General features: G+C 42.0%; 2 protein-coding genes, 1 long non-coding RNA gene, 1 other non-coding gene and 4 pseudogenes across 10 annotated transcripts; 3 read left to right on the top strand and 5 right to left on the bottom strand.

The window, feature by feature from the left end:
- Positions 1-631: 631 nt before the first annotated feature.
- On the bottom strand, positions 632-1,126 carry LOC129552208 (gametocyte-specific factor 1 pseudogene; annotated as a pseudogene).
- A 70,539-nt stretch (positions 1,127-71,665) lies between these two features.
- LOC148778286 (uncharacterized) lies at positions 71,666-83,348 on the bottom strand. The gene is made up of 3 exons (XR_016036328.1): positions 83,198-83,348; positions 80,714-81,046; positions 71,666-71,915 (listed from the first exon to the last, which is right to left on the bottom strand). It is a non-coding gene; the product is annotated as an uncharacterized LOC148778286 (long non-coding RNA).
- Positions 83,349-178,379: 95,031 nt separating this feature from the next.
- TRNAG-GCC (transfer RNA glycine (anticodon GCC)) lies at positions 178,380-178,452 on the bottom strand. The gene has a single exon. It is a non-coding gene; the product is annotated as a tRNA-Gly (tRNA).
- A 73,997-nt stretch (positions 178,453-252,449) lies between these two features.
- LOC129552840 (magnesium transporter NIPA2-like) lies at positions 252,450-253,468 on the top strand (annotated as a pseudogene).
- Positions 253,469-311,704: 58,236 nt separating this feature from the next.
- On the bottom strand, positions 311,705-318,809 carry FZD1 (frizzled class receptor 1). Its single transcript, XM_055420398.2, has one exon. It carries the CDS (start codon positions 318,318-318,320, stop codon positions 316,383-316,385), a length of 1,938 nt encoding a protein of 645 aa, XP_055276373.1. The 5' UTR covers positions 318,321-318,809; the 3' UTR covers positions 311,705-316,382.
- Positions 318,810-368,410: 49,601 nt separating this feature from the next.
- On the bottom strand, positions 368,411-1,051,458 carry CDK14 (cyclin dependent kinase 14). Of its 7 annotated transcripts, none has more exons than XM_055420391.2 (15): positions 1,051,032-1,051,457; positions 1,045,278-1,045,309; positions 896,628-896,876; positions 879,422-879,516; positions 841,304-841,383; positions 780,867-780,961; positions 745,020-745,082; positions 723,685-723,808; positions 671,392-671,512; positions 639,490-639,583; positions 563,903-563,966; positions 524,395-524,443; positions 478,388-478,527; positions 471,167-471,310; positions 368,411-371,755 (listed from the first exon to the last, which is right to left on the bottom strand). In XM_055420391.2, the coding sequence occupies exons 1-14, from the start codon at positions 1,051,120-1,051,122 to the stop codon at positions 471,195-471,197; spliced, it is 1,413 nt and encodes a 470-aa protein (XP_055276366.1). In that variant the 5' UTR covers positions 1,051,123-1,051,457; the 3' UTR covers positions 368,411-371,755; positions 471,167-471,194. The 7 variants fall into 7 exon arrangements, with proteins under 7 accessions (XP_055276366.1, XP_055276368.1, XP_055276367.1 ...); XM_055420393.2 differs by lacking the exon at positions 1,051,032-1,051,457 and adding an exon at positions 958,903-959,008 and having other exon boundaries at positions 1,045,278-1,045,298; XM_088833154.1 differs by lacking the exon at positions 368,411-371,755 and adding an exon at positions 457,114-457,133 and having other exon boundaries at positions 1,051,032-1,051,458.
- Positions 969,203-969,776, top strand: LOC148778285 (peptidyl-prolyl cis-trans isomerase A pseudogene; annotated as a pseudogene).
- A 13,522-nt stretch (positions 1,051,459-1,064,980) lies between the features above and the next one.
- Positions 1,064,981-1,082,497, top strand: LOC148778284 (centromere protein W pseudogene; annotated as a pseudogene).
- Positions 1,082,498-1,153,433: the final 70,936 nt, after the last annotated feature.

The raw sequence follows: 1,153,433 nt of genomic DNA, 5'->3' as shown, positions 1-1,153,433 counted from the left end.
ACTGTATAACAGGGTATTTACTAGCCATTTAAGTTGAGCACTGGAAATATGGCTAATGTGACTAAGAAACCAAAATTTTAAGTATTTTAAATTTAAAATAGAAGGTAGCAGGGTAACATTTTTCTGCTAAACACAAATTTATTATTTTGGTAGGAGTGGATTTCACTTTAACCACTGAATATTTAGCATCCATATTGAGATATACTGTAAGTATAGTATGTACAGTGGATTTTGAAGACTTAGTATGAAAAAAAAACCTATAAAATATCTCATTAAAATTTTTATACTGATTATACCTGAAATGAGAAATATTTTAGATACCTTGCATTAGACAAAATATTACTATTGAGACTACTTTTACTTGTTTCTTTTTGCTTCATATTTTTAGTTTATTTAGTTTTCAAGTTATCTGTAATGATGGTTTATTTGAAACAGTTCTTCTGAGCATGAGGGTTCTTTCTTGCATCAAATGAGTAAGCACTCATAGAGGGGGAGAAAAAAAAGGTACTTGTCACTTTGAAAGTCATAGACAATTTATATCTTTCTATAATTAGATTAGGAGGAGAAAAGTGAAGAACCCGCTGTAGCAGGAAGAAGCAAGGGCCTCGCGTTTGATGACATAGATATTCATTTACTGGGCATTTCCATTGTTTTTCCATGGCAGAGGCTTGGGAACTTGCATGCCTGAAGCCAGGTTACTCTTAGGCTCCATAACGATGTTGCTTGACTGGCAGGGCTGTTGTTACCACAGTAGTTGGCCGTGCCTCCAGACAAATGGGGTGCTGGTCTGTTCCTACAAATCTTTATCCCCGTGTTCTTCGTGAGGAGGGCACCTGTTATGTGCTCTCAGTCAGAGTCTCTTGTCCAAGGTTTCTGGATGACTGCATCCTGCTCAATACAGCTTTTGTCATCACAGCTTTAGATATGCCTGATTTCAGCCAGAGGAACCTGATGGTAACCACTGAAGGGGCAGATAGCCAGATTTTTTAAATAATCAGGATTATTTTTTTTGTGCTTGATAAGATGATAAGGAAACGTGCAGGCACATATCTGATTTTTCTTTTTTATAATAGGGACATTGTAATAACCTTTCAGGGTCCAGGGTATCATTGTAAGTTTCTTCCATGTTGGAAATGAAGGAGCCAAGTCCAAGTGCTTGGCCAAGTCACGCTCTCCCCATAGTCACCTATTTTTTAAATGTGACCACTAGAAAATTTAAAATATATATGTGGCTCATTGTATTTCTGTTAGACAGTGCTGAGGAGGACTACATGATTGTTTTTTATCTTTTTCCATTAAAATTCTTGGAAGGTAATCAGTCCTTTCAGCTTTTCCTCTCAAAATGTGTTTATTACCTTTCCAACCCCTGTGTGCGTATTTTCTCTAACAATGATCTCCAAGGTGGAGGAACCTTTATAACACTGAAAACAAGTAGGAAATGAAATCTTTGTTTCATATTTCTATACCCTTCTCTAGAAATTCTCAATTTACATTTGAACATCAACAAGAATTTTGAGCAGTTTTGAGAAATTGTGATGTTCTTTGTCACTGTGTATGAATTATATTTGGCTCTTCTTAAATTGTCAACAATTTCAAGAATCATGTGCCTGAAATTTGAGCAAATTACCAGTAGATGGGAGCCTTGCAACTTTGAATCAGCTAGGACTTTTATCCTACCTTTAAGACCATAAACTGTATGCTACCAAATATTGAATAACTATATGTTGAATGCTTACAAAGTTAAACTCATACCATCTCAGATATGAATAACGTGAGTATCCTTCTGGTGTCCACCATGAAATCTGTGGCTTATGAACACATACTTGCTCCTTTCTTCTTATTTCCCATCTTGGGAGGACCAAGTGGCTCTGTTCTGCTTCCTTAATCCCATCTAGGTTCTTCATGGAGACCTTGTTGAGGATCTGCGATTGTTGTTGTTTAGTTGCTAAGTTGTGTCTGACTCTTTGCAATCACATGGATTACTGCATGCCAGGCTTCGCTGTCCTTCACCAGCTCCCAGAGTTTGCTCAAACTCATGTTCCATTGAGTCAGTGATGCCATCCAACCATCTCATCCTCTGTCGTACCCTTCTCCCCCTGTCTTCAGCCTCTCCCAGCATCAGGGTCTTTTCCGATGAGTCAGTTCTTCCCATCAGGTGGCCAAATTATTGGAGTTTCAGCTTCAGTGTCAGTCCTTCCAATGAATATTCAGGACTGATTTCCTTTAGGATGGACTTGTTGGATCTCCTTGCAGTCCAAGGGACTTTCAAGAGTCTTCTCCAACCACAGCTCTAAAGCATCAGTTCTTCAGTGCTCAGCTTTCTTTATGGTTCAGTTCTCATATCCATACATGACTACTGGGAAAACCATAGCCTTGACCATACACTAAAAACCTTTGTCGGCCAAGTAATGTCTCTGCTTTTTAATATGCTGTCTAGGTTGGTCATAGCTTTTCTTCCAAGGAGCAAGTGTCTTTTAATTTCATGGCTGGAGTCACCGTCTGAGGTGATTTTGGAGCCCCTCCCCCCGACAAATAAAGTCTGCCACTGTTTCCATAATTTCCCCATCTGTTTGCCATGAAGTGATGGGACTGGATGCCATGATCTTAGTTTTTTGAATGTTGAGTTTTAAGCCAGCTTTTTCACTCTCCTCTTTCACCCTCATTAAGAGGCTCTTTAGTTCCTCTTCACTTTCTGACATAAGGGTGGTGTCATCTGCATATCTGAGGTTATTGATATTTCTCCTGGCAATCTTGATTCCAGCTTATGCTTCATCCAGCCTGGCATTTCATATGATGTACTCTGCATAGAAGTTAAATAAGCAGAGTGACAATATACAGTCTTGACATATTCCTTTCCCAATTTGGAACCAGTCCATTGTTCCATGTCTAGTTCTGTTGCTTTTTGACCTGCATACAGGTTTCTCAGGAGGCAGGTCAAGTGGTCTGGTATTCCCATCTCTTTCATAATTTCCCACAGTTTGTTGTAATCCACACAGTCAAATGATTTGGCGTAGTCAATGAAGCAGAAGTAGGTGTTTTTCTGGAATTTTCTTGCTTTTTTCTGTGATCCAACGATATTGGCAATCTGATCTCTGGTTCCTCTGCCTTTTCTAAATCCAGTTTGTACATCTGAAAGTTCTTGGTTCACATACTGTTGAAGCCTAACTTGAAGGATTTTGAGCATTACCTTGTTAGCATGTGAAGTAAGTGCAACTGTGCAACAGTTTGAATCTCCTTTGGCATTGCTCTTCTTCAGAATTAGAATGAAAACTGACCTTTCCCAGTCCTGTGGCTACTGCTGAGTTTTCCAAATTTGCTAGCATATTGAGTGCAGAACTTTCATAGCATCATCTTTCATAATTTGAAATAAGTCAGCTGGAATTCCATCACCTCCACTAACTTTGTTCGTAGTGATGCTTCCTAAGGCCCACTTGACTTTGCACTCCAGGATATCTGGCTCTAGGTGAGTGATCACACCATCGTGGTTATCTGGATCATGAAGATCTTTTTTGTACAGTTTTTCTGTGTATTCTTGTCACCTCTTCTTAATATCTTCTGCATCTGTTAGGTCCATACCATTTCTGTCCTTTATTGTGCCCATCTTTGCATGAAATGTTCCCTTGGTATCTCTAATTTTCTTGAAGAGATCTCTAGTCTTTCCCATTCTATTGTTTTCCTCTGTTTCTTTGCATTATTCACTTAGGAAGGCTTTCTTATCTCTCTTTGCTATTCTTTGGAACTCTGCATTCAGATGGGTATATCTTTCCTTTTCTCCTTTGCCTTTTGCTTCTCTTCTTTCCTCAGCTATTTGTGAAGTTTCCTCAGACAACCATTTTGTCTTTTTGCATTTTTTTCCCCTTGGGTATAGTTTGGATCACTACCCTCTGTACAGTGTTACAAATGTCTGTCCATAGTTTTTCAGGCGTTCTATCAGATCTAACTAATGCCTTGAATCTATTTGTCAATTCCACTGTATAATCGTAAGGGATTTGATTTAGATCATACCTGAATGGTCTAGTGGTTTTCCCTGCTTTCTTCGATTTATACCCTTGTCTAACTCAATGAAACTATAAGCTGTGACATATAGGGCCACTCAAGAATGAGGGGCTGTGGTGGAAAGTTCTGACAAAATGTGGTCCACTGGAGAAGGGAATGGCAAACTACTTCAGCATTCTTGCCTTGAGAACCCCATGAACAGCATGAAGAGGATCTGCCATATCCTCCATCTGATTCCCAAGCCCGAGTAGTTCATCCGCAAATTCTCTGTGGGGTCCCCTGCCTCTTACCATGGTGGACCTCGTGGCAGGCTGCTTTGGATCTCAATGCATACCTCTACCATCCTTTCCATTGCTTCCTTTGTGGGAGCATATGGAATCTTCTGGGTTGTCCACTTGTGAGGGTGGGATGATTTGGGAGAATGGCATTGAAACATATACGTTGTCATATGTGAAACGAATCACTAGTTCAGGGTCGATGCATGTTATAGGATGCTCGGGGCTGGCGTGCGGGGATGACCCAGAGGGAGGATAAAGGGAGGAGGGAGGTGGGAGGGGGGTTCAGGAAGGGGAACTTATGTAAACCTGGGGCGAATTCATGTCAATGTATGGCAAAACCAACCAATATAATATTGTAAAATAATTTGCCTCCAATAAAAAATAAATTAATTAAAAAAAAAAAAGAAAGCTAGGGAGATGATGCTTTCCTTTGGCCAGACTTGTCCACTCTCTTTATGCTGCTAGGCCCATCCCATGTTGGTATAGGACACCCTGCCCGGTGGATTTCTCCCAGGCAACCAAATGGGAGGCACAGCATGCAGAACTCTACTTTCAACATCCCTCGAGCTCCCTGGTTTAGCTAGTATCCCTTGTCCACGAGTCTCTAGGTCAGACACTGGAGAAGCAGCACCAGTCTCCTGTGTTCTACCTCCTCTTGCCTCTCCTGTCTCTCTCCCTCTATGCCTTCCCCCACCTCCTCCCAAAGCACTCTTACTGGTTTTATTCTTTTGCTGAATGGAAGCAGCTTGTGTGTCAAACCTCTGTTCTCTCTAGATTTTATTTCCTTTTGTCATATGATCCTCCTTTACAACCCCAACATCATATTTGCGCCTTAAGGCAGGTAGAGATGAGAAGATCAATTTACACCCTAGAGTAACTGGTTCAATAAAGATTTTCAAAATGTTGTACATGATCCAAATGTATTTTCACATGTGTGCTAGAAGCAGAAATGTCACTTTGAACATTTTTTTGGAATGAAGGGAAGATAAGAATTTATGTCCAAAATAGGATTAAATAGACTTTAACATATTTTTAGTATTCTCAGACGTGTGATGGCTTGTATAAAAATCACTTCTCTTGGTCAGTAGTATCTTGTAACCTCTCTACTGCATAAGGTCATGGTTTGCCCAAAGAATCAAAACTGTTCTTTTTAGTTTAGAAAACTAGATATTCAGCTTATCTAAATGGACTGTCTGTATCCCCTACAGATATAATTATAATGAGATCTTATTTTCTGCTTCTCCTAAGTTAAACCTAAAACCACGGGTCAAATATACGTCTACCTCTTCCTTATTCTTTGTTCCCAGAACTTTTCTTTTTCTATGAAAAGAATTAGAGAGCAAGGATGAGATGTATTTGATGGTTCATGATCTTCTTTGTCAGACTTTTTTTCTCTGATTCTGTCCTATCTTATGAACACACAAAAACACATCTATTTGAGTTTGGCTGATATCTTCCATGAAAAAAATAAGTCAGTCTTATCCCTCAGCATCTACTAAAGATATCAGGCAAATTTGGTTGGGGGGGGATCTTTTTATTTTTTATAGCATTCAAATTTTTAAAATGAGCAGTTGTTTTCTATAGGTTAAATCAATCCAATACCAGTAAGACAGATTGAAATGAGGCAATAACTAATTTCCAGAGAGTATTTAGAATCTGGTGTAGTAAAAAGTGCTCTAGATTGAGAATCAAAAAAGAAAAAAATCTGGTGCAACTCTGCTATCATTGCATATGTATTTTTGAGTAGCTCATTAATTTTGCTGGGTAGAAATTCCATCTGCTATAAAAGATGGAGTTACGCGAACACTTCTTCTCACTCTGATAAAAGTCTGTGATTCTAATAGATAGAGAAGGAAAGTGAACAGACAAGGACACATTTCCATCAGGTACCCCCACTTCTAACAATATCCTTATATATTTCCTTCCAAACCAGCAAGGGATGTGGACTGTCTGGCAGAGTCACCAGGACAAAGGATTAAAGGAAGAAAAAGGGATCCAGATGTTTCCATTTGGAGTAATTGAATTTTCAGACACATCTAATTCAGATGAGCTCTATCCATGGACAACCGAGCCAAAGACATGAAGGGGACTCTTCTAATTCAACTGGGTTCTTGTGGTGATACCACTTCCCATTTAGCACTCTATTGATATTACCCCCTCACATGTCTGTGATGACATAGTAAGAGTCAAGAGGAAGGACATCCTTAATCAAAAAGCAAATTAAAATCTGCCGGCCCCCAGTGGTTTCACAGTAGTGTTTATTGCATGCCCACTTAGTGCAGAGTACTGTTTTCAGTGCTATGATGAAAAGGTACAAAAAAGAATAATGGTACTCCAAAAAGTTCTCAGTTTAGTTGAAGAAAACATGAACACTATAAAAAACTCCCCTTTATGGCCTTTTAAAAGCCTCATATAAATAGCAAATGTTTTTATCTGCACATTAAATGTTTCCTTTAATCTTTCAAGGTTAGGCTCACATGTACATTTTATTAATTAGATCAAGGAGAAGGGGCCAAAATTTGCATCCTGCTTGGAAATTTCGATCTTCATCTACCAAGTCTTTTAAATTGTGGGGTAGATTTTTAGCTTAAGAAATAAATGAGAAACGGAAACCACTAGCAGACAAGGTAATCGTGCAATTTACCATCCTTTTCACTTTGGGGAATGAAAAGCGGGAACTTTTAAGAAATACACAAGTAGGGCAAACTGGAAATGTTTTAGGTAAACTAGGAAATATGGGTGCTCTTGCAACAAAGAAAATGCTGTATCTCAGGAGCTGACATGATTGGAATGAGCTTTACTTTGGATCAGAATGTTGAGGCAAGAAGTGCAGGAGAACTGTATAACCTGTCTGGGTGAGCCTTTCCTCAAGCCTGGAAAATTTGAGGTGACTTCTGTCACCTATTTCTTCCCTCCTTACCAATTCATTGCTTTACATAAGCACTTGTTTTATTATTGAGACCAGGTTTGAGAGTATGGAGTGAATACTTAACTCCTGTTAAGGAGTTGGTTTCTGGCTAGTACAAATAAGCCTTGAGAGTGACTGATAGTACTTAGGTGTGCCACCAGGCATTGTAGAACAAATTGCCAAATAAGTTGTACAGACAATCAGTTAAAGTTAGACAGAGACAGAGATCATGTTAGGATGGGTAAGGAAAAGATGTTAGGAAAAGGTGTGGGATTCAAGTTAGGTCTTCAGGGATAAGGGGTAAATTGCAATTTATAAAGTGAGTGGCATATCGTGTTTATCATTTTTTCTCCAACCAGCAAATGACAAACTATTAAATACAGAAACCAACAATAATAACAACAGTAATGAAAAATCTGTTCACATGTATGGCAAAGTGTTACAAGCTCCACTGTATGTAATGGGTCTTATTAATCATTCAGAGAAGAACAAACATTTCTGTGGAGAAATGGACTAAAGATATGAAAGAACAATTAATAAAGAAATATGAATAGCCAATATACACTTGAAAATTTATTCATTTAGTAGTATGAAAAAGTGAAAAGAAACTTGACAAAATAGTGGGAGTAGGTGGAGGGAATGGTCCTCTTAGGACTGGTGGTAGGAAAGGTTATGTTTGGATAATATTTTTGGAAAGTCAGTTTAGCCATATTAATCAATAAGTATCTTCTGAGCCAAAAACACTAGTAAAGTAATGCTCAAAATTCTCCAAGCCAGTCTTCAGCAATACGTGAACCATGAACTTCCAGAGGGTCAAGCTGGTTTTAGAAAAGGCAGAGGAACCAGAGATCAAATTGCCAACATCTGCTGGATCATTGGAAAAGCAAGAGAGTTCCAGAAAAACATCTATTTCTGCTTTATTGACTATGCCAAAGCCTTTGTCTGTGTGGATCACAATAAACTGTGGAATATTCTGAAAGAGATGGGAATACCAGGTCACCTGACCTGCCTCTTGAGAAACCTATATGCAGGTCAGGGAGCAATAGTTAGAACTGGACATGGAACAACAGACTGGTTCCAAATAGGAAAAGGAGTACGTCAAGGTTGTATATTGTCACCCTGCTTATTTAACTTATATGCAGAGTACATCATGAGAAATGCTGGGCTAGAAGAAGCACAAGCTGGAATCAAGATTGCCGGCAGAAATATCAATAACCTCAGATATGCAGATGACACCACCCTTATGGCAGAAAGTAAAGAGGAACTCAAAAGCCTCTTGATGAAAGTGAAAGAGGAGAGTGAAAAGGTTGGCTTGAAGCTTAACATTCAGAAAACTAAGATCATGGCATCTGGTCCTATCACTTCATGGGAAATAAATGGGGAAACAGTGGAAACAGTGTCAGATTTTATTTTTCTGGGCTCCAAAATCACTGCAGATGGTGATTGCAGCATGAAATTAAAAGACGCTTACTCCTTGGAAGGAAAGTTATGACCAACCTAGATAGCATATTAAAAAGCAGAGACATTACTTTGCCAACCAAGGTCCGTCTAGTCAAGGCTATGGTTTTTCCAGTGGTCATGTGTGGATGTGAGAGTTGGACTTTAAAGAAAGCTGAACACTGAAGAATTGATGCTTTTGAAGTGTGGTATTGGAGAAGACTCTTGAGAGTCCCTTGGACTGCAAGGAGATCCAACCAGTCCATCCTAAAGGAGATCAGTCCTGGGTGTTCATTGGAAGGACTTGATGCTGAGGCTGAAACTCCAATATTTTGGCCACCTCATGCAAAGAGTTGAATCATTGGAAAAGACCCTGATGCTGGGAGGGGTTGGGGGCGGGAGGAGAAGGGGACGATAGAGAATGAGATGGCTGGATGGCATCACCGACTCGATGGACATGAGTTTGGGTGAACTCCGGGAGTTGGTGATGGACAGGAAGGCCTGGCGTGCTGCGATTCATGGGGTTGCAAAGAGTTGGACATGACTGAGCAACTGAACTGAACTGAACTGAAGCCAAAAAGCTATTTTGATAATGCTACATAAGTGAAACAATAGTACCTTGAAGGGGATTCCATCTTCCACCTTCCTTGTCAACACTCTTCTCTCTTCCTGAAATCAGAAAGTGTGATTTCAGAAATATCACTTTTAGAAATCCATCCTAAAGAGATAATCAGATAATTGCACAAAGATCAAGTACATTCAAGGATGTTCAATATGGTACCATTCATATTAATGTGAAAAATTAGAATCAATTAGTAATACATCAATAAGACAATAAATTTGGTACATTTGTAGACTAGAAACTGAGAAGGTTGTCACTGAGAAGGTTGTTGTGCACTGATATTCTTTGATATATTTAAATGAAAAAAAAGTTTGAAAATAGTCTGCTATAGTCATCTCTCACTATCCACAGAAGATTGGTTCCAGGAGCCCCTGTGTGTAACCAAAATCTGTAGATGCCCAAATTCCTTATATAAAATTGTGTAGTACAGTGAATCCAGTTGGTTTTCCACATCCAGTGGTTTTCCATCCTAGGATTCAACCAACCATGGATGGAAATTTTGATCCACAGTTGGTTGAATCTGCAGATGGGAAACAGCTGACTGTATAATAAGACCCTATTTATGTGTAGTACATCCATCTATATATATTAGCTATATTATCTGTATGTATACAGATAATTTTTATACAGATATAAATGTATACCGATAATATTTATATTAGATATAAGTACATTCAGTTCAGTTCAGTCGCTCAATCGTGTCCGACTCTCCGCGACCCCATGAATCACAGCACGCCAGGCCTCCCTGTCCATCACCAACTCCTGGAGTACTAGATACATATCTAAAGGGCAAATATAGTGGTAGAGTTGGTTAGGTTTGTTTTTTTTTTAATAATTTACGTTATATTATTTGAATTTTACTTAGTGAATATGTGTTGTCTTTATAAATTATACTGTTAAAACAAAAGTACTTTGAGAAAAAAAGAGATGTCCATAAAAAATAGGTATTGAAACACATTTATAAGGTTGTTTGTCATAGAGGTTCTCAACATAAGTTACTGGCATTCCTCTAAGCCATATTTGGTGCAAAAAATCTGAAAAGGTATATATTTCTACATGTCTCTCTTGGTCCAAGGATATTTTAAAAATAATATCTTAATGTGACATTTAAGCCATTTATCCAAATATTGTTTGTGTAACTGACCTTTTGAAAAAATATTGCACTGCGGTGAACTTGGATTTTATTTTATGACAACTCCTTGGAGTGCATCTGGTCTATATAGTTGGTTGCCCATGTAATCTTGTGTCTTAGCCATTAATTCTAAGGACAGGATTAACATCCTTTTGTTGAAGCTAAGAAACCTGTTAATGTTAGAAGAACATGCCTGCATAGACGATCATCCCACCTCCTCCCTTAAATAAAGACTCTTGAGTTTTTCTGCAGGAAAGAATTTTGAATCCTCTTCAGGGCACAGTCAGGATCCTGCTGTTTCTTTTATGTGGTATCATCAAAATAGCATTGGCTTAGAATTTTGAGGCAGTTATAAAAGTATGGTTATTTTGGCCAAACCGCCATAAACTCTCCGTGACATATACATGTAAAATAAATGCCTCTCAATGAGCGTGCTAATTTGGTATTTGTCCTCTCTTATATACTGTATGACAAGGTAGCTAAATGACAGAATGTTGTATGGTATAGTTATTTATAAAGCAGAAGAAAAATCTTCCCCAAATAATAACTATATTTTAGAATAGTCAATTTGTCTTAGCCCTATTTCTGATGCTAAATATCTACAGGAGAAAATTATCTCCTAGATGCATTCTTAATTCAAGATAGAAATATGTTGTTTGCATAAAAAAGAAGTCTTGTCACAAATGGCAGTAAATTTTAGAAAAATCTCTCTCCCCCTCTCTCTCTCACACACACAGGATTCCCATGCTCTATCTACTTCAGATCTATAGCATCTTCACATGGTGAAGCCTGAGCACATGCATTTTTAAAGCACTGCTGGTAGTTCTGATGGGCACCCAGGTTAAGAATATTCCTCCAGTGGGCAAGCCATCTGGCCCCACTTAGTGTCCCTGGCAAATAAAATGTGGGCCTTCCATTGCAGGACTTAAAATATTGGGTTTGGAACCAACTAGCTCCTGGAGCAAACTGTTCAAAAGACCTCTAAGGTTGGGGCTGGTCATTTCGGGTTTTGGTGAAAGTTTTTTTCCAGGAAAATTTCTTGCTAGTTTTTTAATTATTATTATAAAAGTAACACATTTACTATAGAAATTGTGAAAATTATAAAAAAGCACAAAGGAGATAATAAAATCACCTGGAATTCTATCAACCAGATATAACCACAACATTGTCCATATCCTTTCAGATTCGTTTTATATATAACCTGAAAAATGTTGTACATGCACTCTGTAACATGCAGTATAGCAGAAGTATTTTCTCATGTTAATATTCTTCTATGAAATCATGCTCATTGGCTATAAAATTTTTTTTCATAATTATTGCTTTTCTATTTTTGGAAAAATTATTGATTTTCCATTTTAGAAATTTTAGCTTTTCAATTTAAGAATCATTAAAAAAGTCTTGAAATGATCCTCCTTGCACATAAATCTTTATGCACATTTTGAGTACTTCCTTAAGAATCCGCAAGTGGGATTAGTGTATTCATGAGGCATTTTATAAATGCTTAATGCTTGATTATCCTTAGGAAAGGATATACTAATTTTACATTTTGTCTAAAATTTACAGTCCTTGAATCCTTATTAATATTGAATGTTTTTATTATTTTTGTCTCTTTATGCCTTATATTTATTTTCCAGTTAGGAAGGTTGCCTTTTCCTGCTGATGTAAGCTCTTTGTTCACATGTGTAGTGTAAACCATATTTTTTCTACTTTATTTACTTAAAAGTTTTCCTTGTGGTGATTTTGGATGTACAAAAGTTTGTAACTACTTTTTGAGAACAATTCACAGTTCAAATATGTACCTACAAAACAGAGTCAGCCTTGGAAAGATCATCAATATGGCAAGAATGAGGGACCCCTACCCCACATTCCACCACCCCAAGCTCCAAATTGAGTGCTCTCTCCTGCCTAACCATATCTAGTTTAGCAAAAGTCATTTATACCTTGGTATGCACTTAAGTCAGTGTTTAACATCTCAAGAGGTACTCAGATTTTGAAGCCCTAGCTACAGTTAAGCATTTGTCTTGTTAAGGAAATTTTGGCTCCAGGTAATAGGACAGAAAAGGGAAAAATCAATTCTGCAACTATTTACTAAACACCTGCAGAGTAACCATAACCAAATTGGCCAAGCAGCAGTCAACTACATGTGAGGGCAGCTGTGTGATCATGCTACACTGCAAATAATATTTTAAAAACATTATTGATAAAACTGTGCTTCTTATTTTATTTAATAGTAAGAGTATAAAATAAGATGGTGTTAATGTAGGGCTGAGACTTGGGGATAAAATGACTGGCTCAGAGTCTTCAGTGGGTGTTTAGTGTGACAGATTAAAATGCAGAGTGACCCACTACAAACCCAATGCTTAGCAAAGGAACTGTTATTTTTCAAAGGCTTCTGAACTTTAAGAAAAGACATAGGAGCCAAAATAAAATCAAAAGAAATAAACCAGAGAATTTTCCAAAATCTAACTGACGCTTATGTGTGGTTGAGTATGAATGTAGCTGCAGATTTAATGAAATTTTTGGTTTTCTTTTATTTTCTATATTTCAGAGACTGCATATTCATTTGCAATATTTTATTACAGCATGAGGATTTTATTTCATGTGGTTGAGGAGCTTTTATTTTTTCCAAAATCTCTGTGAAGAAACATCTTTCCATGTAATCAAAAGTATATACACATGTATATATATATATATATGTATATATATAATTAATTTTTGAGTTAGCCTCTTTAGTCAGTATAGCTTGGTTTATACTTGGGTTCTGTAGTTAATAGTCCCTGAATGTTCAGTCATTTGCTAAACACAGAATCAGAAATTACAAATTTGCTTGCCTCCAACACAGGATGTCATGGATTGTATATATTCATGGCATTTCTTGTCTTCTCCAAACTATTGGCGTTCATTTAAAGTCACTTGCATTTAATGGAGGACTCAAAGAAATCATTAAGAAGTTGGAAACTGAAATTGATGGAAACTGAAACGAGAATTTGGAGAGAAACAAAAAATAAACAAGATAAATTTAGATACTGTGGAAAACCCATTGTGTCCTAGGAAAATAGTGGAGGAGGAGGGCCCCTGTAATGCTGAGGAGAAATCAGGAGGTGAGGGGTCAAGCACAATATTCACCTAACTACCAGGTGTCTAGAGTATGGCTTCCAAAGAGTATGACTCTGACATATAAGCACAGAGACTGAAATGGTTTTTGGAGGGGATGATAAGACTTAGATAAGACTCATGTCTGAAATATGGCAGGGAAAGGGCATCATCTTAAAAAGAACCAGATCTGATAGCAGCATTGGGCAAGGCACCCTTTGATTAGAAGGTATTTAAAATTCCTACCTGAGAGTGGAACAGGTAAAGAATGAAAGGTGAGAGAGAAAGAGAAGGATTATTGTTGGAGATGGTGTTATATTCAGCCTAGATTAATGAGTGATATGGATAATTATTTTTCTATTGTAGACCTCCCCCCAGAAAAGCATAGGGATAAGATTTAACAGATAAAGGACAGTCAAATATTTACCTGTGAACTATTTCCTAATCATATTCATTGTTCAATTTTTTTGTTTGTTTTCATCTCAGTTATCTTTATCACTCCCTTATACAACACCATTCACTTCCTTCCCTTCCTTGCTTGGATGTTTGTGTAAACACATGGCCACGTCAACTGGAATCACTTAAAATCCATGGCCACAAGCGTAGAAGAGGCATTCCACAGCCCCGTAATATTCTTCCCCAAGTCAGAACATGTGACTTTGTTTTCCAACTTTGGTCTTAATTTCCAAGATTGTTTGGGCTATTCTGGGACTCTTGCATTTGAATGTCAATTTTAGGGTCAGACATTGGGATTTTGATAGGGATTGCATTAAATCTACAGATCATTTTGGGGAGTATTGCCATCTCAACAATATTAAGTCTTCTGATCCGTGAAATGAGTTGTATTTCCATTTATTTAGGTGTTCTTTTACTTCTTTCAATAGTATTTGGAGTTTTCAGACTGTAAGTTTTGAATTCTATTGTTAAATTTATTCCTAAGTATTTTATTATTTTTTATATTATTATAAATTGAATTTTTTCTTAATTTTAGTTTTGGATTGTTCACTGCACGTAACTAAAAATACATTGCTTTTTGTATATTGATTGTGTATTGATCATTGATCATATTGTATATTGATATCAATATTGTATATTGATCATCATTGTATATTGATCTTGTATTCTACAAGCTTGTTGAATTCATTTATGAGTACTAACAGTTTTATTCAATGGTTTCCTTAGGATTTTCTACATGCAACATTGTGCCATCTGCAAATAGAGATAGTTTTATTTCCTGCTTTTCAATCTGGATACCCTTTATTCCAGTTTCTTGCCCGATTTCCCTGGCTAGAATCTCTAGTACAGTGCTGAACAGAAATGGTTACAGCAGACCTTCCTGTCTTGTTCTGGATCTAAGCTGTTGTTTAACATTTTTGATGAAGTTCCAGTTCCCTGTCCTTTCAGGTGATTCAGCTGCACTCTCATGAAATGCTCGTCTGAGTCAGATGCAACAATATCCTAGATCCTTACCCTCATAGTTGTGGCTTCCCTGGTGGCTCAGTGGTAAAGGATCCTCCTGCCAATGCAGGAGATGTGGGTTCAATCTCTGGGTTGGGAAGATGCCCTGGAGAAGGAAACTACCCTTATAGTTGGCACTGACATTCGGAATCCTTAGAACCAGTGGTCAAATACAGTACTATTAGAGATCAAGACTCAGGCCCCGTTCATAAGAGTACAGGCTACAATAATAGACTCTAGATTATTGTATCCTGTTCATGAAAGTCTAGATAATGTTTCAAGAACATTTGAATCAATGCATATATATTTCTTTTCAGTGGCTTCATCAGTTTCAACTAATTTCACCAATAAAACCCCATTTATAGAATTCTTTATGCTAATTAGCCAAAGACTTGAGGTTGGTTAGAAATAATGATAGCCAAAGCACTCATAGTGGTGATGTCTGGAGAGTAGAATTTTTGATAGAATATTATTCAAACACACTGGGATGTTAAATTCTCAATTAGGACCACTAACCATCCCTAGAATGTAGCTTAAATTAATGCATGTGTGTGTATACACAAAATCATACATGATATAAATATTTTAATGCAGAAATATTTAAAAACAGGTCACAGGCAACATAACAATATATTAGTATGGCTGAAACAGAACTTATGATTCCTTATTAAAGATGCTTATCCGTGGAATTTTTTGTCTCATCAATTTATGCCGTCAACATCACCATCCACACAGGTGCTTAAGTCAAAAATCTAGGTATTAGCCTTCATATCTTGCTTTCTCATCTTTTATAACCTGTCCATTAGCAAGTAATTTTGATTCTACCTCCAACTCTTATATCCTAAAGCCATCTTCTTCTCTTTTCTGCTATCACCTCCTTAGTCTAAAGCACTCTGCATGCTAAGTTGCTCAGTCGTGTCTGACTCTTTGTGACCCCTTGGACTATAGCCCACCAGGCTCCTCTGTCCATGGGGTTCTCCAGGCAAGAATACTGGTCCCATTTCCTTCTCCAGGGAATCTTCATGACCAAACGATTGAACCCAGGTCTCCTGCATTGTAGGTGCTTGACAGACTGAGCCAGACTCTCTGGGAGTCCCTGGGAAGTCCTTAAATCACTATAATTATGTCTATCAAGAAAAAAGTGAAAAAAAAAAAGAAAAAGGTGAAGTGATACAGCAAGGAGTCTGACACAGGTTCCTATTGGTCACTGCTCTTACTTCTTTTCTGGGTGTCTCTGAGCTAGCCTCCTAACAGGTATTCTAGCTTTTTCTCTGTTATCTCTTCTTCCCACTCCATCTGATTCCACTCTTTTAAAAAGCAGCCAGAAAGATCTTTTAAACCTGTAAATTAGATTATGTCACTTCCCTTATTGAAGCCACCCAATGACTTCCAATCACACTTGGAATGAATCCCAGATTCCTTACTGTAGACAGGAAGCCTCCGTGGTCTGGCTCCTGATTAATTCTTTGACTTCATTTCAAACAACCACCACCCTACCCACTGTGCTTCAGCCACACTAGCCAAAATTTTCGATCCTGAAAATGACAAACATTCTTGCCTTAGAGCCTCTGCACCAGCTGTCTGGCTGTCTCTCTATCCAGATGACTCTTGCCCTGATCTTAGCAAGGCTGCCTGTTACTCATTATTCAGATCTCAGCCCAAATGTCAGCTTCTCAGAGTAGCCTCTCTGACCATGCATTCTTACTTGGATCTCCCCTGTCATGCCCTGCTACACCTGCCTGTTTTAATTGTCTTCATTATTCATGTTTAGGTACATGTGTCATCTCCTCCCAGCTAAGATATGAACCTTACTGACAGCAGAAATTTTATGTTGTGCACCTTTGAATCTCTATCTTGGAGAACAGGACTTGATGCCTAGAAGTGCTCAATGAATGTTTATTCAGTGAATGGACAAGTTGAAATTTAGAGCAGAGCCTGGTATTTTGATAAAAGACCCATCAAAATTATTATGCTTGGCTGGAATTTTTGGTATCAAATATTATCTAAATAAATGAGCTTTAATCTGGGGGCTCAACACTTCTTTGGGGACAAAAATCAGTTGCATGTTATTTGTTAGGATAGGATATACTCAGGATACACTTTGAAAACACTGTGTGAATTATTTAGTTTGTGCATCCCTAAATGATCTACAAGTGCTGAGTGGGAGGAAAAAGATGATGAGCCTGGGGGTCAGGATGAGGAGGCTTCAGAGGGCACAGCTATGCAGATCTAGAAGTTTTTCTAGTATTGTCAGCATCTCCCTCCCTTCCTCTCACCGCCTCTTGGTTCTTCTCTGGAAACCCTAACTAATGCAGTACTACTTCTGTGTCTGTAGAGTAAGGTAGCCATGCTGGGTCTTCCCTTTGCACTTCCAGATCCACTCTCCATCAGTGTGTGTATTCCTCCACCCTGTCTGTGGCCATCAACGTGCCCAGTTGGCTCCTTACCTGTTGCTTCCAGTTGGGTGGGGTCAGTGGTGAGAGATACGGCAGGAGGCCAGAGTGCACGAGGAGAGTGAGGTTAGGTGTCCCTCGTCTTGGCTTCCTCCCTGCCAGGCCACGGGTTAGCAGTGTCTGCACTCCTATACCCTCCATCTCTGGTTTCCTCCTCGGCTTTAGCTCTAGGAACAGTGGAGAGCTCAGCTCTCACAGAGTTCTTGCCCACTCTCTCCTCTGGCTCTTTAGGTCTCGGCTGGTTGCTAGCAATTTCCCACCCCACCCCGCTAACCATGTGCTTCATCATCCCTCATAATTTTCCCTTAATCCTGCCCATGGATTGCCCTTCCTTTTCCTGTGTGGGTAATTCACAACCCTTTAAATTCTTTTTACACACAAGGAGACTGAGGCTTAGAGAGATTTGATAACTCCTTCAGGGCTGCGGTTTAAACCAAGGTCTCTGACTTCAGTGGAAGTCCTCACAGCCTGTACACATCAATTCAATTACTGTTCACATTAAGTACTCTTTGTGAATCACAGTTTCCCCATTTGCAAAATGAGGTCAGTAACAATAACTCCTTATGGGTTTCTAGTTCAGTTCAGTTCAGTCGCTCAGTCGTGTCCGACTCTTTGCGACCCCATGAATCGCAGCATGCCAGGCCTCCCTGTCCATCACCAACTCCCGGAGTTCACCCAAACTCATGTCCATTGAGTCGGTGATGCCATCCAACCATCTCATTCTCTGTTGTCCCCTTCTCCTCCTGCCCCGAATCCTTCCCAGCATCAGAGTCTTTTCCAGTGAGTCAACTCTTCACATCAGGTGGCCAAAGTATTGGAGTTTCAGCTTTAGCATCAGTCCTTCCAATGAACACCCAGGACTGATCTCCTTTAGGATGGACTGGTTGGACCTCCTTGCAGTCCAAGGGACTCTCAAGAGCCTTCTCCAATGCCACACTTAAAAAGCATCAATTCTTCGGCGCTCAGCTTTCTTCACAGTCCAGCTCTCTTAGCGCTCAATAAATATCAGCTATTGTTATCATTTGCAACAAAAAAAGGACCTTGACGAAGATAGAAATTTCCAGTTTACAGGGTCTTGGTAAGAATGAATTGGCTAAAAGGCGTATCGCACCAGTATAGGACCGGCACATTCCAGCCACTTAATACTACATGCCACTTACCAGCAGTCACATCTGCTGTCCTTTTCCTAGGCCATGCTCTCTAGGGATATGATCTTGAATCCTATGTGAGCAAAATTTGAGTTGAGAGGCACTTTATGTATATTGTCTTTGTAAATGTCATAAGGAACTAAGAGGTGACTTATTCCAGTCTTAAAGATGCGGAAACTAAGGGTCAAAGAGTTAGATAACTTACCTAAGCTCACGACTACATCTGCTAGTGAAGGATCAAGGATTCCAACCCGGATATATCTGACCCCACGTTTATTTGAGCCAAGAAAGACTTGTTAATAGAGCCAGTATTCAGCTGGTAAGCACTGGTATGACAGGTCTCATGTTAAATATTGGATAGTTTTCCACTGGGAGGCAAGTGGCTGCTGCCTCAGGGCTCTTGAGCAGAAGCTGCCCACCCATTCCCTTTCCCTCCCCATGACCTGCAGCTGCAAAGACAGGTGTTCTGATGCTCTGTGCTTACACCACATCAATTTTTAACATGCAGAGTGTTGCTCCTAGAAACAAATCTAGTAATTGAAACTTGAGAATCACATCTCAGAGAAGTACAGAAAAAAATGAGATGGAGACTTTTGGAAATTCAGGAAGGAGGGGGTGACCTGGGTGTTTTCAAAGCACTGCAGAAAATTCTTACCATTTCTGTACCTCTGTCCTGTGACTGATTTCCTTGGAGGATGAACCCCAGAGGGACCTTGAAGGTGAGGGGACAAAGGGGTGGCCTTGTCTGTTCCCATCATCCAGAAAGCCCGGTTCTTTTTTGGGCCTTCCCTATTTCATTAAGCCTTTATTGCACCTCTGTCCTGAACCCCAGGCTCTGGTGGCTCTTTCAGAATAACTCAGAGAGACAATAGGCGTGCACACAGTGTGAGGCAGAGAAGGAAAGAGCCAGGTTTCCCCTGGCTTCTGGGTTTCAAGTCCATCGAGCTGGGCTTCCATGCTTTACCTTAAAAAGGGAAATTGGCAGCTTGCTATGAGCCTGAAGGGTGTGCCTCATCTCTGTGATGCTGAGCTGGTAGCCCTTCATCGTCACCTATAAAGTCACCCCGTCTTCCTGGGAGCCATCCATGTCTGAAGATGGCTGGCTTTGGGGGTTTTCCTTGTTTAACGGCTGGGGGAGGGGGGCGTTGGAGATTTGTAGGAGAAAGTCTGCAGAATAGGTAGTGAATTAAGAAAGTCCAAGTCAGGGTTCATGAGATAGAGATCCTGGGGCTGTTGGAAGGAAGAGGAGGCTAAGGGAATGTCAGTCATTGAGGAATTTGATACTGGAGACAATTTGGCTCTGTTTCCTTAAAGACCTTTCTGCAGTGTGTCAGGCTCTGTCCCTGCTGTGAGGATCTGCCAAGGCCAGCCCTTGCCCTTTATATATCTGCTTTCTCTTTCTTTCTTTCAAAATGGGCTTGCCCTGGATTAATCGAGATATGATGGACAGCTTCCTATCTCTGCCTGGCGTTATGCTTCAATAATAATACTACTACAAACTTTAATCTAAAAAAGTAGAAAGGAATTGAAAAATAATTCACAAAGAAAAAGCAAACCTCTATAATCAAAAGACATAGGGTTAGGGGTGGAAGAAAGGACCAAGATGACACTACAGTGAAATGGTGGCATTTAACCAGGGATTAGGCAGGGTGTGGGTGAGGCAATTCCAGGATGACAAGAACCAACCCGAACCCTCTAATGGGACCTTTGTCAAGGTTTTCAAATGTTCCGGTGCCCTTTAAAAACCATTTTCCCCTCTGCCCTTATGTTTTCGTCTTGGCCTAGAGGTAAAAGTGAAATAATCGAAAGTGAAATGCTGGCTCTATTGACTTTTTTTTCAAAGAGAAAACAGTGCGCAAGTTTCACAGGAAACCTCTTGCTGGAGAACCGGACTGGCTACATGACTTACAGGGCCCAGTGTGAGTGGAAACATCGGGCCTCTTGTTCAAAGTGTTAAGAATGTTAAGGTGACAGGTGAGCATGAAACCAAATGTGGGGCCCTTCTGAGCTAAGGGTCCCTGTGTGGCTACACAGGTCACACTCTCAGAAGCTGGTCCTGCTTTGGAGTGAGAGTGTTAGCCGCTCAGTTGTGTCAGACTCTTTGCGACCCTATGGACTGTAGCCTGCCAGTATCCTCTGTCCATGAGATTCTTCAGGCAAGAATACTGGAGTGGGTTGCAATTCCCTTCTCCAGTAGATTTTCCCAACCCAGGTATTGAACCTGGGTCTTATACATTGCAAGCGGATTCTTTGCCGCCTGAGCCACCGGTCTCTGAATGTTTATGTTATTTTCTGAATTAATAATACTGCTTCCTCCATTTTCAGAGCATCAGGGATTTGATGAGTGTGTGTGTGTGTGTGTGTGTGTGTGTGTATTTCAATGCTGTTTTTAGGCACTTAAGTTTATTTTCAAAATGGCTCTTTAAAACCCGAGACATTTCTAAAATGCAATTGACAATGTCTTAAATCTAAATTTGAGACAGTAGGACTGTTGCCAGCATTTTAGAGGTCCTACTTAGAGCTCCCTTGTTCAGCTCAGCTCAGGTGTGAGGGGTCAAAGAGACATGCTCTCCCAGACAAGTGCCCAGGTGGCTAAGACCCCAGATTTTCTTGCCCTGATGGCCCTGACCTGCTGCCCGGGGCAGGGACCTTCCTCAGTACATCTTCCCAAGGGTGGAACTTACTACCAGTATGGGCACCCCCAGCCTTGACTGGCCAAAGGACAGCAGTTTAGCGATGAGGAGAGGGGCTGCTATTGACAGAACTTGGGCTGATCTGGGATGTTCTTGCTTGTTTGGGGGCTGTGCCAGAGGGAGTTGGAAGGAGGAAGGGTTAGGAATGGGTGTTTCTCCCACATCGCTACATTCCACGCAGGAATGCCAAGCACTCTGAGGATTCTAAATTATAATTTGGCTTTTTAGGCTATTATTGAAGGTATATTTGTCATGATAGCATCAAATATATTTAACAGTTTGGTAGGTTAACTTGCAACTTATAAAGCTTTAAACTATGTGGGCTTCCCTGGTGGCTCAGATGTTAAAGAATCAATGCAATCAACCCTAACCTTAACCAATGCAGGAGACCCTGGTTCAACCCCTGGGTTTGGAAGAAAACTTGGGGATGGGAATGGTTGCCCACTCCAGTATTCTTGCCTGGATAATTCTGCGGACAGAGGAGCCTGGCGGGCTACAGTCCATGGGGTTGCAGAGTCAGACACCACTAAATGACTCACTCTTACTTCACTTTCACGTGGGCTTCGATTTCTGTTCTTGTCGTGTGTTCTACAAATATTAGGGGCAGACGTGGACAGCAGGCAGCAAAGACAGTGTATATTCCTATAATGAAATTGAACACTAGTTTCCTCATAAAGTTTTATAATCCAGTTACTCTACCTTTTCATATGTGTGTGTGTAATATTTACACATTTTGACAAAGAACATTTCTGTTTTGATTAGTGCAATATAGGAGTTTTTAAGGATATAATTATTAATTATACATTTACCACATCCAATTTCATGTACATTTGTCCTCCAAGTGCCTCTCAATTTAGCAAGAACATAATTTTTATCACCACACTAGACTCTACTAAAATTTGTATCTCTGTACCACAGAAGAAATAATTTTATCTTTAATGTTGAACTTCTTATGTGAGCCTTACATAGCATTCGCAATAACGTCAGATATTTCTCACTGACAGAATGAATATTCAAAAGATATATTTTGATTTCATGAGTTGAATTAAGAAAAACCATTATTGGTATTAACTGATTTTCTCTGGCAAGAATACACAGAAGAACTAGACAAAAAATATCTTCAAGACCCAGATAATCATAATGGTGTGATCACCCACCTAGAGCTGGACATCCTGGAATGCAAAGTCAAATGGGCCTTAGGAAGTATCACTACGAACAAAGCTAGTGGAGGTGATGGAATTCAGTTGCTATTTCAAATCCTAAAAGATGATGCTGTGAAAGTGCTGCACTCAATATGCCAGCAAATCTGGAAAACACAGCAGTAGCCACAGGACTGGAAAAGGTCAGTTTTCATTCCAACCCCAACGAAAGACAATGCCAAAGGATGCTCAAACTACTGCACAGTTGCACTCATCTCACATACTAGTAAAGTAATGCTCAAAATTCTCCAAGCCAGGTTTCAACAGTACATGAACCATGAACTTCCAGATGTTCAAGCTGGTTTTAGAAAGGGCAGAGGAACTAGAGATCAAATTGCCAACATCCGCTGGATCATCGAAAAAGCAAGAGAGTTCCAGAAAAACATCTACTTCTGCTTTATTGACTACGCCAGAGCCTTTGACCTGATCCTGATGCTGGGGAAGATTGAAGGCAGGAGGAGAAGGGAATGAAAGAAGATGAGATGGTTGGATGGCATCACCGACTCAATAGACATGAGTTTGAGTAAACTCCACAAGTTGGTGATGGACAGGGAGGCCTGGCCCCAGTCTATGGGGTTGCAAACTCAGACATGACTGAGGGACTGAACTGAAAGACTTTGACTGTGTGGATCACAACAAACCGTGGAAAATTCTTCAAGAGATGGGAATACCAGACCACCTGACCTGCCTTTTGAGAAATCTGTATGCAGGTCAGGAAGCAACAGTTAGAACAGGACATGAAACAACGGACTGGTTCCAAATTGGGAAAGGAATACGTCAAGGCTGTATATTGTCACCCTGCATATTTAACTTATATGCAAAGTACATCATGAGAAACGCTGGGCTGGATGAAGCACAAGCTGGAATCAAGATTGCCGGGAGAAATATCAATAACTTCAGATATGCAGATGACACCACCCTTGTGGCAGAAAGTGAAGAAGAACTAAAAAGCCTTTTGATGAAAGTGAAAGAGGAGAGTGAAAAAGTTGACTTGAAGCTCAACATTCAGAAAACAAAGATCATGGCATCTGGTCCTATCACTTAATGGCAAATAGATGGGGAAGCAATGGAAGCAGTGAGAGACTTTATATTTTTGGGCTCCAAAATCACTGCAGATGGTAAGTGCAACCATAAAATTAAAAGATGCTTTCTCCTTGGAAGAAAATTTATGACCAACCTAGACAGCATATTAAAGAGCAGAGGCAGATTCATGCTGAGGTTTGACAGAAAACAGCAAAATTCTGTAAAGAAATTATCCTTCAATAAAAAATTAATTAATTAAAAAAAATCAGACACATTACTTTGCCAACAAAAGTCCATCTAGTCAAAGCTATGGTTTTTCCAGTAGTGATGTATGGATGTGAGAGTTGGACTGTGAAGAAAGCTGAGTGCCAAAGAGTTGATGCTTTTGAACTGTGGTGTTGGAGAAGACTCTTGAGAGTTCCTTGGACTGCAAGTAGATTTAACCAGTCCATCCTAAAGGAAATCAGTCCTGAATATTCATTGGAAGGAATGATGCTGAAGCTGAAGCTCCAATACTTTGGCCACCTGATGCAAAGAACTGACTCACTGGATAAGACCCTGATGCTAGGAAAGGTTGAAGTCAGGAGGAGAAGGGGATGACAGAGGATGAGATGGTTGTATGGCTTCACTGACTCAATGGACATGAGTTTGAGTAAAGTCCGGGAGTTGGTGATGGACAGGGAGGCCTGGTGTGCTGTAGTCCATGGGTTGGACATGACTGAGTGACTGAACTGAACTGAACTGAGGACACTGGAATAAAACTGGCCTCATTCAACTGTTTGTGCAGTTCTTCTGATAATGGAGTTATCACTTCACTTTTCATGTGTCCAGAAGGAAACTGGGAACCCAAAGTGGGTGGAGTTAGTGAAGAAGAACAATCATTTTAGGTCAGTGAAAAGTCAGGCTTCACTGAGAGATCTGCAAACACTCTTTTTGTAAGCACGTATGTTCAACAGCCATTTTTGGAGATAGTCTTAAAGAAACTTCTAACTTTGGGAAGAGATGCTTGTGCTTCTTCCAAAGAGTTGTGTTCTCGTTTTCATGTGGTCAGTGGTATCACTTAGTCATGATAGATGGTAAACTGTGTCATTAAATATTCCTTATAACTTTCATACTCATCATCAACTTTCTTGTGAAATCAAATTCAGAGCTTAACTTTTTGCTAAACATGGGTTTTTGGCTTGAGTTCTTTGCTGCTGAAAACGTTTATTGCAAAATAAAACAGCATTACTAAATAAAAATGGCTACTGCTATATGTATATACATCTTATGGAAGTGGAAGTCTGAGTCACTCAGTCGTGTTCAATTCTTTGTGACCCCATGGACTGTAGACTGCCAGGCTCCTCTTTCCATGGAATTCTCTAGGCAAGAATACTGGAGTGGGTTGCCATTCCTTTCACCAGGTTATCTTCCCAATCCAGGCATTGAACCCAGGGCTCCTGCATTGCAGGCAGATTGTTTACCATCTGAGTCACCAGGAACCCTGTATACATCACATAGTGAATCAACACTGTGTAATGACAGTCTTCAGGCTGCTCTCTGTAAGCTCTATGATCAGATGGCGAGGCCTCTAGTTTCCATTTACGTTTCTCACCTGGCCAGTGAAGTCTCACATTTCTACAGATCTCACCAACTGATGGCTCAGTGGCTACATGCATTTGGAAAGGTGTGGGTGTGGCCAGACCACAATTGGCTCGATGATGGAGGCGGGGATATTGAGCCTGGGCTTCTCAATCACCTCTGCAACTGCAAGAAATTAGCTTCCTGAGCTCTCTCTTGCCTGAGGGCACTGTGTTTACCAGCAGGTGCTGAATGTGTGGTTTTCAAAAGGGCGGAACTTGTTACACTGGGTCTGGAAAAAAAGAGGAAAGAGAGATGCGTTATTGCTTGGACGTCTTTTACAGTTGATCACATGTTAAAGTAAAATAGCTGTTTATTCTGCATACATCTCCCACACTGCTAGCTAAGACCATGTCAGACAGCAATACAAAGGAGAAGTCTACCAATGCAGCTATTAATACTTCCTTATTAAAAAATTAAAAATCTGAGGGAAATGTTAGGGCACTGGAACAGCAGGTGTGAAGTGTGATTGCTCCACTCACAGGAAAGCAAAGAAGCTTCAGTTTCTTTGCCCCTTTGGGAATGCTGTTTATAATTTTGCTGCCTGGTATTCTAGTGTGTCTGAGTTTTCTACAGGTGTGGTTTCCTAGGTTTGAGTTCACTTAGACTATGGCAATACATGAGCCCAGGATGCCAGCTTGATGCCTGTGACTGTGTGACTATCAGTCTATTTCTTTTGCCATTGAAAGCAATTTAAAAGCTGCCTGATTGACTAAGCTGTCTTGGTTGCTTAGTTATTAGGATAGAACTGAGCAAGCCAGGGGACAAAAGACCGAGCACATGCTCTGTGGTCAATATTTCAATAAAGGAGCCATTGTTGGAGGTGTTATTGAAGGCCACCGACTTCCTTAGGTCTGTGTTCCTGTAACAGTAGTGATCTCAGAGGAGCTTCCATGGCTGTGTGTTTATGACTCATATAAACATATAGATATTGAATGGAAATCTAAATAAGCAAAAAGCAATGCCAGTAGTTCCTTGAAAGTCATCATAAAATGACCTTACAGCATTCAAAATGTCAATAAACAACTGCCCCTTTAGAGCACCAGAATCACAAGCTCTTGCAAAGAGGTTTACAGTGAAAAAAAGAAAGAGAAACCAGTTTTTCAGAATCACTGGGTGAAAAGCTGTCCATCACATTCTATTGTTCCTAGAATGCCTACTACAGCTTTTGCCTGTTTGACATGTCAAGCTATGCAGAGAAGTGCTGATATTTGATACTTTTGATGGCCCAATCAGATGCTCGTTCTCTAGAAGTCACTGCCAAATTTTGCAGACTTTGAAGAAATGGAAATTCTAGTTGCTAATGTTACTCTTAGCTTGCTGCTTTGGGTCCAGGGTTTAAATGGATTTTTCCTAGGTTTTTAATTAAGCAGATGAACAGGAACATAAGGGAACAATGGTTAACATTAAGATCAGTCTGAAGTTCTCTTAGAATTCACTACATCCCACTTCAGATCTTTTTAATTTTTATTTTAATTTTTATCTTCAGCACTGAGGAGAGTGGACATTATTGAATATGTTTAATCTCTGCTAAGATTGTCATGGAGGGACCGGATGTATTTTCTCAAAGGACATAGACACTTATTTTAGACAAGAGGAAAATTTTCTAGTTAGTCTCTAAGAGATAGGGTAGCACTATGTGTTCTGGAATGTTGTTGTTTAAATTGTGATAGGGTAAAATAACTTCTGTTGCTATGCAAATAACACTGGACAAAAATAAAAATCACGTTCAGTTCAGTTTAGTCACTCAATGAGGTCTGACTCTTTGCAACCTCATGGACAGGCTTCCCTGTCCATCACCAACTCCTGGAGCTTGCTCAAACTCATGTCCATTGAGTCAGTGATGCCATTCAACCATCTCACCCTCTGTCGTCCCCTTCTCCTTCTGCCTTCTATCTTTCCCAGCATCAGGGTCTTTTCCAATGAGTCAGTTCTTTGCATCAGGTGGCCAAAGTATTGGAGTTTCAGCTTCAGCATCAGTCCTTCCAATGAATATACAGGACTGATTTCCTTTAGGATGGACTGGTTAAATCTCCTTGCAGTCCAAGGAACTCTCAAGAGTCTTCTCCAACACCGCAGTTCAAAAGCATCAATTCTTGGTGCTCAGTTTTTTGGTCCAACTCTCAGGCTTTATCACAGAGTGTTCTATGGATCATGAGTCATATGAATGCCCATGCAAAGAAGGTTCTGTAGCCAAGACCCACCTCACTTTATTCTTGGAAGTTCCCAAGATACATTAACATTATGAAGAATTTTATTGGTCTTGAGATGAAGAAACCATTCTTAGCGTTTTCTAAAGCTTTCTAGAGTTTATCATGAAGGCCTCATCCTGTGTTACTTCCTGTAGAAACACTGTAGTGGTGTAGTATCATTTCTTTAAGTCTGTTTTCTTACATTCATTGGGCTAATGACGAACTTTCTACAGTCCCAAGACATTATTTCCTATTTATTTTATCTAAGCTAAATCTGGGCTTCTCTGGTGGCTCAGATGGTAAAGAATCCACCTGCCACGCAGAAGACTGGGGTTTGATCCTGGGCTTGGGGAGATCCCCTGAAGGAGGGCATGGCAATCCACTCTAGTATTTTTGCCTGGAGAATTCCCATGACAGAGAAGCCTGGTGAGCTATAGTCCATGGAGTCACAAAGTCGGACTTGACTGAGCGGCTAAGCACACAAGCTAAATCTAGATATATTTTCTTTCCATTCTTCTCTGCCAATAGATGACAATAACCCTTCCAAATGCCCTTCGTGTTAGGTGATCTTTTAAAACCAATTCTCTTTCCAGAGCTCATGAGCTTCTGATATCCAGTGTCATTTCTTACCTTTCTTTTCTTCTTGGTTTTCGAAGCTTTCTTATCTTCTATCCCACAGTAGAACCATTGAAATCTAGCTCAGTTTGAAATGTGGTCAATTTCTGTTTCTCTCATTCCTATTTCTCTTATCCCCAGACGTCACTTGGCTCTCAGACATGATCAGTACAATAAACAGTGATCTGTTTGATTTATGTCTGTCATTTTGATCAAATGAAAACATTTCAAGTTATGGATGTCCTCTTTTGACAGACTGGTATTGACCTTATTCACATCCTCCCCCTCCCCTGAATATAGATTTACTCCTCTTTTTTTCCCCCTGCAGTGCGAGTCTCAATACCTACTGAAAGTGTAGAATCCAGGCCAGCAGTCTCAGTGGGGTATCTTTCTGCCCTCTTGTAGGAGGGAAAATCCGGATTCATTCAGTTTCCTTGAGAAAATGTGTGTGCCTTTGACATGCTGGGCATTGGGGTACAGTGACAGGGAGAATCGCACAGGCAGGCTCCTGCTTTCAGGAAACATAGATGCGGGTGTTGTCAGTGACTTTTGTTGTAGCATGTAATATCGGTTTTTTGTTTTCTTTTTTAAAGACTGTCTTGATCCAGTTCTGAGGCTCTGGCTGGAGGCTGGTCGTTCCTCTTTTTGAGCAGCTGATTGAGTCCACATTCCCAGTGACTTCTCTATGGAACTGATACGCTCCTGGTGTCTATGCAGCAGCCCTAATTGCCCCAGGGCCAGGTACCAGACAACTAAAAACAGCCCCTCGATCCTGGAACCTGTGAAATTAGGCAAAGCAGGCAGTTCACAGGGAGCCTGCTAAACCTAGTTAACCCCTCACCCTGCTTGTCATTTATCAGCTGCTCTGCCGCCACCACCCCCACCATCCCCAGGTGTGACTGTCAGCATGGCTCTGCCTAGGAGGCTTTTCAGCTTTGGCAAATAACAAAAAGTTCTCCGTTTCATCTGTCCCAGAGTCAGTGGGTTGTGTCCTGCATCCGAAGAACTTATAAATCTAGTAAAACGGACCTGCAACCAAAATTTGGTTTTTCTTCTTATTGTTAGGAAAATTTTAAAGGTCTTAAAATAGTGCTAATTGGTGGTGAAAAAGTGATAGGATCAGGATTTTAGGAGAAGGAAGGAACTTATAAAAATTACCTTAAGTTACTTAAGCCGACAAGAACTTTACATGGTTAATATACCCCTTATATTCATATTTTGTTGCTGTTGTTATTGAGGTGCTGTGTCCAACTCTTAGCGACTCCATGGACTGCAGCACACCAGGTTCCTCTGTCCTCCACTATCTCCTGGAGTTTGCTCAAATTCGTGTCCATTGAGTCAGTTTGCTTCAGTTCAGTTCAGTTCAGTTGCTCAGTTGTGTCCGATTCTTTGCAACCCCATGGGCTGCAGCATGCGAGGCCTCCCTGTCCATCACCAACTCCCGGAGTTTGCTCAAACTCACGTCCATTGAGTCGGTGATGCCATCCAACCATCTCATCCTCTGTTGTCCCCTTCTTCTCCCACCTTCAATCTTTCCCAGCATCAGGGTATTTTCCAATGAGTCCATTCTTTGCATCAGGTGGTCAAAGTATTGGAGTTTCAGCTTCATCAGTCTTTCTAATGAACACTCAGGACTGATCTCCTTTAGGATGGACTGGTTGGATCTCCTTGCAGTCCAAGGAACTCTCAAGGGCCTTCTCCAACACCACAGTTCAAAAGCATCAACTCTTCAGTGCTCAGCTTTCTTTATAGTCCAACACTCACATCCATACATGACTACTGGAAAAACCATAGCCTTGACTAGACGGATCTTTGTTGGCAAAGTAATGTCTCTGTTTTTTAATATGCTGCCTAGGTTGGTCATAACTTTCCTTTCAAGCAGTACGGGTCTTTTAATTTCATGGCTGCAGTCACCATCTGCAGTGATTTTTGAGCCCAAAACATAAAGTCTGTCATTGTTTCCACTGTTTTCCCATCTATTTGCCATGAAGTGATGGAACCAGATGCCATGATCTTAGTTTTCTGAATGTTGAGCTTTAAACCACCTTTTTCACTCTCCTCTTGCACTTTCATCAAGGGGCCCTTTAGTTCTTCTTCACTTACTGCCATAAGGGTGGTGTCATCTGCATATCTGAGGTTATTGATATTTCTCCCGGCAATCTTGATTCCAGTTTGTGCTTCTTCCAGCCCAGCGTTTCTCATGATGTACTCTGCATATAAGTTAAAAAAGCAGGGTGACAATATACAGCCTTGACGTACTCTTTTCCCAATTTGGAGCCAGTCTGTTGTTCCATGTCCAGTTCTAACTGTTGCTTCCTGACCTGCATACAGATTTCTCAAGAAGAGGCAGGTCTGGTATTCCCATCTCTTGAAGAATTTTCCACAGTTTATTGTGATCCACACAGTCAAAGGCTTTGGCTTAGTCAATTAAGCAGAAATAGATGTTTTTCTGGAACTCTCTTGCTTTTTCAATGATCCAATAGATTTTGTCAATTTGATCTCTGGTTCCTCTGCCTTTTCTAAAACCAGCTTGAACATCTGGAAGTTCATGGTTCACATGCTATTGAAACCTGGCCTGGAGAATTTTGAGCATTACTTTACTAGCATGTGAGATGCATGCAATTTTGCAGTAGTTTGAGCATTCTTTGGCATTGCCTTTCTTTGGTATTGGAATGAAAACTGACCTTTTCCAGTCAGGCCACTGCTGAGTTTTCCAAATTTGCTGGCATATTGAGTGCAGCACTTTCACAGCATCATCTTTTAGGATCTGAAATAGGTCAACTGGAATTTCATCACCTACACTAGCTTTGTTCATAGTGATGCTTCCTAAGGCCCACTTGACTTCACATTCCAGTTTGTTTATTATGTGCTTACTCAGCATTTGCCCTGGTAATATAATGATCGAGGAGTTGTGCAAGAACAGAAAATGTTACCCTTTTCTTCAGAAGCCTACAGATTAATTAAGAAGATGTGACAAGCACCTAAAGTGATTAGAGAGGCCAAATCAAGTGAAGTGAAGTGCAAGTTGCTCAGTCGTGTCCAGCTCTTTGTGACCCCATGGAGTGTACAGTCCACGGGATTCTCTAGGACAGAATACTGGAGTGGGTAGCCTATCCCTTCTCCAGCAGATCTTCCTGACCTAGGAATCGAACCAGCATCTCCTGCATTGCAGGTGGATTCTTTATCAACTGAGCTATCAGAGAAGCCCAAGTATGTAGTACCGTTAGTAAACCACCCTAAGTCCAAAAAATGACAAAATACTAAAGAAACAGAGAAATAAATTTGGTTGCAGTTTTCAATGATGAGTACCTGTGTGCTAAGTCATGTCTAACTCTTTGCGACCCTATAGACTGTAGCCTGCCAAGCTTCTCTGTCCATGGAGTTTTCCAGTCAAGAATGCTGGAGCAGGTTGCCTTTTCCTTCTCAAGGGGATCTTCCTGACCTGGGGATCAAACCCTTGTTTCTTGTATCTCCTGCATTGGCGGGCAAGTTGTTTACCAGCTGAGCCACCAGGGAAACCCTGCAATTAATCTTTAACTTTCCCAGTAATTTGGCTGGAGAAATGTTTGCATTATTGCTTTTTTCCTGCATTCCTTCTTCCCCACTCTGAAACCCTCTCTCTGAGGTACACAGGGCCTGGCTGTTTCTCACCCTGCTTTGCCAGCCTCGGGCGGTTTGGAGTCATGTGGATTTTGAACTGAAGCAGGTAACAAGGTTCTCTTCAGGGATGGATTTTAGAGGGTCATGTTGGCAAGTTTAGATTAGCTGAAACTATTTCTTTTAAGGCTTGGGTGTGTTTCAGAAAGGAAAATGGTTTCAGCCCAAATCCATTTGCAATACCAACCTTCCTTGTTGGGGAATTGAATGCTTAGCTACTTTATTTTTGATGGGCAGGCTTCTGTGTATTTTAAATGATTGCTGACTGGCCTAGAAGCCGTTTCTCCAGAAGGCGTTTGGTGGTGTTCCATGATCTTCGAGGGAACTCACACTTTTTGTGGAGGAGAAGGAGGAAGCTGTGGTTGGTCAAGGCTCTGCCATTTCTCTAGACTCACTCCACTGACTTTCGATGATTCTTCCCACCCACTTTATTATTATTATTATTTATCTATTTTGTCTGTGCTGGGTCTTCGGTGCTGCGTGGACTTGCTCTAGTTGCACTTCAGTTGCGGTGCGTGGTCTTCTTGTTGCAGTGGCGTCTCCTGTGGCACTGCCAGGCTTTAGAGCACAGCCTCAGCAGTTGTGGTGCACAGACTTAGTTGCTCCACAGTATGTGGGATCTTCCCAGACCATGTCTCCTTCATTGGCTTTTGGATTCTTCACCACTGAGCCACCAGGGAAGCCCTGCACCAATACTTTCTTGCTGAGCATCTGCTCTGTGCAAAAGACACACCTTTGGGATGCCAAGCAAGTCAATAGAGAGCTGAGACGTGGACTCTAAACAAGGTAGAGCATAGGTCTGGCCATAAAAGAGACGTAAAGTGTTGTATGCACGGAGTTAAAGAGTCACTTCAAACTGGGTGGGTCAGGGAGAGCTTTACGGAGAGTGTGACACTAGAGCTGGGACTTGGAGAACAGCTTTGGTTTGGCAGCTAGAGGAGTCACCAAACTGAAGCCTATGGGCCAAGTCTGTCCTCTCCTCCTGCTTTAATAAATAAAGTTGTATTGGAACTCAGCCAGGGCCACTTACTGATGTGTAATCTATGGCTGCTTTCACACAATAGCAGAGTTTAGTAACTGGAACAGAGACTGTATCGCCCTTAAAGCCAAAGGAAGGTGCCATCTAGGTTTTTACAGAAGAAGTAAAAGTCAGTTGCTTGAGGGACTTGATATATGGCCTTGCTGTTTGGACTTAATGTAAGCCAAAATATATGACTTCATTTGGCAAACATTCTGGAAACAGAAAGTTTCTGAGCCTTGGGAGTATTTGGGTGTTGATGGTGGCAGTGGACTTCAGGACAGAGAGTGTAGTTGATGAGCTGCAGAAGAAGGACGCTACTGGTGGGAAAAGAAATTCAGAAGTTCATGTTGTCACCTAACTGAAAAATAATGAATGTGGATTAGGAGGGTATCTGTGATGAAAGGGATAGGACACATACACGAAAAAAAATATTGTGAGTAAAGCTCTAGAAAGATGAACCAAAGGAAAGACAGAGTTGAGGATGACTCTCAGGTCTTGGGGGGCTTCCTTGGTGGTGCTAACAGTAATGAACCCACCTGCCAGTGCAGGAGATATTAGAGACACAGATTCAATCCCTGGGTTGGGAAGCTCCCCTGGAGGAGGGCACGGCAACCCACTCCAGTATTCTTGCCTGGAGAATCCCGTGGACAGAGGAGCCTGGTGGGCTGCAGTCCACAGGGTTGCAAAGAGTCGGACACGACTGAAATGACTTAGCATGCACGTACTACAGTATTGAACCAGATGAGTAGGGACGTCAGTGATTCTTTCTCTGAAGATACATCCTCCTAAACAGGGCACATTTTCCTTTCTTCCACCCTACTCTGATTAGGAGGAGGAAAAAACTGGAGTGGCCCCATCACTCTGGGGCAGCTGGTGTTGGGAGGTGAGGTGGTCAGAAGCTATTGTTACAGAGGTAGTGAGGCTCAAAGCCTCACCTGTGGAATAATATCTGTTCCCAGACAGGAAATCAACATATGTCGTCTCTGAGGGAAGGAAACCACTCCATGAGTTGGAGGGGTGTCCTTATATTTTAGGTCATCTTACAGGACTGCCAGATAAAATATGCATTGCCTGGTTAAATTTGAATTTCAGATCAACAAAGAATACTTTTTTTGTATAAGTATCTTCCAAGTATTACACGGGAGCTATTTGTACTAAAAATTATTTGTTCTTGATCTAAAATTCAAATTTAATTAGTTATCAATTTCAGATCAACAATGAATAACTTTGTAATATATGTCCCCAATAAGGGATGTATTTATTTTAAATATCTGCTGGTTATCTAAAATTCAAATGTCATTGACCTTTTTTCCCTCTAAATCTGACAACCCTACGTGTTTGGTAAACAGCTGAAGTTCTCACTTTGGGAGAGACCGAGCAAGAATCGGGACAACTGTATATGCTTTTCCTCAGAGCGGTAGAGTTGACTCCTTCAGCCCTTCTGGAGCCCACAGTGGGCAGAAGAGAGCTCAGTGAAAGTCAGGCCAGGTTGTGGGGTGTTAATATAGAGGGCAGACAAAAGATGGGCCAAGGGGTGTATGTGGGGATGGGGGAGAAGTTTCCAGTGGTGGTGGATTGCGCAACCAGCTGAGGAACTTGATGAGGGAGTGTGTGGCCTATGGAGGGTCTGGATGAGAGACAGGGAGTGAGTTCACAACACGCACAGATTCCTTTGAGCAGCCTCCTTTCAAAGACCCAATTTTGGGAGGAATTTTCTTGGGATAGTACAAAGCAACACCTGTACTCGATAAAGGTCCCAGCTTCTCACAGTCGCTCCAGTGTGGAAATCTGCCTACTTCAGACCTCTGAACCTTTGATCCACTGGCCCAGTGACTGGAGGGCCGCATTTATCCCAGTTGTCTTATGGAGCTGTGTGATTGTTAATTTTATGCATCAGTCTGACTAGGCTGTGGGGCCCAGTTGTTTGGTCAAGCATCCGTTCATGTTGCTGTGGAGGGATTTTTTTAGAGGTGGTTATTGGGACGATCCCTTGGAGGGCGGAATGACAACCCACTCCAGTATCCTTGCCTGGAGAATCCCATGGACAGAGGAGCCTGGTGGGCTACAGCCCAAAAGGTTGCAGAGTCGGACATGACTGAAGTGACAGCATGCAGCACACAACATTTAAGTCAGTAGACGTTGAGTAAATTAGATCACCCTCCATAATGTTGGTGAACCTCATCCAGTCAGTTGAAGGCCTTAGGATAAAAGGCTGAGGTCACCAGAAGAGGAAGCAGTTCTGCCTCCTGATGGCCTTTGATGGAGGTTCGTGACCTTGTACAGGAGACAGGGATCAAGACCATCCCCAAGAAAAAGAAATAGAGGAAAACAATAGATGGGAAAGACTAGAGATCTCTTCAAGAAAATCAGAGATACCAAGGGAACATTTCATGCAAAGATGGGCTCAATAAAGGACAAAAATGGTAGGGACCTAACAGAAGCAGAAGATATTAAGAAGAGGCGGCAAGAATACACAGAAGAACTGTTCAAAAAAGATCTTCATGACCCAGATAATCACAATGGTGTGATCACTCACCTAGAGCCAGACGTCCTGGAATGCAAAGTCAAGTGGGCCTTAGGAAGCAGCACTACAAACAAAGCTAGTGGAGGTGATGGAATTCCAGTTGAGCTATTTCAAATCCTAAAAGATGATGCTGTGAAAGTTCTGCACTCAATATGCCAGCAAATTTGGAAAACTCAGCAGTGGCCACAGGACTGGAAAAGGTCAGTTTTCATTCCAATCCCAAAGAAAGGCAATGCCAAAGAATGCTAAAACTACTGCACAATTGCACTCATCTCACATGCTAATAAAGTAGTGGTCAAAATTCTCCAAGCCAGGCTTCAACAGTACATGAACCATGAACTTCCAGATATTCAAACTGGTTTAGAAAAGGCAGAGGAACCAGAGATCAAATGGCCAACATCTGTTGAATCATCGAAAAAGCAAGAGTTCCAGAAAAACATCTATTTCTGCTTGATTGACTAAGCCAAAGCCTTTGACTGTGTGGATCACAATAAACTGTGGAAAATTCTGAAAGAGATGGGAATACCAGACCACCTGACCTACCTCTTGAGAAATCTGTATGGAGGTCAGGAAGCAACAGTTAGAACTGGACATGGAACAACAGACTGGTTCCAAATAGGGAAAGGAGTACGTCAAGGCTGTATATTGTCACCCTGCTTATTTATCTTTTATGCAGAGTACATCATGAGGAACGCTGGGCTGGATGAAGCACAAGCTGGAATCAAGATTGCTGGGAGAAATATCAATAACCTCAGATATGCAGATGACACGACCCCTATGGCAGAAAGTGAAGAACTAAAGAGCCCCTTGATGAAAGTGAAAGAGGAGAGTGAAAAAGTTGACTTAAAGCTCAACATTCAGAAAACTAAGATCATGGCATCTGGTTCCATCACTTCATGGCAAATAGATGGGGAAACATTGGGAGACTTTATTTTTTGGGACTCCAAAATCACTGTAGATGGTGACTTCAGCCATAAAATTAAAAGACTCTTACTCCTTGGAAGAAAAGTTTTTCACTGGAAGGACTGATGTTGAAGCTGAAACTCCAATACTTTGGCCACCTGATGGGAAGAGCTGACTCATTTGAAAAGACCCTGATGCTGGGAAAGATTGAGGTCAGGAGGAGACGGGGACGACAGAGGATGAGATGGCTGGATGGCATCACTGACTCAATGGACATGAGTTTGAGTAAACTCTGGGAGTTGTTGATGGACAGAGAGGCCTGGCGTGCTGCAGTCCATGGGGTCACAAAGAGTCGGACATGACTAAGCGACTGAACTGAACTGAGCTGATTGTGTTTGAACTCAAGACTGTAGCATTGACCCCTGCCAAAATTTCCAGTCTGACAGTCTGCCCTGAAGACTTTGGACTTGTCAGCCCTCACAATCGTGTTAGCCAATTCCTTAAAATAAAAGGAATTTCTTTCTCTATGTCTCTCTTTGTCACATAAGTATATGTGTACCCCCCCCCCCCCACACACACTGCCCATACACATTCTGTTGGCTCTGTCTCTCTGGAGGACCCTAATGTAGGCAGGCCGGCGATTCTGAGTAGCACTGAACCCCCGTCGTCTTCCTCAGATTCTCACTGGGAGCTGGATCTTGTGAGACCACTGCTGGTTTCTCCCAGAACCAGGTTCTTCTCCTTAACCTCAAGCTGGAGCAAGAGTAAACCCAGATTTCCTGCTTGCCCACACAGGCCATCAAGATGTTCTTCAATGACAGGAAGGCAGGACCTGCTACACCTGGGTTACACGTCTCAAAGCCATCATATGCGGAAGAAGGGTTATTCCCTATTGCTGGATGGATGCAGCCTTGGCCTTGGAATTTGGGGAGTGAGACGTGCCCTTTGACCTCAGGCAACACAGAGTGTGCTGTAGACTGTGCTGTTAAAATTGTGTAGGAAGACTGCTTCTCCGTATTTCTTTCCCTTCTTTATTCTGTCTCCTCACTGAAGAGAGGCTGCAAACAAAGACGTGCAGGTTTATATTAAACATCTTTGGTGGATGGCGTGTCTGTCTGCTCTTCTCTCAGCTCCCTGGCAACAGCTGTGTCATCCTTTTTTCAGGCTTTTCGTGGAGATTCTGGAGTTTCTGGGAAGATCTCCCTGCAGGCTCTGTCGCTCAGTGTCTCTCCCTCTGCCTCCGTTTCTCTCCCCCCTTCCCTCCCCTGCGTCTCTCGTCTCTGTGTCTCTGCATGGTTCTTTCTCTCTGCTGTGATCTCCCACATTAGCCACTGTCCATTGCTTTGATTCCTTCTTGGCAACAAGAGTTACAGCACCACTATGCAGCGAGCAGTCCTGCTTCCCTGCTACCTTAAAATAATAATGTTTCATGGTGACAAATGGCTATAGTTAACAATGAAGGTAAAATGCTTAGCAGGCAGGGGTGTAACCGGGTCAGACTTCGCTGTCTGGCAAGAACCAGAGCGTATCGTGAGAATACCTAAAGAAAGCTGTGATATTTATTTTCATTTTTAAACTTTTTGTATTGGGGTGTAGTCAGTTAATGATGTTGTGATAGTTTCAGGTGATGCCATTGTTTTATTTTTCATTTAGCTTCTGTAAATTGCAAAAGTAAGTTCTCAAAGGCAGAACAATAGTTATTCTTAGTTTACTAAGGTTTTGTCATAAGAAACTTAAAAAAAAAGATTTAAAAATCTTGTTTTACATTTTCTGTTTTTCTTTGATTAAAAAAAAAATCAAAACCCAAAATAAGATGGTCTGAATTGATGAAGGCATATAATCTTTTTTGTACCCCAGTGGCTGAAGTTTCCACATCTTATAAAAAAAAACCCAATTAAAGTAAAAAAAAAAAAAAAAAGAAAATGACTTTTTCTAGACATCCTTTCCTTTTCTACCACTAAGATGAGAAAAAAATCCTAGTATTCAAGAGATCTTCCAACCCAAAAGCTGTTTGCATGCACATGTGTGTGTGTGTGTGTGTGTGTGTATGTGTTTTGCAGACTGCACATATGTCTCCCCCTGTGCAGATGGCTACTCTGCCAGCAGTGCATGTGTATCTCTGAAAGTTGGCTGGGTTGTACGCATGGAAAGAAGAAAACAAGAGAGGGAGGTAAAAAACCACACAAGCCTAAATCAAAAGCAAGTGTCGTATGTACCATGAGGGAAGCAGGCGGGCCTTGTTTCCGCGCGCACGCCACTCTGTCTTTGCCGCCCAGACTGATCTTTGAAATAAAATAAAGAAGCATGGCAAACTAACTGAAACATAGGTAGAAATAATGTATTTGGGTTTCAGAAAGAAAAAAAAAAATTAACCTGGCATAGCTTGAAAGGCAACCCATTTCATAACAACACATGTGCAAAGAATTACAATAATTGCAGTGCACACATCGGTAACAGACAGAGAGAACAATGAATATTAAAAACACATTCTTAGCACTGGCCCCGTGGCTTGGCAGCGGCACGCAGCGTGGAGACCTGCGCGGGAGTCAGAGGAAGGCGCTTGGCTTCCAGAGCTGTCAGGGCTTGGCAGGAGCCGAGGCGGAGAGAGGAGGACGGGAGGTGGCAGAGACCGTCCCCATCACGGCGACTCCTCTCTCCCACTGACAGCGCCCTAGGGTGGCTTCAGGAGGGGAGCACAGAGGAAGTCTGCCCCCAGCCTTCTGGGGCTCTGGTTCAGAGCTGAATCTGAGCCAGGCTGAGGAGGAGGAGGGCTGAGGATAGAAAAACAAACACCAAAGAACAGACAGAAGGTAACGCTGGGAACACCCAGACGGTGCCCTGGCCGGGCGTCCCAGGCCTCGCTCTCAAGGCTCGCCTCCAGCAGGATCCAGCAGGTTGGACTTCACTGCTATGGAGACAGAAACTGGGAACACGTTTTTCTTCTGTGGACTAAGTGCATGGCTCTGCCTTTTTGCCTTCAGTATTTGCTATGCGGTGGCATTAAAGTCTGCAGCAGGGTGAATTCTCCTGGTGGTTTGTTCTGAAGCCTTCAAAGGCACATTAACCAAACACCCAAGGTACACAATGATCTTTTCACCGTGAATCCTTCCCATTGTCAGCAAAGACAAAAGCCCTTCTCTTAAGTACAGCTTTGGTTGTGAATGTTCAGAGTTTGTCTCTTGCCATTGGCAAGGAATTGACTTTTCAGTCCTTGCAACTTTGGCAATGAGACAGGCCAGAGGTGGGAATCTCTAACCAGAAAGTTTGGTTCACACACTGGGAGCTGAGACCCGCGGATTCTTACCCTGAGGACCATGAACATCCAAGGAGTTGGTGAAGCAGAATTCAGGGACATCCATACACATGGATGGGAAAAAAAATGACATCTTTATTTTTGCTGATATCTGAGATTTAGCATTACTTTACATTATGGGTATAGGAAACATACCATTATATTTCTAGTTAATACATATGACTTTGTCACCGATAAAGCTCATGGATATTTTCATGTCATTTCACTGTTGTTTCAGATATCTCTAATTATTATCTATGCTCATCACTACTAGGAATTTCGGTAATTATTAGACCTGCCACAAGATCTTGTCTTGTGCACTAATGGAGAAGCACATAGCAAAATAAAATAATTTGTTAACTATATTTTAATATATTATTTTCCCTTGACATGTTATGTACTGCTTTTCATTATTTTTAAGAAGATTATTCTGAGAAGAGTATGCAGGCCACTTGGCCACACCGCGGAGGCCTCCAGGGCACACGCAACATCTGCCTGAAGAGGGCCCTCGTCTCTAGAGCAGTCATGAGGGTGGTGATTCCCAGCGCCACACAGTGCTTCCTCAGGGGGTCGGCCTTAAGCTTGTCTCCACTTAAGAGGGAGAGAAGGGAACCGCAAACATACATTTCAAGGTCCAACACTGAGGACTTAACAGAGGAGCTTCTGACTTGTCCTTTCTTAAGAGATGCTCAATAAACCTTAGCATCTTCCAGACAAAAATTTGCATTATCTCTTCAGTGATTTGTGGCACAGCTTCAAAATGGTTTCATTAAAAAGAATATATTGGGGAAGAATGGATACATGTATATCTATGACTGAATCCCTTTGCTGTCCACCTGGAAATATCATAGCTTTGTTAATTGACTATATTCCAATATAAAATAAAAAGTTAAAAAATAAAATAAACTGCTGAAACAACTTCTCCAGTTTCTCCAGATGTTGGCCAAGAGTGGTTGCTGTAAAATCACAGTTGATAGGGTAGAGAAAAGCTAATGAGGAACTAACTGTATTTGCCAGTTTCGAAGGTAGCAGGAACAGCTATTAGAGGAGTGGTAAGAGAATCTGAAAAAACAAGACAACGTAGTGATGACAGCTTTTATATTAAGGAGTCAGCTCGGGGAACTGACTAGCTTCCCTGGTGGCTCAGTGGTAAAAAATCTGCCTATTAATGCAGGAGACGCAGGTTCCATCACCGGGTCGGGAAGATCCCCTGGGAAAGGAAATGGCATCCCACTCCAGTATTCTTGCCTAGAAAATCCCATGGACAGAAAGTCCCATGCCTGGGCCTGGCAGGCAACAGTCCGTGGGGTTGCAAAGAGTCAGACACATCTTAGGAACTAAACGACAACACAGCAGCAAATCCTGCTGAACTCGTGTACCAATGCAGAATCTAGCAGTAGAAGGAGTGCTGGAAGAAACAGGCCAAATCACAATCCTCAAAAACATGAAATTCGGCGTCTGACCTACAAGGGGCAAAAATACTGTCCTAAAGGAAAATATGTAGAATATTAACAATCTTCATAGACACTTTTTAAACTGGGAGAGAGATAATATTTTACTAGAGTTCTTGGTGCAATCATATAAGAAAGTCAGGAGATACAGAGAGAGATAGATATATGGGTGATAGGCAAATGAAGAGATAGATGATTTGGTAAGATCTAGATCTATTATGTGTCAGGCACTACGTTTGTTTTTAAGATATACTCATCTATCTCATTTAATCTCTCAGCATTGCCATGAGCCATTATTAGCTCAGGTTTTTCAGATGGTGGTCAGCTTAGTGAATGAAATAATTTGATTGAGGTCACGGAGCTAATCAGTGGGATTTAAACAAGCTTGTCTGACCCCCAAAGCCACTATTCCATTATCTCAAGTGGCTCCAATTATTTAAAAAAAAAATTACCATGACTAAATCTTTAAAACACAACAAGTTGATATAGGAGTTGAAGGATCAAATTTCAAGTTAGAAACAAATGCAATGTGGTAATAAGTTACAAACTGATAAAAGAAACTTTATGATATCCAACAAAATTGTTTCTCATGTACTGAAAGTCAAATGGGCTTGTCCAACTATTTTAATCATTAAGATTAATATATTAATTTAATCATTTTATATAAATAGGTATAAAAGCAGGCACCTAGAATTTGAGTTCCTTAAATATGTAGTAGTTGCCTGTACATATCTATTTTCAGAATGTGAAATTGTCATCTCTGATTATTATAAAATTATATAAAATTTTGTGTATGAGACTAAATTTCATTATGTTCAAAGTGTGCTTTTGTGCCAATTGCCACTCCTTAACTACTGTGTCTGCAGAGTACCTGTTAGAGCTGAGGCCTTGATGATAGCTATCAATAATTAGGTATAAAGCAACAGTAGAAAATCTCAAGCTTATGCCAAGATATCCGTCATGGAATTTCTGCTCTTCGTGTTCCATGTGTCTCCTCCCATGTTAAGTAAAGCCATGATGAGAGAATGTTCTTAAAATAATCTCTCTTCATCAAATCTCAGCTAGGTATGCTAATCTACCTGCTACAGACATTAGATGCCACTTTGGGATGACCTCCAAGACCTTGCCCAGCCCTAACTTTCTCTGATTCCAGGAACTGAACAGTTGCCAAGATAGAAAAGCTCCCAAGGGGGGTCTTCACAAGGTCTTATAGCCGTCAGAACTTAAAGGGTCCTTGACTTGAGTTCTGCTTTGGGAGACTACCCCTGAGTTCTTTTATGCTGCAGGAGTTATTCAGTCAGTATGAAAAACAGGGACAAGTTGTAGGATTTCAAAGACTAAGTAAATAACCTATGATCAGAAAATTCAATTTGTACATGAGGTGGAGAAAGGCATCCTGCCATTAAGCAGTCAGATGGAAAACATGCAAACCACAGCTTGTAGAAGAGAAAAGGAACACTAAAAGCCCTTGCCCAGAAGCATAGGCAAGTGCAGGAAGCTTGCTCAGCAAAGTTAATGTGTGTGTTGTAAATGTGGGAAGTGGGAGCCACAACACTGATTGCAATTCCAAACTGTGTAATAATGAGAGACATCACTGGCAGGCCAGTCCGTCTAATGAGGAGCACTGGGGAATCTCTGAGATTTCTGGTCTAGTGATTGGCAAAGATAGCAGAAGGCACAATCTGAGAGGGTCACCTTACTCAAGAAAGATCAGAAAGATCAGATCTCCTCTGAGAATAGAAAAAAAAAGCTCATGATAAAGCATATATTAAATATTGCTGCAGAAGATCTCAGATTTGCTGTGAATGGAGTGATAGCAAAAATTACACTGGCAATAAGAATCACCCGTGTGTTGAAAAATGAATATTACCTAGTGCAAATACTGGCAAGTACTGCCTTATTATTCTAGCGTGCCCTCTTTTTCACATCAAGGAAACTGTGTTGCATACAATTAGACTCCATTACACTGTTACTGTTTTGATATCTGTTGTAATATTGGGGTGGTGTCATCAGGGCCACTGGTAGTCCATTTGCCACCTTGGTGTAGATTTGAAAGAGAAATTTCCTTCTTCCAGGTGGAGGCAGCCCCAAATGGAGCATGCAGTTTGGCAAACAGAAGGTGGCCTGGGTTTTAGTGTCCTCACTCTCAGTTGGATGGCCTTACACAGTCCGAGGAGCAGCATTCTCGCAGGCTTCCTAGGGTCGGTCCTGCTGGGGCTTAGGTTCCATTATACATCAGTGGGCATGGCCAGTGCTGCTGGGGTCTAGCCATATCCCTTCAGCCACCTGCAGCTTCAGTATTCAGCTTTGTGTGTAAACTGAGACTTCCTAACTCAGGCTCCTGATTCTGTCTGCCTGAGAGCTTTTTCTAGCTCCAGGAGCATGCTAGATGAGACAGGGATTAATGCCCAGCAGCAGTCTTCAGTCACAGAGCGGTGGAATGGAGTTGGTAGGTACACTCCCCAGCCTCCTCATCCCGAGGAGGGTCAGAGTAAGTGGCACGTTCTCAGTGTCGCATGAGTCCTCGGCAGGGTCAAGCCCCCAGTTGCCCAGAGTGGCCACCTGCTTGTCAGCACTCCCTTTGTTGACTTCCTTCCCTTGCCTGTTTCATTTCCTCATTCCCTCTCTGCACGTTTCTGGGGATTACTTCTAAATCCTGGCACCCAAATCATTGTCTCTCTGAGTCTGCATTTGGGAGATTCCATATTAAGACCCTGGACTTCCTCACTATAATTCTACCTCTTGGCTTGATGTACCTGCCAGTGTTTTCAGCTTTAAATCTAATTTGACCAACAGGTGAAATTTTTCATGAATTGAAGTACTCTTTCACGAGTCAGACGACATTGAGAAAGGAACAAACCACACCGTAAAGAAAGAAGAGGCAAAACGGTGGCCTAGAGAACTCACAGTGGGAAAAGAGTTCCACAAGTGTCTTAAGGAAAATGTACTCAGAGGAAAAGCAAACCATCTGTCCTTTCAGCAGTGGGGGGTGGGCAAGGTGCTTATCGATATTTAGGCAGCTGCATACTGGCTGTGGATTTAGCACAGTGGTCCTAGCTGTGAGGCTGGGAGGACCGAGTGCAGAAAGGGGCGAGGGTGCAGCAGCTTGGCAGAGGCAGGCCAGGAGGTGCAGCCGGTGGCTGTGGGAGACGACACCGTGTGGAGCAGGTGCCGCTTGTCCATCCCTCCATCAAGTTTTGAAGTTGTTGCCAAGTGTAGGGACTCAACACAAGCATTTGTGGAGCCCTTGCTATATGTGCATGGGCTCAGCACAGCATGGACACTGCTTGTCGGGGACCAAAGAAAGAACAGAACACAAACTCTACCCGCAAGGAACTTGCAGACTAATTGAGGACGTAGGACATGGCAAGGCATCGGCAGGGGCCAACATAACTATCCACAAACAAGGCTGCCTGCTAGGCTGTAAGAATCTTATGGGCAGGACTGTATTTTTCGTATCTTCGTATGACCTGCAAGACAATGCCTTGGATACAGTAGGTGCTCATAGATGGGTGGTGTTTGCATCACCCAACAAAGAATCTCATTCAATCACTATAACGAAACTTTCGTGAAAAGATAGAGGAGGCAGAAACACCTGGGGCTGGGGGAATACTGGAGGGCTTCCTGGAAGAGGTGGCTTTGGAGCTACTTGACAGTTCCGAAGTCAAATACACCCAAGCAAAATGGCCCATTGGGTTTTCCTTTGCTTGTCAGCAGAGATCTTGCCTGAAGTTTGGAGATAGGTCCTTCCTTCAGCATTTCTTGGTATCTGAAAGTGAAAGTGTTAGTTGCTCAGTCATGTCCAACTCCTTGCAACGCTATGAACTGTAGCCTGCCAGGCTTCTCTGTTCATGGAATTCTCCAAGGAAGAATACTGGAGTGGGTTACCATTCCCTTCTCCAGGGGATCTTCCCAACCCAGAGATCGAACCTAGGTCTCTTACACTGCAGGCAGATTCTTTACCACCTGAGCCACCGGGGAAGCCCTTCTTGGTATTTAATGAATGCCTATTCAACTTGGACTTTTTAATATTTTAAAAAATGGTTTGCTGTTAAAACATCCTAAGTCAGAGCCCTTTCTTCTCTTGACATCAATGGAAGGATGTTATCTTACTGCTTTTCCTGCAGCTGAGGAACCATTGTTACTTAATACTTCATTGTTGTTGAGAGATGCACTTTCACACACAAGGATATTTGAATGTGGGAAACAAAAAAGAGGGGAAAACACACCTCTTTAGGAAAGTTGAGCCTCCCAAAAAGAAAATGAGAGGCTACCAGGTAGATTTATGTTTTAACTTCTGATCCTTCTTGTTCCCAGCTTGTAGCCACCAAACCCCTCACACCCTGGCTCACTTTTCCTTTGCCAGGAATCACAGTAGTGCTCTCAATCAGTTCTCCACAGATAACCAAGGGAACAGCACGGGTTTCTGAGGAAGACCTTGATTTTGGGAACCCCTCAGACAAGCAGCAGTCCCGCTGATCCAGCAGGATTTGCACCTGCCCTGTGGTGCCTGAATTGAGGAACCACATGACATTGCTGTTGCTGGGGGTCAACAGTTGGCTGAACAGCAGTCATTTTACATGGTGTGAACTAACAGTTTAAAAAATAAAAAGCTAATTATTTGGGTTGTGCTGGGTCTTTGTTGCTTTTCGGACTTTCCTCTAGCCGCAGCAAGTGGTGTGTGGGCTTGTCATGGCAGTGGCTTCTCTTGTTGCTGTAGGGCGCGCAGGCTCAATAGTTGCGGCAGGCGGGCTTGGTTGCTCTGTGGCATGTGGAATCTTCCCAAACCAGGCTCAAACCCATGCCCCCTGCACTGGCAGGTGGATTCTTTACCACTGAGCCACTAGGGTAGCCCTGAACTAACAGTTCTGTAGAAAAACTAGCCCATCAACTAAGAAGAGGGCTTCCCTGGTAGCTCAGTTGGTAAAGAATCTGCCTGCAATGCAGGAGACCCGGGTTCAATTCCTGGGTCGGGAAGATCCGCTGGAGAAGGGATAGGCTACCCCTCCAGTGTTCTTGGGCTTCCTTTGTGGCTCAGCTGGTTAAGAATCTTCCTGCAATGCGGGAGACCTGGGTTCAATCCCTAGATTGGGAAGATGCCCTGGAAAAGGGAAAGGCTACCCACTCCAGTATTCTTGCCTGGAGAATTACATGGTCTGTATAGTCCATGGTGTTTCTAAGAGTTTGACATGACTGACTCTCACTTTCAACTAAAAAAATGAATAAATCAATCTTGAGGCTTTTCTTTTTTCTTCTGATTTTCTTTGTGGCACTGAACTCTGTCCACATAGCAGGCCTGCGCTGCATGAGAACTCTTAGTGAGTCTAAGGAGGTCACCACAGGCAGAGTAGTTTTGAGTATCTCAGTCCATGAAGAGAGATGGGCAGGAAACATCATGCCTGTGCAAACATCAGTTAATGGTCATGCCTCTCGCAACCCCTTCCAGTGAGCTCTTCTAGAAGGCAGATCCAAATCCTGCCACCCTGGGATCAGTCAGATTCTCTGCATCCTGCTCTCTTACTTCTAGACCTGCAGAGACCCCTTTATTTGGCTCTCTCCCCAGGCTTCTCTAGCTCCTCTTCTATTCGCAGATTCCCTTCTCTTCTCCTTACCTCTCCAGTGAGATCATGTTCTAAATATTTAGGCTTTTGCTAACCGTTTGGCCTTGGAGACTTTTCTGCTTACTGATTATATATTGAACTTCCCCTGGGCAAGGTAAAGGAGAGCTACTTATATGGGCCAAGGGTAGCAGGAGGAAAAAGTGGGGAAAAAAGTAATTAACATCACAAAATCATTAGCCACAAGGAGAATTTCTGGTAGAGGAGTCACAGTTAGAAATACACCCAGTACTTCTCCTTAATAATTTTTCCCAGGACAGACTTTAATTCTCTTGACGCCTTAGAGTGCTTTAAGACCCATAGAAGAAGCTACTGGAATAATTTGCTCCAGATCCTCTTCTTCAGGAGAAGTGAATTAGTACAATCTGCACCCCACAAAAGATACAAGACCGGTATGGGTTTGTGAGATGGACTGGGGTTGGTTCCTATCTTGTCTGAACTGGCTCATGAAAAATAATCCTAATAAAAAGCACAGGAATCTTTTCTAGACATTTAGAATCAGAGCAGGACAGTCCAAAGGAACTTCCTCTCTGAGCCCCAAGCTACTCTTTACATTTCTTTTGATTCTCAGGGTCATTCAGAATTTTTGTTTCAAGGTTGCTTCAGACTCTTTGCCTCCTGTTCACATGTGGGTGGCACTGGTTTATGTTTAAATTTATTTTTTGACTTAACTTTCTGTTTGCCCAGTTACCCAGGTGATTGATTCAGGTGGTTTAAAAGCCGCATTCAGAAGCCTTCCCTCTTCCATGCACCACTGGCAGCCAATGTTTCTAGTCTGACTCAGAGAGCCACCGTCTTTGTGGAGGTCGCCATGGCACGGGCTGGTCTTCACTGGCGTTCCCTCCTGCGCGAGCTCTGCCAAAGAGGGGTGAGCGAGGGGACATGCGAGGTCTTTAGAAGTCAGAGTTTCAGCCAGGCCTCCCGACAGTCCGTGAAACTGCCGTGATTTAGAGAAGCCAGTGAGCAACAGAAACGAAAAGCCCAGCTGACGTGCAGTGCTCCAGAGTTTTCTGTCAAACAATGTTGTTTTCTGACAACAACTTTGAAAAATAGACAGAAGGGCCACCCAAGAGGAATGTGTGTCAAGGAGAAAGATTCTATGCCAGATAAGAAATGAGAGGGAGTAAAAATGGACTCAGGTATCTTGCGGAGTTAGGAGAATAGAACATTTACGGAAAAATCTTCATTTGGGGCTGAGAGTCTGAATGTCAACAACAACAACAGCAAACTTGCAGCTCACTGAGCTGGCATTCGCTTGTCCTTAGTTGCTCGGTGTGTAAGGGGGTGAGGAGATGCCTAGCTTGTTGTGAAGAAAAAGCTTCGGAGGGAGGGAGAGGGAGCAGGCCCAGACTTGGTGGGGCTGAGCTGCGAGCAGATGAAAAACTAAATCAACAGAAGCAGTGATGAAATGCTTCTAAATGGCCTCAGAGGGACTTGGAATGCGGCTCTGTATGCACTATCTGACCATTTAATCTCTGTGTGTGAAAGAAGAACCCAACATGGCTTTTCTTCTTCAACTCTGTACAGGAGGCGGTAGAGGTTGAAAGATGGCCGTGAATGGCACATTCGCCTCGTGAGTACAGAACTGAAAGGTGTTGAAAAACACAGGAAAATCTTTCTCTTTTTTGGCCATCTATTCAGTACCACAATTATAGTTGTCAACCTTGAGGTCATAGGTTTAGCAAGTTTTTCCACTTACAGGGAAAAAAGTGTTATTTGTGTGTGGCGGGGGGAATTTAACCTTTTCTTTTTTAACCAAGAGCTCTTAAGCAAATAATTTTTCATGGTCCTGGGAGTTCTGGGGCCAATTTCAGATCTTGAACTCACTTGCTGTCCAAAAATGGGGTGGGCATCTTTGTTCTCCTTTCTGGCTCCCTCAGGGAGGATGTAATTCTTAGCAGTGCCTCACAGCAGAAGGCTTAGACAGCTTGTTTCTGGGCTTGAGAAGGGACCATGAGACTAGAGACCTATAGCCCAGAGCAGAACACAGGTTTCTGTGCCAGTTCTCACCACTCTCCTCTCACCGTTAGAGTTTGGACAGTCTGACAGTGACAGAAATTTTCCTGGGGAAGATCGGCAATCAGATATTGACAAAGCACAAAGGGAAGGAGGTTGCTTACTATGGAAAGAGCAGGACAGACGACTTCCCTGGTGGTCCAGTGGCTAAGACTCCGAGCTCCCAATGCAGGGGGTCTGGGTTCAATCCCTGGTCAGGGAACTAGATCCCACATGCTACAACTGAAGATCCTGAATGTTGCAACCAAATTAATAAATAAATCATTTTTAAAAAGAAAGAGCATGACCCTATGAAGAAAGGAAAGAGCATGACCCTATGAAGAAAGGAAATGAATAACTGCCAAAGAGAGGTTTTTACAAGATCCAAGACCACATATAGACATGGCTGGGTTGTAAGTAAGGCATCAGAAATGGCCACTGACGGGTCGGTCTACACCTCCAGTTCATGGCTAGGCCCCTCCCCACACCCATGACCTCCCAGCCCTGGTACCCATGGTGACCAATGAGAAGAGCCAGAGTCCTGTAACCTGGGCGTATAACCACAATGCATGCTCATCCCTCAGTGATTTCATCTCCTTGGACAAGTTGCTTAATCTTGTCTGATCCCCAGTTATCTCCTCAGTGAAGTGAGGATGCTCAACTTAAGCTATACTGAAGATTTCCTTGAGTGTCAACTACAAGAATACAAAAAAGAAGACCTAAGCCAAAGGCTACTGAAGAGTGCTATATACAACTGTGAGGTCTATAAAAATCAAGATAGAAGATCAACATTCTGTAGAACATTCCTTCACTGCATGCATTTTTGTTCAGTTAGTCATGTCTGACTCTTTGCAGCCCCATGGATTGCAGCACACCAGGCTTCCCTGTCCTTTGCCAGCTCCTGGAGTTTGCTCAAACTCATGTCCATTGAATTGGTGATGCCATCCAACCATCTCGTCCTCTGTCGTCCCCTTCTCCTCCTGCTTTCTATCTTTCCCAGCATCAGGGTCTTTTCTAATCAGTCAACTCTTTGCATCAGGAGCCCCAGATATTGGAACTTCAGCTTCAGCATCAGTCCTTCCAATCAATGTTGAGGGTTGATTTCCTGTAGGAATGACTAGTTTGACCTCCTTGCAGTTCAAGGGACTCTCAAGAGTCTTCTCCAACACCACAGTTCAAAAGCATCAATTCTTCAGTGCTCAGCCTTCTTTATGGTCCAACTCTTACATCCATACATGACTACTGGAAAAACCATGGCTTTGACTATATGGACCTTTGCCAGCAAAGTAATGTCTCTTGTTTTTTAATACCCTAAGTTTGTCATAGCTTTTCTTCCAAGGAGCAAATGTCTTTTAATTTCATGTGTGCAGTCACCATCTGCAGTGATTTTGGAGCCCAAGAAAATAAAGTCTGTCACTGTTTCCATTGTTTCCTCATCTATATACCATGAAGTGATGGGACCAGATGCCATGATCTTCGTTTTCTGAATGTTTAGTTTTAAGTCAGCTTTTCCCTCTCCTCTTTCACTTGCATCAAGAGGCTTTTTAGTTCCTCTTCACTTTCTGTCATAAGCGTGGTGTCATCTGCATATCTGTGGTTATTGATATTTCTTCTGGCAGTCTTGATTCCAGCTTGTGCTTCTTCCAGCCCAGCGTTCCTCATAATGTACTCTGCATATAAGTTAAATAAGCAGGGTGACAGTATACAGCCTTGACACATTGTGTGTGTGTGCATATGTGCTTCATTCATGTCTGACTCTTTTGTGACCCCATGAATTGCAGCCTATCAGGTTCCTCTGTCCATGGAATTCTCCAGGTAAGAATACTGGAGTGGGCAGCCATTCCCTTCTACAGGCGATCTTCCTGACCCAGGGATCGAACCTGGGTATCCTACACTGCAAGGAGATTCTTTACCATCTGAGCCACCAGGGAAGCCCTCTGCATAGTAAGATGAGATTAACTACAAATGTGGAGGTAACTGATGATGGTTTTAAGAGCTGCTGAAAGTATCTGTGGATTTTTACTTTTTGATAGTCCTTGTTATGAGCCTAGATACCTTTTAGCTTTCTTGAGGAGGTACCATGTTACATAAAGCCCACCACTTTTTCTTGTGTTTCCAGACCTTTTTCTATGTGCTGATTTTTAAAAAATTGCGATATAATGGACATATAAGACACATAACAGGATGTTAGTTCAGGTGTACAACATAATGCTTCAATTTATGCACAAGCTGCAAGTGATCGCCATGAAAAGTCTAGTCAACATCCATTATCACACATAGTTACACTTTTTTTTCTTGTGATGAGAACTTTTCAAATCTACTCTCTTAGCCACTTTCAAATATACAATACAGATTATTAACTACAGGCCCTCTTCTTTATATATCTCATGGTACCCATTTCCCTTAAAGGAGAGTGACAGTTTTACTTAGCAGTTCTCCCCAGTCTTCCCAACAATTGAGATTTAATAATTATTTTCATTAAAGGTATGTTGTTTGGACTGTGCAGGAAAAAAGTGTTTGTTTTCTATTGTGACTTGGCACATTTCCGTAAATCCCAAGCCCTGATTGAGATGTCAAAAAAACCCTATTTTTCAGATTTCAGACTCTGTAGATCAGTGTCATTAAAACAAAAAGGCAAAAGAAAAAACACATCGCCCTGGAACCACCGTGCCTTAGGCTGAGCTATCTAAAGGCAATGGAGCTTGTTTCTGCCTTCACTTGTGGCACCATTTCAGATTTATGTGCCTTTACCCCTGGGCCAAATTTGGGGCAGGTTTGGGACTGAGGGAGTGGATGCCAGAGGAAACATAACATTTTATTTTATATTCACACAAATCACTTCAAGTTTTATTACAGGCCTGTGAGCTCCCTAGGCAGGAGGAAATTTTGAATGAACTTAGCTTTTAGTGACCAGGAGTGGAGACATAAAAAGAGCTATTCAGCCTCTCTGGTTACAGAGATAAGTACAAAGGGTAACCGGCACTAAGTCTGTAGTAATAGCTGCTCTAAGTACTGACCATGATTTGAATCTCTCGATAACTGATTCTCGGGAGGCGGGAATATTTATCAAGCCATTAGGAGAGGCTGTTTCTTGCTGATAAGATGCCTACAACTGATGAGGTCCACCTGAAGAAGCGGATGAGGCCAGGGTAGATTTATAGCCATTTGTGGCGAAAGCAAAAAAATGTTCTCCTTAAAAACAGCATGAGACATTCATCAGCAAAATTATCAGTCTATCCTCTGGGGCCAGCCTATGGAATCTTCACGAGACAGAGCTGGTGAACACCCTGACATATAAGGTGATTGGATACCATGCTCAGACGGCCAGCAAGTCACAATTTCAGTGACTCAGAGACCAAGGAAGTGGGGGTGGGTGGGATGAACTAGATGGAAGAGCCACTTATCTGCAGATCTCATTTTTCAGAAAAATCTCATGTTCAATTATAAGGTGCCAGCTATGTGATTATCCTAAGCTTTAAAAATGAAATCACCCACTCTATACAACTCAGGGGCTTTATTTTGGTTTATTACTACAGTGGAAGAAGTTGCAGTATGGGAATATTAAAGTTAAAAACAAAGAAAATAATAAAACAGTCACCTGCATTTTGTTTTCCCTCTCTGTGGAGTTTTGAAGGCATGTGTAACCTCGATGCCAGCTTTTACATTTTTAAACAATACAAATTGACTCTTTTTACTTAAGATACAGGATTTTAGTTGGAGAAAGCAATGGCAACCCAATCCAGTACTCTTGCCTGGAAAATCCCATGGATGGAGGAACCTGGTGGGGTGCAGTCCATGGGGTCTCGAAGAGTCGGCGCTACTGAGCGCCTTCACTTTCACTTTTCACTTCCATGCACTGGAGAAGGTAATGGCAACCCACTCCAGTGTTCTTGCCTGGAGAATCCCAGGGACGGGAGAGCCTGGTGAGCTGCCGTCTATGGGGTCACACAAAGTTGGACACGACTGAAACGACTTAGCAGCAGCAGCATAGGATTTTAGTGACTTCTGAAATTTAAATTCATTTTCCTAGATTGAGTCTATTATGAAAAATAAAATCTAGAATGAGAGGCAGATATGCTGACCATATATATGGGGTGGTTGGGTGGCCTCTCCAGCAGACTTCTGGGCCATGTTTCTTAATGTCTTTAATGGAATGTCCTTCCTCCCTTCTTGATTGATTTTTCAGAAGCACATAGATTTGGCCTAAATTAGCTAAACAAAATTTCCATCTTTCTAGGCTCAAAATATCTGCTGCCCAACATTTGCCTAAAGCATGTTTATGAGAATAATATTTATGGAAGATTACCTGGAATATGTACAGTTATTTTATTTCACTTGATATCCTAGAGTTTTTTTTTTCTGGATGAAACCACTTTGACTTGCTTTGAAGAATTCTTTAACCAATTGTTGCTTGCTTGCTCAGTCATGTCTGACTCTTTTCGACCCCATGGACTGTAGCCCGCCAGGCTCCTCTGTCCATGGAATTTTTCAGGCAAGCATACTGGAATGGGTTGCCTTTTCTTACTCCAGGGGATCTTCCCAAGCCAGGAATCGAAACCACATCTCTTGCGTCTCCACCATGGGCAGGTGGATTCTTTACCACTGTGCCACCTGGGAATAGCCCCGTGTAATTTGCTGCCGTAAGTCAGGCTGGCTGTGGTGGAAATCGGCGATCATCTCCCACCCCTCCCCTCAGTCCCCTGGAACCTCTACTCTAGAAGAAGAATTCAGTCTTCCCAGATGGGCAAAGTACGTGTGAGCTGGTGAGGTGGTGTGTGTGTGTGTAGGCATGTGCCTGTGTAGGTCTAAGTGTACGTCCTGATGAGCTGAATGTGCTATTTCATGAGCCTGTGTGACTTGTCTGGCTCCCTTTCTAGCTTTGGTCTTGCAGACTCTTGTGGAACACATCAGTAACTGCCTGTGACTGTCACGGATGTTTCCTCCATCTCGTTTCCTCTTGTTTTTCTCACGGGCTATAGACCCTGGAGCCACACAGTCTGCGTTTGAATCCTGCTCCACCAACTCTGGCTTCACTGAATATTAGAATATTGGGAATAATATTAGGAATAAGTTAGTCCTCAGTTGTCGCTCCTGGAGCCCTCTGTTCTTCGTTCCCACTGTGAACGTTACCCCGTTGCTTCTTGTGTCTTCAGAATGTTGGAGGGATTCATGACAGAAGCACTGCAAGTTCCCACACAGCGTCCTGCTGCTCCGCCGCAGTCTGGCAGTGTGCGCACACAGGGCTGCAGGACAGGGCTCCCCGCCCCCGACAGGTTGTGCTGGATCCACAGCCCAAACCCCCTCCTTGGGGGCCCTCCTCCAGTCCCTTCCCAGGAGGGCTGTGCCTCCTGAGCACAAGCTCCAGGGGGCGTGGGCTTTGCTTCTGAAGTGGTGGAAACCAAAGAGGAAAAGGATTTTCTCCCCCGTGTGCCTCGCTCTTGCCTAGTTCGGTGTCTTTCAGAACAGAAATTTCAGACACTAGATTCTCAGTTTGGGGCTTACGTGAGAGCCTCGCCCTCCCATTGGCACTAAACAGATAAAATATTAAGCACCAGTGTGCTCCCTAAATCATTAGCAGCGAGTCCACAGGTAATGAATTCCGCCCTGGGCCGTTTGGGGCCTGTTGTTTTTATTTCCCACCCATAACCCACGCTCTCCAGTAATGAACTCTCCCTGCACAAGACTGAGGGATGCACACTGTGTCCTCAGAAGGCTCGGGATGCCTCATTTCTGCTGGAAACTCTGGTCCTGCGTGCTGCAGTCCCGCTGTCAGGAGCAGAGAGGAGGAAAGGACAATCACCTGGCTGTCTAGCCTTCCCTTACTGACTGACTGGATAAGAAAACTCCTATTTCTTTTTTTTTAATCATTTTATTTTGTACTGGGGTGTAGCCAGTTAACAATGTTGTGACAGTTTCAGGTGAACAGTGAAGGGATTCAACCATACACACACACGTATCCACTCTCCCCCAAACTCCCCTCCCATCCAGGCTGCCACATAACACTGAGCAGACTTCCCTGTGCTGTACAGTCGGTCCTTGTTGGTTATCCATTTTAAATACAGCAGTGTGTACATGTCCATCCCAAACTCCCTGACTAACCCTCCCCGCAGTCTCCCCGCGACCCCAAGCATAAGTTCATTCTCTGTCTGTGGGAAACTCTTGTTAAATTACTGATTTGAAACAGTTTGGAGATTTAAAAAAATCTGTAAAAATAGATGAAAAGTTCCTTGGTACACCTTTTTCCCTTTCCATAATGGTAGTAAATTCTGTCATTAGTTGACCAATGCTTTCTTTAGTTCTCACGCTAGTCCTGAGAGGCTGGTGTCTTTGGCCTCTGCCATTTCTGAGCTCCCAGTGGAGAAGCCAAGTCTCAGATGAAATGAAGTAAGTTTCCAGAGCTCTCCTGATAAGTGAGTGGAGACGGATTTTGTAGGTGGTCTCAGCTGCTTGTTCTGATATTGAAACTTCCACGTTCCTGGTAGTCGCACCTTAATAGTCCCCTGAGAGAAAGATTAAGTGGGGAATAGCAATTCACTTTACACGGGGCTACCCAAGTATTTTTAGCAAAAGGGAGAAGCACATTTCCAGTTTAGACAAGGTATCAGCTAGACAGATAAATTATGTAGCCCAAAGTATGTTTCTGAGCTGCAAGACTTTGGAATGGAGTAAATACCATTCATTAAACTGTCAAAGCAACTTTGTTTGATGTACTTTTCACGTGGGGGCTTATCATATCAGAATTTTGCTGATTGCCCTTTGGGATATAAATATCATACGGTTTAAATACAAGGTATTATTTGAAACTTGTTTCTCTGTTCTAGACTCAATGAAGTCAGCTACTAGTTATTTCCTGCCTGGCCTTTACAAAGGCTGTATTGGTCTTTTAGTTCAGTGAATCATAGTGAGGGATTGTAGGGACTGTGTTTAAGAAATTATTTTCAAATATGCAAAAAGTAAGTTAATATGGAGTGAACTTGACTGTTTGATTTTTAAATCCAGAAGAATACTGCAAAAAAAAAAAAAGATGAGGGCTGAAAATGGGGAGAGCAAATAAATCTCCTCTAATGTAATGTGTTGATGAATGCGTTTGAGGACAGTGTTGCTGTTGTAGAGTTGCTAAGTCATGTCCGACTCTTTGTGACCCATGGACTGTAGCCCGTCAGGCTCCTCTGTCCAGGGGGGTTCGAACCCACATCTCCTGCACCGGCAAGCAGATTCTTTACTGCTGAGCCACTAGGTAAAGTGGATGAAGTCACTTTATGAATTCATCCTTGAGGATGAATGTTATGGCTAAAGGCTATAGCAGAACCGCTTAACAAGTTTATAAATGAATTAGTCTTTAGTGTTTATCAGGTATCAGGACTATTTCTATTGTGACATAAAAGCCAGCCCAAATTAAGTCAAGAGGGAATTTATTCACTGATGTAAAACTCACCATTCCAGGTAAATCTGGTTTCATGCAAGGCTTTACTTAGCAGGGACACCAGGACACAGTCTCTCTTTCTCTGCTTGGCTGTCTCTGTTATGTGTTGGATTCATCTTGGGCATCCTGGGGTTTCAAAGTGGTTCTAGCAACTGTTTACTCTCCTTATGCTCCAATTAAGGCCCAAATGTTTCACTAAGAGTCTCATGGCACCTTATGTTTCTGATGCCTTTCTCTGAAACAATCACTGTGGCCAGCAAAATCTGCGACTCTGAATGCTGGAGCCTGGGTCACATAACGTCTGTGAAGCTGGGTGTGGAATCAGTTATGCCATTACTACTGTGGTCTGAGAGGAGAGGAGCGAAAATACTCAAAATGGAATGGTACCCTGATAAAGGAAGGGGAACGAATGGATGCATTCGGTCCAAAAGCCAATGTCTACTGCACACAGCATAGTCATTTGAAATCATAGTGATAAAGGAAAAAATAAATTACTACAGAATTTTAAAAATAGCGATAAAAATGGACAGGGCCCCAATGAATGGTTGTTAGTCTTCTGTGTTAGACATATCCTTATATCTTTTCTATATCATAGATATGCTTCAGACAAGATATATTAGCTAAAGACTATGCCATTTAATAGCGGTGGAAGATCTGAAGTGTTTCTGTAAGTTTTTACCAACAGAGTGCAAAGGGTTATTCCACTGATGTATAGCTCAGCGCTTCTTTGCTCACTCCGACTTTTCCTGTCTTGAGGATTATTTGCAATGAAGAAAATAACCGAACTGGATTAGGAGAGTCTTCTGGTAGAACTTAGGCTGAAAAATGATATTCTTCCCACTTCAGCCTTTCCAGGGCATTTGTGGAAGCTGCACAAGCAAGCTACAGTCCCATGGCTCCCGTCTTACTCGCGTGTGTGTGAGACCCATGGAAGAGGACTAAGAGAAATATGAAGTTGACATAGTCTGAACACTGAGGCAGAATGCAGCACTTGCAAACCAAGGGAGAAGCAACTTTCTGGACGAATCAGCATTGTGACCAGAATGCATCCAGTCTATCATGAACCAGCGCGGGATGTTCACAGCCCTCGTGTGTTTTTCCTTTTGCCTTTTCTTCTGCCTGGAATATCGTGACCCCAGCTCTCCCCATGTTTGGTATGTGCTTATTCTTTAATCCTAAACTCTTCAGAGAGAGACTTCCAGATCCCTCACTCTGCCCCATTTACTTAACATTCTGTTTCTTTCCTTTACGGAGCTTTTCTTAGTGTGAAATGACACATGGTGGTATAAGTCTCCACGCTACTCTTTCCTTACATCTTACCCTTTCCTCCCTTCTCCCCATTTCCATAGATCTGTTCTGTATGTCTCTTTCTCCATTGCTGCCCTGTAAATAAGTTCTTCAGTACCATTCTTCTGGATTCTGTATATATGTGTTAGAATACGATATTTATTTTTCTCTTTCTGACTCACTTCACTCTGTATAATGGGGTTCTAGGTTTTTCCACCTCATTAGAACTGACTCAAATGTGTTCCTTTTTATGGCTGAGTATTTTCCATTGTGTATATGTACCACAACTTCTGCAGACTTCCCTGTGGCACAGTGGATAAGAATCTGCCTGCCAATGCAGGAGACATGAGAAACGCGGGTTCAATCCCTGGGGTGGGAAGATCCCCTGGAGGAGGGCATGGCAACCCACTCCAGCATTCTTGCCTGGAGAACCCCATGGACAGAGCAGCCTGGTGGGCTATAGTACATTGGGTCGCAAACAGCTGGACATGACTGAAGTGACTTAGCACACACATAGCACAGCATTCTGCATTCAAATGGGTATATCTTTCCTTTTCTCTTTTGCTTTTAGCTTCCTTTCTTTTCAAAGCTATTTGTAAGGCCTCCCCAGACAGCCATTTTGCCTTTTTGCATTTCTTTTTCTTGGGGATGGTCTTGATTTCTGTCTCCTGCCAATGTCAGGAACCTCCATCCATAGTTCATCAGGCACTCTATCAGATCTAGTCCCTTAAATCTATTTCTCACTTCCACTGTATAATCATAAGGGATTTGATTTAGGTCATATCTGAATGGTCTAGTGGTTTTCCCTACTTTCTTCAATTTCAGTCTGAATTTGGCAATAAGGAGTTCATGATCTGATCCACAGTCGGCTCCTGGTCTTGTTTTTGCTAACTGTATACAGCTTCTCCATCGTTAGCTGCAAAGAATATAATCAATCTGATTTCGGTGTCGACCTTCTGGTGATGTCCATGTGTAGAGTCTTCTCTTGTGTTGTTGGAAGAGGGTGTTTGCTATGACCAGTGCATTCTCTTGACAAAACTCTATTAGCCTTTGCCCTGCTTCATTCCGTGCTCCAAGGCCAAATGTGCCTGTTACTCCAGGTGTTTCTTGACTTCCTACTTTAGAATTCCAGTCCCCTGTAATGAAAAGGACATCTTTTTTGGGTGTTAGTTCTAGAAGGTCTTGTAGGTCTTCATAGAACTGTTCAACTTCTTCAGTGTTACTGGTTGGGGCATAGACTTGGATTATTGTGATACTGAATGGTTTACCTTGGAAACGAACAGAGATCATTCTGTTGTTTTTGAGATTGCATCCAAGTACTGCATTTCAGACTCTTTTGTTGACCATGATGGCTACTCCATTTTGTCTAAGGGATTCCTGCCCACAGTAGTAGATATAATGGTCATCTGAGTTAAATTCACCTATTCCAGTCCATTTTAGTTCACTGATTCCTAGAATGTCGACGTTCACTCTTGTCATCTCCTGTTTGACCACTTCCAATTTGCCTTAATTCGTGGACCTAACATTCCAAGTTCCTATGCAATATTGCTCTTTATAGCATCAAACCCTACTTCCATCACCAGTCCCATTCACAACTGGGTATAGTTTTTGCTTTGGCTCCATCCCTTCATTCTTTCTGGAGTTATTTCTCCACTGATCTCCAGTAGCATATTGGGCACCTACCGACCTGGGGAGTTCATTTTTCAGTGTCCTATTTTTTGCCTTTTCATACTGTTCATGGGGTTCTCAAGGCAAGAATACTGAAATGGTTTGTCATTCCCTTCTCCAGTGGACCACATTCTGTCAGACCTCTCCACTATGACCCGGCTGTCTTGGGTGGCCCCACATGGCATGGCTTAGTCACTGAGTTAGATGAGGCTGTGGTCCGTGTGATCAGATTGGCTAGTTGTCTGTGATTGTGGTTTCATGTGTCTGCTCTCTGATCCTCTCTCTCAGTGCCTACCGTCTTACTTGGGTTTCTCTTACCTTGGACGTGGGGTCTCTCTTCACGGCTGCTCCAGCAAAGCGCAGCCGCTGCTCCTTACCTCAAGAAAATCAGAGATGCCAAGGGAAAATTTCATACAAAAATGAGCTCAATAAAGGACATAAATGGTAGGGACCTAGAATACACAGAAAAACTGTACAAAAACATCTTCATGACCCAGATAATCACGATGGTGTGATCACTCACCTAGAGCCAGACACCCTGGAATGTGAAGTCAAGTGGGCCTTAGGAAGCATCACTACGAACAAAGCTAGTGGAGGTGATGGAATTCCAGTTGAGCTATTTCAAATCCTGAAAGATGACATTGTGAAAGTGCTGCACTTAATATGCCAGCAAATTTGGAAAACTCAGAAGTGGCCACAGAACTGGAAATGGTCAGTGTTCACTCCAATCCCAAAGAAAGACAATGCCAAAGAATGCTCAAACTACCGCACAATTGCACTCATCTCACATGCTAGTAAAATCATGCTCAAAATTCTCCAAGCCAGGCTTCAGCAATATGTGAACCATGAACTTCCAGATGTTCAAGCAGGTTTCAGAAAAGGCAGAGGAATCAGAGATCAAATTGCCAACATCTGTTGGATCATCGAAAAAGCAAGAGAGTTCCAGAAAACATCTATTTCTGTTTTATTGACTATGCCAAAGCCTTTGACTGTGTGGATCACTACAAACTGTGGAAAATTCTTCAAGAGATGGGAATACCAGACCACCTGACCTGCCTCTTGAGAAACCTGTATGCAGGTCAGGAAGCAACAGTCAGAACTGGACATGGAACAACAGACTGGTTCTAAATAGGAAAAGGAATACGTCAAGGTTGTATATTGTCACCTTGCTTATTTAACTTCTATGCAGAGTACATCATGAGGAACGCTGGGCTGGAAGAAGCACAAGCTGGAATCAAGATTGCCGGGAGAAATATCATTAACCTCAGATATGCAGATGACACCACCCTTATGACAGAAAGTGAAGAAGAACTAAAGAGCCTCTTGATGAAAGTGAAAGAGGAGAGTGAAAATTTGGCTTAAAGCTCAGCATTCAGAAAACTAAGATCATGGCATCCAGTGCCATCACTTCATGGCAAACAGATGGGGAAACAGTGAAAACGTGGCTCACTTTATTTTTCTAGGCTCCAAAATCACTGCAGATGGTGACTGTAGCTATGAAATTAAAGGACACTTACTCCTTGGAAGGAAAGTTATGAGCAACCTAGATAGCATATTAAAAAGCAGAGATATTACTTTTCCAGCAAAGGTCCGTCTAGTCAAGGCTATGGTTTTTCTAGTAGTCATGTATGGATGTGAGAGTTGGACTATAAAGAAAGCTGATTGCCGAAGAATTGATGCTTTTGAACTGTGGTGTTGGAGAAGACTCTTGAGAATCCCTTGTACCGCAAGGAGATCCAACCAGTGCATCCTACAGGAGATCAGTCCTGGGTGTTCACTGTAAGGACTGATGTTGAAGCTGAAACTCCAATACTTTGGCCACCTTATGTGACGAGCTGACTCATTTGAAAAGACCCTGATGCTGGGAAAGATTGAGGGCAGGGGAGAAGGGGATGACAGAGGATGAGATGGTTGGATGGCATCACTGACTCGATGGACATGGGTTTGGGTGGACTCCGGGAGTTGGTGATGGACAGGGAGGCCTGGCATGCTGTGGTTCATGGGGTCGCAAAGAGTCGGACACGACTGAGTGAACTGAACTGAACTGAGCACAGCACACCACAACTTCTTTATCCATTCTTCTTTCGATGGACATCTAGGTTGTTTCCATGTTCTATTATAAATAGTGCTGCCATGAACAATGGGTTACATGTGTCTTTTTCAATTTTGTCCTCCTCAGGATATATGCCTGGAAGTGGGATTGCTGGATCATATGGTGGTTTTATTCCTGGTTTTTTAAGGAATCTCCATACCATCTTCCATAGTGGCTGTATCAATTTACATTCCCATCAGCAGTGCAAGATGGTTCCCTTTTCTCCATACCCTCTGCAGCATTTATTGTTTGTAGACTTTTTGATGATGGCCATTCTGACCTGTGTGAGGTGATATCTCATTGTAGTTTGGATTTGCATTTCTCTAATAATGAACGATGTTGAGCATCTTTTCATGTGTTTGTTAGCCATCTGTAGAACTGATGCTAAAGCTGAAACTCCAATATTTTGGCTACCATGTGCGAAGAACTGACTCATTTGAAAAGACCCTGATGCTGGGAAAGACTGAAGACGGGAGGAGATGCGGATGACAGAGATGAGATGTCTGGATGGCATCACCGACTCAATATACATGAGTTTGAGTAAACTCTGGGAGCTGGTGATGGACAGGGAAGCCTGGTGTGCTGAAGTCCATGGGGTCGCAAAGAGTCAGACACGACTGAGCGACTGAACTGAACTGTATGTCTTCTTTGGATAAATGTCTGTTTACATCTTTTTCCCACTTTTTGATTGAGTTGTTTGTTTTTCTGGCATTGAGTTGTATGAGCTGCTTGTATATTTTGGAAATTAATCCCTTATCAGTTGTTTCATTTGCTATCATTTTCTTCCATTCTGAGGGTCGTCTTTTCACCTTGCTTATAGTTTCCTCTGCTGTGCAAAAGCTTTTAAGTTTAATCAGGTCCCACTTGCCTATTTTTGTCTGTATTTCTATTACTCTAGGAGGTGGGTCATAGAGGATCTTGCTTTGATTTATGTCATCAAGTGTTCTGCCTATGTTTTCCTCTAAGAGTTTTATAGTTTCTGGTCTTACATTTAGGTCTTTGATCCATTTTGAGTTTATCTTTGCGTATGGTGTTAGGAAGTGTTCTCATTTCATTCTTTTACCTTTAGCTGTCCAGTTTTCCCAGCACCATTTATTGAAGAGTCTATCTTTGCCCCATTGTATATTCTTGCCTCCTTTGTCAAAAATAAGATACCCATAGGTGCATGGTTTATTTCTGGGCTTTCTATCTTGTTCTATTGGTCTATATTTCTGTTTTTGTTCCAGTACCATCCTGTCTTGATGGCTGTAGCTTTGTAGTATAATCTGAAGTCAGGAAGGCTGATTCCTCCAGCTCCATTCTTCTTTCTCAAGACTGCTTTGGCTATTCAGGGTCTTCCGTGTTTCCATATGAATTGTGAAATTTTTTTGTCTTTTTTCTGTGAAAAATGCTATTGGTAATTTGATAGGTATCTCATTGAATCTGTAGATTGCATTTGGTAGTATAGTCATTTTCACAATGTTGATTCTTCCTACCCAGGAACGTGGAATATCTCTCCACCTGTTTATGACATCTTTGATTTCTTTCATTAGTGTCTTGTAATTTTCTGTGTACAGTTCCTTTGTCTCCTTACGTAAGTTTATTCCTTGATATTTGATTCTCGTTGTTGCAATGGTGAATGGGATCGATTCCTTAAATTCTCTTTCTGATCTTTCATTTTTACTATATAGAAATGCAAGTGATTTCTGCATTGATTTTGTATCCTGCAACTTTGCTAAATTCAGTGAGTAGCACTAGTAATTTTCTGATACTATCCTTAGGGTTTTCTATGTACAGTATCATGTCATCTGATCTGGATTCCTTTTATTTATTTTTCTTCTCTGACTGCTGTAGCAAGGACTTTCAAAACTATGTTGAATAATAGTGGTGAGAGTGGACACCCTTGTCTTGTTCCTGATCTTAGTGAGAATGTTTTCAGTTTTTCACCATTGAGAATAATGTTTGCTGTAGGCTTATTATATATGGCCTTTACGATGTTGAAGTAGGTTCCTTCTATGCCCATTTTTTGAAGAGTTTTAATCATAAATGGGTGCTAAATTTTGTCAAAGGCTTTTTCTGCATATTTTGAGTTGATCATATGGTTTTTATCTTTCAATTTGTTAATATTGTGTATCACATTGATTGATTTGCATATGTTGAAGAATCCTTGCATTCCTGGAATAAACCCAACTTGATCATCGTGTATGAGCTTTTTGAGGTGTTGCTGAATTCTGTTTGCTAAGATTCTGTTGAGGATTTTGCATCTGTGCTCATCAGTGATGCTGGCCTGTGGTTTTCTTTTCTGTGTCTTTGTCTGGTTTTGGTGTCAGGGTGATGGTGGCCTTTAGAATGAGTTTGAAAGTGCTCCTTTCTCTGCAGTTTTTTAAAAGAGTTTTAGAAGGACAGGCATTAGCTCTTCTCTGAATGTTTGATAGAATTCTCTTGTGACGCCATCTGGTCCTGGGCTTTTGGTTTTGGGGAGATTTTTGATCACAGCATCAATTTCAGTGCTTGTTCATAATTTCTGTTTCTTCCTGGTTCAGTCTTGAAAGATTGAACTTTTCTAAGCATCTGTCCATTTCTTCCAGGTAATCCATTTTATTGCCATACAGTTGTCCATCATAGTCTCTTATAATCCTTTGTATTTCTGCATTGTCTGTTTTAACCTCTCCTTTTTCTTTTCTCATTTTGTTGATTTGATTCTCTCTTTTTTTCTTGATGAGTCTGCCTAAAGGCTTGTCAGTTTTGTTTATCCTCTCAAAGAACCAGCCGTTAACTTTATTAATCTTTACTATTGTTTCTTTCATTTCTTTTTCATTTATTTCTGCTCAATCTTTATGATTTCTTTTCTTCTACTTATTTTTTTTTTCTAATCTTCTTTTTCCAGTTGTTTTAGGTGTAAATTTAGGCTGTCTATTTGGTGTTTTTCTTGTTTCTTGAGGTAGGATTGTATTGCTATAAATTTCCCTCTTAGGACTGCTTTTGCTGCATCCCATAGGTTTTGAGTTGTCCTGTTTTCATTGTCATTTCTTTCTAGAATTTTTTTGATTTCCCTTTTGATTTCTTCAGTAACCTTTTGGTTTTTTAGGAACACGTTGTTTCATCTCCATGTGTGTTCCTTACAGTTTTTTTTCTTGTAATTTTATCTAGTCTCATAGCGTTGTGGTCAGAGAAGATGCTTGATACAATTTCAGTTTTCTTAAATTTACTGAGGTTTGATTTGTGACCCAAGATGTCATCTATCCTGGAGAATGTTCAATGTGCACTTGAGAAGAAGGTGTATTCTTCTGTATTGGATAGAATGTCCTGAAGATATCGATGAGATCCTTCTCATCTATCATTTAAGACTTGTGTTTCCTTATTAATTTTCTGTTTTGATGATCTGTTCACTGGTGTGTTGGGGTGTTAAAGTCTCCTACTATTATTGTGTTGATGTCAATGTCTCCTTTTATGTCTGTTAGTGTTTGTCTTATGTATTGAGGTGCTCCTATGTTGGGTGCATAGATATTTGCAGTTTTTATGTCTTCCTCTTTTATCGATCCCTTGATCATGATGTAGTGTCCTTCCTTATCTCTTGTAATCTTCTTTATTTTAAGGTCTATTTTGTCTGGTATGAGAATTGCTACTCCAGCTTTCTTTTGCTTCCCATTTGCAGAGAATAAATATTTCCATCCTGTCACTTTCAGTCTATATGTGTCCTTAGGTCTGAAGTGGGTTTCTTGTAGACAGCATATATATGGGTCTTGCTTTTGTATCCATTCAGCCAGTCTGTGTCTTTTGGTTGGAACATTTAATCCATTTACAGTTAATTATTGATATATATGTTCATATTGCCATTTTCTTAATTGTTTGAGGTTGATTTGTAGCTCTTTTTTCTTCTCTTGTATTTCTTGACAATGTAGGTCCCTTTAACATTTGTTGTAAAGCTGTTTTGGTGGTACTGAATTCTCTTAACTTTTACTTGGCTGAAAAGTGTTTATTTCTCCATCAATTTTGAATGAGATCTTTCCCAGGTACTGTAATCTTAGTTGTAGATTTTTCCCTTTCAATACTTTAAAAATATCCAGCCATTCCCTTATGGCCTGCAGAGTTTCTGCTGAAAGATCAGCTGTTCAGTCTATGGGGTTTCCCTCGTATGTTACTTGTTGTTTCTCCCTTGCTGCTTTTAATATTCTTTCTTTGTGTTTAGTCTTTGTTAGTTTGATTAGTATGTGTCTTGACGTGTTTCTCCTTGGGTTTATCCTGTGTGGGATGCTTTGTGCCTCTTGGACTTGATTGACTATTTCCTTTTCCATGTTGGGGAAATTTTCAACTATAATCTCTTCAAAAATTTTCTCATACCCTTTCTTTTTCTCTTCTTTTTCTGGGACCCTTATAAGTCAAACGTCGGTATGTTTGATATTGTCCCAGAGGTCTCTGAGACTGTCCTCAGTTCTTTTCATTCTTTTTGCTTTATTCTGCTCTTCAGGAGTCATTTCCACCATTTTATCTTCCAGCTCACTGATTCGCTCCTCTGCTCCAGATATTCTTTTATTGATTCCTTCTAGAGTATTTTTAATGTCAGTAATTGTCTTGTTTGTCTCTGTATGTTTATTCTTTAATTTGTTTAGGTCTTTGTTAATTGAATCTTGCATTTTCTCCATTTTGTTTTCAAGGTTTCTGATCATCTTTACTATCATTATTTTGAATTCTTTTTTCAGGTAGTTTGCCTATTTCTTCTTCATTTATTTGGACTTCTGTGTTTCTAGTTTGTTCCTTCATTTGTGTAATATTTCTCTGCCTTTTCATTATTTCTTTTTAAGTTATTGTGTTTGAGGTCTTCTTTTCCCAGGTCAAGGTTGAATTCTATCTTCCTTTTGGTTTCTGCCCTGTGAAGAAAGCTGATCGCCGAAGAATTGATGCTTTTGAACTGTGGTGCTGGAGAAGACTCTTGAGAGTTCCTTGTACTGCAAGGAAATCCAACCAGTCCATTCTAAAGGAGATCACTCCTGGGTGTTCATTGGAAGGACTGATGCTAAAGCTGAAACTCCAATACTTTGGCCACCTCATGCAACGAGTTGATTCACTGGAAAATAGTCTGATGCTAGGAGGGATTGGGGGTGGGAGGAGATGGGGATGACAGAGAATGAGATGGCTGGATGGCATCACCGACTCGATGGACATGAATTTGAGTGAACTCCGGGAGTTGGTGATGGACAGGGAGGCCAGGCGTGCTGTGATTCATGGGGTCGCAGAGAGTCGGACACAACTGAGCGACTGAACTGAACTGAGCTGAACTGAAGGTTGGTCTAGTGGTTTGTGTGAGCTTCATATAGGGTGAAATTTGTCCTGAGTTTTTGTTTGTTTGTTTGTTTGTTTTTCCTCTGATGGGCAAGGCTGAGTGAGGTGGTAATCCTGTCTGCTGATGATTGGGTTTGTATTTTTGTTTTGTTTGTTGTTTAGATGAGGCGTCCTGCACAGGGCACTACTGGTGGTTGGGTGATGCTCAGTCTTGTATTCAAGTGGTTTCCTCTGTGTGAGTTCTTGTTATTTGATACTCCCTAGGTTTTGGTTGGAGAAGGCAATGGCAAGCCACTCCAGTACTATTGCCTAGAAAATCCCATGGATGGAGGAGCCTGGTAGGCTGCAGCCCGTGGGGTCGCTAAGAGTCGGACACGACTGAGCGACTTCACTTTCACTTTTCACTTTCCACTTTCACACATTGGAGAAGGAAATGGCAACCCACTCCAGTGTTCTTGCCTGGAGAATCCCAGGGACGGGGGAGCCTGGTGGGCTTCCGTCTATGGGGTCACACAGAGTCGGACACGACTGGGGTGACTTAGCAGCAGCAGCAGGTTTTGGTTATCGGAGAAGGAAATGGCAACCCATTCCAGTGTTCTTGCCTGGAGAATCCCAGGGACGGGGGAGCCTGATGGGCTGCCGTCTATGGGGTCACACAGAGTCAGACACGACTGAAGTGACTTAGCAGCAGGGTTTGGTTATTGGAGAAGGAAATGGCAACCCACTCCAGGCGAGCCTGGTGGGTGGCCGTCTGTGGGGTCTCACAGAGTTGGATACGACTAAAGTGACTTAGCAGCAGCAGCAGCAGCAGGGTTTGGTTAGTTCTCTGGTGTTCTATGGTCTTGGAGTCAGCACTCCACTCCAAAGGCACAGGGCTTGATCTCTGCTCATGAACGAATATTCCACAAGTGGTTTGTTATGGCATTAAGTGAGATTAAAGCAAATATCCAAAAAAGAGAAACCAAAGATGAGCCCCAGACAAATGGCAGTTATAAAATCAGGCAAATAATAATTAAAGTATAGGAATATGCACATACGCCCATGAACAAAGTCAAAACAGTCCAACCAAAATAAAGTACAGTAGACTGACCTGAGGTACAAAGGAAATAAAAAATTATATTTAGCAGGTAAGAACAAAACTAACTAAAGCACACACTAGAAAGCAAAATTAAAGCAAGGTGCCTAGTGGGGAATAAAGCAATGAAAATAAAACTAACAAGTATGTCGAGAGGAAAGGAAAGAAAGAATGGATATGCAAAGTTAAATAGAGGTAGATGAAGAAGATTTATATACATTAAAGATTAACTACAAGGGGAAAGAAACAGTAGGAAAAGCAAACAAAGGAATAAGTGTAGAAAAATATAATAGGTTTAAACAAATTAAAACTTAAGATTATAAAAAAGAGAAAAGAAAAACAAGGAACAAGAAAGACCAAAGGCAAAAGGAAAAGGAAAACTCAACAGAACTGCTAAAGCCCAACGTAGAGGCAGAGGTTTACAACAATAAAAAGTGTGACTGAATATACACATATACATATACACCCATAAGCAAAATCAGAACAGTCCAAGAAAAGTAAAGTACAGTAAGTAGATTGACCCAGCAAACAAAGTAAGCCAAAAATTATATCTACCAGAACAAAACTAACTAAAGCACAAACTGGAAAACAAAACTGAAGCAAGGTGCCAATTGGGGAATAAAGCAATGAAAATAAAACTAACAAATATTTTGAGAGGAAAGGAAAGAAAGAAAAGAAAGAATAGATATGCAAAGTTAAATAGAGGTAGATGAAGAAGATTTATATATTTTAAAAATTAACTGCAAGGGGAAAAGAACAGTAAGGAAAGCAAACAAAGGAATAAATGTAGAAAAAAATAATAGGTTTAAAAAAATTAAAAAAAAGAAAAACTCCCCAGAACTGCAAAAGCCCAACATAGAGGCAGAGGTTTATAACAACAATAAAAATATGACTGAGGAAAAGAAAATGGCTTAAAAGCTTAATTAGATTTCATAGTGCCAATAAGATCAACAACTACAACAGAGGGGGAAAAAAGGAAAAAAAGGAAAAGGAAAAATCCAAAGAATCTACAGAATAAATCAAAACATAAGAAAAATAAATAGTTTGCTTCAGTCGCTGCTGTCAGAGTCCTTTCCCTCACTGGGAGTCAGTCTACCTCACTTCCCCAGTATGCCCTCCAACTCTGGGCTGATCTCTGGACCTGCTGTGGGGGCAGCTCAGATTCTAATCTGGTCCTACTCCTGTGTGTTCTTGCCTCCAATGCTATCAGAACTAGTGCATTTTCTTTTGTGGGAGTTCTCAATATCCTTTTATATATTCCGTAGACACAGAGTCTGCCTAGTTGATCGTGTGGTTTAAATCTGCAGCTTGTACAGCTTGTGGGAAGGTTTTGGGTCTTCTTCCTTAGCCACACTTCCCCCTGGTTTCAATTGTGGTTTTATTTCCACTTCTTCGTGTGGGTCGTCCACTGGGGTTTGCTCCTGAGGCTGCCCTGGAGGACTTGGGTTTGCCCCTGTGAGGGCCAGGTGTGGAGGTGGTGCAGCTTCTTGGGTTGCAGGGGTTCTGGCAGCACCAGGTACTCAGTGGAGTTGGTGGCTAGGGCAGCAGGAAATATAGTGTTCTAGAAGGGTATGAGCAACTTCACTTTCACTTTTCACTTTCATGCATTGGAGAAGGAAATGGCAACCCACTCCAGTGTTCTTGCCTGGAGAATCCCAGGGATGGGGGAACCTGGTGGGCTTCTGTCTATGGGGTCACACAGAGTCGGACACGACTGAAGTGACTTAGCAGCAGCAGCAGCAGAAGGATATAGCAACCAGTATTGGCCAATATACTCCAGTATTCTTGCCTGGAGAACCCCCCTCCCTGACAGAGAAGCCAGGTAGGCCACAGTCCACAGGATCGCAAAGAGTTGGACTCTACCGAAGCAACCCTGCAGGCATAGATGCCAGACATTTCTTGCCTGTGGCAGCTCTTCTCCAGTGAAGGTGGTGCAGCTGCTTGGTTTTCAGGGATGTGGCAGCGCCAAGTGTGAAGGGACATGGACTGCCTCTGCCACAGGAGTTATGGCTCTATCAGAGTCTTTGAGGCTCTTGTAGCTGGCCATCAGAAGGCCTCTTTGGCCAGTCCTTCTCCATGGCTCTGCCTCCCATGCCTGGGGGCCTTCTCTGTTGTTTGGTGTGTCAGGCACATAGAGGGACCTCTCTGGCTGGGGTCCTACTCTGTAGATCCACATGTCAGTCACTTAAAGGAGCACCCTGGGTGGGGTCCTATTCTGTAGTTCCTCCCATCAGGCGTTTGATGGGCCAGGCTCTCTATTGTTCAGCTGCGGATGCTGGTGAGTGGGGAGAGAGAGGCTATATGGTGATGGCTCCACCCCCTACATATGACTCAGCAGTATCGCCTTGCTTCCTTGGCTGCCCAGCTTTTCTCTACAGGCATTTCTCACCACAGTCTCCTCTCTCACATCTCCTTGATCCATCTTTCCTCAGTCAACAGCAGCCCTCGCCGTGGGATTGGTCCGCAATCCCTAAACTCCAGCTCCCAGCTGCTGTGCCTTCCAGGGGACCCATGTCCCTGTCCAGGGTTTGTATGGCTGCGGCAAGGACTGTCTGATTCTCATTCCATTTAAGCTGCCACAGATCAACTGTTTCACTCTTAGCTTAAATGTTTCTCCTCTGACGCAAACAATTGCTCCAATGTGGGGTCAGACCCCTGCTTCAGTTCCCCACTGGCCAAGGGCAGGTCCGGTCCTACTAACTCTCCTATTTTTCCCCCTAGATCCTTCGCCCTACCAAGTTTTGCATGGTTCTATATGTTCTTCTCCACTGGTCAGGTCCTCCTGTCTGCTCTCAGCTGGTGTTCTGCATGCACTTCTGTGTCTGAAGGTGTATTCCTGATGTATCCATGGAGAGAGATGTACTCCACGTCCACCCACTCCTCCACCATCTTGTTCTGCCTTGTGCTTCTTTATTAATGTAGTAACAAGATTTAGTGATGGATCTAATAACTAACATGATTTTAAAGTAATGATGCGTGTAAACATTTCCAGACATTTGCAACACCTAATGTGATGTGAAAAGATGCATTATTTTTAACATGTTGGAAACAAGACACAGGTGTGCTGATACTGTGGTAGCTCGTTGCCTACTAACATAGTCAAAGGAAAGGCTAAAATTCATTGGAGGTTAATGAAAGTGAAGATGTGATGTTTTACCATCAAAATGTATAAAATCTGAACACTGAATTCTATCTGCAGACTTCTTAGGAGGATGATAAACAAATAGGTACAAACTTCCAGTTATAAAATAAATAAGTCATGAAGATGTATGATTCTAATTGATATTATTACATTGAGTATTTCAAAATTTCTAAGAAAGTAGATCTAGAAAGTCCATATCAAAAGAAAAAGATACAAATATGTGTGGTGATGGACAGTAACAACTTATTATGGTGGTCATTTCATGATATATACAAATATCCTATAATTATGTTGTACATCTGAATCTAATGTTATATATATTTTAATACTTATATTTTACATATTATTATTGTTATATGTCAGTTATATCTCAGCTTAAAAAAAAAAACTGCTAGGCTAAGAATTTCAGTACTCCGTGAACGGGGTGAGATTGAGATTGAGAATGAATATTAGTCAACAGCTGTGCCTAAATCTTACCTTAAACTGCCTAGTTGTGAGAGTATTTTATTTATATATATATTTATATATGTATGTATATGCTATTAGAAAACTATATATAGCTCATCAATGGTGGTTAAAGTCCTTATTTAAATAAAGTTTTCTTGCCCTCATAGAGTATCAAGTTCAAGGACTCTTTAAGTACTGCTAAGGGAAAATAACTGACCAGGTGACTATTGTTGCTATTCTGGTTCTATGATTGGAGGAGTGAGAGAACAAAATTTATAGAACAAAAGCTCCTTCAGAGATAAACTGTTTAGATCAGGTGGGTCAAGACCCTTAGTAAATGCAGGGAAGAATTTAGGACATCAGGCAGTTCTATAAAATGCTCATACATCTTATCTTCCTTCTGCAGGGGAATCTGTTTATCATGTACTTTTTTGCCTTTCCAGTAAGCAATATAGTACTTTTTATATAATAGTATATATCGTATATAAAGGGATTTTCCTGGTGGCTCAGACTATAAAGAATCTGCCTGCAATGCAGGAGACCCGGACTCAATCCCTGAGTTGGGAAGATCCCCTGGAGAAGGGAATGGCTACCCACTCCAGTATTCTTGCCTGGAGAATATAGTATATACACTATTATATAGTATAAATTACTATCGTATACCATTATATATAATATAATATATAGTGTATATATATACACATAAAACTATCTGCAATGCTTCTCAAACTAGAGCATGAGGGTGTGTGAGTGTACATTCATTTCAATAATTGTCTCAAAGTGATATTTAAGAATTTTCTTTCCATTCTGACCCGAAACAAACTGTGATCCTCACACAAAGTTTTTGTTGATTTATTTAAGATTTCATTAAGAATTTAGCAACATAGTTATAATTTTAAAAGTTTCCAGTATGGAGAAGTCATTTTCAATGTGAGGGCCTCATTTTCAGGTATTTTCAATAATACCTATTCCAGAAAGAGCAGGATTTTCTAATTCAGTTTAACATGTGAATCAGTCAGTATCAATTAGATTTTGTCACAGTGACAACTCTCACATCTCTGTAGCTTAACCTAAGAAGTGTTTATCTGATACATTTTTCTTGTGGTCCAAAATAGATGCTTCTGCTCATAGTAGTCACTTGGGACCAAAGCTGACAGAGGCTCCATCTTGATAGATGCTTCCATGATTGCTGTTCTGGGGGAGAGGGAAAGGGAACACAGAAATCACTCCCTAGCTCACAGCACCATGCATCTCCTCTTTTCTTATTTTATTCTTGAAAGACAGTAGCATGGCCACACCAGACTTCAAAGGATAAAGCAAGAGCAGGTTTACTGTGTGTCTGGCAGGAGGAGAGCTGGAAATATCTGTGAAAGTCCTTATGATGACCACAGTCCACCTTTTGGTCACCATATATTTTGCTTACTCCCTGTGCCCAAGGCAGACAACGAGAAAGACCCATCCATTGAGAACATCAGGTTCAGAGCTCACGATCTCTGAGGGATATTCAAAGATACTCTGATATTCTGAGTACTATCTGTATCAGGTCTGGATGTAGCTCTTCTTAAACCAGAGCATCTGGGTTATATTTCCTCCGGGGACCCAGGGATAGGAAAAACCTCAATAAATATTAGCATTCAGTAAGGGAAAGAGGGCATACACTTAGGAATTCTGAAGTTTCTCCGGGCAAAGTTGGCAGGAGCCTCCTTCTCCAAGGAGTGTGGGATGTTTCTGTATAAATGTGTGCTCAGTCATGTCCAGCTCTTTGTGACCCCATGCACTGTAGCCTGCTAGGCTCCTCTAGTCCATGGAATTTCCCAGGCAAAAATATTGGAGTGAGTTGCCATTTCTTCCTCCAGGGGATCTTCCTAAGCCAGGGCTCGAACCCACATCTCCTGCATTGGCAGGCAGATTTTTTTATCACTGAGCCACCTGGGAAGTCCGGTGTTCCTTTATTGGCCTGATTTTGCTCTTGTTCCTCCCTTTACGATGCTGTCTCTTCCCCTTTATCTCCTCTGTGGCATCTGAAGTGAGCATCAGAGACTGGCTCTCCTTGAGCTCTAGCAGCTTGCTCACCTTCTCCTTTCACTTCCCCAGCTTTCTCCTCCCCCACTGCCTTCTCATCAGTTGTTGTCTATCATCCAGCAGTTCTGTCTTCCTGCACGCAAGTTCTTTTGGTTCTGATTGATCTTCCTTTTAAGAAAGTTCCTCTTTTTATCTGTTGGTTACTCTGGACTCAGATCCAGTACCCTAAGTTCAGCGGTTCCCTAAGCAGGGAAAGGTGACACAGTTTCTACCTACTAGGTCAGTGGTCCAGAAGCGAGCAGGCTGCAAGCCCCCTGAAGAGGCACTGGAGGAAGCCTTGTGGCCCCCTGGACTCCATGCACTCCCCAGGTCAAGCTCAGGAAAGCTCCCCTTGGGCTCTTAGAGAGAGGAGGAACCCCACACTTAGAGGAGACCACACTTGATCTCCCTTCTGGGGTCCAGATGCGTTTCTGAGCCAAGCCTTTCCAGAATCCATTACTTTGTGGTGAGCAGGAGAGTGATTATCTTCAGTCATACATTCTGCCTGCAGGGGAAAATTCTCTCCACCAAGATTCCCACAAAGCCCAAGGCTCTCTTTCCTGTGGACTGCAGCAGCCTTTTTCCCTCAGGAGAAGGATGAAGGAATGAAGCTGGGAACAGGCTTCCATCGGTCCCTGAACAAACCCTATGTGTTGCGGGAAGCAAGCAGAGTGCAGAGTGTAATTTCTGTGATGGTTGTATTTGTGGTCACCAAAAAGTTGACCCCGCCAGAGCAAAAACTTATAACCACCAGGGCAAGATCACATTTTAAAAATTTTACCGTGAAACAGTATCTGTGTTTTGGTACTCTCTTGTCCTGAAATTTTTATGCAGATGTTTTTGTCCTCTAGCATATTATTAATTATAAAAAGACAATTTAGCAGGTTGCTGCTGAAATATAGGAATCTTAAGTGTGACTTTAGCCATGATTGAATAATCAAGTTGAAGCTTTTATACTTACAGTATTAGAGTTTATTGAACTGCTCTTAAAGCCCTATAATGAGTGAACTGTCTTTGAACTCAGATACCAATAAACTATTTTTCAGTTTAAAAACATGTTGGGTAGCTGGAAACTGGAGAAGTTCTCAATGAGACTTAGTTTATGCAGTATGCAAGCAGAATGACAGATCTTTATATACTAACAACTTCAAAAGTTACAGTGGAAAATTAAATTATAGCAGAAATTTGTAAATTTAGATGAGTACAGGAGGGTGTAGGGAAAGGGAAGAAGCAATTGGATTTAGTAAATAATTTGATCTTTAAATTCTTTTGAAATAACTTTAAAGTACAGCATCTTGGCTCCTTAAAAATAATTTCTAGGTAGAAACTGTTGAGTGGAACCCTGTATCTTGTTTAAAATTTTTTTTTCTTAATTTTAATTTGTAAAATTAAGTTTGAGCACTAGTTTGAGCAAACTCTGATAGATAGTGAAGGACAGGGAAGCCTGGAGGGCTACAGTTTATGGGGTCACAAAGAGTCAGACACGACTTAGCAATGAAACAACAATTTGTAAGCAGTAGAATCTATTTCTAAAGAATTAATAGATTGAAATCCTAAGTTTTATTGACTACAGTATAACATTCTATAAAAATCTTAGTCAGCTCATAAATTCAATTTATAAACACATTTAAGCAGAATGACAGATCTTTATATACTGTATACATAAGTATATATACTGTATATAAAAAATTGTAGATTGTTGCATGGATGGAGGAGCCTGGTAGGCTGCAGTCCATGGGATTGCTATGAGTCAGACATGACTGAGCAACTTCACTTTCACTTTTCACTTTCACACATTGGAGAAGGAAATGGCAACCCACTCCAGTGTTCTTGCCTGGAGAATCCCAGGGACGGGGGAGCCTGGTGGGCTGTCTTCTATGGGGTCACACAGAGTCGGACACGACTGAAGTGACTTAGCAGCAGCAGCAGCTGTTGTCGACAGGACAGTCTTTAACTGTTGCAAAACCTAATTCCATCTTATAATCACTGCAGAATCTCTCTAAAGGAACCAGAAAAAAAACCAAAATAATGGGACCAAATATTGGGTCCAAAATGTCCCAATAATGGGACAGTTCTCCAGACATCTGAAAACTGGCTTGGCTGTCTACACCTCTAATTAAACTAACATTGGACTATGCAAGGTCATCCTTTTGCAGTATTTCACTGTGAGATTTATGGGGACAGAGTTTAGATCACCATATGCTATGGCCAGAAAAAAAAGTACCTATTTCTTTACTTCATGCCTCTTGTTAGTCATGAGAAATCCATAATAAAAGCACCAATACAATGCCATCTAGATAGCTTGCTAATCAATTTGCTAGCGTATGTAGATGAAGCAAAAATGTCTGGAAAGAAATTGTATCATCATATATTTACTCATATTGTAATAAAAACACAGTTTATAATAAAATACCAATACCTACATAATTAAGGTAGTGATACTTTGCTAGGTTTCACTAGAGGAGATGTTTCTGTGTTTTTTCACTCTCCAGTCATATGTGATTGATTGATGTACTGATTGATCTGGCAGTACCACTCCTGATTCTCTGTGGGGACTCTTAGATTTTAGGACACAGGCCACGTGTGCTAAATGCTGATTTGGTAGGTCCACTCTCATCTCTTCCCTCTTCCTGGTTTTAGCAAAGAACAGAGAGACTGCATTTATATCAGGTACTCCCTGAGCACCTTTTATATGCTTCACTCCATACCTGTTACCCCTTTGGATGAGAGAAGAATAAAGCATGGTCCACATTCTCAAGGGACTGGCAGCCTAGTGAAGGGGACTAGAAAGATAAAGCCCGATCATCTGTACTTTTGATAAACTCCAGAGTTGAATGTGGTTCATGCCAGAACAATAATCATGACTTCAGGATGAGTTTATTAGCCTCACAAGCTTTCACCTTACCAGTAATCTCTGGTGTGGGCCACGGGTTTTGAGATAATTTATTTGGTTAGACGATCAAGAGTCCCTTCATTCCCTTCCATAGAGCAAAAGAAGCACTTTCAGCTTTAAAATAGCGTGATACTATCTGTTTGTCTTGTACATTTCTAATTCCTCAATGTACATAGTGAACAATTTGAGGATTTTTACCAAGACAAGAATGCTTGGAGCACTGATTTCTATTGGTTTCATTCATTTCGTTCTTAAGAGACAAAGGAGATATTGCATTGGGTTGAGTGAGAAGCTCAATCAGTAAGGAGTTTATTCTTACAACCTCATGATTATCTCCAAAACCCTAAAGTATACCATGACTTCAATAGCTTGGGCAATGTGCTCTGAGCAAAATTACTATACATTCTTCCCCTTGACTGATTATCTAAATACTGCAAAAGAGTATTTTGCAAATACTACAAATCCCATTCTTTGTTCATAGCTATTGATGGGCGCTGTTGTAAATACTAAAGTACTCAGCACTATTTTAGCTTATCATGAGGGCTTAGATCAGTGGTTCTCAACTCTGGTTTCAGCCAAAATCTGGGCCCATGTTACATTTCTAAATCAGTAGCTGAGCAGGTAGAGGATCAAGACACCATTATTTGATTCTAATGTGCAGCCAGGTAGACACCCACAGCCTTAGGCCACCCGAATATGATACTATTTTAAGAGTCCCATTGACTATAATCGAAGTATAGAGTAAGGTGGAGCTATAGACTTCCTTGGCCTTCTCTAGGAAAGCTTTTCAATGGCCTCGTCTCTTATAGCAGGGGCCCTCAACCTATGGGGATCCAATGCCTTATGATCTGAGGTGGAGCTGTTGTAATAATAATAGAAATAAATTGCACAGTAAATGTAGTGTGCTTGAATAATCCTGAAACCATCCCCCCCCCCACTTGGTTCATGGAAAAAATGTCTCCCACGAAACTGGTCCCTGGTGCCAAAAAGATCGGGGACTGCTGTCTTAAACAGCATTCCTTCCTTCAGAAGACACAATCTTCTTGAATCTGTAGACTGAGAAGGATAATCCTCCATGTCCTGAGATGTGGTGAACATAGAAACTGATGTGCAGATGCTATGAAGCAGGAACTCCCAAGCACTGATGACTAGTTGGGTCAGCAGAGCCTTCTGCGTGCATTTTGTGGCTCTGGTTTTAGTGGTGAAGGAATGGGCTCTCACTCTCTAGGGCCTTTCCTTTGGCCAAAATAATGATCAAAATGGTATCATTGAGCAACTTTTATTATGGATTTAATTATGTCTTGCAAAAAGTATTCTGGAATCCTACTCCCAGTACCTTAGAAAGTGACCTTATTTGGAGACAGTCTTTAGAGAGGCAATCAAATTAAAATGAGGTTCATAGGATGGACCCTAATCCAATATAATTGGTGTCCATATAAAAAGGAAAAAAAAATATTGGTCACAGAAGGGACACTGTGTGGAGACTGGAGTTATGTAGCTACAAGTCAAAGCTCTACCAGAGCTAGAAAGGCTTGGAATAGATTCTTCCCAAACACCTTCAGAGGCAGAATGGCCCTACTGACACCCTGATCTAGGACTTCTAGCCCCGGAACTAAAAGACTATCTGCTACTTAAGCCACACAGTCTATGGTTCTTTGTAAAGGAAGCCCAATGGGCTTCCCAAGAGGCTCAGTAGTAAAGAATCTGCCTGCCAATGTAGGAGATGCAGGTTTGATCCCTGGGTTGGGAAGATCTCTTGGAGGAAGAAATGGCAACCCACTCCAGTTTTCTTGTCTGAAACATCCCTTGGACAGAGGAGGCTGGCAGGCTACGGTCCATGGAGTTGCAAAGAGTTGGACATGACTTAGCCACTAAACAACAACAGTTTACTAATCCAACTTTCCATACTAGATAATTTATAGATAGCTTTTTGCCTTCTTGTATCTGTACAATGTTTAATAGTTTACAAAGGGCACAACATGCATTTTCATATTTTGCTTCTCAGAAAATGGCATTTGAGATTGACCTTGAAGAATGAAGGAGAGATTAAAAGGCAGAGAACAGGGTGGGGATGGAGCCAAGGAAACAATAGAAACAAAGATATGCAGGTAAATGGTGTGGGATGTACCCCAGAAACAGAACAGGGAAGTCTGTGTGGGGCATCCCTATTAGTGCAGGGAGGCCATGAGAGAAGATTCTGAAGAGTTAGGTTACTGTCACATTGACAAGGGTCTCAGACACCAGTCAGAGGGGTTTGTGCACAAATTGGCACTTATCAGGCCACAGAGAGATGTTATACATGAAAAACGTGTTTGAAGAGGTACCTCTAATAGCGTGTAATGGGGCGGGTTTGTTTGGGGAAAGACTGGAAGCAGAGAGTTAGTTGAGAAGCGATGGCACTAGCCCAGGCAAGTGATGGTGGGGTGGGAGGGGCGGTGATGACAGTGGGGATGGAGAGGATGAGGTGGATTTAAGCGGCATTGCCGCTTAAAGGAAGAGAAATAGGCAGGGGCTTCCGGCGCATGGCAGACTGATGTGGAAAAGTTTTTAGGCATGTGGGATCTTTTTTTTTTTTGCCTGTTAAATCACATTTCCATGTGCCTGGGCATAAAACTGGCCTGCAGAGGCTCTGTAGTTAGAAATACAGTCAGGAGCCTGACCCAGGATCTAAGAGAGAAATCCCCAAATGGTACCTATAACTCGGAGCATTCAGGATTTGTGACAAGGGATGTGACACTGTGCGACACTAGTCAAGCAGCTGCATTAACACATCTGCATCCTGGGGCATGTAAGCCTATGAGTAAGAGCATCTAGAATCGTTCAGTTCTACTCAAAGTCTGCTACCCTGACCAAGGACAACATAATTTAGTCAGGAGTCACCTGCTATCTACCTGAAGTATAACCTAAATTATTCCGCTTCTGCACAAAATAGCCATTTATTAGCTTTCACACTTCAGCCATCTTTTTACCACCTTCTCCTCCAGCCAAAATCAGACCCCCAGCAACGTAAGGCAGCCCCCCTTCTTGGAAGGACAGAAAAGTCTGAGGTCTCACGGAAGACCAGGCTTTGCCCATCTACAGTGCATGACGGCTGCCTAATCTACTTAGGTAGCTCAGCGCTCACAGGTAAGTTGGATGTGACAATGCCAACTGGATGGATTAGAGTGCTCAACATCAGGTCACTCTTTTACGTGAAATTCTTTGTGAGTATGGACGAGTCTGGAGTCACAGAAGCAGTGTGATCCTCCGCCCCAGGCTCTGTGGGCTAAGCCAGCTCTGTGGCCGTCGGGCTCCCTCCTCCAGGCGTTAGACATCACTCACGCGGCTTCTTAGTCCTGTCCTGAGGACATAGTAGCTTTAGCTTTTTGCCTGTTGATGGGAAAGTGCAAGAGCGGAGAGACCTGAATTGGGGGATGCTGGGGGCTACGAGCTGCTGTTCTGTGTGCTTACCCTCACTGTGGGGAGGGCAGCAGCTCCCTACAGCTACCCTGGGGGGCCATCTGGAATCCTGGTTGCTAGCAGAGCGAAATCCTGCATCTGATTAGTAACTTCCTAGCAAATGCTGTAAGAGCAGGACCTTAGCCTGTTCCCACTGCCACTTTCATAATCTAAAACATGCATAGCTGAATCATTGTTTAATAAAGGCTCTCTACCCAAAGGATTGAGAATTTGATGATCACGAAGAAGAGACATCCAGTCTCTACCATTTCTCAGGGTCCTGATGTCAGACAGTCCGTCCAGAGAAGCATGCAGAAGATGGCTGGCGATGTGGGAGTAGTGAGCCAGGCGTGTATTTCTCCTTGCAGCAAACAACAGAGTCTACCCCTGATGATCTGGGAGTTGTGAAATTCACCATACCCCACTGCTTTATGGATGGAGAGGCAGAGGGAACTATTTTGAGAGGGAGGGAGAGAGAGGCAGACAGAGAAAATTAGATTTGCAGAGGAAAATAAGGGGATTCAGGTAGAGAAAGATTCTCTCTGGCTCTGCTAGTTTTAGTTCCAGAAATGTATGAGTCTTATTTCATCACTGCCCTACATTCCAAAAGATGATCTTCTGTCCTTCCGGTGTGTGTGCTTAGTCGCTCAGTCGTGTCTGACTGTTTGTGACCCCATGAACTATATGGAGCCTGCCAGGCTCCTCTGCCTATGGGATTATCTAGGCACGAATACTGGAATGAGTTGCCATTTCCTTCTCCAGGGGATCTTCCCAACACAGGGATCAAATATGGGTCTCCTGCTTTGCAGGTGGATTCTTTACAATCTGAGCCACCAGGGAAGCCCCATCCTTATAGTAACTCCCCCTTTTTTGTTTCAGCTAGTTTAAGTAGGTTTCAGTTGTTAACAGCCCAAGGGTCTTAACAAGGTATGGATGTTTCTTGTGATAGACCAAGCTAATTTCGACTAAAATGTAACAGTCTTTTGCCAATTCTCAGGATAAATGTAAGTAAATGAATAATCTCCTTGATTTTCTCTCATAAGTTATTTCTCAAGCCACTGGCACTTGTGATGTCTTGCCTGATTGTGAACACTGCAGATGACCAAATGACATCCTAAGTGCTAATAGGAAAACAGAGAAATAGTCCCTTGTGTCTAGGGCACAACTTATTTTGCTAGGGAGATGGCAATAATCATTTTGCATTGTGTATTTCTACAAATGTATATTTCAGTTCAGTTCAGTTCAGTCGCTCAGTCGTGTCTGACTCTTTGCGACCCCATGAATCACAGCACACCAGGCCTCCCTGTCCATCACCAACTACCGGAGTTCACTCAGACTCATATCCATTGAGTCGGTGATGCCATCCAGCCACCTCATTCTCTGTCGTCTCCTTCTCCTCCTGCCCCCAATCCCTCCCAGCATCAGAGTCTTTTCCAGTGTGTATCTGTAACATAGTCTTATGTTCTGCTAGTAATCCTCGTTTATATGTTAGAATCCTAGTTTATATGTTAGGATCAGAACACTAGGGGTTTTGACACCTGAACAGTGTGGGAATCACTGCCTTAGCTTAACCGAAATCGCCGGTTTTCTTCATTCTCACCTCTTCCAGGCGCTGTGGGCCCCCATCTGTCTCTCCCACCACTGCTTTATCCCCTGCAGCCCAGTTTCTAAGCCTTGCCCAGTGACAGCATCCTCTTCACCCATCCTGTCCCTTCATGCGTGCAGGGCATCTGTGGTGTGCATAGCACAGAGGGCCAGAGCCTCCATGCTTGACTAGTTGGGAGAGGTGCCGTTCCTCCAAATGGCCCTGGGGTGAGCACCGTAGCAGAGACTTCTTAGAAGTTTTCTCAACTCTCCGTCAGTCCTATGGAGAATACATGTTCACTGGCTGGCTTCTTTGTCTGGTTCAGAGACAATATTTTTAAAGTTAGACCTGTGGAGGGGAATAGGGGTGTCTTAGGAAAGACAGTAAAACTTTTCAAAGCAACTAAACCTAGGGCTTCTTTGTTAGATACTTTTGATAAAATGTTTATTGAACGTCCCACAAATGGTGGTCTGATAATAAAAGATCATTTTTATGTTTGTGGAATTCAAGACTAAGTTGATTTTTTTCTCTTGCTATTCATATATTTTAATGAAGAGTTAAATGCTAATTATTGAATCTCCCTTTTCTTGAAGATCTCTGTTACTCATGTGGATAACTGGCAAGTTCAATATTAATGAAGCTTAGTTTCCCAAAGATAAGGAAATCTGGCAATTATAACTCTATGTGCTAAAATTTCAAAGGAGCCAGTTTTCCCTGGGGAAAGTCATTTATTTATTCATTCTAATTTGGCATTTAAAATGCCCTTGTTTATTGAATCTTCCTCAGAGTCCTTGTGGCTTAGAAAATCATCCTGCTCCAAATGGAATCCTTCTCTTTTGTTTGGTATTTTTAGGTAACAAAATCTTTGCCTATAAAACTATTTATCTGCAACCCCCACCGCCATCAAGTCCTTCAGTCCTTACTGTATTTGAGAAGTTAATCTCTTGATAGCTAGTATGTTAGACAAACGTGAAACATTTTCATAATGTCTTTCTACTAAACGTTAATTTTCAGCCAAAACTTTCTAGTGTGTGTAATTTTGCTTTGCAATTTTGTCACCTCCCACCCCCTCAACTTCCTACTCTTACTTCCAGTCCTCCTAGGCCTTTCTCCTGGTGAAACTATTCTCCCTAGTGGCTTCTCCATGTCTGAGAGTTCTTAGTAGTGATGGGTTATCCCTTATCCTCCCTTCACTACTAAGAACTCCTCTTCTTAAATATGTACTATGTTCGTATGTTGACAACACTGTCTTTCTCTTAAAGGCCTCCCCGACCCTGCCTCATTTACCTTACATTTTCTTTCAGCCTCAGTCTTATCTCCCTATGAAGTCTTTTCTAATCACCAGAGCTCTTCGTGAATACCACTTGCACAGAGCTGTATTTATTGCTGCTCTCACTCATGTGGCATATTATAAAATATATTTTGCCAGATTATTTGAGTTTTTAGGTATCTGTCCCATTTCTCCAGTTAGATTCTAATGCTCTTGAAGGCAAGAAACACCTATATGGCTTTTTGTATCCAGCCTCAGGGCGTAAATAGGTCAGGGCCTGTGACACAGTGGGTATTCAGTCTGTGTACAGAATGGTTGATGCTGCTGTTCTGACTGAAAACTGTGATCAGAAGAATTTTTGGAACAATTAGCTTTTCAAGGATATAGAAACAGACATTATGCATCTCTCATTAAGATTTTAATACATAAATAGCCATATGAAAATGACAAATTTAAGTCAATTTGGGGGGGTCATGTTAATCACATGCTGCTACTGCTGCTAAGTCACTTCAGTCGTGTCCGACTCTGTGTGACCCCATAGACGGAAGCCCACCAGGCTCCCCCTTCCCTGGGATTCTCCAGGCAAGGACACTGGAGTGGGTTGCCATTTCCTTCTCCAATGTGTGAAAGTGGAAAGTGAAAAGTGAAAGTGAAGTCGCTCAGTCGTGTCCGACCCTCAGCGACCCCACGGACTGCAGCCTACCAGGCTCCTCCATCCATGAGATTTTCTAGGCAAGAGTACTGGAGTGGCTTGCCATTGCCTTCTCCAGTCTGTGAAATCAATCTAATTAAAACTATACTGAAAGTTGACTCTAGGAAAAATCTGAACTATGAATACTTTATTTTAGTGTACCATACAAGTACCATAAAGTAGAAAGAGAAAGGACTTTAAATTATAAATGTATTAAAGATTTTGCAAGGAATGTAGACATCAAGGATGACAGATGAAAACTATTAAAAAAGAACCAAATGGAAATTCTTTAAGAAATTCAATATACAAAATAAAAAAAATTGAGTATGCTAATAGAAGTTTGGATACTACATAGCAAAGAATTTTAGACTTCAAGACAGGTCAATAGAAATTATTCGAACTGAAACGAGAGACTAACAAGGTTTAAAAACTGAGTGAATATACCTGTGAGAAAATATCAAGAGGTTTAATATACATATAATTGGAGTCCTGAATGATAAGGAAAATGGAACGGAAATATATTTGAATAAATACTTACTTGCTGAAAATTTTCCAGACAACAAGTTTCCATACACTGAGTGGCTTAAACCACAGAAATGTGTTCCTCATGCTTCCGGCATCTGGGAAGCCCAAGATTAAGGTGCCAACCAATTCAGTTTCTGATGAGAGTTTTCTTCCTGGCTTGTAGACAGCTGCCTTCCTTGGTGTGTGTACTCAGAGAGTGACCTCTCTTTCTTCCTGTTCTTATAAGGACACTAATCCTATTGGATTAGAACCCTACCCTTAGGACCTCATTTATCCAGGTGGCTCAGTGGTAAGCAATCCTCATGCCAAGCAGGAGATTCAGGTTCAGTCCCTGGGTTGGGAAGATCCCCTGGAGAAGGAAATGGCAACCCACTCCAGTATTCTTGCCTGGGAAATCCCATGGACAGAGGAGCCTAGGGGGCTAACTATGAGGGAGCAACTAAACAATAACCACAAACCTTAATCACCTCCTAAAAGCCTCATCTCCAAATACAATTACTTTGGGTGTAAGAGATTCACCAAATGAATTTGAGGGGACACAGTTTATTCCCTAGCAGGTATGTGCATCCAATGGAATACCACTGAAAGGAAAAAAAGAAAAACTTACTGACTTTCATAGACATTAGGAGTGGAAGAAGCCAGATACTAAATAGTACATACTTTTGATTCCATTTAGATAGTGACAGAAGTCAAAGATTGGTTGACTGTGATTGTGGAGGGTGGGAAGGACAGTTAGTTGGTAAGGGGGCACTAGGAAAGCTTCTGGGGGTAATGGCACTGCTATGACTTGATGGGGATGACAGTACATTGTGGTATATATTTGTCAAAACATTTTACACTTACATGATCTGTGCATTTCACTGCAGGTAAGTTATAGCTTAACAAACTAAACGCAACTCAAACCAAATAACTTTGTTAAATTTATCTTAACAAAGAATGACAGTCTTTTCTGGTAATTTTGATGAGCTCCTAGGTGTGTATATGTGTGTGTGTGTGTGTGAGAGAGAGAGAGAGAGAGAGAGAGAGAGTCACTTAGTTGTGTCTAACTCTTTGCAACCCCATGGACTGTATTCTACCAGGCTTCTCTGTCCGTAGAATTCTCCAAGCAAGAATACGGAAGTGGGTAGCCATTCTCTTCTCCAGGGGATCTTCCCAACCCATGGATCGAACCTGGGTCTCCAGCATTGCAGGCAGATTCTATACTATCTGAGCCACTAGGGAAAGCCCACTCCTAGATTTAGCAAACACTCTTCTATAGAGATTTAAAATTTTTTAACTTCCTTACAAATGACATCAGAGTTAGGGGATGTCAGATCAGCACGCATTTACTGTGTGCCTCCAATAACAGACTCTCCCGTTCACAGATCCAGATAAGAGGAAGGTCACATTACTAACCAATTAATTATGATGGGGACCATATTTCTGCCTTCCTGTTTGGTTTTAAAGAAAAAAACATAGTATAGCACCGCAAGTCAGTGTAAAGGGGTTCAAGTTGCTGGAGCTTGCTGTCTCCCAGAAGGTCATCCTGAACCTACATTCGAGTTGTGAGGAGCAATTAGGAACAGGCAGGTTTTCTGTGACGCTGAAAAAGGCTCGCATTGACCACACAGAGGCAGGGAATTTGATCTCAGCGGGAAGAGTCTCCAGTACCCCTCTCAATCCTGTAACTCTGAGTATTTCTCTGAGACTTTCAAGTCTTTCCTTCCTTCCAGGGATGGGCTTTTCAAGCTTAACCTCTGAGGCACCAGGTCTACCCCTTTAGTATTTTCCTCTCTCAGGCATTTTCAATGGCTCTTTCGCTAGGCATCTTTGAATTCTCTGGGAGCAGGAAACCCCCGGCTCACACATCTAACACAATGGTGGGGGCTGAATGTTTGTGTAATCACTGTAGGTGTTTAACCGCAGAGAAGCAACCAGCCTCCTTTCCATCAGCGGCAGCTAAGAGTGTTGTGCAAGCTCTTTGACGCAGCTTCGCGAACTGCGGAATTAAATCTGCAACCACATAAGAAAGAAGCTGATTTCTCATGGCCCTTTTGTAACTTCAGAAAGGTTTTTGGGAAGTCTCTAAATTGAATTTAACTGTTGAGCACAGGCTGAACTTAAAGCCCTCATCTGTTTTAAGTCACACGCTCGCCCCCATACGCTGTGCCTCATGCCGGGTCTGACTCCTCAGCACTGGCTGAGGACACATGCTCTATGGGAAAGGCCAAGGAACCCAAGGGGCTGAGATTACTTTACTGCCTACATCACCACATTCCTTTTGTTCAAATTCACTCAGATGAAAACCACCGAGTGCTTGTAGAACGTCCTGTACAGAGGGAGCCGTGGGGTCCCATCAGTCCACAAAGGAGGGCAGAAAAGAGTGCAGCCCCACAAGGAACGTTGGTGTTATTATTCAGGAAGAAAAACCGGAAGTTGGGATGGGAAAGAGAGATTTCCCAACAACAACAATATGCCAAAAATATCCTACTTCAAAATGAGGGTGTAATTGGCATCTACCATGAAGCCAGACCCCGTGGTGAAGAAGTGAAAGTTAGTCTCTCTGACACAACAGTTAGCTGTGTCTGACTGTTTGTGATCTCCTGGACTGACTGTAGCCCGCCAGGCTCCTCTGTCCATGGGACTTTCCATTCAAGGATACTGGACTATGTTGCCACTTCCTTCTCCAGGGGATCTTCCTGACCCAGGGATTGAACCTGGATCTCCATTCGTTATCATTTTTGCAATCTGTGTCCTGGTATTTGCTGTGACAGTTATCTGACTCGGTCTCACTGAACCTCCCTGAGCACCAGGGAGCATATTTTTTCACTGGGATAAGTGTTGTAACAAGCTGCAGGTATTTGAGGGGGTGGATAGGACGAGGAGCGTTCATATTTCTTGCTCTTATCACAGTCCAGTGAGGGTAAGGAGGCAAGGGGGTGGGGGATACAGGAGGAATAGAGGCTGGGTCTAACAGTGCCCGACGTGGCTTCTGCCCACCTTCCATTGGCAGGAACTTAGTCATAGGGCTTCAGAACTTGAGAGGAGACTGGAAAACGTGGTCTAGTTTTATCTGTTATTTTAAAAATATATTGTATTCATTCATTTGTTTGTGGCTGCACTGGGTCTGTGTTGCTGTGTGTGGGTTTTCGCTAGTTGCAGTGCATGGGATCTGTTGTTGCAGAGCACAGACTCGGTAGTTGTGGCGCATGGGCTTAGATGCCTCTTGGCATCTGCAGTCTTCCCAGGCCAGGGATCAAACTCGCATCCCCTGCACTGGCAGGTGGATTCTTCTGAACCACAAGGGAAGTCCGGAGGTCTAGTTTTATAAGTTCTAGAAGAAAAATGAAGGGGCTTTCATGAACACATAACATTGTCTCTGTCACATTATGTAACTGTTCAGTTCAGTCGCTCAGTCGTGACCAACTCTTTGCGACCCCATGAATCACAGCACGCCAGGCCTCCCTGTCCATCACCAACTCCCGGAGTTCACTCAAACTCATGTCCATTGAGTCAATGATGCCATCCAGCCATCTCATTCTCTGTCATCCCGTTCTCCTCCCGCCCCCAATCTTTCCCAGCATCAGAGTCTTTTCCAGTGAGTGTAACAATAACATAAATTCTGTACTTACTAAGGTATTTAGAGATCTACTTACAAGTAAGAAACCGAGTATATCCCAATCTAATTTTCCCAAGTGGTGTTGGTGTGGCTTCTGGGGATATCACCAACAATAAACCTGGAATCTACTTCCAAACAAGGGTGTAATTGTCATCTACCTTCAAGCCAAAACCTATAGTAATTTATCTTTTTCATTTGTGTCTTGGCATGGACTGGCCCTTAGGATCAGTGCCTATTTAAAAAATTTTTAACCTTTTTTAAAGGTTTATTTATTTATGAAGTTTTGGCCGTGCCGGGTCTTTCTCGTGGCACACAGGCTTTCTGCAGTTGTGGAGAGTGGGGGCTGTGTTCTAGTTGTCGTGCATGGTCTTATTACAGCAGCTTCTCTTGTTGCAGAGCACAGGCTCGGTAGTTGTGGTGCCTGGGCTTGGTGGCTCCGCGGCGTGTGAGATCTGCCCAGACCAGGGGTCAAACCCATGTCCCCTGCATTGGCAGGTGGATTCTCAGCCACTGCACCACCCAGAGAAGCCCAGTGCCTCTTCTTGAAGCTGCAATTTCACGATTGCCATTGATTATATCATTGTTGTACAGGACAGATTTTCTCTGCAGGACTAAAACCATACATATTTTAAAGGCTATGCAAAGCCTTTAGCTGATCAGGAGACAAAACAAAGGACTCCATTATAGGATTTCTAAAGTGTTGCTTTTTGGTTCTATTTTCTAATTACCGTTAAGCAGCACTGTTAGTCGATATACCCCATTGTGATTAAAATAGAAGATAGTATCAGTCAGAAAATAATATCTTCAAATTTCTGTTTCACTAGTTAGATGGTAGCAATTCTAAAACCAAGTCAGAAGCACGTGATCAGAATAAGGCCTTTAACAGGTACAGGTGTTAGGAGGCAGGGAGGAGGGAAGGTACAGGTCTGGAACGCTTCACAGGGTAGGAAGATATGACCTGGAGTCCCTACAAGCCTGGGAGGAGCTTGAGGGTACAGGTGTCCCTGGAAGAGATGGCAGTAGGAAGTAAATTCCAGAAGCAGAGTTCTTAGATGCTACAGTATTTTAGGTGTCTTGGGGTAGGTACCACAGGCATTTCCAACTATACTGACCTCTCTTGGTTTCAATGCAATGTCTGCGTTAAGGACTAGTGAATTCCTAATACCTATCCCTTAAGTGGGTTCTCATGACTGATCAGGCATCTAAAATCTAGACACTGTTTTCAGCCAATCAAACCATCTTGAAGTTTCCTTGGAGGTTCTTTATCAAAGACCTGACATGGAACTGGAGGATTAGAGTCGTTGCACTGGTGATAAGCAGAAATCTGGGCCATCATCCTTACCAGAGCTGTCACTCCCAGGAAAGTCACAGTTTCATTTTCTAATGAAATACAGCATTATGTTCCAAGAGCATTTTTAGTGCTCACTGCTCTGTATGTTGTACTATGGCAATGATTGAATAACTGAGGGGTCCTGGCCTGCACATTCCCCTGTGGTTAATTGCAACAGCATGTGGTAGAAGTCTGTACCGAGCATGTAATCTGATGCCACTAACATGATGGTGTCAGGTGCATAAAATGCTCCAGATAGTTGGATTTTTTTTTTTCCTGCTACAGTGGGAGTTTGGAAACTTGCCTGACAGTTTTCGAGAGCAGGGGAAAATTCTCTTTCTGTTTTGAAGCCTTTCAGGCTTCTTGCAAATGAAAACTCTCTGCTATGGGCCCATATAAGAGAGTGCTGCTCTACACCCAGGTCTTGTGCTTTGCACTTCCTGTAAGTAGGCAGAGGAGAAAGGTGGAAGGAAAGTTGCATAGAAGCCTCACACATGGGGGTGATGAGGACAGAAGTGTGACTGAGAAAAGAGAGGAAAAGACAGTAGACCCCGAAGCAGAGAGGGGAGCAGCATAGAGAGCTACTTCAGGACTAAGGGGGTAAGTGTGTTTCATTCAGTTGAAATAAATGCAAGAAATGTAAAAATCATCCAGCAAATACGAGGTTCCAAGTCATAAAAGTTATTCCTTATCAAATGCCTTAGGTTATTTAGAGGAAAAAAAAACCAGATATCATTATTAGCAGCGGGCAAATCACATAATCTCTCTTAGTCTCAGTTTCCTTGTATGCAAAACGAGGACACTGATAGTGTCTACCTAATAGAAGTGTGGTGAGATCTCTGACAGGTGATATGTGGCAAGCACTTAGCACAGAAGCCATCACAGAGAGAGAATACAGTATAATGATGATGACGGTGATAGAAGACATTGAAGACGATGCCCAAAAAATCAAGCTGGCGGGTCTTATGCAAACCAACGTGATACATTTACACGAGGCAAGAGCTAATCAGACTTAAAAGTTCCTGGGGCATTTCCAGCCCCATGGAAGAGCTATACAGTAGCTACAATTTATTGGCAGATTTTCCACCTCTCTTTCATTCCCAAACACATGGACCAAAGAGGAAGTAAAAGCTAGAGAAATGTTAATATAGGTTCTTATGTGTTAATGTTAAATGTTAAAAATGATATGTTATTAAACAGTAATAAACATTATTTAACATATGTTATTCAATGTTAATAAATGTTAATATATTTGGGATATATGGTTACAGTGTTGAAATATCAAAAAATCATCTTCTATGTAGAAGTATACTGAAACATCCAAGACAGGTGAATGTCTAGCCTATTCCTAAGGACTTCTAAAGGTGTGACTTTTCTTAATAGTTGGGCTTATGGTCTAATTATCTTGATGTTTGACTTAAACAGTATTTCAATCTGGTTGTGATCTCCCTGTACAATAGCTGGAGTTCTATAAAATAACCTGTGACCCATAGAGTTGGACGATAGGAATAACAGCCAGACTAAAACCTAGTTGTGCTTAACCAGACTTAGCACAGATTCCTAAAGGTGAGCTGGAGGTCAGGTGTCATCTGCCTTCAATCAAGGATGTTTGTGGAGAAAATGAGAAGTGTGTCATGCCACAATGTGGTCCAGATGGCTGAAGAATCTCCAGGGAAGAGAAACAGGAGGCAATAATGCAAAGCAGGTGTAGTTCAAGGTGACTTATTGGGCAACTCTGGATTGGCCCATTTTGACGGCAAAAGAGCCAGAAAAGAGAGGAAGTTTCCTAGTGGGAGTTCAACCTGGACAGTGCCTTTGGGACTTCCTTGGGGGAACATCCTGAGAGTCATGGCAGAGCGGACTGTGAAGCCAGCTGGGGTGGAACCTACTATTGCTTCCATCGGCATCTCCAGCACCTTCTTTCGCAGGCCTTCCTCTCCTCCGTGCATCTCCACTAGACTCTCCCTAGGGTCCACACCCATCTCTTGAGTGAAGGAGAACACATCTGAACTCTGGGCTATAGTTAGAGTCTGACTCATGATGTTTGCAGACCAAAGCTGTCTCTTCAGGTGTTGTATGTCACCTGTCATATAACATGTGATTCCTGATAATCCATTCTAGGACAGTCCTCCTGCAAACAAACAATCAAACAAATCAAACAAGAGCACTTTTCCTGACTCAAATGTGGGATGCATTTCAACATGTGGATCTCTTCTGTTTAGTTAGTTGAATCTCTCATTCTTTATGTTTTAGTTGTATAGTTTGTTTGGGATTCTTAAACTTATAACATGTACCTGGCTAAGGAAAGAGAGACCACATCTTTGACACCATAGGTGAATGGTAAATTCTTATTGTGCACATGAATGAATAAGGCATGGGAAAGAACATCTATCTTTTTGCTCACAATGATTTTTATTTCAGATTCTAGACCTGGAATTTCAATTCACCAATATGCTTACACACAGCTGCATGCAATACCCTTGGTTTTCCTAGTACCATCTGCTGGCTAAGCTGTCCCCTGAAGGCCAAAAGACAGAACAAAAGGAGCATTGGGGAAAGGGGGAAGGAGGTGTGGAAAGTGGACAGGAAGAGGTGTTTAAGGGAAATGGTGTACATTAGCACATGTCACAGAGATTTATTCCTTTTTCTATGGGGATTTACTCCAGTGACCAAACTCTGCTTTTAGGATTTTTTTTTTTTTTTCAAAAAGGCTTGAGGTATTTATCATTTGCTATAGGGACTGCTTTGTTGGCAAAACTTTTCTTTTTTTTTTTTTCAGAGTTTTGATTCAGGTTTTAGACTTGACATATTGAGAAAAGCAATACTTTGACATGGTGGCGAGACAGAAAGTTGAAAGCTTAGAGTGGAGGAGGGAGTTGTCAAAATAATTTTTCGAGGTACCTTTTTCAAAACCATCATTTCTCCCACTCCTCAATCCTGGAGCAACCACATCAAAAGGATGAAAAGAGTGAAGGCCTCAGACCCTCTGTGTGGTGGGGAAATGTGGGCGATGTGAGGTCGTGCCATAAATCTTAGGCCACATTTTGGAACCAGTGCCCAGACAACAGGTCCTGTGTGTTGCTGACGGAGCATCCGCAGTGGTAAGGCTCAGGGTTGTCAACCAGCAGGGAAGCCCTTGTGTGAACTATATTCCTAGGAAACAATAAATTCTTGCTGATTCATTCCAGACCACCACTCCTTGCCCAGTCAGAGATGTAAATTTTCCTCAAAAATGTTTTTGAAAATGGGGAGTACTTGAAAGGGTTTAAAAGAAGGGAGTCTTTAAGAAAAAAATTTGTCAGGTATCTATTTATTTTACAAATAACTATGCTATAAATGTGCTTTTATGGCACTTGTGTTTGCGTGCTCAGTTGCTTCAGTCTGAGTCTGAGTATCATACATACTTAGAGTACCATACATAGAAATATAGGAGAGTGACTATCATGGTGTGCCCAGTCACGTCTGAGTCTCTGCAACTCCATGGACTGTAGCCCGCCAGGCTCCTCTGTTCATGGGGTCTTACAGACAAGGATACTGGAGTAGTCGCCATGCCCTCCTCCAGGCGGTCTTCCTGACCCAGGGACTGAACCCACGTCTCCTGCGTCTCCTACATTAACAGACAGATTCTTTACCACTAGTACCACCCTGGAAGCCCAGTGATTATCCTTAAGCTTTAACTAAAAGAAAGTCAAGGGACAGTAAGGCAGTCATTGGGAAATGACTTGGGAGAATCATTTCCAATTTGTAAAATTAAAGTCGGTGAATTTAGCAAACAAGTATTTATAGTGATAAGAAGTAACAGAAATCTTAATCCTTTTCTCCAATAAAAAGTATATTCATTTTGCTAGGGTACTGCTAGCCAAGTTTGCAGACAAACCCTGCGATGTCATTGGTTTTTCCAAGAAACATTTTTTTTTTTTTTTCTCACGGAGTAAGGCACATTTGTTCCACTTAGGGGCCTGGGTCAGCAGCTCTGCCATCTTCAGCACGTGCCTACCAAGGACGCCCCAGACAGCAACACATGCCAGAGGATGGGAAAGGAGAAGCGTGTAAAGGCACATCTGCTTCTGACACAGAACGCTTCTGCTCACATTCCACTGATGAACATGGCCACACCCAAAATGGTGTAGGGCTGAGGGCTTAGTCCCTGGCCAAAACTCTCTACCCTGCGAAGGGAAGCTTGAACTCACTGGGAGACAGTTAGATAGTTTTTCCATGAGACGAATCAGGAATTTTGTTGAAAGGGAAGCATCAGTGAAGTCAAACTTATGCAGCCATTTTAGAGTCTACCCACCAGCTGAATGATTTAGTCTCTTTTGACTAACAGTTTCCTTGTCCACAAAATCAAGATCATAATAACAGCTCACAGGATTGCAGTGAGAATGAAATGCAACATTAAATGTGAAAGTTTTTGTAAATAAGGAAAGGTTCCCTGAGCAGAGTTTATTTTTTAAAATCAGATTTACTGTATGTTTTTGAAGGCTTACTATTCAAGTCGCTGGCTAATTCAAGACTGAAGAAAACTAGGTGTTTCTTAAGCTTATATTTCTTAATTATTACACGAGAAAAGGATAGTGTATTTTTAAAAGTGTAATTTGGAAATTTGGGGTTGGGGGAATGGAAAGAAAGCCTGGATTCTAATTGTAACTCAGACCCAGGCCAACTGACTGACCGCGATCTGGTCACTTCATCTGTCTCAGTTCTCATTGCCTCAGAGGCAAAAAGAGAGCGGTTAGCTAAGTGGTCCTTTCCTGATTGTGAAAGAGATACTGTGAGGATGAGACTCATCTAACTGACTCATCCACAGCATTGGATTACGATCATGTGGAGGTCACTGGAGAACGAACACCCAACTTTTACAAATTCTTTCTCTTGTCTTGCTTTTACAGTTTTCTTCTTGAGCATATAATATGGGGGAAATAGTGTGTAAAATATAGATATGACTGGGTATATGTGTTTTCAAGGACAAGTAAGCATGAAATTTTGACAAGCAAATATCACTTCATTAAGTTAGATATAATCATTTGGAAAGAAAGACAAGACATCCTAGACAACTGAACTTATTTCTCTGTTAAGAAATGAGCATTTGCACAATTTACTTTCTTCTCTAGATACTGATTTAAAGCTTTGGTTTCAGAGGTTAAGTAAGTTCTCTGATCCTAGCAGACAATGAATAGTTGATAAGAATAGTGAACTAGGTCAGCAATTACTAGTAATACCTTATTTTAGCTCCTGCTTTTCTACACAATTAACTGTGACCATCTAATTACTTACAATGTTTTATTCACTACATGCAGGGTCATTCTCAATTCAATTAGTGGTATACCTTGACTTAGTCTCATAGTCTCGCTCACCCTCAGTTTCTTGATCTGTAAGATGGGGATAATTTTTTTCCTTTGGAGTTATCGTACAATTGTATGAATCAGAGACAGTGTATGTTAAATGCCTAGTGCAGGGTCTGGCACATGGAAGAGAATCAATAAATGGCAACTCTTAACTACTTTGATTATACAATCAGGGCTTCTCTGGTGGCTCAGCGGTAAAGAGTCTGCCTGCAATGCAGGAGACTCAGGTTTGATCCCTGAGTCAGGAAGATACCCTGGAGGAGGGAATGGCAACCCACTCCAGTATTCTTGCCTGGAGAATTCCAAGGATAGAGGAGCTTGGTGGGCTACAGATCATGGGGTCACAAAGAGTTGGACACGACTAAATGACTAACGCTTCATTATACAATCAATGATCACCTACCTTGTGCTTTCCATGCTGTACTAAGTTGTGAATATTAAAGGAGAGTTGAGAAATAGTCCTTATTCGTAAGGATATACAGATTGCCGGGAGAAATATCAATAACCTCAGATATGCAGATGACACCACCCTTATGGCAGAAAGTGAAGAGGAACTCAAAAGCCTCTTGATGAAAGTGAAAGAGGAGAGTGAAAAGGTTGGCTTGAAGCTCAACATTCAGAAAACTAAGATCATGGCATCTGGTCCTATCACTTCATGGGAAATAGATGGGGAAACAGTGTCAGACTTTATTTTTTTGGGCTCCAAAATCACTGCGGATGCTGATTGCAGCCATGAAATTAAAAGACGCTTACTCCTTGGAAGGAAAGTTATGACCAGCCTAGATAGCATATTAAAAAGCAGAGACATTACTTTGCCAACAAAGGTCTGTCTAGTCAAGGCTATGGTTTTTTCCGTGGTCATGTATGGATGCGAGAGTTGGACTGTGAAGAAAGCTGATCGCCGAAGAATTGATGCTTTTGAACTGTGGTGCTGGAGGACTCTTGAGAGTCCCTTGGACTGCAAGGAAATCTAACCAGTCCATTCTAAAGGAGATCAATCCTGGGTGTTCATTGGAAGGACTGATGCTAAAGCTGAAACTCCAATACTTTGGCCACCTCATGTGACAAGTTGACTCACCGGAAAAGAGTCTGATGCTAGGAGGGATTGCGGGTAGGAGGAGATGGGGACGACAGAGAATGAGATGACTGGATGGCATCACCGACTCGATGGACGTGAGTTTGGGTGAACTCTGGGAGTTGGTGGTGGACAGGGAGGCCTGGCGTGCTGTGGTTCATGGGGTTGCGAAGAGTTGGACACGACTGAGCAACTGAACTGAACTGAACTGACAGATCAGTTGGAGAGACAAGCATACTAATAAAACTACCAGGTGTCATTTGCCAAGTGCCAAATCACTATCAGTGATGATGTCCTTATTGTAGAGACAGCCAGTGTGACTGTCAGATGCTTCATACTGTATGCATCATATTTAAATACAACCATTACCCAAATTTGCATTTCTGGATAGCCTTGTATTTGCAAAACTTTTGTTGATGCTTTGTACGTACTGTGGTAACAATGGGGGAATCAGTCAATTTTCTTCCATTTTACAGCATGAGATTTGAGATGAAAAAAGCCCAAGGTTTTTGTAAGGTTGTACATGAGGGGCTTTACAGAGGGAGGATCAGAAATCAGATGTGTTGATACGTGTACTTGTGTTCATCTCTCTATGTCCCATTGGAGTTCAGAGGAAGAAATAAGATTCACTTAAGAACAGTCTCATTTTCCTGTCTCTTAAAATTCATTACATTTATTCAAAAAAGATTGATGGCTCAAATGAATACTGGAAACTGCCTCCACCTTTCATCTCCTTGAAATCATGCCAGAAAAAGCCTCCAGCATGCTCAACTCTGGTTTACCTTTTCTAAAGTTTCCTCCTCCCTGGATGAGGGTAGTAAGAATCATCACTTGTTAAAGCACAGATGACTCCAAAAATGTCTGCACTTCAAAGTGAATCCTTTATTCACCTGAGTGTTTAACTGTGTCAATGCGCTCTCATTATCAGATTTAGTTGAATAATTCAACAAGGAAATGTGCCCAGTGCACACATTATACAGATGTGTTTGCCAGAGCTATCTAGGCTTATGGGAGAGATCATCCCTCTGATGCCCTGAGTTATTCAGAAAGGCCATCACAGATGTCAACTTAAGGTGGGAGAGATAGATACCCATGGTAATAGGTGAATATTGAAATTCATCCCTATTTCAGACCATCATCACATTGATAGGATGTCACCCTTGTGCTGGAGTTATGCAAATGAACAGCTGGTCATGAGGAAGTTATACTTATCCTCCCACTGGCTGGGGTGTTATTCTGCGCCAACATAAAGCCTATAAGTGTGGCTGTACTCTAAGATGCATGGTAGGAGGCCTTGCATACGTGAAGACCTTGCTAGGTTCCTGACCAACTAGTAGAAACTGAAATATTTCTAACCTAATGGGAAGATACAGGTATATTTCCATTGCATCTACCCAAGTGTGGCTACAAAACTACGTGGTACAAACTTTTTCTTTTTTGTTTGTATGGAGACTTGATTAAATTGGAGAATCAGGTATATAATTTGAATTGTCTACTATGATTTATATAAAATATAGAGCATGGCATGCAGGAATAATTTACTACAAGATTACTGAATTAGTCAGCTTTATACTGAAATAATGGAATAGAACAAATAACTCCCCAAATCTCTGTTGACTTCTAACAGCAAATATTGGTTTCTTGCTCATCAGTCTGTGGACTGGGTTTATGACTCAGCTGGGTTTGGCTGGGCTTGGCAGCAGGATATGGGTTAGATTCGGGTCTGTTCCATATGTCTGCTTATTCTGGGATTCAGAATGAAGAAACTGGTGTTCTGGACAATCTCTTCATGGAGAATTGCAAGAATGCGAGAGGGCAAACCAAGCCACACATATACATTTAAAGTCTGGCTCAGAGTAGTACACAGAAGTCCTCTCATGTTTCATTGGTCGAAGCAAATCACCTGGCCAAACTCCAAGCTAGGGACACTGGGAAATTTCTCTGCTAAAAATGCTCACAGCTGAGGGGAGTGGGGTGGAAGAATGGTGAAGAAATAATTTACCACAGCTAGTTACTGTAAGCTGCTAAATGAAATTCAGGCCAATTGGACCACACAAAAAACAAATCAATCAGAGTCAGTTGAGTATTTTTTAAAATGTTAAGTCGGTATTTTTAATTCCTTTTAAATCATTATGCCATGTGATTTCCATTCCATTGAATCAACGGGTTTCAGTGCTTCAGGGCCTAAATATATGTCTTATAGGGCAATAAAGTCATTTGTTGGTGCTGTTCAGTCACTCAGGTGTGTCCAACTCTCTGTGACCCCATGGACTGCAGCACTCCAGGCCTCCTGTCCATCACCAACTCCTGGAGCTTGCTCAAACTCATGCTCATCGTGTCAGTGATGCCATCCAACCATCGCATCCTCTGTCACCCCTTTCTCCTCCTGCCTTCAATCTTTCCCAGCATCAGGGGCTTTTCTAATGAGTTGGCTCTTCTCATCAGGAGGCGAAAGTTTTGGAGTTTCAGCTTCAGCATCAGTCCTTCCAATGAATATTCAGGACTGATTTCCTTTAAGATTGACTGGTTTGATCTCCTTGCAGTCCAAGGGACTCTCAAGAGTCGTCTCCAACACCACAGTTCAAAAGCATCAATTCTTCAGTGCTCAGCTTTCTTTATGGTCCAATTCTCATATCCATACATGACCACTGGAAAAACCATAGCTTTGACCATACACTAAAAACCTTTGTTGGCAAAGTACTGTCTCTGCTTTTTAATATGCTGTCTAGGTTGGTCATAGCTTTTCTTCCAAGGAGGAAGTGTCTTTAATTTCATGACTGCAGTCACCATCTGCAGTGATTTTGGAGCCCAAGAATATAAAGTCTATCACTGTTTCCATTGTTTCCCCATCTATTTGCCATGAAGTGATGAGACCGGATGCCATGATCTTAGTTTTCTGAATCTTGAGTTTTAAGCCAGTTTTTCAGTCTCCTCTTTCACCTTCATCAAGAGGCTCTTTAGTTCCTCTTTGCTTTCTGCCATCAGGGTGGTGTCATTGCATATCTGAGGTTATTAATATTTCTCCTGGCAATCTTGATTCTAGCTTGTGATTCATCCAACCTGGCATTTCTCTTGATGTGCTCTGCATATAAGTTAAATAGGCAGGGTGACAATATACAGCCTTGACGTACTCCTTTTCCAATTTTGAACCGGCCCATTGTTCCATGTCCGGTTGTAACATTGCTCAGCCTCAAATTAGGTTTTTTGAGTCTGTAGTAAGACAATAGTTTTAAAGGTCAGGGTTTTGTGGGAGAGAAAACAGATTTCAAATTCCAAAATTCCCTTTTATATATAAAAACAGAGTTTAGGAATAGGAATGTCAATTTTTATTATAAGATACAGGTAGAAAGGGCTTATAAGATTAAAAAGTAAGTTCCTAACTGTATTGGAGGAAGGGATCACCTCCAGGTCTTAGAGGTGGGAGGAGATCAAAGAAGAAAGGCAAGCTATCATACAGGTGGGGCCTGGCAACCTCTCCCAGGAGGAGAGGAAGAGTTAGCATGTGCAGGTAGCTTGGGAAATTTTGAAAACAGCGAAAGCTGTTCCCTGATGCCTTGATGCACAGCAATATTATTTCAATACCTTTTTGAGAAGCTTCGTGTTCAGCCTAGTACCAGAGCAAGAAATACAAGTTCTAGTAGTTAAACCCATAGAGCCACATTTGCTGATGGCAGTGCAGTAAAATTAGAAATTAATTCATTAACTAAAATAATGTAATAATTAAATATAATAATATAATATATATTAAAATATAATAATAAAATAATATATAACTAATGTAAAATAATTAGTACTCTGGAAAAACACTTCTAGTAACTCTTGGTTTCAAGAAAATAAAAATTAAGCTACAAAATATTTTATAACTACATAGCAGCAAAAAATTTTATATGAAATTTTATGGGATGAGAGAGTCAAAGAGAAAGCCGAGGGAAAATTTAAAGTATTATATGTGATTTTATTTTAGAATATAAGAAATAAATAAGACAAATGGACTAAGTTTTAAACTTTAAAAAGAGGAAAGGAGTTAATAAAGATATGAGAAAATGTTAAGGAAAATAAACAAACAACAAAGTAATCACAAAATAGGACTTCATTATTTGAAAATACTTACAGGCAAACACAACGTCAACAACGTCAAAGTTAGATATTGATAGGTATCAGAGAAAAAGAGAAACCCCCAAATAATAAGATTAGTAACAAAAATGGAACATACATAGGAGAATAAAATATTATAAAAAGGAACACCAGTAAATGTGAAAATCAGATGAAACAGACACTTTTTAAAGAAGTGTAAATTACTAACATTGGCTCAGTGGGATGCTTGAAGAGACCAAGTCCAGAAAAGAAAGCAAAATGGTGGTTACTGATCTGTGTCTACAAGAGGCAATAAAGTCACTGCTGTCAACTCTGCAAACAACAGGTATAGTCAGTTCTCATTATTGGTGGCAATTATGCCCTAAAAAATCACTATTCACACTGAATTAGTGAACACTGAATTATTGCTGTTCGCAGAAATGTAGAGTTAGTCCTGTGAGCCTCTGGTCACATTTTCACCAACTGATCAATACATAACTTTGTTTTATGTATGTTTCTGTTTAAAAATATCTTGCTTAACAGATATTGTTGATTCATTAACATTAGACTCATGGCCAACAGCACAATAAGTTATGCCTCAACAAGACTTATTTCAAATACAAATTTCCTCCATAAGGCACGTCATCGCCTTCTTGTGCTTAGAAACTGTGCTTAGCACTTAGCACTTAGCACTGTGCTTGGAGACCATTTTAAGCTGCAGATCACCAACAAAAGCACAAAAAGGTAAAAGACATGGCACTAAGTAGACCATGAAAAAGATACTTGATTACAGAAGTAGAGCTGGGTCAAGAAGGCAGAGCATCACCTTGTTTGACTCCCACTAGGAATGTGCCTGTAGGGTGATTCAAATATTTCACCTCTCTGCATTGGTCTACAAATGACCACAAAAGTGCTGCGAGTATTGATTTTTGGGTTACAAATCAATTTTAACTGGTAGGCATATTCACAGATACAGAATTCACAAATAATGAGGATCAACTGTAATTTCTAATATATCAAATTGCTCTAAGACATATAAAAATAGGAGGAATTAAGCCACTCGGCTTAACCCTGATATCAAATTAAGCTGGAAACGACACAAGAAAATAAAATTATAGGTCTATTTTGTTATAAACAAAGAATCCAAGATAGTATATAAAATATTAGCAAATTGAATCCACCAGGAGATTGAAAGAAGATATTTAAGAATATATTTACCTGAGAAATTCAAGGATGGTTCAAAACTAGAAAATAGATTTGGTATATTAGTCAACACGTTAAAGGAATAAAACAGTATTAGCTCAATCACTGCAATAAAAGCATCTGATAATAATTAACATTCACTCATGATGAAATATTTCCTACTTGTGTGTGTTCAGTGTCTGACTCTTCGTGACCCCATGGAGGGCGATATGCCAGGCTTCCCTGTACGTGCATGCTCAGTCACTTCAGTCATGTCTGACTCTTTGCAACCCTGTGGACTGTAGCCCACAAGGGTCCTCTGTCCTTGGCAAGAATACAGGAGTGGGCTGCCTTGCCCTCCTCCAGGAGATCTTCCCCACCCAGGGATCAAACCGGGTCTCCTGTGGCTCCTGCATTATAGGCATATTCTTTACCTCTGAGCTACCGGGGAAGCCCAGCTTCCCTGTGTATTTCTCGGCAAACTAGGGCTCAGTGCAGCATTTGGCTAGCAACCTGAGGATGAAGTCAACACAGGAGGATAACAAAGCAGAGAAGTCTTTCACTGAAGCAGAACTGGAACTTAACATGCTGTACCTGTTGCCTCCCTATCTTGGAATTCAATCTTATATTGTTTATGTTCACTTAATCATATGGTTTGGTTACTTGGTCTCTTGACTTACATGAAAAGCAAGAACTGAAAGAGCCAATTACTTCAAATGATTACCTATTTAAAAAGAAAAAAAAAACTCACATCATAATTATTGGAACCAATAAGAAGGTTAAATAAAGTGGCCAGAAAGAGGAATGGCATCTAGTAATGAATAGCTTGAGAATCATCATAAACTTGGAGCAAACAAAAAATTTTAAACTCATTACAAAAAGCAATAACCATAAAGAAAAATGATAAATTACACTACAAGACATCATTAAGGAATCTTCAGTAGGAGAGCTTTCGACAATACATAAATCTGACAAAGGACTCATATCCAGGATGTATTTTTTTAAAAATCCTATAAAGCAATAAGAAAAACATTGTTGTTGTTCAGTTGCTAAGTTGCGTCCGACTCTGTGATCTCATGTACTGTAGCACGCCAGGCCTCCCTGTCCATCACCAACTGCCAGAGTTTACCCAATCTCATCGAGTTGGTGATGCCATCCAACCATCTCATCCTCTGTTGTTCCCTTCTCCTCCTGCCTTCAATCTTTCCCAGCATCACGGTCTTTTTTAAAGAGTCAGTTTGTCGCAGCAGATGGCCAAAGTATTGGAGTTTCAGCTTCAACATCAGTCCTTACAATGAAGGACTGATTTCCTTTAGGATGGACTGGTTGGATCCCTTGCAGTCTAAAGGCCTCTCAAGAGTCTTCTCCAATACCACACTTCAAAAGCATCAGATCTTTGGCACTCAGCTTTCTTTATAGTCCAACTCTCACATCCATACATGACTACTGGAAAAACCATAGCCTTGACTAGACGGACCTTTGTTGGCAAAGTAATGTCTCTGCTTTTTAATATGCTATCTAGGTTGGTCATAATTTTCCTTCCAAGGAGTAAGCATCCTTTAATTTAATGGCTGCAGTCACCATCTGCAGTGATTTTGGAGCCTAGAAAAATAAAGTCAGCCACGTTTCCACTGTTTCCCCATCTACTTGCCATGAAGTGATGGGACCAGATGCCGTGATCTTAGTTTTCTGAAGGTTGAGTTTTAAGCCAACTTCATGATTCTCCTCTTTCACTTTGATCAAGAGGCTCTTTAGTTCTTCGCTTTCTGCCATAAGGGTGGTTCATCTACATATCTGAAGTTATTGATATTTCTCCTGGCAATCTTGATTCCAGCTTGTGCTTCTTCCAGCCCAGCATTTCGCATGATGTACTTTGCATATAAGTTAAACAAGCAGGGTGACAATATACAGCCTTGACGTACTCCTTTTCCTATTTGGAACCAGTCTGTTGTTCCATGACCAGTTCTAACTGTTCCTTCCTGACCTACATACAGGTTTCTCAAGAGGCAGGTCAGGTGGTCTGGGATTCCCATCTCTTTCAGAATATTCCACAGTCTATTGTGATACACACAGTCAAAGGCTTTGGCATAGCCAATGAAGCAGAAATAGATGTTTTTCTGGAACTCTCTTGCTTTCTCCATGATCCAGCAGATGTTGGCAATTTGATCTCTGGTGCCTCTGCCTTTTCTAAAACCAGCTTGAACTTCTGGAAGTTCATGGTTCACATATTGCTGAAGCCTGGCTTGGAGAATTTTGAGCATGACTTTACTAGCGTGTGAGATGAGTGCAATTGTGTGGTAGTTTGAGCATTCTTTGGCATTGCCTTTCTTTGGGATTGGAATGAAGATTGACCTTTTCCAGTCCTGTGGCCACTGCTGAGTTTTCCAAATTCACTGGCCTATTGAGTGCAGCACTTTCACAGCATCATCTTTCAGGATTTGAAATAGCTCAACTGGAATTCCATCACCTCCACTAGCTTTGTTCATAGTGATGCTCTCTAAGGTCCACTTGACTTCACATTCCAAGATGTCTGGCTCCAGGTGAGTGATCACGCCATCGTGATTATCTTCATCGTGAAGATCTTTTTTGTACAGTTCTTCTGTGTATTCTTGCCACCTCTTCTTAATATCTTCTGCTTCTGTTAGGTCCATACCATTTCTGTCCTTTATCGAGCCCATCTTTGCATGAAATGTTCCCTTGATATCTTTAATTTTCTTGAAAAGATCTCTTATTTTTCCTATTCTGTTGTTTTCCTCTATTTCTTTGCATTGATTTCTGAGGAAGGCTTTCTTATCTCTCCTTGCTATTCTTTGGAACTCTGCATTCGGATGCTTATATCTTTCCTTTTCTCCTTTGCTTTTCACTTCTCTTCTTTTCACAGCTATTTGTAAGGCCTCCTCAGACAGCCATTTTGCTTTTTTGCATTTCTTTTCCATGGGGATGGTCTTGGTCCCTGTCTCCTGTACAATGTCACGAACCTCCGTCCAGAGTTCATCAGGCACTCTATCAGATCTAGTCCCTTTAATCTATTTCTCACTTCCACTGTAAAATCATAAGGGATTTTATTTAGATCATATCTGAATGGTCTAGTGGTTTTCCATACTTTCTTCAATTTAAGTCTGAATTTGGCAATAAGGAGTTGCCACAGTCAGCTCCTGGTCTTGTTTTTGCTGACTGTATACAGCTTCTCCATCTTTGGCTGCAAAGAATATAATCAATCTGATTTCGGTGTTGACCATCTGGTGATGTCCATGTGTAGAGTCTTCTCTTGTGTTGTTGGAAGAGGGTGTTTGCTATGACCAGTGCGTTCTCTTGACAAAACTCTATTAGCCTTTGCCCTGCTTCATTCTGTGCTCCAAGGCCAATTTGCCTGTTACTCCAGGTGTTTCTTGACTTCCTACTTTTGCATTCCAGTCCCCTATAATGAAAAGGACATCTTTTTTGGGTGTTAGTTCTAAAAGGTCTTGTAGGTCTTCATAGAATTGTTCAACTTCAGCTTCTTCAGCATTACTGGTTTAGGCATAGGCCTGGATTACTGTAATATTGAATGGTTTTCCTTCGAAACGAACAGAGATCATTCTGTCGTTTTTGAGATTGCATCCAAGTACTGCATTTCGGACTCTTTTGTTGACCATGATGGCTACTCCATTTCTTCTAAGGGATTCCTGCCCACAGTAGTAGATATAATGGTCATCTGAATTAAATTCACCCATTCCAGTCCATTTTAGTTCACTGATTCCTAGAATGTCTATGTTCACTCTTGCCATCTCCTGTTTGACCACTTCCAATTTGCCTTGGTTCATGGACCTAACATTCCAGGTTCCTATGCAATATTGCTCTTTACAGCATTGGACCTTACTTCTATCACCAGTCACATCCACAACTGGGTATTGGTTTTGCTTTGGCTCCATCCCTTCATTCTTTCTGGAGTTATTTCTCCACTGATCTCCAGTAGCATACTGGGCACCTACCAACCTGGGGAATTGCTCATTCAGTATCCTATCATTTTGCCTTTTGATACTGTTCACGGGGTTCTCAAGGCAAGTATACTGAAGTGGTTTGCCATTCCCTTCTCCAGTGGACCACATTCTTTCAGACCTCTCCACCATCACCCGTCCGTCTTGGGTGGCTCCACATGGCATGGCTTAGTTTCATTGAATTAGACAGGGCTATGGTCCATATGATCAGATCAACTAGTTTTCTGTGATTATGATTTCAGTGTGTCTGCCCTCTGATGCCCCCTCTCAATACCTACTGTCTTATTTGGGTTTCTCTTACGTTGGTCATGGAAAATCTCTTCACAGCTGCTTCAGCAAATTGCAGCCTCTGTACCTTACCTTGGACGAGGGGTATCTCCTCAAGGCTGCCCCTCCTGACCTTGAATGTGGAGTATCTCCTCTCGGCCCTCCTGTGCCCGCACAGCCACTGCCTCTTGGACGTGGGACAGCTCCTCTCGGCCACTGCCCTGACCTTGGGCGTGGGGTAGCTCCTCTTGCCCACGCTTCTGCGCCGCCAGAGCCGGAGTCTCCTGCATCTGCGCCGCCGGATCCTGCGTCTCCAACGTCAGCAATAAGAATGTACAAATGTCAGTTATACAGGATAAGGATGAATCTTGCAAACATAACATGGGATAAAAGAAGCCATACACAAAAGAATTCATAATGTACGATTCTATTTATATGAATTCAAAAACAGGCAAAGTTGTTGTATGGTTTTAGTGTTGGGATAGCAGTTATTTGGGTGGAGGCAGTGGTGGGAAAGAACAGAAGAAGCACCTTTTCTCACCCTCGGTGCAGTACTGAGTTTGTGAAACTGTATTGAGCCATATGTTTTTCTGCAAATAAAATGTTCTTCAATAAAATTATTCTCCAAAAGACTATTGCCCCAAAATAAAAAACCCCAAATGAAACAAAAATAATATTTTCTCATGCATAATTAACAGCCAGTCAGTAAATGTGTTAGGAGAAAATATCCCATTCAAAACAAGCATAAATAGAACAATGCACCTAGTAACAAGCTTACAAGAAATTTTATAGACAACTTTGGAAAAATTAAGAATTTTTAGTAAATAAAGATACATACTATGTTCATAGATTAGAAAACTCCCTGTAATTCAGTCGCTCAGCCATGCCTGCAAACACTTAGATGCAGGGTGCAAACTTCCTCTGTTGTTTCTGGAGTTCCCCTCAATATGGATACTTTTGAGATCAATGAGCGATGAGTGCTAGCTCTGAGACTCAGAGGAGTTCAGATTGTTGAGGAATCTCACGTTCAGTGGCGAATTGGAAGAAGAGAAAGCTATACATCGGTATTATCTGGCATTCTACTTGATAAAAAAGTAAAGGGATGTTAAAACTCTAACTAGTGTCTGTGTTCTGGGATTGTACAATCTCAATCTTATTGCATCTATAAAAAGGAATCAGTGTGTGTAGTCCAGAAAGGAGAAGTAATAGCTCTAATTCTGGCATCTGCCAAAAATAATGCGAGGTCCATACTCTGCTCTCTATCAAGGCACACTGTGAAACAGCATGGAACAGACAAATGTGCCACTGGGACAAATAGAGTGTTAAGAAGAAGATTCACTTAATGGCACCCAAACCTGTGCTCAAAGATCTGTTTACTTATTACTGTATAACCAACACTCATGACTAAGGTTCATTATTATATGTCATGTGCACTGTTCCTATACTCACTGAGTGGGTGAGTGTAGATCTCTGAACGCTAGGCTGAGAACAACAGATGGAAAAATAGACCCAATACTACCCTCTGTCATATGCGCTCAGTTGATATTAACTGAAATGTTTGTTCTTGTCCTCAACACGATTTTTCTGTATTCCAATTTTTTATTGGATTATGTTACTTAAAACTGGAGAACACCCAGCACGGCGGAAAGAAGAACAAATAACCTTGTGACAAAGAGTGCAGGCAGTGAGATGAAACAAGTGCACGGAAACCCTGTGATGCAGAGGGTGGGCATGGGGAGCTGAAACAAGTTCACACTGGCCCTGCAATGCAGAGACCAGCCCGGGGAGCTGAAACAAGTGCATGCAGAGTGTGGACCTCGGGAACTGAGTCAAGTGCACACAGCCCTGCGACCCATAGGGTGAGCTTAGGGGGCTGAGGGAAGCCCACACAAGTCGCCGCGATGCAAAGGATCTACAGGAGCACCTACCTAGCAAGTTTTGGCCAGCAGCACAGGGCGGGATAGGGGAACAGAAGCACCAGCAATGATCCCAGGGACAAGGACAGGACTGGCGGCACTGCAGTTATGCTGAGACAGCCACTTTGAAGCAGCTGCGGGAATAGATGCGCCTACCGTGAATGCTGGAACCACTGTCCAAAGGCATGCTGAACCCATAGACACTCCAAAACCTGCTACTGGACACTGCACTGCCTTTCAGAGAGACGAGATCCAATTCCATCAACCAGAACACAGGCACAAGCTCTACCAACCAGGAAAATATCACAGGCCACTAACCCAACCGCTCATTCACAGGGTCAGACTCCACAACGGGAACTACGACTTTGAAAACCCTTTTAAAAACATTTTTCCTTTTGCATTTTTTCTTTTATAAGTCACACTGTTTATTCCCCCCAACATAGCTCCACCTTCACACTAGCTTTTAACAGTCCTGTGGAGTTCTTCTCTTTGTTTTCCATGTTATACATATTTATATAAAAAAAGGTCATTTTAAGATTCTTTCTTCTTTTAAATTACACTGCTTATTCCCCAACATATTTCCACCATTACATTAGCTTTTTCCCGTGCTGTGGAGTTTTCCTTGTTAAAAAAAATTCATTTTAATATTTTGTTTTTCTTATAAATCACACAGTTTATTCCCGCTACTTATTTCTACCTCCATATTCGCCTTTTGTGGTGCTGTGGAGTTTTCCTCTTTGTGTTTCTTGTAAAAAAAAAAATTCATTTTAGGTTTTTTTCTCTTTCTCACTTTTTTCCTTTTTTCTTGATGAGTTTTTTTAATTTTGTTTTGGATGTATTCAACTGCTTTTCCTACTGTTCTTTACCCGCTGTAGCTATTCCTGAATATATATAAATCTTTTCCACATATATCTAGTCATCTTTTTCTATTTTTTCTTTTTCTATTTTTCAATCCTCTTCTCCTTTTCTCTTTTTCCTCCCTTCTCCTCTTTCTTTTTTCTCTCTTTTTATTCTCCCTTTTTTCCTTCACCCTTTCTTCTTTCACCAAGTAAATTAAATTGTTGAGCTCTCTATACTATATTCCCCAGTTGGCCTTCTGCTCATGCTCAGATTTCCAGATTGAGCATTAGGTAACTCTCTGCTTTCAATTGATTGAGATCACCTGTAATTTCCTTTGCTCACCAAGTCAATCTCCTGTACTTTTTTCTTTAGAACACTTTGGTTATAACTGTATGTGTGGAAGTGTGTGTATATATGTTCCAGTATTTCTATAATTATCTACTTGATCTCCTCCCACTAGAACACAGGCACAAGTCACCCCAGCAAGAAATCAGCACAAACCATCCAACTAACATTTCCCTCCAAGGGCAAAAATCAAAAGGAAGAAGTAATACAACGTTAAAGCTTGGGAAAAGGAGAGCTCAAGTGGAGCAGGTTAAAAAAAAAGATGATGAAAATACAGAGAAATACAACACAAATGAAAGGCAAGGTAGCAACTCACAAAACCAAATAAATGAAGAGGAAATATGTAATCTCCCTGAAAGAAAATTCAGAATAATGTCATAAAGATGCTCTGAAGACTTGAAAATAGAATGGAAAAAATGCTAGAAGCATTTAACAGTTAATACAATCACCAAGAAGAAATAAAGAAATACAGCCACATAGAAGAAATAAAGAATAAGCAAATAGAGATGAATAACACAATTACTGCAATTAAAAACACACTAGGAGGAACCAATAAAGTCATGCTCAAAATTCTCCAAGCCAGGCTTCAGCAGTATGTAAACCGTGAACTCCCAGATGTTCAAGCAGGTTTTAGAAAAGGCAGAGGCACCAGAGATCAAATTGCCAACATCCGCTGGATCATGGAGAAAGCAAGAGAGTTTCAGAAAAACATCTATTTCTGCTTTATTGACTATGCCAAAGCCTTTGACTGTGTCGATCACAATAAACTGTGGAATATTCTGAAAGAGATGGGAATCCCAGACCACCTGACCTGCCTCTTGAGAAACCTGTATGCAGGTCAGGAAGCAACTGTTAGAACTGGACATGGAACAACAGACTGGTTCCAAATAGGAAAAGGTGTACGTCAAGGTTGTATATTGTCACCTTGCTTATTTAACTTATACGCAGAGTACATCATGAGGAACGCTGGGCTGGAAGAAGCACAAGCTGGAATCAAGATTGCCGGGAGAAATATCAATAACCTCAGATATGCAGATGACACTACCCTCATGGCAGAAAGTGAAGAGGAACTCAAAAGCCTCTTGATGAAAGTGAAAGAGGAGAGTGAAAAGGTTGGCTTGAAGCTCAACATTCAGAAAACAAAGATCATGGCATCTGGTCCCATCACTTCATGGGAAATAGATGGAAAAACAGTGGAAACAGTGTCAGACTTTGTTTTTTTGGGCTCCAAAATCACTGCAGATGCTGATTGCAGCCATGAAATTAAAAGACGCTTGCTCCTTGGAAGGAAAGTTATGACCAACCTTGATAGTATATTAAAAAGCAGAGACATTACTTTGCCAACCAAGGTCCGTCTAGTCAAGGCAATGGTTTTTCCCGTGGTCATGTATGGATGTGAGAGTTGGACTGTGAAGAAAGCTGACCGCCGAAGAATCGATGCTTTTGAACTGTGGTGTTGGAGAAGACTCTTGAGAGTCCCTTATACTGCAAGGAGATCCAACCAGTCCATTCTAGAGGAGATCAATCCTGGATGTTCATTGGAGGGACTGATGCTAAAGCTGAAACTGCAATACTTTGGCCACCTCATGCGACGAGTTGACTCACTGGAAAAGACTCTGATGCTGGGAAAGGTTGGGGGCGGGAGGAGAAGGGGACGACGGAGAATGAGATGGCTGGATGGCATCACCGACTCTGTGGACATGAGTTTGAGTGAACTCCGGGAGTTGGTGATGGACAGGGAGGCCTGGCGTGCTGTGATTCATGGGGTCGCGGATGGTCGGACACGACTGAGCGACTGAACTGAACTGAACTGAGGAGGAACCAATAACAGAATAACAGAGGCAGAGGAACAGATAAGTGAGCTGGAGGATAGAATGGTGGAAATAACTGCTGAAGAGCCCAATAAAGGCAAAGGAATGAAAAGAATTGAGGAAAGCCCCAGAGATCTTTGGGACAATATTAAATGCACCAATATTCAAGTTATAGGGGTCCCAAAGGAAGAAGAAAAAAAGAAAGGCACTGAGAAAATTTTTGAGGAGATTATAGTTGAAAACTTGCCCAACATGGAAAAGGAAACAGTCAATCAAGTCCAAGAAGTGCAGAGAGTCCCCTACAGGTTAAACCCAAGGAGAAACACATCGAGATACATATTAATCAAGTTAACAGAGACTAAGCACAAAGAAAGAATATTAAAAGCAGCAAGGGAAAAGCAACAAGTAACATACACGGGAAAACCCATATGATTAATAGCGGATCTTTCAGCGGAAACTCTTCAGCCCAGAAGAGAATGGCAGGATATATTTAAAGTACTGAAAGAGAAAAACATAGGACCACAATTACTATACCTGGCAAAGATCTCATTCAAAATTAATGGAGAAATAAAAAACTTTGTGGGCAAGCAGAAATTAAAGAGAATTTAGCACCACCAAACCAGCCTTGCAACAAATACTAAAGGGACTTACATAGCTAGTAAACACAAGAGAAAGGAAAGACCTACAAAAACAAACCCAAAACAATCAAGAAAATGCCACGAGGAACATATGTATCAATAATTACCTTAAATGTAAATCGATTAAAGGCACCAACCAAAAGATACAGACTGACTGAATGGATACAAAAACAAGACCCATATATATGCTGCCTACAGGAGGCCCACTTCAGACCTAGAGACACATACAGACTGAAAGTAAAAGGATGAAAAAAGATATTCCATGCAAATGGAAACCAAAAGAAAGCTGGAGTGGTGATCCTTATTTCAGACAAAATAGACTTTAAAATAAAGAATATCATAAGAGATGAAGAAGGAAACTACATAATGATCAACGGGTCAATCCAAGAGGAAGACATAACAATTGTGAGTGTCTTTGATAGAGTGCCTGATGAACTCTGGACAGAGGTTTGTGACATTGTACAGGAGACAGGGACCAAGACCATCCCCATGGAAAAGAAATGCAAAAAAGCAAAATGGCTGTCTGAGGAGGCCTTACAAATAGCTGTGAAAAGAAGAGAAGTGAAAAGCAAAGGAGAAAAGGAAAGATATAAGCATCCGAATGCAGAGTTCCAAAGAATAGCAAGGAGAGATAAGAAAGCCTTCCTCAGAAATCAATGCAAAGAAATAGAGGAAAACAACAGAATAGGAAAAATAAGAGATCTTTTCAAGAAAATTAAAGATATCAAGGGAACATTTCATGCAAAGATGGGCTCGATAAAGGACAGAAATGGTATGGACCTAACAGAAGCAGAAGATATTAAGAAGAGGTGGCAAGAATACACAGAAGAACTGTACAAAAAAGATCTTCACGATGAAGATAATCACGATGGCGTGATCACTCACCTGGAGCCAGACATCTTGGAATGTGAAGTCAAGTGGACCTTAGAGAGCATCACTATGAACAAAGCTAGTGGAGGTGATGGAATTCCAGTTGAGCTATTTCAAATCCTGAAAGATGATGCTGTGAAAGTGCTGCACTCAGTATACCAGCGAATTTGGAAAACTCAGCAGTGGCCACAGAACTGGTTAAGGTCAGTCTTCATTCCAATCCCAAAGAAAGGAAATGCCAAAGAATGCTCAAACTACCGCACAATTGCACTTATCTCACACGCTAGTGAAGCCATGCTCAAAATTCTCCAAGCCAGGCTTCAGCAATCTGTGAACCATGAACTTCCAGATGTTCAAGCAGGTTTTAGAAAAGGCAGAGGCACCAGAGAAATTGCCAACATCTGCTGGATCATGGAGAAAGCAAGAGAGTTCCAGAAAAACATCTATTTCTGTTTCATTGACTATGCCAAAGCCTTTGACTGTGTGGATCACAATCAACTGTGGAGAATTCTGAAAGAGATGAGAATACCAGACCACCTGACCTGCCTCTTGAGAAACCTGCATGCAGGTCAGGAAGCAACAGTTAGAAGTGGACATGGAACAACAGACTGGTTCCAAATAGGAAAAGGAGTACGTCAAGATTGTATATTGTCACCCTGCTTATTTAACTTATATGCAGAGTACATCATGAGGAACACTGGGCTGGAAGAAGCACAAGCTGGAATCAAGATTGCCGGGAGAAATATCAATAATCTCAGGTATGCAGATGACACCACCCTTATGGCAGAAAGTGAAGAGGAACTAAAAAGCCTCTTGATGAAAGTGAAAGCGGAGAGTGAAAAGGTTGGCTTGAAGCTCAACATTCAGGAAACTAAGATCATGGCATCTGATCCCATCACTTCATGGGAAATAGATGGGGAAACAGTGGAAACAGTGTCAGACTTTATTTTTGGGGGGCTCCAAAATCACTGCGGATGCTGATTGCAGCCATGAAATTAAAAGATGCTTACTCCTTGGAAGGAAAGTTATGACCAACCTAGAGAGTATATTAAAAAGCAGAGACATTACTTTGCCAACAAAGGTCTGTCTAGTCAAGGCTATGTTTCTTCCAGTGGTCATGTATGGATGTGAGAGTTGGATGTGAAGAAAGCTGATTGCCGAAGAATTGATGCTTTTGAACTGTGGTGCTGGAGAAGACTCTTGAGAGTCCCTTGGACTGCAAGGAGATCCAACCAGTCCATTCTAAAGGAGATCAATCCTGGGTGTTCATTGGAAAGACTGATGCTAAAGCTGAAACTGCAATACACTGGCCACCTCATGCGAAGAGTTGACTCACTGGAAAAGACTCTGATGCTGGGAGGGATTGGGGGCGGGAGGAGAAGGGGACAAGAGAGAATGAGATGGCTGGATGGCATCACCGACTCGATGGACATGAGTTTGAGGGAACTCTGGGAGTTGGTGATGGACAGGGAGGCCTGGCGTGCTGTGATTCATGGGGTGGCAAAGAGTCGGACACGACTGAGCGACTGAACTGAACTGAACTGATGCACACAACATAGGAGCACCTCAATACACAAGGCAGACACTAAAAGGCATAAGAGGAGAGATCGACAACAACACAATAATAGTGGGGGACTTTAACACCCCTCTGTCATCAATGGACAGATCATCAAAACAGAGACTCAATAAGGAAACACAAACCTTAAAGGAGACATTAGACCAAATGGACCTAATTGATATCTTCAGGACTTTCCATCCAAATGCAGAAGAATACACTTCCTTCTCAAGTGCACTTGGAACATTCTCCAGGAGAGACCACATCTTGGGTCACAAGTCAAGCCTCAATAAATTTAAGAAAATTGAAATTGTATCAAGTATCTTCTCTGACTACAATGCTGTGAGCTAGGTATCAACTACAGGGAAAAAACAGCAAAAAACACAAACTCATGCAGATTAAGCAATACATTACTAAATAACAAAAGGTTACTGAAGAAATAAAAAAAAAATCAAAAGATTCCTAGAAGCAAATGACAATGAAAACACGATGACCCAGAACCTATGGGACTCAGCAAAAGCAGTTCTAAGAGGGAGGTTTATAGCCATACAATCATAGCTCAAGAAGCAAGAAAAGCATTGAATAGACAGCCTAACTCTACATCTAAAGCAGCTGGAAAAAGAAGAACAAAAACCCCGCAAAGTCAGCAGAAGGAAGGAGATCACAAAGATCAGAGCAGAAATAAATGAAAAAGAAATGAAGAAAACAATAACAAAGGTTAATAAAACTAAAAGCTGGTTCTTTGAGAAGATTAACAAAATTGACAAACCACTAGTCAGACTCATCAAGAAAAAAAGGGGGAAAAATCAAATCAATAAAATTAGACATGAAAAGGGAGAGGTTACAACAGACAACACAGAAATACAAAGAATCATAAGAGAATATTATGAGCAACTATCTGCTAATAAAATGGACAACCTAGAGGAAATGGACAGATACTTAGAAAAGATCAGCCTCCCAGACTTAACCAGGAAGAAAGAGAAATCATGAACAACCCAATTACAAACACTGAAATTGAAACACTAATCAAAAATCTCCCCTGCTGTGATGAAGACCCCAAGTACTGCAACTAAGACCCAGTGCAGCCAAATAAAAAAAATTTTTTTTAAGATAACTTATTTGCATGATATATATCTGAGACATTGTTCAATAAAACTTACTGCAATAATGAAAAAAAAAATCTCCCCAAACATAAGCCCAGGGCCAGATGACTTCACAGAGGAATTCTATCTATCAAGCATTCAGAGAAGAGCTAATGCCTATTTTTCTGAAACTCTTCCAGAAAATTGCAGAGAAAAGAACACTTCCAAACTCATTCTATGAGGCCACAATGACCCTGATACCAAAACCACGAAAAGACAATATGAAAAAAGAAAATTACAGGCCAATATCATTGATGAACATGGATGCAAAAATCCTCAACAAAATTCTAGCAAACAGAAGCCAACAACACATTAAAAAGCTCGTACACCATGACCAAGTTGGGTTTATTTCAGGGATGCAAGGATTCTTCAATATATGCAAATCAATCAACAAAATACACCATATCAACAAACTGAAAGATTAAAAACCATATGATCATCTCAATAGATGCAGAAAAAGCCTTTGACAAAAATCCAACATCCATTTATGATAAAAACTCTTTAAGAAATGTGCATAGAAGGAACCTAACTCAACGTAGTAAAGGCCATATATGAAAAGCCCACAGCAAACATCATTCTCAATGGTGAAAAACTAAAAGCTTTCCCTCTAAAATCAGGAATAAGACAAGGGTGTCCACTCTCACCACTATTATTCAACATAGTTTTAGAAGTCCAAGCTACAGCAATTAGAGAAAATAAATAAATAAAAGGAATCCAGATTGGAAAAGAAGAAGTAAAGCTCTCACTGTTTGCAGATGACATGATACTGTGCATCGAAAACCCTAAAGACAGTATCAGAAAATTACTAGAGCCAATCAGCAAATTCAGCAAAGTCACAGGATATGAGGTCAATACACAGAAATCACTTGCACTTCTATATACTAATAATGTAAAATCAGAAAGAGAAATTAAGGAATCAATCCCATTCACCATTGAAACAAAAAGAGTAAAATATCTAGGTATAAACCTACCTAAGGAAACAAAAGACCTGTATACGGAAAACTATAAGACACTGATGAAAGAAATCACAGACAACGTAAACAGATGGAGAGATATTCCATGTTCCTGGGTGGGAAGAATCAATATTGTGAAAATGACTATACTACCAAATGCAATCTACAGATTTAATGTAGATTTAATGTAGTCTTTCACTGTGGGGAAGACTGAAGGCAGGAGGAGAAGGGGATGATGGAGGATGAGATGGTTGGATGGCATTGCCGACACAATGGACATGGGTTTGGGTGGACTCCAGGAGTTGGTGATGGACAGGGAGGCCTGGCATGCTGTGGTTCATGGGATCGCAAAGAGTCGGATACGACTGAGCAACTGAACTGAACTATCAAATACCAATGGCTTTTTTCACAGAACTAGAACAAAAAAATTCACAATTCATATGGAAACACAAAAGACCCCAAATATCCAAAGCAGTCTTGAGAAAGACTATACTACAAAACTGCAGTCATCAAGACAGTATGATACTGCACAAAAACAGAAATATAGTCCAATGGAACAAGATAGAGAACCCAGAGATGAACCCATGCACCTGTGGGTACCTTATTTTTGACAAAGGAGACAAGAATATACAATGGGGCAAAGACAGCCTCTTCAATAAGTGGTGCTGGGGAAACTGTACAGCTGTGTGCAAAAGAATGTAATTAGATCACTACCTAATGCCATACACAAAGATAAACTCAAAATGGACTAAAAGCCTAAATGTAAGACCAGAAACTATAAAACTCTTAGAGGAGAACATAGGCAGAACACTCGATAACATAAATCTAAGCAAGGTATTCTATGACCCACCTCCTGCTGCTGCTGCTGCTGTCACTTCAGTCGTGTCCGACTCTGTGTGACCCCATAGACGGCAGCCCACCAGGCTCCCCCGTCCCTGGGATTCTCCAGGCAAGAACACTGGAGTGGGTTGCCATTTCCTTCTCCACTGTGTGAAAGTGAAAGTGAAAGTGAAGTCGCTCAGTCGTGTCCGACCCTTAGCGACCCCAGGGACTGCAGCCTACCAGACTCCTCCTTCCATGGGATTTTCTAGGCAAGAGTTCTGGAGTGGCTTGCCATTGCCTTCTCCGATGACCCACCTCCTAGAGTAATGGAAATAAAAATAAAATAAACAAGTGGGGCCTAATTAAACTTAAAAGCTTTTGCTCAGCAAAGGAAACTACTAACAAGGTGAAAAGACAACTCTCAGAAAGGAAGAAAATAATAGCAAGGGAAACAACTGATAAAGAATTCATTTTCAAAATATACAAGGAGCTTATACAACTCAATATCAAAAAAGCAAACAACCCAGTCAAAAAGTGGGAAAGGGACCTGAAGAGACATTTCTCCAAAGAAGACATACAGATGGCTAACAAGTACATGAAAAGATGGTCAACATCACTCATTATTAGAGAAATGCAAATCAAAAGTACAATGAGATACCATCTCACACCAGTCAGAATGGCCATCATCAAAAAGTCTACAAACAATAAATGCTGGAGAGGTTGTGGAGAAAAGGGAACACTCTTGCATTGCTGGTGGGAATGTAAGCTGATCCAGCTACCATGGAAGGTGGTATGGAGACTCCTTAAGAAGCTAGGAATAAAACCACCATATGACCCAGCAATCCCACTTCTAGGCATATACCCTAAGGAAATCAAAACTGAAAAAGACACATGTACCCCCAGTGTTCGCTGCCACTGTATTTTTAATAGCTAGAACATGGAAGCAACCTAGATGTCCATCGACAGATGAATGGATAAAGAAGCTGTGGTACATATGTACAGTGGAATACTACTCAGCCATAAAAAGGAATGCATTTGATTCTGTTCTAATGAGGTGGATGAAACTAGAGTCCATTATACAGAGTGAAGTGAGTCAGAAAGAGAAATATAAATATCATATACTGACATGTATTATGGAATCTGAAGAGATAGCCCTGATGGATTTATTTTCAGGGTGGCAATGGAGAAACAGACCCAGAGAGCAGACCTATGGACAAGGTGGGAGGAAAGGAGGGAGAAGGGGAGGCGTGTGGAAAGAGTAACAGAGAAATTTGCAATACCATGTGTGAAACAGAGAGCCAATGGGAGTTTGCTGTGTGACTCAGGGAACTCAAACAGGGGCTCTGCGACAGGGTGAATGGTGGGGGTTGGGGAGGGAGCTGAGAGTGAAGGGACATGGGTATACCTGTGGCCGATTCCAGGCCACAGGACTGGAAAAGGTCAGTCTTCATTCCAATCCCAAAGAAAGGCAATGCCAAAGAATGCTCAAACTACTGCACAATTGCACTCATCTCACACACTAGTAAAATCACGCTCAAAATTCTCCAAGCCAGGCTTCAGTAATACGTGAACCATGAACTTCCAGATGTTCAAGCTGGTTTTAGAAAAGGCAGAGGAACCAGAGATCAAATTGCCAACATCTGCTGGATCATGGAGAAAGCAAGAGAGTTCCAGAAAAACATCTATTTCTGCTTCATTGACTATGCCAAAGCCTTTGACTGTGTGGATCACAACAAACTGGAAAATTCTGAAAGAGATGGGAATACCAGACCACATGACCTGCCTCTTGAGAAACCTGTATTCAGGTCAGGAAGCAACAGTTAGAACTGGTCACGGAACAACAGACTGGTTCCAAATAGGAAAAGGAGTACGTCAAGGCTGTATATTGTCACCCTGCTTATTTAACTTATATGCAGAGTACATCATGAGGAACGCTGGGCTGGAAGAAGCCCAGGCTGGAATCAAGATTTCTGGGAGAAATATGAATAACCTCAGATATGCAGGTGACACCACCCTTATGGCAGAAAGTGAAGAGGAACTAAAAAGCCTCTTGATGAAAGTGAAAGAGGAGAGTGAAAAGGTTGGCTTAAAGCTCAACATTCAGAAAACTAAGATCATGGCATCTGGTCCCATCACTTCATGGGAAATAGATGGGGAAACAGTGGAAACAGTGTCAGACTTTATTTTTTTGGGGCTCCAAAATCACTGCAGATGCTGATTGCAGCCATGAAATTAAAAGACGCTTACTCCTTGGAAGGAAAATTATGACCAACCTAGATAGCATATTAAAAAGCAGAGACATTACTTTGCCAACCAAGGTCCGTCTAGTCAAGGCTGTGGTTTTTCCCATGGTCATGTATGGATGTGAGAGTTGGACTGTGAAGAAAGCTGACTTTCTTCAGACTGTCCAACCAGTCCATCCTAAAGGAGATCAGTCCTGGGTGTTCATTGGAAGGACTGATGCTAAAGCTGAAGCTCCAGTACTTTGGCCACCTCATGCGAAGAGTTGACTCACTGGAAAAGACTCTGATGCTGGGAGGGATTGAGGGCGGGAGGAGACGGGGACAACAGAGAATGAGATGGCTGGATGGCATCACCGACTCTGTGGACATGAGTTTGAGTGAACCTCCGGGAGTTGGTGATGGACAGGGAGGCCTGGCATGCTGTGATTCATGGGGTCGCAAAGAGTTGGATACCACTGAGTGACTGAACTGAACTGAACTGATGGCTGATTCTTGGTGATGTATGACAGAAAACTACAAAATTCTGTAAAGCAATTATCCTTCAATTAAAAAATGTAAAAAAAATTTAAAATATGAAGAACAAAAAAATAAATTAATATCACTTATGATTCTTAGAAAGATAATAGAAATCAGTCAAAACTGTCTTGTTTTGGTAGTGGTAGAAACTGAAATAAGCAAATGCTAGTGGACTGAGTATTAAAGAGCTTTGGGTCTGTAGGGGGATAAAATGCCAGCCTCAGCCCAGGGAGTGGGCTCTCTGATTTGCTACTGACCTCTTCAGCTGGTATTACACTCTCAGCTGGCATTACACTGGCAATTAGACAGGAGCCTGTGCTGGTCTCATGGCTGGATCTTCCTCCCAGCGCCTATTTGGATTCCGAACTCTGCAAGGAATCATTGGAAACATGAATTCACAAAATTCATTGAGTCTAATACACATAAGGCACTGGAATATGTTTGAGGAAAGGTTTCTGCCTGTGAAAGTATGTATAATCTAATGACAGTGGCAAAAAACAAGCAAAAAATTTCAGTTGGGAAGCTCCTTTTCCATCAGTTTAAGTCATAGATATCCTATAGACAGAGAAAACCAGCTCATTTTGGTCTTGATTTTCAGGGACCCGTATCTAGAAGAAAATGTGTAATTTCTCTCTAAGTAGCTCTGAGACATTATAAATTGTCATTTTTCCTCTCCTTCATTTATGCAATTTCATTTTACTGTCGGTCTTAAAACAAGTATAAAATACAGTTAGCAGGCATTAAGAAGTTCCTGCTTGTGGCCAGAGAGGACTGCGTACTTCACATATAGTAATGGGGAAGGTCCATCACTTAGCTAAAACTAGGAAAGGTAGCATCGTGGGTAAGGGAAAGAGACGAGGTCCTTTTCTCTGAGAACAAAGCTAGTGAGAGACAGGGTGCAAGGCTACGTCATGTCAGGGGTCATGTGGATTTGGATTTCTTTCAAGAAATTTTGAATGTTTTGCAAACATAAATTAATCTCTATTTATCCTTGTGCCTTTTAAAATTTGGAATCTTAACAAATTTTCCCACTGAATAACATTTTATATTACAGAAAAATAGTAGGAAAAAGCACTGTCAGTTTCCCTGTTTGTTCTGTGACGGGACAGAATGGTCCTCAAGCTTAATTCTCTTATAAAGATAATCCGTGTTTGTCAGAGACAGAGGCCGAAGGAGCCTCGTCTTGCTTTCCCGTTGCCAGTTAAGTCCATATATTATGATTTGATTTACATTTTATGACTTGAGTTTTTCCTTAACAAATTTACACATGACTTGGAGATGATAAAAGTTTTCTCATATTAGAATAAAGATAAGGCTCCAGAGGAAGAAAAGGTATTTGAATGTTTTATTCCCGTAACATTTTTATCTTTGAATCTAATCTAATGCCAAGTGGGATTTCCAACAATGTGAAACAAGGCAAGCACTGCTGAAAGTCCTAAAGAGCCCCAGAGTGTCAAAAAAGGGAAATTCCTTTCTTTCCCCCAGAGGATCAATCATCTTGAAATGCCTGCTTCAAATACTGGTAGCTGTGAAATAATGGTTCACCTGAAATTGTGCTTCTTAATACAAGGGTATGTTTACTTTCTCCTTGAAACCAGAGTTACCCAACTGTAAATCATATCAAAGAGAGATCACAGCAATAGCTAAGTATTTGGATTATAAAATTCTTCAAAAGTCTGCATCATGTAATAATTTTATGCCTGTGAATATTTTGCTGGTTTTAAATCATCTCTATTTCCTTTTCTTCATTTGCTTGTTTCAGTGAATTTATGTTTTAAAGGATAGTAACTAAAGAAATAATTCTGTCCAAAAACCACATATGCAATTATTTCCTCATATTAGCATTTATTTTTCATCCAGTTTTACTTTTCGTTAAATTTTAATTTAAAATTCACTCAATACATATTCTTTAGGGAAAATTAGAAAATACAGATAAACAGAAAGATAAACACAGTATCAGAAGTGATCAACTAAAGGTCTTCGTAGTGGACATTTTCCATGAGCTGTTCAGATACTGTTCTGCTGTGTGAGTATGTGTGCATGAGGTATTTTAATGGGATCCTTCTATACCCGTCTACCTTTTTTTCAGCTGACCTTTTTCTTTTTTAAAATTGCTGTAATGTGATCATCTTCCCATGTGAATATGTATATTTTTACATTAGTTTTAGTGATTCCATTTCATCCTTCAGAGTCCTTGGATTCATTTTCATTCAATTAGTATTTTATTTCTCATATAATTTCTTCTTTGACCCATTGGTTATTCAAGAATGTGTTGTTTAATTTCCACATATTTTTGAGTTACAGTTTTCCTTCTGTTATTGATTTGTAGTTTCATTCCATGTGGTCTGAAGAATCGTATAATTTCAATCGTTTCAAATGTGCTGAGACGCATTTTGTGGCCTACCCTGGAAAATGTGTCAAATGCATTTGACAACAGTACGAGTTATACTGTTGTTGGGTGGAATGTTCTGTGTATGTACCTCAGGTCTAGTTAGTTTGCAGTATCACTCCAGTCCTCTATCTTCTTACTGATCTTCTGTCTAGTAGTTTGACCCATTACTCAAAGTAGGGTATAATGGTCTCCAACTATTTATGGAACTGCTTATTTCTCCCTTCAAGTCCATCAAGTTTTGCTTCATCTTGGGGCTCTGTTTTTAGGTGTGCACATGTTTATAAGTTTTATGTCTTCTTGATGTGTTGACCCTTTTGCCAATATACAACGTCCTTCTTTGTTTCTTATAATAATTTTGACCTAAAATCTATTTTGCCCAATACTTATATAGCAACTCCAGCTCTCATTTGGTTACTATTTGCATGGAATATATTTTTTCCATGCTTTTACTTTCAACCTGTTTGTGCCTTTGAATCTGAAGTAAGTGATTCCCTTATACACACTATAGTATAGTTGTGTAGTTGAATCATTAAAAAAAATTTCTTTCTGCCAATATCTTTTAATTGGAGAACTGAATTGTTTGCATAAAAAGAAATAGATTCTTTGGGAATAAAGTCCTCTTTGTTTTCACCAACACCAGGAATCCATACCAGAGATGAAGGCTGTTGCCCTTAAGACTGTCATTATACTAGAGAGGGTTGGGTGGGATGATGGTAAGTTAAAACACCACAAAGGTCTCCTATTGGGTATCAGACGGTTTCTTGATTAAGCATTTATCTGACTGCCGTAAATCTTTGATTATCTTCCATAACACATTTGTGGATATTTATTATGCCTTAAATTTGGGACTATTATAAATAACACTATTATAGCCAGAATTTATAGACATTATTTCCTCAGGATAATTTCTATAGAAGGAATGACACAAGTTAGGAATAAAAGATTATGGATTTAGAATTTTATAGGTAGATGACAATTAACATTAGTAGAGAGGAAAAAAATATCCCAGATCCCTCATACTAGTATGGTGGTGGTGGTTTAGTTGCTAAGTTGTATCAGATTCTTGCAACCCCATGGACAGTAGATTCTCTGTCCATGGATTCTCCAGGCAATAATACTGGAGTGGGTTGCCATTTACTTCTCCAGGGAATCTTCCCCACCCAGGGACTGAACCCATGTCTCCTGCATTGGCAGGCAGATTCTTTACTGCTGAGCCATCAGGGAAAACCAGGATGCAGTGTAATACTGCTTTAATTCCAAAATGCTGGGCAAAGGTATTTCAAGACTGATTTTTAAATTCCAGAGAGGAGTTAGAGTCTAGGTTTTTTTTTTTTTTTTAATGGGGTTAAAGAAGTACTCTTTTCCATTAATTTCTATTTTTCTTTCTGAGCACTCTGTATGAAAATGAACAGTCATGTCTTCCAAGAGAAGAAAGGCTTCATTTACCAAAAAGTCAACACTATTTATTCTTTTTTTATTCCTCCATTTATTATCTGTGAATTGCCCTATATACATCGGGTGCTGGGCTGCAAGGTGATGGAAAAAGTGTGTGCTATTTTCAAAGAATGAATGTCATATCAGAAATTTAGGGGCAGTATGCTGTTTCTGTCAGCATCCACGGAAATATTCAGAGCTAAGTCTAACCTCATAAACCGTTACCTACCAATTCAATAAAAATAAACACACACAAATCTTGAATTCATTCAGATTGTGCCCTGCATAACCATTATAAGTTGCTTTAATTTTTGTATTTTATCCAGTTACTTGGAAAAGTTTTTCTTCAGCTTCATTCTGAACTGTGGAAGTAGACTGGCTTTGATGTGCTGATTGAGAGTGAAATCATCTTATGTGTAAAAATGTCTCTTCTATTGGATCAGGTGTTCCAGCAAATAATTACTCAATGAAATATGTACTTATGACAATTTTTATGGATAACAATTAAGAAGGGTTTACTGTGTCTTCCTTTTTTTCTCCAAGTTCTGGCAGGGGTACCAAGATTTTCAAGGAAGGTTTGTAGAATAACAACTCAATCAGAAAAAGGAAGTACTTCAAGTCCTCCTGGGAAAGGGTATTCTTTCTGATCCAGGAAATTTCAAACTTTGGCTCTTTGCGTCTTTACCAAAACATTACAGAGATTTTTGGAATCAAGTTGCTAAAACCTTGGGTGGTTCATTCATCTTCAATGGTAACATTAAGATGTACTGACTGGACTAGCCAGAAGCTGTGTAAAGAAGTTGCCCACAATTCTGCTCAGCATTTTTGCAATGAACAAAATGTCAAGTTAGAAAAATTGTCAGTTATGAACTTGCAGCACGCTTTTCCTCCACAAATAAAGCCCAGTTTGACATTTTATACAAGTTGCCTTCCAAAATAAGGAAATGGCATCTTTTATCTGTAACTAGGTTTTGGAATTAATTTGCTTTTTTTTTTTTTAACTTGCATCAATATATTCATCCTCTAATGGCATATATTGAATCCCATATGGAAAACTCATGCACAAAGAAGTGTTTGTTGCAAGAGCAGTGTGAACAGAGTATTAATAAAATTTTGGTGCCAGATAAAGTACTTTGTTGTAGTAGAGAGCATAATAATGAAGAAACTTATAGAAAACCTGCTTTGTTGGTGTTTGGATTTCTTGCATGGGAGAGTAGTAAAGTTGGATCAACCATGTCAAACAGCTGAGTAGACTGTGAATATTTCTTATTATCCACAACCCCCCTTAAATGGAATAGCTAATAGGAATTTCAGAAAATTTTTATAATTTTATCATGTAGACTTGGTCCAATTCAGTTATTTATATCTTGATTTTTTTAATATTTTAAAAATAATCTGTGTATTATAAATATAATTTAATAAAGGACAGCTATGTTCTCACATATGCTCATCCATTCTATCTGCTACAGTGTGTCATTAAATTTATTACATATGAATGAAACTTAGCCTTATGCATATATGAAACATAAAAGGAGTAGTATTTTCATAATTCTCTCAGATAGTAGTATATATTCATTTTTGAAAGTTTCGTAAGTATTAGTACCTTAAAGATTAGTTGTAGTGATTAAATGGGTATTTAGAGAGTTCTTGATGGCCCACCTGTAGCACAGTTTGAGAACCAGTAAGCTACACAAGAACATGGCAAATATGTAGATTGATTGACACTATCAACCACCATTTTATAATTAAAAATTTTGGAATACCATATTGAACAACTGTATAATTCACAATCTTTTCAAAGGAGCGTGATATATTTGTGATGAAGCAACCATATTCTGTGATTGATGAATTAACCAAATAGCTGTGAAAAGAAGGGAAGTGAAAAGCAGAGGAGAAAAGGAAAGATATACCCATTTGAATGCAGAGTTCCAAAGAATAGCAAGGAGAGATAAGAAAGCCTTCCTCAGCGATCAATGCAAAGAAATAGAGGAAAACAATAGAATGGGAAAGACTAGAGATCTCTTCCAGAAAATTAGAGATACCAAGGGAACATTTCATGCAAAGATGGGCACCATAAAGGACCGAAATGGTATGGACCTAAAAGAAGCAGAAGATATTAAGAAAAGGTGGCAAGAATACACAGAAGAACTGTACAAAAAAGATCTTCATGACCCAGATAATCACGATGGTGTGATCACTCACCTAGAGCCAGGTATCCTGGAATGTGAAGTCAAGTGGGGCTTAGAAAGCATCACTATGAACAAAGCTAGTGGAGGTGATGGAATTTCAGTTGAGCTATTTCAAATCCTGAAAGATGATGCTGTGAAAGTGCTACACTCAATATGCCAGCAAATTTGGAAACCTCAGCAGTGGCCACAGGATTGGAAAAGGTCAGTTTTTATTCCAATCTCAAAGAAAGGAAATGCCAAAGAATGCTCAAACTGCCGCACAATTGCACTCATCTCACATGCTAGGAAAGTAATGCTTAAAATTCTCCAAGCCAGGCTTCAGCAATACGTGAACTGTGAACTTCCAGATGTTCAGGCTGTTTTTGGAAAGGGCCAAGGAACCAGAGATCAAATTGCCAACATTCACTGGATCATCAAAAAAGCAAGAGTATTCCAGAAAAACATCTATTTCCGCTTTATTGACTATGCCAAAGCCTTTGACTGTGCGGATCACAATAAACTGTGGAGAATTCTGAAAGAGATGGGAATACCAGACCACCTGACCTGCCTCTTGAGAAACCTGTATGCAGGTCAGGAAGCAGCAGTTAGAACCTGACATGGAACAACAGACTGGTTCCAAATAGGAAAAGGAGTATGTAAAGGCTGTATATTGTCACCCTGCTTATTTAACTTATATGCAGAGTACATCATGAGGAACGCTGGGCTGGAAGAAGCACAAGCTGGAATCAAGATTGCCGGGAGAAATGTCAATAACCTTAGATATGCAGATGACACCACCCTTATGGCAGAAAGTGAAGAAGAACTAAAAATCCTCTTGATGAAAGTGTAAGTGGAGAGTGAAAATGTTGGCTTACAGCTCAACATTCAGGAAACTAAGATCATGGCATCTGATCCCATCACTTCATGGGAAATAGATGGGGAAACAGTGGAAACAGTGTCAGACTTTATTTTTTGGGGCTCCAAAATCACTGCAGATGCTGATTGCAGCCAGGAAATTAAAAGACGCTTACTCCTTGGAAGGAAAGTTATGACCAACCTAGATAGTATATTAAAAAGCAGAGACATTACTTTGCCAACAAAGGTCCATCTAGTCAAGGCTATGGTTTTTCCAGTGGTCATGTATGGATGTGAGAGTTGGACTGTGAAGAAAGCTGATCGCCGAAGAATTGGTGCTTTTGAACTGTGGTGCTGGAAAAGACTCTTGAGAGTCCCTTGGACTGCAAGGATGTCCAACCAGTCCATCCTAAAGGAGATCAGTCCTGGGTGTTCATTGGAAGGACTGATGTTGAAGCTGAAACTCCAGTACTTTGGCCACCTGAAGCGAAGAGCTGACTCATTTGAAAAGACCGTGATGCTGGGAAAGATTGAGGGTGGGAGGAGAAGGGGACGACAGAGGATGAGATGTTTGGATGGCATCATCGACTTGATGGACATGGGTTTGGTTGGACTCCGGGAGTTGGTGATGGACAGGGAGGTTGACGTGCTGCAGATCATGGGGTCACAAAGAGTCGGACACGATTGAGTGACTGAACTGAACCATATTCTGTGTCGAAAAGTAATAAATATAAAATACTTAAGTGTGGGGAAGATACACTCCACAATGAAGTTGGGTTACAGGATAAATCTATTGAATAATTCATAGCAATACTTCAGTTATACTGAGAAATGGGGATTTAGCTTATGATTCAGTTCTTATTGAGACAGTACAGGAAAATAAATATGAAGATAGTAATAATATTTTAATAGAAATGAGTTGGGCTAGAAAGGCTAATCTGCACATATTTTAGGAAAAGAAAGAAAACAGCTTTGTAAGAAAAGAATATGTACGAAAACAGTTCTGGTGTAGAGGGAAGATTGGTGGATGAAAAACCAGGGATAGAGTCTAATTATAGATTCTAATACCAATTCAGTTGAGTGACTTAGAGAAACTGACAATGGTGAGGATAATAACGCTTAACTAAATTATCTCATGTGGCAGTTGTGAGATGAGTCGTTAGTGTACTAAATTCTTTGAAAATTAGAAATTACTCATCAGTTGTTATTTCAGAGCAAGTTTAAAGGTAAGAGATGGACAGATGGACAGATCTTGCCTAATCTTAAAAAAAAAAAAAGGACAAACATATACACCCAATAATATACACAATTTGACATTCCACTGAAATGTAAGTGGTGAAAGTGAAAGTGAAGTTGCTCAGTCGTGTTCGTCTCTTTGAGACCCCGTGGACTGTAGCCTACCAGGCTTCTCTGTCCATGGGATTCTCCAGGCAAGAATACTAGAGTGGGTTACCATTTCCTTCTCCAGGGGATCTTCCCGACCCAGGGATGGAACCCGGGTCTCCCGCACTGGGGGCAGACGCTTTAACCTCTGAGCCACCAGGGAAGCCCAATGTAAGTGGTAACATATATTAAATCAAGATCTGTAATGTGGTACTTGGGTTTCTATGTTAAGCTTCAGCTTTAATGTGTCTATTTATGCAGCTTATGACATCACAGCTGCAGTGTAGGTCCCTGGCAAGGATGATTGAGAATAAAATTTGGTGGAAGGCATAAAATATGAACTAAAGGAAAATCTGCATTTTTTCTCCCTCTGTAAACTCAGCTTCAGGGACATGTTGGAATATCTTAGTAGGGTCTTCACTGTCAAGCTGCTTTCTGAGAACTGATTAGTTGTGTGCTGGACAGAATCAGGCCCCTGGCCAACATAGACCTAATTGGAGGGATACACAAACAAAATGAGTTAAATAAAATTGCTTTTTTAATGCAATACTATTACTTTCTAAGAAGATACATCAGTTCAAACCCTTTGTGCATCAGAATAGAACAATCATCAGTCAACCAACAGTGAATTAATCAAAACGTCAGTTTGAGACCCTGGTGGGTCTTCTTTTATTTGGAAATGATTAATTCATGATCAGATTATTTATGTTTATGTTCAATGAGAGTTTGTTGTCTATTAAATATAAAGTCATGAAATCTTAGTTTCACTATAAATTTTCTTAAACTCCTACTTACCTTCTGCTGACTTATCCTAAATCCCACATAGTGGAATTCAAAGCTCTCTACATAATCTGCTGAACCTCAGAATATTGGAAACTTAATGTGTCATCATGTTTAGAATTCTAAAATTTGATTCCATGACTTTCTTCCCACTTTCAATTTAGATAGAGAATTATTTGAGAACCAAGAGAAAGGTGGTTTTGATAGTACTTTAGTCCAACAGGAGGCTCTGTAAATATCCAAAGAAACCTTATTCCTCAAATATTGCCAATTTTTCTTTTGGTAGATCCAAGATATTGAGATAGTCATAATCAGCTCAATTTCCCCATCCTTTGGTATTCAGAGCTCCCATTGTCTCAAATAAAATGTAATAAAAATGAAAAAAATAAATATAATCTTAAAAGGCAAGAGAAATAATGGATCATCTGTTGGGGTTGGAAAAGCTTAGTTGTTTATCCTGCTGAAACCTCTGTAATTTTTTATTTTCCTTGAACGGTTAGGTGGGAACAATAGTATTCAAAGACCATTATGAGTCAAGATTCTGGGTTCTATTTTTATATCCATATTCTTCAATCTAGTTGAATTTCCCCAACAACCAAATACTGAGATTCTGAGTATATTGTTGAACAAATGTTTATATAGGCTCAAGATTCTTGGATTAAAGTTTCTGTAAAGGAAAAGAATATTATTGCTGTTACTCATGAGAAATAGTTTTGTGCTGATTTTGGCATTGTCTAGCTGCCTTCATGTTGGTTAGCAAAGAAAAGTCAACACAAATTCATCAAGCACATTCTCTGCACTAAGAATTAACAGTAAGAGTTATTAAGTAGGAGTTATCAGGTTGGGAATTAAAGATACTTCCTTTAGAAATAGATAACTGAGTACAAACAGTCTTCCTCATGAAAATAATACAAATAATTTACCTACCTAAATTCCTGGTAGGGGGCTGGGCACTCAGTGGACTTGATTGATTTCCCTCCAGTTTCATCTGGTTAATTTTATCCTTTAACCAACCCACCCAAAGCAAGCAGAGTAGATTCTTCAAAAAGAACTTTTGTAAAAATTATTTCTTTGCTCTGAGATACATATTTCTTTCCAGGCAAATTTATAGGGGCTGGCCATGTATCAGCAAACTACATGTTTTGAAACGATTTCAGAGAGATGAGCATGTAAGCATGGATTATCAATGATAAAGTTGGAGCTTCTGTCACCCAAATTTTCAGTTAAGGCGATTTCAACTACACCTTCACAGGAAAACCCTATTGAAGGAAGTTTAAATACTGTTTCCCAGGAACACAGTTTCTCAGAGCTTTTCCTCCACTCTGATACCTCCCCTAGCTCTGCAGTACTTCCAGGTTGTGTTCACCCCCAGGGTGAATGTCAAGAGGGTTGCAGCAGCTCTGAGAGTGACATCTGGACATACCCCTGTCCACTGGACATAAAGGGCGCACATCTTCCATATGACTTTTTTAGGAGCAAAGAAGTCTTTCCCGGAAACCCCTGCTCCTCTTAGTAGACCTTTCCTCATAGATCACTGGTTGAGATTAAGTCATATTCCTTTTCTAAACCACACATTGGCAAGGTGAATGGAATTATCATGATTGGGAATCTAATTGAATAGGGAATTTATATTGAGAGACTGCCACCATGAATTCTTTATCCGAGAAATATGAAGTTCAAATTCCTATGACAGAAATCCCCTTAAGAATTCCATAATTTATCAATCCAGAATATACTCTAATTTGAGTATATTAAAATTGTTAAATTTTTAAATAATCAAGATATTAAAAGCATCTAATACAAGTTTTTCTTCATAAAAATCTGTCTTTTATGGATTCTAAAAGAATGACTCTGAAGGACAGAACCATGAATTTGCAAGGAGTCCATAGCATTAAATGTCTTCACTGTAGGCTCTGGGAATTCTCAGCTAACACTGCTTCTCAAGGGCTTCCCAGGTGGTTCTAGTACTAAAGAACCCTGCTGCCAATGCAGGAGACAAAGAGACACTGGCTTGATCCCTAGGTCAGGAAGATCCCCTGGAGGAGGGCATGGCAACCCACTCTAGTATTCTTGCCTGGAGAATTCCATGAACCTGGCGGGCTATAGTCCATGGGGTCACAAAGAGTTCGACACGATTGAAGCAACTGAGCACGCACATATGCATGCTGCTTGTCAAATGCCAAGGAAAAAAGAGGATAGGAAGGGTGGGGAAATTGATCATCCCCATTTTAACTAAGGCCTTTAACCCTTCTAAGTTCAAAACATTTTTATTAGTCAAATTAAATACACTAGAATAATGAAAAGGGACCCAAGGATTGCCCAGGTTTGCTGTTTGCAGTTGTAGTCTCTCATAACAACTAAACTTTTCTTCGTTTGCTTAGATAACAGCAGGGTCCAGGCTGAAGTCCCTCATGTCCCTAATTCTAAGGAAATATAATATTGGTGTCCTTTAGTTTCTGCTATCTCCTGTTGCAAATAAAAAGATATTGCTTCAAAGCAGATAACCCAAGAAAGAACAAATCCAACTGAATGGGACTGGGCCTAATCATTCCTGAAATAATCAAGTACAGACTTCCTAAACGATCCCATGACTGAAAGCACTGTCACTTCTAAAGTCCAGAAGAAATGCAATGCATGGATCTCAAGTACCTTTGTCAGTAGGTATGTGGGAGGGGAGCAGAGACAAAGGGAGCATCTTTCATGAAAAGTAAAAGTGAAAGTTAGTTGCTCAGTCACATCTGACTCTTTGCAACCCCATAGCCTGTAGCCCCCCGGCTTCTCTCTCCATGGAATTCTCCAGGCAAGAATCCTGGAGTGGGCTGCCATTTCCTTTTCCAGGGTATTTTCCTGACCCAGGGATCAAACCCATGTCTCCTGCATAGCAGGCAAGTTCTTTACCATCTGAGCCACCAGGGATTCCCTGGTAGCTCAACTGGTAAAGAATCTTCTATGGGAAAACAGAAATAGAATAATAGAGAAAATACTGCATTTTCCAACATCCTTCAGTTTATGAAGCATTGCTTTTTGATCCTTTGATCTTTGTCATAACCTGGGGATGCAGAAAGAAACTATGTTATGGTCTTTGTTCTACAGATAACGATTACGAGACTCAGAGAGCCCACAGGTGTGATACTGGCAGAACCAGTAACAGAGTTGGGTCTTTTCAGTGGAGAACTGTCTTTGGGGGGCTCTACCTATTTTTTTAAACCATTGACTCGCTCATATTTGTAAGATAGGTTTAAATGCTAGGACTGTTAGACAGTTTCTAAGGAAGTTTTGCTGGGTCGGGATTCTCATGTTATCCACTTAATAAATACTTACTGAGTATCTGTCACGTGCCATGCACGCTTAATTATGTCTCCATATTGAAGAATGTGTATTCATGCCTCCTAGATCCTCCCTCTAGTTTGAAAAGCCTCTGGTTGGCTGAGATGTTTTGACCTTGAGTTTAAATCTCTTCTTTGGATTTAGAGTTAAATGATTATTCTAACCTTTCTATTTCATGCCTTTAAAACAGAAAATAAGTTGACTGAAGAGCTGAGAGCAAGACATTTGCCCCATTCCACACTTAAGGCCTTCTTGGCAGGATCCCTAGTGGGGCTTTTTGCAAAACTACTGGCGGAGTCAGAAACAGAAACAGTTGTTACCCCAAGATCTTAGTTGCTACATCTATTTAGTCATAAGCTTGCTAAGTCAGATGAACACTGCTTTTTAAAGTTCCCCTAAATACCACTACTCCTAATCTTTTAACATGTTATCAGTATGGCTAAACAGATTCACAAATTTGTTCCATTGTTACAAATCCATGCTCATGCCAGGCACTTAAATAACAAAGAAACTTTCAGAAGGGTGATTTAACCCGACTTGGTCCAAGAAAAAAAGATACCCCAGGTAGAAGCTGGAAACAAGCCCTGGCAACTAACAGTAAAATCAATGTTTTTTCCATAGACCATGATGATACTTGTAATTACTGTCACCTAAATCAAAATGATTAAAGCAAAATCATGTCCTTCCAGATGCTCAGCGTACACTTCCTCACAGTAAATTAAAGTCACCATCAAGCATCTGAAATGCCTATAATCTGAACCACAGCTGCAAGAAAAGTCACTCAATTGTGAATTTGTTAGGCCATATGTTATTGTACAAGTATGGGTTTTCTTTCCTAAGGCCCCTATTGCCCCCACTGGGATAATTTTTAAAAGAATGACATTGACTTGTGCTCATAGCTACTCCATGACTAAGAGGTAGCAGGTTAAATAATAATAATAATAAAAACTACATCAGCAAACACCAGCTTTTAAAAATAGATTTAGTCTAATGTTTCAGGTTTGAACTGTTAAACCTGTTTATCATAACCGTCTCTCTCCCCACCCCCACCTCAACACACACACACATCACTCACGTCAAAAGTGTCAAGATGTAGAGAGCTTGTCATCAGTGATTTTAGAATAATTCTGAAACCACTGTTTAAGAAACAGTTTCTACTTCTTCCCACAAATGAACAGATTTGTTTAATTATGATCTGGTTTCCCTCAAGTATCCAAGCCTCTCTTCCAATGGAGAAGCAGACAAATGGTGATCAAACAACCAAAGAAAATAAGGGAGATGGCATCTGGATAATCCACAAAGAAAAATAATTTTTTAAATTACTGACTTGGATTGAATTGTTGACTAGTTTCAAAACATTAAACTCATGAGTCTTCCTGGTGATTTACTGAGAACTGGCAGAGAAGGTTCTTCCGTAGATGCTTCAGTAATTTGAAGAATCTAGAAGCTCAAGTAAATTGTCTCTTGCCTCTTGGATAGGCCATTAAGAAAGAAAGAGCCAATTAGGTCTGTTACATAAAAATGGAAATTTGAACTAGTACAAATTCAAAATGAATTCAAAATTTTAAAATATTCAAGTATATTCTGATTGTTTTTTCTCAGAAGATGGTTTCTATAAGTCAGACAGTGTATCTTTTACATCTATTTGCATGCATGCTCAGTCACTTCAGTCTTGTCTGACTCTTTGTGACCCTATGGACTGTAGCCCGCCAGGCTCCTCTGTCCATGGAATTCTCAGGCAAGAATAGTGGAGTGGTTTGCCAACCCTCCTCTGGGGGATCTTAACACAGGGATCAAATCCATGTCTCCTGTGTCTCCTGCCTTGCAGGCAGATTCTTTACCCACTGAGCCACCTGCTGCTGCTAAGTCACTTTAGTCATGTCCGACTCTGTGCGACCCCATAGATGGCAGCCCACCAGGCTCCCCCGTCCCTGGGATTCTCCAGGCAAGAACACTGGAGTGGGTTGCCATTTCCTTCTCCAATGCAAGAAAGTGAAAAGTGAAAGTGAAGTTGCTCAGTCGTGTCCGACCCTCAGTGACCCCATGGACTGCAGCCTACCAGGCTCCTCCGTCCATAGGCTTTTCCAGGCAAGAGTACTGGAGTGGGGTGCCATTGCCTTCTCCGACTGAGCCACCTGGGAAGCCCTCAAAGGGAACATTACTGCATTTGGGATATTGGGGAAGACAACTGAGACTGGCTATTGAATATTTATTCTTCACAGAAAAAAACTTCCATCTGATATTATGATAAGCTCTGTATCACCTATTATATCTTTCTAGGCAACTCTTCCAACATCTCCAAAATTTCCAAGCCATAGTCCGATTATCAGTGAAGCTATTCCTAGAGACCAGAGGCCAGTTTCCATGGAGACAAAACTGCAGACTTTTCCCTCAATAACTTTATTAAAGCTCTGATTATCACAGTGCATATTAGAAATAGTTAAAAAGTTCTGAAGAAAATGACAGTGCTTAAGCCCCAAATCAAGGACAATTAAAATGACAATCTTTGTGCATGTAAACTGATTATTAGTACTTTTATCTGAATATCAGTGCTTTTTAAAAGCTTCCCAAGTGATTCTGCTGTGTAGCCAGGAACCTCTGACTTGGTTTACCCTATTACGTCAGAGAAATGAAGAGGGGAGTTCAGAAATGTAATTGACATACAGTAAATAATAAAATTTTATCACTACAGTTGAGTTTTGCTTATTCTATAGCTTCATATAAATGGGGGAAAAATCAACAGTGTGTACTCTTGTCTGTCTTCTTTTGCTCAGATAAACGTTTTTGAGATTCATCCATGTTTTTTTGTGTGTCAGTTGTTCTTCCTTTTTATTGTTAAATAATATTCCATTGCATGAGTATACCACAATGTATAAATTCACCCACTCATCTGTTGATAGATATTTAAGCTGTGTTCAATGTGGGGTTATTATAAATAAAATTTCTATGAACTTTCATGTAAAGATCTTTCTGTGGATATACAGTTTCTTTTCTGGGTAAATGCCCAAGAGTAGCTTTGTTGAGTTACATGGTAAGTTTATACTTAACTGTATAAGAAATTGTCACACTGTTTTCTAAAGAGGTTGTACCATTTTACACTCCCACCAGAATCTCTGAGACTTCTGGTTGCTGCATCTTCTCATCAACACTTGATATGAGTTTTCTATTGCTCCCATAAAAACTCACCACCTATTTAGAGGTAACATATTTAGAGGGTAACACATTGCAAATGTGTTGTCGTCTAGTTCTGTAAGCCACAATGCTGACATGGACCCCACAGAGTGGAAACCAAAGCATTGGCAGGTCTCAGTTCCTCTCCGAAGGCTGTTTCCCGTTCATTCAGGATGTTGGCACATTCAGCTTCTTGAGGCTGTAGGGTCAAGAGTCTCATTTCTTACTGGCTGTAAACTGAGGACTGCTCTGTTCCCGGAGGCTATGACATTCCCTGGCTTGTGACCATCTTCCTCTGTCTTCACAGCCAGCCACCAGTGGTGAGTAGCATCCTTTTCCCTTCACATCTCACTGACCCTCTCTTCTGCTTCACTCTTCCTGTTTCAAGAGTTTATATGATTAGGACTGAATCCATTCAAATAACCCAAGATAATCTTCCTGTTTCAATTATCGGCCTTAATTCAGCTTCCCATGTAATGTAACGTATTCCCAGGTCTCAGAGATTGTGGGCTGCGTTCTGCCTGCCCCACCCCCTCCCCTAGATCATTATGCTATTATTGTCATTCCTTTTACTTCTGTATCTGTTATAAACTCTACTTGACGATGTTACTGATTTTTCTTTAAAATCAGTTGTCTTTCACAAAAGGCCACAAATTGTATGATTTCATTTATTTGAGATGTTTCAGTTCAGTTCAGTTCAGTTCAGTCACTCAGTCGTGTCCAACTCTCCGCGACCCCATGAATCACAGCACGCCAGGCCTCCCTGTCCATCACCACCAACTCCCGGAGTACACTCAAACTCATGTCCACAGAGTCGGTGACGCCATCCAGCCATCTCATTCTCTGTCGTCCCCTTCTCCTCCCGCCCCCAACCTTTCCCAGCATCAGAGTCTTTTCCAGTGAGTCAACTCGTCGCATGAGGTGGCCAAAGTATTGCAGTTTCAGCTTTAGCATCAGTCCCTCCAATAAGCATCCAGGATTGATCTCCTCTAGAATGGACTGGTTGGATCTCCTTGCAGTATAAGGGACTCTCAAGAGTCTTCTCCAACACCACAGTTCAAAAGCATCGGTTCTTCGGCGATCAGCTTTCTTCACAGTCCAACTCTCACATCCATACACGGGAAAAACCATTGCCTTGCCTAGACGGACCTTGGTTGGCGAAGTAATGTCTCTGCTTTTTAATATATTATCAAGATTGGTCATAACTTTCCTTCCAAGGAGCAAGCGTCTTTTAATTTCATGGCTGCAATCAGCATCTGCAGTGATTTTGGAGCCCAAAAAAATAAAGTCTGACACTGTTTCCACTGTTTTTCCATCTATTTCCCATGAAGTGATGGGACCAGATGCCATGATCTTTGTTTTCTGAATGTTGAGCTTCAAGCCAACCTTTTCACTCTCCTCTTTCACTTTCATCAAGAGGCTTTTGAGTTCCTCTTCACTTTCTGCCATAAGGGTAGTGTCATCTGCATATCTGAGGTTATTGATATTTCTCCCAGCAATCTTGATTCCAGCTTGTGCTTCTTCCAGCCCAGCGTTCCTCATGATGTACTCTGCATATAAGTTAAATAAGCAAGGTGACAATATACAACCTTGACGTACACCTTTTCCTATTTGGAACCAGTCTGTTGTTCCATGTCCAGTTCTAACTCTTGCTTCCTGACCTGCATACAGGTTTCTCAAGAGGCAGGTCAGGTGGTCTGGGATTCCCATCTCTTTAAAGTGTACAGTACAATCGATTTAAATACATCCACAAGGTTGTGAAACCAACATCACTATCTCAACCTAGAACATTTCATCATCTCAAAAAGAAACACTGCACCATTGGCAGTCACCTCGTCCCCTGCTCACCCATCCAGCCCCGGGGGACGAGGTGACTGCCAATGGTGCAGTGTTTCTTTTTGAGATGATGAAATGTTCTAGGATGAGATAGTGATGTTGGTTTCACAACCTTGTGGATGTATTTAAATCGATTGTACTGTACACTTTAAAGGGTGAGTTTTACGGTATGTACATTAGCTCTCAATTGAAAAAATAGAAAAATTCATTTGTCTTTGAAAGAAATTGCATGAAAGAAAAAAAGCAAGTTTTTTACCAGTCACAGGTTGATTAAGCTTTTTCCATCAGGATTCAACCCAGCTGCACTATGTCTGGCATTCTGCTGCTACTGCTGCTAAGTCACTTCAGTCGTATCCGACTCTGTGTGACCCCATAGATGGAAGCCCACCAGGCTCCCCCGTCCCTGGGATTCTCCAGGCAAGAACACTGGAGTGGGTTGCCATTTCCTTCTCCAATGTGTGAAAGTGAAAAGTGAAAGTGAAGTCGCTAAGTCATGTCCGACCCTCAGTGACCCCATGGACTGCAGCCTTCCAGGCTCCTCTGTCATGGGATTTTCCAGGCAAGAGTACTGGAGTGGGGTGCCACTGCCTTCTCCGGTCTGGCATTCTACCATATTCTATACTGGAGGCTATGATAAGCAGTCTTGAATAAAGAGAGTAAAGTGCCTGGCTAGACCTTAAACTATAGGTAGAAGCCCGTTCAAAGGAATAATGAAGTTAATATGTGAAGATAACGTCATTGTACATATATATGTGTGTGTGTGTGTATAATATATATATGTTTATGTATTTGTCTGTAAAGGGTAGTAACTTCTAACATACAGATTAATAATATATTTTATGTATACTATTATTTCTTTTTCTCTCCCTATTTCACTGACCAATCCTCCACTAAAAATGTTTAAGAGAAATGGTGATCGTGTACATCCTTGTCTTACGCTTGACCTCAGAGGGAAGCATCGGTATTTCACCATTAAGTACAATGTATGCTTTTTGTTTTTAGTCAGAATAAGGAAGCATCTTTCTATTCCTAGCTTGCTGTTTGTTTAGTGTTTAAGTATCTTAATAACTTACTGGTTAGCATGTAGAAACAAGTCCGTGGTATCTCACACAGAGCATCAGATCGAATCACTCAATGAGTGGTGACAAACTTCTGTGTGGTTAGTACTATTTAGGGACTAGGACACGGGTATGACACAGTCCTTGTCTTGTACCACCTCACAGTCCAGATGCTGTGGGCTTATGAAGAAAGAAAATGACTTTAGTTGAGAAGAATCAAGGAAGGATTCAGAGAAACTAATATTTGAGCCAAATTTTGCAGGCAGACAAGGTGAACACAAGATATTCTGGGTAAAAGTCACAGCTTGGAGATGTGAACAAACATGGAGTATGAGGTCACACGTGAAGCCAGAAGGGGATGTCTGTATATACCATCAATAAAGTCAGTTGTGAAGCTTGCTGACAGGTTTATATGGTATCCTGTGGACAAACAGGGGCCATCAGATTGTTTCAGAAAGATCATTCTGCTGACAGTAGAGATGATAAAATGGAGATGAAGGAGGCTAGGGCTGATACAGTGGGTGGGAAGCTAGTAATGGGAATCAGAAACAGAGGAGATAACACTCAGGGGGAAAGAACAAAATGGAGTGAGATTTAGGAAGTAGAAACAACTGAAAGGGTTGTCCAGTTGGTTGGAGAAAGTGAGAGAGAGGAAGAATCCCTGTCGCTTTCCTGGTTGCCTGGGTAACCACAAGGGGTTCGGGAGGGTGAAGATGCTGGGTTTGGTTCTGCATTTGCTGAGGAAGGCCACCAAGTGGGATGTTTGATAAAACGCTGAAACTTTTGGCCTCACTCTCCTGATTATGATTTAGGATCAGTCCTGGTAAAGCTCTGATCCAGACACTGGATTATTAAAATGAGTCTAGGATTGGTGCTAGCAGTTTGAGGGATTTATAGCAAGCTGTAGCTCCAGAGCTCCCCATTCAGTAGTCAGGATCTTTAACCTGCATATGGCATGGTCATCTGATGGTTCCAAGCCTCTTTAATCATTCTTTTCCAGGCTTTTGCTCTGAATTATTTTGACCTCTGACCCAGCTATCCTGGCTTATATCTAATTTTAACCCAAATATGGAAGAATCCCTTTGAGGTCTGATTCTGCTCTCTATATGACTGAATAAATGCCCAAAGACAATCCTAGGAGACCTAGAAGAGTTATGTGGATGACTTCTGAAGGCACTCTTGAAGGAGGGGCATGGGGTTTAAAGAGTATATCATATAGCAAAATAACATAAAACTTCTCTCTACCCATCCATCACTTCAAAGCCTCTACATCAACACATTAGCTGTCTAAAATTCTCTTTTCCGCCCCCCCCCCCCACACCTTCACTTTCTCAATACCAACTGCTGCAGTTTAGTTCTTGCTACTCTGGTCTCTGTTTCTGTAAGGATAATATATATTTAACAATATATAGATACACAGGCACATCCATACCATAAATCATTACTGACCTCAAAATCTCTTCCAATGGAAGGATGAGAGGAAATAGATATGCATTAGGCATGTGTGTGTTTAGTTGAAATGTAATTAAATGCAGATTGAATACCAGGTTAATGATAGCTGGAGAAAGTAGGAATCATGCAGGAGAATGAGAAAGCTTTGCAAGGTTTGGCATTAAAGGAGAAGGAATGTTCCTGGGAGTTGGCAGGAGGAAGAAGGTCATGCCAAACAGCATAGCTGTGATGTTGGACAGGAAGGTTCACTAAGCACATCAGAGAAGAACTCTACATATATATTACCCTGGTCTGACAGAGCCCCATCTCTTTCTCACAGTGGTTGAGGGAGGAAATTCCTCTTACTTGGTGAGTAGTCTCAGCCACAGCTGGCTCAGGGTCCCTCTCTGGTGATCAATGGTATGTGGGAATGGTGGTGATCAGTGGGTGTTGGGTAGGGTGGCCAGAAAAGGCCTTACAAGGTGGTTGGGAAATCATGACCCTTTCTGTCCCACGCACTCCTCACCTGGTGACTCTTCCCCAGACCAAACTCAAAGGCCAGAATTCAAAGGAAGTACACACATTCCCTTTAGGAAATGTCAGGAAGGTCTCCCTGAGCAGTATCACCTGAGAACACCAAATGTTCTGTTTTGCCTCCTACCACAGAAGGTGGTACAGGGTGCTTACAGACTCAGACGTCCAGACTGAAGGTGTACTCCACACGGATTTCCCTTCTTTTCCAACTCTCTCTCACTCTTCCCCATCTCCTTGTATGTCATCCTCATTCTTCCAGACCTCCAGGTCAGTGTCCACACCTACTCTTCAGGAATCTTTATTGCTCCTCACTGGAGTTTCCTCCCTTCTGTTCTTTCCAGTGTTCTGACTCAAGCTTCTCAGGTTTTGCAGATTCCAGAGGGGAAGTAATGTGCTCTGGATTTATGTGTGGAAGAGATAGACAGTACTTTGATTCAATTTCCCTACCAGCAAGAATTGTGGCTGATTTCCTCTGGTCCTAAGAAGCAAGCATATTCATCAAAGCAAGCATTCATTTCACTCACCATATGCCTCCAGCCCACCCCACTCCACCAAAGACCTCACAGTCTAGTCTCACATGAAGAAAGCATACTTCATGGGCAACTGTAATACTGACGTCATCAAACCAAGGGGCACTGGACCCCTCCACGATGAGAGTCACAACTTGAGTGTGAATGGCTTCATTGACTGGGAATGAAGCCGTCTGCAACAGGTGGCTTTTATTCCAGTTAGATCCTTCACTCTTGAAAGAACTAGACCAACATGCATGTGTTAGGTCTCAGTCCTTTGCGCAATAATGGCTGCCACTTGTTAATATGTAATTTACTTTGCACACTTAATCTTTTATAATCCTCACAGTGACCCAGAAGTTTCATATTATGAAACATTTCTGGGGCTCAAAGAATTAGAAAATTGCCCAAGATCTCATAGATGAATAGTGGAGCTGGTATTTGAGCCCAAATTTATCTATCTTCCCCTGATCTTATTACTGTATTGTGCTACCTCTTAGCATGAGGTGAACAGAGATGAAATCAAAAGAAATATCACAGGATTCTGGACTTTTGAACCAGATGCCTGTGTGCTTTTTAATTGGTTAGGAAGAAAAATAAAACATAATTCTTCATTCATTCTCTCTTCCTCCCTTTTTTCCCACCATCCTTCCTTCCTCCCCTCTTCCTTCTCTACATTATGAAACCCCAATAGTAATCATAGAAAAATCAGAAATAATAGAGTGTAAAACCGCCTTAAACCAATGTCTGGATAAAAATATATGAAAATATTCCATTGTTTTATGATCCTATTTAGAATGAACATTATATTTATGGCTTTTTCCCTGAATACACATTAAGGTAATATTGAACTTTTGGTAAAAATTACGCCATACATCTGTGCTGACAGCTTGTTTCCTGAACACAAATCTATATCTACTATTTTCAGCTTTCAATATTTTCTCCAAAAAAGTAAGTTAGGACATTAAAAAGTCCAGAAAGAAACATAAAACAGATGGACTAGATTTTTGTAGGGAGTGACAGCCATACTGAACTGAATGGAAACCTAGCTAGAGGGAGGCTTGAGAGGAAAACCCGTGAAGTGCATGTAGGGAGGACCCTGGTTTGGGATGGAATCTCAAGGGTGTGTGCAATTGGCTTACGACTGTAGGCTGTCCTTGAAGCTGAGGGTTCTTTTCTTGAAGATGGAGTCAATCATTGAAGTGGTCCCCAACCTTTTTGGCACCAGGGACTAGTTTTGTGCAAGAAAATTTTTCCACAGATGGACTGGGGGATGGTTTCAGAATGATTCAAGTGCGTCACATTTATTGCGCACTTTATTATTAGTACGTCAGCTCCACCTCAGATCATCAGGCCTTAGATCTAGGAGGTTGGGGACCCCTGGAGTCTGAGACTGGTCACAGGCCCCTCCTATAAAATAAGGCATTTTTTTTTCAGCCATTGGACAGTGCTGATAGTTTGTGACCTTAGCATTTATTCCTTTCACTTCTCATCCTGGGCAAGTGAAGAGTCTGGAGCTCTGACCTAGGACCATGTCCTCAGATCAATGGCTTAGGCATTGGAGGGACTTTTTTTCTGTAGGATCTGCTGAGAACCAAGAAGAAAGATGCCAAGGGGAGTCCAAGTTAACACAGGATGATACCAGCAGCAGCATGCATCCTTAGACATATAACCAATGAATCCTTTTTGTTTCTGTTTATTTAACCCCTCCCTGTCAACTGTACTATTCTCATCAATATTTAAATGGTAAATACCTGCCCATCACTTCATGGCAAATAGATGAGGAAACAGTGGCTGACTTTATTTTTCTGGGCTCCAAAATCACTGCAGATGGTGATTGCATCCATGAATTAAAAGACGCTTACTCCTTGGAAAGAAAGTTATGACCAACCTAGACAGCATATTAAAAAACAGAGACATTACTTTGTCAACAAAGGTCCGTCTAGTCAAGGCTATGGTTTTTCCAGTGGTCATGTATGGATGTGTTGGACTATAAAGAAAGCTGAGCGCAGAAGAACTGATGCTTTTGAAGTGTGGTGTTGGATAAGACTCTTGAGAGTCCCTTGGACTGCAAGGAGATCCAACCAGTCCATCCTAAAGGAGATCAGTCCTGGGTATTCATTGGAAGGACTGATGTTGAAGCTGAAACTCCAATACTTTGGCCACCTGATGCGAAGAGCTGACTCATTTGAAAAGACTCTGATGCTGGGAAAGATTGAGGGCAGGAGGAGAAGGGGACGACAGAGGATGAGATGGTTAGATGGCATCACCGACTCGATGGACATGAGTTTGGGTGAACTCTGGGAGTTGGTGATGGACAGGGAGGCCTGGCGGGCTGCGGTTCATGGGGTCACAAAGAGTCAGACACGACTGAGTGACGGAACTGAACTGAACTGACCTGAAATATCTGCTGGCCCCTCCTACCCAATAATAGGAAAATAAGCCTCATTTAAGGTTGCTTTCCCTTTCATCTGCCAACCCTCCCTTTTCTCTTCAAACGAAATCCGTCAAAACTCTATACCCACTCTCGCCATTTCCTCCCATTCCACTAACTCCTCTAAAGACACATTTCATTTTGGCTTTTTGTTCCATCAGTCTTAACAAAGAGCCGTCTAACAAAAGGACTCTCTGTAGACTTATGTGAGACCATCACGTTGCTAAATCCATCTGTCGATTTCCAGTTCTCCCCTTGTTTGACACTCAGCAGTGTTAACCCCCACCCCTCCACACCGATCGCTCCTCCATCTCGAAACGTCCTCTTCCCTTGCCACCACCCCCAACCATATTTCATGTTTTCCTTATGAAATGCCTCTCTGGCTGCTCTTGTTCAGCTTCTGTGCCATTTCTCCTCCTCCAACCACTAAATGTTGGAACTTGTTAGAGCTCAGTTTCAGGCTCTCTTTTTTATACTGCACGTTCTCTTGCCAGGCCGGCTCATCCATTCCCATGACCTGAATTACCCTCCTACCACCAGGTGTGGTGAAAGCCATTGGAAGTTCCTTCCTTCAGGTTGGGGTAAAGACCAGAGTCCTGAATACAGGCTATAAAGCCACGCGTACTCTGGACTCTGCCTGCCTTGCTCCTCCTCTCTCTGTACTTCATCCTTCAGCACATGGCATCTTTTTATTTCTCAGTCGCTCCATAGTCTGTCTTCCTCCAGGCCTTGACACACATTTCCCCCTCCTCCAATCATCCTCACTTCTCCACAGCAGATTCTTGCAGAAGACTGGTGTGCTCTTGCGATTCATACTTTGAAGAACTAGAATGCTGGCCCACTCTCTGAGCTAACTAAGCCTGTTGTGCTGAATGATCCCCAAGTGAACACAAATGCCTTGAATAATGCTCATACCATTTTCATTCCTCAGATAAGTTACCAAACCAAACTTAAAAAAAATTAAAGCAACATAGAATAGTAAAACTTCCTTGCATGCAAGCTCAGTCACTTCGGTCTTGTTCAACTATTTGAGACCCTGTGGACTGTAGCCCACCAGGCGCTTCTGTCCAAGGGCTTCTCCAGGCAAGAATACTGGAGTGGGTTGCATGTCCTCTTCCAGGGGATCTTCCCAGCCCAGGGATCGAACCTTCATCTCCTGTGTCTCCTGCATTGCAGGCAGATTCTTTACTGCTGAGCCACTGGGAAAACTTGCTGCTGCTGCTAAGTCACTTCAGTCGTGTCCGACTCTGTGTGACCCCATAGATGGTAGCCCACCAGGCTTTGCCGTCTCTGGGATTCTCCAGGCAAGCTTAGGAGTTTATTAAATTCTCCATACTTAACAGATTATTGAAAAATTAACTAAGATTTTAAACTGTGTCATTTTAAACTAGGTAACTAGGAAGTTTCAAACAAGAAATAGTTGCATGGAGAATATGAAACAATTCTATATTTTATAGCAACATTTGCAGTGAATGTGATTGTTAATTGCTTTTCCTTAGGCTACACTTTAACATGATACTGACCAGAAGTAGGTGAAATAAAACTCTCAGCCTCTGCTCCTCTTGATACCAGGTCAAGTTGAAATAATAGGTCTTGATCCTAACAAAAGTTTTGAAGCAGGCAAGGAGACCAAGTTAAGGAGATCCCGTAATCTGATATCCAGTAGTCTGGGGCAGTTGTTCTCAGAGCCCTAATGAACCCTACCTCTTTAAGATCACGGATTGGAAGAATCTGACTCTGGTGGGCACAGGCAAGTCCTGACACCAGGTAAATGGCGTTGCTGGTGTAAATAACAGGGATCTGTTATCATGAGATTACCTGTCTGTAAAATGCCTATTTATCTTCATTATGTTGCCTCTGTGGGGAGGAAGGAGGTGGTGAGTTGAGTGTTAGTGTGTAAGAGGATGGAGCTAGGAGAGGAGAAAGGATCTCTGACCTAAGGTGAAACCTGCTTTAGCGTAGTGGGTTTGTACGACAGCCATATGAAGGCCATGATGTTGATTTCCTGTGTTGAGCTCCCTTTAGTCCTATAAGCAAAATAACGCAAGAACGAATTCATGCCTGGGATTCCAACTTCACAGTATGTGCAGGAGAACAAGATGGCAGTTTGTATCTAGCAGTTCCAGTCTGATCGTTTTTTCCTCATTCACTCATCCATTCACCAAATAGCTGAGTTGACTGCAGGACTGGCAACGCGCTCGGCATAGGCTATTGTAAGACGAAGAAAATAAGCACTGTGGTACCCTGTTGGACAGTTGAGTCCATGGGACACAGAGATGACAATATAAACAATCAAATAAACATGTGATTAAAATGTGATAAATGCTGCTGCTGCTGCTGCTAAGTCACTTCAGTCGTGTCCGACTCTGTGTGACCCCATAGACGGAAGCCCACCAGGCTCCCCCGTCCCTGGGATTCTCCAGGCAAGAACACTGGAGTGGGTTGCCATTTCCTTCTCCAATGTGTGAAAGTGAACAGTGAAAGTGAAGTCGCTCAGTCGTGTCCGACCCTTAACGACCCCACGGACTACAGCCTACCAGGCTCCACCATCCATGGGATTTTCTAGGCAAGAGTACTGGAGTGGCTTGCCATTGCCTTCTCCAGTGATAAATGCTATAAAGCAGAAAGGGGTACCATGCAGGAGAAAAATAGGAAAAACCTACTTCAGAGAGAGAAAGGGGGATGACTTTTAAAATGATACATGAAGAATAAAATGGAGCCAGCCATGCAAAGGAGATGCAGTGGGGATAGCTGATCAGTTTCATTTATCTTGGTTTTAATATGGAATTAAATATTAATTAAGTGCAATTATGAAATATTCTTTTAGTCAAAATAATTCCAAAAGAAAGAAGTGACTTCTTTTACCTATGTCCCTACAAAAATTCCATTTTTGGTAGGAAGTATGATTAACAGATTTGGTATATTTTGTTCTTACCCAGTCATTTCCCATCTGTGAAAGAATACAAACAGGCTCTTCTTTGGAAAGAAAAAGCAGACTGACCCTAAAGTAACAAAGGCAGCATATCACTAACCAGAACATCTTTCCAATATCTTAGTATACTTCCAATAGCATGGTAATTTGCATCTGTGATTAATCAGGGGACATATAGTTCTGTACACTCTACATTCCAATAATGACATTTCCAGATCTTTCAGAAATTTACTTGAAATAAAGTTTATAACTGTTATCTTTCTGACAATCACTTGAAATATTAAAAACTATTTTACTGCTTGTTTTGGCAGCTCAAATCTCAACTTTTGGGTCATTCAAGTTGCCTTTGCTTTTGTTCACATTTGATTGATTTTGCAATAGTGGTGAATACAGGAATAAAAAAAATCCCCAAAGTGGACATACAAGGCATATCACATTACTAAATGAAAGCAAACAGATGACATTCAGAATAGCTAATTGATAGGACTCAGTATTTCACTAGATCAAAAATATACTTTAAAACAGTCTGGATTAATTTTAAAAGTATTGTTTTTAAAAAAGTCAGTTACAGACTCATGATATATCCCATGAGGAGAAATAAATTCAAAATAGAGACTGCTGAGCTAGCTCGGCTTCATGTGAAATTCAGAGCATCTCCGGACCACGAGTTATTTATTTCCCAACACAGTATGCTTCATGCAGTGAATTAAATTGGGAGGCGTCCTGGGCCTCAGGAAAGCCAAACCACAGGGTGAGGAAAGTCATGGTCCAGAGGAAGATGTCCTTGGCCCCACAAGAAAAAGTACCCAAAATGTTGGACTTATTTTTTAACCATGTAAACAACAGTGAAACGAAACACGTCCGTGGAAAAGTGCTAACATCTAAAGGTGTGTTTAATACGTGTCACCTGTCTTTACCGTGAGCCAGGTCAAGGGACCAACCATTGCCAGGACCCCTGAAGCTCTCATGTGCTCCCCCCTAGTCCCGATCCCCTTCCTTCCTTCAAAAGTTAGCACTTTCTTGACTTTTCTAGTCATCACCCCTTCGCTTTCTTAATACTTTTGCCTTCTGATGTGGCTTCCCAGATGGTTCTAGTGGTAAACAACCTGCCTGCCAATGCAGGAGATGTAAGAGAGGTGGGTTCAATCCCTCTGTCAGGAAGATCCCTTGGAGGAGGGCACGGCAACCCACTCCAGTATTCTTGTCTGGAGAATTCCATGGCAGAGAAGCCTGCCGGGCTATAGTCCGCGGGGTCACAAAGAGCCAGACACAGGTGAAGCGACTTTGCATACACGCACACATATCGGATTCTGTACCTCTAAACGCTGGAGAGTAAAATGCCTGGTTTTGAATTGTACATAGCTGGATTCACAGTGTATGCGTTCTTTTGTGTCTGGCTTCTATCACTTGATATAATATAGCTGTGTGTGGCTGAGATTCATTTACTTTCATTGCTGCATGATTTTCCATTATATGCGATACTCCAGTTCATTTATCTCTCTGCTGTTGACAGGAATGTAGGTTCTACCTACATTCTATTTGGAAATAATGTTGAGATGAACTTTCTTGTATATATTTCCTGGTGTACCTGTACAAAACAGTATATACTTAGGAATGGGATTGTTGGGTCACAGGATATGCATATCTTTAATGTAACTAGATAATTTCAAAGTTATTATATCAATTTACACTCTCACAGGGAGCATGTGAGGCTTGTTATTGCCCCATATCATCACCTATATTTACTGTTGTCAGACTTTCAATTTTTGTGAATTTGGTGAGAATAAAGTGTCACAAGGTTAACTTCTGTTATCTTTCTTAGGAATCATATACAATACTAGCTAAGTCTAACTTTTATAAATAGAACAAATAAATAGAAGAATTAGAATATAGAGAGTAAAAATATAAGTTTTTTATTGATGCCAGCATGAACATTAGATTAAATCAGGCCATGTGGCAATTAGTGTATTTCTCTTACAGTGGAATCGATTATTCCAACCATATAATTTGGGGACAAAGCAGGAATAGAAGTAGTATGGTTGACACCTTATAATTTGTGCCTATTTTATTAAATATGGTTAAATTGATGACAAACTAAATGAATGGCCCACCAAGGTGTGTTAAATGCAATCTCTAATTTACAAGGATTTGTTTTTAGCTCTCTGCTGTTGCCATCGATCTGTTTATTCCTGCAATGTTGCCACACTGTTTTAACCACTAGAGTTTCATGACTGTCTTGCTATCTAGTAGGTCATGACATTTGTCTTAGTTTCTGCTAAAATTAGAGCCGTTTTCCCTTTCTGGACATTATCATATTTTGATTCTTTTTAAAAAGACATAATGAGGTAAAAACTATCCACATTAAGACACAGATACAGATCAGAGAATTTTACTTTCTTTTTCTGTATTATTGGGTAGAATGTTGGGTAATGCTAATATTTTACCAGTTCTGCCTCCAACTCTCTGCTGAATGTGAGGCTCTTCTGCAGTTTGAATCTGACCTCCTCTCATCTCCAGAGCTGGCGTTGCTCTTCCGTGTGAGGGGGACCAAGGAGGGTGGGTCACACGTGCAGTCAAGTTTCTGCAGGCATGACTGAGCTATTGACCTGCGGTTTCCTTACCTACGAACATTATATACATATGTCTGTTTATTTATGTTATACTATAACTGTCACGTTATACTCAAACATGCTTGTTTCCAGACACGTCCTGAAAAATCTCTTACAGGTATGTTCTTAAGTGTTTTGTACTTTTTATGGTATTATAAGTGAGATATTTTCTTCTATTTTTGTTGTTCAATCGCTAAGTCATATCCAACTCTTTGTGACGCCATGGACTATAGCCTGCCAGGCTCCTCTGCCCATGGGATTTTCCAGGCAAGAATTCCGGAGTGGATTGCCATTTTCCTCCTCCAGGAAATCTTCCCAGACCAGGGATTGAACCATCATCTCTTGTGTCTCCTGCATTAGCAGGTGGATTCTTTACCATTGGCTCCACCTAACGGGTACTGACCTGCCTCTTGAGAAACCTGTATGCAGGTCAGGAAGCAACAGTCAGAACTGTACATGGAACAACAGACTGGTTCCAAATAGGAAAAGGAGTACGTCAAGGCTGTATATTGTCACCTTGCTTATTTAACTTATATGCAGAGTACATCATGAGGAATGCTGGGCTGGAAGAAGCACAAGCTGAAATCAAGATTGCTGGGAGAAATATCAATAACCTCAGATATGCAGATGGCACTACCCTTATGGCCGAAAGTGAAGAGGAACTAAAAAGCCTCTTGATGAAAGTGAAAGAGGAGAGTGAAAAGGTTGGCTTGAAGTTCAACATTCAGAAAACGAAGATCATGGCATCTGGGCCCATCACTTCATGGGAAATAGATGGGGAAACAGTGGAAACAGTGTCAGACTTAATTTTTGGGGGGCTCCAAAATCACTGCAGATGCTGACTGCAGCCATGAAATTAAAAGATGCTTGCTCCTTGGAAGGAAAGTTATGACCAACCTTGATAGTATATTAAAAAGCAGAGACATTACTTTGCCAAACAAGGTCCGTCTAGTCAAGGCTATGGTTTTTCCAGTGGTCATGTATGGATGTGAGAGTTGGACTGTGAAGAAAGCCGATCGCCGAAGAATTGATGCTTTTGAACTGTGGTGTTGGAGAAGACTCTTGAGAGTCCCTTGGACTGCAAGGAGATCCACCCAGTCCATTCTAAAGGAGATCAATCCTGGGTGTTCATTGGAAGGACTGATGCTGAAGCTGAAACTCCAATGCTTTGGCCACCTCATGCGACGAGTTGACTCACTGGAAAAGACTCTGATGCTGGGGAAAGGTTGGGGGCGGGAGGAGATGGGGACGACAGAGAATGAGATGGCTGGATGGCATCACTGACTCTGTGGACATGAGTTTGAGTGAACTCCAGGGGTTGGTGATGGACAGGGAGGCCTGGCGTGCTGTGATTCATGGGGTTGCGGAGAGTCGGACACGACTGAGCCACTGAACTGACTGAACTGAACAGGTACTGCCAAACAGATTTCCAGAGTGACTGAGCTAATTTACATTCCCACCAGCCACGCCTGTATTCCTCTTAAGTCAAATGATAGAATGTGGTCCACATTACAAACCGCTGCTTCAGTTGGCCTAGACTGGGAGCATTGATGAGGCCACTGGTGGAGCACTTGGGTTTCAGTGGTATTTCTCTCATCTCATATTCCAGGAAGTTGGGCAGCTCTCCATTCACCCACCAAGGAGCCAGCACTTTCCCTGGTGACATATGTGAGGGAAAATGTAGTCAGTGATTCTCTTCTCTCAAGTTAAAAAACTACTGTCCCAATTATGTCCTTGTCCCGCTTACCCCCTTTATGCTGTTTTGATGCTTTGAGCAAAAACTATTATGGAAACTATTATGGAAATCTTTACAAATTTAGGACAATTTAGGAAGAAATTCTTCCACATCTTTAGCAATCACAGGAAAGCAGCATACCCATGGCTCTTCAGTTGATTTTCAATAGCTTCTCTTTATCTTTCAGGCTAGTATTAAAATGTCTTTTTAAAGTAACCATATCTCTGTTAAGGAAAGCTTTTTGTTAAAAATACCACAGAGTTATTAAAGACCTCTGAGGGAATAATGGCTGATTGAGTGAAGCTACCCATTAAAAACCCTATACATTTTTTTTTTCTCTCCAAAGGATTTCTCTCTTCACTTGCCAAACTATGCAGTCTACGTTGCTTTTATGAACAAGTGCCGTGAAGTTGGTCTCTACCTGCAGAACCATTGAAAATAAACCATTGTAGCGTTTCCACGGTGAAACCATTAGAATTCTATTCATTTCGATGCCTTACACTATTTGTCACCTTTCCAAGCCACCAGGCAGACATACCCAAAACCCATTTTTATGTGAGCACACTCTATTACTCTCCTCTTGTCATGGGTTTTTATTCCTTCCTGTGATGCCTCTGTTTCTTCTTAGGAGTCTCAGTGCAAGGATTCCAACATGTGGGTCCTATTATAGACTAACTACCCAGTTGCCACTATGTCTTGCATTCCTTTTTTTATAAATCAAAGGAAAACAAAGCCAGCCACTTGTACTAAGAGATTTGAATACCTGTTCTACCACCTTGTGGTCTTGGATTTCCTCTCGACTAAGTTTCCAGGCAAGAGGCAGATAAGCCAATCAAACACAAAGTGAATATAAGAATCCACAAGCTGAATGATGATAAAGGCACGTGTCAGTCCTGTTGGGCTCTTCCAGTGATGTCTCGTGAAGCAGTCACATCCCTGAATAATCATCAGAAGTAACCGCAAGGAGAGGTAGTAGAATAGGACGTTGTCCTGACACCACACATTCTGACCAGCATTTATACGTAACATTGTTTGTAAGCAGCCTGTCACTGTGACATCTTGAGCAATATATTGCTGGCATCTGGGTCAGGGCAACAGTTATACACTTAGATTGTTGGTCAGCCAAATAAAATTGCAACACTATGCAGTGATTTTACTCCAAGCCTGTTCATATGGGATAGGTGTTAGCCACATCCTCTTGAGCAACACAAACATGGGGGGCCTCACGGCATCTTCCAAGTCTAGCACAGTGCTTGACACATAGTGGAAACTTAACAAATGTTTATTGAATTAACAAGTGACTGAGTAAAGGAGTGAACTGGTGAGCTTGGTTCTCCCCTCATGATCTTCTAGGCCTCTCGTTTGTACAGGACCAACCTCTTGTGTGAGGAAGGGAAGCTAAACTCAGAATGAACTAGTGACCTTGGTTCTTCCCCTAATGATCTTCTAGGCCTCTCGTTTGTACAGGACCAACCTCTTGTGTGAGGAAGGGAAGCTAAACTCAGAATTCTCTGGGAGGTTTCCATTCAATTCCCCTAACTGTTCAGTGCGGAAAACCCCAACTCGTTTTCTGACCAAATGGGATTGGAGCCAATGGGATCCCTCAGGGCTGATCTAATGGAGAGAGCTCTCTGGGAACTGTGGCATTCCAAAGTCAGGCAAGTGGGTCAGGCTCACTCCCCTTGGAGCTGGGATAGGAGAACCTCTGGATTATCTCCTAGTAATCTGGAAAGAGGAGTGAGGATAGATGCCCCCAAACTCAGTATCAGGAAAGATGTGGGAAACCAGGGAAAAGATTAACAAGATAGGGATCAGGAAAGCAAAGAGTCAAGAAAGAGGCAGGGCCTGACAAGGAAGTGGCAGTTTTGTACAGTTCCCTGGGCTCTTTGTGTGCAGGGGGATGTCTGGGCCTTCCGGGCTAAGGACAGGGCTAAAGGTGGCATGTCCTGGGACCCTGTATACTCAGCACCTGGATTTTAGTAACTTGAATGGTCACCCCGGGCTCTGTCGCTCAGTGGATACGGACTTGGTGTGCTCCTAGGTCCAGTACCAAGACATGCAAAACAGCCTGCCCCTAATTTCTTAGGAAGGCTTGGGGTAAAGGACACGGGGTGGGTGTGAGTAGAGAAAATGGCATGAATTATTAGTGCCTAAGATGACTCAGTAATATCAAAGCATAGGCTTACAGTTTCAGGATCTTTTTTCAGCAAGCTTCAAAAATCAACAATTAAAAAGAAAATTTTTTCAAGAGGAAAAAAACAATGAAAATGAACTTTCCATTGGTTTTCCTAATCTAATTTTTCTTGGAAACAAATAATTCGTCTCTGATTCATTCTTCTGACTAACTCACTGTGGCTCAGTTTCTTCCGTGCAGATCAGCTCATCAAGCTACTGGGAAGCCCAAGAAGAATATAATACATAATACAGAATAGGGGGGAGGGTAGGAATCCCAATTACCGTGTATGTTTAGTAGAAGTGCTAATTGCTCAGAAAATACTCATGACCCTCAGAAGGAATCAACTTGTGGAAAAAGAAAACTCCCTCAAGAATTAGCTAGAAATCTGCTGTCCTTTCACTTGTTTGTGGAGGAAAATCTGGGTTCAGCTATTCAAGAACTCAAGTGAAGGTTTCCTTTCCTTCTGCGTGCTTCAGGGCCTCTCCCCTCAACCACTGGGGATGGCATGCCTCCCACTGACAGTATCTGCGTCACCTCCAGGTGGCACCTTCCTCTGGGACCCTGGGATTTTGTGAGCCAGATGGTTGGGACTAACTCAGCATCTGTTTACCAGATCTCTCAAGGGGAAAAATTAGCTTCCAACTCCCATCATCTTCTGCTTTGCTCCTCATGGCATTAGAGCCCGGTAAGAAAAGACGACTGTCTAACCATGTTTGAAATTCTCTAGCTTTCTTCAAATGTGTGAATGGAATGAGAAGCTCCATTTGTGTAATTAACATCCCCAACTGCTTCGTGCCTTTTTCATTTCCCCATTGATAATGCTACACTTGGCAGACATACCTTAGGTTATTGTTGGTTTTTCCTTTCCCAGACCTATTCTTTTTCTGCTTTTCTTTGTGTAAAGGGTATGTACTGCTTTGTGAAATCCCTGTAGCAAGTGGTGAATGAATATATGAAGTGAAAAGTCTTTTTTTTTAGCAGGGCACAGTGGGAATACAGAAAGTGCTGTGCCTTCACTGCTGGGCCGAGTATTTGACTATGTACTGCAGTCATAGATAGCCTGCATTCATCCTGCACTGCCTCAAAATCCCCAGAGGTCTCACCTGGTGGCAAGGGGCATCATCCTGCAGAAAGGCAGAGAGTTGCATTGATTGACCTCCAAAAGTCCTTTCTGGCACGGTGATTCTGCTTTCGCTACAGGTAGGGCTTTTCCCCTGTAATTTTAGCAAAGAAAGAAGAATAGGAATCCGCAGTCTGAGTCCAGAGTGTAGAAAATTAACCCGTTCCCGAGCCTGTGATATGGGGAGGTTGGGGAAGGAGGTTGGCAGTTGTCAATGCTCTGCAGGCTAACATCGCTTGGAGAGGGTATGTCTCTTCACCCCAGCTTGAGAGAGAATTTGTTATTCTGAGAAGCCAGGGACAGAGCTAGCCTTTTGATTTATGCAGTCTTTTCCTTTCAAGGAATCCAAACTCTCTGAGAATGATCACAGTTTCTCTATGAACCAAGCGTCACATTGATTCATGACCTAAAATTCTACCATGTTTCAAAACTAGATGTCTGATCGTACAGCAAATGTCTTATACAATCAATTAGACATTATGCAGTGTCTGTTTGTGGACCCGTGGGTTAGCTGATCCAGGTGCAGCAAGGATGTGGGACATTTACCCACGGGAGGAGGGAGCTGAATAATTATGCACTGGCTTGTATGTGTGCTCAGTCGCCCAGTTGTGTCTGACTTTTTGCAACCCCATGGACTGTAACCCACCAAGCTCTTCTGTCCATGGGATTTTCCAGGCAGAATACTGGAGTGGGTTGCCATTTCCTCCTTCAGGAGATCTTCCCACCTCAAGGATCAAACCCGGGTCTCCTGTATTGAATGTGAAGTCTTGACTGCTGAGCCTCCAGACACTGACTACTACTTTTTGCTAATCGCTAACTTCCTGAAGATAGACACAGGGGTTAACAGAGTGGCTCTGGTTGCAAGGAATGGAGGCAGAAGGGGGAGTCCTCTCATTCATCCTCTGACTCATTTCTTTCTTCCAACAGGAAGCCCTGGAACATTAAGTCTTAAATACTCTCTTCTGCGGGGAGGAGAGGAACTAAGCAACTCTTTGTTTAAGCAATACTCGGGGTTGAGCATGTTGTGGGTCACGCTACTCCTTAATGATACTTAGGACAATGCTGAATAATTGAATCATAATTCTAGTTTCATTTCTGTGCTTGAATTTTTTGTTACCCATCCACTCCTACCCCAATCTCACTGACCCAGTTCAGAGAGAGTTGCCTGCTTTACCTCTCTTGTCTCAGAAGATGGGAAATTATTATCCAAGCTGATAGACCAACATTCAAACAGAAACCCTGACTTCCCAAATTGCACCTCTTTCCAGAATCCTCCAGCTTTCATGATCGGGATTTAGGCATTCCATTCAAAGTCAGGCTGTCTTTATTACGTGACCGAAGAAAGAACAAACCCGTGGCCTCCCAGTCTCAGGCTTCTAACTAAATTACCACATCCTGTTCCCTCCTTCACAACGCAGAGGGAAGCAAACCTAGAGGAGACCCATGAGGGAGAAAGAGGCATCACAGAAAGCCAGGTTAAAGAAACCATGGGTCCTCTCATCCTGAAGGGAAGAAGCCAGAGACATAACAATGGTTTTTCAAGGATGAGAAGAGATTCCAGGGAGAATGGGAAACAGTTGTGTTGAAATCAGTTTGAAAAGATGGAATGAACTCAATGAACAACCAGGAAGATCTGAATGAGAATCATTATAAATCATTCACCCAGCTCTTACCGGCTCTTGCCTTTGATATGGAAAGGTTTCATTTCATTCCTTGCATCAGTTATAACAGGCTACTTAAAGTAACATGGAAAATAAAATGGAAGCAGTGACAGACTTTATTTTGGGGGGGGCTCCAAAATCCTTGCAGATGGTGACTGCAGCCATAAAATTAAAAGACGCTTGCTCCTTGGAAGGAAAGCTATGACGAACCTAGACAGCATATTGAAAAGCAATGACATCACTTTGCTGACTTAATTCCGTATAGTCAAAGCTATTGTTTTTCTAGTAGTCATGTATGGATGTTGAGAGTTGGACTATAAAGAAGGCTGAACATCAAAGAATTGATGCTTTCAAACTATGGTGCTGGAGAAGACTCTTGAGAGTCCCTTGGACAGCAAGGAGGTCAAACCAGTCAATCGTAAAGGAAATCAGCCCTCAATATTCATTGGAAGGACTGATGCTGAAATTGAAGCTCCAATACTTTGGCCACCTGATGCGAAGAGCCAACACATTGGAAAAGCCCTTGATGCTGGGAAAGACTGAGGGAAAGGAGAGGGGACGACAGAGGATGAGATGCTTGGATGGCATCACCGACCCAGTGTACCTGCTGCTGCTGCTCAGTCGCTCAGTCGGGTCTGACTCTTTGCGACCCTGTGGACTGTAGCCCACCAGGCTCCTCTGTCCATGGAGCCTGCCCTCCTCCAGGGGATCTTCCCGACCCAGGGATTGAACCCAGGTCTCCCACATTGCGGGCAGATTCTTTATCATCTGCCACCGGGGACATGAGTTTGACCAAACCCCAGGAGATAGTGAAGAACAGGGAAGACTGTCCATGGGGTTTTAAAGAGTCAGAAATGACTGAATGACTGAACAAAAACAACAAAATTAACAGAAAAATCTGTAAAGGAAAGTGCCTTGTAGAAAAGTTGGGATAGAATCTTTGGAGAACTTTGCTCATTGTTGGTGCTTGGTTAAAACAGAGAGCAGACATTATGTCAAACTCCAAACAGCTTGGTGAATCTGTCATGGGAAAATTGGTATTCTAGTCACGCATGATTTTCTGTGTTAGGGTAGTTTGTTATTATGATATTTCGAGTTCTCATCTCATAATTTTTCTTGTCCCAGGCCATTTGCCCATACTTCCCTTCCAAATGAAAACTGCTGCCTGAATTTCTTGCATTTGCCTCTGGAGTTGTAGTTCCTATTTTCTCCTTCTGTTTCTCCTGATGACTGTTAGGTGCTCAGTTATCCATCCATTGCCTGCTAACATTCTAGGCATCAGATGCAAGTACCAAAGCAGTGAAGATATGGGGGTGATAGTAGAGGTGAGGTGCCTGCCATTATGTTAGAGCAACTCATTTAATTCCAAGGGCCAGAGGGAACCTTGGTTTCTTGTAGACCTAGGAAGATATTTTCCTACTGAGACTCTTCCCTTATTTTAAGTAGCCTGAAAATAACTGGTCCAAGGAACAAAATGAAACCTCTCTTCTTCAAAAGCAAGGGCCTTAAGCAAAGGTGGTATCAAACCTTGAGACACTAAGGTTTCTCTGAATTCAAAATTCAGCAGGGTTCTATCATTCAGCACGTCAAAAAATCTAAATTGTATCTTACAAAGAGCGACTGTAGGTTCTGGGTCCATTAGGAGCATATTAAACCATGGAGATATAAAACATTTTTTTTCTCTCTAGTAGTAAAGATCAAACAGAATCCTGAATGCAAATATACTCCATCATCTCACCAATAGATAGGTTTCAACAGCTTAGACCACGCATGAGGAAGCACCCTTTCCTTAGGAAGAGTCTTATCTTGACAGCAGCAATGGGCCCGTCATGATGCCACTGCTTGGGTTCATAGCGACAGTACAGGCAACACACTCCATGTTTATTCCTAGCATCATTGTCAAAACATTCAACACAGGAACTGCACACTCCAAAGAGCGCTACTTGTTGGAGGCACAACCTACTCATACCGTCAGCGGCAAGAGATCCTGCCAGTCCATGACATGGGAGGTTGCTGAGCGCTCCTCCAAGCTCTGCACCAGCCCTCCATGATTTCTTACAGATATTTACTTTCTCACATGGCATATAGAACATTAAAAGGGTTTTGAAAAATCCCTCAGTTTTTTGACTTCTGAAGGATTATTAACTTCAAAGTCTAAAGAAATGTCGCCTTTCTATCTTTGGAAATGCCAGAAGCCTTTGCATATCCCTACCACAGGACCCAGCAACCCCCAGCAGAGAAGAACGATTACTGCCTCGGTGGCGAGAGGCTGGCTTTTGATCTCTTAACATATTGGAAATTACTTAAAGGTAAGCCATCTGCTAGCTGAGGAACAAAAACAGATTACATCACACCCTGCTAGAAAGATTGTGTTAAATCCTGTATATCAAGGCTTTTAATAATTCTATATTAAGTCAGCTAATAGGATTAGGTACACATCTTCTTTAGGCTTATTTCCTCAACTATTAAAAAAAAAACTTTTTGTGTGTGTTTGACGATCTGCAAAATTCAAGAGTATTCCACTGTGAATAAAAAGGGTTCTTTCAAGAGCAGGAAGCATTGCTTCAGATCGGCACAGCTCTCCAGAGAGACGTATAGCACAAGTGCCTTTCCAGAGCAGTCGTGGTGGGGGGAGGGGAAAGCAGTGCGCTTCCCTTGTTGCTCATGTGCTTTACTGCCTGTGCGTTACAAACCTGCCTGCAGGAACCTCATACTTGCACTGCTATTCTTCGACAAGTCGCAGGTGGGATGTGGGCGGGTGGGGAAGGTGAAGATGCCTGCTTCCCTCAATAATGCTAGTTAATGGTAACCTTGGTTGACAGTTTACCATGAGGCTGTGCTGTCACTTCAGTCGTGTCTGACTCTTTGGGACCCCATGGACTGTAGCCTACCAGACTCCGCTGTCCATGGAATTTCCCAGGCAAGGATACTGGAGTGCGTTGCCATGTCCTTCTCTAGGGGATCTTCCCAACCCAGGGATCGAACCAGGGGTTGAACCTGTGTCTCTTACGTCTCTTGCATTGGCAGACATGTTCTTTACCACTAGCGCCACTTGGCAAGCCCAACCATGAGGTTGGTGTGGCACAAATATTGGGGATGGAAAAGGAATGAGCCTTGATTAATAAGAACTTTGAGCACCTCCAATACTGGACAGTCCCAGCCTTGAAAAACCTCATGGTAAAATTATATCATGCCCGTGTCATAATACTGTCCTCCCCACTCGTGGTAAGTTCTAGGTCATGGGAATATTACAATACAGTCACTTGATTGCGTGCAGGGACTAAAAAGAAAGGGTCTTCTTTCTTCTCTGCCCCTGCTTTTGCTAATTTGTTTAGTGTTATTCTACAATCCCAGAGCATTAAATATGCACATGATATAAATTAACCTCTACTCATTGCTTCTAACTCTTTAATAAGAAGTTCATTTACACACTCTGGGATACTAAATGTTGAATAGAGTTTTAGTAATCGTAACGACAAACACTTTATCTCTCAGTGGTCCTTAAAGTAGTACCTGAAAACACACCTAAAAAGTCTCAGGTCTTCTGAGATAAGGAAATTCTTATCTTGTTGCCAACAGAGAGTCACAAACAATCAATGAGAGCAAATAAAAGATTAACTTATTTAGAAACCATTGTGTTGCATATTGGACGCACCTGAGTGTTTATTTAAAGTATAGATTTACAATGTTGTGTTAGTTTCCAGTGTATGTGAAGAAATTCAGTTATCAGAACTTTTTCCATTATAGGTTAATCCAAGGTATTGAATATAGTTCTCTGTGCTATAAGGTAGGACCTTGTTGTTTATCTATTTTATACAAAGTAATATGTATCTATCAATCTCAAACTTCTAATTTATCCTTCCCCCCACCTTCTCCCCTTTGATAACCATAAATTTGTTTTCTATGTCTGAGTCCTTTTCTGTTTTGTAAATAAGTTCATTTTTATCATATATTTCAGATTTCACATGTAAGTGATATATGACATTTGTCTTTCTCTGTCTGACTTATTTCCCTTAGTATGATGATCTCTACTTGCATCCATGTTGCTTCAAATGGCATTATTTTTAATGTCTGAGTAATATTCCATTGTATATATAGATATAGATATACACACCACAACTTCTTTATCCACTCATCTGTTGATGGACATTTTGGTTGCTTCAATGTCTTGGCCATTGTGAAGAGTGCTGCTATGAACATTGGGTGCATGTATCTTTTCAAATTAGGCTTTTTATCTTTTCTGAATCTATGCCCATGAGTGGGATTACTGGATCATATGGTAACTTTTTAATTTGAGCTTTTAAAGGAACCTCCACACTGCACCAATTTACATCCCCACCAATAATGTAGGAGGGTTCCCTTTTTTTTCCACACCCTCTCCAACATTTGCTATTTGCAGACTTTTTTATTGTAGTCATCTTGACTGGGCCATTCTGACTGGTATGAGGTGGTACCTTATTGTAGTTTTGATCTGCATTTTTAAATAATTAGCAATGTGGAACATCTTTCCATGTGCCCATTGGCCATCTGTATGTCTTCTTTGGAGAAGTGTCTACTTAGGTATTCTGCTGATTTTTTGACTCTGGTGTTTGTTTTTATGACATTGAGTTGTATGAGTTGTTTGTATATTTTGGAAATTACACCCTCGTTGCTTGCATCATTTGCAAATATTTTTGCTCATTTGGTAGGTTGTTTTTTCATTTGCTGAGCAAAAGCTTATAAGTTTGATTAGGTTCCATTCATTTATTTTTGCTTTTATTTCTTTTGTCTTGGGAAACTGACCCAAGAAAACATGGGTACAATTCTTGTCAGAGAATGTTTTGCCCATGTTCTTTTCTGTGAGAACAAGTTTTTCCTATGTTCTCTAGCTTAATGGTGTCATGTCTTCTATTTAAGTCTTTAAGCCATTTTGAGTTTATTTTTGTGTATGGTATGAGGGAATGTTCTAACTTCATTGTTTTACATGTGGGTATCCAGCTTTCCCAGCACTATTTGCTGAAGAGACTGTCTTTTACATAACTTGATAGAGAATATGACCCAAATATGATGGTGAATCAATTTCTATTTGTTGTTGCTGTTGTTATTGATTCAACCATGCTGTATGGCAGTGGCCTTAATTATATTTACTTACCACTCTAAAAATGTGCATTAATTCTACTCTATAACACACCTTCGGGGTGATATGAAGGATTTTATTAAAGTCTGCCCTTTCTAATCTGGACTCCTGGGAGTGAATCAGCAGCCATGTTGTAAAATGTAAAAAGTAGAGAGGAGCCTACACTGATTTACTGTCTCAGCCTTCATTTTCAGCAAGCCACTTATTCCCTCTGAGCCTCAGTTTCCTCACAGAGAAAGTGATAATAGTAATACCTACCTTCTAGTGTGAAGAAGAACTAAAGAGCCCCTTGATGAAAGTGAAAGAGGAGAGTGAAAAAGTTGGCTTAAAACTCAACATTCAGAAAACTAAGATCATGGCATCCGGTCCCATCACTTTATGCAAATAGATGGGGAAACAGTGGAAACAGTGTCAGACTTTATTTTTGGGGGGCTCCAAAATTACTGTAGATGGTGACTGCGGACATGAAATTAAAAGACACTTGCTCCTTGGAAGGAAAGTTATGACCAACCTAGACAGCATGTTAAAAAGCAGAGACATTACTTTGTCAACAAAGGTCCATCTAGTCAAGGCTATGGTTTTTTCAGTAGTCATGTATGGATGTGAGAGTTGGACTATAAAGAAAGCTGAGTGCAGAAGTGATGCTTTTGAAGTGTGGTATTGGAGAAGACTCTTGAGAGTCCCTTGGACTGCAAGGAAATCCAACCAGTCCATCCTAAAGGAAATCAGTCCTGGGTGTTCATTGGAAGAACTGATGTTGAAGCTGAAACTCCAATACTTTGGCCACCTGATATGAAGAGCTGACTCATTTGAAAAGACCCTGATGCTGGGGAAGATTGAGGGCAGGAGGAGAAGGGGATGACAGAGAATGAGATGGCTGGATGGCATCACTGACTCAATGGACATGAGTTTGAGTGAACTCCGGGAGTTGGTGATGGACAGGGAGGCCTGGCGTGCTGTGGTTCATGGGGTTGCAAAGAGCTGGACACAACTGGGCGACTGAACTGAACTGAACTTTCCAGAGTTCTAGGGACAGCAATATCTACATAAAAGAACCAGGACAGAGTAGACTATAGAACATAGAAGGCACTGAATAAATGGCAGTCATCATCATTAATAGTAATGATTGATCATTTGTAATGTTGGCATTCATAATAAGGCTTCCCTGGTCGCTCAGATGGTAAAGAATCTGCCTGCACTATGGGAGACCCGGGTTCAATCCCTGGGTTGGGAAGATCCCCTGGAGGAGGGCATGGCAACCCATTCCAGTATTCTTGCCTGGGAAGTCACATGGACAGAGGAACCTGGTGGACTACAGTTCATGGGGTTGAAAAGAGTTGAACACAACTGAGCAACTAACACACACATTTATATTAAAAGTGAAAAGCATCATGCAGTTTTGTTTCCTTTTAGATATGTTACATAAGAAAGTTTAACAACGCCGTGACAGAATGTGAGGTGGAGGGCAAGTTTCCCAGCCTCCTGCTGTCATCTGACTCCCTGTTGAGCAGATATAACCCTGGGGACAGAGGGCTGTCCATCGGACGCCATGTCAGCTAAAAACTTGAGCTGCCACTGTCACCTCTATTTGCATTCGACTGAGTCATCTGCCTTTAGCTTCCACAAGGGTAAACAGCCCCAAACCAATGACGCTATTGTAACTCAGTCCCACACAGCCTTATTAAAGGATCTTACCTATTTCAGTACCTGCCAGCAAGTGTGGAATATTAGAATGTTTACTCGAAATCTACTGCTGTCTTGATTTAGTGACCTTGGCTCCAAACTGACATATTTCTATATAAAAATAGCGGAAGCCTTCCTTTTTTCTCTTTCCTGATGCATAACATTCTAAAAGACAGGAATGGCCTTCAGCTAATACAGATCAATTTCCACTCAGCTTTTGGTCATTTAATTACTGTTGACTGCTTTAACCTTTGTCACTTCCTTTATGGATTGTTTCTTTCTCCTCCACTGCCATTTAATTTATTCACTGACATAATCAAACTTAAAATTATGTGATAGGGTTTGACATTTTTCTTATTCTCTAATATATTTATTGTGCTGAATTTATTTAGAAGCAAATTATTTCCTGAAGGAGAAAACATTTTAATGAGCTGACTTTTTACTTAATCTGTGTATTCACTTCTTAGATCTTGATTCAATAAAAGAGAACACTCTGATTTCCTCCATCACCCGTTTCAAAGTGATGAACCCCTGCCATTCCCTTTAACATTCCTACAATATTTACCTGTGTAGAAGTGCACTGTGTACTCATTTACATACCACAAAGAAAAATTAAATCTTAAAGTGAAAAACAACCACTAATAGTGCAAAGGGGGCTATCAGAATGATACAAGCATGGGAATTGCTTTCTTTCTGAGAACTCATTTGTCATCACTGATCTAGGCATAAAGGTAGAGAGGAAGGATTTTGAGTTTTAGAGGTATATACCTAACGGGCCAGAATCTGACTCTGCACCTCATAAGCTGTGTGTCCTTTAGCAAAATCCTTGGCTTATCTGAAACTGTCCCTGGAAAATAGAAATAACTGTTCTACCTTTCAAGATCATTGTAATGATTGATAAAATTAAATAGGGCTTTCCTGGTGGTTCAGTTGTAAAGAATCTGCCTGCCAATGCAGGAGACACAAGTTTGATCCCTGATCCAGTTGTCAAATGAGTAGAGTCACCTCATACATTTGGAAGGCAATTAGAGAGGACTTTGTACAAGATGATTATTGTAAAATCCTCTTGTGGATTTCATGACATCTAAAGACTCTTCTAAGAATATGGGATACACATATGATAGTACTAGGCAGCCAAGAAAATATAAAGATTCATCTGTTTTTTTTTCTAACAACCCTAATAGTTTTGTGGCAGCACTAATAGCATCCTCTGAGGGGAATATGTAATTTACCTTTCAGCTTGGGAATGTGAGACTAGTGTCATTAGCCGGTTCTTCCCTGGATGACTTAACCATTTCTTTGACATCATCCATCTCCTCTGTGGTTAATGAAACCCAGCAGTGGGAGCTGCTAAACACAGTTATCCCACAGTTAACCTCCACTAAACCTCCCACTTCTGCTATAGTAGTTAGTGCCAAGCAGGCGAATATAGGAGTTTTGACTTGTTCCTAAGGATTGAGTCACAATGAGACACTGGTTCAGCAGAACCTCTGGTGCGGTTGTTTCCATTTTCTCGGTAAATATTTTCCAAGACTTCCCATTGGCAAAGGAGAACACTCAAAATTGGTGAGAACCAATCCAGTTTTTCTAATTATGAGTTTTTGAAAACTTCAGCATCAGCCCCAAACCAGTAAAAGATGTAATAGTATATAAGTGGTTGGTTAAAGTGATGGGATCTGGGGCCTGACCGCCTGGGTTCAGGGTCTGCTTCTGCCACTTGCTGGTTGTGTGGTGATGGGCTCATTACTTACCCTCTCCAAGTCTTCATTTCCTCGTCTATAGAATGCAGGCAGAAGTAGGATACACCTAGTAGGACCATTGTAAGAAATAAGTGCATAGATGAACACAGGTAAAACACTTATCTTAGCATCTGGCACATAGTAAGTGCTTAATTAACAGGGGCTAGTACTCTTATTATTAGGTGCTATAAGCTGAAAATCACTTCCCAATGGCCTCAGCGAATGTGTTTGAGAAATGAGTGACAAGGAATGGCTTCTCTGAAGACATTTGGTTGTGAGAAGAGCACAACCTAGAATTGCTTTGAATTTCTCAGATCTCATTATCTTTTCCTCTTGTGAAAGAAAGAGGTCAACATTCTTTAAGACTTGTAGGTACTGCTCAGCACAAATCACAGAGAATTGTTAAGTGAATATTCCTCCTTCCGGGTAAGACTCCAGCTAAAGATCGTATTCAGCTGGCCCACCTTCTCTCTCTCTTGAGTTGGTGCCGTGTTTCCCTGGTGGCTCAGTGGTAAAATATCTGCCTACAATGCAGGAGACACAGGAGATGCGGGTTCAGTCCCTGGGTTGGGAAGATTCCCCTGGAGGATGGTGGGGCAACCTGCACCAGTATTCTTACTGGGAAAATCCCATGGACAGAAGAGCCTGATGGGCTACAGTCCATAGGGTCACAAAGAGTCAGACACGACTGAGGCAACCGAGAATACACGCATGCAATCCAATCACTATAGACTTTCATGCAGTGTGAATTATATTCTCAAAGAGGAGAGCAACAAGGGGACAGGATCAGCCCTTCTTGGCAGTGTCTAGGGTAACAGTCCTCAGCAGCACTGTTACTAAAGCAAACTGTGCACAGAGAACTCACCCCTTGGGCCAACCAAACCATTTCTTCCTCAATGCTGCATCTCTCCTGCGGTCTACATATATGATGATCAGACTCGTGACCACTGGATATGTCTAAAGCCTCTGCATGTATAGGTTTACATATCAATGCTCTTATAAAATACTTTTAGACGTGGACAAACATGCACAGTATCTATGCATGTACAATGCATACGCCTTTCTACAGAGAGAGAGACTTGGTCTTATATTTTGCTTGCAACAAGTCTTTATCTATCCTTTGGTCTAGTAATTAAACAGTTAAGTGTAATTTATGATAATTACACATTACAACAAAGTAGTAAGTGGGCATTAATTCACTTGAGAAATATGTTCTGTTTTAGAGCCAGCACAGCGTGACAGCCAAAGTCGAGAAGGCGTTAGTGCTGGGCACATGGCTCACTGCTAGCATCCTTACAGACATAAGGTCACCAGAGATAGGAAAGGCCCACCATCCATTGAACCAGCAGGGCTCCATGGCCCGCTCTGGAATGTTACCACCACTCCATTAGTCTCATTTACAAGTGGTTCAGGAGATGCCAATTCCTGTGCCTCTCTTGAGGATTAAGGGAAGGGTGTGAATTTGCCTATTTCTTCCACACACATTACAAAGGATTCTTCATTTGTCTTAAACCCTGTCATGGGGAATATTAAGACTGCTGGGCTTAAATTAGAGGAAGGAATATCCTTGTCTTCTTCTGTGTTCATCCTACGCTGAGCTTAAAAATGCTTCAGCCTTGGAATGCGAGGACTTCAGGGCTGCACTGGCCATGTGGCTTCTGAGAGGAGAGGAAGTGAAAGGACTTGGAGTGGCTACATTTGAACCCACCCTTCCTGGCCATTCCTTTCTCTGCCGTGTGCTGTCTCAGCCCTGCCACTGATCAGGGCTGGATGCCGTCAGTACAGAACAGAAGAATTAGAAGGATTGAAAACGTCTCAGCAAGACCATGCCCCAGTTGGCCAGCTAGTAGACAGAAGCTTTCACGTTTGTTACTTTAATGGCTGGGGCTTCCCAGGTAGCACTCATGGTAAAGAAGCCACCTGCCAATGCAGGAGATGTAAGAGGTCTTACATCTTTGGGTCAGGAAAATCCCAGGAGCAGGGCGTGGCAGCCCGCTCCACTATTCTTATATGGAGAATCTCATGAACAGAAGAGCCTGGTGGGCTACAGTCCATAGGGTCGCAAAGAGTTGGACACTTCTGAGTCTACTTAGCACACTTGTACTTTAATGGATAAAATCATTGGAAGTCTGAAGAAAAATTATAATACTGGGGAGGGTGATCATCATACCATGAATAGTTGCTGCTGCTGCTGTTGATGAATAACAGTACATAACAGTAGCTTTTCTTTGGGCCATTCATATTTACAATGCAGTGTTTTAAGTATCATGGTTTGACTCTAAAGAAACTACTCTTAAGGGCTTACAATATTGCCCTTGTAACCTTATTATCTGCTGGTGTTTTAGAGCTTTTAATGGTTTTCTACAAGATCTTGAAAAAAAGGAACATAGCATGCTAAAGTTTTGTTAAGACAGATGATCTGGGAAGATAATAGAATTTTAGCAAAGGAGGTGTGTTGACATGCGTGAGAGGAAGTGTTTAGAGAGGTCAGATACTGATCAGATGCTACAGTGAGGTTGCCATTGGCCATTCAGGGATAAAAAATGCTAAGGGGTTACTAGAGAAATAAGATATAAAGATGAAAAATTTCCCTAGACAGAAATCACCTGGCTTGCAGCTCTGCCTTTAACAAGTATTGAGGTTCATTCTGAAGCCCTAACGCGAGCCTGGCGGGGAAGAACAGCCCTGGGATGATAACTGTCTTCCTAGTAATTCTAGCAGTGTTAATCATAGTAGATATTTAAAAAACAATTTAATAAATAAATCAGGGCAAACATTTTAAGGGCACAAAGTGTTCCTTAAGGACATCTGCCAGGTCACAGACAGCCACAGATACTGGGCACCTTGCATTACATCTCTTTGTTGTAGTTAGGGTCCAGAAAGAGCTTGAGGAAAACCTGAGATAAGTCTTGAAAATGCAGAATTCTAACATATGGGTTTTAGTCTCTAAAAACCATTGTGTTTTCTATGCCATTGTTTCTACTGCAAACCAGAAGTGTGGGTGCTGAGCTCCCATAATACTGTGACTTTGTCGATGACCAACTTTCTGTCACGAGCTGACAGAAATTGCTGAGGAGTAAAATATGGTCACATCTCCTACATTGGCAGGCAGATTCTTTACTGCTGAGCAATCTGGGAAGCCCTCCCAGTCTCGACCCAAGGCTAACAGACCCCTTAGTGCTCAAGGAAAGTCCTGCTTCTTTTGAATCAAGTCACATGAAGAGACTGCTCAGTTGCTCACCTCTCAGTTTAAATCCAAAGAAATCAAGCCAGGTATTTGAAAATACTTTTTTTTCCAAAGCACTTATTTTTAATGTCCAACTGACATTTTTATTATGATATAATATTCCATGCTTCAAAATGATTGAGAAGTTAATCTTTGGCCTACTTGGTAGATTGCCAGTGTGGGGCAGGGTTGAAAGGATGATGGCACTGTGCTTCGTTTTAACTCTATTCAATATCAAAGACATCACATGGAGACAGTTATTTAATATGATTCTTGTTCCTACCATGGTGCAAGATTTCCCTCAGCAGAATCAAGAGGGAAGGCAATGGAGTAGTTCTCCAGGAGCCTTGGGCTCATAGCTGTTTCCAGATGGGCCTCAGTTTCTTCGTTTGTAAAATGAGACAAGAATAGCTTCCCTGAGGTCCCTTCCCAACTCTGCTTTTCATCTCGGTTAACGTTTTTAAAAGTATGAAATCTTTTAAAAGTCAAAAAATGATCGTAGTATATTCCCCTGATTCTCTATGGCATCATTTTTTGAGACACTCAAAACAGAGTGTTTCTCATTCATTTTCTGCCAGGTAAAAAGACAGATAAGTCTAACCACATAAACCCAGTTCAAAGTGGGGAGGTGAGAGCCAGAAAAATTTTCCATGTAACAGAGAAATAAGAAAAAGAGGCAAGCTATATCAGACCTGCATTTCTAGGCACCATCTTCTTCTACCTATACTCAAAGAATAAGGTAACAGACCAGGACTAATTCCAGTTCTGTCACTAAGCCGTAGCTTTGACATTCTGGGGCTTCAAAAACACAAGAAAGAGAAAACAAGATGGCAGAGGAGTAGGTGGATGTGGAGTACATCTCTCTCCTCGGATACATCAGGAACACACCTTCAGACACAGAAGTGCATGCAGAACACCACCTGAAAGCGAACAGGAGTACCTGACCAGCAGAAAAGAACATATAGAACCACGCAAAACTTGGTAGAACGAAGGAACTAGGGGAAAAAACAGGAGTGTTAGTAGGACTGGACCTGCCCTTGGTGGGTGAGGAACTAAAGCAGCGTTCCGATCCCCACATCGGGGCAATTGTCTGAGTCAGAGGAGAAACATTTAAGGCTGAGAGTTAAACAGCTGATCTGTGGCAGCCTAAATGGAATGATAATCAGACAGTCCTTGCCACAGCCATACACACCCTGGAATCAGACAGTCCTTGCCGCAGCCATACATACCCTGGACAGGGACACAGGTCCCCTGGAAGGCACAGAGGCTGGGAGCTGGAGTTTAGGGATTGTGGAGCAATCCCAGGGCGAGGGCTGCTGTTGACTGTGGAGAGAGACAGATTGAGGGGATGTGAGGGAGGAGAATTCTGAAAGAGATGGGAATCCCAGACCACCTGACCTGCCTCTTGAGAAACCTGTATGCAGGTCAGGAAGCAACAGTCAGAACTGTACATGGAACAACAGACTGGTTCCAAATAGGAAAAGGAGTACGTCAAGGCTGTATATTGTCACCTTGCTTATTTAACTTATATGCAGAGTATATCATGAGGAACGCTGGGCTGGAAGAAGCACAAGCTGGAATCAAGATTGCTGGGAGAAATATCAATAATCTCAGATATGCTGATGACACTACCCTTATGGCAGAAAGTGAAGAGGAACTCAAAAGCCTCTTGATGAAAGTGAAAGAGGAGAGTGAAAAGGTTGGCTTGAAGCTCAACATTCAGAAAACAAAGATCATGGCATCTGGGCCCATCACTTCATGGGAAATAGATGGGGAAACAGTGGAAACAGTGTCAGACTTTATTTTTTTGGGCTCCAAAATCACTGCAGATGCTGATTGCAGCCATGAAATTAAAAGACGCTTACTCCTTGGAAGGAAAGTTATGACCAACCTTGATAATATATTAAAAAGCAGAGACATTACTTTGCCAACCAAGGCTATGGTTTTTCCCCTGGTCATGTATGGATGTGAGAGTTGGACTGTGAAGAAAGCTGATCGCCGAAGAATTGATGCTTTTGAACTGTGGTGTTGGAGAAGACTCTTGAGAGTCCCTTGTACTGCAAGGAGATCCAACCAGTCCATTCTAAGGGAGATCGATCCTGGGTGTTCACTGGAAGGACTGATGCTAAAGCTGAGACTGCAATACTTTGGCCACCTCATGCGACGAGTTGACTCACTGGAAAAGACTCTGATGCTGGGAAGGGTTGGGGGCGGGAGGAGAAGGGGACGACTGAGGATGAGATGGCTGGATGGCATCACCGACTCTGTGGACTTGAGTCTGAGTGAACTCCGGGAGTTGGTGATGGACAGGGAGGCCTGGCGTGCTGTGATTCATGGGGTCGCGGAGAGTTGGACACGACTGAGCGACTGAACTGAACTGAACTGAGGGAGGAGATTGTGGTGGGAAATGCCTGTAGAGGAAAGCCCAGCAGCCATGGAAGCAAGGTGATACTGCTGAGTCATGCATAGTGGGTGGAGCCATCGCCGCAGCCTCTCTCTCCTCACAGCCTACCATCCGCAACTGAACAATAGAGAGCCTGGCCCATCAAACGCCTGACACACTGAACTACAGAATAGGACCCCACCCAGGGTGCCCCTTTAAGTGCCTGACACGCTTATCCACAGAGTAGGACCCCAGCCAGGGGGGCCCCTCTATGTGCTTGACATGCCAAATAACAGAGAAGGATCCCAGGCAAGGGAGCCCTCTAAGTGCCTGAACGGGCAGAGCTGTGGAGAAAGACTGGCCAAAGAGACCTTCTGATCACCAGCTACAAGAGGCTCGAAAAAAGACTCTGATAGGGTCATAACTCCTGCGATGGAGGCAATCCATGTCCCTGCACAGTTGGTGCCACCAGGGTCCCCACGAGCCAAGCAGCTGTGCCACCTTCATGCTCAACTTTCAGTGGGACAGAGCTGCCACAGGCAAAAAAAAAGTCTTGCGTCTAGGCGCACAGGGTCGCATCAGTAGTGTCCAACACTTTGCAACCCAGTAGACTGTTTCTGTCAGGGAGGCTTCTCTGTCAGGGAGGGGGCGGTTCTCCAGGCAAGAATACTGGAGCGTATTGGCCAATACTGGTTGCCATACCCTTCTAGAGCACTGTATTTCCTGCTGCCCTAGCTGCCAACTCCCCTGAGTACCTGGTGCTGCCAGAACCCCTGCGACTCAAGCAGCTGTACCACCTCCACACCTGGCAAACACACAGGGGCAAACCCAAGTCCTCCAGGGCAGCCTCAGGAACAAACCCCAGTGGACAACCCACATGCAGAGGTGGAAATAAAACCACAATTGAAACCCAGAGGCAGTGTGACTAAGGAAGAAGACCCAAAACCTTCCCACCAGCTGGACAAGCTGCAGATTAAATCCACACAATCACCTAGGCAGAATCTGTGTAAACGGAATATATAAAAGGTCATTGAGAGCTCCTCCAAAAGAAAATACACTAGTTCTGATAGCTGTGGACACTGGAGACAAGAACACACAGGACACAGAGGAGTAGGAGCAGATTGGAATCTGAGCTGCCCCCACAGCAGGCAAGAGATCAGCACAGTGTTGGGCATTCTAGGGAGGTGAGGTGGACTGTGACTCCCAGCGAGGGAAAGGACTCTGACAGCAGTGACTCAAGAAAAACATTATTATTCTTACGTTTGACTTGTTCTATAGAATGTTTTGGATTTCTTTTTCTTTTTTTCTCCTTTCCCCTCCTCTGTTGTAATTGTCAATTTTATTGGCACTATGAAATCTAATTAAGCTTTTGAGCTTTTTTCTTTTCTTTTTTTTCTCAGTCACATTTTTTATTGTTTTTATAAACCTTTGCCTGTACATTGGGCTTTTGCAGTTCTGTGGAATTTTCCTTCTTTTTATATTTTCTTTTAATTTTAATTTTTTAAACCTATTATTATTTTTTCTATATTTAATCCTTTGTTTGCTTTTCCTACTGTTTCTTTCCCCTTGCAGTTAATCTTTAATGTATATAAATCTTCTTTATCTACCTCTATTTAACTTTGCATATCTATTCTTTCTTTCCTTTCCTCTCAAAATATTTGTTAGTTTTATTTTCATTGCTTTATTCCCCACTTGGCACCTTGCTTTAGTGTGTTTTCTAGTTTGTGCTTTAGTTAGTTTTGTTCTTAACTGGTAAATATAATTTTTGATTTCCTTTGTTTGCTGGGTCAATCTACTGTACTTCATTTTTGTTGGGCTGTTTTGACTTTGCTCATGGGTGTATATGTATATGTGCATATTCCATTATTTTAATTATTATTTGCCAGATTTTATAACTGCCATTTGTCTGGTGTTCTTCCTTGGTTTCTCATTTTTGGATATTTGTTTTACTCTCACCTTATGCCATATAAAACCACTTGTGGAATCTTCGTTCCTGACCAAAGATCAAGCTCTGAGCCTTTAGAAAGGGAGCACTGATTCCAAGACCCAAGACTACCAGAGAACTAACCCTAGGGAGTATCAAATAGTGAGAACTCACACAAAGGAAATCACTTGAATACAAGACTCAGCATCACTGAGCCATCAGTAGAACCCTGTGCAGGATACCTCATCTAAACAACAAACTAAACAAAAATGCAAACCAAATAGTCAGTAGACAGGGTTACAACCTCACTCAGCCTTGTCCATCAGAGGAAAAACAAACAAACAAATACAAACTCAGCACAGATCTCACCCTATATGAAGCTTATACAAGCCACTGGACCAACCTTAAGAGGGCAGAAACCAAAAGGAAGAAATAATTCAACCTTGAAGCCTGGAAAAGGAGACCTCAAACACAATAACTTAAAAAAAATAATGAAAAGACAGAGAAATACTACACAAATGAAGGAGCAAACTAGAAACACATTCAGGCAAGCTATTTGAGAAAGAATTCAGAATAATGATAGTAAAGATGATCAAAACCTTGAAAACAAAATGGAGAAAATGCAAGATTCAATTAACAAAGACCTAGAAGAATTAAAGAATAAACATACAGAGATAACACAATTACTGAAATTGAAAATACTCTAGAAGGAATCAACAGCAGAATATCTGGAGCAGAAGAATGAATCAGTGAGCTGGAATATAAAATGGTGGAAACAACTTCTGAAGAGCAGAATCAAGTAAAAATAATGAAAAGAACTGAGGATAGTCTCAGAGACCTCTGGGACAGTATCAGATGACCAACATTCGAATTATAGGGGTCCCAGAAGAAGAAGAGAAAAAGAAGGTATGAGAAAATTTTTGAAGAGATTATAGTTGAAAATTTCCCCAACATGGAAAAGGAAATAATCATTCAAGTCCAAGAGGCACAAAGAGTCCCACACAGGATAAACCCAAGGAGAAACACGCCAAGACACATCTACTCAAACTAACAAAGACTAAACACAAAGAAAGAATATTAAAAGCAGCAATGGAGAAACAAATTACATAGAAGGGAAACCCCATATGCTTAATGCTGATCTTTCAGCAGAAACTCTGCAGGCCAGAAGGGAATGGCCAGATATATTAAAAGTACTGAAAGGGAGAAACCTAAAAACAAGATTACTGTACCTGGAAAGGATCTCATTCAAAATTGAGGGAGAAAAAAATCTTTTCAGACAAGCAAAAGTTAAGAGAATTCAGTACCACTAAACGAGACAAACCTTAAAGGGACTTACATAGTCAAGAAATACAAGAGAAAAAAAAGAGCCACAAAATCAACCCCAAACAATTAAGAAAATGGCAATACGAACATGTATATCAATGATTACTTAAAATGTAAACGGATTAAATGCTCCAACCAAAAGACACAGACTGGCTGAATGGACACAAAAGCAAGACCCATATATATGCTGTCTACAAGAAACCTACTTCAGACCTAAAGACACATATAGACCAAAAGTGACAGGATGGAAAATATACTCCATGCAGATGGGAATCAAAAGAAAGCTGGAGTAGCAATCCTCATATCAGACAAAAGAGACCTTAAAGAAGATTACAAGAGATAAGGAAGGACACTACATAATGATCAAGGGGTCAGTCCAAGAGGAAGACATAACAATTGTGAATATCTATGCACCCAACATAGGAGCACCTCAATACGTAAGACAAACACTAACAGACATAAAAGGAGAAACTGAAAGCAACACAATAATAGTAGGAGACTTTAACACCCCACTCACACCAATGGACAGATCATCAAAACAGAAAATTAATAAGAAAACACAAGTCTTAAATGATACAGATGAGAAGGATCTCATCATCATCTTCAGGACATTCTATCCAAATACAGAAGAATATACCCTCTTCTCAAGTGCACATGGAACATTCTCCAGGATAGACCACATCTTAGGTCACAAATCAAACCTCAGTAAATTTAAGAAAATTGAAATCATATCAAGCACCTTCTCCGACCACAGTGCTATGAGGTCTAGATATCAATTACCAGAAAGAAACTGTAAGAAACAGAAACACATGGAGATTAAACAACGTGTTTCTAAATAACCAACAGGTTACTGAAGAAATCAAAAGGGATATCAAAAAATTTCTAGAAACAAATGACAATGAAAACACAACAACTCAAAACCTATGGGATGCAGCAAAAGCAGTCCTGCTGCTGCTGCTGCTGCTAAGTCACCTCAGTCGTGTCCGACTCTGCGCGACCCCATAGACGGAAGCCCACCAGGCTCCCCCGTCCCTGGGATTCTCCAGGCAAGAACACTGGAATGGGTTGCCATTTCCTTCTCCAATGTGTGAAAGTGAAAAGTGAAAGTGAAGTCGTTCAGTCGTGTCCGACCCTTAGCGACGCCACGGACTGCAGCCTACCAGGCTCCTCCATCCATGGGATTTTCTAGGCAATAGTACTGGAGTGGCTTGCCATTGCCTTCTCCGAAAAGCAGTCCTAAAAGGGAAGTTATAGCAATACAATCGTACCTCAAGAAACAAGAAAAACATTGAATAGACAACCTAACTTTACACCTAAAACAACTGGAAAAAGAAGATCAAACCACCAACCCCCAGATTAGTAGAAGGAAAAAATCATAAAGATTTGAACAGGAATAAATGAAAAAGAAATGAAAGAAACAATAGTAAAGATTAATAAAGCCAAAAGCTGGTTCTTTGAGAAGACAAACAATATTGACAAGCTTTTAGCCAGACTCATCAAGAAAAAAAGGGAAAAGAATCAAATCAACAAAATTAGAAATGAAAAAGGAGAGGTTACAATAGACAATGCAGAAATACAAAGGATTATAAGAGACTATGGGCTTCCCTGGTGGCTCAGAGGTTAAAGCGTCTGCCTCCAATGAGGGAGACCCGGGTTCGATCCCTGGGTCGGGAAGATCCCCTGGAGAAGGAAACGGTAACCCACTCCAGTATTCTTGCCTGGAGAATCCCATGGACGGAGAAGCCTGGTAGGCTACAGTCCACGGGGTCACAAAGAGTCGGACACGACTAAGCGACCGGACAGGACAGGACATTGTGAACAACTATATGACAATAAAATGGATAATCTGGAAGAAATGGACAGATTCTTAGAAAAGTTCAATCTCCCATGACTGAACCACAAAGAAGTAGAACTTATGAACAACCCAATTACAAGCACTGAAATGGAAGCTGTGATCAAAAATCTGCCAAAAAACAAAAGCCCAGGATTAGATGGCGTCACAGGACAATTCTATGAAACATTTAGAGAAGAGCTAATGCCTATACTTCTAAAACTCTTTCAAAAAATTTCAAAGGAAGGAACTCCTCCAAACTCATTCTGCAAGGCCACCATCACCCTGATCCCAAAACCAGACAAAGAGACAGAAAAGAAAACTACAGGCCAGCATCACTGATGAACTTAGATGCAAAATCCTCAACAACATTTAAGCAAACAGAATTCAGCAACACATCAAAAAGCTCATACACCATGATCAAGTTGGGTTTATTCCAGGAATGCAAGCATTCTTCAATATACACAAATCAATCAATGTGATACACCATATTAACAAATTGAAAGATAAAAACCATATGATCATCTCAGTAGATGCAGAAAAGAACCTTTGACAAAATTCAGCACCTGTTTATGATTAAAACTCTTTAAAAAATGGGCATAGAATGAACCTACCTCTAAATGGTAAAGGCCATATATGGCAAGCCTACAGCAAACATTATTCTCAGTGGTGAAAAATTGAATGCATTCCCCCTAAGATCAGGAACAAGACAAGGGTGTCCACTCTCACCACTATTATTCAACTCAGTTTTGTAAGTTCTAGCTACAGCAATCAGAGAAGAAAAAGAAATAAAAAGAATCCAGATTGGAAAAGAAGAAGTAAAGCTCTCACTGTTTGCAGATGACATGATACTGTGCATACAAAACCCTAAAGATAGTATCAGAAAATTACTAGAGCCACTCAGTGAATTTAGCAAAGTTGCAGGATACAAAATCAATACACAGAAATCACTTGCATTTCTATATACTAACAATGAAAAATCAGAGAAATTAAGGAATCAATCCCATTCTCCATTGCAACAAAAAGAATTAATTATCTAGGAGTAAACTTACGAAGGCAATGGCAAGCCACTCCAGTACTCTTGCCTAGAAAATCCCATGGATGGAGGAGCCTGGTAGGCTGCAGTCCGTGGGGTTGCTATGGGTCGGACACAATTGAGTGACTTCACTTTCACTTTTCACTTTCACACATTGGAGAAGGAAATGGCAACCCACTCCAGTGTTCTTGCCTAGAGAATCCCAGGGACAGGGGAGCCTGGTGGGCTTCCGTCTATGGGGTCACACAGAGTCGGACACGACTGAAGTGACTTAGCAGTAGCAGTAGCAGTAGCAAACTTACCTAAGGAGACAAAAGAACTGTACACAGAAAACTATAAGACACTAATGAAAGAAGGAAATGGCGACCCACTCCATTACTCTTGCCTGGAAAATTCCATGGACTGAGGAGCCTGGTAGGCTACAGTCCATGGGGTCACAAAGAGTTGGACACGACTGAGTGACTTTTCTAATGAAAGAAATCAAAGGCAACATAAACAGATGGAGAGATATTCCTTGTTCCTGAGTAGGAAGAATCAATATTGTGAAAATGACTATACTACCAAATGCAATCTACAGATTCAATGTGATCCCTATCAAATTACCAATGACATTTTTCACAGAACTAGAATAAAAAAAATTCACAATTCATATGGAAACACAAAAGACCCTGAATAGCCAAAACAGTCTTGAGAAAGAAGACTGAAGTCAGAGGAATCAACCTTCCTGACTTCAGATTATACTACAAAGCTACAGTCATCAAGACAGTATGGTAATGGCACAAAAACAGAAATATAGACCAATAGAACAAGATAGAAGGCCCAGAAATAAACCCATGCACCTATGGGTACCTTATTTTTTACAAAGGAGGCAAGAATATACAATAGGGCAAGGACAGCCTCTTCAATAAATGGTGCTGGGAAAACTGGACAGCTACATGTAAAAGAATGAAATTAGAACACTTCCTAACACCATACACAAAGATAAACTCAAAATGGATCAAATACCTAAGTGTAAGATCAGAAACTATAAAACTCTTAGAGAAAAACATAGTCAGGATGACATAAATCAAGGCAAGATCCTCTATGACCCACCTCCTAGAGGAATGGAAATAAAGACAAAAGTAGACAAGTGGTACCTGATTAAACTTAAAAGCTTTTGTTCAGTGAAGGAAACTATAAGCAAGGTGAAAAGACAACACTCAGAATGGGAGAAAATAATAGCAAATGAAACAACTGACAAAGGATTAATTTCCAAAATATACAAGCAGCTCATACAACTCAATGCTAGAAAAACAAACAATCCAATCAAAAAGTGGTAAAAGGACCTAAACAGACATTTCTCCAATGAAGACATACATATGCTAATAAACACATGAAAAGATGCTCAACATTGCTTATTATTAGAGAAATTCAAATCAAAACTACAATGAGATATCACCTCACACCGGTCAGAATGGCCCTCATCAAAAAGTCTACAAACAATAAATGCTGGAGAGGATGTGAAGAAAAAGGAATGCTCTTGTGCTGTTGGTTAGAATGTAAACTGATACAGCCAGTATGGAAGATGGTATGGAGATTCCTTAAAAAAACAGGAATAAAACCACCATATGACCCAGCAATCCCACTCCTAGGCATATACCCTGAGGAAACCAAAATTGGAAAAGACACATGGATTCCACTGTTCATGGCAGCACTATTTACAATGGCTAGAACATGGAAGCAACCTAGATATCCATCGATAGATGAATGAGTGAAGAAATAGTGATATGTATACACAATGAAATATTACTCAGCCATAAAAGGGAACACATTTGAGTCAGTTCTAATGAGGTCAATGAACCTAGAACCTATTATACAGGGTGAAGTCAGTCAGAAAGAGAAAGATTAACATTGTATTCTAACACATATGTAAGGACTCTAGGAAAATGGTTCTGAAGAATTTATTTACAGGGCAGCAATGGAGAAACAGACATAGAGAATAGACATAGACGTGTGGAGAGGGGAGGAGAGGGTCGATGTATGGAGAGAGTAACATGGAAACTTACATTAAATATGTAAAATAGACAGCCAACAGGAATGTGCTGTATGGCTCAGGAAACTCAAACAGGGGCTCTGTATCAACCTAGAGGGGTGGGATGGGAAGGGAGATGGGAGGGAGTTTCAAAAGGTAAGGGATACAGTGTATACCTATGGCTGATTCATGTTGAGGTTTGACAGAAAAGAACAAAATTCTGTAAAGCAATTATCCTTCAATTAAAAAAAAATTAAAAAAAAAAAAAGAGGCAAGACCAAAATGCGAATCAACTCAGTGTTAGTCCTGAGCAAAACTGAATTTGGGAAAATCCATCTTTGGCCTCTATTCAGATCCCACTTCCTGCTTGTTCTTTGTTCTCTATAGAAAGGTTATTGTTCTGTTATGGTCAAAATTTGAAAAAATAAGAAGTCCTCCCAGGAACGTTGTATTTGAGTAGAGTCTAGAAAGTGAAAAAAACCTTCCTGCTCCAAAAATGGAACCTGAAGGAAGAAAGACATTGAACAGAGTCTGGTTTACTAACAACTACCATACTTTACTTTCGTGTTTCTATTTTTCTTCATGAATAAAATTTAAAGGCAGTGATCAGTGAAAGTGAAAGTGTTAGACTCTCTGTGGTGTCCAACTCTTTGCAACCCCATGCACTGTAGCCCACCAGGCTCCTCTGTCCATGGGATTCTCCAGACAAGAATACTGGAGTGGGTTGACATTTCCTCCTCTAGGGGATCTTCCTGATGCAGGGATTGAACCATGGTTTCCTGCATTGTAGGCAGATAGATTCTTTACAGTCTGAGCTACCAGGGAAGCCCCTAAAATAGTGATTGGAAATATACAAAATGTGAAACTCTTCCCTCCCCTCCTTTTAAAAACCTCCCAGTTGCCAACTCCCTTTTTCATGGGAACCATCGTCCCATCTCCAGACCTTTCCAGCTCCTCCTAGGCTTTCATGCCTCATCCCTCCTCACAAAGTCTTCTGATTCTCTTTAACTTGCTGCTTCTCCAAGAAGAAGCTCTGCCCAGTGGTAACTTAAGATATGTCTGACCAGTATAAATGTTATTAACTTCATTAATCGACTTCTAACTGCCTTTCCTTTTTATGAAGGAAGGATCAAAGCTCTGAGAAACAAACTACAAATAGCCCCACAATAGTAGCAGGATGGTATTTCAAAAGGAGGCATGGAAGGAAGCTCACCAACAGTGATACTTTTTCCTAATGGTTCTAAGAGGATAATTAAGTTGTTTGTCACCTTTGATGCGATAACCCTAACACAGGTGTTCCCTGGAAACCAATTAAAAATACTTAGAGCTGATAAAGAGTGTCTCTCAGCTCAACAGATTTACTAATGATTTCAATCCTGTTTGGAAAAGAACCTTGTCAGGTCTTTGGACACCAAAAGGCAACATTCACACTCATTTACGCTTCAATGCCTGTGGTGATAAGCACACACAGGGTGTTTACTCAGCCTCTCTTGATCTTAGCAGCAGTGTGCTCCAGAAGCTTCCCTTGGCCATTGAATGGTAAGTTTAGTTTCTGAGTATGAATTGTGTGCAGTAGTTTGGGATTTCCTTTGAAAGGCAATGGACCAGGATCCTCCTGATGATAGCTTTACCTAATTGTCAGGAAGCAGTGGTGCCTCGAATCTGTGGCCCTAACTTTGTAACTTTCAGTGGACATCAAGTACAAATTTTTTTATTTCCTCAGGGACTCATGGAAGCCAGAAAGGATTCTTTGTGAAAATCTCAGGTGGTAGCAGTTGGCTTGGGCTTCCCCGGTGGCTCAGACAGTAAAGAATCCACCGGCAAGTCAGGAAACTCAGGTTCGATCCCTGGGTTGGGAAGATGCCCTGGAGGAGGGCATGGCAATCCACTCCAGTATTCTTGCCTGGAGAATCCCCATGGACAGACGAGCCTGGTAGGCTATAGTCCTTGGGGTTGCAAAGAGTCAGACACTACTAAGCAATTTACCCACGTACAACAGTTGGCTTATATGGCTGACTCAATAGAAGGTGGACTCCCATTTGGTAAGTTTGGTCAGGACCCACTTGTTTCCTTACATTCTGAGCAGTTGGTTCACCACCCCCACCCTGGTCCAGTTCACATGCACTGACTATTTTTTCAGAAGTTATTTCTATCTAGTTGAAAAGCTCATTGACAAAGTTCCTGCTTCTAGTGTCTGAAGTCTCACTAGTTCTCTTGTGGGAACGTTTGCTGGTTGACTCCTTTCATCTGCCTCAGGCTCATTCTGATCCCTCCTCCCCGTCTTTAGAGCTATGGTAATTCTCAAGTCACTTTATTTCTCATTAGTTATTCACTCTTCAGTTGGGTCAAGAGGTATGATTTTAGATTCAGGCATTTATCTTCTAGCCCTGCTGCCAAAGAGCTGTGTGGCTCTAGTCATTCCATGCTCTTCTCTGGAACTTTATTTCCTGTCCTTATTTGGAAGGAAAGGATTAGACCAAATGTGTGTGAAGGACCTCTCAACCCTAAATTTAATGCCACCTGGGAAGCCCTAGGTAAGCAGAAGATACATTAAATTAGTCTTAAATAACTGAGCCTGAGATAACTTTGAGACATTCAGTGGATATACCAAATAGGCATATAGGTCTGGACCTAAGAGGGCAGCTTCAGGTTGGATGTATGGATTTTAGTCATATCTGACTCTTTGTGACCCTGTATAGTCCATGGAATTCTCCTGGCCAGGATACTGGAGTGGGTAGTCTTTTCCTTCTCCAGGGGAATCTTCACAACACAGGGATTGAACCCAGGTCTCCCGCATTGCGGGCAGATTCTTCACCGGCTGAACCACAAGGGAAGGCCAAGAATACTGAAGTGGGTAGCCTATCCCTTCTCCAGGGGATCTTCCTGACTCAGGAATCAAACCTGGGTCTCCCGCATGGCAGGCGGATTCTTTACCAACTAAGCTATCAGGGAATGGTGGTTGAAGGCACAGAGAGTTTACCTGGAGGAGAGAACATAAACCGGGAAGAAAAGAGGGCCTTAGAACGAAAGTCAAACTTTAATAGCCAGGTTGAGAAGGAAAAACTGGCAATGGGAGTGATTGTGGAGGTGGAAGGAAAACCCAGAGGATGCAGTGCCAGTGAAATAGGGGCTTATTTCATGAAGCAGGGAGTGATCAACAGCATCGACTTTTGCTGAGAGATTCAGTTCAGTTCAGTTCAGTCGCTCAATCGTGTCCGACTCTTTGCGACCCCATGAATCACAGCATGCAAGGCCTCCCTGTCCATCACCAACTCCCGGAGTTCACTCAAACCCACCTCCATCGAGTCGGTGATGCCATCCAGCCATCTCATTCTCTGTCGTCCCCTTCTCCTCCTGCCCCCAATCCCTCCCAGCATCAGAGTCTTTTCCAGTGAGTCAACTCGTCGCATGAGGTGGCCAAAGTATTGGAGTTTCAGCTTTAGCATCAGTCCTTCCAATGAACACCCAGGACTGATCTCCTTTAGAATGGACTGGTTGGATCTCCTTGCAGTCCAAGGGACTCTCAAGAGTCTTCTCCAGCACCACAGTTCAAAAGCATCAATTCTTCGGTGATCATCTTTCTTCACAGTCCAACTCTCACATCCATACATGACCACTGGAAAACCCATAGCCTTGACTAGATGGACCTTGGTTGGCAAAGTAATGTCTCTGCTTTTTAATATGCTGTCTAGGTTGGTCATAACTTTCCTTCCAAGGAGTAAGCATCTTTTAATTTCATGGCTAGCTGTGGGTAAAAAATATCCATGTGATTTAACAACGTGAAATTAGCCCATGACCTTCGAGCTGCTTTGATGGAATAGTAAGAGTGGAGCCAGGCTGGAGTGGGAAGAAGTGGAACTAGGATGAACTCACAGGGACAATGTGTGTTAAGATCTGTTACAAAATCGGTTTCTGAAGTGGATGGGGGAGATGGAGAAGTAGATCTAGGAGGACTATGGGGTCGTGTGACATTGTTTTAAAAAGAGAGAGACTCAAGCATATATTTGTTCAACAGATATCTATCAGACAATTATTTTGTACTCAGCCCAATTCAGGCAACAGGGACGTAACAAAGACCTAAGAAACCTCGTTCTGGTGGAATCCACTTTCTAGTGAGAAGGGACAGAGATGATCACTAAACATATAAATGTGTAACACGCCCACTGATGATAATGTGTGAAGACAAAAAAAGTGAAGGAAGGTGATAGAAACTATCCATAGGGGGCTTATTATTTTATACTATGAATGGTCAAGAAAGACCTCTCTGGTGCATGGCTGCTAGATATCACACACACACACACACACACACACACACACATGAAGATGAAGGATGCCCAGTCAAATTTGAACTGCAGATAAGCAATAAATACTTTTCAGTACAAGTATATCCAGTGCAATATTGGGGACATACTTATACTAAAAGATTATTTGTTGTTCATGCTAAGTTGCTTCAGTCGTGTCTGACTCTTAGAGACCCCATGGACTGTAGCCCTCCAGGCTCCTCTGTCCATGGGATTCTCCAGGCAAGAATACTGGAGTGGTTTGCCGTTTCCTCCTCCAGGGGATCTTCCTGACCCAGGGATTGAACCCATGTCCCTAATGTCTCCTGCATTGGCAGGCAGGTTCTTTACCACTAGCACCACCTGGGAGGCCCATTTGTTCACCCTGTGTTTAACCCAGCAAGCCCACTCTGGTCAGATGACATTTTCAGTGTTTAATGTCAGTGGAAACTCTCCGGTTAAAAGAGGCCAACTGAATATAAAGGCGAGAAGGAAAGCTGTACTGGAGAGTGGTCTGAAGCCCCTGAGGAACGTGAAGGGGTGGGATCCAAAGGCCAGGAGAGGTGGACCTCAGCAGTGGAAGGGGGAGAGAGTGTGTGTGCATGGGCAGTGGTGTGTAAGCGTGGAGGGAGAAGAGGAAGGCTTTCTAGCTGATTCCTTTGGTGTTTCTTTGGGAGCGGGATGGAAAGACGGGCTGAGACGGGGAGGTGTGTGGCGGGGAGACGGGTTGGAGATTGAATAGAATGGAGATGCAAGAAGAGGACGATCTTGAGTTGGCTGCCAGGCTGAGAGCTCTTTATGACTGAGGTTGACTATTCATGGTCTCCATTACCCTTCCAGAGCACCCTGAAGGTGGGAGCAGAGACGCTCAGTCTACTCGTTGACCCCCTACTCTACCCCACCCCAGGTTCCTGTCGGGACTACTTGCTAAATACTCACACCCGGCATCCTCGCCCTGGGGCTTCTCCAGAGAATTGGACCCATTAAGCATTTAAGCTATTTTCCTTTAGTTGGAAAGATTGCTGTCCCTGTGGAAGCTACTTTAATAGCCCTACTTAGGAAAGGAGATGAAGCTGAAGATATTATCAAAAGAGCCATTTATGGAGCATCTAATTTTGACACAAAGTCCATCTTCACAGCCTGAAGTAAACTGGAGATCTGGCAATTAACCTGCTAATTTGAACAGTATTGACAGTCAGTCAGCATAGATAACACAGTAAACTTGACTTTGGGGAGTTTTGGCTTTTGTCTCAATCGTGTTTCGCTTTCTGCCTCTTACATGCTCCTTGAGTGTGGCATCTTCCCGTGTTTTAGTTGCACACAGCGCATTTAAGAAAGAGGCAAGTCATTTTGAACAAGTCAAAACATATTTTATTCACTATTAGCACTTTTCGTGTCATAATCTTATTGTTGCCTTCTTAACAAGCATAATAATTGCTTTGCATTATTTCATTTATATGCAGAACATTTTTATAGCATGTACTTTCATGTTTCACAAACACAAGGCTGAATAGAGAGCGCCTTCTAGAATGAGAGTAACTAAGGTGAAGGTAACTTTCTCTGTTTTCTCTGCTGTGGAGATTAGCTCAGCAGGCCATTGTGTGGGGCTCCTATCCAACCAAATCAAGAGCTCAGTGGGCAGCAGCATTTATTGACATGTCCCTTCCGCCTATGAACACTTGAGGGCACGTGAGATCAGCATCCAGCAGGAGACATGGAAACGTTCACCAATTCGGAAAAGACAGATTTGAGGTTAGGTGACGGAGCTTGGGGCTTCCCCTGTGGCTCAGGGGTCAAGAATCTGTTTGCAATGCAGGAGACCTGGGTTTGATCCCTGGGTCACAAAGATCCCCTGAAGGAAGGCACGGCAACCCACTTCCAGTATTCTTGCCTGGAGTATCCTATGGACAGAGGAACCTGGTAGGCTATAGTCCATGGGGTCACAAAGAGTCAGACATGACAGAAGTGACTGAGCATGCATGCCCACAGGCAAGAGGGGAGTTCTGTGCAAACAGGCCCCCTCTTCCCTTCCCCCAGGGTGAGAGCAGCCTGAGAATCTTCAGAGACGCACTTCAGAAGCACTTTTTTTCTTTACATGTATATATATATATATATATACATATATATATATATATATATATATATAAAACTTTACATGTATATATATATACATATAACTTTTTCTTTACATGTATATATATATACATATATATATATATAACTTTTTATTTTGTACTGGGGCAAAAGAAAGTGAGGTGTTAGTCACTTAGGTCATGTCCGACTCCTTGCAACCCCATGGACTGTAGCCCATGAGGCTCCTCTGTCCATGGAATTTTCCAAGCAATAATACTGGAGTGGGTTGCCATTTTCTCCAGGGGATCTTCCTAACCCAGGGATTGAACCTGTGTCTTCTGTAATGCAGGCAGATTCTTCACTATGTGAGCCACCAGGGAGGCCCCTGGATTAGAGCATAGCAGATATGTAAACCATGTGTTGATAGTTTCACAGTGAAGCAGAAGGGACTCTGCCATACATGTACATCATATACATGTACCCATTCTTCCCCAAACCCCCCTCCCATCCAGGCTGCCACCTAACATTGAACAGAGTTCCCTGTGCCATACCACCTTCTCTGGATGAATTTTAAAAGAAGAGGCAATCTGTAAACAACCTTTAATCAGTGACTTAGTACTAAAAAAAAGAGATGGGTGGGGGGAGATATCAGGAGATATCAGATATTTAACTAACATTTGATAGTTAAATATATGATATTTGGCCTTCTTGGCTTCCCTGGGTCTTGTCCTCTGTGGACCTTTCCTCAGATGCATTTTTACGTGATGTGGAACTGGGTTTCCACCTGTTATCTGTAACCACCTCATTCACGTGCAGCTTGAGGCAGAAGTCTTTCAGTGTTTGTGAAGTGGGGGAAGGAACAGAGGAAAACTCTCTCCAGGCCACGTGTTAGGAAATGTTGTCTCTTACACGTGAGAAAGACTGGTCCCCTGCCAGCTTTCTGGGTGCTTCTGTACAAAATCACTCTGGCCGATCAAAAGCCTATGAGGAATTGCTGCCCAGTTGTGACTGGGATCTTTGTTTCTTTCAGAGTCAGAGAATTCAGATGTGAAAGAGACCAGTGTACACTGACCTTGTCCAGTGGTCCTGAGATGTCCCACTGGCCACACTGCTGGGTCACAATCACTTGTGAACAAAGTGTTAGAGTTTTGCATCAGAAGGATTAAGGATTATTTCCAGGTTAATGTCACATTCCCTCAATTGCATTCTAATGTGTTTTCTTGCCTGGGTGACAAAGCAAAGGTGCCATTTCCCGTAGTCTGTGTGTCTTTGTGACTGTGGGCTGTGCTTGTGAACAGTGTCTCCCATGAAGACATGGAGGAATAAAGGTTGGGAAGTTAGTCACCCTGAGCTGATGGCTGTCTCACACCCACTGGCCAGCTGGTCAGGGTCAAGGCTACTTGCCCTTGAACCTCTGTCTTTCAGCCCTTGGACAAGAAAAGTGATTGCATTGGTTTTGAGGGGTGGTGGTGGGAGGAGACGGGGACGACAGAGAATGAGATGGCTGGATGGTATCACCGACTCGATGGACATGAGTTTGAGTGAACTCCAGGAGTTGGTGATGGACAGGGAGGCCTGGCGTGCTGAGCGACTGAACTGAACTGAACTGAACTGAACAAACAGTATATCCCAACTCTGTCTTTTGGAGAAGGTCTGATTAAATGTTACTGCTTACCCTCAGACATGAAAGTGTGTTAGTCTATCAGTCATGTTCGATTCTTTGCAATCGCATGGACTGTAGCCCACCAAGCTCCTCTCTCCATGGGGATTCTCCAGACAAGAATTCTGGAGTGGGGTGCCACTCCCTTCTCCAGGGGATCCTCCCAACCCAGGTTTCCCACATTGCAGGCAGGTTTCTTTACCGTCCGAGCCACCAGGGGAGTGCCTAAGACACGGGAGTAAGGCAAATTCTGTTTTGTACCATCTCTTGTGTTGCACAGACAAAATGAAGTGGAGAATGGCCCAGTTAATCAGCATTTATTAACGCATATAAGGAACTTGGAAAATTAAAGACTCACATGTTCCTCTTAAAAGCAGGCTTGCTTTTAAGAATATTACTACTACGTTTTATTTTCAGTTTGTGGATAGCATATCAGAGATAGAATATTCAGCTTCTGCTTTCTTAGTAAAAATTCCAATTCTGTCCTTTGACAAAAAAGACTTGCTACTACTCCACTACTAGTTCAGGGACAATTTAAGACAAACATAACGGACACATATACAAAACAAAGAAACAAAAGCTCATCTTTATTCTGTGTATCAGAGCACATCAATACATCTTTTTTTCACACACTTGACTTTGTAGTTTTTAACCTTCAATGCTGATTTACTTATAAGAATAAGGTATGGGATTTAAATAATCTACTTTAGAATATAAATTATCAGCTGAATAGGTAGAGGTTACTCATTGGATAAAAATGAATTTTCCCCTTTGAGAGAACCCATTATATGTTGCCTTGTACATTCAGCTTCTAATGTTCCTTCTAAATCCATGCAGTAAATCAGTTTTCAAATGATGATGGTGACTGCCTTGCAGGAAGCATAATACTTCTTTCTCGGTATATCTGCTGCTGCTGCTGCTGCTAAGTCACTTCAGTCGTGTCCGATTCTGTGTGACCCCACAGACGGAAGCCCACCAGGCTCCCCCGTCCCTGGGATTCTCCAGGCAAGAACACTGGAGTGGGTTGCCATTTCCTTCTCCAATGTGTGAAAGTGAAAAGTGAAAGTGAAGTCGCTCAGTCGTGTCCGACCCTTAGCGACCCCACGGACTGCAGCCCACCAGGCTCCTCCATCCATGGGATTTTCTAGGCAAGAGTACTAGAGTGGCTTGCCATTGCCTTCTCCGTGTTTTGGTATATCTACTGAGTATTAAATACATTGAGGGCTTAGAAGTTAAAATCAATATAGTTAGGTCATTTATATTTGGTCAATAATGAAAAGAATCCACTATATTTAAACCAAGCCTTACAAAAAGCACTTCTCATGTATTGTTTCCCTTGGATTTTACAAAAGACTATAGAAAAAGGAATCGCTAAACAAATTACATAACATCCAGGCAATGGAACATTTTGTAACCATTAAAACAGGATCAGTATGAAGTGGGATGCTGCCACACTATTGAGTAAAGGAATAAATTACAGAAAAACATGTACAGCACGATTCCATTTTCATTGAAAATTGCAATGTGTGACTGTTACATACATTTAAGTAAATATATATTATGTCTTGGTATGGGCCTAGAAACTATGCCTCGAGCGCTGGGATGATACTGAAGGGGAGGAGAAGGAAACGCTGCCCCTCCCTCTTCAGAAAGCACAGGGCTTCCTTCATGGCTCCGATAGGAAGTAATCCACCTGCCAGTACAGTAGACCAGGTTTGATCCCTGGGTCAGGAAGATCCCCTGGAGAACGGCATGGCAAACCACTCCAGGATTCTTGCCTGGAGAATTCTGTGGACAGAGGGACCTGGCAGGCTACAGTCCATGGGGTCCCAAAGAGTTGGATACAACTGAGTCACTAACATTTTCACCTTCAGAAAGCACAAAGTATGAGTGATTTAACTATTTCCTGTCTTTCTGCATTTTCACATGCAAGACTTTCCAAAAATATTGTCTTCATTTTGAGGATGAGAAAGCAAGGCTCAGATTTTAAATGATTCTTGAAAAGTCAGGCTACTTACTCTTCGAATCCAGGCCTCCCAATTTGATTCTGTAGCAGTGGCTCTGGCTACCATATGCCCAGAACAGAGCATCTGAACTGTTGACTAGGTGGGGAAAGATCTACCATTCAGTGTTCCTTCATAAGACTTCTTGGTCTCCAGCAACCAAGTGTTAGCCTAGTTAGCATATAAAAATATAAAATATAAGCTGCTAACTGCCTGTATTTTCTTTCTGGGAAGAAGGCAGCCTACTTGAGTGAGTCCGGATGGAAACCGGAAATCTGTGTTCCTACCCGAGTCATACGTGTGGGGTGAACCCCCGAACACTGTATCTCAGTTTCCTCACCTGTGAAAATATTGTGCTGACCTACTTTCCCGGGATCACTGGGTGGGCCACTTCATGATTTAAAACTGCTTTGAAAATACAAAGCTCCATTGAAATTGTTTGTCAAGGGTTCCTCCTGGCTTACACCTTCCTTCCTTCTCATGCCCTTCTCTGGCATATAAGCCCTCTAGACTTGGTGTTTCTCTAATCAAAAAGCGTACAAAATTAAGCAGTAATTTTCAAGTCAGAAATATGTCCTCCAATATTTGGTTCAAATGAGAATGGAGTCATTCTTTCTCTTAAACCTGAATAAAAAGTGTATGTGTGTGTGTGTGTACATGTTTAACACAATCAAGCAGAAGCTCATTGGATCTGAGGGCTCATCGCATCCTGAGGGCACATCTCTGGCTTCATGTGGTGTCGTGAGGCTTAACATCACCTGGACAGTAGGATTTAGTGGTACAGACTGAAGAGGGGAGGCAGAAACTGTTTTCACTTCTTCTCTCTCCCCTCACTCACTTTTAAAGCATGTATGTATTTTTAACTGGAGGATCATTGCCTTACAGTATTGTGTTGGTTTCCACCGTACATCAACATGAACCAGCAGTCAGCATACACCTGTCCCCTCCCTCTTGAATCTCCCTCATGTCTCCTATCCTATCCCGCCCCCTAGGTTGTCACAGAGTGCCAGGTTTGAGCTCCCTACACCATATAGCAGATTCCCACTGGCTGTCTGCTTTACCCGTGGTAGTTTATTTGTTCCGTGCTACTTCCTTAATCCCTCCCACCCTCTCCTTCCCCGACTGTGGCCGCAAGTCCGTTCTCTAGGTCTGCGTCTCCACTGACAGAGGAGCGGATAAAGAAGTTGTGGTGCATATACACAGTGAAATATTACTCCTTCGCTTTCGCTGCCGTGACTGCCCTCACCCCAGTCTATGGGGAAGTGGTGACAAAGGATCAATAAAGCACCGTGGAAATAAAAAGAAGAAAAAGAGACCAGGGAAGGGAAACCAAAAGTTTACAGGAGCTGCTTTCAATACCTCAAATATTGTTGAGTGAAAGTGAAAGTCTCCCCCAAGAACAGAGTGCCTCCTCCTTCCACCCCACCCCGCACCCTGCCAGGGCTGCGGGACGCCAAGCAGGAGATGTGGGTGGTCACGGCGGAGGTCTGCCCCGTGGAACACTTCACCTGGGTATGACACAGACGGGAATGCCAGCCCTCTAAGTTACAGCTGGAATCCCTTCAACTGCTCTCTCTTCTTTTATATTGGAATGTTTCTGACATTTTCTCAGTGTTAATCCTGAGTTTGGGGTTGGTAAAATGCCTTTCTCCAAATACATCATTCTTTCCTTGGGCCATGAACATCCTGTCACTGTCCCAATACCTAAACCTGTGTACAGCGGGGAACTCAGGAGGGTGAATGAACACAGTTCTCCATGCTGTATAGCGTGTGTCGGCTGTTCTGCGATTCTGGGATTCTGTCTGCACACTCCTGCCAGCTGACTCTGGCTATGGGCATGCGTTTGGTTTAGAGGGGTTTCTTTGGTTCATGATCATCCCTAATACATTCATGAAGACCCCACAAAACCCATTTTAAGAAAAAGAGAACTGATTCTTTTTCTTCTCTAACGTGCTCTCAGACTCAGGTTGTGTTTTCTTAGATTCTTGAGGGAGAAAGGAATCTCTGTGCATTTCTTGCCCAGTCACCAAAAAAAAATGCCTCCCCAACTTCTCCACGAGGTGGGCTCCCAGTCTCCGGCTGAAGCCTTCCGGGCACTGCCAGCTCTTTCCTTCTTGGAACAGCTCTGATGGAAAGGCCTCCGCCACATGGGGTGGAGGCCACGGTGGCCTGGGCACAGGTCCACCCTGGAGTTCTGCTCCTGGGACCGTGGAGAATAAACCAGGTCTCCCTTGAAGATGACTCTCACGTGCCTCCTCCATCTCATAAGTTGTCCTCAGTCTTTTGCCCTCCTGACTGAACAGTCTTGCTCCCTTCCTTCCAATAAAGAGCCGCCTGGCTGCTGCAGGTGTCATAGCCTGTGGGACAGAGCCCTCTGAGTCCTAGAACCCAATCAGGCCTGTGGATGGAAGAAGTGTGAGCATCCATACCTTCTCTCCTTTGCACCCGAGAGCCCACACCCAGTACTTCTGCTAAGGGCGGGCACTTCCTTCCCTCCATCTGAATATGCCCTGAGGGGCAGGGTGCCCGCTTCACCCCTGCTCCCTCTCTGAGGCCTGAGCAAGGGTGAGGCTGGGCATCAGGAACTGATGGACACAGTCCCTTCATGATGTCATCCTCAGAAGGAATCAACTCAATCTTTGGGTCACCCCACTCAGGTTTAAAATTCCAGGGAGGCAAAGTTTGATTGTCCAGCAGTAGGCAGGCCACCTTGCTTGACACAAGGACTCTGCTGGACTTGGGGGACATCATGCTGGTTTTCCTAGAGCAGGGAGAGTGAGTTCCCAGTGGACCTAACAGCTGGCTATTAGCACAGGCGACATCATTCCTGTTTTATTTTTTCCAGAATCAAGTGCACTTTATTTCACATTGACTACAATACAAAATAATGTACCTCAAGCAATCATTTTGCTGGTTAAATAGTCAACTTACACAGTTAAATGAACTGAAGTTATAACTAATTATAAGCATAATGATGAGAACACAGATTCAGGAAGCCCAGACTAATGTGACATAATCTCTGTTTTACAGATTAGGAAACTGCAACTCAGAGAAGCCGTGCAGATCTCCCCAGGTTACCCAGAAAATAAATGGCAGGGCCAGGGTTTCAACCTAGACCCTCCGCAGTCCAGGTGCCTCCCATTCCTCCTTGCTGCCTGTTTGCCTGACCTGTGTATGGATATTGATATTTGGAGTCGAGCTAAGCCTGGTAGGAGAAGAAGGGGGTGACAGGATGAGGTGGTTGGATGGCATCACCGACTCAATGGGCGTGAGTTGGAGCAAACTCCGGGAGACAGTGGAGGACAGGGAAGCCTGGCGTGCTGCAGTCTATCGGATCGCAAAGAGTCAGACATGACTTAGCAACTGAACAGCAAATGCCTGGTAGGCAGAAACTCTGCTGTCAGTCCTATATCTGGGTCATCCTCCTTAGTTCCTATCCCAGCTCTTCGCGGACAGGTCCAGAAACATCTTTCTGTCCCTTAGCAGGAGCCTGTTTTGCTGTGAGGAAGTAGCCATGTTTTGCTTGCCCTAATAGGGGATAAGAGAACAGCCAACCACAGCCCTTCAAGCCAGCTTCTCCCGTGTTTTGCCCTTAGGACCAACACACAATGCTCCTTTCTCTACGTGCTGACCTTCTAAATATTTGAAAAGAGCTATCTGTCCCACCCAGATCTTCTTTTCACAAAGCTAAATATTCCCATTGCTTTAACAATTCCTCATACTGCCATCCCATATGACCACATGGGGATAATTTCCATATGTCGGCTAATTCTCCAGAACTTACATCAGATGAGAATCTGGCTCTGTATGAAAAGAAACGATTTCCTCTTGCTTTCTCTTTCTGATTCATTAGATTTCACAGAAACCTTTCTGATGACTACCTGCTGTTTTCCAATTCAGCTGCAACCCAGTATGACTCACTAGGCAAAATTCTTATTCTTCAGTCTTCGTTTATCATTTCCCACCAACCCAGAGCCTGGAAAATCCCCTTCAGAAGCGCTAGCCCATGGGCAATGTATGTCCACTAAAAATGCCGGGTTTTGATTCGGTGCCATGTTTCAGTTTATACATAGTCATATGACTTTTCAAAATCAAGGTTTTTGTTCAATGTAAATAATTTTAAGTTTGAACAGCTGTAATCACATCCTCCAAAGAAAATACCCTGGAAGCTGGCTGAGGGTGTTGCATGCCAGATTCTCCCCCTCAAATCTCTTTAATTGTTCTTTCCATTTTTCAAAAAAGGAAACCAGAGATTTGAAAATTGTTTGAGGTTTTGAGCATTTACAGGGCATTTCCTCATAAAGACATTAGTTTCTGAAACAAAGTGTCTAATTATATAAATAGTCTTGGGACCTCCAAGTTTGAGCTGGAAGAAAGGGAAAAGAAGGAGACTTGCAAATGGAGGGAATGAAGTTTAGGATTTTTCTGGTCTGAATCTTGTAGCTAGGCCGCGCGGGAGACTGGTGCTGGCATGTCGTAGAATTAAGTAAGTACATGGAGAGGTGGACTGAACGACTCCATACACTAGGCTCAGCCCGTGATCAGCCCAGTCAAATATCCCCATCCTCTTGCTCTTCAAACCGTGATTCAAAATTCGCCACTTCCAACCTGCATGTCATAGAAAATAAGCTGAATTCGAGCAGCAGCACGTAGTGTTGCAATCGATGAGCGATGTATCTTTTTTTAAAGTATCTTTTAAAAAATTATTTATTTGTTTGGCTGTGTGTGTCCTAGTTGCAACATACAAGATCTGCATTCTTCATGCAAACTTAGTTGTGGCATGTGGGACCTAGTTCCCTGAGCGGGGATTGAACTGGAGCACAGAGTCTTAGCCACTGGACCACCGGGGAGGTCCCAGAACTATGCATCTTTGAACAACTTACTACATAATTTTGAAGCCCTTTCCCACAGAACCGTTTGTCAGTAATCGTCTCTCTAGAGAGATATTTAAAGATGCGTCTGTGGTAAGTGGAAGGAGCTGTTTCTATTGCTCTGTGGTGTTATTTCACCTGGAACGAAGACACAGTGAGTTTCTGTGCTTCACTGGCCTCAGTATATGCGGGCTGCAGAATGAATTGCTAAACCAAGCTGGTAGCTTCTGTTTTCACTGGCCATCAGGTTTACGGAATGCAGAGTCCTAGAACTAGAAGACTCATTAGGAATCATCCAGTGCAAACCTTTGCCTGTTGCAAAAACTGCCTCCACAACAGCTCTTAGCAGTGGCGTTTAAGGTGGTGGCTACTTCAGTACATAAGGGTTGGGTACCTGCCTCCTTCCAATGCAGATCGTTCCATCCTGAGATGATTCTAAACATTATACCCTTTCTGTATTGAACTGAAACCCACCACCTCTTGGTGAGGCTTATGCCCTCTGGAGCCACAGAGAATAATACCTGCACTGTCCCTGAACTTTCCAATTTCTTTCAACTGTTCTTTACATTACTTAATTCCCAGACCCCTGACTTCCTTGGTCACCTTTTCCGTGTGCATAATTTGAATCTGGTCCTCCTGCTGTGTGAGCATCCCAGATTTGTAGAAGTCTAGAGTCGAAGCTCTATGAGGGCCAAGGCTGTGTTTGTTTGTTTCTTAGCAACTAGTAATGCCTGAAATGTTGTCGGTACTCAAAGAATATTTTCTGAACGAATGACTCCGACCCTTTCTTTAGTTGCCTTGTATAGAACTCCAAAGAATGTCACAAGTCAGCTCTCCTCCTCAGAGGATGGGAAATTATACCCTTTGTGTCTAATTTGAATAAAGAGACCATCTCTTTCTCACAGGCAGAACCAGGTTAGACTTGCTGAAAGGCTGATAACATATGCTTTAAAATGTTAAACTATATAGAAACATTACTAGAGAATAAGTTAGACGTTGGCAACTTTGGCTTAACATGTGTTGTACTGATGTTTTTCAATACCTTTGTGATTCATACAGTTTTCTAGGCTCTTTTGATTAACAAGAGAAAAACTTATAAATCAGCAAGAAGAGGAACTGTGGAGTTTTGCCTTACTCAGAATAAGTAATCACCTGAACTCTGCAGAAGGTCACCCCTGGCACTTGGCTCCACAGCAGAACAGATAGTTCACTACTTACTTTGTTGTGCACCCCTCGAAGTGATTTCAGGGATGAGTGGGTGTTTGAGGGAATCAAGGGGAGTAAAACACAGCTGTCACATTCATTAATGTTCACTTGAAAAGCAAAGAACACAAAAATCCTGTGATTTCCTCTCAACATTTCCAGGTGCCATGGACAGACTCTGGCTCATCCTTGACCAACAGAAGACCCAGGTCTTCTCTCCACCGTGGCCAAAGGCGGTCTATGGCTTCTGTCTCTGGGAAGTGCTGTGATCAGCAGGCATCTCCATCTGAGGAAGAGAAAGCAGTCTACTAATGGGACTTCTTAGCCTTCCATAAAACCACTTCCAGTTTTAGTGAAATTGAGTTAATGGGAACATATTTTTCTGTGGTACTGTCTCTCAGTGAGCTTTCTGTGTGTGTGTGTGTGTGTGTGTGTGTGTGTGTGTGTGTGTCTGTGTCTGTATAGACATGTGTACTTTGTTTCATTTTAATGCTCTCACAAACAGCCAGGAGACTGCAGAGGGCATGGCCAATCAGTCCTCTAGTTCCTGGCAAGGAATCACAAACTGCTGGAAATCAGCTTTAAAAGCTTTTTTGGCCCCTCACATTATTATTAAGCTAAACCTAACAAGGATCTGAGTGGGGGAAAGGAGGCAGTATGCTTTCCGAGGAAACTAGCCTGAAACTATATAGAGACATGGTATCTACAAATTCTGGAAAAAGAAAGAAAAAGAGAGTTCTCAATATCCTCTTCTCTTCCTAAAGTTTGAAATAACCCTTAAAGCCAATATAATGACAGCATTTATTTCTAATCAACATCTTTTTTGTCAGCCTTCTTCCACCTCGACCTCATATAACCTCTGCCACTAAAAACCACCTTGTTTAAACTAAAAAAATAAAAGATGTTTCCATAGTAGTTCATTGGTAAAGAATCTGCCTGCTAATGCAGGTGAAACAGGTTCAATCCCTGGTCTGGGAAGATTCCACATACCATAGAGAGACTACGGCTGTGTGCAGAAAAAAAAAAAAAACTCATGATTGTATAAGATTCTAGTTTTATAGCAAAGATCTACAGTTTATTATAGAAAAAAACAAACGACTAACAACAAAATCTGTTCTTTACTTGATGATCCTGGGCTGACTTTTTCCCAGATGACTTCGGTTTGTTTTCACTGGGAAGCAATACCTATTGAGGAACAGGATTCTATCGGAAAAGAGATGATAACAAGTCACAGAAAAGATTAAATGTTCACCAACAAGGTTTTCATTTTTCCCAAACTTCCGAGACCAAAACCTCTCTAGACTCTGTGTCTGTAACCCTAATAGACTTCACTAAGGGCTCCCCTTGGCTGTCTTCCTTGAGTTCCTGCTTTTCCTAAGGCTCTTGGTTGAAATTGTCCCCTGCTAAGTTCCAGCAGTCTGACTCACCCTAGGGACTGGAGTGGATGGGCCTGCCACACTGTGAAGTTCAAGGCTTCTATAAAAGCAGGTCAGACAGCATAACCGCAACTGGGGTTAAATAAAGGCCCAGGGGAAAAGGCAAAATAATCCTGGGGCCAACTCTCAGGTTTTACTGAGGACTTGTTGATTTTAGTTTTCTTTTCTGCTTTTATTGAGATAAAAGGTTCAGCGTAAGGTGTTTATATGTGACTTCTTGACCTCTCAAGTGATTACTGAAAAGTATGCAGTGGGAAGACTTTAATCCCAAGCTATCTCTCTAGCATCACATCTTACAATTTTTGGTGCGGAGAGCTGAAGATGTCATTGTAATGTTATTTACTTGTTTATGGTTCTGTCTCTCCTGCTCAGCTAGAAACTTTATCAAAGGCAAGAACTCTGTCCTTTGTGTCTTTTTTTTTTTTATCTCCAAAGCCTTGTTTAATGCCTGGTACATAGCCAATAAGTATTTGCTGATTATATCCATGAAGGTAAATTGAAAGGATGCCATCGACTTTAATTGTTATTACTGGCAAGACCTTCTGTGGGCAAATAAATGCCTCCACTATGGCTTTGGTAACCACTGTGTCTTTTGAGGCCCAGTGTTAAGCCCTTTTTTCATTTTTCCTCCCAAGCATGGAGCCTGAGAAGGCTCAGCTTGATTTCCAGGGTTGGATCACGCTGAGTGCAGACCCCAGTTCCGTAATCCATTTCTTTCTGAGGCTGTTGGCATCTTTAGAGTCAGGAAGTAACATCTGCTTCAGTGAGCTGATTACCAATGAGGAAAAAAAGAGGTAAAGGCCAGCGTTAGGTGGGGTCTGGCTTCGCTTCAAAGCCGGCATATGGCTTGTATCTTAATGAGAGAGTTTACATATTCAGGAAAGATACATCTGAAGGGCAAATTAACTGGTTCAGACCAATGCCATGTTGTTGACTAGCTTGCTCTGAGTCAATGGCACACTGTCTGGTAAAAGCTGCCCGCCCAGTTCTCACTGATTCACTCTGGCTGGGGCCCTGTTTGCCTCAAGCCAGGATAACGACAATGATTCCTCCTGTGATCCACCCTCCTGGGGGTCTCTGCACCAAATCCTGTCCCATACGCTAGAATGCTAATATCCCTGAAACATCATCTTCATTGGCTTAAAAACTTGTTTTCTGGCATTCAAGTATATCCATGAAGCTCTGGTCTTAATCCATATTTTCATTCTACCTCCCGACAGACTTCCCAACCAGCGCTCCCTCCCACCAGCCTGGTCCACTCACTCACATGTGGTCTCCTGACTCTTTTCTGCCCTGCTTGTTGGTCCTGTTAGTCTGCAAGTCCTGCCCATCCGTCCAGGTTCACGTTCAGCTTCATCTGTTCCACAAAGCCTTCTGTCATCATTCAAGTCCTCGGCAACATGTCCTCTGAACCCTTATGTAGCTACTGGATCCTGGGAAGGGACTAATGTGCACTGTAGTTTTTGAAAATTATTTGTTTAGTTTTGGTTTCCCTAGGTCTCTGTTGCTCCCCGAGGGCTTTCTCTAGTTGTGGCAAGTGGTGGCTGCTCTTCGTTGCAGTGCACGGGCTGCTCAGTGCAGGGGCTTCTCTTGTGGTGGACCGTGGGCTCTGAGGTGCGCGAGATCAGTACTTGTGGTGTGCGGCTCTAGGGTAGTTACAGCACATGGGCTCAGTACATGCAGCTTGTGGGCCCTGGAGTGTGTGGGCTTCAGTAGTTATGGCACATGGGCTTAGTTGCTTCATGGTATGTGGAATCTTCCCAGACCAGGGATTGAACCCACATCCCCTGCACTGGCAGGTGGATCCTTATCCACTGTGCCACCAGGGAAGTCCTAATGTGTACTATATTTTAAGTATCCTTGGATTAAAATGTATTCAGTGGGATAGAGCATAGTTTCTTTGAAATCTCAGTGTTGGCTCAGTCCGATGTGGAGAACTCCTGTGGTCCAGAGACTCAATCTAATGAGATAAAACCAGTATTTCAGGATGAGATGCTCTATTCACCTCATCCCCTTCGTCCCTTCCAATCATTGTCACTTTAATCTCAGAGTTATGTCTTGAGGATGAGTAGTATCAGTCAGTAAAGGTGTTAGTCTTAGGAGGACTCCACTCTGAAGAACTGGAAGATCTAGGTAAGAAGAACCTACTGTTTGAGTGGTGACAGCTTGCAGTGGGATGAGCTCGAGTGGTAGCTTGAGTGGTTTGGATATAGGGAGTGGTGGCAGAATGAAGCTGAGATCCCAAAGGAGAAATGGGTAGAAACAGATGAAGGAGAGGATCCCAAGGGAAAGGGTGTGTCCAGGTATCCATGCCACACAGCACAGCGGAAGGTGGCTTGATGAGAACAGCAACGCTGGCAACAAGAGCCCGTCCTATCCTTTGGACTCTGGATTTCTGGCAACTATGAGTAAGACTGGATTATTTCTGGTGGTGAACTGATCATGTACCCATTTTCAGGAGATGTAGAAGATAAGGGCTGGGATACTCCAGCTTGTAAGGGACTAGGTCTGAGGGCTCTACCTCAGAGATTCTCCTATGGAAAATAGGAGGAAGAGGCGGTGGTGATGGTGGTGGTGGGATGAATGTAACACTGAGAGAAGATTAGCTGGTTGGTTCATGGTGCCATAACAGAAGAGAAAGCCATTTATCTAACGGCTGCTGCTGCTGCTGCTGCATCGCTTCAGTTGTGTCCGACTCTGTGCGACGCATAGACGGCAGTCCACCAGGCTCCCCCATCCCTGGGCTTCTCCAGGCAAGAACACTGGAGTGGGTTGCCATTTCCTTCTCCAATGTATAAAAGTGAAAGTGAAGGCGCTCAGTGTGTCTGACTCTTCGCGACCCCATGGACTGCAGCCCACCAGGCTCCTCCGTCTATTCGATTTTCCAGGCAAGAGTACTGGAGTGGGGTGCCATTGCCTTCTCCTGTCTAACAGCAGTTACATACATTTTGGTGGAAATGCGTAGAAGAAAATAACTTCTAAAGTGCTAAACGTAGTGTCTAATCCTTGCCACTTATTCCAGTAAGGGTGGTGTCATCTGCATATCTGAGGTTGATATTTCTCCCAGCAAATCTTGATTCCAACTTGTGCTTCATCCAGCCCAGCGTTCCTCATGATGTACTCTGCATATAAGTTAAATAAGCAGGGTGACAATATACAGCCTTGACATACTCCTTTTCCTATTAGGAACCAGTCTGTTGTTCCATGTCCAGTTCTAACCATTGCTTCCTGACCTGCATACAGGTTTCTCAAGAGGCAGGTTAAGTGGTCTGGTATTCTCATCTCTTGAAGAATTTTCCACAGTTTATTGTGATCCACACAGTCAAAGGCTTTGGCATAGTCAATGAAGCAGAAATAGATGTTTTTCTAGAACTCTCTTGCTTTTTCAATGATCCAGTGGATGTTGGCAATTTGATCTCTGGTTCCTCTGCCTTTTCTAAAACCAGCTTGAACATCTGGAAGTTCACGGTTCATGTATTGCTGAAGCCTGGCTTGGAGAATTTTGAGCATGACTTTACTAGCGTGTGAAATGTGTGCAATTTTGCAATAGTTTAAGCATTCTTTGGCATTGCCTTTCTTTGGGATTGGAATGAAAACTGACCTTTTCCAGTCCTGTGGCCACTGCTGAGTTTTCCAGATTTGCTGGCATACTGAGTGCAGCACTTTCACAGCATCATCTTTCAAGATTTGAAATAGCTCAACTGGAATTCCATCACCTCCACTAGCTTTGTTCACAGTGATGCTTCCTAAGGCCCACTTGACTTCACATTCCAGGATGTCTGGCTCTAGGGGAGTGATCACACCATCGTGATTATCTGGGTCATGAAGATCTTTTTTGTACAGTTCTTCTGTGTATTCTTGCCACCTCTCTAGGTACAGGCAAAACTCCTTAAGAAACCCCACAAGGTTGGAAGGAATGCTTAGAGACATGGGGGATAACCTTGCATCTGAGAGTCTACACCTCATTCCACAATGGTTCTTGGAGGGAGAAAAGATATTCATAGGCAGGACTGCATCTTCTATTCCTTTCTGTACCCAATATGGGGCTTTTCATGAAGAAAGTACAGAATAAAACACTGGCTCACATGTTTTGAGACTAATCAATTCTAAAACAGTGACTTTCAACTTTTGAAGTGTATTCTTCCTTTTAATAAACACTCTCAAATCTCTGATCGTATATCCCAGACTCTGATCCTAGACTTTCTCTTACTTACCACTACATTGTTGCTTACTTAAAGATTAATAGAAGAGGAAAGGAGCATTTGTGAAAAACTATTAAGCTTCAAGCACATAGTATAATTAATGTCATTTAAATTGTGTAGCAATTTAATGAGATAGATACTGTTTTCCCCATTTTGGATGAACAAACTGGAACCCCATGGGATTAGAAAATTTGATCAAGGACTCAGAGCTAGAGTGTTCCAGGGCCAGGATTTGAACCCAGGCCTAGATGAGTCTGAAACCTACCTTCTTCTCATGCCTTCAGAATAGGTAAGACGTGGAAGTCAGGCCTTTGGCACCTTGGTGGAATGAACAGTGATCTGGGTGCAAGTGTCAGCTCTCCTAAAACTCTCCTTATAGCCTGGGCTTATTGGTGAACCCTTCTGAGTCTCAGCTTTTCCATTTATAAAATTGAGGATCATGCCCTCCTCACAATAGCAACACTGTGAAGATTAAATGGGATGATTTATATGAACTGTAAACTGGCTGATTTTATAAATATGAGATGTGACTTGGTGCCTTGGTTTCCTCTAAGGGATGATGGTATATGTGACAATTTTTATAAATCACCTGGCATCCTGCCTGAAGAAAATGATGAATTTTGGTACATTTTTCTCTCCTTTTCTTCTTCCTTAAGAAGAAGAAAGACCAATCTACTCTGAAATAGCCCAAGAAAAGTATACAAATAAATACTAGGCTGGCAAGATTGAAGGCAAACATGCCAAGGGTCCTACCAAGAAGGCAGGGGCCAGGGCTTGAGAGCCCAAACTTGCAAGATACATGCTCACTGACAGCGTCTCCTTTGGAATCCTGTCTACAGAGAACATAAGTGGCATCCAGTTAGTGAAGGGTTAAATCCAGGTTGCCAAGCAGCAGTTTCAGAAAAATAAAAAATTGCTTTTGAAAAATAAATAGGAACCTGGCTCGAGCAGCGTGGCCGTCTCTATCTGCTGGGTAACGCCCACGGTGCGTGTTAGCTTGGATGGGAAAGATCAAGGGAAGAGGAGGTCGTTTTGTTTTTATTCAATTCAGGGTCATTAATGATATTTAACTGCTTTCCAGCATCAGTAGGCGTGACCCAGTGGTCTCCCAGTTCTCTGCCTGTCTCAACTCTCCGTCTCTATAGTGTCTTGCAGATTCTACAACTAGACTCTCCAGGTTCCCTGAAGTTCAGAGGACCAAGGAATAAAGACCTGCTCTTCCCAAATCCTCTTTCTTCTCCTGCATTTCTGCCGTAGCTGCTGGATTTCGAAGCTTCCTTTTTCCTATCTCTTCCTCTCAAGTTCATTTTATAGACATCGTCCTCTATGTATGCATTTTGTCCTCTAGTTCAGAAGGAAACTCTGCTTGAGAGTGTTTCTGAAGAGAATTCCTAGCCCTAGCTCACAGAATAGAAGGAATTTTGCTCAAGTCACTGCCAAGGGCCAGTTTCAAGATGAAGTACAGAGAACATTTTTCTGGTGTCAAAGGACTCAGACCCTCTGAGATCATGGACAAGGCTAAGAAGACCTCAGTGTATCTCTCAGGGCTGTGAGAATCACGTGAAGTAAGCATGCTCCTAGTAGTAAACATTGAGCTACTAGCAGTAAACATGCCTTGTCATATATAAAACGCTTTACAAACGCAAGAGTGTTTTTGCGTCAGAGGCTAGAGAGTCTAAGACTCAGCCCTCCCCTTTTCTATGTTCAGACTGATGGGGAATACGTGTAATGATAATAAACTAGAGAGAATAGTACAGACTGAGAATAGACTTTGCAACTGACAGAGAAAACACCCACCGTTCCTCACAATGCAGGTGCTGAGAACACAGAGGTCAGAGAACACAGTGTGACCCTGAGGCCAACGTGGTGTTATTCTAACACTCTCCTGAATCCAGACCATAGGATTTACTTGACTGGTTAACTCCAACTGTGGAGTGGCCTCCAAGTCTCCTTATCCACTCAGCTGGGGGCCTGGGAGCAGAAAGGGGCTGTGAGCTACAGTGTTGAGAGATTCTGTCCGTTCTCTGACACCGGTTCTGACCAAGTCAGCTCACCCTTCCTCTTATGGGGTGAGGGAAGGTCCCCAACAATCCCCAGTGGAAGAGAGAGGGCAGAATACCAGTGGAAATATAGGAAGCGAGGTGGGGAATAAAAAAAACAATGTTAGTTGCTCAGTCCTGTCTGACTCTGTGCGATCCCATGGACTGCAGCCTGCCATGCTCATCTGTCCATGGAATTCTCCAGGCAAGAATACTGGAACGGGTCACCGTTCCCTTCTACAGGGGCTCTTCCGACCCAGGGATTGAGCCCAGGTCTCCTGCATTGCAGGCAGATTCTTTACCATCTGAGCCACCAGGAAAGCCAAAGTTCTCCCTTTTCCAACATATCCTACAGGGTGCAATGGGATTATAATTTTCCATACAAAGCAAAAAAGAAAAAAAATGAATTTGGGGAACTGACTTCCCTGTTGCATTCAGTGGAGAGCAGAGCCCAGAATCCCTTAGTTGGCATGAAGAGTTCGTGTGACTGCTGCTGAGCTTTCTGTTTCTCATGTGACCCTGCTGAGCCCCACCGTCTGGCCAACAGGAGCTACTTTGTCTCTCTGCTCTCGTCTTTCAATTACCCTCCCTAGATTTGGCTCACTGTGATTAGTTGGGAAGTGTTTTGTAAGCAAAAGCACAAGTTCAGGATCAAGAGAGATAAAGGACAAGAGACTCCTAATGGGCGGATTAAAGGGCAGTGAGGAAGCATTTAGGTTGTTTTGATGAGTTATGTTTACCCAATATATTATATCTACTTGCAGTAGCAAAATATTCTTAGAGATTAAAAAGTTTTATTATTAAAATTCACATAAGAAAAACAATTGTTGTGACCTTAAATTTATTTGTCAACAAAGGTCCATCTTGTCAAGGATATGGTTTTTCCAGTGGTCATGTATGGATGTGAGAATTGGACTGTGAAGAAAGCTGAGCGCCGAAGAATTGATGCTTTTGAACTGCGGTGTTGGAGAAGACTCTTGAGAGTCCCCTGGACTGCAAGGAGGTCCAACCAGTCCATCCTAAGGGAAATCAGTCCTGGGTGTTCATTGGAAGGACTGATTTGGAAGCGGAAACTCTAATATTTTGGCCACCTGATGTGAAGAGCTGACTCATTTGAAAAGACCCTGGTGCTGGGAAAGATTGAGAGCAGGAGGAGAAGGGGACGACAGAGGATGAGATGGTTGGATGGCATCACTGACTTGATGGACGTGGGTTTGGGTGGACTCTGGGAGTTGGTGATGGACAGGGAGGCCTGGTGTGCTGTGGTTCATGGGGTCTCAATGAGTCGGACACGACTGAGCGACTGAAATGAACTGAACTAAACTAAATTTATTAGCCATAACCTTTTGAGCTTCCCAGGTGGCCCAGTGGTTAAAGAATTCACCTGCAATGCAGGAGACGCAGGTTTGATCCCTGGATTGGGAAGATCCCCTGGAGGAGGGCTTGGCAACCCACTCCAGTAATCTTGCCTGGAGAATCCCATGGACAGAGGAGCCTGGTGGGCTACAGTCCATGGGGTCCAAAGAGTCGGACATGATGGAAGTGACTGAGCACACAGGCATCACACGACCTTCTTTTCCTATTGAAACTATTGTTTTCGTAACATAGGTTTTCTCAGTGAGATAATAATCATATTATAGAAGACAGACCAGATTTTGTTCATCAGCTGTCTGCTATGTATCTGGCATGTGCTAGGCCCCATGAGGAATTTAGAATTAAACAAGACAGGTTCATGCTCCAGATAGCCAATAGGAGAGACAGTGGGGAAACTAATCATAAAATAATGGGAGCTAAATGTAGAGAGCTTAACTCAAATTGGAATAAAGTAGGTGCTCAGAGTGGGCTCCATACATACATTAAGTAATAGGGTAATTCCTGGGCTTTCCTCGTGGCCCAGCTGGTAAAGAATCTGCCTGCTAATGCAGGAGATGAGAGTTCAATCCCTGGGTCAGGAAGATCTCCTGGAGAAGGAAATGGCAACCCACTCCAGTATTCTTACCTGGGAAACTCCATGGACAGAGGAGGCTGGTGGGCTCCATGAGGTTGAAGAGAGTTGAACATGGCTGAGTGCACACACAGGATGATTACTAGTCTGGGGAGCAGAGACAGGGAAGACTTCGGGAAGGACGAAGAAACTCCGGAGGGACTTCAGAGGGGAGGCAGCATTTGAGATGTCTTTCAAAGGCAGGCATCATTTAGATGTATAGAGAGACATGAGAGGTGAAGAGAGTGATGAGAGAAGGCTCTTGTGTATGTCTGCGCTCAGTTGCCTCTGACTCTCTTGCAACCCCATGGACTGTTACCCACCAGGCTCCTCTGTCCATAGGATTGTCCAGGCAAGAGTACTGGACTGGGTTGCCATTTCCTTCTCCAGGGGATCTTCCCAGCCCAAGGACTGAACGCGAGTGCCCTGTGTCTCCTGCGTTGGCAGGCAGGTTCTTCACCACTTGGTGTGCAAATTACAATAGGAGGGTAGCTCCTGTTGACCAGGTTGGGGGCTGGACCAACCAAGAAGCTCATGAGAAACAAAGCTCAGTAGAGGCCACACAGGGAACTCTTCATGCCAACCAAGGGATTTTGGACTCTGCTCTCCATTGGCAGTAGGGCTTTGTAACAAAGCCAGGAGCAAATTGCAGGATCTCTTGCATGTTTGGCATGTGTAAACCTTGGCTTTCCCCTCAAAGGTTTGGAGGTGGAGGGTTTGGGAGGCTATCATCATTATCCAGGCAGAAGTTATGTTCGCTTGAGCTGGGATGGTGGCTGTGAGACCTGCAAGAAGAGAATGAATGGTAAATGTATTGCTCAGAGAGAACTGATGGAATTTGATTCCTTGATGTCAACCAAATAAATGCCATGACCCATTAACTTTAACAGACATGCCCCTCAGCAAGTAACGTAGAAATCATTTTTTATCAAGAATAAATACAAGTATTATTCAAATGAATACACCTTGGCTTCAGCTCATTAATTCTCCAGCACTGCTTGTTGTGTTGCTCCATTTTCTGAGTTAGGCGACACTAGAGAGCAGCTTGCCCAGGTGTTTGAAGCCTGTCGCTCCAACTCCCAACCTGCCCCCCCTTTGTTTTTGGTATAATTTCCTCCATATATAGGCTTCCTGTCCCATTTCCTTTGCCTGAAGGGTTGCATAGCTATAAAACAATTTGGAAATCACTAACTAGTCCAAGGGCTTCCTAGGTAGTGCTAGTGGTGAAGAGCCTGCTTGCCAGTGCAAGAGAATTAGTAGATGCAGATTCACTCCCTGGGTCAGGAAGATCCCCTGGAGAAGGAAACAGCAACCCACTCTAGTATTCTTGCCTGAGAAATCCCATGGACAGAGCAGCCTGGCAGGCTACAGTCCATAGTGTCGAACACAACTGAAGTGACTTGGCACACACGCAACTAATCCAAACTTCATAGATGAAGGCATGAACTGGAAGGACATCATGGTTTCTGGACTCCAGGTCAGATCACAGAGAAACAGACAATAAATCTCCTTTCGGCATGGTGAATTCTCAATCTCTCTTTCAGTGTTGTAACCCCTGCTGTGTTATTATTATTCTGTTTTTCATCTTGGCACAATACTAACATCTGAGGTGCTTATAGATTTATCAGTATTCAGATGTGGGAGAATCAGTCATTTACAGGAAGAATGCTCACACTAGAGAGAGAGCTGCAGAGCCACTGCTGTGGGAAGGAAATAGAAAGTCTCGCCTGGGCGTTCTCTGTCTTTTTTAATTATTTCTGCGTAGTACCTTTTTACTCAAATGGCTAATATTCCATTAACAACTCACACTACAGAGTCAGATAATCATGGATTTCTGTTTCTGGCTGGAAAATTTGTTTTTTTAAGCAAAATAATTAAAACCCACTAATCCTCAGGGAAGGTTGTAGGCATAATCAAAAAATAATTTATAAATCCGTAAGTGGTCTGAAGGGTCAAAGAGAAAAGAGAAAAGTAAAATGTATTATCCTTTTATGATTTCCTAGGTGGCATTTGTGGTAAAGAACCTGCCTGCAAGTGCAGGAGACATAGAGACGCAGGTTCGATCCCTGGGTAGAGAAGATCCCCTGGAGGAGAGTATGGCAACCCACTCCAGTATTCTTGCCTGGAGAATCTCATGGACAGAGGAGCCTGGTGGGCTACAGTCCATGAGGTCGCAAAGAATCAGACACAAGTTAGCATGCAGACATGCACATTATCCTTTCAATAAACTCATACTCCTTGAAGAAATTTGAAAAAAAAATGCTAATAATATTACACAAATTATTAAATTTCTAAAGATAATGGAGTACAGCTTTGGCAAAATTGAGCTGCATTCTTTTGGTATGCCTTACATTTGTGATGACTCTGTTGGGCGCTTTTCCCCCCTCTCCTGCACTAGGGGTTCTCAGACTCTGAAGCACACACAGCCCCAGCTGAGTATCTTGTCAAAATGCAGATTCTGATTCAGTGGGTCTAGATAGGCGATGCTGTTGATTCTGGTGATGCTGCTGGTCCTAGGGTTGTACTTTGAGTAATAAGGCTATAAATATCTTTTGAAAATAATTTATTTCTATTTATTTGGCTGTGCCGCTCTTACTTGCAGCATTCTGGGTCTTTAATCTTTAGTTGTGGTCTGTGGGATCTGGTTTTCTGACCAGGGATGGAACCCAGGCCCCATGCATTGGGAGTGCAGAGTCTTAGCCACTGGACCACTGGGGAAGTCCCAAGGTTGTAAATACTTCTCTGCTCTGGCTCTATGGAGTCTGGTTACCTTCACAGGATCTCCTACATCCATGCTGCAAACAATTTTTTCTCAAACTGTGCTTCCTGAAATCCTACGGCCTAGTGGATATTGCTGAGGGGATAAGGGTAGGGTCCAGAAATAGATTCAACAAATATGGCTCAGACCCTCTACCACTCTGCTACAGAAGTTTCGTTTTTATGGGCTGGACATGTAGGCTACTGTTTGAAGGAGAAACTCCAATGCTTAAAAAGGAAAAAGGTATCTGGAAATGATGGTTCTAGACTTTTCCATCTTCTCTTCTCTTCAAGGAAAGCTAACAGTTACTGAGAACTGAGTATGTCAGGCCCATACAAATGAACTGCCCAAGGTCACGCACTCGAGAAGCAGTGGAGGAGGGGGATGGGATCCCAAAGCGTCTCGTTTCACCTAAGCCTGGGCCATCTCACGTGCACCATGCGTCTCTCCTGTCCTGCTTTTATGCTATGTCACAGCCTCAAGGGGTCTAGTGCTCAGTTTTCTCTGGTGAGAGCTAATATTATGAAATATTATTATTATTTGTACATAGAAAAACAAGTCTCTGGTGTAAAACGGAATAGACAGAGAAAATAGAGGAGTCCAAAAGATCTCAGAAGACCTTAACTTTCTTTAGATGAGAGGTATAATTCAGATCTACAAAAATAAAAGGCTGAAAAAGTTGAGTCAATTACTGTCTGGCCCATCTGGACTAACAGAGAACAGAGTGTATTACTCTAATAACTGAAAACTTTGTCGATGAGCAAAAGATGAAGGCGTTTTGATTTTCAGTGACTCAGTACAGTATTCATATCTTTTCTCATTAGTCTCTCTATGTACTGTTACGTCAATACAGACAAATAGTGATTACTACCTCTTCCTGGGAATGCTTTAGGGAAAAGTAGTATATTTGAAGACTAAAATTATCAGTTCATTCCGTCTCTCTGGTACCCTAAAACTGGGAATGTGAAGGCTTAGCAATTTGATACTACTGCCTCCTGGTGTGAGTTGTGAGAATTGCAGGAATAACAAACAGGTCAGGGATCAGCCAACTACAGTCCATGGCCCACAAGCTAAGAATGTGCTTTGTATTTTTAAAGGGTTGTACAACAAAATCAAAGAATGTGTGACATATGTCTTAGAAAACCTAAGATATTTGTCTGTTTATAGAAAAAAGAATGCTGAGTTCTGTTTCATTCCTGATTTAAAACAAAACCCCACAAATTTCAGCAAGTAGGATTAGATGGGAGCTTCCTCAACCTTATATACTGCATCTACAAAAAACCTTCAACTAACATCGTACCTACTGGTGACAATCTGGATGTTTACTCTACTCCCTAAGATCAGAAAAAGGACATGAACATGCACTCTCCCCACTATTCTTTATCATTGTGTCAGAAGTTCCTGTCAGTTAAATAAGGTAAGAAAATTTTTTTTCCCAATTTGGAAAAGAAGAAGTAAAACTGTCTTTATTCACAGATGACATTATAATCTAGATAGAAATTCCTATGAACTCTACCAAAAAACTACTGCAAGTGAGTTTAGCACATTTACAATATATATATAAAAGTTCATTGTATGTCAATATATTAGCAACAGTGGAAACTTAATTTGAAAATTTTAAATAACATCAAAATGTAAAATACAGAGGCATCTACTTCAAAAAACATGTAACATCTCAGAAGGAAGTTCAAGAAGACCTAAATAAATTGTGTTCATAAATCACAGGAATTAAAATGGTTAAAATGTCAATTTTACCTAAATTGATGTGTAGGTTCAGTGGCATCCAAAGAAATTCCAATAGGCTCTCTTGGACAACTTGAGAAACTGATTGTGAATTTATATGGAAATGAAAAGGGCCTAGAAGAGCCAAAACATTGTTTTAAAAGGACAAAGTTGGATAAATCACACAACCTGTTAGAGATTCTTAAAAAGAAGCAAATCCCTGAAGGCAAACCAATGACAGTAATGACCCTCAGTGAACTTAACAGTTGTGAGGATAAATTGATAATGCATTCTAAGACATAGACTACAATCATAAAGACGGGTGATGTGTCTAGCTATAATGCCAGCCTTAGAAACTATTGAAGTAACTAGTAATATTTAACCTGGAAAAGAAAAGGATTTATTAAGGAAACCCAATAGCTACATTAAAAATACAGGGTCTTCCCTGATGGTCCAGTGGTTGGGACTCTGAGCTTCCAGTGCAGGGAGCACGGGTTCAATCTCTGGGTGAGGAACTAGGTTCTCACATGCCCTAAGCATGGCCAAAACAATGAAAAAAAAAATTAACAGTAAGAATAATAAAATTAAAAAATATAGAAAGGGTCATCATAGGAGAGATATTTGACTTTTCTGTGTAGCTTCAGAGGAAAGAACTGGCTGATAAAGGAGGCAGAGACTGACTTGGGTTGAGAACAGGGGAGAACTTGCTAGAATGAAATGGGGCTGCTTTGTAGGCTGGTGAGCTCACCACGGCTGGGGGTTCAAGCCAACACTGGAAACTTCTTGTCACGTCTGATCTGTTGAAACTAGATCAGTGTTTCTCAAAGTGTGGTCTGAGGTGTCCTTGCACAGAGAAGTTGTTAAACATTTAGATTCTTAGGCCCCATCCCAGACCATAAATCTGAGTTTCTAGAGATGGGATCTGGGAATCTGCACTTTCACAGCCTCTGCAGGTAATTTTTATTGTTCATTAAATTTTATAACTGCTGGTAGAGATGACTGACAGGGATCCTTCTGAATTCAATGAATCTCTGATTCTCTCTTTCCTAAAGTTCTCCTTTTGTTCATTTTGGTGGGTCAGTATGAGAGTCTTCCTAGGACTTGCAATTATTTCTGCATCCCAAAAAACTTCATGGGCAACCAAACTTTGGGAGATGTTGAATCGTGGGATGATGCAGTGTGTTGTCATGCATGCAATTATTATGGCAGAGCAACATGGCTGCATGCTGTTTGTTATCTCCACTTTAATGCCAGGATTTCAGCAGCCCATGGGACCAACTGGAGCCTAAAACGGAGAAAGAACACCAAGGGGACGGCCTCACCAGAGGAGGCATTATGGCCGTGACATAGGCGACCTTGGGCTGTTGACTCAGCTTATTTTCAGTCATAGCTCCCGGCTAGAGAAGTGTGCAAAGGAGGTCCCTAAGTACACTTCATGAACTTGGGGTTACATCCACAAAAAATGGCAACGTTTTTTATTTTCAAGTTAAAAAAGAAACAATTGCCACCTGAAATCCAAATGTAGTTTTAAGGGAGGAAGAAGCATACAATTTACCTGCATTACACATACAATCACTTACACCTACACATATGATTACACTTCCATACAGTTACACTATTTAAACCATCTCACAACATTCCTGGGTGTGCAACAGCCACAGAAAGGACAGGAGCTCTCCCACAAAAATGGGGGCAACTTTGTCACTCAGCTCTGTTTATATGCAGTCTAATTCGTAGATGCAGACACATTTACCATTATTGCATCTATGGATGAATTGGTTCTTTTTATCATTATGATTCACTGTTTTTACCTCTGATAATATTCTGCCTTGAAGTCAACTTTGCCTGATATCAACATGGCTTACACTTATTCTTCACATGGTATATCTTTTTTCATCCTTTAACTTTTTTAAAAAAGATTTTTTGATGTAGACCATTTTTTAAAAGTCTTTATTGAATTTGTTACAATATTGCTCAACGCATGTGGTGTCTTAGCTCCCCAGCCAGGGATCAAACCCACATTCCCTGCATTAGAAGACCAAGTCTTGATCACTGGATTGCCAGGAAATCCAGTGACTCATCCTCTGACTTTCGATATATGTCTTTATATTTTAAAATACCTCTTATATAAACAGGATATAGTTGGGGTCTTGTTTGTTGTTGTTTTCCCCAGTCTGATCATCTCTCCTTTTTAATTGGACTGTTTAACCCATTCACATTTTATCTAATTATTGATATAATTGGGTTTAAGTCTTTTATCTTTCTCTTCATTTTTATTTGCCTACTCTATTCTTTTGTTTTCTTTTTTCCTGTGTTATTTTTTGTGATAATCAATGAATTTTTAGTATTTTATTTCATCTTATCCTCTGTTGGCTCTTTTCCTACACTTTGCATCTTTTCCTGGGAATTGCAATATCCATGCTTTAGCACCGTCTGTGTTGAATTAATACTGTATTGCTTGCAACAGTACAATTCCTTTTATACCCTGACCCTTTTTTGTGCTATTATTGTCAAATATTTTACTGCTACATCTGTTATAATGCTCCACATAAATTGTTTATGAACTGACTTATAAAGACTTTTTTAAGAGGGAAAATAGTATTTTATAATTACCTACATCTTTACTAGTACTCACCATTTCTTCCTGTAGATCTGAATTTTCAACTTATATCATTTCCCTTTTGAATAATTTTTAGCATTTTATATTTAATTTTTAAAAAAATTTAGACATTTAGAATCTTTAGTACTCTTTTGTAGTCAATTCTGCTGGTGCAAATGTTCTCAGCTTTTATCTGTCTAAAAATGTCTTTATTTCACTTTAATTTTTAAAGATATTTCACTAGATATAAAATTCTAGATGATGAGTTTTAAAAGATGTCATTCTATCATCTTCTGGCTTAAACTGCTTCTGAAGTCAGCAGTTACTGTAATCATTGTCCCCTATTTTAAAGGTGTCTTTTTCTGTGATTGTGCTAAGAATTTTCCTTTATCACTGGTTTCAGCAGTTTGTCTATGATGTTTCTATAAGTGGTTAATCTTAGTGTTTATCGTGGCAGGGTTCTTAATATTTATCCACTGGGGTCATTCAGGATCTTTGATACATGAGATGCTGAGTTTATTTTTTAATCAAATTTTAAAATATTTAAATATTTTAAAAATATTGAACCATTATTTTTTAATTATATTTTCTCTCTCTATTATTTTTCTCTTCTCCTTCCGGAAATCGATTTACACCTGTATGAAGTCACATGATACTGACCCACATGTTCATTCTCTTCACAGTCTTTTTTCTCTCTGCATTTTGGGTTGGATAACTTCTGTTCATCTGCCTTACAGTTTCCTGATTTTTAAAGAATGATTTTTCTACAAGCTGTTAATTTCCATTTAGTGGCTTTTTTTAAACGTCAGATAACATATTTTTCAGTTTCTGGATTCCCATCTGGTTCCTTCTCAGTCTTTCACTCTCTCCTGAAATTCCCCTCCCATAATTCCAACATCCAGGGCACTTACCAGTCTGATTTTTCTCTGGGTTGCTGATCACAGCATCACCTTGTAAGAGTCGGTATCCTGCGATCTTATCCTGAAGAGTGTTAAACTTTGTTCCAGCAAGCACTCAGATTACTAAGTGATCACCATACACTTTTGTAGACTCGGTCTTATGCTTTACTGGATGTATTTTTCGTTTGTCCTTAGTTTCAGAGTAAACCCATTAATCTTGTTACATGGTCTTTACTCTTAAGGTCTCTCTGGTGTTTCGATGGCGAATCCAAGGTGTTTACCGAGCTCTTCTAACTTGTCATAACTCACACTGCAAATGGTTTCCCCTGTGGTTCCAGCAGGGGCAATTTTTCTCAACTCTCTCAGCCTCCTAGATGTCACTTTCTCCTTAGGATATTTGTCATCCTACTCGTGCCTATACTACTCAGAAGTCAATGATGGTCATTTTTAAATAATTAAATTAAATTTCTTTATTTTGAGCTGTGCTGAGCCCGCACTGCCGTGTGAGCTTTTCTCTAGCTGCAGCGAGCAGGGCTGCTGCTCTGGTTGTGACTCCAGGGCTTCTCACTGCAGTGGCTTTCCTTGTGGCGCACAGGCTCTGGGGGGTGTGGGCTTTGGTAGTTGCAGCATGTGGGCTCAGGACTTGCCGTTCCCAGCTCTAGAGCACAGGCTCAACAACAGCTGTGGCTCATGGGCTTCGTTGCTCAGTGGCATGTGGGATCTTCCCAGACCAGGCATCGAACCTCTGTCTCCTGCCTTGGCAGGAGGATTTTTTTTTACCACTGAGCCACCAGGGAGACCTCAATTATGGTTTTTCAAGGAGTTTATATGCAGAGCTTAGCCCGCTCCTTCACCATGGCTTCCTCGCTTCTGGGATCCACACCTTCCATTTCCAACCATTCTACTTATCCCTTCAGGCAGAAATGATTGTAGGTTTTCTTGCTTACGTTCTAGCACCCTGTGTAGTGTGCAGCCTGGGAATCTCCTCAGAGGACAAGCTCGCTTCTTTCAAGGGCCAAATGCTCCCCTGTTTCTGCCTACTTCTGGTCACTGTTCAAACAGTATCTGCAGAGGGGCTACCCAGGGGTGCTAGTGGTGAACAACCTGCCTGCCAATGCAGGAGACTCAAGAGACGTCGGTTCAATCCCTGGTCCAGAAGATCCCCTGGAGAAGGGAGTGGCTGCCCACTTGAGTATTCTTGCCTGGGAAACCCCATAGACAGAGGAGCCTGGTGGGCTACCGTCCATGGGGCCACAAAGAGTCAGACGTGATACGTAGTGTCTTCAGAAGCTTTAATCCAATAAAAGCTATTCTCTCCATACAGGAACTGGAACCCCAATATGTAGTTTTGATGTCAATTATCCTAATTCCTTCACAGGATCTTTTTCTAGGGACCCTTTCCTACTGCTGGCTCAGGGATTACCACCTAATGGTTTATGAAACATTTCCAAACTCCTTGTAACATTCAAACCAATTATTTTGTGCTATAAAGAGCCAATCCAATTATAGGTTTATTACTTTAAGAATTTTCTGTTTTAACTTTAAAGGAATTTTTTGTATAAGAAAACTCAGAGGATATGTCTAAAACAAAGTTCCAACAAACCCAGTGTAACTATCTTTAGGCACAATAGCTCCTTAGTATAATTTACCACTGATTATTTTTTCAAGAATAGTCTCCTTCACGTTCCTCCTCTACCTCTTCTTCTTCTTCTCTGTCTTTTAATTCTTAGATCATCCACTCCTCCTTTAAAAACTTCCCTGATCTTCCCCTCCTCCAAAACATCCTTGCCTAGCTTCTGTCATTGCAGTTTCCACATTATTTCAGTAATTGCAAATTTAAGGTCAGGCTGGCATCCCACTATTTTTTTAGGTGATAATTTGTGGTCATTCAGTTCTAAATATTTCATAAGTTCCATTACCATTTCTTCTCTGATTCATGAATATTTATAAGATTATTTTCATTTCCAAACATACTGGTTTCTTGGCTCTTTTTTGTTGTTGATGTCCAATATGATTGCATTATAGAAAGAGAATGTGGTCAGTGTTATCAATTCTTTGGTATTTCTTAGGACTTCTTTTGTAAGTCAGTGTTTTCAATGTGTACTTGATAAGAATGTGAATTCTCTGTGTAAGGAATACAGACTTATTCTATACAGGTTTCCTTTAAAGCTGTCCTGTTACTTATATTGCTTAAAAGTGTCTATATCTTTACCAACTTTTACTGCTTGATCAGTTTATGAAATAAGCCTACAAAAATATTTCCCATTAAGAGAAATTTGTCAAATTTATTTTGTAAGCTAGAAGCCTGTTTTGTTCGAAATATACAGATTCAGCATTGCTTTTACTTTCCTATAATAATACTTTTGCAATCCTTAGATCATGACTTTATCCCAGATGATGCTTTTTTGCTTTAATATTGCTTTTCCAGCAGTATTATTCTTTACTTGTTTTATCTTTCCCTATCGTTTTCAATATTTTAGCACCATCATGTTTTAGGTACAACTCTTGTAAACAACACATAATGGATTCTGTTTATTAAAAATGAACTGATCTCTGCCTTGGAACAATCAGTTTAATCTATGTATGTTTACTGAGATTACTAATATATCTAGACTTTTTCTGCTATATTTTGTTTTTTTCTCAGCTTTTACATATATTTTTCCTCTGTTTCTTATTAGATCATTCTAGAATTCTTTAATTCTTTCTTTTGCAGGTACTTTTTTAAAAATTACACATCTCCCCCCTATTATTTAGGCATTACTCAAATTTTTAAAGGCATACTTGCTTAAGTGTAGGTTAAGCCTATCTCCCTCTTCCTCCATACAGAACTTGGAATTTATAATTTTAGCCTCTCCCAACTCCTTCTGCCCATGTTATTGTCATCTAACATTTTAGTTTCTTCTTGTTTGTACAACTTCCTAATTGATTTTTTTGAAACCGTGCTTCTTTAGATTTACAACCATTGACAACTTTTTCTGCTCATCACTCCCTCTTGCATTTTTACTTTAGGTTTAAAAATCCCTGTTTCTTGAATGATATCTATGAATGGTTACTTTGACAAAGGTCTAGAGTTGGTAAACTCTCAATCTTTATTTCTCTGAAAATGCTTGAATAACAATCAAGCTTGAATAATGAAGCTTGGTGTATTATTCTGAGTTAATTTCTATTTTTCCTCAGCATTTTAAAGATGCTCTTCTATTATGTAGCATCTATTATTGCCAATGGGGAGTCTGTTGTCAACTTAATTTGCAGTTCTTGTAGAAATAACTGCATTATTTTATATGCAGTTCATATTCCTTTACTTGACACATCGCTGAAATGGTGTTTCTTAACTTTAGATTTGAAGAGGGGGCTGGTTTTACAGAGTTCTATGGGACTCTGATGACAGAAGTCATCCCCACATTCCCCTCCATAAATGATCAATAGGTTCAGGGACCACTTGAAGTCCATCTTTGAATACTGTTGTGAATCTCTGTGTAGAATCATACTTAAACAAAAGAGTACTCAATAAAAACCTATTTGTTAAAAGAATTAATTAATGGGTGCAAGTCTGATAGAGGTCTGGATGCCTGAGCCCAGTGAATTCTGGGTAATCCTGGGTAAATGCCACTATTTCAAACATTTGTATCTGTTATTCTTTTTAATATTACTGAGAAGGATTGTCTCAGTCTGTTAATGCAAATGTTATAATTTGAATAGAAAAATGTAGTTTAATGCAAATTCTTGGAGACAGAGTCCTATTCAACATGACAATTTGATTATTAATAATAATACCTGCTTTAAAAATAGCCAATGTTTGCTTGTTAGAGTTTCCAAAACATTCCCACATATATTCTTTTAATTCATTTGACAATCAAATAAACCCAGTGAATTAAGAATGGTTGCCTTCAATTTTTTGTAGCTAAAGAAACCAAAGCCATGAGCAGATTTGAGTGATTTACTTAAAGTTGCAAAACCAGATAACTGGACCCCACTCATTTTCATTCTGTTCTGATTTCTCATTGACTGCTGTTCATTTCTCATCCTTCATGCCCCTAGCCTCAGAGGGGCCAGACATCTGTGTTCTATATATATACCATAGCAAGGGCAGCCACATGAGAGGAAGGGCACCCCCAGCTCTCCAGAGTGGACTTCATACCTGAGCAGCCCTTGAGCCCAAGCCACGTGGACCAAAGAGAAAAAGAAGAGAGGGGTGATTTTCTAGAACCATGTCACATGCTACAGAAAAAAGCAGAGTGGGTGATAAAGATCCATGTCCTCCCCCGCCTCCCAAATGGCCTCGAACGTGACTGCTTCCTTCACCAGGCTTCTTTCTTCAAGCCTATCCTTCCCTCACAAGGTCGTGAGGGACCCTTTCCGTTAGATCTGCTGTTCACTCTTCCTCCTCACTCTGTACCATCCCGAAAAATTTAGCAAGCATTGGTTAGAATTCTTCACATCATTCACCCCAGCTTCTTCTAGTGCTGGTAGGAGTGCCGAGGGGCACAACTGTTTGGGGCAACTGGCAGCGTCTGCTAAAGCAGAAGATGCATACATCGTCAGTTCCGTGCAGTCGCTCAGTCGCGTACACCATACAGCCCAGCAATTCTGCTCCCAGGTGTAGACCCAAGTGCATGGATATGTTTACCGAGCCATATGTTCAACACTTATAGCAGCTTTATTCATAATGTGCCCAAACCAGAAACTACCCAAACACCTGTTAACAGTAGAGTGATAAACTATAGTAGTCACACAAAGGGCTAGTGCATAACAATGAGAATTCAGCAAATTGCAACAACATAGATAAATTCCATAGACAAGGTAAAAGCAGCTAGGCACAAAGGGCACAAGTTGTATGGTTTCATTTAAATTTGGTGCAAAACATGTTCAATTAATCTCTGTTGATAGGACTGAGGATATTGGCTACCCTTGGAAGGAGTAGAGATTGGGAGGAGGGCAAAGGAGGTGTCTGGGGTCCTGGCGATACTCTGGGGGTTGGTTGTATGAGAGTGCTCACTTGTAAACTGGGCAATTATGATATGTGTGCTTTCCTATATGTACATTTTATACCCAGTAAGTCAGAATATTTATATTTATCCACATTGGACATTTAAATGCACATGTCCAAGACTTAGATATACCACATAAATGTGCATACTAGTTATGTGCTTGACCATTATGGATGGATTTGAGGCCCTAATCCATTCCTTTAAAAAAATAAAGAGTCACTAACTGGACCAGAGCTTGGAATTTTAACTTGCTCATTTCATGAGATATTATGTTAGTGGCCTCCCACCAAACCACACTGAGATCAGTAAAGGAATCATGTATATACAATAGCTAGCCCTGATGAGACAGCAGTTATATATCTTAGCAGCTGTGTGCTTCTGTTCATGTTAGATAATTAGCCAGAAAATTGTTTGCGTAATTATTTTATGGAACATTTGGTGATTTAACCATTTAACTCCAAAGGCTTATCCAAAAGTCATTAAACCGTTTAAAGAGGTAGAGATCACAGTTGGTGCTATTTCAGCAAACGTAACAAAACCCAAATGGCTTCAGAATTTCATGGATCTCTTCTGTGTAACCAGTCATTGCAGCTGGCAGGTCTGAGCTGGCTTTTGCTTTTTAAATTTTATTATTTTCTCTCTACTCTAAAGGACATGTGTGTCAACTCTTTTAAAATGATATACAACCAAATGAGTTCTTGGACCTTCCACTGTTCTTTCTGATTAAATGAAAGTCTACATGAATCCCTGCCCCAGTTATTAAATCCATGTGGCCCATTCCTTGTTTGTGGATAGGAAACATGGAGAAAGAGAAATGAAGAGAAGTTGCAAACCGAGGCAAAAACAGGAAGGGAAAACTGACCTTGGAAAATCAGTTTGAAAAATGCTTCTGGCCCACTGAAAGTAGGGCCAATCTTATAATGTCACAATAACGACACTGTAGCTCAAAAACAAGCCTCAACCAGGAATGTTTTCTATTTCTTTTTGTTTGTTTGTTTGGCTTCACTGAAGGACTTGATTCTGTGTACCTGGCGAGATGCTGAACTAACTCATTGGTTAGTTGGCATGATGGTGGAGGCATGTTGACTCGTTATGGCATTAAACTTGGGTTCCAAGTACATGTATTCAGGTCCCAACTAGTTCTTCTCATAATGTGTAACTTCTCAAAGCCTCAGTCCTTGCTTCCCAAATGGGAATACTAAAGGCAATTAGAGTGGTATGTAGAGTTCAGATTGGAATCAAACTGTACATGCTCACATCTCAACTCTGCGCTTACCAGCTCTACGATCTTGGGCTTGTCATCATTTAACCTCTCTGCATTTCTGGCAAATTTTACCAGAGCCCTGTCTCATCTGGTGCTTGAGGATTAGGTGAGTTAATGCATGTATGGGAAGCACTTAGAGTTGCCAAGCATAGAATAGGCACTTATTAAGTGAAGTCTATTGTTATTTTTACTTCTGACTATTGTTTGGGAGGGAAAAAGTAACACTGTATATACGAAAGTGCTACTCAAACTGTAAATCCTAGAAAAGATGATTCCCATAATCCTGTCATTTCCTAAGGATAATCCATCCATGATTCTCCAGAGAACAAGTCAGAAGAAATTCTAAATTAGAAAGCCGAGTTCAGGTCAGTGCTTCTTGGGGAAGGAAGCCCAATTGCATAGCTGCCATTGGTTAAGTCTTCTCAGAGAACTCACTGCAGGCACAGCTCTTCTGAAAGATAGTGATTGAAGAGTTAAGTCCAGGAAAAGAACAAAGATAAGCAAATATTGCTCAAGAAACAGCGTCAATCACTTTTTAAACTGCCCCTTGGGAGTCACTGCTATTAGGTATTGAGTTTCTTTTTCTTTTCTAAATTTGATTGTGATGATGGTTGCCCAACTCTGTGAATATACTAATACTATCAAATCATACACTTTAAATGGGCAAACAGAATGGTATGTGAACTATGTCTTGATTGTAAAAACTACCTATTATACTTCAATTCATATCATGGATTTTTTATAAAAAGCGAGGGGAAGGGGAGAGAGAAAGTGAGAGAGAAAGAGAAGAAGGAAGGAAGGAGGAAAGAAAAAGGAGGAGCGAAGGAGGAGGGAAGGAAGCAGGCACGTGGCTTTTTCCGAAGCGGGCTGTGGCTGTGGGCATCCAGGCTGGGCTTGGCAGTTCAGCATTTGCCATCCAAGTGAGCTTGGCAGGTGGTGCAGACTGCAGCCACTTAAAATGTTCACGGACCCTAGGGGAAGAACAGGGTGAGGTACGGGGGACCGTGGCGGGAAGACCCCCAGATGGGCCCCTGCGACTCCTGCCAGGCTTATGGTGCCACTGCTCTCAAGCTGTTTGCATTCGCACAGGGTCTTCAGAAGAATATACCCTGAACTCTCAGGAAGTGGCGGGGGGGCTTCACCTTGCCCTTCTGATAGTCTCCCAACTGGTGATCACTCTAGTCTCCCATTTCAGACGGGGGGGCTCGGGGCTTAGAGGCGAAAGCTAACCATTTCCAATGTAAACAATTAGCAGCCGTCGAAGGAGACCCACAGATTCGAAAAGACAAAAGCTCTGCACAAAGCCCCCCAAACAAGCCACAGACTGCAGTCTCAGGGATGGGAGTATTCAGGCATGAGAGATTCTCTGGAGGCTGGCAGGGGGCCAGTTTGTCCCAATGCCAGCTTGGAGGACTGTTTGAAAGAGCCCTCTCCCAGGGGGAGCGGAAGAAATTGTTAAAAGACACAGGCCTTAGAGACACGAGAGAACACAAGCCTGATCTCTGGGCGTCTGGGCTCTGTCATGGGATGGCCTAATGCACCTCAAAGCACATCCTTCTTCTCTGTGCCTTTCTGGGGAGATGAACTTTCATTAATAGTACCACTTTGTTATTTTCAGCCAAAAAATTACAAAAGGGGAAAGTTTGAGGAGAAAGACAATGTTTAAACAGTTTCCAAGTATTTCCCTACAGGGTTTTTATTAATTACAAAGAGGAGAACAATCTCACAGTTAGGATGGTAAAACAGGACAAATTGACATCAGGTGCTTCCTGGAATGATCCATTGAGAAACATCTCCTAGGATATTCCTGCCAAATGTGCATAAGCTGAAAATAGTTATGAGGAAGCATCAGACAAGTCCAAATTGAGGGGCATTCCCCAAAATGAATGGCCTGTAGTCTACAAAATTGTCAAGGTCCTAAAAGACAAAGACGAAGCAGAGTTCAAGATTAAAGGAGACTGAGAGATGAAAGGCGATGTCTGATTCTAGACTGGGACCTTTTGTCATAAACTCTATCATTGTGACAAGAGTGAAACTTGAAAAAGAGCCAAGAATTAAGTGACAGTGCTATAGCACTGCTAGATAATTGTACCGTGTTTATGTGGGAACGTGCCCTTATTTTTAGGAAATACACTGATTATTTAGGGGTAAAGAGGCTTCGTATCTGTAAATGGTTCTCAAATGATTTTAGAAAATAATAGTGATAATAATTATATATAATTAGATTATAATTAAAACAACTTCACTCAATGTTAGCATTTGAGGAATTTGTGTGAAGGGCATATGAGATCCTTTGGATTCTTATTGCAAGTCCTTGGGAAGTTTGAAATATTTCAAATAAATAGTTCGCATATATCATTATATTTCCCAGGAGAAAAAAAAGAAAGAAATCCTACATGGCCCACTGAACTGAGTTTTCTCTGTAGACCCTAAAAGGGGGGTGCGAGTTTGGATAAAACGCCCCTTATGGAGTAGGCTCCACGTACCGTGCTGTGCTGTGTTGCTGTTGGAGCTCTGGAATCCCAGAGAAGTCTCTTCCAGGAGGCTGCTCTGGGGTTGCTAAACTAGTCCCGTCCCCAAGGAAAGCCAAACTGTTTAATGGTTAGGAGAATGTGAAACACTCCCGGGACACTCAACATTTGAAAATAATATCTAATGTGATAGAGGCTGGGGACCCTGTCCGAGGGAATCATTTCGCATCCTCCTGTGTGAGCCAGTGAAGGGCTGTTGTTTTGGATTATTAAGATAATGAGATGCAGATGAGGACTTAGATTATAAAGCTATAGAATACTGACATGTTTTCCTACTGTATCTCGGGCTGCCTCCTCCTCCTCCTTGTCCAATTTCCTTTTTATCTGTTTTATGTTTCTGAGTTCTTTAGCTGCCATCCCCAAGACACTGTAGGAAGAACCTTTAGGACTTTGTAATTCATCATTTGCCAAACACTTTTAGGAGCTTTAATCTAACAGTCCCCTGCCCCACCCCCACTCCCAGCTGCCCTCACCCGCTGAAAGTTGTATTTTTAACTGGTGAAAAGAATAAAGGGGAAAAGAAGGGAAGAGACCTAACACGCGAGTTACACCAATATCTCAGTAAAGCTTCACACAGTCTTGAAAGATAGGTAGAAACACCATTTGCAGATGGAGACCGAGGCTCAGAGAGGTGAAAAAAGAGGCTAAAGCCACACGAATTACAAAAGCACAACAGGGATCAGTAGCCAGGTTCGTTGAACTCTGAGGCCTATGCTGTTTCCACCTCACCATGTAATACTAATCAAACCTGATGTGTTTCTCTTTAAAAATAGCAGTTTTTCTAACTGTGGGAGTGATTTTATATATTAAAATGTGATTATATATTTATATATACACACACACATATATAAGCATAGAAAACTGAAAACACAGAAAAGCACAGTATGAAATCCCTTACTCCTATACCCACAGTTAACCTGCACAGTTTGGAAGTCAAAGCTAATTAAACATAGCACCACATTTATCAGTATTAACAAACCCAATCTGATATTCAGTATCTTGGCTCTTTTAAGTAAATCAAATTTCAGAAAAAAATACATTTTAGATAATCCAGGATGGAACTCTCCTTTTTAGGTATGAGGTCTCCTCCATCTGGCAGGGCTATGAAAACATCAACTTTCTGAACTAAAAAACAAGTTGGACTACATGATCTGAAAGGTTCCTCTTAAATCAAAGGTTTAATGATTCCAGGACCTGTGTTTCTGTGTATTTGTTTCTCCTGTGCTAGTAACCACTAACATGCATTCCTGAACTGAACATTTAGTTCTTCTGTATCCAAGAAGGCAGTGATAGAAACTTGTGTGCAGTGATGAAAGGAAATTTTAAATATGACACCGATCCATCACTCCTTTCCAGATCTCTTGTCTAAACAGCATACATGAGTGCTTAGTCCCTTCAGTCATGTCTGACTCTTTGCGACCCTATGGACTGTAGCCCTGCAGGCTTCTCTCTCCATGGGGATTCTCCAGGCAAGAATACTGGAGTGGGTTGCCATGCCCTTCTCCAAAACAGCATACACAGTCCTTAAGAAAATGAGCTTCAGTGTCAGACACTCCTGGGATCCAGTTTGAGTTCTGCTACTTTCTAGCTATGGCACATTTATTTAAACTCCCTAGGCTTCTTTCCCTCTTCCATAAAACGGAAGCAATTATAAAGAATCCTGAAGATAACTCAAGGAGACAATATATGTGTAGGGCTTTGAATAGTTTCTGATGGGGCTTCCCATGTGTCACTAGTGGTAAAGAACCCATCTGCCAATGCAGGAGACTTAAGAGATGGGGTTCGATCCCTGGGTGGGAAGATCCCCTGGAGGAGGGCATGGCAACCTACTCTAGATTCCTGGAGAATCCCGTGGAACAGAGGAGCCTGGTAGGCTACAGTCCATAGACTCACACAGAGTCAGCACAACTGAAGCGACTTAGCATGCATAATTTCTGATATATAGGAAAGTGCCTAATTTTCCTGTTATCAATAAATGCTGGGATTAATTAGATAGCATCCCATAGCGAAGTAAGTGTGGGTTCTGGAATAAAAACAGAAACAGGTCACATCTTGGCATGATTTTTCTACATACAAGCTATGTGATCTCGGTCAAGTAACACATTCTACGTGCTTCAGTTTCCTAAATTTATAACATGATAATAGTGATTCTGATCCAGTCTGTTTGACTCACAAGCTTATGCTCTCAACTACTATCCTGCAGTGATAAGAAAAACACCTGCAGGGCTGATATTGGTGTAGCACTGTAGCGAAAATGGCACCTGGATGAATTCAGTACCAACACACACAGAGGTCACAGCAGATGGAGGAGTTTTCATTGCTTCAGCCATGCTCTGACTCACCATCATCACCATTCACTGATCCAGGATGGGACTGAAAGGTGGGACTAGGCCCGTGTGAGAAGGTGACTGAGATTGAAAGACTGGTAGAGGCATAGCAATGATACGGCCCTGGTAGCTGAGTATGGTCGGCCGGGTCACACCCACTGCTGCTCAGGTTCTCTACCCGTTCAGTGCGGATGCGATGGGGAAGAGTTGTATCATGGCTGGGCTCCTGTGTATTCTCCCCAGGAGGAGAAATGACTGTGAAAACCGTAAAGGTCTCTTGTAGCCTTCAAATTCTCAAGCCGAATTACTAGTGAAGTTATTAGGAAATTAGGTTCTGATTTTTTGAAAACTCTTTATTTTGTATTGGAGTATAGCCAGTTAACAATGTTGTGATAGTTTCAGGTGGACAGCAAAGGGACTCAGCCACACATACACATGTGACTCCCCTCCCATCCAGGCTGACACATAACATTGAGCAGAGTTCCCTGTGCTGTACAATAGGTCCTTGTTCATTACCCATTTTAAATATAGCAGTGTGTACACGTCCATCTCAAACTCCCTAACTATCCCTTCCCCGCTTCCTTCCCCTTTGGCAAGGAAACTAGGTTCTGATTTTAGGAGACCCTGGTTCTGAGCCACTCAACCTCTCCTACTGTTTTTTGTCATCTGCCAAGTGGTGATAATACAATCTACATCCTCAACTCTTGGCAGGGACCACTTACTCCCCTGTATCCTGAATGCCTAGGTCAGTGCCTGACCCTAGGAAGAGGATGAAGGTCTGAGCCTGTTGAATCCTGAGGAAATGGGGAGGGAGAGGACCCTGCCAGTGCATTTATCCTCTTTATTAACTAAAACCACTGAGCAGAGGCCACTCGCCAGCTCTGTTCCTGCAGCTCCTCACAGAGGAAGGCTCTTTGAGAGTGGAGAATGTCAAAGGTGTCCCCAGGCTCTTAGATATAGAGGAAACCGGCCTGCAAAGTTTAAAAACGGTGTAAAATCCCAGCTCCTCTCAACTGCCCGTGAGAGAGCCAGTTTAGACTCCCTCCAGGGCTCACCAGACTGCAATGTGATACCCAGGAGTGGGGTGAGGTGCAGCTTGACGGGGTCGGCAAAGCCCAGCCCCCTTAAGTGTTTCTCCATGCTGCCCACCAGCCACCCACTGGGGATATTTTTTAGCAGCAGTGAAACTGCAACCTCTGTTTTGTACTTTCATATCACTTTCTCCCTTCCTCCCCAGTCCCAATCATCATCACCATCATTCACTGCCTTTATTAAGGGCCCACCAGTGGGCGTTTGACTGTATACAACAGTGGATCAGCTCCACTTCCGGTTTAACACGTGAGCACTCTCCAAGCGTCCCCATCCCCGAATGTCTTCACCACTCTTTATCCCTATTTAAATACACACACACAGACACACAACTTACTGTTTTCAGCCAAGAGGCAGAGAGCTAGTTAGTAAGCAAATGTTCCTAGATATCTGGAGCACATTAAAGCCATTTCAGTCCAGATTCTTCTACCAGTTCTCTGGGATTGGGGGATTCAGAAACATTCAGAGTATGTTTATGCCTGGGCGTTGGTTTGGCAGGGAGAAGGCCGAGACAAAGGTCTGGAACAAGGAGGGGGCGTAGAATACACCATTGTGGAGGGGAGCATCTTCAAAGTCATGTTTCTTCCACCCAGACCCAGCCCGGGGCTGCCCTCCAGATGTTTGCAACAGGATCCTGACAGTCATCCCCCAAACTGGGCTCCAATAGGAAAAGCACTGAAAATACAGTCGATGTGGGTGATAGCATTTTCCTGAGGCACCGTCTCCCGCACCAGAAGGGAGAATGTGTGTCCGCGCTAGCTGACGCCGAGCGGTCCCGAGCGCAGCATGGAGTCCAGGCGTGGGTGCCGCGGAGGAAGGGCAGTTCTCACGGCCTGAGCCCACCGGTGAGGCCGCGGTCCCCCAGCGCGTGCCCGGGGGCCAGCCCGCGAGCAGGCTCAGCCCTGCAGAGCGCCCTCTGCAGGCTGGGCCGCGCACTCCCACGACCGCGCGGGAGCGCCGGGCCGCTTCCCTGGCTCAGCCGGTGAAGAATCCGCCTGCAGGGTAGGGCACCCGGGTTCCGTCCGTGCGTCAGAAGATGCCCAGGAGAAGGGAACGGCTACCCACTCCAGCATTCTTGCCTGGACAAGAATTCCACGGGCGGAGGAGCCTCGTGGGGCACAGGCCACGGCGTCGCAAAGAGTCGGACACGACTGGCTGACCAAGCACACGGAAGGAGCAGCATCAGGACTTGAAGGGCAGGGAAAAGCCAAACCGATAAGGAGAAAATAGCTTTCCCCCTGTAAGAAACAGACTTTCTGTGGAGCTGCTCTAGGCTGTCCGCCCTCTCGTTGTCGATTTCCTCGTGGCAAATCCTTGGGTCAGCATGCTTTCATTCCTAATGCAGCCTCCCAGTGCCCTCGGACCAACTTCACCTGGGTGCACGGCTGCGCCACCTTAGCCCTGGTTTCCCTCTGGCGTAGTTCCTGTCCTTGCTCTTGTGTGAAACCACAGTCTTCTTTTGGGCTGGGTTTCAAAGGAGCCGGAAATGCTGCTGTCTGACTTCTTGAACCAACGAGTTCACTGTTGGGACAGCACAAATAAAGACGGGTGCTTGGGACATCTTGGCTCACTTTCGAAGGGCGGTGTTTATGAGAGCGCCTTAAACAGTGATCAGAGGAAGCGAGAAGAGTTATAAAAAGAACTCTGTGTAGTCACCGGCGTGGAGAGATGGGAAAAGCTCAACTAATCTGACGCAGGGGGTCCTTAAACAACATCACTAAGCTTCAGACGCACAGAGACACTTAAATAAATTGATGTTTTAAAGTCAAAGGAAAACCAAACAGAAACTAATCCGGGGAAGTGTTTGAGTGAGGAGGTGCTGTACCTGACTCGCAGGAATGACTTTCAAAATCCCAAAGATGGGGAGAGTGGGAATTGCTCTTTTCAAGACTTTAGAAATTTTTATCTTGCTCTTCTTGTAAAGGGAAAACAAGTCTGTCCTTGGGAGAAGTTGTAAGACAGGCTTCTCTTTTAAAAAATGCTCTGAAAACAGTTAAGTGCCACAAAACTTTGAAAGAACTAAGATCAACTTGGTGTTTGACAAAGCTAATATAAGAATGGTAATCAATCCCTTGGCAATGGAAATTTTAAATTTAAAATAAGCTTCAACAAAGCCTTTGAACCTTCAAACACTTTATCCTTAAGAAATTAATGGGTCCCTGAAGAAGTCACATTTCCTTTTCTGTTTCTGTAATATATACTTCAATTACATTAATCAACAATGCAGCAAAATAACTGACATCCACCAACTTCCAAGTCACATTTCCAAATGCTCCTTTTCTTCAGCAGAGACTTAGCATTTGAAGATAGCTAATTGAGGTTTATATACGCATGAATAAATATTTGGTGTAGCTGGATTTTCCCATCCTGTTGTCACCCTTTGCTCACCCCAGAGTGGTTTCCCATCCTTTTTTTAAATTTCCTTCTGTCATTTCTGTTGAGTATGATAAACTAGCTTGCTGAAGGAGATATTATGTTAAAACCTTCCTTCTGCACTATGAAGATGCTGAAGCACCCCTCACATACATCTCCGTCCAAAGCAAACTGGAATCTGTGAGTCATCTTGTTTTTCCCCAATGAAAAGTGAGCTGAGGTTTCTCCAGTTCTTGGTGTCCTCCTCTGCTCTGAATGAAAATGACAGCAACGACAGAAACAAGTTTCATGGCCTTCATCTTTGTTGGGTGTGCTCTCCATTGAAAACTGGGTTTTGCTTTTCCTGCATTTACCCTCAGAGCCATAACTAGTAGAGCTTTGGACTCACTGAACTTGTCTCAGAGAATGTGACTCCAAGGACCCTGTTTCTTCCATGTTTGCTCACTCACTCTCTTTCAGCCTCAGAAATGACAACCTTAACAATAAAAGGCTCCAAATACTAATTTTACTCGTGCAGTATGTACACTAATGTGTGCATTCATACTGAAGAACCTTCCTTTTCCATTTGCGTATTCACTCATCTATTTGGAAGGGACCAATAACTTAATGGTAAAAAAACTAAGACCATGGCATCCGGTCCTATCTCTTCATGGCAGATAGAAGGTGAAAAAGTGGAAGCAGTGACAGATTTTATTATCTTGGGCTCCAAAATCACTGTGGATGGTGACTGAAGCCATGAAATTAAAAGAAGTTTGCTCCTTGGAAGAAAAGCCATGACAAACCTAGATAGCATATTAAAAAACATAGACATCACTTTGCCAACAAAGGTTCACGTAGGTCAAAGCTATTGTTTCTCCAGTAGTCATATGGATGTGAGAGTTGGACAATAAAGAAGGCTGAGTACTGAAGAAATGATACTTTCAAAATGTGGTGCTGGAGAAGACTCTTGAGAGTCCGTTGGACTGCAAGGAGATCCAACCAGTCCATCCTAAAGGAAGTCAACCCTGAATATTCATTGGGAGGACTGATGCTGAAGCTCCAATACTTTGGCCACCTGATGAGAAGAGCCGACTCATTGGAAAAGACCCTGATGCTGAGAAAGACTGAAGTCAAAAGGAGAAGAAGGCGGCACAGGATGAGATGGTTAAATAGCATCACTGACTCAATGGCCATGAGTCTGAGACAGCTCCTGGAGATAGTGAAGGACAGAGAAGCTGCAGTCGTTGGGGTCACAAAGAGTCAGACACGACTTAGCGACTAAACAACAGCAACAATAACTGTCCAGTGGGAGGTCACGTCTCCTTTTTGCTAATGGCCTTTAAGAGAACTGATCCTGGCACTGCACTTTGCAAAGATGGTCAGTCTGCTTTGGAGCTCTTTCAGCCCCTGTCGGACATTTCTGCATTTATCCTCTCCTCTCTGCAAGGCATAGACGTCTGTTTCTGTTTCACTAAGACATCTGCGTCTGTTTCACTAAGACTCTTGCCTTAACCATTATGTTAGATTTCCCCTCCCAAGGTGAACCAATGGGGGAACCTCCTGAGAAAAAACCAAATCTGTTTCTAAGGTGGAAAACCTACACACAGCAGGATAAGAGATTTTTTTAACAGGTCATGTAAGAGGGTAGACCTTTGAGTCTTATCAACACAGCAGTTTAAACCCTTACATTCACAAGGCTCATCCTTTGTAAAAATAATTATGGGTTATCAAATACTGCAAAAGTCCTATTATTTAGAGTTCAGTATTCTGCAAGAAAATTTCATATAGTGAGAGATCTGATCCCATAGTTGATCCTTCAGTGGTTACTTTGTTTTCAAATCCTCTAGTCGCTGAAGGGGAAATCAGGACATTTGGGACCACATAAAACAGATCATCTGTACAAGTGGTTGGGTTTTTCACTTTCCACATGGATGTCTTAGTCCAACAGCCAGAAACAGGGAAATTCAGGACTTAGCTGTCAAGGCAGACCTCTCCACAGTCTTGTTTTGCTTCGCTCTGCCTTGCTGATATCAAGAGACTTCCCTCCAATTCCTGGGGAGTGGAGCAGGGCTTTTCACGTGCCCTTTTCTTGATGCCGTGAATATCACTTTTGTGGTTGCGTATGTGTGTGTGTTGGTTACTTTCTTTTATTTAATAAGATTGGCAATATACTGTAAACAGATAAGGTGAATGAGGCCCTCCGCCCACATACCATTACACACAGAGTCTGACTCCAGGTCGCCACTGGAACTAGAAACTGGGATTCATTTATCCTAAACAACATCCTCTGGAGGGAGGTTCAGGCAATCCACAGCACTTGCCTATCAAGGGCAGAAACTCCACACACCTGTCCTTAGCTACAAGCAAAGCTCAACGTTGCCACAGTCTCTGGGAAAATGAGATGTTACATGTTCTTAGCAGGAGCTGACAATTAGGCCAAGTGAACAGTCCTGCGAGGCGGGGGAGTGAAGTTCACGCTGCTTTAGCCACAGGCCTCAGGTGCTGGGGCAAGTGTGAGGCCAGGGCCAAACACTTTCAACCACCCAAGAAGCCGGGGACCCCCAAATCTGCAACCCTCTGGTTTGTTATTCTGTTTATTATCATGGAGACAGCACTCTTCCTTCCAACTATTTCCTCTGGCACGATAAGGATTTTGTGAGGTGTCAGGGGAGCCATAATTTATCAGAATCAAGTAATGATTTGTAATATTTAAACTATTCCATTAAACTAGGAAGCAGGTCAGAAACTAACCTTTAAATACAGCCAAGGGAGAAAGTCAGCCCAGCAGCTTAAAATATATATCTTTTGCAGGAAGCGTGGAGTGTGTAATTAGCTGTAATTTCTGCAACTGTAGTCAGGAAGCTTTATTTTTTGGCCGATAAGCAGTGTTATCTTTTGATGGCCTGGGAAACCAGATTGTGGGGTTACAGTCTGGGCTCCCACATGGACCCTCGTGGGTGGCTTTTGGGGGGAAACCTGGCAAAGGAGCAGAGGGAAAGGATGGGCAGGGTGGTGTCAGGAACTGGAGAAGTTACAGGGAAGGATCCAGGTGAGAGCTTCTTCGATTCTTCTGGAGGGAGACTCTGAATTTTGTGAATTATGTCGAAACATATTCTGATTTCCAGTGTGATCATTTCCCCAGGACACTATTAAGGCTTAATATACTGGGCCAAAGCTATCTGCCTTGGCTCCTGCTGGTAGTCATGGAGGAAGTTAAATGTGCTACTGTTAGAAGATCACTTTTATTTTTGACTGTTTCAACGAGCATGGATTTTTTTTCTTTCCAGTGGGCAAGTCTCAGTCTGGTAGAGGCATTAAAAATTAGTGAAGGTGGAAATGCTTTGAAACATTTGATCTCTTGTCTAGGAAGCTGAGCAGAGGGGGTGGGGAGTCCCCCAGGAAGGCTTGCTGGGTGGAAGCATACATGCCAACAGTGAGATCTCTTCAGTACCTCCTATGGCCTTGACTTCTCCCTCTAGCCAAGCACCAAAGAAGAAAAGTATCCTGCTCTCCTCTCTGACAGTTGATCTAAATCTCCTGAGGTCTCGGGGGAGGCCATGGAGGCTCAGATGGAGGGCAGTGCAGCCAGTACAGCAACATGCGTGCGTGCAAGCTCAGTCGCTTCCGTCGTGTCCGACTCTTTGCAATCCCAGGGACTGTATCCTGTCAGGCTCCTCTGTCCATGGAGTGGGTTGCCATGCCCTCCTCCAGGGGGATCTTCCCGACCCAGAGATCAAACCCACATCTTTTGTGGCTCCTGCGTTGTGGGCATATTCTTTACTTCTGAGCCCCTGGGGAAGCCCAAATAGCAACAATAGAAAATAAATCTGATTTTTGCCCATTCCAGCTAAGGTTGATTTGGTTTGGTGAAAAATGAGTGCTCTTTCTTTTGTTTTCTTGGCGATTGTCAAATCCTGCCTCACCTTGCCCTCTGAACCACACCAACCATCTGATCATCTAACCAACCATGGAGCTAACAGAAATCCAAGTGGTGGTAACTGGCATTAAAAAAAATTCTGTCTCCCAGTTACTTACCAGGATCCCACAGTAGATTAAACCACTTTCCTAACTATTTATTTAAAAAAAAAATTCTACAGTCCATTTGGCAAGGAAGAGAGGTGATTTTAAAGGATTTAATCTTTAAAAATTGTGTGTGCTTAGACTGGCACCAGCAAAGCCCAAGTACCATTTCTCTCTTCTGCTTCCTAGGATGAGGTCTCTTTGATGGCGATAACGTTCAGATGTGTGTTCTACTGATATTCCCCAGACAACACATCTTGAATTACAAACTCCGGCATCTTGCAGGGACCGAGGAGGAGGGAGACTGAAGCAAGAAGGTGAACAAACACTCATTAGAAAAGGAACGGAGAAGCGGGGGTGGGGCGTCTTCCCAGGGACCTGGGTCACCAGCATTCATCCCACAGCAGCCGCAGTATACGAGCAATCGCCTCCAAGCCCCCACTTGGCCGGAGAAACCTGCTTTCTGCCTCGCGGCAACAGCCCAGGACGAGCCCTCAGAGCTCACCTCTCCTCCCGGCCGCTGCCCGTCTGTAAGGCAGCAGTTCCGTGCGGCTCCCCAGAGCAGAGCGCCATTGCCCCAGCTGTGAATAAATCCTTGACCCTATTTTATTAACAAGGCGAAGCTAACAATACTCCCCGTCCTCTCCAGCAGTGCCTCAGAAACAAGAGCCAGCCCCTCTCCCTGGGAGGGGAAAGGCTGGAAGCCCCAAGGAGGCAGCCTGAGGGTCTGGGGTGTGAAGCGCCAGCCAGCCGGGGCAGATGAGCCCTGACTCTGCAGCCTCAGAGGTCTGCATCTGATGCGAGAACCGGCTTTACCAGGAGGCCGTCACCCGGGGAGCCGGCTGCTTCCCTGAGCAGTGGGAGTGATGCAGTGTCAGGGGAGAGAGTCCAGGTGAGGAGGCAGAGCGGAGGAACAACTGACCTTGGGCTCGTTGTCTTAAAAAGAATTAACCGAGTTTTAAAAGAGTTTTGTTTAAGAAATAGAGTCGGACACGACTGAGCGACGGAACTGAACACTATTGCAATGTCATGCCTCTCATGCGCGTGTGTGTATGTTAGTCATGTCAGTCGTGTCCAACCCTTTGTGACCCCGCCAGGCTCCTCTGTTCACGGGATTCTCCATCAAGAACACTGGAGTGGGCAGCCATCCAGGGGACCTTCCCAGTCCAGGGATCGAACCTGGTTCTCCCAATTGCAGGCAGATTCTTTACCATCTGAGCCAGAAGGGAGTCCCTAACCCTTGTCTAAGCCACCAGCATCTCCTCTCATGGACCAGTGAGTAAGTCACAGGGGAATGACTTGTCTGCTTACCAATACTCTTCCTCCCCTAAAGTCCCTTTTTCATGCTTAGCTACAGTAATCATTTTCAAATGATCATAAGTGGTGCTTGAAATCTTCTCTATTTTCTCATTGTTCTAAAGGCTAGAATTCTGGATTCACAGTGTTGACAAGGGTTGGTTCCTTCTAGAAGCTCTAAAAGGAGAATTTTTCATACCTGTCTTCTAGCTTCTTGAGAACTCCAGCTATCCTTGGCGTTCCTTGGCTTGTAGCTGCATCACTGTAATGTCTGCCCCCATGGACTTCTTCCTATGTGTTCCCTATATCCATATCTCCCTCCTGTTGCAAGGATACCAGTCACTGGATTGGACCCACCCGAAGATGGTATGATCTCATTTTAACTTGATTATGTCTTCAATGACTCTATTTCCAAATAAAGTCACATTCACAAGTACCAGGGGTTAAGTCTTGACTGTATCTTTTGGGGAGACACATTTCAGCTCAGTACAGTATACCCTCTGGTGTCTCCAAAACTCACATTTGTTCCTGGGCAAAACACATTCACCTCTTCTCAGATCCTTAAGAGTTTCAACCTATTCCAGCATTAATTCTAAGTCTAAAATCTCATCTAAATATAACTGACTACCCAGATCCCAAATCTCATCTTCTAATCATCTTAAATCACGTATGGGTGAGACTCTGGGCACAGTCCATCCTCGAGCAAAACTTCTCTCCATCTCCAGACCTAGAAAGCAAGTTATCTGCTCCCAAAATACAGCAATGGGACACGCATATGACAAGCATTCCTGTGCCAAAAGGTGGAAACAGGGAGAGGAAAAATGGGTAACAGGATCCAGACATGCCTGAAACCCAGCAAGGCCAATTCCATTAGGTTTGGGGGGTCAGAATCCTCTGTGGCTGAATGCTCTGTCTGCTCGGCCGGCTGGCTTCGGGGACCTGCGCCCCCAGGGAGTCGTAGGAGGGCCTGGCGCCCTTGGAGATGCAGTTGAAGGGAGGGTGACATGAACTGAAAGGAGAAAATGGAAAATACTGTGAAGCAAACTGTTTATTTTACATGTTGCTGAGGATGAAACCTGAGGAGGGTCCCAGGGATGGGCTAGCCACATCTGTAGCTGCAAACACTCTGGCAGCCCCAGAGCTTCCCTGAAAGCCAGGAGAAGGGAAGGGAGGAGGCAGTCATGCAGCCAGTAAGTTGTTTATGCTTGAGAAGAAGGGAGAAGCAGGGCTGAGTTTGTGGGCATGCAACCTGTACAGCTGCACAGGGCCCCACACTTTAAAGGACCCACAACTGATTTAATGGCCTTCTGTCAACATCTCTAAATTCTTAATATTTGAGCCAGGAGACCTATGTTTTAATCTTACGCTGTGTGCATGCTAAGTTGCTTCAGGCGTGTCCAACTCTCTGCAACCCTATGGGCTATAGCCCTCCAGGCTCCTCTGTCCATGGGATTCTCTAGGCAAGAATACTGGAGTGGGTTGCCGTGCCCTCCTCCAGGGGATCTTCCCAGGCCAGGGATCGAACCCGTGTCTCTTATGTCTTCATTGGCGGGTGGGTTCTTTACCACTAGCACCATCTGGGAAATCAAATTTCACACTGGGCCCCCCAAATTATGTAGCTGGTTCTGAATACGATCACTGCTTACCACTTACTTAAGACATCTGTGCATACATATAAGACAAAAGCTGTGGTCAGTGTCAAATTATTGACACAGTCATTTCTGAGGAAAAAGGTGATTTTCAGTTTTCTTTTCTTTTGCTCATCTTGTCGTTTAGCCACTAAGTCGTGTCGTCTGACTCTTTGCGACCCCACAGACTCATGCGATCCCAGCACGCCAGGTTTCCCTGCCCTTCACCATCTCCATCTGTTTGCTCAAACTCATGTCCATTGAGTCAGTGATGCCATCCAGCCATCTCATCCTCTGTTGTCCCCTTCTCCTCCTGCCGTCAAACTTTCCCAGCATCAGGGTCTTTTCCAATGAGTCAGCTCTTCACATCAGGTGGCCAAAGTATTGCAGCTTCAGCTTCAGCGTCAGTCCTTCCAATGAATATTCAGAGTTGATTTCCTTTAGGATTGATTGGCTTGACCTCCTTGCTGTCCAAGAGACTCTCATGAGTCATTTGCTCACCTGTATTTTCTAATTTTCTATAATGAATATGTATTTAGTTCAGTTCAGTTCAGTCGCTCAGTTGTGTCCGACTCTTTGTGACCCCATGAATCACAGCCCGCCAGGCCTCCCTGTCCATCACCAACTCCCAGAGTTCACTCAAACTCATGTCCATTGAGTTGGTGATGCCATCCAGCCATCTCATTCTCTGTCGTCCCCTTCTCCTCCCGCCCCCAATCCTTCCCAGCATCAGAGACTTTTCCAGTGAGTCAACTCTTCGCATGAGATGGCCAAAGTATTGGAGTTTCAGCTTTAGCATCGGTCCTTCCAATGAACACCCAGGATTGATCTCCTTTAGAATGGACTGGTTGGATCTCCTTGCAGTCCAAGGGACTCTCAAGAGTCTTCTCCAACACCACAGTTCAAAAGCATCAATTCTTCGGCGATCAGCTTTCTTCACAGTCCAACTCTCACATCCATACATGACCACAGGAAAAACCATAGCCTTGACTAGACGGACCTTTGTTGGCAAAGTAATGTCTCTGCTTTTTAATATACTATCTAGGTTGGTCATAACTTTCCTTCCAAGGAGTAAGCGTCTTTTAATTTCATGGCTGCAACCAGCATCTGCAGTGATTTTGGAGCCCCAAAAAATAAAGTCTGACACTGCTTCCACTGTTTCCCCATCTATTTCCCATGAAGTGATGGGACCAGATGCCATGATCTTTGTTTTCTGAATGTTGAGCTTCAAGTCAACCTTTTCACTCTCCTCTTTCACTTTCATCAAGAGGTTTTTGAGTTCCTCTTACTTTCTGCCATAAGGGTGGTGTCATCTGCATATTTGAGGTTATTGATATTTCTCCCGGCAATCTTGATTCCAGCTTGTGCTTCTTCCAGCCCAGCGTTCCTCATGATGTACTCTGCATATAAGTTAAATAAGCAGGGTGGCAATATACAACCTTGACGTACTCCTTTTCCTATTTGGAACCAGAATGATTTCTGTTCGTTTCCAAGGCAAACCATTCAATATTACAGTAATCCAGGCCTATGTCCCAACCAGTAATGCTGAAGAAGCTGAAGTTGAATGGTTCTATGAAGACCTACAAGACCTTTCAGAACTAACACCCAAAAAAGATGTCCTTTTCATTATAGGGGACTGGAATGCAAAAGTAGGAAGTCAAGAAACACCTGGAGTAACAGGCACATTTGGCCTTGGAGCACGGAATGAAGCAGGGCAAAGGCTAATAGAGTTTTGCCAAGAGTATGCACTGGTCATAGCAAACACCCTCTTCCAACAACACAAGAGAAGACTCTACACATAGACATCACCAGATGGTCAACACCAAAATCAGATTGATTATATTCTTTGCAGCCAAAGATGGAGAAGCAGTATACAGTTAGCGAAAACAAGACCAGGAGCTGAGTGTGGCTCAGATCATGAACTCCTTATTGCCAAATTCAGACTGAAATTGAAGAAAGTAGGGAAAACCACTAGACCATTCAGATATGACCTAAACCAAATCCCTTATGATTATACAGTGGAAGTGAGAAATAGATTTAAGGGACTAGATCTGATAGATAGAGTGCCTGATGAACTCTGGACGGAGGTTTGTGACATTGTACAGGAGACAGGGACCAAGACCATCCCTTTTGGAAAAGAAATACAAAAAAGCAAAATGGCTGTCTGAGGAGGGCTTACAAATAGCTGTGAAAAGAAGAGAAGCGAAAAGCAAAGGAGAAAAGGAAAGATATAAGCATCTGAATGCAGAGTTCCAAAGAATAGCAAGGAGAGATAAGAAAGCCTTCCTCAGCAATCAATGCAAAGAAATAGAGGAAAACAACAGAATGGGAAAAACAAGAGATCTCTTCAAGAAAATTAGAGATATCAAGGGAATATTTCATGCAAAGATGGGCTCGATAAAGGACAGAAATGGTATGGACCTAACAGAAGCAGAAGATATTAAGAAGAGGTGGCAAGAATACACAGAAGAATATGTATTACTTACATAAATTAGTTTTTAAAATTTATAAATTACTGGTCTGGAAAAACTGCAGAAATAAATAAATTATGAAGTATCCTTTCCATCTTGAACTCAACTAGAATGTGTCCTAGAGGCCGTATCTTGTTATTTTGAAGGGGAGGAAGCTGTACCAGACAAGAATGCTCCTCATGGAAGTAGCAGAGGGATGGAAGGTGAGAGAGAGGATGCCAGAAAAAAAATGGTGATGCTTTCAAGATCCTCGAGCTGTCTCCCTATAGTCTTCCCCGAAGAATGTAACAGGAACATACCGCCAACACTCACAACCTGTTCTTTCATGACGACCCAGCTACCGATTTCTGTTTCTGTCCCCTGTTTCAAGTGTGCTACAGAAGGAAACCATAGAGTTCTGCTAATGGGCCACGCGACACGGTTATGGGTCAGCATCAGTTGGGCTCAGAGCTTCTCAGCATAGCATGTCCTTCATTGGGAAACATTTTCCATTTTCCGCAGCACACTTAACTGCCACACTTAACTGCTCTTCCCAACCCCGAGTAAACACTCACTATCCTAACTACCCCAGGAGAACAAAGGGCCTTCAGTATGAATTCCAGTGTCGCCCTTCCGCATTTTCTCTGCATTAAAGTGTCGCTCTCTCCTCTGACTTCTACCCCTTCCAAATGAATAAGGTCCTGCTTCTCTTCTGGTGCAACGTAATTAGAAACCCAAGATCACTCTCATCCATTTCTTTGTCATGTGGTATATCTTTCAGGATTTAAAAAGATTCAAGCATGAGTATAACTTTCTATGCTTTGGGGGTAACATGCTTGTGTGCATGCTCAGTGTGTCTGACTCTTTGCCAGCCCATGGACTGTAGCCCACCAGGCTCCTCTGTCCATGGGATTCTCCAGGCAAGACTACTGGAGTGGGTTGCCATGCCCTCCTCCAGGGGATCTTCCCGACCCAGGGATCAAACTCGCATCTCCTGCACTGCAGGCAGAGTCTTTACACTATTAACAGTTAATATGCTTTAATCTATCTATGAATGAACTCTTTTCATCTGCCTTAGCTCAGAGTTCACTTTCCCTGTCTTTTGTCTCTAATGCTATTACCTTGGCTATTTACGGTAAGCAGGCTCCAGAGACACCCCCCAATGAGCCACATATCCCCAAAATCACATCTTTGTATAGCCCCTGACTCCTGAATCTGGCTGACCCTGTGATCCACTTCAACCAATAGAACAAGACATCACTGACACTGTGCTAGTCTGGGTCTAAGCCTTGGAAACATCTGGCTACTTTTGCTTTTCCACTCTTGAGATTTAGATTTAAGAGACCTATTTAAAGAAGCCCAAGTTAGCCCCAAAGTGAGACATAGTAATATAAAAAGACATCTCAGCCTTCCAGGCAACCCTACCAATGCTTGAGATGAGTAGAATCATCTCAAATTATTCAGCTTGTGCCACCTTCTCTACCACATGAAAGACTCTGAAAGAAGAACCCGGTCAACCCACTGGGGCCATTGTAAGAGGTAATAAAATTACTGTTGTAAACTCCTAAGTTTGAGATGGTTTGTTAAGTATTAATAGATAACTAGGACACTAACTGTCTTCACCAATCTACTCCTGGTAGATTCACAATACCCCCTTACCTCCATTGCCTGATCTCTGCCAGGCAACCATGGGCAGTCAACATACTGAATAAATGAATTCCAAGTTGATGGAATTCCAAAATATATCTGCTTCACCGTTTGGATTTCTTTGGGGAAGTACCTTCCCGTCTTTTTAGAATCCAACCTTGGGCTGCCATTCAAACATTTACCAATTACCTTGTCATTTGGGCAGTTATATTTTGCCTGACATTTCTGTGGACCTCCATTGTATTAAAACTATTTCAACATGGATTTAGTAGGTAACGTATATATATATATATATATATATACACACACATACATATGTGTGTGTGTGTAATATAGACAGTGGTCTAAAACACAGAACATTGTTTAAAATTAATGTGTTTTGATTGCTGTGAATGCTTTGTCTAATACTGAGGTAATTCATAAATGATATCTTGGAAGCATTCATCCAGGGTTTCAGGCTGTTCCATAAGTATATTACTTCTAGCAATGTGTTGCAGACTTGTGAAAGTAATAGTCTAGAATGCATGCCACAGGCAAATGCCAATTTGAAGGATTTAAAGAAAAGTATAACAAACCACCATATTTGTTAGCATTTTGAGGTAACAAAGTATTTGGGAAATTTCCAAGAACATCCATTTCCTCAGGCCTATATACACCAGTGCAGTCACATTATAAATCAGAACTCGCAGGCTCTCGCCTGCAGAATTTTTCCTAGAAATGTCTAGTGAGTTTTGAGTGAGGATATCTTGTCCACCCCAGTGTACCCTCCCGTTTCTCTGCCATCTTTCGCCCCACATCGGATGGTTCTGCCATACCGCCCAGAACAGATGTTTTCCCCTCAGCACACACACCAGAAACTTTGACTTGCTAAATCACTTAGTGTTTTGTTCTCGTTCACGTTGTGTTAGGTAGACACACAGCTGTGCTCCTTGGGTGCAAAGTTTTGCAAAACTTTCCTGAAACAAATCTTCCAAATCTATTCCCCACTCACCACACAGCTCACACATAAACTCCTCGGGCTCAGAGAGGACTCGTCTTCATGAACTATGTGACCAACACCGTTCCATTCTCAGGACTATCCCCCCTTCTCTAGAAACCTGAAATTTCAGCACCAGGGCACACTTTTCAAGCTTTCTGTTCCCTCCAGAACCAGCTTTCCCTCTTCCTGTAGAGTCTTCCAGGAGGCCTGCTCCACCAACTCACAGAAGCCTAGCCAGTGTGAGCTGTAATCTTGTCCCAATTTATATTCAAATTATATCTTCCACGACACACACAAAAAGTTAATAATTTCATGAGACCCTGAAGACCTGAAATGCAGGTGTCATTTACTGACACTCCCCTGGCGAGAAACACAGAAGTGGGAAGTCAGAGGCTCTGTGTATTCCTCACCTACTCACTGGTTGGGTAATTCAGGTAAGACAGTGAACCTCTCTCAAACTCAGTGCTGGGATAATTCCAGCAAGATTATCCCATCCTGGAGGGGATGTTGACTCTTTCACACTCATCTTAGTGAGACCCCCTTCTCACTAAGTATAGTGCATGGCCTGAGAAGGCAGGGGGGGCAAGGGACACAAGCTAAGTCATGGGAGGTAGGCATGGAGTCAGCAAAGCAATAAAATGCACGTGCGAGAGGGCGAACCTTGGCTTTCTTTTGTAAAAACAAGAGGCGGGAGGAAGAGATGAGAGAGAGCTACCTCACTGAAACAAATCAGAGGTCATTTTTCCTGCACTTCCTAATAGGCTAAGATAGGACATTGCTTTTAGGATTAAGATGGAGAAAAGCTATTCCATTGGATGGCATGAACTGAAGGTGTTCTTTCAAGACAAAGAGAAACCCAATTTGTCTCCCTAAGGTCAGAAAGGCTCTAAATAATAAAAATAGGAGCTATCCCAGGGAGCCTTTACTCCATGCCAGATACTGAGCTAAGCATTTTTACATGTATTAGTACATCTCATCATAACATCAGCACCATGACTTAATACTGCTATGTGCGTGCTAAGTCGTTTCAGTCGTGTCCGACTCTTTGCAACCCCATGGACTGTATCCTGACTCTGTCCATGGGATTCTCCAGGCAAGAACACTGGAGTGGGTTGCCATGCCCTAGTCATTTCTATTGAGAAGCTGGGAAAACTGAGGCAATAAAAAGTTAAGCAACTTGCCCAAGTCCCACAGTAGTAAGTTACAGAAGCAGAATTGGCATTTAGGCAATCTGGATAAGGGTATTTAAATAATGCGGCACCAGGGTTTTTTTCAGCATCTGCATTAGCAACGCTTCGAGCTGTATATCTCTTTGTTGCAGGTGGTTGGGTGCGGGTCGGCCTGTGCATTGTAGGATATTTAGCAGTATCCCTGGTCTCTACCTGGTACTTCCCAAGTGGTGCTACTGGTAAAGAATCTGCCTGCAATGCAGGAGACCCAAGAGGCACTGGTTCGATCCCTGGGTCAGAAAGTTCCCCTGGAGGAGGAAATGGCAACCCATTCTAGTATTCTTGCCTGGAGAATCCCATGGACAGAGGAGCCTCGTGGGCTCATGCGACCACAAAGAGTCACACACAACTGAGTGACTGAACACACAGGCACGCACACAAGCACTTGTCTGTCCTGTTGAGGCAGTCAGAAATGTTTCCAGATATTGTCAAACTCCCACCAAGTTGAGAACCATTGTTTGGTACTACAAGTCCTTACCTTCTGACAGCGAACCCTATCTTAGCACTGACCAGCAGTTTTCTGTTCCCAGATTCCTTGAGATTATAAAGTAGACTGCATGTAAGCATTCCGTTCCGTTCAGTCGCTCAGTCGTGTCCGACTCTTTGCGACCCCGTGGACTGTAGCCTACCAGGCTTCTCTGTCCATGGGATTTTCCAGGCAAGAATACTGGAGTGGGTTACCATTTCCTTCTCCAGGGAATCTTCCCGACCCAGGGATCGAACCTGGGTCTCCCGCATTGGAGGCAGACGCTTTAACCTCTGAGCCACCAGGGAAGCCCGCATGTAAGCATTAGGTGAGTTAATATTGGTATGGTGCTTAGGAAAGTGCCCTGCATATAGGAAACTCTAGTGTAAGTATTAGCTAGTTATTGCTGTTTTTGTTATTGTCATCATGACAGGGAAGGCAGCAGAACAGGGTAGAAGGGAGGCTGTAGTGGACACTGGAGATAAGGGGTTAATTGTCCCCACTCTTGGATAATCAAATCCAGGACTGCAGTGTGGAAGGTCCAGACATCAGTGACTAACTCCATCAGTCAGGGCAGCAGTAGGAGCTTTGTAATCACAGTCAAAATAGGAGTCTCGTCCAGGCAGAAAATAAAATCATCAGGAAAAAAACGAATTGTTTTCAGTGAGTCTTTAATAAAAAAGACTTTTTAAAATGCATTTTTAATTAAAAAAAAAATCACTCCCAGAATACGATCACTTTCCCATTCTTGCAATTAATCCTTTTCACTGGCGTCTTGGGTGTCTCCCGCTTTGATGCAATCAGGCCGCTGGACTTACTGAAGAACTTGTCTCAAGTCCAACAGGCCATGGCTTGAGGGAGAGAAAGGGTCGGTCTACATGGAGTAAGAAGAGACCAGGCTGATGTTGAAAGGGCGAAACAGTAAAGAGAATCATCCTGTCTTCTTGCTCGGTTGCTCATAATGAGCATAATGGCTGCCTCAACAAGCAGGCAGCCATTTTTAACTGGCAACAGTGAAAAGGAAGTGGCAGATCAGGGAGGCTGAGTGCTGACACACCTGTGTGAAGTCAGCACTGGGACTCCTTCCAGACGCAACCACAGAGGGATTTCAAGAGACGCGGAGATACTAAGGCACCCCGAGGCAGCTTGTGAAATGCTAGCTAAAAACCCACCCCAAGTCTTCACCGCCGAAATCAAGACTGACAGGCAGAGTTCAATGGCATCAGGTGTTTGAAAGCGAGAAATGTTTAAAACTCAGAGAACATGAGAACACAGGGCCTGAAAGAAGATTTTACCGTTGTCATGAAATGTCAGGTTGGTAATGCTCACAGACTCGGAAAAACCACATTGGGTTTCATAGGTCAGGGTTGGAAGAAACCTAACCACCTTTCTGTATGTCCATTCAGCTTCTCTGCAGCTCAGGTAAGCTTTCCTTACCTGAAAGAGTAGCTGTTTTGCACATGATTTTACGTTTTTCACACAGAAAATTTATTCTCATAACACTTCGAGAGGTAGGTGTTATTGTCCTTAATTAAGGGATAAAATTGAGGTTCTGAGAGTTTGTCTGTTACTTCCCTAAAGTCACAAAACTGTCCTAAGTCCACCAGGCTCTCTATTTCAAGTTCTAATACTCTTTATAGAATCCTGCTGAAAACCAGAGGTCAGCTCCCTGAGGTCTCTTTCGGCTCCAAAATTCCATGACTTTATGGGTTCTGTGTCTTGAAAGCATACCTGGTCCTTAAAATTTTCCTCCCTTTATCCTGAAGGGATTTAAATCATTGGAGGCAGATGACCACCCAAGGGGGCCAGTTTTTCACCTTCCCTCCCAACTCGTATCTCTTTCTGCTCCAATCAGCTTAGAAGACTTACAGATGGTCCCACATGCCTGTTCCATTTAAATGTTTAGATTGAGAGTCTTACCTCAGAAAAGAACCACAGAGGATAAGTTAGGACAACCCAGACAGATGCTAGCAAAAGCCTAACTAGGGATAGGCTAGACCTTGTGGCCTTTTCTGGTTGACTGAGGAGCAGAGCAGTCTGAATTTGTGAGTTCAGTGAGATGATACTCTCTTAACCTGGGAAGAAGCCGTCTCAGTATCTCTCACTTCCAGCAAATCCTTCACATGGAAAGCAAGTGAGCTCTGGAAAAAACAAACCATGTTGCTTCTTGACTGAAACATCTTCATGGGGTTTCAGCGCATTTTAGGAATATCCAGAATCCCAAGGACAGCCTCCCAACTGCTTCAGTCAATATATTCTTGCCTGGGTATATTACTCAACACCTGGGAACATTCATCAGAAGAACTGATGCTGAAACTGAAGCTCCAATACTTTGGCCACTGGATGCAAAGAGCTGACTCATTGGAAAAGACCCTGATGCTGGGAAAGATTGAAGGCAGGAGGAGAAACAGACAACAGGAGATGAGATGGTTGGATGGCATCATTGACTTGATGGACCTGAGTTTGAGCAAGCTCCAGGAGCTGGTGATGGACAGGGAAGCCTGGTGTGCTGCAGTTCACGAAGTTGAAGAGTCAGACATGACTGAGTGACTGAACTGAACTGTATCTTACTTGAGGCACTTATTTTTTTTTTTTTGCAAGCATTTAGAATCTTTTACTTTGACACTAAAAGCCAAGACTAAACTGTTTTCAGAGTACAGCATCGGCTCCCTAAGTCATGGAGGGGTCTATGCTTAGTCTATGGCTCCATAAATATTAATGAAGGGTCTAGATACTGATGCTGATGACAGCAGTGCTGAACTGGTTCTCAGCCTCTGCTTGCACCCAGAGGGGGTCGGCTATGACTTCATGTTTAAAGAACTGAGCTTCATGATACAACATATCAGATGCTGTGATATATGCCTTCCTGCTCCTGAACAATGAACTCTGTGCACGTTCACAACCGCACACACACACATATTTAAACCATGAAAACCAAACTCATTGGATTGATACAACTGTTTGTTTTGCTTCTGAGTTTCAGCTTTGCCACCGAGACTGCATTTCTTCACCTTTAATCTGATTATTTTGCTAATGTCTGAAAAGCCTAGATCCAACGGCTCTCTCTGGGAAAAGCAGTGCTTTCCTGACTCCCCCACGTTTCCCCAGGGTCTCATACCCTTCCGTCCCAATGCTCCCTCCCTGCCCTGCTTCCCGTTCACACGCGACGCTCTCAGCTCACCTGCCTTCTGTTTTGTCATCTGACTGTGGACATGTCTCTTTAGCAATGATCTGAGAACTTTGTATCTGCCTGTGTCTTCCTGGCACACGGCGTCACACACTCACAGGCCTGAACAGACACACTGCTGGCTGCTGGTCAAGGGGCTGGATAGCGTTTTCACACTGAACGGGGATGAACTGTCCTGTGCATTCATATTGCATTCACAATACACTGGCCATACTCATCATTTAGCAGTTCAGTAACCAAGACTCCAAAACCACATATGCCTGCCTACATGCTACCCCAAGGTCACCATGCCCACACAACATCATTAGCATGAAAGCACCAAATTATAACTGAAAATCACATAGGAACTTAAGGAAATAACTATTCATGATTTTACTTCTTAGCAGCAAATAATAACTAAGACCTAGAAACTGTCAAAGGAAACTTGACTTGGCAAAATAATCATCTGACTATAACCTGACTTTTCCTTCTAAAAGAGTCTTACATTGTCATTAGATATTTTTTCTATATCATGAAAAGGCAGGAAATAAATATATAAACATCCTTTAAAAAAAATCCACCATAGATTTATCCATGATACTTATCACTAATATGACTTTATAAGGTGATACAGAACATACCTAAATTTCAAATGTTTTTAATCTTCAAATCAGCAATTCTAGAGATTTATCCTAAAGCTGTTATAAAAGTATCCGAAGATATATCCACAAGTACTTTATAATAATGAAAAAAGAAACTGTATGATTAATACTCCTGGGTTCGATTCCTGGGTTGGGAAGATACCCTGGAGGAGGGCATGGCAACCCACTCCAGTATTCTTGCCTGGAGAATTCCATGGACAGAGGAGCCTGGCAGGCTACAGTCCATGGAGTCCCAAAGAGTTGGATACGACTGAGTGACTAAGCATAGCACAGCACAGCACGTGATTAATACTAAGAAACCAGGGACTTCCCTCATGGTCCAATGGTTAAAACTCTGTTTCCCCTGCAGGGGACATAGGTTCAATTCCTGGTCAGGGAACTAAGATCCTACATGCCATGCTGCTGCTGCTGCTAAGTCGCTTCAGTCATGTCCGACTCTGTGCGATCCCATGGACGGCAGCCAACCAGGCTCCGCCGTCCCTGGGATTCTCCAGGCAAGAACACTGGAGTGGGTTGCCAGTTCTATCTCCAATGAGTGAAAGTGAAAAGTGAAAGTGAAGTTGCTCAGTCGTGTCCGACTAGTAGTGACCCCATGGACTGCAGCCCACCAGGCTCCTCTGTCCATGCGATTTTCTAGGCAAGAGTACTGCAGTGGCTTGCCATGAGGCAAGGCCAAAAATAGAAAAAAAAAATTTTTTTTTTGAGAGAATTCTGTAGAATGTAGTTATGGGTGTGGGAATTTCAACATGTGTGTTGCTAAATAAAAAAGGAAGTTTTTGAAACAACATATGTATGTTTGTGTTTATATGTGTTTGTGTATATATGCACAGAAAAAATATCTAGAAAGATATTAAAGGTGTTATTACTGATAGGAAGAGTAAGTATTTTTTCTTACTTCTTTATACCTCTTTGCATTGTACGAACTGGTTTGCAAGAGGATGAAAGTGAAGTGCTTTAACTTTGAGGAGGGGAGAGGAAACACATGACAGTAGGGGACAAACAGATACTAAGGCTGAACAGAAATGTGTTAACAGCCGCCATCAAAATCGACACCACAGCATGCCAGGGGCCACGTCCAGTTACTGCAAATTCCCTCTGTGCACACACACAGTGAGCTGGTGAAATCGGGGGAAACCGTGCCTGTGGAAGCCAGCTGGCGCGTTCCCGGTGGCATCTCTCCACACAGCCTTGTCTTGTTATGATTTCATATTTGCCCCCTGTCCCCACCTTCGTCAGTATTCGTGGTCGGCCTGCTGGAGCTTGGTGGTCTCGCTATTGCCAGAAAAATGCGCTGAGCTGTCAGGGGAGCGCAGGCGACAGTGAAGGGGGGCATGTTCTGCGAGGCGGATGACACCCAGGAAAGCGTGCCCACGCATGACATGCCTATCAGATCCAGGAGTGCACGTGCTCATTAGGACACACGCAGGTGAAACGTTCAACACGGGTTATTTAGCATCCGTAGTAAAAAGTGAAACAGCTGCAGGAACAAAATCCAGCCTTTATTTTTTTCCTTCCTTCTCTTTCTCTCCCTCCCCTTCCTTCGTCTCTCCTCTCCTTCCCTCCCACCCTCCCCTTCCCTCTCTCCCAGCATCTCTCTCAAATTTCAAACATGTCTTATAACCTGTCATATGGGCCAAGCCATCCCTGGAGAGAGATGCTAAAGGATTCTGAGTGGCAAGCTGCCATATTTAAATTTAAAGGTTACAAGATACAATATTAAAAGAATAATTAACACGGCCATATGTTATATATGATAGCTGTTAAGAAAGTTAATCCTGAGTTCTCATCACAAGGAAAAATACCTTTTTTCAATTTCTTTAATTTTATGTCTATATGGGATGATAGATGTTCACTAAACTTATTGTGATGGGTTTCCCAGGTGGCACTAGTGGTAAAGAACTTGCCTTCCAGTGTAGGTGACATAAGAGACTCAGATTTGATCTCTGGGTCAGAGAGATCCCTTGGAGGAGGACATGGCAACCCACTCTAGTATTCTTGCCTGGAGAATCTCATGGACAGAGGAACCCAGTGGGCCATGGGCCATGGGGTCACAGGGAGTCGGACACAACTGAAGCGACTCAGCACGCACACACACAAACTTATTGTGATAAATATTTCATGATGTATGCAGATCAAATTATTATGTTGTACATGTTAAACTTATACAGCATTGTCTGTCAGTTGTGTCCCAATAAAACTGGAAGATAGATAGATAGATGTGAAAACAAAAAGCAAATGTTCCCTTTCCCCCCGCCACACCCTGGTGCTGGAGCTGGAGTAGGTCTGTTTTGTACACTCTCCACCATGGGCATGACCAGCATCCAGTTTGTTCTTCCCACCCCTTCTGCAAGGACTTCTCTAGTGGCTCAGATAATAAAGAAGCTGCCTGCAATGCAGGAGGCTTGGGTTTGATCCCCGGGTTGGGAAGATCCCCTGGAGAAGGGAATGGCAACCCATGGTAGTATTCTTGCCTGGAGAATTCCATGAACAGAGGAGCCTGGCAGGCTGTGATCCGTGGCGTTGCAAAGAGTCAGACATGACTGCATGACTAACACTTTCACTTTCAACCCTTCTGCAAGCATCTCTAGTCTGTTGTGCTGTCTTATTTTCAACCTGCCTGGGGCTCAGACACTCCACTGGGCATATGATAGGCCAGTTAAAGCTACACTCTAGGCAGAGACAGAGGATGTAGATTTTATGTAAAAGAACACATGGCCATCCATTCAAGAGGAAATGCCTTCATCCTGGTCAGGCCTAGATCCAGTCTGTGTTGCAGAGCATGAGAGGAGCCCTGACTAAACAACACAGCGTCATGCTAATGCATCCTTGTCAGGTACAGCACTACTGCTTGCCATGTTCTTTTTCTCCTCTGAAGAGTGCCATCATTTCACACACGTGATAAAGGTAGTTCCATTACTATCCGTCTGGTAGGGAACGGAGTGTGTATGCTCAGTCATATCTGACTCTTTGCAACCCCATGGACTATAGCCCATCAGGCTCCTCTGTCCATGGGATTTCCCAGGCAAGAATACTGGAGTGAGTTGCCTCTTCCTTCTCCAGGGGATCTTCCCCACCCAGGGATGGAACCTGAGTCTCCTGCATTAGCAGGCAGGTGTCGGAGCAAACATTTCATAACTGGGTTTTGACAGTTTAGACTATACTTCCTCAGCTCTCTCTTCACCCTAAGTCTATTCTCTTTATATGACTTTTTGTCTTTAAATATAAATATGATGCCCTTCTCTGTGAAACATAGATGCACAAGGTCTGGACAAATAGCCAGGGGACTAGGGACTCTGCTGTCCCACCTCCAGTTGAATATTTAAAATGGAATCAGGAAACTCAAACCACGATTCTCTCAAAGCAATTTGGAGGTGAGCCATCCCCAGACTGATGGGATGTAGATGTAGCAACAACTCACTCTAAACATCAGAAACCAGAAGTCGGGAAGAGACCTTGCAGTCCTAAGTCTCTGGAATTTCTACCACGAGGGCCACACCACTCAGCTTCAGACCTGGAACAAGTACAAGGACCAGTGCAAGGAGAGACCGAGACTTGCAGTGGCTTTAAGTTCATTGTGGCTGCAGTTCACGTGTGTAAACAATGGAGCTCCTAATGAGGTCATTTAGTGAAATGCTCCTTTCCCTCTATATTATTGCCATGACACTCAGCAGTGAAAGGGAATCAATCAAGTATCCAGTATATACTCTCAGATATTACACCTTTCACCCCTCCTTTCAGACAGGAAGTCTATGACTTTCACCTCTGAGGTATGTTACATGTTGGAGAAAGAAAAAGGGGGTAAGAACAAACAGCATTTACCACCTGCCAGTCGAGCAATAGTAACTGGCAACATCATTCAGAGATATTCACCTGCAGCGCTGACCCCTACAGAAATGAGTGAGATTGGTTCCATTTCAGTTATAGAACAACAGGAACCAGGCCCATGTGTTTGTATCTTAGTGGAGGAAGGCGACAGACCGCAAAGGAAGTCTAAATTCAAGGATCAGACAGGAATAAAGCCCTCCTCCCCAAAATCAAAATGAGATAATTGTCAGTGGCAGCTTGCCTTGGGTTCTGAGAGTTAGGCAGCAAATATTTTTGCAAAAAGAACCATAGGGAAGCAAAGCAAAAATAAATTGCTCCAGTTCCAGGCATTCTTTGACTTTTTTGGGCACTGGCTGTTTTTTTACACAGTCCTCAGAAAAATTCCCATGGATGGAGGAGCCTGGTAAGCTGCAGTCTGTGGGGTCGCTAAGGGTCGGACACGACTGAGTGACTTCACTTTCACTTTTCACTTTCACACATTGGAGAAGGAAATGGCAACCCACTCCAGTGTTCTTGCCTGGAGAATCCCAAGGATGGGGGAGCCTGGTGGGCTTCCGTCTGTGGGGTCACACAGAGTCGGACACGACTGAAGTGACTTAGCAGCAGCAGCAGCAGAAAAATGGATGCTTCAGAAACAAAATAGAACATGTAAGGGACTCTATCTGCATGGCCCTGAGTGAAAAAATTTCAGGCTTCCCAAACTTACGTCTATGGTGTAATAGAGGTTTTAAAATCTACCTTGCTTTATTTCTAGTTCTTTTTCTCTACTATTGGGCCAAGACACAGAGAAGACAAGTTTTAATAGAATTTTCTAAATACAACACTGGAAAACAGAAATCAATATTGAGAACTTAAAAAAAAAAAGAAAAGAATGTCTATTTTGCTTTTTTATCAGTTTCAAGTCTTCTTTTTTTTTAATTTAATTGGAAGATAATGGCTTTACAACGTTGTGCTGGTTTCTGCTGTTCAACAACGTGAGTCAGCCGTCAGTATACATGTGTCCCCTCCACCTTGAGCCTCCCTCCCACAATCAGCCCTCTAGGTCATCACCGATCACTAAGTTGAGCTCCCTGTGCTATATAGCAGCTCCCCACTAACTATTCTGCGCATGGCAGTGTGTATATGGGCTTCCCTGGCGGCTCAGACGGTAAAGAATCTGCCTACAAGGCAGGAGACGCAGGTTCGCTCCCCGGGTCAGAAAGATCCCCTGGAGAAGTGTGGCTCTGTCAGTGCCACTCTTCCACTCGTCTCGCCTCTCCTTCCCCCAGTGAGTCCCAAGTCCAGTCTCTACATGCGTCTCTACTGTGTGCCCGCTAAGTCGCTTCAGTCGCGTCTGACTCGGTGAGATCCTGTGGGCTGCAGCCTGTCGGACTCCTCTGTCCATGGAATTCTCCAGGCATAAACACTGGAGTGGGTAGCCATTCCCCTCTCCAAGGGATCTTCCCAACCGAGGGATCCAACTTGGGTCTCACTCATTGCAGGCAGATTTTTTTAACATCTGAGCCACCAGGGATATATGTGTAAATATACAATATCTGCTTTCCTTTTACTCCACTCTGTGTGACAGGCTGTGGCTTCATCACTATTTAGCTTTTATGGCACCCTGAAAACAAGCAACCCTGAGAGGTCTGTTGACTTGGATCTGATCCGAGATCCTGAAATCTACTCTTCCTTACTTCTGCCAAGTGAGTCCCACCCCAGTCTTCCACTCCCACTCCTGAGCCCTTTATGATTTCCTCTCTCCCTTACATCCAAATGCAGAACCGAAGTGCGAAAAGCTGTGTAAGTCGTCTCAACTTACAGAGCAAGGAGACTCGCCGCCCATTTTTTATACTCCAAGATATTAAAGGAATTCATCTGAGTTTGCACTAATGACAGTAAATTGCTGGTGCTGACAAGCTGCGGTCAATTATCCTTTCTACAGCCTTTTAAAGTCGAAGTACTAGGAAATGCGTCAGTGTTGGAAACTTGTGGTTGTTAATTCAAATGAAGCAGACAACCAGCCTGAGCAGCCCTCCCAATGCTGCTCCGCCAAACAGCTCTCCTAGGCCCTGCAAGTGTCGGGGCACTTCCGCCGGAATTTGCATGAACAGAGGAAACGGTTTAAATAAAGTGGCGTGTTATTTATCCCTATAATGACTAGTTTAACAGCCACAATTAGGAAGGAAATTCTACAAGCCTGAACTCCAGTTACTTATTACTGCCACCGAAAGTTAATTAAAGTATCTAAGTAATTACAGGGATTGGCATCATCTGTCATCTGGCGAATCCTATTAGAGGGAAGAGGTTCTTGGTTTGTTTTGAGAGTGTGTAATCTTCTCTCCATCATGTTGGTTAATTTTTGGACAAGGGAGCATGGGAGGGGCCAATCTGGGGATCTGCTCACCTGGAGAGCCACAGACATGATCATTGAATTTCCATTAACCTCAGCACCCAAGCAAACGAGCAAGAGTCATCCTGGAGTGGGTGGGAGGTACCCACTTTGCCAGACAAGTTATCCAGGAACATTGCTCTTCCACTCAAGAGCCTGTAGTGGTGTCTTGTTCCTTCCTGAGCTTCTACTACACCAAGTACCTCCCAGCACCTCCTTCAGTCGTCTGGATCGGCTCACTGTCTCATAAACGTTATCATCGTGATTCTAGGACTTCTATGCTCTTGCTTAGCCTGTTACTTAATCTGCTTTCTTCTCCTCTCTTCCTTCTATCCAAACCTCTTCTCTCTTCAAGGCTCCGTCAGAGTCCTAACCCCTCCCCAGTGCACATCCGATATCAGACATCTCCTTGTACCAGCTGCCTGCGGAATTTGGAATTTATCGCTCAGTAGCTCTCAGGTTGTGAACACCTAGCGGGGGCTACAACATCTTAAGTTTCCACTGCTAGCCCGGCATCTGGGATACATTCACACCCCCAATATGGTAACCCCCTGATCCTTGATTTCTGTGGTGGCTGTAATTTCGTCTCGTGTGTCGCGAAGTCTTTCTTCATATCATTTAATGTATTCATTTTTGGCTGTGCCGGGTCTTTGTTGCTGTTCGGGCTTTTTCTCTAGTTGTGGTGCCCGGGCTTCTCATTGCAGTGGCTTCTCCTGTTGCAGAGCGCAGCTCTTGGCCGCATGGGCTCAGTGGTTGCGGCCCCCAGGCTGTAACACACAGGTTCAATAGTTGTGGTGCATGGGTTTAGTTGCTCTGCAGCATGTGGGATCTTCCAGGATCAGGCACTGAACCCCTGTCTCCTGCACTGGCAGGGAGATTCTGTACCAGTGAACCAAAGAACCCAGGTGAAATGTCTTAATCAGACCTACCTGGTCTCCTTCCTTTATTCACGCCTGCCTTCCTTTAGCAGCATGTATCGAATGGCTGGCTTAGAGCAGGACACCAGAAGGGTGGCTTCTCAGTTTGAATCCAGTGCTTCTTCTCCAGCCATAAGCCTTGATGGGAAACTGTGTTTGCTCACACCACCCTGCACAAATCAAGGAGTCTCTCAATGCTCATCATTCTTTTGCCGGCCAACACTTGCAAGGAAATCATCAAAAAAGCACATAAAAATATAGAAAGAAAGCACTCTCTCTCCCCTGTGATTCCACAGGGCTCTCCTCAGAGCATTCTCAGTCCAAGCCAGGAGGCCAAGATAGGAAAATATTTTCAAATGATCTTCCAAATGACTTCAGCGCTTCCACAGGGTTCAAGTTTGGTTCAAGGGGTGGGCAAAACTCAGGTCAGCCAGCTCTGTTAGGGTTAGCCAGACACTGGGGTTGATGGGCCATTTTGGGTTGAATTGAGAACTTTCTGCTGTTCTTCACATCCCAAGACAGATATTGGAATTTTAACTTTTCTTTTCGCAGTCTCCTTATGTTTTGAAAGTTCTTTTCGTCTTCCCAGAAGGTCTCTTTTCTCATTCTCCCCTTAACGGCGTGTCCTTTGGTGGCTCCTGCTCTGGCCCTGTGGCGTTCAGACTTCATATTTCCACTGGCAATTGCTCCAACATGCTTCTCACTATTTTCTGCAGGAAATACTGCCCATAACAAAGTACTGAAAATAGAATGTTCTCAGGCATTAATCATTGAGGCAAGACTGACAAGCTCAAGGACATCAGACCATATCAAAAGACTGCTGAGAACACTTCAGCAGCGGCCGGCATATCACAGTGAGACTGTTGCGCCTGCATCTAACCCTACCCCACCCACAGGCAGAGCCCCAGCTCAGGGCCAGGGTTTGCTGTGTGTCTCCCTGGTGGCTAGCACGGTTCTTGGCACCCAGTGTGCTCTCAGTAAATGTTTGTACAGTGAGAGTTTGGTCACTGTCTTGCTATATAAATACCGTGTGCTAGGTGTGGAGGTCTTTTAAAATATTATGATACACAATCCTCATCTTTAAGAAGTTCAAACCCAAGCCTGAGTAAGCATCAGAATTGCTCAGGAAGCTCTAAAAGTACTTATTTCCAGGCCTTACCCCCAGAGATTCTAATTTGGTAAGTCTGGGTTGGCCCCAGAATTCCATGCTTTTTTGGTCATTTTCCAGATGTCTTTATTAATTAAAAATCTTTTAAATTTTATATTGGGATAGAGCTGATTTAACAATGTTGTGATAGTTTTAGGTGGACAGCAAAGGGACTCAGCCATACACATACATCCATTCTCCCCCAAACTCCCCTAGCATCCAGGCTGCCCCATAACACTGAGCAGAGTTCCCTGGGCTATACAGCCCATTCTTTTTAAATAAGCTTCCAGACCCCTCTGATGATCAGATTGGGACCCTTGGACTAGTGGGCAGTAATAAAAGCCTTATGTTTTTACATCTCTTTTTCCACATATGAAGTGTTTTCCTATCCCTTCTCTCACTTGATTCTTCCTTTCTCAGAATCTCAAGATTCTAAGAATCTCTGCAGTTTATGAACGAGGACACAAAGTCCAGGAAGTTCACGTGGTTGGTGAAGTCACAGTCTGGGTCTGAGTCCTAACCCCTCCCCAGTGCACATCCGATATCAGACATCTCCTTGTACCAGCTGCCTGCGGAATTTGGAATTTATCGCTCAGTAGCTCTCAGGTTGTGAACACCTAGTGGGGGCTACAACATCTTTAAGCTCAGCATGGTTTCCTTCTCACTAACTCCTCCTTGTGAGCGATGACCCAGGCTTGCTCTGCTGGGTAACGAGCACCAAACCATATTGTTGTTCAGTCGTTAATCCGACTCTCTGCGACCCCGTGGACTGCAGCCCACCAGCCTCCTCGGTCTATGGGATTTCCCAGGCAAGAACATTGGAGCAGGTTGCCATTTCCCTCTCCAGGGGATCTTCCTGACCCAGGGATCTGCATTGGCCGGCAGATTCTTTACCACTGAGCCACCAGGGAAGCCCAACAAACCTTGCAGGTCATCATTAAATGAACAGTGAGTAGGGTTCAGGCCTCTCCCCTAGGTTCTTTGGGGGAGACAAAGTGAGAGGAGAATATTGCCTTCTTCACCCCCACTCCAGCCCTCCACCCTTCACCCTGGAGAGTCACACTGGGAAAAAGAATCAGTTATGGAGACAGGCTCTCTCAGTGGTTGCAAGTAATGAAGGTTATTTCTTATAGGTGTGTTTTACCTAGAAAATAAAGAAACCAACTGAGAAAGTCAGTCCTACTGGGTGGAATAAACTTGGCTTACACACCACGAGGCCCCTGGAGAGGGACCACATGGTGAGCCAGGCAGCGAGCCAAATGCCCTCCTTTACCTGAACATGGCTCGGGGAGCAGTCCTCTCGCTGCCCTCTGGCTTGTTACCTAGCCTGCTCTGCTTCACTCTTCTATCCGTGGTGTGGGTGAGATAAGTCGTTATAGGATTTATCTCACTATTATCACCTAAGCCAATATGACATTAACAGTGCCTTCGACAGCAGATGGATGAAGATTCCAGCTGCCTTTCTGGATTAGGAGCACAGCAAATTTCATTTTGCAATGACAGGCTGTGAGAGAGCACAGTCAGCAAAAAGTCCCCCCATTTCCCACGCAGGTACATGGCCCGCAGCTTTCGCCTGCCACATGCCTGACAAGAAAAGGCCGGGGGCTCAGTACTGTGAGCGCTGAGCTCTCCCATCCTTCAGGGACGCGGGCCCTTCGGATTGTGTCTGAGAGTGAAGTGAGGCTCTGTGAAGATCCAGAGCGCTTGTGCTGACCACGGGAAAAGGGAGTGGGGTTGGGGAGACCAGCCACTAGAAAAACAAGCAGAAACAAACGGTCTCCCTTAAATTCTGCTTGCAAGTGTTTGTGGGTGGAGGAGCTTCTCAGGAAGGTTTTTTGGTTTTCCTCTCAGAGGCGACTTTCTTTCATGGGCTGGCATCAGGTATGAACTGAGGAAGTTAAGAAAGAGACATGGAAAGGCTGACCCTTCGCCTAGCTATTTATCAGAGTGCAGATACTCAAGCAAAATCACCAGTGGCCCTTATTTCCTGACACTTAGAATTGGAAATTAACAACTCTGAGAGGGCAGTTGTGAAGAAGGAGGTATTCTGTGATGATTCTTCCTCTAGCATCTCTTGGGTTGGGATTTTCTGACCCGTTTACAAAAATCTGATCTCACTCTTTGAATGATACACACAAATATACAAATTCAAAGGGCTTCCCAGGTGGCTCAGTGATAAACAATCCACCTGCCAATGCAGGAGATCTGGGTTAGATTTGGGTTAGGAAAATCCCTTGGGGAAGGAATTGTCAACCCACTCCAGTATTCTTGCGTGGAAAATCCCATGGACAGAGGAGCCTGGTGGGCTCACAAAAGAGTTAGACACGACTGAGCAACTAAGCACAAACACATGCACACATACACATTCAGATCACCCTTTCAGAAATCAGTTTGAGATGCCACATGCTTGATGGGAACACTTCTCCTTTTAAATTGAACTTTACAGTCAATGGCATGTTCCTTTTAACCATACTGACTCCATGATTACACAGCTCAGAAACAGGTGCCACCAGGGTATGATCTCATCTTAGCAGTGGCAGCAAAGTTGGGCTGGGGATCCTCCTGGAGACGTGCAACTGGTCACTTCCTGAGGAGGAGGCCAGCTGTATCCCTGGCTGTGCCCACTTCCCCCTGGACATAGATGAAGTCAGAGAGGGGGAGAGGGCCGGGAATGAAGATGCTGTGTAGACTGAGCCTATATGGTGATGTGAAAACCTGAGATTTGAAGGCTGAATCATACTTGCTCCAATGCCAACAGTTTCTCTTCTTCTGTGCTCGATGTGATTGGTAGGAGCTTCCTCAGGAGCAAAGGGTACATCCAAAAGCCTGGGTTATATGAGTTTTATGTGTTAGTCTGGGATGGCCTATGAGCTCCAGTATTTTTATTGGGGCAAGCTGCATTTCGAAATAAAACCAACAAAAACAAGGTCTCCTGCAGCTTACCAGAACAGGATCCATGAGAGCAGGTCAAAGTGGCCATGCAAATCTTAAAGAATGAGTTGTGGTGGCTGGACCACTCTCCACGGGAGCTGGCAAGGTGGCCAAGTTCACGGCTTGGGCATTCGGATCAGTCCCCGAGGGCCTCCATTAGGATGTCTCAGCATCCTCGTGAAGATCTCCAGTTACAGTCATTTGTTTCCAGAAGAAGAGAATGTAGAGAACTTAAATGTCTTCTGAGCGAGGTGATCCACATTTTGTGGGTTTTGCAATGCTTGTGGTCACTGTAGTCTTGTTAATCTTTGTTAGGAACTCTCCACAAAAACAAACATTCTAATCATTCCATGAGCGGAGCGCTTTTAGTTAGCTATGTTAAACGCTTGAGCATCGCGTTAAAGAGCTTTCTGCTGAGAAGACTCAGCTGAGACATCCCTTGGCCTGGATTCTGCTTCTAAGCCTCCCAGTCTGTGTAAGAACACAGATTAGTTATCTAAACAGGGCCCTGGACATATTGAACCCCTCTACAGCAATGCCAATGGACTACATATTCTTTGTAGCTTCAGTTTTAACTTGCTCATTTCTTCTTTTAAAGGAGAGGCAAGATATGCCTGTTGGTGACATCTCTGGTACTTTGAGTAGCTTCCTTGAAATTGTTGTGGAGATGTCGTGCCTGCTTGCCTTTAAAGATACTCATTTAGTCTAGCAAGACAGCCTGTGTTTTCTGGTAAGATGAAAAGCAATAAATGTAATCTCTCTAATAGTCTTAATATCTCTAATAGTCTTAATTTCGAACCCAGGTCTCCTGCATTGCAGGCAGACGCTTTCCCCTCTGAGCCACCAGGGAAGCCCTATCGCCTTAATAGTAATGAATAAAGCTCAACCTGGGAAATTGGGCAGCTAACTGGTGAAAGTGCCTCCCAAAGAAATGGATATCTGACAGGTTTTTGAGAAACAAATTTAATTAAAACCTTATTCTGTAATTCTACTGCTAATTGAGTTAGAATTTCAGAATGTGTCTGAAAAGGACATTGTCCTCTTACTTGATAGTCTCTGGAGATAATCTTTTTTTAAGATTTCACTAATCTGGATCAAGAAAAACTCATTTTCTAATATTTAAATTATAATATTAACTAAAATGATCTTAGTATAAGTGGTTTCTGTTTTTATTAACATTGTATTATTGTAAATGTATTTTAAGTCTTGGTTCCTCCATGAAGAACTAATGTATTAATGACCATTTTAAATGTAAAAGATGAAATGCCTTGTTTCTTTATTGTTGAAAATACAAAGACATGCCCCTGTATGAGGATATTGGTCAAGCAACGTACTAGTCTAGTCTAGTAAGAGTAGAATTTTTTCAAAATATTATTGCAAATTTTTGTTTGGGGATTTAATTTGGGAGAATGTTTGAAAATAGTCCAAAGTGATGTGGAACCAACCCTGGTAGATTGAGTAGGTTAAAAAACTTTGCAATAATATTTTGGACTAATTTTCCTTTTGGCTCAAAGACTACTCTACCAAAAAAAGTTTTGAAAATGTTTGGAGAAAGGGCAGTACCAGCAGAAGAAACAACACGTGTGTCCTCATGCATGGCTGCCTTGAAGGGGCTCTAATTTGAACTTAATGATTCTGAGGGATTTGCTTACAAAAATCAATTCAACAACAGAATGGGAGAGATTATGTTTTAAAAAATCTGTTTATGTTTAAAAAGTCTGATTATCAAAGGTAGGAAGTTTCATTTTTTAAGAAAATAAAAACACATTGGTTTTGCAGATAACACCAGAGTGAAATTATTCTAAGATCACCTCTTAGGCAAAGAATCTTAAGCACTTTTTATTTTCCAGATGGAAAAAAAGAAGTTGATACACCCAACATTCTTCTCTATGCCTAAGAGATTAATTTATCACCACTCTGGGTAATATCAGTGAAAGTCATTCTGAGGTTAATCAAAAATTTTAATGCAGGGAATACATGGCATGGGAATACTGGTATATACAGGCAATGATTAGCTAAAAAGTTTTCTTTATACATAAGTAACTAAACTGTCCATTAAAAACTTTTTTAAAAAAAGGCTGAAAACTTGGCAAATTCTTTTATTTAAATGATGTTAGTTGTCTTCAGTACTAGTGCATTTATCTGTCATACTGCATCAAAGAAATTCTCCCTGAATATATTTGTTTTTATAAGTTTAAAGTGGATAAAATAGACCTTAAAAAGCTGCATGCGCTTAAGTGTACAGTTTAATGTTTTGTTGGTTGTAAACACACATGAAACCATCACCATAATCAGTATTGTGAACCCGTCTGTCACCCACCAAAGTTTCTTCTTGCCCCTTTATAAGTCTTCCATCCACAGACAGCCACTAATTTACTTTCTGTCAATGTAGATTCTGTTATAAGATTTTATGTAAATGGAGTCATACAATATCTACTCTATTTTTTCTGACTTCTTTCAGCATAATTATTTTGAGATTCATCTGTGTTTTTGTGTGTATCGGTATTTTATTCTCTTCTATTATTATCTTTCCTTTTTATTCTACTTATTCTTATTTATTCCAGATATTTCTACTTTTTATTTAATTTCATTGCTTGGATATACCAGAGTTTGTTTACCCATTTACCTGCTGATGCTTGTTTAAGATGTTTCCAGTTTTTAATTTTTATTCATAAAGCTGCTGTGAACATTTACGTACAAACCTTTGTATAAACATATGATTTCTTTTCTCTTGAGTCATAGTTAAGTGTATGTTTAAATTTTTAAGCAACCGCCAGTTTTCCAGAGCAGCTGTCCTCTTTCACATCTCCAGCAGCAGTAAGATTTCTGGCTCCTTCCTAGCCTCTCAATGCTTGCTCCAGTCAGCTTCTTTCGGTTTAAGCCATTCTGATGTGTGTGACGTGATATCTCCTTGTGGCTTTGATGTGCATTCCCCTATGGATACCAATGTTGTCCTTCTTTTCATGTTTTTATTTGGCATCCATATTTCTTCTTTAGTGACGTGTCTATTCAAATTTTAGCGGTTTCCATTGGGTTGTTTATCTCGTTAATTAGTCATGATTCTTTATATAGCTTAGACACAATTCCTTTGCTAGATATATATCTTGCAAATATTTTTGCCCTGGCTGTGGCTTGACTTATCGTTTTTGTAACTGTGTTGTTTGAAGAGCAAAACTTTAAAATTCTGATACAGTGTCATTTAATGATTTTTCCTTTCGGGATTTGTGCTTTCAGTGTTGTGTTTTAAAGTCTGCCAAGTTCAAAGCTGCCAAGATTTTCTCCTATGTTTTCTTCTAGAAGTTTTATAGCTTTAGCTCTGACATTTAGGATTGTGAGCCATACTGAGTTAAATTTTATATGTATCGGTTAAGGGTCAAAGTGTATTTTTTTTTTTCATTTTTTTCATAAGTCCACCAATTGTTCCCTCACAACCTCAGTGGACTATAGTTTCCTCGTTTGTAAAATGGATTTACATTTTCCATCTCAAAGTTTGTTGTGTACACTAAATAAAACAATATATGTACAGTGCCTAGAACCTGATAGGTACTTAATAAACATAATTTCTTTCCTCTAACCACCCCCCCAAAAAAAGAACCTTAAAAAAAACTATGTGTATTAGAAAATGACTTATCACTTAGTACAAAATTTAAATAAAATATGAGCAAGGAATTCATAGACGCTTGAAAGTTTGGTGCTAGAAAGATTTTTCAAAGCTTATTTCATTCAACCCTCTCCTTTCAGATGAAAAACATGAAACCTGAGGGCTGACATGATTCACCCGAGGTCACTGACCAAGATGGTCAGAGATGGGCTAGAGCCCCGTCTCTCAGCCCTCATCTCGATCTTATTCATCATTGCTTAATTGGAGGGTGGGCTATGAACAGATTTTTCAGAGGGAAAAATCGCCACATACATTGAATTAGAATACTTTTAAAAGAGACACATAGTAATTTCCTCACGAAATTATTACTAATTCCATCTAGTAGTCTGAAAGTGCTAGCACACAATCTTCTATCCAACAACATTGAATTCTTCATAGGTCGTTATTAAAAGATTTTGGATTAAGTGTTAGGAAATTCATAACATTATCGAGGGCTTTTTAAATGAATAATAAAAGCAAAGTGTTTATATATTTGGCTATGTGAAAATTAAATTTTCTGCCTAGCAGAAGACTTCATAAATTAGAATTTTAAAAACTGAGATAACTTAGAAAAGAATGGTAAGCTATATTAACAGGCAGTGAATTGATATACTTGATATATGATGAGCTGTCACAAATCAGCAGGGAAAACATGAAGGCCCCGGCAGAAAATAGGCAAGTGTGTCTCAGATAAACACACGTGACCATTAAGCAGAAGGAAGGGGTCTCAGCCCACTAACATTTAAAGAGCGCATCTGAAAACAATGAGATATATATTTACCTTGGAGACTGCAAAGGATTAAAAAGAGTAACAACACCCTACACCTTGGTGAGGCTGTGGAAAAAAGGGTCCCTTTCATGTATGCTGTTGCTATGAGCCTAGTATTGACACGACTTTCCTGGAGGGCAATTTGGCCATTTCGATGAAGAATTCCATGAAATGATTAACCCAGAAATGCCACTGGCATGAATCTATCTTATATACCTAGCTAAGTGCCTATTTTTATTAAGAAGTACATTGCAGGCTGTAATATCAAAAACAGAAACCATCTAAATGTCCACTCATCAATGAACAGTGTAAAAACGATAGAGGAACGATGTGGTCATATGCCATGCTCTGTTTTTCTCAGAAGAATGTGGTTGCTTTAAATGTACCACCTCGATAAGTGCCAATGAAAGTTAAGTGAAAAGGCCAGTTGTTAAGTAAGATGTACAGAATGATCCTACTTTGTTAAATCAGGAAAGGGGGAAATAGCTGTGGGACTCTTTAGATAAAAGTTTCTAGGAAACAAGGAAAATGTAGCCTAAGGCAGAGGAATGGTTTGGCTCCCATCACTGGGAACACAAGGTGGAACAGGCCCAAGGGGTAGCTGAAGCTGGGGGCTCAGGTAATGTCCTCATCGTCTCCCCCACTGACTCCACCTCCCTCCATGTTTATCCTCATTCTTTTTTATCCCAGACAGCTGCCTCCCTCACGGAGCTCAAAAATATGGCTGCTGGCTAACTTTGGGCGTCCCTGGTGGCTCAGTGGTGAAAGAATCCCACTGGGAGACCTGGGTTCCGTCCCTGGGTCATGAAGATCCCCTGGAGAAGGCAATGGCAACACACTCCAGTATTCTTGCCTGGGAAATCCCAGGGACAGAGGAGCTTGGTGAGCTACTGTCCATGGGGTTGCAAAGAGTGAGACAGGACTGAGCAACTAAACAATAACAAGCTAACTTCAAATCTTCTCGATATGGCCTGAAAGAATAAGAGAATTTCCTGCTAGCTCTCAAAGGAACCCCAGCTAAGACTCTGACGTTTACATCCCATTTCTGTTAAGGATCAAGCCCTTTCCTGAAGTGATGACTTGGGTCTGGGGCCAGTGTTCATCCTCATGGCAGGTGAAGCTCCTGATCCCGTTTCTGGGAGCAGTGGGAGTGCACGTGGGAGCACAGACCCGGGGGCAGAGCTTCCCCATATCAAGGAATTCTACTGGACAGCAGTGTCTGCAACGTGCTGGACACCTTTCATAACAAACACGTTAGGAAGCAGGTTTCTATTGTAATTGAGAAATGCAAAGATTGGGACTACAGGGAATGGTATAAGAAATAAGCAGCCAACCAGGAATCCTACATTATCCCTTATCAGATTTCCTTTTCAAGACTTAAAAGAACAAAGAGACACATACACACTTGCATATTTTCCCATTATTTTGTCAAAATGTGGCATAAGTCTTTCTTGGCAACAAAGTAGTTAATTTCTTCTGGAAAGATACTGGGAAATGAATTTTTATTGAAGAGGTGATTCAACCTTCTCCGGGAGCAGAGACTCTTGGACTTTGTGAGATAAGGGGAGGGAGTACAAGGCCGGGGTGAGTGCTGAGCCGGCTCTGTGTGAGCTTGTCCTGGAGCCCCCTCGGGGCAGGAGGACTAGAGGGCAAGGCCAGCCCCAGGCTCTCTGACAGCTTCTGAACAGGCTGTAAATGTCCCCGGAATCGATTTTTCTCTCCAGAAAGCAGTCAGTGCCCTCTGTCACTCTTGCAGCTGACTGTCTTCTCCCTGCCACCCGCCCCCCGCAATAGTTATATCGAAGAGAAACCAGAAATGTAAAGCCTCTCAGTTAAAGTCGTTTGGATTCCGCAAGTCCTGCATTTGAGAGAAATCAGATAGGAGCTATAGTGAACTTTCCGTATTTATTACCTCTGAATAAATGATTTATTTTGCAGATTATAGGGTAAATAAGATTGTAGGAGAGTGGGGAAGCTACTTCACTTCAAGCACCCTTCACTGTTTCAGAAACATCCATCAATGGGTAATCAACTGATAAACCGGTGACTAATTATAAATCACTGCTGTCTATTCAATCAAAATTAAAAAAAAAAATTATCTTCTACTGGAAACTATAGCCTGATTCCTCATTTCTGTGAATATCCTCAAAAGTAATTAAACAAAGTGAAGTTCCGAATGTTTTACTAATTCAGATTACAGGACAGATTTTATTGTAGGCTAGTTAAGACCCTGATGTGAGATGTCTGATATCAGATGTGATATCTGGCATAGTTATAGTGGTTAAGACTCTTTTTTGAAAGGTTTACCAACCTTTCATGTATATATAGATACACACACACACACACGTATAATTTTATTTATTTTTTAGCTGTGCTCCGTCCTCGTTGCTGCATAGGCTTTTCTCTAGTTGTGGGGAGTGGGGGCTACTCTCTCATTGTAATTCAAGGGCTTCTCATTGCAGTGACTTCTCTTGTTTCAGAGCACGATCTCTAGGGCGAGTGGGCTTCAGAATTTGCAGCACTGGGCTCCATAGTTGCAATTCCTGGACCCTAGAGCACAGGCTCAACAGTTGTGGGGCCCTGCCTCAGTTGCTCTGCAGCATGTGGGATCCTCCAGGACCAGGGATTGAGCCTGTGTCTCCTGCACTGGCTGGCGGATTCTTTACCACTGAGCCATCAGTGAAGCCCTAGTTAAGACTTTTGAGTCAGGGCTGGTTCAAGTTCAGGTTCTATCATTTCATGCCATCTTGGGCAAGTTGCTTGCCTCTTTGAGCCTCCGCTTTCTCATCTGTATAATTGGATAGCTGTACCGGCCTTGTGGAATTACTGTGAGAGTTCAGTGGGAAGCTTGGGACATAGTAATCCATCAGTAAATAGAGTAAGTCCCCTACATACGAATGAGTTCCGTTCCAAGAGTGTATGTGTAAGTCCAAATTGTTCACAGCAACAAGGTCAGCCTAGGTACCCAACAATCGGCCATCTAGTACTGTACTCTAATACTGTATAAGAACAGGCGATGTCTACCTTCTTTTCACCTCGCTCCACTCAACTGTTTCCCTGTTGTTTCCATTATTGTCACTTGGCACTTCTTAGCCGTAGCAGCTACATCATCACTACTTTTCCACTTGCTTCCAGATATCTTGGGCTGAAATAAAGATGCTGAAATACTGTGCTCTATACAGTCCTTTATCCAGTGGTCATGTATGGATGTGAGATTTGAACCATAAAGCAGACTGAGTGCAGAAGAATTGATGCTTTAGAACTGTGGTGCTGGAGAAGACCCTTAAGGGTCTCTTGGACTGCAAGGAGATCAAACCAGTCCATCCTAAAGGAAAACAACTCTAAATATTCATTGGAAGGACTGATGCCGAAGCTGACGCTCCAATACTTTGGCCACCTGATGCAAAGAACCGAGTCATTGGAAAAGACCCTGATGCTTGGGAAGATTGAAGGCAGGAGGAGAAGGGAACGGCAGAGGATGAGATGGTTGGATGGCATCATTGACTCAGTGAGTTTGAGCAAACTCTGGGAGATAGTGAAGGACAGGAAAGTGTGACGTGCTGCAGTCCATGGGGTCCAACAAAGAGCTGGACACAACTGAGCAACTGAACAACAATGCAGTACTGTACAGTGACCACAAGCACTTGCAGACGCTGCACACGTGTGACACGCATGCCGGGCAGCTGAGCTAACTTACAGGAATGAATTTGCAAATGCATGTCCACATCTTTGAAAGTCTGCAACTTGAAGGCTCGTATGTAGAGGACTTACTGTATTAACTTTAGTTTTTAATCTTTTTTAGTCATGTATTGTGTTTTAAATGTAAATGATTCTCCTAGCTTCCCAAGACATTTCCTAAGTTTTGGTTTAGTGAGAACAGAATAGGGCTGGCCTGAAACACATGTTGGCCAAGTGCTGACCTGTTCAGTACAACAGGTCATGTAGTATCTGAGGGGAAGAAGTCTGTCATCTGAACCAATATGTCAACTGTCAGTTCATTGATTTTATAGGATTTGTGGATTCTTTCCTCAAGAGAAGAACCCTCCCTGCTATGTTCTACCTTTCCATTAGCAAACAAATGAACAAATAAACAAGCAAACAGGCAATCAAAATTCTTCTCCTCCATAGACTTAGGCAGTATTTTGATATTCAGCCTTGGAGGAGTCCACCAGCATAGATAGATGGTTTCCATTTTGACAACATCCTAGTGTATGGCACATGCAAGCAGTGTTTACCCACAGACCCAATTTCCCAGCTGAGTGGTGAGCTGGGAAATTGTGAGGCAGGTCAAGCAACTGTAATTTTTAAGTACAGAGATGAGCTCTTCAAATGAGAAATTCCACTAAAAGTTTACAGAAAGCTCACTAATACTCTTTGCATTTGAAAAATCATCTCTTTTCTTCTTTTTCCTTCTGTTTGTTTTGGGTTTACTCTTCTGTTTCTAGTTTCCTAAGGTGGAAGGTTAGTTATTGATTTGAGATCTTTCTTTTTAAATGTAGGTCTTTAGAGCTATAAAATTTTGTTCTAAAAAAAACATTTTTTTTTGTTCTAAGCACTGACTTAGCTGTCTCTCATAGTTTTCAACATGATGTATACTTTTTCAAAATAGTTTCTACTTTCCCTTGACCCACTGGCTTTTTAGGAGAATGTCTTTTAAAATTTTCCATCTAGTTGTGAATTTTCCAGATCTTCTCCTAATATTTTTCTGCTTTGATTACACTGCAGTCAGAGAATATGCTTTGTATGATTTCAGTCCTCTCTAATGTACTGAGACTTGTTTATCACTAACATATGGTCTATCCCGGAGACTGTTCCATGTGACTTTGAGAAGAATGTGCATTTTGTTGCTGTTGATTGGAATGTTCTATAGATGTCTGGTAGGTCTAGTTAGTTAGTTTATAGTGTTGGTCAAGTCTTCCATTTTGGTATTGACCTTCTGCCTATTCTCTCCTTTATTGGAAGTGGAATGTTAAGGCCTCCCCAGCTATGCTTGTTGAATTGTCTATTTCACCCTTCAGTTCTGTCCATTTTTGCTTATGTACTTTGATGTTCTATTGTCAGATGCATTATGTTTATAATTGTTATATCTTCCTGACAGATTGACTATAGATTAAAACTTTTATACTATTTTTTATCTCTGATAACAGTCTTTATCTTAAAGTCTATATTTTTTTATATTAATATAGCCACTTCAGCTCTGCATTTGTTATTGCTTGCATGGCATATTTTTTCCACCATTTTTTGCCTTCAATCTGTTTGTATTCTTGAATATAAAGGATGTTTTTTTTTAGGTATAAATAGTTGGATATTTTTTTAAACCCTTTCTACCGATCTCTAGCTTTTAATTGAAGTGTTTAATCTATTTACATTTAACATAATTGCTGACAAATTACGATTTACAGTTGCCACTTTCTTTTTTATTTTCTATGCCTGATCTTGTATATTCATTGCCTGACCTATCATTGCCTTCTCTTGTATTAAACAGATGTTTTTAGTGTGCCATCGTTGTTTGTTTTACTGTATTTTGGGAGTTAGTTTCTTAGTGGTTGTCCTGAGGATTACAATAAACAACTTAATGCAGTCTAGTTTAGGTTAATACCAGCCTAATTTTAACAGCATAAAAAACTTTGCTCCAATACAGCTCCATTTCAGCTCTCAGCCCCTCCTGGTGAGAATAGCTTTTGGAGGGATATTCATTGTCTCCTTTCTGCTAGTTACCATTGGTTATGTCTCACTTTAACTAATGGGTATGTCTTAAAGAATTCCTAATTTGTAGTTAGGGGTTAAATGAAGAGATAAAGTGACCACGTTGCTAGTTAAGCAGGGAACATGACACCTCCATTTCACACAGGAGGTTTTGAAGGAGGCATCCCCATTCACTGAGCTTTCCCAGTTCTCATTTGGTAGCTCACAAAATGATTTTATGTGCAACTGTAAAACTGTTTCCCACAGTGCTTTAAACAAACTATAATGCATTTTCAAATACAAAGGGCTATAGGGAGATTTCCTGACAGGCTTGAATAAAGGTGGGAATTTCAATTTTTTATGAAATTTTTAAGCACTGAGTCTAAGACTCTTGCTAGCTATGAGTGCGCTGTAATTCCCAAGCTGAAGAGGGTAAATGAGCATTCCAGAGAACACAAATTGGAAAAAAAAACATACATTTACAATTCATGTGTCACAGAAACAATTATTCTTCAAGTTTTATCATCAGGAAATGAGAAAAACAAATTAACCTATATATATATATTCATACACATACATTTATATAATGTATAGCACATTTCTTTGTATTGCAATGATATTTGGCCATGGGCTATAATAGAAAGTGTGGCTGGTATAGCTTCTATATGGTCTTTCAAATCATGTGCATCAGTTCAGTTTAGTTCAGTTCAGTCGCTCAGTCGTGTCTGACTCTTTGTGACCCCATGAATCACAGCCCGCCAGGCCTCCCTGTCCATCACCAACTCCCAGAGTTCACTTAAAGTCATGTCCATCGAGTCGGTGATGCCATCCAGCCATCTCATTCTCTGTCGACCCCTTCTCCTCCCAACCCCAATCCTTCCCAGCATCAGAGTCTTTTCCAGTGAGTCAACTCTTCGCATGAGGTGGCCAAAGTATTGGAGCTTCAGCTTTAGCATCAGTCCTTCCAATGAACACCCAGGATCGATCTCCTTCAGAATGGACTGGTTGGGTCTCCTGTGCATCAGCACAGTTCAAAATAGCTTGCTTGTTTGCCTGGTTGGTGCTGACGTTAGGTGGATCTGAACTGGAGTCATGGTGTTGCCACTTAGTCCTGTGTGACTTGGTGCTTCATCTCTCAATCATTTAATCTCTTTATGCCTCAATTTCTTCAACTAAAAGAAGAGACTTAAGTTTGGTACCCACCTCACAGGGCTATTGAGATGAAAAATCAATGTGATTAGTTATTGCTAGTAATATGTGTTAATTAAAAATAATAATAGAATCTATTTTGAGCACTTGCTACATTCAAACTAATGTAAATGGTTTGATAAGCGGTAGATGGAATATACTGAATCCATGTGATTCGAATATGCTTCAAGGTAAGTCTGAGAAACAGGAAGTAATGACATAAAGAATGTGGACATAAAGCAAATCTCAGCAGAATTTCTAGGGGAATTGGGAACAATAGGGCTAAGGTAGAAATTTCATTGCCATTGTAATGTATCTCCTTACCATTTTCAACAGAGCTCTTTTTTGGGAGCTATGTGAAGAAGCTGAAGTCGAACGGTTCTATGAAGACCTACAAGACCTTTTAGAACTAACACCCAAAAAAAGATGTCCTTTTCATTATAGGGGACTGGAATGCAAAAGTAGGAAGTCAAGAAACACGTGGAGTAACAGGCAAATTTGGCCTTGGAGCACGGAATGAAGCAGGGCAAAGGCTAATAGAGTTTTGTCAAGAGAACGCACTGGTCATAGCAAATACCCTCTTCCAACAACACAAGAGAAGACTCTACACGTGGACATCACCAGATGGTCAACACCAAAATCAGATTGATTATATTCTTTGCAGCCAAAGATGGAGAAGCTCTATACAGTTAGCAAAAACAAGGCCAGGAGCTGACTGTGGCTCAGATCATGAACTCCTTATTGCCAAATTCAGACTTAAACTGAAGAAAGTAGGGAAAACCACTAGACCATTCAGATATGACCTCAATCAAATCCCTTATGATTATACACTGGAAGTGAGAAATAGATTTAAGGGACTAGATCTGATTGATAGAGTGCCTGATGAACTCTGGACGGAGGTTCGTGACATTGTACAGGAGACAGGGACCAACACCATCCCCATGGAAAAGAAATGCAAGAAAGCAAAATGGCTGTCTGAGGAGGGCTTACAAATAGCTGTGAAAAGAAGAGAAGCGAAAAGCAAAGGAGAAAAGGAAAGATATAAGCATCTGAATGCAGAGTTCCAAAGAATAGCAAGGAGAGATAAAAAAAAGCCTTCCTCAGTGATCAATGCAAAGAAATAGAGGAAAACAACAGAATAGGAAAAACAAGAGATCTCTTCAAGAAAATTAGAGATTCCAAGGGAACATTTCATGCAAAGATGTGCTCGATAAAAGACAGAAATGGTATGGACCTAACAGAAGCAGAGGATATTAAGAAGAGGTGGCAAGAATACACAGAAGAACTGTACAAAAAAGATCTTCACGACCAGGATAGTCACGATAATGTGGTCACTGACCTAGAGCCAGACATCTTGGAATGTGAAGTCAGGTGGGCCTTGGAAAGCATCACTATGAACAAAGCTAGTGGAGGTGATGGAATTCCAGTTGAGCTATTTCAAATCTTGAAAGATGATGCTGTGAAAGTGCTGCACTCAATAGGCCAGCAAATTTGGAAAACTCAGCAGTGGCCACAGGACTGGAAAAGGTCAGTCTTCATTCCAATCCCAAAGAAAGGCAATGCCAAAGAATACTCAAACTACCACACAATTGTACTCATCTCACACGCTAGTAAAGTCATGCTCAAAATTCTCCAAGCCAGGCTTCAGCAATATGTGAACCGTGAACTCCCAGATGTTCAATCAGGTTTTACAAAAGGCAGAGGCACCAGAGATCAAATTGCCAACATCCGCTGGATCATGGAGAAAGCAAGAGAGTTCCAGAAAAATATCTATTTCTGCTTCATTGACTATGCCAAAGCCTTTGACTGTGTGGATCACAATAAACTGTGGAAAATTCTGAAAGAGATGGGCATACCAGACCACCTGACCTGCCTCTTGAGAAACCTGTATGCAGGTCAGGAAGCAACAGTCAGAATTGTACATGGAACAACAGACTGGTTCCAAATAGGAAAAGGAGTGCGTCAAGGCTGTATATTGTCACCTTGCTTATTTAACTTATATGCAGAGTACATCATGAGGAACGCTGGGCTGGAAGAAGCACAGCTGGAATCAAGGTTGCCGGGAGAAATATCAATAACCTCAGATATGCAGATGACACCACCCTTATGGCAGAAAGTGAAGAGGAACTCAAAAGCCTCTTGATGAAAGTGAAAGAGGAGAGTGAAAAGGTTGGCTTGAAGCTCAACATTCAGAAAACAAAGATCATGGCAACTGGTCCCATCACTTCATTGGAAATAGATGGAAAAACAGTGGAAACAGTGTCAGACTTTATTTTTTGGGGCTCCAAAATCGCTGCAGATGCTGATTGCAGCCATGAAATTAAAAGACGCTTGCTCCTTGGAAGGAAAGTTATGACCAACCTAGACAGCATATTAAAAAGCAGAGAGGTTACTTTGCCAACAAAGGTCTGTCTAGTCAAGGCAATGGTTTTTCCTGTGGTCATGTATGGATGTGAGAGTTGGACTGTGAAGAAAGCTGATCGCCGAAGAATTGATGCTTTTGAATTGTGGTGTTGGAGAAGACTCTTGAGAGTCCCTTGGACTGCAAGGAGATCCAACCAGTCCATTCTAAAGGAGATCAATCCTGGGTGTTCATTGGAAGGACTGATGCTAAAGCTGAAGCTTCAATACTTTGGCCACCTCATGCGACGAGTTGACTCACTGGAAAAGATTCTGATGCTGGGAGGGGTTGCGGGTGGGAGGAGAAGTGGACGACAGAGAATGAGATGGCTGGATGGCATCACTGACTCTGTGGACATGAGTCTGAGTGAACTCCGGGAGTTGGTGATGGACAGGTAGGCCTGGCGTGCTGTGATTCATGGGGTCGCGGAGAGTCGGACACGACTGAGCAACTGAACTGAACTGAACTGAACTGTACTCCCAAGTACACAGTACTTTTGTACTTTCTTCAATACCCTAAGAAGTTCTATTAATATTGATTGGCCTTTGAGTTCAGTAATAAATTATCTTCATTTTGACAATTAAAGATATTTTAAAATTATATATATAAATCATATAATGTAAAATAATATAAAGTAATTAATATAAAATAGATACAAGTAAAGTAAATTATGTTTTAAATTGTTCTGAATGGGCTTTGTGCTTTCTCATCATCACATTTCATTCACTTCACTTCTTACTTTAACAATATTTCCGTCTATTATCTGTCAACTCAGATCCTATCCTGTCACCAATACCACTTCTTCTCTGAAACTTTTTGACAAATCTGGCTTTTCAGCTGGAACTTAGAGCTCAGCAAGGTTTATACTTTTTTTTTTCAGAGATGGAATAGTGGCCATTTAGAAGTAGTTTTGGTTTGTCTCTACAGTAAGAGGAAAAATTCACCTTTATAGGAAGAGTTTTTATTTGGAGAAAGCACTCTAACATGCATTTTGATGATGCAGAAGTAAAGCCAAAATGCTACTCTGGAATGGGGACTCTAGGGGCCATAAGTAGCCAAACGACCTTGCACAAAGATGTCAATATTTGACTTTACCATGGAAAGAGTTACATCTTCAATAAATTAGCTTTTGCCACAATAATGGTGCACAACAGAAAACCTCAAAACACAGTGACTGAAACAGAAGTTTTGTTTTTTTTCCCCACAGATCTGAGTCAGCTGGGTTGGTTTTGCTTCACACTGAAGATCTGCAACTCTGGGTCTTTCCCTCCTGTCTTTCATCTTCTCTGGTCCCATTGGGCTCTTCCAAAGACATTCTTATGGTGATGGCAAAGGCACATCAAGTGGCAAGTCCAACCACATGAACACTTTTCAAGCTGATTGTTGCATTGCAGCTGCTAACATCCTTCAACCCCAAACAAAACACATGGAGGAGCCCAAGTCAAGAGGCAGGGACTTTAATAAGAGGGAATGCAAAGCAATCAGGCAGAGGGCATGGATAAAGGAAGAGGCAAAGAACTGGGTCCAATAATTCAATTTATCAGACATTGCCATGAAGACATCAGTTGAAACTGAGGGAAGGGTTTGGGATTTGGAATTCTACTCGCTGGACCAGGGAAAGGAAAGCAGAAGGTGAACAGTCTTCACAATGTAGGAACAGGCGGGAATTGATGAGAGAGTTGGCTGTGGCCATTTTGTGATACTCAGGTTGCTCGGTAAAGTTCCTTAAATGTTACTGCATGATAGTAGCTGGGCTGGGAAAGTTGAGACAGGCCCATGAACAAAGCAAAATCAGGAACATTGAACTGGCAATCCAGTTTTGGAATGATTGTAGAATCTGTCTACAATACGATGCATGGCCATGAAGGCAAGCAACAACGAAAGGGAATTGTGGGAAATACTAGTTTTCCTCCAGGGTTTTTGGAAATAGTCTTTGTGTACAATCCTGGAGAACAGTGAACTTTCTGGTAATGTTGGCACATAGAGTCTGCTCTTTGAGATACCACAGTTGTGTAATAACTGTGAAGCAAGACATAATTAGGTCTGCCTGATTCAAGCAGGTTTACCAGTGATATTATTAATTATAACTTGTCTGTTTTAGATTAGACTTGGTTTTGGTTCACTTCCTGGACTTCTTAGCCCAAACTCATTTATTTAGATACAAAAGTTACATTTCCATGTAGGCTTAAGTCATACATCTCATGATCACTTATATCTCTGGTCATTTACTCAGTCCATACTTAGGAAACCTAAGCTATATACAAGATAAACAGCTGTGTAAAACAAAGTTTTATTTTAAATTAAAAAGCTTAATTTTAAATTATCACTGCAAATAAAGTGATAACATGGTAAGACATGATACAAAGTCTATAAACATTTTGAAGAGAGAGGCACTAGTCAGTGAAAATCTTGACCTATAAAAGTCTAAAACAAACCTGATCATGGTAACAAATCCCTTAATGTTTTTAAATGGACTGTGACAACCAGTAAGTAGCTGGCTCAACATTCAGAATGTTAAGTACGTAAGCTAAACATATATCATCTAACTGTTAGAATCCATCATGGGACTCCCAGTGAAGAATATACCACAGAAACTCGAAGCAATTAAATGTGCCCTTTTGCTTATGTATGCGTCATGCTGTCACTTCAGTCATGTCCGACTCTCTGCCACCCTATGGACTGTAGCCTGCCAGGCTCCTCTGTCCATGGGGATTCTCCAGGCAAGAATCCTGGAATGGGTTCTTCAATCTTTCAATCTTCCCAACCCAGGGATCGAACCTGCATCTCTTACATCTCCAGCATTGGCAGACAGGTTCTTTACCACTAGGGCCATCTGGGAAGCCCCCATTCACTTATATATTTGTTCAGAAACTAATCACAGAGCTCTTATTATGTGCCAGACACTCACCAAGGAAATAGCAATGAGCAAAGCAGACCAGAGTTCTGTCTTCCTCCCAGTTGGTTGAGAGAAGAGAGACAAAAATCAGCCAGCAAACAAATAATATGAACAAAGCCATCCTAGAAAAAACAAATCCTTTATTCTAATCAAGAAACGTCCCAGCATCTCTACCCATCCTCAAGTCAATGAACTTCCTACTTGGGCTGTGGCTGGAGGCTCCCTCTTTGTGTTCTCCACTCACAGATATAGCTCATCTCCAACCTTCCCCAGACACGCCTGCAGCTTGTTGCCGTTTGTGTTTCCTGAACTGTATTTCCTCTGCTATTGCCAAATAAACTCAATTTCTGGTCATCTCAAGCTTGCCTCAGGTGGCTCAGACGGTAAAGCATCTGCCCGTAATGCGGGAGACCTGGGTTCGATCACTGGGTTGGGAAGATCGCTGAAGAAGGCAATGGCAAGCCACTCCAATATCCTTGCCTGGAAAATTCGTGGATTGAGGAGCCTGGTGGGCTACAGTCCACGGGGTCACAAAGAGTCGGACACGACTGAACGACTTCGCTTTTCGCTTTCGCTTGGATAAATGGACTTCCCTGATGGCTGCCTGCTAACGCAGGAGACCCACGTTCGATCCCTGGGTTGGGAAGATCCCCCAGGATAAATGGTTTTAAACTGTTTTCGCAGTGCCTTGAACAACGTGGGCATTCTGCAAATAGTCGTTAAAGGAATGAATGAATGGTGGATTACATAACTCCATAGCTCAGTGAAGAAATGCTCAAATAAAACATAGGACAATAATAAATAACTCCAAGTGTTATCATTGTTCAAGATTTATTTTTGCAACCTAAGGGTATGGTCATACTAGTTTCTGTCTTATACCAGACTTCCTGGTTTCATCCCACTATTTAGGGCCAACTCCCATAAGCTGAAACAGGAGGTTTAAACTAAAACATGTTAAATGAAAATCCATAGCACTTTAAGGGGCTTCCCTAGTGGCTCAGATGGTAAAAAGTCTGCTTGCAATTCAGGAGAGCTGAGTTCGATCCCTGGATTGGGAAGATCCCCTGCAGAAGGGAATGGCAACTCACTCCAGTATTCTTGCCTGGAGAATTCCCTGGACAGAGGAGCCTGGCGAGCTTCAGTCCATGGGGTCGAAAAGAGTTCGACATGACTCAGAGACTAATGCATAGCACTTTAAAGAAAAGTCCTTTCTCTGGCAGGCAAACTTTTTAAGAATGTTAATTGGAACAAATTTTATATTGCAATCTTTTGTCACATTGTAAAATAATCCCTAACCAACTGCAGGGATTCTGTCGCTGAGAAGTCATTGCTGTTGGCAAAATTTCGGTGAAAAGAGAACAATTGTTGTGTTCTATTGTTTAAGGGAATTGAATTGATTCTTGCTTATGTAAAAAGATGACAGATTCTTAAAAATGTATGTACAGTTTAAAACTCAGCTATTCCCAGCTGAAGTTGGCAAAATGGTAGCCTAAGGGATTAGTCAATTTATAGTGTACCATTCACAGATGCATTAACTGTATAAAGAAAATGCATAATCTTAATGTGTAGGACTCGGTAAAGCGTCTGCCTACAATGTGGGAGACCTGGCTTCAATCCCTGGGTTGGGAAGATCTCCTGGAGAAGGAAATGGCAACCCACTCCAGTACTCTTGCCTGAACAATCCCATGGACAGAGGAGCCTAGTTGGCTACAGTCCATGGGGTCGCAAAGAGTCGGACACGACTAAACGACTTCACTTTCACTTTCTCTCAATGTGTTAGATCCCAATAAGTCTTGAATATTGATTTAATACCAGATCCTCTGATTGCAATTCAACCAAGTTAGAATTCTATATCAGTGTCCTCCTGCTCTCAAGAGTCAGTTGTTCAATTTTCAGGAATTTTGTGAACCAGTTGTAAAAACACCCATTATTATTAACAAGATTATAAAAACTTACAGATAAACATAAAGGAAATAAGTATTCAAAACTCTTCATCATTTCCTAGTAATTTGATTGTATTTTACTGTTATTTTTGCTTTTGAGGTTATTTACATCTGTTGTATCTGACAGAAATATATATACGTACACACACGGGCTTCCCTGATAGCTCAGTTGGTAAAGAACCTGCCTGCAATGTGGGAGACCTGGGTTTGATCCCTGGGTTGGGAAGATCCCCTGGAGAAGGGAAAGGCTACCCACTCAAGTATTCTGGCCTGGAGAATTCCCTGGACTGTATAGTCCATGGGGTCGCAAAGAGTCAGACATGACTGAGTGACTTTCACACTATTCACTACCTGTGTGTGTATATATAGTATATCTATAATGGGATGCTAATGAACAGCCTTTTAAACTCCATGTTCAGTGATGTCACCCTGATAGTGGCCATGGTGGGAGGATTTATCCCAGGGAAATTAGACAGCACTGTAAGTCAGGACTTAATTTATTATTGTCTTTTTGACTGTCCAGACAGAGAAAGTGATGGAGAAGTAATGACATACAATAAACTTAAAAGTGTGTCCAAGAAGTGTATTGGAAAGCCAGTGGGTAGACCCTTACCAGTACTCACTGAAGCTAGGGATTCGGATTTCGGGTGCATTAACCTAGAAGTCCTATGCCCTGTGTCAGGGTCCATTCTCTAACAGTGAAGGTCCCCTGAAGGGATAGAAGACCATGCTTGGTTGAGAGTTAGTATTCATCAGAGCGCGTCTTCTCTTATAATTAAATCTTAAGCCTGTTCCTCAGCTTTTTACATCTTTCCACTGCAGGAAATGGGAGATTCTTCATATGCTACCAGGAAGACTCCCCTTGGCTTTCAAACTTGACTTTTAATTGCTGAGTAATTGCCCTTAGCATGTTTTAAAAAATCTTTTCCCAGAGTGTTAACTGAGCTTAGCAATAAATCACCGCTCAATTCCAAAGTCCTTATAGATAAGATTTCTCCCATACTTCTCAAATGCCTCTACAATCTACCAACTAATGCCTTTATTTTCACTAGTATACAACCCTGATTTACTACCAACAAATTGCTACCTGGCGTGAGGGACATGCCACATCCCATCCATGTTGGAGTCCTTACTGCCTATCGGTTTGTAGGTGGTTCACCTCCACCATCCCATTTAAGCTTCTGTTTTCTCAGTGCCACTCCTGAATCATCTCAGGTTGGGTTTCCCTGGAAGCAGACTATGAGACAGAGCTTAGCAGCGTGCGTGTGTGTGCTCAGTCACTTCAGTCGTGTCTGACTCTGTGTGAACCTCTGGACTGTAACTCACCAGGCTCCTCTGTCCATGGGATTCTCCAGGCAAGAATGCTGGAGTGGGTTGCCGTGCCCTCCTCTGGGAGATATTCCTGACCCAGAGATTGAACCTGGGTCTCCTGTATCTCCTGCTTTGCAGGCAGATTCTTTACCCACTGAGCCAACTGGGAAGCCCCAGGTTTAGCGGTGTGTGTGTGTTAGTCGCTCAGTCATGTTTGACTCTTTGTGATCCCGTGGACTATATCTCACCAGACAGCATGTCAAATAGAAAATGTTCCTGAAATCCACATCTGTGGAAAGGAGAGGAAGGAAGCAGAACTGGGCAGAAGGAAAACCTGAACACTGATGTAGTCTGAAGGAAGGCTTCCGCCAACCCTATGGAGAGGTCTGGATCTTGGGTGTCCTTCACAGTGGCCCCAAGGTGGGCATGGCATACAGGCCTTTCTCCCCTGCACTGATCAGTCTTAGAGATGGGGAGAAGAAGTGACCCCTTGCAATTGTCTAAGCTGTAGGCAATCTCCCATGAGGTCTCTCCTTTGCAGGACTTCCAGGAATCTTCATCCCTGAAACATGCACCTACTATGTGCCCCCCACGTGTGCTATTCTAGATCTGGGGGTATGAGCAATAAAGGAATCAACAAGAAAACCTGTAGCATGTCAGGTGGTGATGTGTGTTACAGGGAGAAATAAAACTGCATCACTCAGCTCCAGTCACACTACATCCGTGATGTTCTCCAAGCCCACATTGTGTCTCCATTCTGAAATCTTTGCTGTTTCCTCTGCTTGGAATGTTCTTCCTTCCTGCAACTTAAGACCTCCCTCCCTTTAGGTAGTGGCTCAAATGTTGTTTTATCAGTAAATCACTGTCTGACCACTCTGTTGAAAGTTGAGTATTCCCCCAACATACACACATCCTAGCATTCTCTATATGCCTTTCCTTACCTATCAGTTTTCTCTGTTTTCCTGAAAAAAGAAAAAGTCTGTACTCAGCTACCCTGGGCTTCTCGGGTGGGTCAGTGGTAAAGAACCCGCCTGCCAATGCAGGAGACATGGGTTCGATTCCTGGGTCGGGAAGATCCCCTGAAGTAGGAAATGGCAACCCACTCCAGTGTTCTTGCCTGAGAAATCCCATGGACAGAGGGGCCTTGTGGGCTACAGTCCATAGGGTGGCAAAGAGTTGGACACAACTGAACAACCAAACAACAGCTACCCTGGCTGCCTATTGCCCCTCTGAAGCCTCAGCATCCTTATTGAGACCTTAGTGAAATATTTCTTTTCCTTTATTTTTCCCAAACAAGTAACACAGCACTGTTCAGGAAGGAGAGTGGCTACTCTGTTGGGTCCCCCCATCCCTGACTTCGGCCCCTTTCCTCCCCCACCCTCTCCACCAAATAAATGATAACGTACTTTTTCTCAACTGGGGGAAAAGAAACTAATAGGAAACTGATTAAAGCAGATCAGGAGGAAATGATTTTAAATGGCTACAGAGTGGGGTGCACACACACCCACTGGTTTCCTGTGAGCAATTTTATTTCCCTCTTTGGCGTAAACCAGCTTTTTCCTTTGCAAAATCCTAGGTGGGTCGAGCGCTGTTTCTGAGTGCCTCTTGATGAATGCACGTGTTTGCTAGGGGTTGCCCCTCCTGTCCCCCTGGCTGGATTTGAATGCCTTCGTACTTGACAAGGATCCCTTCAATCTGTTCCCCCAGCAGATTTGTAGCAGCGTGTGCTCAGGCTCTGAATCGTGGGGTGGGAGAGAAGTTTAAGCATACTTTGTACAGTTTGATTCTCAGTGTAAGTTCAAAGCCAACACAATAGTTAAGATCTGAGAAAAGAGAAGGGCCAACCTTTCTATGCTGTGCAGTAATGCATATCACTGTTTTGTCGGTCAGAAAGACAGGATTGCCGGCACACAGCTACACGCATGGTCACTGACAAGGGTTGAGTGCTTGACGCTTTCTCCAGTGCATCATTTTCCTGCCATTTTACTCGCCACTTCCTTTTCACAGCCAACCCTCCATCATGCCCATTCCAGCTCACCACCCTCCATGCCCCAATTCACAAATTAAAGTGTTTCTGCTGGGAGTTGTATATTCCGCTAGATGACAGGGGTTCCCTGCTGGAGTCCATGTAGCTGAAATATCCAGATGGCTGTCATAATTTTTCAGTTGACTTTTCGGTGTGCCTGGCTATTCTTTCTCATTTCATCCATCATCAAAACATTGCTGAAAGTCATTTCCTCCAATGAATGGCAAGGTGAAACTTCAAGTAAGGGGTTCTACACCAAAGTTAGAAATGACACTTCGACTCAGAGAGCAAGTTTTTCAAAACAAATGTTGACTGAAGTGAGAAGATTAACATACCTTTAAAATGTTTGCCTTTTCTCTGTTTATTAAAGTTTTTGAACAAATATTTATCGAACACTTATGATGTGCTGGACATTTTTCTCAGTGCTCAGCGTATCACAATGAAGAAAATGAAGCCTCTGAAACTGTGAGAGCTTACATTTCAGATAGGAATGCTGAGAATAAACACAAATGCAATAAATAAATAAACTGCACAGATTGTTAAGAAACTTCCTAGGACTGGCAGGACTGGCAGTCCAGTGGTTAAAACTCTACACTTCCACCGCAGGGGTGACGTTTCAATCCCTGGTCAGGGAACTAAGATCCCACGTGCCACATGGCATGGCCAGAAAAAATAAAATAAAAACTACTGGTTCACAAACATAAAACAAGAGTGTATGTTGAATTTAAAAAAAAAAAAATGAGAAAACAGGATAAGGAGGATTAGGATCAGTAGAACAGGAGGTGTTGAGGGTGCAATATAAAATAAGGTGCTGGGGGCAGGTTTTATTGATGAGGTGACATCTGCATAAAGAGTATTTGCTTTTTCAGGCAAAAGTGACAGCCCCCCAAAAGGCCCTGAAGTGGAAATTTGCCAGGCATGTTTGAGGAACAGCAAGACCAGTGTGGATGAAGGGAAGTGAATTTAGAAGAGAGAAGGAGAAAAAAAAGGCTCAGTTGGGGAACTGGGGTCAGAACACATAGGGCCCCAAAGACCACTGTAAGGATTCTGGCTTTGAATCTGGTTGAACTGGGAAGTCCTTAGGAGATTCTGAGCAGAGATGTAATCTGATCAGATTTAGATATAAGAGGGTTACTTGGCTGTTGTGCTGAGAAGAGATGTTGGAAGGGATAAGGCTGGAAACAAGGGGAAAGGTTAGAAAGCTGGTAATAGTGATGCGGACCAAGATGGTAGCAGAAGTGGTGCTGAGAAATGGTTGAGTTTGGGATGTATGATGAAAGCAGAGGAGGAAATTTTCTGATGAACTGGGTATGCGTGTGTGCTAAGTCACTTCAGTCACGTCCAACTCTTAGACACACTATGGACTGTAGCTCACCAGGCTCTGCTGTCCATGGGATTCTCCAGGCAAGAATACTGGAGTGGGTTGCCATGCCCTCTTCCAGGGGATCTTCCCAACCCAGGGATTGAACCTATGTCTTATGTCTCCTGCACTGACAGGTGGGTTATTTACCAGTATTGCCACCTGGGAAGCCTGGATTGGGTATAGGGCATGAGAAAAATAAAAGTCAAGGATGTTGCCAAAGTTGTGTTTGAGCCCCACGAAGATTGCATTGCCATTTTAGTGAGATGGGGACAGCTGCAGGGGATCCAAGTGTGGGTGTCAGGGGCTCAGTCTGGGTATGTTCAGTTTGCGACAACCAGATGACAATGTGGTTGGTAACTATACATGAGCCTGGAGATCAGGGAAGAGGTCTAGGGTGAAGAGATGAGTTTAGGAGTCCTAGACATTTAAGTGTGGTCCTCCAGTGGTTAAAACTTCACCTTACAATGCAGAGATTGTGGGTTCGATACCTGGTCAGGGAGCTAAATCCCACATGCCTCATGGTCAAAAAAAAAAAAGAAGCAGAACAAAAAGCAAAAACGATATTGTAACAAATTCAATAAAGACTTTTAAATGGTTCACCTAAAAATAATCTTTTAAAAAGTGGTATTTAAGTCAGGAGTCTTTAAAAGTCACCAAGAAAGTAAATGTAGATGGAGAGGAGAAGAGGACCAGGAACTGAGACGCCAGGGATCTCAATATAAAGAGATGAGGGAGGAAAGAAAAACCAGTGAGGGAGACTGAGAAGAAACAGCTGGTAAGGCAGAAAGAAATTCAGTGAGGGTGGTGTCCAAAAGGCGGAAACAAGTGAGAATCGAGAACTGACCACTGGATTTCACAACAGGGAGACCGTTCACGGTCTCGATAAGAGCAGTCTCAGTGAATAGTGGAAAGAGGTACACATCTGATTGGAGAGGGCTCTGGAGAGGAAGGGAGGAGAAGAATCAGAAACGGCAAGGCGTGACACCCCTTTCAACACATTTTGCTGGAAGTACCCAAAGAAATGACGTGACTGCTCGGAAAGGAAAGATGGGAGAAGAGCGGCGTGCTGGTGTGCTACTGGAAATGGTCCAGTGCACGGCTAACATCTTGATAATGTAGGCGTTGCTGTTGTTCGGCTGCTAAGTCGTGTCTGGCTCTTGGCAACCCCATGGTCTGCAGCATGCCAGGCTTCCCTGTCCTTCACTGTCTCCCGGATAATATAAGAGGGAGAGAACAATCGCTAAAGCACATAGGTGAAAAAAGATGGGAACCAGTGTCTGTGCAGTCAGGAGTCTGGATAGCTCATCTCTGATGGCAAATGGGACAACAGTGTGGGAGGGGACAGATGGGAGGGTGGAGCTGTGACTGTGGAAGGTGGAGGGTGGAGATGCGATTAGAGTCAGTGGAAGTTCTCTTCTAATATCTTCAGTTTTTCAGTAAAATAGGATATAGTATCCTCAGCTCAGATGATGAAGGTGGGGGGAAAGACCTTGGAGGCTTGAGGACAGAGAAGATGTCAAATAGGTAGTGAATAGTGAGTAAAGGGACTGGAGGGGTATAGAAAGGGTACAGTGAGTACTAAGGGTCCACCAAGTGTGTGCTTCTGAATTTAAAGTGAGATCAATCAGCACAGTCGTGTTCTTCTCCAGCCATGACACGTGACCTCCAGCGTAGACAAGGAGCTGTGTTTAGGCAACATTACGGCTTCACCAAACAAACACGACAGAACAGAGGGGCAAGGAACCTGAAGGTGTGCACAGTGACACTGATTGTTGAGGATGGAATGCGGCTGGGTAAAGAGGAGTCTGGACATGAAGGAGTAGTTCAGTTCAGTTCAGTCACTCAGTCGTGTCCGACTCTTTGCAACCCTATGAATCACAGCACGCCAGGCCTCCCTGTCCATCACCAACTCCCGGAGTTCACTCAAACTCATGTCCACAGAGTCGGTGATGCCATCCAGCCATCTCATTCTTGGTCGTCCCCTTCTCCTCCCGCCCCCAATCCCTCCCAGCATCAGAGTCTTTTCCAGTGAGTCAACTCGTCGCATGAGGAGGCCAAAGTATTGGAGTTTCAGCTTTAGCATCAGTCCTTCCAATGAACACCCAGGATTGATCTCCTTTAGAATGGACTGGTTGGATCTCCTTGCAGTCCAAGGGACTCTCAAGAGTCTTCTCCAGCATCAGAGTTCAAAAGCATCAATTCTTCGGCAATCAACTTTCTTCACAGTCCAACTCTCACATCCATACATGACCATGGGAAAAACCATAGCCTTGACTAGACGGACCTTTGTTGGCAAAGTAATGTCTCTGCTTTTTAATATACTATCAAGGTTGGTCATAACTTTCCTTCCAAGGAGTAAGCGTCTTTTAATTTCCTGGCTGCAATCAGCATCTGCAGTGATTTTGGAGCCCCCCAAAATAAAGTCTGACACTGTTTCCACTGTTTTTCCATCGAAACTCAGGTTCAATCCCTGGGTCAGGAAGATCCCCTGAGGTAGGAAATGGCATCCACACCAATAAGGTCATAAAGATAACCATTATGACCTTATGAAGGAGTAAGAGACAGTGAAAAGGTGTTAGAACTGCAGGCCCCAGTGGGGTCAAAGAATTATAGTCAGAATACTCCAGGATGGAGGGCTGCGATGGGGTGGGAAGTGGGAGGGAGGTTCAAGAGGGAAGGCACGTATATGTGCAGATGGCTGATTCATGTTGACGTACGGCAGAATCCGATACAATATTGTAAGGCAGCTACCCTCCAATTAAAAATAAATTAGAAAAAAAGAGAATACTAAAGGGAGTGATCCAGAAAGTCATAAGATGTTGGTCAGAGTGGGACACACAACACCAGGGGATGGGAATGGCCCGGTAGGGTCTGCCCGTGGGAGTGGGTGACAAGCAGGGAGGGCGCCACCACTAGGGAAAAGGTGTCAGGGGTCTGAGCACCCAAGACCCCGGAAAGGTCATTCACTGCAGTACTGAAATCAGCAAGAAGGTGAGATCTCAAATGGCAAATTAAACAAAGTTATGGTTAAAAGCAACTGCTAAAAACAGAATTGGGGGAAATATTTAAAGATACGAGGAAATGAAAGAATGCCAAAGGGGAAAAAATCCAAGATCTATAATTCTGTGTGCAGTACATAATTACCTTAAATGATATCTTTACAGATAGAAAAAAGACTAGAAGGAGAGAAAATGTCAAGGAGGTTTATCTTGATGTGAAATTATTTTTTTCTTTGCATCATTTGTGAGCTTTCTAAATTTCCTACCCCCTCCCCAAAACAAAACAAGAAAAAGCATTTTAACAAGAGAATAAACAAGACAGTCACATTAAATTATAATTCCAGTGCATTAAGCTTCCTGAGTATTTTTTAAAAATTGAGTCACAACTCCCAGGTTTCTCACTGTCTTCTAGATGATAGCTTACATAGGTTATGTGAAATATGTCACACTTCTATGGTTAAAGCTTAAATTTTCTTTTATCTTCAGAGAACTTTTTTCATACAATAGTTTGTTTTTTCAGTTAACTGGGACTCTAGAAATTTATCCCAATTGGGAAAATTGGGACTCTAGAAATTTCTTCTGAGAGTTCTGTAAATGGATGTTCACATTTGAAATGATCTTTCCTTCTAGATAGGATAATTATCTTTTACAGAGGATATGGGAGCACATAGTTCTATTTCTAAAGCTCTAAGCATCTAGATCTGGCGTGGAGAGCCAGAATGGCTATAACTTAAGTCACTTCTGTAGAGCTTCTGCTCTTCAAGGCTACGCTGGTCTAGGTGTCCATGAACAGATGAATGGATAAAGACATTGTGGTACATATATACAGTGGAATATTACTCAGTCATAAAAAGGAATGATTTGAATCAGTTGTGTGTGAAGAGGATGAACCTAGGGCCTGTTATACAGAGTGAAGTAAGTCAGAAAGAAAAACATCTATTCGTGCATATATATGGAATTCAGAGAAACAGTACTGATGAACCAGTTTGCAGGGAAGGAACTGATGAGAACAGACTTGTGGACACAGCAGGGGAAGGAGAGGGTAGGACGAATTGAGAGAGTAGTGTTGACATATATACACTGCTACTGCTGCCGCTGCTGCATCGCTTCAGTTGTGTCCGACTCTGTGTGACCCCTTAGACGGCAGCCCACCAGGCTCCCCCGTCCCTGGGATTCTCCAGGCAAGAGTACTGGAATGGGTTGCCATTTCCTTCTCCAATGTATGAAAGTGAAAAGTGAAAGTGAAGTCGCTCAGTCATGTCCAGCTCTTCGCCACCCCATGGACTGCAGCCTACCAGGCTCCTCCATCTGTGGGATTTTCCAGGCAAGAGTACTGGAGTGGGGTGCCATCACCTTCTCCGATATATACACTACCATTTGTTAAATAGATAGCTAGCAATGGCAAGCCACTCCAGTACTCTTGCCTGGAAAATCCCATGGATGGAGGAGCCTGGTAGGCTGCAGTCCGTGGGGTCGCTAAGGGTCGGACACGACTGAGCGATTTCACTTTCACTTTTCACTTTCACACATTGGAGAAGGCAATGGCAACCCACTCCAGTGTTCTTGCCTGGAGAATCCCAGGGACGGGGGAGCCTGGTGGGCTTCCGCCTATGGGGTCGCACAGAGTCGGACACGACTGAGGTGACTTAGCAGCAGCAGCAGGAAGCTGCTGTGCTTCCCTGGTGGCTCAGCTGGTAAAGAATCCGCCTGCAATGTGGGAGACCTGGGTTTGATCCCTGGGTTGGGAAGATCCCCTGGAGAAGGAAAAAGCTACCCATTCCAGTAATCTGGCCTGGAGGATTCCATGAACTGTATAGTCCATGGGGTGGCAAAGAGTTGGACACAACTGAGCAACTGTCACTTGATTGCTTGGGAAGCGGCTATTTAACACAGGGAGCCCAGCTTGGTGCTCTGTGACCACCCAGAGGGGTGGGGTGGGAGGAGGAGGGAGGCTCACGAGGTGGGGGATACATATGTAATTATGCATTTTTAAAGGCAGGAACCAACAGCATTGTAGAGCAGTTATCCTCCAGTTAAAGAAAGAAGAGGCTGAGTTGGGAGAACAAGGCTTCTAATGGGGGCGTGTCTTTGTTCCTTGTAGTTGGGCATTTTTAAAGAGAATGCAGTTCGCTTATTAATAAAAATTATCATTAAGTAATTAGCACAAACATACTTATTCTCTACCAGGGACAAATAAACTTCGTGTTTGTGAACTTACTGGTTGTCTTATGTTGTTTCACCTTTACTTCCAGCTTTCCCAGATCATTTTTTTCCTGACCTATTAAGGGTAAATACAGGGGGAAAGAAAAAGACCTGCTTTTGACTCTCAGTAGAATAGATTTCTACCAGCCCTTATCTCGAACACTCTCTGTAGTCTCATGTTGACAACAGAGGAATAGGTTAGGCAAGATATTCTAAGAAAAGACTTAGGGTCGAACCATATGACATTTTGGAACACATTAATCTCACACTGACCCAACCTGAGAAACAAATCCCATTTACCATTTTAAAGATTGATTTTATTTTTAACATGTAAGGTTAAAGAGGAAAACTTTTAATTTTACTTTAAAGCAACTTACAACTGAAAGGAGAAAACTAAAAAGAAAATATGACTGAACTTTAACCATCAAAAGTTCGTGTGTCTAATCGTCTCTGCAGAAAAGTCTCTGGGGGTGATTTTGAGAGGAAAAAAAAAACAAACATCTTCTGAGAGCTGAACGATACTAGTTTTAAACATGAAGTTTCATAAGTCATGAGGGCCTAGAGTCACATGGCTGCTTCCCTGGCTGCTGCACCTTTTAAATCTTTGGCCTGCATGCATGCTTAGTCCCTCAATCACGTCTGATTCTTTGTGATCCTATGGACTGTAGCCCACCAGGCTCCCCTGTCCATGGAATTCTCCAGGCAAGAATACTGGAGTGGGTTACCACTCCTTTCTCCAGGGGATCTTCCCAACCCAGGGATCAAACCCGGATCTTCTGCATTGGCAGGTGGATTCTTTACCACTGAGCCACCAGGGAAGCTCAAGAATGAAGGAGTGGGTTGCTGTCTCCTACTCCAGGCAATCTTTCCAACCCAGGGATAGAACCCACGTCTCCTTCATCTCCTCCATTGTCAGGCAGATTATTTTTTAACCACTGTGCCACCTGGGAAGCCCCAAATCTTTGGTATCCTTGTTCAAAAACTTAGTGCGTACAGCCTGGGGAGGGAGGAAGATGGAGTGGCTCCCCCTGTAAAATATCGCCTGTATCCTGTTTTGTCTGTCTCTATCCCTAACCACAAGGTCAAAGCAAATGAAAAAGAAGACTCCTATTTCTACATCAAGTTTATGTAAGACATATGTTTGAGGTGTCTGGACGACTTATAGCCCTATTTATAATAATTTCGATTTTTAAAAGTCCACTTTTATGGTAGTGTGTGTGCTGAGCCACTCAGTCATGTCCGACTCTTTGAGAACCCATGGACTGTATCCCTCCAGGATCCTCTGTCTATGGGATTCACCAGGCAAGAACACTGGAGTGGGTTGCCATTTCCAACTCCAGAAGATCTTCCTGACCCAGGGTTCGAACCCGCCTCTCTTGTGCCTCCTGCATTGGAAGGCGTGTTCTTTTCCAATGCACTGCCTGAGAAGCCTGTTTATGGTAGTATAAACAGCCTGAAAGGAGAGAAGAACTGAGGGGTAATAGAGAGCCCAATCTTACAGGCTAGGAAAGTATATGACTTACCAATTCATGAGGCTGAATGAAGACGTCAGAATTAGATTCTCTTGTGTGCGTGCATCTAGAGTATAGACTCTCTACACACACACACACACACACACACACACACACACACAAACACCCCTTCAAAGTCTTGAGACAGTTCTATATTAAGGACTGAAAGAAGCAAAATCTAAAAATTTAGTTATAGTTACTGGTTAAAACATCTGCCCACTATAAACTGGAATTTTTTCTTATTTAAATGGAACATTTCAATTGCATTAGTTCAAACACTTTGTATTCTGAACAATCATAAATGTACAAATATTTCAAAATTATAGACATCCAAAAAACTGTTTTTAATATATTAACATTGAATTTTTCTATTTCTTCCCATGCCAATTTATGAAATTTCTGTTGATTCTAAAGTAAGAACTTGGCTGCACAGTCCAAAAGTACCAAGAAACTCTGGCCTGCATGATCTAAGATAAGTGGAAGTTTATGCAACTGATATGATTTTGGCAAAAATATATTTTTCTTATTAAAAGAGCCCTATAGCTGTATAAAGAAGCTGTTTATGTTAAAGCTAAAATCAACAACAATAATAACAAATATTTACTACATGCCAGAAACTGGGCCTAATATTTTACATACATTGTCATTCAGTATTTCCAAAAATCCCACAGAGAGCGCTACTGTTCTTATGCTCATTTTTAAAAAAATTTATTTCATTGACATATAGTTGGTTTACAATGTTTGTTAATTTCTGCTGTATAGCAAAATGACTCAGCTATACATATATATGCATTCTTTTTCACATTCTTTTCTATTATATTTTATCACAGGATATCGAATATAGTTCCCTGTGCAATACAGTAGAATCTTTCTGTTTATCCATTCTACATATAATAGTTCATATCTGCTAGTATTATGTTCATTTTATAGATGGGGGAACTAGAAAAATTACAGAATTTGCCAAGATAGCAAGCTAGTGAGTAGCAGGATTTGAGATTGGAACCAGGCAGTCTAACCACTCCTTCAACCAGATAGCATAGAACAATTATTGGAAAACTAGAAAAATATGCTTTTGTGTGAATTCAATTCTCAGTATAATGGATTGTGCATTTGATGGCTGATAGCATAATTAGCACCATATATGCTTTGGAAATGTTGCTTGTCAAGCATGGAAAATTAAAACATTTCTGCATGCTCTCCTATTCCGAAGACAAATTTTATTAATTTCCACTAACATATTGGTAGTAATAATTTAAAAAATGAAAGATAAACTGTTAGGTTAAGACTCTACACAGGCATGACCCACCAATTTTCCAAAATGATAGTAGAAATGAATGGGTGGATGGACTTTAACCATTGCATGCAAACAACCCAACATGGCTTGTAAATCATTATCGAACTCATGACTCACTGAAGATTATACTTCTCATTATCATGCCCCATGTAAAATCTTGGCAAGATCTGCCTGACATCCAAACCGACTCTTCTAACTGTAGCAGCATGCTTCTCCTGTGTCAGCCCGCTGCAGGTATTTCTCTATCACAATGAATAATTACATCAAACAAAGACAAGAAATATTCTAAAGCTGACAAAACCACACATCTGAAATCTGTATTTTCTACCTCTTGGGAAATTAAAATCTACAAGTGCAGGGGCTTCAGTGCCCATGTCTTGGGGCCATTCCAGGTTTATTAAGAAAGATCTTTTCTTTGCAAGCCCGCGGATTGCAATAATACAGGAAATTAAACTATATTTATAGACTGGACACCAGCATGCCAGCATGCTTTCTTAGCTCTCTGAATCTCCCAACAAAAACAAAAACACTAGCAATCAAAAGGGTGAGCAAGACATGACAAGTGTTTTGACAGCTCTAGAATACTTTGAGGTATTTTTAGCATATTTCTGAGTCGTATTAGCTTAACCTGTAATAGAATATAAATGAGCCCATATGGCACAGATGTAATTATGTTCCATGCGAGAAATCCCTGTGGTAGGCTGGGGAGGGGGGCCGGGGGAGAAGAATACACCAGCCCCACCTCCCTGCCCACCCTCTCCCCTCACCACATGTGCCTTCTGGAGGGCATGATTTACACATCATTTGCATTGAGGAGAAAATGAAGAAACACAATGCTAACAGCACGGGACTGAAAAGGGCAAGCGGAAGATCGGGGGTCCCTGGGGGTGCTGCTCTCTGTGACTGACATCCCGCTAGGAGCGCAGGCAGCGTCCCCTCGGGGCCACATTTGATGAAGCGATCTTTGATTATGTGGGCACAGCAATCACAAGGCGTAATTATTATTACTGCAAGAGAATGGGCGACACATCTCTGGGGAGAGCTTCTGTCACAGACACTTTGCTGGCGCACACTGGAAGCAAATGTTCTCCCAAAGATCATTTTCATTCCAACCTGATATTTAGCTGAAGCTTCTTTGACTACCAGTCATGAAACATTAAATATAGATTAGAGCCAGAGAGATGTTGAAAGTTGAAATTCACCGGAGGTGCACGCCTGTGTCCTTGAGAAGCAACACGAATGCCGTCCAGATGTTGAGCAGCAAGTCAGAAAGGTCCCAAGCTGCACAGAGGCCACAACAGAGGGAAGGGGGGATGTTTAGCATTCCACCAGCCTTCTGTTCCGTTTATTTGTCCTACATCCCTTTAGCAGAGAATCCTAACAGACTGTTAGTTGGTAGATGTTGCAAAGTGTTCACTGTCCGGAAAGAATGAAGAAATGCTTTGGTGCCAGGGCAGGGAGTAATTCAAAGCACGTAATTGATTTTCCACAGTTTCAAACTGTGATAAGACTAAGGCCTAACAACAGAAACATGTGTTAGCAGTTTTGTCTGTGTTTCTCAATGAATCCACTTAAAAAAAGAGCAACCCCCCTTAACTCGTAGATGGTTAACTGGCTTTGAACATCCCAATGGATATTAACCAACACTCGCAGTGGAATTTGGAATAAATTGGCCTGCTTTGGAAGAGTCTGCAGAAGGGCAGCTGTGCAGGGCGAAGCAAAAATCTACCCCTCAAGGTGTGCGATGGGAACACCTCTTCCGTTTCTGCCATGAGTCGGCAGAGCCGTGTTCACACTTGAGGCTTTCCACACGGGCGCCCTGCTCCAGCCCCGACCTCATTCGCTTTTGAGAACACGAATCCGAGGGAGGCTCTGAGACAAGTTCGAAACGTGTAACTGGCGTGTTCAGAGAGCCCTCTTGCCTCCTGGCAGTCCCTGGAACCTGGAGCTATGAAGCCAGTCGCCCTAGAGGCAGGAAATGCTGTTAGAGGAGACAAGGAGATGGGTGGTGGGCACGGGCAGGAGGTGAGACCCAGAGACTCCTTGTCAGTGAGGGCTGACAGGTGCTGGCTGCAAAACGAAGGATTTTTCATCCCCACGGACCTTTAATAACCGGAAGTACTGGTTAGCTCCTGGGTCTTTCTGGAAGCAAAGAACTGCATTAGATGTCATGCTGACCGCCCCGCCCTTTTCCAGCTCTAAGACTTTACCTTTCTAGGAAACTAGCTCACAGGATTTCTGAATCTTCCATCAAAAAAAAAAAAAAAAAAGGCGGGGGGACAGGCAACCAAAAGCTTTGTGTGAAGTTGCCCCAGCCACTGGGGGGTCTCTCATCCTGTGCTTCAGGGCCTAAGGTGGTCATTAACAGTCAGCAAGGCAAGTGCCCCGAGGCACGAGCAAGCGGGAGGGGCAGAGCGCACTCTTACCTTTCAAGCCTCCTCCCCAGCTCACCATCCAGGCCCCTTCTGCAGTGCCGATCCTTGCGTTTATACTGATGCTGGGAATAGGTTTGTATCTAGTAACCTTGAAGTCACGTTTAAACAAATACGATTCACCAAAAAGAGGGGAAACGCCAGTCCCTGCCGATCTCTGTTCCATTTCCATCAGAACTCTGGTAAACTGGGCAAGAAAGGAATCGCAGGAAATATTGCCAGACTCGATCCAAAGGACAGCCCTTCCTATAATAGTTGTCCATTATAGCGAGGGGTGGAATGGGAAATGTTTCACCAGAGAGGAGCCCCTTGAGTTGGATCTTAAATATAAACAGGCGTTTCCTAGGGGAACGGGGCTGAGGTGTGAGGTGCTGAGGAGGACATTCTTGTGGTTGGAAGGGCACAAGTGGAAACACAGAGATTTAGAATCATACCTGGCAGGGAACTGCAAATAGCCTGGTCTGGCTAGCAGGTAGTGGTGAGATAGAGGTGGAAGTGAGACATTGGACAAATACATAGATGGTGGCCATGCTGAGGGGTCTGCTGCCACTGAACTGTTCTGAGTGGAGGCAGAGGAAGGACGGCACAGTAGTTGTAAGATCACTTAGATGGGATTACTGCAGCCCAGAGGAGAGAGGATGAGTTCCTGAACTAGAGCGATAATGGTGTGGATGAAAAATAAAGTGGGTAGGAGAGAAGGTAGGCTGGTTAAACCTACCGGACTCAGTGGCTTTAGAGTGTGAGAGATCGGGGAAAGGAGGCATCTAGGATGACTTGCAGGATCAACAAATAATCCCCAAAGCATTTAAATTTCGTTTCCAAGTTCATTAAGGTGGCTCAGATAGTAAAGAATCCACCTGCTGATGCAGGAGCCTCAGTTTCCATCCCTGGATGGGGAAGATCCCTGGAGGAGGGCATGGCAACCCACTCCAGTATTCTTGCCTGGAGACTCCCATGGACAGAGGAGCCTGGCAAGCTACATTCAGTCCACGGGGTTGCAGAGTTGGACACGACTGAGGGACTGATACTATAATAATTATTGGTAGCGGTTTTTTGTTCCTGTGTTTTGCTCTTATTTGGTTTGGGGAGGGGGCTTGGTTTGGGACTCCCTGGGGATCTCCTCCATGGGTGGCCAGGGAAGGCACACAGGAAGGGGTGGGATAAGAGGACGTCTGTGACAGGATCCTTGGGATCACAAACAGAGCAGGAAGGGTGCTTATAGTCACTGATCGGCCCTTTGGGGAAAGTCATGTAATAAAACGTATTCAAAGTCTTTAAAAGTTTTATACCTTTTGACCCAACAAATTACACTTGTAGGAATCTATCCTAAGGAAATAAACCAAACTACTCAAACTCTGTTGTGAATGTTCACCGCAACATTATTGCAGTGGGAAACATTCTAAGTGGTCACTAATTGAGCTTTACGTAAATAATTGCTTTACAAGTACTTGTTGATTCAGTTACACAAGAGAACAAAATAAGAAGCCTAAAAATTGGAAAAGAGGAGTCAAAATAGTCATTATTCACAAATGAGATGGACATCTGTGCAGAAAACCCCAAGAGAATCAACTAAAACCTGCGATTATATATATAAAACAAGCAAATTCAGTAAAATGATAGATTATAAGATTTGTAAAAATGTTCACAGCATTCTTACATACGATGTGAAATCCAATAGAAAATAAAATTTAAGAAGCCAGTCTGTCAAGGGGCCATAAATTGACCAAATAAAAGAAAAGATATATCTTAACTGAAATGAATTTAACTAGCCTAATATTTAGGGGAAAAAATGATTCAATAGCATAAGTCAGTTCTCCCTGCACCAATCTCTACATTTCACAAGGTTCTCAATAGAGAGTTGTTGGTGTTGTTGTTTTGGAGTGTTTTGCTTTGTTTTGCTTTTGAATAGGAAAAGTGATTCTAAAGTTCATGGTGGGAGTAAGTCATTCAATAATAGCCTGGACATTTTTAAAATTAAGAAATAACACAGGGGGACTAGTCTTATCTGCCATATTACAGTAAATGAAACCCTTGTGCACTGGTAATTAAATACATGGCCAGACCAGTGGAAGAGAACGGAGAGGCTATTAATAGAAGTAGAACCAAATATACACTGGAATTTAGCATCTGATAATAGTTCAGCATTGGCCTGGTCTTAAATTCCAAGGAGATGATGGTCTCTTCAGAAGCAGACAAAGTATTTCAAAATTCACCGGATTCTGAGTAATTACTTGCCTGTTAGGGAATAATGTAATTTGGTTCCATTTTTACAGCAGGCAAGATGGAGCATATATTTATTTCAATACAGTTGTTTTTACCAAATGATGTATATAATTAAATATCTACACATACTCTTCACATTTGTATATAACCAGATACCCAGCGAGCAGTGCGTGTGTGACGTTTTTGCTTAACACAGACATTTTTGGGTGCCCAGAGAAACAAACCCCTCACATTATCATCTTTAGTAAAAGGTTTGATAGGTGAGGTGTGTAAAACTTCTGGCTAAAATAAGGTTTGGGGATTATTAACGGATTTAATTTCTGCAAGCCAGGTCCATGACACATTACCATGACTAACTAAGCTTTAACTGGATTTCCCATATTGTTGGGCTCAACCTAAACTTGTCAGCTTGGGCAAATCCCTTAACCCCCGGTAAGCCTCAGTTTCTTCCTCTGTCAAATGAAAGAGTTAGGAGGATTGATCCCTCCAGGCCCTTCTCACTCAAAGCTTCTGCTACTCTGGTTACAGCAGCCCCTGCCATGCGCTCTTGCAGGAAGCATCCAGTAAAACAGAAGGAGGAATGTGGTTAGCTAAAAACGGTGCCAACATTTTAGTGAAGGTTGTTACCGGTTACGAAGAATGATTTCCAAGCACTTTTGAGCCTGTAATTCTGTGTGTGTGTGTGGTTTTTTTTTTAAGAATTTGTCTCAATATTTATAAATATACTTACTTATAAATTATACACATTTATTGCCATATATACATATGTGTGTGTGTTTATTTATGTATGTATGTGTTAAGGTATACTGCATACCTTAGTACTGATATACTATGCTCATTTCAACACATCCAAAAACATAAAGGTAAGAATCCTAATATTTTCTTTCTGGTATATATCCTCCAGAACTTCTGGTTTAGAGAATAAAACTACTTTACTCTTCCATTAGTATATTTAATGGACAACAAGCTGGTAGGACCCAGAAGGTTTTTCTATTTAATGACAAAAGGAAAAAAAATACTCAAAATGATTTTGTTTTTCAGCTTGCCAGATGCTACCAATTAATTTGTGGTTGAGAATCAGCCAAGTATGGTTTAAACAATATCCTTGAATCTGAAGTCAAAAAAGCATGGTTTGAATCCCCATCCCTGGGGGCTTCTACCACTATCGCTACATCTTAATTTTTGTGCCTTAGTTTCTTCGTATACCAAATAGAGTTAATATTACATGCCCTATGTACCTCACAGAGTTATTGAGACCAAATAGATTATATACATAATATATGAAAAGTGAAAGTGTTGGTCACTCAGTTGTGTCCAACTCTTTGTGAACCCCATGGACTGTGCCCACCAGGCTCCTCCGTCCATGGGATTCTCCAGGCAAGAACACTGGAGTGGGTTGCCATTTCTTTCTCCAGGGGATCTTCCCAACCCAGGGACTGAACCCAGGTCTCCTGCATTGCAGGCAAATTCCTTACCATCTGAGTCACCAGGAAAGCCCCACATAATATATATATAAATAAATATATATATATATAATATACACATGTTCATGCGGTTGCAGAGTAGGACATGACTGAGCGGCTGAACTGAACTGAATAATATACACTGTATTATACATATGTAAAGTATAAGAATTATTATTACCAAATGTACAAATATTAATAGTACAAATTCTAAGCCAACTTAAGCTTCTACAGCTGACCCAAGTCTTACAGACATGGAACCTAACCAAAGAGGACTTGAACCATATCCCAGGTTGAAAACCTTCTGAGAATAATGCTGATCTCATCTTTGTAACATGATTTGTTCCCGGGTAGACAATAGATATTTTGGTAGTAGGGGCCCCCTTGCTGTTCTGCTCCCCAGCCCCTCAACCTTAGCCGCCCGTGGCTGTCCATTTACAGTGAGCCCCCTAGCAGGATGGGGCTGCCGCCTCCTGGGCCCTGTCCTGTGCTCCGATGCGCTTTGTGCCCCATTATCAAACTTCCCTGCCCTACGGCTCCTTCTGTCAGAACTTCGCCGTTTCTTCATCACAGAGAAAGCATCCCAGGGCAGATGATATCAGTCCTGATCACTGGTGAAAGGTAAACGCACCAGACTCAGAGTCAGTGGGGGGCGCTTCCCAGGTGGCTCAGTGGTCAAGAATCTGCCTGCCAATGCAGGCAGGAGACCTGGGTTTGATCCCTGGGTGGAGACAACCCTCTGGAGGAGAAAATGGCAACCCACCCCAGTATTCCTGCCTGGAGAACCCCATGGACAGAGGAGCCTGGCAGCTACAGTCCATGGGGACACAGAGAGTTGGAGCTGACTGAGCAACTAAGCAGGCACAGAGTCAGTGGACTGGCAGCCCAGACGCTCTCATGCAGGGCAGTGATTCCAGCTTATTCAAACCTCCGAGAGCAGCGGGGAGCTCAGTCGCCACATCTCACCTCCCTCATAAAGGCAGCTGTTCAAGGAAGTGGGCTGGGACAACGGCAGGAGACTGCACACTTCTCTCTGTACCAGTCCTATGGACAGAGGAAGAGTTCAATCGACAATGCCAAAACTTTTCAAAAGTCACTTGAAAAGAGCTTCAAACCAAACAAGTACACTTTGCAATGGAAACTTCTAGCTACATGTTAAAATTCACTAAAGATAAAACCTCAAGCTACTTTAAAAAAAAAAAAAAAGAAGTCAACTTTGTGAATTAGGAACAAAGTAAATTAGATCTTGGTCTCATGGGTACTCTAAAGAGATTTTCTACCATTAGTGTCTTGACAGGACTGATGTGGCCAGCTGTGATGAGAAGTGACGTGTTTCTAAACTGGACTGCCAGGCTTTTAACATAAAAACATCCTTTTGGACCTTGAAAGGCTACTATCCCAGAGAGAAAACAAAGAGAGTACGATCAAATAGCTAAAGTGGGGTGTGCCATGACTGCTGGGACAGCCTGACCATTCTATGCAAGGTAGGCCACTTTGGGGTTGCCAGTAGGTAAAGAATAATTAACAGACAATGAGTTTACAGACATAACTTTCTAGACTATAGTATGGCATCAGGAAGTGGGGTACTAGGGTCAAAATAACAGTGTGACTGTTGGAACAATGATAGCACACTGCTTCTATCTTCTCCCTGTCCCTCTTGTGAGGCCTTTCCTCTTGCTTCATTTAGATGTGTGCACGCGTGCTCAGGCAGTCATGCCTGACTCTCTGTGACCCCATGGACTATGGCCCACCAGGCTCCTCTGTCCATGGGATTCTTCAGGCAAGAGTACTGGAGTGGGTTGCCATGCCCTCCTCCAGGGCATCTTCCCAACCCAGGGATCAAGCCCTCATCTCTTATGTCTCCTGCATTGGCAGGCGGGTTCTTTACCACTGGTGCCACCTGGGAAGCCCTTCAGATGTGTAAGCTATATAATTTTATATATTTTTCTGATTTAAAAAATACATGGATAGGATTAAACTGCAAACATTATAAAACTGAGAGTGGAAGTGACAGTTCCTAGCAGAAACTATTTGTGACTCTACATGGCAGTTTGTCTAGGATGTTCTTGCTATGTTAAGTTGCTCCGTCGTGTCCAGCTCTTCTTGAAGCTATGGACTATAGCCCGCCAGGCTCCTCTGCCCGTAGGGTGTTCTTACTTGACCTCAGTTGTCTTATCATTATTAATAACACACCCTTCATTCTCAAAGTCATCCTGTTTGGATGACAATTTACTTATTGTTGTTGGCGGTGGTGGTGTTTAGTCGCTAAGTCATTCCCAACTCTTTGCGACCTCAAGAACTGTAGCCCACCAAGCTCCTCTGTCCATGGGATTTCCCAGGCAGGAATACTGGAGTGGTTTACCATTTCCTTCTCGACCCAGGGATCAAGCCAGCAACTTTTGCATTGGCAGACAGATTCTTTACCACTGAGCCATCTAGGAAACCCAAATTACTTGTTACTCTATTCATAATGACACTCTAGACTTATGTATGTTAACTCTTTCAGTCCATTTTCAAGCTTCACTCACCTATGAATTTCAATGGCTCTGAAAGCCATCTCACATGTGCTCAAGACCATGGCCCTCACCACTCTTGTATGATTTGCACCATCTTCCTCTTCCCTTGATGTGCTTCTGAATCGGCAGCACCCACAGAAGTTCTGTGAAAGCTTTCCTGCAAGCCCTCTGCTGCCCCATTGGAACTGGGCCACTTCCGTTTCATGTCAAAACCAGTTACAGCACTGATGATGCTGTGACATGATAGCTCTGTGCTTAGTCGCTCAGTCATGTCCGACTCTGCAACCCCATGGACAGTAGCCCGCCAGGCTCCTCTGTCCATGGGATTCTCCAGGCAAGAACACTGGAGTGGCAAAGCTGGTGCTCTGGGACAACCCAGAGATGGTGTGGGGAGGAAGGTGGGTGGGGGTTTCAGGATGGGGGGGGACACATATGCATCCACGGTTGATTCATGTCAATGTATGGCAAAAACCATCATAATATTATAAAGTAATTATACTTCAATTAAAATTAATAAAGTAAAAAAAAAAAAAGAATGCTGGAGTGGATTGCCATGCCCTCCTCCAGGGGATCTTCCCAACCCAGGGATCAAACCCAGGTGTCTCACATTCCTGGCATGATAGCTCTAAGTAAACCAAATGTAACCAAATTGCCAAGCATGTAAAGATCCAATGCTTTCAGCAACCCAAACTCTCAAGTGACCAAGGGTACCCCCTTCATGGTAACGCTTTGTCAGTGAAGTAGGAAAGCGAACTGCTAGTATCTTTCACAGTTTTTCTTTTTTTTTTTTTCAAAAAAATTATTTATTTTAATTGGAGACTAATTACTTTACAATATTGTATTGGTTTTGCCATACATTGACATGAATCCACCCCGGGTGTACCTGTGTTCCCCATCTTGAACCCCCCTCCCACCTCCCTCCCCATCCCATCCCTCTGGGTCATCCCAGTGCACCAGCCCCAAGCATCCTGTCTCATGCATCAAACCTGGACTGGCGATTCATTTAAATGAAAACAGTACTGTTCATTCTCAGGTTTCCCTTTTGGTAGGCTTTCTAGAAGTTTCCATCAGGATCCATCCAAGGGCAATACGCTCATACATCCCACTCCAAAAACTCTGGCACTAATTTTCCATCAAGCTGGGGCATGTGACTCTCAGCCTAAGGTGAGCTGTTTCCCAGGAGGCGCCTTGGTTCTGATTAAAACACAATTCCCACGATGCCCTCGCTATGCAGGCATGTTTAAATCATAGCCTGATCTTATTTACTACATGCAGGAATTTCTTAATCTATTTATACCCGTGGTCCCCTTTCTCTTTACCTTTTTCCTCCCTGTCCCACCTTCCATTTAAGCTTCCCAAGCCGTGCGAGTTTTTTTAATTACTGTAACATCTGTTCACTTCCCTGGTGTTCAGTGGTAAAGAATCCCCCTGCAGCGGATACGGGAGATGGGAGTTCCATCCCTGGGTCAGGAAGACCCTCTGGAGGAGGGCACGGCAACCCATTCCAGTATTCTTGCCTGGAGAAACTCATGGACAGAGGAGCATGGCAGGCCACAGTTCATAGAGTCACAAGAGTCGGACATGAATTAGCAACTAAAAAAAGTTTGTTCATTTTGTTAATTCTCAGACTTCTTATAATTATATTTTCATGGTGGTAGAAGAAAGTATGGGGAAAAATCTTTCATGTAAAAAATTTGTCAACTGTTAAGTTCTAGAGAACAAGACCATGTCATAACACAGACTCAGAACTACACACATATGAGTCCTTAGTAATTCAAGTTTTGGTTCAGAAAACATAACTCAAGGATTTATGATAAATTCTTCATATTATTGCTTCCCAGGTGGCGCTAGTGGTAAAGAACCTGCCTGCCAATGCAGGAGACATAAGAGAACCAGGTGTGATCCCTGGGTCAGAAAGATCCCCTGGAGAAGGGCATGGCAACCCACTCCGGTATTCTTGCCTGGGAAATCCCATGGACAGAGAAGCCTGGCGGGCTACAGTCCTTGGGGTCACAAAGAGTTGAACAAGACTGAAGTGACTTGGCATGCATTTCATATTCTTAACTTTTTGACAGAATATAAATATAGATGCCAAGATATTAAGATTGGGTGGGTTTGGGAAATAGAGATGTATTTTTTTTCATGGCATCCAACAACTGACCAAAGGGGAAGAGAACAAATAAGAACAGTATTCTTGTCTCTTCAGGATCTGCTCATGGAAAGCCTACTTTGCATTAGGGCTGCTTTATGTTAAGAAGCAAACCATACATGAAGAGCTTCAGTTTGAGTAGTTTTCTGCGTCTCACATTTTTCTGCCTTGGTGTTCCCAAAGTTTCTCTTGTCAGTTAGCCAGTAGCTGGCTGTTGCATCCTGATGATATATTCGAATATAAGCATTCAGGGTAAGGTCAACAAAAAGGCTCTCTCAGATCCGGACAGAGCTCGCATAGCCAGCTCACATTCCTGCGTGCTGCAGCACTGGGCTTCCTAAGACCCCAGCCTAGTCTGCCAAATGGGACAAGTTAAGATCATTTTAAGCAGCCTTAAGTCACATTGCAGCGTTTTGTACGAAGGAATTGAAATTCTGTGCTAATTATGAATATTTATATCATAGAGATGTCTTGCAGAGTAGAGTTTTTAAAACCAAATTATACTGAGTTTTCACCAGAACACTCCTTTAGACTTCCCACCATAGGACCTCCTTTGGAGGGGGTGAGTGGCTTCTAATAACATCTTTTTAAATGCTCCGGGAATGTGAAGAGAAAGTGTTCGTCACTCAGTTGTGCCTATCTGTTTACGACTCCCTGGTCTGTCCATGGCATTCTCCAGGCAAGAATACTGGAGTGGGTTGCCATTCCCTTCTCCAGGGGATCTTCCTGCTCCAGGAATAAAACCCCTTGAATAGCGCCTCAGATGCCCCAACTTGGAAACTCAGCACTGCAGCATAAAGTTATGCAGACATTTCAGGGAAACAAATACATTTTGAAATGTGTCCATTCCAAATTGACATTTTGTTTATTGATAAATTGTTATGTTCCTCAGTTTAGGAGGTTTACAATTTTGCTGAATGTAGGTCATCATTTGATTAGCTTATGGAAACCTGAAATGCTGCTATCAGAGAAATAATGTGATCCACTGACGGCCTTTCTTTCCCTGAAATAATGTCACTTGTTACTTTGAGATAACATACCCCATCTTTTTAGGGACTGATCCAGTCGGTGGTGGAACCACACAAAAGAACATAGTGTTTATACATATTATTGATCTAAAGTAGATTTGACTCAAATAAAATTCTAGCCAGGCAATGTGCTAAGCTACTGAGATGTTGAGTAAAATCCAGATATTGAGGCTGCAGATGGGTAAGGGATAGAGACAATGATACAAACTATGACGCAAGCTCTCTGCTGGTGAATTACAAGATGCTGTTGGAGTGCACAGCTGGGACATATGAGACTTGTGGACCCAGGGCAGGAAGGAGAGGTTGGGGTGAGTTGAGAGAGTAGCATTGACGCATTTACATTACCATGGATAAAACAGACAGGTAGTGGGAGTCTGCTGTACAGCACAGGGAGCTCAGCTCAGTGCTCTGTGATGACCTGGAGGGCTGGGGTAGGGAAAGAGGAAGGGAAGTTCAAGAGGGAGGGGACATATGTGTACTTATGGCCAATTCATGTTATTGTACAGTAGAGACCAACACAATATTGTGAAGCAATTACCCTCCAGTTAAAAACAAAATTTTTAAAAATTACCACCAAAAAAAAAAAAGACTGTTTGTAAGGGTCAGGGAGTCATCAGGCAGAGAACATGTATTTTAAATGATGACGTATTTTTCCAAATCTATCTGAAGTTTTGATGAGCGGTGGCAGGAGAGAGGAATGTAGGTTGATTTTTTTTTTAGAATCTTGAATTAGAAGGACAATAAAAAAATTTCCCAACAAAAAATTAGAGTGACTGGATATTTTTTCTTTTGGCACTAAGTCCACAATTAAATTAAAAAGACAAATGCATATATTTCACATTATCCTCACACACACAATGACATCAAACAAGTTGATAGAGTTGATGTGACACATGACAGAATTAACATGGAGATTTTTCGATTTGGTCTGGCAAGATGAAGTTGTCTGTTCCCGCAGGGAACAAGATGACATTTATCGGGGATACAAATAAAGGCTCACATTTAGATTAGAAAGTGAAAGCTGAGGAAAACCTGGTTTCCAGAGCAGATGGGCGCTCGGCACCCTGATGGGCTGAAATCTGGAAAACGTTTTTTTCATTCTGGGGATCACTTCTAAAGACAGACAGTGACAAACTGAGGTGCGTCTGTGGGAGGGGGAGAGGTCAGGACAGACTGACAAGATCAAGCTGGCACGGTGCCCTTTGCTGAAGACCTGCTCTGTGATGGTCGCTGAAGACAGCAGAATGGAGACAACTTCTTACCCGTGAACCCCTCACTGTCCACCAGGGAAGACTGGCACCTAAGCAAACGACGCCCGGAGGGTCTACACAGTGGCTGCTTGAAACGCGCTGTGAGAGCACAGAGAAAGGGAGACTAATTCTGTCTGGGGGTGTGAAGGCTCTACCAAGAAAAGCAGTCACATATGAGTTTGGCCTTGAGACCTGTGTTTGGATTTCCCCAGTGGAAAAGTTGTGTAGGACAAAGAGGGAGTGCAGATGACTTGCCGGGCAAAAGGACTTCAGAGGCTGCTGTTAGGTCTTCTGCCATCTGCAAGAGTCAGCCGTGTGAGGAACTGCATCAGGATTTAGCCTCTCCTTCCAGTGGTCATGTATGGATGTGAGAGTTGGACTGTGAAGGAGGCTGATCGCCGAAGAATTGATGCTTTTGAACTGTGGTGCTGGAGAAGACTCTTGAGAGTCCCTTGGACTGCAAGGAGATCTAACCAGTCCATTCTAAAGGAGATCAATCCTGGGTGTTCATTGGAAGGACTGATGCTAAAGCTGAAACTCCAATACTTTGGCCACCTCATGTGAAGAGCTGACTCACTGGAAAAGTCTCTGATGCTGGGAGGGATTGGGGGCAGGAGGAGAAGGGGACGACAGAGAATAAGATGGCTGGATGGCATCACCGACTCGATGGACATGAGTTTGAGTGAACTCCGGGAGTTGGTGATGGACAGGGAGGCCTGGCGTGCTGTGATTCATGGAGTCACAAAGAGTCGGACATGACTGAGCGACTGAACTAAACTGAACTGAACTGACACTGGAAGGCTTGTGCTGAAAATAATGATGCTACGGTGGCATTAATGGAGCCTATCTTGTTCTCAGTTTTATGAACGTTACAAATTTTATAGTTCATCACTTTACTTTGGCTCCTAGGAAGCTCAAAGGTAAAAACTGAACCCTCCTCTAGTGAGCATGTGCACATGCTAAGTCGCTCAGTCGTGTCCCACTCTCTGTGACCCCATGGACTGTAGCCCGCCAGGCTCCTCTGTCCATGGGGATTCTCCAGGCAAGAATACGGGAGTGGATTGCCATGCCCTCCTTCAGGGGATCCTCCCAACCCAGGGATGGAACTGGAGTTTCTTATGTCTGCTGCATTGGCAGATGGGTTCTTTAGCACTAATGCCACCTGGGAACAAAACCTTATAATACACCCATTGCATATTTTAAGTGTCTACTCACCCAACACAGTTCTATTACTTGTAGCAATGTTTTATATTTTCCTCTGTTTATGTTATACATTTTGATAAGCTATAGGCATCCTTTTATTAATAGAGTTATATATAAAGAAATAGGTAAGCTATGAACCAATTCCAGAATCTAACCCTAGAATTTCCTTTTTTAGTTTATTTGGAAGTATGAAAACTATCATGAGTTTCCTTCTTTTTTTACCACTGAATCAATTTCAAAACATTGAAAGAAGCAAAATTGAAATGTACATCAAAACCACAGTGAGATACCATTTCATACTCATTAAAATGGCTATAACAAAAAAAGACAATAACAAGTCTCAGCAAGGATGTGGAGAAATTGAAACCCTCATCCATTGTTGGCAGGGATATAAAATGGTATGGCCACTTTGGAAACCAGTTTAGTAGCTCCTCAAAACATGGAGTTACTATGAGCCAGCACCACTCTTAAAAGTATACACAGGTAGACTGAAAACATATGTCCACACAAAAACCTGTACACAAATATTCACAGCAGCATTATTCTAATATACCAAGTGGAAACAACCCAAGTCTCTATGGTCTGGTGAATTAATAAGCAAAATAAGTTATATCCATAAAGTGGAATTTGTTCAGTCATAAGAAGGAGTGAAGTATTGGTACATGCTAAAACACGCATGAACCTAGAAATCATTATGCTAGATAAAAGACGCCAGACACAAAAGCCACATGGATGGTTCCATTCATGTGAAATATCCAGAATGAGCAAATACATATTGACAGAAAGTAGATTAATAGCTGACAGTGGGGTGGGGGCAGGAAGGAATGAGAAGGATCTGCTAAAGGGTCAGGATTTCTTTCTGGTGTGATAAAATATCCTGCAATTAGGTAGTTGTGAGGTTGAATAACTTTGTGAAATATCAAAAGCCACTGAACTTTACACTTTTTAAAAGGGTAAATTTTATGGTGTGTGAATTACATCTCAATAGAAAAAGACTGAAAGAATTAGTTGGGGCAAGTGGAATGTGTGGGAGAGAGGTCAATTTTATTTTCCTATAAAAGGCTTTAACTGATTATCACTTCAACCATCTCTCTTTACTTCAGGTACTTTCTATTGTAACTTTCTTTAAAACTCATCACAAAATTTGTTTTCTGTAGCCATGAAATGTGTACAGTTTGTTAACTGGAGGGGATGATTGTTTAATGACATTTTTTCCTTGTTAGTCATGAGCTGTCCCTTGAATTAAGTATTAAGACTATGTACAAATAATAAATTAGGGACTAAACAACAACAGCATAGGTAATTAGTTAAATCTAATATTTATTTTTGAAATTTAATATCCATCTTTACTTAGACCACAAAAACACTTTAATAAAAATGTTGATCAAAAATTGTTTTCCATATTCCCATGTGTTATTGTTTAGTTGCTCAGTCGTGTCTGACTCTTTTGCGACCCCACAGACTCTAACACTCCAGGCTCCTCTGTCCATGGAATTTCCGAGGCAAGAATACTGGAGTGGATTGCCATTTCCTCCTCCAGGGGAATCTTCCTGACCCAGGGATCGAACCGAGTCTCCTGCACTGGCAAACGGATTCTTTACCGCTGAGCCACTAGGGAAGCTGCATACTCCTTTGCTGGATGCTAACATGGCATTCACTCTTCCGAGAGGAGGTGTTTTTCTGGTATATTCCCAGCACAAAGGAAGAAGCCACTTGGAACTTTCCAAGCTTCAGTAAATTGTATGGAATAAAATTACTTCATTCTAAAAAGATGTGACCGTCCTCTCCTGTGTAACACTGATTATTTTTCCCTATGAAGCAAGTTCTTAACATGCTCAAGACAACACGACTTTAGATATCCTAGGTTTGGTTTAATCCTAGGTTTTTTTTTTTTAATCTTGTAAAATCAGCTGGGATATATTTCAGTCCTGTGTTGCTCATATTTCCCAGTTACCTGGCTTAACCGATGTGAACAACAACAATGGTGCTCTGAAGTACTCAGGTACAACAGTGGGAATGATCACATTCCTTAATGAATGAATTGCTCTTTCATAAGGCTTTGTTTATGGAAACAAATAGAGTATCACCTTGATTAGTGAATTCCCTGGGAAGAAAGGGCCTTCTAAGAAGTCAGTTGTATGAAAAACCTAAACAAACAAAATCAGAATGGATGGAAAGCTGAGTTGCCTAAGAGGCCTCCATGGTCAGCTTCTGTCAATGGCTGCCCGGCTGAAAATGAAGGGCCCAGGCTGAGGGGAAACAGGAGCCTTTTGAAATCCCTGCTCTGCCTGCCCATCAACCCTCCACCTGTTGCTCTAGCTCCCTCTCCATGTTGCTGTCAGATGCTGTATGTAAGTGAGAGAAGGAGACCCTTCTCCTTCCCTACCTCGTGATCAGTGAACTGACTGGATTCTGAAAGTCTTCTAACTATTAATAAAGGAATCACTCTAAGTTAACCTCTGGCTCAGAGGTAAAGAATCTGCCTGCAATGCAGGAGGCCTGGGTTCGATCCCTGGGTCAGGAAGATCCCCTGGAGAAGGGAATGACTACCTACTCCAGTATCCTTGCCTGGAGAATTCCATGGACAGAGGAGCCTGGCAGGCTACAGTCCATGGAGTTGGAGTCAGACGTGACTGAGCGACTTTCACTCCACTATGGAATTAAAACCCTATCCTTAAAAAAAAATTAAAATTTAGAAGAGTTCTAGACGTGGCCTTGGAGAGGGGCCTGTTGGGCACACCAGACTGGCACCTGGCTGTTTCTAATTTTGATCTTCAGGGACAAAGGCAAGCAGGATGAGTCACCTCCCTACTGAGAGTTCTAAAAAGCCAGTTCGTATAGTTTTCAGGCTCTGAGTCCAGTGAATTTTCTACACTGTCTTTATGAAAGGAGGTTTGTTGATAGGAGAAAGGGCTAGGGACTTGTCCTGAGGTTGTGTTTGTTAAACCCTTCACACAAGCTTGAGAAACTCAGCTGTCCCCACCAAAAGCTGAGGGAAAGGCTGGTAGAGCAGAGGGTCCTACTGGTGGTGCCCCTTCTGTGTATGCAGTCACCAGTTCCATCCAAGGTCCCGCTACCCCGCCTTGGTCTGCTAGGGCGTTCCTTCTCCAAGCTAGCTTTCTTCCTGGGCTGAGCACCATTGGTTTTTTATTAATAGTCACTTCCTTAACTTTGCCTAATCCAAATGTTTCAATAAACACCTCAAGGGACTTCCCTGGTGGTTCAGTGACTAAGACTCTGCACTCTCAGTGCAGGAAGCCTGGGTTCAATCCCTGGTCAGGGAACTAGATCCTGAGTGCCAGAACTAAGACCCAATACAGCCAAATAGATATACTCAAGAACCACCTGTGTCAGAATCACCAGAATAGAGCTTTGGGAACCTCCTCCCCTGGCCAACAAAATCCGAGTCTCTTAAAATGATGCCCCAAATCCTCATATTTTTTAAGCTCCTTGAGTGGTTCTACTGTACACTCAATTTTAAGAATTTCTAATAATCCATTACCATCTTTGATAAATATTGCATGTTTTGAGGATCATATAGTTTTATTTCAGTTAGCATTGAATGAGTTTTCATTATAACTTGCCTTATCTGAGATCTTCAAACATACCCTATACCTCCTATATTAATTCAACTTGACTCCAATGAAGCTGTATATTATTTAAAATATCTTTATAGAACAATTGCTGCATTCAAATGAACTTTCATCAAATTATCTCTACTTGGGAAAAAAATAGAGAGAGGATGAATGGTGTAAATTTTAAAAGAGATAAATGATAGATGTATTTGATCATAACTTTGTACATGCTAACTCATTATTGATTTTGAGAAATTCTCTGTATCCCTATATTATCCCTGAAAATTCAGATGCTTGCAAATAATGCATATCTGGCAATAAATATGAATATTTGAAATCCTTCTTCTTAAATAACTTGCTGAAAAAGGCATATTTTTCAGACATATTTATATGCATATGGGAGGAAAATATGTACTTTTAGCCATAACAGTCTAGATAGAAAAAAAAAATCTTGCAGTTTGTTTCTAGTGTACGCTAAAAGTCATATTTTAGAGAACATTTTTAAGGATGCATTTGTAATGCTAGAAAAACTTCTCCTCCAAAAATGTCAGCATAACATTTTAAACTAGGGCAGGCATGCTCATTACCTGAATTTGTCTAAAAATGCAACCCAGGCAATTGAAATTTTTCTTTTTCAACAAAATGTTTAAATTTAAAGATGAGAAAAAATTTTCTCTATGAACATGGTGATAGCTTCATAAAGAATTAAAATCTTTAGTCACAGCTAGAAATACAGATTAAACTAATCTGAAATGGGGTGAATTAGGTAAACCGTTTCTCATATCCAGCGCTCCACTAAAGGGCAAAACTACAATCATTTTGACGGGTGTGTTTCTGATGAAAACCATAGAGTTTTGTCACCAGAAATTAAAAATAGTGGGATTATATTATTGTTCACTTGGAAGAAGATGTTTGACGTTAGTCAATCATTGCCTCTTTCCGACCTATTTCCGAGACAGACATAAAACATGAATCTAGCGGAAAATGTATTGAAAAGACATATAGGGTAACAAAAAGGGTAGCAAAGGAGAGGATATGTAGCAAGAAACATGAAGAAAGATGACATCTGGAATATAAAGCAATCTGGTAGAATCAGAGGATGAGAACTGATGTGCAGCCTACTTAACAGAAAATGGGGTGTAGCGCAATCAGTGAGGAATTGACCACTGACAGAAACATACTTTGAGAGGACAAAATGAAGAACAGAAGGAATTTAGGAAGCCAGTTTCTAAAAATTGGAATTGTAAAGAATGAGAATATGATGGGAATACTTGTTCTAAAAAATAAAAGATCCTCTAGCTATTTCCAACACTTAAACGTAGGTGTGGCAGGTGGAATTCAAACACTCAAATTCTTAGAGCCTGGCCCTGCGCTGATGTAGTCATATGTGTCCTTAAAATCAGGGGAGCAGTCCCAGCTGGTCAGAGTCAGACAGCGAGAGTAAAGACTGATCCAGCACTGCTGGTCTGAGGGTGGGAGGAGGCTGTGAAGAGTCACGGGAGCAGCCTCTAGAAGCCGGGAAAGACAAGAAAACGGATTTTCCTCCAGAGCCTACTGAAAGAAGCACAGCCATGCAAAACCTTGATATTCATAGCCCAATGAATGTCACACTCTTAATTGTAAGACAGCAGATTTGTATTTTCCAAGTGCATGGTAATTTGTTACAGCAGCAACAAGAAACCGATACACTAGACCCTGGGGGGTCACCAAGGCACTAGAATGCCCAGCTGCCCTTTCTATATCAAGAAATAATGAGATAATGAAATGACCAACTGCACCCATATAAGCCCTCAACCTTGCTACACTTCAGGCATTAAAATATATTCAGTATGTTCCAGTAATATCAAAGTAACATTTTCACAACCACTATGGAACAAGCTCCCTTTGGCAACACAGTCAACAGGAACAAAGTTCAGTTCAGTTCAGTCGCTCAGTCGTGTCCGACTCTCCGCGACCCCATGAATCACAGCACGCCAGGCCTCCCTGTCCATCACCAACTCCCGGAGTACACTCAAACTCATGTCCACAGAGTCGGTGACGGCATCCAGCCATCTCCTTCTCCGTCGTCCCCTTCTCCTCCCGCCCCCAACCTTTCCCAGCATCAGAGTCTTTTCCAGTGAGTCAACTCGTCGCATGAGGTGGCCAAAGTATTGCAGTTTCAGCTTTAGCATCAGTCCCTCCAATGAACACCCAGGATTGATCTCCTTTAGAATGGACTGGTTGGATCTCCTTGCAGTATAAGGGACTCTCAAGAGTCTTCTCCAACACCACAGTTCAAAAGCATCGATTCTTTGGCGATCAGCTTTCTTCACAGTCCAACTCTCACATCCATACATGACCACGGGAAAAACCATTGCCTTGACTAGACGGACCTTGGTTGGCAAAGTAATGTCTCTGCTTTTTAATATACTATCAAGGTTGGTCATAACTTTCCTTCCAAGGAGCAAGCGTCTTTTAATTTCATAGCTGCAATCAGCATCTGCAGTGATTTTGGAGCCCAAAAAAATAAAGTCTGACACTGTTTCCACTGTTTTTCCATCTATTTCCCATGAAGTGATGGGACCAGATGCCAAGATCTTTGTTTTCTGAATGTTGAGCTTCAAGCCAACCTTTTCACTCTCCTCTTTCACTTTCATCAAGAGGCTTTTGAGTTCCTCTTCACTTTCTGCCATAAGGGTAGTGTCATCTGCATATCTGAGGTTATTGATATTTCTCCCAGCAATCTGGATTCCAGCTTGTGCTTCTTCCAGCCCAGCGTTCCTCATGATGTACTCTGCATATAAGTTAAATAAGCAAGGTGACAATATACAACCTTGACGTACACCTTTTCCTACTTGGAACCAGTCTGTTGTTCCATGTCCAGTTCTAACTGTTGCTTCCTGACCTGCATACAGGTTTCTCAAGAGGCAGGTCAGGTGGTCTGGGATCCCCATCTCTTTCAGAATGTTCCATAGTTTATTGTGATCCACACAGTCAAAGGCTTTGGCATAGTCAATGAAGCAGAAATAGATGTTTTTCTGGAACTCTCTTGCTTTCTCCATGATCCAGCGGGTGTTGGCAATTTGATCTCTGGTGTCTCTGCCTTTTCTAAAACCTGCTTGAACATCTGGGAGTTCACGGTTTACATACTGCTGAAGCCTGGCTTGGAGAATTTTGAGCATGACTTTACTAGCGTGGGAGATGAGTGCAATTGTGCGGTAGTTTGAGCATTCTTTGGCATTGCCTTTCTTTGGGATTGGAATGAAGACTGACCTCTTCCAGTCCTGTGGCCAGCGCTGAGTTTTCCAAATCTGCTGGCATATTGAGTGCAGCATTTTCACAGCATCATCTTTCAAGACTTGAAATAGCTCAACTGGAATTCCATCACCTCCACTAGCTTTGCTAGTAGTGATGCTTTCTAAGGCCCACTTGACTTCACATTCCAAGATGTCTGGCTCTAGGTCAGTGATCACGTTATCGTGACTATCTTGGTCGTGAAGATCTTTTTTGTACAGTTCTTCTGTGTATTCCTGCCACCTCTTCTTAATATCTTCTGCTTCTGTTAGGTCCATACCATTTCTGTCCTTTATCGAGCCCATCTTTGCATGAAATGTTCCCTTGGAATCTCTAATTTTCTTGAAGAGATCTCTTGTTTTTCCTATTCTGTTGTTTTCCTCTATTTCTTTGCATTGATCACTAAGGAAGACTTCCTTATCTCTCCTTGCTATTCTTTGGAACTCTGCATTCAGATGCTTATATCTTTCCTTTTCTCCTTTGCTTTTCGCCTCTCTTCTTTTCACAGCTATTTGTAAGGCCTCCTCAGACAGCCATTTCGCTCTTCTGCATTTCTTTTCCATGGGGATGGTCTTGGTCCCTGTCTCCTGTACAATGTCACGAACCTCCGTCCAGAGTTCATCAGGCACTCTATCAATCAGATCTAGTCCCTTAAATCTATTTCTCACTTCCACTGTATAATCATAAGGGATTTGATTGAGGTCATATCTGAATGGTCTAGTGGTTTTCCCTACTTTCTTCAATTTAAGTCTGAATTTGGCAATAAGGAGTTCATGATCTGAGCCACAGTCAGCTCCTGGTCTTGTTTTTGCTAACTGTATACAGCTTCTCCATCTTTGGTTGCAAAGAATATAATCAATCTGATTTCGGTGTTGACCATCTGGTGATGTCCACGTGTAGAGTCTTCTCTTGTGTTGTTGGAAGAGGGTGTTTGCTATGACCAGTGCGTTCTCTTGACAAAACTCTATTAGCCTTTGCCCTGCTTCATTCCGTGCTCCAAGGCCAAATTTGCCAGTTACTCCAGGTGTTTCTTGACTTCCTACTTTTGCATTCCAGTCCCCTATAATGAAAAGGACATCTTTTTTGGGTGTTAGTTCTAAAAGGTCTTGTAGGTCTTCATAGAACCGATTAACTTCAGCTTCTTCAGCATTACTGGTTGGGGCATAGGCTTGGATTACTGTAATATTGAATGGTTTGCCTTGGAAACGAACAGAAATCATTCTGTCATTTTTAAGATTGCATCCAAGTACTGCATTTCAGACTCTTTTGTTGACCATGATGGCTACTCCATTTCTTCTAAGGGTTTCCTGCCCACAGTAGTAGATATAATGGTCATCCGAGTTAAATTCACCCATTCCAGTCCATTTTAATTCACTGATTCCTAAAATGTCTATGTTCACTCTTGCCATCTCCCGTTTGACCACTTCCAATTTGCCTTGATTCATGGACCTAACATTCCAGGTTCCTATGCAATATTGCTCTTTACAGCACCAGACCTTGCTTCTATCACTGGTCACATCCACAGCTGGGTATTGGTTTTGCTTTTGCTCCTGCTCCATCCCTCTATTCCTTCTATAGTTATTTCTCCACTGAGCTCCATTAGCATACTGGGCACCTACCTACCTGAGAACCCCATGAACAGTAACAGGAACAAAGGACTCCTGCAATTCAGTAGTTATCATTCTGGTAGAGGAACTTATTTCTAAAAGGAAGATATGATTCTCTTCCTGGTCATGATTTAGAGTAGCCCTGAAGAACTGCTGCCATGTTACCCAAGTGTACAACTTACCAATTAGGTCAGAATTGTTAGCATCCACAAAGAAACTGAATTTGAAACGGTGAATCCCACGGTGGGTATGGAATGCAGAAAAATGCACTTACGCTATAAAAGCAACATCACTAGTTGATTAATATGCAGAACCTTATTTGTGTCATTTAACCTTAAGGTTGCCCATTAACTTAATCTTTATCTGAATAAGTCTTGTAAAACATGCTTAACCTGAAAAGAGGATGCAGGAACAATGTATTAGTTTGCATTATGCGTTTCAATTTCCATCAGCAATAAACATAACTTACAGAAGGAAGAAGGGAAGGGGAGGGAATTACGGGAGAGAAGAGTGAGGAGGGGAAGTGAGTAGGGGAGGATAATAGGTAGAAGTGCATATGTGCTAAGTTGCTTCAGTCGTGTCCAACTCTTAGCAAATCCTATGGACTGTAGCCCACCAGGCTCCTCTGTCCATGGGATTCTCCAGGCAAGAATAAAGAAAAAGAAAAGAAATATACAGTGAGGAAAGGAAGGCTGACATCTGTAGATCTAGTGCTTAAGTGAAAGTGAAGTTGCTCAGTCGTGTCCGACTCTTTGCGACCCCATTGGTTGTAGCCCATGGAATTTTCCAGGCAAGAGTACTGGAGTGGGTTACCATTTCCCTCTTCAGGGGATTTTCCTGACCCAGGGATCAAACCCAGGTCTCCCTCATTGCAGGCAGAGGCTTTACCTCTGAGCCACTTGCTTAAGATGCTGTTATATACTTTATTTCTTTAATCCTCCCAATAACCATATGAATTAGTAAAAAGTTATTACTACCATTTTAGATAAATGGATCTGAGGCTAAGAGCTAGTTGAGATTCAAACCATGTCTTACAAATCCAAAATTCTTTCCAAGATGACATTCAACTTCTTTGTGTCCACGAGTCTATTATCTTGAAATTGATTTTTTTTTTAAAAAAGAGGAAGATGAAAGGTCATATTTCCAACTCAGGATTACAGCCTTATTCACCAGATGTGTCCACTCAGCTCCCACTCTATCTACTCCCATGAGACTCAGTTCTGAGAAAGATTGGTTGGCTTTGGTTTGCATTATATCCCTTTCTTTTTCACCGCTTCCAGTGCCAAATGACCCCAACCTGTCTGTCTTGAGGACATCAAGCAGACTATCTCAAGCTGCTTCACACCTCTACCCCAGCTTCATTAATGAAGGAACTGGCAGCTCCTGAGGCACCTATGTTGCTCTGTGAGGGCTCCCAATCCAGAGTGTCTGCCTGTGAATTTGTCACTTTGGGACCTGGAACATATTGTTAACCCTCCTACGGTTCTGACCCTTCAAACACTCCTGTGGCCAAATTCGTGCCCCATACCAGCCCTCTCAAATAAAGCCCGCCTTTCTCCTCATGAGGGCTCAACCCCACTCAGTGCAGTAGGCACTGCAGATCAGTTTATCCTAAACTGAACCACAGTCTCATAAAAACTGGGACAATCCTGTGTGTGTCCCGGAGAACTCAAGTGTAGCGATAAAGTCAGAGGACTGTGACCAACAAAACTACAGAAAGACCCCAGTCTCCTCGAGTTCCTTCAGTGACCAGAACGTCCTTTTACAAAAGCCGTGGAAGGGAGTAGTCAAGGCTAAGAGTCTTCAAGATGTTTCAATCTCCTCCTTAATTAGCTCCATGTGAGAGAGAGTGGAAACCCCTAGCATTTGTACAGAGCTTCACCGTTTATATGGAGAAGGAAATGGCAACCCACTCCAGTATTCTTGCCTGGAGAATCCCATGGACAGAGGAACCTGGTGGGCTACAGTTCTTGGGGTCGCAAAGAGTCGGACACGACTGAGTGACTTTCACACTTCACTCACTGTTTACAAAAGGGTTTGCAGTCTACTATTTCATTAGTATCTCCATTTGACTCATGAAATCCTGTGTGTGGGACTCACTCAAGGAACTCCAGTGTGCTCAGCCCAGTTCAGACTGGGCCCAGGTATTCCGCCTCCCAGGCCAAGGTTCTTCCTCTGTAGAAGAACCTTCATGATGCAGGGACCTGCATAAAGAAACTGGAAATGTGAAATATGAAGAATAATAGCCTAATACGAACATGAGTTTGAGTGAACTCCGGGAGTTGGCGATGGACAGGGAGGCCTGGCGTGCTGTGATTCATGGGGTCGCAGAGAGTCGGACACGACTGAGCGACTGAACTGAACTGACACTTTAAAGAGATTTTCCAATAAACAAATTGACATATTTCCCCCACTAAAATTATGATACCCTGTGTCCCTGTCTAGATTGAAGTAGTAAAAGCAGCATTTATTTTATTGACTGTTATGAGCTGAACGTTTGCTTCCCCACAAAATTTGTATGTTGAACTCTTAATCCCCACGTGTAGGTGTTTGGAGGGAGGGTTCCATACTTAAAGAGATCTCTCTGGCATTTTGATCTTGGACTTCCCAGGCCTCAGAGCTATGTATGAGAAATAGCTGCCTGTTGTTTACGCCACCCAGTCCATGGTATCTTGTCATAGTAGCCTAAGCAGGTGAACACATTGACTGGCTGCGATGCACTATCAGGCTATTCGTCAGTATTTACAATGTTTGCAAGTCAAAAGTGAAGCCCATGCTGCAGGCACAAGCAAATCCGTATTTTTCTCAATCCCATTTCATAAATGTAATGTTTAATTATTTAAAAATATGTGTTCACAACTTTAAGTATTCCTCTAAAGCAGCGTTTCAAACTGTGGCACTTGGAATCAGATGGTTGGTTGCGGGGGGCTGTTGTGTGCGTTGTGAAATGTCTGGTATCCTGCCTGGCCTCTACTCACGAGATGCCCATAGTAACTCTACCGCCCAGTTATGGCAGTTGAAAAGGAGCCCAGATATTTCCAAGTGTCTCCTGGGGCCAAAATTGCTCCCTATCGAGAACTTTGGCTTTAGAGTCAAATGCGTAGGTACCTCCTGAAATAATTACATTATCTGCACATCTTTTTATTTCTTTACATTGAGTTTAACTCAAAGATAGCAAGAATAGTGTTTTGGTTCAGCAACAAAGGCAGTGAAAATTTATGTGTATTTACAAGAAGATTGATAGGAATGGATGAATCAGAAGGATGACAAGAAGGATGAAGTCAATATAAAAAAGGGGTAGGTCAATGTGAAGCGTTTCATGCAAATAGATATGTGAATGCCATGAATTTCCTGGTCCACACCCTACCTCTTCCAACTCCCAATAATCACTGTAGGATTTTAAATTTATTTGCTTCTTTTTCATTCCTGTAGATATAACTTTTCATTTTGGGGGAAAACATGGGTTCTAAACTTTTTTACCTCTGAGAAGAAGTATGACAATTAGGTGTTGATGTATGGCCATGGGGTGATCCCTGCTTGAGTTTGTAATCTCATTACAGTGGACTGTACTGACAGAAAAATAAAAGAAATAAAACAACATGCAAAAGTCTAACAGTTCCTTCCGTTGCTCAGTCGTGTCTGACTCTATGCGACCCCGACTCTATGTGACTCTATGAGACCTATGCGACCCCGTGGACTGTAGCCTACCAGGCTTCTCCATCCATGGGATTCTCCAGGCAAGAATACTGGAGTGGGTTACCGTTTCCTTCTCCAGGGGATCTTCCCGACCCAGGGATCGAACCCAGGTCTTCCTGTATTGGAGGCAGACGCTTTAACCTCTGAGCCACCAGGGAAGCCCAACAATCTGATAAACTCTAACATCAATCAGGAAAAAAAAAAAATTGTATTCCAAAGGAATACTTCTGAGAGTCTTTTATAAAAATAGCTACTTGACCTGGTTTCATAAGCAGCAGGAACAGGGCTCTAAGTGGCCACTTAAGTTTCTATCTCTATGCCCCATTTCTTCAGAAGGCAGAAGACAGAATGGCCAAGATATCAGTGTGGTTTGTTCCAATATACCTTCATGTTCCACTCAGCCTCTGGTGATTGGTACTCACTGTCAAGATCAGTCACAAAGGGCTGCATTCACTGGCTTTTCATCTAGTAATGAATGAGGCTAAAACTATAGTGGAATAGTTTTAATGCTGGACTGGTGACTGCCACAGCTTTTACTCTATCTTGGAAGCACAATTTGATCCATCATCCTAGTTTGCCCAGGACTTTCCTGGTTTTATCACTGAAAATCCCACATCCTGAGAAATTCCTCAGTCCTGGACAAACCCAAACAGTGGTACCCAGTCTGACATATGAGTTTTTGACAGAATATTTATTGAAGCCAAATTTTAGAAAGTATCTTCCAAGAACTGGAAAGGTAAGGTCAAGAACAGTATATAAATCTGCCTTTAAAGTAAAAAAACTCTCTGTTTTGTAACAATCAAGTAGCACTTGGCATTTGGAATATACATTTAACTAGCCTGTATGACTTCCAGGTATTTGCTGCTGCGTTTGTGAAGATGAGCATTTCCAAGGGCAAGAGAACAGTCTGTCTCTGAGTGCTTCATTTAAGCAAGGACACGCTGCCAACTTGAAAAGAAATAAAGGCCACACTTTGTCTATGGGGGGATCCTGCAGTTATTCCCCTGCAAATTTAATTCAAACAGGTATAGAGATCTGAAACATGGAGATATCCACAAATTAGAGGATACTTGGATTTTAAAAAGGAAAGGAAAGAAAAGAAATCCAGGCCACTGAGAACTATCTCGAAACAGCAATAGTGTTTCCTTTTTATGGTAATCACTCTAGTCCTGTGAACATGTTTTGAAAGTCTATATTGTGAATGAAATTTCTTGAGATCATCTTTATATGAAATATGCATATTATCAATTTTAAAAGCTAAAACTTGTCAAGCAAATTGATTTAAAAAGTAGCATGCATGTATAAAATGTGCAAATCAATGCTATTCTAGTACTTTGCTTTTAGGATTATTAATTATATAAATATGGCATTCAACTAGTGTATTAATGATTCCTTTAGAAAATTCAGTGTTATTTTATTTTTATCACTCAAAATTATACCTTTTTAGAATATCACTATCTTAAAAGGATTTATTTAGAGAAACTGCTTTTGAAAAATGTCATATTATCTTTTCAAACAATTTTAAGAATCAGCTTGACTTATAAAACTGATGATAACCTTCAGAATATTTATTATATGTTCATTGTAAGATATAGGTTATACTTAATCCTATCCATTACATGAGAAAGATTTCTGTGATAAATCCTTTTATCTGATCCATTATTAGGCTCCCAAACCAAGTTATAAACAAAAGTCCCCAATGGAAGTATTATTCAACAGGTACTTGATTATGTAATGGAGTAGAGACACTTGTCACCACAGATCATGATAAAACTTAAGAAAATTAGTCCAGAGTCTTTTTATCACCGGGTTACCAATAATTTGTTTTGTCACTATAGTTATGGTTTTATCCATCCCATTGTCAAAGTTAGGACCAAACTGAATAAAAATATTTAAGCCCCAGAAGTTTTACAGAATTCTGAGTCACTGTTTCTCAAATTCTAAAGGTATCTGCCAACAGTTCAAAATATAGATATAAATCCTAGTAGTCACCAGAATTAACTTTATCGTGTTTGGCACTTCCCTTGTAAGACCCCATTTCAGATGTAAGGGTCTTAAAAGAAGTCTTGAATTTAAGGTTGTATCGCAATTCCTTTTTAGCAATGTAACTGGGGGGAATTCTTATATGTAGTCCACATCTTATTTTGATTTCTACAGCTTAATCCTGCAAGACTTTTATGTTTGTATTAATATATTCCATGAAGTATTTATTGACAATATTACTAGTGTCCACCTCAAGACATATGTAATGGTCACATTTTGATTATCTCTTAGGCCCCAGTTACACAGAACACTATAATCAGAAATGTATCAGAGCTATCCAGTGCCTTAACACTGGTTTCAATTAATTGCATGTACATTACATAAAATCTGGCTTATAGCCAATGGATGAGAAAGCAGTAAAAGCAAGAACAGCTGAAGATGAACACAAATACACACTGAAAATGTGACATCCTTTAAAAAAATAAATATGTACCAGGATCGAAACGTGGTATCATGGAAAGTGATCTGAAGTCACTCAAGTCCTGAAATGGTTTGTGGTTTAGGCGTTTTTTTTAATTGGCCACCAACTCTTCACTGTGGTCTCCTCTCCTAGTTCACTGCTAGACTTTGAGAATGATGCAACTACAGCGGAAGGCTTCAGTGCTCTGAGGAGACAAAAGAACCAAGACCAACTCAGGCTAACAAGTGACTGCCTCAGACAAACTGAAAAATCCAGTCCAGCTGTTTTGCATATGTCTGACACTGACTGGCTTTGAGATTAAAAATATGACTTTCTGCCCCCCACAAAATGTAAGTAAAAACTGGCTTTTTTTTTTTTTTTTAAACAGAGCAGTAGAAAGCTTTCATACTATGCATAGATTTACTACAAAAGCTGAACCAAGCACACACACCGTAAGGGGGAAAATTGACTCCAATTGATAGCTGGCTTAAAAAAATAAAATAGGCAAACCAAATAATCTGAAAATAGGGTTTGTCATGGAAACAGCATATTAATGGGACCATATTCCCAGTAGCTTTATGGCTTTTCAGGCAAGTCTTATTTTGCCATCACTGTTACAAGAAACAAAAGAATACACTGGCTTTTTTATATGCTATACAATTTAAAAGTTGTTTTCTAAAAACAAAGCCTGGTGGTGACTTAAAAATGTCTTTTAAAATTGCTTAAAGCTAGCATTATAAAACCTGTCTGCATTAAACTTATAAGTTACATCATTTTAAGGACATCCATAATAAGAATGCTTTATATTTATTATTTGGATAGAGACTAATAATCTTAAATTTTTTCCCAGAAATTATCTGTTGAATTATCTAGTGAGAAGATATTTTTAATTTAGCCTAAGCATTGTTATTTTTTGTGTGCCTATACAATAAAATCTTCAATATTGTCTAATACTAGATTAATGTAACAAAGAAAAAGAAACATAAAATTGCACCTTGGCAATTGAAATTGAATGCTCTTATTTTCAGTTAGATTTAATTTTGTCATCTGCCTTATAATGATGATGATGACTTATGTGAAAACTGCCTTACAAACATGAAACTAACTCTATTGTATTAAAGGTCTTCATTTCAGCCCCTTGTCATTTTAACACAAAATGTTTTCATGGGAAAATTTAATATAGGTATTTTTAGTGTATAAAGGGATAAGAGACTTATTTTCCAAACGTATTTGAGGTTTTCCATCTGGCATTCTCCTTTTCTCATAACCTATTTCCATATTATAAAATACATAAGTAAACTTTGTATCTTTAATTTATAAAAATTAGTGTGTATATTTTATACATAGACATAGATATACGCTTATATACACTCTGCATATTATACATTTATATAAATTCTAAGAGTAGACCAAGCAGATAATTCCTCTAGGGCAAGTTCTTTGAACAATATAAAAATGGGTCTTCAGAAACAAACAACAAAACAGCCTTATCCACCTAACTGCTGCTTAAAATGCTTATAAACACACAGTCAGTTAACCATTTATTGATAGCCTGTTTATGGTTTTGGAATATCCAAATATAAGATAATACCTCATAAAAATTGTGACAAAGATGATGGCTGATGATTTAAAAATCAACCTCCATATTATAGAAAGTTATGTAAATTTATTCTTTACAGAAAAAAAGCTATAATAAAATTAGTTTTCTTTTTAATAATCTTCTGTAGGTAAGCAAATAATTTGCAAACTTCTGTTATAGTGTTACTGTCATGGAAACAGATCTTTTCTAGGGACTTCACATCATCAATCACTACAATGGAAATCAGTTAATTTTTTGGAAGGACTGGTCTGAAGGTTTAAAGATAGACTTTTTCATTGAATTCCTGAATTTATATACTGTGGGTTTGGCTACAGACACTATAAAATGTAAAGACAGCTAGTGCATAGTGCAGACAGTTCCAGCTCTATTATTTTCAAGCGCAAAAACCATAGAATTTTGTACAAAACTTTGAGTTTTTTATTTGTGAAATTAAAAATATGGTATTATATATATATAAACTTCTATTCCTCTATAAATATAGATGATTTTGTGATAGTGAACAGAATAAATGCATACCAAATTCAACGAGCATTGTCATTTTAGGGTATGACAGACATACATAGATTTATGTCCTAAGTACGGGCATTTTGATAAAACTCTTAAAAGTTTAAAACAATACAATCAGGAAGATTGCTTTTCTCCTCTTTTTCACAGAGAACTAAAGTGAATATTTGTCAATGGCTTTGAAAGATTACACTGGGCACATTTCTGTAAATCCAAAAAGGAACACATAGGATTTAGTGCAGCAGACCCTCAGCACACATTCCCCCTCTAGCATACACGCCCATATTTTGTTTATTTTGGGGGCTAATCCCATCAATTATTCCACCTCCTTTACTTCCTGGAATCTCACCAGGTTATTATTAGTGATGGGGATTGTTCCTCCCTCAGAATGTGTTGTTGAATAATGATCATAATAATATGTTACAATGTACAAGTGTACAATGTACATTTTAAAGTTTCTCACATGTCTAATTATTATTTGATTGAAAATAAAAAAGTACCACTTCATTTTGAGGACATCCATTACACTGAAATCTCCTTCAAGTTTTCATATTCAGTTTTCCGTCTTGCTCTCCTGTTAAGGAAAGCAAAGATCATCAGCTCCTTAACAAAGCTTTCCAGGTGACCTAATGTTTCCTCTTTTCAGAAAGGTAAATCTAAACACGGGTGCTCTCAATCTTAAGAGGCAGTTTGCCAGGCATCCGTATGCAATTAGAATTGTCTCTGCAAACCCACACAAAGCTCCATGCCTCTTCCCCAAATCTCAGTAACCACATCTTTCCATGACGCTGGCCAAACCCATACCAGGTTTTAGACGCTAGAGAATGAAATGAGCTCATCCACCAAAAATGAGACTTAAAAAAAGTTTGGCATTGGTTACCCCACTCACCCTCTAACCAACTTAGTTGGAAGGAGGGAGTGTCTGGGCGTTGGACGCCTGAGCCAAGGAGCCCGGGGCTGCCCCTGCCCACATCCATGGGCCTCCTAGAAGCCGAAGAAGGTTCTGGCCGGTGAAAATTTCAGCTTCGGATAGTCTAAGGGCCCGTCTTGACAATCTGGCTCCGGACAAGAGCAGACTTGGGATCGGCTGGGCCGGGGCCCACCTTCCGAAGTGGAAGCTTTGTGGATTTCTGTACCTGAAAGAGTCCCGACCCCAGCAAGGAAGGGGAGGGAGGGAGCAGAAAGAGGAGCGGGGAAGAGACCCAGGCGGCGCGGCCCAAGCGCTCCCCACCCGCTGCAGGGAGGGGCGCGCCAGCACCCGCAGAAGCTCCGAGCGCTGCGCTGTGGTTTTCTCTCTGTGCTGCTCTGAAAAGGGCTAGAAGGAAAAATGGTCAAACCGCCCGATATAATTAAAATTAAACAAACAAACAAGGAGAGTAAAAGAAAAACGCGTGAACGGTCATTTAAATACAAATATACTTACAAAAATCTTACACAGGCTATTTACAAGTCATAAAAGCGTACAGTCCTGGTACCAGAGCAAGAAAGGTCTGTCCATCCCCCCCGCCTCTGGCAGTTGGGCCCGCGAGTCCCTGGGCCCCCGGGGACAGAAGCTTTTGCAGGAGCCTTGTTAAAAGCAGTGAATGGCTAGGGAGAGTAGCCAGACTTGGCCAGGATTCCATACGGCCAAGGGGGCTAGGACCAGGCCGAGGGCTGGAGGCCGGCTGAGTCCCGGGTCTCAGACGGTGGTCTCCCCCTGTTTGCTGTTGGTAAGCCGAGTGTAGAACTTCCTCCAGGAGTTGAGGGTCTTGCCGGACCAGATCCAGAAGCCTGACGTGATGCCCACGATGAGGGTCATAAGGTACTTGATCATGAAGACTGTAAAGTCGGGGCTCATGGGCGGGTGCGGCGGGGCGCCGCCCGCCTGGAGGTGGGGGCAGGGGATGGCATAGCTCTTGCAGCTCTGGGCCACCCAGCTGCGCTCCCACTGGTCCCGGAAGGCCTGCTCGTAGAAGTAGCAGGCGATGACGATGGTGGCCGGCACGGTGTAGAGCACGCTGAAGACGCCGATGCGCACCATGAGCTTCTCCAGCTTCTCGGTCTTCGTGCCGTCGTGCTTCATGATGGTTCGAATGCGGAAGAGGGACACGAAGCCGGCCAGGAGGAACGACGTGCCGATGAACAGGTAGACGAAGAGGGGCGCCAGCACGAAGCCGCGCAGAGCGTCCACGTTGTTGAGCCCCACGAAGCACACCCCGCTGAGCACATCGCCGTCCACCTGGCCCAGCGCCAGAATGGTGATGGTCTTGATGGCCGGCACGGCCCAGGCGGCCAGGTGAAAATACTGCGAGTTCGCCTCTATAGCTTCGTGGCCCCACTTCATGCCGGCTGCCAGGAACCAGGTGAGCGACAGGATCACCCACCAGATGGAGCTGGCCATGCTGAAGAAGTAGAGCATCATGAAGAGGATGGTGCAGCCCTCCTTCTTGGTGCCCTGCGCCACGGTGCGCGCCCCGTCCTCCGCGAACTTGTCGTTACACACCACCCGGTCCTCCAGCAGGAAGCCGGCGATGTAGGCCACGGCCACCGCCGTGTAGCAGCCCGACAGGAAGATGATGGGCCGCTCAGGGTAGCTGAAGCGCCGCATGTCCACCAGGTAGGTGAGCACGGTGAAGAGCGTGGAGGCGCAGCACAGCACCGACCAGATGCCGATCCAGGTGCGTGAGAAGCGCAGCTCCTCGGGCCCGAAGTACATGAGCCCGTACACCTTGGTCGGCTCGCAGGGGGCGCCGCAGTCCTTCTCCCCCAGGAAGTGGTAGTTGAGGTAGGAGGGCACCTTGAGGGCGCGCGGGCACGAGAACTTGCCTCGCTCCGAAGCGCCGGCGCCCCCCGCGAAGCCGCCGCCCCGGTGCCCTCCGCCGCCGTGCTGGGGGTTGCTAGTCCAGAACTCGGGCAGCAGCGAGGGCGTCGGGGTGCCCTTGTCCGACGTGTTCTGGCCCACGCACAGCTCGCCGGCGCCGTGCACCGGGAACTTCTCGCACTTGAGCGTGTCGGGCCACTGGAAGCCGAACTTGTTCATGAGCGCCTCGCAGCCCTGGCGCGCGCGCTCGCAGAGCGAGCGGCAGGGCGGCAGTGCCTGCTCCAGCACGGTGCACACGGGCGCGTACATGGAGCACAGGAAAAACTTGAGCTCGGCGGAGCACTGCACCTTCACCAGCGGGTAGAACTGGTGCACCTCGAGGCCCGCATCCTCCTGGTTCGTGTGGCCCAGCAGGTTGGGCATGATGGTCTGATTGTACGCGATGTCGGTGCACAGCGGGATGGAAATGGGCTGGCAGTAACCGTGGTCCGGTATAGAGATGCCCCGCTCGCCGTTGTACTGCTGCCCGCTCTGCTGCTGCTGAGGCGGCGGGGGCTGCTGCCCCGGCCCGGGCCCCTGGCCGGCCGCCTGCGCCCGGACACCCAGCAGCAGCGGAGCCTCCAGCAGCCAAAGCAGTAGCAGCAGCCGGCGCGCCAAGCGCCGGGAGTCAGCCGGGGGGCGGCGGCGGCTGCCCGCGTCCCCGCTCCCCTCCGCCGCCGGTACGGTGCGGAGCGCCCCGGCACAAAGTTCCCAGCTCCCGCCGCCGCCGCCGCCCCCGGCGGCTCGGGACTTCTTAGGCGCCTCCTCCTCAGCCATACTTTCTCGGCTCCTTCCTTGGCGCCGCTCGGCTGAGGCTGGCTGTGGCGCGGCTGGAGGCTGCTCCCCGCGCGGCCGGGGCGATCTCCTCCCCGCCGGTGCCCTCCGTCGAGCGCGAGCCGTGCTCAGCCCGCTCCCCCGGCGCCCGCTCCGCGTCCCGCAGCCGCCGCCGCCGCGGAAACTTGCGATTCATGAAGCGCGGGCTGCGGGGAGAGCCCGAGTGGCTCGGGCGCGCCGAGGGTCGCGTCCCGCCTTCCTGGCCCTCGGCTAGCTGGCTCCCGGCAAGCGGCGCCGCGCTAGTGGCGGCGGCCGGGTAGAGCGCGCAACTCTCGGCAACCCAGCAGCCTCGGCTCCCCCCTGAGCCTCCGCCTCCTCCTCCGCCGCCGCCGCCTGACCATTTGTGTCAATCCCTCAACTCGCTCGCTCTCCTCTCCCTCGCGCGCCCTCCGACCGGTTTCCAGGCGCCCCGCAGTCTGTCTTTCACCAGGAGGGAGGAGCCTTGAAACCGACGCGGAACTGGAGGCTCAGGGACCGTCGCCCAATCGCTGCACTGGCTTCCCGGCGCAAAGGGCGCCCGCCGCCTGCTTCCCAGAGCGAAAGTCGGCGGCGGGCGGGAGAAGGAGGAGGCGGGAGGGGGAGCGGTGGCCGAGGCACCGCTCGGGCACAAAGAGTGGGTTTGCTATGAAGCGGGACAGGCTTGGTTGCTTTTGCTTTTGCCGAAGAAAGGGCGAGGACAAGAAGGAGAATGGTCCCATATGCTGCTGGAGATAATGAATAGGAGTCGGCAGACCGCGAGATTTAGCTTTGCTTTGCTTTTATCCATTTTCGTGTTTAAAAATCCTGCTCTGAATGCTGGTTACAAACAGCTTCTATCCGAACAGATTCCTTTGACTTAAGGAACGCACGGCTTCCTTCGAGTTTGTATTTGTCGAGGTTTTATTTAAAATATTACTCTCAAATCCTAGAGCTCTCAGGCTGGGCTTGGCGGGCTTCGGGCGCGCCATTTCCCCCAAGGAGAAGTTCGCCGGATCGCCGTCAGATGAAGAAAAACCACCACAACCAAACACAAACTTCGATAGCGTTTAAAAAGTAAAGCCAGAGCTACAGTCCGGTGTTACTGTCTTTTCTGTAGTCAAACTCCTTTTTTCTCCTCTTTTATCAATCCAGAAACAGAAGCAAAGGGAAACTAACTATTTAATATTCCGAGAGAAAAACTTGAGAGCCCGACCAGTCTCTGAAGGAGAGAGTCCTGGATGCCTGAGACTCCAGAGAGGGTTCAGGGCAGAGCTGGGCTTGGGGGCAGCCTGGACTCTGGGGAGCTTCAGGTAGGCTTCCAAAGGCCGGTGCGCCCACGGCTCCGGCTCTGGGGAAGTGTGCAAGGGTCAGACCTGGGCCAGTTGGGTTGGGCTGCAGAATGGTCTTCCACTCAGATGCACAACAGTGGGATGCCAGTTCAAAAAAACAAAACAATTCAGCCCACTTAAATCCTTGTTGTTGTTTCCCTGTAAGATATTTTCAAGTAATGGTCTAACCAGTGACTCAGTTTTATCAATAAAATGCCACCATATTATTAATTCTACCTAGGATTTGTGGGCCTATGATTAGACTGTCTCTTGGGATCCTTTTCTACAGTTATATTCTGTATTTGTTTATCCATTCATTTGTTTAATAAATACTTGCTGCTAAGTCACTTCAGTCGTGTCCGACTCTGTGTGACCCCATAGACGGAAGCCCACCAGGCTCCCCCGTCCCTGGGATTCTCCAGGCAAGAACACTGGAGTGGGTTGCCATTTCCTTCTCCAATGTGTGAAAATGAAAAGTGAAAGTGAAGTCGCTCAGTCGTGTCCGACCCCTAGCGACCCCATGGACTGCAGCCTACCAGGCTCCTCTGTCATGGGATTTTCTAGGCAAGAGTACTGGAGTGGCTTGCCATTGCCTTCTCCGAGAAGCACTGTTAGGTAGGAGAATACACAGGGAAGACCTGGCCTAGTCTTGCAAGAGTGCAGCAGGGCGCAGAGATGAAGATCAGTTCTCTTAATGCACATCCCTAAGCTGAAGGAGGGGCTTGCCTGGTGACTCAGATGATAAAGAATCCACCTGCATTGCAGGAGACCTGGGTTCCATCCCTGGATGGGGAAGATCCCCTGGAGGAGAGCATGGCAACCCACTCCTGTATTCTTGCCTGGAGAATTCTGTGAACAGAGGGGTCTGGGGGCACTACAGTCCATGGGGTCGCAAAGAGTCAGACACGACTGAGCAACTAAACACACACAAGCTCAAGGAACACAGAGGAGCAGCCAGCCAGTGGAAAAGGCGGGGAGGGATCTGATGGTGAGGTGGATGGAAGATGCAAAAGATAGAGCTCCAAAGTGCTTAAATTGTCAAAGCGGGAGACGGGGTGGGTGTGGCTGAGATATGGCAGGAGAAAATTTTAGCCCATACTCTAGTCAAAGCTATGGTTTTTCCAGTAGTCATTCATGTATGGATTTGAGAGTTGGACTATAAAGAAAGCTGAGCGCCAAAGAATCGATGCTTTTGAACTGTGGCGTTGGAGAAGACTTGAGAGTCCCTTGGACAGCAAGGGGATCCAACAAGTCCATCCTAAAGGAAATCAGTTCTGAATATTCATTGGACTGATGCTGAGGCTAAAACTCCAATGCTTTGATCACCTGATGCAAAGAACTGACTCATTTGAAAAGACCCTGATGCTGGGAAATGAAGGTGGGAGGAGAAGGGGTGGCAGGATGAGATGGTTGGATGGCATCACTGACTCAATGGACGTGAGTTTGAGTAAACTCCAGGAGTTAGTGATGGACAGGGAGGCCTGGCGTGCTGCAGTCCATGGGGTCACAAAGAGTCAGATACAACTGAGCGGCTGAACTGAACTGAAAACATTTGGGCTAAATTATACAGAGAGTATGGAGCTGTGGAGAGTGACTTTTTCCCACATGAGTGGGGAGTGGCTTCAGAGTGACTTTTTCCCACATGAGTGGGGAGTGGCTTCAGGGGTGGCTGAACAATATTGTTATAATTCTTATCTGTTTGATATGTTAAATTCAACTAAAATATAGCTTTTTCTTTTCTTTTTTAAACAGCAGTGCTCCTCAAAGTGTGATATCTGAACTAGCAGCAGCCCTTGGGAACTTGTTAAAAATTCAAATTCTTTGCCCCACCCAGGCCTTCCTGAGTCTGACATCCAGGTGAGTCTGATGCTAGAGAATAACTGTTGTGTCCTTTTCTATACTGAACACTTTATTAAACATTTGATGTCAACTCCATTTTAAAATTGTCATAGTAGTTGATACTAAATGGTAATTTATATTTGGCCTCATCATTTGCTGTCTAATAAATTTGGACACCAGATCTACACAGTTAAATTGATCATATAATTTCTGAGAGTGGATCAGACCACCAACCTGCCAAGAGTCGAGGTGACTGAACATAAAGCCCTCATTCATAAATCATTTGTTAATAAGTCATGAAGCAGGAAACTCAACTGGAAGTAAAATTCTTCATGCTCATATAATGCATAGGATGGGTCTTAAAAGATAATCCCATCTGGATAATGTTCCCACGAAGAAAAGCTCAGTTCATCAATATTCACAAATACTTGTAAGAGCCCCAGAGTTTTTCCAGGTTTCAATCCCAGTGAGTAAACTGGTGGCTTCCGGATGACTGGGGAAGAGGGAGCCTGGGGCACAGTGTCACTGGGGCTCTTAAACATCAGTCTAGACAGTACTTCCCTGGTCGTCCAGTGGTAAAGAATCTGCCTTGCAACTCTGGTTTGATCCCTGGTCGGGGATTAGATCCCACATGAGGCAGAGCAACTAAGCCCCCTTGCCATAACTCAAGTCCTTTCGCCTCACGGGAACATCCTGCATAATGCAACCAAGATCCAACATAGCCAGATAATAAATTAAAAAATGAATATTTAAAGAAACAAAAAACATTTAGTCTAGATGTAAAGGGTGGCTCAGTGGTAAAGAACCAACCTGCCAATGCAGGAGACACAAGAGACGCGGGTTCAATCCCTGGGTCGGGAAGATCCCATGGAGTAAGAAATAGCAACTCACTCCAGTATTCTTGCCTGGGAAATCCCATGGACAGAGGAGGGGCAGGCTACAATCCGTGGGGTCACAAAGAGTCAGACATGACTTAGCGACTAAACAACGAAAGGACGCTGCTTCCGGCGAGTGTCACTTCTCCTACATACTGACAGGGCACTGTGAATTCCATCATCACGCGTGCTGGTGTCTCTGAAGATTGTGCTTTGTGTCTTTGCCTGTTAAAACAAAAGGACGTGCATTTGTCTCAGGTACATATGTTATTATTTTTCAAATATTCATGGATATAGTACATTCTTAAAGTTCATACTTGTCTTAAACCATTTCTGGATTTCTAGTATTTTTTAAAGAAAATGCAACGGGTATCATAATGTGCTGTACAACAGGTATCATATGTGAATGAGTGTGTGTGTCTGTGTGTGTGTTGGCAATAATTCATGAAAATGATATTGATCAGGAGGTTGGGAAGCACAGGTGCTCTCTGAGGTCCTTTGAGCACTCACGGTTCATAGCCGTTCATTTTGTCCCCCAGCATCCCATTCCACACGTCTCCCAGGGACCCTTTTTCTCTGGCTTCCCGCCCTGATGCTCTTTCTTCTGCTGATAGCATCCCATGCTTAGAAACTTTATCAAACCATGTTTCTTCTGCCACTCCTCTTGTGTAAAGATGTCTCTGTCTTATGTTCTAGTCTCTCAAGGTCATTCTTGGTGACCGGGCTTGAAAAATGAATTTATTCTACTGTATTCCTTACCAAGAAGCATCACATGCATTAAACATCCACCATCACTGCAAGCGCTTCCTCTTCTCCCCAAGGGGGTGGGGCACAGGGAGTTTGGCAGAATGCAGTTCTGTTCCCCAGAGTAGGTCACACTGCACTGCTTCAAAAGTTGTTCTTTTGACAATCTTTTACTTTTTTTTTAATTGGCGGAAAACTGCATTACAATGTTTTGTTGGTTTCTGCCGTACAGCGCTGTTAACCAGCTATAGGTATACATTTGTCCCCTCTCTCTCAAGCCTCCCTCCTCTCCCCTCATCCTGTCCCTCTAGGTCATCACAGAGCGCCAGACTGGGCTCTGTGTGCCAATCAGCGGCTTCTCACTGGTTATCAGTTTTACACGGGGTAGTGTCCATACGTTGATGCTACTTTCTCCATTCGTCCTGGCCTCTCCTTTTGAAATTCTTGAGCTTGTATTATCTTCCACTGGTCAGGGAAGTTTACTGGAGAGGAGGCTCAGAAGAGCAGTAAGAGTTAAAAAGAAAAAAGTCATTTTTTCCCGATCATGGAACTGGAAGGAACTCAAACTATTGTCTCAGTTCAGTTCAGTTCAGTCGCTCAGTCATGTCCGACACTTTGCGACTCCATGAATCACAGCACGCCAGGCCTCCCTGTCCATCACCAACTCCCAGAGTTCACTCAAACCCGTGTCCATCGAGTCGGTGATGCCATCCAGCCATCTCATTCTCTGTCGTCCCCGTCTCCTCCTGCCCCCAACCCCTCCCAGCATCAGAGTCTTTTCCAGTGAGTCAGCTCTTCTCATGAGATGGCCAAAGTATTGCAGTTTCAGCTTTAGCATCAGTCCTTCCAATGAACACCCAGGACTGATCTCCTTTAGAATGGACTAGATGGATCTCCTTGCAGTCCAAGGAACTCTCAAGAGTCTTCTCCAACACCACAGTTCAAAAGCATCAATTCTTTGGTGATCAGCTTTCTTCATAGTCCAACTCTCACATCCATACATGACCATGGGAAAAACCATAGCCTTGACTAGATGGACCTTTGTTGGCAAAGTAATGTCTCTGCTTTTTAATATACTATCAAGGTTGGTCATAACTTTCCTTCCAAGGAGCAAGCATCTTTTAATTTCATGGCTGCAATCAGCATCTGCAGTGATTTTGGAGTCCAAAAATATAAAGTCTGACACTATTTCCACTGTTTCCCTATCTATTTCCCAAGAAGTGATCAGACCAGATGCCATGATCTTAGTTTTCTGAATGTTGAGCTTCAAGCCAACCTTTTCACTCTCTTCTTTCACTTTCATCAAGAGACTTTTTAGTTCCTCTTCACTTTCTGCCATAAGGGCGGTGTCATCTGCATATCTGAGGTTATTGATATTTCTCCTGGCATTCTTAATTCCAGTTTGTGCTTCTATTGTCTAAGAACTAGTTAATTTTCTCTAGTTTATAGTTAAGAATACCAGAAATGTTAAATGAAGAGCTACAGGCGACTGAACTGAACTGAACAGGGTAAACGGCCTTGTTTGGCTTAAATTTCATTAGACACTTATTTTAACACGTTCTATTTTCTTTTAGGGCTTTCCAGGTGGCACTGGTGGTAAAGAACCTGCCTGCCACTGCAGGAGACAGAAGAGACGTGGGCTTGATCCCTGGATATGGAAGATCCCCTGGAGGAGGGCATGGCAACACACGTCAGTATTCTTGCCTGCAGAATCCTATGGACAGAGGAGCCTGGCAGGCTACAGTCCATAGGGTCACAAAGAGACAAAACTGAGCGACTTAGCATGCATGTTCTTTTGAGTAGCTATCATTCTTTGTATTTTTTATTAAAAATTTTTATTGGAATATAATTGCTTTACAATGTTGTGTTAGCTTCTGCTGGATGAAGAAGTGAATCAATTATGTACACTTGGATCCCCTCCCTCTTGGATCTCCCTGCCCCAGGCACCCCACCGCTCTAGGCTGTCACAGAGTGGGGCTTCCTGTCAGCTGTTCTGCATGTGGTAGTGCATATATGTCAGTGCTGCTCTTCCAGTTTGTCCCACCCTCCCCTTCTCACTGTGTCCACAAGTCTGTTCTCAACATCTGTGTCTGTAGAAGTTCTCTCTCAATGGCTTATCTAAAAAAGAAATCGTTTCCCAAGAGTTATCGTCCAAAGTTTTTTTTAAAAAAAAACCTAGATTGTCTATTTATTTTTATACCAATATGTTATTTCATTTATCAAGCCTACATGATACAGAGGAAGCCCTTAAAAGCAAACAATTCAGGGTTGTAATCAAGAACAGTTAGTGTTATGGAAGGTCTTTTGGGGAGGTGAAGGCAGTGGATAATAAAATGTTAGAGGGAAAATATGAGCAGCATATCTTGACTCTAAAATATATTATTTTCTCATATACAGTGGAAGGATTTGAGATCCAGACAAAAATTACCAAGTATGAACTACTATGAACTTGATAATAAAAATATTTCAATCAGGTATAAACTATAAACATAACCCAATTCCTCCTTGATACTGATTCTTCAAGCATGAGATTCAGTCAAATTTCTTTTTTAAAAAAAAAAACAAAAAAAACAAATCCTTGTGTCCGGGGCTGATTTTTCAGGACATTGCAGCAAGGGAGCTGCTCTGCTATGCAGGAAACCCCAACCCAGAAGCAGGTCATCTAGGAATGGTTTAGTGCCAGGTTCCCCACGAACATGCAGTGTGTGATGGGTGAGGGGGCAGCTGCCTTTGAGGTGACACCCAAGGTCCCAGGACAAAGGGCTTTCTGAACTGCCAAGGTCCTTATACTTGTCAGGAAGCCTTGCAGAACCAGTCAAGTTTTCTTATATCAAAGATCTTGTTTTATCAGCCCTTTCCCAAATCTTCAAAATTTCTCCAGACTGCTTATATCAGTCGGGTGCACATGGTCACGCCAGTTGCAGACCTTGAGCTTTTAGGTGAGTTGTTTGTTGTTGGCTTGTGGGTGGCAGGATTGCATTGTCTTCATTGAATACTAGAGATTACAACACAGGTTTAGTTCAGTCGCTCAGTCGTGTCTGACTCTTTGCAACCCCATGAGCTGCAGCACGCCAGGCCTCCATGTCCATCACCAACTCCCAGAGCCCACCCAAACTCATGTCCATTGAGCTGGTGATGCCATCCAACCATCTCATCCTCTGTCATCCCCTTCTCTTCCTGCCCTCAATCTTACCCAGCATCAGGGTCTTTTCAAATGAGTCAGCTCTTCGCATCAGGTAGCCAAAGTACTGGAGTTTCAGCTTCAACATCAGTTCTTCCAAGGAACACCCAGGACTGATCTCCTTTAGGATGGACTGGTTGGATCTCCTTGCAGTCCAAGGGACTCTCAAGAGTCTTCTCCAGCACCACAGTTCAAAAGCGTCAATTCTTCAGTGCTCAACTTTATTTATAGTCCAACTCTCACATTCATACAGAGGTTAAGCTCTTATTTTTGAGCTCCTACCATATGTATTTGGCATTGTTTTTCATAATATACACTATGTACACTTAAACTAAGATCATGGCATCTGGGCTCATCACTTCATGGCAAATAGAAGGGAAAAAAGTGGAAGCAGTGACAGATTTTATTTATTTTATTTTCTTGCCCCAAAATCAATGCGGACAATGACTATGGCCATGAAATTAAAAGATGCTTGCTCCTTGAAAGGAAAGCTATGACAGGCCTAGACAGCATATTAAAAACTAGAGAGATCACTTTACCAACAGAGGTCCGTATAGTCAAAGCTATGGCTTTTCCAGTACTCATGTGACTACTGGATGTGAGAGTTGGACTATAAAGAAGGTTGAGTGCTAAAGAATTGATGCTTTCAAACTGTGGTGTTGGAGAAGAGTCTTGAGAGTCCCTTGGACTGCAAGGAGATCCAACCAGTCCATCCTAAAGGAAGTCAACCCTGAATATTCATTGGAAAGACTGATGCTGAAGCTGAAGCTCCAATACTCTGGCCACCTGATCTGAAGAGCCACCTCCTTGGAGAAGACCCTGATGCTGGGGAAGATTGAGGGCAGGAGAAGGGGTGAGAGAGGGTGAGATGATTGGGTGGCATCACTGACTCAATGGACATGGGTTTGAGCAAATTTAAGGAGATAGTGGAGGACAGAGGAGCCTGGTAGTCCATGGGGTAGTGAAGAGTCAGACAGGACTTAGTGACTGAACAACAAAACAGCAACACTTAAACTTTACTACTTTCTGAAGTGTGTAGTAATTATTATCTTCTTTTAATAGATGAAGAATCTAAGGCTTAAAGCAGTTAAGTAGTTTGTTCAAGGCCCCATAGCCAAGAAGTGCCAGAGTAGGCCTTGCGCGTAACCAAAGTCCATGAATTTCCATTGGTAACATTATGTGATGCTGGGAGGGATTGGGGGCAGGAGGAGAAAGGGACAACGGAGAATGAGATGGCTGGATGGCATCACCGACTCAATGGACATGAGGTTGAGTGAACTCCGGGAGTTGGTGATGGACAGGGAGGCCTGGCGTGCTGTGATTCATGGGGTCGCAAAGAGTTGGACACGACTGAGCAACTGAACTGAACTGAACATTATGTGAACATGTCCTCTTCTAAAAATTATAGAAGAAAATGTGGTTTCTGGGTGCAGATCATGGTGATTCCTCAATATTCAACATAAGTCTTTTATACCAGAATCTGGATGCATTATTGCTGGGACTCACTGAAGAGTTGTATCAGCATTTCCTAACTTTTTTCTGTGAAATACAACATCCTCTCCCAAAGATGTTCTGTGAAAAAAACAAAACAAAACGTTCCACTAAGTTTGGGAAAAGGCCATACTCTATGTCCTTACTGGAGATCCATATTAGCCTAATGAAATCTTTGAGAAGTCCTGAGGTTAAGCACCTTTTAAAAACTTTGTCTTACCTAGTAATTCCCACTTTGGGGATCACACACACAAACACACACACACACACACACAGGACAACTTGACATCATGCTCTGAATAATACAGGATGAGAAACCTTGGATTAGATCTAAGGTATTTTAAAACTAAACTTTGTAAGGTTGGACTGGTACCTCTGTGTCACTTTCGTATGTTGGGAGTATAAAGTGAGAACTTGGCTTACTATGCTTTGAGTTCTCGAACCTTACCTTTGAATTCCTAGTGAAGGGAAATTGATTGGTTCAGGAGCTGGTAGTAATTAAGAAAGCTGGAAAAAAAAAATGAAAGCCTGGACTATGCTATTCCTGCCTTACTCTGAAGCATCACCTAAGAATCTATTATATTGTCTTTATAAAAATGATTTTATTTATGTATTCGGTTTTGGCGTTCGGGGTCTTCGCTGCTGTGTGGGCGTTGCTCTCTCAGAGCGGCTGCGGCGAGCAGGGACTAGTGTCAGGCTGCAGCGCACAGGCTTCTCAGTTCGTTGACTTCTCTTGCTGCGCCGGGAGCAGGGGCTGTAGGGCATGCAGGCTTCAGCACTTGTGGCATGTGGGCTCAGTCTTGTGGCTCCTAGGTTCTATAGCACAGACTCAACAGTTTTGGCGCACGGGCTCAGCTGCTCCATGGCATGTGGGATCTTTCTGCATCAGGGATTGACCCGTGTCTCCTGCTCTGGCAGAAGGATTCTTTTCCACTAAGCCATCCGAACAGCCCTGTTATAGTGTGTTTGCAGAGATCTGTGTCAACTTTCAGCATAGATTTCTACCTCTCTCTTCTTGAATTTCCAACCAAGGAATTACGACATAAACTCATTCTTAATTGCCAAAACGTCTAAAGAATCTTGTAAGAATTCTAAAACTAAATGTCTTATTTTTATTATTTTTTCTCCGTCACTCTTACTTAGATCTGTTCTTGACACTGGTGAGATGGTTCTTGGATTCATTTATACACAGAACCTCAATTTATAGACTCTCTTTGAAAAGTCTGTCTTTTAAAAACATATATTGCTTTCCCTAAGGCAACTTATTGAAGGAGACAGTCCATTTCACTATGCTGACTTTTATCTTACAGGGCACTTATAACCAGTTTGTATTAAGATCCTAAACTAACTTGTTTTTTCTGAGTCAGCCAAAATTTGTTAGAATTTACATTTTAAACATTGTTAAGACTCAAAGATTTAATATAAATGGGTATATTCACTAGGTCTAGGTATGAATCATGGATTCCATAGACACATATCTCACAAAACACATTAAAAAAGTAAAAGTATGAAGGGAAAACAAAATCACTGAATTATCATCAACAAGATCAGGTAGTTGTTACCCCAAATTTTCTTATAATTCAAAGATTAAACTATAAAAGAGGGTTTTGCTAAATCTCACTTTAAAATACAAAGTACTATCTCATGATGGTGCTTTGAGTTCTGTTGTCATTATGTCACTGGAGATGGTGTACACTATCTGGGGAAACTTCTGTAAAACATATAGGCCTTTGTATTGGTTTTAGAATGTAGTCCTTCTGTGCAGCCCTGGGAGAGAAATATAGATGATCCCTTGTAAATTAAAACCTTATGTTTCTTTAAAGAGGCCTCTCTGATTTGCTAAGATGTGGGGAGCCGAGTTTGGAATCATTTTGGTGCAGAAAGAAATTTTTAAGAGAACGAGTAAAACTTGTACTTCTGTAAGCAAGCATGTCTGCTTTCCCTTCTGGAGGACTTGACATTTTTTGTCAAGGGAGGGATTGGGAATAATATTATACATATTTTAAAACCATAGACTTATCAAATTATGTTTTTTTTTTGTTTGTTTGTTTACTTGCTTCTTGCTTTAACCAGAAATCCTCTGGCTGAAGATAACATGCAAATTAATCCTTGGTGTCTAAAGTATTAGTAAAATTTCTTCTTAAATTAACGTCTTTGGAATTATGATTAAAAACAAATGGAACAAGGAACCAGGCATTTTCATTTAGATCCAACATTTCTTTGGACGCAGTAAAGCAAAGCACTGGGTTGTTTGTACTTTATTAGACATCTAAAGTGAAAGAGATCCTAATACATGAAAAGAAGTGAAAAAGAACCATTATTTTCTCATGAAAGTTGTCGTCTCTTAGTACTTAATCTTTACAACAGCACTGATGAAGGTAGCAAGATGATGCCTCTTGATTCAGATGCAGAAATGGAGGCTTTAGATGTTGGCTTGCTCATCTAGCCTGTCATCATGGGAACCAAAACTCAGACGCAGCTGCGACCTGCATTACCACAGCAGCACACCCAGCGAAACAAGATAAGATTCCACAGCTTCTGTGACCTGATTCAGTGAAGTTCATTAGAAAGAGACTCACAGGTTTAGAGAATGAACTTATGGTTGCCAGGGGTGGTGGGAAGGGGGAGGGATATTTAGGGAGTTTGGGATGGACATATACATGCTGCTATATTTAAAATGGATAACCAACAGGGACCTACTGTACAGCACAGGGAGCTCTGCTTGATGTTTTGCAGCAGCCTGGATGGGAGGGGAGTTTGGGAGAGAATGAATACATGTGTATGTAGGACTGAGTCCCTTCTGCTGTTCTCTTGAAACTATCACAGCATTATTAATTGACTATATCTAAATACAAAATTAAAAGTTCAAAAAATAAATAAATAAATCTCATTAGAAAATCCAAAATTCTGCCTAGAATCTAGCCCTCAGACAGTTATTTGGATGTTTTAGTATAAAGGACAGCAAACACTACAGGTGACTGTCACATGGCCATTTCTTGTACCCACCCATGATAAAACCCAAGAAATAACAGTGCATTTTAGATGAGGGAAGGCGTTCCATAAGGAGTCGGAAAAATAGATTCAAAATGCAGCTTTCCTGTGATCTGATCTGATCCATGGGTAGACCTTTAGGGGATATACTCACCATCCTTACATTTATTTTGCATCAGAAGAAAAGCTTGGACACTGGGGTATTCTTTGTGCTCAACAAAAGGCCCCTGCATTTCTTTTATCATGGTGAGTCTTCCTGCTTTCCCAAGCCTTGGTTTTCTCATTTATAAAATTAGGATGATAATCTAATGAACGCCCACTAGATTATGTAGCTTGCTGGCTTTTGCATGCTGTGATTCGGATAACAACAAAGAAATATGCACATTTATATTTAAAAGTCAGGGTATTAATCAATAGGCAATTGCATTTGGTGAAATGCCTCAGCACATTGATTTTAGGAATCTCTGCATTATTGATCTGATAAGTTGAAATGCAATCGGGGTCCATTTAAACCAAGGGCTTTTCTTTTCAGCTTTCAGGCCCTCTCAGTTCTCTCAAGAACAGAAGTAAGAGAAGTCCCTGTCTGCACAGGCTCGTGAGCTTCCCCTTGGGGCCCTGCCGTGAGTGAAGTTCGTATGGCATTCTGTTTGCTGCAGGCTCTTCAGAGGAACACAGACTTTTAGCTTAGAAAGAAGAAATTAAATTTTGCCATCAGTAAAATCTGATAGAGGGACTTCCCTGGCAGTCCAGTGGTTAAGGCTTCACCTTCCAAGGCAGGGGGTGTGGGTTTGATCCCTGGTCAGGGAGTTAAGATCCCACGTGCCTCATGGCCAAAAAACCAAAGCATAAAGCAGAAATAATACTGTAACAAATTCAATAAAGGCTTTAAAAATGGTCCACTAAAAAAACCTGATATTTGAAAATTATGCGCACAGATCAAGATTGGATCTGATGATTTTTAAAAATTTATTTTTATTTGGAGGATAATTGCTTCACAGTATTATGTTGGTTCCTGCCATACATCAACAGGAATCAGCCATAGTATACATATGCACCCTCCCTCTTGAAATCCCCTCCCACCTCCCTCCCCATCCCACCCCTCTAGGCTGTCACAGCACTGATTTGAGCTCCCTGAGTCATACAGCAAATCCCCACTGGCTGTCTATTTACACATGGTAGTGTATATATGGCAAGCCACTCCAGTACTCTTGCTTAGAAAATTGCATGGACAGAGGAGCCTGGTAGTCCATGGGGTCGCTACTAGTCAGACACGACTGAGCGACTTCACTGTCACTTTTCACTTTCACACATTGGAGAAGGAAATGGCAACCCACTCCAGTGTTCTTGCCTGGAGAATCCCAGGGATGGGGGAGCCTGGTGGGCTGCCGTCTATGGGGTCGCACAGAGTCGGACATGACTGAAGCGACTTAGCAGCAGCAGTGTATATGTTTTCCTGCTACTTTCTCCATTTGTCCCACCCTCTCCTCCTGCCCCATGTCCATAAGTCTGTTCTCTATGTCTGGGTCTCCATTGCTGCCCTGCAAACAGATTCATTAGTACCATCTTTCTAGATTCCATATATATGCATTAATATATGATATTTGTTTTTCTCTTTCTGATTTACTTAACTCCATAATAGGCTCTTGGTTTATCCACCTCATTAGCATTGACTCAAACGTGTTCCTTTTCATGGCTGAGTAATATTCCATTGTGTATATGGACCACAACTTCTTTATCTACTCATCTGTTGATGGACATCCAGGATCTGATGATTTTGATATGGTTAATTTGCTCTTTTGCCCCATTGTTTCCCTTCAAATCTATTATTTTCTGAATGTTCCATATACCTATTGCTGTATAGCAAACCACCCCAAATTGAGTGGCATGAAATAATAGTCATTTTATCATGTTTATGATTTGTGGAGTAGAAATTTGGTCAAGGACAGAGAGAATGACTTGTCTGCGTGTCTTCAAGGTCTGGGAACTCAGTTGGGAGGACTCTAGCAGCTACAGGGGACTCAGGCGGTTGAGGGCTGGAACAGTTGGAGCTGAAGAATCCACTTTCAGAATGCTTGGCCCCTGGGGAGGGACGCCGGACTCTGATGGGACCGTCAGTCAGAGTGCTGGCCTGTGGCCTCTCCAGCATCATAGAAACCTTGGGGTCATCAGACCGCATGGGGCAGCTCAGGGGCCCAGCTAGCCAGGCAGAAGCTGCATGTTCTTTCATGACCAAGCTTTGGAAGCCACATGGGGTCACTGCCAATGTATTCTAGAGTCAAAGCAGTCACAAGCCTGGTCAGATTCAAGGGGAAGAGACCTAGACTCCACTTCCATGGGAGCAATGTCAAAAGATTTATAATCATTTTTAAAAACTGCCTTGCTAAGAAATCTGAATTTATGAAATAACTTTATTTTCTATTACATGGCTAACGATAGCCATTTTCATACAGTCCTTCATTGGAAGGACTGCTGCTGAAGCTCCAGTACTTTGGCCACCAGATGTAAGAGCTGACTCGTTGGGAAAGACCCTGATACTGGGAAAGATTGAGGGCAGGAGGAGAAGGGGGCAACAGAGGATGAGATGGTTGGATGGCATCACCGACTCAATGGACATGAATCTGAGAAAACTCTGGAAGATAGCGGAGGACAAGGAGCCTGGCGTGTTACAGTCCATGGAGTCACAAAGAGTCAGTCACGACTTAGCGACTGAACAAAAACAGCAAAGATAGCTAGTAATAACATTTGCTGAGTGCTTACTGTGTGCAAGTTAATTCTCACATTCATTCTTTGAGGGATGTCCTCTTGTTATCTCCCTTTCACAGAGGAGAAAATGAGGCTTAGGGAGGGTAAGGAACTGGCCACACCCCACTGAACAGGGGAAGGAAGGTTAAACCAGGGTTATCTGGCTATAGACTGGAGGAGCTTCATCACTGGGCTCTATCATTTCTCCTTAGCGCCTTAGAGCAAAGTTTTTCAAGAACTGTTAAACAAAAAATTAAAGTTATGGACCCTGCAAACTTAAAAAGTTTGCACAGCATGAGAGTTGAAAATGTTAAGTTTTACTGGGGGCAAAATGTGGACTGCAAGCCTGGGAGACAGCACCTCGGATAGCTCTGAGAAACTGTTTCAAAGAGCCAACTGGGAAAGGTCAGTATAAATGTGATTTTGGTGAGGAGGGAATACATGCAATCAAGCACATACTTTCCCAGGAGGTTTCTACTAGTCTCATGAAACTGTGCTAGTCACAAAGTCACAGTCATCACCATGAAGGATTTTAGTGCTTTTCTCGACAAGGGGAGATGCAGTAATTGGGCTCATAAAATTGGCTCCTGAAGATATCTGAAGACCCGTGCTGCCAGTTTTCCCCCCAGCACCGAGTGCCTCATTTCTGCTCTCCACCCTCAACTCCTTTCAGCGGGTATTGAGGTTCAGTAGCCGCAGGTGCGCGTGATTTAATCCTTGCAGAGCTAGATGGCAAGTGCCAATTTGTAGTTGACAGCCCTCAACAAATATTAAGAAGCATTTTGCATACAACTGTTACTAAGACAGATGTGGTGGTCTCAGGCCCATAGCAATTGAACAAAATATCTCAGCTCTCCAAAGACACCTGTACATTGGCAGAGTATTTTCTTGGCAAGATTGGACACATTTCACTGGTAGAGCTGGAACCTACCCCAAGAAGAAGGAGATGACTCACAGGGCTAGAAGGCCCCTGGATTGTGACTGCTGGGAAATCAGATTTCCCTCTTGGACTCTTAGCTGAATATCATTCCAAAATTCAGAGATAGTTTTGCATTCAAAATTCGGCTGTTATCAAGACATATTCTGACATAAAGTTGTTTCATCTTTCAGGGCAGTTAGAAAGTAAGTAGCCACAGCACAGAGATACAAAGCTCCCATTTTTTTGACTCAATATCCACACATCAGACAAGTGAGCTAGCAGGTTCATGTCCTCCAAAAAAAAATGTAAAATTGCAGAGACACACCTCTGTGGTGAATTAAACTCTGCTTCTTACTAGAATCTTTCAGCCTGCAACTTAGATAGAGTAGCCCTTGTGTATGTGTGCTCGGCTGGGCCTGCCAGGACCCTCTATTCATGACACTGGCCTGGAAATAATACCAAGGTGTAGTGAGCGACCCCAGAGTTCTGTGGCTTTAGAGCCAATATGGATACTGAAATGTCCATCCTCCCTGAGCTGTTTCCAGGCAACTACAGAAGACAGGAAATGGGATCTCCTCTAGCTTTCATTTCCATCCACTCCCACTCACTCTCCTTGCTGCAAATGGCTGTCATGGCTGCTCTGTCCTCACCCTGACCACCGGAGACTTCCAGCGTTATTCCTGCTGCAGGGCTGCCCTCTCGCCCGTCAGCCTATGAGGGGCTACACAGCCCTGCAGGGTCCACTGCTTCACAGAGCTACCCTCCTTCTCTCATGCACTACCCAAGTTACAGAGATTTTCTGGTTGAATATTAGCTCCTTCAGCTTCAGCCTCAGCTCTCTTGCCTGGAGAATCCCATGGACGGAGGAGCCTGGAAGGCTACAGCCCATGGGGTCCCAAAGAGTCAGACACAACTGAGCGACTTCTCTCTCTCTCCTTCAGCTAGTCTTGGCATCCGAAGGTAAGCAGGGTCTTTGCACTTGACTCTTTCTGTCATCAGATAATACAGGAAGTTTTCCCAAACCCGAGCAATTCGACCAAGAGTCTCCATTCAAAACATTTCTCGCCAACGTGGCATCCAAACCCACAATGGTCCCTTAGTCCCCCCACCCAGCCATAGTGAAGTCTCATTTTCTCCCAGGCACTTCCTGAATGGCTGCATGAGTCTTATGTCCTTATTTATTATTTCCGGCTGCCCTGGGTCTTCACTGCGGGGCCTGGGGCTTCTCACTGCGGTGCTTCTCTTGTTGCAGAGCACCGGCTCTAGAGTGCGGACTCCGTAGTTGTGATGCACAGGCTTAATTGCCCCATGGCATGCGGGATCTTCCCAGACCAGCGATCAAACCTGTGTCCCCTATATTGATTGACAGGTGGATTCTTAACCACTGGACCATCCGGCAAGTCCTGCTTCAGGCTTATGCTTCCACTTATTCATTCAATAAATATTTATGGGCCACTGACCGTGTGTCAACCACTTCACTTGGTATTCAAGACACAGTGCCAAGCAAGGCAGGCATCTTCTTGTTTTCACAGAACCATCCTTCCAGCACTGAAAAGGATGCAGAACAGATACACTAGTCATTATGCATGCATAAGTGAGTTCATTCCAGTTAGTATAAATTGTTTTAAGTCTTTGAGTTGTAGAAAATTCTGGAGAGTTTCAGGAAAGAACAGAATCCATGAGAAAGTCATACAAGTGTCTAACAGAATACGAAGAATGGATCTTCCTTCTGATGTACTTCATTAATGTAACTAGTGATCAAAACTCCACATCTTGCAATTCAGAAGGAAATGTCTTTGGTCCATTTTAATGTTAGTGTCTGCCTCTGGACTCATGGTTCACAACCAGGGAAGCTGGTCTTACTGTACAGACATTGTTGGGGGCCACCCCTGAATAATGGATTAAGACCCCAGAGAAGGGGTAGGGCAGCCTCAGCAAAATTATTTATACAATAGGCATAGGATTGGTCCTAATTGGCATCTGACCTAATTCTGGGAACTGGGTGGGCTCAAAGAAGATTTCACTGTGGATGAGAGATATAATCCCATCACCCAGAAGCGGTCTGCAACCATTTTGGCACCAGGGACCAGTTCTGTGGAAGGCAGTTTTTCCAGGAACCAGGAGGGAGGTGTGGTTTCAGGATGATTCAACACTTAGCATTGACTGTGCACTTTATTTCTAATCTAACGCCACCCATGTCTCTTTTGTCTCCTGCGTTGGCAGTTAGGTTCTCTACCACTAGCAGCACCTGGAAAGTCCAATTATAGCCAATAGCATATCTTAACTAATGGACAGGTGGTCTTATCTCCATCCTCACATCCCTTCCATCAGCAACCCCCGCCCCCACCGCCTCGAGGAAACCAATGGGACACCTAGTGGCCAGTAAGGGCACTGCTGAATTCCTGGGAAGGGCACCTACAGCTACAGTAAGCTCTTCCCTACTGTTCAGTAGTAGAGCTAGTTGACACCTCTGATTTATGGCTGTTCTTGTCTTTCAGAAATATTCACCTTCTTTACAGAAATATATTGGCTTTTCTTTTGGGAAAAAAAGGTTGATAAAATTCACTTCACCTACTTTCTCTAGATTTTATAGATATGGTACCTGATCTTTGTATCTATAAAACAGACCTATATAAATTCTAGCTGAATTTTAAATAGTTCTTCAAGCAGGTCTTGAATTTTAAAAATTACTTTTCTATTAACCTAAGTCCAGAAGTTGAGCTATTTTGTTCTTTTGGAGAAACAGTAATACTATGAGTTACATAAGATGATCTAACTCAGATTTATTAAAACTTCAGGGAATAATACAAAATAGCTTTTGTGATTACTGAGGTGATTTGAGCTGATCAAACATGGACATCTATGCTGGATTCAAGCTGACCACAGATTCCTTGCCCTTCCCTCGTTGAGCGATGGAATCTATTTCCCCTCTCCTTGAACCTGGGTTGACCATGAGATTTGCTTTGACCAGTAGTGCTTTGAAGAGGAAGCAAGACTATGATAATTGCTGGTCTAGACCTTCAGAAGGCAGGCAGTTCCTGTTTTGTGCTCTTGGAAGCCAGCTGCCATGCTGTCAAGGAGTCCAGGACTAGAAGGTGGTTTCAGACAGGTCCCAGAGGTTGAGAGTCCCGCACCAGCCATGCTCGTAGCTGAGTGCAGCTCCTAATTGATCTTGGTTATACCCCTGTGAACCAAAGAACTACCTAACTGAGCCCCGTCAATCCACAGACATAAGACATCATAAATTATTGTGTTTTAAGTCATTCAGCTTTGGGATAGTTTGTTACATGGCAATAGCCACTGAAGAGGTTCCATGTGGATTTCTTTTCCATTTCTTTGGGAGGCACTGGATTTTTTTCTATGACTTATAATGTCATAGAAGCCAGCAAAGAGAGGGTGCCATTGAAAAGACTTAAAGTTCTTGGTGGATAAAGGGAAGTATTCCAGGTGAGAGAGAGGCTGCGGCACGCTGTGGGATGGGAGTAGAGGGAGAGACATTTGTAATTGATTGAGAGAAGTTCTCAAAGAGGTGGTACTGCTGCTGCTGCTAAGTCTCTTCAGTCGTGTGAAACCCTATGGACTGCCAGGCTCCTCTGAATACTGGAGTGGATTGCCATTTCCTCCTCCAGGAGATCTTCCTGACCCAGGGATCAAACCCAGGTCTCCTGCATTGCAGGTAGATTCTTTACCTCTGAGTCACCAGGGAAGCCCTCAAAGAAGTGGTGACAGGGAGGGGGTTCTAGCAGAAGAAGGGGTTGATTTAGCCTTGGAAGGGAGGAGGCCACCTCATTCCATGAAAGTGGGACTGACTATGGGAGAAAATCCAGGAAATCCTGAGACAGCGAGAAAAGCTGAAGAAGCTCATGTCATCAGATGGTGGGATCCCACTCAATTGGCAGTAAGATCATAGGCAGAGGAGGAGGGCAGCCAGTGGTTTCAGCAATAGCCTATTTGGAAGAATATCAGTAATAAGTAAATAATAATAAATAGGCAGACTCAGTATAAAAAATCTTAAATCACAAGTGATGATTCACTGCCATTGTTCTAGCAGTTGAAAAAGAAAAGTCAGCATTGGATAGAGAAAGTAAAAGTTGGCAGATTGGGCCTTCAGGGCCCAACACCTGGCACGTATATAACTCATGCATAACTCATCTGAATGAACTGCATTTTCCTTCCTTATTTAGTGGAGCTAATTCTCAGCACACAGTGTCCACAAGCAGGGGAGGAGGGATGTGTTCCTGGAACAAGGGAGATGGCTCTTCTGGAGACCTAGGGATTCCTTTCATTCAGGCAGTGGGCAGCGTCTGAACGAGTCAGCAGGTATGAGTACCACATTTGGGGGAAGTGGCCACATGCCACTTTTAAAACTTTTATTGGAGCATAGTTGCTTCACAACACTGTGTTAGTTTCTGCTATACAGCAGGGTGAGTCAGCTGTATATACACATACATCCCCTCTTTTTGGATTTCCTCCCCATTTAGGTCACCCTGTGCTATACGGTCGGTTCTCATCAGTTATCTATTTTTTGTATAATATCAATGTATATATGTATCAATCCCAATCTCCTAAATCATCCCCTCTGTCTCTCCCCACTTGGTATCCATAAGTTGGTTTTTGATTTCTGTGTCTTTATTTCTGCTTTGCACGTGAGTTCATTTCTACTGTTTTTCTAGATTCTACATATAAATGATATTATGCAATATTTGTTTTTCTCTTTCTGACTTACTTCAGTCTGTTGGAGAAGGAAATGGCAACCCACTCCAGTACTCTTGCCTGGAAAATTCCGTGGACGGAGGAGCCTGGTAGCCTATAGTCCATGGGGTCGCAAAGAGTCGGACACGACTTTCACTTTTCAGTCTGTGTGACAGTCTTTCGGTCCATCCACACTGCTGCAAAGGGCACAATTTGTTCCTTTATGTGGCTGAGTAATATTCCACTGTGATATATGTACCACTTCTTTATCTAGTCCTCCGTTGATGGACATTTAGACTGCTTCTACATCCTGGCTATTGGAAATAGTGCTGCAATAAACATCGGGATGCATGTGTCTTTTTAAATGAACAATATTAGGGCTTTTAAAAATGTTGTTTATTTATCTTTGGATGCACTGGGCCTTTGCAAGCGTGAGCTTTCTCTGGTTGTGGGGAGCAGGGGCTGCTCTCTCATTGTGGTGGCTCCTCTTGCTGTGGAGCACAGGCTCTAGACCTGCTGGGCTTCAGTAGCTGCGGCACGCAGGCTCAACAGCTTCAGCTCATGGTCTCTAGAGCATGGGTGCGGTAGTCACGCTGCACAGGCTTAGTTGCCCCGAGTCATGTGGAATTTTCCTGGACCAGGGATTCAACCTGAATTCTTACCCATTGGACCACGCAGGAAGTCCCCACGTATGTTTTTGAATCACAGTGTTTTCTGGGTATGTGCCCAGGAGTGGGATTGCTGGGCTGTGTGGTGAAGCTCTTCTCCTGTTATTGGCCCTGGAAAGTCTGTTTCACAGTCTTTCAAAAAGGAGAGGAGAGCTGAGCCTGGAAATCATTAAGTATTCTCAAGCGTACTGTCCGCACCCTTGAGGGGGAATCACTCTGAAATTTCTTTAAGTGTCTGATCTTAGGAGTGATATCACCAGAAGCTATTAAGCTTAATATGAGATGAGGTAATTCATAGGCTTTATTAACACATGACACTGGATGTATTCTGCTCTGGTTGCTCATTAGCTGGGTGACTTTGGACAAGTTAATTTAACGACACTGAGCCTCAGTTTTCTCATCTGTAAAATGGTGGTTATGAAAGTAGCTTCCCTCATTTTCTCACTGGCTGTTGTCTAAGGAGCAAATGAGCTCATGAATACATAGAACACTTTGAAAGCACTCTCCAAGCATAGTGTATATTGCATAAGTCACTTGTGAAAAATATCTCTGCGTACTGTTAAAACTCATCCCAGTCCTGGGATCGAACTGGGGGAGGATTTTACTCTTCCTTCCCCAAAGCGCAAATGAAGAAAGGAATTTTTAGGATTTGAGGGCAATGCCTGGTTGGACTCTGTATGGAATGGATTGTGAGTTGCTGAGCTTCTGAAACCCTGTTTTCTAGGCTCTCGGCCGATGGACTAGCAAGTTATACACCTGAGGTCAAGCACAGTGAGGATGGGGGCAGGATGACTTGCTACAGAGGGAGCTTCTGTCTGGAAGCGGCTGGAGAGGATAACCACCGACAGAGTGAGGGGTGGGGGATAAAAACCTTTGACTGGCAGAAGAAGAGAGAAACAGTATATTTTCAAATAACTATTACAAGCTTGATAGTCACAGAATGCTCTGGTTTAAAGATGGGAACTCAGGGACCAAACTGTGATTTTTACTCTGTATTGGGGTAGAGCTGATTAACAATGTTGCGGCAGTTTCAGGTGAACAGCTGAGGGGACTCAACTATATGTATACATGGATTGGTTCTACCCCAAAGTCCCCTTCCATCCAGGCCGCTACAAGGATCTCTACGTTGATCCTTGTTGGTCAGCCATTTAAGATATAGCAGTATGTCTCTCAGCTCCGTCACTTACCAGCTCCGGGACCTTAGACAGGTTGTCTAACTTTCTGATTTTCTTCCCTGTTCAATGAAGAACAGGCCGGCATCTCCTTCATGGGCTCATTGTGAGGAGTCAAGGAGTTAATAATTATAACACACTTGAAACAGCATCAGTTCAGTTCAATTCATTTCAGTCGCTCAGTCGTGTCCGACTCTTTGCGACCCCATGAATCACAGCACGCCAGGCCTCCCTGTCCATCACCAACTCCCAGAGTTCACTCAGACTCATGTCCATCGAGTCGGTGATGCCATCCAGCCATCTCATTCTCTGTCGTCCCCTTCTCCTCCTGCCCCAGTCCCTCCCAGCATCAGAGTCTTTTCCAGTGAGTCAACTCTTCGCATCAGGCACATGCAAATGCTACATAATGATTTACTAAATAAGTTATCTGGCAAGATGGTATTAAGTGTGTTGGACTCCACTTAGACTTCTCTGTTTGCTAATTCAATACACTGAATACAGAGTTTAAAGAGCCTATGCCTTTACAGACCTAAATGTAAATATCTTCAGAGACATCCTTGCATTTAGCTTGAAACTCTTACATGAACACAATTACAGAGACTTTCTCAAGACAACAGCAAACCAAGCTTGATCACAGTGCTCACACTGTGATCACACACGTGCTCTCAGATTGGGGAAGGTGTTTCGCTGCTTCACGCCTCAGCTGCTCTCTCTAGTCATGCTATAAAAAGGCTTGCTTCACAAGGGTGTCATGAAGATGAACATGAGATAATGTTTGTAAAACTCTTAGTGCTTGCCTGGAGAGGCACCACCTAAACGCAGATTGTAATTATTAACATCATCTGGTATCCTAATGGTGACTGGTTTGAATGCCATTATCTTATTAAATGACTAAAGCCAATCGTAGAAATTACAGTGTTGGGTGGTTGGAGGGTTAGGGACATGGCACCAAACAGCTTCCTGTGTGAAAGTTGTTCAGAAGGCACCATGGCTTTGCTGTGTTCAGGCTCACTAGCTGCACTCCCAGGAGTCCCCTAGGGCAGAGGCGCAACCATTGTCTCTCTCTCTTTCTCTCAGGGTTAGCCTCTGTGATCCCTGAGCGCTCCCAAGTCCACAGGAATCTGGAATGGGAAGATTTGGGTTGTGAATTTTCCTATGTTGATAGGAAATTCATTAGCCACATGGGCTCACAAAGCTTTTTAGAGCCATTTAAAGTTTTGTGAAACCAGTGATGTTCATCGTCTCCTGCCTGTTCCAGGTTTACCTGGGATAGACAATAGGTGACAAATACTCAGTGAGTAAGTTAATGAACTGGTAGAGACAAAAAATTTTTCTGTAAAATATTACTGTCCCTGGAGGGATAGAGTATTCCAAAATGGCAGACAAGCAAGATGATAAACACCTTTCAGGTAATATACAGATGAATGTTGTTGTTTAGTCACTAAGTCGTGTCCTACTCTTGCGACCCTCATGGACTGTAGCCTGCCAGGCTCCTCTGTCCATGGGATTTCCCAGGCAAGCACACTGGACTGGGTTGCCATTTCCTTCTCCAGGGGATCTTCCCAACCCAGGGACTGAACCCAGATCTCCAGGATTGGCAGGTGGACTCTTTACCACTGAGCCACAGGGAAGCCCAGATGTATGTATGGCAAACACATGTAGAAGTGTATATAGGCATGCACATATACATTTATGTGTGTGTGTGTGTAAACAATTAAATACTAAGACTTAAAACCTGTGTATTCATGGATATTGTTGCTTAGGCAAAAATAAAGTTGGTAATTGAAGAAGATAGTTGGTAGTAAGTAAAAAAAAATATTGGATTTAAAGGAAAAGATTAATAGTAATTAATAGTAGTAGAAAGTAATTAATAGTAGTAGAAAGAATTAATAGTAGTAGAAAATAATAATGCAGTTTTTAATAGCAAAAATCATGACCAAAGGAAACATCACCTTGGAAGAAAGATAAGAGAGAGTCTCTGTTTGTTTCAAATTTCTAGGTGTGGGATTTAGATCCCAGGGCAGAATCTAGGGAACAGTGATTTTTTACAGCTGGATTGATCACCACTGTCTGCAAAGTCCTTTTTTTACATGCCTTTTGCTTATTTTCAGAACAGGCATAATTATTTCTGTTTCATAGACAAGGAAACAGACTAAGTGTCCTTGAAAAGTTGTGCAAGAGCAAGCTGGCAAGTGAATAAAAATCTGCACATGTTGCAATACTGTTTAGGGAAAAGAATCATATGCTAAGTGGTTTTTACAAAGTAGAAAACTATTCACTAAAACTAACGGCCATTCTTTTAACTCCTTGGAAGCCAGCACTGCTAATGGTGATCCTGTGCATCCAAGATGGTTCATGGATCAGGTGCTGGGTGCTGAGCTGGAGCCGAGACTTCTCCGGGCATCACCTGCTCTGTTACTTCAGGCACTGAAATCTGGACACAGCTAACACACTACTAGCCCAGTCGGGCCTCCAGTTATGTTCTGCTTGAACAGTGGAGTGTTAAAAGTTTTTCCCAGGTGGCACAGTGGTAAGGAATCTGCCTACCAATGCAGGAGACCCAGGAGACTTGGGTTCAATCCCTGGATGGGGAAGATCTTATGGAGAATATCTTCTCCATAATGGCAACCCACTCCTAGGACATCCCATGTGCAGAGGAGCCTGGGGGGGGCTACAGTCCATGGGGTTGCAAAGATTTGGACATGAGTGCACAACCGAGTGTACACACAGTTTTTTTTTAAAAAATATGTGATTAATATTTAAGAAGCTGGAGGTTTTACATATAAATCTGGTGTCTGGCTTTGCTTGTGTGCTAAGGCGTTTCAGTAGTGTGACCCCGTGGACTGTAGTCCACGAGACTCCTGTGTCCATGGGATTCTCCAGGCAAGAATACAGGAGTAGGTGGCCAGTGTCTTCTCTAGGGGATTTGCCCAATGTGGGAATCGAACTCACATCTCTTGCATCTCACGCATTCGCAGGCGGGCTTTTTAGGGTTCCTGCTTAGTTGGCATTTGGCAAAGACTGTGTGGTCTCCGGTCAACACAGCCACTTATTGGATTCCTGTCTCTCCCTCCCCTGCCTTAGAAAGCCCCGGTGCAGAGAGCAGTGCACACTGATCTGCAGCTCTTAACACATCTGCCCTCAACAGGGTGTGGTAAAGCCAGAACTGTGGACATCAGCCTAAAGTGTGAAAAAACCCAAGTTGGGAGAAATCAACCTTACTTTCATTAAACCGAAGGTTAAATATATATGTTTTTAATATGGACCACCTTTTTAAAGTCTTTACTGAATTACTTACAATACTGCTTCTGTTTTATGCAAAGTAGAAAACTTATTTTGGCCATGAGGCAAGTGGGATGTTAGCTCCCTGACCAGGGATCAAACCCACACTCCCTGCCTTGGAAAGTGGAGTCTCAACCACTGGACCACCAGGGAAGTCCCGCTGAAGGTTCAATATTTAAACAAATAATATATCGTACGGCCTGCAAAATATTTTTATGGCTTTGGCTGTTGACAAAATTTTTCCACACAATTTACCATTTGCGCCCCAACTTTGAGAGATAGACAAAGCAGGGGTTATTATACACATTTTATTGACCAGGACGTTGAATGTCTAAAATCAAAAGAAAATTTCCAGAAACAGAGCTGAAGACAGAGACGTGGGTGCCGTGATCTTGAGCAAGTGCCCTTCAGGAAAATCCTGTGAAGGGAGGGGTGGAGCAGGAGAGGCAGGGAGTGGATGTCAGAAAAAGTTCACCAGCTATCTGCAGCGTTGGGGAGGGAGGGCCGTGGACCTCAAGCACCCACAGAACTGTTCCTTCCTGGCCGCCGCCTTAGTGAGCCATGCTTAAGTCTTCCCAATCAGTCATCGGTTGCGGCCTCCCCCCACCAACTTCCTGCGCGAGGCGGCCCCTCCTTTAGCACAGGACAACTTTCCCTGTGAGCCTTCAGCAGCCAAAACGCAGAGCAACTGGTGGTGGAAGTGAGGCAGGAGGCAGATGCCCTCCCGCCCACCCCCAACTCCCCCCTGGGTAAAGCAATTGAAGATTCATTCTCTAGTGACAAAAACTCCAAGGCAAGAATAGCAGGGCGATTAGGGAGGAGGCTAGGCCCTGCCAGAACCAAATATTTCTTTTTCCCGAAGTCAGGAGATCTCCGTTAACCACACATGTGCAGAAAAGGCTTCTTAGAGGCCAAAGGGAAGCTGTCAGGGGATGCTCAACCCAGATGCCTTTTCGGTAAAATCTGTCTTGGCTAAGAGATCCACGTGCACACATGGGAGGATCCTGAACTATTTACTACCAACTATGGAGTGTAAGCCAGGCAAATCAAAATGATTGGCCAAAGCAAACCTGGAAGAAATGCCCCATAAGAGTAACTCAGGCTGCCACAAGGGTGCAACTTAGGAACTCCCTCTGAGGCCACCCATGTGCCTTTCTACACATACTGTACTCTTTTTCTCTGAATATGGACTTTGTTTTGTTACTTTCCATCTTTGTGGGAATTCTCTTCCAAAGCCAAAGGGCCAGGGCCCTTGTCACTGATCATTAGTCTAGTGGGTAGGATCGGGTGCTCTCACCACCACAGCCCAGCCCAGTCTCCAGCTGGGATCCCAAGCCCTGCTCCAAGCTCTTGCAGGCTGAGGCCACCCGAGATCAGAGCTTGGGGATGACAGCAGACAGACAGGGTCTGGGAGGAACCACCACAAAGCATCTTTGACAATACTGAGTACACGGGATCACAGTGAGTTCAACCAACAGCACTGTCTCCTCACACACACACACACACACACACACAGTGTGTTTCAGGAGGCAGCAGTTTCAGACAATACTCTCATTCCTCCCGAAACACACACACACACACACACACACAGTGTGTTTCAGGAGACGGCAGTTCTAGACAATACTCTCATTCCTCCGGAAACCAGAAAGTTGTCTACATTTTGAAACATTGAGAAGAAAGTCCCACTTTTAAAAAATCTAATTGCCCAGATAATTCTGTGCAAACTATGGAAATAACTGAAAAATAAAAGCCTTAGCTTTTATAAATCAATAGATTAAAATATACATACAGAAATACATATATGCATATGGATATGTAGTGTATGTGTGGATAAAATATAGCCATAAGATGCAGTGGTTAGTGTTTGTCTGGGGAAAATATCTTGCCACAGAAAATGGAAAAGCTCTGTGTTCAAAGGGTTTGGAAAATAAATTCTCCTTTGACAGAGCCTGGCCCTTGGGATTTGTCATAAGGAGGAAGAAAGGGTTTCCAAGAAATATCAGATGGTCCTTCTGGCACATTCCTACTTTGTTCTGAAACAATTTGAGCCAGAAGCACATTTCATCAAGTATAGGAGTTATAGGTTTTGCTAAGTGTGAACAGAAGAGAAAAAAATGAGAGGCAGGGTGACATTTCAGCCTCTAAAATGTTCAGATGAAGATTTAATAGAATTCTCCTTATTAAAGGATGCTAATTTTGTGTCCATCCTACATAGGGAAGTTGTCAATATTCACAATTCCGGCAAAAAATAAATAGGTGAAAGCCCAAAGTAAAATACAGTTTATTTTATTTCATTTCTCTCCTGATTTTTTTCCATAACACCTTCAAGATGCCATCCCAAAGCTCTTATCATAACTGAATTTTTTGCATAATGAAAAGTGCAGGCACCTCAGATCTCCTTTTGCATGACAAATGCTTAATTAGAAAAATAATAGGATGGAAATGAAATTGGTATTTACTATGACTGGAACGGAGAATTGTCCTAGAGAAGAAAATTCAGTTTTAATTTACCAAAGGCAAGAAAGAAAAAAGATTTTAAAAAAGCAAGCAAGCAAGAAAAGAATCTTATATGGTGGAAACAAATCAGAGGCTAAAGGGCATGGCTTGTGCCTATAACTGGGTTGGAATTTCTCTCTCTTTCTCTCTCTCTCTTATCCACCACACACACGTCATAAAGTGCAACACAATTTTTAAAAATGTGATATTAAAGTTAAGCTGAAGAAGTCCTTTTGAATTGCTTGTGAAAAAATGTCAAGCCCTCTAAATGTTACATTTCCATCAGATTAGATAAAGGGTATACTGAATTAGTGTATCGTCCAATTCTGTGTGGCATTAGCAACCTAATTATAACTGAGATAATTCTGTGTAGAAACTTATGCTAAAATATGGTAATTGCTATTTTATGGGTTTTTGAAGAGCTGGGTGTGTTTTCCTGTGTCTCTTTGAGTTGTTGTTGCTAATTCGTTGCTTTTTGCTAGTGAGTCAGAGGCCACAAGGCTCTTCCTAAGGTGGAAAAGAATTACATTAATTCCCCCCTTTGCGTTTATTTGCAGGTTTTCTTTCTTCTTTTCTTAAATAGGAATACATTTTGTCGTACAAGAGGATAGGGTCCCACACAAGTCGGGTTCCTGAGTCCTTCGTCCCTCTCAGGTTTGTTCTTATGCAGTTCTCTGAAAATGTGCGTGTGACATGTACGTGTGTGCACTAAGTCACTTCAGTCGTGTCTGACTCGTTGCGACCCCATGGAGCGTAGCCCACCCACCTCCTCTGTCCATAGGACTCTCCAGGCAAGAACACTGGAGTGGGTTGCCATGCCCTCCTCCAGGGAAACTTCCTGACCCAGGGATCGAACCTGCAACTCCCGTGTCTCCTGCATTGGCAGGTGGATTCTTTACCACTGTGCCACCTAGGAAGCCCATTATGCCCTCTAAGCCAATTTAACTCTTTTCCTGAACAAACAATCAAAGAAACAAAGCAAAACAAAGACTGGAGCCCCTGATGTTTATTTGAACCAACATCGTTCAGCAGTTGGTACATTTTAAAAAACTCATGCCATTAATTAATTAATTTTGGTTTCACTGGGCCTTTGCTGCTTTTGCTCAGACTGTCTCTAACTGTAGTGGGCAGGGGCTACCCTTTGTTGCAGTGGTAGGGCTTCTGGTTTCGTTGGCTTCTCTCCCTGTGGAGTGCAGGCTCTAGACTCAACACAAGCTTCCATAGTCGACACATCTGGGCTCAGTAGTTGCTCTGAGAAATGTGGCGTCTTCCCAACCAGGGATCAAACAACTGTCCCCTGCAGTGCACTGGCAGGCAGATTCTTATCCACTGCACCACTAGGTAAGTCCTTGTACATTTTTTAACAAGGATGAAGCTACATCAATACATCACAATCACCCAAGTCCACAGTTTACATTACATTGCACTCTACAGGTTAGACAAAAGTATAATGATGTATAGGCTTTCCAGATGGCACCAGTGGTAAAGAACCCACCTGCCAGTGTAGAAGACATAAGAGATGTGAGTTCCATTCCTGGGGTGGGAAGATCCCCTGGAAGAAGGCATGGAAACCCACTCCAGTATTCTTGCCTGGACAGAGGACTCTGGCTGGCTGGCTGGCTATAGTCCATGGTGTCGCAACGGACATGACTAAAGTAACTGAGCACGCACACACGTGATGACTTATATGCACCAGGATAATATCATTCAAAACAGTTTTGCTGCCCTAAAAGTCCGGCATTCTTGCCTCTTCATGTCCACCCCACGGTCTCCATAGTTTGGGCTTTTCCAGAGTGTTACATAGTTGAAATCATACAGTAATTATCCTTTCCAGATTAGCTTCTTTTACTTAGTAATATGCATTAAAATTTCCTGTATATCTTTTCATGCCTAGATAACTCCTTTCAACACTAAATAATATTCCATTGCTCTAGAAATACTACAGTTTATTTATGTAATTCACCTGCTGAAGGGCATCTTTGTTGCTTCCAAGTTTTGACAACTATGAATTAAGTTGCTATGAACATTCGTGTGCAGGTTGTACTTCCTTTAAAATTTTTTGTCTCCTTCAGGACAAATTAAGATGACCAGATGGCAGAAGCTTTTCAAATTATTAGCTGTGAATTATGCTACCTTCAAAATGCTGCACAATAGGTCCTCAACTCATTAGAATGTCTCAGCCATCTGTGTGTGTTTGTGTGTGTGCGCGCACATGTGTGCTTGTGTGAGTTTGCCCAGTTCAACTTGTCACCATTCCACCAGACTTTGGCTCAATTTTTAACTGGGAAAAATGTGAAGAGAGAGTTCATCACTGCCTCTATATCTAAATAAATAGGAAATTGCACAGAGTTCCGCTTCTTTCTTTTCTAGCTGTTTGACATTTGTTTCTTAGAGTCAAATTCAAGGCAGAGGAAGTGATACTATTAATACATATTTATTTGTTGTTGCTGTTCAATTGCTAAGTCATGTCTGACTCTTTGTAACCGACGGACTGCAGCACACGGGGCTCCCCCTGTCCTTCACCATCTCCCAGAGCTTGCTCAAATTCATGTCCATCGAGTCAGAGATGCCATCCAGCCATCTCATCCTCTGTTGTCCCCTTCTCCTCCTGCCCTCAACCTTTCCCAGCATCAGGGTCTTTTCCAATGAGTCGGCTGTTTGCATCAGGTGGCCAAAGTACTGGAGCTTCAGCTTCAGCATCAGTCCTTCCAATGACTATTCGGGACTGATTTCCTTTAGGATGGACTGGCTTGATCAATTGAATATAGGTCACAAGGTCCAGGTCACAAGCAGGCCTGGAGCCTGAGCTGCAGGTATGCTGTCAGATGCAGGAGTCTAGCAGATGGAGCTTCGTGGGAAAAGCTTCCCTATTGTCATCACCCACTTCAGGTCAACATCAAGTCTTACCGGGACAGATGACTGTGAGGGGCTCCTAAGTGACCTCGCTGCCACCAGTTCTAGCTCCTCAAATCCACCCTCCTTACCACTGCCAGAATTGTCTTCCCCAGATGCAAGCATTACTTACAACCCTTCAATATCTGGCCCTTGCCTTGAAGACCAAGTTCGTTGGCAAGCCCACCAAGGTTCACCCCACACTCAGGTTCTGGCAAAGCAGCCGTTCATGGGCCTGTCACTGCAGAGCAGTCAGGACCCCCTCCTTCCACTCAACTGGCGCTTAAGATCCTGGATTTACCGTTACACCCCTGTGTTTGACGGTGGGCTCCTCTAATTCCTAGCTCTGTGATCAACTGTGAGTTCTGTCCTGTAAGCCCCAGTTTGTAAAGTCAGGGTGGTAATAGAACCTGCTTCACAGGACACCGCTGTGGGAATTGAATTAAATAACGCATGTATCACACAAGTCAAGATCCTCGTCCAAATCTGTGTTCAACGTATTTTACCTTATTCTCACTATCTTTTTTTTTTTATCCATAGGACATTGTTATTCTTTTTACTTTTATTCTTTGGCCACGAGGCATGATGGATCTTAGTTCCCCAACCTGTAGTGGAAGTGCAGAGCCATAAACACTGGACCACTCGGGAATCCCCCTTTTTAAAAAAATTTTAAGACAGCTTAGGCTTAACCTTCTCCAGGAATGTTCACAGGGCCCTCATCAGCCCGGCGTCGCTCCTGTTGCAGTGTACTCTAATTACTGTCCCGCATCCAGGCTATCATTTCAGAATGTGACCCTCATATGGGCAGGGGCTGTGTGTGCACATTCCCAGACCCGCGGTGTCTGGCATCCCGTCTAGGGCCGAGTGTTGCTCAGTTGGTATCTGCACATCAAGTGGATGCAGCTCTAGGAAGATGGCTGAGGCAAGAAGGAGCAAGCGTTTGCTTTGCTGCTGCCTCTGTGGGCACAGTTGGGAATCCAGGCCAGGAGATGGGGCCACAAAGGGTCAGGCACCCAGTGTGTGCCCAGGAGGTGAGATGGCAGAATCCATCAGGAGCATCTAGACAACATGGTCAGCAGGACGGGACCCTGAGGCTTCCTAAGGCACAACCCCTTTGGCTCCCTCGCAGTGTGGCTGCTGGGGTTCATTCCGACTAGAGCTGGGATGAGGGGCAGGAAACAGGGTGATTTCTCACAACAAACAGACGGGAAGAAAAAAAAAAGATATCCTGGATAATCAACCAAGTTTCTCTATTTGCCCATTTTCTTGTTATAATTAGCAATAATGTGAAGAGAAAGGTCTTCTTTTGGGGTAAGTTCCATGTTGGTTTCCCACAGAGAAAGCGTCCCTTTGGTGACGTGGCTTGAGTGATGGTGTTCTGGGTCCAGATTTTGACTCGAAAGAAAGAGTTCTGAGGCAGTCGTGGACTTGCAGGTGCTCTGAGTTAGCCCTAACTGCCCAGAAGAGGGCAACGGCTTGAGAAAAGGAATGTGATCTCAGCAGAAGCAAGCCTCCCTTCCACCTGGTGGGGGAGGTTTAGTCACTCAGTCGTGTTCAACTCTTACAACCCCATGAACTGTAGCCCAGCAGGCTCCTTTGTGCATGGGCTTCTCCAGGGAAGAATACTGGAGTGACTTGCCATTTCCCCCTCCAGGGGATCTTCCCAACCCGGGGATGGAACCCACGGGCCTGCATCTCCGGCATTGCAGGCAGACTCTTTACTGCTGAACCACCAGGGCAGCCCCCTCTTCTGCTTAGAGGTCATATTTATGTGCCTCTTTTCTGGGCAATGGCAACCCACTCCAGTATTCTTGCCTGGAAAACCCCATGGACAGAGGAGTCTGGTAGGCTTCAGTCCGTGGGGTCGCAAAGAGTTGGACATGACTGAGCAATTTCACTTTCTTTTCTGGGCAGGCTTGGTTTGGGCATCTGTTTCTATGTGGCCAACAGAAAACAGTCAGACAGACAGAAGGCAGGAAGTCCTGAGAGCTGCTTCATGGTTATTGTTACTAAGGAAACCGATTCTTTAGTATTCATGTGTTCAGCAGACAGTTGCTCTGAATCTCTGAGGCTGAGGTCGTATTGCAGAATAGCACGAGGGAGAAGAAGGGATGGAAACAGCAAACAGATAAATACGGAAGCTGTTTAACACTATGTTAGTAATTTAGCCACCACTCATGGTTACTGTTGGCTTTAAAAATGAGATCACTGCCAGCATCAGATAATTTATAGAGTGATTAGGAGTACAACTTCCCGCTGCATCTGTGTAACCACAGTCACATACTTGCCACACACTGGGAAGAAAAGCCTCCCTGGAGGGGACAAAGATCCTTGAAACCTGCTTCCATCATGCGAAAATCATCATTGTGTGAAAAGGCCCCTGAAACCTGTCTCCATCTCTTGTCCCTATTCCAAAATGCCTTTCCCTTAGTATCTGAAGATGGAGGTGGCAAGTGTATCATTAATGAGCGCCAAGGCAGTGTTTCTCTAGCAGAAGATGAGAGCATCTGCCACAGCCAAACATCAGCCTCCAAATCTAAGAGCTGTCAGTTCCACAGAAGTCCCCATCCCAGAGGGACACCTGTAATCCCAAAGATGGGCTTGTGGGCAGCAAAGGCCTTCAGAATGTGAAAGAGCCAAGTCAGGGATATGAAACCCCACACGGATGATCAGATGGAGTGAAAGAGACGAACTAGAAGAACTAGGGAGAGAAAATCCACGTTACACCCCTGGCGTGGCATGGCACGCTCAGTCATGTCCAACTTTTTGCCACCCCATGGACTGTAGCCCACCAGGCTCCTCTGTCCATGGAATTTTCAAAACAAGAATACTAGAGCGGGTTGCCATTTCCTACTCCAAGGGGGATCTTTTTGACCCAGAGACTGAACCTGTCTCTTGCATCTCCTGCATTGCAGGTGGGTTCTTTACCACAGAGTCACCCGAGACTTTCCACCTTTCCACCTCTACTTACCTCCCCTGCTGGCCTCCAGTCAGCAGAATAATGATCAGTGACTTTTGCAGTTGAGATTGTGACCAACTAGCAATTCTCCTAATGCATATCCAAGCAAGGGGATCGATAAGAACTCTTTCCCTTACAGAGAAATAGTATAAACTGAAACATTTAAGTTCAAAACAGAGTGTCATGGCCCTTCTCATTCACCTGCATGGCCGGGGGGAAAACCCTGGGGATTCTAGGAGTGTCTTTTGGTTTGGGGATACAAGAGTCCACTGAGCAAGATCCTTGTTAACCTCCCAGTACAAGGTCACATCACTGCATCATTTCTACACGTTCAATCAGCATTCATTGAGCACCAAATTATTGCATCCAAAGCCCTCTGCTGGGTGTGGTCCAAGATGTAAAAAGGAGTCTGACACAGCCTCATAACAGAAAGAACCCGCAATCTAGTTGGTGGCGAACAGTGTGAGAAATGTAAATCTAAGTGGACCACAACCCTTTTTAACATTGTTAAAACTTTGTTATTTGCTGTGAGCTTCCCTGGCCCTGTCCAGCTCCCAGCTCCCCGCTTCCTCTCCCTGGGCCCCTCCGCCTGCACTCCCACACCATTTTCCTCAGTTCTGGCTCCTGTCTCCTCCTCTCAACGTTCAGAGCTTTGATTCCCTGGGTCAGGCCCCCTGCCGTATCTTCTCGTTGCATTCCCTTTTTTTTCTTTGCTGCAGTAATTGCAGTTTGATTATATATTTATGCAACTGTTTGATACTGTCTGCCCTCCCCTGTGTTGGACTCCAAGTTTAAGGGAAAAAGAGACTGGGGGAGCGCTGGCTTATCACAGAGTCCTCAGGGCCCGGTATAGAGCTGCTTCCTCAAATAAAGAATAGATGTGCACAATGAAATAAGTTCAGAGAGAAGAGAAACAAGATCCTGAGGCAGAGGGTCGCTAAATGGTGTGGCTGGGGGCTGGCTGTTTCCCCCTACTTTGCACGTTTGCTACGTACACATAGAATGCTCACGGGACGAATGAACTGAGTGAATGAATGTGTGAGTCAGTTCTGAGCTGAAAAAAGTCTTCTCTCATTTTCTCTTCTTTGTTTGCTTATATGATTAGACTTTACATAAATAGGGATGGTCAAAAACCCATTTTTGTGTGTGTGCCCCCAAAAAAGTTAAAAAATAGTAACCCAGGATCTGGCTGAGTGACCCCTTTTGCCATTCTGGAAGTAAAACAGAAGTTTATGAGCCAGAGGCTATTTTTGATAGAAATGCCCCCCCAAAAAAGAGGGGTCTCTCAGCCTGATGGTGAGTTATGAACAACTCCAATGTTCTAAGGAAGAAATCCCGGCTGCTTCGGCTGTGAACGCCGACTTGAGAGACTTCTGTTTCTTACGTGCTTAGACCCGGAACAACAGCTCATTCGTTGATTTTTTAGTTGACTCCTTCACTCAATGCACATTTATTGAGTATCCACCATATGCTAGTTACCGAACTACAGTATCCACCATATACCAGGGAGGAAGACAGTTAAAACCTCTCATGGTTTACTTGGGTAACCAGAGCTGTGTCAAGATGATTCCATCCTAGCTCATTACTGACAGGGGGATTTTTGCAGAACTAATGCCTGTGGCTGGCAATTTTTATTTTGGCTGGCTAAAAATTTATTCTGTTATTTCACGAACACTTTGCAGGTTATTACATTCAATAGCTACACCTGGAAAGTCTTCTAATTTTCATGAAATGTTGTCTTCAATCCGCTCTTCTGTAGAAGCAAAGGAGCATTCTCCAGCACCATGAGTTTCATTTTCACTTTCTGTATCAAAATCAATCACTAAGTCTTTTTTGTTGGTCTGTTATTCATATTGCTGAAATTGGAACTATATTCTGAAGAATTATCATCTTCTGAGACGATAGTATATATGTCACTTGGTCAATCAGAGAAAATATCTGCATAAAATTCACAGAAAAATTCTTTTTCACTCAAAATTTCTCAACACATCATTTTTGAAAATTTAACATCTCTTTTATACAAGGTTGGAACAAAAATGATCAAAATGTGAATGATATCAACAATCATAAGCTATATAATGAACCCTTGATGAATTTTAAGCTCTAACAACTTTGCACAGTGATGTTACTTGCATCACTCTAAAAACGTATTGCTATGAATCAGGTCAATAATATTTGGGTAACAAAAGTGAAATTTGCTCAGTCATGTCCGACTCTTTGCAACCCCATGGACTGTACAGTCCATGGTATTCTCCAGGCCAGAATACTAGAGTGGGTAGCCTTTTCCTTCTCCAGAGAATCTTCCCAACCCAGGGATTGATCCCAGGTCTCCTGCTTTGCAGGCAGATTCTTTACCAGCTGAGCCACCAGGGAAACCCAAGAATACTGGTGTGGGTAGCCTATCCCTTCTCCAGGAATCTTCCCAACCCAGGATTCAAACCAGGGTCTCCTGCATTGCAAGTGGATTCTTTACCAGCTGAGCTACCAGAAAGTCCATTGGGTAACAAAGGATGTATTGATACATCTCTGGCCAGTGATGGGCTAGCATGAGAGTTAAGAAAGAGGCACCTTTCGCACTCAGATCTTCCTAATCCGCAGCACAGATCAGACTCGTTACTGCACTTTTAGTGGCTGTGAGCACCACAAAGGCAAATCTGCTTTCCTCTTATCTTTCGTGCCTCCTCAGCTGTTACTATCCCCAGCACACAGTAAACCTCAGGAAATAGCTGTCTATTGACAAAGAGTAGCCAAAGTTTATCATAGAGGCCAAGCTTTGGGTCTGCATGTTAGCATGAAGTGCCTCATTTAATCCTCAGGACACCATTAGGATGGAGTTGTTATATTTCCATTTTACACATGAGAAAACTAAGACATGGAGAAGCTGAGGATCTTGACTAGGGCACACGGCAAGTGAAGCAACAGCTCCAACCTTCAACCTAGGTCTGTCTATATACCCACCATGGGTTCTTGCTTTTCTATTAGATTGAACCATATGGAATTGCTGATAGTTGGCCCTTCTGACCTACAGAAATAGCAAGCGTATAAGTAGATACGTAACATAAGTATTTATAATCTAAGTAGATGAAATAAAATAAAGGAAAAGTTATATATGGTCTACTGGGGAATTAAGGCAGGGCAGGGGTTCAGAGTGGTTTCCTGGGGCAGCTTTGCAGGATGGCTGAGGATAAAGTGGTATTTTAGGTGGCAGGAGGGGCACAGTGTGGGCACTACCCACCAGCTCTCTCAGTCCATCTTTGTTAAGAGCTCACAATGTTCCATACCCAGGGCTCAGGCTGAGAGGACAGAGTTGTGCAGGGAGGACAGTTATAATAAAAAGGTTAGATAAAAAACATCTATTATGTTCTAGCAACGTGTCCCGAGGATACACAGCAAAGACCCAGCTATGAGGACAGTGGTTGAGACTAGCAAAGGATCAGGCTGGGGAAGCCAAGGGGCAGTGGGTGCCACTAGAAAGTCTCTCAGGCCTGGCATGCACTGGACGCAGAGGCAGGAGAAATCAGTGGAGGCGTGCAGCAGAAGGGGGTTCCAGAAGATTCCATCGGCCACATCATGGGGGAGGATTTAAAGGGGAGTGGGTGGGAGGCAGGAAGAGCACTTGAACCTGTTTGGTTGCGAATACTGAGACCCTAAGGCTCATGGAGGTAGTGGACACACTGGCGGTCCAGTCCAGTGGGGCTGAGAGCTGAGGAAACCTGAGAGTGATAATTTCCTCTAGGTATTCTGAGAGACCCCGGTGTGCTGGTGGAACTGGTTTCGACCTCTAGAAAGGCTCCACTATCTTTCTACATAAAGGATTCTGCTGCCAGATGGCTTTTTGTGCTAGGCTCTGTCCTGAAAATCCCTCCCCGGATATGTTTAAATTCAGATGGAGTTCTCGGCTGGTAGAATTTGCTTGTTTTAACACTTATGTTTATGGTGGAAGAGGTTTTAATCAAAGACGATGGAACGTCATCTCTTCTGAATCCAGAACTGTTTCACACTCCATATGCCTCCCTGAATAGTGTCAGGAATCTCTATTCTGCCTCTTAATGTTCGCAGTAGGAATTTTGAATTGACTGCCTCATGTTCCCTCTGTTCTGCTAAGACAGACATGAGCCACTTTTGCTCCTCTGTTGGCACTCAAAACCTGTCAACATGCCAATCACCAGAAAACATGATGATGCCCATTCAAAGTAATGACATAGCTCTGTCACCCTTCCTGACATGTCAAATGTAGTGAAAGCTGTTAATAATTATAGAAGATATGCAGATCTGTGTTTTTTAAATCAACCACACGAAGTATTTTAAATAGAACATAGTAAATCCTAGCTCTCAGTCGTGTCTGATTCTTTGTGACCCCACGGACTGTAGCCTGCCAGGCTCCTCTGTCCAGCTAATTCTCCAGGTAAGAGTACTGGAGTGGGTTGCTATGACCTTCTCCAGGGGCTCTTCCCAACTCAGGGACTGAACCAGGTCTCCTGCATAGCAGATGATTCTTTACCTTCAGAGCCACAAGGGAAGACCAAATCCTCCTAGCTCTAGCTAAAAAAAGTGTTAATGTTACCATGTATTTAGTGAAGCTCAATCAACCAAAGGTTGTCACAGACACAAAAATGGGACTTTTAAAAATTAAGACAATTCAGCAAAAGGCCATATTCTGGTGAAGTGCAGGATCATAAATTCAAATTTAATTTTTGAGATTCTCTGATCAAAAACAGGGCTAGACTATCAGGCTTTCCCTCATTATAATTAACGCTATTAGCCTGGCCACTCTGTATGGTCACCAACAAACCTTTTGGATAAAGGTGGCCAGATGTTACAACCACATCTGTTGTCCTAGGGGTTGAGCAGAAAGGAAGTGGTAGAGCTGCTAATTGGTAAATTTCGTTCCAGCACTGGCGCTCTATTGCTGTTGTAATGCCCACAATCGCAGCCAACAAAATTCCCCCTAAAACAATGAAGCATCTTTATTTCCTGAAAGTAAATCTAAAAAGAGCCCTTGTGGGAAAAAGTCACCTCTAATGTCCCAATTGCTGAAGAGAGAAGCAGCACTGGGACTCCTCTAAGGGAGCAACAATGGAGATTTATGTTGCCATCTGTCTCTAGTAGATTTAAAATGTTTATGTCTCCCATAGCTGTAGGGTTTTGGCAGCAATATTGTTAATAGCTAAGAAGAAAAGATGTGATTAAAATTGAGACTAAGAGCAGGAAGCGATCTGATCCAATAAGATACTTTGTCATCATAACGTACTGCTTCTCTTTCTCACTTATTCTACTCCCCTGCTGACACTTTTTTTTCATTCATCAGGAAAAAAAATCAATGATCTCTGAGATTTACCTTAGCTGTGTGTGTGTGCATGCCAAGTCGCTTTAGTCACGTCCGACTGTTTGCAACCCCGTGGACTGTAGCCCACCAACTCTGTCCGTGGGATTCTCCAGGCAAGAACACTGGAGTGGGCTACCATGCCCTCCTCCAGGGGATCTTCCCGACCCAGGGATCAAACCCGCATCTCACAGGTCTCCTGAATTGGCAGGTGGCTTCTTTACCACTAGTGCCACCTGGGAAGCCCTTACCTTAGCTGAGTCTCTGTCAAAACTTCCTAGAGTCCAAACACTTGTTAACCGAGGGAAAGAGAAAAGTGAGCAAGGTGGCATGGAAGGTGTCTCCTGGAACAATAGAACGTGAGTTTTCAAAACAACAGTGAAGACATCATTGGAAAACTTTGAAAGAAAACTTCCCTGCTCTGCTCCCTCTAAAGCTTTGTGGATTTCAGTCATTTCCCTTCTGATTCCAATACGGTAATCTTTGGATTATGCAAAGATTTTAACATTTTGTGTACCATTTATTTTAATAGAAATTATTCACTGAATAAGACATGTGTATGAAATCTCTCCTTTTCCCTCTGGAGTAACTCACTCTCCCTAAGGATGTGAACAATAGGATTTGTGTTTGAACAAGTTGTTAAAAACAAGTCTTAAGCTTTAGGAAAGAATCACTTGTAACTCAGTTATTCCTAAAAATAAATAAATAAACCCAGGGGAGCGTAGAGGCAGAGAGAGAATGACGTAGAGGAAAAAGAACAAGAAATTCATTTTCACGAAATGCAAGAGACAGTCTAAATATAGAAACAGAGACTCCAGTAATCTCTGAGGGCTGAGCATCACTCCCTGACAACACCCTCAGACATCGAAATACACCCTTTCATTTGTCCGCTTGCAGAGAAAAATCTCTGCACCCTGAGAAATTCTCTACACTTGGAAAATGTTGGCACACAATCTTAGAGCTATGGCCACAGAATCAAAACTTAATAGAAGAGAGATTTTGTTCCTTGAATGAGGTGGAGTTAAAAATCAGATTGTCCTGGAAGATGTTATTTTTCTTGTTGTTATTTAGTTGCCAAGTCATTTCCAACTCTTCTGGGCTGTAGCCTGCCAGACTCCTTTGTCCTTGGGATTTCCCAGGCAAAAATACTGGAGTGGGTTGCCATTTCCTCCTCAGGGGATCTTCTCAAGCCAGGGATTGAACCTGTGTCTCCTACTATGGCAGGCAGATTCTTTACCACTGAGCCCCCAGGGAAGCCTTGAATGGGATGGAGTTGAAAACGAGATTGCCCTTGAAGGTGTTATTTTAGTCCCCTGCAAAGCATTTAAAGCTAGACACATGCTTATTTAATTCTTTGGCACAGCAGGGTTTTTAAAAAAATTAGTATTAAAAAGCTCCTTACTTAGGCTAAGTCAAATCCATGCATTAGCAAGTCTTAGAAACTAGAGACGGAGGGAACATTGAGTGTTGGCTGCTTGAGGAGGGTTCTTTATCCTTTGGGATGGTGGCTGCCTGGCTTAGAGATGCAGGAAATTAATGAGGGACAGAGAACAAAACTCCTCTGTATAATACATGGTTTCCTCTGAGGAAAGTGGGACTCCAGGCAGTTATCACCTCCAGATTCAAAAGCAAAGGTTTCCCAAGTGCTTATGGGGGATAACATGCAGTTGCAAATAATTTTTAAAGCAGAGACCTAGCTCCCAGGACTCCGAGAAGATCCCAGTCTTGGATTTTCTCCCATTCTACCAAACTCCAAATCAGTAAGCAAACACTTACTAGGACATTTCCTGTAAGAGTGGCGGCAGTTTTAACACAAGTCTGCATATGATTTGAAACAACTCCCATCAAGAGGTCTAATTCCCTTCCCTTTAAATATGGGGCTGGTCTCAGTGACTTGCTTCTAATTAAGAGTTGTGCGTGTGTGCTCAGTCGTGTCTGACTCCTTGTGACCCCATGGACTGTAGCCCACCAGGGTCCTCGGTCCATGGGATTCTCCAGGCAAGAATACTGGAGAGGGTTGCCATTTCCTCTTCCAGGGGATCTTCCTGACCCAGGAGTTGAACCCACCTCTCTTGTGTCTCCTGCATTGGTAGGTGGATCCTTTACTGCTGAGTCACCTGGGAAGCCCTAACTAAGAGTAGGTAGGAGAAATAAGTCTGTGTGACTTTCGAGGCTAATTCATCAGGTGATAGGCCTTCTATTTGGTTCTCTCTCTCTCTGGAGGCATATTCTCTGGCATGGAAAGCATCATGCCAGAGAAACCGCAGAGAGAGAGCATGTAGAGACAAACAGAAGATGCCTTTGGAGACCCAGCAGTTCAGGTCTTCCCAGCCTGTGAGCCAGATGTGTGAGTGCAGAAGCACTTGAGTTGGCTCCAGCCCCAGCAACCTCCGAGTACTTGAGCCAGAACCACCCAAACAAGCTGATCCAGAATGTTGGATCCATAGAAACCATGAAAGAGGACAGCTGAATGCTGCTTTTAGGCTACCAATTTGGGGGGTGACTTGTCTCAAAACAACAGACAAATGGAAACAGTTTGGTACCTAGAAGTGAGTTGTTGCCACGACAAACCTTAAAAACATGTAGCAGTGGTTGGGGGCCTGGATAGAGGGTGGAGATGTGAAGAGCTTTGAAGAGGTTGTTGGAGAAGGATTAAAGGGAAGTGGGGAAGGTGTGGTGGAAGCTGGAGGAAAGGATTCCTTGCTTGTGAAATAGTGGAAAATCTTGGAATTCTTTCATCAATGGTAACATGAAAAATGGGACTACCCTGGTGGTTTAGATAGTAAAGAATCTGCCAGCAATACATGAGACCTAGGTTCCATCCCTGGGTCGAGAAAATTCCTAGAGCAGGAAGTGGCAACCCACTCCAGTATTCTTGCCTGGAGAATCTCATGGACAGAGGAGCCTAGCGGGCTACAGTCCATGGGGTCGCAAAGAGTCTGAGCAACCGATACACAACATGCTGCTGCCACTAAGTCGAGTCAGTCGTGTCCGACGCTGTGCAACCCCATAGACGGCAGCCCACCAGGCTCCCCCGTCCCTGGGATTCTCCAGGCAAGAACACTGGAGTGGGTTGCCATTTCCTTCTCCAATGCATGAAAGTGAAAAGTGAAAGTGAAGTAACTCAGTCATGTCCGACTCTTAGCGACCCCATGGGCTGCAGCCTACCAGGCTCCTCCGTCCATGGGATTTTCCAGGTGAGAGCACTGGACTGGGGTCCTATTGCCTTCTCTGATACACAACATGAGAAACAGAAAATTATCTAAGAAACTCATGATCTAGTAAGATTTCCAGGCAGAGTGTTCAAGACACACTTGATTCTTCCAGCTGAAGAATGAGCTAAATAAAGAATTGTTAATTATAAAAGAGCCAAGATTGGGGGTTCAAAAAATAAAGCTATTCCTCAGTTTAATCTTCTCTGGATAGCTAACGAGGCTAAAATTAAAATATGTCATTTATATCTAAAGATGAAGGCAATGGTGAAGAACCCTATGTTAAAATTTCAGCCAGAACTGAGGTTGTGCCATATAGATTCTTTCAAACCATCAGAAGTCCCTCAAAAGATATGAAAGGCATGCCTTTTAGATGTTTTCATTAAACAAAAATATGTTAAAAAAATCTTGAGGGCACAGTCCTGCAGTAGCCATGGCCGGAAAGCTGTTATAAAGCATCCTGACAGTGCAGGAGTTGCAAGCCACGTGGGTTCAGTCCCTGGGTAGGGAAGATCCCCGGAGGAGGGAATGGCAATCTGTGCCAGTATTCTTGCCAGGAAAATTCCGTGGACAGAGGAGCCTGGCGGGCTACACTCCATGGGGTCACAGAGAGTCAGACAGGACTGAATGATTGAGCACACATACACACAGCCCACAGACAAGGTAGAGAAAAGCTTGCGTCAATCCTCACAAGACTGATGAGAGACGAAATATGAAGGAGACTTGTACTAACGAGAACGTTGTCAACTCAGTCTTAAAAGAACAGAGGTGGTGTAAAATGAAAAGAGGCTTTCGGACTCTCAGAGTGCTATGGGAAAGAAGCAGGCTGAGATAACTACACCGCTATAAAAATTTTGTAGAATAAGAGGGATAATTCACAGGGAGGCCACAAGAGCCCAAAGAATGAAGTCAAGAGTCAAGGAGAATCATTCCTTGGGAAGCGTGTGTGTTAGTCGCTCAGTAATGTCTGACTTGTTTGCGATTCCATGGACTATAGCCCTCCAGGCTCTCTGTCCTTGGAATTTTCCAGGCAAGAATACTGGAGTGGGTTGTCATGACCTCCTCCGGGGATCTTCCTGACCCAGGGATATAACCCGCATCTCCTGCATTGCAGGCAGATTCTTTACCCTCTAAGCCACCAGGGAAGCCTTAGGGAACCATACTGAGCTCTAATCAAGGAACTGGCAGGGACTTCCCTGGTGGTCCAGTGGTTAAGAATCTGCTTTTCAATGCAAGAGACATGGGGTTTGACCCCTGGTCAGGGAATTAAGATCCTACATTTCTCGGGGCAACCAAGACCCAATGCAACCAGAAGTGAAAGTGAAAGCTTGTCGCTCAGCTGTATCTGACTCTTTGTGATTCCACTAGGCTCCACTGTCCATAGAATTCTCCAGGCAGGAGTACTGGTGTGTTGCCATTTCCTTCTCTAGGGGATCTTCCTGACCCAGGGATCTAACCTGGGTCTCCTGCATTGCAAGCAGATTCTTTACCAACTGAGCCACTAGGGAAGCCCAATAAACACATAAAGTTGAAAAAAAAATAAAAGGAACTGGCAACATATGCCTGGTTTGATTTTAGAATGCTGCAGACTGATTACCTGATTTCTAGAGGCTCAGAAATGTCTGTAGTGGCTCTCCTATGCCTATCCCACCAAGCAGCTATATGCCTATGCAAAGAATGTTGGCTATAGGGAGCAAATAACTTGTCACTTTAGTTCACAGATCTTCAGCTCAAGAACTGGACTCAGGAAGCTGTCTCTGAGAATCTGCACTTACAGAGCCTTATCTGCAACACCTGAACTTGGTTTGGACGATGGAACACTGGACCTTGTGTGAATGGATGCCATCCAGAAGAGATATGTGGGAAGGGGTGAGTATGTTTTGCTTCCCAGGTGACACTAGCGGTAAAGAACCTACTTGCCAATGCAGGAGATGTAAGAGATGCCGGTCTTTGGTTGGGAAAATCCCCTGGAGGAGGGTGTGGCAACCCACTCCAGTATTCTTGCCTGGAGAATTCCAGGGACAGAGGAGCCTGGTGGGCTACAGTCCATAAAGTCACAAACAATGGGACATGACTGAAGAGACAGCATGCACTCACGAGTATATTTTGCATGTGGGATCAATATATATAACCTGTGGTCAGAGGGCAGGCTGTTGTGGTTTTACAACATACCCACAATTTTTTGACATTCTTTTCACCAAACGAAGGAGTCTAATTCTCCTCTCTTTAAATATAGGCTGGACTTTGTGACTCACTTCTAATAGATGCAATGCCAGCTCATAAAAAGCAATACACCTTCTCCCTGGTTCTCTTCTTCTCTTGGCGCATGTGTTGGGAGACTTGAGCCACTGTATGAACTTGAGCCAGCATGCTTAAGAGACCTTGTGGAGGAATCACATTCAGTTAGAGGTGCTCTGCCCTAGTTGTTTCAGCTCCCAGCTCTTTGAGACTTCCCAACTCTGGCACCAGATATGTGAGTTGTGGTTCATTCGCTCAGTTGTGTCTGAGTCTTTTGGACTGCGGCACACCAGGCTTCCCTGTCTTTCACCATCTCCCGGGGCTTGCTGAAACTCATGTCCATTGAGTCGGTGATGCTATCCAACCATCTCATCCTCTGTTGCCCCTTTCTCCTCCTGCCCCGAGTCTTTCCCAGCTGCAGGGTCTTTTCCAACCAGGTTGCTCTTTGCATTAGGTGGCCAAAGGACTGGAATTTTAACTTCAGCATCAGTCCTTCCAATGAACATTCAGGGTTGATTTCTTGTAGATATGTGAGTGATGAGCCTTAAACATGACCCTGGCTAAGCCACCATCTGACTGCAGTCTCATGAGAAATCTCAAGCCAGAACTACCCAGCTGAACTGTTCCTGATCTCCTGACCCACAGAATTATGAGAGATATTAATAATAAGTAACTGTTGTTTTTAAGACACTAAATTTTGGGGTGATTTATTAAGCAGCAATAGATAATCAGAACTTGGGGTACCAGTCACATTTTATTCTGTGTAAGTGGGAATCCCTGGGGTTCTTCAGCAAGATGGTAACCCAGGAGTGTGTTCAAAGCCAATTGTCAGTGTGGCTTAACAAGAGTATGTGCTTAGTCGCTCACTCATGGCCGACTCTTGCAACCCAGTGGAGTGTAGCCCGCCAGGCTCCTCTGTCCATGGGATTTTCCAGGCAAGAATACTGGAGTGTGTTGCCATTCCCTTCTCCAGGGGATCTTCCTAATTTAGGGATCGGACCCAGGTCTCCTGCATTGCAAGTGGATGTTTTACCATCGCAGGTGGTCTGAGCCACCATGGGGTTTTCCCCTGAAACTTCCTCCCAAAGCATATACAGCTGATGCCCAGGGGCTGGCCTAAGAGGGGCTCTTTGCCAAGGACATGGACAGGCTATGATGTGGGGGACCGGGGTGTCCACACGCACGCATGCTACATGCCACCAGGGTTCGGTAAACCTAGAGGAGTCGAAGAATTCTAAGTGCAAACCTGGCTTTCTAGGTCATTATGAGGATGTATTTGTCAAGGTAAGAGAATAGGATTTATTTAACATTTTGTCAGTTGCATTTAGAGTTTGAAACACTTAGTTATATGGTAAGTGGGCTTCCATTTTGACTCTGCTCTGGGTCCTGCAAGTGTCAGGGTTGGTCCTGGCCTACCCCATCACCAGGGCCCATTTTAAACCAAGGAAAGCAACCCACAGCCCCCAGGACAAATCCCTACCCACTGCATGTTTTTATACAGGCTGTGAGCTACCAATGGGCTTTACTTTTAAAACAGCTTTTAAAAATCAAAAGCAAAATATTACATGACATATATATATATATGTGTGTGTGAAAATTACATGAAATTCAAACTTCAGTGCCCCATAAATTGTTTTATGGGAACACAGCCATGCTCACTCATTTATGTGTCGGGCATGGCTGCTTTCACACTCTAACAGAACACTGAGTCAACCCTATAGTGGTCCAACAGAGACTGTACAGCTCAGAAAGTGGAATATATTTACTGTCTGGCTCTTAGAGAAAGTTTGTCTGCTCGCTTCCTGGAGAAGCAGACAGACAGGAGGAGTCTTGTAGTTCTCTCATGGGGTGCATGATAGAAATACCTGTTGAGCACCCAAACAGACCAGTGCCAGGGATCCACCCTCCATATTTCTAGAATGAATTGGTCTGGGGTATGGGTGCTTGCCAAACCTTCCCATGATTCTAATGAGAGCCAGAGCTGCGAGCCACTGGGCTGAGGGGATTGGATACCTGAGGTTCTGAATTTCCCAAATGTTTGGCAGAATAAGAACTTGTCCTTGCTTGCCCCAAGGCTCTGCAAGCTACCCAGTTACTCCATTTGGCCGAAGATGGAGGGAGAGGAGTCATTGCTTCACAGAGTAGTAGGATGTGTAAGCTAAGCTGCGTGCATGCAAGCTAAGTGGCTTCACTAGTGTCTGACTCCTTGCAACCCTATAGATGGTAGCCTGCCCGGCTCCACTGTCAGTTCTCCCGGCAAGAATACTGGAGTGGGTTGTCAGATCCTCCTCCAGGGGATCTTACCCACCCAGGGATGGAACTCATGTTTCTTACATCTCTTGCATTGGCAGGCGGGCTCTTTACTAGTGCCACCTGGGAAGCCCTCAAGGTAAGCTGCATTTGAACCTAAATCCTTGAACCGCTGTCTCAAACATATGTCCCCGGCTGTCCCCAGCACTGTCCGCATCTCTCGGGCAGGCATACCTTGACCTGCTATAGTAGGTAACCCCACCGGGTCCCTACTCAGGATTCACTCCAACAGGGAATCCTTACCCTGTCTTTGCCGCGTGCCCTCTGTAATTATTGGTGGTCTCGCAGGGAGGGAGAAAAGAGACGACTCTATCAGAATCCCTTTCTCCCCCGGCACATTCAGCACCGTCAGCGGAGGCTGGCTCGGGGGACCTCAGGCCTGCTCTGCGCTATTATTGTGCTTGGCTTCGGCTCAGCATGACTCAACGCAGACAATATAGCACATCGAGAGCGCCGGGATGAACAGTAAATACGAAGCCCGGGATTTTTTTTTTAATCTTGTCAGTTTTCTCCTGATTTGTGTCCTTTATCCCAGCCCCCTCTGCTGTATAAGCTCCTCAAAGCTAATGCCCATAACTCCACCACCCGCTGGTAGCAGCGGGCTGCTGGACCACGGCGGGGCCTCGTGGCAGAGCTCTCACAATGCCCGCCATTCTTCAGCGACCGGGACGTGTTAACCTAAGTGGCACCGGGTTGCTCCAACACCTTCCCCTCTGGTTTCTCTTTCCTCTGGGGACCAACTGCAAGTGGAGGAGTGCCGCCCCCTGACTCGCATCGCTTGCCTCAAGGAGCCTACATCACATGCTCCCACCTGGCCGAGCTGGAACCGCCCCTGGCCCCCACCTGCTGAAAGAGCGTGGGGAGACACTGGGCAATTATGCAGCCGAAAGACGATCGGCGTCTCTACTGCCCCATTGAAAAAGTTAGAACTATTTCTCAAAGCTATTTCTTCGTCCTCCTGTAGATCCCAGCTCTCCACCTGCTTGTGGGGTGACGTCACCCCGGGTACGCCCCGCCCCATTGCTGGGAATGACGTCAGCAATGGGCATCTATCTGCTCTCCTGTCAGTCACCAGCGTGGGATGACGGCGTACGTTTTGCTCCCTTGAAACAGCCGCAAGGAACATGTTATTGTTCCGACCCTTGTACAATTCTAATCTGTTTCCAAGGTCACTCATGGCTCCCATTTAACTAAGGAATGTGCCTATTATCCCTACCTTGGCTACCATGAAGTCTGCCTCTATGCCAGGGGTCCCCAACCCTCCCCGCAAGCAAGTCCGTGACCTGTTAAGAAGCCCACAACAGCGGGTAAGTGGTGGGTGAGCTGATGAAAGCTTCACCTGTCCCTCTCCATCGCTCCCCATCACTGGCATTACCACCTGAACCATCCCGTTTCCCTCCCACCCCCAACTCCACCGCCCCCGTCCATGGAAAAAAAATTTGTCTTCCATGAGACTGGTCCCTGGTGCCAAAAAGACTGCAGCTCTATACCCTCCCAGTCTCAGGACCCATGGGGGAGGCCAGAACTGTGTGGAAATGTACCTGCCTTTGACATAGATGATTTGCTGCTCCAGGCAAACAGCAGGGGCAGTTGAGGGCTGGAGATGCAGTGCTCTTATGAGCTCTTGCAGCATGCAATTCACATCAACTGAGAATACTTAAATTCGGTTCTGTGACAGGGTCAGCTTGTGGGGGCTTATAAACCATAACATCACAGGCGTTATCAGAAAAGAAGCAAGGGAAGGGACACCTGAAGTACCTGCTGCTGGTGGGTGAGGGTCTGCTCAGGGAGAGAAAGCCAGGGATCCAGCTCCTCTTAACATGAGATATGAATTCTGATATTTTCTCTTCAAGGAGAAACATTTAAAAATCACCCAACTGCATATCTAGAAGTTGATGACTCTATCTGGTGTGAACTTTATTATCAATTCATGGGGATTTGTTTGGGGTTATGAAGATCCAACAGGAAAGAAGAGGTGGTGACAGAGATGAGACTGGCCTCCCCAGGTGGCACGGTCCATCCCAGTGCAGCGCCCAGCAGTGCCAGGTCAGGTGCGGGTGCCCGCTCGGCAGGGTTCAGAGAAGTGTGCTCGGTTCCAAAAACAGCAATGCCTCTGACAGAATGTCAGCACATTCAGACTTTGATTTGTATTCAATGGAGGGTAACCTATTCACCTTTCTCCTTTGCCTTTGTCAATCCTAAAGGAAATCAACTGTGAATATTCATTGGAAGGACGGATGCTGAAGCTGAAGTCCCAATACTTTGGCCACTTGATGCGAACAGCCAACTTGTTAGAAAAGACCTTGATGCTGGGAAAGACTGAGGGCAGGAGGAGAAGGGATCAACCAAGGGTGAGATGGCATCACCAGTTCAATGGATATGAGCAAACCAAGCAAAGAGAGGGTTTAACAGATCCCTGGAACATCCCAGCTAACTCACTCCTTCGCACATCCAAAAGCATTCTATACTTGGTCTCTTATTTGCACTATTTTTTCTTATTTTTTTTATTGGCCACACTGTGTAGCTTGTGGGATCTTAGTTCACCAGTCAGGGACTGAACCTGGGCCCCCTGAATTGGAAGCTGGGAGCCTTAACCACTGACTGCCAGGGATGTCCCTATACTCTTTAAGCATGGTTGTGTCTAAGAGTTTTTAAGATAATGTTTCTTTGATGGAATATAAGGTGTTATTTGATACTCACCAAGAAGATGTACCAAGAAAATGTACAGAGATTCTGCTATACTTTATTCCATATCATGTTACAAGAAAACAACAGTGACAGCTGACAAACCATTACGTCTTTCATAATACAGACAAATTACAATTGGTAACAAATATGCAACATGTATTATTCCATTCTCCTTTACTATGTGTCATTTTGAAGGATAATAGTTTTCTGAATGATGCTAGCTCATTTCTTACGTACCAACCGCCTGTTAGAAAGTACACATTTCAGTGTATCATATTAAAAAAAAAAAGATAAAAGAAAAATTTAAAAAATCCACTCCCAACTAGAGACTTTAGATTGGTGCCTCTAAAATATGCTGCTATAGGAAGGGAATGAGGAGATTGCTTATTTGATTTGATTTTGTTTGGTTTGGTTTTTGGTGTCTGAGAAAATTACAAGGCAGTAGCATATACGGTTTCCTCTGCCTACAAGCTGGTAAGGGAGATGGAAGTTCTATGCAGTTACGCAGCATATTCCTATGTATAAGGGGCAGGCAATAATCTACCCCAGTATGTACAGCCTAAACATCCTCTTATATAACAAAGATTACAAAACCAGTAATATTCACAGATGATTATCTTGTGTAGACTCATTACCTAAGGTGCTGATTACACTAGCTATCATGTACACACTGAGGAAAGGATACCAAGAGGCCGTGCTTTCTCTGCAAGCTTGGAGGCTCCTCAGGGAACCCTCCTCGTCACTCTTGGGAGGTAGAAATAGCTTCTCATCCTTGTGTCATTGAATGGACAGCCATTCCCACCTTATACCCCCCCTTTTTTGTTTTGTTGTTTCTTTTTTTTCCCGTGTCCTGTGTATCTTGTATTTTTAAGTCAACCAAACTCTTCCTTCCAGACCATGGAAACGAAGTCCAAGGTTTCCTTTCAGAGCACTGTGTGTGCAGTCATATTATATGGATATAGAACATGCTAACATGTTCTAACTATTCCAGCTGTTTGAACTGAAGCTACTCCTTCATATAAAAATATCTCACAAAACATTCCAGTGCTTTCTCAACAGAATAATATATCTGCTCATGAACAGTCTGGAGTGATTTTCATGGCTGTCCTCAGTGAGAGGAGGGGAGAAAAAGGAAAAGGTAGTTGCAAGTGGGAGAGGAAAGAGAAGGAAACTTTGGATGTCCTGCATCAACGTCAAGCAAGGGGAACTAGAAATCTCCTAAATGAGACTCTTCTGAAACACATGTCACTGTAATAAAACATATTCCTTCTACTGAGAAGTATTACATTTCATTTTGCAAGAGAAACTGCCAGGGATAGGGTCATAGATCTGTGAATAACTTAACATGTCTAACTGAAGCCTTTAAACATTAAATATCTTCAAATTAGAAAGCTTATTATGTAGCAAGACTTCATCATCAGTTGCCCTTGGTTTAAACTTCATTAAGTACAAAAGCTGTGCCTCTCCCCCAAAGTGAATAATTCAAACAAATCACAGGAAAGGCTTGTTTTCTGATTGCAGGTCAAGTTTTCTTTCCATGTTTACTTTAAGAAATCCTAATGTAAATACACATTAAGTCAAAATCCCTCTGCAGACTTCCAAAGAGTTGGAATGTGTGAAAGAAGAATGGGAAGGAGTTCTAGGTGGCAAAGAGTAAACATTCTGGCCTTGGATAACATTTCCTCTCTTTAAAATCAACCAGTAAATGGCTTAGCACTTAGAAGCTTACAATGAATGCTACTTTGGGGACAAGATGGATTGTGACCTTAACGTCTATCCTCACATCCCATTCCAGGGAAAGTACCGTTTTAATGTTAAGAAATTCTGGGTCCGAGTTCCTACGTGTACTGGGTTTGACCACAGGAAAGCTTTTCCTTCACCTGGCGCTCAGGGAAAAGTCTTTGTCAAGCTGGCTGGTAATTCCTATTCTTGATCCTAGAAAGTGCGACTCTCCTAACAGGAAATGTAAAACAAGGTACACGCCGGGATTTCCATAGGAACTGCTGTCCTGAGGAGCTAGGTTTCATGCTCCAGATGAAGCCTCCTGACTGCCCCACTAGCCTCAGTGTTATTGGCATCTGCAGCGGGGGCTGCCCCGCCGGGAACAGACCTGTGCCGGGCAGCGCGCCCCGGATCAAAGTCCGCATGCGCGGTCCACATCGCGCCCACGTCATATATTCATCTTCATCCTCCGAGGTTTAACTCCTTAAACAAGGGAAGCCGGGCCTTTCTTCCCCCCTCCCCTCTTTTCCATCTTTAAAGCACGACTCCTGCCTGTTTCTAACACCTGCATCCGTACAGTTACTCCCGGAGACTTAACAGGTAGGGTACCCAATGATGCCTTCCAATCAGCTTGGAATGTTTAAAAAAAAAAAAAAATGTGGTTCGAAGGTGCTTTGGTGTAAATGAGCAAATTTCACACTCTGGATAACTTGATAATCTGCTTTCTCAATGTTGACTAGTAAAGACAGTATTCGGGGCTCATCCAGAAGATATAATTCTTTTGCACTCACGATTTAAACGTTCTGTTCCTCACTTTTCACCATTTAGAAAATACAAAGCATAACAAAGTGGATGGAAAAAATAAGATGTTGACAAGACCCAGAAAACATGTAAAAAGTTACCTCAATTTCCAGAGGTTCAAAAGGAAGCGATTTATCCCTGTCTTTGTTCTTAAATGTTTCATATTTGTTTCTTCACTTCCAGCCTGCTCGGAGAACAGTCATGCTATGTGGCTTGAAAATGCTAAGCAGATTCCGATATCCTAGATAAATGTGCAGTTGTTTCCGAGAAAAAAAAAAAAAGCACATTTGCAAACGTTCTCAAAAGGGAAGAGACAAGTGGTGCTCCACCGCCAGAGACCAAGTTGTCAAGTCAGTCAGAGAACATGGGTTTGCTTCAGCTACAGTTTTCCTTCCTGGTGGCTGCAAAATGTGCACTGCTCTCAAAGCAAACACACATTGTTTCATGCCACTATGTGGCTTTCAAGTACAGACATTACTGAAGAAGTGTGAACACCGAGTGTGTTGTCTTAATGTATTTAAGACACGGCTGGTGAAAGCATAAAAACCTTTATAGAGACGCCGCGGTGCAGAGGGAAATCAAACAAAATCAAACACAAAAGACTGAAAAGAATACATGCCATGTATCAGTAAGCAAAACTTAATCTTCACATAGTTCTTGGAAATCACAAGGTATCCAAATGCGTGCAAGGTTTTAAATAAATTGCGGAGAAAACAGGGTCTTGCCAACTTCAATTTTCTTCTAAGTGAAATCCACCCCAGGGAGTGAAAGGAAACTGATCCATGATTCCCTTCGAATTATTGGCCACTTCATTAATGTTATTTTTTTTCTCCCCAGAACGATGACAACTTAATCCTGGAAGGAGAAAAAGAGAAAACTGTTATATGTTAAAAAACAAAACAAACAAATCTTACATCGTTCTTTTTCCAAAATTACACAAGACATCGAAAGTGGTCAGGCCAAAGCGAGCCTGTCCATTTTTTTTCCACAGCTACCTCGAGCATTCTCTTTAGCCAAGACAGTTCTTATAATACGATAAACAAATGTTCTGACTGTATTTTCTTCCATTAAAATAATTCAACTCCATGAATTTAAATGGTCTAACCTCCTCTTGGATTATTTAGAGAAAAAGAAATTCAGCAAATCTCCTTCCCCAAGTCATTAGCACTAATACTGGTCTTAATTAAGTGCCTGTGGCATCATACAGATCATTAAAAGGACAGATCGGATTCATTTTTTGGACACGAAATAGAAAAAAGGATCACATTCTTTTTTTTCTTTTTTAAATCCAGTTGCATATAAGTCCACGGTGCCGACTATCAGACCTAGTTTCAGCAGAATGAAAATTGGCCATCTTGACCTGAATTGCGAGGCTCTTCCCACCATCCTGCATACACCTGTGGGTTTCCAGTGATGCCTGCTTAAATTCGGTAACTGCTTCCGAATGGAATGTGAACCATTCCAGAAGAAAGGAGGGATGCTCACTCCGCTTCTCTCTCGCTTTCTTTTTGGCCCTTCAGCATTTTCATTGAGTTTCTAGGGTAGGAAAAGAATGTCTTGCTAGGAAGGGTGAAAAGAAATGCTGCCAAGGTCAAGGCACACAGCCGAGAGATTTGATCCATCAGCTCCATGGAGGCCCAGGACCAACTGTCCCCTTCCACAGTGCCACACGGTCCTCTTCCTGGGCAGACAGGGCCCCACAGCCCCTGTCGAGACCTCACAGTGCAGTTGCCCTACTGCTGCCCTTGGAGGCTGTACTGCCAAGCATGTTATCCTGAGTGGCACGGCCCTGACCAAGGAAGCAGAAAGCTCCCATCTGACAGTGAAGAAGCATCAGAATAGTATCCTTTCTACCCTCTACTCATCCCCCACCCCCCACCTACTTTCAGGATTTTTAAAAGGCTAACTTTCCACCTTGTTTTAAAAATTGACATGAAATTCATATAACACAAAATTAACCATCTTAAGTATACAATCCCTGAGTTGGGAAGATCCTGTGGAGGAGGAAATGGCAACCCATTCCAGTATTCTTGCCTGGAGAATCCCATGGACAGAGGAGCCTGGCAGCTACAGTCCATGAGGTTGCAAAGAGTCGGACATGACTGGGCGTGCACACAGAGCATATAAATAACTTGCGCTCAGTGCATTCACAACGCTGTGCAACCGTCACCTCTATCTAAGTCCAAGACACTTCCGTCACCCCCAAAGGACAGCTCATATTCTTCACTTATATTTCTTGACTCCTTTACTCCCATTCTTCCCTTGCCCCAGCCTCTGGCAGCAATGAATCTACTTTCTGTCTCTACGTATTTACCTGTTCTGGAAATTTCATGTAAGTGGAATCATACAATATGCGGTGTCTGGTTTCTTTCACTTAACATAATGTTTCTAAAGTTCACCATGTTGCAGCGTGTGCCAGTACCTCGTTCTTTTTCATGGCCGAATAATATTCTGTTATATGAATATGAGACATTATGTTTATCGATTCACGAATTGATGTATATTTGGGTTACTTTCACCTTTTGGTTATTGTGAATAGTACTGCATGGGGTCGCTACGAGTCAGACATGACTGAGCGACTTCACTTTCACACATTGGAAAAGGAAATGGCAACCCACTCCAGTGTTCTTGCCTGGAGAGTCCCAGGGACGGCGGAGCCTGGTGGGCTGCCGTCTATGGGGTCGCACAGAGTCGGACACGACTGAAGTGACTTAGCAGCAGCAGCTGCTATGAACATGCATGTACAAATATTTGTTTGACTCCCTGTTTTCAATTCTTTTGGGTAACAATTAGAAGTGGAATTGCTGGGCCATACAGTAATTCTGTTTAGCTCTTTGAGGACCTGGCAAATAATTTTCCACAGTGGCTGCAACATTTTATAATCCCACCAGAAATATACAAAGGTTCTAATTTCTCCACACCCTTGCTAACATTTGGTATTTTCTGTTTTTTTGTGTGTTTGCTTTTTCTTAATTATAGAAAAACTAGTGGATGTGAACTGGTATCTCATTGTGATTTTGATTTGCATTCCCCTTATGATTGGTGATGTTTAACAGCTTTTCATGTGCTTGTTGACTATCTGTATATATATTTCATTTGAAGAAATATCTATTCAAGTCCTTCACCCATTTTTAAATTGGGCTGTTTGTTGTTGAGTTATAGGACTTTTTTAAAAAATATATTTTGGATAGTAATCTCTTGATTTTCAAATATATACTCCCATTCTGTGAGATGCCTTTTCATTGTATTGATAGTGTCCTTTGATGTACAAACATTTTAATTTTGATGACGTCCACCTTACCCATTTTTTTGTTGTTGCTTGTGGTTTTTTAGTGTGTTAGTGACTCAGTTGTGTCAAACTCTTTGTGACCGCATGGACTGTAGCATGCCAGGCTCTTCTGTTCATGGAATTCTATCCAGTCAAGAGTACTGAAGTGGGTTGCTGTTCCCTTCTCCAGGGGATCTTCCTGACCCAGGGACTGCAGGCAGCTTCTTTACCATCCGAGCCACCTGAGAAGTCCATGTCATATCTAAAAATCCATTGTCAAATCTAAGGTCATGAAGATTCACCCCTATTGTTTTCTTCTAAGAGATGCCAGTTCTTCCAGGAGACCTGCCCACCCTGGCCAAACAGGAGTGGGGGTTTGTCCTGACATCTGCTTGCCAAGGCAGAGTTCTGACAGCCACACCCAGGTGAAGTAGTCATTCCCTGGCTCTCCTCCACTCCACCACTTTTATCGGCAGAACGCAGACCTGGCCCCCAAGCTGACCTTCTGAACAAGAGACTTCATGCAGTGCTCCTGAGGTGTCGGGGCATGTACTGTGGGGGAGCGCCTAGGGTAGCAGGTGGCGTCACCGTGTTCCTGAGTAGGCTTGGTTGGCCATCATGTCCCTAGAGCATAGCCCAGATCCAGCTCAGGTCCTCAGCGAACAGCTGTGGTTTGAACAGGAAGGAGAAAGGTGGCCTTGGAGAACCTGGGAGTGGAACATGTTCTCAGATGTTACACTCCCCCTGGCGTGGTGACGGAGGGCAACTGCTGTGCCTGTGCTGCTGCTGCAAGACCGACAGGCTGGGAACAGAGCAGGCCATCTCCAGACACACTGCAGGCTGAGAAGTGTGGGTCCAATTAACACCTGTCTATAGGCTGAACATTTTTTTTAACTTCATGACATTCTATTTGAAAGAAAGAAATTATTTGATTTTCAGTCTTTTTGACTTCAGGCTTCCCAGGTGGCTGGAGTGGTAAAGAACCCACCTGCGAGATACGAGTTTGATCCCTGGGTCAGGAAAATCCCCTGGAGGAGGGCATGGTAACCTACTCCAGTATTCTTGCCTGGGAAATCCCAAGGACAGAGAAGCCGGGCAGACTACAATCCATGGGGTTTCTAAAGAGTCGGACGTGACTGAAGTGACCTAGTATGCACGCATATTTGATTTCAGGTAACCATAAATTGTCACCATTGTCCATAGCATGTAACTGTCCTATTGGACTGATTTAAGACACATGTTGATTGTGTGTGTCCTTGCCTTTGCCCTGATTCTTTGGCCGTAACCTCTAGGAGAATCCTATGGACCTAACCCAGGGCATAAGCAGAGTTGGGGAATAAAGGATAAACATAATAATCGTAATTGGATAGTAAGTGGTGAAAACAGTGATGATGAAAAGTCTATTACTTAGGCTGAGGCTCAGACATTCAATGGAAGGAGCCAATAATATGAAAAGAAGGGAGGTGCCCGTGAGATAGACTCTTTCCCATCTCTGTGAGAAGCTGAGCCCAAACTGTGTCTGCTTTGCTGCCTGACGCTGGTCACTGGCAGCTTGGGATGGCCATTCTTCATCCTTGGGCAGCATCGGCATCCATTTCAGATTTCAAGGACTGCATATGAGGTAGAAAAATTCCCTAAAGTCCAAATGTAATCATGCATTTGACAGGTGGGGATAGAGACGAAGGAGCGATGGCACACCACATTCATAGGGAAGCAAGGTATAATAGCAAAATCCTGTCCTTACATTTACGCGAGAGATTATTAAAATGCACTGCACATACAACAAAAATGAAACTGAATATCAATTATAGGCTCAACTATATGCACATCAACTCCGAGGTCTAGAAACCATAAGAATAACTGATGCCATTGGTATCCTGCTTTCTGTTTTCACAACGTTCTTTCTCTAGAAACGAATGTTTTAAAGCAGAAATTGCATTTTATTGATAAAATCCTTATGCAGAAATATCTACATAGAACTTTTCAGCTATAAATATTAATTAATTGGATCGCTCGTACCCATAATGCAACTTCGCTCTGACCCATGTGCCCTATGAACTAGATATTTTTTGGATTCAATTTTCTTAAAACCAACTGTCAGCGTCATGTGATGGAAGAGATGAAAAATGAAAATGAGCAGCCCCGCTGTGCAGGTGGGTGACCTGTGGGAGAGAGTCTGCCTGGTAGGGTTTTTACACGAACCATCAGACACAGACCAATTGATTAGATCATCTCATACCCGCCACCAACTAGGCTCAAGAGACTAATTAGAGAGAGTACTGCCTGCGCAGGCACCCCATTGACACCTAATTTGCTCAGCCAAAGCCTTTGGGGAAAATGTATTATCTCTGCAGCCGCACTTCATGCATTTCTGATTTGAGGCATAAGCAAGGGGCGCTTCACCACTCTTCTGAGCAAACTAATGGAGAAGCCCTTAAGTGCTCAACGCAAGCAAACAGACCCGAACTAAAAACGGGCCAGGCTTTCTGATTCCCTCTGTGCTCCCTGTTAAATCTCTGTGTATACACACACACACACACACACACACACACACACAGTTTACATGCTGGGGGGACAACACAGCCCAAGGAGCCCAGCTCACGGTGCCTGCATCAGATGGTCTTTCACTGGCCTCTTTACCCACTCGAAGGTTCTGTGTTTATTTTTTATTTTTTTTAACCCTGCTGCACTGCCCCTCCACAAAGTATTCCTTTTTTCTACAGGAAGGTTCAGGCCCTTCCCCCCAACCCCCCCTAAGCCTCACTGGAGAGAAGTGATTATTTTTCCTCCAAATTAAAACAACTGTAGGTTTTCCTTTCATCCTTTAAATTGTGAAGGGGATATTCACTAGGATGTATGTGAAGCTGCAGGGTAATCCACTCATTTCTATTTGAGGGAATTCTTTGTAAAGATGCCTAACAGAAAGGGAAGAAATTTGACAGGAAACTACCCTGTGGTAGCAAACACAGTACAGAATTATAAAATAGTTAACCTCCCTTCAAGAAAACCAGTGTATACTATTTGACCATCTTTATCTTTTATCTATTTCTAATCTAGAATAAAACTAATTCCATTATTTCCTTCACTTCAAATGTAGAACCCAGAAGACCAGCATATAAGGAGGAACTTAAAGATAGGTATATAATTAATCACATGCTTATAAAAAGGAAATAAAAATGAAAAGTTCAGGCAATATGGGAAAAATAGAGTATCTTTGTCCCAAATCTAGTGGCTAGAGGGAATGAATTTCCATAATGCTGGAATAAAAGAGAAAAAAAAAAAAGAAACAGAACCTGCTATGGTGTGTTCTAGAGTGGCCTTAATGATTTTATGCCTTTCCACTCACATATTGGATGAATTATTTTATCCATGTGTTCTGGTAAATTACAATTCTGTTTTGTGCGAAGTCACTTCAGTAGTATCCAACTCTGTGTGATCCCAAGGACTATAGCCCACCAGGCTCCTCTGTCCATGGGATTCTCCCGGCAAGAATATTGGAGTGGGTTGCCATTTCCTCCTCCAGGAGAATCTTCCTGACCCAGGGATCGAACCCGTGTCTCCTGTGTCTCCTGCCCTGCAGGTGGATTCTTTACCTGCTGAGCCACCAGGGAAGCCCCCTTGTAATTTTCACATTTATCTTATTCTTAAGAATTTGATGAACTTTTTGGGGGATCAATTTAGCTGTCTACTTTGGAAAGCAGCATTCACAGTTGGCCTAAACTGGGCCTTCCAGTAGTCAGAGGACTCCAGAGGCCATTGGAGTCCTGAAGCATATGGAGAGCGGTTGTAGGGGAGATGTTTGAAAACAGTTAAAAAAATCAGGGCCTCAACAAACACACACAACCACCTACAGAATTTATTCTGACTTAGTGAAAAAGAAAAAAGACCGGAAAGCTTTTCTTCCCCAAGTGCCGTATTAATAAGAGTCACATGAAAAATACCCAGGGGAAAAAGAAAAACAAACCAAAAATCCACCAGGCTGTGCCATTTTGAATTTGATTTTGCTTAAAATACTAAACTGAAAAACAGTCAAATTAATCTTTTGTACCTAATTAATCTTCCAGTAGAGTTTGCCACTGTAGAAAATTAAGTCCACAAATAAGGTTGCTAAACCCCAAGCACCAAGGCAACTATGAACCTCTCTGAAGTAAAAATATCATGTATATATACAAATATATACATATGTGACACATGAACTCAGTTTTATTTATACAACATATATACTCAAATTTTACCCTGTAGATTATATAGGAATTTTGGACTCAAAATGATATGTTTTAAACCTCACACAGATTTCCAAAAATCTAGGGACAGCTTAATTTGTTCATTTTGTGTTTTTTTGGTGAATTTAATTATGCTGTGACTTGGCTAGAAATATAGGTTTTCTTTGAGAACATCTGAAATCAGTGATTTCCAGTGACTCTGACATTACACTGAAGCTGCTTGGGGGGTGGGGGGGAACTGGTATGAAACAGAACCCACTTCTGTAACTTATTTCTGATTTGTGATAATCCCCGCAGTACTCCCCAGAAGAGAACGCGTCTTTGAGACTAACAAGAGAATATTAATTAAAACGAATGCAGAGATAGCTGGGCTTTGTTTTAAGCTTAACAGAAGGTCCATCACTCAAAATAGCCCAAATCCTTTAAGTTGAAAGCTGTTTGGTAACATCCATATGGATGCACAATGCACTAATTGCAGCGACTTTGCACATTTTAAGCTTCTTGCCAAAGTGGTGATTTTAATTAAAAATTTTTAGGCAAAGCTTTAAGTCTAACATTTCAAAACAAAGCATTTCTTGTACAGGGAGACTGACTTAACATATCATTTTAATAATCATCATTATCAACAAACATTTATTGAAATCCTCATTAAAGACCAGGCATTATATGATATGCAATTAGCCGAGATTGAAAAGAATCTCTAGTTTAATGGTGTGACTGCTTATTAAATCAGATTTATGTAAATGTGAAACACCAGTTGTATTTTTGACACATGTGGATTAAAGGATAGCAATCCTGGGAGTATGTCCTATCTCAGGAAAGGCAAAAAGGGTGCAGGGGAAATACTGAGGTCTTCGAGAGTCACCAAGGCATATTTTAATCTTTTAAAAATTCATATATATATTCAATCATATATAATCATAAATATATAAAATAATATATATAATCATATACACATATGCACATATACATGTAATCTAAGGTTGGAAATAGCTCATAAAAATACTTTTAATGACAAAGTTAAGAATAAGAAAGCCTTCACCGAAGTGGCTTGTTCTTTTTTTTAAGATTTTTTTTTGGTGTGAATGATTTTTTTAAAGTCTTTATTTTTAATTCTGCTTAGAATATTGCAATTTGTTTTATTTAATTTTGTTACAATATTAATTTTGTAATTACTCATTACAAATATTATAATTGTAAATTTTAACTTTGTTACAATATTGCTTCTGCCTTACGTTTTGGTTTTTGGGACACAAGGCATGTGGGATATTAGTTCCCTGACTGGGGATGGAACCTGCACCCACTGCACTGGAAGGGGAGGTCTCAAACACTGGACCACCAGACAAGTCCCACTGGGGCTTATTCTTTTCAAGGATTTCATATGTGAAGGTTTATTTGCTCAGCATACCTTTATAATTGACTGGTTCCAAGTGGGTATAAGTTAATTAAACAGAATTCTGACCCCTTCACCTTCCTTATATATTACAGTCCTACTAAACCATATTTAAATAAACCAAAGTCATGTAACCCAGCAGTGTGTGCATTTTTTACAACTTAAAACACACACACACAAATCTCATAAAACCACTTCTAAGTATTTAGCAGTCAGAGAAACACGAGGGTTCATGTCTGACTTTAATTAAAAGATCTGAAAAGAGATGTGACTTCATTTTGGGTGGATTTTTTTTCTTTCAAATTAAAAGCTGTCTAGTTATTACTGTCCAAAGTGTTGAAGCACAAGAAAATGTCATGCTAAGGGTTTTTTTTGGAATTCAATGTATATGATCACCTACAATTTGAATCTGTCTCATGAATCATCTTATTCAGCAGAAATCTGCAAAGCTAAAATGTATTTCTAGATCACATTTGATTGGTAAATAGAGAACAGTGTCAGCATAAACCAGAAGTCGTGTTGGTTCATGTGAGAGAGTTCCTGCCAGTCTTACAGTTTTGAGCCACTAAGTCACAGCAGCCGTTGTGCAAGAGACATAAACACAGTTGTGTGCAAGCTGAAAGGGTCTACAGTACTGTACATGCTGTCCGCTTTCATCCTGGCTGGCTTTGGCCACCCTTGGTATTGTTTATTGTATAGTTCTCCTGGCTCTCTGCACATTTTGCCCTTTCAACCCAAATTTGGCAGCCTCAATCCTTCCAGCAAACTTCTTTCACCTGTAAACTACGCTAGTATTTTGAGTAGTTTTTTTCATAGCTCTTGTGAGTGCTATGTGCTATAGATTGAATATCTGTATCCCCCCTCAAATTCATAGGTTGAAACCTAAGCCCCAGGGTGATGGTATTTCACGTGGAGTCCATGTGAATGGGAGTAGTGCCCTTATATAGAGATTCCGGGCTTCCCTGATGGCTCAGAGGTAAAGAATTTGCCTGCCAAAGCAGGAGACTCGAGAGATGTAGGTTTGATCCCTGGTTCAGAAGATTCCCTGGAGGAGGAAATGGCAACCCGCTCCAGGAAATACTATGGGCTATGGGCCACAGTCCACGGGGTCGCAAAGAGTTGTACATGACTTAGCGACTAAACACCTAAGAGATCCCAGAGAACTCTCTTGTCCCTTCTGTCAAACTGAGGACTCAGCAAGGAGAGGGAGGGGGGTCCTCACTAGACACTAGATCTGTTGGTGCCTAGACTTTGGACTTCCAAGCCTCAAAGACTATGAGAAAGAAATTTCTATTGTTTATAAATCACCTGACTATGGCATTCTGTTTTAGTAGCTCAAACATACTAACACACTACGTTGAATACTTTGAGTGTTTTGCACCTTACTCTCTTTCTTCCCATAAACTGCATGGTTTTTACTGTGGCAGTTTGCTAAACACAGGTAGGAACACATATGAATACTGTAAGAGAAACATCTATTTTTGTGGGGCACAAACTGATACTGTCACAAAGTAACACGCTGTGGACCTGACCCAACACATCATTTCCACCAGGAAGTGTCTGCTGACAGTGAGGACGGTCCAACAGGGACATGTGAAGGATTCAGACACTGGACACCCAGCTGAGCTCCCCACCAACTCTTTCCCACGTTCACCATATGAACAGTGCTACTGAGCAACAAACCACTGAGGGCTGACTGAGGGAAGCTCAGAATCTCCACATTCAAAGTCATCTGATATGTGTGTGTGTCAGCCCACTCAGTCGTGTCCAGTTCTTTGTGACTCCATGGACTAGAGCCCACCAGGCTCCTCTGTCCATGGGATTTTCCAAGCGAGAATACTGGAGTGGGCTGCTATTTCCTCCTCCAGGGGATCTTCCCAACCCAGGGATTAAAACTATCTCCTGTGTCTCCTGCATTGGCAGGTGCATTCTTTACCACTGAGCCACCTGGGAAACCTCATCTGATATGTATGTCCCCCCAAATCATAATATGCTATTTTAAAGGATTTTGAGACTGGTTATCCCATCATAGCAAGCTGCTGTATTTCTCTCCTACCCAAGATGAGTTCTGAGAATATGCAATAGTTTTGGGACATGTATGTCATTATGAGAAATAAACAGCAACTTTTTGTGCACATGTAGCATTTCTGTGTATCTTCTCACTTAAAGAATGTGCCTGAAAAATAGTACCATAACCCTAAGAGGAGAACAGATTTTATAAACTGGGCTTTCAAAAAAGTTCTGATCCTTTTAGTCACTGGTTCAGTGTCTCCTGATATACCAGCCGCAGGAGGTATATTCCTAGTCTAAGGACCCAGAGCATTCACTGTAGGAGCCACAGCCTTTATAGGAACTGGGATGGCCAGTGTCCCACTCTGTCAGGACTGAGGGAGTTTCCCGGATTCGGGACTTCCAATTTTAAATCTGGGGTAAACCAGAGGGAGGTGGTCACCCTGATAGGAACAATAGGATTGATATGTTGTTATTTCCAAGTTGATTATAAAAACAGAGCCAGCCTGCTTTGCACTTTACTGCATGAACTAAAATATGCTGATGTTCCAATCCCAAATTGTGAGTTACAAGAGTAAGACAAAGGTTCCACATCAAGAATGGCAAAGGATCTGTTGAAAAGAAGGTGGGAACTGAACCTACAGCCTTCTCTCCTCCCAGCCCCTCAAAGGATTTGTCATTTATCTCCCTGAATCTGCATTTCAGGCTTTCCTATCTAAGTGTCTTATTGGTGCCACAGCAGATCACACTGTGTCCTAATGAGGCTGCTGAATTCAAGACCATCAACTTGCTCCTCAACACAGTTCTCAGCTGCACTTCCAATAAATCTGTCTGTTTAAATTCACATACGCCCGTGTGGCGCTGCCTGGCGGAGACGGTTAAGACCACCACTCTCAAGTGACGAGAAGTGCAAACATCCCCTGAATCTTTGTGGCAAATGACACCACACTCACTGACCAGTGGCTGAGCCAAACCGTCGGCTGGCCTGCCTACTTCAATTCAGGAAACACTTACTGAGCATCTATTTTTAAGGCAGCCCAGTGTTTAGTGGGGGAAGAGACCGTGACAAAGACTATTAAAGTGAGGTCCCAGGGTTGTTCTGAAGCTGGCATGGACTGGTTTGTGAGAGAGCCTGATGTTAACATTTTCAGGAATTTTGCAAGCTGTTGTTAAACACAGCCACCCTTGAAACTGGCAATGGAAGGAGGTGTATTTACACCACGGGATACGGACAACTGACCAAGCAGGGCTTTTCTGCTCTTTCTGGGGAGAGGGCTGTTAAACATTACCAGCACCTCACTGCTGCCCTAGACCACTGCCAGGACAACCACCAGCTCTCAGTCAGTGGAAAGTGAAAGCGTTATCCCAGAGGGACCAAGGCAGTGAGGAAGAAGTGGGCTTTGAAAGAGGAATACAAGTTTAGGGCTTCCCTGGTGGCTCAGTGGTAAAGAATCCGCCTGCCAATGCAGGAGATAGGGGTTTGATCCCTGATCCGGAAAGATTTCACATGCCACGACGCAACTAAGCCTGTGCATCTCAGCCACTGAGCTGGGCTCGAGTCCGGGGAACTGCAGCCACTGCAGCCCACGTGTCCTAGAGCCAGTGGTCTGCAACAGGAGAATCTAGAAGGATGGTACTGACGAGCATATGCGCAGGGCGGCAAAGGAGACACAGGCGTAAAGAACAGACTTTTGGACTCAGTGGAAAAGGAGAGGGTGGGATGGTTTGAGAGAACAGCAGTGAAACATACACATTGCCATGTGTAAAACAGCCAGTGGGAGTTTGATGTATGATGCAGGGCACCCGAAGCAGGTGCTCAGTGACAGCTTGAAGGGATGAGGGAGGCGGGAGAGGAGTTCAGGATGGAGGGGACACACGTATGTCTAAGATCGATTCATGCTGATGTACGGCAAAACCATCATAATATCATAAAGTAATTATCCTCCAATTAGAATAAATAAGTATATAAAGGAGAGTAGCCCTGCTTACCACAGCTAGAGAAAAGCCTGCACAGCAATGAAGAGCCAGCACAGCCAAAAGTAAATACATAAAATTAGTTTTAAAAAATTGCAAAAAAGTTTAACATGTAGAAAGGAGGAAGGTAGGCAGTCTCGAATAGCCTAGCACGCTTCAGGAAATAGATGCGGGGAAGCGGGCAGGGTAGGCGAGGGTAGGATGGTGGGTCTTACATGTCCTGCTGAGCACTGGGGGCTTTATTCTGTATGTATGGAGGAGGTCTTGGAGGCTTTTTAGCAGGGGAGTTGCCATGCCCGTCTGCAACCCAAGGGCACTTGTGTGTTATCCACACGTGAGGTCTCAGCTGCCTCTGTGAAACTCATGGGTAAACAGTTGTCTTTTTCAGGACATCAAATCAGATAATGCAGTAGGCTCACAAAGCACTGGTATTTGTAGTACTTGGTGTGGGAAGGTCTTATTCTGCCCAAGAGAAACATCCAGAGAGGCCTGGACTCTGGGTGACACAGAAACCAAGTTTCTTCACAAGAACTGCATTTTTGAAACGTAGCCCATGGGGATAATTTGGACATTTTCAGGTACCAGAAAGATGCCATAGGTCCTTGATAAACTGTCTATTCACTTGAGTGTCTCTATTTGTCTATACATTCAAAGAAAAGAGGGTGAATATGCACCAACTCTCAGTTTTACTACTGTGCTGTCCTTTATAAGTCAAACATGATTTACTGTTTTTGATTAGCAGACAACCTCAGACAGACTTCCAAACTGTGGTGTTTAGAATTCTGAAACACTGTCAAATCTTTTAAAGAGCAACTGCAATAAATTAGAAAACGTCATCACGGCACGCTCGTCTCGATTCACTGCGGTTACACGTCGTGGACTTGGGAGTTTCAGCTCATTGAAAATGTGAAGCCTGTAATGTCTGATGAATAAGACATTCACATCCACACAATTGGCTTCCTCCTGGCATAAAACAATTAAAGTGCCAACAACTCAGTGGTTTGGTGGCAGGCCTGGGGTCAATCTCTCACTTCCACTGGCAACAGAGCTGGAGAATGCAGTGACAAGAGCCAGCACATACCAGGCTCATGGGATTAAGGGACGCTTCATGCCTTTTTAATGTCCACTTGTGGCTGACTGAAATAAAACACCCACGAAGTTAGGTGAATTGAGCTCTTATTGTGAGGAATAATGCAGTAGCCCTTTGCTGTGTCCCCGCAACCAGAATCCCACCCACAGTGCAGTGAGTCAGGAACTGACATCTTCTCTTCCCTACCTGTGAGCGGGAACACAACCCAGAAAGACCTGATTTCCTTTTCACGCAGAGGCTAAAGAACAAAGTCATCCCTTGTCTGCGCTATGCTGTTTGTTTTCCAGTCTGTTGGCATTAAAATTGCACTCCAAGCACCTATCACATCTCATGATGTTCTAAGTCCTTTTCAAAAGATCTGACTTTGAACACTGGGGTCTTTTGAAAGGAAGAGAAAAAAAAAACAGATCTAGTGACTTAGTTGCTTATTGTCATGGGGGAGAAAATCACCACAGTTTTATCTGAAATATCATAATTAACTGTTGGGCTTCCCAGGTGGCTCAGTGGTAAAGAATCTGACTGTCAATGCAGGAGATGTGGGTTTGATCCCTGGATATAGAAGATCCCCTGAAGGAGGGCATGGCTACCCACTCCAGTATTCTTGCCTGGAGAATCCCACAGACCCAGAGGAACCTGGTGGGCTACAGTTCACGGGGTTGCAAGAGTCGGACATGACTTAGTGGCTAAGCAACAATGAAGACAACCATTACCTATAATGAATACTGCATGAAGCACACAAATGTAAAAACAAAATCGCCTCATCTGTTCCAATAAGCTCTTTTGGTTTTGCTCCATTTGTTTCAATTGCTCTTAGATGCAATGGCTTGGCATGAGCTGTCACCTACAGTGAGCCAGGGCCTGCTATGCTAAAACGGAAAAACTCTTGTTTTTTAATTAGTAACTTCCCGAGTTTTAGTGCCAGAGTTTCTATGGTTCTCATGATCAATTATTAAGCATGTTGGTCCAAGCAGGACAATAAAACTACTCATGCCTGGATTAACATGGTAAAATTAAATCTCATCTTGTTTCAGTTCAGTCGCTCACATCTTGTTTCAGTTCAGTTCAGTTCAGTTCAGTCGCTCAGTCGTGTCCGACTCTTAGCAACCCCATGAACCACAGCACGCCAGGCCTCCCTGTCCATCACCACCTCCCGGAGTTCACTCAAACTCATGTCCATCGAGTCGGTGATGCCATCCAGACACCTCATTCTCTGTCGTCCCCGTCTCCTCCCGCCCCCAATCCCTCCCAGCATCAGAGTCTTTTCCAGTGAGTCAACTCGTCGCATGATGTGGCCAAAGTATTGGAGTTTCAGCTTTAGCATAAGTCCTTCCAATGAACACTCAGGATTGATCTCCTGTAGAATGGACTGGTTGGATCTCCTTGCAGTCCAAGGGACTCTCAAGAGTCTTCTCCAGCACCACAGTTCAAAAGCATCAATTCTTCGGCATCTTGTTTAGTACTCTCTTATTAAGAAAACATTCTAACAGATTGATTTTTAGAGACTGACGTGTGCCTTGTAAAATGTAAAGAAGAACACGGCAAGTCTTTCATTCACTGAGGTGTAGTGTGTGAAGACTGTCAGTATACTAGAGATGGGTGATTAAGATAAGATGCATCTGAAGTAGGTAGGTAGAAGGAAATTACTAAGATTAATGGTGTGAAATCAAGCAGAGAAATATTTAGAGAGACTAGGAAATAATTAATGGCAAGAGGAGCTTTGTGTTAGAATAAGCTCCAGAATAAAACTATGAAAAGATCTTACCAAATCTGGGGAAAAACAGGCAGTAAAGGCCACTGTTTGGAGAGCTGTCTTGCTAATACACACACAGATACATCACAGTAATTCCTCTTGACCAGGAATTTTTTGCACTTGAAATCTGAAGATTTGTAGGTTTAATTCTATGTATTAAACAATTACCTCCAAACTGAACCAATCAATATCAAAGTTATAAAATCAATTTCCAGCTTCTCTTTCAACCCTTATTCTGTCTTATGTGTCATATATAGAGTTGTATGTACTCTAAACATTATGATCATGTATTTTCCCAACATTTTACTAAACTTTTCAAGAAAAACAAAAGAATTATACAGTGAACATCTATATACCCACTACAAAGATTCTACAATTAATATTTTGATGCGTTTGTTTTGTAACATATCTCTTCTTCTGTCTGTGCTTTTATCTATCACTTAACCTATCTTATTATTTTGATCCATTTCAAAGTAAGTTGCCAATATCAGTACCTTCACCCCTAAATATGCATATCATTAATTAGAGCCCATTATATACTTATGGTTTTAGGTAAATTTTACCTATAGTGAAGAAGAAGAAGAAGTGAAGTCACTCAGTCGTGTCTGACTCTTTGCTACTCCATGGACTGTAGCCTGCCAGGCTCCTCAGTCCATGAGATTTTCCAGACAAGAATACTGGAGTGGGTTGCCATTTCCTTCTCCAGGTGATCTTCCCGACCCAGGGATCAAACCCGGGTCTCCCACATTGCAGGCAGACTCTTTACTGTCTGAACCACCAGGGACTATTTTTTACCTATAGTAAAATGCACAAATTTTGAGTACATTATTTGATGAAGTTTTAGTGGTATTACACAGGAACTGCCACAGTGCTGGGTAATAGAGAAATCAGTTTTAATTCGGAATCTGAGAATACGGTTTTTCTTACTAAAAAAATTTATTTAATCGCATCCCTCTTTTTCTACTCTTAGGAACTGCTCAGTGGGCAAAACACATAAATACAACTATCAACAACAGAATAGGCACAACTATCAACACGTAGACTGTGATATTTTTAAACTTTCTGAGTCACCGTCAACTCCGAGAATCTCCAGAAAACTCCATCTACGTATATAACCACATGCAGGTTTTTTCATACAATTCCAGTTGCCTCACAGACCTTCTGAATTCCATTCACAGACCCAGGTGCTGCAGGTCAAGAACTCTAGGACTGGAAAGTCTGAATGTGGAGCATAAAACAGCAAGTCCAACACTGAGCCCCAATTCTAGAGAGTATGCAGAAGGAATAACTTCCCCCGAAAGTTAAGTACTTAAAGGTATAATTCCTTCTGAAAAAGAGGCATAGGCTATGGACATTCCTGTTTCAAGTGGGTAGAGGCTGGCATGGGCTTTGCAGGTGGCAGGAATGGTAAAGAATCCACCTGCCAATGAAGGAGACTCAAGAAATGGGGGTTTGACTCCTGGGTTGGGAAGATCCTTTGGAGGAGTGAATGGCAAACCGCTCCAGTATTCTTGTCTGGAGAATCCCATGGACAAAGTCCATGGGATCAAAGAGTCAGACATGACTGAGCAACTGAGCGTGCACATGGGCATTCACACACACACACGTGCACACACACACATGTGCACACACACACATCCATGTGCACACACAGAGGCTTATGTAATTTCCTACACCCTCCCTAGATGATAAAAATAAAATAAACCAAACAAAAGCAAAATGAAAATCTCACCTAATCCATGCATCACGTTTCAAGAGGGGTGGACCCTGGTCCATGTTATTTGATGAAGGCAACTGCCAACTGGAGAAGCATAAATGGGCGTTGTGGGCCCCTAAGTAGGGATCTAAGGAGGCAATCCTCAGAGGAGGAGGGCTTTTCACAGCTTTACCAATGATGTTAACCTCTGTCATCCCTATTAAGGTAAAAACACTATCAGTTGAGATTTTGCAATTGTTCTCAATATGGCCACCCATGCTTTCCCCCTCTGAAACGGTCACAGGCAACTCATCTGAGCTACTGAGGAGGATATACTGGGTCTCCAGTCCCCGTGACAATCTTCAAGGCAGGCATTTTTATTTTATCTTTCAGATAAGAAAGTTGAAGCTCAGAAATACGTGCGGGAAAAGTGCCTCCCACTCCTACTTTCTGGACAAACCTTTGTCTCTCATATCAACACCAGAGTTTCTTCTTAACATTAGAAAATGAACTCATGGTCTTTTATATCTGCACTTCACAGACTCCTCTGGCTTCTCTGGCCTTACATTTCAGAACTGCGGCATTCCAGGACTTGGTCTGGAAGCATGGCATTCTGAGGATTCTCACTTGCTTTCGTCTCCCTGATTAAACCTTACACTTGTTCCCTGTTTATCGAGGCACGGGAAGAACATGTGCCTTCCTGGCGAGGGGACAGCTACCTCAGGCTGTATGTTGTCTCTCTGTGACCTGGTTTGATAGCACTCAGACCCCAAGGAATGCAAATCCTCAAGAGCCAGTTAAGAAGAGGGAAAGGAAAATGCAGAGCCAGGGATGAATCAAGATTCCTCAGTCTTATTCCAATCCGCACATGGTTGCCATGGCAACCGCATATAACTGTCCCTCCACCTTGCTCCTCCCACTGATCTGCTCACTGCTTCAGGTGATCAAGGGAATCCACACAGAATTGCTTCAGTTCTCTCCTCTGCATAATTTTACTTTCATACAACTGAATTTTACACCATTTTGTCCCTTGACCATAAAATAGAGATGAAAAATTTCAAAAACAAAACACACATAGTTTTTTTGACCATGGTTTTCCACTGATCAAATGCAATGAGACCATTTCCTCTTTCCTCTTCTTGAAGCTTTACATTTCCTCTTCCCTATGGGCTCCGCCCTCAGCCCACTCATGCACACAAATACACATCCACTCCATTCCAGTGCCCCTTGGTGAAATTTTTGAGGAAATATTCTGATCAGAGAAATTCTAAACTTATGGGATCCTAAGCATCTTGGAGATCTGTAGATTGTAACACTCTACAATTTGTGTTACAACTTGTAACACTTCTACAATTAAGCCAAAGTTCAATCCCTTGGTCGGGAAGATCCCCTGGAGGAGAGTATGGCAACCCACTCTAGTATTCTGCTTGGAGAATCCCATGGACAGAGGAGCCCGGCGGGCTGCAGTCCATAGGGTTGCAAAGCGTTGGACATGACTGAAACGATTTAGCACGCACACACAGAGGAATCTTAGGCAAAACGGGATGTGAATAACATCTCCATTGCAGCTGACATACCTTACTTTTAAATAATAAGGGAGGCTTAATTCCTTGATTTTAAAGCATCAGAGAAAAATAGGATGCTCTTTAGAGAATCCGGGGAGAGAAAGAAAACCCTGCTGTTACTGTTTTGGTGGCTTTTGAAGCCTGGTGGCCATGGCACTGCCAACATGGATTGGGTAGTGATCTGCCATGACAAAGAGCCCTAGGAACTGTCAATGAGAGGGAGATCACCTTGAACCAGGGAGCAGCTCAGTGGGAGGAACAGGAACTGAGCAAGACCATGATGCCAGAGAGCAGAGGCAATGGCAGGAACTGAGCTCACACGTGGAAGGTGGCTCTAAGGTCTTCTGTGTGAGGCAGGCATCCTACATCTCACGGTGTGTGTGTTGGTTGCTCTGCTGCTGCTGCTAAGTCGCTTCAGTCGTGTCTGACTCTGCGACCCCATAGACGGCAGCCCACCAGGCTTCCATCCCTGGGTTTCTCCAGGCAAGAACACTGGAGTGGGTTGCCATTTCCTTCTCCAATGCATGAAAGTGAAAACTGAAAGTGAAGTCGCTTAGTCATGTCCGACTCTTTGTGACCCCATGGACTGTAGCCCGCCAGGCTCCTCTGTCCATGGGATCCTTCAGGCAAGAATACTGGAGTAGGTTGCCATTTCCTCCCCCAGGGGATCTTCCTGATCCAGGGATCGAACCCAGGTATCAAACACAGGTCTCCTGTATTACAGGCAGATTCTTTACCATCTTAGCTATAGGGAAGTCCCCCACATCTGATGATCCATGGAGGGGATTGAGGAAGAGTTCACCTAGGCTGCAGTTTGCAACCCTCTTCAGACCTAGAAGCCTGTGTCTTAATCTCTTGTCACATATAAACCTAGCTTGTTTCACTTTTATCTCGTCCCTTCTCTCACTTTCTTTTCTTTCTTTTTTTTCAGGTCCTAGTTTTCCGACTAGGAATAGAATCTGTGCTCCCTGTACTCCCTTCTCCAATGGACCACATTTTATCCATGAACAGCCTGAAAAGGCAAAAAGATAGGACACTGAAAGATGAACTCCCCAGGTCAGTAGGTGCCCAATATGCTACTGAATATCAGTGGAGAAATAACTCCAGAAAGAATGAAGAGATGGAGCCAGAGGAAAAACAACACCCAGTTGTGGATGTGACTGGTGATAGAAGCAAGGTCCGATGCTGTAAAGAGCAATATTGCATAGGAACCTGGAATGTTAGGTCCCTGAATCAAAGCAAATTGGAAGTGGTCAAACAGGAGATGGCAAGACAGCACGGCGACATTCTAGGAATCAGCAAACTAAAATGGACTGGAATGGGTGAATTTAACTCAGATGACCATTATATCTACTACTGTGGGCAGGAATCCCTTAAAATAAATGGAGTAGCCATCATGGTCAACAAAAGAGTTCAAAATGCAGTACTTGGATGCAATCTCAAAAACAACAGAATGATCTCTGTTTGCTTCCAAGGCAAACCATTCAATATCATGGTAATACGAGTCTATGCCCCAACCAGTAATGCTGAAGAAGCTGAAGTTGAATGGTGCTATGCAGACCTACAAGATCTTTTAGAACTAACATCCAATAAAGATGTCCTTTACATTATGGGGGACTGGAATGCAAAAGTAGGAAGTCAAGAAACACCTGGAGTAACAGGCAAATTTGGCCTTGGAGCACGGAACGAAGCAGGGCAAAGGCTAATAGAGTTTTGCCAAGAGAACATACTGGTCATAGCAAACACCCTCTTCCAACAACACAAGAGAAGACTCTACATCTCTTCTACATCTGGGACATCACCAGATGGCCAACACTGAAGTCACTGATTATATTCTTTGCAGCCAAAAATGGAGAAGCTCTATACAGTCAGCAAAAACAAGACCATAAGCTGACTGTGGTTCATATCATGAACTCCTTATTGCCAAATTGAAGAAAGTAGGGAAAACCACTAGACCATTCAGGTATGACCTAAGTCAAATCCCTTACAATTATACAGTGGAAGTGAGAAATAGATTTAAGGGACTAGATCTGATAGAGTGCCTGATGAACTATGGACGGATATTTGTGACACTGTACGGGAGACAGGGATCAAGACCATCCCCAAGAAAAACAAATGCAAAAAAACAAAATGGCTCTCTGAGGAGGCCTTACAAATAGCTGTGAAAAGAAGAGAAGCAAAAAGCAAAGGAGAAAAGGAAAAATATATCCATTTGAATGCAGAGTTCCTTAGTGATCAGTGCAAAAAAATTAAGGAAAACAATAGAATGGGAAAGACTAGAGACCTCTTCAATAAAATTAGAGATACCAAGGGAACATTTCATGCAAAGATGGGCTCAATAAAGGACAGAAATGGTATGCACCTAAGAGAAGCATAAGATATTAAGAAGAGTTGGTAAGAATACACAGAAGAACTGTACAAAAAAGATCTTCACGACCCAGATAATCAGGGTGGTGTGATCACTCACCTAGAGACAGACGTCCTGTAATGTGAAGTCAAGTGGGCCTTAAGAAGCATCACTATGAACAAAGCTAGTGGAGGTGATGGAATTCCAGTTTAGCTATTTTCAATCCTAAAAGATGATGCTGTGAAAGTGCTGCACTCAATATACCAACAAACTTGGAAAACTCAGCAGTGGCCACAGGACTGGAAAAGGTCAGTCTTCATTCCAATCCCAAAGAAAGGCAACGCCAAGGAATGCTCAAACCACTGCACAATTGTACTCATCTCACACACTAGTAAAGTAATGCCCAAAATTCTTCAAGCCAGGCTTCAGCAATATGTGAATCATGAAATTCCAGATGTTCAAGCTGGTTTTAGAAAAGGCAGAGGAACCAGAGATCAAATTGCCAACATCCACTGGATCATTGAAAAAGCAAGAGGGTTCCGGAAAAACATCTATTTCTGCTTTATTGACTATGCCAAAGCCTTTGACTGTGTGGATCACAATCAACTGTGGAAAATTCAAGAGATGGGAATACCAGACCACCTGACCTGCCTCTTGAGAAATCTGTATGCAGGTCAGGAAGCAACAGTTAAAACTGGACATGGAACAACAGACTGGTTCCAAATGAGAAAACGAGTACATCAAGGCTGTATATTGTCACCCTGCTTATTTAACTTATATGCAGAGTACATCATGAGAAATGCTGGGCTGGAGGAAGCACAGGCTGCAATCAAGATTGCTGGGAGAAATATCAATAACCTCAGATATGCAGATGACACCACCCTTATGACAGAAAGTGAAGAAGAACTAAAGAGCCTCTTGATGAAAGTGAAAGAGGAGAGTGAAAATGTTGGCTTAAAGCTCAACATTCAGAAAACTAAGATCGTGGCATCCAGTCCCATCACTTCATGGCAAATAAATGGGGAAACAGTGGCTGACTTTATTTTTCTGGGCTCCAAAATCACTGCAGATGGTGACTGCAGCCATGAAATTAAAAGACGCTTACTCCTTGGAAGGAAAGTTATGACCAACCTACACAGCATGTTGAAAAGCAGAGAGATTACTTTGTCAATAAAGGTCCGTCCAGTCAAGCTATGGTTTTTCTAGTAGTCATATATGGATGTGAGGGTTGGACTATAAAGAAAACTGAGTGCTGAAGAATTGATGCTTTTGAACTGTGGTGCTGGAGAAGACTCTTGAGAGTCCCTTGGACTGCAAGGAGATCCAACCAGTCCATTCTAAAGGAGATCAGTCCTGGGTGTTCATTGGAGGGAGGGACTGATATTGAAGCTGAAACTGCAATACTTTGGCCACCTGATGCGAAGAGCTGACTCATTTGAAAAGACCCTGATGCTGGGAAAGATTGGGGGCAGGAGGAGAGGGGGACAGGAAAGGATGAGATGGTTGGATGGCATCACTGACTCGATGGGCATGAATTTGGGTAAACTCCGGGAGTTGGTGATGGACATGGAGGCCTGGCGTTCTGCGGTCCATAGGGTCGCAAATAGTCAGACACGACTGAGCGACTGAACTGAACTGACTCCCTGCATTGGGAACTCTGGGTCATAATCTCTGGACCACCAGGGAAGTTTCTCACTTTTTCTTACTGAATTCCTCACCCTGTGTTCCCTTCTACCATGCCTGACACCTATACAAGGTTCCCATCTTTGTCCCCAGACTCCCTTGGAAATCTTTCTTGAACATCTTTTGAGTCTAGGAAAATAACAAAGAATGACTTTCCACCCTTCCCCTAAAACACTTTATATCATCGCTAATGTTTGTGATCATTTCTGTGCTGGTCATCCGTGCTTTTTACTAATTTCCATCTCCTTGTCTCCTGGACCCTGGGTGGAATGCCTTTTTCATCAACTGTGGAAGTTAGACATGACCATTCAAACTGCTCTGACCAATGAAATGTACCCATCCATGTGGCTGCCTTTAAAGCCAGTATTCTTCTTGCCATGTCTCTTTCCCCTGCCAAGTTGGCTGAAGAAGCCTATATGGAGATGCACCCTTAGTTATCCTGCATCCCTGAGCAGAGACCCTTGAGAGTCATATGGCCACACAGCATCAACCAGAAATAAAGGTTTGTTAACTAAGCCACAGAAAAACAGAGTCTATCCTGAATGACACAATGCCTGTTTTGTCTAGTTTGGATTACAAGTCCTTGGGCAAGAACTGCAACTTAGCTACTCTTCAAAACAATCCTTGTGAGGCAGAGATTTTTTTTTTTTTTGTGGTCATTCCTTATTCCAATGGGGAAAACGAGGGGTGGAGAACACACATAATTTACTTAAGGACTCACAGCTAGTAAGTGGCCAAGTTGGAACTTGTACCCAGATTTTATTACTTCAAATCCCATACTTTTTCTACTGTATCGTGATGGTGAAAAGTGAAGTGAAAGTGTTAGTCACTCAGTTGTGTCCGACTCTTTGCAACCACATGGACTATAGCCTGCCAGGCTTCTCTTTCCATGGGGATTTTCCACACAAGAATACTGGAGTGGGTAGCCATTCCCTTTTCTAAGAGATCTTCCCCACCCAGGAATCGAACCCAGGTCTCCTGCATTACAGGCAGATTCTTTACCATCTGAGCCACCAGGGATTGTGATGGTAGTAACTCTTAAATGATGTGGGCAGGAGAGAGGACTCAATTCTGAAAAGCAATAGAACAGAACTTGATAAGGCGAAAAGAAAAATACTACAAGCTGTAGAAGAAAATGCATGCTTTTGTAGTAAAAAATAAATAGCAGCACTGGGTACATCTGTCAAGCATTACAGTATTTTATTTTTGCTTTTATTTCTTCATTTTAGCAATAGGAAAGTTTCTAGATATCTGGTGCAAAAATTGGAATTCTCATATGAATATCACTCTCAGGTTGGGTAATTTGAATTTTATATAATTTGAATCTGAGTAAAAATTTAAGGAACGGTATCTTTTGAAATTATAAGCATGAGACGTCATGTATATCAAAAAGAATCTGGAAACATACACGCCAGCTATTAATAGTGGCTACCCCTGGAAAGGGATCCAGATTTTCTGCAGGTTGGGAATTTTAAAGTATTACTACACATTTCTATGAGTTATTTGAATTCTTTCCAATAAGAAAATTCCATTACTGAAATTTAATGACTGGAATAAATAACTATTAACTATTATTTTTAATACAGTGCTTTTAAAAGTCTTTACTGAATTTGTTACAGGATTGCTTCTGTTTTATGTTCCGGTTCTCTGGCCTTGAGGCATGTAGGATCTTTATCCCCACCCAGGGATTGAACCTGCATCCTCTGCATTGGAAGGTGAAGTCTTCCCACCAGGGAAGTCCCAGCGATTAATTATCTGTATAAGTAATATACACACAACGTGATGAATAGCTGCTGATTTGGTGAGATGGCTAATATTTGGCAATTGCAATGAAAGACTAAACCTGTTCAGCACTGTTTAAAGCCTTGCGAAATATCCTTATGTTAAAGAGAGAATTGTTCAGAAAAGGAAGGAAGAAGTGAAATAGGTTTCATCTTTCACATTGTATAGAGAAATTGAGTTATTTTGTGATTTTTTGGGGAAATGACATCATTTCAATGTATTAGAAATGAAATGATAAAGAGGGAAAAAAGAGCTATGATATCTAAACAGAAAATAATCATGAATGTCAAGTGCTGCTCAAAACTTTAACTAAAAACACTTAAGACACATGTATGAAGAAAGAAAATCAAATAAGTACACCTTTCAGGCACTAAAATTTGGTTAATACTAAATTAACCCTTCAAATTCAAGATGTTTTAATTTTATCCTCTTATTTACAGAGATAATGTATATTGTCACCCTGCTTATTTAACTTATATGCAGAGTACATCATGAGAAACGCTGGGCTGGAGGAAGCACAGGCTGCAATCAAGATTGCTGGGAGAAATATCAGTAACCTCAGATATGCAGATGACACCACCCTTATGACAGAAAGTGAAGAAGAACTAAAGAGCCTCTTGATGAAAGTGAAAGAGGAGAGTGAAAATGTTGGCTTAAAGCTCAACATTCAGAAAACTAAGATCGTGGCATCCAGTCCCATCACTTCATGGCAAATAAATGGGGAAACAGTGGCTGACTTTATTTTTCTGGGCTCCAAAATCACTGCAGATGGTGACTGCAGCCATGAAATTAAAAGACGCTTACTCCTTGGAAGGAAAGTTATGACCAACCTACATAGCATATTGAAAAGCAGAGAGATTACTTTGTCAACAAAGGTCCGTCTAGTCAAGGCTATGGTTTTTCCTGTGGTCGTGTATGGATGTGAGAGTTGGACTGTGAAGAAAGCTGATTGCCGAAGAATTGATGCTTTTGAACTGTGGTGTTGGAGAAGACTCTTGAGAGTCCCTTGGACTGCAAGGAGATCCAACCAGTCCATTCTAAAGGAGATCAATCCTGGGTGTTCATTGGAAGGACTGATGCTAAAGCTGAAACTCCAATACCTTGGCCACCTCATGCAAAGAGCTGACTCACTGGAAAAGACTCTGATGCTGGGAGGGATTAGGGGCACGAAGAGAAGGGGACGACAGAGAATGAGATGGCTGGATGGCATCACCGACTTGATGGACATGAGTTTGAGTGAACTCCGGGAGTTGGTGATGGACAGGGAGGCCTGGCGTGCTGTGATTCATGGGGTCGCGGAGAGTCAGACACGACTGAGCGACTGAACTGAACTGAACTGAAATACATCTCAATAAAGTTGTAAAAAGAAAAGAATTCCGTGTTCTCTCTAGGTTGCTGCTGTTCAGTCACTAAGTCATGTATAGCTCTTCGTGACCCCATGGTCTATAGCACACCAGGTTCCTCTGGCCTCCACTGTCTCCCAGAGTTTGCTCAACTTCATGTCCATTGAGTCAGGGATACTATCTAAGCATCTCATACTCTGATACTTCCTTTACGTTTTGCCTCCAATCTTGCCCAGCATCAGGGTCTTTTCCAATGAGTCAGCTCTTCTCATCAGGTGGCCAAAGTACTGGAGTTTCAGCTTTAGCATCAGTTTATAATGATAAAGATGATGATGACAATAATACATTGGTGGTTGCATAGAAGTAAAATATTAGAGGAACTTCCCTGGTGGCTCAGATGGTAAAGTATCTGCTTGTAATGCAGGAGACCTGGGTTCAGTACCTGAATTGGGAAGATTCCCCTGGAGGAGGACATGGCAACCTACTCCAATAATTGTGCCTGGAGAACCCCCTTGGACAAAGGAGCCTGGTCGGCTATAGTCCATAGCGGTTGCAACAACTGAGTGACTAAACACACACACAAAATATCAGAGGAACATGTATTAATGCAAAGTGGTTCTTTTTAGTGGGTGTACGTTCTCTTTATATTAGGTACTTACATTGTTTTGAATTTGTATACTGAATATGCTATTTCTGTAATCAGAAAAAAAGTTAAGTATCAGAGTTTTTAAAGAAGTTTTTACAGTATGAGTTCTGGAGGAGATAAATAAGGACTATCACTGGGGAAGGTGGTTGGAATAGAGCTTTAAAAGGTGGGCTTTAAAACTGGATAGAGAAAGGCCAAGAGGAAGGCAACAGCCTTTTAAAGAATTCTTTTATTTCGAGAATCACTGTCTACTTTCTCTGGGCTCTGAGGGTAGAGACAGATCTGTCTTATTTACACTGAGTTCCCAGGTCTAGAATGATGTCTGAACCATAGGGCGTGCTCAAGAAACATTAACTGAATCCATGAACAAATATGTGTTACTGGAATCCTTTTCCCAATGTGTGTCTTTATGTAAATTAAAAAAGGGGTCCCCTTCTTCTAGGTTGATGCAGCTTCTCTCTAGGACTTGTATTTGGGAGAGTTAATCATGAGTTCATTTATGAGCTGCCCCAATCCTGCTGCCTGGCCAACCTCCATTGTGATGGTCCCACCCCAACCGCAAACAGGATAAAGTCCATGCATCTGGGGCTGGCCATTAAAGCCCTTCGCAATGTGACTCCAATATTCCTGTCCCATCATAAACATTTCCAAACCTATTCTGTGCTCAGATCATAGTAATCCTATTCTTCCATGTGTTGGCTCCTAATACTGCCTTCATCCCACCAACACCTACCCTTGAAAAAAGACGAGCCCTCCACATTCTAACACTGTTCTCATTGACTGTCCAGGACACAACCTCTCATCCTCCTATGCCCCCATTCTGACTTCCCTTCCATCTGACTCTTGACTCCCTCCTCATTTGAAGTTTTATTCTATTCATGGGATTTAGATCTGGATTTTAGTATGAAGTAGGCACACCAGCTTTTGACTCTCAGCTTTCCTTTCCTTTGGTCTTGACTTGGCTTCCTTTAGACCATTTCCCTGGCCCCTCTAGACCCAGTCATCAGCCTGCCTCCCCAGGGGGAGTCAGGACTTTTTCTTCTTTGAACCTACGCAGCACACTACACAAACCCGTATGAAACTTTGATCATATCATATTATGTTGTTTCCTTACATAGTTCCACCTTTGGACTTTCGGAGCTTCTAATGGAAGGAACCATATCCTATGCTTTGGCACCTAGCACCATGTCTGGATAGCAGGTATACAACACAACATATTCTTAGGCACCTAGCACCACGCTTGGCATGTGTGTGTGTGTGTGTGTGTAGCAGGTATACAACATGCGGAGAAAATGAATAAGTGAGTCATGGAGACAGAATCTGGTCTGAGTAGAGAAAGGGGGATTTCGGGTGGTAAAGAATCCACCTGCAATGTGGGCGACCTGGGTTCGATCCCTGGATCGGGAAGATCCCCTGGAGAAGAGAATGGCTACCCACTCCAGTATTCTGGCCTGGAGAATTCCATGGACAGAGGAGCCTGGTAGGTTACAGTTCATGGGGTTGCAAAAAGTCAGATACGACTGAGCGACTTTCACTTTCTATTAGGGTGAACTCAGATTGTGAAAAGCCTTGAAATCTAAACAGAAGAGGCTAGCCTTGTGGTGGAAAGAAAGACAGTCCCTTCAGATCTCTGAGAAAAGAAATGAAGCGATGAAAACAGCATTTAGGATGACCTGTTAGATGTCACCACCCCGGGTGGTGAGGAACAAGGTGGGGAGCTTCGAGATGCAGCAAGACCTCCATAAATGTGTGCTGTGGAGCCCAGAGACTCTCTTACAGAAACACAGCTGTGAGGTGAGAGAACGGAGAAAAGTACAGACATTAAGAGACCCTTCGGGGCGACGATGGACAGGCCCTGGAGGCCAGCAGGAGATGCAGATGAAAGGAGAGAGGAGCCACAGCGAGCAGAGTGGGACCAAGGATGAGAAGACACAAGCTGGGAGGGGACGCTGTCTTATCACGAGAGAAGAGCCCATCTTCGAATGCACTGAGTTGCAGGGGCTGGCATGTGCACTCACGTGTGCTTAAGCCACTTGTAGTAAGGCACGTCTGTGACACAATCCTTGTGCTGTTCCAATAAGTCTTCCCTCCCGCTGGGCACCGCCCCTGCCCTGGGTTTAACTTTCTGCCAACAAAAACAAAATTACTCACAAAATGGATGGAAACAATCTGCCTCTGCCTTTTTCTTGCCACAGAGAAGATTTTTCTTAATCACTTTATTTTTTGTTCTTTGAATCATATATCCTGTTGCTTGATTAAATCCCTTAGAAGTCTAAGCTTTAGAGGTTTGCAGTATGAATCTCCGAGCTGATGTGTGTTCGTCTCATGGAAACAGATCTGTATTGGAAATCGGAACTTCCGCTAGGGTAATGAGTGCGTGCTTTCCCTCTCTGGTACAAAATTTATTCCTCAACATTTTCAAGGAAATAAGACTTGGTTAAAATATCGATAAGAACTGAATCTCTGGATAATCACTCAATGTAAAGTTAACTTTTCTAATATGAATCTCTTGTGTTTGAGTAGGTCTTTTTCTGCTTTTTATTCTTCTTGTTCTCTCAAATTTTCGTTTAAAGAGGCATGGCAGGTGGTACAATCCCCATCTGAAAGGTATTTCCTGATATAAACTGAGACATGAAGGAACTTTCCAGATGATCCAGCGAACATGTTAGCCAGGCCTCTATGGCAATACAAAGTTCTCTCTACAAGCTCTCTTTCCTTCAACCCCTAAGGGAACATGTCAAAATACTTTTCAGTAACTGGAAAAAAGTTGACAGAAATATGCGAAAGAGGCTGCAGGAAACGGGGCCCTCGGACCGTACATGTTGACCCTGACTCGCCCTCCTTCAGGCACTTAGTCCTGGAGGCGAGAGGGGCCAGAGGGCTAAGTGTGTGTTGCATAAGAGCTTCATGGGATGGTTCACGTCTGTCTCAAGTCCTTCGTGGCTTCCCAGCAAAGATGGACGGGTCACCGGAGAACACGGACCAGAAGGGGGGCTGATGGCAGTGAGCAGATGGGTGCCTGGCCCTCTCTACAGGTTGGATTAGAGGATCTGGTCTCCAAAGATGATCTTCAGGGATGGTTACCTTTGATTTGCTTATTTTTTTACCTTACTTATTTGGCTGTGCCAGGTCTCAGTTGTGGCACACTGACTCTTTGGTTGTAGCCTGTGGGATCTAGTTCCTTGACCAGGAATCAAACCCGGGCCCCCTGCATTGGGAATGTGGAGGCTCAACCACTGGACCACCAGGGAAATCTGGGATGTTCGTCTTAAGAGTCTGTTCCCCTGTTCACAGCCCATAAAGTGAAGTGAAAGTTGCTCAGTCGTATCTGACTCTCTGCGACCCCGTGTACCATACAGTCCATGGAATTCTCCAGGCCAGAATACTGGAGTGGGTATCCTTTCCCTTCTCCAGGGGATCTTCCCAACTCAGGGATCAAACCCGGGTCTCCCGCATTGCAGGCGGATTCTTTACCAGCTGAACCACAAGGGAAGCCCTCACGGCCCATAGCCTCATACCTAAAATGTAGAGTCACCCCAGGCCCAACAGTTCAGTTCAGTTCAGTCGCTCAGTCGTGTCTGACTCTCCACGACCCCATGAATCACAGCACGCCAGGCCTCCCTGTCCATCACCAACTCCCGGAGTTCACTCAAACTCATGTCCATCGAGTCGGTGATGCCATCCAGTCATCTCATTCTCTGTCATCCCCTTCTCCTCCCGTCCCCAACCTTTCCCAGCATCAGAGTCTTTTCCAGTGAGTCAACTCGTCGCATGAGGTGGCCAAAGTATTGGAGTTTCAGCTTTAGCATCAGTCCTTCCAATGAACACCCAGGATTGATCTCCTTTAGAATGGACTGGTTGGATCTCCTTGCAGTCCAAGGGACTCTCAAGAGTCTTCTCCAACACCACAGTTCAAAAGCATCAATTATTCGGCGATCAGTTTTCTTCACAGTCCAACTCTCACATCTATACATGACCATGGGAAAAACCCTAGCCTTGACTAGACGGACCTTTGTTGGCAAAGTAATGTCTCTGCTTTTTAATATACTATCAAGGTTGGTCATAACTTTCCTTCCAAGGAGTAAGTGTCTTTTAATTTCATGGCTGCAATCAGCATCTGCAGGCCCAACAACAATGGCTTTATTATCAAAGGGATCTTCTCCTTGGAAAAGTTATCAATGTGAAAAGGCAATTAAACTCCCACATAGTTGTATTTAACCAAGACAGACTGTTAACATTTTGCCTACAATTTTCCATCCTCTTTTTCAAGTGTATCTGAATCCACTTCTGTTCCTGAAATGGAGTTATACTATACAGAGCTGTTTTACATCCTGTTGTTTTCACTCAGTGATGGGCACAGAGAATATTTCAGTATGTCATGAATTATTACTTTAAGGACTATTTAACAGCCTTGGCATGAAGTGCATTATTATTTAAACTTTTCACCAAAACTAGAAAGTAAACTCCTTGAAGGCAGGAATGATGTGAATTCATTTTGCATCCCAGGCATCTAGCAAAGATTCTTTCATGATAAATGTTGATGTCTTCTTTGGGGGGAATATCTGTTTGAGTTAGTTAGGTGGTTGTGCTTTGGTATCTCAGCTGACAGGGGAAATCTGAAAACTGTGGATCCACGAAAAATGATCCTGCATGCATAGTGTGCTAAGACACTTCAGCTGTGTTTGCCTTTTTGAGACCCTGTGGACCATAGCCTGCCAGGTTCCTCTGTCCATGGGATTCTCCAGACACTCTCTTTCTACTGGTGGAAAAATGATCCTATTACACTTTTAACCCAACCCAGTGTCCTGGGTATGAGCTCTTGGTACTTGAGTATAATAATAAAAAAAAAAAATTCAAGGCTAGAAAGTTGTATGTTTAATGACAATGTTGGATGTCATTAATTTCTCAACTATATAATTCTAAATCCAAATAAGAAGACTGAACTCTTGCCCCAGCTTCTTTTATGCTAGATAAGCAGCGAGGACAGGATTAATAAAGTTGGGAAGAGTAGTCATGTGCTTACATAAGAAATCCAGTAAGTTCTGTACCCACTGGAGATTAGTGAGGCCCTTTGGAGCAGGCCCAGCTACAGAGATTTGCAGAAGGCTTGTGTCCTTGGTGGCTACTGATTAGCCTTTGGATAATACTTACTGTTCAGCATAATTGGGAGGAAAGTGAGTTTGCCTACTTGTCTGTTAATAACGCTAAAATAAAGTAATGGTGATAAAAACAACCTCTTTAAAGGTGTAAGGGATAAACATTCTATATATTTGCTCAGCATTTCTAGGACTGGAATCTGATTATTCCAATTTAATATGCTTCAATCTTTTTTGCATGACTACTCCATAAATGTTTCTGTTAAACCACTCTTCTTGCCTATTTCAAAGCTGAAATAGGATATTTTTATCATAAATTTAATAGTAGCAAAAGATGTAATGTTTGGCTTATTGAAAACATTAACATTTTCAAATAAAGATGTTATATCATTCTTTAAACTTGGTCCACTGTAATGTTAGTATATTTAATCTATCACCTTCCACTTTCAAAAGCACATGATTAAGTTATTCTTTAACAGTTGGAAATTTTACATCATACTTTTTTCTCCTTTAGTATTCCCATTCCACTTCCCTAAACAGAGTTTTATCCCAATATAATATATTCTCATCATGGAATTTATCATTCTATAATACTCAATAGCATAAATATATACAGGAATCAAATTTAATTTAAAAAATTTCCTACAACAAATTGATCAAAGGGCCAAAATACTACAAAACAGAAAATAAGTATTGAACATTAAACTTTTATTGGAAACGTATCTCTTAATGAGGTAGATGAGGGTGGCCTCTCTTCTCCCCAAGTTAGCTGATGCATCCTTAGAAACAGAGCACTTACTGTTCAAATGAGTCTGGGTGCTTTAATTAAGTGAGTCTAAAGGGCTTCCCAGGTGGTACTAGTGGTAAAGAATCCGCCTGACAACACAGGAGACGTGGGTTCAATCTCCGGGTCAGGAAGGTCCCCTGGAGGAGAGCATGGCAACCCACTCCAGTATTCTTGCCTGGAGAATCCCATGGACAGAGGAGACTGGTGGGCTACAGTCCATGGGGTCGCAAAGAGTCAGACACGACTGAGTGACTGAGCATAAGGTGGGTCTATTGCTTTGTTACCTGGAGATCTGCACAGCTCATGACAATTCAACAAGATAAGGCTGGGATGGATGAGAAGATGCTTTCTTTGGTAACATGGAAGAGAAGCTATTGGGAAAGGAGAATCAGCAGGTATTCTCAAGAAGATCAATTTTAGAACAGAAGAGGAAATTAGGGAAGAATTTGGGTATAAAGGGGTACAATTATCATAGTTGGAAAACTACAGAAATAAGATGACATCCATGCTTTATAGAAACTCATAATTTGATAGGGGAGACATATAATAATATGTCAAATAATGAAATTGTATTTATATATTATTATATATAAATTAAATTATATATAAATTACATTCTATATAAATTATATTATTAATTATAATTTTATTATTTAACAAAAATAAAATTTAATGTGAGTGCAGTAGTAAGGTACAAGGTCAAAGAGGAAGAACAATGGGGAAGTAAAAAAAAAGGCTTCTTAGAGGAGTAAGTCTGAGAGAATAAGGAAGGAGGCATCTCCACGCCACCTTCGAGGAGACAGGTCTCGGAACTCGGCGGGTGATGGCATTTACCAGCATCGCCCCCAGCGTCCCCTGACTGAAGCAGTGAATGGGTCTGGAAGAGCAGATGGAAAGGTGGTCATCACTTCACCCTCACGCCAGTAGGACCCACGAACTCAGCGATCCCCAACCTTTCTGGCATCAGGGACTGGTTTAACGGAAGAGAATTTCCCCACGGCCTGGGGAGGGGTGGTTTCAGGATGATTCAAGCACATTACATTTACTGTGCACTTTATTTCTACTGTTATTACATCAGCTCCACCTCAGATTTTCAGGCATTAGCTCCTCGAGGTTGGGATCCCTGCTCTAGAACATTTCTAAGCAGGGAGTGACTGATCAGATTGGTGTTTTGGAAAGAATACTCTCTTGGAAATAAGGCAGGTGGACAGTGGTGAGGGACAGGAGGGGGAGTAACTAGAAGCAGATAAACGACTTAGGAAGTAGATGGGGGATAAACAGGGCCTCGATTAAGATCACAAAACAGTGCAGAGTATAGAAGAGTTAAGATATCATTTGGGGGGACTGGAGGTCTTGGTGGTTCACTCAATGTCTGGTTAAGAAGCACGGCCCATCGGCAGGATGCTGAACCCTCTAGGTTGGGCCGTTGTGCTGCTGATATAATTACAGACAGCAAAGGGAATACCAAAGCTCCCTTTGAAGACAGGTCTCACATTTTCCTCATCTTTGTTTCCACACCACCTAACAATTATTAGTGAGTACATAAATAAACTATCAGCACATTTGACCTCACTAATTCCAAATTCCCCAAGACGGCACATCTAGGGAGGTTTTAAATTTTGTTTTATGATAAAATTTGTGGACAGCTTATAACTGACCCTTAATAATAAAACAATAATCTAAAATCTAGTCCAGTTGCTGAAAATAATAGTACATATTAAAAAAACTAAACATAAACATATTTTTAGAAGACTGTACCATTCAATTGGAAATGCAGCCATCAAACATTGAAATTAAGCACTGGCCTAAAATTACAGAGTCAAGACAGTTAATTCTACATGCGATAATGTGTTTATGTTTTAAAAGAGAACACAGTTTAAAGTAGCATGGCATTTGTTTATTTTTTTCTAGATTACTGATTGATTGATTTCTGGCTGTACTGGGTCTTCGTTGCTGTGTGGGCTCTGCTCTAGTTGCGGCGTGGGCTTCTCATTGCGGAGGCTTCTCTTGTGGAGTACAGGCTGCAGGGAGCACTGGCTTCAGCAGTCACGACACGGGGGTCAGCAGTTGGGGTACCCCGGCTCCACAGCACAGGTCAACAGTTGTGCACAGGCTTAGCTGCCCCACCACAGGTGGAAAATTACCGGACCAGGGATCGAACCCATGCCTCCTGGACTGGCAGGTGGATTCTTTACCACTGAGCCACCTGGGAAGCCCTCGGTTCGGTTCGGTTCAGTCGCTCAGTCGTGTCCGACTCTCCGCGACCCCATGAATCACAGCACGCCAGGCCTCCCTGTCCATCACCAACTCCCGGAGTTCACTCAAACTCATGTCCACAGAGTCGGTGATGCCATCCAGCCATCTCATTCTCCGTCGTCCCCTTCTCCTCCCGCCCCCAACCTTTCCCAGCATCAGAGTCTTTTCCAGTGAGTCAACTCGTCGCATGAGGTGGCCAAAGTATTGCAGTTTCAGCTTTAGCATCAGTCCCTCCAATGAACATCCAAGTAGCATTAAAAAAAAAAATAGACGCTATTTAAAAATGTGTCCTATTTACTCATAAAAGTATCTTTTGGTTCATATGACAGTGTGGTAAATAGAGAGGTAAGGCCTGCTTCAGTTAGAAAACTTTGGGACTTTAGGACTTCAGGACTTCCCTGGTGGCGCAGTGGATAGGAATCTGCTAGCCAGTGCAGGGGACACAGGTTTGAGCCCTGCTTCAGAAAGACTCCACATGTTGGGGGGCATCTAAGCCTGTGCCCCACAACTACTGAGCCCAGGTGTTCTAGAGCCCACACCCTGGAACAAGAGAAGCCACTGCAGCGAAGAGCTGAGCACCCAACTAGAGAGCAGACTCTGCTTGCTCCGCAACTATAGAAAGCCCCTGTGCAGCAAGGAAGGCCCAGCACAGTCATAAATAAATAAATGAATAATTTTTTTAAGAAAACCACTTTAAAAAACAAAAAAAAACTTCTGGAGATATATTTGCTACCACTGAAGTGAAGTGTTAATGGCTCAGTCATGTCTGACTCTTCGAGATCCCATGGACTTAACAGCCCGCCAGGCTCCTCTGTCCATGGGATCCTCCAGGCAAGAATACTGGAGTGGGTTGCCATTCCCGGCTCCAGGGGATCTTCCTGACTCAAGAATCAAACTCAGGTCTCCTGCACTGAAGATTCTTTACCTTCTGAGCCACCAAATGGTTAATAAGGTACATTTTGTTACTTTTACCACAATAAAAATTTTTTTAAAAAACTGAAACAAAAACAAGCTTCTTACAAAAGTCATACTGGGTTATAATAAAATCTCTTAAAATTATTTTTCCTTTTATTTTGCATACTTTTCATTAGAAAAGTGAAATAAAAGCACTAAAATTTTTTGGGGGCTTCCCTGGTGGCTTAGTGGTAAAGAATCCACCTGCCAATGCAGGAGATGTGGGTTTGATCCCTGGGTGGGGAAGATCCCTTGTGGTAGGAAATGGCAACCCACTCCGGTATTCTTGCCTGTGAAATCCCATGGATAGAGTAGCCTGGCAGGTTACAGTCCATGGGGTCACAAAGAGTCAGACACGACTTTTTGACTAAACAACATACAGAATTCTTTCCAGATCACAAATCAATTATAACTAAAGTGAAAAGACAGTTCTATCTCCCCACTTAAAAACTGTCTTCCTATTTGGATGGTAAAAGGTGTCTAATATTGTAGTCTTCAAAACATTCTTAAAATAGTATTTTAAGATTAGCAAACCCGAAAATTTACCATGTATTTTATCTCTTCTGCACGCATGCACACACACACACACACACACACACACACACAATACATTTCTGCCATCATCAGAACTAAAGGGTCAGTTCTGACACAGTAGAATCACTTATGATGCTCAAACAACAAAATACTTATAAGCAAAAATTTTCTCTCTATATATAAAAAAAATTAAAGCACAAGTATGTATTTTTTAAAGAGTCCCAAGTCTAGTACTTTGGCGAGAAATATGCCGAAATGGGCATTTATTATTATTTTTAGACCAATGATGGAATCTGGACTCTCATTCTTTCTGAATCTGTGAACTCAAAGGGAACAACTTATCACAGCATCACTATTTGACCTTGAAGGAACAGCTCATGTCATCACAGAGCAAAAGTGCTGGCGAACATTTATCTAGATGAAAGACCTCAAGCAGTTAACCTGCTCAGCAGAGGCAATGCAACCAGGCAACAGGATAATGACCTCTATCCAAATGTGGAAGGTACATCAATTTAATACCCTGACAGCCTGACAAAAGATGATGGCGGCGCAGCAGGAAAACATTAGCCATGATAACGCAGGGTACTGTATGTGAAAAGAATGAATTATAAAGCACCATGCTATTTGGGCCGAGTAGGGATTTTTTTTTTAAACCAACTTTATATTTAGGACGGTAGTCGTGCCTAAAAGCTCCTTCCATTCTTTTCTACCTGAAGAACATCCCGCTAAAAGTAAAAAGGCAGTGTGGATTAAATCGACAGCTTCAACACAAATCAAGTTTCCCAACCGACCCAGGAAATGCTGCCCATCATTTCTGGCAGGCCTGTTACTGTGTCAGAGTAGAAAAATCTGGGCATTGATGAACTGGCTTAACCCATTTGAAAAAGATAGGTAACGCAAGTACCTGTGTGTTATTTTGTTTTCTTTTTTAAAAGCAGAAGGTACTTGGTACACTCTGGGGTGCTTTGGGTCTTCAGCTATAAAATTTTCCCACTGCAAATTCATTTTTTTTTTAAAAAAGCAATTTAATTTTAGAATAGTAGCATGATCATGCTTGTATGTTTGTTCAAGGACCTTTACTCTGCGACAGGGTTTCAGCCTGTGCGGTTTTTCTCTACACATGGCAGGCAGCTGTCAGAAGCAGTGTGAGGGGTCAAAGGGCAGCTCGGCTGCTCTGTTAAATCACGGGGTTCCATCAACATCTCAGAATTCCTGCCGAGTGGGAGCTGGGAGACCACAGATTAGAGTACACTGGAGTGTGAATATTAGGTCACTCAGTGTCTATCAAAGCGATATCACGCCGGTGAGCCGTACAATAGATTTTACTGTGCTCCGTTCAAAGAAAATGGAAGGAAAGTGGACATGTGTGTAGCAGATCACAGCTGAACACTGAATTCTTCTTGTCTTTAAATGGATGGATTTACTATCCACAAGATGAATGAAGAATAGGTGTGCAATCAGTAGCTTTGGAAATCATGCAAAGCTGGTAGTTTTATTCAGTTCTTGGTAAAGATCGTTTGGCAGATGCAAAATGAGGCAGAGGCAGACACAGTCCCCGGCCCAGCACAGCCAAGGGCTGTGATCCAGACCCCACAGGACCTGGAGCTGGGTTACGGCTATGGCCCTGGACCAAAACTCACTTTATGATCTTGGCTGGTCCCCTGGGGTACACAAAACTTGGTGTCTTCTTTTGTAAATTTCAAATAATAAGACTTGTCTAGCTGCCCAAATGGGTAAACACACTAACAAATGAGCAAACAAGAATTCCTAACTGAGAAAGGATGTTCAAAAAGTCAAAAGGAATACAGCATGATGGTATAATGTGTGGTATTTAAGAAATATTTAAGAAATGAAATTTAAATTGTATTAATGGGTATTTGGTATACATATAAAAACAGAAAATACATACTCCTTCAAAGCTCACTGCTTAATTTTTTTTCTTTTTAAATATATATATATGTAATTTAATTTTCTTTTTAACAGAGTAAAATATGTATTCCTCAAGGAATCTTGTAGTCTTTAACAAGACAATGAATATAATATGATTAACACCATGCCTGACAAGTGAAATTTTAAAAAGTTTAAAAACTTTGCTTAATATTTTATTTCTCAATTATGATTTCTGCAAGGGACTCCTTGACTGTGATTAGCATACCCTTGACTTTACACTAATAACGACAGCTAACACAAACAAAATACTTACTATGTGCCAGTCACTGTTCTAACCATTTGACAAAAGTTAATTTATTTAATTTACATGACCATATATCAGTTCAGTTCAGTTCAATTCAGTTGCTCAGTCGTGTCTGACTCTTTGCAACCCCATGAATCACAGCACGCCAGGCCTCCCTGTCCATCACCAACTCCCAGAGTTCACTCAAACTCATGTCCATCGAGTCGGTGATGCCATCCAGCCATCTCATTCTCTGTTGTCCCCGTCTCCTCCCACCCCCAATCCCTCCCAGCATCAGAGTCTTTTCCAGTGAGTCAATTCGTCACATGAGGTGGCCAAAGTACTGGAGTTTCAGCTTTAGCATCAGTCCTTCCAATGAACACCCAGGATTGATCTCCTTTAGAATGGACTGGTTGGATCTCCTTGCAGTCCAAGGGGCTCTCAAGAGTGTTCTCCAGTACCACAGTTCAAAAGCATCAATTCTTCGGCGATCAGCCTTCTTCCCAGTCCAACTCTCACATCCATACATGACCACGGGAAAAACTATAGCCTTGACTAGACGGACCTTTGTTGGCAAAGTAATGTCTCTGCTTTTTAATATGCTATCTAGGTTGGTCATAACTTTCCTTCCAAGGAGTAAGTGTCTTTTAATTTCACGGCTGCAATCAGCATCTGCAGTGATTTTGGAACCCCCAAAAATAAAGTTTGACACTGTTTCCACTGTTTCCCCATCTGTTTCCCATGAAGTGATGGGACCAGATGCCATGATCTTTGTTTTCTGAATGTTGAGCTTCAAGCCAACCTTTTCACTCTCCTCTTTCACTTTCATCAAGAGGCCTTGGAGTTCCTCTTCACTTTCTGCCATAAGGGTGGTGTCATCTGCATATCTGAGATTATTGATATTTCTCCCGGCAATCTTGATTCCAGCTTGTGCTTCTTCCAGTCCAGCATTCCTCATGATGTACTCTGCATGTAAGTTAAATAAGCAAGGTGACAATATACAACCTTGATGTACTCCTTTTCCTATCTGGAACCAGTCTGTTGTTCCATGTCCAGTTCTAACTGTTGCTTCCTGACCTGCATACAGGTTTCTCAAGAGGCAGGTCAGGTGGTCTGGGATTCCCATCTCTTTCAGAATGTTCCACATTGTGATCCACAAAGTCAAAGGATTTGGCATAGTCAATGAAGCAGAAATAGATGTTTTTCTGGAACTCTCTTCCTTTCTCCATGATCCAGCGGATGTTGGCAATTTGATCTCTGGTGCTTCTGGCTTTTCTAAAACCTGCTTGAACATCTGGAAGTTCACAAGACCAGGAGCCGACTGTGGCTCAGCTCATGAACTCCTTATTGCCAAATTCAGACTTAAATTGAAGAAAGTAGGGCAAACCACTAGACCATTCAGATATGACCTAAATCAAATCCCTTATGATTATACAGTGGAAGTAAGAAATAGATTTAAGGGACTAGATCTGATAGAGTGCCTGATGACCTCTGGACGGAGGTTCATGACATTGTACAGGAGACAGGGACCAAGACCATCCCCATGGAAAAGAAATGCAAAAAATCAAAATGGCTGTCTGAGGAGGCCTTACAAATAGCTGTGAAAAGAAGAGAAGCGAAAAGCAAAGGAGAAAAGGAAAGATATAAGCATCTGAATGCAGAGTTCCAAAGAATAGCAAGGAGAGATAAGAAAGACTTCCTCAGTGATCAATGCAAAGAAATAGAGGAAAACAACAGAATAGGAAAAACAAGAGATCTTTTCAAGAAAATTAGAGATATCAAGGGAACATTTCATGCAAAGATGGGCTCGATAAAAGACAGAAATGGTATGGACCTAACAGAAGCAGAAGATATTAAAAAGAGGTGGCAAGAATACACAGAAGAACTATACAAAAAAGATCTTCATGACTAAGATAATCACTATGGCGTGATCACTCACCTGGAGCCAGACATCTTGGAATGTGAAGTCAAGTGGGCCTTAGAGAGCATCACTACGAACAAAGCTAGTGGAGGTGATGGAATTCCAATTGAGCTATTTCAAATCCTGAAAGATGATGCTGTGAAAGTACTGCACTCAATATGCCAGCAAATTTGGAAAACTCAGCCATGGCCACAGGATTGGAAAAGGTCAGTCTTCATTCCAATCCCAAAGAAAGGCAATGCCAAAGAAAGCTCCAACTACCGCACAATTGCACTCATCTCCCACGCTAGTAAAGTCATGCTCAAAATTCTCCAAGCCAGGCTTCAGCAATATGTGAACCGTGAACTTCCAGATGACCATATATAGATTGGCCCCAATGATCAGTTTTTAGGCTCAGCTGCCTTCTTACAAAAAATATCAGGCTCTGGGTTATGATCTCCTTTTGGGTTAAATACATTTTCTATAAAATGTGAACAAGCCAACTATCTTTTGCAAAACAACTTCATTTCATACCCTATGATATAGATACCACTGTTTTCACATGTTTTTAAAGATGAGACTACTAAGCCCCAGGAAGTTAAGTGATTTCCAAAGTAGCCAAGTGTTGGACCCAGAATTCACACTCAAGCAGCCTGGGTATACCGCTGGCTCAGTGTAAAGAATCTGCCCGCCCATGCAGGAGACATGACTTCGATCCCTGAGTCAGGACGATCCTCTGGAGAAGGAAATGGCAACCCAATCCCATTTTCTTGCCTGGGAAGCCCCATGGACAGAGGGAGCCTGGTGGGCTACAGTTCATGGAATTGCAAAGAGTCAGACATGACTGAATGACTAAACAGCAATAAAAGCCTGACTCTCACCGCACTTTGCTGTCTCTTTGCAGCAGAGGGGCCCAAAGACCCTGTTACCTAGGGGGCAACATCATGATGCCCACTTAGCTAATCTGGAATCCAAAACTGAGACACACTGTTGAGACCTAACTAGTCCCTCAGAAAACAGCTCTAACTGTATCACTGCTCTGAGACTGGGTTCCCCCTATAATGCGAGCGCAGCCCTACTTACATTAGAGCAGTCTTTCTAGCTCAAATGCAGCAATGGCCGCCAGGTCAAAAATGCGCTTCCTTGGTAAGGGAGCTGAAGAGATACCTAATGACCTTCTGTCCGCATTCACCCAGGCGAATTCTGAACATCTGCCACTCTGAAGGCGGAAAGGATACCACGTAACAGGACAAGCGTGGGGGGCTTGGTTTTTTTCTTCTTTTAAGTTAGAACTATTTTCCCTCATTGTTTGGAAATAAGTCCTTGAAGTAAATCTTTAGAAGACGGTAAAGAAATTCTCAGGTTGAATTCCATTTGGTGTATTTGTTACTAGTTGACAAAAGAGAGTGTGAAATACAAATAGGCATATACAGAGCTGCATATAATGGCTTTGGAGCTTTCCTTTCAATAAATTCAGAGACTGTCTTTGTATCCAGTGACCTTTCAGGAGAAATTTAAAATAAAAAAAAGACACAGTACAGTTTGTTTCTACCAAAGATCCAATTATAATAATTCTCAGCTTCATCTCATATGGTTACTTCTTAAAATTCAGCTTAGGTGGAAAGAAGTGAAAAATATTCCTCTTTTCTGAATAATATCCTCAAGGGAAGTGAGATCTCGGTGCCTCCTTTCCAGCTCCATGATGGGTGCTTTCTTTTCAGCTGATTCTTTAATGGGCTTCGCTGGCGGGTCTGGGAGAACAGCGCCTGCTCACCTCTCTAAATTTTAATCAGTGAGCATCTCGGATGCAGACGGAGCTGTATTGCTAGGAGGTTAGAGGAACCAGCGAATGTACTCTATAAGCAACAAAAACTGAAACTGAGAGGCTCTTTTCTTGAAAAAAAAATTCATTTATTATAATTGGAGGCTAAGTACTTTATAATATTGTGGTGGTTCTTGCCAGATATTGACATGAATCAGCCATGGGTGTACATGTGTCCCCTGTCCCGAACCCCCCTCCCATCTTCCTCTCCACCCCATCCTGGGTTGTCGCAGAGCACTGGCTTTGAGTGCCCTGCTTTGTGCATCGAACTTGGACTGGTCATCTGTTTCACGTATGGTAATATCTGGTCCCATCACTTCATGGGAAATAGATGGAAAAACAGTGGAAACAGTGTCAGACTTTATTTTTTTGGGCTCCAAAATCACTGCAGATGCTGATTGCCGCCATGAAATTAAAAGACGCTTGCTCCTTGGAAGGAAAGTTATGACTAACCTTGATAGTATATTAAAAAGCAGAGACATTACTTTGCCAACCAAGGTCCATCTAGTCAAGGCAATGGTTTTTCCCGTGGTCATGTATGGATGTGAGAGTTGGACTGTGAAGAAGGCTGATCACCGAAGAATCGATGCTTTTGAACTGTGGTGTTCGAGAAGACTCTTGAGAGTCCCTTATACTGCAAGGAGATCCAACCAGTCCATTCTAAAGGAGATCAGTCCTGGATGTTCATTGGAGGGACTGATGCTAAAGCTGAAACTGCAATACTTTGGCCACCTCATGCGACGAGCTGACTCACTGGAAAAGACTCTGATGCTGGGAAAGGTTGGGGGCGGGAGGAGAAGGGGACGACGGAGAATGAGATGGCTGGATGGCATCACCGACTCTGTGGACATGAGTTTGAGTGAACTCCGGGAGTTGGTGATGGACAGGGAGGCCTGGCGTGCTGTGTTTCATGGGGTCGCGGAGAGTCGGGCACGACTGAGCGACTGAACTGAACTGAATATACATGTTTCAATGCTAGTCTCTCAAATCATCCCACCCTCGCCTTCTCCCACAGAGTCCAAAACTCTGTTCTTTATATCTGTGTCTCTTTTGCTGTCTTGCATATAGGGTCGTCGTTAACATTGTTCTAAATTCCATATATATGTGTTAATACAGTGTATTGGTGCTTTTCTTTCTGACTTACTTCACTCTGTATAATAGGCTCCAGTTTCATCCAACTCATTAGAACTGACTTACAAACACATTCAAACCTACTCAGAGACCTAACAGATTGAAAAGGAAAGTGTCAAATTACTTGAGTGGTAAAACCTGCCCAAACCCTGACCTTCTAGGCTCGATCAGCACCTTACCAAAAAATATAAGGCTCTGTATTATGATCCTATTATGGGTTCATCTTCTAACCTTGCAAAGTATGAACAATTTGATTGCCTCCTACCAAATAATTTCATTTCACAGACTCTTGTCACTAGCAGGGGAGCTAAAGCCTAGTGCCCTGCCTTATGAAAATTAATTACAAGGCACTTCAAGTTTAGCCTCTTTGCAAGGCCATCCTATTTATTTATAAATTTTATTAATTCTGAAGCCAGTTGCTCCTCAATGGTGTATTTATGTTCAACTAGGTCAGGTCCGCTGGGATGATATTTGGTCTTTCGGAGCAGACACACAGAGCCTGTCCAGGCAGCAGGCGCAAGCTACCAAACACACTTGTGTCCCGAAGATTTGAGTACAGGGATTCGTTAGACTTTTGTGGAAAAAAAAAAAAATCAATCTAGAAAACCAGTTACGCATTTATGAGTCTTTTTGCATGAGACAGTCTACACAGAAGGCTGTCGTTAACACACGGTTCCCTGACCAGGGAAAAGGTATTTGGCAAACAGTCCATGTAGAGTGACTTGTGGGAACTGGTTACCAGTGAAGGGCACCCACAGATACAAGAAGTGGGAAACACGGAAGGCGAGTCTTTTCACATTATACGTTAGTTTGCTCAAAAAGTATGCACTTGCTGACCAAACCTACAAACCACACGTTTTCAAGCATGTTGTAATAGACTAAAATTTAGTATAGGAGAGACTTAGGTGATATTAAAAAAAAATCCTGTTCATCTTTCCTGATAATGCTGTGATTGACTGAGAATGATGATTCTGTAGAGAGAACTTAAAGGACAATGTGAGGGGTTGGGGTGGGAGGGAGGCTCAAGCGGATATATGTATACTTACGGCTGATTCATGTTGATGGACGGAAGAGACCCACCCAACATGGTAAAACAGGTACCCTCCCGTTAAAAACACATTTAAAAACATTTAAAAAGAAACAAGGCAGAGGCATTTGACACTAGAACGCTTAAATGGACGCTAACATTCCTGTGTCTCCTTTCAGAAAAGGGGAGCCGTGGCTTACTTGGAGAACAACCTGAGCCATCGCCAGCTGATGGGTGAAGGTTATAAGCATCTGAGATGCCCAGTTTCTTGGTCTTTCTGCTCTGTGATTTTACTTGGTGGAATGTGAAACTGTCATTAGCCAGAACTCAGTGATGCCTTAGCACAGACTATCAGAGGCTTCTGGGGGCCCCAAACTCTAGCCTTATTTTATAGAAAGGGGGTCCAAGGCCTTGTAGAGATGAAGGGACACGCTCAAGGTCACAGCTAGTCAGTGACAAGGTTAGACGAAGCCCCAAACCCATGTCCTTGGACTCCTAATACGGTGCTCATTCAGCCTATCACCCTAAATGTGATGAAAGACAGATAAATGACACCGATGCCTCGCAGTTTCTATGTCAGCACATGATTATGGGATGTATGCTGTCAACTCTGAATTTTCTGAGGTTAGAAGAAATGTGCAGCCATCTAAATGTCACAGGCCTGGAAGTAATCAAAAGGAAGCCGAATGTTAGTTACTACTGTGCATAATGCCAGCAACATATCTGTGGCTGGTGGCGATGTATTATTAGAGCTCATGTTCTTGTTGCGACTGTGCGAACCAAGCCGCGCAGGGAACGCTGAAAAGTGATCACAAAAACACCTTTCTTTCCCTACTGTCCCTCAAGCAGCAGGGATCAAATAACTGTTTCTCAGCTCTCTGTCTTTTAAACAAAAATACCTCCTTCGCTCTACATGTGTTTGTGGCAAGTCGGTGTTTTCTTACTTGTCTCTGTTCTGTGCTAGTTTTTAGACCCCAACCTTGGATCACCAGGGGGTCCTGGGACTAAAAAGGGCCTGACATGGTGTCTTAACAAATTTATCTTGGATTCCTTCAGGACGTCACAGTTTGTGTTCAATAAAGAAAGGCAGGCAGCGTAGAACAGGCAGGCAAAAAAAAAAAAAAAGTGCTCTGCAAGCGGATATTAAGTTTAGGAAATCATCAGCCGCCAACCTTGATGCGTGAAGGGGTTTCCACGCAGAGTGTGTGGCGGTTTCCATCTGCATTTTGGGTGGGCTGCTGGCTCCGATGCCAGCACAGCTGTCATGGTGTGCTGCATTCATCTGCAACACAGCCATGTCCTTCTGCATTTATCGAGGGAGTCTTAGTTAGGTGACACCTGGCAGAGGCATCTTTCGTCCACTCTGCCTCCTCACCCTGCACACATCCCCCAGTTCCTTTATACTAATTCTGGCCTGGCCACCTACTGGCCAGATATGATTTTTTTTTCTTTAATTAAAAAAACCAAACTTCTATTTTTGGCTGCACTGTCTTTACTACTGCACGCAGGGCTTGCTCTGGTGGCGGCGAGCAGGGACTGCACTTCCGTCGCGGCGGGCAGGCTTCTCGCTGCCGCGGCCTCCGCTGTTGAGCACAGGCTCTAGCTGCGGGGGCTCGGGAGTTGTGGCGCATGGGCTTAGTTGCCCAGTGGCATGTGCAATCTTCCCAGACAAGGGGTTGAACCAGTGTCCTCTGCATTGCAGTGCAGATTCTTTACCACTGGACCACAAGGGAAGCCCCTGATAGAGTTTTTAATATTACTTTGCCCCAGTAGCCTCATGTGCAAAATGAGTTTATATAATAATAGTAGCTCTTTCTTAGGGTTGTTGTGAGGATTTAATGAGGAGTTACAAATGCAAGACTTACCTAGGATCTGGCATACGACCACTATATAAATATTAGTGATTATAATTATTATTTCCCCTCTACCAAGTTAAGACTTCCTCATCATTTTGGATCGCAGCTGGCTGTAATTACTTTTACATCAGTGAAAGAATGGCTTGTTACTCTAATGAACATCATATGGCTGTACAATAATTGGCTCAACCATTCACCTATTATTCAACATTGAGTTTCCAACGTCCTGGCTATACAGATAAAGCTGTATGTCACCTCTCACTTCTAGAAATCTGTCCTCCTTACAGCTCCCCTATGAGGGGGATGCTTTTAATATTGCCATTTCCCAAATGGAGAAACAAAGACTTAGACGATATAAATATGCTCATACAACTAGTTCAGTGTTACATGCAAGCCCAAGATTCAGACACCAAAGTGGCTACAATAACAACAAACTTGTGCATGTAAAGCTGCAAACTCCATTAACCTGAAATTTTTCTTAAAGTGTGTGTGTATGTGTGTGAGCTAAGCTGCTTCAGTTGTGTCCGACACTGCGACCCTATAGACTATAGCCCACCAGGCTCCTCTGTCCATAGCGATTCTCCAGGCAAGAATACTGGAGTGGGTTGCCATGCCCTCCTGCAGGGGATCTTCCCAATCCAGGGATCAAACCCACGTCTCATAAGTTTCCTGCGGGTTCTTCACCACTAGCGCCACCTGCGGTGCAGATCATCTAATTCTGAAACAATTCAGAATAACTGCAGTGTTATTTTCCCCTTGGGCCCAAGGCCCTCCATTTAAAACACTTAACCTACTATTAGAAACGGTTACATTGCAAACCTCCCAGCAGCTGCTGCACTGGCTTCTATGGGACTTGGACATGTCCTCGCACCAGTTCAGTCCAGACTACTGGGCCAGCAGGACGCAGAATGGACGTGAAGAGCAATGTCGGGGCCCGAGGAGGCAACATAATTACATTTCAACAGTAAGATCTTCTTTGCTGCTTTCGCCTGCTACAGGCTTGCAGGACACAGTTCCTAAAATGTGACTGAACACCTTGTCGGTCCGGGGTGAGCTCCCGTCCTCACTCCTGGGGACGGCAGGGATGGAGCTCACGGGTGCCACCTTTAGGAAGTCCGCATCCTTGGTCTTCCTGCTGTCTGATTTTACTCAGTATAGTGTGATGAATGAACACTACTCCCACTTGAAACTGTTATTAGCTAGAACTCAGTGATGCCTTAGCACACAATCTTAGAGTTGAAAGGGCTTCTGGGAGTCCCAAAGGCTATCCTCATTTTACAGAAAAGGAGTCAGAGACCTCGTAGAGAAGAAGGGACACGCTTAAGGTCACAGCTAGTCAGTGACAAGATTAGATGTAGTCCCAAACCCATGTCTTTGGACTCCTAACACAGAGCTCATTCACCCTATCACCCTAAATGTGATGAAGACAGATAAATGGCACCGATTCCTTACAGTTTCTATGTCAGCACATGATTATACTCTGTATTTGTTCATACAGATAAACTTGTTTTTTTGAAGACAGAGATAACTGAGGAGCAATGCTGTAGGTATACAAAATGCACACCTTGTATGCACATCTTCCAGGAAAGGGGTCTGGAACGGCTTTGAGAACATCACCATCCTAGCTCAGGCTGGCCTCTCTGACTGCATGGCCTTCCCTAAGGGGACCTCTAACCATAATAACAGCTGAAATTTATCCATTGCTTACTACATGTCTGACACCATCCTAAGAACTTTATATATATATATTGACTCCATTTAACCCTCCCAACAAGCCTATGAAGTAGATAGTTATTATTATTAATACCATTATCTTCTCCCTTTTATTAAATGAGGAAGCAGAGGTGTGGGCTTCCCTGGTGGCTCAGTGGGAAAGAATCCACCTCCAATGCAGGGGATGCAGATTAAATCCCTGGGTTGGGAAGGTCCCCTGGAGGAGGGCATAGCAACCCACTCTAGTACTCTTGCCTGGAGAATCCCATGGATAGAGGAGCCTGGAGGGCTACAGTCTATGGGGTCACAAAAGTCGGACACGACTCAGCGACTAAAGAACAACGAAGCAGAAGTGTAGACAGGTAAGCAAGTTGTCCAGGTCACAGAGTCAGCAAGTGGTAAGGCTGGGATCTGAACTCTGACCCTGGGGCCTCTGTGTTCATCCTGTCCCATGTCTATAGGTGCTTTCAGTCCTTGGCTCCCTTGCCCTTTGCTCAGCCCAATTCACAGCAACCCGTTTCTCCCATTTGCTCCCCAGTGGGAGCCTGCACAGGACTGGGTTGGGCTCCCCAGTCTCCTGCCTCCTGCCCCCCTTGATCCAGGATTCCAACTCAAGTCTCCTGAACTGCAGGCAGATTCTTCACCCACTGAGCCATCGGGGGAGCCCTACGACATCCCCCATCCCTTTCCAAAAGTCTCCCTAACTGCCTTCCTCAGAAATGAGTGCAAAGGTATCACTGAAGCAACCACACACACAAAAATCACTTCCCTTCCACATGAAGCTTAAATGATGACTAGGAATACATAGAGAAGAAATAGTTAATATAAAAAAATGAAATGGTACCCACTAATACAAATACATATTTTTAGAGAAATCAGTGCTGAAGGAAACTGTTGCACCCAGTGTGATTTCTTGAACAGGCGGACAGATTCTTTACCGTCAGCGCCACCAGGGAAACCCCTCTTGTACATACAAGAGGCAATAAATAAATACGTATTCAGTGGCTGAATGAATGAAGTCAACTTGGGACTGTGGAATTTTAACAGAGGTTTTTGAAAACTTACACTTGGATGTTTTTGTTGGATGGCTTTAAGAAGATGCTCTTCTGAAAGAAAGACCATTTTGTGAGAATGTGTATAATCTAATGTTTCCACGTGTTATAAAGTCCTCCATTGAGGGTTTTCTAACAAGTCTGTTCATGCCAGCAGCCTGCCAAAGAAGGCAGTGACTGTTCTCTTTTATGTGCTTCTTTCATGAGTTTTTAAAAAAATAACAAACATCTGCGACACCAAGAGAAAAGTTAATCTTTCTTAAACATCAAGGTAGGAGAAGGGAGAATAGCTAATTTGCTTTCTCGACTTCTGTGGAGATTTCATTACTTCAGCGTTCTATAAGAAATGTACTTAACATTTCATGTTGACGTGCCATTTTATGAACTGTTAATAGAAATTACTGACTCACAAATTGAGGGAAAAACTAAGACTAATATTTTATTTATTATGTTCTAGCCGAGCGCTGAACACCAAGAAGACTTCAACAGTATCTACACACTTTGTTGTTTTAATATTTGGTTTAACTATTTATTCTGTAATCATATCTTAGATTTAAAAAGCCATTTTTGGCTCATTTGGTTTTTTATTTATTAAATAGTTGTCTTGTTCAAACTGTTTGGAAACAGTAAAGTGTACTGAAGTTCATTAACAAGAGTATAATTAAAATAATGAAGAGGTTGACTGACTCCATTGTAAAAGCAGGATTTGGGTACCTTCACTCCATAGCTGTTTAAGGATTAGCCTATCACAGAAATAGCTTGTGCTGTTACCTGGAATCAAAATATAAACTTATTCCTCACTCAGCTCTGGTATTAAAGAAAAATGTACTGTTTTGAGCAATAAACCCTGCAATTCAGGAGTCTCACCAGTCAGGTTTTTCTCAGGAAACACTGGAACTTATACAGTGAATGTCTTGATTTCTACAATAAGTGAATTCAGTTTTTCAGTTTTACTTTCCACTCTTTCTAAGAAACCCGCCCTCTGGCCGCTGCCCTGTGCTGCCCTGAGACCTGGCCGGCCCACCACAGATCCGGTGCGCCCGCGCCTGGCTGAGTCCTTGCTGTCCACCCACCCATTTCTAACCCTCAATATCCACACTCCTGCTGGCTTGTCCAGATCCAGGTCAAATGCCACCTCTACCAGGAGTCTTCCAAGTCAGAAGCAGTGTTTCTCTCTTTAGAACATTGACACTGATTGTCCGTATGTCTTTCTAAAAAATGATTTTTTAATTGGAGGATAATTGCTTTACAATGTTTCGGTGGTCTCTGGCATACAACAATGCGAATTACTCATAATCATACACATGACCCTCCCTCTTGAGCCTCTCTTCCCCCCCATTCCCCATCTAGGCCATCACAGAGGGCCAGGCTCGGCTCCCTGTGCTAGACAGCAGTTTCCTACAGTCACCTGTTTTACACAGGACAGTGTACACAAGTCAATGCTACTTCCTCGATTTCTCCCACCTTCTCCTTCCCCTGCTGTGTCCACCAGTCCATTCTCCGTATCCTCTATTTCTTCTCTGGAAATAGGTTCACAAGTCCTATTTTTCTAGATTCCATATATATTCATTAACATACCATATTTGTTTTCCTGACTTACTTCACTCTATATAACGGGCTCTAAGTTCATCCACCTCACTACAAACTAGGAATAAAACTACCATATGACCCAGCAATCCCACTCCTGGGCATATACCCTAAGAAAACCATAATTCAATAAGACACATGTAGGTGTCAGACTTTATTTTTTTGGGCTCCAAAATCACTGCAGATGCTGATTGCAGCCATGAAATTAAAAGACGCTTACTCCTTGGAAGAAAAGTTATGACCAACCTAGATAGCATATTAAAAAGCAGAGACATTACTTTGCCAACCAAGGTCCGTCTAGTCAAGGCTATGGTTTTTCCCGTGGTCATGTATGGATGTGAGAGTTGGACTGTGAAGAAGTTTGATTGCCGAAGAGTTGATGCTTTTGAACTGTGGTGTTGGAGAAGACTCTTGAGAGTCCCTTGGACTGCAAGGAGGTCCAACCAGTCCATTCTAAAGGAGATCAATCCTGGGTGTTCATTGGAAGGACTAATGCTGAAGCTGAAACTCCAATACTTTGGCCACCTCATGTGACGAGTTGACTCACTGGAAAGGAGTCTGATGCTGGGAGGGATTGGGGGTGGGAGGAGAAGGGGATGACAGAGAATGAGATGGCTGGATGGCATCAGCGACTCGATGGACATGAGTTTGAGTGAACTCCGGGAGCCGGTGATGAACAGGGAGGCCTGGCGTGCTGTGATTCATGGGATCGCAAAGAGTCGGACACGACTGAGCGACTGAACTGAACCGAACCCCAGTATTCATTGTAGTACTATTTACGACAGCCAGGATATGGAAGCTACCTAGGTATCCATTGGTAGATGAATGGATAAAGACATGAAACATATATATATGATGGACTATTACTCAGCTGTAAAAAAGAATGAATTTGGGTCAGTGGTAATGATGTATGTCTTCATGTTACTTCTTTAAGACTTGTCTTTCCATGGTTTATTTGGGTCTCCATATACCTGTCCCCAGCTAGACTGCTAATTCCTGGAGACTGGGGACTCTAGAGATTGTCAACTGATTTTAGCTTTCATATTATATTCACATCTGGGACTTGCCCTTAGTCACATGATGAACCATGACCTAAGTATATATACTTATGATAGGATTATTAAATAAAGAAATGTGTATATGTTATGTATGGCCTATAAAAGCAACCTTCTATTATTGCAAAGCACAAAATTGAAACAGATAGGTTTTTTTCTTTTTTTTCTATCAGTAGCACATCATATTTGTTGGGTATTATGGAAAGTGTTCATAGATATTAAGCGTTTTTCCTTCTTGGGAAAGTCAAAGTGAAAGTCACTCAGTCGTGTCTGACTCTTTGTGACCCCATGGATTGTACAGTCCATGGAATTCTCCAGGCCAGAATACTGGAGTGGGTAGCCTTTCCCTTCTCCAGAGGATCTTCCCAACCCAGGGATCAAACCCAGGTCTCCCGCATTGCAGGAGGATTTTTTACCAGATGAGCCACAAGGGAAGCCCAAGAATACTGGAGTGGGTAGCCTATCCCTTCTCCAGTGGATCTTCCCAACCCAGGAATCAAACCGGGGTCTCCTGCATTGTAGGTGGATTCTTTACCAACTGAGCTATGAGGGAAGTCACATTATTGAAAATGCAACATAATTTCCCTTCTCTCCGGGAGTCCTGAAGTTCAGAGCAATTTTTCTGAGTTACTTCAAGATAGTCAGGCCATCGAAAGCTCCCCATTGCCACAACCTGACTATATCAGAGCTGGAGAAAACTGTCAACCCTTTGGCTACCAGTTCTTCACCTGTGTCAGGTTGGAAAGTTCCCTCACTCATACATCTGCCTTGGAAAGACCTTCTCACAGTCCTCCTTTTCCAAAGCTACGCTTAATATAATGAAACTTATGGTGGAGAGGACACATGACTTTGCAGGCAAAACTACTCAGAATACAGAATGTCTCATATTTCATGAATATGTACATTGTGACCAATTCCACATCTCCAGTGTAACAAGCCTGGAAGTGCCATAGCCTAATGGGATGTCAAAAACTTCTGAGTTGGGCAAATGGCTACAGGAGAGAAAAAAAAAAAGTTTCCTGGGGGCTGTAGAGCTTATCCTGGCTTTGGAGAAGGATCATGACAGATGTTAAGTGCCGGACCAGATGCTTCTGTGGCCATAATGAACTCCACAATGAAGAGCCAGGTGTGCCTCATCAAGGGTGCTCCTGGCAAGGTGGGACTCCACATTGGATTACTTTACATGACAGGGACAGCAAATTCCACCTATTGTTCGTTCATGATGTGCCGAGAATCACAGGTGTAAACACCCATCTGCCTGACCATTCTGCGAGGTCAGCATATAAGAGTACTGAGCACTTTCAAATACTGGGCGAGTACCGCTCTAAGTCCCGTACATGGGTCACCTCTCTGTCACTTCTCATCACAGCTCTAGGAGATGTGAACGTGGTTACCAGGCTATGTTGCCAAGGTCATGACGTTAAGTGTCAGAAGCTGGGACAGCTGGGGACTTCCCCGGTGGTCCAGTGGCTAAGACTCTGCACTCCCAACTCAGGGGGGCCAGATTCAATCCTTGGTCAGGGAATAATATCCTGCTTTCCACAACTAAAAGATCCCACGTGCTGCAAGTAACACTTGGAACAGCCAAATAGATAAATATATTTTTTAAATAGAAGAACTTGGACAGGTGACGGTGAAATCAGAAGTCCGAATGGCCAAGCCACACTGCCTCAATGCCTTTCATGTAACGTGAGGCACTGCTCTCTCAAATAATTCTCCAACAGCGCTGCAGGATCAGTACTATTATACATACCTGGAAATGAAGAGAACGAGCCTCTGAGAGACTGAGGGATTTGCTCAGGTACACAAAGCAAGAAAGGATGTTGCTGGGATTTGACCCTGGGTCTGTGTGAATCTGAAGTACAACCAGCCCCGCTATGTGACTTCCAACAGCGAGTCTCTTGTTTGTCATGAACAAAAGCTGACTGTGGCCAGAATTTAGGTGCTCCTATTGGCAAATCCCACAGGACACAAGATTACTTTCGTTAGACATTGCCTTTCACACTTAAATCTTTTCTTCTGTTTGCGTGTGTGTGCTGACTGTTTTTAATAATTTTTTGTTTATAACTTAACTAATTTTGGGCTGTGCAGGGCCTCTGTTGCTACATGGGCTTTTCCCTAGTTGCCGCGATAGCTGCGGTGCACAGGCTCCTCTGGCTGTGAAGCGCAGGCTCCAGCACCTGCAGGTTTCAGAACTTCCAGCTGCTGGGCTCGAGAGCTGTGGCTCACGGGCTTAGCTGCTCCGTGGCATGTTGGTTTTTCCTCGACCAGGGATCGAACCTGTGTCTCCTGCACTGGCGGAAAGATTCTTTACCCCTGAGCCACTGGCAAAGCCCCACATCTTTTCTGCTTACAGGGTAAACATGATTCAGCAAGTTCTGTGATGACCCTTAGCCTCCATCCTAATCTGGACTCAGATTCAAAACTCTCTTTCCACATGTTTCCCCTGCTTGAAATGCTTCTGAGCCTTGATGGTCCCTAAGTCACGAGGGCAGATATTAATCATGGGAGACATGTAATGCACAAAATATGGAGATAATCACTGCTTAAAATAAAATATAGGTTGTCTCATCCAAACGAAGGCTGATCCAAAAATGGCAAGTCAAACCACTAACATTTCCTTCAAGGCTATTTGCATGTTCTCCCATTCTGTCTGCAATTCTTTCATGTGTCTGCTCATGCTCCAGGAGTAGGTCGTGCCAAGAGGCTCCGCATAAATGCTTTCAAATGCACAGAATGTGATGGGAATCTCATTTGGAACCATATGGTCTTTCCCAAATGCTCCAAATGGCCACGACTCAAAGGTACAAGATTTAAAAAAATAATCCTGCCACCATTAAAAATATATGAATAAATAAACGACAGCAATGACTTCCTTTTCCCTACTGGATTCGTGGACGAGTTGCTTCTGCTCTGTGGCTGATTTTCGGTTCAGATAACTCATCTTTATTCATTTCCTTTCGGTTATGATGAGCCATATTGAGAGCAGCTGTAGGCAGGAGAAAAAAAAAAGAATCTCCTCACTCCCTCCTTCAAATCGTCAAACAGCCATTATAAAGAATCCATCTGGGCTCGGTGGTGTGTGGAGCACCCATGAAATAATAGAAAACAGGAGAAAAAAAAAAAACAGTTTAAGCCGAATCTAACAAAGAGATTTAAAAATTATCCAAACACATGTTTTGAGGCAAAAATCAAACTCAGAAATGATTTAATGCAAAGTCAGGTAGACCAGGAGTTGAGGAAAATTATTCTTCAAATTAAATCCAAACCCCACACAAAACAAAGTATCCTTTAATGCCTGATGGAAAACACCAATCAGATGTCTTGTTACTAGGCAGGTGACTAGTCATGAGCGGTCTGGGGGCCAGTTCTATTAAGAGTCACAGACAAAGTGAGAAGCGGGTGAGCCAAGACTTAACATACAATAAGTGTGAAATGATCGTGGGAAAACAACTTGCACAAAGTGGAAAGAAAGAAAAGAGATAAGAAAGGATTTACATTCATGACGGAGTTTTTATATCTGGAAAGTCCTTCTAGGTTTACAAAGCAAACGAACTGAGAGTCAAAACGCAGTTATGTTTCATTTTTTAAAATTCTGGATGAACGATGAATATTTTTTGGATCAAGCTTGGTCTGAATCAGGAAGTAAATGCTTTTAACATTTTACTTAAAATGATTTCATCTGTTTTAAAATATAAACACAACAGAAATCTTGTTTATAGATCATTCTACTATATTTCAATGACACAAAAATGGCTTCAGTTTCAAAGGGGAAACTTGGCAAGTGATTACTGCATAAAATCTGCAGTCCTGTTTATTTTACAGCATTTTTGTCCCTGCGTTTTTGATGGTTACATGAACCAAATGCTTAGGCAACTGTGCCGAAGATGATTATGATTGAGAAACAAAGATATCTTAGGAGGCAAGTTGGAAAGCTAACTGCTTTGCAAGTTTTCCGAAAATGTAACTTACAGGGTAAAAAAGAATTCTAAGTACTGTCTGTAAATGACCCAAAACACATAATGACTAAAATTCACAAAGTTTTAAGATATTGGAAGAAAAACTCATGAAAAGACCATCATCATAGAACACATCAAGAAAATTCAAACTTCATTACCTTCAATTTACTAACTAGAATTAGTAAACATTTTTATTTCCTGTCAATCTCTGAAAGTAAAAGAAAGTGAAAATTTTAATTGCTCAGTTGAGTCTGACTCTCTTTTCGACCCCATGGACTGTAGTCCGCTGGGTTTCACTGACCATGCAATTCTCCAGGCAAGGATACTGGAGTGGGTAGGCATCCCTTCTCCAGGGGATCTTCCCGACACAGGGATGGAACCTTTGTCTCCTGCAATGCAGTTGGATTCTTTACCACTGAGCTACCAGGGATTCCCAGTCTCTGAACTCTCTGACATTTTGGCACTGATGAATGCCCATGCCTTGGTGACATTTATCCTTCTCTGGTGCCCCAAATCTGATTCTCTGTCCACTTCTGCAGTGGCGTCTTTTCGGTCTCTTTGGCTGGTCTGGTCTGTCTGCCTTCTTGACCCTCCCTCTCTCCTACCTCCAGTGGTCCAAGCTTGGCTCTCCCCTGGGAGTTCCTCCACTTGTGCTAACAGCTCACCTCTGATCATTCCCACAGCAGCGTGTCCTTCCTCAGGCTTCATCCTGTCCCTCTCCCACCGTGTCAACTTCAGTGTGGCCGAAGCCACCTCAACTCTGAGAGACTCCCTCCTCCAGGCTTAAAAACGCCGACTTCTGTTTTAAAAAACTGTTTTCTCTCCTTTGGCCGATACAACCACAGTCATAGAGACCTACTAATTTGTCTTTCTCTGTAGTTTTCCTTTCAACTCAATCTAGGCTCTTAGCACTTCAAACCTAAATGATTACCATAATAATACTAACAATAACTCAATAATGCCAGCTGTTATGTGCCCAGCACTGCTTTAATTGCTTTGTATGAATTAGAACTCTTTACACAGAAAGAAATCAAGGCACAGAGATGAGTTTCTCTGACTGAGGTCACAGAGCAAGCAAAACTGGGATAGGAATCAAAGCCATCTAGTTCTTCAGCGCCAGATTAAATCACTTCTCACAGACTCGTCCAAACCATGCTTCACACTGCATCCACTTTATATTTTCCTAAAATAGTGTTTTATATGTGTCAGTATGTCCTAGCAACCTCCATGACCCATATCTGTTGGCTGAAGATTTTGAGTAAAAATTTCTCCTAGGAAATTTATCCTAGGGAAATAATTAGCAATGTATGAAAAGACTTATTTATAGGGATCTTCAACACAAAATGATTTATAATAGTTCAAAACTGGAACAGAATTGTGGCACGTTCATATGAGGAAGTATGCACTGTTAAGAGGTCTTCCCAGGTGGCTCAGTGGTAAAGAATCTGTGTGCCAACTAGGAGACACAGGAGACGTGGGTCTAATGATCCCTAGGTTGGGAAGATCCTCTGGAGGAGGAAATGGCAACCCACTCCACTCTTCTTGCTTGGAGAACCCCATGGACAGAGGAGCCTGGTGGGCTACAGTCCACGGGGTCACAGAGAGTCGGACACAACTGAGCATGCACCTACCTACCTACACCACTAAGAATGACACTCTTGGGTTTCCCTGATGGCTCAGGGATAAAAGAATTCACCGGCCAGTGCAGAAGACATGGGCGGGACCCCTGGTACGGGAAGATCCTGCAGAGCAGCTAAGCCCATGTGCCACAACTATTGAGCCTGTGCTTCACCAGAGAAGCCACCACAACGAGAAGCCCACACACAGCAACTCAAGAGTAGCCCCTCCTTGCTGCATTAGAGAAAAGCCTGCATAGCAACAAAGACCCGACACAGCCCCAAATAATAAGCAGATAAATAAACTCATACAAAAAAAGAGAACGACATTGCAGAAGAGTATTTGATAACATGGGAAAATGTTCAAGACTTACCAAGCGTTGGAGGGGATCAGACTAGACATTATACACAGCCATATGGAACGTGAATTCAATTTTGTTAAAAAAAGGAAAAGACCCCTAAACTCCAAACCAAAATAAAACCTAAAATATACTAAAATGCTAACCAAAATTGTTTCTAAGGTACTGGGATCATAAAGGATTTATTTTCATGCTCTCCCCCAAATTTTTAATGACTATATGATACTTCATTATCAGAGGCTCCTCTTGTGATAAATGTTATTTTTAAAATAATATTCAAACCCCACTATTTCTGTAGTATCATTTCCCAGGTCAAAACAATACTTACTGTCTGTTGAGCTTTGGTTGAAAGTTTCTCGACCTACAATTAAAGCCCCTGGGTCTAGGCTTCTTTGATTCTTTAGTCCCTCTGCATCTTTCCAGGAAACCTCAGCCAAATGGATCCCTTCGGTATGCTGTCTCACCGTCAGCCACCAGCTCCACAGTGGGTCATGGTCCAGCCAGAGTCCTGCTCTGTCACTCACACCTCACCGACACACATGCATCAGTTCCTCCACTGGGTTCGTAGAGTATAACTTGGATCTGTCCAGAAACACTTGGTACTTCTTTGTAGTTTTACCATGTGTGGAAAATGACTCTCAACCCATGGGCCATATAGTTATCACAAAAAGTCATCATTACCATATACAGGCCAGGCCAGTGCCACGAGTAACGTCTCCCACGTTTACGTGTGGAAGCTTCATTCCTTACATGCTGGTCTTAGTTGCTATTTTCTGTCTCCTCTATCACATTGCTCACACCTGAGTGACAGCACTTCCCACCTCAGTGAATCTGGTATAATTACATGGATGCTTCTTCTGCTCATTGGTCAGTTTCTTGAGTTCATTAATAATATCCACTTAAAGCTTTATTAGCTGTGGCACACAGCACAAAGTAGTTACTCAGCTAATACTTATTGAATAAACTACAGATTAGAAAAACGGGTAAAGTTAAGTTGCTTGAGGAAAATCCTGGAAGCAACTTTCACATGACTGATAACCAGAATACAACACCAAACGCCAAATACCGGAAATGTTAAAAATCTCCCTATGTGATACCGTTAAAGCTAAAAATATGACCTATGCCCACTTAGCTTTGCCAGATACTAAGAGATGCATAAAAGCTAACTGGAACATGTAAGTCTTTTTTGTTAAATTTTTTATTTTTAATTGAAGGATAATTACGATATTTTGTTAGTTTCCACCATACATCAACATGGATCAGTCATAAGTATCGGAACATGTAAGTCTTACCCATATTAATTTCTTACATGGCAAGATAGTTCCTACCTAGAGATTTAGTGATAAAATGGATCAGGGGAGAAGGAAGAGGAAAAAAGAACTTTTACCTGTTGTGAGAATTCCCGAATGGGTAATTCTGGTTGTTACTTTCCCCTGACTATCTCCTAAATTACTCTTAAGTTGCTGTGTATCTATGGAAACCAAAAGATCACACCACGATTCACAACACAGAAGGCTGTATGAATAAGAGGTCTAGATGGGGAGCTATAATTTTCCTGTGGGGCCTTTATAACCACATGAGGAAAGTCTGACTGGTGAATAAAGCCAGTCAAGCCACTGGTTGCATTTAAGAACACTGTAATCCTAAATACAGAGGCTTGGTTTTATATAATACATGGGTATAACTCCAACTGAGTCTGCATACTGCAAGGATTTTTCCACCTCATGTTGGCCCTAATTTACATTTCTTTAGACTACTTCACTTCTCTCTTTGAGCTCTATGGGTCCTATCATTACATCATAAGTGGCCAAAATTGAGTCTCTGCTTTCCATCTTAGCTATGACCATTAGACCATGAAATGTAGATACTTAGCTACCAGTGGATTCCGTTATCCAGCTGGGCATGAACCTGGATCAGAGGGAGAATACACAGGGAAAGAGAAAGAAAGCATTCTTCCTCTTCATCTATGGAATAAGGAAAAAGGGTAACCTTCTGGAACCAAATTAGGAACTCCAAGAGAGAAGTCATTCCAAACCAGTTTTTATTTAGGCTGTGGCAAAAGTATGGCAAGCATGATTTAAAATAGAACTCCTAAGAGTTCAACCAGAGAAATATAAATGGCATAGTTTAAAATGAATCCCCATCAGGAGCTTCCCTGGTGGTCCAGTGCTTAAGAGTACGAGCTTCCAATGCAGGGGTTTAATGGGTTCAATCCCTGGTGGGGGAATTAAGATCCCACATGCCTCTAGGCATAGCCAAAATATTTAAAAAGTAAAGAAAAGACAAACCCATCATAACTCTAGAAGGAAGCTCAGGTCCAATCCCCCACTTTACAGGCAAATCACATTCCCTCAGGCTTTTCTCAGGTGAAGTTATGTTTTGCAGAAATGAGGGCATGATGAGACCCAGAGTTATCTGGATATGAATAACAACGGGCCACTGAGTAGGGCCATTCCGTATTGAGGACATGATGTGTACCAAATGGACCCTGGGATTAGGATGCTCCTTCTGGACCTGTAACTATGGTAACAAAGGAGACTCACTTTGGAACCGGGAATTTGAGTTCTGTCCCAAATTATGAGACAGCCTGAAGATCAGGGTGTGAGCAAGATGGGAATGAGAATAACGACGGAACAGCAGATCAGAAGAAATGGAGCAGTCTCCACAAGGGAACCCCAGTCTTCAGAACAAGCTATGCTTCATGGGATATATGATCCTTGGGACATGGCAGGCATTAAATAAGGAATATTAATAATGGTATCTGAGGACAGTGATTGCAGCCATGAAATTAAAAGATGCTTGCTCCTTGAAAAGAATGTTATGACAAACTTAGACAGCATATTAAAAAGCAGAGATATCACTTAGCCAACAAAGGTCCATCTAGTCAAAGCTATGGTTTTTCCAGCAGTCATGCACAGACATGAGCTGGACCATAGAGAAGGCTGAGCAGCAAAGAATTGATGCTTTTGAACTGTGATGTTGGAGAAGACTCTTGAGAGTTCCTTGGACAGCAGGATCAAACCAGTCAGTCTTAAAGGAAATCAACCCTGAATATTCATTGGAAGGATTGATGTTGGAGCTGAAACTCCAATACCTTGGCTACCTGATGTGAAGAGCCAACTCATTTGAAAAGACCCTGATGCTGGGAAAGACTGAAGGCGGGAGAAGGGGATGACTGAGGACGAGATGGTTGGACGGCATCACTGACTCAACGGACATGAGTTTGAGCAAACTCTGGGAGGTGGTGAAGGACAGGGAAGCCTGGTGTGCTGCAGTCCATAGGGTTGCAAAGAGTCGGTCATGACTGGGCAACTGAAGAACAAAAACAATGACATCAGTGTCCTTTCTCCATGTCAACAAAGTTAAAAAATACTTTAATCATTAATGAGGCAAAAAAATCAAGAAATAAGAATTTTATATCTATAATATAAAACCTAATTTGGATCCATGGCCAGAAAGACATGTCTGAATCAAAATCTAAGGTCTAACACTGTTTAAAGATATGCAATCATATTATCTCTAAGGATACACAGAGACTAGAGGAGGGCTAAATCTGCCAAGTAGAGGTCCTTCCTGGGCTCACCTGGAATGAGCACATTAACAGTAACTTCAATGCGCTTGAAAATAGTTTTCTTAACAGGATAAACACTGTCCTTTGTATTCTCTTCAGAAACTTTATTGCCTTAGCAAACTAGTTTTCATAGACACTGCCCTACCAAAAATTATTATGTACTATGAAAAAATGAAAGTGCAAGTGTTGGTCCTTCAGTCATGTCTGACTCTTTGCAACCCCTCCTGGACTATAGCCCACCATGCTTCTCTGTCCACGGAATTTTCCAGGCAAGAATACTAGAGTGGGTTTCCATTCCCTTCTCCAGGGGATCTTCCCAACCCAGGGATCAAATCTGGGTCTCCTGAATTGCAGGCAGATTCTCTACCATCTGAGCCACCAGGGAAGCCCACTATATATTATACCAAAGCTTAAATGTGTAAAACGTTGTATAAATTTAGGAGTCCCATACATGTATGTGCAGTGTATGTACACACACACACACACATAACCAAGACAGTAGGTCTTTCTAGTTATTTCAGACCAACGTGTAAATAAAAGCCCACCGACTGTCTGAAAAATAACGTAAATATATTACACTATTTTGCTACAGAGCAGTAAAAGTAAATTGGATGGACTGACAAGATTTCACTTAACTGATGCTGCTGCTAAGTCACTTCAGTCGTGTCCGACTCTGTGCGACCCCATGGAGAGCAGCCCACCAGGCTCCTCTGTCCCTGGGAGTCTCCAGGCAAGAATACTGGAGTGGGGTGCCATTTCCTTCTCCAATTTCATTTAAAGAGATAATTAATTAGCTGACAATATATTTTCATCTAAAAGGAGACTGGAAAAGGAAATGTAGTTTTAAAAATGCATTTAAACACAAACTGTCCCCTCATAAACAATCATCAATCAGGAGGCCTTACTTCCCTGGCATTAGAAGGGTTAAGGGCTCTACTGAATGCCTCTCCCACTTCCTCCCAACCAGAGGATGCTGTAATTTTTAGGATTTATGAATTGGCCGGGCCAGTCAGCATCTTGAACACGACAGACTCTGTCTCGATCTATCTCTTACCTGCTGGGAAGAGACAATTCCCCTCACACTTGGAACCCTGAAGCCCTTTAAGCTGCCTGCTCTGTAACCACGGCAGCTGGGCCCTACACAATTCTTCATCTCCTACCACTGCGGCCTCACTAAACAAAGACCATGGTGCCTTGTTAGCCAACAACTGAGCGTGAAATCACTACATTCCAATTCCCTACTCCCCGAGTCAATCAATCTTTTTTTTTTTTTTTTGACATTATAGATCTGGATGCATTGGGTCAATAAAGAGATGGGGAAAATGGAGATGAATAAAATTAATGTTTCAGGGCAACTGGAACACACCCAAACGACATATTTAATTTCATACAGTGAAATTAGTGTATTTATATAAGACAGTTTAGAGCTAACAAAATCAAAACACATGCTATTTAAAGTCATCACTGTGCTCAGAACTTGTATGGGATACATAACGGAAAAAAGTGTAGCGACAGATATGCAGTCTAGAATAAGCTTTTGGTCAGGTCTAAAATTGTTAATGGATTAGAGTGTGCTTGACAAGACACCAAGGCTGTAACATATGCTCTTTTTAAGGGGTATTAACATTTTATGCATTAGCTACATGCTAAGTGAGAGGGAGTAAGGAGAGTCTGAACCACTAACCGTGAGAACATGACCACCAAGAACGATGAGAACATTACGTGCAGCAATCGCCTTCTCCGCACTTGGAATCCTGGGTGAGCAGGCCCCTGGGGACAGGGTTGGGGGTGGGGGGGGTGGTGGTGCAGAGAAGCTTGGCACAAGGGGAAGATCGTCAAAATGGGAAGAACACAAAGAAATAGGCTATAGCGTGTTGAACGTGGTGCTTTTTTCTTGAAGAAGCCCCCAATGCAAAGGGCATGTGCAGAAAAGGCCTTCAGAACAGTGAAGGAATGTTTTGGAATAAATCTTTCATCCCACTTAAATAACATCTCATAACTTACGTACTCCTTGTCTATTGGCAGGGCTATTTAAACTCAGTATCTTCTAATAGTCCTTTCAGTTGTATTCACATCATGATTCTTTTTCAAGACTGCAAAATTGGGACTTCTCTGTGGTCTAGTGGATAAGACTCTGCCTGCTAGTGCAGGGGGCATGGATTCAATCCCTGGTCCAGGAAGCTTCATGTGCCTTGGGGCAACTAAGCCCGTGCATGACAGCTACTGAGCCCACCCGCCTAGAGCCCGTGCTCCCTAACAAGAGAAGCTGCTGCAATGAGAAGCCCTTGGACTGCGACGAGAGCAGCCCCTGTTCACTGCCACAAAGAAAGCCTGCATGCAGCAGTAGGATTCAGCGCAGCCAAAACTAGGAGAAAAACAAACACATGTACTCCAATGTTCATTGCAGCACTGTTTATAATAGCCAGGACATGGAAGAAACCTAGATGTCCATCTGCAGACGAATGGATAAGAAAGCTTTGGTACATATACACAATGGAGTATTACTCAGCCAAAAAAAAAGAATGCATTTGAACCAGTTCTAATGAGGTGGATGAAACTAGAGCCTATTATACAGAGTGAAATAAGCCAGAAAAAAAAACACCAATATAGTATACTAACGCATATATATGGAATTTAGAGAGATGCAAATGATAACCCTGTATACGAGACAGCAAAAGAGACACAGATTTATAAAACAGTCTTTGGGACTCTGTGGGAGAGGGCGAAGGTGGGATTGTTTGGGAGAATGGCACTGAAACATGTATATTATCATATGTGAAATGAATCGCCAGTTCAGGGTTGATGCATGTTACAGGATGCTCGGGGCTGGTATGCGGGGATGACCCAGAGGGAGGACAAGGGGAGGAGGGAGGTGGGAGGGGGGTTTGGGAGGGGGAACTCATGTACACCAGGGGCGGATTCATGTCAATGTATGGCAAAACCAACCAATATAATATTGTAAAATAATTAGCCTCCAATAAAAAAAACAAAAACAGCTCAAAATTGTTGTATGGCAAAAATCTGAGCAACGAATGGCATTGAAACATGTATATTATCACATGTGAAACGAATCGCCAGTTCAGGGTTGATGCATGTTGCAGGATGCTCAGGGTTGGTGTGCGGGGATGACCCAGAGGGAGGATAAAGGGGGGAGGAAGGTGGGAGGGGGGTTCAGGAAGGGGAACTTGTGTGCACCCGGGGTGGATTCATGTCAATGTATGGCAAAACCAACCAATATAATATTGTGAAATAAAATAAGTAAATAAATAGGTAACACAAAAGAAAAAAAATAAAACAGCGCAAAATTGTATGGTAAAAATCTGAGCAACGAAAAAATATTACTACTAAAAATGAGCTGGGACTACTGGGTCCATCCAGAGCACTTGAAAATCATTAGGCCATTAATCTAGGGCACAGTCTCCCTAACTGTGAGGGAGTTATATATATATATATATATATATATATATATATATGTATAGTGTGTTGTATCTTTATATAAAATCTCAACAACTTTTGCTGTTACTTTGCAGACTCCTTACAGACAGCAGCTATATTCTGTCTCCTGTAATGCCTGGCTAACAGCAAGGACTGAATAATTATTTGTTGACTTGGATGTACTACTTCTAAACAGGAATGGAAAAACCCCGATGCTGGGAAAGACTGAAGGCAGGAGGAGAAGTGGGCAACAGAGGACAGGATGGTTGGATGGCATCCCTGATTCAACGGACACGAGTTTGCACAAACTCTGAGAGACAGTGAAGGACAGGGAAGCCCGGCGTGCTGCAGTCCACGGGGTCACAGAGAATCAGACTCGACTTAGTGACTCAACAACGGCGACACCAGAAACCGTGTTTACACCCCCGTCTTCATGCTCCTCTGGGACCCCTGGGTGTCCCTGACCACAGTGCTCATGACTCTGGGCAGACTCATGACTGCAGTCTGTCTTCCCCACAAGACTGCAGTATCCTGAAAGACGGGCACTAAGGCTAACTAGATTTGTAGTCTAAACATCCAGAAAAGGACTGGACTTACAGGGGGCACTCCACTTTCTACCCTAAGGGACTAAAGCTAATTATCACCTCACAAACTTCACATTTAAGCAAAGATGCTGCCATCATATCGTATTAAAGGGACTGGAAACGCAGAATTCCTGTATGAGTGAAATGTAATTACGTGAACATCATTATCTGATTTGCAAATTCTCTTTTAAAATGAATTATTTTGTATCATTCATGTGTTATTTAGAATCTGGTTAAGAGTTATATATGTACCTATGTATACATACATATATATATATAGACAGACTATACACAAAAAGATAAAATTTTAACTGGTCCCTTTTTACTTCTTGACTGATTTCCTTATGGTGATTTTACCATTAAAAATGATAATTTTAAGGTTAAACATAATTAGAAGTGTAGATTAGAAGAATAAAGAATTATATTAAGTATTGTCATACCAAAAGAGAAATAATTTCAGAGTTGGTTGTTTTCCTGCATTGTTTATCCATTATCCAGATTTTTAAGGGAAAAAAAAATGAGTTTAGTTTGGATCCTGAAACTCAAAGCTTTACTTCATATTTGGCAAGTCAGTAACATCTATGATAAAGTATAAGATATTTATCATACGTGCAAACATAATTTGTTAGGGGAAAGGCAACATGTTTTATACAGAGAGAGGGCATGTCTTTCCAATCATTCTGAGTTATCTGAGAGGGTAAATAATTTGAGAGAGCACATAATTTATTTAAACGTTCAAAACCCTTTGACAAGGTTCCACATCAAAGACAGTTTATAAAAACGGAGTTAACATGGGATTGGGGAAAGTGTTTTCTCATGGAGAGAGGACTTGATTAAAGATGGGAAATAATGAGTAGAACCAACATTTTCCATCACAGAAGTATTAAAAGTAACTAGTAGCCAGCATCAGCTGGATTTTCTTTTTAATATTAAAAATTATGTTGGCATGAGAGAGAGAGAGCACACTTAAAAAAAGAAAAAGCTTATCTGCAGAATCCATTTACCTCTTGCAGGTGATAAAATGCCTAAAGTCATGGAAAGATCTGTGTGCATGATAGGGCCAGAGAGAGACAGAGAGATTTAGGTGTTGGTGGAGGTAGGGTAGTCAGGGGACTAGAAAAATGATAAGTAAATGACGCTTTTTATACCAAACTGGCTTATCTGCACTTACCCAATATGTGCAGGTTTGATTACTATGTCTTGTATGGTACTTGATTAGGCAAGTCCAGTGAAACTGGGAAAATAAAATGTCTTAGGTATTGTTTTAGAGAGCGGAAGGAAAAAAACCTCAACACGTGTGTGAGTGTGTGTGTGTGTGTGAGAGAGATCAAAGAAAAACAGAGACAGACAAAACACAATAGGAAAATGGAGGCTGTTAGTTTGTTCAGCTTAGAAAAACCAGAAGTTGAGAGAGGCAACTGGAAAAGTTTATGAAATCACAAAGGACACACGTGCGGGTGTCTGTTATACTCTGTCTGAACAGTAAAGCCAGGTAAACCCCTTTGAAGTTTAAAAGGCTCTTTCAGGACACCTGATAGGAAGGGCTTAGATTCACCCAACAGGTGGCTCTTCAAGAGAAAGCGTCTAGTGAAAAACTGAAACGGGCTGTTTGGGACATCCACGGAGGCGAGATTCTTAACAGTTTAATAAAGGCAACCAGGAGCTTTCGGTTGTCCCCCCACCTTTTAAATTTCCCCTTCCCTACACCCCTCACAGACAGGGGCTGAAAAGCATCCAGCCTGGTGAGCCATAGCTTCATTTCCCCTCTATTAATGCAGAAAATGAAGCATGAGTTATGAATGCTGCCTTAGTTATCACTGTTGTCAACATTAGTCCCTAGAGACCCAATTTGGGAGGAGGAGAAGAGGGGTAGAAGGGAGAAGGTACCAGCCAAACAACAGTAACATCTAAAGATGTAAACGATCTTTTTTGAGGTTAAAAAAAAAATTTGGCCGACTTTAAAGACTGACTTTCTTATGTGCAGTGCAGCAAAGAACAGCTTGTAGGCTGCAGATCAATAAATTCCAGTTAACTTTCAAGTCATGTTGGCATGCAGCCCTGGTTGGCTTATTAATTTACATTTCAGCCCTCTAAAAAGGAATGTCTAAAGAAATAAGGCACTGTATGGACTGCGGCGAGACTGACTGCTCCATCAGAGCAGGTCTTCATGTGTACTGGTCATCAACGTCAGAGGGAGATCCTACAACACCAAAGAGAGCAGGTCACCCCCTTCTGTCTCACCCAGTTGGTGCTTCTCTTAGGACCCATTCCTTTTTAAGAGTACTTGACATCTTTTTTTTTTTTAAGATTTTGATGCGGACCCTTTTTAAAGTCTTCATTGAATTTGTTACAGCATTGCTTCTGTTTCTACTGTTTCTGTGTTTTGACCTCGAGGTGTGTGGGATCTGAGCTGCCAGACCTGGGATCGAACCCACACCTCCTGCCCTGGAAAGTGAAGTCTTCACCACTGACAGCAGGGAAGTCCCTGCAGTGCTTGCTCTCTATCCGGGCAGCAAAAACCTATGGCTTTCCCCGGGCAAGCTTCAGCAACTAGTTAAGGATAAAAAGAGTGTGAATGACAAGACAGTAACACCATCTCAGTGTTCAAATTTCCATGTAGGAAAGCTTGTCTGCAGGGTTGCTCGGCTTGTGGAATCTGCTCCCAGACCAGGGATCAATCCCGGATCCCCTGTGGTGGAAGCATCGAGTCCTAACCACTGGACCACCAGGGAATTCCTTTCTCTTTTCCCTGCCCCCTAGTCTGCAACACCTTATCTAACTCTAAGAACATAACCTAAAAGTCTGAAAGTAGAAATGAAGAGCTAGAAATAGCTTATGTTCTTTTCTTTCGATCATCTTCCTGTTCTTTTCTCATCTTTGATCCTTCACTTGGCTTGCTTTCAATATACATTTTTAAAAACTCTCAAATATCTGTCAGTGGATTATCCCTTTTGTGGCCTTGCTCTAGGTATCGAGAAATTCTGGAATTCCTGCTACAAAATGGTTACCATTTTAAGAAGCACAAACTCATTTTACTATTAGGTCATGCTGAAAATTACTCTGAAAGGACAGCTGCAGTTCAAACAATGCATCCTCTAAATGACTTCTGGATTATCTGTGTCACCTCTCCCTTGTAGACATAAATATGGGAAAGCTGCCTGAATCTACGAAAACTAGTCAGAGATGAAAGCTGCAGTTGAATTCTATGTACCTACTGCATTTCTGGCGGAGAAGGCAATGGCAACCCACTCCAGTACTCTTGCCTGGAAAATCCCATGGATGGAGGAGCCTGGTAGGCTGCAGTCCATTGGGTCGCGAACAGTTAGACACGACTGAGTGACTTCACTTTCACTTTCGTGCACTGGAGAAGGAAATGGCAACTCACTCCAGTGTTCTTGCCTGGAGAATTCCAGGGACTGGAGAGCCTGGTGGGCTGCCGTCTATGAGGTTGCACAGAGTCGGACATGACTGAAGCGACTTAGCAGCAGCCACAGCAATGCATTTTTGGACTTCCCAAGTGGCGACAGTGGTAAAGAACCTGCCTGCCAGTGCAGGGGATGTGCAAGATCCCCTGGAGGAGATCATGGCAACCCACTCCAGTATTCTTGCCTGGAGAAAGAATCCCACAGACAGAGAAGTCTGGTGGGCTACAGTCCAACCATGGGGTTGCAAAGAGTCGGACATGGCTGAAGCAACTTAGCATGCATACACTGTGTTTTTAATTCCGAAATATTTATGGACGAACAATACCATCTAAATATGGCCCATAGTGATAACATCTTGTGTATATTTTTAAAAACAAGTGCTTATGTGGAAATCTCAGATATTTTCAGACCAATTGTGTCTTCATGAAGTTTCTATAGAATATTATCATTTTATTAATAATTGTGATATGTATTTAAGAGCCAGCTGAAACAATATGAAACTTATACCACATTTTCATGTTGAGAATTTCAGATTAAACACAGATTCACACTTTTTATTTCTGACTGCATTCAGTTTTAATCATGGTTCCTGGAGTTTCTCACTAACAGTGAAATTGTATTTAAATAGGGCCTTTAGGGTGTTCGAGTTACAGATTAATTAACTCAATTTGGACAAGGTGCTGGGGGGCACTGCAGTCCTACCGGCTCTAATTTTATCTCCAGAGGTAGTCAAAGTTCCTCTAGACATTAGCAACTAAATAATTGCATAGGCTTGGACTGACTGTGATTGAAACATCTAAAATAAAGCAGGCTTGTCAGAAATCAGAAGACGAATGGTGAGTGCAATGGGATGACACAGGACTCGTTTACATTTCCAACATATTGTTGCGCTGGTCTATGAATGCAGCTCCCACTCAGCTGTGGGATGTTGGGCTTCAAGTTTTATTTATTTTTTATTGGAATATAATTGCTTTACAATACTGGGTTACTTTCAGCTGTACAAAGAAGCGAGTCAGCCGTATGTATACATGTATCCCCCGCTCGTGGACCTCCCTCCCAGTCTTCTCCATCCCATCCCTCTAGGTCATCACAGAGCACAGAGCTGAGCTCCCTGTGCTATACAGCAGCTTCCCACTAGGCTTCAAGCTTTAGCCCAGCTTCTCCATGAAGCATCCCCTGACTCAGTGAGGTCTGTCCCTCCTCTTCTGATTGCACTTTATTTAGGCCTGTATAATAGTATTCATGTTTTACCTTGAGTTAATCATCAGTATCTCATGCCATTTCCTGCACTGTAAACTGCCTGACAACAGTAACCATTGTAATGGACTGAATGTGCCCCCAAAATTCATGTTGAAGCCCTCATTCCCAATGTGGGGCCTTTGGTAGATCAATTAGGTTCGGATGAATTCATGAGGGTGGGACTCTCATGATAAGATTAGTGTTTTCTCTTTTAATTTTATATACTTATTTTTTTTAATGTTTGGCTCTGCTGGGTCTTTGTTGCTACGTGTGGGCTTTCTCTAGTTTTGGTGAGTGGGGGCTACTCTTGTTTCGGAGCATGGGCTCAGTAGTTGTGGGACGTGGGCTCAGTTGCCTTGTGGTATCTTCTTGGACCAGGGATGGAACCTGTGTCTCCTGCATTGCAGGGCAGATTCTTAACCACAGGAAAACCAGTGAAGCCCCAGGATTAGTGTTCGTATAAGAAGAGTCTGACATCCACCCACCAACCCCCACCATGCCATGTGACAACACAGTGAGAAGGTGTCTGTCTATAAGCCAGAAAGAGAGCTCTCATCAGGAGTCAGGCCAGTCACCCAGTCATGGCATTTTGTTACGGGAGCCCGAGCTGACTAGTACCACCGTGTTCTGGTCTCTCTCCCAAAGCCACCCATGGGATTTGTTGGCATAAATGTTTGCCAGCTCTCTTCTGGTTCTCATTCGTCTGGGCCCTTTACTTTCACCAATATCTTTCTTCCCTACAAACTTGCTACACTCTTTTCATTTTGCTCCTGGTTCCCTGGAAACTATATACAAACATAAACACATATAACAGTAAACCTGATTAATTGTTAAATAGAAAAGATTCTAAGGGCCAAGAGACTAGTGAGCGAAATGCGCTAGTTACTTATACAAAGAAGTGTGTTCTTGCCAATTCTTCTTGCAACAAAGGCTCCTTTGGGCTATTTTCACATTTGTCGTTTAGGACAGAGATACAGTTACAAGAAATATTTCATTTTTCTTTTCCCTCTACTGTAAGATAAACAACAGACAAAAGATGAAGGTAAACAGCAACTGCTTCTCACCCTCCCTGGCAGGACACCTGTGAGTGCCAGGGACTGTAGCAAGTTTCAGAACACAGCCTTTCCTAAAAAGGCAGCCTCTACTCAACCCTTGCCCGACACTGTGGTTAGAGAATGCCCAGAATGGCTCATTCACCCTTTTATTTATGTTTTTAGTGAGTTGGAGAAAAAGAAAGATTTTTATGTAAGATCTCTTGTTCAGTTGTTAAGTCATGTCTGACTCTTTGAGACCCCATGGACTGTAGCCCACCAGGCTCCTCTGTCCATGGGATTCTCCAGGCAAGAAAACTGGAGTGGGTTGTCATTTCCTTCTCCAGGGGATCCTCCCGACCCAGGGATTGAACCCAAGTTTCCTGTTTCTCCTGCACTGGCAGGTAGGTTGTTTACAAGCAGGGAAGTCCAACCACATGACTACATTGCATTAATAATTATGCACTGCAGGCAGATTCTTCACTGTCTGAGCCACCAGGGAAGCCCCTTTCACTTGGGATGGTTTTCAACAACCCCTATTGAGGCCACAAAACAAACAAATTTTCTTCCAGACTGCCTCCACTCTACCGTGTTCCTCATCTCTCGCATCCCCTGGATATAACATATTCAGTTCTCCTCTTGTGCTTTCTTGCTGACTTTCTAAAGAATATCTTGAATATCTCTTCTCAATTTCCCCAAATCCCTTTTCTTCATTCTCTTTAAAACTCATGCCAAACCAAGTTCCAATATGCCCTTCCTCTGCTCATGATGATGTATGATTTATGATTTGTACCAAGAAATGTGTTGCACTGTAAGAATTCTAGCTTTTATTCACATTAGGTAAAAGCTTCCCAGGTGGCTCAGTGGTAGAGAATCCAGCCGCCAATACAAGAAACACAGGTTCAATCCCTGGGTCAGGAAGATCCCCTGGAGAAGGAAATGGCAACCCACTCCAGTATTATTGCCTGGAAACTCCCAAGGACAGAAGAGCCTGGATGGCTACACTCCATGGGATTACAAAAGAGCCTGACATGACTTTAAGACTAAACAACAGCAGTAAATGGAAAGACAAATGAAAAATGATTATCATGAAAGAATTTTTAATAAAATTCTTTTTTAGAAATAAAAAAAAAATAAACACACACATGAAGGTTTAAAAAAAAAAAAAGAAAAAAAAAAAAAAAGAAAGAATTCAAGTCAACATGTCTTTTGTGTCACAGACGTCATGAAGTTTGGGATTCCCAACAGTTACTGAGTGCCTGTTATGAACCAAGCAAGCCATTATGCTAAATACATTATCATCCCATTTAATCTGTACAACAAGCGGATAAGACAGACACTATTTCTAGTCCAGGTTTACAGATGGAAAAACCTGGAGGCCTGGGAAGGTTAAGATTTAGCCTGGGTCATGGAACTGTTAAGTAGTGCAGTGTAGTCTCAAAGCCCGGGGGGCTGAACCAAGCCAGAGATCTTCATCCCTAGCCCACACAGCTTCTGTGAGTTAAAGAGAGCCGCCCGGACCAAGTGACGTCCACTGCTAACAAGACAGGTGTGAACGCGAGGAATGACTCACCAAATGTTCACCAACACACGGTCCCGCTCTCGAGTGTGTATGCAAGCAGGCAACACAGGCCCTAACATTAAACAAAAGAGCTCAACATGAGATCAGAGCTCTTAGGACAGTCTGCCCCTCCACTATGTCAAGGGCAGAAACAATGATTAGCTAAACCTATTGCAACTTCCCAAACGAAGTTCTATAAGATGGAGAAGGAAATGGCAACCCACTCCAGTATTCTTGCCTGGAGAATCCCATGGACGGAAGAGCCTGGTGGGCTACAGTCCAGGGGGTCGCAAAGAGTCAGACATGACTGAGCGACTTCACATCACATCACATTCCAACTTCCCAAACGAAGTTCTATAAGATACCCCTTTAGCTTGTTTTCTTATTTAGTCTTGTTATCTTACTATTTCCTGTCTCTTCTTTCCCTTCTCCAGGGGATCTTCCCAACCCAGGGATTGAACCCAGGTCTCCCACATTGCAGGCGGATTCTTTACTATCTGAGCCACAAGGGAAGCCCAAGAATAATGGAGTGGGTAGCCTACCCCTTCCACTCCAGTATTCTGGCCTAGAGAATTCCACGGACAGTCCCTGGGGTCACAAAGACTTGGACACGACTCAGCGACTTTCACTTTCACGCTATTTATTTGTATTAAAGAAGCCATCTTTCCCCAGGATGCTCACTTCTCTGAGGACCACGTGATGGAGCTGCAACCTCTTTCTCTCCCCTGTCACCACTGCTCACTTCTGCCTTTCATCCCTCCCTAAAGAACGGGACAGGGGGAAGGGCTGGGAGGAGGACTCGCGGTTTTTCCTTTTTTAAAAATCATAAGGCTGCTTCAAGTCCATTCAAATTTAGTGTTGTCTTGGTTATATGCTAAGTCTCACAGTTTTCTATAGGATTAAGTTGGGAAACTGCATTTCAGCATTAGAAAGACAGGCAAAAAAAAAAATACCTCAAGCAAATGAGGGCTGGATGGCTTCTCAAGCCATCCTTCACACAGAACACCAAAATAATTCCTGATCCACTCCTGGTGGTTACTGTACTTAGCTCTAAAAATCCCAAGAAGGGACCTGAGAAATCACTTATGCAAACTTCTGGCTGCTGCATCCTTTGTTTAAAAGATATTTTAGGTGGAAACACAAAGTACAAAGCAGATTAAAGAGGAGCTGCTCTGATGGGGAGAGTGAGGGGCTTGGACTCCTTCCCAGTGTGTGCCTCCCTCCCTCGCCTCCCAAGAAAAACCCTGAAGGGGATCTGAGGAGCAGTCACTCGCTTGCAAACTTGTTTTGGGCACAACTCACTGTCAAATACATTTGACTAAGTGACTCAGTATAGGAGCACTTACACACACACACGTGTCACTAAGACAAAACTTCGATGAAATAATCTTTATTCTTACTGCCTGTGATCATCTTTAACATTTCTCTTTCGCATCTAGACTATTCCATTTAAGAAACACTATTTCCAGTCCATGAGATTGATATCATTGCCTCTGAGAGTAAGTTGAAAAACATGGCATTCAATGACTTCACCCTCAAAATAATTCTAAAGATGAAGAAACTTTAGCTCACATTTGCATGTCCTTCCTCTCCAAGAAACTGATGTGGCAAGTGGGCTGATGTGAAGAAAATATGTGGCAAGTGGGCTTCCATGATGGTCCTGTAGTTAAGAATCTGCCTTGTAATGCAGGGGACTCTGGTTCAATCCTTGGTCGGGGAACTAAGATCCCACATGCCTGAGGGCAGCTAAGCCCATGTGCCACAACTACTGAGCCTGTGTGCCTGCAGCCTGTGCCCCCAAATGAGAAGCCCTCACCCCACAACTAGAGGAAACTCACATGCAGCAATGAAGATCCGGTGCAGCCAAAAAGTAAATAAATAAATAACATTTAAAAAAAGAAGTGGTTTAAGAGGAGGCACTAAAACTTGGATTTCAGGCTGATTCACTTGATCTAAGAACGGCAGATTTCCTTTGCAGGGAATTGGAATGCTGACCAAGAGAGACGTCTTTTTAATTTTTCTTATGACAAACCTTGCAACAAGTCAACTTCATCTCCACTGCATGGCCAGAGAAGCAGGCAAAGTCAGAATCAAGACAACTAAAAGATGGAGAAGGAGAAAGAGTGTGTCTGTACTTGACTCCTTTTATGGACTTCCGGTTTATGCCCAAGGCACAGCTTTCTTTCTGTCCTTGGTGCCATAAACATCCTGTATCCCTGTACTCTCCCATTCTATTAAAAAGAAGAAGAAAGAATGACAAGAAGAAACCTAGCACAGCCTCTTGTCTTCTGAGACGGCCCACATTCTGTCTGTGGAGCATGCTGCTGCTGCTGCTGCTAAGTCACTTCAGTCGTGTCCGACTCTGTGCGACCCCACTGACGGCAGCCCACCAGGCTCCCCCGTCCCTGGGATTCTCCAGGCAAGAACACTGGAGTGGGTTGCCATTTCCTTCTCCAATGTGTGAAAGTGAAAAGTGAAAGTGAAGTCGCTCAGTCGTGTCCGACCCTTAGCGACCCCACGGACTGCAGCCTACCAGGCTCCTCCATCCATGGGATTTTCTAGGCAAGAGTACTGGAGCAGCTTGCCATTGCCTTCTCCAGTCTGTGGAGTATGTATCTCTCTAAATAAAGCTACTTCTCCCATAGAAAGGAAGAAAGAACTCTAGCACAGTCATGACAGTAAGTTTGAAAATAAGTTGTCATTACTATATATAAATCTATTTATGCTACAAAAGTATCACCAACATAAAAACAAAAAACCCTTTAAAAGAATATAGAAAATATTTTTGCTGAATTTAAAGAAGGTTGAAGAGAATGCAAATATACATATCTGCAGAAAGAACCCTCAATGTCGATTACTTTTCCACCCTTGGACTGTCACTATGTCAATCTAGTGGCAGCCACGGGATTTCAAGGTTTTATTGAATTTCTTCAGTAACTTAAAAGATCAGTCTCAAATACCAACTATTTAAAGATGGGTCCCTTTCTATGTTTCATTTAAACAAGAGGTTGTAAGAAATACACCTTAAAATGAAAAATCTAGCCATGGCAAACCTATAATAAGACTTCAAACATATGTACTTCCACACCAAATCCCAAAATGGGCTTTTATAAGTTTCTTTCTACAAAAATAAATAAGAGAAAGTAATAAAAAAAAGATAAAGCCTTCATACAGAATTGCAGCAATTATATCCCCACAGCTACACTATAACCCAAAACTTTGCAAAGGCTTTGATTATTGAACCATGGCTGAAGTGAATCATTTGCTTTTCACTAAGAAAACAAGCACATTCATTCTCACCACAATGGAGGGAGGCAGTTTTAATTAAACCTTATCAAAAGATGAATAAAGAATAAACTCAATACCCATTCCACAGAACTCTATTTTCATCTGTTTAGTTTAAGCTTGCCATGTTCATACAATAATTATCCACTGTCCAAGGAATGCAGGAGTTGTGTTAATGTTGGTAAAGATTTAATTAGCTCAATTATCTGGAGAGTATTGAATTGAGGCTCAGCACAGTACAAATTTCTTCAGGCTTTATACATACCTCTGATCAAAACACATGAAACTGAAATCTCAGTGAACAAAAGACCCTTACTTCGACAATTCCACTATTGAAACAGTTCCATACTTCATAATTTTATTACTCCAATTAAAAAAAACCCACAATATAGGTCTTTAGAAGCAGAACTCATAAGTGAAGGCTTATCTTGGTACGAGTGTGCGTGTGTGTGTGTGTGTGCGTGCCCACACAGGGCACAGTTAACTTCCTGAATCTGTAAATATGTTCTTAGAAAGTTAATTAAATTTTCCTTTTAGATAAATATTAACACCCAAAATCCAGCCCTTAAAATTTTTTTTATCTTTTCAATGGAGCGCACATACATTACCTTTCTCTCAGAAAATGAGGCATTTAAAAAGCATTGAAAGCGTTGTAACACAGACAACTGTTTCAATCTGTCAGACACCAGGGACAGACAGTAGGGTTCATTTCAGACAGCAGATCGGCCCCCAGTGGCCTGACCTTCCTGGTGGGAAAGAGAACACAGTGCTGTGCTTGACAAGCTCAGCAACAAAGAGGTATATTCAGGTCCTCCCAATTCAGACACGCTTCTCACAGGGCAAAATGCAAAGCAGGAGACAGAAAAGCACCACTTCCAGCAAAGCAGAGTTTACTTAGATCAGACACCAGCATCTCAATCATAACAAAAAATTAAAGTATTTAGGAAAGTGGCAAGCACCACTGTATGCACTCATTTATAATAACTTCAGAAAGCTCTTATCTGGCCATCACCAATGTCCTAGCTTCCAACCTACCTGTGAACCATGCTCACTGTCTTTTTCACATCCATGGAAATCCCCAACTGTGACCTGATAAAGGTTTTCCTAATTATTCTACCAAAGAAGAAGGCAAACATTTTCTCTTAGAAGCCGGTTCATGTTCGTTTCAAAGTAAGCTTTCTCTTTCTTTCTACAAGTCCCAGGTTTTGCCTCTATTTTGAAACTCAGATGGACATTTCCTGGTCTTTTAGACCCTTAGACAAGTAGATTTTTCATTACTAATTTTATTTTGAATTTGTATGGCGTCTTCTATGCAGGTCTCCAAATGAGCCAAAAATCCAGCAAAGGGATAAGCAACAATAAAAAAAAATATATCTTAAAGTAATATCCTTAATTAAAAAAAATCTTAAGCTAAATTCACGCTATGTGTTATATATTTTTACTGTCCAAAATACACATATTTTTCCCTAATCTCCAGTGTAAAGTTTTATTGTATATCCTGCTTGATCAACTATAAGCAACGTGTGAAAGTGAAAATGAAAGTCACTCAGTTGTGTCTGACTCTTTGCAACTCTGTATGCTGCTGCTGCTAAGTCACTTCAGTCGTGTCTGAATCTGTGCGACCCCATAGACGGCAGCCCACCAGGCTCCCCTGTCCCTGGGATTCTCCAGGCAAGAACACTGGAGTAGGTTGCCATTTCCTTCTCCAATGCATGAAAGTGAAAAGTGAAAGTGAAATCACTCAGTCGTGTCCGACTCTTAGTGACCCCATGGACTGCAGCCTACCAGGCTCCTCCAGTCCATGGGATTTTCCAGGCAAGAGTACTGGAGTGGCTTGCCATTGCCTTCTCCATATAGTCCACAGAATTCTCCAGGCCAGAATACTGGAGCAGTTAGTTGTTGCCATTCTCCAGGGGATCTTCCCATGCCAGATATTGAACCCAAGTCTCCTGCATTGCAGGTGGATTCTTTACCAGCTGAGCCACCAGGGAATCCCAAGAATACTAGAGTGGGTAGCCTATCCCTTCTCCAGGGGATCTTTCTGACCCAGGAATTGAACCATGGTCTCCTGCATTGCAGCTGGATTCTTTACCAGCTGAGCTACCAGGTTTAGTTTGTACCTTTTGAGTTATATATATAAGGTGGTAAGATAACACATTTTTTGAAGCTTTAAGCTCCATGTAGACGATCATAAATTTGAAAGGCACTCACAACTGCCTAGATTATCCTTATAAACAAATAAACTGCTATTTTTTAAAACTCCTATTCTGTATTTTGAGTACATACTTTCCTGAACTATAAGGATTATGGGTGTTTCTAAATACAGACCAACTAGTGAAGTTGAAATGAGTCTGGTGTCTGATCCACAAACACTGTGATGATTTAACATGTAAGCAGGTACTACAGATGTACGCTCCTCAATACAGATGTGGAGACGATTAGAAAAACTTACAGTGAAGAACAGACCATTGCACACTATCTAGTTCTTCTTGGGTTAGGAAAGAAGGCATCTTTTGAAAACTGGAACAGACCATAGTCATAAAATCATGTTGCCAGTGTTGTTGAAAAATAACCACAACCTAAACGCTGAGAGTTATATTTTATTTGGTGGGGTTTTTCAGGACTTTAAGCCCAGGAGACAGCATCTCAAGTGACTCTGAGAGAATGGTTCCAAGGAGGAGGTAGGGAGAGGAATCAATTTATATAGAAGTTTTGCAACAAAGTGCAGGTAGTCTAAACATCAAAAGAATATTGTTAATTAAAGAAAACCAGATATCCTAAGTTAAGGAATTTAGGGCTTTTCTACGTATAGGAAGACGCAGGAATGTGGGCTCACTGAAATCATTCCTTTGATGTGCACCTCACCTATCTGGGGCCAGTATTCTGTTTTTTGCTTTTTTTCACATCCTGAGCTTCCATGTAGCTCACCAGCTAACTGGAGGGAATGGCTGCAGTCTGATGGCTGCTAGAAGGCAGATATTCTTTTCTTCCTGAGTTCCCTCAGGCTCACCAGCTTACCTTTCATGACATCTACAATTGCTGATGATTGTGACATCTTTTGTTTACTGATAAGGCAGAAGCTATCCCATGGCAGGAAATTCTCCGTTTCTCACCAGATAAAACATAAGGTTGATTGGGTGGTGAGAAAATTCGTTCTACTTAGTTGTTTAAATAACTTGTCTTAATTTCACTTGACCTTCAGAACATTTTGTAAGGAAACAGGCAAAATGATGCATGGCAATCAAAAATTGTTTTTATCTGCCATATTTTTTTTTTTTTTGAGCCATCTTTTCTGGTGATTGCATTAAAGCCTTCACTGAGTTTGCAAAAAAAAGACACAAGTTTGGGTTGGTTTCACCTCGTCTGCTAGCCTGCAAACACTTTTACGGTGTCACTCAGTGTGGCTCAAAAAGACATCCTCAGAACTTCAGAGTATTCTGTGCAAGAACAAAGGGTGCTTGGGTTCATTTTGCAACAAGAGTCATTCTTACCACACAAATTCCCATCCTTTGTGCTGGCAAAGGGGGATACTCCGAGCCCTTTGGGTTTTGAAGATCTTTAGACTTACAATAGTGGGCAAACAACCCTCAAGAACATAACTTTACAAGAACAACCTCAAGGCTGAGACCAAGCCTTTGAGAAAGGCCCCTTCAGCAGATCTCCTTCTGCTCTTCACCGAACAAAGCCTGCCTGACAATACTGAAATCTCTTTCTTTCTTTGGATTAAACTCCCTTTGCAGGAAAAGTATGCAAATGTTAGCCGCGGGTCCCCAATCGCAGGCTACTCTCAACAGCTATCTTTTCTCTGTCTGGCTCCCCGGCCGACCACTGCCTGACACGCAGTCCAGCCTTCCGATTCAACATCTTTCACTGCTCTGACAGTCAGTTCCCTGGGCCTGCCACAGCCTCTAAAAGAGCCTCATTTAGTGGTAATTAACGATTCCTTGCATATTTCCTAAGGTATGGTAATTGTGCTAAAAGCCAACAAGTGAAGCATTCATTCTCCTTCTCTAGTAAATCTTTCTTCCTCCCTGTATTCTTTTCATCTCACACCACCACAGCCTCCCAACCACACACACCACTTTTCTTTTTTCTACTGCTCGCTGGTAACATTTCAAGAAAAGAGATGGGATGAAGGTGAAAATTGGAAATTACAGGTATACAGTTCAAAAAGCAAAACTGACTGAATGCTGAAGGAGTGCATCGGACGTCAAAGAAACCGAAAGAGAATTAAAAGGGAAAACAGATTGCTTCGTTGAAACAAGTGTTTACATATATAATATATGGCTTCCGAGGGCTTCCTTCGTGGCTCAGCTGGTAAAGAATCTGCCTGAAATGTGGGACACCTGGGTTCGATCCCTGGGTTGGGAAGATCCTCTGGAGAAGAGAAAGACTACCCACTCCAGTATTCTGTCCTGGAGAATTCCATGGACTCTACTGTCTACGGGGCCGCAAAGAGTCGGAAACGACTGAGCGGCTTTCACTTTCACGTCACTTTCAGGGCTTCCCAGGTGGCGCTAGTGGTAAAGAACCCGCCTGCCAATGCAGGAGACATAGGAGACGTGGGTTCGATCCCTGGGTCAGGAAGATCCCTGGAGGAGGAAATGGCAACCCAATCTGGTATCTTTGCCTGGAGAAACCCATGGACAGAGGAGCCTGGCGGGCTACAGTCCACGGGGTTGCACAGAGTCGGACAGACTGAGGTGCCTAAGTGCACGCGAGCGCACACACATACACGTGTGTGTGTGTATGTGTGTGTGTGTGCTCAGTCGTGTCTGACTCTTTGTGATCCCATGGACTGTAGACCACCATGGGATTCTCCAGGCAAGAATACTGGAGAGGGCTGCCATTTCTTTCTCCAGGGGATCTTTCCGACCCATGGATTGAAACTGCATCTCCTGCATTGACAAGCGGATTCTTTACCAGTGAAGTACCTGGGAAGCCCCACACATATGTATATTTGGATATTACTTATTTTAAATGACCACATAATAAACTGGTTTCAGGCCTTAAATATATTGTGTACACACATAATATGAAAATCCTACAAATTTATTTTTGGACACACATTTTTTTTCCCCTTAAAATTTATTTTCACCCAGCAGTGCAAATAAAAGGTACAAATACAAGGTAATGATTTTGTCTCACCAGCCTCTCTTCTTTATCCTTAAATTGCAGACAAGAGCAAGGGAAGGTCAAGAATGTTAAACTCTGACCTCTTGCAAATGTTTAAAGTCTTGTCAAGTGGCATGGGCCACTGAGGATTGTATTAATATTATGTATATTGTATATCATGTTCCTGCAGGTAGACCAGTACTACTATGATCAGGAGATGTTTTTTCTGCTACACCAGGGAAATGCCAGTTTAATGTATTTCTTTTGTCACTTTTCTTACACATAAAGTGTATACATACACATAGAATTAGTCTACTTTTTCCACTTATCACATGTATTTTTCCATGTTATTTGCCCCTTTATGATGGTCATTTTTAAGACTGCATAATATTCCATCCAATTTGGTCTACTTAATAATTCCTTTTAAAAAATACTTTAAGTGGTCTATTCCAAAGAACTTACGTTCCATCTGTCTTACTTTAGCCATCTCAGCATTTTTTCTTTGTCATCATCATCATCATTCAAAAAAGTTACTGAATTCCTAAATGTTAGGTGGCTTTAAGAAATTTAAGACTCACTTTAAGGTTTTCAATAATTTACACTTTATTTGGCTTTATGCACAAATGGTCATGAAAACTACAGTTAACTCTTATAGGAGCTTTAAGTTCATAAACATCAGTATGAATTTTTCATAAAAACACATCTGCATACCTACACAGTGCTGAGCATATTACAAGTTAGACCATGAAGATACTAAATTCTGAAACATTTCTTTCAACTTGAAAAGTGACTATATTCTTAAACATTTATTTCAACTTCAAAAATTATCTTTAATTTTTATCCCTGGAAAATCAGTTATATCATTCTTTAGTTTTTGCACTTCCCCTGTGTTGTCAATGTGTCTAAATATATGGAATTTTACTTATTCACAAAAGTTAAATTAAAGGGATCATTATTCATTTTATAAAAATATTCTAACAAAGAAGGCATACTCTTTCAACTAAAATGATGACTTCATGCATAATTTTTCAAGAAATGCATTTATGTACGTGTTGAAAATGTATACTAAAGGAGCCATACTCTTCCCTGGTGGCTCAGTGGTAAACAATCTGCCTGCTGATGCAGGAGATGTGGGTTTGATCACTGGGTCGGGGGGAAGATCCCCTGGAGAAGGGAATGGCAACTCACTCCAGTATTCCTGCCTGAAGAATCCTATGGACAGAGGAGCCTGGTGGGTTACAGCCCATGGGGTCGCAAAGAGTCAGACACGACTGAGTCACTAAACAGCAACAACAGAACAGCACCGAGACAACGGCTGCTCAAAAAATACTTGTTGAAAGAACAGAAGATTATAGTATGGTGAGTCAGGTGAACATTCACTAATTCCATAACTGGGCACAAATTATGACAATATACTGTCACTCTGCTTACTTAACTTCTTTTTTTAATTTTTTTATTTTTTCAAAAACAATTTTAGGAATCTTTACTTAAAAACAACCTTATCTTAAAATGGAGTAACTTTGGTTTTACGAGCAGCAAGCAAAGTACAGAAGCAAAAATGCATTACAGGAGCATTAAGTTCTACATTAGGTCACAGCGTCTAATCTGAAATCACACCCATAATATCATTTTTCAGGATATCTGGGAAATAGTTGTTTCCCAGGATGTCTAAACCATAGCTACTTTATTTTGACTTCTAATTGTAAAAAAAAAAAAAAAAAAAAAAAATTTTTTTTTTTAATAGCCAAAGCAGATTTCACCATTAATGACGTCAGTGTTTTTCTAGGTATGAGATGATGCAAGAATTGGAACTCATAAAACCTTTTTCTGAAAAGATCTAACTATCTGAAGACCTATTCTGCCAGTTTTTTTTTTTTTTTTTCAGAGCACAAAGTGCCTCATTCATGATTTTCACCCTGAACTTCTTTCAGGGGGTGTTGAAGGTCAGCAGTTTGCAATGGTCATGATGTAATCTTTGTAGAGGCAGCTGGCAAGTACCAACTTCCAGTCAGCAGGGTCCCTTCATAGCCACATATCTGACCATGTGACACCATCTCATGGCCATCGTATCCCGCGGTGCTGGGAAGGCTCATTCTCAGGTCTAGGGAAGTGATGGGCCACTCAGTGTGCTAAAACTGGACCAGGCCTTGCAAGCAGCAAAAGTCTCTGGACCACTGTCTTACTAGCCTCCTGGTCCAGGAAAATATTTCCTCTTGTTGCTTTTTCCCATACCCAGAGTCACATTATTACAATTATTGATCTCATATGGAACTGTCAGTTCAGCATTATATCACAGGCTCAGTGAAACAAGTGACATAGAAAATAATATAGCCATAGCTAGCAGTTATTAGTAATATAAGAATTATAAGTCAAGAACTTTCATTAGATAAAGCCTGGTATACCCCAAGTCACCTGACTTCATTCGTTAAATGATTATAGTCTGGTGTTAATCTCCTGGTTGTACATTATGGAGCATCCAACCTTTATCTGAAGATTGGTTACTGAGATAAGCCTTAGAAACTAACCTAGAGTGTCCTTTTTAATAACTTAATTAAATCTTTTAGAATAACTTAATTAAATCTTTTAGCAGTATCATGTAACAAGGAACTGTCTCAGCAGTGAGTAAACACTAGACATTAACAAAACTAGAAGCTTATGCTTATTTAACTTCTATGCAGAGTACATCATGAGAAACCGTGGGCTGGAAGAAGCACAAGCTGGAATCAGGATTGCCGGGAGAAATATCAGTAACCTCAGATATGCAGATGATACCACCCTTATGGCAGAAAGTGAAGAGGAACTAAAGAGCCTTTAGATGAAAGTGAAGGAGGAGAGTGAAAAAGTTGGCTTAAAGCTCAACATTCAGAAAACTAAGATCATGATACCATGGCAAACAGATTGGGAAATAGTGGAAATAGTGACAGGTTTTATTTTTTGGGGCTCCAAAATCACTGTAGATGGTGACTGCAGCTATGCTTACTCCTTGGAAGGAAAGTTATGACCAACCTAGACAGCATATTAAAAAGCAGAGACATTACTTTGCTGACAAAAGTCCATCTAGTCAAGGCTGTGGTTTTTCCAATGGTCATGTATGGATGTGAGAGTTGGACCATAGAGAAGGTTGAGCACTGAAGAATGGATGCTTTTGAACTGTGGTGCTGGAGAAGACTCTTGAGAGTCCTTTAGACTGCAAGGAGATCCAACCAGTCCATCCTAAAGGAAATTAGTCCTAAACAGTCATTGGAAGGACTGATGCTGAAGCTGAAAACTCCAATACTTTGGCCACCTGTCCGAAGAACTGACTCACTGGAAAAGACCCTGATGCTGGGAAAGATTGAAGGTGGGAGGAGAAGGGGATGACAGAGGATGAGATGGTTGGATGGCATCACCGACTCAATGGATATGAGTTTGAACAAACTCTGGGAGATTGTGGGCTTCTCTGGTGGCTCAGATGGTAAAGAATCTGCCTCCAATGTGGAGATCTGGGTTTGATCCCTGGTCGGGAAGATCCCCTGGAGAAGGGAATAGCTACCCACTCCAGTATTCTTGCCATGGAGATTTCCATGGACAGAGGAGCCTGGCAGGCTACCATCCATGGGTTCACTAAGAGTCAGACACAACTGAGTGATTAATACTAACACTTTCACTTCCTTCTTTCACTTAATGGGAGATTGTAAATGATGGGGATCCCTGGCGTGCTGCAGTCCAAGGGGTTGCAAAGAGCCGGGCTTGACTTAGTGACTAAACTAAAACAACAACAAATAGGCAGGGAGGGAAAGACAGAATCTATTCTTCTGAAAGAAGTTGAATAGATGCTGAATCTGCTCAGGTAGCTGTGCAGAAAGTCCTCTTGAGTCATATAAATGAGCCATGTAAAATGGTCTGATGAGTTAGTACTGAGGATCAGAGCTCCATCATCTAAGGTCAAACCTAATGCATCTAAGGCAGGGGGAGAAGAGGCCGACAGAGGATGAGAAGGTTGGATGACATCACTGACTTGATGGACCTGGGTTTGAACAAGCTCTGGGAGTTGGTGATGGACAGGGACAGCCTGGCATGCTGCAGTCCATGGGGTTGCAAAGAGTTGGACATGACTGAGTGACTGCACTGAGAATGTATCTCAAAAAAGCCTCCCAAACTAATATACAGCAAAGGTCCTTTAAGAATTAGCCTTCTAATCATCAAGGACATAGATTTTAATGGCACTCAACTGTAATTTCCAGATGACATCTGTGTGAACACAAGAACTGGAATTTTATCCACTGTACCCAGAAAAATGAAGATAGTCAATTCAGTTCAGTTCAGTAGCTCAGTCGTGTCCAACTCTCCGCGACCCCATGAATCACAGCACGCCAGGCCCCCCTGTCCATCACCAACTCCCGGAGTTCACTCAAACTCATGTCCACAGAGTCGGTGATGCCCTCCAGCCATCTCATTCTCAGTCGTCCCCTTCTCCTCCCGCCCCCAACCCTTCCCAGCATCAGAGTCTTTTCCAGTGAGTCAACTCGTCGCATGAGGTGGCCAAAGTACTGCAGTTTCAACTTTAGCATCAGTCCTTCCAATGAACACCCAGGATCGATCTCCCTTAGAATGGACTGGTTGGATCTCCTTGCAGTACAAGGGACTCTCGAGAGTCTTCTCCAACACCACAGTTCAAAAGCATCAATTCTTCGGCGATCAGCTTTCTTCACAGTCCAACTCTCACATCCATACATGACCACGGGAAAAACCATAGCCTTGACTAGACGGACCTTTGTTGGCAAAGTAATGTCTCTGCTTTTTAATATATTATCAAGGTTGATCATAACTTCCAAGGAGTAAGTGTCTTTTAATTTCCTGGCTGCAATCAGCATCTGCAGTGATTTTGGAGCCCAAAAAAAATAAAGTCGGACACTGTTTCCACTGTTTAGATGGATATTATTGGAATAACTTTATAGAGCAAAACAAAAATACTATAGTGAAGAGTAATATATTCAAGGGAGGAAAAAATGTTACTAGAATAGTTAGCATGTCAGAATTAATGCATAACACTATGGGCAGAGAGCAGAAGCTCTCATACTTTTGGGTCTTAAGGACCCTTTATACTCTTAAAAATTATAAAGGAACCCCCCCAAAACCACCCCGCGAAGAGCATTTGTTTCTATGGATTTGTTTACCATTTGTTGTTATTGTTCAATCACCAGGTCGTGTCCAACTCTTCTTGACCCCATGAACAGAAGCACACCAGACTTCCCTGTCCCTCACCTTCTCCTGGAGTTTGCCCAAGTTCATGTCCACTGTATCGGTGATGCCATCCAACCATCTCATCCTCTGTCGCCCTCTTCTCCTTCTGCTTTCTGTCTGTCCCAGCATCAATGTTTACCATATTTGATATCAAAATTGAAATTTTAAAATATTTATTAATTCTTTAAAAAGAACCTAAAAGCATGTTAACATAAAACACTATTTTAATAAAATAACCATATTTTCTGAGTAGAATTAGCAAGAGGGGTTACACTGTTCCACAATTTTGCAAAACTTTTAAATATCTGGCCGAATAGTAGACAGTTGGGTTCTCGTAATGGTTTCTGCATTCAACCTGTTCTATGATATGTTGTTATAGTTGAAGCAACTGAAGAAAGTATGGCCTCTCACAGATAAGTAGAGGGAAAAAACAGAAGTATTTTAATAGCCCTTTCAGATCATTTTGGTTATATATATATTTATAATATAACAAAACTCAACAAGTGGTAGTTTCTTAAAGATTAGTTGCACTGGGAAATCTGAAACCATATCAACGAATTCTTCATATTCTTTGACTTTAAAATCAACTGGTGTCTTTTGTACTTTCAGCAAACATTTTATCCATGCGATGATTTTGTACAATTATGCACTGGTCATTTGGAAAGTACTGATTCAATGACTTCTCTAGGTCTTTCAAATGTTGACACATTCCACTATACAATATCACAAAATCACATTTGCTTATTTCACCACCCATCTCACTGGAAAAATGTTTGGAAAGATCTCAAGCTCATGGTAGCAAATAAAGTTTTCTGTGATTTCCCCAAATCCTAATTTTCCATTGGAAGTTTTAATTTTATCTTAGGCAGCAAATACTATTGGTTGTTTTCCTGGAGTGACAGATTCATTTTTGAGAAAATGTCTGCCAAATATTCAAGTCTGAATAACCATAACCAGTAACCACCATCAGTCAGTCATCCATTAAGGACCATGTTTTCAGGGAAAAAACAGCCAGTTTCCCTTATAACCCAAACACTTGCACCCCAGCTTTTCCTTGAGACAACCAGAGTAATTAGGTACTCAGTGGAGAAGGTTTATGCAAACTTCCCATGTAGACACGCCAAATATTAAAAATTCCTAGAGAAGGAAATGGCAACTCTCCCCAGTATTCTCACTTGGAAAATTCCAAGGACAGAAGAGCTTGGCGGGCTATTCAGTCCATGGAGTTGCAAAAAGTCAGACAGGACTACGCACACACACAAAAATATTAAACATATATCTATTCAAAGGCGGAGTTTTAATAAAATCAATCATTTTTATTGTTTCAGCAAGAACATTATTAAGTGGAACTGGGCTTTAAAAACAATTCCCACTGTGTGACGGTAGAGAAAAAAGAGCCGAGGAAGACAGCTTGGTGCCACTGTCGTGACTCATGTTAACAGCTGTTTTTGCACCATCAGTGCAAATACCAACACAGTGCAAAAGGCAAAGACCATCTTAGTATTATCATGAAAATAGTTTTGACCCCCAGGGAGCTTCTGGGGATCCCCAGGGTATATGGACCACAGGATAGCTGAGGTAAAGAGGACAATTATAAGGATACCATTTCTTCCTTTGGAACTAGAAAACTTCTCCAAGAGAAATCCACAATTCTGATGGTGAAACTTTCAACGACAAGGCCACTTAATCCACAGAGTTGTAGAAAGAGTCAACAAAGAAGCCGACTCACTGGAAAAGACATTGATGCTGGGAAAGACTGAGGGCAGGAGAAGAAGGGAGCGACAGAGGGTAAGATGGTTGGATGGCACCACTGACTCAAGGGACGTGAGTCTGAGCAAGCTCCAGGAGATGGTGAAGGACAGGGAAGCTCAGCGTGCTGCAGACCACGGGGTCACAAAGCGTTGGACATGACTTAGTGACTGAATAACAACAACACGTAGGTACAAACAAAAATCTTTATATTTTGTTCAAATAAAAGGATTCAGCAGGAGAATGATAAATATAACACCAGTATGTATCAGATATTATTCTAGTTGATGGACAGGAGATGAACTGAGAAGACTGCAACAGAGTGGAGAGTCTCAAAGTCTATGAAGGCAGAGCTGACTTTGGAAGGCCAAGGTGAGGGCAGAGTACGCAGGAAAGGGTGAGAAATGAGACCAGACACGAACAAAAGCCGCCATTCACCTCCGGCTCTTCATGGCCAGATGCCTTTGGCTGGCCTGTCTTAGGAAGTAGTAAGGGCATCTCACTTCAAGCTTCTGAAGGCTGAGACGTCCTTGGGAAGACAACTAGACCCAAATCTCCTGTTAAAAAATTTTTTTTGATAGTCTTTTCTCTCACAATAATTGACATTCATATTTCTAATAGATCTGTCAGTCATTAACAAATTGAGTTACTATGGAAAAATAAAAAATCTTAAGTTTAGATGACTCATTTAAAAAAATCTTTTTTTTTTAAAGGCCAGCTCCTAGACCACACAATAAAACTGCCAAATGAGGAGATGAGTGGATTCACACTGATGTTTAAATTTTTAGATTTGACAAAAGTAATGCAGGCAATCTTGACAGCTATATTCAGTAGCTTAATGCTAAGCTTTTTATGCCGAATACAGAACAGAATGAATTTTCTACCAGTGTTTCGACTAGGAGGTTTTAGGATTCCTATTCATTTAAGACAGCAGTCTGAAGCTGCCTGATAAAAAAAGTACTGGCTATTTCGCAACTGCCTCATAAAATGTCCCAATATTTAAGAAAAGAGAAAACTCAAGACAAAAACATTTTGAAAATATATGTTGTAACCAAAATCTGGAATGCTAAGTAAACATCCTTTAGTGTTCAGCCAGAAAGACTTGCAGCTGTGGCATCTGTCGCTTAAAAAAATACAGTGAAGATCTCCATATAAAAGATAAATGATATCGCAAAACTTTCTTATCAAAAGCAAATACATTTTCTGATGCAATTTACACTACAGCTCATTTAATACACAGTAAACATACTAGAACCTTTAAATATGGCATTTGGTTTGACTGCACGCTAGGCAAGTTTATTTTCTGTTTTACCACTACACTCTCTTTACAAATTGCAGATTAATTCTTCCTATAAGGACAGCTTTTTATTTTAGCTTTGTTTTGTAACTATGGCCACCGGTAAGTTGTTGATTTTATGATAAAATATCAAATTCTAGATTACTACAATTAGGCAGGAATGAAACTGGAGAGCTGTTCCTTTAAAAAAAGAAAGATAAAAATTTCAACATTGGACCAAAATATGATATAGACATATTCTAAAATATACATATATATTTTAACATGGATTAGATCGAAATCTCCCAAAGGGCAAACACACTCCTCTGTAAATGAGATTGCATGAGAATCTGGAACCTGGTTTGATTTGTGCAGCCTAGCTAACCACTGAAGATAAACACCAAGCCTGTTATAATTCCATATGCAACCGAGCTAGTCTTCCACACCAGCAGAGGAAAAAGAAAAAAAAAATCCATCTTATTTTCTAAAGTTGCCTATCTCCATCCATTTCTGTGGGATTGCCACAACTGCCCAGATAAAACATTTGAGAGTATGTCAGCTTTAATTAATGTAACATGACCTGATCATTTCCACAGTTAAGAATAAAGAAGTTTGCATTTTTTAAATCCAAAGCTCAACCTGGAGATTATGCTAAGCTGCTTCATTCATAGTCCACACTCCTCAGCTCATGTCAGAAGGACAGCATTTGTCCCCTCTAGTGATAAACAAATTATACATGAAATCAATTCCACTTCACAATCATTTTCCCTATTGGGTATTATCTTTCCTTCTCTGCTCCCTCCAGTTAAGCCCGCATCCTGTAACTTGCTAATGAGCTGGGGGCTTTCTGTTCCAGGTGGCACCCCCTGCCTCGAAGTCATGACATTTCCCATTTCGAATGCTGCTGGCATTTTTCGACAGCTCCTGCTAACTAGCCTTTTTGACCTGCGCTAAGAGGAACTCATCTGATCGAATCCTCTAACCTGCCAATCATTCCAGCAAATGATCTTCACAGTCACTCCCAAGGCAGGAATGGAGGAAAAAAAAAAAGGAAACGCAAGTGAGAGAATGAGGGAGTAGGCGAGCGGCCGCCTCTGCAGCGACCTAATGAGAATACTTTAAGTCTCTGAGGCAGCCGAGACACCGAAAAACCGGGGGGAAAATTAGGACACAACTGAATGCCTGGCTCTGTAATTACTGATTTCTTTCCATCCTGAGATCATTTTGAGAGCAACACCTATGAGATGTGCCAGTTTCTAAAGAACACAAGAACACCCTACCTTACACTGAGAAAATAGATGTATTTCTCCTGCCACTATCAATATGCAATTCTCATAATCCCATTCTGTCAGACAGCCTCCTTTGCAGAATTAATTATGTGCTATAAGCTCGTTAAACGTGCATCTGTAAACTAAGGATGATTATCATGTTGGCCACAGTGAAGAAAGGACCTCTTTTTTTTTCTTCCCCAGGCATATTTTAAATGTTGCCACCATTTAGCGGGGTGTTGATTTTCACATGTTTACATAAAAACAAATAGGTGTGGTGAAGGTTGGCAGTGGGCTCGGGGAGGATTTAAGACGGACAACGTTGGATAATCTGGACATTCTCAATTTTAAGGGAGGTAAAATAATTTTTTTTTCCAGATTTTTCTTCGCTGTGAATAATCAGTTTATTAAGTGGGTTCCCAACCCACAGAATAACCCAATTACTTTGAGAAAAAAGATCCACTATGTAGATCTTTGGTAAAATGTATCATAATTCTAGAGATCTTGACATGAAGTAGATTTGTTGACCGAGGAATGATACAATATAATTACATGTTATCATTACACCATTTATGTAATAATGTAAAATAAATACTGTACATGATTTAATGGCACATGATAATCAAACATCTTTCCCCATTTATAACAATTAGGCCAATAGCCCCATTTACAGTAATTATTATATGTAATTGAGGGCATTTTACTAATTGCATTGAAAATGATAATCCAGAGCAATTAAAAATCCAAGAGCACTATACATAATGCAAACTACATTAAAAGAATGGTGATAATTTAAAGGAAAAAAATTCAGCCAAGTATGGAAGTTAACAGCTCAGTATTTGACTCTGTGCTTGGCACACCAGGCAGTATTTATTCTGAGATAAATTTCCATTGATTTCTCAAACTTCTGCATTGTTTTTGTTCTAGAACCTGTACACTATTTTATCAGCTGGAGAAGTTATCCTTTGTTTAATCTATGATGTTATCCTAACAGCTCTAGGACTGTTGACAAATTATTCCATTTGGCTGGGTGAGCATACAGAGTGTATGTGTTATGTATGTATGTGTGTGTGTGTGTGGTAAAGGAGACAGCTATCCTAAATTCCAAAGGAGACCTGCTATATTATTCATTCACACAACCAATTTGATGTTCTTAAAAGCTTTATTCATTGAAGCATCTCAGAGTTTTGAAGACATTTTGTTAAATATATTTGTAATAATTTAGCTAAAATGTTTAACTCTGTAAGACTTGAAATCCATTCAGGTTGCGGTTTTCATCACATTGGCTAACTGTCTAGAATTTCAATGTGTCTAAGGACCGAATCCCTGGCTTTTGTCCCAGGGCCCCAATGTCTATCCCTCCTCGATCCCACTCCTGTTTCTTCCCAGACAAAGCTCGTCTGTGAGGTGTATCTCAAGAGTGGTGAGCATCTGGGGACAATGGCAATAGTTTCAAGCTTTTTTTTTTTTTTTTGCCTTCTCTTCTCAGCACTGTCATTTAGATATTGTCCTCCACGCGTTCAAATGTCATCCCAGACCATCAGCCCACTTCAACTCAAACAGCCTCCTTTTATGCTCAGACACTTCTTAGAGCATCTGCAGACCACAAAGACTGTCTAGTGGGACTCAGCTGCTATACTGGTATTAATAATGCAATACAGTGCACTTAGGGCATAGACAGGTCCCTCTGTATCCCAAATTCCTAAGAATCAACATTAAATGAAGGGGAAAAATAGAGCACCTGAACTGATTATAACTCCTTGTTCTACGTGACAGTTAACTTCATAATAGTTTGGCCAAGCAGTCTAATAGAGATCTTGCTAGTAGCCTTATCCCTACTTGTGCCAACTATTTATGAGAAAACTTCACTCATATTATGCTGCTGGCTAAAAAGTCCCTAAGAAATTAATTTAGATTTTAAAAAGAACAGAAGATGCAAGTTTCAGTGCTATTCTCACCACACACCCCCACCCATTCCCCCAATCCTCAATTCGAAAGCTCATCTGACCTGGAAACACTGAATCACAAAAACACAGTCAAGTTTTGAGCCTCCATGGGCTGATGAACCAATTTGTGGAGCATCAAAAAAGTTTCTTCTCTTTTAGCCATTTCACATTTAAAAACTCTCAGTCAGAGAAAGGAAAGGGAAAAGCAAAAGCCAAAATTCCTATATTTTTCATGTAAAAAATATTAACTCTGAATTTTCTGTGTTTAAGAAAAACACTGAAATGTTTAAAGGTAATGGAGGATCATGTGAAGAAAAACTGGTTTAGAAAAACAATGTGGATGTGTATACATTTGTGTATCTGTGTGTGAGAGAGGCGAGAGAATGAATATGATACAGCAAATGGAGTAAAATGCAAACGTTTGGGGAAAACGGGTGATGGGTATCAGGCATTCTTCGTACGACTACTCCTGCAACTTTTCTGTAAATCTGAAAACATGTCAATACAGAGAAAAATATATCCTTTAAAAAAATGCACTCTGGATGCATGAAGCATGATACATTAAACGTTCTTTTCATTCTGCTTTGTGACAATCCCAGGACGTAATTAAGCAGATTAGGTAGTAAAGGACTTCGGTGATCCCATTCACAAAGCTGACGGAGTGTTGGGTACAGATCAGAGGTGAGCCCAAGGAAGAGGAGTGGAGAGGCAGAGAAAGGAGGAGAGAGAAGAAGAGGACAGACAAGTGTCTGCAGACACCCCTCAGCCAACTATTCTGCATCGGGGTTCAGAGGAGGTAGCAGACTCTCTAGGGAGAGGAGAAGGTAAGGAAAGAACGGTGGAGCTGGGGTGTGGAAAGTAAACCCCATCCCAGCCTTTTCTCAATCGAGTGTTCACAAATGTAGTCTGCATCCGTGTGCTTCGAAGCACTGTCAGCTTCCTCAATGAGATTTCTTAATCTGCTGCCACGAGGAGGTAAAGACAAAAACCAGGGATGCTTTCAAATGAAACCTGCGAGGAACACTCAGGATTGTTTCCCCCTCTGCCTGCTATTTCCACAACCATTGAGACAACAGAGATAAAACTGTAGTTGTTTGATAGGACAAAAATCTGCAGGGTCATGCAGACAAGAACAGTTCTTGCAGGAAAAAAAAAAAAAATCATAGGTCTTCCTGCTGAAAGAAAACTAGATCCAACACTTGAATTTCTTATACTGTGATAAGTATTAATGGGTGTTATCTCCTTTTGTGTCTATCATTAAGAAAATGCAACATGGCTTAATAAGACCTTTAGTCAAAAACATAAATGAGACTTCTCTGGTGGTCTGGTGCTTAAGAATCTGCCTTGCGATGCAGGGGACATGGGTTTGATCCCCGGCCGGGGAACTAAGATCCTGCATACCACAGAGCAACTAAGCCCACACACCACAACGAGGGAGTCCCGGAACCACAAGGAAGGGGTCTCACACAACATGACAAAGATCCCTGCATGCCACAACTAAGACCCCATGCAGCCAAACCAGTCAATCAACTGATTAATAAATCACACACTGAGGACATTTTCACTCCACTGAAACTGGAGTTTCCCTCTATTTTGTATTATTCAGTCGCTAAGTCATGTCCGACTCTTTGTGATCCCGTGGACTGCAGCACACCAGGCTGCACTCTCTCTTGGAGTTTGCTCAGACTTGTCTGATTTTGCCCTTGATAGAGTACAGACCAGACCAAGCGCCTTCTGGCTATACCTTTTCTAGAAGGTTCAGAGGCTGCCAAGCCCAGAGACCTCTTCTGAGGGGTTGTTTCAGGAATGGTCGGCCAGCCATCAGCTGACTGGACCCACTCAACAGCCCTGCTCTCCCTCCGTGCTGATGGTGACACCAAGTAGAGCTGCTCTGGAGGAGGGTCTGAATCTGAAGGAAAGAGTTCGGCAGTAGGCTACCCCAGAAACAGAGAGACAAGGAGAAGCGGGGTGTGTGAAGAAGCAGATGGGTCAGCAGAAGCCACGAGATGCAGAGGAGATTAAAGCAGCGTTAGTCAATGCAGAGACACAAGAGGTCAGAGGCTGGTGGAGAGTGAGGGGGCCGTTTCCGCAGGAGCAGGTACCAGAGCTGAGAGGGTGGTTGAGTTTGATGGCAGACAAACCACAGCTCCTGTCAGATCCTGACAGACAGTCTCTTGTGAGGTCTGCCCGTGCAGATTCTTAGACTGCCCACCTGTGCTTCCTTAGCTTCCCACACAGTCTCAACCGAGACCACAGTCAACCGAGGAAGCCTCACCACGTTTCCTTCCCTCAGAGGATCCCCACCCATGCTCCCTCTCGGGGGCTCCTGTCCCTGGGGGCGCGGAGCGGGTCACCCAATCACTCATCTCTGTCTGTCACCCAGCTTCTTCCTCACTTGAGTATTTCTCTTTCTCAAACATTCTGAGTGTCTCTGAAGTCATTATGTTCTAGAATTGAAATATAATTTGACTGAGTGAATTCAGTTTAATTTCCCTGATTCCGCTTCACAAAAGCAGGCAGGAGGAATGCCCTTCACCAGTGCTGGGCAGTAGAACCTTCTGTGATGCTGTAAAGGTCCTCTCTCTGCCCTGTCCAATATGGTGGCCCCTGGTCACGGGTGGGTAATGGGCACTTGAAATGTGGTACTGCTCCTGGGGGTACGGAGTTGTAATTTAGTTTAATTTTAATTAATTAAAAATAAACTTTAGATAGCTACTTTAGATAGATAGGTGGTTAGTGGTTACCTTGTTAGACAGCACAACTTTTATTAATAAATAGTAATAAAGCACAACTTACTAATCATCCTTTAAAAAAAAAGAAGGGAAAGGAAGGGATAGGTTTTCCCATTTTGTCTTTATCCAGTCCTGACCCAAATAAGTTAATTACTTCATAAAGGTATAATTCTTAAATATTTGCTGAAGAGGTCATAATATGTGGTTCAAAGGCTACCTGCATCAACATTCTCTGGGGCTCTAAAATGCAGATTCACATACCCCAGGAACCTAGATTTTTGAAAACTCACTAGGGAGGACATCCCTGGTAGGACAAGCGGATAAGGATCCCCCTGCTAATGCAGGGGCCACTGGTGCAATCCCTGATCTGGGAAGATTACACACGCCACAGGGCAACTGAGCCTGTGTGCCCCAACTACGGAGCCAGGGCTCTAGAGCCCGCGAGCTGCTGCTCTTCACCCTGAGCACACAGAGCCTGTGTTCTGCAACAAGAGCAGCCACCGCAACAACCGTGTGTCACAATGCAGAGTAGCCCCCGAGCAGCGAGACTAGAGGAAGTCCACCAGCAGCAGGGAAGACCCAGTGCAGCCAAACACAAACAAATAAACAAGCAAACAAATAAATAAACTGGATGCTCAGACAGCGATGCCCAAGAGTCTTAAGCACCAATGCATTAGATTTTGTCTGGAGTTTGGTTTTTTAAAAAAAAAATCCTTGTCTTATTTAACCAAAATTTTTGAGCAATTTCTGCATCCTACTGTTTACCTGGCAGCCTACTTTAGGAAATTATTGCTTGATGACTGAGTTAAACAGAAGAAGGCTGCTACATTTTTTCTTCCATTTTCATTTCATACTTACATAACTAGCAAAGACATATACTAGAAGCAAGGAGAGCGTCACCAAAATATGTGTGCAGTTAATTCTTGCACCTGAACCAAATACAGCTTTTTCATGCACCAGACAGACATTTGTATATTTATTATGAGTTTAATAGGGTTTGAAGACCAGTGGATTCATTGAAAAGAGATGTTCCATAATGACCATATACTATTTCAAGGAAATTATAAAACGCCTGTCTAAAACATCAGAGACCATTCTTATCCCTTGTATTCAGCAAAAGGAGAGCAGAGAGAGTGACTATGCACTTCCCGTCTCAATTTAGAATGACTGGAAAATTAAGCTCAGCATGGGGTGTATTTGGTATCGCTGTGCACAAATATAAGTGATACTAATGGATGTGATATTCAATATAGCTTCTGGTTTTTCCCTTGGGGAACATGTCTATCCACATTTAAGGCGCTCTCAGACTTTAAGAGAATCCTATCCTTCCATGCTGATAAAAAGATGGGGACAACCTAAGCAATCTGTGGTCTGTTCACATCTTTAGAGGATAACAAACTGTAGGAAGCACAGGATTTTGATCATCCATTGCCTCCTATTCCATTTTTAAACTTCGGGGCATGTGGTTTTCTTTTCATTTCATTTGGTTACAAGACTCTGAAACCAAAATTGCTTTCAACTGCAAAGAAAAATGCTCATTAGCTTTTCCAATAAGGCCAGTTTATGCAAATCCAGAATTATTAGGTAAATGACTGAAGTGACCTTAGTATGCAAGTTTAGAAATAGTTGGGCACTGTGGTATAGGAGAAAAACTAAGACCTGAAATCAGAAGTGATACAATGCATTTTCCATATTTACCTCTGTCTAAAATCACTGTGGATGCTGATTGCAACCATGAAATTAAAAGAAGCTTACTCCTAGACCAACCTAGATAGCATATTAAAAAGCAGAGACATTACTTTGCCAACAAAGGTCCGTCTAGTCAAGGCTAGGGTTTTTCCTGTGGTCATGTATGGATGTGAGAGTTGGACTGTGAAGAAAGCTGATCGCCGAAGAATTGATGTTTTTGAACTGTGGTGTTGGAGAAGACTCTTGAGAGTTCCTTGTACTGAAAGGAGATCCAACCAGTCCATTCTAAAGGAGATCAATCCTGGGTGTTCACTGGAAGGACTGATGCTAAAGCTGAAACTGCAATACTTTGGCCACCTCATGCGACAAGTTGACTCACTGGAAAAGACTCTGATGCTGGGAAAGGTTGGGGGCGGGAGGAGAAGGGGACTACAGAGAATGAGATGGCTGGATGGCATCACCGACTCTGTGGACATGAGTTTGAGTGAACTCCGGGAGTTGGTGATGGACAGGGAGGCCTGGCGTGCTGTGACTCATGGGGTCGCAGAGAGTCGGACACGACTGAGCGACTCAACTGAACTGAACTGAACTGAACTCCCCAACAAAGGTCCGTCTAGTCAAGGCTATGGTTTTTCCAGTGGTCATGTATGGATGTGAGAGTTGGACTGTGAAGAAAGCTGATCACTGAAGAATTGATGCTTTTGAACTGTGGTGCTGGAGAAGACTCTTGAGTGTCCCTTGGACTGCAAGGAGATCCAACCAGTCCATTCTAAAGGAGATCAATCCTGGGTGTTCATTGGAAGGACTGATGCTAAAGCTGAAACTCCAATACTTTGGCCAGCTCATGCGACGAGCTGACTCACTGGAAAAGAGTCTGATGCTGGGAAGGATTGGGGGCAGGAGGAGACGGGGACGACAGAGAATGAGATGGCTGGACGGCATCACCGACTTGATGGACATGAGTTTGAGTGAACTCCGGGAGTTGGTGATGGACAGGGAGGCCTGGCATGCTGTGATTCATGGGGTCGCAAAGAGTCGGACACGACTGAGCGACTGAACTGAACTCCCCAAAGAAAGGTAGTTAAAATGCTAGATTACAGTCTGAGCCTCTGTGAGCCCTCAACCTCTTCCCTCTTCCTCTTTTCCCCAATCTCTCTAAGGTTTATAAAGAATTAGGACATTTCAGGAAAATTTAAGATGCCACAGATTGCTCTAAACAATTAGTTCATCAACATCAAAATCTAGGGAAATATATATTTTCCTTACAATACCCTTATTTATGTAGACTTTTGACTCTATAATGTCTGCAATATAGACATTGATATTCAGCTATTGATCAGAATCAGCTCCACTATGCAGGATGTCTTAGGCCAATATACAGGCTATGTTATTTAATCTCTAAGATAAACCCATTTGATTAATGTAAAACCCTACAAAGGCAAAAAATTAAAGTGATTTCTTTTTTTTTTTTTTGCTGACAGAAAACTCTTAAAATCCAACTTCCATGCAGCTTTTCTGAGAAAAAAAAATTAGATGTTTCCTCAATATAATGTTGAATCAAACTGAGGCATTTGGATTTCAAAGAAAACAACAAAGACAATAATGATAATAATATTAAAGCTTTAAAAGTTGATGTGAAAAAGACAAAATTCATAGAGAATATATTTATAGTATTATTGGATAATTCTAGAAGAGGTTCTAGATATATTCTCGAATCTAGTTTAAAAATCATACTACAAAGAAAAATCATCTTTGCAAAGGCTTTTGAATATCGATGACTAGTTCTAAACAGCTCTTCAAAATCCTTTTTTGCTTAGCAATTTTTGAGACCTTATGGGCAACGCTTCTGTCCAGCGAGCCTGGTTTAATTTATATGGAAAAGCTGACTTAAAGCACATTCTAGCAGTTTTGACTGGCCAGGCTCAGTTCAGAGAGACATCCAAAGAGCACAGAAGAAAGGATACAGCCTTGCGATGGAAATTCAGGCTTGTGTGTGCGTGTGTGTGTGTGTGTGCGTGTGCGTGCATGTGTGTGCGTGTATGAGGCAGCAGCACAAATGAAGTTCACGTTTCGTTTTGCTCTACTGAAACCCTCATGAATTAAAACCATTCTCAGAACCAGGGGATAACTGGTCAAAAATGCAGCCCCATGCTTTGTCTGACCAACTGAAGAGAGACTGTAAATGCTGCTGGGCAAATAAAGCTATGCTTCTTGGTAGCTTTTTATCCAACAGAGGGAAATAACCAGAAGAAGGAAGACTCTTACTCTTATAAATGATATGGCAAGTCTACTAGAAATACTTCCTGACTGGCATTTATACACCATCTTTTATCAATCTGGGAATCTACTTGCCAATCATTCATAAATCACCACCAAACTCCTGAGAGGCCAAGACTGACCCCCACATTCATTGAGAGTCCTCAAAAGCTGAGTCCAGTGGTATTGACTAATCACCCAGTAGACAATGTGGACAATTAATCTTCTGATAGTTCAGCCTGTTAATATATTTCAAATCAAGAGTGAGGGGAAGAAAGAGGAGCTCCGAGAACACTGTCTGTACCTTTGGATTCACTGGAACATTTAATGACTGAACAGTGAGGCGAGCAAGTGACATCCGGGCCAGCAAATAAAAGCCTTCCCCACAAAAGAGCTGATTCTCTATTTACTTCAGAGCTATGCTGCATTAAACAAAAAGGTATATATCAGCATACACCTCCAAATAACCCAGACATTCCCAACTGGCAATAAAGACACAGCCTTTTCAGAGGTTGCCAGCTTATGCTTGTTTTTGTAAATTCCTATGTGATAACCACTGGGACAGTCTGACATGCTTAGAGATTGTCTCATTTAGGTTCTACTTTCCATCTGCAGAATAGCAGAGGTCAAAGAGTCAGAAAGAAGGAAAAGAAAAGGTTCACCTTGATAAGGATTGTATAAGGGGCCACGCAGGAATCAGAAGGGGGTGAAGTGACCCAAATGGCCACTAAGCAAACCTAGGGAGCCCATGTCCTTTTCAAAGGAGGTAAACAGTTCAGCTATACACACAAACATCTGGCAGGAATGTCAGTGCAATATTGCTAGAGTTGCTGATTTTTTAAGAAAAGCCAGAAATCTACACATCGTGTAAAATTACCCAATTTGAAAATGAGAGCAACCAAGGAAAAAAAAATTGCATGGGCCACACACAGTAGGTCTGTGACTTAGATATCCTCCAAGATTAACCATTTCTAACCTCAGTGAAGAATGTGTGAGTAGGAAAATGATTTGCTTATGACTAAAATGTCTTGCCTATGCCTATATAAATAAAATACCATTTTGTTCAGAATCCAGAAGGTGTCTAAAAATATGGAAATGACTTAAACTTGTAATGAAGGCCATAATGAACATAAAAGAGTCACAGGTAGAAAAAAATAAACCTGAAATATTTCATCTGAAAGATCGACGTGGTGTCTTTTCACAATTATTGTCCAAGTGGAGTAGATCATCCTACCTGTGCTCTCTTGAGAATGCTGTGTGCATCAGTGCTTGCTATTTGATAGACTTTTCCCATAACTATTGTTTTTCCCAAAGGTCCTCATGCTTTCTCCGGCTTCTGGTTGCAATCTTACGTTTGGGACGGTAAAAATAGAAGACACTGTGGACAGAAAAAAAAGTTTCCATTTATATATTTATAATCTTCTCTTTCAAAGAGTGAGGTTGAAATGCAATGCTGGATGTCCAGGACATGAAACAAAATGGAATGCACTGGTCTTTGAAACTGTCAAGTTGCCACTGCCCCACACAAACACACAGATTTACACACACATATGACAGGACAGTCTGACTTCCCCTCCACACCACAGCTCAGTTTACCTCTCACATTTCTCTGATCTAGAACAATTAGCTTGAATTTGGAAATGAAATATTTTGCCCTTTCTTTGTGCCATTCTTCCATTCATTGTTTGGAGAAGTGTCTATTGAGCCCCATACTGTTTCAGGCTTTCAGAATCCTGTAGTGTATAAATCAGAAGGAAAAGAAACTCTGGTGCTTGCAGACTTCATTTAGGGGAAACAGATGATAAATGGGCCTTAGGAAGCATCACTATGAACAAAGCTAGTGGAGGTGATGGAATTCCAGTTGAGCTATTTCAAATCCTAAAAGATGATGCTGTGAAAGTGCTGCACTCAATATGCCAGCAAATTTGGACAACTCAGCAGTGGCCACAGGATGGGAAAAGGTCAGTTTTCATTCCAATCCCAAAGAAAGACAATGCCAAAGAATGCTGAAACTACCGCACAATTGCACTCATCTCTCACGCTAGTAAAGTCATGCTCAAAATTCTCCAAGCCAGGCTTCAACAGTACATGAACCATGAACTTCCAGATGTTCAAGTTGGATTTAGAAAAGGCAGAGGAACCAGAGATCAAATTGCCAACATCTGCTGGATCATCAAAAAAGCAAGAGAATTCCAAAAAATTTTTTTGAAACTACTTCTGCCTTATAGACTATGCCAAAGTCTTTGATTGTATGGACCAACAACAAACTCTGGAAAATTCTTAAAAAGATGGGACTACCAGACCACCTGACCTGCCTCTTGAGAAATCTGTATGCAGGTTAGGAAGCAACGGTTAGAATTGGACAAGGAATAACAGACTGGTTACAAATCAGGAAAGGAGTATGTCAAGGCTGTATATTGTCACCCTGCTTATTTAACTTATATGCATCATGAGAAATGCTGGGCTGGATGAAGCACAAGCTGGAATCAAGATTGATTCCAGGGAGAAATATCAATAACCTCATGCAGATGACACCACCCTTATGGCAGAAAGTGAAGAAGAACTAAAGAGCCTCTTGATGAAGGTGAAAGACAAGAGTGAAAAAGTTGGCTTAAAGTTCAACATTCAGAAAACTAAGATCATGATATCTGGCCCATTACTTCATGGCAAATAGATGGGAAAACAGTGGAAACAGTGGCAGACTTTATTTTCTTGGGCTCCAAAATCACTGCAGATGGTGATTGCAGCCATGAAATTAAAAAACACTTGCTCCTGGGAAGAAAAGTTATGACCAATCTAGACAGCATATTAAAAAGCAGAGACACTACTTTGCCAACAAAGGTCCATCTAGTCAAAGCTATGATTTTTCCAATAGTCATGTATAGATGTGAGAGCTGGACTATAAAGAAAGCTGAGCACCTAAGAATTGATGCTTTTGAACTGTGGTGTTGGAGAAGACTCTTGAGAGTCCCTTGGACTGCAAGGAGATCCAACCAGTCCATCCTAAAGGAGATCAATCCTGAGTGTTCATTGAAAGGGCTGACTTGAAGCTGAAACTCCAGCACTTTGGCCACCTGATGCAAAGAACTGACTCATTTGAAAAGACCCTGATGCTGGGAAAGATTGAGGGCAGGAGGAGAAGGGGACAACAGAGGCTGAGATGGTTGGATGGTATCACCGACTCAATGGATATAAGTTTGGGTAAACTCCAGGAGTTGGTGATGGATACGGAGGCCTGGTATGCTGCAATCCATGGGGGTCACAAAGAGTCAGACACAACTGAGCGACTGAACTGAACTGAACTGATGATAAATACTTGGACAAATAAATCAACTGGTTCTAAGTGTTATGAAGAAAAATAAAGCAGGGACAAGAAACAGGAAGTGCTGGGGTGGAAGCGGGTCAGTGAAAGCTTCCCAGGTAAGGTACCTTTGAGCAGAGACCCAAAAAAGGTGAGAGGGCAAGTCACAGAAAAATCTAGAGGAAGATCAAGGATGAACTGAAGAAAGAGCAAACATCAAAGCCTTTCTAAGGAGAAGCAGGCAAAATAATTAGGAGGTTACTGTAAAAATGCAGGTGACAGACGATGGTAGGTGACATGTGGTAGGTGATGGCAGGGGAGAAGTTAGGATGGTCTACTGATCTACTCTGAAGGTATGCTAACAGGGTCTACGGAAGAACTGGGCTTGGGTGAAACAAAAGAAGAATCAAGGGTAACTTCCAACAACTGGAAGAATGACATTGCCATTTATGAACAATGTAAAGACTACAAAACGAGCAAGTCTGGGGGAAAAGATAAGGAGTTCAGTTTTGGTAATATGAAGCTGGAGATGCCTACTAGACATCCAAATGGAGATGTTAAGTAGGAGCTGGATATGAAAGTCCGGAATCAAGGAAGATGGGCCTGGAGATTGAAATTTGGAAGCTGTCAGTATACACAGATGATATCCTAATCATGAGATTAAATGAGATCATCTGAGCTCTCAGGAGTATATGCAGATAGGAAGATCTGAGGATTAAGCCCCAGGGCATTCTAAGAGTGAGAGGTCTGGCAGATGAGAAGTCTGCAAAGGAGTATGAAAAGAAATGTTTAAAGGAGTCCTGGAAACCAAGTGAAGGAGGGGATGGTGGTCAATTGTGAATTACGCTGAAGGGTCAAGATGAGGGCTGGGGAAAGATCCATGGACAGAGCCTGAAATCAACAGCTGTGGCATCTTGAGTGCGAAAGTTTGGCACAAAAGGGTTTAAGAGAAAATGGAAGTATAGAAACTGGAGCAGTGAATATATTTGAACAGGGTGAGTTTTATTTTTAAAAAGATGGCATGGAGACCCATTCATGGCATGATGTTGTTTTAGGATAATATATAGGACATATGTAGGAATAAGCCAGAAACCCTACCAACAGAAGAGCTGGAAAGGTCCTCAGGGATCACTGTGTCTCTAAATGAGAAGATGGAAACCCACAGAGACTAAGGCGTTTGTCCAAAGTTGCCTGGCTAGTTAATAGTGGAGCTGAAGCTATAAAGCTAGAGTCCAGGTGGTCTGATTCCCAGTTCAATGCTCCTCATACTGCACCAATTTGTTGGCCTTCTTTTACTGTAGATCTGAGTTTCGTGAATTAGCAAATGAATGTAATAAAATCAAGGACTCTGTGCTATGAAGTGTATTTTGTTCATTTACTTTGACAAGGGTAGTTCAGCTTCAATAATTTATGTAACTTGATAGTATACACAGGAGAATGCCCTGTGGTGTATTTGGGAAAAGTAATGAATTTCTTCTAAATCAGCCCTCGATTTACTTCCCTGCAATTAAATCTTTGTGAAGAAGTGGAGCAAGGCTGCTGGGGTTTGGGGATAGAGGGAGAATGACAGGGTGTCACTAGAATTAGCCAGCTTTAACCGTCAGATCCCCAGGTAACTATCATAATTCTTGCTTGATGAATCTATAATTCCTTCTTCAGTGGCACACTAATAATTACTTCTAAATTTTGGTATTATGTGAACTGGTGAGGTTTTAAGGACTAGCACAATAAAGATATTATATTGTTATACGTTCTTCCAAAGCAAATAACAGTCTGGCATCAGCATATAACTTCATTTTTATAAGAATTCATGGAATGACTGCAGGGCTCTGTGTAACCAAGGTTCTAATAACATTTGATACTCATCTCGAAAGGTCTGCTACATTAAAAGTAGGCCAAGAAGGCTGGAGCCACTTTGAACTTAGTTTTGTTACAGTCTGCTCTTCACCTGGGTTTGCTTTCTGCTGGCATAAGTGTTTTCTTTTTGTGGACATTCTTTTCTTTTTTTTTTTTTTTACAGAAAATGCCATGATCTATCTTTAAGAATGTGACACTGTGGACTTAACTGTATTCCTCCAAAATTCAAACCCTGGAGTCCCATTGTGATACGTTTTTAGAGATGAGGTCTTTGGGTAGATCTTTGGGTAGAAATTAGGGTTAGATGCAGTCATGAGAGTGTGGCCCTTAGCGTGAGATTAGTGGCTTTATATGAAAAGGAAGAGAGAGAGATGTCACGGTTTTTCTCTCTCTGCCATGTGATGATAAGGGAGGTGGCTGTCTCATCGGGGACCTTGATTTTGCAAACACCTTGATCTTGAACTTCTAGCCTTCAGAAATGTGAGAAATAAATGTTTATTGTTTAAGCCCCAGTCTAAGTTACATTGTTATTGCAGCCTGAGCAGATTATGTATTAAAGTGAGTTTCCTAAAATTGATCAGCCTAAACCATGACTTGGCTGCTAAGACAATCCATTTATTGGTTCTGCAACACTTCTTTTCAGATGGCCCTCTTTCCAAATCTCCTTGAAAAGGAGGATATGAGGATACTGGCACTGCTGCTGCTGCTGCCACTTGCCAGGTGGTGAACTTTTACAAGACTCCACATTAACATAAAGTTTAATTATAAGAATTTCAAGAACTTCTAAATACAGTCTGCAGAATATTAACCTAGATAACAGTCACCAAAACCAGTCATTTCACTTAAAAAGAAACTAGTTCCCAAAGTCTCCAGAGCCTAGAAATTCTTTGTTTTGTAAACATGTTTACAAGGACGACCACGTTGTTCGAGGTGGAAATGACTGTGGTATTTAAGACTGGGATTGTCCTTTCTTGCGACTGGATTTATGCTTCATAATGATTATCTACTAGACACAGAAATAGCATTTCTGTAACTCGAAATTGTTACCGGAGGCATTTAGCAGAATCTTGCTTGAAAAATATAATGATTTTTCATCTTTATTCTCCCCCCTTCAAAAGGTTTCACTGCCCCTGATGTTTAACGTTATGCAAAGGCGTGTTTCTGCCAATGAATATCGCCTTATGGTTATGCTTCTGCAAATAGCCTGCTGTGAGCTGATAAAGGGATTAATGCAGCCAAAATTCTTAATCTGTGAAATTACAAATTAAATTCTCATATTAAAAATACCACCCTGAGGTATTTTTTGTGGTTTTAATTCCCCTCTGGTGTTCTGCATACACTGTGCTTGTTAATGATGGGGACAAGGCTGTCTCTGTTGGCGGCCTGCTGCCGAGTGATAATGTGGAGGCATTTACTTCCTGATAGAAACTGGATTTAACCACCGGCTGATAACTAAGTGGCAAGTGGGTAATAAGTCCATATTAACAAAAAAGTACTACTACAGAATTCAGAATTCATAGACCATCAAAATCCTGGCTTAAACTCAATCATCAAGTCAGATGGGATTGAGATGTCACCAAGCAGGAGTGCTATCAAGTTACAAGTTATACTAAAGGGGAAAACAAATCATGTGTTTGAATTCGATGAGCCATAAACTAATGAGTCCATTGGCATCATTTTTTATTTTCAGTATGGGAAGATGTGTCACCAATTGATTATTTTTCTATAGGGATTTCATCTTTAATATTTTTTTTAATGGGGATAGCAATAGTAATGATCAATGGGTAGACTATTGGAAAGTAAGTAGGGAATATGGGATAATATGGACTTGGAATAGATAAACTACTGATGAAGATTTCCAGTATAGGATAATAGTGGATTAATACATCTATAGTCACTTTAGAGTTAAAAAAAAGTAATTAGAATTCAATGTGAGATATCAGAGAAGATTTAGGGTAGGAACACCCTTGAGTTGTTACCTGGGATTTAGTTGCCAAATAAAAGGTTACTGTTGTCAAAGAGATTCCAGTGCTATCATTGGGGGAAGTCTAAAGTCTAAGAGAATACAGACATAACTTTTATGTATGGTGCATGTGTGCTAAGTTGCTTCAGGCATGTCTGACTCTTTGTGACTCTATTGACCATAGCCCACCAGACTCCTCTGTTCATGGGATTCTCCAGGCAAGAATCTTGGAGTGGGTTGCCATGCCCTTCTCCAGGGGATCTTCCCAATTTAGGGATCATCGAACCTGCATCTCTTCTGTCTTCTGCACTGGCAGGAAGGTTCTTTACCACCAGTGCAACCTGGGAAGCCCATGTCCATGGTAAGTGACGTATATTCAAGAATTAATAATGATATTATGAACATCCATCCATATATGCAGTATATGAATTTTTAAGGCAATAAGAAAAGAGGATGAGAAGAAACATCTCTCACTGGCACTTGGAAAGAATGTATCACCACTGAACAAAAGTGTTCTTACTGCAACAGCATTTTGCAAAATTTCACAAGAATTTTGTTTCACACTTTGGAAGAAAGATGAGATCCTCCCAGTCATAAATCCTCCCCCAAATATTTAAAATGTAATTGGAAAAGGCTGTGTAAATATGAACACTTGTAAAAACAAAACAAAAACCCACCCAGGAATGTGTTTTGTTTTAAAAGACCCAGAGAAGAACTCTGTATGAATACCAAGAGCATTTGTAGTTAAAATGAATTACATGTCTTCAGTTCCTACATGTCAATTCAGTGCATTAGCCAATTGCCAACTCTGTTCGTCAGCTCACTACATAGCAGCCCTTTTTAAGGTTATTGTTACAAGCAAGATAGTCTCTGAGAATCAAACAGAAATGAATCATTTCTACTCTGTGTTCTGCAGCCAGTTAAAAAGTACTGTACGCATAAAGTACTAAATATGTAAATCATATTTTCCTTCTCCTTTATGACTGCTCAGATCATTTTTTTTGGACACACACATAATCAAATACAAAGACATGCAGCTGCTGACTGCAGAGCAGAGATAGCAAAATAAGGAATCCATTTTCTTCCTGTGTCTGGTAAGCTCACAATTGAATGGCAGGATTCTACTAAATATATATGCACACCACCTCCCTTCCCCCATTCCATCTCTCTCTCTTTGCATATGTACACACACACACGTGTAATGCATATATTAACATAAACAAGCATAATATTACAGAAGAATAAACATGTGAACCCCTCTACACGTATGTTACACAGAGACGCTAAAATCATGCCCCGGCTTCAATTAGATGTTTCAAACTTGTCATACTCACTATCGGTCAGTTCCCATAGCCGTGGGGGTAGGTCACTAAAATACTCATGGCTCAAGGCAGCCTGAGCTGATAGTCTGTTCTTTGGGGAACACTGAAGGAGCTTGGAGGCCAGATCTTCTGCATGATTCACATAGCTGAGCCTGAAAACACAAGCAAAAAAGGGAGAAATCAGAACAAACAGAAAGTCCAAGTAAGACATGCTGTTGTTTAGTTACTAAGTCGTGTCTGACTCTTTGGACCCCATGGACTGCAGCATGCCAGGCTTCCCTGTTCTTCACTATCTCCTGGAATTTGCTTAAACTTATGTCCATCGAGTCAGAGATGTCATGCAAACATCTCATCCTCTGTCTCCTGCTTCTCCTCCCGCCCTCAGTCTTTCCCAGCATGAGGGTCTTTTCCAGCGAGTCAACTCTTGGCATCAGGTCGCCAAAGTATTGGAGTTTCAGCTTCAGCATCAGTGCTTCCAATGAATATTCAGGGTTGATTTCCTTAAGGATTGAGACATGAGGCTCACCTAATTTTTCTGGGCTTATTTATTCCCAGACAAGAAAACAAGTTAAATTGGCCTTTGAAAGTAAAAAGAAGCAGACTTCACAGTAGTTCTTAAAGTATCTGTTACTCTAAACCAGGTTTTATTCTTAGAATCCTCATTGATCTAACATATTTCTACTATGATCTGAGGGTTGATGTTTTCAAGATAGAATTAGGTCCCAGGGTAGAAAATTTCAGAACATAATTTATCAAATAGTAGCCAGAATTTGTTCAGAGAGTATACATACTGCATACACATCTGGATATATTTACAAGGAAATTAATATAAAATAACCAGGAGAATTAAAATAAATCTTCTTAAACTCTCTAGTTACTAAAGTTAGTTTTCCTTGAAAAATTTACATTTTCTTACATTGAATGAAAAATTATTGGAATAAATGCCCTTTCAGATATTAACAACTGTAGTATTAATGTGCAGGTTAACAGAGGGGATGAGCTTAAACCATATGGGACTGAATCAATTTGAGTTGACCTTTAAAACAACAGTAGATAGAAAATATGTGTCTCAAGATTACCAAAAAAACAGGAGTAAAATCTCCCATGTACTTGAAAGTACAACTTTCAAATGAGTAGCAGACCACACTGTCCAGCCCAGTTTGTTTTTCAGGGAATCTCTTTTTCACTTCTCAGAGCAATCAAACCCAGAGAGTTAACCTAGAGATGATAGTTAAACTCTTCCTAAGAATGACTACCACTTAGGAGTAGTTGAACATGTGTCAAGCACATTTTTAGGCCCTTTTCACAAACTCTCATATTTACTATTTGGCAAGATAACTCTGTTTCCATCTTAACATCAGGGGGCGCTAAGTGGAAGTCAGAGAAGTTAATAAGTTGCCCAATTAGCAGGTTGAAAGGATTCGAATCCATCTAGAACTAGTTGACTCTAAAGTGGTGTGTATGTACCAAAACTCTCAGATCATTTCGAAAGGCTTTTACCCACAGATTCCAGAGTTTGTGCAGTAAGATGCAGTTAAGTACAGTGGCTCTGAGACAGCCGAAATAATGTGAAGAAAAGCTGCATCTGCTAGTGGGTATTCTTTCAAAAGCCCTGACGCTAAAAAAAAAATGCAATTAACCAATAAACATTTTTCCTCAATGACCAAAAATTCTCTCCTTTCCTCTCCTCAAGTATCTCTTAAGGGCTGATTGAAAATTATTAGTGGTGTGTGTGTAGGGAGGATGGATCAGGGGTGAGGAACAGGAAAAAAGGTCATGAGTTTGGGAAGAGGAAGAGGAAAGGAGGAGAGCAAAGGAAAATATTACAGTATCCAAAGATCCAGTCTAAGAGACCTTCTCTCTAAATCTTTGCAGGTGCAGGTCTCACTGATGGGGGTTCAGTGTTTGGCTGTTGCAAGGGATGTTTTTAAAAAACAGATCAGCGTATTGGTTTTAAATTCCTACCTGGCAAGGAGAAACCTGTCTAAAGGAAAAGGAGGCGTTCTTAAAATTCTCTGTGCTTTTTCTCTTTCTTTTAATAGGGTCCAGGACCATCCAAGTTATTCTTTGCTCTTACTAAGACTATTTCGCTAGTAAAAAATTTTCATTAATATGTTGCTAAACATCATATGCAAACTTTGAGATAGGGAGACTTCATGGTAAAAACTTCACTTATATTCAATGTATAGTTTATGTGTAATCACGGTGAATAACATATTGGTATCAGTTTTATACAGCTTTGATAAAACGCAACAACAGAGCCAGACTGAGAGCAGATATGCGTGTAGGCCTGACTCTGTTACAAGAGAGATGAACCACATCATGGCTGCAGTCCTTCCAGCTTCAACAGGCCATGAATCATGCTTGCAGCATGGCTTCACTATTTTGAAGAATGATAAGTATCTAGATTTAATGTAAATGCATAAATAATATTTAAGTATGATCAATTGATAATATTTATGATAAATATTTAGATTTAATGTATATACACCTGAATATAGGGAATTAATCAAGAAGACATTTCCCCTTCCCCAAATAGACCAAACTTGTTAATAAAGCCAATAAAACAATAAAATGCTTATTTGTGCTATTCAGTTTATGCACAAACACTTGGATTATCATATAAAATTTTAATTTGGAGAGTTTGCTCTATTGTATTTCAGGAGCCACTTTTTGGGCTTGCGTGGTGGCTCAGTGGTAAAGAATCCTCCTGCCAACGCAGGAGACGTGGGTTGGATCCCTGGTCCAGGAAGACCTCACAAGCCACGGAGCAGCTCAGCTGGTGTGCCACAACTACTCAGATTGTGCTCTAGAGCCCAGAAGCTCCACGAGCCACAACTACCGAAAGCTGTGTGCCCTGGAGTTTGTGCTCTGCAAATAAGACGCCACTGCAGTGAAAAGCCCAGGTCCCGCAACTAGGGCCGCCCCCGCTCACTGCAACTAGAGAAAAGCCTGACAGCAATGAAGACCCAGCACAGCCAGAAACAAATGACCATTTCTACTCCAACTCTCCACATGCACTGTCCACATCACAGTCTTCATCATTACCAGAACCCCTTTTTGAGTCCATTTAAATAGTCTGAGATATAATACTTCTGGGCTATCTTATTTGGAAGTTTTATCCCAAGCAATAAGTTCACTTTATCAGGATGTTAGAATGACTGTGGTTGTTTTCAGCCACCCATTGTGGTGGGAGCCAAGTCTTGTTTTCTATATTGTACAGTTGGGTAATTAAAAGCTTAGCTCTCTAGCACTGTTATCTCTTCCTGGTATATTCAGTTTTTAATCCTTCTATGATGACCTTGTTTATCTTTAATAAAGTCTTCTGAGCTAACATTCTTTTTTTCTTATTAAGGTAATGACCTCAGCTTGTTTGTTTAGTATTTGCCTGGTATGCCTTTTGTCACATTCTTTCATTATTTTACACCTGTAATTGTAAGGTGTCTCTCATAAACATTTCATAGCTAGGTTTATACAATTAAATAATCCCTGGCTTCTAAGGAGAAAATTTAGTCCATTTATATGTCATGATTACTTTACTGATATATTTGGAATTACTGCTACCATTTAAATCTTGCATCCTATTTTGTCCTGCTTTTATCTTTTCCCTCTTTCCCTACCTTCTTTGGATTGAGTTTTAAAATTCAGCATTTTCCATCTTCTATTTTAGAAGTTATACGTTCCATTTCCATGTGGTTACTAGTTATTCTTTCCTTTCCTTTTTGCATTTTAATATATTTATTTCAATGTTTAGAGTTGACCAGTAAGTTTCATAATTTGTATTGTGACAAATTATTTCTCCAAAGAACTATAATCATTCAACCCAAAGAGTATATATATGATTGAACTAACATCCATACACAGCACCATTTTACCAATTACATAATAAGACAAGCTATCAAGTGTACAAATATTAAGTTATACACCTCAACAGGAATATAAAATGTTAGACGTCTGCTCAATTTGTCAGCAGAAACAAATTTCTCCTTTTGTAAGAAAGACAGAAAGAAGCAAAAAAATTCACACTCTCTAACAACAATTGTAGGCAAACAATTTCCAATAAATACTGGAAAAAATTAAAGGATTTCAGAAATTTTGATTTAGAATTATTTTAGCTAAAACAACAGATCATGTCTACCTTTAAAAAAACATTGGCTAACCTACTGGGACTGTGAAGAAAGCTGAGCGCCAAAGAATTGATACTTTTGAACTGTGGTGTTGGAGAAGATTCTTGAGAGTCCCTTGGACTGCAAGAAGATCCAACCAGTCCATTCTAAAGGAGATCAGTCCTGGGTGTTCATTGGAAGGACTGATGCTAAAGCTGAAACTCCAATACTTTGGTCACCTCATGTAAAGAGTTGGCTCACTGGAAAAGACTCTGATGCTGGGAAGGATTGGGGGCGGGAGGAGAAGGGGATGGCGGAGAATGAGATGGCTGGATGGCATCACTGACTTGATGTACATGAGTCTGAGCGAACTCCGGGAGTTGGCGATGGACAGGGAGGCCTGGGAGTGCCGTGATTCATGAGGTCGCAAGGAGTCAGACACGACTGAGCGACTGAACTGAACTGAACTGAATGGGCATATTCCATATGTCCTACATGAGACAAACACAGTGTTTTGCCAAAAATACTTAATAGCTCACTCCTAGTCTTTTTTCAGGCCTTCTCTTTTAAGTTGCACCCCGAAGTGCAAACATTAAATTAATTTTAAGACATTTTGTCTGGAGACATTAAAGATATGTACTTCTGTACAATGTGGACTTTACATGAACTTTACAACCAGAGATTTGTGATTTTTAAAATGAAGCTTTTCATAACAACATGAAATGAAATTTATAGAAAGACATTAAAACCCTGATGCTGGGAAAGACTGAAGGCAAAAGGAGAAGGGTGCAGACAGAAGATGAGATGGTTAGACAGCGTTACTGACTCAAAGGACATGAATTTGAGTGCACTCCTGGATTTAGTAAAGGACAGGGGAACCTGGCATGCTCCTGGCATGGGGTCGCTGAGTCAGACGGGACTTAGCAACTGGACGACAACAACAAATTAAAAAATCAACATAAAATTTGATCAAAGGCCAACAATATCTGTGGTTATACAAATCTTATGTATACTGTTTTAAATATGGCAGATACAGACATAAAAGAGCAGGCAAGTAGCCATACAGGCCCTCCTATCAATGTCTGAAATGACTGAAGGGATAAACCACAGAGGACAGTTCCTGGGATTTTAATTATGCATGATATTAGAAACATACAAGTATCGTGCTGGGTATTTCAGCACCTAGTCTCTCTAAAATTCTTATGTATTGATAAGATTCTGGAATGGGAATAGATTTGAAGATTCATAACCCAATACTGCATGGTTTCAGGAAAGGTCAACTGATCAAAATGATAAGCATGCTTTAAATGCTGAACAGCAAAATTTTTTTGCTAAGTTTCCAAGCAAGTTGATCGTAATCCAAACACAGAGGCTGCAATTCTGCTAAGCTTGACGCCTGATAAAAATGCTTATCAATGCTCATATGAAAGCTTCATTAGACTTATCATTCACCAGATCTACATGTTGGCTAACACATACAACAAATTGGGTCCAGTCTAAAGTTCCAGTTCCAAGGAAATTAAGACATGGCGGAGTCCAGCCTTACTGACTACAACAGCAGAGTCTAAGACTGCTAGTATCTATGAAGTGCAGCTGGAGTTTAGAACAATACGTCCCCATATACAGAAGGTGCTTGTTTTTAAATCTCGGTTCCACTTTTGTTTCAGAAATTTTACTGCATCTTCATATTTCACTCTGCTTTCAATTAATGGGGCTTCCCTGGTGGCTCAGACAGTAAAGAATCTGCCTGCAATGTGGGAGAGCTGGGTTTGATTCCTGGATTGGGAAGATCCCCTGGAGGAGGGCAAGGCAACCCACTCTTGGACTTTTGAAGTCCCATGGACAGAGGACGAGGCGGGCTACAGTCCATAGGGTTGCAAAGAGTCGGACATGACTGAGCAACTAATACACTTTCAATTTATGCTAAGACAACAAACATTAGAGTTCTGCCCAGATCTGTAACACGCTGATAATTCTTTAGGAAACTTCATTTTTTTTGGACACACCACACAGATTGTGGGATCTTATTTCCCTGACCGAGGACTGAACCCTTGTACTCTGCACTGAAAGCACAGAGTCTTAACCACTGGAACGCCAGGGAAGTCCCAGGAAACTTCACTTTACAAGACATAACCAGTCATCCACAGTCTAGCTAGATGGCAATGCATCACCATTCTTCATGCAACCAAAAACTTGATGACTTTTCTCCACAAAAGCAGTATTGTAAGCTGCTTAACATATTCTTACCGTGTGCTAACACCACACTTTTTAAGTTCCTATGCACTGAAAGAGATGGGAATCCCAGACCACCTGACCTGCCTCTTGAGAAACCTGTACGCAGGTCAGGAAGCAACACTTAGAACTGGACATGGAAAAACAGACTGGTTCCAAATAGGAAAAGGAGTACGTCAAGATTGTATATTGTCACCCTGCTTATTTAACTTATATGCAGAGGGCATCATGAGAAACGCTGGGCTGGAAGAAGCACAAGCTGGAATCAAGACGGCCGGGAGAAATATCAATAACCTCAGATATGCAGATGGCACCACCCTTATGGCAGAAAGTGAAGAGGAACTAAAAAGCCTCTTGATGAAAGTGAAAGAGGAGAGTGAAAAGGTTGGCTTAAAGCTCAACATTCAGAAAACTAAGATCATGGCATCTGGTCCTATCACTTCATGGGAAATAGATGGGGAAACAGTGGAAACAGTATTTTGGGGGCTCCAAAATCACTGCAGATGGTGATTGCAGCCATGAAATTAAAAGACGCAAAGCTTACTCCTTGGAAGGAAGTTATGACCAATCTAGATAGCGTATTAAAAAGCAGAGACATTACTTTGCCAACCAAGGTCTGTCTAGTCAAGGCTATGGTTTTTCCAGTAGTCATGTATGGATGTGAGAGTTGGACTGTGAAGAAAGCTGAGCGCCGAAGAATTGATGCGTTTGAACTGTGGTGCTGGAGAAGACTCTTGAGAGTCCCTTGGACTGCAAGGAGATCCAACCAGTCCATCCTAAAGGAGATCAGTCCTGAGTGTTCATTGGAAGGACTTATTTGAAGCTGAAACTCCAATACTTTGGCCACCTCATGCAAAGAGCTGACTCATTGGAAAAGACCCTGATGCTGGGAAGGACTGGGGGCAGGAGGAGAAGGGGATGACAGAGGATGAGATAGCTGGATGGCATCAGTGACTCGATGGACATGAGTTTGGGTGGATTCCAGGAGTTGGTGATGGACAGGAAGGCCTGGCGTGCTGCGGAGAGTCAGACACGACTGAGAGACTGAACTGAACTGAACTGATGCATTTGTTAAAGTCACACTAGTTGGACTGTCCTGTGTATGACTTCACAAGAGGTGGTATCTTCATTTGAGCCACACTGCAGTCCATTCTAAAGGAGATCAGTCCTGGGTGTTCATTAGAAGGACTGATGCTAAAGCTGAAACTGCAATACTTTGGCCACCTCATGCGACGAGTTGACTCACTGGAAAAGACTCTGATGCTGGGAAAGGTTGGGGGTGGAAGGAGATGGGGACGACAGAGAATGAGATGGCTGGATGGCATCACCGACTCGATGGACATGAGTTTGAGTGAACTCCGGGAGTTGGTGATGGACAGGGAGGCCTGGCGTGCTGTGATACATGGGGTTGCAAAGAGTCGGACACGACTGAGCGACTGAACTGAACTGAACTTAGGTTAAAAAAATACTCAATGGGATTATAAGAAAATAAAAGTTTTGCATAGAGAAGTGATGCAAAGGATGATGTAAGGAAATGAACGTCTACTTCAATATACTAAATTTGAAATTCTCAGTGTTTTGTGTATGAGGCTGGGAGTAATGGGAAGTGAAACGATCTTCCTGGCGAGCCCTGGCAAATCTGTAATCCAATAATGAGGCAACAGAAAGGAAGTTCCCCAAGTTTAGCTCACCTAGGTCAGAACTCTTTTTTTTTTTTTAATTTTGAAACAATTTATATATTTATAATTGGAGGATACTTGCTTTACCATGTTGTGTTGGTTTCTGCCTTACATCAACATGAATCAGCCACAGGTATACATATGTCTCATCCCTCTTGAACCCCCACCCCATCCCAGCCGTCTTGGTTATCACAGAACCAGGCTGAGTTCCCTGTGCTATACTGCAACTTTCCACTAGCTAGATACATGTGTGCGTGCTAAGTCGCTTCAGTTGTGTCCGACTCTTCGCAGCCCTATAGACCACAGCCAGCCAGGCTCCTCTCTCCGTGGGCTTCTACAGGCAAGAATCCCGGAGTGGGTGGCCACGCCCTTCTCCAGGGGATCTTCCCGATCCAGGGATCAAACCTGTATCTCTTACGTCTACCTCCACTGGCAGGCGGGTTCTCATTTGCAGGGCAGGAACAGAGACGCTGACATAGAGAATGGACTTGTGGTCACAGCGGGGGAAGGAGAGGGCGGGACATGCTCTCTCAGTTTGTCCCACCCTGTCTTTCCGCCGCTGTGACCACACGTCCATTCTCTATGTCAGCATCTCTGTTCCTGCCCTGCAAATGGATACATCAGCACCATGTTTTCTAGATTCCAGGTATGTGTGTTAATACACAATATTTGCTTTTCTCTTAGGTCAGAGCTCTTGTAACCTGATTTCCCGGTTTTAACTCAATCCTCCTGGGTCCTAGTTACACCCTCTGATGGATCTTCTTGGCGAAACAGTAATGAATTTCTATAGTTCACTTGTCTGTTTAGAGGTCATGCTATGTTCCTAGCAAGAATCTCCACTGCACTCCAGGAAATAAATATACTGACCAAGAACATCACAGGATTGCCCAATCTACAGCCAGTGGAGTTCTCTTTAGGGTAAGCTGGCTTAGTGTTTTTAATACCATCAAGCGCATCAGAAAAGCTTCCACACTATATACCTCCACCCTTAGTTTTCCAAGTGTGTGGGGCTCCTTAACTTTCTAAATATTTGAAGTTCAAAGTGACACCTTCTCTTTACCCTCCTGCCAAACAACGACAACAACAAACAGGAACACTCGAATATTGATGACATTAGTCCCGTCTTTCATGGTATACTGTCTAATATTTTATTTCTACTTTCTACACAAGGACACACATTAAACACTGTTTTGGTTATTATTATTAAAGGTTACCTGTGTTTATCATTTATTTAATCAGCTTTCCTTTCATGTTTTAGACATTCCTTTCCAGGAAACTTTTTTGTATCTGAAATAAAAACTTTAGAAGTACTGTAACTAAAGAGGTTGGTGGCAAAGTCTCTGTTTTGTTTTCATACAGGATAGTGGTTGCCTGGTGATATAATTCTAGGTTTAAAGCATTTTCCCTTAACTCGGAAGATATCACTAAATAGGCTTCTCTTGATGCCTGTTAGCTCTTCTCTTCCTGCTCAGAGTTCTGTAGGTGTGATGTATGGGGTTCTTTTGATTTGACCTGCTTGGTATTCAGAGTGTTTCCTGAATTTGAGGTTTCATGTCTTTCATCAATTCTGGAAGATCTCAGTCATTACTTTTCGAATATCGCCTTAGCTCAATTCTCTCTCTTCCCTCATTTTGTATTAATAACACCAATGTAATGCCATCTTATTAAATTTTCCATGTCTTCACTTAGTCTTTCATATTTTCCATCTGTTAGTCCCTCTGTTCTCCATTCTGGGTAATGACTTCAGAGCCATCTTCCAGCTCAGCTAACTCTAATCAGGGGCATCTAATATGCTGTTTTCCCTAGTCGTTTTGTTCTTATAAATTCTTTTCAAATCTCTGACAAATTTGCATTTTCAACTTAAATGGTTTCCTGTTCAAGTTTTTAATGTGATCTTTTACTTTTTTGGGCTTCCATGGTGGCTCAGATGTTAAAGAATCGTCTTCAGTGCAGGAGACCCAGGTTCGAACCCTGGATTGAGAAGATCCCCTGGAGAAGGGAATGGCAACCCATTCCAGTATTCTTGTCTGGAGAATCCCATGGACAGAGAAGCATATTTTAAGTACAGTTTAGTTCTGTGATAACCTCTACTATCTGAAGTTCTGGGCGAGGTGGAGGAGTCCAGTTTTGTTGCTTTTGCTACTGCCACTCACAATGACTTTTTCATGTTTTATAATTCTGGATTTGGGACTCAAGCTTGGCTTTGATAATCTGTGGGGCTCCTGAGGTGTCTGGGTTGAGAGTATGTTTCTTTATATGGATTTTCTTATGCTTCTGCCAGGAGCCCTGGAGCTCTCTCAACATCTAGGAACTCCAAGTTCTTTCTGCTGGCTTGCAAGACCAAGTGAGTTATGTAAACTCAAACCTAAATGTGTAGAATTCTCAGGGGAGTCTTTTTCATCCCCAGTCAGAGCCATGGCCAACACAAACGACTGTCCTTGCAGTCTCTCTTTGCTGGAAGTAGATTTTTTTTTTTTTTAGTGAGCCCATTATTGACTGAAGTGCTTTGAGGGCCTTGACTCTCTGTGGGGAATTTCAACTCCTATACCCTTCCAACTTTCTCAGGCCCAAAGCCTTATTTCCTGACCCCCAGATCGCTCCATGTTCCTGTTTAAGGAACACCTTCAGGGCAGCTCCAACTGTAGCACTTACTTATCACTCTGTGTTTTCCATTCTTGGCCCCTGGAGATTTCATGCAATGTCTTCTTGGTTCAGCTATGGGTACACATTTGAATGGATGTGCTTGTATTTTATCTTGCATTTAGGATGATTTTTAGGGTAGTAGAACAGACTTGCCTGCTCCCCACCCATACTCTATAATCTAAGTAGCTACTATAAAATCATCTAAACTTGCAATTTTTAGGCATTTCTCCTTGGAATAATCAAAAACTGGTATTGCTATCTCACCTCTTTTGTTTTTTAAAATTAATTCTTTTAGGTCACCTCTATTAAGCCTTGAAAGCTAGCTTAAGTGAAGTTATTTCAGGCTAATGTTCCTTCCACACGCAACTTTTTAAAAAATGATTTTTAAAATTTATTTATTGCTGTGCAGGGTCTTTGTGGCTGCGCTGGCTTTTTCTCTAGTATGGCAAGCGGGGACTTCTCATTGAGGTGGGTTCTTCTGTTGCCATACACAGGCTCTAGGGCTCCCAGGCTTCAGTAACTGTGCCACATGGGGTCCACAGTTGTGACTCCCAGGCTCTAGAGCACAGGCTTAATAGCTGTGGCACACAGGCTTAGTTGCTCTGCAGCATGTGAGATCTTCCTGGGTCAGGGATCGAACCTGTGTCTCCTGCTTTGGCAGGCAGATTCTTTATCACTGAGCCATGAGGGAAACCCACCACTCAACTTTATAGATGACTCTCAAGCACATTTTCCTAAGTGGAAGAAGCCAAAGGCTACATATAAATGATTTTCTTTAGATGACATTCTGAAAAAAGGCAAAATTATAGAAACAGAAAAGTGATCAATGACTGTCTGAAACTGGAGGTGGGAGAAATTAAGAGAAGGGCACCAGAGGACTTTTCTCAAATGGCTCTACGTCTTGATCAGAGGGGACGGAGATCAGGCCATCTGGAGATGTCAGAGGGCACGGTCAGGGGAACCTGTCAAGGAAATTCAGCAAAGGAAGCAGTTTGGAGAGATGAAGTGTTGCAGGTTAGTCACAAGGAATATTTAGATATCACGGGTGGAGGCTGGCTCCGGTGAGCGACTGACATTGGGACTTCTGTGTCTGAGGGGAGCCCTGATGCCTCTAGGGATGTCCCAGCAAATGGGGAGATTCAACTGCTAATGGTGAGTCCCCCGAGCTATATATTTCAGTGCTGGATCCCAGGTCACTGAGTGGGGGTCTGCCTTAGGCTGTCAGAACTGCGCCTGTCAGCCCGCAGGGTGAGCTCAACCAGCTCCAAGTTCCTGGAGGGTCACGTAAACCAGGAAGGGCACGTGCGACAGAAACTGTCATGTTTATTCCTCATTTATTTATTGGTCACACCAGGTGGCATGTGGGGTCTTAGCTCTGCGGCCAGGGAGCGAACCCCTGCCCCCTGCAGTGGAGGTGCAGAGTCTTAACACTGGATCACCAAGGAAGTCCCATATATTCTTTTTTCTTTCAAGTAAAAGATGTGTTTGTTGTTTGTGGAAACTCTGGGAAAAATCTTAAGGAATTTCAAAATTATAAATCTGTGTGACAATGAAGAGAAACAATATCTACCAAATTCAGAGTTGTTTTTTGTGTGTGTGTGTGTGTGGAGAGAGTCTTACGATTAAGTTTCAGACAAATGCTTTTAATATAGTTGAAAATAACAGTATTCTGCTGTTCTAGTTATAACAAACTTGCATCCTTTTCCGAGTCCCTACCTATGCAATACACACATACACACACACACACACGCACACACACACACTCACACACTTTACCTGAGGTTAAAAAAAATGTGCGAAGATATAATATTAGTAGCAAAAAAACATGAGTAGAGAGCAGGATATTTTCTTTATCCCGTGTGCAGTTTTTCCCACCTCAGAAATGAGGCAGATGGAACAGACGATCGTTCAGGGTCGCCGGGCTCTCACATCAGGTGCCCTCTGACCTTGGACGAACTGACAGTGGCCTGGAGGCAGGGAGCATGCGCACAGCTGCACTGGCTGGCCACCGTGCATCCACAACTTTCTCCTCTGCTGTCCAGACAATGGTCCAGGCAGGACCTCTCACTTCCCTTCACCCAGCCTGTCAACGAACTGCCTCACAAGTTCACCCAGGTTTCTAAGCCGTCTTGAAAATAAAGAGTAAAGCAAATCCAAAGTCCTTTGCCACTCTAAAGAAGATGGTCATCACTGGGTAGAGAAAATTGAAAGTACAGGACGGGGACCACCCTGGCGGTCCAGTGGTTAAGACTCCATGCTTCCATTGCAGAGGGCACGGGTTCAATCCCTGGTAGGGGAACTTAACATCCCACATGCTGCTTGATGCGGTCAAAAAAAAAAAAAAAAGAAGAAAGTAGAGGATGAAAACAATGGTGCCAAAAAGAGGAAGAACTGGGTGATGGCAAGGCAAAGAGGTCCACTGCTTATAATGCAGAGTTCCTGGTACAGTGTGGAGACACAGCGTGTGTTGAACGACTGAGTATTTCCTTGAGAACTGGCTGTATTCATTTTCATACTTACGGAGGTTTTAACCTTACCTGACACAAATGAATTTAAAAAATACACAATCATTTTGGGGCAAAAACACGTTAAGGTCAGGTTCTGGTCCTTAAGCAACATCTTCAAAGTATACACGCTTCAGAAATAACTGTTTTTTAAGTGGGAAGGAAATTCATCCTTGTCTTTTTAAAGTTACTTTATAAACTGGGGCAGCAAAGGTTTCCATTTGTTTGTTTGTTTGTTTTTTCCCATTGTAGTTTCAAACGACTCCCTCTAAAACTGATGATTTGCTTGTACAACAACTAAAACAAGTTACGTTTTGTCCCTAAGAGCTGACTTCTAAATATCTCTATAAAAATACTGACTGGGATTTATTAACATTTTTAGCTCATGAAAGCAGGACATAAAGCAATGGAAAAACAAGAGAAAGTTCTAGAATATTCCTCACTTGCATTCTGTGATGGAAAAGAATGGTGTACACTGCGGGCTGATGTCTGAAGCATAAGAGTGTGCTCGGTCTCACAGAGCTGAAGATAGAGCAACCTGGAGGGGATGATTGGGAGGGTCTATGCTCATGCTTTACTCACGGCCACTCTTGTCACAGAGTACAGTCAGAGGAATTGGGTCCTTGCATTTGGTAGTGCACATCTTATCTCTGTGGCAACGATGCCAACAAGGGCACTGGCCACTGGAATAGACAGCAACCGAGCTCTTGAAAATGATTTGTGAAGAAGCCCACCCTCCCACAAAGACAAGTCTGACTGCTTCCTCAGCTGTACCAACCAGAACTGTCAGAAACAGCACTCTCTCATCTATATATCAAAAGTCAAATGCTCATTTAATCACCTTCATAGCAAAGTTCTGACTTACAGGGAAGACCATGGTCATAAAACTTTCACAAAGTGAGCTACTAAAAAGAAAAACAAACAGGTTTTATTAATTTTGCAAAGAGGGGTTAGTCAAGCAGAAGATGAAGGGAATCCCTGACACTGGAATAAACTCTTGGAAGAAGATAAAGACTCACATAAGGCAAGATTTCGGTCTGGGCTGTGAATCTCAAGTCCAGGTGCTGGGTTGTGCGATGAAATTAGAGAGGCAAGACTCTAATCATGAAGACAGGGTTGTTTAGCGCTGGGACTTTCTTTGTCAATGCACTGCTGGTTCAAATAATAATAACAATAATAATAATGAGTCGTCCCTTCAAAGGTAAACAGATAACATTTTTATATGAGTTTCCATGAATAGGTTGTGCTTTGTTCTGCACAGAATATTGTTCAATTCTCATCCATCTACTCTTGTTAAACTGCTCAATGACACAGTCTCCCTGGAAGACACTCATTCCCATAAGGGGCAGCTTTCTTGACTGTTAAAATGCTATAATGCTAGTGATGCTTACAGAGAGCTCCATGGTCTATGAAGTGCTTTCACACATACGTTCTATTTGATCCAGATCATCAAAGGCTACACTGAAAAAATGGAAAGTATCCAGATTTCTGACTCTTTAGTGTCCATTATATGTCATGCCAAAGATTTACTGTATATATACACACATACACACCGAGCTATATGTTACTCAGTGTGTAAAGGGGTTATTGGATTAGACTTGGTCATGTCTGACTCTTTGCGACTCCATGGACTATAGCCCGCCAGGCTCCTCAGGATACTTGAATGGGTTGCCATTCCTCTCTCCAGGGGATCTTCCAGACCCAGGGTCTCCTGCATTGCAATCAGAGTCTTTACCATCTGAGTCACCAAGGAAACCCATGTTATTATATATAATGCCAAAAATTTATTGTACATATGTATGTAAGTATATATGAGCTTCCCTGGTGGCTCAGACGGTAAAGAATCTGCCTGCAATGTGGGAGACCTGGGTTCAGTCCCTGGGTTGGGAAAATTCCATGGAGGAGGAAATGGCAACCCACTCTAGTATTCTTGCCTGGAGAATCCCACAGACAGAGGAGCCTGGTGGGCTACAGTCCATGGGGTCGCAAAGAGTTGGACACGACTGAGTGGCTAAACTTTCATCTCATTTTTCTTCATGTGTGTATATATAAACATACATATAAATTATATATATATACATACATACACATACATCAAGCTATACATTACTCAGTTTGTAAAGGGATTACTGGATTACTTTAAATTTCTTAAGGACACCTTACCTGTTTCTGTATTTCTCTCCCTTTAATTCTGAACTCTATGACTATAGAGACTATTCTTCCTTTATTCTTGCTAACACTTCCAGTGCCCTTACTAGATACTAAGACAACAGGGAAAGTCCAGCCTTAACATGAACAAGACGAATAACCCCAAAGCCAGTCATACTAATCTGCAGTGCTGGGTCTTTCTTTCAGATCTAACCCTTACTCAACATATAGCTGCCCTCGCAGTAAACTCTATCTGGTGGAAAAATACAGAAAGTTCTGTAGAGCCTTCAGCAGGGTGTGAATGAATCAAGTTTTTGAAAATGCTAGCACTGACACTCTTATGAGTATTATAAACTGCCAAAAAGTGGGCCAGAGAAACGAAAACGCTAAATTCTTGCTTTGGATTTCAGAGCTTAGCTATTCACCCCAAATTTCTGCTTTGATTTTATTATAATTTTCTACCTTTCCCAGAAAATAAGAGATGTCATTGAATTTAAACATTTAAGTTCAGTCTGAAATCAAATAGAGAGTGGTCTGGTTTTTAAAAATTGGTTGTTAGTCGCTCAGCGGTGTACAACCCTTTGGGACCCCCACAGACTGTAGCCCGCCAGGCTCCTCTGTCCAGTGAATTCTCCAGGCAAGAATACTGGATTGGGTAACCATTCCCTTCTCCAAGGGATCTTCCTGACCCAGGGATCAAGCCCTGGTCTCTCGCATTGCAGGCAGCTTCTTTACCATCTGAGCCACCAGGGAAGCCCCAAGAACACTGAATGGGTAGCCGTTCCCTTCTCCAGGGGGTCTTCCTGACCCAGGGTTAACTTCTGTCTGTAACTATACTAGCCTTTTCCATGTACTACTACAGAACTATAGATTTTCACAGTTACGTTTCATAAATCTAAGATGCAGATATCATCATTAAATATTCATGGGGAACAGTTAATATAAGTGAACTCCTTGTTATATTCTTTGCAACAAAAGCCCTGTGTATTTACACTTACTTTTACTTTACCACAAAATTAGATCATGCTCCCATGCAACTTGCTCATAGGAAAGGAAGAGCTAACTGGTTGACCACACTGTTTCTGCAGAGATGCCACTTTCCAAGCACCTAGTAGCAGTGACTTTTTTGAGTTGTAAAATTGTGGTTTTTAGTAATTTATATAAAACACTATAACCCCCATGAATCTCACCTCTAATTCTACACAGTACATAATTTTTAAAAAATTCTTGAAGATTTATTCAGTTCAGTTCAGTTCAGTTCAGTCGCTCAGTCATGTCTGACTCTGCGACCCCATGAATCACAGCACGCCAGGCCTCCCTGTCCATTGCCAAATACTGACAATTTTCTTATATAGGAATAGCATAAAGCTGTCAGGCATTATACTTACATTTTAGAAAACATTCCTAGATTTTGCTGAATAGTGTTCATAAGATATTATATTTTTGTTTAGTATTTTACTTTAATAATGTGGTGAACAGCAGAAGAGGCACAAAGAGTGACTTTTCAATCCTCTGATTAAAGGACATTGTAGAAAAGGAAGTATGTTCTTTCAGTAAAATAAATGAAGAAAAATACGGAAATAATAATTAATCCTTGTAATTAGAAGGTTAAAACTTACAGAATATTAAAAAAAAATTCTAAACTCACAAATAGGTGTAGAATGTCTTCAAAACCCAAAGGATGTGCATTCAACAATAGAATTCATTTCCAACCTCCCAGTTATTTCGCTTATTGTTACCACCTATCATAAACTCTAACCCTTCATAACCACGTGACCTTCCCCCACATAAAATTCCACTGTTATCTGAAGGGTATCAGCAACTCATAAACTTTCTGACTTCTGCATGCAGAACTAGGATAGAATTACTAGCCCTCTTCCACTCCACAGGACTGCTGTAAGGACTGATCTTTTCTTACCCAAACTTGTTGAAATCAACTACAAGTATCATATTATTTCACCTATTTCACAAGTTTTCCAAACATTTTTAGTAAATCAAGAGTGAAGCAAAGTAAATTGTTAATGAATTTTCTATCCTTGTGATGTTTTTAATATTTATGTTATTGAGAGAAGATTATCCAATTTTCCTGAATTCAAAGTGGTTGATGATAGCACTGTTTCATCGGAAAAAGAGTACTCTCATCTTTTTGATGACAGAAGATTGCATCAAGAGATTAAATTCAAACCTTCCTCTATCAAAAAAGAAATCAATCCACATTAAAGTTTAGCAATGGCTCATGTTTTTACTTTTCAGATGGATCAGTCATAAATATTTAGTCCAATATGAAAACCATTTTCACTCTAAAATACTCCTGCAAAACAGTTTAATTTATTGGTGCATCTATATTAGGGTATATTAAGTTAATGGAAAATGGTAACTTCACAGCCTTTCATGCCTCTGAAACCCTAGAGAAGTTACAAATCTCATCATCAGAGGCTGGTATTGGAAGCTGATATTTGCTTTGCTAGAATGGAACTGTGTGTCCTTTAACTGTAAACAATGCTAAAAATAGCTTCTGAAAGGTATCATTTTGTGTGATAATATTTCACCAAAAGAGAAGAAAAAAATATTCTTTAATCCTGAACAAAACCTCTTCAAAGTTTATGTTCTCAATAAACCTTTCACTGAGAACTGAAAATATAACTTAGTAATGCAATAAATGCCCTAACAAATATATCAGATTTTTCACTTAATGCTTTTTACAGGCTTAAACCAAATGGACTAAAAGGAAATCACCTTTTACAGTCCGATTCCTACCGGAAGAATGCCTTGCTGTTATGCTTTTTAAAGAAGGCATGGTGAATTTATATCAACTTTGGCAAATCTTGGAGGCATGATAAAAGGAAGAAAAATATCAGTGCAGTTAACATTCCACAGAACTCTTTCTTCACATGTTTATTTCCTTAGAGACTGGACATGATCCAAGATAACAAGAAAAATGTAAAAAGGAAAGCTTTTTTTTTTTTAAGGCAAACATACAGTTTAGCATCCTGTGCTGATATAGAAGAGATAATATTTCCCTACCCCTTTAAAAAAAAAAAGGGAATTGTTGCTTTGTAGGTTAAAGATATTAACCTCAAAAGCTTCTGCACAGCAAAGGAAACTCTAAGCAAGGTGAGAAGACAACCTTCAGAATGGGAGACAATAATAGCAAATGAAGCAACTGATAAAGGATTAATCTCCAAATTATACAAGCAGCTCCTGCAGCTTAATTCCAGAAAACTAAGTGACCCAATCAAAAAATGGGCCAAAGAACTAAACAGACATTTCTCCAAAGAAGACATAAAGATGGCTAATAAACACATGAAAAAATGCTCAACATCCCTCATCATCAGAGAAATGCAAATCAAAACCACAATGAGATACCATTTCACACCAGTCAGAATGGCTGCTATCCAAAAGTCCACATGCAATAAGTGCTGGAGAGGGTGTGGAGAGAAGGGAACCCTCTTACACTGTTGGTGGGAATGCAAACTAGTACAGCCACTATGGAGAACAGTGTGGAGATTCCTCAGAAAACTGGAAATAGAACTGCCATATGATCCAGCGATCGCACTCCTGGGCATACACACCGAGGAAACCAGAATTGAAAGAGACACATGTACTCCAATGTTCATTGCAGCACTGTTTATAATAGCTAGGACATGGAAGCAACCTAGATGTCCATCTGCAGATGAATGGATAAGAAAGCTTTGGTACATATACACAATGGAGTATTTCTCAGCCATCAAAAAGAATGCATTTGAATCAGTTTTAATGAGGTGGATGAAATTGGAGCCAATTATACAGAGTGAAGTAAGCCAGAAAGAAGAACATCAATACCGTATATTAACGCATATATATGGAATTTAGAAAAATGGTAACCTGAACCCTGTATAAGAGACTGCAAAAGAGACATAGGCATTTAGAACAGTCTTTGGGACTCTGTGGGAGAGGGTGAAGGTGGAATGATTGGAGAGAATGGAATTGTAGCATGTATATTATCATAAGTGACCAGTCCAGGTTCGACGCATAAATTTTCCTCTGTTCAAAAAAAAAAAAAAGAATGTAAATGCCGGTGATGATTATGTTATGATTTTATTAACATTGATAATGAGAGCAAGTTGGCTTCTGGCTGATCTGCTGTGTGACTCTTAATCTGATATAAACCATAATTTAGCAGAGGTCAATTAGGCAAAAAGCCAGACAATCAGTCGTTTAAATTGAGGCTCCACCTCTAAGTCATGGCTTCCAGGCTGAGGGCGGAGGGCATAAAAAAAAAAAAAAAAAAAAAAGATATTAAATGGTTAGGATTGGAGAAAATCACCAAAACCAGTTCTCCATTTAAATTCATATGAAGGAATATTCAGTTAGGTCAGAGCTTATGGGCTATTAAAGTTTGGTTCCAGGCAAGTGTAAAATATATTTTCTGGAGACTCTTGGTTTCTTTATCTTATGACATTGCATCTGGAATTTGAAAATATGATTTCGTTATGATGTAAACAAGTGGTGGCCTGTGTGTTTATATCTAAAACAAGACTTGGATTAAGACTGACAAGTTGGGTGTCCTCTACGAGGGGCTGATGATCTTTAGGAAGAAAAGTTAAATAGCTTTTAATGCTTATTGCTCCTACAAGAAGCCTCCTATCTTTCCTGCAAAGAGTGTCCTGTCGGCCACACAATGAACCAACTACCTGCTGAACTATCTAATCATCCCTGATTGTCACAAAAGACATGACCAGCTAGCAACTGACACCTTTGTTTTAAATACTATGGGAGGGACTTTCCTGGTGTTCCAGTGGTTAAGAATCTGCCGAGCAGCGCAAGGGAGGTGAGTTCGATCCCTGGTCAGGGAACTAAGATTTCATATGCCATGGAACTACTGAGTCCAAGCTCTGGAACCGGCCAAGCCTGTGGGCTCAGGAACCTAGGTGCCACAACTAGATAGTCCACATGCCAAAATGAGAGATCCCACATGACGCAACTAAGACCCAATGCAGCGAGATAAACAAATAAATGTTTTTTAAAAATACTACGGGAAGGCACACAAAGGAGACAAATCTTTACTGAAGATTCACGATGTGCTAGCGACTTTACCCCCAGTCTCCCTTATGCACCATTCCGAGCTGTGAGATGATCACTACCATCTCTTCTTATAGATGAGGGAACTGAGGCTCAGAGGGGAGGGGCCCACAGCCAGAGTCACACAGCACGGGGGGTAAAACATGTTCCGTGCCTCGAATGCAGAAGCTCTCTTCTCTATGTCAATCACCCTTCTAGAGTCTTTATTTATATCTTTCCCCCCTCATTATAAAAGTAAGACATATCACTCTAGAGAATTTACAAAATCTTGAAACATATAAAAGAAAATAAAACATCTCATATGTCTATAAATTAGAGATAGTGATTTTTAAAAAAATCAATTCAATGTTTACCACTGTAAGTATCAGTTCAGTTCAGTTCAGTCGCTCAGTCGTGTCCGACTCTTTGCGACCCCATGAATCACAGCACGCCAGGCCTCCCTGTCCATCACCAACTCCCGGAGTTCACTCAAACTCATGTCCATCAAGTCGGTGATGCCGTCCAGCCATCTCATTCTCTGTCGTCCCCGTCTCCTCCCACCCCCAATCCCTCCCAGCATCAGACTCTTTTCCAGTGAGTCAACTTGTCGCATGAGGTGGCCAAAGTATAGGAGTTTCAGCTTTAGCATAAGTCCTTCCAATGAACACCCAGGGTTGATCTCCTTTAGAATGGACTGGCTGGATCTCCTTGCAGTCCAAGGGACTCTCAAGAGTCTTCTCCAGCACCACAGTTCAAAAGCATCAATTCTTCAGCGATCAGACTTCTTCACAGTCCAACTCTCACATCCATACATGACCACAGGAAAAACCATAGCCTTGACTAGACGGACCTTGGTTGGCAAAGTAATGTCTCTGCTTTTTAATATGCTGTCTAGGTTGGTCATAACTTTCCTTCCAAGGAGTAAGCGTCTTTTAATTTCCTGGCTGCAATCAGCATCTGCAGTGATTTTGGAGCCCAAAAAAATAAAGTCTGACACTGTTTCCACTGTTTCCCCATCTATTTCCCATGAAGTGATGGGATAGGTCTGAGCAAATACACCATTTTACTTCTTTGCAATTTTTATCATTGCATGGGCTTCCTTGGTGGCTCAGTGGTAAAAAATCTGCCTGCCAATGGAGAAGACTCAGGTTCGATCCCTAGGTTAGGAAGATCAGCTGGACAAGTATTCCCACCAGTATTCTTGGCTTGGAAAATCCCATGGACAGAAGAGCTTGGTGGACTAAATCAATGGGGTCACAAGTCAGACATGACTTAACAATTAAATGATGACAGTAACAAAAAAAATCCCTGCATACATTTTTTTCACATAAAACTTCCTTTTAAAATCCAAATTTAAAAAGCCCTCTTTAAATTCCTGAAAGTCAAACTTAAGTCCATATTGAGGTCACATTAGTTTCTGGGGGTCAGGAATCCAGGAAGGGCTTCACCGGGTAGTTCTGGCTCCAGGTCTCTCACAAGGTTGCAGTCGAGGTGGCGTTTAGGGCTACAGTCACTGGAGGCACTCCTGGGTCTCGTGAGCCCACTCCAGGTGGCTCAGTCACGTGGTTGTCGGCAGGAGGCCTTAGCTTCTCACCACGTTGGCCACTCCCACACAGGAGAAAGTGTTCATGTGACATGGTAGCTGACTTCCCAGAGTCGGTGAACGGAGAGGAGGGGGGCAGTCAAAGGCAAGATGGCAGCCTCAATCCATCCCTTCTGCCACATGCGACTGGTCGCCAAGACCAATCCTAGCACAGAGTGAGAGGGACCATCCAAGGGTGTGAAGACCAGAAGACAGGATCACTGGGGGACATCTTGGAGACTGCTATACCATACTGATGGCTACAGAAGAGATCTAGTGTTTTTTTTAACCGTGGCAAAGCATAAGCAGTGAGATTTTTTTTTCTTGAGCTCCAAAATCACTGTAGATGGTGACTGCAGTCATGATATTAAAACATGCTTGCTCCTCACAAGGAAAGCTATGAAGACCCAGATAACATATTAAAGAGCAAAGACATCACTTTGCTGACAAAAGTTCGTATAGTCAAGGCTACACTTTTTCCAGTAGTCATATACAGATGTGAGAGTTGGACCAGAAAGAAGGCTGAGCCCTGAAGAATTGATGCTTTCAAGCTGGTGTTGGATATGATTCTCAAGAGGCCCTTGGACTGCAAGGAGATCAAATCAGTCAATCTTAAAGGAAATCAACTCTGAATATTCACAGGAAGGACTGATGCTGAAGCTGAAGTGACAATACTTTGGGCGTCTGATGTGAAGAGCCAACTCATTGGAAAAGACCCTGATGCTGGTAAAGATTGAAGGCAAAGGGAGAAGGGGGAGGCAGAGGAAGAGATGGTTAGATAGCATCATTGACACAATGGATATGAACTTGAACAAACTCAGGGAGAGAGTGAAGGACAGGAAAACCTGCTGTGCTTCAGTCCATGGGGTTGCAAAGAGTCAGATATGACTTAGCAACTGAACAACAATGACTAAACATATATAACCTAAAATTTGTTATTTTCAAGGGTATAATTCAGTGACATTAACTGCATCCACAATATTGTTCAGCCATCACCAGTGTTTACTTCATAATGTTTTCATCACCCCAAACAGGAACTCTATATCAATTTAGCAACACTTTTATTAAAATAACGTGACAATAATAATAAAGACAATTTTTGAAAAGTAGAAAAACAATTACCTCAAAATCTGCTAAATAACGCAACTACTTTTATTTTGTATATTACATTTTAGCCACAGATCACAGACATAATTTTCAAGTTAATATAGGCTTCCCTGGTGACTCAGATGGTAAAGCGTCTGCCTGCAATGCGGGAAACCGGGTTCGATCCCTGGGTTGGGGAGATCCCCTGGAGAAGGAAATGGCAACCCACTCCAGTACTCTCACCTGGAAAATTCCATGGACTGAGGAGCTCGGTAGGCTACAGTCCATGGGGTTGCAAAGAATCGGACACGACTGAGCAACTTCACTTACACATACCAATATATATACAAATTTTTATTCTGCTTTTTTCCAGAAATAATTTGAAGCATTCCCTATGTTTTCAAAGTTTTCATAATACCATCATGACATTGTACAGGAGACAGGGATCAAGAACATCCCCATGGAAAAGAAATGCAAAAAAGCAAAATGGCTGTCTGAGGAGGCCTTACAAATGGCTGTGAAAAGAAGAGAAGCAAAAAACAAAGGAGAAAAGGAAAGATACAAGCACCTGAATGCAGAGTTTCAAAGAATATCAAGGAGAGATGAGAAAGCCTTCCTCAGCGATCAATGCAAAAAAATAAAGGAAAGCAACAGAATAGGAAAGACAAGAGATCTCTTCAAGAAAATTAGAGATACCAAGGGAACATTTCATGCAAAGATGGGCTCGATAAAGGACAGAAATGGCACGGACCTAACAGAAGCAGAAGATATCAAGAAGAGGTGGCAAGAATACACAGAAGAACTGTACAAAAGAGATCATCATGACCCAGATAATCACGATGGTGTGATCCCTCACCTAGAGCCAGACATCTTGGAATGTGAAGTCAAGTGGGCCTTAGAAAGCATCAGTAGGAACCAAGCTAGTGGAGGTGATGGAATTCCAGTTGAGCTATTTCAAATCCTGAAAGATGATGCTGTGAAAGTGCTGCAGTCAATATGTCAGCAAATTTGGAAAACACAGCAGTGGCCACAGGACTAGAAAAGGTCAGTTTTCATTCCAATCCCAAAGAAAGGCAATGCCAAAGAATGCTCAAACTACCTAACAATTGCACTCATCTCACACGCTCATAAAGTCATGCTCAAAATTCTCCAAGCCAGGCTTCAGCAATACATGAACCGTGAACTTCCAGATGTTCAAGCTAGTTTAGAAAAGGCAGAGGAACCAGAGATCAAATTGCCAACATCTGCTGGATTATGGAGAAAGCAAGAGAGTTCCAGAAAAACATTTATTTCTGCTTTATTGACTATGCCAAAGCCTTCGACTGTGTGGATCACAGTAAGCTGTGGAAAATTCTTCAAGAGATGGGAATCCCAGACCACCTGACCTGCCTCTTGAGAAACCTGTATGCAGGTCAGGAAGCAACAGTTAGAACTGGACATGGAACAACAGACTGATTCCAAATAGGAAAATGAGTATGTCAAGGCTGTATATTGTCACCCTGCTTATTTAACTTATATGCATAGTACATCATTAGGAACGCTGGGCTGGAAGAAGCACAAGCTGGAATCAAGATTGCCAGGAGAAATATCAATAACCTCAGATATACAGATGACACCACCCTTATGGCAGAAAGTGAAGAGGAACTCAAAAGCCTCTTGATGAAAGTGAAAGAGGAGAGTGAAAAAGTTGGCTTAAAGCTCAACATTCAGAAAACAAAGATCATGGCATCTGGTCCCATCATTTCATGGGAAATAGATGGGGAAACAGTGTCAGACTTTATTTTTGGGGGCTCCAAAATCACTGTGGATGCTGACTGCAGCCATGAAATTAAAAGACACTTACTCCTTGGAAGGAAAGTTATGACCAATCTAGATAGCATATTAAAAAGCAGAGACATTACTTTGCCAGCAAAGGTCCATCTTGTCAAAGCTATGGTTTTTCCAGTGGTCATGTATGAATGTGAGAGTTGGACTGTGAAGAAAGCTGATCGCCAAAGAAATGATGCTTTTGAACTGTGGTGCTGGAGAAGACTCTTGAGAGTCCCTTTGACTGCAAGGAGAATCAACCAGTCCATTCTAAAGGAGATCAGTCCTGGGTGTTCATTGGAAGGATTGATTTGAAGCTAAAATTCCAATACTTTGGCCACCTCATGGGAAGAGTTGACTCACTGGAAAAGACTCTGATTCTGGGAGGGATTGGGGGCAGGAGGAGAAGGGGACGACAGAGAATGAGATGGCTGGATGGCATCACCGACTCGATGGACATGAGTTTGCATGAACTCTGGGAGTTGGTGATGGACAGGATGGCCTGGCGTGCTGTGATTCATGGGGTCGCAAAGAGTCAGACACAACTGAACATTGTTATGTAACATTCTACTGGGTTGGGACCTCCCCAGTGGTCCAGTGGTTAAGAAGCCACCCTGCAAAGCAGGGGATCTGGATTCTATCCCTGGTTGTCGATGTAAGATTCAACATTGCACAGAGCAACAAAGCCCACACACCTCAACTACTGAGCCCTTATTCTCTGAAGCCACGAGCCACAACTAGAGAGTCCACGCACTGTGATGAAAGGTCCTACATGTCGCAACTAAGATCCAAAGCAGCCCCCAAAAAAGTCTAAAAAATATTAAAAAATATTCCATTGGGTTCATGAGTCATGATATATTAAATATTTCCTCATTCCATTAATCTTGGTTAAGTCTGTACTTTAAAAAATTTTTAAGTACAGCATAGTAATGAGATTCTTTGGGCAACTAGGTTTTTACTCCGTCATTTATTTTCTTGGGAGAAGCACTGAAGAGTCAGATTCAGTTCAGTTCAGTTGCTCAGTCCTGTCTGACTCTTTGCGATCTTATGGACCACAGCACTCCAGGACTCCCTGTCCATCACCATCTCCCGGAGTCCACCCAAACTCATGTCCATTGAGTTGGTGATGCCATTCAACCATCTCATCCTCTGTCGTCCCCTTCTCCTCCTGCCCTCAATCTTTCCCAGCATCAGGGGCTTTTCAAATGAGTCAGCTTTTCACATCAGGTGGCCAAAGTATTGGAGTTTCAGCTTGAACATCAGTCCTTCCAATGAACACCCAGGACTGATCTCCTTTAGGATGGACTGGTTGGATCTCCTTGCAGTCCAAGGGAGTCTCAAGAGTCCTCTCCAACACCACAGTTCAAAAGCATCAATTCTTCTGTGCTCAGCTTTCTTTATAATCCAACTCTCAATACATACATAACTACTACCCATCTAGCCTTGACTAGATGGACCTTTGTTGGCAAAATAATGTGTCTGCTTTTTAATATGCTGTCTAGGTTGGTCATAAGTTTCCTTCCAAGGAGTATGCGTCTTTTAATTTCACGGATGCAGTCAACATCTGCTGTGATTTTGGAGCCCCTCAAAAAGTCAGATTACTAGGTCATCAACTTGACTCCCCAGGCTTCCTATTGGATGTCACATCTCAGCGGTGGAGAAGGAAATCACAACACACTCCAGTATCTTTGCCAGGCGAATTCCATGGACAGGGGAGCCTGTCGGGTTACAGTCCATGGGGTCGCAAAGAGTAGGACCTGACTGAGTGGCTAACATTCACTCACTCTCAGCTGTAGCCTACAAGATCTTTCCCTACCTGGCCTCTGCCTTCAGTCTCTAATCCCTTCAGTCTCCTTCACTCTCCTCACACTGACTACACTCTTACCACCTTCATTCTTAAACACATATTTCTTGAGTGCCTACTATGTGATGGGCTCTGTCATAGGTACAAAGGACATATAAAAAAAAGAGTCAAAATTTCAGCTTTCATATGGCTTACAACTTTCCAGGGATATTTCTTTAAAAAAAAAAATCATACTGCCATGTTTTTTGTCTTCATGTACGCATCACTCCCTGAGATGACTTGGTTCATTTTATTCCTTATCTATCGTCCAAGATACTCTAGAAGGCAAACTCTATGAAAACAAGATCCTCACCTGTGCATTCCCAAGTATCCAGAACGCTGAGACGGTGCTAAGCCATACTGCTTGAATGTGCCATAAACGAATATGTTTACAGCTTTTAACATGTTTCCATAACGTTTTCTACAATGTTTGCCAGGCTCCAGTGCCACCAGCAGTAAATAAACGGGTCCGTCTCTCTATACCAGCACTGTGGTTGAAGAAGGGCTTCTCGTTGCCGTGGCTGCTCTTGTGGCTGAGCATGGGCTCTCGGGGGCTAGTTGTGGCTCACGGGCGTAGTTGCCCCTTGGCAGGTAGAATCTTCCTGGAGCAGTGATTGAACCCATGTGTCCTGCATTGGCAGGTAGATTCGTAACCACTGGACCACAAGGAAGTCCTGTCTTACATGTCTTGATTTCCTTCTAACTACCAGGCCCTGGGCTTCTCTGGTGGCTCAGACGATAAAGAATCTGCCTGCAACGCGGAAGACCCAGGTTCAGTCCCTGTGTTGGGAAGATCCCCTGGAGAAGGGGATGACAGCCCACTCCAGTATTCTTGCCTGGAGAACCCATGGACAGAGGAGCCTGGAGAGCCGCAGTCCATGGTGTCCCAAAGAGCCGGGCACCCCTGAGCGACTACCACATACATACATACATACACCGGGACCCAGGGTGCTGACCTCAAGTTCAGATTCATCAAGACCACAAAGCAAAAGCCTTCCTTCTACCCTGCCATCTTTAGTCCTCCTTTTCTCTTCCCAACCCTCCTGTTTAAATGGCCCCCAAACAGAGTTCCCACATGTGAACCTTCAGGGGCTTCAGAGCTGCAGCACATCAAGCTGACGTGCACTGAAATACTGAGTAACTGCTCCGCGTGTTTGCAGAGGGATTACTGTTAACTACTTACATGTCCAGGACTGATGCTGAATTTAGTCTGGAGAAAACATTTCTTGCCGTGTTTGTTTTCGTTTTGTGGTTCAAGGCCTGGAAAATAATTTATCCTACTCCACGATATGATGTATGTTATAAATACAAGAACCATCAGAGGAGAGATTTTTTTTAACTTTTAGAAAGATTATTTTATATATTTTCATAAAAACACAGCGTTTTCCCTTACGTTAGAATGTGCAATTTAGAGAGTGATTTTTAGCAATGAACCTGCAGGGTTCATTCCAACTGCAGAGGAGTTAAGAACTGGTCCCTTACATTCTTCTCCTAGCTCTAAGCCCTTGCCTTTGACCTTTCATTTTTGGTCTCTATACCTGTATGAATCTGCACACGATTACATCACTGTTATCAAATAGACTACAAGAGCTTCTCGAGTTTGCAAATGGCTGTTCTCAGCACAGAAGTACTTACTACATTAGAGAGACTTCAGCCCAATGATTTCCCTGCAGATAACTCCCATGTCCATTAACAGGAGGTCAACCCATCTTAAAATGGCAAGGAACTGGCTTTGTGCATGGGAGCCCAGTCTTAAAGCCCACAGCTGACATAAATACACTAGCATGTGTAAAATAAGGACTTCCCTGTAGCTCAAATGGTAAAGAATCTGCCTGCAATGCAGGAGACCAGGGTTCGATCCCTGGGTCGGGAAAACCCTCTGGAGAAGGGAATGGCAATCCACTCAAGTATTCTTGCCTAGAGAATTCCATGGACAGAGAAGCCTGGTGGGCTACAGTTTGTGCGGTTGCAGAGTCAGACACAACTAAGCAACTAACACACACACGTGTAAAATAAATAGCTAGTGGGAAGCTGCTGTATAACACAGGGAGCTCAGCGCGGTGCCCCGGGATGACCCAGATGCGGGGGATGGGAGTAGGAGGGAGGCTCAGGAGGGAAGGGATATATGTATACGTATAGCTGATTCGAATTATTGTACAGCAGGAACTAACACAACACTCTAAAGCAAGTATACTCCAATTAAAAACACAAAGCCTGTTACTAACAAGGTGTCGACAAGAAACTCATGATCCTTTCCTATTTCGTTCCCTCGTGCCCTGTGGTGTGGGGTGCCTTGGCTTTTCCAAGAGGCCAGTCTCTTAAAGAACAATGTGGTTCCGGCTCTCCCACAGTGTGAGGACGTTGTGGATCTGGGGGCACGAGTGTTATGAAGTGTGGGTTGATGGTAAGCACAGAATAGGCTGAGGCTGTCTTTATTGGGAGTGAGCACAGCCTTTGGCCTGCACATTTCTTTCTTCTTGCCTTTAATGCTATATTCACCTCTTTATAGAAAATGATTTATAATGGAAAGATGCTATTCCATACCCACTTGGGCTTAGAGTTCCCCCCCAAACTGGCATAATTGCTGAGCTGTTTATTTTCTTGAGCGCTACTTCTATCTTTACAGCTGAAATAAGACAACGATAAATGGAGAGAATTTTGAAAACTACACATTGATTATCATCTGGGGTCCAGGTATTTAGAACTGCCAGATATATGAAGAAAGGGTCATGTGTCCAACATGAGGCAGAAGTCAGAGCCATGACACAAACCAATAAAAAAAAAAACCCAAAAAATCTCTTCTGTGACTTAAAATCAACAGTATCAGCATATTGCAAAACACCGAGACATGCACTTACAGATCATGTGTAAACATATGGAAGCATTTAAAAATGATTACTTGGGAACTAGTAAGAAAATTTTAAAAGAATATTGAGGTCACTTTAGAGTGGATGGAACAAACATAGGCTTTCTTGGTAGTCAGTGTAGAGAACTGTTGCATATATATATATATATATATATATATATGAAAGAAAGTGAAAATGTTAGTCGCTCAGTTGTGTCCAACTCTTTGCAACCCATGGACTGTAGCCTGCCAGGCTCCTCTGTCCATGGAATTCTCCAGGCAAGAATAATGGAGTGTGTTGCCATTCCATTCTCCAGGGGATCTTCCTGACCTAGGGATTGAACCTGTGTCTCCTGTATTGCAGGCAGTTTCTTTACTGTCTGAGCCACCAGGAGAGCCCCATATATAATGGTGGGGGGCATTCCAATTCAGGAAGTATGTTAACTTGCGCCAAGCCTATGAAGCTTTTAGGCACATTTTAACACATTCCCAACTTTTATTTCTAAGGAAAAACCAGATCTAGAGGTGACAGAGCTGAGGTGGTGAAATGGCCAGTGACCCCTGAATCAGGGCTGTCCAAACGCCATGCTTTGAAATCCATTCTGGATACCCAGGAGAGATATGTTCAATATTCAACAAAATCGAAGAATTTGAAAACTGAAAATTTCTCAGATGTTCTCAGAGAGAGAAAATCCTGGGGCAGAGTCAGAGGATTTGGATTTAAGCCTACAGCTATATGAGAAAGAAAGAAGCAAGAGAATAAAAGCCTGGACAGGAGCCTTTCAGCAGCAAAATCTAATCCCCTCACAATATATTCTGGTGAGATACTGGTTAGAAACTGATCAGAATTTACGCTTTGTTCTGCATCATTCAATTTGGTAGCCACAAGTCACAGATGACTATCAAATTAAAGGTAATTAAAATTAAATAAGATAATGATGCCTATTTAAATTAATTAAAATGAAACAAGACCAAAATTTAGTGCCTCCATTGCAAATAACCACATTTTAAGTTAATGTCTCAATATGGCTAGTAGGTACCATATCAGACAGTATAGATATAAAACATTTCTGCTGCTGCTGCTGCTAAGTCACGTCAGTCGTGTCCAACAAGATCTTTCCAATATCTGCTGCAGCTTCTAGAAATTTCTAAAATAATAATTTAAAAAATAATTATGTCGTTTAAATACCAAGAGGATTTTATTCTTTAGATGAAGAGTAGAACCTGGATTGAGAAAATCAGTGAATATAGATACAGAGAACAGGGCTAGGTGAGGGATTTCGCCAAAGATGTGGTGGCTGGTAAGAGAAGAAGCCTAAAATCATGATGGATGGAAGATGTCCCCGTGGAAACATTTTTCACTTCCTTGGGAAGAAGAGACAGCAGAATTCTTTCAGCATGGCAACTTAGAAGTAAGGGATGTGAGGTAGCTGAATTCTAAGAAAAGACAGTAAAGCCTGATTTGACCACTGGATAAGATTAGAGCTCTGCGTACAATTTTAACCTTCAGTCAAGGGTGACCAGAAATGAGAGGTAAATGGAAAAATCCCATTTGTCTTCATCTTTATAAAAATAATATATATTTAGTTCCATTTGGAGACAAAGGCATGGAACCTGGTCTAATTTAAGTAGCCTCCAAGGTAGCTGAGCCAATACATAAAAAATGTTGGCCATCCTGGGACTTCCCTGGGGGTCCGGTTGTTAAGAATCTGCCCTGCAACGCAAAGGATGCGGGTTTGATCCCTGATCAGGGAACTAAGATCCCACACACCATGGGGCAACGAAGCCCGAGTGCGCCACAGCCAGAGTCCAGGCACCGCCACAAAAGACCCTGCGTCACGCACGGAAGACCCTGTGTGGTCTACCTAGCGAGGTGAAGTGAACGTCGCTCAGTCGTGTCCGACTCTGCGACCCCATGGCCAGAACACTGAAGTGGGTAGCCTATCTGATCGCCAGCGGATCTTCCCGACCCGGGAATCGAACTAGGGTCTCCTGCATTGCAGGTGGATTCTTTACCAGCTGAGCTATGAGGGAAGCCCTGTGGTCTAACTAAGATACAACCAAATAAATAAGCATTAAAAAAAAAAATGTTGGCCATCCAAGTAGATGCCCAAAGTGCCGGACAGGTGCAGCCAATCAAACCACGGGGAAACACTGACTTCTCTATTTGAGATATTTCACCTGTTTTGCTAAAGGTAGAAAAACAAAAATCAGTTGCTTTTCTCGCATATTGTATGGAGATAAGTAGCTGGCTTCTAACCTTTTTTTACCTCCCAGACCATGCTGCCCCCTAGAGGCCACAAGAATACACACATACGTGAAGAGAATACACTGGCTTCCCTGGTGGCTCAGAAAGTAAAGACTGCGCAGGCAAAGCAGGTGATCTGGGTTCGATCCCTGGGTTGGGAAGATTTCCCTGGAGGAGGGCATGGCAACCCACTCCAGTATTCATGCCTGGAGAATCCCATGGACCGAGGAGCCTGGTCAGTCCATGGGGTCACAAAGAGATAGACAAGACCAAACAATTAACACTTTCACTTCCAATTTTTTCAAAGATAATGCATAAATAAAGGTCAGTTATATCCAAATTAATAGGATCAGCAGTAAGATATAGTGAAAAAGAAGGGAGGTGGTTGATTACATCTTCTGTCCAAAAGGCTTTAGGATAAAGATGAGAAGCAATCAACATTTATAAACCTCGAACAAACCTTAGAGCTTCATGCTGAAGCTGAAGCTCCAGTATTTTGGCCGTCTGACTCGAATGGAAAACTCATTGTAAAAGCCCCTGATTCTGGCAAAGATTAAGGGCAGAAGGAGAAGAGGGCATCAGAGGGTGAGATCACTGATGTAATGGACATGAAGGGGTCAGAGAGTTGGATATGACTGGGCAATTGAACAACAGCAACAATAAATCTTACCTCTTCAGCTGACATAAATATGAGAAATCATACATAGCACTGTAGTCCTATAGTGGCATTTTCCTGGAGAAATTTAAAAGCATGTCAACAGTCATGTTTCCTTTGTTTCAACTAGGGAGGACAGAGTGTGAAGTAAGAGGGAGAAAAATGACTGATGTGGTATGACTGCTTTAATTAACATCTCCAAAGTATATCTAGTTTCTATATGAAACTTAATATATTAAAACAAGGCCCCGAGATGGGGAATAAAAGCCAATAAGTTTAAGGAGTGCACGTGATTTTATCCCTGCTAAGAATTTAATCCTTTAAACCTTGGCTGCAGTAAAGTGGTCAAAATCTGGCCTAAGAAATGAGAACTACTCTTCGTCCTGACTTCAAATCAATTCTTCCCCAACGATCATGCCATAAATAAACACACACACACACACACACACACACAAGCTGGTATGTTTATTGGTTTATTCACTAAAGGATTTAGCTGGACAAACATCACAAAGATGATGGCTGATTTAATTGAATTTATGATCAAATGTTTTCCATTGCAGGAAGAGTGGGAAATCACTTATGGGGAGATTTGAATAATTTAAGGGACGTTCTCTATTTGGCACTATGTTTGTATATCAAGTCTTGAGGGATTAAATTCAGCTGAGGCCCAGCAGAGAATCCACATACAGATAGACAAAGATATGCTGGCTAATAATGCAGTGAGGGCCAGCATATCGATCCCTTTGTGTTAATATTTCTATTCATATATATCTCATTTATAGTCAGGGTAAGTAACAACAACCACACACATACATGTCTCTCATTCTGAGACTTTCATTTTAAATCACCACTGGATTTTTCTGATACTTCCAAAATGTAGAAATGATTTAAAAATTCTCTTTCAGATAAGACAAAAAGTAATTGACCTGCAGATTGTATATATGTATGTTTAAGGCTTTTTCACGTATCTTTATTGTTTTTGTCAAAGACAAAATAAAATTTATTGTTAAAGTCACTCCCATGACAGATACAACAAAGTAGCATGGGACTTGTGCCTTGGGGTATGGACTTGGCTCACTGTCTGAAAGAAAAAGGCAGTTTCCTTTGGTGTCCCCTACCCATTTGATTGTCAGTGATGACAGGTGAACCAAACTAAAGTTATGCTCCCAGCCTTTATTCTCTGCGTTTCTAAACATAAGTCTTCCCCATTTAGGAGCTGCAGTCAATAAGAATAATTACTTTGAGTCTCACAAATGAAACCCTTAGGTCAAGGGTTTGGATACCCATGTTCTATGTAACTGGTTTACGCTTACCCACCAGCTTATGTACAGAGTTCATGTACATGTACGGAAGAGGTCTAAAAGATGCTTTGAACTTGATAACAGTGATTATCTGTGGGGCTTCTTTCACTTTAATTAGGAAAACTGTCTAATAAGATGAGTTTCAAGACTTAGGGTAAATCACAGTTTTCCATGAATTATGTACAACGCTATTTACTAACATATCCCTCTTAGGAAGGAACTGTTGGGGAAGAGGACTCTTGTTTCTACATAAGAAGTATTTGTTAAAAATTATCTGGTGTCCAAGAAATTCAGCACATGGTTCTAGAAAGGCAGAAGGAATATTCCAGATATCTGAGGGCCCTTTATAGCAGTGGTACTCATTTTCAAGGACAATTACTTATCTTGAAATGAATGAAACCGTCGGACTGGCAGAAGAGGGCAGGGAATGTTGAAAAGCAGAAGTGGGGAAGGGGTGGAATGTAACCCTGCCAAGGGTCTTAAGGACTGAAAATCTGAGGCTCAGACTGGCCAGTGAGCTTCCTGAATATTAAATGGTTCAGAAGTAGATCTCAGATTGGAACTTGGCTCCTGTCATACCAAAGCTTATGTGGCTTTCAAGTGTTTTCTGGCCGTTTGCACCAATAATGAGCTTTCACGGGTATCTTCCCTCTTTTCTGTTCTTTCTTGATTTGTATCAACAATATTTATTGACTGTATTTTTACAGATCAGTAGGACCACTGGCTGCCGAGCAGATACCAGATGCACTTGTCAACATGGACAGTCTATTAACTGTCTCTTCACAATGAGGGAAAGTTGAGCCCCAGCTTTATAGAAAGTCTCCCCAAAGGATGAGGGGGGCCCCTTGTTCTCACAAATGATTGGGTCCCTTGTCCAATCCTAATTTTCATGAAAATCAGCCAAGGTCAAGTGTGAAGTGGGTGACAGTGGATACAAGAGATGACACTGTTGTTCAAGTCATCTTTTCCAGTGAAACGTACTCTCACATTAATTTAGAGGCTGACGACTCACTCAATTCACAAATACTTGCCTAATCGAAAGGAAAATGAAAAAAATAAGTGCTGAGGAAAGGGATCTCAAAGCCAGCAATTTTTAATAAATGAAGAGCAATAAAATTTTCCACATTTCTGTCCATGCTTAAAAATGTTGCATTTTCTTCTTTCAACACCAAGGCAGTTTTATTCCAAAAAGTAAAAACTGATTTAACATTTTGAAAATGCATCAATGTAACTTTCCAGTTTAATAGAAAAAGGTTTTTTTAGGCTTTTAAATTCATCTTTATTTTTTTATTGAAGGATAATTGCTTTACAGAATTTTGCTGTTTTCTGTCAAACCTCAACAAGAATCAGCCACGGGTACACATATATCCCCTCCCTTTTGAACCTCCCTCCCATCTGCCTCCCCATCCCACCCCTCCAGGTTGATACAGAGCCCCTGTTTGAGTTTGCTGAGCCACACAGCACATTCCCGTTGGCTGTCTATTTTACATGTGGTGATGTGAGCTTCCATGTCACTCTCTCCATACCTCTCACCCTCTCCTCCCCTCTCCCCACGTGCGTAAGTCTGTTCTCTATATCTGTTTCTCCACTGCTGCCCTGTTAGTAAATTCTTCAGAACCATTTTTCTGGATTCCATATACATGCATTAGAATATGATATTTATCTCTTTCTGACTTACTTCAGATGCGGCAATTTACAATGTTCTGAAGCTAAAGAATTAACATATGTCCCCACAGGGGCCCATGAGAGGCTTATTTAGTAGGTGGAGCTCCTCTCAATAGCATCTCATATGTGGATAAGGGGAAGCTGAGCCTTTCTGCATTTTCTGATCAGAGTTGAGGGAGTTCAAGGAGGCCGGGAAAACAGCAAAGAAGTGACTTCTTCAGGGAGTTCACAGAGGGTAGAGAGCGGTGTGTCTAACCCCTAGCAGTTCCCAACAGAAAAGAGCGGAGAGAACAGGAGAAGGAGACAGGGACGCAGACCCCTGAAGTAGGCAGAGCTCTCAGGGAGGAACAGCACGGCCCCTGGAAGGAGCGGTAGGGGTGGCAAGTCTGGTGGGCGATCCCTGATGCTTCCACCATTCCCTCTGCAGATTTACCACGCTTACTGGGTCCTCCAGAGCGATTATCTTCTCAGTGTTAGCCACTCAGTCATATCTGACTCTCTGACCCCATGGGCTGTAGCCCGCCAGGATCATCTGTCCACGGAGCTCTCCAGGCAAGAATACTGGAGTGGGTTGCCATTCCCTTCTCCAGGGAATCTTCCCGACCCAGGGATTGGACCTAGGTCTCCTGCACTGCAGGCAGATTCTTTTCCATCTGAGTCACTAGGGAGGCCCAGAGTTTTTACAAACAAAAGACAGAGGTGAGAAGCAAACACATCAAGCAAGATCCTCAGGCACTTGAGTGTAAAATGCAAGGACTTTTGAGCATAGAATTTCCAAGCATCAGACACCCACACTTGGATTACACTGGTGGGCACCTAAAATAAATGGATAGTTTACATGCTGAGCCACAGCTGTGCTGCCCAGTTTGGTAGCTACCAGTGCTGGCTATTTACATTTAAATTACAATTTAAGTCTCCTACACTCGTACCTTCACACTGCAAAGACTCAAAGACATGAATGTGCCCTGTACGCCAGCTGCTGGGCTGTACTATTGAACTTTTCAAGGTACTATATACTGCAAGATTAAAAATGCTCTCTTTAAGTTTTGCATTTGTCTTTCACGTATTATTTCTGTGAAAAGTATTATAAACCAGTTACAGAATGTACTCTTATAGCCCACTGTGTTACTTGGGTACTTAGGCTGACTTTGTTGGACTTACAAACAAATTGGACTTATGAGCATGCTCTCAGAATGGAACAGTGTATGTAGGGCACTTACGGTAATCAAATTTAATGAGATTTAAGATTCATTTCCTAAGCCACATTTCAAGTACTCAGTAGCCAAGGTGGGCTAATGGCTATTGCCCTGGGCAGTTCAGATTACAGATTTTCATCAATGGAGAAGGTTCTGTAGGACAGCACTGACCTACAGGGGAAAGAAATGTCAGGCCAAATTTTTACTTTCTTAGAGACGATGAGCTTTCCTGAGAATAATCTCTTTTTATTCTCTTTGCTAGGATGGAAACAGGCTTTTTCCTTGTACATAATTTTGAGCAGAGCTAATGTGAACCAGGCAATATGGAACCATTAGGGTCAGGGGCCTATGCTTGTCACCTGATTAGCCAAAGATTGGGCAAAACAGGCAGTGTCTGACCGGATGACGGCTGGGTTTGCGCTCTCTGCTCTGCCTTACCCTGCAACTCATCACTGAATAGGAAACCCCGGTACAACTCATCACTGAATAGGAAACCCCGGTACAACTCATCACTGAATAGGAAACCCCAGTACAACTCATCACTGAATAGGAAACCCCGGTATAACTCATGAAAAGCAGAATGGCCCAATGATGTCCTCTCACCCATCCATCCCTGAAGCTTGTGAATGTGTTACTTTTCAAGCAAAAGGGACCCATCCTGAAGGTGCAATTAAGGTCTTAAAATAGAAAGGTTAAGCTGGATTATACAATTTAGAAGTAGGGACCTTTCTCTTCCTGGAGGCAGAATAGATGGGACAGAAGGGCAAGAGAGAGAGAGAGATCTGAAGTATGAGGAGACCTTTTGCACGGATGCTGGTTTAAAGAAGGAGGTGGCATGGTGACAAGGAATATACATGGCCTTCAGGAGCTGGGCGAGGTCCCCAACTGACAACCAGAAAGGAAATGGGACCTCAGTCCAACAACCATAAGGAACTAAATTCTGCAAACTATCTGAATAAGCCTGGAAGCAGACTCTCCCCAAGAGCCTTGAGACAGGGACCAGCTACCAACACCTTGCTTTTGGCCTTGTCAGATCCAGATCAAAGAAACAAGCTGAGCCCATCCAGGCTCCTGCCCAAGAGAAGACAATACATTTGTGGTGTCTTACATCAATAAATGTGTGGTACTTTGCTCCAGCAGCCACAGAACACAAATACAGCATTGGATATTGTGGGGAAACAGACAACCTCCTCAGTTAACACTGCAAGGGTCTGTTTTGGGGAACAGTTCAAGAAAGCCTAATTCTATCGTCCTTTCAGGGAAACGAGCAGCCCCGCTGCTCTTGGAAACTCTCTGCTGTTTCAGAAGTGTGGTTGGGTTTTATCCCTTAATAAGCTGATGGGAGAAAGAAGGTTTTAGCTGCACCAGAAGTGTGCACTTTTGAATGAACAGTCAAACACATAATCTGAAAAGGATGAAAAACAATGGCTATTGCCAACCCCCAAGCCGGGCACGTACTGCCTATTAGTAAGAGGGAAGATGGATGGTTTCTGCCTATCAGAAGGGAAACAAAAAACCTGTTCTAAAAGGTAGCAGACAGCATGGGGTCTGCCCTCGGCTGTCACCAGGGGTTATCAATGTCAGTGAATTCTTTGCTACACAAAGAAAGACATGGACATGAAATCTGGCAATGACACGAAATGGCAGAAGATAGTTTCCTGGGGCAGTGGGAGTTGTGTGGAATGGGCGATAAATCCCACTAGCAGGGTCTGAGTGGGTGGCTGGCAGGCCCTTCATACCCAGCCCTTGGCTTCTCACCAACCCGCCTTCATGCCAACGGCACATTACCCAGCAGTCGCAGGAGAGACCTTTGTTGATGGTGTGGGTGTTCAGCCTGCTGCAGACACTGTTCCCTAGGAGAGAGGAAATCAGGTCTGTACTCCATCCCCACTCTCCCACTGCTGAAAACCTAGACCAGGAATGAATGACACCAGGCCCCAGGAGAGATCTCCTGACCCAGAGTTATAGTGAGAGCAACAACAAAAAAATCAGGCATTGACAACCCTCCTTGAATATCAGCTTTTCAAAATGATAATATATCCTAAGATTCACTCTGGGGCATACCATCTAAGTTGTAACTCTCGATAGCATGGATCAGCTGTCCTCAGCATGCTTTTTATTTCAAGCTATCAAGTGAAGATGATAACCCTGACTACTTTCCAATATTGTTATAAGCATATGAAGATGGGACAACATAGGTGAGAGCCAATTATATATTGTAAAGGGCTGTCTGATGGTTTATTACCCATCACAGTCAGGACTTGGAGAAGGCAATGGCAACCCACTTCAGTACTCTTGCCTGGAAAATCCCAGGGACGGCGGAGCCTGGTACGCTGTAGTCCATGGGGTTGCACAGAGTTGGACATGACTAAAGTGACTTAGCAGCAGCAGCAACAGTCAGGACCATGGATTAGTGAGTGGATGTCAGGTTTTTACCAGGTGCATCTCACATGTTATCACTTTATGCTGTAGCTACTATCAGTGATCAGGGCTAGGCCTTTGACAGATTTGCCAGCTTTTGCTTAGACAGCCTTCTCTTCATCCGCCTGGTACCTGCCTCCAACATGCATCTTTGGACAGACTTTTAAGCTGTCTTCTTTGACTCCCACCAGAGCCTGGAAGGCATCTCCTACTTGAGGACCTCCTCCTTTTTCCCCTTCAAGAATCTACTCTTTAGTTTTCTAGAAGAATTGCTCTCTGTTCAGTGGCAAGGGGGTTAATAGATCAGATAAACATCACACTTCCATAACGCTTTCAGTAACTGAACTAACAATTCATTCTTCTGAAAATAAGTCACCCCAGAAACTGCTCGGAAGTGTGATTTTTTGGTAAGCAGGCAGGTGAGACCAGGGGCTTCTGAACAATACCATGTGTGGGTGTCCAAGGTCAGGACAAGAGACCTGCTTGGATTTGACTGTCCAAGTGTTAAAAATCACATTTTTAAGGGTGTGGTGAGGAACTACATCCCTTGTAGCCTCCTATGCTGGACTCAAATTCCCTGAGCTGGGCAGTCGACAACTGCAGCTCAGTTCATCCTCTGAGTGAAGAGAAAGGAATTCCAAAATGTCTGCTTTACTGTCTGCTTTAGTGCATTCCACCTTAATAAACCTATCTCTAAAAAGCTGATGGATGATGTGAAGAACGATTTCTTTGAAAATATGGTGAGAAGAAATCTCCGGGCACTAAATATATTAAAACTGTTGTTCTGAAGTAAATAGAATTATAACAAAAATGATCAACAATGAGGAAAAAAAAAAAAGTGAAACTGGAGAAAGATGATTCAAAGATCTGGCTCAACTCAACTGCTCCTCCTAGTGTCAACAACTGCTCCTGCTGCTGCTGCTGCTGCGTCACTTCAGTTGTGTCCGACTCTGTGTGAACAACTGCTCCTACCTTCCTCTAAAATTTCTAAGCAACTGTAGAGAAACTGAAAGCTTGAACTTCCTTTGCAATACATTATTACTTTAGAAAACTTTGGGTCAACTTTGAACAATAAGGCAGAGTAGAAAACAGGGCTTTTGTTTATTGATAAGTCACCTAATTATATCTTAATGGAATGCAATAACGTATGATAAGAAAAATACAATAGAGAACCACCAATATAAATATACAGAGTGAGATTTATGTTACTCTTTTAAATATTATTTTAAATACATTGTGCTTTATGAACATGGAGCACAACTTTCCACGAAGCCATTTCCACTTTGAAAATATGTTTTGGAAGTTACTCATCAAATTAGATAAAACATTCAAGGAAAGTTCAAGAATGCCAAGCAAGAAAACACTTCTAAAGCTCCTAAATGAGGGTTTGCGACTCTCCTGGTATGTGACAACACACGCAGGTAAATGTTCTTGTCTCTGTTTTTGCATTGCTGTAAGGGTATCCTCATTGCAATGTCCCTGAATTTATTGCACATCTAAAGTGTTGTCTTTTTTGAATTCTTAGGGAAATCTAGCTGGACTTACTAACTAGAAGGCTTATGAGCAGAACTAAAGCATGGTGTGGAGGGAGTAGAAAAAGGCTGGCTAACACCTGTTCAGTGTCTGTGGACACGCTTTGCTTTATCAGCCATGAAATTTGTTTTCCAAATCTGACTTGGTGGTTTATCCTTAGTTCTCTTTTTGCTACTTTCAAACCTCCAAAATTATTCAGCTGCTAAAAAGTTCCAAAACAAGCACATGCATTCCTGGAATCCTACCCTTAACTTTGCTGGATAATATATACTAAGGCTTCTTCTCCAGCCAAAATAATAAAAGATCTTTTAAGTGGGTGGAATTCTTGGTTGATTGCACATGCATGCCAATGTCAGACAACTATAAATAGAGAGATCTGGAAGAAAAATAGGGGGAGTCTTTATAACTCCAAGGAAATAAAATGGAATGTTTTGAAGGCCATTGAAAAACAGAACATGTATTTATAAAATTAAGATTTGTCTCCCTTTAGTCCAAAATCCCCTTCCAGCAAGAGAGAACCCACATGGATCATAAAGTTCCAGTAGGAAGGAATAAAAGGACCTTCTTTTCTATATTAATATGTATTTATTATTCTTGATCCTATAATTAAGACTTCTTTATATTATCCTTTTCAGTTTAGATATATGCTGAATCTTTTGATATTTTTCTCCGATCACTGCATTGTATCACCAGAATACTAAAAAAATCTTTCAAAGGATAAAACTATGCCCATGGTCACTGGTATAAATGAAGTCAGCAGGGAATTGCATGGGAGTTACCTAGGGCAGACTTGGTCCCAAAATAAACTGGGTCACTTGTTACAGCTGTTCAAAGAGACGTAAGGCTTCATTTCACAAGAAATCCTTACTCTCTCAGGCAGGCTGACATACCCACTAGCTTCAACAGCTGTGTTAATACATATTCCTAAAGACTGTTTCTTAATTCTGAACAGTGGCTTACACTTGTCTATTAACCTGCCCATCTCCTATTAACCTGTCTAAATTGAATTCAAACCAGTCCTTGCAATTAGTCCACTTTATTTTGAACCTATTTAGCAACTGCTTTGGTTTTGTAATTGTGCTGTCGATGAGCAAATTAGTTAGCAGCAAGGGAGGAAGCCAGCATTTGCCTAATTATCCTTAAACGCCATTCTTCTGAATCCAGACTCCGTTCTTAGGACAGAAATGTTGAAATGTCAATGATGGTTACAAAGTCACAAGTCCATTTTGGAGGAAGGATCAATAATATAATTCATATCTCAGAATTCTTACTTCTCTGTAAATCGCATGGGGTTCAAATTGGTTGGAGGCTACAGTGTCACTTTAAGGGCTCAGTACATGATGGATACCAGAAAATAATATTTTTGTAATATTTTTAGTGATGAATTTATTACTTGGTGTTTTGTGAAATAAACCCTGAAGGCGGCAACAACAACAACAACAACAACAACAGATTTGTGGGGATTTGAAAATAGCATGGTTCTAAATATATCATGCCTATAATTTTAAAACATTACTGCAAAAGCTCAATTTTAATATTTCCTCTAAAATGCTTTTAAAGTAATCTAAGGGTGGGACTCTATTAAATGACTATGAATTAATTCTGCTGCTGCTGCTGCTAAGTCACTTCAGTCGTGTCCGACTCTGTGTGACCCCATAGACGTCAGCCCACCAGGCTCCACCATCCCTGGGATTCTCCAGGCAAGAACACTGGAGTGGGTTGCCATTTCCTTCTCCTAGGTTCTTTAAAAGGCATATATGGCCTTCTCATAATTAGAGAAATGCAAATTAAAACCACAATGAGGTATCATTTCACGCCAGTCAGAATGGCTGCTATCCAAAAGTCTACAAGCAATAAATGCTGGAGAGGGTGTGGAGAAAAGGGAACCCTCTTACACTGTTGGTGGGAATGCAAACTAGTACAGCCACTATGGAGAACAGTGTGGAGATTCCTCAAAAAACTGGAAATAGAACTGCCATATGATCCAGCAATTGCACTCCTGGGCATACACACGGAGGAAACCAGAATTGAAAGAGACACATGTACCCCAATGTTCATCGCAGCACTGTTTATAATAGTCAGGACATGGAAGCAACCTAGATGTCCATCCACAGACGAATGGATAAGAAAGCTGTGGTACATTTACACAATGGAGTACTACTCAGCGATTAAAAAGAATACATTTGAATTAGTTCTAATGAGGTGGACGAAACTGGAGCCTATTATACAAAGCGAAGTAAGCCAGAAACTAAAACACCAATACAGTATATTAACACATATATATGGAATATAGAAAAAAAAAATAAAGAACCTCCCTAGAATTTCAGAAAAAAAAAGGCATATGTGACTGTAGAAATAAAGAATGATATTCACTGCAATTCTATCAAATGATTTAAACGACTTTACATCAAAATGCATTTTTCCTTTAGTTTTGTAGAACTTGTTTTTAGTAGAAAAAATATAAATCCTATGCTCACAGAAAAAGCAAATAAGAAATATTTCTCAAGTGACATGTGAAAAATCATATTCTGAGGAATTCTTATTTGCCCTCAAAAGTAAAATCATATTTACTGAATCTGGCATCTTTTAAGAAAAAATTTGAGATTGAGCACAATGTACAGTTTTCAAAATTTCTACAGCAGCACTACCAGAGCATTAGCCAGCCTAACTGTGTCAGTGACGCTTATCACTTTCATTGTGACCTGATGCTGAAGCTGGAGCTCCAATTCTGCAGCCACCTGACTCAAAGAGCTGACTCATTGGAAAAAATCCTTATACGGGAAAGACTGAAGGCCAAAGAAGAAGGGGGCAGCAGAGGATGAAATAATTAGATAGCATCACTGACTCAAAGGACATGAGTTTGGGCAAACTCTGGGAATAGTGGAGGACAGAGGAGCCCAGCTTGCTGCAGTCCACGGGGTTGCAAAGTCAGACCCATCTCAGCGACTGGACAACAAGAACTGGGGCGTGAACAGCACCTCTCAGAGAAAGGAAAGCATCAGGTCTTAGGTGGTCAGAATGAAGCAAAGCAATGCAAAGCTTGAATACTACTTCCATTGATTTTTTTCCTTTTGAAAGACACAAGACAACCTAGTTTCTCCTGAGACAGAGTGATGTAAATGGACAAAAGTTTCTTCTCTGAGAGGCGTTCCACTAGTCACTAGGAATGGTTGAACGAAAAAAGGCCATCCATCTGGGCATCCAGATGGTAGGTGCTGAATACAAGTTGCAAAACTGAGAGACTGGAGTGGGTCAGGTATAAATGAGGACAGAAGACCTAACATCACGCGGCATCGTCAACTGCCCTCCCTTCCCCCTCCCTGTCTTTTTTTCCTTTTGACATAGAAGAACTGTACTTATTTTTGAGATGAAGCACGTGACAAAACAGCATGCTTATATCCTCAAATGTAACATATACAATTTTGAAGTCTGAATGAATATGCACTAAAATATTAAAACCGGCATATTTAGAAGAAGAAAAGGTAATTGAGCATTAAAGAAAAGTCTACCTAGATGTACTTTAGTTTACTACAATAGACAGTATTTTGGAATCATGGGGGCAGCTATCATGGACTGCCATTCCTGTTTCTTCCCTACTAACAAAACCCTGCTTTATAGGCAACAAGATGGCAGGGCCAGGGGACAAAGTGGTCCAGCCCTCCCTTTTTACCAATGCCCAGCCAAGGGAGGGTATACGGTCCACCCCATGAGAGAGACAAAGGGGCAGATCTCTTTGGGCATCTTAAGGATATTCCTCCTTGATACGAGCAGGATGGGAAGAAAGTTCCTTGACTGCTGTCTGCTTGCTTCCTGCTTTGGTTCTGGACACTGTCACTGGAAGAAATGCTGCTGAGTTGTTCCAGCCACGGCGTGACACCGGGGATGACGGAACAAACGCATCAAGCAAATCTTGCTCTCTTCCTGCTCTGCCCTCTCTTAGCTACTCTACCTGGATAAAAACTGCCATTTACTTTCCTGGGCGATTTGTAAGTCATTTCAGCTCTGCCCCTCTGAAGGAAGGAGACGGAGTGTTAGCTAAACTGAAGGCTGCTTTCCACAAACGCTACTCTGTATAGATTGGCCAGTTTTTCTGTTACTTCAGATGGAGTTAAGAGAGTCAATTGCTTTATCAAGAATTGTTTCATAAAGTGGTTACCAGGTTGGTCAAAACTTGTGAGCAATTACCAGAAATGTGTTTGATGATTTAATTAAAACGGGAACTGTATACTGAAGATAGTACCTGGCACATGAAAGCACTTAATTAAAATACGTTAGACCACTGATCAGTGAAGTTAGGGTGGAGGAGGTTAAAAGGGTGAAGAACACACACAAAATGTTCCCACCCCGCTGAGGGTGTGCTTCCCAGGGGACTTCCCAGGGGAGATTCTGTTTAGATATTAAGAACTGACCCTTCAAATGGGAAAGGTGAAGTCCTGCGTTAGGCAAAAATAATTATACTGGTGTGTTCTTCTAAGTATGAATTTAATCAAAATAAACTGCCAAATCTTTCAAAGAACCCACTGAAGAATTTAATGTATTCATTTCATGAGTTCCTCATAATAAGCTGTCTGATGTTATCTACTGACAGCATTGATTAAAGGCATTTTTATTATAAAAAGTTTCTATTTTTTCCATAATTGATGACATATAAAATTAAACATGTCAAAACAGTAAAAAGGGAGACAATAATACTAAATTCCCTGTAGACAAAATTTTGTTATGACAAATAATAGTTAACTTAATCAAAGCAGAACCAGTTACCTTTTACCCCAACATAATTCTTGAGATGTGATGCTCACAATCAAATGGGAGTGACTCAATTACTCTGCTTCCTAACTTTCAAAGATTTACTAGCAGTCTGGCTTGCAATAAAAAAGAAAAAAAAAAAAAAACAAACAACAACACCTGAATAACTTGAGACACTCAGATCATCAGATGTCATCAAATTTTGAATCCAATCAATAAAACAATTTCAACAAGGTCTGATGACAGAATAGAAATTAAATCAACAGTGTACATAGACTCCAACTGATACATGTACTTAGCTTCCCATTAAGGCTCAGGGAAAAAATAAATAGGTAAACTGAAAACATCTGAAAGATCAGTTTCATCTAGCTCAAAGGCTGTCACCAACATTAATCAGATCAGAAAGTCAGTGGATATACTGTACTTATTTTAGCATCCAAAGATGCTAAAACATTTCTTGGAATCTAGTTAGAAGAAGAGAAACCACAGTGAATTTCAGGATTAACAACTCTAAAGCAATAAATACAACCTCACTCTGGGAATCCAAGCTTACAGAAGAGTATTGGCTCAGGTGAAACATGGGGGCTGGCAAATAGGACTAAATAACTGTCTAATGGCTAAACAAATGGATGAATAGATAATTGGGTGAACAAATGAAAGAATGTCATGATAAACTTATCAGGAGAGTTTTAAAAATTAAGAGAGATAAAGAGAAAGTATAATCTGCATTAAAAACTTACTTATTCCATGCTTGTCTAAGGTTTTTAGAGCTGTACAGGGTAAAGCGCTCTGAAATAAAAAAGAAAAATGATAAACAGTCTTTATTTCAAATGTCCATATTGACAGTATGTTAAAAAAAAAACTTTAAAAAAGTTACTGTTGGATTTAGCCATAGTTATGCTAGACAAACTAGGTCTTCACCTCAGATTAAACAGTTATAAAGAGTAAAACAAGAAGAGTTTAACACTTTAAGCAACGAAACATTGTATTCTTTTGTCTAGAGCGATTTGTTTCATAACCTGGCTTCTTAGTAATTCTTTCTTAGAATAAGTTTTAACTGGGTTGAAAAAAGAAATGCAAATTCCAAACCTGCAAACTGTAGGTAGATTTATAGAATACTGCCACATCAGTCCAGTGAAATCTGCTGTTTTCTCAATGAAGACATCTCTTTTTTTTTTTTTAAACATTTTAAAATGTTTCTTTTTAATTAAAATGTTTAAGGTTACTTTGCACTTACAGTTATTACAAACTATTGGCTCTACTCCCCGTTTGTATGATACGTTCTTGAGCCTGTCTTACACCCAGCAGTTTGTGGCTCCACTCCCCCACCTCTGCATTGCTCCTCTACCCCCAGCCCACTGGGAAACACCGATCTGTTCTCTGCATCCATCTGTCTGCTTCTTTTGGGTTATATTCACTAGTTTGTTGTACTTTTTAGACCCCACATATAAGTGATACAGCATTTGTCTTTCTCCGTCTTATTTCACTTAGCATAATGCCTTCCAAGTCCACCTGTGTTAGTTCATTCCTGGGTTCTTCATTTCTTCCTGCGTTTCCACATTTTTGCCTGGGGTCCTTTTCTTCTACTTCAAGGACTCCCCTTATTCTTGTTGTTGTGCAGGACTTGGAATGTTTGTATATTCTCTAGAATATGAGGTCATCTAGTCCTAGTTTTAAAATGTATTTATTTAAATTGGAGGATAATTGCTTTACAATATTGTGTTGGTTTCCAGCATGTATCAACAAAATCAGCCATAGGTATATGAATGTATCCCTGCCTAAACACAGTAGTGCTGGATCTCCTTGCTTATACGATATAGTATTTACACATATGCAAAGCCAAACCACCAATGTCCTATAGTGTATATTTACATTTACCATTGAGCAATCTGTGGACATGAGTTTGAGTGAACTCCGGGAGTTGGTGATGGACAGGGAGGCCTGGCGTGCTGTGATTCATGGGGTCGCGGAGAGTCGGACACGACTGAGCGACTGAACTGAACTGAACTGAACTGAATCTTTATCAAATTTTTTAAATGAAAGCATACATGTTTTACGAAGCTAAACAATAAAGTGGCATAAAATATATATTAATAATATTTTCTCCTGCTCCCCATTTTTCACTTCTAATGATACAACAATGGTTAATGGCTTGGTATGTCTCTTTCCACACATTTATGTTTATAAATAAAAATCTATCCATATACACAAATATATATACTATTTTAATTTTTAAATGGATTGTACAAAACATTCTCTGAAACTTTTTAGGCATCTAATAATAGATATTGAATAGCCCTTCAAATGAAAAATATATAACAACTGTTTCAAACCTATGTAATATTCCAAAGGGTAGAATTACAGAAACCATTTGACCATTCTCCTACTGATGAAAATTTAGGTAGTTTCCAGCCCCTTGTTGTCTTAAAAACAATGTTTCAATAAATAATCCTTGCACGTCTATTTCTGCATACTGGTGCTTTCTTTTTTGTTACACAGATTCCCCAACACAGAACTGCTTGGAAAATGGTATGCACGTTTCAAACTGTAGTGGATGATGACAGATTACTTTTCATTTCTCACCAGCAACAAAAAAATAATGTTTCATATTATGCATCCCTGGGATGCAAGGACAGTTCAACATATGCAGATGAATAAATGTGCTACATCATATTAACAGAATGAAAGATAAAAATCACCTGATCATCTCAAGAGATACAGAAAAAGCATCTGACAAAATTCAATACCCATTCATTATATAAACTCTCAATATATTAGGGATGGGTGGAACATACCTCAACACAGTAACGTCTATATATGATAAGCCCAGAGCCAGCATCATACTCAATGGTGAAAGGGACAACACTTAGAGAAAAAGACAAGGTATATACTCTACTATTCCAATTCAACACAGTATTGGAAGTCCCAGCCAGAGCAATCAAGCAAGAAACTAACAACAACAACAACAACAAAAATGAAGCCAACCAACCACACCCCCCCAAAAAAAACCACACATCTGAATTGGAAAAGAATAAGTGAAACTATTGATGTTTGCAGATGACATGGGTTTTTTTCATAGAAGATCTTAAAGACTCCATCAAAAACCTGTCAGAACTACTTAACACAATCAGGGAAGTTGCAGGACACAAATTCGATAACCAAAAATCAGTTACATTTCTGTATACTAATAATGACTAATCCGAAAAAGAAACAAACAATGTTATTTACAACAGCATCAAAACCAATAAAAATCCTAGGATGAAATTTAACCAAGTAGGTAAAAATCTGTACACTGAAAGCTATAAGACATTGATGAAAGAAACTGAAGACACAAATAAGTGGAAAGACATTCCATACTCATAACCGGAAGAACTAATATATTGGTAAAATGTCCATACTACCCAAAGCCATCTATAGATTTAACATAAGACTGTGGTGCTGGAGAAGACTCTTGAGAGTCCCTTGGACTGCAAGGAGATCCAACCAGTCCATTCTAAAGGAGATCGATCCTGGGTGTTCATTGGAAGGACTGATGCTAAAGCTGAAACTCCAATACTTTGGCCTCCTCATGCGACGAGTTGACTCACTGGAAAAGGATTGGGGGCAGGAGGAGACAGGGACGACAGAGAATGAGAATGAGATGGCTGGATGGCATCACCGACTCTGTGGACATGAGTTTGAGTGAACTCCGGGAGTTGGTGATGGACAGGGAGGTCTGGCGTGCTGTGATTCATGGGGTTGAGGAGAGTCGGACATGACTGAGCGACTGAACTGAACCCCTATTAAGATTCCAATGGCATTTTTTACAGAAATAGGAAAAAATGACAAAATTCACACAGAACCACAAAAGACCAAAGCAACATGGAGAAAGGAGAACAAAGTCGGAGTTATTATACCTCCTGGTGTCAAACTATAGCACGAAGCGACAGTGATAGGAACAGCACGGTACTGGGATAAGAACAGACAGGGAGCGCCAGCGGGACAGAACTGAGAGCTCAGGAGTGGACTCATGCATAAGTATGGCCAACGATTGACAAGGGGGCCAGCATACTCAGTGGGGAAGGGGCAGTCTCTTCAATAAGTGGTGCTGGGGGAAAAATGATATGCAAATGAAGAAACTGGACCTCTATTTTATATCACTCAAAACACCTGGAAAAAGATTAAGGACTGAAACGCAAAACCAAAAACCACAGAAGAAAACCAGGAAAAAGCTCACTGCCCTCAGTCTTCATTATGATCTGATAGTCACCGTACCCAAACACAGGGAATAAAAACGAAAATAAACAAGTGGAACTACATCAGTCTAAAGGGCTCTGCGCAGCAAAAGAAACAGTCAACAAAATGAAAGAGAAAGCTACAAGATGGGAGAAAGCAATCACAAACCACAGATCTGAAAAGTAGTGGTGCTGAAGCTCAGGCGCTTCAGTTGCGTCTGACTCTTTGTGACCCCCTGGACTGTAGCCTGCCAGGCTCCTCTGTCCATGGAACTTTCCAGGAAAGAATACTGAAGTGGCTTGCTGCTTCCTCCTCCAGATATCTTCCCAACCCGGGGACTGAACTCCTGTGTCCTGTGTCTCCTGCACTGACAGGCAGATTCCTTACCACTAAGCCACCTGGAAATCCCATCTGAAAAACGGCTAAAATCTAAAATATAGAAGGGACTCATATAACTCACTAGCCAAAGAACAAATAATCCAATTAAGGAATGAGCAAAGAGCCTGAATAGACATTTTTCCAAGGAAGATACTCACATGGCCAAGTACACGAAAAAGTGCTTGAGCTCACTAAACATCAGGGAAACGAAAATCAAAATCACAGTGAGATTTCACTCCCCACCTGTTGGAATGCACAGAAATGTAGAGAAAAGGACACACAAGGGCACTGCTGGTGGGAATTTAAATTGGCACAGCCACTGTGGAAAAGAGTATAAAGGGTTTCAAAAAAATTAAAAATAGAACCACCACGTTATCCAGTCATCTCACTTCTGGGTATGTATTAATATCGAAGGAAATGAAAGAGATCTCCACACTCTTATTTTCACTGCAGCATTGTTTACAACAGCCAAGACATGGAACCACTGTAAGCGCTTCTTGGTGGATGAATGGATAAAGAAAATGTAGCGTATGTGTACACCAGAATGTTGCCGTTGTTCAGCCGCTAAGTTGTGTCCGACTCTTTGTGACCCCATGGACAGCCGCACACCAGGTTTCCCTGTCCTTCCACTGTATCCCGGAGCTTGCGCAAACTCATGTCCATTGAGTTGGTGATGCTTATCTCATCCTTTGTCACCCTCTTCTTCTCCTGCTCTCAGTCTTCCCCAGGATTCTGATCTTTTTCAGTGAGTCAGTTCTTTGCATCAGGTGCCCAGATTGGAGCTTCAGCTTCAGCATCAGTCCCTCCAATGAATGTTCAGGTTTGATTTCCTTCAGGATTGACTGGTTTGATCTCCTTGCTGTCCAACGGACTCTCAAGAGTCTTCTTCAGCACCACAGTTCGAAAGCATTAATTCTTCAGGGCTCAGCCTTCTTTATTGTCCAACTCTCACATATTCATTAATAAAAAAGAAGGAAATGTTGCCATGTGCAATAACATGGATGGAAATTGAGGGCAGTATGCTAAGCAAAATAAGTCAGACAAAGACAGAAACGGCATGATCTGTCTTCTATGTGGAATCTAAAAAAATACTTAAACTCATGGAAGCAGAGAGCAGACAACAGATGTGGCTGAGGTGTAGGGCTGGAGACAGGGAAATAGATGAAAGTAGTCAAAGGGTATAAACTTCCAGTTATAAGATGAATAGGTTCTGGGGCTGTCACGTAAAGCATGGTGACTACTGTTAACAATACTGCATTGCATGTTTACTTGAAAAGTTGCCAAGAGAGTAGATTTTTAAAGTTCTCACTATAAAATAAAAAACTGAAATGATGTGAAGAAATGGATGTGTTAACCAGACTTATGGCAGCATTTTGTGATATATACACATATAAAATAACTGTGCTGTATATCTTAGACTTACACAGTCCTCTCTGTCAGTTATAACCCAATAAAGTTGAGGGAAAAGACAGTGTTCTCCCAAATAAAACATGGAGGTATGCTGTGGAGTGAGAGGGACACTTTGGGTTGGGTGGTGAAGGAAGGTGAATTTCAAATAAAACAGTCAATCAACACAATAAAAAAGATCCCACTGGAAACCTGGTTGGAGTTTCATTAAAATATGTACTTATCTGAAAAGGCTGATATATAATTTTCGTATATAACAATACATTGTATCTTTCCATTTAAAAATTTTTTTGATTATGCAATTTTATCTATAGTTAGTTAGTTCAGTCGCTCAGTTGTGTCTGACTTTTTGCAACCCCATGAATCACAGTACGCCAGGCCTCCCTGTCCATCACCAACTCCCAGAGTTCACTCAAACTCATGTCCACTGAGTCAGCGATGCCATCCAACCACCTCATCCTCTAATGTCCCCTTCTGCTCCTGCCTTCAATCTTTCCCAGCACCAGGGTCTTTTCAAATGAGTCAGCTCTTCCTATCAGGTGGCCAAAGTATTGGAGTTTCAGCTTCAACATCAGTCCTTCCAATGAACATCCAGGACTGATCTCCTTTAGGATGGACTGGTTGGATCTCCTTGGTGTCCAAGTTACTCTCAAGAGTCTTCTCCAACACCACAGTTCAAAAGCATCAATTCTTCAGTGCTCAGCTTTCTTTATAGTCCAACTCTCACATCCATACGGAATCCATATGGAAAAACCATAACCTTGACTAGACGCACCTTTGTTGGCAAAGTAATGTCTCTGCTTTTTAATATGCTATCTAGGTTGGTCATAACTTTCCTTCCAAGGAGTAAGCGTCTTTTAATTTCATGGCTGCTCAGTGATTTTGAAGCCCCCAAAAATAAAGTCTGACATTGTTTCCACTGTTTCCCCATCTATTTCCTATGAAGTGATGGGACCAGATGCCATGATCTTTGTTTTCTGAATGTTGAGCTTTAAGCCAACTTTTTCACTCTCCTCTTTCACTTTCATCAAGAGGTTCTTTAGTTCTTTTTCACTTTCTGCCATAAGGGTGGTGTCATCTGCATATCTGAGGTTATTGATATTTCTCCAGGCAATCTTGATTCCAGCTTGTGCTTCTTCCAGCCCAGCGTTCCTCATGATGTACTCTGCATATAAGTTAAAGAAGCAGGGTGGCAATATACAGCCTTGACAATATACTCCTTTTCCTATCTGGAACCAGTCTGTTGTTCCATGTCCAGTTCTAACTGTTGCTTCCTGACCTGCATATAGGTTTCTCAAGAGGCAGGTCAGGTAGTCTGGTATTCCCATCTCTTTCAGAATTTTCCACAGTTGATTGTGATCCACACAGTCAAAGGCTTTGGCATAGTCAATAAAGCAGAAATAGATGTTTTTCTGGAACTCTCTTGCTTTTTGGATGATCCAATAGATGTTGGCAATTTGATCTCTGGTTCCTCTGCCTTTTGTAAAACCAGCTTGAACATCTCAAAGTTCACAATTCATGTATTGCTGAAGTCTGGCTTGGAGAATTTTGAGCATTATTTTACTAGCGTGTGAGACATGCCAGTGTCTCTTAAACTCAGCTTTTAAGGACTTCCCTGGTGGCATAGCTGGTAAAGAATGTGCCTTCAATACAGTAGACTGCCTGCAATGCTAGAGACCAGAGTTCAATTTCTGGGTTGGGAATGAATAACCCCTGGAGACGGAAATGGCAACCCACTCCAGTTTCTTGCCTAGGTAATCCCATGGACAGAGGAGCCTGGAGGGCTATAGTCCATGGGGTCACAAGAGTTGATCACAACTTAGTGACTAAGCTTCCACCAAATGTAGCTTTTAGTATAAAATATAGGAATAAGTATACTTTGATAAAGGTTCAGAAAAATGTTTATTTTTTTTGATCTTTCCATTTAGAAAGAATTTGTGGGTACAGTAGAATTAAGTGATTTCTTTTTCATATTAATCTCATTTCTTGTTTTCATAATTTAATACATAATAGACTTAATTCTGCTTTATATTATTTGGTACCTTTTGTTGATGTTATCTGCTTTGAATTATAAGTTTTTAAAGAAGAGAATCCAAATGATTTATATTGGTTTTGCTTTGGTATGTTTCACATGTAACAATACCATTAGATAAAAAGAACAAAAAGAAATTTAACCAATACAGTATACTAACGCATATATATGGAATTTAGAAAGATGGAAATATAACCCTGTATACGAGATAGCAAAAGAGACACAGATGTATAGAACAGTCTTTGGGACTTTGTGGGAGAGGGTGAGGGTGGGATGATTTGAGAGAATGACATTGAAACATGTATGTTGTCATATGTGAAACGAATCACCAGTTCAGGGTTGATGCATGTTACAGGATACTCGGGGCTGGTGTGCGGGGATGACCCAGAGGGAGGATAAAGGGAGGAGAGAGGTGGGAGGGGGGTTCAGGAGGGGGAACTCATGTACACCCGGGGCGAATTCATGTCAATGTATGGGAAAACCAACCAATATAATATTGTAAAATAATTAGCCTCCAATAAAAAATAAATTAATTAAAAAAAAAGAAAATAATTAAAAAAAAGAACATATTCAGCTTCCTATCTCTAAATACAGAGTTTATTCAAGAGAAATGACTAGAAATCTGTGCAATGATTCATTCATTCAACTACTATTCATTGAGCAACTACTGTGTGCCAATAAAATTCTTGGAATGGAAGATATGGGAAAGAACCAAAGAGAAGACCTTCTTGCCTGCAAGAAGCTCACATTCCAGGAGGGGATGTGAAAATCTGAAGTGAACCTGGAAGACAGAATGGCTGGAGCAGACAGTCCCAGAAAGACGGGTGGAAGACCAGCTCACACAGATTTTAGGCCTTTAGGTTATGACTTAGAATTTGTTTCTAAAGGTTCACTCTGGCCCCTGTTTGGAGAATACACTACCATTGGAGGCAAAGACGGAAGCTGGGAGACCGATAAAGGTTACCACAACAGTCTAGGAGAGACAGGACAGGACACGGGCTAAGGCAACACAGTGAACGCAGTGAGAGAAGACAAGCTGAAAACATTTCAAAGCAAGTGAGATTTGCTGATGAACTGGACATGGGGTGTGACAGAGGTGGGGGTTGGGGTGACGCGTACAGCACTTACTGCTCTGCAATTTCCACGTTTCAAAGAGTTGGAATTTCATCAGTTCAGTTTAGTTGCTCAGTCGTGTCCGACTCTTTGCGACCCCATGAACCGCAGCACGCCAGGCCTCCCTGTCATCACCAACTCCCGGAGTTCACTCAAACCCATGTCCATTGAGTCAGTGATGCCATCCAGCCACCTCATCCTCCGTCGTCCCCTAATGGGTCAGCTCTTCGCATCAGGTAATATTATTCTGAGAATGCATTAGTACTCTCATGATGACTCAGAAATTATTTGACATTTGCATGGGTTTCAGTCATCTTTTAAGCAGAGGTAATTGTCAAAATACTTAATACTCTGCAAGGCTTGGACCAATCAGTACAGAAACTAGCTATTATGCTTCAGTGGTATGCACTAGCTGAGGAGTAGCCCTGATTACAAACATTCACTGTTTTAAAGCTACAGGCAAAAGCGCTCACCAACAATTATGTATTTATTTGGTTCAAAAAAATGTCTAACATTTGCGTTTATTCTCTACTAGATTGTATTATACAAGACACAACATAATTCAGTCAGTTGGTGTAGAACATAAATGTAAAGCCATATTCTAGGTTTGAGAATTAACTGACAAAGAAAGGAGAAATGGCAAGAATAGCTTTTTACGGAGGTTTAGAAAAATTATTATTATGTATAATAAATATACTCTGGTATTTAAAAAGCAAGATATATTTAAAAAATTAATTACCTCAAATGTCCTTGTATTACAAATTTGATCTCCTTAACTTTGTACTCCCCACAAGCAATTTTAATAATTTGCTATGATTTCAGGAAGGAAGAATTCCATTCCAGATAACATTAATAAAATCTTGCATTTACTAGTAAATTATCATTCTTAGCAATTAATGACTGCACACAAATATGAGCTCTAAGGATTGCCTCTATTTAGAGTTTGACAGGATATGCTAATAGAAAATTTTTTTCAGAAATACAATATGTCAGTCTTAGCTGTGCATAAAAGAGCCAAAATTGATAGTGAAACATGCCACATGAAAGTGGAAAAAACACCAAAGGAAAAAGTCTTCCTTCATTTACCTTCCGTCACTACTCACATAAACTTCTTTTTTTAAACTTTTTATTTTGTATTGGGGTGTGGCCGATTAACAATGCTGTGATAGATTCAGGTGAACAGCCAAGGGCCTCAGCCGTACATAGACGTGTACCCATTCTCCCCCACACTCCCCTCCCATCCGGGATGCCATGCAACATTGAGCAGAGTTCCCTGTGCTGTACAGCAGGTCCTTGTTGGTTATCCATTTAAATATAGCAGTGTGTGTATATCCACCCCTAACTCCCTAAGCTTGCCCCATCCCTCCCACCAGCAACTGTAAGTTCATTCTCTAAGTCTGTGAGGCTGTGTTGTGTAAGTTCAGCTTCTCATTTCTTTTTAGATTCCACGTATAAGGGATGTCGAACTCTAAATTCTTCTAGCAAATGTCACCTGGCACTGGCTCGTACACCAGGCACTCCATGGACTATGGGCACACAGAAATGAGGACATCCTGCTTATAATTCGGTGTCCCAGCAAAGTAAATACAGAATTACCAACACAGGGTGACAAGTGCTTCAGTGTGGATATGGACACAGTCCCCTGGGAGCCCAGAGGCAGAGCCACTAACTGCATCTGTTTTCTTTTCCAAATGAAGACAGGATAAACTCAAATATCTGAAGCTAGTTCCAGTAACACACAAGACCTGATCTCTTGCATCCAACATCTTTCAGATCTTAACTGTCAAAGCACACAATTTCAAACAGAGCTATTTCCAACATTTTCTGGTAATGTTTAGAATTAGATTTTTTTAAATTCTATTTTGAAAACAATTGCATCATGAGTAAAAATAATATTCCATTAGCATGAAAGCAACCTAATTCACTAGGTAAGTTTTGAAAACAAAAAGGGGCTTAAATTAGTGCCCCAAATCAGGAAGAGGTGTATTTAATGAAACAGGCAACTGCTTATGAACAATTTTCACAGATTATTCCAGTATTTGATTAGGAGTGCTTTACACTGTTCTCCTTCAGTTAGGTTTATTCTGTCACTACTTTAATGTCAGCTTTCTCTTTCCAATTATGTTTAAACTAGAAGTTTAGAATGCGGTGATTTAAAGCACTGGCTAACTCACAGTGTAACTGAGAAGTGCAATTAATTTAAACCTGCAGGCTGATTTTCACCTTCTCTTCTTATTGCAGGGACACGGCAGAGGATGGTCGCACACAGCAGGGAGCCAGGGAGGAGAGCTCAGAGAGAAGAAATCACTTGTTCTGCGACATGGTGGGGGTGGGGGACAGAGGCTGGAAAGGTTTTGCTCAAACTGCCATGCTTATAGGCAGTGATTTGTTGCAATTTCATGGGAAAATACTGCTGAACAACGCTATACATTCTGAAGTTTCCCAGGTTTAAAGGGCTAAATCTGAGATGCAGATATAGAGAATGGACTTGTGGACACAGGGTAGGAATGAGAGGGTGGGATGAATTCAGAGAGCAGCACTGACTTATACACACTCCCATGTGTAAAGCAGACAGCTAGCGGGAAACTGCTGTACAGCCCAGGGAGCTCAGCTTGATGACCTAGAGGCGTGAAGTGGGGGGTGGTGGGAAGGAGCCTCAAGAGGGAAGGTATACACGTAAACATACGGTCAATTCATGTTGTACAGCAGAAACTAACACAACACTGTAAAGCAAGTATGCTCTAATTTAAACAATTAATTTAATTAAAAATAAAAGAGCAAAGAGCGGAGGGAAGAAAAAGAGCTAAACCTGAAATGGCTTGAGGCAGTGTGAAAACGAATAAAATAGAAATTGGAATTGTCCCATTTGCTTATATGTGCGTACTGTATACTCTAGGAGGGTAATTTTAATTTTTATTTTCCGTATCTCCTTCTCACCAATGTATTTTTTAGATCTCATAAGACACTGCTATGTTTCTAACATCAATAATGGGAAAACTTATAAGTATGTAGTCAAAAAACCAACCAATTAAAAACTCCAATAATGTTCAAGGGACTTGGAAGGCTAACCCAGGATTTTTAAGAACACTTTTCTTTCTTTTTTTCGATTTAATAGCATTGAATTTGTAAATAATATCCTGGAATAACTGTAAGTCAATATGAAAATGAGCATGTCCAAAATGCCACAGGAAATGTTAGATGTACTTTACAATGAATGCCTCTAAACCATATATTCATCTATTCAAAATGTCCATTCATTAGGGTTATTTTGCATTTTAACAAATGCATTTACTCTTGCCTCCTGAGTCTGTGAGAAAGTAATGATGACTGAAGCCAAGAGCTGTGGCCGAGCTAGTATCTGGCACAGGCATTGACTCCGATGCCTGTCTCAGGATAGTTTCAGTGGAGCAAGAAGGGTCCAGTCCTCTGTAAGGGCGAACAATAAGCAAAGTCACGAGTCACTCTCTGAGGTTTCCAACTATCACTTTAATGCTTATGAGGCAGATTATAGCCACAAATCCCTCAGAAGACACGAGCAGTCCTCACTGTCACTCACTCTACAAATACTTGTCATGCACACACTGTCTGCCAGGCACTGCGGAAAAGTGGTGCACAAAACCTGCAAGGTCACCTATAGCCTACAATGAATCATGGAACCCAGTATCAAGGGCCATCAATAGAAGAAAATGTTATTAACAGGTATTCAAAAGGATTTTTAATGCAAAATTGACGTTCTTATAGTTATTAGGAAAACCAAGCCAATGGTCAATGTTTCAGCTGATATTCTGACCAAGATATAGAAAAGCTGAATCTAAAACATCTATAGTCCTCAGACTAGAAGTAAGAATTCATGCATAATAGATGAGAGTTTGGGGCTTCCCAAGTGGCTCAGTGTTGAGCCTGCCAATATAAGAGACTCAGGAGACCTGGGTTTGATCCCTGGGGAAGATCCCCTGGAGGAGGGCTTGGCAGCCCACTCCAGTGTTCTTGCCTGGAGAATGCCATGGACAGAGGGGCCTGGTGGGCTATAGTCCACAGGGTGGCCAAGAGTCAGACATACCTGAGCGACTGAACAGGCATACACACGGGCAGATGAGAATCTATCCCAGAGAGGGCTACACTTGTTCCAAAATACAGGGATTTTTAGATGTCACAACTCCAAAACAGCACAGTAATCCAAAAAGGCATTTTAGAAATAGCTTGTGTGTCTGCACAACTGCAATTCACAGCTTTAAAACACTTGCTTCCCCCAAACATATACTGGCTGTGATTTGACTCAGCCCCAGCGTTACCAGCGAGAGGCTCTGATGTGACACGTTAACTCAGAACAGAATCATACTGCCCTGCTGCAAAACCCAGAGGGGTTTCCTGCAAAGGCCGAGCAGCCATCTTCAGTCCTGGAAACAGGAGACTGAAGCATCCTGCCATGACCCGGCTGCAGCAAATCATCCTTTCGTTACCAATGGTGTGTGTTTTCAGAGCGCAACCTCTGGGCTTCCCTGGTGACTCGGAGGTAAAGAATCCACCTGCCAATGCAGGAGACAGGGGTTCGATCCCTGGTCCAGGAAGATCCCACGTGCTGCAGAGCAACTAAGCCTGTGTGCCACGACAATTGAGACTGTGCTCTATAGCCCAGAACCACAGTTTCTGAGCTCATGCTCTGCAACTACTAAAGCCTGCGCTCCACAACACGACAAGAGAAGCCTCCACAATGAGAAACTGCACACCGCAACTAGAGAAAACCCCGCACAGAGCAGTGAAGACCCAGCACAGCCAAAACAAAGAAATCAATTAAATTGAACAAAAAAAAGAACAATCTCTGAGCAACTTCTAGAAACAAACATCTACTCTACCCGTTAAACATTCTTACTTCCTATGGCATTTGGTGTTCCTAACAGATAAACATACAAACATGGGTTTATGTGTGCATGTTCCCAGCTGAGGTCTTCACACCAACCACACCTTTCTCAGCCTAAAAGTTAAAGGACACTTCTCTTGCCATAAGATGCTTTTCTTTAGAGAAATAAAGTTTAATCTGTTGGGCATTTATCACAAAGTGTACTAGTCAGCAACGAGACGGAATCTTTACAGCTCCCAGAAAAGAAAGGAGAAGAATGATTTTGTGTCTCGATCTCCATGCATCCCCACCCATGCCTCCATGCAAACTCTCCACAGGGAGAAAGAGATCAGGAAGACAGCACCTTCGAGGGGAAATGTGAGCCATCAGGTACCACAGGTCCCCTACATATGAACCTTCAAGGTGCGAACTTTCAGAGATATGAATGTGTGTCTGGCTCCAGCAAGGAATGTCAGGTGTGAGCGAAGCTGCAGCTTGCACCCCGTCTCCTACAGCCGACAGTCCTTCAGCGCCACCATCTCCCCCTCCTCTCCTTCCCACAATCTTCTTGCCAGTTCACGCGATGCCAGCCCACGTATGTCAGCTGTTGTATACTGCACTACTGTGCTTTTCAAGGTATTACAGTCTAAGACTAAAAACGTTTTCATTATTTTCTGCTTTTTATGTATTATTTATGTGAAAAGTCTTATAAACCTGTAACAGTACAGTACTCTATATCCGATTGTGTTAGCTTGGTACCTAGGCTAACTTTCTTGGACTTCATGAACAAACTGAACTTAAGAACATGCGCTCGGAATAGAATGCATTCGTATGTAGGGGACATACTGTGGGCTGATCACTTCATTCTATCAATGACTAAACCTCATGTGACGAGTTCACTCACTGGAAAAGACTCTGATGCTGGGAAGGATTGGGGGCGGGAGGAGAAGGGGATGACAGAGAATGAGATGGCTGGATGGCATCACCGACTCGATGGAGGTGATTTTGAGTGAACTCCGGGAGTTGGTGATGGACAGGGAGGCCTGGCGTGCTGTGATTCATGGGGTCGCAAAGAGTCGGACACGACTGAGCGACTGAACTGAACTGAACTGAAACTGAGGTTAGAAAGGTTGAGTTGCCTGAGGCCATGATACAGGCTAGCGGCAGAGGCTGAACCAGGATTCAGCTCCTGGTTTATCACTTGTTACCAAACAGCTGGGTGATCCAAGCCTCCTACTTGATATTTAGCACACATGTCCTGTGTCCTATTGGTCTGCAACTTGATTCAGTCCACATAAGACCAAATGTGGGTGAGGGAATAAGACCTCCTCCATCTGACACAGAGGAACAGAGGTACCGAGACACTGGGCACCTTGTCTGCGCCACATAGCACGTACGTGGCACAGCTGGGATCTGAACCCGGGCAGTGCAGATGTGGAGTCAAGGCTCGGAGCCACGACACCATGACATCTCTGTATGTTTCCACTGGAAGAGACTTGAAGTTTGACCTCAGCAATGCACAATGCTGGCAGCAGCACCAGCAGATCAAAGTTCCTTTAACTAGCGTTAAAAAGCATGCACACTTCCAACTATAAGACCTTCTGGAGAAGGCAACAAACTAGAGACGACAAAAAGATCACTGGTTGCCAGGGGCTAGAGGGAAAGAAGGGACAAATGAGGGGAGGACAGAGGATTTTTTCAAGAGTGTGAAATTACTCCACATGGTAAACACGTGTCCTGATACATTTGTCCAAATCCATATAATATACAGCACCAAAAGCAAAGCCCTAAATCATGAACTCCGAGGCGTGATGATGGAGGTTTATCAGCTGAACAAATGCACCGCCCTGGTGGGGGAGGTTGATAAGGGAGGAGGCGCATGGAAAATTTCTCTACCTTCTGCTCAGTTTTGCTTTGAGCCTTAAAATGCTCTGAAAATATATAAGTCTACTGTACTTCCCTAGTGGTCCTGTGTTTAAGAATCCGCCTGCCAACGGTGGAGACACCGGTTTGATCCCAGGTCCAGGAAGATCCCACATGCAGTGGGGCAACTAAGCCCACGCACTACAAGTGCTGAAGCCTGTGCGCCCAAGAGCCCATGTTCTGCCATGAGAAAGCATGGTGAAGGAAGCCCACACTCCACAGCTGGAGAGCAGCCCCCCACTGCTGCAACTCGCGAAAGCCCACACGCCCGATGACCCAGCACAGCCAAATAAAGAAAGAAAGGAACAAGTGACGAAGTCTATTTTAAAAATCAGCAGTGACACAAACAGTGCTCTCCCCACCCCCGGCTCCCTTTCCACATGTTGCAGAGCCTCAGCCTTTTAGTTTAGGACAAACCTGTCTTGTGTTCATGGGAAATGCCAGACAAATGTCTGCCAAGTTCCAGTGATCCTGGACATATTACTTAAAAAAAAAAAAAAGACAAATCTTTCAGTGCCTCAGTTTCCCTCACAGATGGGAGAAACAGCAGTATTTACCTCCTAGAATTACCGTGAATCTTCAATAAGAAAATCCCCTTAAGAGCTGGGAAGAGTGTCTAACGCATAAGAAACTTTCGATATCTGCCAGCTATTGCTACCACTGGAAATTACTATTAATAATAAGCTTTAACAACGGATCATCTTGTACCATTATGCTGTACATACACAGGGCAGACATATGGTATATTGAAAGCAGTATTACTCCAGGGAGGGTAAATATTTAAGCTATTCTAAATTACCCTCTGTGGCAACAGTTAAAGAAATGAATAAAAATCGCAGACAGGTGAATACTCTCCAAACTCCTGTGAGTCTATGATTTTAACGCACCAGTGGAGAGCAAGGATCGGCTTTCTGAGACAACATCAGTCGTCCTTTTTTAGTTGAGAGACTATGACTTGACTCTACAAAGCTGGCTAAACAAAGTCAGAGGCTAAACCATCTGTGCACGCACACATTTATGTCTTTTCTCAAAAACCTCAACTTTGCTCTCTGTCCGTTCCTACAGCACTCATCAAGGGTGGGTGTGAGTGAAGGAAATTTCCCCACTATCTTAAACTAAGCTAATTGTCAGCAGTCCATTTATTATGTGTTACTTAAATATTTGGGGGGTAAAATATTACTTAACTAAGATCTTAAATAAAAGAAACCAAGTTCTTTTCCTTCCACCTCCACATTAGCAAAAGAGTTATTGTTCCATAGTCATTATCAGGGGGTTTCCTAGGTGGCATTAGTGGCAAAGTGCCATTGCAGGAGACATAAGAGACTCAGGTTCGATCCCTGGGTCAGGAAGATTCCCTGGAGGAGGGCATGGCAATCCATTCCATTATTCTTGCCTGGAGAACTGCATGGACAGAGGAGCCTGGCGGGTTACAGTCCGTGGGGTCAAGAAGAGTCAGACATGACTGAAGTGACTGAGCATGCATACACACAGTCATTATCAGAAGAATTTCACTACATGTAATTTCACTACATTTTCTCTGGCATTTCCTGGACACTGGTTGTCTCCCTCATTACGGATGCCCTCTAATGAAAATAAATGGGAAACTCTTCAAAGAGATACCCAGAAAGTCAGTATAGACAGACCCTTCCTTGCACTGAAATGAATCTCTACAATTTATAAAGATATCTCCCCACAACAGGTCTGCCTATGGGGGAAGAGCTGAATTATTAGTTTACATTTTCAGTAATTATCATGATTTTTGGCTATTTAAAATTTTTATTTTATAGCGTTGGCCATACGCATGACTTTTTTTCTGCATGTCAAATCCTTGGTCAGTTATGGACCTATGGGGAAAAGCCTACAGCCCATGTGTATGGCATCACTGTTAACTGGTGTGAAAATAATTACTCCTCGAGCCTGGATTTGCTATTACGCACCCTTCTCAGCCCAGAGTCGTGGGCAGAAACCATCAATCAAGAAGAGTTCACACTTGAGATGAAGCCCCTTTCCATCTCTGAAACAGGTTCGTGACTTTTTGTAGCCAGTAGGTCCTTCAGAAAACATACAACATCAGTTTCTTCTCTGCTCAAAAACCCTTCACTGATTCCTTTTGCACTTCGAGTAAAAACCCTACCTCTTCACCTTGGCCGTCAGGAGCCCGCCGCTGCTCTGTCCCGGGTCACTTCTCCAGTCGAGCTGACTTGTAATCTGTCTACTACCTGTCTCCCCTCTGGGACGGAAGCCCCATAAAGCACGGGCTTATCTGCTTTGTCCGCAACTGTGTCTTTGGCACCTCCAAGGCTGCCTGGCACCCAGGGAGCACTTGTGAAGAATCCAAGTACATGAGAGTGTCTGGAGCATCTGGCTCTTGCTGATTGAAACGTGAGCTCTCGGCTCCAGCATTTTCTCCCCTGCTCTCAGCCACCCGTGACTCACAGCACGAGGGCCAGAATCAGAAAGTACGAACATCCAGATGGTGTACCCTTCTGGTCACGTTTAACACTGTTTAACTCCCTCTGCTCTGTGAAGTTCATGTACCCCATAAATGTACTAATTAACTGGCTTTTTCACTGTAGGACTGGAGTGGCATTCACTGGTGGGATGAGGAAGCACAGAGTTGAGAAAGGTGGCAGTCGATGGTGCATGTCTGATGTCCTGAGCCTTAGGGCAGGCAGACCCACAGGTTTTAGCAATAAAATATGAGATAGGACTTCCCTGGTGGCTCAGTGGTTAAGAATCTGGCTGCCAATGCAGGGGACACAGGTTTGATCCCAAGTCTTGCAACATTTCACCTGCCCGTGGGGCCACTAAGCCCACATGCCACGGCCATGGCGCCCACAAGCCACACCAGAGAAGGCACCCCAATGAGAAGACTGCCCACCAAAACTGCAGAGTAGCCACCACTCGCCACAAGCAGAGAAAGCCCAAGCGCAGGCAGCAACGGAGATCCAGCGTGGCCAAAAATGGATAATAAAAATAAACAAATTAATAAAAAATCTGAGATGGTGGCTATAGATTTGCAGAAGAATCTTTCAAGTCAATTTTTATAACCATCACACAGTTACATCCTTGAACATTCAGACATAACCCATGACTATTACATTCACTATCACTCACTCAAAAAAAAAAAAGACGTAAAGAAGGATTCTTGAGGAAAAGCATAAAGTGGGAAAGGAAACACCTTTCGTAATATAGGTGGACGTAATATAAATGCTACAAAATCCTAATTTGTAGATACATGCTCTTAACAATTTAAAAGCACTTTTATATTAGTTCAAATCTTCTTAAAAGTAAGTATGTAAAAGGTGGTAAACAGAATGTAAAAATGGATGATCTCATTTAACCTCCATAGGACTTCTATGAGCTGGAGGGAGTGGATGGGAAGCTTCTGGGAAAGTAAGGAAGATGACCCCGCACTTCCACAGCTGTCCGCTAACAGCAGGCGTGGACTCTGCAGGCCAACATCCTGTCAGGAAACTGCCCTCCTCTCAACCTCCCTGCACTGAACATCCCACTGAGCAATTTCTACTGCTTGCAGTTTTTCCATCACCTTTTTAAAGACCAGGGGAAAGTCCCGAGTGTGAACAAAGGCTTAGGCTTCAGATCTTCTCTGGTCTGCAAATCATGAAACTGAGCAGTCCCCATAACATGTACCAAGGACCGGACATTTAAAACTAAACATCCACAGAGGGAGTTTGGAGTTGACAATCTATTGGAAGCACAAGTTTCAGAGAAGATACCCATACTTCCGGAGGGTAACATTAGCAGGTAACTCGCCAGGTGGTTCAAGGGGAAAGGATTCCACCTGCCAATGCAAGAGCTGCAGGCGACTTGGTTCAATCCCTGGGAAGACGCCCCGGAGGAGGAAATGGCAACCCACTCCAGTATTCTTGTCTGGAAATTCCATGGCTGGAGGAGCCTGGCGGGAGTCCACGGGGTCACTAAGAGTAGGACACGACTGAGAGACTGAACCACCACCGCCAAGCGTCACTTAGCAAGCAACACGAGAACAATACAGTTACTCCAAGCCAGATGAGATAACATGCTGATACGTGTTGAAAGTAGTATTGACTAAAATACAACATAAATATAAGGTGTTATCATCATGGTGTCTATTCCTGAAATAATTTACATCTTCCCTCTGGAATTAAGCAGTCTGGATCAATTTAGTTTGGGGACTTCAGTTAGGCCCGTGAATAGGCAGGATTGACAAGTTTTTTCCCTCGTTACAGAACCTGAGTACAACTAAATCCAAACTTGCCTGTTGCCTTCAAGGTCAGTGTGTCTGTGGGCTTAGTTCTGGGCACAGAATGTTTAAAATATTATCATTTTGCAGTTTGCTTCCAACTGCAAATTCTTTTGTTTTTATCTTACTGCATTCACTGCAAGAAATTCTTGCAGACTTTAACAAACTTTCCTCAAGCTGCTTCTTGGATTAGATAACTTTCTCTTCAGAATAATACAGTCGCTTTAGAAATTCTCTGTTTCCTTGCTTGATTCAGGAAAATAGAGTTATTTCAGTCTAATTTCATTACTTTGAATTGCTTCTGGTCTAGGAACATTTTTCTCTCCCTGAATTTTACAGTGGCTTCCTTTTCTAAACTCCTGAATAATAACTGGTCTTTAAATAGTTGCTGAATGCCCCCTGTGTTGGAAGCATTTAAGAGATGAATACAAGTATCATATATGGACTCTACATGTTATTTGGGGTCCAAACTATTTCATACAAAAGTGATGCTTGTGGTTTAAAAATACAGAAATCAGATCTTTCTTTTTCGTGTGTGTGTGGCTACTTTCTTGTTAGCCTAATTGTCAAGAAACTGTTCATTAGAAGAAAGTCAATGAGAAATTATAATACAGATGCAGTAGCATGATCACCTATGGCTCATACTGCAAAAAAGGAGCACTGAATTGAAATCCAGGCTGAGACCTCCTGGGATCTACTTCCACCTGACACTGACTTAGGGGAAGTCCTTTAATATCTCTGACCTCAGGCTCCTTGCCTTACAAAAGACGGAGCAGGGTGAGATGCCCCATGGAACTTCTTTCCGCTGTAATGTTCAGTTTGTTTCAAGAGTTAAGGCACAACCAAAACACCGCTTCCACTCCCAACCCAAGCAGTCCTGCAGTTTTCCTTGACATCAGGGAACTGTAAAATCTTTTCAGAATTCTCAATCCCTCACCCCGATTCTACCAGTCTGGAGAACCTCAAATGCCTATAATCTGCCTATAGAACCTTTTTCTGCCCTGATCTGGGATTACCACAATTCTCAGGCCTGTTCCCTACAGACTGGCAGGTCATGCAAGGCAAATGTGGGCTTGCCTCACACATGGCAGGATGTCCAGCATCCTAGCTTTATCTTCAGACAGGCAGTATTCCTGCTTAGTTGAGTCCAGATCTTTGTGACAGCCAGGACTATAGCCTGCCAGACTCCTCTGTCCAGGGATTTCCCAGGCAAGAATACTGGAGTAGGCTGCCTTTTTCTACTCCAGGGGATCTTCCTGACTCAGGGGTCGAATCTGTGTCTCCTGCATTGCTGGTAGATTCTTTACCACTGGGAAGCCCCATAATTCTACAAAATCCAATCAATCCCTCCAAAACATACACAAGATGTTTTAAAAAAATATTAATGCTCTGTCTTATAAAAAAAAAAATCCCAAGCATCACTTCATCAGAGGTGTATGAGCCATGTGGCCTCTGCTGATGTAAAGCAGGCAGAACAGAGTGGTCCTGGGACCCAGATGGGGAAGACTCTTCTTGTCCCAGAAGGAAATGGAGCAGAGGGCATTACGCAAAAGCGTGCTGGGAGTGAGTCACTATGAACCAAGGGAAAGGGCAAATGTCATCATTTTACGATGGACTCTTACTTTTGATAGACAATGAGGTTTGGCTGGTGATGAACCTCACCAGAGGTGACAGAATGACTGTAGCGCTAAGAATACCACAGTGTCACCTCGCACCTCCGAGGCTGATCCACAGCAAGTATCCTGAAGACAGTGACAGAAGGAGCCACTCTGGCCCGAGAGTGGGGAGAAGGTGGAGAGGGGCAGAGAAAGAAAGAGAGGGCTGAAGGGAGAGGCAGGAGGGAGAGACCGCTAATATTTAAAAAAAATTTTTTTTACTATTGTGGTAAAAGTCACATAAAACACACTATTTTAACCACCTTTAAGTGTACATTTCAGTGGCACTAATGCAGCCTTCAACATCACCCACCTCTTAAATTTTCTACCTTCCTAAACTGAAACTCTGTCCCCATTAAACACTAAGCCCCCATTCCCCCTCCCTGCCCCTGGCATTGCCAATGTACTTTCTAACTCTATGAATTTGATTATTCCAGGTACCTTGTATAAATGGAGAAGGAAATGGCAACCCACTCCAGTACTCTTGCCTAGAAAATCCCAAGGACAGAGGAGCCCGGTGCAGGCTACTGTCCATGGGGTCGCAAAGAGTCGGATACAACTGAACGACTTCACTTTAACTTTCTTGTATCGATGGAGGGTTTCCCAGGCGGTGCAATGGTAAAGACGCCTGCCATGCAAGAGATGCAGGCTCAACCCCTGGGTCAGGAAGATACCCTGGGGGAGGACATGGCAACCCACTCCAGTACTCTTGCCTAGAGAATCCCATGGACAGAGGAGCCTGGTGGGCTACAGTCCATGGGGTTGCAAAGAATCGGACATAACTTAGGGACTAAACAGCAGCAGCATCAGCAGGTACCTCATATAAGTGGAGTCAAATAGTATTTGTCTATACCTACTATATACTGGCATGCATTTTCAGGGTTAACTTCATATGCGGAGAGACCTCGCATTTGGAAATCATAAACCACAGAACTTGAGGGTGAGGGAAAAGAAATGAGAAGACAGTCAGGTTCAAAGAAGACAGACTCACTTCCCAATTCTTTAGAGAGAAATTTAAAGAGAAGTGAATGATGAAAGTTCCAAGGTTGGATTCCTTATTACATGTAATACATGCATGAGTGTGTGCACATGTGCACCCCTGTGTTACATGTATTTATTTTCTGCAGCTGTGGCCTGTCCCTGCTGCCTGGTTGCTATGGAGACCAGGGGTAAAGGAATTTTGTGTTAGCATAAATATAAGTGCAGAGGAGGACCCATTCATGCTAAACACTAAAGAATAAATCCCAATTGTTATCTAACTGTTCCTTTAATATCTCAACAATTGTTCTCAAAATGTTCTTTCACTTTGGCCCTACTTTCCAAGGGAAAACGTGTTAAGCTCTGAGCTAAAATGGAGAAAAACCATCTTACTCACGCACATTTCCTCATCTCCCCGCTAGACTCCATCATGGTCTCCTAACTGACCTCCCCGATTCTGCATGGGCTGCCAAACTCAGCAGAAGACCCAGTGAGATATGATTTTACCATCATATAACCCAGGTCATGCGCGATCCTGTACAAAACGGTCCAGTGTTTTCTATCTTGTTCAGAGTAAAGGGTGAAGGTCTCCTAGCAGCCCCTCAAGGTTCTTCATGACCTGCCCCAGTGCTATTGCCTCTGACCTCATTTTAGACCCCTCCTTCCCTCCCCAGGACCTTTGCACTTGCTGTTCTCTCAGGAAGGTTCTTCCTTCAAATACCTGCCTGGTTCTCTCTCTGTCCTGCAGTCGATCGTTATCTTTTCAGTGATGACTTCCTTGATTCTGTTTACAATTTAAAACTGTAAATCACTGCCTTCCCTGGAACCTTCTGAGCCCATTTGTTGTTCTGTTTCCCTCTGTTATTCTCTCTACCACTTCATGATCTATTTTACTTGTTATATACCTCTCCCACCCACCAGGGTCTTGTGTGTTTTGTTCACTGCAACAGTCCCACTTGCTGACCATACAAGTGGTGCTCAGCACATTATTGCATTAATAAATAAGCTTAACTTATTCTATAGAAATAAACTATGAATAAATCAATTTTTAAAAAGACCTATTAGGAATTAAATGAGCAGATGCTACATTCAATAGACTCAGCTTTTATGCTTTATTCATGATCCAGATGACAGTCATGAAACAATCCATTTGAAAATATAAATTGGTTTTTCCTAAAAATGTATATATGTAAAAATTTGTATATCTATCTATCTATAATAGCAACTGGTCTTTTTAAAAAACATAATGACCGTACTGTTCTAAGCCACACAGATTTTTTTCCTCTTGAGACAAAACAATTTAAACAAATCTAGTAAGACATGTGAATGAGGATTATTTTAAAAATTGGTTAAAAGTTAGAAATAATCATTTAAAAAATTCCAGAGATGTAAAAGCTTTTTATAGAAAAAAGGATACTTTATCTAATATATAAAGAATTCCTAGAAATTAAAAAAATGACAAATGACACATAACTCAACTGTAATTGGGCAAAAGTGATTAGATGTTCACAAAAAAGGAAATACAAGAGATCCTGAAAAATATGAAGATACTCAAACCATGCAAATTAAAACTATATTAAGAACTTTTTCGTTAGCTAACAGGCAAAATTGAAAAGTCTCACTATACTCCGTGGGGTGAAGAAGAAGTTCTCAGGGGGCGGTCCTAAGATGGCAAGGAATAGGATGGGGAGACCACTTTCTCCCGCACAAATTCATCAAAAGAACATTTAAATGCTGAGTAAATTCCACAAAACAACTTCTGAATGCCGTCAGAAGACATCAGGAAGCCAGAAAAGCAGTCCATTGTCTTCGAAAGGAGGTAGGAAATAATATAAAAGATAAAAACAAAGATAAAAGAGGTAGGGACAGAGATCCATTCTGGGAAGAGAGTCTTAAAAAAGAGAGGTTTCCAACCATCACAAAACACTCACTGGCGAGTCTGTGGTGAGCCTTGGAACCTCAGAGGGCAACATAACCAGGAGGAAAAATAAATAAATAATGAAAACCCACAGACTAAGTGCCCAGGGGTAACTCCCAGCAGAGAAGCAGTGCAGACGCCCACATCCACCACTAGCAAGCGGGTGCTGGGCAGGGAGGAGCTGGCGGCATTGCTTAGAGTGAGGACTGGGCCTGAATGCCCCGAGGGCAATCTGAGGGAACTAACTTGAGATAGCAAAGCAGACTATGGGATAGCTACCCCGTGGAAAGGCGAGAAGCCCGAACCTAAGACACCGACAGGCCTGCTCACAGAGCAAAGGACTGAGCAGAGCTATGCGAAAAGCCCTAACCTAAGACAACTAAGATGGACTGGAATGGGTGGATTTAACTCAGATGACCATTATATCTACTACTGTGGGCAGGAATCCCTTAGAAGAAATGGAGTGGTCATCATGGTCAACAAAAGAGTCCAAAATGCAGTACTTGGATGCAATCTCAAAAACGACAGAATGATTTCTGTTCGTTTCCAAGGAAAACCATTCAATATTACAGTAATCCAAGCCTATGCCCCAATGGGTAACGCTGAAGAAGCCAAAGTTGAACGGTTCTATGAAGACCTACCAGACCACCTGACCTGCCTTTTGAGAAACCTGTATGCAGGTCAGGAAGTAACACTTAGAACTGGACATGGAACAACAGACTAGTTACAAATAGGAAAAGGAGTATATCGTCAAGGTTGTATATTGTCACCCTGCTTATTTAACTTATATGCAGAGTACATCATGAGGAACGGTGGGCTGGATGAAGCACAAGCTGGAATCAAGATTGCCAGGAGAAATATCAATAACCTCAGCTATACAGATGACACCACCCTTATGGCAGAAAGTTAAGAGGGACTAAAAAGCCTCTTGATGAAAGTGAAAGAGGAGAGTGAAAAGGTTGGCTTGAAGCTCAACATTCAGAAAACAAAGATCATGGCATCTGGTCCCATCACTTCATGGGAAATAGATGGAGAAACAGTGGAAACAGTGTCAGACTTTTATTTTTTCGGGATCCAAAATCACTGCAGATGGTGACTGCAGCCATGAAATTAAAGGACACTTACTCCTTGGAAGGAAAGTTATGACCAACCTAGACAGCATACTAAAAAGCAGAGACATTACTTTCCCAACAAAGGTGCGACTAGTCAAGGCTATGGTTTTTCCAGTGGTCATGTATGGATGTGAGAGTTGGACTATAAAGAAAGTTGAGCGCTAAAGAATTGATGCTTTTTAAGTGTGGCATTGGAGAAGACTCTTGAGAGTCCCTTGGACTGCAAGGAGATCCAACCAGTCCATCCTAAAGGAGATCAGTTCTGAGTGTTCATTGGAAGGACTGATGCTAAAGCTGAAACTCCAATACTTTGGCCACATCATGGGAAGAGTTGCCTCACTGGAAAAGACTCTGATGCTGGGAGGGATTGGGGGTGGGAGGAGACGGGGACGACAGAGAATGAGATGGCTGGATGGCATCACTGACTCAATGGACATGAGTTTGAGTGAACTCCGGGAGCTGGTGATGGACAGGGAGGCCTGGCGTGCTGTGATTCATGGGGTTGCAAAGAGTTGGACACGACTAATCGACTTAAGTGAACTGAAGACAACACCAGGCCCGCTTACAGAACAAAGTACTGAGCACGGCTAGCTGGCTGAGGATGGCTCATTCCCCATCCCCTGCCGAGACAGGCAGGGGAGGGCAGCCAGAGCCGGAAGGGGGCAATCGTGGCCCCAGAGAGGCATCATCTACCAAACTGCAAGCAGGCTTCGTTGCTAACCAAGACTTCTTGGGATTCTGGACGGTTGACACCGGCCTGAGAAGAGGCTCTGGTTGTACACCCAGAAAACCAAGCGGCAGGGACGGGGGAGGCGATAAGTGGCAGCGACCGCACTCGCCAAACATCTGGTCACCTGAGATGCTCAGACTGGGGAAGGGAACACAGCGCAGGCCCAACTGAGTCTGCGCCTTTGAGGAGTACTCAAGAACCTGAACCTGAGCGGCTTGGACCTGGGAAGTGCATGCAACCCAGGGCTGGCCTCAGACAGTTCCCGGCAGAGCAACCTAGAGCCTGTGCAGTGTACACTGGGACAGCACACGCGCTGTGAGTGGGGTCAAATCCAATGTGGCTGAGACACTGCGAGCACTCCCCACAGATGCCAGAGATATTTGTCTGCAGCGTTCCTCCCTTCCCACAGCATGACTGAACAAGTGAGCCTAAAAAAGTGTCCACCACCGCTCCCTAGTGTCAGGGCGGAAATTAGACACTGAAGAGACCAGCAAACAGAAGCAGCTAAAACAGAGGGAACCGCCTTGGAAGTGACAGATGGAGAAGTCTAGAGGCTACTGCAAGAATAAGACTGAAAACCAGAGGCAGAGGCTTCAGTCCAAATCCTGAGAACACCAGAGAACTCCTGACTCCAGGGAACATTAATCGATAAGAGCTCATCAAACACCTCCATACGTACACTGAAACCAAGTACCAAACATGGGCCAACAAGCTCCAGAGCAAGATATACCACGCAAATTCTCCAGCAACACAGGAAAATAGCCCTGAGTTTCAATATACAGGCTGCCCAAAGTCACTCCAAACCCACTGACATCTCATAACTCATTACTGGACACTTCATTGCACTCCAGAGAGAAGAAATCCAGCTCCACCCACCAGAACACCAACACAAGCTTCCCTAACCAGGGAACCTTGACAAGCCACCCGTCCAACCCCACCCACAGTGAGGAAACTCCACAATAAAGAGAACTCCACAAACTGCCAGAAGACAGAAAGGCCACCCCAAGCACAGCAATATAAGCAAGATGAAGAGGCAGAGAAATACCCAGCAGCTAAAGGAACAGGATAAATGCCCACCAACACAAACAAAAGAGGAAGAGATAAGGAATCTATTTGATAAAGAATTCTGAATAAAGAGAGTGAAAATGATCCAAAATCTTGAAAACAAAATGGACTTAGAAGAAATAAAAAAGAGTCAATATACACTGAATTATGCAATAGATGAGATCAGAAACACTCTGGAGGGAACCAACAGTAGAATAACGGAGGCAGAAGATAGGATAAGTGAGAAAGATGATAGAATGATAGAAATAAACGAAACAGAGAGGAAAAAAGAAAAAATGAATTAAAAGAAATGAGGACAATCTCAGAGACCTCTGGGACAATGTTAAATGCCCCACCATTCGAATCATAGGAGTCCCAGAAGAAGAAGACAAAAAGAAAGATCATGAGAAAATACTTGAGATAATAGTCAAAAACTTCCCTAAAATGGGGAAGGAAATAATCACCCAAGTCCAAGGAACCCAGAGAGTCCCCAGGATAAACCCAAGGTGAAACATGCCAAGACACATATTAATCAAATTAACAAAGATCAAACACAAAGAACAAACATTAAAAGCAGCAAGGGATGAACAACAAATAACACACAAGGGGATTTCCATAAGGATAATAGCTGATCTTTCAATAGAAACTCTTTCGGCCAGGAGGGAATGGCATGACATACTTAAAGTGATGAAAGAAAGTAACCTACAGCCCAGATTACTGTACCCAGCAAGGATCTCATTCAAATATGAAGGAGAAATCAAAAGCTTTACAGACAAGCAAAAGCTGGGAGAATTTAGTACCACCAAACCAGCTCTCCAACAAATACTAAAGGACATTCTCTAGACAGGAAACACAGAAAGGGTGTATAAACTCGAAACCAAAACAATAAAGAAAATGGCAACAGGATCATACTTATCAATAATGACCTTAAATGTAAATGGGTTGAATGCCCCAACCAAGAGACAAAGATGGCTGAATGGATACAAAAACAAGACCCACATATATGTTGTCTACAAGAGACCCACCTCAAAACAAGGGACACATACAGGCTGAAAGTTAAGGGCTGGAAAAAGATATTCCACGCAAATAGAGACCAAAAGAAAGCAGGAGTAGCAATACTCATATCAGATAAAATAGACTTTAAAACAAAGGCTGTGAAAAGAGACAAAGAAGGAAACTACATAATGATCAAAGGTTCAATCCAAGAAGAAGATATAACAATTATAAATATTTATGCACCCAACAAAGGAGCACCGCAATATGTAAGACAATTACTAACAAGTATGAAAGGGGAAATTAACAACAATGAAATAATAGTGGGAGATTTTAATACCCCACTTACACCTATGGATAGATCAACTAAACAGAAAATTAACAAGGAAACACAATCTTTAAATGATACAATAGACCAGTTAGAACTAATAGATATCTACAGGGCATTTCACCCCAAAACAATGAATTTCACCTTTTTCTCAAGTGCACATGGAACCTTCTCCAGGATAGATCACATCCTGGGCCATAAATCTAGCCTTGGTAGATTCAAAAAATTTGAAATCATTCCAAGCATCTTTTCTGACCACAATGCAGTAAGATTAAATCTCAATTACAAGAGAAAAACTATTAAAAATGCCAACATATGGAGGCTGAACAACACACTGCTGAATAACCAACAAATCACAGAAGAAATAAAAAAAGAAATCCAAATATGCATAGAAATGAATGAAAATGAAAACACAACAACCCGAAACCTGTGGGACACTGTAAAAGCAGTGCTAAGGGGAAGGTTCATAGCAACACAGGCATACCTCAAGAAACAAGAAAAAAGTCAACTAAATAACCTAACTCTACACCTAAAGAAACTAGAAAAGGAAGAAATGAAGAACCCCAGGGTTAGTAGAAGGAAAGAAATCTTAAAAATTAGGGCAGAAATAAATGCAAAGGCAACAAAAGAGACCATAGCAAAAATCAACAAAGCCAAATGCTGGTTCTTTGAGAGGATAAACAAAATTGACAAACCATTAGTCAGACTCATCAAGAAACAAAGGGAGAAAAATCAAATCAATAAAATTAGAAATGAAAAGGGAGAGATCACAACAGACAACAGAAATATAAAGGATCATAAGAGACTACTATTAGCAGTTATATGCCAATAAAATGGACAACTTGGAAAAAATGGACAAATTCCTAGAAAAGTACAACTTTCCAAAACTGAACCTGGAAAAAATAGAAAATCTTAACAGACCCCATCACAAGCATGGAAATTGAAACTGCAATCAGAAATCTTCCAGCAAACAACAGCCCAGGTCCAGACGGCTTCACAGCTGAATTCTACCAAAAATTTAGAGAAGAGATAACACCTATTCTACTCAAACTCTTCCAGAAAATTGCACAGGAAGGGAAACTTCCAAACTCATTCTATGAGGCCACCATCACCCTAATATCAAAGCCTGACAAAGATGCCACAAAAAAAGAAAACTCCAGGCCAATATCACTGATGAACATAGATGCAAAAATCCTTAACAAAATTCTATCAAACAGAATCCAACAACACATTAAAAAGATACATCATGACCAAGTGGGCTTTATCCCACGGATGCAAGGATTCTTCAATATTCGCAAATAAATCAGTGTTATACACCACATTAACAAAATGAAAAACAAAAATCATATGATTATCTCAATAGATGCAGAGAAAGCCTTTGACAAAACTCAACATCCATTTATGATAAAAATCCTCCAGAAAGCAGGAATAGAAGGAACATTCAGTTCAGTTCACTTCAGTCGCTCAGTCGTGTCCGACTCTCCGCGACCCCATGAATCACAGCACGCCAGGCCTCCCTGTCCATCACCAACTCCCGGAGTACACTCAAACCCATGTCCACAGAGTCGGTGATGCCATCCAGCCATCTCATTCTCCGTCGTCCCCTTTTCCTCCCGCCCCCAACCTTTCCCAGCATCAGAGTCTTTTCCAGTGAGTCAACTCGTCGCATGAGGTGGCCAAAGTATTGCAGTTTCAGCTTTAGCATCAGTCCCTCCAATGAACATCCAGGGTTGATCTCTTTTAGAATGGACTGGTTGGATCTCCTTGCTCAACATAATAAAAGCTATATATGAAAAACCCACAGCAAACATTATCCTCAATGGTGAAAAATTGAAAGCATTTCCTCTAACATTAGGAACAAGACAAGGGTGCCCACTCTCACCACTACTATTCAACATAGTTTTGGAAGTTTTGGCCACAGCAATCAGAGCAGAAAAAGACATAAAAGGAATCCAAATCGGAAAAGAAGAAGTAAAACTCTCACTGTTTGCAGATTACATGATCCTCTACATAGAAAACCCTAAACACTCCACAAGAAAATTACTAGAGCTAATCAATGAATAAAGTTGCAGGATATAAAATCAACACACAGAAATCCCTTGCATTCATATGCACTAATAATGAGAAAATAGCAAGAGAAATTAAGGGAACAATTCCATTCATCACTGCAACAAAAAGAATAAAATACTTAGGAATATATAGACCTAAAGAAACAAAAGACCTATATATAGAAAACTATAAAACTCTGGTTAAAGAAATCAAAGAGGACACTAATAGATGGGAAAATATACCGTGCTCATGGATTGGAAGAATCAATATAGTGAAAATGAGTATACTACCCAAAGTAATCTATACATTCAATGCAATCCCTATCAAGCTACCAATGATATTTTTCACAGAGCTAGAACAAATAATTTCACAATTTGTATGGAAATACAAAAAACCTCGAATAGCCAAAGCAATCTGAGAAAGAAGAATGGAACCAGGGAAATCAACCTGTTGGACTTCAGGCTCTACTACAAAGCAACAGTCATCAAGACAGTATGGTACTGGCACAAAGACAGAAATATAGATCAATGGAACAAAATAGAAAGCCCGGAGATAAATCCATGCACCTATGGACACCTTATCTTTGACAAAAGAGGCAAGAATATTCAATGGAGAAAAGACAATCTCTTTAACAAGTGGTGCTGGGAAAACTGGTCAACCACTTGTAAAAGAATGAAACTAGAACACTCCCTAACACCATACACAAAAATAAACTCAAAATGGATTAAAGATCTAAACGTGAGACCAGAAACTATAAAACTCCTAGAGGAGAACATAGGCAAAACACTCTCCGACATAAATCACAGCAGGATCCTCCATGACCCACCTTCAAGAATACTGGAAATAAAAGCAAAAATAAACAAATGGGACCTAATTAAAATTAAAAGCTCTGCACAGCAAAGGGAACTATAAGCAATGTGAAATGACAGCCTTCGGAATGGGAGAAAATAATAGCAAATGAAGCAACTGACAAATAATTAATCTCAAAAATATACAAGCAAATCCTGCAGCTCAATTTCAGAAAAATAAACGACCCAATCAAAAAATGGGCCAAAGAACTAAACAGACATTTCGCCAAAGAAGACATCCAGATGGCTAACAAACACATGAAAAGATGCTCAACATCACTCACAATCAGAGAAATGCAAATCAAAACCACAATGAGGTACCATTTCATGCCAGTCAGAATGGCTGCTATCCAAATGTCTATAAGCAATAAATGCTGGAGAGGGTGTGGAGAAAAGAGAACCCTCCTACACTGTTGGTGGGAATGCAAACTAGTATAGCCACTACGGAGAACAGTGTGGATATTCCTTAAAAAAATGGAAATAGAACTGCCATACGACCCAGCAATCCCACTGCTGGGCATACACACCGAGGAAACCAGAATTGAAAGAGACACATGTACCCCAATGTTCATGCAGCACTGTTTATAATAGCCAGGACATGGAAGCAACCTAGATGTCCATCAGCAGACGAATGGATAAGAAAGCTTTGGTACATATACACAATGGAGTATTACTCAGCCATTTAAAAAATACATTTGAATCAGTTCTAATGAGGTGGATGAAACTGGAGCCTATTATACAGAGTGAAGTAAGCCAGAAAGAAAAACACCAATACAGTATACTAATGCATATATATGGAATTTAGAAAGATGGCAATGATAGCCCTGCATGCGAGACAGCAAAAGAGACACAGATGTATAGAACAGTCTTTTGGACTCTGTGGGAGAGGGCGAGGGTGGGATGATTTGGGAGAATGGCATTGAAACATGTATATTATCATATGTGAAATGAATCACCAGTCCAGGTTTGACGCATGATACAGGATGCTCGGGGCTGCTGCACTGGGATGACCCAGAAGGATGGGATGGGGAGGGGGGTGGGAGGGGGGTTCAGGATGGGGAACACATGTATACCCATGGCTGATTCATGTCAATGTATGGCAAAACCAATACAATATTGTAAAGTAATTAGCCTCCAATTAAAATAAATAAATTTATATTAAAAAAAGAAGAAGTTCTCATGCATTGCTCATAACAGCCAAAGGGTACCATCACTTTGGACAACAGTTAGAACTGGATATGGAACAACAGACTGGTTCCAAACAGGAAAAGGAGTACGTCAAGATTGTATATTGTCACCCTGATTATTTAACTTATAAGCAGAGTACATCATGAGAAACGCTGGGCTGGAAGAAGCACAAGCTGGAATCAAGATTGCTGGGAGAAATATCAATAACCTCAGATATACAGATGACACCACCCTTAAGGCAGAAAGTGAAGAGGAACCAAAGAGCCTCTTGATGGAAGTGAAAGAGGAGAGTGAAAAAGTTGGCTTAAAGCTCAACATTCAGAAAACTAAGATCATAGCATCATTAAGTCCCATCACTTCATGGGAAATAGATAGGGAAACAGTGGCTGACTTTATTTTTTTGGGCTCCAAAATCACTGTAGATGGTGACTGCAGCCATGAAATTAAAGGACACTTACTCCTTGGAAGGAAAGTTATGACCAACCTAGACAGCATACTAAAAAGCAGAGACATTACTTTGCCAACAAATGTGCGATTAGTCAAGGCTATGGTTTTTCCAGTGGTCATGTATGGATGTGAGAGTTGGACTATAAAGAAAGTTGAGCACTAAAGAATTGATGCTTTTTAAGCGTGGCGTTGGAGAAGACTCTTGAGAGTCCCTTGGACTGCAAGGAGATCCAACCAGTCCATCCTAAAGGAGATCAGTCCTGGGTGTTCATTGGAAAGACTGATGTTGAAGCTGAAACTCCAGTACGCTGGCCACCTGATGTGAAGAGCTGGCTCACTTGAAAAGACTCTGATCCTGGGAAAGATTGAGGGCAGGAGGAGAAGGGGACGACAGAAAATGAGATGGTTAGATGGCATCACCGACTCAATGGACATGAGTTGGGTGAACTCTGGGAGTTGGTGATGGACAGGGAAGCCTGGCGTGCTGTGATTCATGGGGTCACGGAGAGTCGGACAAGACTGAGCGACTGAATTGAACTGAACTTTGGACGACAATTTCACAGAAGTGTTCAAAATTGTAAATGTATATAGGTGACCCTTGAGCAACAAAGGAGTAAGGGGCACCTTACAAAGGAGTAAGGTTGTATATTGTCACCCTGCTTATTTAACTTATATGCAGAGTACATCATGAGGAACGCTGGGTTAGAAGAAGCACAAGCTGGAATCAAGATTGCTGGGAGAAATATCAATAACCTCAGATATGCAAATGACACCACCCTTATGGCAGAAAGTGAAGAGGAACTCAAAAGCCTCTTGATGGAAGTGAAAGAGGAGAGTGAAAAGGTTGGCTTGAAGCTCAACATTCAGAAAACAAAGATCATGGCATCTGGTCCCATCACTTCATGGGAAGTAGATGAGGAAACAGTGGAAACAGTGTCAGACTTTATTTTTGGGGGCTCCAAAATCGCTGTGGATGCTGATTGCAGCCATGAAATTAAAAGATGCTTACTCCTTGGAAGGAAAGTTATGACCAACCTAGATAGCATATTAAAAAGCAGAGACATTACTTTGCCAACAAAGGTCTGTCTAGTCAAGGCTATGGTTTTTCCCGTGGTCATATATGGATGTGAGAGTTGGACTGTGAAGAAGGCTGATTGCCGAAGAATTGTTGCTTTTGAACTGTGGTGCTGGAGAAGACTCTTGAGAGCCCCTTGGACTGCAGGGAGATCCAACCAGTCCATTGTAAAGGAGATCAATCCTGGGTGTTCATTGGAAGGACTGATGCTAAAGCTGAAACTGCAATACTTTGGCCACCTCGTGAGACGAGTTGACTCACTGGAAAAGACTCTGATGCTGGGAAGGATTGGGGGCAGGAGGAGAAGGGGATGACAGAGAATGAGATGGCTGGATGGCATCACTGACTCGATGGACCTGAGTTTGAGTGAACTCCGGGAGTTGGTGATGGGCAGGGAGGCCTGGCGTGCTGTGATTCATGGGGGCGCAAAGAGTCGGACACAACTGAGCGACTGAACTGAACTGAATTGAAGGGGCACCGACCCTCTGTGCAGTTGAAAATATGCTTATAATTTGTAGGCTGCATTTGATATCTGTTTTGTATATCCCTAGGTCAACCAACAATACTGCAGAGAGTATTAATGAAAAAAAAATGCATGTATAATGGACCCATACAGCTCAAACCCATGTTGTTCAATGGTCACCGTACACTTATTAATTTTTGAACCCTATTTATGGTCATTTATCCTTCAGAAAAACTTGTATACATGCAGTGTGCATATGTGTGTATATATGTATAGGGTTGCAATATTTTACAATAGCGAAACACTGGAAACAACCCAAACAACCACAAGTAGGGACAGGTTCGTGCCTGGTCAGTCGCTCAGTTGTGTCTGACTCTTTGTGACTCCATGGACTGTAGCTAGGATTCTCCAGGTAAGAATACTGGAGTGGGTTGCATTTCCTACAACAGAGGATCTTCCTGTCCCAGGAATAGAACCCGCATCTCCTGTGGCTCCTGCAGTGGCACGTGGATTCTTTACCGCTGAGCCACCTGGGAAGCCCAGGGACAGGTTAAATCCACCCAGTGTAAAGCTATGTGGCTGCAGGAAGAGAGGGAAGTCACACTGGGCACCTCTATATGGTGACAGGAAAGGACCTACAGAACGCATTCATGAGAAAAGCAAGACCCCAGATCGTGTTTATGGGGAATACAAAAACAGACATTCACAGTTTCTTAAGTTTACATACATGCAAGAAATATAAGGGGAACTAGTAAAGTTGGGGCTTACAGTGGGGGGCAGTGGTTCTGGGAAAGGGGGTAGGTGGCAGAAAGGGGTGGGGAGGCCCTGTACCGTGTCCCTTTATAATACTGTTAGATATTGTGAGTTGCTTGAACTTATCATCTATTCAAAACCTGGGCAAGGAGTGTGATTACAAGATTGGGCATCCCTGCCGTTTATAGCCAATTTTGCTGTGAATCTACAACAGCTCTAAAAGGTAAAGTCTTTGAAATAACTAACTAGGAATAAATAAATAACAACAACAAAAGAACTATGTCAAGGCTCAGCTAGGAGTGAGCAGGGCCATGGGAAGGGAAGGTGGACAGAGGACAGAAGAGAAGCGAACCCATGGCCATGGACACCGGAAACCATGCACTGAACTGGACAACAATTTCAGCCAGCCCAGTCTCTGGATGTCCAAAGGGCCCATCAGAATTTCTGGAATGATTTCATGTAGTTAAACTGAAATTGTTTTCACAGGTTAGACAGACCTATAAACATTATTTTTAACAGGGGAAAATGAACTAAAGTAATCTGCAAAGTGTTTATCTTGTTATATCTTATACCTCTTGGTCCATTATGAAACACCATAACGACTTTGTACCAATTTAAAAATCAGTGCCATTGAGGGGTCCTTAATTTTTCCTTTTAAAAAATAAACTTGATTTACTTTAAAAAAAAAGAAGACGAAGAAGAAAGAGAACCTGTGCAGGGATGTTTATAGCATTTCTATTCATAAGTGCCAACACCTGGAACAATCAAGAAGTCCTTCAGTAGGTGAATGACTACATAAGCAGGGGTGCATCCAGATAATGGGATATTATTCAGTGCTAAAAAGAAATGAGCTATCAAGCCAGGAAAAGACTTGGACAGACCTTAAAGGCATATTAGTAAATGAAAGTAGCCAATCTGAAAAGGCAATATCCTGTATGATTATAATTACATGACATTCTGGAAAAGGCACCACTATGAAGATAGTAAAAAGATCAGGGGTTGCCAGGGCTAAGCGGAGAGGGAGGGGCAAAGAAGCAGAACAGAGGATTCTTAGGGCAGTGAAGCTACAGTGGTGGCCACAAGTCATTACAGGCTTCCCAGGTAACTCAGTGGTGAACAGTCTGCCCGCCAATGCAGGAGACACAGGTTCGATCCCTGGATTGAGAAGAACCCCTGGAGGAGGAAATGGCAACCCACTCCAGTACTCTTGCCTGGAAAATTCCATGGACAGAGGAGCCTAGCAGGCTATAGTCCATGAGGTTCTCAAAGAGTTGGACACAACTAAGCACATACACGCACAGACTCATAGAATGTACCACGTCAAGAACACACCCTAATGTAATCTGTGGACACTGAGGATAATGATGTGTCAGTGGAGGGTCATCAGAATGTAACAAATGTACCAGCTGGTGGGGGACGCTGATAAACGGGGGAGGCTGCACATGCATCAGAGTGGGGGGGTATACCAGAAGTCTCTGCCCCTTCTGTTCAGTTTTGCTATGAACCTAAATCTGCTCCAAAAAAGAAAGTCTATTAAACTAAGCAAAACAAAGTATGCCTTCAAGGCTCAGATGTTCTTATTGTCCCTGAGACTTACTGAGGCACTCTTTGGGGACTGAATGCGGAGGGGGAAAGTGGGGTGGGGCAGGTAGGCCGTAGGACTAGAATTTCCCCTCTGGGAATACCTAACTCCTTCCCCAGGACTCCCCTGATGGTCTCAGAAGACTCCCTTTGCCTCCGTCTATTACTCTGTCGCTCCCTGACTCCTCCCAAGGGAACTCAGGAAGCATTCATCACATCTCCTCTCACCCACAAGCCCTAAGCTTATGTGGAGTGTGTTTTTTGCTTGTCAGCATCCATACCTTATGCACATCTAAACACATTGTTCTTCCAGATCCCCGTTACTTTTATTTTTTTCTTCTTCTTAATTTTATTTATTTTTGGCTGCCCGTGGTCTTTCTGCTGTGCCCCTAGGCTTTCTCCAGTTGTGGAGCTCAGGCTTCTCATTGCAGTGGCCTCTCTTGCTGCAGAGCAGGGGCTCTAGCGTGTGCAGGCTCAGCAATTTTGGTGCATGGATTAAGCTGCCTGGAGGCCTGTGGGATCCTCTGGGACCAGGAGAATTCTCAACCACTGGACCACCAGGGAAATCCCCCATTACCTTTTATCTATCTGTGGTTGCACTCATACATAAAATTAATAACTTAAACATATATGTGTGTGTGTATACATATACCCTAATTTATATATGTCTATCATCAGAGTCACATAAATAATGCTTATTTTAAACATGTAATATAATTCAGGGCAACAGACATTTATTGAACCAAAATATGTACTAGTCACTGTCCATAATCTCATGAAGTTCTCAAACTGTTAGTTCAGTTTGCATCACATCATAGACTTTCCCAGAACATATTTAATAAGTGCTTTTGTATGCTGTTGACAAAGATAAACCTATTCACACCCAAATAAACCACTTACTCCATGTTTTCGAGTCCAGACACTTGGCAGACCAAATGACTATTTTAATTGTTCCTTTCTGCATCTAACTTTATTCATTTCAACTCTTTTCATATTCTCTGTTTTATTTCCCTAGGACTTAAGGTTTTAGATATTAACACAAGGAAGCTAGCCTTCTTCAAGAGCCCACACTTGGAATATTTATAAAGAGCTCTGTTCTCACGTAAACTCCATAAAAGCAGTTAGAGAATGCTTCTTGCTCAGTTAAAGAAAGAGAAATCCATGTTCAACTGGTAACTTTCTATAGTCTTTCAGGACACAGAGGTTATTTAAAATATTCAGTAAAAGTACAAAGAGTCTTTGGGGCAGCCAAATAAGATAAAAGAATTCTCAGCACACTATGTACCTTCAGAAGAGAAATATTAAGAATAAAAAGTTTCCCATCGCAGTCATTCTTTGGGATTGATAGTTAATTCCTGATGGTACCCCAGAAGACAGGAAGGGGAGAAAAAGAATGTACTTGACTCTTGTAACAGTAATTATTCATAGCTCTTTCCCTCATAAGGTAATAGACCAGTCAGTTCAGTTTAGTTGCTCAGTCGTGTCCAGCTCTTTGCGACCCCATGAATCACAGCACGCCAGGCCTCCCTGTCCATCACCAACTCCCGGAGTTCACACAAACTCATGTCCATCGAGTCGGTGATGCCATCCAGCCATCTCATTCTCTGTCGTTCCGTCTCCTCCTGCCCCCAGTCCCTCCCAGGATCAGAGTCTTTTCCAGTGAGTCAACTCTTCCCATGAGGTGGCCAAAGTATTGGAGTTTCAGCTTTAGCATCAGCCCTTCCAATGTACACCCAGGATTGATCTCCCTTAGAACGGACTGGTTGGATCTCCTTGTAGTCCAAGGGACTCTCAAGAGTCTTCTCCAGCACCACAGTTCAAAAGCATCAATTCTTTGGCGATCAGCCTCCTTCACAGTCCAACTCTCACATCCATACATGACCACTGGAAAAACCATAGCCTTGACTAAATGGACCTTTGTTGGCAATTAGATCTTCCATAAAATTCCTTTCAGTAATTTAATGGTAGGGCTTCCCCAGTGGCTCAGACGGTAAAGACTCTGACTGCTACACAGGAGATCTGAGTTTGATACCTGGGTTGGGAAGATACCCTGGAGAAGGAGATGGTAATCCAAACCAGTATTCTTTCCTGGAGAATTCCATGGACAGAGGAGTCTGGTGGGTTACAGTCCGTCAAAGAATTGCAAAGAGCTGGACATGACTGAGTGACTAACAGCGTTAACTTTCTGCATTTTATAATTCATGTATTTTAACCAAGAAAATAAAAACAAAAATATACTTTACAGTAATTCATCCCACATATTTTTATTAAGTTTCCAATTCTAAAGCTTTCATTCGCCTATAAAAATTACAGAGACCATTTTGAGATTCTTCTAAGTGTCACTATTAAAACTGGAAGTTTCTTGACTGCCACCTACTGGTAAGAAAAAAGTGACAGCATTTTAAAAGTTTCACATTTTCTCTCAGATTTTCTGGTTCAGGGTTGTAAATATTTTAACATTTTCTTTTTAAGTGGAATGTTGGACATATAGAACATTTTCTATGTTTAAACTCAAATTAATTGACGATGTATTACTAGAGCTTTTAAAAATAAATATGATTTTTACTTTTTCCAATTTAATACTTTTCTAGTATTACTAGAAATCACACAGATGGATTATAGCAGCTAGATTTAAAGTTTGTTTTTTATAGACATGGAAGCTAGTCTAACTGATGATGAAATGAGAGGTCACTTCAAGATTAGCCAGTCAAATCAAACAAAAACATACAGTGAAACAATGATCAGGGATGTCCTTCAGTCTATTTTCATCAACAAATAAACCATGAAAACGAAACAACTCCAATAAGAGGTAGAGTGCCCAGTGGCAAATGTAACCAGAATTTTCCAGGTAAAATATTAGCTTCAGGGAGAAGATCTGTACATTCACCGTTTGCATATCAGAAGCACTTAGCTGTTTGTAATCAGTGAAACATACCTGGCTTAAAATGTGGTAAAGAGTGAACTCCGGGCCATGTGTCCTCATTTGGCGTTCCAAGAACCTAGTGGAGAGCAGGAAATTGTGGAAACAGACTTATTATTTCCAAAGCACTCAAGATTCTCCAGTGTAGAAAACAGTACACTGCATATGATGAAACTCTTGATTTCTTTTTTTTTTTTTTCTGTTATTCCGTGCCAGGGATTTAATTTCAGTAAAAACAGCAAAAGAGCCACCCAAGTAGAATGTCATGTTTTTAACAAACGCAGCTAAATGCGGTGAGGCAAGTTAAATCTGCTGCATTTTATCAACTCCAAACTTAAGAAGTAGGCCTAGGGCGCAAAGGATGGGCTGTCATCCTCACAGAACTGAATAAAGTATGCATGTGCCCCTCATGATTCTTTCAAGAGCTTTGGTCCTTCACTGCGGTATCAGACACGTCATCATTTAACAGTTCTAAGGATTCTGTTACTTCTTCCCCCACATCCGCTCTCTGGGCAGCAGAACATTTCAAGGAAACAGGACAGACGGCTTGGGATGCTTACGTCCCCCGCTGGCTGCACTGTTTGTTGTAGCCAACAGCTTTAGTCACGTGACACAGAGTTTCTTCACCCCCAGATACTGTTCTCCCTACACTATCTTTTTCTTTCCACACTTTCCATTTCTTTCCCCATGGTCAACTACAAATTGGCATTTGCCAAGCTTCCCTGGTGGCTCAGATGGTAAAGAATCTGCCCGCAATGCGGGAGACCAGGGTTCAATCCCTGGATTGGGAACATCCCCTGGAGGAGGACATGGCAACCCACTCCAGTATTCCTGCCTGGAGAATCCCATGGACAGAGGAGCCTGGAGAGCTATAGTCCATGGGATCGGAAAGAGTCAGACAGCACTGAGCGACTAAGCACACAGCACAGCACAAGAGCACTGCCAGCGACCAAACAACAAGGGCGTCTGCCATCTGCCTCTGCAAGACGGACCCCTGCGCTGCTGACCTTCAACACCCCTGAAGGAGATCAGGGTGGAGTGAGGCACTCTGTGCTCCAGGGAATCAGGTGGGGCAGGTCTTTAGATAGTTGGGTATTCTCAGGAACTGACCTCGTGACCCCAATATTTGCATCTCTTCCTATCTAGGAAAGCACAAAACCCCTTCATGGTGATGTCAGCTCCTGGAGACTGGCAGAAAACCTCTTGTACAGTAAGCACCTGATTGCATTGAGCTCCCCCTTCACCAAAACCTCATATACTGACCTTCCCCCACTGCCTCCTTGGAGCTGTCTCTCAGAGCTATCAGAGGTGCTGCCTCCTGGGATGCTGTCCTCATTTTGTCCAGAATAAAACTTGACTTGCAGCTCTCAAGTTGTGAATCCTTTTTAGTTGACCATCTACTTTTCTATCCCCACGGTGACTTAATAAATAGTCACAACATGAAAGTTGAGAATTACGTTTTATTTGGTGGAATTTTTAGGACTTCAAGCCCAGGCGACAGCATCATGAGTGAGCCTGAGAGAACTATTCCAAGGAGACAAGGGGTGCTGGGGGAAGAATCAGGTTATGTAGAAGTTTTGCAGCAACAAAGGTCAGGGAGTCTGAATTTAAAAAAAAAAAAATTTTTTTTTTTTTTTTCAAATTAAAGAAAACCAGATATCCCAAGTTAAGGAATTTAGTGCTTTTCTCTGTATAGGAAGATGCAAGAGTCTGGGCTCACTGAAATCATTCCTTTCAGATGCATCTCAGCTATCTGGGGCCAGAATCCTGTGTTTTCACATCCTGAATTTCCTCAGGGCTCCCTGTAGGGAGTGGCTGCAGTCAGATGGATGCTAGAAGGCAGGTATTCTTTCTGTCCCGAGTTCCCTCAGGGCTCACCAGCTCACCCTCCAAGGTGGCAGTAATTGCTGATGACTCTGACATCCTTGTTTACTGATACAGCAGGAAATTTCTCACCCACAGTGTTTGATTTGGTCAAAGTCACTAAAAGGCAGTTCCTGTTCACCTGTAACTGGGCACGCTCTTTTTGAATTTTGAGTTCCACCATCCACAGCTATTACACTCAGTGATCATGGTAGATCGCTGATGGAGAGCAGTAGAGCATGATCTCAGATCATGGAGACAGAACTGACCCCTTCGATCCCCTCCTTGCGAGCCGTGGGACCTCACAGAGCTTCAAAACTGGAGTGATAATGAAGGAAGAAACAGACAGAACAGGCTCTATCTTTAAAGCAGGACTCCATCTTGGGCCGGACTGTGGACTTTGAGCTACATAAATGACAACCAACTGGAAAACCAGGTACCCAGAAGGAAGAGCCCCAGGGCTCCTACCCAGACTCTCCATTGCCTAAAAGAATACCCTAATTATCTGTGTAACTGAACAGAATCATACATTCTATTATGTTTATTGGGGTATGACCACAGGCCTATTGGTAACTGTCCACTGTTAACCACATAGGCTTAAGGCATATGAATCCTGGGTTAACTTTGATTATATCTTTCTTTTTCCTTTGTTCAGACTAGTTTCAGGGAATTTGGTGAGGTGGGTTTGGGCATGTACACTTAGGGTATATAAGGTTTTCACAGAAACTGGCTGGGGTCCTTAGCTAAGAGGAGACTCTGCCTTGGGCCCGCCGGTGTAATAAACTGCACTCCACCATCTGCACTGTCCTGAGTGAGTTTGTCTCCCGGCACGCGTGGCTACAATAACAGCAACTTCATCACCTATGGCGGAACACTGCCTGGCATGCAGTAAGCACTACATAAGAATAAGGTACTATTAAAAGCACTCACAGAAAGTGGGTCAGATCAAGGAGGTCTAGGCAATGGGGCAGAAACCAGCCCACCCACTTTTTCCATAGGGATCCCCTGATCTGGGGAGACAGTGCTAAAAGTGTAACTCAAAACTATGATAGCCCAATACAGACAATCAAATGAGTTGGGAAGGGGAGGATATAAAGGCAGAAGCTGGCAAAACTGGAGAAGTGGCAGACATCACGGGAGGAAATGATGCCTGCTCACTTCACCTCTGGGGATTAGCAGGTACCACTAGGAGGTAAGGAAACACAGAGTTCTGACTATTCATGCACTGACTTTCTAGGGGGTAAGGGCTGTGATGGGCGTCCCTGGAGGCTCAGATGGTAAAGAATTCACCTTCAATTTGGGAAAGCTGGGTTCAATGCCCGGGTCAGTGAGATCCTCTGGAGTAGGGCACGGCAATTCACTCCAGCATTCTTGCCTGGAGAATTCCATGGACAGAGGAGCCTGGAGGGCTACAGTCCATGCGGTCTCAAAGAGTTAGGCATGAATGAAGCGACTTAACATGCATGCACACAAGGGCGGTGATGGCAAAGGGGAGCTTCACTCACTGCTTCCTGCTCGAATGAATTAGGGTTAGACACAGTTATTCCATTCCTCTTGAAATACTGGGTTTGGGGGATCAGACAATACAATTTTTGCAAGCGCTAATTAACACTAATATTCATAGGGTCTAGATCTGATAAACAGAGTGCCTGATGAACTATGGACAGAGGTTCATGACACTGTACAGGAGGGATCAAGACCATCCCCAAGAAAAAGAAATGCAAAAGTCAAAATGGCTGTCTGAGGAAGCCTTACAAATAGCTGTGAAAAGAAGAGAAGCGAAAAGCAAAGGAGAAAAGGAACGATATAAGCACCTGAATGCAGTTCCAAAGAACAGCTAGGAGACATAAGAAAGCCTTCCTCAGCGATCAATGCAAAGAAATAGAGGAAAACAACAGAATAGGAAAAACAAGAGATCTCTTCAAGAAAATAAGAGATACCAAGGGAACATTTCATGCAAAGATGGGCTCAATAAAGGACAGAAATAGTATGGACCTAACAGAAGCAGTGGACGGAGGAGCCTGGTGGGCTGCAGTCCATGGAGTCGCTACAAGTCAGACGTGACTGAGCGACTTCACTTTCACTTTCACACATTGGAGAAGGAAATGGCAACCCACTCCAGTGTTCTTGCCTGGAGAATCCCAGGGACGGGGGAGCCTGGTGGACTGCTGTCTGTGGGGTCACACAGAGTCGGACACAACTGAAGTGACTTAGCAGCAGCAGCAGCAGCAACAGAAGCAGAAGATATTAAGAAGCGGTAGCAAAAATACACAGAAGAACTATACAAAAAAGATCTTCACGACCCAGATAATCACGAGGGTATGATCACTCATCTAGAGCCAGACATCCTGGAAAGTGAAGTCAAGTGGGCCTTAGGAAGCATTACTATGAACAAAGCTAGTGGAGATGATGGAATTCCAGTTGAGCTATTTCAAATCCTAAAAGATGATGCTGTGAAAGTGCTGCACTCAATATGTCAGCAAATTTGGAAAACTCAGCAGTGGCCACAGGACTGGAAAAGGTCAGGTTTCATTCCAATCCCAAAGAACGGCAACACCAAAGAATGCTCAATGCAATTGGCACTCATCTCACACGCTAGTAAAGTCATGCTCAAAATTCTCCAAGCCAGACTTCAGCAATACATGAACTGTGAAATTCCAGATGTTCAAGCTGGTTTTAGAAAAGGCAGAGGAACCAGATATCAAATCGCCAACATCTGCTGGATCATGGAAAAGCAAGAGAGTCCTGGAAAAACATCTATTTCTGCTTTATTGACTATGCCAAAGCCTTTTCCTGTGTGGATCACAATAAACTGTGGAAAATTCTGAAAGAGATGGGAATACCAGACCACCTGATCTGCCTCTTGAGAAACCTATACGCAGGTCAGGAAGCAACAGTTAGAACTGGACATGGAACAACAGACTGGTTCCAAATAGGAAAAGGAGTACGTCAAGGTTGTATATTGTCACCCTGTTTCTTTAACTTATATGCAGAATACATCATGAGTAATGCTGGGCTGGAGGAAGCACAAGCTGGAATCAAGATTGCTGGGAGAAATATCAATAACCTCAGATATACAGATGACACCACCCTTATGGCAGAAAGCAAAATAGAACTAAAGAGCTTCTTGATGAAAGTGAAAGAGGAGAGTGAAAAAGTTGGCTTAAAGCACAACATTCAGAAAACTAAGATCATGGCATCACGAAGTCCCATCACTTCATGGCAAATAGATGGGGAAACAGTGGCTGACTTTATTTTGGGGGCCTCCAAGATCACTGCAGATGGTGATTGCAGCCATGAAATTAAAAGACACTTACTCCTTGGAAGGAAAGTTATGATCAACCTAGACAGCATATTAAAAAGCAGAGACATTACTTTGCCAACAAAGGTCTGTCTAGTCAAGGCTGTGGTTTTTCCAGTGGTCATGTATGGATGTGAGAGTTGGACTATAAAGAAAGCTGAGTGCCGAAGATTTGATGCTTTTGAACTGTGGTGCTGGAGAAGACTGTTGAGACTCTCTTAGACTACAAGGAGTTCCAAGCAGTCCATCCTAAAGGAAATCAGTCCTGAATATTCATCGGAAGGACTGATGCTGTAGCTGAAACTCCAATAATTTGGCAACCTGATGCAAAGAAATGACTCGTTGGAAAAGACCCTGATGCTGGGAAAGATTGAGGGCAGGAGGAGAAGGAGACAACAGAGGATAAGATGGATGGATGGCATCACCGACTCAATGAACATGAGTTCGAGCAAACTCCAGAGACAGTGAAGGACAGGGAGGCCTGCAGCCCATGGGTTGCAAAGAGTTGGACACGACTTAGCGACTGAACAACAATAACAACCACGTCTTATAAGCAATGGCTAGTGCAGCCAGAAGGTGAAACTCGTTCTCTCACTCCTAATGAAGGTGTAATTGATACCTTGACTGTACCTGCCTCTACAATGCTTATGTAACAAAGCTTTTTCACCAGCACTATCCTTATCCGTAACCAGTGTTCGGTCTCAAAGTGATAACACCATGGTCATCTCACAAAAATCACCTGCAAAGAAAAAATACATTGGACTTTCTTTTTCAGTCATTAGATCACTGACTGGTGAGATTTCACATCACACAAAAAAATTCTGTCTACAACGACTGGAATTTGCACTAGGCCATTTGCACAGGAAACAGAAAGTGGGCAAAGGAAAAGAAGAATTAGAAATCAATGTTGCTTCTGCAGGAAACATTGCCCATGACAAAGCACTGAAAATACAATATTCTCAGGCATCAATCATAAAGGTAAGACTGGGAAGTTCAAGGACATCACACCATATATAAGGACTGCTGAAAACCCTTCAATGGCTCAAGCTCTAGAATAGCAGCCAGTATATTATAGTGAAACTTGTGCCATTGTTGTTTCAATTACTAAGTTGTGTCCAACTGTTTGTGGACCCATGGACTGCAGCATACTGGGCTCCTCTGTCCTTCACTATCTCCTGGATAAGTGAGAGTTTGCTCAGATTCATGTCCATTGAGTCAGTGATGCCATCCAACCATCTCATTCTCTGCAGCCCTCTTTTCCTTTTGCCTTCAATCTTTCCCAGCATCAGGGTCTTTTCCAGTGAATCAGCTCTTTGCATCAGTTGGCCAAAGTATTGGAGCTTCAGTATGAGTCCATCTAATGAATATTCAGGGTTGGTTTCCTTTAGGATTGACTGGTTTGTTCTCCGTGCAGTCCAGGGGACTCTCAAGAGTCTTCTCCAGCACCACAGTTCAAAAGCATCAGTTCTTTGGCACTCAGCCTTCTTTATGGTCCAACTCTCACATTTGTACTGAAGGGAAGTTAAAATTTTACCTCCTTATCCTCTGCCTCTGTAACTCAGCTTGCTCCTTGCAAAGTTTAGATGACGTAGGTCTGAATTGGAGCTTATCTCACTCACCCTGTCCTGCTCTTTGCAATCGCCCAGCCCCTGCAAACTCTCAAACCTGCTTAATCATGCCTGTCTATGTATAAAAACTCTGTAACCCCTTTGTTCGGGGCTTAGAGCTTGGAGTGTTAACTCGTAATAAACCTGAGTTCTCCAACTCTCTGAGTGTGGTGCTTGGTTTCTCAAGTACTGGTTTCAGCAACATTTTTGGAGGCCCCAGTGAGATTCCAACCACACCTGCCCCTTGAGCTGCACGGAGGGGTGGCTTGGCTGGACTGGATTGGAGGAGCCGGGAGACGAAGGAGGAGGTGAGCCACCTGACGGTATTCGGGTTCTCTTTCAGACCAGCGTTCCAGCTCTCTGGATGGCCAAGCCCTGACCAGACTCATGGGAGGGACGGACCAACTCACCAGGAATAGTCACAGGATCAGGTAAGGACTTGGGGCCAGTCCCTAGTCAGGAGGTCCTACCCCGACGGGTAGAAGAGGAGACAGATCACTTCCTTGGAGCTCCCAGGAAGGGAGCATCAGATAGGGAGGCCTGGGGGATTTGGGAAAAGGGAGGTATCGTGATGACCTCTGAGTGACTGTGTATGCATGATCACTGACTGAAGGAAGTGAAAGTGAGCTCCACAGTCCTCGGGCTGCAGAGCCTGAGAGGGTCTAAAACCTGCGGTCCCATGACAACCTCATAAGGCTGAAAGGTGGTACCAGGCTCTGGGGGATTTAATCCCTCCCTGTGAGGCTGGTCTGGGTCGGGGATTTATACTGACCTGCCAATGCTAGTTCAGTTCAGTTCAGTCGCTCAGTCGTGTCTGACTCTTTGTGACGCCATGAACCGCAGCACGCCAGGCCTCCCTGTCCATCACCAACTCCCGGAGTTCATTCAAACTCATGTCCATTGAGTCGGTGATGCCATCCAGCCATCTCATTCTCTGCCGTCCCCTTCTCCTCCTGCCTCCAATCCCTCCCAGCATCAGAGTCTTTTCCAATGAGTCAACTGTTCGCATCAGGTGGCCAAAGTATTGGAGTTTCAGCCTCAGCGTCAGTCCTTCCAATGAACACCCAGGACTGATCTCCTTTAGGATGGACTGGTTGGATCTCCTTGCAGTCCAAGGGACTCTCAAGAGTCTTCTCCAGCACCACAGTTCAGAAGCATCAATTCTTCGGTGATAAGCTTTCTTCACAGTCCAACTCTCACATCCATACATGACCACGGGAAAAACCATAGCCTTGACTAGACGGACCTTTGTTGGCAAAGTAATGTCTCTGCTTTTTAGTATGCTGTCTAGGTTGGTTGTAACTTTCCTTCCAAGGAGTAAGCGTCTTTTAAGAGGTGTCTTAGGTCTCCCTCGCGAGAGCGGCCAGGCAGACGAAAAATGAACGTGAATGAGTGTGCGGCCTGATCCGCTTGCGCTTCAGGCTCCATTGTGTGGCTTCAGGGCCTTTGTGGCAATGGAGTCCGAGTGGGCCCTAGCGTGCAGTTCCGTGGTGACCTCTCATGGCTCAAGGCCGTGTCTGCCTCTGGGGGACCCAGTCCCTCCCTGTGAGACAGATCCGGATCAGAGGTTTACACTGATTCACCAAAGCTAAGAGGGATCTAAGTTCCCCCCCGGGGATGCAGCCAAGTGGGCACCTGAATGGTCTCCTCCTTTGAGGGGGCGCCCACCCTTGTTTGTCTTTGCATCACTGACTCAGGGTGGGAAACATAGGGAGGGAGAAATCATTGGTTACTGACTCCTTGAGCTGATATCTAAGAGGTTAGGTTTTCCTGAAAACCCTGCCAGGTAGATTAAATTTGTTAACATGGGAGGTTCCTCTAAGCCAACAGTTTTAGACTACATGATAAAAAACTTTAAGAAGGGCTTTGTAGGAGATTACGGAGTCAAGATGGCCCCCAGGAAGCTTTATAACTTATGTGAGCTCCATTGGCCAGCCATTGACATGGATGGCTGCCAGAGGGCACTCTCGACCTGCCTGCTGTCCCAGCAGTGAACCAGGGAGTCACTGGAGCCCAGGACATCCAGGTCAGTTTCCATACATAGACTCCTGGCTTCTAACAGCACAGAACCTGCCCCCCTGGGCAAGAGTTTGCACTAACAGACAGGGACAGAGTAGGGTATTTGTGACCCAACCACTCAGAAAAAAGAAAGAAGGAAAAAACCCTATATTCCAGGGAGATCTCATAGAAGACCTACTTCTGCCCCGGCCATACGTTCCCCTGACTCCACAAGCCCCAGCACAGCCAGCGCCAGACCCACTGCCAGACAGTCCGCCTCCCAGCGTGTCCCCCGTACCATCTCATGAGCAAGACTCCAGCCCTGAGCCAGTAGGGATGCGGCTCCGCTCAGCCCAACCATCTAACCAGCTGGCCGCGGCCCGTCAGATGCCACTGCGAGAAACTCAAGGTCCTCAGCAAGTGAACGAGGCTGGCTCAGTCCAGCCTGGTCGCTCCCTCCTCTATCACCAGCCTTTGGCCCTACTGATCTCCTAAACCAGAAACACCATGACCCAGCATGCTCTGATAAACCACAGACCATGAGTGACCTCCCAGAGTCCATTTTCCACACCCATCAGCCCACACGGGATGGGTCACCAGCTCCTTGTGTCTCTCTTCACCACTGAGGAAAGGCGGGGCATCTCGACAGAAGCCAAAAATGGCTCGGAGAGGGCTGAGATGTGGAAGGATGGGCATGAGAGGCAATGCCAGGGACGAGACCTCGTTGGGACCGCCATACAGAGAGGGACAAGAAACGGGGGTCAACACGATGATGCCCTTTACGAGCAGGAGCCAGAAAGCCCACCAGTATGTCCAAACTGACAACAATAATCCAAAAGCAGATGAGACCCCCCACCGATTTCTATGAAAGACTGTGTGAAGCATTCAGACACACACCCCATCCGACCCCGAGACAGCCGAGAATCAACGGATGATGAACGCTGCCTTTGTGGCTCAGTCCTGTGCAGACATCCAATGAAAGCTCCAAAAGCTGGAAGGCTTCCCCGGGATGAATGCCACACAGCTCCTGGAGGTAGCGAACGAAGTCTCTGTGGACTGAGGCTGTGAAGCCCAATGAGAAGCAGACAAAAAGTGAAACAGAAAGTGGCCCTGCTAGCAGCGGCACTGAGGAGCTCAGATCCAGTGGGACAGACCGTTCCCTCGTGGAAATGGGAATCTAAGCAGAGACCACCACTACGCTACGACCAGTGCGCCCATTGCTAAGAGACCGGACCCTGGAGGAATGAGTGCCCTCATCACAGAGGGACATCTAAAGGGTCAAAGAAGTTCAGTCAATCCAACAACAAAAAGTACCAGCCTGAGCCGGCTGTTCAAAACCTGATCGGCCTGGCCAGAGCAGAATTAGACTAGGAGAGACCAGGCTCCCTGATCTCCCTGATCCCCAGGAGCCCAAGGTCATGATGAAAGCAGGGGGCCAATCAATGACTTTTACAGTGGACGCCGGAGCTGAACACTCTGTGGTAACCACATCTGTGGCTCCCCTCACAGGCTGAACAGCAACTGTTGTTGGGGCCACAGGGGACACGGCAGCCCGCTTATTTTGCAAGGCCCGTTTGTGTCAGCTAGGGGACCACCTGGGGACTCATGAATTTCTGTCCTTACTGGAATGCCCCTTTCCCCTGCTGGGTAGAGACTTACTGACAAAGCTGGGGGAGCAAATCACCTTTGCCCCCAGAAAGCCCGCGAGCCTCACCCTGGGGAGACTATCGGCTCTGACGATGGCCGTGGCCATGCCCAGGGAAGATGAATGGTGTCTCTATTCCTCAGGGAGGGAACAAATAAATCCCCCAGCCTGCCAAAAGAATTCCCTGATGTCTGGGCAGAGAAGGGGTCCCCAGGTTTGGCCAAAAACCATGCCCCCACTGTAGTGGGCCTGAGGCCAGGAGCCACTCCTGCTGGACAGAAACGATATCCAGGACCATGGGAGGCATGCCTGGGAATGCGAGACCACATCCAGAGCCTACAAGATGCCGGGATCCTAATTGAAAGTCAGTCTCCCTGGAGCACTCTGCTGTTGCCAGTCAAAAAGTCTGGCAGGAATGACTACTGCCCTGACCAGCACCTCCGCGCCGTAAACAGTGCAGTGATCACCATCCATCCAGTGGTCCCAGATCCCTGCACTCTCCTGAGTCTCTTACCCACTCAGGCAAGCTGGTTCACCTCCCTAGATCTCAAGGCGCCTTCTTCTGCCTATCACCAGCCAGCCAGCCCTTGTTTGCCTTTGAATGGGAGGACCCACACACCGGGAGAAAGACACAGCTAACGTGGGCTTGATTGCCACAAGGCTTCAAAAACTCACCCGCCCTGTTTGGTGAAGCTCTGGCTGCAGGCCTTGCTGCCTTTCCCAAAGAAACTTTCAACTGCACCTACTCCAGTACGTGGATGACCTGTTGCTAGCCAGTCCCACCCAAGGGGACTGCTGGAGAGGCACCAAAGCCCTGTTGCCCTACTCTCCACCACAGGGTACAAGGTGTCATGGAAAAAGGCTCAGAACAGCAGACAGGAGGTCAGGTACCTGGGGTGTGTCATCTCAAAAGGGCATCAGGCACTTGTACACGAAAGAAAGCAAGCAATCTGTTCAATACCTTGGCCGAACCCCAAGAAAGAAGTCCGCGAGTTCCTCGGGGCCACCAGATTCTGCTGAATCTGGATCCTGGGTTTCTCTGAAATTGCCAAGCCTTTGTTTACAGCCACAGCAGGGTCTGGTAAGGAACCCCTAGAGTGGGGACCTCAACAGGAAAAGGCCTCCAAGGAGATAAAGAGACTCGTGACCAGCGCTCCAGCATTAGGGCTGCCAGATGTGACATGGGACTTTAACCTCTTCGTACATGAGAAAAATCCCCCTGCACTGGGGCTCCTCACACAAACAGTTGGGCCATGGCAGCGCCGAGTTGCATACCTGTCCAAACCACTGGATCCAGGGGCTGCGGGATGGCCGCCACGCCTCTGGGCCCTAGCTGCCACTGTGGTTTTAGTCAGAGAAGCAAATAAGCTTACTCTAGGACAGAATATAAATGTAAAGGTTCCCCATGCTGTTACTGCCCTGATAACAGCCAGGGGCATATGTGGCTGACCAGCTCCTGGATGACTCACTTTCAAGGACTGCTTTGCGAAAAAACCCACGGGTCCAACTCAAGACTGTGCAGATGCTGAACCCTGCCACGTTTTTACCTACAGAATCGGGAACCCCGACCATAGCTGTGAGGAGCTCATAGGTGAAATTGACTCGAGCAGGCCGGACCTGACGGACATTCTCCTCCAGAACCCAGAACTGGAACTGTTCACTGACGGAAGCAGTTTCATCCAAGACAGGCAGCGCAGAGCAGGCTCTGCCACAGCGACAGCTGACGAGAGAGCGAAGGCCGGGGCCTTGGCACAAGGGTGGTCAGCACAGCGTGCTGAGCTGTGGGCACTGGCCCAGGCGCTAAGGCAGCCGAAGGGAAATGAGTCAGCATCTGTACTGGTTCAGGGTAAGCCTTTGCTACTTTACGTGTACATGGAGCCATTTATAAAGAAAGGGGACTATTGACAGCAGGGGAAAAGCAGACTAAAAACAAAAAAGAAATCCTTCAGCTGTTCGAAGCAGTCTGGACGCCTTCCCAAGGGACAGTCATCCATTGTAAAGGCCATCAGCGAGGAACTGATCCAGTCAGCAAAGGGAATCGGTTGGCTGACCAGGCAGCAAAGAAGGCAGCGACCCAACCGAGCCCCAGAGTTGGCCCCAAGTCAATCTTTACCTCCTGGCACCAGAACTGCCTCTGCTCCCGAGATATACCAAGGAAGATCAATGGGCTCTAAATGAGGGAGGAATAAGGAGGGCTGGTGGAAGCTCCCAGACCAAAGACTCTCTGTCCCCAGCAATGTAACAATCCAGCTGGTAAAACAACACCTTGAGACAACTCATTTAGGAAAAACTGCACTGGAGAGTTTACTGAGCCACGGCTATTTCATTCCTAAGCTCCCAGCCCTGTGCGCCCAGATCAGGGCTAGATGTGACTTGTGCGCAAAACAACGCCAGCTAAGGACCAAGACCCAACCCAGTTGGGCAGACAGTTGGGACACTGCCCTTTGAAGATCTAGAAGTGGACTTTACTGAAGTCAAGCCCTACAGGGGCTCTAAGCAGTTACTGGTGGTAGTCTGCACCTACTCGGGATGGGCTGAAGCCTACCCCACACGCTCTGAACGGGCATGCCAACTGGCCAAGGCCTTATTAAGAGACATAATCCCGAGATACGGGCTGCCTCTCTCCACAGGGTCTGACAATGGGCCAGCTTTTGTGTCTGAAAGAATCCAAACTTTATCCAGAACACTGGGGATCAAATGGAAGCTTCACAATGCTTAGAATCCACAGAGCTCGGGGAAAGTCGAACACATGGGTCAGACCCTCAAGACTACATTAGCTAAACTCTGCCAGGAGACCCAGTTATCTAGGGTTGACATGTTACCCCTAGCCTTACTCCAAGCCCGATGCACCCCGAGGTCCTCAGTCTCGTCTCCCTTTGAGATCTTATATGGGAGAATGCCCTCAGTGATGGAAAAACTCAAGGGAGACCCCCAAGAACTAGCTGACCTGGAGATGTCTCAACACATCCAGGCCCTGGGAAAAGTCTTCCACCATATTGCCCAAGAAACCTTAGACAGGACACCTGTTCCTTTGGGCAATTAGGTTCATCCCTATCAGCCAGGAGATGAGGTATGGGTTAAGGACTGGAAAAAGGAACCACTTCAGCCAGTTTGGACAGGCCCTCACACGGTTACCCTGGCAACCCCTACTGCTGTTAAAGTTACAGGCGTCATCCCTTGGATCCACCACACTAGAGTCAAGAAGGCAGCAGCTCCCTGTAATAAGGACACCTGGAAAGCAGTCCGGGACCCCGGAAATCCCCTCAAGGCCTGGTTCCAAAAACAATGGCCCTCACCCATGAAAGATGCTGAGGCCTGCTCTAGTCATCCTGGAAGCTGACTAGTCCCTGCACCGCAGCAGCTTGAGGAGTCTTCAGCCTTGCTCCAGTCACACTCCAACAGCTGGCTGGTCAACAAACGGGGGAAGCTTGAGGATCTGGCTTATCAGACTATCAATGGATTTTCATTGTCATCCCTGGACTCCACCCCTGATTGGTATTGCTGTGCTCTTTGCTACAGGACTAGCTTCAGTCACACCCCAGGACTGGAGTTTGGGTCAGAAGCTGTGGTCAGCTGTCTGTTACGTCACTGGAGTGGGAAGCCTCTTTCTTATTAGATGTCTCTTAAGATAGATTCTCTCTACTAACTAAATTGCTCCACAGTACAGCTGACCTACCTTCATGACAGGCTCAGTTACTATAGCCGTGACAACCCAAAGATAGGGAGAAAACCTTGTGCTAGTGTTCAGTTAGCTGTTATGTGCAGGCTGCTTCACAGACTTTTGATGTCCCTTGCTGTAACAGATGGTGCCGTTCCTTGTTCACCATGCACCTGTCAACATTACAGTCAACCCTTGGAAAATCGCTTACTCAAACATCAGCTAGAACAACATATAGATAGTCAATCCTATAGGTCGATCAACTACTGCCTTCATAACCAAGTGATCTATATCCAGGGGTCTGGGTGCCAAATAAATGGAAAAATCTACTGGACAGGGACAATAATGCAAATGAAATCATGGATCAAATTGCTCTAAAAAATCAGGCTCTGCCTGTGGGCAGCAAGACCCAGGTTAGAGAGTTAACTCCCCCTTAGACCATTGTCTGTACCAGGTTCTCAATGCAACTCATCGCCTTCTCAATGACACCAGCCCCCAGCTGGCCAGGGATTGCTGGCTTTGCTTATCCTTAGGAGCTCCACGGTACTTAGCTACACCAGTACCATTAAACAATGCAACAGCCATGGGAACTCCAATAGAGCCACCCTTACAAAGGCCAGTCTTAAGGCCAATTGAGTTAACTCAAAAGGCTCCAGAATGCTTCTCTGGCAATTTAGCCAGGGACCAATGTAATCAAACTTTAAAAGGTGAGTGGCGCATGCATCCTCCCACAAAGACAATTTGATGCTGCCCCCATCAAGGCCTTTTCTTTGTTTGTGGGACAGAGGCTTACTCATGTCGACCGGTCAGTTGGATGGGTATCTGCACCTTAGCTTTCCTCACTCCCCAGATGAATATTGTCCCTAACAACCAGACTCTCACCATACCTCTGGCAGCACATATGTGGTCAAAAAGAGCCATCCAGTTTATACTCTGACTAGTTGGTCCGGGAATCGCGGCTGGGATAGGTACGGGAATAGGAGGAGCTGCTTCATCAACCACCTTCTACCATACAGTATCCAAAGACTTCACAGACGCTGAGAGAGTGGCCAGGTCCTTGGTGGCCTTACAGGACCAACCAGACTCCCTGGCTGAGGTGGCTTTACAGAATAGGAGGGGGCTGGACTCACTGACAGCTGAAAAGGGAGGACTCTGCCTCTTCTGAAATGAAGAACGCTGCTTTTATGTAAACCAATCAGGAATAGTCAGGGACATGGCCCAACAGCTAAGGGAACGAACCATAAAAAGGAGAGAGGAACGAGCTCATTCCTGGGGGAACTGGAGCCACATCCGGAGCTGGCAGCGTGGCTTCTCAGGTCTCCCTTCAGGCTCTCTGCTGCGGTCTTGTTTGGCCCTGGTATTCTCAATGCATTACCCAGCTCACAGCTTCTCAGATTGAATCCATAAAGCTGCAAATGGTAACAGCTCAATATAGCCCCCTAAACAATGCAGAGCTCTGAAAGTCCTACCCAAACATGAGATGATGCTTTCTACGACAAGTGATAGAAGCATCAAGAGCGGGGATGAAGAGGAAAAGTTAAAATTTTACCTCCTTCTCCTCTGCCTCTGTAACTCAGCTTGCTCCTTACAAAGTCTAGATGACGTAGGTGTCAGAAAGTGGGGACTCACGGTACTAGGAACTGGAGCTTATCTCACCCTTGTCCTGCTCTTTGCAATCACCCCAGCCCCTGCAAACCCGCAAACCCGCTTAATCATGCCTGTCCATGTATAAAAGCTCTGTAACCCCTTTGTTCAGGGCTCAGAGCTTGCGGTGTTAACTACTCTGGGTCCGCCAGCATAATAAACTTGAGTTCTCCAACTCTCCAAGTGTGGGGGTTGGTTTCTTGGGTACTGGTTTCTGCAACAAAACGCGACTGCTGCAAAAACCATAGCTTTGGCAATACGGACCTTTGTAGGCGAAGCGATGTCTCTACCACGTGCCTGGTGCCAAATATGCTCACATTGAATAAATGAGTGAACAGTGTATCTGGGTAACAGTGTGAAGTTTGGTGGGTTGTATTATTGGCAGAGTTATGGCGGGGTGTGGGGGGGCTAGGGTAAGATATGAAGGCATGAAGACTGCATTTTATCCCTCAAGTTTTTGAAAACTGCAGGTCACATGACCCACCAGAGGGTCATGCACATTTCATTTAGAGTGTTGATATCAGCACTTTGCAAAAGACGAAATACAAGAGAAGACGTCAGAGACTAACAGACGTGGTAAAGATGCATACTGTCCTATGAAACTTTTACTCGAGTTATATCTGAGTAACGTACATGTGTATGTGTGCGCCGTGAGTCATGATGTAAATGTACTGCTTATTGTTTAAGAGACATTCTGTAGGGAACAAGAAGTTCAGCTGAAATCCAGAATGAAGGTTTGGGGACTGAGGGCACTGAGTTTAGTTCTGGGCCTATTAAATGTTAGAAATGTCTGTGCAACAAGGTAAAGGGCCTTTAAAGGACAGGTGAAAATACAGACATGGATAATAAAAGAGGGATTTAAGATGAAGAAAAACATTTAGCATATATACAATAGTAGAAAGCAAACACCAAAATACCAGCTCTTGATACCAAATGGTCTCACTTCCCTATATTCACACATACACAGCTCCCAGAAGGTGTCTCTGATTTCCTGGACTTTCAAGCCTCTGTTAAGAAAAATCAAAGGACTATCTTACTCTCTCAGTAGAGGTTGACACTATTTGACCCTGGGGAATTATGATTTTTTTTAACCATCATTGAAAATTATATTTTCAAATAAAATTTTCTAGATATTTTCATCGTAATTGTTAAGAGTTGATGCTTTCGTTTAAAATGCTCTGCCAAAAAAAAGGCATGATTTAAAATTGAATTAAACTTTAACAGAATAAGAAAATATCCAACGTATTTTATAAACATGACCGTCACTTCCGTTTATAACATGGCTCATAGGGGAAGGATGGGCTCTGAGTTCAGGGTTAGTAGACGCCAACTATATGACCATGCAGCTCAGGAAACTATATTCAGTGTCCTGAGATAAACCATAAGAGGAACTATGGCTTAATGACGTCAAACTTACTTGTCTGGTCTCACCCATGTGCTGACAGGTACAGCGTAAATCCCACCCACCAGGTAGGCCTCTCTGATGGGTGGAGGAAGATGCTGAGAAAAAGTGGGCCTCTATGCTCAGACATCTCCCTTATCGATAACAGAAGAAAAGTGAGTTCCTAACTTTCAGAGCTCAGAATGTTCTAAGTCTTGAGAAACAATGACTTGCCCTTCCACTAACTCTTACATTTGCTAGTCTTGGCTTTTGCACAGGCCCCTGAGCTGCTAAAACTGAGCTCCTGGGCTTTCTCTGAATAAAACCTGTGGTTGAAATAGAACATCCACGTGTGCTCAGTTGTGTCGGACTCTTCGTCACCCCATGGACTGTAGCCCGCCAGGCTCCTCTGTCCATAGGATCTCCCAGGCGAGAATGCTGGAGTAGGTTGCCACGTCCTCCTCCAGGAGATCGTCCTGATCCAGGGATCCAACCTGCAACTTCTGCATTGGCAGGTGGATTCTTTACCCCTGAGCCACCTGGGAAGCACTGAAATAGAACAAGGACTGCTAATAGCATTCCTGGATCCAAGGGTTAGGGAGGTCTCTAACCAAGGCTCCAGTGCAGAGGAATTCTAGCGTATCACATGAGACAAACCCAGCTACATACAAGGCTGTCCTAAGGAAGTGATGAGAATGCGGCGTTCTGGGGTCCCAGGTGGAATGCTCAGTGTTCAAAGCTGCATCTTCTACACTCATGTTGATTTCAAACTGACTTAAGCAATGGGGCTAAGGAATTGGAGAACAATCGACTACATTCCATGATTTTGAAATGGACTCTCCAAAAGTCCACGCATACAGCGTCTCTACAATCACGACTGCTTCACAGCTGTGTGCTACTTTAGGTTCTGGAAGATGTTTTTCTGGTTCCTCAGTGAGGAGTCCTCAATGCCAACTTGTGAAGAAGATTCACAGAACTGGGCTTGGATGTTACACACTCTGCTTGGAACAGATGGTATAAAGATCAAAGACGAGCTGAGGAGAAGGTGGAACTTCCTAACTCTCATCCTGTGCCTGCATTCCTAGAAGAATAATGGATCAAGCGTGTGCACCTGGAATTTAAGATCAAGCTGGTTTGATTAGGGAGACTATGCTTTTAAGAGCTGTGCCATTGTGTGCCCTGGGGGGTGAGGGGGTGGGAATCAGAGAATGTGGCTCAGATGATGTTAAATCATTCACAGCCAACTAGCCAGTCTCTGGAAGGAGGTTCTGAGTATTAGGAGCAAGGCTTTTTTTTCATTCTTTCTCTCTAGTCCAACACACACACACTAGGTCCCATTACCAACCTCTTCAGCATTTCATCAGTGACTTTAAGGAAAACATAGAAATATACCTTGTGTTTTCAGATGACACAGAACAGAAGGCATGTGTAATATTCTTTTTTAAACCATGATTTATCTATTTATTCATTTTCAGTTGCGCTGGGCCTCCACGGCTGCTGCGTGCGGGCTTGCTCTTGTTGCTGCTGAGCGGGGGCTCCTCTCCAGTGGCGGGGGCAGGCTTCTCATTGTGGTGGCTTGCTTTGTTGAGGAGCACAGGCTCCAGGCTCACAGGCTCAGTAGTTGCGGCTTGACGGCTCCAGAGCACAGGCTCAACAGTTGTGGCACAGGGGCTTACTTGCTCCACAACACCTGGAATCTTCCCAGACCAGGGATTGAACCCATGTTCCCTGCACCAGCAGGCAGATTCTTTACCATGGAGCCACCAGGGAAGCCTGGGCTGTGCCATATTCTGATGGCTGAGCCAGGGTTAAAAAAATATTTAAAGTAGGAACGAGTAGGAACAATGAGGTGAGATATGAGTCAAGGCCCAAGAAGGGCATGCTGATGACCAGAGCTGTAAAACACGGAATAGACAGCTTTAGGAGGCGCCATCAGACCCCAGGCTTGGGCTGTACCGCATCTGGCCTGCAGACAGAACAAGGACCAAATTCTGTCTCCACAGGCACAAGGGTTGTGCACAGTGAACACCTGATATGATGCTACAGCAGGCGTGCCCTGGGGGGTGGGGGGGTGGGGATCACTTGGGCCTTGACTCACAAGGTGAGGTCACCTGTTTACATCTACCTGTGTTTGCGTTTGGCCATAATGATAAACTACAGGGAAGATGGGAGAAGCGAGTGGATAGGGATATATATGAAAGTGGGTAGAGCAGGTATGGATGAAAGTTTTCCTTCTCTATTTTCTAACTAAAGTATATCAAAGTCAGTTATTCTGCAGGGAACAAGTACAATGAATGGCGCATGTCAGAATACACACACAGACAGACACACATATAGTTTCTTTCCTCCATCATGCCTTATGCCTTACCTATACAGTCAAAGCTATGCTTTTTCCAGTGGTCATGTATGGATGTGAGAGTTGGATCATAAAGGAGGCTGAGTGCCGAAGAATTGATGCTTTTGAACTGTGGTGCTGGAGAAGACTCTTGAGAGTCCCTTGGACTGCAAGGAAATCAAACCAGTTAATCCTAAAGGAAATCAACCCTGAATATTCATTGGAAGGACTGATGCTGAAGCTGAAGCTGGGCACCAGATGCAGAGTCGACTCATTGGGAAAGATCCTGATTCTGGGAAAGATTGAGGGCAGAAAGAGAAGGGGGACACAGAGGATGAGATGGTTAGATGGCATCACCGACTCCATGGACATGAGTTTGAGCAAACTCCAGGAGATAGTGAAGGACAAGGAAGCCTAGAGGTTGCAAAGGAATCCATGGGGTTGCAAAGAGTGGATATGACTTATCAACTGAAAAACAACAACAGAAGTGCCACTGGATAAGGGGTTAGTGTGTTAAGATGGTTCATTTTTGGCAGTGACCACTGAGATGTACATTGAATGTGGGATTAGAAAAGCTGCTTTAACATGCTGTGTGATTCCAGGTTAGAGCAGCAGACTGCAGTGAGCTTCTGCAGATCAGGAAGCTTTACCTAAGACTGGCCAGCAGAGGGAGCAGCTGGACCGTGAAAATGAAAAGTCACTGGGCCTTCAGATAGCTTCAGAAAGCAGAAATCAGCGGCTCAACTTAAGTTGCTGGATTGAAAAAGATCGTGTTTCCAAACTATCCTGTGGAGTTTTCAACACAGCAAAGGCTTAGATGGGAAGGAACTGAGATATGGAAAGGACAGCTCTTAAGAGTTTTATTTAAAATGGGTTCAATTCATGGGCTAGAACATACAGACCTGACTTAGTGGTGCTTGACTGCACATGGGAGTCATTCGGGAAGCATTAAAGAATACAGATTAAAAAAAAATTCTGGGACTTCCCTGGCGGTCCAGTGGTTAGGACTTCACCTTCTAATGCAGAGGGTGTGGGTTCAATCCCTGGTCAGGGAGCTAAGACGCCATAAGCCTCATGGCCAAAAAACCAAAACATAAAAACAAACAAAAGGCAACAAATTCAATGAAGACTTAAAAAAAAAAAAAAACCTACAGACTGGGACCCACCTCAAACGTTCTTGTTTAATTGGTCCAAGGTGCAGGTTAGGTATGTGGAATTTTCCAAACCTCCCCAGTGATTCTAATGTTACCGCAATGGCTGGGCTTGCTGACTGGCCTTCATCGAACTAGGCCATCTCTCTGAGGCCCTGCGTTCAGTCAGACAGTATACTGGGTTTTTTTTTTTTTAAAGTATTCAGCCTCAGTCCAGAGGATTACAAAAGATTTTCAGTAGATGAATGAACAAAACAAGCAGTTGGCTCTTTATTAGAAAAATCAGAGGTTAACTTGCAGTTAAATTTGAGACTACTCCAGAAAGTACTTTCAGAAACTGGAAGATTCTATAGTGAAAGGAGCTCGTTTACAATATGTTTTCCTGCAAGGAAATTTTCTAATTTTCTCTCTCTCTTCTCTCCTGCTAGTCCTTTTCCTGTTGCTCTAGCCCTGGCGCCCTCATCGGTCTCACTCTTGTCTCAAGGCTCCTCTCTCCTTTTCACTGACGGATGATATTGTGACAGGGATCGGACAGGGCTTCAGAATGTCAGGCCTCTGCTGTGGGAGCCGCAGGGACACCGACGTGATGCTCAGGAGCCTGAGGGTGGAGGCTGCTGAGGCTGGAGGGGGCAATGTTGCCAAGTAAATGCAGCAGAAGGAGGCTGACCGCCTGAGGTGGCAGCGCAAAATAAAAGGAGAAAAGCAGAATCCAGAGAGAGGCACCGGGAGGCAAGAACACGAGACACCAGAGCTAAAGGGGTCCCCCAGACTAGCAGCATCACCTGCACAAAAAAGCTCAGTCCTTGCTCCTTACCTGATGAGGCAGAATCTCTAGCTCAACACGAACCCTGGCTGCTTCCAACTTAAGTATCAGCTGTGCCGCTTTTAAAGAAGTCCTTCCAACTGAATTTTTCAACCAAAAAAAACCAAGTGCAAGCATTAGGCAGGAAGTTATCACCCCAGATGTACCTGCATGTCCAGTTCCCATGGAAGATTATTTGTTCAGACGGCATTTGCAAAAGAGAGATGGGCACCTCCCATTAGGAGCTCGTGCAGATGACAAAAACTGCATAGAGCGTGGCTCAGCGTTATGTACGTCAGAGCTCGCCCACCGGCACTGGCTTTCCTGTCCTTACTTTAACAGTCTTATACCCTAGGTGTCTCTTACAGCAAGAGGCTTCAAATTACCTCTCAAAACTGGCAGGATGTGAAGAACAATAATAATGAAAGAAATACTCCATTCATCCACCGATGTTCTTTACTTGGTCTGCAAACTTGAGGCCAATTAAAATCCGATGACAGATATATGTGTCATATATGACATAAAACACATGCCTAGATGGACTGTCATCTTCTTGCATGAAAGTAGTTTCCTATTTACTGAGCACTGACTCTGTGCAAGCAGTGTGCTGACTACTGGGAGACAGAAAGATGTGTAAGTATATTTTGCTCTTGAAAATGCAGTATTTTAAATATTCACTTTTATTACGTTAACATTAAAAAAGACAAAGCCGTTGAACCGATTCATAACACTAGGAAACTCTGACATCCTTGAGAGTGTTTTAGAAAATAATATACTTTTCAAAAACATCTTAATGTGAATGTATTAGTTTCCTGTAACAAATAATCATAGTGTAGGTGGCTTCAAGCAACAGACATTTAATTCTCTCTAGGTTCTGAAGTCAAAAGACAGAATCACTAGGCTGAAATCAAGATGTCAGCAGGGTTACCCTCCTTCTGGAGACTCCTGGGAAGAATTCTTCTCTTGCCTGACCCGGCTTCTGGTGGCTGAGGGCATTTTCCCCTCTGATTTCTGCCTCAGGCTTCACACTGCCTTCTCTTCTGTATCAAATCTCATTCTGGCTCTCTCTTAGAAAGACTGCTGACTGCACTGAGCGCTTTCCTGGATAAAACAGGGTAATCTCCCCATTTCAAGATCCTTAACTTAATCCCATCTGCGAAACTCCATTTTCTAAATAAAGTATAATTACAGGTCTGGGGATTGGGGGCTCATGTCCTTTGTTTTCGTTACGTAGCCTACTACAGAGTAGAATGACCGTTTACAAAATATTATTTCTAATGATACTCAAAGTGGATATTTCCACATAGACAACATGAAGGAAACACAAAAGCTGTGGAACTCTGTCCACTCGCAGCAATAACTTCCCATAAGTTGCCTGATTATTTGCAATGCCACACCCATTATTTCATACAAGCTGTGATCAACCCAATAAAATCAGACAATATCGGCAACTCTGCAGGTGAGAAAACTGCAAAGCAAGGTGCCTGTCTCAGCATCCGTGAAGAGAGGACCAGAGCCAGGACACAACCGGGATTTGGGTCTGGGGGCATTCTCACGTCACTCGGACGCCAGGGCAAGGCTGTTCACAGAACTGTTAATTCCCCTCAGTTGACCCCCAAAGCTACTTACACCTGTGAGACCAGCAAAGACTGAAGCCAGGTGACCTCTCTATGTGACCCCTTTCCTCACAGCAGGCGCTGTCTATGCTTCTGCTGACCTGCTGGACATACTGAGACGGGTTTCAAAGTCAAGGAGAGATGCTCTCATACAGCTGTGCTCAGTCACTTCAGTCCTGTCTGACTCAGCGACCCCATGGGCTGTACAGCCCGCCAGGTTCCTCTGTCCATGGGGTTCTCCAGGCGAGAATACTGGACTGGGTTGCCATGCCCTCCTCCAGGGGATCTTCCTCACCCAGGGATGGAACCCGTTTCTCTTATGTCTCCTGCACTGGCAGGCAGGTTCTTTACCACTAGCACCACCATAGCCATTTACTAAGAAAACTGATTTTGTCATTTATTCTTACTCAACCCTGACGATTACAATGAAGTGTTAATCCCTCAAAACCAAAAGAAAAAAAAAAACCTGTTATTTTTTTCTTTCTTTGGACCTAATGAACAGAATTTTGTTTATGTTAACTTAAAAAGCACCTGTGAGTTCATCACCCCAGACCAGAGCTAGAATATTTAACAACAGCTACATCTAATCCTCAGGATTCCATGTGATCATCCAGCCTCCCCACCCTCACTGGCTGTAATCTTCATCCTGAAGCATGTTCATCACTCTGCCATTTTTTGAAACACAGCTTTATTGTCCTTAAAAATATTTTTAATTATTAAAAAATTTCTAAACATAATATGTGACTACACACATGCTCAATCATGTCTAACTCTTTGTGACCCTGTGGACTGTAGCCTGCCAGGCCCCTCTGTCCATGGGATTTTTAATGTAAGAATACTGGAGTGGATTGCCATTTCCTTCTCCAGGGGATCTTCCCAACCCAGGGATCGATCTGCATCTCCTACATTGCAGGCAGATTCTTTACCATTGAGTCACTAGGGAAGCCCCAAACAGGATACAGAACTGTAGCTAATCGTTTGAGATTTTTTTTCACTTCACATTATATTGCTAAGATTCAACCAAACCCTTGTGCAATGGATGAATCCTATCATGTGAATGGAATATTATTCATCCATGTTCTTACTGACAGGCATTTGTGTTGTTATAAGTTTCTGCACAGTATTGGGGAAGGAAAATCGCATGATGTACAAATAGTAAGTTGAAAGCTCAGCAGAGATCTTATTATCCTCTCACTGCTGTAAAATTCCGTAATACAAAAAATAAAATATTGGCATCTAAGATGGAGTTGCATTCTAACAATTTGAGAACTGTTTGGGATTCACAATATATTTCCACAAAGAAACAATTCTTTCCCCTGGCTGCTGCACAAAAGCCTGCTGAAGTTATAACAAACCAAAAAGTGCCATGGAGCCAAACCACTCTGTACAATAGGGCTTCTGATCAAGATGGAGCTGTGTGGAAATCACAGTGGTTTCTATGGAGGTAGCCAGGGAGCAGGACAGGGCTCCTGTCCCCAAGACTCCCCATGCTGAAGTGTGGGGCGGAGAGTCCAGCCCAGAGGAGGGAGAACAGGTTGGGCCGAGGCTTCCAAGTCCATGGAGAGGTGGGGATGCAGACTGAAGCCGAGACAGGAGCTGTGGCTTGGAAGAAATGACAAGCACTCTAGCAGAAAGGGTGAGGGGGTGCCAGAAAGTGAATCGTTTTCTCTGCGTGGGTTAGCACTGGTTAATGGGAAGTGGTGGATCAGTGGTAAAGAATCCGCCTGCAATGCAGGAGACAGACGCAGGAGACTCAGGTTAGATCTCTGGGTCGGGAAGATCCTCCGGAGGAGGACATGGCAACCCACTCCAGTATTCCTGCCTGCAGAATCCCATGGACAGAGGAGCCTGGCAGCCTACAGCCCATGGGGTTGCAAAGAGTCAGACATGACTGAGCACCCAAGCACGTGTGCATGCACATGGGGGGCAAAACAGTAGCATGGGGGGCGGGGGGCAAGAGGCTGCCCTTGGGGTGTCTCCACCAGGTGACAGGCTTGGGTTTTCTTTCTCTCCTCGCAGCCTGTGTATGTCTTCCTTCACAGAGGTACCTGGTTGCACTGAGGATGGAGTTTTGGAGAGGCAGAAATGGAGGAGCTCCTGGAAGAAGGGGAACATATGGAAAGGAGGTGCTCCCTCCCCTGTGCTGTGTCTGCGCTGTGGGGGCAGGGAGGGGCGGAGGAGGAGACAGGAGAAGCGCACGGATGGCATCCGCAGGTGTGCAGAGTGTATCCACAGTATATAGGTCAGGGCTGCCTATCAAAAGGAAATCCATACATTCACCTGTGCTAAAAAAGGATGCTGTTATTTTTAGAGCTCTGGATGGGGTATGCAGGAATGTGTCAGTTACAACTAAGCCTCTGGTAAGTTTACCCGCAAAGTGGCTGTTAAGAAATTGAGGGCAAGCTAGTTCTACAGCATGTGCTACGTTTGCAATATTTTATTATAGTTTTGGCAACTGTGTATATACTATTCAGATATATGCGGTTACAATGTCAACATATGTACGTATATTATCAAATAATATTCATTTATTCGGGGCTTCCCTGGTGGCTCAGGGGTAAAGAATCTGCCTGTCAATTCAGGAGACGTGGGTTTGATCCCTAGGTTGGGAAGATTCCTTTGACAAGGAAATGGCAACCCACTCCAGTATTCTTGCCTGGAGAATCCCCATGGACAGACTATGGGCCATAGTCCATGGGGTCACAAAGAGTCAGACACGACTTAGTGACTAAATATCAGTATTTATTTATTCATAAGCGGTTACTGTGAACTTGTTATCGCCAAGGACTGTGCTAGAAGCTGAGATGCAACTATGGAAAAGGCAGTCTTTGACAAAGGTGGTCTTCATGGTAAACTCCAGGTCCTCCAGGGGCCTGCTCCTTCCTGGTCAAGAATATACTCCCAATTTCAACACAACACTCTCTCGGCAATTGACATGAACTATCACAGACTTTCCCCTACAAATGGATTACTTATTCCTAACAGACCGAGTGGGTCAAGAACTGGTGTTCAGAATACCAATGGTAAAACTTAGTTTTCATAATCTAAAACTAGTAAATTACTTAGAGTTGAAAATGAGGTATTCAATCAGGAAGTATGGCAGCCACTGAAGTCCTGACAACTTCAGACATTCCTGACAACCACTGGCACATCAAGAGAGTTGGAATTCTGCCACTTTCTGGACAACACGCAGCTAAAGGCTCATCAGTGTTACAATGAGCTCGTTGCAACTTTTCAATTTGCTGTTGTCCTTAATTCTAAACGCTAATCTGGTAATGATTTACCTTCATTAGTACCGGATTGTTGTGCGCTATCTTGTTAACCCCACATTATATTTTAATCCATTTCTGCACCAAATGCATATGTGGCCAAATTCCAATAACCAGAAATTACGACAGCTGCGCACTGTGAGTTATAAACGAATCAGCTAAGAGACTAATGCCGAAGCAGATATATACCTAATTCTTCTTTACCCCTTAATCTGTGTTTATCATATACTCGTTGCTATGGACGAATCTTGTGTCCCGCCAAAACTCAGAAGCTGAAACTGTAACCCTTCATGTGATGGTATCTGGAGATAGAATCTTTGGGAGATACTAGGACTATGTTAGGTCAAGAGGATGAGGCCTTCACGATGGGACTAAGGTCCTTATAAGAAGAGGAGACCCCCCGGGCCTGCTCTGTGCGCACAGTCCAAGGAAGGGCATGGAAAGCCATCAACAGGGCCCTCACAAGACCTGACCGTGCTGGCATCCTGATTTAGGGCCTCTGGCCTCCAGAACTGAGAAAGAAGCCTTCGTTATATACGTCCACCAGTCTGTGGCATTCTGTCATAGCATGTGGTAGTGACTGAGAAACTCATACTGGACTTCCCTGGTAGTGCAGTGCATAAGAATTTGCCTGCCAAGGCAGGAAACATAGGTTCGATCCCTGGCCTGGAAGATCCCACATGCCGTGGAGCAACCAAGCCCAAGAGGCCCAAGCGCTGCGCCTGTTGCTGCAGCTGCTGAAGCCCTCGTGGCCAAGAACCCTTGCTCCGCATCAGAGAAGCCACCACAGTGAGAGGCCTGCACACTTCAAAAGAGAGCAGGCCCGCCCGCTGCAACTAGAGAAGGCCCACGCGGAGCAAGAGACCCGGCACCACCAAAGACAGAGGCATCACAGTTCATTCAGGGCTTCCCCGGGAGCCCAGTTGGTACAGAATCTGCCTGCAATGCAGGAGACCCTGGCTCAATTCCGAGGTCAGGAAGATCCTCTAGAGAAGGGATAGGCTACCCACTCCATATTCATAGGCTTCCCTTGTGACTCAGATCGTCAAAAATCTGCCTGCGATGCAGGAGACTTGGGTTTGATCCCTGGGTTGGGAAGATCTCCTGGAGTAGGGAAAGGCAACCCATTCCAGTATTCATGCCTGGAGAATCCCATGGGCAGATGAGCCTGGTGGGCTGCAGTCTGTGGGGTCGCAAAGAGTCAGACACGACTGACTGAGCAGGGTTCATTTAAAAAAAAAAGACGCGGGAACTTAGAGTTATCGCCACAGTTAGACAGAAATGGATGCGGCTGGAAGGCCAATGAGATGTTTTGCCTGCCTAAGTGTACCAAGGAAAAGAAAGTGAGCACCCATCCTGGAGGAGGTTCAGGTGAGAAACACACAAACGCTGTCCATCTTGCATCACACCAGTCTGGACACAGACTTACACTGTTCAAAGGGGTTGGGGGGAGAGGGGATTCAGCATCTTTGACTATGAAAAGCGACATAATGAAAAAAAAGCCCTAAATGGGGCCTCTGATTTATACAAAGACATGCAGATGGTGTCTGAAATAGGTCGAGTGACTTACAACCACTGCACAGCCCAGGGTGACAGGTGTCAGGAGGGGAGAGGGATGGTGTCCAAACTCTAGAGAACTAACGGGCTCCCTGCCATTCAATTATCCTGTAAAAATAATTTAAACACTCCTGACGACCTCTGACCATGAATTTTATCCTCATCTGAAGGATAAAAGGGGGGGTTAAAGATACCCAGATAAATGAGGTGTTGGCCAGGAATGGCATCTCTTCCTATTCCCCAGCATACTTCTCCAAGACCATCCTGTTTTGTTATTTCTTGAGAAGCTGTTTTCACCCTGGATGATCAATACACCATAAAATATTACTGGCATGGTTTATCATTTTCAGTAAAGGATAAAGTTTCCCCCAAGTTCGGAATCTCCATGTTGACATGTTCGTCACATGGCGGAAGCTGTCAGTAGCCACTTTAGCTCCCCTTTCTCAAGAAGGCAGCTTTCTAATCATTTCCTCCCCGCTGTGCTCCATTCTCCCGGGAGGTTATAGGGGACAAAGGACAACCTTACAAGACTGCTTGTAAACAAAAGGGGCAAAGGACCAGTCCACACAAGGCACAAAGCATCCTAATGACCACGGTCATTAAAAGGCAGAAGACTTAGTTCTTTCAAAGAGCTCTCCTAGCTTTTCTAACACTCAGTCACCTGTGTTTCTTACGATGAAAACACGCTCACATTGCAACAAGCTGACAAAGAGAGGCTGAGGGTGGCTAGGCATTTTTTTTAACTTTTGGTACTGGAGTATAACTGATTACCAGTGTTGTGATAGTTTCAGGAGAACAGTGAAGGGACATAACCATACATATACATGTAGTCATTTCAACTTCCCTCCCATCAGGCAGCCACATAACACTGAGCAGAGGTCCCTGTGCTATTCAGTAGGTCATCGTTAGTTTGGATAGGCATTTTTGAAAGATAAAAAATGAGAATTTTGGCCAACAGCACTGCTGCCTAAGAATCCAAGGGGCTCATTCTTTTGGAGTAAGTGAAATTGAATTAAAAACGGAAGGGAACGCTCACTGCCGCTCTAACTTTCCTGCGCTGCTTTAGAGACAGTGCGCGTGCAGTTGGCTCAGTCTTACTTGCACAAGATTGCCCTCAGGGGATACATTTTCAGACTGCACTGTAATTTACAAAGCATTTGTGCCTTTCTCTCTCCTACAAGCATTATCAAAGGGGCAGCAGGCAGATGATCGAGGTCATCTACAGTCCCTTAGAGCACCAGACTTGAGTCCAAGTACAACCACCATCATTTTCAGCACTTTCTCATTCCACGGACCATGCTCACATGAGTGCAATAAAGCTCACTATCCTCTACTAGCTTATTCACTGAGGAAACCTCAAACCACCTCCTACTTGAACTGAAAAGCTAGGTTTCCCCAAGATGCCTCTGAAAACCTTTTCCATCTTTAGACCATCCCCTGAAAGAAACCCATCTCTTCCTTAATTGGCTCTTCTGTCACTGATTTCAGAGTTAAAAGATCCAAACAGCGCCAAGCAACTCAGTTTTGTTACGGCATGTTCATAACATAAAACAGACTTGGATTCTCTCCTTCACATGTACTATGAAAAGTTCTACTACTGGATTAGAAACAAACACTTTGAAAATATTCAGACCCAACCAAGACCTCGCTTTTTCTTGAAACTATTATGCACTTTATTATAAATTAATATATTTTACTCACAGACAATTAAACAGGAAGGCATATGTATAAATAACAAAACCGCCCACAAATAGCACCATTAACATTTTCTTTTTTCTTTTTACTCACACTAGTCGTGTTTTATGTGACGGCATTCTTATTTGACGCTGTATTATGAATATTTTCCTTGGCAGGTGAATCTGTCTTGAAGTAGCATGCGCCAGTGGAACTGTGTGACTGAGTTCATCTCCAGAAGAGGTCTGTTTTTCTAGGTGCCGGCACATGAGGGGACCTGGCTCACTGCTGGTGATGCCAGGGGTCATGCAGGTAGCCAAGCAAAAGGCTTCATTCAGTACACAGCCCCAATTCTTTAGTGGTTTTAAAGTTACTCGACATTACTTGCATTTGAGGCCAGGCTCGACTGTGTTTGGAAAAGAGGATAGGGTAGAAAACTGTTGGTTGATAACAAGGAACGCTGGCAGTTGTAGATTTCAGAATGCACGATGAAACCTTGAAGTAGTCAAGGGCTGCTACTCAGGAGAGGTGTTTGGAGAGTGTCAGCTGAGAGCTGAGGGAAAGGAAGGATCAACAGGTGCCCCCTTGGTGCAGGACATGTTGATACATTGCCTTATGTTTTAACTGGAGGATAATTGCTTTACACTGGTGTGTTAGTTTCTGCTGTACAACAACGCAGATCAGCCATAATTATATGTTCCTTCCCTCTTGAGCCTCCCTCCCCACCCCTACCCCACCCCTCTAGGTCATCACAGAGCACTGAGATGAGCTTCCTGTGTTATGCAGCAGTTTCCCACCAGCTATCTATTTAACACATGATAGTATACATATCGGAGAAGGCAATGGCAAGCCACTCTAGTACTCTTGCCTAGAAAATCCCATGGATGGAGGAGCCTGGTGGGCTGCAGTCCGTGGGGTCGCTAGGGGTCGGACATGACTGAGCGACTTCACTTTCACTTTTCACTTTCACACACTGGAGAAGGAAATGGCAACCCACTCCAGTGTTCTTGCCTGGAGAATCCCAGGGACGGGGGAGCCTGGTGGACTTCCGTCTATGGGGTCACACAGAGTCAGACACGACTGATGTGACTTAGCAGCAGTATACATATGGGGGTTTCCCTGGTAGCTCAGCTGGTAAAGAATCGGCCTGCAATGCAGGAGACCTGGTACGATTCCTGGGTCGGGAAGATCCCACGGAGAAAAGTTAAGTTAGCCACTCAAGTATTCTGTCTGGTAGCTCAGATGGTAAAGAATCCGCCTGCAATGTGGGAGATCTGGGTTTGATCCTAGGTTAGGAAGATCTGCTGGAGGAGGGCATGGCAACCCACTCCAGTATTCTTGCTGGGAGAGTCCCATGGACAAAGGAGCCTGGTGGGCTACATCCATGGGGCACGACTGAGCGACTAAGAACAGCACAGCACAGTGTATACACGTCAATGCTACTTTCTCAATTTGTCCTACTCTCTCCCATCCTCTGCTGTGTCCACAAGCCCGTTCTCTATGTCAGTGTCTCGATTCCTGCCCTGCAAATAGGTTCATCAGCATCATTTTTCTAGATTCCATATATATGCGTTAAAACAGGATATTTGCTTTTCTCTTTCTGACTTACTTCACTCTGTACAGCAGGCTCTAGGTTCATCCACCTCACTATGATTGACTCAGATTTGTTCTTTTTTATGGCTGAGTAATGTTCCACTGCATACATGTACCACATCTTCTTTATCCACCCACCTGCCGATGGACATCCAGGTTGCTTCCATGACCTGGCTATTGTGAACAGGGCTGATATGAACAAAGGGGTAATGAGTCTTTGGTACGTCATCTACTCAATCTTTTTAACAAGGCCTTCATGCAGGCCGTATGCCTCCATACTACAGATGAGGAGACTGAGACTTAAGGGTGCTAAAAGACTTAATTAAGACCTCACCATGCAGACAGGAGGCAAGATTTGAAAGGGGTATCTGGCTCTAAAGTCACAGTCCTTACTTAATATGATCCTGCTTCTAGGTGCTAGGCTCAGGCTGTGTCCTTCCTTCTGGGATGAAACCGTCCACCCCCACTCAGTCATCTCTCCAGCTGGGAAGCTGCCGTCACGTCCTGGAGGAGGCTGGGGAAGCTAGGGGGTGGGGGGTGGTGGGGCAACTTCAACACGATTAGTGACCTCATCTCCTCGTGTCCTTGATGGCCGCTGTGTGTTATGCTATTTCCCATTTAGCTCTGAAAACAGTAAATAATCGCATTATGCTCTACCAGACAATCCAGCAAATGGAATTAGCTTAAGTAATCAGCTATACTGCTCAGTGATTAAGAGACTGTCTACGAGACCTGAGTTTTAGTCTGACATTTGCTTACCAAACAAAGGTTGTGGTAGGCACTGCGAGAGGAGCGTGACCTCCAGAATCAATCTACCCGTACTCAAACCTCTACTTAAATATTGTGAATGCTGTAATTTAACTCTTCCATTCTAGTTAGTTAGCCTCCTTGTACGTCCTCTTTGGTAAAAAGCTAATAACAAAGTGTACCTACTTCCGTGGGTTCTGGGTCAGAAGACATAAGCTAATCTACGTAAGGTACTTAGAGCCCCACGGGGCACACACTGGCACCCAATGAATGTTAGCTGCCAAAATATCACCATTAGCACCACCATCATCATCATTTAATAGGTGTAAGACACAGTTTCATTTTATGGTGATTGGATAATAATAACATCTATTTCACAACATTGTGAGAGTTAGTGAGATAGTGAATAAAAAATGCTTACTGTGCTATTTTGTTAGCTTGAGTAAAGAATCTTTGTGCAATAAGGGAGATCCTGGTTTGATTCCTGGTTCAGGAAGATCGCTGGGAGAAGGGAATGACAACCCACGCCAGTATTCTTACCTGCAGAATCCCATGGACAGAGGAGCCTGGCCAGCTCCAGTCCATGGGGTCACAAAGGATCAGAAGACAGACTGATTAACACTTTCACTTTCAACAGCGGCAGTGGCAGAGGAGTTAGAAATATTCATCTATTTCCTCATTGTTGCACTTTTCCATTCAGAAAGCTTGTGACTGTTTAGTGACTCCGAGAAGCCTTATTTTGACACCAAATAATGTGAATATTTAACGTTTTCCCCTAACTTCTTCTGTAGAACCGTGTGTTAATTTATAATCCTACCAAGAGTTTGAGAGTATGTATTTCATCCTGCCAAGAACAGGAGTGACTGTTTTGAAAAATCTTCCCTGAAGGATTACATATCTGGCTGTAGCTGTGGAAGTCAACTTTTTGCGGTGGTCACCATTACCATATTAAGACCAACAAAAATCAGACTGAAACTCTGTGTTACCATGATACGGAAAAGAGATGTTCCAGGAGCAGGAACCACAGTGCATTGATTATGAAGGCAATAACTGAACAAGCCTTGATGAGAACACCATCTTCCACCATCTGAGAAGGTGGTCCTGTGACATGAAAAATACCACCTCATGAAGCACACTGAGTCCTCAACAGGACAAGGAAATCAACAAAAAGCACAGTTCACATACTCCCAGTGAAAAACCAGGGGTTGTTAGTACTTTGGAAAGATAAGTTGTTTCATTAGATGAACAGTGTCTCCTTCCAGGGCTTAAAATATTGATGCCTCCAAGAGTTCTTCCTTACTGCCTCAAAGCATCAGTCTTAAAAGAGATCATGGTAAGAGGCTCCTGAAGCCACAGGAAAGTTAAAGGGATGCAGTTTCTCATAGTGCAGGGAATAATTCTCCTTAAGAGGTCATAGATCAGTCCAGAAGGAGTTGACAAGCTTTTTTTTTTTTTTAAAGTTCATTGGAAACAAACTAAAAGAGATTCTTTTGGGTCATTTTCATCTTGAACACAAATGGGGAAAAAAAAGTTGCTAATAAAAATATAACACACGTGCCTGTGTCTTATAAGAACTAGACACCCAATGATAATTATATAAATCTCAGTGCACTCTCTGGAAATCTCTTGTGACCTAAATGATGATGGTGACATATTTGTCTCTAGAGTAGAAATCTGATACAGGGGTTTTGGGGTAAGAGATATGTTTTTCACTGGTTACTATTTGTACTATTTGTATTTTTCTAAAATTATGCACATTTTAATTATTTTTTAAAAATTCATAACTATGTAAAATGGAAATATATAAAAAATATACTGGGACATTGGGAAACTCTCTGTGTTCAGTCACATCTGACTCTTTTTTCCGACCCCATGGACTGCAGCCTGCCAGGCTGCTCTGTCCATGGAATTTCCAGGCCAAGAATACTGGAGTGGGTTGTCATTTCCTCCTCCAGGGGATCTTCCCGATCCAGGGATTGAACCCGTATCTCCTGCACTGGCAGATGGATTCTTTACCATTGAGCCACCTGGCAAGCCTGTATTTGGCAACATCTGTAGACATTTTTAGTTGTCACAACTGGGGGTAGGGATTGCCATGGGCATTTACAGACTAGGATAGAGAACAGGTCTGCTGTTAAGCACGATGTGCAGGACAGCCTGCTATGAAGGAGAATACCCAGTTCAAATGATCAAGAGTGCTGTGCTGGAGAAACCCTGCTGTAAATGATGGGCCTTGACAAGAGAGGGTCAGCACACTGAGCAGGAATGACACACACAACCACTGGAACTGCCTCTAGGCTCCTCCCTGCTGCAGACAGAGGATCCCACTCCCAGACTGGGGGTGGGGCTGATCCCACGGGGGCGCACCTTCCCCACACCCACGCAGCTTCCCGCCTGACTGGGGAGGAGCAGCTTTCATCGAAGCCTCTTAGCAGGGGAAGCAGTAACAGAAAGATCTGGACCTTCCCTGTTGCCACAAGTCAACTTGGAGAGGTGACCATAAGGCCCTCTCCAAATGGGCCTGCCGTGGATGGGAGAGGCAATTAGGGGGTGTTCTACTCTAGTTATTCTTGTTTCAGCAAGTTTTGATAGAAGCCATTTACACTTTCACATTTCAAATACGTGGACTCTAGCCAAGCAGGCTCCTCTGTCCATGGGATTCTCCAGGCAAGAATATAGAGTGGGTTGCCATTCCCTTCTCCAGGGGATCTTTCCAACCCAGGGATTGAACCCTGCTCTCCCGAATTGTAGGTGGATTCTTTACCATCTGAGTCACCAGGGAAGCCCATATCACTGGCTATGTTCAAACTGTTACATGATAATCGAATGGTATCATTCAATAGTCTATTTGAGACTCACAGGCTTTAATTAATTTAGGGGGCAGTTGAAGCTCAACATTCAGAAAACAAAGATCATGGCATCTGGTCCCATCACTTCATGGGAAATAGATGGAAAAACAGTGGAAACAGTGTCAGACTTTGTTTTTTGGGGCTCCAAAATCACTGCAGATGCTGACTGCAGCCATGAAATTAAAAGACGCTTGCTCCTTGGAAGGAAAGTTATGACCAACCTTGATAGTATATTAAAAAGCAGAGACATTACTTTGCCAACCAAGGTCCGTCTAGTCAAGGCAATGGTTTTTCCCGTGGTCATGTATGGATGTGAGAGTTGGACTGTGAAGAAAGCTGATTGCCGAAGAATCGATGCTTTTGAACTGTGGTGCTGGAGAAGACTCTTGAGAGTCCCTTGGACTGCAAGGAGATCCAACCAGTCCATTCTAAAGGAGATCAATCCTGGGTGTTCATTGGAGGGACTGATGCTAAAGCTGAAACTGCAATACTTTGGCCACTTCATGCGACGAGTTGACTCACTGGAAAAGACTCTGATGCTGGGAAGGGTTGGGGGCGGGAGGAGAAGGGGACGACAGAGAATGAGATGGCTGGATGGCATCACCGACTCTGTGGACATGAGTTTGAGTGTACTCCGGGAGTTGGTGATGGACAGGGAGGCCTGGCGTGCTGTGATTCATGGGGTCGCGGAGAGTCGGACACGACTGAGCGACTGAACTGAACTGAACTGAACTGATGGTGACGCAAGGAGGAAAGGTCCTTACAAAGCATCCTTTGCTCAGAGGGACTCTGGTTCCCCAGAATATCCCTTGACAAGGCAATCCACGAAACTTCAAACCAGCAATTACTTATGGAGGGTCTGCTGATGGCAAAAAAAGGAGGAATGGATGACTCCTGCCTCCTTGAAACATACAGTCTATTTAGGTTAATTTCAACTTGCCCTAATATTGGACCTTCTTCTTTCTTTCTCTCTCTCTGATGCCTTCCCTCCCCCTCTCTTTCTCAGCAGACTTCCTAGCCTTGTTCAGTTTTACATTACAGTATATTGTAAGAGGGGGCTTCCCAGCTGGTGTTAGTGGTAAAGAACCTGCCTGCCAATGCAGGAGACATAAGAGATGTGGGTTCGATCCCTGGGTCAGGAAGATTCCCTGGAGAAGGGAATGGCAACCAACTCCCTTCTTGCCTGGAGGATCCCATGAAAGGAGCCTGGCAGGCTACGGTCCATAGGGTCAAAAAGAGTCGAATACGACTGAAGCACCTTAGCACACATGCATGTATATTGTAACAAAACCACAAAATGTTTGAGCTGAAAGGGACCTTAAAAATCGTCTAACAAAATATTCACATTATATAGATAATAAAAATGGTTAACACATACACAGATTTTTCTGTACCCAGTACTCTCTCAATGACTTACCGCTATTGATTTCTTTAATCCTCAAAACCACTTGATGAGACAAATATTACTATCACTCCCATTTGACTGATGGAAAAATGAGACGCAGAGAGAGTAAGTAACATCTTGCGGCAAGCAGAATTCTACAACGACCTTCAGTTAGTCATGTATAAACTGTTCCCACTAAAAGCAAACAAAAGCTGGGACTTGCTTCTAGACAATAGTATACGGTGATAGAAGGGTCGCTCCTATGATTACAAGACGGTCTTAGTAGATGACTTAGCAGGCTGGAGAGAGATTCTCCCACTGGCCTTGAAGAAACAAGTTGCCATGTTGTGAGAGGTACAAGACAGCCACACGTCAAGGAACCACGGGGCCTCTGGGAGCGGAGAGCAGTCCCTGACTGACAGCAGGGAGACAAGGGCATCGCTCCTACAGCCAGGAGTAACTGAGTCCTGCCGGTCGCCACAGCAGAGTCCAGGCTCCAGAGAGGGGCACAGTCTTGTCAACACCTAGACTGCACCTTTTGACACCATGATCAGAGGATCTAACTATGCTATGTCTGGACTCCCGACTCACAAACTAGGAGGCAATAATGCACGTTGATTTCAGGTACTCTTTCTGTGGGAATTTATTAGGAAGTAATGGAAAAATAACAGCCATGTCCAAGATCCCAAATAAAGCAAACAAAGAACAAAAACAGGGAGCATAAAAAAGAGCAGGGATTCACACCCTTGTGGTCAGGCTCCATTCTCTACCCCTGAACTACAAACAGCAAACTCTTATGAGTGGCCATCCCTGGGACAGGGAGAGGTGAATTGTTTTACTTACCCTAATTTTCCCTTCATACACTTTTTACTCTCTGACCTATTACACACTCATGAACACATACACATTTATTTACTGCTTATCTCTGGCTAGAATGTGAGATCTCTGTGGACAAGAACTTCCATTTTATTCACTGCTGTATTCATCACTCAGAACAATGCCTGGCACTAAGGAGGTGGCAGAATTATTCACTGAATCCCATGAATGAATGAAATCATAGAGAAATGGAGGCTCCAAGACTTGCTCAAAGTCCCTCAGGGGTTAGGGGTAAAGCCAGATGTCATGGGTTGATGGGTTGTGTTACTGATCTTGTCCCTGATCCCCTCCTGTAACTGGACCCTCTGCCATGTGACTCTGCAGTTCCCCCATGCTGTTCTGACTTGTCTGGCTAATGGGATGCGGCTGGAACTGAAAGGGGCCATTACTGACTTTGGAGTTAGAACGCAGTATCTGTTTCCATTCACCTCTCTTGCCCTTCTGCCATCACTAGAGAAAAGCACACCCTGATAAGCCCACTGGTCCAAGGAGGATGAAAACTACGTGTAGCCAACCATGACTTTGATGAGTTGAGCTGGGATCACCCGGCCCAACTAACCCATGAGCATTTGAATGAGAGTAATTGTTTTAAGCTGCTAAAATTTGAGGCAGCTTGTTATATAGCATTTTTATGGAACAGAAGAGTTCTTTTGCACTTTTAGTCTACCCAAGGTCTTATTCATGTGGAATTTCACAACACTGGCATTCTGGGAAAGAAAGCTCTAGGAGTAAAGGAAGATAAAATTGATGCTTTAATAGTCCTTTTTGTTGGCTACAGGATACTTTGTAACCATTATGAGAAAAGCAAATTTTAGGCTAGAACACACCAAAGATCATAATTCTGCTAAAATAACAAAACCAATGCATAAATGCACTTCTGAAATTAAGGCATTACAGGAAAAATTATTTGAGATTAAAGGAGAATGAAGGTGTGAATTGGAGCCAGGAGTTCAATAGCTAAAAGAGCCCAAGTCCATGTAGACCTGACAATGGTTAATCATCTGGTTTCAAGATCTGAAAAGACTAAAAAGGTTTTGAATTTTTGTAGCCTGCAGTCTCTGGCTAATACTTTAAAATACAGTATTATTGTCCATAATTTAGTAAAATCGAAAATAGATCAAAGCTAGGTCTATTTGGTGTAATTTTCCCTGGGTAAGGGTGTAGAAGGAATGTCGAAGCTGAATATTACAGACATGAAAGAAGTAGTCCCAGGGAGCTGTTAAACGGATGGAGCTGTTCTTTCAGAGAGCTGAGCTAGTCCACAGGCAATGATGCAGACGACGGGAGCAGAAGCAAGCTTAGCACAGAGGCGGCTACCTTTCTGCCAGGAAGAAGAGCCAAGTTATTCTCACTGATTGGGACCTACTACGTGCCAGGCTCTCCCTCTCCTGGAACGCGTGTGTGTGTGTGTGTGTGTGTGTGTGCGTGTGTGTGCACTAAGTTGCTTCAGTCGTGTCCAACTCTTTGTGACCCCATGGACTGTAGCCCGCCAGGCTCCTCTGTCCATGGGATTCTCCAGGCAAGAACACTGGAGTGGGCTGCCATGGCCTCCTCCTGGAGATCTTCTGGACCCAGGGATCAAACCTGCGTCTCTTACATCTCCTGCATTAGCAGGCAGGTTCTTTACCATTAGCACCACCTGGGAAGCCATGTGTGATTGTGTGTGATTGTGTATGTGTGTGTACACAATCATCACAACGACATCAAGTTAGGTACTCTTGTGTTCATGAAACGAAGACTCAGAAGTGAAGTTTGATGTAAGAAGGCAAACCAGTAGTAGTAAATAGAGGATGAGGAAAAAGAATACAGAGCTCTGATCTGAAGGCTTAGATTCTTTCCACAACATCACTTGCTCCAAAAGTTTCCGAACAAAGAAGGCTTCCATTCTTTTCTGATTCTTCTTGCTCCTTGCGAACTTTTCTACCCATCATTAATGTCAGGACTCACATAACAATTCCCTCACAAATCCCACCGTCCCCACGGCTCTGTGTAGGAAACAGTGCCACATCTGTCTACTGTTTGCAGCACAACCCCTGGCTGATGCAAAGTCAATCTAATTTGATTTCATCCAAGCCCTGAAATTGGATGAAGCTGGAGAGCAGCACCATTCTTTAGTTATGGAAATAATCTGGAAGGCGGGCTAGCTTCTGCACTCCGGTGGCCCTGAAATTCAAAATGCTCTGTTATCTCCGTGCACAGATTCACATTTTCACAGAACACAGGAGTAACAAAAGACTCTGGTGCTGGCCCTTCCTCCCCGAGCACTTTGAACGCAGAGCCCTTCAAGAAGCGCTGACACTCACCCGTCACACGGCACTGCCTGCTTGTCCTGCCATTCAGGCAGCTAGAATCATCAATAGCAGCAGCACGCACCCAAAGTCCAGCATTTGAGGAGCGTCACCGAGCAGTCAGTACTGCTGAGAGGAACGTTCCTACGAATCCTGACTGGAATATGTCTTGTCCTAAAGGACCTGCCTCTCTAAAATCTTCGTTTTTAACTTTCAGCTGTAAAAAAGTTTATTATGAATGATCATATGCATATTTTGTTGTTTAGTTGCTAAGTTGTGTCTGACTCTTTGTGACCCCATGGACTGGAGCCTGCCAGGCTCCTCTGTGCATGGAATTCTCCAGGCAAGAATACTGGAGTGGATTGCCATTTTCCTTCTCCAGGCGATCTTCCTACTCTGGAATCGAGCCTGCATCTCCTGCATTGACAGATAGATTCTTTATCACTGAGCCACCTGGGGAGCCCAGTGCAGACGCAAGTAACCAAACAATAATAATTGACAGGATAGAAGCATATTCGATAAAAAGTGAGATTGTCAGCCCAGGCCCACTCCTGAACCGGCTGGCAAACTACCATCTGGAAATGCTCCCTGCACACCCTGGATATCATATCATGTTCTTTTCAGCAGGACATTCTCTATTTCTTCCACTAATGGGCACTTAGACCTATTTTATACTTTTTTTTCTTTTACATATCTTGAGAATCTTTCCATATTGGAGAAAACAGTGGGGAATCAAGTCTGAGGTCAGTCTCTTTTGAAAATGAAATGTATCTCACTAAGAAGTATTAACTTCAGAGAAAATACACCTGTCTTCTTAAACCATTTTTGCTCATTACAAATGGATTCCAACAGAAAAAGTGAAGAAAGGAAACAACACAGGACCCAAGAACAGACAGACAAGAGTGCCCTAGGGATTCCAAGTCTGTCTTCCTCGACATTTGGAGTCTGCTTTTATTCCCATTTCCTCTTTTCCTTAACAGAAACAACAGGTACACGGACACTTACGGGAGGTCTTCACAGAGGTCCCTCCTGGGCACTTTCTGTGCCTCTGCAGTACTTACCAGTGCCCACAAAGGTACCGTGGACAGTGCTTTGTTTGGTTTTGTTGAAGGCTTGACCAATGAATAAAAATTCATTCACACACACGTCCTCCACACCCCCCACTCCTCCTACAGAATACAGTTCCTAAAACATTAAAACCTGCCATAAGTGATGCATATAGAAGGCATCTTATGTATAACAGCACTGGATTTATCACAGCAAAGCCTGAGGTAAAAAAATATGTTATTTAGATTTCAAACTCACGTTGCAGTTCTGCTCCTGACCTAGACTGAAATTCTCTCAAGAAGTCCTTACTGAATACAGAAGACTGGAGGCTGGGCTGTGTGGGCTCAGGAGGAGCAGCAAACATGGACGATTCACACTCTAACAGAATCCGTGAGTCCAGTGGAGCCACGTGCACACGTGCGTGCCTGCTAAATCCCTCCAATGTGTCCAACTCTGCGCGACCCTACGGACTGTAGCCCGCCAGGCTCCTCTGTCCATAGGATTCTCCAAGTAAGAACACTTAGTTGCCATGCCCTCCTTCAGGGGAATCTTTCCGACCCAGGGATGGAACCTGTGTTTCTTATGTCCACTTGCATTGGCAAGCGGGTTCTTTACCACTAGTGCCACCTGGGAAGCCCCGTGGAACCATGTCGCACTCACTAAACTGAGTATAATCTAGAAAGCATAGAAATTAACAAGGATAAAACACCTCTCCAGTTGATTTCACCAGGTGTGAAAACAGCTTGGTGGATTTTCATGAACGCTTGAAGCGTGTTTGGAATAAGTCTTCATTGAAGTGGACGAATATACCAAATTCAGTCCTCGAGGTCTGAAAGACCACCAGAACTCATGGTAAAATGAGCAGCATGCAAGAGGTGGCTGGCAGAAACATGCCAAGTATGCTTTTGCCAGCAGAGAAAACATGTCAGATTCCAAATATTCTCGAATCTAAATTCATATGGGTGGTTCCCCTGGTGGTCCAGTGGTTAAGAATCTGTCTGCCATGCAGAGGGCACGGGTTCAGTCCCTGCTCTGGGAAGATTCCACATGCGTCAGAACAACTAAGCCACAATTGCCGAGCCTGCGTGCCTGAGCCTGTGCACCGCCTCGAGAAGGCCCTGCAAGGAGAAGCCCGTGCACTGCAGCTGGAGCGGCTCCCCACTCACAGCACCCAGACAAAGTCAGGGCAGGGCAACAAAGAGCTGGTACACGCGCTCCAGAAATAAACGAGTAAATCTTTAAAACAACTCATACGGGAAGAAGCTTTCATCTGCAGGCAGAGTTCTGCAGGCGGAGACTGGCTGCTCTTCCCAGAGGCAGCTCTCCGCAGCTCCGCAGAGCACTCGGCAGTACCACAGTTAGTCGGGGTCTCTTTATTTAGTCATGAAAGGAAAGTGAAGTCGCTCAGTCCTGTCCGACTCTTTGCGACCCCATGGACTGTAGCCTGCCAGGCTCCTCTGCCCACGGAATTCTCCAGGCAAGAATACTGGAGTGGGTTGCCATTTCCTCCTCCAGGGGATCTTCCCGACCCAGGGATCGAACCCTGGTCTCCCGCATTGTAGGCAGATGCTTTACTGTCTGGACCACCAGGGAAGTCCATATATTAAGTTGTGGTTAGTATAAAAATTGCTCATGTTATATTGGTAATTCATTTCCAAAAGGCCAAAGTACTGCATGAAAATGCTACTGACAGCCTGAAAAGTGAAAGTGTTTGTTATTCCGTTGTGTCTGACTCTTTGTGGACCCATGGACTATAGTCCTCCAGGCTCTTCTGTTCATGGGATTTCCCAGGCAAGAATACTGGAGTTGGGTGCCATGCCCTCTTCCAGGGGATTTTCCTGACCCAGGGATGGAACCCCAGCCTCCGGCATTGGAGGCAGACTCTTTAACATCTCAGCCACCAGGGAAGCCCTGTTGAGAGCCTATTTCCCATAAGTTTAACCCAGAGTGAGAAAAATTTTGACATGCTAACATATCAAAACCCCAAACCCGGCAATCAACTTCCCCAAATGTAATTAAAACGTTGTAGTCTAATAATATAGGTGGGCAACAGTCATCTTAGGATACTTTCTGTAAAAGCAAACAAATGTTTTACAGATGTTCATGTACGTTTTTTGTATATAAACACAGAACTGAATTATACCTATATTCCATGAAGTAGAGGTGTTCTACCAGGGGAAAACAAAACAAAATAAAAAAGCAACCCTGTTCATTGGGAAGAGAAATGCTGCTGATGTACTTGCAATTACTGTCAGCAATGTTGGCTGCAGACAGCATGCAGGATAAACACAACCCATATGTGATGTGAATTGTAAATAATGAAGAATTAGCAACCGAAGAACTTCCCAAGGCTGCAGACAGCATAGTGGCAAAGGACACACAGAACGTGGATAAGGGAATGAAATCAGGAAGTGCCTGGTGGAGGGGGTGAAGGCTGGAAAAAACAAGAGAAACGAATGAGCTTGGCAAATAAGGAGGTTGACTACGGAGACCAACCAGATTCGATACGCAGGAACACCAGGCTAGTGAGCTCGAGTCAGAGAAGAAGAGATGAAGCTGTCTGGACTTCACCTAACGCAGAAAGACAACAAGCAAAAGCACAAATAGACTAAGGCAAAGTCAGAGAACACATGAACAGAACATTCTGTCAGACGGTGATAACACGCTGGAAGGAAAATTACTAAGCACGTTAATAAATCTCAGTGACAGTGGAAAGAACTTCTTAAAACTTAGTTTCAAGGATGTTTTAATACAAATGAGAAACGCAAAGACTCTGTGAACAGAAAGGGGCTTTCCCAGCTGTCCCAGTTGACAGTGATTCTGCATAAATGCTTGGTCCACACTGCTAGGCAAGTGGGCACTTGGGCCGTGGAACCTGAGCCAGGCTGTCAGCTCACTTCTGGGGGTACAAACCATCGGCACTGGATACTCACATCTCATATCAAACAAGCCTCTTTAAGTAACAATAATAAGAACTAATCATTATTGCAGCTAATCCAGTTTAACCACTGGCACGTTTGCTTAAAATGTTAGTTTGTATAGTGCTATTAACAACAAATTCCCTATGCTTGGGTAGTTTACCACCACCTCTACATGACATGTAACCTGGTGACAATATTCTAACAAGGATGAGGAAAAAATCATCATCGTTGTATGTGATAGTATATTTAATGCCATACAGTTGGTAACAATTTTTTTAAACCTTGGAGGGAAAAAAATGGGATGGCCCATCATTCTAAACATCGACTCATATTTTGATTCCAAGAAAAGAAGGAAGAATTTGTGAAATAATTTCCACTTTTGTTCTGGAATGACCTTTGTGTTTCTGTTTTTTCATGTCTATAATAATTAGATGACACTAAACTGAAGATGAAGTTTGGTGATGGACCCGGCAGAATGACATGCTTAATGCAATGTTTTAAAGTTCTACTATCTTGACAACTAACAAAAACATCATCAGTTTAAACACTAGAAGAGTTTTTGTGAGATAATCTCAACACCTCTGTGACTATAAAAGAAAATAAAATAAGGTCACCTACTTTCCAGTCCAACTGTCCAATTCTGAAGGGCTATTTCACTAGTCACACAGATTCGTGCAAGGCTAAAAACACTTTCCAGCATCTTCAGCTGTGCAGAGCTAACCCTCTTTAGGTTGAATCTTAATTAATGTAACCTCAAATTAATTGTGTTACATAAAGCTTGTGATTATTACAGACACAAAGATTCTCCTATCTGACAACTAACTGCCTTTCCTTACCTTAAATCAGGAAGAAGGTAAGTTAGGAAGAAGCAATAAAAAAAAAAAAAAATAATGAGACTATGGGTTCAAAATCTTTCCTCAAACACATTGGTAAGTTGATAGGAGAGGAACCTAGGCTTTAGCAAGACTGGAGTTATTAATGAAGAAAAGCAGCTCAAATATTCTCAATGCCAGAGTGAATTTTTTTTTTTAGTCTCATGTGGGAAATAACCTGGTAGTTTCCTTTAACGATTTCCTTAAATGTCTTTCCTTAAATTGTGACTCAGTTTCTGGGCTTATAAAATTTTGAAAGGCAGAGGTGATAAAATACAAAGAAGCTCTAATAACCGGTAGAAGCAAGTAGGCACAAGCGAAGAACGATTCACTGCCTGAAAGCAGAATTCAAAGTAAGAGAACAATGAAAATAGATTAATTCAACGGTAGCAGATGTCTCTCACAGAAGAACAGATCAGAAGGTCAAGAGACATCCCTGAGGGAGGTACTGGGCAGGAAGCTGGGAAGAGTACAAGAAGGGAACACAGAAGGAATCAGTGAATTTCAGTTTTGTTTGCTATGTAAATCTGAGCCTGTCTTTGGGACCTTTCTGGGGAGAGGGGTGGTGACTTGATGCCTCTCCCACTGGTTTTGATCAATCAGGTTAGGTAACAAATTAAGTAGTTACACACCCATATTACTTCTGCTATTCGGCAGTGATGGAAACAGGTCAAGTTCAGAGGCCCTGGTGCCCTGAGTGACTGGCCAGGGCAAGGTGCAGTCCAGGAAGACCCCAGGAAAGCCGGACCAGAAATGCTCTGGCATGTGACATTTCTTACTGTCATACCCTTTCAACAGGTTACATTTTGCTTTCTTTCACTTACACACCACCCATTTATCTGTAAGTCGTCTACATAAGTGATGACAGTCAGTCTCTGAGGACTGTTTACTATGTACCTAGCAGCATGCTGAATGCTAGGAGATATTAAGAAACCGTCACAACTCTTAGCCGAGATAAAGCAATAAAGATCGAATAAAGAAAATATATAAAATAATAGCTCTCAAGTATTTAAATACCAGGCAGTGAAGGACAGTGATTCCTGTGAAACAGGAAACAAGCAAGGTGAAATCTACGACTGCTCTGATTTACCATCTGGAGAAAATTTCTAGGTCATGATGTAGAGAAAGGAAAATGAGGGAGAGCTTAGGAACCTCTAATAGTTCAAAATATGCAGCTGGGAGTTCCGAAGCAAAGGCTGCTAGAACGTGCAGAGCAGACTATCAGAGAGGAAATATCTGTACTGAGAGAAAAGTAAAGACCTTAACTAGTGACTCAGTAAATTAATGATCAGTGCATAAAGTTAAGGAAACTACCCAATACTAGAAAAACAACCACTCAAGATGATTAGAGGGAACAACGCCCAGAATTCATACCAGGAGAACACCATACTTTCCCAACAGCCAGAGTAGAAAGCCTCATAATACTTAAGGCACTGAGTTTACAATACTAAGTCTGATTGTTGATTCTCAATTAAAGTTTCAAAGACAATTCAGGGGAGAAAGGATAAACTTTTCCACAAATTGTGCTGGAACTGGATAGCTGTATAAGGAACTGTGATTGATTCCTGGCATCACACACAAAAATTAACTAAAAATGAATCACAGACCTACCTGAAACTGTAACTTAAAGAAAAAAAAAAACACAGAAAAATATCTTTGTGGCTACAGGATAGGTCAAAATTTCTTTGGACTTCATCAAAATTATGCAATTCTGCTCTTCAAAAGAAACTAAGAAATATTTGCAAATCATACATTTGACAGAGTTCATATCTAGTCTATATAAAGAATTCTCAAATCTCAATAATTGGGGGTAAAAAGTAATCCAATGAAAGAAAAATGAGCAAAAGATTTAAAAGAACACTTTCTCAAAGAAGACATAGGGATGGTATGAAGAACTGTCCAAAATAATTCAATATAATAAACTGTCCAGTAACTAGAAAATGCAAATTAAAACTGCTAAGAGATATCATTACACTTCTAAAATGTCTAAAATCAAAGATGTGAAGTTAGAACTCTCATACATTGCTGATAACAATGTAAAATGATACACCAAATTTTAAAAAAAGGATAAATATGCACCAACAGTATGATCCAACCTTTGTAGCCACAGGCACAAACCCAAGGGAACAGACAACCTTTCTCAACACAAAGATACATTCACAGCAGCTTAACTTGTAATAACCAGAAACAAGACTGGAAGCAACCAAAATGTCAATCAGTAGGTAAATGGATAAATAAAATGTGGTATATTCACTCAATGCAATACCATTCCGCAATATAAAGAATGAGCTACTGACACTAACAACACAGGTGAATGTAAAAACAGTTATTATGTTCAAGGGAAAAAACCAGATCCCCCCCTCACAAACTAAGAGTATATACTGTATTTCCATTGATATGAAATTTAAGAACATGTAAACTAATCGACTGTGACACAAAGCAGATCAATGCTTGCTTGCAGGACTTCCTTGGTGGCTCAGTGGTGAAGAATCCACCTGCCATTGCAGGAGACAGGGGATGGATTCCTGATCGGGGAAGATCCCACATGCCATGGAGTGGCTGAGCTCGTGAGCCACAGTCACTGAGCCTGTGCTCTAGAGTCCGGGACCCAAAACTACTGAGCCCACGGGTCGCAACCACTGAAGCCCGAGGGCCCTGGAGCCTGCGCTCCACAACGAGAGAAGCCTGCTCACTGCAACTGGAGAGGAGCCCCTGCTTGCCAAGCCAGAGAAAAGCCAGCGCAACAGTGAAGGCCCAGCACAGCCAAAAATAAACAAATAAATAAAAGCATATGGCAGATAGATGGGGAAACAGTGGACACAGTAACAGACTAATTTTTTGGGCTCCAAAATCACTGCAGATGGTGACTGCAGTCATGAAGTTAAAAGATGCTTACTCCTTGGAAGGAAACTTATGACCAACCTAGATAGCATATTAAAAAGCAGAGATATCACTTTGTCAACAAAGGTCCATCTTGTCAAGGCTATGGTTTTTCCCGTGGTCATGTATGGATGTGAGAGTTGGACTGTGAAGAAAGCTGTTCGCCGAAGAAGGCAATGGCAAGCCACTCCAGTACTCTTGCCTGGAAAATCCCATGGATGGAGGAGCCTGGTGGGCTGCAGTCCATGGGGTCGCTAGGGGTCGGACACGACTGAGCGACTTCACTTTCACTTTTCACTTTCACACATTGGAGAAGGAAATGGCAACCCATTCCAGTGTTCTTGCCTGGAGAATCCCAGGGACGGGGGAGCCTGGTGGGCTTCCGTCTATGGGGTCACACAGAGTCGGACCCGACTGAAGTGACTTAGCAGTAGCAGTAGAAGAATCGATGCTTTTGAACTGTGGTGTTGGAGAAGACTCTTGAGAGTCCCTTGGACTGCAAGGAGACCCAACCAGTCCATCCTAAAGGAAATCAGTCCTGGGTGTTCATTGGAAGGACCGATGCTGAAGCTGCAACTCCAATACTTTGGCCACCTGATGTGAAGAGTTGACTCACTGGAAAAGACTCTATGCTGGGAAGGATTGCGGGCAGGAGGAGAAGGGGACGACAGAGGATGAGATGGCTGGATGGTATCAGCAACTCAATGGACATGAGCTTGAGTGAACTCCGGGAGTTGGTGATGGACAGGGAGGCCTGGCGTGCTGTGATTCATGGGGTCACAAAGAGTCGGACACAACTGAGCGACTGAACTGAACTGAAAACAGTTCATGCATGCTGCAACAATAATCAAAGATCTTGAGTGTTGCAACTAAGTGCAGCCAAATGGATATATAAAAATAAATAATTTTTAAAAAACAGTTGCTTGGAGCTGGAGGAGTTAAACAGAGAAGGGGTGGAGGAATTAAAAAGAAATACAAAGAAACTTTCAGGGATGATGGATATGTTCACTGTATTGATTGTGGAGATGGCTTATGGGTGTACACAAATGGCAAAGCTTATCATATTGTATACTTTAAATACAGTATGTCAATTATCCCTCAAAAGTAATGACAGGTCTTTTATAAGGGACACAGCCTCAAAAGGTGAAAACAGCATAAAATGAGACTTGGCACTTTAGTTCTAGAGCAGTGTTTCTAAGACTTGAGTTAACTCAATATCCTCTTTGAAAGACATCCTCATGCCCCCTACAAATGTTACTTAAATTTTCAGAAGTAATTAAGTATTCTAACAGGAACAAAGAATAAGTAACTAAAGATACTTTTCCAAACTGCAAATTCTTCACTCACTTTGATATGATCCAGTTCCTCTGAGATTATAATTTTTAAGTTTTTGAGAAAAGAATTACTGCCAGATAGGATTTGGAAGGAAGGGGGCGAAGGAGAGAGACAGAAAGAGGGAGACGGAGGGAGGGAGGGAGGGAGAAAATTAACAGCAAACACCAAACACGCAGGGAGCTTCAAAGAAGGACCTCAAGCGAAGTCTGCGGGTGTTTCGGTTTGGCCTTTGAAACTCGAATCAAAAGCAGCGATGCTAGTTTAGGTAGCCTCTTGTTCCTTTTTCCTCACCTGCCTGTCCTTCCCTCACCCCTGGTCACTCTGATTATCCCTCCGGCCACACCAAATTCACAATTTCAGCTGCTGGCTGGCTCCCCCTTGAGTCAGCAGGGCTTTGTGATTCGTCAGACAACCGATTCCTTCCCGGAATTATTCCAACTAAGGCCGCCGCCAGCCCTGTTTCCTGGTCTTCTCCTTCCCCTGGCTCACCTTCCCGGACCCTCCGTGAGGCTCTGCTGTGCCCGGAATGAGCATTTCTAGTCCAGAAGGAAGACATTTAGAGAGGTCTACTTCTCTAGGAAGGCCACCACCATCCTTACCTGAACTAACACCCAATGACTACAAAGGATGCAGCTACTGGAGAATCTAACAAAATGTCAGTTTTAAAGTGAAAAAAAAAAATCAGAATGTAAAATTGTATATATGAAAGGATTTCAACCATGAAAAATCCTGACACATAGATAAAAGTGAGAAGGACAGGTGTAAAAATGAAAATAAGGTAGTTGTTAAGGCTTTTTTCGCCCTCCCTCTTCACTATCTTTATTGATGTGAGATTGTCTTTACAGAGGAAAAAAATGGTTTATTGACAGCTGCTGGCTTGAAGGCTTTTTTTTATTCCATCCAGCTGAAATGAGTCTGAGGCTTCTATTCATCTGGGGGAAAAAGGAAAAATAACAAATTTATTTTGCTCCTGTGGTGGGTGGCTGGAGCTGTAGTAGATGCGCTTGACTGCCAATTACGGTTAACAGTTATCTGATTGTTATCTTATAAATGTGTCTGGCAGGGTTCTGTCTGGAAATGTATATGATTTAGGTAAAAAGCTATCCTAACTTTATCTCGCATTCCACAGGATGAAGAAAACTGACCCTGCTTTAATTTAGTGAGGCAGCCGAGACCTCACTACACGCATTGCCTATGTTATAATAACTCCCAGGAAGGTCTGGGCTGACTACTGTCTCCAAGGAAGGATGATACTGTGGCAATTATCTAAACTGGGAAATAAGTTTTCGCTGGGTTTATTCTGAAGGGTTAGCAGGAAATAAGTTTTCGCTGGGTTTATTCTGAAGGGTTAGCAGAACACAACACTTCAAAAGACACCACTTCGGCATATTGATTATTTTTTATGCTGTAGGCTCTTGAAAAATAGCAAATGCAAGAGAGGCTTTCTCTGAACTCATGGCCTAAAGACAGAACCTCCATGAGGAATTTAATTGTCCTAGATCGCCTGCCTGGAAAAAGTTTCATCAGCCAGGGGAGAGTGACTCTTACAACGGGAAGGGAGATTAGAAGTAGACATTGTCAGTGGAATGTAAATTGATACAGCTGCTGCAGAGAACAGTACAGAGATTCCTTAAAAAACTAGGAATAAAACTACCATATGATCCAGCAATCCTACTGCTGGGCATATACCCCAAGGAAACCATAATTGAAAAAGACACGTGTACCCCAACGTTCACTGCAGCACCATTTACAATAGCTAGGACATGGAAGCAACCTAAATGTCCATTGACAATGAATGGATAAAGAATACGTGGTACATATATACAATGGAATATTACATATATAATGGAGTAGTACTCAGCCATAGAAAGGTATTAATTTGAGTCCGTTCCAGTGTCATGGATGAACCTAGAGCCTGTTACACAGTGAAGTAAGTTAGAATGAGAGAAACAAATATTGTATACTAACACAATACATATGGAATGTAGAAAAATGGTCCTGATGAACCTATCTGAAGGGTAGGAATAGAGATCAGACATAGACGACAGACTCATGGAAACAGAGAGGGAAGGAGAGGGCGGGACAAACGGAGCGAGTAGCCTGGAAACACGCACAGTACCCTGTGTAAAAGAGATAGCTAACGGTTGGTTCACCGCTGTGTGACTCAGGGAGCTCAACCAGTGCTCTGTGATGACCTAGAGAACGGGACGGGATGGGAGGAGGGAGAGGACAGAAGTATACTTCGGGCTGATTCCTGTTGTTGGACAGCTGAAACCAACACAACATCTTACAGCAGTTACCCTCCAATTAAAAGGAGACTTAAAAAAAGAAGTAAAAAGAAGTGAACGCCAAATACTGACAGATTCGGTCGTGAACTATCATACCTCTCAGCTGCTCTTCTCAGGGCCCATTCTTCCTTTCTACAAATCATTCCCTCTCCCCTAAGAGCCTTATACCGCCTCCTCTTTTCCTACTTAGAAGGTACTGAGGTCTGCATTCAAAACCACATCAGGGGGTTAGTCATTTTCCCCTGGTTACCGCCCCATATACACAAGGTAGACATGTTAACGAACTTCCGTTTTTCTCTTGTTCTCTGTCTTTTACTGCAGGAGTCTCAGCTGAGAACTCAGAAGGGCAGAGAGAAGTATATTTTTCCTCCTCTACAATCCTATCTCAGAAAAGCAAATTGTGGGCTGAACAATGACACTGACTCGGGTGCCTAGCAGTCCCAGCGCACAGGAGCGCAGCCTCTGAGGGAGCAGAAGAGTCAGTAACGACGGCATTGAAAGTGGGACAGGCAAGCCCGTGCACCACTGCTGATGGAGCAAACACTGGTTCGACCCTTTTGAAGGACGGCTGGCCAAAACCCATAAAAATGTTCAAAGGGCACCCAGAGGTCATCTTCCAGGAACTGTTTCTGCAGAGATGGTGTATGAGTGCACCATGTATTGGGTACAGACCAGGATGCTAGCCTCTGTGATGGTAAGAAACTAGGAATTCAGGACTGGCGACATAAACATGTAACAGCCACAGAGAGGATCACCATGCAGTGGTCAAGACAAAGTGGAGCCAGTTGAAAACAAAGTTTGCAACGTGCTTTGGTGAAACCCACATCACTCACAAATAACCATTTATGTGCATGACTACAGAGGAATAGAAAAAAGAACGTACATGCAATTTTTCATAAAGCTTACCAGGGAGGGGATTACAGTGATGCTGGAGACAATTTTTAATTTTACATGTACATACTTTCATGATACAGTAGAATCTGGAGTGCTTCTTAATTTTTAACTAATAATAATCAATAAATTAATAATTATTAATAATAATAAATAAAAAATAAGACAAGATCGAATCAATCTGAAATAAATGGGACAGGAGCCTGACATAGAGAATGAATGAGAAAAGGGGGAATGGGATCAAATTATCAAAGTGAACCTGGTAATACAGATGCTGGGAGTAAGAAATTTCTATGAAAGAGAACACAGGATTTCTTTTCTGGAAAAAATGAGCAGTGACTTTCTCTCTCATCCCTAGCCATCAACCAACCAGAATGCAAGTTTCTAGATAAATGCAGCCTAATCACAGACCATGGGAAATTAAAGAACAATTAAAAGAGAGGACCTCTGGGGAAGGGGCGATTCAACACTTTAACACATTTAAGAAAAGGGACTTCCCTGGTGGTCCAGAGGTTAAGAACCTGCCTTGCAATGCAGGGGACCAGGGTTTAATCCCTGATCTGGTAGCTAAGATCCCACATACCCTGGAGCAACTAAGCCCACATGCCACAACGAAAGATTATGCCTGATGCAAAGAAAATCCCGCATGTTGCAACTAAGATCCGATGCAGTCAAACAAATAAAACATGTTTTGAAAAAGAAAAAAACTAAAGAGCACTATTGGGAGAAAAAAGCTCCAAGCCCTTTCCAGATTAAAATAGGCACAATTATGCTGATTCTGAAGATGCCAGCAGGCTGAGTTCCCAGATGTCCTGCAGTCTAGTCGAGGGTGCTGCCAGTCTGCAGGGTCCAGCAGGGCTGGCCTACAGGGACGGCTCACCCCACCTTGTTGCCTGGACCAGCCTGCAGCCATCACTGCCTCCAGGGCGGGACTAGGGCAAGACCCAGTGTCTTGATGAACTGCCTCAGATCTTAAACCACAGACGCCCACAGCACCATCTGCTTAGTGCCATGTGGACCCTAAAGGAAAAATCCGGTCTGGTCCTAAAAATACTATTTGCTTCACCAGGAACCATCTCCTAGGGCTCCGCCTCATGGGCCTCTGTTTTACATAACATTAACTGGAGATGCTAATTCTGTGTCGGAACAGTACAGTGGCCACACCCTGGAATGTGAAACTGTAAACTGTAAAATTCTGCCAAAATGTGTCATTTTATCTAAGTGTGGCAAACACAGTTTTGAATTGCTTATGTCCTAAGGCTTGTTGACCACGAGTCCTAACAGGAATTGAATCATAATCTTTCTCTTCTTAGCCTCACAGTCTATAAGATGTTTTCCTTGTATTTGACAATGTGCTCAGTCACTCAGTCATGTCCATCTCTTTAACGGCCCCATGGACTGTAGCCTGCCAGGCTCCTCTATCCATGGGATTTCCTAGCCAAGAATATTGGAGTGGGTTGCTATTTCTTACTCCAGGACATCTTTCCAACCCAGGGATTGAACTCGCATCTCTTGAGTCTCCTGCGTTGGCAGGCAGATTCTTTACCAGTAGTACTACCTCGGAAGCCATTTAATTAAACAATTAGCATATGTATTTGCACATGACTTAAAAGGAAATAAAATCCTTGAAATTGTTAATAAGGCTGCAGTACAGAGCCAGGAACTGCTTGCTCTATCAGTGTCATGCCAAGTAGCTCTGAATGCACTTTCCATTGCCCACCTGTGATACTGGAATATTTCTTCCTTGCCAGCTGGCACCATGTTAAGTTTTATCCATAGATGGCTCTGGAGGCGCCCTGGAGTAGGAAGGATCTCACCTTGATTCAGTGGCAGGTGACTCTCGCTGCCACCTAGAGGTGCTCACCTTCCAGCTTTCCAGCCCTGGCAAGAAGATTCCTGTTTGCCCTGCTTTCCAGTCAGAACCCAAGAGGGATTTCCTGCACACAATGCCCTGACCACCAGCCCAGGCTCGCTGGCAGCCCAGAGGGGGCACTCCCAGCTAGCCAGTCTTGGCTGATGTGCACGCACGCATGCTCAGTCCTGTCTGACTTTGTGCAACCCCATGGACTGTAGCCCGCCAGGCTGCTCTGTCCATGGAATTTTCCAGGCAAGAATACTGGAGTAGATTGCTATTCCCTTTTTCAGGGGATCTTCCCAACCCAAGGATTGAACCTGGGTCTCCCACATTGCTGGCATATTCTTTGCCATCTGAGCCACCAGGGAAGCTAGTCTTGGCTGACAGTTTCATATAATCAGCTTCTGTCCTACAGCCATGAACTAATTCTGGTCTGGGGCAATCCCATGGATTTCTCTGCCAGCTCCATTGAATTTCAGACATGCCTTTTCCAATGAGGTCTGAGCCTCAAACGGGAAAGAGAGCCTTTCCAAGTTCATTTCTTTCTTGAGTTCTTTCCCTCAGCCTAGAATGGTCTTTAGAATTCTCCTTTATACCCTCTTACAAGCAAAGCCCTCTATATTAAATCATTCCTTTTCAAATGACAGTGTGGTTTGTAACTCCAGACTGGATCTTAATTGATAACCATTAACTGAAGAAGATAGCAACTTTTAACCTCAAATTACCTCAGTGCTGTTCCTTAATTTCATCATTCACTTCTTACTGGTGGCATGGACACCATCCACCAGGTTATTTCAGACCTCAGCTTGTGTCCTTGAGATTCCAGTTCATTAAGCTTACCAACAACTTACTAGCAGGAAATGATACCAAATAATACTCTTTAAGAAAAAGTGGGAGCTTCCATCAGAATCCAAATTTGTTTAATTCCTGTATTGTCCTCCTTTTGATTTTGCTCATATTCTTTTCAGCTTCATAGAAAAAACTGAAATTGATTCTTACCAATACCCACCCCCTCCAACCTGATATATAACATACTTGTTTTATATTCTTGTTTTTATCAGTCAGGATCATCCTCAGGGTTAACTGGCCCATGTTTTCTTTCACTCAACAGATTAAACCTGGACATCAATTTTAGAAGACCTCACAACAACTCTGAATCTATTTGCTGATGAACATGGTATATCTATGTATGTAAATCTTTTAAGTTTCAATCAGTCGTTTTTATAATTTGCAGAATGCAAATGTGTAACATATTTTATTGGATATATATATATCGAAGTATTTCATTATTTGGCTGCTATTATAAGTGATACTTTAAATTTTCAAATTGTTGCTAGTGTATAAAAATGCAGTTGATTTTGTATACTGGTTTTCTTAGTAGCTTTCTGTAGTTTCTTTGGGCTGTTCTACGTAGGTGATAATGCCTGTGGATATGAAGAGTATCACTTATTTCCATATGGCTTGTATTCCTCTCCTCTCTTCTCCTCTCCTCTCTTCTCCTCCCCTCTCCTTTCTTTTGTCTTATGGACCTGCCTCCAGTCACATGTTGAACAGGAGTGGAAGGAGGGAATTACATACTTAGTTCTGAACCTAAGAGTTAAAACACTGAGCATTTTACCATTAGGCATAATGTTTTTTTGTAGATATCTATAATCAAGTTAAGGACATTTTCTTGTATTTCTAGTTTTCTTAGAGTTTTGACCACGAATGGCTATGGAATTTTGACTGATTCTTTTTCTTCATCTAGTATGATGACCTCATGGAACCACCAGCTTGTACTATACATGAACAAGAGAACTATTTATTTTTCTCTAAGACAAGCTATTTTTTGCCTCTTTGGAAGTAGCCAACTAATACGCTACATAATACACTTTCACTGCTGGTGGAAAGACAGGAGTATTGAAGGGCTGGGGGCAAGATGAGGCCAGATGGAGACCACTGCAGTCGCCAGCTGAAACATAATGGTGGCTTGGACTAGCGCAGCAGAGAATCATGGATCAAGCTGAGATCTACTTTAGAACAAGAATTCCCTGGTGTTCCAGTAAGAATCTGCCTGCCGACGCAGGAGACGGGGGTTCTTTCGGTCTCTGACCCAGGAAGAGTCCACATGCTGCGGGGCAACCAAGCCTGAGCACCGCAACTACCGAGCCCACGCTCTAAAGCCCACACTCTGCAAAGAGAGAATCACCCCTGCCTGCGGCAACCGGAGGAAATCCATGCACGGCAACGGAAAACCAGTGCAGTCAAAAAAAATAAACCAATTAAATTAAAAAAAGAAGAAGACTAGCTGATAAGTCTGATGCGTGGAACGAGTAAAGGACAGAAATTAAAAACGACTCCTAAACTGCTGGCTTGAACCACTGCATCCAGAATACTGACAAAGGAAAACCTGGGGAGGAAAACATTTGACTGATTTTGTTAGTGACATATCAAGAGTCATGATTTAGATGGACTACATCTGATATTCTTATTAGACATCCAAGTGCATGGATTGCTCAGAAAATTGGATGCATGAGGCTGGCACTCAGCACTTCAGTTCAGTTCAGTCGCTCAGTCGTGTCCAACTCTTTGCGATCCCATGAACCACAGCATGCCAGGCCTCCCTGTCCATCACCAACTCCCAGAGTTTACCCAAACTCATGTCCATTGAGTTGGTGATGCCAACCAACCATCTCATCCTCTGTCGTCCCCTTCTACTCCTGTCTTCAATCTTTCCCAGCATCAGGGTCTTTTCAAATGAGTCAGCTCTTCGCATCAGGTGGCCAAAGTATTGGAGTTTCAGCTTCAACATCAGTCCTTCCAATGAACACCCAGGACTTCCAATGAAGACCCAGGACTGGTCTTCATTAGGATGGACTGGTTGGATCTCCTTGCAGTCCAAGGGACTCTCAAGAGTCTTCTCCAACCCCACAGTTCAAAAGCATCAATTCTTTGGCGCTCAGCTTTCTTCACAGTCCAACTCTCACATCCATACATGACCACGGGAAAAACCATAGCCTTGACTAGACGGACCTTTGTTGACAAAATAATGTCTCTGCTTTTTAAAATGCTGTCTAGGTTGGTCATAACTTTCCTTCCAAGGAGCAAGCATCTTTTAATTTCATGGCTGCAGTCACCATCTGCAGTGATTTTCGAGCCCAGAAAAATAAAGTCAGCCACTGTTTCCACTGTTTCCCCATCGATTTGCCATGAAGTGATGGGACTGGATGCCATGATGCTAGTTTACTGAATGTTGAGCTTTAAGCCAACTTTTTCACTCTCCTCTTTCACTTCCATCAAGAGGCTCTTTAGTTCTTCTTCACTTTCTGCCATGAGGGTGGTGTCATCTGCATATCTGAGGTTACTGATATTTCTCCTGGCAATCTTGATTCCAGCCTGTGCTTCTTCCAGCCCAGCGATTCTCATGATGTACTCTGCATATAAGTTAAATAAGCAGGGTGACGATATACACCCTTGACATACTCCTTTTCCTATTTGGAACCAGTCTGTTGTTCCATGTCTAGTTCTAACTGTTGCTTCCTGACCTGCATACAGGTTTCTCAAGAGGCAAGTCAGGTGGTCTGGTATCCCCATCTCTTTCAGAATTTTCCACAGTTTATTGTGATCCACACAGTCAAAGGCTTTGGCATAGTCAATAAAGCAGAAACAGATGTTTTTCTGGAAATCTCTTGCTTTTTTCATGATCCAGCAAATGTGGGCAATTTGATCTTTGGTTCCTCTGCCTTTTCTAAAATCAGCTTGAACATCTGGAAGTTCATGGTTCACGTATTGCTGAAGCCTGGCTTGGAGAATTTTGAGCATTATTTTACTAGCCTGTGAGATGAGTGCAACTGTGCGGTAGTTTGAGCATTCTTTGGCGTTGCCTTTCTTTGGGATTGGGATGAAAACTGATCTTTTCCAGTCCTGTGGCCACTGCTGAGTTTTCCAAATTTGCTGACATATTGAGTGCAGCACTTTGATAGCATAATTTTTCAGGATTTGAAATAGCTCAATTGGAATTCCATCACCTCCACTAGCTTTGTTCATAGTGATGCTTCCTAAGGCCTTAATATATCATAGTGATGTGCTTTCTTGTTTTTCTCCCTGGCCAGACTGTGAGTTCCTCAAAGGTGGCACAATGTCTTATTTATTTTTACATTCTCATTTCTCATACAGTATCTTTCATGAAACTGATATTCAATAAATGCTGGTGAGTTAGTCCATGCATTCTTAGTTTTTGCTGTTGTTCAGTCGCTAAGTGGTGTGTGATCCTGAGTTTTAGTGAAAGACAAGTCATACTATGAGCTACATAAAAAATTGCTATGGGATTAAAATACTTATCTACACTTCACAGTGATCAAAATAGTTAACTAAATAAAGGAAATCAGAAGACAAGGATAAGTATTTTAATGAAGGCAATATATTTAAAACTATTGAGGCATAAAGGGACCCTTTATGACATTAATGTTAAAAATGTAGAAGAGATACTATATAACAAAATTAAGTACAGTGGAGAAAACTCAGAATTTATAGGGATACCATGAAGATCATCTAGTCTTGTGGTTCTCATACGATGTTCCTTGGAATTATTAAATTTCTTGGAGGCACATCAGGACTATTGTGGGGACAAAGAGAGAAGGTCAAGGGGGTGGGACCTGGTATTTCAGGATAACAGGTGAATTGGTTGCTTAGTCGTGTCCGACTCTTTGCAACCCCATGGACTGTAGGCTGCCAGGCTCCTCTGTCCATGAAATTCTCCAGGCAAGCATACGGAGTGGGTTGCCATTCTCTCCTCCAGAGCACCTTCAGGGTGTGACCCCATGTCTCTTGCATTGCAGGCAGTGTCCTGTATTGTAGGCGATTCTTTACCACTGAGCCACTAGAGAATAGATTTTACTTCAAAAAAGAAACCATTTTATTAAAAAATTTTGTTTGGCAAGTTATGGTTACTCTAGCCTACAGATGAAGAAACTATACATAAGCATTCCAAAATTTGAATTATGACACAGAAATCGGATATTCCAACAGCCAGTCCTGAGATTGTGAGCTTTCATTCCAGAATTCATCTAAGAATACAACTAACAAACTTTTATATTTACTATCTATTGCCTGGTAGGGTCATAAGTTTCATAAATTTATTATTGATGGCTGTATTGCTTATCCTGGGCTTAAACACAGTAAAATGCAATGAGAAAGAGCTTTGAAGACAACAAGTGGGTTTAAGCTCTGCTGGCTACAGTTATAGCAAATATTTATGCGTGAGTTATTTTAATGGATGCAGTACAGAGCATTCAGGTCAACCAACTCTGTTGCTCAAACTACTAGGAGGTGAATACACAAATTCCTGTAACATATCCTAATTTCCCCCCAGAGGTTTCAGTGGAATTAATTAAAAACTAATCAGAAAAAAAGCGATAGGATAAAAAAAAATCTTTTTATATTTACATTTGAAAAAGGTCTTGCCTTTTCCAAGAAAGGAAAAAACAGAAAGCAGGGTACAGCTGACGGTACCTGCATGTTATATCTTCATTATCACGGTATTATTTCCTCCAGCAGGTTCTGTGGATAAAATCCCTTCATTTGCTTTCTTCTTTCTTTTCTGATTTTTTTTTTTAAACCTTATCTGAAACAACAGGCTGGTATTATCAAAGCTGTGTATCCTGAGCGTGAATAGCAGGAATGCATTTCCTTTTTTCATTATTTTTGGTAGGACACATGGACCTTAGGGGTAAGCTCTCAGCGCCAATACATCTGCAAATTCTTACCAGGCTCCCTTAAGGGGAGAACAAGGTAATTAATCTGCCACCCTAGACAGTGTCCTGCTCCTTCACAATACTGAAAAGCCTATTTCAATATGGATAAAATGCTATCATAGACAGATGAGCCAGAACAAAAGAAAAGGAAGCATTTCTAACCAGAAGCTGCCGAAGAGTACAAAGGGAAGTACTGAATTTTGGGAAATTCGAAGACTAAAAACCAAAACTAATCGCAACACTATTTCTGCTAATTTGTACTTGCTATTTCTGCGTTTAATTACACATTGCTGAAAACTAATCTGCCATAGGACTACCTTGCTGCCACAAACTTTATTCCAGTGAAGACAAAAGACGAGTAAAAAGATTCAAAGATGCCGTGGCTCTTAAAATGTGTAAACCTCTTAGTTAATACGTTGATGTCTTAGTAGGGTTTCCTGGAGCTCTGAGAAGCATCCTGAATCATACCCGTCACAAGCTACTCTTTTGAAGTTGTCACTAAATGTGCAGTGTCTCATTTGAATATCTCCTTTTTTAGGGGGTTGGGAAAAAGCCTCTTAAAAATGAGTTCTTAGCTTTGTTTTGTCTTGTTTTTTTCTACTTTCTAAAACTCATCCTAAATACTGTTGTAAAGCAGGCCTGAAGCATAAAAGATTATCCAAGAGCAGGCCTGGGGTATGTTGGAGGAAAAACGTCTGGGTACCCTTCTTCATCACTGGGGCAACATCTTAATGAACTGCTTACACCAGTGGGCTTCCCTGGTGGCTCAGTTGGTAAAGAATCTGCCTGCAAGGCAGGATACCCAGCTTCGATCCCTGGGTTGGGAATATCCCACAGAGAAGGCAACAGCAGCCCACTCCAGATTTCTTGCCTGGAGAATTCCATGGACAGAGGAGCCTGGAAGGCTACAGAGTCATACACAACTGAGCGACTAACATACACATACCACAGTGGGAATCTCAGCCTCTTCTTCTGTACCTGCAGGGGTAGCTACATCCTTCCAAGACCTTCCTGGATCCCATGCTAGTGCTATAAACATAAGGCTTGGCCTGTCAGGCCCAGCTGACATCAGTGGAAACAATCTGGAATTAGTGTGCACGTCAGCACAGCTGCTTTGGATGCAGGGGATCAGAAAGAACAATCAAATATCGAGTAGTGAAATGGAAGGAGCCTCCAGTCAACGTATCTGTAGTTCTTTCGACTTTAATACAAGGTTTTGAACGCTAAATTCAAATTATCGGCTAGATTCCTGGCATTTGTCAGACTCCGCTCTTGGGCTGCAGGCCCACCAGTGGATGGTAAGTCAAAAGGCAAGAGGAAACGAGCGTTCTGTCGGGGTTCATTCAGCTCCCTACCTTTCTGAGCAAAGAAACAGCAAGCAGTTGGCTTACTTAAAAATCACAGCTTGCTTCTTGTAGTCTTTTCATGAATAAAATCATCACTTTGGAAACTCAAAGACAAAGAAACTAATATACCAGTAGTGAGAATGAAACCATTTCATCCTATGCCTGAGTCATTACTGGTTCTCAAACTGGCGTTACATGCTAAAGTGGTAGCTGAGGGAACTTCCCTGGTGGTTCAGTAACAAGAACTAAGTACCCAAGACTCCAAGCTCCCAACGCAGGGGGCCCGGGTTTCATCCCTGACCGGGAACTAGATCCCACATGCCACAGCTAAAGCTTCTGGGTGCAGAAACTAAGAAGTGGTGCAACCAAACAAACAAAAATAAACCTCAAAAATAAATACAGTGGTGGCTTGGACAATTACTTGCTAGTAAGTAACAATTCAATGTTTGTAAGTCAGGAAGGGTGGAATGGGGCGTGAGAGGGAGGCTGAGGGAGGGGACATATATACACTTAATGGCTGATAAATGTTGTATGACAGAAACCAACACAGCATTGTAAAGCAATTATCCTCCGATCAAAAAGTTTTTAAATTGGTAAGTCAGAAATAGTTATGTTTTAACAAATAGACCACTCTCTACCTTAGAGCTCAGAGGTAAAGTGTTCATTAATTTCTATTAACGTCATTGCATTTTGTGTGATAGACAATATGCTTACCTTTTTTTTTCAGTAATGTTGACACAAGTTCGTCCCAATGAATGAATGCTCCCCTTGTATCTAACTCACATCAGCTTAAACACACACAGGAAGAGGAATGGTCACCAGCAACATCCCCTAGCCATACTCCCTACTCTCAAAGTACCAAGTAATTAACGCCTCACCTTGATCTTGTGACTATCCTGCCAGCCAGACTGCTTCAGGACCTGATGCTGGCTTATCTTCACATCTCCCTGCTCCACTTAGCACAGTTTCCATTAAACTACCATGAAATAAATATTTTTATTGCCTAATTGTCTACTCCCTTCCACAGTGACTCCCTGTCAGGGGGGAAAAAAAAAAGGTATAATTTCTAGAATTACTATTGAATCTTAGTATTGACTCAAAAGAGGAGAACAGATTTTTGAGAACAGTATTCTGCTTTGATTCATCTATGGCATCTTTTCTTTTTTCTTTCTAATAGACTTTATTTTATGGAACAGTTTCAGATTCACAGCAAAATTGAGTGGAAGGCACAAATATTTCCATATAATAGCACCTTACGATTTGCAAAAATTGAGCTTAATATTTGGAAAGATGAAAAAAACAAAAAAGAAAAAAACATTGTACTACATTTATTTAAAATTTTTTTTCACCAGATAGAAGGTTATAATTTCACTAACGTTAATGCCTTGTCCATTTTACATCCAGTTTGACATCATGGTATATCAGGAAGATCACAGTTATAAGAAGAGTCACTCTATATATTACTTGATTATATCTAAAAATGACTTTACAAGAAAAAAATTAATAAGGAATTAGCTATTAAATTTACTTCCCTTATGATTTTAGCTTCCTGATTTCCTCAAAGTGGCACTCCCAGTGCAAAGTACTAAAAAGACAACTCAACGAAACTTTTGTCAAACTTCTTCAAAATAGAAATTTACTGAAGCCCACTTCTGAGTATATAATAGGTACTCACAAGTGCTGAATGAATTGAATCACATCCCAAGAGGCAATAATCAGATTAAAATGCTCATACATTACTAATCTGTGTGAGAGACAAACAATATTTCATTTTATTGGGAATAAGATGGGATCCAAAAATTAGCCTAACATTAGTCTCGGAAAAAGGTTTTATTAACACCTTTCAGCTATTTACTTTTCACTTGGCAAATGTGAAACATTTTTAATACTAAATTTTACTGAGAGCAAATTGATGGTAATTTGTTCTACTGAGCTTCAATAAAATGAGCTTTGTATTTGAATGTTAAATGTTATCTGCTGTGAGTGATTTACATATTATTAGAACAAGGAACTGCAAAAGAAGAAACTAAAGGAAAATATGAACTCATATTTATTTTAAAACAAACAAATGAAGGAAGGAAAATTGTCTTTAATTTTTAAAGTGGTTCTTAATGTCATTGCCACAGAGTTCTCCCCAAAGATGCATTTTAAAAAGAACACAGTGAAGCTTTAAAAATGCAATAATTCTCTCATCATGAGTTTACTTCTGTAGCATTAGGGAACACACTAATGCTTAATTTGCACAAAGTACTCCTTTCTTCCCCACCCCTACTCCCAAATCCTAAACTCTATCAGGGGAAGGAATAAGAGCAAAACAACCACAAGACAAGGTTGAGCCTGAAGAGAGACAGCAGAGAGGTCCAGGCAAAGAAACCAAGAAGTTCAAAAGAAGGAGAGATAATTTGTCACTGGGAAACCAGAGAAAAATTCATTAGGCGGAAAACATTTCTAATATTTAGAAGAATGGGTTAGATTTAGACACTGGAGACAGGAGGAATTCCTGATGGGGGTAAAGGCATAGAACTTTGAGAACATAGGATGTATTTCTATACCAATTCTTGCCTCTTTACCAAGGCCTGGCCAAGATGAAAAGCAAAGGATAAGACTATCATTTGCTCTGACCATGGAGAATAATATCCTCCCAAGCAGAAACTCAAGTTCACTGATGATTTTAATATGTAGAGTTATTCAAAACTAACAGAAGCCTGAGTATTGGACACAATACTGAGGAAAAAATTCATTGAATGGTACATTTAAGATCCGTTCCGTTCCGTTGCTCAGTCGTGTCCGACTCTTTGCGACCTGTGGACTCGGCTTCTCCGTCCATGGGATTCTCCAGGCAAGAATACTGGAGTGGGTTACCATTTCCTTCTCCAGGGGATCTTCCCAACCCAGGGATCGAACCTGGGTCTCCCGCATTGGAGGCAGACGCTTTAACCTCTGAGCCACCAGGGAAGCCCATTTAAGATAGCTCTCAAGAAAATATGGTAATACATACAATGAAATATTATTCAGTCACAGAACAAAATCTTGTCATTTGTGACAACATGGATGAAACTTGGGGGCATTATACTAAGTTAAATAAGTCATACAGAGAAAGACAAATAGTGTATGATCTCCGTTATATGTGAAAATCTAAAAAACAAAATAAACAACAAACCAAGCTCATAGACACAGAGAACAGATTGGTGGTTATCAGAAATGTAGCGGGGGGGCGGTATTTAGTTGGGGAGAGATGGATAAAATGAGTGAAGGGGGGTCAAATTGTACAAACTTTTAGTTACACAATAAACAAACTAGGGATATAAAATAAATAAGTGGATAAAAACTGTGACACACGCTTATCAACACTTTCCCAGTACAACTAAGCTCACAGATAAAGGGATTTTTAGAAAGAATTTAAAAATGCAACCGTCTACACACTACCTGGCAAAAGTATGCCTGTCCTCTTTGAAAGAGGCAAGTGAAAGAACAAATTCAGCTCCAAGGTCATGTTTGTTAACCTGAGTTAGGATAAAATTGTTCTCTAGGAGACATACTCCAATGACTTAGGTAGATGATTTTATATGATAAATTTTAATCAAACAGCAACAGCTTTCTTTCAAGATATAATATAATGAGGCAATTTACAATGGAATGTTTTGAGGAAGCTCTTTTGCCTTGTAGGGATAGGGCAAGAGAAGATACAAGGTCAGGATTTAAATAAACTCATGCCTCACTAAAAGATGAACAGCACGGACAGACTGAGACTTCTGGGTAAAGTCTTCTGAGGCCTAAGAAGAGACGGGCTGCAAAATGAGGGAGGGAACCAAAATGTTAATGGAGTAATCAGGCCGGAGAAGAAGTTACAGCGTCTGGGATGCAATGGTTACAGGTCTGTGTGCACAGTTCTAATAACAGTTATGCAGTATTATGAGTGCAAAGTCACGTCAAAGAACCCCCAATACACTCCTGTTTAGGCATGCCCCTTGAGAAACATATCAAAAGTAAGAAACACAGAACACAGTCTGACTGATTAATGATTTCTGTATTCTGGATAGGAAAGCCATACCACCTACGTTTTCAGGTTGCCACATCAGGCCAGAAAAGTTAAAACATGCATAATTTGAAAGTATGACACGCATCTTTTTAAAGTAAGAATTTCTTAGTCAGGAGGACTCATCAACTAGGGGCTGCTTGTTTGTCTGAATACACAAAGTCCCATCCCCAGAAACTCTGATTCTCAAAGCCCTGTGCTACGTGCTAAGTTGCTTCAGTCGTGTCCGACTCTCTGCGACCCCATGGACGGTAGCCCACCAGGCTCCCCTGTCCATGGGATTCTCCAAGTAAGAATACTGGAGTGGGTTGCCGTTTCCTTCTCCAGGGGATCTTCCCAACCCAGGGATTGAGCCTGCGTCTCTTAGGTCTCCTGCATTGGCAGGCGGGTTCTTTACCATCAGCACCACCTGGGAAACCCTGAGTGGGGCCTAAGAATGTATATTCAGGAAGTGATTCCCAACATGGCGGCTTTGCTGTGATATTATGGAGACACTAAACCAACGCCAGCATTTGCCTACCCCAGATTACTCATGATATGAGAAAAAATAAATTTTTATGTTATCTAAAAATAAATAAATAAAATTGAAAACAGGAAAGATTCCGAAGAACTTCCCTTTCTGTACATGAGGACCAATAAGTTTCCAGCCTCATCAGGACCAAACAAGAGGAAAAAAAAAAAAAAACACAACACCAGTACAGGTTGACACAGATACACAAAGATCTAAAAAGATCTTTGGGACACTGAGGTTCATTATGCTGTGTTTGTAATAAATTAGCATTGAGGTTTTCACCTCCCCCACCCGCACCCATCTTGCAGGGTCTGCTTGTGTGCTCGTGTGTAAGAGCCCGCACACGAGGAGGAAAGAGACATAACCTAAAGCTGTCAATCACCCTGTCAGTCAAATGTCAGGACACAGAGAGGGGCTTGTCACCAGTCAGTCCCCTATTGCAGTTCTGCGTCTGGTTTCCAGACTACCCACTCCTCCTCCTGTCTCTCTGGAGCCCACTTTTGTTTGCCTAATAAAACTTGCTACTTACTATGTCTCTGGACTGAATTCTTTCCTTCAGGGGACAAGGATTGAGAAAACTGCCATTTTGGGGGTCATACCTTTAACTGGGTGCCTCTGAGTCTCTCAAAAGGTAGCAATTAAAGTGTTAACTGGGGCTTCTCTGGTGGTCCAGTGGCTAGGACCCCACACTCCCAATGCAGGGGACCCAGGTTTGTTCCCTAATCAAGGAACGGGATCCCACATGCTGCAGCTAAGACACAGTGCAGCCAAACAAATTGATAAACATCCAAAAAAAACAAAGTGTTAATTATGGCTGTGGTCTCACATATAAAGGGCTTCCCAAGTGACGCGAGTGGTAAAGAATTGGCCTGCCAAGGCAGGAGATGCAAGAGACATAGGTTCGATCCCTGGATTAGGAAGATCCCCCGGAAGAAGGAAATGAGAACCCAATCCAGTATTCTTGCTTGTAAGATTTCATGGACAGAGGAGATTCACAGGTTACAGCCCATGGGAGAGTCAGAGACAACTGAGCGACTGAGTACTGGCATCGCTGCTGCTGCTGCTAAGTCACGTCAGTCGTGTCCGACTCTGTGTGACCCCATAGACGGCAGCCCATCAGGCTCCCCCGTCCCTGGAATTCTCCAGGCAAGAACACTCGAGTGGGTTGCCATTTCCTTCTCCAATGTGTGAAAGTGAAAAGGGAAAGTGAAGTCGCTCAGTCATGTCTGACTCGTAGCGACCCCATGGACTGCAGCCTACCAGGCTCCTCCGTCCATGGGATTTTCTAGGCAAGAGTACTGGAGTGGCTTGCCATTGCCTTCTCCAACTGGCATCGCTAGCATCTCGAATAGAAAGAGTTCAACCAGCAGAGGATTCGCCTCCAAGCCCACTCACACTGCTGTTGCCCAGCCTCAGGTCTCCACTGGCTGCCCGCTGGAAACATCAGTCCCTTGACACGAGGGTCTCTCCCAGCTTACAACACGGCAGCTGGCTTCCCCCAGCGTGAGCCAGTGAGACAGTAAGACAGGGTGGGCAAGAAGGAAGTAGCAGGTTCTGTAACGCAGCTGCTGAAGTAATACCCCGTTCTCTTTTGTCATAGTCTATCCATTGGAAGCAAGTCTCCAGGCCCAGTCCACACTCAAGGGGAGGGGATTACATGAGGGCATAAATATCAGAAGGTGGGGGTCACTGGGCGCCCCATTAGAGACGTGCACCATACAAGAGGTGACGTGTGACAATCTGAGGAACGAAAGATTCATATGGAAACATGTTCCAAATGGAACAAAAAAATTAGGCAGAATCTGAGCTACAGAAATCTACTTTATGGATAACATTCTGAGAATTTGCTAAGAAGTGTCACCACCTTCTCATTCACCTCATATGTGTCACCCTATGGCACTATATCACAATTTTTTTTTTTCAGGCTGACACATCTGTGAACTTGTTAGTCAAAAAAGGAAGAAAAGGAGGATGAGCAAATAAGGGACCTCATGACCCATCAAGTAACACTCTGTGACAATTCGCACTTTCATATTTATCATGAGAAGCAGTATGGTAACGGCCATAAGGAGTAAGGAAAAAAAATAACAACGATTTTAGAAACTTGATAAAAACTGTTTCCCAGATTGGTTTTTTCCTACAAAGCTGTTTTATCAGCTCAAAATGGCAATACACCCTAACGGAAATGTACATAAACAATGCAGCAGTTTTAAAACATGGCCCCAGGATTCTCGACACTCTTTTCCATCTAGAACTGGAGTCTATGTCCCCTACCCTTGCCTCTGCCATAAGATTTGTGATGGCTTTGACTGAGAGACTTGCTGTAAGACTTGCGAAGCTAAGAGAAACTAAGAAGTTTCTATCTGGTCCTCTTAGGAAATACACTCTTGGGATACAACCACCATCCCATGAGTGAGTGAGTGAAAGTCACTCAGTTGTGTCTGATTCTTTGTGACCCCATGGACTGCAGCTGCCAGGCTCCTCTGTCCATGAATTCTCCAGGCAAGAATACTAGAGTGGGCAGCCGTTCCCTTCTCCAGGGGATCTTTCCAACCCGGGGATTGCACCCAGGTCTCCCTCATTGCAGGCAGATTCTTTACCATCTGAGCCACCAGGGAAGCCCAATGAGAAGCTCAAACTTGCCCACACAGAGAAAAACCCACCCAGGGCCTCAAGAACACAACGAGAGAGATTTGGCTAGTCCTCAACTGCTCCAGCTTCTGACTGCTTCTGCTCCAGCCATCACTGGTCTACAACCATAACATATATCACCATATGAGAGATCCCCCTCCCAAGTCCAGAGCTGCCTGGCCCACGCCTTACTGAATTCTTGACCCTGAAAGGATGACAGGTAATTTTAAAATATGACTGTTGTTGATTTAGCCCACTGTTTTGAGGTAGTTACATAACAAGAGATAATTGTAACAGCCAGTAAGTAATCCCACACTGACAATAAAGTCATGTATAAAGAAAACAGTAATATCAAAGAGGGGTACATGAGATTAAAATATTCTCAAAACATTTACGACTGTTAGACAACAGATGCTAGCCACTGCCTCCAGGAAGGTCTTCGTGAAAACTATTACGATTGGGAAACATTAACAGTGAAGATGGATATGCCTAAAAGTAATCTTATGATAACAGGGAAGTAAATGGTTAAAAATCATAAAAATTGGAAGCATTTTTATTCCTATAATACGTCTCAGATCAACTGATTAACAAATGTGGTCAGCCACGACCTCCTTCTCTTGTCATATCGGAAAGCATAATACCATTTGGCATTACGCGGCTTTGCAAATATTACCCATTTGCCTCGACATTTACCCCCCCAGCCACGCATCACTATCAGTCACACACTCCCCTTTCATTGAGCATCACACAGATCAGTTATCACAGCTTCCTTTCTGTCTCCTCTACCGCATTTATTTACAGCTTCCTCTCCGTTCCCTTTCTTCTTTCTTAGCTTCTGGAAAATCTTTTTATCCCCATTTTGAAGACCCTGTCTTTCCCACCCATCCACTCTTCCTACCAATACCCTAATCCATCAAATAAGCTTCTTATATCTCTGGTGTCCCTTCTTGTCCTAATTATTATAAAAATCTTTATGACAGATTATAAAATTAATGTCTTGATTTCAAAAATACCCTTAAGGTGACCTCTAATCCTCTTCACTCAGACAATTCTCCAAGAGGTTGTCTATACTCAATGTTTCCAAATTGTTTGTGCTGCACACTTACTCTTTAAATCCACTGTGACCTGACTTCAAATATCCAACACTACCAGAACTATTCCTTACAAGGTACCACCAGTGGTCTTTTCTCAGCACTGCACCCTTCTCCACTGACTTCACTGTCGTATTTGGCACAGTAGACAGAGCTTTTCTTTCTGAAATTCTTCTACTTTTTATCTATTTATTTTTGGCTGCACCATGTGGTATGTGGGAACTTAAGTTTCCTGAACAGGGATTGAATCTGTGCCTTCAGCAGGCAGTGAGGGCTTGGAGGCCTAACCATTGGACCACCAGGGAATTCCCATCTCTTGAAGAATGTTCCACAGTTTATGGTGATCCACACAGTCAAAGGCTTTGGCATAGTCAATGAAGCAGAAATAGATGTTTTTCTGGAACTCTCTTGCTTTCTCCATGATCCAGCGGATGTTGGCAATTTGATCTCTGGTGCCTCTGCCTTTTCTAAAAAGGACCTAACAGAAGCAGAAGATTTTAAGAAAAGGTGGCAAGAATACACAGAAGAACTGTACAAAAAAGATCTTCACGACCAACATAATCATGATGGTGAGATCACACCTGGAGCCAGACATCTTGGAATGTGAAGTCAAGTGGGCCTTAGAGAGCATCACTACGAACAAAGCTAGTGGAGGTGATGGAATTGAACATCTGGGAGTTCACGGTTCACATATTGCTGAAGCCTGGCTTGGAGAATTCTGAGCATGACTTTACCAGCGTGTGAGATGAGTGCAATTGTGCGGTAGTTTGAGCATTCTTTGGCATTGCCTTTCTTTGGGATTGGAACGAAGACTGACCTTTTCCAGTCCTGTGGTCACTGCTGAGTTTTCCATATTTGCTGGCATATTGAGTGCAGCACTTTCACAGCATCATCTTTCAGGATTTGAAATAGCTCAATTGGAATTCCATCACCTCCACTAGCTTTGTTCGTAGTGATGCTCTCTAAGGCCCACTTGACTTCACATTCCAAGATGTCTGGCTCCAGGTGAGTGATCTCGCCATCATGATTATCTTGGTCGTGAAGATTTTTTTTGTACAGTTCTTCTGTGTATTCTTGCCACCTCTTCTTAAAATCTTCTGCTTCTGTTAGGTCCTAATGTTTCTGTCCTTTATCGAGCCCATCTTTGCATGAAATGTTCCCTTGATATCTCTAATTTTCTTGAAAAGATCTCTTGTTTTTCCTATTCTGTTGTTTTCCTCTATTTCTTTGCATTGATCGTTGAGGAAGGCTCTCTTATCTCTCCTTGCTATTCTTTGGAACTCTGCATTCAGATGCTTATATCTTTCCTTTTCTCCTTTGCCTTTTGCTTCTCTTCTTTTCACAGCTATTCCTAAGGCCTCCTCAGACAGCCATTTTGCTTTTTTGCATTTCTTTTCCATGGGGATGGTCTTGGTCCCTGTCTCCTGTACAATGTCACGAACCTCCATCCAGAGTTCATCAGGCACTCTATCAGATCTAGTCCCTTAAATCTATTTCATACTTCCACTGTATAATCATAAGGGATTTGATTTAGGTCATATCTGAATGGTCTAGTGGTTTTCCCTACTTTCTTCAATTGTGATGTTTACCATAGCATAAAAACCTCAAGTAAATTACCCAGTGATAGTGCAAATATGGACACATTAATAAGATATTATAGCATAATTAAAATATTTCCAAGCATATATTAATGGCATGAAAATTGCTCCCTGTTTAATGTGAAAATAAAGAGAAGCTAAACACAAAAACCATAAATTTATTATTAACCCAGTTGTGAAAATCTAGAAAATACAAAAATATTTACCACTGGTTATCTCTAAATGGTGGTTTTTACTTATTTTCATACTGCTTTAAAATTTTTTCTAACTGCTTTATTTTAAAAAAGACTTAATGCTGTAAAGAAAATTTACCACCATGGAAATAACTATGCCTTTTGATGGAAGGCTTGAAAGAAACATGCACAAATTAGAAGAGGCATTTATTCTCAGGTGGGCGGTATTATAACCCATCTTCCTGACTTGGATTTTCTAAGTGAAAGTGTGAGTCACTTAGTCGTGTCCGACTCTTTGCAACCCCATGGACTGTAGTCCTCCAGGCTCCTCATGGAATTCTCCAGGCGAGAATACTGGAGTGGGTAACCATTCCTTTCTCCAGGGATCTTCCCAACCCAGGGACCGAACCCGCATCTCCTGCACTGCAAGTGGGTCCTTTACCATCTGAGCCAAAAACATTGCTTAATATTTTTAGTATTCTTCACTCCAGGATACATTGCTTAGTTCTCTGCTTCTGTCAGCCTTTATACAGTTGAATTTATCATCATATCATATTAATTTTGCTGAAATGTCATTTTAACCTTTATTATTCTTTTGTTAAACACTGTACTGTCTCCTTATTACTTATAAAATAAAATTAGAAGTCCTCAATCATTCAGGGTCCAAATTTCAATGTCCAATGTCACCTTCCATAAGACAGACACCTACTGCACCTACTCCACTCCTGGACTCCCCATCTCCCTTACTCCACTTCAAACCTTATCCTTTCTTAAATGCTTAACGAAAATGTTCTTAGCAATTTTATCAGAACACCCACAGCCCTTATGCATAATCCTGTAATATCATGCATTTTTAGAATTAAAAAAGGTTAGAGCAGCAAGACATTATTAAAATCATTTGGCTCAACTTCTCCCTTTACAGATGCAGAAAGTACAATCCAATTAGAAAAGATGGCTTGTTCAGGAATTCAATGTTGAACTCTTAAGAGTTCAGTATTTTAACGAATACAGGACCTACAATTACTGGATCTCCCATCTGCTGAGCAAATGTTCAGCAATTTTTCATGACTCTATTCCCAAGGGTATGTCCAGCCTGCCGATCTTGATCGTCCTCATGTATTCCAGGGCAAATAGCACGGCAGATAGATTCCTTTCCATCTCCATTGTACCTGGTGCTGCAGAGTGAGTGCTGAAGAAATACAGCAGAAATCACCTCAAGCAACCCAGCAGTGGAAGTGAAGATACAAATCTGTGACAGCAATGTTCCACCTTAACAACATGGCTGCCACTTCCAACTGGCTGGTAATGAGCATCAGAGGAAGTGGCGGAAACCTTCTTTTACATACTATATGGCTGTTCTAGCCAATCAGGAAACCTCAGGGTTACGGTTAAGACAGCACTGACGCATACACACTACCCACGTAAGGCACAGATGGCTAGTGGGAAGCTGCTATATAACATGGGGAGCTTAGAGCCCAGGGCTCCGTGATGACCCAAAGGGTTGGATGAGGGGTGGTGGGAGGGAGGCTTGCGAGGAAGGGGATATATGTGTACTGATGGCTGATTCACATTGTTGTACAGCAGAAACCAACACAATATTTAAAGCAATTATCCTCCAATTAAAAATAATAAGGATAAGAAAACAGACTGGAACTGGATCCACAGATGACATCTCTGCAGCCAGTTCACTGCGAAACACATAAGCTCAAGGAAGGAGCTGACTCAAAAGCCAGGATGAGTAGTAGATTTCAAAGCTGCAAGTGGCTCTTTTCACACACACAGATGCACACTCTTTTAAATTCTGAATGACGTATACGAGGGAGAGAAACATGTAAAAAAGGGTACTGATCAAATAATGTACAATGTGTTAACAAATAACTGGTGGATGAAATGCCATTGCAAGCCAGAAGACCCAGGAGACAGGGAAAGGTGGACTCTGGGGTAATCAACATTCGAAAGCAAGGAGAACTAGGACATGCCCTCAAGAAACAATCATGCTGGCCTCTTCGTCCTGGCTGCGGCACTCTGGGGTCATGAGCCACACAAACCCAGAAGCATCTGCCAAGATCTCAAACAGCTGAGTAAGCACTCTCTGCCATTTGTCCAGCTGTTGTCAAATGACAGAAGAATGTTCCCAGGGTTTCATCAAGTAGATTTCTCTTTCAACTCAGAACAATATGATTAGAATACAAAATTTCTTGTTAGCTATGATTTTGTCACTCTGAGTGTGTATTTACCTGGGTGTAGACATCTACCGCTTATTTTTGCAACTAACAAAGGTAAATAGAAAACATCATGGCACATTAAAAAATGAGTAACATTGAAGAAATAAAATAAATCACTCTTTTCCTCTAATAGCAGAGTCACTGCTAGAGAAGTAGGTGCCCATTCACCTGGTGATTCAAAATGCCTTGAATATAATTTATCAAAATTCCATTACTTTCCTTCCTTTCTCGTATATGAGCAACACAATTTCAAGGGAAATGATTTAATGGTGAAGTCTCAAGTTGTAGAATAGCCAGTTCACCTTACATGTATCAACACTGTTGTTGTACATGGAAGTGAATGCATTGGACTTGTTAAAAAATGTGAAGTGCTTCTTCCCATCAAAGGAAGAAAAAAGAAAAACATCAGAAAAAAGAAAACCTTCAAAAGAAAAATACAAAGGCTCTAGTGACTGATCATGGTTGCTTTTCACATAAAGACTCAATGTGTGGGAGTTAATTATATTAGTGATGGTGGGTAACAAGCTATTAATTTTGTGCTTCAAAGTTATTAAACACCTTTCTATATACAGTTCACAGGCAAATGAATGGACTTAATCTCTGTATTAAAACGCAAAACAAACTAAACAATCCCACGTTTCATGACTTTTCAGAGTTCATTACCTCCTTGACAATGCTTTCCCAGAGGCCAGATACGCTGCTTTAGAAAAGTCTCTGGCAGTTCACATGGGAAGACTGTGAATGTGGATTTAATCACATTTAAGTCATTCCTCTCAGACCAGACATGAAAGGTCACCAAGGAAAAGCATTTTTTCCTAGTGATTCAACTACACTGGTTTAGCAAAATTTCTTCTTCCAATGATCCCACAACTCCTGAGAGAGTCTGCTAGTTTAATGTGTCACATGGATAACATGTGCAAATTTAAAGAAGTCAGAGGAGGAAATAAAATATTTAAGATGATAACATTTACTGTCAAAAGAAGTTCGTAGATTTCTTTTTTTGGTCATATCTAATTTTTTAGGGTAAAACTTAACATTATTTAATTCTAAAGCAGCAATTTTATATAGATGAGGATCTTTATCTAATTACCAAAGGACATTTTACTTGTAAAAATCATTACACATGTAAAAAAAATTACAGTAAATGAAGGCATTATTATCATAAATCACAATACTTATCTGCATTTAAGGGTCTCTGTGCTCTAAAAAGAGCACACAATAGCTTGGTTTATCAATGTTTCCACAGAAATTTTACTATGATTCATTTGATTTATTAAAAGCCTCATCATAGCTCAAAGGTATCTGAATATCTATAAAATTAGGAAATAACTGCCATAAAATCAAGAAATAATTGCAAAATCTCCATAGAAGAAACAATTCAACAAGATAGTACCTATTGGAAACGCTTACATTATAAAAATAACATTGAAAATTAAAACTCTGACTAAGCTGTATCAATAAACTACGCTTTCATGAAACAAAATTTTTGGTACTCCTGCTACAGTGCTAGTAAGTAAGTTGCTTCAGTCGTGTCCAACTCTTTGAGACCCCATGGACTATAACCCGTCAGGCTCCTCTGTGCATGGAATTTCCCAGGCAAGAATACCGGGGTGGGTTGCCGTTTCCTTCTCCAGGGGATCTTCCCGACCCAGGGAGCAAACCTGCACTGGCAGGCAGATTCTTTACCACTGAGCCACCTGGCATATAATAAACCTCATCTTACCCATGGGAAAAACCAAGGTTCAGCGGGCTAAGTTCCTTGCCCAAAGTGATAGAGTAGGTGACAAAACAAGGTTATCTAGCTACAGAACACATTTATTTTTATTTTGTGCAGATTAAAACAAATTTTAGTTTTAGAATAGTTTTAGATTTATACAAAATTGTGGAGAAAGTACAGAGGGCTCCTGTATACGCCTCCCCAGTTTCCCCGACTGTTACGGAACACCCACCACATCAAGGCGCACACCCTGCCATGCGGATACTAACTACAGTGCACACCTCACTGCCTGGCACTACTTTTCCCTCATGCTCTTGTTTTCTCCCAGGATTCCATGCAGGACACCACATGACATTATGTTCTCATGTCTCCCTGGCCTCTTCTGGCTGTGACAGTGTCTCAGACTTTCTGTTTTTCATGACCTTGACAGTTTTAAGAAGTACTAGTGAGGGGAGGGGTGTTCAGGATGGGGGGACACATGTACATCCATTGCTGATTCATGTCAATCTATGGCGAAAAGCACCACAACATTGTAAAGTAATTAGCCTACAATTAAAATTAAAAAAAAAAGAAGTACTAGTCAGGAATTCTGTAGAATGTCCCTCCATCTGGGTTTGTGTGATGTCTTTTCCTGATTAGAGTGGAGTTACAATTTGGGGAGGAAGACAACAGAAGCAAAGTACCATCCTCAATATATTGATACAAAGCGTACACGCTATCAGTGTGACTTCCCTTTGATGATCTTAACTTTGAAGACCAGGCTGGGGTACTAGCTGCCTGACTTCTCCCTCCTAAAGTTACCATCCTCCCTTTCTCTCTTTTCATGCTCTGCTTTTTGGAAAAAAGTTAAGTGGGCGGGAGTAGGAGGGAGTCAAGACACACCAACAGGGTGTGAAGCAGGTAGCGTGAAACAGGGGCTATCTAAATAAACTATTTGGCATTTTCCTATCAGAGCCTTCATTTTTAGCCCACTCTTCCATATCACCTCTGACATTCTATCTTTTCTTAGTGTCTTGGCATACTATTCATGTGCAGCAGTTTCAAGACACAATTCTTCACTAATTTCCTGCTTTTGCAAAGGTCCCCCCAAATATGTTAGAATTAAATGTGACAACCAACAAATCTGAAATTATTTTCCACTACCACTGTAGGATTTGTCACTAAGGAATGCGTTCAGAACCAACATTCCTCAGAAGCACTCTGTAAAGAACTTACCAGAAATATTCGTTCAAGTTGATCCTGAATGTCTTTCATTCCTGGAAAAGCAGCAACTCCCTGGATCATCTCAACAAAGATGCAGCCAACTCCCCTAAAGAGAGTAGAAAGAATTGTTATAAAAACTTCAATATATTCTGCTTAGAAAACTAAATCTGCAATTAGAACATCTACTCCTACAAAGAGAGAGAGCGAATAAATAACATTCTCAACAAGTATAAAGGGCTGTGCCACATGCACCTAGATCTAGACCTAGACTTCTGTTGCCCTTCTCTGTCTACTGCCCGGAAAGAGTTCCAAATAGACACAACTATACCAGGCTCAAAGAATCTGCCTGCAATGTGGGAGACCAGGGTTCAGTCCTTGGGTCGGGAAGATCTCCTAGAGAAGGTAATGGCTACTCACTCCAGTATTCTTGCCTGGAGAATCCCATGGACAGGGGAGCCTGTTGGGCTACAGTCCACGGGGGTCACAGAGAGTCCAACACGACTGACTGACTAACACTTTCACTTTTCACTGTTTCATATCAGGCTCAGAAAATGGTGGAAACCAATTAAGTAAAAATCTCACTGACTCACCTTCACTCAGGATACAATCAAGAAAACCCTTAGCCTGATACAGAAAGCCTCCATAGTCTTGTTCTACCATGCTTTTCCAACTCGATTTCACAAATTCATAATGTATTGTCCTTTCCAACTTTCCAGGGCTCTCTCTGCATCAAAATCATCTGGGGAAATTTAAAACAAAGCAAATGATCTGAACACAAACTCCAGAGACCTGGTTTCAATCCGTTGGAGGTCAGGCATTTAGGTGAATTAGGGCAACTACAGTGAGGATCTGTGAACTTTGAACTGTGGTGTTGGAGAAGACTCTTGAGAGTCCCTTGGACTGCAAGGAGATCAACCTGTCAATCCTCAAGGAAATCAGTCCTGAATATTCATTGGAAGGACTGATGCTGAAGCTGAAATTCCAATACTTTGGCCACCTGATGAGAAGAACTGACTCATTGGAAAAGACCCTGATGCTGAGAAAAATTGAAGGCGGGAGGAGAAGGGGACAACAGAGGATGAGATGGCTGGATGGCATCACTGACTTGATGGACATGAGTTTGAGCAAGCTCCGGGAGTTGGTGATGGACAAGGAAGCCTGGAGCGCTGCAGTCCATGGGATTGCAAAACATTGGACATGACTGAGTGACTGAACTGAATGGTGAAGATCTCTGAACTAGACTGATCTGCCCATGGGCAAAGCATGCTACTGCTACTGCTAAGTCACTTCAGTTGTGTCCAACTCTGTGCGATCCCATAGACGGCAGCCCACCAGGTTCCGCCGTCCCTGGAATTCTCCAGGCAATAACACTGGAGTGGGTTGCCATTTCCTTCTCCAATCCATGAAAGTAAAAAGTGAAAGTGAAGTCGCTTAGTTGCGTCCAACTCTTCACGACCCCATGGGTTGCAGCCCACCAGGCTCCTCCGTCTATGGGATTCTCTAGGCAAGAGTACTGGAGTGCGTTGCCAACCAAGCATAAATCTACACAATTTGTCTCGAATTGCTCCACTTCCTAGAACTCCTTTTTTCTTTACCTGTTTGCTCTTCACATGTAAATACAACCCAACCTAGGCTCAGCGGTAAAGAATCTGTCTGCAATGCAATAGACGTGGGTTCAATCCCTGAGTCAAGATGATCCTCTGGAGAAAGAAATGGCAACTCACTGAAATATTTTGGCCTGGGAAATTCCATGGACAGAGGAGCTGGTGGGCTACAGTCCACAGGGCCACAAAGAGTTGCATACAACTTAGCGACTAAACAACAACAAATATGATCTCTTCTACAAAGTCTTCCGTGAACATTCTGCCAGACAGGATAGCTCCCTTTCTAAGTTTGTTTGTTAAACTCTTATTCAGTACCAAACATCTACTATGGTCAACTTCTTCGGTCATGCTCACCATTCCTATCTGGCAAGGCAGTCCAGTGTGTTAGGAGACCTTGCCTCCCAGACTCCAGAAACCTGCACCTAACCCCATAGGAACACCTGACCCATAGTACAGGCAGATAGCAAATCAGATACTTCTGCTGAAAGTCTAAAGTCACCTGGGAACAGGATGGAAAGAAACTAGCATATGCTGATGAAATAAATCACTTTAATGGCAGAGCTGGCAAAAAGTGGCCAGCTTCCTGCAGATGAAGTTCCCTGAATTGACCTGATTCCCACCTTCTGAAGGCCTGGATTAATCCACTGTTTTTTCTAGATCTCTGTAACTTCTTACAGTTCTCTATGATTTTATTAAATGGCTCTACCTTGAAGGGGTTTATGTTTCCTGAAAAGATCATAATAAAATCATAAACATAGTAAGACACTTCTTCACTTGCAGCACTCATAATTCATTTTTTAAAAAGATTTTTTGATGTGAGCCATTTTCAAAGTCTTTATTAAATTTACTACAATATTGCTTTCTCTTTAATGTTTTGGGTTTTTTGGCCACAAGGCAAGTGGGATTTGAGCTCTCTGACTACGGATGGAACTCCCACCTCCTGCACTGGAAGGTTAAGTCCTCACCACGGGACCACCAGGGAATTCCCTCACATTCAGTTTAGAGTCAGCAGTCCCTTATGTACTTATTTCAGACCCTCCAGAGGTTAAAGACGATGACTGACTTCTCGGTAGCTGTGCCGGTTGTATGTGAATAGTATCTTGAATTTAAAAAGTAATAGATTAGCAGAAATCTCTTGTCTATTACATTGCATAACTTTTATCCAAATTAAACACCAATAGTATACAGTCAAAATGAAAACAAACAAATGCTACTTTATATCATAAAAATAATTCCATTTCAGTGATAAAGAACTAATTTCAAAATCAGCATTCTAATATCACAGAGTCCCACTTCGAGTTCCCTAGTCATAGAGCAAATTTCCACTGGCTCCCTATTCACCCTTGTTAGTGTACGTCAGTTAGTGACCTAAGTTAGCACACAGGCTCCCAGGCTGCTGTCTCCATTCATCTCAGCCTCTCCCTCTTCTCTCCCACCTGTGGCCACACGTCTGTTCTCTATGTCTGTGTCCCCCTCGCTGCTCTGTGAACAGGTTGATCAGTGCCTCCTGCCAGACTCTCTCTCTCTCTCTCTCTCTATATATATATATATATATATATATATGCATTCATATACGATATTTGTGTTCCTCTTTCAACTTACTTCACTCTGTATAACAGACTCTGCTGCTGCTAAGTCACTTCAGTCGTGTCCGACTCTGTGTGACCCCACACACAGCAGCCCACCAGGCTCCCCCGTCCCTGGCATTCTCCAGGCAAGAACACTGGAGTGGGTTGCCATTTCCTTCTCCAATGTGTGAAAGTGAAAAGTGAAAGTGAAGTCGCTCAGTCATGTCTGACTCATAGCGACCCCACGGACTGCAGCCTCTAGGTTCTGCAATAACCTAGAGGAGAAGGAACGGGTGGCAGGGAGAAGAGAGAGTCAAGAGGGAGGGAACATACATTCACCTATGGTTCGTTCACGTTGATGTATGACAGAAATCAAACCAGTATTATAAAGCAATCATCAATCAACTACAAATAAATAAATATTAGAAAAAAATCAGTGGTCTAGGCAGATAATGAAATAATGCCATTTGCAGCAACATGCATGGATCTGGTGCTATGCTGAGTGAAGTAAGTCAGACAGAGAAAGAGAAATATCATATGACACCCCTTATATATGGAATCTAAAAAGAAATGATACAAATGAACTTACTTACAAAGTAGAGACTCACAGACATAGAAAATGAACTCATGGTTGCCGGGGAGAAGGGACAGTTAAGGACTTTGGGAAGGTCATGTACACACTGCTATATTTAAAACAGATAACCAACAAAAACCTATTGTATACCACATGGAACTCTGCTCTAGTTATGTACCAGCCTGGATGGGAGGGGAATTTGGGGGAGAATAGATACATGTATATGTACGGCCAGGTCGCTTCAGTTTTCTCCTCAAACTATCCCAACATTGTTAATCAGCTATACCCCAATACAAAATGCTTTTTGTTTAAAAAAAGTAAAAATAAAATTCATACACACACACACATACATTTACACATGGAGCAATTCTCAGTGAAAACTAACTGAAGACTTGCTAAATGGCTTTTGTACAACCCGTAAGAACAGTCCAGATGGAATTGGGTAGGAAGGGAAGAGAAGCAATCAGGTCAAGACCTGTGCCCTTGGCGGGGGCTGGGGGAACTCAGAAGAGGGAGATCCTTCCTTCCTGGGGGGTGAGCTGTTTGAGTCACACATTGAGCATCCCAATTCTGGGGTCCAACAGTAGGAATAAAGATGAGTCTCTTCAGCTGGTTAGAAAACCAGTGGGACTTACAGAGGGACTGTAAAAAACCCAGACTCCTTGTGAAGAGTGCACACACACTTGCTTACTCCCAAAACAAGGTCAAGAAAGCAACTTGAAACCACACTGGATTCTGGCCAGCTTCCCGCCACTGCCCTGGCACGTACCCCAGCCTGAGCCAAGAGCTCATTCTGGCCCCACTTGCTTTGCAATGCCACTCCCCACTAGGTGAGAGCTTCCATGGACAAGCAGAGCCCATGCTTGTGAGGGAGGGAGGCAGCTCAGAGCCAGTCAGCTCAGACTCCAAGTGGCATCTGAATGGGGTAAGGATGGCATCTGGCCCCTCAGTGGGCAATGCACCAGAAGCAGTCCAGCACTCTGCCACAGCCCACACCCAGATCCACACTGAGTGACTGCTCTAGCCAGTCCCTCCTGATTTAGGGGCAAGGGTAGTGGTGCTGGGAGAAGGCAGAACAGAGGGAACTGAGCCAGCTCAGACCTGACCCTCAGGACTCTGCTCAGCAGCCTGGGACCTGACTTTGCCCCCAGTAGAGTTGGCCACCAAGGATAGGGGAGTCCCGGCTCTTGCTCTAGCCACTCCATCTCAAGCCCCTCTTCCTAACAAGTGATAGCTGCCAGCACACTCTGGGGAAAGACATGACTCATGCTTACAAGAGATCCAGTTCTCCCACCAAAGCCAATGGGCACACACAGACTATATAAGGATGTTTCCACATAAGGATACCCCTTCAAGACCATAACCAGCAACTGTTCACCTAATTCAAAGAGACAGAGAAAGAGTAAACAGCATACTACTAAAAACCAATGCGTCAATGAAGAAATCAAAGAGGAAATCAGGAGATACCTCAAGACAAATGAAAATGGAAACACAACTTTCCAAAATCTACGGGACGCAGCAAAAGGAGTTCTAAGAGGGAAGTTTACAGTGGTACGGGTCTACCTCAAGATATAAGAAAAATCTCAAATAAACTACCTAACCTACTATCTAAAGGAATTAGAAAAGAAGAACAGACAAAGTCTAAAGTCAGCAGAAGGAAAGAAATAATAAAGATCAGAGAGGTTATAAAATAGAAAGCTAAAATACAATGGAGCAGATCAATGACATCGAAAGTTGGTTTTTCTAAAAGATAAAATTGATAAACCTTTAGAAAGGCTCGTCAAGAAAAAAAGAGAAGATCCAAATAAAATAAGAAATAAAGGAGAAATAACAACTGACATGTTAGAGAGAGTAAACAAATCAGAGCAGAATACTACAGCTCTATGCCAACAAACTGGACAATATAGAAGAAATTGACACATTTCTAGAAACATAAAACCTTCCAGAACGGAACCAAAGATACAGATACTCTGAACAGATCACTAACAGTGAAAATGAATCTGCAATTAAAAACAAACAAACAAACAAAACACCCAGACCAAACCAAACAAAAACTCCCAGCAAACAAACTCCAGGACTAGACAACTTCACAAGTGAATTCCAATGAACTTATAGTGAAGAGGTAATACATATTCTTCTCAAACTATTCCAAAAAATTGAAGAGGAGAAAAAACAAAAAAGTTCCCTGACTTTGAAGTATAATACAAAGTTACAGTAATCAAAGCACTACATTAATGGCACAAAAATAGATCAATGAAACAGAACAGATAGCCGAGAAATAAACCCATGCACTTATGCTGGGGTCCTTTTATGGTATTCTGAATCTTTATAAATGAGTGTTTAATCAGAAAAATGAAGCTTTCTTTTGAAATATATTTAAAGATATCTTTCCTGACTAATATTAATACACTTACATCTTCACCAGAATATTTATCACAATGCTTTAATTTCAGTACTTTTGACAAAACTGACTAAAACCAAGGTTATTAAAGAACTGGAGCTTCAATCTGAAACAATCTATGACAAAGGAGGCAAGAATGTACAATGAGGAATAGACATTCTCTTTGCTAAGTGGAGACGGGAAAACTGAACAGCTGCATATAAAAGAATGAAATTAGAACCATATACAAAACAAAACCTCAAAATGGTTTAAAGACCTTAACACAAAACATGAAACCATGAAACTCTTAGAAGGGAACATAGGCAGAACACTCTTTAACATAAATACAGCAATTTTGGGGGGATCGATCTTCTCAGGAAAAGGAAACATAAGCAAAAATAAACAAATGGGACCTAACTAAAGTTAAAAGCTTTTGCACAGCAAAGGAAATGATCCAAAGGAAAAAAAAAAAGGCAACATGGAATGGGAGAAAATATTTTCAAATGATATGACTGAAATGGGATTAATATCCAAAATACTAAATAGCTCATACAACTCACTATTTTAAAAAGTTTAAAAATTGGCAGAAGATATGAATAGACATTTGTCCAAAAAAGATACACAGATGGCCAACAGGCACATGAGAAGATGCTCAACATCACTAACTGTCAGAGAAACACAAATCAAAAGCACAATGGGATATTACTTCACAGCTGTCAGCGTGCCCACCATCCAACAGCGCACAAATAACAAACCTGGGGAGGATGTTGAGGAAAGAGGACCCGGCGCAATGTTGGTGAAAACGTAAACTGGTGCAGCCACTATGCAAAATATTATGGAGATGCCTCGGACACTAAAGACAGAACCAACCTATGACCCAGCACTTTCACTCCTGGGCACATATCTGAAGAGAACAAAAGCGCTTTGGAAAAGATACACGCACCCCAATGTTTGCAGCAGCATTATTCACAACAGCCAAGACACAGAAGCAGCCTTAGAGGCTTTCATCAACAGATGAAGGAGCAAAGAGGGTGTGAACACATACGTACACGCATACATACTACAGAACATTAGCCATAAAAAGAATGAAGTTCTGCCACTTGCAACAACATAGGTGAATCACTAAGTATAGTGGGTACTGTGCTTAGCGAGATAAGTCAGACAGAGAAAAACCAAATGCTCTGTGTTATCACCTAACGTGTTAAATCTAAGAATTGAAAGAAATGCATATAACAAAACAGAAACAGACTCACAGATACAGAGAACTAGTGGTTTCCAGTGGGAAGAGGGGAGTGGAAGAGGCAAGGAAATGGTACGGGGTTAAGAGATACAAAACATTATGTACAAAATAAATGAGCAACAAAGGATACACAGTATAGCACAGGATATATGTAGCCATTATTTTGCAATTACTTCAAATGGAGCAGAATACATACAAATATTGAATCACCATGTTCTATACCTGTAATGCAATCTTGCAAATCAAGTACACCTCAATAAAAAGTACAAAATTAACAATGACAGTAATAATACTAATAAAAATTTTAAAAGATTAAACACCTATATTGGTATTAAGAATTCATTTATTTATATATTAAAATGCAATGATATTCTTATAGCTATTAGGGCTTCAAATATCCAGCTAGATCTAAGATTTCAATTTGATGTTTTCTTACATTTTTTCTACCAAGAATTCTTTTCTAAGACACTGACCTACATTTCTATTGCCTTCTTATTATGTTATATAAGGCCTTCCAGGTGGTGCAGAGGTGAAGAATCTATCTGCTAATACAGGTGACACAAGAGACGTGGGTTTGATCCCTGGGTTGCGAAGATTCCCAGGAGAAGGAAATGGCAACACACTCCAATATTCTTGCTTGGAAAACTCCGTGGGCAGAGAAGCATGGTGGGCTACAGTTATTGGGTCACAAAGAGTCAAACATGACTGAGCACACATACACAAAAATCAAACTCATAAAGAAAAATGCAAAAGTTCAGTTCAGTTCAGTTGCTCAGTTGTGTCCGACTCTGCTACCCATGGGCTGCAGCACGTCAGGCTTCCCTGTCCATTATCAACTCCCAAAGCTGGTTCAAATTCATGTCCATTGAGTCAGTGATGCCATCCAATCATCTCATCCTTTGTCATCCCCTTTTCCTCCTGCCTTCAATCTTTCCCAGCATCAGGGTCTATTACAATGAGTCAGTTCTTTGCATCAGATGGCCAAAGTATTGGAGTTTCAGCTTCAGCATCATTCCTTCCAATGAATGTTCAGGACTGATTTCCTTTAGGATGGACTGGTTGGATCTCCTTAAAGTCCAAGGGACTCTCAAGAGTCTTCTCCAACACCACAGTTCAAAAGCATCAATTCTTTGGTACTCAGCATTTTTTACAGTCCAACTCTCACATCCATACATCACGACTGGAAAAACCATAGTTTTGCCTAGATGGACCTTTGTCAGCAAGTACAAAATATAAAATGTATAAGTACACATAAAATATATTAAATCTTTAACAGCCACCAGCACCTTCCTTTATTTTTTTCTGAATATACCTTCTATTCTTCATCTATCGACCTTAGTCTTTCCCAACGCAAGCTGCAACTAAGTGCAAAGACCCTCAGCAGAAGCCACAACTACCCCACTGTGAACTCTGCTAAGCTGGTTGGTGAGGTATCCTTTACGCTGTCAGAACTCAATGGGAATTCTTTTACCATTGATTGTACTTGGCCCATAATATCTTCATGATCTGATGCTTAGAACAATTAAAAGATAAATCTATGCTGCAATTCTCAGTTGCAATGAAATGCTACAGCACTTCTATAGGCACTTATCTGCTTAGTGGGTTAAGGGATTTGAACTCTCGTTTCTAATGGATGCTTCCCATAGTGTCGTTTTTCAAAGATGCCTGAGGATATACTAATAAAGCTGAGAGAACTATATGTAAAGGATTTACAGAAATAGACAGAAAGCACACAAAAATTAAAAAGTAGAAATACAAAACATATCAACATCTTAACACAGCAGAATATTTTATTACTAGAGCTTCTTTACTGCTAAACAATAAACACTTCAATTTAGTATGGAGGGACTACTGCCTGCTTTCCCTTTATTTTCCCCCCTTTTTACTTTGTTACCCTCCATGAGCTGTGCTAGCTGTCCTGGTGGATTAAGTTGACTTCCCTGAGTGGTTTACTGAGAAAGAATCCATCCACTTAAGCTCTATATTTATGATGTGTAATTTTATTTCAGCAAATGTCTCCTTTAATTTGCTTCTGTTGGGAAACTGAATCATTGTGTAATTATCAAGCACTTGGTTTAAATTTTTCAAGAATAAGAACTGGTTACAAAAGCTTACAATTAAAGGTGTCAGAGAATGCAATGTGTTCAAACTCTTAGTTTGGGATTAGTTACCAGGCAAGGTAATATATAAAATACCCACCCATGCTCACAATTCTTTAATTCTTTTGAAATCAAAATTTCTTGATTTAATTTTATGCCACAGCTGTGTAAATATTTTTTCATTAAAATTCAAATCAAGATTTTAAGCAGAATTGATTATTCTTTGTCATTGTGAGCAGAGACATAATTTTTTTAGTCCTGAAAGTCATACATTTTGGGAGTTCTCATTATAAAAACAATATAAAATTATGAATAAATAATTGGATACAAAAGTGAATTTAGGATGAGAAAAATAAGAAACAGAAATTATAAATTATGTAAAGCTAACAAATACATATATTAGAAAAATAATATTATATATTCATGAACTATTTGACCCACTGCCCTAAAACTTTTTTCAATTTTGGCTATATAATGTTCACCTACCTCTTCTATGATACTTTTAAAATGCATTTTTTTATAAACAGACATAGAGATCATTTTATTGCCCCTCTAGGATAATGATGGCTTTTTTTCTGACAGTATGGAAAAAGTAGTCATGCACAGATGTGAGAACTGGACCATAAAGAATGTTGAGTGCCAAAGAATTGATGCTTTTGAACTGTGGTGCTGGAGAAGACTCTTGAGATTCCCTTGGACTGCAAGGAGATCAAACCAGTCAATCCTAAAGGAAATCAGTCCTGAAAATTCATTGGAAGGACTGATGCTGAAGCTGAAGCTCCAACATTTTGGACACCTGATGTGAAAAGCTGACTCACTGGAAAAGACCCTGTTGAAATGAAAAATTAAGGGAAGGAGGAGAAGGGGGTGACAGAGGAGGAGATGGTTGGAGGGCATGACTGACTCAATGGACATGAGTCTGAGCAAACTCTGGGAGGCAGTGGAGGACAGAGGAGCTTGGCTTGCTGCAGTCCTTGGGGTTGCAAAGAGTCGGACACAACTTAGCTACTGAACAACAACAAAATAGAAAAAGTTGTCTTTTTTTTTCCCCAGCTTCACTTATTATTGGTACCAACATGCAAACTTTTAGGACTATTGTCATTTGTGGGGAAATGTCTATCACATGTCTTTCAAGTATATATGCTATAAATACAGGAATTCTAAAACTTTATACACAATTCCTGTGAAAAGTTACCAAAGAAGCATGAAAGGCCATGCTCACAGCTCAGTGTGTGTGTGTGTTGGGGGGGGTGGCGGGGGGCGGTGAGTAAACATTTGCACGAGTGGAACCTGATGGATAATGAGGTGATGGAGCCAGGAGTGAGAAGAGTGCATTTCAGGTGAAGAAGACAGGAGCCAGTAACTGAGGAATCTTGACAGAGCCAAGCGCTAGCGTCATGGCTCTGCATGGAAGATGGAAGAAGAAGGCAAAAAGAGCCACAGGCCATATTCTACTCTAAGAATCTATGTTTTATTCCCGGGCTAGAAGTTCTCGCTTTTTCCCTGTATTCCAACACTTGTGGCAACTAAAGTTGGACATAGCATGAAGAACCCGCTATTTCATTTTATTCATTTATTTCTGACAGTGCCAGGTCTTTGTTCCTGCACGAACTTTCTCTAGTTGCTACGCGTGGGCTTCCCGCTGTGGTGGCTCTTCTTGCTGCAGAGCACTGGCTCTGAAACACGGACTCAGCAGTGGTGCCCACGGGCTTAGCTGCTCCGCAGCATGTGGGATCTTCCCAGACTAGGGATCGGACTGGTGTCACCTGCGTTGGCAGGCAGATTCTTATCCCCTGGACCACCAGGGAAGTCCAGAACCTGGTTATTTTAATAGCTTTGAGGACAGAAGAAATTACAGTCACTATTTGTAAAGCTACCTCATTCTTTCCCGCTCATGGCAGCAAAGGAATGAGACCAGCAATATTATAAGCCCTTCCTCTACTGGGTATGCGGTGGGGGCAACACACAGCAATGCACAGGATTCCACAAGGCCACGTGCCAAATGCCACCAAGTGCCTGTTTTTATATAGCCTCCAAGCTAACAATGGCTTTTAAGTTTCTAAATGGTCAAAAAATATCAAAAGAATATTTGGTGATATATAAATAGTATATGAAATTCAAATTTCAGTGCTCATAAACAAGGTTTTATTGGGGCACAGATCCAGCCATTCATTTATGTGCTGTATATATGATGAAAGGAGATAAGACAGATTTTAAAAATTATATCTTGAGCTTTTTTTTCTGCCTCAAAATCAAGAATGGAGACTGGAGAGAGCGAACACCTGACATGCTTTCCAGCTTCCGCATGTCACCTCTACCCATGACATGACTCCGAGACTCCAGTCAGGCTGCTCTGCTGTCTTGTTCCTGAAACACGCCAAGCTCTTCCCCATTTCAGTATCTTTGCATGACTTGTTCCCTCTGCCCAGAACAAGTTTTTCCTCCCTATTTTCATGGATAATTGCTTCTTTAACTTTTTATTTTATATTGGAGTATAGCCAATTAACAATGCTGTGATAGTTTCAGGTAATCAGCAAAGGAACTCAGACATACATACACATGGATCCATTCTCCCCCAAACTCCCCTCCCATCCAGGCTGCCACATAACATGGAGCAGAGTTCCCTGTGTTACACAGTAGGACCTTGTTGGTTATCCATTTTCAATACAACAGTGCGTACACGTCCATCCCAAACACCCTAACTATCCCTTTCTGCCACCGCACCCTCCATTAAGTTCTTTCGTATCACTTCTTTTGATCGTCCACATATAAGGGATATTATACAATATCTCTCCTTCTCTGTCTGACTTACTTCAGTCGGAATGACAGTCTCTAGGTCCATTCATGTTGCTGCAAATGGCATTGTTTCATTCTTTTTAACAGCTGAGCAATATTCCATTGCAATTGTTTCTTCTTATTCAGGGGGTCAACTCAAATGGCTCCCTTGAGAAATGTCTTTCCCAGCACCACGTGTAAGGCAGGTTCCTCCTCATAATCCAGGTCCGATGTCTCGCCCTCCTTTCCCTAGTTTGTTTCCTTCATTACAATCAAAGGATGCTCATCTGTCTTTGCTTTTGGGGGTTGTATCTCAGCCAGATAAAAGACCTCTAAGATCAGGGACAAGGGTGTGGCTATCACCTTGTCCCCAGGGCACAGCAGAGTGTCAGGCATATAGTAAGGGCTCAAAGATATTTTTTGAATGAATAATCAAAAGCAGTTCTTTCCTCCTCCCTCTGCACTCCAGAGGGACAGCTGAGCTTAGCGACTTGTTTCTGAAGAGTAAAGCATGAAGGTGAGGGCGGGGGATGGATTGTACCTTTATAATGGAGAAAATTGGAAAGCAGAACCTTAATCACGTGATTAAATTAGCATCATCAGTGATAAGGCATCTGATAGCATATAGTCTGGGCATAATATAACAAGAATGTCACTTGGCCTCTGCAGTCTTCTTTCCCAAAACATGAGAATAATCCAAACCGAGGGACATTCTGCAAAATACCTCATATGTTTCAAAACTGTCAAGGTCAAGAAAAACAGGGCCAGTCTGCGAAACTGTCATACCCCTGAGGAGGCTAAGGAAACAGCAACTATTAACATATGTAGTGCGGTAACCTAAATGGGATCCCAGAACAGAAAAAGGAAATCAGGGGAAAGCTAGTAAAATCAAAATACAGTTTGGTTAATGGTAGCGTACCACTGTGGGTTTCTTAGTTGCGACAAAGGTACCACAGTAAGGTAAGATGTTAACAATAGGGAAACCAGGTGAGGGATATGTAGGAAGAAGTCTTTATCATCTTTACAAGTTTTCTATAAATATAAAACTCCTCTAAAATTAAGTTTATTTTAAGAAAGGTGAAATGAAGAAGAACAGAGTCTCCTTGGGACCATATATAGAACTAACCATTTTAAGTGGAAGACCCATGGTATTTTGGGTTTTCCCCATATGAGGAAAAAATAACATATATTTTAATAAATTTGTCTTGCAATCAACACTAGCCATCTAGAACTGTGGACTAGAATGTGAAATGTCAGTTAAAGTTCGACCTTGGGAAGCAAATCAGTTAAAGATTAATTAAACTAGATATGAAGGTATTTGAAAGCTGATGTATGCACTCCATGGCAAAGGAACTCAAAATGACATTTATCTAAGTTACTAAAATTGGGGTAATGGTGGAGACAGTGGAATGCAGAGGGAAAAAAAGAATTCCCTGGGGAAGGGACAAGAATTTCTCTCAATCAGAGTAGGAGATATCAAGTTCAATGTCACTTCCCTGGAAGGCTTCCTGATCAACCAGACTAGGTTAGGTCCCCTAATTCCAACACTTCTCATATGACTTCCTCCAACTGTAATTTATTTACTTGTAAAAGTAATCATCACTGTCATCTTTCTCAGAACAAGAATTTGCTCTTTCACTTTTAAGACATAGTTCAAATGAGTCAGAGGGGTTATCACAACATAGCAGCCCACCCAGACCTGAGTGAAACAGGATTAGGTCATCATAGTCTTCAGCCAAGACTCAATGTTCAGTTCAGTTCAGTTCAGTTCAGTCGCTCAGTCGTGTCCGACTCTCCGCGACCCCATGAATCACAGCACGCCAGGCCTCCCTGTCCATCACCAACTCCCGGAGTACACTCAAACTCATGTCCACAGAGTCGGTGATGCCATCCAGCCATCTCATTCTCCGTCGTCCCCTTCTCCTCCCGCCCCCAACCTTTCCCAGCATCAGAGTCTTTTCCAGTGAGTCAACTCGTCGCATGAGGTGGCCAAAGTATTGCAGTTTCAGCTTTAGCATCAGTCCCTCCAATGAACATCCAGGATTGATCTCCTTTAGAATGGACTGGTTGGATCTCCTTGCAGTATAAGGGACTCTCAAGAGTCTTCTCCAACACCACAGTTCAAAAGCATCGATTCTTCGGCGATCAGCCTTCTTCACAGTCCAACTCTCACAACCATACATGACCACGGGAAAAACCATTGCCTTGACTAGACGGACCTTGGTTGGCAAAGTAATGTCTCTGCTTTTTAATATACTATCAAGGTTGGTCATAACTTTCCTTCCAAGGAGCAAGCGTCTTTTAATTTCATGGCTGCAATCAGCATCTGCAGTGATTTTGGAGCCCAAAAAAACAAAGTCTGACACTGTTTCCACTGTTTTTCCATCTATTTCCCATGAAGTGATGGGACCAGATGCCATGATCTTTGTTTTCTGAATGTTGAGCTTCAAACTGGATTAGATTTTTTATCACTGAAGTGAATTTTATTTATTTTTGTAAAGTTACCATAGGTTTTTTTAAAAAAGTTATTGGCGGATAATGTCTTTCAATGTTGTGTTGGTTTCCGCCATACAATAACGTGAATCAGCCGTAAGTATACATGTATCCCCTCTTCCCTCCTGAGCTTCCCTCCTACCCGCCTCCCCGTCCCACCCTCTAGGCCGTCACAGAGGACTGGGCTGAGCTTCCTGCGCTACACATCTGCTTCCTGTCCAGCTATTCACAGTTGCCTCTTTGACGCATGGTCATGCATATGTCAATGTGGCTCTCTCAGTTTATCCCACCGTCTCCTCCCCTGCTGTGTCCACCAGCCTACATCCTGTTGGGATGCTATGATGCAGAATAACTACAACTTTCGACTAAAATAGGTATTAATTAGATCCATCACCTCTCACATTGAAGTAATACCTGCATTTGACACATTTCAAGTGATGTGTACCCAATTTCCCCACAAAGACACTGTTACAAGATGTAAATAACCCAATAAGTGGTTATCCCACCTGAAGAAGTATAAAATAGAACGCAGAGGTTATTATTTATCTACTTGACATGAACCTTCTTTCAGTAATCAAAAAATAAAACGTTGTTCTCCTTCTTCTCCAATTCTCCGGGAAACAGTTTGGTTCAATCTCAATAGATACTGTAGAAAGATTTTAACATTTTAAAATATGGTGCAATTAAAACAAAACAAAAATTCCCACCCTCCTAAATTTCAGCTTCTAATTTCCTCCATTTATTAATAAAGGTTTGAGACTCCTTAGGACAGGGAGTTTTAGGCAAAGAGCGCCAGTGTCACTCTCAAGTGGCAGCTTCTTTAGCCGCAGAGCCCGGGAGAAGTTTATAGGGTTATGATACAGCCCATGCCCCACAGCAGGTGCAGAGGGGCCACGAGCCCTGCACCCAACTCATGCTTTGACCAGAAGGGAGACCTGCCCCTTCTCATACAGAGTTCCCTCATGGAAAGTTATAAGGCCTCAGCTTGTGTTTGGAAAGTCATTCAGAGCCACTGAGAACCATCTGCACTGTCAAAACCTTTGGAAAGAGGGCTGTGCATAAAGCCAGCATCAGAGTGCTTCTGACAGGATGACAGCAGATGAGCGGAACCATGAGTGTGCTGTGCTCAGTTGCTTCAGTCGTGTCTGACTTTTGAGGCCCCATGGACTGCAGCCCGCCAGGCTCCTCTGTCCATGGGATTCTCCAGGCAAGAATACTGCAGTGGGTTGCCATGCCCTCTTCCAGGGGATCTTTCCAACCCAGAATCGAACCCGGGTCTCCTGCACTTCAGGCAGATTCTTTACCACTGAGCCACCGGGAAAGCCCTGAGCAGAACCATTACTGGGCACAAGTGAGTTCTGTTGCCTTCCTCTTTTGCAGCACTATGAGGGCACCAGAAATCGCCTTCAAGACTTCCAAGCCTATGTGTCCACTGAAAAAACGCAGCTGAAGCGGCACCTCTCACCTTTTAATGGATTCAAAAGAGGAACTCGTCAGAATGCAGATTCTGACCCCCTAGGTCTGGGTGGAGCTGCCCAGCAGTGCTACTGTTCAGAAGACCAGAAAGTGAAGAGCAGGAATCTAAAGGAAACTAATTCTTTTTTAATTCTAATCTAAAGGAAAGTAATTCTGCGTTGAAAGGAATTTTATAACTAAGATTAATTCTTTAAATATATATTCAGCATCCATCCAAGGGAACCACAAAGAAAGAACAGACTAGTAAGTTAGATTAAATGCTAAACACAACCTGAATTTAACACACAGGGATGCATTACTAATTCAGAAAGGTTTCACATTAATTAACCTAATAGGTAATTTTATTTAGCCATGGTTCACTGAAATATACCATTATGCAATTAAAGCTAGTGCAAGCTGATGCACAAGGTGGCCATTTATTTATCTTACTTTTCTCTGCTGGAATATGTTATATAATTGCAAAACAGAACAAAGAGGTTTCTTTCCCTATGAGTTTAGCTTCTAAAAGGTGAAAGGCTTTTTGTAAAAAAATGTTTTTTTGGTTAAACTTGCAATAAAATTTATGCCACATGACAAATGTGATCTTTTCATGTTGGCATTTGCAGTATTTGAAAAGTGAAAGATTAAAAAATTACAGCCCACGTGCCCTTGGTGACTACTGAAGGAACTGAATTGATTAAACTGTCACTCATCATTTACTGCGGTTAGTGCTTCATTAGGTACAGATAGGCACAATACATCTTAGTCAAATACTTCTATGGAGTACTTAGCTCTCAGGGAATGAAAACAAAACCAATCCAAAACATTAGACTGTGGATAAAAGCCCATCTCAGAGAATCTTCAGTTCAAAACAACCAACTCTTTCTATATGGGGAAACCTTAAGATTTATTTTTCAAAATAGGGAGCAAAATTCTATCTCTAAGAATGATACTTATAAAAATTAAATACAAGCAAAGAATGAAGTGTGTGAAGTAAGTAGCTCAATGAAGCCAAGGCCCAGGGTGGCCTGCTGCTGACCAGAGAGGAGAGATCAGGCAATGGTCCACACTGAAACGGTCCACCGAAACAAGACTGACCAGGAAGATCTAGGAGCCTGGCCACCTTAAAGGACCAACTGGCAACACTGCTCGTGAAGTTACAATGACGATTTTTGCTCACACATTTTAATATGCATATTTCTATGTCGATAATATTTTAGTGTGTGTATTCCAGTACACATATATGCATTTCAGTGGATGTGGATGTGTGTACATACGTACTTTTTATATATTTGTATATAAATACATGCAGTATATATATTAAATATAACATAGAAATGTATACTTAAAATAGATACATATACCTACATATATATATATTTTAAATTGGAGTCTAATTGCTTTACAATGTTGTGCTGGTCTCCGATGTACAATGAAGTGAATCAGCTGTGAGTATCCATATAACCCTTCTCTCCTGATTCTTCCTCCCAGCCCGCCATCCCAGCCCTCCAGATCGTCACAGAGCACTGAGCTGAGCTCTCCATGCTCTACAGCAGCTTCCCTCCAGCTTTTGAGTTTACACGTGGTGATGTGCGCGTGTCAAGCCCTCTCGCTCAGTTCATCTCACCTTCCCCTTCCTCGACCTGTGTCCACCTGTCCATCCTCTATGTCTGCCTCTCTGTTCCCGACCTGCAAATAGGTTTCATCTGTACCATTTTCTAAATACCATATTATGCGTTAATATATGATACTCGTTTTTGTCTTTCTGAGTTACTTCACTCTGTATGATGGGCTCTAGGTCCATCCACATCTCTACAAATGACCCAGTTTTGTTCCTTTCTATGGCTGAGTAATCACAAAGCTGTATTTTTGCTTTCTGGTCCAGTTACCTCAGCCAGAAATCCAGGAACCATCTAAAACCCACGCCCTTCCCTTATCACTCTCATTGAATCAAGTTCTCACCTCCTCAGTTCAGTTCAGTTCAGTTCAGTTCAGTCGCTCAGTTGTGTCTGACTCTTTGCGACCCCATGAATCACAGCACGCCAGGTCTCCCTGTCCATTACCAACTCCTGGAGTTCACCCAAACTCATGTCCATCGAGTCGGTGATGCCATCCAGCCATCTCATTCTCTGTCGTCCCCGTCTCCTCCCGCCCCCAATCCCTCCCAGCATCAGAGTCTTTTCCAGTGAGTCAACTCGTTGCATGAGGTGGCCAAAGTATTGGAGTTTCAGCTTTAGCATCAGTCCTTCCAATGAACACCCAGGACTGATCTCCTTTAGGATGGACTGGTTGGATCTCCTTGCAGTCCAAGGGACTCTCAAGAGTCTTCTCCAGCACCACAGTTCAAAAGCATCAATTCTTCGGCAATCAGCTTTCTTCACAGTCCAAATATTCCTCCATTCTGGTTTCCACCCACTTTCCCCCCTCTCCCTTTTTTCCTTTTTCTCTATCTGCTTCTTAAACTGTCCCTCTTCCCTACCCACAACCATCAGCTGCTTCACTTCTTGGTGGGGTACTTTTGTTCATGACCTGGCCAATGCGTCCTCAGCTCTAGCTCTGTCGACAGCTTATTACACCATTTTTCCTTCTGATCTTGAAAGCATGGAAGGATCTTTCTCGTCTTTATAAGCCCCAGGACCTAACCTGGTGCCTGACACAGAATTAAGTGTTCAATAAACATCTTTCAAATAAATGAATTGATGAATGAATTAAACAAACTGTTCTGAGGAGTGCACAGAAGCAACTGAAATAGAGATAGGAATTTGATTTAGAACCAGTGTCACCATATAAAATTGAATAGAAAACAATCAGTTCAGTCACACCAAAATATCTAAACCCAAATTTCATTTATGTCACCCCAAAGGAATTCCAACCGTCTCCATGGAAACCTCTGGTTCAGCAGTACAATTTATTTGATTGCTAAAATTTAGACAGAGGGGCTGTAGAGAATTCCTAAGACAATGCTTTGATTTTTACATGCAAGTATACCATATTACATGTTTAAATGTCAACCCCAGAACCTGAAGATGTGACTGAGAATCCTGGGCCAGTGAGCATTAAGCCACAGTGGCCTCCCCAATTAGAACGCCGTGTTTTTATGCGGTCGATCTGGTCAGATTAAAAAAGAAGAAACAGAGATGGCAAATTCGTTCTCGAGCCTGGTAACAAACGCTGAGAAGGATAAAGATAAAATCAAAAGGAAAGCCTTCAAAATGAAGGTCTTGGCAGGAAAAAACAAGAAAACTATCCTTAAAAACTGAAGTCTATCACCGTTGATAGTGTACAGAAAATAAGATGGGGGTTCAAGGATATTTGAAAGTTGGAAACAGAAGTCCATAGACAATGAAAACTCCACAGATTCAGTCTTAAAACAAGAGCCACAGATTGCACAGATAACTGGGAATATTCAGAGTAGTTACATCTAGAAACCAGTAACAATCAATACAAAAATGTAAATAAGAAAGGCCCTTACTGAGGACTACAATAAAAAATGTAAAACTCAACATATTGCATCGAATAGCCAAGAAATATTATTTCTTATACTATGGAGCCATAAAGGAAGAGAGAGGTTCCATTGATTAATCATTTAAAATTCTACAACTGAGAGCACGTCTCCAAGGAATAACTATAGACCGTGCAGGACAAGAAAGAGCCAATTAATAAGCTTCGCACATCTTTAATTTCTGTTTATATGACAGCTGAGGCAGAACCAGGAAGTCATAAGATTTCTCCCTCCAAATGTATTAATCATCCTGAATAATGTGGAGAATTAGGAAAAAAATTATTTGTGGGCAATTATCTTGAGAATCAAAGCAAATGACACATTCAAGCAATCTTTTTAGAGAAACTATATCTAGCAAATCACAAGGACAAATCACTGCTGAAATCATCATGTAAGTTGTTCTCCTGAAAGGAGAGTTCTGTACTTCAATTTACAGTGTTAAGCTGATGTATTTAGTTCTAGTGGCACAGCTGGACTTGGACAGTCGATGGTTAACCATCGAATGAGCATCACTTAGACATACAACTAGATGGATGATATTTGACAATGAAACGACTGACAACCATCTGTGAGGACAACCATCTTAGACAATATATGGAAGACCTAAAGGCAAAAACCTTCCCACTATAAATCCCTACTGTCCAATCTTTGGTGAAGTCTGTGGGCTTCTAGGAATATACTCAAAGACTTGCCCTAGAACATGACTGTACAGATTAGACCCTGCATACAATCTGGATGATGCCCCCTGGAGTGGTATCATGCTTAGTACAAGAGGGTACTGCTTGAGGGCAGGGGCCAGGCCTTTTTCACTCCTGAACCTCTGGACATTCTGTGAGGTTTTGTTAAAGGAATGAATGACTAAAGATAATCACAATGTGTCAGGGAGATCGTTATGGGAAGGGGGCTACTCTGGGATTCTAGAAGTTCTTTTTCCGTCTGTGCCCCCACCAACCAGCTCTTATGAACAGAACCACCAAGAACCTTCAGATTTGGGAGGCAGGGGTATAAAATGGCCATAAAACCAAAATAAAATCATGAATTGATATCATTAGGTAGCTAAAATTCTGAAACAGCTTCTAAATCAAACAGTTAGGATTAAATATGACAGACAAAAATGTATATAGTTGATATAATAAAGGTTTTCAATTTGTTGAGTCTACATCAGGCTATGAATATATTCTGTCTCCAGAAGCAAACATGGTGAAAGCTAGCTATCAAGGAAGAACCACCGAATTATCAATGAGAGAGAACAGAAATGGTTTGCCAAGCTCTGCAGACAAGGCAATTATGTGAACGTCTCATTCTTGTAATTGTACTGTCTCACATGGAAATCTCACAAGGAAATACAGAAAAATATAAAATGCCGTAGCAAAAGATGAACAATCCACATGTGTATAGGAAAACAGGAAGCTACTCAGATTTGGTCCTCAATAATTACTAAGTCCCTTAGACTGCATTTGTTCCTTAGACAGACTATAATTAAATTTTGTTTTATATTTTAATGGAATTTAAAGCAGACTCTTTCTTGGCCACTGATAGGCTAGTTAGTTAAGTTTGATTTTAATTCCTTTTTCAATTATTGTATTATTTATTTCTCCAGTGATTTTTGATCAATAAGAATCTAAGGACATTACATTTGATGAGCAAAACTAAAAGAGAAACAGAAATATTCAAGTATATCAACTACAAAATATAGTCTAAAACTAAGAAAGCTACTAGTATATTTAATTTACATTAATTCACACAGCAGAATACCAGTAAATGAAAATGTGATTTCTAATTAAAGTATGTGCTAGATAAAGTAGTGTCTTGAGGAGTTAATTCACAAATGTCATAACCACACGAAGTCCCCATTTTCGTCTTTCAATGAACAGTTCTGACACCTAAATCCCTTTAACAACAATTATGTTGATACAAGCTCCTAGCAATCATATCTTCCTTGTACACGTAAGTTAACAGGCTACCTTTTTACCCTTATTGGATTAGAAACTTTATATTGACTGGAACACTTGTTGAGTTATACTAGTTGTTTCTGCTTGTTTTAATAGTAAGCTCATGCTGGATTCACACATGCTGTTGATCCAAAGAGCTACTTGTTGTAATCACTACTCTCAATTCATGGAAAATTTTTATCTTTTAAAAAATTATCACTGCACTTTCTATTCCTTTCCATCATTAGCTTGTCAAAAAGTACATGGCTCTCTTTTCATGTTTGTTTTCCTAACGAAGCTGTCATGACTGCATTCACAGTCAAATGGCAAGGATTACAAATTTCTACCACCACACTAAGATGCTGGCAGTCAAGAGGCTCGAGCCTGCCTTGCGCTGTTTGACTGGCTCTGACTCATCAACACTTGCAACTCAAATCTATACCCAAGAAAAATCACAATTTTCTACAGGACAAGGACCTGAGCGGTCAATTGTCCATAAGTAAAGCTGTCGATATTAAATTAACAAGAGTATGACAGTTGGTAAAATGTACCCTAACCCTGCCGTCCTGCCCCCCAAAGTGAATGAAGTGTCAGTTAAGGCATAACATTTTAAACAAGGATAAAATAGATGCAGCAGATGAGACACAGGAGACGTGGGCTCACATCTTTGGGTCAGTAAGATGCCCTGGAGGAGGGCATGGCAACCCACTCCAGTATTCTTGCCTGGAAAATCCCAAGGAGAGAGGAGCCTGGCAGTTACAGTCCATTGGGTCACAAACAGTTGGACACAATGGAAGTGACTGAGCACACAAAATAGATAAGGCGACACGAGAGGATGAGAGAGAATTTTTTTCAGTTGTGAACACAGGTGTGGCTATCTAGGCAGACCATAGGCAGTTATAACTACCCACGTTACAAAGTATTCATGTACAGCAGTTTACAAAAGGCACAGGACTTGGAGGCCCAGTTCTACAAAGTGTGACATGAATCAACATCTGGAAATAAGGTGGAGGATTCAAAGTGTGTACAAAGCAATTAACCCACATGCCTTCTCTGACCGTTTCTCACCCAGTCAACCAGCGAGACACCCCATGTTTATCATCTGGAGAAATTAAACCCAAAAAGGCTCAAACTGAGGATAAATGGTGAGAGCAGGGTGAGGCAGATCTGGAAAGCGGGAAATTAAGTAAAAAAATGTTTAATTGATCTCTATATCTATTGGCACCAACAGAAAAAGACATAGTCAAAACTCACTTTTGGAGACTTCCCTGGTGGTTAAGTAGTTAAGACTCTGCACTCTCAGTGCAGGGGGCACAGTCCTTGGTCAGGGGGCTAAGATCTCACTTGCCACACAGTGCAGCCAAAATAAACAGATAAATAAACAGCAAAGCTCATTATCAAGCAATTTCAGAATACCAGGGTTAGACAAAAGAACTTAATACTTTCCAGAGAGAAAGTATAATGAGGCACATGCTGCTGCTGCTAAGTCACGTCAGTCGTGTCCAACTCTGTGCGACCCCACAGACGGCAGTCCAACAGGCTCCTCTGTCCTTGGGATTCTCCAGGCAAGAATACTGGAGTGGGTTGCCATTTCCTTCTCCAATGAGGCACATAAATGAATGCAAATCTGAATGGAATCAGACTTTTCAGCAGCAAAACTAGAAGCTTTGAAGAAATTAAATAACACATTCAAAATTCTGAGGTGGGGGGAACTCATTACGTTCTCATCCAAAGTATTATCAGTCATGTGTGGGAGCTGAATAAAGGCATTCTGAGAAAATCAAGAATTTGAAAACTTGCATCTTTTTTATATATTCTTTCTTAGGAAACTAAAGGAGGAAGACAAGGAATGCAGGAAACAGAGAATCTGTGATCAGTGAAGGTCAGAAGGAAAACGAATGGAACCCAGGACAGAGTGATTACTACTGACAGAGGTGTAAGAGCATGAAGAAGACATACTGAAACACTGAGAGGCAGTCACTACCTGCCTTATAACTAAAAGCCATTATTGACCCTAGGATCAAAAAGGTCAGCTGTCACTGAAATCTACGGACAGCTACAGGGGCTTCCCCAGTGGCCCAGCGGGTACAGAATCCACCTGCAATGCAGGAGACAGAGGAGACATGGGTTCGCGTTCTCGGTCGGGAAGATCCCTTGGAGAAGGAAATGGCAACCCACTCCAGTATTCTTGCCTGGGACACACCATGGACAGGGGAGCCTGGCGGGCTACAGTCCACGCGGTCAGAAAGAGTTGGACATGACTGGGCATGGACATGATTCACAGCTGGAGCCATGAAAGAGGTACTTCTCACAGAAACTGTAGTTAGCCATTCCCAGAAATACGGTTTAAAGCAGGGAAGAAGTAAGGATGGCTATCCAACCCTCTCACATGCCCTTTGCCTGAACTCAGTTGGAAACCAGTAGCGAAGGCAGCTGGAAGCAGGTATTCCTTAGTGGTCAGCCATCCAGGACATAGGTCAGGACAGAAGGAGGTACAGAGCTGATATGGAAGGAGACAGAAAGTGACTAACTAAGGGCCTATAACAGCAGGAGAGAGTGCAAATGGAAGTCCTAAAATGAGAGCCATTCAGCTGCACTAAGGCAAGAAATCACACAGCCAAGACAGGAGGGTTCTAAGCAAAAGCGTGGGAAAGGGAGATGTCAAGACAATTACATAGGATTGACAAATCTGCTGATGCTTTTGAGCATCTGGAAAATATTTTTCACGTGTAATTGACAAATTTTTTATTGCTATAAATAACAGCAGGAACAAAGACAAAAAAAATCAGACAATTACACAGTTCAAGAAGAGCAAAACACTGTACAATAAAGGATACATAATCATGAATACTACATGACTTCACCATGAATAATATGTACATATTAATATTTCAAAATGTGACATAAATTCTATATTGACACAGTGCGATGAAGGTGGAGTGAGGGAAGGTTGATGGAAGAAAGTTCAGTTCAGTTCAGTCGCTCAGTCGTGTCCCACTCTTTGTGACCCCATGAATCACAGCACGCCAGGCCTCCCTATCCATCACCAACTCCCGGAGTTCACTCAAACTCATGTCCATCGAGTTGGTGATGCCATCCAGCCATCTCATCCTCTGGCGTCCCCTTCTCCTCCTGCCCCCAATCCCTCCCAGCACAGTTAGAACTGGACATGGAACAACAGACCTTTTCCAAATAGGAAGAAAGTTAAATCTTTGTCTACTATACACCTACTCAGGAGACGTGTCTAAAAGAGTAAATGAATGGGCAGCAATATAATTATTTCAGACATATGGAGACAGAGCCTAAGAGTTGAAAGTAGTAGCTCTTCTGAGAAACAGGACTAGAGGGTGAGTAGGAGGGGCAAGAGATGGCTGCTCATTGTTACCGTGGCCGCTATTAGCTCTGGTTAAAACTGATGAACTGAGGGCAGGAGGAGAAGAAGGCGACAGAGGACGAGATGGCTGGATGGCATCACCGACTCAATGGGCATGAGTGTGAGCAGGCTCTGGGAGATAGTGAAGGACAGGGAAGCCTGGCGTGCTGCAGTCCATGGGGTTGCAAAGAGTTGGACACGACCGAGCAACTGAGCAACAACAATGTAGATTTAATTATCAAAGTGTTCTGATTTGGAAACTGAAGAGAAGGGTAGTTAAGGAATTTTGTCAGCTATGTTCACACAGCTAAGGAGAGGCAGAGTCAGAACCTAATTTGGGCTTTTGATGTGTTTTCTACTATAATACGGCCTCCTTAAACAGCAAACCACTGCTAGTTACCAGGAACAGAGAATCAACTTGCAAATGAAAAAAAAATGCACAACTTACAAAACATAAATAGCACTAGTAAGCATCCAGTATTTTCCAAATGTTGAGCACTAACATATATTTCCAACTTAAATGCATGGGTGCACACACAGACACACACATACACATGTGAGATCAGAACATCCTGGGCCAAATTTCTAAGTCTCTAGACACAGACAGTGTCTTAATTTCCCTAAAACCAAATACAGCAGCTTCTAATTCTTTAATATATCCCACAGCGCCTGTCCACAGCATATTTTAATAGAAACACAAAATATTTAGCTTGACTGATACACCATTTTCAACATTTATGGAGTCGTCCATTTCTTAAAGAAGTTCCCATTTATCCATCTCTTGCAAGTCTCATCAACCAGTGAGGCAGCTAAGTGTACCAAGGGCAATCTTAGTAACACGAAAGTTAGTCATTGCAATTGGCTATTTAAAAGTCATCCAATGGCCATGCTAACATACTGAGTTGTAATACAGTGAGTCCTCTGGCGCCTCTTGACTTGTACAGGGCCGTTTGACCCTACGCTCCTGCTTCCAGAGTAGTATATATTTTGGAGTTTTACGTCAGATTTCCAGTTTTCCCAGTCGTTCTTTCAGTCAGCCTAGCAGTGTGCACTTCCATTCGACTCTTTCTCTTTAGGTATCTCTCACATGGCCTTAACACTTAATTTACCTCTGCTATTCTGTTTTGTGAACTCAGAAATCAACAAAAATATCTGAGGTCAGCAAACAAACAAACAAACAAAAAGTCATCCAAACACCAGCTGTGGGCAACCAATTACTTTGCCAACTTTGATGCAAATAGGGGAAGTTTTATTTGTTTCTAAAATATTTAGTAGTGAAATACACATACAACGTCTCATTTTATATGCTATGATTCAGCTAACCCATTGTATAACAAGTGACCAAATATAGTCATTGAAAACACGCAGATTCTCTCTCTCACACAAACACACAAGAATAAGTAACATGCATGTAATAGCCATAACCACGCTAAACTTCTGATAGGATCAGAGAAGGGGTTCCCTGGAGTGAAACAAGCAGTCAAATGCACTGTCTCTTCTGACTAGTAGTATTTAGCAAATTATTGCTCCAGTGATATGAGTAAGATGGCCACAAGTCACAGTTAAATCCCCATTTTATATACACTATCCTAGCAGAATTATTATTAACTCTGAAAGGTATCCCGGTATGGATGATATACTCTATGGTCACTCTACTTTTAAAGAATTTCAATAGCAGAAGTGGCTCAGAAACCATGGTTGCCACCAGGAGTTTGACTTTCACCTCCCTCCTGCCCCCCAACACCCTCCTGACTACCTCTGTTCTTCTGTTAATGTGGCATTGCCCTGTCCGTGGCAATACCAGTGAGTCATTTGGATAATAAGCAGCTCTCAAGAGCTCTTAAAGAGATGTTACTTTGGACAGTGACTAATTTGAATCCTCCTTGGTCTTATGATCTGGTTAATTAGAAAATGTGTAAATAATGTGGACAGTTAGATGACTTTATGTAGCCCATGACAAATTCTCATTTTTACCAGCATTCTTTTTCAAATAGATACATTCATTTTAGCAGAAGTGGTAAATGAGTATTCGTTAGGAGTTGGGAAAATACTTGCCAGTATAGATACTGGTCCCACAAAAATGTATTTAATCCAATGAGTCAAGTCTTAAGTTTATTTCAAAAAAGCTCCACCCTGAATAAAATTGAGAGGTAAGTCATCCACTTGGTTTGAAGTATGCAAAGGACCCAACATGACTCAGAGCATAACCTGAATTCTCAAAGAGGCATTTTACTGACTTGTGTTTTGGAATCACTTTACCAGTAAAATGAAAAAAAAAAAAAACAATTGCTTATAAATCATCTTAGGAGACTATGTAATATGTTTTAGGGAGAAAAGGTTTTGGAGTAGATTAGCTCTGAGTTTGAATGCTGACTCTATGTACTAAATATATGACCTTTATTATTCTATTTAGTCTCTCCGGTTTTGCTTTCTTTCACTTTATCATGGAACAGTAGGTAACTAATTAAAATGTAAGTGAAGTCAATCAGTCGTGTCCGACTCTTTGCGACCCCGTGGACTGTAGCCTACCAGGCTTCTCCGTCCATGGGATTCTCCAGGCAAGAATACTGGAGTGGATTACCATTTTCCTTCTCCAGGGGATCTTCCCGACCCAGGGATCAAACCCGGGTCTCCTGCATTGGAGGCAGACGCTTTAACCACTGAGCCACCAGGGAAGCCCACAAGAGGAATAGAAGATCTTATTTACAAAGCAGAAACAGAAACACAGATAGAACAAAGGTAAAGATACAATGGGGAAGAAGTGGGTGGGATGAACTGGGAGACTGGGATTGACACAGATACACTATCCATACTATGCGTAAAATAGATAACCAATGAAACCTAGGGTACAGCACAGGGAACTCTACTCAAGGCTCTGTGGTGACCTGAATGGGAAGGAAATCCCAAGAAGAGAGGATATAAGTATACATGTAGCTGATTCACTTTGCCATACAGCAGAAACCAACACAACACTGTCAAGCAACCATACGCTAATAAATGTTTATAGAAAAAGAGTATTAGCACAAAATAAACACTGCAGACTTTTTTTTTAATGTATAAAGGAGCTTAGAATACAATTTGGGTCCAAGAAAAGTATCTATTATTACCATTGTTAATGCTAAGACTTAGTTATTATTATTGCTACTAGCCAATTACTCAAGATATTATCTCACATGGAACAAATTTATTTTCTGGGTGGGCACTACAGTAGGATTTGTTTATGATTCTTTCTCTTAAAACAGTGGTAAACAAACCTGAGTCCTTAGCAAACTTTATTACACAAATTTCCTTTGTTCAGGAGAGACTCTTAGGGATGAGGGCAGAACTCTATATTGCCAATATGTATGGTAATTAGGCTTATTTAATAAAATGCAATGCTAAATGGCTTTATAATACTCAATAAATAGGCAATTTCTTTTCTGATATATGCAAAATCAATTTGGATGCAGACATTTTTCTATACATCAGGATCAGTACAGAAATTTTTTTTCTAACCACCCAGCTGCTACAATGCTAAATAAATTGATTTTAATCCTAAATCAGAGATGTAATAGAGAAAGGGTGATTTACTATGCAATCTCATTACATTTGACAGGCTTATTTATAAATGACTCACCACACATTTTGACAGGCATTGTTAATATGTTAATTAGCTTTGGAAAAGATGATGAAAAGGGGAGACTGACACGCTATTGGGGAGCATGGAATCGACGCAAGGTGGTACCACGATATACTGTGGCCCCTCCCAAAGGCGACATGATCTTGATGAGATATTTATTAGCTACAGATAATTTTGTCACCTTATGTTAAAAATTAATCCCTTAAAACAATCCCAAGTGACCTATTGCTTTAGAAAACAAACGCCACTCTAAATATATTTATGAGCTTCTATAAAGCAATATAAAGTTTATTTAGAGCAATGACCTCCACAGCTAGAGCAGAACTCCTTGACAAGGGAGGGACTACACAGACAAGCTCACTGGCACACCTGCACTTCTCTTAATGTGCTTTTCAGTACTTGGTAAGCCTTTTTTGGTTTAGAAGCTTAAAGATGATTTCCTTGCCTGGACTTTAAACAGAGTTATAAAATCTAAGAATTAAGGGAAGTTATACACGAAAGTCCAATTTGATTCCTCTGCTTAAATCCTCCTTTATGGAGGCAGTCAAGGTATCAAAATCTACCTTTCCTGATGAGTTCTGAAACTGCCCAGTATATCTATACATCACCAGCATGCTGGAGGCCTAGAGCAGTAAATCACAATGGGAGAGCTCTCATTTCCATCACTCGCTGCCAGTGTTAATGCACAAGTGTCTTCATTAATATTTTTATTGCCTGAAGCTATTTAAACAGAACACTGGAAACTGTAACACTGGGTAGGGATCGTTAGTTTTTAGTTACTACCCTGCTGCCCCAGGATGGTAAATGAACTGTAAAAACAGCCTGAAACCACTGCCACCTGCCTCCCCGCTATTGTCTATGCGTTAATATTTGTACTGCTCTTTGGTGCAGCTGAGCCAAGACTCAACCATAGTCCCATTTCTAGATCTTTCAATATCCAGCATCAAGGTCACCAATGATGCAAAAATCAGTGCCCTGTGAATTTTTCTCTGACTGGAAAAATACATATATTTTACCTGGAAGATAACAAAACAGCTGTTAGAAAACGGCTTGGAATGAAATCAGATTCAGAGTGACAGGCATAGCCTAGACATAACTCAGAAATGAACAGCCAATAATGTGGGAAAGTGCTCCAACACAACACATTTATTTTTTGTTTTTATGGCAATGAATAATCTTGGCAAGAAGACAAAAGGGCATTTGGGGTCTACTATTTCATATCAGTTTCCCCCCCTTCCACTTAAATTACAGTCTTCTTCTTAGGCTTCATTATGTCTCTGTTTAAAGCAAATCGGCAGAAAGCAACCAAACCTCCTTCCTTAAAGGGATGGATACCAACAGGCATACACAAGTGAAAGAAAGAAAGGCTGGGGCTGGGGGCAGTGGAAAGACACAGACATCAAACACTACACGTCAGAAACAGACATATTAGCAAGTCATAATCCATGTAGTTCTTTGCTCTTTACAGAGCACTTTCAAAGCTTTGGGGAAAATTAGCCACTAGCATATTAAAAAATAGCTTCTCCCCAGTCTAACGGTAGAGCTTGAAGTGCCCTGCCAAGCAACTAAGACAAGACTGGCTCCAAGTCACAAATGTTTCCAAACTATGTTCTGTTAGCAGAGTCCCTGACTGACCTCACTGAAAGACAATCCAGAATGCCTATTCTCAAAAAATGGAGACAAACACTCCCTAACTCAAGAATTTTAAGTAATGGTTATTTGCATAGGCAACTTGCCAATATAAGGGCAGGAAGGAGGAAGGGAATGAGGCGGTCACTGATATTCAGATGTATTCATTGATCTTTATTGCCAATCTGTTCCTCCATTACAACTAACGACCAAAATAGCTGTTTTGTTCCCTGTTCAACTCTGGGGAAAAAAAAAACCCCAAACATCTAATTGTGTAAACAATTGTCAAACAAAAAAAAAAAAGCCAGGAAGTTTGACATAAAAAATGGATTAGCTCGGCTCCTTAATGATAGACGGTCATCTTTATTCTCAGTGTTTTGGAGCATGCATTTACAATGGTATTACATTTATTATAAGGCATTACAAAATCTATGGCAATAGATCTTAGGCTGTTTGATGACCCAGATTCTTTTATAGCCCTATTGAAAGCTAGAGATCTACACCTCATAAAAATAAACATACTCATGTGTACACGAAATGTTGCATAGATTTTCAGTGGCTTCACAGATCCCCAAATCCCATGTCTAAGGGAGTTGCTGGAATTTAAATTAAGTAAATCTACACTGTGCCTTACATCACAAGAAACTTCACTGTTTTCTCCCCATAAAGTGTTTGAATCAGAAACATCAGGGAAGACAGCCAGGCCACATCACAGCCTAATTAACTAAAAGCCAAGATTACTAAGGGTAGAGCAGTGAAGTAAGTACATGGCAAGAAGATAAATGACACACGCTGCAGCTTTATTGAGGTCATAAACATTATGTGCACATGTAGCTGAATTCTGTATGTGGGGCGTCATCATTCACGGAAGAGGATTCCTGCTATTAAAACACTACGTGCTATATGAACTGTTTTAAACACAACTGTGAGTCTAGAAAAGGAATTTTTCTATTAATAAATGACATTTTTAACATTTACTATTAAGTCTTCCCTGGTAGCTAAAAAGAAGATTATTCCCTTATTTGAACACGATCATACTAGACTGGAAACTCATTAAAGTTTATCATTAATAATAATCATACATTAACTCTCACCAGTCTTGGGGCCTCCTATAACAGATTTTTTAAGTTATGTTAAACCATTGTGCAGAACTGTGACTCTACTGGAATTAAACTTACTCTGACATTTTTATTTTTAAGTGATTGTTTTATTTCATCTTGAACAATTGGCACCAACAGTTTTCAGGGGTATACTGTACCAAATTTAGTACGTTAGTTATAGCAAAATGTTCAGACCATTTATCTGAATTTTGCTGTGAATTCAAACATGTTTCTAGTACTTCCAACTCATACTGCTGTTTGGAGATACATACTCCCTTGTTATAAAACAAAGCCACAAATTAAGACCGTTAGGGAGAAAATCACTGAACTGACAGCTAGAAAAATGTCTCTGCCCTTGTCCATCAAGAACCATTACCAGACACCATCTGTAAGAGAGCCTCTGATTAGGGAACATTCCCAATTATGTTTTCAAAAACTCCAGCGGTATTGCCACACACAGGCAAACGCTCCAGTACCATTAATCTTCATTCAGACTGTTAGGATGTTTGTCTAGGCTTGACCCAGACCAAGCACTACGGATAAATTAGCTAGAGTAAAGCTCCATTTCTCACCACATGTCAAGGCAGGTGGAATATTCTGTCGAGCCCAAGAGGACATCTGGAGGTCTGTACCACAAGGTAACCACTTCATTGGAGTATGTGTGGCTAGGGACGGATTTTGCTCTTGCGAGACCTGTGGGTTACAGGGAACATAAAGAAGTTTAATAGACATTAATGATCAAAGTAATTTAAATTTGGATGTTCACAGTTTTAAAAGGTCAAACGTAATATTATAATACAGAATCACAAATGCAATGTCAAAGTTACACAAAAGGTTGGGGAAAGCATATTTTGGTCTACCTGTTTTAAATACATTCTAATAACCAATATATCCTTTATATTTCCTAATAAAGAAATAAGAACATATCATAAAATCCCCAAAAGAGTAAACAAATGATTCATAAACTGTTACATATTATACAGAAGCTTAGAAATCTCCTGGCTTTCCAAAGATTGTTTCATGGTACTTTGGTTCTGACAGTTAAAAATAAGTATTATAAGAAAAAGTTCCAAGACTGAATAACTTTGAGAAGAGATGATTTAAAAAGTAAAACAGGTCTGTATTCTGTGAGACTTCTCAGTGCCCTTAATTTTTTCTATCATGTACTATGAATATGAAAGAAGAGAGTATGACTCTTTTCTCAAAGGTTTTTTCCAAAATTTCTTTTGTTTCAATGTTCTGTCAAAACACTAAGAAATGCTCATTCAGGAGTGTCATTTGAAAGACATAAATAATTATAAATATATTTCAACATCTTCAATGGTTGGTTCTTAATATAGAAATATTTAGTTTTTTCAATTTAATACATTTTCTGAATTTTTCCCAAGTTTTATACAATGAATACATAATTCCTTTAAAAATCACAAATTACAGATATTATTTTTAGAAAAAAAACTGTATCACAGTTTTCTATCTGGGTATGTTCATTAGTGATGACAGTAAAGTTTTATCTATCACTGTGATGCTCTAAGTAAATAAACATTTTTACAGTGAACTTACCATAATATATTCATTTTAATGTTTTGATTATTTAAGTTTTTATGTAATACTTAGGAACATTACCTTTTTTCTTTATTAAACACTTTTTAATGGCATTTCCTTTACTGTATTATATGTAAATATTAAAATTAACAGGGGGGGAGCACGGGAAGATGGCGGAGGAATAGGACGGGGCGACCACTTTCTCCCCCACAAAATCAACAAAAGAACATTTGAACGCTGAGTAAATCCCACAAAACAACTTCTGAATACTGGCAGAGGACATCAGGCACTCAGAAAAGCAGCCCATAGTCCTCAAAAGGAGGTAGGAAATAGATAAAAAGAGAGACAAAAGAGGGAGGGACAGAGCTCCTTCCTGGGAAGGGAGGCTTAAAAAAAAAAAAAGAAGTTTCCAAACACCTGGAAACACTGGCGAGTGGAACCTCAGAGGGCTGTATAACTGGGAGACAAAAGACATAAATAATTAAAACACACAGACTAAGTGCTCAGAGGAAACTCTCAGCGGGGAAGCGGCGCAGACGCCCGTACCCCTCACTAGCAAGCGGGGCCTGGGCAGGGAGGTGCCTGTGGCAATGCTTAGAGGGAGAACCGGGCTTGAACGCCCCAGGGCGAAAAGCCCCAAGCCAGGACTCCGCCAGCCCCGCCCACAGAACAGGGCACAGAGCAGCGAGCGGGCAGCAGCGGCCCAGCCCCCAGCCCCCGCTGACGCTGGCAGGGAGGGCAGCCCGCACCAGGACGGGGGCAGCCGCGGCCCCGGAGAGGCTTCCCATGCCAACTGCAGGCAGGCTTTCGTGCTGGCCAGGACTTCTTGGGTTCGGGCCGGTCAATATCCGCCTGAGAAAGTGCACCGGTTGTACTCCCAGAAAACCGAGCGGCAGGGACCAGGAAGGCAACAAGTCACAGCCACGGCGCTCACCAAACGCCTGGTCACCTGAGCTGCTCGGACGGGGGAAGGCACAAAATGCAGGCCCAGCCAAGTCTGTGCCTTTGTGGAGTACCCGAAGACCTGAACCCGAGCCGCTCAGACCTGGGAAGTGCACGCAACCCAGTGCCACCCGCGGACAGCCCCCAGCAGAGCAACCTAAAGCCTAAGCAGCATAAACAGGGAAAGCACACACGCCTCGAGCAGGAGCATTCCCAGTGTAGCCGAGACACTGAGAGCACTCCCCACAGACGCCAGGGATATTTGTTAGCTATTCCTCCCTCCCCATAGCAGGACTGAATAGGTGAGCCGGGGGAAAAAAAAAAAAAAGTGTCCACCAAAGCATCCTGGTGTCAGGAAGGGAATTAGACACTGAGGAGACCAGAAAACAGAAGAGCTTTTTCAACAGAAGGAACTGCCTTGAAAGTAACAGAGGGAGAAGCCTTGAGCCTACTGCAAGAATAAGACTGAAAACCAGAGGCAGAGGCTTAAGTCCAAATCCTGAGAACACCAGAGATCTCCTGTTCCAGAGAACATTAATTGATAGGTACTCATCAAATGCCTCCATACATAAACTGAAACCAGGCAACACCCAAGGGTCAACAAGTTTCAGTGAAAGACATACTAAGCAAACTATCCAGCAACACAGGAGAATAGCACTGAGCTTCAATATACAGGCTGATCAAAGCCACTCCAAACCCACTGACATCTCAAATTCATTACTGGACACTTCATTGCACTCCAGAGAGAAGAAATCCAGCTCCACCCACCAGAACATCAACACAAGCTTCCCTAACCAGGGAACCTTGACAAGTCACCCATCCAACCCCACACACAACGAGAGAACTACATAATAAAGAGAACTCCACAAACTGCCAGAAGACGGAAAGGCCACCCTGAACACAGCAATATAAGCAAGATGAAGAGGCAGAGAAATACCCAACAAGTAAAGGAACAGGATAAATGCCCACCAACACAAACAAAAGAGGAAGATATAGGGAACCTACCCGATCAAGAATTTCGAATTTTAATTGTGAAAATGATTCAAAATCTGGAAAGCCAAATGCAGTTACAGATAAATAAACTGGAGAAAAGGATTGAGAAGATGGAAGAAATGTTTAATAAGGAATTAGAGGAAATAAAAAAGAGTCAATATACAATGAATAATGCAATAGATGAGATCAGAAACATTCTGGAGGGAACAAACAGTAGAATAACGGAGGCAGAAGACAGGATAAGCGAGCTAGAAGATAGAATTGTAGAAATAAATGAAACAGAGACGGAAAAAGAAAAAAGAATTAAAAGAAATGAGGACAATATTAGAGACATATGGGACAATATTAAACGCCCCAACATTCGAATCATGGGAGTCCCAGAAGAAGAAGACAAAAAGAAAGACCATGAGAGAATACTTGAGGAGATAATAGTTGAAAATTTCCCGAAAATGGGGAAGGAAATAATCACCCAAGTCCAAGAAACACAGAGAGTCCCCAACAGGATAAACCCAAGGCGAAATACTCCAAGACACATATTAATCAAATTAACAAAGATCAAACACAAAGAACAAATATTAAAAGCAGCAAGGGAAAAGCAGCAAATAACACACAAGGGGATCCCCATAAGGATAACAGCTGATCTTTCAACAGAAGCTCTTCAGGCCAGGAGGGAATGGCAAGACATACTTAAAGTGATGAAAGAAAATAAACTATAGCCCAGATTACTGTACCCAGCAAGGATCTCATTCAAATATGAAGGAGAAATCAAAAGCTTTACAGACAAGCAAAAGCTGAGAGAATTCAGCATCACCAAACCAGCTCTCCAACAAATACTAAAGGATCTTCTCTAGACTGGAAACACAGAAAGGGTATATAAACTCGAACCCAAAACAATAAAGAAAATGGCAATGGGATCATACTTACCAATAATCACCTTAAACGTAAATGGGTTGAATGCCCCAACCAAAAGACAAAGGCTGGCTGAATGGATACAAAAACAAGACCCCCATATATGTTGTCTACAAGAGACCCACCTCAAATCGAGGGACACACACAGACTGAAAGTGAAGGGCTGGAAAAAGATATTCCACGCAAATAGAGACCAAAAGAAAGCAGGAGTAGCAATACTCATATCAGATAAAATAGAATTTAAAACAAAGGCTGTGAAAAGAGACAAAGAAGGAAACTACAAAATGATCAAAGGATCAATCCAAGAAGAAGATATAACAATTATAAATATTTATGCACCCAACATAGGAGCACCACAATATGTAAGACAATTACTAACAAGTATGAAAGGGGAAATTAACAACAATGCAATAATAGTGGGAGATTTTAATACCTCACTTACATCTATGGATAGATCAACCAAACAGAAAATTAACACGGAAACACAAACTTTAAATGATACAATAGACCAGTTAGACCTAATAGATATCTATAGGACATTTCAATGAATTTCACCTTTTGCTCAAGTAAACACGGAACCTTTTCCAGGATAGATTACATACTGGGCCATAAATCTAGCCTTGGTAAATTCAAAAAAATTGAAGACATTCCAAGCATCTTTTCTGACCACAATGCAGTAAGATTAGATCTCAATTATGGGAGAAAAACTATTAAAAATGCCACCATATGGAGGCTGAACAACACGCTGCTGAATAATGAATAAATCATAGAAGAAATCAAAAGAGACATCTAAATATGCACAAAATGAATGAAAATGAAAACACAACCCAAAACCTCTGGGACACTGTAAAAGCAGTGCTAAGGGGGAAGTTCATAGCAATACAGGCACACCTCAAGAAACAAGAAAAAAGTCAACTAAATAACCTAACTCTACATCTAAAGCAACTAGAAAAGGAAGAAATGAAGAACCCCAGGGTTAGTAGAAGGAAAGAAATCGTAAAAATCAGGGCAGAGATAAATGCAAAGAAACAAAAGAAACCACAGTAAAAATCAACAAAGCCAAAAGCTGGTTCTTTGAAAAGGTAAATAAAATTGACAAACCACTAGCCAGACTCATCAAGAAACAAAGGGAGAAGAACCAAATCAATAAACTTAGAAATGAAAATGGAGAGATCACAACTGACAACTCAGAAATACAAAGGATTACTAGAGAATACTATCAGCAATTATATGGCAATAAAATGAATAACTTGGAAGAAATGGACAAATTCCTAGAAAAGTACACCTTGCCAAAACTGAACCAGGAAGAAACAGAAAATCTGAACAGACCCATCACAAGCACGGAACTAGAGGAAGTAATCGGAAATCTTCCAGCAAACAAAAGCCCAGGTCCAGACAGCTTCACAGCTGAATTCTACCAAAAATTTAGAGAAGAGCTAACACCTATTCTACTCAAACTCTTCCAGAAAATTGCTGAGGAAGGAAAACTTCCAAACTCATTCTATGAGGCCACCATCACCCTAATCCCAAAACCTGGTAAAGATCCCACAAAAAAAGAAAACTACAGGCCAATATCACTGATGAACATAGATGCAAAAATCCTTAACAAAATTCTAGCAATCAGAATCCAACAACACATTAAGAAGATCCTACATCATGACCAAGTGGGCTTTATCCCAGGAATGCAAGGATTCTTCAATATCCGCAAATCAATCAATGTAATACACCACATTAACAAACTGAAAAATAAAAATCATATGATTATCTCAATAGATGCAGAGAAAGCCTTCGACAAAATACAACATCCATTTATGATAAAAACTGTCCGGAAAGTGGGAATAGAAGGGACATATCTCAACATAATAAAAGCTATATATGACAAACCCACAGCAAACATTATCCTCAATGGTGAAAAACTGAAAGCATTTCCCCTAAAGTCAGGAACAAGACAAGGGTCCCCACTCTCACCACTACTATTCAACATAGTTCTGGAAGCTTTGGCTACAGCAATCAGAGCAGAAAGACATAAAAGGAATACAAATTGGAAAAGAAGAAGTAAAACTTTCCCTGTTAGCTGATGACATGATCCTCTATACAGAAAACCCTAGAGACTCTACCAGAAAACTACTAGAGCTAATCAATGAATACAGTAAAGTTGCAGGATATAAAATCAACACACAGAAATCCCTTGCATTCCTATACACTAATAATGAGAAAATAGAAAGAGAAATTAAGGAAACTATTCCATTCACTGTTGCAACAAAAAGAATTAAATACTTAGGAATATATCTACCTAAGGAAACAAAAGACTTGTACATAGAAAACTATAAAACATTAGTGAAAGTAATCAAAGAGGACACTAATAGATGGAGAAATATACCGTGTTCGTGGATTGGAAGAATAAATATTGTGAAAACGAGTATACTACCCAAAGTAATTTATATATTCAATGCAATCCCTATCAAGCTACCAATGATATTTTTCACAGAACTAGGACAAATAATCTCACAATTTGTATGGAAATACAAAAAACCTCGAATAGCCAAAACAATCTTGAGGAAGAAAAATGGAACTGGGGGAATTAACCTGCCGGACTTCAGGCTCTACTACAAAGCCACAGTCATCAAGACAGTATGGTACTGGCATAAAGACAGAAATATGGATCAATGGAACAAAATAGAAAGCCCAGAGATAAATCCATGCACCTATGGACACCTTATCTTTGACAAAGGAGGCAAGAATATAAAATGGAGAAAAGACAGTCTCTTTAACAAGTGGTGCTGGGAAAACTGGTCAGCCACTTGTAAAAGAATGAAACCAGAACACTTCCTAACACCATACACAAAAATAAACTCAAAATGGATTAGAGAGCTAAATGTAAGACCAGATTCTATAAAACTCCTAGAGGAGAACATAGGCAAAACACTCTCTGACATAAATCACAGCAGGATCCTCCAAGACCCACCTCCCAGAATATTGGAAATAAAAGCAAAAATAAACAAATGGGACCTAATTAAAATCAAAAGCTTCTGCACAGCAAAGGAAACTATAAGTAAGGTGAAAAGACAGCCTTCAGAATGGGAGAAAGTAATAGCAAATGAAGCAACCGATAAAGGATTAATCTCCAAAATATACAAGCAGCTCCTGCAGTTCAATTCCAGAAAAATAAGTGACCCAATCAAAAAATGGGCCAAAGAACTAAACAGACATTTCTCCAAAGAAGACATAAAGATGGCTAACAAACACATGAAAAAATGCTCAACATCCCTCATAATCAGAGAGATGCAAATCAAAACCACAATGAGATACCATTTCACACAAGTCAGAATGGCTGCTATCCAAAAGTCTACATGCAATAAATGCTGGAGAGGATGTGGAGAGAAGGGAACCCTCTTACACTGTTGGTGGGAATGCAAACTAGTACAGCCACTATGGAGAACAGTGTGGAGAGTCCTCAAAAAACTGGAAATAGAACTGCCATACGACCCAGCAATCGCACTCCTGGGCATACACACCGAGGAAACCAGAATTGAAAGAGACACATGTACTCCAATGTTCATTGCAGCACTGTTTATAATAGCCAGGACATGGAAGCAACCTAGATGTCCATCTGCAGATGAATGGATAAGAAAGCTTTGGTACATATACACAATGGAGTATTTTTCAGCCATCAAAAAGAATGCATTTGAATCAGTTTTAATGAGGTGGATGAAATTGGAGCCTATTATACAGAGTGAAGTAAGACAGAAAGAAAAACATCAATACAGTATACTAACGCATATATATGGAATTTAGAAAGATGGTAACCTTAAACCTGTATACGAGACTGCAAAAGAGACACAGGTATATAGAACAGTCTTTGGGACTCTGTGGGAGAGGGTGAAGGTGGGATGATTGGGGAGAACGGCATTGTAGCATGTATATTATCATATGTGACCAGTCCAGGTTCGACGCATGATACAGGATGCTTGGGGCTGGTGCACGGGGATGACCTGGAGGGAGGATATGGGGAAGAGGGAGGTGGGAGGAGGGTTCAAGAAAGGGAACACATGTACACCCGGGGCGGATTCGTGTCAATGTATGGCAAAACCTACCAATATATTAATGTAAGGTAATTTGCCTCCAATAAAATAAATTAAAAAGAAAAAATAATAAAATTAACAGGGTAGTTGGTAAGATGAAGAATTTCTAATTAATTCAATTTGGTTACAATAATTCAATCTTCCCTACCATACAGTTTTTATAACAACACAATGGCATATTATAAATTGACTAGTGTAAGTATTCCATATTAAAGTGTACAGATTTGACACACTCGAACATACATACACATATATGGTCTCTAACTTTTCTGCACATGAATGGAATGACTATCTCTGAAAATAGATTTCCATAATAACCTCTTCTACTTTTTTCTGCAAGGTTTATCCTACCTCAAAGCAGGCAAAACTGAACAACAGATAAAACAATCAGGGCGTTAAAGTGTTTCTAGAGTCTCGTAATACCATCAAAGGGCTTCCTGCCTCAAATTAGCATGTTTCTATACAGAGCAAGGAGCAAAGCGTAAGTCCCTAAATCGGTTCTGACTTGCTCCATATGCAGTTGTCAAGGCAAATGGGATGCCAAAAACATTCAGGCTGGGTCTCCTTGGTTTTGCCAAGGCCCTGTTGACAGAAAGCTAGGCCAGAGGGATAGGAACATTTAAAAATCTGAGATTTTCTTTGACAGCTCAGAAGACCACACTGGTTATAGAAAACTGTGATATTCCCAGTTTTAAAGAAAGAAACAGACCTCAAAATAACCTAATAGTATAAATCTAAATAATGATGTATGACTCCAAGTCAATTATGCTCACTCTGAATATAAGTTTGTAAAACTTATTAAATGGTTCTGAAAAAATAGAAACAGAAAAAGCTCTTTGTCTACATTATTTTTCTCCATCTCAAGTTTAGGTCAACTGTGTGAGTGCTTAGTTGCTCAGTCGTGTCTGACTCTTTACGACCCCATGGACTATAGCCCACCAGGCTCCTCTGTCCATGGGATTCTCCAGGTAAGAATACTGGAGTGAATTGCTATGCCCTCCTCCTGGGGATCTTCCCAACCCAAGGATCAAATCCATGTCTCCTGCATTGGCAGGCAGATTCTTTATCTTCTGAGCCACCAGGGAAGCCCCCAGTTTAGGTCAACGACTGCCCAAACTCCATTCACACGGGTCATATAACTTCCCAAATCATCAGGGAAAGTGAGTTTTCGATATTCTAACTCTTCAATGTGTTAAGACAGTTTCTTAAAATGGTTCTCCTGTAAATGTGTTATATTGAATAATGTTATGATATTTTTAAGATACATTCTCCTGCATCACTTGAGAAAAACTCACATCTCACTATATCATAGAGTCAATTAAAACATATTCTTGGGGCAAATGTCTTGTATATTGTTAAAAGTTTTTCACCCTAAAAATATTTATGTTCAGTTAAAGAGATAAATCCCCAAACTTTTCAGAGAGGGAGCAAATTATTAAATCGATTCAAAAGAAAAGAAAAGCACACCTTGAAGCAGAAATACACAGCCACATTTTTAAATAAATATTTTTAGTAAAGATACTCCTATGTATTTATACAGTTTATGCATCAAAACACGCTTACTCATGCAAAATTTATTAAACTGTATCCTCCAGCTGAAGGAAACCTGTAGGATAGGATTAATTAGCACAGCATGTGTGAAAGCTTTCTTTCTCTGTTCCCTGTTGGTTGCTATGGTTACCCTACAGGAAGAGCGCTACATTACCTTCTAAAAAGGATGAAGTTCGGGGGTTATTATCAAAACTTCTTATATTAATGTTTAGTCTGAATTAAAAGTCAAAAAAGCGAAGTGGAATGCTAACTAGATGAGTACAGGTTACTTATACGCTGCTGGTTTGGCTGATCGTGTGTATATGAAAGGGTGCACGTTCCTTTGGGTAACTAAATTGGCTTGCATAACCATTTAAGAGTATCCAACAAGAAGATGTTACCACTTATAACTAAGGAAAGATCCCTAAAGAGCAGAGTTAAAAATCCTAATATTCAAGTCCTGTTGCCAATTATTCAAATTTGTCCAACCTTAATATGAGTTAACATAGCAGGATCTTAGATTTCCAGAAGAGTTAAGAAGCTTTACAGGTAAGTTCTTTCCCAAGGAAAGAATTCCTCTTCATATCTCTGTAACATGGTCTAACTTCTGCTGCCATTCTGAGTCTGGTTCTACCCTTTGGCAGGGACACAAAGTAAGTCATGTGACAGTTCTTCCAACATTTGCCTTAAGTGAACTAACCCTTTGGCATCAACCAGTGGAGATTCTTCAGACCTTATCTTAAAATTTCTCTCAGCTGCAATGGATACAGTTGACCACTCTCATTCTTTTGTTATCTACTTTATTATTATATGTAACATAAGATAAAATGTATAATAATATTCAAATATAATTATGTGATATGTAATATAATGCAATAATAGTCTAGAAGATGTCTCAGCGGGTAAAGAATCTGCCTGCAATGCAGAAGACACAGGAGACACTAGTTGGATCCCTGGGTCTGGAAGATCCCCTGGAGGAGGAAATGGCAACCTGCTCCAGTATTCCTGCCTGGAGACTCCCATGGACAGAGGAGTCTGGTGGGCTACAGTCTGGAGATGCAAAGAGTCAGACACGACTGAGCGACTAAGCATGCAAGCATGAAATACAATACATATCTGCCACATGGCAGGTTATTTTTTTTTTTTAGTTTTTATTTTGTACTGGAGTATAGCTGATTGGATTTCCCAGGTGGTGCTAGTGGTGAAGAACCCACCTGCCAATGCAGGAGATGAAAATCCCTGGACTGGGAAGATCCCCTGGAGGAGGGCATGGCAACCCACTCCAGTTTTCTTGCCTGGAGAATCCCTTGGACAGAGGAGCCTGGCAGGCTACAGTCCACAGGGTCGCAAAGAGCTGGACATGACTGAAGGGACTTAGCACGAATGCATGCATGCACACAGCTGATTAACAATGTTGTAACAGTTTCAGGCGAACAGCAAAGGGACTCAGTCATATATATACATGTATCAATTTTCCCCCAAACTTCCCTCCTAACCTTTCAAATTTATTCCCTTGACTTCTCAGTTATGGAAGAGATAATAGGAGTGATTTGGCTGGCTTCTGGAACTTTCTCTATCTGCTCCACAACGCATGGACTTGTCTATAGCTACATATTTAAACCAACGCTTTCTAAATGCATACACTCTGTGGATAACTGTGGCTCATGCCAAGTTTTAACTGTCATCCTTAGGAGATTTCTCTTAAGATTTTACCTCCAGCTCATACTTCTGTGTGGGCTTCAGATATGGGTTTACCCAACTCCTCACCAGTATCACTCAGTTGTGTCCAACTCTTTGCAATCCCATGGACTACAGCCTGCCAGGCTCCTCTGTCCATGAAATTCTTCAGGTAAGAATACTGGAGTCGGTTGCCATTTCTTTCTCCAAGTACAGGAATGGGGATATACTACAGGCACTAAACTGGACACCGACCACAAGTCTCTACAGCTAACTGTATCATTAATACAGGGAAGGTGCTATGAGCCCAGGGTCAAATGGCAATTTACTAGTAAACAGTTTTAAGAACCCCAAACAGTAAAAGTTCTTTTATTAATAGCTGCACACTCATGTCCAGTAGATTTCAATTCCATGCACATCTAATTATTCCTTCAAATCCTGATGCATCCTTTTTACAGGCGGTAACCCTGCTTGGAGACTTGAGTTCTCCCTCTGACTCCATGAAGAAAGTGGCTAAACAGAATTGGGCTTCAAGAATGCTCACTTCCATGTTTTTGCTTTGACTAAGTAATTGCGAAAGAACTGGCAACACTGACTTGCTTCTTTCAAACTAAGTGGAATAATGGCAAAAGCTAGATGGCCTTGTGAAAGCCAACTAAAACACAATATAAAGGAATATCTTTCACCACTTCAGTCTTTCCAGAGGATGTGCCACTGTTCAGTGCTTCTCAGTGGTTTTGCTTTCATATTAGATCAGTTCCCACAGGTCTCTCTCATGATACCTCATTCCCCAAACTGAATGATCAGAAAAAGAATGTTCTGCTCTTAATCACAACGTGATATTTTTAAGACAGGGGCTCCTTTCTTCAATACTTGATTTGAAACAGACATGACATACTTGGATAACATTTTACCATTAGGCTGTCAGGCTGAAAAGGAAAAGACTTTCTCTATTCTGTCAGCTAATCCATGGAGTAAGGGCAGAAGAAGCTTTTTATATTTCTTTCCCACTGCACAGTCCTGGGACCTGGCCAGGAACTTTTTCTAATTTTTGGCTGCGCTGGGTCTTCGCTGCTGCGTGTGGACTTTCCCTAGCTGCAGTGTGTGGGTTTCTCATTGCCGTAGCCTCTCCTGTTGCAGATCAAGGACTCTAGGTGTGCAGGCTTCAGTATAATGGTGCACAGGCTTAGTTGTTCTGCGGCATGTGGGATCTCCCCAAACCTGGGATTGAACTCATGTCCCCTGCGTTGGCAGGCAGATTCTTAACCACTGGGTCACCATGAAAGTCCAGGAATTTCTTTTTAAATAGATATTTTTAATGGCATTCTCTCCCTCTCAGAGGATTTACATTAAGTATCTGATGATGGCTTAAATTAATTTGTAAAGCTCATTATTGCCACTCTTAGAGTGTACCAATAAACAACTATCAAACAAAACAAAAGAGAAAAGCACTTTCTTCTAGGGATGTTCAGAGTTTTGGCTTTGGCCTTTGGTCTCTGCACTTGATTGGTTTTCCTGGAGGATCTGGTTTATTCCCATGTCTTCAGTTACCACCTATCTGCTGCTGCTGCTGCTGCTAAGTCACTTCAGTCATGTCCAACTCTGTGTGACCCCACAGACGGCAGCCCACCAGGCTCCGCCGTCTCTGGGATTCTCCAGGCAAGAACACTGGAGTGGGTTGCCATTGGAGATCCCAAATACGCATCTCTACTATCAATCTTCCCCTAAAACTTAAGTTTTCTATTTAAAAATAACAATTCAGATCCTCCTTATGTTTATTTTTATTGTTCCCAATTTCCCAACCAGTACTACCACCTCCAGTGTTCTGTAACTGACCACTAAATGTCACTATCCATCCATTCACCGAAGCCAGCAGTCTTGATAGACTCCTTTCAGTTACAAAATTACAAAATTCAATGGAAGATCTCCCTCGTGGCACAGTGGATCAGGTGACACAGGTTCGATTCCTGGTCCAGGAAGATCCCACATGCCATGGAGCAATGAAGCCTACATACCACAAGTACTGAGCCTCCATGCTGGAGCTCCCAAGATGCAGCCACCAAGTCCACAAGCTGAAACTACTGAGCCTGCGTGCCACAAACACTGAGCCTGCCTGCTGGAGCTCCCCAGACGCAACCAGCCAAGCCCACAAGCTGACACTACTGAGCCTGCGTGCCACAAACACTGAGCCTGCGTGCTGGAGCTCTCCAGACGCAACCAGTAAGCCCACAAGCTGAAACGACTACGCCTGCGTGCCACAAGTCCTGAGGCCCACGCACCCTACAGCCTGTACTCCACGGGGAAGCCAGGACAGTGAGAAGTCCGTGCACAGCAGCCCCACCCGCCAAAGCTAGAGAAAGCCTGTGCAAAGCAACAGGGACCCAGAGCAGGCAAAAATAAATAGATAAATAAAAGTTTCTAAAGATTCAATGGATTTTACATCATAATTTCTCTCTTTTCTTCCTTCTCCTCTGATTATCATCATCTCTTGCAGGAATGTAATAGCAGCCTCAGGTTCATCCATGGCAAACAGTCAACCAATTTTGAAACATATTCTGGACAATAAATGATCTACATGCATTGAGATTAATTTTCTTGAAAATTAAAATTTACTTGGAACAATCTTCAATGTGGATAATAAAAGACTTAAATGCCCAATCTCCCCCTATGAGCACTCTCCAATTCTCTAGCCTCATATCTGCCATAACAGGAGGCAAGAAATGTGAGCATTTGGAGGACAGGCTTATTTTTTTAATACCTTTAATATCACAAGTTGTTTCTTAAGAGAGAAAAAAGTTTTGAAATAATAATTATAATCTCCTTTTCTTTCCTTTAAATGAAACATCTTTGCTTTTGTTTCTGTCCAGACTTCTACTTTAACAGAAGGTACTCTTCACAGGATACCGAAATCCCTTTAAAATGTTATGACTGGCATTTGTCAGAGAGTTTCAACTGAGTAAGAGTAATCTCTGAAAACAAACTCTGATTAAAATGAAATTAAGCCCATAAGACATTAAAACATTTTAAGGCAATATTTTATTTTGCTATTATTTAATTATCTTTGAATTCTTTACGTTAATAAATTATGCCTCAGCTCAGTTCAGTCGCTCAGTCGTGTCCGACTCTTTGCGACCCCATGAATCACAGCACGCCAGGCCTCCCTGTCCATCACCAACTCCTGGAGTTCACTCAAACTCATTATGCCTACCCTCTGTCTATCCACAAGGGCACATTTTTTTATCTTTCATCTGAAGTAACAGGAAAGATCATAATATTTTAAAAAGGACATTCTAAATAATAAAGGAACATTTCAAATACTTAAATGTTATATATATGAAGATTTTATTTTCTATTTTGCATAGAAGATAAATAAACAATACATTCCTCTGGGAAATACTGCTTTACATGAAACTGATAGGTGTGGTGGCGAGACCAATTAGCCAGAGTCTTTCAGCCAACTACCATGTAGAAAACATGCCTTTGTTCCTACAGCAGTATTCTGCATTTTGGAAGACTTGCAATAAGAAAAAACTAAAGGCCTGATTGTGATTCTGACACTAGCCACCTAGCTGTATGCCCTTAAGTCATTTAAGCTCTCTCGCTTATGTTATGTGTAAAATAAAGGGGCTGAGGTCAGAGTCAGCCAGCTGTAGCCGACAAGCAGCTACCTGTCTATGTAGATAAATTTTGCTGGAACACAATTATAGCTGTTCTTCACATATTGTCTACGGCTCTTTTGCACTCAACAGCAAAGCCGAGTTGTATAACCTATAAGGGCTTCCCAGGTGGCACTAGCGGTAAAGAACCCACCTGCCAATGCAGAAGACATAAGAGAGGTGGGTTTGATCCCTGGGTGGGGAGGATCACATGGAGGAGGGCATGGCAACCTACTCCAGTGTTCATGCCTGGAGAATCTCATGGACAGAGGAGCCTGGTGGGCTACAGTTCATGGGGACACAGAGAGTCAGACACGACTTGAGCGACTTCGTACACAGCATAACCTGTAAAGTTACAAAATTTAGAAATTTGGTCCTTTAAGAAAAAGTTTGCTGACCTATGGGTCAGGCTAAGGAAAACCTTTAAAGTACATACAGGTACTAAAACTCAGGGATTCTAAGAAAATATTACTAAGAATTTTGTTCACTAAATGTATGAAGATCATATATGCTCAAGTTCTTAAAAAGCCCTTTTAAGTCAATAATTCCACCTCACTGATCCCACATCACATCTGCATTAGCAGAAAATGCAAAATCATTTTCAAGAGCGTATACGTGAATATATCATCATTTTCACAGTTCATTGATTTACATTTCATTTTCTAGTTTCTGCTTCTCAGTTAATGAAACTCACAGTTATTATTCCAAGGTTAGATGACAACACAGTATAGAAAATGAATTTTATAACTGACTCAATTGGCAATTTTGATGAATTTCCATATCCATGCTGATTTGTTTCCAGTTTTTAAAAATTAAAGGCAAAACATACTAAATTTATCATAAGAATCTAAGTTTTAAATCAAGCTGTAATACTCAGAACTTTCAGACCATTTGTTTATAAATATATTTATATAAAAATATTATGAGTATGCACTTATATGTTTTAAAGAGATTATTTATTAATTGTAACTATAATTAAATTTTATATATAAGAAGATTTTATTTTCTATTTTGCATAGAAGATAAAAACAATATATTCCTATATTGTTGGAATAATTACAGTATTACACCAAATGTAAGCTTTGTGCTTAATATGAAAGAAGCCAATGTATAAAGATGAAATTATCATATATACATAATATTCAAAATAACCTATGTTCATTAATTTTTTTAACGTTGAAGAAAGATAATAAATGTGAGTGAGTGCTCCTTTTGGAGATATATGCAAAAATTATTTCCATTTTCTTCCTAAACCACCTAGAATTTTGTAAAAATAGGGGAGGGACAATATTCTAGCCTTATTATAGATAATATAGAAATACAAAGATCAGCGGATATGCTAGTGCTTATAATACAGAGGCAAACCTGATGAGAAATTCTTGAGCAGTTACAATCTGCGGGTATTCTAAGAGTTTTGAATGTGTGATATCACTTAATCATTAAAATAACCTAGAAAGTAATATAATTGTTGCGCGTGAAACCCCTCAGACTGTAGCCCACCAGGATCTTCTGTAAATGGGATTCTCCCGGCAAAATTACTGGAGTGGGTTTCCATTCCTTTCTCCAGGGGATCTTCCCAACCCAGGGATCAAACCTTGGTGTCCTGCGTCTCCTGCATTTGCAGGTGGATTCTTTACCACTAGCACCACCTGGGAAGCCCTAATATAATTGGTAGTATCACAGATAAACACAAAGGAAACTAACTTACCTCTGGCCATAAGGTAATAAGTGGCTGTGCTAGGCTTTGAATGCAGGCAGTGTGACTGCCTCCTCAGAGAGACTGGGAACCTGAGAACTTCCTTGTGCCTGAACTCCAGATGGGCAGCAGCATAGACTGACTGTGTGGAAATCCCCCAAACACGGACAAGTCAGGCTTGTGACAGAGGGAGAGGGTTGGGGTGAGGACAGGGAGGCAGGGGACACTGGAAAGAGAAGTGAGGAGAAAAGATATCTAGTTCTACTGAAAGGAGGCTCCAAAACTGTAAGTAAACTCAACAGAAAATGACTGACGTTGTCTAGGGAGCCTCACGGAACACTCAGACAAGCCCTCGAGGCAAGGAGACATTTGACCAAGAGAAATGGCTCAGGAAGTTCAAGTTAGGCTCTGATTGCTGAAATGAGAACAATTATTATCAGCTGCTTTGTCTTTTAAAATGGAAATTGGCAGAAAGCAGTAGCCCCAGAAATGGAGTAGTTAGCCAGACGGCTGTGGTAACTTGGAGAGTAACAGCTAGAAATTAAATTCTGGGGGGACGGGGGCATTATTTATCTTACAGGAACCCAAGGCCCATGCTTTCCTTCAGAAACCTCACACTTGAGTGCAGTTAAGCTAATCTGAAGGATATGTAGTAGTAACATCTAAACAAAAAGCTCTTCTGGGGTGTCCTTACTGAAGTGAATTTTTAAAATAGTCCACGCGATGATAGTAGGCCACTACACTCAAACCTGAACTAAGAGGTTTTTCTGTTTTTATAAGGGTAAATGTCCAACTAAATGAGTTCAAATTAATGAGGCAATCACCGAGCCAATGCCAGGCGGGGAGGGGAGTGGTTTGGGCACACTAAGTCATTATGAAACTGCTATGAAGTTATGGTTGGTGCCCGACTTTCATGAATTATCTTCTCCCACACTTTTACTTTTTTCTTTTCTCTTTTCCTACTATTTGAACAGAGGTCAAGTTATATTTTGGGGTCGCAACACTGTACTAGTCACTACAGGATTTCAGACATTATCATTAGAAGAAAATGTTTATGAAAAGACATGAACATTATTTTGATGATTTTAACTTTACCTGGATGATTTCAAAACATGTTTTATGACACCCAGTGACAATCCTGGTTGTCCTGATACCGGATTTTGGCATTACTAATACAGAAATCATGGCATCTGGTTCCATCACTTCACGGGAAATAGATGGGGAAACAGTGGAAACAATGGCTGCCTTTATTTTGGGGGGCGCCAAAATCACTGCAGATGCTGATTGCAGCCATGAAATTAAAAGATGCTTACTCCTTGGAAGGAAAGTTATGACCAACCTAGATAGCACATTAAAAAGCAGAGACATTACTTTGCCAACAAAGGTCCGTCTAGTCAAGGCTATGGTTTTTCCCGTGGTCATGTATGGATGTGAGAGTTGGATGTGAAGAAAGCTGATCACCGAAGAATTGATGCTTTTGAACTGTGGTGTTGGAGAAGACTCTTGAGAGTCCCTTGGACTGCAAGGAGATCCAACCAGTCCATTCTAAAGGAGATCGGTCCTGGGTGTTCACTGGAAGGACTGATGCTAAAGCTGAAACTCCAATACTTTGGCCACCTCATGCGAAGAGCTGACTCATTGGAAAAGACCCTGATGCTGGGAGGGATTGGGGGCAGGAGGAGAAGGGGACGACAGAAAATGAGATGGATGGATGGCATCACCGACTCGATGGACATGAGTTTGAGTGAACTCCGGGAGTTGGTGATGGACAGGGCGGCCTGGCGTGCTGCGATTCATGAGGTCGCAAAGAGTCGGACACGACCGAGCGACTGAACTGACTGAATACAGAAATAAACTTTGAATCTCCAAACTTATTAGACTGAGCATTCGGGGAATATTTTAAAGGTACAATAATTGCATGAAAGAAATATATATCACAATCATTGCGGAGACGAGTCATACAGCTTTTGTGCTGGAAAGAATTTAGGACAGCTGTTCTCTACATTACTTTTTTTTTTTTAAATATTTATTTATTTGACTCCACTGGGTCTTATCTGCAGCACACGGATCTTCAGTTGTGGCACATGGGATCTAGTTCCTGGACGAGGGATTAAACCCAGGCCCCTTGCATTTGCGGGGGGTGAGGCAGAGTCTTAGCCACTGGACTACCAGGGAAGCCGCTATATTATCATTTCTCATTAGAAGAAAATTGAGGCCTACAGTTCTATCCAATCTGCCTCCACTGTTTCAAATCCTGTCCCCTCTTTCTGTCTTTATGGCACTGGCATTTCAGGCCCTCAAACTTATCCTTCTGGGTCTTGAATCTTGGAAAGAGCTCCTCGCTGGTTTCCCAGCTGCCAGGTTGGCCCTTCCGAGTCCTTTGCCATAATCTGAGGAAGAGACAGTTCCCTGTAATGTGTGAAAGCTTCCCCTGTGAGCTCAGCTGGGACCACCTTTCACAAGCTGTGTGATTTGGAGCAAGTGATTAACTGAGCTGACTTGTAGCTGCTTCACATATGCGATGCACGTGGTAACCCTGCTGGATATTCTCTGTCTGCCCCTCCTGATGCATTCTTGACTCTTCTCCTTCCTGTTCTCTGCTCCCCAGAGGGTGACCTTAATGGGCCTGTAATTACAGAGTCTTAGGTCCCCTGGCCTCAAGCTGGGTTTGGCTAGGGGGAGGCAAAGGGATCAGAAATCGCAGAGAAGGAAAAAAATGCGAGGTTAGTTTATTTTTTATTCCTTGGCTCCTTCCCTGCTGGACAGGAAATGGCTGAGGCTAAGTCCTCTCTTGGAAGGCTACACTTGCTCAATCAGTTCTATAATGCATTTCTCTCTTGATCCTGCAGGGCTGAGTGGTAAAGGCTCCCCACTCCGGCTAGCCTGGAGAGGACATACCTCTTTAGCTCTGTGCACAGTTTCAGACAGAGTTCCTTCAGCCACCCCTCCTCAATCACCCTGGGAGTCGCCCTTTGTTTTCCTGTAGGATCCCCAGTACAATGACCACACCTGACTCATGGGGTATTTGTGTGAATTAAATGAGAAATGCATGGGAAGTGGTGAACGGTGCACTTGGTCTATAATAACAGGATCCATTCCTAAGTGGCACGGTGGTAAAAAATCCACCTGCCCGGGCACGAAAAGGGGTCGGGAAGATCCCCGGAACAGGAAATGGCAACCTGCTTCCAGTATTCTTTCCTGAAGAATCCCATGGACAGAGGAGCCTGGCAGGCTACAGGCTATGGGGTCACAGAGAGTCGGACATGACTGAGCAACTAACACACACATACACACACAAACTCAAAATATTTATAAGAGGCTTTAATTCATTTATGATGTTCATAAACATGTTAAATAAAGATATAACAAGGGGTATCATACTATAATGCTATTAATATTCAAGCTACTGGTTAGCAATGTAAGTGATGAACTTATTTTCCTAACAAATTCCATGAGGTCTCAAACTTTAATACGATATTTAAAAGTTAGATCATTGAAACCTCAAGAACTTGAGGTTTCAATCAATCTCTCCTCCAAATTTTTATATCATATCTCACTCTCTAGTCAACTCACTTCACAGTAAGTACATAAAACTGTTTTATTCATCTGTTTATCTATTATATATTATAAGCTCCCTATGAGTAATGTTCATTCCCTATGATTGCCCATTTCTTACCACCACTTCCCCCTTCTTCATCCCAATATAAGCAGCTGCTGCTGCTGCTAAGTCACTTCAGTCGTGTCCGACTCTGTGAAACCCCATAGACAGCAGCCCACCAGGCTCCCCCATCCCTGAGATTCTCCAGGCAAGAACACTGGAGTGGGTTGCCATTTCCTTCTCCAATGCATGAAAGTGAAAAGTGAAAGTGAAGTCGCTCAGTCATGTCCAACTCATAGCGATCCCATGGACTGCAGCCTACCAGCTCCTCTGTCCATGGGATTTTCCAGGCACGAGTACTGGAGTGGGGTGCCATTGCTTTCTCCGAATATAAACAGAGTCTCCTGTTGTAGGAGTCTCTAAATGTAGGACTTAGACAAGACTACCTAAATCATATTCAAGGGCTTCCCTGGTGGTTCAGTGGCAAAGAATCTGTCTGTCAACACAGGAGACACAGTTTGATCCCTGGTCTGAGAAGATCCCACAGTCTGTGGGACAAATAAGCCCGGGAGCTGCAACTACTGAAGCCTGCACACCCTAGGGTCTGCGCTCAGCAACTAGAGAAGCCGCCACAACGAGAAGCCTGCTTGCTGCAGCTAAAGAGGAGCCCCACTTGCTGCAACTGGAGAAGGCCTGTGCACACTAAGGAAGACCCAGCATGGCAAAATGAATAATGACTCTAAACTAAAGCATGCTCAGACAGGGGATCGATTTGCCTCTGCTTACTAGAACCCTTGCCTATTAACTTCACGGCTCCTGTGTGTGAAACCAGCTTAGATCCCAACTGGATCAACAGCACATGACTCTGATTCTGCATGGCACCTTAGCTGCCTCTCAAAAAGTTAACTTAATCATGGAAAGAGGTATGCCCAGACCTGAGAGTTTTTAAAAACAAAACAAAACAAAACAAAAACCTTGATGAGCAGAAGTACAAACACTCATTTCAAAGCTTCCAGATGTTTCTTTTTACTGACAGGAAGAGACCTGAATTTACCTTTGAGGCTGACTGTTCCTTTATTCTAAGAAATCCAACAATGACAATTTCTGTTGTATAAATGGCAACTTCTGCTATATAAAAGTAAAGTAAGTCCCTACCCACTGTTCTGGGGCAAGCTGTGCAATTAACCTGCATCTTGATATTTCAAACACAAGCCATCAAGAAATCTCAGGGAAGAGCTTCCGGGGTGGTCCAGTGGTTAAGACTCCATGCTTCCACTATAATGGGCGTGGGTTTGATCCCTGGTCAGGGAATTAAGGTCCTTACATGTTGCATGGTGCAGCTAAATAAGAAATCTCAGGGAAGTATTATTCCAGGCAAAGGGGACAATAAGTGCCAGTGTTCTGAAGTGGGACAGGGCCTGGCACAAGGCAGGACTGGTGAGGAGGCCCCGAGTGGAGGGCCATGCACCCAGCACGTGCTTTGGTGCCCCCACCTTCCTGGACCCTCCCAAGACGCCTTCTCACATGTCCATGCCACTTCTCACATGGACATCTAACTCCAACCCACCCTCAAATTATTCCCTGATCCCCAAATCAGAAGTCATCCCTCCCGGCCGCGGGTCTCTGCCACCCCTCCCAGCCGCGGGTCTCCGCAATAGTCTGCTGCGCCTCTCACTGGCCACTCAGCACTAGACCTCAAAGCACTGCACTCACCGAAGAGCAATACTGTCCTGTGTAGGGTGGAGACCATGTGTGAGGCCTCCCAGTCCCCAGGACCAGCCTAGACAGGGCCGAGAATGAGTAACGTGTTCATAGAGCCGGCTGGTTGAACTGAACTTGGAAGTCATTGAGTGTGTTTCCAAAGTTTGTTTCAGAAAGTGATCAATGACATCTTTCTCCTATATTTATACACACAAAGACTTATGTGCCTGGATATCTGTTGTGACGCTGTTTATACTAAAAGGCTAAAAATAACCTCAAATTCTAGGAGAAAACTAGCTAAATAAATTATACTACAAAATGCAGCCGACGAGGCCATTAAAACTACATGTACTTATATGGAACCAACAATGACATGCTCCTAAGAGAAAAGGCAAAATAAAGAACAGTGAGTGAGACAGAAAAGCATAAATATCATGTGATATCCCTTATATGTGGAATCTAAAAAGAAATGATACCAATGAACTTACGAAACAGACTCACAGACTTCTGAAAGGAGCTTACGGTCGCTGAGGGCGGGGAGCGGGGAAAGAAAGGGGCAGGAATAGTGAGGAAGCTTGGGATAGACATGGACGCACGGCTATGTTTAAAACGGATAACCAACAGGGACCTACGGTACAGCACGGGGCACCCTGCTCAGTGCTTTGGCAGCCTGGATGGGAGTGGGGCTTGGGGGAGAATGGATACGTGGAAGGCTGAACCCCTCTGCCCTGGTCACCTGAGACTATTACAACACTGTTTGTTAACTGAGTATACCCCAATACAAAATAAAAAATTTTTTTTAAAAAAAGAACAGTAAGCATGATATTTACTATTTGCATAAAAAGAAGGTGCTTATACAGGCATAAGATGTCTCTGAAAAGAGACATAAGAGACAGGTAGAAGCGAGCTGCCCGTGCGGGAAGATGGAGGCAGAAGCTGACGCCATCTTCACTGAACGCCCACTGTTTCCTCTTGGAAGGATCCACCGCTGTCGTGCACATGTTCCTACTGAACAAAAATACTGGCTTTGAAAAGAGAAACAAAAGGGATCAAGTAAGTCCTCACTCAGCCCTGTGCAGTCTGAGCACCTCCTTTTTCAACTCCACCCTGAGATTTCAGCCTATTCCTTATACTTTAAAGCACTGGTCCTAAAATAGTCATGGGTTGTAAACGACAGGCTTTCCTCGAAAACTGATGGCTGGTGGCAGTGAGTTAATGACTGGGTGGAACAGGCAGAAATAAACTATTATTTAGATATTCTCACCACGACAACCAAGCTGCCTCCTAGAGCTCTCGTCTGTCTGCATAATAGCCAGTTTAGCTACTAAGACCAACGATAAGCTTGCATGAGCAACGTGAATCATCAGACAATGCTGAAGTTTAAAAAAAAATCTTCCTTAAAGGGAAACATGCTTGAAAGTAGAAACTTAGGCTGTTTAAATTTTCACAACTCATGCAATGAAGGTTTCACTTCTACATCCAATTAACCCCACCCGAAGGCATGGCACCCTCTAAAAAACCCAGGACGCATGGCAGTAAGAGTATCAGGTAGATTTTGAAAAGTCTGAACTTAGGATCGGTAGCCCGACAATCTATTTATCCTCACTTGCCAGCACAAATCACACAAGCTAAGTTTGAAAGGACCAGGAGTGTTCACAAAAGACTGCTGTGGTTTTAAAAGAGCTGTCAGTAATGAAATGTAAACTCATCTTGTGCTATACTAGACAACTGTCTCATCCTTTAAGAATGAAAGACAGAAACCTACCATCTGAAGCACATGTCCTTTTTAGAATCTGTTAAATATACTTTAAATATCCCCATCTTGTCAGTCCAAATAACTTGTTCTTCAAGGCATTTATCTTCACCAGTGAAGCTTTATTTGAAAGCTTACAATGTAACTTAAGGCATTTTAAATTTAGAAACTTTCTTCCAACCAATTTGAGTTCCAGAGTCATGAAGTCCTCTTGGTTTTGCTACCTACTCTCTTCCCGATCCTACTCATTCCTTCATTAAACACTTCATTAAAGGAGCACAGAGGAGAAATAATACTTGAAATACATATCTGGAAGTCAGGTACAATTTAGTACTTGTGTAGACTAATCTTTGAAATCATGATTGTATATTAAAATCTAAAAGTATGAGATAGTATCTCACGGGCACTGAATGACTCTAAAGTAATACATGCCATTAAAGACGACACTAAAGCAAATACTTTGGCCACCGGATGCAAAGAGCCGACTCAGGGTGGATGGCATCATCCACTCAATGGACATGAGTTTCAGCAAACTCTGGGAGTCAGCGAAGGACAGGGTCATTTGGCGTGCTGCAGTCCATGGGGTTGCAAAGAGTCGGACGCAACTGAGCGACTGAACAACAACATCAAATTTTATGAACAAATGCAGTATATATTTCTAAAAATATATTTTGAGGGAATTTATCTTCAAAACAAATCATCCATAGCTTTTTAAAAAAGATATCCTTTACACTAAATCATTATCTATGAACTTGGCTTTTTTTGTGTTAAAAATGGTAATTTACACATTACTTACTTTTAAGTCGAAAGGTAAGATGTCTTATACAACATTTTTTTCCCAAAACACTTATTCTATGTAAATGTCCAGTTTTTGAAATGTTCCTATCACAAAGTCACAAATTATTATTTGCTATTACAAATCACTGATTACCTAGCTCATAAGACGCTGCAAAAGACTCCAAAGAGTCCCTTGGACTGTAAGGGGATCCAACCAGTCAATCCTAAAGGAAATCAACCCTGAATATTCACTCATTGGAAGGACTGATGCCGAAGCTGAAGTTCCAATATTGTGGCCACCTGATGCGAAGAGCCAATGCATTGGAAAAGACCCTGATGCTGGAAAAGACTGAAGGCAGGAGGAAACGGGGGTGACAGAGGATGTGACGGTCGGAAGGCATCAGCGACTCAAAGGACATGAATCTGAACAAATCCGGGAGACAGTGAAGGACAGGGAAGCCTGGTGTGCTGCAGTGCATGGGGATGCGAAGACTCGGACATGACTTAGCGACGAAACAACAGCAGCAGCTCCTTTGATAACTCATTCTTCCGCAGTGATGTGCGAATTAGTAAATTAGGGCTGATTTATATATATATATATAATATTACTAGGCTTTAACTTAAACACTGTTTGGTGAAGACAACATAACATTATAAACTTGGACTCTGAGCAAAGGAAAGATACTATGACAAACGTCTTATGTTCAGAGGTTAAAACTCCAACCTGTAAAAGCCTTCCGTCACAGCCTAGTCTGTAAGTATGCTCAGTTATCCCAAATGGCAACATTCTTCTCCTGCATCAAGCTCTTGAACCCTGAGGACTTAGTAAGACTCTTCAAATGGTTGCAGAACACTCACAAAACAAAGGCAGATTATTCACTCAAAAACAAGTAACTATGCCATTCAGAGCAGCAATCCTACAAGAAAATACACTATGATATACGTTAAGCATTTGTTAAGATTTTGTACGTTGGTACTATGATTTACAATGTACAATTCAGGTTTTAGCTTTGGTACTAATACTAATTTCAAACAATTCTTTCTTCATTATCTCTTTGTTACTACAAAAAATTGAATAAAGTTAATTTATTCTAATTATACTTTGCGGGTTGTTGGCGTATCTCATATATTGGACATTTTCAGAAATAATAACTTGTAAAAACAAGTATGGTAAATTAAAATGCTACAAATTATTTTATTAACTAATGTATTGCTTTGAAAAGCTCACTGAACTAAATGTTTTATTACCAGCTCACTGGTTATATTAATAAGAAATACTGATTTTCAAAGGTCTAGAGCATGGGTTGACAAATTACATCTCATGGACCAAATCCAGCCACATCCATTTGCTGAAATACTGTCTGTAGCTGCTTTTTCACTAAAGCAATAGAATTGTATAGTTGAGATAGAGACTTCATGGCCAAGAATATTTATTATCTGTCTCTTTACAGAAAAAGTTGGCTAACCCCAGTTTAGAATTTTTCATAAGACAGGAATTTTCTTTTCCAAGTACTTTTTATTATTCAGGGTCTCTTTAAGATTGACTAAGTTCTGAAAAAAGGTTAAAAAATAATACTAAGAAAAGCAGTATTTACTTGACTGCTATAGTATTTTTTCAGGTAATGAAAGTGTTCTTATAACCTGGTTATGGAGGTAGTATTATCATTATATACCTTTATCAAAGTCGTCAAATTGTAAATGGTAAATTTCATTTTATGTAAAATATAATGCAACAAACAAAAACACTAAAGGATAACATTTGAAGTAAACTGACTGTTATAGATGGAAAAAATTTTAAACTGAAAGATATTACAAAATCATAATAAAGAAAATGATCTAATAATCTGATTTTCTGATTACTGGTGGAAATGTTTCTATAATTTCTTATATGAATTATTAAATACAAAACAATGTAGAACTATGAAAAATTATTCTTAACCATTATTTGCAATGCCCTATACCTTGAATTATTAAAAACACTTCAATTTGGATATCAGATACAACATGATTATTCATCCATGTACCAGGAAGTAGATCAGAGATCAGTAATTATTTTCTGATGAAGACTCTTCCCTTCCTGACGGTACCCAAGCTAAAGTCTCAGAACTGAAGGATTTTAAAGAATTATTTTGCCTGAGATACACAAATCAGACAGCTATGATAAACCTAGACAGCATATTAAAAAGCAGAGACATCACTTTGCCAACATACATCCATATAATCAAAGCTATGGTTTTTCCAGCAGTCATGTAGGGATGTGACAGCTGGCCATAAAGAAGGCTGGGTACCAAAGTGGTGCTGGAGAAGACTCTGGAGAGTCCCTTGGACTGAAAGGAGATTAAACCAGTCCATCCTAAAGAAATCAACCCAGAATATTCAAGGGAAGGACTGAGGCTGAAGCTGAATGTCCAATACTTTGGCCACCTGATGCAAACAGCTGACTCATTGGAAAAGATCCTGATGCTGAGAAAGACTGAAGGCAAAAGGAGAAGGGCGTGATAGAGGATGATATGGTTAGGCAGCATGATTTTGAGCAAACTCTGGGAGACAGTGGAGGAGAGAGGATTCTGGTGTGCTACAGTCCATGGGGTCACAAAGAGTTGAACAAGATTTAGCAACTGAACAACAACACACGTTCAAAATTAAGTTAAAATAATGATCACTTAACAAGACTGAACAAATCTACATTAAAAGAATCTTCTGCAGGTTTTGGTTACCATGAGGTTCACATATTTCATCATATATAAAGAGATCAAATCGGTCCATCCTAAAGAAAATCAACCCTGAATGTTCATTGGAAAGACTGACGCTGAAGCTGAAGCTCCAATCCTCTGGGCACCTTTTGTGACAAGCCAACTCACTGGAAAAGACCCTGATGCTGGGAAAGACTGAGGGCAGGAGAAGAAGGGGGCGACGAAGACGTGATGGTTGGATGGCATCACCTACTCAAAGGATATGAGTGCAGGCAAGCTCTAGAAGACGGCGAAGGACAGGGAAGCCTGCGGGCTGCAGTCCATGGGTCATAAAAAGTCAGACACGGCTGAGCAACCGAGAAACAACGTGTGTGTGTGTGTGTGTGTGTAACGGGTGTGTGTGTGTGTGTGTGTAACGGGTGTGTGTGTGTGTTTTGGGTGTCCTGCTTCATGCATCAAACTTGCACTGGTCATCTATTTTACATATGGTAATGCAGAAGTTTCAGTGCTACTCTCTCTAATCATCCCACCCTCACCTTCTCCCAAACAAATAAAAAGAAATAACAAGCGGTGATGAAGATGTGGAGAAAAGGCAAGCCTTGTATACAGTTTGTAGGAATGTAAACTAGTACCTTCACTATGAAAAGCAATATGGAAGGTCCCCTAAAAATAAAAAATAAAACTATCATACAGTCCAGCAATTCCACATCCAGGTATTTAGCTAAAGAAAAATCACTAATTCAAAAACATATATGCACCCCAACATCCACTGTGGGCAGGAATCCCTTAGAAGAAATGGAGAGCCATCAGAGTGAACAAAAGGGTCTGAAATGCAGTACTTGGATACAATCTCAAAAATGACAGACGGATCTCTGTAATTCAAGTCCATGGCCTGGCCATACACAATGAAGAAGCTGAAGTTGAACAGTTCTATGGAGACCTACAAGACCTTTTAGAACTAATACCACAAAAGGATATCCTTTTCATTTAAAGGGGACTGAAATGCAAAAGAAGGAATTCAATAACACCTGGAGTAACAGGCAAATTTGGCCTTGGAGTACGGAATGAAGCGGGGCAAAGGCTAATAGAGTTTTGCAAAAAGAATGCACTGGTCATAGCAAACACCCTCTTCCAAAAAAACAAGAGAAGACTCTACACATGGACATCACCAGATGGCCAACACCGAAATCAGATTGATTATATTCTTTGCAGCCAAAGATAGAGAAGCTCAATATAGTTAGCAAAAACAAGACCGGGAGCTGACTGTGCTTCAGATCATGAACTCCTTATTGCCAAATTCAGACTTAAATTGAAGAAAGTGAGGAAAACCACTAGACCATTCAGGTATGACCTAAATCAAATCCCTTATGATTATACAGTGGAAGTGAGAAATAGATTTAAGGGACTAGATCTGATAGAGTGCCTGATGAATTATGGACAGAGGTTCGTGACATTGGACAGGAGACAGGGATCAAGACCATCCCCAAGAAAAAGAAATGCAAAAAGCAAAATGGCTGTCTGAGGAGGCCTTACAAATAGCTGTGAAAAGAAGAGAAGCAAAAAGCAAAGGAGAAAAGGAAAGATGTACCCATTTGAATGCAGAGTTCCAAAGAATAACAAGGAGAGATAAGAAAGCCTTCCTCAGTGATCAGTGCAAAGAAACAGAGGAAAACATTAGACTGGGAAAGACTAGAGATCTCTTCAAGAAAATTACAGATACCAAGGGAACTTATCATGCAAAGATGGGCTCAATAAAGGACAGAAATGGTAGGGACCTAACAGAAGCAGAAGATATTAAGAAGAGGTGGCAAAAATACACAGAAGAGCTGTACAAAAAAGACCTTCATGACCCAGATAATCACGATGGTGTGATCATTCACGTAGAGCCAGACATCCTGGAATGTGAAGTCAAGTGGGCCTTAGGAAGCATCACTATGAACAAAGCTAGTGGAGGTGATGGAATTCCAGTTGAGCTATTTCAAATCCTAGAAGAAGATGCTGTGAAAGTGCTGTACTCAGTAGGCCAGCAAATTTGGAAAACTCAGCAGTGGCCACAGGACTGAAAAAGGTCAGTCTTCATTCCAATCCCAAAGAAAGGCAATGCCAAAGAATGCTCAAACTACTGCACAATTGCACTCACCTCACATGCTAGTAAAGTCATGCTCAAAATTCTCCAAGCCAGGTTTCAGCAATACGTGAACTGTGAACTTCCAGATGTTCATGCTGGTTTTAGGAAAGGCAGAGGAACCAGAGATCAAATTGCCAACATCCGTTGGATCATGGAAAAAGCAAGAGAGTTCCAGAAAAACATCTACTTCTGCTTTATTGACTATTCAAAGCCTTTGACTCTGTGGATCACAACAGACTGTGGAAAATTCTTCAAGAGATGGGAATACAGGACCTGCCTCTTGAGAAATCTGTATGCAAGTCTGGAAGCAACAGTTAGAACTGGACATGGAACAACTGACTGGTTCCAAATAGGAAAAGGAGTACGTCAAGGCTGTATACTGTCACCTTGCTTATTTAACTTATATGCAGAGTACATCATGAGAAATGCCAGGCTGGATGAAACATAGCCTGGAATAAAGATTGCCAGGAAAAATATCAATAACCTCAGGTATGCACATGACACCACACTTATTGCAGAAAGTGAAGAAGAACTAAAGAGCCTCTTGATGAAAGTGAAAGAGGAGAGTGAAAAAGTTGGCTTGAAGCTCACCATTCAGAAAACTAAGATCGCGGCATCCAGTCCCATCACTTCATGGCAAATAGAAGGGGAAACAGTGGCTGACATTATTTTTTTGGGCTCCAAAATCACTGCAGGTGGTGACTGCAGCCAGGACATTAAAAGACGCTTACACCTTGGAAGGAAAGTTATGACTGACTTAGACAGCATACTATAAAGCACAGACATTACTTTGCCAACAAAGGTCTATCTAGTCAAGGCTATGGTTTTTCCAGTAGTCATGTATGGATATGAGAGTTGGACTGTAATATCTTCAGCCAAGCGCAGAAGAATTGATGCTTTTGAACTGTGGTGTTGGAGAAGACTCTTGAAAGTCCCTGGGACTGCAAGGAGATCCAACCAGTCCATCCTAAAGGGGATCAGTCCTGGGTGTTCATTGGAAGGACTGATTTGAAGCTGAAACTCCAATACTTCGGCCACCTGATATGAAGAGCTGACTCATTTGAAAAGACCCTGATGCTGGGAAAGATTGAGGGCAGGAGGAGAAGGGGATGACAGAGGATGAGATGGTTGGATGGCATCACTGACTCAACGGACATGAGTTTGGGTAAACTCCAGGCATTGGTAATGGACAGGGAGGCCTGGCGTGCTGCAGTCTATGGGGTCACAGAGTCGGACATGACTGAGTCATTGAACTGAACTGATCCACTGCAGGTATTAAAATAGCTAAGATATGGAAATAACGTTAAATGTCTATATCTGTATTCAAGGCTATGGATTTTCCAGAAGTCATGTATGAATGTAAGAGTTGGACTATAAAGAAAGCTGAGTGCCGAAGAATTGACGCTTTTGAACTGTGGTGTTTGAGAAGACTCTTGAGAGTCCCTTGAACTGCAAGGAGATCCAACCAGTCCATCCTAAAGGAGATCAGTCCTGAATATTCACTGGAAGGACTGATGCTGAAGCTGAAACTCTGATACTTTGGCCACCTAATGTGAAGAGCCAACTCATTTGAAAAGACCCTGATGCTGGGAAAGATTGAAGGCAGGAGGAGAAGGGGACAATAATGGATGAGATGGTTGCATGGTATCACCAACGCGATGGCTTTGAGTAGGCTCCGGGAGTTGGTGCTGGACAAGAAGCCTGGCATGCTGCAGTCCATGGGGTCGCAAAGCATCGGACATGACTGAGCCACTGAACTGACTGACTGACTTGTAGCTAGAATGTGGTGATTATTTCATAATGTATAAAAATATCAAATCACTATGTAGAAAATCTGAAACTGATATTATATTGTAAATCGTTTCAATAAAAATTCTTAATGAAAAAAGAACCAATCTAATAACGACAGTCAGTTCAAAGAAAAAAGAAAGAAACAGCATTAATAATAGGTCAAGCTTTTTGCACTAAAGCTTACATTACAAATATGAGTAGTATGTTCATGTATATGAACGTACAAGGTAGCAAAAGGCCTATTTGTATTGTAATACAATGTTACTGTATTTCAATATAAAGTTTGTGATCATTTTATGGAAAAACATTTGTCCACTTGCCTACTGCATGTCTGGTATGTCACATAAATCTCCACCTTACCAGAAACATCATTTTGGACAATTAATAAACTGGTGATTGGTGAGAAAATTAATAAAAGTATATAGCCTTCAAAAGCAATGTATGCAGCATTAAAAAATAAAGCAATTTACCTTTTTAAAGAAAAATATGTCATTATGTTAAGTATACAAAATAACTGTGAGGTATGTTAACAGGGCCTATGTTATTAAAAAAAGAATATTGGATAATGTTTCTTTTCTTCTTTATAGCAGCCTATAATGTCTATTTTAAAGCAAAGAACATGCATGACTTAAAGTTAATATACAAAAATCATATATAAAATTTTTCTCTATGTTAGTGATAAAAACAGAATCCGTGTTATCAAAGATATAATTGTTATTTTGTGACAATAATGGGCTCCCCTGGTAGCTTAGTGGTAAAGAATCCACCTGCCAATGAAGGAGACCCGGGTTCGATCCCTGGGTTGGGAAGATCCCCTGGAGAAGGATATAGCAACCCACTGGAGTCTTCCTGCCTGGAGAATCCCATGGACAGAGGAGCCTGGCGGGCTACACTCCAAGGGCTCACAAAGAGTCGGACATGACTTAGTGACTGGACAACGACAACAAAATGTGAAGATATATATGCATATTATCAAGAAATTAAAAGTGTTTAGAAAATTTTAAAATAACTACTGGGACTAGATTCACAAGCTTATGATTTTAAATGTGTTTCCTTTGGTACTGTCATCTCATTCTCAGTGTTGAGAACAATAGACTTAGGGAAGGAGGAAAAGAAGTGTGCATTCTCCTTGGGTGTAACGTAAAGATATCCCTTGAATTTACTTTTAAAAATGACACTTTCCATAAGCATTAAAAGTTTTTCATTCTTCTTATTTCCTAGTTACAGACATTAGAATTATCATACTAAGAAAGGCAATAAAAACTCTGCTCTAGGTAAGGCCAGTAGTCAAATAATTCTGTATCTGTTGGGTTTGCATTTTCACAGGGAAAGCAGTTTACTTTGAAGTTGACAAAGGTATCGATAAGAAAATGACCACAAACTGTATGTATACCATAGAGAACAAACTTATTTAGAAGACTAGTTTTTTAAGGAACATTTAAAAATATTGAAACCTGGAATTTGAAGCTTAAAGAACCTTAAATGAAGTCTTATTTTTTATTTTTAATTTTCAGAAAGTAAAACTGTTTAAGTGACAAGTCCAGGATCAAGCAACTATTTAATAAAAATGTTAGACAAGCACATGGACTTATCACTCCTGCTACCATGTTCTTTTTACTAAATTTCACACTTGAATGAGCAGAGCTGCCATCTGTATCCAAAGGAGGGGTTCCACGGGGTTCCTAATTTTTTAACCACAGTCTTTGCTGTGGGCTTGGCTATCACTATTCTGACCCAGAGGACTGGAAACCAAACCAGGACCTGCTCTCTCAGCTTTGACCTCTGGATCTGTCAAGGGGCTCTGAGTGGCAAACTGCAGGTTGCAGGCACCTGGCTCAGGGCCCTCTCACAGTCCCAGGGGCTTTTCTGTGCAGGGGTTGGGCCTGGCCCAGGTCCTGGCCGACTGGCAGTAGGTTATAGCTGATAGAAGGCCAGAGAAATGAGTGCTAAACCCTCTTGTGCTGCAGCTTCTGGGGCCTCCAGGTGCTGGCAAGAGTGCCTTTGCAGACACACATGACTGGAGATAAAGCCCAGAGATGGAAACTGGAGATGGGAAAATCGGCAGAAACAAGTCTGCCTAGAAGAGCCTCAGGCTAAAGAAGAATAAAGCAAGTGGACCATCAGATTAGCAGCTGTTTCAGGGCCATTCTGGAAAGCGGAGGAGGATAAATAAATAATAAAAAAATATAACCAAACAGTTGCCATCTGCTGCTGTGCCACCACCTGATTGACATTTAATCCGCTGTCTGGCTTCGTTGCCCATGTGTCCAGCAGCGTCTCTACCTGCGGCTAAACAGTAAAAGCGTCGTCCTTTGTCATGGTACTTGGAGAGGGGCTGTAACTACTGATGGGTAGTTCGGGGAGAAAAAGGACCCCAAGATGGCGACTCCAGAAAGCGGCAACTAGAAACCCCACAGCGGGGGAGGGAGTGGACAAAGAGGAAGCAGAGGGCGGAGACCCTCTGGCAGGAAAACACGCCCCGAAGCACACCCTCTTCACTGATTAGCCTTGAGAGTGCGACTTGCATTCCCTTCCCTAATTGGTGGTGTGTACAAGCCCTATTTTGCATAAGGCTGAACCAATCAGAGAGCTTGAGAGTATAAAAAACGGGAAGCCAAGCGGGGTCACGGTCACTCCTTTGGGGCTGGCCCAGCTTCACTCCCCAAGGGTGTACTGTGTAATCTGTGCTGTGTGTTTAATAAAGTTCTGCCTGCTTGAGCTATAACTGAGCTGTAACTAGTATGTTGTTTCATATATTTGTTATAATGAGAGAACAGAGGGAGAGAAATAAACCAACTTGACTTTACCATTCTTAACTTATACCGTATCCCTGCCTTCTCTCAGAAACCTCATAAAATCCTACTCGTTCTTTCGAAAGACTTCTTTACGTTGTACCATCTAAGTCTCCCCAGCAAAAAGCATGGCACCTTTATTTGGCCCCCTATTCTGTATAGAGAAGTGAAAATATTATAATTAGTGGCATGAATTGTCTATTCTCTCAGTAAGTCACTTGAGAACAACCTACAGACTTAACGCTTACTTAACTTCTCAACCTTCTGTTCTGGTTTCTGGACAAAGAAACCTGATATAAGGATCAAGAAAAATACAGAAGCAGAGGGCTCATCTCCGATCTGACACAGCACCAATCAATAATGCTTATTTATTATCACCATTTACCATCATCATCACTAATACCCTTTATACATCTTTAGACGGCATAGGGTTTATATGTGCAGTTCATTGTTAACTCTACGGAAAATCATAGCAAACAGCATAAGTACCATAAAATAACTGAATAGTACTTTTCACATCAAGTTGGCAGGCTGTAAGGTAGTTCTCACAATCCCCTGACTCCTGGTATTCATGCTCTTGGGGAATTTCCTCCCCTTGAGCATTGGTGAAACCTGTTACTTGTTTCTTAAAAAAAAAGGGGGGGTGGGGACATGGCGTAGACAGTGGGATATCATTTATAATATTAGGTTTACATAGGACTATAACTTCTATGTTGCTGCAGACTCTCTTCATTGCTTTCTTGGTGAAGAAAGTGGCCACACAGGAGAGGTCCACATAACAAGAAGCTGAGAGTGGCTTCTGGCCCACAGCTAGCTTGGAACAGAGGCCTCTGTCCTACAGTCAGTTGGAACTGAATTCTGTCAGCAACCATGTGAACTTGGGTAGGCCCTTTTCCAGTAGAGCCTTCAGATGACACCAAGATCGCAGCCTTGTGAGAGGCCTGGGAGCAGAGGCACCTAGATAAGCCATGCCCAGATCCCAAACCCACAGAGTGAGATAATAAACTCAACGGAGGAGCCTGGTAGGTGGCAGTCCCTGGGGTTGCGAAGAGTCGGACATGACTCAGCGCCTTCACTTTCACTCTTCACTTTCATGTATTGGAGAAGGAAATGGCAACCCACTCCAGTGTTCTTGCCTGGAGAATCCCAGGATGGGGAGCCTGGTAGGCTTCCGTTTATGGGGTCGCACGGAGTCGGACACGACTGAAGCGACTTAGGAGCAGCAGCAGCAGCAGCAGTCTTAACAAGCTTAGTCTGTGGTGATTTGTTACATGGCAGTAAGATAACTAATGCACCAACATTTCTCCAACTTCCGATCCACAAGCCAAAAATCTGTCCTTAATAAAATAAATCTAGGAGGGGTAATGTCAGATTTTAACTGCAGCAAGGTCAGGAATCTTTTAATCACTAGCTAATGGATGCTGTGATTCCACTGGGAGTGGGTAAGTGGGAAAAATACACACAGCTCACCCGAAACTGATGTGACCAAGAAAAGTTTTTATAACTTTAAAAACTATTTTTCATTAATTAATGCTAAATGGGTCACAATTTTTCAAAAAGTCTTCAGGTTTAGAGAGGCAATAAAAGAAATAACAATCAAAATCTGGCTCTGGCTGGCTCAATGTACAAAGAGACAAGAGCCATCCAACTAATTGGGGGGAGCTTTGTGGCTCCTTCAAGAAATAATATTATACAAAAATGAAGAAATGTCATTTTCAATATTTCTCTAGTCTTTTCTGCTCTTTCATCACTCTAAATACACCAAGCATGATATTTTCTATGAGTAAAGTGAATCATACACTTGTGTCTCTCAACAATTCCCAGCTATGAAGATGACCAAACAGTAGTTCTCATTCTTTCTGCTTGTTTCCCCATCACAACAGGGATGTGCGTCACATGTTCCCAGCATCCATGCTGGCCGTCAGTGAACTGATGGCTTGACTGGAACAGGGCAGCTTGGAGAGAGGAAGGGAAACGGCAGATTAAAGTCTAACGAGCACCTTGCTTGGTGTCACATATGTTAAAAAGAAGGTTTTCAGTTTTGGTTTTGGTTTTTAATGCCTCTCTGATTTCCAGAAATTTTATCTTTGGCAATGAAAGGGCAAGTACCCAGATAGTAGAATGTTTTACTGCCTTTAATGTTTTTGTTCTCAATTTTTAGATAACCATTTAGTGCCAGTGGGCAAAAGTGCTAATGATTATTTTGGCATTCCCTGATAGCTCAGTTGGTGAAGAATCTGCCTGCAATGCAACAGACCCCAGTTTGATGCCAGGGTCAGGAAGATTCCCTGGAGAAGGGATAGGCTACCCCTCCAGTAATCCTGGGCTTCCCTTGTGGCTCAGCTGGTGAAGAATCTGCCTGCAATGTAGGAGACCTGGGTTCAATCCCTGGGTTGGGAAGATCCCCTGGAGAAGGGAAAGGCTACCCACTCCAGTAGTCTCGCCTAGAGAATTCCAGAGACTGTATAGTCCGCAGACGTGCAAAGAGTTGGGAAAGACTGAGTGACTTTCACTTTTAATGATTCAAGACCAATCTTAAACTTGCATTAAATTTTTTCCTTTTCTCGGAGGGATATCAAACAGTTTATGTATACATATTCCCATTGATAAGAGCTGGATAACAAAATGTTTTTATCTATAATTATCATATTTAGAAGATCACTGATCATAATGACAATCTGAACAACCTGAACACTCTTTGTGCCATTATTTAAAAGATAGAAAAAACTCATATGATCTCATAAAATGATTTCGAGACAAATTATTTTTGTCTACAGACTCAACAGAAATGCCAGTGTTAAAATATCAGTCATTCTGATACCCAGGTTGAGTTAATATTACAAGCACAAATCAATGTTCTCATAATTAAAAGAGGTTAATGATACCTGTACCATCCACTACACAGGACTGTAAGAATAAAACAAAATAAGAGTTATGAAGTCACTTCATGAACTTTAAAGTGCTGCTATTATTATTATTAGAAACAACAGATTGGAATCAATTTCATTTCTTAACTGCAATCTAATGTCAAAGTCTTCAAATAAAATGTTTCAATGATTCAACCATTAGTCATTCAGTCGTGTCTGACTCTTTGTGACCCAAGGACTGTAGCCTGCCAGGCTCCTCTGTCCATGAAATTCTCTAGGAAAGAATACTGGAGTGGGTACCCATTCCCTTCTCCAGGGGATCTTCCTGACCCAGGGACTGAACCCAGGCTCCCACATTGTAGGCAGATTCGTTGCCATCTGAGCCACCAGGGAAGCCCCATGCAACTACCAGTATGCTTCCAAATGTTAAATTTAATATTAAAAAATGAGAATGATTTCAGACTCTGGAGTCTGCAGCGACTTCTACATCTTGTTCTAGGCAAATGAGCCTCCTCAGTTTCAACACTGCACACAACAGATGCCCATATCCAGAGCAGACCACAGGCAAGTCACTCACAAAAAAAATTAAACAATTCCTAAAATTTAAGAAGTGACTATGTTTACTGCCATAGCCGAGGCTGATACAAAATGAAGGGTATTGATATTTTTATTGGAATGAAGATACATGCAACAAGGCACTTGATTTCTCAATGTGCTAAGGAATCTAACATTATCTTAAATCATTTATTTTGACAATCTACACATACTCTTTTTTGAAAATTACAACTGTACTCCTTCATTTATGCACATTTCTGTCATCTATATTTCCTCTTAAGATTTTAAAAGACTGGTCAAATGAACTTTGACATCAAGTCTAACTTTCAAAAAACTGCCACCAGGTCTCAGAATACATTTTATAATGGTTACACATAGCTTTCTTACCAACTACTTTCACTGTTTTACAGAGCAGCAAACCTCTGAAGACCCTTAAAAAATCAATATGCCATTTTGCATTAAGATTCTTGCATTACATGACAATCTGAAAGCAATTCCTCCAGCAAGATTATCTTCTAAGAGACTACCAACAGTGAAGCTTCACAGTAGTCTTCATTCTAGGCATTTCAAGGGTTTACTCATTTCTTTACTGAACTCTACACTAAGGTGGAATGATACTTTTCATTAAGACTTATTTTTTTGTGTGATTTGCAAAATTTTCTCATCTCACAGGCCTCTCCTAATGAAATATTTGACAGAAGCACTCAGATGCTGCTTATGAAGAGATAATGTATAATACTAGTGAATTTTTGGTTGATTAACAAAGTTCTACCTCTTAAAGGAATTAACATGAAGTATAATTTTTTCCTCAAAGAATGGCACTAGTACGCAAATCTATGATAAGAATTTTTATCACAATAATAATTCCCTTTTATTAAATTATCCTAAGTCCCCTTCTCAGGGAAGCACTGGGATACAGTGACATTGTGAATGGCACTGTCATAGAGATACTCGTAAACCTGAAATACAAGCTACAGGAAACTTTTAACATTAATTTGTAAATGGTAAGGAAAGCTTAGGGTGGGACTGCAAGAACCACACTGCCTTGCTTTACCACTGTGCACTGAGCCACAAGCATACTGTTGGGTATACAGCAGGCTCGCAGTAAAAATCTATTGAATGAACTAGTGAGTAACAGTCCATATTACATCCTTGTTTAAGAAAGCAAGAAACCATGTTGTATATTTTAGGGGGAAAGAAATTAAAAATAAACACATTTTGAACACTTAACCTCTAAACCCAACCTAAGTGTCCATCAACAGATGAACAGATAAAGAAGATGTCATACTCTCTCTCACACACACACAAACACACACACACACTGGAATATAACTCAGCTATTAAAAAGAATGAAATGTTGCCATTTGCAGCAACATGGATGGAGTTGGAGGGTATTATGCTAAGTGAATTAAGTCAGAGAAAGACAAACACTGTATGATATGACTCATACGTGATATGTGGAATTTTAAAAGTACCACAAACTAGTAAACAAAACAAAACAGAAACACTCGTAGGTACAGAGAAAAAACTAGGGTTTACCAGTGGGGGCTGTGGAGGAGACTGGGAGATACAAACTACTGGGTGTAGGACTGGCTACAAACCGTGTATGTAGTAAATGTATTCTTGTCTTTTAATTTTTACAATGCTGTGTTACTTTCTGCCATACAACAACACAAACCAGCTACAACTGTGCACACATTCCCCTCCCTCCCTCCCCTCCCGCTCTCCCACCTCTCCAGGCCATCACAGAGCGGCAGGCTGGGCTCCCTGCGCCACACAGCAGCTGCTCTCCAGCTTTCCATCTTCCATCCGATGGTGTGTATGCGTTGATGCCACCTCTCCTTTCCTCCCCCTCTCTCCCTCCCTCACTGGGTCCACAAGTCCATTCTCTACATCTGCACCTCCTCACACAGGTTCGATCAACAGCATTTTTAGAGATTTCACACATATGCGATAATATACTCTATTGTGTTTCTCTTTCTGTGTAACAGGCTCTAGGTTCAGCTACCTCACTACTAGAACTGAAACACGGAAGCCTAGATGTCCATCAACAGATAAATGGATAAAAAAGAAGATGCGGTATGTAGCAAATATAACAACTGTACATGGAATTTAACATTTGAATATTATATCTTAAAAATATATATGAAGAAAAACTAATAAAAAGTTTTAAACGTTTTTAATAAAAAGATCCTCAACCCTAAAGATTATAAATAAACATGACATTTATATGAACTGTCTACAAGCCAGACACTGTCTTTAAATGACTTACAGTATCAACTGATTTAATTCTTATAATTTAGTATTACCATCGTTAGCCTCATTTCCAAACAGATAAATTAAGGCACAGAGAACTTCAGTAACTCACAATTTGTAAACAGCAGGAACAGGATTCAAACTCAGGCATCTGACTCTAGAATCTGCACCCTAACGATTCTGGAATATTTTTCTTTATTTTGTTTTTTGATGTGGATTTATTCATATCCACGGAAAGAGTCTTCTCTTTCCGACCTAACATTTTACTTAGTACTTCTGTTACAGATCCATCTGCCCTGCAGTTGTGTACTGTTTCTTTCCAGCCTTTGGAAAAGGTAAGATTTGAACAAGAGACTCCTCCCACTGGCGGAGGGCCGGGGTGGTATCAAGGGCATTTTTAACCTAGTACTGCTTGTTCCTTGGAAGGAAAGTTATGACCAACCTAGACAGCACATTAAAAAGCAGAGACATTATTTTGCCAACAAAAGTCCGTCTAGTCAAGGCTAACGGTTTTTCCAGTAGTCATATATAGATGTCAGAGTTGGACTATAAAGAAAGCTGAACACCAAAGAATTGATGCTTTTGAAATGCGGTGTTGGAGAAGACTCTTGAGAGTCCCTTGGACTCCAAGGAGATCCAACCAGTCCATCCTAAAGAAGATCAGTCCTGGGTGTTCATTGGAAGGACTGATGTTGAAGCTGAAACTCCAGTACTTTGGCCAGCTGATGCAAAGAGCTGACTCATTTGAAAAGACCCTGATGCTGGGAAAGATTGAGGGCAGGAGGAGAAGGGGACGACAGAGGATGAGATGGTTGGATGGCATCACCAACTCAATGGACATGAGTTTGTGTGGGCTCCGGGAATTGGTGATGGACAGGGAGGCCTGGCGTGCTGCGATTCATGGGGTCGCAGAGTCGGCCGACTGAGCGACTGAACTGAACTGAACTGAACTGCTGAGTTGTTAAAGGGGAACATCATTCAAATCAATTCAGCCTTCGTTTGTCCACAGGGCTTCTCAATTCTTTAATTTATCCCAGGGATATAATGAAAGAAAGTAGTTCTTTCTAATTCATAAATCACCAAGCCTTTATTCCAATTTATATTTCCAATAAGCCTTTCTATGGGTCTGCTGTGAGCTATGTTCTCTGTGCTGTTTCTTGCAGTTTCCTCAAGACACATGTCCTAGTTCCAGTGTTTAGTATAGAATGGTCTCACTGTTCAGCTGATTCAGGTCACCAAGCTGGCAAAGGTTTCTTTGACCTGGATATCCGGTTAGCACTTGTACCTTCTCATGTATTTGGGGGACTAAGACCATCCACACATGTGCTAAGTTATCAATAGTCTGTTGGAAACTACACTAGGGCTGTAGAGACATTGGTTATAATAATACTTGCTGTTGTTCAGTCGCTCAGTTGTGTCCAACTCTTGGCGACCCCGTGGACTGCAACATGCCAGGCTTCCCTGTCCCTCACCATCTCCCAGAGTTTGCTCAAACTCATGTCCATTGAATCAGTGACGCCATCCAACCATCTCATCCTCTGTCACCCCCTCCTCCTCCTGCCTTCAACCTTTCCCAGCATCAGGGTCTTTTCTAATGGGTCAGCTCTTCACATCAGGTGGCCAAAGTATTGGAGCTTCAGCTTCAGCATCAGTCCTTCTAATGAATATTCAGGATTGATTTCCTTTAGGATGGACTGGTTTGATCTCCTTGCAATAACAATAATAACTTAACACAACACTTGCCAAGTAACAGGCACGATGCTCACTTGATTTTTCACCTCTGGGCCAAAGTATATACAGTTTTGAAATTAGGGGGTTTTGGACTAGATAATGAGAGGTTGCTACAAAATCCAGAGAAAAATCTAAAAAAAAAAAGATTCTGTAAATGTGAATGTCAGGTTTTCCTTTTTACTTACACAATTACAACAGATTTATTTCAACTTTTCCCTTAGAGTTATCTTTATTCTGAAAAACAAAAAGAATGAAACTTTCTCAATGATATAACTCAATCAAAAGCTAGATGGTGACTTCAACAATCACACCATACTCTGCTTCCAATTATTTCAGCAAAATACTTGCATATCATATTTATTTTGTATTGTTCTTATAATCTTAGTACTCGTAATCCTTATTAGATGCTCATAACTTATTATAAGTATGTGGAGAGCTTATTGGTAACTTTTCAGAAACCATCAAACCCATATTAGCCTGAAATCTCCCAACTTTTCTCATGCCGTGTTTTCCCCTTCTCTTGCTGGGAGCACTCAATTTAGCCAATTCATTGACCTCTTTTACCCACTGCCCATCACTTCACGACTTCTGGGCTGGTTCTTAGCACTCTTTTTCCATACTTGGGATGGGCTGGTTGTTGTTTCACTGAATTGATTTCTTCAGCTGACACTTCTACTTCAAAAGTAGAAGAAATACTTCAATTTGCCTTTCATATCAGTTATTTTTTCAGATTAAAAATTAGAATGTCAAACAGATGTTAACTAGAGAGATGCTGCATTTTTAAAGTTTGAGCTTCTGAAAAAAGGTACACTATCTCAGATCTGCAGCCTGATTACACACATCAAGGTTATTTGATGCATACATACACGCATGCATGCTCAGTCGTGTCCGACTCTTTGTGACTCCATGGACTGTAGCCCACCAGGCTTCTCTGTCCATGGGATTTTCCAGGCAAGAATACTGGAGTGGGTTGCCATTTCCTCCTCCATATTTAATAGTATGTGATAAAATATACATACTTTTCCAGACATGTAACCGAATTTCCTCAGCAAATTAGCTCCCAATTGTTAGCTCTCATCAGCTCTCAATTGTTTTTTATTTTTTAATTGTCCAGTACTTTATTCTTTTACTAAAATGCAAAAAGGCCTGAGCTTTCTATGATTATCTATTATAATGGAAGAAACCATTCAAGTTGAGAAGGGAATCATTTTTCCAAAATATATATGTCCTTCATTGAATGTTATCTTAATAATTATTATTAAAGTACACATTCATGACCTCCCCTGGAAACCCCCCTTCTAGTCAGCCCTCCCCTACCTCCAGTCTCTACTCACCCCCAAGGGGGAATCCCTGTCTTGATATCTAGCAGTACTGATTAATTTTTGTGTGTTTTTGTTCTTTATACAAGTGGTGGTGGTTTGGTTGCTAAGTCATGTCTGACTCTTGCGACCCCATAGACTAAAGACCATCAGATTCCTTTGTCCATGGGATTTCTCAGGGATCAAACCTGGGTCTCCTGCAGTCAGACTCCTCTATTGCAGGTGGATACTTTAGCAACTGAGCCACCAGGAAAGCCTTTTATATAAGTAGAATCTTACAACATATACTCTTCTGTACACTCCTGTATCTGTACTCTTTCCTTTTTATCACTATGTGTACTTGTGGGTTGTACATATTAATATGAATATGCGCTATTTCAAAATTAATAAACCAACACATACAGCATTTTGAAAAACCTTAGATAACAAGAGGAAAGCAAACTAATATTGAGCTGATAGTATTAAAGCACACAAAAAAATCAAAATCACAAATTTTTCAAGTATGATTGAACTGATAGTATTAAAGCACACACAAAAAAATCAAAATCACAAATTTTTCAACTATGTCTAACCTTCAGAATTTACAGTATATCTTGGATCTTTCATAGTAGCTGGTACGCTTTTCTTGCTTCCAGTAAAATTTTTAGAAAACATATGCCGTCAACTGCAATAACTCACTGTCATCCACAATATTAGAATAAATCAGAGTACTGATGCATGTTATCAGTCAAGTCTGACTTTGGCTGTATTTTAAAATGCTTCTTGGAAGGCAAAGAGCAGAAGATGAAGGAAGATCCATAAATAAGGGACATAAATGACTTCTACACTTACCTAACAGTTTTGAAAACTCATGTTCAAGTGTAATCATAGTTGTCATAAAAAGCAAGTGAAAGAAAGAAAGTGAAGTCGCTCAGTTGTATCCGACTCTTTGCGACCCCATGGACTGTAGCCCACCAGGCTCCTCAGTTCATGGAATTTTCCAGGCAAGAGTACTGGAGTGGATTGCCATTTCCTTCTCCAGGGGATCTTCCCAACCCAGTGATCGAACCCAGGTCTCCCACATTGCAGGCAGATGCTTTACCGTCTGAGCCACTAAATTTCATTACAGTGCTATTCTTGACATCACATAATTCTTCCACTCTGGTCATCACTACCAACCCTTGCTGCTGCTGCTGCTAAGTCACTTCAGTCATGTCCGACTCTGTGTGACCCCATAGACGGAAGCCCACCAGGCTCCCCGTCCCTGGGATTCTCCAGGCAAGAACACTGGAGTGGGTTGCCATTTCCTTCTCCAATGTGTGAAAGTGAAAAGTGAAAGTGAAGTCACTCAATTGTGTCCAACCCATAGCAACCCCACGGACTGCAGCCTACCAGGCTCCTCCATCCATAGGATTTTCTAGGCAAGAGTACTGGAGTGGCTTGCCATTGCCTTCTCCCTACCAACCCTTAGGGTAGTAGTAATCCCATATGTAGATTTTTAAAAGATATATTGGTGCATTTCAACTCATAGTCTGCATTACTTATCTGACTTGCTGCCAACAAATCTGTCCTCATATTGTACAGAACAAAAAATATTTTGCATATTGAAATCTTTTTGCCCAGCAGGTTTCCATCAAGAGTAGAGAATGAGATGATCAGCCCTATTTGAAGCGTCTGTTCTGCATTTTAAGATGCCGCGTTACCTCACACGCATGATTTGGCTAAAAATGAACTAACACTTTTGCATTTCCTCATTTCCATGGAGTTTGAAGCTGCCATTCTTAGCAATCAACCACTCACCACATTGCTTCAATCTGCTTTATGGTGACTGAACAGAGAGATTTCTCATATATAGAGGAAAATATGCTTATTAATTGCATTTTATATAATTTTCTCTCCTGTTCCCATTTACAACTTAAAAAATATAGCTAAGTTTTTTAGACAATTTTCAGGGCAAGTAAACTCGTCCCTATGATACAATAACAGCAAATATATTACATGGCATTATAATCTGTCAAAACTCATGAGGTACATCAAGAGTGAACCCTAATGTAAACTATGAACTTTGGTGGTACTGACGTGTTCATGGAGGTTCATCAGTTGTAACAAATGTAACACTCTGGTGGTTGATGTTGATAAGGGAAGGGGCTATGCATGTGTGAGTGCAGGAGGTATATGGAAATCCTCTCTGCTTTCCACTCAACTCTACTGTGAATCTAAAATTGCTCTTGAAAGTAGAGTCCATTTAGAGACTTAAATATAAGGCATCACACTGTAAAACTCCTAGAAGAGAACACAGGCAAAACATTCTCCAACACAATTGGTACCAGTTTTGTTTTCTTAGGTCAGTTTCCCAAGGCAACAGAAATAAAAGCAAAAATAAATAGCACCTAATCAAACGGATGAACTCTTGTATTGCAAAGGAAACCATAAATAAAATGAAAAACCAGCCTATAGAATGGGAGAAAATATTTGTAAATGATGTGACTGACAAGGAGTTAATTTCCAAAATATACAAAGAGTTCATACAGCACAATCAAAAACAAACAACCTGATCAAAAAATGGGTGGAAGAACGAAACAGACATTTCCCCAAAGAAGACATACAGATAGATGGTCAACAGGTAAATGAAAAGATGCTCAACACTGTCAATTATTAGAGAAATGCAGATCAAAACTATAATGAGGTACAACCTCACACTACTCAGAATGACCATCATTATCCCATTAAAAATTAATTTTTTACAGTGTTGATAAAAATGTAAACTGGTACAGCCACTATAGAAGACAGTATGAAGTTCCCTCAAAAAGCTAAAAATAGAGTTGTCATGCAATCCTGCAATCCCACTCCTGGGCAGATATATCCTGGGAAAATTCTAATTTGAAAAGACAAGTGCACCATAATGTTCATACAAGCACTATTCACAATAGCCAAGACATGGAAGCAACCCAGTGTCCATCGACAGATGGGTAAATAAAGATGATGTGGTATATCTATACAGTGGACTATTACTTAGCCACAAAAAGAATGAAATAATGCCATTTGAAGCAACATGGATAGATTTAAAGGTTATCCTACTAACTGAAATAAGGCAGAAAAGACAAATACCACATGACGTCACTTACATGAGGAATCTGTTTATGACACAAATGAACTAAAAACAGAAACAGACTCACAGACAACAGACTTGTAGTTTCCAAGGGGGAAGGGTGGGAGAAGAGATGGATTAGGAGTTTAGGATTAGCAGATTCAAACTATTACATACAGAATGGATAAACAACAAGGTCCTACTGTATACCACAGGGAACTATATTCAATATCCTGTGATAAACCAAGAATATATGAAGAATGCGTGTGCATATATATATATATGCACATCTGAATTAATTTGCTGCACAACAGAAATTAACACAATGCTGTAAATCAACTACACTTGGATAAAATAAATTAAAAAAACAAAGTCCATTTAAAAGCAGAAAAACAGTGTAATGAAATGTCATCAGCATCCCTTTTGAATGCAAGAAAACTTGTGAGAGGACAAGTGAGTGGGAGATATTAAGTAAGATTTAAATAATGAAGCTAAGTGATGATTTCCTGATCTGAGAGAAGACAATTTAAGTATCAACATTCCTTTTCAAAAGAGTCATTACCACATCTCTAAAACAGTGAGTCAGGGCAAATCATCTGAATTCAAAGGTCACTCAAAGTATTTCTAACATGGACTCTGGATAATCTATTTGATAGACTTTAACATGTATATATTTTGATTTGGAGTTTTAATGAACAGCCCCAAAATTAGAGGAGAAAAAACTTTCTTTCATTCATATTATAAAAGTTATTATAAAAATACTCTTTAGTTTTCAGAACTGTATGAAAGCAGCTACATTAAATGGCATATTTGTTAAACTGTTCAAGGGACCTTTCTGAAAGTAGAGTGATACCTCACATTAAATAATAAAGGTAATTTTGCTAACAGAAAATATATTCTAAAACAAAGACACAGTAATATTGAATCCTTCAGGCCAAAACAAATGGACTAAGTTATGTCTAACCTTGAATTTATAACTATGGTTTCAATGCTTAATTTTACATGTACTAAGTCGCTTCAGTCATGTCCGACTCTTTGAACTGTAGCCTGCTAGGCTCCTCTGTCCATGGGATTCTCCAGACAAGAATACTGGAGTGGGCTGCCATGGTCTTCTCCAGGGGATCATTGTGACCCTGGGATTGAACCCCTGTCTCTTACATCTCCTGCATTGGCAGGTGGGTTCTTTACCACTAGTAACATCTGGGAATCCCAAACTGTATATGCGAATGACAAAAAAATAGTTAAAGTTTTATAATTTGGGGACTAACAGGCTCTTATTCAGAGACTTTATATTTTATCAAGCTGACAGATGCTACTATTGACTGGTTTCTGTTTTCTACTATTCTCTACATGAATTCTGAGAAGCAAATTACAAACAAACCCTGCACTCACCATGGCCTCTACAGAGTTACATCTCTGGAGTGTTCTGCAAATTAATCTAAAATGTGATTTATAATAATTTCCTTTCTCAAATCAAGACAAGGAACAGCCTGGAGGAGGAAACTACCAACATTAGGAAGGTCATATTTTTTAGACCTTCCTGGTGGGAAAGAGACCTGTGTAATTTTACTTGATTAAAACCACAGAACTGTTTAACTCTGTTCCTGCATTAGGAAAGCCAGTAAAATAATCCAAGACCTTAAATGCTTATATTACAGAGTTTGCACTGTCTTTTTTTCCTCAGAGGCAAATTTAACCCAGCTGTCTTTCCATGTAGCAAGGCTGTGCATGCATGCGTGCATGCTTAGTTGCTCAGTGTGTCCTTCTCTTTGCGACCCCATGGACTGTAGCCTTCCAGGCTCCTCTGTCCTTGGGGATTCTCCAGGCAAGAATACTGGAGTGGGTTGTCATTTCCTCCTCCAGGGAACTCCTCAACCCAGGGATCAAACTCGCACATCTGCATCTTCTGCATTGGCAGGAGGAATCTTTACCACTGAGCCACCTGGGAAGCCACATAGCAAGGCCATGACCCCGTAAAATAGCAGAAGAATGGCTGGAAAATGTGTGTGACACCATCATCTTCTTACAAAAATTGCAAGAAGCTGCTACTCTACGGACTCATCTATTTTGCTTTAATCTCATTTACATGGAAACATATCTTTTAGTTTTCATACTATCATACTGCAAATGAATATTAGTTTCTTGGTGAGTTTATACATTTACTTGTCACACTTCAGCAATTTTCTTTTAATGTGATCTCAACGCATATCACAAAAGTGTGGCTCTCATCTATTTGAATTTCCAGAAACCAGAATAAAAAATTAGGTCCTAGGAAGGGATGGTGTAGCACTGATTAGGGATTCACTCAACTGACTTTTATCCACCAGTGGCTATCTGATCATTAGAAAATAAATTCATTTCAGAAATGTACAACATAAAAAGAAAAAAAAAAATACAGCACTGAGAAGAATCTTAGTATCTGTTCAATGCACTTATTTTTTAGTTGAGGAGTGTAAAGCTCAGAGGAGAAAACTAACTTGAAGTCATAAGTGAGTTATAGACATAGACAAAAGCTACTTACAGAGTCAGGCCTCCTAATTCAAGGCTCAAAACGCTTTGCTCTCAACAATAGTACAATCAGTCATTTAAGGTCTATAGAGTAGGAACGTCGAATCTTATCCGTCTTTGGTACATGTTTATATTCACTGACTGTTTATTTCTGCAGCCCGAGGTTGCAGACATAATCATACCAAGCAGGTATGTAAGGCTGATGTGTAAGAGTTGCGAAGCACCCCGGAGGCTCCCACACTGTCAGCACGGAGGTCACCTAACTCCATCTGCACTCTCGACCGAGCCCAGGCAGGACAGGACTGACGAAGAGAAAATTAATTTGTAAACTGCTGGTTTGATGAAATGAATCAAGCAAAAGTTAGGAAATGCAGGTGGGTCTTGGTCTTTACACCAATACTCAGCTTTGCTACACGTATTGTTTCTTCATTCAGCCAGTATTTCCTGAGCACCTCGAAGGCTCCAGACAAGGCAGAGACAAGAGTGAGTAAGACAGGCCCAGTCCCTGACCTTATGGGATTTACAGTCCAATAGCACAAGCCAAAATTTAACAGATAAATAAATGACAGAATTATTTCAGTGCACCCTAAGTGCTACTGAAGAAGTTGAACTGGATGGTCACACTGGTAAAATTCTATTTGGGAAAGGTGACCTTTTTAAAAATATTTCATTTATTTATTAAAAAAAATTTTTTTTTCACCATGTCACAGTTTGCAGGATCTTAGTTCCCTGACCAGGGATCAAACCTTCAGCAATGAAAATATGGAATCATAACCATTGGACCACCAGGGAATTCTCAAGAGGTGATCTTTTTGAAAAAGTAACATAGGATCTATCAGCTGTGTGATGAGAACGAGTCAGCCACGTGAGAAGCAGGGAGAACAGTGTTCCAGGAAATGGGAAAAGCTAAGTAAGAGGTTCTGATGTGTGGACACATTTGGGGTTTGAAATATTTTTTCCCAAAGATAATGTAAAGATGAACCCTTTTTAAGAAATGAATCTGTATTCTACACAATTTTATTATCTTATTATATACAGATGGGACAAACTTCTGCACTAGGAAAGAACAGCGATTCTAAATCATGTATAATTTACTTATTTTCAAATGCATATAGAAAATAAGTCTCAGGTAAGTGCTTCAATATGACTTTGTTTACAAGAAAAAAAAAAATAGTACAATACTTTGGCCAACTGGAATTCAGAGCTGCATTCTGTTTCAATCCGAGTGGGTTTGCATATAAATGATCATCTGGTTTACTTTGTCCAGCAGGTAAATGATCTTCTGGTTTACTTTGTCCAGCAGGTAAAAGCTCCAAAGGACTAAGGTTGAAATCACTCACTACTAAATTACTGTTACTCACTACAAATGACAAAATGTTCATTAAATTATGTGATGCATTCTTGGAGGTATCAGTGCAATCTATTTTCATAGCACGAGCGTCATATTTGTTGTATGTGGAAAGCTCGTATAAAGGTTAATAATTTGCCATTGGTTAATAAGAGTACAGATATATAAATATAGACATTGTGATGATCAATAACTTATTGGAAGATTAGGCAGTTTTATAAGCTAAAATACCTATGTAAATAAATATAAAGACGCTGGGCCACCTGAAATGGAAAGATATGGATCAAGCATCTGAATTCCAGTTTTGTGAGCAGCTACCCTCATACCATCAAGCTTGGGCAAATTTCTAACCCTCTCTGAATTTCACGTCTCTCTCAAAAGTGTAGGTTAGGATAACTTCCTAGGTTTATGAGACAATGAAATAAGAATTTCTAAGGGTCTGGCACAGACAATAAACTCAGTAAATTTTAGTGTTTGTCCTCCTCCCATGTATTTTCTCTAATAAAAATAGCATTAACAATACAAGAATTATGCTCATACAGATTCCGTCTCTTTTAATCAAAATATGATGCTATTTTTCATGAGAGAAAAAGGTAGGACAAAGGAACCGCTGCTATAGCTCTTGACACATCAAACTGAATTAAGACCCAGTGTTTCTAATTGTTCTGCTGCCTGGAACTGTCGCATTTTGACTGTCTAGCTCCTCCACAGCTTCCACTATACTGCCTTCATCTGAGACCCAGACACGTGCCCAAGCGCAGTAAATCACAGTTAATTGCATGTCTTAAATTAAAAGACAAAAATGATGCACAATTAATTGGAGGAAATCGTCATTTGGTGAATGAGTCTCGCTCATTACACTTTGTGCACAGGATGCATGCCAAGTCTGTGTTCCAGGCAAGAAGATTACGGCTGTGACACTGAGGTTCAACCTTTCTGCAGAGCAGTCTGGTCAAACACTGTAAAACACTCAACACTGTAGCTGGAGTACAGACAGCTTGCTCTGCAAGGACATTCAACACAGAGACGGCACATAACCATGACAATTAGAAAGAACCAAAATATTCAGCGATAAGGGACTGAATAAAAGGACTAGGTCTTGGCCATTAAGGGAAAAATCTACATTGTAACAAATGATTTTGTCATATGGAATAAGATGAGAAAATGTCTATGACATATTCCTAAGTGAAAACTGCTTACAAAACAGTGTGGGTTTCTTCTTTTGAGGATTACATAATAAATGGAAGAAGAAAAAGAATGAGGAGAAAGACAGTAGGAAAATATACAATAAAAATGTTAACATTTGTAATCTCAGAGTTGTTCATACTCTCTAGATTTTTCTCCTTTTGTAGAAAATGTTTTAAGTTGTTTAAAATTACATTTCAATTTATTTCTGAACCTATTACGAAATGTCAGTTTTAAAGATTCATAAGAATCCTTTAACATGAACTTACCCATTATAGTAAAAAAGTCATCATAAAATTAAAAAATAATCCCTAGTAAGCACTTAGATACAATCCTATTATTCCCTTGGTTATACAGACAAAATAAAGTTAATAAAATATGCATTCTATAAATATACAAGAAAACCATGTTCAGCAAAATTAAGTGCTCAATACAATAAATTATGCAAACATATACCTTATAGTATATATTAAGATAACAGAAGAAAATCACTATGAATCCTTATTAATTTAATACTAATATCAACAAACTAAAAAAATCTGTTCATAAGGAACTGCAAATCTTCTCTCCTCCGCACCTTCTCTCTCATCATTTTCTACCCTGCACTGAAACACTTTATATCCAACCACAAAACTCGACAACAAACAACTTTCTAGCTCACACAGACACACACAGTTCCATAATTTTCACCAAATAATATAAGAACAAAAAATGTTCTACAATATATCACCAATGATGTTAACTTTTGTTTCAATTTTAGAAGAATATACAAAATGCAAGAGTAGATACATTCCAGAGGTACTGAACAGTCTCCTAACCTTGAAATAAGCAATAAACATTTCCTGCTCTCTTTTATTTCTCGGGGGGGTTGATGGAGTGGGAAAAGATAATCATATTCTGGCAAAGCCCGTATCTCAATCTCAGGCGTCCTTACGTCCCAAGGGTAATATTTCCATTCCACTCTTAATGGAACAAATTTCTAATCAGAACATGTATCCAAAAATAATTGAGGCAATGCAATGTCAACAGATCACGCTGCCATCATCATTCCTGATGCTGGGAATCACTCCACACACCAGTGTGACAGACCGTGCGGGCAGTGCAGACACGTCAGACCAACAACAGTTCTGTTCCCCTTTGGGCGCTCAAGTCAGTGCTGGAGGACAGCTTCCAAGCTGGGAGAGGCCAATCTCAAAACGTTTCAGGGAGGGATGACTTACAATGGGGCCAGGCCAGGACCTCCACTTTTAAACTGGCATCAGTGTCTTCCTTTACACACTTATTGAGAATTTTTGAAACAACAGTCATTTTTGGAAAGGTTAACAGTGCCCTTAGATTTTTGACAACAAACACTACTGAATGTATTTTATGATGCTCTGAAACTGTCGCGAGGTTTAAAATTCAGGTTTGACAATATATTGGTAATTGCTGAAGCTGGGTCATGAGTAAGGGAGACCCCTTAAGGCATCCTACTTTAGAATGCATTTGACATTTTCCTAATAGAAAAAAAAAGATTTCTTTCAAAGCATTTATGGAAATATATGAAATCTGATTTGTACTTATTTAAGACTTTCATAAGCAAAGTGGACTTTTTAAAAAATCCATCAAGCATGATGTTGATCATAAAAAAAAAAATTTCTTCACTCCTGAAAAAAAGTTACCAGGATCTATAACGATAGAAGACATGCACCTAAACAAACGCAGTGCCACCATATGCCTGGCTTTCTCACAGCGTGACAAAATAGACTGGTAATTAACTGCTTTCCTACCGAAATCTGCCAGCTTTAACTCCCCCGTGTCACTGATCAGAAGGTTCTGCGGTTTCAGGTCTCTGTGCAAAATATAGCGCTGGTGGATGTAGGACAGCCCTCGCAGCAACTGAAATAAAAACAGCTGGAGAAACAGGAGAGGTGAGTTAAAACATGAACGCAGCCCAGCGCCACTTTCCACACACAGCCCGCCGGGACCTGTATTCCTTGAAGATGGGTGCCCACCACTAAATTCCTATCAAACTGTTGAAACAGAATTCGCATACATGTATGGGAATTCCTGATGCATAAGGTAAATCTGAAAACTTTTAACAACCTATTACGTCAACCCAGAGTTCCTTAGCCAGAAAGATCTATGATCCAATCTTCGTTCTAGAAATGAAGTGAAAGGTAAAGAATCATTTTCTAAATAATATTTGATTTCCTCAGGTCTGAACTGATGCTTGAGGCAGAGAAAAAACCCTATTCAGAATGTTATAAAAGGAAGTAGAATTTTTAATGTAAATTTAATTAACATGTATTTAATTCCATGGAAATGATATAAACATGGTATCCAGTGATTCACTCAGTAACATGGTTTAAGGAATAGAAAGATAAGATGATTTCAAATAATTGAAACAGAAACAGTCACGGGGTCCAATTATTACTACACTGTAATTACACTGCTTCGGCACATATGGCCACAGAGATTAGGGTGTTGCCTAAAGACAGACATGTACCTTCGCTAATTACAGAACAGACCCAACCTAAAGGGAAAGGAAACACAGAGAACAGAGAAATCAAGAATTCAAGAGCAATAATTTCATAAGAAATACATTTAAGAAGCAACCGATGGTCTTCTCTGTTTACATTCATATTGGATCATAATAAATATTTCCATTTGATAACAAAAAATGTGATCCACTAGGCTTTCCAATATTCTGTTTATATATATAAAAAAGGACTATCTTTAAACTATTTACTTGCCAAAATAATCCTAATTGACATAGTTTTTAAAAAACAATCTCCTAAAACAAAACTAAAAACAAGTGGTTTTAAGTGCTATCAATATTGTAGTCTATGTAATCAGCTGGTAACAAAATGCACTTTCTGGGAAATTTTAAAGGAATTAGCTGCCAAATACTGGTAGGATAGGGCTTCCCAGGTGGCAATAGGTGGTAAAGAACCCACCTGCCAATGCAGGAGACATAAGAGGCACGGGTTCGATCCCTGGTTCGGGAAGATTCCCTGGAGAAGGGAATGGCAACCCACTCCAGTATTCTTGCCAGGAGAATCCCATGGACAGAGGAGCCTGGCTAACTACAGTCCATAGGGTCGCAGAGTTAGATATGATTGAAAGCAACTTATCATGCATACTGGTAGGATAAGGATTCTAGAATCTTCACATTAAAAAAGACTGGCAACTCCTCAAGGGCCGTCGGAGCTAACATTTCAGAATATTTTCCAACTAACTAGGGGCTCTGAAAGCCAAGTCAAATGTTTAGAGGGGGATACCTTGAACTACTTGTCCGGTTGCTAAGTCATGCCGACTCTTTGCACCACGTGGACTGTGGCACACCAGGCTTCCCTGCCCTTGGCTCTCTCTGTGTTTGCCCAGATTCACGTCCATTGAGTCGGTGATGCCATCCAACTACCTCATCCTCTGTTGCCCTCTTCTCTTCCTGCCCTCAGTCTTTCCCAGCATGAAAGACAGTAGATAAATTCATTTCAAAATCTTTGTATGTGATAATAAGCTATGGTGTTGGGAAGGCCTAGATTCATTATTTTCAGAATCTAAGTACCAGAAACTAAACACCTGTTCTGTGTTAGGCGGGATTAAATTACTGGCTCAAGAATCTTAGGAAGTAAATTTCTCCTGGACTCCTCCTTTCAGTCCTTCCTGTGTAGCAGATGGAAAGACTTAACGCCATCACCAGCAGCTTTCAGCCTCATTCCTCACTTCTAAAACCCCCTGCATCCCGAAGCGGAAAAGCTTACAATTTCAAAGAAAATCCAAATCCCTTCAGTTCAGAAGGGAGAAAGGATGAGCAAATAAAGCCACTTTGTGTTTTCAAAAGCTTTTCATCAGTCACATAGGCAGATCGCAAAACAAACTGAATTTCAAAAATAAACTGACTCTGAAAGTCTGCATTCTGCAAGGTGCTGGCTAGGACTTACCAGACTGTGATTATCTACCTAACCACAGCAACATATTTTAGTTTAACAAGCAAATGACATGAAGTGCCAGCTGCTATTCTACGCATCATAGAATATGAATTCATTTGATCTCTGTAAAAAAATTTTTTAAACAGATTTTTTTATGTGGACCATATTTTCTTTAAAGTCTTCATTGAATTTGTTACAACACTGCTTGTTATATGCTTTGGTTTTTTGACCCCAAGGGATGTGGGGTCTTAATTCCCTGACAAGGGACTGAATCCATACCATGATGGAAGGCGAAGTATTAAGCACTGGACCACCAGGATAGTCCCTGACCTCTGTAACAATTTTAATGGTGCTGGTACCAGTATTCTGGGCTTCCCTGGTGGCTCAGCTGCAATGCAGGAGATGCAAGAAATGAGGATTCAATCCCTGGGTCGGGAAGATCCCCAGGAAAAGGAAATGGCAACCCACTTCCGTATTCTTGCCTGGAAGGACAGAGGAGTCGGGCGGGCTCCTATAGTCCATGGAGTCACAAGGAGTCAGACACAAATGAGTATACATGTCCGTGCGCACACACGCACACACACACACACACATCACATCCTACCTGTATCAGTGATGAGGAAACTGGAATCAGTTTAGTGCCAGGGCTCAAATCCAAGAAATCTGACTCTAAAATCCACTCCCTTAACCACTCCACTATAGGAAGCTTGGCCAGAACACAAGCAGGCAGTGTCCACATAGAAGCTGCTTCCTCCAATCAACAGGAAAAAGCACAGGGATCTAACAGCATGGCCTTCGAGGCCACTGAGCTGAGCCCTGATTCCAGCTGGGTGCCCAGGCATCATTGCTCCACATTTCCCGACCCTGAGCAGGCTCATGCATCCCCACACTCAAAGCATATTGCTGTTCAACCCTTTTCCTTCGTTCTTACCTCTTCTCTCACAGAAAAGCCTTGTTTCACTTTTGCCTGCTAATCTCCCTGTATTTCTTAGGTGTCTCTCAAACACCGCTCCTCCCTGGTGCCTTTCCAGACCCCAGGCCTTCAGTCTCCCTACAGGTCTGTGAGAGGGGTTCCTCCTCTGTGCTCCCGGGGCAGCTGCGACATGTGTCCATCACAGGATGGGATTCCCTGGTCTCCCCAGAATGTGTTGCTGTAGTTCAGTCAGTCAGTCATGTCCAACTCTTTGAGACCCCATGGATTGCAGCACGCCAGGCTTCCCTGTCCTTCACTATCTCCTGGAGTTTGCTCAAACTCATGTCCATTGAGCTGGTAATGCCATCTCATCCTTGGTCGTCCCCTTCTCCTTCTGCCTTCGCTCTTTCCCAGCAACAGGGTCTTTTGCAATGAGCCAGCTCTTCGCATCAGGTGGCCACAGTACTGGAGTTTCACCTTCAGCATCAGTCCTTCCAATGAATATTTAGGGTTGATCTCCTTTAGGATGGACGGGTTGGATCTCCTCGCAGTCCAAGAGACTCTCAAGAGTCTTCTCCAGCACCACAGTTCAAAAGCATCAATTCTTCAATGCTCGGCCTTCTTTATGGTCCAGCTCTGACATACATGCAGGATTACTGGAAAAACCACAGCTTTGACTATATGGACCTTTGTCGGCAAAGTGATGTCTCGTTTTTAATATGCTGTCTAGGTTCATCATAGCTTTTATTCCAAAGAGCAAGCATCTTTAAATTTCAGACTGCTTGCCTCAACCATCTTCCTAATCTGCTCCCACAGCTGACATTCATTACTAAGTAATGTGATGACTGAACAGGATTTAGGGACATCTGGATGAAGCAGATACAAAAAAGAACAGACTCCTAGAATGGGAGTTTCTAGAAGCTAAGAGTAGAAGTGGGAAGACCAAACAGTCCCAAAGGGCTCTTCTTTTAACACCTTTACTAATTAGTGGAAATATATAATCCTCATGTTAATCCAGAAGCTATTCAAATAGGATAGCATATTAAAGAGGATTAAGAAAATCAGTGTTAGGTAAAGATGCAACCACACACTCAACTACAATTGTATACATGACAAACTAAGCTCCAAATAAGACAGACAGAGCCCCGAGCATCAAATGAGAGCCCCAGACAAAATTTTAGATCTTTGAACAATGCACAACGTTAAGTCAGAACAAATCCCCAGATAATAAATTCCTTCAGGATTTAGGAAGTGCCCACCATCAGCCAGGTGCTATCATGTAAGAGGGATGCAAAGATGAATAGGATATAAGATGTAGTTCCTTGACTTGAGGAACTCACAGCCCACTGGGTGTGAGAGACACATAAACAGATGCGTGTATCCGTGCTAAGTCGCTTCAGTTGTGTCTGACCCGGGAGAATCTACGGACTGCAGCCCGCCAGGCTCCTCTGTCCATGAGATTCTCCAGGCAAGAATACTGGAGTGGGTTGCCATGCCCTCCTCCAGGGGATCTTCCCAACCCAGGGACTGAACCCATGTCTCTTACATCTCCGCACTGGCAGGTCAGTTCTTCACCACTAGCCCCAGCTGGGAAGCACCTAAACAGATTAACTGCATTTACAGAGGTGTGCTTAGCAGCAGCAGCAGCAGCAGTACTTCAGCAGCACAGAGGGAGTGTAACTGAAGGCACACGGGAGGGAGGAAACCTCATTACGCGAAAAGTTTTAGTAGGAAAAGGAGCATTCGTTAGATGCACAAGATAAGACAATGCATTATACGACAAAGCTCTTGCTTTGCTGAGGGAAAAAACTGAGGAAACCAAGCAAGGAAATCACTAGGCAGATAAATTAATAAGAAGAAAGTTTTAAATTAATGAAAAGAAGACAATATATAAAATTGTAAAACGATCAACACACCATCATCATCATAATAATGGTGGCGAAGGGATAATATAATTCACTGCAACCATGAGTAAGGGGTTCCCTGATAGCTCAGTTGGTAAAAAATCCGCCTGCAGTGCAGGAGACCCTGGTTCGATTCCTGGGTCGGGAAGATCCGCTGGAGAAAGGATAGGCTACCCACTCCAGTATTCTAGGGCTTCCCTTGTGGCTCAGCTGGTAAAGAATCTGCCTGCAATGCAGGAAACCTGGGTTCAATCCCTGGGTTGGGAAGATCCTCTGGAGAAGGGAAAGGCTACCCACTCCAGTATTCTGGCCTGACAATATATGAAACTGTACAACCATCCACACGCCATCATAATAGTAATGGTGCTGAAGCGACAATATAATTCACTGAAACCATTAGTAAACTTGGTGCATTTTTTGTTAAACATCTTAAAATGTTATTTCTAAAACACCAAGTTTACTAATGGTTTCAGTGAATTATATTCTCCCTTCAAGGGACAAGGAAAGAGCAGTCATTCCGAGTTTAACAGAATGTGCCACAGGATATTCTTTGGGAATGTTTTGAGAACCCAAGTCTTAGGGATTTCTTTCTTTAGACATACAGGCAAGTATCTAACTGGCCCATGTAAATTTTTAAGAAAGCCACTTCACTGGGTTGTTGTAGAAATCATCATATAACAAGCTACATTAGATCTCTGTGAAAACAGAGGGTACTGTGAAAACAAAAGGACCATCAGAGGAGGGGCTGCACGCAGAGGAAGAGGAAACATCAGCTTTGCTACTCGCTAATAAAACTTGCTGAACATTGATGCAATCTCAGGTACTGAAAAAGAAAAACGGAAGACAAACTCATAGTAATTGAAGGTTTACACTCACTTGAAGACTGTTCTGGGACTTCCTGCTAGTCCAGTAGCTAGAACTCTACAACTCGCCATACAGGGGTCCGGGTTCAATCCCTGCTCAGGGAACTAGATCCCACATGCACACAGGCATGCTTAGTCGCTCACTCGTGTCCAACTCATTGCAACTCTATGGACTGTAACCCGCCAGGCTCCTCTGACCATGGGATTTCCCAAACAAGAATACTGGAGCAGGTTGCCATTTCATCTTCCAGGGAATTCTGCCCACCCCGGGACTGAACCCGTGTCTCCTGAGTCTCCACATTGCAGGAGGATTCTTTACCGCTGAGCCACTGGGAAGCCCTCTAGATCCCACATGCTGCAACTGAACAAACAAGCAAAAGACCCAGTGTGCCGCAGCTAACAGACCCAAGTGCTGCAACTGAGACCAGGAGTGGCCAGATATATAAGCGATAAACAAAATAAACTTTAAAAAAGACTAAGTAATTTTATGTATCTGTTATAATCTCATATTTTTCCCTTTTCTTTTAAGCAAATGAGAAAACTAATGCTCTTAAAGCCCAAGAAACTTACTTAGTCAATCCAACCATCACACAACACTTGTGAATTTTCCACTACACCTCATTATCTTAACCAAGGATGATGCTTACTAAACACATGGATGGATTCAGTTATACACCCAATATAATCAAAGTGCGTTTATTAAATGAACCCAAGTTTGTAAAAGTCTCAATTAATGTAGTATGAAGACTCTTGAGAGTCCCTTGGACTGCAAGGAGATCCAACCAGTCCATTCTAAAGGAGATCAACCCTGGGTGTTCATTGGAAGGACTGATGCTAAAGCTGAAACTCCAATACTTTGGCCACCTCATGCGACGAGTTGACTCACTGGAAAAGACTCTGATGCTGGGAGGGATTGGGGGCGGGAGGAGAAGGGGACAAGAGAATGAGATGGCTGGATGGTGTCACCGACTTGATGGACATGAGTCTGAGTGAACTCCGGGAGTTGGTAATGGACAGGGAGACCTGGCGTGCTGTGATTCATGGGGTCGCAAAGAGTCGGACACGACTGAGCGACTGAACTGAACTGAACTGAATAAGCATATGATTCTTGAATGTCTATTTTTGCTATTTAAAATCCTCTTAGAAGTAAATAATAAGGCAGCAGAAACCTTTATATACTGAAGTTGATAAATTAACACACTTTCCTTTCTATCTGCTTATTTTTCTACTGTAGTAACCATAACGTCTTCCTAAGAATACTTAGTCCCCTTGGGGCATTCTTTGTGTGTGTGTGTGTGTGTGTTGGTTTCTGCTGTACAACCGTGTGAATCAGCCATAATTATATATACATAGCCTGCCTCTTGAGCCTCCCTCTCTCCCCCGCAGCCCACCCCTGCCGGTCATCACAGAGGGCCATACTCAACTTTATGAAAGGAGAGGACTTCAACTTCTTCAGTATGATCACTGAAGAGTTTTACTCCAGTTCAAACATGTTCACTTTTTGCAGTAAGAAACCCCAATGGGAAAATGCCTAAAATAGCAATGATGTGACGAACAAGGACATTTTGCCAGCAGGAGATCTATATATAGCCCTGTTGTCTTGCCATCCCCAGCAGAAAGCAACTCTTATCCTCACTGCCATGGCAGATACTGCTTGGGAGTAGCCTTAATACTGCTTCCAGTCTCTTCTGAAACTCTTTGGACTTTGAGTAGGTTAAAAAAAACAGTATCAAGACAAGGCTTCCTATCAGAACATTTAGAGCAAGCTGATTAAAAGCACACACACATCATTGGATTCAGTAGGTTATATCTGTCACTCAGAAGCATTATTGGCACTTGCAGTGAGCAACAAATTATTTCCCCCCATCCCCCCTCAAAATCTAAGGATGTCTGATTTTGATGCTCTTTGTCTCAATGTTTACAAGCAGATTATGAATGGTCTGAAAGGCATGTGTTATTTAATGTATAAGGGTCCATTTAGGATGAGACTAACCACGGTGAACATTAGCAGATTTTCTAGGCCAGGGTTCACTGTCTTTGAGGGATGTCTATGGCCTCTGAGGGTTTACTGGAGCAACTAGCAATAGATGCAAGGCCTTACGGACAGCACTCATTCTTCTTTTTTGAAGAGTAAGATGTCAGTACTTTCTTCCACTGACCATGCCATAATTTTTTATTTTTTATTATTTTTAATGGAAGGATAACTGTTTTTGCAGTCTTGTATTGGTTTCTGCCATACAGCATCGAGAGTCAGGCGTAACTATATGGAGAGAGAGGCAGGATGTACACACATACACGTGTATCCCCTCCTCTGGAGCCTCCCTCGCACTCTACAGGTCCATTCGCTACATCTGTGTCTCCATTCCTTCACTGTAAATTAGGTTAATCAGTACCGTTCTTCCAGATTCTATATAGCTTTAATATAATATATCGGTTTTTCTCTTCCTGACTTCCTCCACTCTGTATAACAGGCTTTAGGTTCATCCTCCTCTCTCCAACGGATTCAAATGTGTTCCTTCTTATGGTTAATATTCCACTGTATGTACGTACCACAGACATACCGCAACTTCTCCATCCATTCATGGAACAGCACTAATTCTTACAGAAAAGCTACTTTTCTGTCACTTGCACACCAAGGTTAAATATCCATTATCTTAAGTTACTCACCTTGAAAATGATTAACTTTCTCACATGCCCTTAATATTTATCCAAGCTGTAAAACTGTCTCATTTCATAATTGTATGGATAACAGAAATAGAAGAGACTCTGCAATTTAAGCAACTGTAATAACTGCTGTTTACTAAGTACTTAATAGTAAATTAATCTTCCCACCAATTCTGCTAGGTAGATCCTATTATCTTTATTTCACAGATAAAGAAATAAAGGCTCAGAGAAATCACATGAATTAGAAAAAGGGAGACACAGCACATGTAGTAGAGGTCCATTTCCCATTCCCAATACTGATATTTCCCATTTTAGTCTTGCTCTGAAACCCACAATTTAAAACACTGCTACCAAAAATGAATGTATACCATTTGATTAAACAAACGGTAACAAAAGGTAACACACTGTGTGACTACAAGGATAGGAAATATGACATTAGCAAATAAACCAAAGTAGTACGTGGTTAATAAGCACTTCAAATAATATGCCTCATGGTTAGTATCATATTATTTAAAAAGCCACAGATGCACAAGCATTAAATTACTCAATGCATCAAATTTTCTAGGAGTAAAAAATAATTAGAAACTTGGAGTCCTCAAATATCTAGTGAACAGTAAAATACTTTCTAATAGGAATCAGATAATGTGCAATAAGAGGTCTTCTTCAATTTTTAAGAGAATGATTCATTTCATTTAGTTGAGTTTCAAATTTGAAAATACCTAATGCAAATGTAAAACCCTAATCTGTAATGCAATGCACATAATTCATGTCCAAATAGTTTATATCTTAAAAGCATCTTTGTAATTTTATGTGTTGGATTTTTTAAAAAAGAATACTAAGAAAGCTATATAGAGATATAAGGGAGACAGAAATAAAAGCCCAGGTAATAAAAACTATAGTATAATTCGCCACTTTGGACATACTGAACACATGCTCCTGGGATGGTGTAAGACAAACATTTATGCCAGGGCATCAGATCAGAGATGTGTCCTTGTTTTGCCATGTACTACAGTCAGATTCGGGCTTCCAGGTGCTGCTAGTGGTAAGCCACCTGCGAATGCAGAAGATGTAAGAGACGCAGGTTTGATCCCTGGGTGGGAAAATCCCCGCGAGAAGGGAAAGGCAACCCTCTCCAGTATTCTTGCCTGGAGAATCCCATGGACAGAGGAGCAGGCTGCAGTCCACAGGGTCACACAGAGTCAGACACGACTGAAGCAACTTAGCAGGCACACATGCGCAGGCAGATTCAGTTCTCAGAAAATCTTAGTACCTAGGGGAGTTTGCCTTGAGTTCTTCTAGTCAACTTTCTGCTTCTTCATTCCACTCCCTCAAATTGTTGAGATACGTAACACGTTTCATCATTTCCAGATAATGTAACCAAAATTTAACCTGCACTCTCTAATATATTTGTACATTAGTCTTCTATACTAAACATGATAACTTTCTGGAAAAGGGAATAACTCAGAGAATAAGAATTTCAAGTACTTGGGCAAAGTCTTGGGAGAAAAGGTCTTGTACACTTTGTCTTGTACACTTTCTGCGCTCCTTAAGCTGGCTTCCCATTCTGCCCACTCCTCGCGCCTCGATACAGTGGAGGACATCAGCAAGGGGTTATTCTAAGCTCCGAGATGCCTGCAGGGAGGAAGGTGACTGGAGTCATGGGATTCAGAACTGGGATACTTACAAGGAGTCAAATGGCAAAAACAGAGCTTGGTTTGCTCATGCTCCCTGAAAGAAGTTCATTAGCTTTTTTAGAATTCTAATATATTACACTAATGTATAATATATTAGATACTAAGTAGGTTTTCCAGTTATTAGAGTTTTTAGGTATGATGATGAACTGGGGAGGGCTGAGAACAAGAACCTTCCATTTAACAAGATTGGTCAGAGCTTCCCTGGAGGCTCACTGGTAAACAATCTGCCTGCCAATGCAGGAGACCTGGGTTCGATCCCTGATCCAAAAGGACCCTCATAGCTGTGGCACAACCAAGCCTGTGTGCCGCAATATTGAGTCTATTGAGCCTGCACTTTAGAGCCCAGGGGAACTATGGAGCCTACGTGCCACAGCTGCTGAAGCCTGCGAGCACTAGAGCCTGCGCGCCCTAAAGCCTGCGCTCCACAACAAGAAGAGCCGCCACAAGGAAAAGCCTGTGCGCTGAAACTAGAGTGTAGCCCCTGCTCACCACAACTAGAGAAAAGCCCGCGCACAGCAAAGACTCAGCACAGCCCAAAATAAAATAAATAAAAATTATTAAAAAAATAGGAAGTTACTCAGCAGCCTAAACTTAGTATTAGGAATATTCCCTACCTGAGTAGAAACAAGATAATCAGATTTAAGCTACTGGCTGTAGTAGTTACCCAACATAATTTTCCAAGAGAAAAACTGAAACAGTTGTTTCAGGGAATTCAAATAACAAAATAATGTTGAGTATACATTGACTTTACTGATATGCACTTATTGAAACCAAAAAGAAATAGACTGAAATACAAATTTTTACTCAACTTCACTTGTGAATGCATGCACTGCTTCCCCAACTTCAGAGCCATCCTTTTTATACACGATGGAAAGAAAAAAATAGAATTTAGAAGACTCTTGAGAGTCCCTTGGATTGCCAGGAGATCAAACCAGTCAATCCGAAAGGAAATCAACCCTGAATATTCACTGGAAAAACTGATGCTGAAGCGGAAGCTCCAATACTTTGGTCACCTGATGCAAAGAGTCGACTCACTGGAAAAGACCCTGATGCTGAGAAAGATTGAGATCAGGAGAAGGGGGCGACAGAGGATGAGACGGTTGGATGGCATCACTGACTCAACAGACGCGAGTCTGAGCAAACTCCGGGAGATGGTGAGGGACAGGGAAGCCTGGTGTGCCGCAGTCCATGGGGTCACGAAGGGTGGGACACAACCGAGTGACTGAACAACAACAAAACGGCTTTACTGCCGGAAGGAACATCTCAGACGCTGTCAGCATGAGTCGTCTTAGGATCATTTGATAAAGCCAATGTAACTTTATAAAAGAATGAGAGAGAGGGATGCAGACTGACAAACTGACGGAGCTGCGGAATCCTGAGCGTGAGAGTCTGAGAGAAAGACCACACCTGCAAGCGATACAGTAGAGAAAAACACGTTTCAAGGGGCATGCAGTAAAGACTCTGGGTTTGATAGGCATGATAAACAAACTTCTCTGCATCCTTTTTAGAAAGGTCACAAGTGACAAGAATTTCTGTATCAATGAGAAAATATCTATGAAATGTACTGGCTAGTCACATGATGGCAGAACCTGCCTAAAACAACCAGAAAATCCCCAGGAGTATGTACATACACTATCACTCAGCTAACTTCCCTCCTGCGTTCTCCTGTTTGTCTAGGAAAACATGCCAACAAAGGGGTCAAATTCAAGATCCTCGTAAATGGGAGAGCGGCAAGGTGAACCGCTTGAAGCTTAAAATCCAGGAGGGTGTTTTTCCTATTCCCCCTGGATATCTGCCCCCTAAGCTGGGCAATTCTATCTGACAATTAAAATATCACATGACATACTTCTAATGACTATGTGAATTTCATCAATCTTTGGGGTAATTCCTTTTCAATCTGGGTTTTAAAGCACCTTTAGGAAAGAGTGGGCTGTTTAATTAGCTGCCTTGATTTCTTTGTCTGATTCAAATTGTTATAAGCAGATCAGCAGATGATGCCAAGGATACAAAAGACATGTTCTCAACAACCAAATGCAGGCCCACATCTTAGCCAGAAATTCACTATTCAGACTACCTCTGAACATCCGACACAGTAGGAATTGACACATGGATTTCACTCTTCCGTTGTTAACCTTTCACTTTCTAGATATAGAAAACTGTTTTGTTATAATAAAAATAGGATGAAAAGGTTCAAAAGAAAACTGGACAGGTGCTGAGACTAGGTGTCAAATTTTTAAAACACTGGAATGACTTCATGAAATAACCATATTTCCTGAAATACAGAAAAAGGACAGGCTTTATAATATTCACTATAATGCATAGTAGGAAATCATTACCAGCTAAATGAAAGTTCTAATGCAAAATATGGAGAAAATCAGGTTTTATCTGATTTCCTATCTCAACATTAGAAATTCTCATTTAGGAATCCATTCACTGTGCCATCTGTATAAGACAATCTTAATTTGGCATAATATTATTCTGACTGCTATACACCTGCCTGTTCTATGGACTATGAAAGAAAAATAGCAATTTTTCAACCATAATAATCCTCAAGTCTTTTTAATTAATATAGATATTTAGATACAAAACAAAACAGCTTTACGTCAAAAGAATTTCAGATGCTTCAGAGAATAAGGCAGAGAATTCAGAATTACTTTGGATATCTTTGATTACAGTTCTGTTAAAAAAAATGACAAATGTGTTTTTAGGAAAAAATCATCTAGAAAAGTCATTACGATAACATGGAAATGAAGGTAATTACATAAAAATACAGGAAGATCCAGGGTTGTCATGGTAATAAGATGTAAGCATCTACATTTCTGGATATGAGCTGGAGACAGCATCAATTAATCTTTTTTTTTTTTAAGATGAATCTCAATTTTCAGTCTCTCAAGCTTACCATTTTGTAAAGAACACGTGAAAAACTGAATGAAAGAGGTTTAGACTCTTACGGTCGCTTTTTAGGAAACCAATCAATCCGTAAATCACTGAGGATTACAGAGTGAAGAACTTCAAGTTCTGTCTTCAACTCAACTATGATAGTCAACACCCAATAAAATTCGTAGTGAATGGTTTGTAAAGGGAGGAAAAATGAACTACCCTCCCCCCAAATTCTTACAAACCAATTATCATGTTCCAGCAATTGGTTGTTATGCCTTTAATCATCATAAATATTTATAACAAGGCCAGTGTCCTCAGGCTTTTCATTCAGGTTTTAAATTGCCCTCTAAGTAATTAACTGCTAAAATTACCCATTTGTCTAAAATTGATATTATGCTACAATACAGACCGTTAGTTAATAGTGAATATTTATTTCAGAACCATATTGCAAACAGACTCAGTTTGTAGGCAATTAAAGTAGCAGAGTGACTACAGTAATTTAGTTAACACTGAAACCATCTTTTTCTGATGTGCTTATTCTAACGCTTGCAAGGAATATATAGCACAAAAGATAAAACTTTAACAGATGTTCTGCTGGGATTTAGTACAAAATTACCACAGTCTACTCTGTGGCTTCTTATGAAACCACTAGCTGTGTACTGTTTCATGTGCTCCTTTCTACCCCCTCATTCTTCAGTGATACATCACCTTTGTAATGCTTGCCAGCTGACCTGGTTTACGGTAAAGAAAAACCGCCTGAATTCTTAGATGCATGGTATCCCAGCTTTTTACAATAAACAAGTTATATGAAATCTAAACGAAGATATGCACATCTTTATAATCCAAGAGAAATGTTTAAAATATTTCTCCATATCATCATGCCACATAGTGATGAAAGCAAAAGTCAACACTGTCAAATTTAGAAGCAAGGAGATTTGATCAGTATGTTTTCCTTCTGTTCACCATAATCAATATCTTCTATTTATCACATCCAACCCTTTAATAATCCATGAAGTATTTAACCAAATGCAGAGCTTCAGAGTTATTGCAAGAACATTCTCTTTTAAAGATAATCACTTATGTCACCTGGTTTTCACACCTGACATTTATAGAGAACCATTAAAAGATCTTATTTTAGCTCAGCTGTTTTTCTTTATCAGCAACCAGCACAGCATTATGAACAGCTGTTAACTTAGTAAATATTATTTTTAGGCTCTTCATTTTGCATTCAGAAATTTTAAGGAACAATAAATATCACCACATGAAAAAAACACGTTAATCCATCACACAGAAATACCCATGGGACATCTGCCACTATGTCACAGTCAGACTTTGAGAATAATTTCACCTGTAGTGCAGATCCTACATGGAACCCTGGAGGAGCGCACTGTCTCTAAGCAGACAAACTGTGAAGAAATGCCAGTGCATAATTAGCGGAGTGGCCTCCCATGGAAACCAGCATGGTAATAAGGGCTGTCTGCTTCCACGCACTGCAATTCAGATGCCAAAACACAGGCATTAACAAGATGCATACTATTTTTTAACTTCCCGTACCCTCAGAGAAGGTAGAACTATTATCTTCACTATGAAAATGATGACAAACCTATGTGACTGGGTGCATATAAAGTCACAACTAAAAAAGCTAATTGCAGTAATTTAATAAATGAATCATGTAATGTAAGGAAAAGAACATTGGATAAAGAATCAAAATGCTCTGACAAAATGATTTTGATCTTTATTTGATATCAAATGTGGCAGTTGAAATGGAAGACTGTTTTAGGATGCTCATCCTGGAATGAGGCTGGCTATAGCAGAATCTTAAAGAGGTGTTTGTCTTTTTTTAACTATGTAATACATCAACATGTAATATTGATTACATTTTACAATATTACATATTGATTATAATACTGCATGATAATCATGTAAATGTTATTTGCAGCTGGGCCATTACATTTCATATGAATACTTTTCTTTCCTGCACAATAATTTATTTTTCCTGGTGTAACAATCTAGATCTTTTGTTGCTTAGTTTGTTTGCCGTTGTTGAGTTTTCTTCGGGGTTATCACAAATTCAACACCAAATTCTTCTTCCATCTTGTGCATGCGTGCTCGGTCACTAATCTGTGTCCAGCTCTTTGCGACCCCATGGACTGTAGCCCGCCACACTGCTCTGTGCATGGGATTCTCCAGGCAAGGATACTGGAGTGGGTTGCCATTTCCCTCTCCAGGGAATCTTCTTGACCCAAGGATCAAATATGCATCTCCCGTGGCTCCTGCACTGGCTAATTCTTTACTAAGGAGGCGCCTGGGAAGCCCCTTCCAACTTTTAAATCTGCTCAAACATATTTGATATTCTAACAATTTCATCTTAGAAATCTCGCCTGGAGTCTTCTGACCTGTGCAGTTGGACTGACGGGTTACTCTTCCAGCCTGATGCACCACTGTCATCGTGGGATTCTTTTCATTATCTCAAGGATCTCCATCTCTCTTTTGTGGTAGCCTCTATTAGCCAGGTTTCCTTTTCTTTTCTGCCTTGGTTTATTCCCTGAGTTACTTGGGGAAGTATATCTTCAAGTAGTTTTCTGAGAAAGGATGCAAGGTATGCAAAATTTTCAACTCCTTGAACATCTGAAAATAATTATTCTGCTTTCACACTTCATTGAGACTCTGCATGTTATACTAGATTGGACAGTTTTACATCAGAATTGTCATGTCATCGTCCCACTTCTGTCTCACTTCTAGGTCTGCTGCTGAAGTCTAAATGGTGAAGGTGGTGGTGGTGATTTAGTTCCTAAGTCATGTCCAACTCTTTGCGACCCCATAAACTATAGCCCTCCAGACTCCTCTGTCCCTGGGACTTTCCAGGTAAGAATACTGGAGTGGGTTGCCATTGCTTTCTCCAGGGGATCTTCTTGACCCAGGGATTGAACCTGAACTACTGCATTGCAGGTGGTCTCCTGCAAGTGGATTCTTCACCAACTGAGCCACCAGGAAAACTCCCCTCTAAATGGTGAAGACACCACTGTAATTCTTGATTCTTGGCAGTAAATCTGTTTCCTTTTGGTAGGATTTGTCTTTGAAATCATGTTCATAAATTCTGCAATAATAAATATTACTGTTCTTCTACTTTAATTAAATGTTCTGGGCATTTAAAAGATCTGTTTAATCTTGCAGTTCACATCCTTCACAACTAGAAGAAGCATATTTCAAAGTTTATTATTTTAATAACTCCATCCTATTTTCTCCAGTTCTTCAGATGGCCCATCTCCTGAACTGGATTCTGATTTTTTAAATACTTCTTGTCTCATGTTTCAGGTTTCTATTTTATGCTCTTCTGTGTGCATAAGCATAAGTTGGTGCAATTCTCCAGCGTTTTCTTCCATTCATTTTTACGACTGTTGTTTTTATTTTATTATATTAGTAATTGCTTCATTTTATTTTAGAAAGTACAAAGAACCAAAGTGGAAGAAAGTAGGCTTTGGAGGGACACTCTCTTCCCCTTCCATGGTAATCGTGGAGGACACCTGTTCTTGAGAGTGCAACTCCAAGATGCAGGAGCTGTCATTAGCCTGGGTCTTTAAGGGACTACGGAGAACGAGTTCATTGACTCCCTTCCAGCCTCTCCCCAAGCCACACTGGGTGAGGAATAAGCCTTTGTTATGTTAGGCACTAACGTTTGGGAGTTAATTAGTTATTGTAGTATAGTGAGCCTAACCTGACTAATGCAATGATGTACAACAAAAGAACCAGATCACGAGCTGGCTCACAAAAGGCTGGTCCAGTGGTTTCGTTTAAGCAGGAATCCCCATGGGGCCCCAGGCAGGAAAAGCTAGACTGCTGGTGGGAGGATGAGTGGAGTTAAAAAAAGAAAAAAAAGAAAGTAGGCTTTGCTTAATTTAAATAGTGAAAATAGAAACCTGAAGGGGAATATAAACAACAAAAGCAAATTTCAAAGTTTACTTACAGCAATGATGTAAATTGCATCCTAAGTAATCCTATTTCCCATTTAAAAATTTTTTAATTTCTGTCATCATATTTTTAATTTCCAAAGCTACCTCATGTTCACTGATTTATCCTTTTTAAAATAACAGGAGATAGTGAAGGACAGGGAGGCCTAGTGTGCTGCAGTCCATGGGGTTGCAAAGAGTCAGACACGATTTAGTGACTGACCAACAGCAAAAGCAATGTAGCATTGTGCTTTATAGGTATACTATTCTCTTTTGCCTCTTAGATATTATTAGTGATCATTTTTTTGATGCTTCTTTCTCTGTCTAATCAAAACAAACCAACCTTGCCTCCTCTGAGTTATTATTTGTCAAGCGGGGCCTTCACTGTAGAGTTACCTAGGTCCCTTAGGTCTCTTCTCTTGGACTGACCAGATGCCCCACAAAAGATGCTTTCTGTCTTCAGGCCTGGGTCTGATAGCTGTTTCATGAAGCACCACAGTCTCGGCTCTGTCTCTCACGCTCTCCCATATCCCCTCCTACCTGCCCAGCCCCTGCTATCCTCTTGGACACCCCACCAAGACCACCTGACTGGCAGAGTGACAGCTGCTGAGGCAGGCAGGCTGTGGGGCTGTGAGAGAGCATCAGGCTCTCACCAACAACAGCTCTCCAGGCTGCAGGCAAACGCGTACAAGGCCACAAGGAAAGCAGGGTGATGCTGGGGGTTGTGGGAGGCAGCCAGGCCTCTCAGCCCTGGCCTGAGCAAATGCCCACCATTTCCTATTTAAGAGAAAGTCGCTCAGTCATGTCCGACTCTTTGCGACCCCATGGCCTATATACAGTCCACTGAATTCTCCAGGCCAGAATACTGGAGAGGGGAGCCTTTCCCTTCTCCAGGGGATCTTCCCAACCCACAGGTCTCCTGCATTGCAGGCAGATTCTTTACCAGCTGAGCCACAAGGGAAGCCCATTTCCTACTTAGAGTGCTTTTAAAATTTTGATTCTGGGAAAAGAAAATAGACTATATATGTATATATATGTGTGTGTGCGTGTGTGTGCTCAGTTGCTTCAGTCATGTCCAATTCTTTGCGACCCCATGGACTATAGTCTGCCAGGCTTCTCTGTCCATGGGATTCTCCAGGCAAAAATACTAGAGTAGGTTGCCATTTCCTACACCAGGGAATCTTCCCAACTCAGGGATCAAATCCGCATATCCTGTACTGGCCAGCGGACTCTTTACTGCTGAGCCACCAGGGAAGCCCATAATATACATATATATACATACACACATATACATATATGTATTTTTTTTAATTTCACAGATGACTATGCTATGGAGCCCAGTTTGAAGACCTCTTCAATGCCAACCGAAATTTCTTGCACCCTTAAGTATTCTAAGAACTGGGACAAGCAAGAACATTTTGGCAAATCCTCAAAGAAGCCAAGACCTCAACAGCTATGGGGAAAGGGATACTTATATATCAATACCTATTGCTGCCTCTCACATTTGGAAAGATACACATACTAAATATTTGAATGGTGTATATATACATATACTAAGTATATGATGACTGATCATGGGGTGAAAGAAAAGCTAGCAAAATGGGTAAGAGTTATTGAAACACAGTTTCAAGCAGTGCAGCCTAGTAACTGAAAATCAGTAACCTAGAAGCTCAATCTGTCCATGACTATCAAGAAATTAAGGAAAAATAAAATGTAATGGAAAAAGCAGAACTTACTACAAAGGCTACAGAAATCACCAGTGATCCCAGCCTGAGCTGAAAACAGCAATGCTCTGTGGGAAGAGCTCTCTTTCTTTGCTTCACAAATAAAGTTTTCCACCAATTCTTACCCATAACTAATGAGCCATGAAATTAAAAGATGCTTGCTCCTTGGAAGGAAAGCTATAACAAACCTAGACAGTGTATTCAAAAGCAGAGAGATCATTTTGCCAACAAAGGCCCATGTAGTCAAAACTATAGTTTTTGCAGTAGTCTTGTACAGATGTGAGAGCTGGACCATAAAGAAGGCTGCACCAAAGAACTAATGCTTTCGAACTGTGGTGTTGGAGAAGACTCTTGAGAGTCCTTTGGATTGCAAGGAGATCAAACCAGACCATCCTAAGGGGTATCAGTCCTGAATATTCATTGGAAGGACTAATGCTGAAAGAGAAGCTCCAGTACTTTGACCACCTGATGCGAAGAGCTGACTACTGGAAAAGACCCTGATGCTGGGAAAGATTGAGGGCAGGACGAGAAGGGGACAACAGATGATGAGATGGTTGGATGGCATCATCGACTCAGTGGACGTGAGTCTGAGCAAACTCCAGGAGATAGTGAAGGACAGGAAAGCCTGGCGTGATGCGGTCCAGGGGGCCACAAAGAGTCAGACATGGCTAAGTGACTAAATAACAACAACAAAGTGTTGGTGAGAAGACCAAACCAGGATAATGGAAATCCAGTGATGCCTTTGTTCTTCGCAAAGCCTGAGTCAGTTCTTTAATCTCAACCCTGTCACTGAATTTAAAGTTGGGGGGTCAAAGTTAGCTCAGAGTAGCCTCTGATTTCCACTGACTCTAGTAGGTCCTGGGCTTTCACTAGCTGGGCTCTCTGCAGATTACCTGGGCTGAAGTGGAAAATAGGAGTAAGGAGGTACCATTCTGTTGATTTTGAACCCAATCAACCCTAAAAAGAGAACATTAAATGTAGTAATGAGATGACTTGAGATGTTTTGATGTTAAAAAAAATTGTGGTCATTAAACATTAGTATTATAATTAATAATACTATTAATTAGTATTAAACAAGATTAATAACAAAATCTCTTAGCCTGTTAAAATTTCAAGCCCAATCCAACCACTACAAATCTATCTATGTCAATGGTTACAGATGTTTAAGAAAAGCGAATAGTCAAAAAACTTAACCTAAATTAAAATTTAATAAAACCAAAAAATCACAACAATGAAAAAGGACGTATATGAAAAGTAAACAAATACTTCAAGTACCATACTGATTCTAGTATTTATTTTAAAAAGAATGTCTTGCCAGATTTCCTAAAGTTTCCTACATTTTAAAATTGTACAACAAAAGTGATCACCTTAAAAAGCCACATCATTAATGTTACAAATATTAAAAATAGCCTTCGATTTATTAAGAAAAGAACAATGCAATAGAAAATTGAAGAATATATAAGAACAGGCAAATTATAATGGCAGAATTACAAATGGTCAAGAAACATGAAAAGATGCCCAATGTCACTAGCAGTCAAGAAAATGCCCATGTAAAAAACATTTCATTTTTACTCATCAGAATGGCAAAAGTTTTAATGACTGGTTACTCAGTCCTAGGGAATGTAGAGAAAAAACCCTTTTATCATTTACTACCATGTGGGCAAATATTTCAATTAAACTGACATCACATCTCTAATTAATAAAGAAAACCCATTAACTAGATATCAAAAAATAAGAAACTATATACAATATTATTTTTATAAAGCAAAAAGAAATGAACACATGTAACGCTATATGTGAAATCTACCTCTGCTAGCAAAGGGAAAAGTACAACAGAAAAACCACGCCACACTGCAAGAAAGGAGCAGATAATGAGTGGGATGAATAGGAGACAAATAACGATATTTCAAATGCATTTATATCACTAAATGGGTTCTCAGGATCCTGAAATGCAGCCATTTCAAAACTAAAATGTAAGCACATCATTAAGCCTACTGACAAACTTTAGTATCTTCTAACTCCGTAACATATGCCAAGAAAAGAATCTCCTAAGTTTGAAATATGAGAAAAATTTTCCAAAATGGTTGCTAGGTCAAAACTTAGAAAAGCTTAATTCTTTTTACACATAGTAATCCAATTTCTGGTAAAATAAAGAAAACTGAAGGAAAAATCGTTTTTACCTGTTTATACAAACAAATGAAAAAACACACACCATGAACTCATCGTAACACTGTTTTGGATCATAATAATACATTATCTTGAAACCAACTGGTATCAGTATGGAGCTCTAAGCTAGAGCGACTAGAGATTCCTCTCTACTGAAAACACAGTTTTGGCAGGATTCCAGTAGATCCCTCTCATTACTGGCAAATGTTTCTCCATGAAGGAAAATAGGGTACAGTTTAAATAGTAATACTCCAGTGAAAATATTTAATGCCAAAGCATGGCTTTCATTGTCAAAGCAATGACTATGGTTCACTTCAGAATCACTTCTCTTTACACAATTAAAAAAAAAAATGAATCACAGTAGAGGGATTAGATTTTGGTTCAAAAAATGCACATGAAGAATGCTAAGCCTTGATTGAAAAGATCTTTTCCTACCTTCACATTATCTGGATGCAGCCCCCCAGGGTGCTTGTCCATGTACTGACATAAATCAGTATGCTAGAAGAAAAAAAGGAAAATGTATTAACATCCCTCTGGCTATAAAACAATGAATCAATATTTTTCTATTTCAAAGTCATGACTACTTTCTGAACTAAGCAAATATAAGACAAGTGGGTGGATTTTTTAGTGTATGCAGTTGCACGTTCCTCCAGCCTCCATTTTAACCACAGATGAATCATTACTCCAGATTCTATCTTTTGTTAAATATATCTGTGCATTAGAAAGAATTTATGTCCACAATTTGTTAATTTGTTAAATGCCTAATTCTCACATTGAATATGTATCTCTTAAGTGGAATAAGAATAAACCTTACCTAAAATATATATACTTTAACTTCAATTAAAAGCACATATACACACAGTTAACCAATCCAATTACAATTTCAATTACCTTGCATTTTTCAAGTGGAAATGAAGGTGATGGTTATTTATTTTGTATGACATGTAAATATTACAAACAGATCATTCTAATAAAATTAATCATTGGATGTATTTACATTTTTCATAACTATATTCATTAAAAGATAATTTTCAGATTCTCAGCACTCTTGAATATATTTGAAAAAATATTTTTTATAAAACTTTATAATGATTTACTTTCTAAATCAATGCAAACACTTCCAAACTTATAAATTAAGACAAATACATCCAGATTTATTTTAAAATACTGTAATTTTTCCAACTATCCCAAGCTGAATTTGCACACAATTGTATATTTTCTTTTTAATGCTTTTTCTGTTTATGAGTACATAAAACTTCTAAAGAAACATGTAGAGTAGGTATACAAATTTTCCTAATCTTATTTATTGGCGGTAACAATTTTATGATTTAATCACTCTGTAAAAACCAGTGACCATGATGATTTACGCCCCATTATCAGGCTTCAATTGTTGAGGAATTATAAGCTTTTGATACATTCAAGAATCTGTACATGGTTGTAGCCATGATTATAACAGTTCAGATCCCATTACTGAGTTTTTATTCCATGCTAGCTGGTAACTGCTGAGAATACAGAGCAATTGTTCACCACGTATTTCTCAACTCTTTATCTTCCAGGCACTACACTAGTCATTTTATTGCTGTTGTTCAGTCGTTAAATTGTGTTCCACTCTTTACTACCCCATGGACTACAGCGCGCCAGGCTTCCCTGTTCTTCACTATCTCCCAGAGTTTCCTCAGACTCACGTCCGTTGAGTCAGTGGCGCTCTCTAACCATGCATCCTCTGGGGCCCTCTTCTTCTTTTGCCTTCAATCTTTCCCACAATCAGGGTCTTTTCCAATGAGGCGGCTCTTTGCATCAGGTGTCCAAAGAAAGCACTGGAGTTTAGTGACACTAGTCAGTAAGGACACAGAAGTCAAGGAAAAAGATGCAGGTGGGGAAAAACCAGGCTGTGTGTAAGACAGTACAGCATGCTGTACATTAAGAATACGACTGGGCAGTGTTTGAGGACACAGAGCGGGGAATTTAATGTCTGTAATTGGAGAAGGCAATGGCAACCCACTCCAGTGTTCTTGCCTGGAGAATCCCAGGGACAGCGGAGCCTGGTGGGCTTCCGTCTATGGGGTCGCACAGAGTCGGACACGACTGAAGTGACTTAGCAGCAGCAAAGATAGGCCACGGCAAGTGATACTTTCAAATAAGATCTGAATAGAGAATGAAAAAGTTACCCAGGGGAAGAACATGGGACAGAAGAAACACTCCTGGATATATTCTAAGACCGTATTATTGCCTTTCTCTTTTCCACACACTGAGTACAGAAACTATATACTTTAAAAAATTTGTATTTTGTACTGGGGCATAGCTGATTAACAATGCTGTAACAGAACATATAAAATGGTACATGAAAAAGTACTTTTTAATATATAACATGATAGACAACTATAATGTGCTCATTGTCTCACACATAATAAACTGGTAAATAGTACATGCAATCATAACAATAATTACATAAACTTATGTTAAAATCTTTTTAAAATGTAAATTTTCAGTTTACAAAACAAAATCAAACTCACACTGTTTCCAAGATAAAGGCTAAATATAATAAACAACAAAAAAACCAGAAAACGTGAAAGTGAAGGAATAATACATCATATTATATATTGATGTTATTTATATTTTATGATATTTATAATGGCAAATACCAATAAAAAGCAAAGAGCAACTTATCAATGTAAATGTTAAACATAATAGAATTCAAAGAAAATGGATTAAACATTTATTCACCTAGCAGCATGGCATATTACTATAAAGCAAATACTGAACAAAATAAAGGAAGAAGCTCAAATTTTCACAAAATCTTGAAGGTTATTTCTTTAAAAAAAAAAATCAACCAATGAAATTGACAAAAAAATTAAAAAGTAAAAAGGAGGTTCTGTAAAGGATATGAGTAACACAGCTAAAATGCACGTTTAATTTTATGCCCAATAAACTTATGCTACATACGCTCACAGAAGTGAAGTGATGTCAGGGACAAAGCTTCCACTGTACTTCTACTTGACACACATGCATTGATTGCAAATTGTGCATAAATAGATGACAGAGTCTCTGCTTTCAGAGAAGGCACGTTCTGTGGATTTTTATATACCTGTGAAATTACTGTAACTTTTTTCAGAGTGAAGTATTCAGCATTTTGTTTGAAACCAACCAACCAAACAAAATCCCCACTTAACTATGAGGATGGAAATGTATCAGGAATGGGGGAAAAAGTTTCTGACTCTCACATATACCTGATACCCTTCTGTGTACAAACGCATGCCCGGTGACACTGCAACATGAACAACAAGGAGGCTTCTCCAGAAACAAGATCGTGGGAAATTTCATAAAGGTTTTCCCCAAGCCTTTAACAGTTTTAAGTCTGTATTCCCTCAGCTGTATGGCATGGACATGCACGTATGCACACACACATGGCTGTCACTAGTTTTGTAGCCTTGAAGTGAAGTGAAGTGAAGTCGCTTAGTCGTGTCCGACTCTTTGCGTCCCCATGGACTGCAGCCTACTAGTCTCCTCTGTCCATGGGATTTTCCAGGCAAGAGTACTGGAGTGGGGTGCCATTTCCTTCTCCAGAGGATCTTCCTAACCCAGGGATCGAACCCAGGTCTCCTGCACTGTAGGCAGAAGCTTTACCGTCTGAGCCACCAGGGAAGTCCTTTGTAGCCTTAGGTGGGTTATATAACCTCTGGGTGTCCCTGTTTTCATCCGTATTATGGGGACAATCCTAGCACACCTACCGCATATGGATGCTGTGAAAATTAGTACGTAAATATCCACTATGGTTCTACTACACTGCCCAGCACGGGGTAGATGCCACAGGTGATGATGAAGATAATGATGGTGATGAAGATTTTCTGCAGTGTTTAGAGTACGAAGGGATATTTTGGAGAACTGCGATTCAAAATGAACTGCCAAATACCGTCTGAGAACTGGAACTCTTAGGCGTAACATTTCACGCTTATTATATGTGTTCTTCCTGTCTCTATGTCCAGACATTCTCATTCATACTTCACAGCTCTCCGTACACAACCTCTGAGACTACTTCTGGCAAATACGTAATTAATCTCAGCTTGCTCTGGGTGATTAGGGGTAAGAATCTAGAGAACCTCAAATGCAGGAAAAGACAAAGGGTGGTAAAAGGTCTTATTCTGTATCCTGGCAAACTTCCGTTTTACCTTAATTAAAAACTTTCTTTTCCCCTCCTCTCTCTTTTTTAATATACAAAACTATGCCTGGAACTATATTAGATGTGCCTAAATTACAAATTTCATTACATCTCTTCATAAACTTCTCTCCTTCGTTCAACTCGCTGGATTATGTGACCCTTGTGACTTTTCCTGGTCCAGAAATAATAGAAGTAAACTTAACAATCACGTTGGGAGGTAATTCTCTGTTATCACACTTTTTAAAGCCATCCTGAACAGAAGGCCCCGATGGCACATGACCAACTGATCACTATCCACTGATGAGACACGCAAAATCTCAGATCCATCTGGCTTGATCTCTGGCCATTTCTTGTTCTAAAAATAAAAGGAGTATCTTTAGACTAGGTGCCTGGTAACTATAGACCAAACCCAGTCACTCCTCCCCCTCAAATCTCTATCTTGGCTCATGGCTAGCATCGCTTCTGGCCTGTACCACATTATGCTTCCCTTCATCTTCCTGAATCTCCCTCTTATTCACTCTACAACTGCTGCTGTTCTTCTGGGCAATGCTTTTAGAAGTACTTTGTCTGACAGGTTTATACCTGAATGTCTAAGAATACTTCGTCAGTCTTCCCTCTAGAGTGTGTGGTTTTAAATGAAGCTATCAAGTGTGGCTAGATTTCTACACCAAACAGAAGAGTGACAGCAGAAAGAAGCTGGAAAGTTCAATCCCCACACTTGCATACATTTCTTTCAAAATCAGGTTCCTCTTTCCTCATTGTTGATTACCCATCAAGTAGCATTTATTTAAGGTTCCCATGTGGTGCTAGTGGTAAAGAACCCGCCTGCCAATGCAGGAGACATAAGACACGCAGGTTTGATCCCTGGGTGGAGAAGATCCCCTGGAAGAGGAAATGGCAACACATTCCAGTATTCTTGCCTGGAGAACCCCATGGACAGAGGAGCCTGGTGGGCTGCAGTCCATGGGGGTCACAAAAGAATCGGACATGATGGAAGCTACTTGGCACTCATGCACACAGCATTTATTACAGGATTTACAAAGGGGCAGGAGTGTTTCAAGGGGAAGGAATTTGAAGAACATATCTGAAACCATAATCCCCTGAACATAAATGTTTTCTGTAAAAGAACCACATTTACAGTTTGGCTTTCTCCATGTTGACTTCATTACCCTGTGGCAGGATCAGATTAGAAGGCAGAAGACAGATATTTCTTTGTAAAAAATAAAAAGAGCAGCATATAGAAAGACCATAAAATACTGAAGAAAAGACTTTTCCTCATAAGCACTTTCACACAGCAGAGTGTCAGTTAATTTCAATCATATGTAGACCTGAGAACTACATGACCAGCAGAACACACCCATGAAATTTAAACAGAAAGACATGAAAGGAGACTGCAAAGACAAATTATAAATATGATGACAGTTTTAAACAGGCCTGAGTGGAGAACATCCCTCCAAAAGATTACCAGGAAAAAAAAAAAAAAAAGAGCCAAAGAAAAAGAAGAGAAGCAAGCTGGACTGTGACATTCACCTTTTCCTGCTTTCTACTCTCCATTCCTTGTTGTTTTCCAGTCCCACGGTCCTGTGCGGCTCTGTGACCCCAAGGACTGCAGCACTTCAGGCTTCCCTGTCCATCGCCAACTCCCAGAGCTTGCTCAAACTCATGTCCATCGAGTGGGTAATGCCATCCAACCAACTCATCTTCTGTCGTTCCCTTCTCCTCCTGTCTTCAATCTTTCCCAGCATCAGGGTATTTTCTAGTGAGTCAGCTCTTCTCATCAGGTGGCCAAACCACCGGAGCTTCAGCTTCAGCATCAGTCCTTCCAATGAACATTCAGGATTGATCTTCTTTAGAATGGACTGGTTGGATCTCCTTGCAGTTCAAGGGACTCTTGAGAGTCCCTCCAACACCACAATTCAAAAGCATCAATTCTTTGGTGTTCAGCCTCTTTCATGGTCCAACTCTCACATCCATACATGACTACCAGAAAAACCGTAGCTTTGACTAGACAGACCTTGGTTGGCAAAGTGATTGTCTCTGTTTTTTAATATGCTGTCTAGGTTGGTCATAGCTTTTCTTCCAAGTAGCAAACGTCTTTTAATTTCATGGCTGCAGTTATCATCTGCAGTGATTCTGGAGTCCAAGCAAATAAAGTCAGTCACTGTTTCCACTGCTTCCCCATCTATTTGCCATGAAGTGATGGGACCGGATGCCATGATCTTAGTTTTCTGAATGTTGAGCTTTAACCCAGCTTTTTCATTCTCCTCTTTCACCTTCATCAAGAGGCTCTTTAGTTTCTCTTCGCTTTCTGCCGTAAGGGTGGTGTCATCTGCATATCTGAGGTTATTGATATTTCTCCCAGGAGTCTTGATTCCAGCTTGTGCTCCATCCAGCCCAGCATTTCGCATGATGGACTCTGCATATCAAAGTTAAATAAGCAGGACGACAGCAGCTTTGATGCACTATTTTCCCAATTTTGAACTGGTCTGTTGTTCCATGTCCGGTTCTAACTGTTGCTTCTTGACCTAACTGTTGCTTCTTGATTTCGCAGGAGGCAGGTAAGGTGGTATGGTATTCCCACCTATTTAATAATTTTCCACAGTTTGTTGTGATCCATACAAAGACTTTAGCATAGTCAATGAAGCAGGAGTAGATGTTTTTCTGGAATTCTCCATTCCTTATTCCTTTTAAAACTGACTTTGGGTGAGGGAAAAGAAGTAATATGCTTTCACTGAACACCACTGGTAAAAAGGCTCTCAGAAGACCCCAGAGTCAGACAAGCTTTTGGACATGAAAGCTGACCAGGGCAGAAACAAGTATAAGTCAATTATTAAGTAGCCTTCATAATTTAGTATGTGTTTGAAAGTGAAAATGTTAGTTCACTCAGTCGTGTCCAACTCTGTGACCCCAGGGACAGTAGTCCACCAGGCTCCTCTGTCCATGGGATTTCCCATGGAAGAATACTGGGGTGTTGCCATTTCCTTCTCCAGGCGATCTTCTCGACCCAGGGTAAAAACCCACGTCTCCTGCATTGCAGGTAGTTTCTTTACCACCTGAGCTACTAGGGAAGCTGTTAGCATGGGTTTATGTTTCTTTGTAATCAATGTATTACCAGTGAAATGAGGTTTCCCAATTATTGTTCCTTGAAAAGATCAAACTTCTTATTCAAGACATGCCAAGTTCCTCAGAGAAATTATGCTTTCATATCAGCAGTGAGTTTCAGACTGACCTTTTCTCATTAAGCAGGAATCTAAACAGAGCACCTTCCCCAACACATGCACTTTCCTCCACCCTCTTATGATAAGCACAGTGTCTACAATATTTGTCAGCTAATTTTTGACGTTTTTCAGAAGCACTGCCAAAATGTGATGTTGAAAGTAGCACAGCCCTATTTTTAGCATCTAGGCTAAAAATAAGGAAGTCTTTCCATGGGGATAACCAACGGAACTCCTCATTCTGAAGTTCTGCTACATACAACCTCCATATTCTTGACTTCTTTTCATGTTAGCTTTCCATCTTGACAGCAAGACAGAAGTCAGTATATTCAGGATTCATGTAATTTCACAGCATTTAAAAAAAATAAACTGTTTCACAATAGTAGGAATACTGGAAAGATTCCAGATAATAAAACTAATTCTGAATTTCTTTCTTCTTGAGGAATAGGCTTATTTTACATTTAAATACCACAGTTCATTCATGTTAATGTATAGCAAATTCATGCTGATATATGGCAGAAACCAACACAATATTGTAAAGTAATTATCCTCCAATTAAAAATAAATTAATTAAAAAAATAAGCATCACATCTCAGCTATACTTTTATTTGGAAATCAACAAATACTCGTTTTTTTTAAAAAAAAAGAAACATTAAGTGAAAACCTGAATTAAAAATAGAAGAAAATGATGGGGGGTAACTTCCCTGGTGGTCCAGTGTCTAAGACTCTGTGCTCCCAATGCAGGGGACCTGGGTTTGATCCCTGGTCAGGGAACTAGATCCAACATGCCACAAGCAAGATCCTGCATACCAAAACTAAGACTCAGCACAACCAAACAAATAAATTAAAAAAACAAACACATGAGATTTGTTAAGAACTAGTTGATAACATGTACCCCTTAGAAACATAGAGCCAAGGCACAGTAATATAGAGCCCACAAAAATATTGAGCCCTCCTTTTCCAGACCGATTCTTATTGTTTAAGGAGCTCCTTGCTCCTCATCCCAGTTTGATTATACCATAATCTCTTCCTTATAATGGGTAAGTGATAAACTATTTTAAAAACTTTGAATATTACTCTGATTGGTGAGAGAGCACATTAAGAAATTTGCAAATATCTAAAGCACAAGCGCATTCACGAGCAATTCCTTCCAATCTTCAGTGGTACCACACAGGGTCCCAATATGAATGGCAGCAATGCTAACTGTTCATGCATCCAAGGCAACTGTTCATGGTAACTGTTCATGTAGCCAAGGCCTCAGGCATGACAGAGGTAATGGTAACTGTTCATGAACCCAAGGCAGAGGCTTACTTGTGATACTCACTCTTCTCTTGGCCAGAGTCACCTTTACTACAGTCTGGGATATACCACACGCATTTTAACTAAAACCACACCTCTCAGACAGTAACACATTTGGGAGATCTCACTATCGTTTTAGGTTTTATCAATATTTCACCTGTAGCTCATTAAAGTCAAGTGATTCTCTGGGGAATGGCTGCTGCTAGAGGCAATTGAAGAAAACTTCTAGAAGTTGAGCCCTCCTTTCTTCTACAGCAATCAATGCCATTTTCCTCTGGCTATAATCTCTGTTTTAATCAGCCTACATTGCTGTGAGAATTAATACATCAAATTACTGAGCAGTTAGTTTCTAACTGCTCTTATGTGAAGTCCACAGGTTTAAATTGACTTTGAAATTGCATTTTCCCCCATTCAGCTTTGTAGTATTCATCTATTTATTCCCAAATTATAATAAATAAAATTTTAATGTGGGTTCAAACATGTGAGCACTATTCATTAGTGAGAATAAATGAAAAGAAACATTAATCAACTTTCCCTTTAAACAAAATCATAGCCATTCAAGGTACCTTATAGAGAAGGTCTGTATCCACTATATACCAAAGAGCCCATTTTTAAAACAGTGGTTAACAAATAAAAGTTTGTAAGTATTCCATTATACGTTATTTAGGTATTCTGCAAATGAACTGAAATCCCTTATCTTTAATGAAAAAAACAGATATTCATGAACAACTACAAAAGTACTATCTCTTCCTTCTGAAGTACTAATAGAAATTCTAATTTCTGTGTCTCAAGGTGCATCACAGGACATGATATGACAATAAGAGAAAAATACGGTCTTCTGATCTATCCCATCATACCTAAAAATATGTTCTTAAATGGAATACTCTCAATATTCCACTGTTACTGCAAAGACTTACTCTACATATTCCAAAGCCTGTTTCTGGGTTATTTTATTTTCAGCTGTTTTTATGCCACTTAGAAAATGTTTGGAATTCTACCAGTAAACCCCACATCTATTTCCTAACGAGGGCAAGGGGAGCTAACACACACAGTAGTTAATACTATATAAAAATCCTCCAGAGTCATTGCATTGTGACAACCTAAAAGGGTGGGATGGGGAGGGAGGGTCAGGATTGGGGGGACACATGTATGCCTGTGGCCAGTTCACAGTGATGTATAGCAAAAACCATCACAGTATTCAAAGTAATTATCCTCCAATTAAACAAAAAAATTTTTAACAATACAAAAAAATACTATATAAAAATACCCTAAGTAATCACACTGCCTCAGCTTAGCCCTAATTAAATTAGTTGCTTCTTTTTTTAATCATATAATGTATTGTTCTCCTTTTTGGACATAACCTATATGTGACTTCGAGATCCCCTAATTCTGCCTAATTGGTTTCAGCTGTCATTTCTGAATTCAAAATACATGGGCAGCCTGGGGCTGGAGACTGGAACAGGAAGCATTTCTAACCATGTAAAACCAGCAACCTGAAAGATCTTTTCCATTAAAACAAAAAACGTACTATTTGGCTTCTGGCAATGACATTATGGGTAGAAAGGCTGTATATCTTTACCCAGACAGTAAGACTGTTGGGAGTCATTTTTCTCCGATAAAAAGAATGCAGGCATTTATTTTCCAATAGTTCAAATGTCTAAAGTAGTGTCAACATAATAGGGGCTAATTCATAAAACAAACATGTATCTATGTCCACATCACTAGGAGGTACAAATGATAATCCTTTCTAAAATAAATTCAAAGTATAGATTTGGGACATTTCAAAAAATTGGACAAAATCTTCTAGAAAAAGAACATTGGGGTTCTACAGAATTCAATGCTCTTGCTGCATTACAAGCCTGGATACAATCTGCTCTCTTCAAAAAGTGAAGGAAAGGACTACTCTGGCACACCATTCACAAGCCTAAACCATTTAATAAATTCTAACAGAGTCAAACAGCCACTTTAAAAAGATTCTCACGCTATTTTGAAGCCAAGTTTAAAGGGGGAAAAAGCCAATGGGTGTGAAGAATGGAATGCTCTGATCATCCAAAACCCTCAAATATTTGAAGAGAAAAAAAAGGTTAACAAAGGGGGCCATGAAAAATTTTCTGGAGTCAAACTATGAGACAGAAAAAAAGAAACAGGAACTGGGACAGTTCTCAGGAACAATATTAACTCTGAAAACACCCTCTGGAGCTGCCCTGCTGGAAATAAGAGAAATTCCGAAAGTACAGGGTAAAAGCAACACGAGTGAAAAGATTAGAGACGGAGAGCCAGACTGGAAGAGAAGAGCGAGAGGAGCAAGAGAAGGGACAGAGGAATCCACCGTGGCGATCCTGGAGTCACGCTTTCTGGCTGCAAAACAGAGCTTCCCTGGTGGCTCAGATGTTAAACTACAAAATAGAAAGCTGTTGTTTAGTGGCTCATGTCCTACTCTTTTTGCGACACCATGGTCTGCAGCCCACCAGGATCCTCTGTCCATGGGATCTCCTAGGCAAGAGTACTGGAGTGGGTTGCCATTTCCTCCTCCAGGGGATCTTCCTGACTCAGGGACTGAACTCGTGTCTCCTGCACTGGCAGATGGATTCTTTACCACTGAGCCACAAGTTAAGCCCAATGGGTAAGAGTAACACCCACATAAGGACAGATCATGCCAGATGTGTGTTTCAGACAATTCTATGAACTATACTGCAATGAACTTTCAGTACAATTACTTTTTAAATTTTTGTTGGATATAGTTGATTTACAACAGTGTATGTTACTTTTAATATTAAAAATAGCAGTAGTTCTGGAACATACTAGGAAAATATTAAACAATTATAACTATTTAACTCTGTCATCCTGTCTTTCGGTTTTGCCATACCAACTGATAACCAAAATATATTTTCAAACTCAAAATGGGTAAAACATTGTAAAATGGATAAAAACAGATAAACAGTATTCACTCTTTAAGAGCTTACCAGTGACTGCAAGGGAAACAAGAATGATAAATCAATAATACTCTTTCCTTTATCTTAAATGAAACATTTATAGCAGTGTTCATATCATTTGAACAACTAGTGGCAATGTTAGGCAATTTTCCTCCCAAGGAAATACAGAGGGATGTAGCAGAAGCAACATTATTAAGATTTTAAAATGCAAAATACCTTAAAGTTTCTAAAGATGTTTATGGATATTTGATTATTTATAAAGCAGGAGTTGAGTGCTACAGACTCCAAAATGGGACAGATCAAAATCTCTTGAATTGACAAAATAGTTTGAAAAATAAATTTGTATTACAAACGCAAAATTCATTTATAGTTTCAATTAGATCTGCGGCTGGTGGCAATACAAAGAATATAGAATGATAAAGCTTTCAGGCAAAGCAAGACAAAGTGGCATATATGAAACGCATGTTTGTCATACATGATGAAAGATGTCATACCGCTATTCCTGTAGCACACTTGAAGCGTAAGTACATTGTAAATACACTCAGGTAAGACCTATTGTTTTCCATTAATTTAAATTATTATAATACAGTACAGAAAGTGGCAAAAGTAATTTAGGTTTCCTCAAACTCTATGAGTAAAAGAATCACAACAACATGATTTTTTTTTAATGTAAGTTTTTACTTACAGGTTTTGATGCTCTGAAGCATGAAAAGTTGAAGAGTAGTGAAGTAGACTATTAAGGGGGCACAAAAAATTGTAAAAGTTTTGTTTGAAGTAACTCTTTTAATACCAAAGAATAAAAAGATCTCACATCACAGAGGGGGTAAAAAAATAAAAAATGAATTATTGTATTCTGCCTTTTACTAAAAGTTAAAATGAAGCAGAAATTCCCAAGTATCTTTTTTTTAGGTTCCACCAACAAAATCAAGTTGCTGACTTATTTGATATTTTGAATATGAATTCTGAAACTTCAAGAAGCAAAGGCCAACATTATTGCTCCTCATGATATGTTTTAAACTTAAATGTGAAAATCTAGTTATATATTCAGTGAATCAGAGCTAAAAATATCTTTTCTTGACTTAGTGCAATTTGCCATAAAAAGATTACTCAAAAAAAATTTCAAAAGAAAGAATAAAATCTCACCAAGTCTGTCTAGGATGAATTTAGGTAGTGCTTTCCTGATGCTGTGATTGAAAATACCACTTGCAAGGCAGGACATGTAAAATAGACAGCCAGTGGGTATCTGCAGTATGGCAGAGGGAGCTCAAACCTGTGCTCTGTGACAGTTTAGAGGGGCGGGATGGGGCGGGAGGTGGGAGAGAGGCTTAGGACAGAGCGGGCAGGGGACATATGTGTGCCCATGGCTGATGTATGTTGATGTATGGCCAAACCAACACAATACTGTAAAGCAATTATCCTCCCATTAAAAATAAATAAATTTAATTAAGTCAATCTTAGCAAAATTTAATAGAAGCTACTAGTGCTTAAATTTTAAATAAATTAAAAAAAAAATTAGAAAATCATAGTGGAGAATCTGAGGCAAAAATTCCCATATTTACCTCAAAATAAATTAGTAGGCCTAGCATGTAATTACTATAATCAACATATAAACATGGTTGTAACCATTTCTATCAAGAAAAACAGCAGAAACCATTCTTGACATAGAAGGTGACCACATTTGTACTTGACCATTGACACTACCACACAAAAACTTGTGGTAAGTATGCTGATTTAGTGCCCTCACTGATAAAACATTTAGTTTTGTCAAAAACCAGAATCAAGTGCTTAATAAAATATTTTTTAAAATCACTATTAAATTTGTTTCATTAAGAATTTCAGATTTATCCAAAATTTAAAGTGGTATCAAAGAAAAGCATGGGAATTTTATATTAGCATAAAGGGTGCATGAATTTTAAAATGTGGGTAAACTCTGGTACATAACCACATTTAGTGATTTGGAACGACAGTGGCATTAACTTTTGTAACATTTTAAAAGATTAAAAAATAGTACATGTGCTGTAAATTACAGTGTACATATACACATATACACACATATGCACTACGCATGTCAATATGGATCAAAAAGGAGTCTTAAAAAACACACTAGCATTAGCTTTCTCTTGGGTGGCTGGACACTAAATAATCTGGAATATGTCAGTCAGGATACGCTAAGTTACACTGTGATAACAAATAATTCTTGCTCACAATTTATTGGTCAAAGCAAGTCACAAGGCCACACTCTGGTTTAATGGAGAAAAGAGGTATAATCTTCCTGCAGGAGTTGGAATCCAAATACTAGAAAATAATATAATTATCTACATTAAGCAAATTATATTCATTTTTAATTGCTACTATAGTAAGAATAAGTAAGAACAGGGCTTCCCTCATGGCTCAGTTGGTAAAGAATCTGCCTGCAGTGCAGGAGACCTGGGTTTGAGCCCTGGGTTGGGAAGATCCCCTGGAGAAGGGAATGGCAATGCACTCCAGTATTCTTGCCTGGAGAATCCCGTGGACAGAGGAGTCTAGCAGGCTACAGTCCATGGGGTCGCAAGAGTCAGACACGACTCAGTGACTAAGCCACTACCATAGTAAGAATAATAAATATATATACACATATATTTACAGTGAATTTTAAAAGAAACTTTTGTCAAGGATTTAATAATTTCAAAAGGATTGTACAGTTTTATGAACTCAATTATTTCTCATCCAAACTCAATTTTTCCAGAAATTCCTGCTATCCCAGGTTATTTATTTCCCCTCTAAACTCTGAAAAATCTTTTTCTGGTAGATGTCCTGATATTCTTGGATATTTAAATCCTAACCCCACCTTTTAACAGGAATTCTCCTAAAAGATTAAAAATTATTATTAAATTTTAAAATTAATCTTTATCCACTGTACAGGACAGGGAATCCTGTTCCATGTTATGTGTCAGGCTGGATGGGAAGGGAGTTTGGGGCAGAATGGACACATGTGTATGCATGGCTGAGCCCCTTCCCTGCTCACCTGAAACTATCACAGCATTGTTAACTTGATGTACTCCAATGTAAAATAAAAAATTAAAAATATAAAATAAAATTCATCTTTATGACACCAGGTCATAGGTTTGATTCTCCAGGTAGACTTTGGGGCAATAGTACACTTGTTAGGTAACAAAAAATAAAATATGTTCATTAGGTGAAAGGAATGTAAAGGAAGCAGGCTTGGACAAAGGATGTGAAAGTGTGATGCAGGCCAATAAAGCCTTGGCCAACCGAGTACCAGAATTTGCCCTGTGTCAGGCAGAAAAGGCCAGGCCTTTCCACCCCCACTTCACATGGTCACCAGATACAGGATGCCTCGGGGAAGGCACGACCTCATTCAAGACATGCCCCTCCTCCCTGGTCAGATCCTGAGCTGCTGACGAGGGATGCATTCTGGTGACCATATAGCTATGCTTGCTGTAGCTAGTCAGCACGTTCCCCTTTAAAGAGGATACAGAGCCCGTATCTCTGTGTCTGTCACACTCTATAAGGGTGTTTTAATGAAATCCTTGAAAAATGACTACGTTTATGCTATACACACACACACACAATCACATCTGATGCACCTCTTTTATGGGAAAAAAAGAATGTAACAATGTGGCAAAGATTACAGAGTTCCTACTGGAACTGTACCACGAGACATGCTAAATGAGGAACAGGCCGCTGCGCTCAGGAAGAGGAGCTGCTCGTGCATCTCACACAGAAAGACAGGAGCAATCCTGTTGCCCTGCTCACCCTTTACAAGACACCTCTCAGTTCACTGTATTTTTATGCTGGTGAAATCTGATTAAAAAAAAAAAAAAAACAAGCAAAACACGAATCCTTCCTTGTCTTCTTGATTTCTAATAAATATTCCGCTATTGATCACCCCTCCCCACACCCTTTCCCCTCAGCATTGCTAATTTTCTATCTTGTTGCTAGAATTAGATACTGTTCCTCAACACATTTCCTAAAATCCTGGCTAAAATACTCAACATATCATCTTTCCCTATTGCTTCTAATCCAAATAGAAAGGGAAGAGAAAGAGAAAGAGGAGAAAAGAGACCAGATCAGTCTTCCAAATATCCCTGAGGATGGCCAAAATGAAAACTAATCTGAGATCCAAAGCTTTAAAACAAAGAGCACATGTTCAAGAAAAAAGGAAAGACCCAGAAGATGGAAAATTCTTTACTTAGCAAATAGCTGCCATGAAAAATTAGTTTTTCAGCTTCTGAATTATGAAATCAAAATGAGACATGAGCATCTGTCGGAGATTTTATAGCTGAACTGGTATCTGCCAGGGAAAAAGGAGTAAATGACTCACTTGAAGCTGGAAGTTAACTTGGAGCACTAAAGTTCATATTCTCAAAAGGAAGATTCTCATAATATACACCTATCAAAAGCATAATGAATCTTCAAAATGAGCAACCTATACATTCTTAATTATGTTTTAAAATCAGAAGCCTTCACCATTGTCCATTCCTTATACATACAACTTGCATTGTAAAAAGGTTCTTATTAACTTTTAAAATGCTCTCAAATGTATAAGTGTGTGTTTATACAGGCTATCAACTTCCTACAATCATCAAACAAGCTATAATAAAAAAAAACAAGCAAAATGACTAATGGACCGAGTAATAATAATAAATATTTTTCATCAAGACAAGACATCCTAATAAAGACATATTCATGCTCTAGACACTGATTGTGTGCCTTAAATTTTCTGATGGGATAATAATCTGAAAGTGAAAGTGTTAGTCAATCAGTCATGTCCAATTCTTTGCGACCCCATGGACTGTGGCCCTCCAGGCTCCTCCGTCCATGGAATTCTCCAGCCAAGAATACTAGAGCGGGTTGCCATTTCCTACTCCAGGGGATCTTCCCAACCCAGGGATCAAACCCAGGTCTCCTGCACTGCGGGCAGATTCTTTACTGTCTGAGCCACCAGGGAATCTAATTCAAATGTCTTCACTCCCACTAGCCTTGTCACATGTGATAAACTCTGATAATTGATAAGTAGCAAAGATTTATATGCCTTACAACCGGCGATGTGAAAAAATTCCTAATTACACAGTGGTTTACACAGTGACAAGCTCAAACATGTGTTCATATTTAAATTGAAGAATGGATATAATTTGAAGGTAAAGATGGCAAGCTGGACATGCATACCCATTCTGTACTCTTGAACAGGTACTTGTCAAAATGTTAGGAGCTCTGAAACAGATGGTAGCAAGTTGAGCATAGCAAAACGCAAACAAACAACAAGTGGATTATTGCAATGGCAGCAGGAAAGCCTAGAAGCGACCTTATTTGTATGGCAGAACAACCGAATGGCTCAGAGCTGGCACCAGGAAGTGAAAACGAACAGCAGATCTACATGTAGAGGCAGAAATATGCGAGAGTGGTCAGAAGCCTTTTCAGTAGATTTTAATCATTACACCTTCATCCCACTTTGCTTACACAGGTAACTGCCTCTCCGAAACCCAGAGATGGTGAAACAGTGAACTGGGAAACCCAGCCAGTTAAGGACAGGCATACCATCTTAAAACAGGAGGATTAAGTGGATTTCTGTCCTCTATTTTGCTTTCAGAAGATTGTCAGCTAGGACTTTATCTCCTAGGCAGGGGTTTAGGAGAATCTTCACCAGAACTCTTATAGCACTGCAAGGAAGACAGTGATATCAAAGGTGTCTCAACAAAGTGGTTTAGACAATTCCTACAGTGAAATTCATGGTGAACCAGCTATCCAACGCACTTGGAGCTCCCAATCAAGTTGTTACCGCACCATTTGAAAAGGTATTGCAACCCTGAAACAAGAAAAGGATATTATAAAATGGAATATTCTGAGAACAAAATGGTCCTTAAGGAATTAATACTGAAATTTTAAATTTCAATAAAACAGATGAAACACAAAGTTGAGTCTCTAAATGCTGAGCTAAAGGAAAAAATAATTAGAAAATAGGAGAGAAAAGGCAAGAAAATTGAAAGAGCAATACAGGAGGTCTGACATTTACATAATAAAAGAGCTAAGAAAAAAAGAAAAAGTAAAGTGAAGAACTCAAAATAATTTAAAATACTTTCTTGGAACAGAAGGATGTTAAAAGAGCTCAACCTCATTAGTCACCAGTCACGAGGGAAATGCAAAACAAAATGACAATGAGAAACTAGTACAGATCTCCTGCAACAGAAAGCACAGACAAGAACAAGCACTGGGAGAGTGTGGGTACACTGGAAACCCCACACACTGCGGGTTACACTGTAAAATGGTGCATCCAATTGGGAACACAGTCTTAAGACGGTCCCTCAAAAATGTAAAGACAGTTATCAGATGACTCAGCACTCCTGCTCCTATGTATGTACTCAAAAGAATTGAAAACAGGTGCTCAAACAAATGCTTACACACAAATGCTCACAGCACTACTATTCACAGGAGCCAAAAGGTGAAAAGCAACCCGAATGTCCATCAACCGGTGAATGTATAAACAAATTTGATATTAACCTGTTAATCAAGATTTCAGAAATGAAAGCCTGACTGAAATAAAGAGGCGTTCATTCGGAGTTTGTTAGGACTGCACATGAGAAAGACAAACTCAAGAAGTCCTTGAATTGTGCTCTGTTAGAGAACAAAATGGAGGAAACTTATAAAGGCAGAAATTGCAAGCCCACAGTTAAGGACATAAATTGTCAAGAATTATAATCTGAACTGGCAGGAAGTAAGGGTGCGTGCTAAGCAAGGATGGGTTGGGGTCTGAAATGGCTATGCAGTTACAAGGGGGGACTTTGAACCTACTAAGTTGCAGCTAAGGGATGATGTTCTAAACACAGGTGGTAGGGTCATAGAGTTTGACTTGAGTTCAGAGAAAATTCAAAGCCTCAGTGTCTGAAACCAGATCCTCAGTGACTGCCTGACTCTGCTTTTGTAAGCCTGACCTATGATTATATCATTATCATTTCAATTTGTCATCAAGCCATACTATGTACTATTATTCAGCCATAAAAAAGAATGAAGAACTAATACAGGCTACAGCATGAATGACCTTCAGCAACATTATATTAAGTGAAAGAAGCCTGCACAAAAAGTCACATGTTAATTATTCCATTTATATATAATGTCCAGGGAAATCCTTATAAAGATATAAAGAAGATTACTCGTTTCTAGCAGTTAGAAGGGTAGAGATTTCAGAGTGACTGCTAATGGGTATGGGACTTCTGTTCAGGGTGATAAACTGTCTAAAATTTAGCAGTGATGGTTCCCAAACTCTGAGAATATACTAAAATCCACTGAATTTTACACTTATTTAAAAGAGTACATTTTGTTATGTGAATTGTATCTCGATCAAGTTGTACTTAAAAAAAAAAGACATACACGAGTTTCCAGAATCAAAAGGAACACCCAAAGAAAATAAAGCTATATCTTGACCAACTTTTTGATTCAGCATGAAATTTCAGAACACTGGAAATAAAGAGAAGTGTTTTAACAGAAACAGTGGAAACTAGACAACAATGGAGCAATTTCATTGAAATTCCACTGAAATTATTTCTAACCAAGAAACCTATATCTAGCCAAAATCCCAATCAAATGTAAGTGCAGGATAAAGATATTTTCGGAAATGCAATGTCTCAAAAAAAAATCTCCCCCACACTCTTTCCAAGAAAGCTATCAGAAATTGTGTCCTTCCAAACAAAACATGGGATGGGAGAAAAAGAGCTCCAACCTAGAAGTGAGAGGAAGGGCACCCCAGGAAATTAGCAGTGAGATATAGCAGGCAGAGACTGGGGAAGGTCTTGAAACGAAAAGTGGGAAATTATTAATTTCAGGGAGACCAAACTGGTAAAGAAACCACCTGCAAGGCAGGAGATCCTGGTTCGATTCCTGGGTTGGGAAGATCCCCTGGAGAAGGGAATAGCTACCCACTCTAGTATTCTGGCCTGGAGAATTCCATGGACTATATTCCATGGACTGTAGAGTCAATGGGGTCACAAAGAGTTGGACATGACTGAATGACTTTCACATAACACACTATAAAAAAGTAACCGCAGTATATTAGGATAAACACAGTGTACCACATGCCTCAGCTATAAACAATACTTATATTGACATAATATGTAAATACTGAATCTGTGATCTAATCAAAATTATAATAAACCCATATTGAGAGGACAGAAGGTTGGGACAATGGCATAATAGGATGGGTTCACTTGTTTGAAAGTAGGGAAAAAATTTTTTTTAATTTTAAAAATTCCCATTTTTCACTGTAGGAATCAATGGATGATGCCAAAAGGTGAAAAATTAAGAAGTAGAAATAAAAGAAAGTCTTATTAAGATATTTAGAAAAAAATTTGAAAGAATCAGGTAAAAGAGTTGAAAGTGAAAAGAGCTATTTCTCATAACAAGCCACAGAATGAAGGGGCTCTTTATACACACACAATGTACAATGTGCATAAAGCCACCATCACAGAAACAAACATGAATGACTTGACGCTGGAGTGGTTTTAACTGCCTTTACCAAAGCACAAAATGTGTATTAAAGTAAAGTGATGCCAACAAATGAATCTGAAATGTAATAAATAATAATCATATGAAAGAAATCATTCATTATAATGGTCATTATAAGGATACACATTTATCAAATTACTGATTTTGAAAATTGGTGAGAAGCTGCAGGCACTCCATTTTCTATGATATATAATAATTTATACTTCACTTAGAGATAGATTTGCTAATGATTTTTTTCTCCAATTACTTCATGGTCTATTCAAACATAATGTGAAGGTAATTGGAATTATTGATCATCTTCCTCCTGGTCTTGAGTACTTTCATCAGACGGCAATTTTAGTACTTTAGCTGGAACATTTGTCCAATTTCTTCACCTAAGCTGATCATTATTGTCAGATTTATTAATGCATCTCTCTCCTGCCTCTATCTGCCCCATGATGTGAGCATGGTTACTTTCAAGATTATTACTTCCTTAACTTAGGAAACATGAAAACAATTTCCGTGAGGAAAAGACAATTAATATGTGAAATATGTTTTTTCCTTTCTAAAGGAATTCTCTTTTTATTACTGCTATCTTCTGTATGACTTCCTTCTACCAATGAAACCTGTTTTTTCAGTCCACTCTTCCCACATGTCACAGATTATACCAACTTCCCCACTACATGTCTGTGGTTCAAATGACGAAATTCGAAATGAAGTAAGAAAAATAATTTTTAAAGAAGCCATAGTGGCATAGTGTAGTCTCATAAAAGTTGCCGGACTTAGCACCTATTTGCACGGCAGGAATGAAGACACAGCTGTCCAGAATGGACTTGTCGACACAGCAGGGGAATGAGGGGATGAACTCAAGAAAGGAGCACTGACAGGTAATCACTATCGCGGGTAAAACAGATAGATAGAGGGAAGCTGCTGTATAACACAGGGAGCCCACCCTGGAGCTCTGCGACGACCCAGAGGGGTGGGATTGGGGTGGGTGCAAGGGAGGCTCAAGAGGGAGGGGATATATATCTAGTCATGACTGATTCACAGTGTGGTACGGCAGAAACCCGATACAACATTGTAAAGCAATTATCCTTCAATTAAAAATGGATGGGAGTACCATCTGCAGTGGAAGGTACTCATAAACTGTGTATCTTTGTAAATAAGCAGGTATTTACTATCACAATAGTTAAACATCAGACACAGTTCCATCTTAAATCCTGTAGATTAAAATACTGAACTATGATCAAGACCTCCTAATAAATGGATGGCAACCATATGAAATAAAACTAGAACTCAGAAAAGATAGATATGAGGTAAACAGAAAAAAAAAAAAAAACTAAAATCTCAGAACCCAATGGGATAAGGAACTAATAACACATTTGAAAATGACTAAAGGAGATTAGTCAATAGCACCCCACTCCAGTACTCTTCCCTGGAAAATCCCATGGACGGAGGAGCCTGGTAGGCTGCAGTCCAGGGGGTCACAAAGAGTGAAACACGCTGAGCGACTTCCCTTTCATGCATTGGAGAAGGCAATGGCAACCCACTCCAGTGTTCTTGCCTGGAGAATCCCAGGGACAGGGGAGCCTGGTGGGCTGCCGTCTATGGGGTCACACAGAGTCGGACGCGACTGAAGCGACTTAGCAGCAGCAGCAGCAAAAGAGACCATAAGGGCTTCTCTGGTAGCTCAGCTGGCAAAGAATCCGCCAGCAATGCAGGAGACCCTGGTTTGATTCTTGAGTTGGGAGTTTCCCTGGAGAAGGGAGAGTCTATCCATTCTAGTATTCATGGGCTTCCCTGGTGGCGCAGTTGGTAAAGAATCCACCTGCACTGCGGGAGACCTGGGTTCGATCCCTGGATTGGGAAGATCCCCTGGAGAGGGGCATGGCAACCCACTCCAGTATTCGTGCCTGAAGAATCCCATGGACGGAGGAGCCTGGTGGGCTGCAGTCCACGGGGTCACAAAGAGTCGGACACGGCTGAGTGACTAACAGCTCAGCACAGCACAAAGGAGATCATGACGCCCTGTCAGAGGAGAAAAGCCAAGCGGGAAAAGGACAGAAACGAAGATGATGGACTTTGTCCTACGATCAGATAAATGGAGCATTCCCAGCAGACAATGGTGGAAAGCTGGCTTGCTCTCTTCTCACTTCTTTACTTTCTCCTCATGATTCAGAACAGTTGCATCTCAGCTGTGCGCACGCTCTGTCATCCACAATGTTTACAGCTGTTCACTCGCAGTAACTGGTTCTGCATGGCAACTCACCCTTTCAGAATATAAGATCATACTGTCACGCAGCATAACTAGTTCTCCATATATGAAACTGAATCATCCTTGAAAGGTTTCCAATAAAGAAAAGTCCATGAGTCAAATCGTCTCCCTACTGTTGTCACTAAAACACAAATATTTTCTAGTCCATCACACATGAAGATCTGTAACGGTGACTGAGAACTTAAAGGGCACAGGGAGATTATCTGAGATCACAGATATTAACTGAGATCACCAGATTTCAACCTCTTAAGCAAGGGAAGATTTCAGCCTCTGCAGCAAGGGCTGTACAATGTTCTGTGTACAATGCTCTGTGATGACCTAAAGGGGAGAAATGGGGATGGCGGGAGGGATGCTGGAGAGGGAGGGGATATATACATACTTATGGCTGATTTATGTTGTTGTATGGCAGAAACCAATACAACATTGTAAAGCAATTATTCTCCAACTGAAAATTTTCTTAAAAGTAAGGACTATATATTTATATCCGAGTTTAAGGACAGTCCCTGGTATAGAGAAGACAGTCTATACATGTTGGAGGGGGGGAAAAGTGAATTATTAAGTGAAAGTTACAGCAAACTGTATTTCTGCTTCCAAAAAATACGCCAAATGGGATTAGTGTAAACAGCAACGTAAAAACTTTGGGCAGTCCTTTGCTATGTAAACTTGGATTTCCCAGATTCACACTCAACACAGGTATGGTATGGTACAGCCACTGGAAAGGGCATGCATGGAGACTGAACATCTAAGTGTTAATTTCCTCATCTGCAAAATGGAGGGATCCCACTTCACGGTATCAGTCGGAACTATATGAAATAACGTATCTAAGTGACATATTTCAATCCCTTGCATAAAATACAGGTTAGGAACCCTCGCTACAATCTTTGATGTAAATCCATTTATCCTCTATAGAATGCTTTTAGTGATAAGGTGTGCATTACACTTCAAGGCACTGAGTTTAAATTTGTAACACAAAGCATTTAATATTCTTCCCAGGATTAAGCGAAAACAGTCCATGGGGTCGCTATGAGTCTGACATGACTGAGCAACTTCACTTTCACTTTTCACTTTCACACATTGGAGAAGGAAATGGCAGCCCACTCCAGTGTTCTTGCCTGGAGAATCCCAGGGACGGCGGAGCCTGGTCAGCTGCCGTCTATGGGGTCACACAGAGTCAGACATGACTGAAGTGACTTAGCAGCAGCAGCAGCAGCAGCTTCTCCAGAACTCTCACATTTCGCTTTCTTATCCTATCTGGAATATTTATGCTCCCTTTTCTCTACTCTCCCCAGTATGGCTTCAATCCTCCTAAATCCTGGCATCTTTACTGGTTCCGTGTTGTATCTGTTCATAAAGCCCTCCTCAGCACACTCTCTTATCCGCTTCAGTTCTTTGAACCAAAGAAATTACTAGACTTTTTCACATGAACTGCTTTTAGCCTTATTTTTCTGTATTAGGTTGGGCTGCCTTTTTTTTTTTTTAATCAAATACACTGTTTTACTTATCCCCACAGTAATTCATCTTGTAGGTTCAACTTATCATTTCATCAGATCTTTTTTGAGCCCTGATTCCATCATCCAAGTGTTAATTATGGCTCCCAGCGACAACACATACGCAATAGGTCAAGCACATCATCTCAGTGTCTTCATCTGAGTCATTAATAAAAATATCAACTAGGACAAGGCCAAGGACAACACCCTTCAGCATACCCCAACAGACTTTTCTCCATCCTGATGTCAATTCATTAATCAATTGGCTTTAGGTGAAGTTGTTCAACCAGAATAAACTGAAAGACTAATCTTTGAACAGTTGAGTTTCAATGTTACTGTTCATAAGGATCTCATGAGAGTTCCTGTCACAATCTTGGCTGAAATCAGGGAGTAACAAAGTTCCTTACTATTTATAAAAGGTAACGATTAGACTTGAATGTCTAAAAATCTATTTTTGCATTTCACTAACATCTGCTGGATCATGGAGAAAGCAAGAAAGTTCCAGAAAAACGTCTATTTCTGCTTCATTGACTACTCCAAAGCCTTTGACTGTGTAGATCACAATAAACTGTGGAAAATTCTGAAAGAGATGGGAATACCAGACCACCTGACCTGCCTCTTGAGAAACCTGTATGCAGGTCAGGAAGCAATAGTTAGAACTGGACATGGAACAACAGACTGGTTCCAAACAGGAAAAGGAGTACGTCAAGGTTGTATATTGTCACCCTGCTTATTTAACTTATATGCAGAGTACATCATGAGGAACACTGGTCTGGAAGAAGCACAAGTTGGAATCAAGATTGCCGGGAGAAATATCAATAACCTCAGATATGCAGATGACACCACCCTTATGGCAGAAAGTGAAGAGGAACTCAAAAGCTTCTTCATGAAAGTGAAAGAGGAGAGTAAAAAGGTTGGCTTGAAGCTCAACATTCAGAAAACAAAGATCATGGCATCTGGTCCCATCACTTCATGGGAAATAGATGGGGAAACAGTGGAAACAGTGTCAGACTTTATTTTTGGGGGCTCCAAAAGCACTGCGGATGCTGACTGCAGCCATGAAATTAAAAGACGCTTACTCCTTGGAAGGAAAGTTATGACCAACCTAGATAGCATATTAAAAAGCAGAGACATTACTTTGCCAACCAAGGTCCGTCTAGTCAAGGCTATGGTTTTTCCAGTGATCATGTATGGATGTGAGAGTTGGACTGTGAAGAAAGCTGAGTGCTAAAGAATTGATGCTTTTGAACTGTGGTGCTGGAGAAGACTCTTGAGAGTCCCTTGGACTGCAAGGAGATCCAACCAGTCCATTCTAAAGGAGATCAATCCTGGGTGTTCATTAGAAGGACTGATGCTAAAGCTGAAACTCCAATACTTTGGCCACCTCATGCGACGAGTTGACTCAGTGGAAAAGACTCGGAAGCTGGGGGGATTGGGGACGACAGAGAATGAGATGGCTGGATGGCATCACCAACTCGATGGACATGAGTTTGAGTGAACTCTGGGAGTTGGTGATGGACAGGGAGGCCTGGCGTGCTGTGATTCATGGGGTTGCAGAGATTCGGACACGACTGAGCGACTGAACTGAACTGAAGTGAACTGAACGTTCTGTAGTAAGTTTATAGGTTTATTTCCTACCACCTTTTAAAAACCTCACATCTATTCTTGATGATTTCTCAAAGATTATATGCAATAGTATTTTTTTTTACATCTAGATGCTGTGATTCATGGGGTCGCGGAGAGTCGGACATGACTGAGCGACTGAACTGAACTGAACTGAAAATAATGAACTTATTGAAGTGGATGTTTATGAGTAGGTTTTTTTTTTCCTTCTTTTTTTTTTTTTTTTTTGGAGGGAGAGAGGTTGGGAAGAGCAGGGAACTTAAGTCCTATATCTGAAAATATCCACTCTATTGAGAAACTCCTCTGCTTCATGAATTTTGATGGGAGGCAAGACCTCCCTGTCGTGACAAAAGTCAAAAGGCCAGACCCTTTCTAAGGAGCCTGTGCAGTCTCTGGCCCCTTACAGGTGCTGGCCCTTCCTGCTCAAATGTCACTTATTTATTCATACAAGAACTACTGGCTAAGCACGTATTATGTGCCACTCTGCCAGGCACTGGAGAGGCAGTCTCTGCTCTCGTAAAACCCCCGTCTATCTAGATATTCCAGCTGAAACAGCTGTATCTGAGTTCACAAAGAATCCCCTTCCTTCCTGGCATTCCTTTTCAACATCCACTGCTGGTGTTCCTGATCACTCTGACGCCTAATGTCACGCTGAACGTTGAAGTGCCCCAGCGCTCAGTCCCTGAGCCTCTCTTCTACAGTCTAGGTCTATTTGCTCACGCAGAGGTCAGGGACTGACTGCTGGACAGGAAACTAACCCAAAGTTTAGTGGCTTACATCAACAACCAGTAAATTACTTCTAATGATTCTTGGGTCAAAACTCAGAAAAGGCAGAGCGGTGGACAAACCATGTTGGTTCCACATGATGTCCATGAGACTGGAATTTGCCCTTTACCCCCATCCAAGAAGCACGATGGCTCACTGGGAAAATGGCTTGGCTGGGGCCTACGTCTCAGGTCTAACTTCACACTGTCTTCTGAGTTATCAGTTCTCCTCCATACAGTCAAGGGCCGCTTCTCATGGTCTCCCCAGCAGAACGACTGGAATTCTAACATGGCTGACCAGGTGCTCAACAGTGCAAAGAAGCTGTCAGAACCACAACCGGCATTGTGTCACTTCCAGGACGTTGTTTTATTGGTTAGCGCGAGTCACAAGCCCAGCCTAATCATAAGGGGCAGGGAATACACAAAGGTGTGAGTATCCAAAGGCAAGGTTCCTTTAGAGCCAACAAGGTAGCGATGAACCACACCTGGTGATCTCACCTAATCCCCTTATTGATATCATTTATAAAGCAGACAACTGGCAAATCTCAACCTGTGATCTCTCCCCTGCATTCCAGACCCATATACCCAACAGCCCTGTGACATCTCCACGTGCATGTATAATAAGCATCTCAAACTAAACCCCGTAAAGGCTGAGTTGGATCTTCCTGCAGTCTACCTTGTGTCTCCTTATACCAGCTCCACTATTATAGCCATCTCAGCTTTAAACAAGGTGGAGCGATGAGGAATCGATGTTTTCAAACTGTGGTGCTAAAGAAAACTCTTGAGTGTCCCTTGGAGAGCAAGGAGATCAAACCACTCAATTCTAAAGGAAATCAACCCTGAATATGGAAGGTCGGATGCTGAAACTGAAGCTCCAATACTTTGGCCACTTGATGTGAAGAGCTGACTCCTTAGAAAAGACCCTGATGCTGGGAAAGATTGAGGGCAGGAGGAGAAGGGGACAACAGAGGATAAGATGGTTGGATGGCATCACCGACTCCATGGACATGAGTTTGAGCAAACTTTGGAAGATGGTGAAGGACAGGGAAGTTTGGCATGCTGCAGTCAAAGAGTCGGACGTGACTGAGTGACTGTACAACAGCCTAAATCATTGGGATCACCCTTGTCTTGTCTTCATTTCTCAAATCCCACACCAGACGCTATCAGATCAACCTTAGAAAAACATCTAGAATTAATCCTCCTCTCACCACCTCCACTGCCGACATCACGCCACACAACTGTGACAGCCTTCTAACTCGTTTCCCTGTTTTAGAACCTGCCCATCTACTCTTAAGAAAGCAGTCAGAGAGTTTCAATTAAAATGAAAGGCAGAGCCGATCATTTCTCTGCTGAGCATCCTCTTCTGGTTTCCCATCTCATCATGAGCAAAAGCAAAATTCATCAATATAAAACCCTACAAGAAAACAGATAACTAATGAGAAGCTACTGTACAGCCCAGGGAACACTACTCAACGATCTGTGGTGACCAAACAGGAAGGAAATCCAAAGAAGAGGAGATATACATATAACTGATTTCCTTTGCAGTACAGCAGACACCAATACAACATTACAAAACAACTATACTTCAATGAAGTTTTTTTTTTTTAAAAAAAAGGCCTGAAGCAATCTGGACGCCACTGTGTCTTGCATTTTATCTCACTGTACCATCCTCTTTGCCTGCTTCATTTCAGCGACAGGAACCCTGCTGCTCCTCACATGAGCCTTCTATCTGGAAAGTTCTTGACTAGAATATGTCTTTTTTCTACACCTCCCCTTGTACCTAAAGACCTCTCATCTTCTCAGCAAGGTCTTCCCTGATCACCACCATTTAAAGCTGTACATGCACACCTGCGTGCACATATATTGTATCTCACAGGAAAGCGGAAAAATTCTCAACTGCCTTGGGACAGTTTAATCTGGAAATCAGAAGACTGATGGACAGCTCATTTTTGAGAACAGATGTGGTATAAAATCATGCAAATTAAAGCATTCTTATATCTTTAGAAATCAAAATGTATGAGGCATAGAAAACAATTAGGTAAATTGTGTGGCAGGGTGAAAAGACAGAACGTAACTTTTCAGCTGCCGGCCCCATGTCTTAACATTATACAAACCTCAGACCATCAATATAACTAGCCAAAAAAGAATGAAATAATGCCTTTTGCAGCAACATGGAAGAATCTAGAGATTATTATACAGAGTAAAGTCAGACAGAGAAGGAAAAATATCATATGACATCCTTTATATGTGGAATCTAAAAAGAAACATACTAATGAACTTACTGAAAAAACAGAAAAAGACTCACAGACTTAGAGAATGAACTTATGGTTAATGGTGGGGAGAAGTGAGGGGATAGTTAGGGAGTTTGGGATGGACATGTACACACTACTACGTTTAAAATGGATAACCAACAAGGTCCTACTGTGTAGCAGAGAAAACTCTGCTCAATACTATGTGGCAGCCTGGATGGGAGAGGAGTTTGGGGGAGAATGGATACATCTATAATATATGGCTGAGTCCCTTTGCTGTCCATCTGAAACTATCACAACATTGTTAATCAGCTATACTATAATACAAAATAAATTTTCAAAAACACTAGGAAGATGGTTAATATCAGAAGGCTGCAGGGTAAAATGGAGTAATAAAGATCTTGAGACACTGCAGATGGGTTAAAGTCTTATCTTTTACCCTTTAACCTGTCCAGGTGATTCAGTAAGTCTTACTTTCTCTAAGCATTCTTTTTCCTTATCAGTGAAAAAAACTGAACAAAAATGCAGGTCTTATGTACTTCACTGGTGGCTCGGCGGTAAAGACTCTGCCTGCAATGCAGGAGACACAGGGCACACGTGTTCGATTCCTGGGCTGGGAAGATCCTCTGGAGAAGATGGCAACCCACTTCAGTATTCTTGCCTGGGAAATCCGTGTCCACAGGGGTGCAAAGTGTCAGGCAAGCCTGAGCATGAGCACTTGGAAGATGGAATCTAATGGAATAACACTTCTGAGAGAGTGCTTTTAATAATGTAAAACACTATAAAAAAAACATCTTATGTGAAAAAAAAAAGGGAAAAAATGTGATTTTTGGTGACTCATAAATCACTTTACATGACTTTTGGTGACATAGTTTTTTGTTTTTTTTAATGTGGAATACAGATTTTTCTTTTATATAATGGTGCATATTAGCTTGGAATTTTTTACAGTAGAAGAAATAAAATGATTGCTCCAAAGAATAATTACGATTAGTTATAAGCCTGCCGGTTTTCTTCTTGTACGTAATTATTAAATAGGTAATGAAAAATGCTGCTACACATACTTTGCTCTCATGCAGTTTAAAATAGAACAGAATGGTTGTATAATTTAACTAATGGTAATATTTATTTACATAATCATGTTTACTAATTTATTGACATTATTTCCACTTACAGAGTCTGTTTTAGATTTTTTTAGCATGGTGTTAAATAGGGCAATGTGGCACTTACTTGTCTTTGGCAAAAAAAATAAAAACTACATTGCTTAACTTCCTGTTTAAGTAGGAAAAATATTTATTAGCATTTTCACATTTTCTATATTTCTCTTCCATGTTTCAAACCTATGCAGAGAAAATACATGGCTATAATAATATTTTAGACCATTATGAAACCACATACCTTTCCAAGCTAATAAGAGTCACTGCTTGGTTAACAACTGGAAGAAGGAAGGACCAACCAGGGGACCCACAGGCTACACAAGGGTCACGCGCAATGTGGGCGGCACACGTCCAAGCGGATGGCACCCTTGCAGCTTGCAGATCCCTATATCTAAACATTCTGAAAGTGTGTAAGAAAGTAAATTTCAGATGTTTTAGGAGTTCTACCCAATACTCTGAGATAGCCTACAGTAACAACCTCCTATTATCCACTGAATCACTTTTTTTTTTAATGACCTTGTTTCCTAGTTCAGTTCAGTCGCTCAGTCATGAACGACTCTTTGTGACCCGATGGATCACAGCACGCCAGGCCTCCCTGTCCATCGCCAACTCCCAGGGTTTACTCATCCCATGTCCATCGAGTCGGTGATGCCATCCAGTCATCTCATTCTCTGTTGTCCTCTTCTCCTCCTGCCCTCAATCTTTCCCCAAATCAGGGTCTTTTCAAATGAGTCAGCTCTCCGTATGAGGTGGCCAAGTACTCAAGTTTCAGCTTCAGCATCAGTCCTTTCAATGAACACCCAGGACTGATCTTTAGGATGGACTGGTTGGATCTCCTTGCAGTCCAAGGGACTCTCAAGAGTCTTCTCCAACACCACAGTTCAAAAGCATCAGTTCTTCGGCACTCAGCTTTCTTCACTGATAAGGAAAAAGAATGCTTAGAGAAAGTAAGACTTACTGAATCACCTGGACAGGTTAAAGGGTAAAAGATAAGACTTTAACCCATCTGCAGTGTCTCAAGATCTTTATTACTCCATTTTACCCTGCAGCCTTCTGATATTAACCATCTTCCTAGTGTTTTTGAAAATTTATTTTATATTATAGTATAGCTGATTAACGATGTTGTGATAGTTTCAGATGGACAACAAAGGGACTCAGCCATATATTATAGATGTATCCATCAGATGGTGACTGCAGCCATGAAATTAAAAGATGCAACATCAGTCCTTCCAATGAACACCCAAGACTGATCTCCTTTAGGATGGACTGGTTGGATCTCCTTGCAATCCAAGGGACTTTCAAGAGTCTTCTCCAACGCCACACTTAAAAAGCATCAATTCTTTAGTGCTCAAGTTTCTTTATAGTTCAACTCTCACATCCATACATGACTACTGGAAAAACCATAGCCTTGACTAGACGGATCTTTGTTGACAAAGTAATGTCTCTGCTTTTTAATATGCTGTCTAGGTTGGTCATAACTTTCCTTCCAAGGAGTAAGCATCTTTTAATTTCATGGCTGCAGTCACCATCTGCAGTGATTTTGCCTTTATTAAATTTATTACAATATTGCTTCTTAGTTTGTGCTGTGGTTCCATGGGCACGTGACATGTGGGATCTCAGCTCCCCTACCAGGGATCGAACCCACACCCCCTGCATTGGAAGACACAGTGTTAACCACTGGACCACCAGGGAAGTCCCAGAATCACATTAAGAGTGACCTCCAAAGTCATTCCCTTGAATATTCTTTCACATCCCTAACTTTTCATCACTTATTTAATTATTCTGGCCTTCAGCAGACTTTATTGTAACCTGAAATGTCATTCACGGGACCTTTAATATAAAGCAGCCAGGCTTAGAGCTCTTTTTTAAAAGCACAAAAACAGAACTATATACAGTGTGTACACTACCATAAATAAGAATCTTTTACACTGTGGAACAAATTCCATAGATACCTCCAAAAAACCCTTGATAACTTGGTTAATAAAGTCCAAAGGAAAGATCCAATAATAACTAATGAATCTTAAATTGCTACTTTCCCTGCACATGTAGGTTTTAATGGTATGAGGCGTGGATTTTCTTACACTGTTTAACATACTTGGCCCACTCCCTCAAAAAAGATACTGTTAATTACAGGGAACTACAAAATCAGCATCTTTTAGAAAATAACTTTGACGTTAACAATTTTTAAACTTCAGATTAAAATGTTTGATATTGATTTTGAAAGTGAAAGTCACTCAGTTGTGTCTGACTCTTTGCTACCTCATGGACTTCTCCAGGCCAGAATTCTGGAGTGGGTAGCCTTTCCCTTCTCCAGGGCATCTTCCCAACTCAGGAATCAAACTGGGGTCTCCTGCATTGCAGGCGGATTCTTTACCAACTGAGACAGCAGGGAAAAGTGAAAGTGAAAGTTGCTCAGTTGTGTCCAACTCTTTGTGACCCCATGGACTAAACAGTCCTGGAACTCTCCAGGCCAGAAAACTGGAGTAGGTAGCCTTTCCCTTCACTGTGGGATCTTCTCAACCCAGGGATCGAAGCCAGGTCTCCCGCATTGCAGGCAGATTCTTTACCAGCTGAGGCACAAGAGAAGCCTGATATTGATTTAGGTCTTCCTAAATAACAAGACTGTGCGTGTGTATTAAGTAGATCCCAGTGAAACACATCAAGCATGTACATGTAACTTATAAGTTTGCCTTTTGGAGACATAAAACATTTCATAATTAAAATTTTAAATTGGTTGGGTTTTCAGCGAGTCTACAATACTTATTTAAACTGTAGAGCACTTCAACCACATTTGGGATTTAAATACAGCTATATCTTAAGTGCAGAAAAAGGAAGAATTTTGGAAAGAAATAAGAAAGTTTCCTTTCCTCCTTCTGACCAAAAGGTCAACCTAAGTAAAGTGGAACATAAACAGGAGATACGATATTGCCACTAGGATTCAAAGTGAGATGGATCTGAGTCTATCTTTCTTGCTGCAAAATCCTAAAAAGCATTTCATCTCCCAAATCCTTAGGTTTCTTCTTTGTAAAGTGGCAATAGTCACAGATCCATAAGACTATTGAGAACATCAAAAGTGAAAATGAATGTAAAATCCCCAGCACAGTGCCCAGCATAAAACTCAATACATTTTCATTGCTGGTTTTCAGTATTGTGGTCATACTTGTCTTAAACATTATTTCACCTTCATTTCTGACCCTTCACTCATCATCTCAATTCTACAAGTGCCCTCCTGTTTCCTACTCTACATCCCTCCACTAGATATGCTCTAACTCCTGTGGCATATCATGCTTTGAAATTTCTATCACCTTTCCACCGCTGTGAAACATGCAAGGGAAGAACATTTATTCCTGCTAGACACTGTGAGGAAAGCGATCTGATTAAATTAATTTATTAAAGTATGTAAGAATCTTAATTTTCCATTGGCATATAAAAAAGTATTGCAGGCTGAGCCACAAGGGAAGCCCAAGAATACTGGGGCGAGTAGCCTATCCCTTCGCCAGTGGAACTTCTGAACCCAGGAATCGAACTGGGGTCTCCTGAATTGCAGGCAGATTCTTTACCAACTGAGCTATGAGAGAAGCCCCAATTAATTCATTAACGTATGTAAGAATCTTAATTTTCCATTGACATATGTTTTTTAAAAAAAAAAAGCAAGCAATGAAAAAACACTGTAAGGAAACAAAAACTTTAGGAAATACTCAGGAAGTTATTTCTGTATTAGGCAACTATCACCGCGTCAGCTTAATACTGTCAAGGAGTCTACAGCTTCCCTGCTCTAACTTGGAAAACTCTTCTAAGGAATTTCGACAGCACAGAGCTCTTCCCCTCCCCGACCCCTTGTCCCAGGCTCCCCAACTCTGATTTCAGACATTCAATGGAACATTTTACTTAGAGTAAACAGAAGCCAAACAAACTACAGTTGAGGCAACAAAGAAGTACTAACTTCATCAGTGAGGCAAAAGGGTAGGAGACGAAGTGAATAGAAACTAACAAAGAAAGAAAGGCAGTGAACAGAAAGGCAAAGAACACTGGGAATACAAAGAAATAAAGGTGGACAGACAACTAGACGGAGAAGGCAACGGCAAGCCACTCCAGTACTCTTGCCTAGAAAATCCCATGGATGGAGGAGCCTGGTAGGCTGCAATCAGTGGGGTCGCTAAGGATCGGACACGACTGAGCGACTTCACTTTCACTTTTCACTTTCACACATTGGAGAAGGAAATGGCAACCCACTCCAGTGTTCTTGCCTGGAGAATCCCAGGGAAGGCAGAGCCTGGGCTTCCGTCTATGGGGTCACACAGAGTCGGACACGACTGAAGTGACTTAGCAGCAGCAGCAGCAGACAACTAGAGGTGAGGCAAGGAGGGCAGTCATAAGAAATGAAGAACATGAGTGTGCCCATTCTCTAAACGAGAACAGGGAAATCTACGCTGTCGCTGCCCCAGAGAAGTTAGGTGTCAACTTGAAACATAGTCACAACATAAAAGTTGAGAGTTATGTTTTGTTTGGCAGGAAATTTTAGGATTTCAAGCCTGCGTGACAGCATCTCAAGTGAAGCTGAGAGCTGCTTCAAGGAGGCAAGGGGAGGAGCCAGGTTATATAGAAATTTTGCAACAAGGGGCAGGTAGTCTGAACATCAAAAGATCATTGTTAATTAAGGAAAACCAGACATCTCAAGTTAAGGAATTCAGCGCTTTTCTATGTATTATAATGTGCTCAGTCGCTGAGTCGTGTCTCAGTCTTTGTGATCCCATGGACTGTAGTCCACTAGGCTTCTCTACCTGTGGAATTATCCAGGCAAGAACAGGGGAGTGGGTTGCCATTTCTTCCTCCAGGAGATCTTCCAGACCCAGGAATTGAACCCAAGTCTCCTGCACTGCAGGTATATTCTTTACCACTGAGCCACCAGTATGGCATGATGCAAGCAGCACAGCTCACTGAAATCACGCCAATTTCCTGTGTTTTTCACACCCTGAGCCTCCTGAGGGCTCACTGTAGGGCATGGCTGCAGTATGATGGCTGCTAGATGGCAGGCAATATTCCATTTCTCAACGGCATGAAATGCCCACAGAGTACTGCATATGTGCGTGCTATTACGTGGCTTATTGAAGAGGACCTGGCATGTCTCCACAAGAACTGGGACCAAGGAAAATTTCACTCACACAAAGAAGAATGATTTTAACAGTCAGTCGTCATCAGTTGACAAATCCTGCAGGACAGTGCATTTCCGTCCTTTCATATGGCAATTTCCACAGAATATAAAAGCATCAAATGACAGTGAGCTTCAGTGGGCAGATGTTTAGCCTCACAAATATATTTCATTTTCTTTTAAGCTTTGAAAGACCCAATTTCACATTATTTTTGTTCATTACTCTATCAACGTTACTGATTTTAGGGACCAAACTAAATGTTTCTTCTTCTCAATTAAATTATCCAATTTGGGGGGATGGAACAAGAATACTTTTGAAACCTCTTTTATAAGTTACTGAAGTATACTAAGAAAAATATTTGGATTTAACTGAAATATTGCAACTAGATATACTGAAAAATATGGAACAAAAATTCCAATTTTAAATCAGCTGAATACATTATTGACCCTCAAATCATCAATTAAACAAAAGAAATTATATTTGCATTGATGTTTGAATCTGCATCCATTCTTGGTAGCATGTAATATATGCAACTTCTCAGTTCAGGCAGTCCTTGTAGCCACATTACCATATTATTCAAATGTATCCATCATTTATATGTAAATAGACAAGATGAATGGCTTTTTCATAAGACAACAATTTTCAAATGACAAACAGACTTAGGCAGACATTAGCAAGATAAAATGTTGTAAATATTCATTCTATTATATATTTTTAAGGAAAAATGGACACTATTTCAATTTTTTAAAAAAGGAGTGTGGTAATTACAAAATGGGATCTTAATACAGTCACAATAGCAACAGCTACTCTTCTCAATAAAAGTCTCCACCAATGTCATTTGTATCTTGTAAATTACATGTTCTCAGATCCATCTGTGAAAATTGGGATGTTAATTATCATGGTTACATTTCATGATTCCACAGTTAAATGCTGAAGTGGTGCTACACAAATACCATATGTTTTTCTAAGAGAAACGGAGAAAGATTAATTATGAGTTCAAGCCCAAGTCTCAACACAATAAGATCATTACACTGTGTGCTATGCAAATTGGAAGTTTTAATTAATAGCTGAAATACTAACCAAGGGGAAAAACTGTGAAGTCTAAATTATAAGTATCAGCCTTTTCTCTACAAAAATCACCCGAATAAGGATGCTTTTCTGAAACCAAGTTATAAATCCAAAGAAGAAAACACTGTTGTTGTCTGTGAACTTCCTTTGATGGAGTGATCACCATCATGTTGTTTTATATTACTTGATAAACCTGAAATTTAGAAAGTGTACTAGTAACAAACAGGTTATAACAGATCATATAGCTAATGAAACTTCAACTGAACATTTTTTCTGGATTTTTCTTTAAAATACATACCATTCAAAATTATGCAAAATAAGTCTCACGTACTCAGATAAAATATTTCAGTACAGCTACCTAAAGACAAAACTCTCTGAAAATACTATAAGAATTTTGCTGATAACTGTAAAATCTGAATTCTCATCTTACTCACCACATATTCAAACACGAGTGTCAGTGTCTCCTTGGTGTGGATGATGTCATGAAGTAGCACGATGTTAGCGTGTTTTAGTCCTTTTAACAGAGAGGCTGTAAGATAAAGTGAACAAAGAGATAAGTTATTATGGGCAACAACCAACGGATAAGCTTCTTTCATTGTACTGGTACATCATCAGATGAAACATACCTATTTTCCCACTTTCTATGCCAATATAGATATGGCTTATCTCCATGTGTATGAAATATATAGTCTGCTGATGTTGAATGGAGGTTTCTGTAAGTATTAATTACAGTCTGTTGGTTGATGTTGTCATTGAATTCTTCAATATATTTGCTAGTTCTCTGGAGAGTGGTTCTTTCAATGACTAAGTGAGGGCTGGTGACACCCTCAACTGTAAATGGGGGTCTGTCAATTTCTTATTTGAATTCTCCTAGTTTTGGCTTTGGGTGCTTTGAAGCTGTAGTTTGCTCCATGTAACATTTAACATTGCTGTATTCTGCAAATCAGGCCCTTTTATCAATACTATGTATTGATAGCATCTCTTTGTCCCTGGTAATTTTCTTCACTCTGAAGTATTTTGTCTGATATTAATATTGCCACTTCAGCTTGACTTTGATTAGTGTTCATATGGTGTATCTTTTATATATTTTCTTTTTTTCTTTTGGCCTATACCAATGACCATTCAGATAGAACAGAAGCTTTTTCTATCATTGTTAATTATTTTAGTAACACTGTGTCTTCAATTTTGGTTTTTGGTATATACCCTAAAGAGAAAAAAGAAACACAAAACACATGTTTTTCATGTGTTCTATCAGGAACTTGTAATTGCTCATATATTCATGAAGTATTTATTGAGAACCTAGTTACTGACACTGATGGCCCTAGAAAAACCTCAAACACTTGATACTCAATAATGTTGCAAGCCCAGCTCTTTAAAAGGGGATTTATAACACCAAATGTGAACCCCAATGTAAACTCTGGACTTTGGGTGATTATCAGGTGTCAAGGTAGGTTCATCTATGGTAACAAATGTACCACTCTGGTGAGAGATGCTGACAGTAGGGAGGGTTGGGGTGGGAGGCAGGGAGGAAAGTACATGAAAATTCTCTGCACTGTCCACTCAATTTTGCTTTGACCTTAAAGCTGCTCTAGAAAAATAAAGTCTATTTAAAAAAATAAAAAGATATACCTATGTTTTAATATCCTAAAAGAAAGACCAAATCTAGATTATCTAATATTTTACTCAAATAAAATGATATTTTAGATATGGAGTCATCATGCAAAAAAGGCTGTATAGGACAGTCCCCAGAGAAGAGAGAGATATAACGTGAAGACTGGCCCATTCTCGTATGATCCCAATGAATGCGAGCTCCTGTTTTATTATTGCCTTGAATTTCCACTGTCTTCACCAGGCAAACCTACTTCAGGACTATAATATATCTTTAATCCCAAGATATACTTCAATAAATACCTAATTGGCCCAAAGAAGGCCATTCAGACTGAGAATTCGCTGGTGTGTCTGGTTCCAACACCAGAAGACCATGAAGAAGTATGTTTCCTCTGAAATCAAATCGGCAGCTTCATGAGCTGCCCAAGGCCAGGGAAGCTATCCCAGGCCTACAAAAAAGTGAAAATGTTTTGGACTTCTCTGGTAGTTCAGTGGTAAAGAATCCACCTGCCAATGCAGGGGACACAAGTTCAGTCCCTAATCTGGGAAGGTTTCATATGCAGTGGAGAAACCCACAACCACTGGAGCCAGCACAGTGGGGAGCCCATGAACTGCAGCTGGAGAGGAGACCCCACTCACTGCAGCTGGAGAGGAGACCCCACTCACTGCAGCTGGAGAGGAGACCCCACTCACTGCAGCTGGAGAGGAGACCCCACTCACTGCAGCTCGAGAGGAGACCCCACTCACTGCAGCTCGAGAGGAGACCCCACTCACTGCAGCTCGAGAGGAGACCCCACTCACTGCAGCTTGAGAGGAGACCCCACTTACTGCAATGGGAGAGAGCCCGTGCATGGTAGCGAAGACCCGGGTCACCCAAAAATAAATAAATACAATACATACATGAAATATTTAGATTTATCAGAGCTTTGTAAAATTAGCACTCATGACAAAATACTTACCAAAAATAACAATAACATTACAGCATGCAACTTTGAAGAAATAAGCACCACAAAGATGAATGACAGAGTTTAGTATTGTTAATTCCAATCATTTACAATCTACTTTCTTTTAATTATTCAACCATCAGCCTCAAACAACTGAAGCATATTACATGGCTAATTTCCAGGCATTCATCATTAATCTGGGGACCGGCTTCACATGTGCTCATTTTAAAAATGACACTTGGCCCCACATCAGTCTTCTAAGACAGACTCATCCTTAGAGATCAAGATTTCAAACCACAACAGGGTATTTGGAAACGATGGCCAGGCACAGTACTTCACACCTACACAGTGTGGGAATATGCATAGGTGAAATGAATTAAGGACCTAAAGGGGATCACACTTATGAAAGGAACCTAGCTTTGTGAGGCAAGTTTTGGAAAGATATATATCTTTTGTAATTTTGTCCAATTTCATTTTTCAAGTTATCCCCTCAGTTTGTCAAGCGCTGATCCATCCTTATCAACAAGACCTACAAAAGGGTAGTGAAGCTTACAATCCATGGACGATCCAAGTTCTAGGAATCCTTTGCCTAGGAATTTTGTTCTTGCTTTTATTATGATGATTATTACTTTTCTCCCACTATCGCTTTGCTTCTCTGACAATTTAGACCTAAATTGTTTCCCATTTCTCAAAGTTATGACTTCACGCCCATCATTTCCCATTGTGTTTTTCCTACAATTTCAGTAAAATCAAATCTCTGCCATCATTCATCCTGTGAAAAAATATCTTAACTGTGACCCATATTATATTTTAAAAAAGGCCATGCCCTTTTTTGCCTTTTTTGGCTGTGCCCCATGGCATGTAGGATCTTAGTTCCCCAACCTGGAATTGAACCCATGACCCCTGCATTAGAAGCAGAGTCTTAACCACTGAAAAACCAGGGAAGTCCCTGTCATTTCATTTTTTTTAAACATATTTTTATTTTACCATTTCTACAGAAACACTCAAAGCCTCCACATTTCAATGTATTAACTCTCAATTATTATAGATTTTAGACTTCTAACTATATTTGCATACACTTTAGAAAACACACTATCTATTAAATAACGAGCAAGAACTGTTTGAAAGCAAGCCCTTTTTCTTTTGAGATTAACATAATGAACTTGTATTTGGAAAAGGATAAGCCATTAATTTCAAAACTGATGGCAGAAAAATGGCATTGAAGGGCACAAAACCGTCCACAATATCTACCAACATGAGGGTAGGTGACAGACCTGACTACCTTGAAAGCTGCCAATGCAAAAGTCTCCGCTCCAAGGCAGGTGCCAGATACTGTGATTCCTGCTGTTACCAAGGCGAGGAAGTCTCCTGGCTGCCAAGTGGGTGCAGTGATTAACACCTGCAAGTCCTAGAGCCACTGCGTCTCCCTTTGCAAGACAAACACTGTCAAAATAACACTCCATGGAATCCTAATAATATCTCAAATGTACCACATGTTATTTTCTCATCGTTTACATACAAAACAAATCCTGTAACACTGGCTTTAATAATCCCAGCACACTTGGTTTCCCGCAAGTTTTAAGCAAACATATGTCAAACATTTTAAATCCATTTCACCAGTGAGGCTTGGAAAGGTATAATTCTACATGACATAAAGGACTTGTAATTAAGGTTGAGGGTAAAATTTCTAACAATCATTTTGGGGCCGTGTCAAAACGATACAAAAGCAGAGAAATGCATTGCTTATAAAGACAACCGCAAAGTCTTGGCAGGACGGCAGGACACACAGAGCCAGCCCTTAGTGCGGGAACAAGTTCATTCACCCACTCAGCCACCGCACACAAGCCGCGACCTTCCATGTTCAGAAGAAACACCCTAAGTTTCCACTCTTGAGGTGAGACAGATACAGTTTACCTAAACACCACCCTCATCATGACTAAAATAAATCATGAGTTAGCGAAAAATTCAGAGCACGTTCATTTTTGCACTGAAGGGGTTATTTTAAAAGCAATGTTAACAAATAAATGGCAAATAGAACCTTTCTTTACTAGGTCAAATAGTCTTCTAGGTCATTATTTGGCATTGACTGTATGGATCACAATAAACTGTGGAAAATTCTGAAAGAGGTGGGAGTATCAGACCACCTGACCTGCCTCTTGAGAAATCTATATGCAGGTCAGGAAGCAACAGTTAGAACTGGACATGGAACAACAGACTGGTTCCAAATAGGAAAAGGAGTGCATCAAGGCTGTATATTGTCACCCTGCTTATTTAACTTATATGCAGAGTACATCATGAGGAACGCTGGGCTGGAAGAAGCACAAGCTGGAATCAAGATTTATGGGAGAAATATCAATAACTTCAGACATGCAGATGACACCACCCTGATGGCAGAAAGTGAAGAGGAACTCAAAAGCCTCTTGATGAAAGTGAAAGAGGAGAGTGAAAAGGTTGGCTTGAAGCTCAACATTCAGAAAACAAAGATCATGGCATCTGGTCCCATCACTTCATGGGAAATAGATGAGGAAACAGTGGAAACAGTGTCAGACTTTATTTTTGGGGGCTCCAAAATCACTGCGGATGCTGATTACAGCCATGAAATTAAAAGACGCTCATTGGAAGAAAAGCTATGACCAACCTAGATAGCATATTAAAAAGCAGAGACATTACTTTGCCTACCAGGGTCCGTCTAGTCAAGGCTATGGTTTTTCCCGTGGTCATGTATGGATGTGAGAGTGGGAAAGGAGAGATCACAAATAAACACACTCCAAGCTTGCTCACTCCCCTTTAGCCTCTGGAAGGAATGAGTGTGTTCACATTCTCCCCTCATCATTTACGGGTTCCCTTTCTGTGTCAACCCCAGTGGTGTGGGCTGGAGGTGCTGCTACCTGACTTTTCCAGAAAACAAAGATTATTACCTATTATTACCCAAGAAAGCAACCATATTTCAAACTGCAACCACAGTAGACATAAACTTTTTCCTCAAGCTCACAGGTAGACAGCTCTGTTAGTCACTCAGTGTGTCGAACTCTTTGTGACCCCATGGACTGAAGCCCTCCAGGCTCCTCTGGCCATGGGATTTTCAGGGCAAGAATACTAGAGTGGGTAGCCTTTCCCTTCTCCAGGGGATCTTTCTGACCCAGGGGTCAAACTCAGGTCTCCTGCATTGGCAGGCAGGTTCTTATTCATCTGAGCCACCAGGGAAGCCCAGATAGATCTAAAGCTGTTGATATTCACCTTATACTAGAAATAGTATACTTCCTTCCTTCACCTACTTTGTTATTTTTTAAATGAAGTATAGCTAATTTACAATACTGTGTTAGTTTCAAGTGTACGGCAAAGTGATTCGGGTGTATACACACACACACACATTCTTTTTCAGATTCTTTTCCATTACATGTTATTATAAGATATTGACTATAGTTCCCAGTGCTATATAGTGTTCTTGCCTGGAGAATCCCAGGGACGGGGGAGCCTGATGGGCTTCCGTCTATGGGGTCGCACAGAGTCGGACACGACTGAAGTGACTTAGCAGCAGCAGCAGCAACTGCATATATGTTAATCACAAACTCCTAATTTATCTATTCATTTATATTCTGCAAGAAGTTCTCACTTACTTGCTACTGCATTCTGAATATTTTGAAAGCAAAAATATTCTGAATGGGAAAAACTTAAGGGCAAATAAGAACAAGAAGATAAACGCACAGAAAGACAAAAGTGCTTGACTGTGTGTGTCTGTGATGAGGTGATCACAACAGAGAAAGGAACTCATGCCTGCCCTGAAAACCAATGTGCAGCTCCAGGGTAACTTGTGCGTCATTCCAGAAGGTATGCTGCCCACTGTGGCTGCATATTAGGAGAAATACTGTAGTCCTGTTCAGTTCTGAATCTTCCGCTAAATGAGATTTGATCTAAAACACACAAACATGCACAAACCATAAACTAAGAAGTGAAAAAGTGAGAGAATTAGGTAAAAAAAAAAAAAAACAGAATTGTATTTTTCACTTCATGTTTACTTTTTACACTTTTATACACATATATACCAAATTTGAGCTTCCCTGGTAGCTCAACTGGTAAATAATCTGTCTGCAATGCAAGAAACCCCAGTTGGATTCCTGGGTCGGGAAGAACCTTTGGAGAAGGGATAGGCTACCCACTCCAGTATTCTTGGTCTTCGCTGAGGCTCAGATGGTAAAAAATCTGCCTGCAATCCGGGACATCTGGGTTCAACCCGTGCGTCAGGAAGATCCCCTGGAAGAGGGAGTGGCAATGCACTCCAGTATTCTTGCCTGGTGAATCCCCATGGATAGGGGAGCTACAGTCCATGGCAGAGTCTGACAGGACTGAGCAACTAAGCACAACACATACCAAATTTACATGAAAAAGAGTTAACTCTTTGTTATGGGGAAAGCGATCACAGCTAATCCAAAACACAAAGTTAAAACGCATGTGATGCCCTATAAACTTAATTTAGCTAAAATCACATTAAGGATTTAGAGACATGTTTTTCACTCACCAGATGCTGTCCAAATGTGGAAGGATAATAAGACAAGTTAGGAATACTTTATAAACATCACAAAACTTGTTTTCCATTGTTTTACTTGCTCCTTAGCTGAGCCTTGCTGTTGGGGAATAGACTAACTTCAACCCCACTACATATTTCCCCTGCTCTTTTCCCCTCCCAATTTCCCCAACGTCAGACCTGAAATGCAGTACTGGCATTACACCTCAACTATTCTCCCTGCCTTCAATACCTGTGTATCTATCCTCTTGACTACTGTCAAAGATCAGTCATCTGGGGTCTATTTCCACACTGCAGCCTCACAGGACCACGTGGACCGCTTCCTAAATCACTCAAAGAAGACATTCCTCTAAAAGTATAGCTTATCCACATGAAATAGCCAATATTTGACATTTTTGATCTACTGACACAGCAATTTCCAGTGGCTCAACCCAACAGAGTTTACCTGGTTCAAACCAATTTTAACTTTTTCACAGAGGCATAGTTACTTTTCCCATTGTTAACACTGAAACCAATTAATCAGCTGCCAAATGGTCAATAATCGATCCTGAATAGAAGAAAAAAAAAGGAAGACTCTGTTCATGAAATTATGGTTATTGATGAGGGGAGGGATATAGAAACAATTTGTACAGGTACTTTTCGATAACATTTGAATTGTTATGATAAAGATATATTCCTTTTATAATAAAAGAGATACCTGGAAAAGTTCTTTATTACTATAGATTGGTCAAAGAAAACTGGAAAAACACTATAAGATTGGCCAAAGAAAATTGAAATAACGCTATAAAATAGCATGCTGTGTGCTAAGTCGCTTCAGTCATGGCTGACTCTTTGTGACCCTGTGGACGTAGCCTGCCAGGTTCCTCTGTCCTTGGGATTCTCTAGTCAAGAACACTGGAGCAGGTTGCCATTTCTTACTCCAGGGCATCTTCCCAACCCAGGGATTGAACTTGCAGCACTTTCGTCTCCTGCACTGGCAGACAGGTTCTTTACCTCTATCATCACCTAAGAAGGCCTTACAAAAGGTATACTGCTGTTTACACAATTAATGTGCAGCTACTAATCCCTTCTCACAAAGGGACTGGTGCCAGTCCTTGCATTATAAGGGTTTCTTTTCATATCCTGGAACTTGGGAGGCCTCTAATTTGCACTGAAATCCAAAATATTGAAAGTTTTTCTTGTCTAAGTGGTCACTTTCCCACATTAAGATTAACTTACTCACTGCAAAAGACTTCTACTCTTGTTTCCAACTACTTCCAATTGAGGGCTTCCCTGGGGGCGCAGTCGTAAAGAATACTCCTGCCAATGCAAGAGACACGAGTTCTATCCCTGGGTCGGGAAGATACCCTGGTGAAGGAAATGACAACCCACTCCAATATTCTTGTCTGGAGAACCCCACGGACAGAGGAGCCTGGTGGGCTACTGTCCATGGAGTCTCAAAGAGTTGGACACAACTTAGCGACTAAACAACTCCCAGTTGAACCTATAAATGACCCACCAGCTGCCTTTCTGCTCCAGCTAATCTTGTTCCTATTTGCCCTTGGACACAGCAATGCGTATATAGGTTGTGCATGAGTACAACCTCACTAGTACCTTTGGCAGAAAAAACAAACTCACGCCAGCGAGCAGGGTGGGAGACAGTGGTGGTCACGCTCCACGTGCGGTCTCTATGCAGGAAGGAGACCATGGGGGAGCTGAGGGTTACGCAAAGACTCGGCCACAGTTGTTTTTGTCGGGCCATAAAAACCAGGTTTAACAGCGGTTAGGCAATTAACTTTTTCAAACTATTTTTACACTTTATTATGGTGGGTTACACGTATAGACAGAATATTGCAAAGTACGCAAAAAAATGTGATTTGGCATCAATCCCATTATACTTTCTGGTTAAGAAGAATCAACATTTATATCATAACATTAATAGCTATCTCTGTCTGACTAGACTTAAATAACATCTCCCCACATAAAATTGTATTCTTTTATAAAAGTTAAAATAATCTGAAATCATAAAATATACTCCTTGCCATGGCTGCAAGTCCTAGTCTGAGGACCCGCATCTGAGACGCTGGCCCTTGAAAGCACTGTCGGACTCCTCCACCAAGCAGGGTAGGTTTTCAGACATAGGACTCTCCACCTGCTCCTCCCCACAGCCATGGCCGTGGTCCCACCATGAGGTGCTTCGCAGTGCAGTGCTTCAACTACCTCTCAAAGTCAAGTGGCCAGTGAATGAGGCCCCACTGCAAATCTCCCAGATACAAGGCTACGGGCACTGGGCCCCAGAATCATCCAACAAGTAGTCAACATCCACTATGTGTCAGTCACCACAGGGAAACATATACGCTTCTGTTCTCATGGAACTTGTATGTTATAAGTCAATCAAGTTTTCTATTCAGTCCTTACATGTCCTAAAGTTTGAAAATCACAGTGCTATGCTATGGTTTTTAAATACAGCAATGGGTAACTACTTGAGGGGTGTGTGTGTCTGTGAGTGTGGGTGTGTCTATGGACTTAGCCATACTGCAATCTGCTCACTGCTCCATGAGCAAGTAAATAAAAACAGCATTCGATCAGTTCGTGTACCTAGAAACTACTTCTATCTCTGTTTCTCTCTGTCTCTCTCTTACACACACACAGCCATTAAGATAGATTCCACCGAAAAATATAAAGTCTTGGGCTAGGAAACAAAGAGAATTGTTTATTCTGAAAATCTGATGGCATTTTGATGTATGTGGATTTTCTCCTGCTCATTTCAAAACCCCAAAAATGTGAGGTCATATTTTCAACATGAATAAAATGTTGAAAAGGTCATGATTTATAAGGCCTTTACAATTCCACCACAATTTCTAAAATCTGTGAAAGAGCTAAGTTTTATATAAAATGTTTGCAATACATACTGCCTCAGGACCAGAGCTTCGATAAACAGAAACCAACAGGAGGTCTGGAGATAACTGGAAACAGACAATGAGCAAAGAAGGAGAGAAGTGAGACTATGAAAAATGAACATGAATCTCAGTGGGGGTTCATTTCTACCCTTGAATATCCCCTGACTTGAAACTTCACACATAACATCACTTCCTCTGACTGAACAAGAAAGTCAAAGTTATAAAAATTACAAATGAAAGCAGAACTCAGTAGCGAGTACACAGCCCCAGAGCACTGTGTTTCTCACAAAATTAGTTCAGCTTCAGGCAGTCACGTCACCTTCACTTTGCCCTCCCCAGGACAGAAGTCACACCGCTGTCCCTAGGCCTGGACCAGACCTTGAATTCCCTTCATGTGGCCTTAATCATTGGTGGCCCAGGTGAGAAGCCAAGTTCATCTCAGCCAAGGAAGCTCTGCCCCTTTTGAGAAGGCTGCTGATACCCTGAGTACCAGTCTGCTCCCCTCAGTCACGTGGTCCCTACGATTGGTTTCCACTGATGCTCAGCTATTGATGGCACAACAGTTGACAGGTTCTAGCACCACTTAACAGGTTTCCTGGGTGGCACTAGTGGTGAAGAATCCACTTCCCAATGCAGGAGCTGTAAGAGATGCGGGTCCAATTCCTGGGTTGGGAAGATTCCCTGGAGGAGGAAATGGCAACCCACTCCAGTATTCTTGCCTGGGAAATCCCATGGACAGAGGAGCATGGCAGGCTACAGCCCATGGGGTCGCAAAGAGTCAGACACGATTGATCATGAACACACACACACACACACACAGAGTACCACCTACGTGTTCAGGAGTTTCATAAGACACTTAAGAAAAGCAATAAAGGACTCACTCAGGGATTGCCTTCCACCTGTACAAAGACAGGCTAGCAAACCCCATCTCTGAGAGCTCTCACTCCTCTCCTGCTCCATATAGCCTTGGCTACGGGAGCATTTGAAGGAGATGTTTCTATCTTTGGAAATCCAGAAAAACAAACACACCTGTGAAAGGCGAGTGACATCCTGAGCGTTCAGTATTTAGAATCCTATGATGATGATAATAAAACTGTTAATGCAAAGTCACATGGGCAAAATGGTATTTAATGAGTTTAGGGAGGGGTTCCTCCCAACCTCTTCTGAAAATAAGAACATTTAAATTGCTTCTACGCTCAAAAAGTTACTTCAGTACAAAAATAGTATCTTCTTAAAATTTTTATTAGAGCCTCATCCTTTTAAAGTCACTAGCTATTTGTCAGAAACTGGCAACATCTTAGAAGTACTAGATTTCACGCAAGGTTATCACACGATTGCTTAAGACAGAACATCTATCTGCTGTGATAACTACACAAGTTAAGTTAAAGACAAGGAAGTTGTACACTACACATTTTATGCTTCTAAATTAGCAAGGCAACTTCAGACTGTCATGGCAGTTTAAAAAAAGAAAAAGCCATGCAAGAAAACGACAAGGGGGAAGAAAAATAGTACTATGATCTCAAATTTTCCAAGAAACTTGTAGTTCTGTCTTCCATACTGTCAACCAGAGGACCTAGGGGCAGGGATAACTGGGTTTTACATTTATCAAGGAAGGCTCAACATTTGGTCCTCGAAAGTTGTGACTGTGAAGAATTTTTTAGTGTCTCTGCAAGACACACTTGAGACTTGAGACTGGTACCAACAACAGTTCCTGTTCATACAACCTGGCTTTCCATATGTGAAGTCAACTCCTGGACTATGACAAACATCCACCCACAATGGCCATGACTGCCATGTTCTCAAACGTATTCTGTCTCCTAAGGGCCCACACGTTCCTTGTTAATGAAATTTCACCTTGTTTCATATGCATCACATACACACACTCATATATACACATATATGTAAAATCTTCATGCATGAAAGACATCTTTCACTTAACACAAGGTGACTGAGTCATCACTCACAGCTCAAACAATCCTCATAGAATTTAACAGCCAAATGTCTTCCTCAAGAGCATCTAATCCACCCCTTCGCCTGACAACTGAGGAAATGAATACGTGGAAGTCTGGTCACAAGACTCAAACCCTGCCCTCCCGACCCCTTCACACAGGAGAGTTCTGTTTCTGAGATCAAAAGAAGCGTTACCCTCTCTCACTGCCTTGCTTCTCTCCGCTTCACTCCTCGTGTTTTGCTGTGATCATGGTTTCCCTTTATCTTCGTATCTTTCCAGGTGTTAAAGGCAGAAAAGCCTGCAGCTAAGAAGACCAGGAGACCAGGCATCACAAACCTACCTAACTCTTCCTCTGCAGCATTGTCACCCAGACTAAAGAGGTTTCAAAGGACAGTAATAGGTAAAGGGAGCTAAGGGGGCAGCTGCTGTTCAAACTGGCTTCTTAAAATCACATTTAGGGCTTTCCTGGTGGCACAGTGGGTCAGAATCTGCCTGCCAATACAGGGGACATGGGTTCGACCTCTGGTCTGGGAAGCTCCCAAATGCCATGACCCAGCATGGCCAAAATAGCCATCTTTTTAAAAAACTCACCTTTCTCTGTTCAAGCTCCTCCTCTTCTTCAAACATTTCAATGCCTGTCTAACAGGACACCCAAAGATCCGCACGATAAGGCTCTTAATTTCAGAGGCTCTGCCTCCCTCTACACCGGGAACTCCAGCCATACGGCACTTCTTGTCTGGGCGTGTGTGCTAAGTCACTGCAGTCATGTCCGGCTCTTTGCAACTGCATGGACTGTAGCCTGCCAGGCTCCTCTGTCCAACGGATTCTTCAGTCAAGAACATGGGACTAGGTTGCCATTTCCTCCTCCAGGGGATCTTCCAGACCCAGGGATAGAACCCACATCTCCTGTAGTTCCTGCATTGAAGGCAGAATCTATCTACTTCTGAGCCACCGAGGAAGCACTGTGCTTCTTGCAGATTTCCAATTCACTTCCCCTCTCAGACCTCTGGGATGCTATCTCTTCTGCTTCCTTCCCCATAGTCTCTGAGCCTCAGAAACCCCTGTCATCTCTTCAGAGCTCAGCTTTGCTGTCATTTCCTTTGAAAGGGTCTGCTGACGGCCAAGCTCAAGCTAGAAGCATTCATTTTCTGTCAGTCTCCGAGCTCGGTGAGTTGTCCTCTCCCAATGCTACAATTACCCGATGACCTAACTCCACCTGTCTGTATCCCCCACTCACTCATCATCTGCTTTTGCTCCAGTGCAGGAGACATCAGAGATGTGAGTTTGATCCCTGGGTCAGGAAGATCCAATGGAGGAGGGCCTAGTAACCCACTCCAGTATTCTTGCCTGGAGAAGTCTATGGCCAGATGAGCCTGGCAGGCTACAGTCCATGGGGTTGCAAAGAGTCGGACATGACTGAGGCAACTCAGCACACATGCATGCACCTGCTATTTTCACAGCAATCCCTTCAGTGCTGAATTCATAGAAGACACCTATTAAGTTCAGCTTGAATAATATGCCTGAACGAGAAAAATAAAATTCTGAAACGAACTCCCATAAATCGCCATCAGCAAGAAGAGTCCCTAGGACTCAGCTCTACTGTGGACTGGTTACAAGGTATTTAGTTCTGCCTGGATATCAGAATAAATCCACTCTCAACTTTGCAGTACCTGACAAACACACTGAGGCTATATATTTCACTGACTTTAAAAAGAAGCAAGGAAACATCTCACAGGATGTCACTAGGAGTTTTCCTTTCATAAGGAGGTGGAATGTTGTACACAATGCTATAACTAAAAAGGCAGTATTTTATTTCCACTCATATTTCAGATTATGGAAAGATGGTAAAAGATTTAAACCATACTCTATTTCTAAAAACTCCTATTAAAAACTAAAATTACATCCTTACATTTTTACCCAGCATGAGATAATCTCATAAACAATAAGGTGGTACCAATTAGAGAAGGAAGATGTTCTCAATCCTTATGTGGGTTTACAGTAGAGCCAAAGCCAACTCATGGGCTTAGTTTGTTTGCCCTGCAAAATGTTTTAGAAACTTATTAAGCACTGAAGAATCTGAGGTTTTCACATAAAATGCACAACTTCAGCTCTTCAGAAGTAACAGTTGTGGGTAAAAGTTGTTGTGTCTACACAACGGGCCCCTTACACAACACACTGCTGCTACGGTCTGCCATCCTCCTCGTCCTCCAGAGCGACAGAGGCTCTTTCAGCCTGTTACTTGAAGGACCTCTACATTTGTGATCTCTGAATTAATATTTCATGTGTAAAAAACCAACATCGGGTTTCCTGTGGTCCAATGGTTAAGAATCCACCTGCCAGCGCAGGGGTTGTGAGTTTGAACCCTGGTCTGGGAAGATTCCACATGCTGCAGGGCAACTCAGCCCGTGCTCTGCAACAAGAGAAGCCACAGCAATGAGAAGCTCTCCCACCTTGACAAGAGTAGGCCTGCGCACAGTACCTAAAGAAGGCCTGCGCACAGCAACAAAAACCCAGCTCAGCCAAAAATTAATAAATCTTTTATAAAAAAAAAATCCAGCATTACTTGGATCACACAAGCTGAAGTAATAATTATGAGAAAACTGGAAGCAGCCAATCAAGGTGGGTTTTATGAGTCCCACAGACCAACAAAAGAGAGAGAAAGGGAACTAGAAAGAGAAGAAGGAAGAAGTAACTACAGGAAAAATCACAATTCCTACCAAAGAAGAATAGACAGAAATGAAATTATATCCACTTCAAATGGTACACCTCAAAGTGCCACTGAAACACACTAGGCGGAACAGGTAACACCCTTACGGTTAGCAGCACAGGACTTCTTTTTCACATTATTTCAAATATAGATTCGTTTACTGAAAGATCTACACAGACCTCAGAGGGTATTTAGTCCAACACTTGCACTTTTCAGATAAAACATCTTGGCCCAGAGAGAATGTCAAAAGCCATATAATTTGGTATATCATTTCACCTCTCTAGCCCCTTTTCTCGAATTCATTCTCGGAGACTGATAAAAAAAAAATCAGGTAGGCATTAAACATGTGATATTCACCTCCTAAGAAAAATGAGAAGTAAACAAACACAATGGACTTATTCAAGGTAGCAAGAGTGAGTCAAGCGCCAAGCTGGGCCAAGAGCCAGATCTCTGATTCCCAAACCACAGTGCTAAGGCTTCTGCCCATAAAACTGTGGAGTTAAAAGTCAGAGAATGACAGGTAAAGCTCACGGGCCTGATAGACTTTACCCCCGATACACAAACAAAAGAAATGAATGAGGAGCAAGGCACTTATTAGAGAGGAAACCTAAAGCAAGAAACTCAAATCATTAATAATTAATGCAAGGAATATTTCTTACTGACAAGACTGTAAGGAAATAAACACACTCATACACTTTGAGGCCAGATATTACTGGAGTAGGAAGGGAGACTGGTCAACATTCATCAAAAATGAAAACACTTCTCATAGCCCCTGAGCCAGCATTTCTTCAAGGAATATACAAAGACCCAAGATAAGCAAGATACATTGCCAAGAATGTTCTCTTCAATGTTCTTAATAAATAGTAAGTGGCTCAGATCAATCTGCCTGCAATGTGGGAGACCCAGGTTCGATCCTTGGGTTGGGAAGATCCCCTGGAGAAGTAGATGGCAACCCACTCCAATATCTTGCCTGGAGAATTCCATGGACAGAGGAGTCTAGCGGGCTACAGTCCAAGGGGTCTCAAAGAGTCGGACATGATTGAGCAACTAACTGCCCGTCCATTGTGTTTTGGTTGAATAATATACGGCACATTCATATGACAAAAATTGCACAGCCATTAAAAAGAATGCAGTAAGTTACTATAAGCAGTGATATTGAAATGCATAAGATCTACTCAGTGGAGAAAAAAAGCCTCAGGTTCAAAGCAGTCTGTATTCAAAAGGGAAGTGGAAGGGGTGGATATACTCCACAAGGGCTTCCCTGGTGGCTCAGTGGTAAAGAATCTTCCTGCAAATGCAGGAGACACAGAATTGACCCCTGGGTCAGGAAGATCCCCTGAAGAAGGAAACAGCAACCCACTCCAGTATTTTGGCTTGGGAAATCTCACAGAGGAGCCTAGTGGGCTACAATCCATGGGGTCATAAAGAGTTAGACACAACTTAGAAACTAAACAACAACCACAGCACTCCAGAAGCTATGAACACTGCACCTAATGACACTGGGCTCAGCAGAAGCCTGGGAGGAATGGTAGTTTACTTTTCTCTTACATTTACTATTGTTTAATGCTTTTTAATCTAGAGATAGTATTTTATATTAATAAAATATACTTTTTATTAAATAAACATTTTAATGAAAAAAAATTCAAACTTCTTTGCTCTCTGCTCTCTTGTTAGGTGGGCATCTCTTTAACAAACTACTTATTCATTCATTCAACTAACATTCACTGAAGGCTTGTGATCTATTTGTGACTATCCAACCCTGGAAGTCAAGCTCTGTACGGGTTAAGTTGGAGTAAACACGCATACAAAGCCAGCTCCTATTGCTTGGTCGGCTCTGCCTAGAGAAACGTTTTGGTAAGTACAATCACTAGCTCTGCTTCTCTAAGTAAGATAAAGCAACTAAATGAAAAAAGAAGTAAGTATCCTGTTGCCAGCCCATCCCCCTTTGATGGAGCTGCAGAAGGAAAGACAGTAATAAGAGATGAGGCTCTGTTCACCCTTCCTCCGTTCACACATAACAGCTTTGGTGAAACGGACCAGCCAGAAAACAAACTGCTGCTGACAAAGAGTAAGGGGGAGGGAGAGACGGAAACAGCAGGAAATGACCCCACACAGGAGTAAGGCCCCAGTGTGAGGCTCCTGGGTACCACTTCGGTTACTTACACGACGCTCATCTCCTTCCCAATGAAACACCTCATAAAAGCCAAGGTCAGCAATGGGCCTCCAACCAGCTAATGACTGATCACACCAAAGCTGGCCACACCCATCCTCTGCCCAAGATCACAGGCCTAACCTACTCTGGTGTGGGAGACTGGGCAACTGATGTGTTTCTGTCTTTTTCCTTTTTTCCTGCTGCCTCAATAAACAGGTAGATTTTTCTGCCCCCTTTTAACTCCTGAGGTACTGCACAGCTTGATGGAAATGTGCAGGAAAGCTGCTTTCAGCACACTGAGATGGCCTCTTGCCCACAGTCCTGGAACATTCTAGTGTTCAGCAACAGCACAGACTGTGGTCTCTCCAAGAAGAATGTTACCTAGATCCTTACTTTATGTAAAACATCCACACTCAAGTGGACAAGAAGCAACACACAATAAACTGACTATCGGAGACCGGTGTAAGTGCCACGAAAGAGCAGTAAGTGGACAGCTGACATACTAAGGCAATGAAGAGGAAGGAGAGAGACCGCCCGACTGGAGCCAAGTGTGGGGTCTCATGAGACAGGGATCAGAGTTTCTCTAGAGAGACCATGGTGTGCTATAGGAAGATGGAGCATTCTAAGCTCGAGGAAACTGAGTGTTGGGAAAGAATAAGAGGGCCTTCCTTGGTGACTCAGATGGTAAAGAATCAGCCTGCAATGCAGGAGACCCAGGTTCAATCCCTGGGTCGGGCAGATCCCCTGGAGAAAAAACGGCTACCCACTCCAGTATTCTTGCCTGGAGAATGCCATGGACAGAGGAGTCGGGTGGACTACAGTCTATGGGGTCACAAAGAGTCGGACACGATTGAAAGACTAACACTCACTTTCTTTCAAAGAAAAAGAGTCCTAAATGGGGAAATGTTTGGTAGTTTATTTTGGTAGAAAAAGAAAATGTATGAAGAAAAGAAATGAAGACAAGGTTAGAGACAAAGGTTTGGGCCTCCCTGGCTTTTCTATACTATTGCATACTAAAAAGAGGGGAGGGCCAAACAGGTCCTGCACTTCCAGAAGATTCAGAAAGAGAGTGGACTGTCATCTAAAAACAGGATGCCTTTTCACATAAAACTAGTGACCCAAATGTATTCTTCTAGGGACCGTTTGACAAAAGAGATGTTAATGGAGAGAAACTAGATTACTAAATGCCATCCTAGCTCAGTGACTTAATACTGTCACCAAGGGGGAGAAACAATTCTCATTTCATTTTTTTCAGAAAATTTCAGACAGGTATTACATTAATGGAAATGAAAATGTACATGTCTAATAAAAGGTTAGCACTGAGTGGTGCCTGTTACTTGTCACATACATAATATAATTTACCACAACAAATTTAACAAGAAGGTTTGTTGGGAACATATTCAAATGAGTGGTACCAGGAAAGAAAGCTAGCAAAAACAATTTCCACTTGCCTACACACTGTATATTTGAAATTAGACATATTATTTCCTGCTAGTTTTAAATTACCACTTCATTTGTGATGAAAAATGGATTGTAAGAAGAATTCAGATAGGAGCTTACTCAATTTTCTGATGGAAATTTCACTTAGAAAATAACATTTCCAGTTAATGATAACAAAAGATGAAGAATATAACGAAGCCTTTAGAACGAGTGGGGTAAAAACACTGATGTCAAAAAATGTTTCATCAGATTTACTCAAAGTGATTCTATTGTTTAAATACCTTAAACTATGGAAAATGTGGTTTTAAAGGGCAGAGATACATATCATGCAATACTTGCTTTTAAAATGTCACATGAATTCATTCATTCACTCAATGAGTGTTCATTGAGAGACACTGGAGACACAGCAGTGAGAAAAGAGCGGGCAAACCCCCTGCCTGCATGATGCCCATATTCCGGTGGGGAGAGACCAGAGAGAACAAAGAAGAAAGAAGCGTACAAAATACGTGGTTTGTTAGCGTGTGATGCGCACCAAGGAGAAAAAGGAAGGACTTGGGTGACACTGAGACGTTCTCAGCCTTCATTTGTTGACCTCAGTCAGGGGTAAGGGCACGTGAACCACGCAATCTGGAGGCCAGGAATGAAACACGGTCATCACTCCTACCATCTCTTTGAAACTTTGTGCAACTAGAACATAACTATTCTATAAGTACAGAACATAGAGAAATTAGAGAACAGAGAAAATAAAGAATTCCCCATCTAGAAGTTCCAAGAAGATAATTTGGCTTCATCCTTCATTTTCAAGGAGAGATGGAAACCCAGTACAGGAATATATAACCCTTGCCTCCTAACGTTAAGACCAAAGCTCTTTTCACCATCTGTTCCAGATGAACACCATGTGAGCTGAAAGGGAGCTTTCACATGACTGAGACCAAACTCCTCATTTTGTAGATTACAAATTGAGATCCTGGGAAGTCAAATCCCTTGGCCAAAATCAACGTTTACTGAAGGCAGATTTTGAACTCACCTCTCCTAACATCCCAAGCTGACTACACTTCCACAGGCCTACTCCTTCAGCCTCCAGTATTAACTGCCTATGCAAACTGTGGAAAATTATTAGAGACGTGAATACAAGACCACTGGACCTGCCTGCTGAGAATTCTGTTTGCAGGTCAGGAAGCAACAGTTAGAACTAGACATGGAACAACAGACTGGTTCCAAATTGGGAAAGGAGTACATCAAGGCTGTATATTGTCACCCTGTTTATTTAATTTATATGCAGAGTTCATCCTGAGAAACACTGGGCTAGAGGAAGCACAAGCTGGAATTAAGATTGCCAGGAGAAATATCAATAACCTCAGATATGCAGATGACACCACCCTGATGGCAGAAAGTGAAGAGGAACTACAGAGCCTCTTGATGACAGTGAAAGAGGAGAGTGAAACAGTTGGCTTAAAACTCAACATTCAGAAAACTAAGATCATGGCATCCAGTCCCATCACTTCATGGAAAATAGATGGTGAAACAATGGAAACCATGACAGACTTTATTTTTTGGGCCCCAAAATCACTGCAGATGGTGACTGCAGCCATGAAATTAAAAGGCGATTACTCCTTGGAAGAAAAGTTATGACCAACATAGACAGCATATTAAAAACAAGACACTACTTTGCCAACAAAGGTCCATCTAGTCAAAGCTATGGTTTTTCCAGTAGTCATGTATGGATGTGAGAGTTGGACTGTGAAGAAAGCTGATCGCCGAAGAATTGATGCTTTTGAACTGTGGTGCTGGAGAAGACTCTTGAGAGTCCCTTGGACTGCAAGGAGATCCAACCAGTTCATTCTAAAGGAGATCAGTCCTGGGTGTTCATTGGAAGGACTGATGCTAAAGCTGAAACTCCAATACTTTGGCCACCTGATGTGAAGAACTGACTCTTTGGAAAAGACTCTGATGCTGGGAAAGATTGAAGGTGGGAGGAGAAGGGGACAACAGACGATGAGATGGCTGGATGGCATCACCGACTCGATGAACATGAGTTTGAGAAAACTCCGGGAGTTGACGGTGGACAGGGAGGCCTGGCGTGCTGCAGTCCATGGGGTTGCAAAGAGTTGGACACGACTGAGGGACTGAACTGAATTGACTGAAACTTTCCAAACTTTACAATTCAGTTGATAGGTAAGACTGGAGTTCCGATCATCCCCTGATTCTTGAAAATCACTCTGCCAGTCTCCCAAGTGGGGAACTACATTCAATATCTCTTTCACTCATTTAAAATAAAACAGGGTGTTGAAACAAAGATCGGGGTTGCTGGGCTAGAAAAGACAGGAGAAAAGAACATCTTAGCTTGAGAGGCTGACAGCTTCTGGTGACAGTGACAAGGTAATAAGACAGGCCGTCCTTCTCAGCAGGAAAAAAGATGTAGCCTGTGCTCTGAAACAAGTAATTTCCAGCCTCTCATCCATCTATCCCAAAGTATAAATGACAGAGAACTTAACTCTCACTCTTTGTTCTTCCCATATCTTTCCAGACGTCTGTAGTGGGTACAAGTTTTGGCTGCACTGAACTGAATGTCCCAGCAGACAAACCTGTGTGTCGGTTCAGAAAGGATGCACAAACCATCACCATAATACTAGGAAACAATTTTAAAAGGGGGAAAAAATCACTATTCATAAGCATCCAGGCACACATTTCATTTTTATTCTGAATGAAAACTGCATAATACTCTCTTGTACTATAATTATAAATAATTATATTTAAAACCAACGGTTTATGCTAGATAAGTTAACATAAGCACAGAATCCAGTGATGCCATGTGGAAGAAATCTGCACGATGACCAGAAAATACAAGTGTTTCTTAGGTGCAATTTGCAGGGTTTATATAAAACCTTTCTAAGACTCCCGAGGCACAAATTAGCCATTCATTTCTTCTACTTCTTTTTTTTTTTTTTTTTTTTCCGTCCTTGTCTGAATCTTGAGATACTCTCTGCTAAGTAGAGACCACTAAAGTACAGTATTCTAAAGGAAAAGAAGAGAAGGGGTGGGAGGAAATAAGCAAACAGGGTTCTCCACTTACAACCTATGTTACTAAAAAGCAACTTTGCTGTGAATTTCAGCACACTGGAACAGCAAGTTCATTATGACTAATGAAGTTCTTTGTAGGAAGGCTTCCCAGGTGGCACTAGTGGTAAAGAATCTGCCTGCCAATTCAAGAGACACTAAGAGGTGCAGATTTGATCCCTGAGTCAGGGGAGGAAATGGCACCCCACTCCAGTATTCCTGCATGGACAGAGGAGCCTGGGGGCTATAGTCTATTGTCCACGGGGCTGCAAAGAGTTGGACACAACTGAGCATATGCACACATACATGCAAGTGTGTGCGTCACACACAACAACAACAACAACACACACGCACAGCGGCTTACGCATAGTGGGGGAGAAACGGAGAGTTAGAACTCTGGGGAACAAGCTATACCGTCCAGTTTACACTATTAGCTATGGAATCCGGGGTAGGGCAGTTCACCTTCGGGACTTCATTAATTTGCTTACTTCTTTAATGAATGGGTGTGACCACATCTCAACATATTTTCATCCAAACTTTCTGCCAAACTTTCTCACTTGACTGCCAGCATGTCTGCCACAGCCAAAGGAATTCTGATCAGTGTCTCTGCTGTCATTCATATTATGCAAACATCCTGCACGTGTTTTTCCAAACAACACCTGCTTTCCCCTCCCCACCACAATTTTAACGTGCAACCAATCTAGCTTTGAAAATCATTACAATAAAAGATGTTCAGTATGCCTTCTGACACTGATGTTTCGAGACTCTGGAAATCTACGATTCATCCTACAAAACCAAGGCACATCTTTGGAAGAGATGATATCCACATGTCCCTCTGCCTAATTGCTCCAATTGTGGCAAATAGAACAAAAAGGCAAAAATCTAGCAGCAAAAGTCAAAGAAGGACAGGCTCTACTGGCTTATAAGTCCATCTCTAACACTCCTCTGGGCCAGCATGGCTTTCTCCTCTATGGAGAAAAGAAAGAACACAGCCAGCCTTTGACTATAAAACCAGGGAGCAACAAACAGACGGAATCTGTGACAGGAGAGTGGCAGCAGGTACACCTCTCCGTCCCGCTGTGTTATCTGGATAACTCTGACACCACGTTCTGACGTACTAAGCCCACCACTCTGTTGTCTAGAATTGCGCTTCATTTGTAAGTATTCCTAAAAGTATCTTTGTATTAGTGTATGGAGAAGGCAATGGCAAGCCACTCCAGTACTCTTGCCTAGAAAATCGCATGGACGGAGGAGCCTGGTAGGCTGCAGTCCATGGGGTCGCTACTAGTCGGACACGACTGAGCGACTTCACTTTCACTTTCACTTTCACACATTGGGGAAGGAAATGGCAACCCACTCCAGTGTTCTTGCCTGGAGAATCCCAGGGACGGCGGAGCCTGGTCGGCTGCCGTCTATGGGGTCGCACAGAGTCGGACACGACTGAAGCGACGCAGCAGCAGCAGCAGCAGCAGCAGCACTCAATTGTGTCCGACTCTTTGCAGTGCAAAGGACATAGCCACCAAGCTCCTCTACACATGGAATTTCCAGGCAAGAATACTGGAGCGGGCTGCCATGTCCTACTCCAGGGGATCTTCCCGACCCAAAGATCAAACTCACTTCTCTTGCATCTCCTAAATTGGGAAGTAGATTTTTTTTAACACTAGTGTCACCTGGGAAGCCCTTGTAATAGTGCAGCACATCTAAAAAAACTCTCCATGGCATACAGACATTCTCTCACATAAACCTCACACTTGATCACAGTGCCCGGAAATAATCGTTGCTCTGTAGTCCACAAGACTGAGGGAAAACAGCTCCATCACTTCATTAAACTCAAGAACTAAGTCTTGAGCCTCAAGGCTCAGATGGTAAAGAACCCAGTCTTAATGTGGGGAAGACAGGAAAGCACCAGGTGTTCAAGTAACCCCTGAAATCTGTGCTAATGTTTATGATTTTATATTTTCCAGATAAAGGAAGACTGAATGCTTACATCAGATTTCAAGAGTCTATAATCGAAGAGATGAACATTCTACCTGCTATTCAAGCTGGAGAAACATTACTCAAATACACACACACACACACAGTGTAGGTGGGAAAGAAGCAGGAGGAGAAGATAAGGAAAGCGAGTCGTGACAGTGGAAGTGCTTGCAGCATGATAGTTTCACTCGTATTTAGACAGCTTGTTGACAACCTTAGACCTGCAGACTGACTCGTCTGGAGTCTTCTATATGAGAGATACATCTGTATTCATCGTCTCTTTCATCCATCGCTCCTGTCCAGGGCAACCTCAACCACCTCTTCTCGGATGTCCTTGCAATGATCCGTTCTCTCTGATAACTTACACTTCTTTTTCAACTAGATCACTCCCATCAAACACACCCTTTAATTCAGTTCAGGCTCTTTTCAATCCTATGGACTGCAGCTCGCCAGGCTTCCCTGTCCACCACCAACTCCCAGAGCTCACTCACACTCACGTCCATCGAGTCAGTGATGCCATCCAACCATCTCATCCTCTGTCGTCCTCTTCTCCTCCCACCTTCAATCTTTCCCAGCATCAGGGTCTTTTCCAATGAGTCAGTTCTTCACATCAGGTGGCCAAAGTATTGGAGTTTCAGCTTCAGCATCAGTCCTACCAATGAATGCACAGGACTGATCTCCTGTAGGATAGACTGGTTGGATCTCCTTGTAGTAAAAGGGACTCTCAAGAGTCTTCTCCAACACCACAATTCAAAAGCATCAATTCTTCAGTGCTCAGTTTTCTTTATAGTCCAACTCTCACATCCATACATGACCACTGGAAAAATCATAGCCTTGACTAGATGGACCTTTGTTGGCAAAGTAATGTCTCTGCTTTTTAATATGCTGTCTATGTTAGTCATAACTTTTCTTCTAAGGAACAAGTGTCTCAATTTCATGGCTTCAGTCACCATCTGCAGTGATTAAGTCTCTTACTGTTTCCATTGTTTCACCATCTATTTTCCATGAAGTGATGGGACTGGATGCCATGATCCTAGTTTTCTGAATGTTCAGTTTTAAGCCAACTTTTTCACTCTCCTCTGTCACTTTCATCAAGAAGCTCTTTAGTTCTTCTTTGCTTTCTGCCATAAGAGAGGTGTCATCTGCATATGTGAGGTTATTGATATTTCTCCCGGCAATCTTGATTCCAGCTTGTGCTTCATCCAGCCCAGCATTTTGCATAATATATTCTGCATAAAACTTAAATAAGCATGGTGACAATATACAGCCTTGATGTACTCTTTTTCAGATTTGAAACCAGTCTATTGTTCCATCTCCAGTTCTAACTGTTGCTTCTTGACCTGCATACAGATTTCTCAGGAGGCAGGTAAAGTGGTCTGGTATTCCCGTCTCTTTAAAAATTTTCCACAGTTCGTTATGATCCACACAGACAAAGGCTTTGGCACAGTCAATAAAGCATAAGTAGACGATGACTTTCTGGAACTCTCTTGCTTTTTTGATGATTCAATGGATGTTGGCAATTTGATCTCTGGTTCCTCTACTTTTTCTAAATCCAGCTTGAACATCTGGAATTTCATGGCTCATGTACTGTTGAAGCCTAGCCTAGAGAATTTTAAGCATTATTTTGCTAATGTGTGAGAGGAGTGCAAGTGTGTAGTAGTTTGAACATTCTTTGGCATTGCCTTTCTTTGGAACTGGAATAAAAACTGACCTTTTCCAGTCCTGTGGCCACGGCTCAGTTTTCCAAATTTGCTGGCATATTGAGTGCAGCACTTTCATAGCATCATCTTTTAGGATTTGAAATAGCTTAACTGGAATTCCATCACCTTCACTAGCTTTGTTCGTAGTGATGCTTTCTAAGGCCCACTTGACTTCACATTCCAGGATGTCTGGCTAAGTGAGTGATCATACCATCATGGTTATCTGGGTTGTGAAGAGCTTTTCTGTATAGTTCTTTTGTGTATTTTTATCAGCTCTTCTTAATATCTTCTGCTTCTGTTAGGTATATACTGTTTCTGTACTTTATTGTGCCCATCTTTGCATGAAATGTTCCCTTGGTATCTCTAATTTTCTTGAAGAGATCTCTAGTTTTTCCCATTCTATTGTTTTCCTCTATTTCTTTACATTGATCGCTGAGGAAGGCTTACTTATCCCTCCTTATAAATCTTTGGAACTCTGCATTCAAATGGGTGTTTCTTTCCTTTTCTCCTTTGCCTTTAGCTTCTCTTATTTTCTTAGTTGTTTGTAAGGCCTCCTCAGACAGCCATTTTGCCTTTTTGCATTTCTTTATCTTGGGGATGGTCTTGATCCCTGCCTCCTGTACAGTGTCACGAACCTCTGTCCACAGTTCATCAGGCACTCTATCTATCAGATCTAGTCCTTTAAATCTATTTCTCACTTCCACTGTATAATCATAAGGGATTTGATTTAGGTCATATGTGAATGGTCTAGTGATTTTCCCTACTTTCTTCAATTTCAGTCTGAATTTGGCAATAAGGAGTTCATGATCTGAGCCACAGTCAGCTCCCGGTCTTGTTTTTGCTGACTGTATAGAGCTTCTCCATCGTTGGCTGCAAAGAATATAATCAATCTGATTTCGGTGTTGACCATCTGGTGATGTCCATGTGTAGAGTCTTCTCTTGTGTTGTTGGAAGAGGGTGTTTGCTATGACCAGTGCGTTCTCTTGGCAAAACTCTTTTAGCATTCAATATCACAGTAATGCAAGTCTATGACCCAACCAGTAAAGCTGAAGAAGCTGAATGGTTCTATGAAGTCCTACAAGACCTTCTAGAACTAACAGCCGAAAAAGATGCCCTTTTCATTCTAGGGGAGTGGAATCCAAAAGCAGGAAGTCAAGAGATACCTGGAGTAACAGGCAAATTGGTCCTTGGAGCACAGAATGAAGCAGGGTAAAGGCTAACAGAGTTTTGCCTACAGAACACACCAGTCATACCAAACACACGCTAGTGTTGTCTTAGAAACAAGTACTTCCTTGGCCTCAGGCTCTTGAGGCCACACCTGCCACCCTTGACAACCACTTCTTGTTCCTGCTCAGAGAAGCCGCTCCTTGCTCATTGCTCTGGTCATCTCCCGTCTGACCCACAGCCCAGTCTGCCATCCATCTTGTCATTACTTTTAGTCAATTTCTGTCTGGTAAAAAGACAAAGAAACCCAGCAAATCTGAATACGTGCTCTTTCGATGTCGTTTTCTCCTGTTTACCTTTTTCCCTCTCTTCGGTCACCTTCGCGTCTGCATTCTTTTCTGACTGCCTTCTAAACACTGAACTCTGTCCTGACTCTTCACTTCTGCCTAAATTCACTCAGTAGGTGATTCATCAATTTCTGCGGCTTTAAAACCAGTTAATTCACTAATAAATTTCTAGTTTCTCCCTGAGGCCCAAGTGTCCCCTTGAGCACCAGTCTTATCCATCCAGCTGCCAAAAAACATATGTCAAACTGGATGACTCATGAATGCTTGATTTCCTCCAGGTCTGTCTCCAAACCCGTTATTCTTACAACATATCACACTTCAGTGGATGCTAAACCTTGATTTCTAGTTCACTCTGATCCAGCAGTAGTAGCTTCAACAGAATATATCCAGACTCCATTCACTTTTCTCCTTCTCCAGACTATTCCCCTAAACTACCAACATCTTTCTTCCTGGTCTACTATAATATAAAGAAGGCTCTTAAAACTTAAATCAGGTTATATCATCCCCTGTAAATGAACACACCCTTCAGTTCCTTGCCAAGTACCCCAATGGCTTCCCGCTGTATGCATAATAAAATCATAGCCTTCTACTTTACCTGACCGCTCCTTCTGCCTCAGTCTCTATGCTTTACCTTCAAACAAGTCAAGCTATATCCAGATACAGTCCTATTATTTTAACAAACTAAATCTATGTGATAATCAGGTTTTGCTCAGAGAATACCTACTAGCATCATTGATTAATACATTTTTCAGTCTTTTCTAGGAAGATATACTAATTATATATGCAATGTGAAAGATACGAAGTAGTAACACAACCTCTAATTGACTCCATCTTATTTTCATATCATTTACTTATAAAAAGCTTTTACAGTAAAGCTTTAGAAAGCCATTGAGCTTTTTGACCATTAGACAAACACCAATAGCTAATAATTGATTTAATCACCAGTAAGGAAGAGGTCTCTTAGTCACGGTGTGAACAGTTCATAATAAAACAACTGGATAATATAGATGTCACACAGTTTTAAATTATCACTAAGATCATGGGAACTATTACACAATACCCAAAGTTCACATTCTAAGGTATCTGAAAAGAGATGCAACTTAAATTTATAAAACATGTGGGGAGGGAATTTACTTTCACAACAAAAACAAAGTTAACCAAATAATTGGATCTATTTTTAAGTCATTCCTGAAAAATCTTACCAGCTTGGGGGGCGGGGGGGGGGCGGTACTTAAAAGTCTGCTGCTGCTGCTAAGTCGCTTCAGTCGTGTCTGACTCTGTGCGACCCCATAGACGGCAGCCCACCAGGCTCCCCCGTCCCTGGGATTCTCCAGGCAAGAACACTGGAGTGGGCTGCCATTTCCTTCTCCAATGAGTAAAAGTGAAAATGAAGTCGCTCAGTCATGTCCAACTAGTAGCGACCCCATGGACTGTAGCCCACCAGGTTCCTCTGTCCGTGGGATTTTCTAGGCAAGAGTAGTGGAGTGGCTTGCCATTGCCTTCTCCGACTTAAAAGTCTACTTAACCCTATATATTCTTGGAAGCCAAACTAATGATTGACATGCTAAAACAAACCATGCTATACCAGTCAGACCATCTGGTACATTTCTACCCAAACTCTCTACCCCAGGAATAAATCAAGGACACTCAAACCAATGCTGTCGTATCCAGACTCCCCTCCAAACACATCAATCAAATAAACAGAAATCCAACTCCGTGAGACTAACTATGCCATTCGTGTTCACTTTCATTTTCTGAAGAGATACAAGTACCCTGAAAGCAGAGACTATGCCTTAAAATTCTCATCTGGCCCCAGAATAGTGGTTTCAAACATCAGAACTTTGCCACCAAGATCCCTGCTCGGAAGTCTCAGAGGCTCTGACTCAGCATAGCTGGGGGCACCATGGGATCTGTGTGGAACCACATTCCCGTATCCCCAAGGGATCCTCGTGCATGGAATACTGGCGAACCGCAGCCTCAGAGTCCTGACCTGGTGCTCTTATCATGGACAGTCTGACTAAGGGTTTCACAAATTTAGGACATCAGTTGGTTTCCATTATTAGTCAATTAAGCATTGGATGTAATCCCATCTTTAAAGAACATGAATGAGCTCTGAAATGGAAAAAGGCTGTAAAATGGTGACGTGGTGGAGCCAAAGTCATCAACAGGCCTGGTGATTGTGAGTCCCACGATCTCACTGCTTAGGAAGTATCAAGAACTAAGCGCAGGGCTTCCCTGATGGCCCAGTGGTTAAGAGTCCGCCTTAAAATACAGGGAACACCAGTTCAATTCCTGGTCCAGGAAGATCTCTCATGCCGCAGACCAACTGAACCCGTGTGCCATAACTACCGAAGCCCAGACAACTCAAACAGAGAGGAACCCCTGCTTGCCGCAACTAGAAAAAGCCTGCACGTGGCGACAAAGACCCACGGCAGCCACGGGCAACAAAAATAAAACAAATAAATACAACTATTTTTTTTTAAAGAGCTGAGCGCTGACACGGTGGATGACAAGGCGAGGATAGGAGGTGTGGGATGCAGAGGGCTACACGCATGAGAAGAGCCTGTGCAGGTGCCCTGACAGCTCCAGAAAGCTCCCCAGGTCCTGACCCCCGGGACCCTTCTCATCTCCACGGACCATCCTAGGGACAGTCACCCACCACTCTGAGGACCTCCCTCTAAAAGAGTCTCAGAGCCTTCTATGGAAGCTCCTCTTCAGGATCTCCAATCTGCAGGAAAGCATTTTCATCAGATGCGATCCCAGGCCCACGCCTGCTTAAGATAAAGCAGAGGGGAGTGCCCCGTGAACTGCATGACACTGTTAAAACATAAGAGCTTATTCTATCCTCAGTGATACTTCAGTACTTAGCAACACATTTTTTTCCCAGTCTGAGGTGCTATTTTAGAAATTCAAACTAATTTAAGGGATTTCAGGTATATATTTTAAGCACTGCTATCTTTTTGTAAAATACTAAGTATTTTACTATAAATTACTCTGTATGAAAAATGGCTTAAAAAAACTATAAATGGCAATGTCTAATGTACACTCCGTGTGGAAGACTGTAAGTTACTTTAGCAATTCTAAGTCCTCAAATAATTTCCAGTATTCTATCTTGTTCTCAGCTTTGTGCTTAGGCCACTAATTTCACTTTTGGTTTGAGATGCTATAAAGCAGTACAAGAGGAAAATGAAATCAGTTAAGGGTCCATTGACAAGTGTTTCAATTCCCTGGTGGCTCAGAGGTTAAAGCGTCTGCCTCCAATGCGGGAGACCTGGGTTTGGGGAAGATCCCCTGGAGAAGGAAACGGTAACCCACTCCAGTATTCTTGCCTGGAGAATCCCACGGACAGAGAAGCCTGGTAGGCTACAGTCCATGGGGTCGCAAAGAGTTGGACACGACTGAGCAAGGGAATGGAACGGAACATGTAACATACAAGAGACCCCCTTCAGGTGCTCCATCACTGGGAAGAGGTGCGGGCAGCAAGGAAGGTGGAAAGGAAAGTGACTCAGAAGCAGGACATGGTCAAGGGCACTGGAGATGTCTCGCAGAGATCTGAACTCAAATCAGTCCATCATTCACTCGATAAACATCCACCAAGCGCTTGCTTGTGTGTGTCAAGTCCCGTGGGTGCAGCTATACTGAGACAGGCGTAGCCCTTACTGTCATTAGGTTTTTATTCTTCTTTTTTGTTTTTTACATAGGCTCCATTGCATGTGGGATTTTCTCAAATCAGGGATCGCACCCAAGTCTCCTGCATTGGCAGGTGGATTCTTCACCACTGAGCCACTGGGAAGCCCTACTGGACTTTTATCCTAATGAGAAAACAATTCATTCATGCAGTATATTATGTTACAAGTGATACTGAATAATGACCAGTGCAAGGAACTATTTTAGGTGCTGGGGGAATAGTAATGAACTTCGTACAATAAAGGAAGAAACAGACAAGACAATGCCAACTGCTGTTGAGGACTATGAATACACATTAATCCATGAGAAACCACAGAGCGGTGGTGACGAGGGTACAACGTAGGGGAGACAAGGGGGACAGAAAGGGAGCTTAAACCAGAAAGGGGTGATTAGATGGCCCGATGCACTCCCTGAACACGTCTCTAAGGAGGCCATTCTTGATGTGAGGGACGTCAAAATTACTATTAACGTCACGGAGCAGAGAGTGCTCAGTAAACGCTAATATTACAGAACACCAGGTCGCAGGAAGAGGCACACGAGTTCAAAGGCGCTGAGGTGAAACCTCGAGTGAAGAAATAACAAACAGGGAGCCCAGTGTGGCTAAGGACACTGACTGGATGGGCGGTCACAAAGAAGCCAGGGTTTGGGACATACAAGGAAAGTATCTGGATGGCGGTCTATTACTAATACGATTAAAGACTGAAGGGGACCCGGAGGAGCGGGGTGAGGCACGCTGAGGGCGGCTCAGGAGGGAGGGACAGAAAGACATCTGCACCCAATTCATGGTGTGTGACGGAACCAACACGGCACCGTAAAGCAATTATCCTCCGGTCAAAAATAAAAATGAGTAAACAAAGCCACTGCCGGGTTGACAGTAGTAGGTTACTCATCTAATTTATGCTTTAAGATCAAGCCAACTGCTGTGTGGAAGACAGACTACGGACAGGAGTGGGGTTACTGTGGAAGAAAAGACAAACAAGAAAAGAAAAACACATCAGGAGGTGATCGAACGACAGAGCTCAGCCAAGGAGGCGCTGAGAAGCTGTTGATTCCTATGGAACCAACAGAATTTATCAATGGACTAAATGTAGGAGGTGAGAGAAAGAAGCAAGTCCGTCCTAATAACCTCATCTCAAAACTGTCCTTCACAATAAATCTTTTGTGAAAAGCCTTTAGCTGGATTTGAAAATCACCCTGGCACTTTTAGAACAATACATTTCCATATAACATAAATGTTACGCAAGACTTCAAATATCTGAACTCTAGAAGGCTACTACATCACTTTCCCTTACTAAGCATGATTCACGATCACCGTTTTCTCAGTGACTCAACAAGCAGACAAGTGTCTCAGTCAGACACGGCTGGAAACTCAGCACAGCTGTCATGAGCCACTCTAGTGTCATGGCTTGAGACAGACAGAGGTGTGAGAGATACAGAGAATTCAGTAGTAGGACTAGATTAAAATAGCTGTACGGGTTCTGACCTAACCAGACAAGAAAAACATGAAAAGAATATACAATTCCACAAGGAGGAATAGAGATTAGCTGAGAGAACTCAAGTGCCTCTGACTGGGAGGACTGCAGGGTCAAACAAGATCAAAGAATTACTTAAGAACAGAGACCTGGAATCCTCCAGCTGTTATCCTGATTATACAGATGGTGCAGTGTGTCCTTCAGTGCCTGGGGAAGAAGAGCTGTGACACCCACTCCCTCCACCAGGTCTCAGACCTCTGGCTGGTAAGTGACCGACCTCGCTTTATACACGGAGCCTGACTCTTCCTGGGATGGCAACTCTAAATCACTCTGGGTGACAAGAACTCCAAGAATCTTTAGTTTTCAGTAGAGACATAATGATTAAATCTAACCCTAGGTATTAAAATCTCCAATGTCAAGTTTAGGAATCACAGTGTAATCGTTACTTGCTTCCCTGATGATTCAGATGGTAAAGAATCTGCCTGCAATGCAGGAGACGCGGGTCTGTCTCTGGGTCAGGAAGATCCCCTGCAGAAGGGAACAGCTACCAACTCCAGTGTGGACAAGGTTCAATATTTAGTTGCTGCTGCTGCTGCTGCTAAGTCACTTCAGTTGTGTCCGACTCTGTGTGACCCCATAGACGGCAGCCCACCAGGCTCCCCCGTCCCTGGGATTCTCCAGGCAAGAACACTGGAGTGGGTTGCCATTTCCTTCTCCAATGTGTGAAAGTGAAGTCGCTCAGGCTCCTCCGTCCATGGGATTTTCTAGGCAAGAGTACTGGAGTGGCTTGCCATTGCCTTCTCCTAATATTTAGTTGATAACATGTTTATTATGTTTAAGACACTTTGATATGTTAACAGACTATACTTGTAATCTCTGTTTAATTTATTTGAATCTGTGACTTTAAATTGAAAGGTGGAATCTATATATCTTTTATATATGGAATCTGAAAGGATGAAACTGGAATCTGTTCGCAGAGCAGCACTGGAGATGCAGACATAGAGAACAGACTTATGGCTAAGAGTCTGGGAGAAGAGGGGGGCCTGAGATGAATGGAGAGAGTGGCATGAATGCTATGTGACATATGTGCGTAACATGTGTATGTGACATGTGTATAACATGTTTGCATAACATATGTAAATGGATAGCCAATGGAGATTTGCTCTATGACTCAGGGAACTCAAACTGAGGCTCTGTAATAACCCAGAGGGGTGGGAATGCTGAGAGGTGGGAGAGGAATTCAAGGGGAAGGGGACATATGTACACCTATGGTTAATTCATGCTGATATATAACAGAAATCAAGCCAATATTATAAACCAATCATCAATCAAATAAAAAAAAATATTTAAAAAATAAATAAATTGAAAGGTGTAAAAGGGTTTTACTAGATCCTCCCAAGCACTGGAATTCTTAAGATGGACTTAACAAACTTGTGTTAGGTTTACAAGAGAAGTTCAAGTACTTGGAGAAGTTCTGGTTGTTAGATCAAGGTCCTTGAACACTTAAGAAGAAAATACATTAAATTTATAAATGGAGTTTTAAAGTGTTTATGAGAATTTAATTAGCAAGGCCTGTAACTGGGACCGATTAACACTGATTATTAGTACTCCCCTTGATTGTTCTGAACTGTAACCAAGCAGGAAAACATCCTTCCAGCTTCTCCCCTAAGTCCACTTATCCACTAACAGGAGACAGACTGGAGTTTGCAAGCTTTGCTGGACTCATACTTCAAAGTGAACAATCTTCCCCGCTCCCAGCCTCCCACTCCCATGAACAATGGTGTGTTTATCTAGACTCTCATCTGCATGTCCAGAGTCTACTTGCTCTCTAGATACTGGGTTAGCCAAAATGTTCTTTGCAGTATTTCCACATTTTAAAGAAAGAAACTAAGTACCGAAAGGAGTTGAAAACTTACATCTGCACAAAATCCTGCAGAGAATGCTTAGAGCAACTTTACTCGGTTACCAAAAGCTGGAAGCAACTGAGATGTCCTAGGGCTTCCCAGGTGGCGCTAGTGGTAAAGAACCCACCTGCCAATGTTGGAGACATGACACATGGATTGGATCCATGGGTTGGGAAGATCCCCTGGAGAAGGAAATGGCAACCCACTCCAGTATTCTTGCCTGGGAAATCCCATGACAGAGGAGCCTGATAGGCTACAGTCCACAGAGTCGCAAAGAGACGGACACAACTGAAGCGACTTCACACACACATACACACACACAGGATGTCCTTCAGTAGGTGAATAATTGTGCTATATCCACACAATGGAATATCATTTAGTGATAAAAAGAAATGAGCTATGAAGCCCGGAAAAAGCATGAAAGAAACTTAAATGAATATTAATAAAGGAAAGAAGTCACCAATACAGTATACTAACACATATATATGGAATTTAGAAAGATGCAAATGATAGCCCTGTATATGAGACAGCAAAAGAGACACAGATGTATAGAACAGTCCTTGGGACTCTATGGGAGAGGGTGAGGGTGGGATGATTTGGGAGAATGGCACTGAAACACGTATGTTGTCATATGTGAAACGAATCACTAGTTCAGGGTCAATGCATGTTACAGGATGCTCGGGGCTGGCATGCGGGGATGACCCAGAGGGAGGATAAAGGGAGGAGGGAGGTGGGAGGGGGGTTCAGGAGGGGGAACTTATGTAAACCCAGGGCGGATTCATATCAATGTATGGCAAAACCAACCAATATAATATTGTAAAATAATTTGCCTCCAATAAAAAATAAATTAATTACATAAAAAAAAGAATTAAAAAAAAAAAGAAGTCAATCAGAAAAGGTTATATACAATCTGGTTCCAACTATATAATTCTGTAAAAGGCAAAACTATAGGGCTGGTGAAAGATCAGCTGCTGTCAAGGGTTAGATGACAGGAAGGTAGTGAGGGGATAAACAGATGGACCCAGGGGATTTTTAAGGCAGCAAAACCATCCAATAATCCTGGTCTGACTTTGCAACCCCATGGACTGTAGCCCACCAGGCTCCTCTGTCCAAGGGATTCTCCAGGCAAGAACACTGGACTGGGTTGCCATGCCCTCCTCCAGGGGATGTTCCTGACCCAGGAATAGAACCCAGGTCTCTTGGGTTGTCATGCCCTCCTCCAGGGGATCTTCCTGACCCAGGGATAGAACCCCAGTCTCCTAAAACGCAGGCAGGCTATTTACCATCTGAGCCACCAGAGAAGCCCTTAGTAATCATGAATACATGTTATCATGTATTTGTCAAAACCTATAAACCTGTACAACACAGAGTGCAGTCTAACATTAAGCTGTGGACTTCAGTTAATCATGACTTCATTCATCAACTGCAGCAAAATTTGACTGGGGGAGAAGGGTGTGCAGGAAATCTCTGCATTTTATGCTCAACTTTTCCATAGGCCTAACACTATTATAAGAAAAAAAAAGTATATGAATTTTTTTAAAAGCACACATAACCAACTTTCTAGAGAAAAAGAGAATTTAAAAATTGTAAGAATTTTAAAAATTAAGCCTCTCTTTCTTTCTTCTTCTCTTTGCTCTCCATACAGATGGTCAGTAGTGTCAGGGATACTAAGCTCATGGAAAGAGAAAATTAATAAATCAAGGCTTCACTTAAGAATTCAGTCAGACGAGTGGACAATGGTCTACAAAGCTTCAGTGCAGTTCAGCTCAGTTCAGTCGCTCAGTCGTGTCTGACTCTTTGCAGCCCCGTGAACCACAGCACGCCAGGCCTCCCTGTCCATCACCAACTCCCAGAGTTCACTCAAACTCATGTCCATCGAGTCAGTGATGCCATCCAGCCATCTCATTCTTTGTCGTCCCCTTCTCCTCCTGCCCCCAATCCCTCCCAGCATCACAGTCTTTTCCAGTGAGTCAACTCTTCGCATGAGGTGGCTGCTAAATCATAGGATTGAGGAGCTTCCCTCCAATTTACTGGAGCTTGAACTCAGACATTTACATCTAGTTCACTCCAGCAGCTGGAATTAATTGCCATTCTTGCTCAATTTCTCTGGAAGGAATTCTTCTAAGATAGCTATAATTGCAAAAGCAGTTTCTCAAAATTTCTATCCAGATGACTAATCACGTCTTTAATTTAAAAAAATGAAACTGCTAGGAGTTTTGACTAACAGAAGCATACCTACCACACTCTGTGTGGTCATTCTGATGTGACTTTAAAGAGTCCTTTCCAAAACACAAGTAATTATTTTTAAATAATGATGAATAAATATATGATACAGAAATCTTATCAAATAGAATTAGTCTTATTAGCAAAACAATTCATGAAAAAAAATTCACAAATTTTCCAAGTCCTTAATATTAAAGTTCATAGTATGTGAAATATTCCATAAGGACTGTATTTGCTATAAATTGCATATAGAGTTATTAAAGGGCTTCCTCAGTGTCTCGGCAGTAAAGAATTCACCTGCAATGCAGGAGACCTAGGAGACACTGGTTTAATCCCTGGGTTGGGAAGATCCCCTGGAGGAAGGTATGACAACCCACTCCAATATTCTTGCCTGGAGAATTCCATGGACAGAGGAGCCTTGAGGGCTACAGTCCATAGGGTTGCAGAGATGGGACACGATTGAAGTGACAGTGCATACACACACAAAGCTATTCATCCCCCAGTTTTTTGATCCAAAAATAAATCACTTCCAACTTACCAGCTTTTATATATGTCTCCATTACTTATACCACAGCAAGAAAGAAAAGCTAGGGCAACCAATACAAAAATACGAAGTAAATGTTTTCTAGCTCTGAAGAATTCACTCTAAGAGTATTTGAATTTTATTTTTAGAAAGAATTATATGGCTTTATTGGTTTCCATAAGGCATTTTACTTAAAAGAGATGATTTAGAAATGACTAAAATGTTGCTATTATCTTTCATTTATACAAAAATTTTCCTGGAAGGCCCTAAGGATCCTTTACAAATCTCAAATGCTAAATTGGAGGCATCCTCCGTTAAACTGGCAAGTTCCGGCCCAAATGTGATGCTCACTTACATATAAACACAGGCTCATATGGCCACATTTCAGCCTGTGAGTCAGAGTACAAAGCACAGAAGGACATTCTCTTCCTCCTGGCTACACTGTGAAACTCATGTTTCTTAATAGCTAAGTCCTACAAGTTACGTACATAATCCCATTCTTTATGAATAGGTCTCAAGTGATTCAGATGTTAATTTGGCCATGAATTGTGAACTGAAGCCAAAATTCTGGAGCATAGGCTGTACAACTAAAGGTAACCTTTCACAATTTCCTGAGGAGAATGTAATTGCTTGTTTGAGCCAAGAAGGGCATAAGCTGAAAATCTACCAAAATAACTTAATCAACAAATATTTGAAATACTGCCAGCAAAGCGAAGTTCAATCTTTGTGGCCATCTGATGCAAAACTATTACTATTTTTATTACTATTTTAAATCATTATTATTAGGATTGTTATTATAGCATCATCAACATATAATTATTATTAGCTTCACCATGTGCATTACTTTACACTGTTAACAAAAATAACTTCTTTTGTAGCACTTGACAATTCATAAACCCAAGAGTTTGGTTACAGCAGTCCCATAGAACAAAAAGGCAAAGGACATTATTTCTCAATCCTCTTTGAAAGTGAAAGTCATGTCCTCTGTGTGACCCCATGGACTGTAACCCTCCAGGCTCCTCTGTCCATGGAATCCTCCAGACAAGAATCCTGCAGTGGGTTGATACTCCTTTGTCCAGGCAATCTACCCAACACAGGGACTGAACCCAGGTCTCCTGCATTGCAGGCAGATTCTTGACCATCTGAGCCACCAATGAAGCCCATTAACCCTCTTTAAAAGAAATAGATACCCTGTTTTGTTAAGTAACGTATCCAAGACTACAGAAAAGCTATCAAGTGGCAAGGGCTTCAAACCAGTTCTCTCTCCACAACCTTTCCATGGAAACATGTTAACCTTTTATTAGCTACTGTTTCCTGGGAATTTCCCTGGTGTTCCAGGGGTTAAGAATATACCTGCCAATGCAGGGGGCACGGTTTTGAGCTCTGGCCTGGGAAGATCCCGCATGCTATGGAGCAACTAACCCCACACACCACAACTTCTGAGCCCACAAAGCACAAGTACCAAGCCCACAGCGCCAACTACTAAGCTTGTGTGCCGCAGCTACTGCAGCCCGAGCGCCGCAGCCAGAGAAACCTGCTCACAGCAACGAAGACCGCACCACTGAAAACCATAAATAAATGTCGTAGAAGAGCAGAGAGAGAATTATGGACCCCCTAGCAACCCACTCCAGTATTCTAGCCTGGAGAATCCCAGGGACAGAGGAGCCTAGTGGGCTGCCATCTATGGGGTCGCACAGAGTCGGACACGACTGAAGCGACTTAGCAGCAGCAGCAGCAATCAACTCTCAAGAAAAAAAAAATGCAAAGATGGGCTCGATAAAGGACAGAAATGGTATGGGCCTAACAGAAGCAGAAGATATTAAGAAGAGGTGGCAAGAATACACAGGAGAACTGTACAAAAAAGATCTTCATGACCAAGATAATCACGATGGTGTGATCACTCACCTAGAGCCAGACATCCTGGAATGTGAAGTCACGTGGGCCGTAGGAAGCATCACTACAAACAAAGCTAGTGGAAGTGATGGAATTCCAGTTGAGCTATTTCAAATCCTGAAAGATGATGCTGTGAAAGTGCTGTACTCAATATGCCAGCAAATACGGAAAACTCAGCAGTGGCCACAGGACTGGAAAAGGTCAGTTTTCAATCCAATCCCAAAGAAAAGCAATGCCAAAGAATGCTCAAACTACCGCACAATTGCACTCATCTCACATGTTAGTAAAGTAATACTCAAAATTCTCCAACCAGGCTTCAACCGTACATAAACTGTGAACTTCCAGATGTTCAAGCTGGATCTAGAAAAGGTAGAGGAACCAGAGATCAAACTACCAACATCCATAGGATCATCGAAAAAGCAAGAGAGTTCCAGAAAGTCATCATCTACTGCTTTATTGACTATGCCAAAGCCTTTGATTGTGTGGACCACAACAAACTCTGGAAAATTCTTAAAGAGATGGGAATACCAGACCACCTGACCTGCCTCTTGAGAAACCTGTATGCAGGTCAGGAAGCAACAGTTAGAACTGGACATGGAACAACAGACTGGTTCCAAATAGGGAAAGAAGTCCATCAAGGCTGTATATTGTCACCCTGCTTATTTAACTTATATGCAGAGTACATCATGAGAAACCCTGGGCTGAAAGAAGCACAAGATGGAATTAAGACTGCCAGGAGAAATATCAATAACCTCAGATATGCAGATGACACCATCCTTATGGCAGAAAACAAAGAAGAACTAAAGAGCCTCTAGATGAAAGTGAAAGAGGAGAGTGAAAAAGTTGACTTAATACTCATTTAGAAAACTAAGATCATGGTATCTGGTCCCATCACTTCACAGCAAATAGATGGGGAAACAGTGGAAACAGTGACAGACTTTATCTATTTGGGCTCCAAAATCACTGCAGATGGTGACTGCAGCCATGAAATTAAAAGACACTTACTCCTTGGAAGGAAAGTTATGACCAACCTAGATAGCATATTAAAAAGCAGAGACATTACTTTGCCAACAAAGGTCCGTCTAGTCAAAACTATGATTTTTCCAGTGGTCAGGTACGGATGTGAGAGTTGGACTATAAAGAAAGCTGAGTGCTGAAGAATTGATGCTTTTGAACTGTGGTGTTGGAGAAGATTCTTGAGAGTCCCTTGGACTGCAAGGAGATCAAACCAGTCCATCCTAAAGGAAATCAGTCCTGAATATTCATTGTAAGGACTGATGCTGAAGCTGAAACTCCAATACTTTGGCCACCTGATGTGAAGAACTGACTCATTGGAAAAGACCCTGATGCTGGGAAAGATTGAAGGCGGGAGGAGAAGGGGACGACAGAGGATGAGATGGTTGGATGGCACCACTGACTCGATGGACATGAGTTTGAATAAACTCTGGAAGTTGGCAATGGGCAGGGAGGCATGGCGTGCTGCAGTCCATGGGGTTGCAACGAGTTGGCCATGACTGAGTGACTGAACTGAACTGAATCAACTCTCAGTTCCCCTGAGAGGAACTTTTTCTAAAACAACTTTGGTACCATTCCCCACAGATGCTGTGTTCACTGTGAGGATGATTCAGATGGCTACAGAGGTTTTGAACACCTGTCCCATTCCCTCACTAACTGTGTGTTTCTGAGCAGGCTGCACCCCTTTCCTTGAAGGTTTTTTTTTTTCTTTTATAAAATGGCAGCATATACCCCATAGGTACTTGTGTGGATATGACAACATATAAAGCAGGTAGTTACATGCCAAGCCCAGAGTCCACATAGCATTCCTAAAAGGGGACGAGAATCCCAGAGAAGGAACTCCAGGCTGCAGTGGCCCCAGGACAATGTTAGCAAGTGAGTCAGGACAAGAAGAGAAGGAAACCGCTATGAATTCATAATTGTACTAAAGCTTACCCACTCAGGTGCCATGCAAACTCTGTAACTTGGACACTCTGAAATTTTCTGCAAGAAAAATTTCATCCCTTGAGTTCAAACACAATCTTTCTAGAAGGCCCCTTCCACCTTATCTCATCACTCTTGAGATTCAATTTTTGGCTGTGCCACCTACAAAAACAATCAGGAAATCAAACAGCTTCTCATCGATCCTATACTATGGGGCTAATGTGTTGCTAGGTTCTGCCAGGAACACTCTAGCGGTGAAATACTATGTGCCACATTCCAAAATAATAGAACACCGAAAATGATAACAGCTTATTGCAAGCTACTGAAGAAATATGATAAAATACACAAGAAGCTACAGAACTGTACAGTGCTAACTAGAAGCAGGCCCACGAAACTGGGTGTGTGAAAGCACAGACCCCAAGGAGGGGGCACTGCAGCCAAGGGGACAGCACAAGTCACCTGAATGAGGGTGACAGGGATCTCAAGGAGGCTGCAGAGAGGACTTGACCACTCGGGCGACACCGAGGCCAACCCTCATTGCACTGGAGGGAGCGCAGGGAAGACGGTGGGACACGGTTCAGTAACAGATACAGCAGGCCCAGATCACGGAGGGCCCCTCGCAGTCAGGGTGAGATACTGAACCTGAAGCAGGCAGGAAGGAGGCGATGCAGGTTCCCACACAGGAAAGAGCAATGCTCAGTGTGGCTGGAGTGAGTCTCGTGGGCCTGGGCTCACAGCCCGCTTCAGCATCCACACGCTCATCTCTCAGAGGCTGCTCCGCTGTGTGTCCCTTATCACGAGGAGCCCCTGGCTGCAGGAGCAGACTCGCTTGGTTCATGCCTCCTCTCAGTGGGGGTAACTGGCTTAGAGCCAGGCACATGAGGAGGCAGGAAAGTTACAGAGCAAAACGCTTCCCTGGTGGCTCAGTGGAATCTGAATGGAATCTGTCTCCATGCAGGAGACCCGGGTTCGATCCCTGGATTGGGAAGATCCCCTGGAGGAGGGCATGGCAACCCACTCCAGTATTCTTGTCTGGAGAATCCCATGGACAGAGGAGCCTGGGGGATACAGTCCATGGGGTCGCAAAGAGTCAGACATGACTGAATGACTAGGAAACAACAGAGCAACAGCAAAGCAAACAGAGCCACACAGGAGAGGAAGTTAGAGCCTGTGAGATGCGCCACGGCAGGGACGTCTTGGTAGAGCTAAGGGGGTTGAAGGGTCTGGTCCTTTGCCTCCATTTGTGAGCACTCTGTGGGGTCAGCTACAGATTCACTGCAGCTGAATTTCTCTCTGTTCAACCTTGCAGGTGAGAGCACCTTCACTTCCTATTAACCTGCATGCAACCTGGCCTCTGAGTCTGTTTCCAGGGAACCCAGCCAAAGACTGTGCTTCCAGAGGATGAATCCGGCAGCAGAAAATGGAAGAACCTGAAAGGACGGCCCCATGAATCAGAGGGGCCCAGAGAGGAAACCACTTCACGGACCTTCGCGACTTTGTATCTGGATAGGAAAACAGCAAGATGAAAAGGGAGAGGATGAGAGTGGACGCCACTGTGAGGAAAACCCTGCAGTGCAGACAGATTACTTAGGAGGGAAGAGGAGACTCTAACATAGCACGACCCAGCACAGATAACCTGATGTGTTCCAGCCAATGAAAATAACGTTATGCCTGAAACACACTGGTTCCGTAGCATCTAAAACTGTTGGGTTGGGTTGAGTTGGAGAGAGCAACAGTACCTTTAATGAGTTATACTAGGCTATCTGAACGTGGTGGCATACACAGTCAAGGCTAGAGATGTGGTTGGGAAATCAGCCCAGAGAAGTAACAGCTAGTACCACAGGGTCATGATCTCCCGTGAGCGAGTGAGGAGAGCCAACACTGGATTTGCAGGATGCCCTTAAGAAGCGAAAAGAGAAGGTCTCTGCAGAAAAGAAAGGGTTCTACGAGACGCCAGCTTTAGCAAATAAAAATACAACACAGCATGCCCAGTGAAATGCAAGGGACATACAATTCTTCAGTGGCAGCAGCAAGCAGTGTCAAATAATAAAATAGTATTACGGATGATCAAGAATTTGAAAAGGTCATGAGTTTTTGCTAAGTGGAAGTCAATGGTAATCTTTAAGGGAAAACATTCTGGTTTTTATTTGAAAAATCCTATAAAAGACTGATTCCTATGTTTTGAATGACCACGTGTGCTTTCTTAACATTTTGATTTCTGCTTAAATTATTCTTTTACAAAAATTATTTGGGATTGGGGGAGGGAGAAGCAGGGCATTTTATCCCTTCTCCAAGGAAAGGACAAATGTTCAGCATTAGAAATCCTTCTCTTCCAGCTACGGGAAGGTTAAGATTCCTCAAAAATATGGAAGTTTCTCAAAAGACTGGTTTTCTACATCAATATATGCATTTTAAATGACCATTTAAAACCTTTAAAAGACGTCTTCTTGCTCTTCTTAAAGGCTACAAATTGCATAGAGTGATATCAGGAACTCCGGAGACCCACAGCAATTAAAAGGAAGACAGCTCCTTACATGTTTATGTCTATGAAGTTAAAACACACACACACACCCCAGGGAAATGGAAAACATGAATTGCACTTATTAAACATGATATATCTAAAATAGGCTTTTAATTTGCAGAAATGTGTCGATGTGTATATTCATGTGCATATATAACAGAAAGGGTTGTAGCTAGGAAATATTAGCATTGAAGAAACCTTCCTAGATATCCCCTAGGCCATATACGCATAGCAAATCATTTCAGTTACTTCCTTATAAACAAAGAAAAGCAAACATTCTCCCTAAGAAAAGTCCACAGGTTTGAAAATCTCAATTCTTGACTGTCATCTCAAATTAGCTTTTGCATTATACTTCATCCCTGAAATATAAAAGGCCATGTACTGTCCTCCAATGACACATAAAGCTTCCACTAACAACTCCATTCAGAGACCAAGGTAATCTATCACCATACTTAAGGATTTGCCTAGATGCTTTATGAAGCCCAAAAGCAAAACATGGGCTTAACAAATCATCGAAATAACATAACCATATATTTCTCCAGTCATATTTTTTGCTCCAAGTACAGCAATATGTATAATAACACAGCAGCAAATAAAGAATTGGGGTAATAAATTATATATACACACACACACACAAAATGGCCATTTGTTCTTTGTAAGTTTTATGATCGTTCTTTACCCAAACATTATAGGAGTTTCCTGGTAGTCCAGTGGCTAAGAATCCACCTGCCAATGCAGGGTACGTGGGTTCGATCCCTGGTCTGGGAAGATTCCACATGCTGTGGGGCACCTAAGCCTATCGGCCACAGCTAGTAAGCCAGTGTGCTGCAACCAGTGAGGCCCACGTGCCTAAAGCCCATCCTCCACGACGCAGGAAGCCACAGCAACAGGGAAGCCCCAGCACCGCAACCGGAATTAGCGCCCACTCGCTGCAGCTAGAGAAAGCCACGCCTAGAAGGAAGACCTCGCAGGGCAAAACTAAATTAATTAATTAACTAATTTGAAAAATATTATAGGTTGATGAAGCTTTTACTTAAAGAAGGTAGGAACTTCTGGTTAAACACTGCAGTGTTTCACACCAGTAATTTTTCTATCTCATACACTAAATTCAAAGATCGCTTGTTCATGCAGAATATTTTTATGACTTTACTTTGAATGGTTTAGTAAAGCTTAAATGATAATACCATAGGCTTGTCAGTCAAGTATTTTCAATAATCTACTAGTTAGGTAAAACTCTTCTGGAAATATAAGAAGTATCTGGAAGTCCAGTTTTTCAAGCAGTAGCTAAGCTACCAGCAATCCCTAATTCTGAAAACTTTCAAGTATGTGTCTGAAATCAAAATTGTATGGTAAACAGCTGTGTTTTCATGTTTTACATTTTCAGTTTGATTTAGCTCCCCGGATGGAGCTAAATCACACTTTTTAAAATATTTTCTTTTGCACTAATTATTCCACTAAGGACAGCATCAATAAGTTCGGCAATATTAATCACCTTAAAATTAGCAAAATATCTAGTATTTGGTTAATCTGTTCCAACAGTTAATTGGTTATGGGTGAATCCTGCCAGGCAAGTTTCAATTCTGTTCTAACACATACATGATTCTACTAGAGAAGATTGCATGTATTAGGCTAAGAAAGGAAAGTTGGAACAGGACCTGGGGAACTGATCTGTGGCTCTGGGCCAATCAAGTACAAATCACTGAGGGGTTAAATCTTAATCTCTATGATCCTGCCTCTAGGAAGTGGTACATTCTCCTGTTAATAGCTGTGCTGTAGAGTCAGATGGACCTGTGTTCTAATTCATCGGGGAGTCAATTCTGTGGGTTTACAATCTGCTGGTTAGAATGGGTAGGTGGTGGGAGTTACTGGTTCCCTACAACACCATCAACCACCTATAATAGTCCAGATGCATTAATATAACAGGAGCAGAGGGAAGGACATACTCTACAGCCAAATCAACCCTGGAAGTCAAAGAGAAAGAGAAATATTTAACTGTGGAACCTCCCTGGTGGTCCAGTGGTTAACAATCTACCTGCCAACACAGGGGACACAGGTTCAGTCCCTGGTTCAGGAAATAAGATCCCACATCCAATTAAGCCCGTGGGACACAACTGCTGAGCCTGCGCTCTAGAGCACATGCACTGCAACGAGAGGCCACCTCAACGAGAAGCCCACGCGCCACAGCTAGAGAAACCCCACACACAGTGACGCAGACCCGATGCCGCCAAAAATAATTTAAAAAAAGGAAATGTTTAACTGTTTCCCACAGGCTTACAATTTTTTAAATACATTTAAAGGCACTTAGAAAGCAATGAAATAGATAACTGGTTATTGAATGCCTATAATGCATGTACAATATTTAAAATACTACCCAGGTCATCTTAAATAAATAAACCCAACCAATCTGCTGCTTATCATGGATACTTTCTCAAATCTCTGGGGGAAAAAAAAATGTCCCTGCAGAAAAATTAATCCTGGTCTTTCAACAAGAAAATTTTATAATCATAAGTAGTTCTGTGAAGGCAAGTCATTGTCATGAAAACCGAGCATGCTGTGGGTTCCTGCCTACCCTAGCCCTAAACTTCAGGACAGAAGGAAGAGCTATCAGCTCACAGATGACAGAACCACTGCCAAGTTCATGCTTATTATTTCCTTTAATTCTTTTTCTTGGGCTCTATTCAAATCATTCGCGCTTTTAAAAAGTGGTATTATCAAATCAATTCTTCTGCGTATACTCAGGGACTTGACTGGGATGGCATGTGTCCAAAACACACAAATGTCCTATACTAAAATTTCCTTGAACTCTCTACTTCTAAACTTTTCCCACAACAAACTGGTATATCTTCTCCACATATGGGATTGATTTTCTTTTTTAAAGAACCAAAACCGGAATTATTTGATGGGTCTTCTGAAGGCTTCCACCACATTCCAAAATGTCAGAGGAAAATGAGAAATAGAGAAAAATTGAAATGACGTATCTTTTTGGCACGTCCCACCAAGATCAGTTATAATGTGTGGTGAGAGCTGCATTTTCAAGCAGTGATTCACTGCCAAGATCTCTGAGCATCTTCTCTACAATAATGATTCAAACTGACTTTCACTCCAGGCCTAAGTGTCCTGATCTTGGTAGTTAGAAACTGCCTACTGAACTCTCTAGGACTCAGCTTGTTCTTCTGCAAAATGAAGGAACCAGATGACAGACTCAGTAAAGACCTTCTCAGCTCTAAAATCCTATGACTGGGTGATTTCTAACTCGAATAAATGGCTCTCACCTCAACTTCAGCATATGTAACATCTATTTAACTCCTCTGACTATAAAACTGCAGCTACCTCTGGCTTCCGGGTATTCTCAGGTGGCACCAGTGGTAAAGAACCCGTCTGCCAAGGAGACTTAAGAAACAAGGGTTCAATCCCTGGATCAGGAGGATTCCCCTGAAGGAGGGCATGGCAACCCACTCTAGTATTCTTGCCTGGATAATCCCATGGACAGAAGAGCCCGGTGGGGTACAGTCCATGGATTGCAAAGGGTTGGACATGACTGAAGTGACTGAGCACACATGCATGCACCTCTGGCTTCCAGTAGGTTCTATCAACCTCAAACTCAATTCGTGCCCAAGACACTCAATTGTCCTTAGCTCCTTATCAATCCCCCTCAACTGGGCATGTTCTTCCTTTTCAGTGTTCTGTTCTAGATCCCCTTTCTCAGGTTCCATGGCATTCCCTCACAGATCCCTGGGTTTCTTGGTTTTCTCCTCATCATATCCCACATGTCCTGGCCACATTAATGATCTGGGCTCAACCATGAAACACACAGTAACAAATACTGGAGTAACAAAACAAATGAAAAAAATAACAATTTACCAAAAAAAGTCCTAGAAACAAAATCTCTACACAGAAAAATACCCAAATTATCTTTTTAGTAGACTATCAACGAACATAACAACAGGTACAGTTTTCATCAGAAAACATTCAGGAACAACCCACACACACCACAGCCATGAGATTTACTTCCTCAATGGCTGTCAAACTGCTGATGGGATGGAGGTGGAGGGGAGAAAGTGATACCTTAGATATCTGCTCTAATGGACATGCTTTCTTATCTTCAGTTCAATTCAGTTCAGTTGCTCAGTAGTGTCTGATTCTTTGCAATCCCATGGACTGCAGCATGCCAGGCCTCCCTGTCCATCACGAACTCTTGGAGCTTGCTCAAACTCATGTCCAAGGAGCCAGTGATGCCAAGCAACCATCTCATCCTCTGTCATCCCCTTTTCCTCCTGCCTTCAATCTTTCTCAGCATCAGGGTCTTTTCCCATTAGTTGGCTCTTTGCATCACGTGGCCAAAGTAATGGAGTTTCAGCTTCAGCTTCAGTCCTTCCAATGAATATTCAGGACTGGTTTCTTTCAAGATGGACTGCTTGGATCTCCTTGCAGTCCAAGGGACTCTCAAGAGTCTTCTGTAATACCACAGTTCAAAAGCATCAGTTCTTCGGTGCTCAGCTTTCTTTATTTTCTCTTCACTTCTCCTTATGTGAATCCTACCTATCAGCTACGGTCTGAATGTTTGTGCCTCGTCCACTCCCCACAAATTCGTATGTTGTAATGCTAACTCCCAAAGGTGATGATAGTAGTAGGTGGGCCTTTTGAGGTGATTAGCTCATAAGGGTGTTGCCCTCATGAATGGGATTAATGTGATTTCATTTTTAAATAATTTTTTATTTTCGGCTGTGCTGGTTTGCTGTGCCGGGCTACTGTGTTCAGGCTTTCTCTGGTGTGGTGAGCAGGCATGTCACTGCAGAGGTTTCTCTGGCTGTGGAGCAGGGGCTCTAGAGCACACAGGATTCAGCAGTTTTAGCACAAGGACACAGTAGTTGCAGTAGGTACAGCTCCCCAGCTCTAGAACATAGGCTTAATAGTTGGAGCGCATGTAGAATCCTCTCAGGTCAGGGATCGAACCCGTGTCTCCCGCATCCGCAGGCGGATTCCTCACCACTGCCACCAGAGAAGTCCTCTTTTCTTTTCTGGCCCTGCCGTGTGTGCTGTGTGGCACCTTAGTTCCCCAATCAGGGATCAAACCCATGCCCCCTACACTAGAACCCCAGAGTCCTAACCACCAGACTGCCAGGAAATTAGGACTAATGTTCTTTAAAAAGAGCGGCCCCAGGGCTCTCTAGCCCATTCCACCACGTGAGGACACAATGAGAAGTGTGTGACCTGGAAGAGGACCTTCGCTCAAACATCCTGTCCCTCTGACCGGAAATGTGAGCCATACATTGCTGCTACTGATGAGCTGCCAGTCTCTGGATTTTGTTATAGCAGCCCAAGCCATGATACTCTGATTTAAGCTCAGCCCAAATCTCATCTCTTCCATGGCCACTCCAGAGATCGCTTTCCTTTTAATCCCAAAACTACTACAGCCATTTTCAGTACTGTTTATGCGCCATTCAAACACTAACTGGATTCTTGATTAGTTTCATTTCGATGGCAGCAGAGAAAGAGCTGGGACATGACTAGTCAATGCCAGCTTCATACCACGGTCCTCAGAATAAAAAGACCCAGAAGTTAGCAGTTAGTTTACAACTGAACACAACTGACCACATCATAAAGTACAATGCAGTACATGCTAAAAATAAGTGCACAAAGAACAGCAACAACAGAAGCAGAGCAAGCCAAAAAGGCCAAAAAGGAAAAAAGATTACTTCTGTGAAACTCGAAAGGGTTTCAGGAGACAGGACTCTCAGTTCAGTTCAGTCGCTTAGTCGTGTCTGACTCTCCGCGACCCCATGAATCACAGCACGCCAGGCATCCCTGTCCATCACCAAATCCCGGAGTTCACTCAAACTCATATCCACAGAGTCGGTGATGCCATCCAGCCATCTCACTCTCGGTCGTCCCCTTCTCCTCCCGCCCCCAACCTTTCCCAGCATCAGAGTCTTTTCCAGTGAGTCAACTCGTCGCATGAGGTGGCCAAAGTATTGCAGCTTCAGCTTTAGCATCAGTACTTCCAATGAACACCCAGCATTGATCTCCCTTAGAATGGACTGGTTAGATCTCCTGGCGGTACAAGGGACTCTCAAGAGTCTTCTCCAACACCACAGTTCAAAAGCATCGATTCTTCGGCGATCAGCTTTCTTCACAGTCCAGCTCTCACATCCATACATGACCACGGGAAAAATCATTGCCTTGACTAGACGGACCTTGGTTGGCAAAGTAATGTCTCTGCTTTTCAATAATATTATCAAGGTTGGTCATAACTTTCCTTCCAAGGAGTAAGCGTCTTTTAATTTCATGGCTGTAATCAGCATCCGCAGTGATTTTGGAGCCCCAAAAAATAAAGTCTGACACTGTTTCCACGGTTTTTCCATCTATTTCCCATGAAGTGATGGGACCAGATGCCATGATCTTTGTTTTCTGAATGTTGAGCTTCAAGCCAACCTTTTCACTCTCCTCTTTCACTTTCATCAAGAGGCTTTTGAGTTCCTCTTCACTTTCTGCCATAAGGGTAGTGTCACCTGCATATCTGAGATTATTGATATTTCTCCCGGCAATCTTGATTCCAGCTTGTGCTTCTTCCAGCCCAGCGTTCCTCACGATGTACTCTGCATATAAGTTAAATAAGCAAGGTGACAATATACAGCCTTGATGCCCTCCTTTTCCTATTTGGAACCAGTCTCTTGTTCCATGTACAGTTCTGACTGTTGCTTCCTGACCTGCATACAGGTTTCTCAAGAGGCAGGTCAGGTGGTCTGGGATTTCCATCTCTTTCAGAATGTTCTACAGTTTATTGTGATCCACACAGTCAAAGGCTTTGGCATAGTCAATGAAGCAGAAATAGATGTTTTTCTGGAACTCTCTTGCTTTCTCCATGATCCAGCGGATGTTGGCAATTTGATCTCTGGTGCCTCTGCCTTTTCTAAAACCTGCTTGAACATCTGGAAGTTCACAGTTCACGTAATGCTGAAGCCTGGCCTGGAGAAGTTTGAGCATGACTTTACTAGCGTGTGAGATGAGTGCAATTGTGCGGTAGTTTGAGCATTCTTTGGCATTGCCTTTCTTTGGGATTGGAATGAAGACTGACCTTTTCCAGTCCTGTGGCCACTGCTGAGTTTTCCAAATTTGCTGGCATATTGAGTGCAGCACTTTCACAGCATCATCTTTCAGGATTTGAAATAGCTCAACTGGAATTCCATCACCTCCACTAGCTTTGTTCTTAGTGATGCTTTCTAAGGCCCACTTGACTTCACATTCCAAGATGTCTGGCTCTAGGTCAGTGATCACGTTATCGTGACTATCTTGCTCGTGAAGATCTTTTTTGTACAGTTCTTCTGTGTATTCTTGCCACCTCTTCTTAATATCTTCTGCTTCTGTTAGGTCCATACCATTTCTGTCCTTTATCGAGCCCATCTTTGCATGAAATGTTCCCTTGGAATCTCTAATTTTCTTGAAGAGATCTCTTGTTTTTCCTATTCTGTTATTTTCCTCTATTTCTTTGCATTGATCTAACAAGGTTTAAAAGATGGTTCAAGCAGAGTTGATGAGGGATTGGGAGGACTCAGGAAGGGCATGGGACATTTCTTCCTCTGAGATACAGCTTCTTCTCTGACTCTACTTTTATGACTACCCAGTGGAGAAGCAATCTGTCAATTGCCATTTACAGACAGCTTCTCAGCTCCATAAGTTATACAATGGTTTTTTATACAATGATTTCTAGTGGGTTATTTCATCTCACCAAACAAATAGTGTGTTGCGATGAAAGCTATTTGTCAAAAACCGACTGCAACAAAATATGGCTTCAAAAGTTCTTTGGTGCAACCTTATAGGATGTCTCTTTTCTTCTCCCAAGTGGTTAGAGAAGGTCAGCTCAGCTCACAGAGACTGCTCCTACTCCTTGCCCTCTGCCTTCCTGGAATGAGGAAACCGTCAAAATCGATGATATCAACTTTATAAGTAAAAGACTTCACTGCTTTCTATTTTTTGCTTTTTTAAAACTTTTTTTCATAGAGGAAAACTGCTTTACAATGTTGCGTTGGTTTCTGCCATACAATAACTCGAATCAGTCATCACTACACATACTATATACAACCTTCCCTTTGAAGTCTCCCTCCCCTCCTTCCATCCCACCTCTCTGGGTCATCACAGAGTACCAAGCTGGGCCCCCTGTGTTACAGAGCAGCTCCCCACTAGCCATCTATTTTACACATGATAGATACTGTATATTCATCAATGCCACTTTCTCCATTCATCCCACCCTCTCCTTCCCCACAGTGTCCACAAGTCCATTCTCTAAGTCTGCCTCTCCATTTCCTTCCAGTAAATGGGTTCATCAGTACTATTTTCCTAGATTTCATATATATGCTTTTTTTTTTTTTTGAAAGTCGCTCAGTCGTGTCTGACTCTTTGCAACCCCATGGACTACAGAGTCCATGGGATTCTCCAGGCCAGAATACTGGAGTGGGGAGCCTTTCCCTTCTCCAGGGGAGCTTCCCAACCCAGGGATTGAACCCAGGTCTCCCACATTGCAGGTGAATTCTTTATCAGCTGAGCCACAGGGAAGCCCAAGAATACTGTAATGGGTAGCCTATACCTTCTCCAGAGGATCCTCCCAACCCAGGAATTGAACTGGAGTTTCCTGCACTGCAGGTGGATTCTTTACCAGCTGAGCTATCAGGGAAGCCCAGGCTGATTACTAGTAAACTCCACAATAGAGGATAATTTATTTTTGCTGGACCTCAATTACCTCATCAGTAATATGGAAATACTGATATTTATATTTAACACAAGAGATATTTTGGGAATTAAACAAGATAACATTTTTAAAAGGTTCTTAGCATTACAGGCACCCAAAAAAGTCCATATTTAAAAGAACTATGTAACTATTTCTAATTTGAACACATTTATAACTAGTTTTAAATAAATAAATAAAAATTGTTAGCCAGTTATAAATGCCTTCAAATTAGAAACAGTTATATAGTTCACCTAAATGTGTTTTCAATATAAATATATCAGAACTCAATTTATATTTCCAATAAAATGTTTATTTTATGTTTAATTTAATGTATGTTTATTTATACATCCAATAAAATGTATATTTCCAAATATAAGCTGAAAACTATATTTCAAATAAAAAAGACAAAATTATAAAACTTCTTAAAAATTTAAGGCAGACAAGAAGTAGATGTTTCATTAAAAAAACTTTATCCTTAAAAATTAAAGACATGAAAAAGAAAAGACATGATTTTTTTTATAGTTTTTAAAGTCACATGATCTAACAGCTTGTAAATTTTTTGTTGATATCAATTGGCAGACACTCATCAAATTGCTCAGACTTACAAAGAATAACAATTTTGGAAATTTACATAAGCTTACTTAGAATCAAAGTCTAGACTCATAGATTTTTATCTTCCATTTTAAAAAATTTTGTCTGTCAATTGTCAAATGCTCTGAAGCAATTCATGTTAGTTTTTTCAGTGACAGACATAAAAGGTTATTATTAGAAGGTTGAAAAGAAATATTCTGAGCACAGTAATGTGTATCACACTACAGAATGTGCAGATGAGGAATACTGATGATACAATTATAGATCCTTTGTCCAGGAAAATATTCACACTGGTACTAGTATTTTAATCATGATGCATATGGGGCTTTCTCAAGTGGCTCAGTGGTAAAGAACCCACCTGCCAATGCAGGAGACCCAGGTTCAATCTCTGGGTCAGGAAGATGCCCCGGAGAAGGAAATGGAAACCCACTCCAGTATTCTTGCCTGGGAAATTCCATGGACAGAGGAGCCTGGCGGGATACAGTCCAGGGGGTCGCAAAGGAGTTGGACACGACTGAGCGACTAAACAGCAGCAACGTAAGATGAGACAGTTCAACTCCTCTACTTCAAAGAGGAAGGAACTGAACACAAAATGTGTTAAGTAACTTGCTCGTGATACACAGGCAGTTGCACAGTCTTCATCACAGTTTTGCTATATGGAACTTCACCTCTTTATTTCTTAGCAGCCTGAAAGACTCTGCATACAATTTGGAACAGTAAGGATTTGGGACTTACGCACGCATTCAGTCACTCACCGATTCAATATGTACAGAATGGCTATCATGTGTCAGGCACTGTTCTGGGCACTGGGTAGGAAGACCCAAGCTGAACTCCCTATCTGTCCCAAAGTATTTGTGTGACTTTGGACAAAAATCTCTTTAGATCCCAGGTTCTTAAAAACTTCTTAACACGAAGACAGTAACATCAACTTCTCTCACAATGGTGAAAGATTAAATGAAATCACTCAGGAAATACTGAATAATGTCTCCAATTTACATGCAACCGACCTATTATCTAATGTGCAAACCATATAAACAACTGCCATGTGAATGTCAGACCTCACACTTAACAAGACTGAACTTACTATTTTTCCTTTCTGTAACTGCTACATTTCTTGTATCCTAAGACATTTCAGCTACTTCCTTTCAAACCTTTCTTGTACCTCCTGATGCTTTATCAGTACAATCAAAACTCATGACAGTATCATACAAGGATTTTAGAATAAAATAGAAAAGCTGGCCTCAGCACAGCTACTTAATTTCTCTAAGCTCCCATCAAAGACAGAATGAGTTTCAAAGCACCTGAACCTGAATTAAAGTCATTAAGCACTCTAGCTCTATGAGATAAAATTCAAAGCCCATCTTTGGACATAAATCTAGGTCAGATTAGGGTTGCTTACAAGTGTTTCCACTTTAGGTGGAAATTATGCGTTAACATCTAAATTCCCAGGTAAGCGTATAACTGGCAAGCAGCCACTTGAAAACTACTTTACGATGCACAGTACTTTCCTCATTTGAAATCTTCCTGCTGTTGACAGTCTGTGAATGAGGAAATTGACCAAAACAGCAGAAAAGGGGCAAACTCAAATTAAAGTGCTTCCTCTCGCTTGAACAAGCCATGACAGAACCCTCATCAATGTAAAAACCAATATAACCCCAGCATGGACCACCTCCATCCGAACTATTCCAAGTTCTATCACAGGAAACGCAGAGGAGTCATGTGCATGGATTTCTAGGTTTAGTTACACCAACAGGGAATGAGCAACGGTGACTGCTCTTGCGTCCACACCTCAACAGCAGAAAAATAAGACCTACAAAAGGCAAGAGAGGAGCAATAACCACAACTGCCTACAGTTTAATTCTTTTTCTTACACAGTCATTTATCTCCATTAAAAATCACCTGGAAGTCAGATTTAATTAGGAAAATCTTAAAATATTTTATTCAAAGGGAAGATACAATGTCTTACTGTGATCAGTTTCTACATGCCTCTACAATTCGTATACCATTCTTCTCCAGAGCATTCAGAATTCTGAGTTGAAGGACTCCTTGGGAAATCAAAGCCACAATGCAGAGGTAGGTGGTGCCTGAGAAATGGCACAAACCAACTCCCGTGTTCTGCATAATCGGTTTGTACTTCATGCTTAGTCGCTGAGTCATATCCAACTCTTTTCGACCCCATGGACTGCAGTCCACCAGCCTCCTCTGTCCACAAGATTTTTTCCAGACAAGAATACTGAAGTAGGTTGCCATTTCCTCCTTCAGCAGATCTTCCCGACCCAGGGACTGAACTGGAGTCTCCTGTGTCTCCTGGATTGCAGGCAGATTCTTTACTGCTGAGCCATTGGGGAAGCCCCTTCTGCACAGAGTTACTGATGCCTAAAGCCATTAGGTGATGCTGTGGATTGAACTGTGTCCCCCAAATTGCATATGAAGTCCCAACACCCTAGCACCTCAGATTATGACAGAATTTGAAACAGAATTTTTTTCAAAGGTAATTAAGTTACAGTGAGGTCACCAGAGCAGAACCTTATCCAGTATGACTGGTGTCCTTGTAAGTACAGGACATTTGGACAAAGGTACAGAGAGAAGCTAACTTGAAGACACAAGCAGAAGACAGCCATCTATTAGAAAAGAAAGACTTAAAACAAGCCCTTCCCTCAGGATCAGAAGGAGGAATGCCCAGACACCCTGATCTTACATTCTAGCCTCTGGAACCATGAGACGATACATTGCTGTTGCTTCAGCCACTCAGTTTGTGTGAAGGCAGCCCTAGCAAAGTAGCCCGGTGATGGAAAACAAAGCCAGGATTAAAACCCAGCTTTGCAGACTCTAACATGAGGCTTTCCAACTCAGTGCAGTGTTCTGCAACTTAACTCTCTGTTTTCAGTCAAAGTTCTCTGCCATAAAAATCCCACCCCTTGTTCAACTTGTAAAAGACCACGTTAATGTACAATGGTTATGTTGAACTCTTGGGAGCTACATAGCCACATTATCAGAGAGAGATTTTCACATAGATGTCTCATGAACTCAAACTCCAATGTCTAAAATCCCAATCAACTACTCCACAAAGTTAGTATGGACACTGTTTTAAATCTAAGAAAGTCTAAGTACAAGATTCAAGTCCTTGGACAAGTTGTCTAAGCTCTCCAAGCCTTAATTCCATATTAATAATATGAATTTTACCAACAATATTAATTCTATATCTGCCCCTCCCAAAAAACCTTCAAAGGGCTAATGTGAAGGAAGGATAAATTGGATAACAGCCTTTTCAAACTGCAAGGTGTTACAAGTAATTCTCCACCCAATCACAGAATGACAGGATGTGACTGACAGAATGTAGTCCGCTGGAGAAGGGAATAGCAAACCACCTCAGTATCCTTGCCTTGAGAACCCCATGAACAGTATGAAAAGGCAAAAAGATAGGACACTGAAAGATGAACTCCCCAGGTCAGCAGGTGCCCAACATGCTACTGGTGATCAGTGGAGAAATAAATCCAGAAAGAATGAAGGGATACAGCCAAAGAAAAAACAACACCCAGTTGTAGATGGGACTGGTGATAGAAGCAAGGTCCGATGCTGTAAAGAGCAATACTGCATAGGAACCTGGAATGTTAGGTCCATGAATCAAGGCAAATTGGAAGCGGTCAAACAGGAGATGGCAAGAGTGAACGTCGACATTCTAGGAATCATTGAACTAAAATGGACTGGAATGGGTGAATTTAACTCAGATGACCATTATATCTACTATTGTGAGCAGGAATCCCTTAGAAGAAATGGAGTAGCCATCATGATCAACAAAAGAGTCCAAAATGCAGTACTTGAATGCAAACTCAAAAACGACAAAATGATCTCTATTCGTTTCCAAGGCAAACCATTCAATATTACAGTAATCCAAGTCTATGCCCTGACCAATAATGCTGAAGAAGCTGAAGTTGAACAGTTCTATGAAGACCTACAAGACCTTCTAGAACTAACAGTTCTATGAAGACCTACAAGACCTTCTAGAACTAACACCCAAAAAAGGGTGTCCTTTTCATTATACGAGACTGGAATGCAAAAGTAGGAAGTCAAGAAACATCTGGAGTAACAGGCAAATTTGGCTTTGGAGTACAGAATGAAGCAGGGCAAAGGCTCTTAGAGTTCTGCCAAGAGAACGCACTGGTCATAGCAAACACCGTCTTCCAACAACACAAGAGAAAACTCTACAGATGTGCATCACCAGATGGCCAACACCAAAATCAGACTGATTATATTCTTTGCAGCCAAAGATGGAGAAGCTCTATAAAGTCAGCAAAAACAAGACCAGGAGCTGACTATGGCTCAGATCATGAACTCCTTATTGCCAAATTCAGACTTAAATTGAAGAAAGTGGAGAAAACCACTAGACCATTCAGATATGACCTAAATCAAATCCCTTATGACTATACAGTGGAAGTGAGAAATATATTTAAGGGACTAGATTTGACAGACAGAGTGCCTGATGAACTATGGACGGAGGTTCGTGACATTGTACAGGAGACAGGGATCAAGACCATCCCCAAGTAAAAGCAAAAAAAGCAAAATAGCTATATGAGGAGGCCTTACAAATAGCTGTGAAAAGAAGGGAAGGGAAAAGCAAAGGAGAAAAGGAAAGATACAAGCATCTGAATGCAGAGTTCCAAAGAATAGCAAGGAGAGATAAGAAAGCTTTCCTCAGAGATCAATGCTAACCAATAGAGGAAACCAATCGAATGGGAAAGACTAGAGATCTCTTCAAGAAAATTAGAGATACCAAGGGAACTTTTCATGCAAAGATGGGCTTGATAAAGGACAGAAATGGTAGGGACCTAACAGAAGCAGAAGATATTAAGAAGAGGTGGCAAGAATATACAGAAGAACTGTACCAAAAAGATCTTCACAACCCAGATGATCATGATGGTGTGATCACTGACCTAAAGCCAGACATCCTGGAATGTGAAGTCAAGTGGTCCATAGGAAGCATCACTACGAACAAAGCTGGTAGAGGTCATGGAATTCCAGTTGAGCTACTTCAAATCCTAAAAGATGATGCTGTGAAAGTGCTGCACTCAATATGCCAGCAAATTTGGAAAACTCAACAGTGGCCACAGGAATGGAAAAGGTCAGTCTTCAATCCAATCCCAAAGAAAGGCAATGCCAAAGAATGCTCAAACTACAGCACAATTGCATTCATCTCTCACACTAGTAAAGTAATGCTCAAATTCCTCCAAGCCAGGCTTCAGCAATACGTGAACAGTGAACTTGCAGATTTTTAAGCTGGTTTTAGAAAAGGCAGAGGAACCAGAGATCATATTGCCAATATGCACTGGATCATCAAAACAGCAAGAGAGTTCCAGAAAAACATCTATTTCTGCTTCATTGACTATGCCAAAGCCTTTGACTGTCTGATTCACAATAAACTGTGGAAAATTCTGAAAGAGATGGGAATACCAGACCACCTGACCTGCCTCTTGAGAAACCTGTATGCAGGTCAGGAAGCAACAGTTAGAACTGGACATGAAACAACAGACTGGTTCCAAATAGGAAAAGGAGTACGTCAAGGCTGTATACTGTCACTCTGCTTATTTAACTTATATGCAGAGTACATCATGAGAAATGCTGGGCTGGAAGAAGCACAAGCTGGAATCAAGATTTCCAGGAGAAATATCAATAACCTTAGATATGCAGATGACACCACCCTTATGGCAGAAAGTGAAGAAGACCTAAAGAACCTCTTGATGAAAGTGAAAGAGGAGAGTGAAAAAGTTGGTTTAAAGCTCACCATTCAGAAAACTAAGATCATGCTATCCAGTCCCATCACTTCATGGCAAACAGATGGAGAAACAGTGGAAACAGTGGCTGACTATTTTTCTGGGCTCTAAAGTCACTGCAGATGGTGACTGCAGCCCTGAAATTAAAAGACACTTACTTCTTGGAAGGAAAGGTATGACCAACCTAGTTAGCGTATTAAAAAGCAGAGACATTACTTTGCCAACCAAGGTCCTTCTAGTCAAGGCTATGGTTTTTCCCGTGGTCATGTATGGATGTGAGAGTTGGACTGTGAAGAAAGCTGATCGCCGAAGAATTGATGCTTTTGAACTGTGGTGCTGGAGAAGACTCTTGAGAGTCCCTTGGACTGCAAGGAGATCCAACCAGTCCATTCTAAAGGAGATCAGTCCTGGGTGTTCATTGGAGGGACTGATGCTAAAGCTGAAACTGCAATACTTTGGCCACCTGATGTGAAGAGCTGACTTATTGGAAAAGAGCCTGATGCTGGGAAAGATAGAGGGCAGGAGGAGAAGGGGATGACAGAGGATTAGATGGCTGGATGGCATCACCGACTCAATGGACATGGGTTTGGGTGGACTCTGCGAGTTGGTGATCGACAGGGAGACTTGGTGCACTGCAGTTCATGGGGTCGCAAAGAGTCTGACACTACTGAGTGACTGAACTTAACTGACCACGCAATCACAAGCTATTTCTCTCTCTAGCACCATTTCTTTTAAACTCACTCAAACTCAAAACCATTGATATTTCCTTCTCAAATCACCTATAACCAATACTTCACCTAGATCTGACCTTTTTTCTTCTACAACATTATTGTTTATCACTGCTTTCTTATAAAACTGAGTCCTCATTATTTCACATCTACACTGCTTGAATAACTGATTTATCCACTTCCAGTTTCCTCCTTCTCTAATCTATATCATATCCTAACAGCAGATTTATCCTCCTAATAAACGCAGCTCAAAAGTCTTCAGAGGCCCTCTAAGCCACAGAACAGGTCCCAACTACCATAGCATCATTCTACAACACAACCGCAGCTCCGGGCCAGCTTCTAAGCTGATCTCAAGGTATACCATGTGCCCAAAGTCCTTGCCCAATACCCAGCCAGTATGAACAGACAGATCATCAAAAACTTTAATATGACCCTATTTCTTGTTTCTTCTTTGAGCTTCCCACGGGTTGACCAAACTGTCAAAACTGGATCTTCTGATAACACTAGGAACTTCCTCTTAACCTTGAATCTAGAAAGACATCAGCAAGGTTAAGCTGGTTAATTCCACCACATGCCCCACAAGCTAAGGAGCATGCCTACTGCCCAGAATCACTTCCCTCCTGTTTCTCTCTTGGCCCAGCAACTCTTGGCACTCTCCTACTTCCTAACATTCAGAATCTATCATAATTAAAATTCACAGGTCAATGGGAACCCATTGCTCTATCTCAGCCAGTGGTTTCCAGTTCCATCAGACTGAACACAAGTATTTTCTTCCTGGAATAAATCTCACCTGACAGTGATATATTATCATGTTTACATATTACTGGATTCGGGAGGAAATGCCACATATGCAGAAGGATATGTGAGAATGGAAACAAAGACAGATCTTAGCTAAGGAGAGGTATGTGCGGGTCAGCACATCACAGCTGCTACTTAACTCATGAAATAAATAAAATCACAGGGGAAAAAGTGCTGATTAGAGAAAAGAAGGTCCTTTCCCTGCCTAAAACTCCGTAACACTTAGAAAAGGAGCCAACACAAGAGAAAGAGAAACGGTTACCTACTTGGAAAATCTGGTGTCATAGAAGAGAATGTTTTAACCACGTTCAACCTGATAAAAAGGTTGGATAAAATAAGACATGTGTCTATTGAATGTGACAATAAGGAGTTCACTGATGAACCTTTCAATACTTCCAGCTAAACAGGAGTGATAGAAAACAAACTGAAGAGAGATGAAAGGGAGAATGAACGGTGAGAAAGTGAAAACACGAAGTAGAATTCTTCGGAGTTCCCTGGTGGCCCAGTGGTGAGGATGCTGGGCTTTCGCTGCTGTGGCCCAGGTTCAATGCCTGGACAGGGAAACAACTCAGACCAGTGAGAGACTACATTTAGTTCATCAATATCTCAACAATACTACCGAAGTAAATCATTGTTATTTATCTTATTGTGGATCAGCAGACAAGGAGTCATAGTTCCTGCAAAGCAGAAATAAACCAAAGTCGTATTTCATTATTTGTACTTTAAAAACATGTAGCAGAAGTAAAAGTTCTGAAAGTGAATTGAAAAGATCCCACTAATAAAAGGTGATTTATTCCCTTGAAGTAGAAAACTGTGCCGGAAGGTATAAAGCAAAAATAGAGCAATTTTATTTTATAAAAAATTATATGTAACAAATAACTGTTTAAAAGACTTTTTAGGACTTCCCTGGGGGTCTAATGGTTACGAATCCACCTTGCAATGCAAGGGACGTGGGTTTGATCCCTGGTCTTGGAAGCTCCCATATGCCATGAGGCAACAAAGCCTGGGGCCACACCTACACCTGCACAGGGCAAACAGAGAATGAACCCTGCCAGCCAAAACTAGAGAAAGCTAGCTCATAGCAACAAAGAGCCAGTGCAGCCAAAAACAAATACGTTTCTAATCTAAAGAAATAAGAGTACTTTCTAGAAAAATGACAATGGAACAAAATATTACAACATAATGTTGATATGCAAAGAGCATCCATGAATCAATAAGAAAAGCCAATAGAAAATAAAGAAGAGGAAAAAGAAACCAAGAAAGATAAAGTACAAAAGACTAATAAGATAGCATAATTCCCCCATTTGTAAGAAGTTTCCTTAGAAGTCATGAGTATAGAGTAATTTTAGATTAATACGTGCCTTAAGAACTCTGCAAACAAAATCAGATGTATAAAAACCCTCAGCCAGCTATTGACAGTCTCACCATCAACACACAGCACTTTTTCCCCCCCACAGCTGAATACTCAGCAGGATAGTTTTATTTAACATGACTTGATGTGATTGTAAGAGGTGCTGATTTTAAATTTCAGTTTACACATTCCAATTAGAGATATAACCATATAATTTAGAAACAGCATATTCAGAGGTGTATAATATTTAAACAGTTATGGGTATCACACAAATTCAAAAGCAAGGATAACAAGGGAAAACGCCTACCTTCCCTGATAGCTGTAAACGGTGTACCTTCCTCTTCCTGCAGTCTGATCACCTTCAGGGCTACCAACTTTCCATTCACCCTGGAGAAACGGAGAAACAGAAGAGAAGGAAATCCATGAATATATGTTCTCAGTATGGTTCTAATTGGGCTTCCCAGGTGGCGCAAGTGGTAAAGATCCCACCTGCCAATGCAGGAGATGTAAAAGACGTGGGTTCAATCCCTCGGTTGGCAAGATCCCCTGGAGGAGGGCATGACAACCCACTCCAGTATTCTTGCCTGGAGAATCCCATGGACAGAAGAGCCTGGAGGGCTGCAATATATAGGGTCGCAAAAGTCAGAAACAGCAGAAGGGACTTAGTACACATTGTTCTAATTGTCTTCATTACAATTTGTATTTTATGGATTTGCACTAAAAATGTCAGTGACTCAATTATGCCACCACAACAAGATTAACTTCAGTATGGCTGGGAACCCAATATCATCATCATAAATATTCACACTTCAAATATTCACACTTGCACGGTTCAAGATTTAACTCTAGTTTTCTGTGATTCACTCGATGTTCCTTCCAAAATGAAAACTAGTGCTTGATAAAGAAAACACTGCATTTGATCAATTATTCAGATTAATTAAAAATCAAGTACTCAGAACAGCACTCTCCCTCTGTTTCTCCAATAGGTCCTTTGTCTTAGGATCAAATGTCTTTAGGGCTTCCCAAGTGGCTTAGTGGTAAAGAACCTGCCTGCCAAGCCGGAGACCACAGGTTAGGTCAGGAGGATCCCCTGGAGAAGGAAATGGCAACCCACTTCAGTATTCTTACCTAGGAAATTCCATGGACAGAAGAGCCTGGCAGGCTGCAGTCCACGGGGTCACAGAGAGTTGGACACCACCGAGTGACTGAACAACAACTTCATTTCCAGTCTTAAGCTGAGGTCGTTCAGTCCCCAAAGACGGAAAACTGGCCCTGTCTTCTTTCTTCTCCCCTCTTTCTCTCTTTCCGTAACCACCTGTTTCTCCCTTTTTCACCATTTTCTTAGAGTCTCCTAATGTTGTATTTAGTCTGATGATGTTTTATAATGCAGTTTGTCATCACAGTAAAAGTTAAGAATATTTTACTATTACAAAATTACACAAGACCCATACAAAACAGATGGTTCTTCTAGACACATTCTAAATGTGTATCAGCTCTAATTAAAAGTAAGATTACACTAGGAAAGTAACTTTCTATACAATCAATTCTGTTAATAAAATAAAGACACGATTATTTATATTGGTCTTCCAGCTGAATGTTCTACTTTATACTTTGACTAGGCTCACCAACATATTCATACTAATATACTTAAGTAAAAAAAAAGGTGCATATTAAAAATGTAAAAGCTACAAGAAAGTTGAAATGAAAAGTAAATCTCCCTGCCATAGCCAGCTCCCACCCTCTGAGGTCACCACTTAACTCAGGTAACTTAGCTTGATATGTACACTTAACACACACATACACAAATGGTAACATGCCATACAGGGTACACTGTATATTATTTTTATCTCTCAATATATTTGGGTGACTTCCTCATAAACTCATAGAAATTGTCTCTTGTTTATAAAAAACCACAGGGTGTTCCTTTGTCTAAGTGTAGTATGCTTAACTTAAGCCCAATTCTCTGCTGCTGCTAAGACGCTTCAGTCGTGTCCGACTCTGTGCGACCCCATAGACGGCAGCCCACCAGGCTCCCCCGTCCCTGGGATTCTCCAGACAAGAACACTGGAGTGGGTTGCCATTTCCTTCTCCAATGCAGGAAAGTGAAAAGTGAAAGTGAAGTCGCTCAGTCGTGTCAGACTCTTAGCGACCCCATGGACTGCAGCCTACCAGGCTCTTCCATCCGTGGGATTTTCCAGGCAAGAGTACTGGAGTGGGGTGCCGTTGCCTTCTCCAATCCCAATCCTCTAATGATAGGCATTTAACAAGTTCCCGATTTGGGACCACTGAAACAATGATACTGTAAGTACTCTAGTACATAATTTCACCCATGTAAAAATATATCTATAAGACAAATTTCTAAGAGTAGAAGTGTAAAATCCAGACATAATGTGGGGACTTCATTGATGGTCCAGTGGTTAAGACTCAGCACTCCCAGTGTAGGGGCCCCAAGTTCCATCCCTGGTTAGGAAACAGATCCCACTGGCTGCAACTAAGAACTGGTGTTGTCAAATACATTTTTTTAAATGTATATTTCTAAATTCTAACTCTGAAGAGCATTAAGAAATTATCCTACCACAGGTGTACCAATTTCTACTACCTATAGCAAACAGGAGCTTCGGGTCCCCCTTTACTGACAAATCCTATGTTATCGACCACTGATTTGGCCAACTTGATGGATGAAAAGCGGCTTCTCACTGTAGTCTGAATTGCAACCAAAAATCTTTAGAGGTTATGGAATCAGTAGAGGAGAGCCCATGAGTCCCAGAGAATCCAGTGCCTGAGTCTGAAATAAAGAATCTAAAAGTTTCTTTCTTGTAAACTGCATCCAATTGGTCTATTTTTGATGAAAAAAAAAAAAAAAAAAATCCTGCCACAGACAGAATTTGAAAGGTCAGGGATTTATCACAGCCCAGCCATCCTAACGGCATCCCTCATCGAACTGATTGTTAAAATACATTACTGGTTACAGTAATCAAAGGACATCTGATTACAAGGCTCCACAATGTGCCGTCTCCTCTGGGTTGGGGGGCTGGTTTATTTTCCCCTGTGTTTCAGCTGGGAGGACAGGCCTGGCACTTTTCTGTTCTGCAACTCTCCTCTCCTGAGTACGTCACCTTGATGTCTTTCTAATCCTGATTATGCTCTAGGTACCCAAGTGCAAGTAAAATATTAATATTCATGTGGGGTTCAACTGGAGACTGACTGTACCTTGCACTCCACTTTGCTCTTTATGGTTGAGGGAGGCCTCCAGCAGGGCTTGAGGCTGGGATGCAGTCAGTATTGACATCTGCACAGATTTTCTCAGCCCAGCTGAGCTCATCACTGGCTCCCTAAGGAGGTGGGAACTGAGTCCAAGAACTGCTTGGAATTCTCCCTTCATTTACAGATAGTCTCCCATCACCCATAAACACATACAACCTTCTTCCCACAAAGCTCTTCCATCTCCCTTGAGATTGCTGGCTTACATATACCACAAACTGAATTCTGGAATATAGGGAATTTATGGTTTTGGAAGGATATATGCTTAAAACAGACTCAGACCATGAAGCTATGATTCCCCTGTGATACACTGAAAGGCAATTTGCCTATAACTGAACCAGCCTTGATACTTTAAATGCAACTAGAGAAGGAACACCTTTAAGTAACCTGATAGACTGTGTGCATCATTTCTGAGGTGAAAAAAACCTTGAACATATTTACTATGATAAACTGCCTAAAAGAACAAGATCCAGGTTAATGGAATCCTGATTCTGAAGCATAATGCTCCATGAGTTAAACCTCCAACTATCCACTTCTTATAGTTATGAAAATCACAGGAGTTAAAGACACTGAGATTTTATGTGAAACTAAAAAATTCCTTAAAATTTATACTAGACTATTAGATTTAGAAGCAAAGGAATTTTCTTCTGTTTTGTTAACTGTTACATGCCCAATGCCTAAAACCATCTGACATACAGAATACTCTCAATATATTTGATTGAATGACTATTAATAATGTTAATATACTAACATTTCTTTCCTTACATTTGCAAGTTAATTCAAGAATAAAATATAAAAGAGGGGGAACTTATGTAAACCCGGGGCGAATTCATATCAATGTATGGCAAAACCAACCAATATAATATTGTAAAATAATTTGCCTCCAATAAAAAATAAATTAATTACAAAAAAAATAAAATAAAATAAAAATTATTGCTTTCAAAAATTTCAGAAATATCACATTTTTAAAAAGATTTCAATATCTTCTTTCACATTTAATTTTTTTACAGGAGGTCCTTGTTGGTCATCTATTTGGTATGTTCCTGTCAATCGCAAAACTCTCAATGTTTGAGTTTAAATATTTATTTTGGGACTCCCCTGGCGGTTCATCAGTTAAGACTCCACACTTCCATTGCAGGGGCCATGGGTTTGATCCTCGGTTGGGGAACTAAGATCCCACGTGCTGGAGAGCTCAGCCAAACAAATAAATACTTTCTTTTTTCAAATTGAAGGTGCAGTCTCTTTGTTTTTGATGATTCATGCAGATATATAAAATTTTTATTTCCCTGGTTTTAGAATTTATAGACTGCTTTGTTAATTAATCTTTTCCACCCCATAGACCTGTTTCAAACCCCTCACTATCTTTAATAATCTGAGCTCAGACTGCTAATCAGTATCTCCCTCTTTTTCAACTGCTTAATTGGTTTCCCATTAAGAACCATGTTGATCAAATTGTTCTTTAACCTAGGACTCATTGTGACTCTCTCTTTTCTTAATTTTTCTATACATGTCTAGACACTCACCAAGTACTGAATCCCTCAGCATGAAGTCTAGTAAAAACATTAAGTCACTGGTTCAACTTTCGGAAAAGGTATATTTTGAAAAAATAATTACAAATATTCTAATGTTCAACCTTTGGAGCATATCTAATAATTACTTTGTGTGGTTTAAACTGTTTAATTAAATATGCAAAACACATACTTCAAACATTGATTCAAGTTCTTTAGAATAATTAAAAAATTCAAATTGAATCAATAAATTAGAGCTGTTTACAGGAAAACATTGAAGATTCCTCTTTAACAAGTCTTATTAATTAAATCAAAGGCTAATGAATAGAAGGCAATCAAGACTTGATTGGCAACGGAGACATTAACCCAGGTAAATAACATTTTTAAAATGCTTTAAATCGTGTTAATACTACCACAGAATTTCTGCTGGAGAAACTGCCAGGTTCATGTCTAGCTGTTCTAAGCTATACAGGGAGCTGTTTTAATTTCAGAGACTAGTTATCAGTCTCTAATTCTTCCAAGAACTGCCATTCCCAGCTTGGCCTCCCTGTGAAGCTCGCTGCAAGCGCAAGGATGAGTGATTTCAAACTGGTTCTAACCACAAATCCAAATCTCTGCCAACCTCAGAAATTCTGTCCACAGATATGTGTGCCCATAAGCCTGTAAATAATAAAATTATCTTGTCTGGGTGAAGCAAGACCGAGAAGTTCTGAATAAGGAGAACAGCCTATTCATTTTTCCATGCATGTGCTATTTTGACATTTCATGAACCCTACAAAGGAAAACTTTCCCACTCAGCGGAAATTTTCCAGGCTCAAAAGACGATGCACAAAGAGAATTTCCTAATGGACAATTCTCAAAGGAAAGCCTAAAGGTTTTCTATCAGATTAGTTACCTCAAATTCGTAAGATAACTTTGTACAATAAAACAAAATAACAAACATTATCTAGGCCATCTCTGAAAATAGTGTTCATGTGCTAACACCTAGAAGAAATTATGTCTAGAGGATATAAAGGAAATTAAGGCAATACACCTAAAAGAAATTTAATATACTCTGGCAAATTTAATATGTTCTGCCTCTCTCTTCCATTATGATTCTGCCTCAAGAGAAACTGCTATGGAAAATAATACTGAGTGCTCGGAGATACACAGCTTTTGTTTCTTTACTGTACTGGTTCAAAGCAATAGAAGGGAATGCAGTTACTGCTGAGAGAGTGACAATGGCAAGGCTGAGTACGGCAAGGACAATATTCTGAGCTGAACTTACAGCTTTTTGGCAAAGTCATTAAAAATATTTTAAAGGTTTTACCATCAGTGCTTCTTTTATTTGTTCTCTCTTAAGACACTGGTTGGAATGCTGATGATACTGTATCACAAACAGACTTCAAAAATTAAAAGCAACTAAATATTCACGGTCTGGCTGTCTCCACCTAAATTCAATTTTCATTCAGGTATAAAAGAGAAACCATCTCAGTACTATTTAACCTTTGATATTCAGAAATATTCTAAAAGTATCTGGAAAAGTAAATTTAGAATTTCAAGGTAAGTTGTCAGTAATCACACCTCACCCTAATCTTTATCAAAACAATACAGAGAGAACAGGAAGAAGATTACTGTTATTTCTGTTATATTGATTTCTTTTTTAAAATAACAAAAAGATTCATAAAAGAATGGCATAATGGTTATTTATTAAGATGTGATTAACAATGCAAAAAGTCTAATAATTTAGTGCAATGAGAAAAAGGGTGTGCTCAACCAACAATTATTATGAGATTATACATTTGATAAAATATTGATAATGATGCTTCATTAAATGCACAAACTCATAGTACTTTGAAACATAAAATTAGAGGAACATATATCGTTCATGGGAGAAAAGAAAACAATTACATTTATATAACTTAAAACTTGCATTTTTTCTAAAATAAAAATTGTCAGTAAAGGATTTGAGAGTCTTAAAACTTTAAAAATAGAAGAAACCTCAGTGGAGAGAGATATCAACTAACTGCAATGAATTGCAGTGTTCTCTTGATCCCAACAAAGCTAATCTTAACACTGACTGTATACCTGACGATTTAAAAAATTGCTAAAATTTTTACATTTGATAATGGTATTGTGATTAGGTGCTATTCTTAAAACAAGGTTCTTATCTTTCAAAGAAAAAATATACAATGATGTTTGTGGTTTGTTTCAAAATAACTGGGAAGAATGAAGACAGAGGAAACACATAAGCTGTCAAGGACGGCATCATGAGGGGTCATGGAAACTCCAGTCTCTTCTAATTTTCCATAATAAGTTCTTCAAAAACTAAAAAACACACCCAATGCAAATTGAGATAAATGCCATGAAGGAAATCACAGCATGCCATAGAAAAGATAAAGAACCTATTTTAACAGAAATACAAATGAACTTACTTGCAGAATGCTGCTGCTGCTAAGTCGCTTCAGTTGTGTCCGACTCTGTGTGACCCCATAGACGGCAGCCCACCAGGCTCCACCACCCCTGGGATTCTCCAGGCAAGAACACTGGAGTGGGTTGCCATTTCCTTCTCCAATGTGTGAAAGTGAAAAGTGAAAGTGAAGTCGCTCAATCCTGTCCAACCCTTCTCGACCCCATGGACTGCAGCCCACCAGGCTCCTCCATCCCTGGGATTTTCCAGGCAAGAGTCCTGGAGTGGGTTGCCATTGCCTTCTCCTACTTGCAGAATAGAGTAACAGAAAACAAACTTATGGTTCCAAAAGGAAAAAGTAGGGGAGGAATGAATTAGGAATTGGGATTAACAGATACAAACTGCTATAAATAAAATTGATAAGCAATAAAGACCTATTGTACAGCACCGAGAACTATATTCAATATCTTCTAATAACCTAAAATGGGAAAAAAATCTAAAAAAGGATATATACATATGTATACATATGTATCAATATGTATACCTGAATCACTTTGTACACCTAAAACATTGTAAATTGACTGTACCTCAGTTCTTCTTTAAAAAAAAAGAACCTATTTTAGACAGAGAAGGATTTCCTGCAAGTGTGACATTTAAGCTGAAACAAGAAATGTAGAAGAGTAAGTAAAGAATATTCCAGGCAGATGGAACAACCTGTACAAAAGCCCAGAGGCAGAGAACACAATGTATTAAACAAAACTATAAGAAAGAGTGGCTGAGGCTTGTTGTCACTGGCGGGGAGGGTGCGTGGATGGGGGAACGTGCAGAGAAGGACAGAAGAGCTAGATCACAGAGGTCCTTAAGGGCCACAGAAAGGCCTGATTAAACAAAACACCACCGGGGAATCTTAAGAAAAGCGAGAACGTGATTAAATTACGCGTCTGCAGCTGCCTCACTATGGCGTGGGGAATACACTGAAGGAACACCACAGCGGGAGCAGTGAGAAGGGAGGTGGGGCCGTGACTGCTGAGGTCCCGGGAAAGGACGCTCGCTACCGAGGACCAGAGTGCTGGCAAGAGCAACGGGGAAAAGGAAAGCAGTATTCTGAAGACAGATCCAACAGGCCATAAGCGTAAACTGGACTGGGTGCAGGGCACGTGGTGGAGGACGATTCCACATGTCCTGCCTTCAGTGTCTGCGTGGACAGAAGCATGTGTACTAAGTCAGAGGAAACTAAAGAAGAGATTTAGACAGAGACCCAGGAGTCTGTTTGGAAGCAAATAGTCTAGGAGTGACCGAGTGCAGACATAAGGGAAGCATTGGTATTTATGAGTCTGGATCTCAGTACAAAAATCTAAGCTAGACATAAAAATGTATGACTCATAGGAGGAGTTGAAGGGAAGCAATAATCTCAAGATAGCCAGTTTTCTGTTAAAACAGGAGTAAAGAAAACACTAAGAAAAAAGGTAGAATCAGAGAATGATATTCTAGATCTCGATGACATGAAAGGAGTCTGAAGGACGGGGGAGGGACAGAGTAAGAAATACAGGAGTGAGGTCAGAGCGGACAGCAAGGGAGCTGGACACCACGGGTGGTGTTGCAGTAACAGACAGATATATAGACAGACAGGCAGACAGATAGATAGATTACCAAGTAGTAGATAGAAAACCAGGAAGTTATATACCACAGGTTATGCTGGATATCCACTGAAAGGCCTGATGCTGAAGCTGAAACGCCAATACTTTGGCCGCCTGATGCGAAGAGCTGACTCATTCATTGCAAAAGACCCTGATGCTGGGAAAGATTGAGGGCAGCAGGAGAAGGGGACGACAGAGAATGAGATGGTTGGACGGCATCACCCACTCAACGGGCATGGGTTTGGGTGGACTCCGGGAGTTGGTGATGGACAGGGAGGCCTGGCGTGCTGCGGTCCATGGGGTTGCAGAGTGGGCCGCGGCTGAGCGACTGACCCAGCTGAGTGCTGCAGTAAACAGTGGCACTGAAACGGAGCAGAACCCCGTGGTCCTTGCACCCCATGTCCTCAGTCTGCCTTCTATGGAAAAACTTCAGCCAAAGGAAAAATTTATAGTCGGAGAAGGGAGAACACGCAGAAACAAAGGAAAACAGTCAAAGGAGACCAAATAATGACACTATATCCTAAAGTCAAGGACCTTTGGTTCCTTCTCAAGGGCCACAGCTTCTCAAGGGCTTTAGTTCCTCTGAGCCATTTCCTGCGAGCTGTCCTATAGATACTGAAACTGCCACCAGGCTGAAAAAGTTAACTACATGATGACCAGACTCTACCCATGACACAAGCTGCCACAATTCCGTGAACTGGCCTCAAAGAAAATAGAAACAAACTGACCCTAGAACTGAACCTAAAACAACCAAAAGGACACCGGTCAGACCCCAATGACCAATTTGAAGATGACTGTCAAAGCCGCCAGTGCTGTTTCTGCGTGGAGCCCCCTCCCTCTGTCTACAATAGCTCTGTGCACTGTCAGCGGGCTGTGGGAGTAGCGGGACAGTTGGCCTTTGGATCAGTTGCGGGCATCCAAAAAAAGCAAAATTCCTTTCCACCAACCTGGCCTCTTCACTGGCGTTTGAGCAGTGAGCAGCCAGACCCCACACTTGCCGTGTGAGGCAGAGGCCAGTCCATCCTGTTGGCCTCTTGGAAACAGGTGGAGAAGGGCTGCTGTCTTGGCTCTTACTCAGCGATGCCACCCCTGCGTGCGTGAGGCAAGGCCTGGAGTGGGCTAGGGCCAGCCCAGCGGCTGCACAAGAGACCAAAGTACAGGATCTCACCTCTGGCTACATTTGAAAACCCATCTGTTGTTGTTCAGTTGCTGAGTCGTGTCCAACTCTTTGCGACCCCATGGACTGCAGCATGCCAGGGTTCCCTGTCCATCACCAACTCCCAGAGTTTGCTTAAACTCATGTCCATTGAGTCGCTGATGCCATCCAACCATCTTATCCTTCGTCACCCCCTTCTCCTCCCGCCTTCAATCCTCCCCAGCATCAGGGTCTTCTCCAATGAGTTGCCTCTGTGCATCAGGTGGCCAAAGTGCTGAAGCCGAAGCTTCAGCATCAGTCCTTCCAATAAACATTCAGGATTGATTTCCACAATGCCTGGCCCCATCCTTGATTTAACTGGTCTGGGGTGGGGTTCTAGCATCTATATTTGTTAGAAACATCTTTGCTGCTTTTGTTCAGTCACTAAGTCATGTCCGACTCTTTGAGACCCCATGGACTGTAGCCCACTAGGCTCTTCTGTCCATGGGGGTTCTCCAGGCAAAAATACTGGAGTGGGTTGCCATTCCCTTCTCCAGGGGATCTTCCCAACCCAAGGATTGAACCTGGGTCTCCTGCACTGCAGGCGGACTCTTTACTATTTGAACCACCAGGGAAGCCCCTTCAGGAGTTTGATCTATCCCTAATAATATTCCAACTTGTCACCAGCAATCAACTGCTCATACCTTTCACGTCTGCTCTAAATGCACTCTTCTTTTTGACACACCATGGCCGCCCATTGTTCTACGTGTCCTTGTCTGAAGCAGAGCGGAAACACCAAACAGGATGAGGCCCAGAGCAGTACTTAAAAAAAATAAAAGTATATATATACATACACACATATATATGTGTGTGTATGTTATATACTTGGCTGTGCCAAGACTCAGCTGTGGTACGTGGCATTGTTTTTAGTTTTAGCCATGCAAACTCTTAGTTGTGGCATATGGGATCTAGCTCCCTGACTAGGGAAGGAACCCAGCCCCCTGGAGTGGGCGTGTGGAGTCTTAGCCATTGGAAGCTACCAAGGAAATCCCCAGGGCAGTGCTCTTTGACACCACACTCTTGACACCCCATTCCCTTTGGGGGGATCTGGCTTCATTGACTGTCTTCTCCCTTTTTCTCTCTCTCCCCTTCCTCCTTCCCCTTTCCCTTTCAGACTCTCTAACCCAGCCCTTCCTCTCCATGGCCACTCTGCCCCAAACCACTACGCTGACTTTCTACCTCTACCACTGGACTGTTTTGGAAAGTTTGCATCTAGCACACACTGTTCAGTGGCAAATGAATGAGTCAACTCTCTACCTTATAAAAGAAGTACTCGAAATCCTACCACTCTTACCAGCCTGTTTTAAATCTACCACCAGAAACAGCAGATCACTCAACTGTCTGTGGCTCTCTAACCTACCAGAACATAACCAGAACATTTACCCATGTTGGAAAAACAAGCAGATATCCAGCATTTACAGTGTTCCAGTCCACTAGCTTAACTATCTCCTCAAAAAGAGGAATTAAAGTTATTTAGGTATGACATAATCTTTTATGAACTCCTGCTGCTGCTGCTAAGTCACTTCAGTCGTGTCCAACTCTGTGCAACCCCATAGACGGCAGCCCACCAGGCTCCCCCGTCCCTGGGATTCTCCAGACAAGAACACTGGAGTGGGCTGCCATTTCCTTCTCCAATGCAAGCAAGTGAAAAGTTAAAGTGAAGTTGCTCAGTAGTGTCTGACTCTTTGCAACCCCATGGACTGCAGTCCACCAGGCTCATCCGTCCATGGGATTTTCCAGGTAAGAGTACTGGAGTGGGGTGCCACTGCCTTCTCCGTATTTTTAGAACAGTATTTTTACCGTTCCAGAATGCTAGAACGCTATTTTTCATTCTATTTTGACTTACTCAGAAATCATCTGAGTGGATCATCTGTCCTAAAATTTTCAGCTGGAGGAGGGGGACTGAAAAAAGGCGTACAAGGGTAAGGTGAACCATTTCCATCTTCTTTGTGAACATCTGGACAGCTCAAGGCTGCTACTGTCTCCCCAATTTTCCATAGGTCCTCAAAGATGACTGGCAATGATGGGACAATATCAACTCCCAATTTCTTTAAAAGTATGTGACACAGACATCTCAGACCCTATATCAGAATCCCGCAGAGAACCATAGTACGATCAGACTTCCTGAGACATCTGATAATTTAATTCACTCCCATGTTTGCTTTGCACTTTGGGGCTTAAAATGAACTCTTCCCAGTATTATGATGTCAGCAAAACATAGAGTAATTGCACTTGTTTCTATCCCAATAGCATCTTTTGTATGTAAATGTCAAACCTGAGCTTTTCGTGAATTATTAAATACTTCCTCTCCTTCCCTCATTGAACTGGACTGTATTGTGGTTACAGTGACGTTTGCTGGCTTTTGAGAGATTTTTATCACTCATGTTGATATGTTAACCTTCCAGAGTTTTAGGGCAAACGACTGTATACATCTCAGTCTTCTTCTGGAACACCTCCAATCGCAAGGAACCATTCTGGGGCGAGCAAAAAGTTACCTGCATAGAGTACTTGAGGAGATTACCAGTCAAAGAATAAATAAGACAGCATCAAGCAACTTAAATGCATAATAAACAAAGGTAAGTTCTTTGTCAAAAAAAAAAAAAGTAAAACAAATTTATCAAAGACAAGGAATGAAAGCATTAACTTATCAAGAAAAGGCAAGAAGCTTGGCCCAGGACACCCATAAATGTAAAGGTAATTGGTTACACTACTCCTGAAGTTACTGGAGAAGAACTGTTTATTTGATGAGATGGAAGGGTTTCATAAGATGTAAGTAAATGTAATTTATTATGAGGAGTTTTGAGACTGATTTTTCACACAAAGTGAGATTTGAAGCTAACTGTATTAATTAGTTCTGTAAGTTTTCATCTTTAACGTACTGCAGTCCATATCCTTAAACATACATCTATATGCATACATATAGATGAAAACTAAGACTCAGGGCATGATGGGAAGATAAAGGAACAAAAATAAGAAGCAGGAGGGGTTTTTGGCTTTGTTTTTCTCTAGCCCCACTTTCAAGAACACTTGTCTTAGGAAACATATTACTGAGGTCTTTGGAAAGGTTGCATTTTACATTTCTAGAGAAATCACATTTTCTTCTTCTGAGGTCAAGTTGCCACTTCAAAATGATTTTTATCTTCAGTAGCTATTTTCTTCCCCCATAGGAAATGCTTCCAAAAAAGTACAAAAGAAATGGATATATTTCTTGATGATATCATTTTTACCTATCTTGGATTACTTACTATTTCCTGGATAATTCTTACATGGCATATCTTATACTTTTGAACAAACTCAGGGAGATAGCAAAGGACAAGGAAGCCTGGCGTGCTGCAGTTCATGGGGCTGCAAAAGAGCCAGACATGACTTAGCAACTGAACAATAACAATATCTTATAATATTAATATGTCTAAAAATAAAAATAATTCATAATTTTTACAAAGTCTAACTACAGCATCAGAATGACAATGAGTCATTCATTACATGAGCTGGGATTAAAGAAAAGAAGATGAAGTCTGATGTTAACTCTTACAGCATTTCAAGCTTCCTAGTTCAAAGGTATGTTTAAAACATGATATTCCCATTTCTCGAGGAGAGTCATAAATGTTCTCCCTCCTCTAGGAAAGACAAACATTTTCAGCATCCTAAGAGAGAGGTCAAGCTTCCCCTCTCAGGAAAAAAGCATCTCCAAAGAAGTTAAATGAGATGCACCAAAAAGCCCATCACCGATTCATCAAGGACTTGGAGGAGTCCCTAAATACTCATTGCCAAGTAATGGTAACCACAGAGATCTTGTATTTTCCGTTCAAACACAGCCTTACAAAATTATGTGAAGTTTGGAACAGCAGGATTAAACAATTAAAGCAGCCCAGGAGAGCTATTAAGGCAGGGGTATTCAGAGTTCAGACTATTCTCAACCCATTCTCCCGTTCTAATAAAGACATGTGCGTGCGTGTGGCACGCTCGCGCGCGCGCACACACACACACACACACACCTCCAGCTTATGTTACAAACAGGACAGCAAGCTAATGTTTTCTTTTATTGGTTTGGCTGTGACAGACCATGAAGAATCAACAAAGAAAATTACTATAAATACACTGCAACTTGGTTAAAGGACTAGAAGACTTATATCGAGTCAAAGAGATTATGAGTGATTTTAATTTGCTCCAACGAAAATGTCTTACTTTCATAATTATAGAAAACCTGTCACCTTTAAATGAAAATTTACAAAAATATCAAGCAAAGCCAAATGTATATAGTTTGACTTGTCTTTATGACAAAAATGATGGGAGAAAAATACTACAGCATCATTAATTATCTAAATCTAAAAGACAGAACTCCTAGAAATAAAAGTGATACTCAACTTGATTGCTTTTTAGGCAAGGAGAGTCTCAAAGGAGAAACATGATTCTCCTAACTATAATGTTGAAAATAACCGACCTATACATGCTGAAGATCAGGGTTGATATTGATTCATATGTTGGGAAAGAACCGATTAAATATCAAATATTAGTAAATAATATTAAATATATTTAAACATTAAATATTAGTCACTCAGTCATGTCCAACTCTTTGCCACCCCATGGACTGTACCCCACCAGGTTTCTCTGTCCATGGGATTCTTCAGGCAAGAATACTGGAGTGGGTAGCCATTCCCTTTTCCAGGGGATTTTTCCAACCCAGGGGTTTAACCTGGTTCTCCTGCATTGCAGGCATATTCTTTAACATCTGAGCCACCAAGGAAGCTGATTACACAAAGAAAGACTTTTCTAAAAATTATATATAATTGATATGACAAGACCTATGCTAGTCTTACTCCCAAATCCTATCAACAGAGTATAAATCAGTCAGCCTGATTTGGAATAAAATGACTTTTTATACCGCCAGTAATTTAAAATTAAGATAGTTGTCTTTAACTTAAAAATGACATTCGTGTTAAATACTCCTATTGTTAAGGTACCCACAGTACCTTAACTATGGCAGGCCTGGGACAAGGAATTTATTTACACTAATTTGGTCACTATAGCACCTTTGTGTGATAGATAGTATTGCTATCTCCATGTTTATAAAGAAACTGAGGCACATATTAGAAGCAGCAGGTCCACAGATTGGACCTAGGAGACCAGACATCAAAGCCCACATTCATAAATTCTCCGTGGATTAGCAATAATTAAAGTGTAAACCACAGCAGAAAGGTGCATGGCCCATACCCTCATAATGTCCCTTCAACAGAGGCACCCTGCTTACACCAGACACATACATTCAGTTCAGTTCAGTTCAGTCGCTCAGTCGTATCCGACTATTTACGACCCCATGAATCACAGCCCGCCAGGCCTCCCTGTCCATCACCAACTCCCGGAGTTCACTCAAACTCATGTCCATCGAGTCGGTGATGCCATCCAGCCTTGCTCTCAAAGCAACGTCATTATTTTTTGTGTTTTCTAATGCTTTGCAAACATTACCAAAATAAATCCATATATTTTAGAATGGCATTAATAAGTCTTACCCTAATTATCATGCTTATCAGAGAATAGTTGGAAAATACACGGAAAAAAATTTACATCAACAAGAATCCCGGTATTCAGTGATAAATTCTTCAACAAAAGTATCTTCCAGACTTTTTTTCCCTATGTGTAGATTTTTAAAAATGGTGTCCTACCATATTTGGTCATCTACTTTTTTGCTTTAGTTTAAAAATCATTATTTTACTGGATGGGCTGCAATAAGAACCCAGGAAGCTTCAAGTTTGAACAAGCCCACAATTTCCTTTTAAGGTAAATGGTCCCAGTACTTCTTTAGCTCATGAACTCTCATGACTCCTGTACTGTGATTTACTGATGAAAGAAACTCTGCTAGCCAAGCAATAGAGGCCTGAATGGGGAGAGTATATGGGTCCGACAGCAACATGTGGCAGAACCTACGGGGCACAGTTGTTCCAAGTCAGCCTGACTGGAATTCAGTCTTTGGGGGTGCTCCAACCCAGTGACGGAAAAGAATCACTTAAGTCATCTCCAGGAAAGACATTCTAGCATATTTAACTCCATGAAGCCAGATACATGATCTTAGAAGAATGGAGACCCACGATAATCAAATGTGTACTTGAAGAAAGAACGTCTTAAGTCCTGACTACAAATCTCTCCGTACAAGAGCCATATGTCTAAGTCTCATCTTGTATTTAAAGAGGCTGCTGACAGCATTCCTAAACATGTCCCCCAAACATCACATACCTTTTAAAATATTTTATTTATTTGGCTGCATCAGGTCTTACTTGTGGCATGTGAGATCTTTTACTCGTGGCATGTGGCATCTGGTTCCCTGGCCAGGAATCGAACCAGATCCCCTACATTGGGAGCATGGAGTTTCAGCCACTGAACCACCAGGGAGGTCCCACAGAGTTAATCTTTATTAAGCATCTATTAATAGTACTATAACAGGTGCTGAAGAATAAGTTATATACATATGAGAGTATGTGACATACATATGAGGCAAAGGAGCTGTCAAGCAAGGCAGTATCTGAATTATGAAAAGGAAGGAAAAAACTATTCTGATATTTGCTTAAAAAGTAAGATTTTAATCAGGACTATTGCAACAGTGGAAAGAGAGATACAGTTCAACTTTGAATACGGCAAGAACAGGTGGGTTTTTATAGCCAAAGAGCAGATGGACAGAAAATTACTAAGAGGAGACATCAAGGTTAGCAGGGAACCTTGCTCAACTGATCTACTAAGATTCCTGCTAAAAACCGTCCAGAGCCATCAGATATCAATGGTGGGGGGATTTTCTCTAAACTGACTTAGCAGGATTCTTGCTAAAACTGGGCTAGGCAGGCCTGGCAAGGACGGGGCTAGGGTTGGGGAGAGAGTGGCAAAGTCAAGGACCAATCAAAAGAGAGCTTAGAACAATATGCGTGTGTTCAGTTGCTTTAGTTCTGTCTGACTCTTTGTGATCCTATGGACTGTACCCCGCCAGGCTCCTCTGTCCATGGGATTCTCCAGGCAAAAATACTGGAGTGGGTCGCCATGCCCCCCTCCAGGGGATCTTCCTGACCCAGGGATCGAACCAGTGTCTCCTGAGTCTCCTGCATTGCAGGTAGATTTACCACTGAGCTATCAGGGAAGCCCTTAGAGTAACATAACTGAAGTTTATTCCAAGAGAGTACCTTGTCAGAAGCCAGGGAATGGTCATAGCATGAACGGGACTTGAAGATGGGATCGAATGTGGACATGTAAACAGAGGCGGCAAGCCGCTTACATAAAGGGGCCCGTCATAAAGATGCAGAGGGGCACGGGGAGGCGCGGCCAAAGCGCAGAGAGCAGAAGCGAGGGGAGCAGGACATACGGCAAGAAAAGCAGACTTGCCAGAGAGTTTTGATGCCGGGTCGACAAAATTGAACCAGTATCAGATATCTGATCTTATTAGACAGCAGTATCTTCATTATTTGCCTACATATTTCAGGGTAGAGCTTTGAAAGAAGCAAATAGGCTTCGAAAGTTGAATACATTTAAAAAAATTTTTTTAATTGGAGGATAATTGCCTAACAACGTACAGACTTTTGCCATACAACATGCATCAGCATAAGTAAACGTATGTCCCCCCCTTGAGCCTCCTTCAACCTCGCACCCCACCCCACCTAAGTCATCACAGAGCCGTGGGCTGAGCTCCCTGTGTCAAACACGCATTTTTATTCCCAACCAGCAAAGGTACGTTAACAGAGCTTATAAGTCTATAAGTCCAGGATACAAACAGAGATTAAAAACAGACTATAAAATGAATATAGTTATCAGTATAAACTAAAACATACTAAATATTAACATAGCTTCCCAGGTGGATTAGCGGTAAAGAATCCGCTTACCAATACAGTAGATGCAAGTTGGTTTCTTACATCTCCAGGGAAGAAGCTCCTCTGGAGAGGAAGGCATGACAACCCACTCCAGTATTCTTTTTTTTTTTTTTCACTCCAGTATTCTTGCCTGGGCAATTCCATGGACAGAGGAGCCTGGTGGGTTACAGTCCATGGACTCACAAAAGAGTTGGACATAGCAACTAAACAACAAAAAATATTAATACATTTCTAGGATTGAAATACTGTAGTTACAAATATATGCAGAACTATACAGTATTTGGTAGCAAATCTTCACTGTAATGAGAAAGAAAGCTGAATACAATTTGTTAAATCCAACTATGCTACTTTCAAGGCTTTCCAAGCAATAACATGTGTTTATCACCATCAAACAGGACATTAGCATCCTTCCTCTACACACAGCAATCTGTTAGGCTAGGTTTGGTGCTACAGAGTAAGGAAAACTGACAAGATCTTAAATTACTATTCAGTAACATTAAGGCCCGGCCACCAAATCTACTTCTAACAAGAAATCTAATTTCTACTCAATGAGATGAAACAATTTAGCCTTTCTGAGGAGAAATCTGTTTTATGGCTTTCATGGAGTCTGGCTCCAATAATGCTGCATGCATGAATGAACAAAGTCAACTATCTCAAACAAGGACTAAACTAGGAAACAGCTATAGACAGGACATTACATCAGCTCTCCCTGATAGAACAATTTCTATAAGTAAGAAATTCCCAAACTCAGGCTTCCTACAAGAGCTGATTCACTGGAAAAGACCTTGATGCTGGGAAAGACTGAGGGCAGGAGGAGAAGGGGGCAGCAGAGGATGAGATGGTTGGATGGCATCACCGACTTGATGGACATGAGTCCGAGCAAACTCCAGGAGATAGTGAAGGACAGGGAAGCCTGCTGTGCTGCAGTCCAGGAGGTCCCAAAGAATCAGACATGACTAAGCGATTGAACAACAATATACTCAAAAGCAACTAAATATTTGCTGGGTTTTCATCTAAAATGAGGGACGAATACAACTGCCATGACTCTTTTCCAACTGAAGCAGATGGGAAATCATCAGTAGTCATCCAGTGGAGGAACTCTTCCATAACAGCACCATTTTTACAAATCCTAGCCCAGAAAATAAATGAGACTTCAGCTAGTGCAATATGTTACCTTACAATGAGTTTTAAAAAATAGTACATCTGTAACTTGGGTAAATTAAACACACACACCTAAATCTTTCTGTCAAATATCTACAGATACCTATTCACTTAGTAATTGTCTACCATCCTAATTTTTATACTCTTTTCTTGTTTAAAAGAAATGGAAAGTTGCTATATTAAAATTACAATAAGACCTTCCCTGGTGATCTTGTGGTTGAGAGTCCACCTGCCAAGGCACGGGACGCAGGTTTCATCCCTGATCCCAGAGGGTCCCACATGCTGCAGAGCAGCTAAGCCGCAGGCCCCACCACTGCTGAAACCCGCATGCCAAGAGCCCAGTCTCTGCACCGAGAGAAGCCACCACCGTAAGAAGACCACACGCCGCCAGCAAGAGCAGCCTCTGCTCACTGCAAGTAGAGAAGGCCTGAGCGCAGGGCAGCACAAAACAAAAATAAATGCATAACATTACAATGAAAATGGATACTAGAAAACTAACCTCCTGTGTTCATGGTACACAAGCAACACATAGGATTACCTTTCCTTGTTTCTTTGTTTTTAACTACACAAATATTTAAAGAAAAAGTACATGCAGGTCAGGAAGCAACAGTTAGAACTAGGCTTGGAACAGCAGACTGGTTGCAAATTGGGAAAGGAATATGTCAAGGCTGTATATTGTCACCCTGTTTATTTAACTTACATAAAGAGTTACATCATGAGAAATGCTGGACTGGATGAAGCACAAGCTGGAATCAAGATTACTGGGAGAAATATCAACAACCTCATAAGCAGATGAACCACTCTTATGGCAGAAAGCAAAGAACTAAAGAGCCTTCTGGTGAAAGTGAAAGAGGAGAGTGAAAAAGTTGGCTTAAAGCTCAACATTCAGAAAACTAGGATCATGGCATCCAGTCCCATCACTTCATGGCAAACAGATGGGGAAACAGTGGAAACAGTGACTGACTTTATTTTTCTGGGCTCCAAAATCACTGCAGATGGTGACTGCAGTCACGAAATTAAAAGATGCTTGCTCCTTGGTAGAAAAGTTATGACCAATCTAGACAGCATATTAAAAAGCAGAGACATTACTTTGCCAACAAATGTCTGTCTAGTCAAAGCTATGGTTTTTCCAGTAGTCATGTATGGATGTGAGAGTTGGACTATAAAGAAAGCTGATCGTTGAAGAATTGATTCATTTGAACTGTGGAGAAGACTCTTGAGAGTCCCATGGACTGCAAGGAGATCCAACCAGTCCATCCTAAAGGAAATTAGTCCTGAGTGTTCATTGGAAGGACTGATGCTGAAGCTGAAACTCCAATACTTTGGCCACCTGATGCGAAGATCTGACTCATCTGAAAAGACCCTGATGCTGGGAAAGATTGAAAGCAGAGAAGAAGGGGATGTCAGAGGATGAGATGGTTGGATGGTATCATTGACTCAATGGACATGAGTTTAAGAAACTCTGGGAGTTGGTGATGGACAGGGAGACCTGGCGTGCTGCAGTCCATGGGGTCACAAAGAGTCAGATACGACTGAGGGACTGAACTGAACTGAACTGAACATTGCTTATTTTCTTCTTTTAATCCTGATCTTAAACATCCCAACCATGAGGATTTCCTTGGTGGTCCAATGGTTAATAGTTCACTTTCCAGTGAAAGGGGTGCAGGTTCAATGCCTGGTCAGAGAGCTAAGATCCCACATGCCTCCTGACCAGAAAACCAAAATATGAAACAGAATTAATACTGCAACAAATTCAACAAGGACTTTAATAACAGTCCACGTCAAAAAAGAAATCCAAACCACTAATAATCTGAGATTATTAACTTTTAGAAATTGAGAGGACAGGATTAATCATGTTATCAAGTAAGCATTCAATCATTATGCTCATAGCTTCCTCAATACTTTGGCCACCTGATCTGAAGAACTGACTCATTGGAAAAGACCGTGATGCTGGGAAAGATTGAAGGCAGGAGGAGAAGGGGACGACAGGGGATGAGATGGTTGGATGGTATCACTGACTCGATGAACATGAGTTTCAGTGGACTCCGGGAGTTGGTGATGGACAGGGAGGCCTGGCGTGCTGCAGTCCATGGGTCACAAAGAATCGGACACAACTGAGTGACTGAACTGAAGTGAGCTGAAGGAGAAAGTATGACTCAATTATACAGGAGACTTGAAAAAACAGAAAGATGAACTCCTTTTTGGATAGATGGAATGACTCCAACTCTTCAGTACAGTAAGAATGTATCAGATGAGAAGCTGAAATACAAGTTTTCAGTGAAGAAATTTTACTACTCAGAGCTATAAACTTGCACCTATCTTTCAACCTGTCAACTCCACCTTCTTCAACTTTCAAAGACAATCTCTACTGCTACCTCTTTGCACTTTCTTTTCATATATACATGAATATCTGTATATTAATATGCTATATGAATATATATAAAACAAGGGAAAGGTTTTGACATGTACAAAGAGAAATAAAACTACACAGGCTAATTGTTAAGTAGCAACTAACACTGTCTCTACGTAGAAATCTGGCCATGTCAGCTTCAGCATGGCTTCCCAGGTGGCTCAGTGTTAAAGAACCCGTCTATCAATGCAGGAGACGCAGGAGATGTGGGTTTGATCCCTGGGTTGGGAAGATCCCCTGGAGAAGGGTATGGCAAACCACTCCATTATTCTTGCCTGGAAAATTCCACGGACAGAGGAGCCCGGCAGGCTACAGTCCAGGGGGGTCACAAAGAGTCAAACACAGCTGAGTGGCTGAGCATGCACGTAGCTTCAGTAATTGTGTGTGTGATGAAGCATCATCCACATAACCATACTTATCAGGCAAAATAACCTTAACTGCAGTTGTTCTTTCCAAGTCTTATTAATTAAACAAGCTTCTGTTTTAACAGATGGGTCAACGGCAAGTTAGCTCAGGTCATGGCAAGCATTCTAAAAATGATTTGAAATTAATCAAGTCACCTGAAAACTGGTGAACAAATACATACAAAAAAAGGCAACTGCTTAGATACTCACACACAAGGAAGTGACTAAATATAAGAACAAGGACCGTGAAAATTTGACAAGACTTTCAAAGGATGTCACAGGCATAGAGAATCGTTTTCTTCTCTTAATTCTAGGTTGGAATGCCAAACTACATTCATAGTTGGTGCTGGGAATACACTTTGAGTAGGGGCTCAAGGGTATTGAGTTTCTGATTTACTCAAAAACCTATTTGAAAGCATTTCATTTTGTTAAGGTACAATTCTTACTACCTATTAGTTGCTCCATTATTTGAGAAGGATGAAAGGGCTGTAAAAGTGCTGGCAGATTGGGAGTTATGTCTGCCATATGGAAAGAATTTCTTAAAAGTGGTAAGAGAAATCGGTGCCACCAAACCTTGGTCTGTGGTTCACAACGAAAGGAAGCAATGGGATAGAAACCTTGTCCAAAATAAACATATCCAATAGAACAGTGAGAGTTCTATTTCATGCAGGCACCTACTATTTGGAAGACCACAAACCACTTAGGTGAAATACAGGGAAAAATAACTATGATGTCACTGTAGAGATGCCCAGAATAGTGGAGAATACAAATGATAAATGAAAATGACGCAGAGGAAAGATGCAATAATCACATGGAAAAAACAGCTAAGTACCCTAGTGCTGACCATTAACAGGGGATAGAGTGATCACAGATAGCACAGACTTTTGAAATATTTTCCTTTGTTCATTCATTTATTTGGCTGTGTCAGGTCTTAGCTGCAGCATGTGAGCACCTAGCTGCAGCACGTGCAAGCTTAGCTCCCTGACCAGGGGCTGAACTAGTGCTCCCTGCATTGGGAGTGCATAATCTTACCCACTAGACCACCAGGAAGTCCCAATAGCACAGATTTAAAGAAAACAGATTTCAAAATATCCCCCCAACCCCCTTCAAAATGAAAGGAGATAAAAATTAAGAACTTGGCTCTGCAGCTAGACTGACCAGCTCCATCCTTGAGCCATGTGATCATGGACAAGTTACTCAAACTTCATGGACCTCAGTTTCTACATCTGTAAAACAAGAAAGTAACCTAATTTCAAAGCTTTTCTAGTATTGTTAATAGAAACAAAGAAAAAAGTCATGGTCAACATTCATTTAACACGTGAGACACAGTTCTAGACACTCCAAAGGTATTCATTCACAGACACTCTTCACAACCATGTGAAACCAATTCCATTATCAGCCCTACTTTCACAGATGAGAAAATCAGGCTTAACCCAGTGTTCAATAAATATAAGCTTTATATCATGACCTAAATTACCAAGAGATAGGTAGCATCAAAAAATAGAAGATTCACATAAATCGGTGTTATTTTAAAATCTTAACTAGTACCAGTGAAAAAAATTGGCCAAGAAGAGAAACCAATGGGCTACACAGAAAGTTCAATAATGTATCTGAATTTTTAAAGAACACAAACAAAAGGAGAAGAGATATTTAAGAAGGATCATGTTCTCATGGGCTTCCCTGGAGGCTCAGATGGTAAAGAATATCTGCCTGCAATGTAGGAGCCCCGGGTTCAATCCCATCCCCTGGAGAAGGAAATATCAACCCACTCCAATATTCTTGCCTGGAGAATGCCATGGACAGAGGAGCCTGGTGGGCACAACGCACAGGCTTGCAGGTCGGCCATGACTGAGCAACTAACACTTTGCCTTTCACGTTCTCACATGTCTAAGTCCAAAGTGAGACAACGCTGGCAAGGAAAACAGTGATCTCAGACCTGCATATTATCAGCGCGAGAAAGGGCGAGACCAGTTATCAGGGACATACGAACAAAGCTCAAGAGGTTATTTAATTAATTCCTCTCTCCCTTTTTACTGGCTCCTTTATTACAATCTACACACACTCAGCTCCTTCCCATTTAGTTTAAAGCCAAAACAGCAAAAACACTTCTGTCCTTCCTCCTTTCATTTTCCATATTTTTTATTGGCCATTTGTGTCCATCTTGTTGGGTTGTTTTTCATGTTCTTTAGCCATCTGAAATTTTGCTACTTTTTTCTTATTTTTCAAGAACTTTTTTTACAACGATATTGTTTTTATTAATACCACACATAGTATTTTACATACAAAACATAATATATAACCACTATGGCTATATTCCTAATTTGTCATGTATTTTCTATACTAGTGTAAAATTTTTTGAATAATAAATTATATATCTTATAAATGATTTTCAAAGTACACAGAGTAGAAGATAAAGTCTAAAAATATCAGCAGAAATCATGTTAGCTATATTTATTTCCATTCTTATATCCCAGTTATAGCTATTATTTTTAAAATTTATTTTTATCTGGCAGATAATTGCTTTAAAATGTTGTGCTGGTTTCTGCCATATAACAACACGAATAAGCTGTAAGTATACACGCATCCCCTCCCTCTCGAACCTGCCTCCCAGTCTAACCCTATCCTACCCTTCTAGGGTGTCACAAAGCCCCTCCCAGTCTAACCCTATGCCACCCCTCTAGGTTGTCACAAAGCCCCTCCCAGCCTAACCCTGTCCTCCCCCTCTTTGTTGTCACAAAGCCCCTCCCAGCCTAACCCTGTCCTACCCCTCTAGGTTGTCACAAAGCCCCTCCCAGCCTAACCCTGTCCTCCCCTCTAGGTTGTCACAAAGCCCCTCCCAGTCTAACCCTGTCCTACCCCTCTAGGTTGTCACAAAGCCCCTCCCAGCCTAACCCTGTCCTCCCCCTCTAGGTTGTCACAAACCCCTCCCAGCCTAACCCTGTCCTCCCCCTCTAGGTTGTCACAAAGCCCCTCCCAGCCTAACCCTGTCCTACCCCTCTAGGTTGTCACAAAGCCCTCCCCTCTAGGTTGTCACAAAGCCCTCCCCTCTAGGTTGTCACAAAGCCCCTCCCAGCCTAACCCTGTCCTACCCATCTAGGTTGTCACAAAGCCCCTCCCAGCCTAACCCTGTCCTACCCCTCTAGGTTGTCACAAAGCCCCTCCCAGCCTAACCCTATCCTGCCCCTCTAGGTGTCACAAAGCCACCCCAGCCTAACCCTATCCTACCCCTCTAGGTTGTCACAAAGCCCCTCCCAGCCTAACCCTGTCCTACCCCTCTAGGTTGTCACAAAGCCCCTCCCAGCCTAACCCTGTCCTACCCCTCTAGGTTGTCACAAAGCCCATCCCAGCCTAACCCTGTCCTACCCCTCTAGGTTGTCACAAAGCCCCTCCCAGCCTAACCCTATCCTACCCCTCTAGGTGTCACAAAGCCACCCCAGCCTAACCCTATTCTACCCCTCTAGGTTGTCACAAAGCCCCTCCCAGCCTAACCCTGTCCTGCCCCTCTAGGTTGTCACAAAGCCCCTCCCAGCCTAACCCTGTCCTACCCCTCTAGGTTGTCACAAAGCCCCTCCCAGCCTAACCCTATCCTCCCCTCTAGGTTGTCACAAAGCCCCTCCCAGCCTAACCCTATCCTACCCCTCTAGGTGTCACAAAGCCCCTCCCAGCCTAACCCTGTCCTACCCCTCTAGGTTGTCACAAAGCCCCTCCCAGCCTAACCCTATCCTCCCCTCTAGGTTGTCACAAAGCCCCTCCCAGCCTAACCCTATCCTCCCCTCTAGGTTGTCACAAAGCCCCTCCAGCCTAACCCTATCCTCCCCTCTAGGTTGTCACAAAGCCCCTCCCAGCCTAACCCTGTCCTACCCCTCGAGGTTGTCACAAAGCCCCTCCCAGTCTAACCCTGTCCTCCCCCTCTTTGTTGTCACAAAGCCCCTCCCAGCCTAACCCTGTCCTACCCCTCTAGGTTGTCACAAAGCCCCTCCCAGCCTAACCCTGTCCTCCCCTCTAGGTTGTCACAAAGCCCCTCCCAGTCTAACCCTGTCCTACCCCTCTAGGTTGTCACAAAGCCCCTCCCAGCCTAACCCTATCCTCCCCTCTAGGTTGTCACAAAGCCCCTCCAGCCTAACCCTATCCTCCCCTCTAGGTTGTCACAAAGCCCCTCCCAGCCTAACCCTGTCCTACCCCTCGAGGTTGTCACAAAGCCCCTCCCAGTCTAACCCTGTCCTCCCCCTCTTTGTTGTCACAAAGCCCCTCCCAGCCTAACCCTGTCCTACCCCTCTAGGTTGTCACAAAGCCCCTCCCAGCCTAACCCTATCCTCCCCTCTAGGTTGTCACAAAGCCCATCCCAGTCTAACCCTGTCCTCCCCTCTAGGTTGTCACAAAGCCCCTCCCAGCCTAACCCTATCCTACCCCTCTAGGTTGTTTCAAAGCCCCTCCCAGCCTAACCCTGTCCTGCCCTCTAGGTTGTCACAAAGCCCCTCCCAGTCTAACCCTGTCCTCCCCTCTAGGTTGTCACAAAGCCCCTCCCAGCCTAACCCTGTCCTCCCCTCTAGGTTATCACAAAGCACTTCAGCCCTTTCTTCTTACTCTCCGTCCCTCCCCTGCCTCACCCCTCAAAAGAACTGCTTGCAGAGTTCCCTGGTGGTCCAGTGAGTTAGGACACCAAGCTTCCAATTGGAGGCACAGGTTCGATCCCTGGTCAGGGAACTAAGATACCACATGTGGCATGGCCACAAAAAAAAAAAAAAGAAGAGCTTGCATTTCATCCTCCATTTTCCCCCTTTCTCTCTTCAACCAAAGCAATTAGGTCTGTAGCCCTCAACAGTCCCCTACACAAACTTAAGAAACACCTTCCTAATTATAAATGCAATGGGTTCTTTTCAGGACTCTTCTGATTTGCCTTTGCCAAACATTTGACACCATCATCCACACTTTTCAGCAACTCTCATCCTTCCTTGGTGCTTGACTGGTTTTCTTACTCTTTCTCCTAGCAATCCCCTTCACAGTCTCTAGTTCTTCCTCTGTCCAACTCTATTAACACTATTTTTTCATCCCTTCTATTTCACCCAGAGAAGAGACAGATTCGGTTTTAATTTAATCATCCTCTCTGCTTCACTTTGGGCACATTCCAGGGGCACTCAACTCTCCAGAGCTGAACACTGACACTTTCCCAGGACATGAATTGCGGGACTGGGCGGAGGAGTGTCACTCTGTTGAACCTAGTCCATCGCCTTCTCATTAGGAACTCAGCTTCCTCTGGGATCCCCAGTAGGCCCTGTTTGTAACATTGATTTGGTTTCTCAGTATCTCCATTTCCTTCTTCTTTCTCCTAGGAGGTTTGATCAGACACAAAACAAAGGCCTTTGGTTCCTTTTCCTCTGAGGTTTTTTTGTCTGTCGGTACCTGCGCTGCCTACCAAGCTGCTTCAACATTATATCCCTTGTCTCACCCATCAGGCCAATTAGGAATGACGTCTGTCTTATTCTCGGTTGAGTTATAACAGGGCTTTCGACTGTAACCAAGTTCCTAGTGTTTACAATCTTCCTTCCTCTCGGTCAGTGCTGGCGGATCTGTAGGATCATTGATTTAAATCCCTTAAAACAGAGATAGTTAAAAACACAGAAATCCCAGGGAGACCATTTCAAACTAGAAACAGAATTATCTTTTAAATTTTCAAAGAATTTGTTTATACAGGGATATATGTGTATATATATATATATATATCTGTCTCCTTGAACCTTAGAAGGAAGGGTGCACATATTTTCTTGGAATCGACCATTAAGCATGAGAAATGTCTCATGCCTGGGATGTTTAAAATAATTTCCTGCCTGAGATTTGTTGAGCTCAGGATATTTTTCTTCATAAAAGCTGCTGAGCTTGTATTATCTTTTCCATTTTCAAATTTTACTGACAAAGGTAGATAACACTCTCCAGTTAATTATAACGGAGCAGCAAACAAGAACCTGAAGTTGGAGGACTTCCCTGGTGGTCCAGTGGTTCAGACTCCACGCTTCCACCACAAGAGGCGTGGGTTCGATCCCTGGTCAGGAAACTAAGATCCCACATGCCACAGGGTACGCCACCCCCAAAAAAACAAGAGCCTGAAGCTGAACTTCAGGGGCAACTCAAGCATATGGAGGGAAAGAATCAGATCAAACCCCTGACCTACCAGATCTCATATTTCTTAAAAGTCACCCCAAATCAACAGGGTTTACAATCCAATTTTGCATTCAATTACTCTATACAATTTGTAGTCTGAAACTGTCACGGACATGCCATATCTCCATTATTATCATTGCTTCTAATGATATAGTGAGGGCTTCTCAGGTGGTGCAAGTAATAATCTGTCTGCCAGTGCAGGAAATTCAAAAGAGTCAGTTTCGATCCCTGGGTTGGGAAAATCCCCTGGAGGAGGGCCTGGCAACCCACTCCAGATTCTTGCCTGGAGAATCCCATGGACAGAGGAGCCTGGCGGGCCATATAGTCCATAGGGTCGCAAAGAGTCGGACTTGAATGATGTGACTTAGGACGAACGCATGTAATGGGTTAATATACTCCTTTTGTACACATCAGTGCTAAACAGACAATCAGCATTTGACTAAAACTCACTGACAGTAAAAACTATTAGCTTTGGGCTCTAAAAGTTCCTGATTTTACCCAAGCCCCAGCTTACTCATTAATGCATGTTTCAAATGTCCAATATTTTTCTTACCTTGAGTGACTCTGAGCCTATCTTTTACGGCATGAGTAGTAAGGGATCTGGGTAAGTCATATGAATTTTAGACTGATCAGTTGCTGTTTCACAAAATTCCTGAAGTCTAGCCTCTATACGTTACTGTCCAAGAGCATGTGCTATGCCTTAAACTCACTAATTAGCCATGAAACTTTTTAAATCAATTGACAAATCTTCATTAGAGGTTCAATGATAATCACAAACAATTCAAAAAATCTCCAAGGTTCACGGCAATAGATGCTTCTAAATACTCAATTGGATTCCATAGTAAAATGCTTTAATGGAATTTTGTTTTTTGGCAGAATGTTTTGTCAAGTTCTAGAGGAATAAAGCACTACATAAGGAAGGTGATCACATATTTTATCATCCAAATGGAGACAGTGAATAGTAAAACACTGAATCAGCAAAAATGATCACTATAAATAATTACACAAAGACAGGAGGCATAAATCAGGATTGTCCCAAGCAAACCAGTACATAAGGCCCTCCTTTCCAAAAAGCACCTTACACCAAAACATCGTTGTCCGTCTTGGGAATATGATATAAAATGAGTGAGGCTAATCCAAAAAGTAGTAAATGAACAGACAAGTGAAAGAAGTCTCTGCGAAGGTAAGAGTAAAGATTGAACTCCACACTAAAATGAAGTCCAAACAGTACTGTGAGGTATTAAAACATGGCCCAAAGATTCCTTGACATTTTTCACTGAGAAGTGCAGCCTGCATCCCCTTCCCTTGAATCTGGTCTCTTCAAACAGTTGACTGATAAAGTAGGCAAAAGTGACCCCTCCAGTACTGGGCATGGATCTTAACATGTAGGCTGCTTCCACTTTCTGTATTCTGCTGTTGTTCAGGGCATCTGTTCCTTGCTAATATCCCTTCTTGCTTGATCTCTGAATTACTGACAGACAGACAGGTCCTGAAGTCTCCAGTTACTATAGGGGGCTCGCCCTTCAATCCCTTCAGTTGCATCAGTTTTTGCCCCATGTATTTTGGCATTTTATTGTTAGATACATACACTTTAAGAACTTTTGCGTCTCTTAGAAAACTGACCTCTCTATCATTATGGAATGCCCCTCTTTATCCCTGATGGTCTTTAGAATCATCAGAAGTGTCTGCTTAGTCTGAAATGAATATCGCTAATTCCAGCCTTCTTTTAATTAGAGTTAGCATGGTATATTGTTCTCTCACTTTACTTTTAACCTGAGTCTTTATACCTAAGGTGGGTTTTTGATGAAGAACATATAGTTAGTTCGATCTTGTTTTTTTATTCAGTTTGACAATCTCTGTCTTTCAACTGGAGTATTTAGACCAATTACATTCAAAGTGATTTTCATATAAGTGCACTAATATCTATCCTGCTTGAAACTGTTACTTTGGCCACTTCATGCGACAAGTTGACTCACTGGAAAAGATTGTGATGCTGGGAAGGATTGGGGGCAGGAGGAGAAGGAGACGACAGAGAATGAGATGGCTGGATGGCATCACCGACTCGATGGACATGAGTTTGAGTGAACTCCAGGAGCTGGTTATGGACAGGAAGGCCTGGTGTGCTGTGATTCATGGGGTCACAAAGAGTCGGACACGACTGAGTGACTGAACTGAACATTTTCTATTCACTTATTTATCCTTTTCCTTCTTTCTGCCCCCTCTAATTGATCATTTTAGATAATTCCATTTTATATCCATTTAGTGAATCATACATAGACCCCTCATTTCCCAGTTCAGCTGTGAAAAATGACACCATATGGAACAGGTTCAACCTTTCCCTGTCCAGCCCTTCTCAACAGTAGGTTACAAGCAAAATACATGACAGCTGCTGTTTTAACTCTCTAAGCTTTGAGGTTTATTTTCCAGTAATATATAAGCAGAACATTCCTAAGACTATCCTCAAGTCCTTCACAACTTTTCAAAGCTCAAATCACACCAATCTCCCCTGCACTCCCAGTCACATGTGGCTCTCTGAGTCTGCAGAAAACACCAAGCTCCTCTCAGGGTCTGACGTGAAACTCTCTCGTCGCTGATCTTGACTTGGTTTGTTATACCTCCTCCTTCAGATTTAAGCATAAATGTCCCCTCATCAGCAAGGCTTCCACTGGCCATTCATGTAAGGTAGACACACTGCCCATCGCTGTCCCTGACATAAACATAGAAGCTACCACCCTCTACCTTAATTATTTCTCCTAGCTCATTTTTCCTTTATGTGATTTAAAATTACATCTGCTGTAATTTGTCTGCTGACTTGGGGCTTCCCAGGTGGCGTGGTGGTAAAGAATCCACCTGTCAACACAGGAAATGTGACAGCCGTGGGTTTGATCCCTGGGTCAGGAAGATCCCCTGGAGAAGGAAGTGGCAACCCTCTCCAGTATTCTTGCCTAGGAAACCCGATGGAGAGAGAAGCCTGGTGGGCTACAGCCCATAGGGTTGCAAAAAAAGTCAGACACAACTGAGCAATGAGCACACAGGTGCTGACTTGAGTCATCTTTGCCTTCCCCATGAGATGACAGGCCCCATGAAAAGCAAAACTCAGTTTGGTCCACCATTAAGGAGAAGGGGGTGACAGAGGGTGAGATGGTTGGCTGGCATCACTGACTCAATGGACATAAGTTTGAGCAAACTCTGGGAGATGGTGAAGGACAGGGAAGCCTGCCCTGCTGCAGCCCACAGGGTTGCAAGAGTCAGACATGACTTAGCAACTCAACAACAACAACATATCCACTGCTTGGCCCAGAACACCAAACTCAGTACCAACTTAGTAAATGTCTCCAATGGAAAGGGCTCTTTTAAATGGGCAACGCCTCTATATATTCCTTGTTGAGACCAGAGCTTCTCAGGTTCGGCACTACTGACACGTTGGGCCAAACAGTTCTCTGTTGCGTGAGACTGTTCCGTTCATCTGTACAATGTTTCACAACACCCCTGGTCTCTCGATGCCAATAACACAACTACCACTCCCTGAGTTATGAAAACAAAAATGTCTCCAGGCATCAGCAAATGCAACCTGGTTTAAACTAAAAGGATGACAATGATAATGAAGCAGCTCAGGAATGTGGGTTTGCTTTAAACCGAAACCAATCTTATCATGTCATTCCGAGCCCTCCTCAAAAACCACTTAAGCTGAACTACAAGACAGAGAGTCTAAGAGCCCTGACATTATGATAATTGGATATTCTACACTAACTCTTTCAAAGGATTCCTAATTTCCAAAGAATGCCTCCATTTTCACCAGCTAGACTACAACCCTAAAGACAGGAAATATCACTGATTATTTTGAGGGTCTCCTAATCAAATGATCAAAGAACCCTGATAATGAAAATGGCTAACAGAGGCCACCATTAAAATACTGTTTAATAGGAAAGCTATCCCCATGCAGTGTCGTCTAATGATTGAAATCATGCTTTGAGCTTAAACAATATTCTCATTGTCACTTTTGTCAAAAAGATTAGGTATTGTTTGTGTATCTGCTGCAAACTAAAGGAAACCAGCTGTGCCCGCGAACCAGCTCGCAATGCCTTGCATTCTTCTTCCAAAGGAAGTCTGGGCTGTGTCTGCAATCTGAATAGGCTTTAAGATTTCGAAAAATAAAATTAGTAAATGTCGGTGGGTGGGCTGTTATCCTCCTCAGACTAGGTAAGGATAAAAAACTCTACTTTTCCAACATTTCATCTGTACACAAGGAGCACCCAGTTTGGAAATTACATGGTGCCAACTCCATTCATTCCACACATAATCCAGTGTCTCTTGCTGTATGCTGTAATGCCGTACTTTGTGCATTAAATCATTAAACTAACACTGATTGTATTATCGTAGCATGCTGCAGTTTTTCACACCACGTGACGAACAGTGTGCTTACAGGCTCGATCTTTGAAGTCAGCTGTGACAATAAGCCTATGGACCCAAAGTCAAAAAGAAATCCGAGCAGACCTAATGAGAAACGGAGCTCAGCAGAGCCCATAAAATGTAATCAGATTTGCCTCTCTTCTGTACATTTCTGTTTGTGGGTGGATAACCTCTCAGGATGCTGAAAGTCGGTGTGACGGTCCAGCTGTCAACACTGAAGACCAGAACCTCAGTGAACCTGGAGTCCAGTGTCCTCCGTCTGGGGGTTTCTGACTTTAGAATTCTTCACACTCTGCTGATAGTGTTTCAGTGGAGCTGACCTTCAGGGCCCAGCAAAGAGCCACCCCCTCTTTAATCTCATACATTCTGAAAAGGTGGTTAACTGCCACTGCCTTTCTTCTTGCTACCTCTTGTTTTAATTAACAGCATTTCTTCCCCCTATTTCTCCTGGGCCTTTGAAGAGCTCTTTGAAACGTATTTAGTATCGTTCAGCCTTGGTTTGGCTGTAGTCTCTCAATTTATGAGGTCATTGATTTCAAGTTCAATTATTCGGCACAAATTGGCAGAAAGAAATGCTAAAAGAAGACTGGCATTTTCAATCACATAAGTCTTGTGTTACAAAAAATGAGCAAATTCCCCCACTGTTCCCATTGACCTCTGAGACAACGATTCAGAACTGGCACAGACCAGTGTGGGCAGGCTTCTCTGTCGAGCAGGTCCTGCAGGAGGAAGGTTTTGGCATCTTCCCCTCAACAGAAACTGAAGACAAACCGGAAAAGAAAAGACCAGAAATCAGGAGCATCCATGGGATGACTAAGTCCCATACTCTTAATTCCAGAGACGGAACTAGAGAACAAAGTTTCTCTTCCTCTAAATGGCACGAGAAGTATGAGAAAATCAAAAGCAAGCAGCAACAGGACGTCCCTGGTGGTTGGGGGCTAAGACTCCGTGCTCCCAGGGCAGTGGGCCCGGCTTCCCACTGCCACGGCTAAAACAGTACCGCAGCAAAGGGCTGGGGCGGCCAAGTGGAGAAACGCATTAACTTAAAAACAAGCAGCTACAGTCCCCATCCTCTCCAGATAAAGTAGGAAGGCAAAGAGAGGAGTCTGGAGTCTGTCCCGCGCAAGAGGAAAGGTTCTCGCCACTAGTGGCAGGGGGTGGAGCCCAGGAAAACTCACGCATCTGGGGTGAGGGGGAGACGCGGGTGCACCCCCCAGCAGATCCCAGTGCAGTGAGGAACACACACGCCCGCCACACTCCAAGTCTGGGAGCCGAACTGTCTGGTGCTCACAGCTCTTACCTACAACAGCCAGCCATTCATGTGCCCACCCATGAACAATCTGCCAACCCTTTCATGATCTATTGCTTAATGCCAATCCCACGTTAACACTCAAACACAACACTTGTGCTTTTATGAAAATTTGCACAATAATTCAAATGAAGCAGCTTGCTTTTACTTTATGGCCCTCAGGCTTTAACAGGCTTTGTGAAGAGTCTGGTAACAAACAGTGAAAATGTCATTGTATGTGCCTAGGGGACCAAGTCCCATACGAAAACTCTCCCAAGGAGTCCTACAAATAACACACAGTGATGAGGGAGGCTGGATTTAAAAGCACATGAGGCTATGAATTCAGTCAGTCATCACTGGAGAGAATAAATACTTTACTCAACATTCTTCTTTTTGAAATTTCACACCATTTCCCCTGGGCCTTTCTGACATCATTCTAGCTTATATAGAATATACTAAGTATGTATATATAAATAGATACATACATACATACTGTGGCCACCTGATGCGAAGAGCCAACTCACTGGAGAAGACCCTGATCCTGGGAAAGATTGAGAGCAAGAGGGGAAGTGAGCAACAGAGGTTGAGATAGCTGGATGGCATCAGTGACTCAACAGACATGAATCTGAACAAACTCTGGGAGACAGTGAAAGACAGGGAAGCCTGGCCAGCTGCAGCTCATGGGGTCGCAAAGAGCCAGACACAGCTTAGTGACTGAACAACTACTAAGTTAGAACATTCTAACTTATACAGAGTTATTTATAGTATATGGACCATCTCCCTTCAAAACTGTTGCTTCCTGAGGGCAGAATATGTACCTAAGTTTCTTTCTATCCACCTACAGCATAGAAAGAGCATAAAAACAATATCATCAACACTCACCATTAGTTTTAAAAACTCAAAAAATGTGAACAAAGTCTCTGAATGTACAAAAGTCTTTTGGAAAACAGATGATTTCAAGGTGCTGAACTAAAGATATCTTCAAACGCTACAAGTTTTAAAATGTAGAGTATTATACACTGCGTGATTTTCTCTAAATCCTATGTTAAATGTTACAGGGATTTAGACAAGAGAACAAAACCAGGAAATCAAACCAGGAAAAAGATTAGCAGCAAGAGTGATGATAAATTGCCTCCCATCCCAAACATAAACACACATAAGCACAAAGAAAGTATTAAGAAGCTGGAGAACACTGGTTTCAAAACAAAACAAATCTCTACTCAAACATGGAACTGCGGGAGGTTCAAAACTCTTTTTTTTTTTTAAAAAAAAAGAAAACTTATTTGTGAGTGCTGTATGTTGAAATGGTTGCAGTTAACCAGCCACACTTTTTAGAGATAGGTTCATTACCAAAAAGCTACACAGTATAGGAATCTCAGACTATATATTCTCCCTAGCCTATGTACTGTTACAGGAATAAGAAACCCAAGCGAATTCAAGAGTAATAAAAAATCTTTCTACTTCTTCTCAGGTTTCTAAACAATGTCTAACAGCAATGGTATCAGAGTCAAAAATTAACAAATCTTTTGATGGGGGGGAGATATTTTTTGCTTATTTTATTTGAACCATGAAATAAAAGATGACTTACATATACCATATATGGAGATGGTAAAGAAGAATACTACCATGCACACTGATGCTAAATTAGTGAGGTCTGAAATGAATGAGTATTATGGATTCAGCTGTATCCTCCAAAAAAGATATGCTGAACTTCTAAGTCCTGAATCCTCAGAAAGTGACCTTATTTGGACACAGCATCTTTACAGAAGTGGTCAAGCGAAAATGAGGTCATTATAGTGGGCCCTAACCCAAAATGACTAGTGTTCTTATAAAAAGGGGAAATTGGGATGTGGAGACAAGCATGTCGAAAGAGAACAACATCATGAGAACACGAAGGCAGACATCAGGGCAATGCACCAGCGAGTCAGGAGCGCCAAAGATTGCCAGCATTCTCACGAGCCAGGAGAAAGTCAAGGCTTTCCACCTTACAGCACCAACCCTCAGAGAGAAATCAACGCTGCCCATACCCTGATCTGAGATCCAGCCTCCAGAACTAGGAGGTGATACGTTTCTGTTGTTTAAGCCATGCTTAAGCTATGCTATTTATTTTAGCACTCTAGCAAACTCATAAAATGAGCTCTATGGCAAAATCCAAACTTGACATTTAACACATATGTAAAACGCTCACCATTCAAGTATCAGTGGTATCTCTACAAATGACAGGCAGCTTTATTGCAATATAACGATAGCTGCTCTTGAGGACGATGCTAAAGATAATATTTAAAGATGGAAGCAGGAAGAGTTCGCTAGTGGTCCAGTGGCTAAGACTCCCAAAGGAGGGGGCCTGGGTTTGATCTCTGGTCAAGAAACTAGATCCAATATGCCACAACTAAGACCCAGCACAGTCAAATAGATGAATTAAATAAACAACTGGAAAAAAAAAAGAAAGAAGTAGGGATGCAGACAGCTATGGGAAAGGGAGTAGTATTGGAACAAGGATCTGACACTCAGTTGACTCTTTAAATTATGTAGTGCTTCAGAAAACACACCAAATTCAGCTCTCCAATGTTGCTAGATGCACCTGACTATTGTTCTTTGGCCTGACCTTGCCACTGTAAAGGAAATAAGCCAAGCAGCCTGTCATCTCCTAAAGCAGGTGAGTGGCCAGTGGATTCCATCTCCAGATGGGGGAAATTAAATAGTACATGTGACCAGAGAGTTTTCAACTGCTCAAGAAATGCTGACAGGTTACACTGAAACCTGCTGGAGTGAAAAGTATTAACTGTCCAGAAGGATCCTTCTCAAAGACTGTTGATACTTAAAAAGCAGTCTTTGTTTTATTCAGGCATAATAAACAGACACCGTTTCAACTATGTCTCAAGATTTTGTCATAAATCTTAAGCATCTGAGTTGTAATCTTGCACTTGGAAATCAGCTGAGCATATCTTTGGTGGGAAGACAATGCAAAGTGATTGGTTTATTTCCATACAATGAAACACTATGTTTGCTTCAGTTTGATTCACAGTTAAAATAAGTCAGAGCATCTGGGAGAACCATCTGGAATACTTAAGCAGGACCAAGTCTTTCCAAGAAGACCTTACCCTGTGGAAGGACAATGGTTAGGAAAAGAGGACCTCAAGCCAGATAGACGTGGGCCAAGACAAGCTCTATCACTAATAACCTGTACGGACTTGGACAAGGGACTAAATTTCTCTAAGCACCAAGATGCCTGGTCCAGCAGAGATGGTAATAATATAATAATGGGGCCTATCTTACAGAGCGTTGTGAGGAGCAACTGAGACGATAAATATATCATACTTTATACAAAACAATTGCTTAATGCAGTGTAGTTATCTTCACCTTCTTAACATCAAAGGTGCAAGTTATGTTTATACAGTAGAATACTCTTTTCCCTTAGGAAAAAAATAAAAAAAAACTTGGGACACACCACTGTTGAAATTAACTCAACCAGTGAAGCCATTATCATAATATTCCATTATGCTCAAGTTGCAGAATGAAGTCATCAACAGCCCTCTAGATTTTGTTATTTCATTCCCCATATTTTTTCCTACTCAAAATTTATAAGGCTTTTTTAAGTAAAAAATAAAATCTCAAAATTAACACTCAATTTTTGATCTACAGCATTCCTGAATTTCCATACTTACATATCTTCCTCTATCAGGAATATTGCTTCACCTTCTTAGCTTAAAAACTATGAACAATGGTATAAGACTACTTTCCAGAAAAGCCAAAGAGTACCTCCATAAGCAAACAGTCAAAATTTCCAATTACAAGTTTAGAATGATCCTCCACAGAACTGTCTTCTATTGCTCTTTACTTACCTTAGAGAGTAACTCAATTACTGTGGACTAATTGCTTAGTTGGAATTTCCTATCTTTCATAATGACTTAAAAGAGAGACAAAAACAAGGATAGTTTACATGCTACATGTTACCAAATACAGTAACTCTGTGTTCTCAATAAAAAAGGGAGAGGGAGGAGGCACATCAGGAACATACAGAAGCAAGCTTCTGAAGAATCCAAATTTGTGGGATTCCCTGCCAGTCCAGGGGTTGGGGCTCTATACTTTCACTGTAGCGGGCACGAGTTCAGTTCCTGGTCAGGAATCCCACATGACACTTACCAAGGCCAAAAAAAAAAAAAAAATCATCAAATTAAATTAAATTTAATTACCTCATTTAAAAAAATTTTTTTTTAAAGAATCCAAATCTGTGTCCTGACCCCAGGATAGCACGCAGGGAAGAAGAAGAGTTGCTTCTCTCTGTGGAAATACTTACAGCGTGAGGTCAAAGGAGACAGGAAGAAAGAGCTTGTAGTTTGTTAATTACTTCTGAAAGATGGTGTAAAAGCTCCGTTTAAAAAGGTGCCAAGAATGGTCAATACATCTGACTCTGTCAAATCAGTCCTCTTGTTCGCAAGCCAACCCTAAACCTCCAGAAGAAATTAATCACATCATTCACCTGGAAATGAATTCTCATTCGAGGGTTCCACCTCCAAGGAGAGAGAGAGAAAATAAAGATGGGGGAGGGGCAGGATAGAAAAGACGAACAGAGTAAGTCTGCAAAACTTTGCTCACAGAAAAAAACAATTCTAATGATTTGTGCAAACAGTGACAACAACAAATAACAGAAAACCTGAGGGAGGAAAGTCCACTGTGTGTGAAAATTATTTAAATACACTGTTGTTTTGTACTACGAGAGAAGGCATATTTTCCATGTGAAATATTAAAAAATGAGTGAACTTACTTGCTTTTCCCTTTGTATACTGTAGCATAAGATCCTTCCCCTAGTTTTTCCAGTTTTTCATATGAGTCAGCTTTTCCAAATTTGGGACTTGTTGGCTAAAAATGAAGCAGAGGGTAAACAAAACAGATTGTGTCAAACTAATTAACAGTAAATAACCCAATTTTGCTGAAAATGTAGATTCTCCATCAGTTTTTAAATGACTCTTCTCTGATATAAGAAAGCTCATTTTTAAAAACATAATCATATTCAGGATACAAAACTAAGAAAATGCAATGAACACAGTGTAGTTTGAATTCACCCATGCTCTAATCACCAGCAGGGAACCACCATCAGTGATAATTCTTGGAGTGTTCGCTGTATGCTGATGAATGCCTTCTAACATGCGTCACTGCAGATCACACTACGGATACTGCTTTGTAACCTGCTTTTTTCACTCAAAAGGCATATTTCCCGTGTTATTATATAGTCTTCTAAATTGTGGTGGCTGTTCATCACTAAGTCGTGTCTGACTCTGCAACCCCATGGACTGCAGCACACGCTCCTCTGTCCTTCACTATCTCCCAGGGTTCACTCGAATTCATGTCCATTGGGTTGGTGATCCTACCCAACCACCTCATCCTCTGCCACCCCCTTCCTCCTTTTGCCTTCAGTCTTTCCCATCATCAGGGTCTTTTCCAATGAGTTGGCTCTTCACATCAGGTGGCCAAAGTATTGGAGCTTCAAGCTTCAGCATCATCCTTCCAGTGAATATTCAGGGTTGATTTCCTTTAGGATGGACTGGTTGGATCTCCTCTGAGACCAAGGGACTCTCAAGAGTCCTCTCCAGCACTACAATTTGAAAGCATCAGTTCTTCGGCGTTTAGCTTTATGGTCCAGTTCTCACATCCGTACGTGACTACTGGAAAAACCAAATTAGGGGCTGAAAAATTTAGCCTACCACCTAGTTTTACATATCTCGTAAACTTCAGAAGGCTTTTTATATATTCTTAATGCAGAGGGAATGTAAAAAAGAATGAAAGTTAACAGCATGTGAAAGTCATATGGAAATCACGTTTGAGCGGCCTGAAGTTTCCTGGAACGTTTGTTGTTTAAGCCGCTAAGTTGTGCTGTACTCTTTTGCAACTCCATGGACTGTAGCCGCCAAGATCCTCCATCCATGGAATTTTACAGGCAAGAATACTGGAGTGGGTTGCCATCTCCTTCTCCAGGAAATCTTCCAGACCCAGAGATGGAACCCATGTCTCCTGCATTGGCAGGCAGATTCTTTACCACTGAGCCACCAGGGAAGCCCATCACTGAAACACAGTTGCCCTCATTCATTTACACATTGTCTTATGCTTTTTCGACTACAATGCAGGAGACCCAGGTTCAATCCCTGGGTTGGGAAGATCTCCTGGAGAAAGAAATGGCAACCCACTCCAGTATTCTTGCCTGGAAAATCCCATGGACGGAGGAGCCTGGTAGGCTACAGTCCATGGGGTCGCAAAGAGTCGGACACAACTGAGCAACTTCACTTTCACTTTTCACTTTTATGCCTTTCAAGCTACAGCAGAATTATAGTTGCTATAAAGATCATATAGCCAACAAAGCTGAAAATATTTACTACCTGACCCCTGTTATAAATCATGACTGTATAAAATTCAGTCATATAAAGTTACCCCTCTGATACCTTTTAGCAATAATACAAATAATCAAATATATTCAGATAACACTAGTTATTACAAAATGAACTCTCTTACGTCTACATACACCACTCCTTAAGGTTCAGCTGCAACACAATCATTCTTCCTTAAGAAACCGCACACCCTATCATGACCACAGAAGTGCTAAGAGCAAGCAGTCTCATCACTCTTGCTGTGGTCAACTCCTACCCCACTTTCACCAGACAGTAAGAAAAGGGAGTGCTGTCCTCTGTGAGGATAAATTACCTGTTATTTTAACGTCACTATAAAAAGATAGTATCGAAACACATTAAAATGATAATTCCATAAGGAATCAACAACTTCTTAAAAGTATTACGTAATCACACTTTTAGGTACATTTGTAACTGATAAAAAGTTACTAATGACTGCTGGGTACTCTGTAAGAAACCAATCTTAGAAGCTTAGGGAAAGAACTTAATGTTACACTATTCTTAACCATGTGCTTTTATACCACTTATGAAAAAACACAATCTACCCTCAATGAATCTGACTCCTACAGTTTATAAAGATTCTATGCAGCAAATTGAGCAATGCTGTTTACCTCCTTCCTACCCAGAATGCCACAGAATGACTGAAAAGATACTTTTCAAAAATAATAAACCTGAAATACAAAAGGGAAACAAAAAAAAAAAGAGTGTCAATTTCGAATCACATATTTTGAGGAATTCTAAAATACAAAAAGTCATCTGAATCAAGACTTCAGAGAAGAAACGGGGGGACTTAGAGCCTCAATATGTAGGAGAAAACTAAAAGAATTAGGGACCTCTAGGTAAACAGGAGACTAATCAACAAAGCTGAACACATAATGTCCTCCCAAGCAAACTGCAGGAACATGTGCAGAGGAGACAGCTGAGAATGTGGGTATTCAGGCGAGAAGGCAGAGCGAGGGCTGAAGTGGCTAACACCCAAAGAACAAAACATCTACCTTCCTCAAAATGTAGTCCCTGCCTCTCACACAATCACCAGAGACAAGGTACAGGAAACAGAATAAGCTGAGAGCAATTCTGAAATACAAAAATGAGCATGCAACTGAGAATCACAAATCATTCCAGGAATACCAACATCTTATGGAAAAAGTAACACAACTGAATAAAAACAACCAGTATCTTAAGAAAGATCCAAGAAGATATTATATCCTTTAAAAAGAAACAGAGATTCAGAGATTGAATATTTAATTAATGAAATAAAACATGTATGGGCTGTGACTAGAAGACTGTACACAGGTGAAAATGTAGTAAGTTCAATGTTTGAATGGACTTAAAAAAAAAAATCTAGGGAGAAGTTACATTTAAACAGAAAATTTTTTCAACCAGAATAGTATTTTTATAGATTTAACAATGGCTGAAAAAAGACAACTAAGCAACTGATACTCAAAATAGTTGAGTATCAGTTGGGATGGAAAAGTTGCAATTTTACCACCCACAGGGAAAGAAAAAGTACAAAATTCCATATTATCTCCATATAAGTTATAGTTAGAGTGATGGGGGAAGTGCAGGAAGACAAGAGACAGTAGAAAACTAAAAATAAAAACATACTGGGATTTATTGGATTGTTAAAGACAGACTTTAGATACTCATTAAATCCACATGCATAATTTTTAGTACATTTCTTAAGACTCAGATGGTAATTACTAGAATAAGGAAGATGTACAAATCCCAAACAAGTTAAGGAGAGAACGAATGCAAGAGAAAAGCACAAGGGAGAAGGGAAAGAATGGGGGAGTTAGAGAAGGGGCATACACTCAACAACAGAGCATATAAAGTAGAAAATTATAAAGTAAGAGTGTCATATCCAAACATGTCAATGTTCATAATAAATAACACTTTTTAAATGTCCCTATTAAAAGAAAGTTCTCAGATTGGAAAGACAACCTAGAAATGTGCTAGTGGGAAAAGACAAACAAACAAAAAAAACGAAAAAAAAAACAAAAAACTAACAAACAAAAAAACACACACAAAAGAGCAAATGTGAAAATAAAAAGGGAAATCTAGCAAAAAAAAGTATTTTTGCAAAACTGTGCATTATAGCAACACTGATGGCAGACAAGACAGAATTCACAAAACAGCAAATAGATTATGTTACCTAATAAAATCCAACATGAGATTTACTTTTTTTAAAACTTTATTTTGCATTGGGTTATAGCCGATTAACAATGCTGGGATAGTTTCAGGTGAACAGGGAAGGGACTCAGCCATGTAAATATACCGGTATCCATTTATTCCAAAACCACCCCCCCATCCAGGCTGCTGCATAACATTGAGCAGAGTTCCCTGTGCTACACAGTAGGTCCTTGTTAAACACCACCAAGAAATTTAATAATCATACACTCAGTTCAGTCCAGTCGCTCAGTCGTGTCCGACTCTTTGCGACCTCATGAATCACAGCACGCCAGGCCTCCCTGTCCATCACCAACTCCCGGAGTTCACCCAAACTCATGTGCATTGAGTCGATGATGCCATCCAGCCATCTCATCCTCCGTCGTCCCCTTCTCCTCCTGCCCCCCAATCCCTCCCAGCATCAGGGTCTTTTCCAGTGAGTCAATTCTTCGCAAGAGGTGGCCAAAGTATTGGAGTTTCAGCTTTAGCATCAGTCCTTCCAATGAAAACCCAGGATTGATTTCCTTTACGATGGACTGGTTGGATCTCCTTGTAGTCCAAGGGACTCGCAAGTCTTCTCCAACACCACAGTTCAAAAGCATCAATTCTTCGGCGATCAGCTTTCTTCACAGTCCAACTATCACATCCATACATGACCATGGGAAAAACCATAGCCTTGACTAGATGGACCTTTGTTGGCAAAGTAATGTCTCTGCTTTTTAATATGCTGTCTAGGTTGGTCACAACTTTCCTTCCAAGGAGTAAGTGTCTTTTAATTTCATGGCTGATATCAGCATCTGCAGTGATTTGGAAGCCCCAAAAATAAAGTCTGACACTGTTTCCACTGTTTCCCCATCGATTTGCCATGAAGTGATGTGACCAGATGCCATGATCTTTGTTTTCTGAATGTTGAGCTTCAAGCCAACCTTTTCACTCTCCTCTTTCACTTTCATCAAGAGGCTTTTGAGTTCCTCTTCACTTTCTGCCATAAGGGTGGTGTCATCTGCACATCTGAGGTTATTGATATTTCTCCCGGCAGTCTTGATTCCAGCTTGTGCTTCTTCCACCCAGCGTTCCTCATGATGTACTCTGCATATAAGTTAAATAAGCAGGGTGACAATATACAGCCTTGATGTATTCCTTTTCCTATTTGGAACCAGTCTGTTGTTCCATGTCCAGTTCTAACTGTTGCTTCCTGACCAGCATACCATACACTAGTATGAGCCAAACAACATAGCTTTGCAGTGTATGAAACAATTGCTGATAACAATAAAATGAGAAAATGTGAAATCCACAGTGATAATGCAAGACAAACAGACATCACTCAGACATCAACAGAGCAGGCAAATGACCAATAAGTAAGAGATATATGGGCTTGAGTATTAGAAATAACATTTTAACATATGCATATTAACATATGTTCTTTTTAAGTACGCATTTAACATTCACAAAAAATGGTGAAAGATTAGGCCACCAAAAAAAAAAAAATCTCATATCAAAACTGTAAGAAACACTTCAAGTTACTTATTCTGAACACAATGCAATAAATTAGAAATTATTAATAAGAATAAAAAAATAAATAGTCTAGCTATATGGTTTAAAAAGCAAATCTAAATTGAAAATTCATAAGTAAATATGCGGCATTGAGGACATGACATTTTAAGACCCATGGGATGCAGGCAAATCTATACATAAAAGAAAATTGAAATAAATGTGTACAAACTAGAAAAGAAGAAAGGTTGAAAGTATTATGATTTAGACATTTAACTGCAGCTAGAAAATGAACAAAAAACATTACAGGAAGAAATTAATAGACAATGGACCATCTACTCTTTTTTCTTCAAGAAACTTGTAAAGCATCAACCACATGTTGAGTTGAATCAAGTAAAACTTGATGGAAAATTACATTCAAAAGCGCCTGACTAGTCCTGTGTGGGTTATGTTCTCATGCATTTTTCATCACCAAGAAACAGCTTGAGAATGTCACACTTTACCATCACCCTCCTGAGCCCAAGTTTTAAATAGAAATTTTAAAACCTATATTAAACTTCAGTATAAAATGATCTTCAATGGGGAAAATATTGTGTTCACAGTTCCACTCTAAATTATTTAAAATCAGAATGAGGAGTCTGTATGTTTGCTTTTGTGCTCCTTTAAGACTAAATTCAACCTAAGTTAAAGAAAAAAGAAGCAGCAGAAAAGTACCTCTTTAGTCCTATTAGGAGAGAAACTGCTAATGTGTACCGAGAGCAAGGACAAGACACATTACACAAAACTGGTAACATAACAGGAAGCTACTATTTTAGCTTTCTGGAAAGGTGCAGATAATTTTCCAATAATGATATATTTCACTCTTCCTAAACTGCCTATATTAGTTTATGTAATCTTAGGACATGGACCATATTAAACTATTTGAGGAAACTGAATTAAAGAAATTAAAAAAACAAGGATAATACTCTTTTTTAGGCTATATCTCATTTATCCATAAGAAAAAATAAAGTAATAGATGTTAATGACACAAAGTATTCTATTTATCTAACTGAGTAGATTTGGGTGCATTAATTGCCATGCTTAAAGTACATTCTATTAACAATGTGATGGCAGAAAATGATTATTTTGCCACATTGGGTGGGAAAACAGTCAATGTGATTTGCCTTGTGCAACTGATATGTACACACTGTGGAAATATACTGTAATTTACAGATCAATCATGCTGTAAAACAGAAGGAATCACACACAGGTAGTGCCTCTCTAAAAGTGATTTTAGTCCACCAAAGAATGAGTCCATGGAATAGGCCATGTCTATGAGATGCTCTGAGCTTTAAGAGTTAAATTCTTGTAAAGTTAATCTCCTATTTTAAGTAAACAGAAATGTTCTGATCTTAATTATTTTGCATATAAATAAGGAACTCAAATGCCAAGTGTTTAGAGAGGCCAATATTAGAACATTTCCAATCAAAGGAGCCAAGTAAGAATAATTCAGAAGGAAAAGTCCTGTTTTGTTGGATAATTAAAGCCCAGGGCTTTGGTTTGCCTTTTTTTTTTTTCCCCTTGAAACGTCATTAAATCATCACATTTTAAATAAAGATGCTAGCTCAAACCAATAAGCAGTTAACCCTAACATTATCTTTGGCTCTTTGATGTCAGGTGCACGGATGGATGGAAATAGCTTTATGGGGCCACTTTTCTCTGCTTAATCACTTCCTCCATTTAGACTGCAGGTTTGAGATAGCACTTTAGAGAACTGGAAATACAGAGGGCTAATCAGCAATTATTAATAGACACTACATGCATAGAGACATGGAATTTAATGAGATAATGTTAATACATCTTTTGTTAACAGAATAAAGGCACAGAGAACTGTCAGTTGTCTGGATCAGTGGAGGGGAACGCTGGCATGGATAATGAAAAAGTCAAGGCGATATTCCAGCTGAACGGTGTTTGTCACCCTGTCCTGAAGGAGATGCTCCTGGCCCTTGCTGCTCTAGGTTTATTATGGAATCAACAAAAACAATCAGCTAATACGAATTGTTTACTACGGTCCATGTGTCGAGTTTATCACTTTACATTAATTATCTAAATTTAAACCCTGTTACCACCACCTTGTGGAGAAGGCAATGGCAAGCCACTCCAGTACTGTTGCCTAGAAAATCCCATGGATGGAGGAGCCTGGTAGGCTGCAGTCCATGGAGTCGCTAAGGGTCAGACACGACTGAGCGACTTTATTTTCACTTTTCACTTTCACACATTGGAGAAGGAAATGGCAACCCACTCCAGTGTTCTTGCCTGGAGAATCCCAGGGACGGGGGAGCCTGGTGGGCTTCCGTCTATGGGGTCACACAGAGTCGGACACGACTGAAGTGACTTAGCAGCAGCAGCAGCAACACCACCTTGAAGCTGGTTCTATTAGTACCGCTTTTTGAATACAAAGAATTTAAGACTGCAGAAATAAAGGAACTCATCTAAGATCTCAGACCTAGTGCTAGAGCTAGAATTCAAACCAAGCTGACTGGAATTGAGAACTTATTTTCTTTCTACTACTACATTGGTAGGATCTAACTCCCACCCAAATGGAGGAGATTTAAATCATGCTTAAGTGTATCATCCACTAAAGTCCCATTCTTAGAAACAAGGATGGGGTTTTTACCAGAATTTTATAAACTGCACGAGGATACCTGAGTGTTCACGGCAGTGATACTGTGAACTATACAGTTTTACACTGAATTCACTGAAAATTTACTTTAACCTTCAAACATAACCCCTTACTTAAGATTGCTGATGATCCCGTGCATCATGGAAAAACCAAGTAAGAATCACTGCTCTGCTACATTATACTAAATAAGTGCGAGCCTGGGTGAGGGGACGGTGGGACAGATTCCATCGGAACTATTTGACCTGGCTTCCCGGGTGGTCTGGTGGTTAGGAATCCGCTTTTCTGCTTGACCCCTGGCCCGGGGGAGGGGTCCCACAAGTCGTGGGGTAACTAAGCCTGTGCAGCACAACTACTCACACCCAGAGTCCACACTCTGCAGAAAGAGAAGGCACTGCAAGGAGAAGCCGGCGAGACGAGCAGCCCCCCCGACGCAACTAGAGAAAGGCCGCGTGCAACAGTGCAGACCCAGCACGGCCCAATATAAATACACGAATTTCTCTTTAAAAAATGAACTATCTGACCTCACTAAACAGCAAGGATGTTTGAAGTCAAACCTTCCTTGGCTAATTTTTCTTCCGCCTTTGAGCTTCACAACAGGCTCTATCATCCTGCTCATTCCCAGCCCTTTTAAACATAGCAACACTGAGATAATTTCTAGTTGATGGGTAACTTGGTTACAAAATAGATCTAGATGCTAGACAGGGCAACAGACACAACCTCCCCACATACTAACGACCTGACAAGGGGTCTCAGTTCTTGTATTTATCTTTTTATCTCTGTCTTTGACTGCACTGGGTCTCAGCTGCAGCACACGGAATCTTCAATCTTCCTGAGGGCATGTGGGCACTCGAGCTCCTAGCTGTGGGTCACGGGGTCAGTTCCCTGACCAAGGATCGAACCCAGGCCCCTGCATTGGGAGTGTGGAGTCTCAGCACCGTATCACCAGGGAATTCCTGGGCGGTGCTCCCTCTGGGAGTTTGCTAGTCCCTGTCAGAAGGAGGCAATGCCAAATGAGATCCCCAAGGACGAGCATCAGGGAACTGCAGCGGGACTCTCATTTTCAAGTTTGCATCTTCCTTCCCTCTTTCCAAATAGAGCCTGCCTGTCACGGAATGCAGCCTTCCCCGCCCCGCCCCACCCCGGCTCTGGCTCAACGGAAGTAAACTTGGGAGAAATCTGCAGAAAGTATAGAGGACCTTAATCTAAACATGAATTTCTGAAAATATGTTCTCTTTAAGCTCAGCTTGTGATAGCACAGCTCAATGAAATCCCTTCTAAATTGGACCAGGAAGACAGACAGTCTCCTACAGCACTGCCAATAGTTCTAGCTACTGAAGGGCACAGCCTGGTTGGAGGAGGTGGAAAGAAAAAAGGAACAAAAGCTTGTCCTGTCAGGGACAGTGTTGAATACCACCCAGGGACTGGACCCAGGGAGAGTAGGCACTTGAAACTCATCTGAAACAAATACACAAAATCCGTCAAACACCTCTTGAAATACACCCATTTAAACATACTCTGCCTGAATTTAACTCTATTTTTTAAAACTTTTTATTTTGTATTGGATATACTCAATTAACAATGTCATGATAGTTCCAGGTGGACAGCAAAGGGACTCAGCCAAACATACACATGCATCCATTCTCCCCCAAACTCCCCTCCCATCCAGGCTGCCACATAACATCGAGCAGAGTTCCATCTGCTATACAGTAGATCCTCGTTGGCTGTCCATTTTAAATATAGCAGAGTGCACATGTTCATCCCAAACTCCGAAACTATCTCTTCCCCTATCCCTCCCCCGTGGTGACCATAAGTTTGTTCTCTGGGTCTGAATTTTAAAGTGCCACTGTCTGGACAAAATCACGAAGTTCAGATGAATGTGATGGTCCCTAAGGCTAAGGCACTCTTAGTTTCATATTTTAGTCATGGCTCCTCACATAGACAATGACCAGTATATGAACAGCAGAGAGATGTAACAGTGCATAACTGTTTGTATCACAGCATTTTCAAGAAATGAGAGTGGCTACCTTGCTCCCCTCATAAAAACAGGGGCAGGAATGCCACCCTGCTGCTCACTTTCCCCCTCCTTCTCAACTGTCCTCTTGGAGCCCATTCAAGATATCTAATACTTTCAAAGAAATAACAGCAAAATAAAGATATAACGTTAATCTCGGTGGCTTTTAGATAAAGGATATCCTTAGACGCTCATCAGTCTTTCAAGAAAACCTTTAAAAATAAAACATATCATAAAACTCTCATGCCATTGAGTATGAAATGATCAAATGTTCCATAAAGATCCTATCTCAATGTCTCACTGAGTATGAAATGATCAATGTCCCATACCTATAGGACAGGATGTTGCACAAAAACTTCCATTTTTGGCCCAGTGAGGAATCTAAAGGAAAACAGTCTTTCTGTGAAAATGAGTATGGTAAAACTCCCCCTCTCACTACAACCAGGGAGAGAACAAAAAGGCAGTGGGCAGAGAGGACTCAGAATAAAACAGAATACTGTGGGATCATGCTAAAAGAGAAAAAGAAACTATTTCCAGCTTGAACAAGAAAGAGCAAAGGCCTTTTTTCCAGGGCATACTGAATGGAAGAAAAAGCTCCCAAAATGAAAAGAAAGCAAAGCATTTACCACACAAAATAATAGAAGTGCCCTGATATAGAAGAAAGGCATCCCAGAGTGGACCAGAAAAGGATAAACTCGATAAGAAACTCTCAGGGAAGAGGATCGAAAGGAAGCTAATATGATAGGAGAGAATTAGCAGACATTTCCACTTAAACGTGGTAGCCTGGAATTCCAGGGCAGGATTTCCTGTTTCAACATTTTAATCATGTTGTGCGTGTGTGTGTGTGTTTACCCAACACAGTTGCTCAATCTGTGCCCTTGGGAAGCCTCCTGTTAAAGACTAACACAGGGCTTCCCAGGTAGCACAGTGATAAAGAATTGGCCTGGCAATACAGGAGACTCGGGTGTGATCCCTGAGTCAGGAGGATCCCCTGGAGGAGGGAATGGCAGCCCACTCCAGTTTTCTTGCCTGGAGAATCCAATGGACAGAGGAGCCTGGTGGCTCCAGTCCATGGGGTCGCAAAAGATTGAGCACGACGGAGCCACTGAGCACCTGGCGTCTTGAACACAAGTGTTTATTTCTCCCCCATACACCAATCTGTATTAAAATGAAAGCGAAGTTATAACTTAGAAGAGCGACCGGATGAATAAGGGGAAGATTGCAGACAAGATACAAACAAAAATTCTGAGAAACAAATTTTGGGAAACACATGGGCAGGACAAGGATGACGACCACAGGTGGAAACCAAGGGTGGGAATCAGTAAGAAATAAGTCAATTCACACTTCAGAATCCCTGAAACACTCTAGAATTAGAATCTGAACTTCAAGGAGGGGTGAAAACCAAAATGATTGGTCAGATTAGATTTAAAGAACAAGTCCTTTCCCCGAGACTCTCCCAACCAGGTGTCTGCCCATCCCTGATCCCAGGACAGGTTTATTCTCTGAAGAGGTTGAATGTGAAAGGCTCATATCTGGGACACCAAGAATTATGAAAATCAGGATTAAGAATCAGTCTGAATGAAAACAATGCATGAAGAAGGGCCTGAGCCCCTTCTTGATTGTCTCGGGAAACAGCAACTAGGCTTACATATCCTAAAATCTAGATTGGTCATTCAGCTTTGGAGGAATGACAGGATGCTCCTAACAGCTACTAGGAGATGGACCAGTCCAGACTGGATGAGGCCAATGGAGAATCACACGGACAATCTGAGGGGAAGAAAATCCGACAGATTACCTGATTCTGATTTGTTTCAGAGGAGTTTTCTACTTTCATCAAATAGTTTGGGGCCTCAATTTGTGATTAAAATTCTATTAATTAATTGTATTAATTGCAAACAAGTGAAAAGAAGAGGTAAGTACAACCAGGAAAAACAAAAAGTTGTGCAAGCAAAGAAAGTTAATCATAGTATACTATGTGACCTCACTAAGAATGGTATTCACATCATCTCAAGACTGTAAATACTGTATATTAACTAAAAGCAAAAAGTAGGGAAGGAGACTTCCCTGGTGGTCCAGTGGGTAAGAATCTGCCTTGCAATGCAGGAAACACAGGTTTGATCCCTGGTCAGGATTCTTGCCTGAAGAATTCCATGGACAGAGGAGCCTTGTGGGATACAGTCCACGGGGTCACAAAGAGTCAGACACAAGTGAGAAAATAACACTTCTAAAAGAGAAACTTCCCTTCATCAATGACTAGATCACCTTGAGGTGAATTTCATATAGAAATCCCTGAAAATAAATGCTTAATCATCTGGTTTATTTACCAGTTTTCAACACTAATTCTTTTCTTTTTTTTTTTTTTTCTGGCCACACCACACAGCATATGGGATCTTAGTTCTCCTACCAGGGATCCACCCAGCACCCACTGCAGTGGAAGCCTGGGATCTCAACCACGAGACCACCAGGCAAGTACCTCAACACTAATTCTTATTTGTCCTTATAATGGTATCTATTGGGTTTTGTATATTAATGTTACAATCTGCAATCTGACTAACTTCTCTCATTGTTTTTAGTATTCCCACTGATTCTTTTGTTTTTTTTTCAAATATAGCATCATAAATTTTCAATAAGGAAAACTGTGTCCCCTTCTCATTTGCTTTCATTATCTGTAGAGATGATATGCTGCTCCTTATTCTCTCTCATTTTTACAGATTTGTATGGGATTCAACCAATAATTTTTCTATTGCTTATTTTTAAGTAAAAGGAATGTTTCAGTAGTTTGAGAAGGGTATGACCAAGAGAGCTTTTCTAGCTTTATGGAATAAAGTTCTTTGCTCTGTTTTCATGAAGAAAAAAGAAAAAACAAAAATGACAATATCACACACATTGAGATTTACCCTTTTTTTTTTTTTTTACTTCAACACTTCTTTCTGGACTTTCTTTTTCCCTTTTTCCCTATTGAACCTGCCCTGCACAGAAGTCTACTCAGTACAAGGCTTTATCCTGAAAAGGTGCTTCAATGTGATATTCTAGAGAACTCAAGGAGAGAGCCCAACGGACACCCCGTGTTCTCTGTGCCTGCATCCACCCACAGGTGCCATCAAAGTCCCCTCCAGGTGCTGCTGCTGTCCTCACAAGGCCCCAGTATGCACCTGATGGCAACGCTAGGGTTTCCTGGCTCTGAAGAGGAAGTCCTAGAGAGTAGGACCCTAGTCCCCTGGCCTTCCCTAAGCTTCCAACACGACACTTTCTGATACCAGATGCTTCTTAATATTGTCCACGGTTTGTTCCCCTCACTCCTCTTTTGAGGTTCATGGAGAAACCTCATCCTTATTTGCTGTTGATGTTGCTATTGCCACCCTCCCCGAGTCTGCTCCTATATATTTAAAACAGTTAACCAACAAGGACCTACCGTATAGCACAGGGAACTCTTCTCAATATTACGTGACAACCTGAATGGGAAAATAATCTGAAAAGGTATAGATAACATGTAAACGTCACTTTCATGTAACATGTAACTGGGTCACTTTGCTATACACCTGAAACCAACATAACATTACCAGTCACCTATGCTGTGTTGTGCTGAGTCGCTCAATCATGTCTGACTCTTTGCAACCCCATGGACTCTAGCCCGCAAGGATCCTCTGTCCATGGAATTCTCCAGGCAAGAATCCTGCAGTGGGTTGCCATCCCTTCTCCAGGGGATCTTCCCAATCCGGGATCGAACCCAGGTATCCTGCATTGCAGGCAGATTCTTTATCACTTGAGCCAACAGGGAAGCCCAAGCATACTGGAGTGGATAGCCCATTCCTGCTTCAGGGGGTCTTTCCAACCCAGAAACTGAACCAGGGTCACCTGCATTGCCGGCGATTCTTCACCAGCTGAGCTACCAGGGAAGTCCCATTAATCATCTCTACTCCAGTATAAAGGACTGGACTTCCCTGGTGGCTCAGATGGTAAAGTGTCTGCCTAAAATGCAGTAGACCCAGGTTCAATCCCTGTGTTGGGAAGATCTCCTGGAGAAGGAAATGGCAACCCACTTCAGTATTCTTGCCTGGAAAATCCCATGGACAGAGGAGCCTGGTAGGCTACAATCCATGGGGTTGCAAAGACTCAGACACGACTAAGTGACTTAACTTTCACTTTGCAGTATAAAATAAAAAGTAAAAGAAAGAAGATGGTGCTGGAGAAGACTCTAGAGAGTCCCTTGGACAGCAAAGAGATTAAACCAGTCAATCCTAAAGGAAAATCAACCCTGAATATTCACTGGAAGGACTGATGCTGAAGCTGAAGCTGCAACGCTCTGGCCACCTGATGAGAAGAGTCGACTCACTGATACTGGAAAAGATTGAAGGCAGGAGGAGAAGGGGGCAACAGAGAATGAGATGGTTGGATTTCATCCCCGACTCAATGGACGTGAGTTTGAGCAAATTCTGGGAGATAGTGAAGGACAGGAAAGCCTGGCATGCTGCAGTTCATGGGATCGCAGAAGTTGGACAAGACTTATTGATTGAACAACAGCAACAACAGAAAAAGAAAGAAGAGAAATACAGAATATCACAAGTCTCAAGTTTCCTTGAAAAGAATTTTAATTTATTCCTTATTTAAAATTACAATTAAATATCAAAATCCCCCCTTTGCTATTTATACTATGATGTACACATTGACTTTTAAGGTTACATGACCCCTAGTAGCAGCAAACACACCCAACACCCAATCCTGGTTTCTAAAGACTATGCTTCAATAAAAGGAAACAGGGCTCTCTGCAGAAATGGCTGAATCTGGGGCTGGGGCTGGGAAAACACAAGGTAAGCCAAGAGCAACTTGTAGGACAAGAAATTATGGAAGTGCTCGAAAAACACTTTGCATAACAGGCTCTAGGTTCATCTACCTCATTAGAATTGACTCAAATGCATTCCTTTTATGGTTGAGCAGTATTCCATCGTGTGCGTGTATCACAGCTTCTTTATCTACTCACCTGTCGATGGACATCTAGGTTGCTCCCATGTCTTGGCTATTGCAAACAGTGCTGCAATGCACACTGGGGTACAAGTGTCTTTTTCAGCCAATGGGAATTTGCAATATGACTGAGGGAACTCAAACTGGGGCTCTGTAATAACCTAGAGGCGGGGGAGGAGATTCAAGAGGGAGGGGACATATGTACACCTATGGCTAACTCATGTTGATGTATGACAGAAATCAAACCAATATTGTAAAGTAATCATCAATCAATTATAAATAATATTTTTTTAAATTTTAAAAAATATTTTTTAAAAAGGTACATGGGACAAATCGAAAGTAGCATTGAAACACAAACATTACCATATGTAAAACAGACAGCCAGTGGGAATTTGTAGTATGACACACGGAACTCAAAGCCAGATTGCTCTGTGACGATCTAGAGGGGTGGGATGGGGTGGGAGGTGGGAGGGAGGTTCAAGAGGTAAGACAGTGTATCAAAGGCTGACTCATGCTGATGGATGGCAGAAACCAACACAATACTGTAAAGCAATTATCCTTCAATTAAAAATAAATAAGTAAATAAATAATAAACATTTCAACAATTTTAAAAAAAGGGGGGATGAGACATCTCGAAAGGACACAGGGGCCAAGCTAAAAGAGCTCCCAATGACCAATGACTAAAGCAGGAACGATCTGAGAAACAAAAGAAATAATGCACCATTGGACAATAACTAGGATTGAAGATAAAACATAGAATAACTAGTTTAATTTGATTTTCATATAAACAGTGAATAAGATTGCCTCATTGCAATATCTCAATGCCAATTTCTACATATCATGTAGGGTGACAAATAACATTATTAAGATAACTATACAGTAAAATAGGGCTTCCCTGGTGGCTCAGGTGGTAAGGAATCTGCCCGCAATGCAAGAGACCTAGGTTTGAATCCTGGGTCAGGAAGATCCCCTGGAGAAGGAAATGGCTACTCACTCCAGCATTCTTGTCTGGAGAATTCCATGAACAGAGGAGCCTGGCAGGCTACAGTCCATGTGGTCACAAAGAGTCTGACACAACTGAACAAATAATATATATAGTAAAATATATATATAATTCTCCAGCCATAACAGAAGTTTAATCATTCTCAAAGATTCTTTTCATTTCTTCTAAATGACACTAAATCTAAAAGTTTCCCCAAGTGTTAGTGCTGTATGTGTGACCAGATAGACACTATGCTGCAATCATAGATAAGATTATAGGGACAGATTTGGGGAAAACCAGATAATCAGTTCTCCTCAAAAATGTTACATTAACAACAACAACAAAAAAAAACCTGTGACACAAGATTTACATAGTATCCCACACTTTAATTAAATTGAAGTGTCAATATTCCAGCAGCTGACATTTCTTGCTCTTTTTTTACCATCATGGAATTTAATATTTAAAGCGTGCAAAATGGAATGTTTATTAGCAAGATGACAGCATCAAAATTCTCTTAGCACTCTTTTTGTACCCTTTAAATTCTTAGACTATGTCATAAAGGTCTTAAGTGTGGGTTAAATCTGAAAATTACTGAATTTCTAAAGATCATAAGGCTTTTTTTTTTTTTTACAATGTTAAATGCAGGCCAGTCTTGGAAAGATGAGTTTCAGTAAAATTCTTTACAGTCAAAAAGCAGCAATCATCTCAGAACTTTATACCTTCTTGGGCCAAAAGGCAAGACTTGCTTTAATACAGTTGGACCTCAGAAAATTTCCTTGTGATGAATAAGACTTCTCTTTATAAGATCAATTTCAATGTCTAGCTCCTAATTTTTAAAATATTGACAATGAAAACCAACTGTAATAAGACAAGTGAACAACTTTTAACAAGTATTCTGAAATGAAATTCTTTGTGAATCTGTCAAATTCAAAACAATCCTTACTGCCTGCCATACGGTAAAATTTGAAAATCCTCTCCAAGGATTTGAATTACCCAAGGAGTTTAAATGACAAATTCCTCTAACTGGAAACAGCAAGGGAAAAAAAAATTTTTTTTCCAAAAATAAGTTAGATCACTTCTCATTGGCTTGCTGGGTGCCTGTGAATCAAGAGTTTGTATATGTAGCTGATACTTGTGCATGCCTGCACACTCTCTCTTCCAGAAAACGTTGAACCACCTAAGGAGAGAATGCATAATAATGCACTGATAAAGCCACCTGCTGTCTCCCTGCACAGCGTGCCGCTGTTGCAAGAGGGACACTTGCTCTGCTCACCCGTTGATAAGTGAGAAGACCTCACTCACCGAGCTGGGGCTGGAGTGCCGCCGAACTTTAGGAGACTCTTTGCCCGCCGAGGAGCTCTTATTAAAGTTAATGCAAGCATTGTTCTCGGAATGCACCCTCTTCACTTGATTAGTGGGTTTCTCAAAAGGGTCAAAAGCGCTCTGCGTCCTCTGAACCCTGACTTTCTTATCCTCAGGAATCGTGTCCAGGGGTTTGATCACTGAGTCCATTCCTGGGCAGTTTCGTGTGGACATCTTTGTGACACATATCTGGGGGGAAAAAAGAGAGAGAGAGAGAAATTAAACTCAGATTGCTCCACTGAAGCTTTAATATCACTACACAAGAGGATTTATTATCCTACAAAGCATGCCCATTTTTATCTCAGGAAATACCCCCAAAGGCTATATTCTAAAAGCTACAGCAGCTTAAACCACAATATGAAAAATGTGTCATCATCATTCCGCTTATCATACTTGCTGGGGCTTCCCTGGTGGCTCAGATGGTAAATAATCTGCCTGCAATGCAGGAGACCCAGGTTCAGTCTTTAGGTTGGGAAGATCCCCTAGAGAGGGGAATGGCTATCTACTCCAGTAGTCTGGCCTGGAGAATTCCATGGACAGAGGAGCCTGGCAGGGTCGCAAAGAGCTGGACAGACTGAGCAAGTCGGCAGACTGAGCAACTAACACTTTGATTATATTCGCTGAGGGCCGACATTAAAAATGTTATCCCTGAAACAGGAAGCTTAACACCTAGACTGCTAGTGCCCGAAGGTGGCTCTCGAACTCTGTCATATATTTTACCACCTGACTGCAAGTGGGATTATTTCTAAATCACTAAAAGATGGATAATTTGCCTTTATTTTTTTTAAAAAATCAGCTCAATTAATTCAGAAGGGCATTTTAATTGATGGGCCATCACAGAAGCAACTAACCCACGGCTAGACAAAAAATCACTGTTCTTCAAAACCTTAAAGCTTGAATACATGTTTAAACTCTATCCCCACCTTGTTTCATCTCTAAACTAGAATGCAGCATATAAAAGAGCTAATGGTTAGAGAAACTGAAAGTTGAAAGCAATGTTTTTTCTAATATTAAAACTAACAGATGAAAAGGAAAAACAATACCACACAGACAAACACGGAATGACACTCATTTCAAAATCTGCTTGTATGACTCCACGACAGCCCTATCTCCTTCTCCGTTTTACTCATTCTCTTCCGGCACAATCTGAACCACTCTTGCTTTCAGTCTCTCGGATCTTTGCTCCTGTTTTCCACTGTATGTTCCAGCTCTTTCATTCTCCACATATTCTCAAGACTCTTTTACTTAGTAACTTCATGGCCTCTAGCTTGCCTGGAAAGTAAGGTAACTTTATTATGTGGTCTGAAAGAAAAGATAACTCTGAATTTGCTTTTAAAGTTTTATTTTTTCTTCTTGTGAAAAGTTTCCACATTCCTGTTGAAGAAAGCAGGAAAACAGATGGTATCTAAGAAAATCTCATATTGTTAAGGTAAACATTTAAGTGTCTGAGTAATACATATGGGATGATTCCATACTGGAAAGAAATGAAGCCATGTGTATAGATATAAATAGATAAATATACATATATATATAAGACAGACAGAGATATTTATATGTGTGTGTATGAGCACATATGAATATAAAGGTATAGAAGGAAATACACCGAAGTGTTAAGATAAGCAGAACTGAAGGGGCAAAGGGCAAGATTACTTACTTTTTACATACCCCTGTATTTTTTCAACTGTATAATAAACATGCCTGACATGTAATTTTTTGAAAATAGTAAAGTGTATAATTAAATTATTTCAAATTATTGAAGCAAAATTTGGATTAAACACTACGTATCAACTCTGTCCTGAGTGTCTCTGAACTCCCAAGCATAGGGAGAATATTAATTAAATCCAATAAGGAGGAGATCAACATACTTATACAATATCACAAAACTGCTGAAGGCATCTTTAAAAGACCAGGCAGAGTCCTCTACTCCTGACCAAGAACTAACGACTTATCACAGTATTAAATGCATTCAGTGCTTTTAACAGTTCATGAGTTCCTCACACGGATACATGAAACCACTCACCTCACTGAGGCAACTGAATCCCAACAAATAAACACATGAACCTGAGCAGTCAACGAACCCTAAATACAAGAAATCCAGAGAAAAATAACACGAAGGTACATCAAAATCAAATTGCTTAAAACCAGTAAAAAAGAGAACACCTTAAAAAGGGGCCAGAGGGGAAAAAAGTACTTTAAAAGAGAAGACAGGAAATATTTGGAAACTAAACAATAGGGGAATTAGAAAGTCTCTTGAATTAAATGAATAAAATATCTTGAACAGAATATCAAAATAGATACAGCTTAAACAGTATTTTAACTGCAGGAAAATTTATAAAGTAAATGCACTGAGCGGGAAAAAAAAAAGTCTCAAAGCAGTCAGAATACACCTTAAGGGATTACTCCGGTGGTTCGGTGGTTAAGAATCTGCCTTGCAATGCAGGGATGCAGGTTTGATCCCTGGTCAGGGAACGGAGTCCCACATGCCTCACAGCAACTAAGCTGATGCGCCACAATGAGAAAGCCCACGCACCGCAACAGAAGACCCTGCGTGCCACAACTAAGACCCCAGGCAGCCAAAGAAATAAACAAACTGTTTTTAAAGATGAGTGCCCTTAAAATACTAGCCAGAAAAAGAACATTTACTAAAACCTGAAATAAGCAGAGAATTAAAAAAATGAAAATATGTCATCACGGAAATAAATGAAATAGAAAATGAAAAACAACAAAGAAAAAATGAAACCGAAAGCTAGTTTTCAGAGGAGATTAAAAAACAAATTGATACACCTCTAGTCAGACTGATAAGAAAGAAAGGTAAATAACATGCTTGCCAATAACAGAAATGAGAGAGACAACATCACTACACATTCAACAGGTATTATCAACAACTTTATGCCAATAAGTTCAGCAACTTAGATGAAGCAAATTCCTTGAAAGACAAAAACTATCAAAGTTCACTTGAAATCAAAGTGATTTCAAAGAAATCAAAGGTGTAACCAAAAACCTTATCACAAAGAAAATGCCAGGACCAGAAAAGATTTCTGGTGAAGTAAATCAAACATTTAAGGGAAAAAACACCAATTTCACAGAAACTCTTCCAAAATATTAAAGAGAAGGGGATACTTCCTCACTCATTATATGAAGCCAGCGTCATTCTATCACTAAAACCAGACAAAAATAAGAAAACTACAGATCCATTTCTCTCATGAATATAGATTACAAATTATTGGCACATTTTTAACATACTGAATCCAACAATAAATAAAAAGGATAATAAGCAAGGAAAAAGTGGTATCAATCCCAGGAAGGCAAGGTTGGCTTAATACTCAAAAATGTGTAATTCACCATTTTATTACACAACGTCAGAAATCTCTAAAATGGCTCCCCGTGATGGCCACTTTCAGGTAGCCACACTCTGCTTTAGTCTGCAGATCTTCCATGTGGGCTGTATTTGCTGACTTAGATCCAATAAACAGAATACAGCAGAAATCATGGGCTATCACTTCTGAGAGAAGATTATAAAAAGACTGTGGCTTCTGTATTGGTACCTCCTCACTCCCATCCCCTGTCTCCTAGATCACTATTCCAAGGCAAAGTCAGCAGCCACATCAGAAAGTGGTTCTGCAGAGAGGCGCATTTATGAGAAGGACTGCCAACAACCACATGAGTTGAGCCTTCACGTGTGACCACAGTCCCTGCCCCTGCTTGACTGGAACCTCATACAAGACTCTGAGTCACAGGCACTCAGGTAAGGAGTCCTAGATTCTAAACCAACAGTAACGGTTACACTGAATGCCTTTCTCCCAAGAAGAGGATGTCCACTCTCATCATGTTGACTCAGCACTGTCTTGCAAGCTCCAGACAATGCCACAAGGCAAGAAAAAAGAAATAAAAAACATCCACATTGGAAAGGAAGAAATAAGACCAACTTTATTCACAGAAGACATTATCATCTATGTTGGATGAAATCTACCAAGAAAAAAGCAAAAACACTAGAATTAATAAGTTTATCAAGGGTACAAGATATAAGACCAATATACAAAAATCATTTGTATTTTCAGATACTAATATCAGAAATTTAAATTAAAAGTAACACCACTTATAACAGTTTCAAGCAATATAAAATATTTAGTGATACATCTGACAAAATATGTGCAAATCTGTACACAGAAACTATAAAGTATGCTTGAGAAAAGTAAAACAAAACAAAGGGACCAACCAACTCACGGGTCTTTCAATCCACTGTGATACTTTCAGAAAGAAGTTCAGTTCAGTTCAGTCGCTCAGTCGTGTCCGACTCTCCGCGACCCCATGAATCAAAGCACGCCAGGCCTCCCTGTCCATCATCAACTCCCGGAGTTCACTCAAACTCATGTCCACAGAGTCGGTGATGCCATCCAGCCATCTCATTCTCTGTCGTCCCCTTCTCCTCCCGCCCCCAACCTTTCCCAGCATCAGAGTCTTTTCCAGTGAGTCAGCTATGTATCAAGCAGGGTGATAAATGTGTGTAAAATGATAACATAAACAGATACAAATGGGGGTTGACTTGATACAGTGATAATGGGAAAATGATGACCACGTTTGAGCTCCAACCCAGTCCTTGAAAGTAGCACCCGGAAGTATAAACCCCATGGAAACTCTTAATTTTGCCAAAGAGAATATGGAGCTAACACAGCACTGTACTCAGCTCTACATTCTATTTTTCATTCAAGCTCTTTGAACTATCTTAGCAAATTCGACTTTATCAAAAAAGATTTTTTGCCATATTCATGAGGAAATACATGGGGGCAAACTCCTGTAAATGTACAGGGAAATTTTACCATAAAATATAACATTTTAGCACACACACACCAGCACACCATAGCAGGGACAAGGAAAATGACAAACATCACTTCAACATGCTGGCAGAGGAAAGAAGAGCTATAAGGGCACCGTCAAAGCTAAAAAAGAATGAACTTACTTCTTAGCCAGTTTATGATAAACCCATATAAACTCATATCAGATAAAACTCATTTAAACCTTTCATTCACTTCCTGCCTCCAACTCTGGGAAAACTAATATTCACACGGTTTTTTGTTAACATTAAGAGACACAAGTACATTGGATCGGAAATTTTGATAACTCTTTAAGAGAAACTGTTACAGAATCTACTGTGATTAAAGCCTTATCTCCTTCTTCATGCCTTATATTAAGAGCCCTACATTAACATGTTTTCAGTCAGGTAGCATCCTACTAAATAGACACACATGGTAACTGTAAACATCAGTGTACACTGTACACCAGGGGAAAACCAAGTTCTCTAAAGCCATGAAGACAAAAAAGGCAGCCCAATTCTAATTTTTAAGAGGAAAAAGTATTTCAACAAAATTTTCTAAAATTAAAATATTTCCCACAAACATTCTTAAGTATTTCATGTTTATCATTTTTGCTATCTACTAGCAAATGACTAAATACAAGTAGAAAACAACTACTAATGCAAAACAAGCTTCTGGGAGACAGTACACTTGTTCGAATACATGCCTTGGATGTTATTTTACTTTCTACACTCACAACCATATTTCTTGCTAGTCAGTTTCTAATTCATATGATAATTTAGAAATATATCACTATTCTATGGTGGTTTGCAGAGTGTAATATTTTCCAGGCAGCTCATCAGAAGAACACAGGGGAGACTCAGCATCTTTTGATGCATTGCCATGCAGGCAAGGATGTTGCAGATATCACTTAACCCTTTCCTTACTTGCTCAGTGCCTGGTCCACAGTAAAGTGCAACAAGTTTCTCTTGAATCAATCCACCAGATTTAAGAAGATTCATTCAAATTATAAGTCTTCATGCTCTCTTGCTAAAAGGGCTGAAGTTCTGCAATAGTTATTACTCAAAACCTATTGTTAAAAACAAACCAAATAAAACAGCAATCTTGACACACAAATAATATACATATATATTCATAAAATGCAATCAGTAGAAGTATTTTTAAAACGCAAGCTCACTGTGATAAGCAGAATTCTGCGACACCCAGTTCACCTTTCTCTCTCTCTTTAGTCGCTCAGCCATGTCCGCTGCGGCCCCAGGGACTGCAGCCCGCCAGGCTCCTCTGTCCATGGGATTCTCCAGACAAGAATCCTGGAGTGGGCTGCCATTTCCTTCTCCAGAGGATCTTCCCAACCCAGAAATCGAACCCAGGTCTCCTGCATTGCAGGCAGAGTCTTTACTGACTGAGCTATGAGAGAAGCCTTTGGATAATACCCTTCCCTTTGAGAGTGACTACGATGGGCTATCACACCACGGTTCCTTTATGTGATCTGACAAATGGGAGAGTAGGCTGCTGGGCCTGACCTAATCAGGTGAGACCTTTAGAAGCAGCATTTTCTCTAGTTGGCTTCAGAAGAGAAAGGCAGAGATATGATCTGGCTAGCCTGGAAGAAAGTCAACATTTCACACTATGACTGCCTACGAGGGCCACAGGGCACAGAATAGAGGGTGGTTTCTAAAGGCTGACAGTAGTTACTGACAACTGGAACAAATGGGAACCATTGTCCTACAACCACAAGAAAATGAGTCCTGCCAACAACTAGTGAGTTTGGAGGTCCATCCCAAGCCCCTGGTGAGATGCACAACCATGGCCAACACCTTGACTTCAGCCCAGTGAGACCTAGAGAAGAAAAATCAGCTATGCTATGCCTGGACTTTTAAACTACAGAAACTGTGAGAAAATAAGCTAGTAAGGACGTATAAAGGAGATCAATCCTGGGTGTTCATTGGAAGGACTGATGCTAAAGCTGAAACTCCAATACTTTGGCCACCTCATGCGAAGAGTTGACTCACTGGAAAAGACTCTGATGCTGGGAGGGATTAGGGGCGGGAGGAGAAGGGGACGGCAGAGAATGAGATGGCTGGATGGCATCACTGACTCGATGGACATGAGTTTGAGTGAACTCTGGGAGTTGGTGATGGACAGGGAGGCCAGGCATGCTGTGGTTCATGGGGTCGCAAAGAGTCGGTCATGATTGAGCGACTGAACTGAATGTGTTACATACCAACAGAAAACTAATAAACTGGCTTTAGTGAAATTGCCTGAAGCACTCAGATATTTGAGCAGAATGTTCTTAGGAACATGTTGCAGGTACCACTTACTGTACCTGACACACTGTATCAGATCCAAGAGAGATAAGCAACATTTCTTAGGATTGCTATCCATAAATGACCATATTATTGAGAGCTTTCTGCATGACATAACTCCATCAGCTATATAAAACCCATGAACAAATTCTCCACATAACTAAATTAATACACAATTTATGCTTGTGTCCCCTTCACTGGGTTTGTATGAATAAAACCAATATCAGGCCTGCTTTGTGCAGGTACCTTCCTCCAGGGAGAGTAATCCATACTTGAGTTTTCCACATAGGGCAAAGTGACTGTTCTGGGAAAGTTTCAAGTTTCCAGTATTTAGGACAAACCACTTAAACTTGATCTGGCCATCTCTGTTAACCACAGCACAACAAAGAGTAGAATCCAGGCCCTTCAGAAGGATATGGGGAAGCAGCCTCACTGACCTCATTAGCTCATCAGGGAGGGGTCTTGCCCACAGAAGGAGCCAGACAAGGTGAATTAAGAGTGGCCCTCATTTCCCTTAGCTGCAATTTCTGGCTTTCCTGGTGACTCAGTTGGTAAAGAATCCACCAGCAATGCCGGAAAACTGGGTTCCATCCCTGGGTTGGCAAGATCCCCTGGAGAAGGAAATAGCAACCCACTCCAGTATTCTTGCCTGGAGAATTCCATGGAGAGAGGAGCCTGGCGGACTTCAGTCCACGGGGTCGCAAGAGTCGGAAGCAACTTAGCAACTAAACCACCAGCACCATATAATTAAATTTTTAAAGTGCCCGTGGTACGTGAAGAAAAGGGTAGCTGACAAGAGTCCTAGCAGTAAAAGAGGGTTCTATAAGACAGATTATACACTGGTGCTACTCTCCAGCACCCAACTCTTCACTTGAATCCTTCCATCAACCTGTCAGCAATCTAAATAAACACTGTGCGTGCGCATGCGCTTCATTGTGCGTGCGTGTGCGCGCGCTCACCTGCTCAGCTGTATCCAACTTTTTGCAATCCCATGGACTGTAGCCCGCCAGGCTCCTCTGTCCACGTGATTTTTCAGGCGAGAATACTGGAGCGGGTTGCCATTTCCTTCTCCAGGGGATCTTCCCGAACCAGGGGTCGAACCCACATCTCCTCTGTCTTCTGCATTGGCCAGCAGATTCTTTACAACTGAGTCACCCAGAAAGCGTGTGGGCTACATTTGCGCCCCCAAATAGAATTGTCTTTCTTCTCACAACAAAATGTTTGTGGTTGGTGCAGTAGAAAGTCTTGGTGACAGAATCTCATAAGAAAAGCAGAGGATAAAAGCATGATATGTCAAACTGGAAAAAAAAAAAAATCAGCAGGAACCCATAACCTCAAAAAGGCAGATTTTTTTCAACCACCGAACAGTAGCCCTTTGATCCACGGTTAACTTGCATGTGCGGCCCCAGTGCCCAGATTCTGGTCTATGTTCCAATTTTCCACTGTGAAGAAAGAGGAATCCTTGGAAGCAACCTGATTCCAGGTCACAGGGCAGGAAGCACAAAACAGCTGTGAAATACCCAGCTGTTACCAGAAAATTAAGATCCTTTCAAAAACGTCAGGGACAATGTTAGAAGGACAAAGGAATCTGGATATAGGGATTCCTACTGGTCAAGCTGTGATTACATAATTGAGCATCAAAGAGAAAATAAAATTATGGTTATGTGGAACAAGTGAGTTATTGAAAGACCCTGAGTTCATTCTGATTTTGAGAGAGGAAAGTCAATATTAAAAGACAAATGGCAGTTGTGAGGAAGAATGAATATAACAGGATCCACAGCTGGTTTTCACATGTGGAGCTGTGAGTAAGCCAAGCAGTGCCAAAAAATGTAGGAGCTGTACCCAACACAGGAATGAGTGCTCAAGGCTTGTGGAAAGCTATACAGCCCAAGTGCACAAAGAACAGCAACGCAGGACGTTTCAATAACAGACCAGAACAATATAACACAGCAATAAACTAAAGGGTATGTGATGTTGCCTAAGCAATGTTTACAAAGAATACATTTAGTGGAGAGAGACCAGATTGTAAAGAAATGTGACATCATTGTGGAAAACATTTTTTGGAAATAAGTTAAATTTTTAAAATTAAGTGAAATTTAACCCTTAAACAGAAAATTCAACTCAAGTGCTAACCAATGACTCAGATCTGAATCACTCTGGAAAAAATCAACCAAGACTTTTGTGGACTGCAACAGTCAAACATGAATTTGAGCAAGCTCCAGGAGTTGTCGATGGACAGGGAAGCCTGGCATGCTGCAGTCCACGGGGTCGCAAAGAGTCAGACATGACTGAGTGACTGAGCGACTAAACTTAACAGTCTACAACTCTAGATCTTGTAACCCCAGCTATTCTGAGAAGACATTGTTTTAACTGTGGATTTGTTACGATTACACAATGGGCTTCCGTGGTGGCTCAGTGGTAAAGAATATGCCTGCCAAAGCTGGAGACATGGGTTCGGTCCCTGGTTTGGGAAGATCCCCTGGAGAAGGAAAGGGCAACCCACTTATTCTTGCCTGGGAAGTCCCTTGCACAGGGGAGCCTGGCGGGCTACAGTCCATTGGGTTACAAAAGAGTTGGACACGCCTTGGCAACTAAACTACAACAACAGAAAAGATTACACAATCCCAAGAAGATTCAAAAACATTATTACTGAAACCCTTAGAAGGAATCTAATTAAGTAGACCCATATTTCTAGGAAGGCATAAAAAGAAATATAGAAATAATACGAAATTAATTAAACCCAGTATTGGTGTTTTAAAATAGGATGAGCATAAGTGTGGTAATATAACGTACAAGAATATTTGTGCATGTTTTCTTTGTTTAAAAAGTATCTGAAATATGTTAAGATAATCTGTCACACTAAGTATCTGAAATTAAGGGAATTTAATTAAGGCAGTAATCAGTACTTAAATAGATTGAGACAAATTGCTTTTCAAAATTACATTAACTACATATATTTTTTATGATGTGGGCACTAGCTGGGGATGTTGCAGGCACGGAAGACTCTCAGACATGATATTCACCATCAGCTTTCACTGCCCTTTACTCAGCACAGGGCACACCAAGCCATAGACTCCCTCTTACTCCAAGCCATGGACCAACCCAATCACAGTAAATAGCTGCACCAGCAGTACTGCCTGAAAACAACAGACATTCCAATGTTACCAGGAAACGGGGTATGTTTTCTCTATGACGGCATTTTTTCACACTTCCTTGATCCACTTAGAAACTGAAGTGACAAAATTTACATAAGCAGGGATGTCTGATGGTACTTGAAAACAGAAAAAAAGAAGAAATCATCACAAATACCAAAATAAACTTCTGTTCCTTTCTTTTTTCCAGTAAATTCAACAGAACCCAGATTTCAAACATGGTTAGAGATGTACCCACACACTGAGACGTTCATCGGAATCCATTACTTCGGTTCACTCATCATTAAGAGGGGTCTGTTTATAAGCTCTGAAGAAGGAAATGGCAACCTGTATATAAGCTCACAGACTCAAAGCTCAGTAAAAAGTGTTAGCAATTCAAACAGTGTTGGAGGCTCCAAAAGTCACAGTTTGACCTACAGTTTTAGCTTGGAGCTATGTAAAATCCAGACAACTGTCTCCCAAACTCACAGCAGTGGATTTGAAACAGCACAACTTAATTCTGTTAAGGTTGGCACTCACTGCAAGTGAATTCATTGGGGCTGAAAACTGTCCCTTTGAATCAACCATTTTCTGATGAGCGGCATTTTACTGGCTTCAGAGGGTGATCTCTACTTCACTCCACACTCTTCACGAAGGCAAACACCAGACAAAGAACTGGCTTCCATCATGATGTTCTGACATCCATAAAAGGAATATCCATGCCAGATTCAATGCAAAACTGAAAGCAGCAAAATTCTTGACACTGAAACAACCTCTTGCATTTGTTTTCCCTCATCGGTTACCCAGTGGGGGCCTGATGGCTTTGTCTTACTCAGTATCTGCTCTCAAAACCTGCTCCCAACTAAAAAGCAATCCTCAGTCATTCACAAGTCTTTGAACACTTAAAATCAGAGTATCACCTCTCCCTGGATTATTTGAATGTTGAGCATTATAAGATAAAAAGCTTCATCCACTGTAAAGAATTGGTGAGTGGGGAATGAACGGGAAGAGTATAGGAGAAATTTCTAATGCCACTAGAATCATAATTCTTAACAGTTGCTTTCATCTCTAACCTAAACCTGCAAGATCTAAAAGCATGCTGTCCTCTCTTTGCTTGCAGCCTCTTTTCTCATCTGTGTGTATGAGTATGTATAGAAGTGGCAGTGTGAATGACTACATGGAACAATAAAAAAAAAAACCAGAATGCACTATCTGTATGTATATAACGGGATATATGCCCGAGAGTCCTTTCACTTACAACTATATTCTATCAGAACCAACATCTTGCCTAAAACCACCTTCAGAACATTAGCAAATATATAGGCAAGCATGCCACCCATATGACTTCAGAACTAAGTGACTCAGAGGGCTTCCCTGGTGGCTCAGTGGTAAAGAATTTGCCTGTCGCTGCAGAAGGTTCGATCCTCGAGTTGGGAAGATCCCCTGGAGAAGAAAAGGACAACCCACTCCAGTACTTTTGCCTGGGAAATCCCATGGACAGAGGAACCTGGCCAGCTTCAGTCCATGGGGTTGCAAAGACTCGGACACGACTTTGCAACTAAACTTCAACAAGTGTCTCAGACAAATCACTTCAATTCCCTGGGTCTCAGTCTTATCATCTGTAATGTGACACAGCTGGAGCAAACAACTCTTCGGGCCTTTGACAGCTCAACTGTTCTATTACAAACTCCAGGCAGCAACTTACTGCTGGTGGTTGTTTTGTTCAGTCACTCAGTCGGATCTGACTCTGTGACCCTCTGTGACCCCATGGACTGCAGCACACCAGTCTTCCCTGTCCTTCACCATACCCCAAAGTCTGCTCAAACTCATGTCCATTGAGCTGGTGATGCCACCCAACCATCTCATCCTCTGTCACCTCCCCCTTATCCTCCTGCCTTCAGTCTTTCCCAGCATCAGGGTTTTTTCCAATGAGTCAGCTCTTCACATCAGGTGGCCAAAGTATTGGAGCTTCAGCATCAGTCCTTCTAATAAATATTCAGGGTTGATTTCCTTTAGAATGGACCGGTTTGATCTTCTTGCAGTCCAAGGGACTCTCAAGAGTCTTCTCAAGCACCACAATTCAAGTTCAGTCACCATCAATTCTCTGGCACTCAGCATTCCTTATGGTCCAAAACTCACATCTGTACATGACTACTAGAAAAACCACAGCTTTGACTATATAGGTATTTGTCAGCAAAGTGATGTCTCTGCTATTTGATACACTGTCTAGGTTTGTCATAGCTTTCCTTCCAAAGAGCAAGCATCTTTTAATTTCATGGCTGCAGTCACTGTCCACAGTGGCCTTTCAGCCCAAGAAAATAAAATCTGTTACCATTTCCACTTTTTCCCCTTTGCTATAAATTACTATTAACATTCACTGCTGGTAAATGATTTTAAGTAGAACAACTACAAAGATAAGACCAGACACATAAATTTACTTCTTTGTGCTTCATTTTACCTTTTCGACCTCTTGGGATTTTAGGATTTAGAGAGGAGACAGACAGGTTCACACCAGGAACTCCTCTCCTGAGAGCTCCAGCCTCCATGGATTTTCCTTAACTCTCCAATCCTGGCATTGTCTCAGTGACAGCATCCTGGGCCTCTTGGCTGAGGGGTTGGTTATGAGCAAGCAGCACACGGCAGCAGTCACACTGTGGGACATTGGTAACCCCAGTTCTGTCTACTAAATGCTAGTCATGTCCCTGTGTCGCGGTCATTGTCGCAACCAAAAATGCCCGCAACAAGAACAACACCATTTTTAGACTGTAACTCATAATCTGTCACCTAAATACATGCCGTCTAATGTGCTTTCATATAAGCTACTATGGAATTTGTTTTCATGCATTTGGTTTATCTGCTGGGTGGGAGGAGGCATTTGTCTTGCTCTGTTGCTCATGTATTTTTATTTCCACAACCAGACTGCAAACACCTGAGCAGAGAAACCACACCTTCCCTTTCTTTCTTATTCTCAGAGCTCAAAAGACAGCAGGAAATGGGTACTCTGATAATATTTATCCAGAGATGGATTCTTTTCCTTATTGTTTCCTTTTTCCTTAGTTTAAGCCTTCCCTTTTAACTAAATATAGGCCATTTCAAAAACGAGTCCTAAGAAACTACGTACAGTACAGTGAGGTACCTTCTGAGACCCGTTCTTTCCCAGTCAGTGAAAAGGCTTCACCAGCCATTCCCACTCGCCACAATTCTATCTGTGACTGGAATTTAACTTTAAAATGCTTATTTTTCTACTGACCGGTTTCTCTGGGGTCTGACCCAATTTCGTTCAGCCCTGAACCTGTCCGCTGATGGACACGGCCGAATGGAGAGCTCCTGAGGACAAAACATTCCTTCAGCCGCTTCAGTGACCGTAGTCTCATAACGTCCTTCCTGGGCTTCAGTGCTCATCACCAAGAGACTCAATCATGGCTTTCCTGATTGTATTATGAAATATGCAGGCAGTCTTCCCAGGAGTTTAAACTTTAATACGCATTACTAAAATGATTTTATTGAGTTGCTTTCCCTTCTGGTATAATTATACACTTGATTTAGACCTAAGAGGTTCAGTTTGCTTAAAGGCTGGCATAGACAGAGGCATGTATTTACTGACCTCTAGGTTCTTTATTTTATACTATTTCTACACTAAAAACTAACTAGCCCCAAAAGGTCAAAGGAGGAAAGAAGACGTCGTGAAATTTTCTGACTCCCACTTGACATCCAATATGATATGCTGGTTAAAATGCCACGATTTCATAATGACAAATTTAACATAGTTAAATTGTAGTTGAATGAACACTCACAGTAAGGGCTGAAATGCCCTCTCTGCTGTTAGTTGTTGTCTGTTTTTTGGAATGTGGTTATTTTGGGTGATCAGGATTTCATCTGGAATAGTCTTTACCCTGGCTGCCCTCAGAGCGGCAGCACAGGCATCATCCAGGATCACAGGCCCAGCCCTCACCTCAGTCCTCCCGAATCAGAACCTGTATTTTAACAAGACACCCAGGGGATCTGTGCGGACATTAAAGTCTGAGGTGCAATGCTCTAACCCATGGAATAATAATAAAGTCTGCCGCTACGGTCAAATAAAGAACCGAGATTGTGAAGGAAGTCAAGCGTTTGAGAGGCAAAATCTGTTTCAGTCTTTGGGTACAAGATAAGTCATAATCATTTCAACAGTCCTTGGGTAGCAGTTTTGCTCAAGCTTCCCAACCAATATCATGGTAAATTCAGCTAATTCTTTTATATAATTTTGAACTCTGAAGACAAATTCTCCAATAAGATACACCCAATATATACATGAATTTTTAAAAAGCAATGGGATTGGAGCACGTGAGGAGGAGAGGAAGACTACACATAGATTATAATAACACAAGTAACACTGCTTCCTGCACAGAAACTTATGGAATTACGTGTTTCTAATGCAGAAGCCATTTTTTGCTCTGGGCCACTATTATCTGTGAAAAAATTACCACATAAGTATTCTAAGGAGAACTGAATCCAGAATTTCACTTTATTATTTATCTACCAGAGTTTACATGGTAACTTTGAAAAAAAAGAAAAAGAATTCAAAGGAAGTCACTTCAGGATCCAAAAATTAAATTTTAAAAGGCACTTAAATATGTGAACAGTGCCATGTAGTATAAAACAGGTTAAAAAAAAAAAAAAAAAGCCCTCTGCTTATGAGACATAACTGTTCATTTCCCGCCCTAGTCTAGACAAAGGACTGGAACCCCTACTCCCAAACAGAAGGATGGGCAATTCTCTGCAATTCTGGGCCTCTTTCCTAACTAGTTCCAGTAAAAACTTACTAAATATCTCCAAAAAGTCCAGAGGGGGAAAGGAGACGTTGTGTGAATTTTCTGCTTCCCACTTGACAACCATAATTATATGCTGGTTAAAATTCCATCAAGGGGCTTCCCTGGTGGTCCAGTGGTTAAGAATGTGCCTTGCGATGCAAGAGACACAGGTTTGATCTTGGCTCTGGGAAGATCCTGCATGCCACAGGGCAACTGAGGACCGGTGCCACAGCAACTGAGCCAGAGCTCTAGAGCCCACGAGCCACAGCAACTGAAGTCCACTCTCCTAGAGCTCGTGCTCCGCCACAAGAGAAGCCACGGCAAGAGCCCCGCACGCCACTGTGAAGCGTGACCTCTGACTGTTGCAACGAGAGAGAGCCCGCATGCAGCAACAAAGACCCACCAAAGCCAAGAAAATAATAAACAGATCTTTTAAAAAATTCCATCATGGAAAGAAAGAGAACCATGGGTGTCACGGTCATATCATAAGCCAAATGAACATAGGGTGCTGGGAGGTGAAATGTTAGCATCGACATCCATATTGCTTCCCCCCTCCCACATAGAGCCAGAGGGCTCAGAGAAGGACACATGAAATGAGAATCCGCATGTACAAAACAGGAGTGGCTTTACTGAGATTCCACAAAGCAAAAGCCTATTCTAACCCACAAAACTCCCACAGCTACAGCGGGGAGCTGGAATGCCCACCCTCGACACAACAGAAGACTTGAGCTACAGAAAGAGGCTCACACGGCATGGCCAATTAGTTTCCTCATCAAGACACTACTCCCTCACAGCTCTCACTCCAGAAAAAGGTCTGTTCCTGCAAACAGGGACTTTTCCTCACCTCTCTCATAGAATTTACAGGTTTAAATATAGCTTTTTTTTTTTTATTAGGTTTTGTTTGGGGTCCTACCTGAGAAGAAGAAACCAGGCTATGTTTTCAAAGGACTCCATACCATGCAGAGGTACAAAATAACCCAGGGAGGGGCGCTGACTAATACTGGGGCAATGTTAAAAGGTCGTTCATGTCAGAAGCACTAACAACCGATAAAGAGATCAGGCTGAACTCAGATTCATAGATGTTTAAAATCAATAACATGGTCCAGACTGCTCTCTGTACACATATGCTTAGCATTTGAGGGGGTTTTTTTGTTTGTTTTTTTAACATCATGAGGACAAGAGAAACTGCCATGTGTCTCAAAGGCTGTGAAAACAAGAGTCTCAATGCCTTCTGAATTCTGTTTTCTGTTCCTAGCTTCACTGCACCACCCACAGCTTCTTTGTACTAAACTAGCCTAGTTCTTCCTTTCAAATATCTGTAGCTCACTATTTTGTCCCTCATGTAAGATAAAGCATCCAGAAGGTAAAATAACATTAAAAATATAAAGCTGAAACAAGACACTACTGCAGGTACTTACTGATCCACCAGGACCTGAATTCCTTTCCCCTGGTAACCATATGAACAGCATTTAAAAATAAAGATTATAAATATGTTTAAATTCCTTCCCTGAAGGAGAAATAAAATTGTGTACTCTCTTCTTACTCTCAAACAGATGGCTGTATAAATAAACACAACTTCTATCTCCTCACCTATAATAACAATTTTTTTAATAACATCTAAATGTATTATTAATGCTTGGGAAATGACAGTGATCAATGTCGAGAGTGATGCTAGAAAGTTTAGAAGTTTAATGGTTTTATTCTAATAAAATACATCTAGATGCAAACCCCACCAAAGAATTCAGAAATATATAGGGCACCACTCAATATAGAATTGACTTCTGAAGCTCTTAAAATTTTCAGAGAATCATATATGGGTCAGTAACCACACAGAGCTCATGAAGAGAAACACAGGGAACAGTGAACCTCTGGGCAGAAAATGGAAGTATCTCTCAATGTAGATTTAACAGCTGGTCCATCTTTTGTAAAGAACTAAAATTTCTATGATAATAAATTTGACAGCAATCCATTAATAATAAAGTCCTGACTGCTTTCATGAGGACTGGTTCTGTAAACCTTTCCCATGACTGACAAAATTCAATAGTGAATCCTAACTGAGATATTCAAGGTGGATAGAGCAGAACAGTGGGATACTCACGCCCTGCTGTGTGACTGCCACCTGAAAACAAGCCCCAGTGCTTCCAGGAACATTTCGCTGTCAGCTTTGTATTTTTAGCAAGATCTCATTTAGCTGTGGAAAAAGCCACTGGAGCAAATTTGTATCAGTTGGGCCGAAGAGCAAGTCCACAGACGATACAATCGTTCCCAAACCTGCCAGGTGGTAACTACAATACTGAAGAATTCTTTCCTTTACTCTCCTTTTATACTCAAACCCAATTAACATGAAGAAACTGTCACATATGCTCAATAAACTAGCAAACTGGAGAAGGATCTTGGGTAAGATTTGATATAAGTTGATAGAAAAGAGAGATTGAGATTAAGGATTTCTAGCTGACCCTGACAATGATGATCAAGGCTACTGTGTGTGCTCAGTCGTGTCTGACTCTTTGTGACCCTATGGACTGTAGCCCACCAGGCTCCTCTGTCCATGGGATTCTCCAGGCAAGAATACTGGAGTGGCTTGCCATTTCCTCCTCCAGGGGATCTTCCTGACACAGGGATTGAACACATGTCTCTTGTGTCTCTGCATTAGTAGGCAGATCCTTTACCACTGAGCCATCTGGGATGATGGCTATTATTAAACTCTTATTAAATGAGATACTATTTTTAAAGTTTCATAAGTAGCTTCCCAATCTCTACAACGACCCCAAGAGGTACTATCATCATCCCAGTTTCACAGATGATTAAATTGAGGCACACAAGAGTTAAATAACGTGTCCAAGACCACACAGAGCATGCACAGGAGACGGGAATTATTTCAGGACTTTGACTATGAAGCCCAAACTCCTGACCACCAGGTTGTCTTCCTTACATGTCCCTTGGGACTTAGATCCTGAAAGAAATAAGGAAAGCACAGATCTGACCTGCAACACTTCTCTCATTCTTTCTTCTCCTGATACAAAAGAAAAGTACTTTTAGAACTGAGGAAAGCAACTGTTCTGTGCTTCAAGGTTTCCTGACCCTCCTTGCCACCTCATCACTTCCACCATGTAAATTTAACACGCTTTTGACTAATCTGGCTCTCAATCTTATCAAAAGTTGAGCCTCACATCAAAAGTCGAGGCTAAAAATCAAGGCTAAAGTAAGTCGAGGTTAAAGTATTAGGGTGTATGTGGATAGGGGCAGAAAGCAAAAGATTTATTAAGAAGGACAGACTGATGGGGAAGATGGGAAGGCTCAGGCATTAGACTCTGGCATGTAGAATCTTCCTCTTCCCATATATGTTGTGTTTCCTGAAGTGAAAGTGTTAGTTGCTCAATCCTGACTGACTCTTTACGACCCTATGGGCTGTAGCCTCTGTCCATTGGATTCTCCAGCCAAGGACACTGGAGTGGGTTGCCATTCCTCTCACCAGGGGATCTTCCTGAGGCAGGGATCGAACCCAAGTCTCCCACATTGCAGGCAGAGTCTTTACTATCTGAACCACCAGGGAAGTCCTGTGTTTCCTGAAGAGCATGTTAAAGGCATGGATATAAAGTGTTGATTGAACCATCTAAGAATCATCATATTGGTCAATGATAGATAAGCAGAGGCTCTAGAGCCTTAACTCGGCTTTCTAAAAAAGATCTATGAGAAAGTCATTTAGATTTAATAGCAGCATCAGGAAGAAATGTGAGGAGAATGCTACGCTGATGAAGCCAGGCCTGCCTCATCCAGTGGGATCTGCGTAACAGGGCATGACTCTTATACCCTCTCTCACTCCCCTCTAACTCAGAGGAGATCTGTGGTCTGGGGGCTGAGTGTCACTGAAAACAGCGTTGGGGAGTGAGAGAACACTTGCAGTGGGCATCAAGAGACTGAGTGGGGTCTCACCCTCCAACTGGCCAAATGAAATGAAGATGCGTCAACTGGTTAACACAACTGATTGCTGAAGGACCTCCCAGTTCTAAGAGTCGCTGGTTTTGCAAGAGGACCACAACATGATCAGTCTTTGCTTATAACAGACTGGAAGCAGAGTGGGTAAAATCTGAACGTTCACAACGACAAAAGCCACAGTTCAGCCTTCCGCTGAATATTTCAGACAGTTGCCTCCTATAAGCAAAAAACTGACATGAAAATCTAACTAGCCCAATTACCATGCTCAACCACCAGGCCATGTACAGAATCCAAATGAATATATCCTTAGATCATTCCTTAGCTCAGTGCATTTCTATTCCTCATTCCTACACTTTCCCCTAGGCTTTTCAGTATTTCTAAATTATTCATATTTATTAGGTGCCCACAGAAGACTCTTGAGAGTCCCTTGGACTGCAAGGAGATCCAACCAGTCCATTCTAAAGGAGATCAATCCTGGGTGTTCACTGGAAGGACTGATGCTAAAGCTGAAACTCCAGTACTTTGGCCACCTCATGCAAAAGACTCTGATGCTGGGAAAGGTTGGGGGTGGGAGGAGAAGGGGACGACAGAGAATGAGATGGCTGGATGGCATCCCCGACTCAATGGACATGAGTCTGAGTGAACTCCGGAAGTTGGTGATGGACAGGGAGGCCTGGCGTGCTGTGATTCATGGGGTCGCAGGGAGTCAGACACGACTGAGTGACTGAACTGAACTGAGAAGTCTATACTGGAACTTGCTTTAGTGAAATTATATGGGGTGGGGAGGGGGCTGCTGTCTTTCCCATATTAAAAAAAAATTAAAGCATACATTAAAAAGGAATGAAATTCTGATATATGGTACAACATAGATGAACCCTGAAAACACATTGGGTAAAATAAACTAAACACAAAAGGACAAATACTTTATGATTCCATTTGATATGATATGACATACCAAGAAAAGGCAAATTCATAGACACGGATGTAGACTAGAGATTACCAAAGACTGGAGATGGGGAATGGGGAGTTATCACTTAATGGACACAGAATATCTATTAGGGATGATGAAAAGTTCTGCACTTGGACAGCAACGATGATAGCAAAACACTGGGAACGTACTTAGGCTAATAAATTACATACCTAAAAATGGTTAAAATGGAAAATTTTGTGTTACATATATTTTTTACCACAATTTTTAAAATGGAAAAAATCAAAGCATATACTGTGTGTTTCACAATTGCCCAAAATGAAAAAATTTAAAAATGTCTCCTTGAAATATTTTAAGGAGTAGATTGTAAGTTTTCTGAGGACAGGGACTAGCTCTGTCTTTCATAGCAGTTACACTGTTACTCAGCAGACTCTCATGTTTGTTTAATAAATAAATGATTAAAAGACATAAATAGAGGACAGATTCTCCTAAGTAGGAAAATATAAAAAGCATCAAATTTACTTATTCATGAGAAAGTATAATGGGGCATATTCCTGAGAAAAATGCCAAAGCTATGATCCCTAAGCTCCTTCAGGAAAGGGAATATATCTATTTCACCTTCACTTCCTTCACAGCACGTCTTACGATGTCTTACAGGGTAAATGGCTGATAAATGTTTGCAGAATGAGGAATAAAAAAAAAACTGATAGTAAAATCAATGTCTTATTAACTGCTCTACTACTCTCCTTTTTAAAAAATCACTTACTTTTTGCAAACGTACAACTCCTGCCACAGGACGAAAAAAATAAACCTCATAGCTTACAAAAAGTGAAGGTAAAATATAAATAACTAGAAGACACCACCCTCAGGAAAAGAAACAGCAAACACAAGGCACATCATGTTCTGAGTAGAAAAAAAAGTTGTTTTGTTTTTTAAAGGAACAACTAAAGTATAGAAAAGATAGCTTGTATAGTTCATCTCTATTTCTTAGGAAAAACTAAATGGTCAAAATAACAGAAAATTTTAGCTCTCTTTGGAAGAAAATCCAAATATTCCTTGCCAAAAATTAATGTCCAACTTTTACAATAAATAGCTGAGTGAATACAGAAGAAAATTTAAGGTTCCCCCTTAAAAATATTCTAGTGAACCCAAACATCATCATTAATTGTCTCAACTAGCCTATCAAGTAATCAAGTGTTCTTTCTTAGAAATACTTAAGTTACAAAATTATATGCAACTGGCTTATGACCAACATGCCATACCAAGTTACTGATGATTTTCTCAACTAATATTCACTGTCATCATCATTTACATTTTACATGAAGTACTCAGTTAAAGTATACAGAAGGAGAATATTTTTAAAGCCAAAAAATCCAAATGCTGACATCCTTAACATCCAGTACCTATACAACAGTTGGAACCTTATAAAATCACCAGAACCATGCAATGTAGTAGTCTCACTCTGAACAATATTAAAACACGTCTTTCAACTTCAACCACCCCCACCCCTAAGACAAGGCGCCCATTAACAAACGGAAATAGGAATTCGACCTCTGCAGAGATCAAGGTTTATTACATTGCTCTCTCTCAGCTGTTATCTTCTCCCCGAGCAGGTAGGCATCATTTTGGAGGCGCCTCTCTGCTGCCCTGGACCTTCATGCCTGCAGGAGTTCTCCATTAGCATCCAAAATGCTAATAGTCCACTCTTCGAGTCAGCACTTCAAGCAGAACTGCACGAAGGATGACCACTTCTGAACATGAAAGCACAACCACTCCAGGTGGAAAGATGCAAAATACCAGCACACTGACCTCTGCCAGGCAGCAAACACTGAGAGCAGGTGCATTCCGCGCTCCAGAAGGGAGCGGGGAGGAGCAGGGAGGAAGCCCCAGATCCCTAGTATATTAGAGATGTTTACTGCACTCAGAGCCATTCCAGCCAATTCATGGACATCAGTTTATTCGAATGAGAAAAGTGGTCTCCCGTCCTTCACCGGCTCGACTCAGAGGGCATTCAGCCAAGCATAGCCGGGCAAAACACTCCGTAAGATCTCTTTAAGCTATAATAAATAAGATGAGTTTCAGAAGAAATAACATTCAGCTCCGGCAAAGAAGCACAGTCGCAAACCTTTTCCTCATCTTATCGTTGCTTCTGGTGTTTACAAAGTACAAGCAGTAGCCTCGGAAACCTCAAGAGACTCTGCCGTCGGTAACCTTCTGTCAGATCTTTAGTTTAAATAGCCCCTTGCTCAATCTGTGATGGGTTTTGGCAGTTAAATAGAAGGGGGTGAGTAAAATGACATGCACAAAATGAATCCTTTTCAAGTTGTAAATGAGTGAGTCAGGATTCAGACTTGCTGAGATGCTCCAAATTAAACCCCCTGCTCTAATTTTAAGCATGCTCCGTCTTACCGTTTTGCTGTTTCTCTCAGGCTCGAATCACCTGGAACTCTTTAGCATGTCTCCAGCAATGTGCTTGCACCAGGCCAGGCTCATACAGCAACTGAATTCACATCTTTCTGCACTAGCAAGCTGAAATGGTACGGCTGTACTACAACCAAGAAAGGGGGAAGCAAAAACAGGGGAAAGAAAAAAAAAAAAAAAACACCCAGAAATACCTAGAGAAGCTAATCTCCATGGAATAAGACCAAAAATGGTTCAGAGGAACACAAAGGACATGCTCACATTCAGGATCAATAGCTTTAACACTTTAATTTTTTTCCCCAAAAGAATCTCTTTTTTTTTTTTTTCCTCTAAACACGATGGACTTGCCTGTAGAGTTCCCAGGAAGACAGAGTAACCCGGGCTCTGCAGCAGCATTGCAGCCAAAGTAACCATGCATATTCTGTCCAGGCAATTCACAACACACTGTCTCTTCAGAAAGATATTGATTTGCAATGCAGGGCTGCCTCAAAAGAATACAGAATGGGAGCCAAACAGATAATGGTGATTGCATAGGAGGAAAAACATTTAATCAAGGGGATGTACCTCATCATGCTCGATTCAATTTTTTAAAAGCACTGGGGCAAGCCAGTAAGTGTCTTGAGCGACAAACCCATTAAACAGTAATCTGAGGTCCTAGAGAAGGCCAAGTTTAGGCTGCCATCATTTGCATTCGTGCTGCAAAAGCCACTAAAACGTTTAATGTATCTATGTGCATAGATTTCTCATATGCAAATGGGGCATGATGAGAACTCTAAAATAATCATGCACCAAATACGAGAGGTTAAAAAAAAAATGCACAGGTGTAGCATTTACGGAACCAAAGTGATAAAATACATAGTAATGAGCCTGCAGAATTCTTGATGGAAGTTACAGCTCACATGACCCTCAAAAGTAAAATATCAACACAAACCAGATCTCACAATCCTTAGGCTAATTGTGTCAAGTCATGCCACAGGGTGCTAGGTGGCCAGCAAAGATCCCAAACTGCCACTCTCATAGCGACCCCTACAGGAGAGAGACTGATCTACAACTCACCCTTGTTTAAAGTTACCTCCTATCCTCAGAAGACAGAACTGCAAAAGGGCAAAAAAGTAGATTAGGACACAACCAAGAAATACATTAGGCAACAAATCAAGAGAGTCGGGCATGACATCTGACCTCACAGATATTCACTTAATTAAGAAATCAAAGGACATGAAGAGGTAACAACAATGTCAAATATTTCTATAGCTCCCAGGACTAGTGTACACTCATCAGTAACCTCAGGGAGAGAGTAGCATTGAAATATATGCAATGCCATGTGCAGACTAGATGGCTGATGGGAAGTTGCTGTACAGCACAGGGAGCCAGGCCCTGTGCTCTGTGACGACCTAGAGGGGTGGGGTGGGGGAGGCTCAAGGGGGAGGGGACACACGTATACTTGTGGATGATTCATGCTGCAAGGCAGAAACCAGCACAACATTGCAAAGTAATTATCCTCCAATCAAAAATAAATTAAGAAAAAGAAGTCCCAGGGAAAAGTGCTTTCCCTTTACATCCTAACTGGTTTCAAGGAATCATCTCCCACAGCCTCTCTTTGCAAACAGTCCTCATCTTCATCCTTCTCATTGACAATGGGAAGACACTGAACTTTTTTTCTGCAACACCAAAGCTCATCCAAAAATCTTACGAAAAGTTCTTCAAACACAAATAGTATGTACTTTGCTCTTCACAAAAGCCAGGAAAGAAAGTTATCTCCTTAATATCGGAAAACTATCGAGTTATATGAACTTGTGCTTCTGTGCAGCAGACTTCATTTCAACAAGTCTCTCAAGAATCTGGAGCTGTGTTTGTGACTGCTCAAGCTCCAGCCCACAAAGACTCTCCTTTTTCAGAACCAACAACATTTACTTGAATCATTTAAGCCTTTGAATCATTAACCATACGCCGCCTCATAAAACTCTCCTATAGTACTGGTGTTTTCCCCCGTGAGGGCCACTGAGGAACAAATTCACATCAATTTCATCTTTCTTATTTTTCACTCCTCCATAGCACATTAACACACTGCTACACATCTAGCAAATATTAAATTAAAAATTTTAAGAATTAGTGAATTTCCCAACTCCATATTTTAAGGTTTAGATAATCTCCCCTCCCCTATGACTCAATGTTCCCTGACAAAAATCCACGTCAGAAGTGTTAGCTTTAGTTTCTTCATTTAAGTAGTGCCTATATGATTTTTCTTTCTAGAGAGTTGGTAGAGGGCATGTACAGTGTTTGTGTTCACTAAACTGCTGCTGCTAAGTCACTTCAGTCGTGTCCGACTCTGTGTGACCCCATAGTCGGCAGCCTACCAGGCTCCCCCGTCCCTGGGATTCTCCAGGCAAGAACAATGGAGTGGGTTGCCATTTCCTTCTCCAGTTCACTAAACTATTCTGTATAAAACCCAAGAAACTGAACACAATAATCTTCTGCTTTATTCTTTCATTTATTCATTCAACGAATAGGTTACAGATGCACCCAGCGATGAGCAGCCAGGTTCTCTGCAATCACAGACTCCTTCTCCTGACTTAGGTGGGCCCTCAGGTAGCTCCTGCTCACAGCCCTCTTTGGGCTCCCCTCTTGCGTTGGTGCCCCCTCACCCCAACACACTGCACTGCTCTTGCTTCACTATCTAAATTATTTATTTGTTTGTCTTCCTCCCCCACTAGAACACAAACTACTCAAGAGCCTGGAATTCTACTCGTTGGCTCTCCTGTGTTTCCCTAGCCCCTAAAACAGCCTTCGCACTTGTTATGTCAATCAATGTTAGGAGGATCTGCTGAGGACAGTAGTACAAATCAACTCTGTGGACTCCTGTAGAGTGGAAATGGATGGGAAAGCTTGAGAGATGTGGGAGAAAGAACAGTGTCACCAAATATATACAGGTAAACAAGAAGCTTGGCCATGAAACAAAAGTAAGGAGAGAGGCTAAAGGTGAAACTGTGGAAAATTAATCATTATGCTCATGTTTAACAGGAAGGATTTGCTATCTACTGCTATGAAGAACATCTTTATTAGGGGACACTGAGGTGTAAATATCAAACCACACCACAGAAGAGCACCAGTAGAGATTAAGATAAAGCGTCTGTCTTCAAAGAGAAGAGACAAAAGTCTTTTGTAAAAACAGCATCTCAGTGGACATAGAGGAAAAGATGGGAAAGAAACCAACAACAATACTAGGTACTAACATCTGCTTTGGTCATATTTACAAGTAAACAAAACTTGATCTCTTGAAATATGAAGAAAAAATTTAAGAAAAAATTTTTTAATTCTAAAACGTACTATGCAGTTCTATAACATTTTAAATATTGCATAATAAACCAAAACTAACCTTCAATTGATGATGGGGTCAATTATGAAGCAGTGACAGCCAGCAGGCTTTTACAGCAAGTACTCAGGGCCACTGTCTCCTGATCTCAACCATCGATACCTGTGAGCCCCTCTGCTTCACTGAGACGGCTCACCCTTTCTTTGCCATTAAGCTTTCCTTCTCACAGCTGTAACTGCGCCACTTCCTTTCACCTCACCACACCCTTCTCAGTCTTGCCACAGATTCTTCAACCATCCCTGTGCTGGGCAGCTTAGATAAACAGGCTTACGAGAACACCGGGTGAACAGAGGTCTAAGCCAAAGGGTATGTTCAGAGCAGAACTAGGAACTTTCTCCTAAGTGGAGAAATATTAGCTCAGGCATCCACCGACCACAGGCTTTGCCATACAGGCTTTGTGGTATTTCTCATCTCTGCAGAAACTCTTGCTTCACATCAACCTATGTGGAGCTGTCTCAGACACATAAGGCTGCCAGATGTCTGACCTTCACACAAGTAGGGCCATTCAGGCAGACGGGACCAAAGAAGAGCAAACCTGGAGAAAACAAGTGCCCGAAAACATGAAGCTGAAACTCCAATACTTTGGCCACCTGATGCGAAGAGCTGACTCACTGGAAAAGATGCTGGGAAAAACTGAGGGCAGGAGGAGAAGGGGATGACAGAGGATGACATGGTTGGATGGCACCACCGACTCGATGGACATGGGTTTGAGTAGACTCCAGGAGTTGGTGATGGACAGAAAGGCCTGGTGTGCTGCGGTTCATGGAACACAATTGAGCAACTGAACTGAACCCTTAACTTTTTAATAAGCCCTAAAAACTTTATGACTAATACTTCTCCTCTGGTGTCAGTCATTACCTAATTCCCATTATTCATTGAAATGTTATTTACTTAAAATACTTTCTCAAATGATGTAACTGACAAGGCATTAACCTCCAATATATACAAACAGGAGGCTTCTCTGGTGGCTCAGAGGGGAAAGAATCCGCCTGCAAAGCAGGAGACCCAGGTTCGATCCCCAGGTTGGGAAGATCCCCTAGAGAAGGGAATAGCAACCCACTCCAGTATTCTTGCCTGGAGAATCCTATGGACAGAGAAGCCTGGCAGGCTAGTCCATAGAGTCGCAAAGAGTCAGACACAACTGAGTGACTAACACCCACATACAAATAGTTCATGCAAGTCAATATCAAAAAACAAATAAATGCCCCAGTCAAAAAATGGGCAGAAGATCTAAACAGACATTCCTCCAAAGGAGACATACAGATGGCCAAAAGGCACATGCAAAGATGCCTAACATCTCTAGTTATTAAGGAAATGCAAATCGAAACTATAATGACGTATCACCTCACACTGGTCAGAGTGGCCACCATCAAAGTCTACAAATAATAAATGCTGGAGAGGATGTGGAGAAAACGGAACCCTACTACACTGTTGGTGGGAATGTAAATTGGTACAGCCACTATGGAAAAGTATGAAAGTTCCTTAAAAAACTAAAAGTAGAGCTACCATATGATCCTACCATCTAACTCCTGGGCATATATCTGAAGAAAACTGTCATCTGAACAGATACACACATCCCAATGTTCACAGCAGCACTATTGACAATAGCCAAGACATACAAGCAACCCAAATCTCCATCAACAGATGAACAGATAGAGAAGATGTGGTATATTTATAAATGGAATACTACTCGGCCATAAAAAAGAGTGAAATGTCGTTTGCAGCAACACAGATGGACTTTGAGATTATCACACTCAGTGAAGCAAGCCAGACAAAGGCAAATATCATAGGATGTCACTTACATGTGTAATAAGGAGAAAACTGACCCAGGTGAATTTATATACAGAACAGACACAGAGCCACGACATAGAAAGCAAGCTTATGGTCAGCAAAAGGGAGTGGGGGAGGGATACACTGGGAGTTTGGAATCAACATATATACACCGTGACATATCAAATAGATAAGCAACAAGGACCTACTGTATGTCACAGGGAACTACACTCACTGTTTCGTAATAACCTATAAGGGAAAAGAATCTGAAAAAAATTGATACATATGTTTGCATAACTGAACCACTTTGCTGTACACCTGAAATAAGCACAACATTGTAAATCAACTATACGTCAATTTAAAAAAAAATCTCAAAATACTGTGAAATTCTGGAGGAGTTTGAATTGAAGGTTTAAAAGCCATTTCTTAACCACATACCAAAAGCATCGACATGTCATTCATGGCATTTCATAGTAACTCTGCGATTTTCTCCTTGAGTGATGGTTGCTCAGTCATGCTTGACTCTTTGCAACCCATGGACTGTAGCCTGCCAGGCTCCTCTGTCCATGGAATTCTCTTCTTAATATTACACAATTTTGAATGTTTTCTAAATTCTGGAGGGAGAAAAATGAACCAACTTTACCAGGAAATTTGGATAATTCCATCAACCAATACATTTGTTCCTGAAAAACACTGCATTCCGTTAAACTGCACCTTGAAAACAACGTTATTTATTGGGAAAATAAGACTGAAAACAGACTATTCAAAACCCACACACCTAGAGCACTAATAAAAAATAAATAAATAAACCCCTGGAGAAGGAAATGGCAACCCGCTCTAGTATTCTTGCCTGGAAAATTCCACAGACAGAGGAGCCCAGAGGATTATGGTCCAGGGGGTCACAAAGAGCGGGACCAACTAAGCATGAGCATGGCTCCTCATGGAAGATATACTATTTTCCTGAAAACCAAAGCTATCAACCATCAGAGGATAATTTACTAAGGCTCTATAAATGGTCACATGACATTCTTTACCATCACAATCTTTTTCGGGGAAATTGCTTGAATATTTTCCTAAGGACATTTCTGCATAACTGAAAATTTAGAGCTGATTGTAAAAATGTCTAGTCTAGGCTCTGTTTATGTGATTAGCTAGGATGCAGATCACTCTAACAGTGTAACAGAAACAACCTTTCCTTTTTTCTCAATTCATTTACTTTTCTAATTGTTTGTTGCCAACACATGTAAATTTATAATTGATTTACATGTAATTTGACTTTGATAAATTCACTTATTGATTTTAATAATTTATAAAACACTTATTTGACCAAGTAAAAGAAAAACTCAATATGCCCACACAGGCCACATCCTCCTCCTCTCTGAATCCCCTACAGTGCTGATATTAGGTCCTGAATATAACAGATGCACTATCAGTGTTTCCTGGCTAGAGATAAATCCTGTGCTGGTCTCTGTGAACTGCAGAAAACAAGTCCAGGTGAAAACGATTCAGTTATGAACTTCATTCTAGGTTGAAAAAGTCCAAAAATAAAGCTAGAGCAGCAGAGCTTTAGGTTACATTTGCTAAACAGCAGCATGGAAGGTAGAGTCAGGAATCTAAAAACAAAAACAGGCTACAATAATTAAGACAGGCTGTATTTTCATCTGTATTTCAAAACCCTGAAGTCTGATCACAGTTCTGCTTCTATGCAAGGTTTTAGCCGAATCCTTTTTAGGGAATAATTTTCCTCCTTGCTGTATATGGTGCATTCCTGGTGCGTGTCCTCAATTACCCCAGGTAACAACCTGTTTGCATCTCAGTCTTTGCTTCTCCTTTTCTAATCCCTGTCACATAAGACTTGTATTTGCACTAAAACATATATGGTTTTACATAAATATACGCACACATCTATGAACTTGACAATTACTCAGGTGATCTATAAAATGCACGGGCACTCCCGTGGCCCAATAGAATGTTTTCTATTAACACCCGAGCAGAAACACAACAGGACTGTTGACGTGGTGTGAGATTAAGCAGAGGAATCCAGATGCAGAAGAGATTTTGTTATAACCACATTCACAAAGGAAGAGTATCAGAGAGTTCCAAAAATGTTGAACGAATATGATCTGAGAAACGTGAATTAAATCACAAGACTGCAGTGGCTGACACAAAATCCTCAGGTAGCTAGCAGCAAGAAGAAAGGCAAAAGCATTGGAAAAAGAAAAGACACCCTTCCTGGTGTCAAGATTCCAGTAAGGACAGAGGCTATAAATCCATGACTATCAAAAGCTTCTTAAGGAACTAAATCTTCCGCCTTTTTCTCTCTCTTTTTAACTTCTCTAAGTTTTCAAGTTAACTATGAAGAGAGGAGAACAAATTTTCTAGTTCAAGGTTAAAAGTCAGCTTTCTTGCTTTTAGGGACTTTATCCAGCTTTCTAAAATTTCACTTGGTTAGAAAATCAGAAAAATCCAAAAATGAAAAAAACTTTATCTTTAAAGAGCTTGCCAAACAGACTTACAGAAATAATTTTAAATTAAATTATATTTGGCATTCTTAAATCTAGAAATAACCCTAACTCGGGAACTCATATGTACTTTCAAATATTAAAACAGCATATTCATTAAGTAATCTTTCCTTTGTCTCATCTACACACTTAAGAAATAAAATACGATGCTAGACCATGGGAAAAAATGGAAAACAATGCTGTACCTTCAACAATAAACATTCATGATAATATAAAGATGACTAACTAAAGAAACTCACAACTGAAATGAAAACATGTTCTCCTAGGTAATCTAATTAACTGCTGTGGAAAATGTCTTAGGATTGATATTTGCCTTTTCAAGCTGCTGCTGCTAAGTCACTTCAGTCATGTCTGACTCTGTGTGACCCCATAGATGGAAGCCCACCAGGCTCCCCCATCCCTGGGATTCTCCAGGCAAGAACACTGGAGTGGGTTGCCATTTCCTTCTCCAATGTGTGAAAGTGAAAGTGAAGTCGCTCAGTCGTGTCCAACTAGTAGTGACCCATGGACTGCAGACCACCAGGCTCCTCTGTCCATGAGATTACTGGAGTGGCTTGCCATTGCCTTCTCCGCCTTTTCAAGCTACTACTGATATAATTTAGATCATTCTGAAACCACGTGGACGTCATCCTCAAAGAAGAGAAAGCAAATCAAAGTGATCATTTATCTAAGAAGGAATCACCATGTTACTATCATATTACCACTCCAATCTCACTGGTGCAACAGAGAACGTTTGCTGCAAATGTGTGCAAGGAGCAAGGATATTAACAACTCTGAAATGCTTTAACTTCCCCTTAAAATAGTTACTTTCCAGGAGGTACAGTGCTAAAGAATCTGCCTGCCCCTGCAGGAGATGCAAGAGAATCATGTTTGCTCTCTGGTCACTGAAATAGGTTCCTGTTTCCAAGAAGAAGTAGAACCAGTAGTTCTGAATGGCCAGCACTTCTTTTCCCTTTGAGTGGAATGGATCCTCCCTGATTCCACCCACCACAGTCTTGGGAGCGCTGCACCCTGTCTAGTAGCAGACAAGAGATCCAACTTGGGCCAGTCATTCTCTGGGACTTTTCCAACCAAAACTGAGTTGCACCTCACCTCTGCACCGCTGAGGGCAGCAAAGCAGAGAAAACATCAGCTTACAAGCAGCCAATGTCAGTGTTTCCAGCCCGGTAAGAGAATCCGGTCGGGGATGCTGAACTACCAAGAACTAAGAGTAAAGATGAGGGCAGGAGAGAGCACAGATAACGTGGAACCCGTGATCCTAGCCCTTGAAGACCAACCACCTGATGGTCTGACTTTCTAAAGCCTGGCTGTCAAGTCCTTGCTTCTACTCTTTCACACTACCTTCCCAATAGAGAAGACAATGGCACCCCACTCCAGTACTCTTGCCTGGAAAATCCCATGGACGGAGAAGCCTGGTAGGCTGCAGTCCGTGGGGTCACGAAGAGTCGGACACGACTAAGCGACCTCACTTTCACTTTTCACTTTCACACATTGGAGAAGGAAATGGCAACCCACTCCGTTGTTCTTGCCTGGAGAATCCCAGGGATGGGGGAGCCTGGTGGGCTGCCGTCTATGGGGTAACACAGAGTCGGACACGACTGGAGCGACTTAGCAGCAGCAGCAGCACCTTCCCAATAAATCTCATTGTTTTCTTTAGTGACTTCAAGTTCATTGTCAGTTCTTTGTAACCCAGAGTGCTACTGTCACTTCACATGGAAATACACGTAGAAGGAGGCAGAGCTACTGGGAAGCACTAAGGTCAGAGCTAGAGCTAAGTAACAAGAGATGTGTTGCTTCAAACTCTGGGAAAAGAGGATTTAAGGCTGACGTTGACTTTAAGGCAGATGTTGATGGCAGGAAAGGAGGGTTTAACAGCAGGCAAAGGTTTCAGCTATCTCATAAATCTACCATATATAATATTTCTATACACTGTTACTAAATTATCATATATATTAAAATTATTTATTCTTATAATTTACAGGGGAATTATATAACTACCATAAGTCATCGAGCACGACCTATTACTCAGTTATCTGTACCACCTGACCTGCCTCTTGAGAAACCTGTATGCAGGTCAGGAAGCAACAGTTAGAACTGGACATGGAACAACAGACTGGTTCCAAATAGGAAAAGGAGTACGTCAAGGCTGTATAATGTCACCCTGCTTATTTAACTTATATGCAGAGTACATCATGAGGAACACTGGGCTGGAAGAAGCACAAGCTGGAATCAAGATTGCCGGGAAAAGTATCAATAACCTCAGATATGCAGATGACACCACCCTGATGGCAGAAAGTGAAGAGGAAGTAAAAAGCCTCTTGATGAAAGTGAAAGAGGAGAGTGAAAAGGTTGGCTTGAAGCTCAACATGCAGAAAACTAAGATCATGGCATCTGGTCCCATCACTTCATGGGAAATAGATGGGGAAACAGTGGAAACAGTGTCAGACTTTATTTTTTTGGGCTCCAAATCACTGCAGATGCTGAATGCAGCCATGAAATTAAAAGACGCTTACTCCTTGGAAGGAAAGTTATGACCAACCTAGATAGCATATTAAAAAGCAGAGATATTACTTTGCCAACAAAGGTCCATCTAGTCAAGGCTATGGTTTTTCCAGTGGTCATATATGGATGTGAGAGTTGGACTGTGAAGAAAGCTGAGTGCCAAAGAATTTATATTTTTGAACTCCAATGGTGCTGGAGAAGACTCTTGTGAGTCTCTTGGACTTCAAGGAGATCCAACCAGTCCATCCTAAAGGAGATCAGTCCTGGGTGTTCACTGGAAGGACTGAACCTGAGGATGAAACTCCAATACTTTGGCCACCTCATGTGAAGAGTTGACTCACTGGAAAAGACTCTGATGATGGCAGGGATTGGGGGTGGGAGGAGAAGGGGACGACAGAGAATGAGATGGCTGGATGGCATCACTGACTCGATGCACATGGGTTTTGGTGGACTCCGGGAGTTGGTGATGGACAGAGAGGCCTGGCGTGCTGTGGTGCATGGGATCACAAAAAGTCGGACACAACTGAGCAACTGACCTGAAGGATACCTGAATGCCTGTACCAGTTACTTTACCCAGACATCCAAGTTGCCATAATAGCATAAATTCACATTCTAGGCACCTAAAGGGAAATAAACTGACTTGGCCTTGTAGCTACCACTTATAAATCATTAGTACCCACAACTAGCTAAGAAATGTCACAGGAATTATGAAAGGAAAATCAGTTTGTTATACCAACCCTGGGCATTAAAGATTTCTGGCCATGAAGGAAAGAGGGTTATTAAAAATTAAAGAACTAACAGCAAGGGGATTTTGGAAAAAGCCACAAAAGTACACTAGGGACTGGTGGAGTATGTAAAGAAAGTGATAAGAAGACATAAAGGAAACTGCATTTTCTGTATTTCATTAAGAAAGGATTTTATTTTTCCTGAACTTGATACTAAGCATTCAAGATGAATGAATCTGCTGCTCTCACAGATACTTATACAAATGTTAAATATAATACAAGTAACAACTGCCATAGAATAAGGAAAATAAAATACTAAGGGAGTTCAGAATGAGGGAGGGCTCAGAATGAAGGAGCCTCTGAATGAGGCCAAGCAAAACTGGCAGAATTTTCACTTAAAGTCATCAAAATTCTGAATACTAGAATTACAAAGAATTTAATAGGTAAAATGTTGGGGAGAAGTATACATCCAAACACGAGCAATGACCACTCCCAGCACAATAATTGTTATCAATATTTGGATGCAATCTGATAATTTAACAAAGACCCTTTGTAAAACCATAGGAGCACAGCTTAGGAGACTTGAACAACTTCCGTGATTTGAATCCTCATGAACAATGGTTCTTTTCTCCCCTCTGGTGGAAGATTATCTGGATGGACTCCAGGGACTCCATGTACACTGCCTGCCCATATGGTTCAAAGATGTGTTTTCTCCTAGTTACCCTGGACACAGAAAACCAAATTCTTTTTTCGTATTGCTTAAGGAAAACTGACCTTTGAAAACTGTTGCAACAGCAAGTCACAAGGAACTCAGGGAGTATCTTTACTTCTGATTCCTCTCTCCAATACTGATTCTAATTTAGGGTTGGTGGAATTTTACTTTTCACAAAACAAAGGCCAAATCTATCTACTTAGTTTTACCAGTTCTCCCCTGAAGCATCTGATTGCCTCAATAGTCAGTTTCACCTAATCAATGAAGGAAGTTTCAGTCCATACAAAAGTTCCTAAAAAATTAAAAAAAAACAAAATAATTCCATCCACACTTCTTGGATAATCCCATCACAATTAGTTTCTTATAAAGGCACAGAGTAACTGCAGTGCTTCAATCTGAAACTCCAATGCTTTGGCCACATGATGCGAAGAGCGGACTCAACTGAAAAGACCCTGATGCTGGGAAAGACTGAAGGCAGGAGGAGAAGGGGACGACAGAGGATGAGATGGCTGGACGGCATCACCGACTCGATGGACATGAGTTTGAGTAAACTCTGGGAATTGGTGATAGACAGGGAGGCCTGGCATGCTGTGGTTCCTGGGGTCGCAAAGAGTCGGACACGACTGAGCGACAGAACTGAACTGCAGCACAGGCAGGATCACATGATTTCAAGGAAATACAACCATGTAGCAACCCACCTGGAAAATTCTGAAAGAGATGGGAATACCAGACCACCTGACCTGCCTCCTGAGAAATCTGTATGCAGGTCAAGAAGCAACAGTTAGAACTAGACAGGGAACAACAGACTGGTTCCAAATAGGGAAAGGAGTACATCAAGGCTGTATATGATCATGCTGCTTATTTAATTTATATGCAGGGTACATCATCAGAAACGCTAGGCTGAATGAAGCACAAGCTGGAATCAAGATTGCCAGGAGAAATATCAGTAACCTCCTCATATATGCAGATGACACCACCCTTATGGCAGAAAGCAAAGAACTAAAGAGCCTCTTGATGCAAGTGAAAGAGGAGAGTGAAAAAGTTGGCTTAAAGCTCAACATTCAGAAAACTAAGATCATGTCATCCGGTCCCATCACTTCATGGAAAATAGATGGGGAAACAAAACAATGAGAGACTTTATTTTCTTGGGCTCCAAAATCACTGCAAATGGTGAATACAGCCATGAAATTAAAAGATGTTTGTTCCTTGGAAGAAAAGCTATGACCAACCTAGACATCATATTAAAGAGCAGAGAAATCACTTTGCCAACAAAGGTCCATTTAGTCAAGGCTATGGTTTTTCCAGTGGCAATGTATGGATGTGAGAACTGGACCATAAAGAAGGCTGAGCACTGAAGAATTGATGCTTTTGAACTGTGGTGTTGGAGAAGACTCTTGAGAGTCCCTTGGACTGCAAGGAGACCCAACCAGTCCATTCTAAAGGAAATCAGTTCTGAATATTCATTGGAAGGACTGATGCTGAAGCTGAAACTCCAATACTTTGGCCACCTGATGCGAAGAACTGGCTCACTGGAAAAGACTGATGCTGGTAAAGATTGAAGGCAGGAGGAGAAGGGGACAACAGAGGATGAGATGGCTGGATGGCATCACCGACTCGATGGACATGGGTTTGAGTGGACTCCGGGAGTTGGTGATGGACAGGGAGGCCTGGCGTGCTGCAGTCCATGGGGTCACAAAGAGTCAGACACGACTGAGCGACTAAACTGAGCAACCCACTCTGGTTAACATAATCCCTCTCGGGCTTCTCTGTTGTCTCAGTGGTAAAGAATCCACTTGCCAATGCAGGAGACACCAGTTCGATCTCCAGTCCAGGAAGATCCCACACGCTGTGGAGCAACAAAACCAGTGCACCGTGAGCCCATGTGCCACAACTACAGAAGCCCTCGCACCTAGAAGCCCCTGCAGTGAGAAGTCGAGGCCCCGCAACTGGAGAGCAGTTCCTGCTCACCATGGGGTTGCAAAGAGTCGGACACGACTGAGCGACTGAACTGAACTAAAATTGGAAGGCACACATTTCAAAAAAAAAGTGTGGGGTGCTGTTTTGAGATATGCCAATCAGGAAGCAGGACTCTGTCTTCTGAGATTGTACTAAACAAAATGTTCTGTGTGATCAAAGAAGAAATAAAATTCTGATGCACCAGCTTACAAAATATACACAAATAAATGGCTTTCTTGTAAAAATTTGGAAAATCATCCCTGATAATCTCTATGTAGAAGCAGAGTCTACCCACAGGTGCTAAATCTTCATCAGGTGAACCAACCACCATTCTGCTCTTCCTCTCATTTACAAAAATATTTCCTTCCCTCTATGGGCAAGTAGCCTAAGGTAATACAACCTCGAAACTGCATTTTATTAGTAGGTAAGAAATTTATACATAGAATTCAATACTGAGCTCTCATTAAAATTAAATTGAAAATATAAACACTTATAAGAAGCAATTCGTGTTAGAACAGTAATATGCAAGTACAGGTGAAAATGCCACCAACCACAGGATTCATAAGAAGAGTCTTCTCTAGGAGATTTCCCTCCAACACACTGAAATGTCAGATGAGCATATAATCGTGTGGACAATTAATTTTAACTAAAACTAACCCTAACTATGAGCACAAACATCAAGTAGCATGTATCAGCTAATTTTCTTCAAGTATTTAAGTACTTTTCAAATGTTTTTAAACAACTGGCACATCCATCTACCACTTCCTTTCATCGAGAAAATGTCTGATTTGTTTAACTCTGCGTACATTGGAAAGACCCATCTCCTGAAGAAGGAAATGGTAACCCACTCCAGTCTTCTTCCCTGGAGAATTCCATGGACAGAGGAGCCTGGCGGGCTGCAGTCCATGGGGTCCCAAGGAGCTGGACACAATTGGCATGAACATGAGGAATTCTAAAAGAATTCGAGTACTATAACTGTCACCAATTTTGTTTCAGACACAGTGTCCTCTCTAAAAATTTTATTCTGAAATTACTTCTGGTTCACAGAAAATCTCACACAGCATAGTTCAGCTTTATAGCAGTTCAAAGACACCATCTGATATCTAGAAAGTTAAAGATGAAAGCCACATTGCAAGTGCGCTGAAATCTAATACTTTATATTAAAAGATTTGAACACCACAAAGAATGTAAAAAGCTCTCTCTCTCCATGACAATTCTCGTCATTTTTTTAATAGGACCTGCAGACATTAGAGCCAACGAGTGCCTCAGCTATGGAATGTCTTCTTATTGTTCAACAACAACAACAAAAAAAACAGGGGAGGGGAATGAAATTGCCATTATTCCCAAAGTTATCTTCCTCCTTAAAACCTCCCTTGATCTCTGAACCCCTGCCCTCTTCACTTCTCTGTCACCTTTATACCAAAATTTCTCAGGAAGAATTAATTGGCTTACTAAGTGAATTAATTAATCCTAATTGGCTACAGTGCCTTTTATCACTGTTATTGCTTTTTGTTTGTTTTTTAAATTGAGATATAATTGACATATAGCATTTTATTAGTTTTAAGTTTATAACATAATGTGTATTACATATACATATACACACACACACATATGGCAATATATATATATATATGTACACACACACATATATGGAAAATAAGTAGCACACATCAGTTCTGGCAATGGTTTTTGACACCAAAAGTAAATGTAACAATAGCCAAAACTGCCTTTCATTTCTTCATTTCTTTTTTAAGTTTTATTATTTGGCTGCACCATGCAGCATGTGGAAGCATGGAGTCCTAACCACTGGCTCTCCAGGGAGTTCTCAAAACTCTCTTTCATTCCTAAACTCATTTACTCAGGCCTCAGACCTCTCATTCCTCCAATGGTCAGCAATGGCCTCCACCCTGCCAAGGCCACAGGCACACCCCTGGACCCCTCAACAGTGACTGACACACCTGACCCCTCCTCCATCCTCAGACTCTTTCCTTACTTGGGCTCCAAGGCTGGTTTTTCTTGCTACTTCATGGGCTCTGCCTTCTCAGTCTCCTTTGCTAAAGGCTTCTCTTCCCATCCTCTAAAGATGGGAGTTTCATCTTATCTACACTGCGGTTCATGGGGTTGCAAAGAGTCGGACTGAGCGACTGAACTGAACTGAACACTCCCTCCTTAGGTGAGTCAAGAGTCACGGGTCGAATGGTTTAAATAACATCGACACACTGAGGGTTCCCAACATGGTATCTGCCATTAACACACCAATGTCTCTGGTCCAAAACTGGAGAGTCCTTGATTGCTTTGTCTGATATCCCACATCCGATCCAACAGCTGGTTTGGTTCCCTTGGCTCCACTTTCAGAACATCTCAGCACCTTCACTGCTTCCCTCCTATTCCAAGCCACCACGGAACTTGATGATCACAACAGCTCCCTAACTTGTCTTTCTGCTGCTACTATCCTATCTTTTTCTCTGCCCCAATCCACACACAACAATTAAAGTTTTTGAAAATGCCACTGTCTTAAATGCAAATCAAAACATTGAAACATGAAACATTACCTCACACAGTCAGAATAGCCCATCTACAAACAGTAAATGCTAGAGAGGATGTGGAGGAAAAGGAGCCCTCTTGCACTGTTGGTAGGAATGTAAATTGATACAACCACTATGGAGAACAGTGTGGAGATTCCTTAAAAAAACTAAGAATAAAACTAATATATGACCCAGCAATCCTACTACTGGGCACGAACACTTAGAAAACCATAATTCAAAAAGACAGTGTTAACTGCAGCACTATTTACAATAGCCAGGACACAGAAGCAACCTAGAAGTCCATCAACAGATGAACGGATAAAGAAGGGGTGGTACATCTCTACAGTGGAATATCACTCAGCCATAAAAAGGAACAAATTTGAGTCAGTTGAACTGAAGTGCATGAACCTAGAGCCTGTTACACAGAGTGAAGTAAGTCAGAAAGAGAAAAACAAACATCATATATTTATGCATATAAACAGAATTTAGAAAAATGGTACTGATGAAGCTATTTGCAGGTCAGGAATAGAGAAGCAGACGGAGAGAACAGACTTGTGGTCAGAGCATGGGAAGGAGAGGGTGTCCAAAATGAAAGAGGCTCTGAAATACATACACTACTATGTGTAAAACAGCCAGCCAGTGGGAAGTTGCGTGTAACACAGGGAGCTCAGCCCCATGTTCGGTGACGACCTGAAGGGGTAGGATGGGGAGTGGGGAGGGTGGAGGGGGGGACAGGGGTAGGGGCTAGGAAGCAGTTTCCAAATGGAGGGGATATGTGTACACTTATGGCTGATTCACGCTATTATATGACAGAAACCAGCACAACATTCAGTTCAGTTGCTCAGTCGTGTCTGACTCTTTGCGACCCCATGAATCACAGCACGCCAGGCCTCCCTGTCCATCACCAACTCCCGGAGTTCACTCAAACTCATGTCCACAGAGTCGGTGATGCCATCCAGCTATCTCATTCTCTGTCGTCCCCATCTCCTCCCTCCCCCAATCCCTCCCAGCATCAGAGTCTTTTCCAGTGAGTCAACTCTTCGCATGAGGTGGCCAAAGTATTGGAGTTTCAGTTTTAGCATCAGTCCCTCCAATGAACACCCAGGATTGATCTCCTTTAGAATGAACTGGTTGCATCTCCTTGCAGCACAACATTAGAAAGCAATTATCTTCCAATTAAAAAAAAGAAAACCACTACTCTCTTGCTGAAAAGCTCACTTTCTGACTTAGAATAAAATGCTACACTCTAATCATGACCACCAAGTACTACCTTTCTGACCTTCTCACCAGTCCCCTGCTCACTGCATCGACACTTCTTCCTGTTTCTGAAGAACATTAGGCCCCTCTAGACCTAAAGGCTGCTGCACCCTCTGCCTCCAGATACTACCACAATTTGCTCCCTCCGTTCTTACAAATCTGCCTTCAAACACGACCGCAGAAATACCGTCCCTGACCATTCTGTCAACACTCTCGTCCACGCCTCTCTTTCTCCTTGCCTTGCTTTGTATTCTGTGCACTTCTGCCTGACCATTATACGTGTCTATTATCTGCTCTTTAGGTATTCCCAGGTGGTGCTAGTGGTAAAGAACATGCTGCCAATGCAGGCAAGTTCGATCCCAGGTCGGGAAAGATCCCCTGGAGGAGGGCATGGCAACCCACTCCAGTACTCTTGCCTGGAGAATCCTATGGACAGAGGAGCCTGGTGGGCTACAGTCATGGGGAAGCAAAGAGTCAGACACAACCGAAGCAACTTAGCACATACATCTGCTTCTTATCCCCACTAAAGCAAAAGTTCCATGGTGACGGGGATTTCTCTATCTGCCTCACTCTTAAAGCTCCAGGGCCAAGAACAATGCCTGACTAATAGTGGGTGCTCAGAAAGAATTGCTTGAATGAGTACATCAACAAATCATATCTATACTCTTACTCATTCCTTGGCTTCCCAGGTGGTGCAGTGGCAAAGAATTCGCCTGCCAAGCAGGAGACACAAGTTCAATCATTAGGTCAGGAAGATTCCCCTGGAGAAGGAAATGGCAGTCCATGCCAATATTCTTGCCTGGAAAATCTCAAAGACAGAGGAGCCCGGAAAGCTGCAGATCATGGAACTGCAAAGAGTCAGACATGATTTAGCAATTAAACAACACCAAGTCAATTCTTACTGGGGTATAGTATATATATTTCAATTGTTCATTACTTTAATACATATTAATGTCAAAAGGGGTCATTAAATATTTTTCCATTTATTTTTTTAGAGCCTCATATTGAGAGCAAAGGGATTTTTAGACAGAAACACAGCATCAGGAAAACAAATTAGGTAGGAAATATTATAGCAAATTTATGGGGAGACAGTAGAAAGCAAAAAGGAACTAAACAGCCTTTTGATGAGAGTGAAACTGGAGAGTGAAAAACTGGCTTAAAACTCAGTATTCAAAAACTAAGATCATGCCATCCAGTCCCATCACTTCATGGTGGAGAGATGGGGAAAAGGGCAGATTTTATTTTTCTGAGCTCGAGAGTCACTGTGGAGGGTGGCTGAAGCCATGAAATTAAAAGACCCTTACTCCTTGGAAGAAAAGCTATGACCAACCTAGACAGCATATTGAAAAACAAAGATACCACTTTGACAACAAAGGTCCGTCTAGTCCAAGCTATGGTTAGCCATGTATGGATGTAAGAGTTGGACCATAAAGAAGGTTGAGTGCCAAAGAATTGATGTTTTTGAACTGTGGTGCTGGAAGAAGACTCTTAGAGTTCCCTGGACTGCAAGAAGCTCAAACCAGTCAATCCTAAAGGTAATCAACCCTGTAGGACCCAATCATTGGAAGGACTGATTCTGAAGGTGAAGCTCCAATACTTTCGCCGCCTGATGCGAAGAGCTTATATATTGGAAAAGACCCTGATGCTGGGAAAGATTGAGGGCAAGAGCAGAAGGGGGCTACAGAGGATGAGATGGTTGGATGGCAAAACCAATGCAATGCACATGAGTTTAAACAAACTCCGGGAGCTGGTGATGGACAGGGCAGCCTGGTGTGCTGCAGTCCATGGGGTGGCAGAGAGTCAGACAGGACTGAGTGGCTGAGCAACAACGGTGGGAAGACAGGCGGTTCCCTACAGAAGGTCTGAGGACAGCTGGGGGAGAAAGCAGGATAGGCAAAAGATGAAGCCTGGAATAAAGCTGAAAGCAGACAAAGGGCAACCATGAAGGGTCTTCTGTGCTGGCCTCGGTTTCAGGTGTTGTCTTGTAGGCAACAGGGAGTCATAAAAAGGGAAACAGCAATCAGAATTTCATTTGAATAATCATGTCTGTTCTGAGTTCAAGTGGCAGTTTTGCTGCTCAAGGTCCATACAGAAGTAAGACATGCCACGTAAGTCTTAAAAACTGTGCTGTGCTTAGTCTCTCAGTCGTGTCCTACTCTTGCGACCCCACGGACTACAGCCCTCCAGGCTCCTCTGCCCGTGGAATTCCACAGGCAATACTGGAGTGGGTTGCTATTCCCTTCTCCAGGGGATCTTCCCAACCCAGGGATCAAACTCAGGTCTCCTACATTGCTGGCAGATTCTTTACCATCTGAGCCACAATTATTTAACCCTTTTTCATACCTAAAAAGGAATTCAGTTTCTGGCTCACAAACCTGTGACTAATTTTCCTAATGAAATATTTTCTCAGCATGTTCCTATTTGAATATTTTCAACTTTTAATCAATCAGCTCTCCAATTCAAGAACACTTACATGACAGTCTTTAATTAACGCGTACACACAGTAAATCAGTTAGCTTACAATAGTAAATATTAATACTATATTGGATAGTGAAATATTTCACAAGAAAATTCAATTATGGGTTTTTTTTAAATTAGTGAAAAACTGGCATCTGATCATTCAGATAGCAAAAGAGTCTACAGTTTATCCAATACAAACTTCAAATTAAAGTAAAAAAGAGTTCAGTTCATCTAGATAAGAGGCATATAGAAAGTACTGGATGTTTAAGATTAAAACAGTAGCTTGATTTTAATATTCAAGAAGCAAAAGGACTTTAATATTCAAGGAAGCAAAATAACTCAGAAAAAACAAGGTATGGTATTAGAGCCAGCTTAAATAACTTCTCACTGCTTAGTAAGCAGGTTTATGGTTAATATCAAGTCATAGAGGATCTAGAAAAGGAATCAATTAGCAAGAATAAACAAAGGCAGAACCCAAAGTCAATGACCAAGTGGATTTTCTGTCACTGAGACTTCGTGTGTGCCTGAGACATTCACTGAATTGAGTCTCGGAAAAAAGAAGGTACACGCCACAGTTGCACTGTAGTGCAAACTAGTTCAATTTATGCCTTCCTCCTCCACTTCCCTAATGAACCATTCCTAGAAGTTCCCAACAATGGGAGTAGGGTGTTTTGCTGTTGTTTAGTCACTAAGTTGCACCTGACTCTTTTGTGACCCCATGAAGTGTAGCCTGCCAGGCTTCTCTGTCCATGGGATTTTCCAGGCAAGAATACTGGAGTGGGTTGCCATTTCCTTCTCCAGGGGATCTTCCTGACCCAGGGCTCGAACCCACATCTGCACTGGCAGGTAGATTCATTACCACTGAACCACCAGGGAAGCCCCTAGGGCGTTCAGGGAAAACCAAAAAGAAAGGCATCTGCATAGCTATTCACTACGAAGATTCAAATTACACGAAAACAGGAAAACCCCTAAAGATGTCTGTCTCCAGTTGGGAATACTCACAGAGCGGGTGTTAATCTTGGCCCTTTTCCTCCAACTCTATGCAGGCATCACAGACGGGGGTCTATTCCAGGACTCACTACCAGTTTATATAACTTATACAACTTCTGTTCCATAAATATTTAAGTATGAAGGGGCATAGATGTTTTAAATTTTAAAAATGACCTTTAGACATCAACCTTAATATTTACATTCCATAGAAGTCATCACATTTTAAGTACCTTTGGAAAGAAGACACAGAGCAACCATTTCAAAATGGAAAAAAGGCAAATATGTACAAAATCTGAAATACTTCCTATAACAGCATGAAAAAGAAATCTAGCTTTTCACACACAGGCTAAATGAACTATTCTTTCCTTCATGTGCTAGTACCCCATAAGCTACAGAACCCTGCTGGCAAAATGCTTCTCTCTGGGGAGAAATTTTTTTTTTTTTAACTTGACAGAAAAAAAAAGCCTTGAATTTAAAGCAGTTTTTCTTCCACATCATAACAGTGCAGTGACCTCTACGCAAAACATAATGAAAAATGCAAGTCAATGCTATAAGGTAGAAAATGAAACTTGGGTTTGTGTCTACAAAGACAGCAGATCTACAACTTTACAGTTCACACAGCTGAAACAAAGAAAATATAAAATAATCCTGTGAATGTAGGAACCCTCCTGCTGGGAAGCCAATTCTGACGACCAGCCTTCATCCCAAAATTCCTATGTTGTCTAAACAGATAGATAGCAATTCAAGAGGAGACAAGATTAAAAAAAAAAAAAAACTAGTACATAGACTGTACTTGCTTTAACATTCCAATAAAATTTCCAACCCACAATAAACTCGACAATTATCAAAGGAAAAGGGCATCAGACAGAGATTCAAGAAGAACAAGTCCAGTCTAATTCATGGCCAGTAGTTCATAAATGCTTACTGACTTGGCTAAAGAGCTTATGATCGTGGGCAGGGAGGAGGTGTCAAGGTCATTATCTCTCTTTCACAAGGCGGCGCTGTGTATCAGTGAGGAGCGCTCAGTGGTTGCCATCAGGATCTAAGACATAGCAAGGAAGCAGAACGCGTCATCCCTTTCTGCAAGGCTGTGAGTGACAGTCTGGGATAGCTGAAAACAAACAGCTGGGTGGAGAATCCCCTCCCACAATTGTGACAAGGATCACCTTTATCCTGCAGGCTACAGAATACACTGAAAGGGATTTCGCAGTTGAGGGGCAATGGCACACTTGAGTTTTAATGTGATCACTAGCTAGAATTTTGAGGCTCGATCTCAGAGGCATAGAATGGGAGACAGAAGCCAGACAAGGCACTCCCGTAGGAGTGTAGGTGAGAGACGAAAACTGTGAGGCTGCTGCTGCTGCTAAGTCACTTCCGTTGTGTCCGACTCTGGGTGACCCCATAGACGGCAGCCCACCAGGCTCCCCCATCCCTGGGATTCTCCAGGCAAGAACACTGGAGTGGGTTGCCATTTCCTTCTCCAATGCATGAAAGTGAAAAGTGAAAGTGAAGTCGCTCAGTCGTCTCCGACCCTTAGCGACCCCACGGACTGCAGCCTACCAGGCTCCTCCATCCATGGGATTGTCCAGGCAAGAGTACTGGAGTGGGATGCCACTGCCTTCTCTGATGACTGAGGCTAGTGGAGCAGAAAAGAAATTTGAGAAACATCTGCAAACGAAATCAGTAGGGTGAGTACATGAAGGAGAGGGAGATGTTACTGTCTTGCTGCTACTTGCAGCTAATACTATATTCACCAAAATGTACTGTTTTCAATATGTGAGTCATGGTACTAAAGGCTTGTTCATAGCATCCATTCAATCCTATTGACCTCCTATTGACATTTATGGATACTATTATTCTCCCCATTTTATAGATTAGAGAATTGAAGCTTAGAGAGGTCAAGCAGCATGTCCAAGGCCATGTAAGTGGTGGAACCACTTTATCACCTGAGCCACAAGGGAAGCCCAAGAATACTGGAGTGGGTAGCCTACCCCTTCTCCAGAGGATCTTCCCAACCCAGAAATCAAACTGGGGTCTCCTGCAATGTAGGCCGATTCTTTATCAGCTGAGCTACTAGGGAAGCCCAGACTTTTACTTCATTTGGAATCTTATGGTCACTCTGGGCTTCCCAGGTGGTGCAGTGATAAAGAATCTGCATGCCAATGCAGGAGACCCAAGAGATGCTGGTTTGATTCCTGGATCGGGAAGATTCCCTGGAGTAGGAAATGGTAAACCACTCCAGTATTTTTGCCTGGAAAAAATCCACAGAAGAAGAACCAGCAGGCTACAGTCCATGGGGTCGCAAAGAGTCAGACGTGAATGAGCACGCACACACTATGATGGCTGATGGCTACACCATAAGTTCTTTAAAAAATATCGTGGTTCAAACAAAGACTGAAGGGGAGCTGTTAACAACTTTATGCTGACAAAGAGTGATCATTCTGGTATGAGTTACTATTTTATTTCATAATAATCAAGACCATGGACTTGGGAACTAAACTGCCTGGGTTTACATCAGGACTCTCATCTACCAGCTATGTGACTTCCAGCAAATTCCTTCACTTTCCTGAGATTTCCTAGCCAGAAAACAGAGATAATAATAGTACCAACCTCAAACAACTGTTGTAAGAATTAAATTAGTTGATCTTTTCAAAGAACTTAGAATAATGCCTTAAACTTTCTAAACACTATATAAGTCTTTATTACATAAAATAAACACAAAAACACCTCTGGCCAAATACTGAACTTTTGCCAATGCACTAAGCAGTGAGATGGAAAATCCAATTAGAATGTGCTCCAAAGCTAATTAACCTTCAAATAAGATGTTTTATATCTATATATTATTATAAGAAATGGCCTCCAGCAAGGAAACTACTCTTAAATAAATGCATTATTCCCTGTTTAGGAGACATACACAAAAATATGTTAAATCTATCCAATGCATAGAAAACAAATATAAGGAGAATTTGGTCTGTTTATTATTAGATTCCATACAAGCAGATAATCTCAGTTACCCTATTTGAGTAAACACAAATATAAAATAGTTCTTATACAATTTCACTTGCCTACCTAAATTTAAGTCTCATGACACCAAAGACTGCATTTATCTCTGAAATTTAACAGGGTCATAATTCATCATTGTGAACTTTCATGGACTAGTTCTGTCACAAAGAAAAATAAACACAGATCAAAACCTAGAAACTACAAAATCTGAACTTCTTTTATTTTACAATCTATTTTTAGTAATTAAAAAAAATACACAGAGATCAGCCAAAAAAAAAAAAAATCACACAGCTATTTGTCAAAATCCCCACACCTCTAAAGAACTCACAAGGCGGGGAAAGAGAGAGCAATGGAAACAAAATGTGCCTGCGGGCATACTCCATTATTCTTTAGCATTTCGTTCCCTTTCTTTTTTCTTCTTTTTGGAGACTAGCCTACACAGAAGGAACAGTGATAACCTATTTCAGACATCTAAAACTGCAAAGGATGCCTTTAATCAAACTAAATTCTATCGCCTGAAGAATTCCATGGACAGAGGAACCTGGCGGGATACAGTCCATGGGGACACACAGAGTCGGACACGCCTAAGCGACTAACACTGCCTAACATATCACAATATAAATGTTTCATGGATCTCTCTATTTTGTGTTCTGATGCATATTAAAGTTCTATACCCATTCACAACACTATCCTTTAAAATGAGCTGTTAAAGCATTTTGTACCCAGCCGTATTCCAGAATGACTTTTAAGGTGGACAGGAAAATACTTAGACTATAGCAAGAGAAAACGAAAATGTTAGTAGCCAAACGGGACATCTGGTAAAACACGGCCGATAACCACCCAGACCTTCTGTCTTCTTTCTCTCTCAAAACATATGCCAGTAAAGGAGCAGAAAGCACACGCGCCAGCACAGAAAGAAAGGTGGAAACGTCTCAACAGTGCTGGAGAAACAATCACAGGTGTGACAGCTTGGAAACCTGCAGGTCAAGTGTCTGTCAGGGGGATACCAGTGAGATGTGAGCCAATTCCCACACAACACTCTGACAGGTCAGGTTAGCCGCGGAGGGAGAGAGGAGCAGAACTGCAAGCAGGAGGGCTGGGTGACCTGAATCCCCCTTCATCCTGTCCGTGCAGCCAGGTTATTCTCTGCAGAAAACGACCTTTACAGCAGAAACCAACACAGCACTCTAAAGCAATTATCCTCCAATGAAAAATAAGTAAATCCTTTTTTTAAAAAAGGGAAATTACCTTTAGAGGCTGGAAGATCAGGGTTATTATGAAGGAAGTGAGGCCTGAAAACCAGGGCTGAACAGAGAGGGAGTGAGTGAAAACTTGCAAACAGAAAGACACAGGGAGTCTCAGGTTAACTCTTGATCTGCTCTCACACATGGGACTCAAATGCCCCATCTACAAGGTTGAAAGAGTCTCCTCTAGAAAAATTCAATCTTTCTAAGAAAAAAGGCTTCACATACTGACAATTATGGGTCCCGTGGTGAAGCACCTTGCTTCCCACTTCATCACCATACAGCCAAAATAACCTGCCAATAAACTGTACACTGAGGAGGGGTGCTAGTCACGCCAGCACTCAATCTTAAAAAACACTTGATCGAGAATGACAACTACACACTTAAGAACCGTCTCCGACATATAAGGGCAACATACCAAAATAAACAGATAAAAGGGGGGCGCTGTGGATGTAACAAATACATGGCACAGACAGAAGAATACCTTAAAAGCAGAGAGAAATTCTTTATTTAAAAATTATATTCAATACTGCCTAGAGAATCATTTAAACACAGACCCCCCTAAAAAAGAACCTAAAATTAATATCTTCTCTATTAAATAGAGAAAGAAGAAATCATATAATCAGAACAGAATGCTATGTAGAAGGAGTCATCAGTGACAAAGAAAGATATTCCTGATACTAAAAATATAATTAATAACTAAAATTTTAAAACAAGATGTTGGAAAACTAAGTCAAGGAAATCTCCCAGAAAGCAGAAACAAAAGAGAAAGGAACAGTAGATACAAGTGAACAACTAATATTAGAATACCAATCCCATCATCCAATAGATCCCAAAATCTAACTAACAGAAGTTTCCTAAATTATAGGGAAAATTGAGAAGAGGCAATTAGTAAAGTAATAAAACCCAAAAATTCCTACAACAGAAAGTCTGCAGACTTATCCTAGAACTAAATGTTGTGATAAGTCTTCAGATTCAAAGAACTCACCAAGGGCTCAGTATGAAGAAACAAAAGGAGACCTATATGGAAAATTACTATGAAATTGTACCATACCAGATTATAATCATATCCAAAAGACTTAAAGAGCTCCCAGAGAAAAGAAAATGTAAGACACGTACAGATTTACCTAACTAGAAATTAACAATAGCAGAGTTTCAAAAGTGAAAATGGAACCTGGAAGCCAATACGGAACACTGAGTTTTAAATTCTATAGGAAAACATTATTTTCAACATAGAATTCTATTCCCAGCCAAACTATTAAGTGTGAGGACAGGAAAAAAGGGACTTTTAGCCATTTAAGGGACAAAAGATTAGCACCCTATATTCCTTTCCTTAGAAAACTACTGACTGAGTGTTCTGCCAAACAAGAAAGCAGAAGGCATGGGATCTTGATGATCCTAAAACAGCACTGACAGAAAAACCAGAATAATGGAGACGCTCGTGACCCAAAAGTGAGAGCTGCGTGACAGAAGTCCCCCAAAGCAGTTAATCACTTAAAGCATTGCCTTCACATCTGAGGGGGGACATGGTAAGGGTTTATAAAAGTAACCAAATGGGCAACAAAGTCTTAATTATTAACTCAAACTGAAACACTGTTGTACAAGAATGGCAACATAACTGTCTACGGTTGCACTGGATAGTAAGTGCTAATGCAGTCTTCATAATGAAAATATACACCACTTTTTTAAATAAGAATGGTGACATAAGCTAAAAACACTTGAGAACAACATAAAAAGACCTGAATGTCATTGGCTATATAGATTAAGAACTAGTAGAGGGAGACAGAAAACCATAGGTGTACATGGAAAATAGGAAATTAGTTTTTTTCCTCACAATCAATGAATATTTAGAATGATTTCACATTTTAATGCTCTGTGTACATACATTAGATATTTTTTTTAAGTAATCCTTAAAACTATGTGAACCAGTGAGAGAGGGAAACTGGAATTGTTCAACAGATGAGAGTTTCTATTTGGTGAGATGAAAAAGTCCTAGAGATCTGCTGAACAACAATGTAACTAGAGTTAACACAACTGAACCACACACTTCAAAAAAGTTAAGATGGTTAAGTTTTATGTTACATGATTTTGACTATAATTCAAAATAAAATTAAATTTAAAAATAAGTGCAAGAGAAAATTTAAGTCAAAGGAAAAGCATTTCTCATTTTCTAGACAACAAATTTGACAGTAGGCTTTTAGCAGCCATGATAAGTGACATGATTTCGTGTCCATAGATTTTTTTAAAACAGAGCCATTATTTTCAGGAAAATTATAACTAAATCCTGACGTGTCTGTTCAGTCACTCAGTCATGTCTGAGTCTTTGCGATCCCATGGACTGTAGCCTGCCAGGGTGTTCTGTCCATGAAATTTCCCAGGCAAAAATACTGCAGTAGGTTGCCATTTCCTTCTCCCGGGGATCTTTCCAACTCAGGGATCGAACCCACATCTCCTTCACTGGAAGGCAGATTTTTTGCCACTAGCTCTACGTGGGAAGCCCAAATTCTGATATAGGAAACAAGAAAAACTTATGCAAGGATTCCACCAAGATGATACAATAAAAGAATTATACAAACACAGTAATATGCCTCATTTGTTTTAAAAGAATCTATTGGGAATAAAGAGATTTTTAATATAATACCTATTTCAGAGACATAAGAAGGTATTAAATGCCTACAGACACCCTCTCCCCTTGGCTCCGAAGATGAGGACAGTCCTGGTGCCTGGCAGTCCTGGGGCAGGGAGCAGAGGACAAGGAGCACCCAGCCCCCTCCCCAGCACAGGCCCCAACAGGCAAAGTCTCATGCAGGCTCATCTGTCCACACCATCAGCCTACTGATGAGTTTAAGACTAAATGTGGCACATGGAAAGTTGTTGGCTCCTAAGGGGTATCAACGCACAATGTGCCAAAGCAGAGGTTGAATGAAAGTCAATATCTAAAAATTGAAACTCTCTTTAAAAAACTAATTTTCTCATGTGGCTTACGAGCTAGTTGTGAATTAATATAAGAACAGCATTCCAAAAATATTTGAGCAACTGTGGCATCATTTTGGGATAAACACACAGCTATCCAACGTAGATTATCCTTGAAAGATAAGTCCCTAAAGATAAATATGCAATGGAATGTTTGGGTATATCTGCCTAAAATCAAACAAACAAAAAAATCATTCTTGGCTCACCAGAAAGGAAATGTTAGAACAATGACATAAGGACATAAGGAAGCAAACTAGAAATATGGCTTCCTAAATATCAAGTGAATCTCTAAATCTTCAGAGGAATTCAAACTGTAAATTATGTATTTCTCAAATTGGAGCACAACCTATCTCATTTTCCCTTATTTTTGTTTTTTTAATTGGAGGATAATTGCCTTACAATATTGTGTTGGTTTCTGCTGTACAACATCGTGAATCAGTCATAGCTATATATTTTATATATATGCTAACTGCTAAGTCACTTCAGTCGTGTCCAACTCTGTGTGACCCCATAGACGGAAGCCCACCAGGCTCCCCCTTCCCTGGGATTCTCCAGGCAAGAACACTGGAGTGGGTTGCCATTTCCTTCTCCAATGTGTGAAAGTGAAAAGTGAAAGTAAAGTCGCTCAGTCATGTCCGACCCCTAGCGACCGCACGGACTGCAGCCTACCAGGCTCCTCCATCCATGGGATTTTCTAGGCAAGAGTACTGGAGTGGCTTGCCATTGCCTTCTCCGTTTATATATATACTCTATATATATATGTATTTCTATATCCTCTTCCTCTTGAGCCTCCCTCCCTCCACTCCATCCACCCTTTTAGGTTATTAGAGTGCCAGGGTGGGCTCCCTGTGTTATACAGCAGCTTCCTACTAACTATCTATTTCACACATGTGAAGTGAAGTCGCTCAGTCGTGTCCGACTCTTTGCAACCCCATGGACTGTAGCCTACCAGGCTCTTCAGTTCACGGAATTTTCTAGGCAAGAGTACGGGAGTAGGTTGCCATTTCCTTCTCCAGGGGATCTTCCCAACCCAGGGATCAAACCCAGGTCTCCTGCACTGCAGGCAGACGCTTTACTATCTGAGCTACCAGGGAAGCCCTATTTTACACACTGTAGTGTACATAGCTCAATGCTGCTTTCTCTTATTTTTTAAATAACCTGCAAGTGTAACAACACATGTGCTGTGGGATTCTATGTAGAAACCTGCACCTTTCCCCTGAAACTGAACACATGAGAAACTAAACTGCTGAGCTGCTGCCCCACAACAATCCTAAAACAGATTCCCCAACAGTCTTTCAAAGGGTCCATTAACAGTAATCCCATCATTCAAGTTATATTCAGGTCCAGCACTTCAGTTCAGTTCAGTTCAGTCGTTTAGTCACTTCTGACTCTTTGTGACCCCATGGACTGCAGCACACCAGGCCTCCATGTCCATCACCAACTCCCAGAATTTACCCAAACTCACGTCCATTGAGTCGGTGATGCCAACCAACCATCTCATTCTCTGTCCTCTTTTCCTGCATCAGGGTCTTTTCAAATGAGGCAGCTCTTCACATCGGGTGGCCAAAGTACTGGAGTTTCAGCTTCAACATCAGTCCTTCCAGTGAACACTCAGGAATGATTTCCTTAAGGATGGACTGGTTTGATCTCCTTGCTGTCCAAGGGACTCGCAAAAGTCTTCTCTAACACCACAGTTCAAAAACATCAATTCTTCAGTGCTCAGCTTTCTTTATAGTCCAACTCTCCCATCCATATAGGACTACTGGAAAAACCATAGCCTTGACTAGATGGACCTTTGTTGGCAATGTAATGTCTCTGCTTTTTAATATGCTGTCTAGGTTGGTCGTAACTTTCCTTCCGAGGAGTAAGAGTCTTTTAATTTCATGGCTGCAGTCACCATCGGCAGTGATTTTGGAGCCCCCAGAATAAAGTCTCTCACTGTTTTCCCATCTATTTGCAATGAAGTGATGGGACCAGATGCCATGATTTTAGTTTTCTGAATGTTGAGCCTTAAGCCAACTTTTTCACTCTCCTCTTTCACTTTCATCAAGAGGCTCTTTAGTTCACTTTCTGCCCAGCACTTGGATGATTCTAATTTGATATCCAATCTGTTAGCAAATCCTGTTGACTCTACTTTCAAAGTATATCAAGACCCCAACCATTTCTCAGTATCTGCAGAGCAGCCACTCTAATTGGAAGGTGATGTAATCCACTATCATCTTAACTGATTACTGAAGAAGCCTCTCAACTGGGCTCCTGCTGCTCCCTCCTGCCTTTCCCCAGAATAGCTCATGAAGTGATTCTTTTCAAATGGAAGCCAGGTCACTTTATTCTGCTCAGAAACTTCCAGACTCTCTTGGGGTTCCAGGGGTGAAGAGTGTGCCTGCCAGTGCAGAGGATGTGAGTTCGACCCTTGGTCAGTGAGTTCGACCCACATGCCACGGGGCAACGAGGCCCCAGAGCCACAGTGGCTGAAGCCTGCCCTCTAGAGCCCCTGCTCTGGAACAGAAGCCGGCGCAACGAGAGGCTGGCACACCGCACAGGGCGGCCTGCTCAGGGCGACCCGGAGAGCCCAGGTGGCGGCCAACACCAGGGGGGGCCAAGACAAATAAATAAACTTATTAAACCACACCCTCGCTGCGGCTCCTCATTTCACAGAGAACAAAAGTCAGGGTTCCAGAGGCCAGAAAGCCCTCTCCAGTGTAGCTCATTTTTCATTCCGCCATTCTCCCTCTTGCTCACTCTGCACCCACAACTGCCCCCCTTCTGTTCCCTCTGCCTGAAATGCTCTTCCCCCTAGCAGCCACACGGCTCACTCCCTCGTGGCCCTCAACTCACACTTCCTGTGGCGTTTTCTTCAACCTTCCTAATTAACATGACCAACTTTCCTGTAGACTCCCTTGCTCTATTTCTCCCCGTGGTATCTACGCCATCAGACAAACTTTACCTGCAGGTTTATCATCTGCAGGTTTATCATCAGCTCCATGATGGCAGGGATCTCTGTCTGCTCTGTTCACTGCTGTACCTTCACTGTTCAGCCTTGAGATAGACACATACTAGATGCTCAATAAACACCCAGGAATGAAGTAACTTCTGTCTGCAAATCACCACATTGCAGGTGAATACAGTTTAGAGTTTTTTAAAAATATTTTCTAGTAGAGATTTCCCTGATAGTCCAGCAGTTTAAGACTCCCAACACAGGGGGCCTGGGTTCAATCCCTCATCAGAGAACTAGATCCCACATGACTCAACTATGACCTGGCACAGGTAAATAAATAAATATTTTAAAATGTATTTTCAAGTAATTACCATCATGAATAAAAATAAAATAGAAAAGTCACAGTACAGAGTACATTGAGGACTTTAATCAGAGTTGAGCATCAAGAGAATCATGGTCACATTTATAATCAAACTTTCAAGATTTTTCAGGTTCTGCTTTTATTTGCTTACTTTCTAAAGTAACCTCTGTCAAAATAAGCTGTTGCAAGTGCAATTATCTTAATGACCTTTTAATGCTATTAAAATACTTTCATGTCAAAATAATTATTTACAACTGAGTGGAAAATTCTATGTGGTTGCCATTGTAAATGTTTTAATTCCATATTAATTCCATTTTAAACTAATGTATGTGATTGCTCCTAAAATGACACACAGCTAAAGGATTCTTTTTTCTGTAGCTGGAGAACGCCATCTGGCTCAACGTGAAAGAAACCACACTATTATACTGAATACTGCTATTAAGTGCAGTATTTAATGTTTGTAAAGGAATTTCCTTCTAAGATAAAATAAATTACATTGTGGTATTTTATCATTCACTTAATAAATACTTTCTAAATAACAATTACATACATATAGTGACAGAAGTTCGGAGAAGGCGATGGCACCCCACTCCAGTGTTCTTGCCTGGAAAATCCCAGGGACGAGGGAGCCTGGTGGGCTGCCATCCATGGGGTCGCACAGAGTTGGACACGACTGAAGCGACTTAGCAGCAGCAGCAGCAGCAGCAGTGACAGAAGTTAACAATAATATTAACAACATCAGGTACTTCTACACATTTTACATGAATTGCCATATTTAATCTGTCATGGCCTTTGTGCTCAGTCGCTCAGTCATGTCAGACTCTTTGTGACCCAATGGACTGTAGCCCGTTGGACTCCTCTGTCCGTGGGATTTCCTAGGCAAGAATACTGGAGTGGGTTGCTATTTCCTACTCCAGAGGATCTTTCCGATGCAGGAATCGAGCCCACATCTCTTGAGTCTCCTGCACTGGCAGGTGGATTCTGTACCACTGCACCACTTGGGAAGCCCATTTAATCTGTACAATGGTCCTTTGAGGTTAGGTAAGTACTGCTGTTATCCCATTTTACAGATGACGAAATGAGAGCACTAACAAAGTAAGTTACTCTATTGGGATTCTTGTAGAGCTAGAAATCAAATTGGAACACACCATACTTCGAGCTCGTCACAGTGGTAAAGAATCCCCCTGCCAATGCAGCAGATGCAGGTTCAATCCTTGTGTTGGTTAAGATTCCCTGCAGAAGGAAATGGCACCCACTCCAGTATTCCTGTCTGGGAAATCCCATGGACAGAGGAGCTAGCCCTGGGGTCACAAAAGAATTGGACACAACTTAGCAACCAAACAATAATTGACTCAAGTGAAGGTTAAATCTTCAAGTTTTTAGGGTTTTTAAAATGATCACAAGAGACATGCTATCTCCGCTTCTATGTCTATTTCTTATTTATTTCCTAAGGTGTCATTATTGACTTCCATGAAATCTGCATTCACTGGTCTATGACTGATCCCAGCTGCCAAAACCAGATACTGGATGTCCACAGGAAATCTGTAAAACAGTCATTGTATTTAGTTCACTTTAGAGGCAGGAAAGGGCACAGGAATGTGTTCAACATGTGTACTCCAATTGCTGTGTGATTAGCACTATCCAAACTGGATTTCTTGAATTTCCCTCCTAATACCTTCCTTGTGGCCTGAGCTTTTTAACTTTATCATTCTAAAACTGTTGGTATTGATTCAGATGACACATAGAAAAAAAGACATCATAATTCTAAGTCATATTTCTCAGTTGTCAAATCTGGTGACTTAAATCGAGTATTTATTGACTGTCTTTTCTGCCCTTTGGCAGCTACTGCTTTAAGCTACCAGCACCATTGCTGTCTGTTTTAGATCATTGGCAAAAGATGCCACTATTTTACTATTTTGTTTATCAGAGTATCTCAGAAATTGCTTTTTTAAAGCAAGTGAAGTTTCTTTGTGACTAATAATGTGTTCTAAATTCCTTTGGAAGAAGTTAATTCGATTTTAGAGGGGAAATGCTATGCTTATATAACTGCCTAAATCCTTCTTTGGGGACTGGCACCGTTACCAAAGGAACATGGGTAGGAAACCTGCCTGGCAACCATGACACTCAGAAACTTAGCACATGGTTTCCCCAGCCCATTACACATTTAGCTGTTAATATGTATCCAGACCCATCCTGGCTCTCACACATCATTATTGCTTCTGCTTTCAATACAATCATGCTCATCTTTCCCTCTTGTCCAGAAAGCCCTCCTTTTCCCAACTTCTACTCAAATCTTCCACCTTCTACTCAAATCAAAGCCTTCTTCCCTCATGGTTCTTGTTTGAATTAGCCTCCCTCAACCTAAAAATACTATCCAATGACTTTTGCTTATCCAGCCTGTCCGTGAAACCCTTAACAAAGGTTGATTAACATAACAGACCCATTTTGAAAATGATTTTTTTTTTTTGGTTTACAGGGGGGAAAAAAAGAGATCACATTTCATTACTTAAATCTTCCTATTTTTCATGTATATTTGCAGTCCACCCAGATCATGGATTAAGAAATACTGAAATCCATTTGTTAATCCATGATCCCTTCTTCCCAGAAATGAATGGTTTGATCTGGTTGCAAGTTAACATTTCTAAACTTTGTAAGTCACAGCTGCTACTTAAAAAAAAAAAAAATTCATTCACAATTAGATCATGCATTCACTTGCGAGAGGCGACCATGATGAATGGATTTTTAAGTCTGTTTTCCTCCCTCATCTTTAGCTCACGAACAGCTTGCTATGTGGCTAGTGTATCTCATTTTCTCTTATTCATACAATATAATGCAACTGAATTACTCACTTAAAATTCACTTTAAGCACAACAGAATGTATAACCCATGGAAGATTTTAATTGGAGACAAAATAATATTTCACTGACTTTCTCAACAAATCCCTGTCTCAGGATTGATGGCTATCTGAATTCATCATTTTCCCCAAAAACGTTTTACTTTTAGAAAACAATAATAGAAATCATTTGTATAACATCTTATGCACTCCATATAATTATTTTTGGTTAATCCCCTTAGTTAATAAGATTTACCAGCACTCTTGAGGGAGAGGAGATACGCTAAGAAACGAGAGTCCTCTTTTAATAATCTAATATTGACTTCAGCTTTTAACTGGGGCATTCTGGACAGCACACTTGCTTACAGACCATGTCTCCCAAAAGCTTCTCAAAGAAATAAACAACGCCTATTATATAATTCATTCTTCACTAATTCGCCAAATTCATTCACATTGGGAGATAGCTGATATTTTGATCAATAAGTCAAAGATAATTGAAAATGGTAATGATCCAGGACACTTTTTCTCTGATGAAACTGGTTTGCAGAAAGGTACTTTGAAATCTTACCTGACTTAAAACAAAATATTTATAAAGGGGTAAGGGAATAAATATTTAGAAATTATGGAACAATCAAATGAAAGACACTACTGGAAACAGTAAGAAAACGCAGAAAGAAACCTCTCAAAAGTGAAAAATCATAATAATAACAGCAATTAACATTTGCTGATAACTGCAATGCGCTAATTAAAAATCATCTCATTTAAACTTGAAACAATTTTTATGAAGCAGTTACAACTATCATCTTAAAGACGGGAAAGTCTGAGCAAGTAACTTACCCAAAGGCACACACTGTGCTCCGCTATTTATTAAAGTTCGTATGTCGACTAAAGCAGTTTTTTATGCACCAATATTAAAAGACAGAAGAGACAGCTGAGTACGGAGCACAGTCAAGCTACCGAGAAAGGAGGCATAGACTATCAGGAGAAAATAAGAAATCCACAGCACCACGAGAGCAACACGAAGACAAGGGAGCAACAGAGAAGACGACAGATCATTGGACAGGTAACTCAGTTCTGATCAGAAAGACTTCAATATTCTTAATCCTCCCTAGTCAGTTTCTAAATTCAGTGCTATTCTAGTCAAAATCTCAGTAGGAAATATTTTCTATTTTGAAAAAGAAATTCTAATATTCATTGGAAGACTAAATGTATGATAAATGTATCAGCATGTTTTGGTAATTAAGAGTGGTACTGACACAGGTAGAAAAAGACAAATCAGTGTAATATCACCAAGATATAGGCCAGAGTATGTATTAAAAATTAATTTATGATAACAGTGGCCCTTCAAATGAGTGAGGAAAAGATGGATTATTCAATAAATGCTATTGAGACAAATGAAAAGCAATTTGAAAGAATAGATGGGTTCCTGCCTCAAACCTTATACTAAAATAAATTTCATATAACTAAAAAATATAAATGTAAAGATGAAATTATCAGAAGAAAATAAAACAACATGTTTCTTATATAGTGTAGGTAAAACTTTTATAAACATGATTCCAATATGGAAACCATAATAGGATTGATGGATATGATTCCCTGAAAATGAAAAAAAGTCTGCACATAAAACAACTTATATAGATTTTAAGGAAAAATGAGAGACTGGAAAAAATTATTCGCTACCAAAAATGGAAAAGTAAAGATGGCTGTCCCTCAAAAAAGAACTAGCTCTTGAAATAATAAGAAAAAGTACTATTCCAATAGAAAAACTGACAAAGGTTAAGAACAGACTAGTCACATACACACACATAAAAGCAAATGACCAATAAGCAACTGAAAAAAATTCAACCTCAGTAGACATCAAGGCAATACAAATAAAAACTAAATGTTTCCACCACATCAATTTAGGCAAAGAAGAAGATCTAGAAATTGCAACAGTATGAGGCTCCCATACAATTAACTTGGTACAATGTTTCTGGAGAACAATTTCATTATTTCCATTAAAATATAATTTCACACTGACTTAAAAATTCTCTTAAAATTTATTCTGCAAGATTAAACATACATAAACATATGGATGCAAACTATAGCCTTAATTTTAATAGCAGAAAAGCAAAAAGAATTTAATTGTCCACAATCAGGGAATTAGCTAAATAGATCATGATATATCACAACTGTGATTTTAACATGATGAAGTATCTATTGCTTCAAAAAATGTGCATGGCTGGTGTTCTGGAGCAACCCAGAGCGAGGGATGGGGTCGGAGGTGGGAGGGAGGTATGAGACGGAGGGGACATACGTATACCTACAGGGATCCATGTTGATGTATGGCAGAAACCATCACAATGGTGGAATTACTCTCCAATTAAAAATAAAATTAAAACTTTGAAAAATGTGCATGGCCTTTGACGAAAAAAGCAGAACATCAGCGATCACATTAAAGTTATGCTCCAACAAGTAGGTGGGAGGATAATGGGGTAAAAAAGGGGAAAAAAAGCTGCAGAATTTAACGCATTTGAATGGAAAAAGAAAAACAAAAACACAAGAAACTCAGTACTAAATTTGTGGAGGGAAAAAATAAATTAAATGGAGGATACTATAAGAATATCAATTATCAGAATTAATCCAAGTGATATAAAAAAGTTGATATACAAGAAACTGAAAAGTCATCAAAGATCTAGCTACCTAAAGGATACTTTGGAGGCAAATGCTACCAAATCTTTACGGAACAGATAATCCCTTGGTCACTAGCAGAGCTCTCATACCCAAACATGACAAAAGTAATGCAAATTTTAAAACTCTAAAACAATCTCATTTATGATTCAAAACTCCTAAAAACACAGGCAAATCAAATTAAGGTGAAATAAGATCATACTTTTAATTAATTTATTGATTCGATTGTGTTGGGTCTTAGTTGCATCACTCGAAATCCTGCATTGCGGTACACAGACTCTCTAGTTGGGCACGCCGGCTCAGTAGTTGCAACATGTGGGCTTAGTTGCTCAGAATGTTCTTAGAGGCATTGGACAGTTCCTGTTAGTCTCACAAGACTACTAGGCAGAGATTACTTATGACAGTGTCAGGTAGATACCCAACTGGACTCACCTCTACTGGGTAATGAAAACACTCATTTCAAACGAGTAAACTAAGCGCTTCATAAAGAGCTCTAGTCTGCCAGAAGTGCACAGGGATTAAAGTGACATCTGGTCAAGGTTATAGGCAAGTGGACTCTATTTGAGACCCTCCCGGTTTTCTTACAGACCAGCAATATGAGAGAGAAGAAATCTCTGGTGCTAAATAATATACAAGAGTTTGAAAATTTGCACCCCCCAACTAGTCAAGCCTTAAAATAGTTCATTAAAAACAGAAATATACAATCTAAAAGGTAATAACAAGAATATAAGACAAGAGGAAAGTTAAAATTTGATATTTAACCTTGATGCTCTTATAAAATAAGCTAAAGACCCTGATGCTCTCCTATAAAATAAATTCAACCATCCATACTTTTGACATGTATACTACCCCAAATGCAGAAATCAACCTCTGCAGAATCCATAAAAGGCTCTTTAATTTTCCAACAGAGTTTTTAGAAAATGTGTTAATTACACTCACGGTCGTATTCTAAAGTGCACTCAGGCATGGTTGAAACCTGGCTAACCCTACGAAGTTTCAAACCACTAAAATAAGTTCTTTAGGACTTCCCTGGTGGTACAGTGGATAAGAATTTGCCTGTCAATGCAGGGAACACAGGTCCGATCCCTGGTCCAGGAAGATTCCCCACGCCTCGGAGCAACTAAGCCCCTGCAGGAAAACTAGTGAGCCCACGTGCTGCACCTACGGACGCCCTAGAGCCCGTGTGCCTAAGCCTGCGCTCCACAGCAAGAGTGCCACTGCGATGAGAAGCCCACGCGCCGTCACGGAGAGGAGCCCCCACCTGTGGCAACTAGAGAAAGCCCACACGCAGTAACAAAGACCCGGTGCAATCGGCAAATACACAAAATGCATTTAAAAAATAAGTCACTTAGTCTCTTAATCTAGGATCACAACTGTGTCTCCATCAGAATTATGTGTCAACAAAATAAAGACCCTGTCTGAGTAACTGGAGCTAACTTCTACCACATCCACCTCTTCTCCACCCGCAAGGGCCCAAAGGAACAACACAGTCCAAACGCCGCAACGCCGCAGCAGCCGACCTGCATCACTACCTCTTACGCATATCTGATATGTGGCGAAACGAGACATGCAGCTTAATGCACGGTCTTGTTATGAAGCACTGACAGAGGGGACTTGATTAATCTGCCCAACAGATTTCCATATTACAGGTCTTCGAGAGCAAGACAAATAGAAGCTCACTTTTTCAGGCTCCAGGTCTCATCTGGCTCTTTCTTTACTGTGATTTTTAAGTGTATTATTCTTGCTATATTTTATTTCTCCAGTCAATGAAGAACTGGTGCTCTTCCATCTACTCATGGATGGAGAAATTCAATTATATTAAATAATACTTGACAACGTAAGACAACATTGAAGTATTTTGAGCATTTTAAAATCAGACATCAGAAAATATATACAGCAAAATTTGAGTTCACCTCATAGAGGTTATCATAAATTCCACAGCAGATATAAATTGGTGTCCTTCTAATGGTCATTAGTTGAGCTACTATTTCACAATATACAGAGGGTCAGATGCTACATGAGATTACTACCTGAATGGAGACATTTTTCTATTTAGTCCTCAAATTTCTCTCTCTATACATGTATATGGAGTGTATTTGTGTACATACACACAAATATATGTACAATATAAACAAATATGTATATAAATATATATATACTAAATATATAAATAAAATCATAGTTTATATAAATTTATATATAAAAAGGGGGGATAGCAGTGCTATAGCCCCTGATTCTCAATTACACAGAAGCATTTTGAATCACATATAAATTACCAGGGGGAAAATAATGAAGATAATGGCCTCTGAGAGTCACCACACATTTCTGAGTTGCAGAATCAACTGTGGTGATTATGAATAGCCATGGTGACTATGAATCTATATGACAAAAGATCACTTTAGAAGTCATTCTTAAAAATGAGAGCTTCGATGATTTATAAAGCAAATCATATGATACAGCTGCATTCTGCCAACAAAAGTGGGTTGACTTGTTAAAAAATAATAATAAGATAAAACCATTTTTGAGAAAAATCTACCTCCTCTCATCCAGTAAAACGACTGGGGTCACTTCAGAGTATTTCTTCCATAGCCACAATACACAAAATATTTTAAGAGGTAAAAAAAAAGAAAAATTTAAATCAGTTGGATCTTTCACCATTCTTTGCAATGTGGATGAAGGCAGTCAAAAGGTACAAACTTCCAGGTGTAAGATAAAAAAAAAAAAAGATACTAGGTATGTAATGCACATGCCAAATATAACAAAACCCTACTGTACTCATACAGGAAAGCTGTTAAGAGTAAACCTTCAGAGTTCTCATCACAAGGAAAAAAATTTCTTTCTGTTTCTTTAATTCTGTATCTGTGTGAGATGATGGACATTTACTGAACTTACTGTGCTAAGCATTTCATGATGTATGTTACTCAAATCATTATGCTATATACCTTAAACTTATACAGTGCTTGCTACATGCTTCACAGGGTTCACATGGTTCAGCAGGTAAAGAAGCCGCCTGCAATGCAGGAGACCTGGGTTCGATCCCTGGGTTGGGAAGATCCCCAGGAGAAGGGAAAGGCTACTCACTCCAGTACTCTGGCCTGGAGAATTCCTTGGACTGTATAGTCCACAGGGTGGCAAAGAGTCAGACACAACTGAGCGACTTTCGTATGTAGATTATATCTCAATGTAACTGGAAAACAAAGGAGAAAAGACAAAAACTGTTTTGGGGAACTGATGTTTCTAGAGGTCCTTGTAAGAAGTAAAAGATTCACAGGTTGACAAAATACACATTAATTCAGTTTGAAATAACTTCTGTTCCAGGTTATTAAAGATACAATGTATTACTTACCCTAATAAGGCATTAGTTTTATTATACAAAAAGAAGTACTTTGAGTAAATTATCAGAAAAATGTATCTAAAGTAATGAGCTTTCACATGTTATATCTGAATATGTAACTGAAATTATTTTGTTAATTCAAGTTGCTATCAGTTAATATATTTTAAGTGGATCACACAAAATTATCTGAGTTACATTTCTTAAGAACTGTTCCCAACTCTCCTTCAAGTCTACATAACACAATTCCTTTGGAGATAATTTAGGTGGATAATTATTCTCTTGCTCTTTTTATTTCAAATAAAGAAGTCTGTGAGCTCCTTCGTAAGCCACTGATGAGATTATATTTTGTATCCCCAGCAGCTGGCACTTAATAGGTGGTATCCAGGATGTTTGATCAATGAATGAGTAAATTGATGGATGGATATTCGATGAATCAATGATGATTCCTGCATTTATATAAATATGGTCCTGTCCTCTACTCTTGTACAATCCTTCTTCATTAAAGCTCATACCTTCAAAAGGAAGAGAGTAAATTTACACACTGTGGGCTCCTCAGAACATAGCTGAAAAACAAGTTACCATCATACTGAAGAGGTTAAAAATGACATTAGTGTCAAATACATAGCTAGTGGGAAATTGCTTTATAACACAGGGAGCTCAGCCCGGTGTTCTGGAACAACCTAGAGGGGTTGGATGGGGAGCAGGGTGGAAGGAAGTTTCAAGAGGGAGGGATATATGTATACTTATGGCTGCTTCAGGTTTCCCTGGTAGCTCAGCTGGTAAGCAATCTGCCTGCAATGCAGGAGATCCTGGTTCAATTTATAGCTTAGGAAGATCCTCTGGAGAAGGAATAGGCTACCCACTCCAGTATTTTAAGGCTTCCCTGGTGACTCAGTCAAGAATCCACCTGCAGGGCAAGAGACATGGGTTCGATCCCTGGGTTGGGAAGATCCCCTGAAGGAGGGTATGGCAACCCACTCCAGTATTCTTGCCTGGAGAATCCCCATGGACAGAGGAGCCTGGCGGGCTACAGTCCATGGCGTATAAAAGAGTCGGAGACAACTGAGTGACTTAGGACAGCACAGCATGGCTGCTTCCCATTTATATAGCAGAAACCAACACAATATTGTAAAGCGACTATCCCCCAATTTAAAAAAAGATGACATTAAAAAGGGAAATTCACCCCACTCTTCACTTCATTTCAGTAAACAATGCTGATATAAGATGAAGACGCTGAACACCTCTCTCAGGGCATCCTGAGTCCAGTGGAGGAGAGAGAAAACGTAAACAAATAATGATGCATGTGTGTGGTCATGTACGCTGTTCACTTGGCTTCCCCACCCTCCTCTCCCCTAAAGGTGTGAACCAAGTTTACCCATTCATGTGGCGACTGGTGTGACTGTGCAGTGTCTCAGCAACCAACACTCTACTTTCAGCCCAAGCACTGGCCAACGGAGCCAGAAAAACCACTTCCGCTCTCTCCCGTCTGCGATCCTGCTCAGCCTCACAGAGCCCACCGAGTGCCTATGCTCCAACATGCTTCACTGGATATTCTCAACAAAAAATAGGGGATATTTTCTTTCCTTCTCTGAAAGCCCCTACTTTATTTGCTTCCAATAATACTGTTCTCCAACAAAGGCTGCAGCTTTCCACCACTGCACTCCTACAATCAGCTAATAACCAAAGACCAGAAGCTCTGCTCCTCCTAACCATTCAAACTAATATTGACATTCATCGTTGATTTGCAGCTTTTTCTGGCCCAACTGTTAACTCCACCAAAGAGGCACCTCCGTGGTCGAGCTGCTTGCCAGCCACATCAGCTGGCACCACTGGGCATCTCCCTAACCCATTCCCCTGACAGCCTAAATGAGCAGCATGCCCTGGAGTGGAGCACTGATCATCAACCACAGAGACCTGACATGCACTAACACCCGCCCCCCATCTCCCCTCTCCATAAACAAAGTGATAAAAATCACAAATGTCATTAAAGTGGAAAAATCAAGTCACTGTAAATACCAAACATCAACTTCAGAGGAATCAGGCTTGATTACACATGTGTGAGGGTGCAGATGGTGGACTTTCCTCCTCCTACTCACAGGAAGAAAGAACAGCTTCCAAGGAAATACATTATGTATTCTTCTCTCATCACCTCGCAAACGCCAAGTGATTTGATATTTTCCCCCTTAGTGAATACATACAGGAAACCTCAGTAAAATGACTATCGGGTTAGATTCTGGAACTAAAACCATGATTTTATAAACCTCACTCTATTTTCTTTAAATAAGCAGATAACAAAAAGCCAACAACAAAATAAGACAGTGTGAAAATGACTACAAGACCCGAACAAAGGTATCTTTGTCTTGAAAAAACAGTATAAAATTATTCTGAAATTGACTTGTTACAAGCATCTTGAGTTTCACAGTAAGTTTTATAGGAACCCATAGATTTAGAGGGAAATTGGCAGGTAGGTGAATGACAGGAAATTATATTTCGGGGATCATTATCTGCAATTCTGACTCCTTAAATGAGATTACAAAGCACAGAGTTCACCAGCTTAGAGCACAATACTCTTCTGGTAGGCATCTAAGTATTCATAATTTCAAATGGATCCAGAGAGGTCTTTTCTTATTTGCGTCGAAAATAAACAGTGATGTACCAAATGTAGAAGTACACCCTAAAATGTTTGCTAAAACTTCAAAATGGTCTATGTTAAAGGAAAGAGAAAAGAAACTGTAAACTTGTACCTGTACACACCAGTACGTCTGTTCATTCTTCCAACTGTCGGAAACTCTGAGCAGATGAAAAACTTGATATACAACTGAATAAAAATTATGAAGTATGACAAGGCTAATTTCCTTGTTTTTTAAAAAAAACTTTTTATTTTATATTGAAGTACAGCCAAATAACAACGTTATGATAGTTTCTGGTGAACAGCAAAGGGACTCAGCCATATATATACATGTATCCATTCTCTCCCAAACTCCCCTCCCATCCAAGTTGCCACATAACTTTCAGTGTAGAGTTTCCCATGCTATACAGCAGGTCCTTGCTGGTTATCCATTTAAAATATAGCAGTGTGTACACATCCATCGCAAACTCCCTAACTATCCCTTCCCCAGTCTTTCCTCCTATAAGTTCATTCTCTAAGTCTGTGAGTCTGTTTCTGTTTTGTAAATAAGATCATTTGTATTATTTATTTTTAGATTCTGCATATAAAGGATTCCCTGGGCTTCTCCGGGCTTCCCTGGGGGCACAGAGCAGGTAAAGGGTCTGCCTACAATGTGGCCGACCTGGGTTCCATCCCTGGGTCGGGAAGATCCCCTGGAGAAGGAAATGGCAACCCACTCCAGTATTCCTGCCTGGGAAATGCCACGGATGGAGGAGCCTGGTAGGCTACAGTCAATGGGATCAAAGAGACTCATACACGACTGAGCAAATTCACTACTCATATAAGGGATATAATATGACAGTTCACCTCTGTCTGATTTACTTCACTCAGCATGACAATTTCTATGTCCATCCATGTTGCTGCAAGTCGTACAATCTCATACCTTTTTATGAGTAATATTTCATTGCGTGTATGTGCCATGTCGTCTTCATCCATTCGTCTGCTGACAGACATTTAGGTTGTTTCTATGTCTTGGCATTATAAATAGCACTGCTATGAACACTGGGGTCGTGTGTCTTTTCAAATTAGAGTTCTCCCTGGACACATGCACAGGAGTGGGATTGTTTTTATTTGAGGTCCTGCCCTTTATTACCCAAAGAGCCTTGAAAACATCTAGGTCTGCTCCTGGAGTTGCAGGAGCTAACCACAACCCTTCCAGCACTCTGCCCAACCCCCTCCCTCCAGCCTCCGATGAGAACACCTTCCTTTAAACTGGCTGTTCCCGCAGCCAGCATCTCTCTTCCCCTAATATCCCCACCAGACCCTCACAGCCTTCTGGTCATTTTTCCAAAGACAGCTTCTCAGGGAGACCTTCGCCAACCACTTTATCAAGTACCCTCCCCAATCTTTTACCTCCCCTTCCTTCCAGGTTTGAGTTTTTTCTTCTTCAGTCAGTTCAGTTCAGTTCAGTCGCTCAGTCATGTTCGACTCTTTGCGACCCCATGAATCACAGCACGCCAGGCCTCCCTGTCCATCACCAACTCCCGGAGTTCACTCAAACTCATGTCCATCGAGTCGGTGATGCCATCTAGCCATCTCATTCTCTGTCGTCCCCTTCTCCTCCCGCCCCCAATCCCTCCCAGCATCAGAGTCTTTTCCAGTGAGTCAACTCATCACATGAGGTGGCCAAAGTATTGGAGTTTCAGCTTTAGCATCAGTCCTTCCAATGAACGCCCAGGATTGATCTCCTTTAGAATGGACTGGTTCGATCTCCTTGCAGCAATTACTAATATCCAATATACAACATAGATTGTATATTATTATGATTCCTACACTAAAATGGAAGCTCCAGGAGAGCAGGGATTTGTGTCTGATTTGCTGACTACTTTGCTTCTCATGCCTAAATGAGTACCAGGCACAGCTGCTGCTGCTGCTGCTAAGTCACTTCAGTCATGTCCGATTCTGTGTGACCCATAGACGGCAGCCCACCAGGCTCTGCTGTCCCTGGGATTCTCCAGGCAAGAACAATAGAGTGGGTTGCCATTTTCTTCTCTAATGCGTGAAAGTGAAAAGTGAAAGCGAAGTCGCTCAGTCGTGTCCGACTCTTAGCGACACCATGGACTGCATCCCACCAGACTCCTCCGTCCATGGGATTTTCCAGGCAAGAGTTCTGGAGTGGGGTGCCATTGCCTTCTCTGACCAGGCATAGAATACGTGCTCAGTAGATATTTCCTGAATAAATGAACAAATCTACATAAAGACCATGCTTAGATGGTTCCACCAGTCTGTCTTCTAGCCCAGCTGTACAGTTTGCTAGTGTAGACCACAGAGGACCTTTGCCTTACCCAAAGTTCTTGACATTTAGCCTCACCACCCATCTCCTCCTTTTTCAGTTTTCTTCTGCTTTTCTGTAGTCACTGTTTTAGGTCTTTTTGAAAGTGGACATTCATTATCAGCAACCTGAAATTGTTGGGGAAAGCAAGCAGATGTAAACCAATCAATAAATAGAAGACCATGGTTCCCATGGAAGGTTTTCTCTCTCTTTCCACCTTTCTGCAATCTTTGAATCATGTTATAAGTTCATCAAGAGGTGACTGATATTAACTGACATAGAAAACAGCTGATTTGTATACATACTTTACACATACAGAAAAGAAGATAAATTGCACTGATGCACTGAATCAGTTCTATTTCTGAGTGTAATTCAAGAAGGTGCTGTTAAAAAGTTAAAGCATAAAAACCCTTGAATAGAGTTACAGTTGTCTGGTTATTTTTCAGAGCATGTCTCTTACTATCAACTTCATGATACCCCCAAAGTAACTATTGTTAGTTTGTCAGCAATAACCAAATTTGTATTTCAAGAAAAAAAGCTCTACATAGTGTAGATCAACGCTCATTTGGCATGGTGGGGAAGCCTATATTCAGATCTTAAAAACTAAGTATTCAAACAAATGAAAATAGTTCAAAAAGTTTGAAAGCAGAATGAATTAAAGGCCAGCCTGGCTATACCAGGTATTAGAATGTCCTATACGCCTACAATGAGCAGCACAGTTTTGGCACAAGAACAGACTAGATAAATGGAAAACGGTATCTCAAGGTTTAAAAAAAAAAAAATACTATAAAACATCTATTTCTGCTTTATTGACTATGCCAAAGCCTTTGACTGTGTGGATCACAATAAACTGTGGAAAATTCTGAAAGAGATGGGAATATCAGACCACCTGACCTGCCTCTTGAGAAACCTGTATGCAGGTCAGGAAGCAACAGTCAGAACTGGACATGGAACAACAGACTGGTTCCAAATAGGAAAAGGAGTAGGTCAAGGCTGTATATTGTCACCCTGCTTATTTAACTTATATGCAGAGTACATCATGAGGAACACTGGGCTGGAGGAAGCACAAGCTGGAATCAAGATTGCCGGGAGAAATATCAATAACCTCATGCAGATGACACCACCCTTATGGCAGAAAGTGAACAAGAACTAAAGAGCCTCTTGATGAAAGTGAAAGAGGAGAGTGAAAAAGTTGACTTAAAGCTCACCATTCAGAAAACGAAGATCATGGCATCCGGTCCCATCACTTCATGGCAAATAGATGGGGAAACAGTGGAAACAGTGGCTGACTTTATTTATCTGGGCTCCAAAATCACTGCAGATGGTGACTGCAGCCATGAAATTAATACGCTTACTCCTTGGAAGGAAAGTTATGACTAACCTAGACAGCACATTAAAAAGCAGAGACATTACTTTGCCAACAAAGGTCCGTCTAGTCAAGTCTGTGGTTTTTCCAGTGGTCATGTATGGATATGAGAGTTGGACTATAAAGAAAGCTGAGTGCCAAAGAATTGATGCTTTTGAACTGTAGTGTTGGAGAAGACTCTTGAGAGTCCCTTGGACTGCAAGGAGATCTAACCAGTCCAACCTAAAGGATATCAGTCCTGGGTGTTCACTGTAAGGACTGATGTTGAAGTTGAAACTCCAATACTTTGGCCACATCATGCGAAGAGCTGAGGAAAAGACCTTGGTGCTGGGAAAGATAGAGGGCAGGAGGAGAAGGGGACGACAGAGGATGAGATGGTTGGATGGCATTACTGACTCAATCAACGTGAGTTTGAATAGACTCCCTGAGTTGGGGACGGACAGGGAGCTTGGCATGCTGCAGTCCATGGGGTCGCAGAGTCAGACACAACTGAGCAACTGAACTGACTATGTACATACAGAAACTTGATATATATGTAAAGGGAAGGTTGAATGGGCAGGATCCCAGGCTTTCTAATCCACAAAGTCATCCCCAACCCCAAACCATCTCAATATTAATGAGCTTCGTGTTGTTGGTAAATCAGTATATTTCTCCCACCACAACCAAACACCACATAATGAGAATGAACTATACTTAATAAATGGGGCTCCTAAAATTGACTATTGGCAAGGGGATGGAGGAGAGGAGCCTATTTAAGTCTTTTATACAATTGTTGTTGTTTAGTCATGTCCGACTCTTGTGACCCCATGGACTACAGCCCACCATGCTCCTCTGTCCATGGGATTTCCCAAGAAAGAATACTGGAGTGGGTAGCCATTTTCTTCTCCAGGGCATCTTCCCAACCCAGGGATTGAACCCATGTCTCCTGCATTGGCAGGCAGAATTTTTACCACTGAGCCACCGAGGAAGCCCCTTTTCCACCATCAGTTCAGTTCAGTTCAGTCACTCAGTCGTGTCCAACTCTTTGCGACCCCATGAATCACAGCACGCCAGGCCTCCCTGTCCATCATATATCAAAATAAATCCCAGATGGACAGGGTTGGATTCTACCTTCTGACCAGGGTGGTGGGCCCCACCCAGGCAGGGAAGGAGAGGCCAAAGAGAAATGCCTGGCTTGGTTTCACAGGCAGGGAGGGGTCTCCGCCTGCCCCAGTGGTCTGGAGCTGCCAGAGTGCAGAGCAGGAGGAGCCAGTGCTTCCAGCGGGGAGGCAAGCATGTCACTGTGGTTTCCACCCACCATTTCTAAAACTGCCCCGACAAAATGTTTTGGAAAAATATCCTTACACAAACCATAATTATGCATTTTATATTTTCTTAGCCCTCTGAGAAGAGAACCATCCCTTAAATACCTAAATCTTAAAAAAATCTAAAAGTTTAAATGTGTCCTACCTTCCCATTTCCAAGTATAATTATGGAAGCCACTAAGTTGCTGAGTTTACTCACCAGTTCATTTCTCTTCTCACCTTGAACACGTCTGAATCTGTAGGAATTCTAGAGGAATCTGTGGTCCCACCTTTACTGACTGATCGTTTTTCTCTAGCTATGACTATGTTCTCTCTGGTGGTGGTGGTTTAGTCGCTATGTCGTACCCAATTCTTGAGACCACATGGACTACATCCCACCAGGCTCTTCTGTCCATGTGATTTCCCAGGCAAGAATACTGGAGTGGGTAGCCATTTCCTTCTCCAAGGTTCTCTCTAGATGGATATGATTTGTTCAGGCTGAAACCACCAATCCAAACTCTGACAATCCCACCAAGTGATCCCCAGCCACCTCCACCAGCTAGAGGTCTCCCTCATGATTGTAACCTTGTGGGCCTATAGCCCAATAATTAATATATGGCTTTGTTTCAGAGGCTGTATTAATGTTCTTGCTATAGATAACCACATTCTTAAAAATGCTGTTCCATTTTTGGAAGCAGCCTTTTCATAAAACTAATTCAAAATTTCCTCGCAATTTTATATCCCCCTTCATTATGAACAATAGGCTATCTCACCATGGAACTAGGGGTCAAAACAGCCAACTTCATTTAAATGCCTAAATGTCAAAAAAGGCGATTCCATAACAAAGCACTCAGTCCAATGCAATCAGCATGATTGAACCTTCCATGAAAGCAATAAGTAGCATGCATGTGGATGCTGCTTAAACAAGTGAGAAGCAAGTAATTCAGTTCATTAGATTCTTAATATCCACATGAAAATAAGTGTTAACTTTGATATAAATTTAGTGGATGTCAGAATAGTTAAAAATACATCAATTACAGTATTTCATCATTTTACCAGTGCAATCAGAAGTAACCATGAAAGCAAAGTAAGGATGTGTTACATAACAAATAGGCCTAATATTTATAGCTTTGTGATTCATAAAAGATGAACTTATTCTCAGTGCAATGTTATGTATTGGAATTATTCAGTTCAGTTCAGTTCAGTTCAGTCGCTCAGTCGTGTCCGACTCTTTGCGACCCCGTGAATCACAGCACGCCAGGCCTCCCTGTCCATCACCAACTCCCGGAGTTCACTCAAACCCGTGTCCATTGGAATCATTATCATACTGAAATTAGAAGACTTCTAGGGAAAATCTTGTTAATAAGCACCATCTATTTTGTCTCTGGGCAATGGACTAAACAATTCTAAGAGTTTCTTTCAAATTCCATAGCTTTTAATCTAACAAAATAAGCAATTTTCACAACATTTGTAAGACAATAATGAATTATTCTTTAAAAACTAACCTAGACTTCAAAATACTATTTGTGTAGCAAAAATATGCTGAGAAAAATCTAAGAAAAAATTTGTATTAATTTTAAACTCTAGTAAAATATACGATCTCAATGCTAAGAACTTCATCTCTCCATATAAAGTTACCCCTATTCTACATCATTAATATCCAAGTTTTCTGTTCAATAAATGGATTAAAAAAACAAAAAAGCTTGTCAAAATGTTAATATAAATATAAAATAGCTCAGAAGAAAGTAGAAATAATGTAAGTCCACAGAAAAAGAAATTTTAATTTTGTACAACTAACAAGGTTTGGTAGTTTGTTATGTGAACATGATTCATTTTATTTTGTTTCCCTAATAAAAAAGAAAACACACTGAGTGCTAAATAATAGTGATTATGATACGGTAACAAAAATGTAGTGAGCAAAAATTTCAACTATTTTATATCGTGGCATAAAAAAAAAGTTCCAATTAATTTTCAGAAAACTCAAATTTGAATGTGACCACATCTGTGAAATGCAGTCTTCACTGACCCTTCCAGGTGTGAGTCCATCATTCCTCTTCCTTCTCCAGTAACAGCTCCACACAATGCTATTCCACATGCTGAAATCTGTCCATGTGCTAACTTCTCCTTGCTGCTGGAGTCTCAGCAGCATGTAGCCAGCCCCAGGGCCTGATAGGAGAAGGTCCTACCCCTCAGGCAGAGTGAAATGATACGATCGTGAGAACAAATATCTTGGATAGTGATGTGTCTGGGGGAACAGATTCAACAATTCCTTAAAATGGAACCAGTTAAAAAAGTTCCAGCTCCATAACTAAACTAAAATCAGACTTCTGAATTTTTTACCTACTCTTTAGAAATAAACACACAGGTTTTACATTATAAAACATCAACCAGTATTAAAACTACAGTAAGCTAAAATTTTTCTGACATCTTTGTTATTAATAGAATAATTTCTGCCTTGCAGACGCCGCCACCCCTGAGCCTCCGTTGCTGTCTAGCCATGGCCAAACCCGTGTTCTTCGACATCGCTATCGACAGCGAGCCCTTGGGCCGTGTCTCTTTTGAGCTGTTTGCAGACAAAGTTCCAAAGACAGCAGAAAACTTTCGTGCTCTGAGCACTGGAGAGAAAGGATTTGGTTATAAAGGTTCCTGTTTCCACAGAATAATTCCAGGATTTATGTGCCACGGTGGTGACTTCACACGCCATAATGGTACTGGTGCCAAGTCCATCTATGGTGAGAAATTTGATGATGAGAATTTCATTCTGAAGCATACAGGTCCTGGCATCTTGTCCATGGCAAATGCTGGCCCCCACACAAACGGTTCCCAGTTTTTCATCTGCACTGCCAAGACTGAGTGGCTGGATGGCAAGCATGTGGTCTTTGGCAAGGTGAAAGAGGGCATGAATATTGTGGAAGCCATGGAGCGCTTTGGGTCAGGAATGGCAAGACCAGCAAGAAGACCACCACTGCTGACTGTGGACAAATCTAATAAATTTGACTTGTGTTTTACTTAACCACCAGACCATTCCTTCTGTAGCTCAGGAGAGCACCTCTTCACCCCCATCTGCTCGAAATATCCTATAATCTTCATGCTCTTGCTACAGTTCTTTGGGTTCCACATTTTCCTTATCCCCCTCCAAGTTTAGCTGGATTGCAAAGTTAAATTTATGATTATGAAATAAAAACTAAAAAATTATCTGTCAAAAAAAGAATAATTTCCCACTGACCTGTGTATTACATCTGTGTAAAATAAAATGTATAAACAAATGCTTACAGCAACATTATCCCTAATAGCCAAAACGTGAACACCGTACAAATGTGGATCAACTGATGAATGGATAAACCAAATATGATACATCCACACCATGAAACACTGCTCAGTCACAAAAAGGAATATGACGCTGAGGTCTGCTACAGCACAGAAGGGTCCCGTAAACTTTACTCCAAATGAAAGAAGCCAGAAACAAAAGGCCACATATGCAATGCTACGATCCCATTAACACAACTGTGTCCAGAGCAGGGAAATCCATACACAGAGAAAGGAAAACAGTGACTGCTTAGGGCTGGGGGACTGCAATAGGCAAAGCATGCCAGATTTCTTTCTTATTTTTTAATTTTTAATTGGAGGATAGTTGCTCTACAATGATGTGCCGGTTTCTGCCATTCAACAATGTGAATCAGCCGTAAGTATACAAATACCCCTTCCCTCTTGAGCCTTCCCGTGTTATAGACAGCAACCCCCCCCCAATTATCTGTTTTACAAACTCTCAATTCATCCCATGAGGGTTTTTTTTGAGGTGATGCAATGTTCTAAGATTGACAATGGCATTATTTGCACAATTCTGTGAATATGCTAAAAACCACTGAAAAACTTTAAATGGTTGAGTTGTATGGTATGTGAATTATATCTCAATACAGCTATTACTAAAATACATATATATATACAAATAGAATTTTCTACACTCCTATATTCTATATGCCTATACTCTTCTCTCCCAGCTTCACTCAGACTTCATCTATTCCAGTTTCCCTTCTACACTAGATCCAAGCAATTCCAAAAGTTGTATTTTCCTCCCGCTTCACTTATCCGCCAAGACAAACTACATCCAACGGTGAGTGTAACTGACAAGCTATTCTATTCCCCAAGCTCTAGCAAATGGTTCCTGGACACCAAGGAGAACAGAATAATTTGCAGCAAACTTGTAGTGAGTGCATGTCATGTTAATTTCACTTTTCTTTTGACATACTACTAGGAAATGTGCCAAAGGAACTTTCTATGTGTTAGGCAAGTTTCAAAACTGCAATAGTGGGAAACTCATTAGAAACACTTCCACTGAGCATCAGGAAAGACATGAAACAACCACCAGTGGTGCTAAATACCAAAGTCTGCTACAGCAGAGAGAAAGAAGAGCATTATCACCCTGCCTCCCCAGACACCATCAGTTTCCCCCTAATCAGCCACCCCAAACACATACAAAATAAGAAAATACGGGCTTGCTATCTAAATGAAACATCAAGACATGTCATCTTAATTAACACACAGATTTCCTCTTCTGAGCCTATTCTATACAAAGATTCTGAGAGTCAATTGGGTGCATAATCAGTCATGTCTGACTCTTTGTGACCCCATGGACTGTAGCCTGCCAGGCTTCTCTGTCCATGGGATTCTCCAGGCAAGAATACTGGAGTGGGCTGCCATTTCCTCTTCCAGGAGATCTTTCGAACCCAAGTCTTCTGCATTGGTAGGTGGATTCTTTACCACTGTGCCACCTGGGAAACCCCTGCGAGTCCAGCAGAAAGCAGCAAACATTAGCAAAAAAAGTTCTAACTTTTCTTGATTTTGCCTGCTTCCATCTTAATTGTTTTATGCTAGTCTCTGATCATCTTCTTTGAGGCTACAGCGGGTCTGTATAACCTTCTTATTATGAGAGTGGCAGAGGGGAGAAGATGGTTCAGTAAAGAAGATAAAAAAAGATCATCTCCCGAGAGAAAACAAGAATACGTGACTTCTAATAGTTGCCTGCTGTCAGTTTCAGGATGCTGGGAATCCTACGTGCTGGAAATAGGAGTGAAGAGACTCTGCGTAAGGACCACAGTTCCCGCCTGATTTAAGAGACAGTGGGACGCCATCTGGATGGAGAGTGGCGGCCACCCAGCCACTCCAGCGGGGTCCGAGCACCAAACTCAGGAGGAAAACACCCAGCTGGCAGTCTGCTGAGCAAATCCTGCCTTATTCTTTACTTCTTCCTCAAGAATACTCCAAGTCTCACCAGCTTTCGTCCTGAGGAAAGTGATTTTTTTCCTTCAGCAGAAGCCTCAGTAAAAATATGAAATAGAAGAAAGACTAAACTAAGAATAAAGAAACCAAAATTATAGTTCCTTCCCGGCTGTGTGACTTTGGGTATACTCTATAGGGGCTATAATTTCTTTTCTCAGTGAAATGAAAGAGCTGGACTGAATGATCCTAAGTCTATAGGGTTAAAACAACATAAAGCCCAATACTATACAGGGCCTTGATCTCAAAACTACACTAAACAGGACTTCCCTGGTGGAAGAAACAGGTTCAGTCTCTGGTCCAGGAAGATTCCACACCCTGTGGAGGAGCTCAGCCGGTGCACCACAACTACTGAAACTACGTGCCTAGACCTACGCTCTGCAGCAGGAGAAGCGCGCAGCGAGAGCCGCGCCGCAGCCAGAGGCGCCCCGACGCGCTGCGACGCGGGAAAGCGTGCGCAGCAACGAAAACCGTGTAACCAAAAGGAGAGTTTGGATTTTTTAATGCACTAACTAAAATAGGTTCTCAAAACCTTAACGCCACCTCCCAACTTATGAATTTTCTAACAACCTGGTGCTTTATCCCCCAGCTTCTCTCCATGGCCATTAGAAAGGTGCCACAGTATGGGCCATCTCATAGTCGGCGCCACACTACTGGTAGAGTGTAATCAGGTGTCCTTCTTCCACAGCATAACGGAAATGATTTCTGTAAGCCATGGTGGAAGAATCGGTTCTGTTGTTTGCAAAACAAGTTAGTGAATGCCAACTCACTTCTCAACCCCAAATCAGTAACTATCTTTTTGAAGACTTTTTCCAGTTCCCTCCACAATAGCTGTGCTGTTCACCTGCTTTATTCCAGATGTCTACTCATGCATTTGTCATACATTTCTTTCTTTCTCTCTTGGTTTTCCTTCTAGGTTGTCGAGTCCAAAAAGGCACAAAGCATCTTCTACATCCTGTGTCTTCAGCTTCCATCATTCTATCTGCGGCAAAACCACAACTCTTTCAGCTGTGAACCTAAAAAGAAATATCTGTATATCTCATGCATTCAGAAGGTCCAGAAATAGTCTAAACTTCAAATCTGGGTCCTGCTGTTGAATGGATAGTAAGAACCCATCTCTCAACTCACTGTTCCTCATATTGCTTGTTTTTTTATTGAAGAATAACTGCTTTACAATATGGTGTTGGTCTCTGCCATACAAAATGTTGGTTTTAGTAACAGACAGATACTCCTTTCTGTGAAGAACTGGGGAGCCTCTTGATGAAAATGAAAGAGGAGAGTGAAAAAGCTGACTTAACGCTTAATGTTCAGAAAACTAAGATCATGGAATCTGGTCCCATCATTTCATGGCAAATAGACGGGGAAACAGTAGCTGACTTTATTTTTCTGGGCTCCAAAATCACTGCAGATGGTGATTGCAGCCAAGAAACTAAAAGACGCTTGCTCCTTGGAAGAAAAGCTATGACCAACCTAGACAGCATATTAAAAAGCAAAGACATTACTTTGCCAACAAAGGTCCGTCTAGTCAAGGCTATGGTTTTTCCAGTGGTCATGTATGGATGTGAAAGTTGAACTGTAAAGAAAGCTGAGCGCCGAAGAATTGATACTTTTGAACTGTGGTGCTGGAGAAGACTCTTGAGAGTCCCTTGGACTGCAAAATCAAACCAGTCTGTCCTAAAGGAAATTGGTGCTGAATACTCATTGGAAAGACTGATGCTGAAGCTGAAGCTCCAATACTTTGGCCACCTGATGCGAAGAGCTGACTCACTGGAAAAGACCCTGATGCTGGGAAAGATTGAAGGCAGGAGGAGAAGGGGACGACAGAGGATGAGATGGTTGGATGGCATCACCGACTCAATGGACATGAGTTTGAGCAGACTCTGGGAGTTAGTGATGGACAGGGAGGCCTGGCGTGCTGCAGTCCATGGGGTTGCAAAGATTTGGACACGACTGAGCAACTGAATGTAATGTACCCCTTTCTGACTTTAAGACAGAAGGATTTCCAGGCTACACCTGCTTCCTTTCCCACTAATTCCACATACATCTCTCTTGATCCTTTTTGGTTCTGTGTACATCTCTGAACTAATCACTATGGCTCAAGATATTAAATTCTCATTGGCCAAGTCAGCACAATTTGCCCACTCCTTGAACGGGCATGTGTGCTGTAAGGTAAGCTTATAGACAGGGACTGTGGGAAGCAGACTCAACAAACCACATGCCATTTCCAGAAAAATGGAGTAGTCAAGGAAGGCAAAGGGCTTCCCTGGTAGTCAGTCAGTAAAGAATCCACCTGCAATGTGGGAGACCTGGGTTCGATCCCTGGACTGGGAAGATCCCCTGGAGGATGGAATGGCAACCCTCTCCGGTTTTCCTGCCCAGAGAATTCCATGAACAGAGGCTCCTGGAGGGCTGTGGTCCACAGGGTCGCAAAGAGGCGAACATGACCATGACTAAGCAAGGAAGGCAAGAACAAACAAGCCAAACAGCAGGAAGAGGAAAGCACCAGATGTCTATGATAACGTGCTTGTTTGCTTAATTAACTGTAATCAAATTTGTAATGAAGACTGTTCTCTCATACTCTGATTACACTGCTCCCTAATACACAAAGAAATTCTAATAAATTGTGTCCTGATTTGCTAAGGATGGAGGAGTTGGGATGGGGTGTGGGGTCCATACGGACATGCAGGCAGAAGGAAAACAACTGTCTTTCCAGGTCAACCTGAAGGCTGAGGCTGAACTTTCACTCTGAAGAGTATGGCCCCTTCCTTATGTCATACACACAAAAAAATGAGCTTGAAATGTATCAAAGGCCTAAATAAATGCTAAAGTTATAAAACTCTCACAAAAAAATAGACATAAATCTATATGATCTTGGATTAGACAATGGTTTCTTAGGTATAACACCAAAACCAGAAGCAACAAAAAATAGGTAAATTAGCCTTGATCAAAATTTGAAATTTTTTGTGATTCAAAGGATACCATCAAGAAAGTGAGAATACAACCTGAAGAATGAGATTTAAATACCTGCAACTAATATATCTGACAAGGCCCTGGTATTCAGAATATACAAAGAACTCTTGCAATTCAATAGTAAAAAAACAAATAACTCACTTAAAAGCTAGGGAAGGATTTGAGTAAGTATTTCTCCAAAGAAGAAATATAAATGGACAATACACAAATGAAAAGGTTCTTAATATTTGTCATTAGGGAAATATATGCAAATCAAAACCACAGTGAGATACCACGTCACACCCACTAAGATGGCTAAATCTCACAGACCGACAATAAGTAATAGGTAAAGGAGGCGGGAGGAGACGGGGACGACAGAGAATGAGATGGCTGGATGGCATCGCCAACTCTGTGGACATGAGTTTGAGTGAACTCCGGGAGTTGGTGATGGACAGGGAGGCCTGACGTGCTGTGATTCATGGGGTCACGGAGAGTTGGATACGACTGAGCGACTGAACTGAACTGAATTGAAAGGTGAAGATGTGAAGCAATCAGAATTCTCAAAAGTTGACGATGGGAATGGAAAACGTTGTCATCGCTTTGAAAACAGTTTGGCAGTTCCTCAAAAAGTTATATATAGAGTTACCATGTGCCCTACCAATTCCACTCTTAGGGATATACACACAAGAAATGTAAACATATGTCAACACAAAAATGTGCACGAATGTTCATAATGATGTGCTTCGAGTAGACAAAACGTGGAAACATCCCAAATGCCCACCAACTGGTGAACAGGTAAACAAAATGTAACATACCCATACCATGGGACATAACTCAGCCACAGAAAGGAATAAAGTACCAATACACGCTAAAATGTGAATGAACTTGAAAACATGAAGCTAAAAGAAAGAAGCCAGTCATAAAAGACCAGATACGGCCCAGAATAGGCAAGATCTAGAGACAGGAATTAGATTAGTGGAGGGAGGAGAAAATGGGGCATGATTGCTGAGTATGGGCTTCCTTGGGGGTGATAAACAGATGCTGAAAATAGATAGGAGTGATGGTTGCGCATGGTTTTTAATATACTACAAACCACTGAATTGTCTATTTAAAGACTAACTTTTATGTTGCATGAACTATATTTCAATATTTTTCAAAGTCAGAATGCAAACTGGGTAACAGACATTCCCAAGAAATTATCGTAATTTTGATAAGTGCAACAATATCATTGCAAGTAATATAAGCAATGTCCACTCTATTGAAGTCACGCTGAAAGAGGAAAAGAATGAAATGAAATGCTGTCTCAGATATGCCTTAAAACAGCTCAGCAAAAAGGAGGATAGACAAGAAAAAATGAAGCAAAACTTTAATAACTGTTAAATCTTGGTAATAAGCATATGCGGGTTCAACATACTCTCCTCTGTACTTCTGTGTATGTTTGAAATTTTTCAAATAAAACATTATTAAAAGAGATTGCAATACAAATTTGTATTTCTTGTGGTTGGACTAGGTGACTATCAGGGAAGCCATGGCTTCAATGAGGAGTCTGCACTAAAAATGAGGCAAATATTAACATACTGAAACGCAGTTGTGAAGTCCATTCAAAGAAATGGACAAAAATCTTTTTGGTCTCTCCATCATTCCAGAGACATTCTTTCCTAAGATATTTCCTCATATTAAGCAAAATCATGTTTTAAAGCAAGATTGTCCCCAAACTATGTTCCCAAATCAGCCTTTCCTCAAGACTTCAATAGATGTTCTCAAAGAACAGTGTTCCATTGCCAAATAAGTTTGAGAAACACTGACTCAAACAAAACTAACGTATGTGTCATATTCTGACTTGTGACTATGCTCACAAGCACAGGGTGAGTCTTTCAAAAGGAACTGTCATACGCCTCACCTGGGAAGCTCGTGTCAGTCCATTTATTTATGTGTGTGTTAGCTGCTCAGTCTAGTCCAACTGTGCGACCCCCTGGACTGTGGCCTGCCAAGCTCCTCTGTCCATGGAATTCTCCAGGCAAGAATACTGGAGTGGATTGCTGTACCATTCTCCAAGGGATCTTCCTGACCCAGGGATCGAACCCATGTCTCCTACATTGCAGGCAGATTCTTTACCATCTGAGCCAAAGGGGAAGCCTTCCATTTATTTGTTCAGCTTATCTTGCAACCCTGGCAGAGAGTCAGAATCACTTCTACAGCTTGACGTAAATACAATTTTCTCTGTTTTCTTAAGCTCTGACTTGAACCAGAGCTTATGAAATGCTGGTTTAGAGATAAGAAAGTATTTGCTTAAGAAAAGATACTTAAGCTGAGTCTGGAAACCACAGAAGCTAATCAGGCAACATTATATTCAAGACAAAGGGAATAACAAGTGCAGGGATGCAAAAGCAAGAAGCATGTGGGAACTGAGATTAGTCCCCTATTCTGGGAAGCAGGAATACATGAGGGAAGGGGGCTGGCAGAAGATGAGGCTGAAGGGGCAGGCTTTGCTAGGCCAGTATGGTTAAGGTGTAAGCAGTGGGAAGTCGCTGAATGACTAGATAGGAAGGGTGTGGTCAAGCCTGCGATTCTCTTTGGTGTCCCCAGATACAGATGCAATTACCCTGAAGCATGGTGATTTGCTCTGGTTAAGTCATGTAACTATACGAAAACTGATTTGCAGGCTTCCCTTGAGGCTCAATGGTAAGAATCCACCTGCCTAGGCAGGAGACACAGGTTCGATCCCGGTCCAGGAAAACCCCACATTCCGTGGAGCAACTAAGCCCATGCATCACAGCTACTGAGCCTGTGCTCTGGAGCCCGAGAGTCACAATGACTGAGCCCGTGTGCCGCGACTACTAAGGCACACGCAACCAAGGACCCATGCTCCGCAACAAGAGAGCCACAGTGATGAGAAGCCCACACAGCGCAACCAAGAACAGCCCCCCGTCGCTGCAACCAGAGAAAGCCCGCCCAGCAGCCGAGACCCAGCACAGCTAAACATGAGTAAATAAAAGTTAAAGCAACAACAGAAAAGGTGACCTGCCAAATGAAGCAGTTCCCCAGTCCACACTGACAATTACTGAAACATCAGCGCAGGCCCAATCCACTGACGTCTTCTTTCCAACTCACCCTACCACTGGCTGCAAATGCAAAAACTTTTAGATGTGTTATTCCCCTGTACTGCACGCATGGAACATACCTTCTAAAATTCTCTCTCTCTCATTCTTTTTCTCTGACGCTTGGGTTTCCAGAAAGAAGAGAAAGCTTCCAGGATGTGCCGCCACTTGAAAGAATTTCCCTTCATGACTTACAGGCTATCCTCTCCAGTCGTTTCCCGTGTTGCACTCTCAATTATTGACCCTGACTGCAGCTGAGCTCAAAGACGGTCCCCTTACTGTGTGGCTGGGGACTGGCTTTTTAACTGGTTTCTCTGCCATCCACTGTGCTTCTCAAAATAAACAAATGATAATAATTAGTTAAGAGCATTTCAACGTCTAGTGATTTAACATAAAGTCTGTATTTCTTGAGTTCCTTTATATTTTTATAGAGCTGGCAATACTGAACTTGAATTTTTGCAGGGATATAATCAGCTAGAGATAAAAAAAACAACAGCACCCCTTAAATGAGCCTTCCGAATACAAAAAGCACCCCAACCACCCTGCACTTTGCACGTTCACATTCATCAAGCGTGGGCTGTGCGGCCTGGTTGCATTTTTATTAAATAGGTTTAAACTGACCTGGAGAAGGGAATGGCTACCCACTCCAATATTCTTGCCTGGAGAACTCCATGGACAGAGGAGCCTTAAGGGCTACAGTCCATGGGGTCACAAAGAATCGGACACAATTGAGCAACTAACACTTTCACTTTACTTTTCATACTGACTTAAATTTCATCCAAAAAAATTTAAGCAGTTTATCAAATTAAATACATAACACAGGATCATTAGCAATAAAAACAATACCCACCAATTAAACGGAACAAGCAAATAGATTTTCCAGGCACCTGGGGATATAATTACACAAAATACAGCAAGCAATTACTGCAGTTGAATCTTGACTTTGTCTAAGTAAAACATGACTTCAGAGTCTTTTTCCACAAGTAAAAAATTTTATGATTCCAAGGTAAGGCTGAGTTGATCAACTGAGATTTAGCAGAATCCCCTCCACCCCCACCCAGAGTAGAAATTCCTTCAACTAGCTTTATTTTATTATTTTTTCAATATTTCTTTTTATTCATTTGGCTGCACATGAGATCTCAGCTGTGGAATGTGGAATCTAGTTCCCTGACCAGGGATCAAACCCAGGACCCTGCAGTGGCAGTGAGGAATCTTAGCCACTGGACCACCAGGGAAGTCCCCCTTCAACTAGCTTTAATCTTCAGATCTTTACGATTTATCTCAACCCAGAGCAGACTCAATATTTCTGTGATCTCGCAGTGGGCTATCCACCTGAACCCTGTAGGTAATGTCTAATAGAAGATAAATGCCACAAATCATTTCTGATCGATAAACCTTATCAAAGGTATGAAGTTCTGTTGACTTTTCCTTTAGTTAACTCAGTCTTAATAGTCACTAATCCTTACCTCTTTCAAAAAAGCGAAACAAAACTTTTTACAATGGATGTGTACACAGCTTTTAAAATATCATCAAGCTATGAAGAAACAAAGGGAATGAGGAGAAATTACTTGCTCACTCTTTAGCCAGGCTGTGATAGTTCAGCATTATAACTATCAGATAAATCTAGCACAGAGTAAAGGCATCAAAAATTCACTTCAATGTGGGGTTACCCATTTTCTGATGGAAACAGAAAAGTCACCTGGTCTCTCCCGCTTGTCTTGTGTTTTATGTGGTGACTTAATAGCTAAGGAGTCCAGCCCTTTGCAACACCATGGACTGTGGCCCACCAGGCTCCTCGGTCCATGGAATTTCCCAGGCTTGTGTTTCATCAGTTCAGTTCAGTTCAGTCGCTCAGTCGTGTCCAACTCTCCGCGACCCCATGAATCACAGCACGCCAGGCCTCCCTGTCCATCACCAACTCCCGGAGTTCACTCAAACTCATGTCCACAGAGTCGGTGATGCCATCCAGCCATCTCATTCTCGGTCGTCCCCTTTTCCTCCTGCCCCCAACCTTTCCCAGCATCAGAGTCTTTTCCAGTGAGCCAACTCGTCACATGAAGTAGCCAAAGTATTGCAGTTTCAGTTTTAGCATCAGTCCTTCCAATGAACACCCAGGACTGACCTCCTTTAGAATGGACTAGTTGGATCTCCTTGCAGTCCAAGGGACTCTCAAGAGTCTTCTCCAACACCACAGTTCAAAAGCATCAATTCTTCGGCGATCAGCTTTCTTCAGTCCAACTCTCACATCCATACATGACCACGGGAAAAACCATAGCCTTGACTAGATGGACCTTTGTTGGCATAGAAAGTTGCTTTTTCCTTTCCATTACCTGCTTCACATTGAAGTTCAAACACTGCTCCAAGGGGTTAAATTTGTTGTAGGCATCAGCTGGCCACAGGATAATGTCTAAGATCCTTCAGCTTCCATGCCACATAAAGTTTAGAGGTAATTTATAAGCCTTGCAAAAGTATAAACAATCACGGCGGTGGTGGGAGGGGGATATATTCGACTTGACCTATTTTCATAGTTCATCACATCTTGAACGTTTTTAAAAAACATTCACTAGTTTCAGTACTATTAATAGTACAATTTAGCAACTTCTGCGGACTTTAATTCTTCCTTACCCATTACTTCATTTGAAGGCTATTTTTTTCCTGCTTCCCACTATACTGTAAATTCCTCAAAGGCTAAAACCAACTTTGTGTCATTCACTATTATATTCCCAGAATCTAGCATCACACCTGCCATAGAATGCATAATACATACTGGATGAATGAATGCTCCTTAAATACTATTAACAACAATATAATTTTAAGCAACACTCAGGGAAGATGCACTTAGAAAGTTTTCAAGCAATAAGTGGGAAGTAAAAAATGTAAAAATGTGTAACAATAATAGTATTAGAAAATACTATATTTAAAGCACTCCAGATTGAGAATGTAAATACTTTCTCCACTGGTTTCAGACTCTATAACTGTAAAAACTCAATACTTTTTTAGAAAGCAATTTTTATTCTGCAGAGAAAAGGTACTATAAAATGCGCGCATTACCAAAGATCTCCTGAACCGGGAAAGCAATGGAAATTTGTTTTCGTTTTATTAAAGGTGACTAAAGGTTGCAATAAATTCTTAGACATTCTGAATAGAAGACAATGGCCAAAAGTCTTATGCAGAAACCTTGCTCATAACAAGTCAATGTCTGGGAATATCTCTAGTGTTTTTTTACGCTAGAACAACAGAAACAAAGGAATAATGGCTTCTGGAGATGAGAAGCACAGAGATCCTGAGATTAAAAATAGTGACTGAAGAGGGCAGGCTGCCAACACGCTGGCAGGAGAAGACCCACTCCTCAGTCACTTGGATGAACTGTTCCGTCAACACCAACATTTCCTTCCTGAGCACCTTCACACACTCAATACCAATGTGAGGGTAACCCAAAATAAGTACAAATCTTCTTTAATTGGAAGAGAATTCCTTTACAACGTTGCGTTGGTTTCCACTGTCCAACAGTATGAATCAGTTATGAGTGCACACATGTCTCCTCCCTCCCGAGTCTCCCCACCGCATCCCACGCCTCCAGGTCATCACAGGGCACGAGGCTGGCTCCGTGGTACACACCCGCTTCTCACTAGCTATCGGTTTTGCACATGATCGTGTATACACGTCAGTGCTACCCTCTCAATCTGTCCCCACTTCTCCTCCCCGCGCTGTGTCGGTTAGTGCATTACCTGTATCTGCGTCTCTACTGCTGCCCCTCAAATGGGCTCATCACACCATTTTTCTAGAGTCCATACATATGCATTTATGTTTTTCTCTTTTCTTTTTCTTAACTGTATTTATTTACTGGCTGTGCAGGATCTTCCTTGCTGCACAGGCTTTTCTCCAGTTACAGAGAGCGGCAGCTACTCTCTATTTGAGGTGCACAGGCTTCTCACTGCGGTGGCGTCTGCCGCTGCAGAGCACAGGCTCTAAAGATCTTGGGCTTCAGCAGCTGTAGCACGTGGGCTCTCCAGCAAAGGCTCAACAGTTGCTTAGTTGCTCCTCGGCATGTGGGATCTTCCTGGACCAGGTACTGAGCCTGTGTCTCTTGCATTGGCAGGCAGATTCTTTACCACAGAGCCACCAGGGAAGCTCTAATTTTCTTTCTTCTCAATGCTCTTTCTCAGAGAGAGAAAGCAGATACCTGACAAACGATGTTAAATAATTCAAGACAATACACATGAAGTGAAAGAAAGTGGGGCAGGTGTGTCGTAGTTTACACAAAGAGAGATTTATGAGTGCTGGAGAGTGATGGGGGAAGGGGGACTCACAGAAGAAACAGAACTGCACCTAAGAGTGTGTGTGTGTGCACGTGTGTGCACGTGTGCATGCGTGTGCATGTGTGCGCTGTGTGCACGCATGCATGTGTGTGTGTGTGCGTGCATCTGTGTGTGCACACGCGTGCGTGTGTGTGTGCAGACATTCCTCAGTGCAAAGGGAACAAAAAGCACGTGTCACCTGTGTGCGAAGGCTGGTTCCACATCCATTTCCTCCAACCATCACAACCTCATGAGCATACAGCCACTGAGCACATGAGCAAACGGAGCTGGGGGCGTGAGATGAATCCCTTTGCATGGCTAGCAAGTCAAGAAGCCCAGACTGAAATTTATGGTCACCTGATGCCAAAGTTTCACCCCTCCTCAACCTCGTATTACAAACAACGTCTCAAGACGACTGTTAAGCTTCTCTGCAGATACTTCCTCTCACACATGAGTTTTAAAAAATTAAAAGGAAACTCTGAACACATAATCCTACCAGCTCGTGGTCACATAGCACCTATTCTATGCCAAACACTGTCGGAAGTACAAGTACTCACACACGACATCCTTGCATCTCTACTGGCAGGAAACAGACTTCTTAAATTAGGAAACTGGAGCACACAGAGGTGACAGGGACTTCATAAGCATATTCCACATCATCCAATAAAGCGTTCAAATGAGCATCTCCTCAGTTACACAGAGAGGCTCTCTGAATAATGCCCGCAGGGCCTGGCTTCTCCAGGGGCCCCTCAGCCGGGAGAGAACTGAGCAGGACTTGGGTCTCCCTGGCACAGCGCAGTCCGGGTGCTGGCTCAGCCTCGGCACCGCCCATCAGTTCTGTCACTGTGCCCGAGTCCTTCATCTTCTCAGGGACTCAGCTCTGACACCGGTAGTGAAGAGTTTGAGACAGGGCTTTCCTGGGGGCTCAGTGGTTAAGAATCTGCCTTGCAACACAAGGGACACCAGCTCGATCCCTGGTCCAAGAAGATGCCACACGCCACAGAGCCACTAAGCCTGTGAGCCTGCCGCCTAGAGTCTGTGCTCCACGACGAGAAGCCACCAAAACGAAGACGAGCCCCACCTCAGCGCAACTGGAGAAAGCCCACACGCCGCGACAGAGACCTGCGGCAGCCCAAATAGACTGATCAATTAACGTTTGAAAAACAGTTTGCGATAAATGATACCAGAACTTCTCAACTTGTTTGTGGTTTAAATCAACCAGAGTTGCTTAACACCCACACTCCTAACTACCGAACATGTGGGGGCGGGGGGAAGAAAGGAAGGAAAGAATGAAGGAAAACAGAAAGAAATCTGGGCAGTGATCTGCTTAGTTGGTGTGCGTGTGTGTGTGTGTGTATGCGTGTGCGTGTGTGCGTGTGTGTGTGGGGGGGTGCGTGTGTGCTCACTCAGTTGCTTTAGTCCTGTCCGACTCTGTGACCCCAACAAAGACTGTAGCCTGCCAGGCTCCTCTGTCCATGGGATTTCCCAGGCAAGAATACTGGAGTTTGTTGCCATTTCCTTCTCCAGGGAATCTTCCCGACCCAGGGATCAAACCTGCGTCTCCTGCTTTGACAGGCGGATTCTTTACCACTGAATTAGTTGATGAATAAATATAAATTCATTATAACCTATACAAACAAAATGTATTATCCTGGTTCCAATCACCCCAAAGTTATTTTTCACTTTCCTAATTTCTCTAAATTAGAATCACAAGGTGAAAGTATTCCCCTAAGTACCTAGAAAACTGGTTAAAATAAAGAGAACACAAGCTTTTTGTCCCAGTTCAAGTGACCTCATAGAGATCGGTGCCAACATTTCCTTCTCCTTTGTTGAAACACAATTTTGTTTTTCTTTCCTGGAAGTGTTCTAAGCTTCTTGCCAGACACAGCTCTAGCAAACAGCAGATTTAATCCTGGTGTAACACAGGAGAGGGCTTTGCAGACTCCTAGGGCAGTTGCTGCGGGTCCTTGAGACCCCGCTGGGAACAGCTGGCCCACCATGCTGCAGGAGACCAGCAACCTCTTATACACACCATCAATACATTTATAACCCCGCAGACCTTCCAGAAGGATCAGTCCCAGCAACAGCAGCTGTAGGAACACAAATCAGGCTCACAAGAGAAGAATGCTTAGTGAAGTTCCTAGCGCACATGGATTCGCATTCCTTTAAACCAGTCACCAAATGATTAAAGGGTGGTAAGACCTCTCCTAATAAGCTGGGTAACAACAGAGAGAGTTTGGATTAACATCAAACCAGACAGGGGAGGCAAGTGGGTTATCTAAGTATTTAGAGTTCAACACCCCGACCAGTTGAAGGTCCAATTTCATCCATAAGACCAGGATACATTCCAAAGGACCTGTAACAACAGGTTCTGAGAACAAAAGTAAGAGTCAAATTCAGGACAAGGACTGCCCTTAGCAGCTGTGCTGTCTGTGTCCCTCACAACTTCAGGGAGCACAGTGTACATAAACTACCTAATGAACATTGTCCCTGGCACTGTGTACTGCAGTGGTCCGGCTCAGCACACTTCTAAAATGGCAACAAAGCCAGAAAAAGAGCAGCAGGGGCCATGAGCACCTTTGGTCAACAGAAATTCTGCAAAGGACACTGGTTCTTCCTTTTTTGTTTTTTAACTTTTTATTTTGTACTGGGGTAGAGCCAATTAACAAACAATGAAGTGACAGTTTCAGGTGAACAGCGAAGGGACTCAGCCATTCATACACATGTATCCATTCTCCCCAAATTTCCCTCCCACCCAGGCTGCCACAAAACATCCAGCAGACTTCCCTGCACTATATAGCACGACACTGTTGGCTATCTATTTTAAATACAGTGGTGTGCAAAGTCTACTGCTTCTTAACTTCACCTTAAGAAGACAGACTTCAGTGGGCAAATCTTGGCGTTTTTCACAGGATTCCTATATAGACATAGGACTTACTTGACCTGTGTCTCCACATTCTACCATGAAAGGTTTCAGAATCCTTGGGAAATGACCCAATGACAATGTCTGTTCCGTCTCTACGTGCCATCTAACGAGGCTGACGTCACCTCATGCAGGGGCTTCGCTCCATGGTTTTGCCAGTTTCTACTTCATTAGACTCAGGAGCCACTACTTTGCAGCTGAACTGTAACCAAACCTTCAAGAAATAGGAGCATCTCCTCCTACTTGGTACATTCACCAGAGATGTCAGGATGAAGTTAGTGTGCATTTCCCCAGTGGGCCAGATAGTCCAATTTTAGGAAATCCATCCAACCAGGAGAGTCATCAGAACTTATGGAAAAGTCTAAACCACAGGGCACGGTATAAGAAAATTTATTATTTTTATGTTATCTGAAGAGGTTCAAACTAGGTTTTGGAATGTCCACTGAATTGATGCTAGTTGTTAAATCACAACAAAGAAAGCCTGCACCTGGCTCTTCTGTACTGTATTGAAGGCGTATATATATTCTGTATCAATAGGCGCTATTTTACCTGCTAGTCTGTAAGACCTCTGACACAGAAATTCTCTCATATGTCTCCACTGCACTTAGCACAGTGCTAGGAACACGTTAATAGTAGTCAACATGTGGGGCTTCCCTGGTGGTCCAGTGGTTAAGAGTCCACTTTGCAATGCAGGGGACACTGGTTCGGTCCCTGATCCTGGAAGATCCCACATGCAGCAGAGCAGCTAAGCCTGTGTGCCACAACTACTGAGCCTGTGCTTAGAACCCAGAAGCTGTGATTACTGAGCCGGCAAGCCTCGAGCCCATGCTCTGCAGTGAGAGAAACCACTCAATGAGGAGCCCACGCACCGCAACTAGAGAAAAGCTCACACAGCAGTGAACACCCAGCACAGTCAAAACTAAATAAAACTTCAAAAAGCGCAATGACTGTGTGCATGCATGCTAAGTCGCTTCAGCTGTGTCTGATGCTTTGTGACCCTACGGTCTGCCGCCCACCAGGCTCCTCTGTCCATGGGGTTCTCCAGGCAAGAATGCTGGAGTGGGTTCCATTCCTTCCAGGGGATGTTCCTGACCCAGGAATCAAACCTGAGTCTCCTGAACTGGCAGGCAGACTTTTTTACCACTAGCACCACCTGGGAAGCCCTAATGAGTGCGTGTTGGACACCAAACATGATCTAACTATTTAACATTCAATCCTCACAGCAATACTATAAGGGAGGCAAAACCGTTATTCCCATCTTACAGAAGAAATTGAGGCTCAGAGAGGTTAAGAAACTCGCCCAAGCCACAGAGCTAGTATATGTAGGGCGCATCTGAATCCAGAAAGTCTTTTGTCTGCATCTACGGTCTCAGCCATCACACTATTCTTTCCACACGTTCTACAGACTCAGTGCATGCTGCAGGAATGTTAATGCGTAGGCCCTTCATTACCGAGTGCTTGAAACCATTCTCTTCTCTTCTTTAAACCATTACATTCTAAAGCATCAAACATTCACTTTATGTCATTGAGGGCGTTAGTTTCTTGGAAAATTCTATCTAAAACACAACACTTACACAAAGCTTCCTTAAAATCCCTTAACTGGAGTTCAAATTAATAAGGTACACTTTTACTATAGGGACTTCCCCAGTAGCTTAGCAGTAAAGAATTTGCCTGCAATGCAGGAGCTGCAGGAGACATAAGTTCAATTCCTGGGTCAGGAAGATCCCCTGGAGAAGGAAGGGCGTGGCAATCCACTCCAGTATTCTTGCCTGGAGAGTCCCCATGGACAGAAGAGTCTCGCGGGCTCCAGTCCATAGGCCTGCAAAGAGTCAAACACAACTGAAGCGACTTAGCACATACACACACTCTTACTATAAAGAATCAATTCAAGATTCCTGATAACATGTATTACATTCTGGTGAGTGACGCTGATAATGAGGGGGCTATGTGTGGATAGGGAAGGGTATATTTGGGAAATCTCTGTAGCTCTCAATTTTATTGTAAATCTAAAACTCCTCTAAAAAAAATAAAACGTTTGGGGGGAAAAGAGTCAATCCAAAAGATATATATCCACACGTAGGCCCCAGCTCCAGGATTCCAACCTCTCCAACCCCCTAGACTGCTGAGCTTTCTGAACTACTGAACTCTCCACAGCCTTCTGAATCATTCTTGGAGCCTCCTCGTTTCTGCTTTATGTCATTATTTGCATAAGCTCCTTGAAGACAGGAACAACGTGCACACTGTGGTCTCCTCAGCACCCAGGATGGAAAATATGCAGTGGAAAATATTTGGATGAAACACAGGAAATCAAGGCAATATCACAAATAAATGTGGAGATTCTTATCCCAAGACATTAAAAAAAACAACAACAACAACTAACTGTACTGTAATGGAGGGCAATATTTTTGCAGAAAGTACATCATAAGATCATTTCTGGCAACATTCAGAGTTAAACTATGTGTATTTTTAAAGGGTAGTTTCAGGCTTCTGTCATCTCAGCAAGAAATGTCTATTTATTGAGCCAAAAAAAGTTATGCTGCTTTAAAATTCTGCTGTTTCTTGCAGACAGATCAGTAGGGAGGCATGTAGTCCAACCCTTTAGGGTCTGAACATAATAACGCCTAGAAAATGCTATAAACCAACAGAGATCTTTGTACTGCTTTGGGTTCATAAACTTTCCCCACATACCATTAATGCTCAGAAGTGCAGATTCTTACTCCAGCTGCTATTCTAGCAACAATCTGTGGACTCCAGTCGTCCATAGGACATTAAGACGACAACTTACATAAATACCAACCTGTATATGTATACCATATATTTTCAAACACAAAAAAAGAGATAAGAAGGAAGACTGCCATGAATTTTGTATAAGACTTAACATTTTTTGACAAGTACACCCTGGTCTATTTACTTATGGCTCTACTGGGTTTCTGTTGCTGCAGGGGGCTCTCTCTAGCTCTGGGAGCAGGGGCTCTCTAGCTTTGGGAGCGGGGGCTCTCTAGCTCCGGGAGCAGGGGCTCTCTAGCTTTGGGATTGGGGGCTCTCTAGCTCTGGGAGCGGGGGCTCTCTCCAGCTCTGGGAGCAGGGGTTCTCTAGCTCCAGGAGAGGGCTCTCTAGCTCCAGGAGCGGGGGCTCTCTAGCTTTGGGACTGGGGGCTCTCTAGCTCCGGGAGTGGGGGCTCTCTCGAGCTGCGGTGCACAGGCTTCTCACCGTGGTGGCTTCTGGCACTGGGGAGCACAGGCTCATCGGCTCTCCGTAGCTGTGGCTCTCAGGCTCCAGAGCACAGGCTCAGCTGCTCCAATGTATATGGAATCTTTCTAGACCAGGGATGAAACCCATGTCCCCTGCACTGGCAGGTGGACTCTTATCCACTGTGCCACCAACAAAGTCCCTGTCATGAATTTTTAAAAATCTCAATGGCATGGGCAGAAATCTGAAAATAAGTATTGATTATTTTTATAAATGTTTTACCTGGGAAGGAAAGTTATGACAAACCTAGACAGCATATTAAAAAGCAGAGACATTACTTTGCCAACAAAGGTCCGTCTAGTCAAGGCCATGGTTTTTCCAGTGGTCATGTATGGATATGAGAGTTGGACTGTGAAGAAAGCTAAGCGCCGAAGATTTGATGCTTTTGAACTGTGGGGGTGGAGAAGACTCTTGAGAGTCCCTTGGACTGCAAGGAGATCCAACCAGTCCATTCTCAAGGAGATCAGTCCTGGGTGTTCATTGGAAGGACTGATGCTGGAGCTGAAACTCCAATACTTTGGCCACCTCATTCGAAGAGTTGACTCATTGGAAAAGACTCTGATGCTGGGAAAGGTTGGGGGCGGGAGGAGAAGGGGACGACAGAGAATGAGATGGCTGGATGGCATCACCGACTCGATGGACATGAGTTTGGGTGAACTCCGGGAGTTGGTGATGGACAGGGAGGCCTGGCGTGCTGCGATTCATGGAGTCGCAAAGAGTCAGACACGACTAAGCGACTGAACTGAACTGAACTGAAAGGACAGTCTCAGATACACTATTGCTGTTGTCTTGAATGTCATTCCATTGTAACCCTAATTCCCTAGGGGACAGAAACCTGAGAACCAATGAGGAACCAATCATATGTATCAAAAGAGAAACCACCCCTATGTCAGAAATGCTAAATACCATGTGACCCAGCAATTCCACACTCAGGTATACACCCAAACAAAATGAAACCATATGGCCCCACAGAAATTCGTGCATAACCATTTATAGCAGCATTACTCATAATAACCAAAAAGTGGCAACAACGGAAGTCTCTGATAACTGATGACTGAATAGACAAAAGGTGACATATCCATGCAATGGAGTATTATTCAACCACACAGAGGAAGGAAGGACTCACACACACTTCAACAGGACGCAGTGGGAAAATGTTAAGCTGAAGAAGCCAGTCACAAAGACCACATCGTGTGCCATGTGATCCCACTTTTGTGAAACCTCTAGAACAAGGAAATTCATAGAGACAAAAAATAGTTTGGCGGTTGTGAAGAGCAGTTTCTGCTAGCAGGTCAGGGTTTCACTTTAGAGTAATGAAAATATTAGAAAACTTCGATCCCGGGGAAGGAGATGGTGGGGCCGATGAGAAGCGCAGCACTGACGTACACACACTACCACGTGCAAAACAGCCAGGAGGAGGCAGCCGTGTAGCACAGGAAGCTCAGCCCAGGGCTTTCCGATGACCTCGAGGGGTGTGAAGGGAGGCTCAAGAGGGAGAGACTTTATGTATACTCATGGCTGAGCGTGCGCGCGCGCGCACACACACACACACACACGGCTGATGCATGTTCTTGTACAGAGGAAGTCTATATAATATTGTAAAGTAATCATCCTCCCATTAAAAATGTTTTTAAAAAAGACAAAGAAAAACTTCAATCATAAGAAAACATCAGACAAACCCAAACTGAGTGACATCCTACAAAATAACTGATGCCGCAGTTTGAACTGAAACTAGATCCTGGGCCAACATAGAATAAGCAGGCACCGTGGAGCAGCTTTGTGACTCTGGCCATGCTCCCCACGCTCCCTGGGCCTTGCCTTCCTCACAGTAGAACAGGAGCTCACGAGGTTGCCACAAATCATGAACAGAAAATACCCAGAGACATCTGTAGCACAAAGTAAACAGATGCTCCATAAATTTTTATTTTTGTTGCTCGTGTTAAGCATGTGAGGATGTTAAAATAAAACATGACTCACCAGAGCTGTGCTGTCCAGCACAGGAACCACTAGCCACATGTGGTTCTTTAAATCTAAATTAATTAAAATTTAAAAACTCGGTTCCAGGGGACGCTTTTCACATGCTTCAGTCAGTTCAGTTCAGTTCAGTCGCTCAGTCGTGTCTGACTCTTTGCGACCCCATGAATCACAGCACGCTAGGCCTCCCTGTCCATCACCAACTCCCGGAGTTCACCCAAACTCACCACCATCAAGTCAGTGATGCCATCCAGTCATCTCATCCTCTGTCGGTCCCTTCTCCTCCTGCCCCTAATCCCTCCCAGCATCAGAGTCTCTTCCAGTGAGTCAACTCTTCGCATGAGGTGGCCAAAGTACTTGAGCTTCAGCTTCAGCATCAGTCCTTCCAATGAACACCCAGGACTGATCTTTAGAATGGACTGGCTGGATCTCCTTGCAGTCCAAGGGACTCTCAAGAGTCTTCTCCAGCACCACAGTTCAAAAGCATCAATTCTTCGGCGATCAGCTTTCTTCACAGTCCAACTCTCACATCCATACATGACCACGGGAAAAACCATAGCCTTGACTAGACAGACCTTGGCTGGCAAAGTCATGTCTCTGCTTTTTAATATACTATCTAGGCTGGTCATAACTTTCCTTCCAAGGAATAAGCGCCTTTTAATTTCAGGGCTGCAATCAGCATCCACAGTGATTTTGGAGCCCAAAAAATTAAAGTCTGACACTGTTTCCACTGTTTCCCCATCTATTTCCCATGCAGTCACAAAAGTCTAGTAGCTACAGTAACAGCACCGACGCAGATAAATATCAACAGATGAATTTCTGTAGCTCTAGAACATGTTTACCATCACTGCACTAGCGACCTGAAGACACTCCAATGAATGATCACATGTTAAATTTTAAAAATAAACACACTTTACATCCAACTTTAAACTTTCACACTTAGCCTAAAACATTGCAAGCATCAACTACTAAAAGTTCTGTCAAGACAATGATAAGACAGAGGGGAAGTTAATTTAAGGAATGTTCACAGAAAATACTTGCAAGACGTATTTCAAATTAGAAGAAATAAAAACAAATCAAACTGCAACCAAAGTCCTTATCACAGTTGCATTGTTTGGGCTGTTAAATAAGCACTGCCAAAGTGCGAAAGTCTGACAGTCTCCTATAATTACAAAATGAAAGGAGGAGGAACTAAGTCAGTGAGTAACAGCGATCTCTGAATGTCTGTGACACAAATTTCTCCTTCATAAATTACACATTTTTAGAAAATATTTTAAAATATCTATTTCTCTGCAGCTGTTTCCAGTTCATGCTTTATCAACTGATGTCAACAAAAGGAGGCTTAAATCTCCAAGAGATGCTCTGTCATATTTTTAAATACAAAAGTATATTGAAGTGCTCCACCTTACAATATCCCCAGGCAGCAGAGAGGCTTGGTACTCCCGAAAACACAAAAAATTGAAGTAATTTCCATTTAGAGTTTGGTGAGTCAAGGTGGGAATTTCAATGTTCTGGCTCAGCCCTCATATAACCCTGAACTAGAAGCTTTCAACAGACCACTAGAGACTCTAAGGGCATGAGTCAAAGTCTCTAAAGAAAGGCTGGCAAATTCCCAGCCATTTTCTAGGAAACAAAAAATAGATCCAATTTATAGATATAAAAATCTTGTTTATGATTTTTATTAACAATTGTAAGAAATGACAAAGTTATCCCTAGGGTTTCTCACTTTTATTATCACACTAGATGCTCTGAGATACGTGGAGAATCCACAGACTGGAACAGTTACATGAAACAGGCAAAACCAGACCAAGAAGCTTAGTCTGCTAGTGATCTTCAGAAACAGGAAGTGAAAGCACCTGTCCACTTTAGATTAAGGAGAATTCTGGGCCACTGCATACGACACCTTTAGGTTCGGATTTCCAGGTGGCCCAGTGGTAAGGAATCCACGTGTCAATGCAGGAGATGCAAGAGGCGAAGGTTCTATCCCTGGACCAGAAGATCCCCTGGAGCAGGAAACAGCAACCCACCCCAGTGTTCTTGCCTGGGAAATCCCATGGACAGAGGAGCCTGGGGGGCTACAGTCCCTGGGGTCACAAAGAGGCAGACAAAACTGTGTGATCGAGCACACACACACCAAAACAATCAAGAGAACCAATTTATGATGAAATATTGAATAATAATTAAAATCTCTCCCATTGCAACTCAAAGGCTCGCATATTCAAAATACATTACCCTTCTGAAGGAATTTAGTGGGAGTCTTCCAAAGAAAAGGGTTGAGTGTTTGGCTCTGCTTGCCTTATTCCAGCTAGAATACGCCCAGTAATTATGCCTGGAAGTTGCAAGGCACTCTTCCCTGGGGAGCTTTAAGTGCTTTAAAAACATGGGCCAATCCACCTTTATAATATCCCCAGGCAGCAACAAAAAGAAGCTTGGTATGTTCAAAAGCACACAAAAAAAGTTGAAGTGATTTTCATGCAGTTACACCACTCAGAGTTAGGTGATTCGAGATGGGAATTTATAGATTGGCTCAGCACCCACATACCCTGAACCAGAAGATTTAAACCGACCACTAGAAACTGTTATGGGTGTTTCAGCCTGAGTTAAACCCTCTGAAGAAAGGCTGGCAAGTTCCCAGGATGTCGGTCCCTTTGGCAGAATTACTAGTGGCCACAGGAAGTCCCGAAAGAATGGCTCTTTGCTTACTCAAAAGCAAGGGAAGGCCGCATTAACATCCCAAAGATGTGTTCATACACCAAGCATGTGTTTGTAATGTGTTTACTTTCCTTAGTTTGAAATAAAAGTCATCTACTAAATTGCTCATATAAAATTATAAAACAGACAAGTATTTTATACTTGATTTATGATGTCAGATATTCGGTTTGTATTTCACCTCTAATTCTCAGGTCATGTATTAGCATGTGATTAACTAAGCAATTAATTAAGCCTTGGTATGTCTGGCAAAGAAGCAACTATCTGCCTTTGTCTCTGACTAGTCAAAGAAACCCCTCTTCAGGATCAGAGTCTGGACTTTACCTCTGAGTAGGCAGTATACTTCCTTTTCCTGTGTTTTCAATGTTATGTCTTTGCCTTAGTGCTTGTTTAATATTGAAATCATTATAATAGGGTGAAAGCCGAATATCAGCAGAGAAAATATTACATTTCTCCTGGCTGTTAAGAAAAGATTTATGTTCCCAAACTCCACCTACATCTTAAATCCTGGGACACCAGTCCAAAACTTAGGTCCACACAAAAACCCCACACAAATGTTTACAACAGCTTTAATTGTAGTTGCCAAAATATGGAAGCAACCAAGATGTCTTTCAATAAGTGAATGGTTAAAAAACTGTGGTACATTCAGACAACGGAATATCATTCAGTGATAAAAAGAAATGAGCTGTCAAGCCGTAAGACATGGAGGAACCTTAAATGCATATTGGTGAGTGAAAGAACGCTCTCTAGAAAGGCTCCATGCTGTATGATTCCAACTCCACGACATTCTGAAGAAAGCAAAACTATGGAGACAGTAAAAAGATCAGTGGTTGCTAGGGGTTCAGGGAAAGAGGAGAAAGGATGAACGGAAAGAACACGGGAGATCTTTAGGGCAGTGAAACTACCGGGTATGGTGCTGTAACAGTGGATACAGGTCATTAGACATTTGTCCAAACCCATAAAACCAAAAACACAGTGAACCCTAATGCAGACTATGGACTTTAGCTAATAATAATCAGTTAATACTGGCTCATCAATTGCAATAAATGTATCACACAAATCCAAGATGTTACGGACAGGGGAAATTAAAGTGAGGAATGATATGAGAACTATTTTCTGTAAACTTAACATCTTAAATCCAGGGACACAAGTAAAGAATTTTATTTGATTGACAACTTTTCTAGTGAACTCGGCTTTTTAGTAAATATGAGTTCTAAAAACCACACTTCCGGCTACTTTTTTAAAAAAACTATAGTCTCCTCTTTGATGTCAATTTTCAAAATTCTGGGCAGGAGACAAAACTAATATACAGGTAGACAGAATCAGTAAGCAGGTTTCACACTGCTGGCCACATTTCACCTGAGCTATCAACTCATTTCCTGTGCTAGATGGTCCCTTCAGTCACACTGCTTCTCAAGTCCATTACCAGTTTCCTTTTCTTTGTTATTACTATTAAAATTTTAACCTACTCTATAAGTTCCCAGAGTCTTCCCAAGTGGCAGAGTGGTAAAGAATCTGTCTGCCAATGTAAGAGACACAAGAGGCACAGGTTCAATCCCAGGTCGAGATTGGGATCTTCCTGAGTCAGGAAGATCCCATGAAGGAGGAAATGGCAACCCGCTCCAGCATTCTTGCCTGGGAAATCCCCTGGACAGAGGAGCCTGGCGGGCTACAGTCTATGGAGTCAAAAAGAGTCGGACACGATGTAGTAACTGAGCACACACACCTAAGTTCCCCTAAGGCAGGGGCTACGCCTTAGCGATCTTTAACCCTCAATACTGAACATACTGAGAAAAGATGGAAGGGGGAAGGCATGGGGAAAGGAAGGGACGCTACAAATATTTGCTCATTATCAGTCTCAACCAGAAACACACAATACTCTCAAACTGGGTATAATACATTCAAATTGAGTTTGATCAAAAGACCACTTTCGAAGGCAGGGCGGGGCTCATGCTGCGTTACTCACTCTGGACTGGAAGGGCCAAGCGGTGAAAGCGATTCCTGGAACCGACAGAGAGAGAGAGAGGGGGGAAGCACAAAGCCGTCAGGGTAAAAGTACGGAGCCAACGACCCGGGTAGAATCAGTCTGGAAGCTGAGGGCAAGCGTTCACTGGGGTAATCCACACAGGCCGGCCTCCCAAGGCCCAGAGCAGGATGGACAGGATCAAGACTGGACCCAGGGGAGTAAATGGAAGACACACAGGCCTACCAGCATGACCCAAGGGCTCCCAACCTCCCCCTCTACTTATGAGAGTCTTTAGACTCAAAACAACCTGGCATTCAACTCCTAATTTCTGTCACTTCATTGATGAGTATCCTGGGGCAAATGATTTAATCTCTAAGCCTCAGATTCACCACCTGCAAAACAGAACTAACTAGAGGGACTGCTTGAGCATTGCAAGGATTAAATGAGACAACACAGAGTGCTTAGTGGTTGTGAACAGGAAGTGACATTATTATATGCCCCACAACACACACTTAAGTACAGTTTTTAGCACATAATCTTACCCTTATTTTTGTCCCTTAGCTGTTTAATGTATATGTTCTGTCTCTCCAGGTACACAGTATAGTTTTCAAGACAGGCAAGAGTTGGGACATTTTATTTCTTTGCTATCCCCCAATGCACCTCCCTGATATAGTGAGCTGTGTAAACAGGGCAACGAAATAAATATTTACCGAAGAAACATATAACCCTCTCCAATAAAAGAGAAAGGCTTAATTAATTTATTAACCCACAGAACAGAAGCATCACTAATGAAATCACTAGATGTTTCCTCTGGTCTATAAAGTACACACTTGATTCATAAGTTGATATCTCTTTTCAAGCAAGTGCTGCAAATTTTAATATATACAAACTTGGCATCATTCCAGTTGGGGACAATAAGAAAAAGAGGGAACTAGAGTTGGGAATAGAAAAGGATATAAAGCAGATGGCAGAGTAGGAGAGAAAGTCTTGGGAAAAACGAAGGAAGATGAGGGAAGAAACGGGTGGATCCCCCATTGCCCACTGGTGGGCAGTGTCCGCGAGGAAGGAGGCCACTACGTGTGGGCTGTGTAGATGTGCTGTGCTCAGTCCCTCAGTTGAGTCTGACTCTTTGCAACCCATGGACTGCAGCCCGCCAGGCTCCTCTGTCCCTAGGATTTTTCAGGCAAGAGTACTGGAGTGGGTCACCATGCCCTCCAGGGGATCTGCCCTGGAGGGAAGACCAGGGATCGAACCCACGTCTCCTGTGTCTCCTGCATTGGCAGGTGGATGCCCACTGAGTCACCTGGGAAGCTCAAGAAGTGGGGAGGAAGACTAACAGCAGATGCTCAGGCAAGACCTGGTAAAGCCAAGGCTATTCAGTGGATGCTCTTTTGTACTGGGAGAGAAAGAGGAAAATACTGGGGTTGAATACATTAAACAAAACCACTCAGACATCCCATTTAATCTGCATCTCTAAGACCACTATGGAAACAAGGAAGTAGGATCCCAGAGGTCTGCAGTTACAAGAGCTAAAATACAGAAAAACACTAAACATCTGGACTAAGAACCACATGAAGCAAACCAATTCCCCTCAGCTCTGACCTTGCAAGAGAGAAAATAACTCCAAAGAGATGACAACAATTGTGAGGGATGACATACCTAGAAACCTGAGTAAATCTTTCAGTCAGTGGGAATGCGGAAACATTAGGTATTTTCAATGGCAGAGATTTAACATAAGAAATTGGTTACATAGGTATTAAAAGACTAGAAAAGTGAAAGGGGAACACAGATAACCTTGATATCCGTCACTGAAAGAAGCAGCCTTAATCAGGGCTCCAGAAACAAAAGGGAAGAGATGGGAATAGAGCTTCCAAGGGAAGGACTATTTAATAGGACTCAAAGCAGGCTGGGGAGGGACTTCCCTGACGGTCCAGTGGTTGAGAATCCACCTGTCCACGCAGGAGACAAGGGTTCAGTCCCTGGTCCAGGAAGATCCCACATGCCTCAGAGCAACTAAGCCCACGCACCAAAACTACCGAAGCCCCAGCTCTAGAGCCTGTTTTGCAACGAGAGAAGCCACTGCAACGAGAAGCCCACACTGCAACTAGAGAAAGTCCTCGAGAAGCAGTCAAAAATAATAAATACAATAAAAAATGAAAGAAGCAGGGTGGGGAGAACAGGACACACACAGAATAACTGATACTTGGAACCTGGCTGGGACCGTGGTAAAGTGGGTGCCAAAAATTCCTAAAGAAACGGCAGACTAGACCTATAGCTGGCCACAGGAGAAACGCTGACAGGAGCTGAAAACAGCAAAGTCCCTTCTCCCCCTTGCTCCTACATTTCAGTCTTCCACCAGCTTCTCCTCCTGCCAGAAACCAACAGAAACTGAGACGCGAGGGGATCTGGGAGATGGATTTCTCAGAGCTCCAGCCCCAGCCTCACAAAACAAAGCATAAAATGGTGGGCTTGAGGCTGAGACCACAAATGAAGAGCCAGCACAGTGGGATATCCACATGTTCCCTATTAGGTTTCAGGTTCTTCGACGGAAAACTCTCCAATATTGGTTTTCCAGGAACCCAACCCTGATTTTTCTTTTTTTTTTTTTTTGAGAAAGTTACTGTCATGAAGCTTTTCTGATTAAAAATCAGTTGGAATATTTCACTAAAACTCCTTTTTCCCTCTCAGGATTATAAATATTTCCTATTTATTTGGGACAGAAATTTCATAGGATAGAGCATAAAGAAAGATTGTTATAATGGAGAATACTGGCCAAATACAACCAACTTCTCCTCCAACAAAGAAAAATTCTTAATAGACTTCTAGCATTTCCAAAATCTGTTTAAATAAGTACCCACTAATTCTTCTACACAAAGAGTTGGGCTCTGCACTGGAATGAGATGTGTGTGTTTTTTTTTTTTGGGGGGGGGGTTTCTGAGGAGAATGAGTGTATTTTGTTCTGCAGGTAAGAGAAATATAGGTCTTTGGGGGCCAGAAGGTGAGCAGTCATTCTCCAAGAAAGCCCCCAGTGAACCATGTCTCCTAGAATTCACACTCTCGCATGGTCCCTTCCCATACTCAGTAGTGCTGACCAGTGGAACCACAAGAGTATTGCAGGGACAGCCGTGCATGACTTCCGAGCCAGAAAAGACATCATAGCTTCCATTTTGCTTTCTTCCTGATTGCTCGCTCTGGGAGAAGCCAGATGCCGGAATGCAAGGACCTTCACTGTAGCTCTGCAGGGATGTTTATGTGGCAAGGAACTGAGGCCTTCTACACGAGCCATGGGAGTGAGCCATGTACAAGGGCACCCTCCAGCTGGCTGGAGGTCAAGCCTTCAGATGACTACAGCTCCAACATCCCAACTACAACCTCTGAGACACCCAGAGTCAGTGCCACCCAGCAGACTTTGATTCCCAATTCCTGACCCTCAGAAACTCTCTGAGATAACAGATTTTTATTACTGTTCTAAGGCATTAATATCAAAGGTAACTTATCATGGAGCAGTAGCTAATTAACATACCCTTAAAGAGCCCTACTTGGTCATATTCTTTAGTCAACTGGACAAGATTTGCTTCACAGGCATTGCTCCTAGTCTCCTGATTGGGACTGAAAGAATCTTCCAGTTTCATTAAGGTGGTTTATTTAAAGAGGCCAGCTGCTCCCACCCTCTCTATCTATTCCACTACTCTTTTAAGACATCTCGAATTTTCTGTCAACTAAGCCAACAGAGGAATTAGATGCCCATGAGGTTTTAAGCCCCTCATGGAAAAGAAATGCAAAAGAGCAAAATGGCTGTCTGAGGAGGCCTTACAAATAGCTGTGAAAAGAAGAGAGGCGAAAAGCAAAGGAGAAAAGGAAAGATATAAGCATCTGAATGCAGAGTTCCAAAGAATAGCAAGGAGAGATAAGAAAGCCTTCCTCAGTGATCAATGCAAAGAAATAGAGGAAAACAACAGAATAGGAAAAACAAGAGAGCTCTTCAAGAAAATTAGAGATTCCAAGGGAACATTTCATGCAAAGATGGGCTCGATAAAGGACAGAAATGGTATGGACCTAACAGAAGCAGAAGATATTAAGAAGAGGGGGCAGGAATACACAGAAGAACTGTACAAAAAAGATCTTCACGACCAAGATAGTCACGATAACGTGATCACTGACCTAGAGCCAGACATCTTGGAATGTGAAGTCAAGTGGGCCTTAGAAAGCATCACTACGAACAAAGCTAGTGGAGGTGATGGAATTCCAGTTGAGCTATTTCAAGTCTTGAAAGATGATGCTGTGAAAGTGTTACACTCAATATGCCAGCAGATTTGGAAAACTCAGCAGTGGCCACAGGACTGGAAGAGGTCAGTCTTCATTCCAATCCCAAAGAAAGGCAATGCCAAAGAATGCTCAAACTACCGCACAATTGCACTCATCTCACACGCTAGTAAAGTCATGCTCAAAATTCTCCAAGCCAGGCTTCAGCAGTATGTAAACCGTGAACTCCCAGATGTTCAAGCAGGTTTTAGAAAAGGCAGAGGCACCAGAGATCAAATTGCCAACATCCGCTGGATCATGGAGAAAGCAAGAGAGTTTCAGAAAAACATCTATTTCTGCTTCATTGACTATGCCAAAGCCTTTGACTGTGTCGATCACAATAAACTGTGGAACATTCTGAAAGAGATGGGAATCCCAGACCACCTGACCTGCCTCTTGAGAAACCTGTATGCAGGTCAGGAAGCAACTGTTAGAACTGGACATGGAACAACAGACTGGTTCCAAATAGGAAAAGGTGTACGTCAAGGTTGTATATTGTCACCTTGCTTATTTAACTTATATGCAGAGTACATCATGAGGAACGCTGGGCTGGAAGAAGCACAAGGTGGAATCAAGATTGCTGGGAGAAATATCAATAACCTCAGATATGCAGATGACACTACCCTTATGGCAGAAAGTGAAGAGGAACTCAAAAGCCTCTTGATGAAAGGGAAAGAGGAGAGTGAAAAGGTTGGCTTGAAGCTCAACATTCAGAAAACAAAGATCATGGCATCTGGTCCTATCACTTCATGGGAAATAGATGGAAAAACAGTGGAAACAGTGTCAGACTTTGTTTTTTTGGGCTCCAAAATCACTGCAGATGCTGATTGCAGCCATGAAATTAAAAGACGCTTGCTCCTTGGAAGGAAAGTTATGACCAACCTTGATAGTATATTAAAAAGCAGAGACATTACTTTGCCAACCAAGGTCCGTCTAGTCAAGGCAATGGTTTTTCCCGTGGTCACGTATGGATGTGAGAGTTGGACTGTGAAGAAGGCTGACCGCCGAAGAATCGATGCTTTTGAACTGTGGTGTTGGAGAAGACTCTTGAGAGTCCCTTATACTGCAAGGAGATCCAACCAGTCCATTCTAGAGGAGATCAATCCTGGATGTTCATTGGAGGGACTGATGCTAAAGCTGAAACTGCAATACTTTGGCCACCTCATGCGACGAGTTGACTCACTGGAAAAGACTCTGATGCTGGGAAAGGTTGGGGGCGGGAGGAGAAGGGGACGACGGAGAATGAGATGGCTGGATGGCATCACCGACTCTGTGGACATGAGTTTGAGTGAACTTCGGGAGCTGATGATGGACAGGGAGGCCTGGCGTGCTGTGATTCATGGGGTCGCGGAGAGTCGGACACGACTGAGCGACTGAACTGAACTGAACTGAATACTGGAAGTACTCAAGCAGATGATCAAAGGTTATAAAGTACTTCCTTCACCAGCTCAAAGGTGGGACCAGATGGCCCATAAGGTTTCTAATCACACTAAGAAGTTTCTAAGATGCAAGTCTCTGGGTGTGCCCCCAAAAAAACTGTGAAGTAATTCTCATCAATTACAACAAAGTATTGAGAGAGGCCTGGAGTTCATAGAGAAATAAAGAATTAAAATGGCTTATAAGCCATTATAAACTTAAACAGATGCTCAGCCTATTAATAACTAAAGTAATGCATAAATAACAGAACTAGTCAAACATTAATGTACATGTGCCCAGTTGGAAAATCTGCCAGTTCCAGAAAAGACATTAGGGCAAAGGGTAGAGAAGCAGACATGGCGGGCGGGGGGGGGGGGGGGCGGTGGTGGTAGGTAAATCGGTGAATGTCCTTCAAAAAGTAATTCAGGCAATGTGTATTAAAATTTTAACTCCTCATGGCATGTGTGGAGCTTCCCAGGTGGCACAGTGGTAAAAAAAAAAATGCCTGCCAATGCAGGAGAAGCAGGTTCAACCCCTGGGATGGGAAGATTCCCTGGAGAAGGAAATGGCAACTCACTCCAGTATCCTCGCCTTGTCTGGGAAATCCCATGGACAGACTACAGTCTGGGGGGCTCACAAGAGTCTGACACGACTTAGCAAGTGAAAACCAACAGTCCTCGTGAGTCAGCACTTCCCACTGTGAACAAAATCATCCATTCTCCTGTTTGTAAGGACAAAATCCTATAGAAGACCGAAATATTTACCAATTTTTAAATGGGTAAATAAATTTCATTGCAACTATATAATGAATAGCATACAACCTATGGACAGAATGAGTTGTATCTATATACGGGCTGATATGAAACACTGTCAAGGTATATTATCAGAAAGAAAAACAAGTTATGTCTTAATATAAAAGGGAGGAAGACTTCCAAGCACAGAAAACACCTGGAAGAAGTTTTACAATGCTCTTCCCGCTCACCACTAGGAAGGGTTACGAATCACTTGGAGGGAGGAAATCGTTTTGCTATGTGCTCATTTGTACATGCATACACTCTAATTTTTTTTAAATTGTGTGTGTCGGCAGGGGGGAGGCTTAATGCAGAAAAAAGAACAAAAGAAAAAATAAAGGGTTAAGTTACAGCTACTTTCCAAGTAATTTAAAACACAGTCCATCCAAGTAGCCGGAGTCTGGCTTTGGGTTTAAGACACTCACTTGTACATTCAACCGTAAAAAATCACCTCTGAGAGAAAAAAGGTCCTTCACCCCGTCAGTGTGCCTCTCACTAACTGGAGAATGACAGCTCTCCAGCCATCTTCATGCAAACCACTAACTCAAAGACGCGAGGGCTCCACGGGACGGTCATCTTCCTGCCCTAAGCATCACAAATCATGAAATGTGATAGAGCCGCCTTACTTGGAATGTTAGGCAAAGAGCGGCAAGGTTAAAGAAATACAAAGGAGTCAGCATTCAAGGTCCTAACTGGTCCAGAGCACACAGCTGTTGTCAAAAAGTGGCTGCCCCCGCCCCTGGCCTCCCCACATAAATGCCAGCCTCACGTGATTCTCTTCTCCGTTGGCCAAACCCTTCCTGAGACTAAGTGAGCACTTCCCAGATCGGTGATCTGCTTTGAAAAGAAGTCCAGCAAGTGGTGGTTAATTATTCTCAGGGTATGTGACACAGAAGGGAAACTACATTCAGAAGGAACATTCTTTTGAGGGAGAAGAGACAGGGAGTTTGGGATGGACATGGACATTTAAACGGATAACCAACAAGGCCCTACTGTATAGAACAGGGAACTCTGCTCAATATTATGCGGCAGCCTGGATGGGAGGGGAGTTTGGGAGAGAATGGATACATGTGTATGCATGCCTGAGTAATTTTGCTGTTCACCTGAAACTATCATAACATTGCTAATCAGCTATACTCCAATATAAAAAAAATATATTAAAAAAAAAATTGGATAGCAAAAAAAACAAAAGAACATTTATTTTTATCTTTGGTCCAATATGTTAAAGAGGAGAACTTTGTGTCTTAAAATGGGCTTGTATTTGCTCACAGGCGAGGCACTTCTGTTCATCTCACAACAAATAAATTTTAACTATCTAAAAACATTCAATTAAATGTTATTAATTATCTTATGACTTAAGTTGGATCATAAAGAAGGCTGAGGGCCAAAGAATTGATGTTCTTGAATTGTGTTGCTGGAGAAGCCTTGAGGGTCCCTTGGACACCAAGAAGATCAAGTTAGTCAATCCTAAAGGAGATCAGCTCTGAATATTCACTGGAAGGACTGATGCTGAAGCTGAAGCTCCAATATTTTGGCCACCTGATGAGAAGAGCCTATTCATGGGGAAAGACCCTGATGCTGGGAAAGACTGAGGGCAGGAGGAGAAGGGGGAAACAGAGGGTGAGCTGCTTGGATGGCATCACTGACTCAATGGACGTGAGTTTGAGCAGACTCTGGGAGCTAGTGAAGGGCGGGAAGCCTGGTGTGCTGCAGTCCATGGGGTCACAAGCAGTAGGACACGACTGAGTGGCTGAACACCACCACATCGTAAAGGCCCCACTCCAAACACAGTCAGGCTGGAGGGGAAGCTTTGGCACAGAAATTAAGGGAGGACACAGTCAGCCGGTAGCAGCCCCCTTTCACATGGTTTTCGATCCTCTCACTCGTTAGCATATTGCTGAAAGACTAGAAACCTCAGGCTGCTGAGATGCGAATAAGTTTGTCCCGTTCCTGCTGCTACAGACCCGAAGAGGATAGGGTTGTTGGTTTGGCTCTCTGAGTCAAACACATAAAGCCGCTCGACCCAGAGAAGACGCAGTAAAAAGAGAGAGACGGCTGTCTCCTGGCTCGCTAACTCAGCAAGAAAACAGGCTGCTCACCATCAAGGAGTAAGATCTGGAAAGAGGCGAGTGTGGCGAAACGTGGGCTCCACATACATTTTACAACCCTTCTCACTGCTTAGTGGGGAAACCACTTTCAGAAATAAGATTTCGCTGCTGCTGTTTCAGCCAAATCTGTAATTTTATGAATTAAGAGATCTCCATATGGTATACATCAAAACAAGTCATAATTCTATGTGACGAGAAAGTAAAACTGAAAAGTAACTAAAATCAAAAGTCAAAGAACAGACTAAAATAGAATGTCTGTCTTAAACGTGACCATCATTAACACTAATATTGGCATCCGAACGGAATGGAGGCATGTTAATGACAAAAACAACTGCATGGACTAATGAATAAGCAGGAAACACCAAGGGCCTAACAGTTCTTCGGCCTGAGGGAACCTCTGGGAACTCCTTGTCCACAGCACAGGGTTCGGTGGCTGGCTGTAACTCACGTGCTCTCTGCCCCTCCTCATTCCTCCCTTCAGGCAAAGACGGCGGCAAGTATTCAAGCTGCACAGATACATAACCTCACTCCTATGCTGGCCACATTCCCCAGGTTCCTCCTCAAACACCTTCTTATACTTTACAGGAAGCGCTCATTTTACCTACTATAATTCATTATTTTCCCATGAGAAATGGAACTTTTTGAGTGCACAGGCTAAACAAGTCTTTCTCATCTTTGCGTATCTCCAGCAACTGGAATAAGTCTTGACACCAAGTGAAAGCGTTAGTCACTTTAGTCGTGTCTGACTCTTCGAGACCCCATGGGCTGTAGCCCACCGGGCTCCTCTGTCCGTGGGATTCTCCTGGCAAGAATACTGGAGTGGGGAGCCATTCCCTCCTCCAGGGGATCTTCCCGACCCAGGGATCAAAACCAGGTCTCTGGCACTGCAGGCAGATTCTTTACCGCCAGAGCCTCTGGGGTGTTCAGTAAACACTCTTGAATAAATAAAAAAGCCCATCATTCATGAAGTAATAACAAGAAACAAACAGATTTAAAAACAATTTGTTTAGTCAAAGAAATGCAATTTAAAGAAACTTTGACAATGGTAGGGGACACTATACTTAACAAAATAGCAAAATGGTATTTTAAATGTTCAAAAAATTCTTCAACCCTTCAGAAAAATAACATGGCACTACCTATTTAAAGTCTCAGCAATCCATTCATTCCTGAGAGTCAGCTAGAATTTTATCCAAAGAAAATAACAGAGGGAAAAAAAAAAAAGCTTGTCTGGAAAGTTTCATTATTTAAAATAGCAAAATATGATAAAATCCTTATATAGGAAGAGAGTAAGCAAAGTAGTCTGCATCAATTCAATGAAATATTGTGCAACAAAAAACTGATAATTTATGACTGCAGAAACATGGCGCTTTTTTTTTTTCCAGCGTTTAAAGTTACATCTGGAACAGTTCACCTTAAGTTTATTTAAAGGATCCAAAGTATGTCATTTCTGGCATATTCCAACCACTGACATTTTAAAAACAGAACTATTACATTATTGTTAAGGAACTCTATTGAGATACAGTTCACATGCCATACAATTTACTCATTTAAAGTATACAACTCTATGGCTTTTAGTATATGCACAAAGTTGAAGAAACATCCACACGATGAATTTTAGAACACTGTCACTGCCTCAACAAGAAACCCCACACTGCCTAGCTGTCAGTCCCTAACCTTCTCAACATCCTCCTACCCAAGTCCCAGGCAACCATTAACCTACTTTTCATATTCACAGATTTGCCTATTTTGGAAATTTTGTATATGTGGAATCAAACACTATGTAGTCCTTTGTGACTGGCTTATTTCTTTCAGCATAATGTTATCAAAGCACATTCATGTCCGCATCTACCAACACTTCATTGCTTTTTATTCACAAATACCATTCCATCACACAGACACCGCACTTTTCACTCATCAGATGGACACTGGATTGTTCCCATTTCCTAGCTGCTATGAACCCTGGGATAGAGTCTGTGTATGGGCTTGTCTTCATTTCTCCTGGATATACACTAAGGAATGGAATTACTAGATCATATCGTAACTGTATGGTTAACAATTTGAGGAAAGCTACAGACAGCTTTCAAAAGCAGCTGAATTACACACATCTGTGACAACACATGTAATTATCTGTTTTTTTCACTCTAGTCATCCGAGTAGGTGTAAGGTGGTATTTCATTGTGGTTTGACTTGCAAATCTCTGATAATTAATGATGCTGAGCATCTTTTTTATGTTTATTGACCATTTGTATATCTTCCTTGGAGAAACATCTCTTCTCATCCTTTGGCAATTCTTAATAGGATTATCTGTCTTTTCAGTACTGGGTTGTAATGGCTCTTTATGTATTCTGGATACGCACCCCTTATCAGATATACAACACGCAAAACTTTCCTCCCATTCTGTGGGCTGTCTTTTCACTTTCTTAACACTATTCTTTTAAATGTGTCCAGAGAAGTCCAAATATCACAGAGATTTCATTCCCACCACAGTCCATATAAAACAGACATGAACCAAGGCTAGGAAAATTTACATCATACCCTTTTCTCTTTGAAATACTTCATTCTTCTTCTCCCTCAGAATTTCATCCTAATCTATTTATGCTTGATAGTCTTCTGATTTATTGATACTCTCTTGTACTTCTGTGTAACAGCTTCATACATACTTAAAAATTATTAAATGCCTTTGCTCTCCTGCGACCACAAAATCTAGTCTTTAATGTTTTTCTTCTAAATTCAATTATTCTAATTATTTTTTCATTTGTGTATTTTATTATAACTACTCATAATTAAGGGCTTCCCAGGTGGCGCAGAGGTAAGGAATCTGTCTGCCAATGTAGGAAATGCAGATTCGATCCCTGGGTTAGGAAGCTCTCCTGGGGAAGGAAATGGCATCCCGCTCCAGAATTCTTGTCTGAAACATTCCATGGACAAAGGAAAGGAGCCTGGTGGGCTACAGTCCATGGGTTGCAAAGGCTCAGACAAGACTGACTGAGCACACACACAAACACACATGCAAGAAGAGATCCAAATGCTGATTAATTTTATGCAATTTTCTATCTTTTACTCTAAACTTTGATGGCTTCAAATCCCTTGTTACACTAGACAGAGATATACGAATTAGCCTAAAACCTATACTTTGAAAATCAGGCTTAAGCTTGACAAGTGTATGACTGGATTAATATTGCTTATACTCATCTAAACGTCACTTTGACAAACAACATGTTTGTCTTGATGGCATCTCCCCTCTAGGCATATGGCGCTTCCACTAACTCTGGTGTTATCTTTGTAGCTGGAGAATATGCCTCATTGTTTCCAGATTATTCATAATTTACAAGGTCTCTCTTTGGTCATGATTCATAATTGCTCATAATATTGAAGGGAAAGATCCCTGCACAGATGCTATTCAGTGGCAGGGGGCGGGGGAAGTTAATTATTATTAATTTCAAAGAACAAACTGTTCTATTTGAAGCAAACATTCAGCAGTCATGATTCAAATATTAGATGAAAATGTTACCTTATAAAGTATAACATAAAAAAGATGTTAGGCTAAATTTTACCATGGCAACCTTGGGCAACTTGGAGAAAATCTGCAAATATGAAGTCACAGAAGAATATAAATTTATGATATTCAAAATAATTCCATTAACAAGTATTTATTATTAATTCTCCTTGCATATTACTCAATGATAGACATACAGATCATACACACACTTCAACCCTTGATTCTATCACCTAACTGGCATAACGGAATACCCAAAGAATCTGAGGGCTATATGGGGATTTGTGATACAAATATTTATCCCCAAACTTAGGTTGTCTTAATTCAAAACTATCCTCTGGGGAACTGATGACTTCTAACATCAGTTCTACAGGCAAACATTCCCTCCCATCTGCCCTTTCTGCAGTGGCATGAAAATTCAAACAAATCAACTACAAATCTTGCCAAATGCACAATATTTCATTAGATTAATTAAAGTGACTTTGGAAAACTGCTTGTCACACACAGGACCACAGAAAGAAGAGGACCACAGGATTCCTTTATAATCCACAATTAAAGATTTTAAAATCTACAAGCTTATAGATACTTCAAATGATTATCAAATTTTTTAATCTCTTAGAGAAATGAAAATAAATAAGACTCTCCCTATGATTATACTTAAAGGACAGAAAAAGTCATTGGAAAAGGCCCTAATGCTGGAAATGATTGAGGGCAGGAGGAGAAGGGGGCGACATAGGATGAGATGGCTGGATGGCATCACTGACTCGATGGACATGGGTTTGAGCAAACTCCGGGAGATGGTGAAGGACAGGGAGGCCTGGCATGCTGCAGTCCACGGGGTTGCAGAGAGTCGGACATAACTGAGGGACTGAACAATAACATATATGTTATTATACAATTTCAGGAATGACTTTTCCCAAAAACCTTATTCATTTTTTTCCTCTAATTACTGGCACATATTTTTCTAATTAACTGCAAGTAAAAACTAAAGTGAACTTTATTTTCATGATGATCAGTTTACTTTCTAAAAGACCAAACTCCAATCACACTTTATATGCACAGTAATCATGAAATCTCAATCTTCGTTTCAGTGGATTCACCTTTAGTGACCTTTTTCCAGGGTCAACTGTCCTTGAGCCTCCTCTCTCTTTCTAATTCCAACTAAAGAGCAACATTTTAGCCAGATTGGTGAGCTGTAGTCCATGGGGTCGCTACTAGTCGGACACAACTGAGCGACTTCACTTTCACTTTTCACTTTCACACATTGGAGAAGGAAATGGCAACCCACTCCAGTGTCCTTGCCTGGAGAATCCCAGGGACGGCGGAGCCTGGTGGGCTGCCGTCTATGGGGTTGCACAGAGTCGGACACGACTGAAGTGACTTAGCAGCAGCAGCAGCAAGTCTACCTGCAGTATTTCTACTGTGGAACCCACAGTCATCTTTCTCCAACTCAGCCCCAGGAGCCTTTCCTGGCACCAAGTATGGGCTGTGTATACCAACCCCCCTACCCTGTGCCCCAAGACTTACTCAAGACAACCACTAAGCAAGACACACAAGCCTCCCCAGTGCTTGAATTTCAAAGATTCCATTGTTAATTACTCTGGAGTAGACATACAACTGTCAAAAAATTCTTATAATAGTGGCCCCAACTCTAAGAATCTTCAATTCTTCCTGGAAAACCAAAACACATTCTACTGGTACTCACTTGACACTTAAACTTTAATTCACAAAACTCCCCACCTCCATGACTGCCAGCACTTTCCACACGCCTTCATATCTCCATTTTCCTAATCCCTTCCTCCAGGGATTAGACACAGTCTGTCTTCCCCATTATTAATAAAAACGCAAGGGAAGCAAAACAGCTGGTCTCAGGTGGGCACTCTGCCTTTCTGAGGAGCTCCAGGCAAGAAGTCACGAAGTAAGCTATTTTACCACATGTTCAGTCAGTCACAAATCATTTACTACAACTCGTACACTGTAGAAGTGAAAGGATTAAGTCATCAGGTCGTGTCAGACTCTGCGACCCCATGGATGGTGGCCCGCCAGGCTCTTCTGTCCATGGGATTCTCCAGGCAAGAATACTGGAGTGGGTTGCCATTTCCTTCTCCAGGGGATCTTCCCGACCCAGGGATGGAACCCAGGCCTCCTGCATTGCAGGTGGTTTCTTTACCGTCAGAACCACTGGGAATGATATAGAGCATTAGTGAATCCAGAGACATTAAATGAGCAGCTTGGAAAAAGAAGCCAAAGATAGAATGCAATAATCCATGATGCTTCTGTAAGAACAAAGGTTCTCAACCCTACCAGACCAGTGCCACCGTTAGACACCAAACCTTTGGAATCCACAGAGAATGTGTATACACACAGAGAGAGAAAACTGTAGTATAAAGGAAAATGACAGGGAATGGCTTTTGCCATCTTTCATATGTGTAAATTACATGCATATATATTTCAAGATGCAAACAGACATGACCACATCAAATGATTTAATGATAATGATGTAAGATGCTTGCAACTATTTTAAATGAGTCTGAACAAAGAAGTACAATGCATTCACCTGTAAATTTTCAATGCTTTTTATTGAATATTTTTGTTTTGCTTTTAATTTACGTTTTTACTATGGGATAATTGCTTTACAGAATTTTGCTGTTTTCTGTCAAACTTCAACATGAATCAGCCACAGGTACACATATATCCCCTCCCTTTGGAACCTCCCTCCCATCTCCCTCCCCATCCCACCCCTCTAGGCTGATAGAAAGCCCCTGTTTGAGTTTCCTGAGCCACACAGCACATTCCCCTTGGCTATCTATTTTACATATGGTAACGTGCGACTGAACTGAACTGAACTGAAGTTTCCATGTTACTCGTTCCATACATCTCACCCTCTCCTCCCCTTTCCCCATGTCCATAAGTTGGATATTTTTAAATAAAGGCTAAGTGTTTATGTGTGTGTATTAATAATCATGATAATGCCCACAAATATGTATTGGTACAATTCAGATATCACAAACAGCACTGCCACAGGTGAAAGGATTTACCAAAAGGTGGACATGTCATTGAAAAGTTACCAATAAATCAAAGTCAGTCAGTTAGTTCAGCCACTCAGTCGTGTTCCAACTCTTCGTGACCCCATGGAGTACAGCACGCCAGGCTTCCCTGTCCATCACCAATTTCAAGAGCCTATTCAAACTCATGTCCATCACGTTGGTGATGCCATCCAACCATCTCATCCTCTGCCGTCCCCTTCTCCTCCCACCTTCAATCTTTCCGATTAGTCAGTTCTTCACATCAGGTAGCCAAAGTATTGGAGTTTCAGCTTCAGCTTCAGTCCTTCCAATGAACACCCAGGACTGATCTCCTTTAGGATGGACTGGTTGGATCTCCTTGCAGTCCAAGGGACTCCAAGAGTCTTCAACACCACAGTTCAAAAGCATCAATTCTTCCGTGCTCAGCTTTCTTTATAGTCAAACTCTCACATCCATACATGACTATTGGAAAAACCATACCCTTGACTAGATGGACCTTTGTTGGTTGGTAAAGTAATGTCTCTGCTTTTTAATATGCTGTCTAGGTTGGTCATAGCTTTTCTTCCAAGGAGTAAGTGTCTTTCAATTTCATGGCTGCAGTCACCATCTACAGTGATTTGGGAGCCCCAAAATAAAGTCTCACTGTTTCCATTGTTTCCCCATCTATTTGCCATGAAGTGATGGGACCAGATACCATGATCTTCATTTTCTGAATGTTGAGCTTTAAGCCAACTTTTTCACTGTCCTCTTTCACTTTCATCAAGAGGCTCTTTAGTTCTTCACTTTCTGCCATGAGGGTGGTGTCATCTGCATATCTGAGGTTATTGATATTTCTCCCGGCAATCTTGATTCCAGCTTCTGCTTCATCCAGCCCAGCATTGTGCATGATGTACTCTACATTTAAGTTAAATAAGCAGGATGACAATATACAGCCTTGACGTACTCCTTTCCTGATTTGAAACCAGTCTGTTGTTCCACGTCCAGTTCTAACTGTTGCTTTGACCTGCATACAGATTTCTCAGGAGGCAGGTCAGGTGGTCTGGTATTCCCATCTTTTTAAGAATTTTCCACAGTTTGTTGTGATCCCACTTTCCTGGTTGCTTAACTGGTAAAGAATCTGCCTACAATGTGGAAGACCTTGGTTTGATCCCTGGGTTGGGAAGATTCCCTGGAGAAGGGAAAGGCTACCCACTCCAGTATTCTGGTCTGGAGAATTCCATGGACTGTACAGTCCATGGGGTCCCAAAGAGTCGGACACAACTGAGTGACTTTCACTTTCACACAGTCAAAGGCTTTGGCAGAAGCCTTCATAGTCAATGAAGCAGAAGTAGATGTTTTTCTGGAACTTTCTTGCTTTTCCAATGATCCAGCAGATGTTGGCAATTTGATCTCTGGTTCCTCTGCCTTTTTTAACTCCAGCTTGAACATCTGGACGTTCACGGTTCAAGCACTGTGGAATCCTGGCTTGGAGAATTTTCAGCATTACTTTGCTAGCATGTGAGATGAGTGCAACTGTGCGGCAGTTTGAACATTCTTTGCCATTGCCTTTCTTTGGGATTGGAATGAAAACTATGGGCAGAAATCAAAGTACAGCTTTCTAAGTATTCAGCAGTCATATTTTCTGAAAATTTCAACATATATTAATGTTAAAACTGGGTACCCAAAATTTTGTCTTTATATGTCAAATGGGGTTAGGTTTTTGGTAATTACAGATAGGTATTTCACCAAACCCCCAATAAGGATAATCTAAGATTCTGCAGAACACACAGGGTAAACTTTCACTTGTTTGGTTATTATTGTTCTGGTCGCCTACCCACCAAACACCAGTCGCACACTCCGTGCTCCTGGACCACCAGAGTCAGTTCCCACCGATTTCCAAAACACTTCTGGAGGAAGCAGTCCCCCTCCCACTGAGACCCAGTGAATAAAGCTCTTCGGAAAAGTACTGCCTGGTGACTAACAGGCTCCAGACCCAGTGCAAGACACTAGAGCAATGTGGTGAAAAAAAAACAAAGTGTAGGGACTTCCCTGGTGTTCCAGGGGTTAAGAATCCACTTGCTGAAGCAGGGGACATGGCTTCGATCCCTGGTCCAGAAAGATCCCACGTGCCCTGGGGTAACTAAGTCCCTGAGCCACAACCTTGAGCCCATGAACTGCTACTGCTGAAGTCTGCGCACCCTTGAGCCCGTGCTTCACAACGAGGAGCCACGGCAGTAAGGAGTCCACAGCACAGAAAGGAGTCCCTGCTCTCTGCAACTACAGAAAGCTCGGGGCAGCAACAAAGACTCACTGCGGCCAAATCTAACTAAATAAACAAATATTTTTGGAAAAAAAAGATAATAACTATAGCAAATATCTTAAAAAAAAAAAAACTTGAAAAAAAAATATAACCTAGAGTACAGTGGAGAAAGTGACTTTAAATAACACCCAAGTAATGACGCCAACATAAAACCCTCCATGCCATGAAAGAAAATTAATATACTAATAATTTAGATGGTGGGGTGGCATCAGGCTTTAGAAGTCTGCAGATCAGTGAAAATATTTTCTTTTATTAACTTGGAGACATAAATAGGTTTGTCAGTTTTTTTATTTTGCCATGAAAGATCATGTAAAGAAAAAAAATAAGAACTACCATTTACCATCACCATGGTAACAAGAAGGCAGGAAATAAATTATTTCTGAATTTTAAAAGAGTCGCAAAAACAAGAACACGTTTAGTGTAGTGGAAAACCTCACTAACTGTATTATTATTTTTCTCTTTTTGCTGCAGGCTTTGTTTAACATGCAAGCTTAAACAAAGATTGGCATTTTGTGACCACAGAACAAAATCCTTGATGCTCCAAGTGTGGCCTCTGGACCAGTAACATCTGCATCACTAGAAAATTTCTGAGAAAGGCAAAATCTCAAGCCCTGTCTCAAACCTACTGCACCTAAATCTGTTAACAAGACCCCCAGGTGATTCATATCCACATTATAGTCTGAGAAACACTGTCCTAGAATAGATACTGACCTTCCAATGGCTGAAATCCAGCTATAACTATCTACATTGGTGACTCAAAAATGATCTTTAATACTCAAGAACCATTTTTCTCTAAAAAGGTTACAGAGGATCCTGGAAAGATGAGGGCACAGGATGAAACATACAGCACATGAGCTGGCACAGTAAGGATCAATCTTCTTTCACCTTTTAAACCTGAGAACCTTGAAACATATGGGAGGCAGGTGTCAATCACAAATGACATTCACAGCTTTGCAGTTGGAGTTCCCCAGCTCCCACGCAAGGCAGAGCATCCAGAGACCGTGCTAAACTCTGAGTCTTGTTCAGACAGCTCCGTCTCACCATTTGTTGTTCAGGTGCCGAGTCACATTGACGCTGCAACTGCACGGACTGCAGCACGCCAGGCTTCCCTGTCCCTCACTGCCTCCCAGAGTCGCTCAGACTCATGTCCATTGAGTCGGTGATGCCATCCAACCATCTCATCCTCTGTCCCCTGCTTCTCCTCCTGCCCTCAATCTTTCCCAGCATCAGGGTCTTTCCCAGTGAGTCGGCTCTTCACATCAGGTGGCCAAAGTACTGGAGCTTCAGTTTTAGCATCAGCCCTTCCAATGAATATTCAGGGTTAATTTCCTTTGGGATTGACTGATTTGATCTCCGTGTAGTCCAAGGGACTCTCAAGAGTCTTCTCCAGCACCACACTTCGAAAGCATCAATGGAGGGGGGCCTCAATAAAGTCCAAATCATACTTTGATATGCTGGGTTAAATAGTATATAAAATTAGTCACCTATTCTTTTTATATTTTAATGTGACTACCAGAAAACTTCTCATTTTCTAGTAAGTTTTACTGTGACTTGCATATAGATCCACTGGATAGTACAGGTCAAGAAGTTCATTAGATTTAACATGCATCAACCTTATGTTTAAAGTAAGTATGGAGATGGATAAGTCCTAGAGAATAACTGCAGAAACCGTGTTTAGGAGGTGAATTCACTCAGTTGTGTCCAACTCTTTGCGACCCTGTGGACTGCAGCCTACCAAGCTTCTCCGTCCATGGGATTCTCTAGGCAAGAATACTGGAGTGGGTTACCACTTCCTTCTCCAGGGGATCTTCCCAACCCAGGGATCGAACTCGGGTCTCCCGCATTGGAGGCAGATGCTTTAACCTCTGAGCCACCAGGGAAGCCCTTATGTTTAAAGTAAGTATGGAGATGGATAAATCCTAGAGAATAACTGCAGAAACCGTGTTTAGGAGGTAGCCAAACTTAAAAGGGGATGGAAAGTGTTCAGCAGATCTTTTTAACAACTGCAGAGCAAGTGAGTCCTTTCTGAAATGAGGGGGTGGGGGGTCCCTGAATTTACATCCAAAGAAGCGAGAAACATCAAGTGTTCAATAAAAATAGAGCAAGGGGAGGAGCTGGTACTAACTGAAAGGCAATCCCCGGTGATGATGAGCTCTCTCAGAGCCCAGGAGTGCAGAGGCGTGGAAAAGGTAAACAGACTCCACTGACAACAGCCAATAATGTCCTGGCCTGAGCCACTCAAATCACCAAACCTCTCCACCCCTAAAATGGGAAAGGTGAAAAACACAAGCTCAATACCTGGATCCGATAAGGAAGGGCGTCAGGCATGGAGAACACCAGGGGCTGACCATACTGATTTGCAGAGATGAAGCTATAAATGAAAATGAATTCACAATTCTTGCGCAGTACAGATAAAAGCTAGAAAAACTTCCATGAGATTAAAAAGCAGACTCAAAAATAAATTTTTTAAATAAGACCTTACACACCAGTGTGAAAACAGTATCCCCAACAATGGGAAAATGGTGCTGGGTTGGTCAGCTTGGGAATGGGGCTACCAATCTGAAACTAGCAGAGGAGCTGAAGCCATATCCAATCGGGGCAAATTCCTTTCATTCCCGCCTGGGAACAATCCCATCACTTAGGAAGCCTGGATCTCTGCCAAGGCTCTGCTTCTGCAGTCGGCTGGGGGATGGGCGAGGAGGGTGGAAATGTCTGGGCAGCTGGCTTTTATCACAAAGCCTTCTCTCTTCAAAAGGCTTATCATGAATTTCCTTGACATGGTAAAACACAATATTTTAAGAGTTTAATAAAACAAAAATATCACATTTAAAACATAAGTGTCCAATGTGTAGGAGGCCCATAACTACATAAAGGGAGGCTAGTGCTTATATGAAAATATTTTCTAAAGGTTTTTAAATTCCTTTCATTAGGTTGCTGCTGCTGCTGCTGCTAAGTCGCTTCAGTCGTGTCCGACTCTGTGCGACCCCATAGACGGCAGCCCACCAGGCTCCCCCGTCCCTGGGATTCTCCAGGCAAGAACACAGGAGTGGGTTGCCATTTCCTTCTCCAATGTGTGAAAGTGAAAAGTGAAAGTGAAGGCGCTCAGTCGTGTCCGACTCTTTGTGACCCCACGGACTGCAGCCTACCAGGCTCCTCCGTCCATGGGATTCTCCAGGCAAGAGTACTGGAGTGGGGTGCCATTGCCTTCTCCAAGTTCATTAAGCTAAACCTCAACAAATCTATATGGGAGAAAAAGAATCCAACATACTGACAGCTTAATAGAAGCACCAGGTACTTCCCTACCTTGTCACACTTAAGAATGACCAACTTTTGATAAGAAACTTATAAGTCACTCATGTATTAAAATTCATGTGATCTTAACAACCTCAGGTTATATTTCAGTTATGTTAGTCGCTCATCAGTCCTGTCCGACTCTTTGCGACCCCAAGGACTGCAGCCTGCCAGGCTTCTTTGTCCAGGCAAGGATACTGCAGTGGGGTGCCATTTCCTTTTCAGGGGATCTTAACAATCCCATTAGGGAGGTATTATCAGTGTCCCCCTGTTCAGGATACATGGGGAGGTCGAGTATCACAGAACCCAGAGAGGCTGCCTGGAGGTGACTGCAGGTTTATGACCTAACACACAGCACTGCCTCGCAGCCTTCATCCTGAGATGAGGAGACGGTGGGATTCAGAGACTGTCTGTCCTAACAAAGAGCCTGCAGAGGGGAGCAAGGACTCACACCCATACCAAACACTGAATTCTTCCCATAAGCAGCTTCGTGTTTTCACCAGACCTTTGGCCCAGTTTTTAATGCTGTCACAATTATGTTCTCCCTGTCCCCCAGGGAAGAGTAGCTAGCCACTTCTCCCTTCTGTTCCCTTAGCTAAACTGCCAAGACTCCTACTACAGTTTGAGCTGCTGGCCCTTGAGACATCTGAAAAATACAAAAGAAGATCGATGTTCTGCTGCTGCTGCTGCTCAGTCACTTCAGTCCTGTCCGACTCTTTGTAACCCCATGGAGTGTAGCCCACCAGGCGCCTCTGTCCATGGGATTTTACAGGCAAGAATACAAGGGTGGGTTGCCATGCCCTCCTCCAGGGGATCTTCCAGACCCAGGGATCAATCCCACATCTCCATCTCCTGCACTGCAGGCAGATTCTTTACCATTGAGCCACCGGGGAAGCCCTCTTCAAAGTTATGTAAAAGTAAGTATCCAGGTCTAAAAATCTGTCATGGAACACAGAAAATCAAATGCATCTGTCCAAATAGATAAGTTAGTGGGTGAGTCGCATCAGTTCTCATTAAAACTATAAGATTGAGGAAATTAAATATCACTTTGGAGGCCATGTTTTTAGAGCTTGCCTGATTTGATCCTGAATGCGATATCCTTAAATCCTGACTTTGGTGGGTGAAGCAGAATAACGGGGTCAAAGCAGGAGGACAGGAAACCCTGGTTGCAGACCCAGCTCCACTCTGAGAATTGAAAACTGTGGCCCGAGGTCCAGCACTCCCCTTCGTGGAATGCAGTTCCCCTCCACGAAACAGGGATGAAAATACTTATCCCCTGCTTCACAGGGCTGTTGCAAGAACTGACTGAAGAAACATGTGAAACTGCCCTGTAAACCGGGAAGCCCGGTAGGATCTGCTCTGAAAACACAGAGATGCTCTTGCCTGGTATGAGCCAGCAGAAGAAAGGGTTTCAGGACCTCAGATGACGACGAGGGAGACAGCGGTCTGTCCCTCTCATTCCACAAACCCAGTAACTCAGCCTCCAGGTGAATTCACCACCGGATTCTCAGGTCACAGGCTGTGTTTTCAAACAACTGAGCGACTTCACTTTCACTTTTCACTTTCACACATTGGAGAAGGAAATGGCAACCCACTCCAGTGTTCTTGCCTGGAGAATCCCAGGGACGGGGGAGCCTGGTGGGCTGCCGTCTATGGGGTCACACAGAGTCGGACACACTGAAGTGACGCAGCAGCAGTAGCAGCAGGAGATAAGCATGGATTTAACTAAAAGGCTTGCAAACTCTAGAAGGCAAATCACCCCAGCAAGTGCCATCCTAATCAAATCTCCAAGGGATGTCTGAGGATGCTCGAGGGGAGCTTTCATTGCTAGACCCTTTGATCAAGTGCGAGATGAAGGATTTTACCTTAAAATTACTTAAAAATGAATGACATATACAATGCTTATATACTTTACGTTTTTTTAAATCAACCAATAACGACAAAAAAACTTAGGAAAACAAACCAATACCTTCAGACTGAATGTTCAGAACACTTCAGATAATCCTTTTCAGATGTTTTTATTTTCCCTCCATGTATCACATTATAGACGCGCCAGGAGCAAAGTCTGTTACCAAACGGGCCAAGAAGATGCATATATGGAGAACAGCCCTTTAAAAAGAGGAGCAAAATAGCTCAAGATCTTCTAACTCAACTCCAGTAACAGCTGCCCCTCTCCTAAAGTAAAGGATGCCGAATTATTGGTATTCATGTGGTCAGGCTGTACCATCAGAAGACACAGAGCCACTCTTTCAGGCCCCAACAGAAACCCTTTTAAGCCATTTGACATCTTGCACGGTGTAGTTTTAGGCCTGCACATATGCCTCAGCTAGAGACAGAAAACTCACATGATTACAAACCGTAGGAAAAAAAAAATTTTTAAGACAGAGGCCAAAATTTTTAAAATAAATAAAAGAAACAGAATTTTAAACAATTACAGTACAAGGAAGCCAGTGCGTTGACAAATGACATGCTTCTACATTAATGATGGAAACTATGAATATTCATTACACAATAGTCATAAATAGAATGAAGGGATACCAGAGAGTGCGCATGGAGCAAAAACAGAAAGCTTTTAAAAGAAAAAAAAAAGAAGAAAGAAGGAAAGAAAACACAGACCGCCTTAGACAATACTATTTAAGTAAGGGTCCCTGGGTGGAAACTTTGATCTAAGATAAGATAGGACAGTAAAGAAGGAATTTGCTTACAAAAAGGTAAATAAACAGTATAAAATTACCGAGAATGACAGGAAGAGCTCTCAGTAAAAACACACTCGGGGTCATCTTTGCTCAGGATGTCTGGGATAAGAATGCCACAGTCTCCTAATTACTACCAAAGTTAGTTAAGCACAGCCACACTCCTCACATCCCCAACTCCCCACTTAGAGAAGGGACAAGCCCAGAGAAAAACCCAGAACACTGATGGGTAATCTGGAATGTTTAATTTGTATGTAACTTGAGAATAGGAGCAAAAACCAAAGATGCAAGACTTCGCCTTCTAATGCAGGGGGCGAGGGTTCAATCCCTGGTCAGGGAGGTAAGATCCCACATGCCTGGCAGCCAAAAAAACCAAAACATAAAACAGAAGCAGGATGGTAACAAATTCAATAAAGCCTTTAAAAATGGTTCACATTAAAAAAAAAGAAAACAAAGTCTTAAAAAATAAAAGCCAAAAGAATCACAGATCTTGTTTCCCCCATGAGAAGCTAGAGATTTCTGGGAAAAGACACCACACTGGACAGACAGTCTTTCTGGAGGACTGTGTCAAGTCAGGGACAAAATCCCCGCAAGCTCTAGATGAGCAAAAGCACTGCCACGCAAACGGACAGTCATTCTGCATTTTTAAACATGTGCACAGATCACTCTAACTTGCTGTCTCCAAACTCACCACAGGGGCAAAAAGACATGGCTACTAAATTATTGACAGCACGTAACATCTGGCCTATACAGTTTAATTAGAGAAGAAAGGATCCTTTGGGAAAATGCCACAGGATGGATGGGACAGGGAGGAAGGACCTCCTCTAAGCAGGAAAATCAGTGTGTTTGCAGAGCTTTCATTTTGTTTCTCAATTAGTCCCACAGCCAAGGGCTACTCTAATACACTCTTACCATTCACTTGCGGCTTTAAAATTCACACAATTCAATCATGAATGTTACTCAATCATCATTTAAATGCAAGGAACTTACAGTGTCCCTTTTAAAAGGCCAACAATCCTGCAAGTCCCTCCCAGCAGCTTCTTTAACTGAAAGCGGGTTGTGGAGGTCACCCCCAGCTCTGCCACCTCACCAGACCTGAGCTGGTTGCTTAACTTCCCTAAACTTTCGTTTCACCATGTGCAAAAGTAGCAATACTAAATGCCGATATCATCTGCAAAAGTAGAAATAGCAATGCCAATATTATTGGGAAGACTAAACAATGTGCAGAAAGAACAATCATTTAACAGTTTATTGGGTTTTTCTCAAGTCTCGCCATCAATAAGTGATTAGTGAATTCCAAAAAAGGACAGAGAGAAAGAAAAAGATATTCTGTGAATTATGGAAATAAACTCACCAAAAAGACCCCAAATGTGTCTTCTACTTATTCTTTCAAGTACCACTTACTCAGCACACACTAGGTACAAAGCACAGTGTTGAAAAGGAGGTCTAGAGAGAGGGAGAAATGACCTCTGCCCCCAGGAGCCAAACACTCTTGCTGGGGAAATAAAAGGTGATTTTAAGGATGTGAGTATCTGCTCAGGTAACAGGTCCCAAGATTCGGATAAGAAGCACCTATGACAGGATAACATCCTGATGGGGGGAAAAAAAACTAACTCCTCCACACATGGGCACAGGACACACAGAAAAGGACCAAGGGCTGCACCCGATCCTGAAGAAGTTCCAGGAAAAATATGGGTGACCAAGAAGGAGAACCACACAGACATCATCCAGAGAAACCACAGCGGAAGCACTGACCCAGGAGTGGGAAAGGATGGGAAGATTTCCCTCCCTCTGTAGCTAAGGTAAGCCCGGAGGTCTTTCTGGAAATTGTCAACAGACACACACTGTAGACGTGATGCATGTGACAACTGTTTCCTACTAAAACATTGGTTAAGAATGCTCACCACAATAGCCAAGACATGGAAGCAACCCAAATATCCACTGACAGAGGGTTAGACAAAGAAGATGTGGTACATATATGCAAAGGAATATTACTGAGCCATGAAAAAGAAGGAAACAGTGCCATCTGCAAGCAACGCGGATGGATACAGAGACTGTCACACTGACTGACATAAGCAAGACAGAACAGGAGAAACACTCCACGACACCTATTATATGTGGGATCCAAAAGAAATGGTACAGTTCAACTTACCTACAAGACAGAAACAGGCTCACAGAGTTAGAGGTTCAGGGGAAGGATGGAGGGAAGGGGTGGTTACGGAGTTTGGGATAGACACACTCAGTTCAGTTCAGTACAGTCGCTCACTCGTGTCTGACTCTTTGCGACCCCATGAATCACAGCACGCCAGGCCTCCCTGTCCACCACCAACTCCCGGAGTTCACTCAAACTGATGTCCACAGAGTCAGTGATGCCATCCAGCCATCTCATTCTCTGTCGTCCCCTTCTCCTCCCTCCCCCAATCCCTCCCAGCATCAGAGTCTTTTCCAGTGAGTCAACTCTTTGCATGAGGTGACCAAAGTATTGGAGTTTCAGCTTTAGCATCAGTCCTTCCAATGAACACCCAGGACTGATCTCCTTTAGAATGGACTGGTGGATCTCCTTGCATTCCAAGGCACCCTCAAGAGTCTTCTCCAACACCACAGTTCAAAAGCATCAATTCTTTGGCGATCAGCTTTCTTTACAGTCCAACTCTCACATCCATACATGACCACGGGAAAAACCATAGCCTTGACTAGACGGACCTTGGTTGGCAAAGTCATGTCTCTGCTTTTTAATACGCTATCTGGGTTGGTCATAACTTTCCTTCCAAGGACTAAGCGTCTTTTAATTTCATGGCTGCAATCAGCAACCGCAGTGATTTTGGAGCCCCCAAAAATAAAGTCTGACACAGTTTTCACTGTTTCCCCATCTATTTCTCATGAAGTGATGGGACCAGATGCCATGATCTTTGTTTTCTGAATGTTGAGCTTCAAGCCAACGTTTTCACTACACTGCTACATTTTAAATGGATGACCAACAAGGACCTACTGTACAGCACAGGAAACTCTGCTCAATGTTATATGGCAGACTGGACGGGAGGGCAGTTTGGGGGAGAATGGATACGTGTATATGTATTGCTGAGTCCCTTTGATGTTCACCCGAAACTATCGCAACATTGTTAATTGGCTACATCCCAGTACAAAATAAAAAGTTTTATGAGAAAAAGAAGAATTCTTACAATGCAGAGTCCATGACTGTCTCCTAGAATACGAAATTCCACCCAGCAAAACCCACAGAGCTGACAAACCCCGCCAGTAGACACTGCCTTAGGCCATGGCAAGGCCTCTGAGATGGCGGAGAAGGGGGAAGCGGCAGGAGGAAGACTCGGCTTGGACTTCAGAGAGCCCTTCTCTTTAAAGTAAGGAGGCTTCTTAAATTCTATCACTGGTCTGTCACACAGCCATCATGTGACCCCCAGCTTGTGAGAGCACCCCCCCATAGATGGGAGCGCTCACACCGAGAGAAGGATGACACGGGCGTCACTGAGCATGAGGAAGGCTGTGAGTGGCGCAACGGAGCCCTGTACGCAGAGTGCCCGCCGTGTGCCCAGTCTGATAAAGGAGGGACAGGTATTATCTTATCAATCATAATAACACTGCCAGGAACTTCCCAGGTGGTCCAGAGGTGAGGGCCCATCTGCCAGTGTGGGGGATATGAGCTCAGTCCCCGGTCCAGGGAGACCCCACATGCTGCTGGGCAACAAGGCCTGTGCCCCACAACTGCTGAGCCCACAGGCCCTGGAGCGCATGCTTCCCAACAAAAGGAGACTACATGCCGCAACAAGTGAAGAGCCCCTGTTCACCTCAGCTAGAGACAGCCTCTGCAGCAACGAAGATCCAGAACGGCCAAAATAGAATAAAAATAAAATAAAACTTTAAAAATGTAATGGTGCAGGGGTGGTTCAGTGGTAGGATTCTTGCCTGCCAGACGGGGGGCCCGGGTTCAATTCCCGGCCCATGCAGACAGAGTCCCCTTTAGAGCATCCCTGGTGGCCCAGACAGTAAAGAATCCGCTTGCAATGCAGGAGACCCGGGACCAGTCTCTAGGTCGGGAAGATGCCCTAGAGAAGAGAATGGCTACCCACTTCAGTATTCCTGCCTGGAGAATCCCCATGGACAGAGGAGCCTGGAGGGCTACAATCCATGGGGTCGCAGAGTCGGGCACAACTAAGCGACTAACACTTTGACTCTGCACTTAAAAAAAATATGAATCGTAACGTTGCGAGGCACGCCATCCTTGCCGCGCAGATAAGGAAACGGAGGCGCGCAGAGTCGGGGCGCTGGGGTGGAGAACGCCACTGGACTACGGGAGAGGCGAGGCCCCAGAGCTCCTGTCCCTGTGCTCTCCCCTCTGCTTCACAGGGAGCTGGGGGTGGACAGGAGAAGCCACACAGCGGTGCAGGGCACATGACAGCCAGGAGAGCCAGCACCAACCGCTTGAAAAATTTTTTTAATCTCAAAAAAGAAAAAAAAAAGAAACCCAACCGATCAACTATTGAATCAAAAGTTCCTGAGAATTGTCCCTGAATTGGTGATCTTTGCTGATCTCAGAAATGGTGGTAGATGTGCCACAGAAAGTTCATACACATTTTTCAGATTTCTGACTAGATTAAAAATACCCTGGGCTAATGGTGACCCAGGGCACTCTTGTGGCTTTCATCACAGAACCATTTCACATACAGACTCGTAAGACCAACGGAACATCAAGAAGATACTGAACAAAAAGGCATCTCTCTCTTTTTCAAAAGTAAGTTTAACAATTCCTCAATGCAACCTTCAAATAATAAAACATAATTGGCAGTTCTCTAACACAGAAGGCTTAAAAAAGTCACCAACAAAACTTACTATAACATGAATCTGAGGATCCTTTGATTATTAAATATCTAGAAGTAGAAATAATATCTTATGCTCACTAGATAATTTTTGAAAAAACACTCTTCTGAGACCTGAAGAAAAATGACAGCCTTCATTTAGAAAGTGGCAAACATCAAGAGGAAAAAAAAATGATAATATCATTTCATGCAATACTGGAAAGGAAGAGATAAAAAAATCATTTGCAGATGACATGATTATATACCAAGAAAACCCAAAGGAAACCTCTGAAAAACAGTGTAACTAACAGAGTTGGGTAAAACAACAAAACACAAAATAAGCATGTAAAAATCTACAGAAACAAGCAGAAACGATAAAAATTCATCCTCATTCTTAATTAACAATTATTTTTTAAAAGAAGTCTCAAAATAGCATCGACAAACAAAAAAGCGGGTCATAAAAAAATTTTAAACTATAATACTTTATGAAGAGATTTTTATTTTTTACAAAAGGCTTAAATGATATTAGAATATCCTATGTTTCTGGATTTAAAAAAATATAAACTTTTTGAAAAGAATATTTCAATAGTATTGAAAGAAAACTTTTTACTAAATATAAAACTTAACATTTTAAACTTCCCTTTTTTGTATCATCTGTATTTTTTTACATTTTCATTAATGACCAGGTGTTATTTTACAATGTAAAAATATAACAGTATTAGAATTAATGGTAAAAATATAAAAAGCCTTCAAACTCAAAACATCTTTGAGTTTTGAGGCTGTATTTTAATCAATTTTCCAGTTTTCTTGAGCCTCTAAATATGTGCGAATTGAGTTATTAATATTAGAAATGAGTTTAACAAGACTGAGCAGTAGACACAGAGAAACACGAAAAAACTGACAAAGTTTCATTTCTTTCCCTTCCTTTAGTCTCAAGATAAATGTAATTTGAAGCTTTAAAATAAAAAACAGGTGTTACAACAGGAATTATCCCAACGGACTAGTCACTGGCCTCAGAGGTGAAAGGCCCAATGGAAGTGGAAACCAGTTAGAGGCTCTCACATGTGAGCTAAATGGTCCCCAAACAAACAGCAGGAAGGACTGGCAAATACATTCATTTTAAAAGTAAATATTAACTTAATGAGCTTGGTGACCGGAAAACCGATACTGCTCTCTTGAGATTTTTCACTTCCCTGCTCCTCCTCATCAAAAAAAGAAAAAGAAAAAAAAAACTAAGAAGGCACACATTCTTCTCCTTCTGAGCCCACTGACAAGTACCAGAGAAAAATCTAAAAGTCACTCTCGGGACGTCCCTGGTGGCCCGGTGGCTAAGCCCTCCAAGCTCCCAATGCAGGGGTCTCGGGTTCGATTCCTGGTCAGGGAACTGGATCTCACATGCAGCAACTGAGACCTGGCACAGCCAATTAAATTAAATATAAAAGTAAATAAATCAAAAAAATAAAAATCACTCCTTGCATCTGAGTACTCAAAACTTCCCAACTTGATCAGTGGTAAAAGCAGAAAGATAAAGTATATCAAATAATACACATGCCACAACTGGTCCATGAGCGCAGCAGGGAGCATAAGGAAGTCCGGGTCTTTTTCTAGGGGTATAATTCTGTTGATCAGCTGCAGAACAGGGGTCAATCATTATAAGGCATCTGTCTCACCTGCCTGCAGCTCTACCGTTACCTGCACCAGTCACGCACCAGAAAAGAACCATGTCTGTCACAGCGGGAGGATGCACAGCAGCCACACAGGCTCCTAAATGGACGAGACCCAGTGCCTGGACTGGGAAAGGGCTCAGGGCAAAGAAAGCCCAGTGGCTGCCAGTTAGATCACTTGCTTCAGAGAGGGAGCGGAGAGCACCCCCCCAGGATCAAGCAGTTTCGGGAGAAAAAGGAAACCCGATGATACTGGAAGCACAGGGAGAAGGGGGGAAAGAGGGACGGAGGGACAAAGGGAGGCGGGGAGGAGGCAGCGACGCCTCTTTCCTCAGCGCCCATGCTACTAATGAAGAGGGGCACGAAGCACTCAGTCTCTCTCCACGCCCACCTACAAGCCTTTTTTTCTTACTAGGATCTATTGAAAAGATCTGCCTGTTTCCTCTCTATTTTTAGCCTTACAAACATTCCAGTTGTCACAGTAGGAAATAAAAACGAAGCTAGAGTCACTTCACATGCACAAGCTAATAATCCCACGTGCATACATAGCCAGAACTTGGAGAAAAGAAATGGATTTATCATCTGACACTTTCTGTTCAATATTAACTATCTACCTTATTTGAGGAAGGCAATGTACACCCTCTGAAAGGTGTTCTGACACTGTTTCCTGAACACACCGGTTAAAACACACACCAGCATCACCCTCATAATGTCTGCCAGCTCCAACCAACCTACTGGCAGGCTGGTTGGTGATCCAGGGTACCTCACGCAAGAGATAACCTTCCATAGCCTTCACTGGGGCAGTGCCTTAATGTCTAACTGGAAATTTGTATTAAATGATCAAGGATCAAGCTTATGTCTCAAACCATACCACCTAATCCCCATCTATATCCAGATTAAAAAAATGGAAGTTCAAGCACAGTTTTAATAAAAGCATGAAACTGAAGCCTAAAATGTAAAGAGTTATTTAGACAAGAGACCTCCAGGATCTCACACTAACCAACCATATTCTCTTCACAATTGATTTCATCTGCCCGGACCTCAGTTTCCCCTCTGTAAAATGGTTACGTGTAACTCGGTTCAGAAATGGCATAGCTCCGCTGCAGGAATCTTTTAGGCTCACTCACTCCCAGTGCCTTATTAGGAAAACCATTCATCTATCAGAATTCCTACCAAACATGAATTGCACCTTTGTAAGAATGTGGGGTCCTTTCTCCATCTGTCTGCAACACACCACACCACAGTCCCCGTGCACTGCTTCCCCCTTCTCCTAGGAGGGCTTTCCTCATAGCTCAGTTGGTAAAGAATCCACTTGGAATGCAGAAGACCCCAGTTCCATTCCTGGGTTGGAAGATCCCCTGGAGAAGGGATAGGTTACCCACTCCAGTATTCTTGGGCTTCCCTTGTGACTCAGCTGGTAAAGAATCCACCTGCAATGCGGGAGACCTGGATTTGATCCCTGGGTTGGGAAGATCCCCTGGAGAAGGGAACAGTTACCCACTCCAGTATTCTGGCCTGGAGAATTCCATGGACTGTATAGTCCACAGGGTCGCGAAGAGTCAGACACAACTGAGCAACTTTCACTTTAACTTTCATTTCTCCTAGGAAGCAGCCTAGAAAAACATCAAGCACACACTGGCATCAGACAGACTATCTTGTACTTACAGATTAACTTAGTTTCTAGCTAAGGGGCTTTGAGCACGTCACAGCGTCAATGAACTTCAATTTCCACATTAACCTTTCATTGTTTTCCCTTTTTTCTGATGTTTCCCCCATATAGAGAACACATATGTTCTACAAAGCTGAGATCATACTTACATACAATGGCTGCTTTCACTTAACATAGTCATTTTTATTTTTTAGTATTTCATAAGCTTTCTGCAAATCCTTACTTTTCTTCATAGAATTATTAAAACTATTCAGTGACAAATACAAAATTGTGATACGAAGGGAAAATTGTGAACCAGGAAAAAAATGTCCAGGGTGACTTCAATATGCTGTGTTGCCTGAAAAAAAAATATTCAAATGAGAGAAAAAAGTGTGTGTGTGTGTGTGTGTAGAGAAAGAAAGTGTTAGTCACTCAGTCGTGTCCAATCTTTGGCAATCCATGGACTATAGCCCACCAGGCTCCTCCATCCATGGGATTTTCCAGGCAAGAATATTGGAGTGGGTTGCCATTATGGCAATGGGTTGCCATTTTCTGCTCCAGGAGATCTTTCCAACCCAGGGATCGAACCCACATCTCCTATGTCTCCTGCATTTACAGGCAGATTCTTTACCCACTGACCCATCTGGGAAGCCACATATATATGTGCATGTGTGTGTATATGTATATATAAATGTCTATCTACATTCACACAATGGATATGCCAACGCAGGGGATGGAAGAGACATGGGTGATTCCTGGGTGGGGAAGACCCCCTGGAGGAGAGCATGGCAACCCAATCCAGTATTCTTGCCTGGAGAATCCCATGGACAGAGGAGCCTGGCAGGTTACAGTCAATGGGGTCACACAGAGTCAGACACGACTGAAGTGACTTAGCACGCACGCATATATATATATATAATATCATAATAAGGGAAAGAAAAGGAACATTGTGGAAACTAAAAGTGAATCACCCATAATTATGGTCACCCAATTAATGTGCTTCATTAGGTTTTAACATTTTTATCTTCTAATAAGTGTAGCGAGGGTAATGTAAAGGTACACTTGCGTATCTTGCAAAGTACGTATTTATCTTTTCCTTTTATGGGACAAAGCACTTTTTTGTTGTTCATGTAACACACCATTTAGGTAAAGTACTGCAAATCTCCTAGGGAGAGTTCTGAGCTCAATTAGGGCATCTGGGAACAGGCCATACATTACCAAGTCTTCTGCATACCTGAACCCCAATACCTAATGACCCAAGGATGCTCATTCATAAAATTAAATAGTCTGCCTTTTAGGAGAAGAGAATCAAGCACTACAGAACATTCTCCATCATATTCACCTGAAGACAATATAAGGCGAGCTATACAGCTGAAGAAGAATTAAAATAAATGATCAGGGACTTCTCCAGTGGTCCAGTGGCTACGCTCCACACTTCCTCACAAGGGGCGTGGGTTCCATCCCTGATCAGGAAATTAAGATCCCACATGCTGCACAGTGAGGTCAAATAAACATAAACGAGCATCAATAACACATAAGATGCAACTCATGCCCTGAGTGACTATTACTAACATACAATTTTATTTCATCAATCTTATCTCTTTACCTATAATGCTTTCAATTAATGCATTTTTCATTAAAATTGAAAAAATAACCGTAAGTTACTCTTACTCCTTCTTAATCTGTTGTAGATATTATCTACTTAGTCCCTTCTTTATTAAACATTTATCACTGTCTGCACTTTTCTTGTAGCTAAAATACCTAGAAAATTAATGTGGTGTTAAGAAATACACAATTGTAGAACTAAGACTCTCTTTTCAGGGCCAAAACTCAGGACACATGATCTAAAATCAAGAGCTGTTCAAAAAAACTCAGACTGCATGTGATTGTACCAATATCCATCTTCAACTCACTTCTAATTGTTCGGTAACAGATATTTTAGAAGAGTGGTTCTCAGTCATTTCTATCATCAAACACACTTGTGGGATATGACATACTCCCAAAAACTGACCTGTCCTACTATAGCAGCGGTATTCTCAAGGTGTGTGATCTGGGATAGGAGGGATTTTCCTGCCCCAAATCTTCATTCTGGGAGCATTTAAAAAACTTACACCCTCCACACCATCACTGTTTTATAGAGCTGGTGCAATCCCCATTTTTGAAAATCCTTTAAAATAGAACAAATAATGCTCTGAGATAAGTATAGTCATAGCCCAGCCTTAAGGCAAGGAACAGACTAAAGGAACATATTTCTTTGGTTTCCACTAAGACATATGTCATGGGTAATTGTTTCATACTTGGCACATTCCCACGGGCAAACTCTGGAATGTGCCAAATTCCTGGTCCTCTAACTGCAACTCAGCCCTCTTCTTTCCCACTCAAGAAAATACATCAAAACACAATGGAGAGACTGACCTCAATCTGCCATTTTTTTTTTATAGAAAGCTATTTGCAGAGTTAATATTTCAGCTGATCAGAACACAGCTCTAACAATGTTTTGGAGGCAGAATAGGCTAGACGGAATAGTCCCAAACATAGAATCCGAAGATACACTGTAAACATCACACTTTATAGACATCTCACATGAGTATGCAGAGACTGAGATACACAACCCACAGAATCAAAAACACATGGAACTGAAGACTTCAAGACCCTCCCAGATGCTCCATCCAGTTCCAAGTCTCTGTCAATACTTAAAAGTCTGATTTGCCAGGTTGGAAAAAACTATCCGTGGAAAGTCAAATATATACTCTACCTGATACAATGTAGGCTGAGTCTACAATTACACGTTGAAGCAGTTTTTCTACTTTAACTATATGGTCATAATCGTGTTTAAAAAGTTTTCCCCACACATGCGTTAGCCATGCATGTAAGATTTAACATCATGTAATTTAAAATTTAGAGTAGCTATTTAAAAAACTTACACATTGACTTCCCTGGTGGTCCATTAGCTATGACTCTCTGCTCCCAGGGCAGGGGGCCTGAGTTTGATGCCTGGTGGGGGAACTAGATCCCACATGCTGCTAGGACCCAGTGCAGCCAAACAGACAAATAAAAATACATATTTTTTAAAAGATTTACACAAAAAGCTATTACTCGCATTATTAAAAAATTAAACATATCATGTTGCAGTGTAAGATACTGTAATAAAGAGGACTGTCATACTTTCAGATCATAAAACTTACACCGTTTTAAGAAAATCCCCAGGCTCGTATACTGAAAAGGAAGGGAGAGAGGGAGGAAGAAGTGGAAAGAAAGGAAGAAAGGGAGAAAGGAAGGAGGGAGGGAGGAAAAGAGAGGACGGACGGCAGAAAAAAGTAAAAGAGAAAATAAAATTTTAAAGCTGAATAAAAAACTGAAGCATAAGCAGAACCTACTCTATAGTTCAGAAAATACCCTGATGTTAATACAGACTGAAGGCAGGAGGAGAAGGGGAGACAGAGGATGAGGTGCTTGGATGGCATCACCGACTCAATGGACATGAGTCTGAGCAAGCTCCGCGAGATGCTGAAGGACAGCGAAGCCTGGCGTGTGCAGCCCATGGGGTCACAGAGTCGGACATGACTGAGCGACTGAACGACAACTTCATATACTGAAAATAAAATGTGACTCAGAAGGAAAAAGTGAGTATTCCTTCCTGAAGAGCTCCTTCAGGAAGCCTGACACAGGTGGATCCATTCTGGAGAAATCAAACTTGCAATATAAGAGCATTTTGCTGGTTCCAATTGTTGATAACTGTGTCTTTTGTAAATTTTATGACACAGAGAATAAGAAGAGTCATGAGCACTTTGGACTGTGCATGAGCGTTAAGTTGCTCCAGGTGTGTCTGACTCTTTGCAACCCTGTAGCTCTCCAGCTCCTCTGCCCATGGGATTCTCCAGCCAAGAATAATGGAGTGGGTGCCACCTGAGAATCACCTTTGGACTGTAAAAAAAAAAAATTAATAAACGTATCATCCTCAGAGAAGCATCACTTAGGCATCCCAGAGCCCTAAAAGGTTAGCACACTCCCAATCGAGTGTAGACAAGGATTCCAGTCCTCAGAGAACCCTCACCCCTGGCTTAGTTCATTGTTACGGGTCCATGAATAAGAGGCCATTTCAAACCTGTGTGTTGTGCTTAGTCGTTCAGTCATGTCCGACTCTTTGTGACCCCATGAACTGTAGCCCACCAGGCTCCTCTGGCCCTGGTGATTCTCCAGGCAAGAACAGCAGAGTGGGTTACCACGCCCTCCTCCAGGAGATCTTTCCAACCCAGGGACTGAACTCCGGTCTCCTGCATGCAGGAGGATTCTTTACCAGCTGAGCTGCCAAGGAAGACCAACACAACCAAGCAATTTAAGGATTTGAGGATTATAAATTAGTGGCTCAAATTTCAGTCAAAAGGAAAACGGGTATAGCGTACTTCCCATAGCTGGATCCATTTTGAACCTGTTGAGGAAAATCATAAGTACCTGGGTTGCATAGAGAGACTTCCTAAGCCAGAGGTCAGCTTTCTGTAAGTGAATTCTGTAAGCTTTCTGTAAGGGAACACCAGCCACCGTACAGGAGAGACTTCCTATAGTCTAACACACCTGCTGTCAGGATACACCGTGCCCACAGAGAGAAAGAGGATGCTGTTTTTCGAGAGAGAAGACGATCAAAGTGACTAACTCTCCCAAATTGTCATACGTTTTGCATTTTGGGACATGTACCTCCTCTCTGCATCTTTACAGCACTACCCAGACATTCCAGCCACTGTCTGGGACTAGATAGAATTACGGCAATTATGTCCACCATAATTAGGGAGAGGGTAAATGTGATCAAACATTTACAGAAAGGAAAAAATGAAGTATAGACGAAGTTTTAAGAATCTGAAAATTTCAACGAAATTTCCAAAGAGAGAATTAAAGAGGAAATGATGTTCCTTCTCAGCCATCTAAACTGCTGAATTGGAAAGATAAGAACTTACCAAAGTACTGACATCATCAGGAAACAGTCTGTTACTTTCTAGACCTCTTTTCAGGTGACAGGTTCACAGCATCCCAGGTTGGCAAACATGGCCATGGCAAGAGGAAAACAGGATATAAAGTGATATAAAGGCTTAATATAAAGAGACAGACAGATCTGTAAGACAACAGGAGCTGGGCAATCTGTGAATGCCAGTGGAATCTTGTGAGATAACTAGACTGAGAGTCAGGTTCTGAGCACATTCAGAGCCTGACGGAAAAGAGACACTGATTCAGTTGTCCCTCAGTACCATCAGCATGGATGCTGAGTTCCCGATAGAAAACCTCATAGTACCTGCACGTAACACACACATTTTCCCATATATTTTATTTTTTTTCCACACACATTTCTTAACTTTTCATTTAACACTGGGGTATAAGCAGTTAACAATGCTGTGACGTTGCACGTGAACAGTGAACAGACTCAGCCAGACATACACAGGTACCCCTTCTCCCCCAAACTCCCCTCCCATCCAGGCTGCCACGAAACATTTAGCTGAGTTCCACATCTCCCCCTATACTTCAAAATCATCTCTAGATTACTTATAATACCTAATACAATGTAAATGATATGTAAATGGTTGTAAGTACAATGTAAATACTATGTAAATAGTTGGAAATAGAATGTAAACGCTATATAAATAGTTGCCAGCATGCAACAAATTCAAGTTTCACTGTTTGGAACTTTCTGGGATTTTTTTTTTCCCAAAAAACATTTTCAATCCAATGTTGGTTGAATGCATGGACACAAAAGCCATGGAGAGGGAGGGCTGACTGTGAAGGCCCGCCACACAAATCTCTGTTAGGAAAGGATCATGACAAGCTGATGTTTCCCTGGTGGCCCAGCTGGTAAAGAATCTGCCTGCAGTGTGGGAGACCTGGGTTCGATCCCGGGTTGGGAAGATCCCCTGGAGAAGGGAATGGCAACCCACTCCAGTACTTTCGCCTGGAGAATTCCATGGATGGAGGAGCCTGGTGGGCAACAGTCCACAGGGCTGCAAAGAGCCAGACACGGCTGAGCGACTAAGAACAACATAACAAGAAAGACGCCTTGGGAAGGCTGGAGTGGAGGGTGAGGGATGGAGCAGCAAGACCAATGCAAGGGCTGCTGGCGTAAAATAAGAAAAAGTGATAAAGTCCGGAACTGAAGCGGCAGCAGGTGGAATGGTAATAAAGGCATTAAAATAAGAGATGACTGTCTGATAAGGTGGAAAGGTAGGTGAGAGATGGATGATGAAAGGCCTTAAAAGCCAAGTTAGCAGTTTGGACTTGAACCTGCAGCTCACATGGAGCTTTTAAAGCATTAAGCAGTTTGTATTTCAGATCCGTCATTCTATTACAATAGGAGGCAAGCTGTAGGCAGGGACACCAGTCAGAAGGCTACTGCTGTCCAGACAAGAGAGGCTGAATGCTTACCTCAGCAGTGGGAAAGGACGGAACACTAGGGAACAAGAGGCTACCCAAAGCACGGATGTGGGGCTTAGAGGAATGGATAGGATGCGGTCATGTTTCTGCCTTGAAAAGGCATGTGGCTGTGAAAGCAACCACTGAGATAGGAAAGAGAAAGGACTCACGTTTAGAGAACACAGGAACTAGTAACACAGGTGACCTTGAACAATTAGGGGTGCCAACCCCCTGCTCAGCCAAAAATTTGAGTATAGGGTTTCCCTGGTTGTCCAGTGGTTGAGAATCCACCTGACAATACAGGGGACATGGGTTCTATCCCTGCTCTGGAAAGACTCTCCCATGCCGAGGAGCAACCAAGCCCCTGCACCACAACTCCTGAGCCCGTGCACCTATAGCCTGTGCTCACAACTCCTGAGCCCGTGCACCTACAGCCTGCGCTCACAACTCCTGAGCCATGCACCTACAGCCTGCACTCACAACTCCTGAGCCCATCCACACAGAGCCTGCGCTCACAGCTACTGAGCCCGTGCACCTAGAGCCTGAGCTCACAATATGGAGCCCATGCGCCCAGAGCCTGCACTCACAACTCCTGAGCCCATGCACCTACAGCCTGCACTCACAACTCCTGAGCCCGTGTGCCTAAAGCCTGAGCTCACAACTACTGAGCCCGTGCACCTACAGCCTGAGCTCACAACTACTGAGCCCGTGCACCTACAGCCTGAGCTCACAACTACTGAGCCCGTGCACCCAGAGCCAGAGCTCACAACTCCGGACCCGTGCACCTGGAGCCTGAGCTCACAACTACTGAGCCCGTGCACCCAGAGCCAGAGCTCACAACTCCGGACCCGTGCACCTGGAGCCTGAGCTCACAACTACTGAGCCCGTGCACCCAGAGCCAGAGCTCACAACTCCTGAGCCCGTGCGCCCAGAGCCTGTGCTCCGCAACAAGAGGAGCCACTGCAGTCTGAAGTCCAGGCATAGCTCTCATTCTCCACAACTAGAGGAAGCCCGCACGCAGCAACGAAGATCCAGCACAGCCAAACACAGACAAATACATAAATCTTAAAAAAAATTAATCTGAGTATAACTTTATAATCAGCCCTCTATATCCACAGTTATGCACCCACAGATTCAATTTGTTTGCTTTAAAAACAATCCATGTGTGAGCCAAGCCCTGTGGTTCAAACGCACGTCATTAGAAGACCAACCGTATTTGACGCACTGAAGCCAGAAGATACAGAAGCAGAAACATCCAATGGGCAGCTGGACAGACTTAACCATGCTCACAGCCTCTGCTGAAACACCTATAAAAGGGGGGACAGGAAGCGCAGACCCAGAAGTAAAGAACCATGGTTTTCTCAGGGTATATGATCAGGAGTGGCACCGCTGGGTCATATGGTAGCTTTATCTTTAGTTTTTTTAAGGAACCTCCACACTGTTCTGCAGTGACTGTATCAGTTTACCTTCCCACCAACAGTGCAAGAGGATGGATGAACCTAGAGTCCGTCATACAGAGTGGCGTAAGTCAGAAAGTGAAAAACAAATATTAACAAAGACAGATGGAATCTAGAAAAACGGTACTGATGAACCTATCTGCAGGGCAAGAACAGAGACGCGAGCGGAGAGAACGAGCGGAGAGAGGGTGGACGAACTGAGGGTAGCACTAACGCACTTCCACACCATGGGTGAAACAGCCCGCTAGTGGGGGTGGCAGCACAGCACGCGGCCTCGGCCGGGCGCCCTGTGACGGCCGGAAGGGGGAGGAGGAGGGGCTCACGAGGCAGGGGGTGTAGGATGCTGACAGCTGACTCCCACTGTTGCAGAGCAGAAACTAACACAACTGTGCAAAGCAACGACACTCTAAGTTAAAATAACTCTCAAAAATAAACTACATTATACAGGTAAGAGAAAGGAAAGAATCAATTACACAAGCTTCTGGAGTGGACAGAAGGGGAAGGAATCAAGGGGAAAGGAGGGGAAACCAGAACAGGAGGACGAGACCATCGTCCTCCCAGGTAGAGAAAAACAGGAAGTATGACTGTGGCAAATAATGGATATGTGTAGGCAAGGGGCTAGTACCTAATGTTGTTAAGGGCTCTGAGAAGGTTGCTATCAGTTGAATTGTATCTACCAAAAATGCCTATGTTTAAGTCTTAAGTTACCCCACTACCTCTGAATGTGACCTTACTTGGAAACAGGATCACTGCAGATGTAATTAGTTAAATTAAGACGAATTCCTAACAGTAGTCATTTATGGATGTAAGGGTTGGACCACAAAGAAAGTTGAGCCCTGAAACATTGATGCTTTCAAACTGTGGTGCTGGAGAAGACTCTTGAGAGTCCCGTGGACAGCAAGGAGATCAAATCAGTCAATCCGAAAGGAAATTAACCCTGAATGTTCACTGAAAGGACTAATGCTGAAGCTGAAGCTCCGACACTTTGGCCACCTGATGTGAAGTGCTGACTCACTGGAAAAGACCTTGATGCTGAGAAAGATTGAAGGCGGGAGGAGAAGGGGGCGGCAGAAGGTGAGATGGGCAGACAGCATCACCAACTCAATGGACACGAATCTGAGAATAGTGAAGAACAGGGAAGCCTGGCATGCTGCAGTTCAGAGGGTCACAAACAGGCTGACACGACTTAGCGACTAAACAACGACAAACCAGAGCAGAGAGTGAGTGAGCCCCTAATTCAATATGAGTGATGCCCTTATAAAAAAGGTGGGGGGATTTGGATGCACACCCCTTGAGCGAAGATGATGTGAAAACACATGGATGAGAGGACCATCTACAAGTTAAGGGAGGAAGCCTGGAACAGACGCTTCCTTCACAGCCCACAGAAGGAACCAAAGCTGCCAACACTTTGACTTCAGACTTCTGATCTTCAGAATTGTGAGACAACAAAATGACTGTTGTTTAAGCCACCAAGTTTGTGGGTATTTTTCTATGGAAACTCTAGCAAACTAACAGAGGGAAAGTCATGGAGAAAAGAAAGGAGGGCTGGATGAGGGCAGTTAGAAGGTTTGAGGGGAGTGGAAAAGTTTCAGCAGGAAACGGGTCAGCCACACAGTACAAGACCGTGCACTGCTGCCTCGGGGTCCAGCGAAGAATGGAGATAGATTTATTTACAGATTGATTTATTTACAGATTGATTTCCTCAAGCAGCTTTGGCAGCCACTGGGTAAGAGAGGAAAAGACGCCAGGTCAAAATCAAGAGCTGGCAGAGTAGATGACAAGCAAAGTTCAAAGGGGTAAGGCCACTGAGGACACGGTCAAGGGAGTGATATACCATGAGTGAACAGAAAGGAAAAAGGGAAGGGAGGATCAGCTGTGGGCTGGAAGAAGGAAGCCAGGTAGGCAGAGGAGGGGTCCTCTGCAAACTGGAAACCAGCACAGAAAAGATACAAGGAGTATAACCTCAACAAGAGGGCTAAGGAACCACTGTTACCAAAATTTGGTGTTTTAGATGAGGAAGTCAGGGAAGCTCAAAGCTGCAACATTGCATACAACACATACATGATTCACAAGACACTGAAAGCTCCAGTGATGCAGACAGTTAGGGTGAAAAAAAAAAACGCAAAGGCTTCTGCCACCCTCAGAGGATGGAAAAGAATCACCAGGAATATCCCCAAAATATTTGTACCTAACTCCTAGACTGTGGTTCCGATTCAAAAATCACTGCTGTATTTATCATCTTGGGTATTAGAGTTATATCTTTATACAAAATAACAAAAGAGGGACAAGAACTAGAAACTGAGATCAATGTACAATGCCCCATCTATCTCCCAACCTGGATTGGCTGAATCCATGGGTGTGGAACCCCAGATAAGGAGAAATAACTGTAAACTTCACATGGATTTTTGACTGTGTGGGGGTTCAGAGTCCCTAACACTGGAATTGTGAGTATAGAGGGAGTGTACCTCAACATAATAAAGAGCATGTATGACAAGTCATGATCTGCTGGATCATGGAGAAAGCAAGAGAGTTTCAGAAAAACATCTATTTCTGCTTCATTGACTATGCCAAAGCCTTTGACTGTGTGGATCACAATAAACTGTGGAACATTCTGAAAGAGATGGGAATCCCAGACCACCTGACCTGCCTCTTGAGAAACCTGTATGCAGGTCAGGAAGCAACAGTTAGAACTGGACATGGAACAACAGACTGGTTCCAAATAGGAAAAGGTGTATGTACGTCAAGGTTGTATATTGTCACCTTGCTTATTTAACTTATACGCAGAGTACATCATGAGGAACGCTGGGCTGGAAGAAGCACAAGCTGGAATCAAGATTGCTGGGAGAAATATCAATAATCTCAGATATGCAGATGACACTACCCTTATGGCAGGAAGTGAAGGGGAACTCAAAAGCCTCTTGATGAAAGTGAAAGAGGAGAGTGAAAAGGTTGGCTTGAAGCTCAACATTCAGAAAACAAAGATCATGGCATCTGGTCCCATCACTTCATGGGAAATAGATGGAAAAACAGTGGAAACAGTGTCAGACTTTATTTTTGGGGGCTCCAAAATCACTGCAGATGCTGATTGCAGCCATGAAATTAAAAGACGCTTGCTCCTTGGAAGGAAAGTTATGACCAACCTTGATAATATTAAAAAGCAGAGACATTACTTTGCCAACCAAGGTCCGTCTAGTCAAGGCAATGGTTTTTCCCGTGGTCATATATGGATGTGAGAGTTGGACTGTGAAGAAGGCTGATCGCCGAAGAATCGATGCTTTTGAACTGTGGTGTTGGAGAAGACTCTTGAGAGTCCCTTATACTGCAAGGAGATCCAACCAGTCCATTCTAAAGGAGATCAATCCTGGATGTTCATTGGAGGGACTGATGCTAAAGCTGAAACTGCAATACTTTGGCCACCTCATGCGACGAGTTGACTCACTGGAAAAAACTCTGATGCTGGGAAAGGTTGGGGGCGGGAGGAGAAGGGGACGACGGAGAATGAGATGGCTGGATGGCATCACCGACTCTGTGGACATGAGTTTGAGTGTACTCCGGGAGTTGGTGATGGAGAGGGAGGCCTGGCGTGCTGTGATTCATGGGGTCGCGGAGAGTCAGACACGACTGAGCGACTGATCTGATCTGATCTGATGACAAGTCAAAGCTATCATGCTCAATGGTGAAAACTTTCTCTCAAATCGGGAACAAGAAAAGGACAGCCCTTTTCACCACTCTTACTCAACAAAGTACTGAAAGTCCTAGCCAGAGCAATTAGGCAAGAAAAAGAAATAAAAAGCATTAACTGGAAAGGAAGCAAACCTGTCACTATTTGCAGATGACATGATGCTAGACATGGAAAACTAAAGATTCCACCAAAAAACTGTCAGAAGTAATAAACGAAGGCTTCCCTGGAGGTCCAATGGTTAAGAATCAGCCTGCCAATACAGGGTGCATGGGTTCAATCCCTGGTCCAGGAGAATTCCACATGCCTCAGGGCAACTAGACTCATGTACAACAACTACTAAACCCATGTGCCACAAGTATGGAAACCTGAACACCCTAGGGCCCACGCAAGAGAAGCCGTCACAGTAAGGAGCCTGCTCACTGCAACTGGAGAAAGCCCACACACGGCAGCAAAGGCCCAGCACAGCCAAAAACAAATAGGTTTTAAAATGAAAGAATAAATAAATTCAGGAAAGTTTCAGGATGCAAAAACCAATGCCCAGAAATCTGTTGTTTCTATATACAAATAATGAACTATCAGAAAGTCAAATTAAGAAAACAATTCACTTTACAACTTAATCAAGAATCTAAAATATCAAGGAATAAATTTAACCAAGGAGGTGAAAAAAAACCTGTATATTGATAACTATAGGACACTGATGAAAGAAATAAATGGAAAGATATTCCATGCTCATGACAGGAAGAAATAATATTGTTAAAATGTCCACATCACCCAAAATAGCAAATAGAATCTAATATCACAATTCTCATAGAAATAGTGTAAACAATTCCAAAATCTGTATAAAACCACAAAAGACCCTGAATCGCCAAAGCAATCTTGAGAAAGAAGAACAAAACTGGAGGAATCATGCCCCTGCTTTCAAGCTATATTAAAAAGCCACAGTAACCAAAACAGTATGGCATAAAAAGAGACACATAGATAAGTGGAACAAAATAGAAAGCCCAGAAATCAACTCACACATATATGGTCAGTTAACGTACAAAGGTGAAGAAAATGGCAACCCACTCCAGTGTTCTTGCCTGGAGAATCCTAGGGACAGGGGAACCTGGTAGGTGCCGTCTCTGGAGTCGCACAGAGTGGGACACGACTGCTGTGACTTAGCAGTGGCAGCAATGTACAAAGGAGTCAAGAATATACAGTGGGGAAAGGACATTCTAATAAACAGCGCTGGGAAAACTGGGCAACTATATGCAAAAGAGTAAAACTAGACCTCTATCAGAAAGTGAAGAGGAACTCAAAAGCCTCTTGATGAAAGTGAAAGAGGAGAGTGAAAAGGTTGGCTTGAAGCTCAACATTCAGAAAACAAAGATCATGGCATCTGGTCCCATCACTTCATGAGAAATAGAGGGAGAATCACTGGAAACAGTGTCAGACTTTATTTTTGGGGGCTCCAAAATCACTGCAGATGGTGACTGCAGCCATGAAATTAAAAGACGCTTACTCCTTGGAAGGAAAGTTATGACCAACCTAGATAGTATATTAAAAACCAGAGATATTTCTTTGCCAACCAAGGTCCGTCTAGTCAAGGCTATGGTTTTTCCAGTGGTCATGTAGGGATGTGAGAGTTGGACTGTGAAGAAAGCTGATCGCCAAAGAATTGATGCTTTTGAACTGTGGTGTTGGAGAAGGCTCTTGAGAGTCCCTTGGACTGCAAGGAGATCAAACCAGTCCATTCTAAAGATCAGTCCTGGGTGTTCATTGGAAGGACTGATGCTGAAGCTGAAGCTCCAGTACTTTGGCCACCTCATGTGAAGAGTTGACTCACTGGAAAAGACTCTGATGCTTGGAGGGATTGGGGGCGGGAGGAGAAGGGGACAACAGAGAATGAGATGGTTGGATGGCATCACCAACTTGATGGACATGAGTTTGAAGGAACTCCGGGAGTTGGTGATGGACAGGGAGGCCTGGCGTGCTGGATTCATGGGGTCTCAAAGAGTCGGACACGACTGAGCGACTGAACTGAACTGAACTGAGACCTCTATCTTACACAAAAATAACCCAAATGGATTAAAGACTTGATTATAAGGCCTGAAACCCTAAAACTTCTAGATGAAAACACTGGCAGGAAGCTCTGTGACATCAATCTTTACAATAATTTTTGGACCTGACACCAAAAGCAAAAATAAATAGCTTCTGCATAGCAAAAGAAACTATCAACAAGGCAACTGGATTATAGAAAATTGCAAAGGCAGTCCACTGAATGGTTGAAAATATTTGCAAATAGTGTATCTGGTAAGGGATCACTATCCAAAATATACAAAGATGTAATACAGTTTAACAGGAAAAACCAACCCTATTTAAAAAATGAGCAGAGAATCTGAACAAACACCAAAGAAGACATACAGATGTCCAACAGATGTACTGTAGAGCCCTGTGACTATAGTTAATAATGCTGTACTGCACATTTGAAAGTTTCTAAGAGAGTAAATCGTAAAAGTTCTCATCACAAGAAAAAAAAAATTCTGTACCTATGTACAGGGACAGATGTGAACTAGACTTATTGTGGGGATCGCTTTGCAGTATGTACAAACACGGAATCATTACTGAAACTAATACAATGTACTATAAGGTAATAAAGAAAGAAGGAAAGTAAGGAGGGTTAGAGGGAGAGAGGGAAGGGAAGGAAAAATAAAAAAATTCTTCCAAAGAAATCCACATTTCTTTTTCTCCTCTTTCTGTTCAAAGTCAAAAATTACACAACCGACAGAAATACTCTACATGAATAAGGGAGTAGCTACCATGCTCCCCCTCTAGAGAAAGCCACTCCTTGAGATAAGGCGCTCTCCAGCTCATAAACACTGAGGAAGGAGTCGCCACACCTCACGCATATCTAAGAATCGCACCCAGCCCCCAGATTCCAAGACTCAAATCTTAATTGGATTCCAGTGGACTGTCTGAGTTCCCCAACTCCCACAGGAGAAGTGGAAGACCATGAAAGGAATTCAAGAAAATTTCTACCATTATAATCCAAAAATGATCATACAAAAACTCAGTGGCTTCTTGTTTACATAAGCACAGATCTGGTACTCATTTCTGCTCTTGGTAAAACTGTAATGTTATGTTGACGGTTTTGCAGGATTCTGTGGTGCACTGACAGATAGAAAGCAACTTGAAGATCACCGTCTTACTGACCGGTTTCACAAATGAGAAAGCTGAGCCCTGGGTAAAGCGGACACCTGCACAAAGAGCTAGGAAGTGGCAAATGAGAATCCGTGTCGGCTGACCCTGGGTTGAACCTTCTCTTCATCGGCAACATATATTCACTCATATTCAATAGACATTTTTTGAACATTATCCACACGCAAGACTCAGAAGGAACTACAACGCTGAATGCAGGCCATTCCTTCAGGGAATCTAAAGAATGGTGGGTTTCAGGTGGTAGTTCTACGTCTCCATATGCAAATCATCGCATGAAGTCTTTGAAATTTTAAGGGGATATCTGAAAGTAATCATCCTCATAGACCTAACACTTACCTTTGAGTTTAACCTTTCCATTCACCTGTAGCCCTTCAGCTACAGAAGGCAGACGTCAGGGTAAGAGCGCCAGTGATGGCGGCGATGGTGAACACAAGGACAACGGCAGGATGAACAGAGACGTCTGCTGCGGCCAGTGGCTCTGCTGGGACCTGCACATACTGAGCTTATCTAATCCTCCCAACACGGGCTTCCCTGCTGGCTCAGATGGTAAAGAACACGCCCGCGGTGCAGGAGACCTGGGTTCGATCCCTGGGTCAGGACGATCGCCTGGAGAAGGGAATGGCAACCCACTCCAGTACTCTTGCCTGGAGAATCCCATGGACAGAGGAGCCTAGCGGGCTACAGTCCATGGGGTCGCACAGAGTCAGACACGACTGAGTGACTAACACACACACAATCCTCCCAATACCCTTAGGAAGGAGGTACTATCACATCTCTATGTTATAAAAGGCCTGGGGAAGGAAGTTGATTGCCCTTGAAAGTGGGGTTGATTTGGGGCTGACATTCAAGCATGTCTTTCCTAATCCTGTCTCCCAGGCTCCTGGCCGTGGGTCCGCCCCTGACTAAATGAAAATCCCCTGTTGCCCCGCCCCGGACCTCAGTTCCTTCACCTTTGAAAAAATGAAGTTGACCACCTGATTTTCAACGTCTCCTCAAGATGGAACATTCCGAGATTTACTGACGTAAGGTATCAATCCAATCTCTTTCCTTTAGCAGAGGAAGAAAAATGGCTTTATAAACGTTAAGGACAGGGGTTCCCTGGTGTCTCAGTTGTTAAGAATCCACCTGCAGATGCAGGACACAGGTTCAACCCCTGATGCCAAGAAGCAGCTAAGCCCATGCATCACAACTGGTGAGCCTGTGCTCTAGAGCCCACCTGCCACAGTTACTGAAGCCCCGCACCCCGGAGCCTGGATTCTGCAACAGGAGAAAGCCACCCCAATGAGAAGCCCCTACACCATAACTAGAGAGAAACTTCCGCAGCAAGGAAGACCCAGCACAGCCAAAGCTTAATTAATCAATTGATTCTTTTACAAAAAATGCTAAAGGTAATTTTTACCCAAATTACAAAATCCAGACCTTCAGCGATGCAGAGGTGTGGGGGTAAGGTAGGGCACAAAGTTACAGGTTTCACTCATACATCCTTAACTTCCATCTAGGCTCCAGCCTCAGGTGTTTTTGAAAGCTGATGTCACCACCACGTGGCAGAATAACACACAATCGTTCATGGTGTTTAAACAAGACAACAGGCTTTTTAAGTTTCTAACAAAGATTAGGTGTCATCTGTAAAAAATACTCAAAAATAGAGGCTGAAAAAAAGAGTAGGATAGAATATATGGGCTATAGTTTGGGGGGCAGAGGTTGTTTTTGTTTATTCTTTACACAAGAAAAGAGGCAAGGACATTCAATAGCAGATGTAATTGAATAATAGGATTGGGGAGGCTTTTCTTCTCCTTTTCCTTATTTTTTTTTAATGTAAACTTAAATTACCTCCATTATTAGAGGGGAGTGTTTTCTTTATACAGAAAAGGTGCTCAATATTCTCACACTGATTTCTTCCGAGAAGAAAACACTCTCCAGAACATCTTGGTAACACTGCAGAAATTCCAGAAAGACAGGTTTCAAGGAGAATAGCATTATGACCCACTATGGATGGGAAAGAAAAGACTCCTTTATTGCTTCAGGTCTAGAATCACTAAATTTCACAGCATATTTCAGGAATGCTGGCAGGGAAAGTTGCTTTGGAGTCCAGGGACACGCAGCTTTGTAGAGCTTGTTGTTCGGTCACTCAGTCGTGTCCGACTCTTTGCAACCTCATGGACTGTAGCCCACCAGGCTCCTCTGTCGATGGGATTCTCCAGGCAAGAGTACTAGAGTGGACTGCCATTTCCTCCTCCAGGGGATCTTCCCGAACCAGGGATCAAACCTGTTTCTCCTGCTTCGGCGGGAGGATTCTTTCCCGCTGAGCCACCTGGGAAGCCATGTGTAGAGCCGGACCCAGCGGGACAAAAAGAACAGGTGCGACAGACCAAGTGGCAGGCCGTGAGAGCCAAATGTCTCGGGTGCCTTCCAGAAATCCCGGTCTGGTGCAGGTTCTCCCTGAGTGCCCCTGCCCTGCAGCACAGCCAGCTGCACGGCCCGGGGACCTTTCCATGAGCACAAGCGGCCTTTCCTCTCTGAAGCACTGCAGCACAGGGAGGTCGGGGAGCCTCTTTCATGGAATCTGCAACTGTTAAAACAAATCAAACCACAACCAAACTCATCTATTCTTCCATCAGGCTACAGGATAAGTACATTGTGTAGATACATATGTGTTCACACATAAACGTACTATATGTGTGTGTGTGTGTGTATATATATATATATATATACACACATATATAAGGGATAGATTACCCACTCCAGTATTCTTGGGCTTCCCTAGTGGCTCAGACAGTAAAAAATCCACCTGCATTGCGAGACCTGGGTTCGATCCCTGGGTTGGGAAGGTCCCCTGCCAGTTCAGTTCAGTTCAGTTCAGTCGTTCAGTCGTGTCCAACTCTTTGCAACCCCATGAATCACAGCAAGCCAGGCCTCCCTGTCCATCACCAACTCCCAGAGTTCACTCAAACTCATGTCAGAGGGCATGACAACTCTCTAGTATTCTTGTCTAGAGAAACCCACGGACAGAGGAGCCGGGCAAGTTACAGTGCTTGGGGTTGCAAGAGTCAGACACCACTGAGCATACACATACATACATACATACATACATATATATATATATATATATATATATATACGCACATGGCCCCGTTTACAACATGTGTCAATGACAGTGGCTTTAGATGGCAACAATGAAACACTGCACTCTACAGAGCTCTTGAGAACATTCTGGAAACATTATTTGTCTGGTGATTCCCACAGATATTATCAAAAATTCAGGGAGTACAACTGAAAAATCACATTCAGAATGCTATTAATTACATAGGAACCCCCTGCCTTTCTGGAAGAATGCTACTTTCCGGCAAGTAGATAAAGACAGATCTGATAGGCAAAGAATAGGAAAACTAGAACAAGAGAAGACAGCACCTCCTTTGGGAGTCTGACAGACGATCTGTGGCGTCAACATCACATCACGCCCTCATTTGGAGCAGTGGGACCCGACCTGCCAAAAGCTCCAGACTTAACCTGAGCACACACATCACACTGGGCTTCACCAGCACCACCATCATCAGCAAAGCAACAAAACAACGCTTTCAGGAGGCTTGCGTTCGCTTGTTAATTTCAAAAGACACATTTCTGTTGACTGATAACAAAATTCAATCTGAACAGTTATTTAAAAATTGGAAAATACAATGTAACTAAATAAAAAGATGCCATCGCTTGTTTGTTTTTCTACGGCATTTTTTGATTGTTTGCTTCTAAGTGCAAAGTTGACACCTACTGAGTTTACCTGGCAGTAATCAAACACTTCTAACATTAGATAAAGAAATTTAACCTACCTCTTCAAAGGTGGTGTCGTCTTTCTTCAAGGCTATAAAATAAAAGGGGAAAGGAAACAATTATTGTGAAACATCTCAAAGAGGCCAAGTATCTAAGTTCTAGGAAAAAAAAACCCATAGTAGTATGGTATTTCCATTTCAGAAAGTAAAATTGTACCCCAACCTGAATAACAATGTTATGATACAAATATGAAAACTGCAAATGACAGAACTGCACAGCATGCATCTTTGTGAAGCACTTTCATAAATATGTAAATGAAACTACACTCCCAACTATGGAAAAGAAGCAGGCATATCTTTCCTCTATTTCTCCTTTAGTAGAAAAATGTTTTAATCGAAGTATGAAGGAATCTGAAAGGAATCTTAAAGAAATTTCCCCTTAAACTTCTGTTGTCTGCTCATCTACCATTGTGCAGGGGTTGGCTGGACCTCCCAAACCAATCGTCAGGAAGATACCAACTCTGCACAGGGCCCCGAGTGAGATTCTCACACTGAGAGAACTTTACGTTTGATGACGAAAGATAAGATGTGCAAAATAAGCACTGCAGAAACATAATTCAAACATTCTCAACATCACTTTTCAACAGGGTATCACCAAAGGAAACAATACATTTGGGGTGTTTCATAGGAATGAGCAAATACTTGAAATTTACTTGAAATATTTATACCCTCAGAACAGGCATTTAATTACTCTGAAGAGAAAAAGAAATATTTCATGTTTAGCTGACAAACACCTAGGTCCTTAAATGCTACAATTATTTAGAATGTTTGAGATTAAAAAGAATGCACAAAGGAGCAAATTTAACTGAAATCATGAGTTGGAGAAATGTTTCAGATGTACACAATTGCGCATAGGGGCTTACTGGTCTACACGCTAAAGTGCTATTCAAGCTGAATACAGTAGAAATTACAAAATCTTTAACACCCAGACTGGACTATTTCCTTCTTGCCACCTAAGTCTTAGCAGTTCCTCCAACCTTCTGGATAAAGGGCTGGGATCTATAGGTAGAAAGAAAAGGTGGAAAAAGAAGGGGGAATTGCAGGTGTATTTTCTAAGATATAAAGAGAAGGAAGCCAGATAATCTCCCCTATACACTATTCTCAAACGCAGGATGCCACAGGGGAGAATATTTTAAGACCAAGAAGTCTACCCCTTCACTGAACACTTCATTACTAAACTGACACCTTGCATTGTTTCTTTTAAACACTGAATCCCTTCCCTGAAGAGCAATTAGTGGTAACAAAAAAGACCAATTAAAGTTGTCTTTGCCAAATATTTATCAGGTCACTGATGAAACTCTGACCTAAACAAGCAAACAACATCTCGTTATTGATTACACTCCCTGATTGTCATTAATCATTCATGTAAATACAAACCCACAACTGTCTTCAAGGATATCATGGAATAACAAGCATATTGCATTTTTCTGGGTTAACAAAGGGGCATATATTAAGCCATCTAACAAAATCGGATATTCTATTCAGTCCTCTGCTCAGACCCTGCTCCCTCCAGAAGTCTTTCCATGATCTCACTAAGACTAAAATGGTATCCCTCCTATGTTCTCCAACAGCAAATGATGCTAATCTTCCTGGTAGAACTTGTCAATGCTCATTCATTGGCCTGTCTTCTCTTAAAGTCTCTGAGGGACAGGAACCAGTATCAATGGTCACTGACTCTGAACACCAGCACAATATCTAGCACACAGGAGGTACTCAATAATTATTTGTGGAATTAATGAGCTGTACTTCAAGGGCAAAAGAATAGCATCTTACCCTTTGACATATATTAAGTTTTGGCATATGAAAACCAGGTACTATTGTCTCTTATGAAAGAATCATAGAGATAAACTCCATATCACCGTTTTCAAAGTCAAGTCTTTTGAAACTGCATGGGGAAGGGGAAGATATGGTGCAATAGTTCAATTTCGCATGTGAACCTTTAACCTTACATTTCTCTTTTTGACAGAAGGGATTTATCAAGTGACAGCTGGACTCTAAAATTACACTCTTACAGAACAAGGGAACAAACCCCCAATTTCAAGGTAACCACAGCCTCTTCCTTTTTTTCAGTTATCTCACAAACTTTATCTTTTAAAGAAATGGTATATATAGGGTTCATCTCAAATATCACAGAGTATAAACTTCCTTTCTCAGGGAGATAATCCAAGTTAAGTGTGAAGAAATGCATTCAAACAAATATGAAGAAACATCAGTTCAACCTTAGCCTCACATGAGGTATGACAGAAAGCCTTTCTCCTTCTAAGCAGTCATCTGAAAATAAAAGAAACAGGGAAAGAAAAGAGGAAATGGATTTTAATATTTAAACAATCAAGTTCCCATTTGTCTCTGTTCATGCTAATTTTTTTTTAAGTCAGACAACTATAGTAATTGCTAATAAGAGAACACACTAACACTATTTAGCAAAAAACCATAAATACTCACTACTGAAATCAATGGATGACTTTGAAATTCAATTATACCCACCTTACAAAAGAACCATATCTGTGACACTCCCTGGCAAATGTCATAAATTAGAGTGCTATGGCTTGAAAGCCAATGTGTTTTATTAGACCTTTTATAATAGAGTAATCTCAGATCAGCTGTATTTGAAGTGGGTAGTGACAAAGTTGGCTGATCTTGCATGTGCAAGTAAATTAAACATTAGCAATGTCACTGATATATAGTTAGAGTTATTATTATTAATCTTTTATAATAATGGATTATTAATCCATAATTAATGAAAATCACAGACTTTCAAAAACTGTCCTCATTTTCTGTAGATGACTACTAATTTGTCATGGGTAAACAATGATATTATATATTTTACCATATAACAAACTATACTTTTGAATCATACTAAAAAAGCAAAATAAAGTCAGTATGCTTATTTCAAAACCCATAGTAGATTGGTTAAAGCGAATGAATATACTGAGATGTTGAATTACTCAGCAGGAATAAATCATTCACTCTTTGATCTCCTCAAGAAGTACCAACGAAGAAAGGAAGAAGATCGAGGAGATAAACAGAAATCAGAAGGAACAGGAACAGCCTCCAGGATCAACCTCCACCAAGGTACTGATATTCACTGGATAGTTTATTTATTTTATCTGATCTAATCTTCATAACGGCCTTAAGAAAACTGACAGATGAGGACTCCAGGATTTAGGGAAATTCTGCTCGTTGGCCAAGACACACAGCAAGCAACAGAAATGGGATTCGAACCCAGATCAGCATAACTCCCAAACCCATCCATTTTTCAGGTTAACTCTACTATCAGGTCAACAGCCACTTCTTTTCTCTTGCTTTCCACCAGAAGATCCGTATGTCAGGATGTTGTGATCACCAACATAACACATTAGGAACATCTATGGTATCTTCAATCCCATACAACACAGAACATCTTATGCGTTACTTAACGAAGTGCCAATAACAAAGTGACTTGAAAAGCAAGCTCAGAGATGAGGGACCTGTCCAAGGTCACTCCACTGCAACTGATGACAGTGGAAACCCCAATCCACCTGACACACAGCCCATACCTTTAATCTATACACTGCTGCTGCTGCTGCTGCTAAGTCGCTTCAGTCGTGTCCGACTCTGTATGACCCCATAGACGGCAGCCGACCAGGCTCCGCCGTCCCTGGGATTCTCCAAGCAAGAACACTGCAGTGGGTTGCCATTTCCTTCTCCAAATCTATACACTAGGTAATCCCATAGTGACGCTTCAACTCAACAGCCTCTGGTACCTTAAAAATCCTTAAATAAAGGGATCGATTTCATTGCTTTTTGATTTTTCAAATAAAACTTTAAAAAATATGTAGATAACAAAGACTTCTCTTCTGTAACGCTACTTCTGATGAACGTCTTGGGCTTGGTGTACTATCAGAGTCACTTAACCCTCTTTATCTCCTTTTACAGTATTCCAGAGTGAGATTTGCGATTCAGAATCATGACCCTCCATCAATACAAGAAATAACCAGGTATGTTCACAGCACTGTACTGCTTCTGAAAAGGAGGAGGTAAAAATCCACTAGAACTTAGTAGACATTTTCACAAGAGTTGGAATCAAAAGGAGTTCCACATCACTAAATCTCTGTAAGCTATAAAATCCAATTAACAACAATATCACATTTGCCAGCACTGTAGTTAATCCAAATTTTACTGATTGTCGATCAAAACCTTGAAATTACTTAAACATAAGGAATTTTTATATTAATGTCCTTGGCTTCTTACTGAGACTCAATTGCAATGAATTATTTAACACAAAACTGGATGGGTTCCAACAGAGTCATTAGCATTAGTAAATATACACTTAGTGCCTTTTAGAACAGGCCTTAATGGACTCCAGAATCTGCCTCTGTGATAGTTTGGGTCAGGGGCTGAAACATCCTTCTGAATAATGCACAGCGACTCAACACCTTGCTTCTCTCACACTCTTCTTGGCTTCAAACTTCATTTGAATGCAAGGGCTCTTCATAGGCATCCCTAACTCATAAAACTGCAAACACCCAATACACAAAATGAATAAACCAGGGCTAAATACTGGTTTCATACCATAACTTTATGGTCACCTTGGGAAAGTTTACGTACACCAATCCAAAATTTTTTAAGTTAGAAGACAACAAAGAACCTAGACTAAAAAGGTATTTTGACTTGAGGGGAGTTTGCATATTTCACGATGCACTTATGCCACTATTTTTAAATGAATGGATGCAAGGACAATACTCAAATGCACTCGACGGTTTTAGTTTAAGGCATGAAGCACCTTATGTTTAATTTCCATTAACACCTTCATTAACATGGATGACACGTTAAACAAGTGAAACAAAGGCTAGAGGGACTCAAAAGGCTTCTTAGGGACTCTGAGGTATTATTTTTAGTACTTGTACCATTTTCCTGCTGAAAACAGTTGCCTGTGTAAATGAAAGTTCAGATGTTAGAAAAGGTAGCCGCCGTTGTAAGGTTAAAGGGGGGTTTATGGCCAAACCTAGAAATCGAACCAACCCATTCCATGTGACACTGTTGTCACCCTGTTATTGTCTGTGACACGGATTTATTCTTAAATGTCCCAAATATTTCTAGGTCGGCTATCTTGTCGGTCAACTGGCCGGCTGATTTAAAGACAATAGCCCTGGAGCTCTAGTATATGGAAGAAGTTTGGGAGACTTACTCCTAAAATGTTCAGACAGGTTCACAGCGCGCATTTCTCTGCAGCAATGTAAAGATTTAGAGAACTCGGGACTCAACAACCAAATCTCGCTTTCGAGGACCCGAAGAACCGAACAAAAGATCCCAAGGTATCTGTCCCACTTCTCTTTAGGCTGGATGTTAAACAATACCATGGCACAAACTCAACATTTCACCAATTCCCAAAGTTAAAATATTGACTAAACACCCAATACCAAGGCCTGAGACCAAAAAAAAAAAAAGTGACCCAGGCGGCCGCGCAGCTGGGAGCGCAGCGGGGGCCGGAGCGTGCCCTCGTCTGTCCCCCGCGGGCGCGAAGGCAGGAGCGCTAGTGGAGAGAGGGAACCCAAGTTGTAGGCTTACGATTGTGCACAAATGAATCCTCTGATCATGAGGGGAAGAGGTGTCCCTCCTTTTTGTCGTCGCCCTCCCCCGGGTCCCGGGCACCGTTCCCCCACTCTTCGCGCGCAGCGTAGCCCACGCCAGCCCCGGGTGGCCCCTGAGGCGCTAGTGCCAGAAGCGCGGGGCCGAGGGCGCCGGGCCGGGTGCCCGGGACAGCACGCCACTTACCAATGCGGCTGAAACTGTCCGACAAAGTTCTCCGCAACTTCTTCATCTTGCCGATCTTCTCGGCCGGCTGCGGCTCAATGAGGTCGCACATCTGGGCGACACGGGGCTCGGGCAACTTCCCCAAACTGGTCCAGAGCGGAGCGCAGACAACGGCGAGGGCGCGCTGCGCGGCGAAGGCGGCGCCTCCTGCACCTCCTCCACCGCCTCCTCGGACCGGGAGGCGAAGCGCAGGGCTGGGGAGGCGAGCGAGGCGCAGCGGGCTCGGCTCCGGCCTGGGCCGCGGCTGGACGCGCGGGGGCGTTCTACGTGGTGCCGGGGGCGGCCGCGATCGCCGCAGCCGCCGTGGTGGCCCCGCGCCGCGCCGCCGCCGCCCAGCTCATTTTCCCTCCTTTGTAACCGAGAGCAGCGCGGCCGGCGGCCGGCGGTGGGGGCGGCGCGGGCGGAGGCGGGCCGGGGGCGGGCCGGGGACGAGGTGCGGGCGCCCGGCTGGGGGCGGTCGCCGAGCGCGCGGGGCGCGGGCGGGAGAAGTTCTCAGCCCCGAGTTTCGGGCGCTCGGGAGAGAAAGCCGCGGCGCGGATCCGCCAGCCGCCCCGCCCTCGGCCGCCGCCGCCGCCGCCTCGGCCCCGCCTTCGCCCTGGCGCAGGCCCCCGGGGCGCGGGACCCCGGCGCGACCTCGGCCCCCGGCCCGGAGCCCACGTCCCCTGCCGCCTTGCCCTGCCCGCTCGCGCCCCCGCGCGCCTCCCCCGGCGGCCGGCCCGCGCGGTCCAGGACCCCGGCCGGCGGAGGACGCGGTCGGGCGAGGCTGGGAGCGGGCCGCCGCTGGGAAGCCGGCCTCGCGCTGTGCAGAGGCCCGGGAAGGAAAGGGGGCGAGCCTGGATCGCTTATCACAGCGGTTCTGTCCCCGCCGCGATCGCCCGTTGAAAGAGCTGGGGGTAGAGGTGGGGTTGGCCGAGATCGCTTCCTCCGGGTCGGAGGAGTGGAAAAGCCTCGGGGATGCACCCAGGTTTGACGGGCACTTTTTGTTTTTCTTCAGTTTTGACAAGGAAACTGTGAAGCGAAAGAACTAAACGAAGGTGGGCCCGTTTTTTAGGAGAGTCAAGTGCAAAAGCAGAAGCTTCAAGTGTTAAACTCCCCAGGCAGGGCAGGGCTGGTGATCTGTTCCCTTCATCCCCTGTCACGCTGAGTGACAGACGGTAATGTAGATGCGGCTGATTTCTGAAAAGAATATCCAGTTCTATAGTAAGTAGCAAGCAGAAGGCCTTAAGTCTATTTACCATTTTTAGAATATGGTTCTCAACTGAAAGGCTTAGAGGCAAAAAAAAAAAATTCAGATCTCCACTTCCCCAATCTCAAAATAAGAATTTTAAAAGGGGGGTTCGGGCTTTATAAAATCCCAGAACCTACAGTTCAGGCAGCAGACATACATCGTCTTCATTCTGCAGCGAGTCTCCAAAAGTCTGTTTCCCAAGGGAGAGAGAAGGAAGATGGGGGAAAGGCCTGACTGTGTTGATTTCCGGCCAACAAACTCCTTATGAATAGAAATGTAGTAATCTTGAGTCATCTGGCTATGAAAGTAATGAGAGTTTGTAAGCATGTGACAACGCTATTTGGTTTAAAGGAAGTTTTAGGGAGTTTATGTTTTATTAATGGACTTTTATCTGAAAACAAAAACTAGCCCCCTGCCTTCCTTAAATTGTGAGGTGGAACACTTCAATTTGTTCTGCTCTGCACTGAACACATTATAGGGTCTTGATAAATGGCGACTGATAAAAGACAGGAAGTCAGCCCTAGTGGGGAGCAGAGGAGGGTGGGGAATTCCTTAAGAAAGTTAAACTGATGAGTTAAAATGGATCTTGGGTCCTGGTGCCTCTAACTAGATGTTACTGACAGCACCAAGTGTGGCCTCAGACAGGAGAAGGTTTGACTTTTACCACTACATCAGGTTAGTTGGGGAGAAAGATATCAGCAGCTTTGAATGAAAAGTCTAAAGCCACCAATCAAAATACTGATGGGTTGCACCTATCAGTCAACAGCGATGAAGTAGTCATTAACTGAATGGACTTTGACAACTGTGCCTCTGTGGCTAGCCTATTAATCCTATTATTCACTCTGACAATCTTGTGTGTGTGTGTGTGAATACGTAATATATATATATATATATATATATATATATGCTAAATGCTAAGTCACTTCAGTCATGTCCGACTCTTTGTGACCCCATAGACGGAAGCCCACCAGGCTCCCCCGTCCCTGGGATTCTCCAGGCAAGAACACTGGAGTGGGTTGCCATTTCCTTCTGCAATGTGTGAAAGTGAAAAGTGAAAGTGAAGTCGCCCAGTCGTGTCCGACCCATAGCGACCCCACGGACTTCAGCCTACCAGGCTCCTCCATCCATGGGATTTTCTAGGCAAGAGTACTGGAGTGGCTTGCCATTGCCTTCTCCGATATATATATATATATATATATAAAATTCATATTCTCTTTTTTACCTTCCTAGTGTTCTTGCCTGGAGAATTCCAGGGACGGGAGAGCCTGGTGGGCTTCCGTCTATGGGGTCACACAGAGTCGGACACAACTGAAGTGACTTAGCAGCAGCAGCAGCAGTATTTAGTATCATTGACTTTTTAAAAGATCAACTTCTGTTTGAATAAATTATGATATATGCAGTCTATGGTATAGTAGGTAAACATTTTAAAAAATGAAATAGATCAATATGTGTGGATATATAAATATGTCTCAGGTTAGTGAAAAAAACTATATTTACTATTAACCCATTTTCATAGTTATAAGAAAAAATAGACATATGTATGTTTCTAAATGCTTATAAAATTTTGGAAGAGGAACAAAAAGCTGAGTGTGTATACTCAGGATAGAGAGAACATTTTCTTTGCACCTTGTACTCTTAAATATAATTTAAATGCTTTACCCCCCAAAATGCATTAATTTTATAATAATAGAAATAATCATTTAAAACATAAACATAATATTTACTACATTTTTACCTATCCCACTCCAAAAAAATTTCACCTAACTGCAATGGTATATCTTGCAGGAGAAACAGTTGTTAGTAGTGGACCATGTAAAGCTTGGCAAGTATGAAAAATCAACTTCCCAATATATCTGCTTCCTTCGTTGGTTATAAATTAAAATGGCTAATTTCCAAGAGACTGTGATATTAAAAAGGAAATTTTAACTGGATACTTTTAGGATTTGTACACTTAAGTTAGAGGATTCGACTTTTTTTTTGACCATGCTGCCCAGCTTTTGGAATCTTAGTTCCCAGACTAGAACTAGCACCTGTGCCCTCTGCATCGAAAACCCCGAGTCCTAACCACTGGACCACCAGGGCATTCCCAGACTCAACTCTTGGTATGGTTATTTGTTCCATATTTGCCTTCATTTTAGAATGTGAGTTCCCCAAGGGCTAGGGCCTTGGGTGTTGTTGTTTAGTCACTAAGTGATATCCAACTTTTTTGTGACCCCATGATCTGTAGGCCCTAGATATGAAAGGTATAATACCTGTTTCATAGTACATGTGAATTAAATATTTGTCATGGCACAGACAGTAGGAAATCTGCCTGCAGTACTGGAGACCAAGCTTCAATCCCTGGGTAAGGAAGATCCCCTGGAGGAGGAAATGGCAACCCACTCCAGTATTCTTGCCTGGGAAATCCCATGAACAGAGGAACCTGGGGGTCTGCAGTCCATGGGGTCACAAAGAGTCAGACACAACTAAGCAGCTAATACTTTCTTTTACTTTTCACTTTCAGATGAATTCAGAATATATTGCTGCCACTGAGAAGTTACGTGTTGTCCTCAGAAACAAAGATGACTCTCCAGCATCTGTATGGCATATGTATTTTCAGTGGGAGAATGGATCTGTGCCAGTTCTCTGAACTTCTGGTTAAGAAGGTTATAGTTTTGACTGGCCTGAGTTAAAGGTGTAGTGTCTGCCTATAAACAGATAAGCTTACTGAGGGGCTGAACCCAGCATGGGTGGAGCTGAGTCAAATTCACCAGTTAAAGCATGTATGTGTATTAATTTGCTGGGTTGTGTCTGACTCTTTGTAATCCTGTGGACTGTAGCCCACCAGGCTTCTCTGTCTATGGGATTCTCCAGGCAAGAATACTGGAGTGGGTTGCCATTTCTTCCTCTAGGGGATCTTCCTGACCCAGGGATCGAAGTGTATTATTTAGGCCTCGAGTAATACCAGCAAGTTGCTGGAGACCCAGAACTCATGGGTTCTCATCCCTACTCTATCCCCAAATGTTGTGTGGCCTTAGACAACTGACTTACCCACTTCGTTATCTATGAAATGATGATTTTCAACTAGTTGACCTCTAGGGTCATCCATAGCTGCAAAATTCTGATTGTAAGTGGAATGATGACACTTCTCCTCTCTCAGCTTATACACTGGGATATATTAATGAAGAGTAATTAATACACAAGTAAGATAGACAAAGATCCACTAATGTTGTGAAATTTAACTAAGATACACTAGTCATGTTATACATAAATTATGCTCTTATTATGAATGGATCTTGTTCATATAAGAAAAATAGTAGGCTCATATGCTGACAGTTAATTTTAAGGGAATGAATCTTAATCCAAATGAGATGAAATATAGAGGATTTGATTAGAATCTTAAGTCCCAGCAGAAGCAGATTTACTGATCTGAAACAGTATCAGAAGCTGATATCAGAGAAAAGAAATCCATGAAACAAGGATGTGGGGACTAGAGTTAGAAAGTGAAGTTAAAGTGAAAATATATATTTATTAATGTAAATATTTAGAATTTAACTATGGTAGATAGCTAATGATTACGGCATATAGCTGAGTGTAGTTATTAACGTGGTGGAAACTTACCTAATTAAATATCCTCTTAGAACTCTAAACAGTTACCCTAGTTAATTATTTTTAGGATCAAATATTATCCTTTTTTTTTTCACACATCCAGGAACTGAAGTAGCGCAAGTTTAGGTGACCTATACCAAGTTCCTAGTGAGTCATCAGTGAAACTGGTACATGGAATTCAGAGCTCTGGTCACTGACTTATGTTCCAGCTGTTGGGTAATGTCCAGTCCTACGGGTTCCTTTCTGTTGTTGTTGTTGTTTTGACAAAGAGAAAATTAAAATTAAAACAGGGAAAACCTCCCTGTTGGTCTAACGGTTAAGACTCTGCACTTCCACTGCCAGAGGTGCAGCTTTGATCCCTGGTCAGGGACTAGGATCCCATACGCCTGCTGTGTGGCACGGTCAAAAATAGATGAACAAATAATAAATCTTTTAAAACAATTTTTTAAAATTAAAATCAAAAAAAGGGAGGGAAATGGAAGGTCGCAGAAACCAGTGTTTCTCACACTCAGGTAAATGGAGGCTCTCCTGCCTCATTCTCTCCTATTCTATCACCCATCCATTACCTAGTCACTCATAATTCAAATCCTTTTCACTTTCACAGAAATCACTCAGTGCTGACACAAACCTCTCAGTTTGTTCAGGAATAAAACCTATATTCGTCTGATTATTTTGCAGGTAATTCTAATTTTTTTCATCATATATTTCAGGAGACCAAGGGTTGTAAGTCAGCTAGCTGACCTACTTGCAAATGATTGCAGAAAGAACAAAGAAGTTGCAAACCCATTCAAATGGTGTCAAGGATAAATTAGAATAGTTTTGAAGAAAATAAACTATCGAGGTCAAAGTATGTGTTGAAATATTGACGAATTCCCCTCTCCTATTAAATCATTAAAGATCTAGTAAACGACCTAGGGATCAAACTGTGGTCTCCTGCATGGCAGGCAGATTCTTTACCATCTGAGCTACCAGGGAAGCCCACGCCTGCCGGGCTCCTCTGTCTGTGGAATTCTCCAAGCAAGAATACTGGTGGGTAGCCATTCCCTCCTCCAGGGAATCTTCCCAACCCAGGGATCAAAGCCGGGTCTCCTGCATTGCAGGCAGATTCTCTACCAGCTGAGCCACGAGGGAAGCCCCCATTAAACCATACTTAAGAATAAGAATGGCCTCTCATTCCTGTTTCTCGCTCTTGTATTGTTTGTGCGATAGAATTTGTATGAGGAGCTGTCTGCTGTTGTTTCTGGCTCACGCCTCGCTCAGCGACCCCTCTGGTGTGGCTGTGTGGGCACAGACGCGTCGTTACTGGAGCGCCCTTGTTTACAGCCCTCATCAGTTTCAGTGCATCGTGCTGCACCCGCCAGAGTGAGACTTCAGAGGCCAGTGCTGTGACTGAGCTCTTGACGTGGCTGCAAGAGCAGTCAGAAGCTAATACTTCCAGGGAACCCAAACCCTGCCTTTTGGTCAGTCTAGACAAGTCCTGTTAACAGTAATTAAATTTAGAAATGTAGCTTTTTTACCAAAACCATCCTAGTCTTTAAAAAAAAAAGTTTAAAAAAAATTCTGATCTTCCTTCCCAAGGCCCTTGACAGTTCATCTACATTCACATGCCTGTTCTAATCAAGTGTTTCCGTTCCGTTCCGTCGCTCAGTCGTGTCCGACTCTATGTGACCCCGTGGGCTGTAGCCTACCAGGCTTCTCCGTCCATGGGATTCTCCAGGCAAGAATACTGGAGTGGGTTACTGTTTCCTTCTCCAGGGGATCTTCCCGACCCAGGGATCAAACCCAGGTCTCCCGCATTGGAGGCAGACGCTTAACCTTTGAGTCACCATCAAGTGTTTACAAGCCAGAAAAACTATCCATAGGGTAACTGTATTGATGGTGTCACTGGACATGTCATCAGTTCAGTTCAGTTCAGTCGCTTAGTCGTGTCCGACTCTTTGCGACCCCATGAACCACAGCACACCAGGCCTCCTAGCTAAAATGGCTTACTATATATAATTGTAAAATGTAACTAGAATAACTTATGGCTTTATACTGGGCTATAAACTGATGATCTCATCTTATTTTAACCCATACTACTCCAAGGACACTATCATTATCACTATGTAACATAAAGGAAATGGGCCTAGAGATGCCAAGAGACTATCTGCCAGAGCATTACACAGGTTCCAGTTTTAGACTGACACACACTTTGGTTACCAAAATCTCTTCTTTCATAAAGCATTTTTCTAACAATTTGTGTGCTGTCCTCTTTTTCTTTTGGTATATTTTGGATATAATTATGGTCGTCCTTATTATATAGAAAGGAGCTATTCTAAAGCAGAGAGAGAGCAAGGAACTGGCCAACTCAAACAGGCTAATGGATGGAACAAAACTCCTAAACTCTAGTGCTGTGTTTTGCCTTTTCCTACCTTATGGGAAGAAATTAAAAGTGTGATGTTAAAAGATATGACTTCCCTGGTAGCTCAGACAGTAAAGAATCTGCCTGCAGTGAAGGAAATTCAGGTCCAATCCCTGAGTGGGAAGGATCCCCTGGAGAAGGAAATGGCTACCTTCCAAATAGGAAAAGGAGTGCGTCAAGATTGTATATTGTCACCCTGCTTATTTAACTTATATGCAGAGTACATCATGAGGAACGCTGGGCTGGAAGAAGCACAAGCTGGAATCAAGGTTGCCAGGAGAAATATCAATAACCTCAGATATGCAGATGACACTACCCTTATGGCAGAAAGTGAAGAGGAACTCAAAGGCCTCTTGATGAAAGTGAAAGAGGAGAGTGAAAAGGTTGGCTTGAAGCTCAACATTCAGAAAACGAAGATCATGGCATCTGGTCCCATCCCTTCATGGGAAATAGATAGGGAAACAGTGGAAACAGTGTCAGACTTGATTTTTTTGGGCTCCAGAATCACTGCAGATGCTGATTGCAGCCATGAAATTAAAAGACACTTACTCCTTGGAAGGAAAGTTATGACCAACCTAGACAGCATATTAAAAAGCAGAGACATTACTTTGCCAACAAAGGTCCGTCTAGTCAAGGCTATGGTTTTTCCCGTGGTCATGTATGGATGTGAGAGTTGGACTGTGAAGAAAGCTGATCGCCGAAGAATGGATGCTTTTGAACTGTGGTGCTGGAGAAGACTCTTGAGAGTCCCTTGGACTGCAAGGAGATCCAACCAGTCCATTCTAGAGGAGATCAATCCTGGGTGTTCATTGGAAGGACTGATGCTAAGACTGAAACTCCAATACTTTGGCCACCTCATGAGACAAGTTGACTCACTGGAAAAGACTCTGATGCTGGGAGGGATTGGGGGCAGGAGGAGACGGGGACGACAGAGAATGAGATGGCTGTATGGCATCACCAGCTCGATGGACATGAGTTTGAGTGCACTCCAGGAGTTGGTGATGGACAGGGAGGCCTGGCGTGCTGTGATTCATGGGGTCGCAAAGAGTCGGACACAACTGAGTGACTGAACTGAACTGAACTGAACCCACTCAGTATTCTTGCCTGGAGAATCCCATGGACAGAGGAAACTGGCAGGCTACAGTCCATGGGGTCGCAGAGTCGCGATATACACTTGACTTTGAAAAATAGTGTTTTAATTAGTGTTTATAAATGAACTGAACATTCTAAAAGGATCACTTGTTGAACCATTGTAGCATGTGTTCAGTTCACTCTTGCCATCTCCTGTTTGACCACTTCCAATTTGCCTTGATTCATGGACCTAACATTCCAGGTTCCTATGCAATATTGCTCTTTACAGCACCGGACCTTGCTTCTATCACTGGTCACATCCACAACTGGGTATTGGTTTTGCTTTTGCTCCATCCCTTTATTCCTTCTATAGTTATTTCTCCACTGATCTCCAGTAGCATACTGGGCACCTACCGACCTGGGGAATTCCTCATTCAGTATCCTATCATTTTGCCCTTTGATACTGTTTGATTAATGCAGTTTTGCTCATAACTAATAGTTCATCCAATACTTCGTGTCCTATGAAAGTGAGTCATATCAAAACTACTTGGTATCTTTTTTCAGGCTGCTATAACAAAATGCAACAGACCGGGTAAAACAACAAAAATTAATTTCCCACACTCCCAGAGGCTGCAGGTCCACGGTGCCAGCATGGCTGAGTTCTGCTAAGAACCCTCTTCTGGGTTGAAGACTGTCAACTTCTCACTGTGTCCTCATATAGCAAAAGGGATGAGGAAGCTCTTCGGTGCCCCTTTGTAAGGGCACTAATCCTATTTGTGACAGCTTCACTCTCATACCTGAATCATCTCTCTAAGACCCTTCAAATACTGTCACACTGGGAGTCAGTTTTCAAAGCATGAATTTTGGGTGACAGGGGCAGGGGAACTAGCACTTCGGTAGCATTTTCAAAGGACCACTAGGCAGGAATAGGAGACAAAGGGATTGAAAAACCCTCCAAGATGATTCTGCACAACCTACAGCAAGTGAGAATCACTGATTTAGTCTTTAAATAGCAACATGATGGTAGTTACTTGATGAAAGTTAAATATACCGAGAGAACAACACAGAAATATCCGTGAAGCATAAAAGGCAATAAGCTTGGAGACGTAAATCCTAGATGTGTCTCAAGCAGTAAAAAACAAAAACAGCCAGAAGAGAACTAATTCTCAGTTCTAGAACCTTCTCTCATGACTTCCATAATATTACTAATCCTCTGCTTTCTCACTTGTAAACCAGAGATAGACAATTCTAGAGAAGTCCAAGATCTTGGAGTTTCAGCCTCTAGAACTGTGGGAAATTAATTTTCATTGTTTTTAAGTCACCTAGTCTTTTGGATTTTGTTATAGCAAAGATAGACAATTGTCCTGATGCTGTCTATATACAAATTTAAGGGACTGTTATCTCCTTTCCCAAATCAAGTCTGTTTTGATTTCTTCTAACCAAGGAATAGGCCAATATAGTTGAATAGAAAAGACTGAAGAATGAATTTCCAGTACTAACTCTGTTCTCTTATCACAAGCAAGTCCTTTTACTTGTCTTCATTTGTCCACTCATCAGATACAAACTGAGCGTCCACTGTGTGTCCGGCACTGTGCTAAGGTGGGCATCCTGCAGTGAGAGAAGCAGAGAGCGGTCACAAGCCCTGCCTTCACAGAGCTTAACAGACTAGTGAGGGAAAACAAAAGGTGGCCTGTTTTACGGCAGGGGAAGGAGACTTCGCTGGTGATCCACTGCTGGGAGTGCAGGTTTGAACCCTGTTTGGAGAACTAAGATCCCACATGCAGCATGACACAGGCAAAAAATAATAAAAAATTTTTAAAATAAAATAGGGGAAGGACTGGATGCTATGGATATTCCAGCAGGGAGATTTCACCCTAAGCTGAGGGTCAGTGACGTCCACTCTGAGTAATCACACCTAAACTGAGACATAAAAGATCCATGGAGGCATTCAAGGGACAAGCAGGAGCTCCTGGAAGAAGGACCAGCACTTATGGGGACCAGATGGCATAAAGGGCAACTGTAGTGCATTCAAGAAATTGAAAGGTGGCCCATGTAGAGAATGGACATGAGATAAGGCTAGTGAATTTCAGAAGGGCCAAAAAGGCACGCACTTCAATAATCATACAGTAAAGACCATGTACGCTCTAAGTCCTACTAGAATCTCAGAGAACACTCAGGGGAGTCTCTGCTCCTCCTGTAAACCCACTAAAATGATAATGAATGCATTTTTTTAAGACTGTAAGTCCGCCAGCAGATAGATATTGAAAGGAAAAATAGCACCAAAAAAATTTGGAAACTGGAAAAATAATGGTTGAGTAGTAACTGACTTGCCAGTCCCAAGAAAGCTGGTTCCTAAGCCAGCAGCTGGCCAGCCTGGGAGGCAGCCTGCTGAAAGTCTATAACTGTCAGGACGCAGGGAGGACAGTGAAGCGCAGAGGACGGTCACGCCTGGGTCCCAGGGCAGCCACTGAGTGTGGGTGCTGGGCTTCACACAGGAAAGGATTCAAGAGTGAGCCAGATCAAGAGAGAGAAGGTTTATTCAGGAAGGAAGCACATGCCATAGACAGAAAGGGAAAGAAGCTGAAAGTGTTAGTCACTCAGCCATGTCCAGCTCTCCAGGCTCCTCTGCACATGGGAATTCTCCAGCAAGAATATGGGAATGAGTTGCCATTCCCTTCTCCAGGGGATCTTCACAACCCAGGGATCAAACCTGGGTCCCAGCATTACAGGCAGATTCTTAACCACTCCATAGACAGATTGTGGACCACCTCAGAAGACAAAAGAGGCTCAAGGGTATAGGACTGTCAGTTTTTATGCATTGGGTAATACATAGGCTAATGAGTGAGAGGAGGAGTTCTGCCAAGAGAACGCACTGGTCATAGCAAACACCTTCTTCCAACAACACAAGAGAAGACTACACATGGACATCACCAGATGGTCAACACTGAAATCAGACTGATTACATTCTTTGCAGCCAAAGATGGAGAAGCTCTATACAGTCAGCAAAAACAAGACCAGGAGCTGACTGTGGCTCAGATTATGAACTCCTTATTGCCAAATTCAGACTTAAATTGAAGCAAGTAAGGAAAACCACTGGACCATTCAGATATGACTTAAATCAAATCCCTAATGATTACACAGTGGAGGTGAGAAATAGATTTAAGGGACTAGATCTGATACACAGAGGGCCTGATGAACTATGGACAGAGGTTCATGCAGTTGTACAGGAGATAGGGATCAAGACCATCCCCAAGAAAAAAAAATGCAAAAAAGAAAAATGGCTGTCTGAGGAGGCCTTACAAATAGCTGTGAAAAGAAGAGACGCAAAAAGCAAAGGAGAAAAGGAAAGATATACCCATTTGAATGCAGAGTTTCAAAGAATAGCAAGGAGAGATAAGAAAGCCTTCCTCAGTGATCAGTGCAAAGAAATAGAGGAAAACAATCGAATGGAAAAGACTAGAGATCTCTTCAAGAAAAGGGACCGTTCCATGCAAAGGTGGGCTCAATAAAGGACAGAAATGGTATGGACCTAAGAGAAGCAGAAGATATTACGACGAGGTGGCAAGAATACACAGAAGAACTGCACAAAAAAGATCTTCACAACTCAGATAATCACGATGGTGTGATCACTAACTTAGAACCAGACATCTTGGAACATGAAGTCAAGTGGGCCTTAAGAAGCATCACTACAAACAAAGCTAGTGGAGATGATGGAATTCCAGTTGAGCTATTTCAAATCCTGAAAGATGATGCTGTGAAAGTGCTGCACTCAATATGCCAGCAAATTTGGAAAACTCAGCAGTGGCCACAGGACTGGAAAAGGGCAGTTTTCATTCCAATCTCTAAGAAAGGCAATGCCAAAGAATGCTCAAACTACTGCACCGTTGCACTCATCTCACAGGCTAGCAAAGTAATGCTCAAAATTCTCCAAGCCAAGCTTCAACAATGCGTGAACCATGAACTTCCAGATGTTCAAGCTGGCTTTAGAAAAGGAAGAGGAACCAGAGATCAAGTTGCCAACATCCACTGGATAATCGAAAAGGTAAGAGAATTCCAGAAAAACATCTATTTCTGTTTTATTGACTATGTCAAAGCCTCTGACTGTGTGGATCACCACAAACTGTGGAAAATTCTTCTAGAGATGGGAATACCAGACCACCTGACCTGCCTCTTGAGAAATCTGTATGCAGGTCAGGAAGCAACAGTTCGAACTGGACATGGAACAACAGACTGGTTCCAAATAGGAAAAGGAGTACGTCAAGGCTGTATATTGTCACCGTGCTTATTTAACTTATATGCACAGTACATCATGAGAAACGCTGGGCTGGATGAAGCACAAGCTGGAATCAAGATGGCCAGGAGAAATATCGATAACCTCAAGTGTGCAGATGACACCACCCTTATGGCAGAAAGTGAAGAAGAACTAAAGAGCCTCTTGATGAAAGTGAGGCTAATATTAAAGCTGAAACTCCAATACTTTGGCCACCTGATGTGAAGAGCTGACTCATTTGAAAAGACCCTGATGCTGGGAAAGATTGAAGGCAGGAGGAAAAGGGGACCACAGAGGATGAGATAGTTGGATGGCATCACCAACTCAATGGACGTGAGTTTGAGTAAACTCCAGAGTTGGTGATGGACAGGGAGGCCTGGCGTGCTGCAGTCCATGGAGCCACAGAGAGTCAGATAGGACTGAGCAACTGAACTGAAGTGATTGAGTGAGATGAGTATTCCAGCTATTTTGGGAAAGAGGTGGGGATTTCCAGGAATTGAGCCACCACCCACTTTCTGACCTTCTCCGATACATCTTCTGGCACCTGGGATGTATTACAATGAGCATATACTGAGGTTGAGGTCAGGTGGAAGTTGATTCTGACCTCTTGGACCTCGTTGGTTCAAATCAGTTTATGTCATGTCCTTGGGCTATGTCATTCTTTTAAAGGTGTGCCTGCCCCCTTCCTGTCTCAAAGACACCTAGACTTCTTTCCTCACTTTCTTTCTATACTTCTGCCCAATAGACTGCCCTCCAGTGAAACCCACATTTAACAAGTCAACCATGTAAACTGAACTTGCCCCAGACTTTCTAGTGCCTCTTTTCTAGATATGGGTGTACAGTTAAGGATCTCTAGACAGTTGATGGAATATTCTAATAAGAAATACAGTGGCCAAAACTAACAGAAAAGAATCAAAGAAGAAATAAAGATGATGCAGGAGGGAAAAAAACCCTATTATTAATAACTTCAAAGATTCATAGATACTGACACATTATGATATTGCAGCCATTGAATAAGAGCTAGATGGTATTAATGATTTTAAAAGTAGCAGTCAGAGGATAAAGATGAACTCTTGGATATTAAAAGCATCATAGTATAAAAGAAAATTTCCAGTGAATGTTTAAAGTATAAAATTGAGGAAATCCCTCAGAAAGTAAAACAAAAAGAGGAGATAAAAGATGGGAAAGGTACAGACCAGTGCAAGAAGTGCAATATCTGAATAAAAGCATTTCCAGAAAGAAAGCACAGACAAATTGGAGGGGCTGAAACTATCAAAGAACCAATTCAAGAAAATTTCTTAGAATGAACGGACATGACTTTCCAAATTGAAAGAGACTACTGAGCTTCCAAGATGACGGATGAAAATAAACCTACCCTGAGACACATTCATTATGAAACTGAAAACCCTGTAGACATACCAAATATTCTAAAAACTTTCAGGAAAGAAAAACAGGATTTTAAAAAGCGGCAGGTATGAGAATGGCTTTAGAGCTTTCAGCAGCCACACTGAATGCTAGAAACTAGTAGAAGGAAATGACTTCTAACGTAGAGTTCCCCAGACAAATTAATAACCAACTGAGAGGGCAGAATATGTATTTTTCTGATGTGGAAGAGCAAAAACACTGCCTGATAGGTCCATTTTTCAGGGAGAAACGAGATAATTTATTCAACTAAAATAAGAAAAGAGAAGATGGAATCCAGGGAAAGGAATTCTGATACACGAGCAAGTCCGGGTGATAGTGAAGAGAAAATCTAAGCCCACAGCTCTGAAGGAAGCCTAAAGATCAACCAGTCTGCTGGACGGGAGCAGGACAGAGGCCATGGAGAATGAGCACGAAGAAAATGACAAGAGTGGAAGGAGTGGAATGTAAGGAATGCTGAAGGAAGTAGTAAAACAGGGGGTGGGGCGACTTGGGAATGTATTGATGATAAGTATAGAGAAAAAATGGAGCAGGAAATAACCCACTCCAGTACTCTTGCCTGGAGAGTCCCACTGATAGAGCCTGGTGGGCTACAGTCCATGGGGCTGGAGCAACTAAGCGACTGGGCACATGTAGAAAGTAGAGTTCAGTCCGCCCAAAGGCAAGTACTCCCCTCAGGAGTTTATCTGGGTGTCCAGACACACGTGACACAGCATCCACCCACGAATATAATAGAGAATGCTAAGCTGGGGTTCCCAGCAGGGAATAGGCTCATATAGAGGTTTGATGAGGAAATGACAAAGGTTGAAGGGTGGTTTGGGGGCTTTTATTGTGGTTAAAGGGTGGAGCTGGCATGGTGGGGAATTTTCCTAAACATGGGCTAAAGTCTGCCCTATTTGAAATTCCCGTTGACTCTTAGGGGGTTTCCCTGGTGGCTTAGATGCTGAAGAATCTGCCTGCAATGCAGGAGACCTGGGTTCGATCCCTGGGTCAGGAAGATCCCCTGGAGAAGGGTATGGCAACCCACTCCAGTATTCTTGCCTGGAGAATTCCATGGATGGAGGAGCCTGGAGGGCTACAGTCCATAGTGCTGCAAAGAGTCAGACATGACTGAAGTGACTTAACTGAAAGACCTACACAGGTCTTCTCATCTTGGTTGCCCAGATGTGGGGAAGGTAGCGAAGAGTGGTGGGGCCTGAAAGCTGCCAAGAGTCAAGCATCAAAAATGGAGTCAAGGACTTCCATGGTGGTCCAGTGGCTGAGACTCCGCACTCTCAGTGCAGGGGGCTCAGGTTCGATCCCTGGTCAGAGAATTAGATCTCACATGCTGCAGCCAAGAGTCTGCATGATGCAACTAAAGATCCTGCACAGACAAATACATCAAGAAAAATAACTACTTTTTCAGTTCAGTTCAGTTCAGTTCAGTGGCTCAGTCGTGTCCGATTCTCTGCGACCCCATGAATCACAGCACGCCAGGCCTCCCTGTCCATCACCAACTCCTGGAGTTCACCCAAACTCATGTCCATCGAGTCGGTGAAGCGATCCAGCCATCTCAGTCTCTGTCATCCCCTTCTCCTCCTGCCCCCAATCCCTCCCAGCATCAGAGTCTTTTCCAGTGAGTCCATCTGTCACATGAGGTGGCCAAAGTATTGGAGTTTCAGCTTTAGCATCAGTCCTTCCAATGAACACCCAGGACTGATCTCCTTTAGAATGGACTGGTTGGATCTCCTTGCAGAGAGTGATTTAAAAATGGAATCAAGCCTCTTCATTACAAAAATCAAGTTATGGGGCAGGGGAATTATTAACTAAAACAACAAAAAAAAGTTTGTACAGGAAAAGAAAAATATTTATAGCTTAGTATTTGTTGCTATTTTAAAACAATTTTAGTGACTTCCACTCTAGATAATGAAGAGTGAGCTTATTTTCCCTAAGTCCTGTAACACCACCATGTATGTGAACACTTTCTATTTCTCATCTTCTCAACATGGCCAGGAGTTAACTATATTACTTTCAGTAGCTACACGGATATGATTTTGAAATGTTATTCACATCTGTAGCTTCCCTGGTAGCTCAGACGGTAAAGAATCTGCCTGCAATGCCTGAAACCCAGGTTTGATCCCTGGGTCAGGAAGAACCCCCTGGAGGAGGGCATGGCAACCAGTCCAGTACTCTTGCCTGGAGAATCCCATGGACAGAGGAGCCTGGAGGTTTACAGTCCAGAGGGTCACAGTCAGACGCGACTGAAGCAAGTTAGCATGCAGCATGCATGCATGCCCCTGAAGAAGCTGAAGCGTAAGAAATAGAGGACAGTGCTGTGGAGGATTCGTTTGTAACAAGCGTGCGTGAGTAACTTCTCAAACAGATGAAATTAAATTGCCCCTCAGATCTGACTGTATCTTAAAGGCAATGGGGAGCTGCCCATCACCTTGGCGATCTAAGCACTGAGGCTCTGAGCACGATAGTGAGGTCAGTTTGCACTTTACTAAGATTGCTCTGTTACTTTATGGAGAGGAGTCAAAGGGAGGAAAGAACGGACGTGGTGGTGTCTATCAAGAAGCTCAGCTAGTCTAGCCTGAAATCCAGACAGGAAGTTGGCCTGGATTCAGGTATGGCTACACGGGTAGGTAGCAGTACTAAGATGGTGATTGATTGGACCGTGGGGGTGGAAGAGACTCAAGACTGAAGACTAACATTGCATTTTCTGGCTTGAACAATGAGTAAGTGGGGTGCTATTTATTAAAATACGAAATCCAGGGACTTCCCTGGCAGTCCAGTGGTTAAGACCTCGCCTTCCATTGTAGGGGGTACATGTTTAATCCCTGGTTGGGGAACTAAGATCCCACATGCCTCGTGGCCAAGAAACCAAAACATCAAACGGAAACAACATTGTCAAATTGTTTTACAATTGCTTCAGTCGTGTCTGACTTTGCAACCCTATGGACTGTAATCCCCCGGGTTCCTCTGTTCATGGGATTCTCTAGGCAAGAACACTGGAGTGGGTTGCTATGCCCTCCTCCAGGGGATCATCCAGAAAATCCAAAAGAGGAGCAGGTGTGAAGGAAATAGAAAGCCTTTAGTATGCCCAGGCTCAGGAGAGAAAGCCCGGCTGGTGGTGGAGATCTGGCCTCAGCGGCACAGAAACAGCCAGTGAGGTCCTGGGAGTGAGAGAGACTGTTCAGGGAGCAGGCGAAGGGTAGCCAGCATCAAAGACAAAGCCTGAGCGAATACAAACAGGGAAGAGGAGGCGGCAAAGGGGAGGAAAAGGGAATAGGCGCAGAGGCAGGGGAGGGTCTCTGTACATTAGCAAGTCCAGGAGAAGAACGTTCAGCCATATCCAAGGAGTGAAAGGGACACCGAAGTGCGCTGGAGAGGGAAAGAGGAGGGAATGCAAATAGCCCCAAAAAGAGCCCTGTCTGCAGAGCGGGTAGTCAGGTTGAAGAATACTTGTGAGTCAGGACACTCATTTTAATCACTGTTTAAAAGATCATGATAGGAAATTTTCTTGAGTGCATAAGCAAGGTGATGACTTAGGTACGTTACATCCTTTAGCTCATTTAATTTTCAAAACAACATCATCTCTACAAAATAGATACTATTGTTAACACCCCCATGTTTCAGGTAAAGATCCTGAAGTTTAAAGAAATTAAGCAATTACTCAAGAGAATTGAGATGATAAATAGGCTGGAATTTGATCTCAGAAAGAGACTCTCTGACTCCAGACTATACAGTCTTCAACACTGCACTCACTATACCCTCTAAACAATCTGCCAGAAATAATACTATTCACTTGTACATTCAACAAACGTACTGCGTGCCAGGCATTAGTCCAGGTGTTGGCAATCCAGCAGTGTACGTATCAACGCCCTGACCTGACAAATCCTACTTTCTACTGGAGGACATAGATGGTAAACAAATTTTTGAACTGCTTGTGTACTCGAAGTGTTTAGTGTCATGAATACCAGAAAATCAAGGTAAATAGCTGGAGAGTGGCTAGCGAGGAGAGCTATGTTTTAGATCACAGGCCTTCCTGAGATTTGAGCAAAAACCTAAATGAATTCAGGGATTGAGCAGGAGAAGATGCATTCCAAGCTGAAGGAGGAAGTGCCACAATCCTGAGATGGGGCGGGAGCAGAGGGCACACAGAATGAGGGGGGGAAATTGGTAACCAGATGATTGCTAAGGGAGGCAGGGCTATAGCAGGCTCAGCCTCGGAGAAAGAGTTTAGCTGTGGTTTTGGGAGTGACGAGAAGTCGAGAGGATTCTGAGCAGGACAACAACAAACTCTGACTCATGCTGCATTAGCTTGCAATAAAGACCGGACTTTGGATTCTGTGACCATCACCCTTTCCATTTTTCTCTAGAATTGAGATGCTACCGAGGCTTCCCAGGTGGTGCTAGTGGTAAAGAACCTGCCTGCCAATGCAAGAAGACATAGGAGATTCAGGTTCAGTCCCTGGGTCAGGAAGATCCCTTGCAGGAGGGCACAGCAACCCACTCCAGTATTCTTGCCTGGAGAATCCCATGGACAGAGGAGTCTGGTGGAATACAGTCCATGGGGTTGCACATGGCTGAAGTGACTTAGCACACACGCACATGACTACAGAGCCCTTGAAATGTGACCAGTCCAAACTGAGATGTGCTTAGTGTGACATGCACACCGGATTTCAAAGACTCAGTACCATCAAAAGAATGGGATAGAACTCATGGCCCACTTTTTATCTTTGTTATATGTTGAGATGATAATATTTTAGATATATTGGGTTAATTATAATATTCAAAGTAATTTCAGTTTTTTAACTTTTTTTTACTTTTTTTTTAATGTAGTTGCTAGAAAAATTCTAGTTACTTTCTATTTGGCTCGTGCTATATTTCTAATGGACTGCACTGGTCTAGACAACTTCCCTTCTGTTTTCAGCTTCAGAATGTTATAAAGACAAATGACATAACTTGTGTAGGGTTCTTTGAGTTTTAACGAAACATATTATGTAACAACAAGATAAATTTTTGAGGATGATAGTCAGCCAAAACATGTACTGTTGTTTAGAGGCCAAAGACAATGTTATTGAATCGGTCGTGGTTTTGTGTTGTTTTTCCAACAATGCAGATGAATTTGCACAAAAGCTTCTGTAGTGTTTCCCCACCCATTCCACCCACTCCCTGTACTCCCTTATAACCAAAACAGCATGTTTTCTAAATACCTAGCCCAGGTTAAGAATGCAGTTCTCTAGTTATGAAATTTTTTCTCTGTGCAAAGCATTTAGTCTTATACAGGTTTGAACCTCAGCATATTTAACATGATATTCTAATTATCTGGTCTACTCAAGCAAGCGGATTCCAAATGCCAGTGATTATATCTGTAATCATAATTATAGGATACTCTTGGCTCTTTTATATTTAATTCTAAATATGGTCAATTAGAATGTGCTATTTATAGTGAAAAAATTTGCACACATACCCTGATCTAGAAATTTGTTTTTCTTTGTGAATTTCTATCTATGGAAAGTCTCACAGCATTATATATTAAATCATATTGTGATTTATAGCTAACATAATATTATGATAAGATGTTGGAATTATTGGGGCTGATGTAACTATATTACTCTGTCCTAGGCCTTGAACGCCAGAAAGAAAACAGAAGAATCAGACAGAACCTCCCTCATTTTCTCTGATCACTCACTTCTGGTCCCACCTCCTTTCTCCTGTTCTATTAGGTAGATGACAGGCCTTCACTCTCAACGTTCAATCTCTGTTCTTATGCTCTGGCGTCATCCTCTTTCTCAAGGACCTCACTGCTTTGACTCGCCCTTCTCCCCTGCATGTCACCATCGCCCTACTGGATCATCTCCGTCAGCAAATGGCTCTAAAATCTCCCATCATTAACACACACACACACAATCCTCCGTGACCCCCGTTCCCTTCCCTTTGTACCTTCTCTATTCCTCTTCACAAAAATATCTTTCAAAAGAATTGCCGGCAACTCTGTTTCCATTTCTTCTCCCATTCATTCTTCAACTGTAGGACGACTGGATTTCCCTCCCCCACAGAAATTGCTCTTGTTCAGCAAGCTGAGACCTCCTAGGGCCAAGTACAGAAGACCTCTGTTTTCATCGTAAGAGTGCTCTTGCAGTACTGTGACACTCCCTTCTCTACGCTTCTCAGCGATACTTGTTTTGCTCCTAATTAACTGGCTACTGAATTAATGCTTTTGAACTGTGGTGCTGGAGAAGACTCTTGAGAGTCCCTTGGACTGAAAGGAGATCCAACCAGTCCATTCTAAAGGAGATAAGTCCTGGGTGTTCATTGGAAGGACTGATGCTAAAGCTGAAACTCCAATACTTTGGCCACCTCATGTGACGAGTTGACTCACTGGAAAAGAGTCTGATGCTGGGAAAGGTTGGGGGCGGGAGGAGAAGGGGACAAGAGAATGAGATGGCTGGATGGCATCACCGACTCTGTGGACATGAGTTTGAGTGAACTCCGGGAGTTGGTGATGGACAGGGAGGCCTGGCGTGCTGTGATTCATGGGGTCGCGGAGAGTCGGACATGACTGAGTGACTGAACTGAACTGGCTACTCATTCTCAATTCCCCCTCGCCCTACTCCTTTGTTTCCGTCAGACCTCTAAACAGAGGGGATCCTCTGATTCCTTAGACTCTCCTCTTCATCTTCTCCTTCCCTTGTTGTTCATTGTTCAGTCTCTCAGTCGTGTCCGACTTTTTGTGACCCCATAGGTTGCAGCACGCCAGCCTTCTCTGTCCTTCACCATCTCCTGGAGCTTGCTCAAACTCATGTCCATTGAGTCGGTGATGCCATTCAACCATCTCATCCTCTGTCGTCCCCTTCTCCTCCTGCCCTCAATCTTTCCCAGCATCAGGGTCTTTTCTGATGAGTTGGCTCTTTGCATCAGTTAGCGATGTCAGTTCCCATAGCTTTAAATGCCATCTAATCGCTGATAATTCCAAATGCATATCCCAAATGCAAATTCCAGACTAACAGATCGATATAGTTGAATCTCAACTGTGTACCTCAAGTTTAATATGTCTACAAAGAAAATATTGATTTATTCCTCCCATACAAAAAGAAATAAGGAAACAGATGATAAAAGAAGAGGAGGAAATTCCCTGGCGGTGCAGGGTATTAGGACTCAGTGCTTCCACTGCAAGGGACATGGGTTTGATCCCTGGTTGAGGAACTACGATCCCACATGCTGTGAGGTGTGGCCAAAAAAATAAAAAAGGTAAAGAAGAGGAGTAGAAGGAGAAGAAAGCGGAAAGAAAGAAAGACGAAAGGACATATTATATTTTTGCTCCAAGCAAAAATTAAGATGTTTCTTACTTCCCATATTCCCATATTTAAGCCATCAGCAAATTGTATAGACCAGCTCCAAAATGTGTCTCAAACCCTTCACTTTCTGCTTATCTCCACTGCTACTGCCCTAGATCAGGAAATCATTCTCTCTGCTAGTAGTAACCTGGGTTACTGTAAGTAAGTGAAGTCACTAAGTTGTGCCCAACTCTTTGCGACCCCATGGACTGTAGCCTGCCAGACTCCTCCATCCATGGGATTTTCCATGCAAGGATACTGGAGTGGGTTGCCATTTCCTTCTCCAGGGGATCTTCCCGACCCAGGGATCAAACCCCGGTCTCCCACACTGCAGGCAGACTCTTTACCGTCTGAGCCACCAGGGAAGCCTCTGGGTTACTACTGCATCCTTCCAACTGATTTCCTGTCTCGGCTCTTGTCTCTGCTCACCTCATTTTCAGAACAACCAAAGGGATCTTTTAAAATAACATGTCAGTTTAGGTCACTCTCCTGTTTCAACTGTTCAGTGGCTTGACCACTTCCCACTACACTTGGGAGTTCAAACACCTGAGCATCACTCACGAGCTCCACGTGGTTCGGCCTTGCCTAATTCTGTAGCTTTGTCTTGTGCCACCTAACATCCCACCATCCCTTCTTCCACATCTTACCGCTTTTGTACTTGCTGATCTTTCTACCGGGAATGCCTGTATCTCCTCCCCTCATCTGAGCGACAGGCTTCTTTTCATCTTTCAAGTCTCACTTCAAATGTCATCTCACTGAGCCTTGCCAGATTACCCCTTTGAAAGGATCCTTGTCCATTCATTGTTTCCACAAGGCCTTGCTCGTTTCCTTCCCAGTATGTGCCACGGCTCTAATCAGGTCTGTTTAGTGGGTCTGCTTTCTTGCCTCTCAGCCCCTGCCTCTCACTTATCTCATCCCTGGTAAGAGGATTGACAGACTGGTTGGGGATAGCCACTGGGTGCTGCAGCCATGTCGCTTCTTCTCCGCTTCTCTTGAAGCTAGCCTGTTCACTGAGTATATATCTGCCTACGCACCCTTGTCAGGAGTTTCTCAGACCAGTGTGTGCTGGTTCAGCATAGCCTGTGGCTGAGTGTGAAGTTCAGGCCCAAAGTATTAGGAGACTTGCTTCAAGGATAAGCTAAGCAATGATCACACAGCTCCATCTGTGAGAAGACTGACATTTTGAACTGGAGCCCACTGTCTTTGGAGGTCAAAGAAAAGAGAACGTACCATATACTGTATATTCTGACCCATATAAACACCAATACCTCTTCCTAAAATTTATGAGAATCTAGGTCTGTGGCTTTTCAATTGTCTTGGGCATGGTATCTTTTCTTTTAACCACATATGTTAGTCCCAATACATGGGAAAAGAAAAAAAAACCCTGACAAAATAAATGCAGACATGTCCTGGTTACAGTAGTGATTATATTGACTACCACTTTTATGTAGCAAGTAGCAGGAAACTCAACTCAGATTAGCAAGCAATAAGAAAAATTCATTAGGTCACATGACAGAATTGGGAATTTATATGCATCTGGGAGAGGATAGTCCCAGATTAAATGACTCTGAGGAGTTCCCAGTTTCTGCCAAGAGCTCTGAGAAGCTCAAGATGATTGTACTTGTGGACACAGAGCAGGAAGGAGAGGCTGGGACAAACTGAGATAATAGCACTGACATATATACACCCACATTCGTAAAACAGATAGCTAGTGGGAAGCAGCTGTATAACTTCCAGGGGTCACAGCCCAGTGCTCTTGAAACTGTTTACCTCAGACTGGGACTTGAACCCGTGTGCTGGGACTCGAACCCAGCCAAAACCCACAGTACCTGGTTTCAGGGCCTAATACAGCTCAGGTTCTTGATGTCTCATCACAGAAAGAATTCAGTGAGAGACAAAGTGATAGGGAAGAAGTGGATTTATTCAGAGAGAAGCACACTCCACAGACAGAGTGTGGGCCATTGCAGAGGGCAACTGTGGCCTTGAAATGTGGCCTGGTTAGTTTTTATAGGCTGGATAATTTCATAGGCTAATGAGTTGGAGGACTATTCCAACTATTTTGGGGAAGGGGTGGAGATTTCCAGGATTTGGGCCACCGCCCACTCCTTGGTCTTTTAACAGTACCTTGGGAACTGACTCATTTGAAAAGACCTTGACGCTGGGAAAGATTGGGGGCGGGAGGAGAAGGGAATGACAGAGGATGAGATGGCTGGATGGCATCACTGACTCGATGGACATGAGTTTGAGTGAACTCCGGGAGTTGGTGATGGACAGGGAGGCCTGGTGTGCTGCAGTCCATGGGGTCACAAAGAGTTGGACACAACTGAGCGACTGAACGGAACTGAACTGGAACTGTCATGGCACCTCTGGGTGTGTCACTTCACTTGCTGATTGAGGATCAAGGTCTAGTCTTGTCTGCCATCTTGGTTCCATTTGGTTCTAATTGGTTTATGTTGTGTGCTTGGCCTATGTCACTCTTTCAGAAGTTGCACCCTGCCCCTTTCCCTCCTGTTACACTCCGTGATGACCTAGAGGGACAGGATGGAGGAAGAGGAGTGGGGGACGGAGGCTCAAGAGGGAGGCGATATACACCTACTTAGGGCGGATTAACGCTGTTCTTTGACGGAAGCCAGCACAACACTATAAAGCAGAATTATCCTCCAATTAAAAAGAAAAAAAAAGTTGTACTACAAACAAGTAGTGTTGGATCTGTCTTTAAAAGACCTCTGCCCTCGTGGACAGAGGAGCCTGGCATTCTACAGTCCAGGAAGTCGCAAAGAGTCGGACACAGCTTACAACAGAATAACAACAGCCCTCATGGCTGCAAGATGGCTACTGAAGACTCTTGGGGCTTGTTCTCGTCATTCATGTCCAGCAGCAAAGGAAGCATCTCTGCCAGCAGCTTCTGCCAAAACATATATTTGAATTTTTTATGTTTTCTTTCTCCCTAGAAGCCTGGGGAAAATCTCCTGGATTGAATTATGTGCTATCTCAGACCAATCAATTCCTACAGAATATGGGATCCCGTAGCCTAGGTCATTGACCAAGTCAGAACCACAGGGCTAAGATGGGATCAATCACCAAAGCCTTGTGACTGAGAATGAGTTGGGGGAACTCACGCTGGGGGCAAGTGTTACCGAAAGCTCAGCCACTCTGTAAGCTGGTGCTGAATGAAATCCCGGAGATGAAGTTTTTCGTGAAGGAGAAAAGAATAGTTTGATTGCTTTGCCCAGCAAAGGGGGACACACTGGGCTTCTGCCTCAAAAAGCCACGTGTCTTCACTGCAAAGAGCCTGAGGGTTTTATAACAGTGAGTCAACTGTTAACAGGGTCCCTGACAAGACGAGCATGTGAGCAGGGTCTCAGGCGGTTTCCTCATCCTGAGGAGCTTCTCTGGCCCCTTTAATCTTGGCTCAGCTGGTTTCTTCGCTGCCCCTCCCTTGGTTAGCAACTGTGCAGATCTGCCCTTTGGAACTAAGGGAAGGTTGTAATGACTGGAGTCTTGTCTACAAGAAATGGGGGAAAGAAAGGCCTTCCTGCCTGCGAGCCCCACACAGCCCTGCTCGGTTTCAAAAGGAGGAAGAGCTGTTGAATGGAGACATCTAATCAAAGTCTGTGAGGGGCTGAGAAACCTGAATAACTGCAGCCTGATGCACAGCCCCGCTCTATGGAATCAGACTCTTACAATTTAAAATCCCATCTGTATCTTTAACAGCATTTGTGATCTTCCCTCCTTCCTCTTTCTTTAAAAAAAAAAAAATTACTTATTTATTTTTGGCTGCACTGGGTCTTCGTTGCTTGCTTGGGCTTTCTCTAGTTGCAGCAAGCAGGGGCTACTCCCTAATTGTGGTATTCGGGCTTCTGACTGCTGAGGCCTCTCTGGCTGAGCATGGCCCTAGGGCACGCAGGCTCAGCAGTTGTGGCACAAGGTCTTAGCTGCCCCGTGGCATGTGGGATCTTCCCGGATCAGGGATCGAACCCATGTTCCCTGCACTGGCAGGTGGATTCTTAACAACTGGACCATCCAGAAAGGCCCCGCCTCTCTCTTTCTTTCTCCCTCCCTCTCTATTCTTTCTCTCTTTCTATTAGATTGGCCGGGATAGTTAAATATCTGTGTTGATAGAGTTGCCTTACTTATAAGACCTTATAGAGCTTTCAGAAGACCTTAAAGTTTGAGAAAATATGTACAACAGATGGGGAGGAAAAAAGGCCCTTTTCACAGAACAAATATAAAAGACTAACTATAGAGCTTATCAGCAGTGCTAGGATGCTGACATGCCAAATGAACTAAAGCTTAGAAAAACAAATGCTAGACGCCAAGGTCTTCAATTAGAGGAGGGGAGATACAGGAAGAATAACCAATGGGAAAGTGGGCACAAATTGTTTCAAGGGAATTCGTTTTCAGTTACGCTTTCCTAGAATGGATTGACCCAAGAAAGCTCCTGTTGTCCAGACTTCAGGCTGTTTCTCCTTTCCCATCTCTTCTGCTCAACTTCTTTTATCAATTGATCATAGAAAGACATACCTCACACTCATCCAAAACCTACTAAAGCATTGTTATTGTTGTTCAGTCACCAAGTCATGTTTCTTTGCAGCCCCAGGGACCGCAGCACACCAAGCTTCCCTGTCCTTCACTAGCTTCCAGAGTTTGCTCAAACTCATGTCCATTGAGTCGGTGATGCCATCAAATCATCTCATCCTCTGTCACCCCCTTCTCCTCCTGCCCTCAGTCTTTCCCAGGATCAGGTGACCAAAGTATTGGAGCTTCAGCTTCAGCACCAGTCCTTCCAATGAATATTCAGGGTTGATTTCCTTTAGGATTGACTAGTGTGATCTCCTTGCAGTCCAAGGGACTGTCTAGAGTCTTCTCCAGCACCACAGTTCGAAAGCATAAATTCTTGGGATCTCAGCCTTCTTTATGGTCTGACTCTCACATCCGTACATGAATACAGGAAAAACCATACCTTTCACTATACGGACCTTTGTCAGCAAAGTGATGTCTCTGCTTTTTAATACGCTGTCTATTGCCTGGGGTGTAAAAACCTCTAGGGTGCTGAAGAAAGGAGAATCGAATGACTCTAATAATAGGGTACTTAATCCTTTGCTACTCAAATGGACTCCAATTCTCTGCTTTCCACAAAGAGGAAGGACACCTAATTAAGTCGTCAAGATGACAGATTACTAAAAATAATCCTGAAGATGTATTACCATGTAATTTTGGGTATATAACTGAGAAGAATCCAAAGAATTGAATCCTGTTCTATAACAAAACTCTATTGCTCCCATTTACTTATTTGGGTGAAGAGCTTCTTAGCAACTATCTGCCAAACCACACATTCAGCACTGATGCTGACTCCTGTATGTTTATCCCTGGATACATGGGGGGAAAAGGCTTTACTTGTCTCATGAAGAGCTGGAATTCCATTGCAATTTTACACTTTAGGTTTAATAATTATTCATCAATATTTGCAATATATTTATGCTGTACTGAGAAATTGTGTAAAGTTTTCTAAAACTTAGAATCTTATGATCACATGGAAATTTTAAATTATTCCCATTTTTTCCATGTTTCCATGTTTTTAACATGCATAGAAGTATGTTATTCATGAAATACTTTAAAGTATAAAATATATTAGGAAATGGAATGGAAATACAATTTCAAGAAGAAAAATGAACAAAGAAAATTTCTGATGAGTTAAGAAGAACTTATTTATGTGTATCTTAAAAGTATGATGGGGCATCAAATTGTTATATCATTTGCAGGAGAAGAAGGGGACAACAGAGGACAAGATGGTTGGATGGCATCAACAACTAAATGGACATGAGTCTGAGCAAACCCCAGGAGACGAAGGACAGGGAGGCCTGGCATGCTCCAGTCCATGGCGTCGCAGAGTCGGACATTCTGAGCGACTGAACAACAGCCACAAATAAGAACTTACTTACGTGCATTTTAAGTGTATGGTGGGTCATCAAACTGCTATATTATTTAGATTTAACTGGATAGATATTAAATAGTGATGTGACAGTTTATTTTTAAATGTCATTATTTATAGTGTGTTGGGACATATATAAATATATATTTGTACATATATATATATTTGTAGCTCGACCAGGCTCCTCTGTCCATGGAATTCTCCAGGCAAGAATACTGGAGTGGGTTGCCATTTCCTTCTCCAGGGAATCTTCCCAACCCAGGGATAGAACCCAGATCTCCTGCATTGCAGGCAGATGCTTTACCGTCTGAGCTACCAGGGAAGCCCCAAATAGTGATGTGACAGTTTATTTTTAAATGTCATTATTTATAGTGTGCTGGGACATATATAAATAAATATATATATATATATTTGTAGCTTGATATGATAAAAATTCTAGGCATCAACTTAAAAATGTGGTTAGGAATGTATTGCTTCTTAAAATATTTTAGGAGTACTTCAGTGAACACATCCAGAAACAATGAAAGGAGAAAATTATGTTAGATAAGAAAATGATGAAGGGAAGAACAGGCCTGCTATTGAGACCGATCGCACAATGAAATATGATGACAAAGGACCTGTCTATTCACATTGCTTTCGTGTCCTTTATCAGAGAAAAAGATCTAACAAGAGTGATGGAATGGACGTTGATAAAAGAGGAAGAGAAGCCCAAGATAGAAAAAGAAGGGGTTCCCTGGTGGTCCAGTGGCTAAGAATCCGCCTTGTAATTCAGGGGACACGGGATCAGTCCCTGGTCCAGGAAGATCCCACATGCCGTGGAGCAACTTAGCCTGTGAGCCACAGCTACTGAAGCCCACATGCCCTCGAGCCCATGCCTGGCAACAAGAGGAACCGCCACAGTGGGAAGCCTGCACTCTGCAGCTAGAGAGTAGCTCCTGCTCCCTGCAGCTAGAGAAAGCCCATGCAGCAATGAAGACCCAGCACAGCCAAAAGCAAGTAAATACATAGTTTTTAAAAAGATGGAAAAAAAGTTGTATAACAGTGTACCCATTTCCTTTGGGAGCCAGGAGAAGTAACAAGGATTTGAGTCAGCCAGAACTGACTCAGAATTCTGATTCTGCCAGTATTACTGACGTGACCATGGCGAGATGCTTAACCCACCTCATCTGTATAATGGGCACAGAATGATTTACCACACAGGGTTCAGTTTCACACATTTCAATGTAAAGTGCTTTGCATAGAGTCAAGCATGCGTGCACGCATGCTAAATCGCTTCAGTCGTGTCCAACTCTTTGGGACCCTATGGACTGTAGCCTAACAGGCTCCTCTGTCCATGGGATTCTCCAGACAGGGATACTGGGGTGGGTGGCCATGCTGACCCTGGTCTCTTACAGGGCTGTAAGAGACCCGGTTACAGGTTATCTAGCTGCAGGGAGCGGGAGCTACTCTCTAGTTGCAGCGTGCAGACTTTTCACTGGGGCGGCGTCTCTTGTTGCCAGGCATGGGCTCGAGAGCATGCGGGCTTCAGGAGTTCAGGCACACAGGCTAAGATCAAACCCGCGTCTCTTACATCTCCTGTGTTGGCAGGTGGGTTCTTTACGCTGGCACCACCAGGGAAGCCAGAGTCAAACACAGCCATACATGAAGAGTGGCTATTTTAATTACCATGTAACTGCGGGCCTTGGGCAGCTTATCTGCCATGAGCCTCACTTTCCTCCTCCATAACACAGGAATAATCACATCTACTCTTAGGACTGCCATGAGGATTAGGTTGATAGTAAACCTGAGAGCAGTTATAGCACAAAGAAGGCATTCAATAAATACTAGTTCTTTCCCCACCCCTTCCTTCTCTAGCTTCCTATCGATTCAAGAAATCCCATGGCATCCCTGATGGGGTGTGATGAATAAGAGTCTAATTCCAAACTCCCATGTATATATGAGTATATTACTTTTATTGTGTCTATTAATAAACAGACTAAATCTGAAGTGATTCTTTTTCTTGCGAAGAGACACAGGTCTCATATTACAGATGACTCTATCCTTGTGGATATGACCTTTCTGCTTTACTAGCAAATCTCATTAATGACAAAATTATTTTCCTGAAATTGTGGAAGACAAATATATTGCTGATCTATGACCACGTAATCAATCCTCTCGCAAAGAGGCTGTGCGTGTGCGCTCAGTCATGTCGGACTCTCTGCGACCCCACAGACTGTATTCACAAAGAGGACCACCTCACAGAGAAAAATTTCTTCCAAGTGTTTCCTATTCTCTTCTGAGTGAAATGATAAGCACGTATTAATCTATGGGAATAAATACTGTTGATTAGTGTCATTCACTTGTTTTGAATGGCACCAAGTATGCCCTCTATTTGCAGCTTTGGGTAAAAAACAAAGCCTGGATGAGGCAGGATGCCTGGGGGGGAGGGTAGTTAGAGAGCCAAGTTGCACTGAACAGGCAGGACATATGTGTAAAGCCACTTCCGCTATTTTAACCTGTGGGATAATGTCCATTTGGTTCTTCTCAGAAATAGTCTGACATGTGGCTATCCTAGTTGAAGAGGGACGTGTAATGACTGGATAGTAATTCAAGTGCATAGGGAGGCCCTACATTGGTCAGGATCCCAGCCAGAAACAGACGGCACACGCCAAAGAAGTGAAAGAAGTATCATTGACCCTGGATAGTGGGTATGCGGGCATCCATTATACTAATTTCTCTATATTTGTCCGTGTTTGAAATTGTCTATATGAAAATGGAAGCACGGAAAAGAGGGTCTTGTTGTTCAGCCACTCACTTGAGTCCAGCTCTTTTGCTGGACTGAAGCTGGCCAGGCGCCTTTGTCCATGTGATTTCCCAGGCAAGAATACTGGAGTGGGTTGCCATTTCCTTCTCCAGGGGATCTTCCCGATGCAGGGATCGAACCCCCGTCTCCTACATTGGCAGGTGGAATCTTTATGTCTGAGCTACTAGGGAAGAGGGACTAGTGAAAGTGATTTACATTTAAAGGCCCAGGCAGAGGATAAAGGAAAACCAGGGAAGGTGATGCCTCCCTCCCCACCTCCCCACCAGACTGGCAGTAGTGGCAGGCACTCCCAGCAGCAGGCTTGAAGGTGCAAAGGAGAGGGATCATCTCCGGGTGCCCAGGGAGGCCTGTGGCTGCAGGGAAGGGCCACCATCAGGAGTTGCAGCCTTGGGTGGAAGAATCATTAACTATGACCCAGTACATAAATTTGTGAAGCCCAGTGCAAACTGAAAAAAAAAAAAGTAATTGAAGATCCTGAAATCGAAAACTTTAGCTTTTTTTTTACCACTGTTTTAAATTTTTTTCTATTTCACACCATTTTAAATAAAGAAAACATTAAAAGTTTAAGTGATTAGTACAAACTTTACCGCTTATACTGTGGAGCGTCAATTTTAAATGCGGTATAAGAGCATTTAACTTGGATGAAGAATCACAAAATGATACAATTTGTATTTCATAATCCATACATAACATAGGCGGTGGATTCAAACGTTCTGGTTCGGCTCTTGGCGCCTGTAGGAGCCTTGAGTCGGGGTTCTTGGTGTCCCCACTGGCGTGAGCGTCAATGCACCACAGGGTAGACCAGGAAGCCAAGGTGGCCGGATCCAGAGCCCAGGGGTAAGACTAGTGCTGTATACCGCGGTCTCACAGAGGAAGATGAGAAAGCGTAAGGCTCCCTGTGGCTTTCTAAGCACGTCTTCAAATGACTGTAGCCTCCCTGGCGGTCTAGTGGTTGGGAATCTGCCTGCCAATGCAGGGGACACGGGTTCGATCCCTGGCCTGAGAAAACCCAAACCTCAGGGCAGCGAAGCCCACGTGCCACAACTACCGAGCCCATGGCTCCACAAGAAAAGCTTCCGCAATGAGAAACCCATGGATCTCAATGAAGAACAGCCCTCACTCTCCACAGCTAGAGAAAGACCACAGGCAGCAATGAAGACCAATGCAGCCAAAAATAAATAAATAAATAAAATTATTAAAAAAAAAAAAAGCAGCCTCACCTTTGTCTGGAGACAAGTCACTAACTACTGGTGCATCTGAACTGTTTCCTCTTTGTTCATCGATTAGCAGAAAAGTCTTGGATAAATGTTGTGAGAATAAGAGTGGAGTCATTAAAAAGGTGCATGTATTGGCCACAGCAAAGGTAATTCTAAAGAATAGCAGAGGTTAGAAGTCAAAGAACACATTTTTGAAAATTGTATGACGTGTTATTTTAGGTTGTAACAGATCATGAAAGCATTTTTTTATGTAACAGTATTGTATATTAAAATATTGGCTAGCTGAGGGATGTGTGTATTCGAGCGTTTTTTACTGGTGTTGAAATACCTCAAGTAAACACACAGAACTACATAATCTTTGTTTTTGAGGAACTGTTTGATTTTAAATTCATTCTACTTCCCTTTTGTTGGTATTGCAAATGTTTTACCTATCAAAATTAAATGAAACCAGTGTGTGAAGCAGCTTGAAGAGATGTATTTCTTAGAATTAAGTCTACGAGTATTTAGACATAGTCACAGTGAACTATGGAATCAATTTAATCTCTGAAGGAAGACAATGTGCAGTCAAATCTAGGTATATTTAAAATATTTTAACTCTTCAATGCCTTTGCATAAGAAATACAGTCTGCTTTTATGTTAGGCCAATAGTATAATTCCCTGTCAACACATGTACTTTTGGCTCCCCTGGTAGCTCAGATGGTGAAGGATCTGCCTGCAATTTGGGAGACCCAGGTTTGCTTTCTGGGTTGAGAAGATCCCCTAGCAAAGGACATGGCTACCCACTCCAGAATTCTGGCCTGAAGAATTCCATGAACAGAGGAGCCTGGTGGGCTACAGTCCGTGGGGTCTCAAAGAGTTGGATATGACTGAACAATAACACACACATATATAGCATGTATTTTTTTTTCTTACCAGAACAGTGGGAACACCCCACAAAAGGACCTCAACTATTCTCTCACTTCTTCATACATACATGTCTGCCTTTGGCTTAGTAATGAGTAAAGAGGGACTGAAAGGAAAAGACACTATGAATTGCGCATCTTCCCTTTCCTTCAATGGCATTATTTTATAGTGTAAGCAGTTGGCAAACATAGGGAAGTGACGTGAGTAACGGTATGATAGATCTCCTTGGTTAGTTGGGTTTCTTAGCATGCCGCTGCCTTCTTCTTCTTTTTAATGAATTTGAAGCAAGTTTTGGTTCAAATGGGAAGACAGGCATTTTGGGCTTAATCAATCGCAAAGGTTTACCTTGATCTTGCTTTGGTTTTCAATAAACTCCCAAGCATCACTGAAGCACAAGAATCCTATACCCATGCATGCCAAGTCACTTCAGTCATGTCTGACTCTTTGTGACCCTATGGACTGTAGCCCATCAGGCTTCTCTGTCCATGGGATTCTCCAGGCAAGAATACTGGAGTGGATTGCCACACCCTCCTCCAAGGGAGCGTCCCAACCCAGGGATTGAACCTGAATCTCCTACATCTTCTTGCATTGGCAGGCAGGTTCTTTACCACTAGCGCCACCTGGGGCACTGGAAGTGCTGTATGCAAATGGAAGTGTGTCTCTCCTCTGTTCACATATCAGACTTTACTAACGAAACACACGTTCAAAGAAAAAAATTAAGAATGTCAAAATGATGTCAGCAAAGCATTAAGTCAAGTGCAGGGCCCTTCTGGGCATGGGGTCCTGTTGACTGTAGACATCACACACCATGAAACCTGCCCTGCTGCCAACCCACGGCCAGGTGAGGAAGAGGCCAGGAGAATTAACGCTCTTTTGTCCAGTCCTCCCACCTCCTGCAGGTGCCCCCACTGGTAGGCCCAAGCTAGGTGGCAAGGGAGCCAGGGACACAGCTAAAGAAGAGCGTCTCCTTAGCTAGAGACCAGGGGAGAGAAGGGTGGAGAATGTGTCTGGAGGGGCAAACAGACTCCAGCACAGGCGATGTATGTGTGTTAGTCCCTCAGTCGTGTCCGATTCTTTGCAACCCCCTGGACTCTAGCTTGCCAGATTCCTCTGTCCATGGGATTCTCTAGACAAGAATGCTGGAGTGGGTTGCCAGTTCCTTCTCCAGGGGATCTTCCCAACCCAGGGGTCAAACCCAGGTCTCCCACATTGCAGGCAGATTCTTTACAACCGGAGCCACCAGGGAAGCCCAGGCTGCTTGCTCTCAAATCCCTTTTCAGCAAACCTAGTTCCTTTTCAGTTCAGCTAAAACAATAAGGACGAGGCAGGCCCCAGGTGTGACTCCACAGTTTTGTGGGCCCCGATCCTGATGCAATTTTGTGAGCCCTCCACAAAACAAACAAACAAATAAAGCAGAATCACAAATATAAATTTGGTACAAAGCTGGCTATTTACTTAGAATGAGAAATCACAGTAAAATCCTGGAACTTAGGAACTCCAAGTCCCTTTCTTCTGAGGTATCTAGGGAACTATACCTTCAGAGACATACTTCTTGATTGCACCAGCTTCCCCTCCCCACCTGGAACCCCCTACAACTCCAAGCAACTCCCACCACTCTCAGGGGCCTGGGATGTGAGGAGTCCTGAGGTTTAAATGCTATTGTCTTTATGGTAAATTTCTCTATAGGCCCTGAAACTTAGAACATAGAATTAAATGACTGTAGAGGAGCAAGCAGGCTTCCCCCATGGCTCAGTGGGGAAAGAATCTGCCTGCAATGCAAAAGACACGGGAAACGGGTTCACTCCCTGTGCTGGCAAGATCCCCTGGAGAAGGGCACGGCAACCTACTCCCATATTCTTGCCTGGAGAAGCCCATGGACAGAGGAGCCTGGTGGCCTACAGTCCGTGGGGTCTCAAAGAGTCAGTCACGGCTGAAGCGACTGAGCGTGAGCATGAGAGCAGCAAGCATTTGCAAGCAGGTGAAAAGGGCAGACCCTTGAGCTGTGATGTGACCCCTTCCCCCAGCGCACACAGCACGGGCGGCAGGCCCCTGTGCTGGGCTCCTCGGGTCTACTGCTTTTTCACTGCAGTTAGGAAATCCCATTGAGTCTTAGGTACATTATGTAGGGAACTGAGAAGGTAGTAGACAGTCATGGCCACTCCTCTGCACGATGTCTTGTCTACCCTCTGCACGGTTGTCTGACCAGGTTGGAATAAGCCATAGGGAAAATGACCTTAAGGAACTCACTGTTCTCAATCACCTTCAAGTTCTTTTTTTTCTTTTTAGCTGCTCCACACAGCATGTGAGATCTTAGTTCCCTGACCAGGGATCATGCAAGCTCGAGTCTTAACCATTGGACCACCAGGAAAGTCCCAGTCACCTTCAAGTTCTGGCCAGACTTTGTTGCCCTGGCCTAAGCAACAGGTTCCTCTGTAGACATAAAATCCTACTGGGCTTTCTTCACAATAGTTGAGGCCATAGTGGAGGCAATTTAGACTCAGAAAAAAGAAGCAGTTTGTTGCAAAGGCTGCCCTCAATGGGGTTGTGGGGCCAGGGCTTAGGAGAAGCCCATGGGAAGAGGGAAAGGGGAAGATGAGGACAGAAGAAGGGCAATCATGGGCAAACGCAGGGAAATGGACACATGCTGAAGAAAGATTTCAGATTTTGCTAAAACCCTGGTGTTGGTGAGCTATTCACTTTTGATAAGTAAGGTTGTTATTGTTGTTCAGTTGCTAAGTTGTGTCCAAATCTGTGACCCCAGGTATCAGACCTGGGTCTCCTGCATTGCAGGAGAATTCTTTACCATCTGAGCCACCAGGGAAGCTGCTGAGTACGGGGAAGACTGCTAGTATCTGAACTAAGCATATGTGCTCAACATGAGCGTATTTGGTCTAAATAAGATGGAAGAAGGTAGTGGTTAGTACTCTTGCCTGGAAAATCCCATGGACGGAGGAGCCTGGTAGGCTGCAGTCCATGGGGTCACTAGGAGTCAGACAGGACTGAGCGACTTCACTTTCACTTTTCACTTTCATGCATTGGAGAAGGAAATGGCAACCCACTCCAGTGTTCTTGCCTGGAGAATCCCAGGGACGGGAGCCTGGTGGGCTGCCATCTATGGCATCGCACAGAGTCGGACACAACTGAAGTGACTTAGCAGCAGCAGCAGCAGTGCTTAAGGGCTGGGTTGAGTTTTGATGTTTAAAACTATGAGGCTTTGATCAAGAAACTCATTCTTTCTGTGCCTCAGTTTCATCATATGAAGCTCTTGTGTGAGAATTAGAGAAGTTAATAGTTATAAACCACTTATAGTAGGTGTTAGTAAATGTGAGATAATAGAAAATATACATATACTGGTCTTTACCCCTAGACCCTGGTACAGAGCTCCTAAAACCCTTTTAATTTCCTAAGTGATAAGAGTGCTAGGAGCATCTTTTGTTCTAGTATTTGGTCTCTGACCCTAGTTCCTGACACCAATCTCCTAAATCCTTTGGAATTTCCTGAGTGATAACAGTATCTTTGTTCTAAAATGGTTACTTTTGGTGGGCTCTCAAATGGAGGCTGGTCACCAAAAAAGACCAAGCCATGATTAGAAGTTTGGAGTTTTCAACCCACTTCCCATTCTCTTGAGGAGGGAAAAGGGCTGGAAATTGAGTTCAAGATCCATGAAGCCTACATGATGAAGCCTCAAAAAAAAAAAAAAAATCCCCGAAGTATGGAGTTCTAGGAGCTTCTAACGTAGGTTGTGGAATACGTGGAGGTGCTGGGAGAGCAAGCGTGGAAGCACCGCAGCCCTTCCCACGTTCTTTGCCCTTCAGATCTCTTCCATCTGGATGTTCAACAGTATCCTTTATCATGCCCTTTAATAAACTGGTAAATGTGTTTTCCCGAGTTCTGTCAGCTGTTCTAGCAAATAATCAGATCCAAAGGGGAGGAGTTCTTGAGAACTTTTGATTCGTAGCCAAGTTAGACGCAGGCTGTGGGTAACCTGAGGGCATGCTGTCAGGGGAAACACACTGACTAGAATGGCCCACCTGGCCAGGCGCCACAGTAATGATTTGCACGAGTTATTTTATGATAGGAGGTCCTGGTAAGGAACATGTAACTGACAAGCCGCCCCCAACCAGAAGAACTGGGGCAAGGTCAAAAGGAGATGCCATACCTCCTACCACCTCCGACAATCCTCCTTGATGGAATCCATCTTGCTGGAGCATTGCCTGCGCCACACAAGGACCCTGAGTCAGAATGATTGGCCAGAGACAGCAGAAACTAACCCCATCACCATGGAACCCACGAGCCACACGGCAGAGTAGTTCTCCTGGGCTCTGTTTCCCCGCTCCTCTCCATCTGGGGACTCCCTTCCAGTGACGGCTCTTGCTTTGTCAGCATGTGTCTCCTCGCACAATTCATTCCCAAGTGTTAGACCAGAGACTACCCTCGGGCCCTGGAAGGGGCCCCCTTCCTGCAACAATACTGCTTGTGGGTGGCATCTAAAGAGCTGGATGGCAGGGGCAGTCTTGTAGGGCTGAGCCCTGAACCTGTGGGATCTGGCGCTATCCCCAAGTAAATGGCATCAGAACTGAGTTAAAGGGTAGGACAGGAAGCTGGGGTCGCAGGACTGTATATTGTGGGAAAAACCCACAAGCCTGGTGTCAGAAGGGTGGTGAGTGTGGTAGCGGTGTGAGAGTGAAAGAGGCACACAGGGCAGTGTAGGTTTTCTCAACACAGTTAGCACCTGGTAAAAGTGAGGTATTATTGCTATGAAATGATGCCGAATATGGCATTTAGACACAAGGAGGCCTGGCGTGCCATGATTCATGGGGTCGCAAAGAGTCAGACACGACTTAGTGACTGAACTGAACTGAACTTGAAGCTGTAACGTTTCAGCAACAGATGAAGAATAAGATCCATTCATTTTCACTACGTATAATTTTATAGAAATTATGATTTTGAATGAATGGATTTTTCCATGTTTAATCTCTAGCCAAAGGTAAGTACTGTGAAGTACTGTGAAGTTTTCATTAACAAAACACAGTCACTTCAGAATTTTTCTTACCAAAAAGCAGAGGTACAGTTTACCATTTTTTTGCCTTATAGATAAATTGTCCTACTCCACAATCCCCAGACATTGAGGAAAGATTTTGTCTTCTCTTTAACCTTGGTCCACTTACACACTAACATGAGAGAGTAAATGGAATACCAGATCCCATTGGGCAAATAGCTAGGAGGGGCTCTTTTCTCATTAAAGGCAACTTCAGATTAGAATCAAGTTTGCATAAAATAAACATTTTAGAGAAAGTTAAAGCAGCTTGATCATCAGTCTTTCTAGCTTCTAGAGGTCAAGCTGAAATAAAACTGTAAGAGCCAGACTTTCTGGATTCCTGTTGTTGACTTAAAAAATATTCACAACCTAAAAGTTGAGAGTTATGCTTTATTTGGTGGGAACTTTTAGGACTTCAAGACCAGGAGACAGCATCTCAAGTAACCCTGAGAGAACTGCTCCAAGATTGGGCAGGGGGGTGGGGTAGGGAGCCAGGTTATATAGAAATTTCACCAAAAAGGTCAGGTAGCCTGATCATCCAAAGATTATTGTTAATTAAAGAAAACCAGATAATCCAAGTTAAGGAATTTAGTGCTTTTCTGTGTTTGGGAAGATACAAGAGTCCAGGCTCCCTGAAATCATTCCTTTGGTATGCAGCTCAGCTGTCTGGGGCCAGTAGCCTGTGTTTCCACATCGTGAGTTTCCTCAGGGCTCAGCGTAGGGAGAGGCTGCAGTCTGATGGCTGCTAGAGGGCAGGTATTCTTGCCATCCTGAGTTTCCTCGGGGCTCACCAGCTCACCATTGTGGTGGCTGGAATTCCTGGTGACTGTGTCTTGATGAAAGAGAAAGAGGAGAGTGAAAAGGTTGGCTTGAAGCTCAACATTCAGAAAACAAAGATCATGGCATCTGGTCCCATCACTTCATGGGAAATAGATGGAAAAACAGTGGAAACAGTGTCAGACTTTGTTTTTTTGGGCTCCAAAATCACTGCAGATGCTGACTGCAGCCATGAAATTAAAAGACGCTTGCTCCTTGGAAGGAAAGTTATGACCAACCTTGATAGTATATTAAAAAGCAGAGACATTACTTTGCCAACCAAGGTCCGTGTAGTCAAGGCAATGGTTTTTCCTGTGGTCATGTATGGATGTGAGAGTTGGACTGTGAAGAAGGCTGATCGCCGAAGAATCGATGCTTTTGAAATGTAGTGTTGGAGAAGACTCTTGAGAGTCCCTTATACTGCAAGGAGATCCAACCAGTCCATTCTGAAGGAGATCAATCCTGGATGTTCATTGGAGGGACTGATGCTAAAGCTGAAACTGCAATACTTTGGCCACCTCATGCGACGAGTTGACTCACTGGAAAAGACTCTGATGCTGGGAAAGGCTGGGGGCGGGAGGAGAAGGGGACGACGGAGAATGAGATGGCTGGATGGCATCACTGACTCGATGGACATGGGTTTGAGTGTACTCCGGGAGTTGGTGATGGACAGGGAGGACTGGCGTGCTGTGATTCATGGGGTCGCGGAGAGTCGGACACAACTGAGCTACTGAACTGAACTGAACTGAACTGAACTGTGACATCTTCGCTTACTGATATGACAGGAAACATTCCATTTCTCATGTGCATATCCAAGCAAGACCATCACAGAACCTCTCTGACTTCCTTATCCTCATCCATGGAAGAATCACTTGGGAAGTGCTGCCCAGCCTCACTCCTAAGGTTCTTGTGAGGATTTTTTTTTAAATGTTATTGTGTTTTTTAACAAAAAATCCTGAAAAACAAAAGCACTCTACAAATGCAAAAATAATTTACTCAAATGACTTTCTTCTTACCCACTTTCTTTTTTGGATGTCATTCAACAGCAGGTAGGCTGGCTTATCTGCTAGAAGCAACAGCCCTGAATTAAACGGATTCACATCTTTGGAGTGCTCTTACAGTATCTGTAAGAAAAAAAAAATCATACTTGATTAACCAACTAGTGTTCTCTAGTGTTTGCTATAAATAAATGGTGCCTGGTCAATAACAGGTACTCAATAAATATTTGTTGAATGAATTTGGAAGTTCTATAATTTAAAACATTTGACACAATTCTACTTCTAAGGCTACTAAAAGTCAAAACAATAGTTAACTCAATTACTAAGGAAACATAATTTTCTTCTAGAGAGAGTTGAATAATAACAAGAATCAGAGGCCCATGGCAAATACTTTTCTCTTGGCAGACTCATGAATGCATAACATCAACACTATTTAGCATTTCTATTAAAAAAAAAAAGAGTTCACAGTAAAAATAAAAAATTGAAGATGGTATTAAACTCTTAATCAACTCATAGTACAGCATAATATTGGCCAAAAATAAAAAAAAATTTCATGTGGGTTTCATAAACTCTGAGTAAGAAGGACATTTGCAATGTGAACAGTGAACCCCCGCAGGGAATAAGAAGGGAGAAAAGGGTTTAAAGCATCATTACAGATTCAAGATATTGGCAACTGTTGTCTATAATTCATAGAGAAGGCTGAGAAAGTGAAAAAGGGATTTTTGTGTGTTTTGTTTCTTTAGTGTCTTTTTTTTTAACATTAGCAGAGACCATCTTTTACCATCTGTCTTTCTTCAATATTTATCTCACATTTTGTAACTCTTTGTTAGCATTTTTTTCTTTCTTTAAACAGTTTAACTGAGATACAGTTCTCACATACCATGTAATTCACCCAAGTAGAGTATACAATTCAAGTTTTTAGTATATTCACAAGATTGTACAACCACTGCTACTGCTACTGTTGCTAAGTCACGTCAGTCGTGTCCGACTCTGTGTGACCCCATAGACGGAAGCCCACCAGGCTCCCCCATCCCTTGAATTCTCCAGGCAAGAACACTGGAGTGGGTTGCCATTTCCTTCTCCAATGTGTGAAAGTGAAAAGTGAAAGTGAAGTCGTTCAGTCGTGTCCGACCCTTAGCGACCCCACGGACTGCAGCCCACCAGGCTCCTCCATCCATGGGATTTTCTAGGCAAGAGTACTGCAGTGGCTTGCCAATACCACTATTTAATTCCAGAACATTTTCATCACCCCTAAAAAAAGCCCTTGCCTATTAGGAATTACCCTTCATTTCCCATCCTTCTCCTAGGAAAACCATTAATTTATTCTCTTTATGTCTATAAATTTGCCTGTTCTGGACATTTCACACAAGGAAATCATACAATATGTGGTCTTTTGTGATTGACTTCTTTCACTTACATAATGTTTTCAAGGTTCATTTTATTGCAGCGTGCATCTATGTTTCATTTCTCATTGTTGCTGAGTAATATTCCAACGTGTGGCTACACCACATTTTATTAATTCTTTCATCAAGCGATGGACATTTGGGTGGTTTTCATTTCAGGGCTATTTTGAATAATGCTGCTATGAACATTCATGTGCAAGTTCTCATGTGGACATACATACCCGTTTCTCCTGAGTGTATGTCTTTTGGGGATAGGGTGGTATGCTGGGTCTTGGTTGCTGCACGTGAGATCTAGTTTCTTTTTTGTGTGTGTGAGGGGGATATAGTTTCTTGAATAGGGGTCAAACCCAGGCCCCCACTTTGGGAGCATGAGTCTTAGCCACTGGACCACCAGGGAAGTCCCATCTTGAATACATATCTAGGAGTGGAATGGCTGGGCCAAATAGTAGCACTTACAACCTTTTAAATAAACTTTTAAAAACTTAAGATATAATTCACATAAAAGCCCACCATTTTAAAGTGTGCACTTTACTGGGTTTTAGTATTCACACAAGACTATGCAACCATCATCAACATCTAATTCTAGAAGAATTTCATAACCTCAGATAGAAACCCTGTACCCTTTACCCTTGAATTACTGTTGGATCAGTAAGCCTACATGCCTCTGCTGTTTCTTTTGCCCTGGGAAAATGATTTAAAACACACTGTCATTTTTATTAAAGTTGAAATTTCAAGTGGTTATTTGAAAAATAAGCACATTGACTTTCTAAAATAATGGACTTAGTGAGATGTAACTCACATACCATAAAATTCACCCATTTAAAAGTGTACAATTTAGTGGCTTATAGTACCTTTGCAAAGTTGTGCAATCATTGCCACTGATTAACTGCAGAACATTTTCATCATGCCAAAAAAATCTAACCTTTAGCAGTCATTCCCCATTCTCCCCTCCCCCTAGCTTCTGGTAACCACTGATTTACTCTCTGTCGCTGTAGATTTTCCTATTCTGGGCTATGGATAACTTTTTGAAATGTAAAAAAGAATTCTTTACACTTGCATAAAACGTTTGGCTACACACACCATGTACGTTCACACATGCACGCACACCCCCACACACACATTTATTGTTTTTTGTCATTACTGACCTTTTTATATCTCCATGACACTTTGTTGTACTCACAGATGAGTTTGGTTCCTGATAAAATACCAAAGTGGGGGAAATAAGACAAATTTTTGGTATGATATGATAAATTATATGATAAATTATTGGTATCCTCAATAGAGAGGTTTACTCATTTCCCAAGTCACCATATAATTATAGACTAAAATAACTTAAAAAAAAACTTATTTTGGCCTCGCCACACAGCATATGAAGTCTTAGTTCTCCAACCAGGGATTGAACTCACACTTTCTGTATTGGAAGTGTGTGTCTTAACTATTGGACCATCAGGGAAGTCTCTAAAACAAGATAATTTTTAGTCAAAAATTTCTCTTCCAAAAGAGAATCTAAATACTGTCGACTTAAAAAAATACTCACAATCTAAAAGTTGAGTTACGTTTCATTAGGTGGAAATTTTTAGGACTTAAGCCCAGGAGGCAGAATCTCAGTTAACCCTGAGAGAACTGCGCTGAGGAGGTGAAGGGAGGAGACAGGTTATACAGAAGTTTTGCAGCAGAGGGCGGGTAGTCTACACATCAGACATCTCAAGGAGTTTAGCCCTTTTCTACGTATGGAAAGGAACATACATACAAAGGGCTCCCTGAAATCATTCCTTTGGTATGCAGCTCAGCTGTCTGGGGCCAGTATCCCATGTTTCCACATCCCAAGTTTCCTCAGGGCTCAGCGTGAGGAGTCGCTGCAGTCTGATGGCTGCTGCTGCTGCTGCTGCTGAGTCACTTCAGTCGTGTCCGACTCTGTGCGACCCCATAGACGGCAGCCCACCAGGCTCCCCCGTCCCTGGGATTCTCCAGGCAAGAACACTGGAGTGGGTTGCCATTTCCTTCTCCAATGTGTGAAAGTGAAAAGTGAAAGTGAAGTCGCTCAGTCATGTCCGACCCTTAGCAACCCCACGGACTGCAGCCTACCAGGCTCCTCCATCCATGGGATTTTCTAGGCAATAGTACTGGAGTGGCTTGCCATTGCCTTCTCCGCTGATGGCTGCTAGAGGGCAGGTATTCCTTCCTTCCTGAGTGCTCTTAGGGCTCACCAGCTCAAAGTGGAGGGCTGTAATCACCCTTATTTACTGCTGTGGCAGGAAATATTCCACTTCTCAACACTATAATACCCAGTATTGCTGAGGATGTAAGGAAAAAGCACTCTCAAACACTGTCAATTGGAATTTAATGTTGTCTGACATTTCTCAGAGGAAACAGTGTCAGACTTTATTTTTTTGGGGCTCCAAAATTACTGTGGATCCTGACTGCAGCCATAAAATTAAAAGATGCTTACTCCTTGGAAGGAAAGTTATGACCAACCTAGATAGCATATTAAAAAACAGAGACATGACTTTGCCAACCAAGGTCCGTCTAGTCAAGTCTATGGTTTTTCCCGTGGTCATGTATGGATGTGAGAGTTGGACTGTGAAGAAAGATGACCGCCAAATAATTCATGCTTTTGAACTGTGGTGTTGGAGAAGAGTCTTGAGAGTCTCTTGGACTGCAAGGAGATCCAACCAGTCCATTCTAAAGGAGATCAATCCTGGGTGTTCATTGGAAGGACTGATGCTAAAGCTGAAGCTCCAATACTTTGGCCACCTCATGCGATGAGTTGACTCACTGGAAAAGACTCTGATGCTGGGAGGGATTGGGAGCGGGAGGAGAAGGGGACGACAGAGAGTGAGATGGCTGGATGGCATCACCGACTCGATGGACATGAGTTTGAGTTGAGTTTGAGTTTGAGTTGGTGATGGACAGGGAGGCCTGGTGTGCTGTGATTCATGGGGTCGCAAAGAGTTGGACACGACTGAGTGACTGAAATGAACTGAACTGAACATTTCTCAAGCCCTGTTTGGCCAGATATATCAAAAGCCTTTAAAATATGCATATCCTTTTTGGCCCAGAAATTCCACTTTAAGGAACTCATTCTAAATAAATTATCTTAGGAACCCATCTCACTGATATTTAAAATAGCAGAAAACAGGAAAAATTCTACATATATGAGAAGGAGGTTAGGTAATGAACTTAACAAAGAGCTTACCAATTACCAAGCTGCAGTTAAAAATTACATTGAAGGTTAGCCATGAACAGTGGATTTGAAATAAAAACCACAGTATCATTTATATTGTGGATGTACTCAGGTGGTCAGTCATGCCCAGCTCTTTGCGACCCGCTAGACGGTAGTCCTCCAGGCTCCTCTGTCCAGGGGATTTCCCAGGCATGAATACTGGAGTGGGTTGCCATCTCCTTCTCCAGGGGATCTTCCCAACCCAGAGATCGAACCCATGTCTCGTATCACTTGCATTTGTCAGGAGATTGGATTATTTACCACTGTGCCAACTGGGAAGCCCATCGTTTACATTAGTACTCCCCAAAATGAAAGATTTAGGTACAAGTCTAACAAAATACATAAAGAACTATATGAGAAAAACTGCAAAACCCTGATGAATGAAATCAAATAAGAACCAAATAAGTGGAGAGCTATTCTGTGTTCCTGAATAGGAAGAGTCAATACTGTCAAGATGTCAGTTCTTCCCAATCTGATCTATAGATTCAGTGCAATCCTGACCAAAATCTCAACAAGGCTGTTTGTGGATATTAGCAAAGAGATTCTAAAGTTTATATGCAGAGGGGAAAGACCCATAATAGCCAATAAAATATTGAAGAGTAAAATTGAAGGACTAACAATACTGACTCCAAAACTTACTACAATAAAGCTACAGTAATTAAGCCTGTGTGAAATTGGCAAAAGAACAGACAAATAGACCAGTGAAACAGAACAGAGTCCATAAATAGACCCACATAATAGAGTCAACTGATCTTTGACAAAAAAGCAAAGGCAATACAATAAAGCAAAGATAGTCACTTCAACAACTAGTTATCCACACACCAAAAAAAAAAAAAAAATCAAGACATGGACTTTAGACTCTTCTCAAAGATTAATTCAAAATGGATCATAGACCTAAACATAAACGCTAAATTATAAGCTGCTATAAGATAACATACCGGAAAACCTATATGACTTTTCAGATATACCAAAGGCACAACCCAGTAAAGAAATAACTAATAAACTGGATATCATTAAAATTAAAAATGTCTGCTCTGTGAAAAGTGATGTCAAGAGAATGAGAAACAAGCCACAAATGGGAGAAAATATTTTTAAAAGATACACCTGATAAAGAACTGTTATACAAAATATACAAAGGACACTTGAAATACAATAAAAAGAAAACAAACAACTCAAAAAATGGGCCAAAGAATTAAACAGACACCTTGTCAGAGAAGATGGCAAATAAGCTATGAAAAGATGCTTCATAAGGTATGTCATCAAGAAAATGCAAATTAACATAACAATGAGATACCACATCTATTAGAGTGACCAGAATGGGGAACACTTACAACACCAAATGCTGGCAAGAGTGTGAAGCTACAGGAACACTTATTTGTTGATGGTGGGAAGGCACAATGGTACAACCACTTTGAAAGACAGTTTGGTGGTGTTTTACAGAGCTAAACCTACTCCTATACCATTCATCAGTCACACTTCTTGGTATTTATCCAAATAAACTGAAAGTACACAGTCTGTAGAAAAACCTGCACATGGATGTTTATAGAAGCTTTACTCATAAGTGTCCAAATTTGCAAGTCACCAAGATGTCCTTTAGTATGTGAAAGGACAAATAAACTGTGGTACATACAGACAATGAAACAGACAGTATTCTTCAATGAAAGGAAGTGAACTATCAAGTCATGAAAAGACATGGAGGAAGCAAATGCATACTACTAAGTTAAAGAAATTAACCATATAGGTAAGCCATCTATATTTATCCCCTATGTAAAGTATTTTAAATTTTAAAATACTATGCAATTTAGTGCCTGGAAAATCCCACAGATGAGGAACCTGGTGGGCTGCAGTCCATGGGGTCGCTAAGAGTCGGACACGACTGAGCGACTTCACTTTCACTTTTCCTTTCATGCATTGGAGAAGGAAATGGCAACCCACTCCAATGTTCTTGCCTGGAGAATCCCAGGGATGGGGGAGCCTGGTGGGCTGCCGTCTATGGGGTAACACAGAGTCGGACACGACTGAAGCGACTTAGCAGCAGCAACAGCAGCAGCAGCAATAAATACATTTAGGAGCTTTTTTAAAAAGCCACAAGAGTGGCAAATAAATTTTTTGGTAATTTTATTTATTTACTTACCTATTTTTGGCTGTGCTGGATCTTCATTGCTGTGTGGGCTTTTCTCTAGTTGCCATGAAAGTGAAGTGAAAGTTGCTCAGTTGTGTCCGACTCTTGGTGACCCCATGAACTATACAGTCCATGGAATTCTCCAGGCCAGAATACCAGAGTGGGTAACTGTTCCCTTCTCCAGGGGATCTTCCCAACCAAGGGATCGAACCCAGGTCTCCCAGGTCTCCCACATTGCGAGTGGATTCTTTATCAGCTGAGTCACAAGGGAAGCCCAAGAATACTGGAGTGGGTAGCTTATCCCCTCTAAAGCGATCTTCCTGACTCAGGAATTGAACCGGGGTCTCCTGTGTTGCAAGCAGATTCTTTACCAACTGAGCTATGAGGGAAGCCCTGTTGCTGTGAGCAGGGGCTACTCTGTAGTTGCGGTCCAAGGGTTTCTCATTGTAGTGGCTTTCTTGTTGAGGAGCGCAGGTTCTAGGGCACACAGGCTCAGTAGTTGCAGCTCCTGGGCTCCGGAACACAGGCTCAGTAGTTGTGGCGCATTGACTTAGCTGCTCCAAGGCATGTGGGATCTTCCCAGACCAGGGTTTGAACCATGTCTCCTATATTGACAGGTGGATTCTTTACCACTGAGCCACCAGGGAAGCCTGCAAACATATGTATGTAAACCTGATATATTATAAGATAAATAACATACCCCTGTGAAAGAGGAATGGGTTAATCTTTCACTTTGTTGAAAGTTAGTTCCTAAACAGCAACCAGGGATTTAGGGAGAGAAACAGGAGGGAAATGAGTCCCTGTGTACTCTTTCACCATGGCACTGGCCAACAGGAAATAGAAGAAGGCTGTCATTCATTTTAAAATGAGACTACCCCTACTGTAAAGACTGTTCAAGCAATTTTATGCTTCCAGAGGGAAATGTTCACAGAGAAAGTTCCTTGTTTAATTATCAAATAGAAAGGAGCTCTTTTGGAAGATTGTACTAGAGGGTAAGATGTCTTTGGAAATGGATGGATGGATGGATGGGTAGATAGACAAATGGCAGATGAATGAATGGACAGATGGATACAGGGATGGACGGAGGGATAGGCAGATAGATGAACATACTGCGGGATAGGTGGATGAGTGGATGGGTAGATAGTGGGTAGATGGATGAATGGAAAGCATAGCTGAGGATTACATGAAAACATGGAACAGTCTGTAGAAATGTTAGTCTCTTAAGAATTTACAGCTAATTACATGATTAAAACAATAAATAATTATGAAAAGCCAACTGCTAGCCATTGTATTGCAAAGTCCCTAAAGTATATGTCCTTGACCTCAAGGAGCATTCAAACTAGAGGAGGAGACAAACAGCAAGCTAATTAATCTAAAGAAGATAAATAAGTATCACCTAAAAAGTTATCAAAAATACTTTCAAGAGAATTATCATTATCATCTTAATTTTTATTTTTAATTCCATTAAATTAGAGTCAAGTTCAGTTCAATTGCTCAGTTGTGTCCGACTCTTTGTGACCCCATGGACTGCAGCACACCAGGCCTCCCTGTCCATCACCAACTCCCAGAGTTCACCCAAACTCATGTCCATTGAGTCGGTGATGCCATCCAACCATCTCATCCTCTGTCGTCCCCTTCTCCTCCTGCCTTCAATCTTTCCCAGCATGAGGGTCTTTTCCAATGAGTCAGCTCTTCAATCAGGTGGCCAAAGTACTGGAGTTTCAGCTTCAACATTATTCCTTCCAATGAACACCCAGGACTGATCTCCTTTAGGATGGACTGATTGGATCTCCTTGCAGTCCAAGGGATTCTCAAGAGTCTTCTCCAACACCACAGTTCAAAAGCATCAATTCTTCAGTGCTCAGTTTTCTTTATAGTCCAACTCTCACATCCATACCCTACTATTGGAAAAACCATAGCCTTGACTAGACGGACCTTTGATGGCAAAGTAATATCTCTGCTTTTTAATATGCTGTCTAGTTTAGTCATAACTTTCCTTCCAAGGAGTAAGCGTCTTTTAATTTCATGGCTGCAATCACCATCTGTGGTGATTGTGGAGCCCCCCAAATAAAGTCAGCCACTGTTGTCACTGTTTCCCCACCTATTTGTCGTGAAGTGATGGGACCAGATGCCATGATCTTAGTTTTCTGAATGTTGAGCTTTAGCCAACTTTTTCACTCTCCTCTTTCACTTTCATCAAGAGGCTCTTTAGTTCTTCTTCACTTTCTGCCATGAGAGTGGTGTCATCTACGTATATGAGGTTATTGATATTTCTCTTGGCAATCTTGATTCCAGCTTGTGCTTCATCCAGCCCAGCATTTTCATAATGTACTCTGCATGGAACTTAAATAAGCAGGGTGACAATATACAGCCTTGACATCAAGTCTTTTTTTTCACTCATTTTCTTATTTGGAGCCAGTCTGTTGTTCCATGTCCATTTCTAACTGTTGCTTGATCTGCATACAGATTTCTCAAGAGGCAGGTCAGGTGGTCTGGTATTCCCATCTCTTTCAGAATTTTCCACAGTTGATTGTGATTCACACAGTCAAAGGCTTTGGCATAGTCAATAAAGCAGAAATAGATGTTTTTCTGGAACTCTCTTGCTTTTTCCATGATCCAGCGGATGTTGGCAGTTTGATCTCTGGTTCCTCTGCCTTTTCTAAAACCAGCTTGAACATCTGCAAGTTCACGGTTCACGTATTGCTGAAGCCTGGCTTGGAAAATTTTGAGCATTACTTTGCTAGCCTGTGAGATGAGTGCAATTGTGTGGTAGTTTGAACATTCTTTGGCATTGCCTTTCTTAGGGATTGGAATGAAAACTGACCTTTTCCAGTCCTGTGGCCACTGCTGAGTTTTCCAAATTTGCTGGCATATTGAGTGCAGCATTTTCACAGCATCATCTTTCAGGATTTGAAATTGGAATTCCATCACCTCCACTAGCTTTGTTTGTAGTGATGCTTCCTAAGGCTCATTTGACTTCACATTCCAAGATGTCTGGCTCTAGGTGAGTGATCACGCCATCATGATTATCTGAGTTGTGATCCTTTTTGTACTGTTCTTCTGTGTATTCGTGCCACCTCTTCTTAGTATCTTCTGCTTCTGTTAGGTCCATAACATTTCTGTCCTTTATTGAGCCCATCTTTGCATGAAATGTTCCCTTGGTATCTCTAATTTATTGAAGAGATCTCTAGTCTTTCCCATTCTATTCTTTTCCTCTATTTCTTTCCACTTATTGAGGAAGGCTTTCTTATCTCTCCTTGCTGTTCTTTGGAACTCTGCATTCAGATGGGTATATCTTTCCTTTCCTCCTTTGCTTTTTGCTTCCCTTTTTTCACAACTATTTGTAAGGCCTCCTCAGACAACCATTTTGGTTTTTTACATTTCTTTTTCTTGGGGATGGTCTTGATCCCTGTCTCCTGTACAATGTCACGAACCTCTGTCCATAGTTCATCAGGCAGATCTAGTCCCTTAAATCTATTTCTCACTTCCACTGTATAATCGTAAAGGATTTGATTTAAGTCATACCTGAATGATCCAGTGGTTTTCCCTACTTTCTTCAATTTAAGTCTGAATTTGGCAATAAGGAGTTCATGATCTGAGCCACAGTCAGCTCCTGGTCTTGTTTTTGCTGACTGTATAGAGCTTCTCCATCTTTGGCTGCAAAGAATATAATCAGTCTGATTTCGGTGTTGGCTGTCTGGTGATGTCCACGTGTAGAGTCTTCTCTTGTGTTGTTGGAAGAGGGTGTTTGCTATGACCAGTGTGTTCTCTTGGGAAAACTCTATTAGCCTTTGCCCTGCTTCGTTCTGTACTCCAAGGCCAAATTTGCCTGTTACTCCAGGTGTTTCTTGACTTCCTACTTTTGCATTCCAGTCCCCTATAATGAAAAGGACATCTTTTTTGGGTGTTAGTTCTAAAAGGTCTTGTAGGTCTTCACAGAACTGTCCAACTTCAGCTTCTTCAGCATTACCGGTTGGGTCATAGATTTGGATTACCGTGATATTGAATGGTTTGCCTTGGAAACGAACAGAGGTTATTCTGTCATTTTTGAGATTGCATCCAAGTACTGCATTTTGGACACTTTTGTTGACCATGATGGCTACTGCATTTCTTCTAAGGGATTCCTGCCCACAGTAGTAGATATAATGGTCATCTGAGTTAAATTCACCCATTCCAGTCCATTTTAGTGATTGCTGATTCCTAAAATGTCGATCTTCACCCTTGCCATCTCCTGTTTGACCGTTTCCAATTTGCCTGGATTCATGGACCTAGCATTCCAGGTTCCTATGCAATATTGCTCTTTACAGCATTGGCCCTTGCTTCTATCACCAGTCCCATCCATAACTGGTATTGTTTTGCTTTGGCTCCGTCTCTTCATTCTTTCTGGAGTTATTTCTCCACTGATCTCCAGTAGCATGTTGGGCACCTACAACCTAGGGAGTTCCTCTTTTAGTGTCCTATCTTCTTGCCTTTTCATACTGTTCATAGGGTTCTCAAGACAAGAATACTGAAGTGGTTTGCCATTCCCTTCTCCAATTCCTTCTTATAAGAGGAACACTAGTCACCATGGAGAGGGGGTAACCAGACCTGCCTCTTGAGAAACCTGTATGCAGGTCAGGAAGCAACAGTCAGAACTATACATGGAACAACAGACTGGTTCCAAATAGGAAGAGGAGTACGTCAAGGTTGTATATTGTCACCCTGCTTATTTAACTTATATGCAGAGTACATCATGAGGAACGCTGGGCTAGAGGAAGCACAAGCTGGAATCAAGATTGCCGGGAGAAATATCAATAACCTCAGATATGCAGATGACACCACCTTATGGCAGAAAGTGAAGAGGAACTAAAAAGCCTCTTGATGAAAGTGAAAGAGGAGAGTGAAAAGGTTGGCTTAAAGCTCAACATTCAGAAAACTAAGATCATGGCATCTGGTCCCATCCCTTCATGGCAAATAGATGGGGAAACAGTGGAAACAGTGTCAGACTTTATTTTTTTGGGCTCCAAAATCACTGCGGATGCTGATATCAGCCATGAAATTAAAGGACGCTTACTCCTTGGAAGGAAAGTTATGACCAACCTAGATAGCATATTAAAAAGCAGAGACATTACTTTGCCAACAAAGGTCCATCTAGTCAAGGCTATGGTTGTTCCAGTGGTCATGTATGGATGTGAGTTGGACTGTGAAGAAAGCTGATTGCTGAAGAATTGATGCTTTTGAACTGTGGTGCTAGAGAAGACTCTTGAGAGTCCCTTGGACTGCAAGGAGATCCAACCAGTCCATCCCAAAGGAGATCAGTCCTGGGTGTTCATTGGAAGGACTGATGCTGAAGCTGAAACTCCAATACTTTGGCCACCTCATGCGACAAGTTGACTCACTGAAAAGACTCTGATGCTGGGAGGGATTGGGGGCAGGAGGAGAAGGGGACGACAGAGAATGAGCTGGCTGGATGGCATCACCGACTCGATGGACATGAGTGTGAGTGAACTCCGGGAGTTGGTGATGGACAGGGAGGCCTGGCGTGCTGTGATTCTGGGGTTGCAGAGTTGGACATGACTGAGTGACTGAACTGAATTGAACCTAAGATCATATTTTAAAATATTCATATTGGCCAAATTGCTTGACTTCATGGCTACTCTCAGTGCTGCCAAAAAAAAGTGTGGGGGTAAATTTAATTCACCGTTGCATCTGAAGATCAACTTTAAAAGTGTTCTGTATATAAAATATAATGCAATTATAAATTTATAATCATTGAAATTTTAAAATATTTTATTAAATATGTCTCTTTTCACTTTCTGTATCTGTAATATCTAGCTCTTAGAATTATTTTAAAAATACTACTACCATACTTAAAAGTATTGCATCACTATTGCATTAAGCTGCCCTCTGGTGGCTTTTAGTTTAGTAAATATCTTGAACTACCTTTGTATCTGATGTGAAGTATGTTTAAGGTATTGTGGTTTATTCAATGCCATATTAATTCGTATTTTCTCAATGTACTTATTTCACAGGGGCTTTGAAATATTCATTTGAGAAGAATGGACACTGCCTAGTGTCCAGAAAAGGTGAAAAGAATAAGAGAATTCATGAACCTAAGTTTGTACATCCTGTATAACAAATCATCAGTTATTACCATTGTTTCTCTTATTATCTTGACAGTACAGGAATGACTGATATGAGCCTTAATCATAAAATGCAGAATATAATGATCAAAACCGCATAAAAACTAGAGTACATTTATTAAGTAATGGTCCCTAATATGTGCTAAAGGCTCTCATATCACACAATATAATTAACCTTTGTAATGAAACTGTAAAATATTCTCACTAATGAATTGGCTACATGTTTGTCAGTGCTCCGTATAATTTTATAGAACTATTTTTTAACTTGCAGCCAAAGATAAACAGGATGGACCTGTTGAAAACATACTTCTAGTCTAACCAGCCTCTTGTCTTTTGATAATAAAGAGGAAATAGTCAATTTGCTTTATTTTGTTGAACTTTCTCTAGTATAATGACTGTAATGCACAAAATGACTCTGATTACAAAAATGACACATTTTAAGTATAAGCGTTTAAAAGATGGAGTACTATTGAAATTTTCTTATTATTCTTTTCAGAAAAATGCAAGTTCTGTTTGGACACATTAAATTATTTGTCTTACATACATACTCTTCCGTTGAGGGAAAGGAGATCCTCATTACCTAAGATTTACATTAAACATTTTTAAGTTCAAATATTTAGTTAAGTATTTGAGTACCTTCTATGTGCCTAACACTGTGTAGTCTGCACTCTAGAAAAGATGGCCATTTCTAGAAAAGACGCTCCAAATACATATTAGGCTGTTGCAACATCATGAGAATTAGCACTTGGGAGGAAAGTGTTCCAATGGTTCAGGAAAGAATTAAGAGTTACATTAGCTGCAGGGGGGAATGAAAGCCTCATAGAGGAAATGGCACTTTAATTGATGGGATTTTTGTGGCAAAGAATCAAATGTTGAAAACATTTCAGATCAGAAAATAAAGATGAACAAAAAGATGTAAGTGGATCGCATGTTGGTGAAAAGTATTACGGGAACTGAGCTGAAAATCAGTCATCTTCTAGAACAAATCTACAAGGTGTTGTAGTAGAAGCAGAAACACATGTGCAGCTATGTTTTGCAAAATTCAGAAGATTCAAATGTTGTTGTTTAGTTGCTCAGTCATGTCCAACTCTTCTGTGACCCCATGGACTGTAGCCCACCAGGCTCCTCTGTCCATAGGGTTTCCCAGGCAAGAATACTCGAGTGTGTTGTGATTTCCTTCTCAAGGGGATCTTCTCGACCCAGGGATTGACCCTGTGTCTTCTATGTCTCCTGCATTGGCTTGAAGATTCTTTACCCCTGAGCCACCAGGGAAGCCCAAATCGACAATAGTTTTACCTACTTAGATAACATATGACTGTTATTCATCAGCAACATTGAGTAATTGACCTCTGTTAGTAGAATTGGGCTTCCCTGGTGGCTCAGAGGTTAAAGCGTCTGCCTCCAATGTGGGAGACCTGGGTTCGATCCCTGGGTCGGGAAGATCCCCTGGAGAAGGAAACGGTAACCCACTCCAGAATTCTTGCCTGGAGAATCCCATGGACGGAGAAGCCTGGTAGGCTACAGTCCATGGGGTCGCAAAGAGTCGGACACGACTGAGCGACGGAATGGAACGGAGTAGAATTAGTAGGATCTATGAATCAGTGGTTATGACAGAGACTAAATGCAATTATTATATTATTTTAAACTACTCAAGTTTTTAAGGTTGAGATACCATTTAAACAGTGAGAAATGCACAGATTTTATGTGTATAGTCCTGTCAGTTTTAACAAAATTCCCAACAGGCTTCAGTTCTGCCACCTGCACTCATCCACACTTTTATCAAGATAAAGAATGTTCTAACACAGCAGAAATTCTCTCAGCTCAATTTCCGGTTATGCCCACCACCTTTACCCCCAAGAAACAGCTATTCTGATTTCTGCAACCATAGATTAGTTTTGCCTGTTCTTGAACTTCATACTAAATCATATAATATGTACTCTTTTAATCTGGATTCTTTTACTCAAGCACAGTGTATGTGAGACTCATCCCTGTGATTGTATTAGTCCCTTTTTATCACTGTGTTGTTTTCCACTTAAGAATATATCACAGATTATCTCCTGTCCTGTTTGTGGATACCTGGACTGGTTCCAAGTGAAGGCCACCAGGAATGAAGCTGCTATGAACATTTACGTATGGGTATTTGTGTAATCATCTTTTCATCTCTCCAGGATACGTTTTTAGGAGTGGGATTGCTGACTTGCATGGTAAGCATGTATCTTTTGAACCGTCACTTATTTGCTTGCGTGGCTGTGCCGGGTCTGCGCTGGTGTGAGGGCTTCACTCTAGCTGTGGTGAGCAGGCGTTGCTCTCGCTGTGGCGTTCAGGTTTCTCACTGTGTGGCCTCTCCTGTTGTGGAGCACGGGCTCTAGAGTGTTTGGGCTTCAGCAGGAGTGGCTTCTGGGCTTTAGAGCAGACTCAGTAGTTGGGGCACACGGGCCTGAAGCATGTGGGGTCTTCCCTGATCAGGAATTGAACCTGTGTCTCCTGCATTTGCAGATGGATTCTTTACCACTGAGCCACCAGGGAAGCCCCGTAAATATATGTTTAACTTTATAGGAAACTGCCAAACAATTTCCCAGAATGGTTATATCATTTTATACTTCTACTTGCAAAACATGAAGAGTCTGGAGTTTTTCTTTTAAGCCATTCTGGTGAGAGTGCATTGTATCACTGTGGTTTAAAATTGTATTTTTATAAGACCTTAAAGACACTGAGCATTTTTCAAGTGCCTATTGGCCATTTATGTATCTTTCTTTGTGAAACGACTGTTCAAACTTTTTTGCCTAATTTTAAGATTAGATTTTTTATATTATTAAATTGTAGGGTTTTTTTGGGGGGTGCAAATGTTTGGTCAGACACATGTGCTGTAAACGTAGTCTCCGAGTCTGTGGTTTATCTGTTCATTCTATTAACACTGTCTTTTGAAAGTGTTTAACTTTGATGAAGTCCAATTGAATGTTTTTTTTTTTTCCTTTTGTGGTCAGTGCTTCCTGTTTTCCTCAGGAAATCTTTGCCTTCCCCAGTTCTGCAAAGATATTGTCCTATGACCTCTCCCAGAATCTTTATTGCTTTAGAATGTATGTTTAGGGCTATAACCCACGTTGAATTAATTTTTGTGTATGGGATGAGGTATGAATTGAATTCCATTTTTTTCCACATGAATATCTAATTGTTTCAGCACTGTCTGATGAAATTACTTTATTCAAGATTAACTTCACTGAAATTACGTCAAGAAACAGGAAAATTTAAACGATTCCTGAAAAAAGGGAAATTAAGAGTAAAAAGGGCACTTGACTCATACTTAAGTCATTCTTTGAACTCATGTAACAAACACGCACAAATGACTGCTAATTTTTTTTTTAGGTTTTTTGATGTGGACCATTTTTAAGTTCTTTATTGAAGTTGTTACAATATTGTTCCTGTTTTATATTTTGGTTTTTTGGCCTGGAGGCATGTGGGAGCTTAGCTCCCTGACCAGGGATCAACCCCATTCCCCTTGCCACTGAGCTGTCAGGCAAGTTTCAATATTAAAAAAAAAAAAAATACACCCACACATTTACATTTCTGACAGTTAGCTCTATTCCGCTGAATGAACTAACAAAACTATTTTATATGGAAAGTGTGCTCCATCTGCAGCAGAATCCTGACTTGTTTGAAAACTTGCAGCATCTTTCTATTTCACTAAGTGCCTGTGAAGCTAGTTAAATATTTTGGAGGCAGGGGTGGGCTTAAGTGGATCTTTTGACTCTGCAAAAATAAAACTCAAATCTCTTCTAAATTGGAGTTTAAAGGATTTCTAGGAACTAGACTGCACGATGGCACACGGTGGACTGGGACAGGCTTTCCATCAGGACAAGAGAGGAAAACTAGGTTTTTCTCTGTCATTGTCCCTCAGATGAGATGGGGGTTTATGTTCTGGGTTGGCAGTACTTTGGAGGAGGCACAAACATGGAGTAGAAGGCAGGGGTCAAGGGGCGGGGGATGGGGGTAGGTGAGCAGCATTTTAGTAATACGAAGACTTCCCCAGTGGCTTAGTGGGTAAAGAATTTGCCTAAAATACAGGAGACATAGGAGACCTGGGAAGATCCTCTGGAGGAGGAAATAGCAACTCACTCCAGTATTCTTGCCTGGAAAATCCCACAGCCAGAGGAGCCTGGTGGGCTAGAGTCCAAAGGGTCGCAAAGAGTCAGACATGACTGAGCAACTAAGCACAGTACTAAACTCAAAGATCAGACTCCTTGAGAAAAGTTTAGCTGTGAGCCCCAGAAGCACCCTTTTCCAGTGGCTAGTTTTCTGCCTGTGTTTCCATCCCATAGACTCTTAAGTTCTTGGTAAAGTTATAGCTAGTTATTGCTTAGGGAAGTTCAAAAGGGAGAAGTGTCTCAGCTTGGAGTGAAATTGACAGGGCACCTGAAGCAACTTCAAGAAAGGTAAGCTGTGAAAAGTTTGAAGAATAAGCTGAAAAGCTTTGCTAGCAGAATATAAACCACAGACAATAATACCAAGTGTTTGGTTTAGATGTAACATATTCCATCTGTTGTGAGGTGCCATGTATCTATTGTGAGGCTTTCTGTGTTTTCAGGAAGAAAATTTAGATCTAGAGAAGAATTAATTAATGAATCAAAGAGTAGGGTCACACATGATTTGACTCTTTTTTAAAAAAGCAGCTTGAAAGGCAAAAGCTAAATGAAGGTATGAGAGTAATTCTACAGCACAAAAGTAGTCACAGGGAAACCTTGGAAGTGTCTGATTTACACAAAATCATGTAAGTGAGTGCTTCTCAAACTTTAACGTTCATTCTGAAATTAATACATGTCAACTACACCATGGTAAATTAAAAAAAAACTTTAATGTTCATGCAAATAATCTGAAGAGTTTGTTAAAATGTGGATTCTGACTCAGTCAAACTGGTATGGGACCTAAGAGTCTGTATTTTTTTAAGTATCTGTCATATTGTTAGCAGCATCAGGTCTTCGTTGTGGCATGTGGGGTCTTCATTGTCCCTTGGCATGTGGGATCTGAGTTCCATGACCAGGGATAGAACCTGTGTCTCCTGCATAGGAAGGTGATTCTTAACCACTGGAGCACCAGGGAAGCCTGTGAAACTTGTTTAAAGTACTGTTTCTTGGGCCCACACCAGACCAACTGAGTCAGAAGTTCTGGGGCTGAAATCTTAATCCTCAAACATTCCTTCTGCACTTGCCTTAGGCTATTGAGACCAGCAGAAGTAGAAATAGGAGGTTGGGTTCAGTTCAGTTTAGTTCAGTCACTCAGTCGTGTTCAACTCTTTGTGACCCCATGGATTGCAGCACGCCAGGCTTCCCCGTCCATCACCAACTCCAGAGCCTACTCAAACTCATGTCCATGGAGTCAGTGATGCCATCCAACCATCTCATCCTCTGTCGTCCCCTTCTCCTCCTGCCTTCAATCTTTCCCAGGATCAGGGTCTTTTCAATGAGTCAGCTCTTCGCATCAGGTGGCCAAAGTATTGGAGTTTCAGCAGCAACATCAGTCCTTCCAAAGAACACCCAGGACTGATCTCCTTTAGGATGGACTGGTTGGATCTCCTTGCAGTATAAGGGACTCTCAAGAGTCTTCTCCAACACCACAGTTCAAAAACATCAGTTCTTCAGTGCTCAGCTTTCTTTATAGTCCAACTCACATCCATACATGACTACTGGAAAAACCATAGCCTTGACTAGATGGACCTTGGTTGGCAAAGTAATGTCTCTGCTTTTCAATATGCTATCTAGGTTGGTCATAACTTTCCTTCCAAGGAGTAAGCGTCTTTTATTTCATGGCTGCAATCACCATCAGCAGTGATTTTGGAGCCCCCCAAAATAAAGTCTGTCACTGTTTCCACTGTTTCCCCATCTATTTGCCATGAAGTGGTGGGACCGGATACCATGATCTTTGTTTTCTGAATGTTGAGCTTTAAGCCAACTTTTTCACTCTCCTCTTTCACTTTCATCAAGAGGCTCTTTAGTTCTTCTTCACTTTCTGCCATAAGGGTGGTGTCATCTGTATACCCGAGGTTATTGATATTTCTCCCGGCAATCTTGATTCCAGCTTGTGCTTCATCCAGCTCAGCATTTCTCATGATGTACTCTGCATATAAGTTAAATAAGCAGGGTGACAATATACAGCCTTGACGTACTCCTTTTCCTATTTGGAACCAGACTGTTGTTCCATGTCCAGTTCTAACTGTTGCTTCTCTACTGCAATTTCCCAGAATGGGTTTTTCTCAGATCCCACACTGGGACTTTGAATGTTTTACCTCCATAAACGTCCTTCCTATGAACAAAATAGAGAGAGAATCTTCCTTTAAAGAGTTTAGAGTTCAGCTGGGAAGTCAGTCCTCAAGTAAATTATAAACACAGAGGAAAAAAAGGCATGATATGAGGTGTACTATGTGTTATAGGAACCCACAGCAGAAGAATCTAAAGGTCAAGAAAGATCTTCCCAGACAGGGGACATTTAATATGAGTCCATTTGGATGAATAGGAGTTTTTCAGAAGAACAGGAGGGGTGGAAGTATTCCCAGGGAAATACAACAATATGTCCAAAATCCCCAAAACAAGGGAGATTATGGTGAGTTCCGAAAACTGAATGAAGTTCAGAATGACGAGTGTGTGGTAACACAGGAGATGGGCTGTGAGGTTGTCAGGGACCAGATGTCACAGGGTATTTTCTTAGGCCATTTTCTCAGACTGTCTCAGATTACACACTTGTTCCTTCATAATTATTAACAGCACTTCCTTTCACTCTCCAAAGTGTCCTGTTTGGACAATAAATTAAATGGCCATACTTCCTACAGGCAAAACTTTGACTTTTTCAAATGGAAATAGATTGATGATTATTTTTGAGACTGATGAATTTTAAGCAGAGAATTGACACTGTTGAAGTGTTTTGAAACAATCCTTTAAGATTTCAGAGAGAATAATGAATTGAAGACCAGTTAGAAGGCTGTTAAATGTACAGGTGAGAGACAATGGTGTCCTAGAGTTGTGGCACTGTGCATGGAGAAAAGTAGAACTGTGAGCTATTAGAAAAGAGAAACAATTTGGTACATGAACAGTTGGGAGTCAAGTCGACCACTCTTCTGGCTTGAGCTAGTATTACTTGGGTAGTGCGTCATTTGCTATGACAGAAAAGCAAGAAGGAAGGAAAACATTTTTGAGGGAGCTGAAGTGTACTGAATGATTAAGAAATGTCAAGTAAAATGAGGTCTGAAAATCCCCACTACATCACTGGCCACACTGTGAGAGAAGTTTTTCTGTTTTCTTGGAGCTAATGACTACATAGCAATGGAATGAATAGGAGGTAAATGGAATGAAAGAGAAGAGAAGGGAATGAAAGGAAGAGAAATTGAGTGGAGATAATCAAGAAGTTCGGCTCCGAAGAGGAGGGGAGGAATGTAGCTGTAGCTGGAAGGGAAATTGGAATTGAAGGTTTCTTTTGTTTTAAATCGTTTTTCCATTGGTAATTGCTTGTTAGAAGGAGAAGGTAGATAGAGAAGATTTGAAGATGTGGAAAAAGAGAAGCAAGTGAGGATTCAGAGCACAGGTGAAGGTTGATTAGTTATCTATTGCTGCATAACAACTTATCCCTAAATTTAGCAGGAAAAGACAGTAAATATTTACTATCTTACAACTTCTGTGTGTCAGAAACCAGGGGATATCTAGGGCTCAAGGTCTCTTATGAAGTTGCTGTCAGGCTACTTGCTTGGTCTGTGGTCTCATCAGATGACTCAACAGTGGCAGGGGGAGGAGGGAAGAGGATCTGCTTCTGTACTTACGTATTATCATCAGCATTCAGTTCCTCAGAGGCTGCTGAGCTAAGAGTCTCAGTTGCTTGTTGCCTGTCAGCCAGAGGCCTTCCTTGGCCCATGAACCTCTCCAGAGGGCACCTCCCAATATAGCAGCTGACTTTCTCCAGGGTCAGTCAGTGAGAGAGGAAGAGAGAGCTAGAGAGTACCCAAGACAGAAGTCATAATATTTTTGTTAACCTAGCCATAGAAGAGACACTCTGTGACTTTGACTGTATTCTGTTTTAGGGAAGAAGCTACCTATGTCTCACCATCATTTGAGGGGAGAGGGGTTTACAGAGCATGACTACGGCTGTGTGCATGAATGCTCAGTTGCTCAGTCACGTCCAACTCTCTTGCGACTACATGGACTGTAGCCCGCCAGGCTCCTCTGTCTATGGGATTCTCCAGGCAAGAATACTGGAGTGGGTTGCCATTCCTCCTCCAGGGGATCTTCCCGACCCAGAGATTGGAACCTGCATCTCTTATCTCTCCTCCATTGGCAGACGGATTCTTTACCCCTGAGCCACCAGGGAAGCTGATGAATATCGCTAAGTAGGAGCCACTGGAGCCAGTTTACAGACTGCTGGTCACAGAATAATAGTTTAGTCGCTCAGTTGTGTCTGACTCTTTGCAATCCCATGAACTGTAGCCTACCAGGTTCCTCCGTCCGTGGGATTTTCCAGGCAAGAGTACTGGAGTGGGTTGCTATTTCCTTGTCCAGAGAATCTTTCCAACCCAGGGACTGAACCTGGGTCTCCCACATTGCAGGCAGATGCTTTACCATCTGAGCCACCAGGGAAGTCCTACAGAGTAATAAACTATCAACAAAAAAGGGAGACCTCTTCCCTGGTAAAGAAGGAAGGGGAAAGAGTCGGATCTAGATTTGGGTAGTTTCGGATAATTGTAGTGAGAATGGAGAGATTTCTGTTCAGATGGCTTTTATTTTCTATGCCAAGTAAGACACATGGTCTTTTTTTAAAAAAATGAAACAAGAGGAAATTGGAGTTTTGGTAGTACAGATGCTTTGAAACAATCCTTGTTGAGTATAAGATAAAGAAACGAGCTGGGAACAGAGGACTGAGTAGGAATGTTACGAGCCCAGCTGAAGGGGGTATCCACAAATTTATAGCCAAATCAATCTGCCCAGAAGGGTGATTTTTCTCCGGCAACACTTAGTAAAGGGAAGAGGAAGTTCTCCATGGCTACCTTCTGATGATTGCCCACTTTCCCTTAGGGTGACATGGAAAGCATGAAAAATTGCTGAAGCTGACACCAAAATTTATATAACCATAAAATTGAACAAAGTAGCTGTCAGTGTCAGAGTCTAAAAAAGGAACCTGTCACACAGAGTTTCATTTGCCGCGAAATTCATGGAGAGTCAGGTTAGCACAAAATAGGCTGGGTTGCTAAGTTATATGCCATAAAGGTGTCTATTTGTCTGCCTTCACTGAAGTCATGCTCTTGCTGCTGCTGCTGCTGCTAAGTCACTTCAGTCGTGTCCGACTCTGTGTGACCCCATAGATGGCAGCCCACCAGGCTCCCCCGTCCCTGGGATTCTCCAGGCAAGAACACTGGAGTGGGTTGCCATTTCCTTCTCCAATGTGTGAAAGTGAAAAGTGAAAGTAAAGTCGCTCAGTCGTGTCTGACCCTTAGCGACCCCACGGACTGCAGCCTACCAGGCTCCTCCATCCATGGGATTTTCTAGGCAAGAGTACTGGAGTGGCTTGCCATTGCCTTCTCCCATGCTCTTGCTAAAGGTAGTTAAATCCACCAACAACAGGAGAGTGTTAGAAACTTCTCATTGATTACTTTGGAGAAGATCTTTTTTTTAAATGAAAAGTTCCCAAAATAAATTTTTGAGAAATAGTTTCACCTGTTAACTTCACCTTTTTAATAAAACCTAATTAAAGCTCTACTCTGATGCTTTCATTTCTTATATATAAAACTAGTCCTTTTTTGGGCTTCTCTGGTGGCTCAGCAGTAAAGAATCCACCTGCTGATGCAAGAGACAAAGGTTCAATCCCTGGTCCGGGAAGATCCCACACACCTTGGAGCAACTAAGCCTGTGAGCTGCAACTACTGACGCCTGCATGCCCTAGAGCCCGAGCTCCAAAACAGAGGAAGCCACCGCAATGAGACACAGGCACACTGCAGCTCGGGAGTAGCTCAACTCCTTGCCACAAAGGGAGAAAAGCCTACACAGCAATGAAGGCCCAGCACAACCAAAAATGAATACATAAATACATAAAATTTTAAAGTAAATAAATAAACGAAGTCAAGAACTAAAAAAAAGAACTAGCCCTATTCTAAGAAGAATGAGAAAATTTCCCTAGTCCGGAGGCCTGCCTAGAGACAGGGAGTAGCTACCAGCCTTTTGCTCTCTGCCAAGTGAACCAACCATGCCTGGCTAATGCATGGCCACTGCATCAGTGGAGGGAAGGCTCTGATAAAAACTGACACGCACAGCCCTCTCTCTCACCCGTGTGTGGACGTGTTACTGGATCATGAAAGTGAAATGTTGAAAATGCTTCAATACTGAAAAAGTGAAAATATTCAGGCTCCAAATCACTCAGCCTTGACTCACCTGTTGTTTTAGATTCAAGCATTTAGTGAACAACGGACATCCAAAGAGGGGATCATAAAGAGGCATCGTAAGGCAAGAGAGAAAATTTTCCTACTCCAGAGATCGCTTCAAGCCAAGATACGAGCATGGAGAGAAGACAGGCCGCTGGATTTCTCCAGAGTTGAGAGTTTCTCAGACAGGCAGCGAAAGAAAGGGAGCGGAACAAGGAGGTTTAGGATTAGCCAGGAAGCATGGTTGACACAGGGGTCTTGACAGGGTCGGATGGGGGCAGCAGGGCCTGAGGGGTGTGAAGCGGGTAGAATTGTCAGTGGGTGGGTGGTGTTGATAAAGCAGACCCGAGGTGCTGAGGTGCTGGGGTGACTGAACCCCTGAGCTAGAAGGGGAGGCAGTTGTACCATAAATGGGACTTGAACTCATGCTCTCTGGGAGTTTTACAGTGTTATCATGATATAATGGGTTTTGCCCGCTAACTACTATGCGTGACATGATTTATATGGGAGAATGCTTTCCAGATTCCTGTGTATTTACAGAGATTTAGTCACATCTCTTCTGTAGAGTGGAGACTCCGACCTAGATCTTGTAAGAAGAATGTGCTGTGCTTAGTCGCTCAGTCGTGTCTGACTCTTTGCAACCCCATGGACTGTAGCCCGTCAGGCTCCTCTGTCCATAGGGATTCTCCGGGCAAGAATACTGAGGTGGGCCCTCCTCCAGGGGATCTTCCCAACCCAGAGATCGAACCCAGGGCTCCTGCATCGCAGCTGGATTCTTTACCAGCTGAGCCACCAGGCAAGCCCTGTAAGAACAGAGCAACCAAAATAGGCCTGGGGACTTCCCTGGTGGTCCAGTGGCTAAGGCTTCAAGCTCTCAGTGGAGGGGGCCTGGGTTCCATCCCTGGCTGGGGAAAAAGATCCCACATGTCACAACTAAGACCCAGCACAGCCAAATAAATACTGAAAACAACAACAGTAGGCCTGGATAATCACTAGATACGACAACTGAGAGAGATTACATCCGTCCTAAAGGAAATCAACCTGAATACTCACTGGAAGGACTGATGCTGACGCTGAAGCTCCAGTACTTTGGCCACCTGATGCGAAGAGTCAATTCACTGGAAAAGCCCCTGATTCCAGGAAAGATTGAGGGCAGGAAGAGAAGGGGATGACAGAGAATGAGATAGCTGGATAGCATCACTGACCTGATGGACAAACTCCAGGAGATAGTAAAGGACAGGGAAGCCTGGTGTGCTGCAGTCCATGGGGTCACAAAGAGTCGCATACAACAGAGCGACTGAACAAGTTATAATATAACAGGTAAAAATCCTTCCTGATAACAGGATTGCCCTTTAAGCAACATATTCCTTCTAAATATCTTTTACTTACTACTGAAAGGGAAATGCTCACTGAAACTGACCCATCCATTTACCCCTTCCTTCAGTGAAAACACAAAGCCTTGGTGGCTTTGTCGGAGTCCCAAGGATATAACAGCAAATATGACAGAGAAGGTTCCAGCTTCCTAGTGAGGGAGACTGCTAAGTCGAAAGTGTAATACTGTAATTAAGGAAAAAATGACCGGGGCAGTGAGATGGAGACTGACTGCTGGGCAGGCTGGGAAATGGAGACACAGCAGATGTGCTGCTCAGAAAAAGTCGCAGCTAAGCTGAGATCTGAATAATGAGAACAGATCAATCAGAATTGGGAGAAGGGCATGTTAAGTGAAAGTAATACTTGTTCAGTTGCTCAGTCGTGCCCACCTCTGAGACCCCAAGGACTCCAGCACACCAGGCTCCTCTGTCAATTGGGTTTCCCAGACAAGAATACTGGAGTCGGTTGCTGTTTCCTTCTCCAGGGAATCTTCCCAACTCAGGGATCGAACCCATATCTCTTGTGTCTCTTGCATTGGCAGGGGGATTCTTTACCACTGAACCACCGGGACACCCTGAAAGTGATATTTGCCAAGCCCTAAAGAGTGGGAGAGACATTAGCCATGGCTAGGGACTGCCCACAGCCCAGTGGGCTGCAGTTGAATGAGCCAAGCAAGGAGCTGTTGGAGAGTCAGTCTGCACAGTTGGCAAAGGCAGGACAGGGGAAGACCCTGCAGATAGTGGGAAGGATTAGCATTTTGTTCCCAGTGTGACAGAACGCCAACTTGGAAATTTAGGCAGGGAAGACACGTGATTCGTCCACATTTTCTTAAATACTATGTATTTTTAAAGATGTATTTATGTTCGGCTGTACCGGGTCTTTGTGGCTGCTCGTGGGCCTTCTTTAGTCGTGGAAAGTGGGGGCTACTCTCCAGTTTCACAGGCTTGTCATTGTGGCGGCTTCTCTTGTTGTGGAGCACGGGCTTTAGACGCGCAGGCTTCAGTAAGTTGTGGTGCCCGGGCTTAACTGCCCTGCGGCGTGTGGAGTCTTCCCAAACCAGACACGGAACCCATGTCTCCTGCATCGGCAGGCAGATTCTCAGTCACTGGACCACCAGGGAAGTCTGGTCCACATTTTTAAAGGATGACTTTGGGGAATTGAGAGGGTATGACTTTGGAGTTTGGAATAAAAATATATACTCAAGTATATATAAAATAGGTCCTTCTGTATAGCACAGGGGATTGTACTCAATATCTTATAATAACCTATAATAGAACAGAATACATTTATATATCTGAATCACTTCGCTTTATACTTGAAACTAACACAACATTGTAAATTAACTACACGTATTTCGATAAAATTTTTTCTAAAAAAAGATGACTTGGGCTGCTTTGTGAAGAATGAATAGGGAAGGGTATATGAAAGTATTAAAAAGAAAATCAAACCTGTGAATGTGCTTCCAAAATCATAATTCTAATGCAGGTACACTTTTGGGTCTGCTTTTTTTATTCCACATCACAAGGATATAATCATATCATTAAAAGTCATAAGAAGCAACTTTTAAGTGAATGCATGAAATGCTTGGGGTTTCCCAGGTTGCTCAGATGGTAAAGAATCTGCCTGCAATGCAGGAGACCTGGGTTCAATCCCTGAGTGGGGAAGATTTCCTGGAGGAGGGCATGGCAACCCACTCCAGTATTCTTGCTTGGGAAATCCCATGGACAGAGGGGCCTGGCGGGCTACAGTTTATGAGGTGGCAAAGAGTTGGACATGAGTTAGTGATTAAACAACATGAAACTCTTGTCTGTGTCTTAACTTAGTTTATTTAACCATTCTCCTATTTTTGTTCTTGTTCAGTTGCTAAGTAGTGTCCAGTCCTATTATTGGGAATTTAACTTATTTCCAGTGTTCTCTGTTTTACCTGTGGTGATATGGTTAGTTTTATTTGATCTTTGGCTGCATTTCCCACCTTATTAGGATCCATTCCTCTATGAGGAATGAAACTATAGGATCAAAAGATATGCGTGCCAGATGATTCTAATTTCAACTTGGTGGTGCTGGGAACTACAGTTCCCAGAATTCCTTTCCCTGCACGCGTGGAGGTAGAATTGGCCAAGAGAAGAACTCAGTGTGGAGTTTGGCAGCAGCTTTGCTTCCTCTTTGGAGCTCTTTGTCGTCAGAAGCTGAGCTGCCTGGTAAGAGGCTATCCTCAATCTTCTCCTGGCAGCAGTCCTCTTTCCTGACTTCTGGCCCTGTGGATGGACAGAGGTCCTAGGTTGGCTGCCCAAATCCTGGCTGCACATCCCCAAGACAGTGGCCTCCCAGAGATCTCCCAACAGGTCCGAATCCCCCTTTGAACGTCCACAACAGTGTCTCGGATCTGCTCTACCATGTTCACCCACCTGCATGGGTTGGTTAGTGTCCCTCTGACTCAAACCCCTGTCAGGGCTTCACCTCCCCAGCTTTCCCCACAGTTGCATAAGGTCTCTTCATGTAACCAGTCTGCTTGCCTGGCTAGTCCAGTATATGAGTGTCCTGATGGCTCTTGTCACACATCACCAGATTGTGTTCCTGAAAACTCATAACCAGCTATGGACCCGCCAGAAGTTTATGAAAATGCCCATCTCATCACTGTCTCAACAACACTGCTGTTTGGGGTCCCTTTGAATTTTATGGGGAAAGTTGCCATCTAGCTTCAGTTTTCTTCTCTTTGATTAGTGAGGATGTAGGCCTTTTGGTGTTTGTGATCCTTTCTGTGACACTCTGACACTTCCTCATTTCTTTTCTACTGGGCACAGTTGCCCTGTTTGAGAGATGCTCGAAAATTTTGAGAACTGTTAGTAGCTACTTTATTCATCAATTCAGTTCATTTCGGTGACTCAGTCGTGTCTGACTCTTTGCAACCCCATGGCTGCAGCACGCCAGGCGTCCCTGTCCATCACCAGCTTTATTCATACTTCTCCCCTTCGTCCATCTTGACATTCCCTGCCTAAATTCCTTCATATTACAGATTACAGGTTGTCGGTGGTGGTGGTATGTGTGTGTATGTTCTAGTCTTACATCATAGTTCAAAACGGTCAAATTATAAGGCAGTACATAAAAGTGAGTCATTTAGGGCTTTTAGATGAAAAACAGTAGGGACTCTCCTGAAAGTCCAGTGGTTAGGGGTTTGCCTTCCAATGCAGTGGGCATGGGTTCCATCCCTGGTCAGGGAACTAGGATCCCACATGCTTCACGGCAAAGACAAAACAAAGCAAAACATAAAACAGAAGCAATGTTTTAACAAATTCAGTAAAGACTTTCAATTGGTCCACATGAAAAAAAATCTTAAAGAAAAAGAAATCAAAAGTACTAGAATAAAGGAAAATGGGAACTTGTGGAATTTATGCAAATCTGTAGTAGCCTAGGCCTCAGTTCAGTGATCAGAGTTGTGGTGCAAGAATGAGTAAATTCCACCATGTCAGTGGAATTAACACTCTAGTCAAGATTTAAATTCCCAGGGCTGAGCATGAAATTGACCTAGTCTACAGGGAGTGCTGGCCTCTAGTTTCATATGCTTCCTGAGTGAAAGGATCTGGGTGAAAGAGCATCCAAAGGCCCCTTTCTTATCCATAGAGGGAGGGAAGGCACTTGAATTTACCATTTTACCATAAGTATTTCCAAAGCAGAGGGAGGCATTTCCCAAGGGAGACTGAAGTGTTGTTAAGAAGCACTCCAGTGCTTCTTGAATATTGGGTAACCAAGGTCCGTCTAGTCAAGGCTATGGTTTTTCCCGTGGTCATGTATGGATGTGAGAGTTGGACTGTGAAGAAAGCTGATCGCCGAAGAATTGATGCTTTTGAACTGTGGTGCTGGAGAAGACTCTTGAGAGTCCCTTGGACTGCAAGGAGATCCAACCAGTCCATCCCAAAGGAGATCAGTCCTGGGTGTTCATTGGAAGGAATGATGCTAAAGCTGAAACTCCAATACTTTGGCCACCTCATGCGACGAGTTGACTCACTGGAAAAAAGTCTGGTGCTAGGAGGGATTGGGGGTGGGAGAAGGGGACAACAGAATGAGATGGCTGGATGGCATCACCAACTCAATGGACATGAGTTTGAGTGAACTCCGGGAGTTGGTGATGGACACAGAGGCCTGGCGTGCTGTGATTCATGGGGTCACAAAGAGTCGGACACGACTGAACGACTGAACTGAACTGAACTGAACTGAATGTCTGAATATCCACAGGCAAAATCTAACAGTCTTCAGTGAATTTTCACTGGTACTGATTACAGACTGAACATATTTTGGAATCTCATAATTCCTTTTTACAATTAATTTATTTTTAATTGGAGGATAATTGCTTTACAATATTGTGTTGGTTCCTGCCATCCATCAACATGAATCAGCCATCATATACACGTCCCCTCCCTCCCACCTCCCTCCCACCTCCCTCCATCTCAGCCGTCTAGGTTGTCACAGAGCACTGGTCTGAGCGCCCTGCACCATGCAGCAGATTCGCACTGGCTGTCGTGTTACACAGGGTAATGTGTCTGCTTCACTGCTACTCTTTCCACGCATCCCACCCTCTCCTTTTCTCACCGTGTCTGCAAGTCTGTTCCATCTGTGTCGCCAGTGCTGCCAGTGCCACCTTTCTAGACTCCACATATATGAATCAACATACAATATTTGCTTTCCTGTTTCTGACTCACTTCATCCTGTATAATAGGCTCTAGGTTCATCCACCTCATTAGAACTGACTCAAATACTTTTTTACGGCTGATGCTAAAGCTGAAACTGCAATACTTTGGCCACCTCATGCGACGAGTTGACTCACTGGAAAAGACTCTGATGCTGGGAAAGGTTGGGGGCGGGAGGAGAAGGGGACGACGGAGAATGAGATGGCTGGATGCCGTCACCGACTCTGTGGACATGAGTTTGAGTGTACTACGGGAGTTGGTGATGGACAGGGAGGCCTGGCGTGCTGTGATTCATGGGGTCGCGGAGAGTCGGACACGACTGAGCGACTGAACTGAACTGAACTGAATATTCCATTGTCATATTTCTTTTTAGCTACAAGTATTCTACAAATCATCATTTCTAAACCTATCTTGGAAATACATAAGTGAATTTCCCTTTTACAATTGTATAATATTATCTGAGCTTTATGGCTTTCAACGACCACTAGTAGATCAGGACTTTTGATTGGGATGTACTACAGGTATTTGTCATCCCATATAGGAAAGCCTTATTGCTTAAAAAACTATACAATCCTGGAGTAGCAATTTTTAACATGCGTGAAACCTTTTCTAAAAGGACTATATCATTAAAACAATGTTTTACTAAAAAATAGAAGGGTTTAACAGAAAGCCCTACCAATAATTTTCAGAATCTTTTATATATGCTTTTTAAAAACATATCTTCTTTTGTGGTTATATATTTTTGTGGCTATATATATATTAAGTCTTGACTAGAGTGGTTATATATTATATATATATATATAAAAATATGTATTACATATATTTTGTGGTTACTATTACTCAGTTAAAATACCAGTACATATTACCAAGGAATTGTGGAGCTGACTTCTTTCCCATTTTCTATTTTGGCAATTACTCTCCAGTACGAATAAGCAATGAGACCTAGTTTCCTGAATTGTTGGTTGAAAGTACTTGTTTGGCAGCTAGCTGGGCACTGTAAACAGGAAAGCCACTATGAAAAGAAATTAAAACCTGAATTTATAAGGAAGTTAGGACTAAAAAATAAGAAACAGGGCTTCCCTAGTTGTCTGTCCAGTGGTTAAGAATCCTCTTTGCAATTCAAGGGACAGCAGTTTGATCCCTGGTCCAGAAGATTCCACATGCTGAGGGGCAACCAAGTCTGTGCACCACAGCTGCTGAAGTCTGTCTGCCCTAGAGTCCGTGCTCCACAACAAGAGCGGCCACCACAGGGAGCCTGTGCTCTGCAACCAGAGTAGCCCCGCTCACCATGAGAGAAAGCCCTCGCACCGCAGTGAAGACTCAGCATGGCCATAGACAAAGTAAACAAGCAAACAAATATATTTTTCTAGCTGGACAAAGAATACGAGTAGGCCATTCAGAAGAAAAAAAAGCAAATGGCTAGTAAACATGTAATGAATCACTTCCTAGTAATCAGAAAAATGCCAATTAAAATTTAAAAACATAAGGAACAAGAAAGTGTTCCCACAATATAAGGGATAAGAACCAGAATCTAATAAAGCCCTGGGCACCCAGACGACTTCTCATTGGCCCTCGCTGCTCTTTGGTCTCTGGTGAGCCCTTTTCTGGACTTTCTGGCTTTTCCCATGTCTTTCTTTATAACAGCCTTTTCTGCTTCTGTACATACAAGCCCTTTCTCCCTTACTATACTCTAGAAAATCATTGCCTGTGTCATCGTCTCTGTCCTCAGTAATCAGCTTCTAATATCCATTTGCCCTTTTATCCACAGGAAATCATGTTTAGCTGGACTCTTGACTACTTAGGGGCTTCCCAAGTGGCTCCATGGGTGAAGAATCCCTCTGCAATCCTGCAGATGCAGATTCGATCCCTAGGTCAGGAAGATCCCCTGGAGGAGGAAATGGCAACCCTGTCCAGTAGAAACCCCATGGACAGAGGAGCCTGGCAGGCTACGGTCCACGGGGTCGTAAAAGAGTCAGATACGATTGAAGCGACTGAGCACCCACGCCTGCATGACACTTAGATATACACTACATTTTTCAACCTCCTTGCTGCCACCTGTGGATTTATGACTTTCTCTTGACCAAAAATAGTAAGTAAAAATTCTAGGTCAAACTCCTAACAGGAGTGTGCCTTTCCCTTTCCACCCTACCGCAGGGGTTGAGAGCCAGGAAGCTGCCCTGTGACCAGAGGGTAAGTCAAGTCAAGATAACACAACAGTCTTGTGGGCCTAGCTGTCCCACTCAGGACCCCAATGTGGAGAGAAAGTTCCATCTCTGCCACTCTGGGGTCTGTCTGTCACAGAGGCTTACACGGCCTTGTAGATAGAATGTACCCTTCAAGACTGCGTGGATGGGAAGAGTTTTCTTTTTCATAGTTGTCCCCAATCTTTAGAACAGCTTATATTTGGCACTCAAAATATATTGGCTAAATGCTGTTATTAGCTGAATTGTGTCCTCCCAAAATTAGTATGTTGAAGTCCTAACCCTCAAGTGCCGCAGAAAGTGGCTGTGTTTGGAGACAACAGTCTTTAAAGAGATAGTTAACGTTAAGTGAGGTCATTAGGGTGAGCTTTGATCTAAGAGGCCATTTGGACACAAGCGCAGTGGAAAGACCATATAAAGACATAGGGAGAGACCACCCATCCATAGTACCTACAAGCCAAGGAGACAAGCCTCAGAGAAAACCGGCCCTCTGACACCTTGATTTCAGACTTCTAGCCTCCAGAATTTTGAGAAAACATAGTTTTGTTGTTTAAGACGCCCAGTCTGTGGTTCTTTGTTATGGCAGCCCCAGCCAACTAATACAAATATTTAAATAATAGAGAGATTTTCATAAAACTTTTTTTTTTTAACGAAGGCCGGGGGCATTAATCAAGGTTAGCAAAAGACAGGTAGATAGAGAACTTTTCTCTTCTTTTACTCAAGGACAGTTTCAATGTGTGCTAGAATCACTTAAATCAAAAGTTCAGTTCAGTACAGTCGCTCAGTCATGTCTGACTCTTTGTGACCCCATGAATCACAGCACGCCAGGCCTCCCTGTCCATCACCAACTAGCAGAGTGCACTCAAACTCACCTCCATCGAGTCAGTGATGCCATCCAGCCATCTCATTCTCTGTCGTCCCCTTCTCCTCCTCCCCCCAAACCCTCCCAGCATCAGAGTCTTTTCCAGTGAGTCAACTCGTCGCATGAGGTGGCCAAAGTATTGGAGCTTCAGCTTTAGCATCAGTCCCTCCAATGAACACACAGGATTGATCTCCTTTAGAAGGGACTGGTTGGATCTCCTTGCAGTCCAAGGGACTCTCAAGAGTCTTCTCCAACACCACAGTTCAAAAGCATCAATTCTTTGGCGATCAGCTTTCTACACAGTCCAACTCTCACATCCATACATGACCACGGGAAAAACCATAGCCTTGACTAGACGGACCTTGGTTGGCAAAGTAATGTCTTTGCTTTTTAATATGCTATCTAGGTTGGTCATAACTTTCCTTCCAAGGAGTAAGCGTCTTTTAATTTCATGGCTGCAATCAGCATCCACAGTGATTTTCGAGCCCAAAAAAATAAAATCTGACACTGTTTCCCCATCTATTTCCCATGAAGTGATGGGACCAGATGCCATGATCTTTGTTTTCTGAATGTTGAGCTTTGAGCCAAGGTTTTCACTCTCCTCTTTCACTTTCATCAAGAGGCTTTTTAGTTCCTCTTCACTTCCTGCCATCAGGGTGGTGTCATCTGCATATCTGAGGTTATTGATATTTCTCCCGGCAATCTTGATTCCAACCTGTGCTTCTTCCAGCCCAGCGTTCCTCATGATGTACTCTGCATAGAAGTTAAGTAAACAAGGTGACAATATACCTTGAAGTACTCCTTTTCCTTTTTGGAACCAGTCTGTTGTTCCATGTCCAGTACTAACTGTTGCTTCCTGACCTGCATACCGGTTTCTCAAGAGGCAGGTCAGATGGTCTGGTATTCCCCTTTCAGAATTTTCCACAGTTGATTGTGATCCACACAGTCAAAGGCTTTGGCATAGTCAATGAAGCAGAAATAGATTTTTTCTGGAACTCTCTTGCTTTCTCCATGATCCAGCGGATGTTGGCAATTTGATCTCTGGTGCCTCTGCCTTTTCTAAAACCTGCTTGAACATCTGGAAGTTCACGGTTCACATATTGCTGAAGCCTGGCTTGGAGAATTTTGAGCATGACTTTACTAGCATGTGAGATGAGTGCAATTGTGTGGTAGTTTGAGCATTCTTTGGCATTGCCTTTCTTTGGGATTGGAATGAAGACTGACTTTTTCCAGTCCTGTGGCCACTGCTGCTGCTGCTACTGCTGCTGCTAAGTCACTTCAGTCGTGTCCGACTCTGTGTGACCCCATAGACGGAAGCCCACCAGGCTCCCCCGTCCCTGGGATTCTCCAGGCAAGAACACTGGAGTGGGTTGCCTTTCCTTCTCCAATGTGTGAAAGTGAAAAGTGAAAGTGAAGTTGCTCAGTCGTGTCCGACCCTTAGCGACCCCACAGACTGCAGCCCACCAGGCTCCTCCATCCGTGGGATTTTGTAGGCAAGAGTACTGGAGTGGCTTGCCATTGCCTTCTCATTGGCCACTGCTGAGTTTTCCTAATTTGCTGGCATATTGAGTGCAGCACTTTCACAGCATTATCTTTCAGGATTTGAAATAGCTCAACTGGAATTCATCACCTCCACTAGCTTTGTTCGTAATGATGCTCTCTAAGGCCCACTTGACTTCACATTCCAAGATGTCTGGCTCTAGGTCAGTGATCACGCCATCGTGATTATCTTCGTCGTGAAGATCTTTTTTGTACAGTTCTTCTGTGTATTCCTGCCACCTCTTCTTAATATCTTCTGCTTCTGTTAGGCCCATACCATTTCTGTCCTTTATCGAGCCCATCTTTGCATGAAATGTTCCCTTGGAATCTCTCATTTTCTTGAAGAGATCTCTTGTTTTTCCTATTCTGTTGTTTTCCTCTATTTCTTTGCATTGATCACTGAGGAAGGCTTTCTTCTCTCTCCTTGCCATTCTTTGGAACTCTGCATTCAGATGCTTATATCTTTCCTTTTCTCCTTTGCTTTTCACTTCTCTTCTTTTCACAGCTATTTGTAAGGCCTCCTCAGACAGCCATTTTGCTTTTTTGCATTTCTTTTCCATGGGGATGGTCTTGGTCCCTGTCTCCTGTACAATGTCACGAACCTCTGTCCATAGTTCATCAGGCACTCTATCTATCAGATCTAGTCCCTTAAATTATCCAGGGTAAAAATGACTGCTTTAAATAGAACTTTCTTATGTAGCAGAGGAGCAAATCCTCATTCAAGTGACAGAGATCATAACATTTCAAGATGTGCTCGGACCAAAAATAGTCACTCTTCAGTTTTGCTTTAGAGTTTAATGAGCTAAAAATCCACAACTGTACTCCAGTTAGAAGACAGACTTTTATAAAGTAGGTGTTTGTTAAGAACTTTCATTTAAAGCAGTACAAACCTAAAGAGTAAACAAAAACCATATTTTACTGGAAAGTTACAGGGAGTCTCCCAGAATAAACAGGCAGAAACTAAATGTGGCCTCTGGTGACCAAGATCTGCACCATTACTCTTTCTCGGTGTGTATGTCTCTCTCTGGACTCTCTTGCTCTCTCATCTCCGTTCCTTTATTCAGCTTCATTCCCACTCCTATCCCCTTCCTCCTCTCTTGCTCTCTGTGGTCAAAGGTGGAAGTGGTATTGGTAAGGCATGTTGTACACACAGAGCAGACATACCCTCCATCCCTCCATCTACAGGAGCAGGGGACCTTGATTCTTGGAGAACTGGAGATGATCTGTGTTTGGGCTAATACCCTCAAAAGGCTATGTTATCATGTTCACTTAAGAAAACCCACATGTGTGAATTCTCATCCTTGACATTTTTATTTGTTAGAAAAATCACACACTTCTGGTATTTGAAGATAAATACTTTTGAAAATTCGCATCATTTTCTTCCTATATTTTTTTAAATAAATTGTGATTTGAAACAAAATGAACATGAGCTGGGCATTCTAAAAGATCTTGCTTACAAATTAAGAAGGCTGATCGCTGAAGAATTGATGCTTTTGAACTGTGGTGCTGGAGAAGACTCTTGAGAGACCCTTGGACTGCAAGGAGATCCACCCAGTCCATCCTAAAGGAGATCAATCCTGGGTGTTCATTGGAAGGACTGATGCTAAAGCTGAAACTCCAATACTTTGGCCACCTGATGTGAAGAACTGACTCATTGGAAAAGAGTCTAATGCTGGGAAAGATTGAAGGCAGGAGGAGAAGGGGACGACAGAGGATGAGATGGCTGGATGGCATCACCGACTCGATGGACATGAGTTTGAGTGAACTCCGGGAGTTGGTGATGGACAGGGAGGCCTGGCGTGCTGTGATTCATGGGGTCGCAGAGAGTCGGACACGACTGAGCGACTGAACTGAACTGAACTGAAACCAAAAAAAAATTAAAAATAAGAAAAATGAATTGAGCTTGCAGTTCTATTAACTTAGATCAAAAACAGAAGGTGAGATAGTTAGGGAGTTAGCGATGGATACGTACACACTGCTATGCTTAAGATGGATAACCAGCAAGGACCTACTGTACAGCACAGGGAACTCTGCTTAATGTTACGTGACAGTCTGGATGGAAGGGGAGTTTGGGGGAGAATGGGTACAAGTATATGAATGGCTGAGTCCCTCTGCTGTTCACCTAATACTATCACAACATTATTAATCAGATATACTCCAATATAAAAAAAAAGTTTAAAAAAGATAACCAGAAGAGGGTAAAATCTTACTGACTGTTCTGAGAGTGTTAAAAAAAAAACAACATAGAAGGTGGGAGAAGGCAGTCTACATTTACAGTACCTGCAGGCAACATGTGGGGAAAATAGTATCTTCATTTTAGAATAGAAAAAGTGAAGTCCTATTTAGACTCCACTGAAGAATCTATATTTAGACATTTTTCTCAAGGCAATTTTATTTATGAGGTGGCTTTTTAAAAAAATCATCTCATTGTGCATTTTAAGGCATCTCATTGTGCATTTTTATGTAATACTAAGTGTGAGCTTCCAGACAGTTTCAAGAGTTTATAAGACTAAGTGGCACTGTATTTTTATAACTTCACTGAGGAGACTAATGAAATTTCATACCAATTTACTTGCTCTTTTTTAGCTTTAATTGTTTAAAGCTAAAGACATTTTACCTTTAAAAAAACAATCACACACTTCATTAGGGTAGGATGCTGATTAGGGAATGATTTCCTAGAGAACAAAGGCAGCTGAAGTTGATGAAGTTCTATTTTCATGCAGTGTTCCCTGTGACCTCAAGTTAATTTCTGGGAGTTAAAGTCTGTTGGTGGTGGTTTAGTTGCTAAGTCATGTCCAACTCTTGCAACCCCATGGGCTGTAGTCCACCAGGGTGCTCTCTCCATGGGATTCTCCATGCAAGAATACTGGAGTGGGTTACCATTTCCTTCTGCATGGGATTTTCCCGACCCAGGGATAGAACCTGGGTCTCCTGCATAGCAGGTGGATTCTTTACCAATTGAGCCACCAGGAAAGCCCTAGGGTACCAACATTCTGAGCTGAACCTTTATTGATTGGTACTGAAATAAGACAGACCATTGGCAATGAGGAACAAGAAGGAAAGTTCTTTCGTGTGTGTGTGTGTGTGTGTGTGCTCAGCCGCTCAGTCGTGTCTGACTCTTTTGTAGCCCTGTGGACTGTAGCCCGCCAGGTCCCTTTGGCCTTGGAATTTTCCAGGCAACACTACTGGAGTGGGGTGCCATTTCCTACTCCAAAAGATCTTCCCAACCCAAAGACAGAACTCACGTCTCCTGGGTCTCCTGCATTGGCAGGTGGAGTCTTTACACTAATGCCATGTTGGAAGCCCTGCACACACATACACATCTTAAACAACAGTTGTCAATAAACAGAAAAACCAGTTTTCAAAGTAGGTGTATTTCTAGCCCACATGTTTAGAGTACTCTTTCTGAAGAAGCTGATGATGAAGAATTGATGCTTTCAAGAATATAGAGTTCATGGAATTATTTGAGTCTCTCTCCGACATCTATCACACTGCAGCATATTTTCAATCGGCCCATCTGTTGGGGGTTATAAATTTACTAATACTTTTAAGAGTGGATCACTGTTTGGCAGTTTATAGCTCATTCCCCTTGGAAACTAGGAGGACACATGTATGAGGCAGGTTGGTACCCAGGCAGAAAAGAGCTGACGAGGAAGAGGATTTACACTGGATGTAGAACCCTGTTCTACCAAGGTGCACGGGGTGAGATGGCGGAGCTTTCTCATTTGCAGAGATTGTTTGGATCAAGGTTAATCCACAGCCTCAGCAAACAGAGCAGACCAGACATGAGTCATTCATGCAATACCATCAAGAAATGTGCCAGACATGATTCTTTTAGTCAAAAGTAATAGAAACCTCACCCCAAATTGGTTTGAGCAAAATCCAGGTGAATTAGTTCATAAACTGGACAGTCCCAGGAGAGTGTAGGTGTGGCTTAAGTGGAAACTTACATGATATAACCATAATCCAGTTCTCTCCACCTCTTGGTTTGGCTTGGTTCTTCTCTGATATGTAGGATTTTTTTTTAAATTTTTTTGGATGTGGACCAATTTTCAAAGGTCTTTATTGAATTTGTTACAGTATTGCTTCTCTTTTTATATATATTTTTTTGGCTGTCAGGCATGTAGGATCTTAGCTCCCCAACCAGGGATCGAACCCGTGCCCCCTGCATTAGAAGGCCAGGTCTTAACCACTGGACCACTAGGGAAGTCTCTGATGTGTTGGATTTAAGACACAGCCTACCTTCATGGTTGTGAGACAGCTTCCTGAAGCAGTGCCATCCTTCAGTCCAAATGAAATGGGACACTCCCCCACACCCCCTCCCCCGACCACCCTGCTCACAGAGCCCTATACTCTAGGGAGTTCTTCTCTGGATCTCCTTCAGTCATGCCCTTCCCTATGGGGCAAAGAGCCTCAGGAGCCAAAGGCACACACTCCTCTAGAAGCTTCTCACATCCCTCTAGGTCACACTCTGGGTACCACAGACCCAAGGATTCCCTGCCCCAAATCTCCAAGCTAGCTCTCAGTCCTGAGTGGAACTCTGCTTTAGTCCATCCCCGTGAAGGTGAGCGAAACTGACAACTTGCACATCTTCAGGCTCAAAAGTGAGCTGCTCACTGTTTATAACAGCCAGGACATGGAAGCAACCTAGATGTCCATCAGCACATGAATGGATAAGAAAGCTGTGGTACATATACACAATGGAATATTACTCAGCCATTAAAAAGAATACATTTGAATCAGTTCTAATGAGGTGGATGAAACTGGAGCCTATTATACAGAGTGAAGTAAGCCAGAAAGAAAAACACCAATACAGTATACTAATGCATATATATGGAATTTAGAAAGATGGTAACGATAATCCTGTATACGAGACAGCAAAAGAGACACAGATGTACAGAACAGTCTTTGGGACTCTGTGGGAGAGGCGAGGGTGGGATGATTTGGGAGAATGGCATTGAAACATGTATATTATCATATGTTAAACAGATTGCCAGTCCAGGTTTGATGCATGAGACAGGGTGCTCGGGGCTGGTGCACTGGGATGACCCTGAGGGATGGGATAGGGAGGGAGGTGGGAGGGGGGTTCAGGATGGGGAACACGTGTACACCCATGGTGGATTCATGTCAATGTATGGCAAAACCAATACAGTATTGTAAAGTAATTAGCCTCCAATTAAAATAAATAAATTTATATTAAAAAATAATAAAGGTAGTTTAATTTAAAAAAAAGAGTGAGCTGCTTGCAGATGACGCATACGGAATTTAGATGAGCAGGATGGGGTTCGAGTCCCCTTCTGGCACACAACTGAGGCAGGAGTAAGAAGAGAAGGAGTTGGACCATGGTGTGCAGATCTTTTCATCCAGCTGTGTTTGAGAGCAGAAATCTGAAGAGTCTGAGGATTTGAACCTTGCCTTCAAGGTCACTGTGTGTGTGTGTCAGTCGCTCAGTCGTGTCTGACTCTTTGCGACCCCATGGACTGTAGCCCACCAGGCTCCTCTGTCTGGGGGATTTCCCAGGCAGGAATACTGGAGTGGGTTGCCATTCCCTTCTTCGGGAGATCTTCCTGACCCAGGAATCGAACCTGGGTCTCCTGTATTGTGAGAGGATTCTTAACCGCCTAAGCCACCAGGGAAATACAGCAAAAGAACAATTAATATTTAACATTGTGTGGGATTTTACATATTTAAGCATATGGTTCTATGTTTAGAACATAAGCCTCCACTTGTTTTCTTGCTCTGTGATGTCCACATATTATCTGTTTAGTTTACAATCTTCCAGGTTTAAATTTGATCAGAGAAGGTGGGGCAACTATCCTACAACTTTCAGAGGAAGTTCTGACGTTTTCTCTGCTTGTCTTTTTTTAGGTCACAGTCCCATCTCTGAACCAATCACCGTGTTCAAATAAGATATCTTGGGTCCCAAACTGCCTAGGACTTAGAACAGAGGTCCACCTAGTCTACTCAGACTAAAATGGGTGAAGGCTGAATCTCAAGCAAAAGCTGGAACTGTCTCTAGAGACAGGGATGTGTGTTTAAGCTAGAAGGCCAGCCATGATACTGGGAAATCATATCTGGTTCTCAATTGTAATATGTTGATGGCTTGTTTCAGAGGATGGCCTGGCAGGAACTGGTTGATCCTAGGAGCAGGGCCATCACTCTTAGTAAGGAAGGAAGGTGAGAAGGCAGACAGGGCGACTAGAGGCAGACTTGTATCCATGTACAAACCAACCAGGGGGAGGATGGAACCACTCAGCGGGGAGAGAAGGAGGAAAGCTGGATCAGGAGTGCCTAGGCATCCACAACACACCGAGTCTGGTATGGTGAATTAATTCTGAAAGGCTTGCAGATAGTCTGGAAATCTATGCTTGGACATAGCATATGGGTGAAACCGTATCTGTGATTAGATGGCATCTGTGGAAAATACAAAGGAAAGATGGTGAGTCAGAGGGAGGAAACCTGGATGGCTTTCCCCGACATTACTTCCAGAGAGAACACCCTTCAAGGAAAAGCTGGTCTCTTGAGTGTGATATTTGCAATGTTAGAATCATTATGATCAAAACAGAGTTTGTACACTTTCTTAAAAGGCATTAGATGAGAATATTATTAGTCTGAAGATCCCCAAGTCATGTTTATGCTTGCTTTGCCATAATTGATAAAATTCTAAGCCCTTGATAAACAGGTGGTTTTTATTAATAATCAAATATATTCAATTTACTATGATTACATAAATGGGGAACTAAAGTACAACTTAACTTAATCCACATACTGCAAGATTTACTCCCAACTCCCTCCCTATCACTTGCTTTCTTTGTCGAGGAATTCTAACGGTATTTCCATTTCTGTTGGGTTAATTTTCTAGTTGTGTGCCTACGTGCTATGTTGCTTCAGTTGTGTCCAACTTTTTGCAACCCTGTGGACTGTAGCCTGTCAGGTTCCTCTGTCCATGTGATTCACCAAGCAAGAATACTAAAGTGGATTGTCATGCCCTCCTCCAGGAGATCTTCCTCACCAGGGATCAAACCTTCATCTCCTGCATTGCAGGCAGATTCTTTACTGTTGAGTCACTGGGGAAGCCCAAAATAAAATTATAGTAACTCATATATTGGGCTTCCCAGGTGGCTCAGCTGGTAAAAATCTGCCTGCAATGCAGGGGACACTGGTTCAATTCCTGGGTCAGGAAGATCCCCTGGAGAAGGATAGGCTACTCACTCCAGTATTCATGGACTTGCCTGGTGGCTCAAATGATAAAGAATCCACCTGCATTACAGGGGACCTGAGTTCAATCCCTGGGTTGGGAAGATGCCCTGGAGGAGGGCATGGCAACCCACTCCAGTATTCTTGCCTGGAGAATCCCACGGGCAGAGGACAGGCTACAGTCCATGGTGTTGCAAAGAATTGGACATGACTGAGCGACTCAGCACAAACACAGAACTCATATATTATGGGGACTAATCAAATATATGATTTATATGGAAGAAAGTAAAATAGAATTTACTAATGTCCTAATTCATATCATACTGACTCATAGAAACTTGAGCCTAGAAAAATACGTGGAAAGCTCTCTTGTCCATCTTTTCTTTACAGAGGAGAACTTTTCAGATAGTTAACTGCCTTACAGAGGCATTGCAAAGGCAAGTACTAGATAATGGGAATATCCTGAAAGACCTGAAAATCACCACTTCTTTGTCTACATATAAAACTGGCTTGAGATGGGTTAAAACTTAAAATTTCTATCACTAACTGGGAAATGTTAATAGTTGTTTTTGAAAATAGAAAAAATTCCACTGGAGAAAATGTTTACTTCTCAGGAACTCTCAAGAATGGGACAAGGCCTTGGAGATCAGTTGGCTTAAAACCCAATGTGATACAAGAATCCTTTTTTATTGCCTTGAAAATTATTGCAAGGTTAGGCAATTTTGAAACATCATTAACAAGGAGAAAATGGCTTTGAAACACTGGATGTAAGTCAACAGGAGCAGCAGCAATAGCACAGAAAGCAAAAGAGATAGGCCAGTACTGGAATGCTGGGACTTCCGGTGTAGATTCTGCTGCTCGGCACTTCCTCAACGTTCTTACCAATTATTTCTCACATTATATCAACATGGGGTACATATCAACTTTTGAAATGCCTGGAAATCTTTTTAATAACTTGGCCCTAGGCAACTTTTAAAACTCCTACACTGAAAATCACATTAGAGCTCAATGATGTTTTCATTCTCCGGGTTATGTATTTTCACCGGCAAGAGGGACACAATGACTTCAGTGTCATGATTAGTGGATTGCAAGAAGCATGGAATGATGATAGAGCAGAAAGGTCCCAGGTGGATGGGTTGAAAAATCATCTTCCTCATTTTGTAGTTGAGAAAGCTGAGACCCAGATCCCTTGGCTGGTTAGTAGCAACCCCAAGGGTGGGTAAATGAGTGGCTCAAGGACATCACTGAAGACCTGGGTTCTTTCCAGTTGTCAGTTCTGCCTCCTTCAAGGTATTCACTTTTTCCACCTGCTTATCTCAATGATCGGAAAGCAGACGGAGCAGCTCTGGGAGTCACAGCTAGATATAATATTGCCCAACTGAAAATGGGGAAGGTGTCTTTAGGAGTCAGAAAGCCTTTCTTAGAGGAGTCCAGCAGATTTCTCATTTCTGATTGGTCAGAAGTGGGTCATGTGTCCTTCCTAAACTAATAGCAAGTAAAATGAGAGTGCTGTTGAGCCATTAAGATCTATCTTCTTGGGCTAGAATAGGGCCAGCCTCTTACTAGTAGGTGGTCACATGGAGGGTAGCTATTTGAACAAAACCTGGGTCATTTTAGTACATGTGTGCAGAGAAATAAACACTGAGTAGGCAACCAAAAAAATCTACAATCTATTAGGCACCCCAAGCCTCAAGCAACAGCTGAAGATCACTGGAAATGATTTATTTTAGAACCTGCAGAGCATTTCTTTGCTGTCTCTTGCTCTGTTGCACCTAAAGTTTTCCTCTTCGAACTTCCCTAGTGGTTCAGTGGTTAAGTATCCACCTGCCAATGCAGGGGACATGAGTTCGATCCCTGGTCTGGGAGGATCCCATATGCCATGGGGCAACTAAGCCCAGGCACCGTAGTTACTGAATCTATGCACCTAGAGCCCAGGCTCTGCAACACGAGAAGCCACTGCAGTTAGAAGCCCACACACCAAAAACAGAGTAGTCCCCACTCAATGCAACTAGAGAAAGCCCAACCAAAGCAGTGAAGACCCAGGACAGCCAAAAATAACCAAATAATTATTTTTTCTTCTTTCCTGTCTGCCTCAACACTTTCTCCTTCCCTACGTTTTCCCTAAAGTGGTTGTGAACTAAAATTAGCATATACCACTTTCTGGGTCTACCATATGCAAAGCATCATACTACTGTAACAATCTTTGGGGCGTGTTTGTTACAACACTATAAACCATATATCTTAAGTCAGTTTAATTATTTTATAATATTAACGAAATTGCTATTTGATACCAAAACTTGTTTCTTGCCTTCTTTCCTTTTTTCACCCTGGTAATCACAGATCTTCCAAGAGAAAAGATTTACACTGAGTTGCAGCCACCAAAAGGGTTCCCCAATGACTCGGTGAGTAAAGAATCCTCCTGCAACGCAGGAGATACAGGAGACCTGGGTTCAATCCCTGGGTCAGGAAGATCCCCTGGAGGAGGAAATGGCAACCCATTCTTGCCTGGAGAATCCCATGGACAGAGGAGCCTGGCGGGCTACAGTTGAAAGGGTTACAAAGAGTCAGACACGACTGAACACACAGCACACGTGGAGCCACCAAGATACATAAGAATCCACATCAGTGCATGGAGTTTTTCCTTAAGTAGTCACTGTATCTCGAAATGAATGTATTATTTTCTCTACTAGTCATTTCATTCTATTATCAGAATTACATTCTCCACTAGTAGGGAGGTCTCTCATTTCCTTAAAATCCTTTTTAATTACAGTTCCTTGTCTTGACAACCATATCGGTGCTGTTGTACTAACTGACAAGAGGTTAGTTGCTTTGTGTTCCAAAACCTGCTATAAAAATTGAAATGAATATTATTCTTCAGCTCTGGAGGAATACAAAATAAATCATCAAGCATTATGATATAAAAGTATATAAGTAGTGACTATAAAAAATAAGGTTAATTATTATTTAACATAACAAACCCTCACTAAAGATAAACCAGTTCTTTCACTGGGCTGAAAGGCACAGGAAAGCACCTAGATTTTTTAGGAAACAAAAACCTAGCTGAAGTCTACACTGAAATATTGACTATTTCTGTGGCTTTTTGAAAGCTGTTCCTAAATCTTACGTTTCTTTTCTCTACAGTAGAAAAAATAAAAATACAAAGAATCTCTCTGTCTCTCTCTTTAGTCGCTAAGTCGTGTCCAACTCTTGTGACCCCATGGACTGTAGCCTGCCAGGCTCCTCTGTCCATGGAATTCTCCAGGCCAGAATATTGGAATGGGTTGCCATTTCCTTCTCCAGACAAAGAATAGGGTCAGCCTATAACTTATTGTCCAGCTAGGACACTTTATGCATGTTTCCTGCAGAAATTCTTTCAGGTCCTTTTATGGGGGAAGTTTTGCTTGAAGTTTAATACATATATAGAAATGTGTACATATCATAAGTGGATTTTCAAAAACTGAATATATCTATGAAATAGATTTATGATGAAATAACCAGATTGAAAAAATCTATAAAATCATTACCCAGACTAAGGAATAGAGCATGACCAACATTTAAGCTCAGATAGCTTCTTTTTTTAAAAAAAATGTACTTGGCACAGCACCTGGGATCAAACTGGGGCTCCAGCAGTGAGAGCATCAAATCCTAAGCATTGGACTACCAGGGAATTCCCTAAACTGAAATATTTTTGAGAATGAGGGTGGCAGTACTTTTTAACAGCCAGTTGAGGTATACTGATATACAATAAACTGTGCATATTTAAATTTACAGTCATAGATGGCCTTTATTATGTTGAATACGTTTCCTCTTTACACTGTTTGTTGAGAGTTTTATCATGAATGGATGTTGGGTTTTGTCAAATGTCTTCTCTGCATCTATTGAGATGATCATAAGCTTTTAAAATTCACTTTGTTAATGTGTTGTTTCATGAATCATACACTACATCCTTTTTTGTTTGACTTTTTTTCCACAGTGATTCTTAAACATTGTATGTTATGTATCAACAATTTTTTCATATGGATTTGTGAGTAATATTCTATTGTATGGCTAAATCATGATTGTTTATTCATTCTCCTATTGTTGGATGTTTGGGTTTCCAGTTTGGAGTTATCATAAATAAAGTTGCTATGAACATTCTTGTAAAGGTTTTGGTATAAACATAGGTATTCATTCTTATATAAGCATCTACATGTGGAATGGCTGGGTGACATCGTAGATGCATTTCAGTTTTTAAGAAACTTTTGGGAATCCCCTAGAGGTCCAGTGGTAAGGAGAGCTTTCCAGGTTGTGCTAGTGGTAAAGAACCTGGCTACCAATGCAGGAGACTTAGGAGACGCTGGTTTGATCCCTGGAAGACCCCCTGGAGGAGTGCATGGCAGCCCACTCCAGTCTTCTCGCCTAGAGAATCCCATGGACAGAGGAGGCTGAGGGCTACAGTCGCACAGAGTCAGACAGAACTGAAGGGACTACCCACGCACCACGCCAGTGGTTAAGACTTCGAGGTTTCAACAGTGATGGTTTAGTCGTTCAGCTGTGTCTGACTCTTGCAATCCCATGGACTTTAGCCTGTGAGGCTCCTCTGTGCATGGGATTCTCCAGGCAAGAATATTGGAGTGAGTTTCCAGTCCCTTCTCCAGGGGATCTTCCTGACCCAGGGATAGAAACTGGGTCTCCTGCATATCAGGTGGATTTTTTCCTGACTGAGCTACAGGGGAAGCCTCCCAAGGTTCAATACCATGGTTTAATCCCTGGTTGGGGAACTAAGACCCTGCAAGTCATGTGGTATGGCCAAAAACAAACAAACAAACTGTTAAATATTTTCTGAAGTGGTTGCACTACATCACATTCTTTATTGGGTTTCCTTGGTGGCTCAAACTGTAAAGAATCTGCCTGCAGTGCAGGACACCTGGGTTTGATCCTGGGGTCTGGAAGATCTGCTGAAGAAGGGAATGGCTACCCACTCCAGTATTCTTGCTGGGAAATCCCATGGACAGAGGAGCCTGGTGGGTACAGTCCCAAGGGTTGCAAAGAGTCAGATGGACATGACTGAGTGACAAACACTTTCATGTCACATAGCACTGTATTAAAATTACACTTTCTCCATATGCTCACCAACAATTGTTACAATCAATATTTGTTACGTTAGTCATTCTAGTGACTGTGTATCTTATTTTGGTTTTAATTTGCATTTTCCTAATGACTAATGATGTTGAACACGTTTTCATGAGCTTATCTGAGGGGGCACTATTTTTAATCACACTAAGAAAACAAGCATAAAGTAAAAGTGTCCCAGGCAAACTGGGACATATGATGGCCTAAACAAAGACAAATAAAGGTTTGCTTTGTGGATGCTGAAACATCCTTAAACCCCTGGAATAAAGCCTACTTGAACATGGTATATGTGATGCAACATATATGACAAGCCCATAGCTAAAATATGCAATGGTGAAAAACTGAAAGATTTTCTACTAAGATCTGAAAATTTTGCCACTTTTATTCAACACAGCACCAGAAGTCCAAGCCACAACAGGTAGTCAAAAAAAAAGAAAGAAGAAAAAAAGGCAGAATTGTCTCTATTTGCAGATGACATAATGTTATATAAAGAAAATGCTAAAAAGTCTACCAAAAACTATTAGAAATAATAAATGCATTCAGTAAAGCTGCAGGATACAAAAGCAATATTTAAAAATCAGTTACATGTTTATACACTAATAACAAACTATAAGAAAGAGAAATTAAGAAAACAATTCCATTTCTAATTGCATCAAAGAGAATAAAATAGTTGATATATAACAGAAACAAACACAATAATGTAAATCAATTATCCTCCAATTAAAAAGAAATAAATTTAAATTTAAAAAAGAATAAAAAACATAGGAATAAATTTAACAATAGAGGTGAAAGACTTATACACTGAAAATTATGACACTGATGAAAGAAACCATGAATTAGTGGAAAGATATTTTGTGTTCATTGACTGAAAGAATTAATACTGTTAAAACGTCCATACTACCCAAAACACTGAATCTAGACTCAATGCAACCCTTGTTAAAATTCCAATGGTATCTTTCATGGCAGTATAACAAATAATCCTAAAATTTATATGGAACCACAAAAGACCCTGAATCATCACAGCAATCTTGAGAAAAAAAAACAAAGCTGGAGGCACTATGCCCTCTGAATTCAAACTATATTACACATCTACAGTAATCAAAGCTGCATGGTATCTGCATGACATACCGACACATAATACAGTCAAACAGAATAGAGAGAGCCCAGAGAATAACCCATGCACATATGGTGAACTAATTTACAAGAAAGGAGCCAAGAATACACATTGAGGAAAGGACTGTCTCTTCAATAAGTGGTATTGGGAAAACTGAACAGGCTGTATGCAAAAGAATAAAACTGGACCCTTATCTTAAACCATATTCAAAAATCAACTCAAAATGGATTAAAGACTTGAAAGCAAGACTTGAACAATAAAATTTCTAGAAGAAAACACAGGCAGAAAGCGCCTTGATATCAGTCTTGGTAATGACTTTTTAAATTTGACACCAAAAACAAAGATAACAAAAGCAAAAATAAGTGAGACTACATGAAAATAAAAAGCTTCTGAACAGCAAAAGAAACCATTAACAAAGTGAAAAGGCAACTTATGGAATGAGAGAAAATATTCACAAATCATAGGCCTGATAAAGTGTTCAGTTCAGTTCAGTCACTCAATCATATCCAACTCTTTGCAACCCCATGAACTGCAGCACGCCAGGCCTCCCTGTCCATCACCAACTCCCGGAGTCCACCCAAACCCATGTCCATAGAGTCGGTGATGCCATCCAACCATCTCACCCTCTGTAGTCCCCTTCTCCTCCTGCCCTCAATCTTTCCCAGCATCAGGGTCCTTTCAAATGAGTCAGCTCTTTGCATCAGGTGGCCAAAGTATTGGAGTTTCAGCTTCAACATCAACCTTCCAATGAACACCCAGGACTGATCTCCTTTAGGATGGACTGGTTGGATCTCCTTGCAGTCCAAGGGATTCTCAAGAGTCTTCTCCAGCACCACAGTTCAAAAGCATCAATTCTTCGGCACTCAGCTTTCTTTACAGTCCAACTCTCACATCCATACATGACCACTGGAAAAGCTATAGCCTTGACTAGACAGACCTTTGTTGACAAAGTAATGTCTCTGCTTTTCAATATGCTGTCTAGGTTGGTCATAACTTTCCTTCCAAGGAGTAAGCGTCTTTTAATTCCATGGCTGCAATCACTATCTGTGGTGATTGTGGAGCCCCCCCAAAATAAAGTCTGACACTGTTTCCACTGTTTCCCCATCTATTTGCCATGAAGTGATGGAACCAGATGCCATGATCTTAGTTTTCTGAATGTTGAGCTTTAAGCCAACTTTTTCACTCTCCTCTTTCACTTTCATCAAGAGGCTCTTTAGTTCTTCTTCACTTTCTGCCATAAGGGTGGTGTCATCTGCATATCTGAGGTTATTCATATTTCTCCCGGCAATCTTGATTCCAGCTTCCAGCCCAGCGTTCCTCATGATGTACTCTGCATAGAAGTTAGATAAGCAGGGTGACAATATACAGCCTTGACGTACTCCTTTTCCTATCTGGAACCAGTCTGTTGTTCCATGTCCAGTTCTAACTGTTGCTTCCTGACCTGCATACAGGTTTCTCAAGAGCAGGTCAGGTGGTCTGGTACTCCCATCTCCTTCAGAATTTCCCACAGTTTATATTCAAAAAATATAACAAATTCTTATAACTCTATAGCAAAACCCCCAAAATTATAGTGATGTGGTGATCATTTTGCTATATATGTACATATATATATAAAGACATATGTATCAAATAATTATATAGAATATCTAAAACAATGTTACATGTTAATTAAATGTCAGAAAGCTGGGGGAGTGGAGGAAGGAAGAACGAAGGAGAGAAAGGGAGAGTGATGTAGGAAAAGAAGTAAAAAAGCCCTTCATTGGTATGCTCTGTTAACATAAAGTTCTATAAAATTGTATTTTGTTATTATATAAGCTAATAATAATAATTTGATTTTTTTCCCCAAAGAAAAATGTGGTAAATGTTACATTCTTGATTAAAGGATCCCAGATTCAAACTTTTTATAAAAGTTAGCAAAATGCTATGTTTAAAATTTACACATACACACACATATAATATGTATCAAATGGTTTAGATAGTGTATAGGGCTTCCCTGGTGGCTCAGTGGTAATGAATCCACCTGCCAGTGCAGGAGATGCAGGTTTAACCCCTGAGTCAGGAAGATCCCCTGGAGAAGGAAATGGCAACCCACTCCAGTATTCTTCCTTGGGAAATCCCATGGACTGAGGATCCTGGCGGACTACAGTCCACGGGGTTACAAAAGAGCTGGACACAACGTAGTGACTAAACAACAACACAGTATATACGAAATAGTAAAATGTACATAACACTGTACTTAAAATAGCTCAATTTCATAGAATATTGTAAATAGTTCTTCTTCCTAAAACAATTCTAGCCTTTCTTTTTTCTGTAGTGCAACGAGCCGGAACGTGTGAGATTACAGAATGCTTAGGGCTCTTTGGAGAAGGTCTTCCAGTCACCTTTGAAACAGCTGAAGAGACTAACAGATACTGGTTATACATTTTGAAGTATAGATTTTTTGTTTTTCTGTCCTCTTCTTGTAAAAAACAAAAAAAATATTGGATTTTTAAAAAATCATTTTTCCCCTTACTTTTTTTTTAAAAATTGAAGTATAGTTGATTTACAATGTTACTCTAGTTTCAGGTGTACAGCAAAGCGATTCTTATACTATCCTTTTCCAGATTCTTTTCCATTACAGGTTATAATATATATACTTATATATACATTATAGGTTATAATATATAATAGGTTATAATATACTGAATATAGTTCCCAGTGCTAACAGGGTAGGTCCTTGCTGTTACCTATTTTATATATAGCAGCGTGTGTCTCGGAGAGGGCAATGGCAACCCACTCCAGTGCTCTTGCCTGGAAAATCCCATGGACGGAGAAGCCTGGTAAGCTGCAGTCCGTGGGGTCGCGAAGAGTCGGACACGACTGAGCGACTTCACTTTCACTTTTCACTTTCACGCACTCGAGAAGGAAATGGCAACCCACTCCAGTGTTCTTGCCTGGAGAATCCCAGGGATGGGCGAGCCTGGTGGGCTGCCGTCTAGGGGGTTGCACAGAGTCGGACACGACTGAAGTGACTTAGCAGTAGCAGCAGTAATATCTGCTTTTAAAAAACTGAACTATCATTTCTCAACATAAAAGACTGATACAGGTTAGGAAAAGCATTCCAGCTGTGAAAAGACTGAGACTAGCCACAGTCCTTATTTGTGGTTTTCTTCTTTTTTAACGAAAACGTTAGAAGAATCTTCAAGTAAGAAAAATCAAGTCAAGAAGACTTTGGAACAAAAAGGGACTTATAAGTGATAAAATATCTTTATTATTGACTAAAAAATTACGTAGACTTAGAAAAAATATTGGCAATTGCTGGTGTTTATGTATCTTCCATGGATTTTTTTTCTATTTGTAATTATGTTTTAAGGTGAAATAACCTGTCTATTGGCTACAGCTTGAAGTTTAGAGCTTGCAAGCAAACATAAAAACATCCTATTAGCTAGAATCTGTATCTAAAGTGAATGATGTCTGGGGCATTATGTCATATTTTTATATGCAGCACTGTTACTGCAATTATTATGAACAACCTATAATGCTTTGTACAGAGTAGGGCCTCAAATGTTGTTAGGATTAAACATTGGGCACAAAACTATTCCCCAAAATGGAATTTGTTTCACTAAGGTTTTAGTATATGATTTCCAGATGACTAGAAGACTGTCTTTAATATAATCTTTTGAAATTTAGGATTTTCACCATGATGAACAAAGTAAACATTTGAGCTGTAAGTCAGTGGAAGTGTTTGAACCAACTAAAAGGGTAATAAAAAGCGTATCAGTCCTTCACTTCAAAACCAAGCATGCAGTTTTCTGGTTCACTCTTGTACAGTTTAAAAAGCATTTTCCTCCAGAATTGTTCAGTTTCACTGAGAGGGATGTCTTTTCTATTTCATAGCACAATAACCTCTGTTTTGCATGATTTTAGAAAAATGGAAAGAAATTTTTTGTGTTATCATCTCACTGAGAAGCAGCTTTTTATGAGACAAAAGCTGTGTCCTTCCAAGCCTATCTCCACATCTTAAACCCATTATGATCTTGGACAATTCATTTTGCTGTGGCTGGCTTGTTTCAGGGGCTTCCCTGGTGGCTCAGACACAATGCAGGCGCAATTCAGGAGACGCAGGTTTGATCCCTGGCTTGGGAAGATCCCCTGGAGCAGGGAATGGCTACCCACTCTAATATTCTTGCCTGGGGAATCCCATGGACAGAAGAGCCTTGCTTATTTAAATACCTTATTTATAAAATAGAGGCACTAGTACCTGTCTAGTTCAAAATACCCATTTAGAAAATAAGAAAAAAACCATTTTCTTGAATTAATTTGTCTTGATCACAAATAATTTGGGGTCAGGGTTAAAATTAGAAGGTCACATGAGGGGAGGAGAGGGAGGCTTGAGAGGGAGGTGATATATGTATAATTATGGTTGATTTGCATTGTGCTACAGAAAACAACACAACACTGTAAAGAAATTTTCCTCCAATTTAAAAAAAAAATTGAAATTAGGACCAGGTGTCCTAAATCTAAAATTTGAACACTTCTTCCAAGCCTACCACTCAAACTCATGAGGTTAAGACAGAGAAAGTTGAATAATCAGTATGAAATTTCAGTTAGCAGCTTGTATCAAAATGATCATTTTTGATCCCTCTGCAGATTATATCTTTCTAAGGTGAAAACCATGGGTTTCCCTGGTGACTCATTTGGTTAAGAATCCACTTGCAAGCAGGAGACCCAAGGTCTTCCATCCCTGGGTCAGGAAGATCCCCTGGAGAAGTGAATGGCAACCCACTCCAGTATTCTTGTCTGGAAAATTCCATGGACAGAGGAGCCTGGTAGGCTATAGTCCATGGGGTCGCAAAGAGTCAGAAGTGACTGAGCAACTAGCATTTTCACTCTTCAAGGTACACCAAAGTTCTGATTTGGAATGGAGACTCTCTCTCTCTGCATCTCAACTCCTTTCCTCCTTTATAAAATTACTTTGCTTCCTCTCTTCAAAGCGAATGTTTTCTGGTCACCGTGATTCAGCATCATCTATGCCACTCAAGTTAGTGATGGACAGGGAAGCCTAGCGTGCTGCAGTCCATGGGGTTGCCAAGAGTCATACATGACTGAGCGACTGAACTGCACTGAACTGCACTGATGCAACTCAACAGCTTTCAGAAACCCAACAAGGCTAAGATGTCTTCCTAGTAAGAATCAAACAGGCTGGTACAAGCTGGAGAAATAGGCTTTTGTCCAGATTGATGCCAGGTGAATGGAAGAGCCTTGGGAAGAATTAATCAGATTCAGTTTTGATTTATATGCTGTTTACTCTGAATCCCAATATAGATATGAACTCAGAAGTACAAATTAAAAATCATATAAAACTTCAGTACTTCATGTGCCACCACTACTTCCAAATGTTCGCATCCTTTCAGAACAGTCACCATTGAAAATTCAAAGTTTTTTCAACAACTGCCAAAATTGTTTTGAATTTTTCTTTTCAAATTGCTATCCTATCATAATCAATTTCAGCCCCCTTCCCCATTTCCTCCCTGCCATTTCATTTTTCCAAGTTTTTCATAGCCTATCCCTGACTTGGACCAAAAATGGATTTTCTGAAGCAATCAGTTACCTGTTGTCATCACACATGGGTATGAATGCCTGTCTGCTATTTCAAAAACAAATTATTTGTTCACATCTCTCAACCATCCTTAAAATATGATGACTTGCCACCACCGAAGATGTTTTTTAATATGTTCTGCAGGTTCTTAAAGGCATTTCAAGTAACATCAGAAGTGAAATATGTGAATAATTTCAAATAGTGAATATTCTCAAGGTAGAAAACTAATTTTGGTTCTTAATTTTAGTGTTAAAACTTGAGTCAGATTAAATTATAGCTATACTTTATATATATGTACACACATACATACACTGCACGTTCATGCACATCATCTTGAAATCTCTTGTGTATTTTTAAAAGAAAAGTTAAAATTGAAAGACAACAAGAGAAGAAAAATCAGCATGTAAAATGCCATGGGAGGAAACACCTGCTGGGAAACATAAATGTAAAACAGATCTGACAGCCTTCCTTCAAAATTTCACCCAGTAAAGCAGTAATATTTAGAAACAGAAATGTTGCAGAAAAGCAGTAACATTTCAGTATTTTAACACATTTAAAGGCTCTGGTTCCATTGTCAAGTTGTCAGGAATCTAAAAGCCTTTAAGAAAACCTTCTGTTTTTCCAATAAATCGATTTCAATATGCATTTTACTCCATTATTTTACTCATTTAAATTAATGAACTTTTAGGAACAAGTTTTAAAACTTTATAAGCAAATTTTTTCTTACTGATAAACTTGTGAAGACTACATTTACATTTTATTTAGGTGTTTCATTTTGTTATATACTACTGAAAATCCAGTAATCATAAATGCACAATCTTTTACTCCTGAAGCACACACACAGGGTCTCTTTAATAATTCAAAGAGCTTTCTATAATAATGAAGTCATACTGACGAACTCAACAGGAAAATTCTAATACGATTAAACATAATTTAAATAATTCAGAGAAACCAGGCCTAATAGAGCAAGAAAAGTAAATTCTAAGTGCTCAAAATATTTTACTTTTTCTTACACCAATGCATAGTTCGTAAATCATACTGACAGTTCTGCTCTCTTTTGATGGCGTGCATGACAGCTATTCATATACTGGAGCAGGTGCAAAAGATAAAAGCCTTCCTATTAAAGTCAAGGACGTCAGCACTCCGTGTGCTGTGATGGGCATGTCTCCATCATTTTTGCATAAGATGTCTCCTGGGAAAGCTATCACCAGACCATTACTACACTATCAACTTACTCTCATCTCAAATTATTATTCTTCAAAGACAGCCAGCTGAGTTGCACTTTACTTTTTTATAGATTCCCTGATAGGTGATGAAATGAAAATGTCTAACAGAGCACAGACAGCAAGGTTATTCAAATTTCACTTAATGCCAAACAACTCCAAAGTCATTAATCCTTTAAACATAGTGTTGTTATAAAAATATGGCATTGTTCAATTTGGTAAATCATTTTTATAAATATAGAATTATAGTGAATTTTAAAATGAATTAATTAGGAACAGTCATGAAAAAATTAATTGAAAAAGTCTATTAAAATAAAATAAGTATGGCTTAATATTTTATTATTTTCTTTGGTATTTATTTATAGAAGCCCTCTTTTAGATGACTGAATATCAAGAGCCATACTCAGATTATATAACTAAAAGATGATTATTTTTTCACAATTTAGTAGAGATGACATGACATTCTGCAAAAGATAATATAGCCTATACCAAATTATTTTGAACTAAGAACCTAAATTGGAATTTATCTTGGTGAAACAAAAAAGAAAAACTCCCTCCAAACATAAATTAATGAGATTTTGAAAGATTTGAAAATGGTCATATGTATTAACACAAAATTAATGTATTTTTAACACTCTGAAAGTTAGCATGCTATTGAAATATGAATTCCTCTAATAAAAAGACATATTTAAATGTGGCAATGGTAATTGTATAAACAGTCAATATATGTCACATATGTATATATGTGTTCTATGTATATGTGCATGCATGCTAAGCTGCTTCAGTTGCATCTGACTCTTTGCGACCCCATGGACTGTAGCCCGCCAGGCTCCTCTGTCCATGGAATTTCCCAGGCAAGAACACTGGAGCCATTTCCTACTCCAATATGTATATACAACAGCAAAATATTGTTCAGTCATGAGAGAGAAGGAAATCCTGCCACTTGTGACAACACAGATGAACCTGGAAGATATTATCCTACATAAAATAAGCCAGACAAAGACAAACATTATATTGTGTTATCTTACTCACATGCAGAATCTTAAAAAAAATGGTCAAACTCATAGAAACAGAATAGAATGGTGGTTACCAGAGGCTGGGGGTAGGGGAAACAGGGAGACTCTCAAGAAAGAATACAACCCTGCAGTCATAAGATGAATACATTCTGCAGATATAATATACAGTATGGTGAGTGTAGTTAATAATGCTGTACCTTACACTTGAAATTAAAACATAGTCTTAAACTTTCCCATCACATATACACGTTCACACATCAGTATGTGAAGTGATGGATGTAAGAATCAACTTGGTTATGGTACTCATTTCACAATACATATGCATATCAATCATCACGCTGTACTGTTTTATATTATGTGGTTTGCTTTTTCACCACACCATGTGGCTTGTGGGACCTTGGTTCCCCAACCAGGGATTGAACCTGGGCCCTCAGCAGTGAAAGTGCAGAGTCTTAACCACTGGACCAGCAGGGAATTCCCTATATATGTAATTTTATTTGGCAATTATACCTCAGTAAAGCTAGGTCGAAGGAAATAAAGTGAGACAAACATCAGGAAACAAGCAAAAGCAGAAAGAAAGAGATAGAGGAGAAAGATTAGGCTTGTTACTTCATGAGGAAAAGACAGGAGGTTCTCATATTTTGGGTTTCCCTAGTAGTTCAGCTGGTAAAGAATCTGCCTGCAAGGCAAGAAACCTCGGTTTGATTCCGGGTCAGAAGATCCCTTGAAGAAGGAATAGGCTACCCACTCCAATATTCTTAGGCTTCTCTGGTGGCTCAGGGGGTAAAGAATCTGTCCACAAAGAGGGAGTGGGTTCGATCCCTGGGTTGTAAAGGTCCCCTGGAGAAGGGAATGGCTACCCACTTCAGTATTCTGGCCTGGAGAATTCCACCTTGGGGTCACAAAGAGTCGAACACCACTGAGTGACTTTCATTTATCAGATTTTGGTGGAACAAAGAGTTACTTACTTCTGCATTGCTGTTACAGTTTACTGCATGCTCAGCTGCTTCAGTGGTGTCCAGCTCTTTGTGACCACATGAACTGTAACCCACCAGTCTCCCCTGTCCAAGGGATTCTCCAGGCAAGAATACTGGAGTTGGTAGCATGCCCTCCTCCAGGGGATCTTCCCAACCTCGGGATCAAACCCATGGTGATTATAGATGAAGTCTCTCTGCCTAGCATAGAAATCAATCTTTGATCCAGTGAAAAATCTGTTTTGCTGGAGTTACAGCCACCTCAACTTAAATTTGTTTTTACCTAGATGAAGTTATTCCAGCCTTGATAGCTTCGAGAAGCACTTCTAAATATATACAGAATCAAGTTTTATTCACTCCATTATGATAATTGATTGTTTTCTTCACATTTCTTTATATCACATCCCCCACTCCCAGTTTGACTGAAGTTATGTTAGTTTATATGAAAGTACTGCAAGTAGCAAAAATATCAAATATAAGTTCATGCCTTCTTTTTTCCAAATTCTGCCTAATAAGATTTTTTAAAAAGTTGGTGAAACACACTTAATGAATATTTCAGAACATTACTGAATTTTAGTGAAGAAACTATTTGGTATTGAAACAAGACTGGCATAATTTTGTTCTATTAAAAAATCGTCTAGTATTTATCTTACATTGTTAAGAGTCATTATCTCTCTCTTTTTTTTAACTTTACATTTTGTATTTGGGTATGGCCAATTAACAATGTTGTAATAGTTTCAGGTGAGCAGTGAAGGGACTCAGCCATACATATACATGTATCCATTCTCCCAAACTACCCCCCGATCCAAGCTGCCACATAACAGTAAGTAGAGTTCCATGTGCTTTACAGTATGGCCTTGCTAGTTATCCACTTTAAATATAGCAGCGTGTACATGTCCACCTCAAACTCCCTAACTATCTCCTCCCCTCATCCTTCCCCCAGCAATCACATTATCTCTTTTATTTTTAAACTATCTATAGCATTAAAAATATATTATCATTGATATATATTCATCAACACAGATTCTAATAACATTGATCATTACTTAAAATTTACTACTGCAGGGAAGATTAGAATAGTGGAGCATTTTTGTAATAATAAATGTAAGCAAGATCAGAATCTTTATTTATTGTCTGGTTATCACAGCAATGCCAGACACAAACGTAGGTGCTGCGTACACAGTCATGTCTGACTCTTTGTGACCCCATGGACCATAGCCCACCAGACTCCTTTGTCCATGAATTTTCCCAGCAATGATACTGGAGTGGATTGTCATTTCCTCCTCCAGCAGATCTTGACCCAGGGATGGAACTCACATCTCCTGCATTGCAGGTGGATTCTCTATCGCTGAGCCATTGGGGAAGCCCATACAAACAGAGTGTAGCCACTAATTTTTCTGCCATGCATAAATTTACATGTCAGGTGCTTGTACATTCTATATTTATTCCATGTTATACTCAAAGGGAAGAATATTAAGATTATAAAGCTAGTTAGGAAGGAGATTATTCAAAAGTTAAAAACAAAATTTAAACTAACCATAAAATCTTGTTTCAAGAGTTTTTTCAACCCTTAGAATCACAAATTACTTCACAAGTCATAATGCAAAAGTGATGAAATACTCTACAAAAGTGTTCAATAGAATTTAAATTTTTAACTTAAGGGAATTTGGAAGTTCAATCATTCTCATAGAGGCTGTAAGGATGATTAAAATCCTAAAGGAAGCCTGAAAGAAAACGGACACGGTCATTACTGAAAATGTAATACAATGTTAGCTCTCAGGTTTCACGTTAGACTAGAAAGCTTAAGTTCAAGGCCATTACACCAATTTTCACAGAAATGTAATGTTCTCCAACTCACGGTTCTTCCCTTGAAAAGCTCTGTGTGAGTAATAGTGATTATCAACTCAAATTAGTCACACACACCAGGGTAAATTGGAAATGAAAAGCTTCTTCAATTACTCAAACTAACATAAGTGATTTATTTCCTTCTGCTGACATGAAAAGAAAAGGGTTGAATGTTCGTGAAGGACAGCATTCACCCACCCTGCTCTAAGGTCAGGGAGCTCCCTCAGCACAGATACTCCCAGAAAAAGCTCAACTTGGCAGAGAAGAAACCATCTATTCCAAAAGGTTACCACGTCGGCTTGACTTTTCATCTGCTGTGATAAAAATCCTGTCCAGTCCATTATTGTAAGGCAGCAGCTGCTCTATAGACTGATAGCCTCCAAAAGAGAATAGTTTCTCATAATCCCCAGCGCAACTCCTCCACTTCAGACTATTTCATCTCCTGACACCATTCTTCCTCACAACCCCATGGCTTTGCTCTTCCATCTCAAGCGCCTAATCCCAAATATTTCTCTACATTTTACATAGTCTTAAAGTCAGCTGACTGGAAGAGGAACTGGCAACTCACTCCAGTATTGTCTGGAAAGTCCCATGGATGGAGGAGGCAAAGAGGGTTGCAAAGAGTTGGACATGACTGAGTGACTAAACAACAACAAAGTCAGCTGAAAATCCGATCCTCTCAGTCACGTCCAACACAACCTAAACTGCTTTTAATGACCTAAGCTGCTGCTGCTGCTAAGTCATTGACCTTTTCCAGTCCTGTAGCCACTGCTGAGTTTTCCAAATTTGCTGGCATATTGAGTGCAGCACTTTCACAGCATCATCTTTCAGGATTTGAAATAGCTCAACTGGAATTCCATCACCTCCACTAGCTTTGTTCATAGTGATGCTTTCTAAGGGCCCACTTGACTTCACATTCCAGGATGTCTGGTTCTAGGTGAGTGATCACACCATCATGGTTATCTGGATCATGAAAATCTTCTTTGTATAGTTCTTCTGTGTATTCTTGCCACCTCTTCTTAATATCTTCTGTTTCTGCTAGGTCCATACCCTATAAATTCCCACATAATCTTATCCCTGCCTATGTTTCCAGCTTAACCCTTGCTGACTCCAACTACACTGAACTTCAGTTTCTCCAAAACCCCGAGCTCTGGCTCACTCTGGAGTCTCCACCTGGGATGTTCCTCCTGCCCAGACTGCTCCTCATCATGTCTGGGTCCCTGTTTAAACTCCACTCCCCTGGTGCCTTTGCTATTTATCTCAAGTACATTTACCACCTTAATTTTCCCCAATTTCAGTCCTTTTGTTCTTTCCAGCAGTGTCACAATTTTTTAATTATTTTTGTTTGCTCCTCACTTCTTTTGTACTTATCCTGGGATCATTTTTTTCCAGCTTTATTGAGATATAATTGATATAAAACATTGCATAAGTTTAAGGTATACAATGCATTGATTTGATAATCTTATATATTGCAAAATGATGACCCTAGCTATTGCATCCATCACCGTGCATAAACATCATTTCTTTTCTGGGGCAAGAACATTTCAGATCTACTCCCTTCGTAATTTTCCAGTATCTAATGAGATATTACTAGCTATTATCACCATGCTGCACATTAGATCATCAGAACTTACTGTTGTAACCGGAAGTTTGTACCCCTTAACCAACAGCCCCCTTGCCCTGATGTCTGTCTCGTTTACATGGTCTGCCCAGTGACCGGCCACAAAGCAAAATGCAATAAATGCTTATTCGATCAAATCCATCCTATCCTGATCTTCTTCTAACTCCCTTTGTTCGTATTGGACTCAGAGCAAAATTAACTTACCATTTACTCAAATGTCATTATTATTCAAGGCAACACAGTTCAGTTCAGTTCAGTCGCTCAGTCGTGTCAGACTCTTTGCAACCCCGTGAACCACAGCATGCCAGGTCTCCCCGTCCATCACCAACTCCCGGAGTTCACTCAAACTCATGTCCATCAAGTCGGTGATGCCATCCAGCCATCTCATTCTGTCGTCCCCGTCTCTTCCTACCCCCAATCCCTCCCAGCATCAGAGTCTTTTCCAGTGAGTCAACTCGTCGCATGAGGTGGCCAAAGTATTGGAGTTTCAGCTTTAGCATCAGTCCTTCCAATGAACACCCAGGATTGATCTCCTCTAGAATGGACTGGTTGGATTTCCTTGCAGTCCAAGGGACTCTCAAGAGTCTTCTCCAGCACCCCAGTTCAAAAGCATCAATTCTTCGGCGATCAGCTTTCTTCACAGTCCAACTCTCACATCCATACATGACCACGGGAAAAACCATAGCCTTGACTAGACAGACCTTGGTTGGCAAAGTAATGTCTCTGCTTTTTAATATGCTATCTAGGCTGGTCATAACTTTCCTTCCAAGGAGTAAGCGTCTTTTAATTTCATGGCTGCAATCAGCATCTGCAGTGTAACACACACACACCTATTATTAATATATGCCAGAAACTATAAGGTGCAGCCATAACAGCCATTGTTTACTGAATACTCATTACATACTAGGAGTATTTTACCTGTGATATCACGTTATATCCCCATAACTATGTAAAAAACAACTAGTTTTATCCCTATGTGAACGATGAGGCAGCTGAGACAGAGTTTAATATGTGTTCCAGATATCACAAACTGTGATAAAGCTGAAATTCTGTATTGTATCCAATGAAACACAATTTCCACCGACAGAGAGGGAAAAGGAAAGTGATCTGCAAATGCTAAGGGAAGAAATAACAGTTGCTTAAGGGAGACCAGGAAACTGTGTTTGAAGGTGGCATTTAAGACAAGATACGAAAAAAAAAGCATTTGACAAATGAATATGAGGAGTTGGTATAAAAAGTCCACATCAGAAAAAAAAATTTAATGAAAACAAAAATACAGGGGAAGAGACAGCAAGTGGGCACAGGAAATAGTAATAGAGTTACTATATGTTGTCCCATCTTTTGAACCAAATTGTGTATGTCTTTGCCTACATCATTGAAAATTTGAAAGTGAAAGTGAAGTTGCTCAGTCCTGTCCGACTCTTTGCGACCACATGGACTGTAGCCTACCAGGCTCCTCCATCCATGGCATTTTCCAGGCAAGAGTACTGGAGTGGGTTGCCATTCCCTTCTCCAGGGGATCTTCCCAACCCAGGGATTGAACCCAAGTCTTCCTTATTGCAGGCAGACACTTTACCGTCTGAGCCACCAGGGAATTTACCTATGGCTAAAGAAAGAATGAAAATGAAATCAACGTTTTAAAATATCAATTACTGTGAACCTATTCTGTAAGTTATTAGTTACTCCCTTACTCAATACCTATTTCTAGTAACTATTCTCTCATCAACTGGATTTTAAGTGTTTTGATGGCTTGTACCCTTGTCTTATTGGATTCCTTGGTGGCTCAGCAGTAAAGAATCCACCTGCAATGCAGAAGATGCAGGTTCGATCCCTGGGTCAGGAAGATCCCCTGGAGAAGGAAATGGAAACCAATGCAGTATTCTTGCATGGGAAATCCCATGGACAGAGGAGCCTGGTGGGCTACAGTCCATGGGATTGCAAAAGGATTGGACACGACTTAGCGACTAAACAACAACCCTTGTCTTACACCTTCATCAGCGGGGTTATAAAAGCTGACTCTTGAAAATGTCAGTGGACAAAAAGAAAAGTCAGAGAGACCAGGGAGAGGTTTTACATTAGTGATGTCAACGATAACATACTGCCCTTGCCCTTAAGGAGTTATATTCTGACACAGAGATGAAATGATTTGTGTAAATTTATGTAATACAGCAGATATGTTGGAGAAGGAAATGGCAACCCACTCCAGTGTTCTTGCCTGGAGAATCCCAGGGACGGGGGAGCCTGATGGGCTTCCATCTATGGGGTCACACAGAGTCAGACATGACTGAAGTGACTTAGCAGCAGCAGCAGCAACAGCAGATATGTTCGACGAAATCTAGAATTCCATAAGGCAAAATTATTTTAAAAATTAATTCCAATAGGTAAATTATAATGGCATTTTCCAAAAGTGTTCATGGACAACTTTGTCAAGACTAAGAACAGTAAATTTCTATGATAAAGAATACTTATAGAATAAAAGCTTCTTTGCAACAGTTATTTACATAGAACAGTGAAGAGTCTCATCTAAAATTTTATTAATGTACTTACTATGAATTCTCCTTAGTGAATAATCCAATGGAGCATCAGTTTTTTTTATGTTCCCTACCTATGGCTTTCTATAATCAAAGTTCTTGACTGGAGAAATTTAAATGACTTTTCTTCCACTTTCTATAAAAAGCAATCACCTTCAATATCGTCACATATTCCCACCAATCTCCCATCAGAACATTTATCTGAAGTCCCTAAACACACACACACACACACACACACACACACACCCCTAATGCTTGATTAGGAGCCAGCCGGGCTGAAGGTGTGGGGTGAATGAGTCTCCCGTATTCATCCTGTTGAATGCATACACACACACACACACACACACACACACACACACACACACACCCCTAATGCTTGATTAGGAGCCAGCCGGGCTGAAGGAGTGGGGTGAATGAGTCTCCCGTATTCATCCTGTTGGATGCATATAATTTGTCTTCATCCAGTCACTCTAGAGTGCCTCCCACTCAACCTTCATTTTACAAGCCTCACTGGAAAACTGTGCTACAAAATCATGAGGGGTCATTTGCATTCTTAAAAAAGTGGATGTATATGGTAAACTAGGATCTGATGTTTACAGAACTTTAGTATTTTAACAATACTTTGTTGGTTTTTTTGTTGTTTAGTTGTTAAGTCTTTATGTCCAACTCTTTGTGACCCCATGTACTATAGCCCGCCAGGCTCCTCTGTCCGTGGGATTTCCCAGGCAAGAATACTGGAGTGGCCTGTCATTTCCTCCTCCAGAAGATCTTCCTGGCCCGGGGATTGAACCCGCATCTCTTGGGTTCCCCACATGTAGATTCTTTACCACTGAGCCACCTGGGAATGTAAATTAATCTTCATGGTAGTGATGATATTCTTTGAAGCCTGAGTTCCTCCTATGCTTAGTTGCTCAACTGTGTCTGACTCTTTGTCAACCCAAGGACTGTAGCCCACCAGGCTCCTCTGTCCATGGAATTTCCCAGGCAAGAATACTGGAGTGGGTAGCCATTCCCTTCTCCAGAGGATCTTCCTAACCCAGGGACTGAATACAGGTCTCCTGCATTGCAGGTGGATTCTTTACCATCTGGGCCACCAGGGAAGCCTGAAATGATCAGGAAGGTTTGTGAATTCTAATCTAAAATGCCATTCAAGTCTCCTCCCAATTTTTGTGCTGTCAGCTGTGCCCACTTGAATGACTGGCACTCTCCTAAACTGTCTTCCTCCCTCAATCTC

This window comes from Moschus berezovskii, chromosome 3 (genome assembly GCF_049115385.1).
Source record: "Moschus berezovskii isolate FMDL1 chromosome 3, NW_MosBer_1.0, whole genome shotgun sequence".
NCBI classification, from domain to species: domain Eukaryota; kingdom Metazoa; phylum Chordata; class Mammalia; order Artiodactyla; family Moschidae; genus Moschus; species Moschus berezovskii.
The sequence above is the reverse complement of the archived record's forward strand: the minus strand, read 5'-3'. Positions and strand labels throughout refer to the sequence as shown.

Bases quoted from the DNA above. Each gene is read 5' to 3' on its own strand.
- CDK14 (XM_088833154.1), bottom strand. From the start codon at position 1,051,122: ATGTGCGACCTCATTGAGCCGCAGCCGGCCGAGAAGATCGGCAAGATG. The intron at 1,045,310-1,051,031 runs GTAAGTGGCGTG...TTTATTTTATAG, and splicing joins GGACAGTTTCAGCCGCATTG to CCTTGAAGAAAGACGACACC. The intron at 745,083-780,866 runs GTGAGTAAGATG...TTTTTCTTCTAG, and splicing joins CACTCGTGTTTGAATATGTG to CATACTGATTTATGTCAGTA.
- FZD1 (XM_055420398.2), bottom strand. From the start codon at position 318,320: ATGGCTGAGGAGGAGGCGCCTAAGAAGTCCCGAGCCGCCGGGGGCGGC.